At 39.1% G+C, this 1,109,812-nt stretch overlaps 4 protein-coding genes and 2 pseudogenes across 19 annotated transcripts; 3 read left to right on the top strand and 3 right to left on the bottom strand.

The window, feature by feature from the left end:
- Positions 1–6,414: 6,414 nt before the first annotated feature.
- Positions 6,415–28,901, bottom strand: Wnt5a (Wnt family member 5A). Of its 2 annotated transcripts, none has more exons than XM_071618826.1 (5): positions 28,059–28,901; positions 21,345–21,472; positions 19,869–20,119; positions 14,783–15,075; positions 6,415–11,261 (listed from the first exon to the last, which is right to left on the bottom strand). In XM_071618826.1, the coding sequence occupies exons 2-5, from the start codon at positions 21,422–21,424 to the stop codon at positions 10,803–10,805; spliced, it is 1,083 nt and encodes a 360-aa protein (XP_071474927.1). In that variant the 5' UTR covers positions 21,425–21,472; positions 28,059–28,901; the 3' UTR covers positions 6,415–10,802. The 2 variants fall into 2 exon arrangements, with proteins under 2 accessions (XP_071474927.1, XP_071474926.1); XM_071618825.1 differs by having other exon boundaries at positions 27,568–28,901.
- A 203,228-nt stretch (positions 28,902–232,129) lies between these two features.
- On the bottom strand, positions 232,130–910,390 carry Erc2 (ELKS/RAB6-interacting/CAST family member 2). Its single transcript, XM_071614554.1, has 18 exons — positions 909,734–910,390; positions 780,451–780,474; positions 779,378–779,794; positions 674,051–674,125; positions 643,627–643,782; positions 632,111–632,278; positions 574,404–574,571; positions 517,668–517,805; positions 502,919–503,059; positions 500,002–500,142; positions 495,941–495,976; positions 485,950–486,143; positions 480,485–480,496; positions 445,344–445,479; positions 387,971–388,131; positions 264,511–264,658; positions 232,387–232,521; positions 232,130–232,135 (listed from the first exon to the last, which is right to left on the bottom strand). The coding sequence occupies exons 1-18, from the start codon at positions 910,388–910,390 to the stop codon at positions 232,130–232,132; spliced, it is 2,913 nt and encodes a 970-aa protein (XP_071470655.1).
- LOC114106763 (rRNA-processing protein FCF1 homolog pseudogene) lies at positions 345,096–345,686 on the top strand (annotated as a pseudogene).
- LOC139705042 (tRNA (cytidine(32)/guanosine(34)-2'-O)-methyltransferase-like) lies at positions 752,930–754,307 on the top strand (annotated as a pseudogene).
- A 109,547-nt stretch (positions 910,391–1,019,937) lies between the features above and the next one.
- Positions 1,019,938–1,047,224, top strand: Ccdc66 (coiled-coil domain containing 66). Of its 7 annotated transcripts, none has more exons than XM_027921568.2 (19): positions 1,019,938–1,020,014; positions 1,021,711–1,021,775; positions 1,022,452–1,022,477; positions 1,030,482–1,030,926; positions 1,032,477–1,032,642; positions 1,032,824–1,032,927; positions 1,034,687–1,034,808; positions 1,038,782–1,038,910; positions 1,039,287–1,039,537; positions 1,039,713–1,039,797; positions 1,040,906–1,041,067; positions 1,042,292–1,042,436; positions 1,043,044–1,043,181; positions 1,044,834–1,045,101; positions 1,045,231–1,045,303; positions 1,045,630–1,045,670; positions 1,045,919–1,046,181; positions 1,046,280–1,046,392; positions 1,046,983–1,047,224. In XM_027921568.2, exons 1-19 carry the CDS (start codon positions 1,020,004–1,020,006, stop codon positions 1,047,067–1,047,069), a joined length of 2,694 nt encoding a protein of 897 aa, XP_027777369.1. In that variant the 5' UTR covers positions 1,019,938–1,020,003; the 3' UTR covers positions 1,047,070–1,047,224. The 7 variants fall into 7 exon arrangements, with proteins under 7 accessions (XP_027777369.1, XP_071474933.1, XP_027777368.1 ...); XM_071618832.1 differs by having other exon boundaries at positions 1,030,482–1,030,623; positions 1,030,708–1,030,926; positions 1,044,834–1,045,303; XM_027921567.2 differs by having other exon boundaries at positions 1,044,834–1,045,303.
- Positions 1,047,225–1,047,326: 102 nt separating this feature from the next.
- Positions 1,047,327–1,092,287, bottom strand: Tasor (transcription activation suppressor). 9 transcript variants are annotated; one of them, XM_071618828.1, is made up of 24 exons: positions 1,091,708–1,092,283; positions 1,083,803–1,083,948; positions 1,082,716–1,082,808; positions 1,082,042–1,082,114; positions 1,081,381–1,081,472; positions 1,080,703–1,080,864; positions 1,078,120–1,078,244; positions 1,075,095–1,075,126; positions 1,074,079–1,074,184; positions 1,073,102–1,073,205; positions 1,072,771–1,072,874; positions 1,066,576–1,066,648; positions 1,066,416–1,066,487; positions 1,064,802–1,065,503; positions 1,061,153–1,061,403; positions 1,059,841–1,059,985; positions 1,058,583–1,058,642; positions 1,054,682–1,055,613; positions 1,052,101–1,052,223; positions 1,051,317–1,051,476; positions 1,050,697–1,050,805; positions 1,049,552–1,049,730; positions 1,049,211–1,049,375; positions 1,047,327–1,048,337 (listed from the first exon to the last, which is right to left on the bottom strand). In XM_071618828.1, exons 1-24 carry the CDS (start codon positions 1,092,039–1,092,041, stop codon positions 1,047,832–1,047,834), a joined length of 4,848 nt encoding a protein of 1,615 aa, XP_071474929.1. In that variant the 5' UTR covers positions 1,092,042–1,092,283; the 3' UTR covers positions 1,047,327–1,047,831. The 9 variants fall into 9 exon arrangements, with proteins under 9 accessions (XP_071474929.1, XP_027777365.1, XP_027777364.1 ...); XM_027921564.3 differs by having other exon boundaries at positions 1,054,682–1,055,490; positions 1,061,153–1,061,559; XM_027921563.3 differs by having other exon boundaries at positions 1,061,153–1,061,559.
- Between the last annotated feature and the right edge of the window lie 17,525 nt (positions 1,092,288–1,109,812).

Below are 1,109,812 nucleotides of genomic sequence, written 5' to 3' on the forward strand. Positions count from 1 at the left end.
GACAGGTGTTATTTTCCTTTTATGGAGGAAACTGAGGCCCAGAGGAAGCTTGGTGGCTTGCTCAAAGCACAGATTTCTACTCCAGGAAACACTCTGGGGTCTAGGGCTGTGCTGAGGCTGCTGGTGCAGGACCACGGAGCTGGTCTCACCTCCTGAGCTTCATCCTTTCTCTCTGCCCAGCCTCACAGGCTTGCTCTGTAGACAGGAGGGAAGTCCCCACGCTGCCAGTGTTCTAGATCTCTCCTGAGACATAGAAAAACATTCTGCAGCCTTTCCCATGGATGGGGAGGAATTGGCAAGTCAGAGCTGGGGCCAAATCTCTCCTTAGCTTCCCTACCTCGTGCTTCTCAGCCTGAGCCTCATCAAGACCCCTCCCCATGCCTTGAAGGGAGTACCCTGCAATTTACTCAGTCAGAGAACTTCATGAGGCATTGGAAGCCTGTGATGAGAAGGTGGCTTGTTCCTCCCTGGATACCAATGATGGCCACCTCCATCCTTCTCCCTATTCCACGCCAGGCCCTTTATTTGTGGGATTAGCAACCTCACCATCACCCTGTCACATTGTTACGGCTTCATATTATAGATGAGAACACTAAAGTACAGAGAGGTGAAGGAAGTGGCCAAAAGACACACAGCTAATTAGAGCCAAGCATAGAGACAGATTGTTTTTGACTGCAAATCTTCATCATGCTTTTGGAGATTTTGGCGGGGGGAGAGGGGTGAAGAAGAGTATCCTGTGGGTGCTATCCAAGGTAGGTAGAGCACCACTTGTAAACTGTAGAATCTTTTAGCCCAGAGGTAGATTACACAAGGATGGTTGGGTATCCCATCCTGTCCTCCTGCAGTGTGACTTTATCATTCCTCCCACTGAAAGGTGGCATTATTTTTCGACCTCTTTGAATCAGAGCTGTCCTTAGACTTGCTTTGGACAACAGAATGCAGTGGAGGTGACATAGTGTAACTTGCAAGTCTCAGCCTCAAGTGGCCTTGAAACTTAGTCTCACCTTCCTGGAATCTGCTACCACAGTGTGAAAGGGTCCAAGCTAGGCTCCCTGGCAATCACAGTCCACATTGCAAGAAAGGCCCAGCCAATAGCCAGAACTAACCATTGACCTGTGAGTGAGGCCTCCTGGGTTGAGAGCCCCCAACCCATGTGGGGCCCCAAATTGAGAGCAGCAGACTTTTCCCACTATAGCATCCCAAATCATTGACTCACAGAATTGTAAGCAAATACAATGGTAATAGTTTCCAGCCACTAAAGTTAGACATGGGTCCGATGGTGTGGTTTTGTCCATAGGTACCTGATAAAGTGATTGACATTATTTCCCCCAGCCTCCGTTTTCTCATCTGAAAACTGGGGACAATGTTGGATCCATACTGACAAACTCATTATGCTGAGTATATAAGATGAAGCATGCGGCATCTGGCATAGTGTTGGTGCCAGAAGCTCCAAGTAGGTCCTGTAAAGCAGTTATAGCAGTTGACACTGGTATAGAAGTGGAAGCAAGCATCGGGCTAGGATCGTCTAGGTCACAGGAACATGAGGACCCCAAGTTTGGCTGGAAGCCTTGAACTTGGGGTGGGGTTAAGTCAATGCAAAAAACAAAATGTCCCCAAGATCATAGAGGGTTTGAAGTTATATGGCCAAACTGAGGGTGCAGGAAGGAAGGCACTGAGGAGGCAAGCCCTTCACTGGGTTTTTAAAGATTATCCTGGACATGCCCAGCCCTGCTGAGAACCATTGTCAGCGTCTGATCTCCAGTAGGAAGGCCAGCCTCCTCATCTCAGGTGAGGCCTGCCTGCCTCAGAGCTACCATGTGCTTGGCCTCGTCTCTACCCACCCCCTGCACCTGTACTCCCCAGCTACCCTCAGATTCACCTCCTGGGATGACCATGTCCTCTCCCACCCTCTGCCTATGCTCAAATGCTCTGGCCCAACTTTTCCCTGATAACCTATGTGTGTCTTTCAAAGCTCAGCCAAACACCTCTTTCTCTGTGGAGCATCCTTGATTCCCCAGGTCTGGGCTGGTCTTTCCTCCTTGGGCCCTCCATGCTACCCGGTCCTTCTCTGAGCCCTTGAAGTCGTGGTAACTGCTGTTTATTGAAATGTGTGCTCTGGGAGGGCAGGTGTGGGTTTTTTTTTTTTTTTTTTTTGCTCACCTCTGTAACTCCATCCCCTAAATCAGTGCGCAGCACACAGTAGGTATTAATTAAATATGCCCTCCTACTATGTAAAGGATGAATTGAGAATAATTGGAGAAGTCTTTAGAAGGAAAAAAAAAATGACAACGAAAAGGAAATCAGAAGCTCAAAGAGGGGAAGAGATGTGCCCAAATCACACGTGAATTGTGTCATAGTCTAGGCGGAGGAGGATCCATCCACCTTGACAGAATGAGCCCCATTTTCCCAGGTTGATGGAGGAGGAGAATTCTGGCTGATTATTTTGCACCAGTTGGAACATGTCCAGCTTCCCCAGGGGATGAGACTGGATGCAATGGCATGCTTCTCAGGGGCTGGCATCCCACAGGAGTGAATCCATGGGTAGGAGACCCCCATGGAGTTTGGGGACTCCTTGACAGCCTCAGGAAGTACCAGGAGAAGCAATGTGTTGGAATTACTAATGATTATCTCAGATTCCAAAATCTTACTGACTCACAGTAGAAGTTATAATACAGCCACACCCTGGGATAAGGAGAGAGTTCCTGGTGGGTCCTTGGCTCTTCTCCCTGTAATGAGTTAAGAATTCGGGTCTCTCCAGGATTGTGGCTCCATCAACCCCTAGAACTTCAAACTGGTGGGAGCAAAAGACATAGTAGAGAATTTATAGTGGCTTCTCAAAAAACCTGGGCTCCAAAGCTGACATGCATCTTCCACTGGTGACCCATGTCCAGCCACATTGGATTGCCAGGAGCCAGGAAATGCTGTCTCTGGTCAGGCTACCATTTTCCTGTGACAAACCCACATCTATAGAGGGAGAACATGAATATATGGTGGACAAGGGTCAGACCAAAGCTCTCCAAACTCCCATTCCTTCAGCTATCAATTAAGGGTCAGAGATTCTTGGGAATTTAACTTCAGGGAGATGAAAGATAAAACCCTTAACACTTGCCAGACAGGAGGAAATGCTTGTCAGATATGACGTTCTTCCAGTGCTTTTATTTTTTAAGTTATTAGAAATGAGATTTGTTTGAAGACAATGGTCAAAGGACAGCTGGATCGCTCTTCCCTTCATCTGCCTCCTCCATATTTGACATCTTTCCCCTTTCCCCTCTTTCTATCCTCATTCTGTTTTTGTGGTCTGTCTTTCCCTCCCCAACCTCTTGGTGCAAGTTTTAGGACTCTCCTTTCTGCCTCCCAGAGAACTAGCTTCTCCATCTCTTTATGGTTTGGATATGAGGCATCCCCCCAAAACTCATATGTGATACAATGAAAGAAATTTTAGGGGTGAAATGATTGGGTTATGAGAGCCTTAATCTAATCAGTGCATTAATCCACCTGAATGGATGAACTGGGCAGTACCCAGACAGGTAGGGTGTGGCTGGAGGAGGCAGGTCACTGGGGGGTGTGACTTTGGGGTTTATATTTTGTCCCTGGTGAGCAGAGCTCTCTCTGCTTCCTGGGGCCATGTCCTGAGCTGCTTTCCTCCACCACACCCTTCCACCACGATGTCCTGCCTCACCTCAGGCTCTGAGCAATAGAGCCAGCTGTCTATGGACTGAGACCTCTAAAATCGAAAGTCCCCAGTAAGATTTTTCCTCCTCTAAAATGGTTCTCGTCGAATCTTTTGCTCACCATCGTGAAAAAGCTGACTAAAACACTATCTCCTCACCCAGGCTGTGAAGTGGATTAGCCACCCCCAAGGTAGCCATGTGTCCATAAGGAGGACAGACAGATCCCAGCTCTCCAGACAGCGTTCCCAGGTAGCACCCCCTCCCTCTGTGGTCACAAGCATCAAGCAAGTCAGACAGCTCTCGACATCAAGGAAACACATGCCCACAGAACCTGCCAAGGAAAGGGGTGCTCTGCACCAGCACCTCCCAGCCGCCAGCCTGGGGGACGGTAGCAAGTGCTCAGAGAGGGGAAGTGAGGAGCGTCCTACCAAGTGGGAGTTCAATGGCACATTTCCTTCCTGCCGTTCTTTGATTATAGTGCTGCCAATATGCTAATGAACATCATACATCTCTCAGCAGGGCAATGATCCATCATTCACCATTTCCCCAACTTGTCTGGCCATGAAACACTTCCTGCTGAGCATCTCCCAGGGTCTGAGAGCAATGGAATGCTCTCTAGAAACTGCAGCTCGGTGTCAAGTACTGGAGAACAGAGCTCACGTTCAGCTGCGCAGGGGCAGGCTGGCTAGGAAATTTAGCTGATGATGGATCGTTTTAAAAAACTAATTCCACCTTTTATGAAGTCGATACTACTGTGAGCCTTCTGTAGATTATGTCATGTTATTTAAATGTCAACCCAGGTGGGGTGGTTGCTTTGGTCCCCATGCTTCAGTGGAGGATGCTCAGATCAGAAAGATTCAAGAACCTGGTGGAGGGGACACTGCAGGTGAGCGGTGGAGGGAAACCAGGGGAGGGATGTGGCTTTCATACACTTGTTGAGTACTCACTGAGCCGTGATGGGTATTTCTCTGCACTGAAAGATGAATCTGTTTTTGTTCATTTCTGTTTTAAACTCCTTGGCTAGCATATAAATGCACACCTTTTTGGTTGAGACCAGTGGTCTTCACCCCCAGGGTGATTTTGCGCTCCAGAGGACATTCAGCCATGGCTGGAGACATTCTAGGTTGTCGCAAATAAGAGGATGCTATTGTCATCTAGTGTGTAGAGGCCAGGGATGTAGCAAAACAGCTTACAATGCACAAGAAAGCCCCCTGTCCAGAGACTTGTCCAGCCCCGAATGTCAACGGTGCTGTGGTTAAGAAACCCCGACTGAAAGGAAAGACACTGTCAGAGACCATCACAACCACAAAAGCCTGCCGAGGCCAGTTAGTGACATGATGACTGGCTAGTTGGGCCTGCCTGGCCCTGTCTAAAAAGGACCAGTTGCTGTTTGGATGCAGCTGGCTGTCGCTCCTTGGGACCCACAACAGATGTATCCAGGTAGCCAGCTCTTTTCATTTTCCAAGCCGGAAACCCACATTTGAATGTGAAAATACCTATTGTGGAAATGTTGGCAAGTAATTTAAGTCTTTTTTTTTTTAATACTATGCCTGTCAAACAAAACCCTTCTGGAAGCATTGGACATGTGATGTAGACAGCAGGACACAAGTTTGCAGCCTCCCCAAACATGAAGGGTGCCTCCCCAGCACGGAGCCTGGGTTAGGGGTGTTAAAACCAGCAGCCCCAGGAACCACAGGGTTTTTCTTGTGTCTTTCCTTCCTTCTCCTCTTCACTAAAATTTTATTGAGCTCTTACCTCATAGTAGAACCTACTGGAAACACCCGTTTTATCTTCACGACAATCTGAACAGGTAAATAGTCATACCCTCTCCCATTTTAAAGACAAAGGATTCAGAGGCATAGAGAGATTGTGCAACTTTCCAAGCAAGTAGCAGCACTAGAATCTGAGCCTAAGCTATCTAGCTCCAAAACCTGTGTCCCTAACTACTAAACCGGTCCTGGACACCATGCTGGATCTGCAAACTCTTCACAGTGAAATTCAAAAGGGCCTTCTCCCACTCATAAGTCAACCTAGACAAGCATAAGTCACCACTATAGTCAGCCTGGATACCTCAAGTGGTCTGAACCTAAGTTTCTCCATCTAAAATTGTGTTTTGTTTTGTTTTGTTTTTTCAAGTGGGGTGATTTTGCTACCCAGGGCACATTTGGCAATGTCTGGAGACATTTTTGGTTTTCTCAGATGGAACGATGTCATTAGCATCTAGTGGGTAGAGAGGTCAAGCACACTGCTAAACACTGCATGGGACAAGTGCCCGCAACAAAGAATGATCTGGCCTAATATGTTAATAGTGCCAAGCCTAAGGAACTCTGCTCTAAGACCCTCACTGGCAACCATTGCAACATGAAAGAGACAACAAGCAAAATATCTCACACAGTTTTCTTTCTTTCCTCAAATCCTTCTATCTTTCTTTTCTTGCCTTAGCATTGCATGGCAAAACCCATCTCTCTGTGCTAAAAGACTACATTGAAGAATAACCTCCCACTACAACGTGTACATATTAGCAGCAGCCACAGAGCAAACAAGAAATAGAAAAATTAGCAACAGGAAAAGAAAATAAGAGTATTAAAGTACAAAATGAAACCTTGAGATTCAAACATAATATTGTGTACATGCCTGAAATGGTAGTGTTTTGTTCTAGACGCCCTAAGCCATAACCCGGGGCCCCCATCAAACTTCAATGGGCACCTCTGTCAGCTAAACACACACACGTGACTACGCTGGATTTCATAAAATGATTTTAATAGAAAAGTACAAGATATGAACAAAAATAAATAATCTTTATCTCATTTCTAACCCAGCAAATGGTACACTGTATATAAAAATGGTCTCAGATGCAATTTTTCTTCATTCCTTTTGCTTTGGAAATCCTAAGACAGCATTTTAATTCAATCTTCTAGATTCAAATTGATACATTAAAAAAAAAACTCAACCCAACCTTTAATTTCTCAACATCAATTTTTTGCTGATGTTTTTCTAAAATAAAACATTATCCAGTCATCTGATTGAAGTGTAAAAATTTGTGTCAACAGGTAAGTTTGAAGACGTCTAAGTTTTCATTCCTATGTCTCTGTTTCCTAAATAAACAATTTATTTCATTATCGTTCAAAACACAGCATCTTGTGTTTACCATTCCATAGAGAGGAGACTAGAAAACACTTATTTTAAAAAAATAAATATTTTAAAGTATACTTTTTACAGCAATAATGCACTATTTAGTTCGGTGCCTTGGTGCTTATTTCTATTAAATATATGTTTCAAGTTATAAGCAACTTTTCTATCTATCTCTCTGTATATTTATATTATGGGCCACTCCATCTTTGGGGACTGGTTTTGCTAATGATCTACAGGAGTCAGCTACTACCAGTCTTTTCTGGAGAACTCAGTGTCCTTCTATCACGTCATATCTGGGGACACCAGTGGTTTGAATAATGTTTTGTAAACACAAATTGAAAACTGGTATTGGCAAAATCATCTGAGAAAGATTTTGGAGAGGCTACTGACCTCAGGAGGCCAGCACCTCAAAAAAACTGAACAGAGACGCTGGACTAAGACACAAAAATCTTGCTTTTACTTAAGGCCATAATGATCATTTTGAACACGGCCCTGTTTGCTGTTGCCTGTATATAAATTTTTTGTTAATTTTCCTGTATTGGGAAGATCTTGAATGCTCTCCAGGATGAGAAGGAAAAAAAATATGCTGACGCTGCTACATCCAGTATATGTTTTTGCAATAAAGAACACTGGTCAATATACAACTGAGGAAAAACTGAAACAGATGTGAGTCCTAGAACCACAAGCGTTTGAATTTGCCCAGAAATGCTATTTTAAACACTCTATATGTTGGCCTACTGTTTTTTTGTGGAGTAATGTATTCTTGGCGTCCATAAAAGGTTTCAATATGTTACAAGGTTATCCAGAAAGAAAGAAAAAAAGAACAAAAAGATGCAAAGGGCTAAGTATCAATCTGTGCGGGACTGGCCAGAATTAGGTGTAATTTCCATAAAGCACAAAAACGTGTTCTAATTGCAGACTGAGGCTTTCTTTTCATAAAAACTGTTTTCAAAGGGGCATAGAGATATCACACCTGCTCCACCTCACGCTCTAACATAAAGGTGCAATAGTTGCAGTGGTAAACATAAAGCTATCTTTTTTTTTTTTTTTTACTAAAAAACTGGTCATGGATAAAAGCATGTGCCTTTTTGGTTCTTCTCTGGGATGTTACAACAGCAACACGCTCTAAAACAATTAAGTTATATGCATCATGCTAAAAGAATGTGAGCAATCCTATAACCAGCTTTAAGCCATCTGCTTGCTTTTTTTTTTTTTTTTTTTTTTTTTGAGGAACACATATAGGAAAAGAGAATTCCCCTTTTGTTCTGTTACATATAGAAATCTTTTGAAGCTTCCAAATAGTTTGGTTTTGGTAAAAAAAAAAAAAAAAAAAAAAAAAAAAAAAAAAACCCTCTCTCCTCTTCCGTTATTTTAACATGTAGTCATCCTAAGCTATCCCTCATGCCCTTCTCCAAAAACCTCCTCATGAATTATCTGAAGGACAACTGAAACCACTTACCAATATACAAGTAATATTTTATTTATTCTATCTTCCATTGGCATAAGCCTTTCAATGTTTGTTTTTTTTTTAAACCAGTGAAATATACAAATCACACAAGACGGAAATATGTACATTAAAAGTACAAAATAAAGGCCATAGAAGATATACATAATATCTGAGTGACACCGTAGAATATCTTACATTAAATAGTTTCTTTTAAAAGCTAGGATCGTTAAACTCAACTCTGTTCATAAACGTGAATCACTAAAAAGGAACACAATCTGATTTAGCAAATAAAAAAAAAAGTACTTCGTGGTTTTTGAAGAATAAAAACCAAAAAAGTGACATTTTAAACTCATTAGTGCTTTTTTTAATTTCAAGATCTTTTCTTTCAATTCACTGCAACTAAGGGGAAGTGAACATCCTTGTGCAATAAATTAAGAGCCATAGCTGGCTGAGGTGATGTGCAGGCCACCAAGCCTACAAAGGGTATGGGCGATGTGCATCGTCCCAAACCTTGAAAACCATGTGAGTCTGAGATAGGGACACACTTGATGGCACTTTGGGAAAAGAGGTGTCCTGGTTTAAAAAAAAAAAAAAACTAGCTATCTATATAGTGGACTGGGTTTTCCTTAGGGATTCAAATAAGTGCCATCAAGTCTGACAGGTACCAGTTTCCACTCTGCAGAATGAGCTAAACACAGTGAGAAAGGATGACAATGTTTCTGGGCTGTACCTCTTACCATCCATACCTGCACTGAACAAATAATGCCCTCTCCACACAGTCTACAAAGAAAAGGAGGCAGGAGAAAAGAAGTTGGACAGGAAAGAGGAAAACAATCTCCAAATCAACATGCACTTCAGCCAGTCAGACTGTCAAGCTTCCTCAGAAACCAGCTTGCTTCCTGGTGCTCGGCAAGGGCCACAGGCCAAGCTCAAGACTCAAAAAAAAAAAAAAACTTTTGGAAAAATCCCAACTGGATAAATTGCAGTGAAGGACGACAATGCTCCAGACAGAAAAATAAGCCCCGAGTAAACAGTAAATCTAGATCACTGGCTGCACCAAGATATAATTATATTTATATTTATATATGTATATATATATATATATATGTTATGTACAAAAGACTTGAGATATCAGGCACCATTAAACCACATCCCCCCCCTTATAAATGCAACTGTTCAAGTATATTAGGAACAGTTTTGGGGTACACCTGCAGTAAAATAGGAAAAGCACGGGTGGATAGTCTCAACACAGGATTATAACAGCAAATCACTGGGACATCTCTGTGGACTCTGTTAGCCGAGTAATGTCATTGAAACATACGAAGTTACTGCACTTCAAAATAAAAGTTTTAGAAAAAAAAAAATCCCTAAGTAGCGCACTGTTTTCCAAGTGGAACTCCTCATATTTCATTTCCTGTCCTATAATCAAAGGGGACCCAGCGGAGCTGCCGTTTGGAAGCGTGGCCAGCATCACATCACGGCACAGAGAGAGACCAGAAAGGGCTTGGGGTCAAGTGGAAGGTGGATTTCACTTTTTTTTTCCCCCCCTCAAATAGGTTTTCTGTTCTGGTGCAGTGTGGAACTCTATGCAATCAGCTTGCTGTTTGGCCTGAGGATCTGTGGATGGAATTCATGCATTATTTTCATTACTAGCCTTTATGAACCAAGTATCCCTAAGAAAATCACAAGATTTTTTTTTCCTTATAGTCAAGCTAATGCTCCTTCCCCAAACAAAATATTATGCAAAATCATTTGGATCAAATAATAGACAGAATCATTTGGGGAGAACACCTTCCAATCATGGCCTCCATTGCAATTTTTTTTTAATTTCTGGGGACTTTCCTCTCTGCTACCCAAGTTGCACCAGCTATTAGAATAAGACCATCTGTACATGGAATATGTGAGAAGAATGAGATATATGATATACCTTTTTTTCTTTGAAGATCAAGATTCTTGCTCTTATATTTAACATGATCATTTTGGAAATATAAAAGCAGGCTGGCAGCCCCTGGGAAGTGGCAGGAGGGGGCAGTATCTCATTTTCTCTCTTTTTTTGTTACAAGACCTTTTATTTTGCACCAGAGCATTTACAACTCATTTTGGTCACAGAGGCAGAATCTCAAGCAGACCTGCACCATCCTCTTCCAACTGATCCTAACCCATCCCATATGACTCCAGAGTTGAGAAGAAAAAAATGTATTTACTTTCTGGATGCACACTACCTAAGCAGCTAAGTTGGGTGTGTGTTGTAATCCCCTCATTCTATATTAGCAAAGTCTTGTATTACCTTTTCAAAGATCCACAAAATAAATATTTTTTTCTTGGTTCCCACCCCCCACTATTGCCAAATAATAATTATAATATTAATAATAAACCACAGAGTTCTTAGATGGTAACAGAAAAAAAATATGGTTCTGCTTGCAATTCTTGGGGAAAAAATAAAAAATATTTTTTAAAAAAGAAAAGAAAAAAAAAAAAAAAAAACAGAATCACTGTACTTTCTATAAATAAGTGGGTCCTGGGAGTGGGGCTGGGTAACGGGCAGGCGCCCACTATTTGCACACAAACTGGTCCACGATCTCCGTGCACTTCTTGCACTTGACGTAGCAGCACCAGTGGAACTTGCAGTGGCAGCGCTCAGTCTGCACGGTCTTGAACTGGTCGTAGCCACGGCCACAGCACATGAGCTCGCAGCCGTCCATTCCCTCCGATGTCTTGTTGCAGAGACGGCCCTGCGTGCCCAGGGAGCCAGTGCTCTCGTTGCGCACGCAGTAGTCGGGGCTGGGGTCGATGTAGACCAGGTCCTGCGTGGTGGGTGAATTGAAGCGGCTGTTGACCTGAACCAACTTGCCTCTGCTGTTGAGCCGCATGGCCGCGGCGCTGTCATACTTCTCCTTCAGGGCGTCACCCACCTTGCGGAAGTCCGCCAATTGCAGCCAGCACGTCTTGAGGCTACATGAGCCAGACACTCCGTGGCACTTACAGGCCACATCGGCCAAGTTGTACACCGTCTAGGAGCAACAGGGATGGGAGTTAGTGTGCGAATTCATGGAGGACCCCAAGACGTGGGTGTGGGTTGTATTAACAAAGCTCTTCACCTTCTAGTGGAGCTGGTTTCAATTAGGGGCTGTGTTACTTCTTCTTTCTCCACTACCAGAAGGCTTGTGTTGCCTTCTTTAAAAACAAAGTTTTTAATGAAGTTTTTAATGATGGCAAAGTTTTTGAATGGGAACGGGGGTGGATAATTCCATTTGCTTCTTTTTTAGGGAAACCCAGTACATGTGAACATGCATCTCAGTGATTTCACAATCCCTTGTCTGCATTCCCTGAATGAATCCCGACTGCCATCCCACAGGGCACATGCTCTTATCACCCCATTTCAGAGAAGGAAAGTGAGAACCAGAGAGATGAGTTCCTCCAGCCACTTGGAAGTGGAGGAGTAGGATTTGAACCCAGGAATTTGGACTCTGAGCTCATGTTAAGGGACTTGCCCATGGTCACCCAGTTGGGGGGTCTTAAATTTAGAAGGAGTCCATCCCCACTGGGATTGGGGTTTGAACCTTTATACAATCCTACTATCACTACTGTGTGCCAGGCACTGCCACAGGAGCCCTTGTACTCTTGATCTCATTCGATCTGGGTTAGATGACAACAGAGTGATACGGAGACAGTACGTGACCTGCACAGGCCATATAGACAGAATGTGGGGAGACTGGGCCTAGATTTCAGGTGTCTCCATTCTTGCTTTCAGCATAGTCTCTAACCTGCCCACTACCCCACAGGCCAAAAGCACCCACCCTGGAGCCAGGTAGACACGGATTCTGTTCCTGACTCTGCCCTTGAACTTAGGCAACTGGCTGCACCTTGCTAAGCATCATTTTCCCTCCATCTAGGAGACTGTGAGGTACCAATCTCTCAACACTGTTAAAAGGATAAAATGAGGGAAGGCACAGAAAGTGTTCGGCACGCCAGACAGAGTACATCTGGTCTTGCTCCAGGGTGATGGGGGCATGGCGTCTGGGCCCTTGCCCAGTCATCTCTGGCCTCCCAGTAGCAGTGCCCATGGGTCTGGCCCCACAGCACTGTGCCCAGCAGTCTGGGAGGTGGTGGTTGCCTATTTATAGTCCCTACTGCCCACAGTTCCTTGTGCCAGCGACCTTGCAAAATCTACATGGCGTGGGTTTGCTGGTGAGGGCCAGTCAGGAACCTGGAGGCCGCTTCTACCCGACAGCTACCTTCCTCCCCCAGGGATTCATAAGGGGCTTTCTTTTAAAAGGGGCCAAAGTGTACTCTCGGCATAAAGACTTTCAGGCACTCAGCTAGTCAGAGGAAGGTTTTGCAAACATATTTAACCTTTGCTCCCCTTTGAGGAAAATAAAAAGCTAATGCCCTGAGGAAATTCTAATATGACTTCCTGGCATAGTGCCCAACTTCCCACCCTTACCCCCACCATCCTGGAGAAAAGCTGTCTTCTATGTAACCTCACCCACCAGGATCTAAACTCAGCTTACTGCCCCAATGATAGAATATGCCCCCAATAAAACCCACTATTAAAAATGTGGATATTGAGTGAAATTAAAATATGAAAGGTACCTTTCAAAATCTCCTAAAGTCCCCTCTTGTCATCTATAAATCCCCCAACCCTCTCTCCTTGGTTGTCAAGCCCCTGATGATTTCTCCAGGGCAGGGGGTGGGGTGGGGGGAATTTTAAGAATGTTCTAAAGATGGCTGAGAGCATGGAATATGGGTGCACAGTCAGCCACACCTCTCTCCTGGAGGTGCTTCTGGTCAGAGACACAGAGTAGAGTGAGGTGTCCCTGATAAGGATAGGTGCCAGGTCATGGGCTTTCAGAAAGAACAGGGCTGAACCCAACCATGTCAATGAATAGTTCAGGCTCTATGGCAAAGGAGGCCAGGGAGGAGACTACATTTCAACTGGAGTGATTATTTGAGTCCTGAAGGCAACCACAGGCAAAAATTGGCAGAATTTTATCTTTTCCTGACACCCCCAAATGTTTAATATTTGAGAAGAAGATAAGTTAGCTGGATTTATCTACGCAATCTTTGACTTCTCCACATCCTTTACTCCATAACATTTAATAATTAAGTGATCATTTATCAAGCACTTACTACTGGCTGACACTAAAACTAAAACCTTAGATTGAATCAAAAGAAATTATCATTTTGTCAGTCAAAAATGGCCACGGATTGCCAATGTCACATGGTTCAACCTACCACATGATCTTGTTTAGTCCTTACAACAACCCCAAGTGAGAGTCACTGTCATGGCCATTGACAGATGTGGAGGTAAGGGAATGGAGGCTCAGAAACCAAAAGGAACAGACTGAACTGGAATGAAACCTACAGTTCTCTAATTCCAAAAGCTCTGGCCCTTCACCCCTAACCTGTGATGCAAGAGTTTAATACAAATGAACCTAGACTTAGATTTCGATCCGTTAATTTTCTTCCACGGTCCTGAAGTGGTTCTCTTGGACTCAGTTTCCCGATCTTTGAAATGAGGGTGTGGGCCAGAGGGTTCTAAGGCTCCTTCCAGTCCTGTATGATCTACTCTGTGATTATCTCTCTTTTTCCTCACCCCAAAATACAGAAGAGTGAAATCTCTGACCAGAAAGTTCCTGGCACCTACCTTGGGTTCTGTGAAAAAAAAAAAAAAAATAATGGCCCTGGTTTTCACTGCTGCCAAAGTTAAGAAAAGTTTTCACCCCTTCATTTTAAAGCAGCCATAAAGTGCCATGTGTTTAACCGCAGGAAAAAAAGGGTCTTTTTAACTATTGTGGAGTAGCTTTTCATATCCCCACCAGGAGAAGGAGAGAGTGGGGTCCAGGGGATTCAAGAGGGCTGCAAGACCAGTCTCACTGGGCACTGCTGCTGCTCCCCTCCTCTCCACAGCCACCCTGTGATTGGCCCGATGGTCAGCCCTATAAAATTCCATGCTGCTAAAAATGCTGTCGTTTCTCCTAGAAAAGCCCTTTTTAAAAACCCTCAACCCATCGGGCTTGCTATCTAATGACATAAGGAGGGCAGGGAGAAGGAAAGGAAAAGAAAGAGAAGGCCTCAGAGCTGGGGTGAGGGCTTTCTCAGTGGGGCATCTACTGAGGATAAACACAAATTCTCTCTCCAAATTGCAACCCAACCACAAACATGATCCAAGGAGGAGGGAGAAAATTATTAACATTTTTATTTTTAAAATTGCTCCGGGGACTGGCTAACAAGGAAGGGGAGATGTAGCTCGTCCAGCAGCTGGCTGGGATGGGCAGGTGGGATGATTCACCCCTAAGATCCCTCTCAGGGGTGTGCACCCCTCTCCAGAGACGGATGACGTGAAGGGAAGAGATGGGTGGTGACAGGAGGACAGGAGAGAGGCGGAGAGACACAAGGAAAGATGAATGAGACCGGGAAAGAGAAAGAGATGCGGAGCCAGAAACAGCCAGGAGGCGGTAGAGGCACCGGAAGACACTGTGGCTGGGGACAGCAGGCCTGGTGGCGGGGCAGGACGCGCGGGCAGACTCACCCTTCGGCCCGCCTCGTTGTTGTGCAGGTTCATGAGGATGCGCGCGCTCTCGTAGGAGCCCTTGGCGTGGATGCGCTCCCGCTCGCGCGCGTCCACGAACTCCTTGGCGAAGCGGTAGCCATAGTCGATGTTGTCACCGCAGCCGCCCCACAGCCAGTCTCGCGGCAGGTCCTTGGGGCGCGCTGCGCGACTGCAGCCGCAGGTGGACAGCTCGCCCTCGCGACACGCCCGGCTCATGGCGTTCACCACCCCCGCGGCGCTCACCGCGTACGTGAAGGCCGTCTCGCGGCTGCCTGCAGGCGAGGACGTGGAGTCACCAGGTTGCCTGCCCACCCAGTAGGCCTGTGACCCGCTGGGGGTGCGGAGAAAACCCCCGCTGGGTCTCCTGGAGAGGGCAGAGGGAGGCCCAACACATGCTAGCTGGGGTGGGGAGCAGGGTGAGCCCCAGCACATCAGCTGGGAGGCTGGGGTCAGGGGAACAAGGAGAATCCACCCCCCCACACCCCACACCCAGGTGTGTAGTCCCTGCTGAGGGGCAGGGTGAGCCCCTAACAGACCAGCCCTGGTCCACTGAGCAGGGCAGAAGAAACCCCAGCACATGCCCACCCTGGACTACCCTAGGGGACAGGGCCAGGCAAAGCCCCCAACACACTGCAAGTCCTGCGGAGATAAACCTCAGCCTGGCTGCTTACACAGGCCCTATCCCTAACTGACACTCAGGCTCTGGGCCCACCTCAAGGGGGAGCTAAGAAAGAGCCTCAACACAGAGAGAAGCAACAAGTAACAAAGGAGAGGAGATCTTTGGTATCTTCTCTCTGACATTTCAGAACCTAAGGCAGCAGTGCTGGATTGATTTTCTCTACGGCTGTTTTGAAGATATTCAAACTTCTTATTTCCCAAAGTGTCCATGAAAGAAGTCATTGAAGGAAAGCTTGGAATTGGGGTAGACTTGTTACCCTTATTCTAATGTTTGGTATTATTTTCATTTCGCACAGGAGCACAGAATTTGCTAGACTTGGAGCCTCTACATGTCTTAGACGCCCCCAACCCCATCCAAGACAGATTATTCCTGTGGCCACACAAGTTGTGGCCATACTGGTTTTTGCCTGGCACGTCCTCCTTTGCCACTTGTAACCTCTCCTTCCGTCCCATCATGCAGCACAAAGTCTGACTCTGGACAAGGCTCTTTAATTGCCCAGGGGACAGTTCTAAACCTGTTCATAAAGAGTGATAAATGAAAACTTGCATTTTAAATCCCAAACTGATTGGCCTGGTACTTCTCACTCAAGAGTACAAGTGTCTACTCATATTCTTTTAAAACACTGCTGTTCCCTACTGCCACTACGACAGCCATCTTCCTGCCTCTGCCTCAGAGTGTCACATGCACACACAGCCTAGAGGGAAGGGGGGGGAGTTATTCTCCTTCCAGTTTAAAAAATATATATATATTTCCTCATAAAAGTTATAGGAACTCTATTTGTAATAAAAAATGGAGGCTATCGTAAGCCACCTCAAATTCCATTTGCATATGGAGACACTTCTATGTGTAACAAGAAGCCACTTGATAAAAAAGGTGTCCGATTAGAGAGAAAGCCTTCAACTCAGTCAGCTGAAGCTGGGACCGGGGCTTAGGATGAAGGGCCTCACTTTCCTCAACTGTAAAATAAGGGTATTGAACGAGATGCTCAGGGGGAAAAGGCCCCTTCTGGCATGGAAATCCCTGTATCAGAATCAGTTTCTCCTGCACTTACTTTGAGAGCTTGCTAACCACCTTTTTTGAAGGAATGAGAAATCAGCAGCAGGACAGGTGACAACAGGACCTAGCCCCATGCAGGAGGATGGCTATGCCAACTATGTATCCAGCAGACCATTCTGTAGGAGGATGGCCATGCCAACTCAAGCATCCGGCAGACGGCCCTCTCCTGGGACATCCCTGCTCCACACTTGAGTTGTGGCCATTTGTGATATCCCCTTCCAGGAATGGTGGTGGCTCTGATTCACCACAGACCTTCCCCCTCCCACGTTTTAAAAATGAATAACTCGAGGAGTGCTAGTGGTTGGCAGGAGGATCCAGAAAGTTCCTGCATGTAATCTATCTAGCTCAGATTAGAGAGGCAGAGAACATGGAGGGAGTGGAAACAAATGAGGAGAGCAGACAGATACCAGGGAGTTATTTGAGGATTAACGCTGATAATACAGAAAATGTCATGGCCATGGACAGGAGACTTGTAGAATAAAGAAACTGTGGCTAAAGGAAGAGAAGATAAAGTGATCCTCTGAGGACGGAGAGAAATAAGACACTGCCCTTTGAGTACACAGAGTATAAAGGGGCTTTTACACAAAACACAAATGTTGCTTTTTTCATTAAGTCTATCTTGAAAATACAAATAGTGCTTTTTTTTTTCTTTTTTTGTCCGTCTTCCTTTTTTTGCCCTAGAATGCAAACCTGGTAGACATCTCTAAGCTGATTGGTCACTGCAGCAAAAAATGTCAGTTTGAAAAGTGCTCTTTGGCTAATGGCCTGTGGATACAGTCGTCCCCCGGTTGGAATACTGCTAATTCAGTGAGGTTTCCCTCTGTGTGAAATCTACATCTGCTTGGATCCTCACACCCCTTAAAAATGGCGCCCTCCTGACATATCTTTTCACAGTGTGGAAACAAAGACAAGACGGGGACAAAAGCTGGATGGGAAGGGTTAGCATGATGAAAAATGAGAGTTTCCAAAACGAAGAGCGGGCCCTTCATGAGGCAATTGTGCACGGTGCCTCCAAGCCAACTGGCACCTTAGAAAAATGAGTTGAGTAGCGGGTCAGAGGTGGCAGCTGAGCCTCTCAGACACTGGCCCTTCACACAGTCAGATTGGCTGAGACAAGAATTAACTCTCACTGTCCCTGGGTTACTAAGTGCTTTGGGGACGGGTGCACCCACACCCGTTGGGCATCAAAGGTCTTTTAAATTTTCTCTGAGCTGATTCCCTTCAAACTTCTCCTGAAGTGGAGAAGTAAAAGCAAAGAAACTTCCCCCTCCTGGATTTGGGTCCATGTTCCTATTTCATAAAAACTGACTCTATTTTTTTACTTTTCTCTATCTCTTCATTCTAATAAGCATGAAAGAGAAGGCCCCATCCATGTCCCACCACAAGCCACCCAGCAGCAGCCTTCTGTTCTGAGATACCAGGCACTGTGGGACTTTGGCCAGGAAGGATGCGGCATGTGCTCTCATCTTCCAGGGACATCAGCTGACTTGCCCACAACATCTAGGAGGGCCCCTTCAAGGCTGTCTGGAGGTTCCCCACCCACTCACATCCCAGCGACACAGCTGAGGGAGGACCAGAGAGTGTTCTTGCGAGGGACAATTAAATGTAGGCCTTTGTCCCAAGTGTTCTGCTTATTCCCTGAGGAAATAGCCTCTTTGAATCTTGGATCACATTTAAAATAAATCTCCAGCAGAACTTAAATTCACTTAGCAAATGATAGCTTATTCTGAGCATTTTGGCCCCAAACAGGCCATGTACGAAGATGAGAAGAGGACATTAAATCAAAGCTGTGTTCAAGTGACTACACAGAAAAACAGTTCCAACTGCGATTTTTCTTCTAGTTCCCATCAGAGGTGTATGATTTTTTTGCTAACTCATATCCATGTGGACAAAAAATGGTCCCATCATTTAAGAGGCCAGCAGCTGAGGAGAAACATAAAAGGAGGTGGGGGGGGGGGACTGAAAACTTATTTGAAAAGAGTTTTAAGAGTCTGTTGCTCTCACACAGTATCAGAATATGGAATTAAGTCTCCAGCACATCCTAAGTTAACTCCACCAGATGAATCTATATGCAAGGACCACTCCTATGTTCCTGAAGCTCAGTCCCTCCATCCAACCCCGGTGTATACATTAGCACATTTCAATCATTAACTGAAAGAACAAAGGCCTATGAAGCTTGCAAGCTGGGGCTCCAAGCCATTTTCCCATTCAGTAAGAGGAATGGCTTCCAATTTCGTATTATTTTAGTTTATGAAGCCCCTTGGCTCAAACATCTACTGACAACTCTTTTTTGTTCTCAATGAATGCACTTTTCAGCGTTTGGTTTTTTTGTTTTTTGGGTTTTTTTTAAGCATTTTATCCATCCGTGATGGATATTAAGCTAACTTTTATCTTCAGTCTGTATAAACAGTTAATTGCTTTGATAAATAGCTTCTTATTTTCAGTCACTGCAGTCATATTAATTATAAGGTCTTGTTTGCATAAAAGTAAAGAGACCTAAAATATTCACGCTAGGAAACACACATAGGACCACATCTGTCAAGTAGGATCCTAGACTATTAAACCAAACCACAGGCAAACTGATTTTTCAATTTTTTTTGCCTTGAGTTCATTTTAAATGCTATCTCCTCCCTGAATGGAATAACAAGTTCAACAACGTATTTAAAATAAAAACCCAAACTGTAAGCAATATACTTAAAACTTATTTTTTTAAGTTCCTAGGTTGAGAGCCCAAAGATGTGCTTTTCTGTCAATTGTCAAAATCTTCCATGCAAATTGCATCATTTCTAATTAAAATTCTTTCTAGAACCAAAAAAAAAAAAAAAAGTTTTTAACATATATATCATCGTGGTCTCAGGACATATCTATTTTAAGAAAATTAAAACCTTGTTCACTTGCAACTTATCCAGCATTCTGAAAGATGACAGTTTTTAGTTTGATGTCTAGTCCTTTGAATTGTGGCTTAAGAAACTTCTAACAAAAGAGTTTTTACATTTAGAAGGTTCTAAATGACTTGACTCCCCCCTCCCCACCACCATTTACTTCTGAGAAACTAGAAGAAGTTTTCTGCTTCTACTTTCAACAAAATGCATTTTATAAAAAGTAGGTGTTCAGGAAAATGGAGGTGTCCCTTATGCTCCCCTTGTGATCTGGTTAAAGAAGTTAGAAACTTAGGATCAGATGTGGGACCACTGTAATGACAAAAATCCCCAGGCCATCATCCAAGCTGGAAGATGCCCTCCTCATCCAGCCCAGGAGCAAACATGGAAGACTTTTTCTAGGAAAAAAAAAAAAAAAAACAGTTCACATATATTTTAAGTGGTTTCCTACCTATCTGCATAACCCTGCCAAAGACAGAGGTGTTATCCACAGTGCTGCAGTTCCATCTTCGATGTCTGAACTGATACTGGCATTCTTTGATGCCTGTCTTCGCGCCTTCTCCAATGTATTGCATGTGGTCCTGATACAAGTGGCAGAGTTTCTTCTGTCCTTGAGAAAGTCCTGCCAGCTGGCTGCAGAGAGGCTGTGCTCCTATGATATATACTTCTGACATCTGAACAGGGTTATTCATACCTAGCGACCTGCAAAGGGGGGGAGATGTGCATTCAAGATTTACGTGAACTCTGGAGGTGGGCCCCCTGAAAGCATGTCAGCAATACATAGTTTTAAGCACACAGATGCTTTTTCTCTCCTGCTTGTCCTCATGACAAAGTATGAGGAGGGCTTCATAAAACTCTTCTGTTTAAACTCCGCTCAGAAAACGGAGGTATTGTGCAGTCCCCATCCTGCCAGCTGGCTCTGTAGTTAGCGCTTTCACTCCCTTTCTTGCCCTCATTTGCCATATACCTGAACCCATATTTCCAAAATCTACCCAGAAAAGGGAGAAATGACAGTTTCGGGGGGACTGCCTTTGACATTAGAGAAAAGTGACTCACTTTGCCCCACAAATTGGATTTGCCTGCCTTGAAAACATATGAATGCTGAAAGTAGACACAATTAGACATGGCTAGGAGATAGCAGTTCTTTTCGACTGATGGAAGAACAGAGGGACAAGTATACGCACTGAAGAAAATTCACCACGTTTCTGGATACTTTAAAAGAGTTCCTTATGTGATTGTGAAGGACTCAGCACAGGGTATCCAGTGAACAGAAGTTATGTTTGACAGACAGAAAAATGCTATTCATTTACAGGGGAAAAAATATCCAGAGTCCCGTCAAAAATAATCCTCTGGATATATTGCAGTCTACAAGGCCCTTCCAGAAAGAAGAAAGAAACCCCCACTACGGACATTTGACTACTTCAAGTTCACCTCCTTTTGATCAAATTTCAAGCCCAAACACTTCTCCACTTGGTGTAGAACTGTCTCCCTACCACTCTGCTACTCTGTAGGTTAATAACCTCAAGTGACAAAAAAATAAAAGTTGAGACTCATTTGTACTACCAAGAGATGGCAAAAAAATAAATTTTATAGATAGGCTTACAATTATTAGAGAAGTGAATTTCTGTTCCCTTTTATTACATGATGTTCTACAAGCGCAGATCTGAACAAGGGCCTTACAGAAAAAAAGGCCTAGATTTACAGGTTCTGATTTCCTAAAGAACTGAAGATAAAGCTTTACAATATATTAACAAGTTAAAAGAAAATACTAATTTAAAAATATGTATAAGTAAAATAGATTATACATACATGGATTGGATAAATGAACCTACATTCACTACCTAGCTTTAAATGTTGCAGCATCTTACAAAAGAATTTCCAATTTAAAAAAAAAAAAAGAGGAATATACACATAGAAATGAACTTACCACCAAGAATTGGCTTCTATTACAACCTGGGCGAAGGAGAAAAATATGGCCAGAGCCATTAGGAAGAACTTGGAAGACATTGCACTTCCAGCCGTCCTCAAAGCCACTCCTGGGCTTATTATTCCACTCTGGAGAGGAAAGAAAGGAGCAGATGTTTATTGCCTCTCAGATAATTTTCAAGCATACAAGTTTAAACAACGGAAGCATCCGGGGTCTCTTAAGTTTACTGTTGATTGACTGCGCTTCTTCTCCTCCGTGAGTTTTTTTTTTTTTTTTTTTTTTTTTGATGGCAAGATATAGGCAGTTTCTTTTTCCAAATTAATCCACCCACGCAACCTCACCAGGAAATCTGATTTCGCTAGGATCCTGCACGCGGGGCACGCCAGCGATTACAAACATGTCTCAATGCTGTTGAGTCAAAGCCCCGGTGCCAGGCGCTGCCTCCTTCCTGCTTGCTCGAGTCCCGCACCCCCTCGCTCCCCTCTAGTTCGCGCTGAGTTTGGTCCCTCCTCGGGAATTCACTCGGGAACCCGCCGCCACCCTCGTCCTCTCCCCGACCTGGGCCGAGCAACAAGTGGAGCCAGAATTAATTCCATGGGCGGGCGAGAGGAGCGCGAAGGCGAGTGGAGCGCGCCGCAGGCGGCTGCGGAGGAGGCGGGGTGGCCAGCGTGGGGGTGGGGGGTGGGGGCAGGACGCGGGAGGGAAGGGCAGGGGGTGGGGGGCGAGGCCCCGGGGACCAACGCGCTCGAGAGTGCCCAGCTGGGAAATGCAGCTCAGAATTAACTTCGTATGTTTCATAATCAGTTTACGGGCCGATTTGGGGAAAGCCACTTCCAGATGGGGAAGAGCAGCCCCGGGTTTCCTTTAGGACGCTCTTCAGCCTGATTGGGGCGGGGAGAAGGAGATGAGGGGGCCTAGGGAGAACAGGGAGAGAGGTCTGCTCTCCCAACCAAAGAAACCGGAAAATGGTGCCCCCCCACCACCACCCCTGCCTGCGGCCTCCTCCTCAGATTCAGAGAAGGAATGGAACTCCTGAGGAAAGAAGAGGTTCTGGGTCCAATCCTTCTGGGAGAGAACACTTTCCCTGCCCTTCTCACAACCTCCCCCCAAATTGATTTTTTTTTCATTGTCTCCTCCTGCCCCCATGCCCGGCAGCTGCTGTGGAGAGAGGGGACAGGAAGCCCAGAGGGACTCCAGTTTCTCTTGGTCCTTCCCGGTCTGGGGTTGTCGGCCACTTCGCGATCGCGACACCAAGAGCCTGGCCTTGGAACGCTGCCACCCCGCCTCCAGTCTAGCCTCTCCAGCCCCACTTAGATACAGTTAAGTCAATTCCGAAAGGCAGGGAAGTGGGGAGAGGACAGGACGAGTTGAGTTCCTGGCAGGGCCAGAGATGCCCCGGCTCCCAAGCCGCAGCTGTGCCCCAGAGTCCAGGTCTCAGGGCCTCGGGCGGCGAAGGTTCCTTTCGTGAAGAATTTCAATGGCAGGAGTTGGCCTTGCAAGCTTCCCCTGACATTCCTGCCCACTGGTGACTTCCCCACCTGTAGGCGGCGGCGGAGCTAGGCGAGTGCGGGTGGGAGGAGCGGGTTCCCAAAATCCCATTTTACATTTCTGATAAGCGTAATTCTGTCGCGCTGTGCCGCCCGCAGCCTCAGAGGGAGCCCCTTCTTCGGGAAAGGAAAGAAAGGTGAGCCTCCTCCAAGCGGCGGAAGGGCCCTGCCTGGAAACCATGGTAAAAGGGATGGAGGGGACCCAGGCAGCGCTGAAAATGCTAAGGGGCTCTGGAGCGTGCCGCGACTTTTCCCGGAGAGCCAGTCCTTTGGGTCCAGACACCTCCGGGCTTCTCGGAGAGGAAATGCTTATGCATTCTCCAGCGCCAGCTAACCAGGGCTCCGCGCCGGTGGCCCAGTCCTCCCCCAAAGCACCGCAAAGCTGGGGGCGCATCCTGGAGAATGGAAATCTGGGGTTTCCCCAGCCTGGGAGATAGAATGCTCAGGCTCCCTCCCCACCCCCGACTGAAGTGTCAAGTTTCCTCCAGGGGAGGGGGTGAGCTACAAGGTCTGCTTTCCCGCGCGGCCCACGCTGCAAAGTCTACTTTGCTCCACCGCGGCCAAAGCCGCGCGCGCGCGCGCACACACGCGTAACACGTTCACCCTCACGCACATTTACACACTCACACTCGTGCACAGACACACAGATTCCGACGTGCTTTTGAGTCGGTGACCCAGATCTCTGCTGGCTCCGCGCACTTTTGGAGCTTCGCTACGGGCGGGGCGCGTGGGGCGGGGCACCGGCAGAGGAGAAATTGATAACAGATTCGGCGGATTACAGCGGATCTCTTTGTTAGAGCCGAAACCCCACAAACCGAACCTACTTGTGGCCCGACGCCCCGGGACGAGTCCACCAGTTCCCAGAACCGGGGCCAGCTAGGAGTGGAGCCATCCGGTCTCCAGACTCGGGTCTCTCTAGCTCCAGGGTAGGGTAGGCTGGGGTGTCCCAACCGGGATCCAACAGGAGAGCCCCAGCGAGTAGCGCCTCCACTTAACCCCGCGCTCTTGCCCGGAAACACCTTGGCCTTCTTCCCGCTCCAATTGCATCGCAACCCAGAAAAGGCCCCACAAGTTTGAAAGACTCGAGGAACCCACAGCGAACTCACTAATAAATACATCCACTCTGTAGGGTAAAACATCCCCATCTGTTTACCAAAAGATCTGATCCGAAAAGACAGTACGAAATGAGACTTCTCAGGAGACTGTCACACCAGGGATAAACAAAAGTTCTGGTCAGAAGAATGAGCTAAATGTTTTCCAACAGAGGCCCAGGGAAGCCGACACTGTAAGGACCCTGGGAAGCTGTTCCTCCTGTGCACCGAGAGGAGGGTTGGGGGCATTTGCCAGGTTCAGCGCAAGGGTGGGGTAAGGTGAAGGGAGGGCGTTCCTTTCCAATCCAGAGTAGCTCTATCTATGTCGTGGCTCCCGCGTTGAGTCTCTCCCCCAAAGTCTCCGCGTTAGATCAAAGGTGTCAACTGTGGGGGATGTTGAGGGGTAAGGGAAAGGAAGATTTGATGAGGAAAACTGATCAGAGGATGTTCCAGGACTCCAGCCAGGGAGCTTCAGAACGCGCGCGCAAAGGCGCCCAGCACCCTAGAGCAGCCACAGGCGGTGGCTGCTCAAAAGAAATGACGAAAAGACTGGGCACGGTGTCCGAACCTCCTCCACTGGGCCCATCTCAGTCGGTCTGGGCATCCCTTTCTATTAGATTGTACATCTAGGGCCCAAGTCTGGGAGTGGAAGTGATGAGGGACGCCAACTAGGCGGAAGAAGTGAGTTTGACTCGGGCTCCCGGTGAGGAAAAGGAAGATGGGAAACTCCAAGAAGAAACTCGGCTCTTGGTGGGGGAGGGAAAAAAAAAAGCAACTGTTTTCCTCACTCTGTTTTCTTCCAAAAGCAAGAAGAGAAATGAAAAAACTTGCAGAGAAAAAACTTTGTTGCAACCTCAAACCTGGGACATCCTGCCTAGGGAGAATGCGAAGAAAAGAGAGAAGAGATGTGATGCGAAAGAATGGGCCGACCAAGGCCAGTAGGGGTCCTCTTTGGGGGCATCAGACGAAGGAGCCCTTGCTCCCCATACCCTGTGACTAGGAGCAGGGGAACTACAGCCATCCCACGCAGCCTGGGGTAAGTATTCTCACAGGGCTGTGTTGTGTGCAGGAGCGCAGTGGGGGGGGGGGGGGGGTAGGGAATAGCCAGGGAAAGAAGGCAGAGGTAGCTCCTGGAGCAGGAATCAGTGCAAAGAAGGTGAACATCCTTTGACCACCCTGGTTTTAGAACCGATGGCAGGTTAGGGGACTGGAGGCTCCAAGAGAAGAAATGTCTGTCACAGCTCTCCTATTTTCTGCCATACATGCATCCCCTCCACAGGCCTCTTCAGACCCCAACATACATACATTCCTCCACCACCACCACCACCATTTACCCTTTCTCATGCAGTTTGTCTTAATCTCTCTGCAAACAGGCTCAACTCTGCCCAGAGGTGAGCAGAGTCCGTGAAGAGAGAAAGAAAATTAAAAATCAGTCCAACCTCCAATTTTTAGAGACAGTTTTACCCCCACTTTTGAATAGACGAAGAAACTGAGGCCGAGGGAGGGAAAACAATACTTGTGAATGATCATAGAGAAACCTGGTGAGACAGCTGAGACCTCACTGGAGTCCTCCTAGGGCCACATTCTCTCCTACACCCAGAAAAGGTACCAACACTTCAACCTGAAGCCCCTTTTGCTTGGGTTAGACCACAGCCCCTTCTTATTGCAGCGGCTGCGCAATGCATTAATCTTCTGGGGACTTTAGAGGTGCCATGCTGGGAGAGTGGGGCCCAGTGGTCGGAAAGGATGGAGGGGTGCAGAGGTGGGGGGGAGAGAGGAGTTGCAGCAGGCGGGCTCCAGGAACGGAGTTCGGTGGCGTCCTACCTCAAGATAACCAACAGGGGGCAGTCGGTACCGTCCAGCGGGGGAAGAAAAAGCTCAGGGTACCGCTCCGAGTTCTGCGCGCACAGGGCTAACCCCTTGTGCACCGCAGCGTTCCCGGGGAAGGGAGGGGAGGGGAAGGGTGGGTTGGAAAGAGAAGACAAGGGAATCAGGCTGGGCCTCCCTGGGAGGGTCATCCCTTGGGTGGGAGGGAGACTAAGGTTGGTATGTCAAGTCTTGAGAACAACTGATCCTTTACCACCACCACCCCCCCACACACACATGCAGGGCAAGAATCCACACACTCCGACACACGCCCCACTTTCTCGACTGCCTTTCGGTCGCTTCGCGCTCTCAGCTTTGCCCCCTCGGGAACTCCCCTGGTAGAGGCTGTCTAGAAAACAAATCTCTTGGTGATTCCGCAGTGAATGCGAATGTTGGTGAGCCAGCAAAGGGCTGTGGAGGTGTGATCGCACAGCAGGGCCCAAGTTACTTCCAAACAACGAACTGTCCATTTAAAGAAAGACGAAAGAGAAGTGGCCCCGATGTTAGACTGGGATTGGAAAGTAAAACAGGGCCGTGTGGATTCGAGTTTTATTTTATTTTACCTTTTTTGTGGTGTTGGGGCGGGGTGGGGGGGGAGAGGGATGTTGTTTGCTTTTAGGAAACATCTTAATTTCAATTCTAACTTTATGCTCCAGAAAACTTAAAATGGGAAAGACGAAGAAGAATAGAAATAAGGATCTAAACTTGGAAGGCAGAAAGAGGAAAAGTTGTTTGGGGGAAAAGCAAAGTTATATTGTAAGAAGAAACGTTTAACTTTTCTTAAAAGTGAACTCTCGTTGACCCTCGGAGTGTGTGACTCGGCTTTAACAGACAACTGACAATTAAAACAAACACGAGTTCACAAACTGGCCCCCGCCCGCTCTCCCAACGCGGAGGCCCAAGGGTTTCTAAAGAACCAGGCAGATTGCGCTCGGGGATCGGGGCGCGCTCTCTCAACCCACGGGATTAGAGCCACCAAGACCACTACTCCCCGCCCCCACCACCACTGCAAAGTGCCTGAGCTCACCCAGTGGCGGCTAATAATGCTAATAACGCGACCCTACTCCCCGCGCCGGGGTGCGCGCTGGCCCCCAGCCAGGCACTCTTAAAGGCACAGGGGCCTGTAACCTCCCTGTTAGTCGGCGGAGACTAGCCTGCAACCTGGCCTAGGTCGGGAGGGTGGGGGTAGAGAATGCGCTTCTCTGAGTAGTTGGGCTCTAGTCCCATTGCCAGATCTCCCAACCAAAGAGTTCCCTTCCCCTTTCGAGCCCCTGCCACACATCCCCCTGGTGCCCACGCAGTGGACGCTTAATAAATATCTGTTGAATTGAATCATTATCCTGTTCCTGAAATATATACACAGTAAACTACACTCGAGAGTCTCAGGGTAAAAAGAAAGTCGTCCGTGAACTACACTCAGTCTTTCTACCATCGATCGTCCCCACTTTTTCTCCAAAGTTAAAAAGATTTGCAGAATACTTGATGCGACGAGGTCTCTGGAGTACGCAGAGGCAGTAGCGGGAGCGTTGGGGTAGGGGGTGAAGAGGTAGGAGACCCTGCCAGCGACACAGGAGTTCAGAGGGTTGATGAAAGGGAGAAATAGGAAGAGGTGGAAGGGACTCAGTTAACTTCCAAAACAAAAAGAAAAAAAAAGGAAAGAAAGAAGAGAAGAAAAGAAAAGAATGAGTGGCGAACGTCCGCGGCGCATAGAACACCTACCTTCATGGCGAGGGGGAGGGGGTGCGGGGAGGAAGTCGCCACCCGAGCGAGGGCAGCCAAGGAATCCAAGCGGAGCGGCCGGGTTAAGCCTAGGGGGACGATCTGGAGCAGGGCTGAGAAGTCCTACCGGGCGCGTCGGGTGGGCGCAATGAACCGGAGCCGAAGCGGGCACTGGCGCCCGGGCCTGGGCTTCCAAGCTGGGGTAGCGCTGAGATGCGCCCAGGAATCGAGGAGGCGCGGAGGAGCTCGAGCCAGCAGCCGAAGCAGGGCCGCGCCGGGGCGCAAAGAGGGAGCCGCGGGTCCGGCGAGGGCGCGCAGACTACTGCTCCGCGGCGAGGCGCTCCCTCTCCAACGTCCATCAGCGACGGCGGTAATTAGGGCTTTCCAACCCCAAATGTGGGCGTGATTGTGCAAAAGACTTTACAACAAATAATAATAAAAAAAATTCTTCACAAGAGAGTGAAAAAAAAAAAAAAAACCCACTACTCAACTCTGGCCCGAGGCGGGGGAAGGGGGGCCGATCCCTGCGCCCAGGTGCCCCCAGTTCATTCACACCACGGATTCTGCAAACTTCTGGCGGCTCACGCCTCCTGATCTCCAGCTCCTCCTCTCTCGGTTTGTGGCCGAAACGTCTGCTTCCAGGGGCTGATCCTGCAGCCGAGTTAGTGTGCGGACGTCTGTGTACACACAGAGACACACACCCAAACACACACACCCACTGCAGCCTTGGGGCCACAGAACAATCAGGCGCGCATGGCTTTTTCTCCAGGAGATGCCGCTGAAAACGCACAAGTCGCCATCAGAGCTGCAAGAGTCGGAGCCAAATTTTGTCCTTTCATTTTAGGGTCTGGCAAAAACTGGGCGCAAAATGAGTGAAAGTCGGCCCCTAAACTTTCTGCCGCGCCGTTTGTTGAGAGGGCAATGGGAAATTGCCTCTGGAGAGACGCTGGCTTTTCCCTTTTCACCCCCTTCTTTCTCTCTTCGGGTTAATGTCCCTCTTTTCCCCGCCTTTCCAGGGCGAAGGCGAAAAGGAGCTAGGGCACCGCGGGCTCGGGGCTTGGGAGGAGAAAGAGCTCAGGGCTCCACAGGCGACTCAGCTCCGGCGGTCCATGGCCGGCAAGGCTGCCCACCTCCTGGTTTGGTGCCGGTTGTCCGAGGGGCAGAGGGGGGGGGGGGGGCAGGCGACCGGTCCAGGGCACGGTGGCGGCGGCGGAAGGAGCTCGCTGGGCAGCAGCGGCAGGGAACCGGACTCTGGGCGGCGGAGGCGGCGCAGGCGGCGCCTCGGAGCCTGCAGCAGCTTTCCACGCGATCGTGTGCCCCAAAGACAGACTGACCGACCGCGGGGACCGTTCCCCCCACCCACCCACCCCCCGGCCCTGCTGGCCAACTGCCTTTCTCTTTCCCTCCCTTTCTTCGGACTCCTCTTTTCCCTGGTGTTCTCAGGGGAAAAAAAAATTATATATATATATATAATTTTTTTTTTTTTTTAAGTTGCAGAACCAAAGGCGGCTGGAAAGAGAGAGGGAAGGCGGGGGTGGATGGGGGGGGGGAGAAAAACTCTAGTTTGCCTATGCGCATGCGTGGTGATACCGGCCTATGACAAACTCGGCAGGATTTTAAAGCCGTATTACGGGCTGGGGTGCTGGGAGGCGGGGTACACCACCCTTTGGGCCCCCTTCTCTAGGCTCCCCATCCCCCAGGCATCTGCTGAAAGAGAGGTCCACTCCGCAGCCGCTGCCTGCCCACCGCCTGCCTGTCTATGCTTCTTCCAAAGCCTCTGGCCCACGGGAGACTGAACCCCAACTTTCCAAACTGGACCCCTTGGCTTGTCCCAGACCGCTCCCACTGGGGCTCCGCAGAAACTGCTGCCCTGACGCAGAACATCGTGGAGGACTTCCTCCTCATTCTTACCCCTGGGGGAGGGTACCTAAGCTCTTTGGCTAGAGGCTAGGGTGGAAGCAAACATCCTACAAAGCTCCCAGTGTAGGAGGGGGTTCGGGGAGGGGGCACGATTGCTCGTCTGGATGAGACCCAGTTCAGCTAGGCGCGACGAGTGGTCCTGCCGCGCGGATCTAGGTGATGGTTATCAGGTGAGAAGACTGTGAAGTTTGGCCAAACAGGGCCCCCGGAACTTCTAGACACTTTCAGATGCCCGCAGTTGTTGGGACTCTGGAGGGGCGGGTTTGTAGGATGTGTCCCCCTCCCTTCAGCACTCTTAAGAGCGCCACCCCCAAAACAGTGCCTCACACTGCAGCGCGATTCTTGTTCTTTGTGGTTCCCATCCTCTAGCGGTCAAGGGTGAAAGACATACACACACACACACACACACACACACACACACAGGAATCGATTTTCATCATCTGTGGGCATGCACTTGATCTTAAGGGGCAATGTCTGTGGCAGTTTTGGTTTGTTCCTCCAGTCCCCCATTTCCACCCTCAGCTAATTATCCTTGGGCGTGCAAGCTGGGGCTCCAGACCTTATCCTACCTCCTACAGCCTCTTCCTGGCCCTAAATTCCCCACCCTAAAGGCCCTAAATGCCCACCTGGCCCTAAGGGCCTACCCACCCCCATTCTCCTTTTCCTGGAACCAAAAATGGTGGTGGAAGCTCTCACAAAACGCAAAGAAATAGATGCCCCTGCTCAGTTTGCCTTGCTTTCTTTCATCTAGTGCACGTTAAGGGAAAAGAGCCTTAAGGAAAAAGAGCCCAAGGTTCTTAAAGCTCCTCTTCACATCCTGTGTTTCCTTTCCTCTAACCCTCTCTAGGTTTTGATCACTTGGTGACCTGAAAGCTTTTTATGCTTTCCCCATCTAGTTTGAAATCTGCCCATGGAACACAGGGGTACTAAAAAGAGGAGTCTCTGAGTCTCTAGAACTGCCTCTAAACAGTGTCCTTCTGCCCTTCCCTATCTTTCTAGATATTCTGTCCAGTGGCTGCAGCCTGAAATTGCCCCTGGCCAGTGGAGTCCACATACCCCCTCAGTAGGCACCCCAGCTCTGCCCTGGGACAGTGGATGTGGAGCACCCAGCTTTCTGTAGCATAACCGAGAGGTTGAACAAAGTTAGTGGCTATGAAAGGAGAGGTAAGAAGGCATAGAGTCACCTGGCACCTAAGTGCCATAGAGTCCAAAGGCAGTTCTCCTGAACGAACCCATTCTGTAAAGATACAAACAGTAAAGAGACACTGGTTACCCAGCCACAAACTTTTTTAAAAAGTTGCTGTTTTCTGAATTATCTGGATAATTCCATGCTTCTCTTCAATTGCCTTTGCATGACAGACACAGCCTCAACAATTCTGTGTTCTTTGTTTTGCAGTTTTCCCTCTAGAGGAAGATGGTGCTGGCTAGTGGTTAAGAGTGCCAACACTTGAGTTGGGAGTTCCAGTTCCCTGACCTGCTGTTCTCTAGTAAATCCCTAGATGAGTCATAAAGCCCCCTTCTGAATCTCCTTAAACACAAGCACACAATAACAAACAGAAACAGCATGATACACCTTGTAGGATGCACTGAGAATGAAATGGAATGACCTTGCAAAATCAGGGATTGGAGCCGGGCTTGGTGGCGCATGCCTGTAATCCCAGTGGCTCAGGAGGCTGAGGCAAGAGGATCTTGAGTTCAAAACCAGTCTCTGCAACTTAGTGAGAACCTAAGCAACTCAGCAATACTCTGTCTGTAAATAAAATATTAAAAATGGCTGGGGATATGGCTCAGTGGTTAAGTACCCTTGGGTTCAATCCCTGGTAGAAAGGAAGGAAAGAAGGAAGGAAGGAAGGAAGAAGGGAGGGAGGGAGGGAGGAGACCTGGTTCAAGGGAGGGAGGGAAAAAGAAAATCAGGGATTGGTGAGAAGAACACACCATGATAATCTCAGTGGCACTGAGTTTGGGTTGGGCACTCACTTGGCATTGGATACCTGCTCTTCTAAAAAGCAGCTCTGAAAACAGAGCTTTTCAAACTTCTTTGGCGGCAAAACTGGACCTCACCTGACAAGACCTTTGTAGTCTTGAGTTATTCCACTTGTGGTAGAATATGAAGAAATACACACGCAATTGCCGGGTACTTTCCAGACTTCACTGGTTTTGAAAACCAAGAATCATATTTCAAAATCTTCAACAAATCTATCTGTTCCAAGGTCTTCAGATAAAAAGGTGTGGATTTTATATACTGATATTAATAATGGTGTTCTGAGGTTATAGCTCACGAGTAATCAGCTCCTTATCATTAGGACTTCCTCTGTGTTTTCCATGGTTGTGGCCCCAGTAGTCTGAGCTATTCCTGGCACTTATGAAATACTCACTAACAACCAAGTGAATGAATGGGTGCAGGGATGTAAGAAGCATTTCAGTGAGTGATATCAAAGAGGACCAACTGAAAATTTCCTTGAGCCTTCAGTGGGCATGGGTGGTAGGGGCTGCCCTGAAGAGCCAGGCTCATTTATAAGAACACATCAGTCCCATCGGAGATGTTGCCTGGTTTGGCTGGGAAATGAGCAGACAGTTGGAAGGAGAGAAATTGATGCCTCTCTGTTGAGGGTTTGTGACCAACAGCCCTCCAATATGTGGCATGTCTCCCCTTGCGAACCCTGTGTGCAGTTGGGTGTGTGCTCTTGGATTGAGTCATCTGAAAACACACTGGCAAGGCATCGCCGTTCTTCTCTCATTAAAAATGATTTTGAGCCTGTGGAACTAATAAATCAATATTTTTTGGCTGCTGTCCCAACGGGGTTATTTTACAAAGAGAGGCGCAAGATAAGGAATTTATGAACGATTGCATCCCTGTGTCGCCTTTCCCAGCGGGAGAAAGCCCGGCCTGGGTTGTCATTCTGGGAAAATCTACCCCCTTTTTATGCCCAGCAAATAATGTTTTATGACCCTGGTTTATGGTGGTGTTTTAATGATCTGCTGTAGAAAGCGGTTTTCTCTCCAGTCACTAGAATTTGTCAAGAAAGGCTCGAGGCCATAAAAGAGGGACGGGCCCCAGGGACAAACAGGCTCCATCTTCTGAAATAAACTAATAAAGAGCCCCAAGATGTTTACTCCTTCACCTCAGAGTCAAGACCAGCAGGGCTGTGTGAGAGGGGCCCCACAGATGGAGCATTAAACAGGACAAAGGGGCCGGAAAGGGTCGGGGGGCTTCCTCACCACCACATGGCCACAGTCAAAGTAATCCCATCACATTACACTGCCACTGGCCACTGGCCTATGGGGGACAAAGGCTCCCTTGAAGTTGCAGGACAGTTTTGGACTCTGGACAGACTCAAGGAGGCTCCTTCAGAATCTTGAGCTCTCCTTGGGCTGGGCTTGATCTAACTCTGAAGCCCTCTTTGTTTTGAGATTTCAGTGATGCTTTTTTGGTGGGGCCTGAGTGGATGCTTTGATTTCGTTTTGGTTTGTTTGGATTTTGCTTGTTTTGTAAAGGACATGGGGGTTAGGTGGACGTGAGTTTGAATCACGGCTCTGCTTCTTGTGGATCGAGCTGACTTAGCCTGTCGAGCTTCCGTTTCCTTCCCTGGAAAATGGAGAGAAGAAGCAAACATTAGCTGGTTCTAGCAATTGGGAATGTACAGAAGACCTTGGTGCAGCCTCTGCCTTGGGTGATAGCTCTGAGAATGGGTGGTCACTGTGATTATTTCAGCACTGGACATGTCTGTGTACGAGTCTCTGGGTGAAATCCAGAGATAATTGAGGAGTCTGAGGAAGATAGGGGGGTACCTGAAGAGGAAAGAGATGTGACAAGCAGTTATGTGATTACCCATCCTGGCTGCAGGATGGCATACAATAAGAGCAAGGCTGGTATGTGTTGCAATAAGAGGGCTGAATAATAATAATTGCAGGCGATGTTTATAGAGCTCTTTGTATGTGCCAGACACTAGCCCTGCCTAATGCTTTATATTCGTTGCCTGGTTTCTCACTCATTCATGAGGTAGATTTTTTTTTTTTTTTTTGTATTTTATTTAGAGACAGAGTCTGAGTTGCTTAGAGCCTGGCTAAGTTACTGAGGCTGGCTTTGAACTAGCAATCCTCCTGCCTCAGCCTCCTGAGCTGCTTGGATTTCAGGTATTCATCGCCACCCCCAAGGTAAATCTTATTATTGTCTGCATTATATGGAGAAAAGTGAAGTTTCAAAGGTCATAATCCCGATAACTCCAAGCTGTTTTAGTGGGGCAGGAGCTAGAATCTTGGCAGCTTCTGATTCACTCAGCACTAACCATACAAACCCTGGGAACACCTGGCTCAAGTCCAATTTGACAGAGTTGTCAAAAGATTTGGTCTTTTTTCATTAATTGGCTTACTTTGAAACCAGGACTCCCCTGCCCTAGCCCTACCTCTACCATCAAGATGGCGACGTCCTTCTGGGGTGGGTGGCTCACTGGTAGAGCACTTGCCTAGCATGTGTGAGGCACTGGTTTTGATTCTCAGCACCACATAAAAATAAATAAATAAACAAATAAAATAAAGATATTGTGTCCATCTGCAGGGGTGGGGGCAGCATCCATATTTGGTAGTTCACCCTGAATTCTTACCTTATAATGGGCAGTGTCCTTGGAATTCCCTGTCCCCTGAAAGGAACTTGGACTGGGGCTTCTCCAAATGAAGATATGAGGGCTCTCTCTCCTGGGTGCAGCTCAGGCCAAGCCATTTCCCTGCTTAATGTCCTTCAGGGACACCCCCAGAGCTTATCCAAACACGTCTAAACATGTTTACCCAGCCTGCGGGTTTCATCAGGTTACATCCATTATATCTGCTCTTCCCTGTGCCTGAAACACTGTTCCCACCCCGGGTACCCTCAGTCCCTTTGGGTCACCTCCTGCCTGTACACATCAATCTAAAGCCACCCCTGCTCCTCTCCCCATGATCCGCTACCTGCTGACTATTAAAATGTCCAACTTTCATCATGACCTAAAGTGATCTTATTTCATTTACGTGCATGTAATTTTGTTCCCCCTCATTAGAAGGGTGGGCATCTCTTCTGTCTTGTTCAAAGTTGTGACTACCAGTGACTGGCACCGAGAATGTTCTCAAAAAAAAAAAAAAAAAAAAAAAAAGAATGAAGCAGTGATCTTATCCATGGCTACATTACTGCTAAGCCAAAGTTTGAAATCTGACTCTAAATACCAGGGACTTAACCACTAGACTTTACCTATAAAGAAAGACAAAGCAGATTTCTTAGAAGGTGTCTCCGTGGTTCCCCCAAAGTGCCCTTGCTTTTCCCCTTGGCCCCTCCCACACAGGGTTGGCCTTAAGTGGAGAGAGTCTGATAAGAGAAATCATTTTCCTCTGAAGAAAGGCAGTATTCCATGTGTTCTGCCTTTTCATGAAGTGGAATTCTTCAAACTGGCATTTTCTTATGAAAGGCAGCTGGAATGGTCGGTCCCATGAGGCAGCTCAAGACTGTGAGCTCCACATCTTCTGTGTGTAGTTGGCAGTCCACAGGCTGGATTCAGGAGAACAGAGACTGGCCCTTCCTAGGGAACACAAGTCCTTTTACCCAGGGAGAAGCTGATTTTCTTAGAGAAGCAGGAAAAATGACCGGGAGTTTGATTTTATTTTATGTTTTTGTTGTTATTATTGCAATCATCCATATTCTGTGTCTAAATCTATGTACTCGGGCTTTGGATGTCCAGCTGAGTTCTTCTAAATAATTGTTTTTATTCTCAAACAACCCAGTACACAGTCATTTTCCTGGGTATGTAATATCAAGTTGTTAGACCGTTTAACTGAGTTCCACGCTCTGGAAGGGAAATCTAGAGAGGTGTTTTTTTCATGATTTGGACTGAAGTCAGCTGGGAAATTAACTGGCAGAAGCCTAAGAGCTCACCGGAGAGCCGAGCTAATGCTCAGATTTGGTTCTCGCTAGATTCTAATAGGGATCAAATCTATGCCTTCCAGAGAAGAAGCAGTCCTTTCATGACCACTTAGGAAGCTACCTGGGGACACATTTAGACAAGGGTCAAACCAGGATTTGCCTGGGAAAGGAAAGCTTATGGCATGTCATGACTGCTTAGGAACATGAGCATCTCTCCTTGTAAATTTCAGACATGTAACATAGCTTTTAAAAAAAAAAAAATTACAAATGAATTATTTATTTTTAATTGACAGAAATTGCACATATCTACGGTGTATGATATAATGTTTTCATATACATATACATTATGGAAAGGCTAAATCAAACTAGTTAACATATCCATTACCTCACTTTGTGTGTGTGTGAGTGTGTGTGTGTGTGTGTGTGTGTGTGTGTGATGAGAACTTTGTTTCTTTTTCTGTGCTTTGCTGGGTATTAGACCCAGGGCCCTGAACATGGTAGACAAGCACTCTACCACTGAGCTACACCTCCAACCCCCACCAGAACTTTTAAAATCTGTTTTCTTGGAAATTCTCAAGTATATGATACCTTGTTATTAAGTACAATCGCCATATTGAATGGTGGATCTTTGGAACTTTTTTGGAACATTGAACTCAGGGGCATTGACCACTGAGCTATATTCCCAGACCTTTTTAAAATTTCAAGTCAGGCACAATGGTGCACACCTCTAATCCCATGGCTCATGAGTTCAAAGCCAGCCTCAGCAAAAGCAAGGTGCTAAGCAACTCAGTGAGACCCTGTCTCTAAATAAATACAAAGAATAGGGCAGAGAATGTGGCTCAGTTGTTTAGTGCCCCCAAGTTCTATCTGATACCCTCCCCCAAAAAATTCAAGACAGGACCTCACTAGGTTGCTGAAGCTAGCCTTGAACTTGTGATCCTTGTACCTCAGCCTCCAGATTTGCTGGGATTCCAAGAATGCACACTGTGCTAGATACTTGAACTCATTTCTTTTGTATAACTGAAATCTTCTATCCTTTGATCAATATCTCCCCAGAACCATCTCCCTTCAAACCTGATAAGTATCATGTGTACTCTGCCTCTATAAATCCAACTTCTATAAAATTCCACATATAAATGTGATCATCTTTCTGCTCCTGGCTTATTTCATAATGCCGTCTAGTTTCATCCATGTTTTCACAAATGACAAGATTTTCTTCTTTTTAAAAGTCAACTGGTACTCCATTGTGTACACACTCTACACTTTCTTTATTAATTCATCCATTGATGAGAACCGACATCTTGTCTATTTTTGCTCCAATAAAGATGGGGGTTCAGATATCTCTTCAATATACTGATTTCATTGCCTCGGGTTACTAATTTCCATTCTATCTAGAAGAGGAATTATTGGATTGTAATTATCTTTAGCTTTTTGATGAACCTTCCAACTGTTTTCCATATTGTCCATGCTAATTTACAATCCCACCAACAAATATTTAAATCCCCACCAATAAAATGACATTTACTTTCTTATTTTTAGCAATGATGGAGAAACATTTTAAGTAAGAGTGTCACATGGCAGCAATGTTTCTAAATGAAAAGGACAAAGTTTAGCCCTTTGGTCAGTCACTTGGTTTTCCTGAAACTAAGCTGTACACAAATTAACCAGGAAGCCGACTGCATTTGTTTTTAAAACTTTTCTAGGATGTTCTGACATCAGAGTAGTTTCCCCTTATTGAATTTTAACTTAAGTTAGCCTAGTATAATTTTTTCTCCTATGCAAATATCCCCAACCTTCTTAAAAGGAAACTCAATTCTAAATAACAGAATTTAATCCCAACTCCTTTTTATTTTGTATACTTTGCAATTATAAATATCAATGCCAAATGATGTGACTCTGTTATGACTTCCCAAATACATCTCCATAAACCGGTGATTTTTGGATAAAAGCTTCGTTTCTCTGCTCAGTTTAATCCCCCATGCATTGATCTCTAAATGTTCCTTAAGGTCAAGTGACAATTCATTGAGTTTTAAAAACATGAGAAGCACTCCGAGGGCAAAAAGATCCCCGATGTCACTAAATGTATTTAAAGTAAGTGGTTTTGACTTAAGCAAAGATTTCTACTTAACCCAGAAGAAAAGCAGTCACTCTTTGGAAATACCACAGAATTCAGGAAAGTGAAATGAATAATGGCCAAGGATTAGATTTACCTATTCCGGCGGGTACATATATCTACCAAGTATATACAGGAACACGATGGCCACACTCATGCTTCATCTGTGGACAACCCTCTTCTGCTCCTCCAAGGGGCATGGTCCTCCCCCTCCGTAGCCCTTGCTCCTCAGTCATGCGGATCTGTCATAACAGAGATTAGCTGGTACGCAAGCGCCATCCCTCCCTTGTCCTGCACACGCTCAATTCAGGAAAGTTTGAAAATATCTCTTGGCTGTTTGAAAATGAAATTCAATCCATAGGACATCATATCTATTTCAAAATGCACCAACAGAATGTAAGAGCAAAGCATAAATTTAGTTTGTTGGGACCAAATTATAGGTACAAAAGAAAGAAAAAGAAAAAGAAATCAACTGGCAGTTTAAAACATATAGAAAGTAATGGTAACAGGGATGACCCATATGCCATTCAATCATTCACTGAGTGTTTGCTCAGTTGACATGTACTTATGGACCACCATGCAGTGTGCATTCAACTATTCATTTAACAAGCATCATGGCAAACCTACCTGTTCATTTTTTCGTATTGTATATGGCAGACCATGTTGGTTTGCCCATTTTAGTCAACAGATAATTATTGAGCACTTACTAAATGCCAGACCTCAACAGACTCAAGAAAGTCTCAAATGCGTGGATGAGAAAGAGAGTCCCCAAGATGTATGTGAAGGTATTCTGGGTGTTAGTGTTGCTTGGGTAAGGTCGCTAGGCTGCAGGTCTTCGCTCCCTAGTTCTGGAACAGGTTTTAAAGGGTTTACAGCCCAAGTTCAACATTAGGAACACCCCCCACCCACCCACCTTGGACTGGCTGGTTAACCCCAGAAATTTGTCCAAAGAGTTCCCAGCAAGAGAGTGGGTCTGTCACCCATTGAAGATAAACACTCTATGGGGCTGTTTTACTGCTATGCATCCAACAGAAGGGGCAGAGAACAGAGGTGCTTTGGACTCTGTTAGAGAAGCCTGGGTTCAAAGAGAGAGAACTCGTAATCCAAATAGTCTCTTTTTTACAATCTTGACTACTTCACAGAAAATGGAATTGTCCCTCACCTCCTTTGAAAAGTACTTACTCTGGTCTGTGCTGAGCATTTGACATACAAAGTATCACTGAACCTGACCTGAATGTTAGTAAGGAGGTTGTCATTGCAGTGTTACAGATGAAGAAAGCAAGCTGGGAGAACGAGGAAGCAACTTGCCCCAAGGTCACAGAGGCAGAATTTAAATGAGACCTTCCATTCAGGAATCAGAATGCCTGGGGGCAAAAGCAGAAGAAGAGGAGGAGAAAGATATGGAGAAAGCAGAGGGAAGGAGGGCAAGAAGCAAGTGGAGTGAGCAGGATGGAGGAAAAGGATTGAGAAAGGAATTAGAGACAGACAGCAGAAAACACCAAGACAATTCTCCCTCAAGATGAGTGGAAGCTGGTGCGGCGGTGCTCATCTGTAATCCCAGCAGCTTGGGAGGCTGAGGCAGGAGGATCCCAAGTTCAAAGCCAGCCTCAGCAATTTAGCAGGGCCCAAAACAACTCAGAGAGACCCTGTCTCTAAATAAAATATAAAAAAGGGGCTGGGGATGTGGTTCAGTGGTTAAGCACCTTGGTTCAGATGATGAGCCGACAGGCCATTAAATGTTTGTGAATTGTAATCATTCACAGGTTGCACACACCTGGTAAACCATTCCTGAGGCCCAAATCAGATCGTTTCTTTGTTCTGTTCTGTTTTGAACCCAGTCATGGAGTCACAAACATTCTTCAGTTTGGTTCTGGTTGTCATCCTTTCATGGCATCTGTCTCTGTTCATGATGAAGGGTTTTCATCTGGGCCATAAAACCATATCCAACTGGGTGACATGGAGCATTCCTGTAATCTCAGTGGCTGGGGAGGCTGAGGCAGGAGGATCTCAAGTTCCAGGCCAGCCTTGGCAACTTAGCAAGGCCCTAAGCAGTTTAACAAGGCCCTGTCTCAAAATAAAAAATAAAAGAGCTGAGGATGTGGCTCAGAGATTAAGCACCCCTGGATTTAATCCTCAGTATACCACATCCCCCTGCCCCCCCCCAAAAAAAGGAGAAAAAAAATATCCATACCTTTGAACAGTGTCACCCAAGATAAGGACTTGATTCTCAAGTTGCTCCTCTTTCCTTCCCTCCTTCCTTCCCTCCCTTACTTCCTCCCTTTCTTTTTTACTTTGTTTTTTCATGATCTCAGTTTGTGCTGGATGTTGTCACCTGAAATTGAAAGAGTTCTGAGAATACCACAAAGGTTGTTTGTTTTATAGAAATTAATATTTAGTTCAAAAAGGCAGAGTAAGATTTAGGGTTAAATGGCAAATACCTGTTCCCTGTTGGGGTTTGGACCAGCACCACAGAGACTAAAGGAGATTTGACCTCAGACCATCTGTAGATTCCTTGGGGCAGAACATCTTGCCAGGCCAGAAAGAGACTGGAGGCAGTGCACGCCAAGGTAGGAACTCTGCCGAGTGGGGGGTGACTCCGTATGTGAGGCATGCAGGGTCCTGGGAGCCTGTGAGGATGTGCTGCTTAGATCTGAGTCAGGAAGACAATGGGAGGGGCTTGTCCTGGGAGCCCCTGAAGCTGAGTGACAGATGATGCAGCTGTGTGACCTGCAACCACATCTACAGGACATCTGGCTTTGACATATTGAGACTATTGGTGGTGGTAATGTCAGCAACCATCTTTTCCATGGAGATGCTTGGTCTCTGTAGTTTTTCTGATGCTATTTCATTTGGAATCATAAATTAAATGGCTTAAGTAAACGAAATCCATTAAGGGTTGTCTTTGGGCCTTATGATCCAAATTCTCAGACAGGAGAAAGAAGTTGCCCTATGCCAATGAGAAATAAAATTTAAAATATTCATGTTTAGTTTATCCACATGGCTCTAAAAATCTATTACACACACACACACACACACACAAATGCTTTTTGTAAGAGCTGAGGATTTGACTCAGTGGTAGAGCACTTGCGTGGCATTTGTGAAGCTCTGGGTTCAATCCTCAGTCTCACAAATATACACACACACACACACAAAAAAAAAAAAAAAAACCACAATTTACCACAAGCCCCCTACGTGCCAAGTGGGGCTACAGAAGCAGGCAAGAATTAGATTAAATATATGTATCTTCCCTGCCTCAGAGATCTTCCTCCCTCACAGTAGTGAATCTATTTGTTTATTAATTTGTTATTTGCACAAACTTATAGAATATATGACAAAGTAAAAACTCAGGCAGCAGAATGTTCCAGAAAAAGAGCTCTTCTTTGAGGGCGAATTGTTTCGCAAATCAAAAAATGTAAAAGTTAACATGTTAAACTCTTAGACACCTCCAACATCTCCTCTCATCACTTTTGCTGACCATGGAAAATCTGTGAGTTTCTTTCTCAGTAAATATACCCTGGTAAACCTAGTTGGTGCGGATTTCAAAGACAGCCTAGCAGTTATGGCCACATGCCACATGAGGAGCTGAGGCCTTGAACTCCATGACAAGCTCCAGGTAAGATGAGCCTGAAGTGTAAAATATTAAAACTGGGTTCCAAAGATAGCACAAAAAATTGTAAAATACCTCATTCACAATATCCATATTGACTACAATAACATTTTGGATGCATTAAAGGAGATATAGTGTTGAAATTAATTTCTCCTGCTTCTTTTCACTTTTCAAAGAATATGTCTCCTAACAAATTTAAAACTACATGCAGGGCTGGAGTTGGGGTGAGTCTGTACTGAATGGTGGAGTGACACTGGTCAGCTTACTACCTCAGGAAAGCTTTCCCTGTTGTAAAAGGGGTTTAACAGCACCCACCTCCTGGGCTGTGGAGAGAGGACATGAGAAGGTCTATTAGCAGTGGTTAGCATCATGTTTGGTGTTCTCAGTAAATGTCACCTACTCCAAAGCTTCCCAGCAATGTTGCGCCTGAGCTCAGGAGACTGGACTAAATCAGTTATGACAGAAAAATGTACTATGGGAATTTGCATATATCACTGACACAAAGTTGTTTCCTTTTGATCTGTCATTTTCCTAAATCTAGAGTGCTCACAAAAACGAGGCTATGCTATCGTCAATGTCTGGCTGTGGATGGCCATGTTCTGGTTAAACACAAGCTCTGATGAGTTGGCCTTTGGTTGACTAAGAACCCAGTATGCATTATAATTCTTCATGAACTGAGCTGAGTAGATGCCAGAGCTATTATGTTACCATGGGCAATACTTCCTGGCAGCCTGCCATGTCTAGACATGGTGTAGGAAAGTCAAGTGATGTGCTCAGGGTCGCCCAGAAAGGAAGTGACAGAGACAGGGTTCCAACCAAACCTGTTTGACTCAGAAAAGCAGCTGATGTGTTGCTAAAGCTGAAATGCTCTGAGTAATCCCCTGTGGCCATGAAACTGTAGTTCTTTCCTCAGAGCTCCAGGTATTGCTTAGAAGAGAATATTTGGTTCACCTTGGGAGTTCCAGATTGTTCTACCAACAACCAGATGGGAGATTTCATAGAAATGAAAATAAAGTGTCCTTAGCTGTAAGGAAGGGGAGAACATCCCTCTGAGATAATGACTCCATTTAATGCAGACCTACCCATCTATGGCCCTAAAATATTACTGGAATTGCCAAAGTGGTAGAATGCTTTCTCTCTTGAGAATTTTCCAGGGCTTTACAAACATGACCCCATTAATCCACTCAATACCCAGACGAGATAGGTAGTTGGAAGTTATTATTATTTTCACTTTCAAAATAGAAAATCTGAAGCCAAGAGAGATTAAGCAATTAGTCCAAGGTCAAATAGTGAGCCAGAGACAGACCTGGGAATGAAACAATTATCTTCTGAAATTCTAATCAAATGCACAAACCAATTGGCTGCCTCCACCAGGTGCTCAAATCTAGTTATATTCTTCAGCATAAAATAACCAGCTTTTAAAGGAGATGTCTATGGCTGCAGCTGGCTGGATTTGTGTGGACTGATTTAATACCTATGTCCAAATTGACATCAGATTTTTCCAAAGTATTAGCTAGAACAAGAAAAAAAAAAAGTTCTTGCTCCTTGCTGCAAACATGGTATCCATTTTACCTAGATCTGCTACATTTTATCATACCTACCAGGGCAGTTTGGGAGGATGAGGGGAGACTGGTTTACAAAGAAGCCCTGCTTGTGTGTTCTTTTCTTTAGAGATAATCTGTAGCACATAAAAAGGTTTAGGGGTCATTTTGCAATTTCTTTGATGTTGAGACAGAGGAAAGATGAACATAAACTATTCTTTGGATTGTACGAAATCTGGAATCCAATTACTCACCTTTGAGCTCAAGGTCACTCTTCAATACCCTTTACTCTTTCAGCTCTACCCTTTTGACAGGAGGTGAAGTTGTATGATCTAAAGTCATAGACTGGGAAGAGAGAAAACTTCTAGGTGAGCCAGGAAGAATCTGCACTTCAAGCTAACAATTCCAAGGGCATGCACATAGAAAATAGGCAGAGGGGAGAAAATGCTCTGCTAATGATCTCTCTTGTCTCATTTTGCAGAGGCTCACTCCTTCAAATACCTGGAGCACATTTTTATTCCTTTCTGCCTGCATGAGTCTTTGATGATTCCAAATCGACTACTCTTATCAGTTTTGACTGGTATGGAATAAAGTGAGATTTCAGTGAAACTTTTGTTATTGGAAGGAAAATATGGCTCAATTCATTAACTTGATGGGGATAACCCACTTTACAAATGATGATACACATGCTCTGGGCTTATTCTGTAAGTATTTCCAGTGGCCACCTTTGGATTTATTGAATTTTAGTTTCATTGACTGGCCCAATCAGACCCTAGAAGAAATTCTTTTCCTGTGACTTTGTGATTTCAGGAAGTATAAGAGATTTGGGCTTGATCACCCTAAGTAATAATAATTCTGTCCCTGTACTGTTCAACCTCTTCTCAACCCTTGAGTCCTGTGCTGCATGGTTGGCTCCTTTCAGAAATAAAATGTGATCAACAGCTACAACAGAAATGCTATCTTGCTAATATACAGACACTACAAGGGGAAAAATTTTAAAGCATATTCATTGTCTTCTTTCCAAAAAATTAAATGCTTTGGAGGAATCCTAAATCAAGACAATTCCTTCTCTGTAACCCACCTCCACCTAATTTTCTATAAACTAAAAAAAAAAAAAAAAAAAAATGCTCAGAAGCCAGAAAGATTGGGGCCCAAGTCCAACAATATGCAAAGGACTATCTTGAACATCTCCACATGGAATTATGCTGTTAAGATGCCAAAAGTTTGAGCTGCTGTCTTGGGGTGTTTCTGTAGAACCCATGAAGCTAGCTTGTTTGACAGTTGTTGAAGAGCATGGCCCTGTTTGAAAATAACCATGCCGTAAAAATCAACCAGGAAAGTCACACCTTGGTCTCTGGCCACAAGCAAAGATACTGGTTCCCAATTAACCCCTGGCTCATCCTAATGCCTGAATTCTTCTCATAGTCATAGGAATATGCAGCATTCAGAAAAGGTCCAATCCAAACCAAAGACTGGTGCTTGTGCCACACCAGTGTCAGTTCTATTTCTGTTTTTTTTTTTTTTTCTTTTTTAACTGTGCACAAATCTCTTATCAGATATGTTGGGCATATTTTTCCTGCTTCTTAAAAAGCTTATGTTTTATTGTCCAAAATCCTTGCTCTTGACTCAAGTTCCTGTGTCTGGTGGAAGTACAAGGCAGTAATTACACAAGTCTTTCCTTAACTTGTCATTGGCCACAGTCACCAGGGAAATTTATAGCCCTCAATATCCAGAACTGGAAACTGGCTATTAAGTATGGTCATGGAAGACCCTGATGCAGCAAATGGGACCCGAACAAGGACCAGCTCAGCAGCAGCTCCTCTGAGAGAATGGCCAGGAGTCATCCAGGGACCATCCATTTTATTTCATTAAACACTATTCTGACTTGTGATATTAGTACTGCAAATGCTAGCTTTGTCATTTCCACCTTATTTTCAGAATTTGTTATGTGAGTGGCATTGTGTTAAGTGCCCATTTGGTCCATGTTAAAACAAAAACGTCAGCTGGTTATAGTGTGCACACCTGTAATCCCAGTGGCTTGGGAGGCTGAGGCAGGAGGATCATGAGTTCAAAGCCAGCCTCAGCAATGACGAGGCGCTAAGCAACTCAGTGAGACCCTGTCTTTAAATAAAATACAAAATAGGGCTGGGGCGGTGGCTCAATGATCGAGTGCCTCTAAATTCAATCCCCAGTATCTGCCTCCGCAAAAAAAAAAAAAAAAAAAAAAAAAAAAGCCTTCTAGGATTGAGTGATAATTTGAGGATGAGAAAAAAACAGAGAGCCTGAGTAACCAGCCTAGAATGACTGCTTGGCGTGTGATGGAATCAGGATTCAAACAGAGGCTGTGAACTCAAATACATTCAAGGTCAGGCAGGTAACACATCATGTGGTATTAAAGAGAGAAATTGCAACTCTACCCCACACTTCCCCAAGCTCCTAGACTCTAAGCTGACTACTAATGCCTTGTCAAATTATTTTATTTTCATTTTTTTAACTTTGAAATCCTTTCAAACTTGCAGAAAAGTTGGGAGATCAACGAAAACAACCTCCCTGCCTCCCTTACTCTAGCCCCTCTCTGTCATTTCACATGGATTTCTCATCTTATATATGTCCCTGTGTGCGAGTGCATGGGTGTGTCATCCCATTATCAGTTTTCCTTCATCAGTTTTTCTGAACCATCTGAGAATAAGCTGCAGATGTTGCCTCAAAATTCTCCAGTGTACATTTCTCCTAAATAAGAACACCCTCCTATACAGAACCGCCACCCCACCCTTTAATTAAGGAGACCAAACCTGATGCAATGCTGCCATCAAATCTAAAGACCCTGATTGAATTTCACTATCCTTTTTCAACAGGTGGTCCATGACCTCATCCAGGAGGACATACTGCCTTTTTTTTTTTTTTGTACCAAGGATTGAACTCAGGGGCACTTAACCACTGAGCCACATCCCCCACCCCTTTTTATATTTTATTTAAAGACAGGGTCTCACTAAGTTGCTGAGGCTGGATTTGAACTCTTGATCCTTCTGCCTCAGCCTCCCGAGCTGCTGGGATTATAGGCGTGTGCCACCATGGCTGGCAGGACACAGGGTATTTTGTAGTCATATTTCTCGAGTTTCCTTCAATCTGGAACAGTTCCTCAGTTTCCAAGTCATGCTGATGACCAAAGGAGAAAGATGTGAAGCCTTGGTTCATTCCACCAGCCCTAGCTTGCCAACCTCTGTGATTTGGAACCAGGTTAATGCCTCATGGCATCAACATTTTAAACCCTTTAAATGAGATATAACAGACTGGCAAAACAGTGTATAAAGTCATGAGTACTTCACTAATGGATTTTGACAAGCTAAATGTAACTATGCAACTCACTTCCAGGTCAAGAATCTCAACTCCTAAACCCTTACATGAATTTTGTCTTCTCCTGAGCTTTATATGAATGAGGTCACACAGTAGGTTCTTTTCTTGTCCGTCTGCTCTTGCCTGGCATTATGTAGGATTCATGATGGCTTGGCACATGCTCCTCATCATCCCACAGCACTTCTGTTCTCAAATCTACCACTGGATACCTTCACTTGATGCCTTATACCTGAGCATCTAAGGAAGGAGATGCATGGAAACAGGCACACCAGGACTTAGACTTATACAGAGAGTTACTTGTTAAAAAGCTTTTCCTGAATGTGCCCTCATTCTTACCTCTTTTTATCGGCTGGCATCCCGTGTCTGATGGTGAAGAGCCATACACCACACCCAAGGGTGATCCGAAACAGAGGCCATGTGCGCATCCCCAAGAGCCAGGGTGGAAACATAAAGCTGAAATTTTAGTTGAGATGTCTCGATTGCCAGTCTGATGCTGTGTCTACCTGAACACACATCCTGCTGCCCCTTTCTGGCCCAAAACCTTATTCAAAAGAAAAACAAACTATGCCCAAATGCTGCTTTGCTTCGAGCATTTTGTATAGTTGTGTGCGGTCAGCGTCTGCCTCCCCAGTACCCATTTTCCTTTCTTTCTTTGGGAGCTGACTCTTTTCCCCCAGGCCCAGTGGGGAGGAGTCATGTCCCCTTGGAGAGGGATACAGAATCTCAGGTCTCACCTGAGACATTGAGAGTACCCAAGAATGTGTATGTGTGTGTATACATTTTTGTGCTTGTGTTTGTTTTTCTATTCTTTTCTTGTGTGGGTGGACTCAGTCCTTGCAAAGGAAAAGACATCCTAGCAGATTCACTATTCAAATAAAAAGGCCTAATGCTGCTTCCAAACGCAGAGCTGTAACATCCTCAGCCAATGAGTGGCACCTGTGCAGATGTGGAAACTTTATGTGGGTTTCATGCAGGGACTCTCTCCTGAGTCTTCCCTAAGTCATATCACAGTGTCCTCATAGACAACAGCCATTTTTAAACTAGTATAGAAATACTAGCTTTCCTCTGCACTCAGGAAGGGACCTTCTTCGCTCCCATCCATCATTCCTGATACAAATGCTCATGTCATCCATCAGGGAAGGGCGAGGCTAGAGGGAAAAATCTATTCAAACCATGAAGCTGTTGATGAGGTTATTTTTTAAATACTATTTTTTAGTTGTAGTTGGACACAATACCTTCATTTTACTTATTTGTTTTTATATGGTGGTGAGGATCGAACCCAGGGCCTTACACATGCTAGGCAAGCGCTCTACCGCTGAGCTACAACCCCAGCCCAATTGGGACATTTTTGACCTGAAAGATTTTTGAAACTTTTTCTTCTTTAGCTAGTGCATAATTTGTACTTCCACCAGAACATTCTAAGACAGATGCAATGACTTATCTCATCACAAGTGAGGGGAAATTATGACCATGGTGGAGAAAATTGGCAAACACCGCCTCAGCCAGGCCACGGAGGTCAGTGTCAACAGCAATGGACGAGTCGTGTAGATGGTACACCCCGCCTTGCCATGAGGTCAGGACGAAGCATTCCACCCATGGGGTTTTCTCCCAGTAACCTGTAACACCAGCCTAATCATGAGAACAACTTCTGCCCAATGTCAGGAAAATGCATCCCAAAATCTATCTGGTAAGTGCTCTCCAAACTCTCAAGGTCATTAAAAATAAGAATAGTCCAAGCAACTCGTAGTCAAAAGAAGCCCAAGGAGATGTGACGACTAAATGTTATGTAGTACCTTTGCTGGGATCCTGGGACAGAAAAAGGACATTAGGTTAAAACCAAAGAAATCTGAATAAGATGTTGTCTTTGGTTAGCAATGTATTGACATCAATTCAATTAGTGACAAATGTATCATGCTAATTCAAGATCTTAACGGGAAACACTATATACCTGTGGGAAGGGAGGGTATATATAAACTCTGTGTCAGATGCTCACTTTTTTCTCTAAATCTAAAACTATTCTGAAAAAATGCCTGTGAAAATGTGTATTTTAGAATTAATAGATTCCTGTAGCTGCAAAAGGGTTTTCTATATATCAAAGACCAGAGCAGATCCTAGAAATGATTTTAGGTGGTGCATAGACATAGCCTTCAGTGACTCTGAGCCTCAGAATTAGACATTCCTTGGTTGGTAACTTTTCAGCCCTTCTGACTCAGTACCAGAGAGGAACTCTGATTTTTAGTTCTAGGAATCCTTCTCTAACCTTTGCCAGTCTCCTTAACAAGGAAAGAAGAATCTTAGCCTCAGAACTTTGCTTTCATTATTTTACTATCTCTGTTGTTCTTATTTTTATTTTTAAAATTTGTAATACTTGGGCTGGGGATGTGGCTCAAGCGGTAACGCACTCACCTGCCATGCACGGGGCACTGGGTTCGATCCTAGGCACCACATAAAAATAAAATAAAGATGGAGAGAATTAAATTACAGCAGATGGGATAGAGAGAGAAGATGGGAGGGGAGGGGAGTGGGGATAGTAGAGGATAGGAAAGGTAGCAGAATACAACAGTTACTAATATGGCATTATGTAAAAATGTGGATGTGTAACCAATGTGATTCTGCAATGTGTATACGGGGTAAAAATGGGAGTTCATAACCCACTTGAATCTAAAGTATGAAATATGATATGTCAAGAGCTTTGTAATGTTTTGAACAACCAATAAAAAAATAAAAGTAATGCTAGTCTGAATTAAATATGCTCCTTTAAATAAAATAAACAATAAAAAATAAACAGTAAAAAAACAATAAAAAAAGATGTTGTGTCCACCGAAAACTGAAAAATTAATATTACAAAATTCTCTCTCTCTCTCTCTCTCTCTCCCTCTCTCTCTCCTCTCTATCTTTAAAAAAAATTTTTGTAATACTTGAGGAATGTCTGTTTATGTGCTGCATTTGATCCTAGTTTCTTATTAATTATAGTGGCATTTTTGTTTGATATAAATTTATCTTAAGTTAAAATAAATAAATAAAACTTAATTTAAAATCCTTAAAAATTAAGACTACTTATGGTTTTCAGATATAGCAAACATCAGGACAGTGGTATTCAAATGACAGATGCTAAGAACCAATGACCAATACCATTATGTCTATAGCCCTTCACATGGCACCCAAGATCTTCCCCACATGAGGGTCCCTCTTCAGTCCCCTGCCATCAGATGCTCCACCTGAATGCTCCCACCCCCAGGATGACCAAGATGCCAGGAAGTCAGTAGTGTTATGCCCAGGCACTGTGGGCTAGGAGAAATGCAAGAGAATGCAAGAGACCCATGAATAGCCACTATAAATCCAATGTATAGGTACTGCATTCTTACTTCGAGAATCCCAAATCAGTTTTGCTCCCAAATCTGAAACATTAAAGAGCAGGAAATAAAAATGAAAGTGGAAAATTTCATATGTGGCCTCATGTGTATAAGGCGTAAATGAAATATATTGAGTTTTGTATTTAGATTTGGGTTCCCATCTCCAAGATATCTTATTATGTGTATACAAATATTCTGAAATCTGAATATCCAAAATCCAAAACACTTCTGGTCCCAAACTTTTCAGATAAAGGATATTCCACCTCTCGTGACCTTTATCCAGTTTTCCTTTCCTCGTGTGGCTTGATTTCCCCTAGGATCCACAGCCTTACTGTGCTGCAGACGGTTCTCATATGGGTCAAGTATGGCAGTGCGTGTCGAAACAACCAGTTCCCTTGGGCTCCATGGGCCTGGCCAGGTCAGGAGTCAAATGCAACATGAAAGTACTGCCAGGTAGGTACAAGTGTGATCCGAATCCCAGGCCCTGACATGTCACCCATCTGACCTGGAGCTCCATGTAACCCCTAAGCACAGGATCTTGCTAGCACTGGGTTCAAAGCCTGGGGGATCCTGGGGGAGGCATGTCAGCTCTTATTTTACTTGTCTGCCAAGTGAGGGTAACAACAGCCCCTGCTTTATGGGATTACTGTGCACATAAATGGGTTTGTATCAGTACAGCATTTAACACAATGCTAGTTCCAAATAAGTGCTCAATAATCGCAAACTGTTTTCTGGTCATCTTCTGTGTACTTCTACTTCCTTCATTGCAAAATGTAAATGTGAAAGTACTCACCTCCTGAGACTGTGTCAGGCATCAGGAGTCAATGCACATAAATCCTTTGTATTCTGACCTGGCTGCTAGCAAACACTCAGCAACATACAAATATTTATTACCTATGTTTACTTATTATCAGTATGATGATTTTGATGGACCAGCAGTTCCAAGACTTAGGAGGTCTCTCCAGTTCTAGTATCTGTTTCACAGATACTAGAAGTGGTCAGGATAGGCTTGAAGGCCAGAAGCTCAAGTGTACCTAAATCATGTCTGTGTGCTCAATGGGACTGAAGGTACACGTCGGCCTGCGGGTGTCCAGCAGCATGTGAGCTGCTCCTTCTCCTAACAAGGTGTCTGCTTGTGAGTAAAGAAGCACAGGTTCTACCTGGCCACTGGATTTGCACAACCAGGCCTGCGTGCAAGTCAGCTATTTCAGGAAGCCTAGGAGGAAAGGAATTCTTTCTCTTTCTACAAATAAGCAACAATGAAAAGGGCAAAGGACTTTGCAGGTCCCCCAAAGTGCACCTGACTGCAAGGGAATGTAAACCCATAAACTTAAAAAGTACAGAAACCAAATGATATTTTCTCTGTGTTTCAAGAGCTAACTGGACAAATTTTTTTTTTTGTCCCTTTCTCTCCTTCTTAGAGAGCCTTCAGGGATGCATAGTCCTGTTTATGGAGCTCTGGAAGCAGTCCTGAATTGTCATTGAACTTACCTGGCTGTCTGGATCAGTCACTTCTGACTGGACCTCAGTTTGTCCATTTGATAAATGAGGATGTTGGATTATATGACATCCAACATAGTGTCTAGCAATCACTTATTGATTTTAATCCTGGTAAGAACTGGAAATTCATTCTCTGGAGTCTAATTCAACTTTTTTTTTAATATTTATTTTTTAGTTGTAGTTGGACGCAATATTTATTTATTTATTTTTATGTGGTGCTGAGGATCAAACCCAGGGCCTCACACGTGCTAGAAGAGCACTCTACCACTGAGACACAACCCCAGCCCTTTAATTCAACTTTTGGAAGGAACCAAGAGTTGGTTCTGTAGGCTCCAAAAGGACTTTCAGACCAAAGGCCATTCTCTGTGATCCACGGTAGGTTGTCAAGGCCAGCAAATCCTTGCGTGGACAACTGTGTGCATCCAAGTGCTGGCAGAGCTAGCAATTGGTTTCCCTGCCTAGTTTTCTTGTCCCTCTCTTCTAGAAGAGAATCTATTGTTGTCCCTATTGGGAACTACCTCTCCTGCAAGCTGTGAGTCTGTCAATCCCACAGCCTCCTGCTCCAGCTCCCTGAAATAAGGTCATTGGGTATATGATCTAAAAAGGATCAACTACCCCTTGAGGAGACAGATGTGGATTCTGGAAGGTCAAGAGGGTCTCTCTAAAAATCCCCCAATACTCAAAACTATTGGGAGACAAGCCGTCAATGCCATTCATTGAGGGAGCTTAGAAGAGACCAGAGCCAACCGAATGGAAAGTTCAGGGGAAGAAGACAGGGAGAGAAGGAGGAGAGAGAGGGAGGGTTAGAGGAAGAGGAAGAAAAGACGGAAAGGAGAAAGAGAGGGAGGGATAAGGAGAGATGGGGAAAGAGGGAGAGGGAAGGACCAAAGGAAGAGAAAGAGAGGGAGGGAAGAAGATTCTGCCAATGACTTAATATTTTGATTTGAACCTCTATAGAGCTAGCCAGACATGATGGAATATTTATAGTTTGTTTTTCCAGTTTATATGAATCCATGACTTTTTTTGTTTGTTTTCCTTCCAAGTCCATAGGATTCTTCCAGTGGGTATTCATTCCCCCCAAATATTAAAGCCGCTACAATTGGAATATTAGAGATGAAGTGAACTCATTTCAGAAAGAAAACAAGGTTTATTTGATGAATATAAATAAGGCGATCAGCACAAAGTACTTCTCATACACATGATAACAAATTTATGGAACTGTACATACCTTGTACATTGTACTTCTACTAGACACAAGGTTACAATGACTGGCTAATACATGCCCACTGGTAGTTTCCAGGGTTCCTTATTTTTATTTTTATTTTTTTTCATATCGATGTCCATAATCACATGGTCAATATCACAACCCACATGCCACTCACTTGAAGAAATATTACAAGAAGCACTATCAAACGAGGGTCTCAGGGAAGTAGATACACTGACCCCTGGCAGCATTCAAACGCCACTCTACACACACAAAAAAAAACGTCGCAGAGAGAGCTGATGTCAACACGTTTGAGGTCTCATCAGAAACACTGTTTAAAAAGTAAAACCCACTTTCAAATGGAAGTTGACACGCTGTTAAACGTGCACACTGGATACACAAAAATCATTAAATACAAAATTGAGACTGTACATAGAAATCAAATGGGGTAGAAATTACAAGCCTGCGTCTGCCCACAGAAAGACTTAGACCAACTTTTCCTAAATGTTAGCCCAAACTTTTTTTTTTTCCAACTGCATTATGATTAGAAGGGAACTTGCTAAAGTTTGTGCAAAGGAAATAGCTTCCCAACTTCACAGTGTTTGTTGTAAACCCAGAGGCTATTTTCAATGTGTGAAAGGGATTTTTGTGTGTGTGTGCAACCCCCAAACATTAGAGAATATGACATGAAATGAGAAAAAGATACCGTAGATAGAATTTAATTTTAAGAGACTAAATTAGATGCTTGCATATAGGTAAGGTCAATCATACTTTCAACCAACAAAAGTAGGGTCAAAATGATCCCCCAAACAATATCTGTGACAAAATTGGCACGGACATAGAAATAGCTAACTATTATGGTCAGGTGTATTTATTTGTATTTAAAATTTTTTTTTTTTTTTCCTATTTTAAGGACCCTACTTTCCCTACTGGATTTCGTACTTCCTACTTCAAGTATTCAGTTGCAGAGTTCAGGCCAGGACCTGGTTACAGGAGGCAGTGAGGACAAACTGTTCATGGAGATGTGTCTGTGGCCTGTGGTTTCAGTGTGACATTGTGTCAAAATGTACTAAAGAAGCTTGCAAAGAACTCTGCTCACTCCTCCAACTGAGACCTAGATCCCTTGAATAGTTAAAGGACAAACTTTTTAAACATGAATGTATTTGGATTGTTTATGCAACACGAAAGCTTTTACATAGTTTGCTATCCTGACGACAAGAACAAAGCCAGAAGCAAGAAACCAGCTTGAATATATGACTCCTAATGCACCGAGAGGGAAGGGTGCAGCTTAGAGACGGTTTTATCTTCCCCAACAAATAAGAAGTTTGTCTTTTAATATCTCTATGGCTCACGAGAGAGGTCCAGAGTTAATTGCACCAACATTTTAAAAAGTAATAATGACTAAATTCAATGCAGGACTTCAGGAACATCTGTTTAGAATCCTTTCCACAGCAGCAAAAAAAGACAACTATATTTATTAAGGCCACTCATGCTTAAATTCACTGTTTGTCCTTTAAAAATGCAGGTTTTCATCTCCCACTTGCATCCACGTGGAAGGGTTTCTTCCATCGACAAGAAAATGGATCAATACAAGAGTTGCACGTGTTTTGCCAGACTCAGTCGTGAGTTTTACGAAGTTACTACAACTTTAATTTTTTTTTTTCATCTTCAGAGGAAGCAGTAGGAGTTGAATTCTCCTTAGTACCATGTCACTATATGTAAAAGACCTTGAAATTGGGTCTCTTTCCCTGGCATGTGCTTTAAATAATGACTCTGTATCCACATACGTGTTGTGTCAGGCTATATACAGATACACAGCTTTGGGGATTATTCCTCATTCATCAATGTTTTCGTGTTTGATGCTGAAAATGCTTTGGAATCCATGTTGCAGACATTTAAAAAAAATGAGAAATGACCCTTCCTGTCTAGAAGATCTAAGCTTAGACTGTTTGCACAGCTTTGGGATCTTGAAGTGTGAAGGCGTCCCAGCTTCTTCATGGAGACCTGGGAGTATGGGAATGGTAACAGCCTGAGGCTGGATCAATCCCAGCCCTGGGGTGCAGGGAACACAAGGAGTTGATATGCAGGCGCCTCAGGCTGTTGCCACTTCCAATACCTAAGCAGGGAAAGAAAATTATGAATGAACAATTTAGATGTGCCATGCATTGTCAGAGACACACACCATATTCTCATAAGGCGATTTCTTGGCAAGTATTAGTGGTTTAAAAAATTGATATCATTTCCAACCTGGCCCAGAGGTAACTACTAGTTTGTACCATCAAAAACACGGTTCTTCGAACAGCGGATTAAAGAAACAGAGGAGGGTAAAGGCTCGCCCTTTTTGGTGTTTTGGTTTCTTTGTCAAATGCTCCATGCACCGTGGTTGACAAACACTGCCAACACCACTCACTCGCGCGCGACAAATGTACACTGTTTGGTAATCTAATGCATTAGGAATGACCACTGAGACGGAACCAGCAGGATAACTGGAGATGAAGCTAGCGGTCCAACAGAGGCCGAATCCATACTTAAAATCCCATGGAGTTCCAACATATCCAATGAAGGTAAGTAACAGAAATAAAACGCTATCAAATAAAGCATTCAGAAGAGATGGTCCCATGTTCAATGCCCAAATCCCAACATAAAATAGAGGATGTGTCATTTTTCTCCACCTGTGTTTTCTTCCTTTCCAATCCAAATCCATGAGAAACGACATGAGAGGATGAAGGAAATACCAAGTCGAACAAAACTGCACTGGAGAATGAAAGTGAAAACTCCCCTTTGGTTCTGCTGAGCCGCTCCCGGTGGTGGTGGAGGACAGTGACATGAGCCCACTGCAAAGGAGTGTCAGAATATTGCTGCAGAGCTGCACTTCCCCTGGGTTCAGCCCTTCTGATAGCTGCAACAAGAAAGGGCATGATTTAGTGGGGAGAGAAACAGGCTGCAATATCTGAACTAAGCCTGGCAGAATTTCTCCCATCCCCCACCCCAGCATTGCCTCTTTGCCACTCTCTTGGGGAAGGGACAATGGGGAGGGAACACAGAGAAGGGACAAAGTGAACAGAAAGTTAAACCATGTCCTGCAAACGCAGCTGAGAAGACACCTCATTCAAGCTGTGTCACATTATAGGTTCACAGAGAAGAGAGATAGGCCAAAAGGTTTCAGTGATTATTTCTTTTTTCTTTTTTTGGTACCAGGAATTGAACCCAGGAGCACTTAACCACTGAGCCACATCCCCAGCCCTTTTTATATTTTATTTAGAGACAGCGTCCTGCTGAGTTGCATAAGGGCCTTGCTAAGTTGCTGAGGCTGCCTTTGAACTTGCATTTCTCCTGCCTCAGCCTCCCAAACTACTGGTGTGCGCCACCAGGCCCAGCTCCATGATTATTTCTATATGACAAAAATTTGTGTCTCCCCACCCCCCACGGCCTTAAATTTTTTTTTTACAATGACTCTGGTTTTAATTTTTTTTAAAACTTGTCTCTTAGAGATTAGAGAGTTAAATACAGTTAAGATACCAAAAATACTCTTTCACATACACCATCAACAGCAACCGTTTGAAAGAACGTTGGAGCAGTGATTCCACTCATAGGTAGATAGCCAACAGGTCTGAAAATAGGAACTCAGATACTTGAATATAATTATTCAAAGTATAATTATTCACAATAGCCATTCATCCCCAGATGAATGGAGAAATGAAATGTGGCATGGGGGTATAAAAAGAAATGAAGTTCTGGGGCAATCCACAAATGGACAGATCTTGAAGACATCATGCTAAGCGAAATAAAATACACCCTCTGCCCCCAAAAGACAAGTACTGTATGATTCCTTTACATGAAATATACAAAATCGACCAAATCATAGATGCAGAAAATAGATTATAAAATTACCAGAGGCTGGAGAGAGTGGTAGGGGAAATGGGGAGTTATTTGTCAATGGGTACAGAATGATTTGGGGTGATGAAAAAGTTCTGGAAGTAAATAGAGTAGTATAATCTGATAAAGTTATTCAGTGCCACTGAAACATACTCTTAAAATGGTTAAACTGGTAAACTTTATGTTATACAAGAGAAATTTTAAAAGAATACTGACATCTCCTTAAATAGAGATTGCAACAGAGTTGGCTTCCATTGCCACATCCCGTGGCGCGTGCATATCCTTCTCGCCAAACATAGATGCAACAGTCATCTACGTGCCTTCTTCATTCCCTGGGGATAGGCGTCCAGAGTGCTCCAAACTGTTATCACCATCCAGGGTGAAGAAGAGGGCACCGCACAATTGTCCTGAGCTGAGTGAGCAGAGGGGACCATCCACACTGCTTTCTTCCCTGGCTGATGCTCAGTGTGTGTGTTTCTGCCATTGTTATTCACATGGGGTCTCTGAGTGCTTGGGGAGTTTCCAGACACAGGGCAATGGCACAGTGATCCATCTGGGGACCACTGCAGGGAGGAGAAAGATAGAACACACACACACACACACACATCACACTCATGCCATGCGCACACACACAGACGCACGCAGACACCACATTTTTCAGATAGCCTGAGCCATCTGATTTGGTGGTTGCTACACCACATTTCTCAGGTCATACCGACTAATGAGAATGCCAAAGACCCTGGTGTCTGCACAGGTAGGCAGCTATTTCAAGCCATCATTAAGCAATGCAAATGAAATATGTGGCTTGGATGAACTCTGCTAATTCATACTCTGAGGAATTTGGTGTAACTCTTCTGGTTAAGAAACTTGAATCGGGGCAAAAAAAAAAAAAAAATGACTTTTGCAGAGCCAGAAAGTTAGGGAGTTCCTAGAGCAGATCATATTACTCATTCTGGCACATAAAATCTCTGCAAACTTTGTATGAAAATTGTAAGTCAGAGCACGCCTTCTGTTTCATGAGCTGTGCATAGCTCTAATTCTTTTGTGCATTAAGCATTTCTTAATCATCCTCTTAAAGGGCTGACCAATATAATAAGAGGCCACATGATTAAAAGGTAAAGAGAAACCCAAAGCAGTATTAAAATGCACAGGTCATTTTTTTTTTTTTTTACATATGGGGAATCGAGTGAAAAATAATTACAATGAATGTCCAATGTCCTTGATGTTATTCCAAGATAAAGTAGCAAAGAACAATCATTTATTCAGTCGTGAGAAAGGTTTCCAGCTGAGCAACAGGTCATGGGGCAGAATACGGGGGCCTCCTGAGTGCAGCTTCGCTGTTTGGGGTAAGGTTTACTCTGTGGAGATTTCTTGAAAAGTATTGCCACTCCTCCATCAAAAACTCCATTCACTGAGCGGCTGAAATGGGCTGGTGGGGGGGGGGTCCTCAGATGATCCCTTGTTGAGGGCCACAGGAGATTATGTTTTTAAAAAAGGAATCTTGGCTTCGGTCAATGAAGCAATGGGGCTGCTTCACCCATTTGGTGGTTGCTAGACAGCATTTCTCAGGTCATACCTACTAATGAGAATGCCAAAGACCCTGGTGTCTGCACAGGTAGGCAGCTATTTTAAGCCATCATTAAGCAATGCAAATGAAATATGTGGCTTGGATGAACTCTGGCCAGTCCTCCCTCACCTGGGTGGTGAGGCCAGCAGCCCTAACTACCCCCAGCATCCTCTTTGACAGCACCCAACTCTGCAGTCTCTTGGAGCAGCCAAAAATGCTATTTCCAGGGGACAATCACTCCATCCTACAGTTCCCATTTATACTTTATAACCCTGTTTACAGCCCGTTTACAGTCCTGTGGCCCCAGAATGGCAGACCCATGCCTCAGGCCATGCTGGAGAGGCCTCCTTTGGCCTCTCTTTCGAGCTCAACTCTCAGCCCTAACATTCGTCTCTTCAGTTCCACCTATGCTGAACTTGCTGTTCCTTTATTCTCACTGCTTGTCTCTCTAACATGCACCCACAGCAGCTGTCAATCTGATTAATACCCATTTCTTCTTCAGTCTCCGCCTAGAAGTTGTGCCTTCTAGGAATCCTTCATTGCAGGATCTCAAAACTGCTGTACATGGGTGGCCACTGAGAACTTGAAATGTGGCTGGTCCACACTGAGATGTGTTGTGAGACTGAAACACACATCAGATTTTGAAAAAAAAATTTAAATCAGCCTTTATTGTTATTTATTTATATGTGGTGCTGAGAGTTGAACCCAGTGCCTCACACATGATAGGCAAGGGCTCTATTACTGAGCCATGACCCCAGCCCCGATTTTGAAAATTTAATATTAAAAAAAGGTAAATAATCTGTGTGACATTTAAAATTTTTTTTTGTTGTTGTAGTTTGACACAATACCTTTATTTTGTTTATTTTTATGTGTTGCTGAGGATCAAACCCAGTGCCTTGAAATGAGCTAGGCGAGCACTCTATCACTGAACCACAATCCCAGCCCCGTGTGACTTTTTTTTATACTGACTTCATGTCAAAATTATATTTGAGATATACTGAATCCAATAAAATATATTACCATCCAGTAATACTTCTGCTAAACCGTCATAGTCTAGACTGTAAGCTCCATGAGGGCAGGGCACAAAGGCCAGTCTTGCTCACTTAGGATCTCTCGTTCCTTATACAGTTTCTAGAACAGGTCAGTTTACTCATTCCTTCCACAGATATTAGTCATTAGAGGCAGAATCCTAATGACTACCTTCCTCCGTAAGATTTCCCACCATAAATCCCTAATGCTGGAACTAAAATGATATCAGATGACCATTGTACAACTCTACAAAGGTATTTAATGGTACTAACAGTTGACTTTTAAGTTCACCAAAAGGGAGACTACTGTCTGAATGGACCAAATGTAATGACAGGAGCCCTCATTAGCAGAGACTTTCCTCCCACTGTTGCAAAAAAGAAAGTCACTGAAGTCTGGAACACTGTAGAGGTTCAAGTGCTGACTCAGAGGGAGCCATAGGGTAAGAACCTGAGAGCTTTGTTCAGGTTGTGAGGTAGCTCCCAGCTTTCCCAAGCAAGAAAACAGGAACCCCGGTCCTATAACGATGAGACTCTTCAATCTTCCAATAACCTGAATGAGTGTGCAGGAGGATGCTTCCAGAGCCTTCACTCAGCCAATGAGCCCCATCCCCAGCCCTATTTCATATTTTATTTAGCGAGAGGGTGTCACTGAGTTGCTTAGCACCTTGCTGTTGCTGAGCTGGCTTTAAACTCCTGATCCTCCTGCCTCAGCCTCCAGAGCAGCTGGGATTATAGGCATGCACACCTCACCTAGCCATCTCTGTTTTTTGATAGGAAAAGATGTCCCCAACTTTTCAGTGGAAAAAAAAGGCAGATTACCATTGTATAGGAATAATTCAACCTTATTTTTACATCTACATACGCATAAATGTAAACATTTGCAAGTGTACATACCAGAATATTAATATTTTCCTCTGGGGGGTGTTTAGAAGTTTTCTACTTAGGATTTTTTTTTGGCATCATTTTGGATATTTTAAACTGAAGAATGTGTGAATAGTATCTTACTAAAATAAAAAGCTATTTCCTTTGTGGGAAAAAAGAATCAGTACTGGGTGGATGGTGTTGCTTGGCTCAGGGGCGGGAGCAGGAGGGTCGGTGGGCCAGGCCAGAACAGCAGTGAGATTCCACCCCAGGACAAGCGCCCCCAGGAGAGCAGGCTATAAACCTGTGGTGTCTCACAAATATTCCTTCAGACTGTTTTTCTTTGGAATAAAGACACCTGCCCGATTATGGCTTTCTTCTCCTGCCCTTTCAGTAGTGATTTGCAGGAACAGGCTGGGAGAAAGGGGTCTTTGGTAAACACGGAGGGGTTAAAGGGGAAACTGTTTAATAACAGTAGTAAAACGCAGGCTATTTTTGACATCTGGGCTAATGTCCATTATACTCCATGTGCTTTCCAAATGTGTGCAGTACGCCCCCAGGTACAAAAACAGACACCCATTCACAGCAGCTTTGGATGCCCCTAACGTATTACACATGGTGCCCACATAAAAGGCGAGCTCCTGATAGACTAATTAACAACGGTCGTGGAAGGAAAGCTGCTCCTGCTGGAGGCTGTGGGCATCCTGCAGAACAGCTCCACCAAGCAACTCTGCTCACAGCAAAACCCAATAGAGTCGTTTCTGCTTAAGAAAAAAAAAAAAAAAAAAACTATAACTACATCTGTGTTATTACTTAACATCTTTTTTAAAACGGGGCAGAATGGGTTTCCCGTTTTCCCCATGAAGATTTATTTATTATTGTTGTGATCAAAGTGGCAACAAATTATGTTAAATCATTTAATTTTCTTGATAGGAGCAACCACCTTGAAGCCATAATTCAAAAATATGAGTGGAAAGCAACATTTTTACCTTGAGAGTGGCCTCCTACAGCGGCTCCATGGGGCAATAAAATGTAACACTTCAGAGCCCAAAGGGCTGGGGGCGGGGCAGGGGTGGGGTGAGCCCAGCCAGCCCTGGGCTCAGGACTGCAACCCCTGTTAGGATGACAGGGCTTGCCAGAGGAGGCGACCTCAGGACTCAATTTTGCCCTGGGTTTCTGTGCACTGGGCGGAACTCCTCTATAATATTTTCGATGAAGGGATTCTGATTGATAGGCGATGTATACATGGAAATGGCAGCACATACTGCTATGTCTCCTTAGGATTTATTTTTGTCATTATTTTTGTGGTCAGAATTATTAATAGCTCACATTTGGGACGAGCTATCTGCTACCGCACTCTGCTTTTACATGAATTATCTCAAACAAGTTTGACGGCACCATGGCACTGACCTGGTTGGTTAATAGCCCTTGAGGCAGATGAGGGAACTGAACTTGGGGGGAATTGACTGGGTCTCCTTTGAACCACATCTTTTTGGCTCCAGAGCCCCACTCCCTTTACAGTGGGACCAGGATTTCCTAACCCTTGGTCTCTGTGTCTTACTTTTCCAATAACTTTTCCATAACACTTGAAGCATCTAATATTTTTCTTTTTCTCTGAAAACATAAATTTCTTTTTAAGGAAAGATTTATTTTAAAACTATAATGGAACCAATACCTGTCTACTACACATTATAATAATTGTGTAGCTATTGAAATATAAGGGCTTATCCACAAAATGACTGCAACGATCTCGTGGTCATGCAGCACCCCATCTACCACTAGCCTTGCCTAAGAGACCATTCCCCGTGCCCTGTAACAACCTTCACCCCGAGGACAGGGCTTGGCACTCTATGGCAGGTCTTGTGCCTTCTCCCTCCACCAGTCAGCCCCAGCAGCACCTTCATCTACATTTTGGGCCAAACTATTATGAACTGAACTCTTTTCTATGCAAGGCATCAGAAGCAAAAATTGACATCTGTCACTCAAACAATGTTAGCTACTCTATGTAATCTTTAAAACACTGGTTGATGAGAAATGTGTTTGGTTGCCATTTTTTCTTCAGAGAATATATTCTTTATCCCTGTAGTCAAATGTCTTTGCCACCCTACTCCAGTGTTTCTCAATCTCAGTGCTGTGGACATTTGAGGCTGAACAATTCTTGGTTGGGGGAGGGGCTGTCCTGTGCATTGAAGGATGTTTGGCAATTTCCCTGGCTACTCCCCATGAGATGCCAGTAGCACTGCCCCTCTCCCAGTCTTGACAATCAAAATGTCTCCAGCTATTACCAAATATCCTTGGGGCGGTGTGTGTGTGTGGGGGGGCACACACACACAAAACCTTACCCAGCTGAGAACCATTGGTCTAATTGATTGTTTTTGTACATAATTGGCTATTTTGTTTTAAACAGTGCTATTTTGGTAAGCATGTCTATGCATCTACCTGCCTGTGTAAAATATGAACAATTCTGCAGATAAAGGTCTATTTCTAAATTGCTTCATATTATATCAGACATGGTTTCATAGGTTTAAGAGTCCTGTGGAAATAGGTACAACCTAAGTAATAAAAATAATGAAAATGTAAAACCCATCTGACATAAAATAGAAATGCTGAAATCCTGAGATAGCAAGACACCTAAGACACTTGCTGAGCTAAGTGAAAAGGTAAAATCTAGTTTAAATTTATAGCATTCCTTCAGTGTCCCTCTAGGAGTTTGGCATTTTGCCAGGGTTCCTTGTTAAAAATTTGTTAAACGTGTTTGGCATTAATGCAAACACAAAGTGGTCATTTGTTACAAATTCTATTGGAATGCATTCATTTAAGGCAATGAAGTAGTTACTAGAAAAGAAAAAAAATGTTCATTAAGTACATTTTAAAAATACAATGATGTATGCAGTGTGTAACTGTGGCGCCCTGGTGGCTATATAAATCGCTGACAGAATAACCACACATTGTGTTTAGTTTGAAATTGGAATCTTTTAAACATAACTGATAGAACAAAAACTGGTTTTGTTTGTTGTCAAAACCGATGTTAGTCTTTCTTTCCTCGACTAGTTAAAATAACTGAAAGTTTGTCATACAATTTCTAACATCTTGAATCAGTGAAATGTATAGGTGAAAATAATGCTTTGGGAATCTTCGGGGGTGCTGCTAATGACATTGGGGATGGAGGCTGATTCAACAAACAAAACACCCTTGCTCTGGAGACAGGGAAAATTGTCCAAGTCATCATGGAGAACTCCACTTAGGTAAAGCTGGTGCTTCTGTGTGCTCCTAGTCAAAGGAGGTCACTAGATTACCTGCACAGAGAAACCATCCCTTTCATCACAGAGATAATGGAATTCTACAAGCAAATATCCTACACTTGCACTAAAAACTCCCACCTTCCTGTCCCACCCCAAACTGTTCACAGGAAGGAATTATTGCTGAGTAATAGCAACTCCTTGACTGAGTCAAGAAACAGTTGGGAAGTTGAGCTTCAGTAGAAAGCAGCTCTTTGCCATTATGTGACATTTGGCCCTGCAACAGAGTCTGCTGCAGATATTAACATGGAATCCGTCACCTCAGAGATTGTTGATGCTTGCAAAGAAGTCAATCTATTTTTTTTTTTCTTTTTTATTTGCAGGTGGACACAATACCTTTATTTTATTTTTATGTGGTACTGAGGATCAAACCTAGCCTCACACATGCTAGGCCAACGCTCTACCACTGAGCCACAACCCCAGCCAAAAAAAATCGATCTTAAAGTTGAATAGAGCCACGTGCAATGGCACACACCTGTCACCTCAGTGAGTCAGAAGGCTGAGGCAGGAGGATCGCAACTTAGAGACCAGTTTCAACAACTCAGCATAAAAAAATTAAAAGGGCTGGTGATACAGCTCAGTGGTACTGTTGTACCCTGGGTTCAATCCCCAGTACCAAGAAGAAAAAAAATGAATAGAAAACTTGTTTTTCCAAGGACTATTAAGATATTATTAACTACCTTCTTCCTTTTCCTTCTCTATCTCCTTTAACATACTGGCTGCCATGAAAGGGTCTGGATAATAGTATCTCTGCTCCTGTAGCTCTGGGACAATCCCCAATTTTTTATTTTAAAAAATATATATGGACCTCTCTTAAGGTTGGCCTCTTTGACTCTCTAAGTTTGGTATTATCTAGGCTGCCTTGGAAGGGGATGGACCCAGAGTCTCTTGTTCTCAAACCCTTGAAACATTTTCCAAGTTCAAGAGTAAATTCAGATGAAACCTAGTACCATGCACATGGCCTGAAGATGTTTTCGCTTCCCTTCCCAAATGCTAAACAGGACCAAGAAGCAAGAAGTTCAAGAATAAGGAGGAAATATTATCTCCACAAATGGTAAGCATACATGATCAAAAGATAAGAAACACAGCTCAGGAGAGTGGAGAACTCATCTTGGTTTTGTGTGGCCCCATGTTTCTACCCTTGGGGAGGCCATCTTTAGGAAAAAGAATATACAAACTTTTTTGTATCTTGAGTGCTTCAAACTTAACAAAAATATATGGCCTTGGGCTGGGGTTGTGGCTCAGTGGTAGAACGCTTGTCTGGCATGTGAGAGGCACTGGGTTCAATCCTCAGCACATAAAAATAAATAAGTGATATAAATAAAATAAATTAAAATAAATATATAAAATAAAAATAAATAAATGATATAAAGGTATTGTGTCCATCTACAACTATATATATATATATATATATATATATATATATATATATATATATATATATATATATCCTTGTGAACAGAACATTAGGGATCCTCTCAGGGTCTTGCCCAAGATCTGTGTACTTGTGGGGCTCCAAAACGGAAGCCCGATTATCTTCAGGATAAGCCCCTTCTATCTGCAGTGAAAGTTTATTTTGGAGATGCATATTCCTATTCAAAAGAGAATAAAGCAAAATATATTTTTAAATCCCTTACTGACAAGAAGTCCCTTTCAGGGTGAGTTTGGCAAAGCACACACGAACCACACGAGAGACACCTTCCTATACTGGGTGCTAAGAAGGTGGTCATGTTCAGGAAATAGACGTCCCTTCTGAGAAAAGGGGCCAGAGGGGCATTTGGGAGAATTTGAAACATGAAGGAACAATTTGATATCTCAAGTTTACCGACCAGAAGTGGCTCGGATGACAAGTGTTTACAACAGGATCTTCATCGAGCCAATAATGGCAATTAGTCTCCAGGATTTGAAGGCGCCCTTCCCGCCTCACAGAGGTGGAATGCCATTTACTCTTGGGCTGGCGACTAATTAGGGGTCTCGTTTGAAGATCAAGGTTTTGTGATCCCTGCTTCTTAATAACATGGTTTGCCTGTCGGCCACCTGGGTCCAGGCGAGACCTCCTTTCCCCCTCCCCAAACAGCAAACCCTGCCTTAGGCCAGAGCAAGTGTGGGCAGGAAACCACAGATCCAGCCTTTTGAGCAATTTAACCTCTTCACCGCCAAGGTCCTGCAACCCCAGTGATGCATGTTCCCATTCAATGCGTGATGCGGCTGCCCAGAGATGGAGGTGTTAGCCCTTGTTTCCCAGGCAGGGATGAAGGCTTGGCTGTGATGCTGAGAAACACCCTTCAAGGTGCAAATGCTATGCTTCATGCTTTCTTAAAGTGGGAGGGACAGAGAGAGAGGCAGGAAGGCTCCACTTTTCCCCTTGAGTGGCAAACCAAGAGGCTCTTCACATTTGCTTCAGGTTAGACCATCTCCGGAATGCATGTGAGAAGTTACTGGCTCAAGAAGGCAGGAGGCAGAACCCCAATCTCACCAGGTCATGAGACCTCAGAGGCTAAGGTGCTGCATCTACATCCAGACCTCTCTCCAGGGCCTGGTGGCCTTGCTCTATGAGCCTGGGCTGGCTGCAACCCTCTTTAAACAGGGGAGGGGAGAGGCCAAAACAGCAGGAAAAATAAACTGCAAAAAATTAAGCTTGTAACAATTTGGGCAAAGCACAAACAGTGACTGAGGTTGGTCCTTTGGCTGTTGACACACTCTGGCCTGGGTAGGTTGTGGTCACTAAACCCATTAGCGTGCCGATGTGGCAACAGCCAGTGCAGCAAGTTCAATCTGTTTTTGTTTAATTTCTAAATGCTGGGTGCACGCCGCCAACCATGGCCGGCTGCAGGCAGGCGAACCCGCTGCCATAAGTGCAGTCATCGTTGTCAGCGATCTGAAATTCATTTTTAAAATAATTTCTTTTTGGCAGATAGAAACCGATGGAGTCTTGCATTTGATTAGCTGTAGTTTAATTTCCACTGGCTGCACACGTGGTGTTTTCTAAGCAACCACCAAATCATTTTCCTGCAACCAAAGGAAATGGCCCTCCCCAGGAGGGGAGCATCTCTGAAAAGGAAGTGGACAAACACAAGCCAGCCTGAGGAAGTCCAGCCTTCAAAGATATGCAGGGTCTCTGAGGCCTGATCCTCACCAAAGAAGACAGGGGAAATGCTGCCTATTCTTGATCTTTAGAACTGAAAGTGAAATGAGTTCTTAATCAAGCTATAGAGAAAAGGTCAGTGTGCATTTTATGTTGCCTTCAAGTTATATTTGTGGAAAGCGCAAGAATCTTCCTTCCTTCCCTCCCTCCCTCCCTCCCTCTCTCCCTCCCTCCCTCTCTCCCTCCCTTTCCTGCTTCCATCTACCTCCCACATTTTTCAAAGCATCTACCAGGAGCTAGACTAAGTGCTAGGGATACTGGAATTGAATAAGACAGCCAACAGCTCTGACTTATACGATGCGCATCAAATGAGTATGTCAGACATTACATTAAAAAAATCATTAAAGGATTCAACTGAGCATGTGATTTATTAACATCATGCTGTATATCAAGGATGAGGATGACCTGCTGACATCTATTGAGCATGGACACTTTTGCTTTGCTACACCAGTCCTTACACCTTGAAGACATTGCTGTTATTAACCCATCATCCTGCCTGGGGAAATGCAGCTCGTGGGTGGTGGGATAGCAGTGCGACCCTTGCACACAGAGACAGCAAATCCCCAACTTATAGGGTATCACTGGGACTCTGGCCTGACCTAACAGGAGGGTAGGCAAGACTTTTCCAAGGAAGTAACATCTTTAGGAGTGTACATATACATACTGGAAGAGAACAACCTCTTTATTTACACTGCACTGACCGGAAAAAAAAAAAAAAAAGACTCAATTTCTGCACATTTTTGTCTTGACTTTCTGCACTTTCTAAGGCATTCTTAGTAGCTTGGGTCTCCCATCGTAAGGTCATCTACAGCCTCCTTCCAAAGCCTCCACTTTAGAGGGTCAAAGTACATGCCTCCTCTCTCCCCTCCAAGAGTTTATACACTATGGCCTCTGGCTTTGTGGCATTTAGGATGATTAATCACTTTTAAATATGAAAAAAGTGAACATGTCTGAAGCATTCTGCACCACTGTCAAATGTTTTTTTTTTGCCTTAATATAGATTCAGAGTGTTTCCCATTCCCAGGGATTCCAAAGCAATACATTTTCCATTGGAAATTCAAATGCAGAAATCCCATCCAGAAGCCCCTAGCTATATATCTGAACATCTTAATTTCATTTAGAAGGAATGCAATGATTGATCATTTATCATTCTGAGATTGAGTGAACTATCTGGAGGATTCCAATCTATAGCTTCCACACAACTGATGGGATATTCACATGTCTCCTGGCTGTAAGAGGGCTTTGGGGTCCAAGTTGCTTTTGAAGAAGTGGGATGCTAAAAAGATTACTGAGAGAAGGTCTGCCTCTGCAGGCAAAGTATAACTCTAAAGCTAGACTTGCTCCAGATTAGAGTCTCCCCCCGTGATGACCGGGATGTCTGCTGCTGGGATACTCCCACTCTTCCTTTCCTTTCCACCTACTCTTGCCTGCCTGCTCTTGACCTTCCAAAGGTAAGCTTGGAATGCCTGGGGAAAACTTGACATGAAGCTCACCGGCATTGGCAGAGGAGCTTCTCATTCCTGAGTTGTCAATTAAACCCAAAGCCTCTTTGTCCAAATGGAATTTTAACGCAGTACATCAAAAGGGCACTTTCCCAGGACATTGGGTCCAGACCGTTGGCATGGTAGCTGCCACTCTGTTTCCCACCCAGGATATCATGATAGTATCTTCATGTTGGATACAGATGCTTGGTCAGCAGGAGGATTGGCCATGTTGCTATAGAATGAAGCTTTAGACATATCCATAGTATCACTGACCTAGATGTGCGGATGGCAGCAAGGTTGACAAAGCAACAGATAAGTTCATGATGGAAGATCTGAACTGAGGACCTATTCTGTGTAGGATGTTCTGGTGTATGTATTAAACACACAAAGAACAGGGTGGCAGCTGGGTGTGGTGGCTCATGCTTGTATTTCCAGTGACTCGGGAGGCTGAGGCAGGAGGATCACAAGTTCAAGGCCAGCCTGGGCAATTTACAGAAAACTTCTTTCAAAAGAAAATATTAAGAGGGCTGGGTGTGTGGCTCAGTGGTGGAGCACCCCTGGTGCTCCAATCCCCAGTACTGAGAAGGAGAGAGAGAGAGAGAGAGAGAGAGAGAGAGAGAGAGAGAGAGAGAGAGAGAGAGAAGGGAGCAGCTTGCTTTCAGCCATCCCTGTGCACACATGCATGCACTGTGTGCTCAGGAAGCCCATTGCCCAATGGACCATCTTAAAGGGAAACAATGACATCTCCCTCCAAAGAATGAGGACTTTGATAAAAGCAGAGGTTATTTCAGGGGGAACCTAAGGCCAGCCACATTTGCATAGTGCCAGAAAGCAGACCTGCTCTCTGGTTTGAATTTACATTTGAGTCCCATGACGAAGTCTGCCCTTGTAGGTCTGCACAGGAAGCACAGAGATCCAAGGCTGCAGCGCCTGGTCTCCCTTCTCCACTCCAGGTCAGGATCTAAAGGAGCTCTGGGACCATCACCCAGGCCTAGCCTCGAGGCTGCCCCAAGTGTAATCAAGCATGTTAAAAATGGGCTCTGTCCTGGGCCCGGGGCTTCCACAAACGTTCATGACTTGGACACGGAGGTGCCCTGAGAGGGAATTCTTACATTGCTTTTGTCGCTAGTCACTTTGAAGATTGAAGAGGGGAAATGCATTCTCATAATACATGAGCTGGCTGGCAGCTTCCCTATGAACTCCCCAGATCCTGGCAGGCAGGGGCTGGGCTTCACTCCTCTAAGACGGAAGTAGCATCCAGGACTTTGGGCTGGAAAACACCGGGGACTAAAACTGGACCAGAGGCCAAGGGGCTGGGGCATGACATTGCAGGCACCCGAGGCATGGCACCAGTGCTTCTGGGAGCACCCTCGAAGCCACTGCCAAGGCCCAATGCAGCAGGACCTCTGACAGCCTCTGCATGCTCTTGGCCAGCACCCTTGGCTTTGCTGCAGAGAACTTCCTTGGAATCTAGTCCCATGAGCAGAAGTGGAAGTGCCCACACAGGTGTCCTGAACCCCTGCGTGGTGATGCCAGCCCCTGGACAGGGATTCCTGCTGCAGGAGGCAGCACAACGCTGGGTCCCCTTCACGGCGTTGGCACCTTCAGTTCCCTTACCTTGAGCACTGCCCCTTCACCCTTGCCTTGCTGTCTGCTGCTAATCTTTAGATGTCAGCTTCAATGTCCCTTCTTCAAGGAGCTCCTCGTCAAATCCCCTTGCTAAACACTTCCTTGGCTCTTCCTTTCACCTGTCCCCCATGCGCTCCTGGTCTGCACAATCCAGCGTTATCCATTTGTGTTAGTATTTGGTACCTGTGTGATGATGTCCTAGGCCACCTTCATGATGACAGACTGTACAACTGTCTTGCTCACTGCCCCACATCTTAATTGCCTGCCACATAGTGGGGCTCAAAATATATTAGAAAAGACTAAGGAGAGAACTGAGTCCATTGATGATACAAACATTTGCCGAATGCATCCCGTATTTTGGGAATAGTTCTAAATATTGCACAGCAGTGACTTTAGACTTCAGCACTGTTGACATTTTGAATTGGATAATTAGTTGTTGCCATGGCAGTAAATATGCAAGCATCAGAGAGGACCCAGATGGAGCTCCACACCTGTGGACCAACTATTATTTCTTCCCCTTTCTAATTGGGTGAACTTGGATAAATCATTTGACCTCTCTGAGCCTCAGTTCAGTATTTTATTTTCAAAAGTGAAGATAATAACCCTAACCTCTGTGTCTGACATATAATAGGAGTCCAATAAGCAGTACTTTTTATTGTCTCCCCTTCTACATAAGTCCATATAGAGCAGAGAGCTGGACATCAGGACCAGCTTGATCCAGGGTGCAGAAAGTCAGGTTATTTATGAATGGGACCAGGGACCAGTCATCTTCATGAGAAGAAGTGTGCAGAGTAGAGAGGAAGCACATCACAGGGGCCAGGAAGGAACAGTGGCAGAAGGAACCCCAAGCTTCCTTCAAACAGCAAATTCCATTCCTCTAACCTGAGGCACCTCCAGCAGCCAGTCTGCAGCCTCCCACTCGCCCTTGACTCTTCCTGTTGGCACAGCGGAACCCGCTGCATGAAGCTTCAGTGGGTTTTTTATTTCACGGCTCCAGCTGGTAGATAAACTTTCAAGGATATTTCTGTGGCAGGTACAAACCTGGACAGGAAGCCTCAGGAAGAAATCCTAAATTAATTATATGTCAACATTTAAGCCACAAGAAGGAGCAGTTGTCATAAATTTTGGGGAGGCTGGAATCTACTTTTCGTTGTAAATGCGAGCGGGCTCACTGACTCACTCGTGAATGGGTGCCAACAAAATGATATATTTTACATTCGTTCACAGCTTGTTTTGGCTAAACACAATGAAAAGAGAGAGAGAGAGAGAGGAATTACAGTTCTTATTCTTTAGTGGGCTGAGGCGTTTAATCATGCAAAAGAGCTACCCCACACAGGTGCCAAGGGAGAAAATAACAATCTGAGTTTATCTAATTTTTCACTTGCCTTCCACCTTTACTGAGCAAGGAAAAGGGACTGAAAACTCAAAAGGAGGCCACACATGCCACAGTGTGGTCCTTAGCATGGCCCAAGGCAGGACATTCCTGATGACAAATGAAGTCTCTTCCAGAAACTTCCTTCCTGGTTTATATTCAGTCCTGACCAATCCCTGGTGAATGAACTGGTCTCTACAAAATAATTCTGCTGAGCATGTGCCTCTGATTGAATTGGGTGGAACAGATTCATTAATAGAAAGGCAGAAAAGTCCCTAAATTTCACAACATTAAGGAGGCACTGCTGTTGCTATGTTTTTTTTTTTCTGTTTACTGTCTCATTCATTCATTCAATTGGTTATTCAATCCAACCAGCGTTTCTTTTTTCTAGCCAGGAGATCGGGTTTGGGATTTGGTAGGACATAGACCCTGATCAAGGCAGGATCATAGAGAAGACGGATAACTGCATAGGCTGCCATGTGTGGGTAACAGGGGTGGGTGGGGAGGGAGAGCAGGGTGCTGAAGAAGCAGCCCTGGAGGCACCAGATAGTGTCAGGAGGGTCGGCAGAGGTTCCCCACAGGAGAAGACTTCCAGGCTGAGATAAAGAGGGGGTCAAGGGGCTCTCTGAGTAGAGGAGTGGGGCCTCGAAGGCCTGTGGTAGAATCATGCCCGGGACTTAGGCCAAGCAATGCAAGTACTGAGGACAGATGAACAGGGAATATGAAGGAATAAGTGGTGGAAAAGGCACACAGGCCAGCAATGTCGGGTCACACAGGACTTGGTGGCTACGTTAAGGAGTCTAGTCACTTCTCACCAGGCAGAGGGACACTGTAGAAGCAGAATCTGGCACAGGGGCTGGAGGAATGAACCTGGAGGCTACACAACCCTTTTCTAAGGAACAAACAGGCATGGGCAGCATGGATTGTATGTTTCCCCTAAAAAGATACACTCCAATCCTTCAAGCACACTGGAGTCTATGAGCATGGGAACCTGGTGGAATTGGATGGTATGGCAGTGAATTCGTGGAAAGGCAGAAATGACTACAATTTTCAGAATATTAGGAAGCAGCTGGGCTACTGTTCCTGTTTCTGCTTCTTGTCATTCATTCATTCAGTTCTACAAGCAGTCCTTTTTTGCCCATCCCGAGTCTGTGAAGGTGACTTCATTGGGAAATAGGATCTTCATAGATGTAATCAAATGAAATACAAGACAATTAGGGCAGACTTCAATTCAGTGACTGATGTCCTCAAAAGAAGGGGAAAATGTGACCACAGAGAGGCAGATAACTCATACAGAAAGCCTTGCTATGGTTTGGATGGGAGGTGACCCCAAAAGCTCACATGTGAGACAATGCAAGAAGGTTTGGAGGAGAAATAATTGGATTACAAGAGCATTAATTCAATGGGCGACTTAATCCCTGATGGGATTAATTGGGTGGTGACTGGAGGCAGGTGGGGTGTGGCTGGAGGAGGAGTGTCCCTGGAGGTGTGGCCATGGGGTATAAATTTTATATCTGGTGAGTGGAGTCTCTCTCTCTGCTCCTGATCACCATGTGAGCTGCTTTCCTCCATCACACTCTTCCACCATGATGTCCTGCCTCACCTCAAGCCCCAAGGAATGGAGCCAGCTGCCTAAGGACTAAGGCCTCTGAAATTGTGAGCCCTCAAATAAACTTTTCCTTTTCCACAATTGTTCTGGTCAGTCTTTAAGTCACAGCAGCAAAAAAGCTGACTAAAATAACCACATATGCAGAAATTGGAATGATCCACTTACAAGCTAAAAAACACCAAAGATAGTCAGAAACCACCCCAAATTAGAAAGAGGCAAGGGAGGATTCTTCCCCAGAGCCTTCAAAGGGATCATGGCCATGCCAGCACCTTGATTTTGGACTTACATCCTCTAGAACCACGAGCCTATAAATTTCTGTTGTTTTAAGTCACTGGTTTGTAGTTCTTTATTGTAGCAGCTTTTGAAAATGAATACAGGAGTCATGGTGGAGTCTTGCTGTTTTGCTACTAACAGTACCAAAACTCCAATTTGCCTGGGTGCTGAGACCACCAGGCCCAATGGGGGAAGAGCCATCTGAGACCCAAGAGGACTCCTTGCTTCTGCCTTCCTTTACCTGGCTGAGCATCCTGTGCTCAGAAGCCGGAGTCAGGGCTCTCCCAAAGTGGCCACACACAAGAGAGCTAGTACCAGACGTCAGTATCTGTCCAGCAATAGTGTGTTTGCATTATGAAAGCCCCAACAGGTTTTTTCAGAGATTTCAATTTGTGTGGTCTTTAGGCCATGGAGTAACCTTGTCCCAAGAAAATCCCTGAAGATGAGCCGGGAAGGATAAAAGACCCACATGGTAGGCTCTGGCAGGCAGCACTCAGGAAGCTCCAGGGGATGGGTCCTGGGCCAGGGTCTTCAGGGCGCGGCACACAATTGCTGTGCTGTGCTGCTGCGGAACTCAGCTGTAGCTTCCCCGCCTCCCTTGGTGCCGATCAGCTGTTCCCAGCTGGAAGCCGTAATGTCATCTTCTTCCCCAGGACACTAGCTGACACAGCTGATAGGACTGTGGGCCAACAGGAGCACACAGGTCCTCACATCTCCTTCAGGAAGAAGGGACATCCCAGTCATCCAATTCTGGGACTGGGGGTCAGGAAGTATGGGCCTGGATCTTTGGTGTCTAGCACAGTGCCTGGTACCAGGAGGTTCTTTTTTAAAAATTTATTTTTATTTTTTATTTTTAGGTGGACACAATATCTTTATTTTTATTTTTATGTGGTGCTGAGGATTGAACCCAGTACCTCCCGCCTGCTAGGTGAGCACTCTACCTCTGAGCCACAACCCCAGCCTATCAGGGGGTCCTTGATAAATGAATATATGAATGGACAGGATCTTGGGATCTTTAATCCAACTGAACTTGAGTTCAATCCTGGCCTAGCCCTGGTTAGCTGTGCAACCTTTGACAAGGACCTGCACTTTTGGGGACTTCAACTGCCTCATCCATGAGCTGGAGAGGGTAAAAATGCAGATACTTCACAAAGGTGTTAGAGGATTAAAAGAGACTATGTACTCCGTGGCCTTAGTGGAGTGTCACATAGTAAAAAGGGCTCAGTGAATACCGGTCAGTATGAGTTCCATTTTTTTATCACGGAGTCACAGGCCAACATACCAGAAGTGTTCATATTTGCTGGCTCCAGATTTGGTGGTGGGGGACAAAAAGAGAAGAAAAGATGGAGAAAACCTCCTAAGAATCCAGATCACAAATCCCTTCTATTGCCTTGGTCTCAGCTGGCTGTCCTGACAACTCTGTGACATTGGGCAAGGCTTGTTATCTCCACTTCTGATAAGAGAATCTTCAGTTCAGAGTGATTAAGGAAACTCTGGCAAATGCTTTCCAGTGATAAGCAGTAGAACAAGACCCTGGCCCAGAATCTTCCCCTGACACCAGGCCATGTGCTTGTGGACTCCTTTCTGAACCAAAGAATGAGAGATCAATCACGAAAGGAATCTCAGATACAGGTGGGGGTAAGAGGGCTGAAAAAGGATGAGAGTGTAAGATGACAAGTGACCTCCCTTTCTCTGATTTCTGTCCCTAAATATCTTCCAGTTCTTGCTGGGCCTGGTGGTGCATGCCTGTAATCTCAGCTACTCAGGAGGTTGAGGCAGGAGGATCAAGAGTTCAAAGGCAGCCTCAGCAACTTAGCGAGACCCTGTCTCTAAATAAAACACAAAAAAAGGCTGGGGATGTGGCTCAGTGGTTTAGCACCCCTGGGTTCAATCCCTGGAGGGGGAATAAACTGAACCCAGAAGCTACTGACTCACAGTCATTTTATTTCCTGAGCCTTAGTTTCCTTATCTGTCTAATGTAGATGGTAACACACCCACAGACTCACTCTGGGGCTCAGGGGTAATATGTACATGAAAGGGCCGCATAAGCAGCAGTGGTATTAGAAAGGATAAAGCAAAATATGATGGCAGATTGGAAAAGAGAGCCGGAAGGAAATGGTCCAAGATAAAAATGCATTAATATTAACCAACAGGTTCCTCCAGAACAACAAAGCAATGAAACAATAATTTTAGAGAAACAAAACTCTGCCAGAAGGAGTGGAAATGAAGGCACAACCAAGTGGCCCTTGGCTTACCTATCTGAAAAACACAAGATGAAACAGATTCTCCATAAACCAATATTTGTAAAAGCCCCACTGGGCTTTCTGCCTGCACAGGCTGCCTATTATCTTGGCAAAGGATGAAAACCAGTGAATTCCTATTTAAAATGAGCATGAAGCAAATTCAGGTAAATGTTATCAGCATCACCGGGAGCTGCCATTTACTGAGTACCTACTATGCGCTGGACACTGTGCTAGGAACTGTGCACAGATGCTTTATTTCATGCAAAAAAAAAAGTACTTTTATAAGACAGGTCTAAGAGTCAATCATTCACATATTCAGATATATTTCTAGAGTGTCCATTATGTGAAGGCTTGATGGTGTGTGGTATGGACACAACAACAAACAAGGCCTAGTTCCTTTCTGTAAGACAAGGTTTCCCAATCTCAATAAATCTGACTTTGGGAGCTGAGAACTTTGTTTGATGATTTCTGTTGTGGGGACCATTCTGTGAGTTATAGGATCCGTACCCACACAGATGCCAGGAACACCCTACAGTTGACAATGAACAATGTCACCAGACCTTGCCAATGTCCCCTGAGGGTAGAATAGGGATGGGACTGCTCCTGATTGAGAACAGCTACCTTAAAATAAGAGATGAGCAAGGTGAGTGACTGAGAGGCTAAGGCCAAGGCTGCAGTCTAACAAGGTCACATCTGAAGCAGAAGCCAGAGCTGATCCCTGAAGTCTAAATGCCTTTGTGTCTGCAGTGAGACCCACGGGGAGGTAGGGGTCCCTGAGCCAGAACCAGTGGGGTCCTACCTTATTTAGCATCAATGCACATCCACCCTTCAATTATACCTTTGGAGTCTTTGGTTTTCTCCTCTCTCTCTGTGTCATATCACATCAGTCACAAACATTTAATTCTCGAGAGTTGGAGGAAACTTGATTAACCCACATTCTGAACCCCAGATGTCCTTGCTTATTGCCACGAATGTGAGTCGATTCTCCAGTGAGCTGCTGGATTGCCTTTGGAGCAGTTTCATGTTTTGACTCTTTAAATGTTAAGTCAGTGGGGGTGCACAGAAAGACTCAGAGGAAAGAGGCTTGGGATTATTCTATTCCCCAGATATCTTGGAATTCTTCAACTTCAAAGTTGTGTTTCAATTCCAAGAGTAGCCTAACCTTTGCAAAGGTTACTTGGCAAATATATGCAAGATAAAGAATTCCCTGGGAGAATGACTGCCAGGCTCCTAAGCCTACATTCATATCTAATGTATAATCACCCTGGAAAAAAAAAAGGTTCCTTTTTCAAGGAGCTCACATTACCCTTGGTCTGGTATTGTGCAGAGGAGTGACAGGTGCAATTTATGTGAATAATCACCATAATCTGCTGCACTTAAGAAGGAACCAGGGACGTGCACTTCAGGGGAAGGAACTGCTGAGTCACACAGTCACCCTGAATGATGCCAAGGCCACCGATTGCTACTGATAGAATACAGAAGAAGGAATATGGTCATCTACTGGTTCTGGAGTATGCCGGACTAGGGGACGTAAGTTCTGGTCCTAACATTGCCATTAACTCCTGTGAGACCTGGAACAAGACCTTGCCCTCCACTGGGCCTCAGTTTCTTTATCTGTAAAGTTGGATTATTGCACTAGGTGAAAACAAAGGATTCTGCTTGCTTTAAAAGCCAATGATTTTCTAAGCAGTGTCACCTTCTTTGAGTCAGTTGTGCCCTTGAAGTCTGTGAGTTCCTTTGGTGAAGAGACTATGAAATTAACATTGTGTCACACCAGGAACCCCATGAAAGAATAAATCAACAAATGAGTGTGGTTTTCCTGAAACTAAATCACTGAGCTGCCTCTGCCATCTTTTTTTAAAATTATTTTTTAGTTGTAGTTGGATACAAATACCTTTATTTTATTTATTTTTACGTGGTACTGAGGATCGAACCCAGGGTCTTGCACATGCTAAATGAGTGCACTACTACTGAGCCATAACCCCAGCCCCTGCCTCTGCCATCTTATTTGACCCAAAGCTAGGTATAACTACCAAGTGAGGTGGTGCACGCCTGTAATCCCAGCAGCTTGGGAGGCTGAGGCAGGAGGATCACAAGTTCAAAGGCAGCCTCAGCAACTTAGCAAGGCATTAAGCAACTCAGCAAGACCTTGTCTCTCAATAAAATATACAAAAGGGCTGGGGATGTGGATCTATGGTAAAGCACTCTGGGTTCAATCCCTGGTACCAAAAAAAAAAAAAAAAAAGCTAGGTATACTTTGCTCTGGGACATACACCATTTATAGGGTTATGAAAACTACATTGTGGACCAGGGCTCAGCAAGACACTAGAGGGGCTAGAATGTAAATTCTCTGGACTTTTGAGTCTTGTCTCTGGCACAGTCACTCCATTCTGCAATTATGGCATGAAAGCAGCCACAGAAAATAAGTCAATGAATAGGTATGGCTGTGGACCAGTAAAACAAAACTGAATGACAGGTCAGATCTGGTTGTGGCCCCCAGTGTGGCTTGAAGCATCTGACCTGTGCCTGCTCCATTGTGACCAGCGCCTGGTACTCTGGACCTGGAGAGTGGTAGGGATGATGCCTAAAAGATCTGCAGTAAGAACAGCCCTTCACACACTTGGGTCATCTTCCTGTAGTCGTAGTCTACAAAAATCTCCCTGCAAGAACCTAGTTTGCAGCTGAGAAACAAAGGGTTCCAAGATCATTGGCATCAAAAGCCACACTGTCTCTCTGCATTAGGCTGGGGCCTCAAGAACAGGGAAATCAGAAGGAAGGGATGGCTGGAAATACAGCACCCATCACAGGAACTTGGCTCGTCTTCCCTGGAAAATCAAATCCAAGTGTTAAAAGAGTTACGAAGCCCAATTATTGCAGGCAGCCGTTGGAGGTGGGGGGTGGGCTTTTCTCCCACCAGAACACCTTTCCGGCTCACACATGAGCACAATTTGGATTCGAACAGAACTATGAAGGAATAACTTGATCGTGAGGTCATCACACGGGGCTCCAGAGCCCAACTGACCTTTTGAAGTCTGCTCAGGGAACCTCATTATGTTGCATTTCTGAGTCGATCCCTTCTCTGATTTTTTTCCAAGTCTCCTTGCCCCTGCATTCCTTTGATGGTTAGATTTTTGCCTCGATAGAGAGGCACAGGCTGAGGGGAGGGAGCACCATGGAGAGAACCAGGAGGAAAGACCTGATTATTAAGTGAATAATCCACTCTGGGGGCCTTGGCCTGCTGCTCCTTGGGCTGGACTTGCTGGCTCGGATGTCTTTAAGGAGTAGTAATTCTCTAAAAGGCAAGACTCCCATCGGTTACCAACACGATTTGGAATGAATTGATGCAACCCTCAAGTCACAAGTGGGAACCCTTGCCAAAGCAAGCACAAAGTTTCCCATCTTGTAAAGCAGTCACTGGGATCCCTTCTAGAGAAGGAAAGCTGATCCCTCCCCATGACAAGCCACCCCTCCCCTGCCCCCTGAACACTAATGTGTTTGCTCAGCCCACTGTCCGCCCCTGATGTACATTTGTGTCCTTGCTGCCATTTTTCATACTAATGAATCTCCACTTCCTGCTAGCAGAATGTCAGAGCACAGAGAGGTCCCCAGAGATTCTCAGTTCCCTTTAAAAAGATGATAAAGGGTGGCCTGGCGGATAACCGCATGCACAAATCACAGATGCTCATGATCCCATCAGGACAGGAGGTAATTCTCCCGATTTCAACCTGCTGACGGGAACACTCAGCCAGGCCCAGGAGCCCAGCTCAGTGCTTGCTGCGCGGATTCTCCCGCCCACTCCTTTTCCTGGAAAGATCAGTTTCCCGAGGGCCACCCCTGGCAATAACAGGACACAATTTTCCTCTTCTCTCTTTCCAGCTTCAACATATTTGAGGAGTTTTAAGGCACAGAACAAACTTGGGGAGGGGAGATCTCACTTGTTTGTAAGAAACACTTGGAAACGTCACAGTCATTAATCATGATAGTAAAGAGACTTGGGCAAGTACAATGCAAAGAAGTGTCCTCGGATTGAGCCTTAACACACCGAGTCCAGATCCAAGGCAGCTTCACACCAAGACTCCGGGAATACAGGAGGTCTTTTTGCTCCAGCCACATCATCCCCTCCATAGGACTTTCTGATCTCTTTTGAGGCTTAAAGATAACAAGGGCCATTTCAAAGTAACTGATAAAGAGAATCCCTCAGGTGACTGGAAAGAACCCAGGGCTGCCTTCTAGACAAGTCTGGACATTGTGTCCTTGTCCCAGCGTTCACCTTAGCACACAGAGGGGCCTGGGTTAACTTGCTCAGCTTTGCGACACCTTGATCCGGGGCCCCTCCAGCTCAACAGTCCCTCCCTCTGACCCCAGTGACCAACACAATGTAATTGCGATCCTTTTACCACAACTGACAGCATCAGCAACAGAGGCCACTGCCCTCTGCTAGGCAGGGGTAGTCCTGGGGTATGAAACCCAGTACCACCCTTCATGGCCCTCAAACCAACAAGCCAACAAACCTCTCTAATGGTGTCTTAAGTATGTAATCACTGTGACCATGTTAACTGAGCACAAGCCAGGTGTCAAGAGTAGTTGCTAAGGCTTTTTCCATATATCACCTCCTTCTGTTTTCCCCAAGTCCCTTTAAAGAACATACTGTACTCTTTTCATTCTCATTCAAGAGATGAGAACACTGAGAACCTAGCGGGTTGTGACAATTGTTCAAGGACACACAGGTATAAAGTGACAGAGCCAGGATCAGACCCAGCCTGTTTACAGGGCCCTTGTGAGCTGCCTCCCATATGAAGGATTTAGGGCTGGTATGGGGCCCAGCCTCCATTGTGTTGGATTCTCGGTTGAACAGCTCATTTCCTCCTATATTCTTGTGAACACTGGTAGGAGATGGACCCAAGGCTGCAGGCGAAATACAACAGTGACTGAGAAAGACAAGAGAACCTGCTCTGTCTTCGAACCCCAGTACATTTCTCACCTAATGGGATTTTTCTAGACCTGCCAACTGTGTGTTCCAGAGGGGACACAGTGAAGTCTGGCAGAGGCGTTACAGACAGGAGTGGTCAGGCTGTGGTGGAGGACTCCTGGCAACTGACACAGGATCCAAGAAGGGCAGATGGGTTTGGGCAGTTTGGGAGCTTGGGGTAGAGGGAGAAGAACGTGACCAAGGATTCTACCCAGGGCTCAGGATTCTTCAAGGCTCTGTGTCCTAAGTGATGACAATATTCACATTAATCTTGGGAGCCACCATTTGTGGCTCAGGAGCTCGGTCTCTTGATGTGTACTTAGCATTTAATGCTACTATTGCCGTGTGCCACAGGTGACCATGCTCCCATCCCAATCCCAAACCTACTCCCGACTCAGGCAAGAGGAGCAAAGGAGCCAAAGATTAGAAGTTTACAAAGAAAAGGAGAGAGAGGGCTGGGGATGTGGCTCAAGCGGTAGCGCGCTCGCCTGGCATGCATGCGGCCGGGGTCCAATCCTCAGCACCACATACAAACAAAGATGTTGTGTCTGCCGAAAACTAAAAATAAATATTTTTTAAAAATTAAAAAAAAAAAAGAAAAGGAGAGAGAGAGTGGGAGGAGGTGAGAAGAGAAGATGTGGAGTGAGAGGAGTAGACAGGAGAGGCAGATGCAGTTTCCACCCCTGTGGTGGGTCGGGGGCAGGCAGGACTCAGATAACAACGCAAGACAGTGCATGTGGGCTTCTCTCCTGGAGGAGGAGGCTTGGTTGAGAATCTTGGGACCCTCTCCCTTCTTGCCCCCCAACTCTCTTGTCCCCTCACATTATCTAGGACAGTTCTGCATTTTCTCTCCTCTGTATTTGAGATTCCTTATAAGATTTCTTTTGAATTGGGGGCTCCACGTCATTTTGACGATAGTTGAGAAAGTGAAGCCGACTGGGTGTGGTGACATGTGTCTATAATCCCAGCGGCTCAACAGGGGAGGTTGAGGCAGGAGGATCTCAAGTTTGCAAGGCCCTACACAACTCAGCAAAGGCCTGTATCTAAATAAAATATATAAAAGGGCTGGAGATGTGCCTTAGTGGTTAAGTGCCCCTGAGTTCAGTCCTGGTACCAAAAAAAAAAAAAAAAAAAAGTGAAGCTCAAAAGCAGGTCACTCTAATAGCCATAATGGCACTATACACTGGCTAAGAATATGGCTGCTACAATCATATGGGTCCAGTTTGAATTCTAGCTTTGCCACTTACTGACCAACTGCCTTGGGCAAGTTCATCATCTCATGGTGCCCAGGTTCCTCCTCAGTGAAAGAATGACAGGAACTCCATGCTGCAGATGCAGATTTGATGAGATCATGTACTAAGGAACCCAGTGCAGAGACTGTCACAGAGTAATAGCTCAATGAACAATAGAGAGTAGGATTTCTCAGTCTTACTCAAATTCTTAGTCTTTTTTTTTTTTTAAAGTAAGACTGTGATCTGTGAAACCACCAGGTAATGACATGACATGCTCCAGTTATTTTAAAACCAGCACCCAAACAGAAGAGTGCTGGTCTCCAGGACTTGGGAGAGGAAAGACTTGAGTGAATGGTCAATGGAAGATGTAATGGTAGAGAGGCAGGTCTCCCCAAAGACCCCAGTGCATGGAGTCTAGCCTCTGAAACAGCTGGGGCTTGTGTCACTGACTCTCTGCTGGTCATCCCCACCAGGGTTCCTCTGTGCCCATAACTCATTCTCCTGTATCCAGGGAATGGCACTTCCTCGTGTGAATGAGCTCAGCATGTTATTTCAGTGGCTGGAGCTTCATTTCCTAACCTGGTTTCCTAGTCGGGCTGACACCTTCCTCCTTGTCTTGCTGATTTGTTATTTGACCAGGCTCCTGTTCTAAGTGACAGGAGAAATATCCCCAGCAACATTAGAAAGCAGGAAACTTGCAAGAATAAGTGGGTACTGTCAGCCAACTTTGTGAAATTCTACTGCATGACCCTCTTCCAAATTCAGCTATGGCCAAGAGTGTGTGGCAGCGTGTGCGGGCTTGGGAGTATTATTTTTGGAGAGAAAGGCTGGGAGCAGGGTGGGGGAGATAAAGTGAAAGTCTATCCTAAGCCACAATTGAGGGGTCCTGCCAGAACAAAAAACATACACCCAGGAGACAAGCGTTTGGGGAAACTGAGGTTCTGGTGTCCTGTGTGAGTCACAGCAGGTAAGGGTGGACATAAGGCTGACACACTGACTGAAGTTGTCCTATCCTCCTCCCCCTGATGACATGGTGGGGGGGAACTATCTCCCCAACCCTACCCTACATGAGCCCTTTTTAGCAAAACAAATAAAAAAATAATACTTTAAAGTCCTGAATTCCAATTCCTTGCCCCCAGTATATCCAGAGTGAGCCTCCTAAAACATAAACACTATTAATCCCCTTCTGCAAGGCCTGCTATTGTCTGGAGAAAGCCACAGACCAGTCACCTCTTCAGCCGTGCCCATCCTCCCATCTGCCCGTGCTCTGTATAGCTTTCTTCAAGCTAAAACTCACCTACAGACGGCAGGTTAGATAAGACTCCTCTGGGAAGCCCTCCTATTTTTCCTGGTCCAGTTTAAAGACCTGTGCCCTCAACTCCACAGTGCCCATTAACTCCCCCATCCTGGTACTTTCCTGATGTAGCTGCCCAGTATTCCCACTGGACCATGAGCTGTATGAAGATAGGGATCCTGTCCACTCAGTCTATGACTGTGTCCCCATGCATGGTAACAGCCCAGTAAATTCATGTTGATCCTTTGAGCTGACTTGATCAGGGCCTAAAATAAGGTTATGGAATCTAAGTTTGTCAGCCTCTGTCAAAGGAGTTGAAGTCATAAAGTGAGAAATGGTGAAATATAAAAACTGAAAGTTATTGAAAGAGTTTGGGAGCGATGAATCTGAACTTCTTGCCACTGACAGGCCACGCTGAACACAGGGCTGTGGAAGTAGCTGAGGGTGGGAGTCCCCTTCCAGATATCCAGAGACCCTGCCGGAAGTTGGAGGCCAGCCCTGGATGGCTCTCAGTGTGCTGACAGCCTCCCAGCCCCCTCTGCCTGCCCAGTGCCTCCACCCTGCCCCACAGGAAGGGACTCTGAAACCTCCAGCTTTCTCCTTGAAATTAGAGGCATCTAAACCTGTAGCTTAAGAACATTTTGCCACATATAATTACTGACCTGAGACATCAGTCACCTTCAAAAATTCTACACTGACAGAGGGCAAAAGAAAAGCGTCTAGAATATCAAAAGGGAGAGGGTCCAGATTAAAAAGGGAGATGTAAGGAGGGCTTTTCCCAAGTTGCAGCCTTTAATTGACTCCAGTCTCTGCACAGCACCTCGGCCGCCTTTGTCAGCACACTGGGGGACGGGCTGGGCCCCACCGACACCGTAACTCACCGCAGACCTGCGGCCAGCCAGCCACGTTTCCCTGAGAAGTCACCCTTCACTGCCACTCGGGGTGCCATAAGCAGTCAGTGTCTGGAAATGATAAAGCTGCTGAAATAACAGTCTTAGAGGCTGGACAGGTTCAAAGCAGAGAGGTGGAGAATGACAGATCCCCTGCCAAAGTGACAGATAATAGGAAGCATCTAGACTGTCCCAGGGGGAGATGCCAGGCCTGAGAGTGGACAAAGTATGGGCTGGCTGGCCTTTTTCATTCAAACTTTGTCAGCTGAGTAAATTTCATATTCAGTTCATTTCTTGGGGTCCCAGTTTACCCATCTGTTCTAGAAACCCATCGACGTCTCTGCCCCCCACTCCCATGTTAGAGCAGAGGCATACGTTGAAATCAAGAAAGCCTCTCCTCTTCTTGTAAAGGCTGCAGAGTTTGCCCCCCCCCCCCCCCCAGTTTGGTACCAATGCAGCTTGGCTCTATTTTAGATAGAAAGAAATTACCAGCTGCCTTGGAAGGAAATGAGAAAGACAAACCAGAGTAATTTCTGCAGAAAGCTTTAGAAACCAAAGTCCTGCTTATTTTGCGTGGAGAACACAGGCCAGGGGATACGTGTTTCAACACCTTTTTCTTTTTTTCTAAACTTCCTTCGAATTTTACTTTTCTGCAAAGAAGTCCAAACATGGACCAAAGAGTTTTTGAACCACAAATGAAGGCCGTGTCTATGGCTCCGCCAGCACAGTCAGCCCTCCCCACCAGAGAGGAGCCCACCACCCTTGAGTTGTCTCTGGTAGGCATGTGGGAGGCAGTGGGGAGGACATGCTCTGTATGATCCGCATGTCAAATCCTTTAAGGTCATTTAGGATAAAAAAACTTGAGTATCAAAAGGAATGTCAAGCAGAGAAATCTAAATAATTAAAATCTGTTTAGCGGCTACAGACCATCATCTCTTCCTCTTTGGGTTTTTGTCCTTAGCTTTTTCTTTTTCTCTGAATTCCCCACCAACCCGTGAGATTTTGCTGGGCAAAACCCCCCACTTCTCCTCCGGTTGCTGGGCTGTGCTTATTAAATGTGGATGAATGTCAATGTCACCCAGCTCATTAATAATTGATTTGCAGCCCTGTCTCTATTTGCAGAGCAGAAGCCACTTACAGAGTCTATTATTCCAACTCTGTGTGTGGGTCACGGGGCCAAAGAGGTTCCACCAGGGGTAACCTTTGTTGACAGCAATCACCATGACAACTCCACACATCTCCAGCCTGGACTCCGAGATGCCCGGGAAGGTGCGGAGCAGAGTCGCCCCACACTGGGTTGGAGTTTGCCGAGCTCAGTAGCTACATGAACAAGGCTGCTGGCAATACGGGATTTTTCCGTTTTAAATTTTGGTCTTTGTCGAAAGCATTGGGTTCTTTAGCGAACTCTTTTGGAAACCATCTTGGAAAAGGGCATTTTTGAATTCAAAAAGCAAAACCCTGTTTTTCTTTCTGTCTCCTCGGGCAATAAAATAAAGAGGAGGTAAATCCGCCTCTGGCTGCTGTTAGGTCATTTTAAGTCAATGAGACCTATATAATCCCGGAAAACTGATTGTTTCTTTTCCACCCGACCAAAGGCTGCAAGCTTAGACGAGAAGAATTATTGTTTTACTTTTCACCTTCTATTAATATTCTGTCCTACCAGCCACGCTTCCTCTATCCTTCTACCTATTCTTTGAAGATTTCCCCCCAACTAAATTAATGTTTAACAATTAAATGAAGCCAACAGAGGGTTTTGAAAGATCCACACAATTACGGATTGGGTGGGCGTGCAGAGCCTTTAATTTAAGTGGGAAATGTTTCCCAAATTATGGCCCCAGACCTCACAGCTAATTACATAATTTTCTGCATCTGAAAAAAACATAAGCTAAGAAAATGCAAACAGAATCACACTGATAATGAGAGTGAAAAACCTGTGAGTCTATCCATTATTTTAGAAAATAGAGCTACTACACATAAAAAAAAAAAAAACCACAATGCTATCGCAAAAGGTAAAAAAAGTTCCAAACCACGTGGTTTGAGAGATTATCTGTCTTGTGTTTGTCAAGTTGAGACTGGGCGCTTGATTAAACAAGACCATCGTAGCAGATACGAGTGAGAAATGGTGTCTATTTCATCCATGCTAAGAGATTTTCTAAGGCAGCTTCATCCTGAAGCCTCTGCTGAGTCCCACAGTCGAGCAACACATTTAATTTGGTTTGGTCCAGAATTGGTCAAATGAATGAAGTTACAGTTTTTAAAAAGAATTTTTTTTTTTTTCGAGGAAAGTTTACAAGAAGAATAAAGATCACTTACTGTGAATCATACAGATTTAATATATATCCCTGAGGGGCATCTTTCTTTCTTTTTTTTTTTTCTTTTACTTTTTTTTGGTAAACTTTTTATGGTCCCTTGGAACCCATGTTCCTCAGAATGTACTTCGGGAAGTGTCAATCAAATCCAAATTCCATGCCTTATGGGAAAAGATACTAAGACGAAAAAGTATTGCTCAGGGTTCCAAGGGCATTTTCAGATATTGGATCACTGCAGTTCCAGGGCAGTGCCCTGTGGGTTGGACCTCATTTATGCCCTACCTGAGGTTATATCCTCCCTGAGCGGTGAGAAAAACAAGTGAGGCAGATTCAGCACTCTTTTCCAAGCCCTGATCAGGATATGTCAATGCACATTTCTTTCTGGCCTTCATAAGAGCTGCTTCATCAGAATGCACTTGGGGAATTGAGGTGCTAGTTCATCAGAGCAGGTGCCACTATGCACACATGCCAATCATTTCATACCTCAACCTTTTGTTCCAGCTTATAGCTTGGTGTGGTAGGAATGTTCTAGACTTGCAGCCACAGGACTAGGTTGGTGAGACTTAATAAACTATGGAGCCCAAGGTGGCTAGAGGTGAGCAGCTAGAGGTGGAGATAAGAGCCTGTATTCCTTTGTGGAGAAGAAAATCCAAGAGTTAGCAAAGGCTCAGCCACTGACTTCTTGTGGGAGCTCAGGACTTGCCTTTTTCCAGGGGCCTCGGCTTCCCCAATCTGTAAAATTAGGGAACTGACCTGGAGTTATCTTGAAAGCCCCTCCCAGCCTTAACATTCTTTATCTTCCTCTCTCCTGGGAGTGACACTCAAAGCTGCTTTCACACAATGACTATGAATAGCTGCTTTTAAAGTCAAAATCCTCTTCTCTGGGAAAGAAAGTTCTTTGTTCCTTAAAAGAGCAAGGTCAGATGGGACTGGCACCCCACAGACCAAATGCTTATGCAAAGCTGATGCCATTTCTGGTAGACACCTAGGGCAGGCTGGAAGGGCTGGCTGTTCTTTACTCCCCAGGGAATGCAGACCTCAGATAACAGCTTCCCTTGTTACGTTTCTCCTTATGCAGAAAGCAAAGGGTCAGATGTGCAGGAGCCAATAAATCCACACAAAAATACACGTGGACACACTCATTCACATGCACACACAGACACACGCACACACAGGCACATGCAAATAAAAGTTTTCTTTGGAAGGGAACTTCAGAAACTCAGATAAGTTAGGTCCAAAGTTTGGGTTCAGTTCAGGTCTTCCTCCTTAACAAAAGTCCCCATTCCTGAAACGCTATCTGAAAGAAAACAATTTTATTTGGGACATCAAGCCATGAAGTCATCAAGTTTTCTAAAACATCAACCTCCCAGACCACCATCTGTTATGCAAGCTACATGCAGTAGACAAGGTTGCTGATTTTTTTGGCCAGGACTTCAAATTCCATGCTTGAAAAAATTAATATGGCAACAAGTTACTTTTACAAAGACCTTGAGCCGGCTAGAAACAGTCCGGCTTCCTCTTAGGTCCCCGCAAAAACTACAGCTTTGAGAAGAGGCCTTATAATATCAAGTCACATCACCGGTGCCTGCTGAGGTTTGGATCCTGCATTCTGCAGGACAAGGGCCCTAGTGGTGGGGATCCTAGAGGAAAACTCACTGATTTTTTCCATTGTAAATAAAAGCCAGGAATGGTCATTCCCTTTCTTAGCTCTTATCTGGCTTGTGTATCTGATTATCTCTGGCAAAGAAAGTTCATGAGACAGTTTAACGATTTCATCAAGAGCAGTTTTCACGATCTTTATGTTGCCTTCTCTAACATAAAAACTTGTCATTCCTCTGTAGATTCCGTCCACAGAATCCCAACATTGTGAGGCCAAGTGTCTTCACATTTGTCTAAAAAGTCAGACAAGGCCTGTCATTAGATTCCAGATAATAATCTAAGCAGGAATACTTTTGCCTCGTTTTGGTTTCACAAATGATGAAAATAGATAAGTCAATGTGTTATTGTGACAACTCAATGTTGTTTGAACCAATTCAACCCCAAACATACTAGTTAAGTGATTAAAATTGAGTCTGAAGGATTTTTTAAAAGTTTGCCAACCTACCCTTTATTGAGCAGCTACTATGTTCTAGGCACTGTGAAAATCTAAGGCACTTTACTCTCTTTAATCCTTATAGTAATCCTGTCTCGTTGATATTTTAAAATCCATTTTAGAGTTGAGATTTGGAAAAGCTAAGAAATTAATTCAAGGTCACAGGTCTTGTTTATGGTGAAGCCAACTTTTGAGATTTGGAAAACCTAAGAAATTAATTCAAGGTCACAGGACTTGTTTATGGTGAAGCCAACTTTGAATCCAAGTCTGCAAAGCTTGGCTCCTTCCCCTGTATCCTGCAGAAGATGTCAGTTCTCACTGTTTTTAATGTAGCTATAGCAGAAGCCACTACTCCTTGTGCCACTTGAACCCCAAATTCTGAGACCATAGAAGATTGTATCAAAAAAAAAGAACATGGCCCCAGATGACACACGCATCCTATGGAGATGGCTAATTGAGCCCTGGCTATCTGGAAAGCAGCGCTTCCCAAGGATCCCTGCAGAGAGCTGGAAAGCACTGTGAGGCCAGCCCCAGGGCTGGAGAGTGGTAGCATCTGGATCATATAGTTCTTATCTCTAACTATAGCATCTGAATACTACCAAGACCCAAACTCCCTTCATTTCACATCTTGAAATAACACTGAGCCAGGTGTGGTGGTGCCCGCCTGTAATCCCATCTGGAGGCTGAGACAGGAGGATCACCAATTCAAAGCCAGCCTTAGCAACTTATTTGAGGTCTTGAGCAACTCACTAAGTCTCTGTCTCTAAATAAAATAAACAAAAGGACTGGGGATGTGGTTCAGTGGTTAAGCGCCCCTGGATTCAATCCCTGCTACTACAAAAAAAAAAAGAACAGAAGAAAGAAAACACAACACTGTGATTCGATAACACATGGTGCTGAACTTCCCCAAGGACTTTCTCTAGGGGTGAAATATCTGAGAACAGAAAATAGAACATGGTACAAGATCTCCTTTGGCAGAAAATGGAAGAGACCCCAATACCTCCAAATTTAATTCTCCCACCTTGCTCCTTTCTCATTCACAGCTGCTCTAGGTCCCCCCTTTTTCACCCAAATTCTTCTCTTACTTCAAAGTGATGCACAAAGCAGCCCAAGGGTTGACCAGATGTCTCTGCATGACACTGAAAGAGATGCCCAAGGCCTCCTTCTCTAAGCCTCCTAATAAATTCCACTTAGCCAACGTCACCTCCCCTGTGCTTCTTACTTTCAACCAGAATGGGTTCTAGCTCCCTGTAGTTGTGTGCTCATGCTCCAAAGTCCCCCCCACACTCTGGGAAGGGAATCCTCCACAGGGAGAACTCCAACTTTTGCACACTAGGTTGGATCTCTAGGCTCCATGTCTGCTCAAAGCATCTAGACTTCTCGTTCCTCTGAAAATCAGGGAGTCCCCTTCCCCTGGCCTGCCCTCGTGCCCTCCTGCACCCGCTGTGTTTAATCTGCCCTTCTATCTGTCCCTGAACTCCACCAGACCTTGTCTCTGGGGGGAGTGGAGGCGCAAGGCTGAGACAACAACAGGGGCTGTGGAGGAGTCTTTCGGGAGGGGAGCGGCGGCGAAAGGCTGTCCACGCGTAAGCAGTCAAGTATCTGAACTTGGAGGGAGAGCTGGAGGGAGACAGGGTTTATATCAGCCAGTGATATCGAGGGCCAGAGCTTAGACTAATAGGAAGAAATAAAAAATGGGAATGTTTCGGCCGGACATCAAGAAAAACATCCTGATGAAAAGAAAAGGCTCCCACGTGGGGGATGTTCTCATCAAGATGAGCGAGTGGCCAGGTCACTGCTGCAGGCTCCCCCAGCTCGGCTCCAGCGCAGTCACAAACAAAACCTGGCTGCCTTGGGCGGATGGGCTGGAGCTGGCCTCCCTCCAGGTTCCCTTCCCGTGGAGAAGACCTCAGAGGTGGCTCACGTAGGTGACACAGAGAACAGTTGATGTTACCCATGAGTCTTCCTTAGTTGGGAACCACATTAAGAACACAGAGTTTGGGGCCAGATTCAGCCAGTCTACAGGAACTGGAGAAGTGTCAGGAACTGGAACAGCACAAACCTCTTCACCCCTGCTTCTGCAGGCTCTGTGAGCCCCTGGCTTCTCTTCCTCACACACTCTGCTTGGTCCTGCCCTCTTCTGGCATCTCCTGGCTCCCTGGCCAATGTCTCCTTTTCTCTGCAGTCCTGTCTCTCACAGCTCAGAAATTCTACCTCTCTGTGTTCCTCAGTTCAGGTTCCCAAGAACAAGAACCTGACTGGCCCACTTCATCCCTTCCCACGGGCCGCGATGCAGGCGACGAGGCTGTCTGCCATTGGTCCAGGTGCTCAGCCTCTACCCAGTAGTGATGGCTGGGGCAGGGTGGCCTGGGGCGAGCAGGGCTCCCAAGGTGGCAGCAGTTATGGATGGGAGGCATTTCTTTAGAAAGTGACACGAACCCTCAGCTATCACCAGGCCTCTCTGGGCTCTCCCTCTTCCCTCTCTGATGCACATAAATCTCAGTCCTCCAAGCTCCAGGTCATAGCCTCCCCATTACAGCTGGATCCCCTCCTGAGCTCCCAGGCCTTCCTGTTTGGGTTGGGTGAGTGCTCAGCAGACAGAAATAAGGCCACCTTCTCACTGGAGCATGTGGCCCGGTGACCGGCTACTGTGTTTATTAGCTCTTAACAACAGCCTTGTATTAGTGACTGATGTGCCATTTGTCCCCCACGTCCCAACTCCATCCCCAATTCTATCATTCCACTCTTTGCTTCTGGCTGTGAAGAGGACAATCCTTCCCAACTTATCATGTACCTTCACATCCATGGTGGGGGGTGGGGAAGGGACAGTCCTTCTACAAACTATCCCCTGGTTCATTATTATTTTTCACTCACTTACCAGAGTCATTTGAAACATTTGTTTTATTTATTTGGTAGCAGGGACAGAACCCAGGGGTGCTTAACCACTGAGCCACATCCCCAGCCCCTTTTTATATTTTATTTAGAGACAGGGTCTCACTGAGTTGCTTAGGGCCTTGCTGAGTTCCTAAGACTGGCTTTGAACTTGCAATCCTCTTGCCTCAGCCTCCCAAGCCGCTGGGATTACAGGTGTGTACCATTGCGCCTGGCTGAAATAATAGTTGTTTGCCAAATCCTGGCTCTATACTTGGTTCTCCTTAGATTTCTTAAAGAGTTCAGCTTGATATGGGAAAGCTTAAGGCAAGGAACCACTTCTGAGAGATTCACCAAGGAAAGGGACGATGCTGCAGTCACCATCACTCAACACAACTATATACAAATCATCACGCTGCCTCTGGAGGGTCAGACACGGGGCTAAGGCTCATCACCTCCTCAAGCAATCCCACGGGCTGAACTTCATTAAACAGATGAAGAAATATTTCTCGAAAGTTGAAATTCCCTGCCCAAGGACTCGTGACTAGTGTCACACATGAGATTGGACATCCCTTTGAATCTTTATTAAAGGTATAGAGTCCAAGACTCTATACCATCCTCTTACTGTCACAGCTCCTGCTTTTCTCATCTACTGAACAGCACCTTCACCTGTGATGGCGGTTACCAATTTTCTGGTCCTGTGAGTGCTTCTCCAGGGGACCTCAAGTCCTCTCCACGGACTCAGTCACCAGGTCTACTGATTTCACCTTTAGAACAACTCTGCAAACTGGCGCCTGCTCTCCATCCTCACCGCCACAATGGCTGCATCTCTCTCCTGGACTCCTGCCCTGGTTTCCCAACTGGATTCCCTGCCTGGCTGCTCACTCTGGCCACACTCCATGTTCCCAAGGGCAACCAGAGGGCTCCTTCTAACAGGCAGATCCATTTAAGTGACTCCTCTAGGGAGGGATGAGGACAGAGTGGTGAGAAGCAGGAGCAAAGCTGATGTCCTGCTGTGTTTCTGGAGAACTGCAGAGGGCATGGGCTGCCATGGGTGGGATCGGGTGGGATCGGGTGGGATTGTGTGGGATCTCATGCCAAGATCACGGGAACTAAGTGTTGGGCCTCCTAAGTGGGAAGACGGATCATTGGAGCTTGTGAGAAGCAGTCATCCTCTGGTTGGGATTTCAAGGTAACTGTTTCCACTGAACCACTCCAAGAAGCTCATCTCTGCCCTCTGGGAAAGAATCTCATGTACGTGTCCCATGGAGCAAAAGCAAGACACAAATACAGCCAAGGACAGGATGGGGCGAGGGAGTCCAAAGAAGGATGGCAAGTTGTGCTCACATCTGCCGCACCAGGTGAGACCCACTGGGCTGGGTCGGGTTGTAAAAGGAGCCCAGAGTTCCACTCTGGTTCAGAGTATGGCTGGGTGGACAACTGGGAGCCCCATTGCTGTTACAGGAACCCAAGGGACAGGGAAGTGAGAGAGTCCCACTTAGAGGCTCCAATTTATATCAACTTATTAGGGACCTGCCTTGGGGTCCAGAGTGTATGCAGTGGTACTCAGACGGATGGGAAGCAGAGCAGGAAGGAGCCATCGGCTAGGAGCCAGAGAGCCCCTAGGCAGGCAAGGATAGGTTGGGAAGGGCTTCGGTTTGGAGGGGGGGTTTCTGGGCGCCTGCTCCACTGTTAATATAATGGAAAGAAGAATCGGAGCCTCAGCAGCTACCCAGGAGCCAGCTACTGCCATGCACTTTACGGGCTCCTCCAGGCATCCTGGCCTCTCTGTTGTTCTTTTCCAGCCAGGCCTGCTCCTGTCTCAGGGCCTTTGCTTCTCCTGTGTCCTCCTCCAGGTGTGATCTTCCCTTGCCCCTGTCCACTCTTTGCTCTAAACTATTTCCCAAGAAGACCCTCCTTGATCACCCTACAACCCTATCCCTCGCCCCACCCCACCCCTTCTCAGTTTCATGTTTCTCCAAGGCACACAGATCATTTTCTGACACACGGCACCATTTCCTCGTTTATCATGTTGATTATCTGTCTCCTCCACTGGGATCCACGTCCTGTGAGGGCAGAGATGTGGGTCTGTTTTGTTCACTGCTATGAATCCAAGGCCAAGCACAGAACCTGGCACATAGAAGCTGTTCAATAAACACTTGTTCCATGACTCTTTCTTATCCATCACAATGACACTCATTAAAACTGTGTGTTGTGGTTCTTTCCATTCCACAGATAAGGAAGCTGAGGCTCCGTGAGGGCTGGAAATGGCCTGAGCACAAACAGCCGGTAAGGAGAGAGAGAGGAGGACATGCACACTCTCCCTACTTCCCACTTGGCCATTTCCAACTTCTGCGAAAACGGGGGAGTTTCGGCTCAATGGTTTACTTGATTTATTTCCAAGGCGCTCTCTCCTGAGATCTGGAACTCAGTTCAAGCCCATAACCCTTTCCCCATAGGAGGGGAGTCGCAGGTGGTTTGGGACACTTTCTTTGGAACAGAGTTTGAGTCCTGGTTTTCCCACTCAGCTCTGGGACCTTGGGATACTTCTCAACGTCTCTGAGCCTCCATTTCCTTGTTGGCTGCAAACTAAGAATGGTCACGATGCGTCTCTACGGGGTGTCAGCGAGGCCACGGGGGCTGCCTGTAAAGGGCTCCTTCCGTGCCTGGCACATGTGGACGTGGGCTCCCGGGCGGGGACCGCCCTGTCTCCTTCATCCTCAACATCAGCCAGGTCTGATGGTTCAGCCTCCAAGAGGCGGGGTAGGGCGCAGCGGCCCATGTTTGCAGCCCGGCAAATGTTCCCGGAGCCTTGTTTTTTGTTCTGTTGCTGGGCCATTTGTTTTTATAGCTTATCGTTCCTGCAGGGGGGCTTTGAAAGGCTGCCATTGCTCCAATGGATGTTTCCGGTTCGCCTCCATCAAGCCACATTTAATGAAAACCAGTTTAAGGTCTTCTTTCTCATAAAATGTCTCACTGTTGCTCCGGCTGCTCCTCTATGGGAGTAATGAAGATGAACGCTCCCTCTGTGGGGTAGCACACAAAACCCCAGCCACAGGAGAGCTCCCCTCAGTCCCTGGGAAGCAGGAGAGAGGAAAAAAGCAAGTGCAGCCTCTACCAGGAAGGAGGGGGAGTGGAGGCTCCCTGAATGCTCTCCTCTGGGGAATGGAGCGGGAGTCCCTCAAGCCCTCTCAAGAAGGAAGGAAACAAACAAAAAAACCTGTTGAAGGAGGTCCTTCTAAGTCCCTTAACAAACATTTGAAGTCCAGAGAAGTGAAGCACCAGACCTAAAATCACACAGCAGAGCTGGATTTGGTGGGGCAAACTAGGAAGAGAAGCAGTTTACTTGGGTTCTCACCCAGAGCTCCCTCCGCTCTAGAGGACTACATGAGACAGGGTCAGAGACCTTCTTCCGACTGCCAGGCCTGGAAGGGAGATGCCTGATAAGCATCTGACTGGTTTGCAGTGGGCACTGGGGAAGCAGTTGGTGGTCACTTCCACAGAGAGCAAGAGGCCTCCTTTAAATACAAAACACCTTTGCAGCATGTGCCTGAATGCCAGCATACCCTGTGACTACCAAGCCAGGCCAGCCAGGCCAGGGGCCCTACACTTGCACTGAGAGGGAGAGAGGTCCTCCCCAAACAGGCCACATGGAAACCATCCACACAGTGTAGCTGTCTGGAAGGGACATAGTGATTTTCTCCTTTCAGATTCTATTTGTGATAATAAATCGTTTCAGCATTACTCTACTAATTGATTGCCACTTCCTGCAGAAGATTAAAAGGGTTAAATGCAATGGATCAATCTGGGTTCTTTGCAGTTAGACATGGATTTTTCTAAAAGCACCTACACCATTACCTCAATTCATCTGTCGCTCCAGGCACCATATTTGCTCTCACTAAAGCCCTTCTCTTTGGGGCTGAAAAACGAGAGCAGAGGAGAAATGGCTGTGCAGATTTCCTTCATTGTGAGCCTGACATTTATGCATCAGCAAGGAAGAGATGAGGGCCCTGCTGGGGAGGGGCAAGGGCTGAGAGGGGCATTAGGGGATGCAAAGTCTCTTCCCACTCCAATTCTGACATTTAAAAGATGAGTGTTCTTTGATAGGTCACTTGACTTCTCTGAATCTCCGTTTTCCTTTCCAAGCAAGGTGCTCTGTTTACTTGGGCACCAGGTAGGCAACAGTATCATCATAGGAGAGGCAAATTGGGAGAATTCTTGCACTAACTAAAGGAATAGTCATCTCTCTTTCTAGTCAATGTTGTTCTTAAGAAATGGAGCTCTTCAGTAGTAAGAGTCCCCCACTTCCCAAGAGAAATGGAAAGACTGGATTTTTATGTGAACTACCAAACTCTTCAATCTTGGCCACAAAATCAGATGTATGGGATACTGTGCATGCAGCTTGACCAAGATGATTTGTGGATCTCTGGTCATATCAGTTTTAAAACTCCATGATCCTTCCTTAATTTTAAAGGCAGAGCATTATTAAACAGAGAACTGAATTTGACAGTGAAGGGAAGATCTTGAGTTCTGATGGACCACTCACTCAAAGAACCTGTCACCTCCAGTGTTCGATGTCCTCATTATGGGATGGGGACTCTATGCCTGCCCTAAGGGTCTACCAATGTGTGTAGGGGGTTAAAATGAGGTTCCCTTTGCAATAGGACTCCATAAAGGGCAGAGTATCCATACCCTGCTTATTCTCATTATCTAAAAATTCTTGTCTTCACCACCAGGGACCCTGAAGCCTAAACCTGGAGCTAAGCAGCCCTCCCAAAGCAAAATGCCGGAGACAATATGGAAACCAGATGCGGAGCACACACCGCCTTACCTTTTTTTTTTTCTCCCCCTCCCCTGTGCTTTTGTAACATTTCAAAGTCTTTCCACATTCATGAGCTCTGATATCACTAAACTCACAGCTGCCCTGAAAGACGGACTGTCAAATCAGGTATTATTAAGTTCCAGAGAACGAAACTGAGGCTCAGAGATAAGAATGATGAGGCCGAGGTGGCAGAGAGAGTGAGTGGCGTGAGAAGGACAGCCGGAGCCTCCACGGCTGCCCTCTGATGATCCTTTCTGGGTAGCTGGCTGCTTGCAGAAACACAGGTTTAATGCATGGGGCCCTTTCTCAGCACGCTTTGAGACCACTGCAGCATCTTTAGTAAATGTTATTTTGGGTAGCAGTAATGATAATGGCAAAAGCAGCATCCGTTTCTAGGCACCGTGATCTCTCTGACATATACACAAACATATACACATACACACACACTCAGACACGTTGGTACACAGAGCCCTGTTCTTGGTCAGATTCATGTGGCATAGGACTTGCTTTCCTCTGAAGCCCTTATCTCCATGGGTAGATCTGTGATGATCTCATTTAGCTCCATCTCTTTCACTGAAATCTAAGTTGATCTAGGTCAGAGGCGTCATCTCTCTGGACTCAAGGTCACAACTCCAGCATCAGAGATGATGTATGGTAAATATTTGTTGAGCCAATGCATAAATAAATAGGCTAACTAGGTTACACCCACTCATGTGATTTCTCCAAATCTGATGAGGTAGACATTACAAACTGTCTCTTGCTCCTAGTGCAGACACTGAGTCTGAGAGGGTCAGTTGACTTGCCCAAGGTCACACAGCTCATGGGAGATGGAGACAGATTCCTCCAAGGTCTGCCTGATTTCCAAATTTTCAAAGGTACAATTTACAAAATGACAGAATGGGTCACTGTATTAGTCTGTGTTCTTCAGGGAAACAGAATTAAAGGGACATATTTACAAAGAGAGAGGTTTATTGTAAACCTCTCAGGAGAGTTGGAGGCAAGTCCCATATCTGATGGGGGTAAGCCACAGGGATGGAGACCCAGGAAAGCATTTGATGCCAAAGTGATTGGCGGGCGGAATTCATTTCTTGCTCAGAGAAGTCAGTCTTGGTTCTGTGAAGGCCTCAATTTGGAGGCCCACGGATATTTCAGGGCAAATTTGCTTTATTTAAAGTCCACTGATTATAATGTCAATCTCATTCAAAATACACCTTCACAGAAACATCCAGAATAATGTTTAACCAAATATCTGAGCACCGTGGCCCAGCAAAGTTGACACATAAAATTAACCGCCACAACCTCTATCTACCCATCTCTCAGATTCAACCACTATCAAAATGCTCTATCTACTAGCCTGCTCCTGTTTTTTCTTTTCTCCTTTTCTTTCATGTTGGCGAAATGTTTTGAAACATAAACCAGGCCCCCTATCTTCAAGCCCCAATCTACCTTCTAAATCAAGCTGCTGACTTCAATGCATACAAGAGTCCTGCACCTGCCAGAGCTCTGCTCCCCAAAACCCTGTTCCTCCAAACCCCACTTCTCCATGCAAAGAGCAGGCCTCTTGGCACTCACGCCCCTTCTGCACCATCTACAAGGGAGCTCTGGTTTGCAGGACAGTCTCCATGATCTCAGTGAGAACCTCCCTCTCTGCTCAGGCAAGACTGTACATTAACTTGACCTTGGCCGGGGTGGGGGTGGGGCAGGTAGCAAATCAGTCTCCATTTGTCAGAGGCCACGTGTTGTTTTCATTTTCATGTTGCGCCTGCCTGTTTTCCATCCGTTTATTGCTTTCTCCTCTCTCTTTCTTCCCTTCTCCCTCCCCCTCATTCTTTTCTGTCTTTGAGGGGTCTGGACTTTTGCACACCAGAAAAAGGGACCTATTTAATCTACTGTATTTACAAGCTTCATAAACAAGCTACAGTGAGTGAATCATGGAAAAAATCCACTTTATGTGAAAAAGTTCATTAGAGGACTTTGTTCTATTAAAATGCCTGGTGTAACTAAGCGACCTAGCAAATTAGGAAAGAGAGAGAGAGAGAAAGAGAGAGAGAGAAGAAAGGGACTCCTGAGCAGCATGCCCCTCTTGGCATATATATCCCATAATCCCACAGTATTCCTATTGTTTCTCGTAGTTTAAATTCACTACAATGGAGTTTTCCTTTAGGGAAGAGATGCAGGAGTTATTTCATGTTTGTTTTTTTTTTTATAATATTCTCTTTCTTAAAAAAATAAGCTTACATTTTAAAAAAATTGTGTAAATGCATTTAGAAACTGAGATTAAAAAATGGAACGAATGGATTCTTCTCTTAAGGGGTTGAATAATTGGTAATTATTCTTCTAGTTGGGCATAATTTTGTCTGGCTTTTGTAACTTCCTGATTTTGTGTTGTTATTATGGTGGGTTTCCCCCACCTTTTTTATCTTCTTGATAACAATGACAAATCACTCTGAATGCACCAGCACTGTCCTGAATGCCCTCATAATTATTAATTACAATGATAATTATGTTTGATCCTCACAAAAGCCCCAGAGGACACAGAGGCTTTGCAGGGTTAAATCTCTGGCCCCCAGGTCACGGCTAGGAAATGGCAGCAATGAGACTCTGACCTCACAGTCAAAGCTCTGCTCTGAAGCCTAATATTTTTCGCTTAAAAAAAAAAAAGAGGATTGGAGACCATGATCATAATAATAATCTTGTCTTTAGGAGGTAGAAATATGAGAGCCTTGGAGGTTTTCTTTAACCTTTATTAAAATGTACAAATCTTCTATAGTGCATTATGGAACTTTGCTTTTAAAACTGTTTTGTGGGGAAATCATGTAATCCTGCCTGGGTTCATCTAAGGAAGACTAAGGGTTGTGTAGTGAGAGGGCCTCATATAGATCTTTGCATGATTCCCTGCATGCACCGAGGTAAAATGCAGTGTTCCAGGGTGCGGGGGACTGGGCCAGTCTCCTTATCATCCAGAAGATGAGGAGCCCTCCCTGGACCTCAATTGACCTCTCTGTAGAACAAGACTGACAGACTGAAGCAGCTTCCAAGAGCCCTTCTGGCTGTAAACTTTTATGACCCCTAGAAGTGTTTATGAAAAAACTTTTTTGAAGTCAAAGATGGCCTATTCATCACCAAATACTCAAAGATTCTGCTCTGTTATGGGGACTCAAGATGTCCTTAAAGGTAGGAAGGACTCCCAGCCATCTCCTGAACTTTTATGATATCTCCTGCCTTCAAGACAGGTGGGGGAGGACGGGAAGAGCCAGCAGCCAGGCAGAGGCTGGCCTCTTTGGAATCCTGGGGAGAGACATGGGCCCATGTTCAGGAGACACCAAATGGATGACACCCTTTCCTGGGGTATGGTAGGTCTCAGGCTGCTGAGACTGGCCCTCTCCTCTCATGTCCTGTATGGCAAAACAAAGCCATTTGCAAACACTATGGCTGTGACTCCTCCCTGCTGCTTCCCAGGGACTGGGACTCCATGAGCATGCCCCCTGCTATAGGCTGTCCTTGTTTTAAACTGAGAGTTAGGGCTGGGCTGGGGGCACGGCTGGCCTCAGCTTGGAGAGCCTGGGTTTACAGGGCTGGCAAGCATCCCTCTGCGAGGCCCCAAGAGAGGGTACAGCTGCTGGGCCTCCTCAGCCTTCAGCTCTGCAAAGGAAGGAAAGGGGTCTTGGGCTACAGCCCAAAGCTCTGGCTCCTATACAGACACTCTGCCAGTGACCCCAAGGATCCCACTTCCCATCACCACGCCCGGCCACCTCGGGGAAGTCAGCACCAGGCGCTGCAGACAAAAAAATCAAAATGCTTGCACAAATAACAGGAATAATCCTAATAATCTTAGACCCGCCGCCCTTGCTAACAGGACCATAAAGGGCATTTGTTTCTAATTAAACACCAAAACCCTAAACCTTTCAACTCTGCATCCACAACTACTGTAAATGTTTATGAAAAACGGGAAATTCTCGTTTAATTCAAACCATGCCAAAAATGCGTTTTCGTTGTCTCAACCCAAGGCGCAGCCCGGGGAGCCCCGCTTGCGCACATCCGAGCTTTAAACTGGGAAAGGCCACAGGCCTGGAGCCAGGCCTTCCGGGAAGAGACCTGGTGAGACAAGGTCTCCTCACCTCAAGCTCCAGGCAGCTTCCAGAAAGAGAAAGATCACCAGGGCATTCATGTTTTAGAGAGGGCTGCAGAAATCTTAGAAATAGATGAGGCTGCCCAGCAAAAATGGGTCAGAGGGGAAAGTTCTAGAATCAGACAACAGGGTCAATGTCTTTCTTTGTAAAATCGTTGCACTTTCCTAGTTTGGGGTTATTCTGGGGTCATGGTGACAATTAAGTGAAATGAACCCTTAGCAGGGTGATGAGTGAATCTGGCAGTGTCCCTGTTCTCAAGAGAAGTAGATTAATCAGACCCTCAGACCCAGCTCTGGGGGGTCTTCTGGGAGCCCTTCTGTACCCTTGTCAGTAAGTACCCTTAGGACTGCACTGCTCTCTCAGAAGCTTTCGCAGAAGAGAACAGTCCCTTCAATAATTCCAATGTGACTGTACCCAAGGACCGAGGCACCTGGAATGCCTGTCCTTCAAATCCCAGCCTCCAGTCTGTAGCACCCAGAGCCCGTCACACTGATAACCATGAGCGGCTGTGGAAATGCCCAGAGAAAGAGGCAGCTCTACCTTTTCATTAAGTCCCAGGTTTTCAACTCTACAAACATAATAAATATCAATTATTATTTCCAGTTACGCTAGTGGTATATTTGTTGCTTGATTAGTTTTTATCAATGTTTCCTACCTATCAGAGGATGTCAGCTGCCTGACTAGAGACATTTCATTTTGGGTGAGAAAGAGAATAGGAAGGAAGCCCCAAGGGTTTGTTTGATTGCCTTGCCTCACTCTTCACCCAGCCTTAAACATGTGAGGATTTACTTTGCAGGTCTTTGGGGAGGATGGTTAGCACCAAAAATCTGGCCCTGAATAATTCTTTCTCCCATTTCCTGGACACTCCCACTAACAGTGTTATCAGTGCCCTTTTTTTCAAAAACAGGGAGGTCCAGCCTCCCAGTGCCCAAAATGGAGCCACACTGCTTCCTGCTAAAGGGGCACAGGGGGTTTACTACATATCATCCATTTGTCCTCCAGGAAGGAGGGCCAAACTCCTCCACTTTCTGTCCATCCCCAGCTCCAAACACAGAGCACATGAGTTAGCTTGTCCAGTCACAGGAGCACACTCCTTGGCCCGCAGTGACCTAGTCAGACCCACTGATCTGAGTTGAATTTGGCTACACAATTGGAAGAAAGGTATCTTGTCTTTGAAAATAAACCTGAACCTGGAAGAAAGATGGCTGCAGCCATCTTGCTACCAGGTAAAGTCCAAGGAGGTGATCAACACACAGTTGAAAGTACAGGTGCAGGGTGAAGGGAAATCTGGTCCTGACTGCATCATCTGAACACCTGGACTCCACCAGACCTGAAGGTGGAACTCAATCTTCTAATTCTACATGAAAAAAAAATCCTCTCATTTGTTGAAATGATTTTGATATTTTTCTTTCACTTGTAACCAAAGGATTGCAAAATATATCAGCAACATCCAACACATATCTAGCCAAAACTGCTCTGTGTCAGGCACTGTGATAGTTATACTGGGAGATACCAGGACTTTCATGAATACACACATAGACCTAGAGATGAGATGTGCATCCTGATAAGTGCTGAGAGGGAGATACCAAGATCTCACAACGTGAAGATGAACAGCCTGCTTCTGGCTAGAGACCAGGAGCCAGGGTCATAGAGATGGCAGAGAAGCACCACTTGGAAGAGAGTTGGAATTTGACCAGTAGAATTTGGGGTGGCAAGTGGCAGATGGCATGCTGGTGGAGAGGCAGCATGAGCAAAGGTGCAGGGGACGTGCTCTGGAACACCAGACATCGCGTTGACATATGAGAACCAGGGAAGCAAGGGCGGACAGTGAGAAGGGCCCACCATTTCGCCCCTCAGAACACCTTGAATGTCTTCATCTCTACCCTGCAGCCATTCTGCCTGAAATTCTGCCATGTCTGGCTGCTGAGGGCAAAGGTCTATATAATAGATCTGTCTGCAAAGGATTCGCTTCTCCTCATTACCCTTGGGGGAATCCTTTATGGGAGAAGCAGTTGCCTCATAAGCTCTGCCATCACTAAAAGCTCAACAGCTCAGCTGGCATAGACCTCTATTTCTTGTCCCTTGGCTTTTGCATTCCCTATGGCCTCCAGCCACAGGGCCTTTGCCCCTGCTGTTTCCTCTGTCAGTAATGTTATCTCTTTATCTAATTAACTTCAATTTGTCCTTAAGATCATGACTGAAGGGACTCTTCATAAAGGGAGCCCTCTGGGGTCTCTAGGGCTCAACTCCTCTTTGTGTAGAGGTGAAGGCTAAGGGTTCCAGGGACAGAATGGCTAGGTTTGAATTTTGGCTCCAGAGCTTACCTTCCTGTGCCTGTTTTCTCATGTGTAATGTTGACACAATGGAAAGACCTGACAGTGACAATAGTGTTGGCATATAACAAACACTAAATGAACAGATGCCATCACCATTCGCCTTCAGAGCAACCCATCTCATCTGCCTCTTTACAGTTGCAATTTAATGCCTTCATGTGAACCTTGATTCTCACCTGTCTTTGCCAATTGACTGAAAGTCCCACGAGGCTTTGTCCCCCACAGTATCTCTAGCACTTATTACACTGCCTAGCACATAATAGGCACTTGATAAATATCTTGAGAATACAGGTATGAATAAAAGAAACCAGAGTGGGGGAAACGAGGCCCTGAATATTCTTATTAACTTGTGAAAACCCTGACCTAAGAAGGTTTCTCCAAGCAATCCAGGAGCAAGATCTTGAAAGTTTCAAATGTCTATGGTTTCAAAGAAAACAGGATCCAGAAGATGCTCTGGTCACCCATTTACCCTTCAGTAATCCATTTCCTCCTTAAAAATGGATAGAAGGCTCAGAGCAAATGTGGCTGGCCAACCAGATGTAACACTCCAGTTAGCAGAAGTCAATCTGATGTGTATCAAATGACTCTCATTCCTCTTCCAGCAGAAATTTCTTTGAAAAGAAATTTCTTGAGTTTGTGACCTTTGGTCTAGATTTTAAATAATATTATGTTTTGCTCTGAAATGCTATTGTCTAAGAGTTTACATGTTTGGGGTCTGTTTAAATGTGTTCCTTATACCATATAATGGGCCAGATTTTCTTCTGAGATCTAGACTGGATCTCCAAAGTATGGAATACATTACAGATTTAGGGATAATCTAGGGATAAACAGGATTCCAGGCCAAACATATTTATTTATTTATTTATTTTTGGTACCAGGGATTGAACTCAGGGGCACTTAACTACTGAGCCACATCGTCAACCTGCTTTTTATATTTTATTTAGAGTCAGGGTCTTGCTGAGTTGCTTAGGGCTTCACTAAGTTGATGAGTCTGGCTTTGAATTTGCAATTCTCCTGCCTCAACCTCCAGACCCACTGGAATTACAGGCATGAACCACTGTGCCCAGCTCTAAGCCAAACTTTTGATCCATTTTTTTTCCTTTGGTCTTCTAGAAAGCAGGGCTGGGGCACAAATGAGCAAAAGTGGGCATGCTTTGCCAGGAGACATCATTAGCATGGCCCCTGCAAAACCCATCAAATTAGTCCCACAGCGAGGTCTGCTGGGAAGCCTCCATGGAGTCTGTTTGCCTTTGGATCTACTGAGGCATACAGCTCCTACTGGGTGTCAATTTTCCCTGGAGCAGGGTGCAGCTCCTTAGCCAGCTTCTCTCGTCCCACTCACCTGAGGCATCCTGGGATCTCAACCACAGAGATGCCCTCCTCCCTGATGCACAGGCTTCTGAAGGTTGCTTTTGCATCTTTCCTCTTTACCATAAAGAAATGGTTCTCCAACTCTGGGGTTCTGATTCCATGAAGCATCCATTTGGAGTGTAATTCTGAACCCTTATGATGGCTTCTAAAGAGGATGAAAGTGTGGAAGGCATCCAGTGCCCACAGGCCTCAAGTGCTCCTGCCTCCAGGTGCCAACGAATCTGGCCCCACCCCTAATTACTAACCTGAACTCCCACCTCCCTGGGTCCTACCTCACTGCCTCTTCTAGGTTTCCATCGGTATCTGTTTGCCAGCTAGGTTGTTGGTTTCTAGCATGCTAGAACTCCAATTATCTACATCAGACAAGGCGTGTGTCCCTATGGGGCCTAGCCTGTGAAATGAAGATGGAAGTCCAGGGTGGCTGGGGCCTCAGTACTGAGGTGTGCCTGGTTCTCAGGGGTGTAGCCTTGATCTCTGCAAAACTCCACCCAGAGAGGCCTCAGAGGACAACACTGTTGGTCTATCCATCAATGTCCTCCTTGCCTCTGGCCTCTCTTCACTGGTGATGGCAAACAAAGAGAACAAGAGAGATTAATTTCTTTTTAATCCTTCCTTTCTAGCAGGGGGCTGACCCGCTGCTTTGGCCTGTTTCAGCTTCTCCCTGGGCAAGGCCATATTTCATGTTGAATCATCAGTTTCTAGGGGAACAGAGCACCACCCCATGTATGGACAGCCATCCTATCTCAAAGGAGTCCACGGGGGCCGCTCAGACATGATCTCACCCATCCCCACCCTGAGAGCATGGTGGGGGCAAGGGACGCTATCTTGATTGTGTTGCCAAAGGAACTTGGGCCCAGGAGCAATGCAGTACCAGGAGCAGTAAGCCATCGGCCGTCCAGCTCTTCACCTGGGGCGGGAGGAGAGTATGGTGGCAAGAGACTCTGGATGTTGACACCCCAGCTCTACCACTGACACTCAAGCACAGCCATGGGTAAATGAATGGGTGTGGCTGTGTTCCAATAAAACTTTATTAAAAGCAGGTCAGGGGCTGGATTTGGATCATAAGCCACAGTTTGCTGACCTCTGTCTTGGTATAAGGCCTGGCAGACAGAGTTCCTGGAGTAGAGACCATCTCAGAAGGTCAGTTTGGAGCAGGGTTTCTCACCCTCAGCATGGCTGACATTTGGGCCGGGTAACTGTTGTGTGGGGCTGTCCTGTGTACAATTCAGCACTTTCTTGGTGTCTGCCCATTAGATACCTGCAGCACTGTCATCCCCAAGTCAAAAATGTCCCCAAACATAGCCAAATATCCCCTAGGGAACAAAATCACATGCAATTAAGACCTACTGAGCTGGAGAAAACTTAAAGAGACCCTGACATTTGACAGCTCTTGATGGTGTCCCCACCTGAGGACGCTTGACATTCTCATTTGGAACAATCACTCTACCTGGGACCACCACCTGCTTAAAAGGGGGCTATGGCTGCCACTTCCTGAATATGTGCTTCATGCAAGCCACCACAACAACCCTATGAAGTGGGCACTGCCGCCCATCCCACCCATCAGAGCAAATCTGGGGGTGGGCAAGAACACGCAGCCAGGTGGAGAGGCTAAGAACCTGAATCCAGGGACTGGAGGCCGACTCCCTAAAGTGACCCAGCCATTCAGCTGCCACATCAGCCTTCCTCACCCAGTATTAACACTGGCAGAGGCTAGGGCATTTCGAAGCCACCTGTCCTTCTAGAATATTCTACTTTCTGCCCTGCAGCAAGGGCAGTGTAGACATAGAGATAGACCCCTCCAGGTTCATGCTCGGCTCTCTCACTCTGAGCAAGCAGCTTCTTCTGCTTCAGCCTCAGAACCCTTGTCAGCAAAGCACGAACAGCAGGAGCACTACCCTTGAAAAGCTATTCTAAGACCAAAAAGGTGATGGGAGTTCAAGGTTTCACCAGCCTTAAAGTCCTCTAGGAACATTGGTGCCATTATCGATACTAGCTAGAACTGATGTTCTCTTTCTTACCTTCTTTATGCCTGGATTTATTATTTAGGGTTCTGAGACCCCTCAACCCTTCCCTGAGGTTCTTTTGGGACTTTTTTCGGGGGCAGCAATGAGCCAAATCCTATGTCCCCTTCCTTTGCCCACCGCAGCACCTACGGGGTTCGTTTTTGTACCTAGAGAGCCTTAACTTGGGATTCCTTCCATAGAATTGGCTCAGCTACTAAAACAGAGCTAAAAGCCATCGCTGTAGGGTCTTGGTCCCTAAGTGTGATCCTTAGGGACCTGTGAGATTCATCAGGCTTATAGAATACATGGCCTCATCTCAGAATCTGCCTTTTCACAAGAGCCCCCAGAGAAGCAAATGCCAGGGAAGCTTGAGTAGCCCTGCTTTAGGGTCCTCTCATGTAGAAAGCACATACCTGTACCTGCCTGGGAGGCCATGGCCAGATAGCTTCTGCACTGGAAATGGAACACTGCTGCCTCTAAGTCCATCCTAAGCTGCAGCTGGCTACGTGGATATAACCGTAAACTGCAACAGCACTTGTGGTGACAGAATGGATTGGATCTACAGTACATTACTGCATGAATTCAAGATGACCATGAGGAGGGGGCCCGTTTTTCAGCCCCTTGAAGCTTCTCTGACCTATGACTCCTTGGATCAAAGCAATCTGGTGGAAGTTGTGCTGTGGTCTAGCTCTGTGAAGCTCGTAGCTTCTGCCTTGGACTTCTGGAGTCCTAAGCCATCCCCTAAGGAATCAGGCTGCCCAGGGAGACCATGGAGGCAGCACGCAGCCTGTGGTCATCCTCAGCAGAGCACCAGGCTGGACTGACACCATCTTAGGCTCTCCAGGCCAGCACTGAGAATCACCGAGTGACCCCACCACATGCACCATGCATTCAAGCTTCCAGCTCAGCACTGATGGAAGAATTTCTGACCCACAAAATTGTGTATCTATGCCACCAAGTTTCAGGTAGTTTGTTATAAAACAAAAGATAACTGGAAAAAGTACAGAGATGAGGAATATCTGTCCTTGGGCCCAGAAATGTACCAAGCCAATTTAGAAACATGATCAAAGAGGTACCAAATATCTTTAATAAAAGCACCCCCAATTTCCTCTGGAAACCCCCCCCACACTGTACTCTCAGTTCCTGTCCTACGGAGCATGTGACCAGACTCGGTCAACTGAAATGTTGTAACCCCTTGGGCCATGACAAGAGTGCTTAGGAATAGAAGGGAACAGACCCAAGCCATCCCTGGACTTTCACTGGAACTGTCACCAAGGTGCCCATCTGTTCATAGAGTTGTAGAATGCCAGGCTGACCTTGACAGCAGTCTCTGTCACCTCAGTGTGAAAACCAGGTCAACAAAGGAGCCACCCAGAGAAGAGGTGAGCCAGGAGATGGAGAAAGATGGCAGCCTGATGGCAGCTTTTGAGCTGCTGGGCCTTTGGACCTTATGGTTTTTTTTAAAGCTAAGACATTCTCTTTCCTCCCCTTCTTTTTAAATTAAGCCAATTTAAGTTGGGTATTTGTCACTTGAAACCAAGAGTCTCCACTAACAGAATAAGTTAGTACAGCTTAATTGAGTTTGGGGATGTCATATGAGAAAAGTCCAAGAGCTCGACATTCCCTGCCTGCAGAGAAACAACCTCCCAGGTCGGTGGCCTGCGGGTTCGTGTGACACCACAGAACACATCAGGCACACCAGCCTCCCCCCACACTTTTTTTCATTTTTCTCCAGCTGCACCTATTTTTACGGGGCTCATCTTTCTCCAGCTCAGACATCCCAAATGACAGGCTATTGGAAGACATTTCTGTCCATCCTTAATACCTGTGTTTAAATTTTTTTGTTGTTGTTTTAAAAAAAAATGATCATGATGTGATAGCAAATGAATGTTGGCAAATTACCAATTGACAGGCGTAAAATTTTATGAACATGCACATTCCAAAGGAATGTGGAAATAAGCCATCCACTGTAGTCCAGTTTGGCAGAAATATTACAAAAATATAAGTTTGGCATATATTGTAATTCATTTAAAGATGCTTAAAAACCCATCCATCAACCTTGCACAGGATGTCAAAGAAACATGAATCCCCAGTAAACAGTAACTGATGTACAAGGGAAGGCTGAATATGGGCTCCAGATATTGGAGAGGACACACAGGTGAGTGTGTGGCACAGTATGTTTGAAGGCTTGGTCTCCAAAACCTTAACAATTGTCCCTTAACAAGAAGCAAAGTGAGTGGTTCCCCTGGGAATGGCCACATCAATTTTTCTCAGAGGGGCTTTGCACTAATGAGTCTGTGTCCTGAGAATCTTTGTATGTCTTTACTTAAGGACCACATCTATAAAAGGAACAAAAGAAAATTACAACCATTTGTCCTTTTGGATCAGGCATTGAGATGAGCTCTCTGTCATGATGAGCTTGGGAGTTGTGACACTCCTTCCCTGCCACAAGTTGGATTCCTGACTGGGACCTGGCCAACCAGATTACTGAACTCCTGGTTATAGCAATTGGTTCAAGGATGGGCAAATTTCCCATCTGGGTCTTCTGTAAGATCTGATAAGTGAATGCTGAGAGACAGCGAAGTGGTGACAGAGACCATGACAGAGAAATGGACCCTTTCCCTCCAGGACCCTGAGCAGAAAAAGCAATGGAATGTGGAGAAATCGCTGCCTTCCCCCCTGGCCACGCAAAGGAAGCTCTATGTAGAAGGAGAGAGGAGAGAGAGAGAGAGAGAGAGAGAGAGAGGAGGGAGAGAGAGAGAGAGAGAGAGAGAGAGAGAGAGAGAGAGAGATAAATGCAATAGGGGTGAGAAAGATACAGAGTCAGAGAGATCTGAGACCCAGCTGTACCTACAAACAGAACCACCCCTGGACTTCTCAGTAACCTTAGCCAATAAATTTTCTTTTCAGCTTCAGCCAGTTTGAGCTGGGCTTCTGCCACTTGGAACTGAACTAATTTTCACTGACACAGTTACCCACAATATTTGCAGCATGATCAAGACCATAAAAGAAGTTGGACAGTGGGGAAGAGGGACACGGTTCTTACTTCAAAGGAACTCACAATCTAATTGTGTTCCATTTAGTAATGGTTTACAAAGCATCTATTCTGTTTCTGGCCCTGGTAAGGTGCTGAGCAAGTGACTCATGATGGATATGACACGCACCTCACCCTACAGGGTCTTCCTTCTTGATATTTTGAAGATGGGGAGGTCTGTGGTATTGGGGACCAGGAAAGCATCATTTTGCTCTTGAAGAAACTATGCAAAGCTTCAGAGAAAAGGAAAAGGCTCCGGTGATATGCACTTGGAAGCCCAGTTATGGTGTTTTAGTACAGCAGGGAATCATCAACCAGAGATTGCAAAATGTCCCTTCTTCCTTGATGTCTTCTAGTGCCCCAATTTTAAGTGCCCCCCCCCCCCCATCTTTTAATTGCTTGTGAAACTGGGGTGTGATTTTAAATAACTTACCCAAGTGCTTGAGATTCACATTCCCTAAATGCAACACAGGGATGATAATACTAGCGTTCAGGACACTTGTGACAGAAACAGGGATAGCCAGCTGGTCATCCCACTTTTCATTCACTGTCCTTCTCAGTTAGGGGCTCTTGGCTTTTCAGCGGGACTCACAGCTCTAGAGTAACTAGGACTTTTCCCAGTCTCCCTTGCAGCTGTGTGTGCCCATTTGTCTCCATCCTGATGAATGACATGTAAGCCAAGGAGTTGTATACACTAAGAAGGGTCTATAAAAGCCCCTCCACCTTTTATCTTCCTTCATTACAATGGCCTAGAATATAGCCAGAAGGCAGGCACCTGGGCAGCCATTTGTAATCAGAGGCAGAGATGCGGTCTTAGGGCAGGGATCAACCAGTGTTTTCCATAAGGGGTTAGATAGCAAGTATTTTGGGCTTTCTGTAGCAGCTACTCAACTCTGTTTCTGTAGATGGAAAGCAGTCATATACAACACATAAATCATTGAGCAGGTCATGTTCCACTGACTATGCTTTACTCACAAAAACATGTGCTGGGCTGAAGGCCATAGTTTGCTGACCCCTTTCCTAGGACAGAAGAGCAGCAAGTTAAAGAACCTGGATGTGATGACATCATGCCACACATCACCCTGACATGGGTAGACTCTCACCGGGCTTAATTTTTTTTTATAAGAAAAAAAGATTTCACAATTATTTTCGAATTTCTATGATTCTTAAAAGAGTTAAGAAATGAATGAATAATGTGTGTAAAATAGCCAGCCTAAAATTTCAGAGATAGGTAGATATGAAATAAAATAGGTATTTCCTCATAATAACCAGAGAGCTAAAAAAAAGCTTTAACCCAGGTCCAAGTGGAGAACTTAGTGGCTGACAGGTGTGTGAAGCCTGCGGGGCACACAGGGAAGATTCCGAGCCACAGGCAGGGCACAGAGTTAACCCTTCCCCACTGTGCAGTGCCCCTGGGGTGTAGACGGGTCAATGAATCCACTCTCTACCTCCATGTTGCCCTCTCTTAGATGGGGCTGGTATCCCTTCACAGCTTGCTGAGATGTCGCTGTCAGGACTATAATAAACCTCTCAGAAAAGAAAGAGTGCTAAGCTTTATTAAACATCATAAAGAAAATGTGACTGCCGAGATCCTCACAGGCTCACTTGGGCTACAGCTCCCAGGCTTGGCCGTAAGTCACCCTCTGGCAACTGAAGCCGCATGAAGCACTGTGTTGAAAACTTGCTAAATCATTTGTCACTCAAAGGCTTTTAAAATAAAATACTTTCAGAAATAATCATTGGAGTTCAGACTCTGCAGTGCGGCCTGTGCTGAGCTGGATGTAAATGCTCTATGTACACAGGCATGTCCAGCAGCCAGAGCCATCAGGGCCAGTCAAAAGCTTCCCATAGTCAAGTTCCAAATCCAAAAGTACACTTCCCTTGAATTCCAAGTTTATTCTTCTTATGTCTCGAGTGAAATTATTACATCTTGCAGGGAGGCAGAGGTCTCTCAGCCTTAGGGAAAATGTCCTGGCTACTGAGTTTTCTGGCTCTGAATTAGGTAAACTTGACTTTCAATCCATGATATCCACTCATTGAACTTCTGTCATATGCCAACGGCATCTGCTCTATTTTGACTGTATGGGTTCAAATCTCAGCCTCATCACTTACCAATTGTGAAACTGTGGGAAAACACATGATCTCTTATCTTAAAATGGGTTACGTGAAGGATTAAATCCATCTATTCATCATAAAAAATGTCTTTGAGCACCTACTACATGCAGGCTCTGTTGATGTGCATGTGTAAAGAACAAAGGAGACAAATATCCCAAATATCTGGCATGCACTAGACTTGGTGCAGAGCAATTATTCAATTAATGCTTTGCTGTTATTATGCTGATAATTCATTTACACATACACACAAGGTTGGAACATATTCCAAATATTAGAAATCCAAAGGGAAATATGAAAAAATTCCTATTTCCTTTAATAAAGGAAATTATTTCCCTTTAAATCCAAAGGGAAATAAGATAAATTCCTATCCCCATGTGTATAGCACTTAACACGTGGTGGGAAAGGCAGGTGATATATAAGACAAAAACAAGACCCTTTCCTAGGATTTCAACGACCACAGCTGGAATGGCAGTTCCAACTATGGAATGGTCGGGGTGTTATGAATCAGGAGAACGTTGCTTGAACCCCCATGTGCAGGTCTAGGGGAGAGTGACCCAAGCAATGAGCTATAGGCCTATGCAAAGGCCCTAGGGCCAGAATAGGCCTGGTGTTTTGAGGGACAGACAGAGGCCATCAAAGCAAGGGAAGATTGACACATGGTGGGAGGGGTAGGTATGTCCCTCATTATCCAGAAGTTGGAAACCCTAATGAGACATTTAGACTGAAATGAAATGAGACTCCACTGGAAAGTTTTAAGGGAGAGCTTGACCTGATGTTCATTTTAAAACCTGATCTTTCTGGATGTATGAAGACCAGAGTGGTAGCAGGACACTGCTGGGGGACTGTGGTTCCTCACACTGCTGGGGGGTAAGAAATGGTGAAAGAGCAAGAAATGGACAGGGTTGGGATTGGCAGGAGGTGAAAGAGAAGGAGAAGGTGTGGTGATTCCAAGGTCTCGACATCTGGAAGGAGGAGACATTGAGGAGGTGTCTCAGCAACGGAAGGCAGCAGGGTCTGCAGCCCTGATCTGGGCTTTAGAGTCCTCAGAGAAGGTGAAGCCACAGGGAGAGATGAGGTCACTCCGGTGATTAGTGGAGCAACAGACAACAGCCTGGAAAGTTTCCTTCTGGCCTTCCCCTCCCGGCTGTTTTATCGCTACCTGGTGAGTTCCACCCCTGGTGATGGCCTCCCTCCTCGGGCCCTTCTGATCTGTTTCTTTTTAGAAGGTGGCTGTTTTCAGAGGTTTTTCATTTCTTTCTCTGGACTAATTTTATTGCTCATAGCCTTCTCTTCGGCTGCCTTGGCAGAGAGATGCTGTATATTAAAATAGTTATTATTTTATTTTATAGCTCAGTCGAATCTATGTTCAGCTCATTACAAGTGCAGAGGCCTCACTGGCCAAGCACATTTCATAATGTTGAGCTCTTACTAGAGGGAACTCTCCTCTCCTCTTTGTATCTCCCGGAAGTCTGCACCCCCCACGCCAATGATGATGAATCCCACATGGGTGCAAGAGCCCATGGCACACGTGGGTCAGTGCCAATGAAACCATCCCCTACTCCGACCTGGTGACAAAACTGGGACCCATGTAGTGGTGAGGCCCAGAGTAGGGAGGAGGTAGAAGAATCGCTCAGCAAACAAGGATCGCCTGCATCTCAAAATGAAAATGTCCACCCAAGCTGAGCTCCTCCCACCCTCTTCCCCATTCCACAAAGCGGCAACTCTGCTCTTTTGACTGGTCAAGCCAAAACTTTGGAATCAGCTTTGACTTCTCTTTCTCTCACACTCTGCATCCAATATTTCAACAACTATGACCCCCTTGCCATTTAAACAGAACCCCCCCCCAAAAAAAAAAATCCATCAATCAACCTCCCTCCACCTCTCCTCTCCTACTGTCATCTTGTCCACACCTTCTAATGTCTACCTTCTGGATTTATTTTTAAGCCTTCATGCCTTTGTCCCCTCACCCTCCTGTCTATTCTCAAATCAGCCAGGGAAATCCCACTAAAATGAAGTCAGGGCATCAAGTCACAACAAACATCTGCCCGTCTTTACCAATGACTTCCCTTTTCTCTCTTACAGCAAAATCAAAGTGTTTGCTGTGGCCTCAGAGGCCCTCCTCTGTCTGAGCCTACTCCCTCTCTTACTCATCCCTTACTTGTCTACCTATGCTCACTATATTCACATCCATTGCATGAATGCACACCAGACACAGCTCTATCTCAGGGCCTTTGCATGTGCTGTTTCCACAGCCAGGAATGCTTTTCTTCAGAGCTTAGGTTTTCACACAAATGGCATTTTCACTAGCATTTCTAATCTAAAACTGTAAAAGCTTCCACACCCTTTATAGCTTCCTCTTTTCTGGCTCTGTTTTTAACCCTAAGCAAAAGCACTTATCAGTAATATATACTACATAGGTTTATCTTTTACAAATTTATCTGTCTCCCAAAACTAGAACATAAGCTTGCTGAAATCAACACTTACTGAATGAATGGATGAATTAAAAGACTCTTTAAAAACTCAAGTTTTCTATTTAATTGTCTTTAACACTATAAAGGGCACTGGTCATATATTTGTCAGGATATGCCAAGGTATGCTGCAGTAACAAACTGAACTCTCAGTCTTTTTTAAAAAAATTATTATTATTATTATTTTAGTTGTAAATAGACACAATATCTTTATTTTGTTTATTTATTTTTGTGTGGTGCTGAGGATTGAACCAAATGCCTCACACATGTGTGAGAGACAAGCACTCTACTACTGAGCCACAACCCCAACCCCAAATCTCAGTGCTTTTACACAGCACAGTTCAGTCCTTGTTCATGTGTTTGTAAGGGTTTCTGCTTGTCTTGGTTACTTGAGCTCCAGCTCATCACGCGTTCCCAGTCAGAAAGGCAGGGAGGAGAGAGCAATAGGAGCCATCTGTGACTCTTATCTGTCTGGAAATGACACACCTTATCTCTATTCAAAATTCATTAGTCAGAGCAAGACCCAAGCTCATGTCTGACTTTAGGAGCAGAGGTGAAATCCTGCCCTGTGCCCCAGAGCAACAATAGTAAAGGGCCCAAATGACATCCAGTTCCTCCCACCTCCTTGTCCTCTAAAGCTCCTCCGACTCTTTCCTTCAAGAGAATGTCACTCTCCCAGCTCGGCTCTTTCCCACAATGTACATGCATACAGAAGCCAAAGACCTGGTTCAGCAGGACCAGCCCCACAGTGGTTGAGGAAGAAGATGGCAGATGGGGGTGGAACTCAGCTGGCAAAGGCAGGATGCCCCACACAGGCCAAGGGACAGGGCTGGAGGAGTTCACAAGTCCTGCTGTGCCAGTAGCACCAGCACATGGCATCCCGCCCGCTGGCCAGAGTATAGCGCTGGCTGATTTCCACATTAGTAACACCAGGATCTTGAAATGACCAGATGAAGACCTGGCCCTTTGACATTCTGTGCCTTAAGGAAAATTCCATTTAGATTATTATTATTTTTTAATGCATGGAATTTAGGAGGGCTGATCAGATGATCTGACTAACAGAAACACCCAATTCCTTGATGATTCCTTTTGATAGAGATGCTATTTGATCAGTGATTTTATGAATACTAGAATCTCCATTCACTGTTTCAACAAATTTTTACTAAGTATCTACTGGGTGCCAGGTACCTAGAAAATGAAACAAAGATGCCCTGGAGGAGACCAAGTCCTATCAGGGTGACAGATATAATAAGAAGTCTCTATGATGGTGGCAAGTGCTAAATGACATGGGAGAAGTAGAGGTGGAGCCGAGGAAGGGGCTTTCGAATGTGTCCAGAGATGGGTCTTTATGTAGAATGTGGCTAATACAGTCGCTCTGTAGGATGCTGAGGTGATGGATCTAGTTGGGGCACCTGTAGCCCAGGAAGCAGATGGAGAACTATTGGTGTTTACCAATGTCTAGATTCTTCCTCTTCTTCTTCCTGGGGATTGAACCCAGGGACACTTTATCACTGAATGACATCAATCTTTAAAATTTTTTTTTTAATTAAAAAAATTTTATCATGTCATTTGTGATGTCCTGTCTCACCAGGTTGCCCAGTCTAGCCCCAAACTTGCAATCCTCCTGCCTCAGCCTCCGGAGTTGCTGGGATCACAGGTGTGCACCACTGTAGCTGGTTCCACTGATCCTCTTCTTTTTAGAGTTGCAAACACAGGCCTGTTTTCCTCACTTTTCATTTGTCTCTGGGACTCTTCCAAGGAATGTGATAGAAGGGAGGGGCTCATACTTGCCTCCAGGACCCACTTCCAGGAAATACCAACCAAACTTAAAACTCACTACACTTCGGGGAACGGGCATGCTGGTCTTTTACCCTTTGGGGAGCAGGCACGCTGGTCTCTAATAGTCCTGTGAGCAACAACCTCGACCATCAGATTAAACAGATACACACAAAGACCACATTTGGCAGCGACAGTGGATTAGAAATCGTTCCATGGATACCTTGGGCTAACTAGGAAAAGGCATCTGCACTCGTTTTGATAACATGTTGACGTTCAGTGGCTGAAGAATATGCAGAACAAGCTGGGTCCCTGCGCAGAGGGGTGGGGAAGGAGCAGGCACCACTCTGCCAACAGGAGGGGGAAAAAAACTTTTAACGAGGGCAAGATAAGAGCCAGACGTGTGGAAATATTTCTCTTTGAGGATATTCTTTGTACCAATTACTCTTCAAAGATATCACGTTAGCGTTTTTGGCACAACTTGACAATTAAATTAGATGAATGGTTTTCAATGTTTTTGCATCTGCTTGTGCCCGAACCGCTTCTTAAGCTAACATTTTCAGCCCGTCACACACATTTTTAAACTTTGGCAAGTCGTATAAACACTGATTTCAATTAGGTCAAGAATTTTAAAACATTTCACTATTCATCTTTTGAAAAAATGACATGACAAGCCATTAATTGGGCTTGATTATCATTTTTGTTGGTGCCCAAAGTTTGGGGATGGAAAGAAACAGTCCATAAACTTCCACTTTGAGATGATGACTTTCAAGATGGCTTCATTTCTTGGATTTATTGATTTTTCCTTTCCTCCCAAGGATGAGTGGGACACTGAATCACCCTCCATTTCAATTTCCTTGCTCCAAAATAGTTCTTGTCCTGGTACTTCCAGTGCCAGCTGGATCGCGGGCAGGGTAGGGCAGGAGAGGAAGTCTGGGATGGACATCTGAAAGGAACCCAGTCCCTCCAGTGTGGCTGGGGTAAGAAAGGAGACCAGAGGAGAAGCCAAGGCCCTGGTTTATCTCTATGGTTAGAATTTCTCATGTGGCATGTGGTGAAGTGACAATGGTACTTAAGGAGACAAGCACTTCCAGGTTGGTTCCAAATGGCCTGGGATTGGAAGGTAAGTGTGGATGAAAGGCCCTGAGGAGCTATGGCCACCAGAGGAAGCCTGGATGGGAAGAGGTGGCTACATTGGAGGGCATCTCTCCTGGGGGTCCAAAGCCTTCTGCTAATGTTCTCTAACCCACCCACCATGGACAGGCCCAAAACAATGGCCTATGTTGAGATAAGCCTCCGGGCCTGGGATGGGATTAGGAAGCCCAAGGAAAATACCAAATCCCTTTCTCTTCTGTCCTTCCCCTACTTCCGGCCTCTCCCCTTGGATACATCTCACTTTCGACAGGCTCCAATCCTTAACCAGTTTAGCTGACCTCAATAATGATAAGTGACGCTCTCTTCTCCATCCCCAATCTCGGAGCAGAGAGGAGGGCTCTTTTCAGGCCATCAAAAATAATTACTTATGAAAAATGCCACAAGTTCCTTCTCTTTCCCCAACTGATCTCTCATATGTTTAAAAATAATTCATGATTTGATGTCTTCTTCCTTGCTAGAGGGAAAACTCTATGAGGACAGGGATCGGGTCTCGTTTGTGTGCCAGCATATTCTCTGGAGTTCTGCTGGTGTGACCCAAGTCTTTATTAGGATGCTTGGACATCTAGAGGGACCACCATAAAGGTTCTTGCCCATGTTTTTCCTTGCTCCCTCTGCCTTCTGACCAGCACTCCCCACATGGTCCTGCATGTCACATGGTGCCTCCTGCTCTGAGAGACTCTGAGTCACAAACTACCTTTATAATGGCAGTTGTCTTCTGATATGTTGGCCTCACCCCCACCCAAATAATAACAAAACCTATATTCTAAAACACTAACAGAGTGCTGGCACATAGGAGGTGTTCAATTAAAACCCACAGTGCCATTGTTTCCTCCCACCTCTTCCTTCCTCACAAGATCATGTCAACATCGGGCCACCCGCTAGGAGGGAATTCAGGTAGGCTTTCCCTCCAGTCTCAGGGAGTGCTGTTCTTCTGGCCACCCACAGGGTGTGTATGGCTCAGGAAGGCGAGACTGATGGGGCTGTTGAAGGGAGATGGCATTGGACATCGAGGGGGCTTTTCCTGGTTGCCTGTCACTATGAAACATTCCAGCTCACAAAGAGAACAAAGACCACAAGCCAGGGAGCCTTGCCTTTTATGGTTCCATCCGGGCAGCGCTTCAGGAACAGCCTAGAAAGTGAACTGGGGGCCAGGCAGGCCTGTCACCCATTTATTTGTACCTCGGCCATGGGGCCAGCAGCTGGAGAAATGCCCTGGTGAATTGCTGGGCCAGCAAGTAGTGCAGGGGTTTGAAGTGAGAATTCCATTGTTGAGGGGACATCATTTCTGGCAATGAGCTTTCTTGGTGACCATCCCCAATCACCTCCTATGTATATTCATGAGGTATCAAAAAGAAAATAAATAACACCAGCAGCCATTATTTTTGACCCTAATGGGATATTTGGAATTTTCTAGAAAATAGCAGGTATTGTTAATTGAGCAGTCACTTCTTGCCAGGTGCTACACTGAGCACTTTGTATGCAAAGTGTGATAGCCACAGTCACAACAACCTTGTCCCCATTTTCAAATAGGTAGGCAGCCACTGGGGTGAAGGGACTGGCCCAAGGTCACACAGTGAAGGGTGGAGCCATATTTAAAGTCCTGCTCTCTAGTTTCCCTTACCCCATATAGCCTTCGTCAAATAGTCACATTCTATTAAGTGTTCAATAGTTTTACTCTGTTTCCCTCTCTGTACTGTGAGGAATTTGCCTCACATGATTTCACTAAGAGGTGTTTTTCTGCCCTCTTATTTTTGATTCAACAAGCAACATTATATACTGCAGATTTTCCTCCAGGAGCTAAGAAAACCACAGGGCCTTTGAAATTCCTTGAACTTACAGACTATGCAATCTTTTTTATTTTTATTTTTATTTATTTTATTCATTTTAGTTGTTGATGGACCTTTATTTTTTATTTATATGTGGTGCTGAGAAACAAACCCAGCGCCTCACACATTCAAGACAAGCGCTCCACCACTATGCCACAACCCCAGCCCCCAGGCTGTGCTATCTTAAACATGGCGCTTTACTTCTCTAAGCCTCAGTAGTCCCTAAGCAGTTTTGACTCCCAAATTCCAGACTCTTTCCAAGTATTCTACACCTGAACCATATCTTTCCCTACCAGTATTCTTGTCCCAAAATAAATATTTCAGTTATGTTATGGAATTACAGGACATAACACACATGGACTTGGCAAAGGAATGGGCTTTGATATCAGACAGACCGACCCTTATTTCCATTACTTACTAGCAAAATATTTAGTTTTCTCTGTGCCTCGGTTCTCTCATCTGTAATATGGGCACAGATAAAAGCAATCTCTCATAGGGTTCTCGGAGAATTGTCTGTGAGATGCATTTTGCAGGGAGCCAGGCAAGAGCAGGCATTCAATCAATGTCAGCAGTTACGATGATCGTTGAACTTTATGATTCATTCTGTTCCTCGCATGCCTCTGCATCTGGAATGACGCTGTGAGGAGCAGCAGATGCTAGAGGAGTCAAAACCGGGGGTCCACAGCGCAGTGCCAAGCTGGCTGGAGGCAGGCCATAAACGGGAAGGCTGGGGTAGCTGCCTGACCCACTGGGCCAGCCTTCTTGGGGGATTCACACTTTTCATTACTTTTTCCTCCATTTGCACTGTCAAGGCCTGTCCTCCCCACTGGTCCTCTGTTTGCTGTAGTCAGCTTCCAGGATCTTCCTGAGCCCATGTGCCTTTGTCTCAGCTTCAATTTAAGTGTCGCTGTTCGTGGAACAGTGAGACCTGCCACGCACTATCATCCTGAATAACAAGTGTGCCCAGAAACTTCTTTGGAGTGAGGAAGAGCCAGGAATTTCCAGAGTCCAAGATTGTATGATTTTCCTACCTTTGACCTTTTCTAAAATTAGAAGATAGCTTATTTTTGGTGATTACAATTGATATAAAGCATTTCTCCTCCTCACCGAAGGGCTGTTCATTAATGGAAGGGCATTTTTGACTTGAGGGAATATGCTCGTCTATATGTGCATTTGTGCAGGGGTTAAATACTGTCTCATTGGGGTTGGTGGTTGCAATTATAGCAATGACTGCTTTGATTGGCAGCTACTTTGTGTCGAGTTCTTCCAATGGCCAAAGACTTTCCATGTGCTCTTTTTAATCCTTACAAGATCCCTCAAAAGTAGGCTCAGTTATTTCCATTTGGCTGATGAGGAAACTGGTCCACAAAAACAAACATGACCCACTTATCCGGCTTAAATAAGGGACTGCACAGAATGGACTTTCCCAGGAGAAATATGCTCCCTGCCACTAGATACATCTGAGAGGAGGAGGATGCCTCAGGAAGATTCCTATGCACTTGAGAAGAACGGCTGGCTGTGATTCAGATCTGTCACCTATGAAGTATATGCCCTTGAATGTGTCACTGGCCCTCTCTAAGCCTCTGTTCCCTCAGTATTCTGCATTTATGCCATGAGGAAGGGTCTCGTAGAACATCTGGGGATTCGAGATGTTCTCAGGGTGACATAGGAATGCTAAAGGGATGGTGACTCTGTGAGTGTGGCTGCTTAGCCCTGAGTTGATCAACAAGCCTGTCTCTTCAAGTTCCAAAGTCCATCCAGGTCTCATCAATGAGCCAGAGCCTAGATTAACTTAAGTCTCCCGCAGACCCAGGCCTGAAGGGACCCTCTGTCTCCAAGAGCTGGCTCTACGGCTCGCTCCATCACCATATGAGTGCACACCCAGCCAAGGTGGAGAAACCACACACCAGAGTGTCAGCTTCCAGGTCTTTCCTCTGAGCTACTGGCTCACAGGAGGCATACTGCCCCATGCCTGTGGTGTAGCCAACCCAGGGTTCTTCTGATCAAGAGTACAATGGTTAAATCAGGATCCTATTACCAGGCTGCTAGAGTTCAAGACTCTGCTGCCTCTCCAGAGAGATAGAGACATGTAACCTCTTGAAAATCAGGTAACCTCTCAGTTACTTATCTGCAAAATGGGGGTGACAAAAAGCAAGCTCCCAGAAGGGTAGTTACAGAATCCCTTGGAGAAGATGGACATGTGCTAAGTAGGACATGGAAGTCAATTGCTGTTGTTCTGATGCTCATCAACCAGGATGCCTAGCCTGGTTCCTGGCTTTGGAGGTCCTCCACACCAGCCCCCCACTATGACCTTCTAGGTTGCTTGGACTCAAGGGCTTCCCTATCCCCACTCGGGGCTCAGCACAAGGGGTGGGAAGGACATAAGCATGGGTGTCAACTTGACTCCCTGAATGATAAAAATCAGAATAGCAAGAGCAACCTGACCCTGGCAGGAACCGTGCTAAGCCCTGGGCTAAGCATTAGACATACCTGATTGCATCAGTCCTCACTGTGAACAAACACTTTGACCATCCTTATTTGTCAGACGAGTAAACTTAGACTCAGAGAGGCTGCTGGGTGATTTGCTTAATGACCACACAGTTAGTTATAAGTAACCTAGAATTCAAACACAGGTATTGGGAATCCAGATGCTCATGCCATTGACCTCTACAAAATCTTCTCCAAAAGAGAAGCTTTCCTGGAGGCCCTACTATGCACCAGGAACTACTGCAAGTTTATACAGATCAGCACACTTGGTGCCCCAAATTAACACTTTGGGGGAGGTATTAGAATGTCATTTTATAGACTAGGAGACTGATGCGCAGAGAGGTGAAGGGTCAGCCCCTCTCTGAATGAAGAAGAAGGACTCGAACCCATGTCTTTGGAGTACGTGGGGCCCTTGGCATCTGGGCACTGCTACTTCATGGCTTCACCTCTTGTCTCTAGAGCAGAAGCAAAGAGCCTGGATTTTCCTCTTCTCTGTGCCCGGACAAGAGATAGAGAACCAGCCGCAGAGTTGAGTCTCCTGGCTTGCAGGAGGCCTTCCTGCTGGCTGCCTTATGTCCCCCTCCTCCCTTCTCTTTATGGCCTCTGGCTGATGGCTTCTTCCTGGTTTCAGCCTTTAGCTTCCCACTGTACCACACCACTTCAGAAAACTGCAGCTATGAAGTGATGACAAGAGTTCGACCCACAGAGTCACGTGAGGCTCAAGGGAGACTCTTCTGAGGGCGAGGACAGGTTCTAGGGCCCTGTGTCCTTTCCTGAACCCTGTTTAGAGCCCTGAGACCTTGGCTCTGGCCTCTGTGTCCAAAGGAGGGACTTGCCATGCTTTGTTCTAGAAAAGTTGGGGTGATAAAAGATCAAAAGACAAGTGAGGGTTTCTGGCTTGCCAATGGGCTATTGTCTACCCTGTCCCCAGAGCTGCCTTCCGGGCCCCAGAGGCCTCCAAGCAGCCCCTCTCCAGCCGACCACCTTCTCTTTCACAACTGATTTAAAAAAAAAAAAAAATCCCCTCCTGCTCTTAATTGCTTGCTGTGTGTTCAGATTTCCTGAAGTTCATGAACTGCTGTGAAATTTAAGACAGGTCTGCATTCCCACTGCATTGCTACTTTTTAATTCTAAATTCCACCCACCCTCCCTAGGAAAAAAAAGAAAAAGAAAAAAAAAAATCCAAGCTGAGTCAAAGAAAATTTATGCCAGTTGAAAGGAGAAGGCCAGTCCTGAATAATTCTACTAATAAAAGGGCAGTGAGAGATGAGGTAAAAATAATAAGGTTATATCCTCATAAAGCCCCTTCACTGTGATTCCCCAGGCACTTGGCGAATGTTAGCTCACCAGGGCAGGTTCCCAAATAGAGCCTCTGCTCCCCATGGAGGCCTCCATTGCTCTGGATGCTCCATAAACACTGAACTGCAGTAGGCACCAGCCTTCAAGGAGGGCTGGTGGGAAGTGCAAATCAGAGGAATTTGATAGTAGGAAAAAGAAGAGCCAAGAAACCTTGAGACTTCCCCAGAGCCACCAGATGAACCAGGCTGAGCCCCAAACAGAGCCCAGGCACGCACAGCACTCTGGGCCTTGGAGAGGAACCCACTGGGCGGTGGCCACAGGCCATTAAGAGATGCTCAGTAATAACAAAGACCATTTCCTGGAGTGCTTCCTGCAGGCTCTACAGTTCTGGGAAAGAGGAAGAGCACCTCTCGCATCCACTGGAGTGAAAGGAGAGGGGAAAGACTGGATAGGCCATCATGGCGTGAGCTGGAGTCAGAAATTCAGAGAGGAGCTTTACTGAGGTAAGTGTGGCCTAAGCCCCTGGAGATAAAGTCCTAAAGGAGATGCAGCCCCTGAGGCAGAAAGCTCACCTTCAGGCAGGTGAACAGCCAGAGCTAATGAGGAAGGACAAGGGCTCTGGCAGCAAGGCAGGAAAGGGGTCTCCCAACTCAGGAGCAGCCCCGTCTGAGTCCCAGCCTCTCTCTTCTGACCTCTGAGGTGACCTACCTGCTGGGTTTCCTGTGTCCATTCTTGCCACCTCACAACAGCCAGAGAATGTTAACAATACAATGTCACTCTCCCATATCAGTGTCCTCCATGGTTCACCCTGCTCCTGGACCCAAATCCCAACTCCTCACTGTAGCTTACAGAGCTCTCCAGGGTTTGGCCCCTGCTCCTCTCCCAGACCTCTCTTCCTACTGTTGCCTTCCTGCTTCTTCATTTCCAAGCCCTGTTCTGGGGCCTTCAACATGTTCTTCTCTGCTCCAGGAAAGTTCTTGCCTGGCTCTTCCTACCGTCAGCATCCTTTGCTGGTTCAGGTCTTGGCTTACCTGTATCCTCCTCAGAGAGGCTTCTTATTTAAAATAGCCTATCCAAGTGATGCTATCTGAATTCTGTCAGTCCCTATCAGAACTTCTCCTCCTTATGAATTTATTTGCTTTCATATTTCCAGTTGTCTTGTATGAGGTAGCTATTGCTGTGTAACAAATCACTCTAAACCTTGGTGGCTTAAAAGCAACCACTTATTATTGCTCAGGAGTCTACAGGTCAGTCAGTAGGGTGATTTGTCTGGTCTTGGCTGGGCTCACTCAACATTCTATAAATGTTGACCAGGTGGCTCTGCTCATCTTCACTGGGCTCCCTTACAGGTTTGGCGGTTGGTTGGCTATGACCTGATCTAGGATGGTCTTAGTGGGGACAACTGGGCTCTCTTAGACATGGCTAGTACATGGGCTTGTATGCACATGGCTAGGCAGAATTCTGGGCAATGGGAGAGTGATGGAGTCATGAGCACATGCTCACACAGGAGTTCATAAGGTCCCTTGAGGCTGAGGCTCATAACTAGCACACTGTCATTTCCACTGCATTCTATTGGCCCAAGCATCAAAACCAGTCTCCATTCAAACAGAGGGGAAACCAAATTTCACCTCTATGGAAATAGCTTTAAAATCACATTGCAAAGAGCATAGATACAGGCATCCTGAAGAAGTGGGGACAATTTTTATAATCAATCTACATTCTCCTCTTGTAATGTATGCTCCACAAGAGGGAGGATCCCAGTGAATATTTCCTACACACTATTCTCTTACGTAGTCTGTATAATTCATCATATTTTTTTGGTATGGTTCTCAATTTGAAGGAAAAAAATGGCACAACCCCTTTTATAACACTGGATTCTGGAACAGGATTGTGTTCTGAGTTAGACAAGTTACAACAGGCATCTGCTGCATGGAGCTGTTCTATGCTGGGAGACATATTTGCCCCACGGGATATCAAAATCCACGTAATAACAGGTCACATTATAATGAGGTTTCGCTGCACATGCTCGCTCTCAATTTAGACAGCAGGCCCTGCCAGGTCTTCCTCCAGCTGCTGGCTTCAGACCTCTCTTTCCAGAAGGATAAGAACTACCTGTCAAAATGCAAAGCTCTAACAATGAAATATACAGCGCATGCTGTGGGAAAGCCCTCGGTTTACTTCCACAGGCTGCAGCTGGTGTGCATGGCTGAAATGATTCATCCCTCTACCCAGCAAAACAAGTTGGTTTACAGGGTCTCCCAAACAGAGCACATCCTCAACCTTTCACATGCTTGGCCTTCGGCTCATGGTTCAACCTCCTTGGGTTGAAAAGCAACAGGCTCGGTGCTGGAAGAAGATGCTCCTTCTGCTCCAAGGCAATATACTGTTACATTTCTAGGAAATCAGAACGTCGTCTAAATCCTGTTTCAAGTATCTACACATTCCAGGCTAAGCTGCAATGCTTACTTTATATCTCCATGGCAGTCGTAAGGGTTTCCAACAAGACAGTCCACAGCCAGCCACAGAGGCATAAGAAGAGAACTTAAAAGGTGATAAAATAGTTTAGGGATGACTGTACATTTGAGACGAGGCAAAAACACCAAAAAGCAAGAAGAGTGAATGTAGAGTGAATGTAAATGTGACTTGACAGTAATAGGAAGGATTTTTTCCCCCTCTTTGGGAAGCCTGCTTCCATTTGGGGAGGGGGCAGTGCTACACCAAAGAATAAATGCTGAAAATATGAGAGGAAGAAACCTATCAGTCAGTCTCTCTCTCTCTCTCTCTCTCTCTCACTCACACACACACACACACTCACATACACACACACTAGCAATGACTCTTCAATACCAGGGAACTCTGGAAGAATAGACAGAGGCTGGAGATTAGGAGAGATCAAATTAATTACCTTTGAAACCACTGATCTGGACCATGGGTCCTCAGGGTGTTACCACCTCCCACAAGAGCCTTGAAATCATTTCTTCAAATCAAGGGTGCTATTTGCTTTCCTAAGGGTACAGGTTAGAGCAGGACCCAAGAGCTTAGCTAGTGCTATGCTCTTTCTCAGGGCTTATGCAAGCCTTGTGGTTTTGGAAGGTGAGCCTCTTGACTGACCACATACCACATACATATGATCCCAGAGGTGCCTGTCTTCTTTAAACCCACTCAGGAACATTATCAGTCCACTAAATTGTTAAATACGGGATGAATACCTTGGATAGAGACCAAATACTATTCTAGGCTCAGTAAATGAAACAGCCTATGTGCTTGCTTGTGTGGGGTTTATAAACAAAATCAATAATGAGGCACAGTATGCCTGAAGATAGGTGCCAATTAAGCCAGGACAGGGGTCAGGGCTACTAAAAAGATAGTCATTGAAAGAAGACTCATCAAGGAGGTGACATTAGAAAAGGGGCTTGGATGAGGTGAGAGATCAAGCTATATGGTTATCTAGAAGAAGAGTTGTCTAGGCAGAGAGAAAGAACACCACTGCAAAGGCCCTGGGCAGCAGGTATCTGGCCTGCTTGGGGAGCCTCTAGGAGGCCAGTAGTAGTGGAGAGGAGGGTGGGAGGGAATGAGAACACACTGCATAGGGATCTTGGGTGGCACCAGTTTTCAGGATGTGCTCCTTTGACCAGGAGGCAGCACTGGGTAACTCCCCCCGGAGGGATTACATTTTAGGATGAGCAGCTCAGAGGGGGAAACAAAGGTCTTTCAGAACTATCCATCTTTCCCTTGACTGACAATTAAGCTCTAGCTGTCCCATTGCCACTTCCTTTAAAGAAGAAAGTAAGTGGGAAAGAAAGCCAGGTGTATAATAATAAGCAATAATATCAGTTAATCCTCCCAGGGGGAGAAAAGGTAAGACATCTTGGGTCATCCATCAGGGTGAGTTATAGACCTCACTACTTTAAAATATTAATTTTGCCCACAGCAAATTAACTCAGGGGCGTCATCCAGGGATAAGAGCTTTGGCTGTGTAAGGAAAGGTCTGTCCATGTGGGAAAGAGTGAAAGGGTTTATACAGCAGTTGATTACTATTTGTGGCTAATACCATTAGCAGTTGTCAAGCAGGTGCCCACTCCTCCTTGTATCCCATGTTCATGGATAGGCTTCAGGAGATGCCTGTGAACTTCCTGAAAGGACATGCAGAATTTCATGTGTGCTTTTGCTTGGAAAAGCATCCAGAACTTCTCAGAAATTTTCATGGCCTCCTCCAATATGAAGAACTACTGTCTTCACTCTCACTTCTTTTCCAAGGAGGTAAATCAGTAGATCCCTGTTCTACCCCCAGAGAATTCTGCCATTAGGGAGAGTGCACCCAAATTATGTTATGTGAGTCACAAGGCAGATCATTTTTTAACCCAATACCAACAGCTTTGAAATACACATGCATGCTGTCCCCTCCCCATCCTCCAAAGGGCCTCAAGCATTGTTCAGTCCTGCAATTGCACACAGGTTCTCATTGACCTCATGGCCTCCATACAGGCTGTCCCCTCTGGAATAGTGTTCCCTGGTTTTCACATAGCTAACTCACACATTGCTCAGATCTCTGCAAAACTACATGTCCTGTAGGAGGCAATTCCTGGGAACTAGATTAGATTGATGGGACCCTGTAGTACCCCCATGTTCTCTGTCAGACCCCATAAGAGTTTACTGTGAGCTTTGAGTTCACAAAAACTTTTCCTATTAGAAGTTTTGGAAGAGAAGGAAGTGAGACTTCCTCCATTAACACAGAACCCTTCACTTAGGAGGCACTCAATAGATATCTCTAGATGGTTGAATGGATGGATGTGCTGATCAATTCTCTTCACATACAGGCAAGTTTGTCTGGACACCAACCAGTGGCCAGACCAGAAAATGGCTTACCATGACCAATCCTGCAGTGTTACTCTTACTGTCGATTCTCATGGACCTCTTAATTATACTCAGAAGTTGATTATCAATCTCTTGAAGTAAAATCTTAAAATTAAGGGCTGGGGATATAGCTCAGTTGGTAGAGTGCTTGTCTTGCATGCACAAAGCCCTGGGTTTGATCCCCAGCACCACAAAAAAAAAAAAAAAAAAAAAAAAGAAATTGTGGATCCATCTCAATGAACAGATTTTGCATGACCAATTGAGTTCCATTTCAATTAGTTTTTAAACCAGCCCAAAATACTGATTGCCTCTGTATCCATCCATCTCTACAACATCACCCAGCCCTTCTTCTATAGGGTTCCATGCAGTGCCTGCCCTGGCTGGAAGGAGAAAGCACTGTCAATCTTCTGACTTTGAGAGGGATTCTCAAAATAGGATGACATAGACAGCCTGAGTCCTAATTCTGACTTAATTACAAACAGCTGAAGGACTTGATAAAGCCATCCAGTATCTCTGAGACTCAGTTTTATGGCACATGATTAACTCCATGTTGGTTAAGAGTGGGGATCTGGAGGGGAAGTTTGTTTGTTTTGCAGTGCTGGGTGAGGGCGGAGGCGCGGGGGTTGAACCAGGGCCTCACATATGCTAGACAAGTGCTCTATCCCTAAGCTATGTGCTCGGCCCCAGAAGTCCTAGTTTGAATGATAACTTCACACTTGCCAGCCAAGTGGCCTTCTACAGGCAGCTTAATCTTTGTTAGTTTTAGTTTTCTCATGTGACTAATAAAGGTTTGCTTTAAAAATATTGACTGCTTTGCACAGAGACTAAACATAGTAAGTACTAACTAGCTATTGTACTAGTATTGTTATTGTATTAGCTTATAGTTGTTATCTTATGTGAACCAGAACATGATACAGATATTCCTACAACTAAGCTAAAGAGATGTCTTACTTTAAGAGTTTACTCAGAGGTACCCAGATTTTTCATCAAATTCTTACCCACCAAAGGTGGCCTTCACTCTGTTTGCACTAGTGAAAATGAATCTAGAAAAATCACAAAGTGAAGTCAGGCATCTTGGCTCCTGGCTAGTTTCCAAACCATTCACTCAATCATTTGCTCTGGAAAAAAAGGGCAAGGATGTACTGGGTGACATTAGCTTCCTCAACAACTTTTTCAGTACAATTCCTCGCCAGCAATTCTGCTTGGTGGTAAGCTGGTATCAGACAATATGAGCTGGTGGAACCCAGGGGATCTACTCAGCTCAGCTGTGCAGTGGTGGATGATAGGAAAATCCCCACTCTCCCTTGTATTCAAGGGCTCACTGAGCTGCCTCTCCTGCTATGGACTTCAAAGGACCTAGAAGGAGCCCTTGCTGGCCAGTCCAACCATAGCTATCTAAACCTCCTCCCAACATGGGCACAGGGGTTAGGGGTCTAGGCTCCCAAGACCTCCTGGGCTAGAACCTTGACTCCTCCACTTACTAGCTATGTGGCTCTAGGTAAGCCAGCCAAGCCTGTTTTCTCACATGTAAAACAGTAATAGGTACTGCCCCAGCCTTGGAAAGTTAACTTCAGGCATTAAAGTGACTCCAGGTAACACTTCCCTAATAGCATCTGGTACAGGGAAGGTACTCAGTAGATGGCTGTTGGTATTATTATGAGTAGTAATGGTGGCCTCAGAGATATCACAGAAGCACAGTGGGTAAGATCAGAGGCTCTGCAGCCAGATGACCTGGGCTTAAAGCCTATGCCTGCCACATCCTAGTTCTGTGACCCCTTGGGCATGGTATTCATCCTGTCTCAGATACATCTTCCCCATCTGTAAAATGGAATCAGTAAGAGCACCTGCCTCCTGGAACTTTGATAAGGACTCCATGAGCCAATAACAATGAAGTCCTAAGAGCCACACCTACTTTATATTTAATCAGTGTTAATTAATGTTCAGTCAATGTTCACTAAATGACAGCTGCTGCTACTCCCAGCTATTTGTGCTAAGTAGCCAGGATGTTCTGGGGTCACTAGCCTGTGTCCTTGCCTCGCTGAAATTGAGCAGAAAGGCAGTTCCCCTTGCAGAGTCATCATTGGAATGAGATTCTATAACCACACCTCTCCTACCTTCCCACTCACTCCGCTGAATGAGAGACCCAGAGGTACTGGGACAGATTTGCTTTGTTGCCTAAGTCTGGTAGGCAGAAGCAGACATTGCTCCTCACATCTTCCTGCTAAGACTGTTTTTCTTTCTTTTTTTTTTTTAACCAGGAGACCCCCAAAATAGGGTGGGGATAGAAAAAGAGGACATGTGCAGGAAGTATAAATTAACACAGAGAGCAGCAAGTCCTTACCCACTAGGAAGATTGACAGGGGCGCCCACCAACAAATTGGAATCACCCACATAGCACTCTGGCATTCCTGTCCTAAGAGGGAGGGTACCCAAATGAATGGCTTGTCTCATGCCAAGCAGAGGCCCTGATTTTATCACAGAGTCAGTGGACAACGAGAAACAGACCTGCCTGCAAAATACCCGGGGAGTTACAAATCCAAATATGGTCTGGTCTTGGCTGTTTCAGGAAGCTGATGTATGTCAGTCCATTTGGTGGGGAGGAGCTTGCATGGAAATAGGGCCCTTTCAGGCTGGCAGCTCCTTCCTGTGGTCCCTGAGATTCAGTTCCTTGGTTTACCATAGGAACCCTGATAGTACCATCATTCAGTCTGAATTTTCTTGCCTGTTTTCCCCAGTATGATCTCCAGAGCTGTTTGTCCTGTCAACTGGGCAGCACTTTGCAAGATGGGTTAACAGCTTTAGAACTAAATGTCTAAAAGGGGCCTCCATCAGAGGGCTTGAGGTTTAAGTAATAGTAATTGCCCTTGGACATCAAGTGACCTGTTGAATGGCCAGACATGTCACCACTGAACAGGGGCTTCATTCAGGTCAACGCCCCCAACAAGAAACCTGATAATTGTGACCACAAGTTGTTACTGGGTCCTAATAATTCAACTAAGAGTCCAGTTATTAAGCTATGAAAAAAAAAATCCCAATACCCCTTTCCAACCCATCTCTATAACTGCTGGGGTTCTAGACTCATAAACACAAGATCTTTGGTATAAAGTGTTACTAAAAAAATGACAAGATTTTCATTTGACTTTTGCTGTGAGAGAGAGGTCTTTGGGGGAACTTCACCTTGGAAGATAACAAACCCATGTAATGGTTGTTCCCTGTCACCCAGGCTAAGGGTAAGGTTACTGAGGGCACTCTGCGGGTTTGAGGTCTTTATGACCCCAGTCCTTCCTTTGTGGCTATGTGAGTGACCACCTTCTTGATTATTAAGAACACAGAATGACCCAGAAAAATCTGCAGGTTTCATGGAAATGAAAGATCCACAAACAAACACAGCTGGTTTCATCTTTGATGCTGATAAACAAAGCGAAGCAGAGCAGAACCACAGAATGAAAATCAGAAAACCAGATTGAGAAAAAGAAAAGGAAATTCTTTTTTTCCTCAGCCTGTAGCCACAGGGGGAGAAGGCTCCAGGAAGCTTTGGAAAGGACAGTGTTTGGGAGCAGGGCTTCCTGGAGAGGAGTCTGGGAGCCTGTGGGCTCTGTCCTGGTTCATGCAGAGGTCCCCTTGGGAGGCCTCACTTGGAGACATACTGGTGCACCCGAGCTGACCTGGGCCAGAAAAGGAGCAATGATTATAGAGGAAAGAACCAAGAAGAAATCAAATGGCAGTTGATATTTCTGCAAAGAGAAAGGATTGGGTGGGCGGGACCAAAAGAGGAGAATAACTTGTTCCTATAAGGGGAAAAAGAGAGGCCCAAAAGCCATTCTGAAATGCAAGAGGAGGACCCTGGCAATTAAATGTCCCACAGAAGACCAAGGGAGACATGTGTGGAGTGGCCCTCGGAAAAAGAACCTGTCTCTTCATTTTCCTCAGAATTCTAGCCATGGTGCTTAGAGAGATTCTCTTCATAACTCCCATGATACCCTGGGGTAAAAATTTTATAATGAAGGTGTAATTTTATATTGCTGTATTTGACTATAACAGCAAAAATACAATTATTACTAGAAAGCTTTTTACAGAGAAACATTTCCATTCTGAATTTACAATCACAGAAACACAATCTGAGCTTGTGATCAAATTGGTGATCTCTTTGGCCATTATTAATTTATTTAGATAAGTATTCTCAAAACAAATATAATTCTATAATTCTAACCTTTTTATTTTTTAAAAGACTGTATACTTTTGAACGAAATACCTTTATTTATTTATTTATTTATAGTACCGGGGATTGAACCCAAAGGGGCCCTTCAACTAAGCTACAGTCCCAGTGCTTTATAACTAGACAAGGTCTTTCTAAGTCACCCAGGCTGGGCTCAAACTTGCAATCTTCCTGCCTCAGCCTCCTGAGTCACTGGGATTACAGGTGCAAGCCACCATGCCTGGCCCTAAATATCCTTTTAATTCTCTTTTTTAAATCTTCTAATAAAATATTTTTTCCACATTTGTGAGACACCACAAAGCTCCTTAGCTCCATCTCTTTCTGTAAGATAAGATACAACTTCTTGAAAGAATTATTTTTATTATTTCATCATTCCTTCTCTGCACAAGACAATTTTATTTACTAATTTTTTCTTATGTTTCAAGTATTCAAAGTATAATTGAAAATAATAGCAAAAATACTTAAGTATACCACTATCCAGTGAAATAAATCTAAACATTTGCCATAGTCTCTTCAATTTCTTTTTTCTAAGAACAAAAATTAGAGATCTAATTGAAGTCTTCTTCCCACTCTTACCTATGTTTATTTTACTCCTATCTTTAATCCCTAAGAAAATGCTAAACTAAAGTGAGGGTTATCATTTCCATTCATATTATTACTGTCATATTTTATAAATCATTTAAAAACATACTATAAATCTGCAAGTTTTAAAATTATAAACAAATGCTATCATCCTTTATGTCTCACCATATAACTTTTCACTCATTGAAGATTATGTGTTTGCAATTTATCTATGCTAATGCAGTTGCCTTCATAAAGAGTGTGTTTTAATGCTGAGAAGTATATTATTGCTTGAATACAGCAAAACTTTTGTTGGCAAACATTTGTATGGTATCCCAGTTTTTGCTATTATGAAGTTTCAATGATCCTAACTGCACATACTTTCCTGTATATAGGTACGAGTATGTCTCTGGAGTACACACTTTGAGGTTGCATTGCTAATGTCATAATGAATGTCTAACTTAAACTGGACTAGTTACTGATGAATTACTCCCCAAAGTGGTCATAAAACCTGCACCAGCAGAGTCAGGGCACTGGGCTCTCTGTGGGGTAGGGTATTTTTTACTTTGACTGCTGAGCTGGTGGTCACATTATTCAAAGGTTTCCGCGTGCCAGGCCTGGGGCTAAACTATTCATATGTCCTATCCCATTTAATCCTAGCATTGACTTTATAAAGCAGGTTTTATCAATCCTATTTCACAGATAGAAAGAGGCCGGGTCATGGGCAGCCACTCACGTGGGGTCACCCTGACAGCCAGTGGAGGGTTGGGCACAGTTCTTAAAAAGGAAATATCAAACTACAAAAACATCCTTTTTCGATGACCGGACAAGAGTTCTAATTATAGGTAAAATTAAGTTGTCTGAGAAACAGAAAAGTAGGTACATGTTCCTTATCCTGGAGCTCCTGCCTCCTCACCCCCAACTCAAGCCTGATGCAAATGTCAAAGTTGTTTCCTTGTTGGTTTTCCCCAAGGGACAGGCAGAAGGCTCCAGGCTGGGCGGCATCCACAGCAGGCACCCTGGTATCCAGAAGCTGTTGGGAGTGGTGTTCACAGACCCTCCTTCCCCTCCTAGCTAGGGCCTCCTCACCCTCAATCAGGATATGGCAGAAGCAGCCTTTGTGTGAGCCACTTGGAGCATTTTTTCAAAGGGGGGGGCAACATCCTAAAGCCTTGGCCACTGAATCAGAACAAATGGATCTTAAAATTGACTTTCAACTTAGGCCCCCATAAGCCAGTGGAATGTTAAAAAGACAGAAAGACAGAGGAACCTCAGATGTGAAAACAGAGAGAGAGAAGGAAATCCACCCCCTGCCCTGGCTTGATGAATTGGTTCCAGAAAAAACCTCTCACCCATTCCCATCCATCAGCACCAGACTCAGAGGATGGGAACTATCGGCTCTGACTCTTACACCTCTGTGTTATAGTTATCTACAGTCCGAGTGAGGTCGGGGAAAACTGATCCTGGACAGAGACCAGAAAACCCTGATCAAAATGAGAGAACATCAAAAGTGTGGGGCTTCCCCTTCCCACCAGATGATCCAGAGATGCAGACCTCCTGATGAAAGGCTGTTGGGCAGGAGCTCTGCTTCAGTGCTGCTTTAGTTTTAGTTCAAATTCATCCTGCCTCTACCAGCCCTTCTAGAATGTGGTGGGAGGAAGGTGGTGGACAGGCCAATTGGACTCAGAGCTTGAACCATAACCATGGTTTGTGCTGTTTTAGAGGACCCCTGGTAGGGGGGGCGTGGAAATCAGATCCCAATGCAGACAAAAAGAAGGCTTTGAGTCTTCTGGATGTGAATTTGAATTCACTTATTAATCTGTGTCTTTTGGGTGAGTGACTTAACTTGTCTCTGACTCAGTTTCCTTGGATACAGAGAGGGAAGTCATATTACCAACCTCAGCTGGCTACTGTTAGGGATTAAAAAAAATAACGTGTTTAGAGCACTTAGCACAGTGCCTGGCACACAGTTAATCCCGCCCCTTGCTCCTATGGTGATTCTGTGAGAATTAGAAACAAGTCACCCTTCTCTAAGACACTTAACTCTGATTTGGCAGAAGTAATTGCCTGTCATTTGTCAGAAGTAATCCACAACATGTAGGTAACAGTTAATATTGCCCCTGGAGTTGTGCGATGGGCAACCTGCAAAACCCTACCCACCGGGCTTGCAAGTGAGTTTTGCATAATAAGCCATAACTAGTTTTCATTAGTAAGAATAAAAACCAGTACCAGATGAGGCTTCCATGAGCAGTCTTCAGGATGGCACTGAATTCCTGAGGGGTTTGTCAATGAGTTGTCAGGCCTCCAAAACATGTGCAGAGCTCACAGATGGGGGCCTTGGGAGGGACAGTGTGGGGAGGTAGGCAAAGCTGTCAGGCAATAGTCTCAGCAGGAGACAGGCCAGTGGAGGGGTCAGGAGTCTCAGGTCAAGCCCAAGAGGCAAGCCTCATCAGTCAGGGCAAGTTGAAGGTCTGACAGCCAGGAGGTCATTGGGAGCTCAGCTGGCCTCCTAGGACTGCACCAGAGAGCACACGGGGCCATAACACACAAGGAAGAAAATGCCCACCAATTATAAGGTATGCTGAAGGGTCACTGCAACCTTTGGTTGTTTCATTTTGACTCCCTGAAACCCTGGTGCTCCCCACATCTTTGAGAAGGCTTGCATTCTAAAAGATCCCTATAATCTCATTTTTTAAAAAAAGTTATTACAAAAACAAGAGATTAAAAAAAAGGTCAAAGACATAAATGGGTAATTCTCAGGAAAGAAATGATGAATGGATAAAGAAAATAAGCTAAATCTAAGGAAGGAAAACAAACGTTCCAACAGAACAAGACAATTTCCCACTCATCAGACTGGGGCAAAGTTAAGATGGATGATATCCAAAGCTGGTTAATTATGGGAGGCATGAGCTCTCTTACCCTCATCGTGGGTGCAGAGGGTAGCTTTAGAACATTGTAGAAACCAATCTGGAAGTTCTTATCCAAATATAAAGAGAACACACTCTCTGACTCAGAAATCCTACCTCTGGAACTTGATTGCACAGAGAAAAAAGCATCAGAATGTACAGGAAACTCAAATGAGGTTCTCTGCTGCCTGCTTTGTAAAGACAGAAAAAGTGGAAATGACCTAAAACTTAGTGTGTTTTTTCCATAGCATAAAGAAATAAGTGGCATTAAATACTGGGGGTGGCTCCTATGTACTGACCGGAAAGGATGAACTTGATGCAGTACCAGGTGAACCGCAATGACCTCAGAATGCAAATTCCACCACAATTCTATAAAAATTATACTTAATGTGTATGTTTATGTGAAAATGCGGAGCCATGCCCAACTGTCAACAGTCATAGCATAGTCATAACAAACTCCCCAAAAGAGCAGGGTGCAGGACATTAATTTTCTACTTTGTAACTGTACACAACTTTAAGGAGAAGAAATGTGATTGATTTTCATTTGCGTTGTTTAGCATTTTTTTCCACACAGTTTTTTTTTTTTTTAAAGCAAATGCTCATTATGCAGAAGCTTGGAAATACTGAGAAATGTTTTTTTTTCTTCTCATTTTTTTTCACTTGTCTTTTGTTTCTTCTCTTACTTGGGATTGCTCTGTCTCGTGTATCACTTTATGTCTCTACCTCTATGGGACCCTGGGTTGTGATCAGGAAGAAAGGTCTGGGGTACAGAAAGCATAAGGGAATCATTAGCTATTAGGACTCGAATGGAACCCTGAAGCTGGCTCAAATGAATGAAAGTAGAGTCACACATTTTATCTCCTAGCTGTGAATACCAAGACCCAGGGAGTAGGCAGAGCCTAGAAGATGTTTCTCACGCAAACCAGGAGCAAATTACAAGGAGCATGACTACTTAAAATGTAAGTGTGTATGCATGTGGTTCTGACTGAAGAAGCAGCTGACTGAGGCCCAAACCAAACATCTGCAGTGAGGATAAACAAACACAAATCTTGAGTGGGTCCCAGGGATCTCTCCAGCCAGGTTCACTGCCAATCACTGATCCTCATTCTCTTCATTCTTGTTATTCTCATCCTCAGTACATCCTAGGAGACAGTTTATCTTTATCCTATTTTGCCAATGAGAAAACTGAGGCATAGAGTTCGCAACCCAGCTGGGGAAGGTCACATAGCAGGCTGAGGCAGATTCTGAATCCAGTCATATCTGGCTAATGCTCTGACATACAGCTTCCAAAGAAAAACTACTTCTCTGTCTCAAAGACATTTTTCATAAAGATGCCTATAGGAAAGAATAGTACCCCCCAAAGATGCCAGCTCCAAGCACTCTTTGTGACAGAAGGTTCTCCAACAGTCCCAGGCTGTGTACCCAGGAGTGACAGTTGAGGCTCTTCCCTTGGGAGCTGATGCTAGGTTACCCATCAAAATGGGAAGAGTGATTGGGCCCACCTTCCTCAAGCTTCAGGGAGCTCACCAGTGCATCCTGCTAATGCAGAGCATGCCACCAGAGCACAGGGAACAAAGGCTGTGTTTGCTGACTCGATAGCTCAGGCCACAGTGGGCATGTCCTCATGTCTGCTCATTCCATTCTTCTCATCTGTGAAAAAGTACCTGATCAGTAAGCTGTTTTGAGAATAAACACCCTGCTGGATTCCACATTTTCCAGGCAGGTCTCTTTAGTCTTTATGGATGCTTCTGGCTTTCCCCGCTGCCCTCTCCTTCTCAGATGTTTTTCTTTTACTCTTTTGGGATTTGGCTGGCAATTGATTTCTCTGTGCTAGTAGAGTCATGGAGAAAAGCCAGAGAAAGAAGGGGAGGGAGGAGGGGGCTGCAGCAAGTGACTGAGAAGCGGGCTCTGCTTCTTTATCTGGAACCTGTTCTCATCTCTCTTGGCCTGACCAGGACTTCAGCTTCTTGTCTACAATGACGAAGTATGTTTTTTTTTCAACAGTTTCAATGAAAAACGACTAAATCACCTTGGATCAGATTACTGTAGGGATAGGAGCTCATTCATCTAAAAACCAAACCAATAGGTGTAGACACCTGGATGGTTCAATCAGAACAGCTTGGGCATCCCTGCTGCCCCCCCATTCCAGCTCTGCCGAAAGTATGTTCCTTCTCCCACCGTTGGCAGCTGACATTCTAGCATTAGAGTATCATTCAGTGCACTGACATTGTGCCTGTTAAAATGCATATTTTAACATTTGCATAGAATGACAGGGTATTTGAAAATTTTTCCTATTTCGCACCAGTCACTCATTCAAATAAATTCTATGATCACCTAGCTTGTGCCAGCTTGTGGACAACATGCTGGTGATATAATGACAAGTGAGAAAGACATGATATCCTATGGCACAGAGGGACAATGACAGGTTAGTCAACTAAAACTGGAATTACACTCATGCCCTTGATTCTTGCTGTGCTCCTTCCACATGGCTCCCTGAAACACTCATGTCTAGGTGGGATGAGCCGTGACACCTTAGCAATTGTCAGTTTATCATTTCAGTCTTACAGATGACAAAATCAAAACTCAGAAAGGTGAATTAGTTCATGAGTGACTGAAAAAGGCAGTAGGTTCTAGAACCAAAATGCAAATGCTGACCTGCTAGACTCTGAGACTTTGCTCCCTTATGCCAGGCTGCCTTTCTTGAAAGGTGAAAGTAGACAAACCTGCCAATGACATTCAACAAGGGGAGGGTCCTTTTTAAAAGAAGCTAGAAATCTTGCCATAAATTGCGAACATGTGGATGCCAGGAAAGTTCACATCCCCAACCCCAGCTGTATTGAGACAGGATTGTCCTTCAGCACACATGTTTTCCAGATCATTAAATTGAGATGACTCCATGTTGGTTCATGAAAAATTTGTCATCTTTTAAAAACTTGTTGAAAATATATCTGAAGATAAAAGTCCTCTCTCTTCTTATTTGCTTAAAGACCTGGTAGTTTAAAATGTTTTCTCTTATAACATACACAAGAAAACTTTTTAATCCAAAAATCAAAGTATCTGTTTAAACGTCAACCAAAAGATTGAGGTCATCAATACTAGATATGACTTGCTTATCTTTGAAAGGACATACTAAAACCAAATAGTGATTTAATAGCATTTCTCCAGCATTTTGTCTCCTAATGGACTTTACAGGATGATTTTAGCTTGAAATTCTTCGTCCAATACCAAAGATCTTCAGACTCCATTCCCATCCCTTACCCCTTTGGGAGACAGTGGGGGAGAAGAAGGGAGGTAGAAAAGCCCTCTTGTAAATCCTTTTCCAAAAATCTTTGGCTGAACAAAGACTTTCCCATTTAAGAGCAGGTGACAGAAAGATTTCTCCCATAGGCAGCACATTAAGGCTCTCTGCAGAAGTAAACAAATCTGTTATGATGAAAGCCGGGCATTCCTCAGGGCTGGGACCTAATGAAAACGTCAGTGTTTTATGCAGTTTAAAAACTGACAATTCAACAGTTTTACAGGAGCTATTTAACATTTATCATCACTTACAAGAGCTCAAATGCACTCAAAGGAAAGGGCAACAGAAGAAATCAAGTGACTCTTTGCTCAGAAGCCACCAGGTTAACCACCACCAGTGAGAGCTGTGCAGTTGTCAATCACCGGGCAGCCTCTGGCAACAGGTCCTGGCAAAGGTGAGTTGGAAATCAACACTCTCAGGTACAATGATGGTGGTGACCACCCTTTGCATTGTCATTTACATCTCACCCCATTGAAGACCCAGGCACTGGGGAACCAGAATGCTACAGAAAGCCCCTAAGCCAACCTAAGGTGACACATTAAGAGCTTCTGAGTGTTTGCCAAACTCTGCTTTAGATACTATCTAGACCACTAAAAGGACAGAATCTGTAACTCCCAAACCAATACAAGGGAAAATAGAAATAGGAAAGTATAGTGAATTCAAACAGGCCAATGAAAAAGAGAAAAGGAAGAAATAACCCCAAGATATGCACAAATATGCACAAATATGCAAATATGCACAATAACACAGAGTTAGGTCCATATAGATAAGTTACCATAAATACAAATAACATCAATTCACCCACTAAAAGAAGAACATAAAAAAAAGTCCAGTTTTATGTTGCTCATAAAAAATAGACTGGAGGCACACGAAGGATAAAATAAAAGGAAAGAGAAAATATGCACTAATACATATAAACAGAAGGGATGTTGCTCTGGCAAAATTATCAGATAAAATAAAATAAAGGTAAACTCGTTAATAGGGCAAAAGGGAATATTAATTAAAGATAAGAACAAGTTGTGAGGAGCTGTAAAATTAGATGAAGAGACTTCATACAGTTATTGAAAGCATATCCCAGGACTAGAGAAAACAAAAATGGATAGAATTTCTAAGAAATGACCAAATCCACAAACGGCATGAGGATTTTAAATTGCAGCTGTCAGAAACGGAACAGTTAACTGTTAAAACTTATAGAGATCTGGAAGATTTTAGTTGCATAATTTATAAGCTAAGGAACACCCAAAGAACATGAAGACAGAATACACATCAACTTCAAGTACATATTAAATGTTCACAAAAAGTTAAACATGTGTTTAGCCCTTAGGAAACATCAATGAACTAAAAGATGTAGCAAGATGTACTGGACATCTGAATTTCTCTGTTAAAAGAATAGTGCAATTTTAGAACCCCAGGCATCAAGGCCAATTCATCCAGCTGTCTGCTTAGAAAAAAAAACGGTTCTCATTTCCCAAGACTTGTCTTGGCATTTCACCTGCTCAGAAAAAAAAAACCTTCTCTGACCACCTCAGATCTGGGAGTTCCTCTTATTCCCAGTCATTCCTTAATTCCTCTACTGTATTTTCTTCATGCAATTTACTAGTCCCTGAAATCAGACTATCTGTTTGTTCACTGGTTTACTGTCTCTCACCCCCATTTAAATGTGATAGATTTGCAATATTCTAGTTCCTGGACTGAAGCCTGGCACATAGTAGGCACTCAGTGTTTACTGCTAATGTCAGCCTGACTTGGCAGCCTGAAGTGGCCATTGTTCCTCATAGAGATACAGACCTCTCTTCTAGAACAGATCCTGTTACATTAGGATTATCTGTGCTGTGGTCTCAACAAGAGATAGCGAGTTCATCACCATATCTTGCAATGTACACTAGATGTCAAACAAATGGCTGTTGAATAGTGATTAAACTATGACCTCCTCTGTGTGCCAGAGGAAGCTTGAGAAACCACAGTCACCTGTTTAAAACTACATCTTGTTGATATAAGTGCCTGACTCCTGACAGCCAGTGTCATTCTGCTTCCTTCCATGTGGCCTCCACGTCTCCCACATCATAGTGTGGAGGCTGCAAATGAGGATGGGGAAGACTACTTGTAAATGTCTTTTTCAACAAACTCTGTTTCTGTTACTCTTATAATAGATATTGGCCTTTGCCAAATCTATTAAAATTGACTAGAATAATCTTTTCTTATAATAGCTGCATTGTCTAATTAAAGAGACTAAAGATAGAGCTTAAAATAATAGCTTATTAACTCAAAATCAGCAGTGTGGGCTTATCATCAGCTCAATGGTTAAAGGAGGAGGAATTACTGTGTGATTCTGGACAAGTTGCTTCTTGGCCTCAGCCTAGTTTCCATATCTATGAAATGGTCAAAATTTCACAGATGCTCGCTTCATAGTAAGTTATGAAGAGTAATTAGATGACTGTTTAAATATTGAAAACAGTAATGTGCCCCAATTGTCTCGATAAATGTCACTAACATTTCAGGCTTTTGCTTTGACAGTTCAGTTATTCTGCATTGATTTGCCAGTTTTTCTCAAGAAAACTGGGTAATCCATTTCCAGAGCCCTTCCAGAGATGTACCTCTATTGTGGAGAGAGTCTTAATGGCCCTTTGAATCTGATTAAATCCATTCCTTGTTGTGAAAGCACAACTAGAAAAATCTTGGCCAATGCCAGATGTACTTGTGAAATGGTCTTTTTGCTGAAGATTTCAGGAAGATGGGGCTGCTAGAAGGGCAGCCAACATGACACCATTGATTAACAAAGGGACAGATTGTCTGGGGACATTCTTCTCTGACCTAACCCTCCTCCTTCCTCGGAAGGAACTATTCCAGAATGAAAAGTTCCTCTCACAGGCATCTGCTTGCCAAATCTGCCCCAACACTGTAGCCATCAGGCAATGAATTTTTTCCTTGGATTGGAAACTACCTGAAGAAGAGTACAATTAAACTTCAAATTCATCAGGGAAGACAGGGAAGTGCAATTTTCGTAGCAACTTACTTTAAACATCAGAAAATTCTGGAGATGCCTCCACCAAAGTTTAATTTTATTTCTCTTTTCCTTTGATTCAGAAAAGTACCTGATAATCAAATATATTAGAACTAAGCAGTATTCTTAAATGCCTAAATGTTTTAAATCAAGTAATATTTTTAATTTCTAGAAGTCACAGTAATGTCTACACATATCAGAGAAATGGCCACATGTGTTATTTATGGGGCATTCTGTCCTGGTCCAGGCTTGGTTGTACATGTGTGAGATCACCCAAGAGTCTTTGAAGCTACTGATGTAGAATGTAGATTTGGTTCCCTCTAAGCCAGGTCTCTAAACATCAGCATTACTGACATGTTGGAATGGATAATTCTTGGGCATTGTTCTAGGCTTTGCAGAATGCTTAGCAATGTTCCTGACCATTGCCCACTGGACACCAATGGCATACCTCCAAACACATTTGAGTTATGATACCAAAAAAAAAAAAAAAAAAAAAAAAAAGTCTCCAGAGATTGCTAAATGTGTCCTGGGGGAAAAACTGTCCTGGACTGAAAACCATTGTTTTAAACTTTCTCCTTATTAAGATAATTGAGCTGCTTATTGAGATAAGCAAGGTATTCTACAGAAAAAGAAGAGCAAATATGGGTAGAAATTCTCAGTTGGAATACTCATACTCTCTGGATCTCAGTTTCCCCATGAGTGAAGACGTTTCTACAGGGCACTGAGGCTGAATAGCTTAGCCATGATGAAAACTGGAAGGGAATTTCTACCATCCAACACGCGTTAAAAATGCACTCATGGAATCAGAGCCAGCGTTAAAAGCAGCCAAGGGCATTATTAACAAAAACATCATCAGTGAAATAAGTTGCTAGTTTATCCCAGAATATAGAGATATAATCTGTGAGGGATGAGATGAGAGATATAGGAACCTGAAGATAACAGATAACTCCGGAAGAAAAGGCCCAAACTAAGGAAAGCAGCAATAAATTTATGTAGATGAAAAACATATGCAGCAGGTTAAAAGGGCTTAGTGAATACCAGGAAAATGTAAAAGAGGCAAACACTAGGAAGAATCTGGCAAAATGACTGACTTACCTACGTAAAGAAAAAACAGCCCACAAAGTTCCTATAAGGAAACAACAAGCGCCTACAAGGAGCACAGATCAGGCGAGCTGCAGGCACCAGCAAGCATGGATGCGCCTCTCCATCATCATGCAGAAGATGACGCAGGGGTCTGTTCCCTCCCCCATCCCCAGTTTCCCAGTTTCAGTTGACATATCTGTGATTTCAAACCAAGATGCTATTTTTATTTCTTGTATTACACCTCTTTTGAGAGTCTCTTTTGACACCTGCGTTTTGGTCCAGATTTATGACAGTGGTTTGCAATGCTCAAGACTGATTAGGAAGAGGAACAGAAGCCTAGGAGGATGAGCTCGGTACACTGGCCCCAGATAGCAGGTGGGCCGTGCACATATCACAATGAGGTCCTTCCAAAGCTGGGCCCAACCTGGGATCTGCGTCCAGAGTAAGTCAGAACCACCAAGTCAGGGCCTGGGCGACTGGCCACTTCATTCTCATGAAAAGCCTTGGTGGTGAGCCACTGCCATCACCCCTTAGCTGGGCCACATGGCATCTGGACAGCAAGCTGGAGTGGCAAACCTGAGCATCATTTGGCCTTCCTGCAGATCACGGCAAGCCAACTACAAGGCCCTCTCCTGCAGGTCTGGTCAGGGTCACACACTCTGCTGATGGGGACCAGGGAGGGAACCCCAAAGAGGGAGTGAGCCAGGTTTGTAGAGAGGGGGTTTGCTTGCTCAGTGTATCTAGATCATCCGATTTCCCCTCAAAATACAGAAAGCCAGAATTGTATATTTTAGGTTTTAGGAACCCTGTGTAGGGTTACTAATGCCATCGAGGCAGAATTGACCTGTAGGCTCTGCCTGGGACCCCAGCCTCAAACTCTTCCTGTCTGTGGAAATTATCCTTTTGTTTCAATCACAAAAGTCTCCCTTCTCAGAAACAGCTTAGGTCTTCTTCAGCAAGTAGAAACCTAGGTGCCTAAATGCCCATCTTCATTAATTTGTGACTTTTTAAAAAGCCACTCAGACTGCCCTGAAGTTTACCACTCCCTGTCATTTTGTGTTCATCTTGGCCATGTGTAGACAACCAGAGACCTTGGGCACTCTAAAATATCAGGGCTCATGTCACCAGTTAAGGAAGCACTTGCTTCCTGTGGGATAGCTCTGCTTCCCTGAAGAGAAGCAGACACCCAGCCCAGCATCCTGAACTATCAGTCCTGGGTCAAGAAGGCAGAGGGGAAAGGCAGTCCCCCCGCTGCTAGAGCTGTTGGCCACACCTGGGAAGCTTCCCTGAAGATGCTCACAACATTTCCTTGAAAACCATGGGGATGTGAACAGCCCCAGCAGGCAGCTTTGTGTTCAAAGACCAGGCCAGCAGAAGTTGCTCCCAAAGGGAGGTAACTCAGAGAGAAGTGAGAGAAGAGTTGGAAGTACCAAAAAAATGGATCAGAAATAGGCACCAAGACACTGATGTCATGTCAGGACAGTTCATCTGCTATCAGCAGACTGAGAAGTAGTCTCTGCAGGCAAAGGGACCCAACCCTAGAGTTCACTCCCCAGTAGAGTTTCTGACCATTTGGTTGGTGCCAAGAAGCTTCCCTGCTGTGGTAGCCTGTGTGAGCAGAATCCTAGCTAGTGTGGGAAGTGGTGCCAGATCCCTGGAAACACTGTCCCTTGCCCCCTCCACACCACCAACCTAGACACACACCTAAACCAACACCTTATCATCTTAAGGTTCAGTCTCAATCTCATATCCCCTGCTGTCAGCCCCAGAGGGAGCCTGTTTCCCCTGTTCTCTGCTCTCCTAATTATCTGTATTTATGCTTTAGAGGGTGTTTCAAAGTATAAAAATGCGGCTCCTCACTAAAGCCTCTGTGCTTGGGTTCTCAGAGGGTGGGGACATGGCACGTCTGTCTTAGACAGGGCCCCTCCAGAATAGAGAGGCTTCAGGTAGCAAGGAATCTTTTCTTTTCCATTCCCTGGGAGAGCTTTACAATGTGAAGGGAAGCTAGGGGCTGGAAGGGAAACATCCCCCAAGGCCATGACCAACTCTCCATGGCATCTCCAAGCCGACCTTTTGCTCTTCTGCAGAAGATCTCAAATGAGAGGCTTCCTAATGAGAAGATGATGTCCCAAACCAGAGTCGCTACATTTATAAAAACAATAGACTGGTACTATGAAAATGAGAGCTTGGGATAGTCAAAACAAAAACAAACCAAAAAAAAAAAAAAAAAAAAAAGGGCCTATTCTCTGCCTCAGAAGTCCTAAATTTTCAAGAACCCCTTTGCTTCAAATAAAAAAAAAAAAATCACATTTTTAAAGTATCCCCTTTTCTCATTATGAAGAGAATTCTGAGATATGATATTTTCACATTCCATAAAAATCCAAACAGCTGCTTTATTTCCAAATCACATGGTGCCTTTTATATCCTAAGGATCTATATTGGCATTCACAGTTTTAAAAAGGCAAATCCCAACAGATGTGGTCACCATCTTTCCTAAAACTAAATAAAGACAGTAAGAATCATTTGTCAGCTCCATCACATTCTGGTGTAATGCAATTTCACACTCAAATCTCTAGCCACGTTTAGTCAGTTCCCACTGTGTGACTGAGCACCTGTGCCTGACTGGCCACCTCTCAAAGGCAGAAGTCAATAAAAATACCTGACATGAGAGAAATCAAATCCGTGCTTAAGCCCGGAGTGGTGGGGCACAGCTGAAACCCAGCAATTTGGGAGGTTGAAGCAGGAGGATAGCTAGTTTGAGGCCATCCCAGGCAACCTAGTGAGCCCCTGTCTCAAAATAAAGTCTAAAAACGGGCTGGGGATGAAGCTCAGAGATAGAGTGTTCCTGGATTCAGTCCCCAGTACCAAAAACCCACCACCAACAACCACCAAAAAACTCTGCTTAATATTTCCTCAACAATTTGGCAAGTCCTTGTAGGAGTTGGCTGTGTTACAATGTGAGGCCAATAATACTGACTATGATATCAATATATTGTCACATCTATCTGTATATTAACCAATGTGGGCAGGAGTTTAGAGATATGGTATTGCATGAAAAAACACTTTAGTGACCAGGCCGACTAGTGTCCCTTCACCATTCTCTTGTCCCTCCTTCCCTTTCTTCTTCCACTAACACCATACTCATGGTTCGGGATCAGAAAGAACCCTGTTGCAGTGTGACAGAGCACTGGGGGGAGGGAGGGAAGGGCACCAGATGCAGCTGGAGAGGTAGGAAGGGGAAGAGCATGCCAGGCCTTGCAGGCCTTAGCCAAGCATTTATATTCATTACAAGAACAAAGGGAACTGCCTGCAGGGGTTTAGGAAGTGAGTGTATGATGTAATTTACATTTTATAAAGATCACTCTGCTTAACTGTCTGATGAATTTATGCCTTTTGCCCTTGATCAGATCACAAGCTCCTGGATGGCAGGACTATAGTCACACCCATTTAATACCCCACTTCATACACAGGCAGAATTTTAAACCAATGGCTCTCAGACTTTCGAGTGCATCAGAATCACCAGAGGCTCATTCAGACACAGCTTGCTGGACCCCACCCACAGTTTCTAATTCATAGGCCTGGGTGAGGCCTGAGAGTTTATATTTCTAAGAAGTTCCCAGGTGATTCTGAGATATAGGTTGCTGGACCAGGAACTGCACTTAGAGAACCTGTGTTTAAATCTCTCTGTTGAATAAAGCAATCAAAGAAGAAACATGGGAATATTTTTTAAAACAAAACAATAGAAGCCATCTGTGGTTTGGGTGTGACCTAAAATAGCAATCATTTATTCTAATTTTTCTTTTTAACAATTATTCTCTTTGCTATATTAGATGATAACAAAAGGATTATCCCATCCCATGCAGAGATATTCAGAAAGGAAATAGATCATTGTGATTAGACAAGATGAGACACTTTAGAGACTGCAGTGCCAAGTTCAATTATAAATTAAATGTCATTTGAAGATTTTTTTTTCCCAAACGGATGTGATTTGTGTAGGCAGTTATTACCTTCCTCAATCCAGGAAGGCTATGAGGTGGTAAGGTATCCCTTGGTGCTATTCCAAAACTGCAAAAAATTTTCTTAGAACTCAGAAATAAAGCTCACCATGACCCACAGCTGTTTGATTGAAAGTACACAATGTTTGTGAACACACCAACTATAATACAAAGTAAATCCAAACTCTTCCTAGAAGTAAGCCCTAAACATCCCAATTTAGGTGCTTATTATGCCAAAATAGAAATGCAACTCAACAATGCCAAGTGCATTGAGACTCATAATCAACACAAGGAGAACACACTGCAGACCTAGGACAGTGGGGTGCAGATGACAGACAAGAATTATGTTGCAATTGTCCTCTGTCTCTGTGGGTTTACTCTGTCCCACCGCAGGTGAGACTATAGTTTCCAAGTGCAAATGTCCATTCACCCAGAAATTTTTATTTCAGGCTAATCAAAAACAGGCAGTTCAAACTCAGGGACAGCTTGAGTATTGGGGGGTTCAGTAGGAAGCCCTCTTGCCTGAGGCCAATAAAGTCATAGGTTCATGATCTGATGAGGGAGGAAGTTAGTTAGAAATACCACAGGATTGTGCAGGACTCTTCTTAAATACCCAGAGGTGAACCTAAGTGAAACTCATCTATTCTGTAGTTATTCAGGATCTCAGGATTTAAGATGTGAACTGGAGATGGAAGAAACTCAGAATATCAAAAAAGCCTCCTAATCAAAACAAGAAAGGCTATTGAAAATAAGAGACATTCACAAGCAAATAATAGTCATTAAACAGCAACCAATGAGTCCTTCTCTGTTTCCCTGTAGCAAGGCACAAACAATACTACGTGAAGCCGTTGTGAGGCAGATGCAGCTCAGGTCATGTGGAAGATGAACCTGGATCCTTGTCTATGCTGGTGGGAATCATGGGACAGTCTGTCTCTGAACTGAATACAGAAATAGCAACCCCTACACTTTAACAAAAAGATGAAATACACATGAGCCCCCAAATCCAAGGTCATTATGCAGAGTCTCTCTGAAACCCAGCACCCCAAGGCATTTGCAATTACCCACCTCCAAAAGGGTAAAAGTAAACATTGGACCTGCTCTGCTGTTAAACTGCCACCGGATCCTCCCCGCTGTCTCCCTCCTCCTCTTCTTCTTTACAGACAGGTAAAGTTGGATCTCTTGAAGGAACTGGGGGCTCCCACTCTAGGCAAAGGTTGGACAGGTGATCAATGTACAGCATGAGATTTGGCTGTGCCTACGTGCCTCCGACAGAGCTGGATCATCTAGGGCAATGAAAATTGTAAGCAACAAGAAAGCAGTATTAACAGCAAGAGTAGGGCAACCCAGGCAGCACACACAGTTCCCCAGGACAGCCAGCAGCCATTCCTTCCCTTTTTCATTCACTCCACATGCTCCAGGCTTGGCTTAGAGTGAGAGTCGTGACAAACAGAAACACAGGCCCTGCTCTTGTGGAGCTTACGGGCTATTCAGGAGACAATGAGACAATTACAGGACAGCAGGTATGGGAACCTACAGGGTGCTATGGGGTACAAAGCCAAGGCAGCCAGCCCAGACTGAGGGTGGGGGGGTGGGGTGAGTGGATCAGGGAAGTTACCAGAAGAAGTGACATTTAACACTGAGCCTGAGGACCCCCGGAGTTAGCCAGACAGGCGAGGAGTGAGTCAGTATGTGCAAGACTCCTGAAGCCAGAAAGCAGGGCTGGTCCAAAGTTCTTTGTTCTTAGCCATTTTCCAGCCCAGGATCCTATGCCCATCCGGAGCACCCAGACTTGGAGTCAGCATCCCTCATCACAATTCCCAGAAAGCTGCTGTGCTTCTACTGCTCTGTTGGGATCTCAGGAAAGAAAAGGACTTAAAAATTGCTGGTTTCATAAGAAGTGAGACGAAAACAACATGAGGTTGAACAGCCCTAAAATAGACCCGATTGTAGTGATTGGTTTTATGGACACCAGCATCGGGGGTGAGATGCCATCTCACTCTGGGTTGTCAAAACAGACAACCCTGAGATGTGGGATTGCAGCGGGTCATCACTTGCTCAGGATCCCCAAGGCCTCTTTGCTTTGACTCTCCCACCTTACCCCTTTTTTTCCCCTCCAAGTCCCTGGGAAATTGCTGAGGGAGCATTTTGGGCCTCTTCCCCTGGCTGTTTTCATGTCTATAAGGCTATCGCAGACATAATACCTCCCACTTGCCTTATGCAATTAAGGGAAATCAGATAGCTGATGAAGCCAGTATTGTCAGGGCCTCCACGTGGGGAACAAAGCAAAACCAAACAAACAGCCTGCGAAAGTCCCAGAAGTCTAAATGTTGCCCAGGGTTCTAGCTGCCTGTGCATCATGAAAGAAACCATTGTAAGGGATGGTTAAAGAAAGAGAAATACGCACATGGTCATTTTACCAAAAATGCACAATCCAAAGAAGCTTTCCTTCATGTTTCAATATTATCATATAACTCAAGTCCTGCAAACAATCTCTGATTGAATACAGAAAGAAACAAAACCCCGACTTCTAAGAAGCAGAGCAGGCAGTTATTTTAGAGACAAAGAAAGGATGTCTTTTTAACCTATGACAACACAAATTTGTTTAGGTTTTCCCTCCACTAAGTAAGTAAGCAATTAGGTTTTTTCCAATAAAAATATCCCCATGCATGTGCAAACACCAGGGGCAATCATATAATTACCCTGCCCAATCAGATTCAATTGCTGACAGTTGAGTTCCCACTGCTCATTAACTTCAGATCGCAGTGAGGTCTTTACAGAAGCCCTTTCCGTCTGTCTCCTTACAAAGGTTCCTATGACATCGGGAGCAGCCCCGGCACTACCTCATACAGGCTAATCATCCCCAAATCACCAGGGCCAAGGCCGGCCTACTCTGGCTTCCCTCTGAAAAAATAAAGAGAGAAATGCGAAGACACGTTGGCTTAAAGGCCCTCGGTTCATTTGGGGATCTCACTTCTAAATATAATAGTAACCTTTCACCCCCACACTTTAAGTGCCATAATTACGTAATTAAAACCAATTATGTCATTTAACAGAGACTTTTTCAAGCCAATTACCTCAATCATTGACCTCAGAAGATTTCCCACACTGACCTGCAACAATGAGGATTGGGATAAATTTAGACACTGGCTTCCGAAGGCTGGCACGGACTAGTTGGTCTAGATTCTTCTAGACCCCAGAAGCTGAAGTGAATTCATTTGGTTCTAATAACAATACAATCCTTCCAATATGCTAAGGCCATTGATTTTTTCATACCCACCCGGATAGTAATCTCCATGCTGTAGATGAAAAAGAGGAGGCAGGGAGAATTATAAACTTCTCTCAAGATATGCAGCTAGTTAGCTGCAATGCTAGAGCTTGAGAACCAAAGTATTCTACTGTAAAATCCAAAGTTTCTCAGAGGCAAGTTGTGTGTGCATACGTGAGTTTGCCTGTGTACACGTGTATATTGGGTTTATTCTCCTCCCATTTTAATTATCTTACTCCAGTTCCCCTGTGTCTCATTTGTATCACATGAAGTTCCATTCCAGCTCAAGGGTGTGCTGTAACAAAAGCCACAGCCAATCATTTCCTGGAATTGGTACTGGGATGAGCACATAATCCCATCCAATCCAATGATACACACTGAGCCTTTGCTGAGAATTATGGGAAAGGGTCTCACTCTTCTGTGTTTGCCGGTGACAAGGGGTAAGCTCTGGCAGTTAAGCTGCCATCTTGCCACCAGCAAAGGAATGAGAGAGAACGAACCGAGAGATGTGGAGAGAGAGATTGGTTCCAGGAAACAATCCCTTCCTAACTCCTGGTTGCTTCATATTGAAAGTATGGGTTAGTTCAAAAGTATGCTAGAGAAAATATAAAGATTTGTTACCACCTAAGTTTTGGCAGACTTGATCACAGGGAACAGAACTGATTGAGCATGGCTGTGAGCAGCAATCTTGCCTCCTGCTCACAACATAGTTAAATGCCTCCAATTTTTGAGTTATTTAAAGAACATAGCATTTTATGGGCAGGAGGAAGCACTTTAATCTGCAAAATGATTTTTATCACAAACTAAACATCCTTGTAACTTTTTGGTCCTCCACTTTAGTCAAAGTTGTCTTTCCTTGGAGCTGAGACAGCTGTTGGAGCTGAGAAGATCTCCCTCGACCTTGCACTTTGCCCTGCTCAATGGTACTCTTGTACTCTCCAATTCCTGGATCCATGTGGGATGTAAAAGCTCAGGATACTTGCATTCATCGAAATAGAGCATTTCTTTCTCTCTCTCTCTCTCTTTTCCTCACTGGCTTTTAGGGAAAGAAAAACAAACAAAAATAAACAAATAAATAAAAGCAAGAATCCCTTTAAGGGCAGGTTTCAACCTTGGCATTATTGACGTTTGGGACCAGATCATTCTTTGCTGTGGGGACAGCCTTGTGCACTGTAGGATGTATGACATCATTTCTGGCCTCTACCTACTAGATGCCAGAAGCACTCATTTCCTCAGTTTGGGACAAAGAAAAAATGTTTGTAGACATTGCCAGATGTCGCCAGGTGGGGGTCAGGATCACTTCTAGTTGAGAACCACTGCTTTAATAGAATATTTGAGCTATTCATTAGGTCTTCCTTACGGCACCTGTGAAAATGTGATCCCTGTAGTATATCCATGTCTTGTATTTGAAGTGTGAAAGTGAGGGAACCATCACTTTCTTTAGAACAAAAACTATGTAAAGTATCCCCTAACAAGAGCTGACAAGAAAACAAACAAAAACCAAAAAACTCAAGATGGCAACACTGTTGACTATCACAGCTATGAAGCCACTAAAACTGGCTCACCCATTAAGGACCGGGGTGGAGGAAAAATGTATCAGACACAAATAATTTTACCTAAAAAACCAGCAAGAGAAAAAGGATGTAGAGAAGAAAAATTAGAAACAAAGAGTAGGGGAACAAAGAAAAATTAAATACAAAGAACTCACTGCAGTGAGTTTCAAAGTGGGTATTTGGTTCCTTGCTTCTACAGGAAAAGAAAATGAAACCTTAAGGCTATTGTTATCTTTTCTAGATTCAAGTGTAGCCCAAAACATGAAAGAGGCCCAGCTCAACAGAAACCACCCCTCCAGCAAAAACCAAAACTCAGCCACTTGGTAGAAAAAAGTAAAAAATGGTAATGCTTCACTGATTTGGACAAATGTGGGTGCAGACATTTAAGATAAGCAAAATTGATGGGTCTGTAGCATATTTTTTAAGGAAAGGCATTTACTTTCCCTGCAATGCCAGCGCATAACCAAGAGTAGAGTAGCAAAAGTCCTTCCTTCAAAGAATCTGAATGAGAATATGCGATAATTCACTGAATTAGCATCTGCCTTATTTGGCTGGGGAGAAGGGCTTTGAATTAGTTCTTCCTAAGGAGGGCGATTAGTTGTACCTTCACACTGCAGCCAGCCCAGGGATTCCACAATAGTGGGTTTCCAGAAGACTTTGCTTTAAGGCACTTCTGCCTCAAAGGTCCTGAGTTCTGACCTGATCTTCTGACTAGAAGATCCATGTTGGTGTGTGTGAAAACTGGGCTTCGTTGGGGCTTCCTGGTATGAAAATATTTGGGTTCTATGGTTGTCTAGCTACAAGTTCTAATGCCTTGGGGGTGAAGAGGTGTAAGGGAAGGTCAGGTTCCCAGAGATGAGACATCCTGCTTCCTCCATTCCCAGGTGCCTCCCCTCTGGCTATCAGCTTACTCCTGCTGTCCCATTCTTCTGGCCCCACATTCTCCACCTGCCTGTGCATCTCTCTAGTGAAATCAGACTGCTTAGGGAGTGGCATGTCTCAACTGGAGAAAGAATGGGAATAAAGGGATCTCTGAGGGGCCTTGGCTTTCCTTTCATTGTTCTTGTAGGCATGTTGGCTTTTCTTTTGGTAAAGAGCTAACATGTAGAACAAATAGAAAAAGAGAAGTGCTTGTCCTGAGGTTCTAGCCACAGTGACTCTTGTGAGTTGCATAAACAACTCTTCTTTATTAAACCTGGAGCTAGACCTCAAACTTTGATAAATGAAGAGTTTCTCAGGGCATGCTCTTCCTATGAGTTGGCATCCCCAATCCACACTCTCTCTACCAAAATCCTTCATCCTGGCCAGTGGGTGTTTCTCAGAATATCTGGGTATGTCAACAGAGAAGAACAGCCCATGTCCCTGTTCCAACTGGCACTGGAACCACAGAAGGAGTTCTGTATGTTTTGATGGAGGTGCCTCCTGACTGAGTCTACCATGCTGGCATGCCAACACCTTGTTTGACCAAAAAGTTAGTCGAGGTAGGAAAATGGCTCTGCTTGAGCAGGCCTGTGCCTGTATTTCTATAAACAAACCAAACCAAACCAAACCAAGGTTCTACATACATGACAAAACAAGTACTGCCTTCCCCATGTCCTTTTAGCAAGAAGTGGAGGAGATCTCACTGGGGTGGCAGGAGTCCCAAGAGGTTGCCCTCACAGTCAAAAACTAAAGATTTTCAAAAACAGCAACTCTGTGCTTTGGCCTGGGATAAGCCTTATTTCCAACACAAGGAAAAATATTTTAACAGTGTTTAGAATCTCAGTTAAGGTAGGACTTGGCATCCAGAGACGAGCTTTGCTAGGCTCAGAAATTTTATGCAAAATTTGATGCAGGTGCTTACATGCTTTCTTCTGAGGAGAAGATGAATGGTTTCCATCATATTTTGAAATTGGTCTGACTCAGAATCAAAAATTAAGCCAGCTATCCCTTAATTTTTTTAAACAGTTTTTTCCCCAAGGAATCATTTATTAAGTTCACCTATTTTAAATATAAAGTTCAACAATTTTGAGTAAATTTATAGAAATGCAAAACTATCGCCACAAGCCAGTTTTCGAACATCTCCATCATCCTCCAAAAGGTCCTGTGACTATTTACAAAAGGCTTCTGTTAATTTTTACAATGAAAGTTCTAGGGTTGAGAGAAGATTCCATCTGCTTTTTTTCCCTTCCCAGGCATTCTCCCAAGAATTATTTGTTGAGTATCTGAAATTCAAATATAACGAGGTGTCCTATGTTTGTTTTTTGGTTGTTAGTGGTGGCACTAGAAATTGGAGGGCCTTGCGTGTGCTAGACAAGCACTCTGCCACTGTGCTATACCCCAGCCGTTCCTATATTTGTTAAATCTAGCAACCCTAATCTAACACCAAGGCAGAATTAAGAAGTAAATAAACACTCCACACCTAGAAAGAAATGTACTGGTTTGGAGCATTATAAATAAACGTGTATTATTTTACTAAATCTGAACCATCTCAGTTCTAAGATGGATAGAACCTGGTTTGAGTTAGAATTCAGGCTGAAAATTAAAGCTGCAGAAACTACCTAAACAATTCACAACCCAATTGCTGTTTTACAAGCAAGCCTGGAACCTCAGGCATTCATAGGATTATATGCTACATTTGCCTTGAAAGGTTAAAGTGGATGTAATTGTTAACCTTGCAACTCACAATCATAACTGGAAATGTGACTTTTAGGGGCACAGATTATAGGGCAAAATCATTCTTAACCCTTTTGTAGGGGGTGTTACAAACTCCTTTGAGAGGATTTGATAAAATTATGGATCTTCTCTGTAGAAAAATGTGCACATACACATTATACCCTTTTGCAGAGAATTGTTTTTTGAGGAGGGGAAAGATTTCATTGATTCTGTGACAGTGTTCATGAACCACTCAAGGAACTGAGAGACTAGGCAAATTGACTAAAGCCATTGTGAAGTCTTTTTATTTTTATTTTTTTTATTTTTTTTAAGAGAGAGAGAGAGAGAGAGAGAGAGAGAGAATTTTTTTAATCTTTTATTTTTTAGTTTTTGGCGGACACAACATCTTTGTTTGTATGTGATTCTGAGGATTGAACCCGGGCCGCACGCATGCTAGGCGAGCGCGCTACCGCTTGAGTCACATCCCCAGCCCCATTGTGAAGTCTTATACTTAGTTTTTCTTTCCTCTTGGAGGAGTGGTGAAGAAACTTGGTAAAGCAAGATGGCAGGGGAGGGGTGCTCTCAATCCTCCATGGTGGGGTGGGGGTAACCTCCCTTGATTCCTTGGATTCATGTTTCAATGTCTATGAAATGAACACATCAGTCTGTTTTCACAAGTTAAGTCTCATGGATCTAGCAGAAAAGTATCTGGGAAGGGCTCTTTTAACTTCTAGAGAATTGCACATGATTTTGTATTTATCAACAACAACAACAAAAAAGTGTTAAAAACACTGGATTCACGGTGACTGAAGTCAACAAAGCACTCTAAGTTCCAAGTCATTTGATGATCTGATCTCAGATTCTTCAGATCAGAGGTTGGGAGACAGCTGAGAAGGACTTGGACACTTCTCTTTGAGTCCAAGAAAAAAAAAAAACACTTAGCAGGGACATGAGAGAAAGTGACCCCAGCCTTAACCACTCTCCCATTCTTCAGCATTTTTTTTTCCTTTGAGCTGTTTTCTCTCCCTTCCTATAGAAAACTGTCTACAAATATGGCCACAACCTTGCCCAAAATGCCACCCACTTTTCCTCTTTCTCTGGACCCATTAAAAAAAAATCCCTCAATTTTGTGACTTTAATTTTCCTTTGGGTAACAAAATTTCCCAATAATCTATTATATCATTATATCCAATTACACCAACCATAATTTTCCAAGTGGAAAAAGGACAGGTATATACAGCACTGAGCTTTATAGGTGAGGTGTCTTTTGTGCCTTAAAGCCACCTATAAATTAGGTCCTGGTATTATCATCTCCATTTTTTTTTTCAGAAGAAAAAAACTAAGGGAAGAAAAGTTAAGTGATTTAAACAAATTTACCCACCTAGCCAATGACAAAGAGGGATTTCAGATCACGAATCCTACATTCATACTATGTAGAGAGATTAATCAAACAATCCACAACTAAGAGAGCAAATAATATATGACTTAGCCATTCATTTTCTCTCAAAAACCATCTACCACTTTAAGAAAGTTTATTATCATGCCCAATGACATGAACCATGAAACTATTTTGAATGTTTATTTGATACTTACTGATGTCTAAGCAAATCTATGTTCACAGTTATCATGTCAAAGGAAAATAAATAATTTAGTTTTAGGTTTTATCTTATCCATCCTTGGTCCTTGAAACAGCATGAGAAAAGCCAACACTCTGTTCTTACTGGATGTCCTAGGACATTAGGAACCTGCTGAGAAGAGCATGCTGGGAAGTAATGTTCTGCACTTTTGTGTTAAGACTTAAAAAAAAATACAGAGCTGTGTAAATCACAGACAAAGTTGACAAATTTCACGGCTTAGTCATGGTTAACATATCAGATTTCATGGTTTGACAGAGATTAACAAGAAAATCATATTAGAGTTACAACTATTAGTAGATTCTTAGATATTTGGTAAAGAAACTCCAAGCTCTCCAAACTCCTCTACTCGTGGCTCACCACTCTCACCCTCTGTGAGAGGTTGCAGAGCCTCCACAAATCCCTGCAGAGCAAATGGGCTCTCCCAGGGTCCTCAGAATCACCTCCTAGTTACAGCAGGCCTAGGGGCCCCAGGGAAAGGTCTTAGCCTCCTTGGACTAAAGCTAAACTCTTTAGCTTTTATAATCCAATTCATAAAACAGTAGAGAGAAAAAAAACACACCCCAATTCTACATAACCTAGAATTTTGCCCTAACACAGAATACACTAAAGAGAAGAATGAGTTATCATTTTGAGAACTATGATATTTTAGGTAATAATAAGTTTTCCTGTCTTTATGAGGAGGTAATTCAGCAGAGGCCTTGTTGTTAGAAGTGGCATGCAAGCAGGGACTTCAAAAAGCCTGCTGCCTGCCTGCCCAGCCATTTGGCCCCAGGGCTATGCATATCCTCTTTCTGGTAAGAGGCCGGCTTGCCTGTCAACTTTGCATAAAAGACAGCCAATTTGTCAGCCATTTGCTTTAATTCCTTTTCCCAGTCTTCCCAATGATAAACTCTGTATACCTTCTGGTCTTCAATATCATATATCTGACTGGAGGATGGAAATTCACTCTGGTCCCAGGAGGGTTTCCTTCCCTGCCGTCCTCCTGGGTCTTATAGGATGTCCTTAATCAGAACCACATTACTCAGCTAGAGGAAGTCCCTGTGCAGATGCTGGCAAGACACTAGGGCAAATTAGTTTCAGAACGTGGAAGGTCAGATTGGGAATAAAAGCAGCAGTTATCTATTGTGTTTTCTTTAGTTGAAAGAATTAAGGCAGGGTGCCGAGCTCTTAAGAAACCAAGATTTGGATAAGTAGCAGCCACTTAGGAAAGGAGTTCAATGGTCGGTTGTGGAAACACAAAGTTCTTACATTCCAGGTATTTAGTCAGGACGTGAGCAAGGATTTTTTGCATTTTATACACATTGGTTTTTATATTTCAGTAGCACCCTCGATGGACAAAATAAAAATAGCTATGCTTTGTAAAAAAAAAAAAATAGAATTTTCCCTTAACTGTGTATGTTTATACATAAATTTATATACATATGTTAGACAAAGAAGGCATATTTTAATAATAACAACAGGTACCATTTTCTCTCCCGTTCTTACATGCCATGGTAAATATTTTCCAAAACGGTTTCATTTATCTTTAAACAAGCTAGCATGGTAGAAACTATCTTTGTCCCTATTTTATAGCTAGAAAAAAAAAAAGCCAAGGTTGACCTGAGCTACCAAGTTGGACATAGAGACTACAAGTTGAACTTAGGAGAGCCTGACTCCTCAGCCTGTGTTTAAACCACTGAAGTATATCAGGGATGGAAATGTGCACTGTTTCTCTCAACAGGAGAGCCCATGCTGACCCCGAAAAAAAGGGCAAAATTCCCTGGAAGGAATGGGGATGAGGAGCCCTGTCACTTCCCTAAGGTGTGAATGGGAAGGAGTGGGCATGGATCTAACCCTGTGCCTCCCTCCCAGGAGAGCATCCTTCAAGGTACTGGGCAGAGGGAGAAAAGGGTTAAAAAAGAAAGAGTTGTTGTAGAAAGCTAAGACCTGTTTCCTTCATAAATTTTTCCCAGGACCAGCCTGGCTTGGGAGACTGAGAATCAGAGCAACCCGGGTACTTAGTGGAAATCTAGCCCTACCTGTTTCAAACTGACAGACTTCCCTGCTCACCCGTGGGCTCGCCCTAGAGACGGGGGCAACGAACATTCGCAGGGCGCCCCTACATTCACTAACACCGTGGGGCAGCTAACAATTACAGAAGGAATGAACTTTTTCATCAAACGCCCTTCCATAAAACCATTTCCCAGGAAATGGAACACAGCATGGAGCTGGCCAACTGCAATTTTCCACCAACAATGAGCATCGTGGGGCACAGGTACTATATTTAAACGATTTTCCTCCAGCTTTTTGGCAAGGCTGTTTCTCAAGGAGACTTACTCAGAGTTGGGCTGAGGTCTCATTCCCCTCCTCCGGCCAGCAGGATCGGAATGTTTAATATGGCCCTGTCTCTTCAACAACCATGTGTAAAACGCCAATAAACAAGCGAGCAAAGACCTACAGGCCTAATTGCCTTTTAACTCCGCCAAGATGATAAACTCCCAGAGCAAGGAAGGAAAGACTCCCAGGGATTTAACAAGTTTATCTGCCTGCCACTTGAACATTTTCTGTCTGCCTACACTTCAGTGAATTCACCAATAAAAGGATAAAAGGGTCCCGAACCTCAGACCCTTCAAATGGCCAAGAAGGACCAGATTCAAAATACATGACCTGCAAAAATTAACCCATTAACCAAGCTTCGTTTTAGGTGTTTGTAAGGACTGGAGCTAGGAAAGCAGGGCCTTCCGCTGGTTTCTAGAACTGATCATTTCCCTTTCATTGATTAAAGTCATAGAGCTTCACCTACATGGAAGAAAACTATTCTCACCCTGACACTGACAGGAGGGAAGCCATGCCCACCCTGGTGATAGGGAATGGTGGGTGTGACCGTGGATGCAAGTTGTGAACATCATGTTCACTTCTTGTTTTACATGTTGATTGCTTTTGTGGGTTTGCACCCCGCCACTCAGAAGAAATTAGACTCTGTGCCTATTTAATTGGCAAAGCAAAGCAAAGCGAAGCAAAGCAAAGCAAAGCAAAACACAACCAAAGGACGTGGGGCCAGTGCAGAGAGGAGGTGCCATTCAAGACGGAAGTGGGGAGGGATGAGCAAAACCTCTCTGGGAAGGGGTTTCACAACACTTATCAATATCAATGTCCAACTTCTTTTTAGGAATATATTCTAAAGAAAGTTTTGGATACATGAATAAAGGTTAATAAACATAGGAACTTCAACATTCTAATAGGGCACACTTAAAAATAATGAAATGTTCACTGCTAAGGAAAGGCTAAAAAGTAAAGATGATGTGGTAGGTATATAGTAATATGGAAAGGTGTCCAACATATAATGTTAAAAAGGTGTTCTAATGTTGAAAGGTGTCCAACATATAACATTGGGTTCAAAAAGCAGGTTATAAAAGCATTTATTGTATGATGCCATTCTTTTTAAAAAAATACTTTGTTCACTGAAATGTCAACATTTCTGGATAGTGGATTAGAGGGGATATTTATTTTTATTTTTTATTTTTTGCCTGTAGTCTTTTTTCTGGTGCTGAACTTTGAACCCAGGGCCTCAGGTACATTGGGCAAATGTTTTACCATGGAGTTAGTTACAACCCCAGCCCCAAGACTTTTGAATTATTTGAAAAATTTAATAGTAATTTTTAATAATAATCAGACCTTTAGAAAGCAACTGAAACACTAAAGCAAAATAAACAAACAAACAAACATCCCACTATCATCACCACTCCTCTGATTGACAGGAAGAAAGTCACATCTGAAATAACATTAGAGAAAGACCCAGCTTCCCTCTCTCAGACATGAGTAAGGGACACTAAAGGACTGATGTTGGATAACAGGCAACTTTGGTTCAATGTACTCTACAGTGAGATAAGAACTGAAGGACAAGGCCAAGAGTGGGCTCAAACCCCAGTAAGTATACTTCCCAGATTTTTCCTGTTTCTCTCTTCCCTTAAATCAGGGTGCAGATGCCACAGGCTTCTCCACCAAGCTGACCTGTTCCACTTAATCAAGCAAGAGCAGCTCTAGAGCCAGGCGTCTGCCAACTGAAAAGCCTGGAGCACTATTTTTCTATTAAAAGCGTGTCCATGTTTTTCCTATTGGAACCTGGAAACTGGACAAATTCTGAAGGAATCGAAAGGAATTTCTTTAGAAAAGAATTCTGTTAACACCAAAAGCTTCCCCAAGTACTACTCAGAACAAATGCTAGGTTGCATTAGGCTGAAATGTAAAAGCAGGGTTCCAACCCCCAAAACAATGTGTCCTTCACACCGGGTTTTGTGTACATCAGAGATCATGCATTTGTACACTGATCCCTGCACATTTCTGCTTTTCCCTGCTTTGTAATTTCATAATAAGTTCCAGATTTCCCATTTCTTCCACATTGTAAGGCACACAGTTCCAGATTAGCTAAGGGGCTACATTTTAAGTGTGGAGTACGGTGGAAAGGACGATAAAAATAAAAACCAAAGTGAAGTTTTGTTTCATTTCTACTGTTCTACTGATAAGCAACAAATGGACAACCCATCTTGAAAACCATCTGGACCTTGAAACTGGTAGAACATGGACACATGTAAAAGTTTCATGTGTAAAATAGACATTTGGTTGGAAGACCCCTTTACCAACAAATGGAGCTAGGGGAAGTGAGAAGTAATCCTAAGTGCAATAATACATCTGTGTTTTAGGTATGCCTGCCAAAGCAGTATAATGCTTCTCTCAAAATGCAGAACTCTGTCCCTAAATTACAAAACAGAGCAAACTGAAAGATGGGGTTAATCTAGGATAAACTTCATCTCTCGAGTTCAAAGACAAGTGGCCTTTCTCTATGGGTTTCAATCGGAGCTTTCTTTGAAGAATTGCTCTCAAATTCATTAAAGAAATTTCAGACTTCACAGTCGTTGGCATTAAATAGATAACCTGAGCTCTTCATTGCTCTGCAAAATGACCGTTCACCTTTGAAGCTCTGCAAATTGGGATTAGGCTGGCTGCCTGCCTTTTACCTTGAAGATGACTTGAGTCCATTGATCGGCGAATCGATGTACAATCAGCTGGTTGATCAATGATATTAAATTCATCTGTGTAATGTGTGTCTTTTAAAACACGCCTCCCTTTGTGGATTGGATTGTTTACTCTCAGTGCAGTCATACTGCTCAATATTAACACTTCTCCTCCCATAAAAGAATTCAGGAAATGAACCAAGTTATAAAGTCCAAGTTTAATTGTTGGATTTTTAATTAAAAGATAAGTGGAGTTCTTAGTACATAAGCTCATTTTAAAACTCTGCCTTGAATTTTACCTAATTCCAGCACAGGCTAGTACCAGAGTCCCATCAGAGCCTGCAGCGCTCTCTGGAGCCCTATCTACTCTCTTTCACAATGACTCTGCACATTCCAAAGAAGACTGGGCATAAACACACGCTTTTACCCTCTCCCCCCACTGTCTGCTTCCTCTGTACCCCATAATCTAAACCATCTCTTTTTCGCAGGTATATGGTCTTGGATTTGTCACGGTGGACGTGAGACTTTACAAGGCCAATAAAATGACAGCTGCAGAGAGGGGACTGGGTGGCTCTTACCGACTCTGCAATACCACTGCCTTTAACTCCCAGGGATCAGGAACTTGAAAGCACTCTGATTCACTTAGCTCTGTGTCTGTCATAAAGTTAAGACTAATCAGATTTTCCCCAACTTATAGCCTTATCTCAAATCCTCCAGCTTCGCCTATGCAGACTTAACTGATGGACGATGTGATTATGCTTTCTCAGGTCATAAATTCAGATATTTATAACATAACTGTTGTCATTTAGGTCAATTAAGATGCTGTTACTGGCTCGGTTCAACCACCTATGGGGCTCGTCAAATACCCTGATGGTGGTTTATGACCCTTGATGGTGATTTTATCTTATAGGGATATGAAAGATAGCTGCAATGTGAGAATGGCCAGGAGGCCTTGGAAGCATTGCCCCCTTCATGATCATCCATACCCTGTTTCCACTCTGTCCCCTTCCTTAGCCACAAAAATCACGATTTGACTCTAAAAAGAGACACCTAGAGTTGGTGTCTTTGATCACCTTTTCTGCTCCAAGGACCTAAGATATCTCTTGTGATGCTCTATGATTTGAATATAGATATATACTTAATATGTATACCATGTCCCTGAAGATGAGTGGGTTTACTTTTTTATTTTTCACGTAGGGAAAACATTCCCTCATGAATACAAAACAGAGGGACAAAAAAGAATGGAATCTATTGGGGGATTCCATCCACTAAGTTTATAGCTTTTCCTTTTCCTTTGAAAAACATCACTTTCTGTGGTACATTCTTCCAATAGGACCCCCACTATATACCAGGCACTGTGCTAGGCCAAGGAAATAGCTGAAGGAAGCCTCAGCTGGCCAGACACACAGACATGTTAATAATCAAATGCAAAGTGTTAACAGGTTCCAGGAAAGTCATGGACACAAATTCTGAAAGCACTAAAAAGTAGCTTTCCCACTTTTTTTTCAGGGAGGAGAGGTGATCAGGAAAGATTCCTTAGGGGGAAAAAATACCTAGTTTGATCCTTAGAAAGTACAAGGAGACAGCTAGGCTAATTGGGGGAGAACAGTATTTCTAGCAGAAAAAGCAAGCGTAAAGACATGAACTTGAGGAGGTCGAAGGATGTGCAGAAATTGCCAAGCAGGTCACTGCTCCATGTCCCTGATGAGCGGAGAGTTGAGACCACCATAGAAAGCCAGGGCAAGATCCTGTAGGGCTTTGTGTTCATGTGACATAAACTATTACCTTTCTTGTTTAAAGCAGACCTGGTACAATGGCACACTCTTCACAAAACCAACTGGACATAATTGGGTAAATCTATTTTTCCCACACCCAAATCTGTTTTTGTCATGCTTCATCCACAACTGGCCCTGCCAAATTGGCCACCCTCCACTCTTCTGTCATCTAACTTGACAAACATAACTCTTTGAAACTCTGGTCACACTTCCCTTAGTACAGAACGCTTTGCTTTTGGTTATCAAAACAATACTATTTGTAGAAGCAGGTAAGGCATCCACAACTCTACCTGGTAAACAGGTGCCAAGTGCTGACTCCACAGGAGACACTGTCCAGGGGAGGAGTCAGGGTGTGGTGGAGAGGCGTGGCTCCAGCAGGCACTGTGATTTTGAGGTACACAGCGACACACTCCGGGTCTTCAAATTTAATGGTCTTTAATCAGTTCGTGTTCCTGTCCCTGCCCCACCACCCCATTTCCGATAATGAAAATACAGTTTCCTGTGATACCACCCCCTCAAAAAAAAAAAAAAAAAAAGAAAAATCTTCCAGGCAAAAGAAAGAAGGTAGCATAGGAACTGTACCATATCACTTGAAAATCTGCAGTATGGGAAAATACATGCCACAAGCTACCAGTAATTTCTCCAGATTTGCTGCTTAAATGTGATACAGAGACCCAGGGTCAGAAAATGATAGTGTTTGGCCAGGTGTGGTGATACACACCTGTAATCCCAGCCACCTGGGAGGCTGAAGCAGGAAGATCGCAAGTTCAAGGCCAGCCTGGGCAACTTAGTGAGACCCTGTCTCAAAATAAGGGATGGGGATGAAGCTCATGGTAGAGTACCCCTAGGTTCAATCCCTGGTCTCTCTCTCTCTCTCTCTCACACACACACACACACACACACATACACACACACATGCACATCCAAAAAAGGTGACAGTGTTAACCCAGGCACTCAGAAGTTCCCCCAGTGGATCAAACTGTACCTTATGAAAGTGTTTGAGGCTGTTAAAAATTTTAAATATTCAGCTTTGTTTGTTTATACTCTACCTTGTTCCAAACAGGATTAAGCCTTTAATACCAAACAGAAGAGTCTTGGGATACTGAGGAGGGGGCGTGGGCTGGAGTTACATCTACCAGGCAGTTGTCAGGCTGGTTCTGAATGGGACATGGACTGTGACTGCTCGTGCATATGCTAAAAGGGAATATTCTGATTTAACACACAGCTCCCCTGCTGCTGGGCACCAACAAAGGAGCTGAGAACCCATCACTGGGAGGAAGTCTGGGATCCGTGAGCTTTTTACCAGCTGAACAAAATTCAAATAAAGTGTTTGTGTTCTCTCATTTGTCCTCCACGCCAAGGCACATATTTCATTCTCTGTGACCCTGGGATGGTGGGAACTGGCCGAGCGCGACATGGAGGCACAGGTCCCGCTGACTCTCCACTTGGGCCGGTCAGCAAAGTTTTCCGTTCTCTTCATCTGAAAAAGTACCTAATAGGGGTCTTTATGTTAGAGGCGTGTTGTGAAAATGACAAGAATTAATGCATGTAAGTAGTACCTGGCGTATCCCAACTACTCAATAAATACTAACTGTAATATTATTTTCTAGTTCTCTGCACAGAACAGACTGTACGACAGGCACAAAGAGCATTGCTTTCCAGACTAGCTGGAAAGAGGATCACCCTAGGGGACATTGTGGAGACCAAGAGAAGGAGAGTCTGAGGAAAACTGGGCTAGGGCTGCAACAGCTTCGAGAGATCAGGAGAGAGGGAGATAGTGACATTTCTGAAAAATATAGAGGAGGCTTCCTAAGGAAGCGTTTCTGGGAGGAATCCAATAGGTAGGATTTCAGCAGATAATAGGGCATTTCAGATAATGGCAAGCCGTAATTACAAAGACATGGAAAAAGCAATGAACAGCTATTTTTAGAAGAGGAAAAAAATACCCTATTATCAGGGAGTGGTGGAAAACTCATAAAAAATGTGCAGGGGGACCCATTTGGGCAGAATGTGAGGACGAGGCAGAAGTAGTTGAACCCGACGTGGTTTGGAAATATGGAGGAACTGGCAAGCTGTCGCTGGGGAAGGGACGTGGAGGAAGCAGTGTTTCAGGAAGGTGGACCTGGCTGAGGCATGGGATCTGATGGCCAGGAGAGTTCTGAGTCACAAAAACCACCCAGGGGACCCTGGTGGGGAGGTGCTGTGGCTCACCTCAGACCAGTGGTGAGAGAACAGGGAGGAAGTGGTGGAGGGGGAGGCGCTCTGTGGGGAGGACCCCTGGCCTCAGCCAGTGACTAACCATTAGTCTAGCTGCGCCAGGCCTGCAGTCTGACAGAACGGGTGTTATGCTCAGTCCTGTCTCTTGATAGCCTTGGCCCAGGGCATGGGCTCAGCACAGTCTAGGCTGCTTCCTATGCAAGATGGGAATAAGAGTGCCTACTGCACATGGGCATCCAGCACCATGCGTGCCTCACCTCAGATTGGTCAAAAGATGGTACCCATTTCTGTGGTGTTGGTAGAATAAAGAAAGCGGGAGGGGGAAAAAAATGAGAGGCAAGAATCAGAGGTTGTGCACATGGTCCCAAAGTCACTGACTGAGATGCAGTGCCTGGCCTGGCCTGGCTCCTGGTCTTGGAGACCTCATTAACATTTACTCTCAGCCCTTTAAGGCCTCCTCAATGAATTCAAGTGTCAGAGTAAGTGGAGACTTGTTAATTGTATCCCTTGCATTACCTGTCTAACTCACTTCCATCTCTCCATGGAAACCAAGTCTTTCCAAAAATATAGGACCAAAGGAAAATGGTAATAACTTTGTCTCATTTAAAAGAAATATCTTAAGGTGTTTTTATTTTTATTTTTTTTTAATTTTAAGGCGAGTACTTTGCACTTTATTTCATAAGAGGGAAGAAAAAAAGATGACACATCGTGCCAGTGATTACCTGCCCATTTTAAGCCCTGTCAGCCACACAAAGACTTAAACTGAAGCTAAATCCAGGACGCCTTATCCCTCTAAGCCCCTGTGTTAACTTAAGGGAACTGAAAGGCATGTCTGCATTTCTGCAGGTTTTGTGGTAGGTTCGGAAAACTTTTAAAGAAGTACCTGATTATTTCAGGTAGGTGTGTTCCAAAGCTTTAGTTGCTGAAAAATGTCTCTCAGCCACCTAAGTTTCCCAAAGTCCACCTTGCACAATACAAATTGCAGAGATAGTTGCATTTGACCTAGAAAGTCTGGAATGGATGGCTAAGGAAGTGAGTAACACAGAGGAATATTCTTTCTGAGCATGCTTTTGTGATCTTTGTAGAACTGTCCTTGATGGCCCCAAGCATGCAAACCTTTGCCTCTCCACTAAGCCCCAGGCACTTGGAAATGGTTTGCAGAAAAGTCACAAAATCAAAGCCTATCAGGCAAATGACTACTGCGATGAACACCAACGATCGGCCCTGGTGGTTACAAATGTAAGAATTTCAGATTCTTCAAGAAACCAGCAGCTGAGAAATGCTGAAGTAACTTCCCTAAGTTGGCTGAAGCGTATTCCTGGAGGACATGCCAGTGCACTTAGACCCAGCAATGCTGAGCAATTACCACTTTTTTTCCCCCATTCTTTACTTATTACAACACATTAGCTTTTACTAGCCAGCTCTGCTTCCTTACTGAAAAAATCCAACACCAGCACTTGCTTTGATTGTGGAAGGAGATAAATGTCTTCCCAGGTCCTTGGATAAGATGGTATTGAAAAAGTAACCTCCTACAGATGTGTGGCACAAAAGAATTGCTACAGCTCATCAGAGAAATAAAACCCAAAAGATAAATGCCTTCAGCCACTGCAGAAGCTCCACAAGCCCTCATAATTCATCATCCATGCATAAGAAGACAGGTTTAGGGAGTTCTTGGACATGGTGTTCTGTGCAACATGTAAGAGCCATGTGACCTTGGCCAAGTAAAGACATCTCTGATCTGTTTCTAGCTTTTAAAATGGAGCCAATATCTACCCAGTTCACAGGACATCATTCAGGTCCAAAGAATGAGTGAAAATAAGGAAAACATTCTGTAAATTTTTGTTATTGTTATTAATGTAAATTTTCTTTGACAAAGCATAATCTCCATTCCTCTGGATAGTGCTGTTTCTCAGGGTTATGAGTAAATTCTTTTCCGTGGAGAAATCCTCCCCAAATGAGACAGGAACAAATTAAAACTCAGCTTTAGTTCTGTGGTACTCTTGGGCCAACTGTTTTAATAGAAAATTTGCTTCCCTCTGGGTCTACTTCACAATCATCTTCAGCACAGTAGATCGAATTGTCCATATGGGTGACAATGTTGTCACTTTAATACTTACAACCTGCAAATTGTCTGGATAAGATTAGTGAGAAGACCAGAGTCTTATAGTCAAAGAAACACTGGACAAAAGAGCTTCCTAGGCTCTGAAAGCCTTTTGGTTTAACTGCTTCATGGTGGAGGGAAAGTATCCTGGCATGGGCCATAGGTCATGGAGGGACACAGGGACTTTCTGGCCACTTCCTCTTTTAACTAAAGAGATTAGATGTTCTGTGGACTTTTAAGAAGAACTTGACTATAAAATCATCTGTTCTTGGTACCATTTTTTGGTGGGAGAAACGAGGTAGCTATCAATTCAGTTCTTCTAGTGATTACTGATATAGTCAGGCTTACATTTTATATTTGGAATTTATTTTTAACCAATTGTTCATTTTATCTAATTTTTAAAATACATTGATTAGAACAACACTATTCAAAATACTTTAATGATAAAAGATCCCTATGATATCTTCTTCTAAGGAAGAAGTTTGTATTTCCTCTACTTTCTTTCTCTATAACCTAAAAAGAGAAGGGCCATGTTGCACAAACACAACTTTCTATAACAACAGAAATCTATTTTCTGCATTGTACAATAGATAACTGTCCCATATGGTATCATTAGCAACTAGCTCACCATGGCTAGTGAGCGTCTCAAAATTCAACTAGTGTGCCTGAAGAACTAAATTTAAAATTTTATTGAATTTTACTTAATTTAGATTTACATGGTCCTCTGTGGCCTGTGATCACCGTGTTGGATGGTGCAGATCTAGTACAGTCTTTCAAAAATTCAGCTTTTATTTTTATAGATCATTTCTTGTTATTATTACTGTTGATAACTTTCTATTTCATTCACCTTTTGCCTTTAAAAAAAATCCTTCTACTTCTTTATGTTTAGTCTGACTATTTTTATGAAGTCCAGTCATAAGCCAAGAGACAGACTAGGGCGGGATTCTATTGAGCCTGACTCCCCTCTTCCTTGGATTCGAGTCCCACAGGTTCGGTAGGAAAAGGCCTGTGAAAAGATGATTGAAAAAGAGAAGATGAAAAGCCAAAGGTTCCCAGATGAAAGTCAAGCCAGGAGCCTGGCTGTTAAGAAAATTTTCTCCCCTCCCCAGAATGAATAAGTTGAATCCAATGTGACACTGAAAGGAAAATCAAAATGCCTGAAGAGCAGGTTGTGGACTTGAACTCCCATGTAACTGGATTCCTCCTTGGGACTTACTGCTCGGACACATAATACTTCGTAGAGAGTGTCCTGCTAGCCCTGCTGAAATCTGGACACCATGGGCCTTTTTTATATGGGGAATTTTTAATATGAATGGAGTAGAGAGCCAGAAGCTTAGTTATCTGGGGATTTTTGCCATTTGGGACTATGAAGTAGGAATGAAGGCAGCAGGAAAAAGCAGCAGGCAGACTACTATAACAGAACCAAAAGGAAAACTCCCTCCACCTGGAGGGAGTCTGTCTTCAGGCTTGAAGATGAGAACCACCCTCCATAAAACAAGAATTCATGACACTCCCAGGCCTTGCTGCGCACTCTGAGCCAATGAGCAATATATATTGGGAAGCTCCATATCAGAAGGGGTGTCAGACCAGTGGGGCGACCGGGAGGCCATGGCTCCCACAGACAATCAGAAGCTCTAAGTGACAAACTCTGGAAGTCTCAGGATGTTTCTGCTTTGATGTCTGGACTTGGGATGAAGGTGATAGTCTTACCCCAAAAAGGACTCTAAAAAACATCAGAAGTGCAGGGATTGAAACTAAAACACACTGAAACTTATAGTGACATGGAGAACATGTTAAATTGGACTTAAGATTGTGAGCTTTCCTGGTAACTTGACTAGAGAAATTTAAAGTTCCTCATCTCTTGCTACTTTTCATTTGTATTCTAAATGACCAGAGAATCCTAAACACCTGTATTGTGTAATGATACCCAGAAAGCCACTAGCTATTCCCTTATCATTTATTTCTTGAAACAATTATTTGCAGCTCTGCACTCCACCAGGGGCTGGGCTCAAAGTGGTAAACCACAGAGGTAAGGCAAAAGGCTTTTCATGGATGGATATGCTACTGAAGACAGGCAGACATGTTAATAAATAAGTGGCATGATTCCTATGGTGAAAAATGGTATCAAGAGTACAAAACAGGGATCAGGGACAGGTGACAGAGGGCCTTGGAGGGTAGGAGACAGCCTTGGGATGGCATGGTCCCAGAGGGCCTATAGGGGGTAGCAACTAAGCTAAAACTGAATGATGGTAAGTAGCCAGGTCTCCAAGATGGTAGAGGTTTGTTCCAAGCACAGGTGCAGCAGGCTTAGAGATCCTCATGTGGCAATACACTAGGCATGCAGTGGGGAGAGGAAAGAGGAAGATGGGATTCTAGGAATTGTGTGACCCAGTGCATGGTGGCCTAACAAGACAGGGAGAGGGACACAGGGGCCAGACAGGAAGGGCACCTGCAAGCAACAATAAGGACTCTCAATTAATTAAGTTTTCATAAAATACACAAGGCCACTTTCCTAACGTATATTATCAGAGATGATTTCTATACTTCCTGACTGACTCTCCAAGAACAGGAGACCCTGATCAGGGTGAGTTTTCCTCAAAGAAAAGGGAGATTACATTGGTACTTTCTCTTCAATGAGTCGGGCAAGAAACCAAGTTCTTCCAAGAACTCCCCATGTGTCCCTAACCATCAAAGACACTACTGTAGGGGCTTCACAGAGTACAGGGCCTTCCTGGTGGGCACACAGTCAACTTGGGTAGGCCCAAACCCCTTGGCAACTATCCCTGCTTCCGCTCTGGGTTTTACACAGATGGTGGGTTTTTTTTTTTTTTTTCCCCCTGCCCCTGGGAAAAGTACATAAAAGTAGGTGTGCCACTTGAAAATTAAACAGAGAGTAAATATCCACGGCAGCTGGACTGTGATCTAGATAGCACCGGAGAATCTAAGAGTGGGAAGTCACGTAATACAGAAATAAGAAAAAAAGAATCATGGCAGTAATGATTGGTTTGGAAAAAAAATAGATGGAAAGAATCTGGAAGGTAACAACTTCCAGATGGTCCTGGTGGTGAAGATAGCTATATATAGAGAAAGAGGGGCTAATTAGTTCCTGGGCCGAGGCCCCAGTTTCTGTTAAGTGAGTGATTGTCTTGTGGTGGTTTAGTTCAATACTAGGGGACACACCACATCATGAGTAAATTAAGTATCTGGGTTTTTTTTTTTTTTTTCCTCCTCAAGCAATGGGAATTGCCCAACTTTAATACAATTAATTAAGATTCAATGAATGTTTAATCTAGTTCTGGTGCCTATACCAGGGACACAATGGGCTCTTTGTCTTGGCCAAGGCTCCTCAATATTGGGAAAAGAGAAAGGCTGAAAAAGAGCAAGGGTTAGTCAATACTTTCCCCTAAAATGTTCAGATGTACAAGTTGGTTTCCAAATGTAACAGCCAATTCAGGGAAACCCAAGAGATTGCCATTGAAGGAGGCCGTGGACCTTCCAAAAGGAAAGGAAAAATATTGCCTCATGCCTCCAGGTTGGCACTGAAAGTTACAAGGTCGTTTTCCAAACTCCCCCTTCAAAATTCTAGCTCTGCTAATTAAATGGACCATCTTTACAGTGCACGTTCAACTAAACTCTCCCTTGGTTTCTTTCTATATTCAAGTCAGAAGCTCTCCACAGAGAGAAGGTTGAGAAAATTTAGGAGATAGGAAGAATCACTGGAATGCTCTTTCCAGAATGGTGTGGCCCAATGGACAGCTCTTGGACAGCCACCAACCATCACCTGACAGGTGAATGGACAAAGATGTAGAGATTTTATCTACACAGAATCTGCACTACTGGCTCCTGAGAGAATTCCACAAAAACAGCAATAAAAACTGCTTCTGCTTACTGTGTATCTATTTTGCATGAGCCCTGTGTGTGGTGTTCCATTTACATCATCTCCGTTCAACTTTCACGACAACGCTGAGCCGTCAGTGCTCCCATTATCCCCCATGGAACACAGGCGGAAGCTGAAGCTTTTGAGATATTAAGTCCTTTGCCCAAGGTCTCACAGCTAGTAAATGGAGGAGCTGGGATTGCAACTAAAGATGCTTGATCCTGGAGTCTGCACTAACTCTAGCTCACACCTGATACTGTGCTGAGTTACTCTCTAAATGAACTCCCATTGGGTGGATGAAGGATTGCCAAACAGCTGGCTCTCTCCATGAACACCAATAGATGAAGTCTTGCTCCTTTAGTCAAAAAAAAAAAAAAAAAAGTGTGCTGTGTGCCCATTTATATACCAAGCTGCCAGGCTGGTAAGGATGAGAAGACCAGTGGATCCATAGAACGTCTGCTTCATATCCCAGTCAAGCTAGACCTGAGAACTCACTGGTTGGAGAAGAAAAGCAAGGAGGCGCAGGGTATGGATAACCACAAGTTCAAGCCAAAAAAAATTTTTTAAATCTGTTCTTAATCCACTCCTGGAAAGCTGTCAGGCTCTGGGAGACCAGGTGAGATGGAGATAAGGAGGCAAGGCCCATTGGCCCAATCCCCCATCTCTCTATTCTCTTAAATTTGGTTTAAGTGGAAGCCCAAGGGGTAGCCTCAGGACATCTGGCTTGGTCATGGTTTAATTATCCTTTATCCAGATCCCATCCTATAGGATTTTTAGCAGCCTGAGGTGATTACAGTGTCCACCTAGGCCTTTAAAACCACACAGTAGATGTAACTCATCTAAACAACCATTACATCATAGAATTTAGAGCTGGCAGGACTCTTGGGGATCATTCAGACCAATACCATCTCCCTCCCAATTACCACCCACTTGCAGCCAAGATCCTCAATAAAATTCTGTGGAAAAAAGAAGAGAAGGAAGAAGGAAAAAAGGATGTTGGTTAGTTAGCTAGCTAAATTTCCAAGAAGCTAAATGGCTTATGAAGGGTCCCAGGTTAGTCATAAAATCAGGACTAGAACACTAGTATTCAAATTCCTAGACTATGTTCTTCCTTCCCATTTATTGTCCTGCCACTATTTTTTTCTGCTTATGCACTAATTGTCTATCTCTCCACATCTTTGTCCAATCAAGAGAGACTTCTTATTGCCCACCATCTTCTAAACATTGGGAAAAAAAAAAAAAAAAGCAAAAATAGTAACTTCCTTCCTTTGTGAGCTCTAGGACAAACAACCAATGTCTAGGTCTGTGCCTAACCTACAGAAGCACTCAATAAATGTTTATTAAAGAAATGCATGAAAGCATCCAGGTATCATAGTCTAGGGAAGACTGTGGGGAGCTAGGAACACTCAAAAACTAGAGGAGTGCTCGGTGCACAGAAGCACTACATTGTATTTTTTAAATGAATGAATGAACAAATAGAAATCAGTCCATCAAAATCTGCACTGCTGGGCTTTAGGAACAGTAGGCAATAGGATCTCTAGAGGAATAACTCCTTCATGCAATCTTTTCTAGGTGGTCTTGTTTTAGTTCAGGAGCTAAGATCTTAGGACTCTGGAATCAGAAGGACTTACATTGGAGTCTTGCTGTGCCACCTAATCAGCATATGTCCTGAGGCAAGCCCGGTCTTGATCCTCTCAAAGAGGACAAAATAGAACATCCCTGATTGGGTTGCTTGGAAGGTTAGAGAATTTGGAATGGTCAAGAAATCCTGCAGGAATTTCTATCAGTCTTAACTAAGAGCTTTTATTTTTCATCCATCCATCTCTCCTTCCTTCCCTTTCCCTCCTTTTTCCCTCCCTCCCTCTCTTCTTTCCCCTCCCTCCCTCCCTCCCTTCCTTCCTTCCTTCCTCTCTTGCTCCCTCCCTTCCTCCCATCCTTCCTAACTATTTACTGACTTTACCTTAGCACTACAGAAATAATATTAACATTCAATTCTCATAACAACACAAGCAATCAGGTATTATTATCTCCCGTTTTGCGGATAAGGCAAGTAAAGAGTAAATAGGTTGAACAGCTTGCCAAAGTCACACAGCCAGGAAGTGCCTCGGCTGGGCTCTGTGCAGACAGCCTGGCCCCAGAGTCCTTGCTCACTCTCTTTCCCCTGAAAACATGAACAGTGGTTTTAACACTATTCCAACATGGTTCAAAATTCAGGGACAGTAATTATATATTTTACAAAACGTTATAATTAAAAAACCAAAAATGTGATGATCAAAATGGTCATGTCAATATGATCACGTCATGTTGGCATGTCATAACTGAACCAGAGTAGCAGAGGAGGAAACTCAGGACTAGAGAAGGCGCACAGCTCACTCAAGCAAATGGGATACCAGTGAATGCACAGTTCCTGCCCATGCCACCAGGCTGTGACAATGTGGTTTCTCCACGTCCCCAGCCCTTTTTTATATCTTATTTAGAGACAGGGTCTCTCTGAGTTGCTTAGGGCCTTGCTAAGTTGCTGAAGCTGGCTTTGAACTCTGGCTCCTCCTGCCTCAGCCTCTGGAACCACTGGGATTACTACAGGTGTGTACCACCATGTCCAACTAAATTATTTTATATTTTACAAATACACCAAATCTCTACATATTTGAAAAGTAATCAACTGATATATATATATACACACACTTTTTTTTTTAACTCATCAATCCAAGGGACAGACAAGGGACAGACAAGACTATTTGGGAACTTCATAAAATAACTCCATGTCCTAAAAGATGGGAGCAATTGGTTGGTATATCTATCTCCCTCTACTGGCCTGTGAACTCCTTGGGGGCTGCTCCTTTCAGTGTCTGGCACAGAACAGGTATTTAATACATCCTGTAATGATAGAGCAGAAACATACATGAACCCTCAGTGGCCTTTCATGCATTCCATGAATATTTATTGGGTGCCGACTCAGTGCCAGGCACTGGTCTAGACCCTGGTTCTGTAACAGTGAAGGAAATGGGTGAAGTGTCTGTCCTTATGGAGCTTATGATCTACTGGGTTGAGGAAGAATTAATGCACTTCTCCTCTTATATTTCACTCAAAAGCAAAATAAAAACCTTAAGGAATTCTTTCCTTGATTCTTTTTAGTCAATATGAAGATGACTCCCATGTACCTCTTCCCAGTGGCCTTGACTTTCTTATTTGGAAATATACCATGCCTGGAAGTCAAGAGTCCTGGATGAGAGAGCCTTGTGGTCTGCCCACCTCCCATATGGCCTCCAGGAGGTCCATTTGGGCTCTGAGACCTGGGGACTTGCTACTCTAAAGGGGCCCCCTTCAGATGCAGTTTATCAGCATTTATCAAATGCAGCCAAGACCTCTGCATGAGGCCAGCTTAGCATGAAAAGGTCTGGTTACCTTCTCTTCTCAAGTTTGTGGCTCTACAGTGGATCTGAAGAAGCAGCTAGGAATTTAGGTCATGGATCGTCCAGACATGAGTTTATAAGAATCTATTCATGCCATAAAGTAACACACAAAAATCAAAGTCATTTATTTTCTCTGAATATTACATTTTATGTATCCATGCCTTCTCCCAGGATATCCAACACACAGACTGCCCTGAAACTCTTTGGGATATATGTGTGCCATACATCCATGTTCCTACTATTTATTGGGACCAGCATGCTTCATTTCTATGATCCTGCCTGCATTCTACCTATTAAATATTGTCAGTCCTTACTGTAACATAATCCTGGCTGAGATTCACATGCGAGATGTAATCTTGACAAGCCATTTGGAATCTCTTCTGAAAAAATGTCAAAGCCAGCATTCTTCCAGAGGAATGAATCAGTCTGATAAAAATGTCTACAGGGGAAGCCTAATCAGTTCATATGAGAACTTGTCAGTAAACCTCTAGTGAGACGGTAAGATTAAACCATCTTCATAAATTGTCATTAGAAGGAAGTGCGCTCCATTCAGCTAAGATGATCCTCTTCTATTTCTAGTTAGACACTCTGATTCGCATTTATCATGTGGAAATCCTGGTGAAAACCATGTCCAGAATGAGCATTAAAAGGATAATGACATCTCACTTCTCACTAATAGTGGTTCATTTTTAAATGCTAAAGCAGGAGGGCAGATCCTTTCTCCCTCACTGCAGTTGAGGACATTCTCAAAGGGAAAACCTGATTTGCTTTACTATTTCTTTTTTTTTCTAAACATCCTTCTTTTGACCTCTTATCCAGATAATCAACCGCTGACTATTTTAAAGGTATGCTAATATTTAGACAAATCCTCTAAGATCTCTGTCAAGTTGAAACAGGAAATGCTGTATGTCATTTTAATGTTTATCAACATTAGTGGTGAAATCATATCATTATGAGGGAAAACATTTTCAGATGATTTTTTGATATGGTTTAAAACAATTAGAGAGTGAGGTCAGGACTGTGCACAAGGAAGAACCATCTCTCAGACTCAGCACAGCTCTGCCACAGAAGTAGCAACTTCTCTCACCCATTATTTTAAAGAGCATGGTTATCAACAGAGATTTTTTAAAAATTATTTTCAGTATTTTTATCTTTCTTTCCTTCTCACAGTAACCCCTACTGATGGGGGAGAATAAGATAAAGGCGGCCACATTGTCAGAGAGCAGTGTTGACACCATAGGATTTGGAGACTTGACAGGCCTGGTCCCAGTCCCAGTTTGGGCCCTTGCTGGCTGATGACATGTGCAAATTATTCAGCCTTTGTTTCACCATCTGCAAAATGGGATAACAATATCATCACCTCACGTGGCTCTTGAAAGGATTGAGCACAGCACTTGGAACACCAAGAGCCTAGACATCTGCTGATCTTAAATGATCAATAGTTATTTGTTCCATAAATGAATGAATCAATGTATCTATGAATAGTCTATTCCTACCCAAACTGAAACGTTCTAAATCAGGGGCTGGGGCAAGTTCTTCCTGGAAGGGGCAGCTAGTAAATACTTTAAGCTTTGCTGTCCATATGGTTTTCATCACAACTACTTAACCTTGTGTTGTAGCAGGAATCCAGCCACAGAAAATAAACAAGTGGGTGTGGCTGTGCGCCAATAAAACTTTATTTACAAAAACAGGCTGAGGACTAGATTTGCCCTGCAGGCTAGAATTTGCAGACCCCTGTTATGAAGGCCTCACTTGCAAATGACAAATCAGAACTGTGTTGGTCAGCTTTTCATCAAGGTGGCCAAAATACCCAACCAGTACAACTTAAGAGGAAGAAAAGTTTATTCTGGCTCATAGTTTCTAAAGGTTTAGTCCATGGTTGATTGAGTCTATTGCTCTGGGTCCATGGTGAGGCAGAACATCAGAGTGGAAGGGCTGCTCCCCTCGTGGTGGCCAGGAAGCAGAGAGAAGGGAAATGAACACTTCAAGGGCATGCTCCCAGTGACCCACCTCCTTCAGTCGCACCCCCACCTACTTACAGTTACCACCTAGTCAGTCCATTCTAGCTGCTTGGACTGATTAGGTAACAGTTCTCCAAGTTTAATCATTTACATCTGAATGTCCCTGAATTAACACAGGAGCTCTTGAGGACACCTCATGGCCAAACAAGATCTGATTCTCAATGTAAGTGTTCAGTCAGGATGTACAAGCCCAGTGTAAGACCAGATCAATCAAAGGGAAACTAGGAGGCAAGAAGAAGTCACATTCTCCCATCTTCATGCCAACCATTTACTGTGCCCTGGCACACCTGTGTCCTCACAGGTGTGCCAGGTCACTCCTGCCTCCAAGTTCCTTTCGTGGAGAGTCTCTCATCCTGTAAGCCAGCCTATTAGACGTGGTAGGCCCTCCTGGAATGCTCCTCTTCTTTTCCTTCTCAAATCAATGATAGCTCTCCTTTGCCCAAATCCTCAGAGATGGGGAGAGGAACTTTCTTGCTTATGTCTAGGCAGAGTAATGGAAAGGCAATTCCTTCCCCAATACTCTTCATCTGAGGAATTCATCATCACACTGTGGGAGATGGAAGGACATGAACGACAGCTGCTAAAAGGCTGGGTTGGGACTTTGTGGAGGTGACACTCCGAAATGCTGAGAGCCTCCCATGTTCCAGACACTGCCAAAGTCACCTCAGAGGGTGAAGCAGAGCTCAGGAAGTTTGGGGGACTTGTCTGTGAACAAATAATGGGAACAAGGACCGGAGCCCAAACTGGTCTGACCCATGTCTGACCAACTTTATTAAAGGCAAAATTACTAAAATTGACACTTTGCTTCTAGGTGCAAATGGTACTCTCTCTGGGGCTAGACCTTCAAATTTAGTATAGTTTGCCAGCATTTTATTTATTCATGCATTTATTGTTTGTTTGTTTGTTTTTTTCCATCTCTCCTAGTAGATTATAAACTCAAAGGAAACTGATCTCTATATGAAACATGGTCTCTGGCACATCACAAGTGTTTATTATGTATCCACAGAATGAATTAGTGAAGAAAAATGACAAGGATGTTAGATAGTAGGAAGTATCTAGGAGCCCGACTAAGAACTTGTCATACATTATCTCACCAACCCCTCCAACCCTACAACTTAGTTGCTGTCATTTCCTACATTTTATTGATGATAAAACCAAAGTTCTGAAAAGTTAACCCTTCTAGCCCAAGGTCAGATAGCTAACAAATGGCAAAAGCAGTAACTGAACCCAATTCCGTTAGGCTCTTAACCTAGATTCCCCTTATTCCATTCAGTTTCCCCCATACAATGATCCCCCTTGTCCCAAACCAGACAGTGAACCCACTCGCCCAGGGCCCCATTCTTTCCACAACAAAAAGTCGTGTTTTCTCTTTCTCTCTATGTTTGTTCCTAGTGTCTGGAAATTGCCCTCACCTATAAAACCAGGATAATTTTCCATTGTCAACTTACATCCCAACGTCCTCCATGGGGGTTTTGTGAGAATTAACTCTACTTGCAGCCATTAATTAAGTTGTTAAAAGTACAAGTAGCTTTTTCTCCATTTTTACATGGCTTCCCAAATGCTTAACGCCGAGTTCTTTCTTGGTGCTCGCATGAGGAGCTCATAACTTTTCCATGGATTATGAAAGTTATTCCCCCAGGGGCTCAGCAAAGCAGTCATCGCTGGGCATAGCTGTAGCATTACGTCAGTAAATTCAGTTCTTCCCAAGCTAATGGTGGTTCTTAATAATATTATTGGAATTATTATTACCTTCAATTAAAAGGTTGGCCATGAACGACTTACTACTTCAGAGAGTTTCCCCAAAGAGTCACGTTAGAGTTTGCGGTCTTTTTGCCAAAGGGCACCATATGAACAGGAACCAGAGTCCTCTCCCATCCCCCAAGTAAATACATTAATTAATAAGTACACAGCATTCAAATACTTTTATGTTGTTGGCTGGTTACCAGGTTTTAAATTGACTTCCTTAAGGGTGGATAGGGCTGGCTAATCACTACCACTTTGTTCTGAAAACTAAAAGGAAATCGGGAAAACGTTAAACATTTTTCTTCACTTCTACTCATCAAAGTAGATTAGAATAATGTTAACAGTATAGTTGAAACCTTCACATGATGACCCCTCTTATCTTGCTGGAGATGGTGGGCAGCATGGGATTTGGTTTCAAAGACAATATGATGAATGGTTCCTGGTAAAAGAACTACCTATCACATCTCCCTTGACTACACCAGGGTGTTGAGAGCAGGCCGGGGGGAATACCTTGGAAGTCAGGTGAACTGCTCATTAGATTTAGGGTCAGTGAGCTCTCTGGAGGAGAAACAAAAACAGGCACATGTAGTGTTATGGTTTAGATATGAGGTGTCCCCCAAAAGCTCATGTGTGAGACAATGCAAAAAAGTTTAGAGGTGAAATGATTGGGTTTAAGAGCCTTAACCTAATCAGTGCATTAATTTGCTGATGGAGATGAACTGGGTGGTAATTGTAGGCAGGTAAGGTATGGCTGGAGGAAGTGGGTCCCTGGGGGCATGCCTCTGGGGTATATACTTTGTACCTGGTGAGCAGGGCTTTCTCTGCTTCCTGATTGACATGTCCTGAGCTGCTTTCCTCTGCCACATCCTTCTGCCACCATGTCTTCCCTATCAGGCCCAGAGCAATGGAGTTGGCTGTCCAGGGACTGAGACCTCTGAAACCATGAATGCCAAATAAAATTTTCCTTCTCTAAAATTGTTCTTCTCAGGTCTTTGGGTAGCAGTAATGAAAAAGCTGACTAAAACATGTAGGTAGGTTGAAAACTTTTTCTGTGCCCAGAATCTGATGCTCAGAAGCCACGGAAATAGGTCGCCCACCTCTAGGAAGACCAGGTTAAGGAGCTAGGAGAGTAGTTGTACCTTCATCCGCTGGGAGAAGTAGTTTTAGCAAGTCCCCAGACAGAATGGACTAAGAAAAACATGATCTCAAGGGTGAGACAATGAATCTTAGAGATTCAGGTACAGAACTGTAGGGGAAGAATCTCTGAGGTGGGAAAAGAGAGTGTATTTATTCATAGCCAGGAGGCCAGGAACCAGGATATCAACCACAGAGAAGCCTGGGTAGCTTACAGATAGGAGAGAAAGCACAGACTAAAGCTAAACATGCAAGAAGAGGCCGGTACACAACATATGATTCATAATAGACATGTAAATATTCACTGAACCAACCAACAAATGAATAGTGATTGAGAGAGACCTAACATCCTGCCTGGGCTGAAAAGTTCTGTCAATTTAAATCTACATCAGCCAGGAAAAATTAATGGTATGCAGCACCTAGGTTAATTTTGACACTTATATTTAGTAGAACTCCCTCTTGTTTTTAACCCAGCCAACCCCCATTCAATCAACTTGCGTGGCTTTATGGTACTTTTATTCCTGCAGGGTGTATACATGCTAATAAAATTATCTACCTAGGCCCCTAGGCTGCTTATGAGTTATCAAGGGCAGGAAGTGGTATTTTCACACCTGGACTAAGGTGGAGGGAGCAAAGATGGTGTATCATGCTCATCACTGCTACCCTTCCTAAGGAGGAAGCAGATCCACAGAGGGCTGGAGCCACAAGCAGCAGCTTTACCAGGGCTGCCTGGGAAACCTGTCACTGCCTGATATTCCAAGATGCCCCAGTTGACAGGTCCTGTGGCTGCATTTTCCCTCTCTGAGAGGAGGAATCTGTGGCTGTGCTGAAGCAGCTAAGCCTCTGCCTCACTTGTCTGTCTCCTGCTAATGAACCCCACTTTCCTGCTTCCTTTACAGCCTACTCCTGTCTTTCTCAGGAATGAAGAGTCTGCATTTTCCAACCAGGCTCACATACCAGGAATGGCCTTGCAGCCTGATTCTGCCCGAGTCTCTGCCTGTTCTTGACATATATTATTGCTTTCTTTCTAAATGTTCTACCTTAGCCACAGTCTAGGAAGGAGAAACCCACAAACAGCTCAATCTGCCCTAACTTGTAGAGTTGATTGCACCAAGCCCTGCTCGGGGCAAATACACTGGTGAGGTTAACCAGTGACCCATAGCTTGTGACCTGGTTCTGAGATAAATCAATGTGCTTCTCTCTCGCTAGGGATTGAGAAAGAGAGCTTTCAAGAGATTGGACCAGTCTATGATAAGGTTGTGGGGACATAGAGGCTGTAGCCAGAGCATGATCAAGGTGGAGGAGGTTGGATAAGAAGGGACAGAAGAACAGATGAAAAAGACAAGCATCCTGACTCCCACTCCCCAGATCCAGCCCTGTGTGGCTCAGCTACACATCTGGCCCTCCAGCTCTGGGACAGTCCCTTGCATGTTTTCACCAAATCTTCTGCAGGAGGTGCTTTCTCCCTGCTCATCATGGACTATGGTATCTTGTTTTTTCCCTTTGGGGAAACAGACTTCCCCATTCTGGGATTCTGGAGAAGAAGCACGACACAGGCCTAGTCAATTAAAATATTCTACTTCTTATTCACACAGTGATTGGTTCCTGGATGGGAACATTAGAACAGTGAACATCTACCCTGGGGGGATTTTATCAGAACTCCTTGGGGAGAGAGGCTTCCATATCTGTGTGGTATCCACACTGTTACATAAACATCTAGGAAGGCGAACAGTTGCTTTTCTTGCTGTGAATCTCACAGGAAAAGTCTACTAGAAAATGGGATCCCCTTAAGGAAGAACAAGGCCAAAAGAGGCTGGGAAACAGAGTCCTAATAACATTTTTTAAAAGCGCCTGGATCCTGCCATTACTGAAGCCATTCCACCTTGACTTTCAGATATAGGGACAAATATATTTCCTTTCCTCCCTTTAAAAATTAGTTTGAATCGATACAGAAGTCCTGATAGTCATGAATATCATGTCAGAAGTCGTGACATGTCACTTTTGGATTTAGATAGTCTACAGAGGTTCCTATTCCTTGTTGTTCAGGAACCTTGCCCCTTGATCCCTGCCCCTTTTTCCTTCCACTGCTTTCCTTGTCAGGAAAAAAGCAGAAATGTCCAATTTCAGTGACCGTGGTGCCTCTGTAAGCCATGCACTCACCACCTAGCCATCTTTCCATCCACCTTGCTAGCCTAGCCCGCCATGCTCTTCAGGTTGATTCAAGTGGTCTCAAGTGTCTTCTAAGGGCATAAGCAGGACCATGAGGGGTATTTCATGGTGAAGAACAGAAGTGGTGCTCATGGCTTTCACTCAGAATGTGGCTGTATGGTGGGGAAACGTCCTTTTTCTTAACCAGGAGGAAGAGCCAGCCATGGTGAGTAGACACTTTCCACTGGCCTCACACACCCTGATGCACCCTGTGCATCACCCCCAGCACAGTAGTGCCCACAGCAGGCCCTTGGTGCCTGCTAGATATTGAGTAAACAATGGGAATGTGGACAGTTGGGTTTTGTGGGCATTTCATTGAGATTCTGCCTTAAACTTTCAGGTAAAGGAGAGAATGCAGGGATTCAGAAAAGCCTTATTGCACTCACTGTTAACACTTGGCTGAGGCTTTTCCTTGTTCAGTCTCTCTCCACAGTTACACATTTTTGCATGCCAGCCACAGAGCACAGGTTTAATCTCAGTATACTCTCTCCACAAAATTAGACTGTGCCATTCCTATGCCACCTCGAAGTGTGCCAAATGTCCCATCGGGTGGGATGAAGAAGGGAGAACATGGGCGTTGACTTCTTCAATTTGTGTTTATAATGTGTTTTATTCTCAAGTTCAAGCAGCTCAGAAACAGATAAGGGGCAATGCTTGCTTTGACTGGAAAGAAGTGATATTTTTACACTGAAAAGTCACACAATATTAGGTATATGGGTGCCTCTACCCACAAAAAGAGAAAGTTATTATGAAATCTTATTACCATTTTATTGAAATGGTAAACTGGGTTTATATTTTCATGAGCAAATATTATGACAGGTCCTGAGAAAAGTGATATATGTCTCAAATATTTTTGCAAAAGTCACACTTTTATTAACTGCACTGATAGGAGTGAAATTTACTCTTGAAAATTTGACAGGGAGTGGCTACTTAGTTTCCAGAAACTTCTTCCACTGGTCTATCTGTGCTCACAGGTGGACTCGGTGACAGGTCTTTGTTACACCATGACTGATAACCAAGTGGATGTTAAGCAAGAAGTCACTTTTGTCACAGAGTATAAGGCAGGTCTGACAATGCTTGGTTTTATTCTTCACATCTACAAGTGTCTTTTAGTCATGAATTCAGTCTTTATATTTAATGTATAAATATTAAATATTTTTTTTTGTATAAGTGAACTTTATCTTTAAAAAGATTGTCTTGTGAAAGACAATGTCAGTTTCTCCTTATATTCTTATTAGGTAAACACGGAGATTAAAATTAGATATAAATTTATACAATAAACTCTTTTTCAGTAGGGGCAACCTGTTTTGTTTAAAGAAGTATCTTGAGAAAGTTAGAAAACAAGTTGAAAAAACTGGAATAGCAATCACCAGAGACTTAGAATGCAACTTGTAAAAGATAAATAAATAAAAGGCTTGGCGAACTTTCCCCTGAATACTTCTTTGATATTGATATTTCATCGATTGTCGAGATTTTTCAAAATCTTAGTCTGCCTTGAGGTAATCGCTGTGAGCATCAATCATCATGTGGACACAGAATTCTGGCAAATACAATGTTGGATAAAAGACTCTCTAATCCTCCTCTAGGGTGTGGTTCTGTTTTCAAAGGACTTGCTGTTGTATCACTGTGTTGGGTTTTACTAGACTTGAAAGAATTACACGCAAATTCCTTATTAGTGCTCCAATGTTGGGCGAGTGACCCCGTACCCTGTGCTTTGGTTTTTGCATCTGTGAAACCGAGACAATATCACATTCTCCATCAGGTCACCACCAGGAACAAAAAGGGATTTAAATATAAAATGTGCCCTTGCAGTTTATAATAATGTTTAAATGGTTGTGTGTGTGCGCGTGTATGTTCTATATGCATACACATCTATACATACAAATACATATATGTGAGATATATGTGATAAAGAATATATGTTGGGAGCCAGGGTTATAGATCAGGGTTATTTATATTAATGACCTGGTACCTATGATCCATGGACCAATACCAAGAGGATGTGTGAACCCCTTAATATTTATTTTGTGCTTGTACAATTTCTAGGGTAAGAACCTTCAGTTATCATCATGTTTTTCATTTTAGGAGAAAGTCCATAACCTTGAAAAGATTAAGCATCATCAGCACACACAAAGAGATGGTTAGACCCCTGCCATATTGCACACTGCCCTAATCTAGAACATCCAAACCGTGGCTGTCCAGAGAACCTTTCAATTCACATACATAAGGTTCTCCTTCTTGGAGGCAAACTGAGACCAGGGCACCTGCCACTTTGATGGGGATTAAAATTTCATAGTAAATAATGCAAAAGATATTTGAGTTTTTAATCTTTAAAAATCAAACTAAAATTTTGGGAAATGAGCAGACAGACATTATTTTAAGTAAGGTATAGGTTATAATTGCAATAACTCCCTAGTTATAAAAAAAGAACAAAGAATAAAATGTGTTGATTTATTTGGGGCTGTGTTTTTCCTCAGTCAGGTTGTATGAGGTCATGATGTGACATTTTTCACTCCTATCAGTGAGGTTGATAAAAGTGTGACTTTTGCAAAAATATTAGAGACCTATATCATTTTTCTAAGGACTTGTCATAAGCCTCTACCATCCAATTAGTCACTCTGAAGCCCTCAGTTCCCATCCTACCTATTAACTTTCTCTTTTTAATTGATAACAAATTATCTCCATTTGTTAATTTGCACATGACATAAACGTAGTTTCCAATTTCCTTTCCATCAACTTAAAGAAAACCTTGAATCTTTTGAAATTTTTGCTACTACATTCTGCAAGGGTTACACACTCTATTTTCCTGTGCTTTTGGTTGCTGGAAGCATCTAGATAATCCAGAAAAAGATGCATTAAGTGTTGACTCTCAACATGGTGGGAGACCCAGTGTTAAATGGGGAAGGAAATCCGGGAGGGGTTAATTTGATAAGTGGTCAACTTGTGACTGCTTTAACAGTATAATGACTCTGGTTTTCCTGCCACTTTTTAACATCAGCCCTGGACCATGAATTAGGGGATAAGGAGAAACCCTCTATAGTTAGTACATACTGGTTCCACTTGGGTGCCGGAAGGAGGACCCCCTTAAATGTCTTCTCCCACAAAAGCCCTGTTGCGCGTATTGGCTGGTGAGGGGGAAATAATACATTTCAAGCAAATGTAGGTTAAATAAGCCCTTGAGGATCAGCCCATGAACTCCACTCTAGTGGAAAATGAGGCCCACATTCCAAACCAATTTCACAATGTCCTCTCCCCTCCGCCCCCGCCCCCGGCAGCATTTTAATAACAACCCATTTTTATGTAGGGGATTGCCTATTCCACAATTCTGTAATAGTGAATTTTTGCTTATTGTGTTTCTGGATAACAAGGTGTGCCTGTTTCTTTCTTGCATATCAGTTTGCACAAAGTAATCACCCTGCAATTCTTAATCCGACGGTTCACGCATTCCTTTCTGCATTGTTCCAGTTTGTCATGTCTGCGCTGTCACCTGAGAGCTGATCTTTCCCTGTTAACTTCCATTCAAGAAGCATCTTTGCCTTTCGAGATGTCTGGAGCAAAGATACACTGTTTTGACTGAACTAGCAAAACATTTATGGAGCATTTCTTCCCAACATATTCTTGTGTTACTTCCCAAGAAAAAAATCTGTTTGTGAAAAAAAGTGGCAGGATAAGAGTCATTACTATTTGGGGCAGGGGAGGGGTTGTCACTTTGTAAATATAATCTAAAGAATAATAATGTTCATATTTGTTCCTTTTTATGCATCACATACCGTGTGAGGCATTTTATTTGCACAATCTATCTTAATCCTTATGAAATCCTTCTCTGTAAGGTCCCCGAGCTGACCCCACCCTACCTCCGCCTTCCGGTGGAAAGTGAGTTCCATGAGGACCCGGAATTTTGTCTTTTTGCTTATTGCTGCATCCCTAGTATCTAGAACAGTGCTGGGAATAGAGTAGATATCTGACAAATGTTTTCTTAATAGTGAATTAACCCCATTTTACAGATGGAGAAACAGAGGCACAGAGAGGTACGTTATAAACAATTTGCCTAAGGTCACAGAGGTAAAAAGTGAAAAATGAGATTTCAAACAAAGCACAATACTATAACCTATAGCCTTAGAACAGACTCCCTCTTCTACACAATACCCACACACAAAACCACACTGATATGCACTGACACCCCCCCCCCACACACACACACACAGAGGACTGCCCCAGTCCATCCGTGCTTGTGCTTAGCTCACAAGGGGCCAATGGCTAAAGGACACATTTTTGTTCCCCATCTGCCTCCTGGACCTGTCCTCCTCCAACAAAAACCCCCTGTGGGCCCTGGTATTGGCAGTCCTCACTGGTATTTGATGACTTCCCTGCTGGGGTCCCCTTCTGTGCACTACACCCCCACCCCCAGTGAACTGTTAATTATAACCACCCCAGGTCTACACCAGGCTGCGAGGGAGGCTGTTTGGCAGCAGCTGCGAAAGCTGAACGAAGTTATTTGGGAATTAATCCGCTGTTGAATGTAGTCTTACGAGTAAGGCTTTGGGGGGGAAAAGATAAAAGGAGCTAATGCTGCTGGTATAAATGTGAACTCACATGTAACACACAGAGGCGCACCCACAAGCCCGCTGACTAACAGTTAAAATACGATCATCAAAGGATAAGAAGGACTTACGACTGTAATGTAAAACATTAAGAAATATGTCCCGGCTTTCTGTGTTCTCCAGGGCTACAAGTGTGCTCTGAGCCAAAGAGAGTTGAAAAAGAGAGCGAGAGAGCAAATTGAAATATCTTTAGGTAGACTTAAATATAGCTTCAGAGATTATAATTCACATCAAGGCTAGAGCTCCATTTCAACATTCCTTAACTGCTGGTAATGTAACAAAGACCTGCAAATTGGGAGGTACATCTGCCTGGGAAGGGATGCTTATCTCATCTCAGCCCATCTTTCTTCATGTTTCAATCCCAGAACAGCTGCTCTCCTCTTGCTGAGAAAGGCAGTGGCGGCAACACAAGACCCAGCGGGCTGAAGTGTGGCCGCCTGCGATCAATGGCAGAGGTGTGTACACTGGAAAGGTGTAGGAGATGGTCGGATGCACTGGACTGCTGGTCGGCAGCAACCCTCTCCCACAGTGGGGCACTAAGTGTCCACTCAGACTCTGATGGGAGGTGATGGTGGGACAGAGAGAGCCCATGGGACCACAAGATGGGGAAGGCTCAAAGGAGGCATCTTTCCCTAGGACCAGGCAAGCTTCATTCATTCATTAGTTTATACATTTGTTCATTTCCTCCCCTTCCTTTCCTTTAAATAGTAGCAGAGCAAAACAGTGCAATAGTCTAATGTACTGGCTTGGGAGACAGATTGGGTGGGACATCTGGGGAGTGACCAAGCCTGATCAAGGAATAGTATATATAGGAATAGTATATATACTAGGAATAATAACAAGGCCTGCATCTTACAGGGCTGCTGCCAGGATCACAGGAGTTAGTGCCTGTAAAGTTCTGTATACGCTGCTGGTGCAGTGTGTAGTAAGCACCTCCTAAAATCAGCCACCAGGATGAGCAGGACGGCTCTGCGAGGGCCATGGGGATGCCTCTTGAGATTCCCAGCCTGCATGGGGGTCTTGAAGCAGAAGAGTCTTAGTCATGAACAACAAGGTTGAATGTAAAAAGTGAAAATGTTTCTAAAGAAAGGTCCAGAGAAAGCCTCGTGGACAGAGAGAGACCAAGTGGCCTAGAATCTCTACTAGAGGAGTCTCCCTTCCTCTTGGCCACGGTGGCTAGAGTGTGGGGCGGGAGAAGCAATTTTCCAAGGAGAGGGAGCATAGGAAGCGCTCTGAGGGGGTTCTGGGGGACAGAGGCTATTTCTGTTGATCATGCTCCTTCCAAAGACAGCCTCTGTGGGTCACTGGGGTGGGGGGGCAGGAGAGCGGGGGTGAAAGTGGGATGGGGAGGAGACATTGGGCAACCTGTTGCTCTGTGCCATTATTGAACAAGGCCGGGTAAGGATATGAATGAGGGTTCTCTTTTAGAACATCAGGTGTATCTCATAGACTAGCTTCCTACGAGTGTCCTGAGGAGCACAAGCCATAAGCATTCCAAGGCCACATGCATAAACACATCTGTGATGTGCATCAGACTGCTCAATTGGTCCTTCCTAGAGTCTGATGGTGCTCATTAGCATATGAAAGGCTCGGAGAAGTCCTGCAACAAACTGTTTAACTTGTTTGGTTCAAAACTCTCTCCCACCCTGGAATAATGCTTAGGTTCCCATCCTCTCGTTTTAAACACAAAGAAGTGCAACGGTCCAGGGTGAAGAAGACAGGAGTTTCTCAAGGCCACACAGACAGTCAGGAACAAAGCTGAACCTACACTGGAGCTCTGGTAAACAGCTCTTGGCCTTTCTCCTCTTTTCCCCATGGAGCCAGGGCACTCCTGTCATGTGCCACTGCTCCTTGGAATAGGTGGTGACAATGCTGACACTTCTGTCAAGCAGAAGTCATTCAAGGTGACTGCCTTTTAACACACTACTAAAAACAAACCGTAAAAGCCCTCTCTGAAATGTCTGATGGGGAACAGATTTTAAATGCGAGCCACTGGCAGACGCGCAGGTGGGTAAAGAGGCAGAGAGGCAGGCGTGAGTGGGGAGCTGGGGACACCGAATCCCAGACCCGAGTGTCGGACCCACCCTCCCACTGCACTAGCTGGTCTCTGTGCTGACTCTCCAAGCCTCAGTTTCCACATTGAGAAACAAAAAGATTGTGTTGTCTTTTACTTCGGCCTATTTATGATCCTAAAGAAGGAAGGCTTGGCGGAATTCAGTTTAACTGTCTGGCATTCTAGGAAACCCCCAATCCGCCAGGCCTGCTCCCATGTTGATGATTTTGATGCTTTTCTGACTCCTCAAACATTCCTCTGCTCAAACACCTCTCATGGCTCCCTAGTTCTCCTACAACATCCATTCTGCTTGTTCTAGGCCTGCTGGCCCTGTGCCATTTGGCCATGGCTCACCTCTCCAGTTTCCTCTGCCCCAATCTTTCCCTTTATTTCCTGGGATTACCACCACTTTGGTCCACTTGTGCTGGCTCCTTCTCAGACCAGGGATCACCTTCTCACATCAGCCTTTCAGACCACTTTATCTGAGGCAGTATCCTCACCCTTGATTTTTTTCCACTTCATTTTCTTCTCCACTTAGCATTATCTAAAATCATCTTATTTGTCAATTTACCTGCTTAGTTTCTCTTTTCAAAACAACACATTTGGGCAGAATGTTGCTTATTTCTACATATTGACTGCTTATTTGTCTGACCCAAAGACTGGCGAGAAGAGGTGCTCAGTAAATTTCAGGTAATGAATGAATAAATGATTCTGCGCAGGGAAAAAGCTGGCTGGCCCCTTTGAGACCCAGGTGAAAGAAAGCCTTCCTGAGTCATCTTAGCAGAACTGAAAAGCCACCCCCCTTGCCACAGACCTTTGTGCCTGCCTCTCAGGGGACACTATGCAACCCTTTCCTCAATGTTTTAAGGGAAGGGTCCATTCTGTAAGTTCTAGGTCTTTGCTGGAGGCAAAGGTCCTCCCTGGTGCTTAGAGAATGAATTGCTTTTCTAAAACTAAATCACCTCTGTACTCACACAATTGGGGATTTGCTTCTTTTCCAGGAAAGATCAGCCATAAGAGTCTTAAAGCTTCTATTTAAGTTGTTTACATGTTCCTGTCCATGCGCATCCCTCAAGAGGAAGATCATCTGGAAGGGACCTGATCTTGTGGAAATTTAGTGAGAGCCTTGCATCCTGGGTTCTGTTCAAAGGTCTTGGGCTGGGGAGTTTGGAGCTAATCTTTTCTCCTTTCTGAATCGTTATCTCTTTAGTACATGGAAGGGGTTGAAAATCTGGCATCAGAATATCTTCCCAGCCCTTACTTGTTTTGATTTTGTGATTCAGTCCTTCATAGTCTCCCTCCAAGAGCCCATACATGTGGATTCATAAAGAGTCTGATAATTATAGGCAAACAAGTAGTTTGCCAAGGAAACCTTATGCTCAGAAAATGAGGAGAGCATCCATTACTCTCTAATTGGTGTTTCATTCAGACTCAATCTGCCATGCACAAGCTTGTACTAAATGAGGGGACTTTCATATCTGTTAAGGACGCAGATTTAAGTTTTCACAGATTGCAAACAAGTCGAAATCACAGCAGTCGAAATCTAAACTGTATTGCATTCCATTTTACCTAGGCTTGCAAATTAGCTTCAGAGCCTGTCTGGTCAGCAGGCATTTCTGCTGGCCTGGAAAAGCTTCTCAGCTCTTCCCAGTCCTTCCCAGGACCACAATGCCCCAGTGATGAGGAGGAGAGAAGCCATTTTTCTTCCTGTGAACATTTCGGGACTAGAGGCCTGCCTTCTTTCAGATTCTGTAGGCTTTTGCTAATTTGTATGACAGCTTCAATGTAAATAGGACACATCTGCATGGGTTAAAAAAATAGCCACTCATTGTAAAGGGCAATGCACTGTGTTTATTTATCATCTACAACTGGAAATCAGGTTCTGTTTCTGGTTTAGGGCAGCTGATGATTTGTGACAAGCTTGGAGGCATTTTGCAATAGTTTACTTGGTTGACTATTGGGCTTTAAAAATTATTCTACATTCATTTCATTTTGTATTACTTTTTTTCCAAGTACCTGGCTGGGAGAAGACAGTGAGCACCTGAAAAGGTAGATATTCCCAGAGTAGGACCCTGCGGTACACGAACCTGGTGAGACATCTGCCATCCGCTGATGCTGGCAACCCCTTATCCCACTTCTATTAATCACCCCTTGCCAGGCAGAGACGTACTGCTTACTAAAATGCTGGGTAATGCAAGGCTTTCCTAGGCTTTCTCTCTGATCTGCTTAACCCCTCAAGGAAGCATGTGTCATTGTTCTGCTTTGAGATGTAAGGACACTGAGGCAGAGAGACAATTAAGCACCGTGACTAAGGCTCTGTCCTGAGAAGTATCAGTAGTAGTATCTGATGCCACGCCCGGCATTCTTAACCATCTAGGAGCTTGAAGAAGCCTCATGCTTAGCTCCCCAGCTGGCCTTCCAGACACAGAAAACATGCAAGCCCACAGTTAAGATTGGCAGTGGGTGAAGGGATTCATTTAAGAAAAATTAACTCAGGTATAGAAACGATGTCTTTAGTTTTACTCAGCCCATTACCTCTCTTGAATTTCATCTCACTAGACGTGTGTGTATGTGTATACATATCTCTATTTATATTTCATGTGCATGTACATGCATTTAAAAATCACTATTTCTGAAATAATTTTTCTTCATGAATTTCTCTGTAGTTAATTTTAATACCACCAAATTCAACTGGTAAGAGAGTAAAAGATTACTCTTACTAGCAGTCATTATAGTAGTATCAACTGCTAACATTTTGGAAAGCTATTTGAGAAGCCACTTTGATTTTTTTTTTTTTTTTGGCAGGGGGGGCGCAGTACCAGGGATTGAACCCAGGGGCACTTAACCACTGAGCCATATACCAAGCCCTTTTTATTTTTTATTTTGAGACAGGCTCTTGATAAGTTGCTTAGGGCCTGGCTAATTTGCTGAGGCTAGCTTTGAACTTACAATCTTCCTGTGCCACTGGAATTATGGGCATGCATGACCACACCCACCTTGAAAATTTTAACAAATCACTGTAACCTATCAAAACAGCATGGCAAATAATAACAAAGATTGTATTGATGTGGAAAGATATCTAGATTACATGAAGTACAAAAGAGGGAGTTAGAGAATAATTTGTATAATATATGCATAAACCTTGTAAAAGTGTGTGTGTGTGTGTGTTCTCTGTAAAGACACAGATGGGGTGATTTGGGATGTTGTAGGGGAACTTTCACTTTTCCATTCATGTATTCTAGTCTGCTTAACTTTTATAAGCATATATTTTTAATTTAAAAAGTAATAAAGATGATATCTGAGAGTGTTCCCAGCCAACCAACATATGCAGCCTAAGTCACCATTAACAAACATTATGTGGTAATTAATGCCACCAAAGCCATGTCTGCTCTCCTGGATCTCCTGTGTGGCTGGGGCAACACTGTCTCACAATGCCCATGCCATCTCAGGGCTGACTCAACTAGCTAAAACACGCCCAGCATCTTTCTTCCTGGTTTTGAGTCTTCCAGATCTCCCTCCTGTTCCTCTCTTTCCTGGTTACATAGCCCCCTGGCCTTGACCTCTGCATCCAGCAAGGCCAAAATAGCTGGGAATGGTTTGTACCACAGAAAAAACTGCCAAACTCAGCCCTGTTGATGAGGAAGGTTCACCATAGCTCATCCCATCAGAAAGTGGTCAAGAGAACACAGGTCTTAGCTTCTGGGCCAGGCAATGCCCCAAGCTTGCTTTTCCCTCCACCTTGCCTCTGTGGCTGGGCCATGCATGCTAAACAGGCATACTGAATGCCTGGGCACCACCTCGCATACTCAGCATTTCACAAAATACACCACCTGGCATATCAGCAGGACACAGATCAGGTGTTGGGTGGCGACACCTGCCAATCAAGACTTTTCCCTGTGAGTCCACTTCCCCCAGGCTTTGAGAGTGTGGTTTCCAATCTGACTTTCATGTTTCAGGGCTGAGGTTTCAAGGACACATCTGGACAAAATATGCTTTCCATATAGGCCAACAATTTATTTATTTATTGCTTATGACATTGTACTTGGCAGCTTAGGAGATAGAAAACAATTTGAACCTCTCCACAGAAAACAGTTGCAGGTTGCCACTGGAGACCCCGGTGGAAGATAATGGAGGCCAAGGAATCACACAGATCTTTCTATAATTGACAAGCAGAACTTGGAGAGGCAAGTGCGGTGAGTGGGCATTCCTGCCAGGAGTTCACATCTCTCTCTGCCTCAGCTCCCACTTTGGCACAAGAAGAAAGTCAGAGGCATGGGTTAGAGGCCTCATCTGACAGGACAGAAGAGGCCAGTGCCAGGCCTTTGTATCACCCCACCCCATCACCAGAGTGAATGGATGTTTAAATACTCATCAGCGCAATGCTAATTCTACTTCCTTCTGTCCCTTTCCCATTGACACAGGGATGCCTCCCACAGCTGGTCCAGCCTGACCATTTTAGGGTACACAGCCCAATCTTCCACTGCCCAGCCTCACCTGTCTTTGCCTAAGGACACCTCTGACCTCCAAAGCTGGCACTGCACAGGCTTGTTTCAGGTGAGGAGTGTGAGGGTACTGATACCTGAGAGTAGCCCTCAGCCAGTAACTGACAGGAGTATGTACGTATCTACATATCCTAGCTCCCTCAGCTTCAGGTGAATGACCCGAGGCTCTCAGAGTATCCTAACAGGACTAAGCTGCACCTCATCTAGTCACCTGCAGTTGTGACTTGACAGTACCCCTGTATTCGTTGCCTTCTCATTTCTTTCTTACTCCTTGGCCACCCCCAAGCCCCAGGATCACATCCCTGCCAATGCTGCGTGTGCTGAATCTTTGTCATAGGATCTGCTTCTGCGGGAACCCAAACTTAAGATAGAGATCATAAACTAAAGCCCCAAGATTGCTTCTTGCACATAGGCACGTGGGCCTGCACAGTGTTTAAAAGAATCCAAATCACTTAATATCATGTCAAAAAAAAAAAGTGGGGAGGGCCGAGGGGGGCAGAGTTCATGAAGAAATCCAGATTTTTGGCTGTTATTGAAAAAACAGAGATATGGGTAAACTAGGCCTGCATCCCATATGGTCTTAGGAGTGGGGCCACAGAACAGCAGTCACTTCTCCAGGCCTGACTATAGCATCCAATCCATCTCACCTGGGCCATCTCTTTTAGTGACATTTCAGTTTAGACCCTGAGGCCACCTGGGTTGACTTGCCTCCCTGTAAGACTGTACGGTGTCTTTCTCCAAGACACTCAGCTTTTCTGAGGGCCAATGTCACTTATGGAACAGTCAGGCCTGGACCATACATTGAAAAGTACTGGGCAGTAGGCCATGTTCGGCCAGGGAGTCATGATGTCAGCAATAGGAAACTCTCACAGCCACTGAGTGCGACTATGTGAAACACCCTGCATTCTCCTTTCCCTTTTTTCCTTTTAGACCTCATAGATCCTGTTACAGGGGGAAACTGGGCCTTAGAGAACTTGTCCTTAGAGAACTTGTAGCTAGTAGTGGTGGTGAAGCTGGGACTCAAGTTCAAGCTCATTTTACTCCAAAGCACCTGCTATTCTTTCTGTCTCTAAAGCTACTCAGTCCCTCTCATTCAGGGCAAAAGTATACGTACATGGGAGAAAGCATTTTAAACTCTTACTAAGCTGTCATCCTCCAGGCCTGGCCTTGAGTCTGGGAGGTTCTGAAACTGACCTTGTCAGTGCAAAGAGGAAACCTATCTCCAGATAGAAGCCTCCAAAACAGCCAGACCCTGTCACCAGAAGGCCCTGGGACTATTTTATCCGGAAAACTCTGACAGACGTGTGGACCCAAAGACTTTCCAGCTTCTCACCAATGCAGTCTCTCCATGTAGGAACTCACAAGGGAGTGCTGGTAAGACTCTAAATGCCATTTTAATTTGCAATGACTAAATCATCACTAGAGAACCTGGAATGTCTAGGTGTGGCAAGTACAGTCCTCTCCCTTCAGATGCATCCTCTGAAGAAGTAGAGGCTTAAAGTGGCTTAAAATGAGTGTAGGGTAGAAGGGGTCATGATGAAGAGGAGACTATCACCACCAAACTAGCAGTGCTGTGTGAAACAAGTATTTGAGAACACGAGGTTAAGAACCCAGTGTACTAATCCACAGAGGGATGGTGATTTTCATGGGAAGAGTCACTTCTGGGTTCTGTGGCCCCTGCCTTTTCACTCACCTCCCAATAGTAACAGTCTGGCCATTGGGAGGTCCCATGGCTATGGTTCCCATCTCCTCAATAGTGCTGGGATGCACATCCCCTAAATTATCTTCTCTGATCTTTCTGCTCTTTGCTTCCATGGTAGATTGACACTTCTTCTGACACAACTGTTTCTTTTTTATTCCCAACATTTTATACAACTTAGCCTGGATGGCTGGAAACCACTTTTCTTTAGGAAAACTTGGAAGGTTTCTATTCTAATCCATTCTTGTTTGCTTTCACAGGTGTCTTATTTCCCTTATTTCTAAATCCTTGAGGTGGGAGGGAGTAACTTCACCTGCCCACTGTACCTAGTGTTTCCTTTATGTCTTCTCTGACCAGAGTATAAGCCACCCAAGGGAAGGAGGCAAGACAGTAAGATGGTGAGAATCCAGATGATGGGGCCACAGTAGACCATAACAACTGTCCTACCTCACTCAATAGCTACTATTTATTATTAACATTACACTGATCATATTTCTTAATCTGAGATTCAGAAAATGTAGATAGTTACTACTGATTCAGAGATTTGCTCAAAGGAGCAAATGAAATAATGCATATTGAGAGCTAAGGAGCATCTAAAGATAGAGGAGATGTCCAACAAATAGAATGGCTCTGATGATACCATATCTCACATCAGCAAATACTTGTTCAATTGACTTGAACTAGGACTCAATAGTGGATGCAATATCTATTTATCTAGGATCAAACTGGCTTATGAAAAAAAGTATTTAACTGGCTCTTGTAACTAAATCTTTCAGAACTAGGCTGGCTTTGGGCATAAGTGAATTCAGGATTTTAAATGATGCCCCTAGGAATCAATTTCTGCCTGCCTTCTGCCCCCCTACCCCCCCATCACTCATGTCTACTATGCTCTTTTTTTACATCATTCTCTGACAGACTTCCCTGTATGCTGTGGACCTGTGGCCCCAAGTACTCCAAATTTCATCCTCCCTCCTTCCTAGTCCACAAAATGTCACTCCCCCCATCCTCCCAAGAAAGTCTTATCACAAAGTCTCAGAACTGAGACTCATTGGTCAAGCTCAGTCATGTGCTCACCATGAACCAATCATTATGGCCCAAGGGTAACTTCCTCTGAATGATGGGGTATGGGGAAAGAAGATCTGATTGGCTGGTTTGAGTCACATGCCCATACCTCACACAATGTTAGCCAAAAAGTAACTTCTCCAGAACTGCAGAAGTTGAACAGAATTCCTTCAAGAAAACCTGGCTGCTGGTATCACAGAGGGAGAGACAGATAAGAGGTAGGACAAAGTAGTAATAACTGTATACCACTGTTAGCTATTTTTTTTAAAGAGAGAGGAGAGAGAAGAGAGAGAGAATTTTAATATTTATTTTTTAGTTTTCAGCGGACACAACACCTTTGTTTGTATGTGGTGCTGAGGATCGAACCCGGGCCGCATGCATGCCAGGCGAGCGTGCTACTGCTTGAGCCACATCCCCAGCCCCACTGTTAGCTATTAAATGCAGTTTCCACACTTGTTCATGAAAATCTCCCTCTCCTTTCTGATTGAAGGACCATCACCTTGTAAGTGGATCTGAGTAGTTCTGAGCTGTCAGCCTGTGACAGGGCTCAGCCATGGGGTCAAAGAAGCCACAGGTGTTTAACCAAGCAAGTACTGTGAAGTCCCTGACCCTCTGGCTCCAGCTGACTGGCAGCTGTGATATGTCAAAGCCAAGATTCAGGACACCTGTCAAGACATCACTGAGCCTCAGGGCACACAGGGTAGACAGGTTGCAGCTACAACGACCCTTCTGCAGACTCACGGAGCAAACTGCACCTGCCACCTTCAATAGCAAGGCATCCCTCTGCACAGAAAACAGGGGCACGGGAAAGAGGACAAGCATTTCCTGTTTTGGAAAGGGGTTGTTTCCTTGAAAGCTTTTGTTCTGTCAGAGTATTCAAAACAACCAAGAGGAGTTACCTGCTCTAACATCCCCATGACACCTGTCCACAGAGCTGCTCTCTGCTACCTCGTGCCACAGAAGGAAAACTTGCTTCCTGGTTGATGCCCTCCTCCTCAGACTTTTCACAATCGCAAATGATAATCCTCAAGCTTCAGCTGACCATAGCTGTTGACCCAGAAGGCTGTGTGGATGATCATTTGGTCAAGTTAGGCCTGGCAGGCACCTTGGACTCTTTTTTCTTCCTCTGCTTCATGACAAAACCCCATTCAACCACCTTCCCAGATCTCTCTGGAGTCCAGCTGTCCTTCTCCACCCATTCTTCATACATTGCCAATTCCAGTGTCCCAGTAGTCTCCTTGCCTCTATTCTCTCTCCTCTTCCAATCCTTGACCTCCACCAGAGGATGTCTTCTAAAGCCCTCGTGTCTACTCATGTCACTCCTCAGCTTTTCTTCCAGTGGTTTCCAAGTTCCCTTATAAGAAAGTTCAACCTCCTAAAAATAGCAGAAAGCCTCGCTGACCTAGTCCTACTGTTGTCTCCAGACTCAGCCTTGGACATTCTGTCTCTTTGACTTCTCTAATGCAGATGTGGACATATGTGTGTTTCCAGATCAGATCTGCACCATGACATTCCCTTGATCTGGGACATTATCCTCTACTTCATAGGTGCCTAGCCAACTCCTACTTTTCCTTACACTCCAACTTAGGGGCTAGTATTTTTAGCATCTGAAATCTCTCCTGTATGCTCTTCTGGCATCAATAAGATACGGCTCCTCCATTACAGCACTACTCTGCCATCACTGGCTTCTCCATGTTTCCTCCATTAGTTTGAAACATCCATGAACAGGAAGCTCATCTGATTCATCACTGTATCCTCAGCATCCAATGCAAACTCTGGCACATGATAGATGCTCAGTTCATATTTGTTAAATGGTTGATTATGTGAATGAATAAATAAAAGGCGGCAGTACGTGTTGAAAGCTCAGACTTTCCATTGGCTAAATGTGAGGTCACACTTTCTCTACAGACAACTGAGACTAAATAAGCACATCCAACTCCACCCCCCCGGATGAAATGTCAATTATGCAATGTGTTTGTTCCACTTAATATTCCTTTTGGCTCCTGATGTTTGTGTCCAAGGTATAAAAATGTCTCCATTACAACTTTCACCTCTGGAATTGAGTGACTGTGTGGGGAAAAGGGCACAATCTTTGACACAATCTAGAGCCAGCAAGACCTCCAAGGATTTAAAGAGAAATATAAGAGTGTGCACTGTGCTTTGGCTTGGAGAACCTGGAGAAAGGGGGTGGGAAATCTCCTGTTTCCTGAACCACTCAACTTTGATTTTTTTTTCTTCCTTGCTCAGTGTCTGATGGTATAGTATTCCAAGGGCATTAAAACAAGGTCAAGGGGCTTTATGTGGTGAAAGGCATTTTTAGCATGACTGTTTAGCTAGAGTTTAAATACCAGCAATTTTGTGTACAGAAGGATATTAGCTTCATATTTAATTGGGGTAGTAGTGTTGGTGCACTATGAAGTACAGTTTCCATGTGCCTGGACTTGGACATGGGTGTGATGTCCCATGGGTGAGTTCAAATTTTGGTTCTGCCATTAATAAGCCATGTGACTCCTGCTTAGGTACCTGATTTCTCTGAACAGGTCCTTCATTTATAAATGGGGATAATAAAGTGTCAATGCTTGTGAGGCTGTTGTGAGGAACAAGATAGGAAATGCACTTTAACACCTTGTACAGTACCTGATATACTATATGTGCTTAGAAATGCTAGCAGCTCCTTCTTCATTGTATAACATTGGCCCTCCCTGCTTCAGATGCTAGGGAGAGAGAAATACAACTCCCCTATGGTCCATCTCTGTTGTGTCCACACACTGATGTTGGTTCGTCCCCTGTGCATTAATTAGTTTGCTGTTGCTGTGATAGCAAATTACCACCTATTTAATGACTTAAAAAAAAAAAAAAACATTCATCATTTCACAGTCTAGTTAGCATTGCCCAGTTAGTCCTCTACTCTGGATCCTAAAAGGCCAAAATCAAGGTCTTAGCCAAAGTACAATCTTTTCTGGAACTCTGAGGATGGATCTGCTTCCCAGCTCATTCAGGTCATTGGCAGAATTCTGTTCCATGTGTTTGCAGGACTGTCACTGCTGGTGGTTGGCAGGGAGTCCTTCTCAGCTTCTAGAGGCCACCCACATTCCCTGGCATGTGGCCCCTTCCCCTATTTCCTCCTCCTTCCCTTGGAAATTCTCTGACCTTTTTTTCTGCCTCATCTCTCTTCTTCCTTCCTCCTGGGGTGCACCTCTCTGACTCTTCTGCTTTCCTCCTTCACATCTTTATTTCTTGCATGCTGGGAACTCAGGGCTTCACACATGCTGAACACATGCTCTACCACTAAGCTATACTCCCGACCCCCAACTGCTTCCTTGACTTTTAAGGGCCAATGTTATTATATGGGGTCCATGAGGACACTCTCCTTGTTATAATAAGCTGATTAGTAACCATAATTTCATTTGCAAAGTCATTATACCCAGTTTCTGAACGGGTGACTTGGGGTGACATCTTCAAAACTTTTGCATTTAAAAATCTGAAACAAACTCTATCTTGACACAGCATACACATTAGGTGTTTAATTTTAGTTATTTATGGAGTTGGCTTAGCTGGAAACCATTTTTTTTTTTTTAAGTTTTCTAAACCTTTTTTTCTAAACCTCATTCTAAAAAAATGAGCCCGTATCCTTTCCTGGAAGACTAATGCACTGTTGAATATGAAGTTTTTAATCTACTTCTCAGGGAAATTCGCCTTCTTTTTTCTATTTTCTGCTCAATAACATTTATAACATTTTAAGGTATTTCAGTATTGTAAATACAAAGCTTTTATCTATGAAGCTTGACTCCCAATCTCAAAATGTCAGCCAGCAAAGGGCCGAATATGGAGGACTCTTGGGGAAATCCCAAATTAATTCAAATGGGACAGCGTAGGCTGAAAAACTCAAGACTCAAGTCTGAACATATTTGCCAATTGGCAACTGATCCTGTTCTCATCAGCTTATCGGATCCATTTCGTGTAGAAAATTAAAATTCTGGGCCTCTCTTGTATAGAAATACTTACACACACTTTCAAAGGCAAATACACAAATTGCTCACTGCAGTCTTGTTTGTCATAGAAAAAAAAAATGACAAACAATCTGAATATCCATCAACTGTGAGTTGTTAAGTAAACCTTGGCAGGGGAATTCGATGGAATACTTCTGCAGTTATTAGATAATAATGAGTTAGATTCAAAGGTACTTGGAAAGTTTAACAAGACATAAAGTGAAAAATGCAAAACTACAGAAGAATCTGTATGATAGGATCCAATTCTTATCTAATGTGTAAATAAATGTACGTATATTTGTATATGCATACAAATGGCACACTTACAGATTAATTGAGGTATATTGTTTCTGGGAAGAAGTGTAGAATTGGGGAAAAGGAAAGAGACATTCAGATTTAAGCCACTGACTTCAATATAGCTTAAATCTTTTACAATGAGAATTAAATCATAAATTGACGGCAAACTGAAAAAATACTGGGTGAAAAATATCACATTGGACACGCCACCAAGGGTGGCGGGAGACATTTAGGACTCCTACAAATGGGATTTGTAAATGATGCTATTTGAAAGTGTTTCAGAAACAAAAGCCTGCCAAAAAAACTGAGATTAATTAAGGGAAAAAAATCTCTGAGCATTTCAGTTGAAAATTCCATACTTATTCATTGCTCCAGCAGAGCCAAGTCCTGAGGAGACACACTGGGCAAGAGAGTTATTTGTCCTTAAAACCTGTCTCATAATAGATGTTCAATACATTAACTAGATCCTAAAACAAATGGCACTACTAATTTGGAAAAGCATTTTTCCCCACTGGTTCTGCCACTGGTTAATGAAATAAAGCCTCCTAAAATCATGGTAGGCACATATACAAGACTCCACCCAATCTGGAGAATGGATGGTCAGAAAGGCAGTGTTCACCTCTAGCAAATACAAGCAATCTTGGTGTATTTTAAAACAGAACAAAACCAAGAAGCCCCTGAAAAACCAGATCTAACCACTTGTGATTCCCTGGGTTAAACCTCTTATACTGCACATGCCACAGTGGCCAGTAAAGAAGAAAGGGGCTCAGAGTAGGAGGAACCTGCTCTCTGCAACTAACCCTTCATCAGTGGAATTCAGGGGCTAGAATAACCCATGGCTAAGCTCCCTTCCAGCCACCAACCTTCAGGCAATCTGTAAGTGGCTGCTCTGGTGGCCCCTATCCTCAAAGGAACTGAAATAGGTTCTTTCAGCTTCAAAGGAAAAGAGTCTTGGGTTTGCATTTCAAATGTCAGTGTAAACCTGAGCCCCAGCCCCCACCTCTCTGCAGGTCACCTGTCAGGGGATTGAGCTGCAGGAAGCCTCATGGTAGCCTCTTCATGTTGGAGGGGGGGATTGGAAAAGGAGGCAGAATATGCCAAAATACCATTCCAAGGCCCTCAACATTTAACTTAGTATTGTTTTTAACTTTTTTAAAAAATATTTTTAAGTTGTTGATAGACCTTTATTTTTTTTTAATTTATTCATATGTGGTGCTGAGAATCGAACCCAGTGCCTCACACATGCCAGGCAAGTACACTACTGCTGAGCCACAGCCCAGCCCCTTGTTTTTAACTTTTTAAAGATTAAACTCTTTTGCTTTTATAGTCATAACTTCACTTTGGATTTACTAATATCAAATAGTGGCCAAGTAAATAAATAAAGCAAACCTGAGTGCCACATTGATCCCCAGGACCCTAAGCCTAGGAACGCACGAACCAGGTTCCTGAGAACATGGTTGCTGCTATTGGTTTGTGTCTGCAGAGTTACATTTTGCAGTGTGACTATCCTGTAAACCACAAGCTTGTTTCTAAATTGTACCAGATGCTCATCCACTAACTCAGCCTAGTGTTTTCATCAGATTTTTATGTTTTTCTGACGTGTACCCTTGCCACTCAAAGTGTGGTCCACACGCCAGCAACATTAACATTGCCTGGGAATAGAGCTGCCAGAAAAAATATAGAACATTCAAATTAACTGGGTGTACATTCTCTCTCTCTCCCTGTCCCTCCCTCTCTTTCCCTCCTTTTCAGTCTGGCAATACTACCTGGGAGCCTGTTAGAAATGCAGAATATCAGGCTTCAGGGAGACCTGGAGGAATCAGAATCTGCATTAAACAAAAGATTATGGTTGATTGTAAAGATCTACTTGGGCCTACTTGATTCCTATGATTTTAACATTTTAAGTTCTGCTAGCAAATTCTGATCTCACCCCACATCAAATGCAGAAGAAAACAGTAATCTGTCAGCAAGGGTGATGTGTGTGTTTCCCCCAACAAGAGTTTCCTAATGTTTTCTATTTGTGAGTATGAGCATTTCTCCACCTGGGCACACAGGGTGCCCCACCTTCAACCAATGGTGAAGCAGAACTGGTCTTGAGCAGGAGTTCCCCATCAGTGCAGAGGAGACGCCAGGCTGTGTTAATTGCTTGCTGGGTGGTGGGGTGGAGGGGCGGGGCTTCCATCTTGCCTTTGATCAGGAGAGAGAAGTAATGGTTTTACTTACATCCTGCTTTGTCTCTGCACCGGCCTAGAGCTGAGGATCCATTTCAGGCTCTCTCTTTCTTCCCAGTATTCTGTTACTTGCCTACATACCACGGCCCAGGGATTGGGGGGAGGCAGGGGGGCAACCGAATGCTCTTTGTGGTACACCCACATGACAGGCTTCAAAATGGAAACAATATTTAAGTTAAACCTGGAAGATCAAGTTTGCTCAAATCTCGCAACACAGGGAGCTTTTGAAAACTTCAGCAGCAGGTCTGCATTTGATGGAGAGAGACAAACAGTGATAGAGCAATGAGGCCCTGTTAACAGACGCCAGCTCCCCACGTGGCAATCACCATTTCACTTTATTCCTTATAAATAATGTGGATAGTAACAACGCACCCACACAGAGCCTGGAGAATTTCAAGGTGACTTCACAGCCAGATTCTTCTTCCATACACAGGATAATTCCTTTGTGGAGAGATGAAGGTGTCGAAGGCAGTCATTGTTGACCCCATAGGACACAGAAGGCATGTGAACAAGAAAGCAGATTTTTTTAAAGTCAAAAAATAAAGACACTTCTCTCAAGGAGCACATTTCCCAGCTCCTAAAACAATGGAACAACACTGCTCGCACGGGTGCGTTTATGTGATTGACCTAAACTATTCAGACCTCAATGATCTCTTGTGGAATTTCAGAGCTTGGAGAAACCTTTAAAAGATTCATAAACTTTTGTTGAGTTCCCTCCAAAATTTGTACACTGAAATCCTAATCCCTAGTATTTCCGAATGTGACCATATTTGAAAACAGGGTTGCTGCAGATGTCATTAGTTAAGAATGAGGACATATCAGAATCCTAGACTGATAGAGCTGGCATCCTTATAAAAGGGAGAATTTTTTACACAGACACGCACACAGGGCGGACTCTTTATAAAGATGAAGGCAGAGACCAGGGTGTTGTGTCTATAAACTGAAGGATAATAAAGATTGCTGACACATCCCCAGAAGCCAGGGAGACAGTCCCAGGAAGAAGCCCTTTTGCCCACACTTGGAGCAATGGTTGTGGTACTTTGCTACAGCAACCCTAGGAAAAGAATTTGGATCATAAGGAGGGAAGCACTGCCTTGGTGCTAATGCTGACAGGGTTTCTTGGGTGCCAGGCACTGGGTAGAGGGCTCTGCAACCTCTCAGAGGACCCACACATCAATTCTCCGAGGCACAATCCAGAGATAAAGATGCTGAGGCTCACAGAGACTGAACTACTTAGTCAAGTCTAGTATGTGGCCGAGCTGGGGCTGTTCAGATCCTGTTCCTACAGCCACTGTACATCACAGCCATGGGTAGAGTGGCCAGGACAACTGAAAAGTGTCCACGCAGCCCATTCTCTAAGTATGCCCGCAGTGCTTTTAGGAACTCACGATATCACCATGGCACAGACTAACATAGCCTGCATTTTATGAGAGAGAAAACAGAGGCACTTACATTAACAACTGGCCCAAGGTCACAGAGCTCCTTCCTAAGTGGTGGAGCTGGGATTTCAAACAGGCCTGTGGACTGTGCCAAGAGCTCTCTGTCACTGTGTGGGAGACCAGGGGGCTCATATGTGTTGGACTCTCAGGTGTGTGTCCCTCTCCAGCTCAGCGTCCTCAAACCTCTGGACCTCCACCTACCATGCACATCCTCACTATGGTTCTCCCTTTTATGTCCTCATATGCACACAGGCATTTAAAAAATGCTCACGAGCCTTCCTTCCCTTGACAAGGAAGCTCTGCTTCTTCTAAGCAGTGTGGAAGGTGGCTTCATGGCTGCAGTCTGTGAGGTTGCTTCAGTCTGTGGGGCAGAGTTTGATGATGTTCTAAGTCGATTCCAGGCATTCTTCCAGGCCACACATGTAGATCACATCTGCATGTGGAGCAGTGCTGCTCAACCAGGGGTGATTTTGCCCCCCCTAGGGGACATTCATTCAGCAATCTCTGGAATCATTTTTGGTTGTCACACTGGGTGGCAGGAATGTTAATGGCATCCAGTAGGTAGAGGCCAGGGATGCAGCTAAATACACTACAATACACAGGATGCAAGACCAAGAAGTATCTGGTCTTGTTGACAGTGCTTGTTGAGTTTGAGAAATCCTGGCACAGAGTGGGCAAGCTGCCCACTTAATCCAGCTCCGTCACTCACTAGTGCCATGATTTCTTTGGTTCATAAACTCTTCAGGGTTCAGTTCTCCTAGCTTCAAAATGGGACTGAAAAACAGTACCCACCTCATGAGTCTGAGGATGAAATGAGTTTCTCCACAGCAAGGCGCTAAGTAAAGTGAGTGGCACAGTGTGGTTATAATGTGTAGCTCGTGAGAGTCGCTTTCATTATTTCCAAAGCTGGGAAGTTAAGCCTAAGACCATGGGGCTTCAGTAAGTGCTGCCCGGTTGTACTATTTGGCAATTTTAGCTGTGACAGGGAGTCTCAGAACTATGAATGGCAAGGTACTTACTGTGTATACACATAGCAAGGTGTGATGTAGAAGGAAATTCTGGTTTTAGACTAAAATCAAACAGAATAAACATTTTATGGAAACCTCTTTGAAATCCTTAAATGTTCAGAAATTTCCTTTGGAATCTTTTTAAAGTTCTCCAACTTAGCTATGCAACTAACATTTACATTGCTTTTATAACACACTAGACAATTCACATGTTTTAACGGATTTAATTCTCAAAATAATCTGGTTAGATGGGTACCACCTTCTCTTGTTATTTCTAAACAAGACTACTTCTCATAAAGTATCTGGGGCCAAGATCAACCAAAGCTTAAGTTTCATTCAATGTTATTTATTTATTTTTACTGGCACTGTAACTATTATCTTTCATTATCCCCACCCCCACAATAGATCATATATATATATATATATAGATAGATATATAGATATATATAGATATAGATAGATATATAGATATATATAGATATAGATATATATAGATATAGATAGATAGATAGAGAGAGAGAGAGAGAGAGAGAGAATGTGTGTGTATGTGTGTGTGTGTGTCCTAACCATGAGTCAGCTGAGCCACAAACCTGTGGAAATTAACCTGTTCCGGGACAGACTTTGGCATGTGGCTTGCTATCTAATGGCTGCTGGTTGCCACATAATAATGAAGATGAGACACAGGATGTGGTTGGTAGTGAATGACAGAACTGGGTTTCAGGTTGGGTTCCCCCACTTCCTACTTGTGTGACCTTGGCAGCAGGATTCAACCTCTCTTCTGTAAAATAGGTAACTTAAGACCTACGGGCTGGGACAGAAGAAGAGGGGTGTGTGGACAAAGGATGCCCTCAATGACTGCTGTTCTCTGCCCCTGGACAAATAATATTCATCATTAAAACTTGGATTCCTTGGCTATGAGGCTCACAAGACTCCACTGGGGTCTGTTAGCTGACTGCAATTCCATATTCCAATATAGAATATGGTTGTGTCACTTTTCCAACTTCCCTTTAGTTCCTTTGTGTCTTACTCCTCTCTCCACTGCTGGCCCTTGTGTTCAGGCCACATGGAACAGCTCTCAATGCCGGCCACTCAAATTGCCCATGCTAATCTACACCTACACAGAATTAATGAAAGTTGCCCTTTGCTAACTGCTGAGTCCTTGAATTCTTCTTAGGACCAGTACCTTATTCTGACAGATAATGAAAACTATACTTGGGCAAAATGCTCAAAAAGAACAGAAAATTATCTGTCAAGTTGCTGTTGAATTGCATATAGTAGGCACTCAATAAATATTTGTTGAACTAATTACTATAATGAGGAACGTTAGTTAAGCGCCACATAGTGTGATAGGTGACACTTTCCCTCCCAAGGTCTTCTTTCACTTCTTTTCAAATAATCTGAATAATTTGTAGGCAGGAGCACAAGAGCTTAGTTTTTAATCTCATCAACAAAGAGACTTCCAAAGAGGAGACATTCCTTTGGCCTTGGTTGTCAGCATTTCAGATATAATTACATTTTTTTTTACCTTAAAATTTCCCAATGAGATTAAGAGTCACATACAAAGTCTTGTTAACCCTCTGCTAAGAAGTTTGCACAAGGAGTTCTGCCCACTTTTCATGTGATTTCTGAAAGATGCCAGCTGCTGGCAGCCATGAAATGCGGAACACAAAGGATTTGTAATCTCCTGGAGCATACCCCGCTTGCACAATGCCCTGCAGTCTCTCTAAGAATATGCACAGGCTGCAAGCATGCACATGCTTTTCTTCAGGCAAAGGAGGTGTGATGTGGCCTTTCTCAATAAGTTGTTCCCAATATTTCCTTTATCTACTCTGGACTAGCCAAGATAAGAAGTCAAACATCTAGGAAAAGTGTAGCTTTCAGATTTTCTTTGTGATTTCACTTGTTATACGGTTTCTGTCTTTGTCTTTCCCAGTTTCAAAACATGGTGATGTTTTCTTGCAATGACTGAAAAGCTTTAAGCTTCTTTCTGTACCTAATACCAACGGGGGCTATTTGTTGTGCTTTTTTATTGGAACTGTGTATTACAGGCTTTTGAATTTGTAGGTATGCATTTTTTGTTGTCTAGACTGTTTACTTGCTGCTAGGAGAGTTATATCTGACTATTGCAGATAGGGTGGGGGTGTGGGGGGTTGAAAAACATGAAGATCCCCAGGGGGAGAATGTTCCACTTGCCCCTTTGGCGATGTGTGATCATGCAAGATGGTCTCAGAGCTCAAGCTGATTCAGGAGACTTGGAGTGAGTAAATATTTAGATCTTTAAAACACTTGATTCTTGATAAATAATTGCTGAGATTCTGACACTGTAAGACTCCGAGAGGTGACAGCTGGACTGGGTATCAGAGGAGGTGACAGTGGAAGCAAATATAAAAACAGCAAGGGGAGTGTTTATTGAGGTCTAAGAACCAGCTCTGCATTAGCATTGGACATGATTAATTCATTTTATCTTTACAAGAACTCCACAAGGGAGGAAAATAAAACACAATTTCCCCCATATTGCAAATTAGGACATTGAGGATGGATATGTAATTCATAAAAGAAGAACAAGAAGAGGAAGAGGTGATGAAAAGAATGAGGAGAAGGAAATGAAGACAGGATCAATGGGGTAAAAAAATCCCAAGATGGAGAAAGATGGACAGAGCCCTTGTGGGCTTTCTTCATGATCTCAGAAGAATAAGCCTATCTTCCCTTTCCCATCAGGGGGACCAGGTGGGGAACTTGAAGACTAAAGCAGAGACCTGGGAGGCTGGCCTTGGGGAATGCAATGTGAGCCCATGCACACAAACAAGAGCCAGACCCACCTGGGTTGGAATCCCAGCTCTGAGGTTCAAGAGCTACATGACTTTGGACGAGGAATTTTTCCTCTCTGTGAGACAGTTTTCCCATCTGAAAAACAGTACCTGCCACATAGGGAGATGGCAGAAAAGAACAGGATGGCCCTGTGAAAGCACTTAGGATGGGGTGGTGGCTGACCGCTTAATAGGTCAAATCCAGCCCACCATTGGCTTTTGCATGGTCTGTAAGCAAAATGTGGGTTTACCTTTTTCGACAGTTGCAGGGGGTTGGGGGGGGGGGTGTCCAAAAAAGAATACGTGTGACACATGAAAATTATATGACATTTAAACTTCATTCTTTAAATGGCATTTATGTTGGAATGCTGCTACACCCATTCATTCCCTTACATCTCTGGCCCTTTTGCACTACAGGGGCAGAGCTGAACAGTGGCACCCAAGACCACAAGTGACATTCTCATGGTTTTGTGTGTACAAATGGCAACAAGGCTGTGACTGACATACAACTTTTGGGGTGCCAAGTGTATTACCTGTCTGTGTGGACAGATATTTTTAAAGATAAGTCACAAAGTTTTCCCCAAATATATGCTGTGCCTTCAAATTCTACACGAGGGTGTGGGGAGAAAAAGGCCCATGAGAAACAGGCACAGCACCACCTCTCTTTTTCTTGGAATGTGACAACTGATCTGATGGCACTGGCCTATCAAAGGCTCTGAGAAGGACTGCGATTCTGAAATTCAGAATCCTACTGAATTCTGTTTAATCTAGCTTTGCTCAAATTTATTGAACACAGAATGCCTTTAATATTATTTTTTAAAACCCCCAAACAATGTCCTTTAATATCCAACACCATCAGTGCTCTAAGAAACACCCATAGGGAAAAACGGTGACAGCAGAAGGAGCAGTGGACCAAGAGTCCTGGATTGGAAGTTCATGTCCTCATTCTCCCAGGTCCCACCTCTACAGCCTTGGCTAAATCTCAACGGTTTCAAACTCACTTTTTTGACTCTGCAAAAGAGGCATGGTGTCACCTGCTTGCCACCTTCATACAGCTGATGGGAGATCAAAGGAAAATTGGGATGTGAGGCACTTTTTGTACCCCAGCAAGGGAGCTATGTGAGGGAGACAGACGTAGGAGAGGCAGCCAGGTCAACCCTCAGCTTTATGGCTTTCTTTGAAAAGGAGAGGACCAGGCAGAGAGTCACTGGACCGCAGGCCTCCTGCTTCCTACTGATGGGACAGCAGTGACCCGCAGATGGGGTAATAAGACAGCCCAGGCTCCACCTCAGGTAAGAGGCTCAGGCTTGTCACAAAAAGCCATGCCAGTCACCTCAAACTCTGCCAGGTGCTTGAGTCCCAAGTCCTGAGGTTCCGCCAGGCGCTCACACCCAGGAAGCAAGAGGGGAGATGGTTTCACAGTCTGGCCTCCAAGAACAAGTTAGTGTGTTCATAATTTTCAAAATATAATAACAAGGAGAAAATTTATCTAGCACATCTCTGTGCACCCTGGCACAGGGTCCCCTCCTGATCATACATATAAGATTTCACCGAGTCCCAGGCCTGTTGTATAAGGAGAGACAAAGATTACTCTATGGCTACGGAGCACTTCCTTGTTCTCCTTTTCTTCTTTCCACATTCCATGAGAGGGAAAGATAATTCTTTTCTGTGACCAATTATACTGAACAGCCTGTGAGCCTGAATCCTGTTTCCGATTGGCTGGTGGAAATGCTGTTAGTTTCACAAGCCATTCCCTCCTCAGAAGACAACAAGCTTGTTTCTAGATCCCTAGGGTATCACCTGCCTTCAGACAAAGAGGAGTGAAAACGCTTTCCTATAATGTGATCTTTTTTTTTCATCATACTCCCAAGCCAATGTCCTGGTATCAGGGAATGAAATTACAATAAATTATTAAAATCAGAAAACCAACTCAGAGCAACAGCAACCAAAGGCAAACCAAATGCAGAATCTATTCACAACCCAATGTCGTGGGGAGACAGACCCCTTTCTTAATCACAAAGGACTTTTTGGTTTTGTTTTTTATGGGAAAGGGATTAGTACAGCACTACTTTCAAATAATGCAGTGGCACTGGAGGTCAAGGTGTGGGAAAGGAAGGATGAATGTTAGAGAACCAGCAGGGCTGTAAATTCTACCACATGCTGACTCGAGGTAGCCACAGGCATCCTGACATCACTACCAGGAAAAAAAAAAAAAAAAAAAAAACCTAGGTGGCATTGCCCTTCTTACTCACATACCCCAGGGGATCCAGTGTGCCCACCCTGGTGGCTTCCCAATGCAGGGCAGATATCAAAATCATAAACAGATGCTAGTCTACCAACATGGAAACAGTCATGTGACACTGAGTTAATAACGAAAATAATGGTCTTCACTACTTTTAAAGGCTTGAGGAAACAAGTAAGGATGGTGAATCCAGAATTTGAACTTGGTCTGTGAGACTCCAGAAGCTGGGCGCTTCCCAATCATTCTGGACTCAAAACTACGTGAAGCCCAACTCCTGGCCCCATCAAGTATGTGCTTATAAGACCACATCTGTATAGGAAAAATATGGCAAGCTGTGTACTGAAAAGTTAAAAATGGTACTTTTTTCTAAATGAGGATTTTAAGAAAATTTTTTTCTTGATTCCTCATTAAATCTTTTAAGTTTTCTACACTGAACATAAAATTAATAAGTGGAAAAATGAGGTGGTGGCTCTAGGGAGCTCAGGTTTCCCAGTGAAAGCAATCTTGGCAATTTGTATTTCAGAGCCTCATCCTATGTTTTCTTCTAGGATGAAGATAAAATGTAGAGGGAGGGGTCTTTGGCCACATATGGAAATTTCCCCTTTTTATTTTGGGTATAACAGGTTTAATGGGTTCATTGAAAGAAATGATCTTCTCTCAAAGAGATTTTACCGACCTTTCTTCTACAAGAGCTTTGTTTCTACCACTTTGACAGAGGCGCAAAGGAAATGATTGGGTTCAGGCAGGATCCAAAACTGCCTATGTCAATGACCACCAATACAAATACAATACGAGAGGCCTGGCTTACTAGGGCACATAGTAACAGGGCACATAGTAACAGGGCACATAGTGCAGCTGAAAACAAGCCAGGTTGACCCTCTGGTTGCAGGCAAACTCACATAAGGCTGGAAGGAATGACAGGGAACCTCCTTATATAAACTCAGCACTTCAGTGACTTTTGTCATCATGGGCACAGGCCTGTGAGCTCCAAGGCAAGTATGGCCCAGTGTTTACAAGTGGAATACAGGTGCTTGACACCCGTATCTTTCTTTCTTTTTTTTGGGGGGGTGCAGCAGGAACCAGCTGCTGGGATTACAGGCTTGTGCCACTGTGCCTGCTGATACCCAGGATCTTTCTGCACTCCATTCTGAACACATGAGCCAGTCAGATTAGGCCCTGGAGCAGGAGAAGTTCTCAGTTACTGAATGCTCTTGTTTTTAGCATTTGCACCGTATATTCTCGAGAACAAAACTAGAGGGAACATACGTTCCCATTCCAAAGTCTCTGACAGATGTTCATAGGGAAGACTAAATGGGGTCTGCAGTACCTGCTTCATGAGAACATCTGGTAGCTGCCTGGTGGAACAACAATTTTCCTTCATATGTCTTGGTAAGGCACATATGGAGGGACCTGAGGATAGAGTGAGGTACACCTGGGTATGGCTAATGGCCTTCAGCCAATTGATGCCACGGTGGCAGAAAGGAATATAGCCATTCTAGCTGATACACCTAGGGGTGGCCATAAATTTGGATTGCTTAGATGTTCTCTGGTTTTTCCGTTTTCTGTAGAGATGTTTGAAAAGAGATGGGACTGGGGTTTCTCTCCCTGAAGCGTCAAGACAATTCTGGCTCAACGTGTTACATTGCCTACCAACTGTCTAACTCCTAAAAAGGACCTCTGAGAAGGATCTACTTGCAGTGTAGATGTCTAAGAATGAGAAAATGAGACTTCTCAAGTCCACATTTACCCTTATTGCAAATTCCAAGAGGAATCTCTTATGCTCTCCCTTAAAAATGCCATTCTGACTCCATGTTCCAATGCTGATGCTTTTGAGGAGTTTTGAATCTACGTCCAGCATTAAATGGTGCCCTGCCCTCAGCTAGTGGTTGCCTTCTTTAAAAGCCCTTCCCAGCCAGGCATGGTGGCATACATTGGAATCCCAGCAGCTCGGGAGGCTGGGGCAGGAGGCCATCCTCAGCAACTTAGCCAGGCCCTAAGCAACTCAGTGAGACCCTGTCCCAAACAAACAAACAAACAAACAAAACCAAAAAAATTACAAAATAGGGCTGAGGGTGTGGTTCAGTGGTTAAAAACTCTTGGGTTCACTCTCCAATACCAAAAAAAAAAAAAAAAAAATTGAAAAAAAAAAGGCCCTTTGTATCTTTCTGATAACTTGGGATCCTCTGACCAAGAGTACACATCACATGATTGATGGGCAATACTGTTACAAATGCTCATGCCTATCTTTCTCTGGTACCTACTAACATCCAGACAGTGCTACCTGCCATTGGCAACTAGCAGGGATGCTCTGAGCCATGGCTGGCCTTTGGGATGGATTTCTTAATGTCCACTCAGCTTTTTTCTTTTCTTTTTCTTTTAGCGTTCAGTTTTTCATATCCTTCCCATCCATTGATATCTGTTTCCCAGATTAATTTTCACCAGATGTTAGCGTCTGGACTTCTCTAAGATTTGTTACCCCTCCCTCCCCATGTTCTTAACCTTCTCAGGGCCACTTGTGTGATTTCTCTGAACTCACTAGTGTTTCCAACACCTCCCAAATTAGTGTCATCTGTGATTTTCCTTCACATGTTCTTTCTTCCCCTTTTACAGATCATTAGTAAAGAGGTTAAACAAGACCAGATCAGCATCACACTCTGGAGCAAATGACAAGGGATTGGGAGGGCTGGAGTGCTCCCTGTGCACCAGCTCTGGCAAGGGGAGCCTGTAATGTAATGCAACAACACTCCGCAGACGCCTCCTGCCTCTGGCCCATGGTCATTTATCACCACTGTTTGTTTGTGATTTCTTAGCCAGATTCCAGGTCCTGAGAGTGTGGTCATATCTAAGCCAACATGCACTGCTTTGCCAGGCAACCCTTAGAGGCTCCAGAAAAGCCCACAATAACAAATTCAGTGCTCTCTATTCTGTTTCAAAGCTTCTAATCAGCTCCCAAGCCCACCACTCTTGAGAGCAGAAAGAGGTGGACTAAGATATTATTGCCCCTTTCTCTTTTCCAATTCATCACCTCACAGTTGTTCATTAAATATTCATTGCTTTTGGGGTGGGGTTGTAGCTTAGCGGTAGAGCGCTCACCTAGCACGTGTGAGGCACTGGGTTCGATCCTCAGCACCACATAAAATAAATAAAAAAGTAAAGGTATTGTGTCCATCTACAACTAAAAAAAAAAAATCAAAAAAATATTAATTGGTTTTTCACATTACTCATTAGATGTCTATTTTGGCTAAAAGAAACCCTCCTCTGCACACATGGGCTAATCCATGGTCTCCTGCAGTCAAATCTTCCTTTGCCACACTCAAGGGTCAAAAATAAATCAAACTGGAGAGGGTGTGTTTTAAGGGAAAACATGCTTTAAGACCTGCTAGAGAATAGGAATAGATTTCCTCTTTTGATTTTCTTTCCTTCAGCCCTTTTTCTCTTACTTCCCAAATGCACCAACCCCACAGCATCAACCATTTTCCTCAGCTGGCAGTTAGAGTTGGCTTTATCCAGCTTACAGGTCATAGTGATGATGATATTGTACCCTGCGCCACCATCCAGCCATGCCAGCCGTGTATGCTCAACTCATCTCACCTGGCCCCCTCTATAGCCCTGAAAGGCATACATAACCTTCTCCAAAAGAGAAATAGAGGGGCAGAGAGGAAAGGATGTTTATTCAAGGTCACTCAGCCAAGTAGTGCTGAAATTAGGATCCAAATTCAGCCTGTCTGAGTCCAGAGACCACACTATCAGCTACCCACCCAGTCTCCCCCAGATGAGTGGTTCTTTACCTTTTATACATCACTGATACCTCTGAGTGTGTGCTGAGAATCACAGATGCTCTCTATGGGGAGATGAGCACATAGAGTACTTGCAGACCCTCTGGGGTTCATGGACACCAGCTTAAGCATCTACTTGAAAATCCTTTGATAGAATTATACTTTGACCACTGCCTTGACTCCAGTAATAAAGAAATGCTTTTTGAATGAACTAACCAGTTGAAAGGACTATTGGTAGGATGTTTAATTTGTAGCTCTGAACAACAGTTTAAGAAACTTGGGATAGAAGATGTAAATATTTAGGTACTTTCCAGAAGGAGGGGGAGGAGAAGGCAGTGGCGGTGGCAAAGGCTATAGAGATAAAACTATTGCTGAGATATTTTCATTTTTATATGATATTTATTTTATTTTTACATTTTATATATTTTTATATCTCACTTTGCCCCAAAACTGATTCTGCAACTAGAAGTCGACTGTCATGGTGGTTCTGAAATATCTCATAGCTACTTCTGATGACTTCTCATCTTAACTCTTTGCCTCAACAGAAAATAAAACCAGAAGTTCAAGATGGAAAGCCAATCATCATGAGTAGCCAAAACCTTGAGGCGTCTTAACTGACAGAATCTTTCATGTTTGGTGATCTCAGGGGAGCTAATGGAGTCTTCCTCCTCTCTCTAGGACCTTTTCAACCTCCTACAGCTTCAGAGCCTTGTTTCTCCCTGCACACATCTCCCTAGTCTATGATTACTGTTTTTTCTTTACAGACTTTGATATTCAAGTCCTGTACGTTTCTTTGAGAGTTGGAGGAGCCACATGATCTTGGAATTGGACTTTGGCCATGCTTTAAACTTGTTAGTCTGCCCATCATCTCAAGAAGAGGCCAAAGATTTCCCTGCTGACATATGGGCAACTGGGAAAGGGCATAAGTCAAAAGTCTGTCACCTGGCCAGCCCAATTGGACCACTGGGGAAAACAGAACCTTGGATTCCTATTCAGCTCTCCACCCTCAAACAATGCCTGCCTTGGCTTGGACACCACAGTGGAAATCTGGAGGCATCCTCAGCTTCATCCTTCATCTCACCTTCCCATCCAAGTCCTACTAGCTTAGCCTTCTAGTCTTATCTCCGATTTATCTGCTTGTCTGTAGCTCTACTGTTGCCACCCTGGGTCAGCACCCTCAATTAATTCCCTCATAAACGATGGAACGGCTTCTACATTTGCTTTTTCTGCCATAGAACTTCACCTTCTACAGGCAACAAGGGTTGTTCTACAGCAAACACTGAATCATGTCACATCCTTGTGTATGATCATCCAAAGTTTGCTCATTTTCTTAGGCTAACATCTAAACTCCCTATTAGGGTCTTCAAGGCCCAATGTGATCTGCCTCCCCACTCACCCTCCTCATCTGTTTTGTGCTCTACCTAAAGTTATGATTTTCAAGCTTTTTTATCCCATAAAGCTCTTCCCACCTCTAGTCCTTAATGATCGTGCTCATAACCACTTTCCAAGCACATAATTTGACGTGGTACCTCCTGACTCTCCCCCTTCAAGACTTTGCTTTCAGAACTCACATACTTGAAAATCTGCCCAAAGAACATGTTTTCTTAAGTAGGTTCCTCTCATTGATATCAATATCTCCTGTTTTCCATCAAAGCAATGATCAAAATATATAAGGTTACTATTCATAGGTTTAATTATTTATATCCTATTTCCCTCAACCACACAGGAAGATTCATACCCATGAGGGCAACAACTTGCTGGAAATGTAATCCCTGGGAATCTCTAGAAGAAAATCAGAACAATAAGGCAAGACACAGGTAAATCCTAGGGTAGCAGCCACTTGTCTTAGTTATTGTTCTCCCAGCATCTAATCAAGGACTTAATCACCTAATGAAAGAATGGGTAAACGAGTTAAGGATGAATGAATAAATGAAAGTCTTAGTGGCCAATGGCATAAGGCGGAGACATATTAGATTCTTAGACACATGAAATCTAGGTTGAATCTAAACACCAGCAGGCATCTTTATACAGAAGGTGTAAAAGAAGACCTCCACACAGCATTAGAGCCCAGGGCTCTTTCTTTGAATTCTTTCTTGGTCAGTGGATATTTCCTTCCCCAGGACAAACACAGGCATAGTGTCTAACACCCTGTCTTTTGAGGGAAGGCAAGGACCATAACAATCCCCCAGTTTCCAGGTGTGGTGGCGCACCTCTGTAATCCCACTGGATTGGGAGGCTGAGGTAGGAGGACTGCAAGTTCAAGGCCAGGCTCAATAACTTAGTGAGGCTCTAAAGCAACTTAAGTGAGACCCTATCTCAAAATAAAAAATAAAAGGGGCTCTAGATGTCACTCAGTGGTTAAGCACCTTTGGGTTCAATCCCTAGTACCAAAATAATAATAATAATAATAAACTAACTCCCCAGTCACAATGAAACATCCCTTCCCCATTCTTCCTGAGGGTTCTACTGGCAATTCCAGAACTGCTCCTATGTGTGAAAAAGCTCTTCCTGTGTCTACATGTCTTGATGTTCTGGGATTTAGACTTGCACTCACCAAAGCACTGTCCGTGTGCTGCTGGCATCCAGCTATAATTCCTCATTCTGAACAGGATGCATCTACTAGCATCCTGGCTCCATGCCAAAACTTGTTAATGCCACATCTCTGTTTTTAAGAATCAGGTCCTAAAAATTTGCATATGTTTCATTAGAAAAAGATGTATATCTTGCTAGCAATTTAAGAAATAAAAATGCTCTTAGTTCTATGTCTGCTCAAATACAAGACTGCACAGTAGGCACGCAAACATTCCAAATGTCAGGGCAGATGTGGCACTAGGTCTCACATGATGCCTTGGTTTGGTTCCTTGCTGCCCCATCTCACTGAAGTTCAAGGACCAAAGCACCGCTTGGGTAGTAGGGGTCCAAGGAAAGCACCTTTGTTGGATGGAAATGAAGTTATTTATTGACACAAATGACTGCCACATCAAATGGATTTTCCAGGAAGAAAGTTATGGAGAATTGAACAGCTGCTTTTCTTGTATATTTTCAAGTGAGAAAATACAGTTAGGGCTCCAGGAACACATTTTCACAGTCAAAAGTTGTAGGTTGGGCTGGGGATGTGGCTCAAGCGGTAGCGCGCTCGCCTGGCGTGCGTGCGGCCCGGGTTCGATCCTCAGCACCACATACAAACAAAGATGTTGTGTCTGCTGAAAACTAAAAAATAAATATTAAAAATTCTCTCTCTTCTAAAAAATAAAATAAACTAAAATAGTGCTTTAGAATGGCCTTTGGCTCTGACAGCCTAAGTTCTTCTTTAAAAAAAAAAAAAAAAGTTGTAGGTTGAGGGGCCACGGTGAGAAGGCAGTGATTGGATACACATTGTTAGTATTCGCATGAAGGCAACTACCTGATGGAAATGTGACTCCATGCATGGAGTCTTCAGAAGTAAACTAGAGCAATAAGGAAGCCACATGTATATCATTGGCCTAGAAAACAGAGATGTGCATGAGCTGAGGAGGAGGGCAGTAGAAAGCAATAAAAAGCAAAATCTAGGAATATGTGCTGGGTTTAAGTAACACAGACTACATAATTTGTGGGGCTCAGAGCACAATGAAAATGGGGGGCCTCTTATCTGAAAAGTATTGAGAATTTCAAGATGGTGGCCAGAGACTTAAACTAAGAGCAGAGCCCTTCAAACCATAGTGTCCTATGAATTACAGAGGCCACATACTGGGATGAGAGTCACGGTAGGGAAAAGCTAGTTCTAAATTCTGTACAAAAGCAAAATTCTGTAAAAAAAAAAAAAAAAAAAAGCAAACGTCCCCCAGTTCACTTTGCTCTCAGAAAATACTATCCTTGAATGATCATAGTGAGACGGATAAATCATGCCAGCTTGGCATCCAGAAGTGGCAAAAAAGGGAGGAGTCGTCAGGGTTGTTATGCTAATTCCAAATTGTTGTAAATTTTAGAGGAACTTTTTCTAAATTATGATTCATTTTAGCACCAAAATTCCAGATTCAAGTCAAGCCTTCTGATGCTATTATGAGCACATTACTAATGCCTAGTAAAATAACATCTTGTAATGTTTCTTTTATAAGGGCCATAAATCAAAACATTCAAAACAGTTAATTTTTAATGTACCACTATTATCCATCTTTAGTTATAAATTTAATGTCTCCTTAGGCCTCACAGATTGTAACGCAACTTAAAACATGCAGTGGCTGTTTAAAAATAGAAGGTTTCCCCAGTTATCTCGTTATTCAAATCCTTAAAGATACAGTTTTAAAAGCCTGAGGATATCTGAGCAAACTTGTTTAAAGGAGTCATAAAGAAAGATAAGTAGTTTTCCTCAGAAGCCAATAAAATTTATTACAACATATTAAAGTAGGATTATCTATTGACTAATTTTCTGTAGACACTTGTTTTCTGGGGTGCACAGTGTCTGGGGAAGTTCATGTAGAAATAAAGAGGACAGGGATCAACGCCATCATCTACCTTTGCCTTGAGCTAGGCAAGATTTTCTATGTCTCTTAGAGCCAATTCCTTCCTAAGGATGATGACAACAATGGGGATCATATCTCAGGGAATGGCACAGTGAATGTCATGAATCTTGAGAAAGAGCAATAAAAATCTTTATTTTTCAGCAGGAGACACAAATGCAGCTTTGCACCCTGATGCTTGCTTACAGCAAAGAAGTGACTTCCTAGAAGGGCTCTACTTCTTAAGGCAATTCTCAAACTTAGAACCTTTCTTTGTCTACCTAGTCCCTACATGTTAGGGGCAGGTTTTATATGTTTGCTTTTTAACGTTTTAAAATTTTCTCATTTAACATTGATTGTCTTAGGTCAATTTACACTTTCATTAGCAATGCAATGCTTCTCTGAAAGTTATCCCTAGACAGTGAGAACCTCAAGGATTTCTCTGGTTTCCCCACTTCCACACATTGACAAGCTTCCCTTTGGAACCACTCTGTATCTGAAATTGTTGATTCCTGTGCTATTCCCTCTTTATCAGGAAAGGGAAAAGTGGTGAGTACCCAAAGGGAACACGAAGCAGCAAACTGATCCAAGAGGCATTACATCTTTGCTATGCTCTATCCAAAAACCAACCCTTGAGTGTTCCCTGTGGTCCCAAACACAGCAATCTGACACACTCAGGGGACCTACAGCATGTTCAACTAAGAAGTGAAACACAATAATGGTGCTGTCACCCATAGGCCAAACATTAGTTCTTGGTGAAAATTCTCCTGATCTCTCTAGCAGGTTTGAGAAAAGCAAGACTTGGGGAAGGGCATACATTTTTCAGTTATCCCAAAGAATTGTCCCAAACCTGTTGATTCTCCAGCAATGTGACATTTTATGTTTGTCTCAGAAAAAAAGAGAGAGAGAGAGAGAGAGAGAGAGAGAGAGAGAGAGAAGAAGAAGAAGAAGAAGAAGAAGAAGAAGAAGAAGAAGAAGAAGAAGAACTGCATGTGGAATACTTTCTGAACAACAACAACAACAAAAAAGATCCTCATACACAATCTCCACAATTCCTTGTTCTGAACCAAATGTCATGGGCAATGTCAAGTTTAAAAGTATTTTGTGTAACGATATGAACATTGAACTCCAGGGCATTTGTAACTTTGTGTTAAACACCCAGCAATATATACAGGATAGGAACAATTCCCAGCAGCAAAAGCTGCTGGAGCCCAATGTCCCATTTATGACCATGTGGTAATTTAGACGTGTCACTATTCAACTACGCAGAAAGGATGGGAATAAAGGGTGGCTTCTTACTAGCTCAAAATCAGCTTTTAAAAGAATGCAACTCTGTTCAAAATGCAACATGTGTAATTTAAAATGCAAAGTTCCATAGAATTGTGAATTTTAAAGAAAGCAACAGATAAAATGTCAACAACGAGGCCTGCTAAAGTTAACATATCTGATCTAATCCATTTAAGAGTTACAGTTACCCATTCACCATTACTATGCCTTGATCCTTGTGTTTTCTTCAGCACTGCATAGAAGAGATAGCATAATCCATTAAATGGGCTTCTTAGAGGTGACAGTTTCAGCTCCATGAAGAGATAAAGTTTTATTTTCCTTATTCCTTGCCAAACATTTGACACAACCAGAAGGACGTGAGAGTCACACCACACTGGCATATCTGGTAAAAGCAAGCAGTTGGCTGAAAACCACAACTGGAGAATTCCGACAATTTCTGAGTCCACAATCATGCCTTAAAAAGTGGTATGCATCCTACTAAGGGCATAGTTTGCATCTCAAATAACACAGAAACACTGGAATCGTGCTAAACCCAGCCCAAACAAGGCAGAGCAATAATGTGGTTGGGGAGGTGGGGAGGTGAGGAAGGATGGATGGGGCTCTTGGGAATGGTGAGGGTGCGCGAACATTCTGCGCTCACAGAACACAGTAGCAAACACAGGGCACAATCACAAACATCAGCAAGCACAACTGAGCACGCGCACAACACAACACTAGAAATGCAATTTTTCTTTTGCTTTTTTTTTTCTTAGAAAAATGATATAAAAGATGGTTTCTCACCCCTCAAAACAAAACTGGAACTTTGGTTTACAGGCCCGGCTATGCCCATATGCCCTCCTCGTCATCCTGCCGCCGGCCCGAGGTAGGGAGGTGCACAGAGAGGAGGGGAGCACCAGAATGAAAGAAGAGAAGGTTAGTTACACAGAGATGCACTGGAAAGGCACATGAATCTTCACTTTTTTTTTTTTTTAATCTTAAAGAGCGAGGACCAAAATAAATAAATAAATAAATAAATAAATAAATAAATAAAATCCGTAGTAACTTAAGTTCCACATGACTGACTTGTCAAATGCATAAGCAAGCTTTGTATCTACGGCAACCCCCACACAAAAACATTCACCCACCCAGTTCTGACTCTGTGTCAAGATTGGATTAGAAGATTAAAATTAGTCTACATTAGCAGATGATTATTTTTTGGAAAGCATACAATCTGAATTGCATATGCCTAAGGAGTAGATTAAACCTTTAAAGTAAGCAGAGAAGTAATTATAGTAATCAAATACCCTTAATTTCTCTTAAGCTTAAAGTATCAATAAAGACGGAATATGAACTTAAAAAAAAAGAAAGAAAATCTCCATCTACCCGGGTGGAACAAGCTTTTTTTGCATGCAATAATTCATATTGGTTATTTCACAAAGACTAAAGAATACTTCAATCTTATTTTTCAAGTTCTATTTTGCTGTCAGCATTAAGGAGGATGTGCATGCCATGGAATGATTATACATTTGCATGAAATGATTATACATTTGCAATCAAATAAGTTTAAAAGAGAGTAAACGTTCAATTCAGTAGAATGCTTATAGAAAGGAAGTTTTGTTTAACTTAACATTTTGTTCAACTGTGGATAAACTGAAACTAATTTGGTCTGAATCCTTGCTTAAAATGTTTCCAAAATGGCCTGGCCACTTTCTTCTCTTAGTCCAGAGACCAATATGCAGGAAAATGGAATCTTTGAAGACAGAAGTATATTCACCATCATAACATCCCCATTTTGAACAATTTTTCCTGTTTACCGGGAGAACTGACACAAAGTATATAAGACTGTGTGGTCCATATCCCAGTCTCACACACACAGTTTGGAAGCAGTGTTTGTTATTTAATAAATCCCAATGAAACCAGAATTTACTATGATTTTCTTCTTTGTTTTGAAAACCAGGGACAGGAAAAAAAAGAATATTTTTTCACGTAAATCCTTATTACTCAAGCTGTTATAATATTAGATTGAATCATATGAAAATGCCAATATTTAACCATTTTTAACCTGGAAAAACAGTAATTTCATATAGTTCAACCCAATCTTGCTAGTAAGCCAAGGTAATTTTTATCTACCTAAGGATTTAGATGTGTGGTATTTGAACTGACTCAATATAATTTCTTTCCTTTGTCACTCTATGTATTTTACTTTATGCTTTTAAAAATGTTATTCTAAGAAGAGATTCAGAAAGTTCACCAGACTGCCAAAGGGCTCAATGGCCCACAAAGGGACTTGAGTTAATCAAAGAATTTATACAGAATCTGAATTGGGCAATTTGGGAAGATTTTTCTCTTAAGAGTTTGGGTAGAGATATTCTGGGGGGGAAAAAAAAGACACATTCATGATTTTGGCTAGGTCATCTTACATAAAAATTACTGTTTGTTTGTTACTTGTCTAGTAATTGCTCTTAGCAATAAACTTTCCTTCTCCTATATGACTTGAGAAAAATGTAATTTTACATGCATTGAACTTCCTCCCTATCTCTGGAGAAAAGTAAAGTTGATGTTCTTTTTATAGTCATAAAGAAGGAAAGCATAGGACTGGGGATGTGGCTCAAGTGGTAACACGCTCGCCTGGCATGCGCGAGGCGCTGGGTTCGATACTCAGCACCACATAAAAATAAAATAAAGATGTCGAGTCCACCGAAAACTAAAAAAATAAATATTAAAAAAATTTATCTCTCTCTCTAAAAATAAATAAATAAATAAATAAAAAGAAGGAAAGCATACATAGCATGAGACCCAAGAGCATCCACAAGTTGGTTTCAGGGGGTCTAGAAACCCCCTGAAATTCAATGTAAAAAGCTATTGAGTGTGAATGTAAAGATACTTCTCTGATTAAAGGCCTGAGCTTTCATCAAAGGTTACTGACCCCCAAAGGGCTGCTGTAGGAAAACTCCAAGCACAGAAAGATGCTATGATTTGCCAAAATCACAAAACAGGAGGCTTTCTCTAAAATGCAGCCTATGGCCCCTGCTGACCCCATTCTAAATGGCTGTAAAACAACTTTCCTTTCAGATCTGTTTATTTCATTGTGTATTTATAACTCAATAGCATATATACATGCAGTTTCTTCCAAATTCACTCATATACGTTTTTAATTGAATAATTAAAAAGTAGGAAAAAGAAAAGCTACTGCCACCAAAATCTACTGCTACTTTCTTAACAGTGAAATGTAGTCTAATGCAAGTCACTTTTAGCAAATTAAATATATTAAAAAGTGGTAATTAATTATGATTGAATCAGACAGGAGTTGTAGCTTGAAAATATACACTGCCAATATCACTACTGTTCCTAGTCCAACATAGGAATAAAAAGGAGCTCCCACATGTCGAGGGTTATTAAAAACCAGATGTTGAGATCGACGTCTTGTACGCTGGTGAATAAAGTAAAGAAATATGACAGTCCAACATAAACTGTGCTAACATTTAACATGGCAGAAATGTGGGTGAATTCCTTTTGTGAACTCAGAATATTGTGCATTTTTAAGAGTTTTTCATTTTTAAAGTTGAAAGAGTTCTTAAAAGAACTAGAAAGGGAGGTAGAGATCATTTCTGGTCTCTCTAGTCTTCAAAGTGTAAACATGAATTGACCCTCATCACCAAGTGATTTGGGTCAGAGTGAGTGTCCATTTGGGGAATAAAAACCAAAAGTGCAGGAGCTGATCAGAGAGGCAGCTCCAAGTCTTCCAAACATTTGCAGCTGTCTCACTGCCCTGCTGCCTGCATCTCTGTGTGCAAATATTAATTTCTTTAGCAACCTTACCACACAGAAATGTAAATCTGGGAACCCCCAAATAAGAAACAGATAAGTATCACTTGCTCTCTCACTATATGCCAAGTTATTTAGAAATACTTGGATTTTTAAAAGGCATCTATCAAACATGGGAGAGTCTGTTTCCTTTCCTTGTTTTTCTGTTTCCAAATCGACTCTGTAGCAGTTCTTCTGGATGCTGCCTAGTGCTTGATCCCTTGTGTGTCCTTTGAGAGTCACTGCTCTGCCAGAAGTTGCCAAAATATGTGGATGGGAAGAAAGGCTCTGGCTCAACAGTCATCTGTGTGCTTTTGTCCACAGCATCTGAGGCTGAAAACATCCAAGGTGGACTAAAGCCCAGAGCACAGCGTCCACAAAACAACCAGATTAAAGAGGAAGGCAGGCTTCACCATCAAGTAACCTCAGGACATATCGATAGCTCAAGGGATGATGGGATGGACAAGAGGCTGCATGGAAAGCCCAGATGCTGGGCTCTAATGAGATCCTCTAAACGCCAAGATAAAACAAAACTCCTCACTGATCAACTGCTCTCAGTGGCTGTGTTGATGACAAGATTGAAAAGCAAAGAAACTGAGTCATTGCTAAAGAGAGTACTGCTGTTGTGGGCGGCATTTATTAGCCCCAGCAAGAAAGTTCTGAGCAGGAACTCTATAATAGGACATTATAAACAGTATAAATTGATATACACCTTTCATTGATCTGTATTTTGATATATTAGATACAGCCAGCAGGCAGACCCAAGTTTATCACTGGATTTGCTTTTCAAAACACCTGCATTTCCCTTTGAGTTAATAGCCTGACTTTTTCCTTGACATTAGAAGGGCCATATGTCTAATGAGAAACTTAGAGTCACACCTCTCCTAGGTAGAAAGGAGGGTAGAATCAGCGAAGCGTCATTTTCAAATAGCCCACTGCCTTTGTGGCAACTCAGTGGCTGTCTCTGCCAGGAGGTTCAACCTGACTTCCTTGCAGGACAATTAGGAAAATCATAACTAGGTCTGAGTGGACAGAATCCAGAGCAACTCTCAGTTCTCGTGGCTTCTCTGAAATTTCAAGCTCTGAAAAGCCTTCCTCTGCAAATCACGAAGCAGGACCACAGTATGGGATTCATGATGTGCCCTGAGGCTGGATTCAAGCAAAGCAGATCCTCTTGGCATTTCTAACTATAGGCTTGGCCAGCACAGAGAATGGACAGACATGTGTGAAGGAAAATGACAGGCTTAGGTGTGAGCCTGGAAAAGAAAGGCAGTGACCTCATCAGGACACTATATTTTCTTCCAAGTTCAAGTCCATACTTTCCCTCTAGAGATTACTTATTGGTGTCTTCCATCTCTCCTACCCACTGCATAGCTTAGCCCATGGATAAATGTTTTTGTTCAGGTGATGGGTCAGGTATTACCTGACTTATATTTGCTATATCCTGCAGGACCCAAAAAACAGGAAAGTCCTATCCAGGTTCAGATACCTGCTCATTGATCTTTTTAAATACCCAGGCCAGAAAGAGCTAACTTGTATTAGTGCCTCCTCTCAGTTAGAGAGAGTTCTGGCAGCTGTACCTGTTTCTTCACAAGTCTCACCTTGGCTCAGAGACACAGGTGAGGGTTCTTGTGCAGCTGTGGGAAGAAAGGTTCAGGGACAGACACCTGGCCAGGAGCTGTGGAGTGAGGGTCAGATTCCAACCTAATGGCAAAAGTACACACACCCTTTTGACTCTGCCATATGAGCTGCAAAGTCAAAGAAAAAAAGAGCTCTGTTTGCCCCCAAATGGTGTTTGTTGGTCTGCTGAGCTCAGCTCTGAAGGACTCTGAACTGTGAACTGCCCTTTTTTCAGATCTCTTTTGAACCTTGGTAGGAGGGAAACACTACAACTTCAGCTGGGTCCCTCTGTGCTTTCTTGAAAGAAAGGGGTCCTCATGTGCTACTGCAAGCGTACATGTATGGATTATCAGTGGCACCTCACCAAATTTTAAGGACCTTGGGGGAAAAGGCAGCACCTTTACTTGCTTCATTCCACCCCATAAGATCTCAGTCATGGAAGCCTAACAAACATTTCTTGATGAATAACTAAATAAGGCTTGGTTCTTGCTCTTTTGAGTGACTGGGCTCCTCTGAAAGAGGGTGCTGCTTGGATTTCAGAGTTCCTCAGAGTTGTCAAGATTGTGCTGACCCTGTGTCCTCAGAATGACTACTTACCCTTTCTAATGTACCAGCCACATGCCTGGTTTGTTCTTCTATTACCATTTGGGGAACACGGAAACTTCACTAAGCTGAGCAGGGAGATGATGGATGTTGTCTGTATTTTAAGACACTCAGGGGTGTCTCTCAGATAAAAGGCAAAGACTGGATAAGTTGGTTCTATTCTGCAAGTTCGCTTCACAAGGACACCCTGAGGCCAGGCAGTCACCAAAGACCTCTTTGGGGAGCAGGTGAGAACATTATAGAAGTTTTAGGGGTAGTCATCTTTTCATTTATATTGAAACATGTGTATGTGCTCTTCTCAATTTTTAAGCACTATCATTGTGGGGCATCTTTAAAAAATTAACTTTCCATTTTCTTAAAGCAAAAGAAATTCTGACAAACTAGTCTCTGGTGCGTGGCGCCAATTCTCTCAGCTAAAGAACACAAGATACCCAGCTGAAGATGAAACTGCTGGAAAGCTCTATGTTGGACAACAATATTGTTTGGGAGCTCAAAGTCAACATCTGCTAAAATCTGAGCCATCGCCAGATAACCATAAAAAAGGGGTGGGAGTGAAGACAGGCTTTATTTTAGCTCCCTCATCCATCAGTCATTAACACTTGGCTTTGTTAAACACAGTGAAAATTGGGTTTTTAAACATGACTCTGGTTCTACTCCTGGCTGGTAAGCAACCAAATCTCCTAGCCTTTTGACTCTTTATTTCATCAGTTGCTTAAAAAAGAAAATGGGACCACATATTGATCCTGACACTTCATAGGATTGTTATGAGAATTAAATTGGAGAATGTAAATTAAACTACATTGTAGTTGCTGAGGACTTATGTAAATATAAATGGGCACATCATTCATAATGGCAGCATTCAAGAGTTTGTTACTATGTATTATTGCAACAAATTATTTGATAGCACACTAATGCAAAGGCAAAATGATATGAGTCAAATAACCTGATATTGTGTAAAACCATTCTTAAATATTTTAGCTTCTCTGGGATGTTCTAAGTTAGAGTTTATCCAGATCAATAATAGATGCCAAAAAAATGTTAGAGTTCCAGTGATTCATAAGTATGGTTTTTTTTTTTTTTTTTTTTTAGCAAAACTAACAGAATTTGTAAACAGTATATGGAGTGCATATTGAAAAGATATTTCCGAGTCCTTTTCCTCTGAGTGTTTCCTTATCTTTAGAGTGTTGCAAGTGCTTGGAGGGTGTAACTCAGACACTACCCTTATTAAATCAGTTCAAGAAAGTAGGTGGGGGGAGTGGCGATAGTATTTAGCAATATAAAATGGATTTCCCTGTTTACCAGCATTTCAAGGTTGGCCACCCCCTTTCAATGGGGGAGCTGAAATGCTGCCTCTTAGACAAATGTGACTGGATTAAGGCAGCAAGTTGAAAAGAAATCAAGCCTCCTATGTTGCCAAGAGGAGTTCCATCTATAAGCTGGGGAGTGCAGGCTGTCTGGAAACCCCTGTGGACTCCAAAGACACTGCAACAAATCTCTTAATGAAACCTTAATACTGCAAACAATGTGTAAAACTTAGACAAATCAGTTGAAGGGGGGAAAATCTACTTTACCCAAAATAGAGTAAGGCTGAAATCTTTAATAGGCTCAAGCCTTCTTGATGGAAAAATCCTTTTCTAACCAAAGAATCTTGATTCATTAAGAAGCTCTGCCTTTCTCTCATACATGAAGACCCTACCCGGCAGGGTTTATCAAGTCATGCCCTCATGTGCTTACATGTAAAGAATAAACATCACACCCAGATTAAAGAGCTTTGGCAATAACGTGCTCATCTGCAAGGCAGCTTCCCTCGCTGCTGTGCGGCCTGGCCCCTCCTCTCCTGCAGCTGGTGATGGTTGGGTGAGCCTGTAACTGCTAGTAAGGAAGGAGGCAGTTAAATACCTCCCACAACAGCAGTTTAGACATTTGTCCCCATTTCCTTCTTACCTGTGGCCTCACAGAGGGTTATTCCAGAGCTTCTGCTCTTAAAAGCAAGCAAACAAATAAATTGCCACCTTATTTTCCCAGTGGTGAGAAATCACATAGGCCCTCTGGTTTACATTTCAGTGGCTTTGGCAATGTTTAGTAGTCTTTGGGGAATAATTAAAAAAAAACGGGGGGGGGGCATCTGTCCTATATTTTTTTTTTTGTTTCTTATACTTTGTAAAAATAATGAAACTACTGAGTTTAAACACAGTATCTTCCAATCTACTTGTGACAAAAGTACTGGAAAAGAAGCATGTGGCTCACAAGATTTATTTCCAAATGCATGCCAAAATATTATTGGCTTCTGTTCTGAGAGGACTGGCCCAGGAGGGGCAATGGTAGAAATCTCTGAACCCTTCTCCCATTCAATAAATATCAGTACCAACAAGAAGTTTCTTCATGGGTTATTGAATTCAAAAGTTTCATCCCTACATGAAGCTAAAATGCAAGGCTTCTTCCAACAAGTGGGCCATGAAATTAAATTTGCAATACAAAAGAAGAAAGAAAAAAATCTATTCTCTCTTATTGAGGCAAGCTTTGGACATACTAGAGTTGATAGAAACTGATATTAAAAGCCTAAGATACATAACTTTTCTTATCAGGTTACTGTCATGGGGAACTAGAAATTTCTGGGTTTTGCTGTTCTTTATCTACACTTTGATAAGCTCTGACACACATGGCTAATTTTTTGCCTGTGTAAGAAATGTGAAAATATATTTACATGCATATATACACAAACACATGTATATAGGTATACATAATGTATATTCAGACACACTCTTGGGAAGCTAGGGAGAGAAATTTCCAGTTAAACATGATCTTGAGAAATTCTTCCATATGTGGAAAAGTCCTCAGTTCATCTGACATATAGCAATACATACATATATACACACAGGACACTATGTATACATTTATCCCACATTCATTTAACCTCAAAACATAAAATAAATTCTTTTTTTTCCCCTCCCTCAGCAAAAGCTAGAAATAACAACTCTACATATAGAATCCATCTTCTGGGGGCAATGGAGCAAGTTAAACCCCTCGTCTGTTTGTTACAATTCAAAGGGCTTCATTTTGGCTAATCTGCTGGTGAAAGTGCAAGGAAAGCAGGACATCAATCACAAACCCCTCCAGCACTGCAGAAAGAGGGCTGAGGGTGAGAGGGGAACTAAGGGTCTTGCACTGGCTTTCTGAGAAGCCCCAGGACCCAGGGAAGTGCAAGCTGGGGACTGCTTCATTCTTGGGACTCTACCAACTTCTTATTGACTAATCACAAAATGCAGGACCCAAGGAGGAAGAAGAGCAAGAGGAGGGAAAATGTTGACAGGGTTTAGCAGACAGATCTGGAACCAGGAAACATGGGGCCTAGGGGCTTTTACCTGCCTCTAGCCATGATGTCAATGAGGACCTACTTGTAGGGATAGCTGGAAATTTCCCTACCACATGAATGCTCTTTAAGACAATGTCTAATTCTACCTGAGAACAGGTACCCAAGACTCAGGTATGTGCAGAATGGATGGACAGAGATGAGAGGGTAAGAGGACAGGAAACCTGTTTTTACTTTCTGAGCTTACTGGACCTTACAGATCCAGTAGGAACAGTGGGGAGAGGATGTGTTTGGGGACCATTAATTTCATAACCAAGACAGTGAGCACTACATCCTCTGAAGCAGTTCATAGGATCTCTCCTCAGCCCTGGCCTGCATGTTAGAACCCAGGGTCCCTACACAGAAATAAAAAACAGATTTCTGTAATAATTGAGACTTGGGTCACTGAGATCATTTTATTGTATCTTGAAATACAATCTGTATATGTGTCCCATGACCCCAGTTTGAAAACAAGGCTGAATCGGTTCTGAGTTCTTTAGTGACCAAGTCATTTGATGGCTTTCGACAAGAGTTCCAGACAGAATTCTATGGGAATTTTTAGCAGAAAGTGGAAGTGGATGTTCAGTGCTCCCAGACATATCCAGTGATACAAACTCACACCTCAATTGAAAGCCAGTGCATGCTGGGACCAAGAAGTAACCAGGAAGAACAGAGAAAAGAATCAATGATCACTATTTATCTTCAGACAGATTCTGGAAGCTGCCAAGTAGAGTAGGTAATATTTAGATGTGTACAATCAATTTTCTAGTACTAGATCAATAGAGCAGACCCCCTAAAATTAAGAATGCAAAATGGAAAACTCAGCTTCTGCCAGAGGACAGTGACTATCCAAAAATATTCCTGACACCCTGGGTGCCCTGACCAAATGAAATACCTTCTGTTTCGCTCTGGGATCTGGTTTGTTCCAGGCCCTTGTGTGTGCAGAGGCCCACGGGTAAGTAAGCATAGATGTGGGTACTAGCAATTCACTGCCACTAGCCTCCTGTGACCCAGAGAGAGCAATTTCCTTCCCTTTCTGGGCCAGAATCCCTATTCACTGAAGACCTTGCTCTGCTGATTCCATGGTGGTTGGGAGAGTTTTCAAGTAAGCCTCATTTTTATTGGCCAAGGGAGAGAAAGAATTGAGAGGAATAAATGGGGACATGTGAAATGGAGGGGGTAGGAAGAAAGGAATAAAGGCACAAAACAGAAGAATGGAAATAAAGACAACAACGGTTGGACCAACTGGAAAGAGAACTGATGAGATGACATTTTACTTCAACACTGGAAAGTCACAATAAGATAAAATTTAATATAATTCAGAGTGGAAAGGAAGAGCACATTTGCATTTTAGGAAAGGTGAATGGGATTTGGTCATGCAACCTAAATATACATAGTTGCCCAGATATATCCATACCAATATTCAGAGAGGTTTGCCACCAACATCCCCACTCAAAGGCTTATTAAGCCCATGGAACCACTGATTTTTAGTTTTGTGTCTTAAGATCATTAATAATATTAAAGGTGGCAAAATCCTGTGAGCTCCCCAACTCCAGTGAGTGAGCATTTTCATTCAATGAAGGAGGGGGAGAAAAGACAGAGGAGATTTCTCCTGATCACCATTAGTGGCCAGATATACTCTAGTGGCATAGAATGCCACTTAGCACCAGCCTGTGGCAGATATTTTAACAAATACAAATGCATTTTGCATAAGAAAGCATGCAGACCCTTAAAGACCCAACTCCCAATCCAATACCCATCACAGAAATGCAAATCTTAGATGTGAAAAGGACAGCTCGGCATTTTACTTTGGCTGCAGTGTGGCACTCACTTTCATGCTACGCCTTCTTATTAATGAGGCTGGTTCATATATGGGAGCCACTAGGAGAAGCTTACTAAAATATGACTTTTCCTGGGACAATAAAAATCATAAGATGCCTACAAAAAGGAATGTAGAAAGACTTGATATTATAGATATGACTAAAGGCAAGGAAGGATAATATTTAAAAGAAATAATATATGATACTGATGATGAGAGGCATAGAGGGCATTTAGGAGAAGCTGAGTTTCCACTTGGTTTTGTACAATCAATCTTGGTTACCTCAACAAAAATCAGATCACTACTGTGTCTCCAGCAGGTTTCGTTCACGTTTTGACCTTTATTGTGTCATGGGAAATACTTGTTGTCTGCCCATGTGACTACTACTTTGTTTGAAGGAGTTCTTAAGTCTCTACAGGGATTTTGTCTACAGGTATAACCTGGACATATTTAATGGCTGTGGCTCTCCTGGGGGTCATAGGCCTTTGGCTATAAACTGTTCCTTTCTCAGGTAGGGAGTTAGACTGTGTGACTGCCACATTGTAGCACTAACTACTTTTATACTTTCTCCAAAATCCTCCTCTTGAAATTCCTTTGCAATCCCTATGTGTTGCAGATTTATGACTATTGTTGATTTCCTGGGTCCTCATTCTTGAGGCCTCTTTTAGTTCAGGGTTCTTAGAGGGATATCTCATTGTTAGGTATTATAGGCTTTGAGAAAAGATCTCAGGAAATGAATGGAAGAGGGACTTTCATCTTCTCCTATACAAAGTGTAGGGCAAACTACCTAAAAACTCTACCTTCTGGTGAAGAATGCTGCTGGATACTAGATGTAGGTCGGTCTTATTTTAAACTAGGTAGTCTCTTTTCTTCTGATACTCTGAGAACACTATTTCTCCAAGCACAGATGTTATTAGAAAAGGGGGGGGGGGGAATCAATGATCAAATAAGTCTGGGAAATGCTGGATTAAATAAAATTGGAGAGTTTTCCTTCTTATATGACTTTTTAGATCCTTTGATCTGCTAAATGCTTGAGGATGCTGAAAGACAGAGTTAAAATATGCAGCACTTTCCCAAAATTCTTTGCCCACCTAATCTTTGTCTCAAGACTTTCCTCCGGGGACTAATGTTCTGAAAGTTACTTTGGGAAATGCTAGTCTAGACTTATAATACTTGGATTCAGTTCCTCTCAAGGAGAAATCAAAATCATAGTAAAGGAGAAAGGGACGGGGAAGAAATGGAAAAAGAATATAATTTTGCAAGGGCCTGGCAATACTTGAATTTCCTAAGGAAAAATGAGTTTCTCTGGGCACATAGCAAAGTTTCGGACTGTTCATATTTCCTCATTTTCATGTATTCTGATCTCTTAATAAAACTCAAGAGGCAACGTCAATATTTCATAACCCCTCTAGCAGAAGACACTGTGGCTCAAACTCTGGAGTTGCAGGAAGGTCAGGGCTGGAAGATTCATGGGAAGTGGGCCAGGAATCCCTGAAAAGATCTTTCCCTTTTAAGTGATCTCAGCTAACTTGGGTACATTAATTGAAACCCACCCAAATCAACCCATGATTAAGATTCTCACACTGTCACAGGCTGACATAAGGTTGTTATTTTCTTTTAACAAGAAGTTACTACTCATACATATTAGTATATGTGACTTAACAATTACCTATAGGGCTTATAATCAATTGAGAAGAATTTCCTAGTCTTTAATAACTGTTACCCTCTGGGACAGAACTTTATAATAATTGTTATTAAAGTTATTATAACAACTGTTACTAGGTCCCAAGTCTCAAGTATAGAGGAGGACATCATTTTCTAACTCTGGAACAATGTAATCTAAAAGGGCATCTAGCCCAAAAGATCTAGCCATTTCCATCACTGGAGTCAACCAAATAACCTACCAGTGTTCCTTGTTTAACTCTCCTTCACTAATTGAAAGGGTATGGCAATACAGCCTATAGCCTTCATGACTACAACTGAAAACAACAAAATTATCTTCCTGGTCAAGGGAGTTTCACCTTTACCATGAAAGCCACTGCAGAGTCAGTTCCTAAACCATAGGAGCTCTAAGTAAGTTATAGTTACCTTCAATCCATCTTGCTCTTATTGACATGACCCAGAAAAGATCTGAACTAGATATGAGAAGACCTAGATTCTTGTCGCAAGACTGGATAGCAAACTCCCTGAAGGCAGTATCCTGTCCTGCTCATCATGCTTCTCCCCAGTCTCTGCATATTGGCTGGCACAGAATTTGTGCCCCAAATATACTTGAAAAAGCAAATAGCTAGCAGCAGGATTCTAGTATCTCACCCCCTCCCCAGGGCAAGGATTTCTCACCTGGAAAAGGGATGAGCCTGCCTCTCTATCCATGGGTTGCTGAGTGCATTCACTGAGGTGGTGAATGGGAAAGTGGAAGACCATCACCGTGTCCTCACAGCAGTAGTGAGAAAGGTGTGTCCTTCCAAGGACACACCATATCCAGACACTCTTCCAGGAATGCTAACACTTCAGAAGGGCTCCACCCTGAACAATCATTTCTGCCCTATGGCAACCTCTACTATCTATGGACAAACATAAGACCCCCATCCCAGTAGATAAGATATTCTAGCCTGTGATTACAGGTTTCTGGAATAGCAGCAGAAGGCCATTTTCATAGGAAGTATCATTCGTGATGCAGGTAAATTTGACCTGGCATCCAATTTCCAACATGACATATTAGGACATGTATCTCTATGATGAGACAAACCATCTGTTATCCTGTGTGACCACTCCTCTAATTTAGCTCCTAATGCTTTCTGCCTTTATTGTGCTCTCTGCTCCTGTCTCTCTGGTGGAGAGGGGAAGCCTAGAGTGGTCTCCTGGCATGTGTGCTTAAAGGAATGGCTACCATAAGGTCTACAGGCTTCCTGCCGATAAAACCTCACACTGACATTTGATGGGAAAAGGTAAAGAGCAAAGAGCATGAGCCAAAGAGCTGGGACCAAGAACAAGAGTGAAGAGATCAAGTTATCAGATGCCAGGTACACCCAGTAGGTGAATGTGGGAGGAGGTAATGGTGGTGAGAACCGAATAAATAAACCCAAAACCAAATAACAGTTCAGATACAAGATAATGACATACAGTTAATATGTCTCTACTTTCCAGATGTCCAAATCAAGATTCATTTTTGAGAGCAAAAAAAGATAAACTGGTGCCTAAATGTAGATGTCTTCTGCAAACACTTTCTGCAGCGTTGGGGGCTCTGAGGACAAATGCTTCAGCATACAAGGGTCTGGCCAAGCCCAGGGGATAGGGAGCCTCTTGGTCTGGCTGCCTCCCTGTGCAGCACTGAGGAGGGCTTCTAATGTTCTGCTCTATATAAATAGTGCCCCCTGGAGTTGTACTCCTGGCAAAACGACCTGGAAACTGAATCTTAACTTCTCTGGGATACCAGTGACAACAAGATGAAAACAGAATCATCTGAAAAAAGTTTTAGGAGCATAACAAGCCCCTCCTTCCCCCAACAATGAAGCCCCCTCTTCACACAGGTAACTGTACCAAGCCCTGTCCAAAGACATCCACACTTACTCAGAGGCTTCCATTCCTTTGCCCATCGCCCCGCCCCTACTGAAAGGTAGTGTAGAAAGTATACTGGGATCACCAAGCACAGTAAAGGAAGAAAAACTGCCTATACTGACTACATTATCCTGATAGTTTCATTAATTTTCTAATGTGCCTAAGATTCACCTTCAAGAGTTTTAATACCATACATTATAAATAGTTTTTATATTTGGTGAATGAGTGTGAATATAGTGGAAAATTAGATGATTTTTATTTTTGTCAATTGAGCTTTTCAGTGGCTTCCCTGAGTGAAGGGAGAAGATAGGGTTCAAATTAAATAAACCAGACTCTTTGACTTCTCCAGCAAAATGGATTTCTCTTCTTGTTGTTTTACTCCATCCTTAATTTGCATCACTAAAGAATTTACTAGGAAAGTGCTCAGCAAACTGGAGGCTTCTCTGGTGGCCAAGCTCCAGGAAAGAAAGTGCTTTCTTTTAAAACTCCGAAAAAGAGAGACATTCCAAAGTAACCTGCCATGAGATACCAGCAATAGACTCTTAACTCTATAAAAGAAGAAAGGAGGAGAGGAAAGAAAACGCCTAGCACAAATGAGAAAAGACAAAACCTTAAAGAGGAAGGAGAAAGGAAAACATTTAGATTCCTTGAGTGATGGAAATAAATACCAAAGCTATTAGTTTCAGTTCAAAGAACGTATCACTTTATGCTGTTTATTATTTCTTGGGGATTATTTATTTTATCTTAAAATATCCAAAGGGTAAAAGGGGTCCTGGAGGTAAGCAGCAATGAAACTGACCTGGTCCGGAGAGGGCCTGTGATTGGAATGTTGCGACCTCCCAGGAGATCGATGGTGGTGGTGGTGGTGGTGGTGGTGGTAATGGTGATGGTCTTCATCGTAGTTGTCTGCCATCAGCTTCATTCTGTTCTGGGTCTGTGCAGAACAAAAACCAGGAAAGATTCCATCAGGAGCTAGAGGACCAGTCAAAGAGACTCAGGGCATAAGGACAGCACCTCTAGGACTCCCTTTGCTCTTAACCCAGAAGTTATCATTTCTAGTTATATTAAAACTCAACAAAGAGAACCATGCCATTAAATTGGTGAAGGAGGCTTTTGTCACACCCTTGAAGTTACTATGGTACATCTGTAGATATCAAGGTACTTCCCCCTTGTGACTTAAAAGAGAAAAAAATGGACATATGCTAAGGCACTTGTTTCACATTATCAAGCAATGACAGAGAACCAGAGTAAGCTTGCAATTACAAAGTGCCAACACTCACATCCTACACTCCAGAGCAAGCCAGAGAAGGAAGCCTTGATGGAAGAATGGAAAAGGATGGATGGAGACACAGAGCTACAAACAATGGAGTCACAAGACAAGGCAGGGAAATCCACTCGAAAGCTGCCAAATGTGAAAATACAGATGGAGATGGTTTATTGCTATGATGACTTCTTGGGAAGGGCTCTTTTTGGACATTTTAACTGATATTATCCCTTGAGGGAATTGAGCAAAAGGTTCGAAGTCCATGCAAAAAGGGCTGAGCACTTCAATTTACACCTCATGAAGTTCGTCACATGAGGCAAGTAGGTATCATAGTTAAACAACCCCCTGTCCCCCGACACTCATAGAATTATATTGCTCTGTTATGCAGGGCAAGAGATGGACCAGAGGGAAGTAACTTCACAGGGCCACAAAAATCTAGAAAAATTCTCAAGGACTATGGGGAAAAAAAAAAGTGTTAAAATTACCCAGCCCAGAAAGTCAAGAAATCTGGGGACAGGTCTGCCTGACTCTTTGCTGATTGTGTTGCATCAAGAAAGTTATCTCAATGCATAAATCTCAATTTCCTTAAGTCTAAAATGGGAGTAATCAGTCGTCTCTCCTTCAGGTTGCTGTGAGGAGCAAGTGAGATGAAGGGCTTCGAGTGTCAGTCCAGTACCTGATACCGTAATGAGCTGACAGTAAAAGCCAAATACCATTACTACCATTATTGCTGGTATTCTTGATTGCTGTATGAAATTTCTCCTTTCTGCATGCTCCTTTGCTTTGCCTCTCCTCCCAATACCTCCCCTGGACCCTTTCTTTCACCTTGTGTGTTACTAACTCCTATCATTTTCTCTAGGAATCTTTTTCTTTTTTGGTGCTGGTGATGGAACTAACGTAGGGCTTCACACATGCTAAGCACATGCTCTACCACTGAGTCACACCCCAGCTCCTGGAGGAAGCTTTTCTTTCCCCCACCCTTTACGCTGGGTGGCACGTGCTTCCTGCTTACCATAGCTCTCTGACCATGGATTTATCTGTCCATCTGCTGTTAGACCTCAAGGCTGTTTCTTTCATCTGCATCTCCCCACAATCTAGCACAGGGCCGCGCAGAAGCAGATATTCAATGCATGCTGCTATAATGAGTGACTGAGGAATGGCTTTGAAGGATGCTGCCATCCTAGAGAAAAACTGCACGTGTTGTGCAGGGGAGGTCATTGAGAGTTGAGGACACGGCATGAGTTTCCATAACCGTCCTGCTGGAGGCCCCAGATGAAAAGAAGCCATCAGCACCTTGAAAGAGCCAGAAGTCAGAGGTTGGCAGGCTCACCAACTGGTTGGAGTTTTATTATGTAATATGAATAATTCTCTGATAAATAAAGAGAACTCTGGCCCTAACATGGAGCATTTTTACAGTATTTCCCCCTACAAGCTAACTTACTCTCAAAACTTTTCTGGGAGGAATTATTAATTATTATCCTCCTTTAGCAGCTAGAAAAGTAAGGCATAGGTTTTAGAGTAATTTTCTCACCATGGGACATGGAGATTTTCTGGGTCTTCCAATCTTCAGACTATAGGTTTTTTCCCATGCCTTGCTGCTAGCAGAACAGGCAAACAGCTCGACAGGTAGAAATAGCTTTCCCATAAATGATTTGGTTCTGTTAAGTTTTGGAAACACCTCACAACCCAATTCTACCTGCCAAAGGATGTCTCATGATTTATTTGTTCCATCTTTTAAAATGTGTACAATACTTGGAAGGTCCCAGAGTGAATATAAAAAAAATGCATGTATATGATAAAAACAATAAAAACATAGGGAAAGATCCACTTAAAAATTAAATAAAAAAAAATCCCAGGCAACCTTTGGCAGCTGATAGCATTTCCATCTTTTCCTTGTCCACTTAATGTGTCAGAAGACCCAATGGACAAGTTAGGCCTTGTGAGAAAGAGCAGGGCCATGGAGCTCTTGGGGACCAAGTGCCGAAGATTCCCCTCAGTCCTGCCGCCCTTGAACATGGGATTCTGAAGTTCAATGTTCACACCTAAAATTCCAGTTTTGTCACGGGAGAATGTACTTTTGAACTCACAAACTAATAAATCTGGAATTGTTTCTTCTAAATAAAATTGTGAGAGCCTGAAGGGAGCTGTGAGATCTTCGATGGTCAAGGAGGAAGGGACTAGCCCAGGCATGAATGATGGAGCCCAAATGAACAAATAATAACTCTGCTATTGTAAACATTGTAATGTCCTTATCCTTTGGGGAAGCTCCTGTGATTTCATGAGATTATTTTCTTACCAGCAACAAGCCTAAAGTTCCCTACCTTTGAACTGTATCCCATAAAAGAATGCACAAGCTAAACAAGATGCTACATGCAGTCCTAAATGTGTCCGCTGAAACGAGGTGTTGGAGAGCAGGCATGTCATGGGATAAAGACTGTAAATGAATGATGTCATCTTTCCAATTTGGTGCTGAAATATAAATAAACCATGTTGTTCATGTGAATACCAGATCTGGGGGAAATGTACACAGAGCAATTGTGAACGGAAGAGGCTCCTTTTGATTAGTCTGGGCTGGGAGAGAAGAGTGTGAAACAGAGATGAAAAATGAGGGTTTGGTCTGATACTCTGGACCATTTTTTATTTATCTTGCTTGTAACACATCCCCTAAACTGTGACTGATTTCTTACAGGCTGGTTGCTAGTGTTCTCTCTCTCAAAACAATCTGACCAATCTGGCTCCATTAATTCAAATTGCAATTGGACCTCCTTTTGATTTTTTAAAATTTTTTTCCAATCTGTACTACCTATCCTCACCTCCACCCAATGATATTGGTTTCCTAGCATATAGAGAATGATCCGGAAGGATAGGAAGTCACAAATAACACTCCCTAGTAGTCAATGGAAGAAAAACTGCAGAAAGTTTTAACAGGGATTAGAATAAAGATATTATCTGTAGTTTGACCAGGTGACCCCAGATATAATGGGTCACATCTCTGAAGCCATCAGACTTACATGAGACCGGACAAAGCCTTAAGCAGCAGATCTTCAGGACTGTCCTCACTGAAAAACCTAAGAAAACTAGTTGCAAGCTATAGAGAGACAGTTTCCCACAGCATAGCCCCTGGACGGTAGGGACTCATTTAGCGATTCAAGAAAGTCCACTTTTGCCGGGTGTGGTGGTTACATGCCTGTAATCTCAGTAGCTCAAGAGGCTGAGACAGGAGGATCATGAGATCAAAGCCAGCCTCAGCAATGGTGAGGCACTAAGCAACTCAGTAAGACCCTGTATCTAAATAAAATATAAAATAGCGCTGCAGATGTGGCTCAGTGGTCAAGTGCCCCTGAGTTCAATCCCCTGCACAAAAAAAAAAAAAAAAAAAAAGAAAAGAAAAGAAAAAAAGAAAGCCTACTTTTTCCTTCTTCAGTATCCACCAACCTGCTAACTTGATGCTTTTGCCTTTGGTTATCTCATTTAATCCGGTTTCATTCTCTGTTTCCTCATTCTTCCAGGCAAAGGTTTGTGTCTCCAGGGCCTTGACCTCCTAAGGATGCTCCTGCTGCACTGTTGCCTCCCTTCAGATGTGAATGTTCTGCAGCCAGAGTAACATCACATGCTGTGCATTTGGCTCTGCAGAGGCTCCCTGCTGTCCTCAGGAAAAGAGCCCTGTTCTCCAAGTGCTTACAAGTCTCTGGCAGGTGACTGCTATTTCCCTCTCCAGCCCCACCTCTCTCTCTCCTTCCTCCTTCCAGCCTTGGGACAAGTCTGTTCTCTGTTTCCACTGTGCCCTTCATCCTCTAGCCCTTAAACCTAAGTTAGACTCATTAGTTCTTCAGGTCTTAGTGTCAACATCATGACCTCTACACACACCTTCCCTGAGCCCACCTCGTGAGGGCTTATGTGATCTTCCATTGCTTCCTAGGGAATCCTTTACCACACACCTCCCCGCCCCACCACCACCCTTTGCCTTACAGTGCTTACCTCTGAGAATGGTAAACAATTGCATGTTTGCTTGGATTTCTCTACCACCAGGCTGAAAGTCTCTCAAGGGGAGCACTATGCCTGGATTTCCCTTGTACTTGCCACCTGGGGCAGAGCCTGGTGTAAAAGCAGTAAGGAAATGTGTGTCTCAGCAGTGCATGCAGGTAGGAAAGAAGGAATGCAGAGGGCACCGGTGACTTTGGAACAGAGAGGGAAAACCATACAATGAGAGTCTGTGATGAACCAGTTCAGTATTTAACTCTTGATGTGATAGTTTAACTTTTCCTGTTGTGTATGGTTTTGGTGGCTGTTCTTGGGAGTGGGGAGAGCAGGGTGAAATGTGCAGGGCAAGCCAAACTGGGCTTCTTCAAGAAATATTCTATTCCTCAGTAAACTGGATCCGGCGACTTAGTCTTATACTTGCCCACTTGCTCATCTCATTAGGAATAAGGGGAACTGGTGTGCTCTTGGTGCATTTTCTTACTATCCCCAGCCTTTGGAAGAGCAGGGGACTTTGGAAGGCTTTTGTTAAGTGCCAAAAGTCAACCATGGAAAACAGAAACTTTATCCATTAACTAAAATTCCTGATAGACAACATCTGTGAAAAGATGCCAGAGACTGCATCTCTTTTGACATTTCTGAAGAGTTTATCCAAGGAGCTCTTGAAACTAAATGAAAATCCTTGACTGACTAGTAATTGGCTCAATAGATTAAGGGCAATATGTAGCTATAAAAGTGTGATATTAAAATGGCCTTTAAAATATTTTAGCAAGGTGGCAATAAGAATCTATGCTTTGATAAGTCATCTGGATCAAGTTAACAATAAAATCTTCATGAATATGGTTTAAATAAGAAAAAAAGATGTATAATAAGATTTGCTGCCATGGGATATGAAGATATACTATACAATAGCAATTACACTACTATCAAAGTTTTATTCTCCTTCTTTTCCACCAGGGACATACAAACATTCCAGGACTCCTCTACTTGTCTTGCTTCTGCCTAATCAGAGCAAGGAAAGCAGTTCTCATCTGCAAGTAAAAGATGGAACGCCTGACAGGAAAGAGGAGAGGTATTTTCTGAGCATCCAGTAAGTTCCCATGGCAATGAATCATAATCAGGTAGACTGTGGGTTCCAACGCTTAAGTCATGATTGGAAGACAAAATGAAGCAAGAGGATGAAACACATTAGCATGATAGTCTCCAGTTTCATCCTTTTACTGGCAAATGCCATAAGTTCATGCTTCTTTATGGATGAGTAATATTCCACAGTGTATATATACCACATTTTCTTTATCCACTCATCTATTGAAGGGCACCTAGGTTGGTTCCATAGCTTGTCTATTGTGAACTGAGCTGCTATAAACATTGATGTGGCTGCATCACTGTAAGATGCTGATTTTAAGTCCTTTTGGTATATACTGAAGAATGGGATAACTAGGTCAAATGGTGTTTCATTCCAGATTTTCTGAGAAATTTCCATACTGTTTTCCAGAGTGGTTGTACCAATATTCCACCTAAAGCCCCTGCTTCTCTCTCTCTGCCTGAGGTCTTCTTTGGCCACAGGTACAGACTTGGAACAGGGTCCATCACAAGTGCTGGGGAGCTCAGGCCCCTGGATTAACTCTTAATCTGTGAGGGAGGGAGGGATGGAGAAATAGCATCCTGGCTCCTGAGTGAAACAAGACTGTGCTGTGCTGCAAACTCTCTGATGATCACGGCAGGAAATCGCCCCTAAGGCTCCCTTCCCTGGCCTTTTCTCCTTCCCTGTCTCATTTCGCCATTTTCTCACTGTGCTTTGTGTAGTCACCTCCCAAATACACTTCCTGCATCGAATCCTTGTCTTGGGAACTTATTTGCAGGAATCCCATCTAAATCCCTTGTTGGGTGATTTTCAAACCTGTACCTAACTTTTGCATAGGACAAACATGCCTGTAACTTTCAGGCTCCTTTCCATAGAAACTCATTGAGATGCCTCATCGTCCAGGATGATAGAACTACCACATTCTCAGGAGAAGTAACATCTTCCTGGCACGAGTTCTGTCTTGACAAACATTTCCTCTGAGACTCAAGACTGAACTACTTTTCCATGAGCCTCAGTTTCTGTGTCTATCAAATGGGCAACTGAGGGAAGAAAGTCTTCAGCTTGGATCAAATACCATATGGGGAGATGCTATTCCATTCTTCTTATTCCTGACTGAACATTTTGGGCAGTTTAATTGTTTTTTTCTTTTCTTCCTTTCTTTTTCTGCTAAGATTAGATTATTCTGTTAAATTGCTTCCTGCTGCCACCTTGGGAACCCAAGGAGTTCCTTCGAGGTTCATGGACAATGATTACAGCTGGAAGCCTCACCTTCCCTATTCCGCCACCAGCCAGTGCAGCTCGAGGGGGCGGGGAATTATTTATATAGAGAGAGTTCTATAAACTCTGTTCTAATATGGAGGTTAGGTTCCTTGACAGTGGGCAGAAAGAAGACTGGCACTATGAGATAGAGCCACCTGTTAACATGGACTGTATCAACCAATGCTTACCCAGCCCCTGATGGGTGCCCACAGAGCTCTGCTGTGCATTTAGTCAGTCACACCAATTCTACAACATAGACTGGGGTGGGGGACTGTACCCAAAATCTTTAATAGCTGCTGTGACAGGTGCAGAAACCTGTGAGAACAAAAAGCTACATGAAACATAGGTCCTGAATATCAGCCTGGTGGAGGCTGTTATCCCCGCTATAGAGGCGAAGAAACTGGGGCTTTGAGGGACTAAGAAACCTGTCTGAACTCAATAACTGGTAGATTTGGGATTCTAACTCTAGCCTCCTATACAGTACTGCACCCTGCTGCTCAGATCCCTGAGGACTGGCCCCTCCACAAGAAAAGCAAGATTGATTTGGAAATGGGCACTCTGAGCACTAATTCAACCAGAGCTTAAAAAAGAAGCAGCTCACCTTTGATTTCAAAGTTCTCTGTGAAAAAGTTGAAATTCAAATTACAAAATCTCAATGGAGCCCCAGAGGAGTCCATGTTGCTGACCAACCCTAATATAAATTCAAAAGTCATCATCTGCAATGCACACTAACTCTTCATGCTTCAACCAACACTACGGTTTGGGCTCTGGGCTAACACACTAGCAGCTGCAGACAACCCAGGAATTTCTAACATCCTGAGCACCTCTGCAGGTGGTGGAGTCCGGGGGAGGGGGAAGGCCCTAGAAGTTTCCCCCAGAAAGTTACTTAGTTAAGCACAGGTCTGTTTAATTAAGTAGTGGGCAGCACATGCTATACTTAGCTTTTAAACACTTGTAAAGTCCTCTTCATTCATTTATCTTACTTGTCACTGACAAGCTCCTCAAGGACTGTAACAGTATGCAGAGCATGAAGAGCCTGGGTAAACAACACATATTTTATGTGGAGTCTAAACTGTTTCAGCTCAGAGAGTCAATAGAGGGTCTCAGAAAACCCCAGAATCTTCACTAACCCTTGCATGGTTTGTTAGGAGTTCTTTTTAATAAAGCAGACTTGAAATTATAATTCTATTTTTTTAAACCAAAGTGTGTGTGTGGGGGGGGACACAGAAAAAGTAAAACAGGGAAGAAAGGGGAACAGAAAGGAAGTAGAGAATGAAGGAGAACAGAAAGATGGAAGGAAGGAAAGAGGGAGGGAGGAAAAAAGAAGAGAGGGAAAGAAGTGAGAGAGCAAGAAAGGACACATCAAGAGGAAAGGGGAATGGAGAAAATAGAGAAAGGCATAAAAGGAGGGAGGAAAGAAAAAGAGAATGGTACCACAGATGCTGGATTCAGACTCTAAACCTGTGCTGGAAAAGGAGGTCAATATCTTCATTCAACACATAATTCAGCAAATATTAACTCATTATTCCTGGCTTGGGAAGAACTGGCATCACCAAATCACCTTCCTAACTAACGAATGGAAAAAGAAAACACCGCAGGGCCTGGCCTAACAGAACTAGCGAGCAGAGGGTACACTGACAGTGTACATCACTCTTCTAGGAGCACTTGAAGTTGAACAACCCAGGAAGGCACCAAGAGAGCCTTAGACAAGTCAGGGATTCATGCAAAAGTATCTATGGATCCTTGGAGGTCAGATGATTCACAGGAAAGAGATGGACTTTCCAACAGTTTTGTATTTATTTTAAAATGTATTACAATACATCAAAGAGAAGGTTCATGGCTATTATGTCTTGGGACATGGACAAGGAGAAGGTGGTGTCCTCAAAATGACTGACACTTGAGAAGCAACAGAGAATGGATGGCAGACAGTAGAGACCAGACACGCAAAGCAGCCCAAACACATCCTAGGGACCATTATAGGACAGAGGAACATTCTCCTACAGGGGCTTTGGTCTCTGCAGAAGTGGAAGCCAATGCTATCTGGGTTTGCTTCCAGTTCTGAAGCTCAGGTGAAGGGCATGAACCTAAGACCTCTCCTGCACCTCACAAGCTACAAAACAAAACCAATGACAGCAAGAGAAGGAAAGAAGAGATGGTGTGAGCATTGCAAAACACGTGGTGGGGCTGCTGGTCATGCTGAGCACCACTCAAGCCCCAATCCCTGGGAGAGGGCTAAGGAGACAAGGAGGAGAGGTCTGGCAGGGCTGAGGGGGCCTGGCAGCCAAGAGAGGGGCAGGCATTCCGGAGAAACCGCTAGCGCCTGGGACAGGGAACAAATCCTTCTCCTCAGCTGTTCTTCTGCGTGGGTAAGACAACTGGAGAAAATGTAAACACACTCATTAGTCGTTTTCCAATCAGTTGAAAAACAAATGGGGAGAGAGAAATGGCAGTGAGCGTCCCAAATTCCAAATCTCTGAAGCATTCCCTGGGGCATTTATCTTCTCTTTGGTTGCTGGCGCTGGCTTGCTGTGCTGTCCTCCCTCTCTGTTTGGATCGCAGCACCCTGACTGGCTTTATATGGCATACGCTGAACCTACCCTAAGTGGACTGATTTAGCTCTACATGGAAGGAGAGTCTGAGTCACATATTCCACTCAAGACAGGTCTCCACCCCCCACCCCGCAAGACACCCAGACAGCTCATCATCTGCAGGTCTCCTCACAGGCTCCTCCCAGCTGACATCCCTCCAGCACGCGAAAATGGAAGCTCATCTGTAACCACCACCTCTTCTCCTGCCAGAACTTGTCCCTGAAGAAAGGCAAAGAGGAGCTTCTAAGTTTGGGAATCTCACAGAAATTCAATTGTCAGAAAGGATGGATTTCTAACTTCAGCTAGAAACATCTAATGTGTTGAGTCGTGTTGTTGTCCATGTTGCTCCCACCAACACATCAGACTGAATTCACAGAATGGGTACATTTTTAAAGGAATTTCAGTGATCTTTTTAAGACAGGATCAAAAAAGTCTGACTTTTTATGACATTGCCATTGACATAGGACAAGTAAAAAAAAAAAAAAAAAAAAAGCCCAAATCTATTTAAACTTGAATCTAAATAAAAACAGGTATTAAAGTACATATTGGTGTTTCTTCATAGCACTAGGAAAAGGTTACTGGAAAGCTGGACGGATCTCCTTGAAGATTCTTGAGAATTTTAGCAACTTTGTCAACCCCTACAAATGAGGAATTGGCAGAAGAATACAGATTCATAAAATGTTAGTGTTAGGCAACATCTTCAATCAATGACCCCAATTCACTGTTTTACAGAGGGGAGACTGAGGCCACTAGAGGGTGAAGGTTAGTCTTGACAGACCCAGCACTAAGCTCCAGAATCCTCCACTGCGGAAACTAGTCTCTATTCCTGTCTCTGGCCACCTTCCCACTGATTTCAATGTGTGGATGAGTCTACTGTACCCATGACCTGGGTACCACAGATCCCCTCAGGCCACTGGTTTTGTGTGCCAAAGAACAGTGGTATTCACTTCCATTCTTGCAGTCTGAATAGCATCCAACACTTTACCATTTTGGTCTTCAGGGCTATAGATAGTTAAGGAATTTTCCATTTTCTTTGAGATAGAAGCCTTAGTTCTGGAACAGAGCTACTGATTTAGCTTTATAATTTTCTTCTTTATTTATAACATCTGTAAGTTTTTTTATTATAGAAATCATATATGCTAGTTGTAAAAAATTAAACAGTACAGAAGACATTATTAAAAAGAAAACCATGCTGGGGGTGGTGGCACACCTGTAATCCCAGCAGCTCAGGAGGCTGTGGCAGTAGAATCACAAATTCAAAGACAGTCTCAGCAACTTAGCCAGAGCAACTTAGCCTGAGCAACTTAGTGAGAACCTGTCTCAAAAATAAAAAATAAAAAGGGCTGGGGATATGGCTCAATGGTGAAGCACCACTAGGTACCAAAGAAAAACAAAAACAAAAACATATTCTGTTTTCCCCTACCCTAATAGCCACTCCTGATATTAAGGTTTTTTGGTCAATATTTCTAGAAAAATTTTATGCATAATGCAAGCACATACACACATGCACATTCTTCAAAAATAAAAAGTCCAATGTGTCTTCTCAGTCCTCCGTTGATGTGTTAGAAGAGGGGCTCCATGAGGACAGGTATCTTTGTTTATTTTTTCCAAAAATGTATTCCAAGTACCTTAAGCTTTGCCTACCACAGAGTGGGCACAAATGACTATTTGTTGAATAAGTGAGTCAATTATGGATATTTGGGTCATTTCCAGTTTTTTCCTTTTTCAACAATGCTTCAAAGACTGCTTTTGCAAGGGGACAGCTTTGCTTGTCCTCATATGTTTGTTCTCAGCAAGAACAAATGCTTAAACATGTAATAGCTGTTTCTATAATGTGCTAAGAAAAAAGAGATTCAAGAGATATTCCTGGCATAGAACATAAACATTTTAAACTTTGAAAGATATCGCCAAATCCCTTCAAAGCTGTTGACCAATATCCACTCTGCACTTCTCTCCTTATGCTGTACTTACATGAAATTTCTTCAAACCTTTGAATCTTCAAAAAGCCCAGAGATGAAAAATCGTATCCCATGCATATTTCCCAAATTATAATTTGAAACTGAGCATATTTTCATTCATTTAATGGCCATTACTACTTCATTATTTGTAAGCCTCATTTTAATGTCCTTTGCTCCACATTTCTTTTGGGTCATTTGGGAACTTGTTATTTATTTATTGTGATAATAATTATTTATATTAAGGAAAATAGCTGGACAGGGAGGCAAATGCCTGTAATCCCAGCAATTCAGGAGGCTAAGGCAGGAGGATCACAAGTTCAAGGCCAGCCTCAGCAACTTAGCAAGACCCTCAACAACTTAGTAAGACCCTGGCTAAAAATAAAAATTAGGAAAAAAAAAAAAAGGGAAATTAATGGGGACTCATTTCAGGAAGAGATGAGCAGAAATAAATGTGGGAAGAAGCAATATCAGAGGATATTATTGGGGTGGGTGTGTGCACAGACAGGTGTGATTTGAGAATGCTGGGGAAGCCCGATCATTGGAACACATTGGTATCTGCTATGTTCACTTAAGCGGGAAAGGGGGAGGTCTTTGCTAATTGACATGAAGAGAGGCACACAGAGTCAGCCCCCTTTCTTCTATGCCACAGGATTGGCAGGTAGTGGTTGGTTACTGGTAGACTATTAGCAGGGGTCGGAGTGCTAGCCCTTAATGTGGTGCTTCACTTCTCTGCAAAATACCTTTTGGTTTTATCAAAGTCTAGGTCATCCATAGTAGAGAGTTGGGCATGTAAATGCCAAGCATTATGCATACACTGGAAAAACAGTCGAATTCAACTTACTTTCCTTGATAATAGTCCTGGTGGATGGATCCAGTCCTTGCCTCATACACTTCATCATAGTGATGGAGACTCAACACTTCATGAGACAATGGATTAAATAGCTTAAAGGGGATGCCTCCTGCCACACACTCATACTCTGAGCTTTGTAGCTATAGTCACCTATAGCTACAAAGGTGTTCTTTTGCAGGGGCGAGGGGGGGTGGTGGTGCATACATCTTCAGATATTTGAATACAGCTATGTCTCATCTCCAGCTGTGCTTAACCTCATCATTCTTAGTCCTCTTGACTAGTCATACCCACTTCTCTTGTCCCTTCTCTGTGCTCCATCATGCATGAGGTCCCTACAAGATGTGATAGCTCCTCTTAGAGAATAATTCCTGAACAGAGTCTGAACCCAAATCTTCATAGGTGCCCTTACATGTGCTCAACACTATTTTAAAACTTCGATTCCACTGATTTTTAAGCATCTGCTGTGTGATGCTAAATATTCATATTTGCAATCGATTCCACTTCTATCCTGGTTGCTGGGTTCCCTGACAAACATTCATTCATATATACATAAGCACATCAGAATTTTAATTCTAAGTATAGACTCCATTCATTTCTTTACTGGATATTTTCTTTAGATTTATCCTAATTAAATTTGGGTCTCTAGTTCCGTTCTGCTGAGATGTTTCCCAATTTTTCTTATGTCTGCCACTGTTCCAGCTCCTTTCCCACTGTGAGACATCCCACTTTCAAAAAGTCTGTTCTCAAAGGCTGTATGTAATTAGTTCCATGCATGTACTGGGAAGACACAGCCCAGCCCTTCTAGCAATCTCTCTCTAAAGATGACAGGATTTCCTTAATTAATTTGCATAGGGTAGAGTGTTCAGTCAACTATAAGTACATTCATTCAGTCCTTATGAGTTGGTCATGTCAAATATTAAATACCTATATGATATCTTGGTACCCCGTGACTATGCCTTCCTTTGACCTACCTTTCCATTCACCTTATCAAAAAACAAAGTGAGTTTAACATCACTTAGACAAATAAAATCTTCATAATAAAATCACTTGAAATAAAATCTTAAATTTTATTTAAGATTTAAATTTTAAATGAAATTTTTACTTAAAATTGTTTTAAATAAAATCTTAAAGATATCTTCACGATTACCAATTTTATTCAAAGTTTTATAAATACTGATTTAATAACTTGCTTTGGAATATGGGTGAAAATATTCATATCCTAAAGGCCAATGATCTTTTCATGAGAAAAAAAGTTGGGCAGGTATACAAAATGAATATGAAAAGATGTCAATATAAAAAGATATCACTGGGACATTAATCACAGCATCAATTAATGAGAAGAGAAATGTCCACAGATCAGGATTTGATTTTAACAAATTATTGAATATCCATTATTCCTTACTGAAATACTCATAAGCCTTCTAAAGAATAATGTATATTTATATTTATCAGAAGGAAAGGACATCACACCATACAGGTGAATGGAAAGAAAAGCGGACTATAACATATTCATAAAAAACAATATATAAATGTCTACATATAAACATATTTTTGGGTTTATCAGGCATTTATGAGAAAGGTCCAGAAAGAAAAAACTCATAAAATGTTCATGCTTATTGTTGGGTGCTTAGATTTCAGGAAGTTTATGTTCTTTCCTTTATTTTCTTCTATAGTATTTGAATATTCAATCAATGTAAGGAAATAGAAATGAAACAATAAAAGAGATTTCTCTGTGCCATATATAAAAATGCCGATGTAGAAATTATTAGTAAACTTAGGAAGAAATGCAGTTTAAATCATTTAGTTCTGGAAAAGAGACTCCTAGGACTGAGGAGTTTGACTTCAGGTGACTGAAACTACTGTTGTCTTCTATTTCAGTGAAGTAGACAGTCCAGGATTAAATGGAGCCCCATGACTTACAGCTTTTCCCCTTTCAGCCAGATCTTTTCGAATTCTGATTTCTCTTAGCAACCAGCATTATCCATCTCCCTCTAGTTTAGCAAAAAGTAACAGGGCTCAGTTAACAAACCTGGCCCCTTTCAAACACTGAAGAATGCTTTACTTCACAGCTACAATCAGAGGCTGTGGCTGTGCACAAACAGCTGGATAGAGAGGAAGAGCTCCCAAGTCCCTGTCCGGCTCTGAACCAAGGCACTAGTGCCAAATTCAAATCCTCCCCCAAGCACCCAGGGGATCTCAGCTGGAACAAGTCACTTTCCATCTGAATTTAGCATCATAGGCCAAAGACTGGGAGTATCTCACTGCTGGGTCTTTTCAAGCTGAGAGAGTTAATAGTTTGCTCCAAGTTCAGGAAATATCTTGCGATAATACAGCAATGCAGTAATGTATAGGCTAAAGTCATGCAAAAAACATTCCTCTCATTCCCATTCACTGAACTGGGCAATTATTTAGGAGTTTGGATATTAAGGACCCAGACATAAAAGAGTTGGTTAAAAAAACTAATTATAGCTCAGAAGCAGCATGTGTTTGGGGACACTTCCCCTACAAAACAAACAAAAGAGGAGCATCCTAAAATCAAAATCAAATGATACACTGTTCCCCCTACTGCCACCATTTTGGGAAATAACCCACTAAAAGAATAATGCACCATCATGATCATTCAGAAAGAGGCATGAATTGGAATCTGGTATCAAATTAGATCTTTAGTTCTGGAATTTTAAGGTTAATAACCCAAGGATCTCGAATCTTAAGCTTTATAAGACACTTTACTTGAAATTAGTTACATAGAAAAGACTTCAAATTTCCGGGTCTCATAAGTTGGATAATTAAAGGAGGCTGTTATTTTATTCTTGGATTTGATGGTGGGGGGTGGGGTGCATTAATGAAAGACCCAAACCATAACCAACTTAACTTCTGTTAAGTATGCAGAAAACAAGAACATGCTCCAGGAGGTACCCAAGATTTATCAAACACAAGGCAAGCACTCATGAACAGAAATGACCCAGCCATCTAGCCTCGGGAGACATTTTAACATTAATTGAAAATTCTGGTTCCAAGCTTGCTTCGTGTTGACAGTTTTCAAATCACACTTGCTTAGGAAAACATAGTGACTCCCTATTGTCTTGAGTATCAGATAGAAACGGTTTAGTCACTGGGCAAGGCCAACCTCTCTCCCCCTTTCCCCCTGAACAATCCACCTCCTCCCAACTTCCTTCAAGAAACCCTCCCAAAGATGGTCTGTTTCTAATCTGAACACACAGATTCATCTCTACCCTGGGGCTTCCCCGGGCCAGGAATGACACCTCCCTAGAAAACCAGACTCTCTACCCTCTACCACAATTGAGCTAAAAATGACTCTTGTTAAGAAAATGTCCATAACTAGAAGTGTCCTGGGGAGTAAAGAAAACCAAAAGTGGGGTCAGGAGGCTTGGACCAAATGGTCAAAGTTAAGTCATTTAACAGCTGTGTAACTACCAGCAAGTTATCCCACCTCTCTGATTCTGTGCAAATGATTCTTTGCAAAGGGCATCAGCAGGCTGCCAGACAGGAGGGTACTCTAGGTACTTGTGCTCAGTTTGTCGCTTCTGTTCCCCTTTTGTAGCCTTAGAACATCTGGAACAAGGCTCAGACTCTCTGTTCACTAAATTCTGTTGACCAATTGTCTCCTTTTATGCATCATAACCGTACCCTAAACTGACAGGCTTACTCCACCCACACCACCACACCCTAGTATACCTCTTCTGGTCACAATTACAGCAAACAGCCACCCCATTTATTTTGGCAGTACCTAAATCTGCAAGACTATATGTATAGAGACCAAGTATTTGGAGGACAGGAGTCTCCCTTTTGGGGGTTGCTGACCTGTTTCATTAGATCAATGCCTCCCAAATGCTGCTCTGTCAACCAAATCCATTGGCTTTTTTGGTGTCCCTCCTCTGAGATTCTGAATGAGTAGATCTGCAGAGTGGTCCTGGAGCTGGTACTTAGTGAAGAAGGGGAAAACAACCTACAGAGCGACTTTAGATTTTTAGGAACTGCTGCTGCAGGCAATGGAACTATTTTAAATACTAAGACTCATATACCTTGTTTTTGAGGATTTTGCCTTGAAATAGTCAGATATTGAAAGTTAATTGTGCCATTTTTATAATTCTTTCTTTTATTTCCTACTCTTATGTGGCTGTCCTTTATCTAATGGTGTGGGAATGATATGAAGCATTTTAGAATTTCCAGCCTGGGAGTCACTGTGTGCTTAAAAAAGGCCCAACATTTCCATCTCTTCTCAGTATGCCTCTGCAGAGGAATAATGAGGAAAAGGTTCTTCCTTCCTCCCCTACCAGTTTTTTACCCTTCTTCCTCAGGTCTGCCTCTGTGAGGTCCAGGGAAGTTTTCATGCCTATACAAACACTGTGGTGAGCCAGGCACAGTGGCCTGTAATCCCAGTGACTGGGGAGGCTGAGGCAGGAGGATTACAAGTTTGAGGGCAGCCTCAGCAACTTAGGGAGTCCCTGATTCAAAATTAAAAAAAATAAAAAGGACTGGAGATATAGCTCAGTGGCAAAGTGTCCCTGGGTTCAATCCTCAGGACCCCAAACAAACAACCCCCCCCACACCCCCCCAAAATCCCTGTACTTTTTGTCAGTTCTTTTCTCTTATCCCCTCTTTCCCTCCCCTCCCCTCCCCTTTCTTTTTTTTTCCTTTTTTTAATTTGAATTTCGCCAGTGTAAAGATCTGAAAAATATCCTAACATTCTGGCAAATAGTCAGGAAAATCTTGTGTGCAACTGAGAATGAGGCTTCTGATCTCCCAGAACTTTGCTTCCTCTGAGTTTGAGAATAAAATATAATAGCTAACAAACCATAGAAGTTAGATCCAAGATTTTACTTCAGATGGCTCAAGGTAAGGGGCATAATCTACAAATCAATCAACGGATTGCACAGAGAATGGGGGAAAGATGCTGTGCTGTTTCCTTGATCTCTATCTGGATTCCAGAGTTCCAAGGAACATTCCAAAAGTAATTTGGCTTTGTGCACAGTGCATGGGGACCAACATTTTTCAACAGGATTTCATATGGAAACGTGGGGATAATTTTGGGTCCTGCTCTCAGCAGAAGCTGAAGATTAGGTGTGGCTAAGAGGACAAAAATCAGACTTTCCAATGTGACCCCTCTTCTGACAAAAGCACACAGGAGATGAAAAGTCACCTGCCCTCTCCCCATGAAAAATTTATGATGGATTTGCCCAAGAGGATTCCTGCTCATAAAAGACTGCAAAACAGATCTGTTAAAAGAAACGTGTAATTATGAACAGAAAGAGAATCCCACTTAGATAATTTTGTACCCATAATGCCAATTGATTCAATACCCTTCAAGTCCAGTCAGAAACTTCAAATTTAACAGATCTGAGTCCACTAAAGGTGGTTATTGAGCATGCATCACTACCGCTAAGCTATGTGAGATGCTGATAAAAGAAAATGAACAGGATGAGTTTCCAATGCAAGTAACTTAAAATACTCAACAATGGTTTTTGACCTAAAACTGCATGGTGGCAAAACAGGAAGACCTACCTCTAAGTGTGTTTTCTGGATCCAACACCAGAAATGGAAATACGATGACAGGATGTGCCTGAGGTCATGCATATGTGGGTGACCTGCTGCAGGAACCGAGAATACCTGACTTGTAGCCAACATCTAGCTCCTTCCACTTTGGAGGAAGTATGGACTAAGGTCAGAAGGATGCTCTGTCTGTACTTCATAGGATTTCTCCATGCTCAGTGGGGTTATTATTAAACTGAAACATCACACATCACTCTAAAATTTTCCTCTGAGAGACATCTCAGTTTTCTACTTCCTCCATTCTCTTGGTCTTGGTCAGAACATTACTATTTGTTGAACAGCATGTTTATAAGTGGAGAGATTTTTCAAAAATCGAATATTCTGTTTTGTCTCAAAAAAATATGTTCTCAGCTAAAGGCTTGATACTTTCTTCCTGTGGGGGTGAACCACAGTTGGCCAGGATTCACCAAAGTTTCCACCGGCTAACAATAAAAAATTATGTCCCATTCTGAAGAAACAGAAGAAAAATTATAGTGAAGTTGTGTATTTCCTTTCCTGTCCCCAAAGACAATCTGAAGAACTGATTCAATATGCCAAATTAAGCCATGAGAATTTATCCATATCTAATAAGGATTAGTAAATGATATAACACTGAACATGACTTCGACATAATTTATATTCCAATTTCTCAGGCACTGGGTTTAGTGTGGTCTCATTCTAGCCCTGACATGGGAGATATGTAGAGCACTCAGGCTGTGTCCTCTGAGAATCCTTATCACGTGTAGGACAAGCAGGAACACATGACAGAGGGAAGTTTCTTTACACAACAACAGGACCCGTAGAACCAGAACCTGGTAACTGATTTTAAAGAACTAACCACCAGAGAAAGATGCAGGAATTTGTCCCCTCAAGCCCAAGTAAATTGTTCTGGAAACAGAAACCCTAGTGATGGAACCAACATTGCCTCTGGCGAAAGCTAGGTGTCCACCTGCACCTTGGAAAACATTGGAAACAATCCTGAATTACATATTTGCAGTGAGTAAGATTAAGACTCCTAAACTTTTGGGCTAGCCAGCTCTGGTTGAGTCTGCTCATTCCATTTCTCATCCATACTTGCCAAAAGCACAAAGAGGCAACTGGGACGTTTGCTCATAGTATCTGCTATTAAGATAAATCAGCAACACTTAAGTGTCTTTGGTTCATAAAAATTAATCCCCTGGAGATGGTTCTTCCCTCTCCAAAATATCAGCTTTTTGTTCCCTTGCCTCACTAAGGATTTCATCACTAAAAAGCTCAGGAGCACACAGGCTTGGAAGCCAAATCTCATCTCAAGAAGCCTCAGAAAACACTGGCCCCAGCAGACCCCCATCCCCAGGAGCCTGGAGATGCAAGACCAGGGCTGGGAGGTGTGAACGCCCCTTTCCTGGAAGGAATATGTCTGAGCTCGCACTGAACTGGGTTCTTTCAAATCAGTGTTATCTCAATTCGCATTATTTCTTTTTTCCTCAAGAATAAATTAGGATCTGGTTCCCAGAAAATGGGGATCTCCCTATGAGCACCCCACTCAGGCTCATTATTCCTTGGTCAGGAAACAAAATGAGTGGATGAGGGTTCATGTTGAGGGATTATCACCAGAGATGGTTGAGGGCCATCATTCTTCAAAGTACAGTGCAACCCTATGGGGAAGAATAAGACAGCCCCACTTTTGTACCTGAGAGACCAACATCCTGTACATGTGTATAACCCTTGGGGGTTTCAAGACCTTGTTCCAGAGAAGATGCTTTCTCCATTTGCAAAGTGAGCATCATGATGGTAGTACCTCTTCAGGGTTTTGTGAGGACTGAAATAAATGAACAAAAGCATACAACTGTGCCTGTCATATCATTCCTTCAATATTATAGTGAATCATGTTTATGTTCTAATGAATGATGCATCTTCCCTATTCCACTGGCTATTGCCTGTGCAGCTTCAAAGTCTTTGTCATGAATTGGGTACTCAGCGAGCTGTGTGTGCCTATGTGTGCCTGGATTAGGCTCAGACTACCAAAACACCTCTGGGCTTAGCAGGCTGTTAGTTTTCTCTCTTTATTTTACAGATGGGGCTGCTGAGCCTGTGAGAGAGAAGCAGAATGAGCTGTCCAAGGTTTCTCAGGGTGTTATGGCCAGAGCTGGGCTAGAAGTCTGATTCTTAGGCCCACTCTCAGATCCTGAACCTTCTCTTGACTACCAGGACTTCTGGGGCAAGGTGGGCTGCCTTGTTTTGTTTGAACATTTTGACAGAGGGTTTTCAAAATGGCTTTTGCAACAGATATCTTAGAGGGCACTGTGCCTCCAGACCCAACAAGAGGGACAACAGAAGCGCTGCTTGGCTTTGGGAACCACATCCCTTCCTCCTTCTCTAGTATCCAATGGCTTTGGAACACCCCAGGTAGCCCAGAGCAGCAGAGATCCTGGTGGGTTTCTGAGCTGTGCCTGTAATTCTAGGGGTACAGGCTCATGAAAAAGAGGAAATAAAACCAGCTACAAGATGATCAGTTAATAGGAGGTTTCTAGGGCATAAGAACAACCCTATATTTTTGGCTGAGTTGCCATTCTTGTGGATTTTCTTTGTTTCTGGGATGATAGTTTCTCTGTCTGGTCTGAACTTATAACCTCTTTGCACAGTTCTCTTCCCAGAATTTGTCAAAGATCATCTGGATAAAGATTTTCTGGCTGTGTCCAATGGGCATTTCCCAATGGCAGCCATATCAGGGCAAAGATAAGACCATGGGGGTGGTGGTGGTAGTGTGCATATATTTTTTTAAAAATAATCTCATCTAAATACTGGTGTTGTAGGGTTCTGGCTCCCCCACCTTGTCAACTTAGCAACTGCACTTGGGGAGTCACCCTGAGAAGAAAAAGTTCCAACCCTTCAGGCTGAGATGTGTCCCCACTAGCACTCCTTCCCTGTAGGATAATGCTCCCACATGACTCACCCCCTCACCTCCTGAAAGTCTTTGCTCTTCTTAGGAAGGCATTCATGAACCACCTTGTTCAAATGGACCCCCAAATCCCTCCCAGAACATCATCTTTTTTTTTCCATGGCCTTTATTGTCATTTAACATATCATATATTTGATATCTTAATTTTATTTCTTTGTCCCCTCTACTAGAATGTAAGTTTCTTCAAGGCAGGGATTTTTGTGTTTTGTTCACTGTAGTACCCCCCATCCCATGTCTAGAACAGCATCTGGAACATAGTATATGCTCAATAAATACTTATTGACTAGATGGTCTACTTGTCTACATGCCTATCCACTCAAGGACTTTAAAAATCTCCCTTTGCCTCTTTCTTTTTTCAGCTTACTGACCACTTGCATTACCTATAGCAGTATTCTGTCCCAATCTGTAAGTAGAATGTTTTTAGAGGGTAGCCTGACAAAGGTAACACAAGCAGTTGACATTCATTTAAAATTGGCAGATATAAAATACCTTTGTAGGAGAGCGCTATTTCCTGATTCTCTAAAATCCTTAAAAACAGCCATAACTCCAATGATTCAATTTTTAGACATTAAGAAAAATAACAGAAAAAAGATATTTTAAAATGTTCATCACAGTGTAATTATAAAAGTGAAAAACTAGAAAATCCCAAGAACGGGGGCATGATAAAATTAATTACAGCATAATAACAATCATAAACCAAGAAATGTGTTTGTTTTTGAAGACTTTGAAGGACATGAGAAAATGCATGCAAATATTAACTGTTAAGAAGGCTAAAAAATCTTCATTGTGTACTATGTCATGTATTTGTTCAAATAATGCCTGCAGACAATGGAATGTAGGACACTATAAATCATAATGACAGTTAATTCTGAGTGGTGGGATTATGCGTGATTTTAGTTTTTATTGACATTTTCCTAAGTTTCTATAATGAGCATGTATTTCTTTTATGATAAAATATTTATTAATGTGCTTTCTATTATGGAAAAGTTCATTTGCATAACAAGGATGGTTACAAAATCACATCACCATTTGTTTTTAGTACAGTACGTTATGGTGCAGTAAATTTAAAAAAAATAACAAACATGAGAGATTCTGGAAATTTTAATACTGACTTTAGCGTGTTGTAGAGAATGTATAAAAAGAAAGTGGCATGTACTCAAAACGAATGTTGAGTCCAGTAGGAGCAAAGACAGATTGCTGGACATTTTCCGTCTGTGTCTAACTGACTGTGATCAGGAGAGAGGAGGTGTAAAGTCCTTTCCCTCTGAAATTATTATTTGCAAAAGCCAGGAAAGGAAAACTTGGTTTACACAACATTGCTGATCAATGAAAAAATCTGCACAACTTGAATACAGTTATTCAAGGGGTGGATGAAGTCGAGTGAAAAGGGGCTTTTCTTTCCTTCTGAAGTTCAGCATCAGGAGGACACAAGGGCAGGAAGTCGGGTCTTTTTTCAACTCATTTGAAATGATAAGGTGAAGACAGCCTGAAAAGACTTTTAATTATACGATGAGAGGAAGGGAGGGAGGGAGGGAGAGCGGGATAGAGAGAGAGAGAGAAAGGGACCAGGAGAAACCTGTTTTTATATATTAGATGATAGAAAAGAAAATGGAAAATGAGAGGAAAAAAACACTTTCAAGCAAATATCTTGAGAATGAAACTCTCAAGCCACAGACAACAAATGGCCACTTTTCTTAGAAGAGGTTGACACTTTGATAGAGTCTCAGTCCCTTCTCTCCAGTGGCAGTGATACCGCAAGAAATAAGGGGCCTCCCCAGCCTGCATGCTGTGGCCTCAGGACAGGGCAGGAGTCCACTAGGGCCTAGACCAGGTGGGTGCTCAGGGTCACAGAATAAAGCCTTCTTTTTTTTTGTCATCATTTGCTGGGGACAGCTCTGAAGAGCTTTGATGTGAGATCTCCTTGGGCTCTGGTTCCACTCCTCACTGGCTGTGGCCTTGATGGGACCTAAGATTCCTCATCTCTGAAACAGGATTATTAACACCTAGTTTTCAGGATTGTTGTCAGAGTTAAATGAGATAATGTATTTTAAAGCCCTTGCCCAATACTAGGTATACAATAAGAGCTAAAATAATTGTTAGTTCATCTGTCTAAAATGTGAGTAGAAAAACTGCTCAGAAGAGCAAGAGCTCTCTACACAGTGCACCCACACGGAAGCCTTCTTGAAGTAATGTCACTCCAAGATCCCCCCAAGTCCACATAGTGCAAAAGGTAGATTTCTCCTTCCCAAAGCACAGGGGCTTCCTGGTGGCCAACATCTCAAGAACTTTCCCCAAAGTATGAAAATACACTCTCTTCTTTGGTGATGGATGCGAGTGTTCTTGGCTGTGGTAAGGAACAGGTTAAAGTCAAGGGGATTTCAAACATGTCTAATCCAATAAGAGGCTTGGTAAAACATGCGTTATCACTTAAAGAATAAATGTTTAAAAATAGAGCACAGATGTGAAATTTGAATAAAAAAAAAGAGAGAGTCAGCACGTGAGAGATCTTCTTGGCATTGGCATGCTATTCTCTGTTTTGGTCACCTTGGGCTAAGCCTATTATTCTGATGTGCTCTGCCAACTGCTGGATGCTGTTGGGGTACTTAAAATTACTGAAGCAAAGTTGGTGATTTGCTTTGAAAAATCCAGACCCATCTCCTCTATTATTTATTTCCAAAAGCAGGGGAACACAATGGTAAAGTTTGTCTTTTTAAGTTTTTTTCTACCTAAAAAAGTTATACTTTAAAAAGCTACACTTTAAAATCAAAGAGTGAGGGTTTTGTGGGGTGTTCCCCCCTATAACTAGACATGCTTATTCTAAGATCCTTGACAACTTACAGTTGGAGAGGCATTTGTCACAAAAGACAGGTGATCAATTTGCCAATCATAAATTCATAGGAATTTCTATTTCTTCAAGACATATTCTTTGACTCCTGGGGCAAAGAAAATAATTTTTTGAACTTGGGAAATACTACATCAAAAAAAAATGGCAATTTGTCCTGTTGTCCTTTTCATGAACTAATATCTATCTCACTGTTGGTATAGACCATAAGACCCTGAGGCTCGAGGACAAAGTCAACATCTCCTACAGCTAAAGAGTATCCATCATACCAGGTGTTCCATGCATGTTGAGGGAAAGGAGCTAAAGTAGTATTTAAAACATGGCTTCCAACAAAGCAAGACCTTTAAATGAAACCCAGAAAGTGGTCCATCAGAGTCAGCTTGATGCTCTGGGAAGAGAGGAATTTGAGAAACATATGGAATCACAGAGAAAATACTTTGCCCTCCAAGATCTTTGTGCAACTGGCAAACAAATGGACTCCCTGAGTATTGGGGTTGAGGCAACAGAGGACCCGGGGCAGGAATGTTTCCAGGCTAAAAGAGCAGGCCAGCATCCCGTCCAATTACTTGCACATTAAGAGGAAACTGTTTTCAGTAACATCACGGAGCTCAGATTTTACCTCCATCAGAACAACCTGCCCTCAGACTGCTGAGAAAGGATCTAAGCATTTCTTTTTAAAAAGGGGGTTCTCCAGAGCACACTGCAAAGACACTTTGCAGTGCAGTCAAAGATAAATAGAGATGTGGTTAGACTCTACCAGGGGCACAGGAACAGCTTAACCCATAGTGAGTCTGCTGTAAAGACCAATGCATTTGCATCTCAGCAATTTGATCTGAAGCAAGTCTGCGATGCATTACAATGCTGGGATCAAATCAAGCTTTTCTGGAATGCATCCAAACACAACACAGGGCTATGGGAACCCTACTGCATGGGGCTCCTCCACTGCTGGTTAATTGTGCTCACCTCCTGAACCACAAAGGGTAATTAAGAGTTATCAGCATACAATGCAAGGGAAGTGTGAGTGGGAAGTGCAGCCATCTGGCCTCACAGAGAGGGACAAGAACTGCATGGCTAACTACCACACTCAGTGCTTCTTGTGTTCCCAAAAGGATGGGATATCTGATTTTGACTAGGATCCCATCCTTACAAGTGTCTCTTCTGAGCACATTCCAGGGCAGCCTCTGCTTTCTCCCATCCTTAGCCACATCTGTTTGGCTAGTCCTTTAAGACAGTTAGGACTTCGACAACAGAGGCCAAGGAGGCTCTACCCAAGCAGATTATGCCATGTTAAGCTGGCACAGTCATCACGATGTTTGCCTAGAGATAGGACTCCCCCCCCCCCCTTGCAAACTCTTGGGAGAAACACAGGGAACCAGTGAACTTATCTCTTGGTCTTAAAATCTAACTGACTTTCATGTTTCCTGGTGGCCCAAAGCAATGCCCGTAACTGGTAGAAAAGAGGAAAGGAAATCAAGTACCATGTATCTCCGATCTCAGAAGTATTCTAACCGGTTCTAAGAAATAAGCTGCTTCTAATTTTAACTAAACAATAGTGTCTGGCCCTCATTTTAAAAAGGCATTTTTATCAAGGATGTGTATATCACTACTTCAGCAACAGGGAAGCATTTGGGAATAAGGCTTAAGGGGTAAGATTTAGTTTTAAGCTTTCTTCAAAAACCCTTTAGCAGCAGGCAAATCCAATGACTTCAGAATTAATTATTTTGATGTCAGTCCTTTCTTTAAGCATAGAGGGACCGTTGGGGGGTGGTATCCAAAACACCAAAAAAAGAAGGAAAATAATTTTTAACAATAATTTCTAGAACTAGTCCCCCTAGAGAAAAACAAAATAAAACTGAACTCATTTCCAACTGAGACACTCTCCCAAAACTGCACAAATCTGGAAGCCAGATTTTTTTTTAAGAGGTGGAGTACAATGTCAAAGGTGTGTGCTTATAAAGAAATGAAAATGGGAAGAAAACAAAAGTTAGATTGACTTAGATGCCTACTATACCAAACTATGTTCAATCTTTCATCTCTCAGTGAAACAAGAAGGTTAATCTGTTTTACTCCCTTACCTTTATATCATGCTCAGCCTAGAAACCACCCAAATGTCAACATGTGAAAAGCGTCACAAAGATTCTTGCATCGTTAGGCATAGTTGGAATTTCTGAACTCATCTCATATCACCTCTGGCTTCCTCAACAGATGTTTAACAGGAGTTAAGGTATTTCCAGGCAAACTGATTTATGAGATGCTCAGAAGTTTCCAGGGATGGATTGGAGGGGTTCCCTTCATAATGAGAATTCTCTGCCATACCTGAGAATTGAGTGACATTTTATTCAAGAAGAATCCAAGAAATTGGAGAGTATTTGAAGTAGAATAAGATAAAAAGACTTAGAGAAAAGGTTCAAGTTAGCTACCATCTTAACAAGTCCAGACTGAGAAAATACCCCAGTCAAGTGACCTCCAATGTGATGAGAGAGAGAGGGCAGGGTGTCAGTGTAGGGTCATTAATTGGCAAACAGACTTCACTCTTCTACCAGCTCCTATGGATTGGGGTTGGGTGCCTAGAATATTAGGGTGAGAATTATGAGGCTAAGTCTTGTCTTAAAGGGAACAAGGTCATGACTGAACTGCTATCTCTTACAAAGATGCCCTGATGATTCCCTCTCATTCATATATTCAACTAATATTTGCTAAGTGCTAGGCCTGGAAATTAGGTGAACAAAAAGAAGCCATGTTCTCAGTTCTCATGCAGTTCATATACAAGCATGGCCGATAGTTATTATTCAAATCATCACAAAAACAAAAACAGCATTTCATTGATTATAAGTGCTATAAAATAGATATACATATGCTATGAAGGGCCAAGTTGGAGGATTTGATCCAATTTTTCTGGGTCTTTTTCTAGTCCCAGAAATCCTCCCTGAAGAAATGATGTTGGAGCAAAGTTGAATTGAAGAGTAGGCATTAACTAGGTGAAGAAAAGAGGGGAAAGTGTTCCAGGCAGAAGGAATGGTATGTGTAAGGTGGAGAGTGCACTGGCTTGAGTTTCCTTCTCCTAACACCCAGAAGAGCCAAGGAAGTCTTTTAAACAGAGAGAGCTGGAGTGCGATGAGTGTAACCTGAGACTCCTCTTTGGAGAAGATCATGTTTCTGTTCACTGAAGTCTGGAAGGTGGGCCTGGCCTGGAGGACAGTTATGCTTCGCCTAGGCAGAGCCAGCAGGGTACATGGGCCAATGGGATGAGATAGCCACAGCAATCAGCCTCCATACCGCCTTACACCAAGGAGGGTGCACATAAGGACTCCTGTGGCATGTGGCTGAGACTGTCAGGAAGTTAGGGAGAATGTCTTATCAAAGAGCTTTGCTTTTACACTGCCTGAAAATCTCATTAGGTATGACAGCAGATTCTGGCAGAAGCGGTCTGTGGCACCAAAGAAGTGGCAATGCTTCTTCAAACTGCAAATCAAGTATCAAGCTTGGGGATACAGGGAGTGGGCTGAGCAGGGTGGCCTTACGCAGGCAGTCCAGAACTGCCCAGAGGGAGTCCTCTCTGTACGGAGGCTGTGAGGCTCATGTATTATGCTTTCTAACTGCAGAAAATTTGTGCCTTAGAACATACCACTCTTGGCAGATCCAATATTAGAGAGGCCTACACAGCCCAGTCCACCTATTACTGCTCTGACAACTCATCCTCTTGTCACCCACCCAGCCATATTGACCTCTGTGCCGTTCCACAAATACACTAAGATGCTGCTGCCTTAGATCCTTTACAAAGCCTGTTCTCTTTGTTAGAACATCCTTCCCCCAGATGTCTACATGACTCATTCCCTCACCTCCTTCAAGGTTTTGCCCCAATGATTCCTTCCACATGAAGCTCTTCCTGTCCACCATATTTTAAATGATCAGCAGTCCCTCAATCATATCATTATTCCTGTTCTCTCTTATATTGATCTACATTTTTCTTTTTCCCTATCCCATAATTTAGTTATTTATCACACTCATTGTTCATTGTCTTTCTTCACCCACTAAAAAGCAAGCTCATGGAAAGGGTTTTTCCTTTTTTTGGTCACTGATGTATTCCAAAAATGCCTGGCACTATAACACAGAGTAGTCACTCCATAAATAATTGTAGAGTTGAATTCAAATGCTGCATTTGGTCTTACCAAGCTACCAATCCCTCTCTCCCCACACCCCTGAGCAGGCTGGCAGTCATGAGCTGCAGCATCAGAACTAGGCTTTTCTGATGACATTTGTGAAGTATAGGGATGAATACATGACTCACAGACTGCATTAGGGATGCAGTCTTCAGTTTAGTCAAGGGCAAGACCTTAGTATTCCCACATCCCTGGGACCCAACTCTGTACTGCAGGAATGAGTGAGATGATGGTAGTTAATCATATGGTCTCTTAGAGCCTTGGTTTGATTAATTAAAAAATGAGGATGATTTTTTTTTCTCATTGTGGCAAATAAAACTGTCAAAGATGAATCCCTAGCAGCTGGCAGACAGCCTGGCACATGGAAGGTTGGTGGATTATCAGCAAAAAGTGAGATAATGTTTATAAACTTACATATACATAAAGTACTTGGCATAGTACCTGTCATGTTGTAATCATATATTCACATAATGAATGTTTTTTGAGTACCCACTATGTGCCTATAAAAGTGCAACAACTGGTGGTTGTTGAATGAACTACTCATGTTCAGTCATCAGGGATGGTATGGACAGTGATGAGACTTTCTACATAAGATAAGCTGAGCTCAAAATGTATATATGTGACTGTATGACCAATATGATTCTGCAAACATGTACACTCAGAAAAAAAAAGGCAGCCTAACAAGTGTGGACATCCCTCAGGAACCAGTCAACCTCACCATTTGTGCAAAATCAGGCAGGGCAGATCCATTGTCTGCCTTTTCCATTGATCTGGCCCCCAACAGGGTTCTGCTAGTCCAAGTTGGCCATGCAGGTGAAGATGACTGATGTCTCACCATGGGGCTACATATGCAAACCAAGCAGGTTTAAGCCCTATGCACCTCCTCAGTGCAAGCTGGGAGCTGGGATCTAGGATTCCTGATGTATCTGCTCACCATTTCCCAACTACTTTAGCTTTAGGGGAGGAGGACTAGGAAGGCTTAGGTGCTGACATCTGTCTGCTCTGTCATAGTCCATAGTATGTTTTCAATGAGTTGTAACTCCCAGCTGTGTATAATGAAATAAAAATTAAACTACCTCCGAAGACTGGTGTGATATTAATTAATAGTAATTGATAGAAATAGAAATAGCAGTTCACAGGCTGGGATTGTGGCTCAGTGGTAGAGCACTTGCCTAGCACGTGTGAAGCCCTGGGTTAGATTCTCAGCACCACATATAAATAAATAAAATAAAGGTCCATTGACAGCTAAAAAAATATTTTTGGAAAAAAAAAAAAAGAAATAGCATTTCACACATACAAAGCACCTACTACTATGTGCCCATTAATGTGCAAAGTACTCTTGTCAGCATTGCACTTCAAAACAATGCTTTAAATCAGGTTATTAGCCCATGTATAGATGAATAAATTGAGGTTCGAGGAGGTCCCCAAGATTACCCAGCTAACAAGTGTTAGAAACAAAATTTCACCCAAGCAGTTTGATTTTAGATGGCATTTGTGAAACCCATTTAAGATTGTTTGGCAAAGGGTTCCCTTAAGCATCATGGTATGTCCAACCATGAGGCCTAAACAGGGAGCTCAACCTCTTTGATCTCTGGCTTCTTCTCTATGACAGCACCAATCCCTCAGTTCTGTTGGCAGCTGATGAGTTGATATATTCAAAGCCCTTAGACCCATGGCTGGTGTATGGTGAGAGCTGACAGATAGGAGGAATTACTCTTGATGTGGTCAAATAACCTGGGCTTAAGCACTCCAGGTAGAATCCACTCGTGAATGTTTGGAGTCTTTGGCACCTTAACTAGGATTTGGGGCATCTATGTCAAACTTAAGGGGATAAAAGAACCTCATAATTTTGGGGAATATCTTTGGGCCTGTCGCTCTGAATTCCTTCCTAAGCCTTCTGGGTGTGTGTGGAGTCAGACTATGGGAAGCTGGAGCCCTATCACAAACTGTGTCTTTGGGCTGGTAAATTCCACACTCTGAGCCTCAGGGATGCCCCCCTCAGAAGAGGCTGCAGTGATGGCTAGGGGACAACATCCTGAGGGGCCCTGGGCCCAGGGTCAAGCACACAGTAAAAACGCTCAAAGGGAGCTGCTTTTATAAGAAAATCAGCTGTTATTCTTAGAATCATTATCATTTGTAACAAAGATACTTAAATTTATGGGATTTATCTTGCTCTTTGCTGGACAGGACGTCGGGAAGGATTTCAAACCTAAACCACAACACCAAGGGGCCCACCCTCCTCCTCTGCTGCCCTTTCTCCACAACAACCTTTCAGACCCTGCCTCTGACCAGGCAGGAGCCTCACTCTGCACGGCTGGGATTTCCCAAATGTGCCCCTTGATACCCAAAACCCAGGCTGACACAAAGAATGAAGGCTTTGTGCAGTTTCCCAGGAGCAAACCGAAGGGCTACACTCAAAACTTACTGGAATCTAGGAGTGAATTTTCAGGATGCTGAGAAAGAAAAAGAAGCAGCTTCAGGAAAAAAAAAATCTTTATTGAGAAAAGTAGATGGGGATATGGGGAGAAAAGTATCTAAAAGGTAAAAGCAAAAAATAATTCACTTTGACTGGTAGCAATGTCACTAGCTGTTTTGGCTTTGTAGTACTCTCAGGTTATTTCAGAATTCACCCTATAGGGTGGTCACCAAGTTTGGAACCTTTGGTAAGTACAAATAAAATGAAATAAATAATAACTACATTGCAAATCCTGATCTGATGCAATCACCTATGGTCTCAGACTTTAGGACCAAGAAGTACTAGAAATCATCAGAAGAGGCGAAGGTCAAGATAGGGTGTAGCTTTTATGCACCCCAACCCCCATGGTGGGGCAATTATCTCCTAAGCAGCTGACTGACCTGAGACCTTTGGCTCACGTATGCATCGTAGCTGGACCCGTGGTACTTGGCCGTAATATCTGGGCTGTAGCCAGCATCACAAGGGCATGGTATATTCGAGCTCAGGGGATGTTTCTTAGGTCTATAAACCTGTGGGAGAAAGCTACAATGGTTAGGTGCAGGAGGGGAGGACACAGGGTGCACAGGGAAGGACTTAACGGAAAGCAAAGAAAGAGGCTCATCTTGACTTTCTATGGCCAAGTGGGTGGAAAATCCAGTATAAAAGATGCACAGCTCCAAACAAAGAGGTCAGATGGAAGCAGTCCCCTTCCCCGGGGGCCAGCGATAGCGAGGCATGCCGCTCTGTGGAATGACCCCAATGTCTGGCAGCAACTGAGACCCTCCCTCTACAAGGAAAGGGTGCTCAGGCATGGCGGCAGTCTCTGTCTTTTCGCAAGGCAGTCCCATGAGAAATGGACTCTGGTTCAGGGCCAAAGGATGCCTTTTCCTTCCCGAGGAGGAAAAGGTTTGCCCCGTTATAAGGAAAGGGGGCTTATTCCTTCAGGCTTCCCTTCCACTTACCCTACACACTATGCTTAGCATATCAGCAAAGATTACCCTAGCAGGCAGGGAGCCAGTCCCAGGGGTGGAAATTGATGTGGACATACTACATGGTAACCACTTGCCATTGAGAAAGCACCAGAGTCACATGTGGCCCTAGCTAAGATGTGGCAGCCACATTATGAGGCCATAGACAATTGAGCTGAGTGGATTTCATGATGAAGTTGTAATCTGAGTGAACATCTTTAAGTATTGCTTTACAAAAGTTCCCAAGTTCTATATGGTGGAGGAATAACATCTGTAAATTGTTTTAGGGATGATTTTCCAACATGCTTCAGGTATAACTGTTCCCATTTAAGTCACTTCCAGAAAACCCTCAGAAAAGCAAAGAACTTTCTGCACAAATTAGGTCTATGCCTCTCCTTCCCCACCTCTCAAAACAAGTACAGTGGTCTAGAGATGAGGAAACAGGATTACTGGGCAAAAAATAGGTGAGTAAAAAACATTAGACCAATAATGTCTCAGAGGTCTCTAAGCCTAGTCTAGCAGTATTAAGGGTTGAAAGATGTTCTTTGACTGAAAAGTCCTGGGGAACTAGTTGAAGAACCAAAGTTGGAAATATAGAGAGAAAGGAACCCAAAGAACTGGATGAGGGGAGTTATTTATAAGGACCAGGAAGTGAGTAAGACAGAAGGTAACAGGTCTACCAGGAAAAAGGTACCCAGAATTTAATTAGGAGTTTTTAGAATTTTACTAGAAGTTGAAGTCCACTGGAAGGAAGAGAGCAGAGAACTATTCCTGGGGAGATGATGCTAATATAAAAGAAAGAAAAACAGCACTGGTTGCAAACCACACAAGCCCAGCCACATGCACATAAAACAGAAAAGCCATAAAATGATGTTCCAGCAACAATTCGGGCCATTTTGTTCCTACCTGGTTTTAGCTGCTTGAGGCTGCAGGATGGACATGAGAAATGAAGAGTGGCTAAACCCAGAAGAAGCACCCAAGACCCCAAACCCAGAAAAACACACCTTTGGTGCAGGACGCCCCACCTGCTGCTTTAACTGATGCACTAATCGGTCTTTCTCCCTCTTGAGAGCCATGACTTCCTCTTGCGTCTTTTTCTTTTTGGAGGCAGACAATTCCAGCAAGGCAATATTTGCATCTTTTTCACTGATTGCTGCAAGTAGTGCTTCCTGTCTGGTAAAATAAAGATTATTGTGATCATTTTTTATATAGTAGATAAAAAAACCCTAAACAATTGTCATTTCTACTTGAAATGAGTAACCAACTATGATCTCCATGGGAAGGAATTACAAATACTGCTTAAAATAAGCTGTGCCTTTAACGCTCACGATGGACCAAGTAGTTTGGGTCAGAATCCCTGAGACCTGTGCACTGTGTCTTTTTAAAAATTTTTCTTTTTTAGGCATGGATGGACCTTTATGTTATTCATTTATTTATATGCGGTGCTTAGAAACCAACACAGTGCCTTACACATGCGAGGCAAGCGCTCTACCACTGAGCCCACAACCCCAGGCCCTGCACTGTGTCTTTTGATAGAGACATTTTTCCATGGCTTCATAGGAACAGAAACAAATTAGAAATAAAAAAGGGGATCAATCTGAGCATTCATTTCTAAGATACCTCCATCCATCTATCCATCCATCTATTTGCCAAGTAAGACTCTGTGTATTACTATTACTTTTTTCATGCAAGAGTTTCTTTTGAAGGTAGATGGAGATATTTACTCCAGTCCCCTTTGGGTTTTCAATTCATTTAGTGAATGTACCCCTGTTCTCATCTCATAGGCTTTTCCTTTGTCACCCAACTCCTCATCTTCCAGGTGTCAGCCCAGATTTATATCCCCAGAAAAATCTCTCTTTGGCTGCTCATTCCAACACTGCCTCCCCCACTTCCACCTTGTGTTCAAGTTAGGGGTTTGTCACATAACTCCGTTTATTTTTTTTATGTCTTTATTTATTTATTTATTTTTATGTGGTGCTGAGGATCGAACCCAGTACCTCACGCATGCTAGGCAAGGGCTCTACCACTGAGCCACAACCCTAGACCCCAGGATCTTCGATATGTGTTATTTATTTGCTTTCTAGACTTGTTGTTCTATGAAATTGGGACCTCATCTATCTTGTGTGTCACCAATTTTCCAGCATCTAGAAGATGCCTGAGAATATAGGAGGTGCTTAAAGATGTTGCTTTGAGGAATAAAGTTCACGTTTTACTTCCGCCCCCCACAAAACTTTTTAACGCATCACTGTCCTCCCTCTTAATTTTAAAGAATTTGAATGCTTTTCCTCCTGTTTTATCTATGATCATTGCCTACTCAGAAGTCTAAAGTTACCTAAGTTTTGTGCTCAAATTTGTCACAAATTTCAACCTTGGGTCATCACGGATAATTTTTGACTAGGAAATGACTCTCTAGGGTGTGTTTCATTTAGTCCTCCTTTGGTCTCACCACTTGTCTCGGATGAAGTATTCTAGATTCTACAGAGGATCCCACAGCTCCAGGGAAGCTCCACATTGGGTACTTCCTATGCATACAAGTCTCAGGACTAAAACCTGGTCATTATCCTGTTTTGCCTTTCTTTAATCCCCATCACCAGACCAGGCTCCCTCCAGATGTTTGGACAAGATGGTCATTAATTGGATCTTAGATTTTTCCCTTTCACACTGAAGGGATTTACATGGACTTTTCTGGGCCCCACTAATGCCAGGCAGTATGAGCTTCTGTCTCAGGCTCAGGCAGACGGGTGAGCAGCAGAACATGTCAGGAAATATCTCTACTTTCCAGAAGAAAACCAGGGCAGCCTGGACTACCAGCAGCAGCATTAATATCCAGCTTTACAGGGCCTGTCTCCTTCTGGATAACATCTTGAGACAATAGACATGCTTTCCGCTCATAGCCATGCATATTTATATAGAAGGCCAAGCTCAAGAGGCTGTACGGACTTTAAATCAGGGGCAGCCCATTTGCTATCTGCTCCACACTTAGCTACAACACACAAGGTAACTGTAATATTTTACCTCCTTTGCCCCAGTGACATGTGTAAGTGAAGCTTTTTAAATGGAAACCACCTAAAAGTCCAATATTAGGAAAATTGGGAAATAGTGGTAAATTGTGTCACATGCCAATGATTGATTCTTTACAGCTATATGCAGCCATCTTAAGTGGTGATTTTAAAAATCTTAATGGCATTTGAAAACATTTAAGTTTGCTGAGAAGCTGTTATCCATGAATCTTTCATTTCTGCACATTCTACAAGCAAAGACATTATCTTCTTTTCTGACAGTCTTCCTAGGATATTTGTATAGGGACAGGCCTTGAAAGGCAGAGATATCTTCCTTTGGATCTAGGAGTAGACATGTTTACTGCCCTGCATAATAGTGTCTTCTTCTGGAACAAAGGGCAAGCATGTTACTGCCAATTATAATGTATTCAAATTCCTGAAGCTCAGGGTTGCTCTCCTGTAGTGCAACCAACTGGGTGTGTATGTTCATTTGAGGCATCCCTTTTGCTTCTGTGAGTCTCTGGAGCAAGAGGAACCGATACAAATATGCTAAACTATTCCTTGTGCTATAAACAATAAACTCTTCTATCTATGCCCCAGAAGTCTCTTGCCATTTGCTGGCATCTGTGAAACGAAGGCAGACTCAACTGTTAGGATGCTAATAGGAAGGTTTCGGGCCCTTCACAGTTCTTAACATGCAAGAATATATTCAGCAAGATCACTTTAACATAAAGCTATATTCATAGGGAGAAGTAAAACTGGAAGAAAATACACTGAGAAGATAATAGTCATCATTTCAGGAAGGTAGAATGGATGAAGTTATCTTTACTTCTCTTCTGTTTATACTTTTCTGCATTATTGCTGCCACAAAATATCCTAAGAGTAAACATTTAAAAATTAGAAGTGAAGGTTTTTCAGTTGCCAAATAAACTGCAGGTATATGCTTTAAAAGCTTAGCAAATGTAAAATTTGCTCAATTTTTCACCAGGTTATTTATGTTCTGTCTCTCCTTCCCATTTGTTAAGCTAAAATAGGTACCAACACACTTATATGCACAAGCACACAATTTCTGGTATAATGTACTTAAACTTCCACTTGGAAAACTGCAGTAATCTCCTAACTAGGTTCCTCATGTCTTCTTTTAGCCCCTTTAACTTACTTTCCTCTTCTAAGTCAAAATTATGCAGCTTTAATAACTACTAAATGTTATCATAAACCCAAAGAATGATCATTCCAAACTACCTGCTCCCTATGATCCTGTAATCTAGGCTCTTAAACTTATTTTTCCTCTTAAAATACCATCAAAAATCCTAATAAATTAATTTTTAATTCCCACTTTACTATTAGTAAAAACACAAATCAATTTCTAATTCTTTATAAATATATCACCAAATATAGCTCTGAATCAAATTATTCTTAATTACTAAACCTCAAAATACACTTAAAATAATTTTTATGGAGTACATTTATCTAGGCACAGTGGCACATGCCTATAATCCCAGAGACTTGGGAGGCAGAGGCAGAAGGATGGCAAGTTCAAGGCCAACCTAGACAACCAAGAAGACTCTGTCTCAAAAAAATAAAAAGGACTGGGATGTAACTCAGTGGAAAAGCAACCTTGGGTTCAATCTCAAGTACCAAAAATAATAATAATGATAATACATATACAGCCTCTTATTAACATTAACATTCATATAAAATAATCTATTTTATTTTTTATAAACTTTTTCTATACAACATTTTTTGTTTTGTTTTTTTAACTTTTAGTTAACAAATCTATTTTATAAATATTGGAATTATACAACAATATAACTCTAAATAAAATTATTGTAATGGGGAATCATATGTATTTTGAATCCCTCATTTTCCTTTTAGCCATGACTAATGATTTCTCCTTAATAAGGCCTTGACTAAGATCAACATTCAATAACTTGATCCTATTTGAAACAAACAATAATTTGCAGAAGATAACGGATAGAACTAGAGAAAAGTGAATATTTCACACTTTTGGATAAAACAGAAAGGTGGCTGACTATATTAAGTTAACCTGGCTGTCATCTATTTGTACAGGGGTGACAGGTTAAGTTACCCCTTAGCCGTAGGCTGACAGAGCCATTGGATTTGTTTTTATGCAACAAACCTTTAAAAATGAGTCAAAAACTCTCTACAAAGCTGAAGCACTATAGTTAATAATTTAAATCACTGTGAGCTAATTCTGTGAAATGAAAAATTTTTATCATCCCTGATTTAAAGGCCAATATTTTTTGAGAGTGGGCAATACTGAACATAATTTTATAATGATTAACTCCATTTTATGGACCATACATCAGATTCTACACTTTGACAATTCCCATGAGCCAATTTACTGATACATTGACACAGAGCATCTAGTGATATATACTTTAATAAGAACACATAAAGGCCTGTTTTTCAGAAAATGACAAACACTAGAATAGATTAGAAAACTTAGGTGAAATATCCCTCTTTTTTTCTTCCATTGTGGGGAATTTGGGTCAGCCATTTAAAATTGGGAAAAGTGAAATATTTGCAGTTCATATACCATTTTTAAAAAGGTTAAAGTATATAGATTATACCAGTAACAAGACACTTGGATATGAATTGGAAAAACAAAGAAAAATTCTTATTATTTTCTCCAATAAATTACCTTTTAGATTCAAGGTCAAATTTACCTTGTTTCAAAAATTGTTACTGTTCCATCAAGCTGAAAAAATTTCTACTAAGTCTGAAATCACATTCAACACTTAATTTATCTATTTGCTTATTCTTAGACAACATGAGAAATACATGTAAATGCATCCTTTGACAGTTAGTGAGGCTAAGTATATATTGAAGGCTTGAAAAATTATCCTTAGAACATTGCTGTACTTCAGTGTACAATTACTAAGGTGATCTGTCTATGCCCAAAAATATAGCTTAAAATATGAAAAGGAAGCCCAAATATGCTAGGAAGGAAGATAAGAAAATGCAAAGAGAAATAAATCTATAGTAGTCTGCTGAATGCCAAGCTAAGAAAGTGGATCATAGACAGCATTTTATCAAAGTGCAGCCTAAACAAACGTCAAGGGGAATAATTTCTTTAACAAATATGGGCAACAATGGAGGAAAAGAGGGGGGAATTCTGTGCCCTCTCATACATTTAGTCAGGGTTAACAATGGATAAAAATATGTGTAAGAACACATTTAATAACCCTAAGCTGTCATTCAGTTTGTAGGAGGTAGTCAAGACACAGCTAATAAGATACCAAAAAAATGGTTTAAGTCACCCTGAAAAAAAATTCCTCTAGGGACTACAACAAAAGAGGACTGAAGGGCATCTTCTGCCAAGATGAATGCCTCCTTTTGTGTGTCGTCTGTGGCTAACCCCCACAAAGAAAGCTCCAGGATCCACTGATGGTTATACATTGCCGTGGCACTTATCACCGTCAATTTAAAAGGGAGCTTTGTAAACATTTCTGTTTCACTCCCTGTTGCAGTCTTACTATTAATGGTGATTCGAGCTCAGAGAGGGGATCTAAAATTAATTTTAGGAGTTGGGAATGAAATGAGCCAATTAAGGTCTGTTAGATATTGGATTAGGGCAGAAGCATGAAAAAAATATATATATATATACATACACACACACACACTTTTCTTGTTTGGTTCTTGTTTTAGTTAGTTGACCCATCTTTAGAAACACATTCAATTACAAAAGCAGATGCTTGAAAAAAAAATGCCTTCCGTTAAGAAATGTTTGGATAATGACATATGAGGGTGAACCTACATTATGTATGGTGCTCAGCCCCAGGCAGTCATGTTCCAATCAGACTGTGGGGAAAAAAAATTCCGCTCAATCAACTTTTTCCAGTTAATTACTGTTTTCTTTCCCTCATGACCCTGAATCTTCAACCTTAAGTTCAGTAGGAGGTGACTTAAGACAGACGGTGACGAAAGATCTTGTTCAAAACAGCCTCTCTCTCCCCTGAGATCAGGGCTGGGGGGGGAGCTTAGCTGTGATTACCCTGGAGATAGATGTTTATTTGCCTTGATTTTAAAGGTGTATTTTCAAATAGCATCTTGAGAAAGTAAAAGTCTTTGATATCCATTAATATCAACCCTATCGGCACAAGGATATATGGTATAAGTAGAAGGGCCCACGCAGAAAGCAAAGCAGCTAGTGTGAGGTGTGGCTCACAGGGTGAGAGATGTTTGAACAATCACAAGTTTCAGCAAGGACGAAGAACAGACTAGATTCATAAAGGCCAGGCTTTGGCAGTCCAGACTCCTGAATGCGGTTTGCTCTCTGTCGCCCATCTAAAACTGACCTCAAAAAATAGTTTACTTCAATTACCAAGAATTCTGCCTTTGAAACCTAATGGCATATGCTTGGAATTTCCTAAAATGGGGGCCACAGAGACTTGGGGAAGTTCTTTGCTCTACACATCAGCTTCTATCCAAATCTTAGCTTTGTGTATGACCCAGAGAGGTAGCTAATCCATTTGTGGGCTTCCCTAAGTGCTACTAGACCAGAAATATGGCTCTCGAGGGCCAGCTCCATGTGCTCTGGGACACTGAGAGATGGCAACTGCCAGTACCACCTAGTAGCCAGCTACAAAGGGTAAGTGTGCAGCCAACTAATTTCCCCACATATGGAAAAGGTCCACAGCCAGAGGAGGAGGTACGCCAGGAAGAGCTACTGGCCCCATCCTAGGCCACCCTCTCAACTCATATCCCTTTGAAGAATTGATGAAAAGGTAATGGAGGATGGACATGTGTGAGCGATGACTGATTGTTGTGCACTGCATCTAAAAGAAAGGAGGAAAGAAAGCAGGGAGGGAAGGAGACTTCTTTTCAGTAATAGCTTATGATTTTTTTTTAACTTTCCCATACAAGTAAAATACCACTCATGTCTTTCAGAGAAGGTACTGATGCTTAGCTCTTGGGTTTGAATCTCAGTAATACTTTTTGCTTCTGTGATTCTGAGGCAAGTTACCATCTCTGAAACTTAGGTTTTCTAATAAATGAACTAATAATAATAATAATAACTCTCTCTCAGACCCTGTCAGAATTAAATGTGACAAGGCATGTAAAGAATTTGTTCAGTGTCTGACATGATCACACAATATATGTTAGCAATTACCTATTATTACATAACATGGACGCCACCAAATGTAAAGACTTGAAAGTTTTGCATTATTTCATACTGGGCTCCTCTTTCTGTTAAATATATCTAAACATGCTAATGAGTCTCTTACTTTCAAGAAAAACTTTCAAAGAAACCTCTAAAATTGGTTTCTGTTAAGCTGCACATTTGACTTTCATGAGCTGACATCTGTTTCACAAACAAACTGAAAGGAGAAAACCAATTTTAAGTGTGGAAAAGGGTCTGTTGACCATAGAAGAGTTGCATCCCAGACAGCCAGGCCTGGTTTAGTCAATAACTATTCAATACCAGTTCACCCAAAAGGCCACACAGAATGTGACAGGATGTGATTTTGCACTGTGTGTGCAATTGAGAAATGGAAACATTCTGAAAGGTAACCCTTTAGAAGTCAAGGTCAAGTGCACAATCCAACCAATGTCAAACAACTTCAAAAAAAATTCTTTCATTAAAAAATCCTTTACAAAATAAAATTGGAAGCAGAGAGGGTAAGTAAAACTGGCTTTCAGGACCCACTATGAGACCCTGTGTTAGGGTGCACTGTTAGATGATGATGCTTGGTCTTGCTGATCCCATTCAGTGATGAGGTTGTTTCTCTGTTGACCATTTGACTTTGTCAAGGTGGCTGTCTATGTGAAATGCACCCAACCAGAGTCCCTGGGGGGCTATCAGTGACTGATAATGAGAAAACCAAATACATCTAGCCTTCACTGCGGGGTAGAACTTTGCCCAGTGTCCATCTAAACTAAACTTATTGTCCATGGGTGATCAGTTACTGTCAGGAGGCTTGTTCTATGGCATGAACTTTTTGGTTGGAAATGAGCAGTTGTCAGAGAATAGGTTACTAATTTCAAGTTATAGTACCCAGGGCATCAGATCAATTTTTTTTTTCTTATTGGTAAGTATAGCATATTTGTGTGTATACATATGTGTATGTATGTTTCCCTAATGATAATATATTTTAATTTTTTTCTACTACATATTTAAAGTTACTAGGGTTGATTAGTCAATTTTTACACCAAGCAGCAAATTGCTCTCCTGTATCCTGAACTAGATATTTCCCTTCTTAATCAAAATATTTTGTATTAAATAAGTCATCCCCTTGTTTATATTTACATGGAACAGACTATTTCCATATGCTAAATTGTAATGAAGAACAAAGCAGATTGTCATGATGTGAGAGGGATATGTGCAAAAATGGACATATTTTAGAATGTTGTTAGTGCAATACTTAAAGAAAATCAAATTAAGGTTCTATGGAATAGACTTTTGCAGATTGAAATAGACAAAATTGAGTTTTCCAGAGGCAGTTCCGTTGAGGGAGTTTCTATTTATAAGGAGGAAAAAGGGCAGTTGAGCTTCTGCATAGAGGAAGGAAACAGCAGTGGTTGTGTCTGTTGTGTGTGTGATGTGGGCGATGGTAGTGGCCAGGCAAAGAGCAGGTTTTTGGGAGGAGCAGGAAGGCGAGATGGCCGCAAGGGAGGAGGATGGAACAGATGCCCATCCACTCAAGGGTGTTTTCTCTTGCGGAGCCTGCCAAAGAATTTCGACATTAATTTAGGATAACCTGAAAAAGTTTTCCTCTGGGAAGCTAACGCCTTTAAAGCATTCTCAAAGATGTAATTCCTCATGCTAAGTGTCTCAGCTACTTTGAGAAGTCTGGATTTTAGGTCTGCCACCTCGTGGCCACTGCAATAAATACTGCCATTTTTCTTCCCCCATCCCCCAAGTAGATAATCTGTATTTTTAAAAGGTACCCAAAGTGAGTTTTTATATATGGAAAAAAAAATTAAACACAGTTGAGATTCACCATGCAAAGGGACCTAGGCCATTTTACATTCTACTCCTTCTGGTGATAGTTTTTACTCTTTGATGAAAAGTATAGATTCAAATGATCATGCATCAAAATCATCAATTTATTAATTTAGGATTGGGCCTGCTGACCAGTCAGGAAAGAGGTGACAGGCATGCTTTAGGTACTGATTACTGTATCCTTTTATTTTTTTAAAAAAGGAGGTCATTTAATGGATATGCAGTTTGTTTCAAATGAATAAAAGTCTCAGCCTTTCTGTCCTTGCCATGAATTGGCTAAGAGAACACCCAGAAGAAAGCAGGCTATAAATCCAACAAGGATTGTATACCTGAAAACTGCAGGGAAATACTTTTTTGGAAATGACTTAAAAGACCAAATGACCAAGATTAGAAATACACACTTCAACATTGTAAGAAGAAGTAGTGAGACCAAATTCATCACAGTTCTGATAGAACTAAAGAAACTGCAAAACCACTCCCACAAAAACACCAAACCCAAGTAATGCACACTCACTACCCATCTTTGCTTTATGGAAGAAAAGGCAAATGCACATGGCCATTTTCCTGGTGAGTTTCTACCAGTGTATCATAGCCTTTACCTAAAAGGAGGTGTAAGAACATATTTAATGACCATAAATTAACTTCAGAACCCAACTTAAAGTACAAAACCATGTATCCACACACTGTAGCTGAGCAATGATTCCAAAAGATCTCCATGACAAAGAGCTGCAGAACCCAGCTAGTGAACCCAGAAGCAATGAGAAATCCTATCTATTAGTTATCTGAAATTTCTGGATTCATGAATACAATATGTAGGACACAACCATCCTTCCTTCTCAGAGGGTGAGGGAATGTGAAACCAGACAGCGGATGCAGAATGAGAGAGTCTGGTAAACTACCTGAAAGCACTCCACATCTGGAAAGAATCGTGAGGGAACCAGCCCAAGACACAATGGTATAGAAAGCAGTCTCAGATTTACAGTATGGGTGGCCTTGTGGCTCATGGAAGTGAAATTTCCACTCTGGGAGGAGCAATCACTGGAAGCAGGAACAATTTTGACATGAAATTATGAAGTCCAACCTGAAACAACTGAACTGAACATGCTCCTCTGGAGTGGGTGTTTACTGGCCATATAAGCAAGACTAAAACAGGCAGATAATCAGAGCCCAGTTCTTCTATTCTTTCAACTCATTCCCCATGTTTACTGATTTCCCACTGTGTACCAGGTACTGGGGATGAATGTATAAACAAGATGGACACTGTCCATGCTTCTGTAGAACTTATTACACAGCAGATCCCAGACAATCCATATAGTAATGAGACAAACTGATGGTGTGGTAATACGACAGAACGTGAAGAAATACCTTTCTATCACTATCAGAAGCAAATGCCAGATCATATGGAAAATCACGTAGAGCAGGTGTCCATGAATCTTGTTTACAATATAAAAGCTGGGCATAAGCAACCACAGGGTTCCATCTATGTGTGCCAAGTGCTGGGATAATCAACCACAAAGCATCCTATTACCTATCTTTTCATCATGAATGTGCAGCACAATTCAGTCTCAAAAACAAATAGGTGATGTGGCACATGTATGTAATCCCAGCAACTTGGGAGGCTGAGGCAGGAGGATTACAAATTCAAGGCCAGCCTTGGCAATATAGGAAGACCTTCAGCAATTTAGGGAGACCCTGTCTCAAAATAAAAAGTATAAATAAAGGACTGGGGAAGGAGTTCAGTCATAAAACACCCCTGGGTTCAATCCCCAGTACTGCAAATAAATAAATAAACAAACAAGAAAATAGAAAACTGAAGCCTCATATTCATAGATGGTGGGGTGAGTCATATGATACTCACTTGTTTTGTGGGTCAGAAGTAATTGAACAGTGACAATTTTATAAGCTTCAATCTAAGAGGGGTTTTTCCCCAAATCAAAGCAGCTTTATGGCTTTCTTTGTTGGTTTACCTATTTATAACATATGCCTACAGATAATTTTAATTCTTTATCCCTTTATGCCCTTAAAGACTTAAAAAGACTGAGGCAATTCCCTTCCCACAATGTCCAACTATTATTCCACTTGCACCCAAGATTGACCACTAGTGGCAATTAACTCAGTGTGCAGGGTGACTAATATAGGAATTGGAGGGAGAAGGAGGGAACTAGAAGCCAAGAAAGGTGATAGAACCCATCATAGAGGCCCCTAGACCTAGAAAACCACTTAATGAGAAAACATCCTGGTGACCAGACTCCAATCTGACACTGATTACCACTCTCTGAGATACTGATCTGTTGACTGATTGCTTTAAAACCAGACCATCTATCTTCCTAGCAGCCTTGAGGCTGCCTAGCTCCACTGAACAGAAACCAAGGACCCCCATTTAGATTTGAACTTCAAGTGTCACAGGACAAAAGGCAGAAGGCAAAGAAGAAAGAGGATGCAGAACATTAAGGGGTCTCTTCAAAGTCCAGTGGAAGAGAGGTTCAATTAAAAAAGCACCCTGAAGGATAACTGCAAACATATAGGTATTATCTTAAAAAAGTAGGGGCTCAATATTGTCAACGAGGGACTTAATGTCTCCTCTTATCCAGACACAACTGACTATGAACAGAGTACTGTGCTAGACACTATGATGAATCAGCAATGGACAAGACTTGCAAACTATTCTGGTAAAGAAGCAAAAGCACATGAAAATAAATCATAAAAAAAAATAAATAATGACTGATTAGTGACTCCATTATTAAGGTAGAGGATAAACAACTGCTAATAATTATTATTGTGAGCTTTATAAATATGCCAGGGAAAAATAAAACACATTGTTTTATTCAGTCCTCTGAAAATGGCCTTTGAAGAGAAAATTAAGGTCATCACTGTAAAACTGAGTAAGCTGCAAAATTGTAGTAGCTTGCCCAGGGTCCCATGCTTTTAAGGATAGCAATGCAATTTGAATCCAAAGCCTAAATTCTTGGCCATTTCTTAAAATTCTTGGTTGCAATAAGGAAGAAGAGTCTCTTTGGTCTGGGAGGATAAGGGCAGGGTTCATGGAGGGCAAGGGTGACAGCTGGGTGTGAAGAAAGGCAGGATTGAAGGGACTCAGGAAGGAAAAGAGGGGCTTCCACATGGGTAAGTGTATGAGCAAAAGCTGAGAGGACTGGATTATTTAAAATTGTTTCTCTCTTGATTATTTACACCGACTTCCAGTGCAATACTTTAAGGGATGTTGGAGTACAGCTGAAGAAAAAGTGTGATCAAAATAGGTGATTTCTAAGTGTCGGCTCAAAGACTGAGATTAGCTTACACAGATGTTTTTCACACACACAGGCATACATACATAGGATACAGTCACATACGGTGGGAGTGAGATTGCCAATTATCTTTTTTGGGAAAGGACAATCTTCTATTTTGAAATTTAGTAATGTCCTTTCTATTTTTTCATATTAAAATGCTCTTTTCTTAAGTTATGTTAAAAGTAGTTAACATTTTAACAGTCGGATTTAATTTAATATCACACGCTGTTTTCAAAAATATTTTTTCATATTATTGGTCCATGATATCCAATATCTAGAAAGCACTCATTTGATTGCTGAATACTGTTATAATTCAGGTGTGTTTGAAAAACATATTTGGTCCTCCTCTATGCTGACTAGATAGGGGCTTGTCTTTCCTTCTGAAACGTGCTTGGCATTTTCCTAATTGCTAAGGCTTCTATTGTTCCTTTCAGTTGGATTTTTAATGCAATGGGTACAATGATGAACTTAGGAACGTGCAAATAATCAGGGTCAGAGAAAAAAATTGGAGCTATGGGTGGTTATTCCTTTGCCTACCTGCTAGAATGAATCCCAGGGAGGCTTGCTCCCTTAGATGTGAACTAGGACTCAAGGATGGCAGTCATAGGTAGGTAAGGCTGACAACACTCAATTAAAGGAGGAAGTGCAGCTGAGTCAGAGCCATCCAACAATGGGTTGGGCTTCCTCATGACCATCTCTGAAGGAAGGCACTGGTGTGAGGAACAGAAGGCCATGTTGAAGAATTCCCAGACAGCTCTAGCAGTGTGGTGCCACTCAACACATATTTTGGTTAGGGTTCTTTGGACTAAAGAAAAAAAAAAAACCAACCTGATTCTGGCTAATTAAAAAAAATTAGAAAGTATTATAGGGATACTTGGATAGATCAAGGAAAAGAAAAAAGCTAAGAAGTGAGCTTTAGGAAAGCCAGTGAGAAAGTCACTCCAGAATCTCCAATAACAGGAAATCCCAAATCTTTCCTGGCAAGACTTCCCTATCAAACTCTGCTACACTCTCCAAGCTTCATGGAAAAAGAACAATGTTTGACCTTTCTGGAATAAAAGTCAACTGACCCAATGTAGGTGAGTTGGCTATGGTCTGGGGTCCTCATCACCAGATATCTACTTGAAATAACAGGGTTACACTAAAACCAAAGGTGACAGCTCTGAGTTATGGGCCATCCAAATTAGCAACTACTCTAGGGTTCTTACAGCCCACAGGGTTGATCTTTTTCTGCAGTATGCTGGAGCTGGTTGCTCTGAGGTAGTAAGAGTCAATTATGGGCATCTCCTTTGATTCCTTCTAATAGCATATACTTTGGCCATGGTAAGAGTATTTACACCATGGAAATTGGTGATCACTACCAATAAGAACTCCCCACACTCCATTGACCTGGTTTACCTGGTTTACCAGCTCTTTATTAAAAACATTTCTAAATAATTGATCAGTCTTGCCAAGACTGCAAAACACTCAGAGGACATGTCATAGATCCCACGTTAGAAAATACATTGTGAACACACACCATCATGTTTTCGGTGTAAACAGAAAACAGTATCTTGAGTTCTTTCCATGTAACTCATTCAATTTGCAAAATAGTCTAGTGAAGTGGGCATTATAATGTCTCCATGTGACAGACAAAGAAGCAAAGGCAGTGAATTAATTTGCCCAAGTTAACATGTCTACTAAGGCACAAAGTGCAAATCTGAACCCAGGTAGTCCATAAATTTATAGGTGCCCCCAGTCAAGATAGATAATGTCTACTGTTTTGAGTTGTTATATCCTTTGCTTGACACAGAAAAAAAAACACAACACATTTACTTTGAACCCAGCAAGGACTTGGCTGAGGTCCAATAAGAGGATCACACCTCAGTTACAATACTACCATCAGTGAGAATAGCCCAAAGCAACTCTACAATTGCAGCTTGGATGTTTATTGCTCCAATACTTGGGATGCCGAAGGACTGAAACCAAATCTAAATGTTGCTAACTAAATCCACAGAAAAGAGAGACTCACAACATACAGTACCAGAACTCCCCAAGTGACCAACAGCAGCATTTCAGGACTTGGTGGACACAGCATATCGCATGGTGTTCCTGAATGGGCTGTCTCAGTACCAATGAGAAAGGGAGAAAAATCTGAACCTTCACCCTCCTTTTCCTACTAGTACTAATAAGCTATCAGCATGGAAAACAGAAAGCAGGAACATAAGAGATGCTCGTCTTGGAAAAGTCATTTAACTTTATGTATCTTAGCTGAGGGGTCTGTGAAATAAAACTGATATTATATACCACTACAGTCACATGAGATAACTCACAGGAAGGCATGTAAGTAAACTACAAAATCCCATGATTGGCTGATGTTACTGTTGGTATTCCTACCCAAACAGCTGTGGCCTTGAAAATCCAAACAGGGATTCATCTCAAACAAAGGTGGTCTGGACATACTACACGGTAGGCCTGCTTCCCTTGATTAAGCCAAAGTAAAAACATCAGTGCAAATGACTTAAAAGACATTTCGATTGGGAAAACACAAATCTATGAAGGGAAAAATGACCATCTGAAGGAAACACAAGACAACTTTCCTTTTCCAGTGGTTCTGGGTCATCAGAATATGACTACAATCTATTGGTGGAAAGACAATAACTATTTCTAAATGAATAGTCTTGAAAAATGATCGATTTTAAAAATTTACCAAACATGCAATCATTGAATGGGATTCTATAGATCTGGGTTCAAATCCTGGATGTGTGCTACTACCATCTATATGATTTGGGGAAAGTTAATTAACTCTATGTATCTCAGTTGCTTCATCTGTAAAAGCTGAGCAAATTTAATCAGAAAACCTAAAATCCAAAATGCTCTAAAATATGAAACCATTTTGAGCACTAGCATGACACCAGGAGGTGGAAAATTCCATGCCACAAAACTTTGCTTCATGCACAAAATTTTAAAAAATATTACATAAAATTACTCTTTGGCTATGTGGATAATGTACAGTTTATGAAACAAATGAACCTCATTTTTTGACAGGTCCCATCATCAAGATATCTCATTATGTATATGTAAGTATTTCAAAATCTGAAATCTAAATTCTAAAACACTTCTGGTCCCAAGAATTTTGGATAAGGGTCAATCAACCTATGTGCACTCTTATGGAGTACTATATGGGATAAAATATGTAAACCATCTAGCACATTTAATTGGGTTTGTTACAAGCAGATATGCCTATTATAAAAACAAACTTTAGTTATCATTACCATTATTATTCATGTGCTTTATAAATTTACTGTTATTAGCTAAAAGATAAATGCATTAAAATCATCAGTCTCTAGAGACCCCAAAGCAATGCCATTATTAAAATGAGGATTTTGAGTAACAATATTTTCAGTATTTTTATCTACAAGTTTAGTACATTCCTAGTGCTTACAAACAGTATCACAGTTATACTCAAACAAATAAAAGGTAGAGTAATTAATTTTTCTGATAAAATTATAAAGAATTTGCATTATAAAATGTATAGTGTATCCAAGATATTATCTCCACTATGGACTCTGGCTTTGTTTTTTAGCAGGACTTTTTTTTTGAATGACTAAACTCAATATTTCAATGATCTTCACAGCCAAAAAACTTTCTGCAAAGGATTATAGTAGTAAAATGTCATTAAGACTATGAATTTAATTGGCTGGGGAAACAAAGAAAAGTACATGGCTGTGATATTTACCCATGTTTACATAAAGAATTTTAAAATCTCCTAAAAATTAAAACAGAAAAAAAATATCAACAGTGTTGTAGTTAAATAAGCAAAGGTCCCATCAATTTGTTTATAGTTTCTTTTAGAACTGCAAAGAGACATAGGCACTAAATGTCTTTCTTTGTTCTATTAGAAAAGTCTGAAATTCTAACGATTTTATATCCTGAACAACTCAACAAAAGCCATGACAATTCTGTGCTCATTCTGAATTTAGATTCTATCTTAAAAAAATAATAAAATATCTCTAACTCTTGAGCTTAATTATATAACAAAATAACTATTACATTTTTAAGTGAGAGCTTCATTCCTTACTTAACCAAAAGTGGGAAGCAAGAGGAGACAAAGTAATTGTCCCAACAGGAAGACAAAAATTAATCTCCATTTTGATGCATTTTAGAAAATAACTACAAGCAAAATACATATAGTTTTAGTGATTGGTCGGTTATCATTTTTTTTCATTTGTCATTTCTTCAAAGATCCATCTGCACTTCATTCATTTATTTCCCCATAAAGATGCCTTATAATTCGCTTCTCCCAAATTTGAAATGCCACTCTGTCTGTTAAGACAGAAGCCTAGAAGCAGCCCTGGTAAATGGGCTTTTAGCTGCCCACTTAATCTTGCTTAAATTACCAGCGTTCATGATGTGGAATGATGGAGAGGCACAGGTTGAGAAACCACCAGAATGGCAATTGCTGTGGATGAGGTTAATAAAGATTATCGTCAGGAATCCTGATGATATTCCAAATCGTGAAAACCAATAAGTCACAAATTAAGAGCACTTGCTAACTAGAAGCAAGGTGACAGCCAACTACGGTAGTTAAGACGTTATTGCTTCTGTAAACACTAAACTTGAGTATAAAATAGACATGTAATCTTCAACTCCCCAAACACCCCAATTTGGCCACTAAAGATGCTGTTTTACATTTCCAAACATTTTCCCCTGTCACTACTTTTTATACTTCAGTTCTCAGGTTGTAAGTATTTGTTGCTTGCAAAGCAGCCCCCTTTGAACACTGAATCATGGGAGGCATTTGTAACTAACTGCCAACGCCGCCTGCCAAACAAAAACTCCCTGCTGGTGACATGACCACCTAGTGACCTCTAAAAATGTTGTAACAATGTGAAAAATAGCTCCCTCTTGTAGGAAACAGCAATTTTTTAAATTAAACGTACATCGAACGTTCGCTTATATACAGATAAATGGTGTTCAGAGTCACCTTCTCTGTTTCCAATTTCAATCTTTTGAAACCTAGCCCAAACCTAAATAAATAAACGTTGATACTAAGAAGAAACTAAGAGCTCAAGAGCCTTGTGATTTCGCAAACAGCTTTTTTCCATTTTCGAAAATCTAAACTCTGGGCCAGGTAATGAGAAGGAACAGGCTTGGCAGTCCCTCTGTGGTTCTAAGCTGAAAAATACGTCAGGCAGCAATAAGTGGCTATAATTTGGCAGACTTAATGTCTTTAAAAGTTTGCAGCTTGCTAGAGAAAAAAAAAAATTTAAACAGTTATAACATTTACAAATTGAAATACAATCACTAAGCTAAAAAGCCACCCTGGCATAATTTCATTATCCTCAGACTTTTAAACATACTTTTATCATCTTTAAGTGTTTCTGTACTTAGAAGGCACTGATAATTACTAACACTGAGGGCACCAGGAGGCTCTTTGATGCTAAACATGATCTTAGTGACTGAAATATTGGTACGGTTCCGTTTATACGGCTGACATCAACATATTCAAGGCTAGATTCACATTAAAAGGTGCAATGGCTTCCCACATGTGCCCTATGAGACACAAGAAAAAGGAAATTGGACATGACAGTAAGTATTTTTGAGGCTATGGATTGCTGTTTTTCCGGTTAGTTTATCTTTCTAAAATTTCAAAATTAAAAATCTCTGAGCAACAGAGGGAGGACATGTCAAAGGCTGTTGGACTCTAATGTATCTCTTGTTCATCCTGACATCTTCTGATGAATTATTTCCAAACACTGGCCCAAGTTACAAAAAATCAAATCCACTCAGAAACAAAGTGGCAACAGCAATTGTTTGTTTCCAAGTCATGAAAGCACCTGGAATATCACTCCTGATGGAAAGGGTGTCAGTCCTTTATACCTCTGCATCTTTCTCACTTTCCACCCTATTCCATTCATGCCCCTATTGAGCAAATAAAACACCTAGAGTTTCCTCCCTCAAAAAGAGAGAAAGGGAATATATATTCTCTGAACTGATTTTTAAAAATAATGAGATTCAAAGAAAAAAGAGTACCCTCAAATCCAAATTAAAATGTGCTCCTACCTTTTCAAATTTAGCTTAAACTTATTTTATTAATATACTGACACACCAAATTTAGTACACTGTTTCTGAGACTGCTCCACAGGGAACAAATGGCATCTCTTGTACCCTAATTGCATTTTTATAATCAGAAAAGAAACATCATGCTCATCTGTAGGCATACTGAATTATTGCCATTCCAGCCGAGGAGTTTCTTCTTATTTTGTGATACATCCCTAAGCTTAAATTAAAAATTCTATAATATGTAAATTGGTCTGGAGACCTAACAACTACATCTACAGATGAGCACTGAGTATAATGCAAACTTGGATTTTTAAGGAAACCCAAGAGGTAGTAGAGAATCTGCTTCCTAGACTAATATCTCTATCTCAGAATTTGAGGTGAGGAGGTTCATAAAAATGATAAAATTTGATCAGTGTTAAATCCAAATTCATGTAGTAAAGATATCATTATAATAAAATCAAACAAGGGAGACTCATGTAATTGTCCATTCCAGATATGCTCATCCAACAAAGATGGCAGCATTGAAAGATTCAACTTAATAACAAAGTATCTTGCTTTCTTAGGAATTTAGTTCAATAATTTATCTTATAGAATTGCTATGGAAAATCAATGAGATAGGGCACACAACAGACTTCACATAGTCCCTAGTACATGGAAAGCACTCATTAATTGAATGGAGAAGGAAGTGGAGGAGCTATAAACCTATAAATACTGCTCATTTTTAACATTCTGATATTCTAGGCTCTTTCCCATTACATAAGCAGAAGTAATTTATCAGATAGTTTGCAGTTTAAGTAATCACAACTCTTAGCATTAACAGTAATATCTTTAATATCTCACTATAATACCTTTAAAAATCAATTTTATTTGAGGCTCAAGTAGCATTTTTCTTTTAAAAAAGATTATTCTATCAAATCAATTATATATGTATATATATATATATATATATATATATATATATATATATATATATATATATATAAATATACACATATGTTTATATAAACACACACACACACACACACATACATATTCATGCCTTGAGTTCTAATTTTTGTATTCAAATAACTATAGATCCCATTTTCTCATCTGGAGAAAATTACATTTGATGACTACTATTAGAATGACTATAATATTAATAACTTTTTCAATTTCATTGCTACCCACTATTTCTTAGCAAGTCTCTGAACTGTGCCAAGTGATTCTTAATAATCTGCTATTCTCCCCAAAAGTAATATGAATTGTTCTAAAATCATGAAAAAGAGTCAGAGCTCAAGTTTTATCTAAAACTCTTCTGTGCAAAAGCTGTATCATACTAAATTATCCACTTTTGAGAGATAATTAAGGGCCTGGTATCTGTGGCTGAGATAGTTGAGGAGTTGAGGACTCTGACATGAGCTGAGCTGAATCATGTGACTTTGGTTCCCTGACTCCAAACAATGAGCACCAAAGCTATTCCATTCACACCCAGGAAGAAAAGAGAAACCTCTGCCTCTTTTCATTTTGGGCTCTTCCTGGAAATTTGTCATCCTCAGAACCACTTTTCCTCCACTATGCCCTTCCACCATGATATTTTTGCCTCAGAATATGCCAACTATGGATTTAAACATATGAAATCTGAGACAAAATATAATTTACTTTCTCTAAGTTGTTCTTGTTAGGTATTTTTGTCAGTGACAAAAAGCTGACTAACACAGAAATGGGTACTGTGAAGTAGGGTCATTGCTGAAATGATACATGACCATGTGGGTTGGAAGCCTTTGAAACTGGTTTGTGGGAGGAGTTTGGAAAAAAATTTGGAGATGCAGGAGGAAGAAGCCTTAGAATGTTGTATCTATTACTTAATGGAAACTTCTGATAGGAATGTGGAAAGTATAGACCATCCTTATAAGGTTACACATGGGAACAAGGATTCTATTGGAATTGGATTAGAAGTCATACATATTACATTCTGACCAAGACCTTCTCTACATTTTGTTCATGTCCTGAAACTTTCTGTGAGACTGAATTAAAAGATGACAGACTAATTAATCTACTAGAGGAAACTTCAAGGCAGAATAGAATTCAGGTAGTGGCATGAGGACTACTAGTTGCTTTTAGCCAGTTACTGTGAGAATCAGGAGAAAAAAAAAAAAAAACAGAAAAGATAAATTTGAAAATCTCACGATTTGTCCAGAAAAGAAGTGCTTATGAAATTGGGGTCTTTGAAGATGTAGAGGCTGAAGAGATTAGTACCATTAAAGAGAAACCAAGTACTTTGTATAGAGACCATAGGAAAGATGCCTTGGAGGCATCTCAGGGGTGGTATGCTGTACCTATCACAGGCTCAGTGGTACAAAAGTGAAAACTTATTTGAATAACTGCTTTAAGAAGAGACTAAGAAAGTGACCTGCCTGCACAGGGTGCCTAAGAGGTCCTTCCCACCCTCCAGGAGTAGTTTTACTATGCTCACCTGCCCAGACACTCAGAGGCTACTGCAGACATGGTCCAAGGTCCACTACTGCCAGAGTTGGTGGCAGACCCTGGCATTATCCACATGGTGCTATTCTGCAAGAATGTAGCATGCTGAAGTTAGTGGGTTATGGAGGCTTCTGCCAAGGTTTCAAAGGAAGACCCAGGAGGCCAGGCAATGAGTGGCAGGGTTGGGATCTCTGTGGAAAGTCCCTGAGAGAACAATTTGTCAATATCTGAAAATGAAGCTGGAACTGTAATGGAGACCTCAGGAATGAAGAGAGGTCAGGAATGTGCACCATCTGCAGAGGAAAGCTGCAGGCAAGGAGTGAAGCCAGCCTGAGAGACAGACCAAGTGTGTTGCAATTGGTAAAGTGATAGGGGAAGGGCTTTCCAAGCTCTTTGGGGCCCACATCTCACTACTACATACCCCAGGTGCTGGATATGCCCAGCTGAGTTTTGGTTTTGCTTTGGTCCTGTTCCTTCTTTCTTTTTATTTTTTAATATTTTTAATTGTTGGTAGACCTTTATTTTATTCATTTATTTGTATGTAGTGCTGAGAACTGAGCCACAACCCCAGCCCTGTTCCTTCTTTCTATGCCTCTGTTCTTCTCTTTGGAAATGAGAATGCTTACTCTGTGCCATTGTAGATTGAAAGCAAGCATGTAAATTGCTTTTTTTTTTTTTTTTTAATTTTTATAGGGGCTCATAGCCAAGAATTTGCCTTGAGCCTCAGGAGATTTTGGATTTGCACATTTGAGCAATGCTAGTACTGTTAAGGCAATGGGGACTCCTGAAGATGGGCAAGCACTTTTGGGGGTCAGGGGTGGAGTATCATGGTTTGGATCTGCAGTGTCTCACAGAAGCTCATGTGTTGAAATAATAGTCTCCACTGTAACAAGGTTCAGAGGCAGGATTTTTTAGGCAATGATTGGATCATAAGGGCTCTGGCCTCATTAATCCATTTAATGGATTAATCCATTAATAGCTGAATGAACTATTGGGAGATCAGACCTAATTGGAGGAAGTAGGTCACTGGGGGCATGTCCTAGAAAGGTTTATAGTGTCTTTGGACCTTCTTCTCCAACCCCAGCTCTCTGCTTCCAGCTACCATGAGCTGAGTAGCTTTCTTCCACCAGGCCATTCTGCCAAAATGTTTCTGCCTTAGAGCTAATTGACCATGGACTAGACTTCTGAAACTGTGAACCAAAATAATCTTTCCTAAGTTGTTCTTGTTAGGTATTTTGGTCACAGCAACGAAAAACTGACTAACACAAAGAGTCTGACTAATTCTTGATATTTTTAGTTCTTTGCAGTGGAATTTCAATTTGGAATAAAATTTTACTCCCTAACAATTAAGCCCAACCTCAAAAGCAAGTCTGTTTTACAACATGTAAGCCTCCCCCAGTTTATGTATCTGGACAATGCCTCCTTTTGTACCACTGCAACAGAGTGTAAGTTAGGCACATTGTATATAGTGCTCTAAAGGACACAAGACAACCCTGAGTTGGTGCACTGCTGTGCATAGCTGCTTGTCACTGTGAAAACTACAATGATGTTATAGTTTTAAGAAATAGTTTTCTAAATTGTTCACAAACACAAAAAGATGAGAGTTTCCACAGTTCACTTCAACCATGCAGGTCTCACCCTTGCATTTGCACAGGAAGGAGATTTGCCATTGTCTTCTCCCTCTCATGAGGAGTCAGACCAGCTGGGACATTTTAAGTCCCTTTCATTAAAAATAAAAAAAAGGTTAAGGTCAAAATAAGTATCATAAACACAGTAGTTTCTATTCTCTATACTCAAGGATGAAAGACTAAACCACAACAACAAAAAATGTGACATTAAAATTCACTAAAGTATGATGAAGATTTTTCTTCTCTTGCAACATAATTAAGGAGGAAAAGAGGGGGTTTTGGAAAACAATAGATTTTACCTTTAGTAAATTTGGTGTTTTAAATGAATCCAGTAGTTAATTTTACAGCTGCACATTCCTTAGATTTATATGTTTCTAATTATCTGAATGACTGACACTTTCAAGTTTTACGGTTGATTCTGAAGAGCAGTGCACTTAAACTCATAAGAAGTATATTTTTACTCACAAGAAAAATAGTAATTAAGTTGCATTTTACTTTAATGAGCTCATCTTTGTACTTTTGAAGTTTTAGCCTTTTGGTTGAAGCTTCTTTAAAAGTTTCTAAATTCCAACACTGTGACTTTCCATAAGACAAACTTTGTGATTGGACTTAACCTTTTTACCTACAGAGTGTCAGTACCCCTCTCTGATATAAACTCCTTACCAAACAGTAGTTCAGGGTCAAGGTTATCACATGAAAACAGACTGCAGGTTTCAGTCTCTTCCTTTTCCTATGGGTGAACACGGCAAAGTCATAGCACAGACAGAGCAGCACACTGACATCTGAGAGCTGCAATGCCACAGGTAAATTAATGTGCTTCCCACTGCTCCCAGTCAAGGAGCAGACTGGATTCTTCAGCAACACATTGTGAAGCCATCTTATCTTCCAATCGCCTTCTCCCTTAAAGGTAGTAGTCTACTGTCTGTAGTGTAAGCAAATAACTCAGTGAAGTTGTGAAAAATTGATTAGGAGCACTTGGAGACCCCAATCCTCTGTTTTTAATAACAGAGTTATATATTTTTTAAAAAACTTTTTTAGTTGTTGATAGACCTTTATTTTATTTATTTATATGTGGTGTTGAGAATAGAACCCAGTGCCTCACACATGCTAGGCAACTGAGCTACCGCTGAGCCACAGCCCCTCATAACAGAGTTTATTGATCAGTTTTTTGATATCTGCTACATTTAGGGACACAAATATTATTTTACTTCTGTTTAGAAGTAGACTTGAAATAGACTAAAGAGCAAAACTTCATTACACAATCCAGTTGCTACTCAGTACATTATGAAAGTATTTTCACATATACTTTGGGGGAAGAAAGGTAAGTGAACTCTGCGGCATAATTAATACATTGCTTCACCATAGGTGACAGGATCACAACAATAGATAGTTGGAAGACTGCCCTGAGGGAGCATGTCCCTATGAAACACTCATTCATTACAAAATATAGCTTCCCAAAGGGTGTCTCTTGTCTACACACAGGTGGTTTGGCACACTCAGATATGCTATGTAAAAATAACTCTCAGATAAAATAATCCAGAAATAATGCTACAATTATTTGACATGTATAATCAGCATATGGAGTAAGTTAACCAAATGATGGAATGAGCACACACTAGTGGTTCAGGCATGACCTGCTTTGATTCTGGAAAAAGGAGAGCCTTAAGGGAGTGGGATATAAACCTGTGGGAAAAGAGCCATGATAACACACAAACCTCTCTCCAAAAAGGTAGGCAGGCTGGGCTAGTAGAGGAGGACTGCCCATTGAGGAAGCAGGGATACAGTCTGAATCATCCCCCTTGCTCAGTGTGTGATGCAGAGCTGTACCAAATTTAGGATAGATGCTTTGGGATCAACTGAGTGGTTGTTATTGTTATTATTCTTAACTTTTGCTCTTCCTATCTATATCAATGTTGTTACTACTGTAGCTCAAGTGACAGCTAGTGTTTTCTATAAGGGGCTTGACAACATATATTTTAAGTTTTGAAAGAAGAGTTGTCTGACTCAGCAAATTGGAGTCTAGCTATATTTGAATTTTTTTTGTTTACAAACAATGAATTTTTTAAAAAATATTTTTAGTTCTACATAACTTTATTTGTTTTTATGTGGTGTTAAGGATTGAACCTAGTGCCTCACATGTACTAGGCAAGCATTCTGCCACTGAGCCACAACCCCAGCCCTGAACAGTGAATTTTTAAAGTAGTTATAAGTGTGCCCTACATGTATCCACACTCATAAAAAAAAAAAATAAGTGTGGTTGTGCTCTAATAAAACTTTATTTGGAAACAAAGATGACAGCTGATGGTATCAGCTGGCCCATGGGTCACAGCTTGCCAACCCAGGTCAAAGCTCAAAGCTGAGTCTACGCTGAGAGAAATACTCAGATTTAATGAAAGCATGGACTATTTTAAACATGGTGAATGTCACATTTTCTTTCATTTGTATAAACAGAATAAGCCTTCACCACCGCCTGGACAAAATTTGTGGGCCTTCTCGTGTACTACCTTGCTTAGGAAAACATCCCTTACATTGTAATGTACCTGATCCCACAGGCACTGAAAATCAGTGTTTGACCATATGTAAGTTTCAGGGTCATACAAAATATAATAGGTACAAAATGAATGAGACCCTGTCCCTGCCTTCAAAGGTCTCCCATCCAGATCATGTGGTTCTATTTTTAAAAAGTATTATCAGTGTTAGATAATATTGTAAGCTAGCTGGGTCAAGCAAACCCTTGACTGAGGTTGGTAGAAAAATGACCATCTCAAAAGATCATGGACAGAATTCCTGCTCTGGAGAGATTAAATTTGTGAGTTAAGGTGCATGGAGTGTGTTGTCTGGCATTAAACAAACCCAGTTTTGGAGAGGGATTCTCTCTCCTACCAACTGGGTGACCTTGGACTTCAATTCTGCCATCTATTCCATCAGCAGGGATAGTTTTACTGTATTTGCAGTTTTTGTGAGATGGAAGATTGATGGATACTGAATACCAAGGGTAATTGTTTATCACATAGAAAGTACTTAATATATAGATATAGTCTGACTTTAAATTATGAACATTTTCAAGCAATTTCAATTTTTACCTTTGCATTTAAAGCATGGGGATGTGCCATCTGTCATTGAGAGCCCTGCAATGTTCTCCAAATTTAGAAAAACTGTTTACTTCTCTGAAGACAGACAGTTTTAACTTAAATTATGTCTCTTCAATAGCCATAACAGACAAGAAGCACATTTGTAATTACTGGTCCTACTTGAAAGCTATTTCTTTTCCTTCTTAAGCAATTTTTATTTCCAGGTGAGCACAGACACTCCCTCTTTCTTTTAAGAACTGCTTTCTGTCACAGCTTCTGTGACTCTTGCAATGTGTTTGCCTTTTATTTTTAATAATTTTTTTAAGAGAGAGAGAGAGAGAGAATTTTTCAATATTTATTTTTTAGTTTTTGTCGGACACAACATCTTTGTATGTGGTGCTGAGGATCGAACCCAGGCCGCACACAGGCCAGGCAAGCGTGCTACAGCTTGAGCCACATCCCCAGCCCCATGCTTGCCTTTTATCAGATTCTTTTCTCCTGGATGGGGCACACACCGTCTGTGTTCATCGCATCTCCGGTATCCACCCTGGCATGTGGGACGTGAGAGGTAGCTCAGTAACTACATGGATGTAGTGGGTGCCTTACAGCTCTGCTCATGCTGTCATTTTGCTCATCAAACATTCCTATGCTAGAGCAAAAGCTAAGTTCTGTTTACATTATATCAATTTTAAGTCTAAATTAACAGATTCCAAACTAATAAGGTTTTCTGATAGTTACTGATATAATTGCATATGCAATTTTTGATAACTGTTGGAAAGAATCCTCACTTGTATTTTCTCACATGTCTCCCTTGAATTTGTCTGATCACCTGACACCCAACAAAATCGAGAGGCTACAAATAGAGATATGAGGGGCTGGGTGGTAGAGCACTTGCCTAGGTGAGGCACTAGATTCAATCCTCAGCACCACATAAAAACAAATAAATTTTAAAAAGGTTATGCTCTTTAAACAAAACAAACTAAACTAAACAAAAAATAGAGACGTCAGCTTTCTCTTCACTTTCTCTTAAATGAGAGGAATACATCTCTACTGTATGTTGCTCAATGTGACTACAGACCACATAGCACATGCCAACAAGGGCCATTTTTCTTGGAGTTTTTCTTCTTTGTGGCAATACCCAAGGTTAGAATATGGCTGCCAAACTACAGCCCTTCAACTCTGTGCCAAGACTTTGTCAATTTTAAGAATGACCTCTTAGAACAACTTTGGGGGGATCAATTTAAATCCAGCTCGAGAGAGTGTCTTAGCAGTTGTCAGTGTATTCCTGGTTCTTCCAATGGTCAGGAAAGTAAATCATAATCAAATCTCCCTGTAAGTTCACATTCATATTCATATTCATATTCTCTCACAGCTTTTCTTTTACTGAATGAAACTGAATCTCCTGAGTTAGAGAACGCAGAATTCAGACGAAGGCACATATGTGACTGCTGTAACCTCCATAAATCAAATTATGCAAAACACATACAATTACCCCCATTCCCTGCTTGAATAAAAGGAGACTTTTCCCCCTCCCAAGACACAAGAATGATCTGAAATCTACTTTTCTTGGCATATTAAGTTGCCCATCCATCTCTAGCTATTGGTGCTTGTTCAAACTGGTGTAATGGTTCTGCATGGGCTGATCCTAAAGGGTCCCTGAATTTATATTTAATCTAGAGAAAAGTGCAGTAATCAATCTTTCCCAGGGTCTGAGAGAGCTATTGTATTCCACCTGATGACGTAGCTTTTGCAACTATTGTTATGGCTTTCTGCCCTCACGACTCAAAAATGAACACTGTTAGACAATCTGAACTGGCAGAGGCATCCTCTGACAGAGGGAGCTCGTGTCAGGGAGTGGGTCATTACTGGAGAGTTTTTCCCCAAGGTTGAGGCAGCAGTTATCACTGGAGCCATTGCATTCTGCAGAGAAAGTATCAATATAAAGCCCTGCAAAGTGCTACCGACTGAACCAGGAGCCCAAGGAAATCTTGCCCTCTGCTGTAACACCTCTATTCCCTGTCTGCTCCCAGGAGTTTGACTCCAGTCATTTGGCTGGGGAAAAAAAAAAAAAAAGATTAAGCAACCTCCCTGCCTGTTTTATTCTTCATAAATCTCAAGAAAAAGAATAATGACCAAAGCCTTCCAATAGAGTAAAGGTGACGGGGTGGAAGAGCAGGATGCAGTCTTTTAGAAGAGCTGGTTCAAGGCCACGTTCCTGGTGGGAAGGAATCTGCTAAGGGGCTCTGAACCCTCATAAAGTAGGTCAAAGTTCCATGTCCTAGAACACAAAAGGAACCATGTGAATCTACCACCTAGGAGCCAGAAGAGCAGCTGGCTTCCTAGGCCAGACCATGAGCAGATCCACTCAGTCCTAGCATATCACAAGACTTCTGCTGGGGCAGGACTAGCAATAGAAGGAAAACTGCCAGTTTGCAGAAGGACACCTGCCCCATTCAAAGTCTCTAATGCCTGTCTCCATTACAAGGAAAGGGAACAAGGACTCAAAGAGAACAAAAGGAGAACTGACATACAAATTTCAGGTGGATGATTTTAACTGAATCCAACCACAATATGAGAGCTGTTTAGACTTGGAAATAACCCAATGAGGCTGGGCAGGTTGGCATTTCAGATGAATATGGAAGAACCAACCTGCAGCTCATCCCAGGGACAATGATAGGAGAGAGGGATAAGAAAAGCTTAGGGGACAGACTGAAAACTGTTGCAGGTGGGTATCTTGGAAGGGAGCATGCACCTTCTATGTCATGCACAGGTGGGGAAGGGTTGGCCATCCTCTTGGATACCCCAAGCATACTGGGATGTGGTCATGGACAAAATTCTGGGGAAACCCCCCAGAGCTCACCTTATCTGAGAACCCAGCATTGGGGGAGAAAGAGCTGCCCAAAAGCATGTTGTAGCCCTTCTATGTCTTGGCATCTTCACTTCCTAGATCAGTAATCCTCAGAGTGGGTCCACCACACATAGCCTGGTTTATCATGTTCTTCTTGCCACCTGTGTTTCCCAAGTCATATTAACTTGGGCTTTAGAAATCCTTCCATACAAAACTGCCCATAAAAAAATCCCTCATTCACTCAATCAGCAAATATTTATGGGACTCCTGCTGTGTTCCAGGCCCTGTGCTGAGCTATTGGGATAAAATGGTGAACAAACACAAGCAAGTGTCCTGCTGCATTGATGGATCTATAACTTCACGTGGATGTGGGTGGCTAGAGAGTAGAGGTGCTCATTAAATAGTTACGCAAAAAAAAAATGTAAAATGTGCCACAGAGGGAAAACAGAACACCTTGCATGTGACAGATGTCCCACACTACTCAAAGTAGCTCTTCCCTCTCAAATTTTCTTTCCTTAAGACACTTTAATTTCAGGAAACAAAGTTGTTCTGCATTTCTACAGACCTCTAAGAAGCTTGTCTAGCTAGAGGATGCCAGTTACACCAAGACTCAGCTTAAGCCAGGGATGGCAGAGGTTCTCCTGTCAGCTCTGATCCATGGGTGATGGCCTCCAAGATTACTAGGTTGAAAAGAGTTTGAAGATGAGCAACAAATGCTGTGAGTGATAAATGTGTGGAAAATGAATTATCTTTCCTGTATCCAACTAAAGTTATGAATACTCTCAATGCTCACTCACTCAGCAGAGTATCTTCTATGTACTAAACGCAGAAGTGGGAGAAAGAGGTTGGTTTGCAAAGAATACCAGCTCTAAAACAAAGCATCATCTAGGTGTCTGTAAGTCAGCACTTCATCTTATTCATTCATTCATCCATTCATCCAACAAATACTTAATGATCATCAACTCTAACAGTCACTGGGCTTGGTGCTGAGGACACAGTGGTAAGCATGATGGACTGGGTTCTGCCTTCCTGAAATACAAAGTCTCATGGGCGAGAAAAACAATATACTGGTAAACATATGTGATTTAAGATAAAGATAATCTAAAGGGATGAAGTGATAAAGAATTACAAAGGAGAGTGTATAGTTTATAGCAACAGAAGGAAAGCATCACCCCTCTGTGATGAAGACATTTGAACTTAGCTCCAAGGAATGGAGGAAATCAGAATACCTATGGGCAGACCATGGGGAATGGCATACTAGATAGGGGGAGAAATAAGTATAAAAGCTGTGAGCTTGGAAGAAGAAGAAAACTGGTCCCACCTCAGGGGCTTTGCATTTGCTGTTCATTCTGCCTAGAATGTTCTTTTTTTCCCAGATGTGCCCATATCTGGTCCCTTCAATCTTTCTTCAAATCTCACTTTCTTTGTGAGTTGTTTCCTTAAACTCTAACCTCATTATTTCCTGTTTCCCTTTCTTTCTCCTCAGTACTTGTCATTATAAAAATATTATATGCTAAGGTGAACCACATAAAATTGCCCATTCAAAAAAAAAAATCAACCTATATGAAGGACAATTTCATAAGGGTCAACCTAACATTTCCCTTTGTAGATTATTCCCCCAAACCCATCTAGAACATCAGTTCTCTGAGAACAGGGATGTTGATTTTGTTCACTATATTTCCAGCACCCAGAACAGTACTTGACACAAAGCAACCTCAAGGTCAATAGCTCTTCAATGAATAAAAAAATGGGACTCAGAGTTTCAGTTTCAATTAAAATTAGAAAAAAAAAAAAAAAAAAAACCTAACTGCTAACAGGTGCTCCTGGGAAAGGCAATTTTGTTTAAAAATATCCTGGGCCTCTTTGAGAATGCACAGGAAAAAACTTTCAGTATATGTTTTGGTTCACTGAGCACCAGGGATATACTGTAAGGAACAAAGATCACAGAGGGAAAGGAGGAGGCCTTTGTGTATATACTTATCCAATTTGAGATTCTTGTCATTTTATTCTCCTCCCCCCAATTTGGGCTGCTACCCCTGCCTGATGCCCAAACTATTCTAACCAGAAGCCCCATAATCATAATCTTTTCAAAAAACATCCTCTGGTTGCCCTGCTTAAGTTCAGAGCAGTAATTAACCCCCACAACCCTCTGCCTTTTGAGACCCTCATTTAACATACACTTCTAATCTGATACATTCAGCCTCCTACAGGGCTGGATGAAACACGGAAAGAGGAGACAATGGGACACAACCCCAGAGTGGAAGACCCACCTCTGCTGGGCTGGGAAGAAAGCCCATGGGAACTCATGCAGAGAGGCATTGTGTCAACATGGGTTCTAAGAGCATGTTAACTGAATTCCACAGCTGAGCTCAGGGCCAGCATGCACTCAGACACCAGGGAAATGAACTTCCCAGAGTTGTGGCCTGGAGCAGAATACAAAGCACTCTGGGACTCGCTGGCTCTGTGGTCTTTCGTCAACTTCATGATGCTGTGGTATTCCCCTTTCTCGTGGTTGGCTCTCAGGGTACTGAGGTCTGGGTCCTGCTCCCTGGGCGCATTAGCAGTTGCCCACAGCCTTGGCTTACAGGTGATGACATTTATGCTCACTCAGCAGGTTTGGCTGTGCAAGGCCAGGCCTTCCTGTAGAGGTTCTCATCTCCCCTGGACCCTTGGCCTTCAGCCTGGGTGGCTGCCACCAGGTAAACAGCACAGTCTGGCTCAGTGAGGTGACCCATATGGGCTTTCCTTAGCCTTGGCCAGTCATGGGGAACATAATATGCCTTTCCAGTCAATTAGCTTTATTTTTTTATTTATAAAAGAAAGCCCTTTGTCAAAATAATAAGCCATTAATATTAACTAATTACTAATATTAATTTTAACATAGTTAAGAGAATGGCACATTTTACAAGTTTAAGAGACATAAAATACAAGCCTAGTTTAGTTCTAGTTCTTGCCTCATTAAATTTTAAACTGTTACAGGTTACTGCTTATATCAACACTCATTCTCATTTCAAGGTGAGAACAAACTAGAGAACAAATCTTAATCCATTGGACATTTTAGAAGAGTCAATAGCCCTACTTTCTTTGGAAGGGCTCCAGTATGTCCTCCCACATTTAATCTCCTTACTCAGTGTTCAAAAGACCCAACTGCAGGGGAAAACCCTCCTCTGTCTTTAATGTACTGTTTCCTCCTACTTTCCTTGCTTATTGATATAGGAGAGAGAGGGCGGGAGAGAAAGAGAGAAAGGACAAGGGAGGGGATGAGAGAGAGAGAGAGAGGGAGGGAGGGGAAGGGAGGCAGGCAGAAAGAAAAAAGAAAAGACAGATAATATGAACAAATGAGAGAAAATGAGATAGAAAAAAGATCCAGAGAATGCTCCCCTCCAGGCCTGGCTAATAAAATCCAATGGGGGAAAATCCTTTCTCTTCCTGATCCTCTGATAATTATGGTAGCAGTTAGTCATGACCCCCAAATCAATGTTTCCCTGACAGTTTGGGGGTGAAGAGCTTTGTTGTGCATGAGGCCAGCCAGCCCTATTGGCTTCCTCAGGGAAAGTCTGTGTGCTTGTGTAATATGTACAACTGCTTTCCTCTAAGTAGAGGATAGCACATGTGAACCTGTGCACCAGGTGAGGAGAGGGACTGAGAAGGTAGCTAGGAGGTGGCCTCAGCCTAGCCTCCCTGGGCTGGGACAGACCACCCAGAGATATGGCTAGAAAGGGCCCTGCTCTAAAGGCCTGCACATCAAAACATCATGTAATATTCTTTTTCCCAGTTATTCAGAAAGTTTGTTGTTGTTCTAAGTCTGGTAACTGACCAGATAAATAGGAATTACAAAAGACAGGCAAGCTATTGTTCTAGGCCCTAGACATGTAGAAGTAGGTCTGTCTACCGGGAGAGGAGACAATGGCTAAAAGTGAGGGAGAGTATTATGGTTTGGATATGAGGTATCCCACAAAATCTCACAGTAGACAGCACAAGAATGTTTAGAGGTGAAATGATTAGACTGTGAGAACAGTAACCTCAACAGTGAATTAATTCATTTGATGAATTCACAATTTGAAAGGACTTCTATACTGGGTAACTATAGGCAAGTAGGGTGTGGCTGGACAAAGTAGGTCAGTGGACGTATACGCTTGGGGATTATATTTTGTCCCTTTTAACTCATTCATACTCCCACCCCCACTTCCTCACTACAAAGAGCTGAGCAGCTTTCCTCCACCACGTCCTCCTGCCTCTCACCTCAGCCCAGAGTGATAGATTCGGCCGACCATGGACTGAACTTCTGAAACCATGATCCCGGAATAAACTTTCCTCCTCTAAGTTGTTCTTGTCAGGCATTTTGGTTGTAGTGAGTACAGCTGACTAACCCAGGGAGAATATCATGAAGAGGAGTGTGGGACAGACTGTGATTAACCTCCTTGGGTACAACATGTGATGGAAAAGGTAGACACTCTCTCAGGGTTGGAGTCAGTAAGTTGCTGAGTCAATATTACAGGACGAATGTGGAGCAGGGCCAGGGATTCACTGGGAAAATCCACTGGGGATTCTTGAAACCAGGGGAGGCAAGGAACACAGAGAAAAATCCTTAAAAGAAGTGGGCTTGAGTCACTTAAAAGAGTCTTGGAGGGACAGAAGGGGTCTGTTAAGGGACAAACTGTGAGTCAGCAAGACCTGTATTTTAATACTGGCTCTAGAATACTCTGAAGGTTATTATCTGTAACCCTGACCCTTTAACCTAGGTCTCTCTCACTGTCGGGTTCCTTTTTGTAAATGATACTCATCCCATAAGGTTACTAGAAGAGGAAAATGAAAAACCACATACAGAGTAATAGCACTATACCTGACACGACAAATATTAAGCATTAGTACTATAGTTAAAATTAGCATTAGCTTTAGTATTGGTGTAAATGATAGTCTTTCTGTGAATTTGAGTCCATTGGGCTGAAAGAATCTAGACTAAACAGTGGGAATATCTACAACTTCCTGACTTTTCTGACCCTCTTTTTACAAAGATCTACCTTTTGATTATAGGACCAAGTGCCCTCCTCCTCTCTTTCCCTTTCTCATCACATGAATAGTTAAAATCACATTAAAAAAACAATAATAATATAAGCATCTCATGAAAGAACGTGTGATTCTTCCTCAGGGACACATGGCTTCTCCAGGCAGAAGCACTAGGTGCTATGTGGTTCATACCTGGAGTCAATGTTCCTTGAAATCCAAGCCCTTGGGGCTTCAGTGCAGCATCTGAAGGTCCATGCAGCACTAGGTTTGGGGGCATCCAGCTACAACAGGAAATAACCTCAAACTGTGCTATAGTGAAAATGAAATTCAAGAGATGCTCTCTAGACACATATCTATATCTAGCTATAGATAGATGCCCTTAACTCACACCCATTGACATACCTTTTAGGCCATCTCCACATGGGAAGCCCAGTAACAAAAGTGGGCACACAGTCCCCCACCCAGCCTGGAGGAAGGAAGGGAAAACAATACTTTGTGTCTAATCTGAGCTTATTTATGGTAGGCTTAAGCTTTAATAGAAATCTTGCTCATTAGCCAGCAAGCCAAATTTGTGCGAGTTAATTTACAACTTGAAGACGTAATGTTATGGAGTAATCTAGACTTTGATTTATAGTAAATTTCCTACTGGCATGAATTTTTATACACCAGGCTTTAGCTGATCCCCCTAACCGACAAATAATGCTCTGCAATTAAATACTATTAGACAAACATGTTGTAACATACACTTTTACCCTTAATCCTGTATATAAATTTTATTCTTTACACTTGTGTGGTTCTCTTCCACATGTGAATTTCAGAATACTGTGCCCATTTGGTGTACTGTTTATCAGGTCAAAATCTGACATAATTGACTATTTCCCCGATGAGGCAATTTTTGAAACATCCATTTTGCAAAGTTTCATTATTTTTTAAAAGAAATACTAAACTTTCAGGGTACAGGAAATTTCCCGATGATATTTGTATCAAACTGCATAAGATTACTAAGGTTTATTGATGGTTGATAATGATTCCGTTTTAATAAAATAAATCCAAATAGCTATGAAAAATTATATTTTAAAATTTTCACAACAGGCATTTCAAAACTAGTGCTTATGCATATGCCTAAGCACAACTAAATGGACATACGTGTATGTATATGTGTATGCATGTAGATTAGAAGCAGGTGTTCTTCAAATCCTCAAGGGCTACTGATAGTGGCAACTATGGAGAAACCAGGACATACATTTGGGTAAGTCTGGCTGGTCCCAAAGACTCTATTTTTGGCACTTTTATTCCCAACTAATGGTGGTGTGATGCACAGGAAGAAGACCAAAAAGAGGGTGAGAGGAGGTTGAGCAGGAGCATTGGTAAGTGTGCATTATGTGTCATGGACCTTGCTAGACATATTGTCCAGTTATTTATCATTTTTATTTTCAAAATCTTGATGTTGAAAAGGTTTTTCAAAAGATATGAAAGCCAGAACTGGTAAAGAAGAAGACTGAGACTCATACAATTACAAATGTTAAGTAAGCAAAAAACAACCACCCAAAATAAAGAGCTTGCTAGACCCCCTACAAAAGAAGAGGTGTAAAATAAATGACAATTAAGTAAATACATTTTAGATAAATATTTTGATACATAAAAGAAGAAACCACAGGCCAATTCCATTCAAGACTGTGACATACAAGCTGTAAGCCATTACTCTTATAAAGAAAACTCTAGCAGCACAGTAGAGGAATGATATAAACATGGACAAAGTAGGGTTTATTCAAGCAAAGTAAGAATTGTTTAATAATAGGAATTCCACAATATAACTCATCATTTAAAAAAGTCAAAAAGGGGAAAGATATATGTGATCATTTAAATCAATACCTCTTAATTATTAGTACATATCAAAATCATAGGTCTGAGTACTATCATGGCTAATCATGCTTTGCTTTAACTGGAGCAAGTATTGGTCTTTGGGAATTTTCACATACATATTTGTTTAAGTGCTACTAATTTTAAATCCAACAATTCCTGACATAAAATCATGAGAAACCAAGAATAAGAACATTTATATTTAATATAACTTATCGCCTCTGAACAGTAAATATGGTAGTAGTGAAGCAAGGGCAGCATCCCTATGAAAACTAGGTATAAGACAAAAATACATACTGTCAACATTAGAATTTAGTATTGTTCCAGATATTCTAACTAAAGTAATAAGACAAGAAAAATATTAAAATATAGCTATAGCAAAACAGAAGCCCAGTTTATAGATCATATGATTATTTATTCACAAAGTATAAAATTTCAACTAAAAAACTACTTAAACTAAAAAATAATAATAATTCAGGAAGTTGACAGGTTAAAAAAATGCCACAGCTCTCCATTAACCTGCAAGGGCAACTCAAAAAGACAAGGGAAAAGCTTCAATTTATCATGGACAACAGGAATGTTAAAAAATCAACAGAAGACATAAAAAATCAATTATGAGTTCTGATTTTATAAATATCAAAATGGGGAAAAATGCATCTTAGATTTAAAACTTCAACAAATGACTACAATTACCATAACAAAATGTAAAAGGATAGCTGCAACATCTTCCAGTCTGTGTGTGATGATCATTTTACGTGCGTATTTAATTTCCTACTCTGAAAAATCTTGTGCGGTATGTGTCAAAATTATACCCATTTTACAGATGCACATTTTGCCCAAAGTTGGTAGGAGGCAAATCTTGGATTCCAATCTAGCCAGATGTGCCATGCTCCTAACCATGGCTCATGGCAAGTATCTGCCTCCACTGGGGCATCATATTCTGCAGTACTGTGTTGTGCATTATTAAGTGACATGTCTGAAGAACTCAGCTGCATGAGGGTCAAGACCTTTCCACGTCAACATTGACTAAAACCTCCTTGCTGGGGAATAGTAACAAAGGCCTTTGGAGGAGCTGTGGCTGATGTCTGGGGCCTCAGCTTGTGGTATGTCACCCAAATACATTTGGACATTCTGTTATGGCTGTTGATTTGGGCTCTTGCCCAAGACTTTGCATGAGACCTTGGACAAAGAAATCTGTCTCTGCCATACTGAATACTCTGTCAACATTCAAAATAGTGCTGAGGCAGTCACAGAGGTTCAGAAAGGAATATTCACAGGGCTGTGACATTTTGCAGAGGACATCCCATATTGCTCACTGTGTTTCAAGTTCAGACCTGCCCTTGAGACCTCTTCCATTGCCCTGCATGTGAAACTGAAAGCAACACTAGAATTGTTGGCGGAGAAGCACTGGGAAGGGAATGAGACCCCATAGCCCTGAAACCACAGCCCCCTCCCCCCCACTAGCCCTGCTCTCTAGGGTAGGTGCTCAGAAAACATTCCTAGACTTCTCCATATGATCCTAATGGAGGCCTGCAGGGAGGAGCCATTTGTCATCTGTGAATTTTCAAGTTTATGTAACGCCTTCATTTTTTTAAACACTTTTTTTTTTGTCATGCCTTGATTCTTTGCTTCCTTTACTTCTCCCAGAAAGTATAAAGAAATAAAATTTCCCTACATAAAAAAAAGACAAAGGCACACAGGGTGGAAGAACAGAATGAAAGAGAGGCCTGTAAGATCCTTATCTTGAAGTTACTAACCTTTCTAACAAGAAGGATAAAGTTGTAAAGAGAGAAGGGCAGAGGGGACCCCTCTCTGCTCTGTTCCTCTCAGGGGCATCCCATATAAATTCCCACTGTGAAGTCTGAGACAGTCTTTTGTAATCTTAAAGTTTCCTCACAGCTTGGCTGGAATTCCTCTCCTTTCCACTTTTCCAGGAGACAGCCCACTGAGGAGGTTCTGCTGGAGCCAGGCCTACATTCTTGGTGATGGGTGACCTGGAGTCTCATCTACAGGAGGTGCCAGCATTTCCCTGGCTGCTGTAGTCAGTGTCATTGATGTTTCTGCCTATTCCCAACTCCCTAAACCCTCACCACTTCCTCCTGCATCCTTTGATTTCAGGCACCATCATCCGGCTGTTTAATCTGACCAGAAAGGCTAGATTTCTCTTATGAGGTTCACTCCATTTATTCATCCCAAATCACTATCCCACATGGCAATAACCCCAATAAGCTCCTTACTGACTGTTCTACTTTCATCCATTTATTCAACAAACACTGAGTCCCTACTATGTTCCAGGAACTATTCTAGGTGTTGGAATCAAAGCAGGAAGAAAAGAAACACACAATTAAAATATGAAGGGGAAGTGAGGTGGGGGACAAAAAGCACTGTGATCCTAAGAATAGGGTTCTAGGGGGTGGCTGGCAAGAAGGAGACTCTCCTGTTCCCATCCTCTGCTAGCTCCTCCCTTTCTCCCATGTTGTAGTCAGAACCATCTTTTCAAGGTACAAATCAGATCAAGTCACCTACTTGGAAACATCCACTCCTCAAATGATCCTCAACAAATAGTACCCAGAGGGTTGCAGCAATTACTCATGAAAGCTTGAAGTGAAGGATTTTTATTTTTACAAATACCTGGACTTTGCATGGAGAAAGAGTGCTCAGAACAAAGAGTCACAGGCTCTGCAGATGCCTGCATGGGATCCAGTGCTAGCTTGGCCATTCCTTGGCCCAGGGACCAGGCTGGGTCTCAATTTCCACATGGATAAAAAAGAACAAATATTTATAGTACCAAGATGATAGCACTAAGGTAAGGACTAAACGAGACAAGCCAAGGTAAACATTCATCATGGTGCCTAAAGTACTTATTTTTTTAATATGATCAAATAAATAAATACCCTTTTTTTTTTTTTTGGCACTTGGGAGTAAACCCAGGGACACTACATCCCCAGCCCTTTCTATTTTTTATTTTGAGACAGAGTCTTACTAAGTTATTTAGGTTCTCATTAAGTTGCTGAGGCTGGCTTTGAACTTGTGATCCTCCTGCCTAGCTTTCTGAGTTGCTGGGATTACAGAGTGCCATGTGCCTGGCAAATACCTTTCTTGATCCCACAGCCCACCTGTGATTGTTAAATTTACCTGTGCTATATTAATCCAAAGTGAAATCTACTTTTTAAAACTATTTTTCTTTCTCTTTCTCTTAAAACTGATGATCCTAAAGAAAAACTTTTCTGATGGAACCATTTTATAGTATCGTTATTATTTACAAACTAAATTCAGAGACAGGTTGATGGTATCTTCTGGATACTCCTATCACCTGGGCTGACTGAGGAGGAGAATGCCCAAACTTGACCAAATAGGAAAGGTTTCTTAGGTGACAAAATGTTATGATTATGATGGCTTGCTCCTCCAGGTGATCATGTGAAGATCACCAAATACACATTTGTAAGGCAAGGTTCGAACACTGAAGGCCACATGGATATTAAAAAGATAAAACAATGACTAAGAAAATTTGGTTAACTGTCAGATACCCAAAATGGTATTGTGTTCCACATGTTCATGTCATTCATCCCAACCACTTAGGTTACCACATTCATTTCCTTCAAAGATTTTTTTTTTGAATTTTTTAATATTTATTTTTTAGTTCTCGGCAGACACAATATCTTTGTATGTGGTGCTGAGGATCGAACCCGGGCTGCACGCATGCCAGGCGAGCGCGCTACCGCTTGAGCCACATCCCCAGCCCTCCTTCAAAGATTTTAAAAATTAATTTCACATGATTAAGACAACTATTTTAAACTAGAACATTTTCTTTCCAGAAGAGAAAGAAGTACTTTTTATAATAGATAAAATGCATTGAAAAACAGACTATGACCTTTTAGGAAAACAATTCTCATGAGACGTATAAAAGGAGGCAAAATTATTTGTCTTTGTGTGCATATGTGGTTTTCATTAAAAAAACAACAACAAAAAACTCTGATGTCATTGTGATTTTCCCCTACATTTCTACAGAGGGATAGAATGAAGCCCGAGAAGGAACTCAACTTGTTTTATAGGAGATTTAAAATATACAGATATGGCACAGAAGTTCATCATTTTCCATCTTTTCTGGAAAGTAAAGAGTTTCAAAGAGTTTCTACAGAGCTTGTCAGGTTTCTTCATTTTGGTTACCAATTTATGGGACTGTGTGAAAAAGGCTGCCTGGTGAGGTCACAGGACTCAAACTGGTCATATCAACAAAAGGACTCTGTGAGACTTTGAAATACTTCATATAAACTCATAAATTACTCCTGTAGTTAAAAAGCCTCAAGATGGTCTGTTCAGTGTTTTTGAGTCCCCTCCTAACATGGATGGCATGGAAAGCTTTCTTCACCCTTCACATTTTGCTACCGACCATTCCCTTCCTTTTCCTCTTACATTTTTCTTTCTTTCTTTTTTTTTTTTTTGATACGGGGACTGAACCACTGAGCCACATCCCCAGCCCTTTTTATATATTTTATTTTGAGACAGGATCTCCCTAAGTTGCTAAGGCTGGCTTGTGATCCTCTTGACTCAGCCTCTTGAGCCGCTGGGATTATACGTGTGCACCACCAAGCACATCTCTTGCATTTTTCTAGTTTTTTCTAGGTTCTACTAAAAAATAATAGAAATCCACAGAGTTACAATAACTTAGTTGAAATCTTCCTTGATGTTCAAGTTATGCTTTAATCACCATCCACATGAAGCCTGCAGGGGAAATGTCCCTGAGCCTCTTAGTATTTGTTGGGAATTAGTTCTTTGCTCATGGCTGGGAATTGCTGCTAAAGCCAGAGTTTCCTGAGGTGCCAACAAAGGAAAGGCATTTAGGCTTTCATTGTGTATTACTCAGCCATTAACATATGTGGAGACTCTGGCTCTGAGAAGAATAGGGCAGATGGACATTTAAGCAAAGATTCAGAAGAAAAGCTTGATAAGGGCAGGAATCAAGGGCTCAAAGGGATAAAAGTTCCTTTCACCTTCCTGCACATCTTCTTGGAAAAGGTGTCTGCAGGGTTAGTCCTTGAAGGGACAGCACAAAGGGCATTTGCCTCACAGGGAATGCAAAAAGAACTACCTGGAGGGGAGATCATTCAGGGCACAGCTGGCAAACCTCAAAATAAGTCCTGAGCTGAAGGTTCCAGCTCACCCTTTGATGGTTTAGATGAGGGTGGGCTTCATAAATTAACCAGCATTATTATCCTTTGATTTCTCAGTAAATTTCACTTTATTTATTTTAGAAAACAGATGCTATGAAACTTGTAAAGTTTAAAAATTTCTGTCCCCACTTTCTCACTTCCTTCTTTTAGGTATCCTCCATCCTTTTGATATAAATGGAAGTTCTACCTTCTTGCTAACTCCATAGGCAATAGCTGCTTACTGTGGTTCTTACAATGAGTGTCCTTCCACCTTGCCCAACCCCTCAATGCCCTGCATTCCCCAACCTCAACCCTCCCCCACACTGTGGGCTTCACAAGGTAGTGAAAGGTGCTCCACCTGGTGTCGATGAAAAGTCAGTGCAGGCCGCATCTTAGGATTGCTGTCTAGATGAGCCCTAGACTATTACTTGGGGTTGGTTCTCTACTGACCTATACAAAGCCAGCTCTACACCACCTTCTGCTCACAGAGTTTGTTTTTGCTCTGCCCTTCTGAGTTCATGCTGATTGTTTCTGATCACTTCTTTAACATTTCAAGGTCACAAGGAATTCTAATCCTTTCCTGCAAGGTGCCAGCTACTTCTGAGTGGGTTGAGTTCCAACTCAGTGGTTACAGAGACTTTGAAATTAGCCATATGTTTAAAATATTGAACAAAGACTTAGATCTTGAAATGTGCATTTATCCTTTCGTCTATTTTCTTAATTCGTGAATTGACTCCCACTTATGGATCCAGTCTGTACATCTGTTTTAGATGTGAATTTTTTTTAAATTCATTCGTCATTTAAGTTAAACTCTCCATAGTATGTCATACATAACTTGCAATATGCCAACTTACTACAGAACAATTATCTTTTCCTTTGCAAATCTAATAAAAAATGAGTGAATTCCTATCCTGTGGAATGTGTGTGCATGAAGATGGGGCAGAGGGGTAGGGGGTTTCCAGAGAAAAGCAAAAGCCTGGCTTATTCCCATATTTTGGAAGGGATTTTAAGGCCCTCTACACATTGAATCTAATGCTATGAAAGTTATTCAATTGCCCACTTGGTGACAAGGTCCATACCTATTGAACTTATTCCAAAAGGATGAAGATTTTGGTCTCAGTTTTCCATGCTAAAGTCAGATCTCACAATCAATTCCACGTGTAACACTGAATGTGTGTGGATGTGGATGTGTGTGTGCACGTGCATATGAATGTAAGAGGCTTTCTTGTTGTCATTGATAATACAGACACATGATTGTAACTATAACTTTGCAATGCTTACTATGAACCAGGCACAAGTCCAAGTGTGTTACATAAATGTCTCGTTAATTTTCTCGGTAAACTAATAATGAGTAAATACTGTTGAGTAAGGTACTGAATAAGTACTATTATTATTCCATTTTACAGATAAATAAAATGAGATTTGAAAAGATACAAGTCATGGAAACCAAAATCTGTCAACTTCAATTTGGTGTTCTTGACCAATACCTACATACATTCAGAATGTCAATGTAGGTAAGTCAGAGTCCTCTGTCAAGTTGGTCCTGGTTTGGGCTGTGTCTGGAATGGAAAATGAGTTAAATGAGCACCATCCAAAGTTATCACCATCATCTTCCTTAAGGTGATGAATAATGAAAAACACCCCTGGCCTGTGTCCAAGAGGAAACATCTCCTTAGCTAGTGTATCAGCCCTTACGAAGGTCATTTCTAGAACTTCACAGGAAAATACAATACTGTGAGTCCCTCCCCTGGGATACAGAGGGATTCAACATTAACTATGGACAGACAGCTTGGTTTTAATACCAATTACTATCTGTATGACCTTAGGCAAGCTATGTTGTTCTTGAGCCTCAATTTCCTCATTATAAAGAGAATAAGAATAGCATGTATCTATTAATACCTAGTAGAATTATTATGAGTAATATGGTAGATAATGCCCAATATATGCTTGCTAAAAATAACTACTATTTTCATTGTTGTTAGCTGCATTCAGTCATCTCCATTCAGATATAGGACTTGACTTGGAATCTCAATTATTTCTTACATGGCAAAATATTTCACTATTAACTTTTCATGCATTTTACCTCTTATGGGACCTTTTAATTATTAATATTTTCTTATAAATGCAAAATGGGAACAAAGGAAAAAAGAAGCATTCTTGCATACCATACCATAAATCTACCAAGACTCAAAACAGATCTCTATTGATACCAGAATTCACTGGAGAAATATTAGTACTCCACATCTTAGACCACTATTCCTATAGGCTCAAAAGGGTTTCAAGGTCAAATACTGTAGAAAAGATCACAGCCCAGCCCCAAAGAATTCTCATGGCAACTTCAGAAACACAGGGACTTTCCACTTCCCAGGACCTTTTAGTCCTTACAAGAAGTCCATGTCCTGGTAACCACCTCTGCAACCCTGGGAGATTTCTGCTGTGGATCCAGCCCCATGTCACCAGTATTACAGACTAAGTAGTCAACATATCCGTACTCACTGGCCTTTCATTATGAGAAAATGACACAAAATAACCCAGTGCTCCCACATTAGATTTACTAGAATAAGCATTCTTAATTACTAGATAGGGTTCTTCACTAATCCCTAAGATATTCAGTTATTCGCCTCTGTTATTGTTTAGACCAAGTCTTTGGCCCTCCCTTCTAGCATCTGAAAACCAATGAGAATTCGGCAGGAGTTGGTCCAATTCCAATTAGGATGAAGAGTTTTGTTATGTATCTGCCTTAAAAGATAGGCCTGAATCTCTGCTGATGATCCCAGTGTTCCTTTAACACTGGACAGCTGGGCCATGACTTGTCCATAGCAGGAGTCAGTCCCAAAGAGAATCTTGAGTTCAGACTAATTAGGAAGATAATAGAGTCAGGATCAATAGCCTAGAAAAGGATCCCTTTGGGCACATATTGATTCTGTGGTTGGTTGTTTGACTGGGGTCTTGAACACACTACCTCTTTCTTCTCCAGGGCCTTGGTTTTCCGATGCAAACATAAACACGCAGGACCAGATGGTCATCAGAGTCAGCTATTTTAGTACTGATGGCCTAAAGTTTCCATTTTCATTTTGTTTTTAAATAAACTTATTTATTGACAAACAACATGTATACAGAAACTTTCACCCATCATAAATTTGCACAAAGTGATCATACATGTATAATCATTAGTGCCAATCTCAAGAAACAGAAAATAACCAGTACCTGAAGGAGATCTTGTGCCTCTTCCCAGTTATCTATCCAATATGGGTAATCACTGTCCCAAGTTCTATCACCTTAGTTTTGTCCATTTGGACTTTACGGGATTCTATACACTTTGTCCTTTGTCCTCTCTTCTTTTACTCAATATATTAGAGAGATTCACCTTTGTTGCACCATGTTACAATAGTCCATTCTAGAGTGTTCCACTGCATGAATACACCATTAGTCTAAGTTTTAATATTTGAAGTTATTACCAGGTGTCCCCAACTTTATTCTGTAATTTATGACTCTCTACCATTGTTCTTCAAAAAGGCAGAAAAATGAAAGAATCTGCCTGGACTAGCCCAAGAAAGACTTCATCTACTACTTCTGGAGCCATGGATGTCATGTTCTTTTCAAGTCCTCAGGGAAGCCAAGTGCCTTCTAAAACACCCAGAGATGTTGAAAGAAAAGTATAATACCATCAGACTTCCTTAAACAGCACCTTTCTGTACTTGCTACTACACCACAAGATTTCTATAGCTAAGATCCTAAGTCTAAGAGGCTGTTCTCATGGCCAGATGGAAGGCAATGACTTATCTTCCCTGGCCTTGGTTAATGCACAGTCTTAACTGGGCTTCCTGTCTCCAAATGTGAGTCCTCCCTCCTTTCTCTGAAGTCCCAAGGATCTTCTCCAAACACAAACCTGGTCACTCTATGCCTCCATTTTAAATCTTTCCATGAATCTCTATTGCTTGTAGGATAAAGCCCAGATTCTCCACTGGAGCTTTCAGGGCTCTGGAGATCTGACATCTGCTTACCTAGCCTTGCTTATCTCTCATCCCGCTCCAGCCACATAGAAATTCTTAAGAGTTCTCTCTGCCCAGAATGCTTTCCCCTCCATCTACATCAGGCTACTTCTGCTTGTCTTGCAGACCTCAGAGTTGGGCCAGGTTCATTGAAAAAGCTTCTCTGGTGATCCCTTTGTGTTCTGGTAGCTGGCTGCAATGTATTAATCACTAATCCTGCTGTGGCAGCCTGGTCAGGGCCTCATTCTCAATCCCTTAGCACTCAGGAGCCTAGAACTTATCAACAGAGTAGACACCTGCAGGTCCATCTGAGAACTTCTTTTTGACTGGCTTCACACATACAGGCTAGGAGCACTGGAGGTGAATCTTCTTGGGAGCACCTCTCAGGTAATGGTGAAAGGAAGACACAGGGTGAATACCTCTGCTTTCTCACCTTCCAGATAAGGTATTTACACTCAAATCCTTGTCTGAAGTCCTGCTGCTGGGAAAAAATCTAACCCAGACACTGGTCCAACTCCCAGCAAGACTGTGAACTCAGTGAAGCTAGGACTTGAGGTCTCTTGTTTATCATCAGACATCACCAGGGCCTGGAACACAGTAGATAAATATTTATTGAATGAATGGGGTGGGGCACTCAATGAACACTTGTTTCATTGGTGGGTTTCTATTTAAAGGCAATAAAGTAGCACAGGCTCTAGAGTCAAAAGACCTGCCTTAATTTAAAAAGTGGGATTCCTCACTTGTGATGGGTGTGGCCATAGGCAGGGGGCTGGGTGAGACGCCTGAGACTCAGCATCCTCTTACTCATGCAGTCTCATAAGACTCAGCTGATAAAAACTGTGGCAAGTTACACAAGTATAAATAGTGCCTGTTTTAGGCACTCATGTAATTCTATGTGACTGAATTGGGCAAGTGATTTCATTCTGGACACGATGGTACTTACAGTGGGAATAAGAAGGGGGTGAAAATCCGAGTGGGTAAACTGGTAATTCTATTTGGGGAGCCTTTAGAGTTGACATCTTTGTTTGATAAAGATCATTTAAATTCCCAAAACTCAGAATGGAAATTAGGGAGTAAGTCAATTTCTTAAAAGTCCATAAGTAAGACATTTGCGGGAAAATAAGAATGTTATGTTAAGCAAAATAAGTCAAACTCAGAAGGTCAAGGGTTATGTGTTTTATCTCCCATGTGGAAGCTAGAGAGGAAAAAGGAAAAGAAAGTTGGGGGCGGCTCTCACGAAAATCAAAGGGAGATCTGCAGAGTAAAGTGAAAGAGAAGGCAAGGAAAAGAGGAAATACTGGGGAGTGATATTGTCCAAATTATACTGTTAGATTGTGTGCATGTATGAATCTGTAACAACGAATCCCATCATTATGTACAACTATAATGCACCAATAAAAAGCATGGGGAAAAAGTCCATAAATAATTGCTAAACACAAATAGGCATAGAAGATGTAAATGTCATCCATCTCTCCCACATATGACAGCAGACATTAATGAATCCTATTAAATATGAATAATCTCAGCATGTTTTTCTCCTTTAACTGCTTCAGAATTCCAAAGCACAAAACACAGACATGCTGAGAAACATCTGGGATGTTCGCAGATCAAGTAACAGTCGTATCTCTACAATATCTTCTATTTTCAAGACACGCAAAAACCTACATGAACCCACCAGATAAAAATTTTGAATATAGGACTTGTGTAATAAAAGAAATAATAAAAATTAGAATACGGTATAACACAGTTGAATTTTCACTTGTGGTTGATACTGAATTAACTAAACATCGTTTGACACCTTTTTAATTTAAGGATCAGCATCAGTAGTCAAAATTCAGAAATGGAGCTGGGGTTGTGGCTCAAGTGGTGGAGTGCTTGCCTAGCACACATGAGGCACTGGGTTTGATCCTCAGCACCACATGAAAATAAATAAAATAAAGGTATATGTCCAAGTACAACTAAAATAAATAAATAAATATGAAAATGAATAAATAAAATAAAGATATTGTGTTTACCTACAACTAAAAAACTTTTTAAAAATTTACAAATAACAGGAGCACAGGTAAATTTTCCTTCTCCTCATTTAACTGTCTTGTGATTCGGGGTGGAAAAACGGAGAAAACAGATCCATTCTCATATTGCTTAGTGCTCTGTAAGAGTGAAAAGTATGTGAAAATTTTTACCCCAGAGTTCTCAAAGTTAGTGCTTCCAGGGCTGGGCTTTCTCTCCAGACCCTCACCCACGACTGTGTATCTTATGTATCCATGCACATGGAGGACATAAAATACATGTCAAACAAAATAAAGCAAGTTATTAAGTACAACAAAACCCTAAATCTTGGTGGAAGTCAACAGATAAACAGACTATAACAGTAGAATAGTCTAAATACACAATGCATAATTCATGGCTAAACCAAGGCTGGGCTTGTGCAATATTTCACCAGCTCTTCTTTGCAGTCTTTGAGGTTAAGACTGGGCAAATGGAACTGCCTTTGCTAACTCAGCAGAACTCTGGACAATGGAAAAAAAAAAAAAAAAAAAAAAAAAAACAACTCCATTCTTTCCAATAATGGGAGCAGGCAAGAAGACAGAGGACTGAGAGATTGTCATTTAGCTCTTGAAGCTAGACATTAAAAAAAAATCTCTGCATATTTACTAGGCTACCCATTAGCTTATTAATAAATCACTTAGTGTTGACAAATGTTCATGCCATCTTTAGACTTTTGTGCTGCTAAAATTAAGAGAGCTGACCAACTTCCTTTCTCATACCCCAGCACAACCCCTGTGCTCAGTTAATAGTAGGCCTCCAATAAACATTTGTTGAAGGAAACTACCTTATTTATTTATTTTGGTTGTCCATGGACCTTTATTTTTATTTACATGCAATACTGAAAATCGAACCCAGGGCCTCACACTTGCTAGGCAAGTGCTCTACAAGTGAGTCACAACACCAGCCTCAGGAACCCCCTTTTGATTTCCATTTGTTGTCTACTAGACACAGCAAAGAGATGTGCAGGTGAATACACAATGTCCAGTAACAACAGTAATGGGTAGGTAAATCAAATTCAACACCTTCATGCAGACTGGACCTAGACAACTTCTCCCATTTACTATTTCACAAAATGAAGGGTGGGCTAACAGATGAATTTCCCAAAGCTAAGAAGGCAATGCGTAGTCCTTGGTAGTTCTCTAATGTCTACAAATGAGGTTCCGGGCTGTCAAGGACCACATGTCTTCCAGAGACTAGAAAGCTGAATGAGTTTGGGGATACAGTACAGAATACAGTGGGTTTTTGTTTGTTTGTTTTGTTTTGTTTAGCAAATAAGAAATGAGAGGAAATCTAAATGTCAAGTTCTCACTCCAGAAGTTTACGGGATTTCTCACAGTGTGGGTACTATGCCTGGTGATGCTTCAAGCCTGAGAATTGGGGAATAGATGAACCTGTCCAAATAGCAATCCTGGGGTTAAGATAACTGGGGATATAATACAATTCCTTGCAGGCACTCTACAAATACTTGTAATACCTGAATTTAAAAGACAGCTATAAACACAAAAAAAGTGAGAACTCCCAGTTTAACCTTTCTAAGCTGATGGATTCAGCCATCGTTAACATCATATTCAAATGTGGTAAGGTTATGTTTGCTGATCAAAAAAGCCAAGTGTACATTCTAATTGCAGAATGTTTGTGGCCTATGGTCACTGCCAACTGCTTTTGCTTGAGAGCGAGCAGAAAAGATACTGGGCCTGCTAAGTTCTCCCCCAGTTCTCTGTGACGGTGTCTTCCAGGATTTAAAGTTTAAAAAGGGAGTAGGGGCATAGTAGGCAGAGCTTTACCTAGCATGTCCGAGGCCAGCACATGCAAATGCACACAAACAATAGTTTAAAGGGACGGTGGAAGCCCCCAAATAGTTGTATTTTGACTATTACGTAAGTCTTATTAGTTTGACATACTAATAATGATATAAATACAATAACAATGATATTATTAATAAGAAAATTGAATTTGATAAGAAAATCAAAATTAAAAAAACCTTTCTGCCTAGTTAAGGAGAAATAGCTTACACTAAATCTGTTAAAAGGGATATAACACTGCTATTTCCTATAAATAACCATGTTATTTAGGTCTTCTGTCTACAATTAACCTAGTTATTGAAGACTTTGGTATATTATTAATCTATTAGGTCAAACTTTCATGAAATTTAGAAGATGACAGTAAATTAAAAGTAAAATTCCCAGGGAATTGCATGTGTGTGTTCATGTATATGTATATATATACACTTACACTTACACACACACACACACACACACACACACACACAGGCTGCCAGGTTTCTGTAAATTAGAATTTCTTTTTGAACCTGTAACTATGTATTGAGAGCAAAGAGAAAAACTATACACCTTTCACAATATGGATATAGAAAACAGTACTCTTACAATATCTATCTGCTTTGAGTTGCATTTCAAAGTTATGGTACCAGCTTTTATTAGGAATTGTTGTAGAAGATAGCTTTATGAAAAACCACATCTGCATTTGCTGGAAAGTGCTGTTGAGGACATTATCCATTATGTGGTTAAATATTCTCACAGAGAAATCACACATAAGAAACTCCTTTCACTATCTGGTACCAGTAAAATCTCTATCTCAAAAGAAACTATTTTGTTTCCTCCTTTCTAATACTAAGACTGGTACAAATTTATCCTATTTCCCTTTTTGCCCTGGCTGCCAGGAAGTTCAGGGCCAAACTTGGTGGTCAATCAGTAATTAAGATGGACTCTGTGGTTACAAGAGTTATTTCCTCCAAGTTTTGGTGGCTTTTATTTTTAATTTTTTGCTCTATTAATCATATTTTCATGTTTGTGCACACACAAAGATGAAGATGAGCATTTATAATTTAAAGTACTTTTTAAAATGATGAATTGCATTTACTTCACAAAGGTTAAAAATCCAGGAAGATGACAAAATATGCTTTTCTGGGAACAAATAACTTTCAAACACATCATTGAGCATACGTATCTTGCCTTTTTCTTTGGGGATAACTACTCCCACACAAGTTAAGTGTTAGTTAGCTAGACATATTTTATTTTTCTTGCAGATTATTTCTTTGATAAAATAATACCTCCTTATACATAGTTGATGCCTTCCAGAAAATTAACACGATAATTCTGCAAAACTTTGTTAAGCTCACAGTTATCATGACATTCTTAAAGTAGGCTCTGATGGTTTGGCTGAAGTCTCAGAATTACTAAAGAGAATTCATTCACATTACATTCACCAAATGTTTGAAATGGACCATCATGTCATTTTCACTTTGCTTCAATGTTTTCTTTTTTCTTAAGTAATACATATGAAATTAATGGTTGATTTGCTTCAAATGGTCTATTTTTCTGCCCTGAGCCTGTTCTATTAGCCAGCTTACATTTAAACATATTTTAGTCATATAGACTTTCCACTGACTAATAAGCAAAACACAGCTTTCCAAAATCCTAAGAAAAGTACATTAACTTTCTTTCAAATTGTTGTTTAAAAAATGTTCCACATTATATTCCCAAGCTTGGGACAAACCGGAAAGATCCCATGAGTTTTTAAACCATATTCATTTCCCTGAGCATGGGGGCTCTACATCCTGGATGGTACAATGCATTCAGTCCCCCTGTCAGTTAGAATTTAGGAAGTCATTTCTCTTTAATGGTTGCCAGACCTCCTGGATAAGCTGGGGCACTGTGATTGCCCCAGATCTCCACTGAGAATGGAACCTTCCCACTTACTTTCCCTTCACCACCCTAAGAACACTGGGATCCCGCTGGCATAAAACTGTTTTGACCCTGAATCATAATGCTGTACCTTAACAGTGGGATTGTTTGCAATTAGGTAACTGATCCTTTTCCCCTTTAACTTGAGTCAGCTCATTTGATACTAACACCATGCTTCTGTAACTCCACCTCTCCACCCCCTACCTCTTGCTCACTTGACAGGTATCCAAGAATAGCTGGGTGGCTTTGTTCTTCAATTCTACACACAGCCAAGAAATCAAAGGGCCCACAGAGGGCATGGGCATTAGCTCAAGACCTAGAATCAGACAGACCCTCCTCAGATTCAATCTTACCAGTTGTAATTCAACTTACCAGTTGTAAGACCTCAGGTTAGTTACTTAATTCTGTGGAAACTAACAGCATGTGCAAAGGCCCTAAGAAGGAAAATCCAGGATATTTTGAGAAAAAAAGTTGATACTCTGTCTTCAGGGGACTATGTGAGAAGCAGAAAGCCCCAAAATGAAGATCAGTAGAGAATCAGCTCACAAAAAGAATTGATCCAAGGTTTAGAATAGATCACTGGTCAACAAACTATAGCTTGTGGGCCTACTGCCAATTCCTATAATAAAAGTTTAATTGGAACCCAGCCATATCCATTTGTTTATGTGCTGTCTCTGGTTGCTTTCATACCACTAGAGCAGAGTTGAGTAGCTACAATAGACCCACAAGTCTAAAATATTTACTATTAGGCCCTTTAATAAAATGTTTGCCAACTGTGAAACAGATAAATCCTCATTAAATGTTTAAATAAAAGAACAACAAAACAAGATTAAACAAAAAATTATCTACCCATAGGAGTCAGCAAGTAATCGAACTTTAAAAATCTTTGAGAAATGACAAAGAAACATGGAAGACCCTGGAAAGACTGAGAATGCATGTATTATAAACTTAAGATGGACAGACTGAAAATATTTTAAGACTTTTCAGAAGTTGTTTCTATTAATAGCATGTGGACATTCTGTGTATAAAATGCTACTTCTACTGCCAGCGTGATGATTGACTAGATGCTCTGAAGGGCCCTCTTAAGAGAGAATTGCTATTCCATTCCTGAGCTCACAGGAAGCAAGAAAACCCTCTAACAGAGTAAAATAAACCAGCAAACACACAAATGAAACTTTAAAATTCAGCTGAAGTCAGAAAAGTATGCTGAACGCCCACATAAATAGTAGGGGTTACTCTGAGAGCAAACTAAGCCAGTGGTAAGTCGGAGGAGCTTACTCTGGAAATCCTGATAAATAAGTATTTTCAAGGAGCTAGGTGATCCCAGGTTGATAGCAGCTTCCTATTCTCAAAGGAAGCCAAACTACATCCTCTCTGGAGAAAAGCATCTCTATTTCAGTCATTCAGGGGACCCACTAAGATTTGTCAAATATAAATCCTTAAAGATCACCAATAAGGGAAAGACAGTGGAACAAACAAGAATAAGTGCAAATTTAGATAAACATACTGCAATGGTTGCAGGCCCTGAAATTATTAATTATAGAATATAAAATGGCTATTTTAAGAAATGATTAAAGAAATAATGTGTATTGCATACCAAAACCTTGCTAAGAGGGTAGATTTTAGGTGCTATTTCACGCATGCAAAAAAAAAAAGAAAGAAAGAAAGAAAGAAAAGAAAAGAAAAAAGAAAGAAAGAAAGAGAATTAAATAAAAATGAGCATACAACAAAGATTACCGAAAAGACTATAAAGAGCTGAAAAATCCAAATTGAAATTTGAAAAAAATATGAGAAACATAACATTAACTTTAAAAACTCCATGAAGGTGTTTAGACACAGCTGCAAAGAAAACAAGTGAACTGGAAAATAAAACTAGAGAAATTACCAAGAGTGCAGCCCAGGGAGTCAGGAGAAGAAAAACAGAAATGGAATGTGAAGTGACAGGGAGGAGACAAAGGGAAAGTCTACCACACAGGCAATTAGAGTCCCCTTAGGAGAGACTAGAGGCACTCAGAAGACATAATAGCTGAGAATTAAACAGAACTGGTGCGAAATATGAATTCATATGTACAGGAAACAGAATAAATAAACTTAACACTGTAAATAATAAATAAACTTAACACAGCACTGTAGTTAAGACTACATAGCATTACAAAGAAATGAAATCTTAAAAATAATCACAGTGGAAGGCTAGTCACTTACAATGAGCCTGACAGTAGACCTTTCCACAGCAACAGTAGAAATCAGAAGTTAGTGCAATAAATATGTTCTAAAGGAAATAATCATCAACCTAAAATTGGGTGGCTCAAGACTGATCATGCAATAAAGATATTTCGAGAGAAACAAAAGTTGAAAGAATTGATTACCAATAGTATACATTAAAAGAACTTATAAAAGCATAAAGAACTGTAAGTTCAGAAAGAAAACTAGAAATAAAAAAAGGTTAAAATATAGCATTATTTTTAAAAAATATTTATTTTTTAGTTTTAGGTGGACACAATATCTTTATTTTATTTTTATGTGGTACTGAGAATCAAACCCAGTGCCTCACGCATGCTAGGCGAGCACGCTACCATTTGAGCCACATCCCCATCCCCTAGCATTATTTTTTAAAAAAGAATTTTTATATATGGCATAGAGGTGTCCATATGATTTTTTAAAAAAATATTGTCTAATTTACTGATAAAAAAAGAATCAAGACTGACCAAAAAAAAAAAAAAAGGATAAAGTCAATAAGAACAACAACATATCAGTAGGAGGGTGGTGAATAGAGTTAAAATGTTCTATTATCTTTATGTTGACTGAAAGAGAAAATTCATTGGCCTTAGCAGTAAGGATAGTAGGGGCCATACACAGTTCAGTCACAGTGTTTTACTCACCAAAGTCCCTGCCTAGCTACCTAGTGACAGGCTGATGACACCAGACTTCTCTAACTTTGGAGAGAGCCAGGCATTGGCTTCAATAGAACAGAAACATTCTGTTTGTGGAATTCCCTTCTCTTCTCTCAGCACTTTTGTCAGGATCACAATTCTTAGGCATATAAAGTGACTTATCTAACACCTGGTGTCCTGCACATCATCACCACCAATTATGGGATAAGTTTTGTACAAAGGCAGTGCATACTGGATCTGTTTCCTAGAAGTGCTGATTTAGTACCAGCTGGGTGAAGACACAAAGAGGTTAGGATATTATCCTAAAGTAATTTGGAATATGTCTTAAGTCAGAGGACAATATTCAGTGCCACAGTAAAAGATGCATGGGTCAATAAACTAAGAGGAGGTAGTGGGAGTGGCCCTTCTCACTAAAACATCTAATAACTCCATGGAATAATGTTTGCTTCCACCAGAGAATATAATCATGATGTGATGAATTAGAAACAGAGACTCTCCAGCCATTCTGGGATCCTCATTCCACTGACTAAGTGGGAGTAAGAAAGGGAAGTCACTGTTATTGCTATACAACAGGGATAAGGAAGTTGAGATGTATAATCAAGGGATTCATTGGGATGCCCTTATGCAAACTCCTTGCTCAGTGGTAACCTAATAAAGTCAAAGCCATCAAGGACTAAGGGGAATTTCATCACTGAAAGGTGATGGAAGAAGGAAATGATGATTACCAGTGGGACCTTGTAGCCAGCTATGGAGAGAGAGAGAGAGATGGAAGTTGTGCTTCAAGTCACCAAATTGCTTCTTTCTTCCCCTCATCCCCTTCTACCTTACACCAAAAATAAAAATAAAAAAAGATAACACTTGTAGTAGCTCATGTTTTAGATGTGGGAAATGGCATTATCTCACAATGACACAGGACCTGAGGTGACTTTGTACCTTCCCTGAGAGGGGGACAATACTTTTCACCTGGACAATGGACAAGAAGAAAATGGATCAAAATGCACCAGATACTGTCCATTTGTTCTTATAGATCCATCGCGACACTACTTTATTTGGTTTCCTCCTCGCGAGTGGACATGCACAAGTACCATCAGGGTGCTGTGCACACTTGGGCTTCCAGTTGAGTCTAGCTAAGGGCAGTGGTTGTAGGGAGAAAGCTGAGGTCAGCACAGATATTCCCCTGGTTCTCTCCTGGTAAATTCACTACAGACTAGCTGTATCTCTCCAGAGAAAGTTACTGTCCCTCCCAGGCAGCTGTATGTGACTCTCTTCTCCCACATTCTGGAAACTGCTCCTTTTCTTTTTCTGTTGGAGCTTGAAGTAGTGACTTCTCTGCTATTGCAGTCCTGGGTTCTTGCACAAACCTTAATGGTTCCCCTACACTATATCCACATTTTTGGAATGAATCCCTTTATAAGTGAATGCTTCTTGAATTATCTTAATTTGAAAATAATCTTCTTCTATAGAGGTCCTGATTGATCCACAAACTGTGATTACATATTACTTGGCATAATGTCTGTGAACCAATGCCTACAGACAGAGATTTTGTTAAGATGCCTATAAACCTGGAGACCTGGTAATACAAAAGTGGTTAACTATTTGGCAGCATGTAGAGGGCTCAAAAAAAGTTGTTATGATAATATTTTATGATAACCAGAAAGAAAAAAGTCCAAGACTGATATTAAAAGTCAGGTGGACTCTACCTCTGGCTATAACTCTTGGGCAATTTCTATGGAAAGACAAAAGAGGGCCAAAAGTTCATCTAAAAACCAAGTTACTGAGTAAAGGGAAATATTAGCACAACTTAGTATTGCTTTCTCTTTGAAAATTTCCTGAGAAAAATTAAAATAGATATCAATTTATAATCAGATGACCAATTTAAGGTTAGATACCCAAAGAAGAAAGATTGACTATAATCTGGCAGAGTCCTGGGAAAAATTAAAACATGAGTTTGTTGTTAAAAATTATTTAAAAATTCTATAGCAAACATGGGGCTTCCTAACTCCATGGTCCTGTGTGACTGCACAGGTTGCCCACTCATGAAACTCACCATGCCTGGAAGGCTCATTACAACACGGACTGCTATGCCCTATTCGCAGAGTTTCTGATTCAGTAGGTCTGACTGAAGCTAGGCCCAAGAATCTGCATTCCTAACAAGTTCCTGGGTGATGCTGATGTTGCAGGTCCAGGAGCCATAGTCAGCAGATCATTACCTTAGAGAATATAAATGATAAGGGGGAATCTCAGAAGAAAATGAATACTAACCTAGCTATTTAGAGCTTAAACTAACCATTGGAATGGATGATGTATGGAGTCTCATAGTATATATCCACAATTTATAAAAAATTAAACTTACACTTCTAAAATTATAGATACAAATTTAATACCCTGAATAACATTAATTATATAAGATTGGAGTATTCCATTTCTTAATAAATACTGTCTACTGTGTGCCAGGGTACTATGCTTACTCATGCATTATGAAGGTCACAAATAAATGAAGGTATTATTTAGAGTAGTGATCTCAAATGTGGAGAAGGGGTAGATATAGCACTGGGTGAGAACCCATTGGTAGGAAAATTAAAAATGTGGGAAAGCTATGTCATTTTTTAAAAAATGAGAACAAGCTTATAGACCCAATGAAATAACATGCCTTAACAAAACCATTTGCCAATGGCATAATTGCTACATAAAATATAAGAGACAACATAACTGGGTGATTTTTAAGTGGTACTGAAGTTCTCCTTTCAAGTAAGGATGAGATACTAGTTCTCATGGTGACCTACAAAAGTTTATTGAGAGTTATAAGCTTCTGTCCTATGTTGAAACATCCAGTCCATGAGCACACAAACAAAACCTTCAGAAGCTTTCAAATTCTCCACTTGAAATATGCAAGTTATTGGTTAGGAATATCAGCAAATTTAAGGTAAATTTTTTCTTTAGGATTAATAAAAAGTTAGACATCCTTCTAGGAAGAAGATTTAAACCACCCTATCATCACTTACAAAGTCTCACAAAACCATTGACAATTGATTTTCACGAACAGCTCCCGCATCACAGCCTGCAAGAGTTCGGGGAGCTTCAGTGCTCTGTTTTCTCTTCCTGAATATACAGTGTGGCTGGTGCTGACCATTCATCATTATGATTTCAAAGGATGGAAATTTCACTCTTGTGGAATGTAGGTATTCTTGATCCCTGAACTCCATTGTTCTGAAGCCAGGGGAAAATAGGAGAACTGTGGTGATACTAAACAAATCTGATAAGGTCATGTCTGGCTTCAAAGAAAGACTGGTAACCAACTGCAATGACTGCAATTTCTAGCATATTCTTCTCTCTACACCTTGAGTGTTGATAATTAACTTCCTACTATTCTGAGCTGAATTTATTGCTTTTCCAATAGCAATTTTAGTAAATTCCAATAACTGAAGTTGTAAAAATTTTTAAATGACATTGAAAAAATAAGTGGCATTTGCCTTCATGAACTCCTACATCTCATTTAAACATGAGGAAGATGAAAATATATATGCACCCCAGCACAGAAATTTACTGGAAAGAATATTGGTGAAGAATGCTAAAGAAATTTAATACTAGACTTTGAAGACATAGAAGTATGTTATTTAAGGGGACAGTAGATTTCAGTGAAAATCCTCAAATCAAAGGCATTTTAACAGATAAATATTTTCTATGAAATTCTGGTAATTTTTTTTCTTTGCAAAGGTGTCTTTCTTTTTTCAAGCAAAGATCAAAGAATGTTTTGTATCTGGTCTCCTGTTGATTTATATCAGTTAAACTGCCAATATTTCTTAATTCACAATGAAATTACACAGAGCTCAATTTATAAATATTTATGTATAAAGTTAACAACTGTGAACTGTAGTAGTGTGTCAAACTGTAAACATAGTCATGGAATATTGGTTCATTTTGAGAACAGATGTTAGTCCATCTCCATGAGGGATTGACTGCAGGGGACATTAATGACTTAGTCTCCCCGCTTTCAGCAACTTTTCAGCCACACAGGTAAATCTAGGGAGAGAAAAACCCTATATTTAAATCTCTAGTCTCTATTCCTGCCATAGTGACAGACACCGCTAATCAATCCTAGAACTTTTCAGACCTCAGACTAGCCTTGGTATAGTTCTCAAAATGCACTCTGGAAGGCACTACCTACTGACTAGGAGTAGTACAAGACTGAAACTAGTTTCTCTGTGTTTAAATCTTGCATCCTGTAGTGGTTCTTAAAACATTTTATGTATAGTACATTTTCAAATATCATATAGTTTGTAGGATGCTCAAATGGATTAAAAGAATAAAAATGAGTATAATTAAGTTTTAACTCCAATAATAACCTAATCCCAATCTGGGGGTGAAGCTCAGTGGTAGAGCACATGCTTAGCATGAGTGAAGCACTGAGTTTAATCACCAGTAGTTAAAAAAAAAAAAAGAAAAAAAAATGAAAGATAATAACACCATCATCTAATCCTTCTCATACCCTCTTCTTTATGTCTAGTACATCAGTTATAATCAGTCCAGGTCATTTTGTGTCCAGGTTACCCTTTGAGGGCAACTCTTGACAGTTTTGGTTCCACTCCTGCATATACTTGCAGAATAAAGCTTTCTTGGTCACATTCCTTTGGGTACTCCTGGTGGTCTCCTAAGCAGAGTGGGCTCTGTTGTCAAGACAACATAGGGAGATGGTGTCAGTTGGCCTTTAGAAAGAACACCTTAGCTGAAAAATGTTTGTCTAATCCCAGGGCAGAGAGAATAATTAGGAGTCAACTGCCAGGTGAATATAATTAGTTATGCTTGTTTTATCCTTTGATGCACCAGCATTCCTATGAGAATTGAGGCTTAGAGACATTAGTGCCCTGCCCCATGACCCACTATGAAGAAGTTACAGAAACAGGGACTCTAGGGAGGAGATATGGCTGACAGCATGTTAGCCTCTCTGTAACTCTGCCCTTGGTGACTAACAGAATCCAGTCACCTTCCACAGCAGAAATGGATCTTAAAAACCATAGAAACAGCTGGACATGGTGACACATGCCTGTAATCTCAGTGACTTAGGAGGCTGAGGTAGGAAGATCAGAAGTTCAAGGTCAGTCTTGGCTACTTAGCAAGACCCTGTTTCAAAAATGAAAACTAAAAGACAGGGCTAGGAATGAAGCTCAATGGTAGAGTGCCCCAAGATCAATCTCCAGTACTACAAATGCACAAAACAAAACAAACAAACAAAAAGTAAATAAAAATCCACTTTGTTTATAAAAATAAGCAGAAGGCTAGATTTGGCCTATAGGCTACAGGTTGCCAACATTTGTAAGAGATGGAGGAATAATAAAATGAAAGGAAACTGAGTTCATATCAGATAGCAAGGAACAAAACTTCCCTATCAATCTAGACTCCCTGTCGCCCCCACTCCCAGGACTGTTAGGAAAGAGAAATAAATATCTATTCCTTAAGCCTTATAGCTTAGCCAACATATCAGTTTCCCTGGTGTCATGAGGTTTTATTTAGACTGTCTGGGAGCCTCATAACTATGAACACATCATAGGGTCTCCTGGTGAACTGACCTCTGCTCACTAGACCTTTGGGAGCAAGGCTGCCTGCAGGCTGGATGGAACTATTATTTTAGCACAAGGGTGTGAGTTAAACTCTCAGCCCTCACTCCCCATCTAGCTGAGGGATACAAATTAAAGACATTATTTAGAAATTGAAGGTTTATAGAAAACCTAAGAAATCATCTAACACTATTGATATCATCCAAAAGACTCCAAAGTTAACAACTGGTGTCTTCAATCAAAGAACACACACCAATGAGAGGATGAGACAATGAACAAACTCAGGTGCTTGCAGGCTGGCCATACTGCATAAGTGACTTTACATAGGGGGTAAGTGTAATTTCTTATGGGCCTCAAGACCCATCTTCTTGGTATTCATTATTTCTATAGCTGCGTTTTCTGGGGGAAGTGGGAAAATGTTATGATTTGGATGTAAGGTGTCCCCCAAAAGTTCTGTGTGAGACAATGCAAGAAGGTTTAGAGGTGAAATGATTGGGTTATGAGAGCCTTAATCCAGTCAGTGAATTGATCCCTTAGTGGGATTAACTGAGTGGGAACTGAAGGCAAGGTAGTGTGTGGCTGGAGGAGGTGGGTCATTGGGGGTGTGCCTTTGGGGTATATATTTTGTATCTGGCAAGTAGAGCCTCTTTCTCTGTGCTTCCTGATCATCATGTGAGCTGCTTCCCTATACCACACACTTCCAACATGTTGTTCTGCCTCACCTGGAGACCCCAGGAATGGAGCTGGCTCTCAATGGACTGAGACCTCTGAAAACAAAAGTCTCCAAATAAGCTTTTCCTCCTCTAAAATTGTTCTTCTCAGGTCTTTTAGTCACAGCAGAAAAAGAAGAAGAAGAAGAAGAAGAAGAAGAAGCAGCAGCAGCAGCAGAAGCAGCAGCAGCAGCAGCTGACTAAAACAGAAGGCAAAAGGGTTCCAGGCAGAACATTTTCCAAAAGACTTTGAAGCAAAATAATCATAATCCTTTTTACATTCATAATTGATTTTCATCAACTATATTTTCGGCAACCCAACTTCCATCATAAATTAATCAAGGCCAATTCTAAATGATCTCTATACTATGATAAACAGTTACATGGGCCTGAGCACTGGGAGGGAACAATAGGATGGTACTGCCAAGATGACTGAGCCAGAAGAAATTTAAAAAGTATCCATTAAAGTCTGATTCTCCCATTCACAGGTGAGAAAACTGAGGACCAGGGAGGTTAACTATTTGAGATCACTAAATTTAAATTAGAAATAATGCACATGTATGGTCCGGAGATAAAAACTATGAATTGTGATATTTATAGGGTTTTTTCCCTTTAATTGGGGAAAAACACAACTCTACCAGTCCATTTGTTTTTATCTTTATATTGAAAAGATTCAGAGGAATATGTTTGTGGACCTCAATTCTTCAATCAATTTTATGACCACATCACAAACTCTTATGAAGAGTTAATTTTGACTGCAGAATTTTGACTGATTTTTAAAAAAATATTTATTTTTTAGTTATAATTGGATACAATACCTTTATTTTATTTATTTATTTATTTTTATATGGTGCTGAGGATTGAACCCAGGGCCTCATACATGCCAGGCGAGCTCTACTGCTGAGCCACAACCCCAGCCTTGATTTTTAAAAAATTTCCACCCAGTTTTCTAAGGGAAATGACATGAGGAAGTAGGATATTTAAATTTGCTCTTGTCAAGTAATGGCATCTATCCCTTTCAACGTAGCACCCCCTTTTTTTTCTAAAGAATTCTGTGGGTTTCAGAAATAAGAAAGAAGAGGAAGGAGCCAGTCACATGTTGAGTCAGGTGCTAAAGAGCATCACAAGCAAAATTCACTTTTCTGTTTTTAATTTCCCTGTTTTTTGCATAGATTCTCTCCTGACTTCTGAAGTCTCTTATGGCATACTGCATCTAAGCCTAGAGGAAACATAAAAGATTACAATGCAGCTAGCTACACCCGGCAGGGCCTTGGACCAGGCTGCCACTCATCATTGGATTGTGTCTTGAAGCAGTTACTTTCTGTCTCCCTCAGAATGGTAGAAACATATAACACACAAGAAATCAGAAAGACCCCAGCTACCACCTTTAATAGGCTATTGTGTCTAAAAAGTCAGAGCTGGGCATGAAACCATTTGGAACATGAGTTTGGTGCTGCTGATTTTCTCTTAAGCCATGCATTTTATAGTAGTTAAGTGGTGAAAATACAGATGCTCCTCAAGTTATGGGGTTACAACCCAATAAACCTGTCTTAAGTCAAAAATATCATTAAATGGAAAATGCATTTAATACACCTATGAAACAAATAGCTCAGTCTAGCCCACCTTAAACATGCTCAGAACATATACATTAGCCTATGGCTCAGCAAAATCATCTGGCATGGAGCTTGTTTACACTGAAGTGTTGAAGGGATCATGCCATTTATTTAATATTGTACTGAAAGTGAAGAACAGAGTGGTTTGCACGATTGTGAGGTAGAAAAACTGTAAGTCAAAAACCATCATAAATTGGAGACCATTTGTATATAAATTCTCCCATCTGGTGGTCAAAAAAGTCAGATTGGCTAGGAGGTTCTGGGGTCACAGTGAAATCTCTGGGAGATCTCTCCCAGACCATCTATATATCGACAAAGCCAAAGCATGAAAGTCCTTGTGAACTTTCCTGCAAGCTAGTTGGCATTCATGCCTCAAATCATAGAGACTCTGTGGTAAAGGAGTAGCTAGAACAACTGCGGGCTACATTTTGATCCGCCAAACTACAGGGAAAATGCACGTATCAAAACTTTTCAACACATTTTCAAATACACCTAATATGTTACTACAAGAAGATCAGTGTAGGTAGAGGAAAGTGGTTCTGCCAGTTCTTAAGCCTGGTGTCAGGAGGCTGTGAAGGTTGCCACATAAAGAGCTAAGATGTACTTCACACAGAATAATCCACGATGACAAGATTTTAAGGAGATAAATCTTTTTCTTCATAAAATAAGGGTAACTTGCATGTCTGCAAGTCGTCATCAGGCGACTACTGTACATTTTTAAAACTCTCAACTTGCTGTTTATGTAAGTATTTTCATATTCTGACATGTGCAAACATTTTTGCTCTTTTTTTCTTTTTGGGTTATGTGAATAATTCATATCATTGAAGAAGATTCAGAAGATAAGGAAAATTTAAAAAATTCTGATTACATCATCCAAAAAGCAATATTGAGATGCTGGAAAATATTCCTGCAAATATCTCTGTGCTTCTCTCTCATGCAACCTTGCTGCTACCCCCTATTGTCTATATACACAATATACAGACATACACGTCCTAAAGCAAGGTCACACTATACACACTAACCTGAGGTTTTCACTCATTGATCTATTTACAATATCTTTTTAAGGAAAATAAATGCATATTGGTATTATCTCTCTTAATAGCCATACTGTATTCCACTATTAAACATACATATGTATGTTTATTTATTCCATCAACCCCCCAACTGTTGAACAAATAAAAATGTTCCTTTTCCCCACCCTACTGCCACATGTGATTCTATAACAGATTCCATTCATCTGTGATTTTAAGTATCTATCTACTTGTTTCCAATTATCATGATTTAAACATTTTATAACCTAAGGTAAGTACCTTATACTTAATTGTCACAAAAGTCCAATGAGGTAAGTACAGTCATTATTCTCATTTTATATACTAAGAATCTGAGCATAAAGTAAGTAAGTACCTTGTCAAGGTACTATGGAGAACAGGTATCAGGAATTGTACAAAAGTAATTTAAATTCAGATTCACCGCCTTCTCTACCACTGTTCCATAAAAGCTTCTCCGGCTACAGGGCTTACCTGAGCTGTCCAATATGGCTCCAACTAATCATGTTGGGCTATTTAAACTGACTTTAATTAAACTTTATATGTGAAGTTGGACCAACCACATTTCAAGCCATCAGTAGCCACATGGAAAGAGTGGCTACCATCCTGGAGAGTGCAGATGGAGAACTCATCACCACAGAAAGTTCTGCTGCACAGCCAAGGACCAGGAACAGAGCTCAAGTGGACTCAGTCCTGGTTGTGTGCTGTTTCCACTACTCCACACTGCTTCCCAAATACAGGTTTCTGTTGTTGATAGTCCTTGCAGAACCTCTGCTGGAAAAGGCTCTTGGGATATCTGCCTGGCACTGAGCTGAGAGGACGGAGGGCAACCTAGGACTACCTCTGTCCAGGTGGCCAGCTTTCCATGCTAGTCTTTCTCTGTGTGCTGCTCATTTTTCCTAACTAATGAGAAACCAAAAATTATGAGACACAGAAATGTTCAGCATGTGTAAATAGTTACATAAAAGAAAATAAAAGGCTTGCCACAGCACCTTCAAAGAGCTAGCCTTAATAGAACAACCAAATTTTTATCATTCCTTCAAAATTATTTCTCCTATTAAACGCAAGTCCCTCCATCAAAGCCACATTGGCTCATTTAGTCAACCACTCTCCTAGCCTTGGGCAGCACACGCTTTTCCACTTCTTCTCATGTGACCCTCTTGGCTACTGTGAAGGCAACAGAACCCACTTCAAAGCATGTGGGAGGCGGGAACAGGATCTATGAGACCAGGAAGAAAAGATTCCAGGGATGGGAAAAGATATAAAATTTGGAGAGGAAGATGAAAGCATTTATGAACATCTTTGCAAATGCATCAGCACGAGCAAATTGCAGATGAAACAAAATGGAAAACAACAACAACAAAAAAATAGTACGCCTCTAATATCCTAATCAAATGCCCTTTCATGGAACCAGAAGAGTCAACTGTCCTAAAATTCAGAAAAATGCTCTTTGGTTGTTAGACATGTATAATCCAACCTTCAGGATCATCTCGTGTATGTTTTTCTCCTTCTGATTCTCAGGACAATACTGGAATGTACACTAAGATAATATAAGTATACTCATTTTGGAAGTATAAAAACAAGATAACTGAATCTTGATACTGCTGGAGAATTCATAGATGATCTAGGATCAAACCAAGGTTTTCTACTGCCCACACTGAAGATTTTTTTGCTATTATGTTGTACTTCATTTTATTTTTGCATTTTAAAGCATGAATCACATTTTATCCTCTTCCCTTTCAATTCAGACCTGCACTGGTAGGACTTATGTAAAGAAAACCTTTGACATTCATAGCTAGTGCCTGAAATAACTAAGAGAATAGAAAATTGGGCTGACGTGGTCAATCTTTCTATAAAATTAGTTACGTGGCAGATGACAAGTCAGAAGATATGTGTGGGCTGGCAAATGAGGGCTATTCTTGGTAGGGTGTGGTGGGCAGAACCTTGGCTGCTGTGATTTTGTTCCCTAGTGTTACATCCGTGAACACATTGCTTTACCTGGCGAAAGAGACTCTGTTGATGTAATTCAGGTCACTGATGAGCAGACCTTAAAATAGGCAAAAGCTGGACAAATATATGGTTCTGATCATTCTTTTTCATGTCCCATATGAGAACATTTTCCTGGTCTTCTCCTCCCACAACAGACTCACACACACATAACAGCAGATGCTAGAACTCGGTGAACCCAGTGCCACAACAGCAAAGTTATCTAAAGTAGGAGCCATGTTTGCCAAGAAGACTCTTCTGCCTCACCCCCAAGGTGATCAAATCTTTCTCATCTTTTAGCTCTTTGTTCTGCTGCGATACGATACCCCAGCCAGAGGCCTTGACTCTTTTGCATTCCTGATCCATATTGTAGTAGCAGACCAGCCCATCTCATGGGACAGTCTGCCTACTGTAACCCTGTCTAGTCTGTCTCTACAAGGAGGCTCTGAGCTTCCAGAAGGCAGATTCTAGAAATACAGGAACTGGGTGGAACGTAGAGATGTTACCAGTTATGTTTGTTAAAAATTATTTGTTTAGCAAATGGATGCATAAACAAACAAGAACATAACAAATAGTACCAAGCACCAAGTAGGGTTCAAATACAGCAAGATGGCCACTTAGAAATCTGCATAGACATCTGCTCTTAGTCCAGTGTGGTGGGCAGAATCTTGGCCATGATTTTGGTGTCACATTCATGAATATATTATATTACCTGGCAAAAGGGACTTTGCAGATGTAATCAAGGCCACTAATGAGCTGGTCTTAAAATAGGAAAATTATCCTGTATTATTCTGGTGGACCCTTAAAAGTAGAAGAGGAAGTCAGACAGATGCAGAAGGGAGGGAAGTCAGAGAAATTTTAAGTATAAGAACTTGACCTGTGGTGTCATTGTTGAAGATGGAGGGGGCTATGTGACAAGCATGGGAATTAACTCTGCCAACAACCAATGAGCTGGGAGAAGTAATGTCCTAGATGTGAAACACAGCCCCAGCTGGTAATTTTAGCCTGGTAAGACCCCAATCAGAAAACTCAGCTAGAATCTAACTTAGAGAAATGGCGACGGCAAATGTGTGATGCATTAAGCTGGTGGTAGTATGTCACAGCAGCACCAGATCATAATACAGTGAGTTTCCTCAACATGGCAGATCCTAGCACATTTTGACTATAAGTCTCAATGGGAGAAGTGATTCCCCCCCAAAATTGGTAAGGGAGTAAAGAAGTGAAGTGAGAAAGAGAAAGAAGTCTGTACAAAATGCACCAAGGAGCCGCTACCCACTGGGGGAACAAAGCTAAAACCCATGAGGGGCCTCCAGGGAATGTATAGAGCCTGTCTCAGTTTCCTCTTTTGAGGACAGAAAACTATGACTATGGTCCATCACTTCTCCTCTGCACAGGGACAGTAACCCTTCAGTACTTCTGGCGTTGCTCCATTTCATCTTCAGTGAAGTCTTTCCTCTAGGAGAATAATGCAAATATAAAATAATTCCTTGGAAAACATCAGAAACTAAAATATGACCCCTTGGGCTTGGCTGTACATTCAGATGGTTACTTATGGGCACTGTTCAACTTTCTCAACAGAATATGCCCAATGGAGAAATTGGGTTTTTTTAGAACATGTTTTTATGGTCCTTCCCATTCCCATAGCCCCACCTCTCTCCTCACTCCACTTTACACCAATGGAGGAATTTTTAACATGTATTAGATGGGAGAGGTTTTCTTAGTCTCCTTACACATCTTCCACCCACCAAATCCCCATCTGTACTCACTGCAACATCCATAAAGCTTATTATGTACACAGGTATGAGACCTACCAAAAATATGCTCTGTGGGCTGGGATTGTGGCTCAGTGGCAGGGCGCTTGCCCTGCACATGTAAGGCACTGGGTTCGATCTTCAGCACCACATAAAGATAAACAAACAAAATAAAGCTATTGTGTCCACGTATGACTCAAAAAAATATTTTTAAAAATGTGTTTTGTGTGGTTTCTCTCCATTGTACCATCTTGAACCACTCTAGGCTTCTCAAGTGAAAGTCATATTATAGATACAAAGAACTATTCTTATATACTAGCAATGATGGTAATAAATCTAAAGAACAAGAATGAAACCCAGTGCATGGGGACAGTCTGAGGATGTAGGTGACTCCACCAGAGGAACTGTGTTCTCAGCAGGGGTCCAATTATACCTATGTCAGATGCAATCTCATTCCCCACACAATTCCCATTGTTTCAAGACAATTCAAGTCCTACTTTAGCTCAGATGAAAAGCTGTGATTACAAATCAAGGCGTTTTATACAATAAGAATTAATTGAATTGTTCTATGAAACTATTATATCTGAAAACAGTACCTCAAACAAACAGAACAAACTGAAAGGAGATGCCTGTAGGTTGCCATGGGTAGGCAGAGCTGGCCAGGTGGAACTTTCTTATACATACCATGAAAAGGATTTAACATTTGCTAGTGTCTGGTATGAGTGGCAGTGCTAAGTCATGGATGAGATACTTCTTTCTTGAATCTGGCAGATTTATTAGAACACTCATGTCAGGCTAGTATCATGTGCCACTGAGCATGGAATGCTTCAAGTCACGTTTGGGTTTCCACTCGGGCTCAATAATATGTTGAATATATTCTAGGCTCTGGGCTACGCATCATTCTTGAAGTATTCACAATCACCTTCTGCTATTATCATTCTTATTTTACTCCCAAGTGAGGCTATGAGAAGTCATGTGCCTTGTAGTCAGGTTACTTGCCCAAGGTCAAAAAGAGCAAAGATTTGAACACAGGTGTGACCTGCCGCTCTTATCCCTTGTATAAACATTTACTAGCTTTTCATGTTTCATATTCTAAATGCACAGTGTCAAGAACCAAATGACAGCCTTTCCAGCAGCGAGGTGAGCTGTCCTCTGCCTTCTCTGAACTCTGACTTGTGCCATGGTGGTCCATGAATGGACACTTCTGGGCATTTACCCAAGGGATGGGCAGCTTTCTGCTTATCAGGTCCAATTTCACCTAGTTCATTCTAGAAAGTACTTAAGAGTCTGTAATAAGTGAGACTTGTTATAAAAATAGCTTTGCATTCACTCTCAAATATTAAGAAAAAAGCCAAGCATTCCCCATACCTCCATGGAGGCATTATTGTACAGCCAAAAGAACTTCTGAGTTCATCTACTTTCTTCACAAGAGGTGGGAATGTGTCCCCAAAAGGTATGTGTTGGAAACTTCATCCCCAATGCAGCAATATTAGGAGGTGGGGGTCTAATGTGTCTAGTAGGTCATGAGGGTTGCATCTAATGAATGAATGGATGGATGCCATTATTCAGGGAGTAGGTTCCTGATAAAGGATGTGTGGAAGCCCCTCCTCTGCTCTCATATGATCTCCCTTCCCCTATGGGATAATGCCACATGAAGCCCCTTACCAGATATTGGCACCTCAATCTTAGACTTCCCAGCCTCTAGAACTGTAAGAAATAAGTCTCTGCTCTTTAGATATTGCCCAGTCTATGGAATTTTGTTATAGCAGCATAAATAGACTAAGACAAGAGGCTTATGAAGCTTCAGTTTTCCTCATCTATCCAATGGACTGTTTTAGAGTGTCTGCCCATGAGGTGGCTGCGAGGATCATGTGAAATAATGTGCCTCAAAAGCTTTGAACTACACCTGGATTGTAGCAGGCCCCTCAGTCAATGTTAGACCCATCATGGTCATGACATCTATTATTCTCCAGTTCTTTGTTGTTAGTGGCAGATCTCCAGCTGCTAAGGACACAGGAGCTCCAGCTAAGTTGAAGGAGCAGGCTTGCAGTTCTCCAACTGCATAAAGTTTTACTCAGCCTCCCCTATTGACCTTTTGAGACAGCCATCTGATTGCTTGTCACTGCCTCTTTCACAGGGCACCACACTTCTGGGTGATCCTGAGTAAGATTTAAGGTCTGCATGATGGGACTGTCGAGTGGAATTCCTCTTTTCTTTGGCAAAACTGCCAAGACCTTCCAGAGCTGCCCTGGAAGGAGACCGTACTCTGAATGTTTCAATTCATTAAAGTGATATTCATGAAACACACATTCTGTGCGCCAAGCTCCACACTCAGAGCTGAGGCCTCACGGCTGAATCAGCCTAGTCCCTGCCCTGGGGAAAAGCATGGTGATGTGACTTTCACCTTCCCAGAGTAGAAGAGAACTTGGAAAGAATCAATAAGTTCTAAAATTCATAATTTAAAAACATTAGTATCAACTTTTATGCCTAGATGGATGGTGCCAACCTAAGCCTTGCTCTAGATGAAATATTGACCAAGTGTCAAGAGTTATTACACGAAGATTTCTATAAAACACTTTCTTCTTCCTTTCAAAGGAAAAACAGGACCATAGAAGTTGATCTCTGGCTCCAACGGATCTAGGTTTAAACTCTGGCTGGCTACTTGCTAGCAGGGCTATTTAGCAAGTGACTTAACCATCCCCTGCTTTATTCTCCTTATCTGTGAAACAGATATTAAGACCACCCACCTCAGGGGCTAAGTGTAACGATGCAGCTAAGACACTTAGCACAGCACCTGGTGTTCAAAAGTGGTTAGAAATTCTTTTTATTATTAAATTACCTCAAAATTCATTGTGTAGATTCTCTGGCAACAATTCAGCACAAAAAGCCTCTAATGGATTCAGAGAAGGAATATTACAAGCATTTCAACATTAACAAACATAATTTGTGTCCGCATATCCATAAGTGTCTCTGTGTCCACTCAGGCCTATAGGAAGGAACCAACTTTTACTGAGACCAGAAAACACTTCAAGGTTGGTGCTGGTGGGTCACCTGATGGAAATTTTTTTCCTTTTTTTTTTTTGCATTAGCTTTTAATGGTCCTCCTCTGCTGGGCATTCGGGGCTTTGGTTTGAAGTAAATGCATTCAAATAAACATCTTTTGGTGCCAGAACTGCCATGGGCACATACTTTTCTTTCAATAGTCCTGGGAAGTGGTTTGTTAAACTATTGTTCTCGATTAAAAACTCATGTGTTTGTTCAGTCCAATATGGGTCGCTGCTTTGAGTGAAAGATCCCCTTGACATGGCAAAACCTCGACTTGTGACAAACCTGTGCCAAGTATGTCTTAACCAGATGCAGGCCAGGGTTTGATTAGCAGCCACTGAATTCCATGTAAAATCAGATAATGATGGTTTTTCTCCTCTCTGCTGAGCAAATATCCTCCGCTTTTAATCAAGTCTATATATGAAAAACCTCTATATAAATAACTCCATGCAGTACAATGGTTTTAAAACTCCAGTTCATCTCAACTTTTCTGACCTCTGACTGTTTAATCTGAGAAGGACCTGTGCAATACCAACTGAAAATAAAGGGACTACAAAATTTATTTTGGCAGATTCCATATAGATATAATAGAGGGACATGTGGTGAGTGGAAATTCTCTACCACACACAGAGAGAAGAGAAAGGAAAGGCTCTAGAGCCCATTTTTGTTTTCCCACTGTGGGACAGCATCTATTGGATAATTATGATATTAGGACTGTAAAGGCACGTGCCACTTTGGAACATTGCACTAGACTCCATGGCTGTGCACAGAGACTTCCTTCTCAGTCCCTTTGGATGTTCAAAGGATCCAACTGCAAACCTGAGAAACATGAACCCTTTCAGAGGGGCTGGAGTCTCAGCTTGGCCTTCCTCTTCTTTCTTGTGGGCACAATTTGGGCGTCTGAAGTTAATTATTTGCAGGTGTATTTTGGCTGCATGCAATGGAGTGAGTTCCCAATTAGCCTCTTACAGGTGTAATTAGCAATTTCCACCTCACTTTGAGGGGGCAAGTGGATAATTGTGCCCACAAGGTGCTAATGATTCCTGACCCAGTCTAACAGAATGTCCACTGCAGACAGCTGTGTTGGCTATCAAACTTCCCAAAAGAGAATTCTGGGCATTCAGATGAAATGTCAGGTGTACATCTGGGCTCTAGAAGTTGAGTCCCACATGAAGCAGAGGAGTTGGGGAGTTTCTCTGGTTCTTTGCATCCATATGACAGTGTAACTGTAAAACAGCACCAAGGAACAAGGACTACAGGGTTCTCTGAGACATAGGGGAATAAAAATTCTGGGATAATTACATAGAATAATTCAAGAAAAAAATAGCTTTGAGGTGGGAGGGGCTCAAACTATAGAATTAAACTTTTCTAAAACAAGAAAAGCAACTAAATGCAAAAAAAAATTATTCTCAAGTAACTTTGCAACATGTTTTACATTTACAGCATTTTCACATAAATTATTCATACGAACTCCCATACAAAAATTTAATAACAACACTGAGTGCTTACTGTGTCTGACATTATTTTAAAAATGTGTGGGTGTGTTCAATTAATGTTCTTAACTACCATTTTAAAGAATTATTATACCTGTTTTACAAAAGATAAATTGAGGCTCGGGAGATGAAGGAAGCTGGCCAAGGTCACATGGCTCGTAAGTAGTGAAAATGAATCTCAAAGTCAGAAGGGCTGGCTCCAGTCACTGGCTATCTTGCTGCTCAAGATGAGAAACTTTTTAATGAAGAGAATGGAATCAGGTACTTAAAAATGCACTCTGAGGTGCATCTGGAGAGGAGACTCATTTGTTGCTCCGTTTGTGGAAGTGCTGTGGTCCAGCCACTGTGCTGGCCACCAACATAAGGGAGAGGGAGACAGATTGGCACCAGTGTCAGGTAAATGTTTTACAATCTAGAAGTTTCCTTGGCAGCCTGCTTAATGTGGGGAAGAGAAGGGGAAAGAGCTGGAGAAGGAGGGGAGTGAGACAAAAGCTACAGAGTGAAGGGAAGGGGAAAAGGCAACCCGGGGAATCAGGTTGTCTTCTGAGGATAATCCCATTAGGAGGGAGAGGAGAGAGGTCTCGGCAACCAACCAGCGGGGTTTGAAGGAGAACTCTGCAGCACCTTCAGATGCTCACCATATTGCTTTAACAGCAGGGACAGATGTTCCCTATGATAGTCAAAACTTAGTCTCCAAATTCAAATCTGAAAACCCAAATGGACCCTGGCTCCCTTGGCACCATACAAAACTTGAGAGAGTTTCAGGACCAAAAGAAACAGAACCAATGTTCCCTGAAAGGGTTGAGGCTTATCGTGACAAGAGCTGACCCGGCACACATGCTAAATTTGTCACAGGGACCATCATTTAGGCCTCATGTTGAACTTATATGAGTATCTGAAAAGCTAATGCATATTGAGAGATTCTGTGCATCCCGCACTGTTCAAAGCCCTTTATGGTGACTCTCTGATGATGGAGAATATCTCAGAATAACCAGTAGATACCATATACTGGAGTTTAGAGAAGTCCCACATCTTTCCCAAGGTGTCACGGCTGGCAAATGGCAGCGCAGAGAGAACATGTGCACTCAGATGTGTTCACACCATGCCGCCGGCATGCACGTGGAGTTCGTTTGAAAATGATCTTTCCTTTGATGTTTCTCAGGACCTCACTTAAAACTTCAAATATATTTTCTTTTTCTGAGAGAGTGTTGAGGATATTTCCACTGTAAAAGTCCCCTTTGCTTTAAGGATTTCATTAAATAGCTGGACATTTATTCTATTGGTTTACAAAAGCCTTGCAAGAGTACATTTTAAAGTGCCCTGAGATTTGAACTTGGCATGGTACAGTCATCCAAGAGATTTTGAATTTGGCACAGTGTTAGTCATCTAAGAAGTTTTGACCTTGGCATGTTGATAGTCATCCAAAATAATTTCCTTTTAAGATCCTCACATATTTCACAAAGAATTTAAGATCAATCAACACTTGAGGCCTGTTCCTGAAATTTATGCTGTTACAATATAATCTTTGAGTCAGTTCTTTACAGCCAAGACCTGTTAGACCACTTATTTAAATTATCCTGTCTTGCTGTGGATGGCAATGAAAACAGGGGTTCAGTGCCCCTCTTAGAGAGCAAGCTTAATTTTTTTCCACCTCTATTACTTGTTTATCAGCAGCTATACTGTTTTTTATTTGCAGGAATTTTTAATATGCATTATGCTGCCCAGGATCACCATGGCAAATCCCTTCTTCCTTTCTTTCATTGACCAATCAGACATGGCTTTACCAGTATCATCTTGGCTAAACCGATGAGGTTAGACACTGTGCTGGGTCTTTCATTTCCATTTTAAAAGATGTGAAGGAGTCATTTGGTCTCTTTGTGCTGAGTTACTGGACCCAAACTAGGTCCATTTTAATGAGACATTTTATGTCCATTGTAATTGAGCTGGTTTCATGAGAAAGCCGGTCATGGGCAGTCACCCATCTGAGTGATTTGAAGTGACCTCGGAGGGTTCACCTGCCCCTGGGCCTTAAATTCCCATCTTTCAAGCTGGACCACATGCAATGTTTTTTGAAAATCCCAACTTTCTCCCATAGGGAGTATATTGTCTGCCTTCGTAGTAGACACCTCCTGTCTTTATTGGACTAGTAGCCTTCACACTTTGACAACTGCTGTCCCAGTAAACATCTCGAGTCCCACTCCTCCCTGCCTCAGGGTGGGCATTTGCCAAGCCTGAGTCATTCACAGTGCATGACCTCCCTTCTCCTCAGCCCCACAACAAATGATTGGTTCAGAGGTTATCTGTAACCCAAGTGGGGTCAGTTAGAAGCAAAGGGAATTTGGAGCTGTTCCACAAATGCAGAGAGAAAACATAGCAGAAACTGCTATGAAGAAGGAAGTAAGCTGGGGGATAATAGGAGGGACAGGATCCTGGTGATTGAGCACTGTATCTTCCAAGTTCCTCTGAGTTATGAGGACTAATTCCTTAAATTACTTTATGTTTTATTTTCTATCAACTGCAATGTACTGACTGGTAGAATCCTTCAAAATTACTTTGGAATTGATTTTATCTAAAGTTAAAAGAGATCTAAGTAAATGAGACAAATAACAGGCAAATTTTGGTGGGGTGGTGGGGGTCATATGGCAAGTCTAAAGAAAGTCCCCTATAGAGGAGTTGGGGCACCTTCATCTATCAAAGATCTGCACTATAGCTGGAGGAATGTAGCAGGAAGAATATTTTGGAAGTGGGGCACAAAGGGAAGAAGCAATGGAATAAAAACAAACTCTTGGTGCAACTACTTTTGAAAACTGTGTTGCAATATCTACTAAAGCCAAAAATACACATTTCTTTTGGCATATCAAGTACCATTATTGTTTGTGTTAGCCTCAAACTACTAACAACCTAAATGACCATCGAGAGGAGAAAGGATACATGAATTATGATATAATTATACAATGAAATACAATAAGACTAAATATGGATAAGCACAACATGGATAAATTTCATAACATACTATTGAGTCAAAGAAACCAGACACCAATTAGTACACACTGTAGGATCCCATTTGCACAAATTTCAACAAGCAAATGTAATCTACAGGGTTAAAAGTCTGGACAGAGATTACCCAAGGGGGTGTAGAGACTGAAGATGTAAGACCGAGCTGCTGCAGGGCTCATCTTCTATTTCATGATCCAGACTTTGGTTTTATGGGTCAATTGATTGTGAAGAAATTCCTCCAGATATACGTTTCTTTTGTCTACTTTTTTTTAATGGATGTTAGCCTTAAATTAAAAATTAAAAATAAACCCTCTATACCTCACAGGGTTGTAGCTAACAGACCTGCTTTTGAAATAATCTTTTCCCATTGGTTATGGACAACAATGATGGTTCTTCCTCTTGGCCTTCCCATTCCTACCTGTCAGTCTTTCTTCTTTCCATATTTTTTTTCCTTCCAACTTCCAACTTATTGGTTTAGGGCATATGGGACCAGGAACTGACTCTCATTCTGCAGATCCATCTTTCTTCTGCCTTTGATGGGGCCTCTCTCCCACCCCCACTTTAGAAGAGCACCAAAAAGCTGGAGAAGATATAGTGACTGGCCTACTGAAATCAACTGGCTTCCTCTAGACCCGTAAATGGGTAGTCAAATACAAAACAAGGGTAAAAGGGTATGGCAGACACTATATTGTACCATTCACTAAACTCATTTTATCTTCTTAATGGTGTGTAGCTAGGTTGCACTTTATAGTCTACATTGCGGTTAGTGAAACGTGACTGATTTCTATTTAATGAAGTACGAATGAAAATAATGTGTACTACTTCCATGACAGTCCTTAAATCCCCATTTGTATCAATCTGCTCAGGCTGCCATAACCCAATATCACAGCCTGGATGGTTCAAATAACAGAAATGTATTTTCTCACAGTCTGGAAGACTGTGAGATCAAGGTGGCAGTAGATTCAATTTCTCCTGGAGCCTCTCTTTGGCTTGTGAATGGCCACCTTCTGACTATGATCTTTGTTCACATGTACCCCTGATGTCTCCATATGCCCCAATTTCTTCTTCTTACTAAGACCCCGTCACATTGGCCCATCCTAGAGGACTCATGTTAACTTACTTGCCTCCTTAAGGCCTTGTCTCCAAACACACTCACATTCTAAAGTACTGGGAGTTAGAGTGTCAATAATATGAATGGGAGAGCCCAAATTCAGCCTATTCATAGTTTTCCAGGCACAAGTTGAAGATGGACAACTCTCCATCATCCTGGACCCAGAATAATCATGTAGGAGCAGGGACTACTGTTAGCTTGGACTTTCTTTGGGCTTTTATGTGAGTGACAAATAAACTTGGTATGATCAAGAAACAAAGTCCAGTATGTTTCTGTATTTATACTTTTAGGGTCTATGTGTTAAAGCAGTTAGTTGACTCCAACTAATATAAAAGGCAATGGATTTTTTGACATTTTGCCAAAAATCAGCCCAGGTAGAATGGTTATTTATGTTGAGGGTTCTGAGGGCTCCTACACACTTTATCACTTCTAGTATGATCACATAGTTTAAATCAGTGTTTCTCAAAATTGTAAAAGCACAGATTCCTGAGCTTCAACCCACACCTGCAAATTAAGATCTCAGTGCATTTGGGGGCCCTGAATTTTTTAGAAAACCTATGTGTCACTCAGATGTACACTAAAATTTAAGAAGTATTGGCTTACCCTCTTGGCTTCTAATTGTACACTAACATGAAATGGGTACAGCAAAGCTGTTCTTTCCTAATTGTGGTTAGCTACTGAGATAAATGTTTACATTTTCCTCATGAAATGGAGAATTATATGGAATTACAGCACACGTGTTCTTTCATTTTTATTCTCTGTTCTAGATAAGCCCAATAGTTCTTTTTTTCCCTTTTAATCATCACTATTTTATGATTACTCATCATTAGCCTGGGGTTTGGGCTGAGTAATCTTTTTTTTATCATGACCTATTTTAGTAACTTTCACTTTTTAAAAACTAGATTTATGGTTCACAAAGAATTTCTACCAGGGAGTACCAAGGGGCGAGAGCTTGGAGTTCTTTCCCATTTCAAGCTGTGTGCAGGGCTGCGTCATCTTCAGCATCACAATTTCAGGACTATGCTGAGGCAGAGAAGATGTACGCTATCCCTAAAACACTCTTACACTGTTTTATACAGATGGGTCTTGGAGTGACATTCCCCAAAGTGTGGCCCTGGTATCCTAGGATTTTTAATCATTTAACAAAGAAAAGTTCCATGGTCAGAGTGACTGGGAAATACAATATGAAATTTAACAAATTTATTTATCTAAATAATTATGTTCTGAACCCCCCAGAGCAGGATATAATACACATATTTTCTGGAATTGTCACAAGGTGTTTTTATGTGTGCTGGTATTTATATATCTTTTTGTCTGTGTAGCTCTATTTAACATCACTTTTCTCTATTTTTTAAATATATATTTATTTTTTAGTTATAGACAGACACAATATTTTATTTTTATGTGGTGCTGAGGATCAAACCCAGGGCCTCTCGCATGCTGGGCGAATGCTCTTCCTCTGGGCTACAACCCTACAACTTTTCTCTAGAATGTGAAAATCCACCTAAAATCAGTAATAATTCTTTCTCTTTTTTTTGTGGCAGTGCTGGAGTTTAAACTGAGAGTCCTACACGTTCTAGGCAAATGCCCTGCCATTGAGCTATATCCTTGGTTTCTGCTAATAATTCTTATTTGAGGTCATATTGTGTTGGTTTTTCTGACTGGCACAGTTAACCTGAAAATTTTTATATCTAGACCATTATCCATGTATCATCATTCTTTGAGTCCTGTGATAATTTCAGTTGTATCTTAAAAGATATTTTACTCTTCTCTGGAAAACTAATGTTTCACCTGTGGCAATATCACAAAGTTCTGTACAAGAGAAACTATTTGCTAGTGTTAGTATCTTTATTGTGTTTGGCAGTTTTGTTTTGATTATTTCTAAGTATAACATTCCTATTCTTATCTCCACTCCTGTTTTACAGAGTTGAGATATGAGCAGTTTCCTTTCTGGAGTAATTGAAGTAAAAAATAATAAAAACAAAACAAATAGAAAGGAAGGAAGGAAAGAAGGAAGGGAGAGAGGAAGGAAGGGAGAAACTGCTATAAGAATCAAAGCTTCACATAGTCCTCAGCATCTAATGAGCATTCAGGTGATTGTCAACAGCACCACAAATTGCTTTAACCAAAGCAATACTGGCCAATAAGAAGTCAGAGGTGCCCCCAGGAACTCTCACATGTGCCTTCATTTTGCTCTTCCATGACATGATAGGCAACAAGAATCAATCTAGGATTGCCTGAATGCAAGGCACTAACCAACACAGGCCTTGAAATGAATGTGGACACAGTGATCCAGGAAGCACCACCAATGAGAATGAGGGCTCCAATTGACCTTTGTGACTGGATAGCCATAATGTTCAAGAGTCTACCAGAATCTAGAGTCAGAATACACTAGTTTTAAGCATAACTACTTGTCTTTGGCAAAACAGGTATCTTGTATAAGCTCCAATGCCTCACACAGCTAAAAGGAATACTAATTGTGTATAGTCTAGGATGCTGGGAGATTAAATGAGATAGTCCATGTAGCACACACAAAAGAAAGTCTGACAGTCATCACTGCTTAATAATTTTATTTCATGGTTTACTTTATCAGATATGTTGCCCTGCCCATTTTATAAAAGGCTGAAACTGGGATCCAAACAGTATCTTAAACCATGGCAAGGAAATGAGGCTACAATTTCTATACTTCACTTTTTGTTCTCCTTTGCTCACTCTATAGAAAGTCTTTATTAAACATATTTATTTAGCAAGGTATTTATTTCCCACATTATCTATGACTACATGAATAGCTCCAAAAAGATTTAAAATAGTTTTCAAACACAAGGGCTAGTGAGACTTATTCTGGTCTGGGAAGGGTTCCAACTCTCTGCCCAACTCTCATTGGGGCCAATGGCTATCACTGGAGAGCTGGCAGGAGTGAGAGGTCACAGAGCAAAGCACAGTCTGTTTCATTTTAACAACAGCATCACTTTACTTGTAACTGACAATGCCCTTCTTTACATTAGTTATGACCCCAGATTTCTACCTTAACAAAAGGAAGTAACACCATCTAATTGTTCTGGATTCCTCTGCAACAATTCCTTCTTGAGTAAGGAACATTTTTTCTATGTTATTTTTTGTATATGATTCCTGGCCTTATTCCAGTATATTTATTCATTCCCTCAGAGAGAGAGAGAGAGAGAGAGAGAGAGAGAGAGAGAGAGAGAGAGAGAAAATATGAGACAGAGTAAGTGGTTATATAGTCATAATCAACCCTTACCTTACTTCAACAAATGATACATCTAATTACTCAGAAATGCCACTGTACATGTGGATAAAGGCAGTGATAGGGTTTTACAAACCTGTTCCACTCAGAAACAACACTGAAAAGCCATATAGCATTGCCCAATTTCAGGACAACCATCTCTGTGGCCAAACCAACTGAAGCTAGCTAGAAAGTTATCAGCCACCTTAAACGCTTAGCTAGAGTCACAGTTGTCCTACCAATATGACTGCTGGAAAAACTGCTTAAGCCAAAAGAAGTATGAGAAAACAAACTTCAAAGGGAAATTCTAAAGAATATAGGGAAAGCTGAATAATGGCAAGTGACATCAATTCTTTATATGAGACTCTGGGACTTCACTGCTGGCCAACAGAGAATAGCCCACTATAGCCTCAGTAATCCCTCTTACTGTTTACAGAGCATCCCAGAAAAAATTACAAAGCAACTTCCTGAGGACTCCCGAGGTTCCAGCAGCAACCTACACAATTAAAAGTCCTAGAGAAATTTTGTCTTTCTGGCCTGCTAAGATAAAAATATTCAATATTCTCTAAAGGATTTTATCAAAACCAAGAGTCTAAACTACAAAGGATTCAAATTACAATTAACAAAATGAAAAGTTTATTACTTGATAAGATCACTCAAATTGATAAACCTTCAGTTATACTGACCAAAAATAGAAGAAAGAACACAGAAATTATATCAGGGGGAAAAAAGAATACTATCATTATTATAAAGTCTAAAATATGAATAAGGAAATACTACCTATAATTATCTGTCCATATAGCTGAAAACACTAACAAGAGACCAATTTCTTAAAAGAAACAAACTACAAAAAGAAATGAATAATTTAAATAATCTATTAAATGACACCTGCGATTAATTAGGATAGCTTAAAGTTACAGTAACAAAAACTATAAACCCAGACATCCAAGACATATAATAAATATCAAGAACAAGAGACATGAAAACACTAAAGCAAGGCCCATCATAATCAAATTATGTAAAATCAATGACAGAAAAATCTTAACAACAGTCAGGTGAAAACTGATCCATTATTACAAAGAAAGAAAGTAAGGATGACAGCAGATTTCTCATCAGAAACAATGTAAGTTAGAAGACAGTGGAGCAACATTTTAAAGTACCAAGGGCAGGGGGAGGAAGGAAAGAAAGAAATAGAAAAAAAATAGTAGACCTAGAATTCTTTATCTAGAAAAAGTATCTTCAAAATGAGAATAAAGAATCCTCACACCAATAAATTTTATGAAATTCATTACCAATAGACCTAAACTATAAAACATGCTAATGTCTTTAGCATTAGAAGTATGATAGCAGATGGTATTTTTTATGTACAAAAAGGAATAATGAACAGCAAAAATGTTAACTGCATAGGTAAATAGGTTTTTTCTTATTGTTTATTTTTCTTTAAAAGATAACTAACTACTTACAGTAAACATAAAAACATTTTGTGGCTCTTATTTAATACAAATAGGAATAAAATGTATATAGCAAAAGCACAAAAGTCAGGAGAGAAAAACAGAAATACAATATTGTAAGGTTCTTGAATTATACATGGAACAGTATAATATCATTTGAAGGAAGGTTAAGGATTAAGAATATATGCCATCTACCTTAAAGCAACCACTAAAATAATAAAACAGAGCTATAGTGAAAGAGATGAAAAAGAAAACAAAAGTAATTCCATTCAAGTTTTTCAATTAAGACACAAGAAGTCAACAGAAAAAAAAGGATTATTGAAAATATGGGGTAGTTAAAAAAATAAAGCAAGCTGATACATTCAAGCCTGACCATAACAAAGAATAAAAATAACTGTACTTGGCCTAATTACCTCAATTAAAGGGCAGAAATTTTCATATTGGCTAAAAAAAGGAAGACTCAAATATATGCTGCCTACAAATAAGACACTGTAAGTATGAAGACTTATTTTTATCTTTTTATAAAGATAAAAATTAAAAAGTTAGAAGATAGGCTTATACTAATCAGAAGAAAATTAAAGTTGTTTTCAGAAAATGGTATTAGCAGGGATGAAGAGGGTCATTCCATAATGAAAAATGAGTCATTTAACCATAAGAATCCTAAATATTTATACTCCCATTAAAAAAGCTTTAAAATAAAAGATGCAATCCCCACACCAGAAGAAAATACTTACAAATCATATATGTAATAAAGAAGTTAAATACAGAATAAAGTATTCTTTAAACTCAAAAATAAAACAAAACAACCTAATATAAAATAGACAAAATACCTAAAACATTTACTAAAGAATATATACAGGTGGCAAATAAGCACATGAGGAGATGTGCTTATTGTCATTAGGGAAAGACAACTGAAATCACAATAATATACTACTGCACATTTATCCAAATGGTTGAATTTAAAAGATTGACCATACAAAGTATTGGCTAGGATTTGGAGAAACTAGAATTCTTATATACTGAGGTTGAGAAGGCAAAATAATGCAAACACTTTGGAAAACAAAAAACAATTTATCAAAAGACATACCATATCACACAGTCATTCCGCTATTAGGTATTTACCCAAGAGAAAAGGAAAAATGTGTGCATAGAAAACCTTGTACATGAACGAACGTAATATTTTAGTTATAGAAGCTCCAAACTAGAAACAATTTTAATGTCTAAAAATTCAATGGATAGTATACCAATATTGATGACATACATACTTGTAAGCAATAAAAATCAAAACCTGGTGATTCATGTAATATATTGAGTGGTAACAAGCAAGTCATAAAAGAGTACATGAGTTCATTTATATAAAATTCTAGAAATTGTGAACTCATATATAGCACAGGGACATAAAGCGTACAGATCAGTACTTGCTAGGAATAAGAATGGAGAAGTCATGGAAAGGTAGGATAGATTTCAAAGGAACTGGGAAATTTGAGGGAATAATGGGTATGTTCATTATCTTGATTGTCTAACATATATGTCCATATGTCAGAACATTTCAAAATGTATATATTAAATTAGTGCAGCTTATTGTAGGCCAATCATTCTTAAAATTGTTAAAACTTCAAGTAGGTATCCAAAAAAACAGGTGTGTGGTGAAACATGGGAATGCAAAAGAAAGCAAGGAAGTATGTGACCATGAAACGAATGCTTAGGTCTTAGAGAAGAGAGGCTGAAAGAAAAGGATAAGTCAAAACCTTAAAGAAACAAAAGAACCATCCTAGTGCATCGAAGGAAAGAGAAGTTCCCTCTTCCTGCTTATTCTTCCATTACAATACACAACTGGGCCTACCTTATCATATCCTGGTTGATATCAACATGATCAATTTTTCCATTAAAGCCAAACTGGACCTAGTGCAATCAATGATGGACTGTCTGTATGCTAAGTTTATCCCTTGTATAACTGATTGTGTAATGGCTGAAACTGAAAAATTGGGGTAGAAGTATTGAGTGACTTTAAGGATTGCAAAGGATCCATGGTTTGAACCATTACCATGCAAGCACAGATGAATCTATGAAGATGACTGCTTAGTACAAAAAGTAACTCAGATCAAGTGTTACATCATGGCCACAATTGACTGTGACCTTAAATGAAGACTCCAGAATATACCTGGAGTTCCTATCATGTACATTTCTAACCATAGATACAATATCGAGAGTATGCTAGATAATTATGGAGCCCCTTGGTTCTGATTCTTACCAGATAAAGTTCCTCTACCTTCCTTCAACCAAATCTTTCTCAGTTGCCAGTTCAGTAAACATGCTATAGAATATAGAATAATTGATATAGCATGAATTATTTGCTCTATTATGAGCTGACTATGGTTAAATATAATCATTTCTTAATGTTTTTTGCAAATGATTTTTGTCCCATTTAAAAATTTGTTGATTTTTTTTTACATGTCTAGCAATTAGAGAAATGCAAATCAAAACTACTCTAAGATTTCATTTCACTCCAGTCAGAATGGCACTTATTAAGACTACAAGCACCTTTGTCTAGTATGACAAACATCAACTCAAAGTGGATCAAAGATTTAAGCATTAGAACAGAGACCCTGTGCCTAATAGAAGAAAAAATAGGCCCAAATCTGCACCATGTCAGCCTAGGATCTGACTTCCTTAACAAGACTCCTAAAGCACAAGAATTAAAATCAAGAATCAATAAATGGGATGGATTCAAATTTAAAAGCTTCTTCTCAACAAAGGAAACAATTGATAATGTGAGGAGAGAGCCTACAGATTGGGAGAAAATCTTCATCACATGCACCTCCAATAAAGCATTAATCTCTAGGATATATAAAGAACTCAAAAAACTTAATACCAAAAAAAAAAAAAAAAAACCCAATCAATAAGTGAGCTAAGGAACTGAACAGACACTTCACAGAAGAAGAAATACAATTGATCAATATATATATATATATTAGTGTTCAATATCTCTGGCAATTAGAGAAATGCAAATCAAAACTATTCTTAAGATTTCATCTCATTCCCATCAGAATGGCAGTCATCAAGAATACAGGCAACAATAAATGTTGGTGAGGATGTGGTGAAAAAGATACACTCATACATTGCTGGTGGGACTGCAAATTGGTGCAACCACTATGGAAAGCAGTATGGAGATTCCTCAGAAAGTTGGGAATGGAACCACCATTTGGCCCAGCTATCCAACTCCTTGGTTTATAACCAAAGGACTTGAAATCAGCATACTACAGTGATGCATCCACATCAATGTTTATAGCAGCTCAACTCACAATAGCTAGACTATGCAACCAACCTAGGTGTCCCTCAATAGATGAATGGATGAAGAAAATGTTGTATATATACTCATATTACTCATCTTTAAAGAGGAGGAAAATTATGGCATTTGCCAGTAAATGGTTGGAGTTAGAGAATATCATGCTAAGCGAAATAAGTCAATCCCACAAAACCAAAGGCTGAATGTTTTCTCTAATATGCAGATGCTAATTCACAATAAGGTGGGGGGCACTAGGGAAGAATAGTGTTACTTTAGATTAGGTAGAGGGAAGTGATAGGAGGGAAGGGGAGGGGTTGTGGAGACAGGAAAGATAGTAGAATGAAACAGACATTATTACTGTATGTATATATGTGACTACATGACCAATATGATTCTGAAACATGTAAATTCAGAAAAATGAGAAAATGAGAAATTATATCCCATCTATGTATGATATATCCAAGTGCATAAATGCATAAATGCATTCTACTGTCATGTATAACTAACTAATTAAAACAAATAAAAAAATAAAATAAAAAGAATACAAGCAACAATGAGTGTTGGCAAGGACGTGGGGAAAAAGGCACACTCTTATATTGCTAGTGGGACTGCAAATTGGTGCAACCAATCTGTAAAGCAGTATGGAGATTCCTTAGAAAACTTTAAATGGAACCATCATTTGACCTAGCTATCCTACTCCTCAGATTATACCTGAAGGATTTAAAATCAGCATACTACAGTGGTGTAGCCATGTCAATGTTTACAGCAGCAGCTCAATTCACGATAGCTCAACTATGGAATCAACCTAGGTGTCCTTCAATCCATTCATCAATGGATAAAGAAACTGTGGTATATATACACAATGGAATATTGGAATATTACTCAGCATTAAAAGATAATAAAACCATGGCATTGCAGATAAATGGATGTAGTTGGAGAATATCATGCCAAGTGAAGTAAAGTCAATCCCCAAAACCAAAGGCTGAATGTTTTCTCTGATAAATGGATGCTGATCCACAATGGGGGAGGTGGGGCATGGGAGGAATGGAGGAACTTTAGATAGGGCAAAGGGGAAGGAGGGGAATGGAGGGAGCAGAGGATAGGAAAGATGGTGGAATGAAATGGACATCATTACCCTAGGTACATGTATGAAGACATGAATGGTGTCACTCTACTTTGTGTACAACCAGAGAAATAAAAAATTGTGCTACATTTGTGTACTATGAATCAAAATGCATTCTTCTGTCATGTATAACAAATTAGAACAAATAAATAAATGTGTTGCATTTTTAAAATAAATCAGATGCTCCAATCAGGGGGAAAAAACCTTCAACTAATAAACAATTAAAACAAAACCTGGCAATGACCAAAATATGACAGCAGCTACCTTTTGCTGGGCATTTGCTATGATCCAGGTGCTATATACTAAATGCTTTCCATGTGTTACATCATTTAAATTTTTTAAAAATATATGGCAGGTTCTGTTATGGTTCCATTTAAAGAAAGAGACTTAAATAGAGATAGATTAAATAATTTGCTTAAAGCCACATAATTAGAAAGGGATGGAGCTGGGATTTGATTCTACAAAGAATTTGGCAATACACCACAAGGGAGCTAAAACTCGGAGGCAGCCACATGGAGTTGGGGGTCCGTCCTAGATCTAACTTCAGAATCCAAACTCCTAATTGCTTTATTGTATTGCATTCTTGTTGGAAACATCCTCCCAGGCATATAGTCAACCCAGACTGACCACATCTGTGCAAATGAAATGTGTATTTTCTGGCCTCCATATTCATCCTAGATGAGACCCACACTTATCCCTCCTCTGTTTACCTGCAACCACCACATGTTGCATGAATGAGTAAAGTAAAGTAATTCAAGGTCACTACAAAATCTCTTCATGCTAAAAAAATGCAGGGAGAGGTTGGGGATGTAGCTCAGTGGTAGAATGCATGCCTAGCATGCACAAAGCCCCTGGTTGGATCTGTGGCACAAAAGGAAGGAAAGGAGGAAGGGAGGGAGGGAAAAGGAAAGGAGTGGGGGAGATTCAAGCTCAGAAGAACATTAAGAAACTTGCCGAAAGCCCCAACAGTGAGTAATGGTGAGATTGAAGTCAAACTCAGGTTGTCTAATTCCAGAGCTAAATAAGTTCAATTTCTCTCCTAAAATGATGTTCGAAATCTGACTGCCAAAAAATTGCACCCTTTAAGACAACCACAAGAGGCTCAGAAGTGTTGAAGGGTTGCAGATGAGCTGAGAAAAGCTTACAAAGGAATGTGGGTGTCCTGTTCCAGGGACACACAATGAATGCTGGGTTGGCCTTGTCTCTGAAGACAATGCATTCCAAGCTCCCAGTCCTATTGAAGAGTAGAGGGGCTCTGCTATTCAGCTGTCCAGCACCCCTGCTATCTCAAGGTTAACGAATTATTTTCCTTTATAATTCACCAGAGACTGATAACTATTATTTCTCTAACACATACTGACAAGTACTCTGGTTAAATATAGGTTGCTAGGAATTAGGGTGGAATTTTTTTTTTTTTAGCTTGACTTTATCAAGGGAAAATAGACTCTTTTTGGGATTCTAGAAATGGTTTCCATTACCTTAGGCAAATTATATCTAGACTGAGGGGAAAAAAAAGAGGGAGGGAGAAGGGAAGGAAAGAAAGAAAGGAAGAAAGGAAGGAAAGGTTTCTGTTTTCCCAGATAAAGACCTCAATGCTGGTTGTCCTTGTCTCCTGGTTAGGAAGAGTGAGTGAGTGGAGGGTTCAGAGATGAGTTCTATGCAAGGAAGAAAACAAATAAAGATAAGGAGTGAGAGAGAGATGAAGGAGAGATCAGCATACACAAATAAAAATGTGATAAAAACAGTCATAAAGTTTTAGAAACCACATAGGTACAAATGTTCTCCCATCTCCATTATTCCCTTCTATAGCTACAGAAGCTTAGCTGGCCTGTGGCACTCAGCTAAGGACCACACTTATCTGTCTACCTGTAGCTAGATGTGGTCATGTAGACTAAGTTCTGGGCACGCCATGAACACACTAGCAATATACACAGCATTCACTACTCCCTTCTAGGAAGGGAATATGGCCTCCCTATCCCTTTCTTCTCTTCTGGTAGCTAAAGCACAGACTGGACAGAGGAAGAACTGCCTTGTGCTAAGGGTAGGAGAGCAGTAAGAGAGAGCCTGCATCCCATCACTGTCAAACCAGCAAGTCAGTCCTACATGGCCTATTCAGACTTTGATGTTAGGAAGAAATAAACTATCTTGTGGGAGCCACTGCATTTCAATGTCTGTTGGTTACAGCAGCATAATTAAATTCCCAACTGATAGATCAGATTCTATAAGATTGATAATTAGGTTAACAATATTGAATTAGATGGATGGAACATGGAATTTTATTTCATTGCATCAAATTCTTTTGACACACCTTTCCCCATCCAACTTATGGTATAAGTTTAAGAAGAAATCATGATTTATTGTCATAGATTTCATATTTAGAAAAAGGTCTTCACATTGTGGAGCCAGTTTCATTTTCCCTTGCAGTTTCTTTTTGAAAGTTTGAAATATTTCACTTTAAATATAGATTGTTTGTGGGGATGACTTTCTGATGAAAAGCACAAAGTTCTTCCATTCCCTTAATCCCACTGCAAAACCATGTGGCCCCAGTGCTTCATGTCAGACCTGTTGGCTCCTTCCTTTGCAAAGGCTCCAGTTGTTATACTAAAATCACACTGGATCATATTAGTTCTCCCCTCCCAATTTCCTTTTCTTAAAGCGTGGAGCCTCCTCATATCACAATGAAGTATTGTAAAAATATAGGGTAACAAATGTTTTCTGCTGGGCTTTGTAAACTGGAATGAGAGAAGGATTGTGCATTTACACCCAATTTACTTCAGACCCTATTACCTATAGAGTAACTTGTGAGTTCTCAGATAAAAGCAAATAATGGAAACCATGCCAAAGTAAATGAACAGTTTTTGATTCTTTTCAAATATTAAATACTGATATTTTTCTCAACAAAATATAAAAAATGTATAGCAGTCAGGTTCACTTTCATGCAAAATGTGGGTATGCACTCCCTGCTACCACTTTGGAAAGGCTGAATATATGTGTTTGATATATGCCTTTCTACTCCTGGGTATACACACAAGAGAAGTGTGTAAATGTTCATTAAAACACAACTAATAGAACATCAGAGCCACACTACTAAAAATATTCTCCAAAGAGAAATAGTCCAAATTATCTATTGACCAAAAGAATAAAAATCAACATGGCATACTTGGAGCAACCAGATACTCCAGAATAATGAGAATAAATTGACTACAAGTACACACAAACATATGGATAAATTTAATGAACATGTTGTGCAAAATAATCAGAAAAAAAGACTGTATAACATATGATTCCACTAACAAAGTTCAAACAAGGCAAAATTAATTTACAGTGTTAGAAATCTTAATAGTGATACCTTTGAGGGAAATGAAGATTGGAAGGGGCAGACTTCTGAAGTGCTCAAGACATTCTAGTTATTGATCTGGGTGCTGGATTTTTTAGTTATATGTGTTCTCTTTTTGAAATTTGGCCATCTGAAATAATAATAACTTCTATACATGCTACAGGTCAATTTAAAAAAACTTTAAAGGAATACATATAATTGTTAAAATACTAAAATCAAAGAAAAATATAAAAAAGATTATTGCTACTATCATCTAAAACATAGACACTGAAAAATACTATAGACACTACTTTAAAATGGATGTCAGAATTAAAAAAAAACACTATGAAGAATAGGCAAAAATGGAAAAGCAAAAGTGTTTATGAAAATTTGCTAACAACATTTGGGTTGCATGCTAACAATAAAAAACTTCACCATTTGTTGAAGAGGCTATCTTTTCTCTGATGTATGTTTTTGGTACCTTTGTCTAGTATGAGATAACTATATTTATGTGGGTTTGATTCTGTGTCTTCTATTCTGTACCATTGGTCTACTTATCTGTTTTGGTGCCAACACCATGCTGTTTCTGTTACTATAGCTTCATAGTATAGTTTAAGGTCTGATATTGTGTATTCCTCTTCACTTTTCTTGCTAGCAGAATTGCTTTGGCTATTCTGGATCTTTAATTTTTCTAAATGAATATCATGATTGCTTTTTTTTTTATTTCTATAAGGAATGATGTTGGGATTTTAATTGAAATCACATTGAATCTGTATAGCGCTTTGGGTAGTATGGCCATTTTGACAATATTTATGTTGAGTACCCAAGAGCATGGGAGATCTTTCCATTTTCTAAGGTCTTCTTCAATTTCTTTCTTTATTGGTCTGTAGTTTTCCCAAAGGACTTAAAATCTGCATACTATAGTAATGCAGCCATATCAATGTTCATAGCAACTCAATTTATAATAGCTAAACTGTGGAAGCAACCTAGATGCCCTTTAATAAAAGAATGGATAAAGAAACTGTGGTCTATATACACAGTGGAATATTACTCAGCATTAAAAGAAAATAAAATCATGGCATTTGCAGATAAATGGATGGAGTTGGAGAATATCATGCTAAGTGAAGTAAGCCAATCCCCCAAAACCAAAGGCTGAATGTTTACTCTGATAAGTAGATGCTGATACAAAACGGGGAAGGGGGAGGCATGAGAAAAATGGAGGAACTTTGATTGGGCAAAGGGGCGGGAGGGTGGGGAGAGTGCAGTTGTCAGCAAAGATGGTGGAATGAGATGGACATCATTGTCCTATGTACATATAAGACTGCACATAGGGTGCAATGCTACATCATGTACAACCAGAGAAATGAAAAGTTGTGCTGAAATTGTGTATAATAAATCAAAATGCATTTTACTGTCATATATACCAAATTAAGATAGATAGATAGATAGATAGATAAATAAATAAATAAATAAAAACTTAAAATACTTTAAAACCACCAACTGGTTTGCTTACAGGTAGCATTTTCTCTAAAACCTCACCATTTAAATTATTTAGAATCCCTTTTTTCTTTTTTTTTTATTTTAAACTTTGTAATGGCACTCATAGAAAGAGTATGTCAATACTTTTTTCCCCTCTAGATCACATATCACAGACTAGAACACTGGTTTATAAAGGCCTAGAACACTAAATTCAAGAAGCTCCTTTTGTAAAGGGATGGAGGTAGCTAAGTTCACAGAAGCCCAGGTTAATTTTTCAATTTGATAGCTACCTGCACCAGAGGTTGTACAAATAGGACAAAAAAGCTGATATTGTTGTTGCCTCTTCAGTCAGAAACAAATATCAGCTGACACCACAACTGTGGACAGAAAGGAGTGAGGAAAGTCTCAGGGAAAAGGCCATGCTCTGAATTAGAAATGACTTCTCCCCAGGATTGCAGTGAATACCATTCACAGTCATTCTCATCCCCCATGCCACCCCAACATTGGTTCTGATTTCAGGTTAGTTTGAGGAATTTGTCAGGAGGTGAGATTTCAGAGAGATGGCAAACTCCTATTTCAAGACAGTCAAAACTCTTAATAATATCCTCTTTTATTCTGCCACTAGGAAGCTCAGCAGGATTGTGCAGTCCATTCAGTAAATGACAGAGGGCAACGGGGCAGCTTCCAGACCCACTGCTTCAAACATTTATCTGCCATTTGTGGAAATAGTAGTAGGTCCTTTGTTAGGCATAACTTAAAAACAAAAAACTAGGAAGAAAGGATTGGTAGATGTGAAAACATGAATAAACAAATGGCCGATACACATAGAAACTTACATGTTTTCATGTTTACAATGAAAGATATATTCTTTAATATATAAACTGATTGATCAAATATCTCACGAGACAAAAGGGGCAAAAGGAAGGAATAGGCATTTCATACACAAACAAGTATAAACGGACTATACACCTGTAAATCTTTCTTCATTTACAAAATATACACACACACACACACACAAGAATGAGGGGATCGTCCCTCCTTTGCACGTCATGTGTAGGAGCTTCCAAATCAAAGACTTAAAAAAATTATCTAAAGTCAATGTTGGCAAAAGTGTTTAGAAATATATACAAAGGCTATAAAATGTGTGATCTCTAGCAGAAAGACTGGAGACAAACTCAGCATATAACAGAGAATAGTTAAATAAATCATCATACCACAGATAAAGTGAAATGCTCCATGGCTATTAAAAATGATGAGGTAAATCTGTGCTCACTAACAAAGCACTGTTTCACCACTTTCGCGCAAAATTATATATACCTAGAAATAAAGGGAGGAAGGATGAAGAAAAGAAGGGAGAAAGGGAAGGGGGAAGAAGAAAATAAATTTCAGCTATTAAAATGTTAACAACAACTGTCTCCATGAGGTGGTGGGGGTGTCTTCATTGCCTATATACTTCTGAATGATTGATGTTATGATAATAGAAATACTTTATTTTTACAACTACTAAAAAGGATATATTCACTTTGAAAAAACAAAAGCATAACCAAAAATAACAAAGCTAAGTAATTGAAAAAATTTGAGACGTACTTGGAGTTCATCTTTATGATATCATATTTAACTCTGGTTAAAAACCTCAAACCATCTTCTTTTCCTTCCTCTGCCTTTTCCCCCAAGACAATCTGTGTCCATCTTCTATTAATTTGACTTTCACTCAATACGTATTTTGTATGTTTCCTTTTTTGTTTTTTTTTTTTTTTTTGGTATTTCTCTGTCCTTCCCCTCTTTCTCAATCATTTTTCTCCACTAGATTCTGGGCCAAAATTCCTTACTGTGGCTTTCCAATTTGCTAGTGCAAATTTGCAGTTGCAGCCTTACCTCCCTATTCTGAACTCCTGATAATTGCTTGCTCCACTCTGTACGTTCATGGCATGTGTTTATATTTCTACACCATCCATCGAATTGTCTTCTAAGAAGCTCATGCCTGATCTACCCAATTATGGAAATGCTACTTATTTTTGAAGATTCACATTCAATTGAGTATCCCCTGTGAAGCCCTTGCATAATCTCTAATCTGGAAAACCAAAACAGAACCAAAATGATTGGCTTTCTTGGTTAATATTGCATTCTTCTACGCATGCCTTTGTCTTCTATACAATATAGAGCTTTTCTACATGTAGACAACTTTTTTAAACATCTTTTTAATCCCCCAAGATGCCTAGTTCATGGATTTTCTCAATTTAGGTGCTTATAAAAGCTAAACACACACACACAAACACACATACATAGACACCCCTCCCCTGCTACCTGCCAGGCTCTGTGCAAGGTAAGTCTATTTTTGTCTGTTCTCAGAATATGATGCTAGACACACTCACTTCCCTTTTCTATGTGTTTAAAACTGAGACTGGGAGATCATGCACTAATGGCAGATCTGAGATTACAGTGAGATTACAGGCCTGGAGTGCTGTCTTGAGTCCAGGGCCATCCTTCCCTTGGCTGACCTGTGCTTCTACAAAAACATATATGGAGCTAGACTGATCTGAACATGCAGAAAGTGCTGGCTCAAAAAAAAAAAAAAAATCCAGTTTCTTGACCGAGAAGGTGGTTATTGTATTCTCAGGTTATAAATGTTTCAGCTTGCTTTAAGTCAGCTAAATTATCATCTATCCTTTGGGTCTCTTTTCTGTCCCTCTCAGTCCCCACTGCCCCTTGCCAAGAATGTTTGGGGATCAGTCTGGAGATAACATTCTCTTCACAGATTTAAAAATCTTTGTCTGAGAGCTCACTTTTCCTAAAATAAAACTCCCTTTATCCTCTAAAGTTCTGATGAAATTGTTGGTATTCATACCAGAAAGATGCCTTGTCCATTCTACTGCCAATCATTCCACTTCCATCTCATCAACTTTCTATGCCTTTCTTCTTCATTCTGTATCTTCATAATTTCACATTTAGATCTTCTGCAGCATGATGAGAGGGAAAAGGACTCCACTAAACAAGTCATTCACCATCAGCGGTGCTTTTAGCTATCTAAGATTCTAGCTAACTTCATCAAAGTCAAAAACTTTTGGAACTGCCCAAATCACGAAATAGCCAAGTCCCCGATCCTTATCTTAAAGACAACATCAACAATACTACCAATACTCAAGGGTATTAGTTTCCTACAGCTGCCAAAACAACTTACCATTTGGTGGTTTAAAATAACAGAAATCTATCCTCTCACAGTTCTGGAGGCCAGAAGTCCAAAAGCAAGGTCTCAGCAGATTTGGTTCCTTCTAGAGACTCTGAAGGAGAAACCATGGCCATCTCCTAGTTTCCAATGATGGTCAGCAATACTTGACATTCTTTGATTGTAGGTACATCACTCCAATCTCTGTCTCCATCTTCACATGAAATTCTCCCTTATGTCTCTATTTGTCTTCTCTTTTTCTGCCTCATAAGTACACCCATTAATGTGTTTAGGGTTCACCTTAATCCAGGATGATCTCACCTTAATATATCTTAATTATATCTGTAAAGACCCTTATTTCAAATAAGGTCACATGCTGAGATTTCAAGTGGACATATCTTTTTGGGCCACTGTTCAACTCATCTGCCAACACTGATTAAAGGTTTATTATGTGCTAGGCATTATTACAAATAATGTCTACTAAGTCATTTTATGCTTACAACAACTGAAAAGAGTCATCACTCTTTAGAGAGAGAAAGGTCTAGCAATTTTTCTAAGAGTTCATGGGTAGGAAAAGACAGCTTATATTCCAATCCAGATAATCTGATTTAGGAGCTCACTTTTTCCATCAGGGTCAACTATCTCACATACATTTATAGGAATCTAAGCGTCCCAATTAAAAGCTAGTGCCATTCCTAAAGTCACATTGTTAATCTATACTGGACAATGGTGGAAAATATAAAACCCATCTGCCATCACAGCTTCCAACCACCTATGTCAGGCATCACTAATTGATCACAGAGTTCTTTCCTGTGGAGCCTAAGAAAATAATTATAATTGTTCCAAATATGCATTCGCAGTCAGTTCGAAGGTGACACTCAGGATAAAACCTTCTTGTCATCCTGGCTTTAGAATTTTCTTTATAAAACAAAATGGAGGGAGCAGAAGGATGAGGCTTGGCTTTTTTCATCTCCTGTGGGAAGGTCAGCCCCTGCCCCATCTTTTGGCCTGCCTTTCTCTAGGACATGTATCTGCCTTCCAAGTCAGACAGACAGAGCAAGACTGGATCACATCAAACAGCATGGGGAGGCAGACAGAAGTCCAGGCTCAAAATCCAGACCCCAACAGACTTTGTTTGAAATTCAGAGACCGCCAAGGCTGCTGGCACATTCTTGGAAAAGCATGGGCTTTAGGAAGAAACCTTGCTTTGATGGTTGACAAAAAAGACTAGGTAAATTTTTTTTTTAAGCCAGTGACAAGGACTGGTGGTGGGACTGGAACACACCTAATAACAGGGCAGTGGGAGGTACTGGCCTCTAGCAGCCACCTCTGTGGCTTCCCAGAGTCCAGGCTTCATTCTCAGCATTCTCCGTGATCCACTGCTCCTCCATAAACTTGCCTATAGATAATAGTATTTTCTACCTCTTTTGTTGTTGTTATTGTTGTAGATGTGGTGCTAACGATCGAACCCAGTGCCTCATATGTGCTAGGCAAGCACTCTACCACTGAGCCACAACTCCAGCCCTTACCTCTCTTTATAAGCAACTTTTAAATTTAAATACACACACACACACACACACACACACACACACACAAATTAGATAGAACAAACTGGAAAAAGACACACAATGCATTCCAAGCAGATAACAAAATCTTTCTGGGTTGTGTTCACAGCGTCCAAACGTGAGGATCACCAGGGCTGTATTTAGATTGGGTCATGCTTTTACTATTTGAGGCATGTCAATAACTGGACTCCAGAGCTTTGGTTTTAGATACTTGTTCCTCATCTTTCCCATCTAGAGGTATAAAAATAAGTTTCCCTGTGTATATATATTTTTCATTTTCCTACCCACCTAATTCTAAAATAATCCAGATAAACCATCTGCTTTCACTAAAGTAGACCACAACAAAACTGAATAATAAAATAATAAGAGCCCACTAGATCACACCACTGCATTGTCACATCAATGTTGACTGTGGGAATCTGTCCTTAAGAGAAGACATGACAGAAGAAAGAGCCCAGGGTCTCGGGCTCTTTGCAGAGAACATTCCCTTTAATGGCAGCCCACTTCAGGATTAACATTGTTATTACTAGAGGAATGTTTAGTCTTCACATAAGAATAAGTGATGGTAATTACACCGTGTGAGAAGATCACTTACTGAGAATTGCTTTTTCTATTTTACTCATACCAAAGACATAGATTCTCATATGTAATACAACTCCCTTAATTTATGGGTGAGAAAAGTATGATGCAGAAAGATCATCTGAGCTTCTAAATGTCACACTAGCACTCAGTAACAGAACACAGTCTCCCAGGTCCTTCACACTTCACAACTTCGGTGGAGCCCCCAACCTGATCACCAGGTTGTTCACAGAGAAACAAAAAATCCTAACAACGACAAAAACATTGATTCCTTCCTGTTTTTGACTGAAGTCACCCAAGAAGACAAGGAATCACTCTGCATGGACACATGACTGAAATCTCAATATTTAATACATTTCATTCAATTAGTAATAAATTGGTGATAGTAAGAAATATATATCAAAACCACTCAGTAAGAATATGTCCTGAATTTTTCTCCAAAGTCCAGCCCCCCTCCCCAAATGACTGGCATATTCATTAACCCTTGATAGGATTTCAAACCTAGCACAGTGATATTTGGACCAGATTATTCTTTGTTGTGGGGGACTGTTCAGTGTACTGTACGATATTTAGGAGCATCCACAGCTTCTTCCCACTAAATACTAGTAGCATCTCTCCTACTCCTCCTCATCCTTCTGTCTAAGTATAATAGTCAATAATGTTTCTAGTTTGTTCTCCAGGGACACAACTAACCCTGCTTGTGAACCACTAATCTATGGTGACATATCCCCCTCCAGGTCATTCCTGGGACACAAAAGCTTGATGAATCAACCAGTTGCTGCTTCTAAGATGCAAAGAGAAAATAATCAGAAAATATAAATGTGAATTGAATTAGATATGCTCTAATCTTATATCTGCTTATATCAACATCATGACCCTTAAAAACATTATGCTAAGTGAAATAAGCCAGTCACTAAAGGTCAAATATTACATAATCCCACATCTATGAGGTACTTAGAGTAGTCAGATTCATGGAAAGAAAATAGAACAGTGGTTGCCAGAAGCCCAGGAGGAGGAATAGGGAGATATTGTGTAATGGATACAGAGTTTCAGTTTGGGAAGATGAAAAGAGTTTAAGATATGGGTGGTTGGTGATGGTAACACAGCAATGTGGATACGCTTATGTGTTAGTCACTTTCTGTCACTACTATGAAAAAACTGAGAAAATCAACTTAAAAAAAGATTTTTTTTTTTTGGCTCATGGCTTTTGAGGTCCCAGTCCAAGGCCCATTGCTTGGGACTTATGGTGAGGCAGCATAGCATGGTAGGAGCATGTGGTAGGGCAAAATTGCTCACTTCATGGCAGAAGGCAAAAGAAAGAGGGGGGAGGGGGCCAATGTTCCCCAATTGTCTTCAAAGGCATGGATTCGTCCAATGACTTAGCAGATCCTACCTCTTAAAGGTCCCATGATTTCCCAATAATGCCACCATGGGGACAAAGCCTTCAAACACACAAGTCTTTGGGAAACATTCCACCACAGCAACTTCATATCACTGAAGTAAATACTTAAAAATTCTTAAATTGGTGAATTTTATGCTCTGTGAATTTAACCACATTTTTAAACAAATCATTATGAGGCTTAGTCCACAAAAAGCACCAAGCACCTTTAAGAGTTATGCTTTAAAACTCCCCTATTCTTGCACCTTGGGTACTGTTGTCGTTTCGGCTGTTGCTTTTGGTTTCTTCGATTGTTTCATTTTGATAATAAAGTCCTCAGCTAAGGACTGCAAAGATTAAGCAACTCCTCTTCTCCTCTTTTGGCTGAGAATGCCAGAAGCAGCGGCAGCAGCCCCAGGGCTCTAGAGCCTGCTGCAGAGCCATGCATGCCTACTCCTGGGACACCAGCCCTCCAGAGGCCCCTGATTTAAGAGCCTTCTTGTGTGAAACACGTCGAGACCAGATCCCCTAAGGACCTGGCCTGTGGGCCACGTCAGCCCAGAGACCTTCCGATTGCCAGGATGCTCTTGACAAAAGACGGTCTGGCACTGAGCAGTGAGGCCATTATTTTCATTTAAACCATACATGTCATGTCCTGTTTGTGAGAAACACGTTAAACAACTCAGAAACACATTCACAATGGGCTCTGAAGTGGGATTCGCATTCCTATGGGCTGGCGTACTGTAAACTGTCAGGGGAGGCTGATGGGGAGGGTGGGATGGCTCATCCTCCCCACATCTCCTCTGACAATGGGGGCCTTCTTGTCCCTGCTTAAGTCTTACAGTTTTCATATATCTAAAAGCATGATTCCCAAAAAATGATTAGCCCACATGAACCATGGAAGCCCAGTGGTTTGAATTCCTTTAAGATTCTCTCTTTTCAATTTTTATCTTTATTAAAACAAGAAGCTAAGGACAACCTCAAGAGGAAGACAAATGCCACCCTATTTCCACCTACACTGCAACATATAGTCCACCCATAGTCACTAAAGGCATCTTTGAGACATAAACCTTCCTAATAAAATCTGTAATCATGAGCCATCTCATCATAAGAGCATTTCGAATAGAAAATGTACTTGTCTATAACATACTAGGTGAGAGACTCCTCATTCCTTGATGAAAGAAATGACAAATAAACATGGAGAAAATCATCCAACTGTAATTTGAACTTACCATTCTGCTCACTTGCCATAAATACAGTATTTATATGCAAACTTCCAAAAATGTACATTCTAATATATTAAAATTAGAACCCAAATCTAGGCTGTTGGCCAAGTGAAATAATAAACAGCATGATAACTATGTCTGCCTCTGCGCCATGACATTTCTTCTGGATGGAAATATTTATCATTTAAACTATACATATCACTTCCCATGGATATTTTTTTAAAAACTATTTCCTCCAAACACTTTAAGGCAGATTAACTATAAGGAAAACCAGAATTGAATAGAATAACAATATTATAGAACTCATGAAAATATTTATAAACATATGGTTTATGAAGACAAAGGTGGACCTAGGATATTTCCTAAAAGTCAAAATAATACTTGCTAGGATTTGTTGGAAATGCAAAAGCAAATGCTAGAATGCCTTATTTCCCTTTCTCTGGAACTAATGGTTTTCTTCTCAAAGTATATGAAAGTTCTGTAGTAATTTAAATTTACTTTGGCTATATAAAAAGGTATTCCTGGCCTTTTAATACAACTGGTGAATGATAACACACTGGGGTATCACCCCTCAGTCTATAACATCCTCTTATTTCCTCTCTGGCCTCTCTTCCAAAGGAGAGATGGACATCACACCTCTGAGGAAGGTGAAGGCCAGGCTCTTCTTGGCACTACTAAAAAGAATATTATCTCTGTTCTTATTAAAAACACAAGGCAATGTCTGCCACAGGCATATCTAAAATTGAGCTTGGGCCTATGGTTGGTTTAGATAGCCTCATTTTATGTCTTTGGACATGGGCTTGGCAGCAGGCTCTGTGGCAACTTTGTTTTGTTTTCCATATTAATAGCCTAACTGTAGCACTAGAAGAGGAAGAGCAGTTTTCTGTTTGGGGGGATAAAGTCATTTTAGAAAGAATGATGGTGGTTTATGATACTGCAAATGTAATAAATGCCAATGAACTGCATACTTAAAAATGGTTAATATGACTATTTTTGTGTTATAGATATTTTGCCACAATTACAAAAATGATACAGGATGAGGTGGGGGAGAGCAGAGAACAAAGAGGCCTGTAACTTCATTAAGTTCAGGACTTCTGCTTCAGTGTCATTTATCCAAGAGGTCTTTTCTGGCCTCATTAACTAACATAGCACCTTCTCTGATGCTCTACCAACAAAGAAGAAAAATAAAACTAACAAATAACTTATAAGAGAACAGGTGAGCTAGGGGCGTACCTACTTTGCTATTTCACTTCCGTCACATTTGAGAAAGGGTTGAAGAGGATGGCTAGGATTGTGTTGTCCCTCTCACTGGGAGAGAAAGCAGGCAGGATGGAGAAAGTGTATGTGGCAAGATGAGCCTTTTGGAGAAAGGTGCTTCCCTGACCAGGAAACATTGTGCTATGAAAGATCACCAAGGGTGGACTCTCCTCTCTGAAGTGGTCAGGCAATCTCCCCCTATCCATGTGTTCCACAGAATGAAGAGACAACCGACCAATGCAGCTCCAAAAATTCTCAACCTCTCCTTCCCCTGCTCCCCAAATAGTTCATAACTTCAAAAAACAGAACTATGTTCCCATATTTTGGCATCTACCTTAATAATTTACAGAAGAAGCAGCCCCCCCCCCTTTTTTTTTTGCTGAAACTAACTTATATGCAGTGCATACAGACCCACATAAGATAACTAAACTTCTGCTTTAAAAAGGAAACATACATTACTTAGAGCCAAAGAAATGTAAAGATGGTAAAGTTTTATTCATATGAACTAATAAGAGTTGGTTTCTATTAAACACAGAGTTCTCAGCTTTATTTTCTCATAATGTCATTCTTACTCTGGGCTATAACCCAGTTTATATATTACACGACTTTGGTACATGTAAAAAAGAATTTAAACTTACAATGCTGGCAGGAGAAATGGATTTGTAAACGCTAAAATATAAGCTCTTATTCAACATACTTAAATGTAACATACTTAAAACACTACTGATAATAAGCTGCCATAAGGCAAATGTGTGATCTGATCAACTCTTTGAGCAAAAATATTAAAAGGAGGCTCCAATACCGTAACAAAAGCACACTGCTGCTCCTAGTGACCCAGGAGATGGGTGCTGCAACCCTGCAGACAGCATTCAAGCACAAGCGGTGAGTCCCATCTTAATGTACTGATTTTCAAAGAACGAACGAACTCTTTGATTTAAAACATAAGTCTCCCGATTGTGGCACAAACAAAAATACTCTGGTACAACTAGGCTGATTGGACTGAAACTTCAATTCCTGGATAAACCTCTCTCACTACTCCCCTGCTGAGGTCTCAAAACTGCCAGACTTTCCAGAAGGACTCTTTCTTCTGTCCCTGCCCAGCCCAAGCTCCTCTCCTCACTGCAACCCTGGAGCTGCAAAGAACTGGCCTGCTGTCTGGCAGCCCCGTGGCATCCTCAGTGTCTCCCCAGTTGGACGGGCCATTCTATCAGCTGGGCATGGCCAGGCACTTCCAGCAAGCCCTCAAGTGCTAGCTACTCTTCCACAGCCGAGGCTTTCATGCTCCCTTCTTGTAGCTGCCCCTAGCCCAGATGGTGAGGCTTACAACTCTTTGGAGACATGCTTCCTGGGTGGCTGAAGGGAGGCCGTGGGGCTTTTCAGCTGTGGTGCATGGTGCTTCGCTCCATGGAGAAAGTCTGCCTACAAAATCATCTCTTGTGTTTTTATTTTTTCCTCCTTTTCTTCCCTTTCATCCCACCTGCTCTGTTGCCCCCTCGAAATAAACTCTTTTAGAACACCTCCATTCCTTCCGGGCTTCAAACAGCAGCGTGGCAAAGTCTAGAAGGGCAGGGGCTGCTAAAGCTCTCTTTATGGTTGTCCATGCCACTTGGGGCAATGGTGTAGAATGACCGTAAGTCTCCAGATTCTCTACCACACCAGCGGGGCAGGCTGCTCCTAATAAATAACAAATGGGCCTTCATGATCCATCTCTCTGGAAGGGCTACCATTACACACTGTTTTGTTTTTCTTAGCATTGTGATAATGTATCATCTTGCTTGGGTACATGTCATCTTTGAGAAGAAGGTCACCAAAGGTATGTGTGTCCTTCCCCAGACTCCCCTCTCTCCACCTAATACCACCCCTCCTTTAAAGGAAGATATGGCAACTGAGGGCAAAGTGCTCACCACCCTCATTTGGACCTAAGGCAACAGAAAATCCAGGCCTCTGGCATGGTCCTTCTTATCGGTTATGCACATTCTCCACTTTGAAGATGGAAGATCTTCAGCACAGCTGGACAACAAGTCATAGGAGATATAGGGGATGGTACTAGGATTGTGAAATTCATTTGCTAGGAGTGGGTGAGGTGGGCCAGGGAATGCCTTTTGTCCCAAAGTGAAAAATCACTTCTCAATTCACAGGGTAGAACGGTCTTTTTTTTTTTCCCCAAGCCTCCCACTATTCATCTTCATTTCACAGATATTTAAAACATGTATTATGTTGCTATGGACAATTAGCCTTTTATCCAATTTTACTTGAGAGTTTAACTCTCCTACCCGAAGGTTTTAATTATACCCTCAGCCCCATACGTAGGCCTGGGTTCCTGCAGCTGGAAATCTGCCTCAGTGATGTTATAACCTTGTTAATGTAACAAAAGAGGAGTTTACTTAAAACTGGACTGACTATGGACTTAAGCCAAATTTACTTGAAAGAGGAAAGAGTCTGTCAAAAATCCTATAGTAAACACGGCAAAGCAGTTCTTTCATAGCCTTCCCTTAATTCATAGCGACAAGCAATTTACATGTAAGTGGATTCATATGCTTCACCAAGAGGCCGCCTCTCCAAGCTGGGGCTGCGCTCCCCCACACCCGCCTCCCCTTTTTCTTTTCTTTCCTCCCTTTTTGTGTTTTTTTTTTTTTTTTTCTTTTTGGGTATGTGGCGTAGGCCATTCTCCTTAGTGGAACAGCATAAATCCACAATGTTTTAATCACCCCAAAGAGTAATTAGGGCCCTCTAAACATTTACCAAGCCAGTCGTTCTGAATAAAGGCAGCCAGAATTTCGACAAGCAACTCTCAGACCTGACTGTTGTCCTGTCAGAGATGTGCTTTACGCTCTGGGGAAGGCTGCTTATAAAGTTCCAGAAACTCCCAGCTCTCTGGAGGTAACAGCCCTGAGCTGTAAGGGGGAGGTGCTAATCAAATACCAGAGCCTAGAGTTTTTTTCTCTGTTGCCAAAATCCTGCAGGGCTTCTTACCTTCACTCTTAATTAGATTACCTTTTTTAGTCCACACACTAACAAAAAACACACATTAGACTAAACAGCATTGACAACAAGGAAAGGGCTGAGGGACAGACTTCTGAGAAAACATTAAAGAAAAATATCACTCTTAATATCACTGGATAAGGGGGAAGGTGGGGGTAGCTTCAGCTTGCAAAGGGGGGAGGTGGAAATCCCTAGCATTTTACACACACACACACACACACACACACACACAATTAACTTCCCCCAAGTAGAAGGCCAGGCACGGATTTGCCTTAGTTTCATTATTTTCAACTGTGCTCGTTGACAAAATCCATCCATAGCAAACAACTGGCTAGCACTCAAGTTTCTTTCATGCACATTGAAAGTTTAATTGGTTCTAACTAGATCAAAAGTTGTTTTTCCCCCTTTTGGCATGTATCTGTATCATTTCTGTGCTATTTGGAAGCTGCTTGACATCAAAGGCAGATCCATGGTTCTCGGGGAATCTCCATTCCTGAGAGGCGATTCCCCTCTACCTCTCTTCCTACACTGCTGGGTCTCATGGCCACCAGAGGAGCTGGTTGCACCCCCGGAAATGCACATGGCTCATTCTCACCCCTGGCAGGCACCCTGCACCTACAGGCCTAACTGCTCCCGAGGATGCCCCTGGGTGACCCGAAACCAACTGTTACATGTGGCGACACAGCAAATCCTTCAAAACAGAGAATCCGTGAAAAATATTCTAGGATGGAGAGAGTCCAGAACCGCATCATTCAGGTCCTCAATAGCCCATGACAATGGGACCTGTTTTAATTACCTCAAAGTTATACCAAGAGCTTTTTCAGTTCTTCTTTGATCCCACATTTGGTTCTTTTTGCTAATCACTCTAAGGTCTTAGGTCCAAGCTTTGACCTGGGTTCAGGAATTACTAGCTGCGTTCCTTAGACAAGTTTACTCTCTGAGCCTCAGTTTCCTTCGATGAAACCCGGGGAGATTTGGTTGTTTCCAAAGGGAGAGGGTAAAACACCAAACCCTGTCCTGGGCTCTAGGGGCTGAACATGGCCATGAGACATGCTTAGTCAGTGTTAGATACTATTTTCGTCAAATTACTTTCTACTTTAGAGAATAGTCATAGTGTTTCCTGATTTTGTCTGACTGCAAAGCTGAGGTTGTTTTAAGCTTCATTGTTTTATTGCATACTATGTGCCAAGAACTGAGCAAGGAGTTGGTTATGTAGACTATAATTTCCTTTGTGAGACTGGTGAGTGTGATGGGCTCCACATTCTAGCTGGTTTTTCATGTACTCAGTCTCTGGCCTCTATGAAAAGTCATATGACCCATTTCATATCAACGATATAAGCAACAGTTCTTGGAAAGGCTGTTCTCTCCCCACTGGTGAAATCATTTGGCATTTACCCTTCCTTCTGCTGAAATACAGATGCGATGGCTGAGCTATGGCAGCAGTTTTGCAAGTTGAAGAAAAAAGCTAGCTATGGTCAGATAAAAAAATGAAATAGTAATAGGACCTCCAGACATTTTTTTTTTTCCTTACAGGGCCTCCAGCATGCTAGTTAGTGCTCTACCACTGCTCTGTAGCCCCTACAGTGATTTCTCTTACACCCACAGAAGATGTGGCTACAGGGAAAAGAGGGTTGCAGGATATCCTGCAGATTTACATGGACCTGGTTAAGAAAAGATTAGATCACAACCTGAGGGGTCGAGTATCTGCTGCCCACGCTCATTACTCTTCCCCTCCCAGCAGCCCCACCATACGCTACATAATCACGCAACACAATTACTAAATTGTGGTTTTATCACTGTCTGCAATATTCTACCTTCCCTTGGGTTCCAAAATATTATGTTTAGAAATCTCCATGCTTGCCTTTGGTTGTGTTCCAATAAGAAAAGACATGGCTGGGGAGTGCGGGCCTTTCTAAGGAGCACTGACCGGAGCACATCTTGAAGTGAGCATGCTAATGGGTGTCCTTGAGCCCCCCCAGCCTCCGTTTCTCATTTTCCCATTAGAGCCTCCTTAATTTGGCACCCCAGGATTCTGCTTAAATTACCTCCTTAGTCAGGATTAGGGGAGCAAAAGGAGACCACAACGCCCTGACCCTGACAGTTCAAATTGTCGGCTCCAGGAGAGTGACATACTTTTCTCCCCACTGCTCTGGCACCGCATGGCATGGTCTCAATTTCAGAGACATCCGAATGCTTACGCACTGCACCAACCCCCGGGTGACTTGGCCAGACGTGGGTCTGAGCAAGCGAGGCATTTCGTATCTTGAATCTCTCTACTTGCTCGATGCCAGCGCCTCAATACTTTGATAAAGTGATGACAGGATGAACACAGGGAACAAAAAGGAAAAGCAAAGAAAATACTGTAAGTACACGGAGAAACTATGAGCCGCTGGAATGGATCTCACATAGTAGAGGGGGCGGCATTTCCATAATGCAGTTTTCAAAATAGAGACTTTAGAGGCTAGATTGCTTTCCTTCCCTTTTCAAAGAAACTGAAGTAAAGTTGAGCTCAGAACATCCAAGGGCCAGTTTCTAAAAGTCATTCTGAACTGTTTTCCTTCTGAATCTGCCAAAAGAGTTGCACCAAGGAGGACTTTTTGTCTGTAGCAGCACCGCCAGATAGAAATGTAAAGCAACATAAATTTTCTAGTAACTGCATTTAAAAATGTAAAAGAGGTGAAATGAACATTTGTATTTAAGCTAATATTTCCAAAATATTATTTGAGCATGTGATTAATATAAAAATCATTGATGAGATAATTTATGGATTTTTTCATAACAAAGGGAATCATGTGTTTTACACTCACCACAGAACTCAGACTAGTGTGTATTTTTTGACCCTTTGCAATCCATTCACTTAGCAAAGGGGGCGTAGTGTGGAAGAGTTTACTAAGTTAAAATATGCCTGCCTTAGCATCGGGTTTATTATAACTTAATCTAGATAAAGTCATGAATATTCACCCACTTGTGACCTATAAAAACGGCAATTTCATATGGTTCAATTTAATGTTTTAATTCAAAGAGAGGGGTCCCTGTGAGATTCCGAACCATGCACACAGGGGACTTCCAAAGAAATCACTGATGTGAGTGGTTGCTGACTGCAAAGGTAAGGGCCACTGCACATCAGGTCCGAGTACAATGAGTTATTAGCTGCTAATGTGCTTGGCTCCTCCACAAGCAAACATAAAATTTGTACAAGTCTGACATTTTTAAGTGGTCAAAAAGCAAGGCACTGACCAGTGACAAAAGGTGTTTCTGGCAACCATGGGCAGCTCAAGGCCTATGGCTATAGATGCCTGGAAGTTTATCACTTAGATGCCTCAGAAGCCCTTACAACTGGTGTCTTTGCAAAAGTATCACCAGCAACAGCAGCAGCAGCAGCCCAACCACCAGGGATCATCGTCCCCATCATCATCATCATCACGGCCACTATCACCATCAGCACTGTTGTCATCACTATCAGCACCACCCTCATCATCACTGTTAATCACCAGCATGACCAGGCCTGCTGTTTAATAAGCTCTTATGGAGTCATTCTGCCCACTTCCCTAAGACACTTTTACTTCTTTTCCTGTTGAACTCTTATTCAATCTTTTAGACCCAGTTTAAATAGCACCCATCAAAGCCTTCTCCACCTTACAGACCAAATAAATGTCTGTCATTTCTGTGGGGCCGCTGAAAAAAGCCCTTTGTGCATATTTATTTAGGTTAAAACTTAATGACCCAGGGCTGGGGTTGTGATTCAGTGGTAGAGCCCTTGCCTGGAAGGTGTGAGGCACTGAGTTCAATCCTCAGCATCACATAAACATAAATAAAATAAAGGTATTGTGTCCATCTATAAGTAAAAAGAAAATTTTTTTAATCATGAACCAATTATCCAATATCACCTGCCTAACTCCTAGCAATGTGACTGGTATCTACTATGGGACTCAAAATAAATGGAAGTTTGCATTCAAATGAGTAGATTGGCATCTCTATTTGCTCAATGTCAATGCCTTCAAATGCCAGTGCCTATTATTTGCTAATGCATTCCTTGGATGCTAAGCTTAAAAGTGATTGGAGGCTGTGATCTGGCATTTACAATCATTTTATATGTTCTACTTCAGACAGGCTGTAAATAAACATGAACATGGACCCTGACTCACAAGTCTCTGTTGATTTCACAGCACTATGCAGACACTTGTCCTCAATCGTTTACTGATCTACTTACATACCTTACAGTTCACCATTTAAAATGAATTCATTTATGTTTCCCCAAACAATGATGGTAAGACATCTTTTAATGATCCATTTATCTTCTTTAGAGAACTGTCAATTCAAATGCCTTGCCAACTAGGTTTTTGTATTTTTATTATTGACTTGTAAGAGTATATATTCTAGATACAAGTCCCTTGTAAGATATATGATTTGAAATGGATTCCCTATTTTGAGGGTGCTCTCTTCTAGATGATAACCTTTGAAGGACATAACCGATTTATCTTTTTTTTCTTTAGTTACTTTTGGTTTTGATGACATGTGTAAAAAGGTTTTGTCTAGCCCCAGATATCAAAGAACATACACTGGTGTTTTCTGTAAAGAATGTTATAGTTTTACCTCTCCTATTTGGGTCCATGATCCATTTTGCATTAATTTTTGTAAATGATGTGAAAGATCTCTGGATGTAGTTTGGAGTTTTAAGAAACAAATAAACAAACCTCTCTGTGTGTGTGTGTGTATGTGTGTGTGTGTGTATCTCAAGGTCAGATTACCAACAGTTTCTGGCAATAATATCCAAGTATGCTTTCTCTTGAACATTTTAGAAAGAGATGTGGTATTCAAGATATCCAGAGAATTTTATACAGGAAGGATCTAGGAAAGTCAAAAAGCTTGATCATCAAGTCACGGTTAATAATGGTAAAATTCCTCAGAAACTGATTTTTATAGTATCTTGTAAAATCTTTCCTTTGGTTGTCTTCAACCATTTCTATATTCTGGAAATTGAAAATTCAGTAGGTGCTAATGCTTTCTTGTTTCTTGGTGTTTTTTCTTCTTGCTTACTTATTTCCTTCCTCCCCCTCTTCTTTCCTTCCTCCCCTCTGCTCCTTCCCTCTTTTCCTCCTACTGCAATCTCTCCTCCTTTCCTTCTTATATCGCCTCCATTCCTTTCTCCATAAACTGCCACTTCCCCTTATTTACAGCCCAATTTCCTTCCCTTATTTTCCTCCCCATTTAAAATGACGCTCCCTGGAAGCATCCTCTAGGTCTTGGCCATCTCCACAGCACCTCACCATCTAGCATCAGGCACAGGGCCAGGTATTAGGTCCATGCTCAGCAAGTGTTTTAGGATTTGATTTTAATAGTCCATGAGTTCCAAATATAACTACAAGGGTTCCCTTCTCCTCTGGTAATGGAACATGCACTATTCCATTTATATTCCAATTTGGAGAAAAAGCAATTATTTTATAATAACAAAAGAAGCATCACTCTATGTAGATTCAAAAATAGAAAAAAAAAATTGTCACAAAGCACAACTACTTACATGCAAAATGTAGGCATGGGAATAAGAAAAAAAAAAACTCAAAAAGTCAAGACTTTTTCTTAGTTAAATGCTTTCTATATTTTGCTGGTCAATGTTTCTCATAATGTGCATATATAATTTCTATTTTTTTAAAAAAGAGTTAAATGTATTTCAAAATAAATATCACTTATTCTTAATTCTTTAGATATGCAAAGTGATGTAATATTACTGCTTCTGGTTACTTAAAATGCATTGCAAGAGAAAGCCATTTTATAATTATATGTTCTTATAATCTCATCTTGGATAATAAGAGCAGCGTGAATTAATTTTATCCAACCCACTCTACTGTTAAAATGTCTGGCACTCAGAATGTCTGATGATCTTCCATAGTCTGCTCCTTGAGGCCTGCTATGATGATCACAGTTCCTTCACCCTTCCTGCATTATAGACCCCGTGTACATATCCATGGATTAAAATGCCCTTGGGTTCAATTCCCAGTACAAAAAAAAAAAAAAATGAACCTACTATCCGGTGGGATGGTACATACTTGTAATCCCAGCAACTCGGGAGGCTGAGGATGGCAAGTTTAAAGTCAGCTTCAGCAACTCAGCAAGGCCTTGAACAACTTATCAAGACCTTATCTCCTAATAAAATATAAAAGAAGGCTGGGGATGTGGCTCAGTGGTTAAGGGACCCTGGGTTCAATCCCTGGTATCCCTCCACCGCTTCCCCCCCAAAAAATGAACCTACTGGTCTCTTCACCTGTAAATAATGCAACCTCTACACCTGTAGGGCTCATGAGCAAGCACCTGAGTGGCAGTGTGGGGGCTGAGCATGCACACGCAGGTGCACACACACACTCAAGTCTACATCTCCAACAGGCAGGCTGTACTGCAGTCAAAATACTACCTATGTCTATCTGACCAGTTCTACTCAGGGTGTCCCTGAGGCTAAAGAGAAAGTTCCTAAGAGGGTTCTGGGAAACAAGGGTGTAATTCACTCAACTTACAAAAATGGGAAAAAGAAATCTCTGGCAATTGATGCTGGCTCTCCTTCCCTCCCTTCCAATGATGGAGAGTCCTTACTCTGTGGACCTGGACATCAGAGACAGAAGCCCTCCTGGTCCTTCACTGGATTCTGCTCAATAAAAATGCACCCCATTCCACAATTTTGATCATTATTATTTCCTGGGTTAACAAAACTTCAAGAAAGCATGTTTTCAGAGATGAGGGGCTAAGATGCTATTCGGTTGAGGTCAGCTGTGGAAGGAGTCAACTCTTTGTCTCCTCAGGCTTTAAAGTGTTTACAATTGTATTATTTCAGATATTAAGATAACAAAACTTTACATTATAGAAAGTCATCCATGTCTACTCGCAACAGATTTTTGTATGTAGACTTCTAGTTGTGTTAAAACAGCTTGACTCCAAGCTGGAGTTTTAAATAATATTGTCTAAGTTTAGTTTCATCCTGAAAAATTCCAGACCAGTTCGGGGAGCCTCTTTTATTGTGTATCACTTTTTTTTAATAAAAAGTTTTCTTGTTATAAACATATAAATTATTTCTAATATCGTCATGAGGGAAAGGTAATGCCAACAATTTCATATCCAGTCCAAGCTGACCAGTGCAAATGTAAACAATGTTGCTGTGCATTAGGAAGACGCCAGCTGTTATGGCAGCTTGAAAAAAAAAGGACATAGGGTCGAAGCCAACTTCCAATGGCCACATGTAAATAAGAATGTGTGAATAGAAGAAAAGGGGAGCTCCAACCTTGCTTGGAAGGAAATCTCGTTGTTTTAAGGCAAAGATTAGGAGTCAGGGATATTGTAGTAGATCATCTACTACTGCATAGTTATGGGAATGACATTTTGGACCCCCTGCCCCCACCTTCATATAAATAGCCATTTTCAGGAGAATCTTCCAGAACTGTTTGGGCAAGTAGCAAGATCACTTCAGCTTTATCACTGAATTCTTTGTATCTGCCATTTGAATATTGTATTTGACTGTGGGTCCTATAAGAAATACTTCTATTCCCCTCCTTGATCTCAGCTAGTTATTTTGCCCCTCAGGTCTCAGTTGACATGTCTGTCCTTCCCAGAAGCTACCAACAAACTCCATGCTTCCTTTCAACCTGATCATAGATACCCCACTCAGAACTTTCCTTATCTGCACATTTACCACCTTGCATAGACATTACCAGCTTATACTGCCAACTTCCTCATCGTAGCATGAACTCCACAAGGCAAGCACCACATTACAAAGGCTGGACCTAGTGCCCCTCCTATAGGAAATACTCAGAATTTATTTGTGGAATGTGTACAGAAATAATGCACAGATGGTTAAAGAAGGTGGGTCCTTAAAACTCACCACAAGATGAGGAGGAGAAGCCAGGGACTTTTCACACAGAGGTAAGATTCTGCATCATGGAGGGTACTGGGGAAAAGAGCACAGGAGAACTAACTGTCTTAGATCTTCAAGGGCTGGGAAGGAATAAACACTCCAGTGGCAAAATGCAAAAGTATCAAAGAACAAGGAGGTGGAATGATAAAGGAAGTAGTTATAGTATAAGAAAAGGCAGAGTCGGTTCTCTGAAGAGAGAATGAGTTCCCTCCGAATGCTGATGAGTAGATTTATTAAGGCTTACTAAGTAGCAGATTTGGGCTGTGTTATACATATTAACTCACTTAATTCTCAGAAGAACTCCACAGGGGACATAATATCATTTACACACTTGGCCAAGGTCACAGAGCAAGTAGAATAAATGGAGGGCCAAGATTCAAGCTCAAATCATCTATCTCCCTGCCCCATATCCCAGGCATTTCACTCCTGTGTTAATGAATCCTTTACCACTTCAGGGCAAAGGCAGACCAAAAGCTTCAGAGATGCTGCTGAGAATTAAGCAGCACCATTAGATGAAATTATGGGCTAGATACCATAAAACAGTAAATTTTGGTGAAACCTAATTTTCAATGCTTAGTCTTGTTTGGTGTAGAGCAAACTAAAAACTAAAATGTGAAGGACACAAAGTCTGTCTTGATGGAAGGCTCCAGCCTTCACATATCCCACCCTTCTTGGGACGCTGTCTCTTCCCAGCTTCTATTAAAGCCAGGACTAGAATGATCCCCAAGTCCCTGACCCAGCTGACACATGTTCTGAAATCATTCCTCTCTAGAGTAAGTAGATTTGAGAGTCAAGCCCAAGACAAAAACCTGGCTCAGCCCAAAGATACCCCATGGTTACCTAAGTGAGAGATAACTGGATGCAGAAGCCATCTCAATGCCATCAAAGTGTTCCAAGGGCATATGGAAAATGGACATTCAAACAATCAATTCTGCAGTAAACTGCCAGAAAGCATAGCATGAGCCATGAGTGGATAAGCATGTAGCACAGTGAGAAGTCCTTAGATATTGACAGTTGAATGAATAAATGATCAAGAGCAACCCCGATAGTTATTTTTTCCCAATAAAATGGACGGTCCTGAGGTCAAGATGATGTGATGCCTATGTGATCATTAATAAAAGAAGGTAAATGGGTACTTTCAGAGATTTCTAGAGATTTAGGAACTTAATCTCCTAACAAAGTGAGCTTAATCTCAGTTTTCTTCTCTGCAGAAAAGTTATCATTAACCAAATCCTAAGAACCCTTGAGTGTAGGACATGTGACCAATTAGCAGTTCAGGTTCACACACTTTGAAACTTATTTGTTTATTCCCTCAAAATCCTGAAGTTACCATTCAGTCAAAAAGTTAAAAAGAGACAGGATCAAGAAAAGACCTTCTCAAATGGGTACAGTGGCACATGCCTGTAATCCCAACAGCTCAGGAGGCTGAGGCAGGAGGTTCATAATTTCAAAGCCAGACTCAGCAATTTTGCAAAGCCCTAAACAACTTAGCGAGACAGTGTCTAAAAACAAAAAGGGCTGGGATGTGGCTAGGTGGCAAAGTGCCCCTAGGTTTAATCCCTGGTACCAAAAAACAAAAACAAAAGCAAAAAAAAAAAAAAAAAACCACAAAAAATGAATTTCTATAATTTAAAAAAGGGCCTTCTCTTCTAGTAGAAATATCATTATTTAGGTAGAAATATCAATAATGACTAGGAGATGAGTAAGAGATAGAATTAGTCAATCCTGGGAACACTGAGGTTTAGGCATAAGGCAGGGAGAATAGACGAAAATCAATAAAGGAAAGTGTCCAGCATTGTAAATCTTTCTGACTTTCCCATATAATATCACCAAATGGTCTGTTTTGCTTTTATAACATTTTGAAAATATTAAAATCTGAGCCTTTCACATTAAAATTCTCTTCCACCTTAGAGTGTTTGTAATTTGGTGTCAAAATGTTTATCTGAAAAAATAATGTTTATGCTGAAGTATTTATGGATGAAATGATATAATGTCTGGGATCGGCTTCAAAATAATCCTGGGATAGGGGTGGGGATTGGCAATGGGTTGAATAATTGCTGAAGTTGGATGAAGGGACATGGGGTTCATTTTACTTTTATATACAATTGACTTTTTAAAAAAAGATATAACAGTAATTTATCCAAGCTTAATGAGGCTCCAGTTAGGAAAGAGGGTTCTCATAGGAATACAGCACTCAGTTCCACAGAGGAATCCTCACCACTCATCAACACCAGACTTATAGTTACACCCCATTCAGGTGTTTGGGAACTTCTCCCCAGAAATATTCAGGGATGCCCGGTTGAAGGGCAGGCTTCTCGTGGCACTTGAGAAATACATGAATTAGCAGGGAATTGTCTCTTCCCCTCTAAATATAAGCATTTGATAAATCCATCTTTCCTAATGAGCAGTTCACTTAACTTCAATAAAATGGCCTTCTAAACAAATGTAAGTCTACAGAGGAGAATTTTGGAGTTGTTTAGGAAATATTTGCCCAGAAACATAGGACTCAGGCGGTGCCCAATCATGAGAATAGAGTGCTCCTGTTACAATGGGTTGCATGTAACATTCCTATTCTAAGGATAAATATCAATAATCTGACCATGGCGCCAAAGTCCTGTATATATGGACTTTGCCAACCTCTCTGCCTAACTACCGTATTTTCCCATTTTGTCTCTATGGTCCAGCCTCTTAGACCTCCTACAAGCTAATGGAAGACAAGTGAATCCTATCTTCCATAGGGCCTTTGTACAGGCAAGTATCCTCCTCTGACAATGTACCCCCAACCACCTTTTACCTGATGTTCTTCCACTCATGCAACCTATCAGGGCTCACAGCCACATCCTGCAGGATGCTCTGATAGCTTCATGCACTTCCCCTTTTCTGGATATTTATTCAGGCTGTAACTTTGATTTCTAATCCTTTGGACATTAGTTTATTGACTAGGTACTCAGTAAATATTTGCTCATTCTCTCAAGAAACAACTGACTGCCTCGCATGATTTCTCTAATGAATGAGTCAATGATTAAACAAAAGATGGAATCAGTGAGAAGAGCCTTAGTCCAACGTGCTACAAAACAGTAGCTGCTACAGAAAACCACAGATGCCTTCAGTTGCCCAAAACCAAAAATGCTCTGAGCTTGACTGAAAGAATGATATGCTCCTGGAAAACTTTCCTCCAGTGCATCTCAAGAACCTCTTCCTTTCAGCCAAAGCAACTCCCCGACATCTGTAGAACAAAGGAGCAGTTCTTCCCATTGGATGTGGCAAGAGGAGGGAACTGTTTTTGCTAGTCCAAGACTCAGCCTGACTCTGGGAACCTCAGCCACACATCTTTCTAAGGTGGGGGCAGCAGCAGTCACTCATGTCGAAGGGTCATTTGAAAGCCATTCATTTTTAGAAAACCACAGAATGAAGGGTTTGTTTTAGTGTTTTGACTTTAGCATCAAACAACCTACTTCTTTTCCCAAAATTATTTAATATGGGAAATGTAAACATTTTCTAACAACACTTTCTTAAATCATTCTCACAATCTTATGCATCTGACCAAGGCACCATAGCCCTCCCCACTGTGCTAGTCTGGATCCTGAAGGAAATGGAATCTACCACAGATGGTTCCAATGAGGAGACTTCAATGAAGGGGCTTCAGAAGAAGGGGTGAGCAGGGTTAATGAAACAAACAAGAGATGCTGAGCCATCCAGAAACTGGCAACAGCAGGCAACCATTGCCACATTAGGCTGAAGGGACGAATGCAAAAATGAGCTAACTGTGGTGACAGGGAGCCATGGATGGGCTCTGTTCAGAGGGGGCTGTAGTCATGGAGAGAAGCCCCTGCTATGAGATGTGGCAAGAAACTGGGGCTGGGGGAACATTCTCTAGCCTTTTTCTCCCCCCACCCTCCCATCTCCTGCAGTGCCTCATATTGACTTCAGACCCAACCAGAACACAGCCAGCAAGGGAATCCTGGTGATGCAGCCCATAGGGTCAGTTTCCCCAGAGAATGATGGGGGTAGGGAGCAGAGAATAGCCTTGGGCTTACCCAATCCCACAGGACCTTATAAAGCACTAGCTAACAAGAACCTCAGAAATGCATTGAAGGAAGCATTTTCCAAGAAAATTTTCAGAGGCAGAGTCAGGAGGATTTAGAAGCTCTAAGCTCAGGGCTTGGGGAGGTGAACACACAAACATCAACTTTAAAATACAATAGAAAGTCAGAAATTTACCTGTTATCACAAGTGCATGCTGGCACCGGGGCTGCAATGCACTCAGAGTGAAGCATGGAGCGTGAGATGATAGCAGATTTCCAAAGTTGGCCTCAAGCTCCTGCAGATTCGATTTAAGACCCCCAGAGAGAGCAGCTTAATCCAAAGCTCAAGCATTTTAATTTTCAAAATCTGTTGGTTCCTAAATTCTATGACTAGGAAGTGGCAGAAAAGGAGGAGCTGATCAGGGAGTGGAAATTTAGGAAAGGCAGCCAGCTGGATGAAAAAGGTAGGCAGTAGCATCAGGAAACAATGAAGAGTCATTTCATTCATTTCTCCCACAATGGTCATTTAAAACTTACCAGGGACCAAGACAACCCAAATTCTTCCCCACCTCCATGCTGTGCTCCTCGACCCACTCATACATCTTCACTGACTCGACACCTTTTGTGATGTCTCGAATGAGGATACAGATCTTGATGTCTATCCTCTACATTAGAGTCGTAGCTTCCCCAATAACATCTGAATTAGACTTTTCCTATTCAAGGAGGATATTATAGGGAGCCAGAGAAACTCTACAAATTAAGATTTGCCCCAAATCCTGTTCTTCACAATCAAAACATGAACCTGGCATCTATCTGAGGAACAATCTTTCCTTCTGAAAGGCTCTGCTCTTGCATAAAGTCTTCACATGTTTAGTGTTCTACTTCTAAATTTTCTCCCATAAACAACCATCGGCAGAAATGTTTCCCTAGATGAAGGCCTGGCTACCCAGAGGGATGTCATGAAGGAAGGAACAAATGCAAGTGAGAGGCAAAGGTGGAGTGGGGGTCGGGGACCACTACAATCACGTACCAATTTCTAGGACTGGTCTAACCCTTGCGAACTGTCCAGTTTCACACTCTTAATCTGTATTTGGGGAAACTGAGGAACAGAAAGTTACACATTAAAGAATGATGGATTCCAGAGACAGGCAGGCTTGGATGCTCTTTTAAACAGTGGGCATTAACAAAACAAGGCTTTCAGATCCCAGTCAGGGTTTATATCTCATAGGGAGATTAGGCACTTGAGGATTTGGATCTGAAACCCTTGATAATTCCATTAGGGAGCTACTTGGTAAGTCGGTTTGAAATTCTAACAAAGCAAGCCAGAGCCAAGAGGTCAAACTCAATCAGTCCTACACAAAATACCCAAGCTACTACATCCTTGGGGCCTGATCATCACCCTGAGAAAACACATCCTCTTTGAGTCACCTTTGAAAATAAGGTGGCTGCAGTTGTAGTTCAGTGGTACAGCACTTGCTTTGCATGTGTGAGGCATTGGGTTGGATCCTCAGCACCACATATAAATTAATTAAATAAAGATATTATGACCATCTACAACTAAATATTAAAAAAATAAAATAAAATAGGACAGGCTAAATCAAAGATGAGACCCTACAAAGCTTTTCTTCTCTTCCACAGTTAAAGTACACCAATCTAAAAAGGGAGGTTAATTATGAGTTTCTCAACAAAAACATCATTGGCATTTGGGGCCAGGTAATTCTTTGTTGTTGGGGGGCTGCTTTGTGCACTGCTGGATGTTTGACAGCATCTATGGTCTCTATCCACTAGGTTTCAGGAGTACCTTCTACTCCAGTCATGACAACCAAAACTACATCCTGACTTTGCCAAGTGTTCTGAAGAACAAAATCAGGTTGAGAGCCATGGCTTTGGAGAATTTAACGCGTTCATCTGAGTCCAGAGACCTCATCACACATGGAGAAATGGTCTCAGGTTTCCGGGGCTCACACTGCTACTGTGAGTAGATTTAAGCTGTGAATGCTAATCCTGAGAGCCCTGATCACTGCTCCAGAAAATCCTTCTTTTAGGACTGGATATGTGGCTCTACTGTCCCTTGGTCTCTCTTTGTGTGATGTGGCTGTCCTATCCTTGCCTCATAGGGTTAAAACTGGTAGTGCCTCCTACAGTGTTAGATCAGGTCCTTCTTGGATTTCTTCCAATGTGATGTTGCTCTTGGATGGGAAGAGAGGGCCACAACACCCCCTTTGACTTGCCATGTTTCAGGAGGTTGGGAGGTCCATACATTTCTCTTTCTCCTTTTAATGGGTGACCTTTCCTGGTCCCCCTGGGGCTGCTGTGAAGATGGAGATAACATAAAGTATGGTGCTTGGAATTACTTAAGCTGTACAATTCACAAGCCTTTAGATTATTTAACTGCTGATTATGATTATTTAAGGTGAAAGCCTATACTTCTCTAGCTCAGAAAATGTTTGTATTTCCATTAAAAACCACCAAGCCCAGGGCCCATTTGACTGACATTTTTCACTACTAAAACTATACACAGTGAATGTTTGGGGCCAAAAGACAGGGTTTCCCTTATTTTGTTTTAAGATAAGGAAGCAAACTTCAAACGCCTTCCTCATCTAGTCCTCTTCCTGCCTCCTCCCTCTCCCAATGCACCAGCCTGCTGTCCTGCTCCCCTGGGGCAAAGTGGAAGAAGCATCTCTCTGCTTGATGCTTCTACTAGTTAATCAAAACTGGTCCCAGACTTGAGAATCTTAAAATGATATCCCAAGTTCTTCACTAAAAAACTGTGTTCTGTGTGTAGGCTATATCAAGCAGATTTGGTTCCAGGTATCGGATCTTCAGTGTCTGCATCTGCAGAATGGGAGCAATCACTCTGCCCAGCTTGCAGAAAATGGCAGCAATATGCAAATGAAGTACTTAGCTCATGCCTGATATGTAGGAAGTACTTAATCTATGTTCACTGTTCAGATTAATCCCATGGTCCAAAGTGTGCATGCACTGAATAGTACATATAGGTGGGCTAGTGTAATGCTCTGAAGGCATTTTAAGCAGAATACAATCCTTATCACAGGACTAGTGAAGGGTCTTCATTCTATATGATGTGCAACTTAATCCATTCAATTCTTTTCCTATAATCATTTGTGAAACTCATATCTTCTTGCTTATATATTTCATATTCAAACAGTATTATGAAAAGTCAAAGCTGTGCACAAAATACAGGGGAATTCTATTGCAACCTTATAAGAGAGAGCAGGGTCTAGAATCAAGATGTAATTTTTGATCTTTGATAGAAATTTCTGCATTCCAATAGAATTCCTCAAGGGACAAAACAAAGAAGATCCCAGCAGGACCTAAGTATCATCTACTTCCCAAGTCATTTATTTAGTGGAACATAAATAGAATTATGGAGATCTCCATGGCCCCTCTAGTTGGGATGGAAATTCACCTGGAACAGGTAAGAGAGTTCCTGCTGCTACAGAGTTCTTTAGCATTGAAGCTCTAGCACAGTCTTCCAAGGCAGCATAAAATCTTTTCTTATATGTCACCCCTTTAACAATTTAAAGAACCCTCGGTCTTCTTGGCTTCTGTAGACCTAACAACCTTCACCCATCAGCAATCCCAAGTATAATGAGATATCCAAATATCCCTCAGCTTGTTCACCCACTGTATGATTCTTCATGTTTTTATCAACCATGATCTCCAGAAGTGACTCAGATATTCACTAGACACACACACTTAGGAGCAAATGTCTATTAGGAATATTCTCTCTAAAGGTGTAGTTGCAAAGTTATTATTATTTTTTTATGCTCAGTGAGATAAGGAATCAGTTGGTATTCTTCTTCTCCTTTTCCTTTTTTTCATTATGGTAGAGAGACTATTAATTGCTCCCTATCCATTCTTTCATTTACTTCCATAGTAATAGATTCTCAGGATGTTAGCTGGGCATATAGCTAACAAGCTAAAGACTAAATTTTCCTACTTGAACTAAAGACTAAATTTTCCTACTGGAAGCTAGTGTGACCATGTGACCTAAAATTCTGGTCAGTGTATCCCCCCATACACACACACACACACACACACACACACACTAGATCTGGCATTTTATAGAATGTAATCTCCACGAACAGAAGGATTTTTGTTCAGTCCTTTCTGTTCGCTTAGACCAACACTTAGATAAGTGCCTAGGGCTTAGAACAGTCTTTGCACATAGCAGATGCTCAACAACTATTTACTGAATGAACTGTTAGATGACTCAGATGTCAATGAGTGGTATGTGCAACTTAAAGGTCAGAAAGGGTGCTTTCTTTTTTTCCTTCTTTCTGCTGGTTGGAATATGGATTGGATAGATGAAGCTGAGGTAAGTTTTGCGTCATGAGGTGGAAGCCAAATGCTAACAATGCCAAAGTACTGAGCCTGAAGAAGCATAGGTCCCTGGTGACAAGAAACATACAAGTTTGAGCCTCCAGAATGTGGGGCTCTTTGTTCCCTGCATACAAAGTTAACTGGAACATTCTACCATTCTAAAGTTATTTTCTTTATAGTTAACTTTGACTTACCCACTCTATGTTTTGTGTACAGCAAGCTCTAAGCCACCCACTTTAGGGTTTAGAAAGGGAAACAGAAATCATGAGTGGTAAGCAAATGTGCACTTAGGCCACTGCCTGAAGCTCAAACCAAATTCAACTTCGAATGAGCCATTTTTCGTGACCTTTATTCCCTCCCTGCCACTGCAGTCTAATCACTGCAGGTCATTCAAGAGGCCTCAAGAGGCTTCACTGGTGTTCCAGCTAACTCAAAGATCTTTTAGAACTGAGCATGTGGCAAACTGAAATAGACAAGGGTATCTAGGACACACTATCATAGTACTTAATATTTTTAATTGGACTTAACTAAGTTTTTACAAATAAACCACTGATTAGAGAAAGAAGTGTGCTGTAGCAAAAAATAAAACTGTTGAATTCACAAAGTGAAGTTGTAATTTGAAACAGGATCAGGTATGTTAACTGTAAGAACATACCTAGCATATTAATAGTAACATAAGACATGATTATAGCCTTGTATGGCTTAAAAATCACTTTCTCATAAATGGATAATCTCATTCAATCCCCATAAGGTCTCTGTAAAATAGTACAGCCCCCTTGCTACTGAGTTTATCAATTTTAAGTAACAGTTGCCTTCAAAACTCCTCTTCCAGGCTCCATTTATCCTGTGCAAATTGCCAGGCACTTAGGATTCCTCCCTAAAGAAATGTCATTTGTCTTTTCTCATGTTGGCATGAAGTAGAGAATAAATTGATTTTATCATTTTCTGCATGCTGCCTCTCCTTTGAAGGGTACTTACCTAATGAGTGGCTCTCCAGAAAGGATCCCAGATCAAAGGGGCCAACAGGATAATGCCCTAGAATGAGCTGCTGCCTTACCTCACTGTAAATGTCCTAAAATAACCCAGTGTATACAAAGGCTTGTGAGGCTATCTGAAGAAGATGTCTAAAATCCAACAATACCCAGTAAATTAAGATGGATTGAACACCATTGGAAGAGTTAAAAATGTAGGGGTCTGCTTACATTTTTTACATAACATAAGCACAGGAAATCACTATGAAAAGTTTAAAAGGCACACTTCAAATTATCAACTAGTCATTAAAACCCTTATTCAACAGAACATTTTATACTAAATGAAAAATATCAGTTAGCTGCTTGTCTACCTATTAAATTTCTGTGGTAGTTAAAATCATCTGAGAAAACGCACACAGATTTTAAGCACTTTATCTGAAGGCCCTCCATTCCTTTTAGCCACAGATATCAAATTCACCTGACACAAATTAAATAATTGAGCTTTGGTTACTAGAATGTAAGCTTATTAACTAGTATTAATGAAACCAAACATATAGAATAATGTTCTTAATATTCTTTTAATAAAATTTCCTTTAAATAGGGACATATGTAACAGATGAACTATTATGAAATGTTTTAGCAAGGGGTTTGGGATATTTTTAAGTAAAAATCTTATACATAGGGAAAGAAGAATGTTATGTTCTTCTATGAAAATATATAGTGGAGAACTGTTAGTTCCTTCCAGGGTGGAAATAATGACCAATAGTTAGAACACCAACCAATAAAAATCAAACTGAAGAAGGGGTGTTGGGTTGAAGAATCCAGTATCTAACATATTTATAGCCTAAAATTGGAATAAATTTGGTTTCAGTTCCTAAGAACGTTCTCACATTGTTATGGTTTGGATGTGAAGTATACCCTGAAAGCTCATGTGTGATACAATTCAAAAAGATTCAGAGGAGAAATGATTGGGTTATGAGGGCCTTGACCCAATCAGTGAATTAATCCCCCTCACGGGGGATTGAGTATAATTGAAGGCTGGTAGGATGTGGCTGGAGGAGGTTGGCATTGGGGTGTGCCTCTGGGGTGTGTGTATATATATTATATTTATGTGGCAAGTGGAGTCCCTCTCTCTCTCTGCTTTCTGATCGCCTTGTGAGCTTCTTTCCTCTGTCACACTCTGCCACCCTGATGTTCTGCCTCACCTCAAGCCCAGAGGAATGGAGCCAGATACCTATGAAACCATGAGCCCCCAAATGAACTTTCTCTCCTCTAAAATTGTTCTTGCCAGATCTTTTAGTCACAGCAGCATAAAAGCCGACTGAAACATATATGATGGGGAGGTTCGCAACATTATCCATGTCTCCCCACATCCCAAATAACTTACCTTTAGAAATGACATCTAAGTGGGATTCCAAACCTCTTTGGTCATGCAAGAAACCACTTTATTCATCTATCTAGTCACTTATTGGCTTATTTATTTCTTCACTCATCTCCTTCACTCATTTGATTAAAATTAAGATCTCAACAAGGCCAAGGGTTTTTTGTGGGTTGTTCACTAGAACAGTGCCTGTGAAAAGCTATGAATCTTTGAACTCATTCACTCTTTCATTCCACTTATGTTTACTGGATCCCTAACATGTTACAGGTTCTCAAGGTCCAATCAGAAAATTTCACTGTAAATAAAGTCACATCATGAGAAATCTTTAAGTTAGAAAAACCAGATCATATTTTTCTCACTCTAATTCAATCAAAATTTAAAAATAAGAGGACAGTTCTCTGCCCACCCAAAAAGAATGGCAGAAGAAAATGTAGGCCAGAATGGTATATATTTCCAACTTTTTGGCACATGTCCCAAAATGATGTAACACACACACATGCATCAGTGGGGAGTGGATGAACTACCAAAAGATAGGACCAATGATCCCTACAAGAATGAATGGAAGAGATCTATAATTTTGACTGTGGTAGATTTGACATAAATCTATACCTGTGATAAAACTGCAACCCCCCCCACACCCCAATGCATGTAAAACTGGAGCAATCTGCATAAAGTTGGCAGGTTGTACCATTATCAATTTCCATAATTACTATTGTAAGATGTTACCAATGTTGTAAGGGATGAAGATCATAAAAAAAATCTCTTATTTTGCAATTTTATGTCAAACTATAATTACTTCAAAGTAAATCAATAAAATTAAATAGCAGTTTGCTATGAAAGCGATGCAAAATATTAGACCAAAACAGATACTCAATAATGGGGTAAACCTATATGACAGTATATTGCATGATTTAAAAAAAAACACATTTCTATGATTGTGACATGAAAGGTGTTTGCATTCAGAAAGCAAAAGAAGTAGGACTTATAAAACATGCAAATACAATCTAATCTTCTTTTTTTAAAAGTATGTGGGGAACAACATTTATACAAGTATATGCCAAATGCCATTGGTGTCTACTTCTATGTTAGCATCATCGGTGATTTTTTATTATTTCAGGGTGATTTTTTATTATTTCAGTTTTGCTTCTCCATTTTTTCTACCCTTATTTCTCAAACGAACAATATTATCTAACAAGTATGTAAAAGGCCATCTATCCTATGTGTGTGATTCTGATAAATTCTGCATAATTCTGAAAAAGAATCAGGACAAATGGAAAGATTACATGGAAAGACATTTCAGTTCTGTGTAACAATGCATTGAGCTCTCTCCATGAGCCACTGAACATGAACCACCACCTGTGAGTCCACTGCTTCTAATGGGAATGGTATCTACCAGGGCCTGGCAAATTCCTTATCAGTAATTATGTGGAAGGGAGTATGGCTTATGCAGGCTGAGAAGTTGGGTCTGATTCTAAAACTGCCTTCCAATTCTAAAACTCTATGCCTTTTGATTTTGCAATGAATTTAACAGACAACACCTCTCATTTTAAAAGCCCTTTTTATGTTTCAAAGCACTTTCACATATGCTGTTTTATATTAGCCTTAGTCCAGTACTTTTTAAAAATCCTGTCCCTATCACACATATGTAGAATAGGAAGAACAGATATTATCACCTCCATTTTACTGAAGGAAAAACTGAGGCAAGAGCAGAGTAATCTCTTTTCATACTTTGAGGCAAGTGAGATGAAAAATGAGTTATGAGAGCATACATTTCTCTTGCCTTATGGCTCCACCCCTTTCCTTTAAACACTGTGTAGCTTCTCCTTTTCTACTGGGGTTTGCAAACTGGATAGAACTGGTAACAATATTGCATGATGAATGTCAGTTAAATGAAAAACTAAGTTTTGATAGTAAGTATCAATGATGATAATACACATCTGGTTGATTCCACTAACTTACATCAACTCAGTCAAGGTCGAATAACCAATATGTCAATTTGACTCAAAAATCATGATCAATAAAACCAATTAGTTGACACGAACACCCAAGAGGCTGCTGAGCCTAGGGATCTCAGTCAATATATTTGCCTTATACCTGTGTCTTTCATAGTTGCAGGTAAGGAGTTCGAAAGTTGGGCTGCGGGGCCAATTGAATAATGAATGGGATCCATACAGGACTTAATGAAGCAGGGCTTTGTTCCTTTTACCAAAGGAAAATTAAAAGAGGAATTTTGTATTTATTTTACAGTGGCAGCAGATTAAGCACTTCAGTAATAATGTGGCAATTCATCAAAAGAGGTCTTAGTTAGGTGCTATCTGAAATCATGAAATTAAGTGGGAAAACATACACATGGAAAGGTTTATATGTTCTAAAAAAATAATCCAAACTTTAGATAAATGATAGTCTTCATAGAGTATAGTAAACAAATGACATATTTTCATTGGCTGATTGAGCCCTTTATACACATATATCATTTCCTGTGTGCCAAACCCTCTACCTAATACCTCTCCTCATAATCACCCCCATGCAAATCATTACAGAGGAAACCCGAGGGTCACTGAGGTTGAGGGCACTTCCTCCAAGTCATGTAGACACAAGGGGAAGTGATAGGATCACAACCCAGGTCTGATGACTCCCAAACAAGCACATTACCCTTATTACTTATTCTCCTAAAACCTTGAGATTATGTATATGCTCTTTTTAAAGCAGGAAGTCACTAAGGTGGCATGATACACTACTTCAGGAAATACAGAGTTAACCTGGGAACAACTGGAGAATGATGGGAAACAGAACACAATAACTGCTGATAGAATCTATTATCCATATTGTCAGTACATTAGTATGGGAACTGACTATTGATAATAAATTATTGAAAAAGGTATGATAATGTCACAGAAGCTTTAAATACTTTTCTGTTCAATGACATAAAATTCAGTCTACAGAATTTTAACTATTCACTCATTTGACAAACAGTTGAGTGCCTACCATATTCCCAGCTCTGCTAAAAGCAGAGAAATTTCTCCAGTGATTGAGACAGACAAAAGTCCCAGACTTGATGAAGTTCACAAAAGCTCCACAAGAAAATGAGGTAGTAGAAAGAAAGGGCGAGGCAGAAGACTTTGTTGTATGTATATATGTGTGTGTGTGTGTGTGTGTGTGTGTGTGTGTTTACTTATTTATTTATTTATTAGTTTTAGGTGGACACAATATGTGGTGTGAAGGATAAAACCCAGTTCCTCACGTGTGCTAAGCAAGCATTCCACCACTTGAGCCACAACTCCAGCCCAAGACTTTGGTTTTAATCCTGGCCAGATGGCCTTAAGCAAATTATTTGAATCTCTCTGAGTCTCAGCTCCCTTACTTCTAAACTGAGTATAATAGTATCTGTTTTTATTATATCATTTTTATTAGGAAAAATACTAGTTTATATGTGAAAAAAAATCCTACTTAGTCTTTGGTCTTGGAGAAACTGAGGTAGTTGATGAGGCATAAAAGTTTTGTCCTCATTATTAAATCCTTCAAAATATTTTATTCCATATTTTCCATGATCTAAGCTTTCTGGGTTTAATGTTAACCATGTGTAAGACTTGCTGGGTCACCATAAGGTCACTCTTCTATACCTAGCCACCAATTTCAAAGTCTGTGTTATAGGCTTACGATGCCATAATTATGTATGTTTCCCCTTGTTGTGGAAGGAAGCAGGATTTAAATTATATCTTAGTGATTATTTCATTTACACACTTCTAGAGATGCTGTTTCCTAACTAGTTTTTGAGAAACAAATCCATTACAATTGATTATTATAAAAATCTTCCAGTAAGATTTTCTTTCTTTCATATATTCTTGCATGCTACTGTTTCACTGAGAGTGTAGAATAAGAGCTAGGTGTATGTGGGTGTGTCATAAGAAGGACCATTTCTCAGCATTCAGGCTCCACTTTGTTGATTAAATCAGAAAAATCAATCAGTTCTAACCCTAAATCTCTTCTTTCCTTACTTTCTCCCTTCACCTTGGTGCGTGGGTGGGGGATTCCTAAACTATTTTTATCAGCTCAGCAAATCAGAGTTCTGCTTTCTAAACAAAGAGGTGCCAACCTTGAGACTCTGAAAGCAAACACAAGCCAGGCATTGTGCACAAGTGAAAAGAATATAATTAGCAAAGTTATAGTCACAATTAGGAAATACCTCCTCAGAAAAGTTTCCACTTAACTCTGAGCAGCGCTCAAATTACCATTGTGCTTGAGGCCTCTGTCTCTTGGCTGACTCAGACCTCTGTGACAGATCTATGAATACCAGCACCTTCCACAAAACACAGGCACAAATTCTAATGCTGGATGTGTGTGTGTGTTTTTTTTTTTTTAATAACAGATGTGGATAATGTGCAAATTGAGACACCAAAATTAAAATTTAAAAAATAAGAAACATAGTCTCACAAATGTCAGGTATTAGCCAAATTATTCTTTCACCATGCTCTTTCTTCACCTTCTCCAGCCCTTTCCCCTTTGCCACCCTCAGAGAGAGGTTAGGAAAGATGAAGAAAGCAAAAATGTATACTCACTTCATCTCCAGGATCTCCTCCAGCTGTTTCCTCCTCTCTATCCGCAGGTTGGCCAAGTGTGCTTCTTTCTCAGCCAGGGACTGCTGTGTAGAGGCAAGGCGAGCTTTGGTGGCATCCAGTTCTTGCCTGGTTTTCTCCAAGGCATTCATCAGTTCCTCTATCTGAAAGGCACATGGAGCTGTGAATGTGATTGCTCCTTCATTCAAGTATAAGGCATTCCTGACTACCCTGTGTTCCAATGGTAAATACAAAGAAATTGTGGGTGCTCTTGAAGTAGAGACACTGTTTCCAGGAGCTCTCTCTTTATCACTGATTAAAAATAAATGTTTCTAACACTGTAAATGTCCATTTTGGGATGGGATAGAGTTCAGTAGCAGAGGACTTGCCCAGTACACACAAGGCCCTGCATTCCAAGCCCAGGACAGCAAAAACAAAAATAAAAGTCCATATTTCTCCAAGGCTCACCTTTGAGTCCACTGTTTAATATCTATTCTAGAAGTAGGGGTGAGTGATTTGACCCAATTTCAACCCACGTTTGGCAAAATTCTCAGCTACTTCCTTGCAGTTAGAGGGAGGCAACACTCAACACAGTTCTCCTGGCACAATCTACTCCTGTGTGTAGACTCCAGGGTACTTTGACAGGAAGTTAATCGATGTGTTTCAGATTCACTTATGTTTTAACCTATCAAAGCCTTGTTTGGTCACAGCTATTTGATGTCCATGGGCCTCAGGAGCCCCTCTCACCTCACCTCCCAGACTTATATTCAGGAAGCAAGATTTGGCCAAAGGTAAACAGAATTCCAGCCACAAAGGGTTCAAGTTTGGTTTGCCCCTGAAGTTTGAGAGGGTTCTAAACTTGAAATAAATGACATGTAACTTTTATAGGGTGCTAATACACCATAGAAATAAGCCAGACTATCAAATATCCAGGGTTTTTCAGCCAGGTCCCAAAAATTGGACTAGGGAGCCCCGTGGCAAGGCCTTACTCTCCCCAAACCATTAGGGACTTTTAAAAGCCAACATACAACAAAAAGGGTTGGTGTTTATGGTTCTGTTCCAGAGACTTCCGTGGAGAAAGCTGGTGAAATGCCATGCCTTGCACAGGCTGCTTCTACTCTGCAGATTCAAAATCATGGTTCCAGGAAGTTTCTAGATTCCAGAGCTGATGTTTGAGTTTCTAAGTCACCCCTCCCCGCTGCTGCACTTGGCAGAATGGGCTCATCCATCACTAAAGTCAACAGAACACCCTTCAAAATGTGTCAATGACATGTTAAGTTTCAATTCATAAAGACTTTTTACACAATTTCTGCAGTTTTACATGGAATTTATTCAGAATAAGCATTATAGTTCACGTCCAAGGTAAATCACAAGCTTTTAAGATTCAGAAAACTCTCCATTTTGCCCTGATAGAAAGAGGAAACTTAATGACCATGCAATTTAAATCAAAGCCAAAACTAAAAACAGCTTAAAATAAAGCAAGACATATAAAGAATAATCTATGAAAGTCACAGGACCACATCTATTTAACTGTAGAATAAATAGCATTATTCTTTAACTTTATAAATACATACAATTTTAAAAAAACAATTGTGTTTTTCTTAGGTTCTCATATAAGTCATATAATATTTTAATATGACCAGGCACGGTGGGGCACGTGTGTAATCGAAGTGACTAGAGAGGCTGAATCAGAAGAATCCAAAGTTTTTACTAAGCATTTAATGAGATCTCATCTCAAATTGAAAAGATTAAAAAAGACTAGAGAAGCAGTTCAGTGATAAAGCATGCCTGGGTTCAGTCCTCAGTACCAAAAACAACAACAACAACAAAACCCATATATTACAAATATATCTAGAAACTCTTCTGCAAAACAATACTTAAGGCTAAAATAAGAGTTTTATTACTTTTTGTCCCTATTTTTTATGTACTCAATAGTGTAAAAATATACCTATCAGAATAATGGCCATTCCACAGACTAATTCATATAGTCTGCCTGACCCTCCACAGGAGATGGTCTTTGCCTCTTGACCCTGTCACAAATTATTATTTATTTCAAACATGATACTGATTCCAGAATAGACAGGAAAGGTCTCAAGAATTCACATCTGCTGAATTCTCTCTCATTCCTTGAAACTGAACTATCTGCAATCTATAGACTCTAATCTACTCACCTGGACTTCCAAGTTACTAATTCACTTGCCATCAGACTTCTTGGGCAAACACCAGGAGTTCTATGGTAATCCATCTTTAAATAATTACATTTTAGAGTAACACCTTATAGTTGTTTCAGCTATAACCACACAAAGAAACCTGGACACTTAGGATATGTAATCCAGTGTTTTAACTGATGGAAATGCCATTGGCTCCCAACATCAATAATGCTTAGTCCCATGTAAGAATGTTGTTCCCAACACCTTGGAAGTAGAGTCATTAAAAGAGTTGCAGGCCAAGGCTTCCAACTCATTCCAATTGATATGGAAGTATTGCACATTAAGGACCATAAGGTACACTGTAACTTTTTGTAAGCAACCATTCAAATCTCAGAATCTCAGTTTCCTAGACAATGCCCATGGTTCTTTCTATGTTTAATGTTTTATTAGAGTTCTGCAAAATGTTTCCTTTATTGCCAAAGCAGAAGCATTTAAAGTAAGAAATGTTTTCTTGCTGTGGTGATCATTAGGATAGCCTACAGTATTTCAGTTGTCCTCCTTATGGACACATGGTAAAACTACACCTTCCCTTTCCCTGTGAGTATGGCTTCAGCCAATAAAATACCATCATTTTCAGGAAGAAGCATGTAGTGCTAGCATTCAATTCTAACCTTCCTTCCTCTGCGCCAAGGCAAACATAGAAGCATGTCTCAGATGACACTTCCTTTAGCCTGAATCCATAGTGGCCATAATGAAGCCCTAGGCCAACCCACATCACATAAGCAAGATATACACCTTTGTCGTGCTACACCATTACTGTAAACCGTCAAGGCTGGTGTGGGAAGTTGGAATTGGGTGCTCTGTACTCTCCACAACAGCCTTCTCTCTTCAAGAGGAAATCACTTGTTACTCTTGCTATCCCATGGAAAAGAGACTTTTGCAGGCCACTGGTAATTTCCTTTTTGCCAAATGTCTTTTCTTAATGTGCAGCTTGCACATAGCTACATTCCTCCAAATGTATCTGTCCCTTCATTAAAATAACATCTTAACCAACAATATACATGTAGTTTGTGTCTCAAAACCACCAGATTAGAATTATGGTGTCACTTACTAAACTATGTGACTAAGACAAGTTTCTTCATCTCTCTCAGTTTCAGTTTCCTCATCAGTAATATGGGCACCATGTGGCATGCCTATTAGTTGTCTGTGGGCACTGAAGTGCCCACATGGCCCATAATCATTTCCTCTTCTCACTGATATCAAGAAAATAAATTTTTCTGATAATACAAATAAGGTACACTTATTACACAGAATAAGAAAGCTGCTGATATGAAAACTTCAAAATTTTTTAAGTCAAATAACATTCTTTTCAGTTAAGATCTACCTACATCTCACCACCTAGAAATAAACACTATAAACAATTTTTTCCAGCTTCTCCATCCCTCTCTATGTATGTACATATTTAATTGAGATGCTATATATGAATATATCCATATAAAATAAAATATTATGAACAACTAATGTATTGTGAGCATTCTCCATTTGTCACTAAAGATTCTTTTGGAAATCCCATTTTAATCTGTCAGTGTTCTACCCAATCCCCATTTTCCTAAACCTGATGCTGTGGTCTGAATGCTGTATCCCCCCAAATTCATATGTGCAAATTCTAGCCCCCAAGGTGATGGCATAAGGAGGTGAAGCTCTTGTGAGGAGTTAAGTCATGAGGACAGAGCCCTCAGGAATGGGATTAGTGCCCTTACAAAGGACATCCAAGGAAGTTTGTTTCTTCTCCCACTATGTGAGAGCACAGAAGTCAGTATCCACAACCTGGAAGAGGACTTGACCATGCAGGAACCTTGATGTAGGACTTCCCAGCCTCCATAACAGTGAGGAAGAAATTTCTGTTATTTATAAATCATTTTGTTTATAGTATTTTGCTACAGGAATCAAAATGGACTAAGATGCATAGGAACCTATTTTTCCTATTTGCTTTGCAAACACTTCAACTCCTTGCAGTCCATCACTGGGTCCTTCCCCAGGTGACACTGTCCTAGAGACACTTTATCATCTATACAGATACTCAGGAGATGAAGTCTATCTTCACAGTTCTCACCTTCATGCAAATGCCTGTTCAAACTTTCACTTTCTCCTTTCACTCATTCAAACTCTTTCACATGTACCTGTCAATCCCTGGCTCATCTTGACTGGTAAACCATCCAACCTCTTATCAAGTGCTCTGTAGCTGCTTCCATCTTCCTACTGCCTCTGGATCACTTCAATCTGCTTATCTTAATATAACATTAAATTGGAGATGACCAAAGGCTAACTTCTGATCCATGCACATCTGCCTAAAAAAAAAAAAAAAAAAATCCCTATAGCCTTGCCCTCTCAATGTCACTCCCTAACATATGCACCATTTTGGTCTCATGCCCTGAGTTTTTCCCCAATCACTCATGTTTGAGTTAAATTTATCTCTTCCTTTTCCTTCCTATTTTCCATGTTACCACATCCAATACCTCTGTTTTGGAAATGCTTATTGGATCCATCACTCCCTTTGATCATTAGTATAATATTCCCCATATATGATAGGATTTAAAGTACACACACACACACACACACACACAGTCTTAGCCTCTGTCCCTACCTCTACCCTAAGTGGTCTGCTCAGCTTCTCCCATGTAAGAGTAGCCACATCTGCTTCTGGATTTTATGAAATAGAATTAGCAAATGGGTAGCAGAGTGTACATATAGGAAGAGGCTCTAAAGAGCAGACAAAAAAGATTTCTATAACAGAAAATAGAATGAAGTAAGGGAAGAAAGAGAAAGAAAATCATTGAGGCTGGGGAATATGGTGAAGTTATTTTTTTGCCTTAGTACAAAATAAGAGAATTGGGGAAGAGAGAAGGAGGAAAAAGCAAAGTTGGTAAGGGTACTCGTGGGGCTCTTACAAGGCTTTCTAAATTTGTAAATTGAAGGTTAGGCTTCTTTTTTTTCCCCCCAGCATTTTTGGCTGTGTCTTTGAACTTGGACCCACAGGTCTGTGACTCACAGAAGCACCATGAGAATCACTATCACAGTTTGTCTTCCCACTGCCAAGAAAACATGCCTGAACCATCAGTATCTGTCAGATTTCACTGGCCTGGTTCTAACATCTTGAAGATTTGGATTATCCACAACAGTATTTTTCAGACTGTGTTCCCTAGTTGCCATGGATTCCACAAGTGTGTCTGGGGGCTGAAAAACAGGTTAGTGGAACAGAAGGAGCATGAAGAAACAGAGGCCTGAGTTGAGCATCCCAAACTCAAAGGAAGCTGTTCCAGTCCTTTTTGTCTGTCTGTCTGTTTTATATGTGGCATTACTCTAAGGATTTAACTTGAACATTTAAATAACTTCAATGTTTTAAAACACCAGAAATGGCTAAAATCATGAATTATGAGGCAAGGCTATACTAATACCACCAGTATCACCATTTGCCAGTTATGGGACCGTGAGAAAATGTCTGTATTTCTCACCTATAGTAGTAGTAGTTTTTGAGAGAGTTATTGCAAGTACAACATGAAGCAATGAATATAAAGTCCTTAGCACAAGGACTGGCAAATATGAGAACATTTAGTACATTCTTCACACAAGAGGTAGCATAGCATAGTAGTTAGAAACTTAAATTCAGGAGGTGGTGTGCTACTTATGAGATTTATAAGTCAGTGAGTTAAGAAAGTTTTGAGCCTCAAGATCCTCACGTGTGAAACAGGACTAGTAACTGAACAGGGCTTTTGTGAGGATTAAGTGGGTCAGCGTGTGTGATACTCGGAGAACAATGCTGAATATTTGGTGTCATAGAAGTGTGAGCTCCTACTAATACAGTGCCTGGTCAATATTCAACATATTTTATGATTGCTTATTACTGAATTCAAAATCTGTACTTGGTGTCACCTACTCCAAATCCCGCGCCCCCGCCCCATACACTCCTAGACCTATTCTCTTTTATAGCTTACCAAAACTGCCCATCTTCCAAAGCCCTGTCTACCAATGGCATCCATCTCATTCAGTGATCAAAGTCCCGAGCTCTGGAAGCAGTCAGACATGGGTCAAGTTTTGACTGCACCTGAAGGATCTCTGTGACCTCAGTTCAATCTTAACTCAATGCTTCAACTTTGTTGCACATTAAAATCAATTAGGAAGCCTTTAAAAATTCCAATTCTGTAGTCACATTCTTCCCAATTAAATAAAAATAGCTGAGGGCAGAAATCTGACATCCTTATTTTATTAAAGAGCCAGATGATTCCAAAGTGCAGACAAGCCTCAGAACCCTGGACATAACTGACCTCTAAGCCTGAAGATCATCCCCTAACAATTGGGGTGGAAAGAAAACTGCCACAAGACTGTTATGAGCACAAAATGAGATAACACATGTAAATTACCCCGCCAAATGCCAAAAGCTCTCTGTCAAATGCCTTGCAAATATCCTTGAAAGCAGTTCTTAGCCATGCCACCTCCACCCAACTTGAGGACCTTTTGTTTTAACATCTGCATCTGTTCTGCAAACTCTTATTTGCTACAACTGGACTGTAAAACCCTAGAGGGCAGGGATCACATCTTCATCTTCTTCGGAAGCCCTTTCAGTATCTGACCTGGCACCAGTGTCCACACCAGAGCCCCACACAACTAAGGAAGGCAACACATAGATGCAATTCCTAAACACCATCTTTGGCCCACTTACTGCAATGATGGATGAAGTGTAAGTCCAAATGGGACACTTTCCTACCCTGTTAACTATTAGTCCCCTCCCTGTCCTCACCTAATACCCTTTGAGGTCCTGCTCTCTGTTTGCCTCAAGCACCTTTTCCTTGCAATGGAGACCAGAGGGCTCCATTACAGCTCTTGAAAGGATGGAGGCCCAAAGCTCTTTGCTGCCCAGCAGTTGCCAGTAGCACTCAAGAATCCCTGAATATCACAGTAGCATAATAAAAAATCCCAGGTTCTGCCCAGGGAAGTTCAGAATCAAATGCAATTACTGAGTCATAATTATGATTTTTAAAAGCTTTTAAAGAAAAGTACTGAATGATATCAAAGCTTAACAACAGCCAATTCTGCCATAGGCCTATGACTGGCCTCACAGGCAAAGAAGAATGACCTATAAAGAGGAGATAATGGCCCAGGCTCAGGGAGGCCCTGTGGCCCTGCTTTTTAGTGAAATGCTACTTATAGAATCACAATGATGACAAGCAAACATACACTTTGGGGAAGTCAAACAGGACATCAAACTGTTTGCCAACATTTAACTCCCCCATGTGTCTCTTTTAGAAATACATCTATTAGCAATTCAATGGACAATAATATTTCCTGGGAAAAAAAAAGCTTCAGAAAAGGTGCTTAATTCCTAGAATGTCATTATAGTGAAAATTGAGGTTCACAGCCACCTCAAAAGTGTTCTGAAGTACTCTAAATGTTTCACTTAAAAGAATTTCCTACAAGGCTCCCAAATATGGCAAGACTAGAATTCTCACCTATAACCTAGAAAGGTGAGACTATATTTTAAAATATATTGGCTTGGGTGTGGTGGAACATTCCTGAAATCCCAGTGGCTTGGGAGGCTGAGGCAGGAGGATTGCAAGTTCAAAGCTAGTCTCACAATTTAACAAGGCCCTAAGCAACCTAGTGAGACCCTGTTTCAAAATGAAAAAATTCGAAGGGCTAAGAATGAAGCTCAGTGGTTAAACGCCCTTGGGTTCAATCCCTGGCTAAATAAACATATAAACAAACAATAAATAAAATATATTCACTTGATGTTGCATATCTAGAACATTAAGTTTTCTTTAAATAGATGTCAATTTGACCTGCCCAATTTAAAAAAATAAAAACAAAATACCCTAATTACGTGCCATTTCTGATTTCGAGGCTACTATGTTGCAGATCATAAAAACTCTTATAAATTGGTTGAGGTATCAAGACTACTCAATTGTATTTGAATAATTCACAAATCTGCACACGTTAAGAATAACGAAGACATCAAATGGATTACTAAAGAGTCTATTGCTTACAAACGGCTCCAAAGAAACTGTCAGATCTTTTAGAATGAACAACGGAGCCTTAAAACAATAAAATAAAAAACCTGTTTAAGACCTTAAATCATTAACATGTGTCAGCTTAAACTTGCACCTGCACATGTGTTGTTTAACAAAATATTTAAAAACCAGCTTCCCTCTCAGTTATCTGCCAAGACCACCGCTCCAGGTTCCTCGGGTCTCTTCTAAGCGCATGGCAGCTCCCCATGCTTTTCAGGAGGTTGCTTAGCATGGGTTGATCTTCAAATATTTTGATAAAATATCTTCCTCTTTAATTTGTGTCAGTTTTGAGTTGGTATGTATTTTGTGTTAATGATTTGGAATTCTTAAAGCCATATTTTAAAAACAGACTGGCTCTTCCCCATTGGGCTCCATTACCCATCCTTGTTTCCTGTCTTCATTTCATCCTTAGTGGAAGAGGATGGGAGCTTTCAGTTAGCACGAGAACACTGAGCCAATAAAATCCCCATGCCCCATGTTACAGTGCATCCGGAATGTGAATTGGTCCCATGGGACCAGCTGGATTTGGCCCAACACTACTCTAGGCTCAGAAGGTCACCCTGAGATCAGAAGGTGAAGATAAATGCTTAAACCCTCCTTCCTCAGCTCAGTAACTATGCAGACAGTGATGGCATAAGCTGAAGGATCTGTTAAAAATGAGGACTGCTAATCTTATTTTTCCAATTAGTCTTATCTGACATTTCTATCTCTTCTCCAACCCACTGCCCACTGCTGCCTTAGAGTGACACCTTTTGGAAATGGTTGAAACTGAAAATCCCCAGACTGCTCTTTGCCTGTACCCGACCATCTCAAGACTGTGATTTGTTTTCTCTTAGTTGAAGTCGAAGTATCAAGAAGTTCTGCTTGAATATGTAACCTCCGGTCATTCCACTGCAAACAGACATCCACTTCAAGCAAATGTAGGCTCAAGCTCTTTTATTTTTAGTACATTTAAAAATTTCCCTATCCCCCTTCTCTTCCCTGGCTAATTAACAAACTCTCACATGATAATGAAAGAAAGATAGAGAAGAAATGTGCAAAAAATACAACTGACTTGACAGAGTCCAATGAATCACACAGTCTTAGAGTACGAACAATATGCCTGTGAGCCCTCTCCATTCCACTCCAGATGGCATTCAGCTCAGCAGAGCCTGGAGGAAGCAAGGCAGTGTGGATGTGCATCCGGGTATGTATGCTGTAGGCACATCTTGGGCAGCTGGGAGGCTTTCTATGTTCTATGTGTGTTACAGTTTCAGAGCACACAAAACAGCTGGCCTGGACCCTCCCTATCCAGCTTTCAGAGGAGCAGTGAAGAACTTGGGCTCTAAAGCCAGTTGGCTCAGCCCTCCCCAGATCGCAGCCACACACATGCAGTGTAATTTAGGGAAAGGTACTTGACAACAATGTGCATCTGTTTCTCCCTTTGTGACATGTGGGTAATAACTGCACCTGCTGGGGTCTCTGTGAGGGCTACCTGAGCTACAGAGCTACCTGCTTGGCACACAGTGAGCACACAGTGATGGTATAAGGGATGGTATAAATTTCCAATTGTTATCAACAGTGATCTCAGTTTAAATATTGGCATTAAGTTTTCAGTCCAGGAGAGGATGAATAAGAAAGACAAAGAATCAGATTTCCATTTAAAAAAAATATTTTCAGAAAGACACCTCATATTTTTCATCTTCATTAGAAAAACTTTAAGTCATGAAACCAAACTAATCATACACAAAATATGCATTGTTCATTTTTTTATCTTAGGATAAATTCTAAACATAAAAATGAAGGAACAGAACAAGATGATAGAGTAGGACTGTCAACAGAACTTCCTGCAGTGGTGGCCATGTTCTAACGTGTGCTATCTAGTGTGTGTGCCCCACCTAATGTGACTACAAAGTACTGGAAATGTGGCTGGCTCACCCTTGGAAGGGAATTTTTAAATTAAATTTAATTTATTTAAGTAGCCACATGTCTAGTGGCTACTGAACTGGAAAGAGCAGTATCAGAGCAGCCAAGCTTCACAGCCCTGTTATCCAACAGTGGTGTTCAGAAAATATATCAATCTCTGTGGAAAGTTTGCCTTTTGGGATCATTTGAGAAAACCTTTTTAAATTTCCTTAAATGAAATATGACTCATGAATTACCATTTGATCCAGCCATTCTACTTTAGGGATTCATCTAAGGATATAATAATGGATCTTTCTAGAAGAATTTATTCTAAGGATATAATTAATATATTTATCACAATGTTGTTTATAAACACTAGAATGAAATTGCATATATGTATGTATACATATATACATGATACATACATATATGAGCATACATGTATGTTTATACTTTCCAAAGAAATGAGTTAAATAAAATATGACATGTGTACATGTGTGAAAGTGTTACAAAGAAACTGGATAATATATTACAAGTACAAATTGTTAAGATGTTTGTCAGATATTAAATAATAAGTGGAAAGACTAAATATAAAGAAAAGATGCTCATGAAATCTTAAGTGAGTAAAGCAGATTAGCAAATAAAATAAATCCCAACTATATGTGTAGGGTCTTAATGTATTTTCATAGGAAAAAAAATAGAAGGAAAGGCATGAACTTGTTCCTCTGGGTTTGTTTCTAGGCTTAGAGATTTCAGGTAACCTACTACATTCTTCTTGTACTTATTGCTATGTTTATGCATAATTAATGTTTAAAAGGGGCAATTTTTAAAATTTCAATCAAGGAAGCTCTGTATAGAACGTACTTCCATTCCCATGGTAAGTAGACCATAGCTCCAAAGGAGGAATCACAGGACTGCAGAACAGGACAGGGCCCTCTGGTGGCTATTGGGGTGGCAGCTACTCCCAGCCAAAACCACTTTAAGGCAGCTACATTTCTAGGCATAGGCACTTGGCCCTGACAATCCCTTAAATTTACACTGATTATAATCCATCTTCACCAGGGAATGCCCACATGGTAGTGACCCCAGAGCTGTCAATGGAGATTCCTGCCATTTCCACCCTGTACTTCAATGCACCCGAGTATTGCTCATTCCACCTTCTTCCCTAATAAAGTTCTGAAGGGATTGAAAAGTGAGTATGATTGTTCTCTTATTTGTTTTGTTTTGTGCCTACTTAGCATTGGTGGATTTTGTTATCGGTTTCTAAAGCACTTAAAATAAGTGGTCAGGCTGTAGAAAACCAGATGTCACTTGGCCACCTTTACTGACAACTTCTCTTCATTCCTGTTCAACACATCAGGGTGGTGTTCTCTAATAGACCTACTTTCTTGTGATGCAAGGATCAGTGCAGGGGACATTCCAAAAAGGATTTGAAACGAGTCTCTTTTACTCTGATTCTTCTGGTTTGGCCCTTGAAGATACCTGTTGATACAAATAAAGCCTGACTCCAAGCCTGCTCCCTCAGGATCCTTCTAACACCATCCTATGTACCTTCAACTATAGATAATGGTCTCCCAGTATATCACTTTGCTTCTTTCTGAAGCACATGGGATGTAATGCATGTTTGCGTCCTCCCTCTTGGCACAGGATCTCCTCAAACACACAGAGATGGTCAATAGATAATTATGGGACAGATACTGGGAGGGTGAAGAAGAGAAGCAGCTATACCATAAAAAGGTAACCATTGCCTCTGATTTAAATAACAGTCTCACACATCTTACTGGATCCTCACATATTCCCAAAGAAGCAGGCCCTTTAACTGATGGATAGCTCAAGTTTGGAAAAGGTAAGAAATTTATCCACAAATCACAAATGGTTATTCCTAATTAGGATGTGAATGTGATTTCTGGGCACAAATATAATGAGAGAATCATTAGATGGGACTAGACTATACTGAGAGGGTCTGGTCTAGGAGCCCCTTAAGAGCAAGGAAAGACCTTGGTTCACTTTCCTCCATGTCTCTAGACCTAAATAGAATATCTTGTATATAGTCAGCACCAAAAAATGTATTTATGAATATAAATTAGGAAATGGAGCTTGGGGTCCTTTTGCTTCATTGAAGTACAATATTCACTTTGATCCCAGCATTGTTCTACATGGCCTAGTTGACTAGTGTTAGTTTTCTGTTACTGCACAATGTATTTTCACAAGTTTGACAGCTCATAGTTGTGTAGGTCAGAAGTTTAGGCTTAGTGTGATTGGGCTGTCCACTCAGGTTCTTAGAAGGCTGAAATCAGATATTAGCAGGCTGCAGTGTCATCTGAAGCTCAGGGTCCTCTTCCAAACTCGTAGATGAGACAGAATATGATTCCTTACAGAAGCAAGTCTGAGGTCACTATTTTCTTGCCACTCCCTGCTCATAGAGGTCACCTGCATTTCTTGCTACATGTCCTCTTCAGATCTTTAAGTCTAGCAATGGAGAAACTCCCTTGCATCAAATGCATCTTATGCTTTGACTTTCTTACTTTAGGAAGAGTCCAGTTCCTTTACAAGACTTAAATGATTAGGTCAGGCCAACCAAGAACAATGTCCCTTTCTTAAAGACAAGTGTGACATATAACACACAGAACAATTCAAGTGATATTTAATTATAGCCATAGTCCCAGGGATTATCAGATACATACCAGGGAAAGAGAATCTTGAAGGTCCTTTTAGAATTCTGCCAACCACTGTTTTCTTTACAATATTGATGATATCAAATAAAATTAACCTACTGAAATACTTCCACTGTTTACCTCCCTTTTCCTTAAATGATATAAAATCATGTTTAGGAATGTATAACAAATAGAGGAAAAAATTCTTTAACTTGATAAAGATCATTTATGAAACAAACAAACCAAAAAAGGTACTGTTATCAACATACATTAAGTATGTTTTTCCTCTATAGTCAGGAGCAAGGTAAGGATATACTTTCACCTCTCTTATTTAGTGTAATATTGGAAGTTTTAACCACTGCAATAAGGCAAGAAAAATAAGTAAAAAACATAAAAACTGGAAAGGAAAAAAAAAACTGTTCCTACTTGCAAGTGACATATTTATGTAGAAAATCCCAAGTAATCTCCAAATATGTCCAACAACTAATAAACAAGTTCATCAAGGTTGCATAATTCAAGATTAATGTACAAAAATAAATTGCATTTCTAAGTGTTAACAATAAGCATACAGAAACCAAAATATAAAACTAAATATCATTTATAATCACTCCAAAAAATAAAACATTTAAGTATAAACTTAATAAAACATGTTCAGGATTATCTGCCAAAAATCATAAAAATCCTATGAAAGAAATCAAGACAATTTAAATAAATGGAATGATATAGAGTGTTTATGAATTAGAAGACTAAACATGCTAAGGAGGTCAGTTTTTCCTAGACTGATCTATAGGTTTAAGGCAATTCCTATCAAAATTTTGGCAAGTTATATTATAGACATAGACAAGCTTATTCTAAACTTTGTATAAAAAGGCTCAGGCCTCAGAGTAGCTAAAATAATCCAGACAAGGAAGAAGAAATCATTCTGTCTAATACTAAGACCTACTGTGTATCTTCAGAGACTAAGACAGTGTGATATTATTAGTGTGATGGAGACATAGATTAATATGTGCCCATATTTTAGGGGGTCCATTTTGTTTTATATTATCTATGTTGTAAAGAAAGTAGTGGCTGGTAGATTTCTAAGAGGACCATACAAACATGCCTAAACAATATTGACACAAGAGCAAACGCAATTCACTGGAGGAACAATAGTCTTTTCAACAAAGTTGTAGAAAAAACCAGGCAACTATATAGGCAAAGAACAACAAACAAAACCATCAACCTAAACCTCATATATTGCACAAAAGTTATCTCAAAATAGACTGTGAAATTAAGTGAATATCACAAAACCAAACCTTCTATTTAAAAAAAAAAAAAAGAAATTTTTCAGGATCGAGGGCTAGGCAATTAGGTGGTAGAATTGATACCAAAATCACAATCCATACAAGTAAAGACTGGTAAACTGGACATTAAAAATTGTTTTCTCAATTATATTCCATGATTTTATAATCATGTCAAAATTGATCCTAATGTTATGTATGACTATTATGCACTGATAAAAAATGAGAAAATTTTTAAAATAAAAACATGAAAAAAATATTTTCTCTATGAAAGACCTTGTTACAAGGATAAAAAAGACAAGCTAGAGTCTAGGAGAAAATATTTTCAAACCACACATTTGACAAAGAACTAGTATGAGAATACATTTTTTAAAAACTCTCAAAATTCAACAATAAAATGTCTAATAAAATTTAAAAAGAAGCAAAAGACATGAACAAACATTTCCCTGAAACATAAACACAGAGGTTAATAAGCATTCAAAAAGATGTTTCACATCACCACAAGTTACAAAAATATGAATGTAAATCACAATAAAGTATCTGTGCATTAGAATGACTAAAACTTACACTTATAAGGATGAGGACAAGCTATATCACTCATACATACAGTGCTGATGGGAATATACAATAGTACCACTACTGTGAAAAACAATTTGGAAGTTTCTCATAAAAATTATCAGGCAAGTACCATATGACCCAACAATTGCACTTTTATTATGTATCTTCAAGAATTAGAAATGCACATTCATATAAAAACTAGTAAATGAGCATTTATAGGAGAATTACTGATAATAGGCCCAAACTGGAAAGAATCCTGATGTTCTTCAATTGTGATACCTCCATACCTTGGAACACTACTCAATAAGAAAATAAATGCAGTATTAATACACAACAACCTGGAAAAAATCTCCAGCAAATCATGTGAATTGAAAAAGAGTGAATTCCCAAAGTCACTTACTACATAATTCCATTTCTATAATGTTCTTGAAATGACAAAATTATAGAAATAGAGAACAGATTAGTGCTTGCCATGGGTAAGGAATAGTGGTGGATGAAGCTGCAAAGCTATTCTTGAGAGGGTGGCACTGTTCTGTATCTTGACCATACCAATGTCAATACTATGGTTGTGATTTTGCAAGATGATACTAAAACTGCCTTTAAACCCATAATTATCTAAAAATAAAAGGGTTTAATTTAAAACGTACATGCCACATATTAGGGACCTACTTTACAGGGAAGCAAACAGCCAGAGAAAAGCTGAGGCATAAGAAGAAAGATGTTCATGTAAAGTAAATGAGGCCATGCTCTTAAGAGAGAAACCGTCCCCCAAACAGCAGAGCTGTGAGAATTTCAGCAGAGAATTTTCATGTTGTAAATGCCTTCCATTCCAGAGGATGACTACATACCCAGGTTAAGCAGTCAGCTTTCAAATCAAGGACTTGACACCTACTCAATCAGTAAGTGAAATCAACTTCCTTGATAGGCCTGTGATTAAAATGTCATAATTGTATCCTCTTTTTATAAAACAAACCGTCTCTCACACACACACACACACACACACACATTTATAAGTGCCATGTTCAACAACAACTTCTACTGTATCATATGTGAACCCATACATGCCACCAGTAGTTACTAGATTCCTTATAATTATAATCCAGGTAAGAAAAACATCATGGTAAAGCTTCATTATCCGCAAACTAAATATATCCTATAGAGTGCAGGCTCAGCTAGTTCCTCAGTGGGAGGAAAGCAAAAACTAGACGCGAAGGGCCAGAATGAAATCTTCCACTTCAATTTCTCCTTTATTTAAAACATTTTATAGGGGCTTTATGCTGACCCTGTTGATTCAGGAGAAGGAAATCCTTCCAAATGTGTCCCTAGGGCATCACATCCCCCATAGTGACTTGGCTCCCTCTTCCCAGAGCTATTACTACTACATGGAAAAAAAAAACAATTCTTAATTGGTTAACTTTGGGAAAATCACTCCATAAAGACAAGACTCAGAACAAAGACGCCCACCCAGTTATTCCCACATATGAAGCAACCTGAAAGAGCATGAGAGATGCCACATAAAAAGGTAGACAGGCCGAACCTCACTACATTCTAATGCTGAAGACAGAGTTTGCAGCTTCCCTCCTGCCTTTGAATGGAGCATCCACAGGATTGCAACAGCAGATCTGCTGCGCCCTGCCTTCCTTCCAGTCTTGACAGTTGTCAGTGTGCTGATCACTCCAGCGTGTGAGACTTTTCTTTCTAGCTGTCCAGCTGAACTAAAGAGAGTGGGGTTTTGACAGTGGGCTCCCAAGACCAGTTACTCCACTTTTTACCTGGCTCCTCACCAAAGCCTGGTCCCCAGCCCCTGCTGGGGACTATGGTTGGTCCCAGGGGAGCCCAGTGGAGAGTGGGTAGATGGCAAGGGTCAAATTCAGCCCATTCCTATATAAACAACCAAAGTACACATCCTGCCACATATAATTTTCATGCTTAAAAGCAGAACCTTTTGTTTTCTTTGATAACCCTGATGCACAGGAAGAATCAATGTTTCACTGGTCAGAAATAAAAGCTACTTAAATCTTAACACGAGACACTTCGTTCTTCAAAAATCCACAACTGTGTTGAAAAGTTGTCTGTCAGAATGTACACGTTGTATTCACGTATGATACACCAGGCTTTACCAACAATACATGCATCATGCTTTGGAAGCATGTATCTGTGTTTTTTCCAAGGGACATGTTCTAGAATTTATGCCTTTGAATTATATTTTCAAAACAAGTGATTTTTACCCTCGTAGCTCTTTTCAGATTAAAAAATAATTCACTATTTTTGTTACCAATATGAGATTATATAGCCTAGTTCCATTTAAACAGATTCAGTACAACCCTGAATCAAATATAACCCTAGTATTAAAAAATCTCAAGACAGATACAAGTGAAAATGCCGGATTCCTTGCTTGATTGCCAAATATTCACTCACAGATCTGATTACTTCAGCTGGGACTTCTTCCCACTTTTACAGCTTCTCCAATAAATTGCTTTCTTAAAAAATATTTCTCATTATGTTTTCTCTTTCTTCTTCAAAAATGTACACAGTTATAACTAGCTTTCACAAAATTGGGATGCTCAGAATTTAAGAGGAGAAACAGCCTCAATATCTAAAATAAATAACAACTATACATATATTGAAATAAATACCCCATTTTAATGGGTCATACTCAGTAATCTTAAAGCCGCCTCTATCTGGGCAATAGTTCCTTTCGGACTAACAACAATTAGGCTGTGTAATTCATGCTCAATCCCTTCAGATAAACCATGCATGCGCCGCCAGGCCACTCTCTCGCTGGCGTTGGGGCCAGGCTGTCAGGCCCACTTCTCTGGTTAATGTCAGTAGCACTATGTATAAAAGGTGACTCCAGTGTGTACAAATGTTGATCTTTAGAGAAGTCATGCCTAGCCTCACACACACATCCACTCTTTCGTCCACTAGGTCAATGGCAGGAACAGAGGGGCAGACCAGGAAGGGACTTGCCAGGAGCGCAGTCTGACTTGTTAGGTCACACCACCCTCAGGGACTTCCCTGCCTGAGATTAATCCATAATCCCGTTTTGTGTTTTTTTTTAAAAAAATGCAGGTTTTAAAAGCCTTGCCTATGAGGTAGTTTCAGAGGCGATGGGGACATGTTCTAATGTACAGTAACAAATTAAGTGGCAATGCAAGAACGCCTGGAAAGAAAGGAACTGGTGTGGAGTAGGCGGCACAAAATTTTTGCCTTTATCCATAGTCGTTGCTTCAAGGTCCCCCAAATAGATACTGAAATCATAAGTTAATGGCTGGAGTAACCGTGCAGGTAAAATATAAAATAAATACACACCCCCACACACATACACATACACAGTTGAAACCATTTTCTGATGGCTACCCAAGCTAAGTGAAATCAAGATGCCCCCTGATGGAAAACACAGCCGAGGTTCTGAAGAAACATAATATTCACTGATGTGACTTCCAAACTAAATTTCATCTGAATACCAAATAGTAAGAAAGCTCTCATCTCAGCTCTGAACAACCCTATTTTTATTACATCAAAATTGTTTCTTCCCTTGCCAACCTCATTCTAACCCTTTTCGCTACAAAGTTAATGTCCAGAAAGCTTCCTTTTACAACTGGAGCAGACCTAAAGAAGGAGGTATTCCTAATGCTGTAGAAACCATCAAGAACATATTCTCATCTGGATGATTCTAATAAAAGTAAAACTTACTCACTGTACAGTGAGGGAAGGGAAAAAAAAAAAAACATCTGGGGAAGCACACTGCTAAACAGGGTGGTCATGTGAACCCCTCACACCCCATGACCGCCAAGGTGAGGATGGAGCCAGTTGGCCCAGTGGCATCTTTTGCTACAATTTACAGAAAAAGAAAAAAATATGAGACTAATAATCCATATTTATTTTAATTTGTGATTTAGCCTGTATTTACAGTCATATCTGCTAAGATTTAACTTACAATGTTTGGCAACACAGCTGACCTTCTAAAAGGCAAAGGTGAGTACAGAAACAGAATTTCCTATCCGGATGCAACTCCTCCAAGCTAGCAAAAGCAGCTCCAGTCTCCAAATATGCAGAGAGAGAAAGAGGGGGTGGGGAGGGGGAGAGAGAGAGAGAATGAATATGAAACAAGCTTGTTGCCTACTTGTTGACGTGTTGTACATTCTACTTTTCACTTTTCCAGTCTGGAGAGGTATGTAAGTGTGTGTTTGTACACACACATATAGCTTCCCTACTTCCCCCTTCCACCACTGGTCCTTGCACACACTCTCACCCTCAGCAATGGTGAAGTGGTGAAGGTATGTTTTTGTGTTTGTTTGTTTGTTTAAGTTGTAGATGGACACAGCATATTTATTTGTTTGTTTTTATGTGGTGCTGAGGATCAAACCCAGTGCCTCACATATGCAAGGCAAGTGCTCTACCACTGAGCTATAGCTACAGCCTTGTTATTGGGTTTTTTTTTTTTTGTTGTTGTTGTTGTTTGTTTGTTTGTTTTTTGGCACCTATAAGCATTGATTTCCAAAGCCAAAACATAAAAGATTCAGTATAGTTTCTACTGCCTTGCAAATAGTCCAACAATCACTTCCTGTGGCTGACAAGGGTCCTGCATTGTGAAACCCTGGCCTACCTACTAAACTGCATTCCATGCCACTCTGGCCTTGGCTTCAGGATCCTCCCTGGGGCTTCTAGGATCTGCTATTTCTTATTGTGCCTTATTTCCAACCCACTCTTTCCAAACTCTGTAAGCAGGCATCTTCTCAGCTGTCAGGTCTTGGAATAAATGTCACCAACTCCAAAAGGCCCTTCTGAGTCCCTTTAATAAAGTAGTGGCCTGCCTCCTACCTGTCCCTGGTATTCTTCATCTCACCCCAAGACTGTATTCTTCATAGTATGTGTCACAATTTAAAATTGCTTTACTTAAGAACTTCTTTATAAATATCTTCCTATTTCTCTTATTAGGCTCTTAGATCCATATCTATCTAACTACGGCATTTAAATGCCCATGCTAAGGCTTGGCATATAACTGACAAGAAATATTCACCTAAACTCAGAATAAGCCAAAACACCACTACCTAATGTTTATACCAATAGTTCTCAAAGGGGAGGTTTCCCCATCCAGTGGCAGCATCCCTTGGGATTTTGTCAGAACATACTTTCTCAAAAATCCCCTTTATTCCCCATGCCTGTAGCTCCTGAGTTGGAAACTCAGATATGGACCAATAATTCACATTTTAACAACCCTTCAGAGTGATACTGATGCATGTTTAAGTTTGAACATTACTGGTTCACATCCTAATGCCCACTTCCCAAAGGGTATCCAACACTGGGCATGGATCTGCCTCTATTTGGAGAAGGAAGAATGAGCTTGCTTTCATAAGGGATTTATCTTTACAAACAAAGGACTATGACCATTCAGCCCAGAAAAGACTCCAAGTTCACAAGTACTTCTGTGTTTAGGGGAAGGTTGTGAAAGGAAAGTGATTTATGTGAAGGACCCCCAGGTTCACTTCTGTTCCAGCAGGTGGGTGATGAGAACAACTGTGATGTTACAGGCAAATCACTAACATGGGGGCTATATCCACAGACATGAATCAAATTTTAGGGGCTCTGACCTTCTTGTATCCCTCTTGATGGCAAGGTTTCTTGAGGACACAGACATTGCTTGTCATTGCTGCATCTTGACTTGACATATCTAGTACAGATTTCAGAAAGCATCTATGGAAGAACCAATGGCAGAAGAAGCTGTTGTATCATCTATGTAGCTAGGGAAAAACATACCAGGGGTTTTTGCTTCCTGGATTTATTAATGAACTAATAGCTATTATTAAAACTGATTTAAAAGCATGAGGGAGAGGGGCTGGGGTTATGGCTCAGCAAGAGTGCACTTGCCTGGCATGTATGGGGTACTGGGTTTGATTTTCAGCACCATATATAAATAAATAAAAGAAAGGTCCATCAAGAACTTAAAAAGAAAAGCACAAAAGAGAGAAAGAGCACAGGACTGAGTTAAGAAAGACCTCAGTTCCCAGCAGCTCTGGAAGTTGAGGCAGGAGAATCAAGAGTTCAAAGCCAGCCTCAGCAATGGCAAGGCACTAAGCTGTTCTGTGAGACCCTGTCTCTAAATAAAATACAAAATAGGGCTGGGGATGGGGCTCAGTGGTCAAATGCCCCTAGTTCAATCTCCAGTACATCACTGCCCCCCCCACACACACAAAAAAATGAAAGACCTCAGTTTAAATCCTGATCACTTGCCCCTGGTGTCTCTGGTCAAGGTGCTTGGCCTTGCTAACTGGAAATAGTTCATCCTGCCAGAGGGGGCTCTTGTGGAAATGACATGAGATTATAGGGTGTGTGCAGCACATAAGGCATGCAATGAGGACTCGAGTCACTGTAATGGCCCATAATAACATTCTTGCTTAATTGTTTGACTTGGGAAAATAGATTAGAGGTATGTGCGTCTATGTAGTATGTGTTCTATAAGTGTGCCCAACCTCGAGCTATCAATCTGATGGGGAGATCCATCAGGATAAAACACAAGGAAACCCAGGTGCTGAAGTTGGAGTGTTGAGCTTCAAATCCCTTTTCAGCCCCTTACCAGCTGTGTGACCTTGAGAAATCCACTTGTACTCTCTGGGCTTCTGCATTTGTGGACTGGAGATAATAAACTTCACTCAGGGTCATAGTAAGGACTGGAGATTAAAATATCTATGAAACACTCAGCCCTGTGCCCTATCCTTAGTAAGCACTTGATAAATGGTAAGTGTTATTTACTAAAACAAACAACAAGCAGCACAGAATTCCATCTCTACTACAGAAGTAGCATAAGGAGAATGTCAAAAGTATAAATGGGAGGGATGACATATTGGAACAGAAAGACAAGCAGCAGAGGCATCCTGGAAGTGAGAGCATTTAAACAATGTCTTAAAGCAGGGGTTGCAAACTCAAATGCTGGTTGGCAATTCAGTTATCATCAGGAGAAATGTTGGCCAAGCAGGGAAATGCTCCTTAACTGCTAATTTCTGCATGCAAGAATGTAGGCTCCATGTGACAGCATACTTTGATTTATCAAGAGAAGAAAAAAATCTCCAGATTTTTAAAATGTCTTATGTTTTAAATAGCACTTCGATTAAAGGGAAAAAAATCCTAAATTTTTAGGAGAACACAGCTGTGGGCAACATCTGGATCAGTTCTGACCCCCTATTTTATTTTATTGTATTATACTTTCTGGTACTGGGGAATGAGCCCAGGGGTACTTTACCACTAAGCTGTATCCCCTATCAAGCTGTATCCCCTATCTTTTAATTTTTTTTTTATTTTGAGACAGGATTTCTCTAAGTCGCTCAGGTTGGCCTAGAACTTGCCATCTCCTGCCACAGTCTCCTGAGTAGCTGGGATTATGACCTATGCCACCACACCTATTCAAATGCCCTATTTTAAAGACTGGGTAGAGGATGGGTTGTGGCTCAGCAGTAGAGTGCTTGCCTAGAGTGTGCAAGGCCCTGGGTTCGATCCTCAGCACCACATAAAAATAAATAAATGGGGAAAAAAAGGTATTGTGTCCAACTACAACTAAAAAATAAATATTAAAAAAAAAGACTGGGTAGACTTTAGTCAAATAGGAATGGTGGGAAGAACATTCTAATAGAACACAGTGTAGGATCGGAAGGAGGGGAAAGGGGAGGGAGAGATGGAGGCAGGAAAGGCCAGGAAGTGTTCAAGAAGCAGATACACTCCAGGACGCCACAATGGAGCAGATAAGGAAAGGAAGGTCTAGGAAGAACAAGCAGTTGGAGAAGCTTCCAGGAAGAGGCATGGGCTGGTTGGTAGGGTAGGTCTGGGAATGCTGATGTGGAGAAGGAAGAAGTTCCAAGTGCTGGGAGACAGTGAGCTGGCCAGGTCACACTCTTCTTCTCTTCCCCCCTTGGGACCTCAGTTTTCCCTTCTTTAAAATTAGTTCATCAGTTAGATAATCTCTAAGCTCTTCTTTGGACCATCCACACCATTCAGGATGCTTCTGTCACTTTCCCACCTAGGGTTTGCTATACATGGCTTCTGTGCTCTGGAATTTACGGGTGGTGACTTTTACCAACAGGAGAAAAAGGCTCCTTTGCCTGTTGCCAGGAGCATCTCCACAGTCACAGAGCACAAGCGACTTGAGCAATGCAGAGGAAACCGACAGCCTTGAACATAGTTAATTCCCAGATGGAGCAGTAGCTCAAATAGTAACACATTCACCTTCACTGAATAACCATGTTAGACTCAATTCTGTTCCATTTATGGGACAGAGTTCATTCATGCAATGAAGCAGGTCCTACTATTATTTCCATGTTACAGCTCAAGCACAGGATTATTAAACAGCCAGAAAACAGGAGGACCTACAGTGAGTAGAGCAGGTGTCCATTTGATTCAACCACCTGTCCAACTGTCTCCCTTTTTCAGGTAGGAAGAACTGGGGATTCAACCCATGGGCACACCACCCCTAACCTCCATCTCCAGTCCTTTTATATTTTGTGACAGGGCCTTTAAGTTGCTGAGGATTACAGGCACATGCCACCATGCTGAACATGAATGCCTCCTTTGTCAAATCTGTGTTTTTCCTTCTATGTTCCTTTCAAAATGGTGACTAAAAGTATATGGCTGGGAATGTTACTTGGCCATGGGTACAAGAATGACGAAGAACTAGGCTCCCTTCTCCCAATCCAGAGGGTGATCAAGAGTTTGTGACATGGGGAATTGTGTACTTCTCTTGATGTAGAAGAAAGGCAAAAGGACTTTATTTCCAAAAACCTGGTTTCTTGGTCCAAGGAGTCAAATTGTCTGAATGAGTTGGTCTAACAGGGGAGTAGGTAAACCCACAGAAATCCAGATTCCACCTGTGGTGACAGGTGCTGTGGATCTTACAAATGGCAGGGGTTCTGTGTTCCACTCTAAGTGGAACCCAGACTTGAGGACAAGGAGCCTGGGATTGAATGATATGGGCAAAGACTTAGGTAGTCACAGGAGGGAGGTGTCAGCAAGTACCGTTAGCATGAACACTCAGCATCTTGAACCACCTTGGCAGCAACTTGAATGTGCCCCCTGAAGGCACTCTGTGTAAGTGAGCCTTGGGTCCTACATGGACCCTGGAGGACAGAGCAGGACCTTTATAATGTCGATTTGGTTTTCTGCCAAGGCTGCTATGAGCTAACATTTAACTTGAGTTGGAAAAAAACAAAATACGTCTTTGCATCTAAACATTATAAGATAAATTTGGCCAGCTATAGTTGTTCCCATGGAAAAATATTTGTATGAGAAGGTTTCATAGTTGGAGGAATTTTATCCATTTGGATAGGAAAAACCTTCCCTCCCTTACATATATTTACACCATGTTTTCTATTCACATAGTCTATGTTGATTCAAAAGCTAGTCTATAAGATAAAGGAAAAATCCATAAATATTTGTTTCTAACCCATTTGGAATGAGGGGCAAACTAGATATTCTAGCATTTTTCCTGAACTCTAACAGTAATACCCAAAACATATTAACTGTTAATACTAACTCATAATTGTATGACATTTACTCTGTGCCAGGCATTGATCTAAACCTCATGAGTGTAATAATTGTTGATAATACCATTTATTCTTCACACATACTCTTATTCCTCACAATTCCCACTTTACAGATGTGAAACCAAGACAGAAATGTTAAGCAATGTGCCCGCAGTAACACTGCTAATAAATGGTAGAGCAGGGATGTGAACTCAGGCTATCAGGCTCCAGTGTCTGACAACCACCAGAGAACTTTATTTTCCAACATATGTTGTGAGAATTAAAGGTAGGGCATTAAAGGTACCACTTTTCAAATTCTCTAAACCTTAAAAAGAAAATTCTTTCATTACTTTAACAAAACTTCTTGTGACACTATGCCTGACATGAAGGATTTGGTCTCTGCACTATGAAGCTCAGAGTCTAGCAAGGAACTCAGTCTTTATTCCCTTCCTCCTGTGCCCCCTCCTTTCCTATCCCCCTGCCTCCCTCTGTTCCTTTCTCTAACCCAAGGAAATTATCCACCACATGAACAGATTTCATTTCACAACTTCACCCCAAAACTCATGAACATACCATGATGATGTAATTTAATGTGTCTAAAAGAAAACTAAATTTACAAATTTTTAAAAAAGGAAATCACCAAAGATAGCAGAGTATGGCCCAACTGGAAATAAACCCATATTACTGACAATATATATAGCCTGGAAATCTAGAAGGCTTGAAAGATAATGTTTGTCACTATTGAGAAATCTCTTTTACTTTAAAGTCCATGAACAGTGTGGTTCATAAACATCCTGGGGTTGGAGGCCTGTCTAAATGTAATATTCTCGTCAGGGAAAGAGCACTGACTTCATCGCAAGCCAGGCCCTGCTGAGGGCAGACCAAGATTGGAATGTGCAGATAATTATCTTTAAGGCCAGTCAACAGCTATATGTCTCCTATAATATCACCTTTAAGATCAAGCCAAGACATTCCAGTCTAAATCAAGGTTTATTTATGAAAGGATTTAACACTTTTAGATCCCATATTGCTTGGAGGACCACCAATTTCCATTCCCAAATATCCAATTTCTTCAATTTCACAGAGCATGAATGAGATTTCAGGTTCCCGTATGCAAGGGAAAAATTTAAGACACTAAAATTCTTTTTCTTCAATGGGGTGAATTTCTTTGCTAATGCCCCCACAAAATAAAATCACCACTAGGTACTGTGTGTAGAAAATACCATAAGTCATAATGCCATATTCATGTAGATACAACCAAATTTTTAGGTAATTCCAGCTGAATGGTCTCCCTTGTTCCCCTCAAACTTGAAAGGTCAAAGGAGCAATTTGACTGTGGGTGCTCTATATAGGCCACAGACAGGAGAAATAATGGTCCTTCTACCGGCAAGGACACAGGGCTCAAAGGGACACATAGATCTCCAAAGCCAGAGTCCAAATGGATCCCACACACACTGGAGTGATCTACTGGAGGGAAGCAGTTAATATGGATGGTTATACAAAGTTCTTCATTGGTAATATTAGGTAAGGATTGGATATCTTTCTTAAAGAACTGGCATAAATAGGCTTGCTTAAACTAGACCACAGCTCGCATAATATATGGTGTGTAGTGAAAAGTGACAGTACCCATTGGTGAGGAAAGAAATAAGAAATCTTTAAGAAGGTATCCCAGAGCATATTTCAGCTCTGCAATGTTATTTGTTGTGTGCTGGCACTAATAAGAGAAATGATGATGACCATGATGATTACAGGAGATATTAAACAAAATATTATTTTACATGGAATATGCTATCAAAATATTCAATTATATCTTGCTAATCAGACCCACTCTTATAAAACATAGACAGTTATTCCATATTCTATATATGCTTTCAATTTAACCCACCTCATAGTTGAAATTCTCATGTCCATACTGCTTCTGATAGTCTCAAGATGGACATCTGTCAGGACATTGGTAATGTCCACAGTTACCTCAACTGCCATAATATAAAAACCCCCATGGTTTTTACCATTATTTTTAGCACATTTTAAAATAAAAATAAAATGAGGTTAAAAAGCTCATGATACTACGCAATCACGGCTGTACCAACAAAAAATTAAGGTGTCGCTGTTGACTTACAGTATACATTCCCAAAGAATAGACAGTAAGTCTGATTCAAAAAGAAAGTCTAGATGATATACCCAAAAGGCTGCTGTGCCAGCATGGAAGACATAAAACCAAACTCACAAAAACCAAGAAACTTGTATTAATTTATAACATTGTTTGGCTTTGGGAAATAGTTGGCTGTATTTTTAACATTTTAAGACTTTTGACTGTGTCACCTGACCATTGTAATTTTTGATTGTGAGAGGAATAAGTCGAATTGTTCTGGATTAACGTGAGAGGTAAAATAGCTAGTATGCCATAAGTGCTAATGTAACCTTATTGCTGTCAATACAACTACTGATGGCATCTTTCCTGTCTTCTGATGGTCTGAGGGATTGGAAACTAGATGTCCATGCTCGCTAGCAATATATGTATACAGAAAGACATCAGGTTCCAGTGAATGTATCCAGGGAACCTGATTTTTTTTTTAATATTTTATTAATTTTTTAGTTTTCAGCGGACACAACATCTTTGTTTGTATGTGGTGCTAAGGATCGAACCCGGGCCGCACGCATGCCAGGCGAGCGCGCTACCGCTTGAGCCACATCCCCAGCCTGGGAACCTGATTTTTAATTTAGGGGGCCTCTCCAGAGGCTTGGTATTTACTTTCTAATTCATCGCTGTATTGTAGATGGTGAGAATACTGGATAAGTAAATTTCTAAAAAGTTAGGCATTAAAGATGGGTCTAAAAATTAAGTGCATACTTAAAATATCAAGACATTTTGACTGTAGGACAAAAATAAAACCTCACTAAAATCTTTCCTAATAATAAACATCTTCTAAATAGGACACCAACATCCACAGTATTTGTATAAGGCCATCCCAACCCATACACAGCTGCTGACCCAAAGCCCCAGAGCATGAACTCTGAGGTGGGGTAAAGCCAGGTGACTGAGATGAGTGCAAAATCCTTCAACCACTGCAGACCCTCTCAGATCACTGTGGCAACAGCGTGGTAAGAGGTATTTCAGTCCCAGTGGCCTGGAAGAATGAGTGTACTTCACAAAGCACCCAATTTATTCCCATAAAATACTTGGCATGCCAATTGACTCTAGGCTCATTTTACTCAAAAATCCAGGTTTTTGGAAAGATTTACTCCAGGGTTTCTAAATGTTTATTACCTCGCTGACAGATTTTTAGACTGTGCTTATAGCAGGTGATTTTTCAACACTACCAGGAATCCAGAATGTGATTCCAGAACATTGGGCAAAAAATGTTTATAAAACTCTTACCTAATGTCAAATCAAACAACACAGAGCCAAGAATCTATGCAAGAAGTAAAAATACTTCTTCATTAATATTCCTATGTAAGTTAGTACTACATCATCAAAAGTTGTACCCCTCAACCTCCCTCCCTACTCTGTGAGGTCCATGCCTGCTAATATCTCCTCTTAGCAGAAGTAGCCTTCTGTAACTAGGTATCAGACAGAGACAACAGGGCAAGTCACACCAAATACTGAACTTGGTCCTGCCTCAGGGAGCTTGCACTTGCTGTTCCTGCCACGTGGAACTCTCTTATCCCATGCTGTGCTGGCTGGTTCCTGCTCATCATTCAGCATCAAAAGCAGCCCTCTGCCTCTCTAAACCACACTCTAGGTAATGATCAGGTTGATTTCCTTGACAGCACACATTACAATCTCCAATGGTTTTTTGTTCATAAAAAAAAAAAGTATTTCTCGTTGATCAGGGCAGTACCTTATCTTTCGGGTTTGCAATCACATTCGTAGTATTGGAGCAATATCTAGAATAGGTGAGGCCCTCAATAAATGTATGCCAAATGAATGAATGAAATGTTTAATTTCCAAACCACCAGGATTTTTTTTGCACTAGCCTATCATGTAAAGACATATGATTGTATTGTACGTATTCTGTTATTATGAAAACAAGGTATATTAAAGATGAAACATTAAGATCAAGTCATAATCTGCAGATTGAAGGGGATTCAATTAACTCACTAGTTCCCAAATTTTCTTTTCTTTTTTTAACCTATAAACATGCTAGTTTTCATTTTATTCTATCCTGGAGACGTTAGCCAAATGATGGAACAACAAAGACTCTAATATAGAGGCAACACAGAATTCTGAATACTAACTGAATTGCGGTGCTCAGAGGAATATCCCAATCATATCACCTTCCTTTCTTTCTTAGCTTTCAGCACTTCAAGTAACAATTTATCCCATCACTTGGCAACTCCATGCAACTTGCTCCTTGGAATTTCAGGGCAGTGTAGTACCCAAGAATTTAATCATAAATATACCCTGCTACACTTTGCCTTGCAGGAGGCCAGTGTTTTGAAATAGTTCAATCTGCAAATCAACCTGTTTCTATTAAACTGGTTCACAATAAACTTATATATTTTCTATCATGATATTTGAAAGATTAAAAAAAATGGTGTGCAGAAAAAAAATCAGGTACCTGAATACTTGTAGCAACATTATTTATAATAGCCAAAATGTAGCAAAAATCCAAATGCCATCAACCTAATGAATAGAAAAAAATGTGATATATCCATATATCTATATGATAGAATGTTATTAATTCATGAAAACAAATGAAGTTTGACACATACTATGACATGGATGAGCCTTGAAAATATTATCCTAAGTAGAAGATGACAGAAACAAAAGGCCCTACACTGCATAATTCCATTTATGTGAAATGTCCAGAATAAGTAAATCCACAGAGACAGAAAGCAGATTCGTAGTTAAGGGAAGCTGGAGATGGGGGAGGGCAGGGAGAATGTAGAGTCACTGCCTATTCAATACGGGGTTTCCTTCTGAGGTAATGAAAATACTTTAAAATTGTATGATTGTTACATAACTCTGTGACTAAATTAAAAATCAGTGAATGAAAATCCAGGTGTGGTAGTACAGGACTATAATTCCAGTGACTCAGGAGGCTAAGGCAGGAGGGTCCCAAGTTTTAGGCTAGCCTCAGCAACTTATTGAGGCCCTATGCAACTTAGCAAGACCTGTCTCAAAATAAAAAAATAAAAAGGCCTGGGGATGTGGCTCAATCATAAAGAGCCCCTAGGTTAAATTCCCAGGAACAAAACAAAAACAAAAAATCATTGAATGATATATTTTAAGTGAGTGCACTGGATAGTATGTGAATTATATCTCAATAAAGCTGCTATAAATTTTTAAATGGTCTATGGATACCAGCATATCTTTGGACATTAAGCTGGATAACTAATTCTCACCTAGACCTAAAGTCTACAAATAAAGGCAATATCTGATCATTGAGGGTTGCATTAAGAAAATGCTAACTGCTTTAACAGATAAATTCTGAAACCTCAGTGATTATTTCAAGCACAAATTTTAATCAACAGCAGGAGTTGGGGGAGGTGATGTTCACTCTGAGCAATTATTTAGGTTAGTTCTGTCTAATGGCTATGTCCCCCTTTACTTTGGGCCTCAGAGTCCCAGTAGATCTTCTGTATATAGACATCAGACAGACATACGAGGGGAAGTCACACCAAGGCTATTTATATACAATGTCTGAAAATGAAAAAACTCACTTTCACTGACCAAAATTTGGTCATAATGCTATCCCTTGCTAGGATGGAATCTGGTAAATGTAATCCACCTATATGCCCCAGAGGACAAGGAATTGGGTTTTGCTGAATTCATAGTAGCGACTTCCTTAGTGTTTACTACCTAAAGAAAAGATAAATTGGGAAGGTGACAGGGGAGGTACGAGCATCTATTTCAAATCACTGTTGCTCCAGACTCTCCTTTGCAACAAGCAGTTGGGGCAAGTTAAAAAATAAATTTGTAAAACTATTTTAGGAAGAAATTTGGTAACATCTAGTAAAGTTGCAGACACACAAGACCTATGACCCAGTGTTGTAAACTGGAAAAACATGGCCACCATATTTTTTAGCTTCCCTCATTCCTTGAATCTGGGCTGGCCTAGGGTTTTGCTTTGGACCAATAGATTGTAGTAGAAGCGATGCTGGGTGCATTCCAGCAGTTTCTTTGAGACACTGTCTCAAGAATGCTATGCTGTGAGGAAGCTGGTCTCTCCAGCTGAAGGAAGAGAAGCCATGTGGAGAAGATCCAAGGCACCCCAGCCTACAGACAGCCCCAGCAGCCAGATACATAACTGAGGCCATGTTGGACAATTCACTCATTCTAGCACCATCTAATGGCAACCAGATGAGAAGGAATAGCAGAAGAACCACTGTGCCAAGAAATGGAATTATGTAAATCATTATTTTAAGTCCATAAGTTTGGGGTATTTAATTATACAGCTATGGATAAGTGATAAAAACAGGAATTTCACCTCTAAGCATATATTAGAGATAAATTCTCAAATTTGTACTCAAAGAGAAATACTCAAGATTGTGTACTATAGTACTGTTTGTGAAAGGAAGAATATAGAAATGACAGATATGTCAACCACTACAAAAAATAATGGATATATACAGAGCTAGGAGTATCAACTTGGATAAACTTCAAAAATGTACCTACAAAAACTATGAATGCAACAACCATTTGAAAATTATCCCACTCCTTGGTTTACATCCAAAGAACTTAAAATCTACATACTACAGTGACACAGTCACATCAATGTTTACAGCAGTACAATTCACTATAGCTAAGATATGAACCAACTTAGATTCCCATCAACAGATGAATGGATAATGAAAATATGATTTTATACACAATTGAGTATTACTCAGCCATAAAGAAGAAAGACTCTATGACATTTGCCAGTAAATGGATGGGTCTAGAGAGTATCATGCTAAGTAAAATAAGCCAATCCCCCCAAAACAGAGGTCAAATGTACTCTCTGATATGTGGATGCCAACCCACAATAAGGGAGAGAAGAATAGAAGTTCAGTGGATAAGACAAAGGGAAATGAAGGGAAGGGAGGTGGAATGGGAATAGGAAAGACAGTGGCAAGAATGACAAAATTTTCCTAAGTACATATATGAATATGCCACAGTGAATCTCACAATCATGTACCTCCACAAGATTGGGATCTTAATTAGAATAAGATACATTCCATTTTTGTATATAAATATATCGAAATAGATTCTACTGTCATGTATAACTAAAAAGAACAAATAAAATTTAAATACACACACACTCTTAAGTAAGCAAGGTAAATTATTCACTGGTAAGCATTCATTCATTCAGCAAAGATTTACTAAATACCATGTAGGTGTTCAGAATAAAGCAGTTATTAAAACAGACCCCCCCAAAAACCCAAAAGTTTGCCTGCAACAATCTTGCAGTCTGGTGGTAAGAGACAGCCAAAAAATAAAGAAATAAAATGTTTAGTAACTTGGTGGGTGAAATGTGCTAAAGAGAAAAATGAAGCAGGACAAGAAAATGAAAGATTAGAGGGATCTGCAATTTTAGATGGGTAACCAAGGAAGACCTAAAGACAAAGTCATCTAAATAAACATAGGGCAAGGGATAGGGAGCCAGCAATGAAGCTATCAGCAAAGGGTGTCTCAGGCAAAGAGCACTGGGAATGCAGGCCTGGAGACAGGGGCTCCTCAGGTGTTTTTTAGGAATGGAGAGGAGGCTGATGAGTAATAGGACGTATGAATAAAGTATAAAACCATTTATGCTGTATGTAAGAATGCACAAAGTAGGAGTATAGATTCTTTATGCATTCATAAGTACTTAGTAAAATTATAAAAATATTCAATATTGGTTAGGAATGCATACAGCTGTCAAATACATGTAAACGTAAGCACGGAAGGACATATATGATTCCCTTGGGGGATAATGAAAGTAAATGTCATGCAAATATGGAAAATTTTATATACTTTTATGCATTTAATAAGTAGAATCCATTTGTTTTCAATGACTAAATAAAGAAAATGTAATCTACATATACATAGATATAATTTCTTTAGTATGAGGGTTGAGTAAATGGATTTTCATTACATTATTCTCTGGATTTTCCAGTATGTTTGAAATATTTCATAATCAATTTTAAAAAGAAATGAATAAGTATTCCAGCAATAATTAGCAGCTGTTGTTTAAATAAGGAGGTAAAGTACAACACAAACAAAGTGAGAAGGACATTTGTTAATTTTCTGAAACTCAAAAGATATCTGGAGATGGGTTTCACTGGGAAGAATACTATTTGTCCCTAGAGGTAGCAGCCACTACATTTCACACATAATACTATTATGTAGGATTTAATCCACATCAGTTAGCATAATTCTATATTGATAATGGCAAATACCAACTTACTTTAACTTTTTACTGCCTGTTTATCTGCTTCAAATATCATTTCAAAGTAACTCTTTGAATGTGGAATTATATTCAAAATAAAAGAACATGTATTGATGCAAAACTGTACACTAAGAGTTGAGGTAGATGGTAACAACACCACCAGCATTTGCTCCTTTTCCAAAGTCCCATTTCATATTAGGACACTTAATCTTCCATTCTATGAGGTTATCTCCATTTGCCCACTAAAAAAGAGAGGGGCAGAGAGGTGAGTAATGTGACCAAGGTCACACAAGAGGAATCTGAGCTTCAAACCTAGCAGGCTACCTGAAGGCAGAGGCTGAACGTCAACCACTAAGCTCTGTTGGAAGTGCAAAAACCTCTGAGCACACCCTAAAATTATTCACACAACTTGCTGCTTGTATGCTAAAGTTGTATCCAACCGTGAATGTGTCTGTGTGACTGGGCAATAAATTATTAACTGTATAATTTAAATTTGCTTTGATGGAATTAGAGGCTTCAGTTGAATCTATGTAAACCTTAATTGCCCACCAACATGAATTTGAAATCTTGTTGACTCTTTTAAATAAAAATAAATTAATGAATCACCAGGCTGAGATCAGCCCTCACAGACCCAGTCACTATCCCACCATTGACCCAGGTATCTCATTCCTCAGTTTATACCCAAAGGACTGAAAATCATCATACTATAATGACACGGCCACATCAATGTTTATAGCAGCTCAATTCACAATAGCTAAACTATGGAACCAACCTAGGTATCCTTCAATAGATGAATGGATCAATAAAATGTGGTATATATACACAATGGAATACTACTCAGCCTTAAGGAATAATGAAATTATGGCACTTTCCAGTAAATGGATGGTGTTGGAGACTATCATGCTTAACAAAATAAGCCAATCCCAAAAAACCAAAGGCCAAATGTCTTCTCTAATATATGGATGATAATTCACAATGAGGGGGGCTCTAGGGAAGAATAGAGTTACCTTGGATTAGATAAAGGGGAGTGAAGGGAGGGGAGGGGAAGAGAGGAGATATGGGGATAGGAAGGATAGTAGAATGAAACAGATATTATTACTTTATGTTTATATATGACTGCATGACCAATGTGATTCTGTAATATGTACAATCAGAAAAATGAGAAATTATGTCCCATCTATGTATGATATACCAAAGTGTATAAATGCATTTTACTGTAATTAAAACAAAATTTAAAAATTTTAAGAATAATTAATAAAACTGCAACAGAAATAGTTATGATCCTTTAAATTCTCATAAACACCATCATTCCTATGACGGGATTTGGGAAGGAGGTGGGGGCAGGGTCCTATTGAGCTTTGGGAAATGCCTCCTGATTCTCACTGAAATTCAAATTCATTTCCTTGAAGGCTATATTCCCAGATGTATCAGAGTCCCACAAGGCAAGGTTTAGAGACCACTTAGCTTAGAATTCTCAGCATGTCTGTCCAAAATTCTGTCACTACAAATAATTAAAGTCAAATGTGGTTGAAAGAGAGGGAGAGATGCTGAATCCAAATGAATACAATGCAAAGGTACATAACATCACCTAAAACAAAGCTGATAAATGTAAATCATTTTATTTTACATCTACCCACAAAAATGAAAAAATAGCATACCACTGTTGTACTAGTTTTTTTAGTCATAGATTAAATATGTGTACAGTCCATATTTGAAAAGGAATAACCCATATTACTAGAAAATCTTGTTTGTCAGAAATTATAGCAACAGGGAATTTCCAAAAGATATTCTATGGGACATCTAAAAAACAAATTCACTGGTGGTTAATTACTTTTACCATATAATTTTTATCATTAATATTTTTTCCCATTTGAGCAAAACTTTGAGATCAAACACACATCTCTATCTCCTTGCTCTTGCTAAATTCTAACAATTGCATAGATCAGTTTGGATGAACTACCCCACAAAGAAATTATTCAGGAGTCTTCCTAAACATAGCTTATCTAGTCAATTAGTCTTCAAATTAAATATGTGAATGAGAAATTTCTGTCAACTATTCCAGAATGTTTCGAACCCTGATAGTTTGAAATCAGTTGCTTTAAGTACATTAAAACTTAAATTATTTTTATTACTGTAAGCAAAATACATTCAATGCTCCCAGAAGGATGTTTCTAACAGAATCAACTCAAACTCTGCTTCACTTAAATATAGCCAACAGGGGAAAACACCATAAACATAGTAATTATGGTGAGATAATCAAAGACCTCCACACAGAAAAAAAAATTGCCCTAAAAATGTCACTTGTGGGATTTGAGGCTTTGGAGCCTTGAGAGAGACCTATTCTAAATACAAATCGAACGGAAGCAGCACACTGAGGAGCTCTGTCTGCCCTCCCCTTTCTCTCACTCATGGAAAGGAGAGAAGACACAAATCGAAAAAAAATCTGGCAGCGCTTCACCTTTCTCTGTCTTCATTTCTACAGTTGCTGTAAAATGTTCCCATTCTACTCAGCATTTCTGTCCTTCCAGATGACCCTGGATTGTAATTACAATCCTAAGGAGCTCCCACATGGCAGTCTACAAGTCCTTTCAAGGTCCTGCACAGGGAAATTCCTGGCAAAACTCCTTCTCCTGCTCTTTAAAGAGACTAGCAGAGTTAACTAAATATAAAAGCTGACTCAATTTAAATAGACATTTCTCCAAAGACGATATATGATAGGCACATGGAAAGGTGTTCAACATCATAAGACATCAGAGAGATACAAACGAAACTGCAATGAGATCACACACAGAGACATGCACGTACACACTGGAACAGCTATTGTCAAAAAGTGTCAGCAAGGACCTGGAGAAATTAGAGTCCTTATGCATTGCTGGTGGGAATGTGGAATGGTGCATACACTATGGAAGACATTACAGCAATTTCTCAAAAAGTGGAACACAGAATTTCCCTGTGTTCCAGAAATTTCACTTCTGGACATATTTGCCAAAATAATGGAAAGCAGGGTCTTGTGTAGATGTTTGTACACTAGTGTTCATCACAGCATTGTTCACAATAGCCAGGCAGTAGGAACAACCCAAGCATCCATTGAAGAATGGATGAATAAACACAAGGAGGTGTATGTATGCACTGGAATACTGTTCATCCTTCAAAAGGAAGCAAATTCTGACAAACGAATAAACCCTGAAGATACTGTGCTAAGTGAAATAAATCATAAGAGACAAATACTGGCTCAGTTGAGGTATTTAGAGTAGCCAAATTCATAGAGTGGGTCTGTAGAGAAGAGGGGCCACTACCCAGTTTCTGTCCACCCACAAAAGTAGGTGCTTTGGAATAGGAAATTCAAATCCCTCCAAAGTGAAACTTCAGGAGATAGACCCCTGGATTCCATGTGTGAGCTTGACGTGTCTAAAGGCCCATTTGGTTATGGGACATACTTCCTTGCTAGTGGTAGTACCAGAGAGTCATATCCTTAGATTGCTCTGGAAATGGCTGTAAAAGAGATTAAAAACTAAGACAATTTTATTTTTTCTATTGCCACTTCCAGAAAATTCAGTTTCAATCACAATTCATTATAGTCAGGTGAGTACAGAACATGTTAGAGCCAGGTGAAGGAGAAGGAGGGACATGGGGGGTGCGCACATGAGCAAGAGTGAGTGAGCTCAGGATGTGTGTATGAGGGCAACAGATCTGTTCAGTGTTACCAGATTTTAAGCTGGAGACAGGCTGAATTAAGCCCAGATGAGGCAATGGAGGGCCTTGACTGTCCCAATAGAGAGCACAGAGTTTCTCCAAGCAATGGTAGAGCTGTTGACAATCTCAGGAAGGGCAGTGATGAGGAAAGAGAATACAGCAGAACAGAATCAAAGCAAGTGACCATGAGGATCAGACCAAAGGCAAGGGTAGAAGCAAGGGGTGTCCATTCAAAAAGTATTTAGTAAGTTAAAATAAATAGGACCTTGTGAGCAACTAGATAGAAAAGGAAGGAGATGCCAGAGTCAATGAGGAACTAAGGATGACTCTTGGATTTCCAGCTTGGACAAGTGAACAGATACCCAGGCCATGTCTCTGTGAGACCAGGTCAGACCATACCCCAATACGAACTTTCTAACTACATTGAGAGAGCTGCTCTCCCAACAAACAGGCAATCTGGAAGAAGTTCCAGAAGGGAAAGATAAAACCAAGTTTGGAAATACCTGGTAACAAGTACTGGAAATCATAATTATACACATATAAATAAAAAGACACCAGACAGGAACGGCTGTATGATGTTACTATTAAAGCCGGTTTCACTGTACACGGTAGTATTTCTACCATGTTTCAATGTTTTGCTTGTAAAATATACAAAGCTATAAAATGTATATCACATGTGTGTCTGTGTGTTTTACAACCATGCCATGTCTCAGATGAACACTTTCTGTCCGGTAGTATTTCATCAGACACAGCATTTTTAAACAATGGAAGAAATTTCAGTAAGTATGTATTTCAAATTACCTACCCAGAAAAGAGTTTGGAGTGTGTGGGCACTCATTTCTATTTAGTTTTCTAAGTTACTATTATTCCTATAATTTTAAAAATATTTTCAGCTTATAAATAATATATGCATAATTAAATAGACAAAAAAATTATTAGGGAACATAAATAGAGTTGCTGGACATATAAAGTACTACAAGTCCTGAGTAACTAAATTAAAAAATGGAGGATAAGAGATAGGAAAAATAGATCCTAAGAGGCAGATACATATGAAACCACAATTTTTGCCCAAGGACTTGGCAAACTCTGTTCCCTGAAGGTAATTCAAGAATTACAAACTGGGCTTAAGTGCAAAGCAAGAACCGGGATACTCATGTCTACATTCCAACTGCTGCCCTAACAGAACACTGTCAAAAACTAGAGGAGCAAAAGCATTACAACCTGGAAGACACATAGGACTTTTATATCCTCTATCTGGAACTGCAATAGATCATATTCACAAAACACTCTCGAGCTTCCAGGTTCACACTGTGGAGCACATTCATGGTCCATGGACTACAAGATGGTTAACCTGTGTAAGATTCAGGCTGTCTTGGCTCTATTACTGGATAACTCATCCTCTGGAATGTGTGTTCCTCCTTTAGTCCATCACATTCTGTCTCAACATCTGAAACATGGGGAGGCTGGACTAGAACATGAAGGTCCCTTCCAGCTAGGCGGCCTGTGGGGAGTCCTTCAGTATACTTCTCTGAAGCACTTAAAAAAGTTATCATTATTTACCTGCCTCATGTCAAGCTCCATGGCTTGGCTGGAAGGATGGGGTCATGTAATCTTGTAGACGTCTGTATGTCCAATGCCACGTACAGGGTTTCTACTCAGTAGAATCTCAATAAACATTTTTCAAGTATCTGCCTCTAAGGAATTCCCAATACTTTTATATTTAAAACTTTATGTAGTTAGTTACTAGCAATGTCAAAATTAAGATTCATATCCTCTAAGACCTCCTTGGAAATGGAGGATACTTAGTTCTAAGTTGGATCCCTGTCCATCATTTCTTTGCTATCAGATCATTTGGGAACTTGTCTTGTTTTAAGTTTTCCCACTTACTAGTAATTCTCCCACCAGGCCCTGAAGGGCCATATTCCTAAACTATTCCCCAGAGCATGCTGGTTCCTGGAGAATCAAAAACCCCATTTAGATTTGTCTCTAATTTTATGTTAATAGCAATAAAGAGGCAGATCATGGTTTTTATAAATAGCACATAGTAGAGAGGTTTTAAAATTAAATAGATTCTCAAAGTAACTTCTTAGAACTAGGCTTTGTCCCATCCACTTCCTTTTCTTTCTTCATGAACCCTAGGGAATAATCCTCCCCACCCCACCATCCATTGCTTTCTGTCATGGAAAGTTAACTTCTCCCCTCCCCAGTGGGGATCCCTCTTCCTTAGCTAGCCAAGGGAGGCACCATTCAATTCTCTCTCATTATTTCTATCTGCTAATTGCTGAGCTCCCTTGCCTGAGCCAAAGGCCCTGGGGGACTGGCTGTGGTTCCTCCAAAGGAGAAGCTCCAGACTAGCTTATACAGGCAATTTACCATACCCCAAAACTCCCTGCTCTGAGATGTTCTAGAGGAAGAGACTCTGAGCTACCATGCCCTTCTCAGGTACCTCCCTCCCCTCAATTTCTTTGAGAAGCTCCCTCTTGCCACTAACATTGGTTGAGTTCAAGTTCTACACAATTTTTTTCCCACTGACTTTTGATCTTCTCTACACTTTCATTTCATTTGTGTCCCTCTAATATGAAAATTTCAAACAGAAAAACAAAAGAGTGTACAAAGCTAAGCTATAATATTTAGGGGTCCACAACTGAATAATAACAACTACAAATAAAGTAAGGTAATGATTATCATAAATACCAGGATAGTGGTCATTCTTGGGGTAAGAAGTGGGTTGGTGTGTATAAGACCTTGTGGAAGTTTTGTGGGCCAACTAGGAAGTTCCAGGCCCTTCCTGAGTGGTGGCCCAAAAGTGTTCTCCTCATAAAATCATTATCTGTACCTTTGGGGGTCATTTTCTAAATTTGTCATAATTATAAAAATGTTGCTCTTATTAAAATTTCTCATTCACTTGGACTCTACCATAAGACTAGGGAATAATAATCAACTGGATTTCTATAAAATTAGTTCTGAAAATAAACTAACAAGTCTCTGATGTTTCTGCAAGTTCTAATCACTTCATTAAATATTTCCTATCCAACTTCCATTTGCTTGCCCCTAGGCATGAATCACAGCAGATCTGCTTGAGGACAGAGAGTATATCTTAGGATAGCTAAGCCAGAGAAAACTGTGAGTAATGGGCAACTTAAGGACAAAAAGGCCTGAGTCATCTCCTAAAACATAATGCCCTTCTTTTCAGTCTGTTAAAGTATTTTTAAGAGTTACAATGTTCAGAGAACTGTAAAGCAGATAAAGACAATAATGATGCTGTTATTGTGACATCTGATATTCTGTATGCCAGTGGCTAAATATTTAATGCAATTCATCAGACTTAATCTGTACACCAACCCCAAGAAACAGACATTATTTATCTTAGTAATTCTCCACGGTGGATACTGCTATCACTTCCTTATGCCAAACTTATCCTCACCTCTGAACCTTTGTATGTACTATTTCCTCAACCTGGAATGCTTTCCCCGCTACCTGTAGGGCTGACTCCTGCTGCTTCTTCAGCTCTTGTTTCACAATTAGCCTTCTTTTCCCTTCTGTTACTCCCCAAATTACATTCCCCAGCACACTCAGCATTCAGAAAAGCAACTGTTTGATAGATTTCTTCATTCCTGCTTTAAATGTGGTAAAATCTTTCAAAAGTAACAAATAACCCTGATGATTGAGCTATCCTGGATTTTTTTTTTCAATAAATACCCAACAGGATCAAGGCAATCTATTATATACATATGTGCACATAAAAATACACACACACCTTGCTTATTTATTTATTTTTCTACCTCCACGTCCATGGTGGGGATCAGACCCAGGACCTACACAGGCTATCACTGAGCTATACTCCCAGCCCTATCTTCAAATATCTTTCAACAAGGAACCATGAAAAAAGCAAGCAATTAATACTTGGGTTTGGCCAGGAAAAAATTTCATGTTAATTACTAAGAGAATAAAGAAAGTAATGGTGCCTGATCTCAAACGCTAACCTGCAAGCTGGGAAGGAGAAAAGCCTGCCCTCCATGCAGAAATGAGGCCAAGGAAAACTATTTCCATATCTCAGCAACACAGCTTTATGTGGATTTTGGTTAGGTCAAGTTTTCATTGTAAACCATAAACAACAATGGAGATAACAAACAAAATCCTTCTGCCTTGAGAAGAAAGAAAGACAATAGTTGTATGCACTTAGGCCAACAGGGAAATATACACAGCATTTTTAAAATTTATTTCATAGTTGACATTTGTGTTTAGCTTGGTTTTGTGGTTGTCTCTGCAGCTTGTGTGAACAGGGCGTTATAAATACTCTTCAGGGATTACTACCCGCCCCCCTATGACCCATAACATCAATCAAATTAGTCAAGTAGCAAAGTCATTTGGAGGGTCCTCTGTGGCCCAAGTGAACTGCAAGCAAACCGCGTGGCCACAGGAGCCATGCCATTTCCTCCTCAGTCTCTCCACTCCCACAGCCTCCAGCCTGGAGACTGTGTCCAGTCTCTCAATTTACGGGAATCCCTTGCCTGCCCTAGCACATGGGCATGCAAAGCCATATTTAGCTCAACCTACCCACAGTTCACTTCACCCAACCAGGTGAAGCCAGACACCAAGTGAGCACAAAGAAGAAAGGGTTTTCTGTCTCAAGTATCTGTCTATGTGAAGTCAATGGCTGTTTAAAGGCTACCACTTTAGTGCCTAAGTGTCAAATTCTTTGGGTGTTTAATTTAGAGGTGGAAAACATAGCCATCTCATGTCGGCAAGTGAAATTAAAGAGGCTATGATGTTTCAAGGCAAGAAAACAAAACCACTTGAGAAAAGATACTCATATATGTGTATATATCTATGTGCATACATATATACCATATGTGCATGTGTGCGCAAACAATGTAGGTATGGCTTCCTGCCAAACCTTAAGAAAAGTTTTAAAAATTTATGATGCTGGGAAAAAGTATATGAAGACACAAATCTTAGATTTTTCTCTCAATCAATGCTAAACCACCAGAATAGGAAGGCAGATCTTTTAACACTGTATAACCCTAAGAATTAAGAGTTTAACTGAGGGTCTAAAATTAGCAATGGCTCCAACAAAATGTATCAAAACATAACTGATTATTTGGATACCTCTAATGATATTTATAATGAGTCTGAGCACATCCCCATTTCCAAACTGTGGTAATGACTTTACATTGAGATGCTATTGATTCATGTGAACCAAACAGGCAGCTAGTCTTCTTATCCCTGTTTTAAAGATGAGAAAACTGAGGCAAAGAAAGAAGAAGCAATCTCAGAATCACACAGCTGTGAAGTGGTAGAAGCCGCAATGGACTCCTGGTCTGTTTAACTCTAGATTACAGAATGAAAAGGGATGACCTCCCCCTCTGAAATGGGAAATGGGAAAGGAACAAAAACCAGATCTAGACAAAGAAAGAAAATTGGAAAGAACTCAGGGAATTTCTGGATAAGTTAAGCCTCCATGGAGTCAACATCACCTATGATGTTGACATAATTTTGGCAACATAAGACTCTTGTGTGGTTATAAATGACTGGATTTTTCACAGTATAGAAGCAGGCATCTGAAAACTTGGAAACCCAATCAGTATATTATTTATATGATGCTTAAAAACTAGTTCTCTTCATTTCAAAATAAAATCATGTGGTCTGGAGCAGGGGAGGGAGGGAAGGTTACAAAATATGCCAGAATATCCTCATCTCCACAGTCATCATTTAGTCACCTTGAAGGCTGCTACCTACTCCAAAGATGCAATACTAACTCCCTGATATTTTGGAAACCCTGTCTTTGGAACCATCTCCAAAGCCTTGCACATTTTTGTGACAAAGTACCATTCCAGCAGTATAACCTTGTTGCTACGTGTTTTATAGAACTAAGTCTGGGGAATATGGCTGCTGATCAAAATAGGAAGTGCTTCTTTTAGGGAAGAAAAATTTGTGATTACCAAATAGAAAGCCTTTTCTGTGGCTTTCAAGGTGGCCAGAGGAGGTACAGAAAACCTGTGAGTAACAGCTGCCATAGTAGGAAATGAATACTTGTTCCACCAATTGGCAGCTGAAGAAAAACATTCATTTGGAAATGTGAGTGTCCAAAAAGATAGGGGCACCAGGCGAGGTAGCGCATCCCTATAATCCGGGCAGCTTGGGAGAGTAAGGCAAGAGGACTATGAGTTCAAAGTCAGACTCAACAACTTAGAGAGACCCTAAGCAACTCAGTGAGACCCTGTCTCTAGATAAAACATGAAAAAGGGCTGGGGATGTGGCTCAGTGGTTAAGCACCCCTGGGTTCACAAAAAGGAAAAAGCTGGGGGCATGATGCTATCACAGTGCTTGGACAGGCTCAGCATTCCCTTCACCATGAGGGAACATTTTCTAAATGACTCTGTGCTGAGTCCATCAATCAATTATACAATGGACAAACTCTTAGCTACTAAGAAATTCTTTCCTCACCTTATAGCTACCTGTCAAAGACCTAAATGCTCAAAAGAAGTTCAGCTTCACTGGAGAACTAAAATCGAAAAGGCTGTTCTAAGAACCTGTCTTCTCATTTTGCCACCTTTCTTTAGGTGTTTCTATCTGCAGACTGACTGTGTCTTAAATGTTGACATAGGTGTCTGACATAAAAGGAAGCTGCTCAGAGGGCAGGGTGAGAATTTGGTTTCTTCTGATCTCCTGTTACGTTGCCTTTCCCTTTCTCTCCACAGCCACTCTGAGCAACTTCCAATGAGGATGGTGCCCTCTGCAGCTTAAATGTGAAAAGAGATAAAACCAGGCCTGAGCTCCACAGACAGACTTCTTCAAGTGCCAATAAGAATGTCTCTTAAAGCAAATTCCTGTTCAAACAAGGTTTGTGTTTAAAGTCTAGACGGTACATCCTTCACTTCTGGCTAGCCTGTCTGATCATTTGCCATTAATGTGTTCAACTTGTAATAATTAATTTATTATGTTAGTCAAAAATATACCTTCTGAATGCTAATCCTGGTCTGAATACATAAGTCAGAGTCCTGACTTCTAGGAGGAAGGATGATTGGCAGTGGTGCCCCCATGCATGTGCTCATGGGAAAGATGGCTAATAAACAAGTGCAAAAATAACTATATCTTATTATAATTTTAGGACGTGATATTCATCATGAAAAAAGATAAAGGCAAGAACATAAGAATTATAAGAATAACTGATTAGAAAGAGCATTCAAAGAAAGCTTCTCTGAACAGATGGCATGTGAGCAGAGACCTGCATTAGGGAAGGAGGAAGTCACAAGCATATGTAAACAAAGAACCTTCTACTCAAAGGCACAACATGTTCCAAGACCCAGGGACAGGGAAGGATGGAGACTGGTGTGCTGGAGGAGTTATAATGAGAGAACAGAAGGAAAGTGGTCCCAAAGATACCTGGAACCAACTGGTCAGGGCGTAACAAGGTTTCTGTATGGAGCCCTCACAAGTGTGAATGTGAAGACACAGAACATCATTGACACCCACACCAGCATCCTTACAGCAACAGCCACCACTTACACTATGCTGGGCACTGCTTCCTAAAAGATCACATAAGTATCTACCTATACTAGGAGGTAGATACTATCGTGATCTAGAACCTTAACAACCTCATGGCATAACACACAGCTTGTAACAGGCAACAAGAAAAGTCCATGTGGGAGCTTATGATCTAAACCAGTGGAATGAAAGCAAACCTTACACCTTTCCCTGGCAAAGAGATAAAAATACTCACACCTACTAGGAAACTATAAAATGAGCCCTGCTAATATGTGAATGGCTGACTGTGGCTTTGTAGCACTCCAGCAAGTGGGTTCATGAGCACCTCCACAGGGGTCATGGACCCTTAGGTAGAAGAGGCTTGTGGAGACCCTGATCAAATGACACTGTTCCATGACATACAGGGGTTCTGAAAGGCACATTTTGTGTAACAAGTGATTTCAAAGTTTACACAAATATCTGAAGTATAGAGTTGACTATTTTATCTATATCTTTTTAAGTTTAATATTCACATTTTTTTAAAATTAATTTTCTATTTGAGAAAAGGTAGATGGCTTTATCTTCAGGAGGTATATGTTGGGGTATCAATATTTATTGACTCATAAATGATGGAAAGGAGCAGCCATCAGAACCAGGGGAAGAGGCCCACCCCTTGGCAAAAAAACATTTGAAGGGAGCCCCAAAAAAGCTACAGGAGCTGACCTGGTGGACAAATTCAAGGCCACTTTTGTTTACAATGTTCACTTGCACTGCTACTTAGTCTGATAGATAAAATAGAATCCCTTTGGCCTTTACTCCCCCATCTCCTGGCATGTCTTTATCATGAGTGTGACTTAATGGTCTGTCTCTCCATTACACAGGGTGAGAGAGACACAAGAACCTGGTCTCAGGGTTAGTGCAGAGACTGAAACAAAAGCTGTGGAATGAAACTTTCATTTCATTAAATTAAAATATAAAGATACAGACTTAAGATTGTACAGGGAAAAAATAAGCTTTGAAAATGAAAAACAACATGGATTCTGTTAAAACTAAAGAGATGATCCTCCTCCTACTGAGTACATATCTCCCCTAAAGACACAATTCTGACTCCTACTCTGGTCTCCAACATTGGACTGTAATGCACATGAGATTCTGGTGAAGTGAAACTTCATTCAGGCAAATCAAACCCACAGTTGAGTGTGACCTTAATCCCCCATTCAGAGTATGGAGAAAAATAACCTTGAAAGATGAGTAAAAGGGTAAAATCATCATTAAGCCAGGATAAGAGAGGTGCAGTTCATTCAGAAATGACAGGCCCATTTATGAGCAAGTTCAGGCATCTAGGAGACATGCATTCAAGGTTATATTGTTTAACTATCACCATTTTCAAATTTGTGGCTTTCTAATTTATCATAAGGATCTTTTCACAGCCAAGAAAGTACAACCAAAATAAAAACAACTTTGCTGGTAATGACATAGCAACATTCTGTGCTTCATTTTCGACCCGTATAATTGACTTTGACAGCCCAACTGGAACCTAAGCACTATATTCCACACTGCCAATGAACTGCCTTAGCAGAAAGCAAGTAAAACTGCATCCAAATGAGAATTAACAATGGAAACCTTAAAAAATGTAATTTTATATTTTAAAGCTGGGATAATTTCCACATCTTCTTCCAAAACAATCTTCATCAAATTTGGATTTGGGGCATAGCCTAATGTAAGATTATATCTAAAAATCAATGTGGATTTTGAAGAAATCACAGAAGAAAATATTCCTAAGCCTGTTATAGACATTTTTCAGTAGCTTTATTAATGAGGTGCAAATTTTAAAAATTATATCAAAAGTAAAATTTTCTTGGTCAATCATTCTACCAGAACTATTTTTGAATCACCTAGCAAGAATAATCTGGGTGAATTCTGATTCAGCAAAGACAATATTCTGCTTAATATAGTTTCCCTGCAGGGTCTGTCCAGCCTAAAACTATAATCAAAGAACTAGTTATATATCACAGTCTCAGCACTGTGGTTGCTTAGATCAGCATTTATCAACATTCCATACAATACTAAATTCTTTGCAATGTTAATAGATGTTCGGGAGAAGAAACAAAAGACTTCTTTTGTCAAGTGATTTAAGGAAAGTTTGGATTAAAGAACATTAAACACTTCTCATAGCTGCGGGACTTCTCAGAGCCTTCAATATGTTAATATACAACTGCTTTCCAAGTGAAGGCAAGAGTGTGTATTGTTTTCCAAAAGCATTTGATAAATGAAATGTTTCTTTCTTAAAGTATTATATCTCATAAACTATCACTTTGACAAACATGTTTTGGGAAATGCAAACCTAGATAATATCAAACTTGTATTTGTCTAAGTAGTCTATTTTCTATTTTCCCACAGCTCACTATGACCCACACCATTTGGGGAAAAATAGTCATATTGATATGGTGGGTTATCAAAATAATAGTGCCCTTCACAAATAATTACATTTAAAAGCCACACAGCTCCTGTCCTTGAAAAATAAGTCAGTAACCTTGGTGGCTCAATTCTGAGAAGTCCCTGCATTGTGTATCTTGTGTCCAGACTGTCATAGTTCTAATCTATCTTATCCCAAAACAGTAACAATTAGTGGATGTATTATGTTAACAGATTGCTCTAAAGAAAGAAAACAGTACATTAATGGCCTCTACCAAAGCCTCCTCAAAGTTACAGACTCTGTACTTCAATTCACTAGGAAAACAAAAGCATTCTTAAGAGTAATTTATACTTAAGGCCAGATATTATATTACCAGGATGATTCAACAACACCAATTTCCTCACTTCCCCAGATTCCCAACTGGAGGACATTCCTGATCCTTGCGTAAAGACACTATTTTGACTGGAGCATCTCCATTTGGTTCATGAGCCACACTCTTTGAAGATGTTTTTAAATCACCATATATATACATGTTTCATTAATCCCCAAACCCCAGGATTTCAGAGTTGGAAGGGGCCTTCCCCCACTATAAGCCTTTCCTTTTATGGACAAGAAACTGTGGTTCAAAAAAAAAAAAATCACTTGCTTAAAATCACACAGCTTATTAGTGGTTGAGCCTAGACTAGAACCCAGACCCTGACTACCTACTTGCTGCTCTCATCCCTCGGCACTCAAAGGTTTGCAGCTCTCTGCAGAACTACAGGTCAAGTTCAAGCTCCTGCTGCAAACATGACCCTTGCTATCTCTTTGAAATGATCTCCTGTCCTAAGGCAGGTCACAGCCCAGTGAACTATTTGCAGTTCACATTCAGAAGCCACTACAAATAAACATCTCAGAGGCTCAGGGAAAGAACCCTTAAGTTAGAAGAAAAGACTTTGAGACTTTTCAGTGTAAAGAATCTTGTTTTACCTGTTGTTAAATCTCAGCAAGTAACACAGTGTCTGGGCACAAAAGGTCCTGAAAAAACCTCAGTGGGACAGTTTGCTGAACTGCAGGCAGAACCTTACATACATCTAGGAAACATTAAAGTCTATATCATTAGTTAAAGGAAAGCTTATCCCTTCCCCAGGAAGTACAGGCAAAGCCTTCTTACCCAAGTTTATGAGTTTACGCCACCTAACATATCTGTTTTTGGTGCAGCCTAATGGTCATTTTTACTTTTGCTACGGTTACTATGGCCAGTGTAAAGAAACAGTTCCATGTAGGAGAGGGAGAAGGAGAGGGAGAGAAGGGGCTAGTTTGCAAACAAACTTGAGAAAGAACACCAGCTCTTTCAGCTAGTATTACCAAGTCTTGATTTTCTCATCTGTAAAATGAGATAGAGGCACCTTCATTAGTTTGGAAATAAGATTTTAAAAGTTAATATGTGTACACAGTCACTTGGCCAACCAGAATTGACATTTAATGGCTGCTGATATTGAAAAGAATTCTGAAGCTGCGTAGGCAAGATTAGCTGTATGTACTCATCATGGATGTCAAACAGGAGAGAGCACATGCATGTTAGTGACTGCTGTAGACTCAGTGGTATGCTGCCCAGATTCTCATTTGAGAACTAAGGAACTCATTTCCCAGTGGCCATGGATGTGCCTTTCCTGAGGGCTGCCTTGTCCAAAGACTACACCCCTCCCCAGGGGCTGCTCACATCCACTGGCTTATTGATGAAGGAAAACCAAGGCCACCCTCTGGCCTCAATTAGAGTCAATTCCCTCCTAATGGCTATTCCCAGCTATAGAGCAACTGAGGAACTGCTGAGGCCTTTGCTACAACATCACAGTTTGACTTCTCACTATTCCCGGTCAGGTTTTCCTCCCTTCCTTAGAGTACCCCAATAAACTTCCTTACATGTTAATCTCAGTCTCAATTTCCCAGAGAACTCAACCAAAGACATTATCCTTGGCCTAATTCATTGCTCAATAAAAAGCAGGAGGTATCATTCTTTTTATTGAATTTTCCAAGTAATCCACACTTGTTTTCCATAATAAGAAACTTCCTGAATTTCTTTATGGCTAACATCCCTTTATGGATGAGGAAAAGTGTCAAAGATAAAAATAACCAAAACCAATTTTATTTGTCATTTAAAGAGCTCTAAATTCTGTAAATCTGGTCTCACGGTAATTTTCTCCTCCACCAAGTTACTACTTCTTTAGGTACTCTAGTTTTAAAGATATAAGGAAATGACAGATATCTATTTATAAAATACAAAGTTTAATTTATTGTGAGGGGTAATTCCATGTGATCTCAGATAGTCACAGTGATATCCAATGCTGGGGGGTCATAGGCCTGACCTATGGGCTCAAGCATTTAAACTGTTCAAATTCTACTGAGAGAAGACAAAACCTATGGAAAAAGTGAACCACAGAAATGGCACTGGACAAGGATGCAGAAGGCTTAGGATCTGATCTCCCCCTCTGCCAGTAGCTTCCTCTAGGATCTTAGTAAGGTCATTTGCTTTTGCTGGGTCCTATTTCCCTCATCAGCAAAACAAGGAGCTTGTATTTTATAAAGTCTAAGGTCCTTTCTATAGTAAGAAAAACTTATGATTGCTTAACCTTGCAGAGATTTTTCCAGGCAACATAAATAATAAAGATGTGGAGGGAAAGTGTAACAGCAGAGAAGAAATTAAAAGTGTCATAAATTCAAGTTACCAACTTCCCAAACGTGTATTACAGGAGAGACTATTAAGTGAATAGAAACAGATTTTATAGTTGTATTTTCCTTTTGCAAGGTTTCCATTTAAATCATTGCCCATGGCATTGATTGTCATTTCCTTAATCTGGAGTGTTTGAATATACAACTTAGCAATGCCTTGGACAAGCCATAAGTCAAAGTTAACATTTTTAAAAATTAACCATGCCCAGGTCTCTTCCTTAGGTAGTGATGTGCTGAAATATCAGCAATTATTAGAAAGAGGCTAGTGATATCAGAGTGACATGCACTGTGATTTGCAAGTCCCCCTCTGACTAACCTCTGGTAGGGATATCCCAGGGTAGGTCTATAGTTATGACCCTGGTAGCGGAGAGTAGGTTTAACTGGACTGACTCTTGCGATGCAGTAGAACAAGATCGCCCCCTGGGGATTACATGAGTCCTCCATGTGTGAGTTATTACAAGTTCTACCTTGAAAAAAATAATGTGTGCTGTCAGATTTTTTTTTTCCCCTTTCAGTTAGTTACCCTGAGTTTAAATTGTGGATTCTTCAGTAATGCCATCATCATACTTACTCGGCAAATCATTCTGCACATTCTGTGGATGCAAATAGAATAGAGAAACATTGAGACACTCTAAAGTACACACTAGAAAGTTCTCATTTCTCAGTGGCTTTTGGTTCAGAATCCTTTGACTGAGGAAGAATTTCTCCAGCCTCTGATCAGAGACTTGCTTTGACCTTCAGAGGGGGAACTTATAGGCTCTGCTGTCTTCTCAAAGCTTTGCTTCTAATGAGATCCATGATTTCAGATGAGTCACTGAGCAACTGAGTCTCAGTTTCTTCTTCTAGAAAGTGAAGAAAGATAATTCTGCAATCCTTATGGCTAATGGTAGGACCCAATATAAAGATCAACCTGTGAAAGCACTTTGAAAAGTACACTTGGCTGACTGAAATGGGCTATTGCTTTATTAACTAAAATCAGCTGCAGCAGTGATTTTCATAAACATAAAAATGGTTATAGCCCAAACCTCAGAGACCAGATTTTGGGATAAACCCCAGATGTCAGAATTTGGAGTAAACAGAAGCCAGCAAGACTCAGTGGGCCCTCCTCTTACCCCAGAGCTGATCACTCACCCTCTCTAGGAAAGGATCTCTATCTGCTTCTAGTCTTTATTGGTGATTACAGGAGAATGAACAATGTCTTTCCTGATTTATCTTTCAGGGACTTTTAAAAAGCACCAAATTGGATAATATCTAAAAGATGATCTGATCTTCCTCAGTGCCCACCCTCAAATGAGGAAAAGATCACCATATCATTCTAGCAGGATTCCTTTTTCTAAACATCTCCTCAGATCTCATCTTTCCAGACTCTACACCCATAATCAAAATGATTTCATTTGACAGATATGTTGCATTTCATTCTGCAGGATCTTCAGACTTTGACAAACAAACATTCATTTTGCCAGGGAATGCTAAACAGCCACTAATGGAGTGAAACCTAAAAACCCTTCGGAAAAGAATAATGAACCTTCCTCCATCTCCAGGGGGTAATTTAGTAGGTAGATTAGGCAACACTCGATTAAGGGTAAACCTCTTTTTTCTATAGAAATATATTGTGTTTGTACAGAGGGGCTATATGAAGTGGAGGATTAGGTCACAAATCCACAGGAAAAAGCAGAAGACATTTCTCAGAAGAAATATGCAATTTACTGCACATTTGGAAAAACAAGTCATACTTTATTGGGAGCAAAGAAGAAAAACTAAAAAACTCCATGTACAACAGTTTTATTTACACAATTTCACTTGACTTCTTGGAACGTTTCTAAAAATCGGTTAGTTCCCAAATACACCACATAGGATATCTTGTCACTCCTGACAGTCCATGAGTTACTACAGAGAATAATGATTTCAACTCAAGGCTACCAGAAACTGATTGTCAAATAAGATTTTCCAAGACTGCCCAGAGGGACCTGCCATAACAAAAGTCATTTTTGGCTCGTGGGGGATTATAGTGTGAAAGAAAAACAAATGTCAAAATAAATCCCTAAGGAAAGAAAACACTTCTGTACTAAACCTCAGTCCTACTCGTCAACATTCCATGTCCTCTGCAGATTCACAAATAGTTGGGTATTTCTTTATATCTGAAAACAGGAACATAGGCAGGAAATGTGGGATGAGGCTTAGTTCACATTTCAACTATGTGATGAGTTTATCCACAACGTAAATGGAACTTCCCAATTTCTATATGGCAGGGTAGAAAATTGCAAAATAAACAAATAAAAATCTTGCAGTATTAAATATCATGATGTTAAGTTCTTGGGAAAATTGGAACAAACGTGGATTTTCTTTTCAACCTGTGTTAAGATGACCTTTCTCATCTTTACATACATTGAAAACGATGACTGAAATGGAACTCCCCTAAATCACCTCACACCATGCCTACCTACAGCCATGGAAAACTAGGAACTCAATAAACACATTTTGACAATGATAAATCCCCGAACTCTGCTGGTCAGGTTTCTCCTAATAGCAGTACTTAGGTAAGTGTACCATAACACATGAACATAGATCATGGTTATAGTAACAATTTTAAGTTTGGGGAATTGAAAGAGAAATGAACTTAACTCAGTGTCTTGGAGAAATGAACATATAGATATGAGGCTTTAAATGTGCTGTTTAAGATGTACAAGTTACTCTGCAAAGAAACAACTTAGCGAACCTTGGGAACCTTGTAATAAGCTATATGTTTTGCTGAAAGCTATGCATTTTTGAGGTTTATGATGTTTGTTACACTTCCTCTGTTTGCAATTTCAACTCTAATTGGAGAAATAAAGTAAGTCCCAGCAAAAAGATAGGGACATTCAGGGTTACACACTTTGAAAAAATAAAATTGTTTCTAGCTTTTTAAATATAGTTATTTATTTATTTAGGATTATACTAAAAGAACAAGAATAAATGAGAACATTCATTTGCTTTTTAAACTGATCACACTCGGGTTTAACCACTGGCAGAGAAGAAACTTTACAGTTCCCTGGGAACCTATAATTTGGAAACGGAAGCACACAAGAACAGACTTTAGTTTTCAGGCAATAAATTGAAGAGAATTCTGCAGACATACAACAGAAAAGGAGCATAAAACATTGGCTTGTGCATTTCTTAGAATGTTAGTTCATTAACTCGATAAGCTGCATTGGGAAAAATGCAGCCAAAATCTACAAGGATGTCCACTGGGATTTCAAATTGGCATCTTTGCTCAGCAAGAAATAGCTAGAGGTGGAAAAAAAATGCATCCCATCCTGGTAATGACAATTTAGTGTGAATCTCCAGAAAGATAGCTTGTTGAAAAATCTCCATATGGGCTCTGACGGGATACACAGAAGCCCAAAGCCCCAAGGCCAGACGTAAATATCACGCGCTATAATATGTGTCCTGGGGAAAAGTTCTACAGAATTATACAAGAAAATCACGATCTTTCACATTCACCTTTCAGACACAACTCAACAGTAACTTGAAGAATGTTTTAATTTTTCCTCCTTATTGCCCCAAATGTTTTTAATGCTTCATTGGAAACTTTCATTGACTGAAGTGTACTCTATATCTGTATTGCTCATCAGTATAAAATAGTTGCAAAGGGTTTGCTGGGCGATACTCCCAGTGGTCACTGTCTTCTGTAGTTAAAAGCTCATTACCAGTCTCTCTGGGAAAAAGCTCTAGTAACTGAACTCCACACAGGTCAGGGACTGTACTCAGCTTTTTCCTCAAACCTCATTTTATTAAACTCATCCAGGGAGGTAGAAATTATAATCCCATGTACAGATGAAGAAAGTAAGGGTCAGAGAGGTTCTCTGCCTTACTCAGGGCCCTCAAATAATAGTAACAAGGGCCAGTACTTGAACTCTGAACATTTCAACTCCATAGCTCTTTATCCTTCCCTTTCTATTTTCTTTGCAATGCTCAGGGGGTCAAAAAAACAAACAAACAAAAACACACACACACACACACACACAAAATCAAGAACACTCTCTATCCCTACAGATTGTGGGTAATTGCCTCTGATAAGCAATAACACAAAGTATTTTTTGACAAAAACAGGACTCAGGACAAATACTAACCTGTCACTATTCTTTAATTAGTCAAGTTGAACTAGCTAAAGAGCATTCTTAATTTCCTTATTTATACCTTCTGAATTCAGAGGGATCAGACTGCTGTGCAACAGGCCACAAAACAAAGCAATTCATATGCATATGTGGCTGACTGTAATCATGCAATGTTTAAAAAATTTTTGAACCAACTTTCTCAAATATCAGATTCCACATAAATGTACACATTATATGACTTATCTTGGACAATCAGAAGGTCCCACAACCCTAGGTCCACTTTTACAGCAAAGTGCAGCCAGAGCTTAGTGGTTCCTACTACCCTGGATGAAGCATGGACTCTTTGAGTTCCCTAATTCCCCATTTGCCCTCAATTATGCCTACCTGCTAGGGCCAACCACAACTGAAATTTTTCATTATGATTATTCTGTTGCTTTTCCTGGAATAGAGAAACATTTCCCCAAACTTTGTCTTTTTTGATAGATTGAATGATTGGTCTCAATTTTTTTACCCATCCTTGTATCTATCCCTTTACAGTGTTCTCTGCCTGTAGAGCGAACTTTCCAAACTTGGCTCAGCCAATGAAATGGGGTAGAAATCACAGTGTCAATTCAAGACTAGGCCTTCTGATACTCTGCATGTTTTACTCTGCTACTATCATTAGAACTTTCCTGGGTCACTGATGCTTCCTCAGCTTGAGTTATAGAATGAACGAACATATGTGAAACAGAGCTGCCCTAACTTCCCATGGATGTGCATTGAGTAGCAGAAGTGCCCAACAAGGCCACCCTCCAGAAATTGAGCTGCTTGGTCAACCTGCAAATCTGGTGGAATAAGTTACTACCACTGAGTTGGTTGTAAAGTAGTTTTGGAGTGATGGTTACATAGCACTGTGATGGAATTACTAACTGATATGTTTCTACCAAAAGTAAAAAAAAAAAAAAAAAAATGGCTGAAGGAATCAGATATTATTTTTTTCACGTTTCTTATGTTAACAATGTAGACGTTTAAGGTATTTGAGTTTGCAACTCCTGCCATAAAACTGTAAACTTAAGAAAGAAATAAAGTAGGATTTGCAAAATGTTTCATATCATGACTATCTATCTAGGGCTGACAGAGCTGGCCCAGTTTCTTCCTACTGCCATCATGTTCTACTTGAAACAATAAATAGCATGGTCACTCTATCATTCAACTTGTTCCCAATTTCCATGCCAACTAGTTGAATCTCTTTTAGCTCTCCTTTGAAGCCTAATCCAATAGCTATTATTTTTGTAGGCAATACTTTTCCTGATATTTTTATAGTTATAATACCATTTGGTTGGTTGAAATCATAAATTTAGGGTATCTGATCATTACAAATCACCAGTGATGAATAAATCAAATTTAGCAGGTGCCAAACGTGTAACCACCAGCCAAACAACTAACCAGACTAAATCCTAGTAGACTGAAACTTAAAGGGATTAACAGGCAAACTTATAAACAGGAAGTACTTAAAACAACAGTAATATTAAAAGCCAAGGGCCTCCAGAAAGTTCAGTTCTCAGAAGGTAATAATTACTGCATCTGAGCACATCTGCTTAAGAATCCATTCAAGTGGGAGGTTCAGTCTCTATTAACCTTAACCAGAGACATTTTCATCAAAATTAATCGTGATTACTTTTTATTGCATTTCAAATGTTATCCTTTGTTTGGGGTGGTCAGGAATGCAACTAAGCAATTCCAGACCATGCTATCTTTTATGAATAGGTCTACGAGGTAGTTATCAAGGCTCCTTATGAAAATATTGCTATGTGAAAGTTCACGGGCCAAAACAAGACATTAATTTCCATAACTAGATGGTCCTTAGAAGAGAAAAAATTACTATATATAGAAAAGACAAAGAGTTTGATGCTTAATGCCTACCCAAGTATAACTATGTAAATATCCTGCATGTACTAGACAACTCTGTTTAAATGTTTCTTTCACCTTTCCCTGTGATTATAAGAATGATCATCAATACTTATTCTGAGCATAGCCTATGCCAAGTATAATTCTAAATTCCTCATATACATTTAATTTGTAGCCCTCAGAACAACTCTGCAATAGATGTAATTATTATTCCTGTTCTACAAATGGGGAAACTGAGACGTTGGGAGGTTTAGTGACATTCCTAAGGACACTCAGTGAATTCTAAAGCTTGGAGTGAAACTCAGGCATTTTAGTTCCAGAGTTAGTTAAACAAAGATAAGGACAATGCTTACCTAACTGAAAACTGCACCCCAATCACTTGATTCATGATATTTTGTGCCCGGATTATACCATGCTCTATCAACTTCTGTACCTTTTCCGATGGTTCTCTTTCCTGGAGGGCCTTCCCTACCACTTGTCTCTCCCATCTCAAACTCATATGGCTCAAATTCCACCTGATCCATGAAGACTCAGTTTTCCTGCCTTCCTAATTCTTCAGAAAACTCATCATCTAATGATAGTCACATACAGGTTTAAGTCCTGGGCCTGCCACTTATTAGATAAATAATTTTGAAAGTTATTTTATCTCTCATGGTCTCCTTCTTCTAATATACCAAATGGGATAATAATTGTTCATCTACCATATAATGGCTGCAGTGGACCTCTGTAGTTTTATCTGCACAGAACCCTTTCAGATACCAGGACTTATTTTTCTCTGTGGGAGGTCATCTGTCTCCACTCTTAGCACATAGGATTTAGATGAAGCTGACCCCTTCCCCTTAGGCTCCTCATGATCACATGGCCTGAACCTGAGCTGTCAATTTATATGTCCTAATCTCAAAAGCTTGTTAGAACTACTAGAGCTACTTTCCTTTGTCCTGGAATGATTACATTCTTCGGTGGTAGGCTGGCTGGTGTTGGGCATTATTTGTGGAAAGATTTCCTGAGGATCCCAGGCAATAAAGATCAAATCATCCTCCAAGTAGGAAGGAAACATATTATTGATGTCACTGTTTGGAAATCTGAATTCAGTCAAGATGAAAATCTTTCCCTGGATTTTGCAGTGAATTAATGGATTTTTTTTTCTCTTTCTTAATACAGATTGTGTTTTGTTCCTGTCGTTTGCACTCAGGAGTCCTGACTGACATAAAACTGAAATGGGATAACAGCTACTATACAGTACCTAGCATAGTGTCCAGCATATTTCAAAAATGGTACCTACCACTGTCACTTTTTTCTCTGCATTTGTTTTTGGAAAGCAGGAAAGCCTGGAGTCAGGTCTACCTTCACCCTTTACTAGGATGTCACTTCAAAACTTTTCTGGGACACTAGTTTTACCACATGCAAAATCTCCAACATTGTTATAAATGAAAACATGCTTGAAAAAAGCAGGAAAATATTCTACAAATTTTAGTTATTATTATCTCAATTTTTAAGCTCCAATTTAATATCTCTTATCAGAGATTGGGAAACTAAGACCCAAAACCCAACTCTTGATTTGTCAAGAGCATTGAAGAAGCTGTGACCTCAAGTGAACATGATCCATGCTAGGGTGACCCGGGCACTCAATAGAGGATCTGATCCTAGTATTGTGCTATTGTGTAAAAACTCCAATTCAAACACACATGCAAAGGGAGCTTATATGACACCATTATGCCATGACCAGGACACAGAGAAAAAATAAATTAATGTTGACTAAATAACCTCCATCTGCCACTTGTTTCCTTGTATTTCCTACTCTGGAATAATTATTTATTTCTCTTTTGGTCAATTAAAAAGATGAACTATGAGTACATATTGAAATTATATAACTTCTTCTATCTCCAAGGAGGAAACCTAATATATAACTGAAGAAAGACACTAATTAATAAGCAAAATTTAACATGAACAGCAGCCAAGTCGAACTCGAACTGCTCTGTTTAAAGGCACACTGGAATAAATAAAGGAACTTCAAAGCAAATGCCCTGTGTTAGCTTGAATGTCTTATTGAGCATATGGGAAGAACTCCTTTGCCAAAAGTAAGGATGGTTAATGAGGAAAAATTGTTGTTTTCAGTCAGTCGGTTGGTTTCTGAGACAGGGATGTCACTGAGAGATAACTATATTCATGGAGAAAACAGACTAATGATCTATCTCAGAGCCTCAGAGTTTTGAGCAAAATAAAACCAGTTTTGTAAACTGTCTGAGATCAGAGGAATGCATCCTTTCTCAAACACCTCCATGATAATGCACATACGTTTCCCTTCTACTAACCCCAAACAACTTAAACATAAATTTAAAAAAAGGAAGCCATTTCTATGTTTTAAGATTCTTGCCAAATATAAAAAAGTAGCTCTTACCTTTTAAGGAGAGGTACAGGAACCATCAGACTCTGCATAGCATTTCTAAACTCCATCATAAGCTGCTTTCTTGGGCACCATTTTGAAAATCATGCTTCATACATGGAAAGACCTCTCAGGTCCCTGGGAGTATACTGATAACTCTGATCTCAGAGCAAAGGCAAGTTTACCATTTCTCTGCATATTTTCCTGTAGCAATGGCTACATTCCAGAGTCAGTTAGTCTCCAATTATTTAGGGATTAAGAACATAAACCCAAGCTTACCTGCAAATGCTGTGAGTTGTCAGCCATGCTATCTTCTCGCCTGCGAACTTCTTCCAATAACTGGGCATTCTTCTTCTTTTCCAGCTGTTGATTGTGTTTGAGATTGGCTACCTTCTTATTCTGATCCTTCATATGCCTGAGAAAAATCAGCACAACTTGGTTATATTCAACTACTGAAAAGCAAATGTTGTCAGAACAGATTTATTACTAAGAACAAATTATCTTGTGTGGACTCAGAAAAAAGCCAGGACCTCAGAATATTCTGTTCATTCAACTACAAATATGAATTGAGTTTTAGGTGTCAGGATGATAGTGGGGCTTCAATGCTGAATGGGACAGGTCTGCAGCTTCACGGAGTTTAGAGTCCAGAGGGCAAGAAAGACAAGTGCCAAGGGGACACAAATTATGGTTTCTAATGTTGAAGGAAACAAATAGCATGCTGTGAGAGATGATGATGTGAACAGGTGTTGGGGGTGGGAGGAGATGAATTTAGACATTGTTGAGTCCATGGACGGTTACCCTAAGGAAAAGAGACTGTGATTGAGACTCAAAGGAGCTAACCAAGAGATACATGAGTAAAGGAGCTCCCCAGGTAAAGAGAACAAATGCATATGCAATTCCCAAGATAGGAAAGAAGTGGATGCTTCAAGTAATGGGAGGTCCGCAGGGAGGGCAAGACTGCAAAGGTAGGTGGGCCTGGCACATGGGGCCCTGTGGTTATGTGATGGGACATTTATTTTCTTCTAAGTGGTTTCTGTTCTAATTATTATTATTCTTTTGGATCATGTTCTTATTCTGAGATCATAATCCATTACTCTGATTTTAAAATAACAATTACAGGGCTCCAATCAAATACACTGTCAACACTTAGCTCAAACAGAATAACAGCTTGGCTAATCATAATGTTAAACAGAGCCCTGGTGCTTGGACTAAAAGATCTTAATGAATCTATAGGATGTCAAGTGTAAAATCATAAAGTGATCAAGTGAGTTAAAGACTAATAAAGGACTGGTTAAAAATAAGAAAACAGGAGTTACAGGCTTAATGTGGACTATTTCACCAGCAGCATTTAGCAAAACATTCCACAGATTTAGGCAACCATGTCCACAGCAGCTGTTATAAATCTAATCCAACACATGAGGAGGCAGGAGGGCAGCAGAGAGAGCTTGGGAGCAGTGATTCCAAAGAGCCCAGTCATTTGAGGTCCTTCTTAATCCCTTCACCCCCATCTCCCCAGCACTGCTACATCAGTCACTGTGACTGAGCCCTGACTCTGGAGACAAGTGTATGGAGACCACTGCTCTTTTGGAAATATAAACAAGATGAGAACTAGATGATAAACAGGAAACGTGTCAAACTGAAACAATTAAAAAGAAAATAAAAAGCATTCTCCATAAGAAACTCTTTATTTCCAGTCCTCATAAAATTATGCAGTCCCTACTCCCTCCCACCCCAAGAAAATGAAGTTCAAGATAACTGTTTACCAAGTGGAACAATCCTTTATCAGGACTCCTGCTAATAAGTAAAGTCTGAACACTTGGGCTCATTAAGAAATATTTCCAGTATTAACTGAAGCAGTGATATAAGTGTTTTCAGTGGACTTAGGAGAATATGGGCAAAATCAAATAATCCTCTCCTTGGTTCCTATTTGTACTGCATAATTTTTTTTTATCTTCTCTACTGTTGCTCAACACAGTGGTGCACATGGATGAAATCACCAACTCAATACACAGGTCTGCTTTCAGAAAATTATTTTTTGATTACTCTAAAGATGTTAGGAATGACCTCTTGCTTCCTAATTGAATGAGGATAGTATTTTTAAAGCTTGCCTTGAACAGGGAAAGCACATTTTCCACTTACTTAGGAAAATATGGCCACATCCCAGAAATAGGATATGATAAAGAGATCATATGGTTAGTGAGATTGCTTAGAGGAAATTTTATAAAGAAATATATTTTATTTGTTTAGATCATACCATCAAATAGAACCAACTGCTAAATATCTCTCCTTTCACCAAGTGCCAGTGACAAAATAAAATGGATCATCATTAGAAACATCATTTGCATAAAGAATCCCAGGAAGTTCTCAAAGCAGTGTGAACACTCAACCTTATTCTCAAGGATACTCCAGTGTTTTTCCAATCCAAAATGAAAACAAACAAACAAACAAACTTCAAGTCCATGTGTTCCTTAAAGCTTTCCTGAATTAAGAATGAGAGGCTAAAAAAAACTGTCAGTTCTGACACTTTTTCAGCATTTCCCAACCATTTCTTTCTTTATTTATTTCTTTGTTTTTGTTGTTGTTATTGTTGTTTTGTTTTGTTTTTTTAGTTGTAGATGGACACAATACCTTTATTTTATTTATTTTTATGTGGTGCTGAGGATTGAACCTAGTACCTCACACATGCAAGGCAAGTGCTCTACCGCTGAGCTACAACCCCAGTCCTCCCAACTGTTTCTTGAGACACCAGGAATTGATAAAGAAAAGTTGTGTTTTGAGTAGTACTGCTTAGGATGTGGCCAATTAGGATAAATACAGAACAAGGTGATCAGAATCATCATTTTGTACATGTGACTACCAATAGCTACCTATCAAGTACACACACTCCTTTGTGCTTCCAACATATTTCTGAGACTTTTAAATATCCCTAGCAGTCAAACCCTTTTTATTATTGCTGTATGTACATAGGTGACTGTATGACCAATGTGATTCTGCAACTTGTACAATCAGAAAAATGAGAAATTATACCCCATTTGATTCAAATGTATGAACTGTCAAGATCATTATACTGTCATGTGTAGCTAATAAAAAAAAAAGCATCCTTGAAAACCAAAAAGGGAATGAATTGATTTGCAGAGGTAGACACGAGGCAAGGGATGGCATGGCTAGGGTAGGGAATAGTGAGCAAATACTGAGCAGAGCCTTAGCTACTAAATAGCCCTTCTCTTGGTTATCCCTCAGGGAAACCCTAATGTTGTCTGAAGCAGAGGTTGAAATGGCAATTTAGCGGGGAGGCAGATGAGGACTCAGGAAATTTTAAAATATTAGATCTCTTTGCCTTTCCCCAAAAGCCCAGTGATACTCAGTGGAAAAAAATGACCACAGGGACTTCCTAGTAACAACCTCAGCATTTCCAATAATGAAATTTGCAAGTGACCTATTAGGCTCTATATCTTTCCCCACCTGCAGAAGTAAACCCACACTGAATAAAATCAACATGCCAAACTTAATACAGTCCCTAGCTATCTCCAAAATCCAGTAGGGCTCTAGCAGTGTAGACGACAGCACTCTCTTGCTGTATTGCCCTAGAGGAAACTATCATTTGTACCTCTTTCCAAACTCCCACTCAGTTAGCAAGTCCGGCAGTTCCAAGCTTCCACCCAAAACTGATCTGCTTCCTGTTTGGGGGGGGGGGCAGGCATTCTTTGGAAGGAATTTTTCTCCAAGGAAACATCATTAAAAGCATATCCAAAATGCAAATTAAAATAATAATAAAAGCAATGATTGGGGAGGGGATAGTTGAAAAATATGATGGTAAAATCAGTGTTCAATGTTTGACTTAAACTGACTAAGCTTTATGAAGCAGTTTCATAAAACAGGTTATGTCACTTTTCAAAATTTAGCCACCATTAAGGAATTTGAACAAAATTTAAAAAAATTCCAACATAAAGTCAACAATGGATCAGAAAGAATGCCAGAGAGAACAGACTTTAGCTATTTTCACTAGAGTGATCTGTCAAATTAAAGTTAGAAAATGGTCTCTAACTTGCTGGTGACACTTCCAGAATTACACTGCTGGGAGTACTGGACAGTCCTCCAAGGATTTGTGTATATTTTTACATAAAGTAGAAAATAAAAATTTCTTTTTAAATCTCAGCAGAAATAAGATGCTATTACCCATCTGTACTCAAAAACTTTAAAAGATTGATAATATTCATTGTTGGAGAGGATTCAGGAATTCACTTCTCATACATGGGAAGGAGGAGTAGAATTCACAAAAGCATTTTTGGAAACCAATTTGGCAGTATCCACTAAAGTACGCATACCTTTTTCCCAACAAATCCTTCTTCTAGGAAAGAAGCCTGAAAAAATGCTTGCACACATGCACAAATATTTATATAAATACATTTTCATTAGAACTGTTAAAAGTGAAAATTTGAAAAATACCTAACTTTCCATCAGAAGGAAATTGACTGAAAAAAAAATGTGTTCATAATATGGTGTCAGGCTAGCTTTGAAAATTAAGAACAAATGAAAACCCTTCAAGACATGTTATTAACTGAAAAAAAAAAAGCAGGTAGCAGAACAATATACATCATCGGATCTTATTCACATTAAAATATAAAAGTTTATTTTTATGTGTATATACTCATATGCATGGAAATCGAAATTTCTGGAAATGCCATACCAGTCTATAAACAATGGTTGACACCGGGAAAGGGAATGGGATTAGAGAAGAAGGGAGCTTTAAGTTTTACTGTATGTGTTTGTGTGTATAAGTGAGGTACAAATACACACAAGAAAATGCATCAATGTTTAATACACAAGGCAATGATTTTTGACCAATCAAAATATAGAGCATTACCATCACCCAGACTCAAGTCCCTTCCCCCTGCTCAGAAGTGATCATTGTTCTAACATTTATCCATATGCCTCTTCTTCAGCTTCATATACATGGAATCATTGTGTCTGGCTTCTTTCACTCAGCATAACATTTTTTCATATATTTTATTGTATATCATTCCATTCCTTTTTTTTCTGTGTAACAGTCCATTGTATGAATATGCTAGATTTGATTACTTATTTCTTACTTGATATTGGGCTTTTTTCTATTTTTATGTTTATAAATAAAGTAGCAACACACATTTTTATACCAGACATTTTGTGGACATATGCTTTCATTTCTTCTGGACAAATAACTTGATGTATGGTTAACCAGAGGTGTAAATGGTACAACCTTTACAGAAGACCACTTCTGGGCTATATGATCCTGCCAGGTGTGGCTGCAGTGCAATGGCTAATAACATAAATTTTTGAACCAAACTGTATGGAGAAGTTTGTCACTTTCTAGCTGTGTGACCACAGACAAGTTCCTTAACTTCTCTATACCTCTGTTTCTTTGCATATAAAATGAGACTAATAATCAACTGTAACTCATAGGGTTATTGTGAAGGCTTGATGAATTAGTATAAGTAGAATGCTTAAAACAGATCCCAGCATGTTCACTTTCTGTTTCACTCTTAGCTTACAACAGGAATGCAATCATGTCTTGTGCAATACTGCGCACATATATTTAGTGTCTCATTTCCCACACCCAAACAGCAAGTATTGCAAATACTTGAAACAATGAACTTTGGAATGCATTATTAAATGCTTTTTGTGACACATTTAGCTTCCAATTGTGCTTTCCTTAATGATGAGTTACATTCCCGGCAGGTTATGCTGATGGCAGTATGGCGGGAAGGTCAGGACCAGCAAGGGGAAGTGAGACTCTAAAGGGACTGCACAAGTCGACGGGCCACACACACACAATGGAAGCTGACAATGAATATTATATGCAGAATTTCCGTTAATAAAAGCTCTTACTTTTAACCACTGAGAGGATCCCATTTTTTTAAAGCTTGTAAATACCAGTGAGTACTTCAGCATAGCTATAAATTTTAGAAAGCTATCATAAATATTCTAAAGATATTTTACGGCAATTACAAATGTGCTAAATGTCATGAGCATGATTGCTCTTACCAGAAGGATCATCTGCTGTGACAGCTTGAGGAGACACAAGTCGGGCCACAGTCTGAGGACTCAGTTTGAGAATAAGCCAGATCTCTTAGACTTTGCATCTTGAGGCAGTCTCTCAAGAGCAAATGTTTGGCCACTAATTTCATGACAGTTCACTGCTGAGTCCTTGTCAAAACCCCTCAGCAGGCCATCTAAGCCCACCTCTCCATGCCTTCTAACTTAGTTTCCCTCCCTGTTGTATTCCTCCTCCCTCCCTCCCCATAGTACTTGCTCCCTAGAAATGAGTGTTACCTCATTTTCCATTCTACCCGCTGGGTGCCTGGGTTTACACAAGAACCCAGAAACAGGTCACCCTCAGATAAAACACAAGATGCCAACACATCTTAAAAAGATATCATTCTTCACTTAGCAGGACAGCAGAAGGTACCTAGAACCTAATGTCATTATCTATAGAATGAAGGTGTTAAGGAAAGGGAGGGTTCAGATTTGAAAACCTGAGAAGTGGAGTTTTCTGGAGGCAAAAGTATTTTCATGTTCCCTCTTCTAGTGCCAAGTCCTATTTAGTAGACCTTCTTTGGAGGAGATACCCTATCAGGCTGGTCTTTGTTCAGTTTGATGAAATGATTGAATCACTTGAAACCAAGGGAATCTAGTGGCGATGCAGTAAGAAACCCAAGTCTAAGGCCTTTGTTGCCAGGTTGGATGCATTGTCATGGCAGTAGTTGTCCTTAGGAAGTCTGTGACTTTGGCAGTTATCTCACTTGGGGTAAGTGATGCTATAAACATAAGGCTCTTAAACCAGCACCTGTTCCCCTGCCTCAAACCTTCTTCTGTGTTGCATATATCCATCCCCTGACCCTTGACCTTCTCACCCAAGTCAAGAAGACCTTGGGAGCAATCTTAGGAGGTTACATAAGAAGATGGTCATCACTAGCAAGAGGAGAATTTGTTTACTCTGAAGACATTTCATTTTGGAGAGGTTCTAGAAGGAAGAATCCTTTCAAATAGTCTTCCTCACTTTGATCCTGGAGGACCTTCTCCCCCAAATAATGAAGGAATGTCACCCTAGACATGTATGGAACCCAGAGACTAAAATAAAAAATAGAAAAAGATGGTGGGAATCTGTTTGGGGAAACAGAAAGCAGAAAGAAGCAGGATGATTACTGATGCCCCTAGCACCCTTCTTTAAGAACAAATGTCTTCAAGACACAAAAGTCCTAACCTCATAGGATGCCCTGGGCAGCAACTGGTACAACTATTAGAGAACTAGAAAGAAACCAGGTAACACTGGAGAGGTGAGTTTTTCAACACAGGAGCTCCAGAATGCCAGGTGAGAACTTCCAGCTTGGAAGTCATGTCACTATGGAAATAGCAGTATTGATATGAGGACAGAGCTCTAAAGCAGAACATAAAACCAACAACTTCTGTTCCCTGAACCCATTAACCTCAATGTGAGGATTTTAAACAAATTTCTAGTTTTTATGAATGAATCTACTCTCACAAGCAAAAATGTTTATTGTTTTTCACATCCTGGAGTGTCACTGTATCATAATGAGTTTGGTTCTTCTTTCTGCACAACAGACTAAATTAGAGATGAACAGTTTGCAGGTGACAAAATAAGTGAAGATAAAAGTAGGAGCTTAACATAAATGGAAATTTAGAGAAGGACAAAGGGGCAAGAACAACACAGTTCTTGCTTAAGAGATCTGAGGACAGAACTTTCAGAACCACAGGGCAAGCTCAAGACACAGCAAGACCTCGGTTTTAAAATCCTGCCCTGTTTCCACTTCATATCTTCTTTTTGCACATCATTTACTTCTTTTCAAATCAAAAAATAGAATCTGAGCACTTTTTAAAATATAACATTTGTATAAGTGCCACAATTCCATGGAGTACTGTATCCTTCTAAAAGCCTACGACTCCACTGTTAGATGCAGGCACATTAGGGCCAATTTGGTAGAGTGTCAGCTGTATTTACAGTTTGGGGTAATATAAAAACATATGGAAACTGTGAACATTGACCCCCGGGAGGCTAATGTTGGAGGAAACCAACATTCCACAGTCTGGCCAGAGGTTGGGGGCGATTTGCCCAGACAATATACAGCCAGAGCAACCTATGAGCACAAGGGGCACTTCGTGTATGCAAGACCTATTTTTATTGCATCCAATCTGGAGCTGGGCTCCAGCAGCTCAGACATAAAATAAAGTGGAGGTGTAAGAAGATAAAAATCTTATGTGATGATTTTCCAAATTAGAGTACAGAAATAATGTGTTGGAGTTTCTCTCATTTGCTATCAAAAGTCAATTTAAAATATTTTTAAGTAATAAAAACTCCCTGTTTTCAGATGTCAGATTACGTATCAGGTGCTGTGCTAAGCACTGTAAAGGTATAATCTAAATGAAAGAACATCCTTACATGGAGACAATCTTTCCCCCCATAGAAATAGAAGCTTAGAAAAGATAAGTTACCTGCCCCACATCATACAGACTTCATGCATCAACATCAAGCAGAACTTGAACCATTGTTTTTGTGATGCCAAAAATCATGGCCTCATATTTTATGTTATATAAAACAGTAAACCATTATTATACATTAGTAGATTTGTTTTGCCACAAAAGTAAATGACATATACCAACCAGGCCTAGACATTCACTTTTGAAAGTTAATCCTTTTTTCTTTATGAAGTAGGCCAAGGGCTAGCCTCAATAAAGCAAATTATACTCTTTGGGATTGGGTTCATCTGAGACATGTCTTATCAGATCATCCCCAAAATAATTTGGACCAGCACTGAGTTCAATTTCTATTGCTGCATAACAAATTACCATAAACTTCATAGCCTAAAATAATACTTATATTTATTATCTCACAGCTTCTAGGGGGCAGAAATACAGGCACAGCTTAGCTGGTCTCTCTTCTTAGTCTTAAGGGGCTGAATTCAAGGTGTCAGCCCAACTGCATTTCTCATCTGTAGGCTTAACAAGGGAAGAATGTACTTCCAACCTCATTTGGGGTTTTGGCAGAATTCCTTTCCTTGCAGCTGTCTGACTGAGGTCCCTAGCTTTTTGTTGGCTGTTGGGAGAATGGAAGCTGCTTTCAGGTCCTGGAGGCCACCTCAAGCTTCTTGTCATAGTCCTCTACCCAGACAGTTCACAGAATGGCTACTTGGTCTTTTGGAAGCTAGCAGGAGAATCCAGTCTGCTAACAGGGAATTTGATATAACATAATCATAGGAGTGACATCCTAGAACCTTGCCACATAACATACCTATGCAAGACAGTGGAATCCCATCACCTTTGCCATATTCGATCAGTTGGATTTGTGTTACAGGTCCTGTTCTCATTCAAGTGGAGAAAATTATATGAGGGTGTGAAAACCAAGGGGTAAGGATCCTGGGGACCCATGTCAGAATTCTATCTCATACTCTGCATGATAGAATTTTCTGTATTCATGGGACTGTTCTATTTCTATGCTGCCCAGTTCTGTAGCGACAAACCCTGAAATGCAGCTAGAGTAACTATGGAAATGATTTTATATATTATTTAATTTTAATTAATTTAATAGTTACATGGGGCTCATGATTACCTTTATGGACAGCATAGATATGGGCATTAAGCAATGTGCAAATTACATGCTAATTATTTTAAAATATTTTAAACCTTTATATGTACTATTCTAAAGATTTCACAATCTTTTTACTGTCAAATTCAAACAGTTCTTAGGAATTGTCTGCCATAGAAACTACCTAACAGACTTAATTTTTCCATTGTCCCAAACTTCTTTCCAAGCCATTTTCACCAATGCAACTCAAGGAATCTGGAAGGCTTAACTTATGGCCAACAAGGGGTTGTGGTAATTTATGCATCCTTATGCTTTCCCAAGTACTTATCCCCATGACAACACAGTGCAAAAACAAATGTCTGTTCTTTCCACTCTTCTCTGCAGAACTCCAACCACTTCTCTTCGTCTGATGTGAATGAGTAAAACAGTATCAGTGGTGGGTGGTGGATAAAACGAAAATCAATGAAGGATAATAAAGTGGCAGAATTATAGGCAAGGAGGGCAAAAACCACTTCCCCCCAATTATAAGAGAAGTCAGAATAAACCACTTCCCCACACAATTGCCTAAACACAATTAACTATTTCCAAATCCACTGCTGCAATGTCACCTGTTTCAGTTTCACTCAATGACATGTTTTTCCTAAATCAGTGGTTTCCAAACAGTGTCCTAGCAGCACTGGCTTAAGGTCTGTTAATTACTATCACTAAAAAGGAATAAAAGGGGAGGGACTAGGATCAAGTAAGTCTTGAGAGCAGAGACAAAAAAAAAAAAATGTAAACAGGTTTCTTATACTGCAGGACTTTTCAGAATTTGTAACCGATTAAGTCCCATGATCCCAGATGTGGGATACCTATAAAAACTTAAATATAACATCTATAATAAGTTTTAGAAATAAACATGTCTTTAGGGTTCTATTATTCTAAAAAAAATTAGAAGATTAGGAGATTATAGCATGTGAAAATATATACACATTTCATAGATAAACAAAAAGTATATAAAGGATACATAAGCTCTAGATTATGATTCCACCCAATTTTAATGTACCTATGTGGATTTCTTTGAAATATTCACAGAATTAAAATTTGGGACTTGAAGAGTTAATATAAAGTATACCATGAATCTCCAAAAAGGGGCATAGTAGGTATGTTTATTAGACTTATTTGACTAAGCCCCTTTTTTTATCATCAGGATAATTCCAGTGAACTATTGCTATGAAGTATTAAATCTGAGGAATAACATTCTTTTTTTTTGAGAGAGAGAGAGAGAGAATTTTTTTAATATTTATTTTTTAGTTTTCGGCGGACACAACATTTTTATTTATATGTGGTGCTGAGGATCAAACCCAGGCCGCACGCATGCCAGGCGAGCGCGCTACTGCTTGAGTCACATCCCCAGCCCAGAAATAATATTCTTAATCAGTGTCTCAAAATTGTTGCTGTTGTATCCACTCAATTAATTTTGCTCTACCATCAACCCCCTGTGCTATTTAATATTTTTCTTTAAGTATTTTACCCTGTATACTTTTTAATCTTAGATTCTTCCTGAGCAAGAATCAGTAAAATTATATGTATATTATATAGTAAAAAAGAAAGGAAAAGCTAATAAAATACATAAATGTTCACCTAAATGTCTCATTTATAAGCATGAATTTTTAATGACAAAACCTTATTAAAAGCATAGCTAAAAATGATAGAAATAGTACTTAGGAACAAAAGCCAAGTCCATATCCTCCAGAGGCATTCACTGGCTAGCACACACTCACATAGCTCCTGGGACCTGCCAGGCTACCAATGAGATACAAGAAATTATCAATAATCTCCACTGAGCTAATTCCCAGGTTTTATCAACTGGAGCTACTTATATGTTCTGCTTTTGCTCATAACCCAGTAAGCCACCCTTTCTGCTGTAGTTCAGCAACTTTATTATTCCCAGGAAGATAGAGACCATGAAATCTCACTTCCTCCTTAAGAAATGACAGCCCTGGGATGTGGGTATATTTTATATTTTAGTGCTTGAACTAAATGCCCAACACCACAGAATTTAATTAATTAATTAATTAAGTAAGTAAAAAATAAAAAGAAAGAAATCTAGCCCTGACCAACCTGGATTCTGCTTAGAAACAGGGCACAGTCTTTCCTTTGCCCACAAGGGCAGGTAACCCAATTCTTAGGAATGTCGTCCCATCTAAAACCCAAGAGCAGTCATGGGAACCTCCAACCCAGATTCATAAGCATGAATGCTATAGAATGTTACGGCACTTAATCCACATCTCTTTGGACTAAGCAACGTTAATTTCACTTACTTGATTTAATCATCAACAATCTTATGACACAGATATGGTACAGTTATACATCACTTAAGGGTAGGGATACATTCTAAATTGTCATCGGTTTTGTTATTATGTGAACATGACAGTGTACTTACACAAACCTAGATGAAATTGCCTACTACCCACTTAGGTTACATCCTATAGACCATATGTGGGGTCCATCATGAACCAAAATGCCATTATGTGGGACAGGACTGTAAACACTGAAAAATGACACTGAACAGGTAAGCTTGCTTAGCTGCCTCTTCCAAACAAAAGGAGACAATTTGGGTTCCATCCCAAATTGTTATACTCCACAACTAATGTCATTTTCCTTACCTTAAATTGCTATTCTTAGATTTATCTAAAAGGTTAATTTCCTTTCATCATAGCAGTCTAGGATAATTCCTCCACTAAAAAAGAAACTCATTACCTACCTATAAAATTGTTTCTCCAAAACTATGTCACTGTTACCCCCCCCCCCCCCCCGCAGAAAGGTGCTCTTGTCCCCCAGAGAACTCACACACATTCACACACACACATTCCTCACATCTGAGGACACACCCCCCCTAAGCATTGCTTGTGAAGGCCTTTGGGCAAAGGCCCTATGTATTATAGCAAACAGATACCATATGGACCAAAAGCCACCAGAGACTCTCTGAAGACAATGAAGTAAGCTTCTTCTAAAATTCCTCACACAACCAGCAAGGAAACTACCCTGCCAGCAACTGGCAGGAGAAATAGATATAAAGTTTTAGAAAGTCCCTATAGGATAACACATGAATGACTCTTTTTTTTTTTTTTTTTTATCTTTCCTGAATTGGTTTTAAAGAATCTTTAAAATACAAAAAAAATAGGTAAGACATAATAGGAAGGTCAAATAGCTCTAAAAACATTCAAGAATATTTAATTTGAGGTAAGCTGGTCTTTGGGAGAATCGGTCCTTAGGCAAGCAGGTTTTTGGCAATGTGCATGTAGGTAGTTTTGTGGGGAGTAGGAGATAAGGAGGTACAAGCAGGGAGAGAGCAGACTAGAGGGAAGACCAGGTGTGAACAGGTGGAGGTGGACAGGAGTGGAAAGGTGGCAGGTACGAGAGATGAGGAGGTGGATTCTGGGGTTGGGGGGCAGTGAGGCTCAGGGGAGGATCCAGCTGACTCACAGCTTTTGGAACTGGTGGCTGCAGATGGCATCATCCACTGAGACAGGGAACACAGGCTCCTTGGTCAAAAGGAAATGCTGGGACATCCTGGTCCCACAGAAAAGTGGAGATATGGTCCCATCAAATCTCCCTGCCAGGTGGGGCTGCCCAGTGGCACTACTAGCTCCTTCTCCTCGCAGACCTCAGACTCAGCTGCCCCCTGATTCTGCAAGCAACAGACTCCCCCTTTACCCAAGGTCAGTTCCTTTGGGAGCTAGCTGGTCATTATAGGTCATTAGAGATGGGCATTGGGTCTGGCTGATCTTGTCTTTCCACTCTCCATCCCAAGAAATGGGCACACACACACACAAAAAAACGCATGCTCCAACCATGGACTGAGATACAACCAACTGGCTGCAGCCTCCACAGTCATGGTATTCAAGGCAGGTGGGAGACCAAGGAGGATGATTCTTCTTCGCCCTCTAAGGACTGCATGGGAGTCAGGAGAACCGGTCAGGGAGGCAGGTCAGCCAGGGCAGGGGGGTCTTGGCAGGTTCCCTATGTAAGATGGAAGCTGAGGCCCGTCACCAAGGTAGAGAGCAGAGGGCTTGGACATACAGAAAGGCAGAGAGCAAGGCCTCTGAGCAGCTGTCTGTGACCACCAAGACTGGCCTGTTTAGGAGTCTCTAACAGTGACACACCCAGACAAGGTCATTAGAGGTCTCATTTTGCCCAATTGACGTGTGAAAATAGTTAGGAAGAACAGAGGGGAGAGCAAGGCTTCCACATAGCTCTGGGTCCCAAATTCATCCCTGGGTCCTGTGAACTGGCCAGTGATGCCCACAGGCAGGTGGGAACACCCAAGGGAGACTATCTCTCTCCTAAGCATTCCCGGGATGTCTGTATCAAACTAATACTCTGATCAAGGAAACAGCACCTGCTCTCTTGGGGGTGACCCATGTGGACTGCAACTACCAGAATCAATAGGAGAAATTAAGCCTGTTTCAGCCAGATAGCCAGTTCTAAGAAGCCCGTGAGTCATTAGAAAACCAGCCTCACGACTGTCCAAAGCACAGCCACGTAGTTGGCACTCAGCCAGAATGACATGAGTCTCTGTATTTTATGGTGTAAAAGGAATTGGTCAGGGATGGGAACGTGACTCAGTGGAAGAGTGCTCGCCTGACGTGCCCAAGGCCCTGTGTTGGATGCAGCATTGCAAAAATAAGTCAATAAAAAAATAAAATTAAGACACCAATCAGTAGCCCTTACTCTCGTGATTTCAACAACAGCAATAAGAAGAATTCATTGCAATGGAATCACTTGCTCTGTCTCAGCTCTTGGAGAACAGTCAGAGAGTAGATAGATGGCTTTCTTTTCTATCCATACCCAAGGGTTCTCCTCTGGCCCTCTCCAGTTCACCACGCCTCAACATGGATTCAGGACCCTTAAAGATAACTAAAATGACTAGGAATTTTTAAGGTAAAAAATAAGATAACCAGTTTAAAATAATGTACACACACATAAGAAAAATAGGTGACAGATTGCAGATTTTTTTGGTTCACATGCTTGAAAAAAATTAAGGGTGGGTCTGGCCTGCAGGAATAGCTAAATCCAGGGGCTCAAAGGATGAGACAGGCAAGACAGCCACTGGAGCAAGAAACCAGTGGGGAGGTGTTCACTCCCAAGTCTCCAGTTGAAAGGTCTGTTGGAACCAGGAGCCCATACTGGAACCAATCTCTGTGGACATAGTGTGGCCTTCTGTCTGTCCCCAAGGCTGCAGGGACTCAGCACACTTGCAGAGATGAGTATGTAACCCTGCAGGAAAGGGAGTCCTGTTAGAGCTGCAAGGGACACTGGGTAGGCAACTGCCCATTTCCAGGCCATGCGTGTTAGTTCTTCAGTGTTGCTTGTCCCTGTCCCTGTCACTGGTACTGTCTATTCACATTGATCACAGCCTGCAGAGCAGGGCAACCTGAGGGCCCCCACCCATGCAGCTGAGGCTCCAGGACCCAGTGACAGTATGAACTGCAGTTCTCGTCCCCAGCTGCCTGCCCCAGGGAGTGACACTGGCTCCTGCCAGAAAATCCAATCCTGGTCACAGGTGGAAGGGAACAGAGCCTGCTCGGGCCACCCACCACCAGACTGTCCTGGACGTTAATCACCACCATCGGGACTCACTTTCAATCAACTCACTGAAACCTCTGAACATTCATTTTCTTTCCTGAATTCCCTCAGTCTTTCTGCTTCTCCCTGAATACTTGGGAGGGAAAGAAAAAGTTAAAAAGGCAGCTCACCATGGGGCAACACTGCATTTCTACCCATGGTAACTGCCCTACAAGGACTTCTCCAGAAAGAGGTGAATCCAGCACCCAGAGTGGCCCCAGGACCTTGGTGTCCAAGGTCCAGATGGCTGGGTGAGGTCTGGCAGAGACCTCTCCTTGCAGAGAAATGACTGCTCAGGGCTGCCCTTTCTCCACGGCTTCCTGACTTGTCCACAGTTGCCTTCTCTCTGTGTCATCTCATGGTTGTCCCTCTGCGCAGGTGGAGAGTCCTGATGACTCTTACTCTTCTTATAAGGAAACCACCAGCCCTATAAGGTTAGAACTCCATTCTTGGGACTCCATTTAGCTCTAACTATTCCCTTAAGAGCAGCCCTTCATTTAAACAATTATATTGGGAGTAGGGATTTGACTTAAGAATTGAAGGCAACATCATTCAGTTCACATCACTTCTTAAATAACATATCACATTGTGCTTTTTGCCTCAGGTCACAAAATAGTTGCCATAGTGCCAGACAATCTAAACCATACACGAGCCTCACCTCCCTGCAGGAAGTAAGAGGCAATACAGACAAACTATACCTTTATCAATTTCTGAAGAAAAACTTTCCCAGAAGCTCTCCAGAAGATTATCATTCAACTGTCATTCACCTCTCATGCCAAGTGTCAACCTTCCTGCAAGGCAGGCTGGGAGATCAAGACCTCACTTTTTCAGAGAAAATGGGCAAGAGCTAAGGAGGTTGAGAATTGTCTGCCACAGGGGTTTATAATAAATATTTATTAAGCACTGGATGGTTCATTTTCTCCAAGCACACTATAGCTATCACCTATCCTGATCTTCTCAGTAACCCTGTTTGGTACTTATGTCCACTTATCAAACTGAGGAACTGAGGCCCAGATAGGTCGAGTTACTTGTCCATGATCACACAGCCAGAATATAGGAACACAGGCTCACTTGAGAGCCCACACCCCTTAATGGCTACACTATACTCTCTGTCTCAATGATGGGGACGGTCATGTCAATGGACATTTGCAGACTTAATGTGCTCATGCTTACCTTGGGCAGAGAAAGGAAAAGCACCTCGGGGGCAGCTACACAGCCCTGGCAGCGCCAACCGAGCAGGGAGCAGCCCATGTGCCTGACCTCTGTTCCTGCTCACCAGTCTGGGGAGATGGGAGGAGCTTCATGCCCCACCCAGTGTTAGCCTTGGCTAGAAGTCAGTTCTGCTGACAGTCAGTCCCTCTGAACTTCCCCCTCCATTACCACTCACCTGGAGAAGGGCCACCAACCACTTCCACCATTCATGACCAGGGGTCATGGGCTTGGCCAGCAGCCACCACCCTGGGTGTGATTATCTGGCCCTGGTCCAGCACTGAGAGGGGGCCACCAGCGGATTCATGCAGAGGGTGCCAGGCCTACCCTGGGGGTGACTGCCAGTGGCCCACTACCAGCCTGGTGACTTCCGCTTATAGAACTGCAAACCCACCTAGGAAAGAAAACCGCTCTCGCTAGGTCTAACCTCAGGGGCTCAGTGTTCAGGTTTCGATGTCATGTTCCTGGGTCATACTGCTTGTGCTACGCTGTGTGCTCTGAAAGGTTTAATGTGCAGTTGATGTGAACACCATGGAATGACTGTTTTTTTAAATGTAGCTATAGCATAATTTAGAAATGAGAAATAATTTCAAGTCATATTGTATAGACAGATTTTTCTAAACCAGTAGGTAATAAGTTATATTTAAATTTTTACTCTTATAAGAAAAACACTATTGGGCTGGGGATGTGGCTCAAGCGGCAGCGCACTCGCCTGGCATGCGTGCGGCCTGGGGTTCGATCCTCAGCACCTCATACAAACAAAGATGTTGTGTCCGCCGAAAAATAAGAAATAAATATTAAAAAATTCTGTCTCTCTCTCTCTCTTTTTAAAAAAAATCTTAAAAAAAGAAAAAAGAAAAAACACTATTAATACTAATTACAAAATGAATATAAAATATTTAAGATTCAAGATAAAAGAAAAGAAATTCATCAAAATACCCCAAAAGTGGGTATTTTGCTCTACTGAGGTAGAGCTCAACCTTGTATTTCTTAGCCTATGCAGTAATTTTGATTACCATGAGGCCCATTTGTGAATATCAATCTTAAATTCTTTCTTTGTTTTGTTTTTCTTTTGTACCAGGGTTTGAACTCAGGGCCACTTGACCACTGAGCCACATTCCCAGCCCTATTTTGTATCTTATTAGAGACAGGGTCTCACTGAGTTGCTTAGCACCATACTGTTGCTGAGGCTGGCTTTGAACTCGCAATCCTCCTGCCTTGGCTTTCCAAAAATTCTTTCTTACTGTACCTTATAAAAGCAGAATTCTTCCCTCAAGCAAATCAGAAGATTTTCCCCTTTATCAACTGAAAAAAAAAAAAAAAAGGGAAAACCCCTAAAATCAATATAACCAAAGTCCAAACCATGAGAAAAGCAACATTCTATATACTATGGATTGAATGTGTCCCCTAAAGTTCATATGCTGAAAACTTGATCCCCAAAGTGGCAGTGTTGGGAGCTTGGGACTAATCGAAGGAACTGGGTCCTGGGGACAGCACAGTCATAAGTGGATTAATTCCATTATCTCAGGAGTCGGTTCATTAAAAAAAGGCCGAGTTTGGCCTCTTCTTACTCCCTCTTGCCCTTCTATCCTCTGCCTTCTGCCATGGAAGTCCCTTACCAGTTGGCCCCATGATCTTGGACCTTGGTATTCTATTATAGCAGCAAAGTCATTATTTGAAAATAATGTGTCCAATTCTTCTTCATACTTTTTTTTTAATATTGTGAACTCAAATCCCATGCTGCTTACATTTTTAATTAACTGAATTTCTTTCTATCTGAAATTTTACTTTTTATATATTTGATTTTAATATGCAATCTTCTAGAAAACCAATATTTCTTTTACGGTCTCAATTTAGAAGTGCAATGATACGAAATCGTAACTTCCCTGGCCAGGGTGCTTATTTTGTTTGGAGAAAACTGATTAAAGGAAAAGTCATTTAGGCAACACCTAAAACAATGATCCTCAGGGGGAAAGAAAAAACTAGGTTTCTCCCTAACTGAACTGTTGGGAGTGGAATATTTTATGCTACAGAGTTACAAATCTCTATGAACTAGAAGCATTTCCTGGTCAATTAATCAAGGGGAGGTTTTATGTAAAAACACATCTCAATTGAGCTATTCGAATATGAGCCACGAGCTGCAATGACTAATTGTAAGTTTCAGACCTGTGTAGTTTGCTGAAATGCTTTTCTGCAGTCCATTAAAAATACCTTGACAGCATTCAAATTCAGCAAGAAGAATAAACTAACTACGGAAAGTTACAATTACAGAAAGGAATTATTCAAAGTATGTGACCTTTGCACAAAAAACGATGCACGTTTATTTGATACTACAGAACCTCCTCTATTTTCCCCCTTTGATAGGTCCATATAATTCCCACTAACTATAATGAGAGATATGTCCTAAAAATGAATAGCTGCTAACTCCAGCCATCTGTGCATTCCTGGTACAAATAAAATTGAATGTCATCACTACCCTATTGGATTTCTCGGTAATGCTCTTTGCTGATAAGAACTTTGAAAAAATACCAATGGCATTTTTTTTTCTTTTACTTACTCATACAAAGCATGCCCATTGCCCTTGCTACATAAAGAAGTCTATTCTACTCTGAATCCAGGCAGCCACTGAGAAGTGGGGGTGAGATAAATCCCTGCTTATCAAGATAACTGTTTCCCCACTCAGTATAAATGGAGACAAAGTATACTCAGACTCAAATGATTAAAATGGCCAAATTCTTAGCAGGTTAACTCATTACTTTTCATCCTTCTTTTGCCAGCCCTGAAAGCTAAGTAGCTGTCTTTAATAGGCTGCAGCAATCACTTTCAAACAACTCTCTTACTCTATGACTATGCTAAAATGGAGTTAATTCATTTCTCCTTTATGAATTACTGGCTGTCAAAAATTTGAAAAGGGTCCCAAGCTTTAATGGAGACCCTTAAAAAGAGAGATCATGTGCTAGAGAACCCAAGATGGTATGCTGGAGAGGCAGAAAAGCTGGAAGACTAGAAGGCCCTCGGTCAGAAATTGGAGGTAGAGACAGGTAGATAAAGATATAGATATAAATATCTATCTTTATTACCAGTATTTATATATGAAGAGAGAGGTTGATGTGAGTCTCTCTAAGCACAGTCTGGAATCTCTTGAGAACTGGGAACACACAGCACCATGGAACCATGTGGTCACATCTTCACTTTCCTAGCCAGCTGATCTGCAGTAAGCCAACTTTTCCAAGAGCCCCTTCATACATCCCTCTCAGGGGTGTGTGTTAAATCCTCCTTCGGAAAACCCAAGGGTCTATTTATCAGGTGGATCACTTCTTACTCTGGAGCCAAACAGAAGGCTACAGTGCTTAGGATCTTCTTTTAGGTTTGATCATTAGGTCTAGTTTTATTTGACATTTGACGACAGAACTGCTAAAAATATTTATTAGCTTGGCTAAAAACTAAAGAAAAAAAATGGTAATCACAGCTCTCTGGAGAGGCTTTTTAAATTTCATTTTATGGCACTATAAAATGAGGCCATACCCTAAGCATTTAAATGGGCAAATTATTTGGTTGGACATGGCTCAGACTGTGAAGTTCAATCACATCAGTAGACATAAAATCTAAGTGACTATTCAAGGTGAGGGTGCATTTCAAAGATAGCTAAGACATTAACAAAAGAAAGCAAGCATCTATTTCATAGAAGTGACCAGATGCATGTTTGTAAAAGAATGTTTATTTAGGCTCAAGATTACATTGAGAAAGTTCTTAATATTTGGTAAACTATTCCTAATGCTACCTCATGACACCCTTAGAAAGCAGTGTCAACATAAAAGTTTTCATGATATTTTAAGCACCATATTTGATCATAATAGTACAAATTCACTTACTTTCTCCAACATCATACTTTTTTCCAGTTTTCAACTTATTAAACATATTGCATGTTAGACAGGATTTTTAAATACAATTCACCAAACAAGTGTAAAATTATACAAGCATACAAGAAAAACAATCATATACTTAAAAATGATCTAGTATCTAGAATACATAAGGAGCACAGCTCAATAATGAAAAGACAAATAATCCAATTAAATATGAGCCAAGAATCTGAATACACATTTTTCCAAATAAGATATACAAATGGTCAATAAGACCATGACAAGCTGTTCAATATCACCAGTCATTAGAGAAATACAAATCAAAACCACTTCATACCCAATAGGATGGCTATGATAAAAAAAAAAAAAAAAGATAATGATAAATTTTGGTGAGAATGTGGAGAACTTGAAAAAATTACATGTTGACAGTGGGAATGCAAAATGGTATAACCACTTGAGAAAACAATTTGGCAGTTCCTCCTAAAGTTTAACACAGAGTTACCGTAAGACACAGCAGTAGTAGCAGCATTTTTCATAATAGCAAAAAATTAGAAACCCCAAAGTTGATCAGACGATGAATAGATTTTTTTTAAAAAATGTGGTATAATCAGACAATGGAATATTATTCATCAATAAAAAGGAAAATATAACATAAATTTTAAAAATTAAAAATGTATTATTGGAAGGCAATGAGAACAGTACTGTGTTATAGAAAGATGTCTACCTTATACATCCAGTACAATCAGATTGGGACTCAGCAGCCTTCTTCATCCATCCTCCATCACTCCATATATTTGTAACTGATATATGTTACAACAAGGATGAAATTCAAATACATTATGTTAAATGAAAAAAGCCAGTAAAAAAAAAAAAGACCACACATATGATCCCAATCACATGAAATGTCCCATATACTCAAATCCTCAGAGACAAAAAGTAGATTACTAGTTGCCAGGGTCTGGGGAAAGGACAGAATGAGAGGGGAAGATGGGAGTGACTGCTAATGGGCATGGGAGATCTTTCTGTGGTGATGAAACTTTAATGCTAAAACTAAAATAGTGGTGATTGTTATATGGATATACCAATAACTACTGAGTTATATGCTTGAAAAGGGTACATTTTATGCCATTTTAAGGGTGGACTTTTATATAAATAAAAAAAATCACATATGCTAGAAACAAAAAAATATTAAATAGTACAAAGAGTTTATAAAAAGAAAAGCTATATTCCTTCTTTGAGTCCTCCATTGACCACTCATACTTTTAAGGGTTTTTGTCAAATTTTCCACAAATTCTTTTAGGCATGATTCAAGCATAGACATAGACACACACACACACACACACACACACACACACACCCTTTAAAAGTACAAGGACAATGCTACACTGTTTTCAATATGTCAATATGTCTTGGCCATCTTTCCACATCAGGATCATAGAGCCAAGATATGGAGGAGGGGGCTGGAGAGGGAGTGTGGAGCTGGAAAAAGGGATGCCATGCAAGACACTGAAAACACCTTTTGAAGGAGCAAGGATCTGTAAGGTTTTCAATTTTTCAAATGTCTGTTGAAAAACTCTCCCTGGATATCACACATATATCTCAATATATTCAAAATTTAAATCTCAACTGTTCATCACCAGGGCCTGACTCATCCTCCCTCTTTTGTACTCTATCTATCAAAACAGTTACCTCCTGCCTCTTTTAATGCTGTCATCTTAATTCATGCCTTTGTTTTCATTGAGGTTATTGTTAACTTGCTCAAGGTCACTTTGAACTTGAACCAAAGTTCAAGATCAAGAGGCATGTGGTTTGTTTCTAGCATATGTGGTATTACGTGGATACCTTCTTATATGCCATATAAAAATAACATTTTTTATTTTGAAGGTAATGTGAATAGTATTGTTACAGAAATATGTCTACCTTATATTCCCAATACAATCAGAATTGGACTCAGCAGCCTTCCTTTCCCCATCCTCCATATATTTGATACTTTGCTTTAGAACTGGCACAACCTCCATCTTTTTTTCTAAGATAGAAACTGACAAGGAGTCCGTGGCTCATGCCTCACAGTATCTAATCCAGCAGATTTCATTTCCCTTCTCTGTTCTCAGTGCTGCTGTTCCTGCTGGTCATTCAGACTACTGCAATAGCCTCCAGAGAGCCACAGTCCCAATCCAAATAAAGTCAGTGAGGCAAAACCTTGTGCCTAGAAGCCCCTGTTGGTTCTTCTCCTTATGTTGGGCAGAATATAAAACTCCACAGCATGGCTTACAAAGCCCTGAATACTCTGCACATCTTAACCCCATTATAAACACAGTCTTCTACTTCTTCATTTTCCATACGGTATTGGCTTACATTAAATTTCCCTCATTTCTGAAAGTTGTTAGGTTTTTCCCATTTCTACATTGCAGCATAATTTTCCCACTTTCTAAATGCCCCTTTCCTTCTCTCCACCTACCAAAATCCTGCTCAGTTTAATGATGTGTCCATTGCAAATTAATAGCTCTTACAGGGTTATTGTGGGGATGAGAAAAAATTACACGTCACTGTTTTGTACAGAGCCTGGCCCATGGAAAGGGCTCAGGGAAGAGAAGAAAATCTTTCTAAAAAGGCACTTAGAATTATCTTTCCCCAAAATTACAGGAAAAAAAAATATAGGGTCTCTGGAAAGATCGCATGTGCTTTTAAACTTTACAAAACTGAGTTGATCGTCTGATAAAAACAGCCTGCAAATAACATTTAAATTGTAGAGAAGTTGAAGAAAGAAATATTACTCATTCTGCCCAACACATCTTAGTTCTGGAGAACTGGATGGAAGGAAAATGTCTTTGAGAGATGAGAAGGTAAGCCAAACAAACTGACAAACGGCAGACAAAAAAGACATCCTACTCTCCCCAGCAGCTCCAGGAACTGAGAAACCAACACAGATCTTTTCCATCAGGCATACAGACAAAGTCATTAAAGCTTCAAAGTTTAAAGTTTAAAAGTTTAAAAACAAAACAAAAAAACCCAAGCTCTGTAGGAGAAAGCCCATACATTTTGATGGCATGATACCTACCCTCTGACCTAATGTTACGATGAGAAAGGAATGGTTCCACAGCATGATTACTGCCTGAACAAGGGCACTAGCGTGGGGTTTGAATTCTCAGCCTCTGATACATGCTGCCAACCCTCCCACTTGTCTCGGTCAAAATCAAGGCAGATGCTGATATTGTGCTGCAGAGAAGTTCAGCTCTCCTTCAGAGAGTTGTTTTGTTTTGGTTTTCCAAAGGAAAATCATCATATATCACAACAAACGCCTTCATTTCTTTTCAGCTCTCATGCTGCTGGGATGCTCTGATCACACTGTGTGGGGCCGTGAAGAACTGTCCCAAAAATGATTCCTGGAAGAAGCAAAAAACCCCTCCTAGAAATACATCTTTTCTCTTGGCTGCTTCCCCAGAACCCCCGCCAGCAACCATCGTAAGCTGGCAGGAGGATGGATGACCCCAGGTCTTCCCCCATCTCTGCTGTTCATGATTCTTGAAGTGCGTCCAGAGCTGATGACTGTCTGCAGTCTACAAAGCTGCTGCCTCCATGGAGGCCACTCTCTGGGCTCATTCAAACTTACTTCAGAAAGAGGAATTTCACATTCCTGCTCAAGAGAGGGTGAGGACTCAGACCAGCAGCTCAAAAAAGGCTGCTGCAACTGCCAAGACAAATAGCTTCTCAACTTCCATTATAAGAGGCTTTCATCAATGTTTGGAATCCTTTCTATTATAGAAATAGATTTCCACCCCAAAAGAAGCACATTAAAGAGTAGTCCCTATGGTCTCAGGAGTAGTTGGGCCAAACCAATTTATATGAGCACAAAAAGTTGCTGTGGACTAGGACACAGTGGTTTAAGATTCTGGCTGAGGAGTTGAAATAACTGAGTTTGAACCCTGTCTCCTTACATGGTAGCTGCATGGGAGTGAAAAGGTTACTTATAACCTGTGAACCTTGGTTTCCTTATCTCAAACATGGGACTAATAACAGGACCTACTGTCTTGGAGTTGCTAGAAAAAAACAAGAGATAAACTTTGCAGAATGCACAGTACTGAGGCCGACACCAAGTAAGTACTCCACAAAGTCTGTTTTCATTTCTGCTACCACAGAGCATCAGCAATGGCTACAGGCTACCTAAGCACAATCTGCCACCACACCTTCATTTACCCAGAGTAGCTCTGTTTCTGTTTATTTTTTCTTTCTTGCTAAAACATGGTCTTGTTCTTCGGGAAACAAAAGAGGGATAAAGCTAAAAATCTGCTGATTTGTTACTTTCATCTTGTGATGAAAATTTTTCATATTTTTTTCATTATCCCCACATATCTTGAACTTGTTTTCTCTCATGCCACACCACCTTATTTCAGTATCAATGAAGTATCACTCCTGGCTTGGGCTGTGTTCCTCCAGCAGAGATACTACAGGGTAAATCTCCCCAGGAGATACTCTTGATTATGCTCTTCAAAAAGTGTAAAACCTCTTAGGTAAACATTAGAAGCTTCACTCATCCTGGGAAATCCTTCTTGTCCATTCTTCCTCCTATTCTAGGGACCAAGCTACAGAATCCTACTCCTTTTTCTGAGTATAACGTGTACCTTCCCACCTCTATAGTCTTTCCTCAGGTTCCTCACCTACTTTTCCATCTGGTAAAATCATTTCCATGTTTCTAATCCAGTGCAAATACCATCACATTCATAGAAACTTCTCCAACCTTTCCCCCCTCTGAATGTCCATGACATTCATATAGAATATGTCACCTTCTGTCAAGGTGGATGCCTCTTTGCCAAGTTCCAGATTTTTATTCCAACCTTCTTACTGAGCAGAGCTACTTAGCTATTCCTAAGCATCTAAAACACAGGCTGGCCAAAGCCTGTTTTTAGCCTCTGCCCATCATATTTTCCACACCTATTCCTACATCTTGCAATAGGCAGGGATCTCAACCATGCAAGTATATCTCACCAAACACAGGAATAGCTGAGAAACTTAAGTTTCCTGAGAAAAAAGAAGAAATCCATAATATTTCTGCTGGGTCTCACAGAGAAAAGCAGGAAAAAGCTATCCAGGGTCCAAGGATACAGAGTTGTTATACAGCAAGAGTTGGCTAATCTTCACCACTCTGTTGACTTGGGTCTCTCTATCACTGCCTCAGGGACTCACATTCTGCTCTACAGACCTTTTTCCATAGCCTCTAATTAGTCAGAATGTCTTCCTCCTTATTACTGTATTTCTTTGCAGCTCACATTAGTTATTCATTCTACAAGTATTTATTAAGTGTCCATTATTTTGCAGACACTGGTTAGGTAAGACACGTCTTTTCCAGATAGAAGTTGTATTCTAGACTGAAAGGCAGATTTTGAACCAGCAATTAAGAGTATGCTCCATGTTCAAGGGGGAAGCTCCATGAACTTCTAACACACAAACCTACCCTGTACTGGCTTGCCTCCAGTGAATGGCAAAAGAAGGAAGTGACATTTAAACTTCGTTTGACCTAGGAAAAAAATAAAGCTACATCCATACTTCATACCTTAGACTAAGATAAATTCCAGATGGTTCAAAGACTTAAATGCAGAAAAGCAGACCATAAACATACTAAAGGAATGTTTGGTGTCCTCCCAAATATGCATATCCTGAAATCCTAACCCCTAAGGTGATGGCTTGAGGTGTGGGGTTTTTAGGGAAGTGATTAGGAATGGGATTAGTGCCCCTACAAAAGAAGCCTACAGGAGAAAGTTTGCTTGTTTCTTGTCCCTTGTAAGGACAGAGTAATAAGTCTCTGTCTACCCAGAAAGCAGGTCCTCACCATAGACAGACTCTGCCAGCACTTTAAGCTTGGATTTTTCACTTTCCAGAACTATGAAAAATAAACTTCTATTATTTTTAAGCTACCCAGCAAAATACTTATGGAATTTTGTTATAGCAGCCAGAACAGACAAAAACCATAAAAATACTAAAAGAAACCACAGGACCATTATTCTCACAATATTACAGTGTAGGAAGAGTTTGTGACTATGATGAAAAGTTCAGAAAATATATTTTTAAAGACCGAATATGTTTGACTACATAAAAATAATTTTCAAAAAGAACTATATAATGAAACCACCATTAGCAAAATAAAATAAAAATAACAAAGTGGTAAAGAGCATTTAAAACCTCATATCATAAACAAATGGATAATTTTCGGAATGCATAAAGAGCTCCTACAAATACAGAAGACCAACAAAAAGAATATGACAAAGTATAAACACATTTAAATATGTCCATCTTAACTTGTAAAGAGATTTTTAAAAAATCAGAACTATGTTAAAAAAAAAGAACTCCACTTAAATACCATTTTTCACATTTCATGTTAATAATGACAAAAAAAGTTTGAAAAATACACTGTCTTTGCAGAGTTAATGCAAGAGGCATCTTACAAAACCACTGATGGAACTAGAAATGGTCAGATTCTGTAGAGGGCAAGTGGCAAAATCTAGCAAAATTAGAAGCATACTATCCTACTCATTCCACATCTAGGAATTTATCCTAAACATACATTCATACACATATGAAATTAAGTCTATTCATAAGTATTAATTATAGCACTCTATATGACTCAAACAACTTAAAATATCATCAGGAGGAGACTGATACAATGGAGTATTGTGCAGAGGTAAAAAGGAATGGAAAATTTTTGTGTACAAATATGGAAAGATCTCAAAGATAGTTTGTTAAAGGTGGAAAAAAAATCCAAGGTGCACAGCACTGTCTATTACATGATATCATTTGTATGAACATAATATTAAAAACTATCAATCTTTTCTGATCTCATGATACTGCTTCTGGGGATGATCTTAGTCACACCACAGGCCTGGCACAGAGAAAGCATTCAATTACTACTTGGTGAAATTGAATAAGGCAAAGAAGAAAAGAAATAAATGGATGAAGGAACACAGTTGGATATGTAGCCTCTAATTATGTAGCCTCTAATTCAATGTAGCCTCTAAATAGGCTCCAAATATGTAGCCTCTAATTCAAATCAATCGTTTTTTAAAAAATATTTATTTTTTAGGTGTAGATGGACACAACACAATGCCTTTATTTTTATGTGGTGCTGAGGATCGAACCCGGATCCCGCTCGTTCGAGGCGAGTACTCTACCGCTGAGCCACAATCCCAGCCCCTCAAATCAATCTTTTTATATATGAATATAGACAGCTGAATCCTGGCTACATATTTCCAGAAAAATCTAAAATGTGTCCTTATATAAGACAAACAAGTATGAGTTTACATATTTATATATAAAAATTATTTTTCAATATGCAGGAGTTTTCTATGTTTACTTATTCACATTCCTGAGAGAAAAAAACAGCATTCAGCAAAATGATACTGTTTCCAATCTTTCTGTTAGAAAAAAGAAATCTTTCTATGGCTTGGGGGTGGGTGGGTCTAAAGGTTTTATTCTAGCCCCTCAGATTTTTGCAACTAAGTAAACAATGAAGGCTGCCTTAACAGGTTCATCTCCCGCTTCTCTTGTGTATCATTCTCCACTCTCCCCTGTTACTCTTTCATGAAAAGCTTTAGCACAGCCATAATCATGACAACTACAACCAGTTCCACTTAGTGAACATCTACTAAGCACTAGGGCTGTGCTCCAATCTGAGTGTGTATCCTGGCCACAAGCCCATATGGAATGAGCTATAAAATAGCTGTCTCCATCTTACAGACACAGAAAATGGCTTAAAGACATGTCTCAAGTGCTATAGCAATGATGACGTTGTTTTTCAGAATGCAGTTTATTTACTTTTCTACATTTAACAGTCTTAACAACAGGTAACAGCTCAAATAGCCTGAATTAGGAGTGAAATATTATCATAAAGTAATAACAGGTCTGGGAGAAACAACATGCATGAAATTCAAGAGCAGAGCTTCTTTATCTGCTCAGGAATCCCTAAAGAGCCCCTACTTTGTGTACTTGGGTGGTGCAAGAGCGCCCACACTCAACAGAGTGATAGGACACCTATCTGCCAATTACTCAGTGAGTGTTTCTCACCAAGGTCCATTCACCACAGGTTATCAGAAGATCCTCTGGTTATTCATTATTATAACCAACTCATTCCCTCCACAGTAATTATCTTTGAGCAACATATCATGCTGTCCTTGGAACCATCAAACTGACATATGATTAAACAGCAGAGAGGTCTGAAGTTAAATTTAAAACCACTCTCTTACACTTCAACTCACACATCACATCAAGATCTATTCAGCCACAGGAAGATTCCAGTTGCCCAACACCAAAGGCCAATGGACAACTCTGCTGTTACTAAATGTTCCCATTTGAAAAAGGTGGTGGCTGTTTTCATAAAAGAGGAATTTTCCCAGGGCCTGAAGTAAAAGTTTGCAAATCAGTTCTCTGTATAAAATTCTACTTGCACCCAACATTAAAATATTCATGATTGTGTCTTCATAATTATAGATGGGGTATTACAAGAAACAGCGCATTTCTTGAAAATACTGTGAGAATCAGACTTTGTACTATTTATTGGAGAAAATGTTATAAAGTGCAAATTTTGTACATACAGTTCTGTAGATACTCTAAAGAGCAATGCTTATATTAACAATATTAACAATCTAAAAAATGCTGGAAGCTAAAATAAAAATATAACTCTCACCACTCTTGTACTGAAAAAAAGAAAGTCACACAGACTTTTCAAGGGGAAATTTATTTCTATTTCCAAGCTTCGTTTATAGTTCCCACAATTCAAATTTTGATACAAGAATAATTCTATAGAATTTACTTTATGTTTGCAGGAGCTATAAAGTTTTTTTTAAAAAAAAGATAACTTTTTCCTTATTCTTTAATAAAAACAAGTGAACCCTTGCAAAAATTTGCCAATTTCAGCCAATTTTTATTTTTGACATTTACTCAGTTTAATATTGTGGCTCAGAGGTCAGGGTTGAAGCTCAGTGGTAGAGTGCTTGCCTAGCATGCATGAGGCACTGGATTCAATCCCCAGCACCACATAAAAATAAAAACAAATAAAATAAAGATATTGTGTCCATCTGTAACTAAAAAATTGTATATAGATAGATATAAATAAATTGTGGTTCATTTTCACACATATAGTACTCATTTGAGTTGAAGTAAAACGAAAGAGTGGCAGATATTAAAATCATCAGAATCCCCATAATGAAAATTTCCAAAATCTTTGTTAGATATAAGAATAGTATATTTACTTCAGAGACAGTTGCACTTTATCCACTCACTTTTCAATTGGTTCACCCTAAAACATTGTTTTCACAAAAATATGACATTACGCAGTGTGGAAATTCCAAGCACCTTCACCCAATATGGAAGAAAGTCTCGGTCACCGATTTCCCTACAATTTGAGCTAGTCTTATGGGTAATGAAGTGATAGAATTCACATTTCATAAGAAAAGCCATATAAAGGAAATAAGATATTATTTTTCTAAAAAGTGATTTATAATAATACTGAGAAACTATTTTTTTAAAATTCCTTTTCCCTTCTAAACATTTACAGAAAAGGTTAACATATCTTGAGAGATTTACTATTTGCTGATATTCATCCATATGGTAGTACCAACTGAAAGCCAAGAGGAGTGGAAGAACACAGAAAGGTTTTTTGGGGGTGGGGGGTGGAAACCAGATGGATGAATAACTCTACCAATTTTGGTATCTCTTATTGGTGGTCCAGGACTTATCAGGCCTACCTGGGATGACCTCTTGATTTTGCTGATGTTGTTGCAATGGATTTGCAAGTTGAGAATGGCTTTACTCATCTCCAGGAAACCTCAGAAACACTGTGCAGAAAAACATTTCAAGTGCAATGCCTTTGTGTTCCTTCGGTCTTCCCCATTTCTGAGGGTACAGAAAGATCAGCAGAGCAGCAGCTCAAGCAAAATCAAAAGGAAAAACAATACGAAGTATAAAGCCCTCGTTCTATAAATCAGAGCTGTCTCAGCAAAACATTAGCCATGGCAAGTTCCACCCAGGCCAGGATTGGAAAGGTGCAAGCACCCACCCCTGGCTCCGCCTCAAAGGTTCAAAACCAATTCTAAATATAGACCCGACTTCATGTTTGCAGGGGCTGTAAATCAGGGAAAACAACTTTTTTTCCATCCCCAATAAAATATCTGCACCCAAAGCAAAATCAGCCAATTTCTGGCTTTCTACCAGTTTTGCTTGGGCATAAAATTTTCTGACACTTCACCAGAAATGTCAGCATTAGTATAAGGCAGCTTTAAAGAGGGAAATGGTTTTTTGACCTGTGGATAACCCCTTTCACCCTAACAGGAAAGCGGGGGGAAAACCACACCTGAAACCCAGTTTTTCCAGTTATTAGTATAAACAGGACAAATTATTTTTTTTTTTAGTGGTCAAATCCTTCCTTATAGGAAATGTTGGTCTTTGAATTGGCAAGGGGAAGGGTCATATCTGTTTTCCTGCCATATCCCCAACACTGAGTACAGACCCTTCCACAAAGAAGGATTTCAATGAATAATATAGGAAGAAGGGGAAGAGGAAGAAGGAAACAGGAGGGTAGGGGGGTGATGAGAATAGTTCAGACAGAGATCTGTTCCCCTCTTTTGTGGTGGTGGTGGTGGGTTATTTCGCCTGAACTTTCAAGCTGCAGCCTGACAGAAAAGCAATCATCTTTTCTTTGGGCTTCCTGTCTGAAGCTAGGTTTTCTAGCCATTGCTGTCAATTCAAGCCTCCAGAAAGAGCCCACCAGCAACTCTCTCTGGGAACTGAGAATAAGGAAGAAATAAAAGGTAGAAAGTGAGAGAAAAAGCTAGAAAAAGTTGTTTCGTTTATCAGTCATCTATTCATCAACATTCAAGAGCAAAACTGGCATCTTTAGAATAGGGCATGACATGCTGCACAGACACAGAGATCAGGCCAGCAGACTGAGGGATGGCTGAGAAGGAGAGATAACACCTGACCCTTGAGAGGCAGGATCTGTACAAGAAAAACCAGGGTAATAGAAAATCTAAGAATGAAGAGAAAGGTTGGTTGCACAGCAGGCAGGATGGTTTTTCCCCAAATGCTTCATGGAATATAGTCTATGAACCATATTTGCAAAACTGCAGGTTGAACAAAACAGCACAGATTCTTTATTGCAGGTCTTCTCAGAGCTTTTATTGTGTAATCACACCAGGAGTGGCATAAGAACTAATATGTAAAGCAGAAAGATTGACTTTGGGGGAGCCCCCCCCCGGGGAGCCCCCCCACACACACACACATTTGTTTACTTACTAGCTGTATTAACCTGAGCAAAATATCCAACTTTCATGAACTCCAGTTTCCTCTTGTCTAATAAAAACTCAGTTGTTATGAGAAGTGAATACTATGTAAAATGTGATCAGTCTAGTGCTGGCACTTAAGTTAATATACTATTTCCTCTTACGCTAAAAACATAACCAGAGATTATTCACAATGATTGCACATTATCATGTTCATTTGAGGCAACAGGTTAAATTATGTTGGAATGATCTGAACCTTGACTTAATCGCTATAGATCATCCAACTGGATCTGGTAAGTACATTTTACCACACTATATAAAATATATTATTGCTATTGCTGCTGCTCCTGTTATTATTATTATTATTATCATCATCATGCATCATGAATATAAAATGGAAAATGTCATATGTAGCATTTCTTACATGATTATGGTTTGGTCAGTTTTTCATCAGCTATTCTTGGAAATGCCAAGTCAGTGTGTAGTACCCAGCCTCTCACACAGTAGGTACTCACTATGTATGTGTGGAGGAAATGGGGCAAACAATTGACCCTACCAAATTGCAGGACAGTAAGAGGATGCTCTGGACAAGGTGTTTTTCATTATTTCCTTGGGAAACGGGCCTCTGAGGTCTGGGAGGAGTGACTTCATCTTTTGCTCAAAGAATGAGGGATTGAGAGCACAGTGTTCAACTTTGGGGAAACATCACAAAGAGTTTATTTTCGTAGAAGTGTTTGAAGTGACTCTGTAACAATGAGCTCACACCTGCTGCCAGGCGCCAACCATCAGTGTGAGCCTGCTTGCAGGGAAATGCATGAGGCCCATCACCAACCACCCCCTGGGCCCCCACCCGTCAGACATGTGATGCACATGTGCAGGGTGGATCCCAGAGGATTTGCCCCAAACAGGGCTCCTTCCTCTCCAAGAAGGGACACTGAGGCCCAAACAAGGAAATGGCTGACCCAAGATCCAGAGTAAACTGGAAGATGGGAGAGCCTGGGAGAGGCCCAAGCCTTCTGGTTTTGTTTGGTTGATTCTCTGGCAGGATTTTGAACTGAATCCCAGAGGATATTTGTTCTTAAAAAAAAAAAAAAAAAAAAAAAACCTCAATTCCTGCATTCATTTATAGAGATAACCACATCTGTCATAAGTCACATGCTAATCTCACAAAGAGTTCCTAGAAGTGAGCAAGCTTCACATCAACCCTCTCCCTGATTGCAATGCAGGGATCCTGTTAAACCTCTCCAGCTTCTATATAAAGCTTGAATAAAAGAGATTCTTGACAGAAATGGAATTTACTGAAGTGCAGACTTGAGCAGGTTTAGAATATGACATTTGCATTTTACCAAACCCAATACTTAATACCTGTCCACCTGAATTTAAGAAAGAGAGTACACACAGAGTTTGAAAAGGAAATGAGATTACCTAAGAAAGCTCATGGAGTGAAGAACTTCCCATGAAGCCCACAGCACATTAAAAAAAGCCCCAGAGTTTTCAAAGTTTAAAACCTCAGATTAGGAGGTGGGAACATGCAGGGCAGGTCACAAACTTCTATTGATGAGAAAGATCACACAAGATTTTTCTATAATCCCTGATATTTGTATATACATACACACACATATATATGTATGCATGCACATACACATATGTGTCTCAACTGTAAGGCATACAAAGAAAGCATATGGGCCAGAGATCCTGGATGTACTCAATTCAATTGTTACGTTTCATTTTATTTTAACTGATAAAACTGGAAGTGCTTGGGGGGAAAAATGTATAGTTAACTGTGGAAACTTGTCAAAGTTCAAGAAAGCTTCCAAGATTCTACAGACTTTTTGTTTCCAGCAGGACAGGGGTGCCCAATTCCTCTTACAATAAAAATATAACTAGAGATTATTCACAAGGATTGCATATTTTCTCTATTATGTTCATTTGAGGCAACAGGTTAAATTATGTTGGAATGATCTGAACCTTGACTTAACCCCTATAGATTATCCAGCTGGATCTGGCAAGTATATTTTACCAAACCCATTCTGCACACCCAGCCCTTTTACCCAGAGAACCATTGGTTACACAGAACCCCTACCAGCCTACCCCTGAACTGTACCTTCTGAAAGTCAGAACTTATGTTCATTCACCATAAAATAGGAGAAAACTAAGTACCACCAGCCAAGTTCCTGGTGCATAAGAAACACAGCAGAACATCAATAAAAAACTGAAGGACCAGGTAGGGGGCCTGAGGTATGAGATCAAAAGAGGACCCAGTCTAAAGGATTTCAATATTGTGAGGTACAGGTTAGCAGCAGCAAAAGGAAGGCAAAGGAGAAAGAAAAATAAATAAATAAAAAGCAAGGAGAAAGCTTAAAGCTTCACTAAATGAGTGGATCCAGAACTTGAAGCAAAGGTTTGGATATCATGTGCCCAAGCCTCCTAACTACCTTCCATTATGATGGCTGGATTTCTGCACCAGATTCGGTCTGTTCCAGAAGACATTAGGTTTTTGGTGAGAGTAATTCTGTAGAGCTATGCTTCTAATATCTAATTAAACCTCTGCTGGTGAAACATTTGAAAGTAGAGCTTCCTTCTGCAAGGTGGAGTTCAGGCAGTTCCTGTGGAGTGTGCAACACAGTATGTAGGAACAGTGGAGAAAAAGTCAAGAACTGTGAGCCACCATGATCGGGAGCTTGTGATGGGACAAAACTGGTCTTTGAGCAGGAGTCCTTGTTTTGAGATTATTTGCTGCCGAAGTAAATGCACTGATTGGTAGCTTAGGGGATAAGACAGAATAAAACATACAGACCCTGCATCAAGACGAGGAAAAAATTATACTGTACCTCTCAAAAAGAGCAACTTTTTTAGAGTAGTCAATAGACTACAAATTTAAGCTTTCTTTTTCCTTTTTTTTTTTTTTTCTGTATGTTTTGTTTCCGTTTCTCTGGATTGCAGGAGACTGATTTCAAGGCCTATGATTCCTACACTCTTCCACTGAGCTACACTCCAAACCTAAGACTTTCTTTTTTTGAAGCCTATAAATAGCTCTAAATCATACAATGAACATCTATTAGTAAACTCATTAATTGAATGATGAAGAAATCATTGACTATTATTGTGTGCTATCCGAAAGCGAAGTCTTCCTGGAATTCAGGAAAAGGAAATTATTGCGTTGAGCCTTTTATATTAGAGAAATCAAATCTGGGATGCATTTTCAAGCAAAACATCCATTTCGCTTCTTAATATCGGGGTACACACATAGTCAACAATGAATCTAGTTTGACATTTGGTTCCATATGCTATGTCCTAGGTAATTAAAGTATATCTTCTGGCTAATAAAAATGAAGTTAAAAAGTTAAAACCAAAACAATGACAGGAAATAACATGTGTGTACAATATGTTACTAACACACTGATAATTTTTTAAAGTGACTTTTAAAAAGTATTATAAATCTTTCAAATCACAGTGATTTATTTATCGAAAAGTCTGAATGGTTTGCACTATTAAATTTAGCTTTTAAGTTGCTGCGTCATGGAGGGATCTTTTGTTCTCCCAGGTTAAATTTAGCATCTTGCATTTTGTTTTTCCACAGATTCACACTGTGTCGTCATGCAGATTTTCAAACTGTTCAGGAGGCATGCATTAGGGAATTATCACGATGGTTTTATTTTATAATCCAGGAATCAAATTTATCAAATAATCCAACAGTGATTTATTTTCTCCTTCTTCTTTGCTTTTCCCACCTATTCCGCCTTCTCATAAAATAAACCTTCCCGAGGCATGGGATGGAAATGGGAAAAAAATGTGGTGGCCAGAGGAAAACCATTTCAGAAATGTGTTGTTAAACAAGTGCAAGCAATAAATTGAGCTTAGGAGGGAAAGGCGGTTAGGAGAAAAACTGAAAGTACTGACCTGAAAGTCAAGCTGATTGGAGCAAGGGTGAAAGCAGCAATTTGGAGGATAAGCAGAAAGGAAAAGGGATAGCAAAAGAGAATAAAAGGAAGGAAACACATTAGTTTTAAACATACAGCCAACAGATGTCATATTAGCAGGTTTTATAACCAAACAAAGGACAATAAAGCAACTTTTATCGGATATCACCCCCCAGAAGCCCTGGGCACAAACTGTAAGCTCTTCTATTAACTATCATACTTAAGAAACTGGTACCTGCTCTTCTAAGTACAATAATAGCAAGCACTGATACCAACTAGAGGTGGTATCAGCATACTTTCTGAAGGGCTAGAGAAAGTTCCTATCTGTGTGAATATAAACTTTTATTATTTAATAAACAGAAATGGTTAATTACTAAGGTGTTAGAACTGGTGGTAAGTAAGCACTAAACTGAGAGGAATTTTTATATGAACCAGTACATTGAATGGTTATATACTATGAGATATTTTTCCTTTATTTCTGAAAAACAAAAGGAGCTGAGCAGTTTGGCTTTTAGTTCAAAGATTTCCTTCCTAGATGTTCACAGAGTACTCTACCTAAGCAATGATCAAAGGCTTTGTGAGGAGGGCTGCTGGTGGGGTACCACCTGCCCGTCAGCCTTCCAAGAGACAGCAGAGTAAGTTCCAAACTAAGAGTAATATTTCTCAGTTGTGAAATGGGATTCCGACTTCATCACTGAGAATATCCAGATGCTTAATTTATAAGCACAAAAAATGTCTAATATGTCCTTCTAATCAATCAAAACAGTAGTCTCTAATGATAAACAAAAATTAAAAGAAAAATGTCATGTTCATCTTCCAGGCTCCCACAGGAACATAGTGAATATTTCTCGTTAATCTATAATATACCCTTTGCCAAAACACAGTGGATAAACACTTTACCAGCTAACTGCTCAGTGGAACCTCACCATTCCACACTGTTTATAAGTAATTTTAAGTATTTCACATAGGAAGGAAAAACAATAAATCTTTAGGATAAAGCCTATGCTAGAACATTTCAAGTGAAAACAGTATTTGACTAGAATGATTAAAAATCAAAGCTAAAATTCAATATTAAACACATGTGAAAGTGATGATTTGATAATCCCTCATATCTGAGATCTCTCTACAAAGTGTTTTGTGATCATAAATGTACAGTTGATCAAAAATGAGTTAGGTCATGGTGGAGACTTCAGCAATACTGGGCCCAGCTGTCATTTCAAATCCTTCAGATCAGAGGTAATTAGGCTAAGGTCCATGGCCAATTTAGGGAATCCTAAACTAAAATAGCAAGCACACATTTAAGAGTTAGCTGCCTTTTCCAAAAATTCCTAGTTTTCATCAAATTCTCAAAAGCATCCATGACATTCATGGTCCTCCCCAAAAGGTCGTCAGAGATAGTATACAGCCATCTGCCACTTGATTTAAAGAAATTCCTTCAAATACATTAATGAGCATAAGTGGAAATTACTCAGCAAGAAGAGTGTATATCAAAACAAAAAGAACTCTATCAAGTTTCTTCCATGTGCTATGGAACTTTCAGAACACATTATCATACTTTAGAAATAACAAAGTTTAAGTTTATGTTTTGAAAAGAGTTCTGAAAGGCATCAAGGAAATTATGTCAGCACATTATTGAGCAAATCAGAAGGAAAAATAATAGTTTCTCTTTCAACCTTAGATAAGGTTCTGTTAGGCACCTAAAATCATTTCTCAATGTCCAAATGTCTGGCGGCATTAGTACTCCATCCAGATAATTAAGTGGTACCCTGTTTTCCAGTCTGATGGTATGTCTTACGAGAAGAAGCCCTTGGGACCCCGCCACTGCAGGGAGGAATTGTGATAGAGGACTCAATTTGGGCATTCCCCATCTTCTAGTCAAATACAGACAAAATCCCCCAACAGATTTAAGATAATTACATGAAAAGTAACCTGACTGATCCTTTCCCATGGGTGGGATGCAAGAAATCCAGTGGAAGTAGGTCTTGTTTGACAGACTCTATTAACTTCTCTCTTTCCCCTAAGGCACCACAGGATTAATTCTGAAACTTTAAATAGAACTCAGAGACCTTGAAGGGCACTGATACAGAAGCGCCACATATTTCAGTGTCTCTAAGGTTTAATTAGCTACATGGTTATGATTCTGGCATTGGTGATGAAACAAAACATCAGACCGCTTTTGACCAACTCTCAGGGATATACTCAAGGTCCTCCACCTTTGCAGCCTCTAGTCAAAGGCAGAAGCTTCCAACTGGGCTGTCAGAATCAAGTACAAGAGTTTACAGGCAGAAGTGCATATGGGACCACACTAGAGCAGTGTGCACCTTAAAAAGAAGATCTTTAATGGTTGATGAAAAATACCATTTGAACAGAATTTAAGAGGTAAATGCCAGCCATCTGCTTTTAGGAACATGTCCATTGTGAGATGATTAGCAAAATAAAAACAAACAAACTGCCCTCAGAGAGAAGCAGGCCAGTATCATTTGAGTTACTCCTAATCCTGTACCTCTTGTTGTATGTGACTGAAGTTTTGTCATATTTTAGAATACAAGTTGCTTTTTAAAAGGCCCTTTCACTCTGGTAGGTCACATTATAAGCCAGAGACGAAAAATTTATTTCAAGATAAATATTTTGGTTTTCAAAATAACAAACTTAATTGTAAGCCCTTCTCTCAATGACTCCAAAATGGAGATCTATATCATATTGCTAAGAAATCTTTAGTTCCTAACATTATGAGGTATGAATTTTGTACTTTAAGCCAGCAAATGTAGAAGCAACTGCCTGACAACTCAAGGAAGATGTTTTAGTCGGAATACACATGTAGCCCAGCAGATCATGCTTCAGAAAGGCAGGCCAAAGCTTAGTCCTCCTTTTACCAAGATGCTTCCCCTCTAGATCTCCACCCCCGCCTCCCTAGGGGGTATGCTGGAGCTGGGGCTCAGACATTTCCCAGACTATGTTCTGCTGCTGGACCCAAGACACAGGCAGGCAGAGACCTGGGACAGAGTCAAGTCCCACCACACGTTTTATGAATTACAGAGCCTGGGAGGCATCAGCTTTAAGGAGAGGCAAAGGCAAAGATAAAGAAAATGTGCAGAAAGTACATAAAGATAAATGCCTGTAAAAATCACTGCTGCTTTAATGCATTCCATATTGAAGAAATAAAACTGTGAATATTCTTGATGATTTAATGGCAATAGTGTCTAGCTAAGACCTGTTTGCCCAACTAGACAATTAAGGTATTTATATGTAAATGTTTATAGTAGTTAAATCCTTATTTTCAATCACAGTTCTGGGGAGCTGGTTTAATAAAGAAAAATGCCTTCTGAACATGGGGCACATCACTTTCCTTCATGAAAACTAATAAAGAAGAGGCAGATCTCTTGTGGTTGCCCTGCAATGCCTGCTCAGGAAGGGCTCTCAGTAGGTTGCTTGGCACTGCTGGACTCGTTTCTCCATTTTGGCCCATTGGTGGAAGGGATTGTTCTCAGTATCTCCTCTGTTGTTCCTGAGTTCAAATCCCGACTTTGAACCTTACAAGTTCTGCAATCTTTAAGAAAGTTACTTAATCTGTATATGTCATAATTTCTCATCTATAAAATGGAGATCGTGATAGTTTCTGTGTTATGGGTAAGATTAAATGTATACCCTATTGCAGCTTAAGTGTTTAGCAGACTATCTGGCTCACTAAGCATAAAATATACTGACTCTATCATTATGATTATAATTGCTATTTTTAATACTATTGGTATTATTATCTAGGATATCTGCCATAGGGCTCACTGCTTCTCAGAGCAGTGGATGAGAAGTCAGTCCAGAAACATAATGTTATAACTATAACGTTATAGTTTTTCATCTTTCTGACCATGGGACCAATCTCCAGAAGGTCACTCAACTTTTTGAGGTCTTTGTTTTCTCACCAATAAAAAAGACACAGACATAACTTCCCTGTGATCTCATGGTAGCTGTTTTAGAAAAACTGTGGCACTGAAATATAATTTCAAAATAGTCATGTAGATAGATATATCTAAAATCAACAGTGTCCCCAGCTTTTTAAGAATCAGTAGACTGGCAGAACATTCCCACATTTTTAAATGAAAGCAGAATCCTTAAGAACTTTATTTGTTTGGTGGCCTCAAGATGAAAGAGGTTCTTGCCTTCCTTACTAAGATTGGTCACACTGAACCAAAATTACCTGATCATCATTAAACTTAGGCTAAGGGTATTGAAAGAAATTACTAATTAATTTAATATTTGAAAAAGTTGTTGAAATTTTATTGCAAATAACCTATACATTAAGTACAGAGCCACTTAATACTAAATATTTTTTTAGCATTCAACTGTTAATAATAATGATATAAACATCATTTCATCTTCTTGCATGGGGACTAGGTGCTTGCAAAGCATAACACATCTTAAAAGGCTATTAGAGATTCATTTCCAAAAAGATTCAAGGCCACACAGCTAGCATAAAGCCAACACAAAATATGAACCCTGGTCTTTCTTTTGCTAAAGTCCATCATCTTTCTGCAAGGCCACAAAGAGCTACTTTGCATATATCTTGAAGTCCTTTAGGGCCTCACAAGTGTCTTGATCAGACCTGGCAAACATTCACTGATTTATTCAAACTTTGTTGATCTCTTCCATATGGACTGAATCTAAGAAAGACAAATTCTGCCTTATTGCTGAACCAATGAGAAATCCTTAGAGGTTATGGAATTACGTAAGATTATTCAGAAAGTTCTTCCCATATATGAAATATAGGAAAAAGCATTGATAGGAAGCTTATTTTTAGAGATCCCACTACACATGAATATAATATGGATATGATTTATCTGAAAATCTAAATACTTTGGAACCCTGATACAACCCTCCTTGTGTTCAGACAGAATTTGCTATCGTGTAGGCCCTATTCAAGCATATTTATTTTCCAAGTGCTATAAGATCCTCTCAAAAGATAAATCTCAAGGATGAAATTGTTGTAATGTGCCAAAAGACATCCAAAAGATATCAGCTCCCTTCCCTTCCTCCTATCTTGAGTGAAGAATTCCCAATTGTATTCTTCCATATTCTTTTGCTCAAGACAAACCATACACCACAACTGTTCATCTTTAATGGGAAAGAACAGAGGTTTCAGGTAGTCAAATTTTTATGTACACTGCTGGCACAAATGCTAGAACAGACAAACATCACTCAAGAAAGGCAACCACTATTTCTTTAAACACTGAAGAAGTACATAATCCTTCAAAAGATAAGCCAATTACTTTCTTGGTATCCCATAGAAACAACATCATCTCTTATCATGCCATATTCCTCATATATAACATGTTTCCAACTTGTAATCCGAGCGTGCAAATGTGCATTCTAAATCTAACCACAACCTGAAATGGACAACCAAGTCATCAGTGCTCACTCAGCACTGACAGTTCACATGTCTGTAAAACTTACCTCTCAAGTTCTGCGATCTTCTTGTCCTTGTCATTCTTTTCATTTTCCACCTCTTTGAGGATCTCCAGCAACCGGTCCACTTCGGCTTGGGCCTTGCCACACTCATCACGGTAGTAAGATGCCTCTTTATCAAGCTGTTTTAGTCGGTCTGCAAACTCAGGGTTCATCCTGGAGTCATCTTCAATATTATGTGCCTTCAACATTACATTTTTAAAGAATGTAGTTAAGACAACAATTTATAACAGTAGATATTGTAGCCACCAATGGCCCAGAAATTAACTTTAGAGACAAAATAACCAACAAGAGTTATGGGTATTCTGTTAGTGAGAAGGCAAAATGAGAATATCACACAATTCCAGTTACCTTAGAAAATGTTGATTTAAAATTATGTTAGTTTCATATAGGGAATTCCTTTCTTTATTGATATTTTGGTCCATTAAAAGGTGCTACTTTGGGCTTTTCTTTCCACTAAAAAGTGGGGCATAGATGGGTTTAGAGACTCTGGTGTCTTCATTACTACTCATTTGGCAAGCAGAACCAAGACAATTCAATTTCTCACATTTCCAATGCAGAGAACTTAAGCAGCACATATTAAACATATTAAGTTGTTTTCCAAGATCCATCAAGGGCCTATGTAGTGCCAGGTAACATAGAAGAGACTGGTTGACTGATCTTTGAGCATGTCGCCCTACTGAGAAATCTCAGCAGAAGATGTAGTTTGGAAGGAAGACTCAGATGTGAGGGAAGGGCTTTCCAGCCAACAGTCATACCCATAAATTCTTGTTCCTTGAATAAACTTAACCTAAACATGAGGAAGATGAGAGCTAATTCATGAACAAGCACACAGACAAGAATCTGCAAACACATGCATGGGTGGGTGGTAGCTTTACATATAAGAACACACACGGGCAACAACAGAGCAACAACACTGCAGAATAATTTGCAGCCAAAGTATTTGTGGTCTTCTGTGTGTGAATGCATTGCGGCTTTTTTTTTTTCCCAAAATAAACTTTTGGCTGAAATATTCCCAGACAGATGGAAATAACACTGCACTGCAATGTTTTGCCTACCCCTTGTTTCCCATTATTCCTAATTGACTTCTTCAAAGAGCAGGCAGGGAAAAAACAAGTAGTTTAACAACAGTGCACATTCAACATAGAAAGTTCAGAGGAGTCATATCTGTATGGATCTCCAAAATCCACATATGAAGCAATAAAATATTAATTTATTAAGATTTCAGTTGTTCTGCTGTTTTGCTACGTAGAGCAGATGTTCATTGGACTTTACTGCACGTTTTCTTTTGTTTAATTTCAGGGAAAAAACAAGGCAAGCAAGCTATAGCTATTGTGGGGTCCAATGAATCATGCATGTTAGAAAAATTAATACTAATACTACTGTTAGAGGGTTGACAGTCTTTGCAATGATTTAGTAGAAAAAATTCAAAAATTAGTATAAATAAAATAAATTTCATACTTATGACAAAATAATCATTTTTAAAATAATAATTTTGCATGTAACATATTATTTAAGCATGAGGATAAAAGGGGAATAATTTGCTTTCATGTTCTTTCATCTAAGATTTCCTTATTTAAGAAATAAACTCAACTTCAAAGAACTTGGGAAAAAATATCAATTCAACATACTATCAGGTACCAATTAACTCCTTTTTACCAACATATCTCCGAAGACATTTATTTTTATTTAGTACTCACTCAGGATTTCATTATAGTAGATTATTAAACTTTTTCATTATAATTAAAATAGTCTGAAAGAGAAATCTGAGCTAATATACCTTCAGGATTTTATTCATCAAATAATTTTATTTTAAATTGAAGTAATAGATATTCAAATTCCCTAATCTCCATTTTTAAAATGTAGATATTCTGTTTTTAAAATAAAGTAACTACTCCACACACCTATTTCTATTTGTGAAAAATAAAAATCAACTCATTAATTCTGTGACAGAAAAACATTAAAAATATGCAGTTTTTAAAAAACTAAGAAGTAAAATCTTCACATTAGCCTCTTTCATTTTTATCCTGTTACCATTATTCTACAGCAGCTAAAAACCTTCTCCTGAGATTTCTTAAACTATCCAAACCAAGGACATTGAGATCTTTAAAAAGCATTAATTAATTAATGAGCAAGTAGAAGCATTCAAAACAAATGAATAACCATATTTTGATTGCCTGTTTCTGTCTAGAGTCAAAATTTCTTTCCCAATTCTGATTTTTAAAGATTCACAATGAGCTAGCAGTTAACAACTGTGGTTTATCTAGGTTGTCTTTATTCTTTGATTATCATCATTAATTGGAATAAGTGGGCACAGGATTACTAGTTGAGACCTAGATTCTAAATCTAACACTGTGTCTAATATCTATAGCAAATAAATTAACCTTTCTAAAGACACTAAAAACTACAAAATAAGGAACATGGGGAAGGTATTATTCATTTGCATTTTTATCATATTATAATATGCATCCCAGAAAAAGCTAAGTGAATAGGTTTATTGAATTTTCATCACCAAAATACTATGGGCTTCTTTTAAAAGCTTCCCTGGTAGGTTTTCAAAGAAAGCACAGCCTGCCAGCTGCTAGTGTAGGTATGTAAGCACAAGTCTTTTTCTTAAATCCTTGAGGAGGATACCCCCATGCCAGTTTTCAACCCTGAGTGGAATTAGATGGGTTCACAGTCTTTTCAACTCAGTAACTAGGTATGGTTAAAGGACTCATGGGATGTTGAGAGACATAGAAAGCTGGGGTGGGGTGGGGGTATACTAGACTATAGCTCTCCTGACCTCATGTGATGTTGAATTAAGTCATATTATTAAAATAAAGCCCATAGCCAAGTTTATAGCTGGCTTGGTATCTGTTAGATAATACTTGCATGTGCTAATGATTCTTCCTTTTAAAAAGAATAGACAAGCCTCAATAATATCTGTGAGTTAAATATCTCTTTTTGTTTCTACTGTCAGGTTAATTTCTACTGACTCAAGGAAAAAAAATTAAGTCAAATTACCTTCAATCTTGATGCTAGAATTCTTAGAAGGTCTTTTAAATAAATGTGTAAATAGATAACTTTAAAACATGATTATGTTAAAAGAAAGGTTTTAAAAGAGCTATATAAAGATGTGAGAATAAGAGCTGCTTCTTGAGTCACATGAAAACAATGACAGAGCTTCCCTTGATTGGGAAGGCTGGTGGGGTCCCTGTTCATCCTAAATATTGGACACAGATGTCTCCAAAGAATTTATAACTGTTAGTAAAGATTATCAGCTCTATTCAATGTAAATCACAAATTTTCAAAGGATAGGCTGAAAGCTTTAACATGGGTGTGTTATACTCAGATCCACAGACACAGGGGTGACACTATACTGAAAAATAAATAAAGGAAGAAACTGAGGTTATAAAACCAATGCTACCTTCAAAATTCTAAGGCCAGAACAAGCTCTAAAAATGGAAGGAAGCACTTTATTTATATTTAGGAAATATTCTTTTCCAATGATGAGCTCTTTAATCTGGACTTGCTCATTTACCCTAACATACCCTAGATACTGTGTCAAATGTTGGGGAGGAGACTTATGACTTATTTCAATAAATCATTTCCACAAGAAATTCCTACCATGGCATGATTCTGACCTATGCAAGATTTAAATTGAAAATGTTCAGTAATTATTTCCTCTTAGGGATCTGTTGGTTTGAATTTAGCTCCCCCACAGGGGAAGTGCTTGCCTGTTCCATTATTCTAAGGCACATCAACTTTGTTCCCTCTTGATAATCCATATTGATGTGTATTTTCTTGTTTCAAAATTTATTTATCATTAACATGTCCAAGAACACGGTCACTTACAAGAAAATTCCCTTGGTCATGAAAACCAAAGAATAAGCATTCTTTTCTTAATGTAGTGATTTAACTTTGCTGACTAAACAAATCAGTTTAAAGGCAAATTAAGGTGTCTGGTTCTGCCTCAAAATATTTCTTAAAACTTATATAGAATAACACTTAAACTTTTTTTTTTTTTTAGAAACACACAAAAAATTGGGAACTGGCATTACAGAAATTTCTGTATTGTATATTAGATCAGTAAGATTTTGGGGACTCCAGATTATGTCTCTTGTATTTCCATATGTAGGAAAATTTCCCCACAAATGGGAATAATCAAAACAAAGTTTTTGCCTCACTGATACGGGCAAGTCTCAGCATTTTGATGTGAATGACTTTGAAAGCCTGGATCAAGAATAAAGAGGAATCTACTCATGACTTGGGATGAACAGCATTACAATACCTAACAGTTATTTTAATTAAAGAAATTAGAACTGTTTCAGGAAAAAAAAAGAAGAAAAAAAATTCAGATTAATACTCAATCTAAATCAAACTAAAGCAAAAAGCCGCTAAAGCCAAAGCTGGAGGCTGACAGGTATCCAAATCACACATCCCAACTTTATTTGAACTTAATTTTATAAAGGTTGATCACTGATTATTTTTAGTAAAATACTAGTTCATCATTCCAGATGCCTAGGAAGGAAAGCATTAACTTTGGTCCAAAAAACCTGCTGTGAAACAAGGCAGGGAATATTCAATTATAATATTATATAACACTCTCCCTTTGAAATGAGTCTTAACAATTTTAATAAAAAATCATTTCCCTCAAAATAAGCAAATGATTAGTCATGAACATAAAATACAAGCAGAATGTTAACTAATTAATCTGTTGATTTTTCATCCCTGCTGCTTCTGGGTTTTAGCAATAACTTGATAAATTCATGTACTATAAAAATATGATTCTCTACTCCGGCGCTTTGCTGGTTTAGAGTCCGTTGACAGCGCTTTAACATTCCTTTCATATCTTAACAGCAGAACAGGGCATATAAACTATTTCAAACATTATACTCAATTTCAATCTTCTAAAAGAGTACCAATCTTCACTTAATTCTAAGTTATGACCAAAATATTAACTTATTAAAATAAAGTTTCTAAGGGGGAGAAAGAACTAAAACATGTTATAAAATTTAAATTTCATTTAAATACAATAAATCAATACTAGGCATAATAAATGAGCCTAAGTAATACATTTTGAAACTAATGATGAAATACATCGAAATCTTGTACTTCCTAGTTTTATGGGAAATTACTCTTTCACAATTCAAGCTAACTACATCCAGTATATTTACAATTTTTATGTTAAAACAACCATACCAAATAGAGATTTTTTTTCATAGATGAAACAAATTATATATATATATATATATATATATATAAATATATATATATATATATATATATATATATATATATATATATAAAACAAATACTCCAAATACTTTTTCTCATGTCAAACCCCCAAAATAAAAAGAACCAACTATATGCTTTACATACAATAAGACTCCCCAACCAAAATATAATTATTAATGTGGTTCCTGTTAACTTTGGAATTTCCTAAAATTAGCAATGTAAAAGAACCAAAGTTCTTTTTTGAAATCCTATGTTTTAGAACATCCAGTGAGTGTTCCTGTGTGTGCCTGTGTTCGCACATGCAATATGTATTCACTGAGCTATCTCTTAAACAGCTATAATCTTCCATTATGTCAGGGGATATTAGTCTAAGAATAAATCAAATAGTTTTCAGAAATAAGCTAAAAATATCATAAAAAGAAAGCGCTAAGCCTAAACAATCACTGTGACAGCATTTGTAATTCAGCCCACTATGCTCCTGGGATCACATAGTCCTATGATGACACATAATTCAGGAAGACCTCACTGAACATTGACAAGACTTTTTTTCTTTCTCTGGAATGGAAAAAATGCTTGATTTTTTGTCTTGTAAAACATGATCCCTGCAAAAGATATGTTCAGTAGAGATGGGATTTCAAATAGCTAGTAATTAGGTGAGGGTCAAAGGGGAGGCTCCTGTATTGGGATCATCAGACCAGTCTCAAGGGTATCCCCGGCAGTACCAAGCCCAGTATCATACAGTAACAAGGATATTATACAAGCACTAAGTTGAGGGGTCTAGAAACTGTAAAGATTTACTTAAAATTTTAGGAACAAATCCTGGATACCATCATTGAGCACAATACTAGGAGGGCTACAGCAAAGAAGGTATTTGAGCCTGATGAAAAAACCATATTATTTGTATAGAATTAAGAACCAAGGGAAGAAAAAGGACTCAACTGAAGATACCCTGCACAGTGTTTCACAATGACAAGACAAAACTCCTCCAGGAGCAAAGATTAGTAGTTAAGCTATAGAAAGATTATCATTATAAGAAAGAGTCAGGATACAAAGGCAAAATTTTAGAAATGGCATCAGAGTATCACTCAGTACAATGGACTGACTGGAATAAAGAAGAAAAAAAGTAAATGGTTTATTTCTATTCTATGGGGAAAAATACATGTGGGAGGACTTCAAAGCTTAATCCTTGTTTACTCTGATTGAGTATATTCTGATAGACCTAGAGATGACTGTTTACCTTATGTAGCAAAAATAATGAGTATAATTCACCAAAAATGTGAAGGATGGCCATGGTCAAAATAAACATACAAAAGAAATAAAAGACATTTCCTTGATACCAATAATTGGTTAGAAAATATAAGAAAGACAGCATTCAAATAGCAACTTAAAAATTATAAATGTAGAACTGCTTCAGACTATCTATAAAAAAACCCCACAGTCCTATAATAGAAATATGTCAAAACTTTACTATGAAAAAACCACTGAAATGAATAAAAAATTGTATCAAGTTTATAAATGGAAAAAAATAAAACTGGAAATATATTGATCATTCTAAAATCACTGTTTAGAATGAATGTAATTTAGATTAAAGTAATCACCAATTGTGCTATTAAATTGATAAAGTGACCCTGAAATTCACCTGGAAAGATAGAAAATTATAAGATAAGGACCTTAAAACAAACAAATGAAACTTAAAAAAAAGACAAAATGAAAAGCAAAAAGAATTAAGGTGGAATCTCAAAGCCACAATAGTTAAAATTTTGAAGAACAGCCCAGAAACTAAGCCATTTATCCATGAGAGCTCAGTATATAATAAAGTATATCAAGATTAGTGGATAAAGAATGAATTATTTGATAAACAGTGGTAGGATATTGGTCGATAATTTAGAAAAATACAGTTAGAACCTCACTTCTCATAATGAATCAAAATAAATTAATAAGGGGTAAAGGAGTTAAATTTATGTAAAACATAACAATGCAAAAAATTTAAATTCAGCCCACAAATAAAACTGGAAAATGACTTCAAAGAATAAAGGCAATGAGAATATCCTAAAGAGAAACACAGATTGAGAACCTAAAAATAGTTCTATATGTTTTTAAAAAAGAAATTCTTTAATTAAATAAAATTTCCACAAATCTGACAAAATTTCTATATAAGCCACAGCATACTCCATATAAACTGATGCATAAACCAGGATACTCAAAGGGAAATGCTTAAATGACTTAAACAATTTGCAGAAAGGAGAATATTAAGAAAATATACTTAAAATCCTAACTTTCATTAATAATTAAAGACAGGAGAGTTAAAAAGAAAAAATTTCTACCTGAGCATTTTTCAAAGTTATGGAAAATGACAATTCTCAGTAGGGGCCAGGGTGTGACCAAAAGGCCACATTTAACCAGTGCTTAAAGAAGTGTGCCTTGGCAGAATTTCTCTTGAGTTCCTGCAATACAGCAGGAACTATGGCGAGTTTTTAAAAATATTGGCCCAGAAATTTATTCTATGAGGAAAAAAAAGTGTGGAGAAATTAATAAAGTTTTCTTCAGAGCATTATTTATACTACTAGCAAAGAAATGACCAACATTAATATAAATAACATAGAACAGTAAACACCATTGAAAGGACATTTTGGAAGAATAGTTAATGATATGAAAAATTTCTAATGATATGCAGTTTTTTAAAAATAGGATATAAAATGGAATAATCACTTTAACACAACTTCATAAAAAGAAATAGAATATTAGGTAAGAAAAAGAAAGATAAAGGAGAAAGGAGAAGAAAGGCAAAAAGAGAAGTAAGAAGAAAGAAGAAAGCAAGAAAAGAGGAAGATAAAGAACAGAAGAGAACAGTAACAGCAAAAAAAATGCCTGGGCAGGGAGCAACCCAAATGTTCCTAGTGATTATCTCTATGCACTGAGACATCCTGTTATTTTTTTTTTCTATATCCTTCTATACTTTACAAATTCTGTACTGTGGACATATATTATTTTTATTACTAGGGAAAACATAGTCATTTTTTAAAGACTATTAAGGAGAGAAAATCCATCATGGTCTGTTCCTATCAGTCCAAAAAAGAATTGGACCCTGAGAATATCTGTAGGCAAGGGGAGTTAAAATAATGAGGGTTGGCTATATTCCCAGGATGCCAAACCAATGGACTAGCTTAATTAACTTGGGGAGGAAAGTCAGTCAATGATTTTTGAATTAGTCACTGAAAAGACTAAAAAGTTTGCTTATGTATACTGAAGAAGATCACTGTGGCTGAAGTGAAGGAGAAGCTGATGATGTTTGTGATCAATATTTCTAAAAATAGCCTAAAAGTTAACTGAGTTGTGTCTTTGATCCTACCTATCCAGACAGGGATATGAACTCCTGCTATGGTTGTGATAAATTTTCACTGCTGTAGAAACAAAGCCATCCCCAACTGTCCTTTATACCTCCCACAATTATGAAATGCTTAGGTTTTTTTTTCCTGTCCCTAACAAGTAGGTATGAAATAATTTCAGCAGGATTACTTCATACCCTTTTAAAATAATCTTTAAAAAAAAGAAAAAAGAACATGCATTTTTCCCAGGGTGTGTTTTCAAGCTTAAAGATATTCCAATCTTATTTGTCTTTCTTCACCTCTCTACTGTTTTCAGCCTGCTTATTAACACTTCCATTCAAGTGCTAAGGGAAAGGAAACCTGGATTGTTTTTGCTTACTCTGCTAAAATCCATGCTTGGGAAATAGTTAATAAAGATGCTCCTACAGGGCTTTAGGAATTCTGTTTGCAAAAATAAAATTGGTTGTAAAGAATGAAGGGTGGAGGATGAATCTAATTAAGTACACCTGAATATCTTGCACATCAAACTAAATGTATCCTGGAGCATGCTTAACAAAAAGTCGTTAGCTAACTTTGTTTCCTTTATCCATCCTATTACTTTTTTCCCATGATGGAAATTTATAAATAGAAGATAATTAGAAATGCATGATAGTTCAGATCATATTTGCCAAATGATAAATTCTAGCCACCTTTAGAAACATTTCTCCCAGTAAGCCAACTTGAGATAAAAAAGAAAAAAAAAACAAAACTTCTTTTTAAAAAATAAAGAAACAAACTGCTTCACATAAATATACCCATCATTAGGATAAAAGAAAATAGTGGTGGCATCTGGACCATGTTATAATTTTTTTTTACTAGTTACCTGATTTTTGTACTCTGAGAAGCTATAAGGAGAACTGCTATTATCTGTTATTAGGATACTATATTATGGTTTGCCCCAATCAAATGACATGTTTTTAAAACATGTCTTAAAAAACCCACAATAATGTTATGTATTTACTAATCTCAAAGGGATTTTTATTGTTAAATCTAAATTTAATGTCTATCTCATCAACACAACATACATTGAATTTTTGCTATTTTACAAATGCTATTCCTTTTGACATAGATTAGTCTGTGTCCAAAGGATCTGAGGATGAATTTCATGAGTGTAAATCTTTAGCTGACTTCTTTTTTTCTACAGAAAAATAGATTTGAAATTAAAAAGAAGCTATATCAGAGCTAAGAATATTTCCTTGAGTTCTTAATTTTTTTTTTAATTTAAAAAGAAATGACAATGGCCTCCGCAAAAGTCATTTCTTTGGAATAGAAAGGAAATGAGAAGGGACTAATAAATATATTTGAAGCCTCCCCAGTATGGCACTTTGTGACATGTGATCAGTGGATCCTCATGCTTTGATATGTTACAGCGGGAACTTTCAGAAATGACTTACTGGGTTGTACATCTGATTGAACAACTGCTCAGCTTGCTACATTGCAAAGTTGGGGAGGCATTGAAGCACAGACAGGGAAAGAAGGAAAGATCCAGAAAAACAACATTAGCTCAACAAATCCAGTGCATTCGCACAGACGAACTGGTCATTAAAAAAGAAGAAATTTCAGTTTCTAAACATTCCACAGTGAAAGTGAGAGGCTCTAGGGAAATACAAATGTTGATTTTGGCTCCGATAAAAGAATAGCTGGAATAAGAAATTTAAGGTTTGTATTACTTTCCCTTTCTCAAGTTAAATAACCCATGAAATAAAGAAAGCTGTCCACTTTTGATGATACATGAAGTGCGGGCCTCCAGCAATGAATCAGAAGAAGTACTTTTGGCCAAGCCCACAATTTATTACCTGAACTTCAAAGATAGTAATAATAAAAGATTAATTAAATCTTATCATTGAATTTATAGCTCTTCTTTTATACCAACACAAGCTTGAATATTCTATTCAGTCTAACTCCAGAAAAATAACAGATTAGCAAATGGCAGGTTAGCAATAGCACAATATCAGTAAACAAAACATTATCAGATTAACTTAAATGGAGAAAGAAAAAAAAATTAAGTCAGTAAGATAACAAAAGAGACCTACAATACAGTATTATCCATTGCCCATTACCAGTTTCTACTGTTAGTTTAGAATTAAGAAATAAATACTTTTCAAAGATATCCTGTTATGTTCCAAGTACTTTAGAATCTGTAATGGTCTCCTGTCAATTTTGTGCAGATTTAGGTTTCTGGATTTAAATGTACTGAATATTATTTTAAATAGCACCCTCCAGCGATATTTCTTAAATACCTGCACCAATAATTTGGGGCTAGACATCAAGGTGTAGAGGGTGAAATATTATGGAAACTGTTACTTTGCTTTAAACTGAGATATGCCTTTTTATGAGCCAGATTCCTGTTCCTTCAACTTGAATAAATAAATAATGATTTTATCATGGTTTTAAAAATACCTCTCCTCAAGCATGACATTAATTAGAAAGTTACTGAGGAGCATAAATCATAACACTTTGAATTACTGTTGCTTCTGAACTGATCTAGTCATACAAATCAATTACCTTCTACAACTTGAACCTCAAATACTCTTAAAAAAAAAAAACCAATATGATCCATGCATTAATAATCAGGTTCTTTTCTATATGTCGATGTCTATAATTGATGAATGCACTGAATTATAAAGCACACTCATAACTACTGGTTACTCATAATTTGGTTAGCATTGTTTAAACAGTCTTACCAATATCAGTAAAGATTTCCTCACACATGAACATCTGACTGTGCCATGTTTAAGAGGAGGGATGGAATGTCTAAAGGGTAATTCCTTTTCTGCTATAACCATTTTTCATCACTAAGGATTTGAAGATGTCTTAAATCTACACAGTATAATGAAGGGTTAAAAGTAATAATGTGTATGAATGTTCTGCCCAAACTGTTATGTAAAAATTCAGCTTATCAAAGTTAAGCATTATTCGTAAGATAAAAATCAATTAAAATCTCTCTTTGGATTTCACTGTGTTTGGCCAACTAGGTGCCTGTTCAAATAAACACATCTATGATCTTGTATAGATTTTAAGGCAAAAAATACTGGATTCTCACAAATCTTGAGCAAAGTTCCACTGAGAATACATGGTGTATTTATGACATAATAAAACTACTATATTTTCAGCTTTCATTTAGTCAACCTTTATATTTTATTCACAAGTCACAAACCCTTTTACTTAAAAGGAGGCCCAGACACTCCTTAAGCTTTTATAGCTGCTTATTTTTCCATGAGTAAATGATGTGTTTATATGCATATTCACATACTGTTGGCTTATAATTTCAAATATTTCATGTAGATCTCAATTCTTTTTAAGGTGATGGGTACTTGAGGTTTTTATGGAACTATTTATTAGCAGAATTAAAGACTACTGAAAAAAACTATTTTAAACTTTTGAATGTAGTTAATGCTAAAGAGCCAAAAGCAACAAAACAACATCTACAGGTTAGGAATAAAAATATTTAAATTATCATTACCTTATTTAAACTCATTGTACTATGCACTTAGGAGACAGTATAAGCAAAGATTATGTAAATACTTAGAAATAAGTTATCCTTTCATAAATTAAATAGTTTCTTTATAGAAAGACACCATATTTGTCATTTCACTTCTGGTGATATTACAAAATGTTAAAATCTGTTAGGAATAATGATATAATATTTACAGGATTTGGTCTGTGAATTCCAGTAAATTTGTCTACCTGAGAGTACAAGGAAAACACTATGAGTGATCTCTCGGGCAAACCACAGCTATGCTGAAGAAACTATACTGAATTGCATAGATGTTGATTTATTAAACTAAGTCATGTACATGGAAACTATAAGCATCAATATGTGAACCTTCTTTTTAATTGCCAGGGAATTTCAAATTCCAGAGATGACTTACACTAAAAAGGAGGGTGCAGTGCATGAGGTCTACAGAAATCATAAACAGGGTGGCCCGACCTCCATAACAGCTCATCAGAGTTGATGGAGGGTGTCTTTCAGGATCATATATATTTGAGGTCCTATTTCATTCCACACTCACACACACTACAAGTGAGGTAAGATCATGAAGACCATACCAAGAATCTGGTGAATTTCTGTCTCATAAAGTTATCTTGGCGCCTACCTTATGGTCACAAAATTGTTTTATTAAGTAAAAATGATGTTTCATAGATATATATCCTAATATGCATATGCATGTATGCCATATTGAAGGGCACTTTTATAATGTGTCAATAATGTATATGATACTCCCAATGCATAAATAGCCAAACCAAACTGCACTTAAATGCCCTTGAATGGGTAATTTAATTCTCTTATTTACTGCTCAGGATTCCTGCTTAATATTGCTTGAAATCAGGTAAATGGTGAGTGCACTATGAAACATATTTTGTAATACAGAGATTTTTCTTGCCATTTTGTTATAAAGAGATTCAATTTGTATATTTATCTCTTTCTGTACTAGTAAGTAGACTCAGTGTAAAATTTCTAATGACAATTTCCTAAAATGTTCTGTAAAGTGAGCATAACTTTAGTCACATTTCAGTTACACAGCACCATAAGAAATAGGATATTAAATTTTAAAATATTTGGAATGATTCTTCCATCAGTATGTGATTCCATCACATCCCTGTCCATCCATGTCATTTGCCTTCATAACTGTAGATTCTAGTGTGATATGAATTACACCGTCAAACTTTTATTATATGCTTTATATGTTAATGTTTAAATTCTTATCTGTTTTGAATAGTTTATAAGTTGTCAAAGGGAAACGAAATGCTTAAACTCATAACATTATGAGTTTGTATGTGAACGATGAGTGCAGACGTACCAAACAACACAGGGAAAAAGTCAAAGGAACCATGCATGACTGGAAATGCACTCCACAAGAATGTCCAGGTCAGAGAAAGCATGTGAATGCGACAATGGAAAGCCCCTGCTTTCCTTTCCACAGCCTTCTATACACAACAAGCTTTCTTAGTACGGTCATCTGGGGTCAAGGATAAACAGTCATTCTACAGATATGCTGGGACTTGACTATAGTGGTGAATTTCTAGAATTTAATGTTGTTAGGAAAAATTTGCAAAGTTCTCATACAAAAATTAACCTACTTCTAAAAGTAGTACTAGTTCATCGAAGTATAATGGGGCCCCTGGATTCCTTGGTTTGCTGAAAACATTTCCATTTATTTTTTATGATAGTTGAGATTTGCCCAGAGAATAATGGCTGGTTTTTATATTTTTCATTTCTTCTACTAATTTCATCTATTTTTCAAATTTTCTTTAGGCAGGAAACTTAAGATAATTTTTTAGGTTCACAGACAGATTTAATGTAGACTTCTTAGGAATAAAGAGTAATACTTTTATCAGTAGACAGCAAAGATAAGGAGTTTCTTTCTTTTGAAAAATGCCTTTTCCTTTCCCATTCTATGAATTCTTTTGAAAATGAGCGTGTTTTTTGTTTTTTTTCTTAGACCTCACTTACCTTTTTTAACTGGGCTTCCAGTTTGCTACATTCTTCTTTCTTTTGTTCGATGGCTATTTCTAGAGATTTTAATTTGGAGTCCCTTTTCAGTCCTGCAGAAGCTAATGAAGATGCATGTTCTTTGAGGTCAATTAAACTAGACTGAAAGAAAAAGAATGCTGGTAAGTGAAACACCACAATTTCTCCTAGCTATGTCTTCAATTTGAATATACTGATTCTATACTTAACAATAAAGTATGCATTAGACAGAAAGGGTAAATATAGTCTTACCAAGGTAACAATAGTCAGCTCTGGCCAGGAAATTAAAGTTGGCCAGCTTACAGAACCAAGCAGGATCTAATTGCAGTAGAATCAAATGTGACCAAACGGTGTGGTAAATGCACTTTTCACATCTCAAAGTCATGCTAATGATAGAAGTAAGGTCTTAACCTATCATGGCAAAACAGACACCCTGAACCTCATTTACATTTACTGCTATCAGACCATAAAGACTCTAAGACCAAAACGAAAGAAGATTCTGACTTTAATGCTTCCCCTTAAGGGTAAATCTAAAACTTTTTAAAATCCCATTTTTTAAAAATTAGGGGGGTACCAGGAATTGAACCCAGGGGTACTTAACCACTGAGCCACATCTCCAGCCCTTTTAATTAATTAATTTATTTTTATTTTGAGACAGGGTCTTGTTAAGTTGCTTAGGGCCTTGCTAGGTTGCTGATGCTGGCTTTCAACTAGCAATCTCCCAGTCTCAGCCTCCTAAATCGCTGGGATTAGAGGTATGTGCCACCATACTGGTCCCTATTAAATTTTTATCAAATTCCATTACTTAAACAGATCACTGTTTTTCAAACATCTTCTGGAGAATCAAAAATAAAAATATTTTGAATTTTAGAGTAAAGTAGACTGCATGTTCCAGTCCTTTGTAATTCAGATTTAACAGATAGAATGAATCTCCCCAAACTCAGACATGGGGTTACCTATATACTTCCAGCCATCAACCATGTCCAGAAACCAAGAACTTCACTGTTCAATCTAAATTTCAAAAACTAAAGATATAAATATTTGCATGTATCTATGAACATAACTTTACTACATACAAGGGCAATGTTCACTATTCAAATATGAAATGGGTAGCAACATTTAACTATGGGACTAAAAAATCCAATTTCATCCCAAATCAGGCAGTGTGAATTACTTTCTTATCTTTCTGCAGCACCTTGGAGTTACTAAGCACACAGAATCTTTCTGAAAATAATAACAATTTATGCTAGGCTGCTTCATGTGCACTGGAATGACCTTGAGGATGAAGGGCATCATCACCCAGCAACACACTCCTAACCACTCTGTGAGGGACAGCTTAGCCATTCTCATGTTTCAAGTCAGGAAACTAGGGCTCACATTAGCTATGCATCTTGTTGAAGGTCACCCAGCTATTAAAGGAAGATAACAGTCTCAACACAGGTCTACAACTCTGATTTCATATACTTATCATATCACTTCCACCGAAACAACAAAGGACCTTATAATCTAGTTATTTTGTCATAGTAAAGACATACAATCACCCCATCTAAATTATAAGATCCTTGCTAACTGCAAATCTATGCTATTCTCCTTTATAAGTTTTAAAACATGAATTTTGATGGCCATTTTAGTCAACTTAGTGAGGCTGTGCTCCTCAGATGTTAATCTGGAATTTGTTGTACAAGGTATTTTGTAGATGTATAAAAAAACAACACTTCTAATCAGTGAGGAATGTGACACATGAGGACAAAGCTTCTGTGCCTTCCTCCTTCCACACAAACTATAGTAAGTATAGGACCCCAAGCCGGATTAGCAGTAAAACAGTAGGCAGAAGACTTAAATTCTTAATTTTCATTTCAAGGAAATAATCTCTTCTCCAAAACACTGCAGGCATAAATTTTAGGGATTTTGCTTCTGGGTTTCCTCAAAACTCCTCTAACTCATCAAATCTTTTTCTTCTTTACTTGCATTCCCAATTCATACAGGACTTTAGTTTGTATAACATTACCAACACCCAAGGGTGAGGTACTCCTGTGAAGGAGGAAAATATACAACTGTTCAATGGGGACAGTCCAGCAGGGTGAAAGAGCCCAAGCAGTTGGACAGCAGATGCACACTTCTTACAGGCAAAAATAGGTATGTATGGGTCAATTGTAGACACATATCTCAGAGTTGTGGAGGTTAGACAAAATAATATTTATGACTACTTCTCATTCATCTCCGCTAAATCATCCTCAAGAAAACTGAAGGGGTTATAGGTATCTGCTGGAGTATGGGGTGAGAACCCAAAGCATCCTCTCCAGAATCCCCAAAAAAGAAATTTCTTTAAAGTAAAACACAGGTGGCATTGACCTTCTATACTCATATTTGCTACAGCATGAAAATACTGTTTGAAATTGTTTACTAAAATATAAAAATAAGATTCCAGAAGAGCAACCATCTTTGTGTCCATCATGGTGCTACAACTCCTAAACTACGATACTGGGTTGTCCATTTGAGAAGCACAAATGAATACAAAGCATCTAACACAAGCATTAGCATATAGCAGACCCTCAATAGAGTGGAGTTATCCTCGTCATCCTCATCCATGCTCAATCAAAAGGATCAAGGAACTTTGAAAAACTTGCAGAATATACTAAACCACACAAAGCTGGTACAACACAAGGAAAAGTCTCAAGGAGCTACACTGCAAACAGCAGAACAGAGAAGCTATCCAGAGGGCATTGCTGATGAAGGAAGTTACAAGAAATAGTTTCCTTCCGATTCATACAGCTTTAACAAGAGAAAGGTTACGATGTTCCCTAAGCCTTTCCACAGCCCTTCCACCAAGTTTCTTACAGCTTCAATGAATACAGGTTTATGAGGACATCAATGTGGTTCATGGTTCCTCCAGGCTCACCTCTTTTTCTGTGAGTTCAGCTTGTAAAGCATTGACCTTTTCTTTCAGGTCCTTGTTCTCTTTGCGGAAAGATTCTATCTCTTCTAGTCTTTCCCGATCATCTCTCTCCCGCTGTTCTTTCAAACGCTCAATTATTCTCTCCTGTGAAAGCGTCATGAAAAAAGAAGAGGTGAAAATCCATTTAGTGTGTGCCAAAGCAAATCACTAAGGAAAGTAAAGGGTTGTTATCTTAAAAATACAGGAATCAACACACACAAGAAACACAAAATTGGGTTTGTGGAAAGAGGCTGTGCATGCTGGCATCTGCAAAACACCATCAATATTGCTTTTGACTTGTGATTACAACTTAGCATTATAGGGTTGTGTGGGGTCTTAACATTCAAACTCTGATGCTATACTTGGTTCATGGTGGTATCTGGATAAAGCCTAAAGCAGTTGTAAAAGAGACATATTCTAGCATCAAGATTTGAAACTTACCAAAACCTCCTACAGGCAAAGGGAAGAGGCAGAACCAACCTCTTGGTTTGGGCCTCTTTGATTGGCCTCCCAGTTTGGCATCAATGAACAATGAATGTTCCTTGACTGGGAGATACTGCATATTGTGATGTGCTCTTCTCTTCAGTTCTCATCACAACTTTGGAGGCAGAGTCAGTACTACTGGAGATGGTATGGAGGTAAGGGAACCCAGAGTCCAGAGGAACTAGACTCACCCCAGGGTGACCTGCTAACAGAAGATCTCTGATACTTAACCAGGTTCATGAGACCACACCACCACAAATACATGCCCAGAAACATTCAAGGAGCATGAAGGTCTGATTTTCCATTTCATACTGAAATGAAAATACTACTCTGGTAGATATTTTCTAAAAATGTGGAATCTGATACCAAAGAAAGACTCTTTGGGAAGGGGGATCAGAAACATTCCACCTGGATAAAGATTGAGTGAAATTTCTAAAATAAGTTTCAAAGTACTCAACACTTCTCTAAATTTCCTTTTAGATGGCCATGTTAAAAAAATATTGGTGTAAAAAACACCCTAAAGATCATGATATTACCTTTTATATTCTTATAAGTATATAGCACAAGGTGAGGCGAGATACACAAGGTAACTGTAAAACAAGGTTTAGTGCAGAAGGAGGTTAGTTTGAACACAGCTTGTGATTTATGATCCCCTGAGGAAGCAGTTGTGCTATCCTAATGATAATTTATACATTTAATGCTTTTGAAGGGGAAAAAAAGTACCATTACTGTTTCACAATTATTTAAAAAATGTAACTGAAATATATTATTATAAAAATAGGGGTGGAAATAGAAATAAAAATGAGACTGGTTTGCCTGTATTTATTGTTTCATGATTCCAATTACAGTCCCATATTACTCTGCCTGTGACAATGCAGAGAGGATGATTATGGGATCTACAACAGAAGGAAATGACCACAGTGCACAGTATATTTCCCAAGAAATTTTTAACAGAGCCCTTTCTACCTTTTGCTTCTACTACAACCAGTTACCTGGACACCAGGCCCTCTCTCATAACTTCCACCACACAGCTGCTGGAGTGATATTTCTAAAGGTCCAAACTGACCGTGTCACTTCATTGTTTGGAAATCTTCCAGGAATCCTTCCAGCCAGATCACATGGCATTTATTCCCACTTGGCACCCTTTGCATAGTTTCACTGCATGCCCACCCCCCCCACCCAGCCTTCCAGAGGGCAGTCTATGATCTTTACAGGGCCAAACTGTCTGGTATAAAAAACACACCTAAAGAGGCAGGTGGAAAGAAAGAGACACAAAGTAGGATCATCTTGGCTTCAAAGAAAGGTTCATAAAATCATGTATTTGTGTTAATACCAAGAAAGTGTCAAAGTAAAAAAAAAAAAAGAAAATTGGCCAGCACTGTAATTGATGATTCAATAGTACAAAATATTTCTCTGTCAATCACAAAATAATTTAACTGTCAGCCGCGTGGGGCCAGATGTCAAAAACATGTGTTAAAAGGCCCTAATATGCCAGGATCTAGTTGATTAACAAATGACTTGCAGAAATTCCAATGTGTTCTTGCTTTAGCCTTATTTGCACTGGCAAGTGTTCCTTGAGCACTCATCTGGCACAGCACAGGTCTAATCTATTTGTGCTTTATCACTGAGTGGGAACTGCATTGCAGGGGCCTCTAGCTCTGCTTTCTGGCTTTCTCAACTGCTTATCTTCTAGGTGGTTACAGCAAAGCTTGGCGAGACCAGCCTTATAAATATGGTGAGTTCTGTCTCCGGAGCTTCTGTGTGTCAATCACAGAATTCAGTTATATTCAGTCTTCTTTTTGTGAGGCTGGGGGTTGAAGTAGGCCTTTGCATGCTAGACAAGAGCTCTGCCACCGTGGTACATTCCCAGCCTGAGTCACACTCAGCCTTAACTCAACAGTTGAACAAGTTCCTGGAGAGTAAAACAAGGAACACAATCCCAGGATGCCATAATCCAACGGAAATGGTGAAGAGTTTCTGATGGATTCTGTCTACCAGCCAAAAGACAGCAAATAATTACATGTACTTATGAATCCATAAGGTTTTATTCGCCATTTTATTTTTTAACCCCATGCCTTGTTCCAGAGGATCTATTCAATTAAGTGGGGATAAAAGTGGAATTCGTAAGGAGAAAATAATTTAAATGTACATTGTGAAGTTCTTATAAGCACACCACCACTTGTGAGCTGGGAAGCCTTAGATGGGTGTGCCAAGAGAGGAAACAGTCTCAAACAAGAGCTAATTTAGTATGAAAGTTGCTTGGGGAGTACTGGGTTGAGAAATCAGCATGTGTCACAATTGATTAACGATAATTTCCCACACCCAGGAATAGGGCATGATGCTCACATGTCTAGAATATTTCTTTCTGGGCAAATCATTTCATTTCACTGAACCTATTTCCCAACTTTAATATGGAAAAGCTTCACTGAACCTATTTCCCAACTTTAATATGGAAAAGCTTGAATTTAGTATTTTGCTAGAAGTTGTGGTATTTCAACCACTTGTATCAGAATTTCTGGGTATGCTTAAAAATCACAGGTTCCTAGGCTTCAAGGCAGAGTAACTGAATCAAAACCTCTAGGAAATGGGAATAAGGAAACTATAATTAAGAAACTCCTAACATTAAATGTTAGGGTCTGTAAACAAGTCAAGATGGCACCTGGCATTTTGCCAGAGGGAGTGTTTTGTGAAGTAACACCAGCGAGCCATTAAGTGTGGAGATTCCTTATTGGTTGACTGCTGTATCTAGTTTATGTTAATTAAGATAAGCTGTGTGTAATGTATATATACCCCTCCTGTCCTACAATAAATGGCTCCCACTCCTGCTGTATCACTGTACACAAGTTGTTCGTCACCCCGCCCCCCCCCCCCCCCCCCCGGTTATTTTGCTGCAGCTGGACTGCGGCACACTATTATCATTGATTTTTGTATGAAAAACTAAACATCAGATGCAAATAATATTTGGAACTAAACAGCTCATAGACCAAAGCTGGCCCACAAAATAATTTGGTTAACTTGATCATCATAATATTCTTTAAATTTAAATTCAAATGTTTTGAAACAGGTCAGGGATGCTCTAGCTTGCCATAGTCACCAATAGTCTCTTCTGCATCCCATTTCTCCCATTTTTGCTCCCTGCCTGATACTTTTAGTCATCCACATTTTCAACTTTTAATCCAATTTGGATGTCATGTGCCTGAGATTGCAGATTAGCAAACTGTCAAGCAAGTTCCAGAAGAGTATGACATTTAGGAGTTTAAGTAATTCAAGGGTGCAGTTTGAAGATGAAATTCCAAGAGGCTCCAAGAGAAAAAGACTTGCCCCAGGTAATATACTAGCAAGCAGTAAGGACAGTCTGGTGCAGGCAGCCTCCCACAGACCTCACTCAGATTTCCTTCCAGAACACCCCCCAGCCTCAAAGGAAATATTTAAATAAAAAGACGAGTTTCAGATTTGGGAATTGCTTTAGGACTTAAACTAGAATAAATCAAACCTTAATAGGTTCTGTGCGGGAGGCGGGGGGAGATAAAATCACGCCAAGAATCCACAACATGAAAAATTATATGGTATATGTTTACTTCTATGAATTTCAAGAAAGAAACCAAGATTTAAGAATGAGCTGACATCATATCACCCCAACATGCATACATAATCTTAATAGTTTTTGAAGCAACATCTCCCCTCACCTGCCACATTCCAATTTTACAAGCAAAATTAGTTCAAAGATCTCTGGAAATAAATTCTTGAATATTGAAAGAATATTTTTTCCTGAAAAGTTATCATATTCAATATTTTTATGTCTTCAAATAAAATATTGTAATTATTATGTTTTAATCCTAAAGTTATAATTTTTATTTTTATTTTTTTTTTATTTTTTTTACTATTTCTGAAATTTATTTATTTTTTTTTTTAATTTTTTATTGTTGGTTGTTCAAAACATTACAAATTTCTTGACATATCATATTCCACACTTTGATTCAAGTGGGTTATGAACTCCCACCTTCACCCCATACACAGATTGCAGAATCACATCAGTTAAACATCCATTGATTTACATATTGCCATACTAGTGTCTGTTGTGCTCCGCTGCCTTTCCCATCCTCCACCCTCCCCCCTCCCCACCTCTCCCCTCCCCTCCCCTCCTCTCTCTCTACCCCCTCCACTGTATAACCCTGAGGGTCTCCTTCCATTTCCATGCAATTTCCCTTCTCTCTCCCTTTCCCTCTCACCTCTCATCCTTATTAAATGTTAATCTTCTTCTCCTGCTCTTCGTCCCTACTCTGGTCTTAGTTACTCTCCTTATATCAAAGAAGACATTTGGCATTTGTTTTTTAGGGATTGGCTAGCTTCACTTAGCATAATCTGCTCTAATGCCATCCATTTCCCTGCAAATTCTATGATTTTGTCATTTTTTAATGCAGAGTAATACTCCATTGTGTATAAATGCCACATTTTTTTTTATCCATTCGTCTATTGAAGGGCATCTAGGTTGGTTCCACAGTCTTGCTATTGTGAATTGTGCTGCAATGAACATCGATGTAGCAGTGTCCCTGTAGCATGCTCTTTTTAGGTCTTTAGGGAATAGACCAAGAAGGGGAATAGCTGGGACAAATGGTGGCTCCATTCCCAGCTTTCCAAGAAATCTCCATACTGCTTTCCAAATTGGCTGCACCAATCTGCAGTCCCACCAGCAATGTACAAGTGTACCCTTTTCCCCACATCCTCGCCAGCACTTGTTGTTGTTTGACTTCATAATGGCTGCCAATCTTACTGGAGTGAGATGGTATCTTAGGGTGATTTTGAATTGCATTTCTCTGACAGCTAGAGATGGTGAGCATTTTTTCATGTACTTGTTGATTGACTGTATGTCCTCCTTTGAGAAGTGTCTGTTCAGGTCCTTGGCCCATTTGTTGATTGGGTTGTTTGTTATCTTATTGTCTAATTTTTGGAGTTCTTTGTATACTCTGGATATTAGGGCTCTATCTGAAGTGTGAGGAGTAAAGATTTGTTCCCAGGGTGTAGGCTCCCTATTTACCTCTCTTATTGTTTCTTTTGCTGAGAAAAAAACTTTTTAGTTTGAGTAAGTCCCATTTGTTGATTCTAGTTATTAACTCTTGTGCTATGGTGTCCTATTGAGGAATTTGGAGACCGACCCCACCGAATGTAGATCATAGCCAACTTTTTCTTCTATCAGACGGCGTGTCTCTGACTTGATATCAAGCTCCTTGATACATTTTGAATTCACTTTTGTGCATGGCGAGAGAAAGGGATTCAGTTTCATTTTGTTGCATATGGATTTCCAGTTTTCCCAGCACCATTTGTTGAAGATGCTATCCTTCCTCCATTGCATGCTTTTAGCCCCTTTATCAAATATAAGATAGTTGTAGTTTTGTGGATTGGTTTCTGTGTCCTCTATTCTGTACCATTGGTCCACCCGCCTGTTTTGGTACCAGTACCATGATGTTTTTGTTACTATTGCTCTGTAGTATAGTTTGAAGTCTGGTATCGCTATACCGCCTGATTCACACTTCCTGCTTAGCATTGTTTTTGCTATTCTGGGTCTTTAATTTTTCCATATGAATTTCATGATTGCTTTCTATATTTCTACAAGAAATGCCGTTGGGATTTTGATTGGCATTGCATTAAACCTATAGAGAACTTTTGGTAATATCGCCATTTTGATTAGTTCTGCCTATCCATGAACAGGGTATATTTTTCCATCTTCTAAGATCTTCTTCTATTTCTCTCTTTAGGGTTCTGTAGTTTTCATTGTATAAGTCTTTCACCTCTTTTGTTAGGTTGATTCCCAAGTATTTTATTTTTTTTGAAGATATTGTGAATGGAGTGGTTGTCCTCATTTCCATTTCAGAGGATTTGTCGCTGATATACAGGAATGCCTTTGATTTATGCGTGTTGATTTTATATCCTGCCACTTTGCTGAATTCATTTATTAGCTATAATAGTTTCTTTGTAGACCCTTTTGGGTCTGCTAGGTATAGAATCATATCATCTGCAAATAGTGATAATTTAAGTTCTTCTTTTCCTATTTTGATGCCTTTAATTTCTTTCGTCTGTCTAATTGCTCTGGCCAGTGTTTCGAGAACGATGTTGAACAGAAGTGGAGAGAGAGGGCATCCCTGTCTTGTTCCAGATTTTAGAGGGAATGCCTTCAGTTTTTCTCCATTCAGAATGATGCTAGCCTGAGGCTTAGCATAGATTGCTTTTACAATATTGAGGTATGTTCCTTTTATCCCTAGTTTTTCTAGAGTTTTGAACATAAAGGGATGCTGTACTTTGTCGAATGCTTTTTCCGCATCTATCGAGATGATCATATGGTTCTTATTTTTAAGTCTATTGATGTGGTGAATAACATTTATTGATTTCCGTATATTGAACCAGCCTTGCATCCCAGGGATGAATCCTACTTGATCATGGTGTACAATTTTTTTGATATGTTTTTGTATCCGATTCGCCAGAATTTTGTTGAGGATTTTTGCATCTAGGTTCATTAGAGATATTGGTCTGTAGTTTTCTTTCTTTGAAGTGTCTTTGTCTGGTTTAGGTATCAGGGTGATGTTGGCCTCATAGAATGAATTTGGAAGTTCTCCCTCTTTTTCTATTTCCTGAAGTAGCTTGAAAAGTATTGGTATTAGTTCTTCTTTAAAGATTTTGTAAAATTCTGCTGTATACCCATCCGGTCCTGGGCTTTTCTTAGTTGGTAGTCTTTTTAAGGTTTCTTCTATTTCCTCAATTGATATTGGTCTGTTTAGGTTTTCTATATCCTCCTGACTCAATCTGGGCAGATCATATGACTTAAGAAATTTATCTATGCCTTCACTATCTTCTAATTTATTGGAGTATAAGGATTCAAAATAGTTTTTGATTATCTTCTGTATTTCTGAAGTGTCTGTTGTGATATTGCCTTTTTCATCCCGTATGCTAGTAATTTGAGTTCTCTCTCTTCTTCTCTTCGCTAGCATCGCTAAGGGTCTGTCGATTTTGTTTATTTTTTCAAAGAACCAACTTTTAGTTTTGTCAATTTTTTCAGTTGTTTCTTTTGTTTCGATTTCATTAAGTTCAGCTCTGATTTTAATTATTTCTTGCCTTCTACTTCTTTTGCTGTCGTTTTGCTCTTCTTTTTCTAGGATTTTGAGATGAAGTATCAGATCATTTATTTGTTGGTTTTTTCTTTTTTTAAGGAATGAACTCCAAGCAATGAATTTTCCTCTTAGAACTGCTTTCAATGTGTCCCATAGATTCCGATATGTTGTGTCTGTGTTTTCATTTATCTCTAAGAATTTTTTAATTTCCTCCTTGATGTCTTCTATAACCCATTGATCATTCAGTAACCTATTGTTCATTCTCCAAGTGATGTATGCTTTTTCCTTCCTTCTTTTATCGTTGATTTTCAGTTTCATTCCATTATGATCAGATAAGATGCATGGTATTATCTCTACTCCTTTATATTGTCTAAGAGTTGCCCTGTGACATAATATATGATCTATTTTTGAGAAGGATCCATGTGCTGCTGAGAAAAAAGTATAATTGCTTGATGTTGGGTGGTATATTCTATATATGTCAATTAAGTCTAGGTTATTAATTGTGTTATTGAGTTCTATAGTTTCCTTATTCAACTTTTGTTTGGAAGATCTGTCCAGTGGCGAGAGAGGTGTGTTGAAGTCTCCCATGATTATGGTATGGTGGTCTATTAGGCTCTTGAACTTGAGTTTGTTTGACGAACATAGCTGCACCATTGTTTGGGGCATAAATATTTATGATTGTTATGTCTTGTTGGTGTATGGTTCCCATAAGCAGTATGTAGTGTCCCTCTTTATCCCTTTTGATTAACTTTGGCTTGAAATCTATTTTATTTGATATGAGTATGGACACTCCTGCTTGTTTCCGATGTCCATATGAGTGATATGATTTTTCCCAACCTTTCACCTTCAGCCTATGTATGTCTTTTCCTATCAAATGCGTCTCCTGTAGGCAGCATATTGTTGGGTCTTGTTTTGTGATCCATTCTACTAGCCTGTGTCTCTTAATTGGTGAGTTTAAGCCATTAACATTTAGGGTTATTATTGAGATATGGGTTGTTCTTCCAGCCATTATTTGTTTATTTATGTTACTAAACATGGTTTGTTTTCCTCTTTGATTATTTCCCCCCCCCCTTTACTGTCCTACCTCCCACTGTTGGTTTTCATTGTTATTTTCCATTTCCTCTTCCTGTAATGTTTTGCCGAGGATGTTTTGAAGAGATGGTTTTCTAGCTGCAAATTCTTTAAACTTTTGTTTATCGTGGAAGGTTTTAATTTCATCTTCCATCCTGAAGCTTAATTTCGCTGGATACACAATTCTTGGTTGGAACCCATTTTCTTTCAGTGTTTGAAATATGTTATTCCAGGATCTTCTAGCTTTCAGAGTCTGTGTTGAAAGATCAGCTGTTATCCTGATTGGCTTACCCCTAAATGTAATCTGTTTCCTTTCTCTTGTAGCTTTTAAAATTCTCTCCTTATTCTGTATGTTGGGCATCTTCATTATAATGTGTCTAGGTGTGGATCTCTTATGATTTTGCACATTCGGCGTCCTGTAGGCTTCTAGGATTTGGGATTCTGTCTCATTCTTCAAGTCTGGGAAGTTTTCTCATATTATTTCATTGAATAGACTGCTCATTCCTTTGGTTTGGAGCTCTGTACCTTCCTGTATCCCAATGACTCTTAAGTTTGGTCTCTTTATGTTATCCCATATTTCTTGGATGTTCTGCTCATGGTTTCTTAACAGTCTTGCTGAGCTGTCTATGTTCTTTTCCAGTTGAAATACTTTGTCTTCATTGTCTGATGTTCTATCTTCTAAGTGTTCTAGTCTGCTGGTAGTATTCTCCATTGAGTTTTTAAGTTGGTTTATTGCTTCCTGCATTTCTAGGATTTCTGTTTGTTTGTTCTTTATAATCTCTATCTCCCTGTATAGTTGATCCTTTGCTTCCTGGATTTGTTTGCGTAATTCATTGTTGAAGTGATCTTTCATTGTCTGATTTTGCTGTCTAATGTCTTCCTTGATACTCCAGATCATCTGAAGCATGTATATCCTGAATTCTTTATCTGACATTCCATCTGCTGCAGCTGTTACCTCTTGTAAAGTTGCGTTGACCTGCATTGCTTGTGGTCCTTTCTTTCCTTGTCTTTTCATACTGCTTGCGTATCTTTCCTGCAGGCGCGGGCGGCGGCTCTGCTCTCTCCTTATTCCAATTGGGGTGTCGTGGCTACCACGCCGGCAGGTCACTGGGCCTGTTCTGGGCGCTGGCAGCGGCTCTGTTCTGCCCCTACTCCAATTGGGGTGACGAGTGTACCACGCCGGCAGGCCACCGGGCCTTATCCGCCGGTCGGTTGCAGGTTTGCCTACCCTGCAGGCGCGGGCGGCGGCTCTACTCTGCCCCTACTCCAAATGGGGTGACGTGTCTGTCGTACCGGCAGGCCACTGGGCCTGTCCCGATGGTCGGTCGCAGATCTGCCCACCTTTCGGGCACGGGTGGCGGCTCTGCTCTGCCCCTACTCCAGTTGGGGTGTCGTGACTACCCCGCCTGCAGGTCGCTGGGCCTGTTCCTGGCACGGGTGGCGACTCTGCTCTGCCCCTACTCCAATTAAGGTGGTGTGTGTACCACGCCGGCAGGCTCCTGGGCCTGATCCGCGGGTCTGTCGCAGGTCTGCCTACCTTGGAGGCGCAGGCGGCGGATCTGCCCTGCCCCTCCTACCACGCCTGCGGACCCCTGGGCCTGATCTGCAGGTTGGTCACAGGTCTGCTCACCCTGCGGGCACAGGTGGCGGTTCCGCTCCGCCCCCACTCCAATTGCTGTCACGTGGCCACCACACCGGCAGGGCCTGATCCGGGCGTTGGAGAAGGATCTGCTCTGCCCCTACTCCAGTTGGGGTGATGTGTGTACCACACTGGCAGGCCACTGGGCCTGACCCGCCAGTCTGTGACAGGTCTGTTTACCTTGCAAGCGCGGGCGGCGGCTCTGCCCTGCCCCTCCCACCACGCCCATGTACCACTGGGTCGCGGGTCTGCCCACCTTGCGGGTACGGCTGGTGGCTCCGCTCTGCCCCCTCTCCAATTGGGGTCACGCGGTCACCACGCTGGCGAGCCGGTGGGCCTGCTCCGGGCGCTGGCGGCGGCCCGGCTCCTCCCCTCTGGCTCGACGACAAATTGAGGAGACTCGGGTATCTGTGCCTCACCCCCCCTACCAGGAGACCAACTGTTTCTGTCGCCGCTGGTATTGATGAAGTTCTCTCCTCTGCCGCTTTCTGATGACATCAGATCTCTGCCATGTTGGTATCCTATGCGAATGGCAGCATTTCGTTCCCCTTGCCGGGCAACCAAAGCAACAGGTGAGTCCTGACCGGCCCTCAGCAGGACCCGGACCGAGAAGCAGTTTCCGTGGGCTCCTAGCCCTGGCCCAGGGAGGTTCCGGGAGCCGGAACTCGGCTGCCCCGCGCTCGGTGTTCGCTCCGATAAGATCAGGTTCTAAGAAGCCCCCAGGCACTGAACCCTAGCAATCTGTCTGTAAGCCGCAGGCGAATGGCAGCCTGAAATTACCTGTTCTATGGCTGAATGAGCTGCGGTCAGTCGAAAGCAGGGATGAAGCAGGGATGGTGACGTCAGCTTTCCAACATGGTGGCTGCTGGCCTCCTCTGTGGTCTGACCGGTGTGGAGAACCGAGATGGACCGCTTCCTTCCCCTGTCTCGAACCCAGAATTCAGCCCTGAGTACGGTGCTTGCGCGGCTGGCAGAAACTGCAGCGCTGTATCCCTGTGGCGCTATCTCCTCGTTTCCCAGCGCGCGCTGCAGACTCTAGCCGCGGGGCGATTTGCTGAATAAGCAGTGTTACCCTCCGTGCGACAAACCTCTCGCGTTTGAGTCCCCGTAGCCGATCCTCGTGCGATGGAAATCCTTCCTCCAGGTTCCGGAGCACCCCACTATTGCTGGAAATTCCTAACAAGATAGCCTTTAGCCGTCCTGACTTGTCATACTCCCACACAGTGACGCAGCACACGGGGGCAATGCACTCCCCTCGCCGCCATCTTCCAAAAAGTCAAGTTATAATTTTTAATAGAACCATGAAGAATATCTGGCCACAGTGTTATGGCTCTTTCTTGGCTTAGCAGTGATTCTCACACTACAGTGCACATCACAAAGACCAGGAGAGTTTGCTAAAATACAGATTTCCAGGCACCACTCAAGGTTAGATTTGGTAGATATTGATCGGGCCCAACAATTTAGGTTTTCCCAACAACTACCTTCTGTTAATTCAGCTGCAGAAAAATCCTCTTTAAGATACATTGGCTCAGGAAAGCAGGGGGCCACTTAATCCAATTTTCCCATTCAACAAATGGGAAGTTTGAGGTTCTGTAAAGAAGAATTACTTGCCAGGGTCTACTAGTTACTTAGTGGCAAATGTGACACTGGCTCCTAGGTTTCCTTCTATCTGACCTCATTACCCCAGAGTTTATATCCTCTCATAACAGGGAACATAGTAGGCAATGCTATAACCGTGGTAAGACACCCAAAAGAAAGCCTGTGGGCAAGTACTGCAAAGTACTGCAGAATCAAAAATGATGAGAGCATCAAGGCGAAAAAAACCACAAATGGATCTACTTGCACATTTTAAAAGTTAAGATTTCTACAACTACACAGCCATATCAATGTTTATAGCAGCTTAATTCATAATAGCAAAGCTATGGAAACAACCCAGATGCCCATCAACAGATGAACGGATAAAGAAAATATGGTTTATATACATAAAGGAATATTACTTAGCCATAAAGAAGAATGGCTTTATGACATTTGCCAATAAATGGATGGATCTAGAAACTATCGTTCTAAATGAAATAAGCCTATCCCAAAAAACCAAAGGTTGAATGTTCTCTCTGACATGTAGATGCCAACCCACAACAAAGGGAAGAGAGAAGAACAGAAGTTCAGTGGATTAGACAAAGGGAAATGAAGGGAAGGGATGGGAAGACAGGATTAGGAAAGATAGTAGTATGAATCAGACATAATTTTCCTATGTTCACATATGAACACATGACCACTGAAACTCCACATCATGTACAACCACAAGAATGGGATCTGAATTTACAATGTTATACTCCATGTATATGTAATATGCTGAAATACACTCTACTGTCATTTATACCTAAAAAGAACAAAAGAAAAGAATATTAACAAAGAAAAAAAAGAGATCTCTTTTGTTTCAAGCTGAATTTGAAAATAATGTGAATAAACATTGGCCTAAAGACTTCCTCAACACATTGCATGTCTGAGTGCCCCAATATAAAGCTGAGGCTCAGAATTCCTAAAGAACTTTACCTGAACTATTTTTGGCCACTGGCTCTTGGACACATTGGGAGTGTTGGGGGTGAAGATATAAAACAGAAATTCAACTATAATTGGTGCTCAGAGAATAAATGAACTAATTCAGCCAAACTAAAATGGGCTAAAAATCATTTTAAAAGTCAGTAAACATCAGAATAACCTATTTACTTAATGGATTTCATTTATTTGTTGTTTGTTTCATTCTTCATTAATTCATTCATTTTATTCTTTCATTTCTTTATTTTTACTTATTCAAAATAATCCTTATAAATGTATTCAGAGGAACGCCTCGGAGTGGCCTCCCAGCTCCAAAGAGTAAAAGGCAATTTTCAAAATCTTTTCTCATGAGATCCTGGGAGATGAGCTTCTCCCCACCCTTTGTATTGCTCCTCCCTTCACCTAGTACACCTACCTCAGAAGGGCTTGTGACTCACCAGTCACTTCCTTCAGCCCTTTCCTTTTTAAATGTCACATTCCTGGCCCCAGCTGGCCACTCCACCACAACAGTCCCTGTACCCATTCCCACTTTATTTTTGTTGATAGACATTATGACCTTCTGAAATCCTACATATATCTCTTACTTGTTTATCGTTTATTTTCCCCTCAACCCCAGTAGAATCTAAAGTCTGTAAGAGTCAAGATTTTGCCCATTCTCATCTCTGTGACATCCCAGTGACCACAATAGCCAATATCCACAGAGCAGCTCCATAAAAATACTGTGCAAGGCCATGGGGATGGCACTTTCTCTTTCTCTCTCTCTCTCTCTCTCTCTCTCTCTCTCTCTCTCACACACACACACACACACACACACACACACAATGTTGCCTAGGTTTGGACTCCAGCAGAGAAGATGGATTAATCAAATAAAAACAGATGCATGAGGGCCAGAGCTGTAGCTCAGTGGCACAGCGTTTGCTTAGCACATGTGAGGCACTGGGTTCAATCCTCAACACCACATAAAAATAAACAAATAAAATAAAGGCATGCTGTCCATCTATAACTACAAAAATTTTTAAAAAACCACAAAAAAAAAAACACAGATGCATGAACAACTGAGATTGTGACAAGAGCTCTGAGAAGCTCATGGTATTCAGGAGAACATAATAGAGGTCCTCAGGAGGTATCCCTAAGAAACTAATTAATAAAATAATATTTCCCATGAGGAAATGAGAAGTTAATTAATTTTTCCAAAGGACTAAGTGTGAGAATGAGGATTTGAACTCAGACAGTCTGATTCCAAACTCTTGACTACTATACAACACAACTTCTCAAGAAGCTGACCTCTCCAGTGAAGAACTACATCTGCAGACACTAAACCACATTCTAGGCTGGGTGAGAATAAGTCCCAAGAGCCTAAGGGAGAAGGGAACATGATATACTTCAAAATCTAGAAACCCAGCAGAGCTAGAGCACAGAAAACCAGGGAAGAGAGATAGGGGATGGGGATGAGGCTGGAAATGAAGGAAGAAAGGTCAGAGGGAGGAAGGGAGGGATAAAGGAAGAAGGAAGGGAACAGCCAGGAGAGGTGTTGGTCAGAAAAGAGCTCAGATGGAGGGGTGCACTGTGCCAGCATAAGGAGTCTAGTCTTTATCATTCTAATAGCAATGACAAGCTAGTGAAGGATTTTCAGGGGACAAGGGTGATGTGATCAGATTTGCATTTCAAAAAGATTTCCCTGGCTGCAGGTGAGTCTTGAGCACAAAGCCTACTGAAGAGGTCTGGTAAGGCAGTGTGAGGCCCAGATGAGACCAAAGATATTATTAGCAAATGAGGAAAAGCAGGCAAATTTTAATACACTTGGCTCATCTCCGAACCCTGCTTCTCTCAATCCCGATGTCCCCATTTTTGAGTCCAAACTCACCTTCTCTGACAGAGCTTCCTCTAGTGTCGCCAGCGCAGTATCTGTGTTACTGGAATCTGTCTGCAAGGACTTCACTCTGTCTTTCAGATTGGTCAGTTGCTTGTCTTTATCCCTAAGTTGTTCTTGCAAGTTTTCAATCTAAAAATAAAGATCATCATATTTAATGTATATTTTATTACATATCAAGGGCCAACATTCCTGAAGTGAATCTACTTTTTAAAAATAGACCTGAGATTATGGACATTTTTAATATCACAAAGGTACATTTTGACTCAGACTCAAGGACATTCCGAGGAGAACTTCAATTATTTCATTTAATTCAACTTTGTATTCAATGACAATACAGATGAGCAGAAAGTCTTCTTCCCATACAAATGCAAGCCTACAGGACATGTAAGCACTATATTTCTTTCCCTTTTCTGGACATTTATATTTTCAGTCCATAGACCTAACTTTGGTTCAGTAAACTAGAAAAATGTTTACACAGGATTATTTCATTCATTGAACAGACATTGACTGGGTGCCAATTCTGCACCAAGTACCATATCAGTATATGGCTGAGCCCATGTAGTCATTGACTAACTCCTTTATTCAGTATTAAACTTTGTGATATACCAAATGTTGTCAAGTGGCTGTTTCAAAGTAACCACATGAAAAGCCAAGTAGGTTATCACCAGCAGACTGTTAATGGGAAGAACTTGTGATATAAGTCATATGTAACAAGTGCTAAACACTCCATTTGGCAACTAAGTCCTATGCTGGCAACCAACCAGCCACTTTTATCTAGTATCTGCAGCCTGAAATAAACACACCGAATAGCCGATTATAACGCCTGCCCGGCAGCAGCAGCAAAGACCTTCTCCTGGGCATTGCGTCCATTATCATTCATGTTTTTATTCTCTGCTTTCAAACCATGTATTTCTTATCTAAGGATTTTTAAAAAAGCCTCACTATACAAACAATTTATTCGTATTAAGGGTTTTAAAATGACAAGGAAAAAAAGCAGTACAACTCTAAGATAAGTCCATTCAAAATATTTGTATTCTGCACCCAGCTTTCTCAGGGAATCATTCCAAATGCATGTTTCACAATGTATGACTCAAGCAAAGTTTTTTTTTTTTTTTTTTATTACTTGATTCTTTAAGCATGAATCCAGAATGGCAACACAAATAATGCAGTTAGTAGCATTAATAATGAGTATCCACAGGTCTGAGCATCAAAATAACTCTAAAAGCAAGATAATTACTTTGCTGACCATTGATCTACAGATAACGGGCTTGATTAAATTTTTCAATAGTTACAATGGACATAGGCTAACAAAGAAGGGATGCTATTCTTTACTTCCCCTCTTCCAACATCCTTCACTTTCTCCCTTCCACTTTTCCTTCCTTCCTTTTCCTTCTTATTTTTAAATTTATTTTTCATTTTAGATGGACAGAATACCTTTATTTTATTTATTTTTTAATGCAGTGCTGAGGTTTGAATCCATTGCCTCACACATGCTAGGCAAGTGCTCTACCATTGAGCTACAACCCCAGCGCTCCTTCTGTCTTGAGACAGACCTCTTGGAAACCCAGCTTATAGGTTCATATAAATAACTCTGTCCTTCATGGAAACACAAAGTGTTCCCTCCCATCCAGTCACCACTCTGAGAATTCACTGCCTTTCCACCAAAGACACAAGAACTCAAAAAGCAGTAGCATCTTCAGGCAAAGGCTTCTTCCTCCTTTCCAGACAAGTGTTCATGTGCTTTTTACACAACACAGTAAGCAAATATATGTGTGAGAATGCGAATATTCATGTGTTTGAATGATAGTAGTTACATGGAAAAAGTCACGAGCTGAGAGGGACTGACTTGTAGAAAGAGTATACATTATTACCTTGAGGATACCCACACCTGTGGGTACATTTTTGTATGCATATGTGTGCAAAGACATGGGGCTTGTGAGCAAACCGACCAGGCCTGCCATTCCCATTCTGAGACACAGTGCCCTGAGCAGGGGAAGGGAGATTTACCCTCTGTTCATTAACCCTGGAGCAGTGGCAGGCACTGATTTAAAGGGGACTGTGGGTACTGAAAATAAAGGCCAAAGGAGACTATAAGCTTATGGTACTGCTATGGGCCTTCCATATAACCAGAAAGACTACAGATGCTGGGATCCCACTGGAATTGCAGTGGGGTCTGAGAGACATGTGGGACGGGGGGGGGGGGGCATTTATCTATTTATCTCAAATCTAAAATGCCAGTAAAATAGCCAATAATACTTCAGGCAAGACTAAGAGTCTTCAAGAAATGCTACACAAAGATCAAGAATGATTCTTAAGAGAAAATCTAAACAAGGTGTAGAATAGTACAGAGTTAATTGCATAAATATATATAAATCTGTAAATAGATACCTATGTAGGAGGGATCTCAAGAAATTTTAACCTTTGAGGGAAGGCTCTAAGAGGTAAGAGGTAGGAGGTAGGGGGGAGATTCTGGGTTTCATTTTTTCACATTTCTGTAGTTTTCTGCTTGATTTTTATAACCTTATGGGGTTTTAAGTGCCAACCAGGGTTATTTGGCAGGTATGACTATGAATTATTTTTAGTTTATATTCATACATAAAAATAAATATTAAACAGATGAGTAAATAATAAATAATAAAACAACATACTGGGTGCCTGTAATCCCAGTAACCTGGGAGGCTGAGGCAGGAGGATCACAAGGTGAAAGCCAGCCCCAGCAACTTAACTAGGCCCTAAGCAACTTAGTGAGATCCTGTTTTAAAATAAAAAATTAAAAGGGCTGAGGATGTGCCTCAGTGATAAAGCACCCCGGGTTCAATCTCTAGTACCTCACCCCACCCCCTGAAATAAACACAAATTAACACAAATCCCTACTTCCCTAATCAAAACCAAACTGTCCAAGTGCTGTGGTTTGGGAATGGTTCATTCCTCAGAGGTTATTATTGTGTCAGAAACTTGGTCCTCTGCATGGTGGTGTCCAGAGCTGGTGAAGGCTTTAAGAGTTAGCCTAGAAGAAGGTGATTAAGTGTTTGGGGCACTACCCTCTCCTCCCCACTTTTTAGGAAATAGTGATCCTCCAGTTTTGTGTAACTAAATTCTTAAAATTTAAATTTTAGGAGATGGCAGAACGAAAAATTTTGTATCTTTTACAGAATTATTGTACAAGTTCTCAAATTTTCTTTCTCGCCCTCTTTCTCTTTCTCTCAAGTTTGGATAAGCCATAAGGCTAAGGTTTGAGTCAGTCACTTCCCCAGTTTGGTCCATTCAACTCTTTGTTACCAATCTGTGAAAACTTCAGAAATCAGGAGTGTTTATTCATCACCCAAAGATTCAAGAAATACTTGTCAGCTTGTCACCATGAGCAGCACACAGCAAGTTTTGGTGTGTCAAACTCATGTATTGTATGTGGACAGAGGCACAGACTGAACATATATACACAGTAGGATCACATGTTGCTCCAAGACAGCTTAGAAATTTAAAAAAGGAAACATTGCTGAGGAAACATGAATTCATAGGTCTCCTAATCTTACAGGCCTTCAGAAATACTGTTTGCAGAAGGCCAAGGATATTCACTGAGTGAAAAAAACCCACCCTTGTGTGGGTGAAGGGGACATAGACCCCAGCAACAGACCCACCCCTGGCACCAGGTTGGACCCTGGGGAGTTAAGCTCCAGGCTCCAGGTCTACTCCTGTAGACACAGGATCTACAAATTCCCTGGCAAAGAATTCCAAGTCAGTTGTTGCTAGTAGAGGGTCCACTAAACCACAGATTTAAAGACAAAGATTAAAATCAATCCACTGCATTTATTTTCTATTGTTGCCTAGCAAACCAACACAATCACAGAAGCTTAAAATAGTATAGACTTATTATCTCACAGTCTGTACATCAGAAGTCTGAATATGGCATACTTGGTTTTTCTGCTTAGGGTTTCACAAAGGTATTATCAAAGAATCAGAGGGGCTGAGTTCTAATCTAGAATTTGGAGTCCTCTTTCAAACTCAGGTTTGTCTCTACTCAGGAGCTGTCTCTAGCCAGAGGTTGCTCTCAGCTTCTAGAGGCTGCTCTCAGGTCCTTATCAAATAGCCCTCTCTATCTTTAAAATCAGCAACAAAGCACTTCTTGGATGTCAAATCTCCCTCCTTTTATGACTTCCCTGTCTCTGACCTCTAGACCTAGATTTACAGTGATCACGGGCTTAGGCTAGGCCTACCCAGATAAAGTCCCTTTTGATTAGCTCAAGGTCATGTGAGTAATCACCTTAGTTATATCTGCAAATTCTGTTTTGCATAAAATGTAACCTAAACAAAGGCACCAGAGGCACCCCAGAGGTCATCCCAGATTTTTGCTTTCTATACCCATGCTGGAAGTTCTTTTAGATACCTTAAGAAGATTCTGTAAGAGAAATGTTTCCAAAACTGAGGAAATAATTCTAATGTGATATGTGACATTTTAACATGGCATTTCTGATGCAGCCATTTTAACAATAAAAATTAAAAAAAAAAAAAAAAACTTGCAGTCTTTCCAGAAACTCAGGTAGTGAAGTATGGGGAGAAAGATACCCCTTGTGTGGTGAAGGGGACATAGACCCCAGCAACAGACCCACCCCTGGCACCAGGCTGGACCCTGGGGAGTTTCCAGGCCCATTCCTGTAGACACAGAATCTACAAATTCCCTGGCAAAGAATTCAAAATAATAATCTTGAAAAACCTCAGCAAGATGCAAGAAAACACAGAGAGAAAACTAGAAGAAACCAGGAAAATCATATATGTGAAAAAAAATGGAAGTTCAACAATTAGATAGAAATTATGAAAAATAAAATAAACACATTCAGGAGCTGTAGAACACAATGACTAAATTGTAAAATCCCAGAGAGATTTAACAGCAAACTTAATACAGTCTAAGATAAATCAGTGACTCAAAGAAATTATTCTCACAGAAGTACCAAGAGAAAAATGAAGGAAAAAGTTGGGAGAAAAATGCCTCTTAGACTTTCAGGACACAATCAAGGAAAGTTCCAGAAGAAGCAGAAAGAGAAAAAGAGGCAGAAGATTATTCAAAGAAATGACAGGAAACTTTCCAAATCTGGAGAGGAAAGTAAACCTCTAGGATCCATGAATCCCAAAGAATTCCCAATAGAGTAAATATAAAGAAATCTACACTGAAGCATAATAAAATCAAATCCTCAGAATTAAAAGACAAAGGGAAAATGTTGGGAGTAGCAAGAGAAAAGCAACTCATCATATATAAGAATATTTCATTAATACTATCAGTGGACTTGTTAGCAGAAACCTTGCAGGCCAAGAGAAAAATGAAACAATTATATTAAAAGTGCTGAAAGAAAACAAAAAGTCTAACCAAGAATACTGTATCTGGAAAAGCTATCCTTCAAATATGAGAAAGAAATAAAGTGATATTAGAGATCATCACCACTAGATTTGCCTTAATGAGAGATGCTAAAGGGAGGTCTGCAAGTTGAAATGATTTTTTTGTTAACTAAAATTATGAAAATATATAAAATGTAAAACTCACTGTAAAGAAAAAAAATATTGTCAAATTCAGAATACTACATTCTTTAATGGTGGTACATAAATTGTTTTTCACTTTAATATAAAAATTAAAAGAAAAAAATTTAAAAAACTATGTCTACAAAAAAATTATTAATAACACACAATATATAAAAGACATAAATTGTGACATTAATGTAAAATATAGGAGGAAGAGAAGTAAAAGTATAGAGTTTCTGTGTGTAGTCAAAGTTAGGTTGTTATTGGCTATTATACCTATAACGCTTTTTAGTCAAGTCCCATGGTGATCACAAGAAGAAACATCTAGAGTTGATACTACAAAAAATGGAAGAATTAAAACATATCATTTGGGCTGCAGGCATAGTTCAGTAGTAGAGGGCTTGCCTAACATCTGAAAGGATCTGTGTTTGATCACTTGCACTTTTAAAAGGGTATACACACACACACACACACACACACACACACACACACACATACACCACAAAGGAACAAAGGAAGATACCTGGACAAAAAGAAATATAGGTTCTAGAAAACAATTAATTAAATGTCAGTATTAAGTCCTTAACTATAAGTAATTACTTTAAATGTAAATGGATAAAATACTCCAATCAAACCCAAGATTGGCTGAATGGACCAAAAACCAAAATTCAACTATGTAATGACCACAAAAGATTTATTTTATATGACATACATAGGATGAAAATGAAGGTATGGAAAAAATATTCCATGAAAATGATAACCACACAAAAGAGGGGTGGCTAAACTGACATCAGGTAAAAGTAGACAGTAAGTCAAAAGCTGACATTAGAGACAAAGAAAATCACTAAATAATGATAAAGGGCTCAACAAATCAAGAGAGATCCTCTCTCTCAGCATTGGAACACCTAAATATATTAGGCAAATAATACAAACAAAACTGAAGGGAGAAATTGACTGAAATAAAATAACACTAAGGGAATTCATCATTCTATTTTCAACAACAGATAAGTCATTCAGGCAGAAAAACAATGAAATAACGGAATTGTATAACAATACAAACCAAATGGACTTCACAGACGTTTAAAAAATGTTCCATTCCAAAGGAGCAGAATATACATGCTTTATAAGTGTACACAAAATATTTTTCAGTATAGATCATATGTAGATCCACAAAACAAGTCTCAAAATTTTTAAGGTGGAAACTGTATCAAGTGTCTTTTACAAGCAGTGATATAAAATTAGAAAATAACAATAGTAGGAAATTGGGGAAATTTACAAATATGTGGAAATAAATAACACACTCCTAAATAATCAATAGATCAAGGAAGATATGAAAAAATTTTTAAAAATTGAGACAAAATGGAAGTATAACATGAAAACTTATGGGCTGAAGAAAAGGTAGTTCTTAGAGGGAATTTTAAAGTGATAAACACCAATATATTTTTTTTAAAAAAATAATAAACAATGTGACTTTAAACTACAAGTAGACAGAAAAAGAAAAAAACTAAGCCATACATTAGCAGAAAGAAGGTAATAATAACAAGCAGAGCAGAAACAAACAAAATTTTAAAAATAAAAACTATATCAATGAAATTGACAGTTGACTTTTTGAAAAGATAAACAAAATTGACAGACCTTTAGCTGGACTAATAAAAATATGTGAAAAGACTCAAATAAACAAAATTATGAAAGATGAGATGTGACAACTGACATAACAAAATCTATAGGTTAATAAGAGATTACTAGGAATATTTATGTCAAAAAATGTGAGAATCAAAAAAATGGATAAATTCCTAGAAACATACAATTTACCAATAATGAAACATAAAGAACTAAGAATTCACAGTGAACAAATAAAAAGTAAACAGCTGAAACAAGTACTGAAAAATATCCCAATGATTGAAAAATCTAGAAACTGTTTGCTTCACAATGAAACCTATCAAACATTTAAAGAACTAATGTCAATCCTCTCATACTCTTCCAGAAAATGGAAGACATGGGAACATGGTATAGTCTGAACAAGCCTTTCAAAATTCATATGTTGGAAGCTTAGTCCCCAGTGCATTAATGTCAGGAGATGTTAGGTCATAAGGGTTTTGCCCTCATGAATGAATTAATACCTTATAAAAGAGTTTGATGGAGGAAGTGTGGTTCTATACCCTTCCATCTTTTGCCATGTGAAGATACAGTGCTCTCTTCTCTCCAAAGGATGAGCATTTAAAGCACCATCTTGAAAGCAGAGAGCAGTCTTCATCAAATACCAGTAACTTGATCTCAGATTTCCAACCTTCAAAAATTTGAGAAATAAATTCTATTCAAACTATGATGTCTCAGATATTTTGTTATAGCAACACAAACATATTAAGATAGAACACTTCCACTCTCATTTTACAAAGCCAGCATTACTAAAACCAGACAAGGATAGAAAATTACAGGTCAATATCCCTGATGAACATAGATGCAAAAACCTCCAATGAAATACAAGCAAGCAGAATTCAACAACATATATATGAAAAACCCAAAGCCAACCTTATAGTAAATGGGGAAAATCTGAAAGCATTTCTTTTAAAATCTGTGAAAAGACAAAGATGTTCACTCTCACCACTACTTTTTAATAGAGTCCTAGAAATTCTAGCCAAAGCAATTAGGCAAGAGAAGGAAACAAAAGGGATAAAAATAGGAAAAGAAGTAGTCAAATTATCACTGTTTTCAGATGATATGATCCTATATGTAGACAAAAATAGTAAAATGCTAAGGAATAAATTAAAACAAGAAGGTGAAAGATTTATACACAAAAAACTATAAAACAGTGGTGAAATAAATTGAAGAAGATGAAAATAAATGGAAAGATATCCTATGTTCATAGACTGGAAAAATATTTCTATTAAAATGTATATGCTTCCCAAAGCTTCTCCAGATCCAATGGAACCCTATGAAAATTCCAGTAGCATTTTTCACAGAGATAGAAAAAGAAAGGATTCTAAAAACAAATGGGACCACAAAAAATTCTGAGTAGCCAAAATAATCTTGAGCAAAAAAAAAGTTGGAGGCATCCACATTACCTGGTTTCAAAATATACTACAAAGCTATAATAATCAACATAGTATGATACTAGTATAAAACAGACATACAGGTCAATGGAACAGAAAGAGAAAAAAAATCATGTATTTATAGTCAACTAATTTTTGAAAAATTGCCAAGAGCACACAATGGAGGAAGAACAGTCTCTTCAATAAGTAATATTGAGTGGGGCATGGTGGTGCATATCTGTAACCCCTGCGACCCAGAAGCCAAGGCAGCAGGATTGCAAGTTTGAGACCAGCCTCAGCAATTCAGTGAGGCCCTAAGCAACTTAGTGAGACCCTGTCTCAAAATCAAAAATACAAAGGGATGGAGCTGTGCCTCAGTAATAAAACACTCCTGGGGGTTCAATCCCAACTACCAAAAAAAGTGAGAAAACTGAATATCCACATGAAGAATGAAATTGGACCCTTACCTCACACCACATAAAAAAATCAACTCAAAGGAGGATCCAAGATGGAGGGCCAAAGGAAGGCAGCTTTCTGTGTCACCTTGTGACCTGGGACTCAAATAGTGAGAATACTGCTTCTCTAGGAGTGCTATTCTCACTCTCACACAGGAATCACAGCCACCGTGCTGTCCAGGGCTCCAGGCCTCAGCATCAGAGTAGGTCTCCCAACTATTCACCCACACAGGACTACTGGGTACCCAAGCAGAACAATCGGCATTGGCACCTGAGCAGAATTTTCGGTCACACACCCAAGCAGAAATCATAGATGCTGCTCCCTGCAGAACACCCAGCAGCTTCCTACAAATAAGAACCCCAGCCACCAATCCCGTGTGGACCCCCATCTACCAATGTGGGGCTCCCCTGGAGGCTGCTATCTTGGGACTCTGCAGCAGCAGAGATAGTCCCCTATGTGCAGTTAGCCTGCCTGCATCTGAGAACTTAACAAAGGCTCTGAAGTCAGTCAACAGCCACACACTGAAAGACACAAAGCTCGTCTCTGAACTCATCATCCAACGCCATCACTTGGCTCCCCCCCACTCGACCTAACACCCCATCACTGAAAGCAGGCGCCACCATCTTGGGTCACCTTCATCACCATCTTCAGTGGGGGGGAACTCTCAATTTGGAACTCCGGCTGGCCAGGTATCCAGTTTCTAACTACCCACTCTCCCCAGTAGCTGCTAGCCCAGCACAGTGACACCCTGATTACCTTCACCATCCTGAGGGCGGAGATACCAGCTACCAACAGACTATGAGATGAGATGATGAGAAGGGAAACAGGAAAGATACTGATCTCCAACCAAAACAATCCCTGTTTCTTCCTTCAAGATTTTTTTTTCCCTCTCCCTCTCTATTCTTCCACCCTCACATCCCCAACATATGTGAAACCAAGTACTTTGCATGAATTAGGATTTTGAGGACTGGGACTTCTGAATAGTAATATTACAGTTGTGTCGTATATTCCTTTTTTTTCTCTTTTTCCCCACCAATTTCTTAATATTTATGTGTGTTTGTTTTATGTACTCTACTGTCTTCCCACTTACTTGACTACTCCAAAATTACTCCCTCTCTTTTCTCCTACTACTAATCTTCCGCTTTAGATTTCTCTTTCACACTTCCTAAGATAATAATAACTCTATATCTTCACCTCCCAACTCCTTAGTCTATATCATCCTACTCCTCACCCCCAGTTCTTTATCTACCATTAGAAACTGTAAACCCTTTTACAAACCTACTGAGTATATTGTAGCTAATAATTAATTCACCATTTCTCTACATGGTGACCAAACTGTAAACATCTTACTAGCAAACATTTGTTTTGGGGATGTATATTGGTTATATCAGGATTCATTAACATTGTCCTTCACCTCAAGGGAGAGGTATATTGGAACCCTACAGGGGCATTATAAGCCTATAGGGTAAAAACGATCAGAAGTAATACCTCTGATCCACAGTGCTAGAAGGGAAGACACACAAACAATATGAAAAGACAAGGGAAGAAAGTACCTCCAAACAATTCAAGATACCACATTAATAGAATCCATGGCCAGCACAGCAGAAGAAATGACAGAGAAGGAGTTTAGGATATACATAATTAAAATGTTCTGTGAGTTAAAGGATGATATAAGAGAACAAATACAGGCAGCAAAATATCATTTTGACAAAGAGCTACGTAAACAAATATAGAAAGCAAAAGATTACCTTCAATAGGGAGATAGAGGTTCTTTAAAAATAAAAAAAGACATCCTTAAAATGGAGGAAACCATAAACCAAATTAAAAGTTCAATTGAAAGTATCACCAAAAGATTAGACCATTTGGAAGAGAAGACCTCAGAAAATGAAGACAAAATATATAATCTTGAAAAGAATGTAGACCACATAGTGAAAATGGTAAGAAACCATGAGTAGAACATTCAAGAAATATGAGATAGCATAAAAAGACCAAATTTAAGACTTATTGGGATAGAGGAAGGCATAGAAAACCAAACAAAAGAAATGAGCAACCTATTTAATGAAATAATATTAGAAAATTTTCCAAATATGAAGAATGAATTGGAAATCCAAATTCAAGAAGCCTCCAGGATGCCAAATGTACAAAATCACAACAGATCCACACCAAGGCACATAATAATGGAAATGCCTAACATAAAGAATAAGGAGAGAATATGAAAAGTCACAAGAGAAAGAAACCAGATTACATATAGGGGAAAATCAATTAGATTATGTGTAGATTTTTCAACCCAGACGCTGAAAGTTAGAAGATCCTGGGATAACATATATCAAGCTCTGAAAGAAAATGGATACAACACCAAGAATCTTATATCCAGCAAAATTAAGCTTTAGATTTGATGAACTAAAAAACGTCCACAATAAGCAAAAGTTAAAAGAATTTATAACTCAAAAGCCTGCAAAATATTCCATGAAGAGGAATTAAAAAACAATAAAAACCAGCAAAAGGAGGTATTACACTAAAGGAAAAACTAATCAAAGAAGAAACCAAGTCAAGTTAAATACCAAAAATAGACTAAAATGGCTGGGAATACAAAACATGAATCAATAATAACCCTGAATGTTAATAGCCTAAACTCACCAATGAAAAGACACAGACTGGCAGATTGGATTTAAAAATAGACCCAACAATATGCTGCCTCATCTCATAGGAAAAGACATCCACATACTGAAGGTGAAAGGTTGGTAAAAATCATACCACTTTCAATGGTCTGCGGAAGCAAGTAGATTTCAAGCCAAAGTTAATCAAAAGGGATAAAGAAGGATATTTCATACCACTTAAGGGAACCATTAACAACAATAATAAGTTGATATGCCCCAAACAATGGAGCATCCATGTTCATCAAATAAACTCTTTTCAAGTTCAAGAGTCAAAGAGACCACAACACAATAATTCTGGGTGACTTTAACACATGTCTTTCACTACTGGATAGTTCATCCAAACAAAAGCTGAACAAATAATTCAACAATACAATCAATAACTTAGACTTAACTGATGTATATAGACTATTTCATTCATCAATGAATGAATACACTTTCTTCTCAGCAGCACATGGATCCTAGTTTAAATCACAGTATATATTATACCACAAAGCAACTCTTAGCAAATGTAAAAAAGTAGTGATACTACCCTGAATTCTTTCAGATCATAATGGAGTGACATTATAAATCAATGATAAAATAAAAAATAAAAGCTACTCAAAAACCTGGAGACTAAATAGTATGCTATTGAATGACATCAAGAATGAAATTTAAAAAAATTCATAGAGGTGAATGAGAACACAGAAACAACATATTGAAATCTCTGGGACAGTATGAAGGCAGTACTAAAAGGAAAGTTCATTGCATGGAGTTCATTCCTTAAAAGAAGTAGTTAACAAATAAATAACTTAACATTGCATTAAAAAGCCCTAGAAAGAGAAGAACAAATCAAAACCAAAAGGAGTAGAAGACAGGAAATAATTAAAATCAGAGCTAAAATCAATGAAATTGAAACAAAAGAAACAATTGAAAAAATTGACAAAAAGTTGTTTCTTTGAAAAAAATAAATAACATTTACAAACTCACAGCCATGCTAATAAATAGAAGGAGAGAGAAAACTCAAATTACGAATATATGTGATGAAAAAGGAAATATCACAACAGACACTACAGAAATACAGAAGATAGTTAGAAATTATTTTGAAAACTTGTATTCCAATAAAATAGAAAATATCGAAGGCATTGACAAATTTCTAGAGTCAAATGATTTGCCCAAATTGAATCAGGATGATATACACAATTTAAACAGATCAATCTCAAGTGATGAAATAGAAGAGGCCATCAGAAGGCTGCCAACCAAAAAAAGCCCAGGACCAGACGGATACACAGCCAAGTTCTACAAGACCTTTAAAGAAGAAATAATACCAATACTCTGCAATTTACTTCAGGAAATAGGAAAAAAAGCATCACTTCCAAACTCATTCTGTGAGGCCAATATCACCCAGATTCCAAAACCAGGCTAAGAGAGATCAAAGAAAGAAAACTTCAGATGACTATTTCTAATGAACACAGATGCAAAAATTCCCAATAACATTCAGGAAAATCAAATCAAAAACATATCAAAAAGATAGTGCACCACGATCAAGTGGGGTTCATCCCAGGGATGCAAGGCTAGTTCAACATACAGAAATCAATAAATGTAATTCATCACATCAATATAATTAAAGAACTATATGATCATCTCAATAGATGCCAAAAAGGCATTCAACAAAATACAGCATCCCTTCATGTTTAAAATACTAGAAAAACTAGGGATAAAAGGAACATATCTCAACATTGTAAAAGCTATCTATTCTAAGCCCCAGGCCAACATCATTGTGAATGGAGAAAAATTGAAAGCATTCCCTCTAAAAACTGGAACATGACAGGGATGCCCTCTTTCACCACTTCTACTTAACATAGTTTTTGAAACTCTAACCAGAGCAATTAGACAGATGAAAGAAATTAAAGGGATACAGATAGGAAAAGAAGAACTCAAATGAGCATTATTTGCTGATGATATGATTCTATACCTAGAAGACCAAAAAATTCCACAAGAAAACTTCTAGAACTATTAAATGAATTCAGCAAAGTAGCAGGATACAAGATCAACACTCATAAATCAAAGCCATTTCTGTATACCAGTGACAAATCTTCTGAAAAGGAAACAAGGTAAACTACCCCATTTACAATAGCCTCAAAAAGAATAAAATAATTGGGAATCAACCTAACAAAAGAGGTGAAAGACCTCTGATGGAAACTATAGAACAGTAAAGAAAGAAGTTAAAGAAGACCTTAGAAGATGGAATGATCTACCTTGCTCTTGGATAGGCAGAATTAATATTGTCAAAATGACCAAACTACCAAAAGCATTATACAGATTTAATGTAATTCCAATCAAAATCTCAATGATATTCCTCATAGAAATATAAAAAGCAGTCATGAAATTCATCTGGAAAAATAAGAGATCCAGAATTGCTAAAGCAATCCTTAGCAGGAAGAGTGAACTAGGTGGCATCACTATATCACACCTTAAACTATACTACAGAGCAATAGTAACAAAAATAGCATGGTATTGGCACCAAAACAGACTGACTGATGGTACAGAATAGAAGACACAGAGACTAACCCACATAATTATAGTTATCTTATATTAGACAAAGGCACCAAAAACATACACTGGAGAAAAGATTGCCTCTTCAACAAGTGGTGCTGGGAAAACTGGAAATCCATATGCAACAAAATGAAATTAAACCCCTATCTCTCACCATGCACAAAACTCAACTCAAAGTGGATCAAGAACCTAGGAATTAAATCAGAAACCCTTCACCTAATAGAAGAAAAAGTAGGCCCAAATCTCCATCATGTTGGATTAGACCCTGACTTCCTTAATAAGATTCTTATAGCGTAAGAATTAAAATCAAGACTTAATAAATGGAATGGATTCAGACTAAAAAGCTTATTTTCAGCAAAATAAACAATCAGTATGGTGAATAGAGAACCTACAGCTTAGGAGCAAATTTTTACCACTTGCACATCAGATATAGCACTAATCTCTAAGGTATATAAAGAACTCAAAAAGCTAAAACCAAAAAAAATTAATAACCCAATCAATAAATGAGCCACGGAACTGAATAGACACTTCTTGCAAGGTGAAAAACAATCAATCAACAAATATGTGAAAAATGTTCAATATCTCCAGCCACTAGAGAAATGCAAATCAAAACCATTCTAAGATCTCATCTCACTCCAGTCAGAATGGCAGCTACTAAGAACACAAACAACAATATTTGTTGGAGAGGATGTGGGGGAAAAGGCACACTCCTACATTGCTGCTGGGACTGCAAAATGGTGCAGACAATGTGGAAACCAGTATGAAGATTCCTTGGTAAACTTGGAATAGAACTACCATTTGACTCAGTTAGCCTACTCTTCAATCTATACCCAAAGGACTTAAAAACATCATACTACAGGGACACAGCCACATCAATGTTTATTGCAGCATAATTTACAATAGCTAAACTCTGGAACCAACCTAGATGCCCTTCAGTAGATGAATGCATAAAGAAAATGTGGAATATATACAAATATATACAAATAGAACATTACTCAGCAATAAAAGAGAATAAAATCATAGCATTTTCAGATAAATGGATGGAGTTGGAGCATATAATGCTAAGTGACGTTAGCCAATACCAAAAAACTAAATGCCAAATGTTTTCTCTGATACAAGGATGCTGATTCATGGTGGGGTTGGGAGGGGAGATTAGACAAACTCCAGATAGGGGAAGGGAGGGGGCATGTGGGTAGAAAAGAGGGTGGAGTGAGATGGACATCATTACCCTAAGTACATGTATGAAGACATGAATTGGTGTGAATATACTTTGTATACGACCAGATATGAAAAATTGTGCTCTATATGTGTAATATTAACTGGAATGCATTCTGTTGTCATATATAACAAATTAGAATAAAAAATTTATATATTTTTTTAAATCAACTCAAAATCGATCACAGACTTAAAGGTAAAACTGGCAACTGTGAAAATACTAGAAGAAATTACAGGAAAAAACTTTGTGTACTTGCTCTGGGTGATGATTCTTTTTTTTTTGGGGGGGGGTGTACAAACCCAAAATGCATTGACGGCAAAAACAAACAAAAATACACAAATGGGATTGCACTAACTAAAAAGCTCTTTCACAGAAAAGGACACAGATGTGGTTATAGCTTTTACTTCAACCACCAAATACAATCTAAGAAACTCATAAAAAGGATAGTTCCTTTTCTATGTAGTTTACATACAATTGCTATAATTTGGATCTTAAACATCCCCCAAAGAGCCCCATATTAAAGGCTTGTTCCCCAGCCCATAGTGCTACTGGGAGGTGACGAAGCCTTTAGGAGCTGGGACCTAGTAGGAAGCTTTAAGTCACTGGGTGTATGTCCTCAAAAGGGATTGTGGGACCCTGTTCTCTTCTCTTCCAATTTCCCACGGTAAAGTGAATGGCTTGTCTAGGCCACATGTTTCTGCCCTGATATGCTACCACAGGCCCAAAGCAACAGGACCAATAGGTCATGGGCTAAAACTTCCAAAATTGTGAACCAAAGTAAAACTTTACTTTCTGTGAATGGATTTATGTCACATATTTGTTGCAGCAGTGAGAAGCTGATTAATACAACAGTATATTACATTTACTCTCATTTGTTTCCATCCCACTGTTTTTTTCCTTTGTGAATTCCAATCCTTCTATTATCATTATCATTTCCATTCTGCTTAGAAAGCTTCCGTGTGTGTGTGTGTGTGTGTGTGTATGTATGTATGTATATATATATATATATATATATAATAGTGACAAATACCTGTAGTTTTCCCTTATCTGAGATTTCTTTCTTTATTTCCCCTTTATTCCTGAAGTACAGTTTCACCAGATACAGAATTTGTGGCTGACATTTTTGTTGTTATGCTCTTGAAAATTATTGGGTTAAATCCTTCTGATCTTTTTAGTTTCAGATGAGAAATCTGCTGTTGTTTGAAATGGTGTTCCCCTGTAAGCAGTGAGTCATTTCTCTCTAGCTGCTTGAAGACTAATCTTAGTTTTCAGAGGTTTAATTATAATATGACTTGGTATGGATTCCTTTGGGTTTAGCCTATATAAGTTTCACTTATTTCTTTGAATCTGTAGGCTTATATCTTTTGCCAAACTCGACAAGTTCTCATCCATTACTTCCTCAATACTTTTTCTGCTCTACATTCTTCTTCTCTCCTTGGATTCTAATGACATGAATATTAAATCTCTTGCTATTGTTCCACAAGTCCATGAGCTGTATTCATCTAATTTTCCATATATTTTCTCTGTTGTTTGGATTAAGCAAGTTTGACTACTAATTCTACCTTCTGTCATTTCTACTCTATTAGAAAGTCCTTCCAGTGAGGTTTTCTATTTTTTCAATTTTATGACAATTACTTTAAGTTTTTTTGTCAGTCAGTTCCAGTAACTGATTTAATCTCAGTGCTGGCATTGATTGTCTTCTCAAATCATGATTTTTCTTCTATGATGGATTTCCTAGTATGCTTTTCTTGGGATGACAGGAGATTTTTTATTGCATCTTGGGCCATTGGGATATACATGAAAAGCTTATGGGGTCTTTTTCCTTCTTATATCTTCTATTTTATAAGGTAGTCCTCTGTTTTGGTGAAGCATATGGGATCTGTCTGATCTTCCTGAGTCACTAACATCATTGTTAGACAAAGAAGCTCTCTGCTACCAGGTGTTTGGGTAGTAGGGGTGATTCATCTGCCACGGCTTTGCTGGTAAAGCTACCATGGGCAGCTTGATCATACCATTTACAGTAGATATGAGATGGGTATGGGTTAGCTTGCTGGGGTTTTTGCAGGCAATACGTTTGTGGACAGACTGGCATAACTAAGTCCCAAATGGGCTTCCCCTTTCCCACTTGTTGGGCCATCCATCCTCTTGGAAATTCAGGGTTTCAGAGAACTTATACAGTCAGAGGATATATGCAGGATTGGAAAAAAAATCTAGGGACCTTATCATGGAGCTTCAAGTTCTGAGGCACCTAGACAATCCACCTTCTTTCCTACCTTTCCAAGTCATTTTATGATTCTTGAGATATTTCCAAGTATTTAATTCTATTTAGAGGGAAGAAGTAAGCATAAATAAATTTGTGCCATCTTATCCCACAACTGGAAATCATTAAATACATTTTTTAGAGGAAAAAAAAGATTATTCCATTTTCTCTTAGAAAGCCCACCATAGATTTAAAAATGAGAAACAAAAAATGAAGTAACTTAGGTTGCAAAGCAAGGATTCATACTCAGACTGACTCAAAAGGCCCAAGCTTCTACTTTAGTCTCCCCATGGCTACCCCAGTTACCTATAGAAGACACAATCTCAGCTCCTTCCTGCACCAGCACATATAGGGATATGCCTAACAGATGATGGAGGAAAGGGAGTCAGAGTCTAGCTGGGGAACTGAATAGTTCAGAAAACTTGATCCTCCATTTGAGATTCACTCCCAAATGGCATGAAGCTATGTAGCAAATAAATTCAAAGAACCTCAAGCAAACTCACTGTGTTGGTAAATGTTCTAAGAGCAAAAATGTCAAATACAAAGTAATAAAGATGCCCTGCATGATACAACTAAAATCTATATTTCCTATCATGGGGCTAGCACAGAGTAGGCCCTCAATAAATATTCTGACTGAAGGCAAAAATGAGCCAGTCTTTTTAAAAACACTAGATGAACCTTGGCTCAAATTACCTCCTACCAGACAGCTTTCTTGAGAAGAACCAACCACATCATGACACCCTGTGGAATATCTGAGATACTGCACTATATGAGCTCTACCAAAGCCCAAATTTCAATTCCGAGGGAAAGCAAGAAAGAAAACAGTTCCCCAAAGTACATAATCAATATTTAAAGGTCTGTGATGCTCTTTTATCATCAGCAGCCTGACCTCAATAAGGTACTCTAAAGTAAAAGCAACTGCTTCCCATGTTTGGTGCTTATCTGAATTCCAGAGCATTTATATGATTTCCTTTCTCTTAAAACTAATTTTAAAACGTGATCCAAATCCTTAACCAAGACAGCATGTTCCCAAATAGTATGGAATTTTGTGTAATTTTTCCTTTAGACATAAAATGAATAGGCAGCAAATGTAAAACATCCCCAAATTTTCTAAAGCAAAACATCCTTAAAATGTCCAATGATAAAATGGCAAAGCCCAAGGCAGCTTTAGAAACATTCATAATGTAAAAATATTAATAAATGATTGGTATAAACAAGATCTGCATGGTTGCCCAACCATGGCTAACATTACTGAGAGGAAGGCAGGATGGCAGGATGGCTAAGAGGTCTAGAGCTTCCTAAAAAGGAAAAACTTCTAATATATCAGGTAAATGTATTTTGCAAGAAATTGTGATAGAAAAAAAGACTCACTTTTGTTGTTTTTCACATAAAAACCTGAATTTAATTTACCATGCAAATTAAATTTAATATGTAAAATCTTGATTGTTATATTCTGTGTCCCCCACCCCAATAAAAGAAAAAGAAAAGTACACACAAAGGAATCAGTGTATACAGCAAAAATGCATTTTCACACACATTGAACAGGAAATGATTAAGAATTTTTATGACTAATTTTACCTGAAAGTCATAGGTATATATACATAGATTTGGGCTCAAGTTTCAACCTTGTATATACTTCATATGTTCATAGCCTTCTTTATTTAAATAGTATCTAAAATCAGGAAAAAAAATTATTTTGCTCATTAGAATACAAAAGACACCCAAAACATGGGTTAAAAAGAATAAAATAAATTTAAAATTTTTTCACAAAATTGTTAAACTCTGATGAAAACCATACATAGGTGATTCTGATTCTGAAAAGATACAACTGGTCTTCTGAAGATTTTCACTGATGTACTTTCTTTTAATATTTAGGCATTCATTTCTATTCCATAATTCTATTCTAAACTCGAAATTTATTTGACAAGATACTACCTGCCTTCCATGCTTGCTTTTTGCTATTTAATTCCCACACTAAAATTTAATTTCAGCTCACTTTAAAACTAAGTATAGCATCAAATCTTTGACTCTTTAAATAATATATTGTTTAGTAATTTAAAAATGCCATTAAAGTCACTTGGACAATAAAATCATTAAACACCTCAGAATAACAGTCTTTTCTTGTCTACACTTTGTCAATAAACAAAGTGCTAATCTTGTCACTTTTTTGGCCACTGTCTCAAGAATGCTTCTTAAGTACTCAAAGGATTAAATTAAATCTCACCTGCAGACAGGCTTTACAATTGGGCAGAAAACCTATTTCCCAAAGGAAAATTACTTTCATTATCTTAAGTTAAAACCAAGTATCTGTCCTCTGGAATTTGTAGAAAAAAATGGCAGCATCAAAGAAAACAATTCACTTCAACAGAGTTTGCTCTTCAAGACCCTGTCTAAAAGAGTTATTTAATGGAGAATTCCTTTTGGGAAATATTTTCTTAAGGTCATGCTAAGACAGCTATAAAACTGTGTCATTTAAATTACTTCAATTTGATGTCTTTTCACAATTTTGATTGTATTCTTGGGGGCTTAAGAGTTTTGGGGGTTTTGTTGTTGTTGTTTTAAGAATTATTTTATTTACAGTCCTTGTTGTGAATTCTAAATTTGGCTATGGTCTTTTGCTTTTTTAAGAGATTATATAATTTTATGATCTAAACATTTAAAACCCATAAGACGGAATAAAAATAGGAGATTTACTTCCTTTGAGTTCAAAAACAAAATAACAGAAGAAATTAGATGTGATATTTAAAATATGTATGCATTTGGGGGAAAAAATGACAAAAGTTTAGTACTCAGGAAACTATTTTCCAACTTAAAATACTCTATCTATGCACTTTAATTTAATTTAAGAAATACTTAATAGGATAAAATACCCACATGGCAGAAAATTTCCTCCTAAGAACAGATAGCATTTCAAAATGTTCCCCCACCATGTTGTTATAAGAGTCACTGGGGGCAGGATTAGGACGTGGTTCATTTTTAGACTCTTGCATCTGCTTCCTAAATAAACAAACCCTGACTCTCTCTCCCCAAATCAAATACAAACTGGAGAAAGGACAGGGAGATGAACTACTATACTGAAAAATAGAAACATTATGTCAAAGCACCCTACATCGTTATTTGCAGACAATTTATTTTGTTATTAGTTACTATCCTTCATGCTAAATGTTCTGTCCCCTGCAGCAAATGTTCCATTTCAAAAACATAGTAACATATGCTGGAAATAGAAACCACCAAAACAACAGTTCTGGTGGCTATAGAATGTATTTTGTGGTAGATTAGAAAAATGTACATTGTTACTGAAGTTCAGTATATATGACTTTCACTATCAATACACTATGCAATATATATGACTTTCACTATCAATCTGTAAAGTAACCAAATAACATATTAAAATTCTTTTCTAGTTGGAACACAAGCTTTATGAAATATATATTAAAGTACATGTCACCATCATCAGACTGTCTCCAAAAGAGGGCTCTGTTAACATGCAAGCATTAAAGGCAATATTTACAAACTCACTTTTTATTCTTTTCTTGGGGGAAGGGGACTTCTAAAGAATAATAATATTTCTTCATTTAGTTAGATGAGCACAAGATGTGAGAAAACAATTCTCTAATGTAGTGTTGTTTTTTTTTCTTTGATTTGTACAATCGATTCTTTAAACATTGAATCTTACCTTATACTTGGCAAGACTGGCCCAAGCCTTAACCTTCCAGAACCTGGTTGTGAGTAGCTTTGATAGCATCTCAAAGATGAATCCTACCTGGGCCCCAGTTTCCCTTTACTTCAGATGGATTTCTTTAGGAATGTATAAGCTTACCTGTCATTCTAATTTAAGCCACAGTGTTGTGTCTGTGTTTCACAAATGTTTGTTATACAGTAACTTTGAGCATCTTTAACATTTATCTCAAATATTTTGGAAACTAAGCATAAAAGGATTCCTTGAAAGGAAGATTTTTGCATGAGCTTAAGGTCAAATCCCTTCTTAAGATTTTTTTTTCCCCCTGACACAATGGGTTATGTTACTCATTGAAACAAAGGAGGTGGTGGGGGGGAAAAAGCCCTACAGGAAAGCAATTCAGCAATCTCAGGCATTCAAAAGATTTACACATCTGAAAACAGCTGGAGACCCCATAGGGGTCATCTGTTCCTATCATTCACTGCTTGTGATAAATCACACATCTGCAAAAAAATATACTCACTTATTAAAACATAAAAATTACCTAAAATAGTGTGGCTTCCAACTCAATGGTACACCAGAATCATATGGTAATGCAGATTCCTAGGCCTCAGGGCCAGAGATGCTGATTCAGCACATTCCCAAAAAGATCTGATAATCTGCATGTTTAACTAGTGCTACATATGATTTTGATCTAGAAGTACATAAGATAGGGATTTAGGATAAAGAGAGAGAGAGACTGAATCCTAAAGGAAATACACACAGCCATTGGGACCTAGAAAACATAGCTGTAAATCTTAAACAACACACCACTGGCCTATGCCCTTGACACACACCCTTGTAAAATTAGGGAAATACACAAGCAGGGAAAACTGGTGCAAAATCACTCAGATCAACCCTGGATCCACCCCTAGTCTGGCCCCTGATATAGCCCTTCTATAAATATTGGACCCCAACACAAGACAGGGCTTACTCACACTTGAGCCGGCCCACATTCTCCCTTGAATGTGTATCCACTTCCTAAATAAACCTGTCTATGCTTTTGTCTGGCTGGTGCTGAAATTATTTTCTGTCATAATCCAAGATCCCCACTGGTCCGGTGTTATGTTCCCCCTCTCCTCTGGGAAATCCCTGGACCCATCTCTGGAGACACCTCTTCATCTGTGACACATGAACTAGAGTGTTAAAAACACTGAAACTAAAACATTTTTATAACAAACTGAGTGGAAAATAATGTGAATCCCCATTTCTCCCCCAACCATCATCTTCAAAATATTGGAAAAGCAATATTCTCAGTCTCTAGTAACTAAACTTATTTTTCAAAGGTCTAATTCAAAAAACATTAGTCACTGGCAATTAAGAGACACCCCCCAAGACAGGGATCCAGGTAGAGGCTAGAGAAGGAGGTCCTGGTAAGGGAATGGATTTCTTGTCCTTTGTACCTTCCTTCAAAAGAATAGAATATACACCAGTGGCATTTGCATTTGATAGGGTATCTTCTATAAGAAGCAAAGGACCTGAAAATATCTAATTTTTATCAAAGGCTTTTTCAATGGTAAATAGGTAGTAACTTATGACAATCCTATTCATAACCCATCTTTGCTTAGAACCCATTGGAGTCCAGAAGATAAACAGTGGAGATACAGCAAACACCTAAAAAAAAAAATAACACACCTTGTAGACAGAGCTTGAGCATAAATAAAACAGCTTCTTAATATTTTCACCTCTTAAGTTCCAGGTAAAAGAATTTCATGGATCTTAAATGTAGCAATGTATCAGATAGAAGAAACAAAAAGATCATGAAAAGTAATCCTACAGGCTTGTGATTTAAACCCTGGGGCTGGGCAGAAGAAATGAAATGGTTAAGAAAGCCTTTCATTTTCTTCCTTTCAAAGTTTAATGTTGTTCTTTCCTTCCAGCAGTAACCATCTGCATTTGAGAGGTCTGATTACAGCCCAAGTAGTATTTACAAAGTGAAATAATGACGCAGGCCCTAGCTTCATTTGGCTAATGGAAAGGAGTCTGTCTTCTGCAAAGTGTCAAAAATTCAATCTCATCTGCTAGCCTGACGTTGAAAAAAACATAAACCGGCTTCTTTTCCCAATTAAATTCTGGGTTCCTTAAACTTTCCTGGGAGACTAGTCTTGTTCTGAAATTGGATATTTAAAGCAGCAGTCTGCTTTTGTTTATGCACTTTTGTTTCCTATTAAGATCCAGAGTGTGTTTTGTTCTTTCGTTGTCCAAGGCAGCTTCCCCACGTGTAATTTCTGAATCTCATGGAGAGATTTTGAGGATGGCCATCGACGACTTATGGTTTGTTACCAAACTCCTCTGCCCCCCTAATACAATTGGATGTCCTTAATCAAAGGACACACTGGGGTTAGTGACCCAAATCCAGATGTATGCAAAGGTGCCACACTGTAGGTTACTGCAAAATTCTCTGCGAAAGTATATTAAAATGCAAGGGGGTGCTATAAGGCAGAAAGGTACCCTTCCAGAGGAAACTGAATCAGGGTTCATATGCCAGATGCTTTACCAATAGTTAATGTGTACAATGAGCCAACTATGAAACAAAATGCAGCATTTAAAACACATAGCATATCTAAGTCCTTAGAATATAATTAAGGGGCAAATGGGGAGTATTTGAAGTGTTACATCCTGGAAAAGGTATATAGAGCTGCTGGTAGGTCAGTTCTAGGGCAGTTTACAGACTTTCAGTACAGTACTTTTTAAAAAAGACAAAGATCGTCACAACTTCTTAAAAAAAAATGAATAACTTTCTCTTGTGCTTAAATTTCCATGGACTCTCCATAGGTTTCTTCTTTTCCATGATTCAGTAATTGCTGGCAAGAGGGGCCACTTGTACCCTCAAAATAAGGGGCAAGTGGTTAATTATTTCTGTACAAGCCCCATCTGCAGGCTCAATCAGTTGCAGATGTAGAATTGTACCCACAAAAGAAGTAACAGCTTCTATACCATAGGGCCCGAGATGCAGTGAAATTCTAAGAGGGCAACACAATAACCTTGCAATTCATAGGGTACATCCCTATTTAGTCCCCCTAAATGGGATGCCTTGGTAATTTTCTTTGAAAAAGATTAATAAGAATGGCAAGAAACAAAGAGGGGAGGGAGAAAAGAAGGGGGAGAGAAAAAGAAAACGAAAGAAGAAGAGAGGTAGAAAGGGAAGAAAAAGGAAGGAGAGAGAGAGAAAGAGAGGGGGGGCTAATTTAAGGATATTCAGATGAGCAAGTCAAATCTGTTCTTCATGCTTATTTTGGTCTAAATATTAAAGCTTAAGTTTCTTCAATGTTTAGCCTAACTCTACCTCAGTCGTCTTTTAATATAGGAAAACAGGGGATAGAAGGAAACTGTATTGCTCCCAGAGGAAAGATTCCCAATGCTAGGCATGGTGTTTTTCAAACTGAATCCATATGGAGATCCTCTGATTCGGTGACAGTGGTCCCTGTGTTACTGATCAGAGTCCCATCCTACCAGATGAAAAAGTAGGACTTCAACCGACATCTGTCGGAGGCTAAAAACATAGTACTTGCTTTTTTTTTTTAAGATATAGTCAATTAGCCACTACTTTAATATTTATTTTCTAATATGTAATGTGAATTGGCCACAGTATGCTCATGAATGGAGATCACAGCTATAATCATTTATTCTAAACTGTTCTGACTATACCCCATTAACAGTTTCTCCTGGTCATCTTCTGCAGATATAGTCTCAGTAAAGATCAGTTACACAACACCACAGGGAAAATTCGTCATTAATAAGAAAACTGAAGCATTTTTGTTTTCAATGACTGGTTACATATTTTTAAAATTTACTCAGTATTCAGCTAATATATAAGTTCTGCTGTATGCCAGATACCTTTGGAGACCTGGTAAAGAAGTCAGACATGGTCCCCACCCCTATAGAATCTATGCACAACCTGGGAGAATAGTCAATAATTAAGTCAACAAATGCCATAAAACATAGGAGCTTTAGACAGTGGTAAGTATAAAGCAGTTTTGAAAAATAAATAAACTAGATCAGTGAACAGTAATGGAGTTTGGAGCTGAGTTACATAAGATGGCTGTTTAGGAAGACTTCTTGGAGGAGATGACATCTGAGCAGAGATGTGGATGATAAGAAAAACCAGCTGGAAAACTTCAAAGCAGCATTCTTGCTTCACAAGCATGGCTAGCCAGGTAGACACAGAGGCACATTCTGTAATCCAAGTGACTTAGAGGACAGAGACAGGAAGACTAAAAGTTTGAAGCCAGCCTCATCAACTTCGCAAGACCCTAATAAACTCAGGGAGATTCTGTCTCAAAATGAAAAAAAAAAAAAAAGGGTGGGAGGCGAAGCATGGTGGTTAAGAGCCCCTGGGTTTAATCCATGGTACCAACCAATCAACCAACCAACAAACACAAACAATAACAACAACAAAGGCATGGGCCAATGAAGAAACAAAACTTTAATCTCCAAAAGTATAACTAAAATATCTGCAAAACCTGAGATATCCAACCATCCATTCATTTTTTATTTGTTTACTTGTTCATTTAACAGATAATTATTGAGTGTCTACTGGAGGAGGGTCATCTAGTTTAATGATTTACAGAAATACATTCCCTACCACAGGACTTCTAACCTAGGGGCCAATTCAGAAGAGTCACCACAAAGACAGAAGAGGAGTAGAACATAATGCCTAGAGACCTAGACAGAACCTTTCCCCCAAATCTAGTGAGTGCCCAAATGAATTTGATACTGAACAGTTGGGGCTCTACTTCTAGAACCCCAGCTGTTCAATATCTATAAGATTTCAAACAAGTCTGAAGTGGGGAAAGGGGAAATACCTGTAGCAAGAAGACATTCTATGATGCAGAAAACTGGAAGGCTCCCTGCATCCTGCAGCCATGTCTTATATTGCAGTGGAAGTTGGCACAGGAGAAGCTGGAATTCCTCCAAATAACCAAGCAACATAAAGCAACTCATTTAAACTTTCTGAGCCTCAGTGTCCTAACCTGTACCAGTGGAATGGTAAAAAAGCTTCCCTGGCCATCTTCCTTTAAATGACAGGGATTAGCTGAACAGTGGACATCTACTGTGAAATGGCAGTGAATAGCACAGCCTCCGATTTTGAGAAAACTTCATGTCTAATGGGAGAAGATTCCAAATAACAAGAGAATTATGATATGGTGTGATGTTATAAACCTAGAGCTATTGTGGCAGGCACCTGGGAAGGAATGACCACTTGATTCTTCAGAAAAGATGTCCTTTAGAAAGTGACAACTACGCTGAGACCTGAAGAACAGGTAGAAGTTAGCCAGGTGGTGGGTGAGATGGTAGAAGGGGAGGATGTTCCATTTTGAGGAAAAAAAAAATATGTGACAAGCAAGAGAGCAGAGACTGGTTCTGAGACCTGGAAGTAGTTCCAAATGGCTAGAGGAGATAGTGAGAGTAGGTGGTAGCACAAATGAGACCAGGAAGATGGCTCAGGCATGGCTCAGATTCTACAGGGCATTATGAGAATGCAAAGCATCTTTATCCCAAGGGCAGTGGGAGGCTTCAATGCTGTGAGCCTCAGGCCTTGACTGGGCTTTAATAATGAACAATCTGGCTGCTGTGGGTGAAGGTATGGGAGGGTCATGGTGAAAGCACTGCAGTGAGTAGGATGTGCACATAGCCGTGCTCAATGTGACAGTGACAGGACAACTTTAACAGGAGAATAGACAAACAACTTCCATTCATTCACACAATGGAATACTGTTTATACTGTTCAGAAATTAAAAAAAAAAAAAAGACTACTGAGACCCACCATGACACAGATGAACAATCTCAAATGCATTATGCCAAGCAAAAGAAGCCACACCCCTAAGGCTAAATGTATATAGTTACATTTATATAACATTCTATAAAAGGCAAAACAATGGAGACAAAATAACAGGTCAGTGGTTTCTGAGAAGGCGCTGGTGACTGCAAAGGGGTGTGAAGGAATTTTGAAGGAGGACAAAATTGTGCATTTTGTTGCAATGGTGGTCACAGGACTACATGCATTATTAAAGTGCATAGATTACACACCAAAAAAAACTGAATTTTACTGTATGTAAACCATATCTTTAAAAAAGTACCTTGACTAATAAAAAGGCCCAAAGGTCATATCACTAAGGCAGAGGCAGAACTGTGGCCTCCTGGAGTCATTACTGCATGACTTTCTCAATCTGAAACACTCTCCAGTTGGATCTGGGATCTGCAGGGGACTAGGGGAGAAGCCAGCTGATGGATGGCTGTGGCTACCTTGTCTCAGCTTCACAATGCAAAAAAAAAAAAAAAAAAAAAAAAAAGTGGGCAACTGTCAGTGTCAAGTGTGAAGTCTGTGCTTCTCCTACAATCACTTCTCCCAGGACCCTGCCCAGCTCCCCAGTCTCCTTCCAACACTGCTTCTTTACTTCAGTCACACTGAAGTGCTGAAACTTAGCGCTAAGTTCCGTCAATTCTACCCTCTTTGGCTTGGTAAAAAGACCTTTCCTTCTTTTCCCCTTCTCTTGAAATATCACATCCTTAGGGAGACTTTCCTGTCCCTGAAAAGAAAAGTGTGTTCTCTGCACCTGCACCCCTTCATGACACTCTGTTTAACTGCAGTCAGGTCATTAACTCGTAATCTTAGCTCTACTTTTGTTTACTGTCATTTCCACTGAGCCAAAGCTTGATGGGGGTAGGAATTCCAACTTTCTCATTCCCAGTTGTATTTCTAGCACATAGAACATAGTTGGCCAAATAAATTTGGTATAAGGATGTATCAAATAAATTTCAATAAATGCTCAACAGGAATATTACATCTGCAGAAGATGTCTGGAACATCTTTATTCTTCTCATGTAGTAGTTATTCAGGAAAGCAGGTGAGCAACTCTTAGAAGGCTTCTGCAAACAGATGACCCTTCTCCAATCATTCCTTGACACACCCAGCTAAAGTACTTCAGATCGCTTCCTAGCCCAAGACAAGACCAGGGCCAGTGGGACCTATTTACGGCTCAGAATAAGGCACATTCCTGGGCTGTAAGTTTAATGGAACTTTGCTTGTTCCACAAAAAGTGCAACTCATGATTCATAGAATCAATAAGAGTCTCAACAATGATTTTCCAAAGTCCTCTTGGAGCTCACATAAGTGCTAGAATAAAACATTTACCAACAGATTAAGATGGCACCAATATTTTCATTATAAACCTCTATCTTCAGGGGCCAACATGAAAAGCCAGTAAGAAAACTTGGCAAATAATGATGGACAGTCTTCACAGTTATTTTTGAGAGAAAATGATAGGGAGATATGACCTTTGACTGCTTGTCAGTTACTAACTTGCCAAAAAAGAACCACTGAAAAGCAGTTTTTAGTGTTTCTTTAAATCATACCTGCAGAGAGAAAATATCTTTGTTTTCAACATTAATCTAGAGAACTACAGATCAGAGATGAGAGCACTGCAAAAACAAGAGTATATCATGGGAAAGTGACTCAGGCAAAATAGGACATTGACATCCATCAACATGGTACACTGGGAAGCCATTAAAAAATACACAAATTTAACCTGGTCACATTTAATTGTTAGAGTTAGTGTCCCAAGATGTAGGAAATAGCAACTCCTGCTGTTCTTTAGGCATAATAAATCGAGCATAAATTATGCTCTCTAAGGTCTCCTATGGCCCCAGAGAGAAATCAGACTTTGAGGAATGTGGGCAGTGCATGCATCGTCCCTTTTGCTTAAAACAAAGTACAAATAACAGTCACATGATTTCACCAATGTGACCTTGGCACGGACTGTATATTCTCAGCATGTCTTCCACCAAGTTCAGAGGGAGCACCCTCGTGGATGCCCTATGGATAGCTTAACAATCATCACAGACTTGTTTTCTCTGTGAAAAGCTACAGGTTGCTTTCAACCAGAAAAAGAAGCTTGAAATGATGTGGCCACATGGTTTCTGTTCTCAATCCACTTCAGGTTTTAAATTAGGGACATTAAATAAAGAACCAGTTATGGAAAAAAGGCAGCAGGATGGTCAAGTCAGCAAACTCTGGAGCACCAGCCTGTTTCCAGCCCACCACTTGTTTTTGTAAACAAAATGTGTTGAAACTCAGTCATGTCCATTCATGAATGTAATGTCTAGACCTGTTTCAGCTCTACAAATGACCGACTCTTTAAGAAAACATTCAATGACCCTAGTGTGGTGGATATGCAGAGATAAGATATCTGGATGATCTTAGAAGGATCAGCTAATTTCTTTGAGCCTCAGGATCATCAACTGTAAAATGGGATAATAAGAATACCTCTCCCATAGGGTAGTTATGGCAGCTTAAATGTCTAACAAATCTACACATAAATAGAAAGTTGGGGGGATGGCAATGAAATTTTAAGAGCTGGTACCTGAGTTTTATTTGGTGAGAAATGTTTCCCTTGTTTAGGGACATATGAACTATTAATTACACAGTCCTTTTTACATGGGAAAGATAAGAGGCTAGAGGTGTGGTCTATAGGATGCAGAGAAGTACAAAGAGACCTGAACGTCACTATGCTCAGGTAGGATCGGGCTAAAGGTGAGAAGGGAGGTAGTAAGATGCACGGGAGAAAGGTGGGGAAGAGAGGAGCCTGAGCAACTTAGCAAGCTCCTGAAAGAAGCAGGCAAAAGTGACCAATGGGAAATCATGCACCATGGGGCAATTCAAAGAATCATGGAAGCCCGATGTTCCATTTTCTCATCTCTGCCCTACTAGGATATAACCTGATATAATCCCTGCCTTCCCACCCCAAAGTCTCAGGGAAGGCTCAGTCCTAATACTTTGTGTGAATGTAATAATGAAAATGTAAAAAAGAAAAGAAAAGGTTTGTTTCATGACCAGGTAAACAGAAAAACCAGACCTGCTGGGGGAAGGAGGTGTGAGGACAGTAGAGTAACAGGGATTAAAATCCATAGCTAAAGGTCATTCTGAGGAGACTGTGAGGGGTGGAGAGAGCTGGGAAGATGGGCTTCTTACTGGATGTGGGGTGGGACATGAAAGCTGTGTTTACATCTCAAAATACAGGCTAACCTCAGCTGGCAACCAAGTTACACACATTAAGAACTTCACACAGAGCTGACATATAAAACGGTTGCCTGATTATTCGTGTCTCCTTGCCATTATGATCACTGTTGTTATTGTTTACTGGAAGCCAGAAAACTTGATTCCCTTTGCTTTTCTACCTCATGATCTTAAGCCATTTAACTACTTCTAGACCTTATTTTCTCATCTACAAAAATGGCCATGATAATAGCTGCCTTGACGACCCCACAGGGGTAGGGAGGGGATCAAATGTCACAACATGTGTTCTATGAAAATCATAAAGCGCCATACCTATATAAAGTGGCTCATTAAGATAAATCTGACATATTTTTACTAAACTCTAACCAGCTTTAAACCCTTTAAAACCAACACTTCAAAGCCAACAGGCCACTGCAACTTGTGTTCCCCTGATAGGCTGAGATCAATTGAAACATCTGTGAATCTTTCCTCCAAGTTCCAGCCAAGTTAGATATTACTAACAGCTATCAATTACATGGCCATCATTACATTCACTTGGCTTTTAGGGTTAATTTTAAATTGTTTGGGAAAACAGATGAAAATTATATAATGTCATTCTTTTAATAAAATTGTGTAGATTATCTGCATCCTGGGCTATTTCTTTAGGGGATATCTCTTAAAGAGAAATAGCAGGTTTGTGCCCATGTATGGCCCAGAAGGACAGATCTGCCCTGAGTTGGAATAAGGAAAACAAATTTTGTTGAATGGGGAAACTCAAGTTCAAGGAAGTACAAATAAAAATTACAGGGATTCTACAGTTCAAACCACTGCACCCAATTTGGGGATAACTGAGTGAGGTCCATGTGTAAAACATGGTGGAGATGCAATTATATTACTGAGTAAATGAGTGAACAAATGTCCTTCATAGATATGACAGTATATCTTAGTATGAATGTCTCTTATGTATTTAATGGTTATTATGGTCCATGTTTTCTGGTAGGTATTTTCTATACCCTGTTGGACACTTTCAATATCCATGATATCATTTCAATCTCACAATAACTCTGTGGAAGAGATACTATGTTCTTATTTTATTGATGAGGAAACTAAGGCTTGAAGGAGTAAAATAATTTGATTCAGTCCACATAGCTAGCAAGTTCCTGGTGCAACACATTGCCTGTTGATCAACCATGGGCCATCTCTTTTAGAAAAACAGTTAAAATTAAGTGGTTCTGCCAACATCCAAGCAAGCAAGTTGGAAAAACTGTTGCAGCAACAATCCAAAGTCTGTTTTCAAGACACTTTATTTTTATTAAGTCATTCAGAATTGCCCTCGTGTTCTGCATATGTACTTTTATATCAAAAAGTAATTAAGATCTGACGTAGTCCAAATGTTGGTCTTCAGAGGCTCACAGCCCTCATGGCAGTCTGATGTAATTCAATATTGCAACACAGAGGCTCTGAAAGACAATGCTAGTGTTGGGTTGCAGCATTCGTTACCTTTGGGGAGACACAAGCCTTGTGTGTAGAAACTATTAGAGCCCCACTAAACTTAAACTGACATGCCAAACACAGCGACCGGGGCCCCATTAATCAACATCTGCTCAACAGTTTGCCTCTTTCCACCAGCCAGCAAAGGGAATGCGATACAGCCTTCAAGCTATAAAACCTGGGTAGGCAAAAGGAACAACCTGAGCTGGTGCCTCCTACAAGGGATGGCAGGGTCCCTACAGGGAGGGCAGACAGAGAGGAGAGACAGTCATTGGTTGCCTAGAGTTTCAGAGATTTTTCTCTCCCAACAGAATAGCAAGTAAAGCAAGTCATTTTCCTCCTTTCGAAGGAGTGATATCACTTTATTCAGACCATAAAATGCACGGAAAATGAAATGGTTTGATTATCTTTAGCACCAGTAAATTTCATTGTAATCCATAGCCAAATATATTGATGTCTGGTTCTGATATACAACCTTAGCTTCCATTGTTCAGAGGAAATTTGACTTAAAAGATATTAGTCATCGAGTGTACTCCAAAGAGCTCAAGCAGTACTTTTCCTCCTAGAATGTCCTGTATAACAGGCGAGACAGAAAAACTGCAGAGGTAATGGAGACTGGCTTCCAAACCTGCTCCTCTCCAGAGACCCATCAGCCCCATCATTAGCACACCCCAGCTGCAGAGAAAGACTCTTCTTACTTTCAGTGATATACTCCATCTCCACTTCTTGACCCACTCCACTTGAGCCTCTCCTCTATCTGTACTTGCTTCCCCTCATGTTGTGAGTTGCTCTGTTGTGGTTGGTTCTGTATGACCACATTTCAAAATCAGTAATAGCAGGGGAAGATCCAGACTTTAGTGAGCCAAACTGGGTGGGAGTTGAAGGAGGTAGTCTTTAACAAAATACAGAAATATCTTACTTTTACAAAATCTACAAAAACAGATGAACATGAGATCACACTGCCAGGATTCTGGAAGACACTTGGAGGGAAGGAGGACTTGAGCATCATTAGCTTCCCAGAAAATTCATCCCTGATATAAATAAGACCCTTGGATCATCTTGCCTTGCCAAACCAAGATCTTGACCTTTGCCCTGTGACAATTCTTTCCTCATCTACAGATAAATGCATTTGGATACCTGTCCCTAGAGGACTCAAGGTTTAATCTATTGAATTCCTAAGAGATAATTTATGTAGGTTCCCATAAAGGGAGGGAAGGAAGACATGAAATGCCATTTGGTCTTTATAGTTTCCTCAGTGTCATACGGATGCCTGAATGTTTCCTATGACTTTGTGATGCTTCTCTTGGGAAACAGCAGAAATCTACTTCTCAATACCCCAAATAAGAAAGAAAGAGTTACAACTCCATGACCCCACTGTCAACTATCTCAGATAGAAAAAGGACACAAATCAACAACACTGACCAGGTCACATGACTGAAGCTTGCCTGGAATAAATCTGTTTCTCGTCTGAGCCATTATGAGAGCTGGAGAGTCTCCTAGCACTACCCAGACATAGGAAGAAACTCACACAAAAGGGTGCCAGACTTCAAGAGCTGAGAACAAAGTGCTAGTAATTTCTGGACATTGCTTTACATCCTATGAGTAGAGGACAGCAGGTACTAGGTGGTACTGGTGCTCTCTGCTGTTGGTCCCCTAGAGCTCTCAATACTATACTCGCTGTTTTATACAATGAGACAAACAATTTATTAAGAGTCTGGAAACAATAAAGGCGTCTTTCCTGATTGCTTGATTAGGAATGTCCCTAAAAGAAAAGGATTCAGGGGCTGAGGTTATGGGTCAGTGGTAGAGTGCTTGCCTAGATTGGGTGAGGTACTGGATTCAATGCTCAGGATCACATAAAGATAAATAAATAAAGGTATTCTGTCCATCAACAACTAAAAATAATTTTTTTAAAAAAAGGATTCATTTAGGAGCCATCACCTTTACATTGATTCTCCATGCACCCTCACAACTTCTCTAGGAATGGGGTACAGGGGCCATGTTTACTGGGGGAACAGAGGCTGACGGGGCTAAGGAACACAGAGGTAGACAGAGAAAAGCCAAAATTTTACCCCAGTAGTTTTCTTCCTTCCATTTCCCTAATAAAATTATTTTATTTCTTGCCCTATCCTCCCTCCTCCCACACACTTCTTAAACAATAATTATTAAATCTTAACACATTTTAATCTTTTATTATTATTCTATATTTTAGTTTTTATTGTGGCAAAATACACATGATATAAAATTTATCACCCTGACCATTTAAAGTGTTCAGTCCAGGGGCATTAAGCACGTTCATATTGTATGCAATCATCACCCCACAAAACTCTTTTCATCTTGTGCAACCAAAACTCTGTGCCTACTAAATAATAACTCATCTTAACACATTTTCATGCTCTTTAAAAATTTTTTCAGCATCATGGACCACATTGATTAAGTACTGCTTGATCTTGCTTTGGGTATTAGAAATCTTGGAAATTTCTGGATTCTTCTCAACTGCAAAGCTCCTGTCTTAGCTGAGTGGTCAGCTAAGGATATACAAAAAAATATAACACAAAGCATCTTCCTGGAACCTTTCTTCTTCTGCTACATTGGAATAAAAACAGTACCTACCTCACAGACTGTAAGGTACTGTGGAGGTTAAATGAAATATTCATACAATATATTCTTCATAGATGGATAGAGATGGATATTACATGGCAGATGCTGATCTGAACATCTGGGATACATTAGTACCCCAAAGAGACAAAGATCCCTACCCTTGTGTAACCAAATGACAGAGTATAGTGGAAGGTAAAATATTATGGGGGAAAAAAGAACAGTTAGAGCAAGGTAAGAAGGAAAAGGACTGCTGGGGATAAGGACTACAAGCAGTGTGCCATATTTCTAAGGTCAGGGTGGGCTTCCTTGAGAGGGTGACAATGGAGGAGAGACCTGCAGGAGGTAAGGGACCTATCCATGTGGCCAGTAAAGTGCCTAACACAGTATCTTGCACGAATACTTGTATTGAATAATTGCTTTCAATAAACACTAGGTGCTGTTAGGAAGTAAAATAATAATTATACTGATGATCACAATCATAACTATCTTTCTGATCTTGCTCCAGGAAATCTTCTACATGTGTTGACTCATTCAACAAATATTTATTAACCTTCCCACCTTGGGCAAGTATTCCCTTGCGCCCGGCCAGACAGGGATGGAAAGCACCAGCATGGTCTGTGTTGCCAACAGATTCTGCAAGCTAGGACTGAAGTGGAAACCCAAGAGCCAGCTTTGTTGGATTTTGAGAGGCTTTGGCACATGCATTGAAACACTGACACATGCCACTGAGCGACCATTCTCAAGAAGACATACTGGGGAAACCAAGAATCAGGTCTAGGGCAGATGCAGGGAACATGAAAGTATGTATGTATATATATGGGGTGGGCATAGTAGTGTGTTGCATAAAATAGAAATTGAAAGAATCACAAATCTGCTCCCCCAAGATAATGACCTACCTCTTTAGTTCAGTAAATATATCAAATTAGGAAGTTTTTTTTTAAAGTATTATTTTGCATTATGAACACACCAAATTCTTCTCCAAATAATTGATTTCTAGTTATCAAGAATCCTCACAGTGATGCCATCAGTATGATTTTCCATAAAGCATTTGTGAAAAAAATCATAAATTCAGATTACAAATTACTGTTTCAAGATATCCTGGACCTGATATTCAATTGTCCTCTAATTCTCCTCCTGAAACCATGCCTACCCTTTATGTTTAGGAAGAATCATACCCTGACGAGGCAGATGTACAGACCATTTTGGTCTCTGAAATTTTTGTTACTATGAACTTTGTCTGGTGATAGCTGGCCCTTGGCAAAGTTGTGAAGTTGGAAAAGTTTTACTTTCAGTTTCATGACCTTCCACATGTTCAACACACCCCTTCTCTGGGTGTTATCTAGTGTTTGCCCCACCAACTGTGCCACCACCCCTAATCACTCTCCAGGACAAAGTCCCTCAGTCTTCTGATAAGCTATAATGGTTAATTCTATGTGTCAACTTTGCTGGACCATGATACCCACATATTTAATCAAATATTATTCAGAATGCTTTTATGGGGGTGTTTTGGGATGAGAGATGTATGAAGTTAGTAGACTTTGAGTAAAGTAGATGACGTGCGACAATGCTGGTGGGCCTCGGCCAATCAGTTGAAGGTCTAACTAGAACAAATGGCTGACCTCCCCCAGACAAGAAGTAATTCTATGGCAGACTGCCTCTGACTTCATTTGTAACATCAGCTCTCCCTGGCTCTCTAGCAAACGGCCTTGGACTCAAACTGCAACTTTTTTCCTAAGTCTCTAAACTACCAGCTCCTGCATTAGATTTTGGACTTACCATGTATCAAAAATCACATGAACCAATTCCTTAAAAAACACCTCTGACTGTACATATGCACATCTTATTGGTTCTGTTTTTATGGAGAATGCTGAATAGTATACTTGGCCTTTCCTTCTCCACCACAGATACTTTGGTTCAGAGCCTTCCTACTCTCCTCATAGCCAAGGGTTATTTAAGGGACCATGAAAGCTAAGAAGTTACAAGGCTTCTTGGAGCTACTATTTTTAGATATCTGGGCCTTAATTTCCCTAACTGAAGAGCAAGGTAACTTCAGGCTCAAATATTCTTAGATTTGTACATGACCTTCCCTCTTTGCCCAGTAATCCTCTTTGAACAACTTAGGAGAATAAGACATCATCTCTATTTTTAAGTCTTTTATCCTAAATCATACCCTATTTTGCTGGACCACAATTCTTCTTCTTCTTCTTTTTTTTTAAATTGTAGCTAGACACAAATAATTTATTTATTTATTTATTTATTTATTTATTTTATGTGTGCTGAGGATCGAACCTAGTGCCTCACATATGCGAGGCAAGTGTTTTACCACTAAGCTACAGCCCCAGCCCTGCATCCCAATTCTTTATTTAGAATTGTGAAGGAAAATAAAACTTTTGCTCAACAGAAAAACTATTGCTCAGGTCATCTCCTTTCTGATTCTAGGCTTTGATTATCTGGTACAACTTAGTAAATTATAAATAAGAATTATTTCCATTGCTATAAATTATCTACAAACATGAAGATTCTGACGTGTCCAGTAGAGGTTATATTGATCTCCCCTCTACACTAGGGGAAAACAAGTTATGTCTCTATTTGTTCATTCATTTCTGTATTCCTGATCTATAAATCATCTCCAGAGTCTCTGTCCAATTCTAACATCGGTGGTTTCCTAATTAATAAGTAAAATCTTTTAACATGTTCATTTGTAACTGTATCACAGTCACAGTTTTGCCATTTTTTAAAAATTATCTTTAAATTAGTTGTCTAATATATGGGGATCACTTTATTTAATATGTTTACTGAATGAAAAAAATGAATCATCTTTTTCCATGAACACAAAGGAGATATCTATATACTGATAGAGGCTAAGAGTAAAATCCAGACCACCTTGGCTCATAATCTATCACTGATATGCATCTACGGTCATTCTCTACATACCAAATGGGAAGAAAAGGCACTACTGCACATAAATAACAACAGGATTGAGCAGCTTCTACAAGCAAGTTTGCAATTAGTATTAAAAGATATTATCCATAAAAACAGCTTAGCACTGTGCATGGCAACTTTGTACATATTCAATAAGTTGTACTTTTTATCATCATTTTAAGCAGGTTGGTCATTTGTGCAACTGTACACATTCTCTCTGTGATCTAGAGACCCTCAGCATGCCCCATACCCAACAGGTGCCTCATGAAGGCTAATGACAGTTGTGGTGACCACAATAGTGCCAAAATCTCCTGGCCTGCCAAGCTTAATAAAGTGTATTATCCAGTCTTCCAGACCACTGCTGGAGATGTTACAGCCTGACCTTCTATTGATCCCAACGTTGTCCCAATGGATCTTGTTCCATTGTAATTTATTACAACAGCCAAATTGAATCCACATGACAGTGCTCAGAGCCAATTCTCATTGAGTTTCTTTACCCCCATCCCCGCCCCTGCATCCACTGCCCCCAAAGATTTGTGGAGACACTGAATTAGATGATTTACTCAATTCCAGATATTACCACTATTGAATTCCTTTCTTTAATCTTGCACGTCCACCTAGAAAACGATAAAGATGGCCTGGCATGATTTGTTCTGCACTCTTGGAAATTTATTATTAATGCAGAGTCAGTAACCTTCCCTTGCCTGCTCAATTCTTCCCAGCCATGGTCTTTACCTTGAAAAATTTGAGTTGCTTGTTGCTACTGACATCTCCTATATTCCTCAAGCCTTTATTCTCAGTTAGAAAGAAGCAAGTCCAGAAAGATAGCTCTCTGGCTACAGGCACTACTACACATAAATAACAACAGGATTGAGCAGCTTCTACAAGCAAGTTTGCCAAAAGATGTCTGAGCAAATTAGCACCTCCCATGTACTATAAGGCCATTTCAATAGCTACAATTGACATTTTTTATTTTCCTTCATTTCAACACAAGGATGGTGTCTCAGGTTCTTTCGCTATCACAATCACTGATTTTGTAAGCACTGTGGATATTATTTTCTACCTCCTCCTTCTCTCTGTGGGCTGGATTAATCTGTACTGACACTCCAACCAGGTATTTTATCTAACCAGACTAGCTGGTCAACTACCATAAAATGTGGCCCAGTTTCTGCCTAGTACCAACCAATAACTCTGAATGTAGAGACTCTATAAAGAGGGAAAGGATGAACAATTCAAAGAAAAAATGTTTAACTTAAAATTCTAAATAAAGGTCTTGTGGCATGAAGTTTTAAAAAATATATAAACCACACAGAAATATACAACAAATGTCTGAACTATGAATGGAAATGAAATACCAAAGCAAAGACACAATTACAGTTCTTTAAGAACAGTTTCTGAAAGTTTAGATTTGAACATGGCAAATAACATATATTTTCTTATGACAACTGCCATGTTTACCAGAAACTTAAGTTAAAGTTACAGTAAACAGAACAAATATATAAATTACCATGGGTGCTTAACTAAGTTCTATATCTGTGACATTCAGTCAACTTCTATAAAAATATTTTAAAAGGGAGGTTTAAAATAAAGCAGAAGAAAATTAGTTGATATATACATGGGTATAAGTATGCATCACTGCAGCCAACTTAAATCAGGAAATAAATATTTCAGGCTAAACAATTTTTCTGCATTTCATATTATAAACCATAAATCTGAATTTTCCTTGTTAAAATTAAATGTTTATTTTCTTCATTGCCTTATGCAAGAAAAATAAATATTTCATTTAAATTTAAGAGATTCCATTTTAAAAATCTATTTTGATTTTTAAGAATAAAAGAACTATACTGCTACTTCTCTTTTTAAAAGAGATATAATATGTACTTCTAGGTAAACTATTTTAAAATAAGGGGGTACTATTCCTTTAGAATAAAAAGGTAAACAGGATAAATAATAAGTGGTAAACAGACACTTAAGTTCAGGCTTCAGGGCAAAACTGGGCACCTTTATACACTTCTCCTGGATCTGGTTGGTGGAAATGGTGTGTTTTCTATGGGGATCTGGTGCTCATCAGACCAAACTTACACATTTAAAGACTTGGCCATTTACCATATATCTGCACCAGGGATGAAAGCAACATCTATGATACCCCTGGCCTCTCTCCAAACTATTTACTACTTACTATGAAAGCTAGAAAATGGAGAATGGATTGACATAAACTCACCCCTATTATAAAAATTATAATAATGATAGAGGATCCTTTCTTCTCATTCTAGACACAAAAAAGGGCTGGTTCTTTTTCTTTTCTAAAAACAGTTTCACACCGTTATTTCAACACAACACATCACATACAGACACACACAGAGACACACACGTTCACGCATGCCCCTCTTTTCCTTCAGGGACTTTCTCATTAATCAGCATCATTGTTTATCCTCTTAAACCTCCAATATAACTTTTCAAGTTTATCAACAAGAGCTCTGGGTTGTGGTGTCAGCTCTGACTTGAGCTCATTTGAGCCAATGCATTTGATCTCTGGCTCTAAGACTCCTTACCTTATCCTTGAGCTGAGTGACACAAGGCTGTTTCTCAAGTCCTCTTTAGAGGACAACAGTAGCTTCAGGACAATTTCAGGGATAAAAGACCTATGTGATTATGACATGAACAGTCACATTAAAAAACAGGGCTATTTTTACATGTATTATTTTTAAATGAACTACTGATAAAGGCTACCACGTGGATCAAGTGTAAATACACTATGCTAATTGAAAGATGCCAGGCATCCCAGGCTGTATACTATATACATTTCTATGACATTTTGGAAATTGCAAAACTATAGGAATGTGGAATGAACCTAGGTCACCAGAGATTGGAGGTTGGGTAGAGAGGCTGACCAAGATAGCAGCACAAGGGAGGTTTCTGAGGTAAACAAGCTGTCTTATATCACATTGGTGAAGGGAATCGCCCAACTCTATGCTTTTGTTAAAATTCATAGAACTATACACAAAGAGTGGTTTTACTACATATAAATTTAGAAATCAATTTAAAATGATCTCCATAAAGTAATTCCATTTTCCCCAAGATCTATGAAAGTGTTGACAAGTTTTAGCATTTAAATTCTGATATTTAGAATAAAATAATAATTTGTTGTACATGAATGCTAATGAACTCTTTGTTCATTCAACAAATCTCTCTTGAACATCTACTACACTGAGAAAAAATGAGACTGAAATGAGATATAAACTTATCCCCATTTTAAAGATAGGTAAACTGAAGCAGGGGAGACAAAATTAAGAGCCTAAGGTTAAAAGCCTGTAAGTGATAGCCCTGAGATTCAAACCAGGCCTGTCACAGCCAGTACATTTTCTTTTTCTAATACGGGGGATCAAAGCTAGAGTGTGTGCTTCTAGATAAAAGTTGTACCACGGTGCTACATCACCAGGCCCAGTCCATGCTCTTAATAATAATACTGATGCATGTATGTGTGTATAAACTTTTTAAGCAAAAATAAAGTTCTACAATTAAATGGTGGTAAAGGTATGCAAAAACAACATATTTATAAATATTACAAATATATATTAAAAACAATATGGTATTTTTCTATTTTAATTAACAAACTAATATGAATATTTTCCTGTTATTCAGTATTCTTCTGTAACATAATTTCTATTGACTGAATTTCCATGTATAAATTATATTATTACTATTTAGCTATTCCTCCATTTTGGAATACTTTCACCAATCAGCCAAATAACATTTTTTTAAAAACCATGCTAAGGTTAAATCAATGTCTACAACCTTAATTCATTCTATACTATTAATTCCTAGTTGAGGCACCAGATTAAGCAGCTTTGGTCCATTACCCCACATTTGCTTTTCCCCAACTACCTGATATTTTATATAACTGTCATCCATATTTCACACCGATGGTTCCCCTGTAGGCTCTAAGAAAATGCGAGTTACATGGAAAGGTGGGAAAGTATCCTTACATTTATTCCTATCTTTCCACCTGGCTGACCTTGTTTATCTGTGCCTACAGAAGTTCACAAGTTCATAAACATTCATAATTTGGAGAGAGCCACAGTATGTGTATGCCACCTTTCATGGGCTTTTTTGAAATCACAGTATCATATGTGACTTAAAGAATTTAACTTCATATTTTAACACTGAAGAGAGAACTATCTCCACCCCATGTCAATGGGTGTTATTCATTTGAGCACATCCTGTCTGCTTAGCTTTGCTTCATTCAGTCTTTACTCACAAAAAAGCTATAGAATGCAACAGAAACTAGGGAAGACCTCACCCTTGGGAATGAATGACTTATTTCCTATTGCACCAGAAGGAATGTCTGAGGCAAATAGTAAATACAGTCTGGAAAACAAGGACACCTTGTTCCCTTCTATTAAATATTTAGAATACATAAAAAAGCTTCAAACATTCCATGAAGGTTGCTATTTGATAGAATTGCCTACAGGCTATAATAACTTGTGATCTATACCAGAATTCAGCAAACTACAGCCCATGGTCCAATCTGTCTCCCTGCCTGTTTTTGTAAATAAAGTTTTATTGGAAAAAAGCCATCCCTATTTGTTTACTCACTCTGAATATAACTAGAACTTTGGACAGATTTACTGATTCATTCCATTAAATTCCAATTTTCTAGTACCTATGACGTGTATAACATCCTAAGCACTATGCTGGTTATCAGGAATAAGAAGATGAATAAGACCTTGTTATTTCTTTTAATGAACTCAGGATTTCATGGAAAGCAGAAAAACACATAAAATTGCATTTTAGGTAATTTAATTATTTGATCTGAAATAGTATAACCTGAAAGATGCGATAATAGCTCACTTCTGTGCATACATTTTTAAATAATACCAATCCCTCTAAAATTATAAAACTTCATCAAAATTTCCAGGATTTCTCAATGAGGTGAAGACAGAGCCTACAGAATGGAAACAAATTTTTACCACATACACATCAGATAGAGCACTAATCTCCAGGAAATATAATAACTCAAAAAACCTAACACCCAAAAACCAAACAACCCAACCAATAAATGGGCTAAAAGGAGCTGAAAAGACACTTCTCAGAAGAAGATATATAATTGATCAACAAATATATGAAAAAAAAATGTTCAACATCACTAATAATTATAGAAATGCAAATCAAAACTACTCAAAGATTTCATCTCACTCCAGTCAAAATGGCAGTGATCAAGAATACAAGCAACAATAAGTGTTGGCAAGGATGTGAGGAAAAAGACACACTCAAACGTTGCTGGTGGGCCTGCAAATAGGTGCAAACCACCTGGAAAGTAGTATGTGGACTCCTTAAAAAACTTGAAAAGGAACCACCATTTGACCCAGCTATCCCACTCCTCGGTCTATACCCAAAGGGCTTAAAAACAGCATACTACACTGATGCAGCCATATCAATGTTTATGGAAGCACAATTCACAGGGGGACATGGTACAAGAAGAGGAACTTTGGATTGGGCAAAAGAAGGGGGGAGCATGGGGGTAAGAAAGATGGTGGAATGAGACAGACATTATTACCCTAGGTACATTTATGATTGCTCAAATAGTGTGACCCTACTTCATGTACAACCAGAGAAGTAAAAAACTGTGCTCCATTTGTGTACAATGAATCAAAGAATATTCTGTTATCATGTTAAAAGAATCTCAGAAAGTAAATAAATAAATAAAATTAAGTATTTCTTCTTCATGAAAGACACCAAAAACCAGAATGAAAAGATAAGCCACAGACTGAAAATATTTGAAAGACACATCTAAGAAATGGATATTATCCCAAATATATAAAAAGCACTTAAAACTCAACACTAAGAAAACAAAATCTGAAAAAAAAAAATGCCAAAGGCCTTGACAGACTTCTAAGCAAAAAGAGATAGAGAGCAAATAAGCATGTGGCAAGATGCTACACATCATATGTAAACTGGGAAATGTAGGTTAAGACAATGACTACATACTGATTAAAATAGCCAAAATTGAGAATACTGACAACACCAAATGCTGGTGAGGATGTGTAAGAGCAAGAGTTTCCATTTGCTGCTGGCAGGAATGCGAAATTATACAAGCACTTTGGAAGAAGGTTTGACAATTTTTACAAAACTACTCATCCTCATACCATATGATCCAGCATTACAGTCATATTCACACAAGGGAGTTGAAAAGCAAAGTCCATATAAAACTCTACATATGCATGTTTCTAATGGCTTAACTTGAAATTATCTAACTTGGAAGTAATCAAAATAAACTGTGACACATCCAGATAATGGAATATTATTCAGTGTAAAAAGAAGGAATGAGCCATCCAAAAAGGAGACTTAGACAAAATTTAAAAGTACATTGATATATGAAAGGAGCTAATCTGAAAATAATATACTTGTAATAATTTGACCTACTTGATATTATGGAAAAGGCCAAACCATGGAAAGAGCAAAGATATTAATGGGGGTTAGGAAGAGGATAGGACGAACAGGCAGAGTTTAGAGGATTTTCAGGACAGAACAACTTTGCATGATAGTGTTGCAATGGCTATGTGTCAACTGAAATTTGCCCAAATCCATAGAATATACAATACCCAAAGTGAACTTAATGTAAACTAGGGACATGGTAATAATGATGTGTGTATGTAGGTTCATCAATTGTAACAAATGTACTGCTCTAATGAGGGATGTTGACAGTGGAGAAGGTTGTACGTGTGTGGTGGCTGAGGTATATGGAAAATTTCTGTACCTTCCCTTCAATTTTTCTGTGAACCTACAAATTTTATACAGGTTTGTCTTAAATAATAAAAAAAATCCAGGATCTCTAAATGGAATAGTCAAGGCATTGGAAACTGTGTTTATCAATAACTTGTTAGTATCCTGTGTACTCCACACCTGTTTACTTGCCTCAGAATTTCTGAGACAGGTTTGGTTGCCGCAATCTGGCTGGGCACAATTCAGGAGCCACTTGTCAAAAGAAAGGAACTTTATTTTTAGAACCACACATGCCAAACAAAACAGCTCCTCAGGAAAAACCCTCAGAGCCCAACTGCCACCACCGGCTTCCCACAAGCCTCTCCACCTCCCCCACTCCTCCTGCTCTTGAGGACGATTGGCTGGGTCACGTGGGCGGAGCCAAAAAAGTCCCCCAATGAGCAGCTCCGTGGTCTGAAAGGGCAGGGAAACAGCCCAATGAGCATCAAGGCAGAGGAGCCAATCAGCTAGAAGTTGCTGGGGCCCGCTGTGAGCCAATCATCAGCTGGCAGTCTGAAAGTTTGCTGGGGCCCCTTCGGCTGTGGCTCTCAACATTTGGTAACTATTAAACAGTTAATAAACCCTTATATCAGTTTTCTACTGATGTTAACAAAATGCCACCAATTTAGTGGCTTAACACTTTTTTTTTTTTTATCAAATCACAGTTGTGTAGATCAGAGGTCCAAGATGCTATAGCTGGGGTTTTGGTTCAAGACAGTAGAAGGGGAGATCAATGTTCAGGCATTATGAGTATTTGTCTGGAGGCTCTAGGGAAAAAAAAATCACTTTCAAGCTTGTTCTTACTGTTGGCAAAGTGTGGTTTCTTGTGGTTTTAGGATTATGGGGCTTGCTTCTATGCTAGTGATCATCTAGAAAGCATCTTCAGCCCTAGGGTTGCCTGCACTCCTTGCCATGAGCCTCTCAATCTTCATTTTGACAGCAGAGAACTTTTCATGCATTGACTTTCTTCATATTTCAAATCTCTGCCTTCCCCATCTCTGACCATTGGAACTAGACTTAAAGGGCTCATGTGATTAGTTCAAATCCACACAGATAATCCCCCTTTCTTAAAGTCAATTCTGCCACATGTTATAATATAATATAACATAATCACTGGTACAAAATTCATTATATCCACAGTCCTGGATATTATTCAAGGCATGCATACCAGGCAGGTAAGAAATCTTAAGGTTCAACTTAGACTTCTAACTACCACAGCACCTTTGTTAGAAGTTTAATAAACTGTAATAATATTATAAACTATAATAATATTAGCCAAAGACTGATTATACATGGCTATTGCTGCCATATATTCTGTAACATTGATTTAGAATTCAGCTTCTGTGAAGATAGTCTTTTTAAAGTAATTACATCTTTCTGTTTGCAAAAGTTGTAAAATCACTAAGTCTGAAGTAAGAAAACACTGGCAATAAGAGTGTACTATCAGAACAATAGGAAGATGCCAGTTATCTACAATAATTGTGGAATTATAGTTATCAAGAACATATTACCCTTGCATTACTTTTGTTTTCAAGGGAAACATAGATATGCATTTTATTTATTTATTTGTTTATTTACATATAGTGCTGAGGATCGAACCCATTTCCTCATACATGCTAGACAAGCTCTCCTCAACTTACAACTCCAGCCCTAAGGCATGTATCTTAAAAGCTTTGAATTAAGGACTTCCCTTATGCCATAAGATGATAAATACTAATATCTATATGTATACACTTTTCAGAGTGGATCCACTGCCAAATACAGGGTAAGTAAAAAAGAGACAGAAAATTATCCTCCACACATAAATAAGGTTGATTAAATCTTTTATTCTTCAAATGACCTGAGAAGTATGTGAGAGGAGTAACAGAATCATCTCCAGACAGAAACATATAAAGGCTCAGCTGCCTCTTATTTCATATCACAAAACTGTAGGCAATAGCTGGCAGCTAAAATGGAAAAATGTGTCAATAAGCCTGTGCCCAATAGAATAGCAACCATAGTCAGGGTATTTTAGGCATTTTATTTTAAATCTTCAAGGGATTTTGCAGGTGATTATAAACAAACCTTTAAAAAATCCATTACGGTGAAACTGAGTACAGAAAATAAAGTCTTAACCTAGAAGCAAATATTTATTTAAAAGAAAATTTGCTTCCCTACCTTGGGATCAGCTCTCTCATTGAATGAGAATCAGTTCTCAGCATGATTTGGCCCTAAATTGCATTTTGAAATAAAACAGATAATCACTATTGCCACTTGTAAGTCACAAGGGACTAGAAGATAACATTTTACAGTATGGAAGTCAAAATGTCTCTCAAACTTTAATTAATATAATATATTTGATGGCTGGAAGACATAAAGAATAGAAAATGCTTCATTGTGAAATTTGCTTACTAAATGTGGCAAGAAGTGTGGTCCAGCTATATTAAATTACTTCTAATTCCACCAAATGCACTGTGCTGCCTCTTTCTGCCAAAGATTTGGAAATACTGATTTTGCTGCTTTGACTGGACAATGACTCCTACTCCCTCAGCTCTCAATTTAGTCATCAACTTTTCCAGGAAGTCCTTGTTCATCCCATTTCCCTTGTGAGGCGAGGAGTCCCTCCTATTTGTACTCTGTACCTGGCCAGCACAGCATATATCATATCCTGTACTATAATGTCCTATTTGGTTGCTTTCTCCATCCACGTGAATTTCCAGTAGGCAGAAATTATACCTTCCTCAATAGTGTATGGATCCCCAGCGCCTGCATAGTATCCAGCTCATTATAGACACTGGATATGTATAATGTGTATTGTTGAATGGTTGGGTGATGCATGGAAGGACGGCAAGATGGCCAGCATAGGTCGATAGTGACCAAAGTCTCAAATGTCATAGGGATGTGGATAGAAAAAAGAAAAGTAAAGCCCAGGATCTATCACTACTCAGCTCTGTGACCCTATACAAGTTACTTTAACTCTAAAACCCCTGCATCATTAAATGGGAAAATGAAGAGGCTGAACTATGATAGTCCATCAAATCTGTTCCAGGTTTACCGTCTTCAGGGTTGTCCAATCATTATTAGCATACTCAAAGTTGCATGTCTTTTAAAGTCAAAAAATATTGGGTTGTGTTCAATAGAGCCCAAGAGGAGAAAGACACACCTAATTGAAGACAGTGCCTGGAGATGATCAATCACTCTATCAGAAGGTAAATTTTTCTGGCTTTGATTCCTTAGACAACAAAATGGCATTTTATCATGTCATCTCTAGGAGAAAGGTAACTTTAAAGTTCTTAGAAGAAAAGCAAAATATAACACCCAAAGGAGGAGGCTTGTGTATACATTATTTCACAAAGAAGTGTGGGTCACCAAGGAAGCCACAGACTCTACTCAAGAGACACAAAATACACCCAAACATCCTCCTGAAATATCTTCACATTATTTGGGCATGGATTTCTGACCAGCAGGACCAATCAGTTAAAGTCACCCAGTTGTTTTTGCCCTAAACCATCACCAGCAGTGGGGAAAACCATTCAGCCATGAGTAATAGCCATGCATCTTAGTGATCATTCTTTCTGTGGTGTTTACTTAACACTAGACCGCTTGACAACACTTGCATGCTATGTTGAAGACATGACATATTAAATGATGTAAAAGTATGGACGTTTATTCTTAGGTCTAGTGACATACTCTATCCTACAAATACAGAATTCATGAGAGAACTTATTATGTAATATGTTGTTCATTTTTTTATCCCTTATATTTGGAAAATCAGATATTAACTAAGATTCTTTTAAGTTGCAAGAATTTAAGCAGCATATTAATTAAATCTACATACAGTCTACATTGAAAAAAATTATACTTTATTCCAAAAATATATGAAAAATACTTCATTCAAACATAAATGAGATTTTCAGCCCAGAGGCTGATAAAATAAAGTTCATTTTTTTTATCAGAAAGAACAAATTGGTCTTAAAGGTCACTATTTTCCAAATGACTGGAATACCAACTGAGCTACTCTACTTAGCTTTGCATTGCTATAACCAAAGTACTCAACAAAAACAACTTAGAAGAGGAAAAGTTTATCTGTGGTTCAGAGCTTCAGAGGTCTCAGTCCATGTATGGTGAACTACATCACCAGAGATGAGGCAGAATATTATAGTGAATGGGCAGAGGAAAACTACTCAGCTCATGGTAGCTGGGAAGTAGAGAGAGAATGGGAGGAGACAAGAACAAAATATATAATCTCTAAGAGCACACACCAAGTAACCTACCTCCTTCAGCCACACCCTGTCTGCCTATAGTTAAACCACCCAGTTAATCTATTCAAACTATTAAGCTGCTCATTAGGTTACATGTTTCATGATCTAATCATTTTGCCCTTGAATATTCTCCTGCATTAACACAAGAACATTTGGAGGGTACCTCATATCCAAACCATAACACCAGTATTTAGCCACAGAAATTTAAAGTAGGTGATCCATCTCTCTTCTGTCTAAATCAGAAGCTTTCTTCATATTATATATTTCCTATACAATACCCTCCAAATTAGCTGATATCATGAGCAATATGACCCTATTGGTTTTAATAATTATAATAATTTTAATAGTTCATGTATGTATGTATGTACCATTATATGTGAAAATTATAAAGCAGAAAATAACAATAATGATCCACTCATCATCTATACTCACATGGATGTGCACACACATACACATTAGCCATCTCTGAAGCTGTATAAGATGATGCCACAGAAAAAGTGTAGAAAAAAATCTCAAGTTTATCAACAGAGGTAATACTCAGAAGAGAGATAAATGTCTGTTATTCTAAGTAAAAACCATTTAAGAAACACTATCACCAGATAGGGGGCCTAGAGCATCAAGATAAGTAATCCAAACCCAAAAAGGAAAAGTTTCCTATGGACCAGGGCTTTTATTCATAATTGTTGCAAGGAGGGGAACTATCATTGGCACAGTAGGATGTTTAGCAGCATTTCTGAATTGGACTCTATCCACCAGAAGCTTGTAGCAATCCCAAGCTATGGCAAGTAAACATGTAAATCTTCCCATAGGGTAGGGAAGAGGGTTGTAAAACAGCCAGGTTGAGACTCACTGCCTTAGACCCACAAGCACTCTGGTTGCAGATCCATCCCCAGAGAGGCCACCCTAGTTCCTGGCTTCAAGTGCAGAGTGAGTTTGCCTGCACCAAGGTGGTAAGACCTTATGTGAACAACTCACTGCAAACTGGAGTGCCTTCTCTGGCTGCCTCCTCTCAGGACTCAGCCAAGAGTCTCTAAACTTATGAGTTCATCTGCAACTGGTCCAGGAAAGCTGCTTAGATGTCTCTCTCAAATCATTTTTTGGAGTTTTAGTCTTCTAAAAACCAACAATTAAAGGAAAGTGAAACTACCATCAGAGGCAAAAGAAAGGCATGATGCTTTTAAAATGAAACAACAAAGCAACCCACTGGCTTAGAATGGTATGTGAAAAATCATGGGAGAAGAAAAGAACAAATAGAATTGAAGGCCACCACAATTTTTCTTCTTTCTACATATAGCTATTGTATACATTTTTATGTCCAGATATGGTGTTATATTTTATTAATTTAGTTGGTTTCCTATTTTAAACCTATTATTAACTGGTTTTCCTATTATTTGATGGTTGCATCTCTGCTGGTTTGGTATTAAAACTAGGTATCTTCATATATCAATCTCTGATAAATTGCTTAAATTGTATCTTGGTTAATCCCTAAAAGTAAATGATTCCACTTCTCCCATTCTGGAAGGCAGGATCATATACTATGACATTGGTTTAGTGCTTCAGAGTAGCTCCATTGCTTTCCTGCCATGCAACTCTAGAAAATATTACCTTTTTGTACTGTAATCTCTCATTTTTTAAAATGGGGGTTATGATAGTATCTAATGATCATTACTTTAAGAATTCATAATCTGAACTCATAACATAAGGATGCAAAACCTCTAGTGCAGTGTCTAGAAGGGCAGTATAAAGTAAAGTTTCAATCAATAATAGATAATCTTTTTATTATAAAAATTATCATTTCCACTGTAATAATTGACCACGCATAATCAATAATTTTATTCCCATTTCTAACAATACAGTAAGTTAGAAGTGAGAACTAGAAAAAAAAAGGAGTTCTCTTTGTAGAATAAGAATATTCTCTGTAAATGTAAAATAAAGGAAGAGTGGTTGAGCTCTCTGCCCCAAGTCTTTATCTCTTTTTACCTTCCACACTAATAGAACCAAGGCTGGAGGTGTTAGGTGTGGGCAGAACAACAGTCATTTCCTCCTCTGAGTTTTATTATTCATGGGATGGTTCCATCTTGCAGCCTACACAGAACATACCGTACTGGGAACAGTGAGTGGGTCTGACATTTCCCTGGGGCAAATGACTCTCCTCAGAGTTAACAATATTCGTGGGCCAGAAGTAGATCTCAAAGCATTTTCTCCCAAGTTCTCATTGTGATTTGGCTAGTTTTTTTTGTTGTTGTTGTTGTTTTGTTTTGTTTTCTTTATTGAGGACCAGCTTATTCCAAGAATTTAGCAAGGAGCTGGAGGTATCTTGATTATCAAGGTTCAGGAACTCATGGGAACCTAAGCCCTGTTAGGGAAGCCAACATTCACCAAAGGAAGCATACTTCCAAACATAACCAGTAAGTACTTCTTTAAGAGTGTAAGACCTCTCCCAGACTGCAAAACAACAAAGACTACACAAAGTAAGTGATTCACAGCTCTGAGCAGAACAAGAATAAAGCTTAGAGTCACATTTCCCAGATTCCTTTGGATGAAGGGTCTGGTTAAATTCTGCCAATGAGAGGCACTTGTGTAAAACGTGAAGCTCTGTCCCAGGACTTTGAGTACTGACTGAATGATGTCAGGGCAGCCATCAGCAAAGGCAGCACCTCACCAGACACTCTGGGATATGAGATCACGGTGGTATTTGTTCCCTAGAGCTGTCCTTGTTCTTGATCATCCTAAGTCTGGTTCTATAGACCAGATATTGGGGCTCTGGATATTCTTAAAAATTCCCATTTACTTAAAAGTAGCCAGAAGTGGCTTCTGCTGTATGCATCTGTCAAGTGATTTGCTTCTGGTAACCTGCCATATGTTGCTCTCCATTGCACTTATATTTAGGATTATGCATGTCTGTCTCCCCAACCAGATTGTCAGCTTCTTGAGGACTGGAAAATGTCTTATTTCTCTTTGAACCTACAAAACCTGGAGTAGTAATTGACTGACACTTAGGAAGCACTCAGTAAATGCAGAAGGAATATGATTTTGCATATGTTCAAAAACTTAGGAGATTTGCCAATAACAAGTATAAAGTTCAACTAGATATTTAAACACTGAGAAAGAGCTCAAAGGAGTTAAAAAGTCTTCTATGCCTTACTTCAGTTTTACATTTAATGTGAAAAATCTCTTATGTTCTTGGCCACCTTCTCAAGTATTACTTTTTTGAAAAATAAGCCCAGAAGAAAATCAGTATCCTAATAACCCATAGCATCCTTACCTCTGAGCTTACTGTCATTCAGAAATTTCACCACCACAGTTCCAAATAGGTATAAAAACGCTGCTGAAGCGAGGAAGTCCATATACACCACTTGGAGGAGCCAACTTCACTCAACCTCCCTCCCTTTTTCAACTTAGAGGGCAATCCACAAGTTCAGTAGGCAGCCAGTGAATTTGGCTTCCAGAGAGATCAACATCTGTTTTCCTACCCCCAATAAATAAAGTAACTCTACTCTATAAATTCACACTGTCCGTGGGTCTGAGACCTAGAATGGAAATGGAGATAGAATTTTTGTCCAATTTTAATGGCTTTTTTAAATTCCTGGGTAGCAAGTTTATGCTGTAAGAATCTACGAGCTGCATAACAGTCTGAATTTGATCTGGTTCAAAAAATACTACCATGTCCTAAAATGCTAGGCATTATACACTTTCCAAATGTACAATGTCATCAAGGTTTTATGACATTTCCTACAAAAACTCAATAGTCAAGTAGCACTTCATCAGTTACAGTTTGAATTCAGGTGTGGGAACAGAATTCTGTGGCTCTAGCATGAAAATTACGCTCTTCAGACTGGTATCACAGCCGCAGGGGACAGTTCACTAAACATTTTTCATACATGTATATTTTTATCCCTACTAAAATAACTCCATATTTTGCATTATGGAGTTAAGAATATGAAATTAGGGCCAAAAGCCCATTTTGGATAATTTTTGTCTCCTTACTAAAGATTGATCAGAGTTGTCCTGCCACGTGGGGTTCTCTCTTCAGTTTCAGTCCATTCCTTAAGTGACAAAAATGTTTAAATCTTCATACCCATATGTGTCTACAGAACTTACAGAACACACAAGACATTGGAGACCCAAGGCTCTGAAAGCAAAACTTACATATATGAGGTGCAAGCCTAGCTCTGCCACTTTAAATATGGATAGGAAAGGAGCTTACCCAGTTCTACTGGCATCAAAACAGTGCAGGATGCCCACGAAGTAATGTTGCACCTCTGACATTGACATGGGTTTATTATTCTTCCATGCCAAAATAGTAATCCAAAGATTGTACTGTTCAGATCCAGGCCTTCTCTAAAACAGACAATTGTGCTAAATGTGGTCCAAAGGGTCTCCAACCCCAATGTTTCAGTGGCCCACTGGCTTCTCTATTATTTCCACAGTTTAAACCAGCTTCTGAATTATGGACATCATTTATTGGGAGATAATTTCCCTTTCACACTGCGGGTCTAACAGCAATCTTGTCCATTTACCATGTTGTCAGTGGTTTAATACCCTCCTGTCAGTAAACACTTAGTTCAAAAACTGGAAGCAAACCCTCCAAGTATACATGAAACATTTTTTACATGATTCAAACAAACAAGATCATAATTATGTTGCCAAAAGGAGCTATAAGAGACACCAATTTTATTACAGAGCATCCAAATTGGTTCCCAAACCTTTGAGTCTAGGAATGGAAAAAAGTTTAATTTTTCTTTTCAAAATATTCATATTAGCAAAAGTGATCATTTGTCACTTATGCACTGAAGGTGCCACCTCACAATTTTACTGAAAAATCTTTTGTCAGTTATTCCTCAAGGGAAAGAACATTTAGTTTCAACTCTTTGCAAATGAGCAATTGGGACATTCTTCTTCAACTCAGTCTCATACCTGGTGTCATCAACATAATAATTGAGATCAAAAGAAAATGAGGTTCATTCACTTAATTTGCATTAACCAATTTATTCTATTTACTCAAAGATAAAACAAATTCTTATATCTAGACTATGTGACCTTGAGCAAGCTTATCATAAGCCTAAATATTTCTCAGTTCCTTGGATTTATAATTGCACCTGTCTCATCAGGTTGTAGTTAAGAGTAAGTAAATAGTGCTTGGCATGCAACATAAGAACTCCAGCAGGTCTTCAGCTCTTGTCGTCACTCATTGCTAGAGATTTTAAATGAAAAGTCTTCTCTTCAATCATTAGAACATGCTCTAATGTATGCCAATGTAACATTTCTCTATTAACCCCACCCAACAAAAACCCTTTGATTCAAGGGTCTTTACTTATCTCTGCCCAGGTCTCTTTCAGTTATCTATTATCAACCAAATGGGTACTGTGAGATGGGAATCCAATAATGAGGTCCTTGTCCATGAAGATTTCAACAGAAATGAACTCATAATACAACCCACCAAATCACCAACATCTTGAGAGTTCCAAACAAATGCAGGATCTCAACTTTTAACTCCTTGGTGAAATCTCAATGATTTGATTTTTATCTAACTTTAATTATTCTATAAAATAAAAGCCATATTATTCTGCACATAATTACACCATTTAAAGGTTCTGGTTCACCATAATAGAACAGGAATGCACTGAGAGGAGATCTGATGTCTCTCTTTATTTGAAAAGCCCAGAGAACTCACTTATGGAAAAGCAGAAGTGTGGACAAGTAGGGGTCTGGATATTAAGAATTCATTGATAATCTCATCCCAACCTCTCCACAGAAACAGATAAGTACCAACTGTCATGGTCATCATTGCATGGCTCAGTCCTTGAGTCAAATTGGCAGGAAAAATAAAATTTCACAAGGGAACAACATGTAGAATGTGATAATGCTACTATATGTCTTTAACAAAGGGCAAAGGTCTATAACAAAGTACCATTTGAGCAGAGGCCCAAAAGGAGAAAAGGCATGAGTCATGTGAATACTTAGAGCAGTTCTGTCCAATAGAAACATAATGGGAACCACATAGGTAATATAAAATTTTCTTGTAGACCATTAAAAAACAAAAAAAAGAAAAGTGATATAAATTTTAAAATTATATTTTAGCTCACCTACTATGTCCAAAATATTTGTATTTAAACATATAATATAAAGATTATTAATGAGAGGTCTCACAATATACTTTTCACAATAAGTCTTCAAAATCTGGTAGGTTTTTCACAATTACAGCACATCCCAATTCAGGAGCTTTAGGCTTATAGCTACCATACAAGGCAGGGCAAGTCCAGGGTTAGTGTCCCCATGGGGAAATACAGTAAAGCATAAGAGAGCATGCCTGATGTCTCCCTCAGAAGAGTGCAAAGGCAGTGGAGGCCAACATGACATGAGTAAAGGGGAGACCAGCAAAACAGGAAGTCAGAAGCTCAATCATATAAGACATCATGGGCCCTTATAAAGACTTCCACTATTACCTCTGAGTGAAAATGGAAGCCCCTGGGAGTGGTACAGCTTCATGGACCTGTGACTTGTACAGCAGTCCTGGGTCCCACACATGGTTTTATGTTCTGCTATTGCTATCTTGAAATTCTAAATTTTTGAACAAAACCCTCCACATTTGTACTGAGCTGAGAGGATAGAACAGTGACAGAGTGCTTGCCTAGCATGTGTGAGGCCCTGGGTTTGATCCCAGCATCACAAAACAACAACAAAATGTTCATTTGTACTGGACCCCACAAATTTTGTAGCTGGTTGTGAATGGAGAGTTTTGACCAGAGAGTAAGTTTCTATGTTGAGAATAGACTATAAGAAATACAAGGATAAATGAAGGAAAAACAGCTAGGATACTTTTAATATGATCTGAGTGAGAGATGATGATGGCAAGTGACACCAAGAGGATGGTGGCAAGTGTAGCTACAGCATGGTGTCCAGCAACATGCCTGACTAGGGTGGTATCCTTGGCCCACCATTGATTTCCACTCAGTTTGCATAATGATTGCATGCTAATCTGAGTGCTTTATATCTTTCTAACCCCTTTTGTCTTTCATAAAAGAGCAGAAATTGGTTTCTTTTCTTGTTGACCCCTTTTCTAGAGGAAGGCAAGGCACTCTATGGTTCTCCCTAAACTGTACACATCATTAAATGGGAATTATCTAAAAGAAATTCACAATGCTGGTCTCGGGTTGTAGCTCAGTGGCAGAGTGCTTGCCTAGCACACAGGAGGCTCCGGGTCCAATCCTCAGCACCACATAAAAATTAATTAATTAATTAAAGGTACTGTGTCCATCTACAACTAAAAATGTTTTAAAACAAAGAAAATCACAGTGCTGTCACAAAATCAAGGGCTCCTATAATGGAGAAAAGGAACCACTGAAAGAAGAAAGAAAACAAGGGCCCTAATGAGGCTGAGCATCTTCTTGTTGGGTTACTGTGGTTGGGACTTCTTATACATTCTCTCTGTTGATTCAAATAAGTATAGCGTATAAACATTACTCTTCTCTCCAAATAATCTACATGGATTTGGCAATTGCCATGGTCTGAATGTTACTTAATCACCAATGTGAAAATATTAAGAGGTGGAATCTACAGAAAGTACTTAAGTTATGAGACCAGAGACCACATAAATGGGATTAGCAACCTTCTAAATGGGCTAGAGGGAACCATCCCATCACATGAGGGAATGGCATATATGTCCTCTAGAGGATGCAGCAACAAGGCAATATGATGGAAGCAAAGAGAACACTCTCATTGGACACTGAACCTACTTCTACCTTGATCTTGGAATTTTCTTCAGAACTGTGAGAAAATATATTTCTGTTTTTTATAAATTGCCTAGTCTCAGCTATTTTGTTATAGCAGCAGGAATGCACTAAGACATCAGGATATAACCAACCAAAGATTATGTAACTATAAAATGAATCTAAAATGCATTAAAGACCCATAAACAACACTGATCAACTCTCAAGAAGGAAAAATGAAAAATAAGCTCACTTTTTGACTTAATATTTTTTATTCACTGGTGAGTGTGGAATACATGGCCTCACACATGCTAAGCAGAAGTTTTATCACTTACCTAGCAGCACCCTGGTTCTACTATTTTATATTTATACCAAAATTTATAAAATTACCTCCATGTTTAAGCTGACAAATGAAAAAAAAAAAAACTCTATTCAGTTTTTAAGTGATAAAGTAAAAATTTAATTAGGCCAAGCTAAAAATGATATGATACAACCACAAGTAAAATGTCAATAACTAAAAAGTTTATACTTCCTAATCTAAAATTTTAAAGAAAATTTATTTTCCATCTGCTCAAAATCTCTCTACATGACAAAACATGCATGATACCAACTCTCAACATGAAAGCTACTCACCTTTTTCTGAAGAACATTAATTTTTCTTTCCTTCACTTCTAACATATCTTTCATGTCACGAATCTCTCCAGCCAGTGTTCCCTTCTCTTCTGTGAGGTCCTGCAATTGTTTTGTTTTTTTATTGAGAAAAGATTCTTTTTCTTCCAGTCGTAATCTCAGTGCATCTACCTAAAATCAGGAAAAAGAAGGTTTTGTTTTTACCAAGAGGGTATCGATCACCATCAGGAATGCCCTTGCAGGGGTGGGTTGTAGCATGAGCTTCTTGAATACAGGGTGATCAACCCATTGCTCACAGCCACCTTGATGCCATATATTTTAACAGCCAGTAATCTACCTTAAAGTCCTATTATGTGCATATCTAAATGGAATTTTTTTTAAATATAAGGTTTCTATGAAATAAGACTTTATAAAATAGTAGTATGCTTCCAAGTTTGCTTCCCTGTTTTCAGGAAACAATGTATTCACTTAGGCTGGGAAATAAAGCACAATAATACTCCATGTCTGAGAGCCCACTGAGGGCAATGCACTCCTCACAATTTGCAGCATCCCCCAGATACATGGAGAGAACATCATGAGCATCTGGAAGAACAAGATTGACACATAGAGAAACATTCCTAAATTAGAGAAATACATATTGCCAAGAGGAAATTAGTGTTGCCAGAGGAAGAAATGGTCTAGAAATTAAACACCCATCCTTTAGTTATATGAAAAACTGTTTTCCAAATACTTAAAAAAAATCCTATTTCTACCTGAGCTCAAAAATTAGAAAATTACAATTCCTGTTTTTCACTAATATAAAGATAAAACATAAATTTTATTTTTATATTTAAGATCTTCTGAACCCTATGTGCAAAGAAAGTTTTGTTTATATACTCAAATTCTAGATTATAGAAAAAAAAATCACTGGGGTGATAGAAAAAAATGAGACAATAAAAAGAATATGAAGGCCATTAAAAGACCATTTGAAAGTTAATCCCCTATAGTCTTTCTAAATTCTACTATATTAGTCTACAAGATTGTATTTATCTCTATGTTTACAAATACCCATTGTTCTAGTTTTAAAAACCAACTATGACACTTTATGTGAAGATTATTCTCATTAATTATTGTCAATAACAGATTGAGACTTCAGAGGACACTATTGTCAACTGAATAATCATATCTAATTTGCTACTCCCAAGACATGTGCTTTTTAATTGTATTTTTTAGGGGGGTACCAAGGATTGAACCCAGAGAAACCAAAATAATAACAACAAAACAAGCCTGCAACCAAATTATCATATAACCCTTATGAGAGAAAGAAGGGAATAACAGGGTTTATATGGGCAATGGGGTATTGGGGTGATGAAAGGTTTGATTCTCACCTTCCATACAAAAAAAAATCAATAATGGTAGCAACATAAATAACCATGAAGTTGAGGTGTCAAAATAACCAGGCAAAAATAATTAATGGGGATTGTTTGGAGGAAGAAGAAATAGGAAGATGGGAAGTCGAGGGTTGCTGCATCTCATAACAATTTTTGTTGAATATTTTGCTTCTTTATGTTATAGTCAAGTAAAATTTAGATGGAAAGGAAAAATCTTTAAAGATTGCAAGAATACTATAATAAGCCAAAATAAATAGATATGTAAAAACACTAAGAGGACACAGAGTCAAACAACAACTTGAACAATGGGAAAAGAACACCCAAGGCTTTGGGTCCCCAGTTTGCTTCTATGTAGCTGTGAGAATCAGGATGAACAACTCTCCTCAACTTAGCCTCCAGCCACAGCTTTTAGCCTTCAGCCACAGCTTGTTCGTCTGTAACACAAAAAGGTTAGAAGAGACGGGTCTTGATGCCTAAAATTTTGTGATGTTGAAGGCAGGAATCAGTCTTTGGTAGACTATACCAGCAAAGAAGGATGATATTAAAGATAAAAATTACTGGAATAGAAACTCCTTTGTTTACCCTTTCCAAGCAAGGGGTTCCAATGCTTTATTTCTAAAGGTCAAAATTGACATGGAGGTAAATGAGTAGTTTTTCCAGTTCTGGCCCAGAAAAGAGGATGAATCTAGAAGGCCTCATGAGGAAGGAGTGACAAAAGGTGTTTGAAGCCCATAAGGCATAATACTACTGACCACACAATGAGAGAGGGTGGACACTCTGTGATCAGAGAGCCTGAGAACTATAGTTTCTTCAAATATCAGATAGCTATATCTCTTCTCACATAACGATCATACAGATACAGGGGCTGGCAAAGTGGAAGAGATAATCTTGTCCTGAGATTCTTCCCTTTTTTGAAAGCAAACCTATGCCAGGTACACCAAAGCTTAAGCATCTTAGTTCTAAAGTGGCTTATCTTTGTTAAAAGTTATCTTCATCTTCAGGCTTAGTGGTACAAGCCTGTACGGGATGTGGGGGGTGAGAAGTTATTTTCATCTACCAACCTGGAATAACACCACTATTTCTCTTTGGGTTTTCATCCTATCTGATGACAATATGTGTATTTAGCTTATGCATAAAGCATGGGCATTTGGTGAGGTCCTTGGAAATTGCCAGAACATGCTGAACACTTTAGATTATAGCAGTAGTTAGAAGTGGTTACAATCAATTATAGATATTTGCAATAGGCCTACTCAATGAGATTCAGAGAAAAAAAATATGACTGTGGAACTCTCAGCTCAACATTCTGGTTATCAAAGTTGGATGGCCCATATGTGGACCTAAAATACATGCCCACCATTTTAACTGTGGTGCAAATAAATTACAATATGGAAGGTGGTGAGTGGTGCTGGAGAGAGTTTAGAAAAAAAAAAAAAAAACACTCTTTAATGATGAATAATACACTTAATATTTGTAGCACCTTCTTTCCATGTGTGATCTATCAGGGTCCTGCTGCATCTTCCTGGGCAAGGAGATGAAAAGCAACCCTAGCTGTGAGAACATATCTCCTGGAATAAAACAGAGAGCAAGGATGGTTGTGATCAACAGACTATGCGCAACACCCAAATTCAACATGGCAGGAGGGAGTCTGTGCCAGCTGAGGTCTTCTGTGTGGGAGATGATTTTTCCATGTGCTGGAAAGCATGTACTTAACTTCAAAGGAATTTGGACCATGCCCTTCAATCACCTTCACTCTATCTTTAGAGCTTTACACAGTCTCCTAGAATCAAGATACAAAACTTGAGGGTCCTTTTTTATTTTATTTTATTTTTTTAACCTGAACTGCATCCAATTCTCAAACAACATCAGCCCAGTTTGCAGTAAGCAACTATGACATCATTTCTAAAGTCAAATTTGAACTTCCAGATGGTGCAAAACCACAAACAGGCACACAGGCCTTCTGATGCGCAGAAGTCTAAAGATGAAAATATTAGGCAAGAAAGAATACATTCTATTAAAAATTAGAAAGAGATGTTCCAAACTGGGTATCAATGAGTGAGATTTAAGTCAGATTGAAGTTCTGAATCCATTCAACAATGTACATCATTTTAAAAAGAATCAGAAAAGCTTTCAAGTCTAGATTATATTCCAACATTGGGTAGAGACATAAAAGTTAAAATGTTTGGGAATAGGGAATACCTTTCTCTACCTCTTCACTCAACACTAAATAATTTTAAAGGCCCTTGACACTCTCTCAAACCTTGGCAGTTGACTCAATAATAATACTGGCAAAGAGTACTATCATTTCCCTGAAAAAAGAAAGAAAATTAGAACTGTATGATACAGTCAGTGCACAAAGATCCATAAGGTTGAATTCCCAATTTTTATATGTGATGTAACCACAAGGGAATGAATCACCGATGTTAAAACTAGGACCATCTTTCCATTATAGAAGAGTTATTTCCTTTTGATCCAATTGTATATTTGTGGGTGCATGCACATGTGTGTGTGCACACATGCATGTGTGCTTAAGAGCATGTAACATACAAACTTCTAACCTTTTATCTGGCAGAATAAAACAAAACATTTGTTATCACTTCAGTTCCAGGTAATAACTTGAAAGAAAAGGACCACAGCAATGAAATTGGCAAATATCACTAAAATCAGAGTTAAGTATTATCAATCTTCATGTCAGCACCCAGGAATTATAACCAGTTCCAATGGTGAGTTATGTTTCTAAACGTTCGCTACAAAAGGCTCCCGACCTTGCTGCCATATTTTACGTGGGCCTTCAGAAACAGTTTCAACGTTGTGACAAAACACTGAGTGCTACTTGATGTGTCATAAATAATTTTTAAAAATCAAATGGTTCATTTCAGTCTTAAAATGACAACAACACTTGAGGGAGAAAAAGGAGCCACTTGAAAATTTTCACAGATTAAATGCTACCTACTTGACAACACTTCAGGAATTGAATAAACACGCTATCACAAAGAACAACTCTAAAAGAAAATGAAACTGGAACACTTAAAAAAGCTCCCAATGTAGTTTCATTTCACATTCAAAGTTTCATTTGTTTGTTTTTCCTAATAGCAGATTTGGGTGAAGGATATATTTGAATTTGATTCAACTTGCAATCATTCAAGTAGGGAAACAGTTTCAAAGTTGAAAGTATGAATAACACACAGACTCCAAAGACACAAATGCTAAAAATAACCTATATCCCCAAACTTGATGTGGTAGTAGTCACTAGATCTCACATTCAGCTCTTCTCTTTCCTGAAGAGAGAAAATATGGATTCCCAGTCCCTTGTAGTGTTTTATATTCATAAAATGTATGCAGAAGTGAGGCACATCACTTTCTGTCAGTGCCATCTTGACACTCTTCCCTTCCTCTAGAGATCTTGGAACTACAATTTCCAGAGGATGTTATAAGATGCCAGAATCTATATATTTGGATTCTTGAGTGACTTCTAGAGGCAGAACCTCCACCTCACCAATCTCCAGTATGGGTTGGATTTACAGTATGATATATGAAACTATTTCTCCCTGACTTTGCTAAGAGGTGGGCACCTTAAAATTAGAAAGGTTTAGTTGTCCTAGAAATCACCATGAACTTAGAAGAAATAGGACTGTTGTACTCCCTCCTCTCTGTCTACATGTAGTTCCTCAAAATCTACTTCCCCTCTCCTTTCATCCCAAAGTTAAAGAAGAGGCAAAAATGAAAGAGCCAAGGATGGAGCTAAAAGGGAGAAGGAGAGGAGTTCTAGGGAGTTGGCACAGGGGTTGAAGATTAAGACCTTGAGGAGGAGAGAGAAACTAAAGAGGAAGGACCTATTAAGACTATTGGATTAGAGTTCTTTGGATAGACAATGGCTCAAGACGACAGCTCTTATCTAAACAACATCTATACTGCAACTACATGTTCAACCAACTCATGGTAAGGGAAATGGGGTCATCTAGAGATCTTACAAATGTTGGGAACATAACTATGATACTTATACACAAAATGAGGAATAATACAGTACTTCCTTCATCTAGTTATTTTGGTTATTAAATAACATGAAATTCTCTTAGCACAGTGTCTGGCACTTAGAAACACTCAATAATTCTTTGCAATTGTTTCTGATAATTCTGCTATCCACAGCCTCTAATCCAGTGATTTATATACTGTAGGAAATGCAATAAAGGTTGCTGATCAACAGCCCTCAGGAAGAGTAGAGAACCAGAAAAGAAAGTTTTGTGCTCGAACATGTACCAGAGAGTTATACTGTCCGACATTTATTTTAAAATATTTCAGCACCTGCTGTATGATATATGGGTTAATGTGGAGGGGTATCTGAATAGGTGGGGTGTGGGGCAGGGGAATGGATATATTTCCCAACTGGGAATAAATTCTCTAGAGTAGTCAATTAGTTTATGAAAGAATTTAATAGAAAGTTAACATTCCAGAGTCAGCTACCAAAAACACCTCCATATTCTTTGTATTTAATGAAAACTGGTCAGTTAATATAACTGATATGAGGAGTGAATTTTCCTTGGTGAAGTGAGTGGTGTTTGAGGTGTGTGGATTGGCTAGAACTACTGCACAGTCATGCCTACTCTCTCAGGAACAAGATTTAAGACCATGTGTCTAAAGTAAATATGATGCAAGTCACATAGGTAGCTTTAAATTTCCTAATAGCCCCATTAGTAAAGTAAAAAGAAAGAGGGGAGGTTAATTTTAATAATATATTTAATTAACCTACTGAATCTAGAATATTATCATAATATAATCGATATGGAAAACATTAATGTGATATCTTAATTCTTTTTTTCCAGACTATCTTGAAATTTTAATTTTTATACTTTTAGTATACCTCTGTTGAGATCTCAGGACCAGGCACATTTCAGGAGCTCAAAACCACATGTGACTTCTGGCTACCATATCATCAATGTAGGCCTATGACTCTAGGAAAAAATTCAGCCCCTGGAACAAAGGTCTAGGCTTAAGCTTTCTATCTTCCTTGCATCTAGATGTTTCAGGCAGGATTTCTGCCCACCAGCAAACACAAGGTTGTCTGATCCTTGCCACAGGAAATGTCATCACATTGAATTAAGATAAAGCTTTCATGGCCTCAAGACAAAGGGCTGGAACTTTAAGGGGTTCTCAGAGAGGGAATGTGCCTGAGATGGACTCCCTGGAGTACATCACATATGCTTCTCTTTTATAACTACCAGGGGCTACTACTTTACTGATCTCTACCAAAGAGAATGTATAACTATTAATGACCTGTGGTTTGATAATTCAGTTAGCACAAATATTTCTGCAGTTTTGAAAGAACAACTCATTGCTTTAATAAAAATAATAATCATTGCTTTAATAAAAAACTTTTAAACCAATCCCTAATTACATAAAAAGTTGTCCTTCAGCAGCTACAGCATCAAAAACTGTTTCTACCAGACCAGACCACGTCCATCTCTTACCCTGTGCTCTTTTATGCCCATCTATTCTTTAGCTTCTTCAGGTACTTTGATTTCAGATGTCTTTTCTCTGTAGGTGCTATTTTTATATACACTAACAAAAATTACTTATTCATTCATTAAACAAATATGAAGAAATCATTTTGTGCCAGGCGTTATTAGGTGACAGGGATATAGCCTTTTAACAAGACATTGAGGTCTATAACTTATTGAAACATATATTTGTGAGTTGGTGGTAGAGAGTAAGCAAATAAGGATTAGATCCATATCATTAATTAAAATGAGTTTTAAGTTGAGAGGAGAGTAATACAGATATAGAATCTAAGAACGTAAGTAAAAGCCCTATAGTGTTAAATTCAATTTGGATATATCAGCACGAATACATGATGGATATTCTCTTTCAAAAATTATTTTTTAGCTTTGTCCACTAAAAGGCTTAGGAAAAACTGGCTACCTCAATAGCAGAGAGCACCCACCCAAATATCCGATTATAGTCTCTAAAACATAAAAGAAATTCATTTTCATTACAGAAATGATTGATTTTAGGTCTGAGGCAGAGAATGTTCAACATAAGTACAGAATACCTTGTTGAATCAGAAAGCAAGCAAGTTACTAAAGACCAATAGAGTCTTGTTGGCCAAGAATGGGAAATTTGATGCACTCTTAAAAATTTCCTCAGCTGCTCTATGCGAAACTAGAGGCAATGGAATGGAGGCTGAGGAAATGTAAAGGGATTACTGCAGTGACCAGAAGTGAGGTATTGGCTGCCACAACTTGAACAGAAGTGGTAGGAAGGAAAAAGCAACTGTGTAAGATACAATAAGAGATGTAAGCAGGAGACAGCAGGCAGGACTGAAAGTTTGTGCTTGTGAGGTAAAAGTAAAGAAGAAATTAAAGATGAGTCCCAAATTACTAGCTGCAACAACTCAGGAGATAGTGAAATTATTTCCTATGCTAGGCAAGACTGGGGAGAACCAGAATTTGAGGATAGGAAATCAAATGTTCAGGATTAGACAACTGTAGTTTGAGATGGCTGGGAAACACCCAAAAGGTAAAGTACCTTATGATTCCCGAGCTCCTGATACTACAGAACCTAGACTAGAGTCTAACTATGTGGGGATGCAATCCTGGATTAACATCAATGTTTCTCAGAGACAGAATAGGACACCTTCTGCATATTTACAGATTCACTCCTACCTAGATGCAGTTTTCTAAGATGAAATTCATAAAAATGCGTAAGGATAAGACATCTCTACAGATAAAAACTTAAGAGAGGTCCCTTTCCTCACAGGGTTCCTGGATTTCAGTTACAAGGTGTCACTCCTTCTCACAGTCATGAGTAATAAGGGACTTGGTCACTTTAGTTAAGTTCTTCAGCCTTTCAAGACAGCCAGCTAAGCTCAGTGAGGTATTTATCCTCCTGTTGATTACCACTGTTAGTAGAATGATGCTGCATGGAAGGAAAAAGACTATCTGATCCCACCTGTGGGTGCCAACTTCCAGCTAGCCATCAAAGGCTTACATACTAGAGGAGGGGAAGATAACCTGTATTATATTTTTAAATATTTAGCTAGCACAAAGAGAAACAGTGACGGCTATATTCTAGATAGAGTGCTCCATAATTTACAATGACCCTTCCTCTTCACGGTACGTCTGGTCTCTTATATGATTTCAACTCAAAAAATCAATTTGGGGGATATTTGGTGTTGTATAACCACACACCATGCTTATAAAAGTTAAGTTACATCACCAACTTGTTAATAATGCAGTTGAGATTTTCAGATTGTAAAGATGCATTTGTCTTACTAACTTGTCAAAAAAATTATACTCAAGTCCCCCATACCACCTACCTGAAAACAACAATGCTGGGTGAAGAGTGTGTCATCTATGTGAAAGAATTCATATCATCTGTGGGTTAATAATCGAGCCAACTTTATAAAGCCTGTTTTCATACTTAAGTTTTTGGCTACTTCTTACACTAAAATTAGGTGGTTTTAAGTGATTAGTCCAAAGTTCAAAATTTAATGTTCAGTTTGGTTCCAGCAAATTTCTGAAAACACATGGGAATTGTAACTCATGTGTTAATACTTAAAGTTTTTGTTAATAAAATTTCCAACACTAACCTTACCTCATTGAACTTACCTCACCGGTTTTTATGCTCACTATAAAACTATAGCTGTCATAATATTTTTGAATTACTACTAAAGGAAGCAAGCCATTCCAAAGTCAATGTTATTTTGCAACATGATGATAGTTATAAATTCAAAATACTTAAAACCAATTTGCAAAACTATCAATCTTTGGTACCTTCTACCATTTGCAAAGCCTATCTTCAAAATATTTATTATTACCAAAAGTAAAAAGCAAGAAAACAGCATATATCGTTCACATCACACTTTCCCTTCAAAAAGCACATTAAATGCAAATTGTGCTTTTAAAATAAAATTTTAAAATATTGATTCTACTTAGATATGCCATGAAATTCCTAAACAATCATTGAATCCCAAAGAAGTTAAATCACTAATACTTTAGTACTATAATCAATAACTGATCTCCAGGTCAATGATTTTCAATAAATCCACATAAGTAGCTTTTATCTAGATATGCTTAAAATATTTGTAAATGACTAACAAATTAGTGACTAATGTTATTTGATTTAAACCCATATTTTAGAGTTGGGTGTTTCAAATACTCCTGGAAGATGGGAACCTGTGGTTCAAGGGTCTATGAGTTTGATATAAGAATTTTCTTATAATTTCTCTACTTTTTATATTGTCTTATCATATGATTATCTCAAAAGTTAGAATGAAATTATTCCAGATCATATGAATAACTCCTTCTAAACAAGGATTGCTGAGAGATTTTAATACAGACTGGCCTCCACTTTTATGATTCAACTTCTTTTTTTACTTTATTACAGGGTGAAAGTGATACATGTACAGTACAATACATGGAAAAAAATCCCATGGATTTTGAATTTTGATCTTTTCCCAAGTTATCAATATGTGTACACTACTCTCTTGTGCTACACTGTTGCATCAAGCCACAGCTGCCAGTTAGTCATGCAACCACCAAGGAAAGCAACTGACACTCTGCCTTGCACTGTTTGCTATGCTCTGATGCTAGGCAGGTAAGGTATATTAAATACTTTTCCACTTGTGATATTTTCAACTTTCAATAGGGTAAAGAATGTTAATCCATCATAAATCAAAGAAGATCTATACATACCTTTGTGTTTGAAGTTTGCTTTGGGGTGAAATAGGAAAATTATAGAAGGATTTCTTATTTATTTGATATACTCTCTCCAAGTCTTATCCACCGGACAATCATGGTGACCTTGCAAACTAGAGGTTCATCACCAATACACTATTTGAGGAAACTGAGTCAACATAGCACACTACTCTGCAGACCTTTAGAACCATCATGTGAATTATAGCTGTTGGTATCATGTTCATATCAAGTATAAATTCATGCCTAGCAAACACTACCGTTCTCCACACTCAATTAATATCATTCATTTAAATTTTATTAATTTTAATACTGTATTTTCATTTAATATGCAATTTTATTCGGCTTCATATATCTATAAGAGCTTTAAGTATACTTAGTCTTATCTGTGTCTAAGTGGATGTAAGTAATTATTATTCACAATACAATACTGCATGTCTACAGGTTCTTTTTTATTTCCCTTTTAAAAGAAACTTCTTCCAAACTGTGAGAAATCCTGCTCTAAAGTATATAGTATTTGTTCTCTGAAATTTTTCTGGGTACTGTGAAAAAGTTAGGTAGGGGTGTTGGAGTGGGTTTGTGTTCCAAGATCAAGCATACTTGGCAAATGTGATTTATGATAGGTATTAGCATATTAAAGGTTCTGAATAGTCCAACAGCAAAGATCCTTAACTTGATTTAACTCACCTTTTCCCACAGAACCTGTTGTTTGTTTTTCTAAAAACATATGATAACATCTTTTCAGATATTTTTAGGAAAGACTAACCTAAAATGTCCTCTAGCCTTCAATATAAATATATATAATTTGTTTTTTTTTTTTTTTTTTTTTTGGTACCTGGGATTGAACCCAGGGGCACTCAGCCAGTGAGCTCCAATCCCAGCCCTATTTTGTCTTTCATTTAGAGACAGGGTCTCACTGAGCTGCTTAGCACCTCCCCATTGCTGAGGCTAGCTTTGAACTCCCAATCTTCCTCAGACTCCTGAGCGCATGGGATTACAGACGTGCGCTACCGCGCCTGGCTAGCCTTCAAATTTTTAAGGTACAGCACAGATAGAAAACCTTTAAGTTTTCAGTGTGGTGAAATGGGAACACATTCCTGGATTGGCTTCAGAGGGCTTCAAGATGTCCTCTGTGGTCAACACTGTGTGAGGTTATGTGTCAGGATGTCTCATGTATTTTCAGGGCCACCTGTGAGGTTAAGCTTTGTTTACAGGTGAAAACAGGCTCTGAGGGCTAATGTGGAAGAGCTGTATCTTTTAAAGCCCCATCTTCTGATTCAGTCTAGTAGCACACACCCAGGTTCATTTCTTGCTCAGCTGGCATCTGAGGATGGAACCTTGAGCAAGTTGCTTGTTACACAATGACTCAACCATCTTTATAAACCAACAAAAGTTTGCTCAATGGCCTCAAAGGTCATTACCTAACCCAACCCTTTATGATGTCAGAAGGTGAATGATCCAGATACTAAAACATGTATTAAAGTTTTGGCAATTAAAAGGGTTTGGTAGTAATACACAAAGAAAAAGATCAGTCCAGGAATAAAAATGAGGAAGTCCAAAATAGGTTCATATACATATGAAAATATAGTGTATGATAATGGTAGCATTTAGGTTTAATAGGGAAAGTGTGGATTATTCTATTAATAGTGGATGAAAACTATTCATTCAGAAAAATAACAAAGGTAGTAAATGTCTTACATGACTTTATGATGAAAATAAATTCCTAGTAAAAAGTTAGATGTAAAACTTGAATTATAAAAGTGCTAAAAGGAAATATGAGAGCTGGGGTTGTGACTCAGTGGCAGAGTACTTGCCTAGCATGTGTGAGGCACTGGATTCAATGATCAGCATTAAATAAATAAATAGATAAATAAATAAATAAATGTTGTTTGCAAAATAGAAAATATGAGAGCCCATTTTTTAATTCTTGGGGCACAAGAGAACTTTCTAAGCAATTTTTAAAAGGCTACATATTATAAAGAAAATGACAAATAAGATTAAATATGAATTTTCAATATCATAATGGAGAATGACAAATTGCAAATTTTTTGTGAAAAAAATGTAAAATGAAATGTCCACTCTGTTACATATAACATGTTTCCAATTGGGAACAACAGAAGAAATATTTGTATGTATATAGACTATTTCTGGAAAGGCATAAGCAAATAAATAAGAATTTATTAAAGGCCTACTTTGTGCCCAGTTATACAGTGACAAAAACAAAGATTAAATTAACACATTAGTCGATTGTAAACTAAGGAATTTCATCCATGAACTGATATGGGGATCTCAGAGTCAGATAGGTAGGCTTGGAGCTCCCAGAAAATCAACTGGGCATCTGCATTTCCTATTTAACACTTCTTTGGGCAAAAATGGCATGATGGAAGAAAAGGTAAGGACACAGTCTGACCAACAATAATTATTTATGGTGCGACATATATCTGCTACGACTATCTAGTATATTAATACATTGTCAGAGGCAAGAAAGAATAATAGCTACAAGTAAATGCTGTTGACCTAGAGTTCTCAAGTTCAAATCTTAACCGTCCACTTACCATAACTTAGAGAAAGACACAATCTTTCAAAACTCTAGTTTCCTCACCCATAAAATGAGGATAATAATAGCAATAATAACTCAAAGAGTAATTGAAACATGACTTTCAGGGTGTTTTATTATAGTGCACTAAAAAAAGTAGAAACAGTCAATGAACAGCAACTGCTGTTTAATAGTGAATAGCAACACCATTTATGATCACCATGATATATTACATGCTCCATCATCCACATATAGTTAGTAAAATTAACCATAGAGTATTATATGCTAATACTCTTTCAGCTATCATTAAAAGTTAATTACTCTGATAATGATAACATTAGCAGACACCTATGAAGAGGTTTCATGAGGCCCGTTTTTATTCTGAGACAGGTAGTGTTATTGTTCCCCATTTATTTGCAGAGCTTATAAATGACAAAACTGAGTCCTGAAAAATATCTCTCTCCATCTCCAAAGGGCCCACTCTGAACATCATACTGAGAAGGAAGAAAATAGAAAAGACTTGAACAACATAAATGATAACCACAGGAGTGGAGAGGAAATGTAGCAGAAAAACAGTAAAGGAGCTATAATTATGATGTGCATCTTAATCTTTCTGATAGATAGATATAGCTATTCATATACCAGCTAGGATAATGTACAGGTGAAAACATCAAAGCTCAGAGGAATCTCCAGGCTATAATGGAGCTGTGATTCTATGTAATTATGTTTAGTATTTATACTTACATATGTGTATGCTAGCATTTGCTCTAGATAAATATAGATAGACAGACAGATAGATGCATAGATATATAGACAGACAAGGCGAAAAAAAGCAGCTTTACTTTTCACCCAATCTAAAATGCTCCAAACTAATGTCTTCAACTAGAAAATCCTGCAAAAGACCCCTTGTATGTATACACTTTCCCTCTACATATGCTTATATGCTGCAATGTTTCAACTTTAGCCAAATATTTAGCACTGAAATCGTTTTCACAAATTTACTTTTCAAGTAATAAAAACACTTCTCCTATCCTCAGATATTCAGAAATATTTTTTTTGTACATGGAAATAGCTGAAGGAAAGGAAAGCTCATGACTGACTTCCATTGTAATATTCCCCACTAAAGTATATGTTGAATTTAGGAACACACTTTCACATCCAAGGCAAGTTGGGGCTTCAGATCATTGACTTTCAGGAAGAACATAAATGATTCTGAAATGGGCAGTAACACCAAACCTTGTGCAAATTTACCTTGGCCAAATCAAGCAATTGTTTCTGTTGGGACTTCTAACAGCCTCTTCCAAATTGGAAGCGTTTTCTTACTAAGGAACAGGGAGCTTGGAAAAAACTGAGCTCCATGAGTTAAAAAAAAAAAGACAATAACTATAAAAATTAATTACATCAAAAGCAAGAACTGCCATGATTTGAAAAATAATTAAAATCAAGCTACTTGATTTTAATCAAATTTTTGGTCAGTTTGATTTTCTTTCTTCCCCCTCCCTTCAAGGGAAAACAACAGTTACCCCTTTCTGTGTTTATCATCATTGCTCCTGAAATTATTAAGCATGATCATAGCTCTATTATGGTAGTGAACATTTTGGTATGGATAATCTGCTTCATCCTGCAATTTTTATCTCTCTCTGTGTGTATAAATCAATTTATTATGTGAACACTGACTTGATAATATTCTATTGTATTACTCTTTTTTTTAAAGAGACAGAGAGAGAGAGAGAGAGAGAGAGAGAATTTTAATATTTATTTTTTAATTTTCAGCGGACACAACATCTTTGTTTGTATGTGGTGCTGAGGATCAAACCCGGGCCGCACACATGCCAGGCGAGCGCGCTACCGCTTGAGCCACATCCCCAGCCCTATTGTATTACTCTTGTAGCACTAATTTCTTTGTTTATAATCCTACAATTTTATGAAAAATCATAACTGAGCTGTTCAGAGAGTAGCAGTTGTGATGGGGTGTTCCCACTACTTTTACATCTATAAAATGAGGAGATGAAACTCACCCATCCAGTTCCTACTCTGACACTGTTATTTATTTGTGCTTTTTTAAATTGGTACAGTGCAATTCACAATAGCCAAGTCATGGACCCAGCCTAGTTCAACATTCTGTGGTTTTATGATTACATTTTGTTAGCTCATATTCCACAATACCAGAACCCATAAAACCACCCACAAACTAAAGAACTGTTGTTTCTGAGCAGCCTGATATCCTATCAGAAAACTGGCCATTAGGCATTTACCCATTTAAACAGTAACCATTTTCAGTGCAATCTAAGGATGGACACAGGCAGCACTTTGCATCATGCTTAGATACTAAACAGAGTGTCCTGGATAGAAAAACCACTAAAATCCATGGCCCTACCTTTAACAATTACCAGTGTTACCGGGGTGGGGGCAGGGGGAAAATGTACTGACAGCTTCCTATCTAGCTGAAACACAAGAAATACCCAGAAATGAGAGCAGTAATCTAAAGGAAGTACTGTCTGAGCCAGAGGGGAAAATATGTCTAGAAACTACAATCTTCTGATGATGGATAAACCAAATGCACCAACTGAGCTTGCCATTCTAGTGCATATCAATAGCAGCAAGTTTACACAAAGACAAGATGAGTTAGGATGTTGTCAGGGAAAACACTGCCAGACTCCTTTATCTCCAACTTGGAAACAGAAATTGAATCATTTAAGAAGTGGTTACGTTAACCAGAGAGGTTCCAAAGTCTACTGTAGATTTTGAAGTAGATTGTGAAGGAGGGAAGACTTTGCTTTCCTCTGAGAATCTTATGTTTTTTGGACCCTGTTGGGAAGTACATAAAGCACCAGAAATATGGGCAACCACTTTCACTTCATCCTCAAAACACTGCCAAAGAGGAACACATTTTGCTGGATAAAATATGTTTGTGTACTGTTTTCTATAAACTTAAATTATTCAGCCTCTTATGGAAATCTTTCAAGGAGACTATTCATGCCTCTCAGAAAGTCTGCCTTGTTTAACATCTCAGGGATTCTGTTTGCCTCACGAGTCCATTCCAGTCAATTAGAAACAGCTTCATAGATCCTGAGGTAACTTCCCCATTTGATGAAAATTTCAGCAAGATAAATCAGTGATACTTTCTAGACATCCAAGTTTGGGAAGCATCTATTGGACCACTAGATTATCTAGAACATCCAACTCTGAAAAACAGCTGGCTCTCTATTCTTTTCTAAAAGATTATTCAGCCTTGAAAAATCCACTTGGTATCTGTAGTGAGTTTTATGGTGCCCCAAAAAAAGACATCCAAGTTCAAGAATCTCTGAACATGACCTTATTTGGAAAAAGTTTTTTGATATAATTAAGTTAAAGATCCTAATTACAGATTATCTGGGTGTACCCTAAATCCAAAGATCAATACCTTTTTAAAGGACACACAGAGCAGAGAATCAGAGAAGGCTGTGTGAAGATCAACAAAAAGACTGGATTTTTGCAGCCCAAGTCAAGGAGTGCCAAAAGCCACTGGAAGGTAAAAGAGATGGGGAAGATTCTCCCTTAGAATCTCTGGAGGGAGTGCAGCCTTGCCAACACCTTGATTTCTGATTTCTGGCCTCAGAACTGGCAGACACAATTCTGTTGTTTTAAGCTACCAAGTTTGTGGTAATCTGTTATGACAGCCCTAGAACACTAAAACATTAACATTAACCCCTTTATGCAACCATGCACCAACAACAACTAATGTTTATTACTGGGGGCTGGAGTCCAAAGATAAATTAAATACCATTCTTGCCCTCCAGAGGCCTTTGTTTTAGAGGGAGTAATATACAAATCAACAACTATGAGAATGAAGTACAGAATGCTCCTGAAAAAATACTGAAAGCATTCTCTGAATATGTAAAATTTGAGAGGCTAAATGCATAGGGTAGGAGGAAGAGGTGCACAGAATATCCACGAGCAAGCAGGGGAAAGAGGAAGACACCAAGAATGGGACTGCAACGTGAGATCTTAAAACTATGTATACCACATAAGTGAACTTGGTCAACACTTTTGCTTTTCCTATAAGGAAAAACAGGGAATTTGTGCAAAATGGCAATCCTAATGAAGCCAAAGATATGTGAAGGTTTCTTTTCCTACTCAGTGGCAAGAAGACCTGACAAGAAAAACATAAATGAGGAAAAGCTTATCTTGGCTCACATTTTCAGAGGTTCAGTCCACTATTCAGCTGACACTATACATAGCTCTGAGCCTAAGGTGAAGCAGAACATCATGGCGTAAGAGTGTGGCAGAGAGAAGCAGCTCAGGACGTGACAGCCAAGAAGCAACAAGAGATCTCTGTTCACCAAGGACAAAATATAAACTCCAAAGGCACACCCCCAAGTGACCTACTTCCTCCAGCCACATCCTACTTGCCTATAGTTACTGCCTAGTTAATCCATAGCAGTGGATTAACCCACTAATTAGGTCACACCTCTCATAATCTAGTTATTTCACCACTGAAAAGTCTTCCATGGTCTCACACATGAGCTTTGGGGACACCTCATACCCAAACCAAAACATCTCAGTCATACTCAAGAACTCAAAGGTCTAAACTTTCTCCCATGTAACACAAACTTTGTTCCTGATCCTGGATCTTGCTATTTCCCCTACTACCAATATTTTCAGAAGTGATCTCCCTCCAAAAACTCTTTGCTATGTGTAATACCAACATTCCCAAAAGTTTTCCAGAGAAAACAAGTTCCATAAGCACTCTTGTTGGGGAAGATGTACTAGGCATAGGGAAGGAAAATAGCCCACAGTGAAATAAATCTGGGAAATTCTTTTTCAGGAATTTTCAAAATGCTCTGAGAGTACAGTTTAGGTTTAATTCACATTTTCTGAAATTAATTTATTTGCTTTTTTTTTTTTTTTGGTAGCATCCTATTAATATCCTGGCAAACATACTGTAGAAGATGCTATGCTAGAATAATGCTGTTTTTCAAATGTAAGATTAATATATCAGATTCTGTTTTTTTTTAATTTTTATTGTTGGTTGTTCAAAACATTACATAGTTCTTGATATATCATATTTCACACTTTGATTCTGCATTCAGTAGGACCTCAATGTATGTTGCTGGCTAAGCTCATAGTCTGAACACTGCCTCCTTTTCCTGCCCAGATCCCAACATCTTTATCAGAAAGCATGACTTTCACAATGCCCTCTGATGACAAATGAGCAATGGACTGGACCTCAGGCCACATGACAGTGGTAGACCTTAGGAACATAACAATTGGAAGAGGTCATCCTCATCTCCAAAAGCTGACACACGTGCTATTATAGTAAAAGCTGTAAAACTAATCTCTTGGTTATTCATAACTACACATGCTATAAAAATTATTCAGAAGATGGAATTACCAGGAAAGGGACCTAAAAACCCCTCCTCATACCTCTGATAACTGTCCTCAACACAGAATTTTGAGGGACAAACACATTAAGGAGAAAAAGAAAAGGATTCCTCCTCTGTTTTTCTCTTCTTGGTATAGCTCTGAATGCAAAGTTATTTTCCAGGTAAAGATGAATGAAATTCTGCTCTTTCAAATCTCTGCAAGGATTGTGAAAATAAAAGTCTATTTTATGGAACAGGATGATACCTCCTCTGAAAAGCAGTCATATTCTGATGTGACCAGAGCTGAGTGGGCCAGACCCACACTCTGAGTCTCTGCTGTGACCCTCCAGTCTGCACCTCAGGTTTCTCATCTCAGGAAAACAGTCACCACAAGAAATCTGCCATGCTGAAGGTAAGGGCATTTACAAGATGTACAGTCATGTACAAGTGTACCCTTTTCCCCACATCCTCGCCAGCACTTGTTGTTGTTTGACTTCATAATGGCTGCCAATCTAACTGGAGTGAGATGGTATCTTAGGGTGGTTTTGATTTGCATTTCTCTGACTGCTAGAGATGGTGAGCATTTTTTCATGTACTTGTTGATTGATTGTATGTCCTCCTCTGAGAAGTGTCTATTCAGGTCCTTGGCCCATTTGTTGATTGGGTTGTTTGTTCTCTTATTGTCTAATTTTTGGAGTTCTTTGTATACTCTGGATATTAGGGCTCTATCTGAAGTGTGAGGAGTAAAGATTTGTTCCCAGGATGTAGGCTCTCTATTTACCTCTCTTATTGTTTCTTTTGCTGAGAAAAAACTTTTTAGTTTGAGTAAGTCCCATTTGTTGATTCTAGTTATTAACTTTTGTGCTATGGGTGTCCTATTGAGGAATTTGGAGCCCGACCCCACAGTATGTAGATCATAGCCAACTTTTTCTTCTATCAGACGGCGTGTCTCTGATTTGATATCAAGCTCCTTGATCCATTTTGAATTAACTTTTGTGCATGGTGAGAGAAAGGGATTCAGTTTCATTTTGTTGCATATGGATTTCCAGTTTTCCCAGCACCATTTGTTGAAGATGCTATCCTTCCTCCATTGCATGCTTTTAGCCCCTTTATCAAATATAAGGTAGTTGTAGTTTTGTGGATTGGTTTCTGTGTCCTCTATTCTGTACCATTGGTCCACCCGCCTGTTTTGGTACCAGTACCATGCTGTTTTTGTTACTATTGCTCTGTAGTATAGTTTGAAGTCTGGTATCGCTATACCGCCTGATTCACACTTCCTGCTTAGAGTTGTTTTTGCTATTCTGGATCGTTTATTTTTCCATATGAATTTCATGATTGCTTTCTCTATTTCTACAAGAAATGCCGTTGGGATTTTGATTGGCATTGCATTAAACCTATAGAGAACTTTTGGTAATATCGCCATTTTGATGATGTTAGTTCTGCCTATCCATGAACAGGGTATATTTTTCCATCTTCTAAGATCTTCTTCTATTTCTCTCTTTAGGGTTCTGTAGTTTTCATTGTATAAGTCTTTCACCTCTTTTGTTAGGTTGATTCCCAAGTATTTTATTTTTTTTTGAAGATATTGTGAATGGAAAGGGTACACTTGTACATTGCTGGTGGGACTGCAAATTGGTGCAGCCAATTTGGAAAGCAGTATGGAGATTTCTTGGAAAGCTGGGAATGGAGCCACCATTTGACCCAGCTATTCCCCTTCTCGGTCTATTCCCTAAAGACCTAAAAAGAGCATGCTACAGGGACACTGCTACATCGATGTTCATAGCAGCACAATTCACAATAGCAAGACTGTGGAACCAACCTAGATGCCCTTCAATAGATGAATGGATAAAAAAAATGTGGCATTTATACACAATGGAGTATTACTCTGCATTAAAAAATGACAAAATCATAGAATTTACAGGGAAATGGATGGCATTAGAGCAGATTATGCTAAGTGAAGCTAGCCAATCCCTAAAAAACAAATGCCAAATGTCTTCTTTGATATAAGGAGAGTAACTAAGAACAGAGTAGGGTCGAAGAGCATGAGAAGAAGATTAATATTAAACAGGGATGAGAGGTGGGAGGGAAAGGGAGAGAGAAGGGAAATTGCATGGAAATGGAAGGAGACCCTCAGAGTTATACAAAAGTACATACAAGAGGAAGTGAGGGGAAAGGGAAAAATAATACAAGGGGGACAAATGAATGTCAGTAGAGGGGGTAGAGAGAGAAGAGGGGAGGGGAGGGGAGGGGAGGGGAGGGGGGGGTAGTAGAGGATAGGAAAGGCAGCAGAACACAACAGACACTAGTATGGCAATATGTAAATCAATGGATGTGTAACTGATGTAATTCTGCAATCTGTATATAGGGTAAAAATGGGAGCTCATAACCCACTTGAATCAAAGTGTGAAATATGATATATCAAGAACTATGTAATGTTTTGAACAGCCAACAATAAAAAATTTAAAAAAAAAAAAGATGTACAGTCATAACATGTTTTTCTCAAAGGATTCATATTAGTCACATATTATTCCTTTGCTTCTCCTATAACAGTTTTTGAGGGGCTTCATTCTAGTCCTTCTTTAAAACCACCTCAATATGATAATAATAAAATCGTTCTGCTATTTATTGATTGCCTTAAGTGCTACATGCAGGCTGAGGGCATCACTGATGGTAAGATAGCATCATCCCTCCTGTTTTCATAGAAGGAAAGTGAGCCTTGGGGAAGTGAAAGGACTTACCCCAGAATTTCACCCCCACTAAAAGTCAGAGGTGAGCCTCAAATGCCCAACAGAACCTAGAAACTGGAGACCTGGAGAACATTAGTGAGAGACAAATATGTACCCTTTACCAACTCAGCTTCTCTGCCTCTTTAATCAAGGTCCGGTGAAGCCATTAGAGTTTTAGTATCCCAGGAATATGGGAAGGAAGTCATTCATTAGAGAAGAAAATGTACTAGGTTGGAAATCCTCCACCCAGCAAGAGGAAATTGGATTGCTCTGAGACTCAGCAGAGAGCATCAAGGGGTTTGTGCTCAGACTGTGGAGCAGACAAAAGCAAGCTACATATGCCTTGGCCAAGAAGCAACAAAGTATTCCCTCATCCTTTGCAACAGGTATTGGCTTTGGAAGCACAAAATGGATTTTGATTGGGCTTCCTTTCAGAATTCAACTCTGCACCCAGGAAAATGGGTCACTTTCAATAGCAGTTGTTACCAAATCCTTGTCACCTGGATGTTCTTACTCTCATATTTTATTCATGCATTAACTGGCTAAACTTTCCCTACCTTTACCTCATGACATAGACTAAACACTGCAGTTGCAAATTAAATGACAACGGAGGCGAAGCTGGTGATGCTGATGAGTAATCCAGGCTAGGTGGGGCCTGGGTGGGCTGCATCTACCTTCCAACCCACAGGCAGCCAGTTGCCCTCAGCTCCCACCCACGGGAGAAAACTGAGATACTCTGCAGAGCTTCTTGTTGCTCAAGAGAAACTAGAAATCTGTATTATTATGTGAAATGTCATGACAAAATCCAAAACAAAGAACACAAGGTGAATATAGAAAAATAGAAAACTAACTCTGTGGATTAGATTCACACTGTGGGTTTTCAATTGAGATCATTCCATTTAAAAGAGTACCAGAGAGAGTTTAACAGTCTTAACATACTTTTAAGAAAAGGTTTACTTTAAATTTATAAGACAAAAAGAAATAAGATACTCAGTGTCCTTATTGATATTTTGATATTCAAAAATTCTTCAGGATGGACAAAAAGGGTTAAGTTGAATTTCTCCTTGAAGAAAGTGACTTAGCCCATAATTTCTCTTCTTAAACCCTATGACACTAAAGTAATTGTTGTTGGTGAGGGTTTTTTGTTGTTGTTTTTATTTTTTTGAACTTCAACTAAAACTTCATCAAAAAGAATATGCATTATTCACCAAAATGACACATTAACACTACTTACAAAATTTATTTGACAAGTTTTTAATTAACACTGAGCAAGTGCCAGGCTATATGCTAAGCTCTAAGGAAATAAACAATGGTAATTAAGATAGTCCTATCTTTGTCACTGGGCTGATAACCTAGCAGGAAATACAGACAAATAAGCAAGCCCAATAAAGCTTGATTACCTCTTACAACAGAGGAGGTGGAAGGTGCTATGAGGTCATCTAAATTCATCAAGGATGAATTAGAGAGAGATGCCTGGGGGAGATATTAAAGCTGAGACCTAAGGGACAGAAACCAAGGCAGGGGAGAGGATAAGCTGAGATAGAGAAGATCTCAAATCTGGATGCAGAGGAGATAGTATGACTAGTTGGAGAAACTGAAGAGTTTTTTACACCTGCAGAGTTCCATTGACAAGGTGGGGAGGCGGGGAATTGACAAAAGAGATAGATCAACTGAGCCATGATATAGATTCTGAGTTTGATTCTAATGAGAATAGGAAATGGTGTGATCAGATGTGTCCTTGAGAACAGCTCTCAGCAAAGATGTACTGGGCTTAAAAGTATTATTGTTTGCAGGGACACAATTCCCCTCCCCTTTCCAAAAGGGATGAACTCGAATTTTCTGAGTCAGCTCCCAAACTTCCCTTGGTTGTAAGACTCAAGAAATGGACTAAGCTAGTACTTCTCAACCAAGGTAATCTTGCCTCCGAAGGACATTTAACAGTGTATGGAGATAAATATATTTTATTTATTTATATATTTCCATCAACTTTATCTATATTTTGCTTAAGAACGTATGGAAGAACAGTTTAAGACTACTCTATGGTTCTTCCTACCCATTTGATGGCCTAAGCAGTGGGTGCTGCAAATCAGTCTTTAGTAGGGTACTGCTAAAGAAGTATAAAATGCATCTGCCCATCTGCAGACCAGTCTGCAACCTCAGGTAGAATAGCAGCCGCGGGGGCAGTCCATTCACCTGTGGATCCAGGTGGGACACAGATTTTTCAGCAGTGGCTTGCTATATCATTTTAGTTTCTTTGGGATCTCTAAAGAAGTAGAGATTAGGCATGACCTCTCATGGTTGTTCACAGGAGATATCATGTATGCACAAAACTTCCTGGGCCAGTATCTACATCAAATCCCAAATGAACCTCCTATTGTTGCATGGGTTGGCAATGCCCACTAGCCCAGAGGAGAATCTGTGTTACGCGTAGCAGTGGCAGGCAGGTTCACATCAGACACCTCCCTGAGAGGTTGGTCATCAGCCCTGGGACCAAATACCACCATAAGACTGCCTATATCCGAACAGTGAAGGCTCCAGGAGCAACAGTTGTGGCTCCAGTACAACAGCAAACTTCAGTTAAGCCTAAGGCCAGGATTCTTGGTGGAGAGGACACAGATATCAGCAGGGTTTCCAATGGCTTTGAAGCAGGAGATGCCAGCAGAAGCTTCTTCCAGGTCATCTTCAGACTTATTATGTGTTACCATCACTTTTCCCTGGGTCTAAGAAGGTTCCTAGTGCAAGGAATTTGAGGCCATATTCCTTCTTCATTGCAGGACATCAAGAGCTTCAGATATTATGAACTTTTCTATGTGAAGTTATGATGAGAAACCAGAAGCATGCCTTAGGGATCCCACTATGGGAAGCATGGAAAGATGGAAATTTTGATGGTTATAATTTCAGGGTGGAAGAATGAGAATGACATCCAGTGGATAAAATCCAGAAAAGCCCCACAACAAATTATCCAGATATTCCAAATAACCTGGAAAACCTTGGCAAAAAGAGGAGTCTGCAATGATTTAGAAGATGTAACAAGAGACATAACAGCCAAGTGTTAAAGAAGGAACTTGTGATGAAATGAAGAAATGGTTGATGAGAAGCTCAACTATATTATTAGATCAGTATCAACTCATTATTGTAAATCAGTAAGTAATTGTCAGATGAATTAATTAGTGAATGGAAAAACAGACGAATCCATGAATTGGATCCCTTTTAGTGAGTCAAAGAAAAGACTTGAGAATTGGAAACCATCTTTGTCACTATAACTTTGATATGACTGTTCATGTTATATCAACATCTTAATTGTTTATTTCAACAAATCTTTGCCTAAAAAAGAAAAGGCTGTATACCAGTAGGTAAAAAATCACTCTTTGCTTCAGGCATTTCCCACTGGGCAATTTTCTGGAGACAATGTGCTTACCTGGGCAAGCCATTCTCTCATCAACCATGGTTTATATATCACGTTTTTATTCCAAGGCTTTCACTTGTCTACATTCATCAATCCTAAATTACTATAGCATTAAGTTTGGCCAATCCCAATTGGTTCTGCCTGAAAGGCCCATCTTAAGCCACTGAAGGTGAAACCCAAAGTCCTACAAATATTCCATCTGATTTTCCTTTCTGAGATATTGCTAAGGTTTTGTGAAGGTGACATGCTCCCTTACTGGGATAAGCTGTAATAAAATTAGCTGGTGATATTTTGTGGAGTTTAACGGATTGAAATTACTTTTTAATTACTTTAGTTATTGGACTGTGTGTCTTTGAATGTGACAGGACTGGATTACATGGGATCCTAGAAATTTTTTAGCAATACATTTTAAGAACTGCCTAGGATTTTAAACCAAAGCTGAAGTACCCAGCTGGGTCATGTCTTAAAACATTCCCACAGAACTTCATCAGTTTATTTAAAAATATTCATAAGGTTCTCACTGTGTCTCGGGAACTGCTTTAAATGTTTCAATAACAATGAACAAAAGAGCTTTCCAGTCTAGTGGGGGAAGCAGGAAGAGGAGGAGAAACACAACAAATGGTAAATGCAGGAAATAATTATATAAAACACTAAAAACTGTCATAGAATAGAGAAAGGAAAATTCTGCAGTTGAAGGGGACTACAATTTTAAACAGGGTGACCAGAGTAGGCTGCAATGAGAAACTGACATTTGAGCAAGTGCTCAAAGGAAGCAAGAGAGTTAATAATGTGGCATGCTGGACGAAGAATGTTCTAGACAGAGAGAAGAGCCAGGACAAGGAACCATGCTGGAACAACAGCCAGGAGGCTAGTGGATTGATATGGAGTGAGCAAGTGGACAAGGTCATAAGGTAATGAGGTGAAGGACAGGATGAAGAGAGATCACACAGTCCTGAATGTCACTGTGAAGACTGACTGAAATGGTGGGCCACCAGAGGGTTTCTGAGCAAAGGAAAGATAGGACTAGACTTATGCAAACAAGCACTGACAACCCTTTGAAGGAATGAGAAGCACATCAACTTCAGGAAGAGCCAAGAAGATGTCCTCACAGGTGGGCTGGGAGGTGTGCTAGCAAAAGAGACCTCAGCTAAGCAGGTAATTGGAATTACTGCTAGACTCATGAAGGGATCAAGGTCAATGAGATATGAGCTGCCTTGTTCCTAAAATACAAACTCAAAGTAAAAAAAAAAAAAAAACTGAGAAATGATCTCAGGTTGGCAGGTAATTTTAGAAAGAATGCTACAATTCTAGGACTTGTGTTACTTACACAGAGAGAAACTTACAAGGCATGTTGTGAGTTCACTGAAGACTTTTCAAAATTCCTTTTTGAAGGCAGGTTGTACATTAAGTTTTAATCTACGGGCTGCCAATGCCTTCTGCATTGAGGGTGAGAGGGGACCCTTGAGAAAGGCCTGTTCTCTAGGTATAAGGTTCATGAGGAAGAACCACAGAGAACACACCCAAGCTCAGCCAGGTGACACCTTCCAAGATACAGTATCCTATTGGCTCCAGAGAAAGAGAAGATAGGTGTTCACCTGTACCCAGAATGATCTTCCTCTCTTGGTGGAGGTCTACAACTCAGTAGAAGGGACCAAAAACATTCATGTTTAACATGGACAAAATAAAAAATGTATTTTTATTTCCTTTCTCTCTCCTGTCCATGCAATGAAGGGAGAGGAAACTTACTTGGGATGTTTCTGGGTCCCTCCTGGACTCCACAGGCAAGGCACAATGGAAAAACAGTTTTAAAACTCCAGAGATTAGGTCCATGTTTAAAAAAATATTGAAAAGGCAGAGAAAAATGGAAATAAAAAAAAAGCCAAGGAGGTCAACATAACAATAGCCATGGGGAATTGCATAGAAATGAGAGAAGTGTCTGTTAATTACAAACTAGTTCATAATAGTGTGAGCATTCATCTACCAGCAAGTACCTGGGATCATAACAAATTAGTTTTAACCAAGCACAGATTCTAGTGATTTGTTCAATTCTTTAGGATACATATGATTACTTGTTGATAAGTTTGGTTGCTGGAGGTGTTTCTCTGACTGTGACCCAATCACCACAGCAACTCAATCAGAGATGAACAGGTGATAAAGCCCAGCCAACCACAATGCTTCTTAGGACATTCCAATGCACCCACCAGGGAAACACACACACACACACACACACACACACACATATACATATATATATATATAAGATATATATATCTTTTTTACATAAATATATGCATTTCAAAAGAACATCATAAAGTTTAAAGCACATAGGAATAAACTTAAAAAGGGCCAGAAAAAAAATAGGGAAATACCTGACAGTATGGAAATTATGTAAATTATCAATCCTCCCTAAAATCATTTGTAGATTAAATGTGCACCAAAGATGATTTATTTTAGAAATAAAAAAAAATCTAGAAACCAACTAGGGAAAAAACAAGCATACCAAAATTCTGAAAAACCAATGCTGTATTGAGAAGAGCAGTCTTGCTATTCAGAACATAAAGTAGAATCACACTGCAAAATAAAGCACTAATAATCAGGCTGACCAGAAAGAAAGCCCCCAGAGACAATTAAGGAAGGAAATAAGCTGAAGTTGAACTCAAAAGCAACAAAACAAAAAAAAGAAAATATAGTAGTAAATGAAGGAGTAAAATGGAAAGAAATTAACTTAGATTTATACTTTGCAATACAGCTAAAATAGGATAGATCTTAAAGAATATTTTTTTCCAAATAAAGTTAAGATGGTAATGTAAATTATAGTCCATGCATATAATGGTATATAGTGCAGTAGTAAAAAGCATTAAAGTCCCCTATGTCCATGCGATGGAATGAGCTCTTAGGCAAATTACTAAGTGAAGAGTGGTCAGCTGTGGGCATGGGATACTTCTAACTGCAAAGTTAAAGTTGTTTTGACCCGGGGCATGTATTGTACTTTCAAAAAGAACTTAAAAATAACAAACAAATATTTGAAACTAACAACAGCAAATCAAAGCATAGAGAAATAGCTGAACAGAGTACTTTTCTATCTTTGGAAGACCTAAGAAATTAATGAGAGATTCAACCATACATCTAGACAAAAACTTATGAGAACATAAAAGCAAATAATACAAGGGGGTAAATATCTGCATCATCTAAGACACATAGAATCCACCATATATGCAAATCATTAAGAAAATATACACAGTAAACAAAATATGGAAATATATCCATTCCTGCATAATAACTATATTTGTAGTAAAGCACAATAATGTTATGTTGAACATTTTAACTTTAAAAAAACTTAGAGCTACGGGTGGGGTTGTGGATCAGTGGTAGAGTACTCACCTAGCATGTGCAAGGTCCTGGGTTTGATCCTCAGCACCACATAAAAATAAAAAAATAAAACAAAGGTATTCTGCCCAAAAAAAATTTTTTTTAAAAAGTGCAGAGTTAGCCAGGCATGGTGGCACATGCCTGCAATCCCAGCAGCTTGGGAGGCTGAGGCAGGAGGATTGCAAGTTCAAAGCCATCCTGAGCAAAAGTGAGGTGCTAAGCGAGTCAGTGAGACCTTGTTTCTAATAAAATACAAAAGAGGGCTGGGGATGTGCTCAGTTGAGTGGCCCTGAGTTCAATCCCCAGTACCAAACAAAAACACAAACAATCAAACAAAAAACCCACAGAGCTAGAAAGATTGTAGGAAATTTGGTATGAGTCTTTTGCTAAGGCATTAATCATGTACATGAGAGTACCTCCAAAGTTCACATGCATAGAAGATCACATTGTACCTCACTGTAACAACGTACAAATATTGTGTCAATCGAAAAATAATATTAGCCAGGTGCTGTGGCCCATGCCTGTAATCCCAGTGGCTCTGGAGGCTGAGGCAGAAGGATCCAGTTCAAAACCAGCCTCAGCAACTCAGTGAGACCCTGTCTCTAAATAAAATGCAAAACAGGGCTGAGGATGTGGCTTAGTGGTCAGGTGTACCCGAGTTCAATCCCTGATTCAAATAATAATAATAATAATGATATTAAAGAAAGCAATTTAGGGGTGTACATAAGATGCCAGAAAAGTTGGTTATACCCTTTGATCAAGCAGTTCAAATGTTCAAAGACATTCACACTACAATATCATCTTATCAGTGAAAATTTTAGAAACAACAGCTATGACCAAAAACAGAAGTATGGCCAGGAAAATTGTGACACATAATGTGATCAAGACTAAGACTCAGGAGACTTATAACTACAGGAACACATTAATTACAGAACTAAGTCAAATGTAATGTATGTACAAAAGAACACAGATGGAAGGGAACATGGAAACAATTTTCCAAATTCTGTCACAATGTAAAAAATGTGATTGATTTAAGCATTAATAACATTAGAACATATTAATAATACATTAAAAGTGGGAGGAAGAATTATTTTTAGAAAGTGGCCTGTAGGCAGTATTGAAACAGGTATTTTTCAAAAATTTCCCCCAGAATGAGATGATACATCAATTAATGGCTTGATTGACTTATTTTACAAATCTAAAAGGATAAGCACAGACTTTTCTAGAATGAAAAACTAGTAGTTAAAAAAAAAAAAAGCCTTTGAACTTGTCAATCTCATACCTCTGGAGTGCAGGATACACACCTGAACTTATTAGGGTGCCCATCTGTTCCTGTATAATACCCTTGTCTCTTTTGTTTACTGACCTCACCACTACCCCCCCCCCCACCAAGATGTGCTCACAGGGGTGGGGGGCTCAAGGACTCCAACTCTCTGAGGGCACATGGCCTCTGCATTCTCATTACAGACTCAAGGGGATAACCCTTCACACCTTTTAAAGTAAGAGAAATCAGCTGAGTAAAGGTAGACATGAACTATTCTCACATGCAACTCAAAAAAATGCCCAATGATGCCCTATCAGTTCTCCATTTGGAGAATATGTTTACATGTTCAATTTGTTTTTCAGGCAGGCACTGCATCCTGGGGCCGGTGTTGAAGGGACACACCCTCAATAAGAGACTCCATTCTTTGAACTCGAATCCTGAGCCTGCAGGAGATTGACTTTCTATCACACAAGTCCAAGGAGTAGTTCAGCAAAAAATAAAAAAGTTTAAAAGGACAAGCAGTCAGTAATCTCTCTCTCCCTCTTTTTTTCCACTCCTCTGCCATCAACCCTGAGAGGGCAACTTTTTCTCACATCGGTGTTGATAATGTCCAAAGGTGTCAAAGGGCAAAATCTGCCAAGTAAGGGGAAGTGGAAAAAAGCAACTGGTTCAGAAAGAGAACCCAGCTTGCAGAATAGACCACTCTCTGCAGCACACCCACAAGAAGACATTATTTGGCCATACTCATCATTAAACTATCAAAGATAGAAAACGAAGCTGACAGTCTGAACTTCATTCATAGGATTTCAAGACAAAGCTGGTTTTACCTAACTTTACAACAGCCAGTTTCCACTGAACCATGTCACAGCTCCACAAGAAAGGCCAAATGGCTCATTATGTGAAAAGTTCCAATGACTGTTTTTTAATGTTTAGCAGCAGTTGCTTGGCTCAGCTGCTGCAACAAATATTGCTGAACTGTTTAACTTACGAGAGACATTTAAAAGCTAAAAAGCCCAAATTCTAAATATGTAATTCATAAAACAGCATATTTTCTTTAATTCATTTTCTCAAAGTTTACAATATCTGTACTAATTCTGTGTAACTGGATATGTTCTGGATACATTCTCAGAGAATCTGTGCAGAATAAAAATTTGAAACATCTTAAAACTAACTAAAAACATCTTTCTAGTATGCTGCAAGGCAAATGCTTTTTAGATGTTTTGCATTTTTATGCTAAACAGTGCAGCTGCAATTGATAAAAAGCAATCAAGCTAATTTAAGTCAATCAACTCCAGGAGGTTCTCATCACTTGGATAAAAATGCTCTCTCACTCCTTAGAAAATAAATAAAGATTTAACAGAGTAACTGTATTTTCTTGACTCTGCTTTCTTGCCATTCCAAAGGCAGCACATAACTAAGAAATCATGTTAAGCAATTTCTGTCACTAGTTTTAAGCATAATGCAAACTTTTAAGTCATGTTTAATTAAGTAATCCCAGGCAATAGTGCATTAAGCAGAGAGTAACAAACCTTGAGAGAGAGTATAGCACACTACACACACACACACACACACACACACACACACACACACACACAGTACAGAACTGCTGCTAGAGAGGCTATTGATTCCTTTTCAGTCTCTAAGGAGAGTATCACGTTAAACAATTTAGTTTTGGCTGGTTGTCATTATTAAAAGATGATCCTGGACTTTTAAAATCACTATTTAAAATATGTAAGTACAGGAATAAACTGGAAAACAGAATTTGTGCATTTAGCTAGCTTCATACATTATGAGAAAACCAGGAGGGATGGTTATAAAGTACTTTACCATGATAAAGATAATATGTGTTTAAGATTTGGAAAGGAGGAGAGGAGAATCTAAATTTCCCATTTCTAACAACAGGTCAACACTGCACTCCTCTGATACCTGCAAACATGACCTAAGAAACAAATAAACCTTAGCAGTATCTGAAAAGACTTTTCATCAGAGAGATTAGCTACTTGGCCAGAAACAATAGATCAAAACCATTTGGTTTTTCAGGTAAACAGTCTCCAAAAGGCAATACAAAAAACTCAGGAAAAACTTCTCTGCCTCTCAGAGTATAAAACCCTGGACAAGTTACTAAGAAACTCAAAATATATATGTCTCTATCTAATGGATAAGGATATTAATACCAATTGTGGGAATTAAACAACTTAACAGGGCTCAACACACCAGCACTAGGTTACAGGAGACATCAGATGCTATGCTAGAGCTTTGTAGGAATATGAGTTTTCTTTTTCAATTTCTTAAACATAGGAAGAAGGGGTGCATTAGGAATAGGCAATAATAAACAAAGAGGCTGGAAACCTCACTCTGGAATGTCTCTTTGAAATTAGTCATGTGAGTACTACTGAGAAAATGAATCAGGCGTTTTTATGCTGTTTCAGAACAAAAACAAAAAATCAGTCCCTTCTGATAGAAAAGATGCTTCATGCCAACCAGCTCTTGAACAAAATTGTAAGAAAACGCCCTTGTGCTACAACTTGCTACAATATAATTATCACATAACTGAAACTCTACACACTTTGCAGTGATACATGTGTGTGTTCTCCAGAAATGTCAAATGTCACATTAAAAGACGAACTTTATACTCACAAAACTTTTGGTAGCAAATTTGAAGGTTTTTCCATGCCAAGCAATTCTCCAATTCTCTGTGAACACTGACTGAATGTCAATTTATTTTTTTAATTGATTTTATTTTTTAAATACATGACAGCAGAATGCATTACAATACTTATTACACATAGAGCACAATTTTTCATATCTCTGTTTGTATATAAAGTATGTTCACACCAATCCGTGTCTTCATACATGTACTTTGGATAGTGATGTCCATCACATTCCACCATCATTGCTAACTCCCTGCCCTCTCCCTTCCCCTCTCACCCCTCTGCCCTATCTAGAGTTCCTCTATTCCTCCCATGCTCCCCTCAATGTTTATACCAGCACAATTCACAATAGCTAAACTGGGTATAGATCTGAAACTATCTATAGATAAAGACTCAGTCTCTCAAGATTGCCCCTTACTTCAACAATTCAAGCAGTGAATTCCCAGGTTATTCACACTCCCATTCATCCACTGTGACTGCAGATCACAACCCTTCCTCAGGTTCAATAATTGGCTACACTGCTCACAGATCTCTGGGAAACAATGTTATGACATAAAAGATACAACTCATGAATAGAAGAAAGAGATGCATATAGCAAGGTATGAGGGAAGTGGCAGGGAGCACCCATCATCTGTATTTGTTCACCAATCTGGAAGTTCTGAACCTTATCATTTAGGTTTATAGAGAAGTTCAATTAGGTAGACATGATTGATTCAATCATTGGCTATTGGACATTAAGCTTAATCTCCAGCTCCTTTCTCCTTCCTTCAAGTGAGAAGACAGGGTCAAAATTCCAACATTCTGTTCCCCCCAGCACCAGCCCCCATGTACCAAGAGTTAACGCATTAATAAACTCAGGTGTAGCTGAAATGGGTTTATTTTTAGTAACAAAAAAAGCTCCTGTTTCCTCTATACCTCAGGAATTCCAAGGGTTTTAGAAGCTCTGTAGTAAGGGTCACGAGGACAACCAATTTTTTTACTTTCTTTTTTAAAATTTTTTGTTTTAATTAGTTATACATGCAGTAGGATACATTTATGCACTTTGATATACATAAATAAGATATAATTTCTCATTTTTCTGAGTGTATGGGTAGAATCACATTGGTCATGCAGTCACATATATAAAGTAATAACATCATTTCATTCTACTATCCTTCCTATCCCCACATCCTCTCCCTGCCCCTCCCTTTACTTCTCTCTACCTAATATAAGGTAACACTAGTCTTCTCTAGCGTCCCCTGCCTTATTGTGAATCAGCATCTGCATATTAGAGAAAACATTCAGTCTTTGGTTTTGGGGGATTGGCTTATTTCACTTAGCATGATATTCTCCAGCTCCATTATTTTTTTAAATGCTAGGAATTCAATCCAGGAATTTTCTATCCTAGTACACTCCCCCCAATGTTTTTTTTGTGTTATTGTTGCTGTTGTTTAGAGAGAAGGTCTCTCTAAATTGCTGAGACTGACCTCAAACTTGTGATCTTCCTGCCTCAGCCTCCCAAATAGCTGGGATTACAGGTGTGCACCTCCATGCATGGCCTATATTTTTATTATATCACAATATCAAACATACATCAAAATTTCTTTAAATTCCTGAAAGATACAAGTTCCTTGCATTATCAAGCTCATAAGTGTATATCAATCACACCTTTTTATTTTCATTGCCATCTGGGGTCTTGTTGAACTTGGAGAAACTCCCTCACAGGACTAGCAAATTCCAAGAGATAGTAAAGGACTTACCTTTCCATGCACATTTCCTATGCAACCCAGCCAGTCCAGACCCTAATCCCAAGATCTCCTCTAACAGGTACCCACACTAGGGAACAATATTCCCTTTCCCCAGAGCCAGGTACCAACTGGGGACAGCCCCTCTTCCTCACTAAGACAAATCCCCTTGGAATTATTCAAATTAGCCAATCCTAAACCTTCTTACCCTGCTTCATTTGTCCCTTTCCTGGGAAACCACAATAAAGGTTCTCCCCATGTTTTCCTCTTGCCTCCTGACTGACCCCAGTGCTTCCTTGTGTGGTTCCCATATGGCATGCCATTCATTCTCCTTTCAGGAATGATAACAAAGCATCTTTTCAATGGCAGTGGTCTTCAGATCTGTTGGCCTCACCAAACCTGAACAAAAATGAAATATATATCTGAAAGCATTAAAGAAAGCCAGGCTGAATCTCTTTTACCCTAGCCTAAGCAAACACAGCCCAGAAGTCTGGCTTCAGGAATGTCTACATTCAGGGACTGATTTTGTGCTATGGTATACTCTAAGTTGTAAGTGCAGATGAATCTCTGGTGTTGAACTTAAGAGGGTCAACTGTCCCTAAGGTGATGGGGACTCAAGGCACCAAAGCCTTGAAAGCAGAATAGCAGGCCTTTATACCTTCCTGCAGGATAAGGAGATCACTTTGCAGCCTCCAGGAGAGCAGGCATCCACAGAAGAACAGTTGCACATTCATTGAGATGACACCACATCCTTCAAGTTATGTGTTCCAGAAATGTTATTCAATATTTATAAAGTCAGATTCTCACATCTTGCCCTCCCCTTTCCAACCACAAACACCATGAGGGATTGCCTACACATACCCTTCACTCCATTCCAGCTCTTTGCTCACACTGTTCCCAGACTGGAACACAATTCCCTTTCCTAGCCAGTTTTGCCCCTCAAGACTCCTTTAAACCCCAGTTTGCCTCTTTAGTGGAACCTCCTTATATGCCACTCAGCCTGAAGGAATCACTCTTCCCTGTCTCTCTGACACCTTTCATGTTTTCTTCTTTAGTCCTTCTTGCGGGATTATGTTTATCTGTACTCTAACATTCACAAGTGCTGAAGACTGCACTGAGCGTTCAGTATGAGACAAGCACTGTGCTAAATGTTTTATCTGCATCCTATCACCAAATGCTTATGCTAACTCCGTGAGTTCCTGTTTTACAGGTGACAAAACAGATGTCTTGAACAGTTCGGTAGATTAACCAAGATCACCCAAGTCACTTGATAGCAACTAGATTTGAACTTGGGTTCCTCTGACACAAAGCCTGTGCCCTTAATAGATGGTGCTCCTAACCCTACACTGCACATTTCTTAGAGGCTAAGAATGCCCCAACCATTTGCAACTTTCCTTGCCATGCTTGACTCAATGCTCATGAAAGGTTGATAGTGGGTGCTTAATGTCCATAATACTGAACAATTTGAGTTATGATAAAAATTATAAATTGCAATTTTAATCCATTGTGCTTTGTCACATATCTGGTAATGAGCCATTGCCTGAATTTCCCAGTCAATATAAATTTGACATAATCCTCAAAGAAATTATGTGGTCTTCTTTTCACATAAGTAGCTGCTAAGACAACAAAAACAGATCTGATGGGCATTTCAGTGGATGTCTTCCACATCCATGAGATGCATGAGCTGGGCTCTAGAGTCTTCACCTATTCCAGCTCTCCCCTGTACCTATGAATCAGGCATAACATGATTCCTTCTTAGGGGTGTTGTGAAAATGGTCGGTAATATAGGGCAGAATGTGTAGCATGAAGCCAGAGTGTTCAGTAAGCTATTCAAAAGGAGTAAGCTGGAAAAGAAATGGTAGTTATATTTCACTAAATACCCAGGAAAACCTCATGCAGTGGATGCCTCTCTGTGCAAGGGGCCATCCTCATCTACACTGTACTGTCAATTTGGTATCCAGGGAAACTCCAATGTCTATACAGGTAGGAGGAAGGAAAGGGCACCATAGCAATAAAAACTAGCTTCTCTAAGACATAGAAGTTGAAAGATGAGGTGAACATATTTTAGAGAGTGGAAAGCCTACTGTGAGTAGAGGAAATACAATCAAGAAGTCATCCCAGGGACAACAGGCAAGCCTGTCCACAGGGTTGGCCAAAGTAACCTTTTTAACCTTTCTATCCCAATTACCCATAGGACATGGGCCAAATAATCAAGGTTGTTTCAGTTCCAGTTAGTAAAAATGTTGGTAAATCCAAAATGGAAAACAAACATAAAAGGAACCCGGAATCATGCAGAGGAAAAAGCAGTTAACTCAAACCCGCCCTTGCTTGAAATCCTATACTACTGCTGTTTGCTTCTCTAAGCCTGAGCTCCTTCACCTGTAGAATGGGGATAGAACCATCTACTCTGCAGGCCTGATATGAAATTTTACTAAGACAAGGTTTATAAAATAAAATACATAGCATCCACAGTTTCTCTTTCCAAGCCTCCCATCTGCCTGAAACAAGCATAGCAAGGTTAACAACTTGCATTAAGTCGTATTGGGGGAAATATGGTAATGACATCACTTCTAAAAACACAATTAGAAAACCCCCTAATTTTCAGCAAGGACATTGTCTTTCTCTAAACCAAGGTATATTACTTGAGAGATATACATGACTTGCCTGAACCTATACACAGAAAATGTACAAAGTATAAGTACTCTTATTAAATTTTTATATAAATTTTTAAAAATACAAATGCTCCAACATTTAAAGATCCAAAAGTCTAGGTGTTCAATGCAGTTAAATATTTTTTTTCCTCAAGCAAGCCATTATACCTTAAGGCTAATCTTCTGTATCCTTTATGTGTTTATGCTTATGTTTAATTAAACTGTTACAAATTTAGTTCATATGCTATATATACACATATGCTATATATACACATATGACCATACACACACACACACACAACTACACTAGGTCTCCTTGTGCCCCCATGAGCCCTCTTTACTTGGTGAACTTACATTTCTCTACTCACTACAACCTAAATCAATCAGAATAAGACAACCAAACTTTTTCTTTATATTAAAGAACACATCTTTCAGGGCACTAATAGATTTTGCTTCTAATTTATAAAGTAATGGAAAAATAAATTTGCATTGTAAAAAATATTTTAGATAGGAAAAAACATTTTATTTTATTTTATTTTATTTTTTTATTGGTTGTTCAAAACATTACAAAGCTCATGACATATCATCTTTCATACATTTGATTCAAGTGAGTTATGAACTCCCATTTTTACCCCAAATCCAAATTGCAGAATCACATCAGTTACACATTCACAATTTTTACATAATGCCATATTAGTGACTGTTGTATTCTGCTGCCTTTCCTATCCCCTACTATCCCCCTCACCTCCCCTCCCACCTTCCCTCTCTACCTCATCTGTTGTTGTTCAGTTCTCTCCCTTGTTTCCCCCCCCCTTTCCCCTCACAACCTCTTATACGTGATTTCGTATAACGTTGAGGGTTTCCTTCCGTTTCCATGCAATTTCCCTTCTCTCTCCCTTTCCCTCCCACCACTCATCTCTGTTTAATGTTAATCTTTTCCTCATGCTCTTCCTCCCTGCTCAGTTCTTAGTTGCTCTCCTTAAATCAAAGAAGACATTTGGCATTTGTTTTTTAAGGATTGGCTAGCTTCACTTAGCATAATCTGCTCTAATGCCATCCATTTCCCTGCAAATTCCATGATTTTGTCATTTTTTAGTGCTGCATAATACTCCATTGTGTATAAATGCCACATTTTTTTTAATCCATTCATCTATTGAAGGGCATCTAGGTTGGTTCCACAGTCTAGCTATTGTGAATTGTGCTGCTATGATCATTGATGTGGCAGTATCCCTACAGAACGCTCTTTTAAGGTCCTCAGGGAATAGTCCGAGAAGGGCGATAGCTGGGTCAAATGGTGGTTCCATTCCCAGCTTTCCCAGGAATCTCCATACTGCTTTCCATATTGTCCGCACCAATTTGCAGTCCCACCAGCAATGTACAAGTGTACCCTTTTCCCCACATCCTCGCCAGCACTTGTTGTTGTTTGACTTCATAATGGCTGCCAATCTTACTGGAGTGAGATGGTATCTTAGGGTGGTTTTGATTTGCATTTCTCTGACTGCTAGAGATGGTGAGCATTTTTTCATGTACTTATTGATTGATTGTATGTCCTCCTCTGAGAAGTGTCTGTTCAGATCCTTGGCCCATTTGTTGATTGGGTTATTTGTTATCCTATTGTTTAATTTTTTGAGTTCTTTGTATATTCTGGAAATTAGGGCTCTATCTGAAATGTGAGGAGTGAGATCTGTTCCCAGGATGTAGGCTCCCTATTTACCTCTCTTATTGTTTCTCTTGCTGAGAAAAAAACTTTTTAGTTTAAGTAAGTCCCATTTGTTTATTCTTGTTATTAACTCTTGGGCTATGGGCGTCCTATTAAGGAATTTGGAGCCTGACCCCACAATATGTAGAACGGAGCCAACTTTTTCTTCTATCAGGCGCAGGGTCTCTGATTTGATATCAAGCTCTTTGATCCATGTTGAGTTAACTTTTGTGCATGGCAAGAAAAAGGGGTTCAGCTTCATTTTGTTGCATATGGATTTCCAGTTTTCCTAGCACCATTTGTTGAAGATGCTATCCTTCCTCCATTGCATGCTTTTAACCCCTTTATCAAATATAAGAAAGTTGTAGTTTTGTGGATTGGTCTCTGTGTCCTCTATTCTGTACCACTGGTCCACCTGCCTGTTTTGGTACCAGTACCATGCTGTTTTTGTTACTATTGCTCTGTAGTACAGTTTGAAATCTGGTATCGCTATACCTCCAGATTCACACTTCCTGCTTAGAATTGCTTTTGTTATTCTGGGTCTTTTGTTTTTCCATATGAATTTCATGATTGCTTTCTCTATTTCTACAAGAAATGCCGTTGGGATTTTGATTCGCATCGCATTAAACCTGTAGGGAACTTTTGGTAATATCGCCATTTTGATGATGTTAGTTCTGCCTATCCATGAACAGGGTACATTTTTCCATCTTCTAAGATCTTCTTCTATCTCTCTCTTTAGGGTTCTGTAGTTTTCATTGTATAAATCTTTCACCTCTTTTGTTAGGTTGATTCCCAAATATTTTATTTTTTTTTGAGGATATTGTGAATGGAGTGGTTTTCCTCATTTCCATTTCAGAAGTTTTGTTGCTGATATACAGGAATGCCTTTGATTTATGCGTGTTGATTTTATATCCTGCCACTTTGCTGAATTCATTTATTAACTCTAGCAGTTTCCTTGTAGATCCTTTTGGGGTCTGTTAGATATATTATCATGTCATCTGCAAATAGTGATAATTTAAGTTCTTCTTTTCCTATTTTTATGCCTTTAATTTCTTTTGTCTGTCTAATTGCTCTGGCTAGTATTTCAAGAACTAAATTGAATAGAAGTGGTGAGAGAGGGCATCCCTGTCTAGTTCCAGATTTTAGAGGGAATGCCTTCAGTTTTTCTCCATTTAGAATGATGCTAGCCTGAGGTTTAGCATATATAGCTTTTACAATGTTGAGGTAAGTTCCTGTTATCCCTAGTTTATTTATTAAACTAGGTATTGTTTAATTAGTTTTATTAATTTGTTATTTTGTTTGTTATTCCTAGTGTTTTGAACATAAAGGGATGCTGTACTTTGTCGAATGCTTTTTCTGCCTGCCTCTATCGAGATGATCATATGGTTCTTATCTTTAAGTCTATTGATGTGGTGAATAACATTTATTGATTTCCATATATTGAACCAGCCTTGCATCCCAGGGATGAATCCTACTTGATCATGGTGCACAATTTTTTTGATATGCTTTTGTATTCGATTCACCAGGATTTTATTGAGAATTTTTGCATCTAAATTCATTAGAGATACTGGTCTGTAATTTTCTTTCTTTGAAGTGTCTTTGTCTGGTTTCGGGATCAAGGTGATGTTGGCTTCATAGAATGAATTTGGAAGAGCTCCTTCTTTTTCTATTTCTTGAAATAGCTTGAAAAGTATTGGTATTAATTCTTCTTTGAAGGTTTTGTAAAACTCTGCTGTATACCCATCCCGTCCAGGGCTTTCCTTGGTTGGTAGTCTTTTGATGGCCTCTTCAATTTCTTCCTTTGTTATTGGTCTGTTTAAGTTGTGTGTGTCTTCCTGACTCAATCTGGGCAGATCATATGACTTAAGAAATTTATCGATATCTTCACTATGTAGATAAATGTAGAGTAAATTCCTCTGTTAAACAAACCAAACCAAACTCAGAAAGTCAAGGGTCATGTGTTCTCTCTTATATGTGGAAACTAGAGAGGAAAAAGAAAAAGAAAGGTGGTGGTGGGAATCTCATGAAAATTGAAGATACATATTTTTATTTAACTGCATTAAATGCCTGGATCTCTGGCATTCTGAAAGTTGGAGTATTTTTAAAATTAATATATAAATTTAATAATAATACTTATAATTTGTATGCTTTCTGTATATAGGTTCAGGTAAGCCATGTACATGTGCGTAAATATATATACATATATATGCTCTATATATATACACATGACCATACACACACACACACACACACACACACACACACACACACAACTAGGTGTTAATATAAATGGGTTTGAGGGTTTTTTTCCCCAAGAAAACTTCAATGTTCAAGACTCCCAACCCTTCCTGGGAGTTCTAATTCCTTCCTGCATTAACAGAAAACATGAAAAATTGCTGCCACATGTGCCTGACTGCAATCCACACCAGCTCCATAGAGTCCACCTGCATCTTAGCCTCATCCACAGATGCCACCAAGTGACAAAGAACTTCAGAAGATTATGTTGGTTTTGCTAGAGTGGGTGAAAGGTCACACAGTAACAGAGCTCAGTTTTTAGAAATGAATCTATAATAGAAACAATGGGAAACAAGCTGTTCATCTACTGGGGAATGACCCACTAATGGATGTGGAGTAATGAACAGCGATTGATAGCAAGGCAGGTCAGTGTGCACTGACATGAAAGGACCTCCAAGACCTAGTACAGGAGAAAGGCAAGTTATTTTATTTCTCATCACATATGATCTCATTAGGTTAGGAGATTCTCCACAATATAAATATAGATCCCCACCCATACATACAGTTTGTCACTAATTTGAAAGGATATGCTTCCAAATAGTGAGTGTGGGGAAGTGAAACAACTTCAGTGTGTTTAGAAGAGTCAAGGGGAATTTACATTTACTTTTTCCAGAACATCATTTGGATCTTTATTTTTTTCTTTTAAATTTTATTGGTACATTATAATCATACATTGCTGGGAGCCATTAGCCAAGTAGGTATGACAATTTCCTTGCCAGCGTACCCCATGTTGCTGACATTTTGCAGTGACATTGAATGTAGGTGACCTTGCTCAAGGACCAGGGCGGATTAGGGTGTTCCCGGTTTAAGATAATCGGGTTTAGGGCATTCCCAGTTTAGGTTCCAGGTTTAAGGTTTAAGATTATTCCTGCTGGGAATAGGGCGTATCCTGCTGCCTGAGTTCCCCTTGAGTTCTCAAGGGATTCAAACAGTATATTTTGGGAGACAGAAGCCCAGTGGAGGTGGATTTGGGCAGAGAACGTGGATTTCCCCAGAACGTGTTTGTAGACGGCTGGTGTGAGTTCGGGAATAAAGAGTTGCTGTTTGAATCTACAAGCTGTGTGGTGGCTCGTGATTTTGTGCCCAGCCAGACTGCAGCATTTGTGCCCAGCCAGACTGCGGCAATACATAATGGTGGAATTCACTGTTACATGTTCATACATGCACATAATTTGACAATATAATCTGGCCACTATCATTCCCCATTATTTCCCCCTTTCTTCCTCCTCTTTCCTCCCCTGGTCCCTTTCTTCACTGTATGGATCTCCCTTCAATTTTCGTGAGATCTCCACCACCACCTTTCTTTTTCTTTTTTCTCTCTAGCTTCCACGTACAAAAGAGAACATATGAACGTTGACTTTCTGAGTTTGTTTTGTCTAACAGAGGAATTTACTCTACATTTAAAGTATTTTGGTATATCTAAAATATTTTTGACAATGTAATTTTGTTTTTCCATTACTTTATCATTTAAAAACACACACAATCTATTAGTATCCTGAAAGATGTGTTCTGGGGCTGGGGTTGTGGCTCAGTGGTAGAGTGCTCACCTAGCATATGTGAGGCCCTGAGTTCAATCCTCAGCACCACATAAAAATAAATAAAATAAATGTATTTTTTAAAAAAAGATATGTTCTGTAACATACACAAAGAAGTCTGGTGTCTTATTCTGGTTCATTCAGGCTGTAGTAAGTAGAGACAAACACAGGTTTGCCAGGAAAAGAGGGCTTATGGAAGAGGCAAAAGAAGACCCAGAAAACTGTAGGCAACTGTATGCCCAGGTCCTGAAGAAAATAGAAACTCCATTTATGATTTGCCAGAGGATCAAGAGGCTCATGGGTAGCACAAAAAGGCCCCTTAGTCATACCTCACTCTCTCTATTGCCACTGCTTCTGTGGCTACTACCAATACCTTCTTTTCTCTCCACTTCACAGCTTTGGCTTGGTTCTTGGATTCTGCTGTTTCATGGCTTCTGCTAGGTGCTTCCTCTTTGATTTTTCTCTCAATTTCTCTGCCACTCTATGGGCTTTGTGTCTTCATTATCAAAGCATATTTGATAAATTCATCTCCTCTTATCTCATTTAATCCTTGGAAAAACTCTCCAGAATTTAAGGAGACAAGTGACTTGTCCTTCTAGTTATTCCAACCCAAAACCTAAAAATCTGTTCTTGAATAATCTCTCTTCTCAAACCTGCCCATCTCCATTTCCTTCACACATTCCAGCAACTAACTGCTATGGTCTGTGTGTCTTGTCCTACCAAAATTCATGTGATAAAATACAGAGTGAGGATAGAAGGAAGTGGAGCCTTTGGGAGGTGACTGTGCCTCTTTCATGACTGGGATTAGTTCCCTCATTTAAGAGACATAAAGAACCTAAAGCTTCTAAGGGTTTCTTTTTCTCTTCTTTTGCCACATAAGAATACAGGGAGAAGGTCCTTTCTTTGGACCAGAAAGCTGAACTCACCAGACATGGAATCTACTAGCACCTTCATCCTGAATTTCCCAGCCTCCAGAATTGTGAAAAATGTTTTTGTTATTTGTAAATCATCTAGTTTATGTGATTTTTGTTCTAACAATGTGGATGAACTAATAAGACACTATCCCTCCACAATTCATGACAAAACTATCCTCCTCTCTTCACTTCCACATTATCACTGGGTCCAGACCACTGTCACTCCTCACCAGGATGTCTGCAGCAGCTCACAGCCTCCACTCAAGCCCCATATGGGCCACTGTCCACACAGCAGTCAGAATTCTCTTAAGAATGCAAATCAGACCATCCATTGCCTTTCTTAAACTCCTCCAATGGCTTCCCACTGAACTAACAACACAATTCTATTTTCTTGCTGTGACAGACAAGACCCTCTTTGTCTTCATCTTTCCAACTTCTCCACCTTCACCTTGCTCCTCCACGTTCCCAAGCTTCACCCACTCTACTTGGGCCTCACTGATTTTCTTTGTCCTGTGGCACACTAAGCTCCCTCCTGACACTCTGGGTACTTGCACCTCCTTCCATATATATGTTCTCTTTCATATTTAAAAGCTATAGAGGAAAAGGAAAAAGAAAGGAGTAGAGGGATATCATAAAAATCGAAGGGATATCAGTAGAGGAGAGGAAAGGGACTACAAGAAGGGAGGAAGGAAGGGAAAGGGGAAATAAGGGGGAATGATATTGACCAAATCATACTGTTATTTTGTGTGATATATCAGATCTCTCACATTTGCCAATAAATGGACCTTTCACATGTGTTTGTTTTCTTCTCCCTCTCATGACCCCTCCATATACACCTGTGAAACACTAGAATATAAGCTCCATGAAAACAGGAATTTTTTTGCCTGTTTTCTTCATTTCTTTATCTCCTACCCATTTTTACGGAACACATCAAATAATACCTGTTGAATGAACAAATGAATAAAAAAATTTTCAGCCAATACACAGCCAGGAAGACATAGACTTAGAGCTCTAAACCAGGCATGTTTCTGACCTAAAACTCATGAACCCAGCCACTATGCTATGCAGTCCTATATCCTCATTCCCTCATCTCTCTTACAGGGACATACTTCAAACAGGACACTTCAGACACAGGAATTACTCAGTGTTTCCTGAACCAGCCACATTTTTTCACCCTATGTGTTATTTCTTCTGTTGCAAACCTTTTCCCTTCATCTTTTCCCCACTTGTACACAATTTTCATTCTTCACCTTTCAGGGTTCAGCTAAAGTGTCTCCACTTCTATGATGCTTATCTTGATGTCCTTCCCCACAGGCACAGGAATCCCCAGTGTTTGTATAGTTCTTTTGTTTTTGCCTGTATTATTCTAGAGTGCTATTTTGGTTCTGTATCTACAAATGGGAAGGACCTAGGAACAACCATATGTTGCCTAACTTACCCTGGGAATTCTCCATCAATATGTATTATAGACAATTATTAAATCCATTCTAACTACAGCCACTTTGCACATTAACACTTTATAAAATAAGAAAGTCCATCAGAATTGAGTACTACCAACTTTAAAGGATTAAAGACTATTTGACATTACAAACAGGCTTGGTATCTGTCAAGTGTTTAATAAATGTGATATGCTATAATTATTTTAGTCTTGATGATATATACGACTCCCTATAGGCAAAATGCATTAAGCATTAATGCCATTAGTAACTTCATTCTGAGTTTTCCAAGAATGAAGCACTTTAATTAGGTTAGTCACCAGTATAGAGCATTAGCTCACTAGTAAAAACAAGAAGTATTATTTTAGAAATGTTTCTAATTGAAATTATAAATTTCAGCTTATAGGTAGCACAGTGTCCAGAATAAAAAAAAATCTGTAATAATTTATTACTAAAGGACTGGTATTATAGCAAAGTGTTATAAAGATGAAAATAAATGCAAAGATTTATTTACTTTTCCATAGTCAGTCAATGCAGCATCTTCCCTGGCTTTGAAAGATTCCAAACCTTGTAAAGAGTCCTTGATATAAACCAACAGCCACAATAGCTACAGAGGAAATTAAGCACAACTACACATTGCAGAATTGGGGAAGATATATAATACAAGATGGTTCCATCATTAAGAAAATTAGAGTAAAGTTAAAGAACAATTTTAGAAACTCAGTGTTAACTATCATGAAAAGGAGAGCAGAGAAAGTGACACAGTCCATGACATTCCAGAATTGCAGGCACCAACAGCTGCTATCAGCAAAGATCCAAAAGTATGTGCAGTGTGTTAGTCTGCATTCTGTTTCTGTGACAAAGTAGCTGAGAAAAATCAACTTAAAAGAAGAAATATTTATTTTGGATCATGATTTCAGAAGTTTCAATCCACAGTTAGTGGAGTCTGTTGCATTTAGGTAAATGGTAAGGCAGAAAGTCGCGGCAGAGAGGGTATAGTGAAGCAAAGCTGCTTGCCTCATGGCAGCCAGGAAGCAGGGGGTTGGGGGAGGCTGGGGTCATGTTGCTCCAACTAGGTACCACCTCCTAAAGCCTCCACCACCTCCCACTAATATCATCAGCTATGAAGACATCAATGGATTAGTCCATTGATGAAGTCAGAGCCTTCATGATCCAATCACTTTCCAAAAGCCTTACTTCTGAACATTGCTGCATTGGGGACCAAGTCTTCAACACATGACCATTTGGGGGACACTTCAGATCTAAACCATAACATGCAGAAATGAATATAAGAAATACATCCAAAAAACAAAGGAATGAATGAGAAATTAGCTTGCCAGAAACCTATCTACACAAGTTCTATAACTGACCAAAAGAAATATTTTCAAGTTGCTTAGGTCTTAATTCTCTCTCAAATCTTATATAAATTAATAAGCACCCTTTTCTTTTTTATGTTTCCAAAACTACTCTATGAAACAGTAAGATATCATGGTCATGAACTTAGCTATACTATATTTCATTCAACATATGGTATTACTTTGAAATTCACTTTCTAGAAAAAGAAAAAACTGGCTTACTTCTTCTAGACTGGGATTTAGATAAACTCAATTTACAAAACATGCATTGGCACACTTTGACAAGTCCATATTGAATGGCTTCAGCACGGAAAAAGATTAAAAAAATAAAATTAACAAGGTCTTACTACTGTTTCATTTTTAATATACTTTCTCTCTAAAATATGTCAGAAAAATATTTAGGATTCCTTGAGTCAGAGTTATGTTTTACTAATCAGAAAACACCTAGTTGTAAGACTGATGGAAGAATCCAAGCAAAAATAAAGTTTTCTAAACTTCTGAAGTGAGAGCAAGGTAGAAATTAGATCTCCTGATGAATGATACCCACAAATGTGGGTAAAAGAAATGATATCAAGCCAAATAGGTGCAGCCATCATCAATGCCTAGCTGCCCAAGCCATTTCCAGGGAAGTTATGGAGAACTGACCCTGACTAAATGGAGTGAGTCATCAGCAGGCCGCTGACATCAGCCAGCTGCAAAGTCTTACAGGGACTGGGCTAGATTGAAAAAAGATTTCCAAAAGCTCCAACATAAAAAGCTTCCCTATCAGATTTCCCAATGCTTTCTTCTAGGTCTTTTACATCCAAATTACCCCCTCATAAAACAAAGTCAGGAAAACTACAAAAAAATTAAAAATAAGACTTTTTCCTTCTGCATGTATATTTTGGTTGATTTGATAAAAGGTCTGAAATCATCTTTATAGTCAACGTCATCTTAAAAATAATTTAGCAGCAGCAACATCTGTATAAATGAAGACATGAAGTCCCAAGGTAAGTGGGAGACTTCTTGTGGTTTATCCCTGGTAATTGGAAATGAATCAAAGAACCTATGCAGGCAACTCACTCATTTATTTTTATTTCATTTTTGATGTTTTATTACATAAATATCAAAATCTGCGAAAGTAGAGAAAATAATATAATGCATTCCACATACTCATTTCCCAACTTAAACAAGAATCTACTTATGACTACTTTTGTTTCATCTACCACCCCACTCCCCTTTTCTATTCCCCTAATGATTTTAAATTAAATGCCAGATCTTATGTCATTTCATCCATAACTAATTGAGCTTATATGTTTAAGAGACAAGGATTTCTTACCTTAAAATTTTTTCATTATCACACCTTAGAAAAGTTTACCAAGGATTGTTCAATATCATCAGTTTAACCTTTAAATTTCCCGAGTGGGCTCACAATTTTACCATTTTTTATTTGAATCAGAATCATAATAAGGTCTGTACACTATGGTTGAGTTTTATGTGTCCTATATATTTTTAACCTATAGTTTTGCTCTCTACCTCTCTAGTTCCTTTAATATTTTTGGTTTTTTTGTTAACAACAACTCATTCTCATTTCCTATGATGGAAATAAACACACTGCACTCTATGGGGTTGTTTGTCAAGTTACTTTCTCTCCTTTGTATTTCCATGCAAGACAACTTCATTGGCAATGGAGCACATGGAGGCACAGGAAGCACAGGGCATTTGACAGAGATCCATTAAAGTTCAATCTCCAGACCAATTAAGTTATTGGCAGTTACAAAATACTCATGGTCTATCATTGATTCTTCATTTGTCAGCTGGAATTCTTTTATAATCTACCCTTTGATTACCCTGAGGTAAAATTTATATTAAAAAATTATGATGAGTGTTCAATTCTCTCCCTTTACTTACCAGTTTCAAAAATAACAAGTTGGTTCCACAGATTCTACAAAAGAATATTTTTAAATAGTTATTACCCATAAGTCATGCTTTACACATACTTTATCTGCCACTGTTGCTCAAATTCTTTGATTAGGGGTACATGGTTAGCCAGTGAGAGTCTCTCAGTCCTTTTGATGTGCTTCTCTCAGCCTGTGTAAGCTTTCCTGTTTTACAGCATGACAAGATGTTACAGGCATTGTTTCCTGTCCCAGACATAGATTTAACCAGCTCTATAAAGGCTATTAGTAGGAAAAGAGTACAATTTGACAGTAGGAATGCTCATTGCTACTAGATTGATCCTTGTTTCTAGGACTTTTCAGGGGCATAGCTAGGATATATATTAGTATATGGATTACAATTAGCATATGTATCCTATATATTACATATAAAACATACATACGCTTTAAAGTATGAAATACAACATGTGTTCATACTGATATTCCAAATGAAACACAGTACATTCACTTAACTTCATTAATATTGCATATGTATTTCCTTTTTCTCACAGGCTGGAAATTTAAACTCTTTTTAAAGACACCTGCAGAAACTTTCATTTGCTTTATTTCATTCTTCACATACATCTGCTTAGAATAGCAATACCCACACTGCAACCAATAATACAATTACTGAAAAAGGTTTAAGATGTTTTACATGTCTATATCCTGGATTAGATCCCACTGGAGATGTGCACTTATAAAACTCTGCTTTAAAGTCACTTGGAATAGATCTTCTCTGTGTGGTTATGCCAGTCATCTGAATGATGATTCAGACAACACAGACAGGTTTGGTTCATTTTCCTTTTAACTTTTTAAGGATTGCCTTTCAGAATTTAATTTTGCTTTGTAATTATGTAAAATATTTTCATGGTCCCAAAGTCAAATCTATAAGACAAGGTATATGCTCAAAAAGTCTAGGCTCTCTCCCTATTCATTATATCCTATGATCTCCAGTATTTGTTAATTTTGTGATTTTTCCATCATTTTTATAAAAATAAGCAATTTCACACATTCATAAATTTTTACAGTCCCCCAACTCCTCTGATAAACAGAAGCATATCATATACTCTTTTCATCACCTTCTTTTTTTTTTCTTGGTTTGACAAAATATACTATGGATCCCTCCATGTCAGTATACTGATGTAGTAGAGTTCATCTTTTGCACAACTGCATAACACTCCATCTTCTGGATCATAATGATTTATTCAATCAGTCCCATCCTACAGACATCTTGATTGTTTCCAGTCTTTTGCTAGTACAAACATGTTGCAATGAAGTCTTGGATGTTTTATATTTTTACCAGTATACCTTTGAGATCTATTTCTACAACTGAGATTGCCAGTCAAAAGCAAACACATGTGGAATTTGCTAAATTTTGTCAAATTCTCCTCTGAGATGGAATTTACCACTCTGCATTATTACTACCAGCATTATTGAAAGGCTAATTTACCCCCCACCAGTCTTGCCAATAGATAATGTTTCAAACTTTTGGACTTTTACCAATGTAGTAAGTGAAAAATGATTTTTCAATGTAGTTTTAATATGCAATTTTCTTATCATATTGAATATCATAATTTAGGGAGTATTTACATTTATTTTTCTATGTAGTGTCACTGTGTGTATGTGTGTGTGTGTGTGTGTGTGTGTGTGTGTATAGATTGATAGCATAATTATTCTATAGGGTTGTTGGCCTTTTGGGTTTCTATTTTTAAAATCATTACTTACTAGAAATCTGAAGCCATTATCTGCAGCAAAACTTGAGCATCTACTTCCCAAGTTGTTACTTGTCTTTTAATATAATAATTATTGCCATATAAATTACTTTATTTTACACATTATCGCTACCAAAGATTTGCTTGGTAGTTAGAAGTTTTCCCCACACCTTATTTATAGAAGAGTTAATCAATCTTTTCTCCTAGTACCAACATTAAAGCATTGCCAAAGTCTAAATATCTCCATTGATAACAATGATAAAAGAGAATAATAGTTCATTAATAGATCCAACAAATATTTTTGAAGTTCCTATGTGTGCCATGTATTGCTTTCAAAGCTCATATATCCCAGTGAATAAACCAAAGGTCATTTTCTTCATGAGACTTATGTTGTATGAAGTTTTATATAAATACAGGCCAATAAAAAGTCAAAATACATATTCAAGTGTAGCTTAGTAATGAAATCTCCAGCTAGATACAATGTCCCTGAGGAATAAGATTATATTTTTGTCTTCTACACAATCTTCATTGGAGATTTTTCCAAGAAAATACACTTGAGAATTCAAAGATTTGTAAGTGACGAGGTCTGAAAATATCATAACAGTTCTTTTAGTCATCAATGATTTTCATGAACTTACTGGGATGCTTTGTCAGATGCCTAAGGTCTTCCTGGGGTTGCTCTGGAAGGCAACCAAGAGAGGCAATCTTGTGTGAATCAACTCCCAATCATTATATTTTGAGTGGTAGTGTTGGTATTGTTTATTTCTTGCTTACTTCTCTGTATTCCCAGCACCTAGCACCATGCCTAACACATAGTAGATACCTTATAAATAACTTACTGGAGATCTAACAAGAAGGTTACCAAAATCATGCTATATACCTAATTTCCATATTAAATGCTCTGTCTCTGTGTAATTTAAGCTTTTCCTAATTAAATCTTTACAATTAATGTACTTAATTGATGTACCAAATGTACTTTGTAACTTGGGATGGGAGCAAGTTTAAAGAGTTAGCAAATCCTCAAGCTGCTCTCCCAGACACAGACAGGTCTCCGGCTACATTTTCAAGTAGCTCCACATGCCCAGCTTGCCATTGCTTTCTTCCTGTCCTACTCTCAGAAGAGCTGTCAAAGGTAGTCATCAGTGTGGAGACAAGTTACCCTTCTCAAAGTTGATACTGCCAGCACTGGACTAAGGATACACTGAGAAAATGAGGAGGTGGAGCCTCTTTTTTTCCTTTACACTGGCCAGATCTCAAGGCCACAAGTCACAGTCTCTTCAGTTTCAAATTAACCACAGCCAAATAACATTGTAGGGATCAAACATTGTTCTTTTGTATTCATAAGAATTTAAGAAATTGCCTTTCATTTGAAAATTTTAAGAAATGAATGCAATAAAATAAACTTCATAGACTTGAAGATAGAAATTCTTGCAACAAAATCAAACTCCTATGGTTTAAAATGGTCCTCATCTACACAACTTATTATCTCAAGTTGTATTCCTTTTATTTAGTAAGAAGAGTTTTATTAAACCTACACTATTGTGTAGAATAAATATCTGTATTTAATTTAAAGAAGAAAAAAAGTGAAGTTCATATTTAAAAAGGTGAAATATTCTTGCAGAAGTCCTGCTATCTTACTTCACTCTTCACATTTTGGTTTGCTGTGTAAATATACATAAAGAAACTTCACTGCAGCAAATGTTAGCCCTTCTCCAGAGGGATGCAGGCAACTGTTACAAATGTGGATCCAGAGAACATAATCACAATGTACACTGGTTATTTCTAAAGAGTGCCCCCCAAAAGAAAAAAAAAAAACTGGATGGAAGTACTTAATAAACTCTGTTTTCCATAAACTTCATTTTTAAAAAGGAAAGAATGTAAGCTTGGGGGTCAGTGAGAGTTTTGTTGGATTTCCCTCCTCCTAAATTCTGTCATCTCCTTTTTTAAAGTGGCAAGTCAGTTTCCCACAGACATGACAGAAATACATACTTTTATTTTCCCCCTGCAAACCATTTACCAGTAAGTAACACTTACCAGTGGCTGTGTATTTTCTCATAGATGATTGGTTAATTGGATATTGTCACTTCAAGTCACTGCTTATTATAGACAAGTCATTTTTTCAAACAGAAGTATAAGCAAACAAAAGTACTAATGATCCATTTCTTTTCTTTCAAAGAAATAAAGAGTTCTGATTCCATATCTTTACACCACAAAATAATGTACATAGATTATGTAGGGATATAATATAGAAATTAAAAATGATTCAGTTATCTTAATTACATGTTTGGCTGTATGGGTCAAATAACATCCTGATGAGCTCAAAAAGAAGGCCCAAATTCTTTTGTTCCAGTAGGAAAATAAGTTACTCAAAATACGTTGACAATAGCTAAGGCTTGGAAAGTTTTTGATTAAAAAAGGATTTTTGTTGGAATACTTATAATAAGATTTGAGTTGCAGTAACAATATAAAATTGAAAGCAGAATTCCATACAAAAAGAGCACTGTAAAATATCATTATTTTGGTACAATGGAAAATAAGGTGTTTGTGGTTTTACTCTATAAATTCTGTGTTGTCTGCTCATATGTATTCCTTCTTGGCCTTCCTCTAAATAGCCATTCTGATTTCCAAGCCCTTCTGCACCAGATTCATTTGTGGTGGGGGAAACCCCATCATCAACATCTTCTAGATTCTACTTTCTTCCTCCATTTTATTGGCTTTTCAGGACTAATTCATGAACACGCATCACATTGGTGTTCAGTTACAGGGCAGAGAATGAATTTTCCTAATCCATTTAGCGTGCTGACAGAGCCATGTTCACAATTTATAGAATTTCCTTTTAGACATCTACCTATTTCACAGTTCATTAAGATTCAAACTGAACACCTGTGTTTACGAAGTCAAAAGCAATTTTATCCTAACAAGGTGTTAAATAAGGCATTCTCTGAAAGCCTGAACAATGAAAATAACAACAAAGTACAATACTCTTGACCTATGAAACAAGATGATGTCAGTAGCTACATGTGCCATTCTCTAATAGTCCAGAAATGACCACAGAACCACCATAAAAGCTTTTATAACAAACTTGGGATGCTCCCTTGCATATATTTTAATTCATTTTGTGCTTTTGTCTTAAGAAAATAAAAGCACCAATATAGTCACCAGGATAACTGAAAATCTGAAAAACAGCTAAAAATCTTTGAAAATCAAATGTGCCCCTTTATACAATCCCTTCACTGGCTAGATACAGGGGCATTTTCTGCATTCTGAGGCTCACAAAGCTTGACCCTGGCTCATTTTTATGTGAACCCAAATTTTCACATCATTAATAAAAAGAGAATCAAAACAAAGCCCACAGACATTAGGGGAGGGGAAAGTGTGTAGTTCCACACTGCGATCATCCATACTCTCAAAATGGAAAGAGAAAAAAATAAAATTCACGTAGCAGAGGTGGTGACCCTTGTAACGACTGTGGTTCCCAATCTTTTTTTTCTTCTACTGGTAATAAACCATTCTGCAGACCTCCCAATTGTGGCCACCATGATAGTTACTGCTTTGCAGGTTTATGTCTTTTTCTTGCAGTTAAGAGTGTTATCAATAAAAATTTCAAATGATGACTTTCCCCGTCAAATAAAAACATCTTAAAATGTGAAGCCAACAAGAGGCTTAGAGTAAAAAAATGCAAATGACACAGGGCTTTCTTTTGTATATTTTTCCACCAAATCTCTTAAGTTATTAATTTTAAAGACATTCCTTGCAAGCAAGACAATATACCCTAAATGACACTGGGGTAGTGTGACAGTCTTAAAAGTTGGTTTTGACATATGCTACTAACTTTTTTAAAAAGCACCTCAATTTTAAATGCAGTGATCATGAAGGGCTCCAAACAAAAGTTTACCTAAAAAAGGACACTTAAATATTATACTTTGAAGGCTGACATGAAGTGATTAAAAAGACAGCTTGCCAGTTAACTACAGCAGAAAATGAAAAGAAAAACTAAAATAATTGTGTAACAGTAAAGGATGACTCCTTGTAAATCACACCTTATATACTGTGGCAAATATTATTTCCATGCATTAAAAAAAAACTCCTTCCAAACCTGTGAGTCCTGAAAAATGAGTAGTTTCTTAAATATGTGGAATTGTTTGCAAGGTCCCACAGGGAATGTGTCTACTCCCACAGTCTTTGGAAGCCACATGGCATTCCCAACTCCCTGTTATGGTGTCCTCTTTGCCCACAAGTTGCAGCTTTGCCATAAAGTGAGGCAGAGACGCCATCCCAATGTTAATAAACTGAGAAGCAAGGACACAGAAAACTTGTTCTTTTCTCTGTGTAACAACATTTTCATTGTTAAAAGCTTGGATTTTATGATTCATCTTGCAAATTGGCAGGCAAAGTTTGCACCCTGGTCTTGCTATCACACTGAGTCATCTGTGACTCAGTGACTGAGAAATACTGCCACAGGCTCAAAAATGCTGCCTCTACCACCAGCACCTTACACAAGCTCCTTGCAGAAATGATCATGCAACTTCTGTTAAAAATCCATTTAATTTTAATATTACGAATGTCTAACACACATATCATGAAAAATCTAAAGAACACCTTGGTCTCCACCACTCAAAACAAAGGAATATACTGTTGCCCATTCTTTCCCTTTTTTATACATAGTATGCAAGCATACATGTGTGTATGTATATATGTATGTATGTGTGTGTGTATATATATGGGTGTGTGTGCATGTGTGTGTGTGTATATATATATATATATGTGTGTGTAAAAGTTTTTTATTTCCTTAAAGATGTTCATGGAACATTTTTAAGGAAATAAAAACTATACAATAAACTCTACTTGATATACTAGGATTCTAAACTTTCTGAAAAATTGAAATTTCCCCTAAAGGTTGAGCAACAGCCTTCATCACTATGGCCACAACATTCTATTATAGGCATAATGTTACCATGAGGATGTAAGTCCCAGTTATTCATTCTTAGCTCCTTTCTTAGACAATACAAGATTATAAACATGCTTGAAAGTACAGTGAATTCATTGGTTAGGACAGAAATACAAAACTTGCCACAAACTTTGCCATTAAGTTTAAATAAGAACTAGGGTTGTGGCTTGGTGGTAGAGTAGCTTTCCTAGCACATGTGAGGCACTAGGTTCGACTCCCAGCACCACATAAAAATAAACAAAATAAAGGCATTGGGTCCATCTACAACTTTAAAAAAAAAAATAAAAAGATTAAATGAAGCCAGGCACAGTAGTGTGCACCTGTAATCCTAGCAGCTCGGGAGGCTGAGGTAGAAGAATTGCGAGTTCAAAGCCAGCCTCCTCAAAGGCAAGGTGCTAGCAACTCAGGGAGACCCAGGCTCTAAATAAAACACAAACTAAGCCTGTGGATGTGGCTCAGTTGTTGAGTGACCCTGAGTTCAATTCCCAGTACTCACCCTCATCAAAAAAAAGATTCAATGAAGTAATGCATATCAGTTTCCTAACACAAAGGAAGCCCTCAATCCAGTGGAACTCTTTTTTTAAGCAATAAAAGGAAGATGAAGTCCAATTAAGACTCTGGAATTATTAGTAGCCAATGATAATGAAAGCACTGGGAGTTTATGGTATTATAAATCAATTCTGTATCATATATCCATATGCCCAAGACAGTGTCTACTTGATGAGGGCAGGAACTATATCTATCATTTAAAAGGCATTCAAAGAGTATGTATTAAGTGAAGAAAATGCACAAAATCCATAGGACAAAGATCATTAAAGTGAAGGTCTAAGATCATTACTGTGAAGGTCTTGGAACTGCTTCAGAGCATATGTAAACCCCCTGAAATTATATACATTATTATATGTGATTTTGAGTGTGTATCTGCCAAGGTGAATTTTCTGGAGAAATGACCTAGAGATAGTATAAGATTCTCATATGTACTGATTTTTTTAAATTAGGGACCCTTGCTTCAGAGCTGCACTACCTTCCCCTGAATATTTTGCTCCTTGCCTGCATAAATATGAAATCCCTACATATTTTCATTGATTAACAAGTTCTCAGATATTTACTCTTAGAAGAGTAGTGACCTATCTTGAACAAAAATTAGTACAAACTAGCATTATGATGTGTTATATTGTCATATAACACATCTTCCAAAAGCTACATGTAGAAGTCATGAAGCCTGACGGTCTAGAAATCATGCTGGGTTGGGGAAAAGTGTACTTGCCAGGAAACAAATTTCTTAATCAGGGGACAGAATTAAGTATATGGTCACATTCATAGTACCTTTATTTATCTTCAATGCTTTAAGATATTAAGAAAAGTGACTCAATTGAAATATGAATGTATGGAGTTCATAAATACACTTGTCAAAAATTCAAAGGAGAGTCACAAAGGTAAAACAAAATGGATAAGATGAGAAGTGACTATTTAGAATTGACTTGCCAAAACATCCCCTATCAACAGTGGTACTGCTAATAATAACAGCAGTGACGGAGGCACTATTTGTAGCTATAGCCCTTTACTATAAGCAAAGCACTTTTCACACAGATGTGTCATGCTGACAAAATGACTGCCATTTTATAGACTGACATATAAAGGCTCATAGAAGCTCAAGTCTGACCCACATCATACCATTTCTGAATATGGAGGCTGGGGAATGTCCATACATCTTCCACTTCTAAATGCTATCTTTTTAATCTAACATTTTGCTTCACATGGCAGAATCATTGTTAGGCCTTCCGAATTTCTGGATATGTTGCCAATTATTCATTAAGGTTCAGAAAAAGCAAGGCACTTAAGAAAGCCAATTCATTATTATCCATATTGCTGTGGAATTTATGTTAGTGAATGAGGAAGTTAGTACATAGAAAACATCAAGGGAAATAGCAAAATAAGAAACTTGGCTTTGGGGCCCTTTGAAGCTATTTTAAAAATAAAATGTTATGTTAAGAGCAATGTGGTGTATCTCTCTGTGTGTGTGTAATTATTATTCCATTGATTTATTGCACGCATGTCAAAGAGTGTCTGGGCATTTGTACAAGTTAAAACAAACCAACCAAGGAGCCAAGCCACACAGCCACAAACCCAGACAACTTGCCTCCTACCCCTCACTCCACCCTTCATCCTACCACCTCCCAAACACAAATTCCCTACTAGCAAAACCCTTCTGTACAAAAATGAACTATTAAGCCAGAGACATCTATCATTTAGGAATGAGTTAGGAACCAAACTGCAAAGAGTTATCATATGTAACTTCTTCTGAGTATGAGCACCATATTCTTCTAATGAATGTTTTTTCACAGAACTGGCGATTGACCCTAAGAGTACTCTACCACTGAATTACATTGCCAGCCCTTTTTATTTTTTACTTGAGACAGGTTCTCACTAAGTTGCCCAGGCTGGCCTAGAACTTATGATCCTCCTGCCTCAGCCTCATGAATAGCTGGCATCAGAGGCATGATCCACCATGCCTGGCTTTGCATGTTCATTTAAATCCAGATTTTTTGTTGCAGGACAAAAGGAAACAATCTCTCCTCTACTCGCCCACTAAACCACCACATGTTAAATAGGAAGACTCTTTTCCCTTTGCTATTCCAAGGAGTAGAGAAACCAATTTAAAGTATTTTACTCCACCACCAAAAATCCTCTGCTTATGATCCAACAATTAGAGCTAATTTCAACCTAAATTGCTTTCTTTAAGAGATGGATAGCATTAGGTAACTTTCTCCTCTGCATCTATATACAAAGATATCTTACTAGGAGAAAAAAAGGCAAAACAAATTCCTTGGATGTTTCCTGCTAATAAAATCATCAATTTCACACTCAACTTCAAAGCAGTGGACCTAGAAAATCATCTCACTATCTCTGCCTCAGATGGAGAACAATTTTTTTTCTACTTCAAAGCACCATCTCCTCATTGGGTCATTTTAGTTATTGAATGTGGCGCAGAAGCTAGCCACATCGCCACTTTTTAAATGATATGTGTAGGTCTAATTTGGACTACGTTAATTTGAAAGAGATAAAATACAAGTAAAAGAATAAGAACAGGGTGAGAGGCCAGGGACTACAGCATACATACATCAGTGTAAGGTAGTGGGAGGAAAAGCCTTTATGAGCTGACTTTTCTCATTTTTGCCTTCTGGAAAGGAATTATCAAGAAACCTGACTGCCTGTTTGGGCAAGCAGACTGCCTTGCTCATCAAATATCTTCCTACCCAACACACAGCAACACAATCACATTAACTTTATCAGAAATCCTAGTATTATTGATAATTTAAGACAAAATATGGATCTAATCAGTTGTTTCATGAAGAAAAATTCAAACAGGGGTCAGCAGACTATCTGGTCCAATTTAGGGTAAGAGACTAGCTGGGTATCCCAATGCCCACTCAACCCTCTTCTGACAAAAACACATTCTTTGCTAAATTGCTCACTTCTGACAATTGTTTGATTTAATTAGTTTGTACTTTTGTATTTCTTAGCAGATCCAAAGATGTAATACAATTAGGGGAAACAGGGTGATAGAAGAATGAACAAAAAATATATCTTACTAGCCTAAGTATGAATAAGAAATAACCAACACCACCTTTAAGAAACTTAAATGATACTTTCTTCAATGAGTAAAAGAATTTTGGAAATTGAGGATACTCCTTATTAAGAAACCCCTGGAACTACAGGTGCCAAGAGGCAGACCTATACAAATGATGTACAGCAAAGTAAGGAACTTTTATGATTTTTGATAAAATGAAAGACCTCCAGATCAATCCCTTATCTATCATTTCCAAATCCAAAAAAAGCCCTGACAAATGAAAAAAAAAAAAATCCAAGTGTGAATCAAACTCCTTTGGTGGCACCACACAATGCAACCTGACAGGAGAAAATTTATATAGTCATTATTCTTCTTCAGAGTAAGAAAATTTTTCTGCAGAAATATTCATGGTTTTGCTTATAAGGTATTGATGCAGCCTCACTGGGAATGTTATACAAAGTATGATACATGCAACAGATCTCACCTTTCCAAAATTCCAAAAACCTGAATTCCAAACACACCTGGTCGCAAGGGTTCTTCCAAAGAAAGTTGCTCAGATATGACATCTCTGACATCCAGAATCCCAAGACCATAACTTACCTCAGTCTGAAGAATGGCAGCCCTTTGTTCTTTGGCAGTAAGCGACTCTTTAAGCACTTCAATGTGTTGCTTGCAATCTGAATTTTGATTGCTAAGGGTTTCAAGCTTTGTTTGTAAGGCAAGAAGTTCTGACTCCTTCTTTGAAAGTTCCTGCTTCAGTTGATCAATCTGTGAAATAACAAAATTGCAAAAAATTAGAAATTATACTTTACATTTGACAGCTATGGGTTTCTCTCAATTTTCAATAGCCAATCCAATAGGACAGGCCATGAATTTGCTTAAAGAAATGGTCTTGATTGCAGGGGGCTCTGGTCATTGGATTAGTTGGTTTGACAAGGTAGAGAATACAGGAGGAACAGCAAGGTTGGGATACAATTAAATTTTGGACACGTTTGATGAAAGTGAGAGTTTAGGCATAATATTGTATATATGGAGGTCAGGTGCTCATGGAAATATCTGAGTTCTGTATAGTTGATTTAGCAAATATTAGTTTATATGTGAATATTTAAATCACAAGAGAAGAAAAGATAATCTGAGAAGAGTATGAAAGACAAGAAGTCCAAGAACAGCTATGTTTAAAGGGAATACAGAAGATCAAATCTTTACTGGGAAGAAATAATTAAAAAAAAAAAAAAACTAAAGGAGGTAGTGTCCTAAAAACCAAGGAAGTATTGCCAAGATGAGCAGGAATTCCTGACTTGTGAAATATGATAAATGGCCTGCTTTATACATTGTTCTAATGATAAAATGAAATCACATCTGCAAAAACCCTATGTATATTGTAAATGTTATATAAATGAGATATATCCATAGCTCCAAGGGGAGGGTGGGAGAAGGAGGAAGAGAGACATATAGCTTGAGAAGCAGTCTTGGGGGCCTAGGATACATACTATAGAAACAACATCAGTAGAGTACCTTCTATCCCACTGGGGCCCTAGGTTCACAATGAAATGAAGGCTTCTTGAACAACTCTACTCATCCATGAAACCCCCAAGCCTATTGCCATTGTCTTCAGGAGGGTCAACAGGGAACTAACAAATACAATTAACCCAAGATAAAACTCCACTGTGGAGAACTAGAACTCAGCGACAGAGCACTTGCCTAGCACATGTGAGGCACTGGGTTCAATTCTTAGCACCACATAAAAATAAATAGAAAAATAAAGACATTGTGTCCATCTACAACTAAAAATTATTTTTTTTAAATTCATCATGGAGATGATCATTCAACAGAGTCATTTAACCAAAGATAACACAATAACAATGTGTGTGTGTGTGTGTGTATGTGTAAGTAACAGAACACACACATACACACACACATATATGGGTTTTGTTTTTATTTATATTAAATGTTGAGTAGACATAGAACATAAAGTGTACAAGGAAAAGCATGTACATGAAATACAAGTAAAAGCAGTATCCATCATTCAATTCACCAAAGCAGGAAAAAAAAAATCATTAGAATTACCTATGCCCCACCCTATATCCATCCTAAATTTGGAGTTTGTCATTTCCTCTCTTATCTTTTAGGCTTACCACATATTTCTGCATCCATAAGTAACATGCTATTTGGTTCTGCATATTTTTCAATGTTGTGTCATGCATACTTTTTAAAGCACTTCTGTCCTGAAAGTTAAATCATGTCCATGTAAACCTATGTACATAGAATTAATTCATTTTCAACAAAGTACAGTATTCCATTGTAAGACTTTGCCACAATTTTTTGTTCATTCTGCTGACAGGTATCTGGGTTTATTCCTAGGTGCTTCACTATTACAAATAGTGCCATTCCAAATATTCACTTTCATATATATATATATATATATATATATATATATATATATATATATATATATGAATGAATTCATAAATATATATGAATGAATTCATATATATTTATGAATGAATTCATATATATATATATGAAGAGAGAGAGAGAGATAGATCAATCTCACTTGGTACAAACAGCAATCATTTTCTTGCACATCCATCAGGAGTTAAACTGCTGGACCACATAGCAAGCACATCTTCATTCAATTTCACTAGATAAAACCAAAATGTTTTCCAAAGTAGTTATATTAATTTGCATAACCATGAGCATGCCAGTCACTTACAAGTATGCCAGTTACTCCACATCTTTACCAACATCTTATGACACCAGTCTTTTAGATTTTTGCCAATCTGATATGAGTTGTGGTAGATGGTCTTCAGAAACAGCTTCCACCAATCCCTTCCTAGCTGTGTACAAATGACACTCCTCACAATAAGAAATAGAGTCTGTTTATCCTCCCTTGCATCTGAGTTAGACTGTGACTTCCTTTAAACAACCAGAAGAAACAAAAGTATCAGTATGATTGTCCCAGCCCCAACCTAGAGAAGACTAGCAGCTTCAGCTTCCTCATACTTGAAACCATTTTACAAGTCCAATTACATTGCTGCCACCACCATGATGAGGAAGCCAATACTAGGCACATAGAGACGCCATACAGAAACAGAGAGACCTAGTGATAATGGTGGCCCTGTCCTGTTTCTGGTGTCCAAGGGAGGTATTTCAATGTTTCATCATTTATCTTTACCACATTTTCCCCCTTTAACATATTTTGGAATGAATGACATTAATGGAATTTTTAACATTAATCTCCCTTTGAATTATCACTTTTAAAAACCTTGCTTAGTCACGATGTATTATATTTTGATGTTACTGAATTCAGCTTGCTAATATTTTGTTAGGAATTTTCATCTGTTTGTGAGTAAGACTAGTTTGTAATTTTCCTATCCTGTGCTGTCTTTGTCAAGTTTAAGCATTAGTCCTACAAATGAAGTAGGGGCTATTTTTTTTAATGAAATGGTTTGTGAAAACTTAGGATTTTTTTCCCATTAATGTGCATTAAAAGTCACCAGCAAAACCATCTAGAGCTGGTATTTTCTAAATACTACTACTTACTACATTTCATCTAAACTTTTACATTGTTTGCAGTAAAATTTCATAAAACTCATTTATTTTTTATATATCTTCTTTTTCATTCCTAATATTCTTTACTTTAACTTTTCTTTCTTGATGACTCTCAACAGAGGTAACAGCAAGTTAAATAATCTAATCAAGGAGCCAATTGTGGCCATGTTGATCATACAGTTACATTTTCACTTTCTATTTCATTAATTTCTGCTCCTATCTTTTATTATTTCCTTTCTTCTACTTTCTTTGAGTTTATTCTATTTTTGTTCCCTAACTTTTTAAGTTAGAAGCTTATCTCACCAATTTTGATTCTTTTTTTTTTTTTTTTTAACCTGAGATTCAACACCCAGGGGAGCTTAAACACCAAGCCACATTCCCAGCCACCGCCCCCCCCCCCGCCCCCGCAGTCTTTTTTATATTTTATTTTAGAGACAGGGTCTTGCTGAGTTGCTTAGGACCTCTCTAAGTTGTTGAGGCTGGCTTTGAACTTGTTATCTTCCTGTCTCAGCCTCCCAAAATGCTGGGATTACAGGCTTGCATCATTGCACCTGGCTCCCTTTCTCATTTTACATGAGACTTAAGACTATAAAGTACTCTGTCAGTATCATTTGAGCTTGATCCCAGTAATTCAATTTGTAGTATTGACATTATTATTCAATCCTAAATATTTTCTAATCTCACTATTTCCTCTTTAATCCATGAATAATTTACAAGTACTTTTCTTAATTTCTAAATGCAAGGGTGTTTGCAGGGCGGGGGGGGTCACTTCTTGCTTCTTGTTTTTTTGTGGGGTTTTTTGGCATTTTGTTCATTTTATTTTTTTAAATATACTACAGCAAAATGCATTACAATTCTTATTACACATACAGAGTACAATTTTTCATATCTTTGTATATAGAGTATGTTTCATTTCTTGCTTTTCGGACAAAGAATGTGATGTATTTACTACTAAGCATTTGAAATGTGTTATGTTTTGCTTTATCAAATAATATATACTTAGACTTTTCTTAAATGAACTTTTTTATATTGTGTGCTTGAAAAGAATTTGTATCCAACAAATGTTGGGTGTAATATTCTATAATGTACATCGCATTACATAATACTTTAAATTGGGTAGGTTAAATCCCCCACCTCTTGATGTTTAAAATCTGCTTTCATCTGTTGATTAAGTTATAGGATTCCTTAGAAGACTGAGATCTACTATGTGGATGAACTTGTAGTACTGTTGATTCTTATATCTCTAAGAATGGTTTCTTTGCCTGAGAACCTACTACAGTTTTTCTATGGCTAGTTTTCAAGTAGCGTGTCTTTTTTCATTTTCAATGTTATCTTTGATCCTCTGTTGAAGGTGTCTCCTGTAAACAGCAATACCCACATTCTTGTATTCAGCCTGGCAAAATTAGGTGGAGGATTATCAATATATGTGATGTTAATTCAATCCAGCTTACCTTGTGCTTTCTATACGTACTATCATTTCTTTTTTTTCTCATTTGTTTCTTGGTGTCAATGACTTTTTTCCTCATTCCATTTTTTTTTTTTTTTTGCAGATAATTTAAAATTTCTGGCTTTATTTATATTTTTTACATTTATTTTACTTTATTTACTTCTTTAAGTATTTTTTTAGTTCTTGATGGGCCTTTATTTATTTATATGCAGTGCTGAAAATCAGACTCAGTACCTCACACATGCTAGGCAAGCACTCTTCCATTGAGCCACAACCCCAGCCCTTACTTTATTTACTTCTAATCTTTAGCTCATTACTCTGGAAATTATAACATTTGCATTTAAAACACTCTATCTTCTGAAGTCGATCTATTATGTTTATTTCTCAATAATATTAGGCCCGAGGCATAAGTCCACCTACCACCCTCTTCCCACACAAATCATTATTGTCATGTATTTTTAGTTCTTTCCTATTTTTTTATTCATTATTACTTTTTGACATCCACGCTAGTTTAGATTTACCCACATGTTATTACTGTCTTTGCTTGTTATTCACTCTTATACCTCACATATTCCATTAACAATCTCATTCTGCCTGAAATGCATCAACTATACAACTTATAAGGGATTAATATCCAGAAAATATAAGAAATTTTACAAACTTGATAGTAAAAAAAATCCCTTAAAAAATAGGCAATAGATCTAAAGACATTTCTCAAAAGATGACAAACAAATGTCCAAAAAGGTATATGAGAAAAATGCTCAAAATCACTAATCACCAGAGAAATGGAAATAAAAACCAAAATGAGATATTACCTCACTTCAGTTAGAATAATTATCATCAAAATGCCAAATGATAACAATTGCTGGCAAGTATGTGAAGAAAACAGAACCCTGTATATTGCAGACAGAAATTTAAATTAGTACCAAGAGCCATTATGGAAAATAGCATGAAAGTTCCTCAAAAAATTAAAAATAGAACTACTATATGATCCAGCAGTCCTACTCCTGGGTATACATCCTAAGGAAATGAACTCAATATGCTGAAGAGACATCTGCACTCCCATGTTTATTACAGCACTATTCACATTATCCAAGAAATGGAAACAACCTGAGCATACATCAACTGATAATTAAGAAAATGTGGCAAATATACACAAAGGAATATTACTCAGCCACAAAGTGGACAAAACCCTGCAGTTTCCTACAACGTAGATTGAACTGGAGGTGATTATGTTAAGTAAACCATGCACAGAAAGACAACTTTCACATGATCTCACTCATATGTGGAATCTCAAACAGTCAATCCCACAGAAATTGAGAGTAAAATAGTGGTTACCAGAGGATGGGAAGAATGAGAGAGGGAGGGATGGGGAAAGGTTAGCCAATGAGTAATAAGTTCCAGTTGTATAGAAAAATTAAGCTATGATGTTCCATCTTTTAAAATTTGCTTTTGTAGGGTTTTGTCAAACTCCATTTTTATCTGAAAATATATCAATTTTATTCTTCGTTCTTTAATATTATTACTGAGTATTAAAAATAACTTTAGAGGTTAAAAATATTCTCTTTCAACATATTGAGGATATTATTACACTAACTTCCAACTCCCAGAAGCTACTGACGTCTGAAGCTATCACTCCAAATTCATCCCTGTAAAGGCAATTGGACTTACCAATAATTGCTTTTTAATAGACTTTACATACTTTATAACTCACCTGTTCAAAGCATACAGTTGATAGTTTTTATTATGTTCAAAGAATTTGCAGCCATCCTTGCAATCTAGTTTTGGAACTCTTTCATCATCTCAAAAAGAAGTCTTGGATCCATTAGAAATCATTCCCCATTCTCCACATCCCATACCTAGCCCGAGGTAAGTAAGAATTTACTTTCTACCTGTATGAATTGCCCTATTCTGCATATTTAACATAACTGCAATGATACAGTATGTACACTTTGTGAGTGACTTCTTTCATATGAGGCTGTTTTTAACATTCATCCATGTTGCATGGTGTATTGGTACTCATACATTTTTACTGCTGAATAATATTCTACTACATGAATATGCTACATTTTGTTTATCCATGTGCTAGGTGATGAACATCTGTGTTGTTTTCAGGTTTGGGCTGAAACCCAACTAATGCTGCTAAGAACATTTGTGCAGAAGTCTGTGGGGACACATGTTTTCAATTCTCTTGAGTATACACCTCAGAGAGAAATTGCTGGGCCACAAGGTAAACTGTTTAGCATTCTGAGGAACTTCTAAACTTTTTCAAAAGTTTTAAATTCCCACCAGCAATATATAAGAGTTCCAATTTCTTCATTCACCCACTAACACTTGTTATTATCTTTTCAATTATAGCCATTTTGGTGGGTATGAAGTAGCATCTCATTGTAGTTCTGATTTACATTTTATAATGACTAAATATATTAAGCACCTTCTCATGTATTCCTTTGCCACTCATACATCGTTTTTGGATAAGTGTTCTGTCGGCTTTTTAAGACTGTTCCTTTGCCACTGAGATTTTGTTTTATTTTGATGCAAATGGATAGCTTTCTTTTTATTAATTCTATTCAAGGATACTTTGGGCTTCCTAAATATTCAGATTTGTACCTGTCAAATTTGGGGAAATTCTCAGCCTTCATTTCTTCAAATAATGGCTTAATATGGACTCTGTCTTCTTCTCTCTTTCACTATGGAACTCCAATTATAATTACACTAGATCTTATTCTTTTATGTTTTTTTTCCTACCTTCACTTAATCTCCTCTGCTCTGTTTCCTAGCTTATTACATCTCTCTTCTGCTATAACCACTCTACTATTAAAACTACTCATTGGGCTTTTGCAATTTTTTTTATATTTTCCCATTTCTAGACTTCTTATTTAGTTATTTCTAAATTTGCTTGGAATTTTTATAGTCTCTTGATATATTCATATTTTCCCTTCTTTTATTTAAACATAACAAACCTATTTATAGTATTTGTCCTATAATTCTAACTTCTGAAGTTTTTTGCCTTCTATTTCTGCTGTGATTTCTTTCTGCTAGCTTCACTTATGGTGGCTGATTTTCTTGCAGATTATGTGAGTTTTATTTTTCACTGTATTCATGTTTTGAAGAACTTTAAGTGGAGAAATATTTGAGGCCTGTGTTGCACATGTGATTCTTCAAAGCATTTGTCTATGCCAGTATCTGAGGGCACTACCAACCAAGGATTCCTTTAAACTATATTCCCATCTTAAAGTTTTTATTTGGATTATCTCACATAGCACATCTGTGCAAGAGCCAGCTGGATTCTCAAAACGAGTTTTTTCACCTTTCACTTTGCTCAGGGTTTTAAAAGAGATAATTTTGTTCTGGAGGCCCCAAGTCTAAATGGAAAATGGGTAAAGTAGAGAGGTTATATATAGTTCTTCAGTCTGTGCACTAAGAATATAATTGTTTGGGATCCTAGTTTTATGTGGTGGTAATAATGGAGTTCCTATTAGATGCTTCCTCTAAACCAGATCAGTCTTCTGTCTCTTTTCTCCACTGACCTTGTAACTATGAAAACAGACACTTAAGTCTGTCTGACAAATGCCAATGTGAAGAAATAACCTGAGCGTGACTTGTAACACAAACTCCCTACTCTGGCTTAGTTTTGACCCTTGAGATTCTTTCTGATTTGACAGTTCCTAACTACATTTTAAAATATGTGTTTTCAAAAAAATCAGCATTTTTGTTGTTTTTTGCAACAAAAACTGACATAAAAATATCTAGCTACTGAAGTTACAGCTGAACATGAACTGAATGATTAGCCTAACAAAGAGTAAAACCAACATCTTCAGGCTGCACAACTTATTAGGTGACTATGGAAGGAAATCCTATTTCCCAGGAGAAGTCAAACTACATTGGGGTACAAACAGGTTTCATCCAGCTTACCAAATCTAAAGGACCAGTAGTGGCTGAATAGAAAATGGTCCTATAAAAGATTCTGGTTCTGCTTAAAGGTTCACTGGGAAAGCGGCATGCTTGCTTACTGATGTTCATGTGAGCAGGTGAGAGCACTATTCAGATACAGACAATTCATGAAAGATATTACTCCCCTATTTGAACAGATCATAAGCCCATGGTCATTTCTCTTTGGGACAAAAGTAATAGGTTCTCTCTTGCTCATCTATAACAAGAATAAAGTATAAATGAATAGAGGGGAAATGAGAATTAAGACTACTTCAAATGAAAAAGGAAGTTAAACTCTGTTGTGATCAGCATGATCAGCACTCTCCTTAGGGGAAATTGCCCCTAAATCATATCCAGTTGTAGTTGACAGCACAGTGTATAGTTGATTTCACATATGAAACTGATTCATCTGAAATTAAAGCCCAAAAAACTTTCAACTCTGCATGCCTAAGCAAAGATGATGTTTATAGTGAAGAAAAAAAAAAACTGATGTGTGCTAACTTTCACAAATACTGAAGTAGAAAGGTGGTATGGGGATTGAGGTATGGAAATAAATTTGAATGAAATCAACTTGGTCCACAGAATGGTGTTCACAGGAAGGAAGGGCAGGGCAGGATAGGTTGATAATAATAAAGTTCTTTCAGTCTATAAATATTAAGCAGGCAGTGGCTCTAAATAGCTTTCAGACTATCATTGCCATGAGGTAGATTTTAAATAAATATTTATGCTGACAATAACAGAAAAAGGCTTTCCTAGGGGAATACAGTTACAGGGTAAAAACTCATACTATTCCATAAAAATATGCCTTTTGCTTCTTTTACAGCCATAGACTCAATAAAAATGAGAAGTGATGCAATTGAACCTACATAAGAACTAAGGCTGGGGAAGGTCTGTCTCTGTGATGGCCAACAGAAAAGCCCGTTGGAATTACATCACATGCTTCATATGAAGTCCATGTGGACATCAGGCACACTTCATCCCGTCTGAAAATTCTTCCCCCACTTATGTCTGTGACACAACCAACACCCTGAAAAAACTACTCTGCCAAGGAACACAGCTTCTTTTTCACTGCAGATATGGCCTTCATGTCTAGAAAGTGATATGCTTATTATCATGCAGTTTGGGTTATGAGGTTTGTAATCTGTCAGAGGTTTATAAGAAAATGTGTTACAAATTCAGAATAAAGGGGGAGATCTAAGACAGCAGATCTAAGACAATGTCAGCTTCTCTGGAAAACACTGAAAACAGAGGGAGCAGTTAATATAGAAATGCTGGAATCAGTAGATAAAAAATGTGCTAGAATAGGAACAAAGTATTATACAGAAAGGGGGTGCCATTACTTTTTGGAGAAACAATTATTTATATGGTACATTCCATTCTCAAAGACTTAATAATGTTCCTGCTTTCTCTGGCCTCTTTAGATTCAGCTTTCACAATCAGATTCCTGTAAGCATTTAGAGTTGGGTAGGAATCAGAGTTTCCCTCAGGAAACACTTGCAGAATTCAGAAGGTCTCCCAGAATCTCAATACTTAAGGACAATGTCCATGTGCCAAAGGACTTGCTAGTTGTTGGGATTTCTGCCCTGGTCAACTATGTCTGGTATCCCTACCTTCATACCAGTTGAAATTCTAAAACTCTGCTTTTTTAAAATTTTTGTAACTAATCTTCCACCCTTCCAAAAAAATGTGATATCCCGATTTTGCTATGATATCATAATTATAAAAGCAATTTAGGTCTTCATTGCTACATAATTTAATCATAGACCTTTCAAAAGGCTCTACTAATTCCAGCCATCCACTCAGATAAAAATAGGGGTATATGTTTATTTAAAATATTCCCTTTCCCTTCAATCTACATTCTTTATTCATTGTAATAATTAGTGCAAACAACATTACTATGCTTAAATAAGAAATCCTGCTTACCTCTCAAAGTAGAATTAAGAGAAACCAGTAATGAGCAATAAATATTCTAGTTCAATCCAGTAAGAATATTCTTTCAATGAAGAAAATGTAAAAACTGACTCTTACTAGCACCATTTGGCTAATGTTTACCAGTCTCTAAGGTATATCTGCACGAATGAAGAATTCATTCTTATTTGTATTTCTCAGAAATAATTTTTTCTACATAATTCAGCTTAAATATAAAATTGCTATTATATTACTATTATTATTATCATTATTATTATTATTTAGTTATACACCTTCAAGAGTAATGTTTATAATTATTACCTTTTTTTTTTTTTTTGAGCCAGGTGCTTTCACTGCATTATCTCTTTCAATCTCCTTGAGTCGTATTTTAGATTTGGCAGTGTTGACCCCATTTTATAGAGGAAGAGAGTATGACTGAGTGACTTAAGTCACTTCCCCCAAGTCCATAAGCTAGCAAGGGCAAGCTAGAGACTTTCCAGAGTCTGTTTTTGTCTTTAGCCTGTACTCTTTACTTCTCACCCCACTACAAGATCTCTTCAAACATTCCTCAGACTTGACCATTTTGGAACTCAAATGCAACTAGCCACTAAAAGTTAATCTAACTAAAAAACTGATGGTCTCTTAGACAAAGGTGGGCTAATAAAGGTCATGACTTGCTTGCTAAAGACCACAGAAATGTTTTATTCACCTAAACAGATTCCATGATGAAGGACAGTTTGCCAATTTCAGGGCATTTTCAGCTGTAGAAATGACTTGAACAACTAATCTATTGTTGAATGATGGAATGGGAATGAAAAGCTAAAGTCAAAACAATAATTTCCCCCAAACTTCTTTTTTTTTTTTTTCTCTCAGTACTGGGATTGAACCCTGGGCCTCTCGTGTGATCGTAGACAAGTGCTCTACCACTGAGTTAGAGCCTCAGCCCAAACTTTGAGTTCATTCATATATATTCCTGTGGTCTTCATTCCTACAGTAATTTAGGGACTGTGTGTGCTGCACCTTGGCTGTCGTGGTTTATGATATTTTGTTAAGACCTAAACCTCACAATGAATAGAAATCCCACCCAAAGTTTTCTCTGATCCCTTTATGGAATCTACATTTCTGAACTAACAATCCTCTGCATTATTCTTCATTGTTCATTTAGTTCATGATATTACATAAAGCAGATTATGTAAGTATTTGGAAAAAGTATGCATGCAAACCATAACTTTCTAGTCACACCAAGAATATAAAAGTCTGTAACTCTGGTTTGTACCTTGGTCTTCATAAACTTGGAGTGACTTTTGTAAACCTCTATTTGTTTGATCTCTTCTTCACGGTCCTCAGTGTTCAGCACACCATTGGCTTTTAACATCTGGATCTCATCCTCAAGATCCCTTATGTTTCGCTCCAATGAAGCGATTTTTGTGTCCTGTTGGTGGAAAAAAGAAAGAAAGAACATTGTTGTTGTTGTTTTTTCAGCATTGTCAGAAACAGAGTTTTAAAAAGCAATTTGGTAGTAATACATTAATTATGTAGATATAATCCTAAATTCTGAAAAATGTATTTTTTTCACTTCCAAGGATCATTTATAAGATAACTAGGTTTATAATCCAGTCACATGTCACATGTCAACACAATACAGAGAGTTATTTCAATTTGTTTCACTAATATCTAGGAACCAAATTACCAAAACAATGGTGACAACAGGGATTTAAAGTGTTAAAGAAAAACATGATTTAAGTGGAAAATTGATAATTTGGAATATAGTCTAGCAAGGACTATATTTTTAAGTCCACTTGAAAACATAAAAAAAGCATTGGTTCAAGCATATATTCCGTGGCTGGTTTTATAAGGCATGCTTGGAATTTGACTCAGAAGGAAATTCAAACCTACTAATGGAGAAAAGGATTCTCATCCAAAATGCAGATATAAGCGAAATTAAATAACTGAATCTTGACTTAGTATGACTGATACACTAAATATTGAAAATTTATAGCAACTGGAAATAATATATCACAACATCATGATTTATTTGGCCAGCAGTCAGGTCCCTACGTGACAAAAAACATGACTACCTTGCAGGGCATTTCTAACCTATTGATTTACAGACCCCAAAAAACTAGAAATATTACATTCAGATGTGGGATTAATTGAGAAAAAAAACAACCAAAGACAGACTCTATACACAAGAGAGTACATAATAAGAGACAATGCATTCGACATAGAAAAGAAAGAGCTTTTGCAGCAGAACCAAGCAAGCAAGCAAACAACAACAAAAAAATTTCCCCAACCTCAGGAATTAGACTCAAATTAGTCTTCAGAATGAAGCACATCAAAAGTTTGACCTTAAATTTTCTTACTGTCACCCATTTACCTGTTGTTTTACTGCAAAGATTTAAGGAGCTTATATTAAATTTGTCATTGAACATTATTGAAAACAAGTCACCAATTCTTTTTTTTTTAAGAATCTAAAAGACTAAGAATTTCAAAAGTAAACACTATAAAGGGCTATTTTATTTATAACTAATTCATTTTTTTTTAAAGTCTTCTAACAAACATGTCTGTCCTGTCTTTGTGGCTATTATTTATTTTATTTTCCTATATTTGCTCAATAGCATACCTCCTGTAGCAATATAATAATAATTACAATCATCAAGTCATCATATTAAAAGGAGGAAAAGTAAGAAAAATGACAACTATTTACTGAGCTTCATTAAGTACCCATAACCAAGGGCTCAGAGTACAGTAGACACTTTCATTAACCCTCAGAAAAATCCCAAGGTGAAATAAAAGGATTCTAAAATTTTCAAGATTATTATGACAAGTTACATACTGCAGCTTCATTTTCCTTTAAAAAGAACACCTATTATAGTTTTCCAGTTATAAAAGCAACATACTTTAAATGCAGGAGAAAATCTCTTTCTTCTATCTAGAGAAAACTACCATTCATGTTGTTTATGGATAGTCTATCAGTATTTTTCAATTTTAGATGCCACCACTGGAAATCTTGAATACTACCAGTTTGATAAAGGGAAGTATTATGGATTGAATGTTTGTGTTCCACCTCAAATTTATATATGGATTAATCTCAAGGTGATAATATTTGGAGACGGGCCTTTGGAAGATAATTAGGGTTAGATGAGGTCGTGATGATGGGAACTTCATGACGACATTAATGCCTTTATAGGAAGAGACACCAGACATTAATGCCTTTATAGGATGAGACACCAGAGAGTACGTGTGTGTGTTCTCCCTCTCTTTTCCTCCTCCCCTCATATAATGTCATAGCAAGAAAGTGGCCAACTACAAGTCAGGAAAAGTGCCCCCCTCAGAACCCAACCATGCTTGACCTCCTGATCTGAGACTCCCAGCCTCCAGTACTTTGAAAAACAAATTCCCATTGTTTACCCCACCCAGTCTATGGTATTTTATTAAGGCAGCCCAAGCTGATGGATACGGGAATCATACTTAGTGACTCACTTGAGTTCTAAGCTATGAGAACTTAACAGATTAAAAAAGGAACAATTTAAAGGCTATGGGAGGGGACTGGTGTTGTGGCTCAGTGGCAGAGCGTTTGCCTCACACATGTGAGGCTCTGTGTTGGATCCTCAGCACCACATAAAAATAAACAAACAACAACCAAAAAAAAGATGTTAAAAATATATATATTTTTTAAAAAAAAGAGAGTTTACAAGAGGGCTGAGGTTGTAGCTCAGTGGTAGAGCACTTGCCTCACACACAAGGCCCTGGGTTCAATCCTCAACACCACATACAATAAATGAATAAAAATAAAGATACTGTGTCCATCTACAACTAAAACAATTTTTTAAAGAGAATATAATTTTTATAAAAGTTTAACTGGAAGTGTGAACCTACTTTCTACATATAAAACCTTCTGGAATTTTAGACCCAAGTCTGAAGAGACCACATTTATATTTGTGTGTATACACATATATACATATTTAAGAGTGTGTGTGTGTGTGTGTGTGTCTGTCTGTCTGTCTGTCTGTCTGTCGGGACAGCAATACACTGGATAGTCCTCACATCATGGATTTTTTTTTTCCAGTACCATGGTTTGAACACACAGCTTCATACATGGTAGGCAAGCAATCTACCACAGAGCTACATGCCTCGCCCTTTTCTTTGTGTCTTGCTAAGTTGCCCAGGCTAGCCTGGAACTTAGACCCTTCCTGCCTCAGCCTCCTAAGTAACTACAATTATAGACAAATGCCACTGTGCCCAGTTTAGACCTTAATTTTGTTTTAATTTTTAATTTTTTATAACACTGGGTAGAATTCCAGGCTTCAATCATGTAGGCAAGTGGAGAAGAAATTGCATTCTCATAAATCCTCAGTTTCATGCTCAGTCAACTCCTGAGGCTTTAAAAATGACCACAGCTACCCACCTTCTATGGTTGGAAGGCACTTTCCATTGGATGGTAAAAAATTACATACTACTAAGGAAAGATCAGAACTGGATAAGATACAAAGTTTCTTAATAGACCAAATCTTCTTGATTTAAAAGTGACAAAAGATTTTGAAAATATTTTTCACTTTTACTAAGTTTTTAAATTAATTAATATCTTTCTTTTATCTCAAACTATTCCCACCCTTTACCTGCAGCTATCCTGATATATAAAAAGAAATAATGTTGTAGGAGGCACTTTCATAAGGATATATTTATTCTGTCCTTATCTATTTCTGATCTAATGTAACAAGTCAAGTTTATGAGCAATAGAAATCATTCTTGAAATCATGAGCGTAGAGAGAAATAAATAAGAAAACACAATTATGATCCGCAAGGAGAACAGATATAAAATACAGATGGTTTTTGGTTGTGACCAAGAAGATAAGCAAAACATTGAGACAGAGAAAGACCAAGGAAACATAGACCTGAAAATCAAAGGCAAATAAAATGGCTGCCACACTCATGGTTTCACAAATGCCTCAGCTCCAAGAACTCAGGCAGAAGGAGTTTTATCAGTAAAACAAAACAAAAACTCTAGAACTAGACAAATGGCCAAAAGCTTGCATATTCAAGAGGAATATGGAAGTCCATATATAGCTGCAAGTGGTATATGGATGTTTTCTTTCAGAAAAGACGTGCTCAATAGCTCTAAGCATTGATCTAGAGTACAGAGGTGAAAAAAATGAAGATATATGCTATACTATCCTGAAAAGTTTCAGAAGGTCGAGCAACATGTCACTCCTAATCACCAGATTTTACTTCATCTGAACATCTTTATGTGTTATTAACAACTGATATTTTAAATCAATTTATGTTGTGATTTTCCAAACATATCTTGATTGTTTCACAAATAAACAAGCTCTAGAAGCAGATAACTGTGGGCCTTCCTTAAAGATACAAGGAAGGGAAGATACAAAATACAGTGACTTTCCCAAAGTCTATAATAGCCAAATGTTCCATGTTAATCTCAAAGTTATATTAGTAAGTTGAAGAATCAAAATAACAATTGGAGTTATTCAAGGAAAAACTTGCCACAATTATCCCAGTTTAATATTAGTGGGGCTTAACTATCCAGATCACTTTGTTAGTTTCTGTCACTCAAAAGTGGTTTAAACTTGATCTGACTTTAACAGCAAAACAAGAGGCATGGACTCCCATACTGAATTCATCACCTAATGTCTCAGGAGACATTTTCCCAATAGTCTTGAGATAAGAAGACAATTTGTCTTTTTTAATTTTATATTTTGCTTATAGACTGGTAAGAATATGGAAAAAAATTTTCAGGGGGGAAACAAAATTGTTGTTTCTTTCCCGTTAATTAGAAAAATTAACCTGGACTGAGTAACTCTTTCAAGCCCTTTCTTTCTACACATTTGTAAAATACTTGTAAAAATTTTATACATATATTGGGATCACAACTCCTACTTAAAATGCGTATGTAAGACCATTTTACTATATTATTCAAAAGATGCAAAATAGGTGTCCCTCAGCTAATAAATAAGCCACCAGAACTAAACCCTATCAGCCATTTAGGTCCACCCTACTAGTTTTAAACTAACCATGAATATTAGAACTAGTTCTTTTTTTTAATATTTATTTTGTAGTTGTAGTTGGACACAATACCTTTATTTATTTATTTTTATGTGGTGCTGAGGATGGAACCCAGGGCCTCACACATGCAAAGCGAGCACTCTACCGCTGAGCCACAATCCCAGCCCTACAACTAGCTCTTGAGCACAGGAATTGTAGCAATGAAAATACAAATTGAGTGGAAAAACCAAAATACATTTATTTCTGTCTTTTCTCTCTTTACAAAATAATCGTTGCATTTTTTTTCCCTAGGACATGTATGCCTGGGATTGGTAGTGAACTTGAAAACAGGGATTTACTCTCATTCATTCCTTTAACTACTTGGTACCAGTTACTTTGCCAGGTGTGAGATACCAATTCGATCTCAACAAGATACATGAATATCATTCTTTAACAAGAGAGTATCTAGATCTTTACTAATCAAAATGTATTCTACAGATTAGCAGAATGGATATCGTCTGGGGGCTTTATAGACATGCAAAATCTCAGGCTAACAATGCAGAACTGCTAAATCTGAATCTGAATTTCCTCAAGGTCTTTAGATGATTCAGATATTTTAAATACTGCAGGTATTCAGAAGGCACAAGATTGAACAATGCATAAGAGACCAAGGGAACTTTACTAACTACATTTAGAGAAATATAAACCTACTTTCAAGAGCTATCCATCTTGGCACAAGTGTACGGCAACCCTAGGAGCAAACTTTCTAGAACATCTTTTCCAGTCGAGATGCTATTATTACTCATTTTGTGTTTGTCAAATATTATATGCCCCTTAAACAGCAAGAAATAGATTTCAGTTCATCTCTAGGAATTGTGAACACTTAAATGGTGAGTGGGTAGCACATTTAAAAAAAAAAGCAACATTTAGTCACAAAAAGAAACGATTATGTTATTTCTGAGTGTCACAGTGTGCTTTCTTTTAAATACTAAGAATTACTGGTTTCATTTTAATATCAGGCCAAGAAGAAAAAATTACAAGCAGTTTTTACAGAGCAAGGAACTCACCGTGATCACGTATCAAGTCTATAGACGTTGATCAACAAACTTAGTGCCAACTTGGTTTAAAGAAGATGTGATCTAATGTTCAGGAAATGTCCCTACATAATTATATTACACTTTATTTAGAATAAAATTCTAAACTATTATTACTGGATACCACAGAGGCTGTTGAAGGCGTAACTTTTAAAAAATCATAGTTATAGCTGCAAACTACTAACTGAATAGCTCTTGGTCTTGGGCTGTCTTTTCTCTTTACAAAATAATGCCCTGACTTTGGAAGGATTTATTGAGTGTCCTAACCATGGTCATAGGAACTCCAGTTAAGCACTCCAGAAAGAAGGTGACATAGTCCTAAGACATATTTGGGAGAAAAATGCATAATAAGAAATTAAAAAAAAAAAACTCCTCTTAGGACTTATCAAACTATAAAAAGATGAAAACGACGAGGACATGCTGCTGTTTTGTTTTATCTGGTTTTACAGATGACTGTCTAATTCTTCACAGCAAAACATACAAGCACAGAACCAGGCTGGACTAGGTCAAATTAAAAGCAATTAGATCTTCAGGGAATAGTCCGAGAAGGGCAATATCTGGGTCAAATGGTGGTTCCATTCCCAGCTTTCCTAGGAATCTCCATACTACTTTCCAAATTGGCCGCACCAATTTGCAGTCCCACCAGCAATGTACAAGAGTACCCTTTTCCCCACAACCTCTCCAGCACTTGTTGTTGTTTGCCTTCATAATGGCTGCTAATCTTACTGGAGTGAGATGGTAACGATGTTCATAGCAGCACAATTCACAATAGCTAGACTGTGGAACCAACCCAGATGCCCTTCAATAGATGAATGGATAAAAAAAAAAAGTGGCATTTATACACAATGGAGTATGACGCAGCACTAAAAAATGACAAAATCATGGAATTTGCAGGGAAATGGATGGCATTAGAGCAGATCATGCTAAGTGAAGCTAGCCAATCCCTAAAAAACAAATGCCAAATGTCTTCTTTGATATAATGAGAACAACTAAGAACAGAGCAGGGAGGAAGAGCAGGAGAAAAAGATCAACTTTAAACAGAGACATGAGGTGGGAGGGAAAGGGAGAGAAAAGGGAAATTGCATGGAAATGGAAGGAGACCCTCATTGATATACAAAATTACATATAAGAGAATTTGAGGGAGAAGGGGAAAAACAAAAAACAAGAGAAAGAATTAAATTACAGTAGATGGGGTAGAGAGTGAAGATGGGAGGGGAGAGGAGGGGGATAGTAGAGGATAGGAAACGTAGCAGAATACAACAGTTACTAATATGGCATTATGTAAAAATGTGGATGTGTAATTGATGTGATTCTGCAATCTGTATTTGGGGTAAAAATGGGAGTTCATAACCCACTTGAATCGAATGTATGAAAAATGATATGTCAAGAGTTTTGTAATGTTTTGAATAACCAATAAAAAAGAAAAAAAAGCAATTAGAATTCTTATCATGGTTTCATTTGCCTACTTCTGACTTGTTCTTCATGAAGCTCAGGCCTCTGGAAGGCATCCTTCCTATTGTGTACACACTACTGATAACCTGCCAAAAGATAAAATCTCTCTAGTGGTTCTTGTTCTATGTGATTTTTTGAAGTTCTGATTTCCATTTTTGAGTCTGTTTTATTGTTCACAGAGTTAAGTCTATCAGAAAGTCTAACAAAATTTCAGACAGACTACACAAAAAAGGTGAAAAATCTAACCCTTAGAGTGTCATAAACCTGGATGCCAATCTAAGTTCATGCTTTACATTTTGGGGCAGGATGCTCAGTCTCTCTGAAATAAGATTGCTCACAAGCATGTTAAAAAAAATTACAAATGATGTATGATGCATGCAAAGTACCTATCATGGAACCTCTGCCTGTAGAGTAAGGTTTGCCATTATTATCAGAAATCAACTATAACGCAGTCCACATCAACTCCCCAGTTCTATTAGATACACAAGACTGTTACTTCCATTTTTTATTCAACCCTGTTTAACTTTGTGAGCATATGTCCAACCTTGCTAATCCTGTAACCTAAGATTGTTATGAGAATTAAATGAGTCACAGCATGTAAATATTCCAGTATAATAGGTAATACACATCCACAATAGGTACTGAATGAACTTACTGTTTTCTTCTCTCCCATTTCTTATATAGCATATCTATGACTTTTTCTTTCTTTCTTTTGTTCTTTTTTGTTTTTGTTTTTTTCTGTTTATTTGGTTTTTTTTCCCATCTGCTCAACCTCTTTTCCTATTGGGAAGTGTATCTCCCCTACTCCCAGTACTTTGTTTATTTTTGTTTTCTTTCAAACTGAGGATGATACTGAGGGCTTCATACATGCTAGGCAAACACTCCACAAATACTACCACTCAGTTACATCTCCAGCCTCCCAACTCCCTTTAGTTTAGTGGTTTTTCAACTGTGTATCCCTGCCAAGAGACAAGTACCATGGATCTTCTAAGTATAGTGATTGGTTTAGCTAGAGTTATGAATTCACCCCTAGCCAATCAGAGTTCTTCTAGGAAGATTACTAAATACAGGGCTAGAACAGATCTGACTATATATCTGCGGTCTGTCTCTTCTGAGAGTAAGGAAAATGTGGGCTTATAGTTGGCTGTGGCCTGCATATCATTTGAATACCTAGATATAGCTGTATCTGAACCATCCACTATCCAGAATGCCAAATTACAAGAGTAAAGGTCTGTCACTTGTAACAGAGGAGTATAATGCACAAGTAATAGTATGAAAGGAAACACCAAAACAGAGTAAGATGCAATATTCGCAGAAAATGAGAAATCAGTAAAACTACTATATTACTGTCAAAAGCTCTCCAGAAAGCACAGGAAGATTTGCACAATTTGGGATTTGCACAACAATAAAGTTATCATAAAGAAGATAAAATTATTTCTGGTCAGGACTAATAATGCACACAAAAACATACGCATTAAGTATGGTATGCAGCATATAATATTTAAAAGAACAAGAGAATGAATACAGACTATGTATCAAGGAGTTAAAAGACAGATTAAAGAGCATAGATCATGTTTAGTTGCAGAGGAGTTGGAAATGAAAGTTAACCAGTCTTTAGAACCAAGCCAGGAATATGTTCTTGGGTATGACCAAGAGTCATTTAAAATCTTGTAAACAAGATGGCAATAAGATGGTCTTTGTGAAGTTAATGATAAAAGCTAAAACTGAAGTTGAGACGACAGAGGTGGTGAAAGAATTCTCAGACATGGCTGAGAATCAGGATTCGGGAAGATGGCGGCGAGGGGAGTGCATTGCCCCCGTGTGCTGCGTCACTGTGTGGGAGTATGACAAGTCAGGACGGCTAAAGGCTATCTTGTTAGGAATTTCCAGCAATAGTGGGGTGCTCCGGAACCTGGAGGAAGGATTTCCATCGCACGAGGATCGGCTACGGGGACTCAAAAGCGAGAGATTTGTCGCACGGAGGGTAACACTGCTTATTCAGCAAATCGCCCCGCGGCTAGAGTCTGCAGCGCGCGCTGGGAAACGAGGAGGAGATAGTGGCGCAGGGATACAGCGCTGCAGTTTCTGCCAGCCATGCAAGCTCCGTACTCAGGGCAGAATTCTGGGTTCGAGACGGGGGAAGGAAGCGGTCCATTTCAGTTCTCCACACCGGTCAGACCACAGAGGAGGCCAGCGGCCACCATCTTGAAGAGCTGACATCACCATCCCTGTTTTCAACTGACTGCAGCTCATTCAGCCATAGAACAGGTAATTTCAGGCTGCCATTCGCCTGCGGCTTGCGGACAGATTGCTCGGGCTCAGTGCCTGGGTGCTTCTTGGAGCCTGCTCTTATCTGAGCGTGCACCGAGCGCGGGGCGGCCGAGTTACGGCTCCCGGAACTGCCCTGGCCCAGGGCTGGGGAGCCCGCGGAATCTGCTTCTTGGAGCCTGCTCTTATCAGAGCATTCACCGAGCACGGAGCAGCCGAGTTCCGGCTCCCGGAATTGCTCTGGCCCAGGGCTAAGGAGCCCGAGGAAAATGCTTCTCGGTCCGTGTCCTGCTGAGGGCCGGTCAGGACTCACCTGTTGCTTTGGTTGCCCGGCAAGGGGAACGAAATGCTGCCATTCGCATAGGATACCAACATGGCAGAGATCTGATGTCATCAGAAAGCGGCGGAGGAGAGAACTTCATCAATACCAGCAGCGACAGAAACAGTTGGTCTCCTGGTAGGGGGGGTGAGGCACAGACACCCGAGTCTCTCTCGATTTGTCGTCGAGCCAGAGGGGAGGAGCCGGGCCGCAGCCAGCGCCCGGAGCAGGCCCAGCGGCTCGCCGGCGTGGTGATCGCGTGACCCCAACTGGAGAGGGGGCGGAGCGGAGCCGCCACCTGCGCCCGCAAGGTGGGCAGACCCGCTACCCAGTGGTACACAGGCGTGGTGGGAGGGGCAGGGCAGAGCTGCCGCCCGTGCCTGCAAGGTAAGCAGACCTGCGACAGACTGACGGGTCAGGCCCAGCAGCCTGCCAGCGTGGTACACACGTCACCCCAACTGGAGTAGGGGCAGAGCAGAGCCTTCGCCGCGCCCGGATCAGGCCCCGCAGGTGTGGTGGTCACGTGACCCCAATTGGAGTGGGGGCGGAGCGGAACCGCCACCCGTGCCCGCAGGGTGAGCAGACCTGTGACCAATCTGCAGATCAGGCTCAGCGGCCCACAGGCATGGTAGGAGGGGCAGGGCAGAGCCGCTGCCCGCGCCTGCAAGGTAGGCAGACCTGCGGCAGACCAGCGGATCAGGCCCAGGAGCCTGCCGGTGTGGTACACACGTCACCCCAATTGGAGTAGGGGCAGAGCAGAGTCGTCGCCCGTGCCTGGAACAGGCCCAGCGACCTACCAGCGTGGTAGTCACGAAACCCCAATTGGAGTAGGGGCAGAGCAGAGTCATCGCCCGTGCCAGGAACAGGCCCAGCGACCTGCCAGCGTGGTAGTCACGACACCCCAATTGGAGTAGGGGCAGAGCAGAGCCGCCACCCGTGCCCGAAAGGTGAAAGACCTGCGAACGACCAGCGGGACAGGCCCAGTGGCCTGCTGGTGCGACAGACACGTCACCCCATTTGGAGTAGGGGCAGAGCAGAGCCGCCGCCCATGCCTGCAGGGTAGGCAGACCGGCAACAGACCGGCAGATCAGGCCCGGTGGCCTGCCGGCGTGGTACACTCGTCACCCCAATTGGAGTAGGGGCAGTACAGAGCCGCCGCCCGCGCCCAGAACAGGCCCAGTGACCTGCCGGTGTGGTAGTCACGAAACCCCAATTGGAGTAAGGAGAGAGCAGAGCCACCGCCCACACCTGCAAGGGAGGCAGACCGCAGCCCGACCCTGCAAGGGAGACTTTTCAACTATACAAGAGCAATATAAATATATAGGAGAAAAAAACATTTCAAAAACACAACAGTTTCACCAAGCAGAAAGAAACGCAAGCAGTATGAAAAGACAAGGAAAGAAAGGACCACAAGCAATGCAGGTCAACTCAACTTTAGAAGAGGTAACAGCTGCAGCAGATGGAATTTCAGATAAACAATTCAGGATATACATGCTTCAGATGATCTGGAGTATCAAGGAAGACATTAAGACAGCAAAATCAGACAATGAAAGATCACTTCGACAATGAATTACACAAACAAATCCAGGAAGCAAAGGATCAACTATACAGGGAGATAGAGGTTATAAAAAACAAACAAACAGAAATCCTAGAAATGCAGGAAGCAATAAACCAACTTAAAAACTCAATGGAGAATACTACCAGCAGAGTAGAACACTTAGAAGATAGAACATCAGACAATGAAGACAAAGTATTTCAACTGGAAAAGAACATAGACAGCTCAACAAGACTGTTAAGAAACCATGAGCAGAACATCCAAGAAATATGGGATAACATTAAGAGACCAAACTTAAGAGTCATTGGGATACAGGAAGGTACAGAACTCCAAACCAAAGGAATGAGCAATCTATTCAATGAAATAATACGAGAAAACTTCCCAGACTTGAAGAATGAGACAGAATCCCAAATCCTAGAAGCCTACAGGACGCCGAATGTGCAAAATCATAAGAGGTCCACACCTAGACACATTATAATGAAGATGCCCAACATGCAGACTAAGGAGAGAATTTTAAAAGCTACAAGGGAAAGGAAGCAGATTACATTTAGGGGTAAGCCAATCAGGATAACAGCTGATCTTTCAACACAGACTCTGAAAGCTAGAAGATCCTGGAATAACATATTTCAAACACTGAAAGAAAATGGGTTCCAACCAAGAATTGTGTATCCAGCGAAATTAAGCTTCAGGATGGAAGATGAAATTAAAACCTTCCACGATGAACAAAAGTTTAAAGAATTTGCAGCTAGAAAACCATCTCTTCAAAACATCCTCGGCAAAACATTAAAGGAAGAGGAAATGGAAAATAACAATGAAAACCAACAGTGGGAGGTAGGACAGTAAAGGGGGGGGAATAATCAAAGAGGAAAACAAACCATGTTTAGTAACATAAATAAACAAATATGGCTGGAAGAACAACCCATATCTCAATAATAACCCTAAATGTTAATGGCTTAAACTCACCAATTAAGAGACACAGGCTAGTAGAATGGATCACAAAACAAGACCCAACAATATGCTGCCTACAAGAGACGCATTTGATAGGAAAAGACATACATAGACTGAAGGTGAAAGGCTGGGAAAAATCATATCACTCATATGGACTTCGGAAACAAGCAGGAGTGTCCATACTCATATCAAATAAAATAGATTTCAAGCCAAAGTTAATCAAAAGGGATAAAGAGGGACACTACATACTGCTTAAGGGAACCATACACCAACAAGACATAACAATCATAAATATATATGCCCCAAACAATGGTGCAGCTATGTTCATCAAACAAACTCTTCTCAAGTTCAAGAGTCTAATAGACCACCATACAATAATCATGGGAGACTTCAACACACCTCTCTCGCCACTGGACAGATCTTCCAAACAAAAGTTGAATAAGGAAAGTACAGAACTCAATAACACAATTAATAACCTAGACTTAATTGACATATATGGAATATACCACCCAACATCAAGCAGTTACACTTTTTTCTCAGCAGCACATGGATCCTTCTCAAAAATAGATCATATATTATGTCACAGGGCAACTCTTAGACAATATAAAGGAGTAGAGATAATACCATGCATCTTATCTGATCATAATGGAATGAAACTGAAAATCAACGATAAAAGAAGGAAGGAAAAAGCATACACCACTTGGAGAATGAACAATAGGTTACTGAATGATCAATGGGTTATAGAAGACATCAAGGAGGAAATTAAAAAATTCTTAGAGATAAATGAAAACACAGACACAACATATCAGAATCTATGGGACACATTGAAAGCAGTTCTAAGAGGAAAATTCATTGCTTGGAGTTCATTCCTTAAAAAAAGAAAAAACCAACATATAAATGATCTCACACTTCATCTCAAAATCCTAGAAAAAGAAGAGCAAAACAACAGCAAAAGAAGTAGAAGGCAAGAAATAATTAAAATCAGAGCTGAAATTAATGAAATCAAAACAAAAGAAATAATTGAAAAAATTGACAAAACTAAAAGTTGGTTCTTTGAAAAAATAAACAAAATCGACAGACCCTTAGCCATGCTAGCGAAGAGAAGAAGAGAGAGAACTCAAATTACTAGCATATGGGATGAAAAAGGCAATATCACAACAGACACTTCAGAAATACAGAAGATAATCAAAAATTATTTTGAATCCTTATACTCCAATAAATTAGAAGATAGTGAAGGCATAGATAAATTTCTTAAGTCATATGATCTGCCCTGATTGAGTCAGGAGGATATAGACAACCTAAACGGATCAATATCAATTGAGGAAATAGAAGAAACCATCAAAAGACTACCAACTAAGAAAAGCCCAGGACCGGATGGGTATACAGCAGAGTTTTACAAAACCTTTAAAGAGGAACTAATACCAATACTTTTCAAGCTACTTCAGGAAATAGAAAAAAAGGGAGAACTTCCAAATTCATTCTACGAGGCCAACATCACCCTGATACCTAAACCAGACAAAGACACCTCAAAGAAAGAAAACTACAGACCAATATCTCTAATGAACCTAGATGCAAATATCCTCAATAAAATTCTGGCGAATCGGATACAAAAACATATCAAAAAAATTGTGCACCATGATCAAGTAGGATTCATCCCTGGGATGCAAGGCTGGTTGAATATACGGAAATCAATAAATGTTATTCACCACATCAATAGACTTAAAATAAGAACCATATGATCATCTCGATAGATGCAGAAAAACAATTCGACAAAGTACAGCATCCCTTTATGTTCAAAACTCTAGAAAAACTAGGGATAACAGGAACATACCTCAATATTATAAAAGCAATCTATGCTAAGCCTCAGGCTAGCATCATTCTGAATGGAGAAAAATTGAAGGCATTCCCTCTAAAATCTGGAACAAGACAGGGATGCCCTCTCTCTCCACTTCTGTTCAACATAGTTCTCGAAACACTGGCCAGAGCAATTAGACAGACGAAAGAAATTAAAGGCATAAAAATAGGAAAAGAAGAACTTAAATTATCACTATTTGCAGATGACATGATTCTATACCTAGAAGGCCCAAAAGGGTCTACAAAGAAACTATTAGAGCTAATAAATGAATTCAGCAAAGTGGCAGGATATAAAATCAACACGCATAAATCAAAGGCATTCCTGTATATCAGCGACAAATCCTCTGAAATGGAAATGAGGACAACCACTCCATTCACAATATCTTCAAAAAAAATAAAATACTTGGGAATCAACCTAACAAAAGAGGTGAAAGACTTATACAGTGAAAACTACAGAACCCTACAGAGAGAAATAGAAGAAGATCTTAGAAGATGGAAAAATATACCCTGTTCATGGATAGGCAGAACTAACATCATCAAAATGGCGATATTACCAACAGTTCTCTATAGGATTAATGCAATGCCAATCAAAATCCCAACGGCATTTCTTGTAGAAATAGAGAAAGCAATCATGAAATTCATATGGAAAAATTAAAGACCCAGAATAGCAAAAACAATGCTAAGCAGGAAGTGTGAATCAGGCGGTATAGCGATACCAGACTTCAAACTATACTACAGAGCAATAGTAACAAAAACAGCATGGTACTGGTACCAAAACAGGCAGGTGGACCAATGGTACAGAATAGAGGACACAGAAACCAATCCACAAAACTACAACTATCTTATATTTGATAAAGGGGCTAAAAGCATGCAATGGAGGAAGGATAGCATCTTCAACAAATGGTGCTGGGAAAACTGGAAATCCATATGCAACAAAATGAAACTGAATCCCTTTCTCTCACCATGCACAAAAGTTAATTCAAAATGGATCAAGGAGCTTGATATCAAATCAGAGACACGCCGTCTGATAGAAGAAAAAGTTGGCTACGATCTACATTCGGTGGGGTCGGGCTCCAAATTCCTCAATAGGACACCATAGCACAAAAGTTAATAACTAGAATCAACAAATGGGACTTACTCAAACTAAAAAGTTTTTTCTCAGCAAAAGAAACAATAAGAGAGGTAAATAGGGAGCCTACATCCTGGGAACAAATCTTTACTCCTCACACTTCAGATAGAGCCCTAATATCCAGTGTATACAAAGAACTCAAAAAATTAGACAATAAGAAAACAAACAACCCAATCAACAAATGGGCCAAGGACCTGAACAGACACTTCTCAGAGGAGGACATACAGTCAATCAACAAGTACATGAAAAAATGCTCACCATCTCTAGCTGTCAGAGAAATGCAAATCAAAACCACCCTAAGATACCATCTCACTCCAGTAAGATTGGCAGCCATTATGAAGTCAAACAACAACAAATGCTGGCGAGGATGTGGGGAAAAGGGTACACTTGTACACTGCTGGTGGGACTGCAAATTGGTGCAGCCAATTTGGAAAGCAGTATGGAGATTTCTTGGAAAGCTGGGAATGGAGCCACCATTTGACCCAGCTATTCCCCTTCTCGGTCTATTCCCTAAAGACCTAAAAAGAGCATGCTACAGGGACACCGCTACATCGATGTTCATAGCAGCACAATTCACAATAGCAAGACTGTGGAACCAACCTAGATGCCCTTCAATAGACGAATGGATAAGAAAAATGTGGCATTTATACACAATGGAGTATTACTCTGCATTAAAAAATGACAAAAATCATAGAATTTGCAGGGAAATGGATGGCATTAGAGCAGATTATGCTAAGTGAAGCTAGCCAATCCCTAAAAAACAAATGCCAAATGTCTTCTTTGATATAAGGAGAGTAACTAAGAACAGAGTAGGGACAGGAGAAGAAGATTAACATTAAACAGGGATGAGAGGTGGGAGGGAAAGGGAGAGAGAAGGGAAATTGCATGAAAATGGAAGGAGACCCTCAGGGTTATACAAAAGTACATACAAGAGGAAGTGAGGGGAAAGGGAAAAATAATACAAGGGGGAGAAATGAATGACAGTAGAGGGGGTAGAGAGAGAAGAGGGGATGCGAGGGGTGGGGAGGGGAGGGTGGATAGTAGAGGATAGGAAAGACAGCAGAACACAACAGACACTAGTATGGCAATATGTAAATCAATGGATGTGTAACTGATGTAATTCTGCAATCTGTAAATGGGGTAAAAATGGGAGTTCATAACCCACTTGAATCAAAGTGTGAAATATGATATATCAAGAAATTTGTAATGTTTTAAACAACCAACAATAAAAAATTAAAAAAAAAAGAAAAGAAAAACCAGTGGAATCATTACCAGGATAAAACAGGGGCAAAAATTAATGGAAATTATGGAAAGTCTCAAAAAAATAAGAGGCTGAATAGTTTTGAGATGGAAGGGAAATCAAAGAAAAGTTGAGAATGTCATTGGTGATATGAGGGCAGTTTCAATGAAGCTGTGTTACCAAAACTGGACATGAAACCATGTTATCAAAACTAGAAAAGAAACCCCAGTATATTAAATCCCATGGGGTCAAGGGTGACTGCTAAGTCATTCAACAACCACTATGGAACAGAAAAAGAACAATCAAACGATACCATTTGGTTACACTGGAACTAGATTTAGGGGGTCCCTGCAGTAAGCTCTTTAATTGCTGAATTTCAGGATCCCAGGGTAAGGGCTGGATTGGGGGCACTCTGAGAGTTTGAGGTATCTGTGAAAGTATTTCAATATTTTAATAACCAATATAGCACTCTGTACATGTGCCTCTAAGCTGGGTATCTATCTGTCTGGCATAAAAAGTTGCTTGAAAATGAAGAACTTTCTACATTGCCAACACACAGAAAGGAGCACTGGCTAATTGAAAATCATTTCAATTGGCCTGAGACACACACTAAAGCGAAGTCTCCACAGTACCATTCTGTGGACTAAATGCATCAGAATCATCTATGGAGTAAAAACTTTGTCATCAGTAATTTTTACTCATTCCCTAGATAATCACTTCTTTCAGGAGAGGGAGACACAAAAAAATCTGTATTATTTGCAAATTCCTCAGACTGGGGGAAATATAACATCAAAAGATTTATCTTTTATGTCTTTTTTTCTTCCTGTTTTATTTCTCATTTAGAAAAATGTTTAAAATATCAAAAAATTTGCATTATCTGAATATGCAGAAAGGAATAGCACTGGACAGAAACAAACAGTATTTTCCATTCTGGTATTAAAAATATGTTAAAAACAACAACAACCAGGCTGGGGTTGTGGGCTCAGTGGTAGAGCCCTTGCTTAGCACATGTGAAGCACTGGGTTCCATCCTCAGCACCGCATAAAAAATAAATAATAAATGTATTGTGTCCATCTACAAGCAAAAAAATAAAACACAAAACAAAACCAACAGCAGCTGATGTGTATTGATTACTTAAAGAAAAATCTCACTTCCCCCAAACCCATGAGTTAAGGACATATTTTACCCACGTAACAGATCAAGAGACATATTGATGGTAAATAACCTGTCCAAGGATTCCTCTTTAGTAAACTGAAATAGTTTCCTCAACAGCCTTCCTTGGAACAGTTCAGAGTAGGACACATACGGGACCTTGCTGTACCCAGGCCAACCTCAGGAAAGACTGGTTTCAGAGAAGGTGTGCCACCTAAAAGCTGAGCTATTCTGGTTCTTTCTCCCACATAGTACTTTTCCTCTAAAGATCACAGAGCAAGGTCAAGAGAAATAGTGAAGAGGTTGGGGAGAAAGGAAAAGGAGGAAAAAAAGTTTCAGAAACTGCTTCCAGATGAGTAGGTAGTCCCTCCATGTGTGTAGCACCACCCTCCCTAAGGATGGATTGGATGTTATCTTACACATATGTCTGAATACAAACAGAATTTGAATTACAGCTGCCCATTCTCTGACAATAGCAGTAATTCCGTGAAATACTCATTTACAACACAGCTAATACATTTTGGGGAGCCTAAAAAGATGGATACCTGACCCCTCTATTTCTCTTCCAATGCTCTTGATGAAAAGATTTAGTAAAGAATCTCACTGGACTTCCAGCAACCTGAACTTGCTCTTCTTATTCCTTTGAACCAATCTCCTCATTGGGCTTGGGGCCTCTTTCTTAGGATCTCCAAAACATACCACAAATCCTTCTATGTTCAACCATTCTGTCTCATGGAAAAAGCAACAGGCGTCTATGGAATTCAGGCCACCCCAAGTCACCAGTGTGGCCTGATGGATGTGGAAACTGGACCATGCCTTAGGGATGAGGCTTGTGTTGGTTGGTACACTGTCATTACTGCAACTTGAAAGGGGAAGTTCACATGAGGCCTGTGGTTGACTTTTCAACCCTGCTGGCGGGGGCGCACGCCAGTAAGGAAATTGCAATCCCTAAATAAACACCATGCTGGGAACTGAGCACCAGCAAGAGAGTGAGCAGGGGGGCTGCTGGCCTGGCCACAGTAGGCCAAGACAGAACAAACAAAGCTCAGATTTAAACATTGCCAGAATGTCACATCAACTTAGACTCCCCAGGAGGGCCCGTTGAGAATCAAAATCCCAGTCACAGAGCCTCCAAACTGTAGAATTTTTAAAGGAAGACACTTAATCCAATTCCTTAATTTGCCAAATGAGAATAATAGGAGCCAGAGGGGACAGTGACTTGCCAAATGCCCAAAAGGAAGAAAGATAAGTCTCTAGGTCATTTATTATGCCACAGATCTTCTGGGTCTGGGTTTTCTTCCCCACTCTGCTATTTTCTCCTTTCAAAGATACTTTTAAAGTCTTTTCAACATGGAGGGACTGGGGTTGTGGCTCAGTGGTACAGCGCTTGCCTGGCATGTGTGAGGCACTGGGTTCGATCCTCAGCACCACATAAAAATAAATAAATAAAATAAAGGTCTATAAACAATTTTAAAAAAAATTTAAAGTCTTTTCAGCATGGAACTATGTGTATTCAGAGCTGTCCCTGAAATAAGCTTATTTAGTTCCTTCTCCAATGGTCCTTGCTCAAATATAACCTCTTTTTTTTTTTTTTTAAACAGATACAATTAAATTTCAAGACTAAAAGAGAAGGGATGGGGCTGGGGTTGTGGCTCAGCAGTAGAGCGCTCACCTCACATGTGAGGCCCTGGGTTCGATCCTCAGCACCCCATAAAAATAAATAAATTTTAAAAAGGCATTGTGTCCAACTACACCTAAAAAAATAAATATTAAAACAAAATAAAATTTAAAAAAAGAGAAGGGATGAAGAGGAAAGGGATTCCTTGAATATCTGTTATGTGCCAGGATTCTCCCATACCTTAGTCCTTTTTAATCCCCATCATAAACCTCTACAGACTGGTAGCATGGACCCCATTTTACAAATGAAAAATCTGGAGTATAGGGTCTCTATTTTCATAAATAATCTAACCTTCTTCCTATGGAGCCTTCTCAGTTCAGAAAAACAACAACAACAACAACAAAAAAAAAACAAGAATTAAAGAAGAAAAGTGTGCACTTTTAAGATTTTTATGATGGTTTTTCCTTTAACAGTTTTGTTTTTTTCTAAATAATAACTCCTGATCATTCCTATATAGTTAATACACATTACTAAAAACATGAAGATCAAAGGGAAAAGAAAAAAAAAACCTTAACTTCCCAACCAGATTGAATGCCAACATTGATATATTTTGCCCCAAGTTTTAATTGCACATTGATAAATATTGCCTTTTTATACCAAGAATTATATCTCAACTGTAAGTCTGAGGAATATATCTCCTAGTTGCTTATTGTATCCTTCTGTTTTTTACTTAAAGTAATCAAAATTATTGGTCATTTCCTGTGTAATATTTTAATTTTAAATAACAGTTTATTGGGATATAACACATCGTAAAATTCACCTCTTCAAAGTGGGCGATTCAGTGGTTGGTGTAACCATCCACACTATCTAAATCCAGAATATTTTCACCACAAAAAAGTCTTGTGTCCCTTAGCAATAGCTCCTCTTCTCCACTTCCCCATCTCCTAGAAATCACTCATCAACTTTCTGTCTCCAATATGGCTATTTTGGACATTTAATATAATCAGATGATATGTGGTCATCTATGACTGGCTTCTTTCAAGGTTTTCAGGGTTCATCCATGTTATAACATACAGCAGTATTTCATTACTTTTTATTGCAAAACAATATTCCACTGTATGGATTTACATATTTTAGTTCTTCATATAATGGATGTTATACATTAGGTTGTTTTAGATTTTTAGTTATTATAAATAATAGGGATGTGAGCATTTGTGCACAGGTTTTTGTGTGGACATATGAATTTTATTCTTTTGAGTATGTACCTAGGAATGGCATTTCTGGGTCCTGTGCTATCTTTATGGTTTTATTTATTTGTTTTGGTACTAGAGATTGAACTCAGGGGCACTCAACCACTGAACCAAATCCCAGCCCTATTTTTTTTTATGTTATTTAGAGAAAGGGTTTCACTGAATTGCTTAGCACCCTGCTTTTGCTGAGGCTGGCTTTGAACTAGCTACTCCTCCTGCCTTGGTCTCCCAACCTCCTGGATTACAGGCATGCTTCACTGTGCCCGGCTCTATGTTTAACATCTTGAAGAATTGACAGTTTTCCAAGTGGTACTGTGCCATTTTACATTTCCACATTAATATTTGGGGGTTCCAAATTTTCCCGCATCTTTCCCTAACACTCATTCTTGTCTGTTGTTGTTTAATTTTAGTTGTAATAGTGGGGGATAAGTTATATCTAATTATGATTTTGATTTGCATTATTTTAATGATAATAATTTCACACATCCTTTTTTTTTTTCTTATTTGTATATTTTCCTTGAAGAAAAGTCAACTAAAATTCTAGATAAGGCAGAGGGGTGGGAGGGAAAGGGAGGGACAGGGGATTAGCAAGGATGGTGGAATGTGATAGACATCATTATCCAAAGTACCTGTATGAAGACATGAATTGGGTGTCAACATATTTTATATACAAGCAGATATGAAAAATTGTGGCATATATGTGTAAAAAGAATTGTAATGCATTCTGCTGTCATTTTTTAAATCAATAAAAAAAGAAGAAAAAGAAAAGTCAACTCAAATCCTTTGCCCAATTTTTAATTATGTTACTAGTTTTTTCTTGAGTTGTACCTTTATTTTTAAGTAAATATTTCAATTAAAGTTATTGTACATAAAAAAGTACCCAAATCATAGGTTTGGGGCATGATGAATTAGGACAAAGTGAACACAGCTGGTTTCATGCCAACCAGATCATGAAACAGAATATAATCTGTACTCTTTCCTGGCCCTCCTGAGTTCCACAATCTCCCTCTTCCTCCAAATTAACTACTATCTAGACATCAAACATCACTAATTAGTTTTGATTGTTTCAGGAACACATACAAACTGAATCATATTATATATGTTCTTTTGTATTTAGCTTCTTTCAAGATTATTTTGGAACTGGTATTTAATCATGGTGTCACAGAAACAGGTTGATCCTTCTCATTGCCCTAGATGATGGCTGATGGCTACTTCATTTGTTTCAAGATTTTCGTTATTGTACATTTAGTTATGTTCGTACCTTTCCACTTAAATTAGGTCTTATAATAACTGCTGTGTGATTTGCTCCTAGATGTATTGGGTTTGTTAATACTGTGATATTGTTTTCTAAATTTCATTTTATAATTATAACTAATATTCATTTTTAAACACTGACTAATCATTTGGCTAAATTCATTGGTTAATCTAATAGTTATATGTAAATTGAAATTTTCTTCATATATAATTATGAGGCCTTTTTATGTGATAAAGGCTTTTTTATGTGATAAAAAAGGTTTTATTTATTCCTTTATAATTTTCATACCTAGGGTGTCCAAAACATTGTTGAACAGAAGTAATGGCAACAGATATTCTTGTCTTGTTTCTTATAGCGTGGGGAAAACTCTCAGCATTTTACTATTAAATATGTTATTTTCGATAGCTTTCTTGTAGCTACCCCTTATTAGATTAAAAAAATCCACCACTTCTAATCTGATTTTCTTAAAAGTTTTTTGGGGTGGATGGGGCAGGGGATAGATCTTATATTAAATGCTTTGTCTGCATCTTCTTAAATTATACTGATTCATTTTCTTTATCCCACTAATTGTGGTGAATAACATTGATTGATATCCAAACACTAGTCTGTTTTTACAGTCCTACAATAAACACAATTTGGTTATGTTATTTTTCACTAATGTCTTAGTTCATTAAGATATTGTGTATCCATGTTTATTCAGGTTATTACTTGTAATTTCCTTTCTTATGATGTCTTTATTGGGCATTAAGATCAAGTTTATGCTGGTCTCAAAAGCAGATGGTAAGAGTTCTCTTTCTATTCCAGAAGTCTCTTTATGAGTTATTTAATTACTTCCTCAAGCATTTGGTACAATTCACTGAAGAAGCAATCAGGACATGTAGTCTTTTTGTTTGGATTTTAAGGTTTTTAATTTCTTTTGATGGCAAAATTTCTAATTATAAAATCATTTTGTAGTATATAGGACTACATGGATATTCTATTTCTTTTGCAGTTTTGACAAGTTGTATTCTCTAAAGAACTTAGCATTCACCTAACATTTCATTTCTATTAACATAAGATTGCTAATAAAATCTTCTTTTCTTAGTGTTACTATGTATATAGTTATGCCTCCCTTTCATTTCTGAGGTTGGTTATGTGTGCTGTTTCTAGTTTTCTCAATAATTGTAGTTAGGAGTTGTCATTGTCCTTAATCTCTTTAGAGACCACATTTGGCCATGGTGTTCCTATCTACTATATGTTTGCTTTCAAGCTCACAATTTCAACTTTTATCTTTATTGTCGCTTTCCTTCTAAATTCTCATGGTTTCTTCCTTCTCTCAGCCAAACTGAATAATGTGCTCTTCCCCAGACTCTCTTTAAACTTTCTAGCCTTCTTGTCTTTGCTACAATGGTTCCCACCATTTATAAACCATACTTCTTTACCAAAATCAAGACAACTTTTCAGTGGGCTGGGGTTGTGGCTCAGTGGTAGAGCACTTGCCTAGCATGCGTGAGGCACTGAGTTCGATTCCCAGCACCACATAAAAATAAACAAATAAAGTAAAGGTATTGTGTCCATCTATAACTAAAAAAAAATATTTTAAAAAAGACAACTTTTCAAGATCCTCCTCAAATGTTACCTCCTCCAAGAAGCATTCCCAGCTCTCTTCTACTTGATATTCTTTGAATCCCCATAGCTCATCTTGCCCTTCTTAGGTTACTTTTATAACCTGGTGTACACACTTCTTTCCATTAGTACATTAAAGACTGAAGGTTCAGTTTTTCTGAAAGGCCCACCATGGATCTAGACACAAAATAGTTGCTCAGTAAACACTAGTGTTTGTGATTTAATTTCAGGAGTTATATTCACACAAACTAACCGAATTAATAGCAGGCATTATAAACTGGCAACTCAGCCAAACATTTAGATTCATTCATATCATAAGAAGACTTTGAGCAAAAATGGAAAGAAATGTCATTTTTTATTCTTACTTGTTTCTAAAGGACAACCATATATCATCCAGAGCTAACATTTAACTTGACATTTTACTTTTTTTGGCCATCACTAAAAACCCACATTTTTCCCCTTATTTAAGTAAAATAGTTTAAAAAATTGTCCCATTTAACTTTTAAGTTGAAAGATGAGAAGATGAGGACATCTCCCAAAGGAAAAAAAAATAAGCTAAGGGATAATTCTGGTATTATAAATAGATAGTGCCCATCAAAAACACAAGGTTTTATAAATTGGAACAATTTATCACTCCACACTGTTTTAAAAATGGGTTGGGGGCCTTCAGACCAAGAATTAAAATCCAGAGGGGGAAACAGGGCATATGCTGGCTATAGGATACATATTTGGAAACTTATTTGGAGGCTTGATAACAGATTCATGTAAAATGCATCAGTATTGCCCTATAGCACGAAGTATAGTTCTGTGCCTATCAAAATACATCAAATAGGCATCTCTGGCCCTCTACCTTTTCTATGATGCAAAACTCAGTGTATAATTTCCAAAATAAATGTTGAAAGAACAACCAGTTGAACCGACAGGCTATCTTCAGTAAAATCAGACAGGAGATGAAGAGAAAACAAGAGCTTTGGGAAGAAACTTGTGCTCCAATTTTGCCAACTCCCTAGCAGTAGGATTTTGAGCAGGTTGGTTATTCTAAGTCACAGCTTTTTCATCTGTGGAATGAGTACAGTTATGAATATTCACAGATTTACTGCAAGCGCCTCACCCCCATGTGTGATAGTGCCATTGAGGTGTCAAGGGTGGCTCAGGTGGCATTGTTGCCATTACAGATACTGTCTTATTGCTATTATTTAATATCCACAAAAGGACAGGACCATATTCTTTTATATGTGTTCAGTGCTAGAGATTGAACCCAGGACCTCTCATACTAGGCGGCTCCTCTATATCTGAACCACGAGAAGAGGGGCCATATTTTTGTGTGTGTGTGTACCAGGAATTTGAACCTAGGGGCATTTAGCCACTGAGTCACAGCCCCAGGCTGTTTTCAGGGTTTTTGTTTTTGTTTTTTTTAATTTTTATTTAGACACAGGGTCTTGCTGTGTTGCTTAGGGCCTCAATAAATTGCTGAGGCCCACTTTGAACTCAGGATCCTCCTGCCTCAGCTTCCTAAGCTGCTGGGATTATAGGCTTGTGCCACCACACATGGTAAGGGCCATATTCTTAAGGCCTAAAAGCTATCTTGATTGGTTTCACTAGAAAAACTGGATTTGGATACACTTCCTAGAAATACAGCATCCTGAAAGAAGAAATAATTTTAATTATGACCCCAAACAGACTCTTAGATGAGCGAAATAAACCAAAGTAGAGCCCAGAGCAAAAAGAAATATGGCAGCCACTTCATAGCATCTCTGACTAAAACCCAGGATCCAGTAAGTTCATGAAGGTTATTGGGTTGTGATACACAGTCTAGGTTTGGGTTCAAACTCTTTCTCTTCCTAGCTGTGTGACCTCAGGCACGTTGTCAAGCTCTGGGCTTCATGTTGTTCTGGTGCATCCCTTCTATCCCTCATAGAACTGAATGGTTGAATTTAACCAAAAGATCAATAAACCTCCTATGGAAAACTTAACCCAATGCAGATCAGCCCCACAGAAAAGAGCTGTCATCTGTGTGAGCACAAAAACAAGGTGCAGTCCTTAGTTTTTATCACAAAAGTCAACTTCCCCACCTGAATGCAAAGTCACATTCTTTCACAAACAGCACAGTTATACTTCAGCAGCTTAGTCAAGGTCAATCTTGTGCTGCTTATTTGCTTATTACCCAGTTCCAGGAAAAGAAAAGAAAAGGTTGATGGGGACAAATGTCATTCAGGGAATACTAATGCCTAAACTAGTCACATGACTAAAAAGCTAAATACCCTCAATCCTTACTTTAGTTACCAACAGAAATATTGTTTCTTAGTGGCTTTAGGCTTGGCTTCTTTTGTTGTTGTTGTTGTTACATTTATTGGTCTTCTATTTAATGTTGTATGTTTTTATTAAATATTTGCTTGATACCCATTGCTTTTAAACCTTTACTGTAAAAGAAAATACATTACAGGAAAACACCCTAAAGAGAGGTAGATATTAATGAATTACAAGGCAGTCCCTCCAGTGACCCCCACCAGGATAACTCCCTCTCTCCAATCCCCTCATTTTTTTTCTTTTCTTTTTTATTGGGGGGGGGGGGCGGGGGAGTGCTGGGGATCAATCCCAGGGCCTTGTGCATGCAAGGCAAGCACTCTACCAACCGAGCTATGTCCCTAGCCCTCATTTTTTCTTAATGGGACACAGTAACTTCTAACTTTGCACTTCCCAACTGTCTTGTATCAGTGTCCCTCTAGGGATTTTGATCACTAATTCCATTTGTTCCTCTGGGAGGGAACATGGGAACAATATCACCCCAGGTCTTCCATGACACCTAGGATGTCAGAGGCCCTGGCTTCTTAATCCACTTTAGTTAACAAGTTCACCAGATCAAATATATTTTCTGCAACTTTCACCAAAATCTTTATGCCACTCATATATGTTCCATTTGATAAATTCTGCTGAAACTTTGATAATTTCTATTATGCTACTGGAAAGTTGTTTTCCTTGATGAATAAGCATCATTTTAATGGATTAAACAAATGAGAACGAAGGACCACCATGCATTCTCTTTTCAATCTGGACTGTTAAGTTAAAGCATAAATCTTCACTCCCAACTTAACAAGAACCCTTGTTCTAGAATGGGTTGAATTTTTGCTTTTTTAAAAAAACGTAACATTCTCCCTTCTCTTCCTTCTGTGGTTTTTGGAGCTGCTACAGCCATCTTTCTCAGATAGGCAGGGAGAAGCTGAAAGCTAAGATCAGAAATGGGATGAAAGAAAACAGGAGCTACTACTACCTTTTGAGCCTGAATCAGGCTATGCCTGAAGCAATAACTGACTTTTTCCAGGTAAGTGAGAGCCAATAAATTTCCTTTTGGATTTGGCCACTTTGAATTAGTTAGAACTTCTAAGAGACTGAAAATCTAACAAAGAAAAAAAGCTTTGAGGTTATCTGACAAATACTGCCATTACTGTAATTCATGTTCTTTTTTAAATAAATGGGTAAAATTTTACAAATGAATCCAAGAAAGTGAAACTTTTGGACATCATGTTCATGTCATGTCAAATTTATAGCAAAAACAGGTTAGAAACACATTCTTTCAGAGTAATTAGCATTTAAGAAACATGACAAAAGCCTTTTAACTGCCTTTCTTACTGACAGTTGTCCCTAAGAGGAGAAAAGGGGAACTTGGTACAGAATCTTTAGACAGAATATCAAGAAAAGATGGAGCATCACAACATCTACAAGAAATTAAATTTTTTCAAGAAACACACAGTGTTCTAAGCGCAAATTTGGAACATACCTGCCAGATCAAATCAGGATCAAAATTAAAACTTGGAGATTCCTGCAGGAAGACAGATTACAAATAACTTTACTCACTTTGCTTCCTTTCATTTTCATTCAGGTGATTTTAGCCCCCTGGCTCAACTGGCTGGCAGCAGATGTCACTGACATCTGCAAGAGAACTACCTCTGCTTTGATGCAGGAAGGTGGCCTCTCAAGCATTCACTCCATGGAGACATACTCTCTCTCAACAATCCAAGTCCAGAGGGGTACACAGAGATCTACTAGAGCTACAAGGCTGTGGTTTTAAATCGTGCATGGATTTAGGCAAGATTTTGTAGACTTTCATAACAAACACCTTGCTTGAGTTGGTGCAAAGTGTGTAGGTGGGGATGATGGAGGTTCAGAAATTCACTCTTAGTTTCTCTCTAAGTAGTAAGAGACAAGTAGAAATATCTTATCTCTTATCTCCCTGAAACCAAGGAGCTTTATTTACTCTAAGAAAACTCTTTTTAATTTTAGATTTTGCCACCACACTAGATGACACTAATGTCAAGGCACAAGATGACACTCAAGTTTACCTAAAGTTAAGATACAAGAGGGTCCCAAGTTTTATCTTCCAGGTTTAAAGGCCAGTTTGGTACTCAACTCTGAGGCCCACAATATTGGTTTCGAACATTTCCTCCAATTTCTAATGCATGAAATCGGATGAGATCACAGCCTGTCACAAGCTACACACATGGCCAAGAAGATGACCCTCCACCAGCTGCCTCCATAATTCAATTTAGGTGTGTTGAATATAGATGCTAATGGGACCCAGACTTCTCCACTGATAAAACATAAGGTATTCAATTTGTAAATTAATAAGCACCAAAAAAGACAACAGAAAAACTCAAGCTCAGTTTCCTGACATATGCATAAATATATATATTTGTGCAAAAATTGAGTTGTGTGTGTATTTATGTATATGTGTGTGTGTGTAAATATATATGTATGTATACACATACATATATACAAAAACAATTTTTTGCATTTTATATATGTTTATATACATATATATATATATGTAGACACAGAAACATGATCTTAAGTCAAATGAAGATCTATATATATATATACATGTATAAATCTGCATATATATATGTATACATATATATAGTGATATATATGTATATATATCGATCTTTGTCTTAAAAACATGTTCCTATGTCTATAAATCAGCATCATTAGAATACAGTAAAAAGAAAAATTCTAGACTCAATTTACTGATAACATGTATATATGAATTTACCCTAATAATCATGTTTTCATTTTTCATTCCTTCCCATGTAGATGGTTTAAATGAGTGTTCATATTTATTATTTTTTTGTTTATTTTCCAATAAGACATGATGCTAGAAATAGTAAACTATAATCCAACAAATATAGTTGTTTTCGGATAGAGATATTGAATAAGAAAATACCCACCACATTAGGGGAGATGCCTCTTCCTGATTTCTCCAAAGATTTTTTTAACTTACTTTTACTTTTTTAAAAAAATAATAATTTGGAAATATATTGTATATACCTCCAATTCTCTAATGCTGTTTGTGTTGGGGACTGGGGAGGTGAATGTGGAGGTAGATGACAAGTAGGACTGAGCTACCCTTTGCAAAATAAGTCAAGTTTTTTGTCCTTCTGTCTTTTTTTGCTTTTTCTTCTTTTTCTTTCTTTTCTTTTATCTTTCTTTATGTCTTTCCTCCTTTTTCAATTTTTTTAAGCCTTAACCAAATTTCAAGCTTGGTTGCAATGTGAAATAAGGATGAAATCTCAATTATAAACAAACCACCGTCCCCCAAATGTAGAATAAGTATCTTTTCAAAATAAGTTACAAAATCATATAAATTTAAAACAATTTGTAAGCTACATCAATAGTTATTTTTAATCTTATTAGTATTTGTTATCTTTAATGATTCTTTTCAAGCCAATTTGCTGAAAATACATTATGAGTGCTTTGACTCATGTAACCTTACTTGAGAGACACACAGTTTAAAGCCAATGTTCTATACTATTTACACACACACACACACACACACACACACACACACACTTCACCTGGATAAAGACAAAACACTATAAAGACTATGAAAAAAAATCCCAAGTCAGAACTGTACATACTAAGAATTTAATAGTTCATGTTTGTTTCTTTTTCCCTAGGACTTGGGAAATTTTGGGCAGACAACTCAAAATCATGTGTTGCAAGAAAGACAGAAAACTCATTATCCTATCAGCAAGCTTCAGAATGTTCTTGTAGGCCAATAGTGTCCAGGAAACTCTGAGTATTAAACACAAGTATGGAATTTGCAGGCTGCAAACAGCTCCATTACAAAAGCATTTTTCTTAGTAGAACAATTTAAATCAAGAATTAGTTATACTTAAGACAAATATTTTAAATGTTTGCTTCCTTCTGGCAAAAAATGGAAGTAAAAAAACTTCCAATAGATACTGGACAAGCAACTGTGTTCCATTTAGATTTGCTTCTTAATCACAGATTATAGCTTGGCCTTCATTTACTTCATTGTTTTATACATGCCCTAAATTCACTCAGAAAAAAAATTTTTAATTCCTTTAGTTTATGTCTTTGCCTCCATTGCCAAATAGAATACTTTGTATTTAATAAATTATTGTTACCTCCAGACTTTTTTAAGGAGAAAATACTGGAGTCATAAGAAAGTATTTTTCTTTGAAAAGTAAATTTTGCTGATAGTATAATTCTGATTATTTTCTATTATGATACATTTAAAATAGCTTCTCTTTTGTCAAATTCTAGTTTCTCAAAGGTATCTTTTCATTGTAATATCAACAGGGGTGGGGGATTATTCTAGCTTTAGAAATTTACTTTTAAAGCACATTAAAAAAAAAAAAAAAACCCAAAACCAAAAACCTCCCTTAAGGCTAAAGGCATTTGCCATACTTTGGAAATGAACCCAGCTCCTTTCAGCCAAGGGATACTTGATACCTTTATTCTTTTGCCTAGGAAACGCATCCTAATTAAAAGACTAATAAATTAAATGCACTCAGAAAGGCAAAAAGATGCAGAAGCAAAACACACACCAGGGTGCCTAGTGAAAAACACAAGGCTCATTTCACATGTTTGTTAGGTACCATCAAGTTAGAAAAAATTCACAAGGCACAGCTGTTTTTGAACAAATGTGCTCAGCTCCTACCTTCATTTCAATGACAGTCTGGAGAGCCTTCGTCTTGGCTGGTTCCGGCTGAAGTTGGCTTCTTCGGTGTAATTCCTGGGGAGGAACACGATAGAAATAAGCCTGACGGTTCATCCTTCCGTTACACCATGTCCTTTACACAGTTACCACACAGTCCACTGGGTCCAGGTTCCCTGTTCACAGACATAAACAAGCCACAGGTGCCTCTTCCCCCACACTCTTCAGCATCCCTCCTGCCGGCAGCCTGCGTTCCGGTGAAACGCTCCTGGCACATGCGCTATTTCTAAAACTTCCATCAATAATTAATGTCAACTGTGACAAAGCCAGCAAGTAATCATAGTCCAAATACTGTTCAACACTGGGGCTGATGCCCAGCCATCAAATCATAATTTACTAAATTACATTACTCTGCGCTCCCAACACAAACACGGCAAGGAAACAGAGGAAAGAAAATGACTAACGTGGCTGCAAATCCACTGCAAGCATGGCATTTTGCTAATGAGCTAGGTTTGAAATGAGCAATTGAAAACCATTTCAGTGCAACTGTGACACTTTTCAGAGTGATCTGATGAAACCCTGTGAATCTCTTGCTTCCAAATTTACAGTTTCCATCCTTGCTCAAAAAAAAAAAAAAAAACGCAACTGTGGGTGATGCTTATGTGTCATGATGCCAAGAAATTAAAACTGGCATTAATATCAACAGTGTTAGAAGAGAGACACAAATGGTTAAAGCCACATGTGAACCCAAGAACTCCTGGAATAATGAATGTTTTGGGGGGGAAAGAGCAAACAACATATTTGCGATTTTAAGCTTGAAGGCTCAGTTTTGCACGCTCTCCTCAAAAGAACAGTTTTGTCAAGATTTTGAAAAGTTGTCTTGGCAGAAGGGAGAGATAAAGATAAGGCTTCTTCAGGCCATGCTTTGGTTGTCTTATTCACTTATGAGAGTGGGGAATGACAGGAATAAAAAAAGGGCTCTTGCCTGCCCAGGCTGCTGGGAATGACAGGAATAAAAAAATGACATGGAGGAATTCCATTAAGACTTGTTTCTGCTTCCAAAAAAATCAATTTAGAGTCGATATGGAGTAGTTCTATGCTTTTAGAACTACTGGTTTATAACTATTGAAATGTTAAAAAAAAATGGGGAGGTGAGAAAGAGGACTAATATAATTTCTAGCTTTTTCAAAGTAAGGGTATTTAAAGTTAACTGCCTCTACTACTACCATTTACTGTCACCACCATTTCATAAAGATAGGGCATATGAATGTAAAAATTACTGTAACAACCAAATCCCACGTGAAAAGAGAGTCCAAATAACCTTTTGACCACATCTTATTGTGTTGTCTTTTACGCCAGTGGCCTTAGAAATCTTGACCATGGACCAAGATGCACTTGTCCAGGGATCAGCACTAGGGAAATCATTCAGTCTGAAAAGATATTTTCTCCTCAAAGCCATTAGTAGTACAAACCAGCAATCTTACGGAAAACCTCCAATTTGAAAACTGTGCTTCCTAATTACATAAAAATGCTCTCACATCAGTTAGGATGTTTTTCCCCCTAACATATTCCTGGAAGGGATGGGGTCAGTACTGTTGAACCTATTTTTTTTTTTTTTTAATAGAGAAAGAGATCCTGTGTGTTTGGGAGGCCCTGGGCTGCAATGAGGTGGGGATATAAGCATGTTTAGGTTTCCTGAAGATGGCAGAGGTTTTCCTGAAGGAGTGGTCTTCTAGGCAGTTGTCCTTTTTTAAGCATCTACAGTGTCCCTTGCACTACTTCTCTCTTGCAAGTCTTAGCACTACCAAATGAAGAAGATGTTCTATATGGTGAGTCCAGTGGGTTTCTGGTACCCATTTAAAAAACAGTACCCACCATGGCCAACTTCAAGTCACCTGAGTAGCATAACTGAATACAGAGTTGGGAAGTGCAATGATTTGGATATGGTTTACTTGTGTCCCCCAAAGTTTAATTTTTTAAGTATGGTTATGTGGGAAGGGGCAGGGCCCTTAAGAAATGCAGCCTAGTGGGAACTTATTAGGAGATACTGTCCTCAGAAGGGATTAAGGTGTTTTTCATGGGACTCTGGTTAGTTTTTATAAGAGGGTTTTTATAAAAGAGCAAAACTGGCCCCTCCCTACTCACTCTGTCTTCCTGTCTCACCATGTGATCATTCCTGCTCCTATGCACACCTACCATGATGTCCTATAGCCATAGGGGCTCTCCTCAGAGCCAACACCAGGCTGTTTGTACTTTTAACCTCCAGAACTATGAGCTAAATAAACAAGTACCTAGTGTCAGGCATATTGTTATAGCAATGGAAAACTGATTGATAATGGGCATAATAACACACCATTGGGTAGTGTTTTCTGCAGACACAACATATGTAATAACCTCAATATCCTAGATAACAGTAATGTAATTAAAAATTAATGAGTTTTGAGTTTTCATGCAATTTAATTATGAGTTTCTAAATTTAATTTGTAACATTAGTTGGTAGAACAAGTTTCAATCAGCTTTCATGAATCAGAACAACCCAGTTTTAGTACACTAGGGTGTAAATCCTAGGAGGACTTCAATGAACTTCATAAAAAGCTGCTCAGCCCTCAACATTACCTGCAACATTGTTGGAGTTCTCTGAACCAATACCATCTCATAGAAGAGAACATAGAAAATAAATCACTCAGAGTTTTTCTATAGTAAGTGGTAGAAGAGAAATAACTTTCACAGGTCATGAGGTCTAATATCAAGTGGCATCAAAATTATACTCAAAAAGAAAGACTGAGAAATAAAATCCATGATAAATTTATACCATGAATACTGTTCCAGAATAAAAATTATGAGATAATTTGAGGAGAGAGGTTAAGCTTGCACAAAACAAGTAAAAATAATCAAGAACCAACTAGGCAACAGAGTGAAAATAAAAAACATAGGGTAAAGGCATGTGCTATTATAATTTCTGCCAAAAACAAAAATATTGTTAAGGAAGATTGTGCAATAAAAAAGCCAAACTTATGGCAATGGTTTAGCAAAAATGGAAACAGAGTTCTCTTTTCTAAAATTATACAAATTCTATTGTAATATAAACCAGCTCAAAATCCAAACAGGGCCCTTGTCCTCTGTGTCACTTCTTTAAAAAAAAAAAAAAAGAGAGAGAGAAAAGAATAATTCTAATTTTCTTAACTACCCTATTTTTCAATCCTGACTTCAAATTCCTAAATTGTCAGGTAAAGAGGATTATAACCTAGTATCCACACTACATGGAATGAGTAAAAGTCCAATCTAAGACTTTTGTCCACCTCTAAGCACTAAACATAATTAAATAACAATGAAGAGGGGAAAATGCTCTGCCTATGACAGAGGATCAACTGCCCAAAAAAGATTGATGCTTCTCTTTCAAAGAGTAGAGTTCTTGCCAGGAAGCCCATCACTACCATCAGCACACCTTTGTATCTAGATGGGTTTTATTCCTGGCCAGAGGAATGTGGAGAGAAATGAAAAACTTGCCTTCCATAGAAACTTCCCAATTAGTCCTCCACCCTCCCTCTTTTCCTGTCTGCTGTCTCGAGGTAAAGGACTCCAAGATCCAAGAAGACAGCAAAGCCCTAAGATAAATAGAGCCTGGGTTCCTGAAACACTATTTGAAAAGGCTGTTTGACACTTACACCAGATGGGGGTATGAGTGAAAATTAAACTTCTAATAAGTCTCTGAGCTTCCAGCCTCTTTCTGTGAAAATCCCATATCATTGCTTTAAAACCCTATCAGTTCTGTATTGTTCATTGCTTTTGAATCATAGAAGAGATTTAGAGAAAGAGAAAGAGATTGTAGCATATGATCGCTTGCCAAATTTTTCTAAATATAGAGAGCATATAGCAGCCAACTTATCTTACTAACTATCCCTAACTACCTCAGAGAATCACCCATTGTGCACCAATCTTAACTCATGGATTTCCCTAGGAGCACCTGGTGTTCTCTCACACAGGAAGAACAAGATTTAACTTATTCTGATAATACTATCATTTGAAATCTAAGTCATCAAATACAGTGGCACTTAAAAGAGATCTGTGACCCAGAAAACCCTTAAGAATCAATTGGAATGTGCAGATTTTCTCCAGAAATGGGTACATAAGCATGCACATAAACAAAATGGTATGTACCATTTTTGTACAGGGATTGGCTCAACATGCCAGAAATACTTTGATCTAAGAATCATTTATTGATAGGAAAGAGCACTGTATTAGGAGTCAGGAGCCTGTAGTTCCAGCCTGAGACCTCAGGCATTCCTTTTCCAATCTGTAGAAAAATAAGTTTTACGGCTGGCGGGCAGGGGGCTGCGGGGGGTAGTCTAATGCCCTTCAGATTTTAAATAGGTAGCTGACCCTGAAATACTAATCTCTGGTTGATATTTCTAATTATATCCAATTCTCAGTTTTAAAAGCAGAGGGAAACATTAAAGAAGAAAACTGGCAGCATCACAAAATAATATGCCACTCTGACACTGATCTCCAGATCATATATATTTTCCAATAATTTCATGTCTAGGTTGGCCATATAGCTGGTATAAAACTGCCAGTCAATTTTGGGTGATCAACAAGGAACTGTATCAATAACCTAGAATTTTGAGTATGATATATGGGGTAGCTTATCAGAATGACATTTCTTGGCACTTAATGAGAGTCTAGAGTTTAGTGAGTTAATTCAGATGGATACCAGCTTTCAAGACAAGCCTGGCAAAATGTTCATCCATAATATACAGTTTCTTCAGTAGACCAAAACAAACAAAACAAACACAAACAAACAACAACAACAACAAAAAAAAACGCTTAACTTTCTTTCTAAAGATAACTACTATTTTTACCTGTCTTTCTCCATTATTGTTCTGGAAATCTGCTGTGTAACAAACCACCACATACTTAGTATCAGGGTATCATACCACCACCATTTTATTTATGCATTCTAAGTTAGGAATTTATAAAGCATAGAGTAGGGATTGCTCATCTCTGTGGCATAATGTCTGGAGCTTATGATAGGGAGCACTGATGAATCCATTATTAGGGATTAAATAGTTCTTTGACTGGAAAATCATTTGGAGGCTGGACTTAACTGGAATTCCCAATATGAATACCAACATACAACCTTTCTGTGTAGCTTGGGCTTCCTCACAGTATGTCAGGCTCAGGTCAATACAACTTCTTACATTTAGGTGTTGAAACTCCAAGAGAAAGAGTTCCAGAAAACAAGCAAGAGAAAGCATGGTCTTTTATTACCTAACTTTGTAAGTCCCATTGGATCATTTCTGCCCTATGCTCCATATGTTGAAGCAGTCAAAAGCATGTTCAGATTTCAGGGAAAATTGTCAAGGAATTTGAAATCATGTTTTTAAATTGACAATCTTGGGGACAGGGGAGTAGCTCAGTGGTACAGCACTTTCCTAGCATGTACAAGGCTCTAGGTCAATCCTTCATATGTGCACACATAGGTGCAAACACACACACAACTGGTGAAGTCAACAGGAAAGTTAACACTATAATCTCAAACTCACTTCAGTCTTAGGATATGGCAGATTCATATATTCAAATTATAAATTGATATAGAGGATAAGGGAACACAGTTGTAAACCAAACACACCAATGCCTCAGCCCTCATGGGATTTTTATTCATGATTAGAATGTGGAAAAAGGTACAATTTTAAAAGGAGACTAAGCTACTTTGTTACAATTCTTATGAGGGATAATAAGTCAGGAATGTGGGATGGGATAGACTAGGGAGGGGCAGATCAATTGCAAGTTTAAATAGTCAAGGAACGCTTCACAGAAAGGTGACATGTGAGCAAAGATCTAGAGAGAATGAGAACTACACTGTATGCTTATTTCACACAGAGGGAACAGAAAATGCTGGATGTGTGGCTAGACCTGCATGAGGGATAGGGAAAATTTTTTATCAAATAAGTGCAAGTTGGGAAATGATGAGAAGTTGGGCCACAATTTAGAATGCACTGGGGACAGTGGTTTTCCCTGAGAAAAACAGGAAGCCATTGGATGGTCTGAGCAAAGGCAAAACATAATACTAGACACATTCTCAAAGAACTGCTCCAGCCATTGAATTGCAGTAAGGTTTTAGAAGGGTGATGATAAGAACAGAACCAAAGGAACTAGCTGGAATAATCCCAGCAAGGAATGCAAGAGCTTTGGAACAGGGCAAGAGAGTGGAGGCAATGAGGAGTTGAATTTGCATATGTTTTGAAAGTGAGGCTGACTTGACTTCCTCCTGATGGTTTGCCTGGGGACCACAGACAGACTGAAGTAAAGGATGGCTCCAGGGTTGTTAGCCTTAACAGCAGGAAGAACAGAGGTGGAAGGCCAAGATAGGAAAAACTCATGGAGAAGAGGCAGGAGTTATAGGAACCTATAATCTGGCTTAGCATGCTATTAGCCATCCAGGTGAACATGTTGAGCAAGCAACTGCATAAATAAGGGGAGAAGTAAGAGAGATAATTACAAATTGTGGAATCAGTGAATAAATGTCATTAAAAGCTGTGAGCCTAGATGAGATCAACTAGGTACTGAGCACAGAGAGGAGAGGACTGATCTCCAGGGCACTCCAACTCTAAAGGGTCTGAGAAGTGAGGAGGAGATTGCAAAGGAATAGCCAGTGACGTACAAAGAGAATGAGGAATGGGGCAAGTGAAGACACTGTGTCCATTATGAGGGAGTGACTGCCATATTAAATGGTGCTGAAAGGACAATCAGATGAGGTCAAGGAACTGATCACACTGGACTTAGCTGAAGTCATGAGTAATCTCAACTAGAACAGTTTTGGTGGACAGTCTGAGTGAAGTCTGCTTGCAATGTGTTGTGGGAGGAAAGGGAAGAGAAAAGAACCTCTGGCTACTGTATTTGAACAGTCTACTGTTTAACTACTCATTTATCAATAGTTTAGATATGTATACTCAAGTTCATAACAATATTATAACAGTAGTCAAAAAACAGAAGCAATTCAAGGGTCAAGTCATTTGAATTAATGAACAAAATGTCATATATACATACAACGAAATGTTATTCAATCTTAAAAAGTAAGAAGTCTTTAACATTTGCTACAACATGAATGAACCTTAAAGGCAATATTAAGTGAAAAAAGCCAGTCAATAAAAGACAAATACTATTTAATTCCACTCATATGCAGTACTTAAAACTTATAAAAAGGATGATTCCAAAGAGTAGTTGGGAGGAAATGGGAGATTTGTTTAATGAATACGGAGTTTCAGTTTTGGAAAATGAAAAAGTTCTTAAGATTGATTGTACAACAATATGACTACTTAACTATATATGTTAAAATGGTAAATCTTATATCATATGTATTTTACAATTAAAATAGAACAGAAACTGTTGAAGTCCCCCAGCCTTCTTCATCTCTACTCTTCCAAACATCTTAAGGGTAGTGTCTTTCTCATGAACGGTTCTATGCCTTCATTACACATGTGTTTCTTTATACATAGTATAATGTTAATAACACAGTGCACGGTTTTGTAATTTTCCGAAATACCAGCTGTCCGTATTGCATTTTGGTTTTTGCCTTAACAATTTTCTGTTATTACAATTTATCTGTATAAATAATCATTTCCTACAATTTCCCCCCATTTTACAGTGTTCTACTAAGCCTCCCAGTACATGGGGGAACCCAACTCTATTTTAGGCCTCTTAAATATACAATAATTTTTTTTTCCTTCTGAAACATGTTTATTCCTTCAGTTTGGGATAATCCTCCATGCTTTTATGCTGTTTTGTATACAGGAGTCATCAAATTGTAGCTGACAAGCCAAGTCCAGCCCACCGCTTTTTTGTTGTTGTTGTTTTTAAATAGTTTTATTGGAACATTGCTATGCCTACTCATTTACATACGGCATATCAATACTTTCATGCTATAGTGGTAGAGTTGAGTAGTTGTGATAAAGACCAGATGGCCTGATAAAGCTGAAAATATTTACTTATATGGCCCTTTACATAAGTTTGTCAACCCCTAGTGTAGGATGTCTTTAATACTCTTTCTAGCAATGTAAGGAAAGACAACTATTCCTCATGTGGTAGTTCAAAATTCACATTTTTTATATTCCCTTTATAAGGTAAAGCCTAAATATCTTCCCCTTCACTGTAGAATGGACTCAATAATTCACTTGTAACAAACAGAGTGACATGGGTGACTTCTGTGGCTTGGGCATTAAAGATATTATAACTTCCTTCTTGTTCACATCCTTGGATCACCTGTTCTGGCCAAAGCCAGCTGTCACACTATGAAGCTATCAAGCTGTCCTATGGAGGGGCTCATGTGACATGTAACTGAGGTTTCTTGCCAACAGCTATGCAAAAGAGCCATCATGAAAGTAGATCATACAGTCTAAGTCAAGCATTCACAGAACTAGAATCCCTGTTCAAGAGTAACCATAATGATTATTACCATAAGCCACTGACTGCAGTAATTTGTTATACAGTCATAGATTACAAATATGTTCCAAGAAGGTCATTAGCTGACCCTTTGGACTAGTCTATATCCCATGCCTTCATATATATTCTCATAGCATTGTTTACATGTTCTTCATATCATCGAATACAACTACAGCTTTATACTAATTTATAAAATTGCATATAAGTGATTCACGTCTGTTTCCACTATTGGGGGTAAATTCCATGAGCACCAGGACTCTCTCTGTGCATTATATTCCCAGCAAGTAATATAGTGCCTGCTGAGGATAGATACTCAATAAACACTGAATGACTATTTAAATAGCATAGTATAAATGAGATTGTACTTATAAGCCTCTAAGTCCTACAGTACTCTTGAGCAAAAAAAGTCTGCTGTGAAAGATAATAGCTAATAGTTACTTGTACATTGCTATGCACTAAGCACTCTAAGCACTTTATGAATATTAATGTGTTTAATTCTCAAAATAACCTCCTTAGGAAGGTACTATTATTACCATGATTTTTCACATGAAACAAAAACAGAAAAGTTAGTGACTTTCCGAAGAAAACTTACCAAATTGCACTGCAGTGATTTATCCCAGGCAGTCTGACTCCAGAGCCTATGTCACTGATCACCATGCTATTCAAATCATGTCTTTACATGTTTAGGCACACAGAACTGGGGAAAAAAATTTTTCCCAAGTATATTCATCTTTCTATATCTGTGGGTTCTGCATCCCTGAATCTAACCAATCACAGATCAAAAATATTTAGGGGAAAAAAAGTGTACTAAACATAAAGACTTTTCTTCCCTGTTATTATTCCCTAAATAATACATTATCGCAATTACTTACATAGAACTCACACTGTATTAGGTATTGTAAGTAATCTGAAGGTTAAACTATATAGGAGGATAAGCCAGTACCATTCTTATATAAAAAAGTACTTGAGCATTTGTGGATTTTGGTATTAATGGGATCCTGGAATCAAAATTGTGCAAATACTGAGAGATAACTATATTAGCATCCTTTTCAGTCTTTGACATACAAAGCATTTTAAAATAATCTAAGATATTTCAATAGGGCCAAATCAATAGCTATACTGAACTTTGGATCCTATAGGCCTCCATTTCAAGACCCCATGAAGTATTTAAAGATTGATCACATACCAGGCCACCAAGAAAAACCTCAAATGGATTCTAAAAGGCAGACGTGTTACAGGTCACATTCTTTTCTATATAAGAAAGCAAGAAATTAATAATGCTATCCCCTCCATCTATTAGGAATGGGAACTTGGCCAAGTTGCTGAATTTTCTCTTCAACTTGCTTTCCAGTATCATAGATACCTAATGGGGTGGTAAAGTTGAGATAAGCATGTGAAATATCCAACTGGGCTGGCATACCATACATACTCAATAAATGAAACGCCTTTATTACTGTTGTTTCTCTTGAGTGGTATTATGGTTCAGTTATGACATACCCCAAAAGCTCATGTGAGACACAATGCGAGAATTTCAGAGGTGAAATGATTCATTGTGAGAGCTGTGACCTATTCAGTGGATTAATTCACTTGAATGGATTAACTGTAGGCAGGCAGAGGGTGGCTAGAGGAAGTAGGTCACTGGGGCATGTCTTTGGGGTTTATATTTTGTCTTGGATGAATGGAATTCTCTCTCTTTTTCTTTGTTTCCTGGCTGTCATGTCTTGAGCTGCTTTCTTCTGCCAACCTCTTCCACCATGATGTTCTGCCTCATCTTGGGCCCACAGCTATGGAGTTGACTGACCATGGACTGAACCTCTGAAATCATAAGCTCAAATAAAATGTTTCCTCCTCTAAGTTGTTCTTGTCAGGTCTTTTGGTCACAGCAACAAAAGCCAACTAAAACAAATGGTTGTTAGTAGTCCTAAAAGCGTAGTAGAAATGTTTCCTGGCAAAATGCCTTCTCTGCCCACTTCTTCTGGGCTGTGATACTGGTGATCACTAATGCACTGCCACTAGATATAACTGAGTAATATAATTCAAGATGTATCTAACGAAGACCCACTCTGTGCCAAGTAAAACACAATCCTTGCCTTCTGTAGCTTTTGTTGTAAAGTGAGCATTCTCAATAGAGTTGGTATCATACCCAGAAGATTTAGGAAACAGCACGTTGTCCACTGTTGTTGGAAAAGAAAGAGTGATGCAGAGAATGCTTTATAATGCTTTGCCCACCTTTATATTTCTCTATTAGACTCCTCTCTTGTATCCCTGTGAGCTCAAATAACCTCTCTAAATCTTATTTAGAAATGAAGCTAATAAATGCAGAAGGGGTAGATAAAAGATCTTGGTCTTACACAGGAACCTTCAAATTCTAAAGACAGGGAAATAGTTTCCATAGAAATACAGAAATGTGATATAAACTTACCAGTAAATTATTTTTTTAGTTGCATACACACATAAAAATGGAAATTTGGGAGCTTAAGACTATATGATTTGAATCTACACACATACATTTCCACCTCAATTTGTTTTAATGCATAACTTGGTCTTTATACTACAGTTGCATTAAAAATTTTTCTCACAAATGTGTCTTGGTCCTTTACATGCTATGATACAGACAAATTAATAGAATGAGATACCAGCTTCATATAATTGGTGAATTGTGTTGGTAGTTTCCTAAGAGAGACAATGTAATTATTCAATTCAATAATTACTGGGCACCTCATATGTGCTAGACAATACAAAGATAAGAAGAAGAAAAAACACCACCCCAGGTCCTAAGGAGCTTGATTATCTAATAGAAAAGTGAACATATAACTAGAATACAAGATCGCAAATGTTAATCTCAACATGAACAGCAGCAGCCACCACTTACTACATACAGTCCTGTGCTTCCCTTCCCTTTTGGTTTGATAGCACAGCATCCCTAGAGGGAGGAGTTACCACCCCCATGGGAAAGGCACAGACAATCAGACTCAGAGAGTTAAATAACACACCCAAGATCACAGAGCTAGTAACACTTGAAGGTGTGACCAAGGCCTGTCTGACGCCTAAGCTCACACCTTTAATTACTAACATAACACTTGGTTTATATTGCTATTTGTAGTCCCTTCATGCTCTGCAAACATCTAAGATTTTTAACAGGTAACTAAATCTGACTTCTGGTTTGTTTCTTGGTTCGCTTATAGGACTCTGTCATGGGAACAACATACCATGGAATAGAATGAGAAGTTAAAACCCAGACCTGATGATAGAAGGAAAGTTATGGAATAGTACAGGAGGTGCTTAATCTTAGCCCACCTTTACATTCCTCTTGTACTCCTGTGTGAGCTGAAATAACGTCTCCAAATCTTATATATTACTAGTGTTTTTCTATTCATTTGAGAACATAAGCAACATAACACTCTTCCTATGCTGATAGCTCTCCAATTACTAAGCAGTCACTACCCACTCTTTCTCTCATGACAGTGTCAGGTACTCTTACCAGCATCCTGAGCATAAACCCCAGCCTGTGTACCTGATCTCATCAGATCTCAGAAGCTAAGCAACTGGGCCTAGTTGGTACTTGGGTGGGAAAACACCTGGGGATGCTGGGTGCCATAGGCTTTGAGCATGACACTAAGAATCACAGAGGATTTTTTTCCCAGGTTGTGAAAACTAATAGATTTCCCAGCTGGCTTTTACCACTGCGTTGGAGTTGTGACTCTATTTTACCTGTTTGAACTAGAATGTCTGTTACTGTAATTCTATTCTTGCCTCAGCGCTATCCTGTTGGGAACAGATATCTATTTCTTCAGTTTCATAGGCCCACTGATAGAGACTTGTACCCCAGGAGGTGTACTTAATGGATTATATCCAGGGTGTCTTTCATACAAGAGATCATTTAGAAGATAGGACTTCTGAACTGATCAGAGTTAGATGAGATTTTTAGAATTTATGTTAATGCTGTAATAGGATACCCATTGGGAACTGGGGAATGGGATGAACATATTTATCATGGGGGGGATGTAAATCTTTGAGAGTCAAAAAATATATTGTAATAGACACAAATAATTCCCTTATCAAATATGTTCACCTATTTCCAAAACCTGTGAATGTTACATTATATGACAAAAGTTTTAAGTTTAAAGACATTAAAATAAGGAGATTATCCTCAATAATCTAGGTGGGCCCAATCTCATCATATGTGCCTTTTAAAAGCCAAGAACTTTCTCTGATTAGAAGTGAGGGTGATGCAGCAGATGGATGAGAGAGATTTTTTAGCATGAAAAGGATTTGATGTTGCCATTTCTGAATCTCAGGTGTAAATACATGGCAAGAACCATAGGAGTCCCCTAAGAGGGTAGCCAATAAGAAAATGGGGCCCCTAAACCTATGAATACAAGCAACTGGCTTCACCTAATAATCTAAATGAGTTTGGAAGCATAACTGATCTCAAAAGCTTTGATTTGGGACCTATGAGACTCAAGAGTGGAGGATTCAGTCGGGCTGTGCTATACCAGGACTTCTGAGCTAACAAGCTTGTGTGAATTTAAACTGCTAAACTTGTAATAATTTGTTAAGGCGGCAACACAAAATTAATATAATGTGGCTAATTTTTCAATAGCCTTGGGGCATCCTTGTGAGGTAGTTTTTTCTACATTGAGATGAAATATATTCCCATAAAATGTCCACACACTGGACTCATTCAAGGACATAAAGAACAAACCAGGTTCACCTTCCATAATGACAGCTTCCTGATCCAAAAAAGTCTTTCTTACTAAAGAGTATTATTCTGTCTGTCTTCTATCCATCGTTTCTTACACAGTGTGGTATCAGACACTCTCCGCAATCCCCTTAGTCCACTTCTATGTCTCAGGTCAGATTTCTAAGAGGCAGTGTCCAAGATTGGGTCTTTTATGCAAGTGATTTATTAGGGGAAAACCCAAAGGGGAATCTATAAGAGAGGGAGAGAAGCCATATAGAGAAGCAAGTTAAGCAAGGGTGTTGTTGTATTTCAAATCCAGTCAGAGCCTGAGTCTGTGAGGAGCTACATAGAATGAACCATGCTGCAGTCTGTCCCATCTTGAGTCAAGGGGGATAGGATTCCACGCCCCTACTCTAGGTAGCCACTGCCTATGCACTGTCAGGCACTTCAAGGCAGGAAGAAATTTTTCAATCCCTTTACTGGCACACCTCCAGTAAAGGTGCTAGGTGTGAGTCACTGACAATAGCACCACAGCCACCAGAAAATGAATACATCTGCCCAGTAAAGGGGGTGCTATCATCTGTTATAGTCTAAGATTCAGAGAATATGCACAGAACTCTAGGTACAGTCTAAACCCACATGAAGTAAGTACAATAGGAGTCCATTTCTCTTATTTTAGATCAGTGGCATTAAAACTTTAATTTTAGCCATACAATTTTTCAGATGTGTTTTCTTCCCAAATCCAACGTAAGATATGCATATATATTCATTCTCTCTGTCTTGTCTATCTGTATGCCTGTATGTATCTGTGTCTGTCTCTAATTAATTAAGCATCTACTATTTAGCAGACACTGTGATGGGTCCTAGAGATAGGGAGGAATTAAGACAAGCATGTTTGCTGCCATCAAGAGGCTTCCTGCCTGGTATAATGGCAGTCAGAAAAAGGTAGAGAAAGAAGCTTAAAAGTACAAATGCACACAAGTAGTAAGTGTTATAATGACAACAATAATGAGAACATGCCAAGATAGAAAAGGAGAGGGAAACACAGGTCCACATAAGGTCTGCTCCCCAAACATGTGATAAAATGCCATCTTGCTAGTTTTGCACTGAACTATCAGTTAAGGGACTTTATTTTCCTGTGCCATTACCTCCCTCTAAAATTTAATGTGGTAGTTAGGGACGGTCCACCAGAGAGGGTAACATTCAAATAAAAACCTGAGGATGAGCAGGAGCCAGAATGTGAACACCCATAAGAAGCATGATCCAGGTAAAGGGAACAAAGAAGTTTAAAAAAAAATGTGGATCTTCTATAATTACTAGGGTGGCAAGGGGAGGAAAGGGCTGGAGCCCACCCACTCAGTCCATTGCAGGGACCCCTGAGCTATCTTCTTAGAACTCCATGGTTCCTCAAATATCACATGAAAACTTCCTTCTGGGTATCATACTTTGAGTCACAGATTCTGAAACAAGATTAAGAAAGTGTAACTTTCTGTCTGTGGGCCATTAGGGACCACCCAACCATCATTCTGTTTTCCTGGATCTTTCTCTTCCCACAGGGCCTCTTCCTTCTCCAGTACTTGAAGGCAGCATGAGAGGGAAGGCCTAGCTGCTTCACAGCTCCAGCCAGAGGGCCCATTTTAGAGACGCCAGCATATGAATCAACAGCATGTTCCCTGTACACCCCCACGGTCCAGATGGCTACAGATCACAGGAGCAGAGGGTGGTTCCTACGCAGATGACTTCCCTGGCTGGAGACATGTGCCACAATTCAGACCATGAGGAAGCACAGTGGTAGTGGTGATGGTGGCGACATTTATACCGAAAAGGGCAGTCTTTCGTTTGCTGCAGACTGTCATTTCAAATACTCGTCTGTAACAGAATCGTACAGTATGAAACACTGAGGGTTTACAGAATTGGAAAGTACCATTAAAACTTGCTGGTCTAACTTCTCACTTTCATTCAGCTCCTGCACATTCCTGAGTAGGTCACTAAGATGAAGCTCGAAAGAGTTCACATGTGGGCAGTCACATTTCTATGAAGCAGCTCTGATAGTTAAAAGTTCTCTCCTTAAATACATTAAATCAAAATCTGCTCCCTCCAACTCTTTTCCCTTTGGACTAGATCTTCATTATATAGGATTTAATAATACTTACACTGGCCATTCATGGCTTTCCATGTCCTGAACATTGTGCTAAGTACTTAACATAAATTTTCTCTAACCTATACCCCAAACTTGGGAGGTAAGGATTCATCCTATCCCTGGTTTTCAGAAAGAAACCTGAGCCTCAGGAGTAATGGAGCAGCCCAAGACCAGAGCATTAAAAATCAAAGCTAATATTTGGACCCATAATCTGTCATTCTCCAAAACACAACCAAGTTCTTGACATGTACACTGTACAGCCCCCAGAGAACAAATCTTTTTCATAAGATAATTCTCCTAGTATAGAAATCTAGCCCGCCTTCCTAAGTATTTTTCTTGTGAAACACCTCTAGGTTCTTTAGTCATTCTAAAATTTTTTTTTAGTTGTTGATGGACCTTTCTTTCTTTCTTTATGTGATGATGTGAATCTAATTGAACCCAGTGCCTCACACATGCTAGGCAAGTACTCTATCACTGAGCCACCACCCCAGTCCTTCAGTCACTCTTAGTGGAATGTAAGAGCTCAAATAAGAACCACACTGGTGACCCATCTCTGGAAAATCTCCAGTATCTAATCTTCCTAAAACACAGTGCCAAAAACTGGTCATTCCATGCACAGTCTGACAATGGCAGAATCCATGGAATCTGTCCTTCCATGTTTACTCAAGCAGTGGAAAATTGAGTCAGTTCTTTAGAAAGCTTTGAACTGATGTTCTGCACCAATCAAGAATGCTCCTTTATCAGAAATGGTACATCCCTAAATGTATGGAACAAGGTAAGCAGTGCAGTATCAGGCAGTGCATGAAGAAGCAGGGAACAATTGCCCCAGAGAACTGCCTGACACATGAGCGGTCCTTGGTATCCCCCGTGGAACTTCCAAATATTTGGTTTGCAGACCCAACAGATGAAGGCTTTTGGGCCTTCATTCATGTACTGAACTGGAGCTTTAGGGTTGCGGATGGTGAATAAAGCCAGTTGATGGTGCCTACAAGCCAACCCTACACCTGCTCTAAACCTTACTGGCTAGCCTTCAAAGCAGATTCTATGCAAGTCTGGATTATTGTCTTTGTTTACCTTTATTATTTGATAAAAAGTAGTGGAAAACTAGTACAAAATGACTGATATAAGTGAGAACAAGCACAAGCCAGAGGATTAAGGCAGGTAGCATTAGTGAATTCTGCAGTTAAAAATGATTCTTCTTTAGCATGAATCTGACACTTCAGCCAGGTAACTAACTCCTTTTCAGGTATGAGGCTCAGTAACAAAATTATCAATGCTATCAGAAAGTGATCTCTAAAGATCATGTCAATAATATAAAATATAATGTTGCATTTTAGAACTCTTCCACATCTCTAGGAACAGTGGTCTCTTTCTCCTAAAAATCATGTAGATGTAATTACTGTTTTTTTGAATTCCAAACCCCTTCTGGCTCTGCAACCTGCCTAATATGAAATCTAGGACAGGGTGCTAGACTTCTCTATAGCTCATGGCCTCATCTGTAAATGGGGATAATAACTGCACCCGTCCCATTGGGTTGTGGAGATGAAATGGTTACCAGGTGTAAAGCCAGCTGGTAGCAAACAGTGCTTAGAAGTCAGGCACCTAGATATCAGGCATTTAATGTTTAATATTCAGTTGTATGATTCAAGTAAAAAGCTAACACCTCCTCACAGTCTGGAATCCAGATAAGCATTGAGAAATATCAACACAGGAATGACAGGGAACTGGAAACAGAGCACACAGAGTCTGCAATGAGGCAGAAAGAGTCACAGGGAGAGGATGTCCAATAAGGCAGATGGTCCCTTTTTGCAAAGTGCTAAGAGGTGAGAGGCAGCCTAGGTAGAAGGGCAGTGGGTTGACAGGTAGACTTCTGGCACAAGCAGAGACCTTGCTGGGCAAGCTGGCAGCCAAAGGCAAGTAGGAAGGCAGCAGAGGGGAAGCCCAGGGAGAGCTCTGGGATCCTAGGTCCTAATCTAGAAACAAGAGAAATAAGGTCCTAAGCCAGGACCTGTACCTAAAGGAGCTACCCTGCAAACTGTAAGTGGGCAGTCTCACTAACCTAACCTCTACCATGTGGCATACCCTTTGGCAAATGCCCGAAATAATAGTACCTAACATCCATTGGCAAGTGCCCTGTCTAAGCCTGAGCCAGTTCAGGTCTTCTTCATACTCTCTCTCATACAACCCTTACCCCATAACTCCATGAGGTCCTATGATTATCCTCATTTATAAATTAGGGGAATGAGGCCCAGCAAGGCGAAGTAACTTGGCTGAGAGCTCAGATAGCCCAGAGCTGGTTGGATGGATAGATGGAATAAGGTAGCAATGATGTCCCAGACCTGAGGTGGAAACCATTTCCTAGGAAGGAATTGAACATCACTCCCATGATAACTGGTCCAGTGTTCTACCAGTGTAGTCACTCTTCACATATCCCCAACACAGTAACCAGGTCCCACTCCCCCAGGATGTCCTTTCAACAAAAAGCACATTCCCTTCATTCATTGTCATTTTTCAAAGGCCCAGTTCAAACCCCATCTTCTGCACAACACTATATGTGCACACACAGGCACATAGTGTTCTCTCTTCCCACCTTGGACTTTACTTTTATTTCCATGAGAACACTGACAATGATAGTCAATATTTCAGGATGATTCTCATGTACCAAGTACTGTGGTAAGAGTGTTCTATGTCCTTTCATCTTCATAATTCCCCCCATTTAAAGGCAAGAAAACTAGATGACTAACCTAAGACAACACAATTCAGATTCTTCAGCCTGTCTTCTTTATCATTATAACCCAGATCTTTCCAACATTCTTTATTTATGTCTTCCACAAGCTCTGGGACAGCTAGGCAGAATGTGGCACCCAGATCCCTATAACTCCCCCATGCCCTGCATATGGTTGACATCCTCCACTATTTGCAAAATTTAGTTGACTTCCTTAAATTCCATCCACATTTAAAGTGAAGCTAATGGTCCTAACACAGCTTGTTGTGCAGTAAATGCTAATTATGAAATATAGAAGATAAAACAACTACCTGAGAAATATTGTATATAATCCCATTTGTATTCCATCCATTTATTTCTAGTCTGTTGTTCCAGAAGTTTAAAGCAATGTTTAAACCATATGCCAGTACCCCATGGGGAATGTTATTATTCCCACTTAACATCTGAGAAAATTGAGGATCAGAGAATTCATGAGCCTTAAGTCAGGGAGGCTCTTTGTACCCTGGTCTCCCTGAACACTGAGACCATACTTTTCAGTTACATGGGAGGTAGAGGCAGGAGTGGAATTCTCCACAATTTGAACTCAATGCTGCGTTACATGAGCCAGGTGAATTGTCTTCAATGAGAGATGTGATGGGACCTTAGCTTGAGATACAGATGAATCTGAAGAAGGTGATCTATTGGCCTCAGTAATCGCCCAAGGGATGTTGGAGAGCTTTGGAGACTGGATACTGGCAGGCCTTCACTCAGTTCTTTAAGTAACTCACCTATTTGATACCGAGTACCAAATAGTTTTCCATAAGGTCTCCTAGTAAGTAGTACTGCCAAGGCTAGCCATCCTTCCAAAGGAAGAGAAATCCTTTGAGCAGCCTCTGCTTATAAAACTACTGTACCATGTTTGATTTTCCTTAATATAAAATGATACATGATGGATTGGCAGCCTATATTTGTTTAAAAAGAAAATTCACTAATGCAGGAAATATCCATGATAGTTTAAATGAAAAGAATAATTTACAAAGAGCATAGTTTATGTATTAATTAAAAATTATAAACTATATTAAAAAAGTAACTGAAAAATATAAATCAAAATGCTATAAGAAATCACTTGTAGGCAGGATCATAAGTAATTTTTGTGTTTTTCCTATTAATCTGCACTTGCTGAACTAGCCAAACTGAACAAACATTAATTTTATAAGAAGAGAGTTGTTCGTCTTTTTTAACTTTCAAACTCATTTTCATTGTGACGAGAACTCAAGGAGGCAGATACAATTATTTTCTCCATTTTTCAGTAGGGAAAATGGAAACTCAGAAATGTTAAGTCACTTGGCCAAGGTCTCAGAATCTTGATTTGAATCCAGGGGCCAAAACCCCGTTCAAACTCTGGTGATCACAAAGACATCAGGAGCAGAAGCATGACTATAGAGAGAGGTTCAGAACATTCAAACACCTATGATCCTACCAGGTATTCATTACATTTTTGTATGTGAATTAGGAAGGGCTACTACCTCTACCCATGCCCACCACCATCACCCTTCTGCAGGGCAGTCACTCTGCAGACCAATAAACTGAGACTCAGGGAGGTAAATTCGTTTGGGATGATGATCCAATAAAGGCAACTATCAGTTCTGCTCAAATTTTCACTGCTTTAATGTCTACATTTTCCACTAACCCACAAGGTCCCTAAAGACAAGTAAAGCATCTGTCTTGGTCATTATGGTATCTGGAGCACTTAACAGGTGCCCAACATACATTAGGCACTCATATAAAGTTTTCCTGAGGAGTAAAAGGATAAAATTCAGGGGAAAAAAGTGTGTATTGGACAGAACAGTATTCTCCACCTTCCCCAATAGATACCTCTACTCAAAACCTGTGAATGTGATGGTTTTTAGAGAGAGAAAAAAAAAGGTCTTTGTAGATATAATTAAGGATTTCAAAATGAGGTAATATTGGACTATTAAACTAGGTACAAATCCACTGACAGCCAGAATCCTTGTAAGAGAAAGGCTGAGGGAGAGTTGACATGAAGAGAACAAAAACCCAAGCAGACACACACAGAAGATGAAGCAATTTGAAGATGGAGGCAGAGACTGGAGTGATATAGCCACAAGCCAGAAAAATATAGATGGCTCTGTGTGGACAGAGGCAAAGAGAGGAGTGAGTGTGGCCTCTAGCCAAGGAACACCAAGGAATGCCAATAGCTACCAGAAGCTGGAAGTGACAAGGAATTGATTCTTCCTACAGCCTCTGGAGGGAATGTGGCACTGCTGACATCTTTATTTCAGACTTCCACCCTCCAGAACTTTGGATTCGTTTTTTTGGTTTTGTTGTTGTTGTTTTATTGTTTCTTTTTAGTTATACAGTAGTATCCATTTTGATACAATTACACAAGCATGGAATATATCTTATTCTCATTAGGGCCCCAATCTTGAGGATATACACAGTGGTGACATTCATTGTGGCATATTCATACATGTACATAGGTAAGTTATGTTTGATTCATTACACCATCTTTTCATTTCCCATCCCCCTTCACTTCCCTTCATTCCCCTTTGTCTAATTCACTGAACTTCTAATTTTACCTTCCCCAGCTTATTGTGGGTTAATTTCCACATATCAGAGAAAAAGTCTACCCTTGGTTTTTTGGGGATTGGCTTATTTCAATTAGCATGATAGTCTCCAGATCCACCCATTTACCAGCAAATGTCTTAAAGTCATTCTTTTTTATGGCCAAGTTGAAAGGTACCCAGGTTGGCTCCATAGCTTATCTATTGTAAACTGTGCTGTTATAAATGTTGAAGTGGCTGCAACACTGTAGTATGCCAATTTTAAATCCTTTGGATATATACAGAGGAGTGGGATAACTGGGTCAAAATGGTGGTTCCATTCCTAGTTTTTTGAGGCATCTCCATACTGCTTTCCAGAGTGGTTGCACCAATTTGCAGTCCTACTAAGAATGTATGAGCATACTCTTTTCCCCACATCCTCATAAACATTTATTGTTACTTTTATTTGATAATTGCCATTCTGGTTGGAGTGAGGTAAAATCTGTGTAGTTTTAATTTGCATTTGTCTAATTATTAGAGATGTTGAACTATTTTTCATATATTTATTGACTATTCATAGTTTTTTCTTTTGAGAAGTGTCTGCTTAGTTCCTTTACCCATTCATCAAATGGATTGTTTTTTGGTTTTTGTTTGTTTGTTTGGGAGGTATTTTTTTTTTTAACATCTTTGTATATCCTGGAAATTAACACCCTATCTGAGGAGCAGATAACAAAGATTTTCTCCCATTCTGTAGACTCTTCCTTCACTTCAACATATCAGCTCAGGAACTGACTTCCTTAACAAGATTCCTAAAGCATAATAAGTAAAATCAAAAATCAATAAATGGGATGGCATTAAACCAGTTACAAGTGGCAAAGATTTTCTTCTATTCTGTATGCTCTCTCTTCATGCTCTTGATTATTTTCTTTGCTGTGAAGAAGCTTTTTAGTTTGATGCCATCCCATTTATTGATTTTTTTTTTCTTCTTGAGCTTTAGGAGTCTTGTTGAGGATATCAGTTCCTGAGCTGACATGCTGGCCTACATTTTCTTCTAGTAGGGGCAACCCCCTCTAGAATTCTGGCTGAATAATTTCTGTGGTTTTAAGCCACCAGGTTTGTGGTCATTTGTTATCACACTCCTAAGAAGTATAAACATAGCACTACCAGAACCATCACATACATCACAGTTCACAACACATACAAACTTTATACCTCACTCAACCTTCACACAGGCCTGGAAAAATATAAGGGTTTTAGGTCCAATTTTCAGATCAGCACAATGAATAAATAGTTGAACTTGACTGGCACAGGGGAAAATGTAGGAGTAAAGAGACAGCCTCTTCATATCAGCCTTAAATGCCTAAGGAGGTCACTCAGGCTTAATGTATGAGTTTCAGAATCACAAGATCAGAAATATGCTCCTGGGGCTGAGAAATTGGAGGAAGGAGGATCAGGGGGCTATTTAGTAAGTGGGGAAATGGAAGGCTATGAGCACGGAGAGCAGAGAGACATCAGAGGGGGAGCAGCTAACTCTATGGTGCCTAGAAGAGTAACAACAGCAGCTGTTTACAGAACCCCTACTACAGGCCAGGTCCCACCAAATACTGACAGACATCACAGCACTTCCAGTTCTCACAAGAACTGAGGAAGGGACTTGCCAGTGTTCTCATGTTCTAATTGTTCTCATGTTCTAATGCGAATCTGGAGAGGCCTGAGCAGAGGAGGCCAGCTTTTACTTGGCACTGACCTGGGTGCTTGCTTACCCCACAAGGTGTGACTACAGAGAAATAGTTTGCAAGCAGCTGCTGGTGGAGAGGCACATGGCTAACGACATGCGGATGAAAAGAGTCACAATTTTGCTACCACAAAAATGTTGAGATTCTCTTTTTTTCTTTTTTCCAAACAACACTTGGAGAAAAGGTGAAATGTAGCTGTACTCCCACTATCAGAGATAGCTCTGTCAACACTCTGGCATAGACATGTTTTCCTGATCTTTTTATCATGAATGTGTATATGTAATGGAGTGTGTGTGTGTGTGTGTGTGTGTGTAACACGTGTGTGTTCTCTTTAATGAAAATGAGACAATAGTCTCCATACCATGGACAAACCTAGTGTATGCACTTGTCATTAAGTCCTAATAGGCCGGTAACACCTTGATATAAACCTGACCAATGGGACAGTGGTGGGGACTAAGGGCACTAGGTAAGCAAGAGGAGTGATTCTCTCTGGGGAGGAGGAGTATTTTATCACTGGCATGGTGTAGAAACATAAAAACACTATGGTTATACCATTATACCAACTTTTAGTCAGCTAATTATTGTTCCTAAATCCTCCCTGGACAACCCACACTGTTACTGCCTATGCCTGGGGAAGGCTACACCCACACCACCACCACCCCCAGCAAACTGCTGCAGGAGAAAAGATGGTGATGTGGGTGGGCGCCAACATGGGGGGTTGTTCTCAGAGAAGGTGTCTCACCAGCTAGGCAACAAGGCAGAAGGGACACCCCACACTCTCCTCAGACAAAGGAAGAAAACCATCCCCCATTCTTGCCTCACAGAAATCTTGAGGAAACACACAATACTATGTTCTTAGCGATCATGAGAGAAAAGTACCAGAGCATGCATATTTAAAGTAGATGAAAAAGAGCCCTTCTTCCATGGAGTCCAGACAACGGCATCCACCATCAGACTGCTCCCCTCTTAACTTACTCCTGAGTAACAGAACTTTCTTCTTCTTTCTTTTTATTTTGTTGTTGTTGTGTTTGTTTTTAACATATCAAAGACCAAAACTTGATGGGTAGAGTAGGCACACACCTATATCCCCAGTAACTTGGGAGGCTGAGGCAGGAGGATGTTAAGTTCAAGGACAGCCCTGGCAATTTAGCGAAATCCTATCTCACAATAAAAAGGACCAGGGATATAGCTCAGTGTTAGAGAGCCCCTGGGTTCAATTCTTAGTACCTTCACACACACACACACACACACACACACACACACACACACACCCTTCTTGAGATGAGTTATTAGGAAGATATAAGGGAAATTGAATAAACTGCTTTAAAACAATCAATCTGTCCACAAAGACACTACTGGAATTTAGCTTCTAACAACTATAATGGCATAATTTTCCTGTTGGCCATTCCCTTGAAATAATAATTGAACTGGCAAGTCCCTTCCTCATAAACACTTTCATCATCTCTGGCTTGATGAAGTCTAGCTACTGAGCCACAGATAAATGTTTCTTCAAGATAGTAAATCACGAGCCATCTGTTAGAAATTACCCTTATGCCCCTATAAATGGGACTATACCCCCCTTTGTCCTTTCCTAAACAGGGAAAGGGATTTTTGGCAGCCAGACTCATTTTGAAACCCTGGGAATAACACTACTAATCCCCAACATGACACTTTGAAGCCTGTAGAGTCATATTTCATAATAGTATTTTCATTGTCTATAAAGACCTTGTTTATAAAAACAGATTCACAATAATGTAAAAACACAGTTGTGACTGAGTTCTAGTCACCTCAGGTGTGAAAAAAGCTAGTGGTGTTGACTGTGAAAATGCCTAAGACCCAGCAATCATCATGAGAGAGCAAAATATCTTCACGGAAAAACCCAAGCTTTGGGTTGGGGATGTGGCTCAAGTGGTAGCATGCTCGCCTAGCATGCGTGAAGCACTGGGTTCAATTCTCAGCACCACATACAAATAGAATAAAGATATTGTGTCCACCTAAAGGTAAAAAAATAAATATTAAAAAAAAGAAAAGAAAAAAGAAAAACAAGCTTTGAGCCAGGTGTGGTAGTGCACACCTGTAATCCCAGCGGCTTGGGAAGCTGAGACAGGAGGGTTAGAGTTCAAAGCCAGTCTCAAAAAAAAGTGAGGTGAGACCCTGTCTCTAATAAAATATAAAATAGGGCTGGGGATGTGGCTCAGTGGTTGAGTGCCCCAGAGTTCAATCCCTGGTACCAACAATCAATCAATCAGTCGACCAATAAGTAAAACCCAAACTTTATAGACCCCATGGTCTGGATTCAAATTCTATGTCCCTAAGTTCTAGGTGTGTGGCCATGAGCAAGTAACTTAACATTTCTGTATCTCAGCTTCAGAATCTATAAAACATGAATAAGTAATAGTAGTTGCTTCACAGGTCATGAAAATTAAATGTGATAATACAAAGGCTTTTGAATTTTTGGATCACAGTTTTCTAACATATAGAATAGGCCTACTACCATAGCAAATAACTTGAGTCACAAGTTATTTGAGTCAAAGTTTTTATAGGACAGACCTAGAAGTAGACTATTCACTTTTGCACACATTTCATTAGCAGCATGGCCACCCATCTTCTATGTGGAAGATGCAGCACATTTGTGTTCCCATAAAAAGGGGCACAAAATACTGGTTGTGCAACAGCAATTTATACATGTATTTAACAAAAACAAAATTCACAGGAAATTATTCCTCCACAGAGTACACATGAGAAATACTGACATTTTTGATCTACTCTACTCCATTCTAATCCGTCTAATTTAAAACAGGCTGGTAATGACCCGGATAGTTGATTATCACAGTCCACTAGTATTTTTCAATTCTCCATTTCTCAGCAAGTATTTGTTATTATTGGCAATGGTGGAGACAGTGGCAGTGAGCAAAAGGACAAACTAGAGACTATCAAAATGCAAAAACTTCTTTGCATTTAGTTACAAGACTTAACAATGACGACACAAATCAGTCTTTACTGCAGGTGTTAGGAGTCAGAAGCACACATCTAGAAACAATGATCAACTTCTGTCATCCAGGCTGCATTTGGAACCCAAACAACTAGAATCACACATGGTAGGACCTTATAGGAATAAATATGCACACGTACACATAGACAAGGACTGTTTAAGGGGTCTATAGAAGATGTAAAGAAGGGGCCAAGATAAGGGGGAAAAAAAAAAGAAGAGGAAGATATTTGTCCATTCTGGATATTCCAGAACAAGCACAGAGCCCAGAAGTAAAGAAGCATCAGGCACTGCTTTCTCATTGAGTGAACAAGTGACATACCAGGTTTTGTTCTTCATATTCTTGTCCCAGAAATCCCTCACAGTCCATGCATAAGTAAGTGCAGTGTTCTTCCCTGGCTGTCTCAATCTCTCAAAGGATTTGAACTTCCTCAGAATAGTCATGGGGAGGCTTGAGTTAGACAGGATCTTATGTACATTTTAATGGACACCTGGGGTTGTCCTGGAGCTGGCCTGACCAGAAGCAGGAAGACCAATGAGGAGGCTGCTGCAGTAACAAGTAGAAGACTGTGGCCTAAGCTAAGGCAGAGATGGTAGGAAAAGAAAGCAGGGCTCTGAGTCACAGAATACACAGAGGATCAAACTGGTAGGTTTTAGTGACTGATTTGGAGATAAGAAAAAGTCTTAGTGGAAGATACTCAGGTTTCTTAGATCAATGATTACATGAAAGTGCTATTGGTTGAAATGAGAAACATAGAAAGAAAGAATCTGATTAATTCAATTTTGTACAAGTTGTGTTTGAGGCACCTGAAGCTCAGTCAAAAGATGTCGAACTGCTGTTAAAAATAAGGACTGGAAATAAGATTCAGAATGTGGTGGAGACCCAGATTTGGGAATTATTAGCAAATTAATGATAGATCCAGACTATAAAGACATCAATGACTACCACCACACTTTCACTTTCTTTGCTACCAGCCTCATGTACAACAGATGGAGCAAGTAGGAGAGTTAGTAGAAATAAGCTTACATGTTCACTAGACACAAGAGGAAACAGCATAATGTCCAGGTGATCTTGGACTATGGTTCAGTCCAAGCTTATTCATTCATCTTCTGTTTATTGAGTATCTACTATATGATAAGCATATGCCAGGAACTGAACAAATCAAGATAAACAAGAAAGAAATGAGACTATTGGGCAAGGCATCTGAAAATGAGGAAATCAAATTTTCAAAACCAAATAGTCAAGAAATGCTATGAATGAAATAAATGAAATGTTGAGTCAAAGAATACCAAGAAAAGGGAAGAAGCTACCTGGGTTACAAGATGAGAAATGTCTTCTCTTAACAGGTGGTATTTAAATGGAAACCTTGATGATGAGAAACAACCCAGTAGAGCAGAAGTCACAGAGGGAACTAGATTTTAGATAAAGGCAAAGGGGAAAAAAATGGATGATTATAAGGCTGACAAGTAAATGTTCTGGATCTTAGAAAGCAAGTGGGTGTGATAAGGTCAGATATTGAGAAGGAGTTTGGATTCCACTCTAAAGGCAATAGAGAGATATTAGAGGTGTTTAAGAAGATGAACACGATATGACATAATTTTTTGTTCTTTTTGGATATACATGACATTAGAATGTCTTTTTACATATTCTATATACATGGAGTGTAACTTATTCTAATTAGGATCCCATTCCTATGGTTGAACATTACTCAAAACATGTTATACGCCCTTATCAGTAGTAGCTACCACATTAAATTAAAATTCCAAAATATGATTAGGATTTTTTTTGCATTTATAAAGTCTGCAGAAGTGTCCTAATTGAGAAACTCACAGGCAAGCGCCCTGAAATCTAGAACAAAGAACAGAGAATAACCATTAGAGAAAATCCTGAGCATTTCTAAATTCAAGCTTTTTTTTCTTATTTACTCTCAGCTTTTTATAAGGTATAACTGACAAATAAAAGTCACACATATCACATTATACAATGTGATGTTTTGATATACACATCCATAGTGAAATTGTTATCATAATCAAGGAAATCATATCATTACAGCAACATACATGAACCTAAAGGACAATAGATTAAGTGAAAAAAGCCAGATCAAAAAAAAAAAAAAAAGACAAATATTGTGTGGTTTCACTTCTATGAAGAATCTAAAAGAACTGAAACTCACAGGAACAGACGGTATAGCAGTGATTGTCATAGGCTGGGGCAGGGGAAACTGGTGATTTCAGTCAAAGGGCACAAACTTTCAATTATAAGTTCTAGAAATTTTATGTAAAGCATATTAAGTACAGTTAATAATAATATTTTGTACAGTTGAAATTTGCTAAGAGTATATTTTAAGTATCCTGACCACACACAAAAAAATGGTAACTATGTAAGGTGATGGATGTTAGGCTCAATTTGTTAAGATAAAAACAAGCATATGCTATTAATTGTTTCAGAAAAACTAAAATGTATTCCACAACTATTGACATTGAAATCATATGCCATATGTCCAAAAAAATCTAGGGCCTTCAAACTAAGAAAGCTTTGGGCAAAGACAAGTTAGTATTGCATCTGAGCTCAAATTTTCTGAAAGAGAGTTGTAAAAATTTCTTTGTGCAGCTGAAACCTAAACCTTTTAAGAAAACATTTCTGCCTATTAGTAGTTTATCAAAGACCATCAAGATCATCTAGTAGCTCCTTCTTGATTAAACTATCATTAAGTGCCTGAGAGGTAGACCTACTTTCAGGTCAGACCTCTGTCTAAGAACCATTTGTGGAAGCTGAAGGAAGCTGGATTTTTCTTAGTTTTGTTGCTCTAGCTTAAAAGGGATAAGATTAAATCTTATTCATCCTAATTAAGATAAAAGAAAGAAGTATTTCTTACTCAAGAAGAACCCAATTATCAAGTTATGTTGCACTATCAAATTTATACATAATTTTACAGCAATTTTGTTAAGTCATTAAAATGTTTGATATAGACTTTAGCTGATAAAATATCAACTGAAGAAATGTTCCAAATATGTTGAAAAAGTACATTGCCTTATTCACCTTATGTATATGATAAATCAGGAATTGTATGCCTCCAGAATCATCCCAATTATTTTTTTTAATCTTCTCCAGAAAAGCATGTTAAAAGCTGAAAAGACAATGGAAAAATTAAAACCTTGAAAATAGGAGTTAGGCTACTTATGGACTCAGGAGAACCAGTGAAGAAACCAAGGATTTGGTTAGTTCTAACTGAATTTTATCTTAAAATATGCTCATAGACTCTTATGGTTTGGATATAAGGTGTCCTCCAAGAGCTCCTGTGTTAATGCAGGAATGCTTGGAGATGAAATGACTGGATTATGAGAACTATAACCTAATCAGTCCATCCTGATTTGAATTAACTGAATGATAACTGTAGGCAGGTAAAGCTCAGCAGGACGACTTGGATGACTTGGGGGTGTGCCCTGGAAGTGTTCCTCTTGGCTGTGGGCCCCCACCCAATTTTCTGACCAGCCATGAAGGGAGCAGTGCTCCTCAGCCATCACTTTCTGCCAAAATATCCTGCCTTCCTTGGGCCCAGAGCCATGGATTCAGCTGCCCATGGACTAAACCTCTGGAACCATAAACCAAAATAAGCTTACCCTCTTCTAAATTGTTCATGTTGGGTATTTTGGTCACAGCAACAAAAATCTCACTAACACAAAGACCAGCCCCCAAACAACCTTATATGGAGGACCTGAGAGGAGTAAAATTTTATTGCCTTGAGGAAACAATACAACTTTGAGTATATTAATCAGGTTGCTCTAAGTTCCAAAAGAGCAGGGGTTACATGTCTTGTTCACTTCAGAATTCCCCCATTGCCATGATGCCCAGCAGAGAGCAGGCATTCAAAAATTATTTGCAGATGAAATGTATGATTTAATTTTACTTTTTCTTTGTTAACTCTATGTAAAGTCTCATTTTTATTAAGACATGCAAACATTTGTAATTAATTCCTCTGAAGTTTTTAATATGGCATATACATTTAATTAGATGCATTTTTAGAAAACATTGAAAATCTTCACAATTACATCAATAAGAAAATATTGCCCCCTAACAGAGCCAATTTATACTCAGCAGGAAGCGACTTTTTGAAGAATGGTTGGGGTAGGGGGGGATTGATTATGAGGCCACAAAGCTGGATTCAAGTTGTCTGAATTCTATTTCTTCCAAAGTATTTGCACATAAACTCTTTACAGTCCATAAAATTCTGCCCTCATCTAACATAATTGTTTGCCTCATATAGAATTCTCACTTCTTTGAACAAACAGCAGAACTAATCCTTACTATCCACCACCTATGCATCAACATCTCCTTCATCAAAGATATTAGCAAAAAAACATGATAACAGTCTCATCTCTCTTTGGATTTCATTTTCAGGCATTTTTACAGACAGCTAAATGCCTGATTAGAATAAACAGGAGCCCGTGTTCTACAACTGTGTATGACAATACTTAACAATTTCTATGGAAATTTTGCTCATTAAGTCTGTCTGCAAATTTTTGTCCTCAAGTCCAGGGTGCTCTCTTAGAAAGGGGAGTATCCTTTTACAATTTGGGTCACTGGAGTACATCGCATTCTGAGCAGGATCCCAATTATTCCAGCATGTGATTAATGTCTGTCCAAACTCTTGCCTGGTAATAAGACCCTCTGTAATTCAGCTAACCACCTAACAACCCACATCATTAGGACCCATTATCTTGTATAATGTTGATTTTTCGTATCCAAGGGTTGCGGTTCAAACAGACTATTTAAAGGCATTAAAATAACAACAGCCTTGCCAGCTGTGGCATGGCCACCAAAACTACCATCAGGTCACAAGGCCAAATGCAACAGAAGCCAGGAATAAGACCAAAAGACAGACAAGGGCTGGGGTTGTGGCTCAGTGGAAGCACACATGCCTAGCATGTGTGAGGCACAGGGTTTGATTCTCAACACCACACATAAATAAATGAATAAAATAAAGGTCCATCAACAACTAAAAATACATATTTTTTTAAAAGGCAGACAGAACACTCACTTAAGAAAACAAATCTATTTGTGTTACTAAGGAAAGGACTAGGCAGCAAACCCCCTTAGGATGGGGAATCCATGACTGGTAGATGGGGGATTTATAACATCTTGGCACCACAAGAAATGGTGGTACTCCAAGTTGTGGATCTAACTCTATTTAGTTGATCTCCTATATTTTATATCCTTTCTTATCAAATTTCATCTGGGACAAGGTTTAAGATTTTTAAATCTCATTTGAAAAAACAATACTGTATATATATAAAATATACAATTTGCCTAGTACAAAAAAAATTAAAAATTCTTGTAGCTGTATATATATGTGTATACACACACACACACACACACACACACATATGTATGTATATATATATATATATATATATACACATGCAGAGCTTGTAAAACATACATGCCCCAGACTGGGCACTCACTCTTGAGGCCCAACTTTTTCAAAGAGTGGAATTCCAGGAGATTCCCCAGCAGTAATCTTCCTCTCATTTGTGAATAGAATATCTGGCACCTCTGAAGATACCCCAGCGAGGTTTTTTACATTATGCATATCTCTTCTTAATTTTATTAAAATATCTAATTGTTTAAGTCCTTGCCTTGCTAGAATTTAAGTAGATAACAATACAACTATGTAAATCCTTGAAATATAATAATTTCTCCCATTTGTCAATAATTCAACCAAAGCATTAGAAGAGCTGGGTGGGGATAAGCAAAATGAAGGGCAACTTCAAGAAGGTTAGTAAAGTATATTCTTTGGAATATAAGAAATAGGGAATAGGAACAATATAATTAGTTGCTGTTCTCCCTGTTATAAAACTCCAATATGTTGGGCGCATATCTTTATGCTAATATATCTATTTCAATTCAAATTTTAACATTTTCCCAAACCAAAAAAAATCCATTTTTTAAATAGGAAAAATATAGGAATAGTTTAGGAAAAAAGTAATCATCCAGATGTGTGTCTCTACCCACACATCTTAACTATTAATATTTCATGTACTTCCACTAAATCTTTTACCTATGTATTTATTCATTTTCCTAAATAATCAGAGATTTATATTTCTATGGTTATTAATAAACTAAAATTGGGATTATATGATACATAGTTTATATTATGCCTTTTTCATTTAGAATCACATACTGAGGGATTCCCACTCACTATTCTTTAAAACTATATATACAATAGCATGAGAGTATTCCATCTTGTGTGCTTAAAAACCTTTTATTGTCATTTGTTATCAATTATTGCCAGAAACATACACATAGAATTGGGAAAAAGTAACTTTTCTCAAGGAGGAAAAAAAAGCTTTATAAAAATAATTTTTCTGATGGTAAATTACTTCTTAAACAGCAAACATAAGGATACATTCTGACCTCTGCACCATGTGTTAGGGACCATATTTGCCTCATCCACAGTGATATCATCAGGGCCTAGGAGAATCCAAGGCACAATGAGGATTCATTTAAAGTCCGAGGGGTGGGGTGGGGGGGGAGTAGCTTGGCATTAGAGTTTGGAGGTTTGGAGAATTGTATTAAAGAGTTATATACGTCGGGAATCTAGAAAACTCAATTCCCCCATTATTGTAAGCTGCTGCAGGATTAAACGGAGATCAAGAAGGAATCGATTCACACACATTATTATGTTTTACTGTTTCATAGATGGCATTTTTACTAAGTGTAAACTGCTTCCATTTTGCAGCAAGCAAACTAGCTGGCAACACAGCAAAGTCAATTATGGTAATTTGATCCCCAAAATGCATGAAGGGTTTATCAGATCCAGACAAAGTGGGAATAAACTGACGCATCTTCAAGCAGATTTTCCACTCAATCTCTTCTGGGACGTAAGCATGGAGCAGGGTAGGATTTCCATGATTCATTCTATTGAATCATAAAGATATCATAGGGACTGCCACTAATGGACCATTAATTGTTGCCAGGATATTAAGTTCATTTTTTTCTGACTAAAAAGATGGCAATTCCAAAATCCACAGAGATATGCTAAACAAATATTTTTAAATGAGCTTAATTTAGACAAATTCTAGCTTTGTTTCAACTTTGTTTTCAGTTCAGTTCTGCTTTAGTCAACAGGTTGGGAATTTGGGACACCTGCTTTGCTTTACTTATATTTGTCTCAAATTATTGTTTTTCAAGGCCTATTTTACTATTTTATCATTTTGTAGATATAACAGCAAACACAGTGCCAAGATGTCATAAATCCCCAATGATCAGAGTAGTTAACAATAAAGAACAACTCCAAGCAAGGGGGACATTGTGCTGTTCTTCACATGTAAGAGCTTTCTTATTCTTGGGCCATGTTCAGGAGGCAATGACCAGAAGTTAACTCTGTGGCAAAGGACACCCTAATGCCTACTTCGAAACAGGTAATGGTATATTCTAAGCTATAGAGCAGGAAGGAAGGTTCTTGGCTAGAGGCAGGGGGGCTGGGAACTGCTTGGCGTCAAGGGTCCATCTATTACGTGAAACAAAGAGCTGAGATCCTGAAAAGAGCATTGGGGCACCTCTGTGAAAACTGTCATTACCAGGCCAGAGGTCATAGGGTAGAGTAGGCAGGTTAGGGAAATGTGGAATGACTGACTACTCATCCACAGTGACATCATCTGGGCCTTGGAAACTCAGTCTCAGAAAATGAGGTGCCTAGAGTTGAGACTGAGTCCCAGAGTCAACTTTTATTCTCTATCCAGTTTTCACAGGGTGGCCACAGAATCAAATACCAAATCACTCTGCTAAAATCCTTCAAGGGTGGTTCTCTGTTGCCCAATGGACCAAGTCTAAGTATCTCCAGGCAGCATTAGGTCCTTGGTCAAACTGCCCAGCTTCCTTTTCATACCACTCCCTTTCTTCTCTCACTAGCTTCAAAACCCACTAATTTCAGCTCCTGAAGAGTCTTATTCACACTCTTCTGGGTTTCAGATCTTTACCCCTGCCCTGTCTCCCACCTATTTACTTCACCTGACCCACTTCCAGTCTCTATTCAGGTCTTCAAGATGCTTTGCTGGATCTCTCAGCCTCCCAGATTAGGTTGCAGTCTTCTAGCATACACTGCACTTATCCTTGAACACACTTCCTATTCTGGAAATTTCCTTTGAAATGTCCTCTTTGTTTTTATATCATTTCTGCTGATTCACTGCTCTGTTTCTAATGCCTAGCACTGAGTATGCAGTGCTCAGTATATGCTCACTAAATAGACAAACTGCCCCACTCCTCTTTCGAAGAGAATACCATTGACTATAATCCCAAAGTCCTCTTGCTGGAAAGAAAGGCAAGGGTCTTCCTAGAGACCCAGATCGCCTTGGCTGCTAACTCTTAGTGAATGGTGTCAATAAGCCCAGGTCCTGCTCAAGTTCCAATTCCATGCATTAGAGAATTCTCAGGAACTTGAATATGAAAAACACAATTGAAATTTTCATAGAACTATGGCATTCAATCCCTAGGCAGAGGAGTGCTGATCTGTGGAGTTGGAGGGTGGCATAATTTTCCTCTTACTTCACCCTTGACAACATATTATAGTATAAAAATATATACTTTAAACACAAACAAACCCCAAGCACAAACCTTAAGAGCACTTTTATGATCAACAGGCTTTTCCCAATAGCATCAGTAGGACATATGTAAACACATATTGTAGTAAATTAAACTGCAAGTAAAGTTCCTGGTCTTTTTCCTCTCTCCCAATTTACTGACAATAGTTCTCTTTTGTGCAAGAGTAAACTACCTGGGGGCTGATAAATCAGACATATAAGAAGAGAACTTGGCAAGGGAGTTTAGTCATTGCTATGGAGATGTGCATTTGTGGTGTTTCCTTTAATAAAATTTTTATCCCAGGAAAAACAATTTGTTGAGCCTAATTGAAAAGAAAAGAACATGCCAAAAATGGCACATTTTAATAATTATGACTTAATGTCTGATTTTAAACCTGGATAAAGCAAATAAAATAGGGATAACTGACTTTACATAATTTTAATTATCATATATTCTTGAGGGAATCCATAAAGGTGTGCTTTGTACTACATATTATGTTTTATGCTCTAAAATAAATGATGTATCTACACTGTAGGTGTGGGCTTTTACCTTGTGCTTAAGTTACACTATCAAGCATTCTTTAGAAAGTTCCACAAATGAAGACTCCAAATTGAATTAAGTAAGCTGTCAAAGCCAAAACTCTCCATTAAATTTAGAAATTATGGATAAACCTCTGACTTTTCAGTAAATGTTATTTTATTTATGACTCATCTTTCAGATTTGAATTATAAAAACTATAACATCAACATGAAAATTATTTGACCAACTGTAGTCATATCTATATTTAACATTTAATAGAGGATGTACTAAACTCATTTTTCAGCATCAATAATATGACAAGAACTTGCATATACTGACACTTCAATCTTTATAGAAATCCTTTAAATTAGATGTCCCTAACTTTATTTTATAAAACTTGAAAATGAAAATCTAAAACTTTAATCAATGCATTCTCAACAGGGGCAATATTACTGCCAAGGGGATAAAAACTGGTTAGACAAGGGGTAAGAAACTCATAAATTACAATAGTAACTGGCCCTCCAAAGTGAAACCATACCCCATAAAATCTACTCTTATTAGGGAGTATTTGAATATAACTCTTCTTCTCATTTAGGGCAATAATAAAAATAATTCATTCATTTATTTATTAAATGGACACTTAGGGAATATCTATGGGCAAGGCACTGTACAGGGACAATTGTAAGATAAGAACAACACTGTTCACACATGGCTGCTATGAGGATTAAAATGAAAATTATGGAAAGTGCCTGGTCTATAGAAAGAGCATAAAAAAATTGTTTTCTATAATGATTGTTTATTGTTGCTATAGATAGATTAATATGACAAACAAAATAGACTCCTCTGGATGGTACTAGAAACAAAACCGGTCTGCTTCCATCTGCAGAGTAAGTGATTGCCTGTTTATTCCCTACAATATCTTATACTGTGATTATGGAACTTTATGCAAATAAGAAGTTAAGACAAGAATCATACACAGGAACTTAATTCTTCTTTCTTTCTTTTTCTTTTTTTATTTTTTTAATAACCAAGGATTGAACCCAGGGGTGCTTAACCACTGAGCACCATCCCTAGTCCTTTTTATGTTTTATTTTGAGACAGGGTCACATTTAGTTGCTTAGGGACTTGATAAATTGCTGAGGCTGGCTTTGAACTTGTGATTCTCCTGCCTCAGCCTCCTGAGCCACTGGGATTACAGATGTGTACCACCATGCCCAGTTACAGGAACTTTCTAATCATGATTATTGCCACACATTATAATTCAACACTCTTTCCCGGTTTTGCCATGCTATTCTGCTATTCCCAACTTGGTTTCCAACATAATAATTCCATGAAATGCTCTATGAAAAATAAGTTACATGGAAAAATGACTTTGGAAACACTTTCTATAAATGGGTCACTACATCACTTGGGATGTTGTTTACAAATCCAAAATTGGCTTAAATGGAAATGTATTGTAAGATTATGGGGAAGCACACAGGATCACTAGGAGGAATTCTGAACCAGGCTGAGATGCCTTGCAGCAAGGATCACCACTTAGAACACACTATAAAACAATTTCATCACTCTGCACCAGTGTAATTGGAAGGTCTGTCTCAACCATCACCAGTCAATGACCACTCTGCAGTGGCCATGGGCTCTACTGAAATTGCCTCTAGGTCCTGTGGGCTTCAGATTTCACCTCTGACACAGAGAGTATCACTAGCTTCTGATCAAATTCCAGTACTAATGCATCTGGTTGGCCAAGTCAAGGTCATCCGCTCAGGGGATGAATGCATGAGAACTCAGAAAGTAAGCATCTGGCATTTTCCACTTATTTGGTGGGGATTATATTCTGCTTGCTGCCAAGACTCCTAAAGTAGAGAATTCTCTCCACCAACTATAGAAAGAAGGTTCTGATACTAAAAGAAAAATACATGATGAATGTCTATTATATCAATGGTTCCAAAAATTTTAATTAAGTATCCTTATCAATAAAAACAGTTGAAAATATACCCACTTAATGTAGGTATATTTATTTATACATTAATATACATAATTCTCTAATACTGTGTTAGACAAAGCAACCAGTTAGAAGTCACACACATAAACAAATATCTGTTAAAGATGCACAGGGAGAAAAAGAAGGTTAAAATTCCTAATACGACAATTTGGCAGCTGTTACTAAGATTCTCTCTTTTCCCTCTGCTTTTTGTCAAACTAACATTAGGCACTGACTAGGCATTAGCAAGTGTCAATAATGCAGAAGCCACCCACTTCTGCAAACTGGAAATTGAATTCAAACAATGTTACTCTGCTGGATTTGGTTATAGAAGTCAAGGGACATGCTTCAGCTTTAAGAAATTGGAGACCCAATGCAAACAGAAGGAAGGAAATAAAGAAAAATATCATTGAAATAGAAAACAGAGAGATAATAAAGCAAATTCATATACCCCAGAGCTGAATTTTATTTTCTATGAAAAATAAAATTTCATAAACTTCTTTTAAAAACCTCCCAGGATGTTATTTCAGAGCCTACAAATATTAGTAGCTCACTGAAAAACACAATGGTGATTTTTGCTTATTGAACTTACATGGCATGCTCTGTAGAATAACACTAAGTGATTTACAGAGTCCTGCACAGTTGCTTGGCCATCTCCTATAGAAGAGGAAACCAAGGGCCATTCTGCTCACAGGTATGCTCAAAGCCACACTCAATTCCAAGGCATGCCATCTACCTACATGGAAATACCCTGTCATTTCTGCACAAAATCTGAAATAATCTGCATAATAGTACAATGAGAAGCTTTGTCATCTTCTGATAAAAAAGAAAGAAAGAAAAATTGAGGACACCAAGAGCTGACAAATCCAATGATTCATTTACTGATATAAGGAAAGATACCATTTTACTATCATTTACTGTCAAGTGTATATTAAAATATTTTTAATAATCAAGGCAATACTGCTAAAAATCTATCAGATTCAAAAATGCTAAAAATTACTGAGTGCTGAACTGGAACAAAAATTCTCAGTGCTGAGAATGACCAATAATATATCTTTATTAGGAGTAAAGAGGAGGTTGTATTCAGAGATTATATCCTTTGCATATATTTGGAAGAAATGTCCACAATGCATGGTTTGAACCCTGATACCTTACCTTCGGCCATAATATATTTCTCTTAGTTTCCCACACAAATAATTTCTTTCCCTACCTTGTGGGGATGCCTTTCTGCATGAAAATCATGGACACACATATGCACACACATATACACATACACCAGTACAATTTCATGCCTCTCATCATTCTTTGGCCAGCTGCTACCCCTCCCTCAGTTCTCAACTGAAACATCACTGGCCTGGGGAGGCCTTGCTTGATTATTTAAAATAAGCTTAGGTGACTGTACAGCTCAGCTTTGTGTCACTCTAACAAAATACCTGACACAAAGTGCTTCTGAAGAAAAGAGAGGTTTATTTTGGCTCACAATTCTGGAAGTTCAAGTTCAAGATTACACAGCCCTTTTAGAGTAGGGACTCTTAACATAGGTGGCCCAACATGTTAGGAGCCCTTGTCAGAGTGAGTGATCACATCTCAAGTCAGAAAGCAGAAAAAGAGAAACCAGAAGAGATTAGAGTCCCAGTCCCACAATCCCTTTGGAGGACACACACCCAATGACCTAAGGACCTCCCATTAGGCACCTCCCAGTTTTGCCCCCGGAGGCCAATCCTTTACATGTGGACCTTTGAGGGACACTCATCCAAACTATAGCAGGATCTTACACATCACTCCTCATCATGTTCTGTCCTTCCCCTTTCTGAACCATCACCACACCTTTAACTACTCTGTGTTTTGGCTCCCCCTAAACTGGAAGTTCAGGAAAGTCATACTGGTCTTCATCACCAAGAATTCAACACATCATCCTTAGTAAAGCCCTACAAATATCAAATAGATGAATGAATTAAAGATAAATAAATGAACACAGCTGCTACAGCTAGAATGTAAAAATATGCCAGTCATATTGTTTTTATGGTTCACATAACCATACACAGACCCTTAGCCATAACATGTCAAATGAGAGAAAGGAGATGTCTAGACAAACTTCCTCAAGTCTGTCGTAACTGCAGGAAATGCCCAAATCTTTCTTGCATCCTGAGAACAACAAGTTCCCAGAACAAGTTGGTTTCTGATTAAGACCATCATACTTCTTCTCTCCCACATAACTTCCCAATGAGCAGCCATCTCCCAGCTGTATGCCTTGTGCCATCCCACAAATGAACACAGACACTGTGCCACCACAGACCAAGCTCAGAGAGAGGAATTTAACTAGTTCCCTCCCAAACACAAGGCAGCAGACCCTGACTGTTGACAAAAGGGGCTTTGTGGGATCTGGATCATCCTTACCTCTTCACATTCCTTTTTTCAAAGAAAGCTTTATACCTAAAATGAACATTTTGAAACCCAGAAATAGAGCATTCAAGTAGGTCAGTATGAATGATCCTACTTGAGAGGAGATTCCTTTGCAGGGAACGCAAGGCTGGTTGGCCCTGTGGCAGGACCCCTATTAACCACTGTCTCCATTTCACACCATACCAATTGAATTATACCTCTTAGATGGAAAAAACATGTTCCCTCAAACCAAGATGGCGTGTAAATTGAAAGCAACACATGCTAAGAGTGAAAGCCATGTTTGGCAAATGGAAAGGGGACAAATTAATAAATTAACAAAAAAACCTGCCAAAACCAAAGGAAAGTAGCCCCCAAAATGACAATCAGTAGGACAACTATACTATTTCTGCTGACACTTCTGCCCCGTAATTTATGTAAGACTCCACTTTTGTTCATTCTGATCCTTCTTAACACTAACACCTTAGCTACTAAAGCTTTTTGCACCTTTCTTTAGTAACAAATGATGTCCCAACTCTGGTGGTCAACCAGAGGACCAACACCTTCCCTAAGGGGTCCTTATTCCTTGAGTGGCTATTGCTGTGCTGAAAATCACTCGCGGTTTTTTTCTTCTCCAAATGCCTTTTTCAATATTCTATAAAACATCATCTCTGCAGATTAAAAGCTGCCAAGTGCATATGGTAATTTATCCAAATCTTTCTGCAATACATTATTAGATAACTTTAAGTCAATAATATGTAAAAAGATACCATCGGCAACTTAGAAAGAATGGAAAGTGATATATAGATTTGAAGTTTTTATGATCACCATGTCAATTAGATTTACTAAATAATGTATACATACACACAAAAAATACAATTATCATATATTTAGATTCAGATCAGTAGAAGTACTCAAATTTAACATAGCTAAGGTTGCTAGAGTGTGGAAAAACAAGTCCTCTCCAACTCTGTGGTGGATGTCTATTTAAACTGGCACGACTCATTTATAAGTGAATGTGGTAAAATTTTAATTGACTAGCCTACCAATCCCACTCTTACGATTTTACCCTTATGAATTTATTTACACAAAGACCTTAGTGTTTATGTAAAAGGATACCTATAGCAGCATTTTCATAACAAAAAAAGATCATATATTCAAATCCCATTTGACATTTTTGAATAAAGATAAGATAGCAAAAATAGAAAGTTCTTAGAACTATAGTTTGGGTGGGGATGAGTATTTTTTTCATGGTGATAGGAATAGGGGTGGCAGGGTAAGAGAACAGAGCAGGTGAGGAGTATATGTTCATTATTATAAGGCAGTGCCACCATAACCTATTTGTCCTTGTTCATAATTCTAAAATTTAACTACAGAACTTTCAGCTACTTTGAATATATTGCTATGGTTAGACAGAGATACCACACAAAGTTAAGACTATTTGGGTCATGGCTTTATACCATACACACACACACACACTTTAATATCAAGTATACTGAGGTTATAGATCTTTTCTTACTCCACAAACACACAGGTATTCTACACATTAACAATCATGGAAAGCCCTGTTGGACATCACGCTCTTCTACCTTCTTCCCCCAGGAGATCCAGAAATACTAATAAAAATTACAGCCTTTGGCTGAACACCTGCTAAGGCTCGGTTACTGCTAAGGGATTTACATGGCCAACAACTCAGTGTCTGGCAGGCCACCCAAAGAACTCTTTCAGCATGCCCCTTCTATCATCACTTCTTTCCTTTCAAGGAAAAGAAATGGGAAGGGATCTGCTCCCTCTCTTTTCACTTTCCCCTGTCTGTCCTTGTTCATCCCAGCTGTGTCCCCTCAGCAAGTCCTCTCTCTTGAACATCCAGCTTTCTTCACATTCTCCTGCCTTCTCTTCAGTCTTCCACCCTCCATCGAGGATCTTCAGTAAACTCTCTATTTTAATATTTGGTTCCCTCTTTCCCCATGCCCCTGTGCATTTTCCATTTGTGAACCTCTCCACAGGAACTCTGAAGTTGTCAGCATACTACTGAGGACAAAAGGAGAAAAGAAAAATGAGCATGGTATGACATCTAGAAGCTGCTCTGGCACTCACGCTAGGCCATGCTAATCTCCTGTCGGACATAAATGATCTCACAGAACACTAACCAGACAAGGTTACTCTGAGACCATGATAAAATGAGACGAGTCAAGGCCATGTCATAATTTTCTGTAAGCATAATCATAAGGTTACTCTGTCACTTACAAAATACAAATCACCCCTTCACTTAGCTAAATGAGCAACTGCTGCTTGTTTATCAATGATAATTTTATCTTTGTTCTAGTCTGTTCTCTCTACACATAAAAATCTATTGAGACACTCAGCTGGATAACTGTATCCACTTTCTGACAAAAAAAAAAAAAAAAAAAAATGCTTCCCTAGACCATTGCCTCAACCCAAGCCCAAATACAAAATAGGCTTTTTCTTAATACCTCTTTCTGAGGCACCTCGAGATTCCCCACAGGGCATGTTCTCCCCCTACACACACACAATAACAAGTAACTAGTTCAAAGTGCTCAACAAGCATATCCCTGGTGATCATTGGTGCTGGCAATGACATCAAGGGAAAGTAAGCCTTATGCTCTGAGCAGGATGTCATCCCTACTGGCACATCAAGTCCATCAATGAACAGGCAGACCAGTGCTCATCCCCAGCTCACAGGGCTCTAGCTGAACCTTTACTTCTTCAGATGCAGTAGTCTGCTTTCCCAACACTACCATTTATGGAAACTAGAACTGTGCTTTGCATCATCTTTTTTGTATCATCTTTCCATTTATTGAACTAAGTACTAAGATGCTTTCTCTTGTTCCAATGAAAATATGAAATATTTCAACTATATTAATAGCAGTTAAAGGGCATAGAGTTCTAATCAAAAGAGAATATTTGTAATTTGCCCTAAAAATACAAAATTACCTACCCATAAAAAATTTTGTGATCTGCATCTCACTTATGATTGTTCCTATGAGCAATTAGGTTTCACCTGCTATGTTAGAGAAAATACTTCCAGCCCATATGCAAGAAGATTATTTGTTTTAAATTAATCCTCTGCAAGCTTCCTGGGTCAAGATTCATGTTCTGTTTACCATTATCTCCCCAGCACTTAGCACCATGCCTACTGGTGTGAGAATATAATAAAAGTTAAAATATTTTCTAAAATTTCTAGTTGTATAAAATTAAAAGTCTGTGGAAAGTAGTTATCAAAAGACAGGAGAAGCTGGGCGCTGTGGTAGATGCCTATAATCCCAGCAGCTTGGGAGGCGGAGATAGGAGGAGTTCAAAGCCAGCCTCAGCAAAAAACAAGGTGTTAATCAACTCAGTGAGACCCTGTCTCTAAATAAAATACAAAACAGGGCTGGGGATGTGGCTTAGTGGTTGAGCGCCCCTGAGTTCAATCCCCAGTACCCACATACACACACACAAAAAAAAAAAAAAAAAAAAACAGGAGAGATAATGTGAAAAGGTGAAAGTTACAGGGATGGTGAGATAGCCTGTGGCACTAAGTGAATAAGTAATGGGTCTCCACCCTACTCCCAATCTACTTCCCCAGCAGGTGGTCAAAGAGAAAGAGCATATCAACAGTCTAGCCTGAAAGTCCTGGGCTCACCACCTCGCTTCTGCACCACAACTTCTAACAAACATTCTTTTTGGCAACCTCCACCTTCTTATAGCAGACTAATCCAAATGTCCTGATCTCTTATTTTGCACCTCCTCAGCTTCACTAATTCTTTCATTTGCTCTACAAGATGCCCACCCATCATTACTGCCAAGGCCTTGACTGAGCCAAAATAAAAATCTTTATGCAAAATCCTGCTCTTCAACCTCACCTTGTACTCTACCTTCCTTGCCCCTTGTTGTAATCTCCAACCCAAGAAGACCTCCACTTCCTCATCAGCCCTCCCAGGTTATCCCCGCACTGGTCCTGGCTGGATTCAAGGTCACTCATCATAACCATTCTTTTGCAAACATCTTCACAAATCAATTTGAATGTGATTGGTGAACATTATAATATGGAAGCTGTATTGGCTCATAAGCAAGTTTTCTAAGGCAGTGGGGAGTAAGAATATAGCAGATCTAAAACCTTCTACTGAAAAAACAGGAAACCATTTTCAGGATGACTGAAGCCAGATCACCTTTTTAAAACTCTCCCTTACTGAGTTACACCCCAGTCTTACCCGACTCTCAGGTCATAGCAAGTTGTACTCCTTCCCACACCTGCCTTAGAAGTCCCACTAAATAAGCTCCACTTCTATCTACACTGCTTTAGCACCTAAACATTAGCATTTCCATCTTTACCTTTTGTGTTTGTGCATTTTTATTATCTCATGAAATACTGACAATACTGTGAACTGGTAAGGATGTGGCCAAACTGGAGAGTTTATACATCAATGTTAATTAGTACAACCACTATGAAGAACCATTTTGTATCTATTAAACTACCTTGTGATTCACCAATTCCACCCAAGTGAAAGGTACAAAGATGTCCACCAAAAGGCATGTGCAAGAATGATCACAAAGGCATTATATATAATGAACAAAAGCCAAGAACTGAAAAACCAGCCTCTACCTCAGAGCAAAGCCTGTCCAAGGAAGGGACATGACCTTTGTCCTTGGAAAAACCCACAGAGCACTCCTAGGCACATTCCCACCCTGCTAAGTTGTTTATCTACAGGAGAGATCTGCTGGGCCAGGTGTCCCTGACTCAGTCAGGCTAGGTGGGGATCCATAGCAGCCCCCTAGCAGCCACCAATCAGCATGAGACAGGGAAATACCTGGGATGCCAGATAACCCTCCCAGCAGTTTAGGTGGTTGATAACAAGTTGGGAAACCATGTAGTTCAGCACGTACACCCCTCTTGGCTTAAACCAATCAGTTCAAACGAATACCCCTTTTGTACTGACCAATCACCCCTACCTAACTTGTTCCCGCCAGTGAATGTGCTAATCATGTTTTAGAGTTGTTGTTTGATTTTCCCGCGGTGTGAGGTGATTTATTATGCTGTATGTGAAGTCCCTGCCCTTTTCAAAGAATGTATATAAGCTCTGCTCAAGCTGTTCTCAGGGCTCTTTGCTCTTTACCTCTTCGAGGTAGGCTTGGAGCCCCAGCATGCTAGACCCCCAATAAACCCTTTGCTGTTGCATGAGACAGTCTCTTGGTGGTCTTTTCCTCCAATGTTCGCCTGACCTTTACAGAACAACCTAAACATCACCAATAGAAGGCAAAATAAACAAGCTGTGGCATATTCATAAAATGGACAACTACACAATAATGAATTATAACAAAATACCAATATGTGCAACATGGAAAAATCTCATAGGCATGACAGTGACAGAAGCAGCCAAATGCAAGATCATGTATCATATTAATCCATTTATGTTAACATCAAGAACTGAAAAATACAGTGGTTACCTCAAGGGGACAAACTGACAAAGAATGGCAAACAGGATCTTCTGGGGTCAAGATATGACCTATGTCTTGATCTAAGTGGTGATTTTATGACTTTAAACATTTTTCATTATTTTTTAAAATTGTAGTAAAAGATACATAATATTTACTATCTTAACCATTTTTAAGTGTACAGTTCAATGGCAGTAAGTACATTTCCATTATGGTACAACCATTACCACCGTCCATCTCCAGAACTCTTTGCATCTTCTCTAAGTTGCATACCCATAAACAATGCCTCCCTATATTACACTCCCACCAGCCCCTGGAAATCACCATTCTACTTTCTTATAAATTTGACTACCTTAGGTACTTCATATAAACAAAGTTACATATGCCTTTCTGACTCGATTATTTCACTTGACATAATGTCTTCACAATTTATCCATGCTTTGGCTCATGTCACAATTTCCTTTTTAAGGCTGAATAATACCCCATTGTATGTATGTACATTTTGTTTATCCATTCATTCAGAGGTAGAAACTGGGGCTTTGATGTTTTTAAGTTAGTTGGAATTCAAATCAGGACACTCTGATTACAGGACTCAAGCCTTTTAACTACTGTACAATATACATACCAGCTTCTGTTCTGGCACCAAACTAAGCTCTCTCCTATATTAAGAAAAAAAATTACTTTATCAAACACTCTAAGCCCTCACTGCCCTGATTCCAAACCTATCTTACAAAACCAATCTCTCACATTTGAATCCGTGAATTCAGCATTTTTCTTCTCAATAAATAAGACTTTCCATGCCTGTGTTCACTCTCATCTCTTATGAATACTCCACCAATTCATCTCTTCCAGTCAAATCTCAGCTCATTATTCAAGACCTAGCTCAAAAGCCACCACCTTGGTGGTATTTTCTCAACCAACTATGCACATAGTATAGCACTGTGGGCCACTTGCAATTTGAACATTCCAATCAGAGTTCCATGAAAGTCCATACCTTAAGGATACAAAATGCTTTATAAATTACAGAGTTTGAATTGAGACAATAATACAAAACTCATAATTACGACACATTCATCTGCATCCTCTCGCTTTTTTGAGCCACAGAGAACCAGGTTATGCTTGGCCAGGCTGCATTTTAGCAGCCAACCCACACCATTAGCTGTTCTCTTCAAGAACGATATTGTTCAAGTAGTTAATGGTGACTTCAGTAACAGATACACAGCCTAGTTATTGAGCATCGGACCATTTTTCTCATAGCCTTTTAGATAAGAAAATAATTCTAAATAAAAGACCTATACAGTTGTTTCTAAAAACACTGGCCACACAAAACATGATAAGGATTACATAATTCCTATTAGAAAAAATATATTCTTTATACAATATAAGACCTGGGTATATTTCTTAATTATAAGCCAAAACAACCCATAATAAGAAATAAAAATCCTCTCGGACCTTGATACATGAGATTAATTTAAGGAGACTCCCAAATCAAGCAGGGTGTCTCTCACAGAACTTTCTGTTAACAGTCTAGAATCTCTTTCCTTTTGTCTTTCATAAAACATCCTCCTGTGCTCCAGTGGCCACCATTCTAGAGGAGGCATGGGCAATTATCTGGCTCTATCAAAGCCTGGAACTTCACCCTTGTGCACAATCTTAATAGAATACATTCAGAGATAATATGCTCAACCAGCAACCCAATGAAAAATCTGAAAATGAGATAACCAAGGTCATGATGTGTTTCTGCTATCTTTTATCACATGTCACAAGAAGGACCCTTACCTATCAACAGTAAGCAGAGACTACAACCAGCATTTACATTTGCACTGGGGGATTCAAAAGCACTGGGGACAGAATAAAAAGGTGAGATAATATTTAGGAATAAAGTTTATCCTGCAGGATAACTCTGGAGTTCACTGATAAGATTGCAAAGAAGGGGAAAACACAAACATATCCTAGGAATGTAGCTGTCTGACATGAAGAGATACTTACCTAAAGATACACTGAAATAGGGTAATCACGCCTGGCTGTGAATCTTGTTTGCCTCTCTGAAATGTACTGTTTAAAGATCTGACATTAACTGCAGTTTCAAACTTATAACCTGGCTTACCAGCTGTGTGGCCTTGGGAAACTTTTCTCCTTGACCTTCAATTTCCTCATCTGAAAAAATAAAAATAGTTTCTCTCCTCGGGATCTGGGAATCCAGAACTGTACCTGTTACAAAGTGTAATAGATTATAGCTGTTGCTATTGTCATTTGATTTTATGATGTGGAAAAGACAAAGTTATCTTTCTAAAACTGTGCCATCATTTTGCAAAATTGGGTATATTTCTATATCTGTGCAGTCCAAGTTAGCAGTCACTTAGCCATATGTAGTTATTGAGCACTTGAAGGGTAACTGACAAAATAGAGAAACTGGATTTTTTATTTTGTTTAACTTTAATTTAAAAGTTTAGATGGCTATATGTGGCTAGTGGTTACCATATTGGCAGCATAAGTTTAGAATAAACAAAATAGCACTTTCCTTTGACCTAGCCCAAGGCTCTAAAATCCCAGCTGGTAGGCCAGTGCCAATCTGTTATCAAGTGTTCACTAGTCTACAAAAGAACCAAAAAATTCAATTTTATGAGTTTTTCATAAAGCTGAATGCATTTCAGTGCCAGCCACCATCTGACTTCATCTCTATGAGAGACCCCAAGTAAAGATAGACAAAATGCACTCAGTCAACCTATGGAAATGAAATATGAAAACATAAATCATTACTTTTTAAAAAAATGAATTCAATTTAAAGGACCATTGATCTTTCTGAAATTTGATGTTTATTATAGAATTTTATGAAATCTAATTTCATTCAACAAACATCTACTGTAAGTGCACACTATCTATAAGGCATTGCTCTGGAGATACAGAATAAATAAAACAAATCCCTGCTTCATAGAGTTTAGATTCTATTGGAAGGAGAAATAAGCAGACACACACACACACACAGATACATATACACAATATCACACAACACCCTACAAAGAAAAATAAGGCAGGATAATGTAATCATGGAGTGGAGAAAAATGGAAGGTCAAGGAAGGCCCTTCCTATAATGTGTCATGTGAGCAACTACCTGAAAGAGGATAAGGAACCAACCACACATTGAAGGAAGAACATTCCAAGTTTCAGACACCACAAGCACAAAGGCTTAAAATCAAAAGCAAACCTGGCATATGCGAGAGAACATGTAGTGTGGGTGACACGGGTTGGTTGTAAAACACCAACTTAGAACACCCAGATCATGTAAGACCTTAAAGACCAATATAAGAACCCTGGTATTTTTTTTAAATATTTTTTATTAGCTATTGATAGTCCTTTGTTTGTTTATTTATTTATACATGGTGCTTAGAATCAAACCCTGTGCCTCACACATACTATGCAAGTGTTCTACCACTAAGCCATAACCCAGCCCAAAGAACCCTGGTATTTTTAAAAAATAAATTTTAATTTGGAATAGTTTTAGATGTGTAGAATAACTACAAAGATAATGCAGAAACTATCTCTCTCAGCCAGTTTTCCCTAATGTTAAATATACTACACTACCAAGGTACAATCATCAAAACCAAGAAAATAACATCAGTAAAATACTGTTGAATTCTGGACTTTATTCAGATTTTGCCAGTTTTTACACCAATGTCTTTCTGTTCCAGGACCCAATGTTCCAGAATACCTCACTGCATTCAGTCAAATCCTTTGTGTCTACTCTATGACAGTTTCTCAGTCCCTCTTTGTTTGTCATGCTTTGCAGTTTAGAAGAACATGGAGCAAGTATTTTGTAGACTGTCCCTAGTTTGGGACAGTAATGTTTTAGAATCTCATCCTATCAGAGGGTACATGATATCCACATGACATTACTGGTGAAAGAATCTGGTTTTTATTCTGGGTGAGATAGAAACCATGGGCAAGTTTTAAACAGATGGATGTGTCCTGACTTTTTAAAGGATTGTTCTGGATGCCGTGTAGAAAATAGACTGTAGGAGGCAAGAAACAGGGAGGACAGTGAAAAGGTTACCAAATGATTCAGGTAAGAGATGTAGTGGTGATTAAGGCTGGGACATGATAAGTGGCAGCAAGAAGGTTTTAAAAAAGGCAGCGGTGGGCGGGGGTGGGGGTGAATTCCAGATATGTATTACCAGTAGAACCAGTGGGATTTGCTCATGAATTGAATGAGAAAAAGAGAAGCAAATGGTAATGGTAGGGCTTTAGTCCTGAGCATCAGATGGAGAACACTGAAAGGAGACCAGTAGTATGGGGGAAATGGAGAATGCGGGTTGGACTCATTGCATTTGCAGTACCTACTACACATACAAGCAGACAGCCTGTACAGGAGTAGCAGTTGAACAGATGATTCTAAAATTCAAAGGTAAGGTTGAGGTCAAAGATATAAATTTGTGAGTCATCAGTAAACAGATGGTATTTAGATCCATATGCTAGATGAGATCATCCAGGGACTCAGTATTGAGAAAAGAGAAAAAGTCTCAGATTGAAAATGATGAAGGTATTTGATGCTAATTAATTTTTAGCTGGAAAAATTAAAAGTTGACAAAACTACATCCATCCTCAAAAGTTTGGTGACAAACATCTCTCTTTTTTTTAATCCCAAATGCCTGAAAACTCTAAGCCTAAATGATATTTCCAATTTCCTTTGATATCTTAAGTAATTTTTCGAAGATTTTCCTGGACTGGAAGTTTATTCTTTGGTGGGAAGAAAGGGAGATGAAGTTCCAAGGACTTGGAGACTGTGGCTCCTCTGATGTTAAAGTGGTCCACTGAACAGCCATTGCTTGTGATTGTCTCACAGCCAATGACACTGGTGAGATAGTAGGTGTGATGATCAAGAACAAAGACTTTGGAATAGAACATGAGTGTGCCCACAGCTCAACTGCTCATTAGCTACAGGACTTAAAATGAGTGACTTTCACTCCCTGCATCTCTGCTTCCCAGCAAAAGGAGCTCCTCTTCTAATATGCTAAAGCCCTAAGTACAGTGCCATGTCCAACATTTTTGGTCAGCTGGCAATTTTGATGAAATATAGTCCAAGCTGGAATAATAAATCTGATGAGCAAACTTCTTTTAATTAGGGGAAAAGGTACAAGATAACTAATTAGTGTCATAAGCAAGCAACAATTTATTCAAATGACTATCTCTCTACCAGCTGCCTTTCTTAAAAAGAATAAAAATCTTTCCTGAAAAATATAGAATTGAGGTTGCAATTCTCAGATTCAAAAAAAAAAAAAAATCCCAGGATGGTGACCTTTTTAGAAAAAGATCAGAAAAAAGAACTAAAGAGAAAAGCAAGACTTATTCCAAGTCTCAGAGTGAACGCCTGCAGGAGGCAGGTCAGTTGCCATCCAGATTTTTCCCTTTATCTTCTTAAACTGTAATTATCAAACTTCTGGGTAAGAGAAGAACATGAGAACTTGTTAAAACATAAGAGTGTTGGGCCCAGTCCCAGAATTTCTGATCCTGTAAGTCCTGGGTAGACTCTGAGACTTTGGGATTCTAAAATTCACAAGTGATGCTTTGATAACCATTGCTCTAAAGAACGCCTATTATGTCAAAGCCAAGATGAGAATATTGCATGAAACTAATCTCTTTTTTTTCTTTTTAACTTCCAACAGAGCAATGATTGATGGTCAATGATGTCTGAAAGATTGTACCATAAGATTTGTAAAACCAGCCCTAGATGTTTACCATGTGAATCATTTTGCAACTACACAGAACTTCCAGGAATTCATAGACACCAAACCACACACTTCTGCCAGAGGATATGAAGTAAAGACAATCAAAAATAAATCCAACAATTTTTTATAACAACATCAAACTTTGACATAACCAAAGATTATGTGAAATATACTTGAAATAGACTACACAGCAAGATCTAAGTAACTCAGAGAAAAGTAAGATGGCCCAACCAAACTGTAGAACTTTAGTTATTTAGTATTTCTTTTAAAAACTACATCATGATTGAGAATAGAAAAAAATGAGGAAAGTTCATTAAAACCAGTCTGTTAAAACTTACAAATAAGAATCCAATATTATGCCAACTACTCAACAAGATTTGCATTCATAATTCAATAAAGTAAATATTTATTGAAAACATAACCTAGGGCTGGGGTTGTGGCTCAGCAGTAGACCGCTTGCCTAGCACGTGCAAGGCCCTGGGTTTGATCCTCAGCACCACATTAAAATAAATTAAAAAAGGTATTGTGTCCAACTACAACTAAAAAATAAATATTTTTTTTTAAAAGAAAACATAACCTACAAGGCTTTGCTGGGATGAAATATACTTTCTCCCTTCTCCCCCACCTCCTGGATGTCCATGTATATTCAACTATGGGGCCAATAACTCCTTGTAGGCATGAGTTGATGAGAGTCACAGCAAAAACACTGTACTAGACAGAGAGGGAAAACAGACCACTAGCCTCTGGAAATCAGTACTGAGATGTGCTATAAGAATGAAAGGACACCTCAGGTACAAGCACAGCAAACAGCAGGTTGTAGAATAAGAAACATCTCAGGACATGCTGGGGACAGTTGTTTGTGCCAAAAGTAGAAGATGCTCTTGGGAATATAGTGACGGATGGAGCTGTAAGTGGGAAAAAGCATGATCACTGGAGACACACCTCCTACCCCACACATGAAAGAGTTTGGCCTCTTGCATCACAATTTAACAGGCATGAAATGAAGCTTCAAATGTATAGACATCAATAATGGTTACCAAGGATACAGGGGCAGGAAGATATAGGTCAAAAGATACAGAATAGATATGTGGGATGAAAAAGTTTAGAGATCTAATATGCAACATGAAGATTAAAGTTAAGAAGGTTGTACTGTATTAGGGATGTCTGTTAAATAAGATGTTAGCTGCTCTCAACACAAACAATGTAACCATGATATGTTTATCTCCTTCACCACAGAATCCATTTTATTATCTATGAGTCACCTATAACATGTTGTCAACCTTAAGTAAACCTCAAAAAAAATAAAAATAAAAATAAATGCCTAAAGCTCTACCCTTTACAGAATCCACAGCTTCCCAGGCATAATGCAAAGTTTGGGCATAAATTCAGTAATAATAATACCAGATGTCAAATATGAAAACTCTCTTGAGGTTCATACAAAATGGTAGAAAAAGTACAGATGACCACACATTTGATTGCAAATATTCTTATTCTTCCCCATAATCAGGCACTAGGCAGGAGTGGGGAGGCTCTGTGGCTACCTTCCAGGTGATTCAGATACAATGGCCTCAGTTGGAAATCACCACCAGAAAACAAAACAAACAAAAAAAAAACAACTGTGCTTTTGATTTCCAATGAGAACCATTGTTTTCTATCAATAGGAATAGCAATGAAAACTTAAGCAAGTCTGAAGAAATTACAGCTCGAGCCCCAGAAAACTGCAGTGTTGAGTCCCATGGCAGATACCTTGCTGCCATGTGGGTAGCCTGCTTGTACATGTACCTCCATAGAGGGAAGCTTCATAAACTCACAAGGACAAAGGAGACGAATGTGATGAATGCCTGCTCCGAAGAGAACAACGTACAAAGCAATTAGACTCTTTTTGAAATTCTTTGTCTACAAATTTTATTCTTAAATAAACCTTAAAAATACAGAGGGCCAAGGGGGAAGAAAGAATATTGTAATGAGGTTCCCAGAGGCCCATCTGCACAGCCACCACACAGTCCAGGCTACTAATGCCCTTGCTCACCCAAGGACTACAATAGCTTGCTATTATCAGTTTGCTTGGGACAGTCCTACTTAGCACTGTCCCCACTGTAAGTATTAATAGCCCCTCCCCTCACTCTCGGAAATGTCCCAATGTGCATAATGTCAACCTACATCTCATTTATTCTCACTTCACTTCAATCTTTTCTACACATCATAGTTGAAATGATGCTTTAATCCCACAGTGTTTGACTCCTTCCAAGTTTAAAACTTTTTGTGGCTTCTATTGTGCTGGTTCCCAAGCCTATCCTGCCAGACCCAGACAGCTTCCTGAATCTTTCCTCCCACCGCCCCCCATTAGTACTGGTGGTGAACACAGGTGTGTTCTACCATTAGCTTTATCCCCAGTCCTTTTTTTTTATTCTAAGATAAGTTTAACTGCAGCAACTTAGTAAGACCCTATGTAATCTTCCTGCTTCAGCTAGAATTACCAGTGTGCACCACCATGTACAGCTACCCCTTTTCTGTTATCCACACTAGAATTCTTTAGTTATGCAAGAGTTCTGGGGCCTTCTGCCTCACCCCTTCACATATGCTGTTCCTGCTACCAGAAATGCTCTTCCTAATTATCTCCATTTTCCTGCTCAACACTCAGTTCAATCCCAAAAATCACTTCCTCTAGAAAGCCCTCCCTGACTACCCCTTCTAATGGACCATATGCACTTTGATTTTTAACAACACGTGTGTGACTAAACACTAGTTTAGCTCTTTGATGTCTCCAAGGAACACAGCTTTCTGAGAGCATGAACATAAACACAAGGTTTGCTTACCACTGAACTCCCACTGCCTAGAAAACTACCCTGCAATGGAAAATGTTCAAATAATATTATTGAATGACTGAATTTTATTATTAAGCCACATTTCACAGTTTTTTGGTGTGGAAAATGAGCCATCATTTGTAAACGGATTTCATTTTGTTCATCAGTATATTAATTTTCTAGGGCTGCTATTACAAATTAGCGAAAAATAATGGTTTAGAAAACAGATTAGATGCCTAACCTGGAAGCATGAAGTCCAAAATGAGTCTCAAGCAAGCTGTTAGCAGGGACTCATTCCTCGTGGAGTCTCTAGGGATGAACCTGTTCCCCTCTTCTGCATCTTCTAGAAGTAGACAGCATTCCTTGGCTCATGGGCATCTTTAAAGTCATCAGCAACCACATCACTCTGACCTCTGCTTCCATGGTCACCTTTTTCTCTGACTTTTTTGCCTCCCTCTTTCACTTCTGAGAATCCTTGTAATTGCACTGAGCTCAACTGGGCAGTTCAGAATAGTCTCCCATCTGGAGACCCTAACTAATCTCAGCTGGCAAGATCCTTTTGCAACATAATGACAGGTTTTAGAGATCAGGATGTCCACATTTTCAGGGGCCATTACTATGCCTACAATTGCTTTCTACTGTGCCTTTCATTATAGGAACACTAATAATAATAGGAGTTGGAATCTATTACATAAGAAAACTCAACCATAGGTAAGTCAGAGTAGCAACATGAAAAAACACATAATTCACTCTTTCCTTGAAATGATTCCTCATGTACTGTGCATAGCAAATGGTTTGCTCAATTCAAAGCAACTGCCTTAATAGCCCAAAATAAAATGGTGTATATGACTGAAGAGGATGATTTTTCCTTTCCTTTCGAGTGGGGTTTTATAGAAGCTCAAATGAATAAATGGAGAGCAAAAAATTTAATTCCATCAAATTTCATAAGTTTACACCAATATCCCCAAAATGCAATTCTATGGGATACACTAATACTGAAATCAAAGGTATTCATTCACAGTCCTTAACCTTTTTTTTTTTTTTTCTGTGCTGTGAACCCTGGAATTTCTAGGACATATAGGTCCTACCCACATACTAGGAGAGATATACTCCTTAAACCCACCACCATGTGCCTGGTTATATTCAGAAGGGTTTTCCCGTCTAGGCAACTGCTTATTCACACAGAAAAGCCAGATGGGTTTCATTCAAGAATCAACTTCCTGGCCAGGCTCAGTGGCACACAGCTGTAATCCCAGTGACTCAGGAGGCCGAGGCAGGTGGATTGATCGTTAAAAGCCAGCCTCAGCAATTTAGCAAGACCCTGTCTCAAAATGAAAAATAAAAAAGGGTTGGTTATGTGACTCAGTGGTTGAGTGTCCCTGGATTCAATCCCTGGTACCAAAAAAGAAAGAAAAAAATAATCAAATTTCTTATCTTTTATTTCTTAGGTTTGCTTCCCCTCCTTTTAATTTACTTTTACCTTATGCATATAACAACCATTCAACAAATATCATTTAGTGCTTCATGTCTCAATCCCAAGACAAGTACTGAGATAAAATAGTGAATGAGACAGACATGATCCCTTAGGTTTTACTGGGGATACAAAAAATAATAATTACATAAACAATTATAATATGGTACTTGCCACATTTTCTAAGAACTACTTAGAAAATGGCTACACATGAGCAAACTACAGCTTGGGATTTTAGACGGTTGTCATTTTTTTAAAATAAGGAAACTTCACAATAAAATGAGGATTTCATACTACTCTTTTCAAAAATTGGCTAGAGCTGAATAGTAGTCCACCCTTGTATATAGAGCACTTAAGTTTTCAGATTTTAATAATCTTCTGTCTTCTGCACTGAATCCAAATTCTACTCACCATTGCCATTACATTTATGCTGCTGTCCTATATGCCTGCAAGTCCAGAATATAGTCATTTCCTACATGTAACTATTTGATTTTAATCAATTCAAAGTTAAATTAAAAGGTCAAGTCCTTAGATGCACTGACCACATTAACTGCCCAATAGCCATATGTGGCTAGTGGCTACCATAAGCCACCAGGCAAAGATAAAACACTTCCATTATCACAGAAGGTTCTGCTGTCAACAGTGCATCTCTGTCACTCTTTTGGCTCATACAGGCAGGCATAAAAGTCTGCAAGCCCTGGTATAGGATAATATGAATTTGTTTAATCAGGAGGACCAAACTGCAGCTGGGAATTCAAGCTCCCCTATGAATATGACTACAAAGCTCAGTTCTACAAGATGTGCCAACATTAGTTGACTGAAGGAAGTTGGAGAAAAAGTGATCCAGGCAAAGAGAACAATGTGTAAGGGAAGCTAGGATAATAATTTTGCTCATAGAAATCTTTCCTGATAAGATTTGAATGAAGTCAATCTTTCATTTCAATCTCTCTCTCTCTCTCTCACTCACACACACACACACACACACACACACACACACACACACACACACACACCTTTGTTAGCATCTATGCACATGTAGCAGGAGAGGGCTACATATAAATTTGTTCATCAAATAATATTGTCATATTTTTCTTTTTTCAAGTATAGCTTGAGAAACTATCTTCATTTAAAGAGCATACATCCAGAAAAATCAACATTTCTTCCCTGCATTTAAGGATGTTAGTTTCTAAGAGAATCAAGACCCTAAATGTGATGGTCACATGCTGAGTAGACCACTTCCCTGCAGACAGAAATGCTCTTCTTGAGTAGATTTCACAGTAATCTTTTTCATTTTTAAGGGATAATGACTTCTCTCTGGAGGAGAGCATCTTTGGGTTTTTCAAGAATTTGCACCTTTAGTGAAAATGGCATGCCTTGGCAGTTGCTTCAGATCCTAGCCAAGATTTGCCAACAGTTTCTCAAATATGGGGATCCATATTTGAGGTATTTGTGGCCCCTTGATAAGGATATGCTCGCCTGATAAGGATATGATAAAGATATGATCTTGCTTTTCTGGTTCCATGTAACCAACCTCTACTAAATGACAACTCTTTACAGAGCTTCAGTGGGAGAAAAACAGATGATTAAATATTGTCAAAAAAAAAAAAAATTCACAGCCCAAAGGTAAAGCCAACATAAGTAAGCATAGTCCCTCCAACTAATGCAAACAATACTCATAGAAATCTTTAATAAGCCTTAAATGAACAACCAATAAATACTGGTAAGACATCATATCCAGTCAACATATGAAACCTACACAAGACCATCTCTTAATCATTTCTTCGAGAGACAGGACATCCAGATATAGTATGAGATAAAAACAAATCCAATTTGTCACTTCCCAGCTTGATCTCGTCTACTTTTCCCTCTCAGATCCTTGAACCCCATAAGATTTAAGATTGTATTCCCATCAAGAAGACGTCCCAATCCACAAAATATCTGCTTGTACCTAAGGCCACATTTTATACTTCATTAACCTGGTATTTTCCCAGCATCAGTGGGGATCTCCATCACACCACCACATGATGGCATCAACCATCCCTAAACTCCACATATGCTTATTGCAAGAAAAAACATCAAAATCTTTCACACTCAAGCCCTTCCAGTTGGCCTAATACTTGCTTGCACTTTCATCTTTACTGTGAAGCAACTCTGTTAAAAAATTTATTTTTCAGGTGCCACGATGGATAAATCCACCTTTTGATCAAGTAGAAAGCATACGTGAAATTGAGAAAGGACACGTTTTCCTTCTTCTGGGAAGGTTTTGGGGATGTCAGTCACTGTAAAAATCTTTTCTTGGGAATGCATCCACATCTGCAAACTGTTCCTGTAAGGTCTATGCAGAAGTCCATTTAAGAACATAGTTTTTCTCCATGATAAGCAATCTTCCCTTGAGAATGCCAACCAGGCCTCAGCTGAACGGTAAAAGTCATGTTGCTTTCTTTTTTTTTCTATGACAGGACAGAAGGAAGTGATTCACACACCTGAATTCCCTAAGAAATGGAAAATTTCACACAGGAGGGTGTTTTGATAGCTGTTCTTTCTTTGGAAGTCACGACGTACTTGTGAGTTTTAAGGGTTCCTTATTCAGCAGGAAAAGAAAACCTAAGATGGGTTGATGACAGTGTGAATAATACATTGTTTAAATGGTTTCTGTCTTTCTGTTTTTCCTTTTTTTTTTTTTTTTTGCACTTTATTAGAAGCAGGAATATTTGTAAATTATAATGTAGGTGGAATAAATTTGTATTTTCTGAAGAAGATACATTGCCTGTCCTACTATTGGGTGGGATAATGTTGTCCAAGCCACTCAACCTATATTAGACCTTGGCCAGGACAAGGAAGGGTCCGTGGCCATGTACTTCAATTGTCTGGTGCACATGACAAACCCCCAGATGTCATTCTTTTTCTTCTCCATTTGATAAGGAAGCTTTGTTTGTGTTTTTAAATTAGAAACAAACTAAACCAATGGGAGGGACTCATTAACTACACTTGGACGCAATACTGAGCTGAGAATCTATGAGAATATGAACCACAACCTCTGTCCTTGGAAACAAAAGACAAAATAGGTGTCTTTGGTTAGACAGGATTCCCCAGGTAACTCTGCTGCCTCCCTTTCCCTTGGTCAGAGTACAGAGTTGAAGGTACTTAGAACTCCCTCAAAGGCCTAAGTCAGACAAGGAAAACCTAGATGTGAAGAATCTAACCATCCTCCCTTGGGAGCTTGAGTAGGTCATCCCTGTTTTGGGCACAGTAAACCCAGGAGTCTTGGACCTAGGTCCAGTACCCACCCTGCCCTGCTCTAATAGCTCCATGCTACCACACAGGCTCACAGGCCATAGAGCGGGTCCTAAAGAGACTGAGCATCTAGACAGAGTGTTACAGGGCCCAGAAGAAAAGGCAGGCTCAGCTTGATTGGACCAGGAGCATGTTCAGATATTAGGTCTGTGGGTCTCCTTAGAACTTGCCTGGGCTCCACACTAAGGTTAGGGGCAGCCTGTCTCTGGGTTCTTGTCTAAAAATAAGATGACTCAATTACATTGCTCTACAATTTTGACTTGTTCTATAAAGTCATTATATTTTTACTTAAGTACCTTAAGATAAAGCAATATAGAAATTGCAATTCAGGGCTGGGGATGTGGCTCAAGCGGTAGCACGCTCGCCTGGCATGCGTGCGGCCCGGGTTCGATCCTCAGCACCACATACAAACAAAGATGTTGTGTCTGCCGAAAACTAAAAAATAAATATTAAAAAATTCTCTCTCTCTCTCTCTCTCTCTCTCTCTCTCTTAAAAAAAAAAAAAGAAAGAAATTGCAATTCAAGATGTTATGTTAAAAAAGAATTCCCAGAAAATAAAAGAAACCTTTGAATGAATTGTAGCTCTGGCTTGCCCTTTTCCTACCTCTCAGGTTGCATGCCCTATAAAAAGAATGTCATTAACTAAAACTAAAGTTTGAAATGCTTAAGGATTCATATACAAAAAAATACCACAAATACTATACTGTAAAATTCTCCATGTGGTATAAGAATCACCATTTATTTCTCTCTAATGATCAATTGGCAATTAACACTTAACCACCTTCTTGTACTGAAGACCTTTTCTAAAAATATACAAAGAGAAAAAAATATAAAAAGATTATTTCAAAACTCAGCATCCAAACAATAACTTTAAAGAGAACAAATGAATGAAAGCATGTCAAAAGCAGCCAAAGACAACAAACACTAGTGAGTATTACTGCTAATATTTAGGAGCACTAACTTAATATTAAGAGATGTCAGTTGTGAAATACTAATCTGAGTTTTAATTTTTGCGATGTGTTTTTTATACTAATTGCAAGGACAGATGTGCTCACTCTGCACACTGCTTGAACCATAAGTACAGTATAAGAAACAGCTTTCCCCTTCTGATTGGAGGCATAAATAATGTTTCTATATTATGTCCCATTCCTGTATATCACAGAACTGGTTGAAATGTATCTCTAGCTACTGTAAATCATAAATACAGTTAAGCAGAACCTTCTCCTCAAATGTAGAAAACAAACATATGGCAATGAGATCTAGGGTTACATACTATTTGAGTGTGAATTCCTTCATAGTCCATTTTAATTGATTTACACAGACAGGAAAGAGGGTGAACATTAAACCTTTTACAAACCTTCCCAAGCTCGCCTAATTAGGCCAGACCTGCATAAAGAACTTCATAGTTTTAGAAAATCTGAGAGCAATGAAATGAAAATGAGATAAATTGGGGGAAAGCATACTAATTCCAACACCTGCTCTCAAATCCTGTGCTTTAACAAAGGAAAGTTATAGGAAATGGACATAGGGACCTAGGTTCTTCCCTGGGCCACATATCTGTATCTCTGAAATTTCATTTTATCTTTAGAAAGACATTTTATCTTTCCAAAGGAAATCTGTGAAACAAGTCAAAAACATCCAAAAAGTACATGAAAATCCATGCTTGACATGAGAATTTTATTTAACAGGACATTAACTGAAACATATAAAGTAACTAATCTCTCTCAGAAGATATTACTTTTTTAAAAAAGTTTTGCCAGTATTTATTTAAATTTTTCTTAGAATCTTTTAGTCTAGTAAGTTCCTGAATACATGTAAATGTAATGTCTAAAGTAAATGATCCTATTATAGAAAGTACTCAAGGCAGTGGTAAGATGTCTGCCACATTTCTGATGAATTTAAGCCATCAAATATTAGACGTACCTTATTAATAGCCATAGAAAGGGGGAAATCTTGTAACAGAATCATCAACTATGAGATGAATTCCAATTTCAGAGATGCTAAATGTGTAAAATGAGTCACTAAAATATAGAAAACACTTCAAGCTACTCAACTTGAAGAAGACAGAATGCACATTTGTATATAATAACCACTTAGAAATACTTGTAGAACAAATTTAAAATTGAGTGACTTTACAAACAGCTTTCCTGATAAGAAATTGGAATAAGGAAGGTTTTCAGACTTACGATCATAGAGACAATACAGCCCCCCTTGATTAAGCTTCTCCCTTGCTACTCTGGCCCAGCTTTCTCTCTTAACTGAGCATTCCTGCAAATATTGACAAAAAAAAGAGTACACACTCCAACATTAGATACAACATTAGATTTATATGCATACACATATCCACATGCGTACATGCTCACCCAAACTCTAGACCAGTAGTCAGCAAACCATGCCATGCTGGCTAAATCCTGACTACCAGTTTTCTAAATAAAGCTTTATTTGAACATAATCACATTCATTCATCCATGGACTGTATATAGCTGCTGCCTCCACACTTCAAGGGCAGAGTTCAATAATTAAAAGAGACTAAATGGTCCACAAAGGCAGAAATATTTATCACTGGCCCTTTAAGAAAAAGTTTGCCAAGATATGCATGATAACACAAGACCCTAGAGGGCAGAGGCCATGCTGTACTAGTTTTACTCTCCAAGTAGCACCTGGCACCAAATAAAAAGCAGCTAATGTTTTCTTATTGATAGATTTTAATAGTCTAAGTGTAGCAAATCTCTTAATCCAGCTGAAATGTTTTCAGACACACATACCTGTTCACACTTGTCCTTCCTTCAGGCTAATTTCCATTTCTAGAAGGGATTTTTTACTCTCTATTTTGCCCTTCTTTTTACAAGTTAAGATTTGGGACATAAATCAATTCCACACTAGTTGTATTACTAACACATAGAGTAAATCCACCCACCTCCTTGATTCTGTTCATTGGACAGATATTTTAAGGACCATCAATTGCCTTTCACAACACAAACAACACATAACACAGAAGCATTAACCAACTAACAGCAATTTCAAGGCATCAATCATTTCCCAGATAGCTACTGGGCATGCTTTCTATGCCACTCTAGATAAGGGTTACCAAATATATTGAGACATAACCCCTATCCTCAAAGAGTTAAGAGTCCACTTAGACTTAATCTCCTTAGACTTCATTTCAAAGTGAACAAACAGCATGTAGCATAATATCAAACAGAACCTCTAGCTGATCAAAATGGGAAAACCCACTGAATTATTCAATCAGGGCTTGAAGATCTTCTGTCTGTAAATATCCTGGGGCAGTAGAAGGATGTACAGTTGATGGCCTTGAGCTATATGCAATATAGGAACAAAAGTACTGCTGTGACAAACTAACAAAAGGCAAACAGAGGAACAACACAGTTCTCTGAATCTTTGAAGAGTAGGGGATTCATTTTTATAGGATAGGGAATTAAAGAGGAAATGAGAAGGCCTTATGAAGGAAGATTTCAGGTAGTTTTTTAAAACAGATGAGTTTCCATAAGAAAATCTTCTGCGTGAGGGAAGAATAAAGATATAAATTTAGGTAGGCCCAATACCTGGTGCATCTGCACATGCTTTGGTAATGGTGTTATTATGCATTCACTGAATGCTTATTGTCTATTTTATGCCAAGTGATATATCTGAGAACAAGAAGTTTCCTTTAGAGGCAGAAAAACTACCTCTCCAGTTGACTTCATGTTGCCATCACTCTGCTGTAAGAAGAGCACAGTGTAGATGAGGAATACGATAGAAGACAAGGCTCAACAGTTAGATAGGAAATCCAACTGTAAAATGCCTGGGATAAATACAGGGCCAAAGAGGTTGGAGTCTAGTCTACAAATATGTACACTATTTTAAATATTATATTTACCTTGAAACATTTATTTAATATATATCTTTAATATATTCCAATACAAGTTCTGGTTTTATTTCCAAGGTATTAGTGTTTTTTCTAATACTGATCTTCAAAACCAGAGACATATATGGCAAAGTATAAATTCAACTTATTATGAAAAGTGCCACTACTCTTTCTCAAGTGTTTAAAATTGATAATTTTGAGAAACACAGAAGGAACTCAGCGTATGCCAGCACAGCAGCCAATATACTGCTTGTACTGGTGACTTATGGACTAAAGGTTACTTCCAAATGACACAAACTTAATAATCTATACAACTTGCTAAACTTGTGCATGTTTCCATGAACATTGTATTTTTAAAAAGCAACAAAAGTTCCTTCATTACCTGAATGCTTTCATATTGGGTATCTCTAAGAGCAGTAGAAAGAATATGCCCTTTAGATGCTTAACGCCAAACAACAGCCCCCAAGACTTTTTCAAGTCTACTCCATCAACTCTTATGTCCTAAGGTGGGCTGTTTCCTAAAACCAAACTTCTTCTATCTTTCCTATGTCCTACTTTTTCCCTATTCATCACAATCTTTTTCCCTTAGATGCTTAACTATAATATCTGCACTTCGTGATTTAAAATTTCAATTTTTCTTGGTTAATTTATCTTCACTTATCATGCTTATTAAAATCTAAATAAGGGTTTCTCAAAAAAGGTTTCCAAAAAAGGCATGTTCTATCTGCCACTACATTGGGTCCCTTCTGTGCTCCTCAAAATGATCAAATGACACTGGATATCTTCTAATTCTTTGTCTTAAGAGGCTATCCTGGGCATTGTTGGAATGTTTAATAATGTCTGTGGCTTATACCCACTAGAAACTAGTACTACACTCCTCCTTTACACTGGCATGGGTACTAAAAATGTAAGAGATAAGACCCCTGATTTTAAGAAATTGAAATCCTATGCCTGAGACAAAGCACACAGCTAAAAAATTACATGAAGACTTACAGTGCACCACACAGCAAACACCAATGTCAACTAGCAGTAGGGAGAACCCAAGTTTATTGCACCAAAAGCTAGAATTTTAGAATATTTTTTAGAAGCAATAAGTAATCAACTAGGTTAATAATATACTATAGACTAACAGTACTTAAGTTTATTTAATGAATGTAAACATAGCATGAATATTCACCTATCTATTTGTTTATAATGAACAGTTTTCTATTATGCTTGAAAGCTGTTTGTGCTCTTTAATAGGAAAAACATTTCACTTATACTCCAGTGTAATCTATTAATTTGTTTAATAAACCCTTTGCAAAGATAATTTTTTTCCAGTCCATACAAACTGGTGTGAATTTTAAATAGATAGGTTATGAATTAATTGTCCCTTTCACTAAAGAGATAATCACCCTCACAACTATTGAAGCTGATCGGGAATAAAGTTAGAAGGGGAATGGGAAATAAGCTTCTTGGATGATCTTATGAGCTTCAGAGCTGAGAACAGCTGGGTTAAAGGAATGTCTGTGCAAAAGTGAAATGAAGAATGGCTAGACACACCACAGTACAGAGTGCAGGCTCGGGTATCATGCACGACAGCTCTTTTATCAGCTTCTACTCTGTGAGATTCAGCAGGTTATTTCCTGCCTATGATCTTTGGATTCTTCATCTGTAAAATGGAAGTGTTTAGTGGAACAAATGAGAAAAATCTTGTAAAGAGCTTAGCACCCTACCTCAAACATAGCACATGAGCAATTATTGAAAGCTTTCCAGATGAGGTGACTTTTGGGTTGAATCTTTGTTTTGATTGTAAAAATATTCCTCTGTATAATAATTCTAATAATTTTTCCATTTCTGCCAGTTAACTTCTTAAAAAAATAAAAAACAATGGAATTCACCCAGAGTTCAGTGATGTATTGTATGTTCTTCCTATTTACAAGTGACATTAAAGATCAAATTCTTCATCTGCCTCGGGCATCCTAAATCCAACTAATGTGTTACTCTTTGCCATCTGAATTTTTGAGGTCCCTAATCTATTTCCTTCAATTCACCAATCCTTGCCAACAATTATGCAAACATTTGCACCACTTTCAATGGCTAACGCAATGATAGGTTTAAATCTATATACTTTCTTGCAATGCTGCTGCAACTAATTCTGTAAATACAGTAAAGTAAGATTCAGGCATTGCTGAATGTTTTACAGTATTAGTTATAAACCCCTAAAATAATTTATAATGGAAATTATGAGATGTCTTTCACTACAGAGGATATTGGTAGTAGGCCCAGTGACAGAACATGTGTTCATAGGAGCCCACAACTGTATGTATGCAATACACGTACACAGAAAAGGGTTCTATTCATTTAACTCAAATTTATTCAGAAAAGTTTTATGTTATTTATTTTCATGAGTTTTAGACAAGATCTTTTTTAGCACATTACAGAGGCCTGGAGGGGCTTTCTGCATAAAAGACAAAGCCAAGCACTGTTATTGCAAAGTATAGTAACTCAGTGTTTTGAGAAACATGGCCAAACATATTTGAATATGAAGCCATCAGGCCAAGAAATCTTGGTGTCTACAGCTGAGGGCAAAATTGGCAGTTGGATTCTTATTATCATGAGATTTTGTGCTACATTGTGGCTACAAGGTCTAGCCTGCCTTAACCTAACCAGGATTCATATGCACGCAGCAAAAACATTTAAGATGCAAATATGTCATATCACTTATGTACTGGTAGAACATAAGGCATTAGAAACCTGGTATGAAGTTCTTTGGTGGGCCCATTACAAACTGTGTGACATTAGTTAAAGTACTTAAACTTTCTAATGCCGTTTCTTCATCTGAAAATGCCATAGAAATAGCATCTACCTCCTACAAGTTGTCATCAAGTTGTCATGAGGCCTAAATGAGCCAAGACAGGTAAAATCTTGGCACAGTACCTGAAACAATAAATACTAAATACATATTAACCAAGATCATTACCCATTTTGTCTGACATTTCCATTATAAATCATACTCACAAAATCTACATCAAATTCCTCAAATAGATACTCTTACAAAATAAAAGTGTGATGCACAAATGGTTTTGCCCCACACCACCTAAATATCTAAAGCTCAAAGGTAAACTAAAACCCAGAGACCATACCATAATGAACAATATGGAGGAAAAAGCTAAAATGTACAACATATAGCAAGAGATAGCTATAGCACTGATATTCACGCTAAGAAAATGACAGTTTGGACAACTTACCTTTAGGAAATATGAGGAACTTGTCATCCTTTGGGGTGCTATTTGGTGTTTGGAAAGAATTTTTTTACTGGAATAAGATCTAAGATCTAAGAAGATTTCACCTTCAAAAGGAAGCTTTGAAAGAGCATGAGGAGGCTTCTGTCACAGTTTGACTTCTCACCCCACCCCCACCTACAACACACACATATTTCAGGTAATTCAGGGAGCAGCTCAGGAAGCCTTCTCATTATATTTTTTAAAGCTCCCTTTCCATCATTAAAAAGGCACACATTGCTAATAGGTAAACATCCTTCAGTTGAATAAACTTGAAGCATGACTATTCCTAAGTAAAGTTGCCTTCATTTCCCAAAACTCCTGGGCACACTTAAACTGACGTGTGAAATTCCATGAACTCCAGGCAGTGGGTAGAGGATTGCTAAAGTGCTTAAGCCTACAACAGGAGACTCAGTAAGAGACAGACTAACTGACTAACCCACAGACGAGCAAAATCTTCATGCCTAATGGCAAATTATTTTTAATAAAGAGCCAATCAAAAATTTACTAGAACATGAAGGAGACTTTAAGAGACCACTTAACACAGGCTGCCTGAGTGGGATTGGCTGAAAGTGCACTACCATCGAAACACAATACTTTGGTGATCTAAAACAGGGTTGTACCCATGGATTGTCTGAGAACCCTTCTTATCCACCACAGTGACTAAAGCATGTTCCCAACTGCCACCAGATTCCCTGACAGTATCATGATTCTAAGTCTCAAGTTGATCAGTAGAATGACTCAAATGTCCAATTAAATTTTGTTTGGCTAAACTATGATTTTAAATCATACTGGTATTGTTTAAACAGTGTTTAAGAAAAAGTTAACTCAAGTGAGAAAAATTCATGTACTACTTCAATCTTGGCTAGTATCTATCCCTACAGTTGACACAACTGTTTTATTTTAAATGGATTGTAAAATGTTACCAGAATGACCTTAAGATCAATTTTATAACTGCACTCTCCTGGTACACAGGAAAAGTAATGTCCAAAGAGAAGCCAGTCAAAAAGAAAAATAAATCTCATTCAAGGGTGCCATCTAGCGGGCAAATGAAGTGGCTCTAATGTTGCTAAGCAACATTTGGATGGCTTGTTTAAAACCCCAAAGTCTTGGAAGAAACTTAGTTCAGTGTTTCCCAAAATACGTTCCTTGATAACAAGATCTGTCATCAAATACATTAGAGACGTGCTGGGTGAAACACTGTGGAAAAGACATCTTTATTATAGGCTATCTTGCAGACTTATATATGTCAACACACCCTGGGAATCTCCAAAAGGAGAAATGGCATTTCTCACTTATATTCATTCAGAGACACTCTTTACTTGAGTATGCCTCTAAGCTCCCCATAGAACAGTGGAGTTTTTTAAAATAATGGGAGAAATGCTGATCTAATCCAACTCCTGCCTCTAAGTTTTACACATGAGGGCTCCAGCAATTTAAGCAATGTATTCTGGTTCCCAAGACAGTCTTATAAACTGTCAAGGCCCACAGAAAGTCTTTCTCTGTAACCTGAGGGGTAGATGTAAGTGGGAGACAGACTATGAAGTACTCCCCCTTGTTCCTCTTCTCTAGCATTAAAATTCTACTGTGAAAGGTCAGGACACTTCAAGTTATGTGCCTGTTAGAAGGACATCCTTTTGCAGTCAGATGAAATATTGATTTTAAAACTTAGAATCACAATTTTATTCCAAGTTTTAACAATTTTAATCTGGCTATAGAGTTATATGAATATTATACGGTCAAAAGTGGTAGCTCATCTCTGTATGTTTTTGTTATTTTTCACTGAAACACAATTTTAAGAGTGTATAAAACATTTCTGATGCCTCTCAGACAGGTCCCATTTGAATGTAAACCTGAAGAACAACCACAGTGCCTAATAGTGATTGTAAAAAAAAAAAAAAATCAAAGAATTATAACCTAAAGCTTTAAGAAGAACATGCCTTACACTTGTCCAACTTAGGTAGATATTATGTGGGATGATAATATTAAAATTACAAAGGCAGCTTCCCAGGCAATTGTTACAAAATGTTCTGAAAAGTATGTTTTCCTTTGGAAGTAAATGCAACATCTAAAACATACATACACACACAATTGTGGATGTTGTATTTATGGGCATGCCAAGGAACCTATGAAGCTGTTGGCCATACAGTAACTTTCAGAGTATTTTGTTCAGGTTAAGACTGAGTGGCCTCGGGTTACACATCTTCTAGGGTCAGCATGAACCACAGCCAAGTCTCCAAGTCTGACACGTCTCAGTGTTTTTCACCACTGCACCTTACATGCTGGCTATTCTGAAACAGAATTATGTGTTCACAAACTCTGGTTCCATAGCCTACTCCCTACTCTCAAAATTTAAAAATGGGTTGATAATAACTTGAAGATTTAAAAATAAACACAAGGCATGTTTGATATTTTTTAAATCATTTTGATGACTAGTACTTTTGATGACTATACTTTTAGTGCTAGATTAATAATTGAAAAATGTTTATCTCCTCTTAAGAAAATTCTTATTTAAAAAATTATTTAAGAAAACTTAAGGTTTTTTATTTAAAAACAAGAGCAGGAGAAAAGAAATCACTCTCAATATCTTTGGGCATAAATTTTTTTCTGTACCAAGAATTGATTTTCAAAGGATATAGTCCAAAAGCAGAATTATAGGATCCAAGGGTAAGATTCACTTATATTGACAAGCTTTTTTGCCCAAACTTATACCAATTTATACCAAATTTGGAACTTCTTAGCCCTAAGTTATGAATAGGAGACTTGAAAGATAACTGTAGGTGTGATCACTCCTCATTCAGTCTATGTCAAACAATCTTAAGGCTTTGGAAATACTCAATTTGTTTGCACACAAACATGGTCTTTAAGGTAAGAGTTTATATGTGCAATACAAATTCTAAAGATGTCCTGAGCTCTAAAATCCTAAGTTTTCAACAGGATTTGTACATCTGGTATGTGAAGAAAAGCTCTTAATTAGGAATTCAACCGCAAAGTCTTAACATAAACCAATTGCTATATACGGACTGGTGTTTTAATTGGATTAACAGATGCCCAAGTGCAAAGTGGAAACCAGACAAAAGCATTGTCAGTTAGGCTGGACAGGTTGGGAAAGGGCCAGTGCCCAAGTATGAAACTGTCACAGCTCGGCACCGGAGTTCTGGCTATAAGTTCTGGCTATAATTTCTTTAGGTCTGCCCTGGAAGGCTATCCCCTTTTATCCTGCACATGGATTAGGCAATATGATGGGGTAGCTCTCAAGAGGCATGAACTAACCTGAAATACTTTCTATATCCCTATTTCAAAGCCCCAGACTATACTCAGTCCAAGAGTAAATGACATTCCTCATGAGTCCCAAACCACAAAACTTTCTCATTTTTTCACTTCCAACATATCACTTTATAGCCAGTGCTCCTTCATTTTATGAACTTTCTTAAGGACCCATGAGTATTTCCAAAGTTTTAACTCTATGCATAGCAAATTCATTGAAAGGAGGATCCACTTTTCCTTCCAGTATTTCCAAAGACTACTGATCAACTGATATGCCATACATTTGCATAATCATTCATTCATTTATTTAAATATTTTTATACTCTTATTATGTGTCAAATCCAATGTCAGTGTCCAAGAAGCTGAGTCAGTAACTCTAACCTCATTTACTTATCAATTGTATGATCTGGGGAAAGATAGCTAATTTCTCTGAGCCTTTGTTCTATGAGATAATGGTTCCTGTCTCACAATATTAAATAATAGTATATACATCCTAAACAATGTGAAATAATATAAAGGATATTGTGTCCAATACCTATCAAATATTTTAAAAGTAATTTAAAGTTTAAAAAAAAAGGAATTTAGTTGATTCTGGTTGTAAAATATTGTAGCGATTATTAAAATACAATGTGTAAAATATAGCTTTATATTTAATATACAAAATAGATCTATTCAACTGAATTTCAGTATAAGCAACAAATTCTAATCCCACCCCCTACTGAAAGATAAAGGTACAATTAATCTTAGCAACTGGAAATAACCATCACTGTTTTTTGAACCTTAATCTTAAGAGTCTCTCCTTTCTCCATCTTCTCATCTATCTTTACCTTTCTGACACGGCGAAGGTGGCTTCTGAGACATACCTGCTCAACACAGTTAGAACCAGAGTTGCTGATGCCACAGGAGTTGGCCACTATCCTCTGGCATCATTTATTAATGACTAGAGTACCCAGCATGGACTCCAACAATGTCACTGCACTCAGTCCTTCTTGTTCCCATCCCAAGCCTTCCTAGTCTTCCAATGTTCTCAGCATTGTTACAGCTTCCCTTGAAGGCTCAGGACCTCTTGGCTGCTTTCCTATCACTGAAGCTTCACTCCTATCAGGCTGCCTGCAACCACTACCAAATTCTCCACTCAGAGAACTAGTGAATGTGCATGAGCTAGTCTCCTCAAGCTGTCCTGGAATATACATATTCCTCCTGAGAAACTTCTCCACACTTTCATATGAGATTTCTGGATCTGAGGAGACATATCTATTTTCTGCCTCCATCACAAGAAATGGGACAGAATACAGGGAATCTTTTCTTAGAAACCTGCCTGCTTTCCAACTCCAACCTCTTTTGGACCTCATTTTTCTTCCCTGTAGGTTGAATTCTTTCTCTTCTTTGGGTGGGAAAACCTTTTTCTGCCATTAGGCATTCTCTACTGTGGCTTAAATACTTGTTACTCAAAGTGTGGTTTGTGGACCAGCAGCATGGACCACCTTGGAGCTTATTAGAAATGCAGAATCTCGGGCTCTACTCCAAACAGACCTGATGAACGAGAAGTCGTATTCGAACAAGATCCCCGAGTAAGTAGAAACCTCATTACAGTTTGAGACACAGTGGCCGAAAGATAAACTCCAAGACAATTCTTCCAATTGGACCTTCATGAAGAAAGACAAGAAAAAACCTCTTTTCCGACAAAGCTGGTCATGGAAAATCAAACCCAGCCTGTTGTCTAGATTGCTACAATTTTAAAACTCCATCTGGAATCCCAAAAGTAAGCCTTACCCCTTCCATAGAGAGAATGAACGGACACTTTTGAATTGTCAAAAGGAGACTTGTAGAGCATCTAGACACAACAATTCACTTACCACAAAGGAAAATCACACTGGTTGATATTACAAAAACAACCTACTATATATTTGTCCCCAACAGGTGATTAAAAATCAACTTGAAATGAAGTTAGTACTCAATAAGAGTTGGACACAAAATTGAGTTGACTATGGCTTTGAGATTAATAACTCACAATGAAAATTATATTAATACGAACATAATGGAGGCATAACTTTTCTTTCATTAATATATAGAGTATTTGCTCTTGATAGCCAGAAAATTTCACAATTTATCTTTTATTGTTATAGTCAGTGACTTAGTATCTAAGAAGTTATTTTTCTTTTTTTCTTTTTTTAAATTTGTTTAGTTATACGTGGAAACAATATCTTTATTTTGTTTATTTATTTTTTATGTGGTGCTGAGGATCAAACCCAGTGCCTCACACACGCTAGGCAAGCGCTCTACCACTGAGCCACAACCCCGGCCCCAAGGAGTTATTTTTCAATGGAGGGAGTCTTATGCAGAAGAAAGTTTGGCCATATGCTTAAATGCTTACATGTGACCTTAAGAAATAATCATTTAACATGTTGGTGCCACGCTTTTGTGCTTCTCAGTTTCCAGGAACCATGAGCCAAATAAACTCCTATTTTTTATAAGTTACCTGGTCACAGGCATTTTGTTACAACAACAGTTAATAGATTAACATACCTTATATAAACCTCACCACATACATCAATGGTAGTCATTTTCGTTTTTAATCTGATTGTAGTACAGGGGGTAATTTATCATCTTCCTCTACAAAAAGGGAAAATGGACTGCCAGAGATTTTTCTTTTTTCCATTCTTCTTTGTTATACATGACAGTAGAATGCATTTTGACATACCAAACATACATGAAGTATAACTTCCCATGCTTGTGGTTGTACATGATATGGAGTTACACTGGTCGGGTATTCATATGTGAACATAGGAAAGTTATGTCTGATTTATTCTATTGTCCTTCCCATTCTCCTCCCTCCCATCCCCCCATCCAATCCGGTGAACCTCCACTACCCTCCCTGCATCACCCCCCATTCCCCCACCTATTTTAAGTCAGCATCCGCATATCAGAGAGAACATTCAGCCTTTGGTTTTTTGGGTTGATTTATTTCACTTAGCATGATAGCCTTCAATTCCACCCATTTAACCACAAATGCCATAATTTCATTCTTCTTTATGGCTGAGTAATACTCCATTGCATATTTATAGCACATTTTCTTTATCCATTTTTCTGTTGAAGGGCACCTAGGTTGATTCCGTAGTCCAGCTACTGTGAATTGAGGTGCTATAAACATTGATGTGGCTGTGTCACTATAATATGCTGATTTTAAGTCCTTTGCGTATATGCTGAAGAGTGGGATAACTGTGTCAACTGGTGGTTCCATTCCTAATTTTCTGAGGAATCTTCATACTACTTTCCAGAGTGGTTGCACCAATTTGTAGTCCCACCAGCAATAAATGAGTGCACCTTTTTCCCCATATCCTCACCAACATTTATTGTCATTTGTGTTCTTGATAATTGCCATTCTGACTAGAGTGAGATGAAATCTCAGTGTAGTTTTTTTTTTTTAATTTTTATTGTTGGTTGTTCAAAACATTACATAGTTCTTGATATATCATATTTCACACTTTGATTCAAGTGGGTTATGAACTCCCATTTTTACCCCATATACAGATTGCAGAATCACATCAGTTACACATCCACTGATTTACATATTGCCATACTAGTGTCTGTTGTATTCTGCTGCCTTTCCTATCCTCTACTATCCCCCCTCCCCTCCCCTCCCCTCCCCTCTTCTCTCTCTACCCGCTCTACTGTCATTCATTTCTCCCCCTTGTATTATTTTTCCCTTTCCCCTCACTTCCTCTTGTATGTAATTTTGTATAACCCTGAGGGTCTCCTTCCATTTCCATGCAATTTCCCTTCTCTCTCCCTTTCCCTCCCACCTCTCATCCCTGTTTAATGTTAATCTTCTTCTCATGCTCTTCGTCCCTACTCTGTTCTTAGTTACTCTCCTTATATCAAAGAAGACATTTGGCATTTGTTTTTTAGGGATTGGCTAGCTTCACTTAGCATAATCTGCTCTAATGCCATCCATTTCCCTGCAAATTCTATGATTTTGTCATTTTTTAATGCAGAGTAATACTCCATTGTGTATAAATGCCACATTTTTTTTTTATCCATTCGTCTATTGAAGGGCATCTAGGTTGGTTCCACAGTCTTGCTATTGTGAATTGTGCTGCTATGAACATCGATGTAGCGGTGTCCCTGTAGCATGCTCTTTTTAAGTCTTTAGGGAATAGACCGAGAAGGGGAATAGCTGGGTCAAATGGTGGTTCCATTCCCAGCTTTCCAAGAAATCTCCATACTGCTTTCCAAATTGGCTGCACCAATTTGCAGTCCCACCAGCAATGTACAAGTGTACCCTTTTCCCCACATCCTCTCGAAATCTCAGTGTAGTTTAATTTGTATTTCTCTAATTGCTAGAGATGTTGGACATTTTTTCATATATTTGTTGATCAACTGTAATTCTTCTTCTGTGAAGTGCCCGTTTGGCTCCTTTGCCCATTTGTTGATTGGGCTATTTGGTTGGTGTTAATTTTTTTTGAGTTCTTTATATATCCTGGAGATTAATGCTCCATCTGAGGTGCTGGTGACAAAGATTTGTCTCCCATTCTGTAGGCTCTTTCTTTTGTTTCCTTTGCTGTGAAGAAGCATTTTAATTTGATACCATTCCATTTATTGATTCTTGATTTTACTTCTTACACTTTAGGAGTCTTGTTAAAGAATTCGATTCCTAAGCCAACATGATGGAGATTTGGGCTTACTTTTTCTTTTAATAAGCACAGGGTCTCTGGTCTAATGCCTTGGTCCTTGATCCACTTAGAGTTGAGTTTTGTGGCTGCCAAGGATTTTAAAGCAATTTCTTTCATGTCAGTAATTACAAGAGTCAATTTCACCTTCTAAATTCTCATCAAGGACTTTGTTCCTTAGTTGGAGATTTCAATGCAAGGTACCAACCACCTCAGTTTACAACGAAGATAATAAGTTATACTCAGAGACGTCCCTTTTTTCCAAATGTCCTCTTGTACTTTCAGATAAGTACACTCTAGCACTATATTTTATGCAAGAAAATCCTTTCTTTCTTCGTATCAAGTCATATGTAGAAGCCTAATAGAGCAAACAGGGCATCCACATTACTCTGGATCAAACAGAATAAGGTGACCAAATGCCCTAGCCTGTCAGGTCTTATTCAGTGGCAGATCCTAACTCACCCCAAGAACTCTAAAATTCCCTCAGGACACCTTTAAAATATACTGTCTCTGATGCAAACCAAGGGTTGGCAAACTTTTTCTGTAAAGGGCCAGATAACAAACATTTTCAGTTTTGTAGGTCAAATCATGTACTGCAAATACTACATTTGGCTGTTATAGCTCAAAAGCAGTCAGATAGTTTGTAAACAAATGGGGATGCTAGTCCTTCAATGAAATTTATCTACTAAAACAAGTACCAGATGGATTTGACCCAAGGGCTAGAGTTTGCCAACCCAAATCTAGAGACGTAGTTTTTATCATTTCTTGGTTTATGTAATGTTTAAGATGTAGAAACAGAACATATTGCAGAAAATACCTAAAACTGCATTTGTTTCAACTTAAATTTTTATTTATTTTCACTTTACCCACAATATTTACCAAAGTGGTTCAAATATGAAAATCATATCTTACTCATTCACCAGGGGGCTGTTTAAGAACTTAAAACTATGTTTTTCTCCATAAATCATGATCATCTCAAATGTAATCTTTCACACATGGTGAATTTTAATTCTGAGAAGATGTATTGCAATCCTACATATCAATCCCACCCCCCCCTCAAAAAGTTGTGTCTCATACATATCTCATGAAAGTAGGTTTTGCCCCTATTTACTCAAGTGTAAGTAGCTGATACTGAAAAATGGGGCAGAATCAAGAGTGTTTCCTTAGAATAAACATTATACCAGCATGACTGGTGATACAGTAGGTATGGGAGAAAAAAATTCGGGTTTTGTAGTAATTTTTTATACAACATCCTAGATGCTTCCTAGGATATTAATATATATTTATAGTTTATAATTATGTTTCACATCAAATCATATTATATCATATTATACACCATACTGATAACAATCAGGGTCTCTACCCTAAGGGTTCATGGAAAGGGGTGCCCAGAAACCATGCTGTATTCATATGGCCATTCCCCAAAATCTAGGCCTGACTGGAGCGAAGATGAAAACTGACCCACACTGGACTCCTCCCACATTCTAGCAGGGTCCATAAGAAATAAATTCAAGATTATGGCTTGGCAAATTTTATCACATAGGCAGATGCAGAAAGAGCGGTACTCAGAGCAGCAGTGGAACATCTTGATGGTTCTCAGGTTCCCACCTCCAGTACTTCCTCAGGACCAGGAACATCCAGCACTTGGATTCTACAAGTTGCCTTGTCAGGAAAAACTCTTTTCTGATTAAGCTAGCTGGGGTTTCTAAAAAACAAACAGAGTCCAAACCTCCACATATATTTATTTCCCTGTCTCTATTCTCATTCCACATTCCTAACCACACTGCTCAGTCTTCTCCAGAGAGAAAGCAAACGTGCTTCATTAGTTTGATCTGCAAGTGAGGAAAGCAAGTTCTTCTAAAACTTGTGTGGAACCCTCAAGAAACTACCCCTGTATTCATATACCCTTAGACTCTTGCAACTGGCAAGCACCTTTTTATAGATAGCTGATGAGAATAACAGATTTTACATAAAAATGGAAAAAGTTACCAAAACAGGTAAAAGACTGAATGAAATGTAACCAACAAGATGTCACCTTAATTTCTGTGCCAAAAGAAACAATTAAAAAACAGAAGAACATCACAAGTGTGCCCCACTCCTGGACTGTCAAAACACAACAGCTCCTGAAGACTTGCTATAAACTCAGGTGGTCTCTTTGTCATCTACCCTGCAGCTGTTGAGCCAGGCCAGCGCTGGAGTCAAGCACTGCTTACAAAGTTGAAACATCCTTTCCCCAGGCAAACTGAAGAGGGCAAAGCCAGAATGTGTCTCCAGTAACCAAGCTCCTGAACTTGTTATTGACCACTGTGCTCTAACACATGCCCATCTGATCTCTCTCCATCTCCCCTATTCCCTGTCCACTGCACCCCACACCCTACTCAGAATCAATCTTCTTTTCTCTAATCCAGCATCCTGTTCCCAGACCAGAATGCCAATTTGGTTATGTCCCACCATTATACAAAACCTTTAGTGGTTTCCTAAAGCTCTGGGATAAAGTCTTGACTAATCACCATGGTCCACAATATCTTACAAAATCTTTCCCTTCTGCTCCTCTTCATCCTCACAAAAGCTTCTCTCCATCTTGTCTATTCTGTTCTAGGTATTGTAGACCTAATTAATTCAGTTCCTTGTTTGCATTATCACATTTCAAGTGCTTAAGAGTCGCCTGTGACTATGGCTTCCATACTATGTCCCCTCCTACTCCTTGTTATGTGACTGGAAGGGCAGGAGCCACATCGACCCAACATCCAGCACCATGTCTGATACAGAGCAGACACTCAATAAAGGTGAGATCTTGGGAACCCTTAAATCTCAGGCAGAGCCATCACAAGTGAAGTTCTAGTGAGCTTCAACAGTTAACAGGACGATGGCAGGAACTTCCAAAGAGAGTTATTTGACTAACAATAGGTTAAAGAGGCTGCTGAGGAAACTGTATATTTCATCAGTATATTTTTGGCAAAATGACTCTTTTTAAAAGCAGGTAGTATAAAGGTCAAACACAGTGTAACAGATATTACATCATGCTAGCCTCCAGTTTTATTGGGGGAAAAGATGCCCAAATGGGGCTGGGGTTGTGACTCAGCAGTAGAGCGTTTGTCTCGTGCGTGTGAGGCACTGGGTTCGATCCTCAGTACCACATAAAAATAAGTAAACAGAATAAAGGTATTGTGTCCATCTACAACTAAAAAACAAAAGTTAAAAAAAAAGATGCCCCAATGCAAAACTGATACTTTAATTTCATTCTTTGTTTCTTCTAGAAATTAGTGTATAGTCACCCTTGTCACCTACATTTTGTTAAACATAAGATTTAAACTCATATCATACCATTTAATCTCATTTCCAAAATGAAAATCCAATCTGATCATCCTTTTGACTTATACAAATTTTAGTGGCCAATTTTAGTCCCATCTTAGTCCTAATATGAATATCCTCAGGTAAGCAGGAATGTTTAGTAAGAAAATATTCCAAAGACTATCACTTCTTCCTTGATCTCACATATAGGAGTTGCAACATAGAAATTACAACTTTAGATGTTTTCACAGTCACAAGCTGATTACCCTAAAGCAAAATTATCTTTTTAATACCTACATAGAGACTGGCCACAGAGGAAGCACTTTCAGAACAAAAAGTAGCAACAAGAGGCCAGTTTGGCATAGGACTCCAGGAAACAAATTTCCATTCATTTTATGGCCTTTCAGGTAGAGAAACCCTTCTCACTCTCAGGCTTATGAAAACTTACAAGATAGTAAATTAAGTTCAAAACTACTTTTATTTTTAGTCTACTTATTCAGCTTTTGATTTTCTCATTTACAAGCAAGTAAATGAAATCAGCAAGATGGTGAAAGAGGTCCCAGTCTTCTCTTTCCCCACCAAGAGCAACAATTAAGCAGTTATCCATGAACAAAGGTGACTCTGTAAGTGTTTAAGGATTCAATTTAAGTAGCCACAGCAAAATAGTGAAAGAAAAAAACATGAGGATAACCACACAAAAAGAGTAGGAAGAACAATTTCACTTTGCCTGCATTGCCCAATCCCCCACCCCAGCACAGCTGGACAGGTGGAGGGAACTCCTTGTTTGAGCACACCCCTGCAGAGAAAAGAAGGGCAAAGTACACAGCCAGCCTCCCCTAGGCTTTCAGGAACCTGCCCAAACAACCAGCTTCAGTTCCACCCCACCCAGCTCTCTAGGAGGACGGCACAGCTGAGGTGTCTGGAGACAGTGGGAAACAAAGAAGATGGATAGGCTCTGTCAATATCAGTCATGCAGAGAAAGTCACCATGACCCCAAGTGCCCTGATTGGCATAGGACTCCAGCAGACTTCTTCACTGAAGACTTCAACAGCCCCCACACACTCCCTGCAGCTTTCACCACAAATTGGTGAAGGCAGTGTCTATAATTTAGGACCTTCGCAACTTGTTCTGCAAGGCCCCAGAGCAGCTTTCACTTCTGAGGAAACCAACTTCCAGCAGAGCAGCAGCAGACTCCCTGTATCCTTCACCTCTCAGGGCCACAAAGTTGTTGTTGTTTTTTCCCCCCACCTTCACAGTTTCTAGATATCTGCACTGTGCTCCCAGGAGCCACCCAGAGCTGCTGGAAAACCACTGCTGCAGTTTTCCCAGGCTAGGAATGCAACACTATAGTCTCCCCCAGGTGCCTGACCAACCACCACTCTCCCCGCTTCAGAGAACTAAGTGAACTGCTTTTATCAAAAGTACCCAAGCCCAAGGTTCCAGCTAAACAGCTCCAAGTACCTGACCCACCATCATTCCTCCTGGGCCACCCCTCCATGAGTGTTCTGATCCAGGGGCGGAAGGCACTTTCAAACTATGTGCCTGCAAACAATCCCAGGAGGAAAAAAAAAAATGCTTATAATCAATGTCTAGAACCCTCAAGCTGTCTATGTATATCTATATGACTTGATCCCTACCACCAGCTCACAGTTGGCTTCTGCAGTCATGTGTATCCAGGCTTTCAGTCCCCACTGCCATCTGTTCATTCACAGTCAGCCCAGACCCCCTGCCTCAGATCTTAGCCCTTGTCACTGTGCAAGAAACTGTAGCTGGTCTCTCCTGCTACACATGTATCTGCAACAAGTTCCAAAGTGAAACATATACATATGCCTTAGGCCTCTACTACTGGTGGACCCCGCCTCTGGCTCCTAGACCCACAGGTAAAGATGAGAATCCCAACAGCTTCTACCTGAGCCAGTGAGACACAGTGCCTCCCTGAATTTGGAGCCACCATATGTCCTCATACTTGTTGCTCTGAGACAATGAACCCAAAACCATAGTGCACCCTAAGGTGCCTCTCCACCGCCTCTCTCCCTATAAGGGACAGTCTTTCCTTATTAACCCATTCCATAAAGTCTGGAACAGACGACTGACTGTTTCTTCAAATGACACTTCACAAATACAGAGGTCATAAAGAATCAGGGAAACCTGAAACCACCAAAGCAATACAATAAGCTTCCAGTAACTAATCCCAAATAACTGAGGACCCATGACAAAGAATTCAAAATAATGGTTCTAAAGTAATTCAACAAATTACAAGGGAACATAGATGCACAATTTATCAAAATCAGGAAAATAGTAAAAGAACAAAATGAGAAGTTAAACAAAAAGATATAAAATATGAGTAAGAACATAAGAGAAGTTTTAGAGCTGAAAAATGCAATGATTGAACTAAAAAATGCAAAGAGTTTCAACAGCACATAAATTAAGCAAAAAAAATGAAAAGCAAACTCAAAACCTACGCTACAATGATGCTTAGGTATGTCCACTTGGAATCATATCTTCAGAGGAGAAAAAAAAATGAAAACAAATGAAGAAAGCCCTGGGATATATGGGACAACACAGAAAGCAAGCATTTATGTAATTTAGGTTCCAGAAAATAAAGCTTAATGAAATAATGGCTGAAAACAAAGTTTCATATATGTACACACAGGTACAGGAAGCTCAGAAATCTCCAGTAAAACTCAACCCAAAGAAAAGTTCCCCTAGACATATTATAATCCAACTATCAAAAAATCAATGATAGGCGTGACCTAGATATGTTGACACAAGATGACAGGACTCTTACTGTACATTCAGATCAGGTCTGGACTTGGCCTTCTAGGATATCACATTTGCTACACTACAGTGATGCTAAGGTATGTGTGACAGGTATTTGGTTCACTTAAAAACACAAACTGAAGTCTTACCATTTCTCACTGGGTTTACACTTTTTCTAAGGCCTGGATGTTGGTGCACCAACTTCCTTATTCCTGATCTTCCCTGCACCAAGAGCTAAAGTAGATTGTGGCCCACTCACTTGGTTACTGATACAGGGTGGCATCAGACAACTGGTGACAGGTCCCTGGGCAAATAGTATGAGATGGGATGAACATCAAAGGACAAGTGTGATGTCTGCTACTGTATGGAGAATGGCTGGCAGGCCTGCATTGCCTTAAAGGTGCTACAACTCAATGAAGAATTCCAGCTTTCCTATTCCAATTTGCTTGATATGGGTGTTTGACCTATGCACAGCCCCAGGCAGCTGGCAGCTGGAGCCAGTACTAAGCCAGAAGATCAGGAGCCAGGGGTCTGGCCAAGTGGTAGCTGTGGACTTTCAGGCTATGATTCTGCTACCAGGTGTGATACAGATCCAGGGGATATCACCCAATTTTCTACTGCCAAGGAAATCATCCAGTACTTTGAGAACTGTCCTGCAGACATAGTGGTATGTGATAGGGCCCTGATGTCGCTGGCCTCTATAATGTGCATGAGTACATGCAGGTCACCTGGCATTTGGTTCCTCCTAGCCACTCTGAACATTGCTAAACATGTCTTGAAGCCATTTCTTTGTAGCCAAGATATTGTGAGGCCAAGATGTGAGACTGCTCTACAGCCAGCTAAAAGTCTTCTTCTCCAGCATGCTCTGAGCCAAGCCCAGGGGCACCTATAACTCCAGCATCAAGACCTTTGCTGTCTGTCAGGGTTATGACCTTCCTAAGGGCTTATGCCAAACCTGACCAAAGACCTGATAGACCATTAGAATGATTTTAACCAACTGAATGGTCCCACTCACATCACTGTGCCTTTCATGATCTGTCAGGATGTAGGCACCTGTGATCTGGATCGCAGTTACCCACTGGATGTGGAAGATGGCTCTGCATACAAAGTGCACTCCACCCACACACTACCCATGTCACTCCCATACCAGAAGGCCTGCACTTAGAAAAGGAGTAGCTGGGGCTGGGTTGTGGCTCAGAGATAGAGCCCGCGCCCAGCATGAGTGGGTTTGATCCTCAGCACCACATAAAGTAAAATGAAGACATTGTGTCCACCTACAACTAAAAAATAAATTTTAAAAAAAAATTTTAAAAAGGAGTAGCTGGCCAAGGAGATCTGCCCCCAGGACTGCTCCATCACTAGAATGAACATACTACCCAGTCCCTGGTCAGCCCTTACTGCCACACCCTTCTGGTCCCCAAGATGGAAGACAATGAAATGAACTGTTCAACTTAACACGATAAACTAGCAAGCTGATAAAAAATTAGAAGCTGCCGCCTGTCAGGAGAGGCAGAACTTCAGTCGATGAACTTTTTTTCAAATCTCAACAAGGTCTGAACAAATAAGCCCAGTGTGGAAATCTACAACAAACCCCACAAGGACAACAAGGAAAGAAACAGTGCAGAAGTCTTCTGCAATGGAATGACACTTTCTTGAACTTGTGTGAGGACTTGCCTCTTACCTAAACCTCTCTTGGGGTATGTGGGAAAAAAAAATTATAATTACCTTTAATGAGGTAAATTTTTACATTCAACTAATTCTGAAGGTCACATTTTCTAGGCAAAGGATTCTCTTAGTTGGTAATTTTTTCTTTCAGACCTTAAAAGAGTTCATTATACAATAATAAAAAGGTCAATTTATCAATAGGATATAACAATTGTCAATATATGCATCCACAAAAAAGCACCTAAATAAAGTAAATATGAACAGATCAAATGGGAGAAATAGCAATACAATAAAAGTAAGAAACTTCAATATTCTACCTTCAAAAATGTTCATTTTTTTTCTTTCTGTTCATTCATTTTCTTTCTGTTCATTCAGGCAGAAAGGTCAATAAAGCAACATTGGACTTGAATTGTACTTACCAACAAATGAATATTGCATCCAACAGGAGCAGAAAATTCATTCTTCTCAAGCACATGTGGAGTGTTTTCCAAGATGGATCATATGAAAAACCACAAAATAAGTCTTACAAGGCATCCAAATTGAAAAAAGAAGAAGAAAAACTCTTCCTTTTTGTATATGACATAGTTCTATATGTAGAAATCTCTAAAGACTACATTTGAAACTGTTAAAACTAATAAATGAATTTGTTTAAGCCTCAGAATACAAAAAATATGAAAAAATCAGTTGTATTTCTTTAATCAAGAATGAAGGATGGGAATAGAAAAGACATTAGAATGAATCTGATATAATTTTCCTATGTGCCTATATGAACAAAACCTAAGTGAATCCCTCCACTGTGCACATCCACAAGAATGGGATGCTAATTAGAGTAAGATATAAATATGCATGCAGAATTTTATCAAAGTGGATTCTACCATCATGTATAACTAAAAAGAATCAATAAAGAATACCAAAAAATGTTCTACCCAAAAATGAAATGAAAAAAATAATCCCATTTATGATAGTATCAAAAAGAATAAAATACATAGGAATAAATTTACACAAGGAAGTGAAAGATCTGCATACTGAAAACTATAAAATTGATGATGGGAAAAATAAAGAAAACACACACAAAAAAGAAAGATATTCCATTCCTTATTTATGGATTGGAAGAATTAACATTGTAAAAATGTAAAAACGCAAAGCAATCTACATATTTAATAAAATCCCTACGAAAATTCTGAAGTCATTTTCACAAAAATAGATAAAAATTCTAAAATTCATATAGAGCCACAAAAGATTCCAAACAGCCAAAGCAATCCTGAGGGGGGGGGGGGGGGACCCAAAGTTAGAAATGTTACACTTTCTGATTTCAAATTATACCACAAAATTATAGTAATCAAAACAGTATGATATTGACATAAAAACATACACAAAGACCAATGGAACAGAATAAAAAGCTCGGAAATAAACCAAATGATACATGATAAACTCATTTTTAATATGGGCATCATATAAACGGGGAAAGGAAATTCCCCTCAATAAATAGTACTGGTAAAACTGGATATCCACATGCAGAAGAATGAAATTGCACCTCATCTTACACCATATACAAAAATCAACTCAAAATGGATTAAAGACTTAAAAGACAGACCAAAAACTGTAAAATACCTAGAAGAAAACAGGCGGAAATCTCTTTGACATCAATCTTGGCAATGATTTCTTCTATGGGACACCAAAAACAATGGCAACAAAAACAAAATAAGTGGGACTACATCAAACTAAAAACTTCTGCACAAAAGGGCTGTGGATGTAGCTCAATAGTAGAGTGTTTGCCTTGCATGCATGAGGCCTTGGGTTCGATCCTCAGAACTACATAAAAATAAATAAATAAAAACGAAAATATTGCGTTCATCTACCAAAAAAAAACCAAAAAACTTCTAAACAATTAACAAAATGAAAGGGGAGCCTATGTAATATTTGTGAACCATATATCTGATCAGAGGTAATTATCCAAAATAAATGAGGAATTCATACAACTCAATAATAAAACAATTAATTCAATTTAAAATGGCATTTCTCCAACAAAGATATAACAATTGCCTATAAGTATATAAAAAGGTACTCACCACCACTAATCATCAGGGAAATACAAATCAACACCAGAATGAAATTTCTTCTGTTGTGATTTAAATGTGAGGTAACTCCCAAAATGTGTGAGACAACACAAGAAGGCTTAGAAGTGAAATGATGGGGTTGTGAGAGCCTTAACCCAATCAGTGAATTAACCCCCTGATGGGATTTACTGAGTGGTAATTGAAGGCAGGTAGGGTATTACCAGAGGAGGTTGGTCACTGGGGGGCATGTCTTTGCGATACATATTTTGTATCTGGCAAACGAAGTCTCCATCTCTGCTTCCTGACTGCAATGCCCTGATCCACTTTCCTCCACCACATTCTTCTACCATGATATTCTGCCTCACCTCAAGCTCCCAGGAATGGAGCCTGCTGTCTATGGACTGAGATCTCTGAAACTGTGAGCCCCCAAATAAACCGCTCCCTCTCTAAAATTATTCTTGTCAGTCTTTTAGTCAGAGAAAAAAAACTGACTAAAACATCTTCCTTTTCCTGTTAGGATGGTTATTATCAAAAAAGACAATAGATAACAAATATTGGTGAGGATACAGAGAAAAATCATGCATTGTACACTGCTGGTGGGAATGTAGATTCCAATCTACATTCCGTAATTAGAGGCTACTAAAGAAATTAAAAATAGAACTAACATTTGAACCAGTGATCCTTCTTCTGAATATATGCCCACAGGAAATAAAATTCCCAACTGATAAAGGTATGTGCACTCTCTTGTTCCTGCAGTTTTATTCATAATAGCCAACACATGGAAATAGCCAGTGTCTGACAACAAATGAATGGCCGGGCACAGTGACATACACCTAATCCCAGGGGCTCCAGAGGCTGAGGCAGGAGGATTACAAGTTCAAAACCAACCTCAGCAACTTAGTGAGGTGCTAAGCAACTCAGTGAGACTCTGAATCAAAAACTAAAAAGGGCGGGGGATGTGGTTTACTGGTTAAGCACCCCTGGGTTCAATCCCCAGTGCCAAAAACAAAAAATGAATGAAAATAGACATTGTGAGATACACACAAGTGTATGCACACATAAATACACAATGAACTATCAGCCTTGAAAAAGGAGATTCTGCTAATTAGGACAACATGGATGAACCTAGAAGCCATTAGACAAAGTGAGATAAAGCAAATATGGGGGAAAAAACATTCTTGTGTGGAATTTAAATAAAAAAATCAAATAGTAACAGAATGGAATGATAGTTACAGTGGGAAAGGGAGATGGCATGTGAAGTGGGGAGACAAAGATCAAAAGATACAAAGCTGAAATTATGTAAGATGAATACATTGAGAGATCTACATGAAGTATATGGTTCCTAACATTATATGCTGGTAATTTTCTGAGAGTAGGCTTAAGGAACTCTTACCACAGGAAGGAAAGAAGTTATGTGAGATGATATGTTAATTGTTTAATTGTAGTCATCACTTTAGATGTATATGCATATTAAAACACTATAACTGAAATTTATACAATAAAAATAAATAGTACATGTATAAAAAACAAAACATGAAATTTGTATTTTATTTATTCTAACCCCCATATGCCCTCAGAATTTATAAACTTAAGTAATTTTCTGTATACCATACTAATATAAAATTTCTAGTTAATAATTCACAAAACTAAAATAGCTTTTAATTTGTTACAACTGTTTTATTTATTATATTCTATTAATCCTGATTGGTATAAGTGACTTAACTTCCCTAGTTAATCTTACTCACTAATAACTTTTAAATTTCAATAAAATGTTGAAAAACAAAAATTAGAAGTTCTGACAATTAGATAAAGTTTACCCTCCCTCAGTCTAATAAAATAGGCTGAAGGAAATATCTTGCTGTAAAAGTTTTAATTTTCACCTGCCTTCCTATAGGCTATGTAGTAAATGTTAAAGTAATATTTTCAGATTCAACACTAAAATGAAAACAAAGGAAATATAAGTACCAGTATCTTGACTAACATTTTAAATACACAAGATCCCAACAGCTTGAATAAAATTCTGTTACACAACTAGATATAATAAAAGGTATCTGAAAAGATTTCAGAATTCCAAGCACCATCTCCATTAAAAAGAAGTGAAGTCTGGTTAGCATTCTGAAGAATTAGATCCTTCCTGTTTCTCATCTCAAACTCAATTTGTGACAAACTGTATTTCGCCAGGGTCAAAACCCACAAGGAGCTATCTAAACACACTGGCATCACAATTATCTACAAATCCTATTTTCGATAATCTAATCTAACATGCCAAGACACACTCAGTTTACCCATGGGCACATCTATTTAGATCCTAGTTACTCTATACAATTCTAATAAGCTTGGCAATAACTCCCAACCCACAGCAAATTAACAGTCAAAAGTTGAAATGTGAGAGAAGTGCTTAAGACACAAATATTGTTAAGCCTGAGAGGTTAGCAGCATAGGAGGAATCAGGAAAAAATAAAGACATTGAAAGTAGACAGTAAAAGGTGATCATGTGGGACCACTTAGGAGGGAAGCAAATAGTCTATTCCCAAGACTATTTAAAAGCACCCACTCTTTCATGGGAAAGAATAATAACAAACACTGCTAATCTTGACCCTGAGCTATGAAGTAAAGGTTCCTATCTGCTCAGGCCATTCTCTGTTGCAAGAAAGCCTGAAAAAATTCAAATAGTTGTAATTTTTAAAGGTTTTCCTCAGAGTGGTTAATCATTTTTGAAAGTGTTAACACTTAAAGGGCGAGGCGCTGGTCACTTGGGGAGTTGTCCTAGGAGGAAAGCTACTTTCTCTCACTCCATCAGTTAATGAAGCACTGCATATGGACACTCCACATTGGAAGCCGTCCCAAGAAGAGCATTCCAAAGTCAGCTATAACAACAAACAGCAGATGTCCTAAGGAGACACAGATATCTCCTCCCCACCCCAAACCATTTTAGGGTTTTAGGGGGATAAAAAAAAAAAGACAAAAAAAAATGAGTTACCAAATAAGCAGCACAGTCAATTAGTTAAAATCTATATTTCTCAATTTCCAATGAGAGCACAAAGACACCTTAAAAAAAAAGATAAATCATTCTATTTTTTACAAGGGGAAAAAAAGGAATCAAATAAGTTTCTCCTTGAATAACTGCCAGGCCCACAGGCAGATCTTCCATAATAAGATGATCAAACCTGAAGAATTTCCCCAAAGGAACAGATACTTCCAAATTTCCATTTTAAAACAAGCATATTATTACTGTTTTTTTCCAGTTTTAGAATGTGGATATTTGTTAAACATTAAATTCTATAATGTAGGAAGAACAGCTCATGTTCAGGGTGGGGTCATATGACAGATGGATACCCCCAAATTACTAAAATCCATCAAGTTAGCAAAAACCAAGTCTGAGACATCTGGCTGAAATGCAACCACCATGGCCAAGTCATTGTGTTTCCACCGACACGGCAGGCTATTTGTCTGTGTTTAAAAGTTCCTCTTCCCCCCTTCTAGAAAGACCCAAAGCTAAAGACAGGATCTAAAAGGGCCTGGCACCTTCTTCTCACATTTTCTTTACCTCCTGAAAAAGATTAATAGGAAAGCCACATTCTCATCCAAACTGGGCAGAAAACAAATAACAATACCAAAGAGAATGAAGCAATCCAGTGAGTGGTTCACACCTTATCCTTTTCTAGTCTCTACCAGCACATGCAAAAATAAAGTGACTAACTCTTCCCAGTTTGTCTAGGATTTGCCTAGTTTTAATTTAAGTCCTGCATCCTGGGAAACTCCTCATTCACAGACAACTGGGGTGACTGGTGATCTTTGGAGGAGCAATGACATTCACATATCCCATGAGCAACACCCAGAGATGTGGTTATTATACATAACCCCTTGGGAAACACAAATTGGTCGGAGCTAGGATCAAATCCCATCCCTTCTGCTTCCCACTAATGTGAATGTATTCCCTCTAAACCTCAGTTTTTCCATTCACCCATAAGACAGCAATAACAAAAAAAACTTCCTCAGGGAATTATGAGAATTAAATATGATCATAGGCTCAAACTAAACTTTCAATTATATAATATATCTAACAGAGTTCCTATTATTTCCATTATCATTATTACATTGTAATCATATAATTTGGTTTTAACACGTTTTTTTTCAAATCTTATGACCTTAACTATTATTAAAAACAAACTGTCCCCCGACCACTCACAACTTTATCCATATCAGTTAGAAACCCTGCTATAGTCACAGCTATAAAATTATACCACCACCAAAATCATCATCATCATCATCATCATCATCCAGGAAAGACCCACTATTTTTTTAAATATATCTTTTTTTGTATACCTCTATTTCATTGATTTATTTTTATGTGGTGCTGAGGATCGAACCCAGTGCCTCACACATGCAAGACAAGCACTCTATCGCTGAGCCACAATCCCAGCCCCAAGACCCACTTTTTTGCAATCTAGTCAAAATAACCAATTTTGGCACATCTATTCCAAAGTAAGCAATTCTAAGTGTTTAGTGCTTAAACAAAAAAGTATATTTCCTCCATCTCATTTCCTATTGGTAACCATGTTCTCTCTACTGTCCTACCTATTAAGAACCCCAGTACCTAATCTACCAATACTATTGCATCTCATAGGCCAAGTTGAAACTACCATTTTCCCCTACTTGGTTACTATTCAGAAGCAATTTCATGTGGAACTGTAGATTCTCTAGAAAGACAGGGAATAAAAATGAAAAACTGCAAAACATAGGTAAAACGTCAACCTAAGACCTAATACTAGGCAAACAAAAATGCTCTAGTGTCTGTTGTGTTCTGCAACAGACACTAGTATGGCAATATGTAAATCAATGGATGTGTAACTGATGTGATTCTGCAATCTGTATATGGGGTAAAAATGGGAGCTCATAAAAAAAAAAAATGCTCACTTGATCAGTACTAAGTTATATAAACTGTCCTTGTGTCCAACAAGCAAAGTCCTGAAGAACATCATATGCATTTCACGTACAAGACTGGTAATGCTCTCCCTATCTCTCTGGCACAATGCCATGTCACTCACCTTCCTTCACAGTACCAATCTTCAACCAGTCTGAGCCAATGAAATTCTTCATTATATCTTGACTGCTGTATGCTGCTCCTATGATAGTTAAACTCTCCCATCTCTTAAATGCTTTCTCCTTTACTTGGGAGGCACTGTCAGTAGGTTCAAGATGAAAATGATATTCAAGGATACCCCTTTCATGGAAGATTTCTTTTTTCATATTTGTGAAATGTGAAGGTTAAACAAATTTTATTTTTTTCATTGCTCTTGGCTATATTCATTCTTCTGGGACATTTATTTGCATGTAGGCACCATAGTAAAGCTCCAAAAGAAAGGTTAGTTGGCGGGGCTGCCACTAATGCATATGGCCCCTTTGTGCAAATTACAGAAGAAAGCCCCTTCCCTCAAGACATTTTATTTCCATCTGCCAGAACACTGCTACAATATACTGATTTTGCTAGAATAAAGGTTGGTGTTGCCATATTCTAGCACTGTCATAATATATGTACACAAATTTATGATGTTCATGATATAAATGGCACCCTCTAGAGTTTGCAGTATTCAATCTACACAAGTATGTATTCTGACTCTACATGACATCCCTTTATATTAGTAGAATCGGAGAACTTCAGATAAACTAACTAGACTCATATGTTACTTAATGAAAGGATATGTCCTCAGAAACACATTGCGAGTCAATTTCATTGTTAGGTAAACATCATGGAGTGAACTCACGCACAAAATAGGTGGTATAGCCTACTACATACCAAGGTAATATGGTATAGTCTTTTGCCTGAAGGCTACAAAACTGTACAACATGTTACTATACTGAATGTTGTAGGCAACTGAAACACAATAGTAAGTGTTTGTGTATCTAAACATCTGATAACTATGATATCACTAAGCAATAGGAATTGCTCAGTGTCATTATGATCTTATGGGACCACTGTCATATATGTGGTCTGTGATAAATCAAAACATTATTATAATGCCCATGACTATAGTCAAGATTTACACAAAAATTGCCCTGATAATATTCTGCATGTATGTACCCATTTTCTATGTTATTCTTCTAATTAATTTTGCCAAAAAAGGAAGATTGTCTTTGTCAGATCAGATTATTAGCCCAAAGTCATAAAAGTTATTCTTGATAAATCGGAAAGAGAAATACATGCTACACTAAAGCAATGACATGGTGGGAAAAAGAGGAAAGGGGGAAAATATGGAGTTCTGGAGCAATCAATTTATTCCCAAGACAAAAATATTTATCCTTATCTTAACCAGAAAATTTTACTAATGGTCATAAAAATAATCACCCCATTTCAAAATCCAGTTGCATAGGAATAAAGTTTATCCTACAAGCTGCTTCTTCCCTAAATGGCTTTTGCTTTTAGCTGCCATCAGCTTTACTTTTCCCACCTTTAGATTCTGGCCTTTAAACGAGATCATTGAGAGTTCACAAAGCTCAGGATAATGAGTTTTCCAGAAAGGGGATCCCAGTGTTCCAAGCAAGGGGGGGTGGGGGGACCAGACCATGAGAGCCACAGCTTGAAGAAGTAGATGATTCAAAAATATATCTGTAAACAAGCAGATTTTTTATTGCCTTCTCTACTTGCAGAGCACTAACTCAGACATATTGCTTTTCCTCAGCCTCTTATATCATCATTACAAATAAGAGTAAGTCCAATATGGCCAAGAAAAACAGCTTTATAAAAAAGACAGAAACAAGCCCAACTGAGATTCTAATGAGGGAAGATTTCCCCTCTCTTTGCTTCAACTCCATTCCCTCCTTTCACTCTCATAACACAGGTTTCCTTAGTCCCATTTTACAGAGGAGGAAACTGAGTCCCCAAGAGGTGAAATGACTTGCCCAAGGTCATATCCCTATTAATGGTAAGCCATGCCTGGCTTCAAAGCTCTTGCCACACTGCTCTAGGCAGAGCTTTAGGTCAAAGTTTCTCAAACTTTCACAAGTCCACAGGACTGCTGCAGAACTTTTTATAATGCAGACTGAGATTCCAGTGACCTGGGGGCTAAGCTGCTGCAGTTCTGGCTCTGGGAAGATTCCAATGATCTGCTGGGTTCCAGACCACAATTTAGATCAGTGTTTCTCAAGAGGGAATGATTTTGTCATCCAGGGAACATCTGGCAATAACTGGAGACATTTTTAATTGGCAAACTTGGGGCATGGAGTTAACAGTACTAGCATCTCTGGACAGAGGTCAAGGATTTTTTTTTTTTTTTTTTGCTAAACATCCTCTAATGCACAGAACAGCCCTCAACACCAATAAAGAACCATCAAGCCCAGAATGGCAACAGTGCTACAATTAAGAAATCCTGTTCTAGAGGATCCAAGTTCATTTAAACTTTTTCCAAAGCTGCTGAAGTTTTGTAAAACTGCACTGGGGTCAAAGGTAACTCCCATGTTCAAAAATTCTCCTTGAACTCTGATAGAAATGCTGATATCATGCAACCAATGGCTAGCCTATAATGAAGTTAATTTCCTCACAAATAGTCTCCCACTGTACTAAAGAAAATCAAATCAGCTGGTTACAAACTGGGGTTTCAGAAACTTCCCACAATTTCTGCAAGGTCTTTGTTTCTTAGCACTGGAGGTCACAATGAAAAGAAAAAAGATAAGATTATTTTTAGATACAAATTTTCTAATTTCCTGTTTAGACAGCTCAAACTCTACTGTGTTGACCAGGATCACATGAAACCATCTTTTATTATGCAGCTTTAGCTATTGCTACCCACCATCAATATCATGCTGGGATATTGCCATACTCTGCTCCCAGCATCCACTCAATCCCCAGACTCAATAAAGAAACCCGTCATTCATCTGGATCTTTACTATTCATAGAACCAAAACGTTAGTTCATGTTTAATATTTTTTATTAACCCCACATTTTATTGTGGGATTCACAGAATCTTTAAATGACATATTGTATGATAAAGTATATGCTTTAGGAAAACTATAAGTCTTAATATAATTTGAATAACTCAAGGTTTGATTAAAATCATATAGCTTCTTATTTGGGGAGGTCAAAGAATAGATATCACATCTGCTAGTGTATCAACCTTCCAGGCCATATACCCCTGATCCCATATTTCCTACTTATTTGTCAACAAACTTCCCAATTCTACAGACTCAGCCCAAAAATCCCACCTTAACACAATCCCCATAACAGGGTCTCCGTCATTTCATTGCCCCTCTGCAGACATAGTTTAGATTTAAAAGCTCTTCATAAAACAACTGAATAAATGAACGTGTCCTTGAAAACTCAGCTTTTGGGGTTCTCTTTTCTCTCTATAAAAGTTTCCTTCTTGGTTTTTCTCACTGTGTGCCTTCTTCCTTCTTTGTCCCAAGTACAACTTATCACAGACACTTCTGCTCCCTGCATTCTTTACATTCTTAGCTATGGTTCCTACTTCAAGGCATCCTCTTGAATTCCTTTTCCTGTCTGTACCCACTGTCATCACCTTAATTCAACCTCATGAACAGTCTCCTAGACTTTCAAAACTAACTCCTAATTGATAATTACAGAATTATAAAGACCAACATGGGGGCCAGTTATGGAGAGAATATGAGTTATAACTGTTCCCTGAGAAACTCTGGACTTGGAATGGTGTTATCAGCCCCACCCCCAGCTGTCCCTTCTTGGTGTGCACAAAGAAGGTAGTGTCACCTGATGGTTAGGAACACAGGCCTTTGACCACCTTGATTGTGACTCCCTTTGAGGTACTAGTCAGAGTAGTCCACTTCCCTCTCAGTTTCTTCATGTGTTACCAGGGAAGATTAATTGGTTCAACAGCTGCTGTGAGGATTAAATAAATGAGTTACCACATATCAAGAGTTTAAAACAGTGCCTGGCACACCATAAAAGATCAATAAGTTAGCCATGTTGACAACAATAACAACCCACTTAAGCCAATATCCCAAAGAATAATTCAAACTGGTATGATCACCAGTCATTAATGAAAAGATAAAATACCACCGTGAACTCCATGTATCAATGTTCTAAGAAGGACATGGCATTGTCTCTATCACATTCAGAAAAAGGCAGGACCTGAGTACCATTATGAGAAGATATCAGAAGGTCTAAAGTATGAGAAATCCAGCAAAATAATTCACTGATAATCTTCAAGGTACCAAGAATGATAAGAAATAACTAAGGAACCCATGGAGAAAATATGGAGACCATGGGGAAATGACAACCAAATGTAACACAGGATCCTAGAATGACAATCAAAGGACACTGATAGAAAAATCAGTAAAGTTTAAATGGGGCCCTTAATTTGGTTATGGTATTCTACCAGAGCAAGGAAAACTGGTATCTTCTTGGTTCTAATAATTATACTTAGGTCGTGCACAATATTAAGATGGAAACAACAGGAGAGAGACATATGGAAGCTCTGCATTATTTTTGCATATTTTCTATAAGTATAAAAATAGTTAAAAATAAAAAATTGATCCTTCACAAAAGGTAACCTGTCCCAGAGATTATCCCTCCCTAGAGGGAGTTGTAAAAGCTGTTAATTAATGCACCCAGGGCCCCCTTCCTGCCTGGATCACTCTACCTTGGCCCCTCCAGCCCATCTGCTTCTCCCCTTTTGGCCATCCACCAGAGTATCTCTTGGGCCTAGTCACTTACACAGGAATGAGAGAGATAAGGGTGAAGAGAGCAGGAGAACAAAGGCAGCTTAAGACATATAAAAAGGCAAAATGGGCTGGGGCTGGGGCTGGGGCTGGGGCTCAGCAGTAGCACACTTGCCTTGCATGTGTGAGGCACTGGGTTTGATTCTCAGCACCACATATAAGTAAATGAAATAAATGTCTATCAAGAACTGAAAAAAACAAATTTAAAAAAAAAGGCAAAACACCCTCACTCCTTGGGATACCAGCTATGGCCCCCTTCTTCCTCCCAAAAGAAGTCTATATTACCCCTTTTTAAATAAACCTTGCTTTCTATGCTTGCCTAGGTGCGCTTCTCCAATGTTATATTTCAACATGTGAGGCAGCAGGACTCACCAGTAACCAGCAGTATCCCTACTGAAGATATGACACTGAAGACTGAAAACAATCTCTGCTGTGGGCTGAGGTTGTAGCTCAGTGGTAGAGTATTTGTCTTGTACATGTGAGGCACTGGGTTCGATCCTCAGCACCACATAAAAATAAAATAAATAAAGGCATTGTGTCCATCTACAACTTAAAAAAAAAAAAATCTCTGCTCAAAAGCTATGCAGTCTAGGTAGGAGGCATATCAATAGTAATAAAAACAATGTGCAAGGTGCTGGCAATATTAAAGATGAGAAAGGTGTGATTTCTGCTCTCATAGAATATATAGTTTTGAAAGGATTATATATATAAATTGGAAGACTAAAACATTGAGCATTTACAACATGCCAGGCTCTATATGTATATAACACGCATTACACATAGGTTTAATTTTCAAGCCCTGTGAATCAGATATCTATCACACAATATAATCATAACATACTGAAGAAGGTTCACTTTTATGAAATGTAACTGGGATGGTAGAGAGGTCACCCTTGATTTCTCTCAGCTCAGAACAAACACTGCACCCCCAACAAGTGACCTATAAAATACCAACAGGCCAAGTTTGATCCTGAAGACAGAAATCTGTAGTTTGAAAAGGGACCGTAGACTTGCTTTATGAGATCAACTGACAGTGAAGCCAAATCTTGCTTATCCCCTCCTCATCTTTCTTCAAGGAAACATAAATGACATTTGTTGAGCCAAGCCCTGTGCAAAGTGCTTTACATAGGTCATCTCATTTGAGACCAAAGAGTAAACTTGCACAGGTGGATGCAAAGGTTGTTCTGGAGGCAAAGAAAACTGCTGATTGAAATTCTCCTAGGCCAGAAGTCTCCTGTAAATTTCCTTAGCATTCTTAGGTCTCTTGCAAAAGTACAGCACAGCTATTATGAATAAAACAAAGATAATTAACCCCATAAATCAATGCAGATTAAAAACACAAAGGAGGGGCTGTGGATCAGCAGTAGTGCACTTGCCTGGCATGTGTGAGGCACTAGGATCAGTTTTCAGCACTGCATATAAATAAATAAAAATAAATATCTATCAACAATTTTTTAAAAAATTTAAATTTAAAAGGATCTAGCATCTTGAGAGGCTGAGGCAGGAGGATCATGAGTTCAAAGCCAGCCTTAGCAAAAATGAGGCGTTAAGCAACTCAGTGAAACCCTGTCTCTAAATAAAATTCAAAATCGGGCTGGGGATGTGGCTCAGTGGTTGAGTTACCCTGAGTTCAATCCCTGGTACCACCACCCCCCAAAAAAAATGCACAAAGGAAAGAAAATAAATGAGGTTAAAATAAGGAGGAGAAATCAACATGTTAGGAGAAACAGTAAGATTTTAAATGAAGTCATAATAGGAACCAGATGAGAAACTTAAATTTTAAAAAAAATTTCAAAGAAAACAAACCAAAAAGAAGAGGAACCAGTAGGAAAAAAATGATTAGAATTATTTTATATTTCTATGGAATAATAAAGAGTATACTGGGCTAGGGTTGTGGCTCAGAGGTAGAGCGCTCGCCTAGCATGCGTGGGGCACTGGGTTCGATCCTCAGCATCACATAAAAATAAAGATACGGTGTCCACCTATAACTAAAAAATAAATATGTATATATATATTTAAAAAAGAGTATACTGGTTCTCACTTCGAAGTTAATTTCCCTGTGAGGTCTCAGGCAAGTTACTTCACTTCCCTGATTACGTAATACGACAATGTCAACACCAACACCTCAAAGAGCTGTTCTGAGTAACAAAGCCCAGCACTGAGCTCCACCCCAGGAAGCCTTCTATTTAATGATGGTGGTGATGATGATGATTTATGATGTTAACAGCATCCACCAGGACCTCCCAAGATGTGATTCCATGAAACTTCCTCCATCAGTATGATAAGCCCAGCAATTCTCAGACGCAGAGTGCCACACATATTCCCAGCGAGGCAGCTGTGGTTTCAGAAAATGCAGTTGTTTTGGCCATTCTCCTTCGATCTTCTACACAAGCATATTTGTGTCTAAAGGGCAGCAAAATAAAGAGCCAACAAACAAAGATAATCACAGCCAAGAAAAAAGGGGAAAGAGAGTGAGTTTTTCAAAAAATATTTCATGTCCTCTGGAGAGGCTGTGTCATTACATGCCCAACATCACCACGCTCAACACAAGCATCCTCAATTCTCCACTACCCTCCAATTATCCCTTTACTTCTAAGGGTTGTTTAGGAGGCGTCCAAATACTACACATTGAAAACTTAACAGGCACAAACCTCAATGTGTCTCAAGTTTCCAGTGTGCAATTGGCAAGGACTCGATCATTGTGTAGTATTCTGTCTTTTAAAGCAACCAAAACTTGAGTCCTTAAAAAAATCAACTAAACCTTGACAGGCATCAGAAAAGTATTGCAACAGACACCACCGGCAGTAAAACTGGAAGGGACCATGAAGGCAGAGTGGAATATCTACATTAAGAGTCATTTCTGCTGTCTAAGGCACACTCAGACCTTGCAATTTCCTTGCTGTGTTGATTCTACCAGAATGGCACAGGCCTATGCCACATTCTATAAGAACGTCACCTGGCAATGCATTCCTATTTGGATGTGAATGGGAAAAGCAACATTTTATGGAAGATCATTTGTCTAAACAAGGATTAATTTCTAGTATACTAGGTGATGAGGGTGTTCTTGACACCAGGAATTAAATTAAATCAAGGAATTAAATTAAATCGGGATGGGGAGGATTGCAACTTTTTAGAGAATTTTTTTTTCTTTTTAACCTGGGGTGCTTTAACCACTGAATCACATCCCCAATCCTCTTTAATTTTTTTTTTCCTGGAGACAGGGTCCCCTAAGTTGCCCAGGCTGGCCTCAAACTTGCGATCCTCTAGTCTAAGCCTCCACAGTCTTTGGGATTACAGGCATGTGCCACTGCATCTGGCTTACAATTGATTAATTTTTATTTTTATTTTTGTGGTAGTAGGTATTTAACCTAGGGCTTTGCACATGCTAGGCAAGTACTCTACCTCTGAGATACGCCCTAGCTCTGCAACCAATTTTTTTTTTTTTTGTCTTTGATACCAGGGATTGAACCCAGGGGTGCTTAACCACTGAGATACATCCCCAACACTTTTTACCTTTTATTTTGAGACAGGGCCTAGTGAGAGGTCTAAGTTGCTTAGGGCCTGGCTAAATTGCTGAGGCTTGCCTGGATTTTCTATCCTCATACCTCAATCTCCCAAGTAACTGGGATTACAGGTGTGCACCACCAGACCCAGCTTTTAGATATACTAAGGCTGAGGAGATATTAAAAACAAGAAAAGAAAAGCAATACTTAATAGACTTAAAAGAAGCTAATCTTAAGAGTGGCAGCTAATCTCCCTAAACAGACTTCTGAGAAGGAGATGTGTCAAGTGTTGATAAACTATTTCCTTGGTAAATGACCACTGGCCCTGGTGTGCAGCACTCAAAGAACAGAGAACCCCTGCCATGAATCTGAGATTCTCTGCAAGGAAAGAACTCTGCTCCATTAATAACTTTTAAAATCATGCACTAACTAATTCATGGTGGCAGTCCAAATCCTCCCATCAAACTTCATTATGCGATCAGGCAGAGTTCAAAGATATATGCAGAGGAAAGAGAAAAACTCAAGTCTACAGAAAATTGGTTGGGAGGGGTAGGGAACAAAATCCTGCAAGTTTTAAAGTGAGGACAGGAAGCTGAAACTAGAGGACATGGTCAAGTGGGTCAAAAAAAATAAAGATTTTGATTGCATAAAAAGCCACACATGAGTTCAGATTTTAATGTGATACACATTAATACTTGCTATTTTAATATTTGCCTTTACTTGAGATGTAGTAGGATTCTGCCTGAGGCAAGATTTTTTAATAGCAATATTAAAAATACTTAATGGTACTTAGAGCAAAGCACGTGTGGTCATGTTTTAAAGAAGGAAAGGAAAAGGTAATTCTGAACATCTGTACTACATTTCCACATGATAAAACCACTATACTCCAAAATTATCTTGAAGTTTGATGGTCTGGGGGGGAGGGTGGCAGTTCACATAGAGAAATGTTTATTCAAAAAACAAAGTGAGACTCAAAAGCCATTTTGAGGAGAACGGGGACAGCAACCTTTATTGTAAAATAAAATTGTCAATTAATAGCATGTCTGGTAGTCAGAAAGTAAGGTTTATGTATCTTCTCAGGTCCATAATTATTGCCTCCATAAATACTCCTGAGAATCAATATCTTTTATTTTCATAAAGTCCCAACCTTCCCACACAGTAGCTCAAATCAAAAATACTACCCTATCACCTCCCTTAGATTTCTTTTCCTGAATTTACCTACATTTTCTGAGAGGCTAGGAGTGAAGCAGGGGGCAGTTCCCGCCCCCTCTGTGTGTGTCTGTATAAGTCTCTGTGTACTCTTTGTGTGTGTTCGTGTCTCTGTGTGTATCTATGCCTCTCTCTGTGCCTGTGTGTGTCTGTCTCTCCATATTTCTATTTCTGTGTGTCTCTGTCTCTTCTATATGTGTCTCTGTGTGTGTCCCTTTCTCTCTCCTCTGTCTCCCCTCTCTCTCTCGCTCTCGCTCTCTCTCACACACACACACACACACACACTCACACACCATTTCTGGTTTTCAAGCCCAAACCTCCACCCCACCTCACCTCAGGACATCCGCTTCCTAAATTCAATCCCCTGCAATTAGTCTTTGGGTCAAGAAGTACAGCAATCTTCTTGACTTTCTTCAGTAAAACAGTTTCAAGCAGGTGTGGCTAGGAATTTCTGTACTTGCCCATGGCCATAGACCAGTCACCAAAGGATGTGTCACGCACTCTTCACCAGCAGTTCACAATTGATTTCACCCCCCCAGGAGATATCTTGCAATGGCTGAAGATATTTTTATTGTTGTTGAAACGGTTTAGGGAAGGGTGGGGTTGCTACCTGAATCTTATAGGTAGAAGCCCTAGATGCTTTTAAACAGGATACAAAGCAATAAAATAAGGGGGGGGGGGAGCCCTTACAACAATGAATTATCTTTTCCAAAATATCAATAGTACAGAGACTAAAAAATGCTAGGCTACATCAAGGAAGCAAAATTCAAAGCATTTAGGAACCCCTACAACCTCTGTGCCAAACTAGAAACAAAAAGTAATCCCCTTCACATTCAAGCCGGGGTGTTTAGGAAAGTAGATTTTGCTTTACCAAATTTCAGAAGAGTAATGAAATAGGTGCCTATTGGGAGTTATAAATACAATTTTAATGTCACACTACTGACATAGAAATCTGAAATATGTAATGAAAACTAGATAAAAAGTAAGGCTGGCTTGGGGAGGCAAAGCATTTCTTTCTGGAAGTGTGCTAATTATAAAGTAAAGAAAATTGAAAAGAAGACCAACTTTGAACAAATGAAGTGGGAAAGGTCTAACTCTATATGCCTCCCACTTTCTTGTCCTTATTCTCTGCTCACAAAAACTGGTCTATTCCCTAAGAATTCATGGAGGGCCAAGTATTTTCACTTTCCTAAGCCTACAATGGGCCCGGGAGACCTCACCCTGCTGCTGCCTTCTACACAGCACTGTTTAACCGTTCCATGGCTCGGTGACCTCACAGATTTACAGTCAAAATTCCCTGATAAGATGTGGCAAGAAAGAAAAAAAAAAAAAACCCTTTGCATTTTTCCTTGTTTGCATGTAAAAAGAAAATAACCCTGTGTGAGAAGTCAGAAGACCAAAATCCTAGTCTACTCTCTATCAGTCTGAATCCCTGACAGTCTCAAGGAGTGTTTAGCAGCAAGGAACCTAGCACCAACAGGCCCACATTTGAATCCCAGATCATTTACTACTTGCTCTGAGAACCTGGACCAAGCACATCACCCTCAGGACCTCAGCCTCCTCATCTGAGAAGCAGGAAAACCATCATCCATTTCAGCACATCATTAGGAACATAAAAAAGGCACTCCTTGGGAAGTGATTAGCACAGGCGGATCTCACAGCATTCTCAGTAAATGTTACATGTCATCAAAACTTCTCTGAGCCCCGGTGTCCTCCCAGGGTTGCTGGGAGCATCAGAAGAAATCATTATAATGGAGCATGTTCTATAAACTACTAAGCCTCCTCCACATGTAAGGCATTAATTAATGTTCCCACATAAGATAGGATGAGCCTAGATATAGCCAACCCTGTCTCAACTTCCCATTACCATGGCTTATGAAACACACTAACATAACCACAGTACAAGGGCTTGTAGTCCTTTCTCACTACTGAGGTTTTATTTGTGGTGTATTGTTTTACCAGACAATGATGACAACTTATGTCAACTAACAAAAAAATATTTTTCAGGGAGCCATCACTCCACTCTTAAGGCAAAAAGGACAGTAATCTGTCTCTCCCAGTATGACTTCCTGACATTCTCTGGATCCCCCTGGAGCCTTTATCCACCTCCCCAACCACTTCCTTTTCCCAGCAGGTTCTGAAATGCCTTGTGTCTAATGGCCCCCTGGGACTCCAACCATCTCTGTTACTGTAAAAAGCAGCCAATTACACTCATTAAAATCAATATGGGGTAAAACCTGAACCATTTCAAATTAGCATGTAGCATTCAAATTTTAAAGAATGCATTAGAATTAAAAGATAAAGCAAAATATGCTAAAAAGAAATGAATATATTTCCTGTCATCTAAAATGGAAGAGTAGAAGTTATGAAATTGTACTTTGAGATGCATTGTCAAATTAGGGAGCGGAAATAGCATTTTTCTACAAAGATGCTTTGTTGGCATCTATCCTGAATGAAGTGCTAGGAGAAAATGGAACTTATAGAAAACAAGGAGAATGAGAATTACATTGACATCAGTCAATGAAAATTCTATGTAATCTCATGAGAGAGAGAATTGATTCAGTTGGTCATTTTCTCTGGTCATGAGACTCATTTGAGAATGAATGCCTTTAAAGGCTCCAGGGAGTAAAAGCCAATCCTCTGCGCCTGATACTCAGAGCCCCCAGTGAAGTGATCCCCCACCATCTATTCAGCTTTATTTCCTCCCTCTCCTGAAAGGTGGAGTTTCATGAGTCCCAAATTTGATGCACTCCAAACCCACCACAGTTCCCACATCCATGGCTCCACTCAGCCATCCCTTCTTCAGTCAGACCTCTTCACAAGCCGAGTGTTGAAATTCTTCCTGCCTTTAAGGACCAGTTCTGCCATGGTTTAAGCTGGTCATCCATTTTCCTGCTTTTAGCTGTTCAGCATTTAGGTACCCTTTGAGATCCTCTTGGTGAAACCAATCCAAGGATTAATAGCAAGCAGTGGTGACAAGTACAAATTCTACAGCCAGAACGCCTGGGGTCCGATCTTGGCCCCAGCACTTGTGAATGAGGAAAATACCACTTTGTGCCTCAGTTTCCTTATCTGTGTAAAGATGGTGATGACAGCATTACTTAGTACAGCATCGGGCTATACCTGGAATAAGCATCATTGAGTACGAGTTGTTTTATTGCCCACCTGAATCTATAAACAAGATCACAAAACTGCCACCATGCTTCCACAGCATGCTACATATGGACATTCCAGATAGGCCCAACAACATCCAACACATTTTGCAAAAACTGAAAGGAGATTTCCAGGTACTCCAAAACTCCCGCTTCACTCCAAACATACAGCAATGATAAAGAAAACATAAAAGAACATGGAACTTATGAAGTCAGTATGCACCTTCCCAATACTCACAAACCACAGAACAATTCTCTAGTTATTTTTCAATCATTAAAATATATTATCGAACACAAGCAATATCTGAGGCCTGGGAATATTGATGGAATGAACTGATCAGGTTAAAACAAAAGCTTTCTATATTAAAATAGGAAATAATCATTCAGTTTTATAATATACATGTGAAATAGCATTTATAAAAGATCTTCTATATAAAATGGTATGTTTGTTTGGGAATATTTTCTATCATAAGCTTTGTTGGTAGAAATAGAATGTATTGAATCTATTAGATTTAGAAATGCCTGCATGAGCAAAATCATGGCTCAGCAGAACCACAGACAAATGTGTGTTAAAGAGAAAGAGATTATATGGTTTGGAGAAAGGGGCACCAAAGTGGCATCTATAAGTTTGGGACAGGGATTACACAGGGGAGGTTTGAGCCATCAATAAAAGACCTAAAAACTCAAGAACTTCTAGATCACAACCTTTTCCCTGGTGAATCTCCCACTGGCCTCAGAAATCAGACCAAGAATTCATGTTACCTGCTTCTCCTTTCTGCCCACCCACAGTGCAGAGGGAAGCTCAGGTCCCACCTCCTGCAGATTTTGCCTGTCTTGGATTATTAGCAAATGTGGCCCCCATGACTTGAGTCTTCATCTGCCCCTGCAACTAAAGAAAGGCAAACTGCCAGAAGGTATTAGAATAGGAGATCAATGGGCTTGGCAGTTAAAGAGTGAGACATGTCCCAAGTCCACTGACTTTCTTCTGAGGACCAGTCAAGAAAAATAGTATGCAGGGTAAGCATAAGAGGATCCTGATATAAAAACCATTTTTTTCTTTAATCAGATCAGCAATATTTAGGGTACTTTACAGGGAACAGTATGTTCTTTGCAGGAAAACCTAAAGAACAAGGTAAACCATTACCACATTAAACACTGTCTTATCAAATCAACCTGTATCAAAATGCATCACAATACACTAGTGAGTAATGCTGGGGCTCAGCCAAGCCTGGGGCTTACATCAGGCATAGTTCCTGGGCAATGATTTCCAACTTCCAAATAAGTTGAGATCACAACCTTTTCACCATTGTTTCCTACCAGACAAAGGAGTGGGTGTCACCCTCAGCCTTTTCCAGACCATTGAAAGACAACAAGATAGTAAAGCAACCCACCCACCCCATGTGCAATTCCTGCCAACTCCAAACATCCTGAAACAATAGGCTGAACAAGACCAGAAGACAGGGTTTATGTGAGGTCCAACACCCCTGCCTGAGAATGAATCATAAAACCACTAGCACTCCATTCCCCAGCATTACACCATCTAGCCTCAACCTGGTCCAACCATGCATAATGAAAAAGAAATCAGGAACATGCTGAACTTTTTTAAAATCTCAAGTACATTTTAAACCCCGTTTTAGATTCATTTAAATTAACCTAGGTCAGGCAACCTCTTTATTCAAGCCGAGTTATTCTTACTGGTTTAATAGCAAAAGTGGTCAGACACATTTTTCTATTAAAAATTTTTAAAATAACCTGATAGAAGTACATTGTAAAACTCAGTGGAGACTATGGAAACAGTTTACGATAAACTTGGCCTTACAAAATAACTAATAAAGGAAATTTCTCAGTTACTTGGCACAGGGAAACAACTATTTGTATATTATTAAGTATTTCGTTGGTCACAAACTAATAGCACAATTTTCAATTTCTAAAATAGCATTTTTCAAAAATGTCTTAAAAGGACACCAATGCAGCAAGAGAACAGTGAGCCAAATACTCTTGAGAAGCTCTGCCTTCCCCAGTCTGCTGCCTGGAAATGAGCCCTACACACTGGCATATTGGAGAATAGCAAGTTGTGGTAAACTCCGTGGAACCCAGCATGTCCCCAAGTTCACTTGGCCCTCAAGCCCCTTTTCTCTCATAACACATCAACTTACCACAAAATGGCTATTCTGCCCAGCACACTTTGGGCAAGATTCTTTGAGAAAAGGAATATAAATAAGTAGTTTAAGAGCTGAGACTCTAGAGTCAGCCTGATTCAAATAACAGCTATACATTTGTTAGCTGTGTGACACTGAGCAAACTTCTTGATGTCACTTGTCCCAGGTAAAATGGCCAAATAATGGCAGCTACCTCCTAGGACATGGGCCTTTTCTCCTGACTGGAACAGTCTTCTGAGATCCTCACATAGCTGACTCCTTTTTGTCATTAGGTCTTAGTTTATATTGTCACCCCCTCCAAGTCACTCCCAGCTCACTAGTGCTTTATCTTCTTCAGGACATTTTCCTAACTATAAAATTGTCATCTATTTCTTCCCAATAGAATGCAAGCACCCATGAAGCCAAATTATTGGTTTTCTTTGCTATATCCCCAAACAGATCTTCAATAAGAATTCACCCAATTAATGAATAAATGAATTAGTGAATAAACAAATGAGGTAGTTTTGTGAGTTCAGCATGAATCAGTGTAGAGCACTTCATAGTGCCTGACACACAAACAACTATACAGACCCTTTTGAAAACTTTTGATAAACTATGAATGGTTAATGCACTCATAATCTCAATTCTTCCAATTTCTAACTTTCAGATGATGCAGTGTGTCTTCTTAATACATTGAGGACATTTCATTTATTCAGAGGCATGCCAATAAATAAGCATTCAGGAATGAAATAGGGGTGAGCCATGAGAGTAGTATTTACCAATTTCCATGGTGATAATATTCCAACTAGGACCAATTTCAGGATATCGATGATTTAATGGACAACTCACACACAACTCCTGAAATTTTAATAAATGACTCTCAGAAGCTACTACAACCCTTCTCTTGGAAAGGATTCTTTCATGTCTCCAAGTCTTGTTCATTGAGTTCAAATTGAAAATGACTTTTATATAAAGACACATATTCCACATTCTTTCTTCTTGATGACCCAAGACATGGCCTATCCACGGACATTAGTTTGATGCTCAAGGAGATGAGTTGGATGTACTGGGCTTTATTTTCTGTACCACCCTTTGTATGCATTCAAACTGATGGTCAATGCTCTAAACATGATCTGTATCCACACTAGACCATTGTGAGAGGACCAACCAGTTTCAGAAACCACAAGTGGAATTGTTTTTAGCCACACAACAGGATGAATGCAGCATCTATTAAGTATTACCAAATAACAGAATCTAATAATAGAAGAAGAGTGAGTCCATCCTGACCACTAGGTGCCGTAGAGTAATGAATAATGCTGCAGATGAAGGTTTCTCTGGCATCATAACCTTGCTGTACATACAACATTGTCCCTTTGTACTCAAAATAAAAGCTGTTTGTTCAACTGTAGTGATTCTCTATCAACCATAACTTTGAGAAAACACAAGCAAAATTTTAAAATCCAAAGTCAATCTACATGCAAGTAATAAATACCAGTTATTATTTCTCTTCTGTAAACTACATGGGAAGTTTATGGAGTGAAACAGGGAAAGGACTAATATCTGATCTACTGTATTAGCTATCTATTACTATAACAAATCACTCCAAAATTCATCAGCATAAAACAACACACGTTTATTATCTCACAGATTCCATTAGTCAGTAATCCAGGCATAGCTTACCTGGTTTCTCTGCTTCATGTTCTCTCACAAGCTGTAAAGTGTCAGCCCAGAGGCTGTCAATCCATCTGAGGGCTTGACTGTGCAAGGTTCCACCTCTAAGCACACTAAGCGACTATAGGCAGTTTTCAGTGATTCAAAGCTGTCAGACTGAGTACCTCCATTCTCCACTGTATATTGGCTGGAGACTACCCTCACCTCTTACCACATGAGCCTTTCCATATAGCAGCTTGCTTCATCAAAGCATGAAACCGAAGGAGGCAACACAGTCTGCTAGCAAGATTGAAATAATAGTCCTAAGAAATCTAATCATGGATGTGACATTGACATCTCATTACCTTTGCCATATTCTATTGTTTATATGCAAGTCACACATTAGCCAACACTCAAGGAAGGAAAATTACAGAAGGATGTGAATCCAAGAGGCAGGGATCACTGGGGATCATCTTACAAGTCTTCCCACCATATTCATTCTCTTGGAATATGGATGGGAAGATTCTGCTTAACAAAACATCGCTTCAAGTATCTCAGTATGAAACAAAGCCATGTGGCTTCCCAAGCATGCGGCTAAGATCTCATGAAAAAATAAAATAAAAAAGAAAACCATAAGGGAGAATCAGAGTAGAGATCATTAGGGTTGAAGACAAAGTTTGTTCAAATGTTCTAACCAAATACAATCTCCATCAGAGAAAACTCCTGGAAGCATTTGCGTTTTAGCAAATCCCAACATGGAAGTCAGGTTTTCTGAACAAATGACTCACAAGAAGGAATGCCCATCGGAACAGGTAGTCAATGCCAAGAAATCTAGTCTGCTCTGGAATTATTTATTGCTGTAGAATATTTTGAAATATATTTAATGCCACTTTATTGCTTATGATTTGCTGTGTGATGCATGTCCCCTTCAGCATATTTGCCTACATGACACTTTCAAGGTCTGTATCCACCACAGTGGCAAGTAACTGCTGGAACAATTTCAAACCCTGGCTGTCACCCACATTTTTTTCTAACCTTTACCCAACTACATATTCTCAGATATCTGAGCATCACAACATTTCAATGGTGTTAGAAAACCAGACAGACTGTCTGTAAAGGACTTCAATGATTTAATCCACTAAGGGCAAAACACATACTCAGAAAACCCGAAACACTGTGTCCTAGACAAATGTAAATGCAGACAAAGATTATCTTAAATGTAAACGTTCAAAATTGGTCTGCACAGTTTACCATTCTTTCCAGAAACACCCATTTGTTTTACTTCCTGTACATTCTACCCTCAATTCAGTTATAAAAATATTTAAGTTCACTCTGTTGCTAATAACCTATTTGTTTTGTTCCTTTAAAGAGATGATGTTTGATAAACAACTAAGCTTATGTAGTGCTATACTTAAAAGACCCCAAAACTATTGCCACCTGTGGGAAACAACTGTAAACCACTTTAGGATTATCATGTGTTGCACATGCTTGGATCCCGAGTACCTGAATATGAATGGAATGCATGTGTGGTGAAAAGGGGAAGAAACTAAGGTAAAATTCCAGTTTAATGGTCATAAGCAGACAGAATGATTATAAAGCAGATGATGAAGGAAATTTTATTAAAGCTGAAGATATCTTCCCACCTATGAAAATAACTTGATAACAACTTAATTTATAAAATAAGAGAAAGTGAGTGAATGTCTTACCTCTCTCAGATGAATGTTTTCCTTCTCTTTCTGGTCTAAAATTACTTCCAAGTGGCTGACCTGAGATTCAGCCTCTGCCATCCGGCGCGTCCGCTCATTGTCATCCTCAAGGCTTTTGGATGGTAAACCTTTACTTTGCAACATCTCCAGGAGCTTTTTGATCGATTCATCTCGGGCATTGAGGGTCTGTTTCTGTGTCTCGATTCTTAGCTCCATTTCCTCCAGGGTCTTCCTCAACAGGAAGAGCTCCTTGGCCTGTCTGTCATGCTCAGCCTGGAGCCTCCTGAAGTTCTCCTCCGTCAGCTCAATGGTGAAGTGCTCCGCTCCACGGTTGCCACTCTCCTGCTGCAGGAGGTGGTTGAGGTCTCTCTGGGTTCGCAGCTCATCCTGAAGGGCCTGGATTGTCAACTGCAGGTGCTACGATGAGAAAGACAGAGCAGGATAGGAAAAGGAAAAAAGTTAATGAAAGTATCAGGCACTGTTTGCTGCTTCCACACCATGAAAATGGAATGTTAATCATGAGTTCCAGGGGGCCAGCCATGAAGTCCTCCATGGTGACTTCAGAAGCATGGGACAGCACATGGAAAGGGGATATTAATTCAGTGATGCTTTCTGAATGTCTTAGGAGAAAAGAAATGTACACATACACAGAAACAGTATATTAGTGTCAATCACAAGGGAAAGTATACATCTATAGAGCTTTAATTTAGGAAGTGAAAGGGTTAGAGGGAAACTTTCACAAACACATCCTATTTATGCCCACAACACTCCAGACTCAGTATTCCTTGTTTCCTAAGATGTTCTTTATTCTACTATCCATTATTTTTCCTGATAAATGTATGTCCGTTTAAAAATGAAAATAATAGCATCCACTACAAGTAGACACAAACAGGGACTTTTTTAAAATTTTATTTATTTATTTTACAAATAAAGCTGCGAACAGGTTTAGTAAACAGGATTACTGCCTCTGCAAGCAAAAGGGAACAAATGCAGACACAGACAAACACACCCAAACACACAAGGAAGTGAGGCTGTACAGAGCAAAACAAACAAGCTGCAAAGAGTGGACAAACCTTGGTTCTTCTGGCATCCAGTAACTGAACAGCATGAGAAATGGAAAAAAAAAATGAAGCAAAAAATCAACACAAAGAGAAGTCCAGAGCAAGCAAAGGATATTTAACAAAAAGCACTTAATCAACATAGAGTACCTTTACAGAAGGAAAAAAGAAAAAAAAAAATCTTATTAGAGCAAAGACCCATAACCTACACAGCATCTATAGCACTGAAGTTTGATACATGTTGGGGGGAAAAAAAAAGAAGTAAAAACGAAAAAGAAAAAAAAAATAATTGTGAGGTTTATTCCATCTTTCATTTTCCTAAATCTCACAAGACCCAAAGTCTTGGATGTCTTACCAGGGAGGAAATCACAACACTCCAAAAATACCCATATGTTGTTTCAGGTCGCCACTACAACCAAAATCAGAGTGGAAGCACCACAGAAACAAAATTGTTACCAGTTGTGAAAAAAGAAACCCTTGCATGAAGTCATTTGGTCAATTCAGCAACACCTTCCCCGTAGAGCCAATTGGAGGAGGCAGCCATAAGCCTGAAGGTATTTTTGTCCTAGGGACAAAACCAGGAGACTTCAAAAACAGCAATTACTCATTCATTCACAGACACATAATCCTATTTGTGGACAAAATACAATGCTAAACACAGGACTCAAGATGGACATAAAGCAAGACTCCTGCCCACAGGGCATTCACAATGTTATACATGATGGAAAACACTATGTCTACGTTATATAAACATTGGGATAGTCACCATTTTGAAATCCTATGGCTGATACTTAGAAATGTTGAGATCTTTCTGAGAGAAGCCTATTACCAGAAACTAACACTGTGTGATACACCATTGGATCATATGAGTATCTACTTCTCTTTACTATTTAGGAATGTCCACTGAGAACTTCTTAGATCATAGGAGACAAGTACCATTTTCATCCACATGCCACAGCACCTCTCAGAGTACTGCAGGGAGAGTAGCAACTGGTATGCATTAAACAATAGAGGTTATGAATTATTTTTGTAATAAAATGCACCTATGTAAAATGTAAAATTCAGTAGGTTGTAGAATATTCACAAAGTGCAATCATCAACACAACTTTTTTTTTTTCCTTTGGTGTTGCTGGGGATTGAATTTTGTGCCTGCAAGGCAAATACTCTACCAGCTGAGCTAGATCCACAGCCCAACACAACACATTTTTGAACATTTTTATCACCTCAGAAAGAAACGCTTTACAAGTTACTCCCCATCCCCTTCGCCCTTCCACAGCCCTGGTAACCACTAATTTACTTTTGGTCTCTATGGATTTGTCCATGTTAGACATTTCGTAACAACAGAATCATATAGTAAGTGGTTTCTTTCACTTAGCATGTTTTCAAGGTTTATCCATGATATACTAAAGTCTCAGTATTTCATTCCTTTCTATAAGGATTATTCCAAAATTGGGATAAACCACATTTATCTATTTTTCAATTGATTCATACATGGATATTCATAGCAACGTTATTCATATTAGACAGAAAGTGGAAATATTCCATGTCAACAACTGACAAATAGGTAAATAAAGTATGATATTTTCATTCAATGGGATATTATTCAGCCATAAAAAGTATTAAAGTAGGAGTATATACTACAAGGATAAATGTTGAAAACATTTTGTTTGTCATTGTGAAAGAATTTAATCACAAAAGATTACAAATTTTATGATTCCACTAATGAATGTCCAGAATAAGCAAATTTGTAGAAAATAAATTAATAATTGCCAGGAGGGTGAGAAAGAAGAAATGAATAGTAACTACTAAATAGTATGGGATTTCTTTGGGGGATGATAAAAATGTTCTAAGATGTTAGTTATACAGCTTTGTAAATATACTGAAACTGATGAATTTTATACTTTACATGGGATAAATATATATCTCAATAAAGATGTCATTAAAAAATGAGGTGGAAACAAATGCTAATACCATCTTTTTCCATATTGCACTAAACCAATCAAAACAAAGCCCACAAGAGAATATATAGCATTTAGTGGTGTAGCTGCTGCCAAGTCTCTTGGGAGCATGCTTTAACAACTGTCTTCTGATTAAATATTCATCCTTTCTTCCTTCCTTTGACTGGAGACTAAACCCAGGTGTACTCTACCACTGAGCTACATCCCTGGCCCCTTTTTATTTTTTATTTTGAGTTAGGAGCTAAGTTGTTCAGGTGGGCCTCAAATTGGTGATCCTCCTGCCTTAGCCTCCTAAGCCACTGGGATTATAGGTGTGTGTCACCACACCCAGCTCAATTAAATATTATTGATGGCAAATCTTCATCCTTTGAAGATGGCTTGGATTTCTGAGATGATCCAAATTTATTTGGAGACAAACATGATGAATCAGGATGATCAGAATAGAAAGTATCTTTTCTGAGAGTAACCAAAATAAGATTTATTTTCTCGTATGGTTTATAAACTGGTCAGAGGGAATTCCAAAGAAAAATTGCTGAAATGATTTGAGCAGAGACAGAAACACTGGAAGGACAATTTTGTAAAGGAAATGGCATTTTGGTTGAATGAGTTACCTATTGTTTCCACCTCTACAAAGTGGAAATCATTGTAATACCTACCTGCTCCTATGAGGAACAACTAAGAATATGCATTCAGTGCCAAGTCTGAGGGTAAAAGAAATGAGGTAATTAAGAAGTTAGGGAAGGGGGTAAGTAGGAAGGGAGGTAAATAGGAAGGTTGATAGGAAGAAAGATGGAAAGAAAATAGGAAAGAAGAAAGGGCAAGAGAGAATAGAAGAAATGGTCCATTTATCCATTCAATATACAATGTATGATTTGTTTATTTGTTATAGTGTAGGGGGAGGGACCAGTATCTCCTTCATGCTCCAAAAACATAAAAAAAATAAATAATCTACTCTCACACTTCCCATGGACAGGTAATTCAACAGAATCAATACTGTGTCATGAGGGTTATGTTGTCATAGCCAGGTAGCTGGAAATGTACAGAAGATGTAGCCCAGGCTAGGGCCACATAGATAAATATTCCCAAGCCAAGGGACCACCACTGGACTACATCTTGAGGAATAAATGAGAATCTGTCCCCTGAAAAAAGATGGAAAGAGAAGAGACCATGTAAAGGTCCAGAGGCAAAAAGAGACCACCTATTAAGGAAGAATAACAACAAAAATCTGTCTAGCATTTACCACTTGTCACACGTGGTCCTAAGTTCTTCTAACTCTCACAACTGCCCTAAGAGGCACCACTGTTATGATCTCCACTTAATGGATGAGAAAATGAGAGCACAAAGAAATTAATTAACTTGCTCCATGTCACCAGATAGGCAAGATAGGTAAGTTGTCTAGTCAGGTGCTCATCTAGGTAGTCTGACCCCAATGTCCCTGCTCAAACCACTCTGGCACCTGTCCTCGGAAGTGGCACAAATATTTCAGGATGGCTGCAAAAGAATGAGGGTCAGGTGTTAAAAGCAGATAGACAGGCATCTATAATAGTTATAGCAATTCTACAAGTTAAGAATTAGCCATCCTAACCAGGCTGTTTCTCATGAGAGGTGATTTTGATGGCTATTTCTAGGTCGTACATTTACTAAGGAATAACATTTATTTCCCAGATAGCCTACTTGATTAGTCACTAGATGACTTCAGCATGAGCAAATACAGCCTGATAATCACCCTAAAATTTAGTGTTCAAAAGCTTCTCAAATCTATGTTTACATTCATTTGTCATTCTCTTTTTAAAGATATTCATCGTTTCTCAACCTTCTGGCTAAGATCAAACATAATTTCAAAATATTCAAAATTAAACAGGTCTCTCCTATGTTCCTACAAAAAAAGATGCTTGTGCAAAATGTGAGTACCTTGTAGAGCTTTGATCTTCTTTCTGCTTAACTTCCCTGAGGATGGGGAAGGGATCTGAAGCAATCTCATTCTCATTTTCTCTCTCTCTCTCTCTCTCTCTCTCTCTCTCTCCCCCCCCCCACCACTATTCTACTCTTAAGAGATTCAACTCAAGTTTCAAGAATAACTCACTAGATTTTCCTTCTCTGGTTAAATATTTAACATAGATGATGTCAATTCCAAAATATAATAGCACCTTTGGTGATAAATAACCCAGGAAAATCATAGCCTTTCTGCCTCAGTTTCCATGTTTGTAAGACAGAGTAATAATTCCTACTACCTAGGAATTGCTAAACTTAATGAAGATAAATCATTTAATGAAGAATAAATGGGTACCAGGAACAGAGTAAACACCTACATCAGTCAAGATGGGCTGGGACTGCTGCCAGAGGACAACAACAATGACCCACATTCTGAAAGGCATAAGCCACCTGCAGACACAGAATCAGAACTTTAAGAGCTGGAAGAGAACTTAAAAAATAGCTTGCCGATCCTTTTTTTAAAAAAACAAATGAGAAAATGAGATTCACACAGGTTATATGAGAGATCTAAGAGCAAATGTACACACTCTCAAAACCAAAATGTTGGTTTCTGGAATCCTGGACTTCTCCTGGTGAAACTAAACCAAAATTGGACTCTTCACTTTGACAACCTAGCCATGGTGTCTCCTACAGGGGGGCTAAGAGATTCCCTAAATCATTGCACTTCTGCATCACGGGGTCCGTTCTGGTAATTAATGACATCGAACACCTCAAGAACAACTTAAGATTTCCTTTCTGAGTTCCTGGAATTGGACTGTATAACAGTAGAAGACTCAAGAAAAACTAGTTCTAAAAGACTAGTATACAATTCAAGTTAAATCTCTAGCAAAGCCACACTACCTTCCCCAACAGTCAAAATAAGAAAAACAATGCACAGTTTTCAATTCCCTGCTCCTGAGACTACTCAGTTCCTTCAGATCAAACCACCCACCCCTCTTCAACCAGGTAAACATACTTCAAGGTAGTCACTCAAGCCCCACTGATAAATAATTAATGAGCATTCATTTCCGTTTGACCTATCACATACCTTCAAATCTGCATTCTGCAAGGGCAGTAATCTACAGCCATCTCTGTGGAATCTCCAGGCACCACTGTGGTCTCACTTTCTCAAAACCGCAACCACTTTTGCTGAGGTGTCCATTGTACTGCACACCAGGAGAGAAAAGTCCTTCTAATGCCCACCTATATAAGGATATCACCAGGTAGTCCAGCCTCATCCCTGGGTCCCATTCAAACTTCTGTCATCTCCTCATTCATGGGACAGGTAATACAGATGATCCAACAACTAACAAATACAATAGTGAATATGTGGTTGAACAAAACTTTTTACTCCCCATCCAAATTCTGGGATCATTTCCTAGCTGACCATAATGAATCCAACTCATAATCAAACTCCCTTCTCCAAAACCCACCCCTCCACTGGAAAGACATCAGGGGGAGGAAACAAAGCAGCTGTGAAAATGGAAATCCAGGCTACGGTTTGCTCTCTGCAAGTCACTGCTAAGAACACAAACAGAATGCATCATATTGATCCTGATACTTATCCTTTAACTAGTCGTTTTTACACTTTCTCTCTACTTAGTTGTATAATTTAAACTCTGCCCTGCATAGTAAAGATTAGTCCCCTCTTCAGTCCACAAAAAGGAAACTGTTTTAAATAACTCATCTGTACATTAAACATGGATAAATGGAATGGGAGCTACATAGCTTGTGTCCAGTTTATTCCCAGTTTCAAATACAGTTCAGTGACACTAAGGAAGACATAATATAATGACTTCCATGTCTGACATTATGACAGACTACATCTTCTGATAGGCCCTTCTACCATGCTTCAGTAAATAAAAACAAATCTACTTTTCAAAGCATAACAACTGGGCTTTCAAGGAAGTAAGAGAAATCTCCAAGGAAAAGAAAGGTGGGAGTAGGATGGGAGGAATGAGAAAGAGATGCAGAAAAGAGCCCATTAGCAAGCTCACATGTACTATCTCTTCCTCTAATAAGTAGCAAAAGCCAGTATAAGTACTGAAACGGAGAGGGTGAACTGGGACTCTATGAAACAAAGCAAGCAGATTAGATTCTCCCATGGAACCCAGATTTGCAAAGGGAACTTATATAGATTAGTGTCCCTAGTTCCTCCCTTTGTGAGAGTGCAGGAAGGCAGAGGACATTATCATGGACACCAGGAAAGTTCCATGAAAGACACATACAAAAAATAAAATGTTTTTAAAATGTTTAAGGAAACAAATACTTAATGAGATATAAGATAGATATAAGATAGAGATATAAGTGATTCTCCAAAAGGAACAAGCGTATTTGAAAAAGGAAATCTACACTAATGAAAAATATATTGTTAGGGCCTGGGGTTGTGGCTCAGTGGTAGAGCACTTGCCTAGCATGCATGGAACACTGGGTTTGATTCCCAGCACCCATAAAAGACTAAATAAATAAAGGTAGAGTGTCCATCTACAACTAAAAATATTTAGAAAAAAAGAAAAATATACTATTAGAAATGAAAACCTATAGGGCTGGGGATGTGGCTCAAGTGGTAGCACGCTAGCCTGGCATGCGCGGGGCGCTGGGTTTGATCCTCAGCACCACATAAAAATAAAATAAAGATGTTGTGTCCACCGAAAACTAAAAAATAAATGTTAAAAAATTCTCTCTCTCTCTTTAAAAAAAAGAAAGAAATGAAAACCTATAGATGGGCTAAGAGAAAAGAAAGAAGTAATGAACAAAATACAATAAAGATGACCATAGAACAGAACTCTGGTTCATTGAAATGTCTAATAAGATAAACCTCTCAGAAATCACAATACACAGGAGATATTTAAAAGTGAAATGCAAATAATTTTAACTTTATGCAAATAAATTTGAAATTATCAATGAAATAGATGAACTACTAAAAAGGTATCATATACAAACTAACCGTAGAAAAAGAAAGAAGCCTGAAGTGTTCTGAGTCAGCAGTTTAAAATTCTTCCCACAAAGAAAACCAAGGTGATTCCAATTTGTATAAACTCCTTAGGAAAAAGAAGAAACTCTCCCACAATTTATCTGTTGAGACTTGACAATTTGACACAATACCTAGACATGAACTACATAAGAAAGGTAGTGCAGAGGCCAAACTTCACACCTAGACAATGAGTATTATTAGCAAAAGGCCTTCAAAGTATATAAGAAAGACAATACATCATGGCCAAGTTGGGTTTCTTCTAGGATTTACAGGGTTGTTCAACAAACTCTTCATGTAAATTGCCACATTAATAAAAAGGGAAAATTAGGGGCTGGAGTTGTAGCTCAGCAGTACAGTGCTTGCCTCTTACGTGTGAGGCACTGCATTTGATTCCCAGCACCACATATAAATAAGCAAATAAAAATAAAAGGTCCATTAACAACTAAAAAAGTATTTTTTTAAAAAAAGGAAAATTATATGAATTAATAGTTCAAGATATGAAGTCATGCATATTTTTTTAAAAAAAATCTTTGCAAACTAGAAATAAAGAGGAAGTTCTTTAACTTACAGAGTATATCTATAGCAGAGTTGATATATATCTGTCTCAATGGTAAATGTTAAAAAAAATTCCTTCTAAAATGAGGCATAAAAGCATACACACTATCACCATCACTGCTAATCAATATTTTCCTGGAGGCCTGAGTTTAGAATACCAAGACCAGAAAATAAGTAGAAAAGAAGTGTAATATTATTGATTATATTATGTGGTATTCTACTTAGAATTTATAAATTATTAAAAATAAGAAAGCTTTTCTTATTAATAGGGCAAAATAAAATGGAGCCATAAAAAAAGATAGATAAATCTGACTATGTTAATATTAGGAATTTCTATTCAACAAAAGACACCATGGAATGAAAAAATTAGCCATAAATGAAAGGTAATATTTGCAATACATTAAAATAACAAGAAACTTTTATCCAGAATATACACAGAATCCCCCCAAAAATAAGAAGAAATCAACAATAGAAAAATGCACCAAAAAAATGGACATTTCATAGAAGATGAATATGAACAGCCAGTAATCATATGGAAAGAAGTTTAACCTTGTTAGTAATCAGAAAAATGCACATGAAAACCATAATGAGAAAGCATATTACACCACACTCTCTTGGCCAAAACACACACATACACACACACATACACACACACACGAATACACACTTTATATTAATTATTATGATAACAGCAACAGTAACAATAAGTCTTACAACAGCAAATGATGACAAGAATGTGGACCAAGAAGAACTAGAACAGCTGCTGTAAGGATAAACTAAGGCAACCACTTAGGAAAAATAAATTGGCAAGAACTAACCATACAGGGGTGCTGAGGTTGTGGCTCACCAGTAGAGCATGTGCCTAGCATGTGCAAGGCCCTGGGTTCAATCCTCAGCACCACATAAAATAAATAAAATAAAGGTATTGTGTCAAAGTACAACTAAAAAATAAATAAATAAAAAGAACTAACCATACATATACTCACCCAAAAAACTTTATCTTGGGCTTGGGCTGTAGCTCAGTGGCAGAGCACTTGCCTACCATGTGTGAGGCACTGGGTTCAATCTTTAGCACCACATAAAAATAAGCAAATAAAATAAAGGTATTCTGTCCATCTACAACTACAAAATTTGTTTTTTAAAAAAACTATCTTCAGGTGTACACCTAAAGTAAGCATTGGCAAACTATGGTCTATGGGCCAAATCTGGCTTAAAGTCTATTTTTATAAATGAAGTTTTACTGGAACGCAGCCATATCCATTAATTTATGTAAGCAACTACTGAATGAAGCAGAGTAGCAGAAATCACGTAATCCACAAAGTCTAAAATATTTACTATTGAGCATCTCACAGAAAAAATTTGATGAACCCCCTAAAGAAATTATTAGTATAAGACTCATACAAGAACATTAAAAATGGCATTATTTCTATAGGTAAAATAAAAACTAGAAATAATCCATCAAAAATAAAAGGCACATGCATATAATGGAATATTATGCCATTTTGCAAAAGAACAAATGACAACTACATGCAATAAATTATTAAGACAGTATTGAATGGAAGAAGTAAAAATAAATAATATATGCAACATCATTCTACTTAGGTAAGACTCAAGGGAATAATGACCATAGGTTGGGGGAAGAAATAAGAACATCAACAGGATTGGCCTTAAATTCAAATACTGGTGATGTTAGTGCCAAAATGAAAAGACCAGTAACCTAGTGTGTTTCTTTAACCAAACAGGACGCTACAACATTAAACATCCTTATGACTTTTATCAGATTGCTTTTCAATCATGCTTCCCAAAGTAGGTTCCCTGGAATGGCATTCTACAAGGTATTAATATGTGTTGTGTTGGGGGAACAGTGGGAAGGAAGTTCTCATGTAATCGTCTATTCATTTTATACACAGACACACAGAATGACCTTCTTAAAGATGTTCCTAATTTTCATTATGCTGAAAACAGCACATAGTAGATACTCAGCAAATAGTGAATGAAATACAGAAAGAGGAGAGGACTAGAAGGGAAATTGTCTCACCCTATGACAGACACAAGGGAACAATATGAGAGAGAAGAAGTTTCCAGTCCTCTTTGCTAAAGTTGTAGGTAGGATGGGGGTGTACTTGACATTGGATTACTCTGTCCTATTTTCTCCACCAAAACTCAAATGTCTCACATTCACCAGCTAATTCATCTGACAATACTGATTTGAAGCTGCCAACATTATGTCCACTTCACAAGAGGATAAACTGTGGTGGCTTAAGGGATTTGACTGCAATCTCATCATTAGCAGATACAGGCCAGTGTCTAAAATTGAAGTTCCCTCCAGCCAATTCTAAACTCTTTGAGCTCTAAAAATATTAGAGAACTTCATTTTGTACAACTCCTATAAGCTCCAAAATCCACTTCATTTTTTAAAAAAGAAGAATGAAAATACAAGAAACTAAGCCATACTTGAGTTTATATGGAAAAAGAGGGAAAACACACTTTGCTTTAGCCAACATTTAGAAGACCAACTTCCAATAGCTACTGGAGTCAGAATCTAATCCAGATTTCAAAATGTCTAAAACACAAAAAGGTAAATAGAATGAAAATATAATTATATATGTATGATGTTCATGGAACACACAATTATTTAAATAGGGACTAGCCAGATGTTTAGAATCTACTGTGTCTTATCCCCAAACATGGAAAATATGAGTTCCTGGCAGATTTTTAAAAATTTGTGACCTTAAGCTCTTTTCCACACTATGGGGAAAAAACAAAAATGATAAAGTTTTGCACTGTAAAGCAGTTTAGGGTTTCATTGCTATGAAAACTGTCTCCAAGCTATATAAAAATATGAATTGGCTTATACCCAAAAGTCTTGAAGATTTTTTTAAATAAATCTGTGCTCCTTCTCAAGCAAGGGCTTAACATAACTCTTTCAAAGAAAACAGAATCTCTTTGCAGACAACTTGGCCTGCTCTACTTCTCCTGTGACTTTATTTTCTTATTAATCACTTTCCAGTTTGTCTAATCAAATTTTAAGGGCAGGTTCTCTGATCCCTTTCTCTATAACCCCATGTACAGGATGTACAACACTCTGCATGGCTCCAAATCTTCTTTAGGCTAACTCATGTGTGTGAAAAGACAAACAGCAGACCAGCTAGAAACATGTGGCCCCTGTGTGTGGGTAGAGCAGTTGGTTTGCTGAGAAAAGTACAAATAAAAGAAATATTCAGACGTACAGTCATGGGCTTTCTTCCTTAAGATAGAGTATCCCAAGTTGAAATGCATATAGCTGAATAGAGAATTTCCATGGGTGATTTTTAAAAGCACTGGAACCCTGGATTCCTCACACAGACAAAGCATCATTGATAACAGCAGAGCCCACTTCAGTTGATAATATGTGACATTTTGCCAAGATTCATAACACTAAGAACAGTACATATGGGAAAGCCCTCTTGGCAGTTGCTTTAGTAAGTAAGGAGTCTGGTTTTCATTACAGACCAATACTCTAAGGTGGCACATACTAGAATGTTACACTGAGCTTAGATTTAAGGACTTACATTCTAATTCTAGCTTTGCAACTAATCAGTTATATGATCTGGGGGGAAAAATATCACTAAACTTATCTGGGATTCTAAGAACAATGGTGAAGAGTTGGGTTTTGAATTCTGGATCTACCCATGACAACCTATGTTGTCTTGAACAAACTACATAAGCACTCTGAACATCAAATTATTCATCCATAAAGTAAGAATTGTACCCAACTTGCAGCACTCATACAAAGACTATATAAGGTGCTCTAAAGTAAATGAGCATAGTAATCTCTGTAAATCATGAAACATAGGGCCTGGAACATAATACATGTTATTATTGTAATAATGGTAGTGGTAGTAAACATCTGGAATTTAAAATTCTTTTTCCATTTCTCCCATTTGAGTAAGAAATAGAGATGGGCAAAATAAACATCACGTTTTATCAAATAAATGCAACAAGATGGGAAACAAAATGCTAAGCACTGCCATTTTTTTAAATGAGGGAAAACAGGAAACAGTTGTTTTAATACCAACTCAAAGATGGATGTAATTGATTTCCCATTAACTGAACTGAATATAAGAGCCCCTACAAGGGGCTCTCAGGAATACCAACCATTTCCGTTTTGAAGTTCAGTGTTACCACCCCCTAATTATTAGCCAGTAATACATAAGCAACTAAAGGACAATGGCATCCCCTACTGTCAACATTTAGCCTGACACATTTATCCTGACTCTCAGCACCCACGTCAAAAAAATTGTTAAAGAAATATTGGTATTTTTTAAATGCATTTGAAGAAGTAACACAAAACATGCAATGTAGAAACTATAGTTAAAATGGAAACCTACCCAGTATTAACAATCATAGTCACACAGTTACTAGAAGATAGTCCTTTAATTTAATTGCTCAGCAAATCTTTAGTGTAGATGACATTTTAATTTTTTTTACTGTAATTTCCTCTGTCATCTCCTCTTCACCTCCATCATGTTCATTCAATAAATTCAATAATTACCTAAGTATTCTTAGGACAATAAGAGGTTATACCTCAATTGATATAATTTCAAATAGCCAGGCAGCAGGCACTGTACTACTCTTTATCCCCTACCTGAGTTTCCTTAGCAAAACTCTAGCCCTCACTACCTAAAGTTTTACAGAGGAGAGATTTTCCCCAAGTAGCTCCTGCTTCTCTCTTCTTCTTGAGTCACACCAACCCTGGGAAGAGAAGACACTAATCCTCTATGCTACGATATCCTTGGACCAACAATATCAACATCACCTGGGATTTGGTTAGAAAGGAAGTTCAGTCTAATACAAAGGAGTATGAAGGAAAGGGAAAGGGGATGGGAATAGGAAAGACAGTAGAATGAATCAAACATAACTTTCCTCTGTTCATATATGAATACGCTACCAGTGAAACTCCACATCATGTACAACCACAAGAATGGGATCCTAATTAGAAAAAGTTATACTCCATGTATGTATAATATATCAATATATACTATACTGTTGTGTACATCTAAAAAGAATTTTTTTTTAAAGTGGGCTCTCAGCACCCACGTCAAACCTGCTGAATCAGAATACACATTTTAACATGATCTCCAGGGTCATCTGTAGATACATGAAGGTTTGAGAAATGTTTCTGTAAACTTCAAAAACAAAATTTTTGGCTTTACTAATGCTTTAATAAAAGATCATTTGGTAATAAAAAGATGGGTAAAGAAAGCACTATGAACATAGTACTGTAGTAAAGTCCTAAAAATCAAACTGAAAGCTTGTATGATTAATCAAGTCTGAGTGAACTTTGACTAGTGTTCCCAATACAGGGCTACTAGATAAAGTGGACCATTTGTTCATTCATTCAACCATTATTGAGCTATCTGTTATTTGATAGATATATGTACCAAGATTCCTTTCCGTGTCAAAAAAAAGAAATTCTGATAGACGAACTCTAGATAGGGCAGAGGGGTTGGAGGGAAAGGGAGGGAGCATGGGGTTAGCAATGATGGTGGAATGTGATGGCATTATTCAAAGTACATGTATGAAGACACAAATTGGTGTAAATATACTTTGTATACATACAACCAGAGATATGAAAAATTGTGCTCTATATGTGTAATAAAAATTATAGTGTATTCCACTGTCATATATAAATTTAAAAATTAATTTAAAAAAGAAATTCTGCCAAGTTAAATTAAATATAAAAAGAATAAAAATTATAATGGTATAATTATTATATAAGACATAAGATATATATGTTGTTCATTTACTTTTAAGGGATATATAAATATCTGAATTGTCATTCTGTACTGTTTTTTATTGTTATTTAAAATACAATCTGAGGGGACCTTTAAAAACTCATCTGAAATGTCAGTACAAGGCTTAATATTCAACTGTTTTATTCATTTCTGCTTTTAAATAGCATTTCCGTATGCATGTCTGTGCTCTCAGTGGAATTTTAAGTGACTGGGAAAACCATGAAGTTTCTATGATGAAACTTCTTTTTCAAATTATAACTTGAACAATGTACAGAAAAAATACACTAGTTCCTAAGCAACGTAATCACTGAAATTCTCTTAAGTTTTTTCATTTTATTAATAAACTAGAATTGAAGGCCTAAGCCTTTTTATTTCATTCTCTAGTGTGAAGGGAAAACACCTACCACTGTATCCATGAAAGTTCTGTGGTCTTAAACAGAGAGAACACAAATGAATGTGCCACACCCCATAAACAAAAATGTGGCCAGCATATCATAGGAAAGTAATATGAACACACAAGAAAAAAAACTAGAGGAACATACATCAAAATTATCAAGGGGAATAGGGAATGACTGCTAATGAGCATGCAGGTTTTTCAGAAAGAGATAAAATGTTTTAAAATTAGATGATTACTGATGGTTTCACAACTCTGTTAATATACTTTAAAAAAATCCCTGAATTGTACGATTTAGAAGGGTGAACTGTATGCTACATGAACTACATATATCACCAAAAAAAAGCTATTTAAAAACTCATGGGAGGTGAGCCAGGAGCAGTGGCACATGCCTGTAATCCCAGCAGCTCTGGAGAATGAGACAAGAGGATTGCAAGATCAAGGACAGCCTCAGCAACTTAATGAGGCTCTAACCAACTTAGAGAGATTCAGTATCAAAAAGTGCTGGGGATGTAGCCCAGTTGCCCTGGGGTTCAAAAAAACATTTTAACTCAAATACTTTTTCCAAAAATAATTTACATACTTATTGATGCTACATCATTTAATATTTCTTTGAGTGCAAGCAACAGAAACTGACTTGGCCTGTCTTAAGCCAGAGAAGTGACTGCAGGGGAATGATATCAGGGTATCCCCTGAATCAAAGCAGCAATTATGAAAACAAGACATAAGAAAAGAAGGAAACTGGACACAGCAGGAATTTCTGGAAGAAGCATGTGACTTGGTTTCAACAACTCTCTGCTCCAAATTGAAAACACTCAGGGCAAAGAATAGAATTGGGCTGGCTTGGGCCAGGTGTCCACCATGGCTCAATCAGTTGTGGTAGCTGACCCCAACAACCAGAAGCTGCTCCAAGAGAAAGGAGCTGTGTTTTAAAGGCAAGTAGAGACCCCAAGAAGAATCTACTATGATGGCTGTTTTAAAGATTTTTTAAAAAGCAAAATGAAAAATATAGTGTTATGATTATGTTAGTGGGAGTATTCCTTAAAGAGAACCAAATACAAGACTCAGGTGAATTGCATGGTAAAGATGTAACCTTGACAGTTCAATATGTCATGAACATGAAAGTTTTATGTTAGGAAGCCAAACTAGGAATCTTGATTTTGAGTCAACCTTGGGTCAAGCTGCAGCCAGGGTCACTCACTAGCTGTGAAGTCAGACACTTTGAGGTGAGCTGTGGGATGCTGGCAGTTTTCTTCTTTTCTGTAGACAGTTCACACACACACACACACACACACACACACACACACACACACACCTCTCTTTTGTTGTTGTTGTTGTTGTTTTGGCAATACTGGGGAATCAAGCCCAAAGGCACTGTACCACTAAGTTATACCCCTAGCAACCTTTCTTATTTTTTATTTTGACACAGGGTCTCACTAAGTTGCTAAGGCTCACCTTGAACTTGGAACCTTCTGCCTCAGTCTGAGTCACTGAGATTGTTTCCAGCTCTCTTAAAAACTGCTACTAACACAAACATCTTGCAGAACCATACTAAGGTTAAAAGATAACCCACATGTCCAATACTTAGTAAGTACCCCAGCCAAGAGAAAACCATCATTTTTAAAGCCACTATTATTATTAATATACAAACCGGATTGCAAACTTTCCTACAATGTGGTAGAAAAAGATGAAATAGGAGTAGGAAACAATGTGAGGTTCTGTCTGTGTCATATAGAAATAAAATCTTTCGACCACAGAAACTTTTTAGTTTGGCCATTTTGCATGCTAACCTGAAACAAATAAAGCAATAAAATAACCCTAGATTTTGCTTCAAGCAGGCGTATGCATTTTAAAGAGACAGCAAATACCTAACAATCAATCACTGAATGTTAGTAATGGCAGGGATCAGAAGGATAATCTTCTTTACTTACTTTTACAGAAGGATAAACTGAGGCCCAAAGAGGCCAACCACTGCTTGTCCAATATAATAGCAGAAAAGGTTGCATTGCTGGTTCTAAATCCCTAACACCAAACTCGCAAGCTACAGTTCTTTCCCACCTTTCCCTTCTAGTCCCTAGCACCAGTCTTATTTGGTCATTGTAGGGCAGGAGGAACCTATTACCACATAATTAGCATCAGGGCACATGCAACAGCTGCCACAGCCTGATTTTCACATGAAATTAGATCATCTTTGACCCAGAAGCATCCCTTCCACACCTGCCACCAATGGTATAGCTGCCTTAACCATACTCCATACTCTGGTGGCTTCAAAGCTTCAAGAATTGGAATAGATGATTCATTCCAACCAGAATGAAGTAACTCTTCTCTCTGAAATGACTTCTCAAAGAACACCTTTAGGGAAGTGTTTCAGATTTAACATTCTTCCACCTGGGAGCTTAAAGACTTTAAAAAGGGTTTAGAGAAATCTTCCCCCACCAAAACATGTGGGATAAATGTCAAGAATGAAGGGGCCACTTTGGAACCTGGAAAAGATAATAATAAGCCACAGGAGATCCACATTATCACTGGATAGGGCAAAGCAAAAAAATAAAAGGGAATGGTTCTTTGCAGATACCATCACAAAAGAAATAAGTTATATCACGGAGAAATAAGATCCCTTGGTACCAATCTTGAATAATATCGGTTTGAGGTTATTTTATTTTATCTGGAAATTCTGTATCTATTAATAACAACAAAAATTTTCCTTAGCAAAGACTCAGAAACCCATGTATACATTCATAGGCATATAGATAGATTTCATATGCTTTCAGATTCTTTTTCAAATCTTTAAACCAGTGAAACAGAATTTTCTCCAAAGTACAGTAAAAAGTATTTTTAAACAAGGACTTGCAAAGTGCTTCTTTCATCTCTGGATATTTATTTTGTTTTACAATTCATTTGAGACTCTTAAAGTAAAGAAGAGGAAAAAAATGGCCTTCAAATTTGAATCTGGAACACAGTTCACCTATCAAGTCCAAGAGGAATATAAAGAAAGTATCTAACAGTGCAGACACTGCTGGTGCCGGAACAAAAGTATTATTGAATGGAAGACAGATTTAAATGGAGGCAAACCCTTACTAACTCCAGGTCTTACTGGCATTTTTCCTAATAAGATGAACTATTAGTTCTGGGTTCCATAAATTTCAACATACTAGAGCCCTCCCCAAGTTACAGGGAGGCCAAAGGCACTCTTGAATCCACACATCTGTACTCTATTTAAAATGTATGATGGTCCCTCTCATCATTGTTTGGGTCCTCAGCTGTGGACTAAGAAAAGATTGAGATACAAAATCAATGAAGACAAGGTCCCGTGGTATTCTTTGCTGTATCTTAGAACATTTTATTTATTCGGTTCAAAAATCTGAAGGGAAATCAGAGTGAAAAAAAATTGCAGGCTTCATGGATTTAGAAAGGAGGAAGAAATAAACAGAGGGTGAGTTTACAGTTTGCAGTGTCAGTGAATATACTCCTCATTCCTTTAAATAAGCTTTTAAATCATTTTTATTGGAACTTTATAGTCACACACAGTAGTTAGGTTCATTCTGACAAAATAATACATGCATGGAATTCAATTTCAGTTCCACCCACCCTCCCTCCCAGCCTCTGTTCTTCCTCTACTCTATTAGATTTCCTTTCACTCATCCATTTATTTATTTATATTTGATAGGTTCTTTTTACTTTATACAAAGGTGAAATTCCCTGTGGTATATTTATATATGCACATAAGCATGATTTGTTTTTAAGAATTCATTCTGCCTTGCCTCCCCTTTCTGATCACTCCACTCTGCCTCTCAATCTCCTTCTTATACACAACTGATCTTCCTTGTCTTTATTATATCCTACCCTTCTCTCCTCCTTTCCTTTATTTTACTCTAGCTTCCACATCTGAGAGAAAATATTCACCTTTTGAGTTTATGACTCTGGATTATTTCATTTGGTATGATGTTCTCTATTTCCATCCATTAACCAGCAAATGCCATAATATCATTCTTCTTTATGGCTGAGTAGAACTCCATTGTGTACATATACTATGATTTCTGAATCCATTCATCTACTGACAGGCACCCAGGTTGACTTCACAGTCTAGCTCTTGTGAATTATGCTGCTATGGCTATATATCACCGTAATATGCTGATTTTAGATCTTTGGGGAAAATACCAAGAAGTGAAATAGCCAGGTCACATGGTGGTTCCCGTCCCTAGTTTTTTGAGGAATCTCCATGCTGCCTTCCAAAGTGGTTGTACTAGTCTGACTTACCACCAAAACTAGTGTGCCTTCTTACCTACATCCTTGCCAGTATTTAGTGTTTATATTCTTGATCAATTACATTCTGACTGGAGTAAGATGAAATCTTAGTGTAGTTTTGTTTTGCATTAAATCACTCTTTAAAGGGGCAGAAAAAAGAGTTACTACAGGAGTTTCTGAAGTCCAGTACGGGAGATTAAAAACATGAGTCCCAGACTCAATACATAATTATATTTGTATTATTTAAATCAGATTATTTGCCCTCACTGTCTCCCAATATAAAATGGGAATGGTGCAGTTGTAGTAAATAGATTCATACACAGCTTAGTACAGGGTATGAACTCAATAAATTACCTCTTTGGGTACTATAATTAGTATAAATAGTAAAAGCAATAGTTATTCTGGGAAATATCTTTAAAGATTATTTGGCAACTTAATGAATTTCAGGCAATACAACATTTCACTTACTTCTTCAGACTTTTAAAAGAAAAGAAACATTTTTAAGGATGTAATACCCCCTATTTGACAATAATTTGCTACAAAGACTTCTTCCTTGGTGTGTTTTTAGTACATTAAGAGTTACAGTATACAAGCTGGTCACTCATGTCTGCTACACCACGCACAGGTGTGACAGCAACTTAACTTACTTTTACTATTTATTCAGTGTGTAGGCCCTCCACTAGTGTACTGGGGGCACAACCAAGAAACCATGAGACATTTTCTATGGCCTTGAGACACTCTTAGTCAAGAGGAAATAACAGATCAGGAGAGTAATGATCACAACAGAAAAGCCTATGAGCCAAAGGAAGCATGTGCAAATTTCTGGGGCAGCACAGAAGAGGGAGGCTCCAATCTGGTCTGAGCACAGCAGAATACTCCACAGAGGATGTGAACTTTGGGGGCCTAGAACAAAGAAGAATTCTTTCCAGAAGCAAAGAGATATTTCAGGCCAAAGTGAAAGACCTGAGCAAAGCTTAGATATTAAAGAAAAAAAAAGAAAAAGAGGAAGAAAAGGAGAAGGTTGAGGAGGAAGAAGGGGAAAAAAAATAGTATTCTGGGTAGAAAAAGAACTTATTGACCAAACAGAAACCCCAGGAGTGGTAGGAAGTACCTACATATTAGCAATGCTAGTGGATAAAGGACCTAACATGCCAGAGAAGGAACCCAAGGTTCATAAAGCAGGGCAAATGTAAATCAGGTGTTTAGCACCATATGTTATAAACTAGGCTCATGAGTTCATTTTTAGAGATCTATGAGTTTTATAAAAGTTTGAAATTTCTTTATTTAATTTTAATAATAACCTCAAAAATTATCTAGAAATATGACATTGTACTGGTCATTTATATTTCAATAATTGATTCCAAAATTATTTCTTGAACATCATGTGCCAGTCACTATACTACGCATTGGGGGCAGGGGACAAAACAATGAATAAAAGAGACATTGTATCTGAACTCGTAGAACTTAGTATCTATTAAGGGAAAGTAATCAATAAACAAATAAAAGTACAGCATATCAAGAAACAGTAAACGCAGATAAATAAAACATGAAATGGTAAGGAAATACAAAGTCAAGTGGGTTAGGGGAGTATTAATTTTAAAAGGGTCATCAGGGAGTCAATCATACTTCCCTGTTAATATGACATTTGAGTAAATAGCTGAAGGAAGGAACATATATTTGAAAGATATTCTCTGAAAATAGGACTTTATTTTTCTACATTTTCCACTAAGATTCTTAAGGGTTTTTAAGAACTCTTTTTATTTTTATTTTAAATAGTATTTTAGGTATTTCTACACTATTCATTTGAAAAAATCTGGGAGGGGATGTTTTAATACTTCATATAATATTCAAATTTAAAAGTCAGGGGGATTGGGAGACTATTCCAGAATAGTAACACAACCTGAAAGGATCAGAGAATAGAGAGAGAAACAATCCAAGGGGAAAGGGATATTCAGGGCCTAGAGTGCAGCCCACACTTCAGTTTCTGGCAATATGGCAGAACAGATAACCACCAAGAACTGGAAAGGTAAAGAAAAATCCAAAAATAACACTATAGTATGCATGGATAAGCTTATATGAAAGTAAGAGAAATCCTCAGGGACAAAAACCTAAGAGGAAAACTAAAAACCAAAATGGCTAGTAGAGCTGAGGGCTTGGCTGCCAAGGAAACAGGCAGGGACTGGGGGGAGGTGGCCTAGGTTAATAGTTGAGGAAGTGAGCAGGAGAAAAAGCCAGGAAGAAATTAGAGCTGAGACCCTGCATTAAACTGGATCAGGAAATGGTGAACACCAGGCACAGAGAGGTCAAAGCCTGAACTCTTAGTTTGGGGAAGGAAAAAATAGTTTCCCCAAAGAAATGGTCACCATGGGCCTGCCTTCCTGTGAGTTTAGAGTTCATTTTGCAGTATCTAAAGGTCTGGGAATACCTAAATGGAGAAATAAAAATGATTCCAAGGCACTCTTGAACAACAAATAAGTAAAGGAAGAACTCCAAAGGGGAATATCTTGAGGTGGAAAAAAAAAGAAAACACAACATATGAAACCCAATGGGATTCAGCAAGAACAATATTATGAGGAAAATACTTCAAGAAGTAAATAAAATAAAGAATAGAAAAACTTTTTAAAAACACTGAGTTGTTTTTTTTCTTTTTAATTTTTATTTATTTTTTTTGTTTTAATTAGTTACACATGATAGTACAATGATCTTGACATATCATACATTTGAATCAGATGGGTATAATTTCTCATTTTTCTGAATGTACAGGTTGCAAAATCACATTGGTCACACAGTCATGTATATACATACAGCAATAATAATGAGTTGGTATTTTTTAAACAATAAAAAAATTGAAAACCTTTAGTTAGACTAAGTAAGTAAAATCAGAAATAAAAAAGGAGATATTACACCTAATGCTACAGAAATAGAAAGGATATTATGAACAATTATCCATCCACAAATTGGATAACCTGAAAAAACTAATAAATTCCTAGAAACAGAACTTACCAAGACTGAACCATGCAGAAATAGAAAATCTGAACAGATCTGTGCCTACTAAGAAGACTGAATAAGTAATTTTAAAAACTCCCAACAAAGAAAGCTCACAATCTGATCTCCACTGACAAATTCTACAGCACATTTAAAGAATTAATGCCAATGTTTCTCAATCTCTTCCAAAAATTTAGAAGGATATACTTTCAAACTCATTCTATGAGAACAGCACTGCCCTGATATCAAAGCCAGAGAAAAACACTACAAGAAATACATAGGCCAATATCCATAATTAATATAGATAGAAAACTCCTAGAAAAGAAAATGTTGACAAACTAAACTCAACAATACATGAAAACAATTATATACCATGGCCAAACAAGATTTATCCCTGGGAAGGAAGGATAGTACAACATTCAAGAATCAATGTGATGTATGTTGTGTCCATGAGTTTATATTGTGTTCATGTATGAATATGTAACAACAAATTTCACACTATGTACAACTATAATGTACCAATACAATTTTTATGTGGAAAAAAAACCCTGACTACTTTGACCATATATTTTCCTACCTCATTAGCATAATTTTTGTTGCTTGTCACCAAAACTTCACCTGAATTTAAAGACTGAAAAATAAAAAACATGGCTACTTGAATAGATGCAAAATTTATGAAGAACTCCTACAACTTACTAGCAAAAGGAAAAGAAACAAATAACAATGTTTTTACAAATGGGCAAAGGACTTGAATAGATATTTCTTCAAAGAAGTCTTAAAATAGCTAGCAGGTATATGAAAGTATGATAAACATCTCCAGTCATCAGGAAAATACAAATTAAGACCACAATGTCAAATCACATTATCAAAAGAACAAAACCTAACAAAGATGTGGGAAAAAACAAGTTGGTGGGAATGTGAAGTCATGTAGCCACTATAGAAAACTATATGGAGATTCCTCCAAAAAGTTAAAAATAGAACTACCATATGATCCAGCCATCCTACTTTGAGTATTTATCCAAAAGACTTGAAACAAGGATCTTTTTATAAGATTCATATAATATATTTTATATATATATATATATATATATATATATACACACATACATAAATACACACACACACACACACACTCACACACACATTTGTCCATCCAAGCCTCCTTTGCACTTCTTTGGGAATATTCAGTGGACTCCCCCTCTTTTGGATAACTCTTAATCCCTTCAGTTTCCATCAAGTGGTTTCAACGGGTATAAGCAATTTTAAGACCTGGATCCACGTAGACATTGGGTGTGCTAAGAGATTAGCTAAATTATGCTGACTAAATGATGAAGACAAAGATAAGTGAGACTTGGTAGAATGACAAGGATGAGATTTGGTAGGGTGACAAATTATTCTGCTTTGCCAATGGCTGAGTGGTTTCTAAGGGAATGGGATTTTCAGTGATAGAATCAAGTCAATGGGGGGGGGGCACAGAAATAGGACTATTAGTCAGTCTCTAAATTCAGGTGAAGTTTTGGTGACTAGCACAAAACTTATGCTGACTAATGAGGTAGAAAACTATATGGTCAAAGTGGTCAGGGTTTTTTCCCACATTATTTTATTGGTACATTATAGTTGTACGTAGTGTGAAATTTGTTGTTACGTATTCATACATGAACACAATATAATTTGATCAATATCCTTCCCCAGCGCTTTTCCCTCCCTCCACACCTCCCACCCTTTGGTTTCTTTCCTCTACTGATCTCCCTTTCATTTTCATGAGATCCACCCCTATCTTTCTTTTTTTTTTCTCTCTAGCTTCCATATATGAGAGAAAATGTACGACCCTTGACCTTCTTATATCACATTTTCTTTATCCATTCATCCATTGATGGATACCTAGGCTCGTTCCACACTTAAGCTATTGTGAATTGTGCTACTATAAACATGGATATACATGTATCACTATAGTAAGATGACTTAAATTCTTCATAATAAAATACCAAGGAGTGGTATTGCTGAGTCATATGGTGGATCAATGCCTAGTTTTTTGAGGAAACTCCATACTGATTCTCACACTAGTTGTACAATCCCACTAACAGTGTAAAGCATGAAACCAGGATTTTTATAACATATTTTCACTCCCATGTTCACTGCAGCATTATTCACCCTAATAACCTAACATATAACAAACTAAACATCTATTAGTGGGTAAATGGATAAAGAAAAGGTGGCATATTCTTATAATGTGATATTATTCATCCCTAAAAGAAAATCCTGCCATATGCCACAACATAGATAAAACTTGAGGAAATTATTAGAAATGAAATAAGCCAGTTACAGAAAGACAAATACTGCTACATGACTCCACTTATATGAGGTATATAAAATTGTCAAACTCATCATATAGTGGTAACCAGAGTGTCAACAGAAGGAAAATGGGAATTACTATGCAAAGAGTATAAATTTTGATTATGGTGTAAAACATTTTTCTAATATTTAACAATATTTTATTGTATACTCAATTGGTTAAGAGTATAGATTTCATATTGAATGTTCTTTTCACAATTTAAAAAAATGATCCCAAAGTGGTAGTTGGCAAAAAAAAAAAAAATCCTCTGGAGGGACAGTCCTTCAAACTACCTAGAACCCAAGATATCAAACCTTAATCAAAGAGATAATGACTGAAATTTTTCTAAAAGTCCTCTCCCCAGTGAACAAACTGTGTTCCCACAGCATAAGCAAAAGTAAACTCCCACTCAAGCATATATAAGTAAAACTACAGAACACCAAACACAAAGAGATTTTAAAAACAGAAAAGGAAAAGATTAATGAGAAAAGAACAAGGACTAAGAAGACAGCAGATCTCCCAAGAGAGCAACAATATTATTTCAACAACAGCTTGAAAGGGCTAAGAGAAAACAACTTTCAACTTCAAGTTTTACTCCCAATCTGCCATTTAAGAATGAGGATGAAGTAAACATATCTTCCTGCAAAACATATTTCTCCTAGAATACCAGTGTGCTTCTACTAGCTTATAAGAACCAAGAGTTAAGTTTTCAGGAATTTCACAAGTCAGTTGACAACATGTTGGCTACCTGAAATCAGCCATGGTAGAGTATTTACACCATATAAATTGACAAACCCTCAAAATCAGGTTTTGTAGCTCCCAGGGAACCAGGTACTAAACATTTACCTTTACACTATTGACTTGAAGGAACTCGTCCAGAATACATACTTTGAGAAAAAGAAAAATGAATCTAAAAGAAAGAATTGATATGAAGGAATAGGCAAGTAAATAATTTTGGTAAATGTAATTATAATTATAAATAATCAGACTATATAAAACAATACTAGTGATGATAATTCATTTCGGGGTTGACAAAACAAACTCAACAATATATCACCAGGCAACAACTTATGGTACAATAACAAAAAAATCCCAAAATTTCTCTCTTTAATCATCATTTATGCTAAATATTCTTCAGGGGTTAGCTAGAAGATTTCTCCCATTGATAGTAATACTCAAGAAGCCAGGCTAATCAGAGCATCATTTCACAGCCTTCTTCAACAATTGCCACAGGTCACACTTTACTGGCCAAAGCAAGTCAGATCACTATGTGTAAATTAAACAAGGATGGGAAAGTGTAATCCTACCGTGTCTCTAGGAAAAGTAAAACTGTGTCTCCAAAGTTTGAAAGTAAAAGCACATAGAACAAAAGTAAAATGGATTAAAATGTACCAAGTTCTCATTGTTCCTGAGAAAAGAGAATATAAGTAGGTTAAATTTAGACTTTAAGTGTGATTATTAAAATTTTAAGAGTAACAGCTCAGGGGCCGGGGTTGTGGCTCAATGGTAGAGCACTCATCTAGCATGTGTGAGGCCCCGGGTTAGATCCTTGGCACCCCCAATAAATAAAATAAAGGTATCATGTCCAACTACAACTAAAAAATAAATATTTTTTTAAAAAAGAATAACAGCTAAAAATTAGGGAATAATATTATTCTTTAAAATAGGTAAAGAAGAACAAAAAGATAAACAATCAAAAAAGTAAATACAGACATAAAGAAGAATGAAATTATGGCATTTGCTGCTTAATGGATGGAAATGGAGAACATCATTCCAAGTGAAATAAGTCAAACCCAAAACTCAAAGGTCAAATGTTTTCTCTCAAATGTGTAAGCTAGAATAAAATAAAGGAAAGGAGGAGGGGAAGATAAAATATCTTAAAGATAAATGGCAGTACCTCTTTTAAAGCCCCCTATTCCTTCAGATGGGCAGAAACAGCATTTGGGACAGGAGTCCCCTGTGTTTCTCCTTCGCTAGCAAAGCAATAAACCTTCTTTTTCCTTTTTCTCAAAACCATGTCCTAGTTATTTCATTGGCATCAGTGACAAGGACCGAGCTTTCAGCAACAAATTTGGTACCCAAGTGGGACCTGAGAGCAGCCCCCACTCCAGCTTTCTTGGACAAGCCTGGCTCCCCAAGGAACACCACTTCCATGCTAAGGACTCAAGGGGCTGGAAAACTTCTCAAGAGCCACCTGCAGGACAGTTGGAAGACAAGTGAGTTTGCCATAGGTCAAAACAGAGAAGCTATTCCTGTGAGTAAAGGGAGGGGACTGAGGGAACATCCCAGCAGCTGCTGAAGCAAAGGGGCTTCAAGGGAACTCCCTCCTTTTGTCCCTGAATGGTACAGGTTGCTCCATCATAGTCCACTTTGAGAAAAAGAAACCTGAATTCAGTAAAGTCGCAACAAACTTGGCCTTTTGGTAAGTCCCCCAGTTTGCATGTCCGAGACCCTGGTTTCTCTTTGTGGGAACATCTGGTCCCTCTTTCTGGAGACATCTGTGTAGGAGTCACAGTTAAGCTGGACTCGAGAACCTAGGGATGGGAAAGTATAATCCTTGGCCTTTTGGCAAGTCCCCCAGTTTGCATGTCCGAGACCCTGGTTTCTCTTTGTGGGAACATCTGGTCCCTCTTTCTGTAGGAGTCACAGTTAAGTTAGACTCGAGAACCTAGGGATATTTACTCCCTTCTGATCTGTTCTGGGTATACTCATCTGTTTGTTAGCCTTGGACTTGAGAATTCCCTCTAGTTGTCTATTTTGTTTGTATCCGTTACTGCCCCCTAAGACATGGCCAGTACCGCATTGATCCTATAAGTAGTCTCTTGGGAAAGACCTTGACTGCTCAATTTAAAGGTCCCATCTGTTGGCCATGGTTTTGGGGCTCCTCTGTGGTTGTCTCTCTGTTTCTTTCTTGTTCAATCTTGCAGTTGGAGTTGCTCTTTCAAAGGTAAAGTAAGTGGAAGAAATTTGTATGTGCAGGTCTATCTGTTTTAAAGGTTCCTGGCTGTTGATCTTGTCTTGTCTATTTTTTTTTAATCTGTTACTGTCCCTTTAAGACATGGGCCATGCTGCATTGATCTTAGTAGTCTGCATAATAGTCTCTTGAGCAGAGAGGTCTTGGCTAAATGGGCCACCTACAGCCTATCTAAGAGAGAAATAGTTTACTATAACACTATCTGGTCTTTGAATGGTTTTTCTGGATTATTTCACTATCTTGACGTTGAAGTTGGTCTGTTATGGGTAAAGTACATGAAAAAGGTTCTGTACATACAAGAATCCATGCAGTTGCATAAGGGGTCTGAACCATGGGAAACTAAGTTGAAGGTGCCAAAAGGCACTGCCTCTGCTGTGCAAGGATAGCAGGACACCAGAAGAAAGGGTTAAAAAGATTTAAATCTTTTAAACCCAGTGTGGGCACTCCCAGCACTGTTTCTCAGTTTCTCAGGCAGCCACAGATCATCTCAAGGACACCAGCCCTCAACTGGGGGGGTGAGGGTGGGAGCGATCCCAGAAAAGCATGTAGAAAAATGGCCAAAGAGAACTTGGCTTCTGCCTTGCCTTCCAGCCCCTTTTGCCCATGAGGGAGTAGAGACTGCAAAGGATGTGGCAATAGTTTCAGCATTGTTAGTTTATAATCTGGGGACAGGAACAGTCTCTCCTTTAAAGATCTTACCATACACCCCATTTGACCAGGGAATATTCAGCACTGGGACAGAGCAATTCTTACTATAAGAGTATCCTACCAAACTAAATGTCTAGGGAGAGTGGCAGAATAAATAACTGTATCCAGAAAGAAAGAAGGCATACTGCATATCAATATGCCTAGTACAAGAAAACAGCCTCTGGGTACAATTACCAGTGGGGAACCCACTTAAAGTTGATGGCATCATAATAATAAGAAGGCAGACAGATCAGGCTCAAAATGTCCTATGCTCCAACCTCTTGGAAGCCACATGGAAGAGAAAAGATAAAGTCACAGTTTTTATATGCACCAGATTATCTGATCTCTCTCCTGGGATGAAATTTGTTGTGTAAATTATATACACAGATAACATTCATAAGGATTGTTTCAGAATATAAATTTAAGAAAGGGTCTAAAGCTAAAAATAAAAGAGTTATAGTATGGAAACAGTTTAGTATGGAAAATTATAAAGTAAATGAAATGTTTCTGAATGAGAAAGTATTTTGTCTGGTAAAGTAATATTCTTGTGCTAAAGTCTAAGATGAAAAAGAGGACAAAACTAAGGATGTAAAGAAGTTGTGAATATTTAAGTAAGTTGCAGAAGGTAAATCTCAAAAAGTTTGTGTTTGTGATTAAATTGGCTGTAATTTACACAGTAATTAAATTTATTTGAACTTGAATATACTGATATGAAGCAAAGTCTGAAATATGGATCTGCTCTTATCTATCAAGATAATTTTCTTGTGTTAGGTTTTAGTTCTTGGGGAAACTAATTCTTAAATGAATTAGGGTTTGTACCTGTTTCAAAGTCTTATATGATTACTTTGTAACTGGTTAAACAAACAACTGTTGTTTAGGTTTTAACAATATAGCTAACACCCTAAATATAAGTGAATATGTATAAGCATGCATCTAAGAACTGTATCTGCCTAGGCCTTCTCTGTTATGTAAAAGTTTATAAAATGAAAGTTTATGTGAAGTTCACTGGCAAGATAACCAATAAGGGTTCTCTTTTGTACATTGTATCTGACATTGAAGGGCCACACTCTCATTTGAAGACCTTATATCTGTCTGCTCTGAATCTATTTCTGATCATTAACACTGTTTCCTAAATATGTAAAAGATTTAAGGCTGTCCTTTCATTTTGTTAAACCATGAGTTCATGCCCCAAAACCAGATGAGGGGAGCATTATCACTGCCTTAGCCTACTGCCTGGTGACAATGTCCAGGCTGCATCTTCTGATTCCAGAAGATGAAGCTGGGAGTCTGGAAAGATGAAGTGGGCTAGGGTTCACAGGGAAAAGAGGTCCCCTTGAGTATTCAGCAATTAATCATCACTGTGTATAAAGAAACTGCCTGAGGTCAGGAAAAGAACCATCCAAAAGAACATAGGAAATCATACTGGGAGCTCAATGCAATACTATAGTATGAGACACCCACGCTGCCCTCTTTGAGTATGAGAGACCATGAGGACAGAGGCCTTGCCAAAAGCCAGCACCAATAACCAAACATGTGGCTGTAACCATCTTAAAACTAACAGTCCCTGTCAAATCACCAGATGACTGCAGCCCCATGAAGGACCTAGAAAGAAGCAGAAGAATTGCCAGCCAAGCCCAGCCAAGCTCAGTCAAAACTAATGACCCTCAGAAGCATAACAAATAATATAGTTGTTGTTTTAAACCGCCAGGTTTTGGACTAACTTACATATAAGTAGATAACTTACATATAAGATGGCTAAAAGAATATTTTCAACATAGAAACAAGCAATAAACATCCTATAATCCCAGCAACTCAAGAGGTTAAGGCAGGAGGATCACAAGTTCAAGGCCAGGCTTAGCAATTTAGCAAGGTGCTAAGCAACTTAGCGAGACCCTGTCTGAAAATAATAAATAAATAAATAGGGCTGAGGAAGTTGCTCAGTGGTTAAGCACCCCTGGGTTCAATCCACAGTCCAAAAAATCAAATAAACTGTTCATCTCTGCCATTCACCAACCTAAACCAATAGCTACAGGCAGCCAGCCACAACTGCAACAAGAGTCATAGCCTGCTTCACTGAAGAAAGTTAAATATTGTGGAAAAACATGTTTTGAGTCATAGACTCCTACAATATCAGGGTTTAGATGTCATCTCCAACTGTGAAGCACTCCCAAGATTCTGCTGATGGAAATAACCATTTCTTCCTCTTGTTTCCATGAAACACTAAGGATAGCCCTTCTCTGTCTCCTATGACTGTAATCTGTGGCCTTACTATCCTCAGGAGCAACCCATCCCAGGCACAGCCAGGCAGTTTGCTCCTTATGTGTGGTGAGTCACCCAGCACAGTTTTTGTCCCTAAACAATAACTACATGGAAGCAGAATGCTGGGCTATTTTAATATTGGAGGAAAAGGTCAGAAAACAGAGACTGGATGAAAGGATGACTAAGGAAACATCTCTGTGGTAGTGGTGGCAGAGGAAACTGGCTTTAAATTTATCAGGACCCCCCTCGTCCCCATGACTCACTTTACTCCAGTGGGGAGAAATACCAAGTGCTGTCTCACTCTAATGAGCTTTCATTCTTTTCCTGAAATTAGGCTGTTTGAAAATGGGCATCTGTCTGCTGCCCTTGATCACAGTGGAAACTGACAAACCATGAGTTCATGACAAATTGAAAAGCCTAGGTGAGCTACTGAACCTGTAGGAAGGTTAAAATCAAAATCCTCCTGCCCCCCCACCCCCCAGCCCTGGCCACCTCTGAGACCTCATGTCCCACAGCTTTCACCTTCACTTGCCTCAGCAGCCTTGCTGTTCCTCCAGCTGCCAAGCATGCTCCTATCTAGGGGCTGTTGCCTTCGTCCTTCCCTCTGCCGGGAATGCTCTTCCCCTAGGTGTTAACTGGGCCCCTCTTTACTGAGTTCTTTGCTCACATGTTATCTCTCCGAGGAGGTCTTCCTAAACCATTCCATCCAAATTGGGCCCCTCAAATACACCCTGTCATTCTCTAGTCCCTTTCCCTGCTTCTGTTCCTCATAGAACACAGTGTCACCAGACATTATGATCTACTTATTTATCTTTATTCTAACATGCCTTCCCATGAGGGCAGAGATTTGACTGTTAAAAACTGTACATACAGGGCTGATAATGGTGCAACACAACTAGATAGATGGTCAACAAATATTTGTCCAATTAATAAATTCATTAACTCTAAGATGTTTTCTATACTTTGCACATGTCACTAGTACTGTTCTGTATGAGTGGTTCTTAAAAAGAATTTCTCCTGGGTGTGCTGGTACATGTAAAGGAAGAGGACTGTAAGTTCAAGGCCAACCTCAGCAACTTGGTGAGACTCTATCTTGTTGGAGTCTGTAAACAAGTCAAAATAACACCTGGCATTTTGCCAGGGGAATGTTAGAGTTGGTAAACAAGTCTGGATGGTGCCTGGCAAAATGCCAGAGGGAGTGGTTTGAGAAGTAACAAAAGCGAGCCATTAAGTGTGGAGATTCCTGATTGGTTGACTGCTGTATCTAGTTTATGTTAATTAGATAAGCTGTGTGGAATGTAGAAATACCTCGGTTGTCCTACAATAAACGGCTTCCACTCCTGCTGTATCAATGTACACAAGTTGTTCGTCACCCCCCGGTTATTTTGCTGCAGCCGGACTGTGGCACTATCTCAAAATAAAAAACCAAAAGGGTTGGGGGTGTGACTTGGTAGTAAAGCACCCCTGGGTTCAATTTCTACTGAACCATTATTCCAAAAAAATAAAATAAAATATTTCCTTGTTAGACTATAAATTCTACAAAGACAGGTGATATATCCATCTTTTATGAATGAACTATATGTAAAAAAAAAAAAAAAAAAAAAAAACCTAACATTTGTAAAGGGCTTGCCCTGCACTAAGCCTTTCACTCTTTTATGCATTCTTTTCATATCTTCTTCCCAAAAACTTTATGAAATAGGTACACTGACCAACCCCTTTCTGTAGATGAGAATTATGAGGCTCAGAGAGGGAAGTTATTTGCTCAAAGTCACAGCCAAAATTTGAGTCTGACTCACTCAGGCTCTTTAACTCAATGCTACTCTGCCAGGTAAAAAATGAAAGATGTCCATGACAACTTTCTCTGCTCATAGGTTGTTCTTAAGGACCCTGTGCATCCACAGCCATGCTCCAAGTCAAATGGCCCTGTTATGCACCATTGTGGTGGCTAAATAAATGAAAGGATGAGACCCTCACCATGGCCTGATGGGTTATGGCATGCCTCACTCAGAAAATTAGAACTGAAAGCTGAGAACCTGACAGGCAATGGGAGAGGCAAAGCAGCAAAGAACCTAACTACACCATTAACTAACAATTACCAAACCCCATACAGGCAAGAAAAATTTCCAAGAAAGCCCAAGTTCTGAGGAAGCACTGTGAACATGAAAGACTGTGGAAAGTAGATGTGAAGAAAGGAAAACAGAGCAGGAAAGCCACAGAAATGGGCTGCATGAGCCACAGATTCAAACTGCGCTCCAGTTTCAGCTCCAGTGAACCATCTCAATACACCCAACCAACCATTTTGCAATGAATTGGTCAGACTAGAACAAATAAAACATAAGAAGAAAAATTACATTCTTGTCCAAAAGGATTCTTTCTGGAGTTGTTCTCCAGAATGACCTGGACATGCATGAGTAAAAAATAGCTGGGATAGGTCCTGATTCCAGATTTTTCTCTACCACTGCTAATGATCTTCTCAAGGTCACCACCTTCTGCTGTTCTTGGCCATTTCTGGCTCCACACAGCCAGATCTTTCAGAATGAGTTTCCCTCAGTGGAGCTGGTGGGCTGCTACCCATCTCTTTTTACATCACAGCTCTCTTGTTCTCAACAAGCAGCAGATTAGAGGCCATGTCAGGCCATCCTTAGGCACCTGCTCCATCACTCTTCTATTCATTTGCTCTCTGTGAAATCTCCTTGTGATTATTTCTCTTAAGGATCCTGTGATCTCTTTCTCTTAAATCTAGCTTTCATTTGGGATCCCTGGTTCATAAAGGTAAGGCTACATATGTCTGGATGCCATTCACATTATAAGCTTAAGTTCTTTTCCACAGATGTTCCATGATACCTGTCTATGTGACCAAGGAGCATACAAAGAGTCTGCTGTTGCCTAACTCTACCAGTTTCATCTGAGTCCCAGCCAAAATTTTACCTTAGAATATCACTGAAAGATGCTGAACCAATATTTCCATATTGCTACTATAAGCAACCACTCATGCTCCTATCCATGCAATACATACTCCCCTCCAGATTGAAGTGAATCACAGAAAATCTAACCAGAAGGATCCTGATTCAAACATTCATGTTTGCATATGATGAAACCAAGTTATCACAAGGCAAAAGGAACCTAATGAGTCAAGCATGAGTAAGGAGGATTCCTTTGTGATTTACTTTCCTAAAAGCATATGAAGTTTAGTTCAGAAGGTACTAACTCAAGGCCTACTTGAATAGTACCATGAAGGAAGCTATCATTACATAAAGCTATCATTATATAAAGACTTCCAGTCTTTATCTTCAAGGCTGCTATACCTAAGGTAGAAGTAAAGTGCTATAGTGACCCAAGTGTGGGGTGGAAAAACATAAATGTAATCAGAGAGGGTTCCATGGGTAAGATGGGATTTGGTTAATTTTTTAAGGTCTTACTCATGCTTCTAATCTCAGCTTAAAAGTGCCCTCCTTGAGTGGGGCTTCTATAATCTCACAGGCTAGAGTTATACCCTGGCTGTACAACTCCACCGCATCCTGATCTTTCTTGCACTTTGATAACATCAGAAATCTCATTTTCAGTATCTGTATAACTACAGATAGTGAAGAACCATGTGAGTGTGTATTAAGTGAAATCAAGATGAAAATGAGTGGATATCTCATACCCATACTAGAGAATGATAGGATGCAAATAGGAATTTTTAGAATAGTCTTTGTAGAGAAAATGAGAAAGGGGCAGGAGACAGAAGCCATAAACCTAACTACACCATCAACTAACAATTACCAAAACCCATACATTGGTTCTTCCATTTAATCCTCCCAGGCACCCTAAGAGGAAGGTATTTTTACTGTATTACTATTATTCCTATTTAACACACAAGGAAACTGGGGTAGAGAGAGGTCAGGTAAACATTCGTAGTCACACACTGAGGAGTGAAAGCCAGACCAGATCCCAGCAAGTCCACTGACACTAAACTGGAAAAGAGCAAGTAGGCTATGTGAGAAAGGGAAAGAAACCTAAATTTGTGTCTGGAAAAGTACAGGAGGATCTCCTCTGAGGGCTGACTTCTTGAAGGATGCAGCCCAGCTCCAGACATCTGGAAGATAATTCAAGTACAAGAGATAGACCAGCAGAACAAGGAACAAATCCAGAAATACTGACACTTAAATATTTCTGTGTTTTCCCACTATGGCATACCTTCACCCTTCATCACCTCCTTTATTTTTCCAATAAAAAGTAATTTAGAGATCCTGAAATTAAAAACAAAATATTTTTGCAAAGTATTATATGGGATATAGATTCTAATGTTTAAAGATTTTGTTATAAACAGTCTAAAGTATAAATTCTATTTTGGGGGTGGGTTGAAAAACTACCTTTATTATTACTCTTTTGATCTAACTTCAGAGAATATAAATCAGAAACAAATCCAGTTATAAAAAATGTCCAGCAATTAAAATCATTAGTACAAGGTTTTTTTTAACAAAATAGTTTAAAGCATTTTTCTAAAACAATGCCTACATAAATAATTATCTAATGTTTAAAGTAACTCAATAACTTCTGTGTCTTTATAGCTTTAAGTAGATTTTGAAAATCCACCATCTTCTTAAGTGGATATAATTCCCAGTTTTCTGTTTTGTCAAATATTATTTATCTTACTACTTTGTTTCCTCCAGAGGAGCCAAGGAAAAGTAGTATGTTCTTTTCATCCAGTCCTTTTCCTTTGGAACCATATGCTTTTGTTAGGAGTATCTGGTTGTAGCCAAAAAACAGTTATACTATTGCTGCAAGTTACAATCATTATTGTAAACAAATTTCTTAAATTGTTGCTAACCCTCTTCCTGTGTTCAATCTATAGGATAAGAATAGAGCAAAAAAGACAGCATTATTTTCTTTCTTAATTTTTTAAGAAATAACATTATAAAAACTCCAGAAGGGCCCAGTCTTTGCGGGCCCCCACACACGTAAATAGCAGGTTCCATCCATGAAGATCAGAGGAAAATCCCCTGGTTCTTCCTTCAGGGTGGTGGAAGAAAGTAGCCATTTTAAAATCTGTCCAATGTGTTATTCTTCTTATCAAGACCTTACCTCAAAGGGAACTTTTTCAACAGAGTTTAACTGCCTAGGGGAAGAGAAATACCCAACTCCAGCCCCCTCTATCATCAGGTCTCTCCTAAGGGAAAAAACAAAACTGAGAATCACTTGTGAAGGTCACAGACCAGAAACACAAGCTCCCTTAACAGATTGAGGCCCAATCATAGGGCTATTAACATACATTTTGATTAGATGCTAATTATGGTCCTCTGTAGTTTTCCAAGTACTTTCACATATATTTTCTCACTTCATGCCACCAGTGGGCATGATTTGTCTGATTTTGCAGACAGAAAACTAAGGTTCTGGAAGTATGCTAAACATTGGTAGAGCCAGATTTTTAATCCAGCTATTCAGACTCAGTCCAGAGCAGTTTTCACTAAACCACCTCTTCTCCTACATTATTCATAGATTAGAAAGGATTCACTGAATTACTGGATCACCACTTAATTATATAGTCCCATCTTAAAATGCAAGTACCATTCAGTGAGTTTTTATCTCAGGACAGGCCCTATGACAAACCCTTCCAGTACGTTACCTCATTTGATGCTTGCTGTATTACTTACAGGAAAGTACTATATGATCCATTTTCCAATAAGATTCTCCAAATCATAGCAGCCAAGTAACTTACCCAAGTGCTGACATCAAACAAGTATGATTCCAAATATCAGCCATTAACACCTGCCATTTGTGCTCCTTTCTGTTTGGGCAGGCAACAGACTTCCTTGACCAGACTTTAGTTAGGCTCCTCTTAACTCTCTTCTCAACTTTGGCCTTCTGTACTCATTCTGACCTCGTCAGCCTATATAGTCCTGGCTTAGCAAGAATCCTGCAAAATGAGTTTAGAGAGAATCCCAACCTTTTATGTCTGATCAAGATCTTTCTTCATCCCTGACCTGGATGTCTAAGACTTGGCCTGCCTTTAACAGGAATTCTGTTAGGACAATTTAACAATAATTCCCCCTACCTTTGATGTTCCCTCTTCTATCCACTGACACCCTCACTTTCCTCATTGGTTATAAATCCTCAGTTGTCTTACCTGTGTTCAGAGTCAAATCCAATCTCTATCCCCATGTGAAATATTCCTACTGCAACCATCTTGAATAACATCTTAGCATTTTAACAAGTGTCAGATGATTTTTTTCCTTCAACACAGTAACAATTCAACAATTTAACAATTCCTGGACTCAGGAGCTTCTGAACCAAGTTTCTATCAACCGGAAGACTCTGAGGTTGATATATAGTAGGATGTTCAAATGTATTTTAACTTATATTTGATCTTACGGGAGAAGTAGAAGAGAGTGAATAGCATTGAGCACCTAAAAATGAAAGGTGGCAACTGGTGGATGCATGTGGACTCAGTCACTCCCCAGTAACCACCTTACTGCCTTCCCCAGCCCAGGTTTTGTGCACATGTGGCTTTGTAGTTTGAAGTTCAGCCCATCATCTCCTCACTCTCTCACATCACCAAAGCTTCCCTTCTGGATCCCCAAAACCATGAAGTTGTATAGGAAGAAGTCTCATTTCCACATTTTGGGGCAAAATGACCCACTTACACCTGACCTCAGTCAGGTATGCAAGACCTGATGCATGATAAAGATTACTGGGAAGCTCGCTCCCATGTGCTTCCACCATGAGCTTCCAGGGTTCAGAAGGCAGAAAAGCGGAGGGTTGGGGTGGCCCGAGCAGGGAATCTAACAACCACCTGTAAGAATCCTAGTGATAGCTAGTGATAGAGGGTCTGGGACCAATTCAAGGGGAAGGCCTTATTATGTCACACACACACACACACATAGACATGCATGCATGTGCCTATCAGATTTCAAACACATATGCATGCATGCACATAAATGCACAGAGTTGATTCTGCTTTATAAGGTAAGATGTGTAGGAGAGGCATTAGGAACTACTATCAAGGCATCACAAAATCCCTGAATCACTACCATAATAATAATAATCATAACAAAAATAATAAGAGCTACAATTATTGAGCACCTACTGGTGCCATCACTATAGTAGCCAATTAGATCATTGTGTTTACTCCTAACAGTCCTATGAGTTGGCTAGATTTACTAACGAAGAAACTGAGACTCAGGAGGGTAAAATAATATATTCAAGAGCACCCAGCAGTGACAGGGTTTCTACCCAAATCTGCCCAGTTCCAAGGGCACTGTTCTTCTTACCCCAACCCTGATTTCACATCAGAAATCATTTCCTTCAAATGTGTGCGTGGGACATAATACTATGTCTCAGAGCCAAATCCTTTCCCAAGGCAATTATTCTTACATGACATACTACAGCTACACAGTAAGTGTTCAATAAATATTTGCTGAATACTTGAATCTATTTGTTCTAAAAATCATATTTCCAGTTTACTGAAGGCTATAACTTTCACTTCAGGGTAATTCTACTCAGATTTTCCTGCTTTTGTTGGTGACAGCAATGGAAATTTGTGTGTTCTTTTGATCCTTTATTTACACTCCTAGGAATCAGATCCCAGGAGATAACTAGGGGGTGATTTTATTTTAGGGAAGGGAACAGAAGGAGGGGGAGGGAGAAAGCAGGAGAGAGAGGGAGAAAGAGAAATAGAGACTGAAAAAAAGGAGGAAAAGAAAACAAAAATAACATGGATGCTGCGTTTTGCATTTACTTGGGTTTAAAAAAGAGAATAGGACATTTTTGAATCAAGAAAGCCATCACTTGGAGAAATTCATGTGTTCAATTCACTTTTAAAAGTTCAATTTTTGAGTTCACACTGCTAGAGCCTTTTATAGGCTCTAATATAGGGTTAAACTTGGTCCCATAGAGCTGCCCCACAACATTAGATAAAGTCAGTTAACTGGACACTTGGGCTAATTGTCAGAGATGGTCCAATACATTTTTATTTTATGCTCTCTCTCCTCTACAGCTGGTGAGAATACCAATAAAACAACCTCTCAAACAGCTATAAGCTTTGCACTTCTAGGAATGGAAATCAAGGAAGTCACCTGAAAGGCAGAGGAGAATGGAAGCACCAGAACATTCTTTGCATTTTGTGTTTGGGCAAAATTTTTCAAACAATCTCAATGTGCTATACCAGAAGAGTGGCTAATTGAGTTGTAGTTAGGCAATTTCATGGACTCTGAAGTAGGGAATAATAACAATCCTATCTCTAACTTACATTGCACAGCAAGGAAAAAGGCTTAGGATAAAACATTAAATTAAAAGACAGGATTCAAAATACTTTGTAAACAGTATTAAACCCAACTTGTCTAAAAAAGTACAAATTAAGTGTGTTATTTCATTTTTACATGTATGCATATAAAAGACTATAAAGATATGATACCAAACGCTAAATAACAAACCAAAGCACTATCTCTGGCTACTAGAATTATTTTTCATTTTCTCTTATATGTTCTTATGTTTTCCAATTAAATATATATTCTTTTCATTTTCAGAACAATGATAATTTTTCAATGAATGAACTTTAAAATCTATGTTCACCTTTCAAGAAACTGATTTACAATATCTGTAATAGTCAACTTATCCCAGAGAAGTGACAATTCATTAAAACACATGAAATAGAAAATTCTAAAGACGAAGATTAAATGTATCCAAGAATAAAACTCCAGTCCCTCTCAAAAGGCTCTTCCTCACATTTAACCCATTCTCTCCCACTTAATTTATGCCCATTTAATTTGGATTGTATTCTCATTATTGGTCTTTGAATCCCTAGGATTTAGCATAGTATTTGACACAGAAGAATCTCTCCCTCCATTTCTGTTTAATTTCAAAAGTAACTATCTAGTGGGCTGTGAGAACCATGGTGTCATCATCCCCTCAAATGTTCTTGTGCCACTTCTTTTAGCAATACTCCCCTTCATTTTGGGGTCAGGGAAACAATTCCCTGAGCCCCTCAGATGCCAAGGTACAAGAAGGTGATGGGAGTATCTGGGGGTCATCTTGTCCACGCACATGGAGGAGGCCAAGTCCAAAGGAGGACAAAAAGAGGCCAACTGGCAAAGAGTAGGAGAGTGGCAAGATAGAGAAAGACAAAGCAAGATCTAGACACAATCCCTCAGGACAAAAGGAGAGAGCACTGAGAAGGAGAGTAAGGGTTCTAGAGTCTTGAGCCTGCAGTTCCACTCCTGATGACCTGATTCCTGCAACTTAATCTCAGTTCTCTCCTTCCCATCTGTGGCAAGAAAATAAATACCAACTTTGCTTAGGTTGATTTGATTTAGGTATCTATTTTGCAACTTAAAACTGTCCTGACAAACACTCCCTTTATGTCTTTACTAATTACAAATATATAATATTGTTAGAATCATTAAGAAATACTGCATAGGGAGAAAAAAATGCCACTGTTTCCAAGAGACTAGGGCAAGGCTTTGTTTAATAAACTTATTTATTAAAAGAGCAGAAAACATTTGAAAAGTTGTAAAGGTGATTGATACTGACAATGAAGTGGATGATAAAATATCTCATCAAAATATAAATGTGATGCAAAGCATATGGCACTGGGTAGCATTATACTTATCAACGGGTAGCATTTATACTAGCAGGTTAAGATGGTTAAGAAGTGAGTTCTGAAAGTCTGATAGAATATTCAATTATGTAAGAATTATTTAATAGCCTCATAACTAAAGAATCAACTGGCCCACACAGACATATACATGAGCAGCAATTTTTCTATAATTTCTTAAAAAGATGTCATGATTTTTCAGAGATACATGACTAACGGAATTATTTTGAATCAGCATAGAAAGTCTAAGATTGGAAAAAAAACACAAATAAGGGTGGGAGATATTCTGACAAGCAGCAATTCTAATGTGTACTACTACTTTTTAGATTGGCACATTGTGCGTATGCACTATTAATAACCTATAACCCATGAGATAAAATTCAATACCATGAGCAGGACACCTCAAGTTAATAGAGGTTTGTAAATTATAAGGAAAGTAAACTGAGAACTAAAAATACATATTAAATATCCAAATCAATGGGGCACCAGACCAAAAAAGCAATTTAAGCAATAATTAGAAAGTATGAGTTCCTTCAAACTAGGGCTTACTTGAAACCTTTATCTGCAGACAGAAAAACAACACTTTTTATTTACTATGCTGTAAGCATTCCTTCCACTCACTCATTCACTGAATGAACAAAGTATTCAGTCTGCCAAGCATGAAAGACTTGAGGATAAGCAGGGTGGGTAAGCTCTAGCCCTCAGTGAGCTTACAGTTTACAAGGAAAGATAAAACAGTCTCCAAGTAATAACAATATCGGACTATTAAAAAAGGAATAAGTTCAGCTAGAGGGGTAGCTCAGAGGTATAGCATGTACCTAGCAAGGTTATGCAAGGCCCTGGATCAAATCCCCAGCAATGAAAAAAGGAGGGAAGGAAGGAAGGAAGGAAGGAAGGGAGGGAGGAAGGAAGGAAGGGAGGGAGGGAAGGACGGACGGAGGGAGGAAGGAAGGAAGAAGGGCCTGGGGAAGTGCATTCTAGACAAAAGGAATACTATGTGCAAAACCACTGACACAAGGAATCAAGTGTATGAAAGGAACTTAGAGAGTTCTAGAGGGACAAACAGCTCAGTACAGAAGGTGACAGCACAGCTTCAGAGCCAGGTGACCTGAGTTTGGATCCCAGTTCTGCCTGAAGTTTACTAGCTATGTGACCCTGAGCATGTTATTAAACCTCATGGTGCTTCCTAAATAAAATAGAAATAATAATTTCTATGCAACAGGGTTAAGAATAATGCCTAGCCCATGGAAAAGTGCCAAGTATTGCTGCGGGAGCATAAGGGTGGCAGAAGCAAGGTTACATAGGACCTTGATGAGAAGACATAAGAGACAGGTCTTTTTAAAAGACTCCATTGGCTATTACAAGGACAACTGGTGGGGGTGTGGTGATAAATGTAATTATATCAGCTGGCCACTAAGAAAGTTTCTGCTATATATGGCTGTAAAGGGGGTCAGAGGGAAAGGTCCATGCAGATGATGTTGAGGACTTAGAAAAGGCTTATTACTCTATGTGTTTAAGATTTCCATTTTATTAATAATTAAATGATTTGTGATAGAAAAAACAAATACAAACTCATCAATTAATTATTACCCTAACTCCTATTACAAAAATACATGGATATCTTATAACCTCAGAATTTCAATAGGGGCATGAGCAGTATGGGCAAGTGTTTCATATTTTGTGGGGGGGTGGCTTCTTCAATTTTGGGTGAACAAATATTTGAGGCAAAATCTTAGCACAGGAGCAGCTGAGCCTGAGCCCAATGGTGTGTATACCAAAGGAGATGTAAGAAACAATTCAAGCCCCCAGATACTTCACCTTCTTCCATGTTGTTTCCTTTCCTGAAAATAGGATCTTGCTCCAAAGGAACCACTGCCAACTTCCAAAGGCAGAAAGGCACATACTAGTCAAACTAGTTTGAGCCAAACTAGTTTCCCACACTTGAGATACCTAGTAAAGCTATAACATTTCAGCATAGAGGGTCTGAAGTCGTAGATCAGATGTAGGTTTAGGTCCTGGTCTGGCACATACTGGCTATGTGGCCCTGAATAAGTTAACTTAATTTTTCTCTAATCTTCAGGGTTCTCATCTGCAAAATAAGGAGAGCAATTTACATGTCTCCAACCATTGCTGACAGGATGATCTGATATACTATTTATAATGCACTTAGCACAGTATCTCATACAAAGCAAGCACTTAATAAATAGAAGTTATGCTTATTATTCCTCTGTGCTTCCTGTGATGCCACCAAAACTGGGGATGAGAAGAAGCAGAGAGAAACACATTCACACACACACACACACACACCTGGTAAATTAGTCACATGTTTTGGAAAATGTTTGACACATTGACTAATGAAGTGAAGATATACCCACCCCATGTCCAAGTACTTCCACTCTGCAGCGTACACCTGACTGAAGTGCATCCCACATGCTCCAAGAGACAAGACCTAGAAAGCTCGAGGAGCATCATGCATGCAATAATATCCCAAAACTGGAAACAACCCAAATGTCTATCAACAACAGAATGGAAAAGTAAATTATGTAATGATGGTATATGGACATAATAGAATACCAACTACATAGTGCCAAAAATGAACAAATCATGGTTCTGCTCAAGAAAAGAAACGAATCTCTTGGGCTCAATGCAGAATGAAATATGCCAGACACAAAAGGATAAGACTAGATGATTCCACTTGATTCCACTTGTTCAAAAACAAGTAAATTAACTGTAGTGCTTATGCAACTTATATTTAGGAAGCAAAAGCATAAAGAAAAGCAAGGAAGATAATCATGAAGTCAGGGTAATGGTTTGCTTTGTTGGAGGAAGGGAATTGTGATTGGGACGGAGAACACGGGGGACTTCTAGGGTTATTCTTGGACCTGTACAATGGTTGAGTGTGTTTATTGATTAGCTAAACTGTATGTTTCTCTTTTCTGCACTTCCTGTATTGTGTGATGCTCCACAATGAAAGAGTTTTAAGAACAAATCCTTCTTTCCTGTCCCATCTAATTCCAGCTCTTTTTTCAGGAGTGTCAGTCAGAGTACTGTAGTATATGCAGCTGCCTCTGCCTTTCTGCACCCCGCCATCTGCTTTAGTCAAGATCCTGGTTGAGGGTGAGAGGTGGGAAGGATGGAGAAGGTGGAGAAACGAACCTGCCACCTACAAGTGTCACAACAGAACTGTCTAACCTTTCCTTCCCAGACTCTGGATACACTCAGGGTCAGTCTCTGTCTCATGTCATGTCATTTTTGAGACACAAAAACAAAAAGAGTAAGAAAAGGCCTATAATTAGCACACTCAAAAAGTGAGAGACAAAGGAGAAATGCTTTACATTGACCATTCATTTAACATTTATGAAGGGCCAAAACATACTGATTGTACTGAGAATAGGCATATTACCCAAACAGGGCCACATTTTTTCCCTAAAATCTATCCTGAAATGAGAGAAGTCCTTTTCCCCTGTGACTGTGAAGCTATGAAAATGAGGCAGGAATTTCAGGAAGCCACTTTCACCAGCCATGTGGAAGGAACATGTCTGCACATGGACAGAATAAGGCTGACACAAGAGGGCCAGCAGGCTGAGAACTGGCAAGAGATAAGGCAAAGGGCTGAGAATGCTGTCTTATATCAAGAGGAGGAGAGGCCGTGAAGGCAAAGAGAAGATGTGAGTCCCCAGTTCCACCCTGAATGCCCCATTTTCTACAATTTAGCCTCAACTGTGTCCTTCCCCAGATATGATAAGGCATTATGGATCAGATCTTGTGTTGAATTCTAGTAACAGAAAGGTAAATAACATGCAGGACTTCCCCTTAAGGATGTCACAGACTGGTCAGAAAACCAGATCCATCAAAAGATCATTTGCACAGCATCATGGAAGTATATGAAAGTGACACTCTTCAGAATGGCCATCATCAAGAATACAAGTGACAACAAATGTTGGCGAGGATGTGGGGGGAAAGGCACATGCATACATTACTAGTGGGACTGCAAATTAGTGCAACCACTATGGAAAGCAGTATGAAGAATCTTAAGAAAACTTGGAATGGAACCACCATTTGACCCAGTTATCCCACTCCTACGTTCATATCCAAAGGACTTAAAATCAGTAAACTACAGTGATGCAGCCATATCAATGTTCAATTCAATTCACAATAGTTAAACTATGGAACTTCAACAGACAAATGGATAAAGAAACTGCAGTATATATACACAATGGAATATTACTCAGCCTTAAAGAAGAATGAAATTATGGCATTTTCCAGTAAATGGACAGAACTAGAGAATATTATGCTAAGTGAAATAAGCCAATCCCAAAGAACCAAAGGCCAAATGCCTTCTCTAATATGCTAATTCACAATAAGGGTGTGGGGGGCAGAGGTATTTTGGACAAGACAGAGGGGAGTAAAGGGAGGGAAGAGGGTATGGGGGTAGGAATGGTAGTAGAATGAATCAGACATTATTATCCTATTCATATATGATTACATGACCTGTGTAATTCTACATCATGTACAATCAGAAAAATGAGAAGTTATACTCCATTTATGTAGGATATGTCAAAATGCATTCTACTGTCATGTATAACTAGAACAAATTTTTAAAAAGTGACACTCTTAACCAGACTAGAGAATGAGAGGGAAGTGTAAGGGAAAGGCTTGTGGAGAGGTGATCTGAGCTGAGCCCTACAAAATGCTTTGGATTCATTAGGGAAAAGAGGAGAAAGGGTAGTCCAGGCAACAGGGACAGCATGAACTAAGGTGAGGGTTTAAGAAAGAAAGTGGGAGGGGAAACTCAGCACAGCGGTATTACTAGAGTGATGTGTGGGAAAACATGCAGATGTGTCATAAAGGAGCTGAGAGTCACTTAAATGTGTTGCACTGTTTTGTAGGTAAAGGGGGCCTTTAATGGAGGGTGGGGATTATTTAATCAGGAGACTAATTTCCCTTCTAGAAAAATCAAGGAGATATTTCCTAAGTCCACTCTCTGACATTAGAACAAGATCTCTCTTTTCCTCTGCTCCTTCCCCTCCCTGAATTCTACACTCTCTCCAGCACCCTGAATTTCTAAAGCTCTCTTCAACTAAGCAATGTTCATTTCTTGCACTTGTCATCCTATGACATAAAAAAGAGATACCAGGGACAGCACCAAGCAATGACAGAAGCAGCAGAATTACTGTCCTGAATGCTGGGCTCCAATACTGCTCTGCCCCCACTAGCCATGGACCCAGGGTAAGCCTCCAATCCCATCGTCTCTACAGGCAAACTGAGGATAATGAAATCAGTCTACTATTTACCCCAGAGGGCTATTATGAGAAGTATGATAAAGTGAGCAAAAAAAAAAAGCACACCTCTAGAACCTTTGAATCTGCCAAAGGACTTTGATGAAAGTAGCATCCAGATGCAAAAACAGCATCATAAAGCAGACTTCATTCTTATCAGTTAAAAGTGCATAAATCCTATGAGTTGGTAACTACATACAAACATGGTGTCTAAAGCTTAAATTAAAATAAATTAACAAGGATTCCTTATACCTGAATATGCCTGAAATTATTTTGGTGGCAATTTGTTTTCTCTTTTTTTATTTTTTTTTATTTATTGGTTGTTCAAAACATTACAAAGCTCTTGACATATCATATTTCATACATTTGATTCAAGTGGGTTATGAACTCCCATTTTTACCCCGTATACAGATTGCAGAATCACATCAGTTACACATCCACGTTTTTACATATTGCCATACTAGTGACTGTTGTATTCTGCTATCTTTCCTATCCTCTACTATCCCCCCTCCCCTCCCCTCCCCTCCCATCTTCTCTCTCTACCCCTTCTACTGTAATTCATTTCTCTCCCTTGATATTTTTTCCCCTTTCCCCTCACATCCTCTTATATGTAATTTTGTATAACAATGAGGGTCACCTTCCATTTCCATGCAATTTCCCTTCTCTCTCCCTTTCCCTCCCACCTCTCGTCCCTGTTTAATGTTAGTCTTTTTCTCATGCTCTTCCTCCCTGCTCTGTTTTTAGTTGCTCTCCTTATATCAAAGAAGACATTTGGCATTTGTTTTTTAGGGATTGGCTAGCTTCACTTAGCATAATCTGCTCTAATGCCATCCATTTCCTTGCAAATTCCATGATTTTGTCATTTTTTAGTGCTGAGTAATACTCCATTGTGTATAAATGCCACATTTTTTAATCCATTCATCTATTGAAGGGCATCTAAGTTGGTTCCACAGTCTAGCTATTGTGAATTGTGCTGCTATGAACATCGATGTAGCAGTATCCCTATAGTACGCTCTTTTAAGGACTTCAGGGAATAGTCCGAGAAGGGCAATAGCTGGGTCAAATGGTGGTTCCATTCCCAGCTTTCCAAGGAATCTCCATACTGCTTTCCAAATTGGCCGCACGGACACCCATAGCACAAGAGTTAAAAACAAGAATCAACAAATGGGACTTACTCAAACTAAAAAGTTTTTTCTCAGCAAGAGAAACAATAAGAGAGGTAAATAGGGAGCCGACATCCTGGGAACAAATCTTTACTCCTCACACTTCAGATAGAGCCCTAATATCCAGAGTATACAAAGAACTCAAAAAATTAAGCAATAAGAAAACAAATAACCCAATCAACAAATAGGCCAAGGACCTGAACAGACACTTCTCAGAGGAGGATATACAATCAATCAACAAGTACATGAAAAAATGCTCACCATCTCTAGCAGTCAGAGAAATGCAAATCAAAACCACCCTAAGATACCATCTCACTCCAGTAAGATTGGCAGCCATTATGAAGTCAAACAACAACAAATGCTGGCGAGGATGTGGGGAAAAGGGTACACTTGTACATTGCTGGTGGGACTGTTTTCTCTTTATAACATTATTTCATAAGACAGGATTTAAAACCAACATTAAAAGAACATATCTGGATAGATTCCTAATATTTAGCTCCAACTGAAATAAAGAAAACAATGTTAAATTGTGTTAGATAGATTCCTAATACTTAGCTCCAACTGAAATAAATAAAACAATGTTAAATTATGTTGAAGACACAGTCTTTAAAAAAGAACACAGACACCCAGACAAAGTTTCCCACAGGTAATAAAGCACAAGTACCTCAGCAAGTACAAAAATCCCTTAAGACAAAGTCAATTGCTTCCTGAAATTATTGTAGCAATATTGCTTCTAAGATGAAACTGGGCAAATCTAGTGGGGTCATTTTTTTTTTTTAATCTAACTAATTTACAGAGCATATTTTTAGCATTATTCATTACCTTGGGGCAAGTTTTCTTTTAATTGCACACATAATAATCTGACAATTGCCCACAAGGTGGCACCAAACTCATACCTAGAAAGCAACCAGGGAGCTTTCAAATTCAAAGCAGACATGCTGAATAATATTCAACAGAAGGCTTCCTTTATAACTCATTACCAACGAGCCAGATGTATAGATATGAGCATCTCCTTGTGTCTACATGGTATAAAAATTAAAACTTTTTGCCAATCACAAGACAATTTTAAAAGTAGACTTTCTCTCAAGATAGATCTAAGCCACTTCTAAACAGTCTTCAACAGGGGGAAAAAAAGTATATAAGTCCTAAAAATAAATGTCCTACTTCTTCAGGGGGAAAAAGTCCTAAAATTAATATAGCACACTGAATGGTACCCAGAAGTTGATCATTTGTCCTTTGTTTTAAATTGTATGCGATTGAGCTTTGATGAGCTGGTTTAAATCTTTAAAGACTGAATGTTACTTAAAAAATTGAAACAGATTTGCAATTAATACTTAATGTAGTAGCTCATGGTTATTTTAAAAGAGTGAGATCTATTATTGGAGATCTTCTCCTTCCTATCCCCTCCATCCTCTTCATCTTACAAAGGCTGTTCTAAGATCAACCAGGCCAGGCTGGCTAAGAGCTCTGGGAATCCATAATGAAAGTCATTCTGGGAAGAGACACAATATATCACTGTCGGCTAAGGGAACATATACCTGCCAATTAAAAAGAGAGCCACTGTGCCCTGCCTCTGGGAGCCAAGACTTCCATTTTGAAAAAAGCAGAGGTTGTACAGAGGAATAAAGTATCTTCAAAAGGTCCAGCTTCCTGTTAGCATGAGAATAGAGAACTACCTGTTAGGATAAGATGTTTTTTTGTGTTCCCATTTGTCCATCTATGAAAGATTTGTATCAAGGGCTCACCAGACTCGGCGGGGGGGGGGGGGGGGGGGGGGGAGTCAAAAGAACAAGATAGATCAGTTCTATTTTAAGATATCCAAGCATCATCCCCACTAGAGCCCAAGAAGCTTCCTCAATCCTGTCAGCAATCTTGAGTCATTCCTTCAGCCTCTAGAACATTGTTCCACAAAGAACACACCCTTAATTGTGGCCTCTTGGCTTCTAATTATTTGTGATCCTGTAAAGCACAGGGTAAACTTCCTGTTATTTATTTGTTTCCAAAGCATCCAGTACCCCTACCCAAGACCTCATGAGATAATTTGAGATTGCAGGGCAAGGCACTCTGGGAGGCTTGTGAAGGTGCTTTCCCAGCCTACCCACTGAGGCCAACATTCCCATAGCTGGCTGGAGAGGTAAGGAGGCAAAGAGAAGTAAGGATGGGGTCTCATAAACAACAGTCTTAGAACCTGTTCATTTGTTATTCTGTATCCTGTAAGACTACAGTGCCAACCCTGCCTGTCTTTACGTGGGGAACACAGAACCAAGCTTCCCAAAGTCACAACTCTCTTCCAAGCAATCTCAGAACTCAGAGTCATATGGCTGATATTTTAGCTCAAATGTCCTAGTTATAAAATCAACAATACTACTTAGTGCCATCACAAAACTTAGAATGAATGCACATAATGACATATGGCGATGACAAAAACATTCAATACTTCATTCAGTAAGCAATGCAAGCACTGCAAGACTTTAACATGATTAAGTTTTAGTGTTAGAATCCATAATCAATATCCCCAGTGATGTCATTTTTGATTAAAACAGGTGTGAAACTACCATTTACTAGATACTTGCCCTATGCCAGCTACTATGCTAAACCCTTATTGATTCCCATTTAAAATTTGATTTTACGGGCTGGGGTTGTGGCTCAACAGTAGAGCACTCGCCTAGTATGTACGAAGTACTAGGTTCGATCCTCAGCACCACATAAAAACAAATAAATAAAATAAAGGTATTGTGTTCAATTACAACTAAAAATATATATACTAAAAAAAATTTTAAGTTGATTTCATTAGCTGTGGATGTAGAGAGCTTGCCTCGCATATGTAAGGCCCTAGGTTCAATCCCCAGTGTCACATACAGATAAAAGAACAAAAACAAAGCAAAAAAAAAAAATGCTTTACTAAATATTGATTTCCTAATGGCAGACTTCCAAAGAACCTTGGTAAATCCTTGAGAGTACCCCTATGAAGTACTCACACACATTTATCTACATCTAGCACCAGGATGGACAGAGAGATGGAGCAGCCTGGTCCCTGCTTCAGGAGGACTTACACTTCCGTAAGGGAAAAGACCTCTGTGAGGTAATGTGGCATGTACTGCTGAGGAGGGAGTAGTGATTCATTCCTCATCTACATACTCTAGACCTCACTCTTTTTAGAACTAAATTGCAGAAAGGGGAATACAATGGAATATAAAATTAAATACAGTGGAGTAGAGAAACGTCATTAAAAATCAGAAATAATGATCTGTGGGATGAGGAAATGATGTCTCATGCAGAGGAAATTTAAGTTCCCCAGGAAAGAGGCATTTACTCTGAAGAAGATCAAGCCCCTCAGTCAATCTCTGCCCACATCTTCCCTCCTTCAAGCCAGGACTGAACTTTTGAACTTGACCACATGTAAGCCTTGCCAGACAATACCAAGTTTCTCTCCTTTGTGCTAAGCAAATTTGCATTCAGATTCCTTAGGATTTTTCCTTAAGTAACTACCTCCTTTGAGCAATGCTACAGTTTAGGTATGGTTTGAGTATATTCCCAAAAGTTAATGAACTAGAAGCTCAGTTCCCAGTGTGTGTGAGAGGTGGGAGAACCTTTAAAAAGTGGTGCCTAGCCTGGCATGGTGGCACATAGCTATAATCCCAATGGCTGGAGAGGCTGAAGCAAGATGATTGCAAGTTCAAAGCCAGACTCAGCAACTTAGCAAGGACTTAAGCAATTCAGGGAGACCCTATCTCAAAATCAAAAATTAAAAGGCCTGGAGATGTTGCTCAATGGTTAAGTGCCCCTGGGTTTAACCCCATTCCAAAAATAAATAAATAGGTAGTGCCTAGTGGGAAGTGATTAGGTCATTGGGAACCCTCAGAAAGAATTACTTATGGGACCTGTTAGATCCTACAAAAGTGAGTTGTTATAAAAAGAGCAGGCCTCGCCTCTGAATCCCTATTGCTTTCTGTCTCACCATGTAACTAACTGCTCTCTCCCACAGCTGTGTGATCTACCATGATGCCATCCACTATCTTGTAGTGCATCCAGGGTGCCCTCACCAAGCCATCAGCATGATGCTGTTTGAACTTTCCAGCCATCAGAATCATGAACTAAACAAATCTCTTTAATAAGCCCCCCACCCCCATCTCAGGGATTTTGCTATAGCAACAGAAAACAGACTAATACTAGGAACCTTCTGACCTCTCTCTCTCTCTCTCTCTCTCTCTCTCTCTCTCTCTCTATATATATATATATATATATATATATACATATATATATATATATATATATATATCACACTCACACACACACACACCAGTCTGTTAGAAGCTCCACAGTAAAACTTTCTCCATTAGAATGCAAGTTCACAAGGACAGGGTCTATGGCATGCTAATAACTGTGTCCTCAACACCTGCAACATAACAAGCACTTAACCAATAATTACCAAATTATAGAAATTTAATGGTTAGATAACTTGACTTCCTCCCCACAAAGACTACAAGTTCATGAAGGATTGAGTGTCTAGTTTCTAGTAAGTACACTAGAAATGTAGACTGAATGAATAAATAGCAAACATAAGGCCACAAAACAGAGTTGTTTAAGTTAAATTTTTGTTCCTTATTGTAAAGTTTGGGTTCTTTAATCCTAAATTTCCTTCCTTCACAAAATCTTGTCCTCCTTAGCTTTGTAAATTCTGCTATTTGCATTCAGAAGCCATGATATAATGCCAGACCAAAGAATTCAATAACAACAAAAAAAGGATTACTTATTTCAATAATCCTTTCTGTTGAAATTTAACATTCTTTTTTCCCCAGAGAAAACACAGCATGATCTCTGGTTCCTTACCCAGCTCTTCCTGTGTTACTAGGTCTTATCAGAGTAAACAAGTAGAAAGAGGCAGAAGGATATTTCAAATACCACATTAAACAAAATAACCTTTTATATTTGTAAAATAAACAGGATTACTCATACCTCCTGAATAAAGTGGCAAGAAAGAAGAGCAAAGAAAACAAACGTGAAAAAAGGGCCTAAAGTTTCTCGGAATGTCTAATGACCTAGGTTAAACTGGCTACTTATGATTTTAAGCTCTGGACCACATTCAAGCCTCCACTGCCCTGGCACACCCCCTTCCCTCCTCCTCCAGCTCCTCCTTCTCCGCCCTCCCAGATTAGTACACTGAGGAAGCCTGACAGCAACATGACTTCATGTGGTCTGCTGAGCACAAAGCTCACAATTACTGTAGCTAAGTTCTTAATGTCTGTCTCCAATAAATGGCTGCACCATCACTCAAGAAGAAGAGTCAGGAGCAGCTTTCCACCCCCACCCAATACCCAAACCTCAGAGTGACAAAGAAAACACGCCATACCTTAATAAAAGGTGGACCCTGACACCAAATACCAAGAATTTGCTATGAAAATAAATTTTTAAGTTATTCCCTCTACTGAGCTACTTTTTTTTCCCTCTCTGTTAGCAAGCCACTCCATCAAATCATTAACCCCAAGCAAAGACACTGGAATTGGTGCATTTCCACTAATGGAACATCAGTTGATTCCCCTGGTGATGACAGGTCAATCATTCAACAATGACAAGGTACCTACTATGTGCCAAAGGTCATTACATTTTATCTCCTACTTATTCCTTAGGTGCCTCAAGAACAAGGGCAGGTTTTCCTGAATGTAAGCACAACAATTCTTATATAAGAAGTGAAGAAATATTCAACAAATCCTTGGTAGATGGATATGGTGATGAAAAGCAAATGTACCAGTTGCCAATTTGTATATTCATTCTCTTCAAGACCATTACAACACTAACTCACACTGTAAAAACCAGTTTGCATTCTCCCAGAAACAAAGAGGTCTGAAAAGAAGTTTGACTTTATAACATGACTTGTTCAATCATTATTCGACAGCTTTTACTGAACATCTACTCTATCTTAAGTCCTGGAGACACAATGCTAAAAAAGAGAGTACCAGACTTATAGTCTAGTTGAAAGGACAAGCATTTGTTTATTAAAAATTAATATATTCCAAATATACATTGTTTTTAATTAACCAATAATAGATGTAATACAATTAAGGAGAATGATGGAATATTTCTATATATACATATAAAGTGATTAAATCAAACTAACATCTATCACCTCACTTACTTGACATTTTTGAGGTGACATATTTGAAAATTTGTAAATTTGAAGTATACATTTTTCGGGGGGGAGGTACTGGGGATTGAACTCAAGGGCACTCAACCACTGAGCCACATGCCCAGCCCTATTTTGTATTTTATTTAGAGACAGGGTCTCACTGAGTTGGCTTAACGTAGAACAGCTGGGATTATATGCATGTACCACCATGCTGGGCTTGAAGTATACATTTTTATTGCAAATAGTCACCCTGCTGTATAACAGATCTCGAAATTTGTTCTTCCTGTCTAACTGAAACCCTTTGACCAGTAACTTCCCATTCTATCCTTCACCTTTCCTCTAATCCGCAGCTTCTGGTAACCTTCCTTCTACTCTCTACTCCCTTGAGATCAATGTTTTCTGGATTCTAAATATAAGTGAGATCATACAATACTTATCTTTCTGTGCCTAGCTTATTTCACTTAGCATAATGTTCCCTATATTTATCTATGTTATCCCAAATGATAGACATTTACTTTTTAAGGCTGAATAGTATTCCATTGTGTGTGCAAGTATTTCTGTTTTACAGTTTCTTTATCCATTCATCTGCTGATACACACATAAATTGATTCCATACCTTGGCTATTGTAAATAATGCTGTGATGAACATAGGAGTGTAGATATTCCTATAAAAGCAAGCATTTGGCCAAGTATTACCCATAGAAGTTACAGGAGCTATGGAAGTAAAACACAGGAATGATCATTTTGTTTGTTCCCTGGAACAACAGGGAGGAAAATAGTTGGCTTTTGAAGACAAGAATTGTATGGTGAAAGAGAAAACACCAGAGGTGGGCAAGGATGTCAAGCTCAAAACAATGAGATAATTATACATAGTCTTATACTATAGGTTAGGAAGTGAATGATAACAATGATCATCTTTTTAAAAATTGTCCAGAACTAGAAGCAATCCTTACCTGGAAGGTTCTGTAGTGAGCTTATGAGTGAGTGTTAATGAAAGGACATCAGAATAGTACTGTCTTGGATAATCTGCTCTACTCACGCAAGACCATTATTGGGAATATCATGAGATAGTTGAGCAAATGCAGACATACAATCCATAGCATATATTATGCAATGTGGTGGGTAAGTACAAGACCCTGAGTCGCCTATGTCACTGCACACAGACCTCCTCTCCCTCACTGGCTGTGGCAGGCCAAGAGAGAAGAAAGTAACCTTGCATAGCTTTCAAAGTCTCATTGTCTTTATTTTGGAGATTCACCCCTTACCAGACCCAGGGAGGCCAAAACCACCCAAAGGAATGTTATCCTAGAAGATAAACTACTGGGTCATAGGATATGAATATTTTTGTGGCTTTTGATATGCTTTGTTCATTTCATTTCAGCTTCTTATATGACTGAAAATCTCCAAGGAACAGAATTTAATGCAACACTTTTAATAAAAAAGATACACAATGTATGTTAAAAGAGTTGTCTTTTCTGAAATTGCTAACATATTTTTGGAGACTAAAATGTGGTCTCCATGACTATACAATTCTTTTTTTTTTTTTTTAACTTCTATTCGCCAACTAGAACATTTTTTAGAAGAATGCTGGCCAATTTAGTGTGATCATTAAAAGCACAGCCCTCACATTTTTATAAGACCAAATTAATTTAAAAAAAATGATTTAACCATTGATTAAAAAGTATTCTAGAGATGGGGCTGTAGCTCAGTGGTAGAGCGCCAGCCTCGCATGTGTGAGGCATTAGGTTGGATCCTCAGCACCACATAAAAATAGGTAAATAAAGATATTGTGTCCACCTACAACTAAAAAAAAATATAAAAATTAAAAAAAAATTCTAGTCACCTAAACCTTTGTTGAAACAAGTTCTTTCAATTCTTTGAATTCTTGTCATCTCCTCTCTAAATGAATAACAACTCTAGTCTTAACAATTTTGTTATTAAATTTAAATTCTTTGTCACATAACTTATTCCTTATTTTAAAGGGACAGTAAATCATTCATCTAACAATTACAATCACCTACGTGCTATACATCCTGTTAATTACTTGGGAAAAAGAAAACCAAAATTCTGAACCTGCCCTTAGTAAGATGACAATCTAGTAAGAGAAACAAGCATGCAAGCAATTATATTTAATATGAGTATATATGAAAAGACTTGTGCAAAGAATAAAGAGAATGTTGAGAAAGGAACAGGAATGTATAAATGTACCCAGGAAAATTAGAAAGAGCCTCAAAAAATGAACTGCATAATTTAAAAAAGCTGAAGGAAACTATTTTCAATGTCTCACCACAAAGAAATAACCAATACTTGAGGAAATAGGCAGGTTTACTTTGACTTGAATATTACACAATGTATACATTTTTAAATTAACACAGCACACACACACACACACACATACAGAGAGAGAGAGAGAGAGAGAGAGAGAGGAAAATACTTACGTCAATTTTCTAAAAATGTTAATTAAAAGAGGGTTTCATAGGGGAGTAGGCTCTTTAGATAAAATTCAAAGACATAAAAGAGAGATTGGCAAACAGAAAGAAAGGTCCTTCCTGGTAAAGAATACTAAAGGTGATTTGGTATGAGCAGCATACAGAGGGTATGTAGGGCAACTAGGCAGACCAGCAAGAGGCTTGTCCATTACTCTGAGGACTTTTGACTTTCTCTTGCAAAGAACATAGAACCCAAGATGATCCATGAGAAATAAAGGAACATGATCCAATTTAGGTATCCTACAGGAAGGAGATGGGGTTTGCTAAGATTAAGATTATGGCTCCAATTTGACTGATTCTGATGAACCCAGCCTAATTCCATTTTAAGATTGGGAACCATCTCGTCACAAAGTTATGAAAAGTTCATTTCTGTTTTATTGTAAAGTACTAAGATTTCTATTGGACCTGACCATACTTTGGGACTATCCTTGATGTTTTAAAACTTGTTTGTAATTTCTGCCCAAACTCACCCATGCCTGGTTCTCCTTGACCAGATAACAACCCTCCCTAAAACCTCCGGGGCGCCTTATAAATTCTGATGTTGGGATCTGAATTTACTCTCTACCTTGAAATATCAAGCCATGTAGATCATTAATCTGCTATCTGCCCTTGTATTACCTTTGCCAGAACTCTGTTAGCTGTAAGTTTCCCAAGACACTTGCCTTTGTAAATTTTTGTTATAAAAAACCCTCTGCCCTTAGATCAGGGATGTCCTCTGGCCCAGCTTTTGGGTGAAGCAGTCTCTGGCCAGCTCTCTTGTGACACAATATAAGCTTGCTTTAATTTGGTTTAAAATTGAAGTCAGTGGTCTATTCTTTGAGTCGCGGGTTCAACAATTCCTGAACCCACCATCAGCTGAGTAACTTTTTTACACTGGGTCCTTCCCCCATGATGTGCTGTCTCTCCTTGGACCCAGGGCAATGCTGTCAGTCATCTATAGACTAAGACCTCTAAAACCATGAGCCAAATAAACTGCCTCCTCTAAGCTGTTCTTGTTGGGTAGGGAAAGCAAGAAGGGCTATTAAGAAACTAATTGTGAGCATTTTACCTATGAAAATACAGGGATGTGGTGTATACTTGGAATAGGTATGTGAAGTCTAGCTCTTGAAGATCCTACCTCTGTGAGCCTGTCTGAAGTTGTTCACACCCTTCTGACAATCCAACAGGCTGAGTCATGCTGCTATATTCTTTGTTCATGTGTCTCTCTTACAAAACTCTTGTCCCCTCAGTCCACCTCCTGTCCACACTCCCAAACAACTTTCTATAGATTCAACTTGCCTGAGAAAGTAAATACAAGTAAAAAGTGTGGCTCTTGTTTGGTGTTCATGTGTATTAATTAACCTTTGCTTAATCACATAGTAAGAGTCTACTCTGACATATTCATGAACATGCATGGTTTCTACCTGCATGGATAATAATCTGGTTTCTACTGCTAAGCAAAGCAAAATTCATTATGTCAATGCATGCTATCGATAAGTGTTAAAGTTAAGGTTATAAAAAGAGCAAAAAGTTAGAAAATAATATTCCTGGTAGGAGGTGAGACACCCTGAAACAAGACAATAGTGGTGGGACTCAATATTAAAAATGGAGAAATGAAGGAATCTGACAACTGACTAGATATTGGGAGCAGGAAAAAAGAAAGATTTTTAAAAGTTTATCCCCAAGTTTCTGGGAAGTAAATTTATAGCATCACCATTCTATAGCTGAAGGAACCAAGTGGGTAGCAAACACAGAGATGAAGTCAGAATTAGACAGGCAGTCAGTAAAGATAGGTAAATCAGGTCAGATCTTGGAGGCCAATTTTGAGTGAGTCAGAGAAGTTGGAGACTGTCCCCTGAGGGATTGAAATGTTAATTCCTTCAGAGCCCTTCTCCCACCCTTGTCTAGAACCTGCCCCAGCATCAACCTGTTGCTAAGGTAACCTGTTGCAGGAATTGCCCCTTCCTACAGGAAGCTATAAGGTTGTCAATGTGTCCTTGGCTGCTCCATACAGCCCTTCCCCCTTCAGTCCACCAGTTACTCACCTTCTGGCCATCCCATGGAGCATTCCTGGACCTAGTCACTCAGAAAGGAGAGAGATAAGGGGAAGAGTGCAGGAGAGCAAAGGAATCCTAGGACATATAAAAATCCTAGAGCATATAAAAAATCCTAAGACACCTCGCTTCTTGGGATACCAAGATACCAGCTATGGCTCCTTTCTCCTTCCCAGGAGAAGTCTATGTTACCCCTTTTTAAATAAACCCTGCTGTATATGCTTGCCTCAGCATGCTTCTCTAATGTTCAAACTCCTACATTTAAGGGAGCAGAACTTGAAACCAGAGGTATCAAAGCCAGATTTAAAGATAGGTAGTTAGTGTGGCTAGGTAAATCGGGTCTGATATGGAGTCTAATAATGGAGTCCAATCTGAGCCTGGGAAATCAAAACTACACCTGGGAGGTTAAAATGTTAATATCCCCAAGGCCCAGGCCCATTCTAAAGAACTGTTAATGAAGCAGCTCCCAGCAAATAGGAAGGTGCTAACCAAATCACCCCAGGCCCTACCTGCCTGGATCATTCCTCTCCTGTCCCATAGCCCAGCTGTTTTCCACCTTTGGGCCTTCCCACCTGTATCCCCCAGCACATGCAGGTCAGAGGGAAATAAGCAAGATAAAGGACAGGAATGTAGGAGGACAAAAGAAGACCTTAGATATAAAAGGAATAAGACCTCCCTATCCTACAGATTCTGCTTTTGGACCCCCTTTTTCCTCAGGGGGGGAGTCTTCTCTGGTATCCTTTAATACAGCCTTCCACTTTCTACTCTACACCTGCCTTGTGTGCTTCTCTGGAGTTATACTTCAGCATTCAGGGAAGCAAGGACTCCTCAAGGTAACCAGCACTACCAGAAGTAGAATAGAAACTAGTGATGAGCAGTAACGTCCATCAAAGACCTTTTCTGTCTAAAGTACCTACCTGTAGGAACACCAAAGCATAGCCTCTGGAAGACCAGTGTATATATCAGGGAGAGCTCAGGGAATATATCCAAATGGGAGATACAGACTGCAAAGCTATAGGACAAATGTGGAAAGACTGGTCCTTAGTGCATTTGTAAAAAGTACATCTCAGAGGGTGGCTGATTTGCCCACCAGTCACAGACCAAAATGTGTGGGGTGGTACAAGGCCTCCAAGGCTTGACTCTTTTGCTCCATGGCAGATGCCCCTGATATAATGCCTCTGTTCCAAGAGCTAACTCTGCTCAAGAAAAATGGCATTATCTTAGTTTTATCAGCAAGTCTAGAAAATGCCTCATATTTTCCCATTCTCTCAGAAAATCAAGGTCAATTTTGGTGGTGCACTTGGAAGAAAGTCAAGGACAATGCCTTTCCTTTTTCAAATAAAGACCTACTCTATGTATTCGATTTTTATAGTTAAAAGAGTTACTTTTGAAAAATTGTGTCACAATCCTAAATAAGAACTAAAAAAAACTAAAATTTACACTAGAGAAAGGATCTACAAACCTTTCCTGGTAATTTAATAGGTTTCACTGTACTCCAATAAGACTATTTACAAAAACAGGCAGCCAGTCATTGCTGGCCTATGGTCTGTAGTTTGCCAACTTGTGCAGTTAAGACAAAGTCAATTCCTAGAGCTCAGTAATTAAATCCCAAGTTGGAAACTGGTGGTGAATAATACGGGAACCTGGCAACTACAAGAACAACCAAGCTCTCCTGAATTACATCTATAAAATTGGAACCACAGATTTTTGTGACATGCTTGTAAAACCTGCTAGAGTTCAGTCTCAAAGTGGTTAAAAGGACACTGAACCTGTAAGTAAGCTACTATCTCTCAACCCCAAACCCACTGTTCCACATGATCTTTGCTTTGCTAGACTGGGCTCTGAACCTTCCTGTTTTGTCAGCAGTACCCAGTTAGTCACCAGGGCAAGGGGTGGGGGTGCTGGAGGGAAGGTGTGAAACTGGAAAAGGGAGGCATGGCCCAGTCAGGCCAGCTTCCTTCCGGTGGTAGCTGCTGAATCCAAATAGTTCTCTGTTAAATAATTATGCAGTCTCCTAACTCAACCCTGACTGTACAATCCAGCAATCTCAAAATAAGTCAGAATCTCATCTGTTTTCTTAAGCAGTAAGGAATGGACACATAATCCTCAACTTTACTTAGAATTCCATCTGCTGACCTCAAACACTGCAGCTATTCCCAAGCCTAACTCCTCCAGGCCCATATCCCAATTACTTCTCCCCTTAGCTTCTTTTCCAATCACTTTGCCTTCCTCAGCTCTTCCATTCTTCCTAGTTCTCCATTATGAGAGACTAAGAACCAGTCTTTCAAAAAAGATAAACCTCATTAGAGCTTGAGCTGCTTTCCACAAGTTATAGGGTACTAACTGAAATGCCCACCAAGCATAAGAGCACTGGAATTGCAATACTATGATATTTAGGTCAGAGTATTGCAACTACATTCAGTCTTAGAGTCAGAGGAAAATAGTGAATGGTGGGGCCAAAGTATTGCAGAGCATGTGTCCTATCTAATGCCCAGGTCCAGTTTTTTTTTTTAATTTTTTTTAATTGTAGACAGACACAATATCTTTATTTTTATTTATTTATTTTTGCTGAGGATTACAGTGCCTCAAACAATGCTAGGCATGCACTCTACCACTGAGCTACAACCCCAGCCCAGAGTTCCACTTTTTTAAGGGAGGGAAAAAATGATTTTTATGTGAAATCTCCATAATTTCAAACATTGGCTCAATTTTCTTAAATATGCTTGCAGTTTACATCAAACTTACCCCTTCCTTCCTGTGTGTTCTTTTCACTACCAGCGCCCCATACCAGCCCCAAATGCATTCAACATAATGCCATTTCTTTGCAAAGATATTACCTATAGGGACTGGGGTAGTGGCTCAGTGGTAGAGTGCTTGCCTAGCATGTGTGAGGCACTGGGTTCAATTCTCAGCACGACATATAAATAACTAAATAAAGGTCCATTGACTACTAAAAAAAAAAAAACTTTTTTTAAAGTTACCTATAGAACTCTCAGCAACAACAGAAAACCAAAAATAAATATAATTCTTTGCCACTTTTCCAAGTCACCACCAAAATGAAAGAAAGAAGGAAGGAAAGAAATAGTTGAGAAACAGAAGACATTACCTGATTTAAACCCTTAGAAAATCTGGAATTCAACTTGAACAGAAGAAAATAGCTCTCTAAAGCAGAGCTTTTAAAGTTTATTTTAGAAGAAGGTGGTATGCTACATTATTTTTTAAGTAATATTTACAGAACAGTTTGTTCTGGAGTTACAAATGACACAAATAGAGTAGGCCTGGTGTACACACACCAAAATGGTGACAATGAAATTAGGGTTTGATCCAGTGGTAAATTACCCTCTGCTCATCTCACCAACACCTAAGGCTCCCAAATGAAGAAGGCATCATGTGAATAAGCAGACCATTTGGGTATGTATAAGGGCACACGCCCACTTACCCCACCCCATCCCCCTGTACAATCACCCAATCTGCAAGAGAAAGACACACTGACTCTATAATTAGCAGATGTGAACTAAAAAAAAAATGTGCCCTTTTAAAAGCTTAGCTGCATTTCCCAACTACACTTCATCAGCTTCAGAACAAACTTCAGAGGAGTATGATGCCTGCTGCCTAGAATGTCTAACAGCCCCGAATAACGTGAAATGCACCTGCTGTGGAGAAAAGCCATGTCAGCAATGCTAGAATTGGGGAGAGGGATGATTTCTTATGTCTTATTCTCTATTCCAACATGTTCCTGTGCAATATTTCTACAAAGGAAAAAAAGTAAAAATTTTTATTTATGGTCAATTTTTTTGCTTTATTTCAGCAGCAGCTTATTATCAACTACAATAAGAACAACCCTATCTGAAATCCATAACCTCACTCTCAAAGAGCCAGAAAAGAATTCATAAGGCCTCAGCAGAGTTCATATGGTTAGCACAAAAGCCAAATCCTAAAAGCTCATTGGCGACCTACTGCATCTTCAATGTGTGGACTCTTGCTTGACAAAAAAATTCTAACCAGCCTAGTTGCTTATAAAATTCACAGACCAGACTCAGAAAATTCCAGTCTGAAGGCAAATCAAGGGCACTCAGAAAAGTATATAGATGTAGATATAGGTGTAGATAACAGATACAGGTATAGATATAGATGTATAGATAATGCAAGAGTACATGGTAGAGACACCAAATGCTAAAGAGAAGAGCAGATTTATGTAAAAGAAATAAAGAGGCAATGAGCCCACTCAAGATAGGCCTTAAAGGTACAAAGCTATTTGTTGAAAGGCCAGAAAAGACTAGAGACAAGTAAAAAGGGGAGGTCAGAAATAGTCTATTCACTCTAATCAATAGGAAAAAAAAATTGGAATAGCCCAGTGTGGCAAAAATATCACGGTTTTCATAACTGTTAGAGGAGTAGCTGATGTCTACCATGGACTCATGCATGCTGAGCGCAAAATGCTTTATCTGCCACCTCTTATTCAACCCTCTCAGCAAACCTGTGAGATGGGTATTATGTCAGTTTTACAGGTAAGACTACAAAAGCTTACAGAGTTGAAGCCCACGGTCACCTAACATGGACTGGATATTGCCAGCATTAAATTCCAGGACTACCTTGCTCCAAAGCCCATGGGTGGGGGCGGGGAGGGCAGACAGGAAAGGGAGAAGGAAAAAAGGATAACACTATATAAAGATTCAGACTATTTAACAGTTCCTGCCTTTCTGCACTCTGAATCCATCACTGCCTTATGAGAGTAGTGACCGTGTCCCTCTAGCACAGCATCTAGAACATGGTCTAGGTTCTCTGTGTATCTGAGTACATAATTTTTTTTCCTTCAAACCAACATTTAATGTCAGTAATATTATTCCTATGTTATGAACTAAATATTTGCGTCCCCTCAAAATTCATGTGTTGAAGTTTATTTAATTGGTAATGTGACGATATTTGAAGGTAGTGCCTTTGGGGATTAATTAGGATTAGATGAGACCATTAGGGCGGAGCTGCCATCATAGGCTTATAATCCTTATAGGAAGAAGAATGAACACAACTCTATAATTACCAACTGTGAATTAAAAGCCAAATATCTATCGTTCTTCCTTCCTCCCTCTGTATGTGTGTGTGTGTGTGTGTGTGTGTGTGTGTGTTGTATCTGTCTGTCTATCTCTATCTCTGTCTCTCTGTACCATGTGAGAACACAAGCAAGAAGGTGGCCCTGTATAAGCCAAGAACGGGGCTCTCATGAAAAAATGAATCTGCTAGCACCTTGATCTTGAACTTTCTAGTCTCCAGAACTGTGAGAAACCAGTGTCTATTGTTTAAGTCACCAAATTCATGGTATTTTGTTACAACAGCTTGAGCAAACAGACAGATCCCATTTAATAGACAAACAGATCAATTCTTTAAACTATTCATTCTGAATTTTTAAAAGGGGGTGGGGGAGGGGTGGATATAAGATGTAAAATAATGACTGCACTATGCCTTCTTTTTTCCTTTAATATTTGAGATAACATAGCTTGCAGTAAAGTCAACAAAAGGAAAAGCTCTTTCTATAACAAAATTTCATTTATAAGCCATACCCTTGAAAAGTTCACCCTTGTCAATGATACAGAGCAGGGCATCACCATTTGAAAGAAGATGGGTGGGATGGGTGGATGGACAAGACAGAGAAAAAGAGAGACTGGGGGGAGGGGGGGGAGAATAACACAGAAAACTAGGCAGTTCTTTATGTGATTTCTTCTAAATTCTGTAGAATCATACTTGAAGTGACAGCTGTAAAGAGGAAGGAAGTTCATTCATACCCAGAAAAACAGTAGAACTATTCTGGGGAGATTTGTTAGAGGAGGAAGCAGTGTACCTGGAGAACTGTGCTCAAACGTAGTTCTAGCAGGTGCATTTAGTCATTCATGCATGCATGCATGCAACACACAGTTACCAAGCACCTACTGTGGCTTGTCAACAAAAGCTGGACAAACTGTGGGGAACCAGACATAGTCTCTGTCCTTAAGAAACTCACAATCTGCTGGGAAATTTCAGAGAAGAAATAAGTCTATTAATACTATTCATTCTAGGATACATCTCAGAGACTCTAGGAACTCAGGCAGGGAGAGCAGGAATTGAGAAAGGCTTCTTGGAGGTGACATGTGAGTCTTGAAATGGGGGATTACCAAGAAAAGAAAAGGATGCAGGGTCAGAGAGGTTATCAGGGAAAGAGATTTGTATACCATGAAGAAATCTTTGTATTTTATCCTGACAGGAATGGAAAGCCATTCAAGGTTCTAGGTGGATTATATGCTCAGGTTGACATTAAAAAAATAAAATCTGTGGTTTGGGATGTAGCTTAGTAGTAGAGTGATTGCCCAGCATACATGAAGCCCTGCATTTGACCCCTAGCACTGCAAAAAATAAGAATAAATTAAAATTTAAAAATATCTTCAGACAATATGGATAATAGATTAGAAAGAGGTTTGCACTGGAAGCAAGGGGGTAGGTCGGGAGTTTATTATTCTTGCCCAGACTACAAATAGTGAAACCTACATTAATGTAGGAATGAAAAAGAGGGAAACAAGCCAAGAGATACCTGGGGGAGAGAATCAATGGGAATTTGGGACTAATTTGAAAAAAGGGTCATGAAGAGAAAGAGAGAAATCAAGGATGGCCTCAAAATGTGTGCTTGGTTGTGATAGGGCTGAGATGCTGAAAATATTCCCTGAGAAATGGACATGGGAAAAGACGGGGGGAAGATGGCAATTTCAGACATGGACATGATGAGTTTAAAGTTATCTTTGTCTGGAGACATCTCCTAGACATCAGTGTCTTTATATCGCATTCACTATATTAGTTATCTATTGTTACATAAGGACATTAACACAAATTTAGAAGTTTAAACCAGTACACGTTTACTATCTCATGGTTTCTGTGCCTTGGGAGTGCAGGTATGTCTCAGTTGGCTCCCCGGCAAGGCTGCAATCAAGATGTCAGCAGGACCAGGTGCTCGTCTGAAGCTCAAATGGGGAATGTTTTGTTTCCTAGCTCACATGATTGTTAGCAGCGTTCAGCTCCTTGCAGATTGCCAAACTGAAGGCCTACTTCTTGCTTGATTTTGATTGGATGCCACCCTCAGCTCCTGGCCATTACACCCTCTTCCAAAGACAGTTAACAACATGGAGCTTTCTTCTTTGAAATAAGCAAGAAAGTAAGTCTCCCAGGAACCTCTCTCAGGAAACTTCTAAAGGTGGCTGTCCCTTCTCATCTTACAGCACAAAATTTAAAGTAATTATTTCCAGAATTTGAGGGTCAAAAAATTACATACCCCCAAAAGAAAGAATAAAGGCTACCATTTATTAAATAAATACTTACTAGGTATACTATGAAAACTATGTAATTTCTCAATTCTTACAATGATATTAAGTTAAATGTAAATACTATTTCTATTTTGCAGATGAGAACACTATAGCACAGAGAAGCTAAAACTTATCCAAAGTCAGATAGGTAATAATTGTTGAGTATCAGCCAATCTGAGCCCACACTTAGACACCACCAGTTGCATTTTATAGATGTTCTATGTAAGAAAATACAAAATAGCCAAAACTATTTTGAATCCAGAAAAAGTTTCAAACATATTTCTAGCTTCTTCATCATGTTAGTATCTACAAACATTTGCAAAAAGCACTGCATACATGTGCAAATCTTTATTCTCTCCAGAGACTATGAGGATTGGCAACCATTTGCAGAGTCTCATGGTTCTCTTCATATGGTTCCTTGGCTGTGCACCAGAAGTGTCTGCTGCATTCTTTTGGTTTGTGGGTTATAATCTATATAAACAGTTCTCATCCAGGGATGATTCTGTCCCTTTAGGGACATATGACAATATCGGAAGACATTTTTCTTTGTGACATGCTAGGGGTAGTATGCTACTGGCATCTAGTAGGCAGAGGCCAGTAAGGAGCTTCTAAACCTCTAACACAGAAAAGCCCATCACAACAAAGGAGTATCTGCCCCAAATTGTCAATAGTGTTGAACTTAAAAAACCCTGGCATATATCATTGTGCATTCTCTTTTTGTTTCATGCATACTAGTTCTAACTCTTCAATATAAACCTACAGTCCACCAAAGTAGGGACTGCATAGGATCCTTGTCACCTCACTTTTACCAACCTATACCTAAACACTGGGAGCAGCTGAGAGATACTTCTTGAATTGAAATTTATTTCAAAGATAGATTAGGCTTTACTTCTACAAAAGCTATTTATTCAATGATTAACATTTTCCCTACAAATTAAGAGTTTCTACTTTGAAATTATCAAAGGCTATTTTACTTCTAGAATTAATACATCAGCCTCTGACAAGCATATATTTTTAATTAGGAAATAAATCTCTGGTTTAGAAAAATGAGAGAAATGAAACAATAAGCAAAATTAAGACAGAGAAATGTAAAAGCATCATCAGAATGCCAAGGCCAAGAAGATGTTTATTTCCTTGTGTTAACTACTCACCCTTAAACATAGGAAAGACAAGGACATGCAAACAATGGTCCAAAAATGATCCTTCTTTTTTAAATCATGAATCATTGTGAGGGAAGAGAACCTTGTTCTAGAGCACCTCAGATGTATTTGCTGAATAATGAAGGAGCCCCTGTTGTTTGTTAGCACAAGTAGAAATTGTATGTATAGTAAAATGAGAATATGTTACAATTCTAAAAAGGAGAAGGAGCTATTATTTCATTTTTCAATATACAGAAATCTAAACCCATACTCCAGATAAATCAAATGAGTCCACCATCCCAATGAACTATACACCAAATAGGAAAATGTTGGGTTATGTTTTTCCATCCCTCTGTCGCATAATCTAAGGGTACAGTCTGGTTCCTCCTTCCTTCTCAGCAAATAAAAAAACAAGCCCATTGAATCCCAAAATAACTTAAGACCTTTGGTCCCCCGCCCATACCACTGAGAAGATTCTGAAATTATTCTGTCTGCTCCAGCCCTGTACTTTCCACAGGGAGTTGATGAATCAGACTGGACAGGACCACATGGTCCCTGAAATTCCTCAGGAGTATCTTGATTACACTCAATTAGTGAGGTCCACAGTAGCCCAGTGAATCACACAGCCTCACAATCCAGCCAAGGCCATTAGCTCCTGCTGTTTCCAACCTCTCAAAAAATCAAATCCAAGCTGGTTGTGAAAGACAATGGCTGCTTTTGAACAATCAGCTACAGCTTATTTTTAACGGGGGTAGGAGAGATTCACAGCAGTGGGGAACCCCAAAATCACTAATAGTCACATTTAGAATTCACTGAAAATTGCTTTTTCGAAACAATGGATTTAACCTCTCAAATATAATTTTCTGGGCTAATGTGTACATTTTCCCTGAGCTTCTGAGCCTATTCAAAACAGTAACATAGGTTCATACCAGGGTCTAGGATAAAGTGACCTGGCTTAAATTTCACCTAAGCACTAAACTGGCTCTATAAGGGTTGTTGAGCTCATGTGGGTGGATTGAGCCACTGGCCAAGATTTGGTTCAGAGTTTGAATTGGCATGAAGTTGGCATCTGTCTATGCTTTCATTCTTTCACTCATAACTGACTACTGAGCCTAGACCTCAATACCTATCAGTGGTCCAAATCGAGCTCCACCTCCTCTAAGAAGCCAACCTCTGACCAACTTCAGCCAACATGATCTCACATTATTCTCAGAAACTGGGCCTTAGAGCAGCTATTTATTGAGCTCTTATGATATTACAGGCACTATGACCAACATTTTATATAACTGACCTGATTTAATTTTCCTGTGATGAGTAAATATCATTACCCCCATTTTATTGATGAGAAAACTGATACTCCCAAAGGAAAAGCAATTGGCCCAGCTCACAGAGCTAGTAAACAGTAGAGCTGGAATTCAAACCCATCCTGATAGTAATTTGGGCACTAAATCAAAGATCAGCAATCTCTTCTGTAAATGAACAGATAGAGAATATATTTTTTGCATGCCTCACATTCTCTGTTGCAACCTATCAACATCGCCTGCCATCATAGTGAAAAAGCAGCCATGACTCTGCATTTTAAAATGAAAGATCCATATTTCTATACAAAACATTCCCCTATATAAAGTCGATGGGCTCTAAGGCCATTAGCAATGCTCTCCCCACCCCAGTGCACACAGTTCTAGACTCATCCACAGTAACAGCCACCTTTCATGGAGTCTTCTTAGAAGATAGACTCCGTTTTCCAAATACTTCATCACAAACCTCTACTTCACATCCTACTTATGCACCAGGTGACAGAGCTAAAACCGATACTTCTTCAGTATGAACACCCAGAAAGGAGTCATGGGCTCCTGGCTACTCTTCTAATGATATTTGTTCACAGGAGATATTCACAGGGCCACTGTAGCCTCTGACCTGCCAATGCAGGTCTCACATGCTGACCAGCAAACCCACAGAGTGCTGCCCCCCACCACTTTAAACAGGCAAAAAACATATTTCAGCTAAGTAAAGATCAAGGATCATTTCAGAAGACCTGATTTCATATTCCATTGTTAAACTGTGATAAACCATTGCATTCACTGGAATGAACAATCTGAGGGATCAATCATATCACACCCCATAATGTAATTTTTATAAAATCTAAATAAATATTGCAAGCATCAAGGAAATCACTTCCCAGAGCCCCTTCCACTTATGATCTCCACTCTAGGTATGCCTAATTCTGTTATACTCTACACATAACGTTTCCTCCACCATAAGACTTCTACCCTAATTTTGCACAGAAATGACTACAGATAAGCTCCATGATGATTGAGGAAAGGGGAAAATGGGTTCTAACAACAAAGGCATAAATTCCTCTTCTCCTTGTGAGTTGTTATGTTGTCAGAGTTATGTACATGAGCTTTTTGGAGCCAGAAATTAGTTTACTGTTGGAGTTAAAACTGAACTTCATTAAACAAGTTCCTCATCTAAAACATGAGAAAAAAATGACTATGGCACAGGTTCCTAATTAAATCAAACAATATCTCTAAGATGACTGATTCAAACAGTAGTCCTCCTTTTCCTCTTTTTCCTCTGACACATTTTACTTTTAAACCACATGAAATGGAATAACTGTGATAGTGTCTGTTGTTTCACTTTTCATACACATCTTTTATACTTTCAAGTAGTTATTAGCATAAGGTAACAGAGGCACTATCACACTAGTATACTGGAATTTTCTGAAGTAGATATGTATTTTTAAATCTACAGCCAAGCGAATCAAATTGTTAATAAAAGCATATTTTAATGTAGCTTATGTCCTCATTGTGATTAACATATTACAACTATTACCTAATTGACCACACCTAGCTTGGTTTCCAAAGGGCAACTAAATTCCAAACTGTGTAGTAGATGCCCTCTCAGGCTGGTGGTTTAGGCTGTGGGGCCCTAAGTCAGACTCCTTGATTCATATCTCAACTCTGCCACTTAGTCAATGTGTATGCAGGCAAGTTCCTAGTCCCTCCCATCCCTGGTATCCTCATCTATAATATGAGATGATGAGTACTTGCCTATTAGCAACATGAGAACAAAAGGAGACAATCATGTAAAACATTTAATATGCTACATGACTCCTTAGAAAGATTAAATACCTGTTAAGTTATTGTACATGTTGTTGTCAATAATATCAGCTTGTTATCATTGAGGAGATCCTAAAGAATACGCAGTTCTGAAAAAAAAATAATTATATACATTCCTAGAAGGGACGCTAAGCAATAAAATTACTGGGAACAGTGAAAGGTCTAAGATGACACTTTGACAAAGGGCTAACTCAGTTGGTAGAAATTTAGTTCAACATGTGGGCATGAATTTGCAAAGGTGTGCTCATGTGCAAAATCTGGCACATTTTCTAAAAGCTCCACCACATCATCATTCTGCCTCATGCATCTAAGCCAGACAGGGGAGTCTATCACTGAACAACTGTCAAGTTAAAATTGGATCATCGCTGTCCAAATGAAGGCAGTCTCAATTTCCTTTCTCCTTTCTCCACTTCTTGTCACCCTCCCACAATGAACCTGATTACCCATGCCAAAAACATACAGCTCAGAAATGAGAGCAGCAAAAAATAAAATAAAATAAAAACACAAAAGAAAGACCTAGAATAAGATTTCAGGGAAAGTAATCAAAGAGTAGCACATGTGATCATTGACACAATAAGCACTGTGAGCTGCTTGCTACTCCCATAGATACTCTTAACTGCTTAATGTTGTTTTCTTTAATCTTAATAACCAACATGAAAAGTATATGTTCTTATTACCATTTCACAAATCAGAAAGCCAAGACTTTTTGTTTGTTTTTGGAGACAGGGTTTTGCTAAGTTGTCCAGGTTGGCTTCCAACTCAATACCCCTACCTCAGCCCAAGTAACTGGGATTATAGGCAAAAGCCATCAAGTCCAGTGGAAACCACAACTTCTTGAAAAAGTGACTTGTCCAAGTTCACACAGCTGGTATATGATGAGAGAGGACAGGAATCCTACTATCCTACCCTCATAGGTAAGAAGTCTTCCTAATACCCCCTGCTATTTCCTTAGTCTGTGGCAAGTATGAGGCTCTGTATATAGAAACTAAGGTTTGTTCTTTCTTTCAAGGATTTTAATGGTAAGGAAAGACAGAAGCATAAAACAATGATTCAATGTAAGAACAAGTTCTCCACGCTAAAAGCAAAGTGTTATGGGAGCACCAATGATAAAGGATAATCATGTAAATGGAAGCACAAACATTGGAAAGATCCTCCCATACTGGAGGTAGTACTAAGTTGTGAGAGAAATGGCATAGGACTAGAAAGAAACAGCAGGACTTGATTGTGAAAAATCTTGTCAATCATACTGTGGAGTATGGGATGGATTCATTCTATAGACAACTTTCAGACAGAAAGAGACGGCTGAGGCAGCTGCTACACCAGGACGCACTAGAGAGGATGAAGAAAAAGGACAATGTAGTGAACCAAAGGTATATTCATTGGGTGGGGACATCTGGGGAGACAAGGATGTCAAAGGCTGACATGAAATGTGAAAGAAAAGATGATGCTTGCTCCAAAGACATCCAATGAGGCAAAAATAGCTCACAACAAAACTTAGGATGGTGAACACTTAGGACATTGAATTGAAAACAGATATGTTATCTAGACCAGTTAAAAAAAGAGAGAGAAATTTTCAAAACCGAAAGTCATGGAGATTAGTACAAGATCTCCAACAGAAATCCACAGAATTCAAAATGTCAAAAGTCAAGGCTCAAGTTTATTTCAGGGGAAACTTAAAATGAATAAGATAGTGAATGCAACAAAATAAAATAAAATAAAAACAGTTAAGTCTGATTTAAAGGTGAGGTCACTGAATCATGGGACACAGGCAAGGACACTGAGAGGAAAACAGCAGTATCAGTAAGAGCAGACAAGAGCAACCAGAAGGCCAGAGCAGTAGAGATGCTGCCTGTTACTGCAGAGTCTAGGATCATGTCCATGGGGTAGGTTTTTTGCATTTCCTCCTAAGAAATGTATCATAAATCATATGGGAAGAGATGGGAGAAGAAGGAAGAAAGGAAAGGAGAGAAAGAGGATAGGAGAGAGCAAAGGAGGATCAGTCCACAGACCAAGCTACTAGGAAATCAGGAGAATTTTAAGTGTTAGAGTTTCAAGGTTTCTCAGAGACTATCTTGTCTATTTTATAGATTAGAAAAACAATCCAAAATAGTGAAGATTTCCCCATCTACACACAGCACATTTTGGCAGGGTGGAACCAGGTTTCTCAAACCTTCCACTCTAACTCCCCAGGTAAACCAGCTCCTCCCCTCACCAGTGCATTCAACCCCCCTCTTGGAGAACAAATGAAAGGAGGGAGATAAACCAGTCATGCCCTGGTTCTGGAATCATCTGAATTACTTATTTTTATGGTAGCTGGATGGCTTCTTTCTACTTCACTCTCAGAGCCTTCTCCTGTTTTGTGGGTAACTGTGGTGTACCTCAAATTATTTTTTATTTTATGAAAATACAAGAAACACAATATATAAGCCCATTCAGAAATCTGAAAGGAGGAGACAGTGGGCCCTTCCTAACAGAAGCTATCCTTCTCCCATAATGATTCTGGTCTCCTTGGGGCAGAGAGGGACCTTGCTATGGGAGTTCTGTCTGTCCAACAGCTGGGAGGAGACTCCTTTCCTGAAGTGCCAGCTTTCTTGAACTTTCTAGACATCTCAAAAATCTGTCCAGCAATTGGGAGATCTACCTAATGAAGGATCCCTGGTCTCCTTTGGAAGAGATGAATAGCCACATACAGAAACAAGCAGTAGACAAACAATTTGGCAATATAATGAGCATCATTATTTCATGATGACTTTTATGAAAGGTAAAAGAGAAATAAAGGCCTGGATCTATGAATGCTGATATATGAAAGAACAGAGGGAAAAAAATGGAACAAAATAGGAAGGAATATGAGAACTAGATTAAATGTACAATCGAGCCCTAGGAATGAGCTCCTGATAAATTAAGATGACCAGAATTTAAAAACAAAAATAGATTTGCTGAATTCCAATTTGAACAAGCCATCTAACACATAAAAAAATTAAACATACACGATTTCTTAGAATTTAAGTTCTTGTTTTCAAATTAATTAATCAAGTACTCATAACCACCGACTGGCAACAAACTGTAAGATGTAAGAGGTAAATTTTAAAACAAAGGAGCCTTCTTACCGGCAAAGCCTGAACTCCAACTTGGTACAAGCAAGGTGCCCGTGACTGAACTAGTAAAAAGGAGAATTTACACAGTGAGAGCAGAAGTCATTAGGCAGTGACACAGCAACACCATGTGTTTTTCCTGTGACCAAAATAAGTCCCCAAGTGTCAGTTTTCTTTGTGTGGAACAAAGGTGTGACTACAGAATGACTTTTGTTTCACTTTAATAAGAAAGTATTTTACCTATCAATGCTATTTAAGAAATCAAACTGGGCAAAATTTACAAGTTAAGTTTTCCAATCTTTAGTCCAGTATTCCTCAAAATGAAGTCTGGAAACCATCTGCACAAAAGTCAGCCAGGATATAAGTTTGAACTAAAGATTTCCTAGCCCAGTCTAAGATCCACTGGTAGGAGGGACTACCAAGTCTCTGCCTAACGAGGAACATTGTCACAATATGCTGTTAAATGAAAAAGGCTCCAAAACAGTATGTGCATCATATTATATTAAGTGAATATGCCAAAGAAGTCAAATATTATATGATTCTATTTATCTGAAATACCTGGAACATGCAAATCAAGAGACAGAAAGCAAATTGGTGGTTTCTAGGGGCTGAGGGAGAGAGGAATGGAGGTTACTGTTAAATGGTTATGGAGTTTCTATTTGGGGTAATGAAGAAGTTTGGAAAATAGTTTCAAGGGTTGTACAACATGGTAAATATAATTAACATCATCAAATAGTATACTTTAAAATTATTAAAATGTAAATTTTTGATGTGTTATATATCCACAACACTTAAAAATTAATAATGTAATACACCAAAAACTATTAAATTGTATATGTTAAATGGCTAAATTATATTGTATATAAATTATCTCAGTAAAGCTGTTAAAAATATGTACAATATGTACATAAAACACTAGTGTGGGAGAAAGACAAGAAGCATATGCTCTTAACTGCTAACAGAGATTAATTCTGCATGGCAAGACACAGGGGTTCCCATTTTCTTTTCTGAGCTTTTCTACATTTTCCCAATTTTTCATAATGAGCTTGTGTCATATTGCCTTTGTATCCAGAAGAAGTATAACTATCATTTTAAAGATGCTAAAACTTTAAACAAGATAAAAATAAGATGCAAGTCTTGATCTTCTACTATTGGGAATCAGAATATATGCAGAGAAGCAAAAGATGCATCCAGGGTCTTCCCAGGAGGAAGACTGCTAGGATTCCACTTCTCAGAGCCTACTTCTTCATCTAAGCAATGGGAACAATAATGGCCCTTTCAGAAGGTTATCAAGAAAATAAAGGAGATAATTTACATGAAGTGCTTAAAAACAATATCTGATATCTAATACTTTGACCTGAGTGTTTAGTCACCTTTCTGCTGCAATTATTTTGATTATTGCCTTTGCTATATTAAAATCCTGTGAGAATGTTTTAACTATCCCCTACTAAATCAGGAATTGGCAAACTATGGCCCAAGGGCAAATGTGAAGTACTGACCAATTTTGTATGGCCCACAAGCTAAGAATGGTTTTTACATTTTTAAATGGTTGAAAAAAACAAAAGAATTACATTTTGTGACACATGGAAATAATAACAAACTCATATTCCAATATTAATAATAAAGTTTTATTAGAACACAGCCACTCTTGTTTGATTATGTGTTGCTTGTGATTGCTTTCATGCAATTGCAACAAAGACTGCCTGGTTTGCAAAGCCAAATATATTTACTATCAGGCCCTTTATAAACAATGTTGCTGACCACTTGCTAGGAGATACACTCTGAAAGCAAAGACTAGCATTTGTTCATTTAGGGTTAATCTATGGTAAGCAGAAACTCCCAAGGAATTAGACTGTAGTTCATATCTCTTGAGGGACTGAACGGGTCATCTCTGACCCACAACATCTGTGGCAATCAGCCTGGGAAACTAAACCATGGCCACGGCAGCAATCTGCCCAGAGCAATCAGCACTTGGTAAATTTTTTGTCCCTACTTAACTAAATATTCTCCCTAAACCAATCATAAGATGCCTCACTTCCTAGTTAGCCCACCTTCGGCTTCCTCATATAAGTGACCTCCAATCAAAGCATTTGCACCTGAAGGCTTATCTTTTTTTTTTTTTTTTTTCTTCTATAAAGCTTTCAAACTCTACTTCCTGACCCTGAGTCTCTATCCAACACTAGGGATGGTGGCGCCTCCCTTGCTACAGGAACCTCTGAATAAATAGCATCTATTTTTTCTCTTTTGGGTGGTTTGTCTTTATTTTCAGTTAAACTGGAGGTCCCCAAAGATATGGTCTGCATGGCTTGTTGCCAGAGACTCTAGTCTTAAACCATTCATAAAGGATTACATATAAGAGGTTGTGAGGGGAATGGGAAAATAAACAAGGAGAGAAATGAATTACAGTGGATGGGGTAGAGAGAGAAGATGGGAGGGGAGGGAGGGGGGATAGTAGAGGATAGGAAAGGTAGCAGAATACAACAGTTACTAATAGGGCATTATGTAAAAATGTGGATGTGTAACCGATGTGATTCTGCAATCTGTATTTGGGGTAAAATTGGGAGTTCATAACCAACTCGAATCTAATGTATGAAATATGATATGTCAAGAGCTTTATAATGTTTTGAACAACCAATAAAAAAAATAAATTTAAAAAAAAAAAAGGATGCTCTTGCCACTCAAAGGTTGCCAAGTCTGCAGTGATGTGGTAAGTCAGCACTGAACCTGAATTCCACTCTTTGCACTGAATTCCTTGGCTGTTCATTCTCTATTTGGTAGTCCCCAGGCTTTGTTGTTGGTTGCCATTTATTCAGAGGAACTGAGCCATTCTTTTTCATCCTTTTCCCCTCTGTTTTGTCCTTCTATTTTGTGTTATGTGATCTCAAAGTGTTATTTCTCATAAAGAGAATCACTGGGTTAATAGGCATCAGAAACCTGTTATTTGAACCAGCCTCATAGACTGGTGATTCCTTGGTTCTCAACCAGAATAGTGAACAAACTTTTCTGTGGGTCATTAAAAAAAAATGGATAAGGTTCTCCTTACATCTCTATTTTATTTTATTTTATTGTCCTGAGATATTGGCTTCAACTCAGAGAACAATTCTCTCCAATTTTCCTCCTGGGAGCCCAAGATTGTCCTATCTGAATTTGAAGGCAGTCAACCAGAGGTTTGGAGGTCTGAGACACTACATGAATAAGCATCACTTTCTGTTGCCAACACTTGTGGGTTCATCTAAGTCTAATTCTCCTTCTCCAGGAAAAAAAACAAAAACAAAAACAAAAAACTCCTCCTTCTTATGTATGCACTCATTATAATCCTAATTCTTCTGCTTGTCTTGGCTGATTTCACTAAAGTCATCTTCAGTGGCTACTCTAGAGAACAACTGACTTAAACAAAATTATCTATTTCAGGGGTGCCTAAGAGGGGGAAAAAGGAATAAAATTTCTCAGGTCTATCCAATGGTCAGCAATTTTATTGCATGCAGAGACCTCCAAACAAAATTATGATTTAAAGAAAAATTGTTTCACTTAAAGACTATTTGGCCAAAGCTAATGAACAACTTGACAATCTTAAGCAACACACACTAGACTCTTTTCCCTAATAAATCCTCCTCCCCCTTGTCCCTCAGTTGCTTCCCCATATCTGGCTATTCTTACTCCTTACCCTTCTGATCTCTGCCAATCCCTTTTCTCCCGAGCTCCCTACCATTTCCCAACAACTCTCCTAAGACCCCAAGATGCCATTTGGCACATGAAGATTCATTCTGTCCATAAACCAGGTATTCAAACAACTAGAATTTAAATCTTGGATCTAAGCTGAATGTAAAACTATAATTAAGGATTCCCTGAATCCAGACATGGGTAGCAACTATTTATAGAAGAAATTAGAATTCTTTTGAGTATATCTGACCTATGGTTACCAGACTTTATCAGCTTACACACATGATAGACAGAATGTGTTATGGTTGGATCTGGAATGTGCGCCTAAAAGTTCATGTGTTAGGCAATGCAGCAATATTCAGAGGTAAAAAGATTAAATTATTACGGCACTGACCTCCTCATTAATCCATTTGATGGTTAATAATTTGAATGGACTTACTGGGTGAAAACTATAGGCAGATGGGGCATGGCTGGAGGAAGTAGGACATTGGAGGCATGGCTTTACAGACTATATCTATCCCTGGCCCCTCCCTCCCCTCCTTACCCCACCTCCCTCTGCTTCCCAGGTGCCACAAAATAAGCAGCTTCCCTCTGCCACACTCTTTGGTAATGATGTTCTGCCTCACCTCAGGCCCAAAGGAATAGAACAAGCTGACCATGGACTCAAATCTCTGAAACTATAATCCAAAATAAATCTTTTCTCCTCTAAGTTGTTCTTGTCAGATATTTTGGTGACAATGACAAAAAGCTGACTAACACAAAATGTAAACCTCTAATAGCAAAAGTGAATTGACAATTCCAGAAAAGAACCTACAAGCCTATGAGATCTTTCATGCCACAATAAATAAGAGGTTAAAAGAAAGGATTAAGGGCTGGGGATGTGGCTCAAGAGGGAACACGCTTGCCTGGCATGCGCCGGGCGCTGGGTTTGATCCTCAGCACCACATAAAAATAAAATACAGATATTGTGTCCACCGAAAACTGAAAAATAAATATTAAAAATTTTCTCTCTCTCTCTCTTCTCTCTCTCTCTTTATAAAAAAAAAGAAAGGATTAAAAGCTAGATGAAGGCTTCTAAAATTCACACCCAATACATTCCCCAAGACATTCCCCAATAATAATGCAACAAGGAAAAATTGTAAGATTTTCAGGATAGACAAAAAAAAAAAAAAAAAATTTCACCAACATTTAGTAATTAAAGATGCTGATTTAACAGAGGCTCTTTCATCTTGGACAAAGGTACTCCTACTAGCCCTTTCAGTCATGTGGTCTACTCCCTTAGGGATACACTGGCAAGCCTCCTATGAAGGATAATTGGAAGGCCCATATGTTCAGGGGTTTTATCTCAAATGCTAGATTCTGACTGCTATATGCAGATGTGGTAAAATATTTCAAGGGACCATACCTAGCACTGTCACTAATAGATTAAGATCCCCCTTTTCACAGTATCTTCCTAAACAGCCCCTTCATGATTTCGACCAAGATATTTATAAACTGCGAATGGGGGAGAATCAGAAAAAATATTGTTCTTGAACTTGTTGGAAGAGACTTTATCAGGTACTGTTAACAACAAATACAGCAGTGAACCTCCAAGGAGTCAATTACTGGGTTCACAGCTAAAAAAGCAATGCAGAAATAAAAGAATTACACAATTTTAACCTATGCACCACTGTGATGCAGGTTTTCAGTGATAGGGGCTCCACATATGTGGGGGTAGAGGGCATATGAGATGTCTCTGCACTTGCCACTCAATTTTGCTATGAATCTATTATTTTTTTTAATTTTGCTTTAAAAATAAAATGCATTCAAAACTAGAAGAACAACAACAACAACAACAAAAACAACAACACACAACAACAACAACAACTAGAAGGCAACTCTAAAATGAGACCTCAAGTTGAAGATTCTTAGACACCCTCTGTAAGTAGCCAGTTCTCAGAAGTAGACAGCTGATGACCTGAAATAGGGGACAGTTTCCACCTAAGGCATTAGACCCTAATTCCTGTTTTGTTTGTCATCTTTCTCCTTATAATCATCCTTCTTCTCATTTCCTATGGACTCCCAACTGCTATCTATCCATAATTGCCTTTTTTCTCTCTTTTTTTCCCCTCTTTATTATCATTGTTAGATCAGAAAATACACATTTTTACATATCCAAGATAGTAACCACTTCCCCAATCTTACTGATTACCAGACATGCCATCTATCACCAGATCAACATGATAAAATCCTCTAGGCAATTATAGTCTCATGAAATGAGATCACATAGAATTTCAGACAATGGCATTTCCACTTAGACCTACGTGAACAATTGACCTGAAACAAATCAACCAATAATTTTGCTAGCATCCCTCTCTCCCTCTCTGCTAGGAAAAAAAAAAAAAAAAGACATATATATATTTTTTTTTCTATTATTCAGACCCTAGTTCCACATCTGAATTCAGCAAATTTCCTACAATGATGGTCCAAATACTTGCCACCTGGAGACTTTCAATATGTAGCCCACTTAATGTGATGCTTTGCTTCTTATCTTGTGTCATGAACAACTCTTTAAACCTTTATCTCCATGAGTACCTATTAGATACTACTTTTGTGACCAAGAAGCCTGATCCTATTTGCCTCAGACTAAATAATTCATTCACTTTAGGAAAACTATTCAGAGACCTGTCCATGAACAGAGACTCTAGTTCTATAAATTGTCAAGGCTGGATGTGAGCTTCAAAATGAGGGCACCCTTGATTATTTAGGTGCTCTCCCTGGGGAAATTACTGACTCCTGCTTTATGCAAACAATCAGAGCAATTCCCAATGATAAAAATTTTACAAAGAGAAACATGGTTTTTTTTTTAATATTTATTTTTTTTAGTTCTTGGCGGACACAACATCTTTGTTTGTATGTGGTGCTGAGAATCGAACCTGGGACTCAGGCATGCCAGGCGAGCACGCTACCGCTTGAGCCACATCCCCAGCCCATAGAAACAAGTTTAAAGGAGACTATCAGTACCTCTGGCAGAAGTGTGGAAATAAATGAATATTTGCTAAATGAGAACAATCATTTAACTGGCCAATCATGGCGACATCTATGCCATTGCTAAGACTGCCTACTGTATTTGGATGAAGGAAGTAAGAAGGTAACACAGAATAAATTGCCTTATGGAAACATTAGCTTTCTAAGATTTATCTTCATGGCCTGTGAAATTTGTTCCATTGGCCTCAGTTAAACAACTGGTGTTGGGGCTAGGGTTATAGCTCAGGGTTGCTGGGGTTTTAGCTCAGTACTAGAGCATTTGCTTAGCACATGTGAGGCACTGGGTTTGATCCTTAGCACTGCATATAAATAAATAAAATAAATGTCCATCGACAACTAAAAATAATTTTTTAAATATTAAAATATTACTGGTTACTTATGAGGACTATTAATTGTTTTGATTTTTGTCACTGAATTCATGATGCCAGTTGTATTCTACTCAGAGTCTTACAGGCTTCTGCAGAGCCAGTCTCTTATCAAATGACTGCTATAGTAATAAAGTAATAGGAAGGTCAAGAAGATCTTGCAATACAGTTGACTATGGAGACAACTGGATAATGTCTGAGAGGTGAAGGCCTTTCCTGAATTGGTCAACCACTCACAAGTCACAGAATGACACAAAGAGAGGGCTGAGAGACCTATATACAAAAGAAAATGGCTAGTCCGTATATGACGATAGAACTCTGATCCAAAATCTGTGCAGCAACCAGCTGCAATAGTCAGGATTTGATCAATGACTTCCAGCTTCCCTATTTTGGGCCCACACTCCAACTCGTGACCAACTAAAGGAAGCCAGATATTCTCCCCAAACCAATTACATGAGATAAATTCATTTTTACTTATCCCTACAGCTTTCCCATGGAATCAAAGCATATAGACCTAAAGGTTCCCCTTTTCCACTGTAAAGCTTTCTCACCCTACCATCTGCTTCTGAGAATCTCTGTAACACACAAGTGATGGTGGCTATCTCTCTGGTTATATATAGCAAGCTCTGAATAAATAACCTCTGTTCTCATTTAGAAACTATTCATTTATTTCCATGCTATGCACAACCACACACAGGTTCACATGGACAAACACATGCAGAAATAGCCGGTCTATATGCAAGACATCCCAGTAGCCATATAAAGAGAGACACTTTTCAGTGAGGTAGCACATTCTCACTTCTCTGCCCCACCTCCCAAGGACTCAGGTTCAGTTGCTTGCACCTATAAATATCCCCTTCCCAAGTAGGCAAATCTGTTGTCCTTGGATAACCTATCATCCCACTGTTGCTCCAAGACTCCATTCAGACTTCAAACTTCCTAACCACATGGCAGGGCAGAACCACAAACAGGTCACCAGTGCACAGAGAAGTCACTGAGTTCCATACCACCACCAGCCAGGGGAGCCTTATCAGCTCACCCCAAACTGACAAACAAACATCATTTTCCATGTTTGCCATGACTTGAGAAAGCTTGGAAGGCACTAAGGAACTCTGTGCTCCCAGACCCTTGAACTCTCATGCTATATGCCAGCCTCTGTCCTGGGAAGGAATTTGTACAGGACTGTGGGGCTTCAACAAGTCCCAAGCAAGAGGTATATGAATATGATGTTTCAATGGATACAAGTTGTCTCCTAGGGAAATGAGCAGAAAAGTTCTATAGTAGGATGTTTTCCATATTTTCACATTCTGAGAACTGTGCAAGCTATAGAATATACCCAGTTTCCAATCAGGAGAGACCCACAATACTCTCACATTCCCACTGAAGAAAGAACATCTACATTTACTGATAAACAGTAGCAACATTAAATAATAATGCTAAAGCTAACTATCATCATAACAATACATCATTTAACACTCAATGGGCTTCACCACATTCCAGTCATTGGGGTCAAGTATCTTGCATGTTTCTTCTCACTTAATCCTGACAATGCAGGTTCTCCTAAAGAATCCATTGTACAGATAAGAAAACTGAACCCCCCAAAATTAGAGCAAAAGTCACACAACAGAACAGAAACTAGAACCCTGTACTAATTTGTTAGACTTCATATTCTAAGCTGTTAATCTCTAATTCACAATGCTACACATAACCAATATTTGACTGATCACACATGTTAGCAACTCAAGCATGATAGCTTAATATGAAGAATAACAATTACATACAAGAGAGAAAAGTCATCATTATTTAGCAACCAAAAAAATTAAATTCTAATTTATATCATTAGTTATTAAATTATTATCAATTCTGCTTAGATACTTGTTCTGATAAATACACAATTTAAATCCCTTTTAGCAGTTCAATTTACTGTGGTCTTAAACTTAACTTTTCACCAGCAATTGTCTTCCAAATTATTTGAAATAACCAGTAATTTCACATATTATAATAGTCTATTTTCACATCAAGCTAACATTGCATCTGGATTTTGTATGCTAATATTAATGAGAACTTAACTATTACATTTTAATAATGATGATCCCATTAAATCGCGTGAAAGCCAAGCTGAAAATTGCAAAATATCTAAAAATCATACTAATATTTGTGTAATTTCAGAGAAAGCAGTTTCAATAACTTGCTCCTTTTATACATAGTCAATTTCAATAGACTAAAAAGAGGAAGAAATTTGAAAGTCATTTAGTCTATTCAACTTTATGATGTGTAACTTATTAAATTTGAATATAGGATTTAAATAATCTGAGACATAATCATATCATGAAAGCACACTTAAGGCTCAACAGGGGATTAGCTGGAGAGCTTCTTGGCTTCCCCATCTCTTCATCTCCACCGCTCCCAACCTTATACTTAAAACAGCAGCACAGTGGTCTAAAGCAAGAATTGTCTTTCTTTCAAATAGTAAATATTTAAGTCTTTTCCAGCCAGATAGTCTTCAACTACTCAACTCTGCCAATTAGCACAAAAGCACCCAAAGACAATGAAATGAATGAGTGAGGCTACAATATAAACTATCCTTTTTTAATTTTTAAATTTATTTATTCACTTTTTCATTTATTTTATAAACTTTAGGAACATGAACATGTATTTTTCATAATTTTAATTTGCTCTGAAATACTATTCTTTGGATATTTTCAACCATTTAAAATGTAAAATCAATTCTCACTTTTGACTTATACAAAAGAACAGTAGGTGGAACTAAGTTGGTCCTTGGGTTCTAATATGCTGATCCACAGTACCCCCAGTTTTCTTTTGTGATCATATACTCAAATTCACATCTTATACACCTACTCCTCCATGCAGAGAGGCCACCCAGTATTTTTTTTCAAATAACAAATATAGCTAACAATCATTAAAAGTTTACTTTATGCCAGGCCATATGTGAAGTATTTTAAATATATCATTGCATTTATTCTTTCCTCAGCCTTAAAAGTGGTTCCATTGTTAATTCCATTTTACACATGAGGAAACTGAAGCTTAGAGAAGTTAAGTAATTTGCATGAGATCATGAGACCAGTAAGTAAGCAGACTGACTCTATGGACCCTACTGTTTAAGTACTCCCTAATATATGTATTCCTTAAAAGGTATCTGTGGGGCAGGAGGCAGGATAGAAGATTAAAAATCAATAGGAAGCTTTATCAGAAAAGTAACAAATAAGAGACATTAGCAGAGCAAAGGTGACAACCATCAACACAATAAGGAAAGATCTACTTTCACATTTCTTTTGAAAGTGACTAGCTCTAGCTTTTATTTAATGGTGAGCACTATTAGTTTCACTGCAACAATGTTTACTATAGAGTGCAAGGGACTGAAGCCTTTCAAGATCTAACTGAACATTTATGCAGTGTCCAGGAAAGTCACCTTCCTCGTTTACATTTTTTTAGAATGGATGAGAGCAGCCATCCCTGTGTATTTTTTCTTGGTACATATATGCAATGGGAAATGGGGAGACCCAGGATGCTCCCAAGGTTATCAAGTCACATCTGTCAATACATAGTAATCTCTCCCCAAAATTATTCCCTCTGGAAAAGAGACTGTACCCTTCTCTTCCTGGAATGAGGGGGCCAGAACCCTGGAGCCAGGATGGGTGTCAAGAAAGGGAGGATGGAGCCAAGGGAAATTATAGGTATAGGGAAGGAGCTGTGGGGACAAAGAGGCTCCCAAAGTATCAGGTCAAAGGAGTGGGTGGGAGGAGAGCCAAGAATCAGGTCATCAAATCCCTTCACATGCTGAACTGTAAATGAACTATTTACAGTATAGTTTCTCCCACTAGAGTACTGGGGCAATGTCAACTTCAGTTACCACTATATGACTGTCTAGTATAATGCCTGACACACAGTAAAAATTCAGTATAAATTTGGAAAATTATTAACATATCTCAGTGTTGTGATAAGAAATATGCATAGGAGGAGGCTGGGGTTGTAGCTCAGTGGTAGAGCATTTGTCTGGCACGTATGAGGTCTTCAGTTTGATCCTCAGCACCACATAAAAAGATAAATAAATAAAATAAAGGTATTGCAACCATCTACAACTAAAAACTATATTATAAAAAAAGAAAATGCATAGAAAAGAAAAGAATGTATCAAAACATAAAAAATGTGACCACTAGATGAAATAGTATGATTCTTTTGTATATTCTTTGATATAAAACAAATATTCTTTGATATAGCTGTCTGCATTTTGTCTACAAATACTCCTGTCTGCACATGTCTATGATGTAGAGAAATACCAGAGACCATCACAACACAAGTATTTGGGCCCTATGCAGTTTACTTTTGTAATTTCATAATCTTGAGATTACTGGCATAATTTACAAGTTAAAGTCTTATTTATAATAGATTACCATCTCACTATCAATTGGCAAACCTGATAATTGTATTCTTAAGTGCCATGTAGAAACTTTGAAATATAAATTAGGAGAGCAACACCTGCAGAGCAATATTATGCTGACAGTTACAATTAATTTTTACCTTTAAATAGAATTAATCACTTCTCACATTAGTCCCCCAAAAGGCATCAAATGAGAGAACATATTGTATTAAAAATAACCATATGAAGTTATTTAGATTGTGTAGTAACATTAGCTTCAACCAGTCCTTAAAATACATTGGAGCATCCAATCAACAAAATAGTATTGCCCCAAAATGCAATCAGTTAAGTGGAAGGAGATTTTGCATGAGTGTTAGTTTTCTGTTGCTGTGACACAATACCTGAGAAAATCAATTTACAGGAGGACATATTTATATTGGCTCATAATTTCTGAGGATTCATTCCACGGTCACTTTACTCTGTTGATTCTGGGCCTGTGGTGAGGGAGACTATCATGGTGGGAAGCACATGGTAGATCAAAACTGCCTACCTCATAGTGACCAGGAAGCAGGAACAGAGATAGAAATAGAGAGAGAAGAAGGGGATGAGGACAAGATATACCCTTCAAGGCACATTCCCCAGTTCCTCCAACAGAGGCCCCATCACCTAATAGCCAATTGATGAAGTTAATACTTTATGATCCATTAAATCCAAATGCCCAACCTCTAAATATTATTGCATTGTGAAGCAAGCCTTTAACTCATGACTTGAGGGACACTTCATAACCAAACCATACAGTACATGTGTGTGAGAACTTCACATTTTTATTGTGTCACTAGAGTATATCACAGAAATGGCAAAGAAAAATAAACATGCCAGAAGTTCAGTACCATAGCATTTAGTACACAAAAGCAGCCACCTGAAAACCATCAAGTTTTCCAGATACACTCGAGATATATACAGACAGACAGGATTTCTTCCATAATTCCAAGTTCCAAAGAGAGCTCAAAACCATCCACATATCCCCAGTTTAGAATGTCATCAAATAAGCCAGATAAATTGGGCTCAAAGAGGCTCCCATTCCTGCATTGTCATGATTATAACCACAGTGTGCCAAAAACAGTTAAGGGACACTCTGATGCTTGCAGATGTGCCTCTACTCAAGAAGCCTTGCCTTTTAGCTTAGCCCTGCACAGTCTAATAGAAATGTAAAGTAAGCCACATGCATAACTTTACATATTCTAGCAGCTGCATTTAAAAAAATAGGTGAAATTAATTTCAATAATATATTTTAATCCAATGTATCAAAAATAATATCATCTCAATATTAAAAATTACTGAGACAATCATTTTTTGTTATAGCAAGTCTTTTAAACCTAATATGCATGTCATACCTAAAGTACATCTCAGTTCAGACAACCCACAATTCAAATGCTCAAAAGTCACATGGGGTTTGTGGCTACAGCATTGGATGGTGCAGGGTCAGAATACTTCTGCTCAAGAAAGAACCTTTAAGTTGTTTATTATTTACCAAGATAACTTATCTCTCATGGATTTAAAGCAAAACACAACTATATAGAGATAAAAAGGGAAAATAATCCCATGCAACTTCTATTTGCTCTTGAAATAATATGTACTCCACGCCATCTTTATGGCAGGCACTAAGCCAAGAACTTTAAGGGGCGCATTTCATTTAATGTGCAAAACAACTTTATGGATAGGTACCAGTGTAATTCCCATCTCACACATGAGAAAACTGAGGCATGAGAAATTAATTAAGTTGCTTAAGATCACACTTTAAGAACACTGTAGTGCTGGGCATGGTGATACATGCCTGTAATCCCAGTGGGCTCAGAAGGCTGAGATAGGAGGATCATGAGTTCAAAGCCAGCCCCAGCCAAAGCGAGGAACTAAGCAACTCAGTGAGAGCCTGTCTCTAAATAAAATACAAAATAGGACTGTGGATGTGGCTCAGTAGTTGAGTGCCCCTGAGTTCAATCCCTAGTACCAAAAAATAATAATAATAATAATAATAGTGCTTGGATTTCAGCACAAGCATTCTTACTCTAGAATATATACACTTATTTAACAATAGAAGGAGAACTGGAAATAGATGGTTAAGAAGTCTTGGTCTGACATGAGTGTGCATATCAGAAAGAAATGCAGAAAAAATATTTCAAATCCTGGGGCAGAAATCTAGTCTTAAGATACAGAGATAAACTCACATACAAGAAAGAAAAAAGTGAGGAACATTTCACTGACAGCAATTAAAAGTCACAAATGCGATTTATAAGGAGAGTAAGATATCAGTATATCTGCCATTGATATAAAATGAGATGTGACTAAAAATGTAAACCTCACAAATGAAGCTTAAGTTCAAACTGCTACAAGTTGTAAATTTGTTCTTCAAATATCAAACACATGGGAAACAGAAGCTAATTATTATGTCCTATTTTAGTAGGTGAAAATTACTTATAATCTGCCTGTTAAACAATTCAAAATTATCTTAAATGATAATTGACTATCAAACTAGGCCAATTTACACCTACAATCCCTCTGAAACCAACTAGGAACTGGGACAACCACAGAAGAAAAACACTTTCTTGTGTGTCAGTTTCTTTGTTTCTTAACTATCAGTCCCCAAGGCCAAAACCAGGGGAAATAAGTTTAACTAACACAATGATTAATAAAGAAACACTTTTCAATCAGGGGAAGTTTTGCATTGTTTGATTTGACTACCTCAAAGAAAATCCCACACAACTTTTACACTTGAGCCATTATTCTAATATTGTTCATGAGGAATTTTAAATTTTTTACCTGGGTTTCTTAGTACATTATACATAACAGTGGATTCATTTTAATGTATTCACATAAGCATGGAATATAATTTGCTCCATTTCAATCACCAGTATTTTCAGTTTCCCTCCCTTCCTCCCTCACTCTACTTCCCTTCCTCTACTCTACTGGTCTTCCTTCTATTGATTTTTTTTAATTGGCACTTTATAGATATGTATAAGCATGGAATTCAATGTGGTATATCCATATATGTACATAGCAGAATTTATTCAATTTTATTCCATAGTTCCTCCCTTTTCCCATCCCTCCTACCCGTAGGCCTTAGTCCCCTTTCTCTATTACTCTCCCTTCTATTTTCATGGAATCCCCCCTTTGTTTGTTCCTTTATTTCTCTTTAGCTTCTACATATGAGAGAAAACATTTGATCCCTGACTTTCTGAGTCTGGCTTATTTCACATGTTCTCCAGTTCCATTCATTTGTCAGGAAATGTCATTTTATTCTTTATGTCTGAGTAAAACTCCGTTTTGTGTGAATATATGTATGTGTGTATGTGTATGTGCATCACATATCCTTTACCCATTCATCCGTTAATGGGCCCAAGCTATACTGGGATATCTATATGCAGAAGAATGAAACTAGATCCCTATCTCTTACTCCATGCAAATGTCAACTCACAGTGGATTTAGACCTAGGCATTAGACCAGAAACTCTGCAACTGCTTAAAGAAAACATAGAGTCAACACCCCAACATATTGGTACAGGCACTAACTTCCTAAAGCACAAGAAATAAAGACAAGAATCAATAAGTAGAACAGCATCAAATTAAAAGGTTTCTGCACAGCAAAGGAAACATAAGCATGAAAAAAGAGTCTATCAAATCTTTACCACCTACTTCTTCAACAGAGAATTAATACACAGAATATATAAAGAACTCAAAAAAATTAATACAAAAAAAATCAATAAATGGGCAAAAGAACTAAACAGATATTTCTCAAAAGAAGAAATACAAATGGCCAAGAAATACATGAAAAAAAATATTTAACATCACTAACAATCAGGGAAATGCAAATCAAAACTATATTGAGATTTTACCTTATTCCAGTTAGTATGGCAATCCTCAAGAATACAAATAATAATAAATGCTGCTGGTGAGAATGTAGGGTAAAAGTACACTCATACTTTGTTGGTGGATAACAAATTAGTAAAATTTCTTTGGAAAGCAGTATGAGTATTCCTTAAAAGATTAAGAATTGAACCACCATATGAACTAGCTACCCTATTCACTGGTATTTACACAAAAGAACTAAAATTAGCATACTGTAATGATACAAGCATATCAATATTTATAACACATAATTCACAATAACTATTATAAAATTTTATATTTTAAAAGGAAAAAATGAGGAACAACTTCTACCCATCTCATTGTCAATATTTTTAAAGTACTGCATGATTTGCTTAATGTCTTACCCCCATCCCAATGAATGAAAGAACATTTGTTTTCATACTAATTCATTTAAAAAATATGTTGGTCAATTGCAGAGAATGGATTGAATAACAGGTTGGTCAATTTCAGAGAATAGGTTGAATAACAGGTTCTTCTTTGTGGCTCAAAATAAACTTAAGGGGAAAAAAAGAAGGAAGGAAGGAAGGAGAGAAAAAGGGAGGAAAGAGAGAAAGGAAAAGAAGAAATGGACAAAGGGAAAGAGAGAGATAAAAGGAGATAGAAAAAGCTATACAGGTAACAAGGATCTTAGGTGTTCTCTAGTCAAGAAGCAAGATGTCAACTTGAGTATATCTCAGATAAAATTAAGTATTAACCATAACAAGCCAAACTGAAACACCCCAAACATCCAAGATTTCTCTGACTCTTGTTTCTAATATGATGGTTATAGAGATAAGTTCTGATTACATTTTTCTCTTAGTTTATTTTGACAGAACTGGATTATGGAATTATCCCCAGAGCTTCCCAACACTATGATCCTACAAAATCTCTGGAGAAATTCTGAAAATATGAGTTCCACCTTAGATCCTTTAAATCAGTGTCTCTATAGTTGGATTTTGTTGTCTATTGGGGTTTTTGGTGTTCTGTTTTATGTTCCTCCAGACAATTCTGATGATAAGCAGAGTTTGGGACTAGCTGGTCCAGATCCCACACCTCCATTGGTTGTCCATGCTAAAAAGATAGTGTTAATGTTTGGCTCTGCAAATGAATAGGGCTCCACAGACCCTGAGAGACAGCTACTGATCCTTAAAAAGATGAACTGCCAGACCACACAAACATGGAGAAATGTGTAAAGTCAATTATAAAGCAAATGCCAAATACAATACCATATGTAAGAATTTGGCCAGGTAAAAATATAGGTAAAATAGAAGTTCTTTCATTCAACATGAACAGTGTATAAAAGTAGTTACAACAGAGCTGGATGTTTTTTGTTGGTAGCAAGTGGTTGCCTAGAACTACCTGTGAGAGAGACTACCTGTGAGGGTTTTCAGATGTTCTCCTATCACAGATGTTCCTTAGATGATGATCTGCTGTAGACATTCTCCCCTTACTGCACCATCTCTACTTTGATTCAACAGCAGCAGAAATCCAACTGCAGTGGTCATAACCAATGGGTTTTGTTTTTCTTCACAAAATAAGAAGTCTGGAGGTAGGTAGTTGCTGGCATTAGTGGTGCCCCCTAATGATGCCATCCACTACCAAATCCATCTTCTTTCATTCTTATCTTCATACTTGTATCATCATAGCAAAATAATCACTGCAGCTCCAGGTATCATGCTCATGTCAAAAGCAAAAGGAAGGAAGAAAGGAAGAGATGCCAGCTTTCCCAGATGCCCCACTCCATCCAATTTCCTCTTATGTCTCAGTAATCAATGGGCTATATAACCACCACTAACAAGGGATGCTGGGAAATAAAAAGTCTATCAAAGGAAAAAGGATTATCTTCATTAGTTAATATTGATTGTGATTAATATTGTTGGGCCTGGATATACTGTTGATTGAAATAAAATCAGGTTCTGTTTGTTATCAAGAAAGAAGTTGGGTTAACAATTGTTGGGTAGAAAATAGTGTTTTCCACAACTTCTTGCCTTGACTAATAAATAACCGTAATAGCAACAAAAGAAGTGACATTCTTTGCTTTAACTTATTTTCATAGTTTTTAAAGAAATATAATTGGACAAGCATACACTAGTCACTCATGGAAGAGTAGAATCAAACAGTAGTTCTAACCAATTAGAACTTAACTATCAAGACAAGGACCTAAGACTTGACCACAGACAATAAGATTGAGAAATATTAACATATATGAACACATACTACTAAAAAGTTACCAAAATATTCTATACTGAAATAACAATCATAGAAAAATTAAACTATAAAAATAATATATTAAAATTAAAGTTATGTTCAAATTTTAGCTGTATTATCAATATAGACATTAGAAATATTGTATCATCTTTGAAGATACAAAAATGATACAAACATGTTCATAGTAATTATCAATGATTTCAGTGCATTGCATTTTTCTATGATTATTATTATAGAGCCCCATATATGCACATAAAACCTCTGTTACAAAATTCAGCAATTTGGCCTCTAATTCTGCCAAATCCCTAAGAAGTCTCATCACATCATGGGTTCTTGATTCCTCTTTAACTTGTGTAGTGCAAAGTGATTTTTTAAATGAACATGCCAATGAAATAGCCAGTGGACTATACTAACGATTACCTCCCTGCTATTTATTCCTTGTTTATTTGACTATTCAGAGTCTCTGATGGTTTGTGTCTGTGAAACCCAGGATTAGGAGACGCAGGTGCAGGATAAAATTCTTTCACCATGACAACGCCATTGCCTTTGCTAATCCATCCAAGCCATTGGACTATCTTCGAAAATGACAAGGAGATTTTATAACCTCTCCAAGTTGAGCTCTCCTCACCCCTTGAACAGAGGTTAGGGTAATCAAATTCCATTTCAAAAAAAGAATATCATCACCGTTCTGACCTCTCTTTCTTTTCCAAGACTGTCCTAGCCATCAAATGCTTAAGAGACATTGATTGGATAAGGGGACAGAGCAAATCCAATGTTACCACCTTTAACTCTCATTTTTAACAAAGACTTGTTGCCAGTGACTATAATAAATTGATGTGTAGGAAAAGCTGGAATTAACAGATGAATATTTTCTCATCATACATTTGTAGAGAGAGAAAATTCTCAAGGATGATTAGTTTTCATCTTCTATTACCTCCACCAGATCATTCCATTCCCTTGAAGTAAGATCTTTCTTTTTTTTAATATTTACTTTTTGGTTGTAAATATTTTACTTATTTATTTATTTTTATGTGCTGATGAGGATCGAACCCAGAGTCTCGCACATGCTAGGCGAGCGCTCTACCACTAAGCCACAATCCCAGCCCAAGATCTTTCTAATGTCATTTTTACATACCCAAATCTTAGCCCATAATTCTCACAACAAGTATTCATGGAGCACCAGTGTGGGCTAGGAACTATGCTTGGCTCTGGGCATACAATGGTACACAATGGAGTCCATAGACTGTTCTCATAAAGCTTAAATTCTAGGCTTCCATAGCTATTACAAATGCCACTCTTCCAGAAAGCTTTCTGTAATACTTCAAAGTATTAGGAGACAAAGAGTACAAAATGATATAATGCATATATTATAGAACTCTTCTAGTAAGAAATCATTCTTGTTAGAATGAGCAAAGACTAGTTCACTTTCTATTCTGACCACACTATAATCAAATGAGACAACACAAAAAATATAAGCTAGTTAAGTGATAGTTACTAGGTGGAAAGTATTGAAAAGTAATATATTACATGGGGGGAGGTAAATTTATCAAGGAGTTCAGTTAGCAAATGTAGGAGAAATTCTTCCCATCAGCCAGACCTTGAGGCTGATAGTCAATAGTCAGACTTCACAGGGAGAGAAAATGCAGAGAAAACCAAAGTCTTAGTATGGAATGATCTACAGTTTTTTAAACATGAGTGTCAGGGCACAGAAGGAACATGACTGAACAGAACCCATGATATCCAAAGCTATATGCATAATACTCAGTTACTCTGCTGGGTCATAGCAATGACACAGAATGAGAAAAAACACCTACAAATGAAATTGTAACAGTAGGTAAGGTCCACACATGGTCCCATTAGTCCCAACTCAGGGGTTATACCACAAAAAGAACAAGGTCCCAGGAAGGAGAATAGACATTAGGTCAACCCTGAGTTTGCAAGGGAGCTGACCTGTTCCTTCTCCAGCTGACTTCAGCTGGAGTTGAAGGAGGTAATAAATCATGTTATTGTCTGACCCCATTATCTCACCCACATCTACCCTTTGATTCTGGTGCTTGGAAGAAAATCCCAAGAAATCCAGCCAGAAAACCTGTAGATATCATTCTCTGGGCAAAGAAAGTCTCAGAAACCTTGAGTCTTCATTTAAGAAACTTATAGAAATCTGCCCTGCCTTGACATAGGAAAACAAGGTCCATCTTAACTGGGGTCAAGAACAGGAAGTTAATAAGTAGCAACAACTGTATAAATCCAACTTCACAAAGGTTGCTTAATTTGGTGCTTAAATCTACAGCTGACTCTGAAAGGCAGCCTTAAAATAGGGCTGAAATTTTAACTATGAACAATCATTTCGATTAATCATTCTTTTTCCATTCCAAACCAGTGGCAGCCAAAATAAATGACCATGTTGACCTCAGGAATGGAATAATGTCTTCTTACAGTGAAAAAATAATCCTTTTCTCACAACCTCTCTCAATAGGATAAAATGCCTTGATGAGTAATCATTTGTTAATTAGCTTTTCCATCAAGTATATTTTACCCTGCACAAAAGACCTATCAGTCAACTTCTTGGAAACCCACCCACTGAGTTTTTTGGGGAAAAATTATAACCAACTCAACGCTGGGTTTCTAATAATGTTCTTACTTCAATAGCATTCAATGCCAAAAATAGAATTTCATGACTTTCTTCTCATTATTTGCTTTTTAAACTAAACTCCTTTATCACCCCCCACCAACTAAGAGAGTGAGTGATGAGAATGTTAAAAGCTACATTAACAGTGAAAAGTAACACATGATAGTAAGTGGTAGGGGCTGGCTGCCTGATGCACAGGGTTTGGAAGGACTGTAAAGTGAAAACTAGATTTAGTGGGAAAAACTCATAATTAGTGATATCATCTGGCAGAAGGAAAACAGAGAGTGATGGTACACTATTGATCATTGAGGCAATCTAGAAACACACCAGTTGAAAGAAAGAGAAAAGAATAAGATACATTTTTCAGTAGCATGAATATTTTTAAATCCTTTATATTTTCATTAAGCATCAGTCAGTTCACGTGCAACATAACCAAGAGTTTGCCGACCTGACCTAAAGAAAGGATTGGGCTCTTATTCCATGAAATATTATCTGATGCTTAGGGCCCAGGTCACATCCAGGATTAGTAAGAGGTACTACTCATAAGCCACATATTTAAGGTCAGAAGAGACCACCTATTTAAAGTTGGATTCTGACAGCCTAATAGAGCTGCAGGCAATGTGCCATGGAGAAAATATACTGAACTTAGAGTACCTGCTGCAGTTTCCAAATGTGACTCATCCTGTCAGACTGACCCCTGAGCTTTAGTTTCTTCATCAGTTAAACTGGGACAATGGCTCTTGCTCTCATCTCAAAGGATATTTTAGGTATTAAAATGAGAACCCAGGTGAGATATTCAGACGACAACATATATTGAACAACTTCAATCTCACACATGAAAGATGTTCCAAAATTAAATGCTGAATTAGATTCCTTACACCAACATAGCAAATTATTCTTCATTGAAAGAATGCCATAAGGAGCAGGAGGCTGTTTCCTGCTGTGCCCTGGATTGAGGCCACAGTGTCACTCCAAGTTTGCCTGATCACAGTTTTTAGTACGCACCATTGACTACAACCCCTGCATCAGTGAAAAGATAACAAAAACAATGGTAGTGATTAATTTCTGTCCAGAATTTTATAGTTTATCAACCATTCACTTAGAGAAGACCCTCACATCAACTATGCGGTATTACCACCATTCCCATTTGGGGAACCAAGGAGAATGAGAAAATGAATAGTCAAGGGAATAGGAAGCAGGGAACAAAGAGAAGGCTGCAACTTGACTCTAAATACCATATCACGTGTACTACTTAGTGAGCATTATTGACTCAAATAAGCAAGTAAACTGGGACAACTGAATGATGACCCTGTGTTCTCTTTCTTCACCTAGGAAGGAATCAAAGAAAACGAGTGTCAATTATAGAGGTAGAATTAAGGTTTCATATAAGATAGAGTGAACTCATAAGGCAACTATACACAGGAATGAGTTACTAATGAGATTATGGAGGACATCTCTCAAGAGGGGAGAAATATGTGCCTATCATCAGATAATTTTTTATTTGCCAAATTAATTAAAATCTACCTGGGGGCCTTAGGGAAATTATTAAAAATAACCTTGTTTGTCCCCTGGGTATCATAATATTCCAGATCATATCTGATGGGAGATTTATTTTCCATTGTATGGATGCTATTCAATTTTAAGTCAAATAAAAAACCTTGTGCCTACTAGGTGCAAAGCATGGTATAGCAGATAACATACTGTGCAATGAATTCAAGTAAATATGTTGAAATCCTGTAGTGCAAATAATAGCAAATTGCTACCCTCTGCTAGATAAAAGTAAAGAGGCACTTCAAAGAGGCAAGCTATTTTAAGGAAATTATTTTAATGAAATGTTTCAAATACCAACATTACTAAGAAGCAAGTGGATTTATCCAGGGAATTGTGTATATGTGTTCATACATGAATGCTCATTCATTCATGTGAATGTTCATACATTTAATGCCACAAGTTTTATTTCCTTTACAATGTTTTCTAGCCCTTAGCCATGGATATATCTCACTTATGTCTTTAGTTCTCCTTCCTGAACCAGAGTCAACTTCGTGGATATAATATTTACTCTCCACAAAAGCATCCTCTATCTACCTTCTTGGAGCTCTTCACAGGATATTTTAGAAAGGAAGTGGTGGGCATCTACACAGTAATTTGAACATTCCTGCTTATACAGGGAGATGAAAAGAATTCACATCAATTCCCAGAAATGCATTTTGCCCAAAATTACTGGGATTTATCAACTTTACTCCCTCCTTTGACCATTATACTAGAATTCACCACAATATCAGGTCCTCTTTACGGCAAATTCTCAGAACAGGGAAGAGTTTACCATGGGGGTAAATAAATAAATCCTTTATTTAAAATATCACTTGGAGATAGGACTTTTATACAAAGCTCACCAGAAAATGGCTTCCAGTAAAAACAATGTTGGTTGTATAAAAGAATCTCATGAACAAAGGCCTCATAATCCTAATTCTTTTCTTCAAGTCTCCTCACTGGCCACTGAAAAGGATATGACAGGCAAGTAAAATCTAAACTCATTGCCAAACCCCAGGAAGAACTACTTGATTTGGCCACCACCAGCCTTCGTATTCTCACCTAACCCTAACTCCTGCTAGCACTTTCTTGTCCTTAATTTTCTTTCAGTGCCTCCCACTCATTACTTCCTCCCTGAGGGTCTTCACGCTTGCTATTTCCTGAGCCTGGAATGTCCAATACTTCCACCCCTTCACAATCTAGCTGACCTTAGTCACCCTCCATATCACAACCAAGTCATCTTCTCAGGGAAGCCTTCCCTGAGTCTTACACAGGCAAAGCTCTCAGTTACATACTCTAATGGATTCCCAGACATCTCTTTCTACACCATGAACATATTTTGTAATTCTTTATAAAATAAGCAATTTAACTATAAATTGTCCAGAATAAAACTTTTAAAAAGGTTCTTAAATTACAGAGATTAATTTTCTTACTGAAAATTCAACATGACTTCCAAACATGATACATATTTCAAATAAAATTTTTGGTTAAACTATTTCATAAGTAATTCCAGACATATAAAAACTACTTTACAACTATAGTACAGTGAAATCACTACACAATATACTCTAATTCTGACCTGACTTTTTAACTATTTCTAAGATATAAAAACCAATATAATCTAGAATATGTAAACTCTTACAGCTGAATAATTAAAAGACAATCTAGTTTAAAAACGAACAAATGATCTAAACAGATATTTATACATACACCTGTACATATACAATGGAGATTAGAGTGAGGTGTCTCCAAGTCAAGCAATGCCAAGAATTGCCACAGCACAGGAAGCATTCTCCCTCAGAGCCCTGAGAAGGAGACAACTTGGCCAACATTTTGATTTCAAATTTCCGTCCTTTACAATTGAGTTACATTCCCATCCTCAGCACCACATACAAACAAAGATGTTGTGTCCGCCGAAAAACTAAAAAATAAATATTAAAAAATTTTCTCTCTCTCTCTTTAAAAAAAAAAAAGAAAGAAATGGAGAGTGTTTACTAATGGGTATGAGTTTCTTTTTCTAATGATGAAATGTTCTAAATTTGATGGTGATGAGGATTGAGCCTCTCTTTGAATATATTAAAAAGTATTAAATCATACTCTGTAAATGAGTGAATTATTTGGTATGTGAATTATATTTCATAAAGCTATTGTTTAAAAAAATCAGACTCTAAGTTATAAACCAAAGTATTTAAGCACTTATTTAAAACCATAAATGCTTGAACACTGTCTTCAGATAAGGTCTTCAATTGTTAAGAAGGAAACTGGGGTTTCTTATGGCTCAAGAAATTATCCAGTTGGAAACTGCTGTACCTTGAATGAGATGCTCAGGAAAACACCTCTCTCCAGTGGTTTAGGATCTCTCCTTTCACATGAATATACAGTTCACCAAGGAAGAAATCCAAGGAGTTGATAAACTAAGAGGCTTACAAAGAATTAAAGAAATGCAAATTAAAATGATTGTTTGGCTTATAATACTGATTAAAAGTCCAGGATTGAAAATTTTGTGATTTTGGAAGAATTTACCCCCACTGTTTATGGCTTTTAAAATTTTATAACCATTTCAAGGTAATTTGCCAATAGCTATTAAAATTTTAAATATTCATACCTAATCACCTAGAAATTTTCTCCTAGGAGCTTATTCTTCAGAAATACATGCTCAATGGGTAATTATTTATAATACTGAAAAACTGGAAACAAACCATGTTTATGACAAGGGACTGGTTAAATAAAGTCTGTCCACTCAATGGAATATTTGTTAAAATATATGAGGTGGTTTGATATGTGCTCACAAACAAAGATGCCCAAAACACAGTGTTAAACAAAAGAGGCAAGTTAGGATACTACAGAGCAATAGTAACAAAAACAGCATGGTACTGGTACCAAAACAGGCGGGTGGACCAATGGTACAGAATAGAGGACACAGAGACTAATCCACAAAGTTAGAACTATCTTATATTTGATAAAGGGGCTAAAAGCATGCAATGGAGGAAGGATAGCATCTTCAACAAATGGTACTGGGAAAACTGGAAATCCATATGCAACAAAATGAAACTGAATCCCCTTCTCTCGCCATGCACAAAAGTTAACTCAAAATGTATCAAGGAGCTTGATATCAAATCAGAGACTCTGCGTCTGATAGAAGAAAAAGTTGGCTCCGATCTACATATTGTGGAGTTGGGCTCCAAATTCCTTAATAGGACACCCATAGCACAAGAGTTAATAACAAGAATCAACAAATGGGACTTACTTAAACTAAAAAGTTTTTTTCTCAGCAAGAGAAACAATAAGAGAGGTAAATAGGGAGCCTACATCCTGGGAACAAATTTTTACTCCTCACACTTCAGATAGAGCGCTAATATCCAGAGTATACAAAGAACTCAAAAAATTAAACAATAAGATAACAAATAACTCAATCAACAAATGGGCCAAGGACCTGAATAGACACTTCTCAGAGGAGGACATACAATCAATCAACAAGTACATGAAAAAATACTCACCATCTCTAGCAGTCAGAGAAATGCAAATCAAAACCACCCTAAGATACCATCTCACTCCAGTAAGACTGGCAGCCATTATGAAGTCAAACAACAACAAGTGCTGGCGAGGATGTGGGGAAAAGGGTACACTTGTACATTGCTGGTGGGGCTGCAAATTGGTGCGGCCAATTTGGAAAGCAGTATGGAGATTCCTGGGAAAGCTGGGAATGGAACCACATTTGACCCAGCTATTCCCCTTCTTGGACTATTCCCTAAAGACCTTAAAAGAGCGTACTATAGGGATACTGCTACAACGATGTTCATAGCAGCACAATTCACAATAGCTACACTGTGGAACCAACCTAGATGCCCTTCAATAGATGAATGGATAAAAAAAAAAAAAAAAAAATGTGGCATTTGTACACAATGGAGTATTACTCTGCACTAAAAAATGACAAAATCATAGAATTTGCAGGGAAATGGATGGCATTAGAGCAGATTATGCTAAGTGAAGCTAGCCAATCCCTAAAAAACAAATGCCAAATGTCATCTTTGATATAAGGAGAGCAACTAAGAACAGAATAGGGGGGGAAGAGCATGAGAAGAAGATCACCATTAAACAGGGACGAGAGAGGGCAGGGAAAGAGAGATAGAAGGGAAATTGCATGGTAAAGGAAGGAGACCTTCATTGTTATACAAAATTACATATTAGAGGAAGTGAGGGGAAAGGGGAAAAAAACAAGAGAGAGAAATGAAGTACAGTAGATGGGGTAGAGAGAGAAGATGGGAGGGGAGGGGAGGGGAGGGGGGATAGTAGAGGATAGGAAAGGCAGCAGAATACAACAGACACTAGTATGGCAGTATGTAAAAAAGTGGATGTGTAACCGATGTGAATCTGCAATATGTATACAGGGTAAAAATGGGAGTTCATAATCTGCTTGAATCAAATGTATGAAATATGATATGTCAAGAGCTTTGTAATGTTTTGAACAACTAATAATAAAATTTAAAAAAAAGAAAAAAAAAGAGGCAAGTTAGGACACAATATGCATTAATGGTATTAATACTTTTATAAGAAACAAGGAATACAGTCCAAATTTAATGGTACTTACCTTAGACTGATGGGATTTCCATTTTCTATATTAAATATTTTTTTCAATATTGAATTTTATTTTACAGACACTATGCATTACTCTTTCTAGCAGAAAAAAAAAAAAGAGATTTTAAGAAAGAATTGTCCCTTTCCTTTTTTGTCTCACTGGAAAATGGAGGTGGGGGAGGGAAGAGAAGAGGAGGACAAAGAGGAATGCAGAAAATTGCACCTTCCAACCCTTCTACACTCTACTCTCTAACTTAACCCTAACTTAACCACCTTTACTTGAAACTACTGAGTGGCAACCAGTTCTCCTGTCTTTATTCTCTCAGGACATGAGCTCCTAGAAGACAAAGGACTCAGTCTCTCTTACTTCTACAGCACAAAGACAATGCCTATATACAGTATTCTAGAGTGTTTCAGCAACGTGTCAAGGATTTTTTTTTAAAAGCAATTTTTTTATTTTAAAAGTTACAAAGATAGTTTGGGTTTCAAAATTCAAACAGTACTGGACATGGTGGCTCATAACTATAGTCTCGGCTACTTAGGAGGCTAAGGTAGGAGATCATTTGAGCCTAGGAGTTTGAGACAGCCCAGGCAACAGAGAGACCCTATTTCAAAAAATAAAAATAGAAAAAAAAATTTAAATGGAATTTTGACTCCCCTAGTGCCCAGAAATGAATATTTCCAATGTCAGCAATTCTTTCAGAGAGAAGTCTACACACATACAAGCATTCCTATAGTTCTTTTCATTCCTCAAAGGATAGCACTCATCCTGTTCTATAGTTTTCTTTCCCCATCTATATAATTATGCAGGTGTTTGCTAGCACATATAGACATATCCAACAGCATCGTAACAATCTTGTTAAAAGCTCCCCAACACTGAATTTTATAGGTGTACCATGCTTATGTTGCCAGTATCTCCAACACAGATAACTAGTTTCTGTATTATTTAGGATAGGGTCCAGCTGTATTTCAGATAACAGTGGCATAAGCAAGATAAAATCGCATTTCTCAATCTTTAAAAAGTGTGGAAGTAGATAGTATGCTGCTGCTCTGTTACTCTATGATGTCAGATGCCAGTGTCCTTGACTTCTTGTTACTCCACTACACCTGGTCTCCTTTCCAAATTCACCTTATGGTCCAAGGATAGCTATTCCAATTCCAGCCACAATGTCTACATTCCAGCAGGAAGGAGAAAGGGAGAGAAACATACCCCTTCTTTTAAGTGTACTTCCCAGAAGTTGTACCTATTACTTGCACTCATGTCCTATTGGTCATATCTTCATAAGATGGTCATACTCTATCACAAGGAAAGCTGGGATTTGTGTCCATGTGCCCACCATAAATTAAGATTATGCATGTATTACTATAATATGGGAAAAAGAGAGAATTGTAAATAATACAGAATACAGACTCTATCCCTGGTTGCTTACAACCTTTTGCAAGTCAAGCAAAATAAAAAGGAACAGCCTTATGTATCTACCTTTGAACACTTGTGTGAGAGAATCTTTGGATAAGTAACTACAAGAGGAACATGAGAAACTTTGGGAATTCTATCCCAATTCCCTCATTTTACAAATGAGGATTGAGATCCAATGTGGTGAAGTAGCCTCCTGAAGAGTAGGAATGCCAGACAAAATCCAAGAAAACCCAATAAAATTTGAATTTCAGAGTAAAAAACTAATTTTCATTTTAAAGTGTCATATGTGGTATTTGAGACATATAGCTCTCACCAAGACCCACGGAGACAAGATGAACTGGGTTTTAAAAAGCTGGCTGCAACACTAAGCTAAGAAAGCGGTGAAAAATTACGGGACACAGACAAGTTTTTCAGACCAAGGGAGGGATGGCTCTGTGACCTTAAGGGTCAGCTTCCATGCTTAAAAGGAGAAAGCATGGGCATCTAGAATCCCTTTATTTATAGCTGGGGCATCAAAGGGGGATAAGGTTTCAAGGGTGGAGCAAATTCTTTCATTATATTCTCTATATACAGCTCACTGTCTCCTGGTGAGCAGATTGATTGACATTTTGGCGAGTCACACCCATCTCAGGTGCTATGTGGGATCTTAGGCAGAGATAGAAGGGGAGGCGCACCTGCATCATGTGTTCAGTCGCTGATAGGGAGTTCACAGAGCCAGGTTTATCCCCTCAAGAGGCAACTATGCAAAACACAATCCACACACAGCCCATAGACGGCTTATGACATATAGTAGTCTTCCCATTATGCCCAGTGGATACCCGAAACTGTGAATAGTACTGAAGTTTTATACTATAACCAAGACTCCTACTAAGTGACTAATAGGTATGTAGTATATACAGGATGGTTACACTGAACAAAGGGATGATTCACATCCTAGACAGCACAGGACAGAGATTTTATGCTATTCAGAAGTACGTGCAATGTAAAATTGTGAATTATTCATTTCTGGAACTTTCCATTTAATATTTGTGGACTATGATGGAGCAAGGGTAACTGAAATATCAGAATATGAAGCCACAGATAAGGAATTTACTTATACTAAAAATGTATCCCTTATTTATCTGAAATTCAAATGTAACTGGGTGCCCTATATTTTTATTTGCTAATCGGGCAATTTTATAACAAACCAGGTTTAGAATTTAAATCTGTTAAATTTCATTCCCAGTTTTTCCTATCTACACCATGGTCACTCGATAAACAAGGTAGAATCAACAATGCATACCAATAATCCACAGGCAAACAAAATGCCTTCCCAGCATAGATTAGTTTCTACTTGGGCTCAAACATCATACTATTTATTGTCATAGGCTTAAATTAACTGTGTTTTTCTATGTCATAGATAAATGGGTGACAAACCAATGGTTCCACAGAGGTTCCAGTAAACATTTCAATCCAAAATCATTAGAGCCTGTGTACTCCTATTCAGAATGACATTACCTTTAAATCAATGCAGACTCTCAAGAGATTGAAAGGAAGGCAACTCCTGCCGGAGTTCTGGTTTATTGCACATGCAGAAAAGAACACAAGCATGGAATATAATACATATGCTAAAGCTTTCAGAATACCTTTGAAATTCATAGTCTCTTCACAGGAATAACAATGTCTGGGGATAGGGAACCAAGCTGAAAATCTCAATTATGCTAGCAAATTCTTTCATTATATTCTCTATATACAGCTTTAAAAAATCTAAAGCTCACTAACAAATTAGAACCTTCTCATAACCCCTTTTCCTGATTATAAATACACCCACAATTGGATAAGGAGCTCTACATAACTTTTTTTTAATATTTATATTTTAGTTTTTGGCGGACACAACATCTTTATTTGTATGTGGTGCTGAGGATCAAACCCAGGCCATACGCATGCCAGGTGAGCACGTTACCGCTTGAGCCACATCCCCAGCCCTCTACATAACTTTTTACATAAAAAGATTTTATAGGTCCACACACATTTTATAACAAGGAAACTTAGCTTTAGGCATATTTTTCAACCTAGCTAATACACATTATTCCCCTAAAAGAGAATTACCTAAAGAATGAACTTTCTAAAATTTAATACACTAGCCACTCTCTATTCCTTCACACAAAGAACCTGATTCCTATATACCTCTAGATTCACCTACCACTTTCCAGAAACACAAAGAACAGAAAAACATTTGAACTCTCCACAGGGAAGCAATCATCAAAATCCAGACTGCAGGAAACTCTAGGATAAACAACCTGGTTTTTTTAATAAATTAATAACAAATGGAAAAAAGAATGGAAATGAAACTTAAAATATCAACCAACCACGTGGTCCTTATTTGAATTCTGATATTCACAAGCAGTTTTTTTAAAACTATAGCACTTAGGAGACAATGGAAATTTGAAAGAATCATCTGACTGTTGTGTGAAAGAAGAACTACTAATTTTTCAGTGCATGTGATAATAGTATATTTAGAACTTTTTAAAAGGGTCCTCATCTCTGAAAGATAAGAGAATAAAATATTTAATGATGAACTGATAGAATATCTGGTATTTGCTTCAAAATAACAGAGTAGGAGGAAGAAGTGTATGGGATATGAATGGGGTAGAAGTGACCACAGAGTTGATGGACTAGGCATGCAGGGAGTGCTCATCACATTATTCTGGTTACATTTCTGCATGCTCAAAATTCTCCATGAAATTTTTTCTAGTATGTGCCAAAATTTTAAACTAAAATTTGAGTAATATGGTTATAAATACTTGAAATATATTCTATTAGAAAAAAGACATTTAAATAGTTTTACTATTTTAGATCCTATTATGAGTAATTATTAATTCAGATAAAACCCTTTATCTTGAATATTGTTTCAGAAAGAAGGAGCTGCCTTGCCTGTAATGAATTAAAGTAAGAAGAAGAAATACTATATGATAAATTTATTTCAAACACAATTTTCCTACAAACCAGCAACATCAAGACCCTTTGTAAAAACTAATCATTATTTTCCACCAATAAATTATAAACAGAATCCTAATGAATGACTTTGTTAATGTTTGTTTTCACTGTGTTCATTTCTGTGTGGCCCAACTCAGTCTGATACATAATTGGAACATCAATCAACTATCAAAAGAAAAGAATAATTTAGTCACACTTTAATTGAAGCTAGGAAACATATGCTCCAAACCTTTTTTTAAAGGTTGCTAGTAAGAAACCTCAACAACCATACTGTGAAGCAGTTTTTATCGAGATTATCAGCCATAATCTTGTTTAAAAAAAAAAAAAACTGCTCCATATCTTCCTATCCTCCTTTGGTTTTTTTCTCTGTAGGAACTACATGAAAAGGGAGAAGCAAATAAGCTCCAAATTTGTAGAAGTTAAACAAGCCTGGGGGAACAGCCTAAGAACTAGAACTAAGTTCTAGCTCTGCTAGAACCTGTATATTACAGAAGCCTAAATAATTTTCAATGAGGCCAGTGCCAATCTGGAGATATAAAACACGTAGTGCCTTCTTGCCAACATTTGGTCTAAGTATCTTGTAAGGTGAGTTACTGTCAGGATTTACCCTTACTTTACAAATGAAGAAACTCAAACAGATATGCCAGATGAGATAATCAAGGAGGAGGTGACGTGAATCCAAATGCTCTAAATAGTAGTCCTAATATCCTCCTATTCCCCCCATCAAATGTAAATACATGGTCATGTACAAATTTTTTCCAACATAAATTACTGTTCTTTAAGCTCATCAATACTTATTTCTATCATCAACATCCTTCCACAAAGAATATTCCCATCATCATAGCGTGTTTCAATGGACAGAGCTGCTCTCAAGCCTTGCCACTTAGTGTGATACATGGGCCAGGAACATCAGCATCACCTAAAAGCTGGTTTGAAATACAGAATCACAGGCCCTGCCCCAGACCTGAATCAAGCTAATCAGACTTAATCAGGTTCTTCTTATTAACAAGATGCAGAGTGATTCCTGTGCACTATAAAACTAGAGAAGCAGTGTACGGGAAGACTCAAATATCTGAGGTCAGTTATTTGAGGTCACTGATTCCACAAATTATACTTCTCCAGACTAATGTCCTCAGCTCTTCATCATATGATCTAGTTTCCAAATCTCCACTGACCCAGTTCTTCACTGTCCTCCATCATCTTCCAGTCTGTTAAGGACAGAAACATGACGCTTCAAGAAACACTTGAAGAGAGACCATCACCTTCTTTGAGCTGAATACCATAACTCTTTCAGTTTAGCCTCAGCCTGCATTAGTTTTGTCATTGTTTAATAATTTCTCATCAGCTACATTACACTGGAGGCATGTAACAAACTTTTGTGATCAGCAGGTTACTTACAACTTCCTCATGGAGGGTTGGGATTGTGGCTCAGTGGTAGAGCACTTGCCTAGCATGTGTGATATACTGGGTTCAATTCTCAACACCACAAATAAATAAATAAAATAAAGTCCATTGGCAACTAAAAATATTTTTAAAAATTTCCTCATGGAATTGCAGTTAAGTCGCATGTACCATAAAATTTTGTAGATCATTATTTATTTGAATCTGTCCAGAAATAGATAATTACAAGTTAAGCATTCTTGTTTCCTCCAATTCAAAATGCTCCCAAATCTAAAACATTTTCAAAAGTTTCAGATTTGGGAGCATTTTGGATTTGGAGTTGTTTATATTAAGGATGTTTTAAGGGGCTGGGGTTGTGGCTCCATGGTAACTCATCTAACATGTATGAGGCATGGGGTTCGATCCTCAGCACAACATAAAAAAAATACATAAATAAAATAAAGGTATTGTATCCATCTACAACTAAAAAAAAAATCTTTAAAAAAGGATGTTTTAACTGGTAAAGTGTACACAAATAAATTCAAAAAATTCTGAAATCCGAAACACTTCTTTCTGGTCCCAAGCATTTCATATAAATGATACTTAACCTGTATCTATATTAAATTTAACTTTGCTCATTTCTGTCCTTTGATTTCATCTACCAACTTCTCAAAGCATCCTAATTCTTTCCTCCAACTTTAACAATTTGATGACCATGGCTATGTGCTCCTTCAAACAACTGAAAATGATAAGCACAAGCAAGCCCAGGATAGAGACCTAGAGTCCCAAAGAGTCCTCTTCCTCTTGTCTGACATGAACCCACTCAGATTCTTGGATGTGATTCTAATTTGGCTATTAATTCACCCAATAGTACTCATATGTAAAAACCACCTCTTAACACCAAAATGTTTTATTGCAGAAATAAAAAAAATGTTTTAAACAAAAATCTATGACATTAGGTCTATACCATCTCAAAGACCCTAGTTTTCCCCACATCCTCTCTCAAAACCAATACTTAGTGACAAAGGTGAGACACTCTCTCATTTATCTCGTCTCTTGGATCAATCAAAATGGTTGCCTTTGTATTAAGATATATGCATTTATCTATATTGAAGCAAATAAAAGGATATTAAATGGTCTGTATTAACACTTAACTTCTGTCTGTAATGAGATCAAATGTCCCACGAACAAAAGCAGCCCACTCATACAAACTTTTGTTGCTTACATCTAATGCCCTGGTGCCTTATAATGGACTCATCTTTTTCAAATGTATTCCACATAAATGAATGAATGATATGCCCTAATGATAATACCTGTGAAATGGCCTTGCATTTTTTAAAACAGTTAAAATTATTTTATTCTTCCGCTAATTAGTTGTAGAAATTTAAATATTTTTAAAAAATTTTTTAGTGGTAGTTAGACACAATGTCTTTATTTTATTTATTTATTTTTATGTGGTGCTGAGGATCAAACCCAGCACCTCGCATGTGCTAGGTAAGCGCTCTACTGCTAAGCCACAACCCCAGTCCTAGAAATACAAACTTTTTTACATTCTCTCTTATCCCTTTCTCAATTTGCTTTATCTTTCTGTCTCATCTCTAGAAATTCCCTGTTTTTATCGCCATCATCATGCATATTAATTGAACATATGAACTAGGAAAACACATTTTCAAAAGATTATTAAAGCAACTTGGATAATTTGAAGATCTGCAAGGTAAGATCCCCTATTCAAGGGGCTAATAATTCAAGAAAAAGAGAACACATGGATACAAATAAAAGATTTGGATTCATATTGTTTGGATAGAAGAAATACCCAAAGCACATTATATAACTAATACCATCTAGGTGTTACAAAAAATTCAGAGAAGACACTCAACTTCTGGCTGGGATAATTAGAATGGGAGAAAAAAAAATCTCAGAGGAAGTAGCATTTGAACTGGTTTAATGGATGGATGATTTCAACATGTGGGTGGGAAATTTGGAAAATAGTCCCAGCAAACCTAGTACAGGTGCAGAACAAGGGAGGTGCAAATACACATAAGTCTACTTTAGCCAAAATAAAGAACGTGTGGTGGGAAGCTAGGCAGAAAATAAGGAGTGGACATGTCTGATGATGAAAAAAAAAAAAAAAATGGACAGACCCAGACTGTGCAGTGGCCCTGAACAAAGTCAATGTCCAATGTAGATATTATGAGTGTTAACTAAAGAAAAAGAATTGCTGATGTGGTGGCTCATAATACATAATGATACATAGATATTATGAGAGTTAACTAAAGAAAAAGAATTGTTGATATGGTGGGTCATAATATGTAATGATACATAATAAGATAATCCAATGGATAATCTCAAAAGCAATTTCCATGTCATTAAATATTCTTCCAATCTTTTATTTTATTTTATTTATTTATTTTTTAATGTGGTGCTGAGGATTGAACCCAGTGCCTCACACATGCTTGGCAAATGATGTACCACTGAGCCACACCCACAGTCCACCATCTTGAAATTATTAATAATTTTTAAACATGGGCCTTGCATTGTCATTTTTCACTGAGTCCTGCAAATTATATAGCCAATTCTGCTCATACCCCAAAGTGCCTAAAGAGACACTCAAAACTTGCACTTGCTTTAGGTGCATTATTGTTTTCAAGGGAAGGGAAAGGAAAAAAGGAAAGGGAAGGAAAAAAAATCAAACTAAATGCTCAATAAGTGCATGCTTAAAGAGCATGCACTTTTTCAAAAAATTCATTATCAAATTACCTCTAAATTTGGTTACACAGATCAAGGAGACAATTAAATTAAATGGAAGTCACAAAGATGCAGAAGAGTCATGAAAAGAAAAAAGTAAACAAAGTTTTAAAAACCTAGAGAGACAAATGATTCAGAAAGGCACTAAGTTCAAAGTTAATGAGAATTTGGCTTTTCCTATGACTATATCATCTTCCCAGTGGGTTCTTGAACTGAATAATGTGATTTCTGCTTGGAAATTTTCCTGGAGGCCATCTGGAAAATTAAGACAGATGGGATAAGTGTCTTTTTATTATTCTGAGCCACATAAAACAATTGGTCTCAGGAGCCGATAAAGACTATTCCAGAGAAACCCATGCCGCTAATCTTGCTAGTCCCAACAACTTCCATCCTCCCTAAAACTTAATAGACTATTAGTATTCCTAGTGTGAACACTGCCTTTTTCCCAAGTTTTATTTAAAGCTTAAAAGATCAAAAAGTATTAGAATGGCCACAGATGGATTCACAGGATGGAGGCCCCAAACTTCATCTGGCCAGAAGCATTTCAGAGGTTTAAGTCCAAGTCCACATCCTTCTCACACCCTCTAATTACCATCCCTACGTTCTTGAGAGCATCCTCTCAAATCTAGTCTCGGACCAGCAGCTTCAGAACCAGGTAGGGTATTTCTTAAGAATACCAATTTCAGGGCTGGGGTGGTGGCTCAATGGTAGAGCACTTGCCTAGCATATGTGAGGTACTGGGTTCAATTCTCAGCACTGCATATAAATAAATAAAGGCCCACTGACAACTAAAAAAACATTTTTAAAAAATACTGACTTCTAGGCCCAATGCTGAACCTTCTGAAACAGTATTTTTGGGGAGAGAACTCAAAAATCTATTCTTTTGACTCACTTTAGGTGAGTCCATAAACAAAAAAGAGCTTCTCACATCACCTGGGATCTTGTTAAAATGCAAGTTCTTATTCACTAAGTCTGGGTGGGGTCTGTCTGCATTTCCAACAGGCCAATGCAGTAGTAGTTTCTACCCTGGCTGTATGTTACAGTCACATGGGGAGCTTTTAAAAATCCCCATGCCCGGGACTATCACAACAACTGAATCAGATAGCTGGTGATAGGGACAGATATCACCCTGGAAAGTGACTGTGAGTAGATGTACCCTTTGTTCCCCTGTGCTTCACCTCAAATGCACACATTGTTCCTCCAACACCAGCTAACCCCTCACGCTTGGCCTTGTTAAATCCTACTTTCTGTCTTCCCACTGCAACTCAACAATCACTTCTGCAGGGAAACCTTCTTGACCAGGGCCCCCAAAGCAAATCCAAATGAGGTCCCTGCATTTATACTGCTCATAGCACCCTGAATGCTCCTCAGATCATCACATATTTTATAATTTGATGAATTTTTGTGTGAGTAAAAAAGAATGCCCACCTGACCCTACTAGCCTATTGAGCCACAAAAAACTTCAGAGGTCCATCTTCAGCTTACCACCACAACTTCTGTAGCTCGCATGTGTTGGATTGCCTTAATAAAAAATAAAAATAGGGCTGGGGTTGTGGCTCAGCGGTAGAGTGCTTGCTTAGCATGCATGAGGCACTGGGTTTGATCCTCAGCACCACATAAAAAAATAAATAAGAGAGTTATTTTAAAAACACATATTTTTAAAATTTTAAAAAATAAAAATAAATACTTCCTTCTCTAGGTATTTTATCAGATTTATTAATTTAATTCTCATAAAATCCTATGAGGTAGGCACAAGTATTATTCCTATTTTAGAGTTAAGAAACTGAAGCTCAAAAAGGTTAAGCTGCTTGCTAAAGGGCACATGTCTGAAGATGACTAGTAAAGGAAACAGGATTTGAACCCAAGCAACCTGGATGAAGAAAGAAAAATTAGCATAATGCAGGACTGCAGAGGTTCTCTAGGGACTTAAATATTCTCCCAAACACCTAGGAACCACACCACATTTCCCTTCATAATGCGTATATGCTTGGTAGTGGTAACAACAGGGAGCCTCAGCTTGTTCATTTAAATTAAAATTTTCTGAACCATCCCTGGTACTGTCTGATAATAAGTAAGTATATTTTTCGTCTTTAACTTTATAAGTAAATAGATACATTAACTTCCACTCGGTGGACAGATATAATGTATACATTACTATTACATACTAAGTTAAAAAATTAAAGATAATATCTACCGAAACTTGAAAGGCCAGAAAGCCCACTATGCCCCGGGAGAGTAGCAACCGGGCAGGAGACAAATCCAGCTGCATACCCAGGAACTTTTCTGTCCTTTATCACTTATTCGGACACCAAAATACCTACCACAAACTCTCCACAACGCGTGACTCGAGGTCTGCCACGGTGGGGGGGGCGGGGCTCTGGTATGTCTGGGATCTTGGTCTCAGGAGAAGCCCCACCCCCTTTGCTCATTGGACCAGAGGTGGCACGTGATCCCTGGAGCCCGCCATTCTCCCTCTGCCCTACGGCCTATGAGCTTTGCTTTCCGTGAAAACTGTACGCAAATGTATCCGTGAGTCTAAACCCTTCAAATTGTATCCATTAACTGTATGCAGGTTTTTGCATACTAAAGCTGGAAGAGAGAAAAAAGTTTTTAACTCTGCTCACAAGAGTCTGGTATCGTGTAGTTGAGTTAATCAAATTCTCCCAAGAATTCAACCCAGAATATAAAAATAAGAAGCCAGGAGAGAGGAAGAAAAGCAGGAGAGAGAGGGGGCGGGGAGAGAGAATTGTACCTAAGAGATGTTAATACCAGAACCCTCAACCAAAAATGTAAAATTCCCACCACCTCAGTCCCTAGTGATCCCATGTATCCCTAATTCCCTAAGCCCCTGCTATAACTGGGTTCCTGTTATGGGATTATTGGGAGATCCCAAAACTCTTAGTACTGTTTGAGTAATAATGACATCTTTTGAAAGCCAACTGTGTTCTCTGTGCTAAGGGCTTTCATGTTATCCCATGTAGTCTTCACCAGGAATTTTTGAGGCAGGAATCAGTATTCTCCCCACTCTTTTTTTTTTTTTTAACAACTGAAGAAACATCTCCAAGAAATTGGCTTACCCAAAATCATAAAGCTGTAATGGGCACACGTGGAACCCCCAAAGATGGCTGTTAATCATCACAGATATCTGCTTCTTATTTTCTTAAATGGAATCTCATTACTGGAATTGGCTTGAATAGTTTTGTTCCTTAAAGCCTATCATTTTCAGTGTCTAAGTATTAGCACCTGCAATTATATAGAATGATGGCTTTTTTTTTTAAAGATTATATGCAAAGCTGTATCTAAAATATCAAATTCTGAGATATATATGTATATATAGATAAACTGATCTTAATTTATGTCCCTGTGATATGGAATATAAATTTAGTAAATGAATTTCAGTTAAAGATTTAAAGACAAGGAATAAAGCATTCACTCATTAAACATACCATGCAATGTGATACATAAATATAAAATCATATGAATAACTTAACAGTATTACAGTGTAGAGAACTCATCCCACAGCACTTTATTCCTGTAATAATGACTAATACTTACTGAGCACTTACTATACGCCAGGCATCATGCTTAGCACTCTAGAATATTATATTATTTAAACCTCACTGTGGGGGAAATAGTAAAATCATTCCAGTGTAAAAATGTGGAACCAAAAACTTGGAAAGACCAAAGAGCTGGTTACTGATGTAGAAACTTGTTTGTATGGAGTTTTTTTGTTTGTTTGTTTTTGTTTTTAGAGGCAAGTTTTAAATGCATGTATGTCTGCCTCCAGGCTTACTCTTATACTCCAAGCATCTTGATTAGGGCAGTTCTCATACTTCGTTGTGATCATTTATTGGGGTCTGTGAACTCTATTCTCATTTTTTTAATTCTTTTTTTTTTAGTTGTAGATGGACACAATATCTTTATTTATTTTTATGTGGTGCTGAGGGTCAAACCCAGTGCCTCACACATGCAAGGCAAGCGCTCTACCACTGAGCTACAACTCCAGCCCCTATTATCATTTTTTTTTATTAGCACTTAATAGTTATACACAGTAGCTGGGTTCATCCCGACAAACTCATATGGGCATGGAAATAAATTTCAGTTCATGATCACCCCTTTTCCCTCCTATTCTCCCCACTTTTCCTTCCTCTATACTAGACTTCCTTTCACTCATCAATTAATTTGCATGTAGTTGGTTCTTTATGCAATCTTATCCTTCCCCTTCCCCTTTCCTTTATTTTACTCTAGCTTCCACAATATGAGAGAAAACATTCAATCTTTTAGTTTCTGAGTCTGGCTTATTTCACTTAGCATGATATTCTCCATTTCCATCCATCGACCAGCAAAGGCCATAATTTCATTCTTTTTAAATGGCTAAGTAGAATCCATGTGTATATACATGCCACAATTTCTTAATTCATTTTTCTACTGAGGGCCATCTGGGTTGATTCCATAATTTAGCTATTGTGAATTATGCTGCTGTAAACACTGATGTGGCTGTTCTATTCTCATTTTTGAAGAATTATGGCCCCTCCTGTTCACCTGTCCCTTCCCTGTCCCAGAATAGAATAGAAATATAGTATCAATGGATCAATTTGTTGATCTATCTCTAACAACACAAGACCTAGGCCAGTAAGCATTCCTGCTGAGTCTAGGCAACTTGGTAAATTTTGCAAGGTAATGAATTATCTCAGAGAAAAAAAAAATCAGAATCCACAAAGCTAAGCCTTACTTTTGTTATAAAACTTGAACTCAATTTCCTATTTTTGATAATTGTGTGCTACTCTGAGAAAAGGGGAAAAAAACTGAGCATCTCTGAAAAATCTCTCATAAAAATTATCTGTAAATAACAAGAAAGATGTTGAAATATTAACGCCTCCTCCACGAGCACATCAAAATGCTCCCTCTGCCACCTTCCATCTGTTTCCCAGCCTCTTCCAACGTGAGCACAGACACACTCTGCTTTCAGCTTATCTTCACGTCTAAAAAGATCCAGCCAAAAATTGTTTCAGCATGCCGGAAGGTATAATCCTCACATTTCAGACACATTTGGACATCCTAGTTTAAAATATAGTACAAAAAATAGTATGCTTGTGGGCTGTTTCTTGTCATATTTTAAATGCATCCCTCTCAACGTTCATTTCTCCATTAAAATCATAGGCATGAACTTCACTTCTAAATGGATGCAAAAGCAATAATAGGAGCTAACATTTAATATTGTTCTAAACACCTTACATACAGTGATTCATTTAATAACCCTGTGATGTTATTATTATTAATCCCATTTTACAGAGTAGGAAACTGAGGCCCAGAATCGTTTGTTGGCTTTTTGAAAGTTGCAGGGCTGGTAAGTAGCAAAGCCAGGACTTGCAATTCCAAATTCTAACTTCTTAACTATTGTGTCAAACTATCCAGAAGATTTCAACCACTACCTGGCTACAATTCTTTCTCCTCCAAGATCCATGGTCATATATCACCTCAGAGAGAAAAAAAAAAAAAACTGGAGAGTGATTACAGTTTGGTTAAATACCATCCCCCAAAAATGATATGTCCAAGTCCTAATTCCCTAACTTTGAATGTGATCTTATTTGGAAAAAGAATTTTTGTCATGTAACTGAAGCTAAAGATCTGAAGCTCCAACTAGATTTAGGGATTCAGGGCAAGTCCTAAGCCCAGTGACAAGGGTCCTTATACGTGAAAGGAAGAGGGAGGTTTGACACAGTGTGACACATAAAGGAAAAGATGATGTGAAGACAGAAATGGAGATTAGAGTGAGGTGTCTCCAAGTCAAGCAATGCCAAGAATTGCCACAGCACAGGAAGCATTCTCCCTCAGAGCCCTGAGAAGGAGACAACCTGGCCAATATTTTGATTTCAAACTTCCGTCCTTTACAATTGAGTCACATTCCCATCCCTTTTAATATCTTAGTTAGAAACAGGGTCTCACTAAGATGCTGAGTCTGGCTTTGAACTTGTGATCCTCCTGCCTCAGCCTCCCAAATTGCTGGGATTTACGGGCGTGCCCCACAGCACCTGGCATGAGGCAATTCCTAAGACTTTCAATTTGCACCTCTTAGACAGTCCTTGACTGGTTCTGTCCAAAAAGGAAAGCCCAATACAATTGGCTAGTGATAAGGATATTGACTGGAATGTGTTGTGCTAATGGACAAGGTCACTGTAGTGCAAAAGGTCACAAGCTGAGCTCCCTGGTGTGGAGCCCCAGCAGGGCAAGCCAGCCCCACAAGTCCCCATCTTCTTCCTGCTCTCATATGGTGACACTGCTTCAACCACCCAGCACTGCCAACCACTCAGATTTCCAGTCTCGCAGGACATGGCCCTGCCAACCTTCCTTTATCCTTTCACTGCTGGGGATCCACATGGCAAGACACAGAGTCTTCCCCTCTTGCTAACCCTGATTTCTCCCTGAGACTGGTAGCTATATGGGTCAAGCATGCAACAGATTGACTATTTTGGGGTGTGGAGACAGGAATAGCAAACTCTCTCGCCTAACTGAAAAATCCCTGCATGGAATGGGTACCATCCTCAGAGATTAATAAAGCCATACCTGTCTCCCTTTTGACTCCTGGTTTTTAAAAATAGAACTTTGTGTTAGACTCTGGGGAGGCAGGGAAAGAGCAGTCACCCTCCAACTAAAACCCTATATAAACTCCTAACAAACTCATATTACTCTCTGATGGAAAATGTGTCCAATAAGCTATTTTTCTTCAAAGGGTAATGTTTATTATAAAGGGTCCTCTGATGTATTAACTTTCCTAACAGACTTCTGAATGAAATTGCAGACTTGAAGAATACCAAGAAAATGAAATGCCCAGGGAAATTTCTCCTCCAAATCAAATGACCATCAATCTGTTATAGTGGTTATCCTGCTATAATCATAGCACTGGGTTTACACAAACACACACACACACACACACACACACACACACACGTGCGCGCGTGAATACAAAGTATACCCACTATTTGATCACATCTACCCCAATATAATATCCAAAGCAACCGCAGGAATGAAGTGAAATCCTTTTGAAACTAACAGAGTCCTTAGGAAAGGCAGGGCTGGGATGCTGATGTCATCACAATCTTATCTGCCTGTACTTTTCCCAGGAAGTTCAAGAACCTTGAACAGCTGTAGAAATCCAAGTCATCAGAAAAGCAAACACAGGCCGCTCCTTCCCTGCAAAGCAAATTCCCCAGCAGGGCTTCTGAATCTGCCTTCTTAGCATAAGGGGGTGGCACCTAAATCTAAGGTGAACTTTTAACAGTTGCCCCTTTTCATGGGTTCCTTTCATTTGGGAAACTTGATCCCTTTCATTCTAGGCCAGGCACCAGACAGCCATCATCCTCCACAGTGCTTCACACACCTTACTCATTTCTCCTCCCCCAAATATCCAAAAGATCATTTTCCATTTTATAGTCCAGTAAGGGGTGGCTCTAAAATTCTTTCAGGCCCCAAGAATTAAGATGCTGCTTCCACCTTCCCCATGAGAGATGGAGTCAGGGTTTTCACTCAGGACTCTGTGAGACCAAACAATGCTCAAGTTTTACTAACATCTTGAATTTGAAAATGTTCTTCATTTGTCCTTTAAACTAAGAAGATGCAAATGTCAATCACGGGGTGGACTAGAGAAACCTGCAGAGACCTAAGGCAAGTAGCAACGCCTTAACTCCAGCTCCACTTCCAGATCCTCACCATGTTCAAGAATATCCAGAAATGAGGGTTTTTACATGAAGTTTCTCATGTAAGATTTTCCAGTCTTAGTAACTGATTCCCAAGGTTTCACAGCCAGCTTGTATCAAAGCTACAAGTAGATCCAGGCCTTCTAGTCTCATGAAGTTCAAGGAGCCTTGGTTCTGCATATACTTATGCATTTAATTCAACAACTCTTTATTTCCTAAACAACTGCTGTATTCAGGGATATTATTAAATAAGTGGATGGATGGAACTGAGGAGGAAATCAAAACATAATTCCCAAATTCAGAAAATATTTTTTAAACTGAGACATAACATTCAATCCATAAATATCACTTTCCTTCCTAAAATAATTTTATTTGCCATTGACACTGCATAGAGAAGGGATCACATACTCTGAGAGTTGAAAATAAGACAAACACAGAAATTCCACTTAAACCAATGTATCTGCCACTGAAGACTGCCATGACCAAGGATGTGCTGCAGCACTGGAATCCACAGGTGAAACATTTTCTTGGATTATTTAAAAACAACCTCTTTTCCCCTCTGTACTCTTGGGAACATTGAGTATATTTCTGTAGCATTTCCATCAGAATGGTAATTAGTATGGCTGAGAAATGCCATCAACAGCAAAAGTAAAATTAGACTTTACTTGTAAAAATTTCTCCTGGGGAAATGCGGGTGGATCCTATCTCCGGCAAGCGTGGTAATGGGCTTGCTATGTCATCCCCTAGCAAGCAGATTGCCCCAACAGCAGCACCTGCATGCAACCACCAGAACATCAGACAGGCCTCCTTTGACCACACCTGCCTCACTATGGCCCCATGGCCCCTGCCCTAATCATCTCCATGATAATGTTTCAATCATTTGGTCATCATCTTGTCTGACCTTTTGGAGGGACACTAGGGAGCTCTCCTGTGGAAAGTTGGAAGACATATCTAAAGACCAGTGGAGAGATTTAGGTTTGAGAATTTGATTTGGGGAATCATTCCTTTGGTACAAACTACTAAAGGATCCTTACAAAAGCTTTTCCTGGCCAGATAGGCATCAGATGGATTCAGGAGGCAAGATGAGCGAAATCAGGACTAAGTTCTCAAAATTTCATCAAACATCTCCTCTGATTCCTCATGATTTAACTGGTTGGATTAGTGTGTGAGGGTAGCTAGATCCATAAGCCATGTCATCTTTCTTCAGGCAACTTGAGAGAATGCCTTTCCCAGGGATTCAAACAACAGTATTTTCTAGGAAGTCACCCTCATCTTTTTTCTCTATTTCTCTTGTAATGATATAGAAATGTATAACTTCCAGCTTATGCCATGGGAGATAATCACCTGAGAGGTGTAATGTGAGTCTTGTTTTTTAGCATGACAAAAGTCTGGGCTTGCTATGTCATCCCCTAGCAAACAAATTGCCCCAACAGTAGGCCTGTTGTGGCCCAGAATTTTCCAAGGTGCACATCTGTAGATCAACATGGATCTGTTTATTTAGAGATTTACACAATCTGTAAATCAACTGGCTTTAGTTCAGGGATGAGAGTTAATAGCTTAGTCAAGAAAACTCTCCTATCCATTCTTTAAAAGTTCAACTGAACTCGATTGCAGAGCACAGGATATTCTAATTCCATTGACTCTGTAAAGGAGAAATAACAGAACAAAGAAAAACTGACCCCAAGATTGTGGCATGGCATCTCCTCAGCATGTAGCAGTACTTGTGCATCCAATGATGACATTTAGAGATATTCCCTCTCCGTCTCCCCCTCCCTTTCTCTTTTTCTCCCTCTCTCCCTCTCTCTCCCTCCTCCCACACCCCTCATACACAAACACACACAATAACAGAAAAGGTACCTCAGACTCAAAGCTTCTGTTGGGTCTGCAAATACCTTTCCCTTTCAACTATCAACATAGTGACAGTGAACTCTTCAATCCATCCTTCTGTTGTCCCATGGCAGTCCCAGAGAATTCACAGAGAAATGGCATGGAAGCAAAATACAGTTTTATAATGTTAAGTACCACACTAAGTTCTGATTCAGGAAACAAAATCCTCTAAGAAAATGTGACCTTTATGAGCCAATTTGTTTCTCTCCTCTTTAAATATTAAGGTGCAATATCTGAAGCACTAATTCTGCCTTGTGTTCATCCCTATGCTTTGTGAAATAATTCTCCAGTTATCTAGTTTCTCTGGGCCATTATTTCCATTGAGAACTTGGAACACCCCACCACTCAGCTCTGGGTCCATCCTCAGGATAATCGTCAATGCCCCCTTCCCATATGAAGAAGCCTTCCCTCTCTCTTGGGTCTCTGGGCCTCTTTTAAAGCATTTTAATTGTATCTTTTAATTGGAAGTAATCCCCCGGTACTGGGGATTGAACAACTCAGGGGCACTTTCCCAGAGTTACATCCCTGACACTTTTATTTTTTGTTTTGAGATAAGGACTCAATAAGTTGCCGAGGCTAGCCTCAAACATTCCTGCCTCCACCTCCCAAGTTGCTGGGATTACAGGCACATAACACCACCCCTGGCTACTCTGCTTTTTTTTTTAATAGATCTATGTACATAGCATTTTCCCTGGTTCTTATGGCAAGGACTGGGATCTACTCATTTTTGTAACCACAAAGATTCTAACAAGTCAGCTGAGTATTTAAGGCTCTATTGATCAAGATTCATTATACTATTGGTAACAAAATCTCTACCTGAACTGGTTTCTACAAGTTTTAGGAAATACAGAGGTAGTCAGGCTTCAGGTCTGGTGTAATCAAGACTGGTTCCATGGACTTGCCATTCACATTGGCTTCCTTTACAGTTATTATTGTATTATTTGGATATTTAGTCATGCCAGTATGGTGCTAAACATTTTTACGTGAACTCTCTCACTTAATCCAATTAAATGTAAATCCTATTAAATTTATACCTAAAACATGTACTTTTATCACAACAAGTAAAGTAACAAGTTCAGAGAGTAAGGTGACCAAAGTCCAATGCTGGAAATGGAACCCAGGCAATCTATCTAAAACCTGGTTCTCTCAAGGACCATTAATGATAGATAACTGAGGACACCCATAATCCCAGAGACCTGGGAGGCTGAGGGAAGAGGATCACATGTTTAAGGCCAGCCTCAGCAACTTAGCCAAGACCCTGTTCCAAATTTAAAAATAAAAAGGGCAGGGGATACAGTTCAGTGGTAGAGCAACCCTCAACTGGTTCAATCCCCAGTACCAGATGGGGGCTGGGCAGACAATCAAGCAGGAACTAAGTAAACAAGCTCTGCCTACACCACATTGCCAGTTCTCATAGAAACCCTTTGAACAGGTGGCACATCAGATGGAAAGGGAAAAACTGGGACTGACAGAATTACAAAGTAAGTGTCATGTAGGAATGTCACAAATATCCTACAGTGAGGGTGAGAAATGCCTAATAAGTATTGAGAAGGTATTCAAGGTTGTCATCAAGTTGAGACTTTCTCATTGAAGTTCATCAGAAGCACTGAATGAGACTTGAAAAGGGAATGACTTTCTCATATATACAGGTTTCAAAGTTGTTCAATAAAGAATCCATAACTGTCCTCAGATCCCCATTTGTTCACAGAGTTAGGCACTAGACACTAGAGTTGACTTTATTTTTTTTTTTTTTTTTTGAGAGAGAGAGAGAGAGAGAGAGAGAGAGAGGATTTTATTATTTATTTTTTAGTTTTCGGCGGACACAACATCTTTATTTGTATGTGGTGCTGAGGATCGAACCCAGGCCGCACGCATGCCAGGCGAGCACGCTACCGCTTGAGCCACATCCCCAGCCCCCTACAGTTGACTTTAAAAAGAGAGAGAGAGAGAGAGAGAGAGAAAATTTTTTTTTTAATATTTATTTTTTAGTTTTCAGTGGACACAACATCTTTATTTTTATGTGATGCTGAGGATCGAACCCAGCACCCCACACATTGAACCACATCCCCAGCCCCAACAGTTGACTTTTATTATGACTTTGGAGTTAGTCTGCCTTAGTTCAACCACAATTATGCCACTTTCTAACTGTAATTTTGGATAAATGCCCTCCTCTCTGAGCCTTAAAAAAATAAATAATAATGGGGCTGTGGGGCATGGTGGTATATGCCTATAATCCCAGTAGCTCAGGGAGCTGAGGCAGGAGGACCACAAGTTCAAGGCCAGTCTTAGCAACATAGCAAAGCCATTAGCAACTTAGCAATGCCCTTTCTCAAAACAAAAAGGACTGAGAATGTGGTTCAGTGGTTAAGCACCCTGGGTTCAATCCTACAGTACCAAAAAAAAAAAAAAAATGGGGCAAATACTAACAGTATCTACTTGACAGGATTATCATGTGAATTAAATGAAGTATCATATGAAAGACCTTCGGTACAGTGTTTGGCACCCAATAAACACTCTTACTTACAATTATTCCATTTAGGGTATATATGGGAAGTGCTTTGAAAGAATCATTTTTATTTTTATCAAGAGAACATAATGGGGTCTGGGGTTGTGGCTCAGCGGTACAGCGCTCATCTAGCATGTGCGAAGTGCTGGGTTCGATCCTCAGCACCACATAAAAATAAATAAAATAAAGGCATTGTGCCCAATTACTGTCCAAATACAACTAAAAAAAGTATTTAAAAAATATAGAACATAATGTAGTTGGGCAGATATGCTAAATGGAAAAATGATTCACAGAACTTACATGCTTCCCTGAGAGAGGAAAGAGCCCAGAAAGTATCCCAACCCCACTCCTCACCCCAACCCCTTCAGGAAGCCCTCCACTGGCTGGATATTAATTGTATGCTGCACCTACTCTCCTGGACTTTGGCTAGGCTTCTACAGAATAGAGAGAAAGGTCATATTAGCATCTGTGGCTCTTCCAGAAAGGTAAATAAATTGGGCAGGAAGTTTCCCTCCTAGACCAAAGTTCATGCTCAGGAATTCTAAGATACTTGTCAATTGCTCATGGAAAAGGAGGTCTGTCCTGGTGTTTTCCTTATTTACTGTCTACATAGAAAAAGGAAGTGGGCCCAGTAATTTTCATGAGATGGCAAGGGATAGAAGGACTTCTTATACTCCTTTAGAGCCTTCTCCAATCCTTCACACATAACTGGGAGCACAGTAGATGGTCGATTAATCCTTACTTGAAAACTCACCAAAATCCTCTGTTCCTTCTTCTATCACAAATGGCTAGAGCACAAATGAACTTGGGGTATTAGATTTCACTCACAATTACAAAGTGAAATAGACTTTTCTGAGGTGAACTGGGAATGTTGGCACCCATGGATGAACATAGTGAAATAAAAGTCCTGTGTGAAGATATTTAAATATGAACTTTATTATGACACTCAAACTATGAAAACTCTTTCAAGGTATCTTATTCCTGAAGGTGGGCTAAAATCTACCTATAGTAGCTTGTACCTGAATGCATTTAGTAAATCCAGTATACACACCATCAAAAGTTTCCACCTTACCAACTATCATCAAAATCCTGGCACATGTTCCCTGCCCCTCAGCATAAACTGAATAGCAGTGAGCTGAAAACATGTCTCACCTTACCAAATGCTCATTCATTTCAGTAACTACAAGGAACTACCTCCTCCTGATTCATGTGCTATATTAATATTAAATGGCAGATTCTTGATCCAAATACCCTTAGATGCCCTTGGAGTTAAGCATATGGATGAGGTAGTGAAGTGTTGTGCACAATTTAGGTTATGCACAGTTTTCTGGGGAAAATTATGACATTTTCAAATGGTTTCTCAAAACACCCATGGCTTCCCAAAGTTAAAAATCACAGGCACAAGTTTAAACTTTGTGAGAAGGCAAATTTTATTTATTATTTGCTACATTTCTAAATCTGGCCATCAAGTGCATCACTCCAACTTATTTCCACTGGTCTCTGGATTCATAGGGAACTTTTATGTTATTTCACATAAATATTTCGTAAAGCTTTTTCCTAAGGAACATCAGTGAATTTTAATTTCTCTCTATTCCTTTTCAGATAATATATACTAAAGAGCCAATAGTTTTTAGAACTCAAGCTGTTATACTTTAAAATAGAAGACATCAAATTTTAACATACCTACTTCTAAAAGTTTGCTGATCCTACCTCACACCAAAATCCCATGCACTTGGAGACCCAAATTCTTATTGAAACTAAGGGAGCTTATAGGAAGTGGAGAAATTTTTAAAATTCCACAAAGGATGCAATCCACCATTATAAAAATGTTATGGGGGGTGCTGAGGTTGTGGCTCAGTAGTAGAGCATTTGCCTAGCATGTGGTTCGATCCTCAGCACCATATAAAAATAAATAAGTAAAGGTATTTTTTAAAAGATACTGTTTAAAAAAAGTTATGTGGGTCTATTGGAATATGATAGCAGGAACTGATTATAGTTTCAACTGATACAACTTTGGGAATTTCTCTAGTGAGCAAAATAGAGATTGGCAAGATGGATATAAAGGTCAAGAGATTCCAGGAGTCAACTGAAGTTGACTATAGACAGAAATGGCTATAGACAGAGTAACAAATTAAATTTCCAAGCTCTGAAAGTCTTACTTGTTTGGTCTTGGTTTTCTAATAACTGAAATAGGCTAGCTTCCAATTATGTGTTTCACAAACACTTTCCCAAGAACGGCTGTCATTTCCTCCTAGCACCTTACCCACAGACTCCCTGGTAGAGAATCTACTCACCATGCGCCTTTCCCAGACAGACCCATGTATAGTTCTGCGGAGGGTGTGCAGGACTTATGACTCACTCCCTTGCCCACAACTGACTGGACCTAGAATAGACTCTGGATTCAAGCTGGGCCAGCCAGATTTTCTGTTCTTTACATTTGAAATCGCAACAGAGCAACTTTAAAAGGCAGTCCCTGAAGGACACTTGTATGGAGAACACAAATATGCTTCCCTTGAGTGGTTACTTTCTCATAAGAGTTATATAAAAACGGATATAAGGAGAAAGAGAGATAACAGAGAGGAGAGAAAGAGAGTGGGAAAGAGAAAGAAAAAAAAACTGACTTTGACTGTTTTCCTGATTATCTTTCAACTAACCCCTGATTCTAGCCCCTCATGATACCTCTAAGGGTCTGGGAAGATTCCTTCTGTGTCCCCAGTAAATCCCCGCTTGAATGGGTTTCTGCTACTTGCAACTGCATTCTCCCTTAAACAAATGATGCCTGAATGAATTAAATGAATGGTCTGGATTTTCAAAGAGAAGAAAGAATTTCATAGGGGATAACTGCTGTGAGAGGCAGAAATCAGGAAGGCTGAGACCCAAGAAAAGAATATCTGATTTTCAGACACAAGATGTGAAATTATTCAAAAGGCAAAGCCTAAAATAGATGTGTGATCACTGTAGTAAGGTCAGAAACCAACTAAAGAGGAAGCTGAGAGGTGTCAGCTGAGGGAGTCCTGCACCAGATGCAGGCAAGGCACCCACAAGTTCCTGAAGATGGAAGCAAGATCAGGGAGAGTTCTATTTGGATCAGTGAGCCCATCCTCATTAAAGTCCATTACCCCCAAATAGACAGCTGCCCCACCCCTCAAGCTTTGCTCTTGTTAATCCAGGGAATCTGTCAGACATAACCAACTTGAAAGAATCTTCCAGGCCCTGAATTATATATAGGTCCTGAGAGATAATTGCTTTCATTCCTCTGTCATCTATGGTTTAAAATTTTAAAAGGCTTGAAGTTTATCAAGATGGGTTTCCAAGGTAGGAGTGTTCCTTAGGTGTTCTTCCCTGCTCATTCACTTGACAAGGATTAATTTGCTACCTCTTGCTGCCCTGCCTCTCTGCTGCTCCCTACCACTAGTTCCCTTCCTCGTTCTTGATTTCCATCCTTTCTGTATGCCTCTTCAACAGTGTCCTAACAGTTAGGCAGCACACTGCTACTACCGTTGTATATGAGAACTTCCATTTCAGCACCAAGCTCTTTGGTTTTCAAGTAAATCTGCTCTCTTCCTCTTCATGACAGAGGGCACAGTATTAGAGCTATACCCACCTGAAATCAAATCCCAATTCTATCTCACAGTGAGGCCTCAGGCAGCCCACTTCATCTCTCTGCCTTGTTTCTTGTCTATAAAATGAGACACCACATGTCTTGCAAGACTGGTGAGCTCACACATGACGAGAAACTAGCAAATTCCTGGAAGAAAAAGAGTGCTCAAAATGCTTATTCCTCCTTCCTTTCAAGATCAATGCCAAAGGTGGACAAAAAAACACCATTTAAAAGAAGAGTGGAAGCACACAGGAATTATAATTTAAAAAGTCATTTCATTTCCTTAATGAGTTGTTCATTTCCTTATAAGAAAGACAACTATTTTATCAAGTGTCTATTTTAAAAGAAGTCAAGAATCATAATTACTAGTCCAGCCCAAGATTGGAAAAAGAGAAAAAGAAGACATCATTGACGATTCTTTCCCATACAATAATGAATTGGGTATTAGTTTTTATATTATCACTTAAAAAAAAAACAACTTGATCATCTCTGCACAAAGTGAAAGAAAGGCATTGAGCAAAGGCAATATATATAATGTATAATTTATATATATATATATATATATATATATATATATATATATATATATAAAATGAATTAGAGTGATCATCTGGTTAACTCAGTATTTCAACCTTGTAGGCATGGACATTCTGGGCCAGATAATGCCCGGGGCTACCCTGTGCATTGTACCATTTCTACCAGCACCCCTGCCTCTACCCACTAGATGCCACTAGCAGACTTTCCTCCCTCCCCCAAGTTGTGACAGTCAAAAAAAAAAAATCCCCAGAGATTTCCAGATGTTCCCTGAGGGAGAAGGACAGGACTAAATTACCCCAGGTAAGAACCACCAAGTTAACTTGATCAATGTATGTAGCCAAATCAGACAGTTCGAGCTCATCCATGGGTTATAAGATGGGAAGTAGCTGGCTCGGTTTTTACATCTCTCTCTAGACCTTTCCTATTGGAAAACAAAATGGCTGCACGGCGCTTCCAAGATACAATCAAATGTTGGCTTCACAGAGAAACAGAGAAGAAATTGCACATGCCAGAATTGCTTGTCAGGCTGCCCCAGCTCCTGGCTGCATGCCCACACTCTGCTGAAAAACCCACTTCCCAAACTTTTGAAAATGCTTTCCACAGCTTTCAGAACCTGACCTTTAAAGCAGCTTTATCTGTGGGGTGTGTGTGTGTGAAATAGATTTATAATTTTCTATACTCCTGCAAAGCCAAATGACTTATTGAGTCCAAATGCCAACTGGGGGTGGTAGGAATTTGCACACAGATGTCAATGGGCTCCAACACAACAACACGAGGACTCCACCTGCAACTAATTATAGAAACTCAACTTGCACTCTGGCCAGAAGAGAACCCTCCCCATCTGTGTTGGCTGATAAAAATCACCCTGTTAACTTTTCTCCTGTCAACATAGACTTGCTTCTTAAAATTCTGAGAATGTTGTCTATAGGGAATTTTATTAGGCAGTGAATGTTTTGAGCGTGACCACTCCCCCTGCCTTCCCCTCCCTAAGCTTGGTTTCAATAAGTACTTTTGGCACAGTGAGACTAAAATTATCTATTCATTCAAATAGTCCGAAATGTTTTCTTTGGTTGCTTGTGTGCTATTGTGATCCCATTACCCAAATCAAGTGATCCAGAAAGAAAATGAGAGGTGGAAATCATTTAGATCTCCAACGCCCAGCATACAAGAACATTTCCTTTCCTCTCATTAGCCAAGTCTTCCAGAAGAAAACTTGGGAATGAAAATCTGTAAAGCTAGCTACTAATGTGGTGCATATGGCTGATTCTAGGGCTAGCTGCAAGAGATTATTGAGGCAAAAGCCAGCTGACATCTGTGACAAAGATATATAGCTTACTTCAAATCATTCTCCTCATTCTAGCAAAAAGAAACCAACTGTTGGCTCTGGGCCACCTCATTCATCTTCAGAACCAAAGAAGTTCTCACCTATCTACAAAAGACATTTATAATTTTAGTCCTGTCTAAGCAGGCCTTTGCCTTAGTCTGGACCAAAGTTCTTCCCAATTTCTAGAAAGGGAGACAAAAGTTATACCTGAAGAGCTAGGAAAGACTGTCTTGAGATGGAAGATGAATTTTTGTTGTTCTTTTACAAAATGGCATGCTGAGTTATATTGTGCTGCTAAACTGCTTTATAGTATGCACTTCTAAACCATGTGCCTATATAACATTAGGGAAACATACACATGCACACATACTTCAACTCAGAGTTAAAATGAAAACAACTTGCATTTAGCTGCGACATATGATTGAAGAGAACGCCCAACCGACAGTGACTTAAACAGCTAGAAATTTATTTCCTCACATGACTAGAAGTCTGGAGGCAGGCCATTTCTGGTGCTGGTGCAACTGCTCAGAGATGGCAGGGCATATGTCTCTGTGCTTATCTTGGCCTTTATTTCATGCTTACAATATGGCTGACACAGCTCCAGGCATCACAACAACACTTGAGATGGCAAAGAATGGGGAGGAGCATTGCTGGTGATATGTATTCCTTTTATCAGGAAAAAAAAAACTTTTCCAGATTCTCTCAGATTTTTACTTGGATTTCCTTGGCCAGATACTTAAGAAAGAGAAGAAAAGAACCTGAAACTGAGCTATTAATCAGGCCACTGTGGAAGGCCCAGCCGCTGAAGGACATTAAAAGTGCTCATCCCCCTCACAGGTCTCCTTGAATGTCTCACTTCCAGGGATGCTCCCGAAGCCAAGCAACCTTTCCAAAGTAGGACCTTAAGCCCTTAGATCTAAGAATACTTATAGTGTTCTAACAGATGGGATTGTTAATGCATAAATCCCTCTCTGCCTTGGCAAGAAGTAGATTTCCTCTATACCACTGACTTTAGATTTGGCCACGTGACATGTTTTAGTCAACAGCAGGTTAGTGTACATAGTGTAAGCAGAGGCTTTAAACATGTTTGTGGGGTTGGCTGGACACTTGGCATCCATGATCTACCATGAGAGGATGAATCCCTGAATAGCTACTGTTCTAAGGAGAACATGGAGACACATGGGACATACCTAAACCCAATTTGCAGTTCTGAGCCTGGTGTCCAGAGTCCAGAGATCAACCAAGTCACAGCCATCTGAAAAAATATGTAAGGGAGAGATAAACACTTGTCTTTTTAAGACAATAGGTTTGGGGATGGCTTGATATGCAGCATTATTGCACAATAGCCCTCTGATACATAGACACTTAGTTTAAGATAAACTTCCATGGTTAAGTAAGATTGGGAAATTGCTGGATGAAGCAAATTTAATAAACATTATTTAACTTCAGAGTATGAGCATTTCACATACGGACACATTGCATTAATTTGTGAGGACTACCAGAACAAAGTACCACAAGTAGGGAGGTTTAAACAACAGAGTTTTATTATCTCACAGTTCAGGAGACTAGAAGTCCAAGAACAAGGTGTCAGCAGGGTTGGTTGCTTCTGAGAGCTGTGAGGAAAGGATCTGTTCATCCTGCTCTCCTTGGTTTACACTACAAAGTCATCTTCTTCCAGTGTGTCTCCATATCACCTTCTATCTGTGCATGTCTTTCTTTGTGTCCAAATTTCTCCTCATCACAAGGACACCAATAAAATTGGATTAAAGCCCATGCTTAAAACTTCATTTTTAACTTGACTATCTCTGTAAAGACCCTATCCCCAAATAAGGCCACATCCTAAAATACTAGACATTAGGAATCCAACATATCTTTTTTTTTTGAGGAGGAGGAGATACAATTCAACCCAGAATATATGCATTATGAATATGCAGAAGAAACATTTCCGATATGTGTGTCTTAAGTTTATTTGACAAGAAAATCTGCTTCGGAAAAAGTCTCTTCCTGGACACACTTTGAAAATATTGGCTTTGAGGGATTCATGGTTTCTCAGACTAATAGTACAAAGATAGGATCCTGGAAGAAGGTTTAGGGATAAATCAGGTGTATCTAAGGAGTGAGTATATTTGTCTTAGCCCATTTTCTGTTGCTATAAGAAAATCCTGGAGACTATTCATGTTATAAAGAAAATAGGTTTTAATTACCTTATAACTCTGAAGATCCAAGAGTTTAATGCCAGTAACTTCTCAGCTTCTGGTAAGGGCCCCATTACAGACGGTATCACATGAAAGAAACATGTGCATGAATGATGATTGGATGCATGTGGAAGAGACCAAAACCCCAGGGGTAAACTTGGTTTGTAACAACCTGATCTCATGGTAATTAATCCGGTCCCTCAGGATCCAATTCTCTTCTATGAGAATCCATTTCCAAAAGCCCTAGCCCAGTTATTGAGAAAGACATTAATCCATTTATGAGGGTAGAAGCCACATGACCTAATTATCCCTTAAGAAGCCCTCCACTTCTCAACAGTTATGTTAGGGACCAAGCTTCCAGCCCATGGACCTTTGGGGAACAAACCACATCCAAACCATAGCGACATCTACATCTCACCCACAAACCTGATGGGACCCAACACATCTAGGCTCCGTCCTCAATTCCACATAGTGACTGTGGCTACGTTTATCTGCCAATAGACAACTTACTGTAATGCAATTAAAATCTCACCACCTTCTCAAAGAGATAAGATAAATTCTATCACTTGCTTCCAATTGATACAACTCCTCATATCTGGGCACTCACAATAGAATGAGTATTTTAGAAGAAAGTTGGAAGACTCCTATCGAAATGACCCTGCTATTGTAAAAATTAAAGAAACAATAATAATGAAGGAAACACCAAAATGTGATCCCTCTTGACCTTTTCAAGTTTCAAAATACAAATGAATACATCATATGTTGAAACTAAGTTAAAGTTCATATTAATATTGATTTAGAGTACATTCTTTCCTATTGTGTGAAGCCAGAAATAGAAATTATCACATAACTAGTGCTTAAAGGCTGTAACATTCCCCAGACAGGTTTACTTACATTTCTTGGGTTACATTTCCCAATGACCTTGTCCCACTTCTGCACAAGATGAGTAAATATTAGAACTAGCACAATCTCCTAGTGTGTGATGCTATTTATAATCATGCAGAGCCTTGGCTAGCCACGTACAACCTAGGAAAATGTCTAAAAATTGCTTTATTGTATACCTAATTTAGGGAAACAATCCATTAAAAAATACAAAGTTAATAGTTGCACAAAATATCCAAGAATATGAAAAGTCAATAATCTACATGCAATACAAATCCTATGAACTTTCTGTTTGTTTAGTTTTTGAGATGGCATATCACTACATGGGTAGGTTCCACATAGGCCTATAACACAGGGACAGATTCAACATCCTCCCTGAGATCTGGAGTTGGGTTCCACTCCCTTGGACAGAACCATAAGGACTTCAAAAATCTACTACATAGAAACAGTTGAGTGAAAGTCCTCTAAATACTGCACCTAGGGGAAAGTGTCTGTGCTAGTCAGTATTAAATTGACAGAACTAAAAATTTCATATATAAGAGCACCTGAGTTTCCTCACTTCCACCCTGTAATGGGCCTGCCTCCCATTTCTCTTCACATGGTACAGTTCAAAACATTTTTGGTCATCTGAATTTGGGTCAGTGAAATTCTGATTATCTAAATACCCCCAGAAGACTGCATGTAGATGCAGTCTCCAGTTGTTGTGCATAAGAAACCATAATCAGATGTTCCTCAACTCTTTTGTGTTGTTTCTTCCATTCTTCCCTATAGAAAAAGTTTCTGTGTGGGGTTACCCCCCCAAAAGGAAAGTATCGTAAGTTATGGTAAATGAAAGTCCTATGGTCTGAATAAGTGTCCCCCAAATGGTCAAGTGTTAAAGGCTTGGTCCCCAAGGTGGTGCTGCTGAGAGGGGGTGAAACCTTAAGAAGTGGGGCCTTATGGGGGTCTTTAGGTCACTGGGGACAGCAGCTTCTTCCTTTTTCTCTTTTGCATTCCATCCAAGGAGCAAGTAATTTGCTCCTTCCTATACTCCCCATCATTGCCATTGACAGTATCCACCAGAAACCCAAAGCAATAAGTGCACCTAATCTTTGAACTAGAATCTCCAAAGCTGTGAGCCAAAATAAAACTTTTCTCTTCATAAATTAATTATCTCAGGTATTTCATTATAGTGACAGAATGTTAACACGGGTAGAAATCCTAAACAGCGTAAAAACCATTTCTAGGAAAAATAAGTAAGTTCCTAATCTAGAATAAAAATTCTAATTAAAATCCCTTCCTTTGTTGGGGACAGGGGACAAGTTCTCACTATGTAACCAAGGCTGGACTCCAATTTATAATCCTCCAGCCTTGGCTTTCCAAGTAACTGGGATTAAAGGCATGCACTGCCATACCCAACTCTAAATCATATTCTTAATCATCCTATCAAATCTAACCATGCTTTTCACCTAACATCTATGAAGTATGATCTCCCTCACTTCTGTCTTAAGAAACATGAGACAGTTCAAGGGGAATTGTGGATATGACCTTATTTTAAACTGTACTAACCCTCATGAAATGAATCAGTGGTTTAAAAAAATGTTTATTAAAAAAGGCAAAAATAAAATATTTTTGTGTCACTAAAATTTACTTTTATTTTCTTTATGTCATCCATATTTATTATTTGTGAATGCCATAGAAGACATACATTGGCGCTATGGCACATCATGAAATTTATAAATAAATATATATATATATATATATATATATATATATATATATATATATATATAATTGGTAGTCTGTGCTCAAGAATAAATTTAAAGGTGAAAGCATGAGAAAAAAATGTTATTAGGGAGCAGATGGTTTAAGAGATTAGCTTTCAAACTTTTTGTCACTATGTGCATCAATCCTAAACCACTTTCAAAAAAAACAACTAAAGAATAATAACCAATTCAGAACAGAGAGGAAACGTACATGACAGTAACAGGTCCAAAAGGAGTGCGGCAAAGTCAGAAACAGCAGAAGTGGTAGTGAAGAGCATTCATTTAATTTAGAAGTGAAGAACAAAGATTTAGGTTTCAACTAAAAAAATAAAATCACATCTGAGATGTGATGTTCTGTCAGATAATCAAAGGGATAAGGTCACTGCTTTCTACACACAGAAGGAGAACACAGGGTAGATTTTCAAATAGGTTACAAGGACTTCCATGGGTGCGTGGCTCAAAGGAATGGTAGCCAGGGAAACAGAAAGGAGAGTCCACAGATGACCCCAAAAAAGGCAAAGTGCCTCATTAGGCGAACATAGAAACCAACCTGTCAGAGAATCACTAGGTCAGCCAAATCAGAGTTCTCCCAAATTTCTACAGGAAGTTAAATGATATCTGGGCATGGTTGAACCAAGTGGCATAGCACTCACTACTCCCCACATCTTAGTCCTTCTCTCACTATCTGTAAGAGGTGATGCTGGGGCTTAAATACAATTACATCTGACCCCAAAGCTCTTATGAAAGAGTAGCATATAAAATTGACCTCAAATAATAGGTAGAATTTGAAAACGGAGATTCTCTGGGACTGAAAGAGAAAAGGCAATAAGCAGTGCCAAGGAGGCCGCCAGAGGAAGGAAATGGCAAGAGCCAAAGCACAGAGGTGGGAAACCCTGGGCACATGCAGGAATTAAAGGAGGTGATACAAGATAAGGCTTCCAGAAGGTCCTGCAGACTGAGTCAAGGAAGGAGGCATCATTCTAGAGACCATGAGGAATCACTAAAGGCTTTAAAGAGGGGAATGGCATAACTACAGGTAGACTCTGGGAAACTAATCCAACGAATCTTTCTAAGACATGGAGGATGGATCAAAGAGTAGGGAGATATCTTGCACATAGTAGATAATTAATATTGAATGGATAAAGGCAGAAAGACAGGTTAAAATGTATTGCATTTCTCCAATATAGTATCAAACCCATTCAACCCAATCCCATTTCATATTGTTTATTTTGCTAATCAGAGATCAAATTCCACTCCTTCTAGAAGGAAATGATGCTGCTGGTGCTTTAACAACGACAACAAAAAATCATCAGTCAAATACAGCCCTGGAAATGTTGCTGTTAAAGTATTTATTCTGGCAGAGATTAATATTTTCCTCTTCTATTCACAAGGAGGTACATCTGAACTGCGGTTGTAACTGCTGAAAAAGAAAACAAAATTAACCAAGTATAAAAGTTAGGCAATGAGGAGGGATCCTCCCCCAGAAAAGGTTACTGGAAAATAAGGAAATCATGAGCTTGACCTCATTTTTCCTTTGCTTTCCTGTAGCATCCAAGTCAAACACAAATCAAGCTATAGCCTTCTTGATGATGCCAGACTTTCTTCTGCACAGGTCCTGGAACCATCTGCAAAGCACCAACTGCTCAGTGAGAAACTGAGGCTGAAAAACACTGAGGTAGTCAAAACCTACCTGATTTTCTTCATGGGAAACCCTCATCTGCTCCTTAAGGACAGACATCCGGGCTGCCTCTTCTTTCCTCAGGACTCTTTCCTTCTTAAGCTCAGGACTCCAGAAGGTCTTGATGCTGTTCATGGAAGACCCCAGCTTGCTGTCCTTGATGTCCAGCTCTTTCCGAAGGAGATCGTTCTCTCTCTGGAGCTCCTTGAGCTGGGCTTGAAGGTCTAACATTGTGCTATCTCTTACCTGCCTCAACATGGAGGGGACCTGGTGGTGGTGGTGATGGGATGAGCCACTCAGGCCACCATGTTGATCGGTGTATGAAAGAACATCTGTGTGGGAAAGTCCTGCGGAAGCAATATTGGGACTACTCCCCATGGCTGTGACTCGGCCTCCATATACAGCTCGATTAGTGGCCCTGCCTAGAGTCATGGTGCCCTTTGGGTATGTTGTGGAAGCCACCCCCTCATGATCACTCAGGTACATGGGTCCAGACGTAGCATAGGCTGCATTAAGGGACTGGATATTCTCCATAGACAGGGTCTTGCCTGTTCCTCCCCCTCCCCCACTACTGGTTCTTCTGTGGCCCAAACGAGGAGACCTTGGCAGACGAGGTGATCTGGAAGGGCTGCCTTCCAGATTGGTGATTGTTCTTGCACTTCCATACATTTTTCTTCTATTATGAGGCGCTACTGAAGAGAAGAAATGCTATACCAAGTTGGGGTTTAAGTCAGTATTTCCACTGTTGACCAGGACTTTCACTGCGTTCTTTTCACGGTCTATACCAGAAAATGACTCCAATCAGAGATCTGCAAAGTGAGAAAAGGAATAGTTAAAAACAAACCTCTTTAGAACTCAGACTATAATGGCATTATATTTTTAAATATACTGGTAGAAAAGTGATGATGAGGAAAGGTGGTAGCTCAACAGTCTCATCTGTAACATTTATTGAAAAAAGAAAAATGACCCCAAAACTTTCTTGCTACATGGAAACATTTTTGTAAATTGCCCTCACTCTGCCACCAAACAAGAAAAAGTTCTCAAAACAAAAATGAAATTCTTTTTTTCCTTAGGAAAATGAAGCTCTCCATTTTGATTTCTGCTGTTAGAATTGGGACCTCCCAAAAATTTCACCAAGGGATTCCGCCATCATGGATACCTTGGCAACAAAATAATCCATCCTTAGGGGCATGACCCCAATGACTAAGAAGCTGCTGCTTCCTAAGATGTCAAAATTTGACAAGTATGTTGATCCTTTCTCCTTCTATACCCATTATAGACAGCACTACTCATCACATTCCTCTTTTCCACTAGGTTGAGAAATCTCTACACAACCTTCTAGATGGTTTACCACTAATCAACTGGCATCAACACATGAATTGGAACCTACTGACCACCTTAGAACTAGGTATCTCTAAAAAGTGGCTCAACCAATGAGACATCTAATGTAAGTTCAGATTCTCAATGCTATCACCAGGGAAAACAGTCTTTTCTTTTCCCTTTCATATATACCTTCCAGGTATATATGAGAATTCTTTTCCATGTGAGCTAACCTAGTTGATCTTCACAGTAACCACTTGCCACCTGTACAAAAATAGAATAGGGTAATAGAGTATATACCATGTTTGAGTTTCTGGTCACATAACCCCTACAGAAAAGCAATAGAAGCTCCCTGACATGATGAGTCAATTATGTTAGCACAGACTTTATTTAGCTGGGACTTTAGGGTTCTGATTATTCCTTCAATAGGACTCAAGTGACCTTAATGGGGTACATTGTAGCCTCCTGCTCTTCCTCTTAAGGAATTTTTTTAGTATGATTTCTTTTTCCTCAGGTTTATTTTTTTTCCAATACCCTTTTACCACATTTTTTATTGGTGCATTATAGTTGTACATAATGGTGGGATTTATTGTTACATATTTATACATGCATACAATATAATATAATTTGACCAATGTCACTCCCTAGCACTTGCCCCTCCCTCCCGGCCTCTCACCCTTTGCCCCTTTCCTCTACTGAACTCCCTTTGATTTTCATAAGATCCCCAATCCCCCATCTTTCTTTTCCTTTTTCCTCTCTAGCTTCCACATATAAGAGAAAACATACAACCCTTGACCTTCTATTCCTCAGCTTTATGACAATTAAAAGAACCTATTCCAGACAGGAACAAACTGAGGTTGAAATCACTCTAAAAAGGACTAGTTGAGTTACTTAGGCAAATTATTTATCTGTTATAAGCTTCTACTCTCCAATCAATAAAATGCAGGTAATACTACCTAACTAATGGTATTGTAGGAAATGAGTCATTTTAATTGATAGTGTTTCAATGAGATAAATACATTAAAAGCAATAAAAGGGGTATCTTTTATTTTGACTTGCCTATCATTCATCTTTTCTCCCTTCTCTACATATACTTTCTAGTAATTCTGTCTCTATTTTCCTTAGAGAAGTTGTTTCCATCTCTTTACTAATAGTTCATAGGATTAGGTATGGCTGACTCGCCCTATTCCATCCTAGACAGTGCCAGGGGTGAGAACATGACTTGGGCAATCAACATATTCCATACTCCAGACAAGGGAGCTAGTTTAGGGGTGGAAATGTGATGCCCCTTGGTCCAAAAAGACCCCATACTATGACTTCAGCTAGAAAACTGGGGAAGGTAAGTTCTTTTGCAGCTGGAATGACTTGCTTTCAAGATGGAGCTCTAAGTGCTTCCATATGGACATGGTCTCCCTGAGAGTGAAACTAGTGCAAAATAAAACAGCACTAGACTCTGAAGATGTAAAACCAAACCAGGTGACATCATTTGATCCTCCAGATCCAGCAGTCATTAAAGCTTCATCTCTCTTCAAGCCATTTTAGTTATACATGTCAGGTAGACTGACAGATTAATGACTCCACTTTACCTTTCCTCCATGTTCTTAGCAGTACCCTCCTAATTTGACTCTAATTCGAATCATGTGACCTGTTTGGGCCAATACGTATGATAACATACGTGAACCAAGCAGGGGCCTGAAGTAGCACTTATGTGTTTTTTCTTGTTCATTTCCTCTACCATAACAATAAGAACATGCCCTAATAAAAGATGGGAAACATAAAATACAGCTGTTATGGTTTAGATGAGGTGTTCCCCAAAAGCTCATATGTGAGACAATGCAAGAAGGTTCAGAGGTGAAGTGACTGGGTTAGAAGAGCTTAACCTAATCAGTGGCTGCATCTACTGATCAGATTAACTGGGTGGTAACCGTAGGCAGGTAGGGTGTGGTTGGAGGAGGTGGGTCACTGGAGGTGTGCCTTTGGGGCTTTATATTTTGTCCCTGCTTCCTGACTGCCATGTCCTGAGCTGCTTTCCCCCACCACATCCTTCGGCCATGATGTTCTGTCTTCCTTGAGCCCAGAGCTGTGGAATACAGCTTTCCATGGACTGAGACCTCTGAAACCATGAGCCCCAAATAAACTTTTTCTCTTCTCTGTTGTTCTTGTCAAGTCTCTTGGTCACAGTGATGAGAAAGCTGACTAAAACAGCAGCCAAGCTGTCCTAACCAACAGCCAACCAAACCCAAGATGTGCGAGCAAGCCCTGCCAAGATCAGCAAAGCTGCCTAGACAACCAGCAGCTGCTCACGGATGCACAAGCAAGCCCCAATGAGATCAGCTGAGTAGCGCACATTCACAGACTAAATCAACGCTCCTTACTATGACACTGAAGTTTTGTAGTCAGTTTTTTCACAGCATTATGGAGTTAATGGGAAACTGATACATTTGCCCATAAATTTCTTTTTTACTACATTCAATTCTAGTTGGAGTTTCTATCACTTACACCCTATAGTCCTCACAGAGAGGATGAAGAAATATTTTCCACAAAGCTTTCCCCTTTCCCTAAAAGGACCTTTAAAAGAATGATATACCTGTTTGTAAGGAAATTCATTTCAAATGTTTGCATTGCTCTGACTTTAATTTTGTTTTCCTTGAAAATACACAAAAATCATTTTGTATCTCATATTTTTGCATGAATAATCTGTTCTATATTTGAAAAAGGGAGAATCAACAGTTTCAACAATAAAAATTTAGTTACATTAAGTAATGAGACAGAGAGACAAGGGGAATAGTATGATCGCTATCACGAATATTCAATGAGATGGGAAGAGCAGGCTACAAAACACTATCTATGATTCACTCACACTTTCGTAAAGCACACGCATATATATATATATATATATATATATATATATATATATATATAATCAATAGCAAAGGAGACTAGAGTATCACATATCAAAATGTCACAAGTGGTAGGATTCCAAGGTTTCCATCTTCTTCTTCTTGACATCCGAATGCTCTAAATTTTCTATAATAAGGATATACACTTTTATAATAAATCTTTTTTTCTCTATAATTCCCACAGTTACATGTATGTGTTACCTTTCCAACACTTAGAATCTAGTGATTTAGGTCCCGGCTGGGCCACCACTTACAGAATTGTATCTTCCCAGAAAGTGACTAAATGTCACTTGTCCTCACCTGTCTTCTCCCCTTGTATCTAAAGACAGACATTTCTGATTTCTCTGTTTGAGGTCCCTCTCACAAAAGCCATGAAATTTATATCCACACAGATTTAATCCTCAGTGATTTCACTAGGTCAGCTGGCCAAGATTTTGGAGAACTACAAGAACCAACAAGCAAAAAGTGAATGTGTTCCTTTTGGAAACAAGCGTGCGCGCACACACACACACACAACATACAACATGCATAGAAACATTATCTTGTTTGAAATAATATTTCCTTATTTAAAAAGCAATGTATGTTGAGACTAGCTCACAATTTCCTCTGGCTTTCCTTATCTAGGTTTAGTATCAGATTTATTCTAGTATGACAATGGATGAAGAAGCTTCCATTTCTCATATGGCCTGGAACAGCTAACATAGTACAGACCTTTCTATTTCAGAAATGTTTGGTAGAACAGATTCATAAAACTGAATGGGCTTGGTTGTTGGTTAACTTCATTTTTTTGCTATGTTTACTGATCTATTTTGGTTTGCTGCCTATTTTGTATCAATCATTGTAAAAATTCTTTTTTCTTCAGAAACTCCATTCCACCTAGATTTTTCCATCTAATTGGTACTGCTTTGTATAACTTTTCCTTAAAATTTTAAAAATCATCTGCTCTTCTGTCCCCATCTCACTCCAAATGTCCTTAGTAATTTTCTTTTTCTCTTGATAACAATATGATAAATGTTTGTCTCCTAGAGTGTCAAAGGTGTAACATTTTATTTTATTGATGTATTTTACTACATTCTCTTTTCTATTTCATCTGTATCTCTTTCCCCTTAATAATTTCTGCTTCCTTTGTGTTTGATTTTAGTTTTAGTTTTGTCTTTATTTTACTTTCCCCTTTCTGCATTAAATACTCATTTGCCTTCAATCACATTTTCAATTAAATGTGTGATATGACACAAGAATATTCATATGGCTGAAATCAGAAATGTCTGTCTTTAGATACAAGGGGAGAAGACAGGTGAGGACAAGGGCTGTATGCATAAAACCTTTACTGTCATTTGTAACTAGCTTGCTATTTTTCATTTGAAATATTTTCTATCCCAGTAATTAACCATAAGGATATATTTAAATGTCAAAGTGGATAGAAATGTCGGGGTAAAAATTTGCAGTTCAAATTTTTATGGCATTGGGGTCTGAGAATATAGTACATTTTTTTTTTAATTTGTTAAGAAGTTGTAATTGGTCTAATGGTGTTCTTAATTGTTGAGCAACTAATGAATTATTTTAGAAAATGCAGATAAGATTAAGGGAGAAAATAAAAACAATCCTGTCACTCATAGACAACCTCTGTTAACAAACTAATGTTGTTGCTTCCAAATCCTTTACAGAGTTCACACTTTTTTATAATTTTAGACAATATCGGTATTATATTCTATATAAAGTCTTGTACTCTCCTTTTTCCTCAATGTTTCATTCTTAACATCATCTCCTTTGTCTACCTAACATGAATGCAATACAACATTTTTATAAGACATGACTTTTAAAAAAATTTTTTTAGTTGTTGATGGACCTTTTTATTTGCTTATTTATATGTGGTGCTGGGAATCGAATGTAGTGCCTCACACATATGAGGCAAGCACTCTACCGCTGAGCTACAACTCCAGCCCCTTTAAGACATGATTTTTAATGACTACAATGAGACTCCAAAAGATGGTAACCAAAAATCCTTCCCTTCCTATAAAATTTGTGACCCCTTCCTTCAAAAAAGGATTCTATTCCCTTCTACTTGAATCTGGACTGGTTGCGACCTGCTTACATAAACCAGTGTGGCAGATGTGACACTACTCTACTCTACTCTTTAAGGCTAAGCCCTTAAAGAAACCTGGCAGTTTCTCATTTCATCTCTTAAAATCCAACTGCCATGAAGAAAGGAAGTCCAACCTACCCTGCTGAAAAAAGCCACACAGAAGGGACTTGGGAGATGAGACACCACATGGAGAGACAGGCCACATGAAGGAGAACCAAAAAGCCTCATCCAACACTAAGACACTAGACTAGTGAGACAAGCCATCTTGAACTTTCCAGCCCACTCCAATTGCCACCTGAAATCAGATCCATGAGTGACACTCTTGCACTGTAAGTAACATCAGAACCATCAATTGGCCTGCAGAGTGCTGGGAAATAAGTTTAAACCTCCTGAAGTTCAGGGCATTTTTGTTAGAGAGCAAAAGGCATGAAACATTCAATTAATGTTTCATTGAAAGATTATCTAATGGGGCTGGGATTATGGCTTAGCGGTAGAGTGCTCACTTAGCATGTGCGGGGCCCTGGGTTCGATCCTCAGCACCACATAAAAATAAAATAAAGATATTGTGTCCAACTATAACTAAAAAATAAATATTCAAAAAAAAGGTTGTCTATAATCATTTATTTAACCAATCACCTATTATGAGACACTTAGGTCACTTTTAAGTGGAACTACAATTAATATTGTGATAGAAAAAGATTTGATTAATATTCTGATTGATAAAGCTATTATTACTTCCCTAGGATAAATTTATATGAATAGAATTATAAGATCAAAGAGGTGGTACAAGAGGCCCTAAGCAACTTAGGAAGACCCTGTCTCTAAATAAAAAAGGCGGGGATATGGCTTAGTGGTTAAGTGCCCTAGAGAAAGAAGGTGGGGGGCAGTTCGAGAGGAAAGAAGGAAAGAAGGAAGGAAGGAAGGAAGGAAGGAAGGGAGGAAGGAAGGAAGGAAGGAAGGAAGGGAGGGAGGGAGGGAGGAAGGACAGAGAGGGAAAATAAGTTAGGATGGAAGGAACAATATATACTCACATACTTACCCTAAACTATTTTTCCTCCATAAACTCCACTCTTTACAGTCAATGTTCCTAAAAGAAACCATTTCTTGAGGCTACTCAAAATCCCTGAATTACCAAACCCCAATTTCAGCATAGTACATTTAGTGATTACATCTTAAGAATTATTTATTAAATACCAGTCCATCTGTTTTCAGCCAGTACTTTCTGAATAGTTTGGTAAATGCTTAAACAAGGCTGATGAGATCTTGATTTTACACCCAGATATTTCAGAAACATTTAGGATACTAATGTGTACTATAAATGTCCCCAAACTGATCCATTCATGATGTAACTTTTCTCAATTTTATTTGACAAATGAACATTTTTGTTTTGTTTTGTATCCAAGTGTTGAGACAAGACAGCTTCTGGTCTATGGGAAATTACTGCTGAGAATGAACTTTCTCATACAGAGCTTTCTTCATCTCAGATACAAAGGGTTTGAGGGGAAGATGGTCAAAGAAACCAGACACTCTTTCAAGGACAGGGACATGAAATTGACTCCCCAATAATCAGAATTTGTCTTTAACAATGAAGTAATAGAAAAGCAATAACTGATTGGAGTTCTGAACCCACTAAGTCAAGAAACAAATATAATTATTTATTTTTCAAACCTCAGTAAAGAAGTCAGAATGTCAGGAATTAGCAGTCTGTGTTAAGCAGTTGAGGGGACAAGTTGATACTTCTACCATCACCTGTCACTCTGGACAAGATAGATTATATCCAATTCTACAGAACTTATCAAATAAAATATGAAATTTAGAGACTACCAAAATTATAAAGGGAAATTTTCTTGATCACTGTACATCTGCTTCTTGACAATGAAGTTTAATTAGCAACCTAGGCCAAAGACATTTAGAAATGAGTTTCTTACTCCAATTTATAAGGAGCAGGGAGATTTCCTGAGACCATTTCACCCTTAAGCTGCTGCACGTAGCATGATTGATTTCATAGAAGTAAAGGCTTAGCTGACAATGTCAGCCAAAGGTAGGTCCCTATGGCCACCTGATTCCTACCTGTTCCACTGAGCTGCTCACACCCTCCACCCTCTGCCCAGCTGTGTTTAAGTTCCTTGGTATATTTTAAGGTACTTGTTTTGACACTTAGGCTTTTTTTAGTTGTTGTCTCCTAATTTCTCGTCTACCCTGTTTTTGGTTTTTTTTTTTATTCTCTAAAATGAATCTCTGAGAAAGAGCAAAAAAGATTAACTTTATTTATCAATAATATATCTTCTACTTCCCATTACTGACTTCAGAGAAAAATATTTAACCTTGTCCACTATAAATGCATTTCAGGAAATAAGGTAGCAGTTAAGATCTTTCTGTTTGAAACACTATTATGGAGCCAAGAAAGGCTCCATCATTGGACTTCCTTATAAACTCTTTAAAGTACCTGTTGTGCTGGGCACGGTGGCACACACCCATAATCCCAGCTGCTCAGGAGGCTGAGGCAGGAGGATCAGGAGTTCAAAGCCAGCCTCAGCAACTTAGCAAGGCCCTAAGCAACTCAGCAAGATCCTGTCTCTAAATAAAATATTTTTAAAAGGCTGGGGATGTGGCTCAGTGGTTATGCACGCCAGGGTTCAATCCCCAGCACCACCTCCCTCAAAAAAAAAAAAAAACCCTGTCATGTATATATTTATGATATGCAACACTGAAAGCATAAATTATTAATTAGATCAAACTGTGCACAGAAATGAACGTTGCCAACATCAAAGAAATAACAGCAAAGAAATTAGTTGCACACACCTTTTCATGTTAGAAGTGCCTCACGAATAAAATTTGACATCCAACGGTAAGTTCCACTTAAGACTCAAACAAAGTAAAAGATGGTTTTATGAATCTATGTGAATGCTTTCTCTAATTGCATATGGATTCATAAATAAAATATATGTCATCCACTCACTCTCTTAAAAGGTTTAAAGACTCTTCAACTGGTAGCTCAGGGGAAAGAAAAGCTGGAGAGAGCCTGATTCCCATCTACCTCAAGTAGCTCAGACTATCATGGTCTGGAATGGTCTATTTTAAGACAAAAGCACTTCCTGCTATCTGCTGTAAATTAGGTTAAGTTTGTTTCCACAGATTTCAGCTTCAGCCCATCACCTGAGCCCTGCTGACAGACCGTGTGAGCTGAGATCACCATTATCTCCCAAGATTTAGCCAACTTAAAATATCTCTTATTGTTTCTGATAGGCCTCCCCAACTTTTTATAAGTTCTAAATTCTAAATACTTTTAGAATTTAATTCTAAAAACCTTTCCGCGGAAGACATGGTACGGATCAGATCTCAAGCAAGAAGCAGCTGCCCAAGAGCCAGACACTGTCTGCAGATGTGCAATATATGGCTAGCATGGTGTTATTTAGAATTTTGATCCAGTTGCCAACATAGAAAGATACAGACATTTTACATTAACATCTCAGATTCTGGCTTCTTCTGAAAAACCTGTAAGCCTGAAAATGTCAGGCCCACTTTCTTCCAAAGTAACTACAGATTAGAGCCAACCAGAACTGTCCCTTTAAGAAAAAGCAAGAACCCTCCTATTTGCCACAGTCCCCTCCACTTCCTATTACCTTATATTCAGTCCAATGCCTTCTGTCCATGCTTGCCCCTATAGGCACTTAAATTTATTACCACTTCTACCCACATAAAAGATCTTAAATAAGAATTCATTCTCCTTCACCACCCATTTCAAGTTGATTAACAAATTATACCAATCGTATCTCCAAAATCACCCTTGAATCTGTTCTCTTTGTGTTTTAGTCATTTTTTTTTTCTGTCACTGTGACCAAAAGACCTAACAAGAACAATGTAGAGGAGGAAAAGTTAATCTGAGGCTCATGGTTTCAAAGGTCTCAGTCCATAAAAGGCTAACTCCATTGCTCTGGGTCCAAGGTGAGGCAGAACATCACAGCAGAGGAAAGAAGCTCAGGACAGCCACCAAGAAGCAGAGAGAGAGTGCCACTCATTAGGGACAAAATATAAACCTCCAGTCACCCCTAGTGACCTATCTCCTCCAGCTACACCCTACCTGCCTACAGTCACCACCCAGTTGATACATATTGTTGGATTAATCCACTGGTTGGGTTAAAATCTCACACATAAGCTTTTGTGGAATAACACACATCGAAACCATAACACCTTGTTCCCACATTGACTATCACCTCTCTATTACACCAACATGACTTTTGCTTAAGATGTCCTATACTTCAGCATTCAGGGAAGGATCTCCCTACTCTGAATATCCTCTATTCTGTCACGACTTCTGAAACATCAACCAAACTATTTTAAGATGCAAATGTGATCAAAACGTATTTCTCCTCCTCACTAAAAACCCTTCAAAGCTTCCAGTGCTCTGTAGACAAAACCAAAATCCTTCTCACGGTCAGAGGCCTGTAGGATACTACCAACAGTTTCAGCCTCCTCTTGCCGCTTTCTCTTTCACCAGCTGTGACTGGTCATCTTTCTGTTGCGCAAACACATCAATTCCCTTCCTGTTTCTGTGCCATCACACATGCTGTTCTCTTTGTAGGGCTAATTCCTATGCATCATTTATCAGAGCATCTGATAACTGACCTTCTACAAGGTCTAGCCCACAATTTAAGCCCCTCAATTACATTCTGTCAAAGCATAATGCTGTTTAAACAAAAATCATGGTATGAAAAACACTGTATTTTTTTTAATAAATGAAGCTGACTTTATTTGCCCTGTTGAGGGTCATCTGATTGGCCCTTTAGTTTAGGTTAGAGTAGGGTGACCAGGTAACATGGATACTCTGGTGAAGGTGTAAGAAAACCTTTTATAACCCACTCAAGGTTGCCCCTCTTCATATTCCTAGTTTGCAAAATGTAAACCTTGGAGGAATCTATATCACACGTGTCCTAGAGTGTTCCAGGAGAGAAGCCACTGATGCCCCAGTCTCTCATGCCAAGATTCAAAGTGAGATCTAGGTGAAGGTATGAATGTGATTACAAAAAAGGTCTAGAGCTCCTGGAAATAAATAATTACTCAAGACAAGAAGGAGTCCAGGCTGGCAATCTGAACTCAAAACAAGTGACCAGGTAGCCTTGGAGAAACCCATAGGAACAAAGCATGTGAGTAAGGCTGGAAGCTTCCAGAGACACAGCATGCTATGTGGAACCTATACGCTGAAACAACATTGGGCACAGGGCTGCAACTCATGAGGACATCCATGCACCCTAGGTAGGGTTTCCCACAAGCAGACACTGGAGCAAGGATTAAGTGCAGGTAGCTCATTTAGAGGGCAGTCAGTCTCAGGAAGTACTAAAGAGGATCATTTGGCACTAAGAGAAGAGAAGGAAATCAATATGGGGTGCATTTTTCAGAGAGGTAATACTATGTGTAACTTGGTTCAGTCCTGTTGAAGGAGCTCTGAAAAACACTGTAAGACCTGCCTCATGGATACTTGGCCAAAAAGCAAAGAAAACACTCATCATTGGCTGAGGGCTGCTCCCCTGCACTACAAGGAAGCCAAGAGAAAGCCCTCCTGTTTCCACATAGGCCATGAGTGCCAAGAAGATATGGGGGCATTGAGAGCATGTGCTATACTACACATGGCACACTGTGTCTGAGCTTGGCTGCGCGGAGACTGGGTTGGGCCTTGCAGGACTATACCATAGGGACCAGAGGGGACCTGCAGCATCTTTCCACGTGAGGAAGATCAGCCTCAACAACGACACCTTGTGGCATCAAGAAGCAAACAGGCTGTGTGGGATTTTCTTCCCTTTGGGCAGGGTGGCCCAGGGGAATGAGGAGACAAGGAGAAGTAGGGAAGGCAGGGGGTCCCTAGTAGAGAGACCTGGGACTTCTCGCTAAGCTGACGGGTGGGTTTCAGCATTTGGGGTTTAATTTGGATAAATGAAACTGGGAGCAAGAGTTTTAGTTGAATTTTTTCTTACTATAGTTATTCTCCATTTATTTTATAAACTTGTAGTTAAAGCACAACATATCTACAACAAAGGTAAATCTTGATTATACAGATCAATTAATTTTTATAAAGTGAACACACCTGATCAGTCTGCTGTTAGGGGATGTTGACAGTGTTCTAAATCCTGATCAGGTGTGTTCACTTATGATTTCATATGAATCTGTGTGATTACTTGTTGGAATCTCTCCTCCCTCCTACTGTAAGCCCCTATACTGTGCCCCATGGTTTAACATTTGGTCTAACATTGTGTGGTGGCCCAGGGCAAGAGGACAAACACAGGCCCATGTACCATCCGGCTTTATCTTCTAAAGTTATATAGTGAGCTAACAAACTGTTAAATAAAATGCATTCAATACTCCTACCTTGACAAAAGTAAGGATGAGAAAGGTAAGGTATGAGTTTTGAATTAAAATTCTTAAGCTCTTCAGAGTTCTAGCCAAAACCTGGGGGCTAGAGAAAGGCCTCTCCTTAGTTAACACCTTTTTCTCCCAACCCCTAAACCCCTGTGGCATCACACACATGAACTCTGCAGCTTTCATGCTAGGCTACCTCCATCCAGTCCAGAGAATGGGAAATACTTTCTGTAAAAGAACAAATGATAATATATGTCGGGTTTTGTGAGCCACTCATTCTCTGTCATGTGTACCCAACTCTGTAATTTCAGCACAAAAGCAGCCATGGATGATTTAATGGGCATAGATGTGTTCCAACAAAACTTTATAAACACAGGCGGTAGCTGACCTTGACCCACAGACAGTAGTTCTCTTTCACCTGGCCTATAACTTCACAAATAGGTATCCCTTAGCCTGGGAATGTGCACACAGGTAGCGGGGTTTGCCCTCAGGAAGAGAGACCCAGCCACGATTTCCAAGCAGACCTTGGAAGACAACTTGGGATCATTTAGGCAGTGAAGTCACAGGCTGTGGGTACCCAGAGAAGACTCTAGAATTCCAGGCACAGGCTCCAAGTGAGTATCTGCACTTAACCCAGAGGACTTCTCCCATGGGGAAGATACAGTCATAAGGGGGCCAGAGTGGACCCTCTAGGGAATAAGGCCCAGTGCAGGGGAAAGTTTCTCTGGCCCAGGTCGAACATAGGAGCTACACAAAACAATCCCTGAATACTGAAAAGAATAAAGCGGGTGCTTTAGTATTGTGATCTTTTCATGTCATTGAAATGACTTGCATGGAAGGTATGTGACAATTTTGTAATTACAGCCAGAGAAGAGAAAAGGAAAGGGGAGCCTCAGAATCAGATCTGGTTAGTTATCTCTCTCTAACTTCTTGATGTGCAACCTCAAGCAAATTACTTCACTTCCCTCACCCTCACTTTTTTCATCTGTATAATAGAGATAACAGCAGTACCTTTCATAGGAATTTGGGAAATATTAAATGAGATGATACAAGAAAATTGCTTAGCACAATGCCCATCTCACAGTTGGTTCTCTATAAGAGCTGACTTTGATCAGCCCAAGGCTACCAGAACATGACACAGTGGTTTTAAACCTCCAAGTTATCTCAGGAATTCTCTTGGTTCACTAAGCTTAGCCTTGTCAGACTATCTTGGATCAAACTCAATTTACTATTTTAAAATGCTTAAGTCATCGGTCATTTTTTAAAAACTGGAAAGATCTTCAGGCGACTCTATTGTACATCAACAGATACTGAAAGTCCCAATAGTAAACAATTTAATCCTTAAATGCCACAAAGACATGGATTAAGAAAAAAATCCAATTCAACAGAGATTTTCAAAAACACTTTCCCATCACTCTCTAAAAAGCTCTATGTAAGTTAAACACACCTATGCACATATCACCACTCTCTCCTTTAGTTCCTCCAAACTCATTTTATAATTACTGTTTTCCATGTGCAGATTTAGCATGATTACATGCTCAGCTACCTTGGCTCATATTTTGTAGCAAAGTGTTTGAGTGAGGAGGAAGACTATACTCCATGCTATAAGGGAAGGGCTCAGTATACCCAAATATTGGTTAACTGCTCTGTTCATTAGCCAACTGTTAAATTTCAAATCTTATCAATTAATTTCAAAATATTAAATTGAAAACACCTAAAAACTTTTGCTAAAGAAACACACTATTATCTAGCACACAGCTAAACCTCCAAGTTAAAAATACATCAAAACCCAAACAATAGGCAGTAAAAATAAAAACTAACTTGAGATGCTAAACTGAATTAAAATAACAGTTACGGTTAATATAATATGCTGATTATAACAACATTTATTCGTTGCCTCATAAAGTCTCATAAATGGAACAAATTAAACTGGTTGCACTGAAGAGAAAAATAACTAAGGTTTTCAGATTCATTTTTAAAACATCTGTGCATTTCTTTTAATCTGCAAACATGAAATGTCAACTGGCAGAGCTTTAGCTGTAGCATACTTACAAAATAAAGAATATTCAGGATTTATTGGGTTTTACACTAAAAAATCTTCAATCTGTCAACTAACAGATGTTCCAGAGAAAATGACAGAAAGGAGGAAGAATAACCATTGTATCCTCTTGCCCCTAAAAATCCAATCACACAGAATTTTCCTACATTTACAATAATATATGGGGATTATGTCTAAATAGCTTTTTTACTAAAAGAGAATATACACATAATCACATACACAAGGAAAAATTTTAGCCATGATTTCTAAGCAAAAAAAAAAAAAAATCCACAATCAAAGGAGATAGAGAATGGCTTAAACGTACAAATTTCAGAAACAAGCACTCATCTACGTATTCTGGAAAGAAGAAAAAAATAAATGTTATTACTTAACTGAGGTCTCTCAAGAATACGATTGATAACCATGGAAGAGTCACATTTGAGCCTTTAGCAAGAATTAAGTGGACAGAGCTGAATGATACTCAGAAAATCCTTTGAAAACTGAAAATACAGCTAAGCACAGTGGTGCACACCTATAATCCCAGTGACTCAGAAGCCTCTGGCAGGGGAATTGCAAGTTCAAGGCCAGCCTCAGCGACTTAGCAAAAACTTGTCTCAAAATAAAAAATAAAAAAGGCTGGGGATGTTGCTCAGTGGTACAGCACCCTGGGTTCAATCCCTAGTAAGGCAGGGAGGGGAAGACATAGAGTACAGTGAAGGAGAATCAATTAGTACATGAAGTCATCAACTGAGGCAAATGTCTTGTCTAAGAATGCAGAATGTAACTGTATCTAAGAGAAAAATAAATAAAAAGAAAATGAGGTTACGTGGTTTGAATCTATTCAATAAATATTTCTCAAGAACAAATCTGTATTATGGTTTCTAACATTCAAAACACTCAAATTCTTCCATTTGGAAAGGGGTCAGAGCCTCTTTATTCTATTGTGCAAGGCTGTACAAGGCTGCCAGCCACTCTGGACATTGGAAACAGCAAGGTCCTCTCTGAGAATAAAAGATGAGGACACGTGTTGTATCATATAAGGAGGAGAATATCCAGCTTCAAACTGGGTGAGAAATGGGGCTGGGTGGCAGATCCACAGTCATGTTTTTTAAAAAGCTGCAAATCTCATGAGAACTTAACGATTGTTTTTAGTTCAGTAACATGGAAACAAACAATGTAAGTATATTCTTGATGATCACAGCAGACAGGCCGCACAAGTATGAGCTCCAAGCCATACCCTTGAGGAATCACTCTGATCAATGAGATAAGAAAAAAAGATGAACTTGGGACTCTAAATGAGGTGTTCCCACTGGGTGAAAGGTAAGGGAGGGCAAGTTCCTCAGCAGGAATGGAAGTTACACAGAAGCTGAAAACTGGGGAGATGGTGGGAGAATTGAGTCATTACACAGCAGGGTAGACCAGCTGACTGCCAAAGAACCCGCCCAGAATGATCAGCCTCATATTCTGGTTACAAGCAGCAATTTAGTTAATGCAGTTAAATTAATGCTGTTAATTCGAATTATTAATATGAAGTGTACTCAATTTCAAAATTGATTTAAGCTTTATGAAGGCATAAGAGCTTTTTTTTAAAAAAAAAAAATGCCTTACCAGCTTTATGTTTATATAATTAAAGCATCATTAAAATAACAATAATTTATATTCAACCCTGGGGTTCTATGAGAAATTTTCTTTAAAAGGGATCTCATCCAAGTTTGATAAACCAAGGTGAAATGATTGAGCATACCATACACTTGAGTCCTGACTCTCACACTTACTGTTTAACCTTGAGCAAGTTAATGAATTTCTCTGAGTCTCAGTAAGTGTCTCAGTAAATAACAATGTCCTCAGGTGTAGCAATGGCTACTTTACAAAAATGAAGTGAGTGATGATTAAATCAGAGACTGGAAAAAGTGCTTAGTGCCATGCCTAAGGCTGTAAGTACTCAGTACAACCATCGTCATCAATATTGAATACAGATTCATTGGGTTGCTTTCTTAAATTAAAACCTTAGTGCAGTTTGTTTCTTTCTTATGAGTAAAATAGAAATAATATTCATAATCATCATAATCATCATCATCTTGCAATGGGTCTGAAAAGACTGGCTAGTTAAAAAGTTTGCCAAAAAATTTGCACACAAAAGTAAAATGTTGGACAATGCAGTAAATTGCATCATTTGTTCAAAATATTCGCCATCCCTCTCTATCTGGCCCATCCCTCCTACAGGAGGAGAACCCTTGCTCTGCTGATATTTGACTTGGCCCTGTGACTTGTTTAGACCAAGAAAATGCGAGCTGATGTAACTGATGCCATATTCGCACAACAGTTATGAGAGCCAACTTGTGGGTAAACCATAATGTTCTTCCCCAATATGAGGATGATCTGTCCAAGAAAGATTCCTTCAGCCTGGGTCCCAGAACAGAACCACAGACAATCTGAGAGAGGGAAACCACTGAGATGAGATGTAGAGATCATTTGTCATTTTATTATACCTAGCAATATCTGACTAATACATTCAGCTACCATGAATATAGTGCTAATATTTAACATTAAGGTTAAGATATAGGATAGCATTTCTCACTGATTTATCTCTCATTTCTTTCTTCCTCCTTTTACTGCATTATTAATCTAGGTAATAGAGACAGAATATTTTGTGTTGGGTCTCTAGATAGGTACAAATCACTTATAAATGTCTTTTCAAACATGGATGCATACAACCAACCATTTTAACTCCTTTCATATGTATTCTGTTTATCATTCCTAGGCTCTCTTTCCTGATAAATAGCTACTCTTGATGCTTGGCCATAAAGATCAAGGCTCAAAGGACAATAAATCCTGTCTGAGATGATACAGTAGTACAAAACTGTGCAAATAGTAAATGCCAGCTAGCATCAGTGGGTGTGGCCTGGAGCCCATGACTCTAATGGTTTTCACATGAATGAATACACATCCTGGAAGACAGCCCCTGGACCAAGTATGCTTCACCACAGGAAGCCAAGAGAAAGGGAACCATGCATCTGCTCTCTGTGATCCCAACTCATAGGGCTCTGTGAGTTTCTGATTGCACCAATAATGCCAGTGTCTTTTCTTGAGCCTTGTGCAAGACAGATAATTTGACATAATAGCTCCTTGAAGGCAAGAAATATGTCTTGTTCATCTTCATATCTCAGCACTATTACATTTGTAACTAAAGGCAGCTCAGTGTGGAAAAGTTAAAAGCATGGGTTATGAGGCCACAGGTACAAGATTCAAATTCTAGTTTCTCCACTTACTTGTGTCAGGACCTTGTGAGCAGGTACTATACATACCCAGCCAATGGCCTTCTGACTTAAACAGTTAAGAGTTCCCCAAGGAACTTCCCACAGTCAATACAGCCTGAGGCATTTTTTTGAAACTTGGGAAGCTAATCTTCCCTTGTAAAGGGTTGAACACTGGTACTAGAAAATTAACCACCTTTGAAAACAGCTGACAGATTATTATACACCAATGTTTACAGCAATGTCATTCAAAATAGCCAAAAGATGGCGGGGAAGAAAGCAAGTAGTATCCATCGACATCGACCTTAAAAAGAATTAAACTCTGATGCACGCGACAACACGAATGACTTTTGGAAACATTATTCTAAGTGAAATAAACCAGACACAATAGAATAAATACTATATAATACCATTTATGTGAAGTACCCAGGCTAGTCAAGTTCATAGAGACATAAAAGCAGAATAGATATCTCCAGGGTTTGGAGGAAGGCGATTGAGGAGTTGTGGTTTAATGGGTACAGAGTTTCAGTCTGGGACAAAGAAAAAGTTCTAGAGGTAGATGATGGTGAAATTTAAAACAGTTGAAATGGCAATTTGTGTCATGCATATTTTACCACAATAAAACAAAAGATAATAATAAAAATAAGCTTTAAAAAACAAAAGAAAAAAACGACGACGTAAATTAGTGTTTACATACTCCTCCTCCCTTCCCCCTCATGTGGCAGATGTTTTCCACTCTCTCCATCATTTCCTAGTGGGATTAAACTCCAGTTGCCACTGCAGCAAATTACTTAATAATGCCTCATCTAATGGCTGACCTCTCTTTCTTATCTTGTATCCTCATGCATTTATTAGTGTTCCCTATATGTCCCAAATAATTACTTGCACTAGAATACTTCTTAGGGATAGCTTCTGTGGGAAACACAACTAAGACACCTAGGCAAGTTTCCTAATTTCTCTGAACATTAATTTCCTCACCAAGAAAAATAAAACTTAGATCAAGGAGTTATGGTAGAGATTAAATGAGATAATTCTTAAAACTGCTTAGCAAAGTACCTGACTCAGAATGAGCACATAATATGAACTTCTGGTCCAACAGTGATCTGTCATTCTGAGAGATGATAGATTATGTCTCTCAGTTTCGGGAAGAGATTAGAAATCCAAGAGCCAACTCATTCCCATCTTCTACCTGATTAACATCTCCCAGGACTTAGCATTCACCATTTAACCACAAGAGGCATTAAAAGGAATTGGAATTTTCACATCCAACTCAATCCTTTGCCTAGAAGTTGGCTGAGCCCCACAAAGGAAGTTAGATAAGCTCCCCAGATATCAACCAAACCCTTCAGAGCAGATATAATAATATCATCATACCCTCTTGACCTAGGAGGTAATTAGAGAACTGTGAGGTTAACTGTTCACCAACTGTAATTCGCATCCCTTCCTCTCTTTGGTTCCAAATGTACCATGTTAGCATCACTAAGGGTGTTAGTCAGCTTTTCATCACTGTGATCAAAATAACTGACAAGAACAACTTATAGGAGGAAAGATTTATTTTGGCTCCCAGTTTCAGAGGGTTCATGGCAGAGAGGCACCGTAGAGGAAAACTGTTCAGCTGATAGCAGCTGGGAAGCAGAGAGAGGGTCAGGGGGAAGGGCCTGGAGACAAGATAAATCCTTCCAGAACATGCCCTCACTGACCTACTTTCTCCAACTAGGTCCCACCTCCCAGTAGTTCATTCTGTTGTCAGTGGATTAATCCACTTGATGAGATCCAAGTATTCATGATCCAATGATTGCCTAAAAGCCTCACCTGTAAAACTTGCTGCGGCTGGGACCATGCTTTCAACACATGAGTTTTGAGGGGACATTACAGATCTAAACCATAGCACTAAGGTTTATGGCAAAGACCGGGAAACATTTAGTCTTTTCTAGTTCCACAGTACATCATTCTAACAAATGAAAGCATGGAATCATGAAATTCCATTGAGGTGTATCCTTTGCCAAGTACCATTTTATTTGCTTTGGTTTCTGTTGTTTGCCAGAATACATAGAGAATGTTGTTACCACAATGATCACCTATGCTGACTGGAAAACCAGAGTAACAGGTTATTGGTTCTGGTGGACTCTCAAAAAAGACTGATGAGGTCTTTTTTGAGATAGGGATGTAGCTCTGTGGCAAAGCACACACTTAGCATGCACAAGGCCCTGGGTTTTATTATTATTTTTTTAATAAAAAATAAGACTTGGGCTGGGGTTGTGGCTCAGTGGTAGAGTGTTCGCCTAGCACGTGTGAGGCCCTGGGTTCTATCCTCAGCACCACATAAAAATAAATAAGTAAAATAAAGGTATTGGGTCTAACTACAAGTACAAGATAAGTATTTTTTAAAAGAAGACTGAAGATAAATTCAATGTCTATCTCCTACTGCTATAGAAAATGCCTTTCTGAATATGTTTTTTTTTCAAAAACTAGACAAAGAAATGTTGACTAGACTTCCACATTAAAAAAAAAAAAGCTCTGTTCCAAAAAACAAATAAATGCTAAAATCCCAAATTACATCTTGCTGTTTAACATAATCCGCAAAGCTTTTTGTCCAATATTTCATACATACATACTCTTTCTACTTTGTTCATATTTCACAATCTATATAGAACTGGCCAAATTAAGCTCAAAGCTTCTGACTAAACCCCACCCAAACTGGGCATGTCTAATAGTTTCCATCTTTGCCTCAGTTACATTACGAGGTTCATACTTCTCCATGTATTATGGCCCACATTTTCCATTTCCCACTTACAAAATAATGACAAAATTCAAGAAGTATGCCAGTGATTGCACAAAACTCCTATACAAATATGGTGATGCTGCTGAAATAAAACTACTTTGGCTGTGATACAATTGATCAAAATATTGTTTCATAAACTGAGGCACAGAAATTAAAAGCAGTGTATGAAAGGCAGCTCAGCTGTGTTGCCATGTAATGTACAAAAATGTAGTCAGAGGCAGCCAGTATGGATGGGGCAGTTGAATGCTGCTACATCCCCTGACTTTCAATCTTGTACGCAGGCATCAGGGAATAATTAAACCATTCCCATTCATGAACTATCTCATGCCACTTTCAAAGTCTGTACACTATAAATTACTCTAAGTACTTCCCTCTATTAGTCTAACAAAGTCAGTTTGATTCTGTCCATTAACTGTAAACATTTGCAAAGATTTTTGAGCAAGATCCATACTCTCTGTGCCCTACTTAAAACTCACTGAAGAGAGCATGGTACTGGATGGTCTTTGGAGAGACTCTCCAAACCTACAAGTATTACAGAGTTCCACAGCAGATCTTTGATCACCTAGAAAATGGTCTTTGAAAGTTAGTAAGGTTGTATAAATTGTGTTTGGGCAATGAAATTACAAAGGGCACTGTAGGATATCCAGAGCCATATTCAATCTATGGTTCTCCAGGCTATCCAGTTACCCACTCTCCCCAATTTCAAGCTCATCACCCCCAACTTAAGCCTCATACTCCACAAGAAAATTATTATTGCAAGAAAAGTAGACTGAAAGGAGAACAGAGAATTCAGTGTTTCTGATTATGCCAATCCCCTACTTGAAATCTCTTGAAGTTTCAGCTCAAGCTCCATGTTCTAAATAGCTCTTGGGATCCTTATGCCCTGTCATTCTCTCCAACTTTTCTCACCATTCACTTGCAGCCAAGCTAAACTCTGGCTCTACAGGTTTACCTATGTTCCCCTCGACAAACCCCAGATCTTCCATTCTCTCACTTAACTTTGGACTTGGGCACACCCTGTTCCCTCAGCTATTTCCAGCTAACTCCACTTCCCTTTCAGTGACAGCTTAAGTGTTCCCCTCCTCAGGAATCCTTCCTTCATCTTTCATCCATAAATGTCCTAGGTCCTCCATGACGGCCTTGATGCGCCCCTCTGAGAGCACCTATTGCTACAGCCTGCTTACTTCTCTGGTACTCCAATAGCTGCTACTATCCCACAGCACCCTCAAATCACCTGCTTTGCTTATAATCCCCACTTAAACCTAGAAGAGGACTGGAATAAAACAAGTACACACACATATATGATAAATACATATACAAATATATATATGCACATATATGTATATGTACCAACACCCACACACACATATATATATGCACACACATATATATGGGCTAAGTTATTTGTTAATAAAGTCCATCATGAAAACACCTAGGCCATTTTTGTTTTCTAGGTTAAAATAGCCAATAAGTGATAGTTGAAACTCTGCATGAAGAAACTGTTGTTAAAAAAAAAAAAAAAAAACTGTAGGTAAAGGGCCTTTGAAGAAACTTGGCCTAGATGTTAGAAAAACAGAGATACCAAATAAGGAGAAAGCTAGTGACAAACTCAGAAAGAGAACTTAGGTCTCTTGACCCCAGGTCAATGCTAACTCCCTGTATTCAAAAAATCTGCTCTGAAGTTATTCTAAGCAACGATTCATGTTGTGAAGTCAAGGTGGCCATCAGTGTATTTGAAGCCTGCATATAAAAATATATGCCTTAACCAAAAAAGGTAAAGAATTCCCCTTGAGTGTCCAAACCTCCTAACTGCTCCATGTTCACAAACCTGATATACAGCAGCCATTGGAACTTGGCTGCCTTTGTATCCACTCTGCATCAAACAGGACCCCTTTTCATGGTGTCCATAAGAAAGCCAACCTCTGGAACTATCATGGAAGGGGAAGCGGGAAGTGGGGGAGAAGGAAGAAAGGAGAAGAGAGAGTGGACATGATCAGAGCACAATATATGCATGTATAGAAATGTCAGAGTGAAACCCATTAAAATGTACAATTAAGGGCCGGGGTTGTAACTCAGTGGCAGAGCACTTGCCTAGCATGTGTGAGGTACTGGGTTCAATACTCAGCACCACATATAAATAAGCGAAATAAAGGTCCATTGATAACTAAAAAATATATATTTTTAAAAAGATGTACAATTAATATGCATTCAGAGGTACATTCATTTTTTTAAAGAATGCCAAGCTCTCACCCCACTTATTACCCAAACTACTGCTTCCCCAAAGACAGAGGCTTTGAGAAAAAGCCTATAAAGAGCCAAAATGGGAAACAAAGAAGGTCTAGGAAGGAACTTTACAGTCTAGAAGGGAAGAAAACATACACATAACCAGACGATGGAAAGAAACCAAAAACCCTCTCCTGAGAGGCAAATGTGAAAAAGAGTCAACAACTCTGCTGTACTTGGATGCTGTTCCTTGAACCACGCTCTTGCTCCTCAAGGTGATGACAGAGAGCGGGAGCCAGCTGGCAGGAAGGCGACACAGCCAATCTGTCTTAAGCCAGACTCAGGAAAGGCCATCCTGAGTCTGATACCCACCAGTCAGACTGAGAAAATCACCAGGGATCACAGGTCCAGCCCAACCTTATATCTTGCAGAGCTGCCCACTTCTCCACGTTCTGAGAGAAGGTCACCACCCCCAGAGCAGCTCCCAGACCCCAAAGACCTTCAATCACTTCAGGCCCACAGAGGCTGAACTCCCACCCTGACCACATCCATCTTGTTAGAGAGAAATTCACTACAAGAGAACTAATAGCTGCAGTGCACAACAAGACTTGGTTTCTTATAAAACCCTGCTCTTTCTTGCTATAATTAGTCATACCATTTTAGCAGAAATATCTCTCACGGTTTGCATGAGGATCTGAGAGCATTCTTAAAGAACAGTCACATTGCTCAATTCTCATTCAAGCCCTTGTCTTCTGAGCCACTAAGAAGTTGCCTTGAATTAATAGTTTGCTCCTCATGCATTTAGGAGGAATGCAGTTTGCTGCCTACAATTCATTCATACCCTGAATTCAGAATGATGACTATACCTTTAGGGGTGGAAAGCAGAAGTCATGAAAAAAAGAGGCAATGCTACCAGAATGTGCATGTGTGTGCACGGGCACATGCACACACACACACCACAAACAGTACAAGAGTTAAGTGAGCAAAATGTAGAATCAAAGTAAAGCTGCAGGTATGAGGTGTCTATGAACATTGCCATTGGCCTTTAATCTACACAGGTATCCCAAAGATGTCCTTTCAACACATTCTGTGGGACTGTAATCTCATTATTGATTTCCAGGAAAAAAGTAATCACTTATTCCTTCCTAAAAGTGCTGGCAGCTAGCTAGCTAGCTAGCGTGCATGTGCTCGCACCCCCCCCCCCCACTCTCTAATTTTGCTGAGTGCCCACTAGGTGCCAGCAACTACAGATTTCCTGGGCTCTGAACAACATGAACTTGAACTCATATTGGCAAACTCAACATGAGTTCAAGAACACAGGGAGTAGAATTTGAAAGCAACAACTTGGAAAGATGTAAGTGGAGAAGGACTTCCCAAGAGGTTAAGAGCACAGCCCTGGGATTCAGTCAGCCAAGTGAGGAGGAAATTCACCAGGGGTAGAAACTGAACTAGCCTAGGAAAGGGGTGACCAGTTATATCCAATTAAGTCCATGAGGAAGTGGCTTAGGGCTTCGCCAGCTAAGGCCAGGTGAATAGAACATCACACAGAAGACAAGCCCTGGTTGTGAGATAACCTAGCTTGCCCTGGTGATTTTGGCTTCGACACTGTGGGGCTTGGTGGTCGCTTTTGTTGCAGTTGTTAGGCCATACACTGCTCCTGTCTAGGTATATCAGCCTTGAAAATCAGGCAGATATGGGTTCAAATCTGGTTTTTTGTTTTGTTGTTTTGTCTTGTTTATGGTACTGGGAATTGAATCCAGGGGTCCTATATCACTGATCTACACCTCCAGCTCTTTTTATTTTTTTTATTTTGACATACAGTCTTGCTAAATTGCCCAGGCTGCCCTTGAACTTGTGATCCTCAGCCTCGGAGTTGTTAGGATTACAGGCACACACAACCACACCTGGCCAAATCTGACTCTTTAAGCAAGTTTTTCTATTCCTTCATTTATTTAGTGAACACTTATTGAACATGTGCTATGTGTCAAACATTCTTGTAGGCACTGGGGATATGACAAAAGGCAAAAGTTCCTGCTTTCATGGAACTTATCAAATTCTTTGAGCCTTGGTTTTCTTATCTATAAAATAGGAATAACACATTATAGTTAGTACAAAATGAGCCACATAAAGTACCTACCACAGTCACATTGCCTAACACAAAGAAAATACTAAAAACTGGTGCCCTTCATAGTCCAGAGCAAACATACCCATGACATAACTAGAGTGTAAGCTCCAAGTAAGGAACTGTCGCTCATCTCTGTACCCCCCATAACGATCACAAAGTAGATGTTAAATAAATACTTCATAAATCAAGAAATATGTACTTATTTAAAAATTAGTAGTCATTGTTATGGTAACTGATAATCATTATTCCTCTCCAAGCAACAGAGATTGTGAAAAAACAACAGGACAGCTAAACAGGCATGGCGGCACACATCTATAATCTCAGCAACTCAGGAGGCTGAGGCAGGAGGATCACAAGTCCAAGCCCACCTGGGCAACTTAGCAAGACTTTGTCTCTAAATTTTAAAAAATTTTAAAAGCTGGAGATGTAGCTCAGTAGAAGAGTATCACTGGGTTCAATCCCTCTAGTACTGGGCGGGGGGAGGAAGAAATGAAAAGCAACAGAGCATTAAAGACTTCTTTTTTCTTTTTAAGAAAAACAGTAAAGTACACTATAACTATATATCTTTAGTGTTTTTTTTTAACATGAAAGCAAATATTATTGAGCCTAACAATTCAATTCAAAAAAATCTGTAAGTACAAGAACTGCGCAGACAGCTGATATAGATGCTTGCCTGCTGCTTTCCCAAGCACAAAGCAAGGTCAAGTTGCCCAGATGTCAGGTTAATCTAGAATACAACCAAAGAGTAAGATAAATAAAGTTTAGCAGGTGTTTTTAACAGATGATGTATCAGTAAGGATAAGCTTAAAAGTGCTGCAAAAACAAATACTCACAAAACCTTTATGGGTAAAACAATAAAGATTTTTTTTCTTGGTCACATTGTATATACAATTCCAGCTGACTGAAAACTTTGCTTATTTAGTGATGTGGGGACCCAGGCAGATGGGGACTCTGTGTTTCTATGATCATCCCAGCAGTAGAAGAGAGCACTGGATGACCTCATACTGGAAATTAAATGTTCTAGCATAGAAACAAAGCAAGTCACTTCCAACATATGCCTGGAAGGAAAGAAAAAGTAGTTATGGGGAACATTAACAGATATTAAGACACAACAAGCTGTGGAATAATAAAGGTGCTCATTGAAGAGGATGCTCAAGTAAAACATCTGGACTGCTATAAAGTTCACAGAATGCTTGACCTAAGAGAGTATGTAAGAGTCATTTGAGAGAGATGGCCTCAATATAAAGACATCTCAGACAACACAAACTTGAACTCTGAATTTTTATTTAAGAAACAAAGTTTCTACAGATGAAAAACATCTGAAAAACACTAATATAAACCAAATCCTCTCTTGTACAGATTTTCAAAAGTAGATGAGAGGGTAAGAGAGAGTACCCTTCCCTCCATGAAAACTCTGGAACATTTAAGGGATGACAGCGGAAATAAGTCCATTGATAGAATCTACTGCAGCATCCTCTGACTTGACCCTTCATCTCTGCTACCTTTAACTGGCACATTGGAGCCAGACCCAGACCAAAATCATGTCAGACGAGGTCATCAAGGGCTCAATAAAAGGTACTAACAATGAGCAGAAATCCCCACCCTAAAAGGCACTAAATAATGATTCACGTTCCATTAGCAATTCTCTGCATTACTCATTCTCTACTTCCTGGCGAATGTGAAGCCATTAGTAGAAGTTAATACTAACCTTCAATAAACTTTCATTTTATTCTCAGATTATAAATTAACAGGCAACTTTGATTTGAGTTCACCCAATTCCACTCTCTCTTCATGTTCCCAGGTTTGCTCTGTGCCCAGTTTTCCTCTACTGTCATTCACATGAGAGCATATCATGTACATAAGCCTTGTTGGTCTCCCAGCCTCCAGTCTGACTTATACTCTCCAGCCCCTGAAATCAAGCTCCAACATTTCAACCCAGACACCAGTTGCCTCCTTAATCTTACTTTAACCTACTTTGCCAACTTTATTTCCACTATGGTACTTATCCTGCCCAGCCAAAGGCAGGATGAGAAACTTAAAAGTCAAAATGACATTGCCTTGAATCCCAGTGTGATTCACACAACATGCCTGATCTTGGGCAATGTCCTTAACCTCTTTCGGTTTTAATCTTCTCACCTATAAAATAGCATGAGAGCATCCACTTTGAGAGGCCCTTGAGAAAGTTTGTTATCAGTAAGGAGTGTGATTAGCTGCATGTAAAAACTAGTGGCTTGGAGCTAAGTAAGTCTTTTTGTTTCATGAACTAATAAATACAAGCAAGGCAGTGTAGGCTGGAACTATGAATGAAAAATGTCATCAAGACCAAAATCTGTCTAGGCTCCACTTTGTCCCTCCCCTCCACTACACCCAGATCATGCTGGGGACTGAACTGAGGACCTTGCACATGTGCACTCTACAAATGAGCTACATCTCTAGCACTTTTTCTTTAGGGACAGGGTCTTACTACAGAGCTTGGTCTCAAACTTGGGATTCTCCTGCTTCAGCTTCCCAAATAGCTGGGATGACAGGCACAACTGGCTTTGCCATTTTTAACACATGGTTTTATTATCTTCATGGAGGTAGTTAGCTGTGCCAATCCAGGCATTGTGCTGATGTCCCCAAAAGCGAACAGGGGACAAAAGCAGAGTTACCATCCAGTGTCTCTTCCTCATAAAGTTTTCAGGAAAGCCCTCACCCAATAGTTTCCACTTATATCATCATGAGAACTCAGTCTCACATCCATTCTAAACTGCTAAGGAGTCTGGGAAGGGGAAGTAGTCATATTCCCATTTCAAATAAAACTGAGGTACTTTTAGTAAAAAGGAGGAGAATTAATATTAGGTAGGCAATCAACAATGTCTACCCCCCAAATTAAATTAGATATTTTACGGAAAGTGCTAAGCACAGTGCCTTTACCACTCAATAAAAGTTAAACTATAAATACTACTACTATTATTATAATGGTTATTATTATTGTTTTTCACCTTTCTTGCCTCTGGTCAAATGGAATAACTCATTATATATGCATGGGCTCCTCACATTACTACTGTATCTACTGCTGTATCTGCATCTCCAAACCAGAATCCAAGAAAATGCCATTTTACCCAAGTAAACTCTCTATGAGTTCCTTAAAAGGACCCACATCTGTTTAAAACTGTGTTCACCCTGCATTGAACATTATTTCTTGCAACACAGTAAATTTTAACAAATAGTGCCTTAATAATTTAAGTAATTCGTGTGTATACACATACCTGCTTTTATAGTCAGTCCTCTAAAATCAAATATGGTATGTTCCTGAAATGAAAAGTTAAACACTATGTTTATATATCATAAAGCTAGATGTGGGAGTAAGAAGATGAGGACTGCATTCTCCAAGAAGGAGAGAAATTACAAAATTCCCCAATGACACCACATTTTGTACCCACTATGGGAGTCTGGATTGTAGTTTATCAAATATTCTCTCCCCTACAATGGGCAGTCTACTTTTATCTATAGATATTAAGCTTCCCCAGGTGACTTGCTTTATGGGGGGAAAGGGGGAGAAGATTTCAGTGAAAGGGACATTTGTTGGTTTGCCTTTGCTCTTGACTCCATGCTCTGCCAAAGAAGGGCATGCCCCATAGAGCTGATATTCCTTTAGCCTGGGTCCCAAAGCACATATGGAATAGACTGGAACCTAAACTACAGCCACCCTAAGAAGTCCACTCTAGATCAACCTGAAGACTCCTTGTTGCTAAAAATTGGAGATTTTTGTTATGCTGCCAAAGTTTATTAATATATTGTTACCATTTGATATATTTTAACATGTGTCATTCATTTCTTTTTATTTTCTTCACCTAAGAAAGAACAAGCTGAAGAATCTCCACTTTTGGTTTTTTTTTTTTAACTTTTTTTTAAAGAGAGAGGAGGGGTAGAATTTTAATATTTATTTGTTAGTTTTCGGCGGACACAACATCTTTGTTTGTATGTGGTGCTGAGGACTGAACCCAGGCCACATGCATGCCAGGTGAGCGCACTACAGCTTGAGCCACATCCCCAGCCCAGAATCCCCACTTTTGATACATCCAACAATTCCTATCTTTGGATCAACTGTTTTAAATTTACAAGACCTACGCTATCATTAATGGAAGTGCCTTTCTGCTTAACACTTGTTCCACTAGCTGCTAAAATAAGGAACACTGCAATAAAATATGAAGGAAGAGCTGGGTGTAGTGGCACACACTTCTTAAGAAGCTAAGGCAGGAGATCCACAAGTTGGAGGGTATCCTTGGCAACTTAGCGAGACCCTATCTCAAAATAAAATAATAAAAAGGTTGGGGATATAGCTCAATAGTAGGGCATCCCTGGGTTTAATCCCCAATACCAAAAAAAATTCAAGAAATAATATAAACATTGATGAAACTCTATTGGCTCTGGGCTGGCAAGTAGGTCTCCCATGGAACAACCAAATTTGTTAGCTGTTTGTTTTTTTTTTTAAAGGCTAAATGCAAAAATGAAAATTGTACACAAATCAACCTAACCAAAGTCAAAGACTATTTGAGGACTCCAGCACTATTCACCTATTCATTTTTAGGAGACTTCTTCTGGCAAACCTTCACCTTTCAGTTTCACCAATGAGATGGAACTGATGAGACTTAAGTCTATGGTTTTCCAACACAATACAAAAGAGAGCCATACTATTTTAACAGAATAATTTTAAATATAAGAATATCTAATCACTAATGAAAAAGGATCTCTTTGTAAGTGAAAGAAAAAAAATGAAACTCTAATGCTTTGGAGAAAGAAGCCAAGTGACTAATGTTAAGCGCACTTATTCAACCAAGATCTATTCAGACTCCCAGCTGGAAATTTAAGGTATTAAGAAAAATAAAAGAGTGTGGATTTTATTTTGTTTTACCTTTTTTTAAGTCATCATCAACTTTGGAACTAAATTTCTATTGGACCAAAACTGCTCTAATAGAGATATATAATACACAAAGTTCCTAAATTTGCCTACTGGCAAAAGCAACACTTAGGAATGGAAAGGTGAACAGGCAGGTACAAGGACCATCAACATTGCAGTGGCTCCACACAGGTTGACTTCATGCATGTTGGGAGAGCCCACACTTCAGACTGGACACATTCAGACCACACAATCAAAATTTGAATTCAAGGCCATAGCAAGGTCATGGTCTCTGGGTCAGACAAATCTGAGCCAAGTTCTATTCTCACACTGAATTGTGGCAAGGTATTTACTTTTAATTTCCACATCTATAGTTTAGAGATAATAATAGTAACTATCTCCTAGGGACTCCTCAAAGTTAGAAAAAGGTAATACACATAAAGTTCTCAGTGAAGCAATAGCATAAATAATAATAATAATAATAGTAGTAGTAATAGTAATAATATTACCTTGACAAACCTGACTTCTACATGAAGACCATCCTAACCAGAGCATTCTGGTTCACAATCTGTTCATGAAATGCTGAATTCACAGCTTTACGTTCACACCCAGGTATAGCTTCTATAAGGTGACGGTTCTCTGGATCAACTAGTAATTTTTCTAACACATCCAGGGAGAAGGGGGTTGAAAAGCCAATCTTTCACTATTAGAGAGTTGAGAAGGATCTGGTCCGTCACCCATGGTTCAACTAACCCTGAAAGTCTTGCTGATGAAAGCCATGATTCCATCACTATCCATACCCACCTCCCCCTCCAAAATGTGAAAGGCTTTTATTAGAGCACAGAAGCAAAGGGACAAAATGGCTCACATTAGAAAAAGGCAAACTCTTCTACTCTCCAGAAAGAATATATCCTGACCCCACAGTCACCTCCAAACTGACACACCAGAAAAGAGAACAAGGCAGCCCTCACTCCCCTAAGTTGTGTTATATTGTCAAAACTAGAAAGAAAAAAAATCCCTTCTGTTCATGTTGGTACTGATACAGTACATTTTCCTGCTTCAAAAACACTTTAAAATCCATCCAATAGAGCTAAGGGCTAGGTACTGTACACTCAGAAACAATGTGACTTTACAAGGACAAGAGTGACCATAGGAGACGAAGTGCCACACCCTTTTCCCAGATAGCTCAACAGTAAATGGTGTCTCTTATAAAGAAGACTGCAGTTCTGGGGGAAAGGGTGGGCAATTCTAACCCCCATTACCCCTCCTCATTTCATTCTTTACATAGATTCATTTCCTTTTCAAGGCAGTGGCCTCAGCATCCCCAACTACTACAACTAATAAACGGGAGAGGGTTGAACAAGAGAACAGAGATCAAACGTACTTGCTGCTATACCATTTTCGAAGAGTTTCTTCCCGCTTGTCTGCCTCTCACAGCTGGAGCCCCATACCTGGTGGAAACCAATGGTTAAGTAAAACCACTGATTTTAAAGAGCCAACCAGGAAACTAACCAAGACAAGTGGGAGCAGCCCTCCTCTCCCAAGCATTGATTGGCTCTTGGGGTGCCACCGGTCCCCATTCCACCCACATAAGTGGCAGGTGTGGCTGTCAATCACAGAGGGAACTGACAATTCACCGCTCGGGGAGTAAATTGCCTTTCATCCAGCAAAGGCAGGTAGCCGCCTAAAATCGATCCTCTCCTAACAGAGAAGACCCTCCCTCTCTGACATGGAGAACAGAGACCCTTAAGTACAAAATAAATAAGGCAGGGATGAACAGAGAGTTCACGAGCGCTATTTTATTATCCCGCCCCAAAGCAGCCCTTAATCTTCACTGTCCTAAAATGATCTTTCAAAGGATCGGACAGTAATTAAAAAATAAATAAATAAATAGGTACACCCTCGTAAGTACCCATTTTCTTGTATAATTAGGAGATGGGGAGAGGGAGAGAAGGAGTGCTGTCCAGTTTAATTTCACATCGTATTCCTTTTCATACACCACCACCTCCTAACCCTCCCCAATAAACCCGGCTTCATTTTTTCTGACACGGATTTTTTTTTTAACCTGTTCCCCTAAGAGCCCACCCAGACAGCCAGGGACCCCACCCCCTGGGCTGAGGATCCTCCTTCCACCACTTTGTTCTGCTTGGGGTTCCGCGAGCCCCCTGCCCCTGCAAACACCCCACCCCTCGTGGCAAGAGGGCAAGCCAGGAAGAGAGAGGGATCTGGAGAAAAGAAAGGCGATGGCAGTGAGGGTGGCTGCCGGAGAGGGACTGCAGGAGGTGGCCCGGGCCGCCCGCGCGCCAGAGGAAACCGTGCACTTGTTCCAATCCGGGGGTTTATACATCAAGACAAATCCGCCCTTAGGCCGCCCAACCCTTCCCCCGCCCAAGAAAGCCCTGGTGGAGGCGGATGGTTCACCCCTCGGCTCCCCCTGATAACGCATTGCAGCTCCCCACGAGCGAGGGGAACCCGGCACGAGGGATGCCCGGCAGGGCGCCTCGAGGGAGCCAGGCACCGGGCAGCCCCGGCGCCGGCGTCTCACCTTTGCGATGCTCGCCCCGGGGCCGTCCCACATGGATTTTTACAACCTCACGTCGCCTCGGCCCCGGGCGGCCGGGAGGTGCCGAAGCCGGCGCCGGAGCCAGAGCGATCAAGAGCGGGAGGAGGAGGAGCTGGCCGGGGAGCTGGAGGGCGGGAGGGAAGGAGGAGGACACGGCTCCGAGGGCTGGGGCAGGGGCGGGCGGGGCCGGCTGCCGAGGGGGCGGCACCCGCCGCAGTCCCGAGACGCGCGCTCGCGCGGCGCTGCCAGGCGCTGCGCTCCACCGGGCCCCCGCCCGGCCAGCCGGCGCGCTCTCTTGATCGCGGAGGCCCTGACTCACATTCCCAGCATTCCCGAGGAGCCGCTGGGGGGGCCGGGCTGGGGCCTGGGCGCCTCCGTGGGGGGCAGCAGAGAGCGCCCAGCCGGGGCGGAGGAGGAGCGGCGGGGTCTTTGCAGCGCCTCCTCCTTGCATGCCACCGTCGCGAAACACCTGACCCTCATCTTCTGTCCTAGACGCCCCACCCCCGGTATCCCCATTCCAAAAACAACCAAGCACTTCTGGAACTTGTCAGGTGGCTTTGGCAACGGGGAGCAGGGGTTTAGCACTTATCTTTTAAGGTAAGCTTAGAGCGAGGGTCGGGGTTCCAGTCCCCTGGGACCTTACGTCCCCTCCATTTAATGGTCCTCAGGGCAATGAAAGGATCCTCTAAGATTTTTACTTTCTTATTCGCCCAAGGAAAGGAGAGAGAATGGAAGATGGAGAAGATAATAGCAAAGACCATATTCATCATATACTTTGGGTGCAGTGTGCGCGGGTTGTCCCATTAAAGGTAGAAAGACGCGCAACTCTCACACGCCCTTCAAGGTAAACGTGCAGGAGGATTTGAACAGGTTTTTCATTGGAAAAAGCTTCCACTCTACAAGTCTGGAGCCCCAGTTGCTGCCGTTTTATATTAGGGGAAAACTGGGAAACCTCATAGGCATCTCCAAACTTGGCCTCCCAACTGAGTAGTCAATTTGCAGGACATGGCAGTGATGAGTCTGTCCTGATGAGTCTGCTTGGAGCAATTTCAGTGGCCAGATCTAAATGCCTCCTGCTGGGAAGCTCAGACAAATAAAACAAAACCAGCCATGGGATGTTTGGGTGAGTGGAGAAATTAGTATGAAATTAGTTCAGTCACGAAGGGATGACTCCTTCTCTTCCCTGGTGTGAATTCAAACATTAAATGATTCCTGCACCGGAGATGGATTCTGAAAGACAGGGATGCCTTCCTGTTCCAGCCCAAATCCCTGTTCCTTATGCCTTCTTTTTATATTCAGTGGCCCCAACTCTCTTTGCCTTCATCCTCTTCTTTCTTCCCATCACCCACAAATCAGCACTCATTCTTCAGACCTGTGATGCTTCAGAAGCAAAACCTAACTACTCTATTGTGGTTAATTCCCATGTACATCCTTTGCAGCCTAGGCTCAAAAGGCTTTTTACATGTAAGAACTTTGTTGAGAGTCTTTTGGAAATTCCTAAAGTGCCTTTTTTTGTTTGTTTGTTTTGTTTTATTTTTTATTTTTTTTTAATTTTTATTGTTGGTTGTTCAAAACATTACATAGTTCTTAATATATCATATTTCACACTTTGATTCAAGTGGGTTATGAACTCCCATTTTTACCCCGTATACAGATTGCAGAATCACATCAGTTACACATCCATTGATTTACATATTGCCATACTAGTGTCTGTTGTATTCTGCTGCCTTTCCTATCCTCTACTATCCCCCCTCCCCTCCCCTCCCCTCTTCTCTCTCTACCCCCTCCACTCCCCTCTTCTCTCTCTACCCCATCTACTGTACTTCATTTCTCCCCCTTGTATTATTTTCCCCTTTCCCCTCACTTCCTCTTGTATGTAATTTTGTATAACCCTGAGGGTCTCCTTCCATTTCCATGCAATTTCCCTTCTCTCTCCCTTTCCCTCCCACCTCTCATCCCTGTTTAATGTTAATCTTCTTCTCATGCTCTTCGTCCCTACTCTGTTCTTAGTTACTCTCCTTATATCAAAGAAGACATTTGGCATTTGTTTTTTTAGGGATTGGCTAGCTTCACTTAGCATAATCTGCTCTAATGCCATCCATTTCCCTGCAAATTCTATGATTTTGTCATTTTTTAATGCAGAGTAATACTCCATTGTGTATAAATGCCACATTTTTTTATCCATTCGTCTATTGAAGGGCATCTAGGTTGGTTCCACAGTCTTGCTATTGTGAATTGTGCTGCTATGAACATCGATGTAGCAGTGTCCCTGTAGCATGCTCTTTTTAGGTCTTTAGGGAATAGACCGAGAAGGGGAATAGCTGGGTCAAATGGTGGTTCCATTCCCAGCTTTCCAAGAAATCTCCATACTGCTTTCCAAATTGGCTGCACCAATTTGCAGTCCCACCAGCAATGTACAAGTGTACACTTTTCCCCACATCCTCGCCAGCACTTGTTGTTTGACTTCATAATGGCTGCCAATCTTACTGGAGTGAGATGGTATCTTAGGGTGGTTTTGATTTGCATTTCTCTGACTGCTAGAGATGGTGAGCATTTTTTCATGTACTTGTTGATTGATTGTATGTCCTCCTCTGAGAAGTGTCTATTCAGGTCCTTGGCCCATTTGTTGATTGGGTTATTTGTTATCTTATTGTCTAATTTTTTGAGTTCTTTGTATACTCTGGATATTAGGGCTCTATCTGAAGTGTGAGGAGTAAAGATTTGTTCCCAGGATGTAGGCTCTCTATTTACCTCTCTTATTGTTTCTTTTGCTGAGAAAAAACTTTTTAGTTTGAGTAAGTCCCATTTGTTGATTCTAGTTATTAACTCTTGTGCTATGGGTGTCCTATTGAGGAATTTGGAGCCCGACCCCACAGTATGTAGATCGTAGCCAACTTTTTCTTCTATCAGACGCAGAGTCTCTGATTTGATATCAAGCTCCTTGATCCATTTTGAATTCACTTTTGTGCATGGCGAGAGAAAGGGATTCAGTTTCATTTTGTTGCATATGGATTTCCAGTTTTCCCAGCACCATTTGTTGAAGATGCTATCCTTCCTCCATTGCATGCTTTTAGCCCCTTTATCAAACATAAGATAGTTGTAGTTTTGTGGATTGGTTTCTGTGTCCTCTATTCTGTACCATTGGTCCACCCGCCTGTTTTGGTACCAGTACCATGCTGTTTTTGTTACTATTGCTCTGTAGTATAGTTTGAAGTCTGGTATTGCTATACCACCTGATTCACACTTCCTGCTTAGCATTGTTTTTGCTATTCTGGGTCTTTTATTTTTCCATATGAATTTCATGATTGCTTTCTCTATTTCTACAAGAAATGCCGTTGGGATTTTGATTGGCATTGCATTAAACCTATAGAGAACTTTTGGTAATATCACCATTTTGATGATGTTAGTTCTGCCTATCCATGAACAGGGTATATTTTTCCATCTTCTAAGATCTTCTTCTATTTCTCTCTTTAGGGTTCTGTAGTTTTCATTGTATAAATCTTTCACCTCTTTTGTTAGGTTGATTCCCAAGTTTTTTATTTTTTTGAGGATATTGTGAATGGAGTGGTTGTCCTCATTTCCATTTCAGAGGATTTGTCGCTGATATACAGGAATGCCTTTGATTTATGCGTGTTGATTTTATAGCCTGCCACTTTGCTGAATTCATTTATTAGCTCTAATAGTTTCTTTGTAGACCCTTTTGGGTCTGCTAGGTATAGAATCATGTCATCTGAAAATAGTGATAATTTAATTTCTTCTTTTCCTATTTTTATGCCTTTAATTTCTTTCGTCTAATTGCTCTGGCCAGTGTTTCGAGAACTATGTTGAACAGAAGTGGTGAGAGAGGGCATCCCTGTCTTGTTCCAGATTTTAGAGGGAAGGCCTTCAATTTTTCTCCATTCAGAATGATGCTAGCCTGAGGCTTAGCATAGATTGCTTTTACAGTATTGAGGTATGTTCCTGTTATCCCTAGTTTTTCTAGAGTTTTGAACATAAAGGGATGCTGTACTTTGTCGAATGCTTTTTCCGCATCTATCGAGATGATCATATGGTTCTTGTTTTTAAGTCTATTGATGTGGTGAATAACATTTATTGATTTCCGTATATTGAACCAGCCTTGCATCCCAGGGATGAATCCTACTTGATCATGGTGCACAATTTTTTTGATATGTTTTTGTATCCGATTCGCCAGAATTTTATTGAGGATTTTTGCATCTAGGTTCATTAGAGATATTGGTCTGTAGTTTTCTTTCTTTGAAGTGTCTTTGTCTGGTTTAGGAATCAGGGTGATGTTGGCCTCGTAGAATGAATTTGGAAGTTCTCCCTCTTTTTCTATTTCCTGAAATAGCTTGAAAAGTATTGGTATTAGTTCCTCTTTAAAGGTTTTGTAAAACTCTGCTGTGTACCCATCTGGTCCTGGGCTTTTCTTAGTTGGTAGTCTTTTGATGGTTTCTTCTATTTCCTCAATTGATATTGGTCTGTTTAGGTTGTCTATATCCTCCTGACTCAATCTGGGCAGATCATATGACTTAAGAAATTTATCGATGCCTTCACTATCTTCTATTTTATTGGAGTATAAGGATTCAAAATAATTTATGATTATCTTCTGTATTTCTGAAGTGTCTGTTGTGATATTGCCTTTTTCATCCCGTATGCTAGTAATTTGAGTTCTCTCTCTTCTTCTCTTCGTTAGCATGGCTAAGGGTCTGTCGATTTTGTTTATTTTTTCAAAGAACCAACTTTTAGTTTTGTCAATTTTTTCAATTGTTTCTTTTGTTTTGATTTCATTAATTTCAGCTCTGATTTTAATTATTTCTTGCCTTCTACTTCTTTTGCTGTTGTTTTGCTCTTCTTTTTCTAGGATTTTGAGATGAAGTATGAGATCATTTATTTGTTGTTTTTTTCTTTTTTTAAGGAATGAACTCCAAGCAATGAATTTTCCTCTTAGAACTGCTTTCAATGTGTCCCATAGATTCTGATATGTTGTGTCTGTGTTTTCATTTATTTCTAAGAATTTTTTAATTTCCTCCTTGATGTCTTCTATAACCCATTGATCATTCAGTAACCTATTGTTCATTCTCCAAGTGATGCATGATTTTTCCTTCCTTCTTTTATTGTTGATTTTCAGTTTCATTCCATTATGATCAGATAAGATGCATGGTATTATCTCTACTCCTTTATATTGTCTAAGAGTTGCCCTGTGACATAATATATGATCTATTTTTGAGAAGGATCCATGTGCTGCTGAGAAAAAAGTGTAACTGCTTGATGTTGGGTGGTATATTCTATATATGTCAATTAAGTCTAGGTTATTAATTGGTTATTGAGTTCTATAGTTTCCTTATTCAACTTTTGTTTGGAAGATCTGTCCAGTGGTGAGAGAGGTGTGTTGAAGTCTCCCATGATTATTGTATGGTGGCTAAAGTGCCTTTTGATCAACATTTTTTTGAATACTTCCTATGCATGGGCACTTGCATCCTCTGAACTTCTCTCACAAAAACTCTTAAGATGTTTACTGTCTTTCAGAAAATTTCAGATAACATATTCAAGGTGACCCTGTTACAAATTTATTTACATGCAGTGCCTAAGGTTCACTCTTGTTGGCCATTGTTTCTCTTTTCCTTTGATCCATGTGTTCTGAATTTTTAGATTTCAGAAGGACAATGTTTTATACACACACACACACACACACACACACACACACACGTAGGCGTATAGCTCGGTGGTAGAGTGCTTGCCTAGCATGTGTGAGGCAGAATTTAATCCCCAGTACTGAAAAAAAAGGAGTATCTATTTTATAAATATATATGGAAAATGACTGATGGTTCCCAAGAGATTTATTTCAAATTAGACCCTTGAAGCAGAAAATATTAAGAATACTCACTTTGAATACAAAGCAACTTTATGTAGTAGGATGAGGACTAGGAGTTTTCGAGATCTTAAGGAAGTCATCTTTATCCCCTCTGGGACTTAGCTTTCCATCTGAAAAACTGAAGAGTTGAAGGATCTTAAGATCTCTTCCAGGTAACATTACCTAACTATATGTTAAAATACACATACACACACACACACACACACACACACACACCCCTCTCAAAAAGCTAACAAGTAGCCATGTAAGATTTCATGCCCAGACTATGTCAACCAAGACCATGATGGCAAAGTTACTTGGAGATAACATCCAAAACCCTTGCCCAAGAAGCTGGTGGGCAGAGAGTAGATAGCCATGTAGACAAAAACAAGATTCCTAAAGAACTGAAAGATTTGACTATAACAGCTTACTTGAAATCCCAATGTGGGTCTCTAACCAGCCTCTCAAATTGATTTGTCAGAAACACAACTCTGTTTTTATGCACCAAGCCTCTTCTCTCCCAAGGTCACACATCAAGTTATTGACATCACCCTTCATCCATTTGCACAAGCCCACGATGATTCCTCGTTTTGCTTATCCCATACATCCATACCATCAGCCAGTTCTGTCAGCTCTGCCTTATCCTGAGCCAAGCCACTTCAGGGCCTGAAGCAAAAAGAAAACTATGTACCCCTACATGTTTTTTCTTAAACCAAACAGAAAAGCTAATAAGTTCTACAATGAAAAAACACGATTATATATAAAGTGACTTGTTCAATAAGTTATCCCATCATTGTCAACCTTTATAAACTTGGGAGGGGATATGATGGCTAGGTGGCCCTGGAACCTAGCACTGATTGAAAACAAGTGATCTTATTACACAGTGATACAGGGTCATAAAACAAACAACCATCTGTCTTTTTCTTTCTTTCTTTCTTTTTCTTTTTCTTCTTCTTCTTTTTTTTTTTTTTTTTTTTTTGTCTCTGTCTGTTGTGGGTTTTCTGCATTCATTTTGAATCCAGTAAAAGCAAAAAAAAAAAAGGACAAATACTTGCATGACATGTATTATGTGCCAGGCCCTACTCTAAATAAGCTATGTGTATTAATTTACTTATTTCTCACAATCACTCTGTAAGTTACCATTATTGTGTGCACGTGACAGATGAAGCACAAGGTGGAAAGGTAACTTACCAAGGCCACTCAACTATGAAGGTAAAACACTGAAATTTGAAGCCAGGAAGTTTGGCTCTATAACCAAGAAGGTAAAATCAACTGAACTTCATTCTGGCCATAGGACAAGAGATGGAAGTACAGCATGCTCCCAGAAGTCTGATCAGGACGGCTGGATGGATTTCGTACCCTTCACTAAGACGGGATATAAAGGTAGGGGGGGTATGAAGTATAGTTTTATAGAAAATGTACAGATATTATGGTAAATCTATGAACAGTTTGGGGGTTCAGTTTGGGACTTTTAGGAGTGGAGATTTCAGAGACCATGTAGTAGAGATATCCAAAAGAAGGCTGTCTCAGTGTGCTTTGAGGTCAGACAACATACATGATGAAGACAGTCTATGGCAATCATCACATTTGATAAATAGTCCTGAGCATTCCAGAGCAGTCATTAGTGTCCACAGGAAGAATCTAGTGAATGTGAAACAAATTTCCTAAACAACTTACATTTACCTGTCCTGAGCCCTGGGGTCGTTAACCACTGAGCCACATCCCCAGACCCCTTTCATATTTTATTTTATCCTTAGTGCCTCACTAAATTGCTTAGTGCCTCCATAAGTTGCTGAGGCTGGCTTTGAACTCGTGATCCTCCTGCTTCAGGGTCCTGAGCTTCTGAGATTACAGGCATGCACCACCACACCCAGCAGTGAAAGTTTTGAAAATGTTTTTAACTTTGCATTTAAAATTGTTTTACCAAGAATAATTCATTTAATTCACTTGTGGCAATGATTTTCCCATAATCCTCAAGCATACTCAGGAATTATTATGAGGTAAGAAGAAACTTTCACCTACAGTTGTTTCAAATGGAAGGAAATGTTTATAAATATGAAAAATCATAAAGCTATATTTGTAGACATTTATGATTAAACATTATTCATTGCCAATTTATAGTCTTGTATAAATCAGAATCTTTCAGGGGCCTATAAAAATGTTGATTAATGTCACTATTGAGCTGGGGCTGGGGCTCAGTGTTGTAAAGCACTTGTCTAGCATATTGAGGCACTGAGTTCAATTCTCAGCACCACATATAAATTAAATAAATAAATAAATAAAGGTTCACCAACAACTAAAAAAAAAAAAGAATTTAAGAAAAAGTCACTGGTGCGGCCAATATGGAAAGCAGTATGAAGATTTCTTGGAAAATTGGGAATGGAACCACCATTTTACCCAGTTATCTCATTTCTTGGTATGTAACCAAATGACTTAAAAACAGCATACTACAGGGACACCGCCACATCAATGTTTATAGCAGCACAATTCACAATAGCTAAACCATGGAACCAACCTAGATGCCCTTCAATAGATGAATGGATAAAAAAAAATGTGGTGTATATACATAACGGAATATTACTCAGGAATAAAAGAGAATAAAATCATGGCATTTGCAGGTAAATGGTTGGAGTTAGAGAAGATAATGCTAAGTGAAGTTAGCCAATCCCAAATAACCAAATTCTGAATGTTTTCTTTGATATAAGGAGGCTCATTCATAGTGGGATAGGGAGAAGGAGCATGGGAGGAATAGACAAACTCTAGGTAGGGCAGAGGGGTTAGAGGGGAAGGGAGGGGGCATGGGGTTATAAATGATGGTGGAATGTGATGATCATTATTATCCAAAGTACATGTATGAAGACACAAATTGGTGTGAATATACTTTGTATACAACCAGAGATATGAAAAACTGTGCTCTATATGTGTAATAAGAATTGTAATGCATTCCGTTGTCATATATAAATAAAAACAATTTTTAAAGTCAATATTATTTAAAGTTATGGCACTTTATTTAGTTTCTTAATTTCAAATAACCTTCTTTTTTTTTTTTTTAATTCCAGCTACTCATGAAGTCTGCTCACCCTTATCCCTGGTTTCTATGAGAGGTTACTGGGTCTTTTCAGTAGACACATGTTGTTGTTGTTGTTTTCTTTTTGGGGAGAGGGGTATTTCTTTTTTTGTTTTTGTTTTGCCTTTGCAGATAGCTTGAGTGTATTTCTCTTTCTTGCAACCACAAACCTGTCTGAACGAATAAGCCAGATTCCTGACACATGGACAAGCCTTGCACTTCAGTCTGCTAGAATTTCATGGCCAAATATGGCCCACAAACCTAGGAGAAACCTCATAAGTAGATGTTGTTACAGCCCTTGGGATTCTTCATTCTGCTTCTAGAAAGATGCCACAGATGTCCGTGTGACCCCTGAGCCCGGCTGTGTCTGTCTCTGTAGGGTATTTTTCATGGACTGCTGCACTTAGGCCCCTCTTCCTTCCTCCTTCCGGCATAGCTACTTTGAGGTAGTTCATTAGCACATTTTAAATTATGATAAGAATTAAGAAGGGTTTATAAGATGGCTGTTTTTTTCCAGAACATCTGGACTTTTGGAAGCCCCCAAGAAGAGAATCTACAGACACAGGCTTTAAAAACTCCAAAATGCTGCAGGCTCACATATTTTTATTGGCCTCATTCAAACCCTGACTCCTTTAATATTGTTCCTTTATTCTACAAAAACAGTTATATTCAAATACCACAATTGTTTTCTTTCTAAAAAAAAAAACAAAACAAAAAAAACTAAGGGCATTATGGAAGAAACTAAGTGATTCTAGAAACCCATGAAGAGTTCTGACCTTGAATCATATCTGAATTTCCATCCATGCAGATGTTAAAAGAACCTGACAAAATTTTTAAATGAGCTAATAAAAGGATTCATTACAAAAGAAGAAAAATAACAAAATTGGGAGGAGGGTGTTAAAATATGACAAGTGTTTGGAATATCAATTACACAGCAAAGCCAATCCTTTTTCTGTTCTATTCCATAGCGGCCAAAGTTCAGCATTTAATATTATGTGTCTTCAGAAAAGTTACTTATTTTAGATTCAGTTTTCTCATCCATGAAATGGGAATAGTTCACAATTTCTTTTTAACCTGGTTTTGATAGAGACAAATATAACTTTTCAGGTAAAGTCCTTAGATCACTCAAAATATGGTGGTTTCTGTGCCCATAATAATGATCGCATTAAGGAAAAGTATAAAATTTACATGTAACATTCTCAGAAGTTTGTGCAACTCCATGCTAAATGACCAGGACTAGGTTGAAGCAAGTAAGCCTTGGGTACAAAATTTAAGCGGTCACCAAAATCTCAGTAATTGAGATATATTTTAATATTTATTTTTGCAAAACAAATCACCAAACTATAGCCATGGATGGGTGCTTGTTTTGTAAATATAGTTTTATTGGGATTTTGAAAAACAAAGGAAATGAGAAAAAGAAGGTTGGTGCCTGAATTATAGGAATTTTATACCCTGGAGTTCCAAAGAATAATTTCTACTAGAACTTTTAATTAACAGCTGAACCGGTGCTGGGTTCCTGTGCTGCCAGGAATGTCTGTATTCATCTATTACCTTCACAGCCTGGAGTGTCTCTGTGTAGGAAAAAATATATATATATATATTTGCCCAAAGGCTGGATTTTTCTTGTAAGAGAAAAGGGAGAAGCCACCTAGAAATGTTTCTTGGAACCAAAATGAACTGATTTACCCCATTTAACCAAGGACCCAAGGTCTACAAAATACTGACTTTATGTATTTGAAAAGTCAACGAGATTAATGTCTGAATAAACACTGAGTACTCAATAAATATGAGCCATTTTTTAGTAATAGGAGAGTTGTTAATGTAATTTGAAGAATAGAATCCGCAGTTGTACTGCAAAGATACAAGTGATGGGCCCATTAATCAGCCTGCCTCAGGACAAGGGCCAAAGCTAGATAAAGGCAGAACAGGGCACAAACCCAGAGAATAGGATAGGGTGCTGGTTTTTCCTCCCAAGGAGTAGGTAGATATCTACCACCTACAAGAATGGCTCAGATTACTGAATGTTCTAGCACTAAGCAATTGTTAGAGACAGTACAAAGCTTCAATAACTTATATTGCCAAAAATTCATCCATTTCTTGAAACAGGTTTTGGATCAGCTCTGAGAAATCGTTCTTTTCTAAACAAAAGCCATAACTACACAATTAAATGAAAGGGAACTCATTTGCTTGGAGGAGAATAATGAAAGAAAACAAGTTTATTTTAAGTGATAAAAAAAAATGTGTACCCAATTGGCAACAGCTTTAGAATGACTGCTCCAGGGTTTGATTAATGAGATACATGATCAGGTGAACAAACAAAGAGTTTATCAGTTTAAGACATTTCTTACTTAACCTTTTCATGAAAATCTTAAAATATGTTTCAGCTTACAAAAGCAGTTAGAATGGATTGTAAAATAAAGGCAGATGTTCCAGAAAAAAAGTAAAAATCTATCCTCTGAGAACTGACCATTTTGTTTTTTAAATATCTTTTTAGTTGTAGATGGACACAATATCTTTACTTATTTATTTTTATGTGGTGCTGAGGATCGAACCCAGTGCCTCACTCCACTGAGCCACAACCCCAGCCCCATGAACTGACCACTTTTAACAACCTGGTGTATATCCCCTTGTAGTGATTTTTTTTTTTTTTGGCAAGGTAGAGATGGAACCCAGGCCTTGTGCATGTAGGCAAGTGCTCTGCCACTGGGCTGCATCCCCAGGCCTCTGGAGGTTTTTGTATATATCATGGACAATTTCCTTGTCAATGGACAATTTTTCCGTTTTCAATGACTGCACAACAGTCTAGTGTTTGAATGTTCATGATCTTTTCCTAGAGCCAGGAACAGTGTGTGTGTGTGTGTGTGTGTGTGTGTGGTCAGTTTAATTGGATCCAATTATGTTTTTTGTCTTTAAGTATCCCTCTGCCCTCCTTCTAGCTTTAAATCTTACCACCCTTCTGGCTTCAAAAGTTGTCACATCTGGGCTGGGGGTGTAGCTCAGTGGTAGAGTGCTTGCCTAGGACAGGTGAGGTCCTCAGCACCACATAAAAACAAATAAACAACAACAAGCAAATTAATTAAAAGTTAAATTCTTTAAAAAATAAAATTAAAAAAAAAAGTTGTCATATCACCTTTCTTCTTTGGTTGCAGTGACTGAGCCAAGGGCTAGGCCCATGATGATAGTCAGGCAGATCAAAATTGTTTCCTGGGATTTTTTCAACTACTGGAACTCTTATCCAATAAAGGAGCTATAAGAATGTAATAACAGAGACTGGAGTTGTGGCTCAGTGGTAGAGCACTTGCCTAGCATGTGGGTTCCATCCTCAGCACCACATAAAAATAAAATAAAGATATTGTGTCCAACTACAACTAAAAAATAAATATTAAAAAAAAAGAATGTAATAACAGAGTTAGGACATACATGCTCCACTTTCAAGGAAAAGCTGCAAATAGTGAGAAGCAGAGAAGAGACAGAGTTTGAGTTTTGATCTTGAGAACATTCAGGTTCTTGCTTGCATTGTTGAGGACTCTGAAGTTCCTAAACCAGGAACACAGAAGATTTCAAAACTGGTAAACAACAAAAAAAAAAAAATCAGCTTGGAGAGTTTTCCTCAGCACACTAAACATAGTAACCTTGAACTCATTCAAAGGGTCTTTGCTTGTTAATGGAATGTTTTGAAAGAAATTGAGAGAGGCTGTGTTTAAATTAATTGTTGAAGTCTAGAACCATAGGTACAACTAATACCAAGTTTGAATCTATGGAAAGATCTGATACCCAATATTTCCATCATATAGTTTCCAAGACATGGAGCAACTATAATAAAAGGTTAGACTTGGGCTTTCTGGTCACACAATAAAAGGTCAACTATCCTTTCTTTATAAGATGGGTAGCCTTGGGTAACTTACTTAGCCCCTAAAAGCCTCTTTCCTAGGGATGATTAAGGCAACTAAATAAGAAGTTGCATAGAAAGATCCTATGGCTGTGCTGGTCCCATAGTAAATGCTCAGTAAATGGAGGGCAACAGCTTCTTGGTACACAGTAAATTCAGTTGTCAGGACTATTCACTGGTTCTACTTTCCAAGTTTCTCAACTGCCAATGTGACTTTCAGAAACTGTTCTTTCTAAAGTTTCAGGAACACACATAAAAAGCTGGGTGCTATCCAGGAAACATTTGGAAGCAAAACAGTCCTAAAAATAAGAAAAGGATGCATGACTTTTTAAATGTTGAATTTCTCTTTAAGAGCAAAATTATACTGTGAATAAAGATCAGAATTCATTCTTTCTGTGACCTTGTTCCAAAGTGAAGTTTATTGGAGCATGATACATGTCAGATGTTGTTTAGAGTGGCATATGCCCTTCACAGAACGCAGAACATACGCCACACGTCTAGGGGTTCATCTAGCAGGTAGGTGTTTCAGGAAGAAAGAGGAAGGAAGGGCCCTATCTTTGACTACAACATCCGCAGCCCGTGGGCTTGCCCTGGACTGTGTTCTCCAAAGTACATACAGGCAGGAATAGAACAACTTTCTAGATTCTTCCTTTCCCCTAATGGTTTTGACTACATTATTCATAGAAAATCCACAAGAGGAAATGTTGCAGCCTGGGTGAGGATCCAGTTTAATATCCAAGAATTGAGCTCCTTCTTGCCATTTCCACAGCGAAACACCCTGTTTTCCTACTGCTATTAACCTAATTGTCCTCCAGAAGTTCTCTGAGCCCTTTGGTTAGGTGCCCACGCTATACATCATTGCCCACTGCACTTCTCTTTCCTAGCTATGATGGAAGAGCTGACTCATGGACCCTGTGCTGTCTCACCAGGAGTAGGACCACTTCCATTACACTCACACCAAAACCACAGAGTAAGTCATAGAGTCAGTGGTCATACAGTATTTGGTAAATTAAAGAAAAAAAATCTGTTTTATTCAATAAATTTTGACTGTAAGCTTTGCAAACTCCACAAATAGCTAATTTGATAAGGAGTTTTCTTTATGAAGGTCAAAAGAATAATTTTATTTATTTCATGTAACCAAAGGGGAAAAACATCTCTAGCTATTTGATGACATATCATCTACTTTCTACAAAATTGCTAGGGTATCAGTTTCAGGGGAAAAAGTGATAATTATAAAAAAAATAGTGCTAATGGGATGTGTAACTGGCTAAATCCAAACAGAAATTGAAAGAGACCAACATAAGCTATCCCTTATCTTGAAACCAAGAAAACTAAACTTTACCTACTTGCATGGTTATACCTGAAAGCAAGACTCCCAACAAAAGCCAGAGTGTGCCAGAAGATCACTGGTGGTGTTGCTCACCTTCTCGAAGATCCTGCAACATTGGGTTTCAGGACTATATGGACAGGAAGGAGACTCCCCTTCCCAAAGACAGCTAGCCTCTGCTTGGATCTTTTCTGTGACAGAGGGCTCCCTTACACCACTAATGAATGACTCAAAGGATTAGGTAGTTTCTTCCTTCATTAAAACCAAAACATATCTGGCTCTATTCCACCTATCAAAACTATTTTGTTCCCTGACAGATGCCCTAAGACTAGCAGTGCCAATTAAGGGGTAAGACAAATTCATGGTTGAGTCTCACTAGCCACAGGCAAATTGCTTCACCCCTCTGAGCCACAATTTTCTAACCTGGACACTTGATCATAACCTGTGATCAGGATTAAAAGAAATATGTGTGTGAAGCACTTAGCCCAGCCTGATTCATGAAAAGATAGACGTGAGCTCTTCTACAGAATTCTTCTTTCACGTGGCAATCATTCAAATATAAAAAGACAATGACTCTTTTAGCCTTTTCCAGGCTATCCCCAGCCTTTTCAGCCACTTCCTCTATGAGGAAGAAGTAACATTTCTGTGACATCATGGTCAACTCCCAGAATTGAATCGAGTTTGCAGAAGAGAATTCTAACTCACAGAGCTACTGTAGGGGTGAAACAAGATAACACAGGAAAAAGCACCTCATTCTGTACAGGCACCCAGGAAGCATGCCTTTGCCCTATCTGCACCCGAAAGTTCTATGCATGCAAGTGAAGAATTTCAACCATGTGCTGGGCCCTGTGGTGCATGCCTGTAATCCCAGCAACTTGGAAGGTTGAGGCAGGAGGATTGCAAGTTGGAGGCCAGCCTCCACAATTTAGTTAGGCCCTAAGTAACTTAGTGAGGCCTTGCCTCAAAAATAAAAATAAAAAGAGCTGGAGATGTGGTTCCATGTTAAAATGCCCCTAGGTTCAATCCCCAGTACCAAAAAAGAATTTCAATCATTTAGCAGTCCCATTGTACTAGTGATTTAATTTCAACTGAAACTCCTTTGAAGGTAAATTTTATTGTTGTGTAACAGGCATAAGAGCAGCATATGTTCAAAACAGGAAATTTGCAAAAGCTGGCTAAAAAAGAAAAGAAAAGAAAAAGAAAAAAATCTCCCATGGCCTTTTATTCATAGATAAATCCCCATAGCAGTTAACATGTCTCCTTCCATTTTTAATACATAGCTAATTTGACTTCCAAGAACTTATATTTACATCTTATTGATTTAATAATGTCACTTCTAGCTGCAAGGAAAGCTGGGAAATATAGTTTCTTTTATCTAGGTTCTTTACTGTTTTGAACAAAATTCAGGTTTTATTAAAAAGGATTGTAGGAGCCAGGCGCAGTGGCGCATGCCTGTAATCCCAGCAGCTCGGGAGGCTGAGACAGGAGGATCGAAAGTTCAAAGACAGCCTCAGCAATGGCAAGGTGCTAAGCAACTCAGTGAGACCCTGTCTCTAAATAAAATATAAAATAGGGCTGGGAATGTGGCTCAGTGGTTGAATGTCCCTGAGTTCAATCCCCAGTACCAAAAAAAAAAAAAAAAAAAAAAAAAGATTATGGGAGAATGGATATTGGGTGGGCTGTACCCCTCTTGGACATTTGGTTTGTTCCCAGTTTTTCTCTACTATAAGCAATGTTTGCACCTCTCCATGGTTATTTCTTTAGGGTATGCTTCTGAACATGAAATTGCATGGCTTAAGTATTTATATTTTCCAAAGCTATTGTTATATATTATACAACAGATTTTTAAAGTAAATCCAGGAGCTATATTCATTGTTCTTAAATATTTTCCATTAGATTTCAGTAGCCTAATGATCTGGCATCTCAAGGTGAATTCTGATCTCCCTCCTAGAACTACTTCCAGTCTAATACTAAGCCATCAACCATTCTGGCACAGTTGTTTAAAGAGCCATGACTTCATTCTGTATTCACTTGACAAGTATTTTTGAAGTACTTGCCACTAAACCCTGATGTAGACACATCTACAGAATGGACAGGATCCCATTCCTGCTCTCAAATGGCCCAAAACTACTTCCATCGAGATTTTGTTTGCTACTTTATCCCTTGTGGATGCCAATGAGACTATAAAATGCTTTCTCCACATCAAGATATATCTCGTTTACTGAAATTCTGGTCTAATAATCCAAATCAAAAAAGGAAATAAGGTCAAGTTGCTTTCATTTGACCACACCATCATACAAAAAAATTCAATGCTTTGTCCCTCAGATCTTAAAGAATCATATATTACATTTATTGTGTACTCTGCTTGGAGCTAAATATCTACTGAATGAAATAATGAATGGATAGATATGTGAATAAATTGATATTTACTCATTCTGAAACCAAATTCAGCCTATTGTTCCATTTGAAAATACAATAAACCTCACAGTGCCTTCATTCTGTGAATTGTGAACAAATCTGTGTGAATGTATTGGTGTTTGCATGTATATGTGCAGGTTTATGGGCAGAAATATAATTGTGTTGTGCCAGTGGGTTAATAAGATTCTAGAGGGTTACTCCACTACAGTTATTTATATAATCATCTGTGTTAAATCTTACTCGTTAAAAAGCAAAACGTTTAAATGAAGTAAATTTAATTATAAACTAAACCCATAGGTCCACCTCATTTTTAATCTGAGACCAAAATGGGAAATGAGTCAAATGTTTTGTCTGTATTGCCAAAACCTCAAACCTTTCTTCTTTGAGCAAGGAAATACACCATAAAGAGCAATTCTCTAATTGCTTCAAATTAGAATAAATGCGCAATGTGTCCTGGGTCTCCGGGAACATGACTAACACTTGCCTCACCTTGCAATGACTGCAGATAAAGCATGGGCGAGGGCGTGAGAATGGTGGATAACACCTCCACACCACCTCCTCTTCTAACCTTTCAGCTGAAACCAGGCACCCACCATTATCAGTGGGCCAGAGGCTCTTTGCAGAGCCTGTGAAGCTCATACATTGAGTCATTCTTGAAACAGATTTTTGGGAGGCAGGAGTTTAGAAATCAGGACACCATAATTTTGGAGACTGAGATCCCCCATCTTCACACAGGCCCCATCTCTAACTCAGCTAGGTGATCCTGAGCAGCATTTTTGGCTACTAGGTGGAATGGGAATAAAAACATCACATATGATTGTTGTTAAGATCCCATGAGCTAATTCATAGAAAGTTCTTGAAACAATGCCTAACAAAGTTAATATTCAAAAGTGTTACCTGCACAAGTTATCTAGGACCACTCTCACAGACAGATTTTATTTTTCAACCATTGGGAACCATATGTTCTAGAAGCCCCCTGCCAGACAAAGCTAATGTATGGCTAGGAATGAGAACCCCTAGTTCAGTTTCAATATAAATACAAACTAAGTCTGAGAGAGGGAAGCCTGCTATTCTTGATTTAGTCCCAGTGGCAAATCAGTAAATATTTTAGAAGGAGGAAAAATGGGGAAGGTGGTTAAGAAGGAGAGAAAGGGGGTTGGGCAAAGACTGAGATGGGGGGAGACAACTGGGAGTCTTTTCAGATACTGATCAGTCTTCCCCTACTGCCCCAAGAGTCACATCTGAGTCTTGTGCTGAGGGGGCCTCTCAGCAGGAAGTGATGTGTATGACCAGGGAGCCGACGTAAAACTGACTCAAGGTCCACATAACAAGGGACAATACCAACAATATTAATAGCAGCAACAGCCTTTAATATACATGTTTGCACCTGTACTTTACATACATCAATAATAACAATCACACCAGGTGTGGTGGCTCATGCCTGTAATCCCAGTGGCTCAGGGGGCTGAGGCAGGAGGATTGTGAGTTCAAAGCCAGCCTCAGCAAAAATGAGGCACTAAGCAACTCAGTGAGACCCTGTTTCTAAATGAAATACAAAGCAGAACTGTAGTCGAGTGCCCCTGAGTTCAATCCCTGGTACCCTTATAAAAATAATAACAGTAACAATCACTGATATTGAGTTCTTACTACCTATCAGTGAGCACTATGTAAGTGATTTATAGGCTTAACTTGAACTTCACAGGAACCTTCTAAAGCAACTATTATTTGAGCCATACTGTAGGAAAAAATGGGACACTTAGAGAGGTGAAGTGACTTGCCCAAGCACACATAGTTAGTAAGGTCGACTCTCCTTGGGTCATCTGCCTCCCAATTCCACGCTCTTGACCAACCCCTAGATGACTGAGCCTCCCACTATCAGACACATTCACGACAGCTCCAGAATGCCCATCCCAGCCTTCACACCAGCAGCTGTCTCTTCAGAACGTGCTACCCACACAGCCACAGGATATAAATGTGTACCAACCTACTCAGAGTGGGCTGTGGTTGGGTGTTCCAATTTTAATCAGCAGCAGCAGTGCCCAAGTAGTTCTAGCCATTCAATCCACTTTGTCAGAGAAAAGGCAACTGGCAGTCTGTCAAAGCAAACTCTGCAAAACACATAAAGGCAGGGGGTTGGGAGCAGATGTGGTCTCTGCTGGTAACAAAAGTTAAAGAACACTCTTCTTGGGATGAGACCGGTTTCTAAAACACCAAATGACAAATGAACTTCAGCTTGAGTAGTAGAAACTTTTCCCAGGTTATACACAATAATTGCAATATATTAATATGTTGTTTTAATATCTACATGTTTCTTCCTTACCCCGATTCATTAATTTGAGAAAGTGCATAGTTACAAGTAGCCCTGTTCACAGGACTCTATTCCATGGAGCTAAAGCACTTCAATGTCATAAGTAAACCAGAGGAGACGATGAGATTTCTGGTTGCTCTCTGCCTTTAACACTTGCCTTTTGACCTTAGGTAAGTAATTGTATCACAGGGAGTCCATTAGAAGAAGTACAAAATAGGATGTCTGACCTGATCACGTTGGTCATCCTGCATGGGAAGAAGCAAAGATAAACAGAGAAGGCTTTATTCTGTCTCTGGGTTTCATTATAGTCTGAAGCTGTTCCCTTTTGCTGAATGTGTCCTTTGCAGGATTCACAAGCCTACAAGAAGCTGAAATTAACAACTGCTGATAGCATGCTTTTGCTTTCCATTTGTTTGATTTATTTCATCCTCCTAACGAACCCTTTGAGGAGGTGGGTGCTGATATTATCCCCCCTTGACAAATAAGGAAACTGAGGGATAAAACTTGCCTCATTTACACAGTGGGGACTAGGAATGTGGTCTAGGAATGTGGTCTCTGCACTCTCCAACAAATTCATAGCCAACCCTGCTTGTGCAGACATGGGCTTCAGGCTCTGTGCTGAACTCCTTTGGGGAAGTAGGTGTGAGATGAGTCTTAAATAACTGAAAGTGCATATGTAAGCTCTGGAAAACAGGGATGGGGAAGATTGAATACTGGAGGACTCTTAAGCTGAACTTGAAGGAGTCCCATAGTAATATTAGAACCAGCCACCCCACATTGAACACTTGCTGTGTGCCAGGCACTGGGACAAAAGCTTTACATATATGCATTTTTGCATTTAGCACTCTCTGTATTTCTGGAAGGTGGAATGAGGTAGTCCCCATTTTTAAGACAAGGGACCAATTCCCACAGAGTAGCTCTCCCCAAATCTGGGCTTACCTGACATCAAAGCCATTCCTGCTCACCCAAACACCATGCTGCCACCTGTAATGAGAGGACTGGGTGATTTGGTAGGAGTCATTTCTTAAAAATAATTTAGTGGTCTGAACTTTTAAAAGTTCATGATCTCAAGATTTTATATGCCAAAAAGAAAAAAAAACAGGTAAGCATTTTTAAGGTATATTCAACTTATTTCTATATTTCCCATTGTTAGGCATAGTATGGTGGAGTGGTTAAGCAGCCTGGCTGGCTCTGAAGCATGAGAGCCTTTCTAAGCCTTAGTTTTCTCATCAGTCAAATGGGAATAATATTATAGGTAAAGCACTTAGCCTAGCTCTTGCATAACTGGCACTCAGTGAAAGATGGCATTATACTAATATAATGATGTTGCTAATGATAAGTAGGAGAGATGCAATGGTAAATAGAGATGCTGGAATATGCAAAATGTTTCTGAATTCAGAGATTACAGCTTTCCAGTCTCTTCTGTGCTAACAACCATTTCCCCTTGATGGGCATTTTGCTGATTTTTTTTCCCCCTAGAAGCTTATATTTGTGACTTTGGTGGAGGCCGTTCTGGAGTCCTTATTTAGTGATGGTTGCTTCTGCTTGATAACAGAAAGCCAGAACAGTACCAGCAGCAGGGTGGAAAAATGTGATTTATCAGCTTTTTTTTTTCCAATTGCTAAACCAGCCCAGAGAATTCAGATGCAACAGACGAGGACCGTGCAGGAGATGCCAGTTTTGCTTTACTTCAGAAAATTATATTGGAGCATCCGTCAAATAGCATCCAAATGTTTATGGGGGATGGCCTTTCTTGTCTAAGGTGAAGACTGGCAGTAATGGGCAGTCCCAAGAGCATCCTAATTTCTTTATTTTTTAATATTTATTTTTTAGTTATAGGTGGACACAATATCTTTATTTTATTTTTATGTGGTTCTGAGGATCGAACCCAGTGCCTCACGCATGCTAGGCGAGCGCTCTACCTCTGAGTCACAACTGCAACCCTGCATCTCAATTTCTTAATACCCACCGTGTAGGAAGAAAAAGCAGCCTCTGTAGCCGTTTGGCTCCCTATCAGGGTTTGAGACCATTGAAAATGCCTAATGCCCAGGACCTACTGATAGCCATCAAGAATCCAAACAGAAAAGCCCCACATGCCTACATCAATGTTATGTCAGTGGTCACTAGTTTTTAACCATATATCTTGTTCAGGTTTCAGATCCCATCTGTATACCCATTATCTCCATGACCTTGGGGAAATTCTTGCCCCCTCTGAGACTTGTTTTCCTCATCTGTAAATTGGAGATAACAACAGAAACCCAAGATTTTTCTTAGAAATAGCACAGCTTCTAAAATATCATTGAGAGGAGGTTCTATCAACAAACTAATTACACAAAGTCACACAATACGGTAACATCAGACTAAAAGCTCTTTGAAGCCTGGATTAGCTATATAACTCTTTTTTTCAATCAATAATTCTTGCATGGGTATGTGTTTGTGTGTGTGTGTATGTGTGTGTGTTGCCAGTGTATATACTCTTCTTCCCAGTTCAGAAATATGTTTCCCCATGAGTTAAAGTGCATTCCATGAAATGTTATTCCCATAAGATGCTCCTAGAAGAGAAACTGGACACCATAAACTTCTCTCAGAGATTCCCTAGGCACTTTAGCAAATTAAAGCTTCTGAGAAAATGAAGCCCCACAGTAGAGAAACCTATCTGTGTTTAACTCAAAGTTTTCCAGTTATCGGTCCCTTGAGCCCTTTTGTCCTTTAACATTCATTTAAATCCATGAAGCTAGTGTTTCAAGGAACACACTTGTGTTCCAAGAGCAATGGTCCTCCAACTTCCATATTCACCAGAATCACCTAGAGATCTTGATGAAACAGATTTCCTGGTCCTGCTCCCTGGGTCCTGATCCAGCAGGTCTGAGATGGCACGCCACTGATCTGGGAACCATACTTTGAGAATCTATACTTTGAGACATGTAAAACGAGACCATCTCATTTTGTTACTAATTTCTAGACTATTTTGGTAATAACTCTGGACTATCAATATCCATAGCAGTCCTAGAATGTCAGATGAGAAGAAACTTGTGTTCATTTATCTATTCATTTATTCAGCCAACTATTTGTGAGGCCCTGGGATGGGCTGTCGGGTAAGTAGAAAAGAAAATTGGCCAGACATCCAACTTCTCAGAGCTCCCAAAAGACTGGAGAACAAATTAAACTCGAGTAAACGTAATTGCAAAGAACCAGGAAGGAAAAGTTGAGGTTGGTTAGAGAGACTTTAGCCTAAGTACTGGTCTGAGAGATTAAATATAGCCACAAGGTCATTGTAGCTTCTCCCACAGAGAAGCTTGAATCTGGGCTCCCCTTGTGCCCTTCTTGACTAATAGAATTTGTCAGAAGTAAGGCTATGCAGGTTGCAAAGTCTAGGCATCAAGAGGCCTTCAACTCCCAATTCCACCTAATTGAAGCCCTGAAACCACCATTCCACCAATGAGTTGAAAGGAAAGATCTTACGGAGAGGGAGAGACCTGCATCCCAGCTCAACCCAGCCCCAAGTCAACCCAGCAGCAGCCACAGTGGTGCACCCAGACATGAATGGCAGAACAATCCAGGCAACCCAAAGAATCATGAGAAGTGATAAATACTTTGTTTTAAGTCACTGCATTTCGGAATGTGTTGAAATGAAGCAGGCAAAACAGTTGGGGATCATGAACTAGCACTGTGAGAAAGGATAGTTAAGCTGAAAGATATGCAGCCGTGAGGAAAGCAGGGTAGGAAAGGCCCAAAACAATAATGTCCAGGTTCAGAGATGGGCAGCCCTCAGCTTTCCAACAACTGATGAAAAATTCCTCTCCCCAGGAGGGGAGAGATGGGAAGGCCATGATGTGACATCAATGACAGGCCATGATATGACATCCAGATACCTACTGTCATCACTCCTTTCTACATTAAGGTACTCACAGGGTATGGTGAGGACACCTGTAATCCCAGCAACTTGGGAGGTTGAAGCAGGATGATCACAAGTTTGAGGCCAGCCTCAGCAATTTAATGAGACTCTCAGCAACTTAGCGAGACCCTGTCTCAAAATAAAAAGGACTGGATAGAATAGCAAATATCAAGAGTAAAAGTAACAATAAATGTTGATGAGGATGTGGGGAAAAAGGTACACTCACACATTGCTGGTGGGACTGCAAATTGGTGCGACCACTATGGAAAGCAGTATGGAGATTCCTCAGAAAACTTGGAATGGAACCACCATTTGACCCAATTATCCAATTTCTTGGTGTATACCCAAATAACTTAAAATCAGCATTCTACAGTGATACAGACACATTAATGTTTGTAGCAGCTCAATTTATAATAGCGAAACTATGGAACCAACCTGGATACTCCTCAACAGATTGATGGCTAAAGAAAATGTGGTATACATACATAATGGAATAATACTCAGCCTTAAAGAAGAATGAAATTATGGCATTTGTGGGTAAATGGACAGAACAGGAGATTATCATGCTAAGTGAAATAAACCAATCCCATAAAACTAAAGGTCAAATGTTCTCTCTGATACATGGATGCATATCAATAAGGTGGGGGGAGGGAAGAAAAGAAGTTCAGTGAATTAGTCAAAGGGAAAATGAAGAGAAGGGAGAGGGGAGGGGTCTAGGAAAGACAGAGGAATGAATTGGACATAACTTTCCTATGTTCATAAATGAATACACGACCAGTGAATCTCCATATGATGTACAACCACAAGAATGGGATCCTAATTAGAATAAGTCATACTCCATCTATGTATTATGTGTCAAAGACACTCTACTGTCATGTATATCTAAAAATAACAAAGGGGCTGGGGTTGTGGCTCATCGGTAGAGGGCTCACCTAGCACGTGCAGGGCGCTGGGTTCAATACTCAGCACCACATAAAAATAAAATAAAGCGGGACTGAGGTTGTGGCTTAGTGTTAGAGTGCTTGCCTAACATGCACGAGGCACTGGGTTAGATCCTCAGCACCACATCAGTGTAAAATAAAGATATTGTATCCACCTAAAACTAAAAAATATATATTTTTTAAAAATAAAATAAAGATTGTGTCCAACTACAAGTATATATATATATATATATATATATATATATATATATATATATATATAACAAATTTAAAAATAAAAAGGACTGGAGATTTAGCTTGGTGATAGAGTACTCCCAGTTTCAATCCTGGTAACAGACACACACAGAAAAAAAATTAAGGCACTCAATTCCATGGCTCCTGGTAGCAGAGAGGACTGGGAGCCCTCAGTTGACTTCTTTGGGAGTTCATTTGGCTTAAAAGAGCTATTAGTCCAGGGAATGGCCCTTCCTGGGGAGAGCTTGCCTCCCGTGACAAGTCTATGGATGTACATGAAGGAGTGGGGAAGACGTTGGTATAAAGGCCTGACTCTTTGCCACAGCAATTTGAGACAATTCCAGAGCTTCCTGTGGGATCAGCTGAGGTTTTTATTGAGGCTGCATCATAATTCAACTTCTGCAGCTGCCCAATCCTGCCTCCTCACTCCCCTGTGTTAATCCCCAACACTTCCTGCTAATCTTCCCGCAGGCAGCCTGGTGTGATGGTGCAAGCCTGCAGCCCCAGTTACTTGGGACACTGAGGCAGGAGGATCAGGAGTTGGAGGCCAACCTGGTCAACTTAGTGACATCCTATCTCAAAAAAAAAAAAAGAAAAGAAAAGAAAAAGTTTACATTTTCTACATATGAATCTCCATCCCTAAGTAGAGGTGGGAAGGATATATGGGGGGATCATTCCAATAGCCCAAGTGAAGGGAGATGATAACTTGGGCTAGAATAGTCCCTTTAGGGATGGAGATAGGCAGATAAATTTCAGATGAGGAGATATAGCTTGGGAGAATATGTGGTTATTTGAAACATGGGGAGATTGAAAGCCAGCCAAGATCATTAATAATGCTGTGCTCAGCCATACTGGAGCCTGAGGCAAAAAGAAAAATCAGTAAGACTGATCCTATCCTTATTTAAAATTTTGGTGTTTTGTTCACCCTGGGTTTTTGGTTTGTGGCAGTTGAATTAATTTTGATCTCTTAAAGATTTATCCTTGTTGCTGGTCTTTTTTTTTTTTATCCCCTGAAGTTTTATGTTCAAGGGTTATACCTTACTCCCCTTACCTTAGTCCTGGCCTGGAAACTTTTTATTTTATTTTTTTCAATACATTAAGTTTTGGAACAGTTTGTTACACAGCAATCAATAACAAATGTGCCAGCAACTGGTCTTTTGGAAATTTTAATCTTTCAAAGTTTCAGTTTCTTAATCTGTGAATAGGACTAATATCATATTTCACCTGATTATTTTAAAGATTAAATGATATATTTCAGGGCAAGCTCTTAGCATGATGACTGTTGTCACAGAGAATTTCAATTCACTGTGTCCACAGTTATCATTAATAGGCTCAAAAGAGTTAAATTGTGATTTTAAGATCCTAGAGTTTCTTCCTATAGAATAAACCAGAGAACAAAATAATATTGTAAGAATAAATCTAGAAAAAGAGTTAAAATAATAAACATTTACCATGTATCATGTTGAAAAAAATTATCTATTTCATCTTTTGTCCCATATTCAATAATAAACTTGATCAAGTCAAAGAAGAAAAAAAAAAAGATCCTAGAGTAATACTGATCAATTTTTCAGAATGCAGGGGCAGAACTTCCTGTTGTTTCTTTAAGTTTGCCAAATTTTCTCTTTCTAGCCCTTTGTATGTTTCTACTTTTTAACAATCATCTTTATGGACATCAGTTACATAGGCGGGGTAATGCCTACTTGTTTAAGAGAGGCTGGTAATGCTCATTGTTCTGAATGGATTCAAGGCACTTTGGTTCATTATTTTAATTATTATTAAGAGTTATTGAGTGGCTCAAGCCTGTAATCCCAGTGGCTCAGGGGGCTGAGACAGGAGGATGGCAAGTTCAAAGCCAGCCTCAGCAATTTAGGGAGCCCCAGTCTCAAAAAAAGGGGAGGGGCTGAGCTGCCAGCTGCTAGGGACATGGGGATGTAGTTCAGTGATAAAACACCCCTGGGTTAAAATTTACAGTACCAAAACCAAACCAAACCAAACAAAAACAAAAACAAAGGAATTATGAGTACTCATGAAGGGTTAGGCACTGGGACAAGCACATCACAGACTTAGTAGGCTTAATCCTCCAGACCACCTACAAAGCACACAATTCTCATTCCCCTAAATTATTCCCCATTTTACAAAAAACTGAGGGAGGAATAGGGCTAGTAAGAGCTTTGCCCAAGGGCATGGCTGGAACTCTCAAGGGCTACACAGTTTGAGTATAGTCTGCAAGTGAAACTATTTCTCTCAATTCCAGCTGTGCCCTTGATTGGGCAAATCCCCTCCTATTGCCCAAGGTAAAACAAAAAATCACATCTGGTGTGCTTACCCATATATAATATTGGTGTCTCATCCCTTAGCAGTTAGCCTCTTCAAGAATTTCTCTATTAATAATATGAATGGCAGACCGACACTGAGTCAGCATGTTGAGTCTTCCTGGTATCCAGCTTCTGCATGAATAACAGCATGTGCTGAGTAAGAGATTTGGAGTTGCTTTAATTCCCTCCCTGTGGCTTTCACCTCAAGAATTGGCGTACTCCACTGCTGTGGCCTGATATGCCAGCACAACACGGCAGCCTTCTTGGGTTGCAGAACTCTCATTTTTTTTTTTCAGTACCTTATGGTCTCTTTTGCCCTTGAACTACAGATATTGACTTTTCACTTTAATGCACATTAGGTTGAGAAATTCAAGGCCAAAGGATAACATTCCACAAGGCCTATCTCTGTGGGAGTTGGACTAGAGTAGGAAATGGAAGAGGTTTGTGTGAGAGCTATATTTGTCTGCACAAGTCCAGACTCCCTTGAACAGCTGGAGGGCTTATCTTGGGGAGATTCAACATGATCTAAAACATTTGGATGTTTTACTTTTAAAAAAAATATATGATATTTGCCACTCAGAAGGCAAAATATCCATGTTTGTTCTCTATATCTAATGGAATACGAAACCTATGGGAGAAGGGGTAATTGGCTTAATACTGGTTGTTAAATATTTGTTAAGTACATATTAGCTTGTTAAACACCGATCATTTGTCTTGTGTCCCAAAGTTTCAAGAAATTGAAAATCAGATCCAATTGAAAATAGATGTCCTTCTAAAGAAGGCATAGATATTCCAATCCATGAAAACAAACCCCTTGACCTTCCATGTTATAGAAATCCTAGAAAGTGATAGAAGCTTGTATACTAGACAATAAAAGAGGGGGAAAGGATTATTTATGCATATCAAGGATCAATTTAGCATCATCAGTTTAATCCACATTGTCAAGATTGTTCATCGGTCACTCTTTCTAAAAGGTCTCGGCCAGCTAGAGAATTCTCTGACCTGTAATTCACAGAATCATAAACTTGGACTGGCTTTTCCAGGTCATCTTGTCAAATACTTTTCCTGAGCAAGCCTTTCTCCCTGACACTCTGACAGATGGTTTGCAGATTCACCCATTATTCTAGCCTCATCTCCCCAACCAAACTGCCCCATCCCTGCTACCCCACTGAATTAGACTGAACTATGGCATCCCCTGTTCATATGTTGAAGACCTAGCCCCCAATGTGACTGAGACCAAGCCTTTGAAAGAGGTACTCAAGGTTAAATGAGGTCATAAGGGCAAGGCCCTAATCCAGTCTGATTGGCATAAGAAGAGGAAGAGACACCAGGGATGTGCACAGAGGAAAGGCCATGTGAGGGCACAGCCAGAAGGCAGCTGTCTGCAAGCCAAGAAGACTCAGGCCACCACCTTGGTCTTAGAATTCCAGCCTCCAAAACTATGAGAAAATGAATTTCTGTTGTTTAAGCCACCTGATCTTTGGCATTTTATTATGACAGCCTGAGCCGACTAAGATACCTTCCCTCTAGAATTTTCAGGACTTCTACCCAGTCTGTCTCATTGTCCTATTTTTAACCTTTGTATCGGATTTAATTCAAGTTTCTTATTTAATGCTCCCATGTTCACACATTGTTTCATTGATGTATCTGGTTTCTCACATCACTAACTCATATGCTACTGTTTGGATCTTGAATGACTCCCAAAGGCTCATTCCCCATGGTGGCTCTCTTGGGATGAGGTAGAATCTTTAAGAGATGGAGCCCTAGTGAAATGTCTTTATGTCATTGGGGGTGTGCCCTTGCAGGAATCCTAGTCCTTTCCTTTCTCTCTCTCTCTCTCTCTCTCTCTCTGGTGCTGGGGATTGAACCCAGGGCCTTGTGCATGCGAGGCAAGCACTCTACCAACTGAGCTATATCCCCAGCCCTTTCCTCTTTTTTTTTTTTGCTTCCTATTCATAAAAGCAGTTTTGCTCAATCAGTCACTCCCACCTTGCCATAGGCCCAAAGCAATAGGACCAACTATTAATAGACTAGAACCTCCAAAATTATGATCCAAAATAAACATTTTTCTCTTTAAAAGTTTATTATCTCAGGTATTTTGTTATAGTGATGGAAAGTTCACTAACACAGTCATAGGGAAAGATAATCATGTTATATAAGCCTGTTAGATTCTAAAATGTCTAGAAGGAAGTTGTATAGACTGCAGGTATTCAATAAATCTGAGTCACTTAAATAAGTGGAAATTAAACTAGTCCTGCTAGTAACCAGTTTTATAATGTTGGCTAAATTCATCCTCATTTTTCACATCTGTAAATGGGAATTAAATTCTATCTCCTAAATAGAATTTATCTGATGAGATTGGAATCAGGATTAAATGAGATAAAACTGTCTGGCACATACCAAGAGTTCCCTTGAAAGAGAACTCTTACTCAGAAGGCACAAAATCACTGTAGATTCAGTTCTGCAGTATATAAAGAAGTATATGTTTTTTTGTCTTTCCCTCTTTCTTATTTTGAGATGGATCAGACAGAACCACACTGGTTTCAAGAGATGAATAATGGAGCCCATGTTCTCTCCTCTGCTAGCACTCCAGAATGACATGATTCTTTTTGCCTCAAGAATATTTTCTAATGTCCCCTTAGTTCTTATGTTTCCATTTAAATGGCAATCTGATACATATAAAGCATCAGCTACAATACGCTGTCTTCACTGAATGGATTATATGTAAGGATGAAGAAATATTAAAAGATGAACTAGCCAGTTCCTGGATGTAACTGTTTTGTTCTAACTTTTTAAAAATTTCAACATCCCAAACATGATTCTGAACAAATTGTACAGAAAGACAAGCTAACCATGTCAACATCTTATTAGAAAACTTCTAACTACCCACATGCAGATGGGGTTGTAATCTGTTACAGGATTTCAGACTCCTTGGTCATTTATTCCCTTACCCTTTTGACACAAATCAGGGGGGTTATCCTGTGATTGTACAGTTTGTGAACAATGATAAATCTGGTGACTTAGATCTGATTATGAAGAAACTATTACAATACTCACCATTTAATATAGAATCTTTACTAAGGATTCCTTCTGTGGCTGGACCAGGAACCTTTCCAACACTAAACAGACTTCTTGCTTCCCCCAAACCTCACTACCTCTTCCAAAATCAAGAATTTAATCAATATTAATTGAATTTTGCATCAAGTAATTTAAAGTTGACTCACACAGACCCAAGCTATGTTTTCTCAAGTCCTTAGATGCAGTAGACCAGTATCCCAAACCTCACAGCCCAGAAGGCTTGATGAGTGGCTTATACAACCTTAGCTGTCTGTTACCATAACTCTTGGAGAATGGACATATGAAGTGATCTACTAAGCTGCAAAAGAATTTTAGTAATTTAATTCTGTGAGAGGAATTTCTGGGGTAATATACCTCTCAAAAAAAAAAAAGTCTGATAAAGTCCTTTTCCAAAGACCAAAAAAAGAGGAAAAAAAAAACTGAAAAGAATCAAATTACCTAGTGTCATTAAAAATAGCAATAAAACAATAACAATTTTAAAGGTTATAGAAATTGGGAATAGTAATATATCTATCTTAATATTTTGGTTTATACATTTTTTTTTCATCTTTTTAAAAGGATAAAATGGCACAACTCATAGTAGGTGTGAATAATAATAAATGTGTATCATAGAGTAAAGCACTACTCTCTTTTCCCTTGGCATCTCAGTTTCTAAATAAAATGTACTGTTATTACTTTATTGCATGGCCTTCTAGATCCTTCTATGTATACATATGCAAGTGTGTTTACCTAAATAGATTATTATGCATACTGTCTATTTTTTAATCCAGAAATTATTATCAATATCTTTCCTTGTCTCTTTATATAAACCAACACTTTTAGTCTGTTCAACTTACTCCTACTAATAATATTTAGATTGTTTCCAATATTTAACCATAATATCAATGGTATAATGTCTACCCAATTGCAATACAAAGTTACTGCATACTCCTTGATATTTCTCCAGGTGAAATTCCTCATGTGGAATTGCTGGACCCAAAAAGGATATCCATTAATATTTTGATAGATTCTGCTAAATTTTCATCTAAAAGTTTGCAGCCATTTTGTGTGTGTGCAGTACTGGGAATCAAACTCAGGGCCTCATTCATGCTAGGCAAGCACTCTACCACTGGGCCACATCCCCAGCCTCTAAGAACACAACAATTTAAACTCTCAAAGACAATACAGAACAATGCTAATTTGCTCAATCCTTCACCCACTTTGAGCACATAAACAGATTTCATTTTTACAAATTTTTATTTTCACACTGGCATTTACAATTTCTTATAAGCCACTAAAGTGAAGGACTTGTCCATTGTTTGTTTGTTTAATATTTATTTTTTAGTTTTTGGCCGACACAACATCTTTGTATGTGGTGCTGAGGATTGAACCCGGGCCGCACGCATGCCAGGCGAGCGCGCTACCGCTTGAGCCACATCCCCAGCCCCGACTTGTCTATTGTTTACAAACTATGTGACAGTGAATTTTAAAACTGGATGATGATGATGATGATGATTATAATACCAGGAATTGAACTCAGGGGCCCTCAACCACTGTGCCACATCCTCAGACCTATTTTGTATTTTATTTATAGACAGGGTCTCACTGAGTTGCGTAGCACCTCTCCATTGCTGAGATTGGCTTCGAACATAGGATCCTCCAGCCTCAGTCTTCTAAACTGCTGGAATTACCGTTGTGCGCACCCCCGCGGGCTAAAATTCGGATTCTTATGCTAATTCAGGCAGTAGAATCTTTAGAACAAACAAAACCCTTATCTTATTTTCGTAGACCATATCCTCTCCCAATAGTTGAGGACTAGGTCAGAATTCCTCGTTTCTAAAGCTTTCACCTTGAGTTTCTGGACTTCCAATATCACCAGGATTTTTGATGGCAATATATACTTGGGGTTCTCAGTGTATCAAAATAGTATGTATCACTTCCTCTTTCCTGACATTCTAGCGCTGATTCAGGATGGAATGACAGAGAGAACTAGAGAATACAGTTCAGTCCTATACTCCAAATAACACCGACTGATTCCCAGGCACAGAGCTCGCAGTGGAAGGTTCAGGTTCTCAGTCTGTTTCCAAGTCACCGTCGGGAACTACCCATTTCAGCACCTGGACAGCTCCCCGCGCCCCCCCCACCCCCACCCCGCCTCTAGAGGGAGAGCGTAGCGAGCGCTCATTGAGCCCTCTAGTGGTGGGTTTGGTTGTTGCACAACCGTTTTAAACTAACATGAAAACATTGTTAGAAAACACAAACATCTCAAGAACGCAGAAAATAAATATGCCAGTTTCCATTACCTTCTCCACTCCTACTTCCCCTTTCAGAGGGAATCACTTTGGTAACATCTTTTACCAACATTTTTCGTTTTGTGAATGGATTCATTCTAGACCCATTCACTTTTCTTTTAAATATTTTTTAGTTGTTGATTAACCTTTATTTTTTATTTATTTATATGTGGTGCTGAGAATGTTTGTTCTAAAGATTCTCAGTGCCTCACACATGCCAGGCAAGTACTCTACCACTGATCCACAACCACAGCCCCACTTTTATTTTCAGTCAATAAAATTCCTAGATTTTTTTTAAAAAAAACTCAGTACACATATCTCCTACAAAACCCTGTAAGACTGTATGGAGGAGTGGGTGACAGTGTGTGTGCTAGGGTCGGACTGGTCATGGCCACTTCCTTTACACGTTAGATGGCACATAAAATTCTGTAAAGTTATGGACTCAATTGGATATTTGTGCTCCCCTACAACCACATGTTGAAATCCTAATCCCCAATATGGTAGGATTTGGAGGAGAGGTCTTTTGGAGGTGATTATATATAAGGGTGGACCCCTCAAGAATGATTTCAATGCTCTTAAAAAAGAAAACTTTCTTGCCCCTTTTCTCCACTGCAAGAAGATGGTGCCCTATGATACAGGAAAGAGACCTCCACCTATAATCAATTCTTCTGGCACCTTGATCTTGGACTTTTCAGCCTCTATAGCTGAGAGAAATAAATGTTTGCAGTTTAAGTTACCCAGTCTATAGTATTTTTTCTATAGTAGCCCAAAGAGACTAAGACCAATAATACGAATGTATTATAAATTTGAATCTGTTTCAATTCTATTTTTAACAGATGCTGAATATTATGCCATATTTATTTACTATTTTTTTTAATAAACATGCTAAGTGCTTAGGAAATTTTCACTTTTTATTATAAACAACACTGCAATAAATATCTTCATAACCAAATTATGTCACATCTCTATAATATTTCTTCTTTTTCTTTTTCTTTTTTTTTTTTTTTTTTTTTTGTGGTGCTGAGGATTGAACCCAGGGTCTCACACATGCTAGGCAAGCACTCTAGCATGAGCTACATCCCCAATCCCTCTTATTTATTTTGAGACAGAGTCTCACTGAGCTGCCCAGGCATGCCTCAAACTTGATATCCTCCTGCCTCAGCCTTCCCCATAGCTGGGATTACAGGTGTGTACCCCTGTGCCTAGGTCTATAGTATTCTTTAAGGTAAATTCCTAGAACTGGATTTCTCAATTAAACTTTCCTTAACTTGAATTGGGAAGCCCTAGACCTTACAGTTGTCACCTTGAAATAGAGAGACTGTTGGTAAAGATGGCGCCCGGAGTGCTTCTCTTCCGGGAGCTCAGGAAAGATGGCGCCCGGAGCTCAGGTACATGACGCACTGAATGGCACGCAAACTGTCACCTCCAATCCCTGTGAATGGCGCGAACTTTGAATGGCACACCTCCAATCCCTGAAGTGGCACGAACTCTCAGCCAATGAAGAAGTAACAGCCCACTTGCCTTGCTCCTCCTCATCCTGTGTTAAGCCCATAAATATCAATACCCTGTTCGTGTTCGCTCTCTTACTCTTGCTCTCTCTTACTCTTACTCTCTCTCCTCTCTCTCCCCCCTCCTGTCTCTCTCCCACCCCTCCTCTCTCTCTCTTCCCCCTCTCCTCTCTCTCTCCCCCTCTCTCTTCTCTCTCTCTCTCCCCCCTTCTCTTCTTCAACTGGCCGCTATGGTCTTGCTAATAAAATCTCGGACAGGTAAACAGTTGTTTTGGCTTGTTGAGTTTACCGAGCTTTTCCATCGTCATTTACATAGACAGTCTAGAGAAGGCAGAGAAGACCCCATAGAGCCAACTCTCTGCTCTGTGGCATTCTTTTAGTCCCCAGAGAATGAGTGGCCTGTCACCCATCTCTTTCTCCCAGAATTCTAATTTCTTTTCCCTCCATGGAAAACATGTTTTCAGTATCTTGTGCCATAACTTCCATCTGTATTTCCAAAAGCACTATGAAATGAATAATCCTCACTGATTATTGGGCCAATTCATCATTTCAGCCATTTCAACAGAGCAGTGACCAGCTGACATTGTACACCATTTTGAATATAATCAACATGCAAGGCCTAATCCTGCTGAAATTTATTTGGAAGGGCTGGAAGAATGAGGACCACAAGGCTATAAATACAGTAGCAATAGAGTAGTTAGCAAGTGTGTACAGAAGCATTTTTTCCCCTTATAGTCAATGATACCTATTAGGTATCTACAAAGGATCTGTCATTGGAAAAGAGAGGAGATGTTTAACACACAATCCCCTTCTTTAGTAACTTCATTCTGTTTGAACAATTCAATGTACATGAAACAACTTGAAAGGCCTAAAATAGCAATATATACTCAGGTGCTAAGTGAAGTCTACCAAATGTAATTTAATTCTCCCTACCACTCTGCAAAACAGGGATTATCCCCATTATCTTATCAAATAAAAGCACACAGAAGCCAAACTACTTGCTTGTGTCTCACAGATGGTGTAGAGGATTGTCAGGGCTATGCCACAAGTGTTTGACTCATTTATTGAACCACCAAATTTCACTTCTCCCAGTAAGGAATACACAGCTAAGGGGAAATAAATCAGGACACATTATATGAAGAAATATGATGTGAGCCTGACCCTGAATGGCTAAAGGAAGTTGGATAAGCAGAAAGTAAAAGATAACACACCCTAAGACAGAGAATAAATGCACAAGAACTGAAAGGTAAGAAGCCTAATGCAAAAGGATTGAGGGAGGGAAGTCTGATTGACTGATAGGAAGAAGTAAAAAATGAGTAGGAAGAGGGAGCAGATGAGATGACCTCAAAATCAGATAAAGGAGGGTAGGGAACATCTGAACATGGTGTGATGAGCAACAGGAACTACGGAAGGCCTGTGAGCATAGCAGTGGTATCAACAGTCTCAGTTTAGACCTGGGGGTGTAGCTCAGTGGTAGAGTGCATGCTTAGCATACCCTGGGCTGAATCCCCAACAACAACTGTACCCACCAAAAGTCTGTTAGGACAATGATTCTCAACCAGGGGCAACTCTGCCCCCCAGAGAACATGTGGCCACATCTAGAAACAGATTATCACAACTTGGGAGGATGACATTGGTATTTGGCAACTAGAGGCCAGGAATGCTGCAAAACACCATAAAATGAACGGGACTGCTCCTCGAGACAAAGAATCCTCTCCCACCCCCAAATGAGAGTCGTGATGAAGTTCAGAAACCCTGGTCTGGGAAGATAGTCTGGTTGTCAAATGGACAGAAGATGGAAGCAAGGAGCCCAGGGAAGATGCTTCTTCATGGAGACAGGAATGAGGTGAAGGTATAAAGGGGAGGAAATAAATGGGAAATGGCAAATCCTTCAAGTAGTTCAGAAAATAGGAAGAGGCAATTCTAATCCCTATTCTAAAGAGTTTTCTTCAAAATGTTGGAAAACTGAGCCTGAGATTTTTTTCTTTCAAATCATCTAAGGACACCTTATTTTTTATGATCTAAAAAAAAATTGTAAATGATACACAACTTCAATAAAATTGTCACCTTGCAGGTGTAGGGTATAAAGTTTTAACTTTATCAGCAACATTTTCTTCCTTTTTTAAGAGAAGACTCTGAAGCAAATTTGGCAAAATGTTAACATCTGTTAAATTTGGATGGTGGGTACACGGGTGTCTGTTACATTATTTCCCACACTTTATATATACTTGGAAATTCTTATGATTAACAAAAAACAGGATGGGGGAAGAAAGGAAAAAGCCTTGGCAAGAATCAACTATCATAGCTTTCTTTAGAAATTTTATTGCTACTTACAAATGTCACTTTTTAAATTAAAGAATTTAAATGTGAATATATGCTCATTGTCAAAAGTAACCATGAATAAAAAGTATAATAAGAAATAGAAATCCCACTTTTATTTTTCTTCAGCCCTTTTTCTTCTCTCCTTAGGTAACTACCACTGCTAAATGTTAGCAGGTATGCACCCAGACCTTTTTCTAAAGGAAGGAAATAAAGAAGAGAGAAGCAAAGCTGTGTGATATTTAGGAGCTGGGGTTCTGGCTCAGTGGTAGAGTGCTCGCAGAGGCTCTGGCTTTGATCCTTAGCACCACATATAGATAAATAAATAGATAGATAGATAAATAAATAAAAGGTATTGTGTCCAACTACAACTATATTTTAAAAAAACTATATTTTTAAAAAACTATGCAATATTTAAATATCTCTCTATCTAACCATCTTATACCACATTTGTAACATGTTTTTCTTAATAACACATTTCAGGAGCTGGGGTTGTGGCTCAGCGTTAGAACGCTTGCCTTTCACGTGTTTGATCCTTAACACCACATAAAAATAAATAAATAAACAAAATAAAGTCATTGTGTCCATCTACAACTATATATATATATTTATTACATACCATTACATATATATATGTGTGTGTGTGTGTGTGTGTGTGTGTGTGTATACACACACACACTTCAAAGGGTTGCCGTCCTATATCAATTCACAAAGATCCACCACCTTCTTTTTACTTCTTTGAAATACTTGATAGTATGGGTATACCATAGTTTGTTTACTAAGATTGCTGTTTATTTAGGTTGCCTTCGGTGTTTTACTATTTCAAACAATGCTAGAATATAGAACTTTGTGTTCATATATAACTATTTCTTGTGGGAAAGAGTCCTAGAAGTAAAATTTCTATATCAGAGGGCATATACATTTCTAATTTGATACACAGCAAAGATTGTACCTCCTGAAACAGCACATGTGACATCCGTTTCTCTAGACATTTACTGATGCACTGAACAAACTTTTTAAACATTTTGCCACAATTGTCAAAATTACATTCAGAAACCTACTCCACAGATATACACGTATGAAATCATGAGTGTACTCTATAGTGCTAATAGAACAATACTTAAAAATAGTTCTACCAATAGGGAAACATTTTAAAAGATTATGGTACATCTGTGCAGTTAAATGCTATACTGCCTTTAAAAAATAATGAGCCAGCTCTCCATTGAACCCACAGGGGAAGCTCTTGAAGGTAGAGGAATAAAGATGTAGGCAAGGTAGTTTATACAGTGCCAGACCATTTGTGCATAAAATGGAGATGGAAAATATACACATTTTCCTCTATGTTCATTAAGTGTCTCTGGAAAATTACATAAGATATGGATAACATTGGTTGTATTGTGGGGGAAAATAAAGAGAGATCTGGGACAAAGGTAAAAAGGAAACTTTTCATGTTTCAATTTTACACATGTCTTCCTCTTTATCTTTGAACACTTTAATGTACTACCGATTCAAATGATTTATACAACTTGAATAAAAACGTTACCAAACGATAGATAAAAAGTGCATTCCATTGCTGTTTTAAGAATGCAGCTTCCTGCCAGGCACAGTGGCAAATGCCTGTAATCCCAGTGGGTAGGAGGCTGAGGCAGGATTGCAAGTTCAAGGCCAGCTTCAGCAACTTATGGAGGGCCTAAGCAACTTAATGAGGCTCTGTTTCAAAAAAAAAAAAAGGGGTCTGAGGATGTTGCTCAGTGACTAAGCGTCCCTGGATTCAATCCCTAGTACCAAAAAAAAAAAAAAAAAAAAAAAATCAGTTTCCTAACTACTGGTGAAGCTGAACTTTTTGTACGTGTACTAGATACCCATGCTTATTTTCCCATGAACTTTCTACTCAACATCTCTTTCCCATTTTGCTATTAAGTTGCTTTTCCCCCCTAGTCATTTAGTAGGAGTTCTTTATATATTAAAGATTTCTTGCACAGTTTTATTAAAATAAGCATTACATACCATAAATTCAACACTACAAGTATACAATTCAGTAATTTTTTAGCAAATTTTTAGAGTTGAGCAATCATCAGCATATGTCAAGAATATGAATCCAGCATTCCAGTTTCTTTTTTTAAATATATTTTTTTAGGTGTAGATGAACACAATACCTTTATTTTATTTGTTTATCTTCGTGAGGTGCTGAGGATCAAATCCAGGGCCTCAGACATGCTATACAAGCACCTGACCACTGAACTACAACTTCAGCTCTCATTCTAGTTTCCTAATGTCTCTTGATTACATAATCCTTTGCAACACATGTAGAAGAAATGCTCCCCCCCGCAACTCTCACATTTATCTTTTCTTTTGAATTGTGATATGGACATTTTTAAATTAATCTATCTAACTAAATTGAAAAAATTGTTTTCAATTCTGGGGATAAACTCCCAGCCTTGCATATGTGAAACAAGCACTCTACCATTGAGCTACAAACAAAAAGATAGAAATCATCAAAAAACATTCTTGTACCATTTCAACGAGGTACCAGAGAGGGGGAAAAGGGGTTTTATTGTGTAAACAGAACAGATGAAATATTATTAACTTAAACATTAATTTCATTTGTAAAAGAATCAACATGAATCATGAATGCTAAAGAATATGTACCACTACCAAAGCACTTTGTGTATTAAAGTGTGGTTCATGAAGGGAAGAACTACTTGTAAAAAGTTATGCAATGTACTACACATATAAGAGGAGTAAAGGTGAATTTACATAGTTTAAAAATAATAGAGTTGGGGTTGTGGCTCAGTGGTAGAGCACTTGCCTTGCATGCTTGGGGCACTGGGTTTGATCCTCAGAACCACATAAATAAATAAAATAAAGATATTAAAATTAAAAATAATGGGGCTGGGGATGTGGCTCAAGCAGTAGCGCGCTCGCCTGGCATGCGTGCGGCCCCGGTTCGATCCTCAGCACCACATACAAACAAAGATGTTGTGTCCGCCAAAAACTAAAAAAAATAAATAAATAAATATTAAAATTCTCTCTCTTTCTCTCCCTCTCTCTCTATCTTTAAAAATAATAATAATAATAATAATAATAATAATAATAATAATAATAAAATAAAATCCATATTCTTAGGTTTCTAGAAATATTCCTAGATTGCTTTGGCTTGCACACAACTCTGTTTTACCTTCAATTTTCTTTTTAAAGAGAGAGAGAGAGAGAATTTTTTAATATTTATTTTTCAATTTTCAGTGGACACAACATCTTTATTTTATTTTTTGTGGTGCTAAGGATCGAACCCAGCGCCCCACTCATTGCCAGGAGAGCGCGTTACCTCTTGAGCCACATCCCCAGCCCAACCTTCAATTTTATAACCACAGAACTCCACGGTCTCCTAAGCCTGAAAATGCTAGAAACAATTCTTAAATTTTTTAAGTGCCACTTTTCAACTTTCTTTTTCTCGGGTGTATGAACACCACAGCTGCTTTTAGCAATCAGCAGTCTGTGTGTGTGTGTGTGTGTGTGTGTGTGTGTGTGTATGTTTCTTTTCACTGTCTCCAAAACAAATCCTTTTAGGTTTTCTGAATAATTCAAAAACATGACTGTCCCATTCTTTTAGCTCTCCCTGTATCCAAATGTTTTTTTTTTGTTGTTGTTGTTTTGTTTTTTTTTAAATAAAGCAGTTCTTATCCCTTTTGTCCCAGCTGGAAATTTTTTATATTTAAAAAACATGGGCACATGGCACAAATTTCACCTGCCACCCATGTGGAGTCAGAGACAGATATTTAGACTCCTACCTCCAAGTAAATGAAGATAAACTCTCTTTAGAGACATGCCATTTTGATAATGATCTTTGCCTACATGAATTTTCATCTTTGAAATTTCTAAAGGGATCTTAAGAACAGTTCCATTCAATAAACAATGTTTGCCTGGTTCTCCTTGCTAGGACTCCTCTGGAGGTAAGTCTAAGCATAAATTGGATTTAGAAAGCAATTCCCACTTAGAGAGATCTGTCTTTAAGAGCAGCCAAAATTACAAGAGTCAGGGGCTGGGGATGTGGCTCAAGCTGTAGCACCCTCATCTGGCATGCGTGAGGCCCGGGTTAGATCCTCAGCACCACATACAGACAAAGATGTTGAGTCCGCCGAAAACTAAAAAAATAAATATTAAAAAAAAAAAAAAAAATTACAAGAGTCATGTGTAAGAGTGCTAAAAACACCATCTTTCCCTGAACCCAGAGATTGCCTATTTTCCATATTTTACATCTGTTCTAAAATTTCTTCCAATCTGTATGCTGTACTACAATGGCAGCTAAAGAGGTGGTGAAGTTGATTTGAACTGGGCAGTGCAAGTATCAATAGCATGTACCTACTGAGTCTGAAAGATAAAAATACTACAAATTAGTAGAGTCAGAACTCACTTGTAATTGATCTTAATTCCAGATTACCTCTTACATGGAATTGCCAGATAAAAAAGCATGCCAAATATTGCATAGGAATTCTGTCATTTCATTTAACTATATGTCAAGTCAGCAATAGCTGACATTCGTTGATCTTCAAACATGTTCACAATATAAACTGTTTGAAAGGATAATGTTCAAAGAAATCTCGCAATTTATACTTCTGTGGGGAAAATGGCTATCATTTTAGTTACTCTCTGCATCAGATCCTGTTTATGTATACTTGTTATCAACCAGAGAGCAGGTTTTGGTATCCATTATTTTAGACATGAGGAAACAGTCCCAGAGAGAAGAGCTGAATTATCCAAAGGCCCTCGGCTGATGACTAACTGCTGAACTGTGCTCATTTGACACCAATTTCCAGGCTACTTTACTTCCCAGTTTTATTAACCTTATTTCCAGGTTCAGCAAACTCATCAGTGACTTGAACTTCAAACCTTTGTGTTGATTTAGGTCTTCTTCTTTCTAACAAGGAACCAGACTCCCTCAACAATTTCATTTCAGGCCATTCTCTGTCAAGTTAACAAATGACTCTTATTTAAGATGGAACTATGTTGATGTGTCTGCTAATTCCTTCCTTGATTTTCAGGTCTTGGCTGCATTTAGTCTCTGCTCACAGAAGAAGTACTTCCAATCTTACATTATAGTTTGTGGGAAAAAGATGAAAAATTTGAAGGATATGTATCAATCACTCATGAGCTGTCATGAATGGTAACCTTCCCTATGGAGTCCAGCTTTGACCTCAGGCTACTTCTTAATCTGGTACTCCAAGAAAACCAATCAAATAAAATTGACAAGTGAGATAAAATCCATTTGCCATCACGGACATAGGAAAACCACCCGTAGCTAACTTGATGTAGAAAACTTTCTTAATTAGTAAAATGCCTGAAATACTAAAAATTTTGTCCAAAAATAATAACTTCCAAGCATGCACAGCTGGAATTCAAAGAGTCTTTTGTAAGTCAAAATTTAGCTCATAATCAAGAAGAATTTGTAATTAAATCAGAACATTGGCTAAATAGGCACTGATGTTTATTTCAAATGTAACCATGGAAGCAATTTAGGATTACTTCCCAGAATCGAAATTCTCTGAGAACTCTAATTCTTTGTCTGCTTTTGTTGAACCTTGAGATTTATGTATATCAAATGCTATTCAGGATCAACCAATTCAACAAAGGAGTTGTAAAAAAAAAAAAAAATCATCTGACTATAAATCCAGAGAGATTACATTTTCTCTTCTCTTATTCAAAGGATGATTTAAATATTTATTCATTTATGGCATGCCAACTTACTGAGCACTCTCTAACTCTATTTCTGCCACATTGCTTGGTGCTGGGGACAGTTACAGTGATCATGGCAGAGAGAATCTCTGTTCTTGGTGCTTAATAAAGAAGTCTTTACTCATTTGTGCTCCTCTAGCCACCAGTCACCTGCTGGGCAAGTCAGCCAGGGGCCAAGAGAGGAGGTCCACAAATTTCCCATTTTACTTGCTACGAAAGCTGCTTCACATAGCTCCAAAAGCTTCCTGACACCTCTTTTTGAACCACGTGGAGCACTTAAGAGATAACTTGATATAATTAAAGAAGAAAAACTCCTAAGCACAAATATGACTTTCAAGAATTGGCAAAAAGCCATTTGATGGAGAATCTCACTGTAATTTCCTTGAAATCATTATTTATTATAAATTGAGGGTAGGAGACCTATATCCAGTGTTTGGAAGGTTTTCTCCCACTTAGCTTAAAAGAGAAAGAAACAAAATTAAAGGAAATGTGAATATGAGTTAAAAAGTGGGAGAAAGAGAAGCCAAAACTGTATCTCTCTCCAGGTATCTATCCCCAGCAGCTAGCATAGTGTATGGTGCAAAGTAGGCACTTGATAAATATTTAAGGAATGAATAAATGAATAAGCAAGCAACTGATTGGGAGACTATGGAATTATAATTACTAGATTCTACTTTCTATATTTATAATTTCCATTTTGCTTTTGCATCTGATTTAAAATTGCATTGCTTCAGTGCTTTCTCTAACAATTTCAATGCACATAACAATTTCTTGGGCATTACTAAGTTTAGGTGATTTTCTCCTTGACATTTTAGTACTTTGCTCTGGGGAAAAAAAAAAAAAAACTTGCCTGCAACTTTGAAGGATGTTATAACCCGGAAATACATTTTGACATTTTGGTTATACATTTCAGGCCTGTAATAAATAAAAGACCAAGTTTATAAAGTCCAAATCCAGAAGAATATAATGGAACAGGTATTGTGAACAAGCCTTGGTCATCAGCTTTGGAGGCAGATGGATTCTGACCAACCCTCTCCTGACATATTGGCCTCCAGAACAAAGAAGAAATTATCCCAAACTCCTCAGCCTGATCATCTATTTGTACTTGCATCTTCCTGGGTAGAAAGGAACTGTTGTAGACTGAATGTTTATGTCTTCTCAAAATTTATACATTGAAATCCTAACCTCCAAGGTGATAGTATTTGGGGGGAACGCCTTGGGAAATTAATTAAGTCATAAGGATGAAGCCCTCATGAATATGATTAGTGCCATTTTAAGAAAAGTTCAGAGAATTAGCTAGCTCTTTAGCAACCATGTGAGAGCCTTCAACCCAGAAGAGGACCCTCTACAGAACTCAACCATCTTGGCACCCTGATCTTAGACTTCCAGCTTTCAGATGTGTGCAAAATAAATTCCTATTGCTTATCAGCTATCCAGTCTACAATACTTTGTTATAGCAGTCCAAACTGACTAAGGGAACAAACAGACATCTGCTGTTGTTGCCTGGTGAGCATTCTTGCTGTTAGGTGAAGGCACCCTGATTGTCCTTTGAATACACAGAACCCAATGAAAGCATCTGAGTAGACTGTGAATCACAGCTATGTCTAGCCCAGAAATGCTTATGTGCAGTAAGCAAGACCAGTCAGATGTTCTCTCCTTAGAATCTGAACCACCTACTATAAAACACAAGTACAACAGCCACAACAAATGTTCAAATGTAATCATTCCAATAGTGCTCCCGGATGTTCTTAGTTCCTGATGCCTAGATTCCAGGGCCTATCTAGATTCTTAGCCTTTGAACTACCTCATATCTTTCCATTAAATTCTAGTTTTGTTTTGGTGTGTGTGTGTGTGTGTGTATGTGTGTGTTTTACTTAGATTGGACACAATAAGTTGATTTTATTGCTTACAACCAGAAAACCCTCCTCAGACTGAAACTAAGGTCCCCGCTACTTTCAAGTTTAAAATCATTGAAATTTTTGTGGCAGCCTGAGGTTAAGTTAGAAGGTGGTTAGACTTACTTGGGCCCAATGGCACAATAAGAAACAGAATGGGGGGATACCTACTTTCATCACTTTTTTTCAACATAGTACTGGAAGTCATAGCATTTTTTCCCCAAGTGTAACTCAGTGGGAAGCAAAGTCCCTACTTGAGGAGTCACTGAGACCTGGGTTGGGGTTTTCAGTAGCAATGAAAGCCTCCTGATCAGGCAGCTCAGCCCAGGCCACCTCTCTGCTAACTACAGATAGGCATACCAGGCACTGTCTTTGGCGTGTGTTGTATGAGGAAGAATATAATAAAGAGCAGGTATGTGGGGCCATTCAGTGTATCTTTTCAACTCTCACAGGAGCAAAAAAAACCTATGGAGTAACTAGCATGCTAGAGGCATACCCAAATTCCACACATGAAGTCAGAGCCCTCAGAACCAGCCCTGGAGATCTTGGAGCTACTAGGGAAAGAAATCCAAGATAAAGAAAAAGGGATAACAGAAAATGTTTATTTGGCGTCATGCTGATCTTGCTTTAATGCAGGATTATAGAGGCAGAAATATCTACTTGGTACTTATTTAATAGGTTGGAGTTCAAGAGATTGGGGGTGTAGTTTAATGGTAAAGCACTTACTAACATGTGAGGCCCTGGATTCAATACCTAGTTATACACACACACACACACACACACACCCCTGAAGACATGGATATAGGATAACAGTTGAAGCCATGGAAATGGATGGTGTGCTCCAGAAAAATGCATCAGAAGAGGAAAGCAAAAGGTTAAGGTGGGAAACCTAGGCAACTGCAAAATGAAGTTTTGCTCTATCTTTGCTTGCCCTAGTCATGTCACATGAAATAAAAATCCAGGGAACTACAAATGGCTATGCATGTCGGATCCGATGCATGATGAAAATTAAAATATGGTTTGCTTTATGTTATCATATAACCAACATTTAAACAATAAAATTTATTACAATTTAAAGGCAGTTTTGGCTTAGAGAGAGTTTGAGTTTGAAGGTGTCAGGTTTAAGAACGATTTGAGAAGAAAGGGATCGGGTTGAAGTCACCCAGGGCCTGCTTGAAGTCTGTGTGCACCTTCCAAGGACTCTAGATTTTATTCCTAGGGTGTGCCCTGGATGAGAGTCATGTCCACAGATCAACAAGCAAAGAGTGCCACAGGAAGCTTGTATGGAAATTAGCCGACACAAGCACTGGTGATCTCCTCTGGTTTTTGAATAATCTAACTAACTTCTGTGTGAGTAAAAAAGGAATTGAAAGCAAGGATCGGTTTTCCCAACTATGTCAGAAAGAAAGCACAGCAGAGACTTTTTTTAATGTTGCTTTGAAAAAATGAGAAACAAGAGTTGTAGCCCTTGGTTTAGTTACTGATGAAGAGTGAGTCATCTCCCTTCTTTGCACCTGGTTTCCACACCTGAAAAGTAGGGGGGTTGATCTAGATGTAACCAAGATGCCTTCTTCTTCCACATTACAGTAGGAGGTTCATCATATGTGTTTCCACTACAGAGGATCATGCTACACTACTTAGAATGGCTTGTTCAGTTGGCTGCCCTATTAGACAGTCACCTCTGCCCAACAGGCACCAAAGTTTTCTTGTCTGCCCCTGAATCCCTAGTACCTTGCAGCATTCATTCCTGGTGAAGGAATGAATGCTTCCATTTCTAAGAGACAGCTCTAGAGAAAATGTAACTTGGTATAAATTTAAATACAGTGATTCTCCCAACTCAGTTTCTTTAAGTATTTATAAAAGCCCAGCTGTGGGATATACAGTAAGCTGCAATGTTCTAAAATACTTCTCACACCTCTGACATGAATACCACCGCCATCCTGTCTTATGACTTCCAGCTAAACCCAAATTGGAAACTGCATCCCAAGTCAGCTATTTTGAAAGACAAGAAAATACAACACTAGCAATCCTGTTATGTTTCTCACCTGCCCTGGGGAGGTTAAACTTGCCCGGGACAACAGAAAATGAGGCACTGAGGTGAGAGGATAAACGAGGTGGCTGTGTGTGGTGAGAACTAGAATAAAAAAGATATTGAGTTAAAATGTTTTATTTATAATTTTCCAAAGTAGAAGTTGCTAGACTGGAATTCCTAGACACTGAGAACCTCATGTTTCCAGAGTTATACCTGAAGATTGCTACTCGGTCCCCCTTTAAAAAAAAAAAAAAGTTGTCCTAATTTGAACAGTTGGAAGAATAATCTTCCAGAATGTGGAGAAAAGAAAAGAGAAGAAGGAAGCAGAGAAAAATATCAATCAAACATTACGTTTTATTGACAAGTCAAAGGGATGAAGGTACTTCGTTCTGTCTTAAGTCTACTCCTACCCATGACCCAGAAACCAGAGGGGTGGAAATGGAGCTGGCAAATACTTCAATAAAAGAAATATTACATAAGGAGAATTAACAAGATGTAAAGATGGATGAGTGACAGTTGCCCAAGGAACAAGTCTAACCTTAAGTAAAGGTACAGGTTTATTATCAGACAGGTTTCAATTTAAATCTTGTATTTGCCCCTGGCTGGCTCTAGGCAACCTCTCAAGCTCCCTGAGCCTCAGTTGATATCCTGACAGAACAGGATCTACAACAGCACCCTTGTGGTGGGATTGTTAAAAAGACTGAATGAGGTAAGGTATGAAAAGCACTCAGTCCCATAAAGGCTATCAATTATTGCAATATCATTGTTATTAATTGCAATATAAAATCAGGTGACTGAAAGATTCCACAACAGACTCAGAAAAGAAGGAAGGAACAATGATAGTGAATAAGACAATGGCCCAAACATTGGGGAAATTTAGTCTTAGATGCCAATTACTTGACTTTGCTTTCAGGTTAAAAATATTTTTTGTGGAGCAATGCCAGCAAAGAGGCAGAGTAGGCAGCTCCAAATGCCAGCCCACAGAAACATCATAAATAAATAAATACATAAATAAGTAAACATGCAAACAGAAACTTTCAGAATCAACTTTGTCAGAACTCTGGGAAACAAAGGTTTACATCAATGAGGCAAATACTGGATTGCGAAAAACGCAACTAAACAATGGTAGTTTAGTAGACTAACTACATATTATACACTAACTACATATATAGTCTATGCAGCCTTGCTGTGTTTTTATTTGCCCGTGGCCCACTCTCTCCCTGGGTCATTGTGCATCTTGAAGATGAAGTCCAAATTCCCACGATGGTACCCTGGTACTTGGTTCTGGAGGGATCAGAGAGGATCTTTGCAGGGTTTCATTCACAACTAAAGCACTCAGGGGTCACTCCAGGTAAACTGGGCTGACTGGGTTGAACAAAATAACCACACAAGAGACACTTTCTTTGGAGTCAGTATGACGGCTCCTCTGACCCAGGAAGAGAGAGAGAGAGCATGCGCTGACCCCTTTTATTGAGGAGAAGCTATTCAAATGAGGCAAGGGGTCAGGTTTCAAGGGGCTGAGTCTATCTTCATGATGTCCATGTCAGCAGGTTGACTGACATCTAGGTAGGCCACACTCAAGGGCACAGTAAGAGAAGGAGACACACACACAAGGCACTTCCATGGAACATTCTATCCTAAACAGGGCAAGGGGTTATATTACAAAGGCACAGGTGAGCGTCTGACGCCACTTTGCCCAGCAGGGGCAATGTTGATCTCCTACAGATCTTATTTGCAAAGTACTGCGTTTGTCTGTTCTAATGTGTCTGGATATGTGAAAGACAGATGCAAGGTGCTCATCTTTGTTTTGTCTAACTCAATCAAGCGGAAAAGTGGTGGGCATTGAGCCAGGTAAAACATCACAAGAAAAATGAAAAAATTCATGGGAGCCAGGGCAAAAGATGACAGTTGAGACATGTAATAAACTAAAGCCTAGAGTAAAAAGTGGCAAGAGAGTTTGTTTGGGAAATCAGAGCATTCAAAAGTACCTGTGTGGGCTGGGGTTGTAGCTCAGTGGCAGAGCACTTGCCTAGCATGCATGAGGCACTGGGTTTGACCCACAGCACCACATAAAAATAAACAAATAAAATAAAGGCACTTTGTCTATCTACAACTACACACACACAAAAAAAAAGTACCTGTGTGCCCTGGGAATTCAGAAAGCCAGGGCAAGATACTTGTTCAGAAAACATCCAAGGAGACACCAAGTTTAAAACTTTAATTGTTCTTATAAAGCTAAATGAGAGTGGGAAATAGAGACTAAGACAGAGATCTAAACAGCCTAAGTTTAAAGAAGTTCCTTATGGGATCGATCTTCAAAGACTGGGTGAGAATTTTTGACGTTGTTGTTTTGATTTTTTCTTTCTTTCTTTATTTGTTTACATTTCTATTGTTTTAGGAAATTTTTTTCAAAACACTAGATGAATACAAGCCAAAGGAACAAAGATTCCAGTGGGTGTACAACAAGGATACAGTCTTTGTAAAAGAAGTTCAGAAAAATCACTAAACAAACAAGTAACTATACTTCTTGAAATCAAGAGCAACAAATCACAAGGACGGCAGAGAGTCAGTCTGCAACAACAACAACAACAAATCACAAAGCATACATAAAAACAGAAAGAAATGGCCCATTAAAAGGAAAAAAAATAACTGACAGAAACTATTCTTGGAGACGCCTAGACAATGGGCCTACTAAACAACAACTTTTAATCAGTTCAACCAGGTAAACCTACACAGAATACTTCACCCAACAACACCAGAATACATATACTTCTCAAGTGCATATGGCACATTCTCCAGACTGGATCATATGTCAGACCACAAAATAAGTCTCAATAAATCTAAAAACATTAAAATAACAAAAAGTATCTTCTCTGACCACAATGGGATAAACCTAGAAATCAATAACAGAAAGAAAAACCAAAAATTCACAAATATATAGAAATAAACCAATATACCCTTAAACAAGTAATAGGAAAGAAGAATAAAAGTGAAAATTAGAAAATACTTTGGACAAGTGAAAATGAAAACACAAAATATCAAAAATTATGGGATGCAGCCAAGACAGCACCCAGAGGGAAATTTATAGCAGTACATCTACATTAAGAAAACAAAAAAGACTTCAAATCAATTACATAACTTTACACCTTTAAAAGCTTAAAAAAGAAGATAAAACTAAATTTAAAGTAAGTAGAAGGAAGGAAATAATAAAGATCAAAGCAGATGTAAATAAAACAGAGTTTTTGAATGGAGAGAACAAACTAAAGGTTAATTCTTTGAAAAGATTAACAAAATTGATAAGTCTTTAGCCAAACTGAGGAAATAGAGAATATGCAAAAATACCTAAAGCTGAAATGCAAGTGGGAGCTTTGCTACTGGCCTTTCAGAAATAATGACTTTAAAATAATAATACAAATAATTATTAACCAACAAATTAGATAATCTAGATGAAATGAATAAATTTCTAAAAACACACATGTTACCAAAACCGACTTAGGAAGAAATGGAAAATATCAACAGTAAAGAGTTTGAATCAGACAGGTGCAGTGCCACATGCCTATGATCCCAGCAGCTCGGAAGGCTGAGGCAGGAGGATGGTTGAGTTAAAACCAGCTTTGGAACTTAGCAAGGCTCTAAGCAACTTAGTGAGACTGTCTCAAAACAACAACAAAAAATTTTTAAATGGACTGGGGATGTGGCTCAGTGGTTAAGCATCACTGGGTTCAATTCCTGGTACCAAAAATAAATAAATAAATAAATAGTTTGAATCAGTAATCAAAACCTCTTAAAAAAAAAAAATCCAGAACAAAAGAGCTTTCACTGGTGAATTCTATCAAACATTTAAAGAAAAACTAATACCAATCATTTTCAAACTCTTTCAAAAAACAGAAGAGTAAGGGATACTCCCAAACTCATTCCATAAAGCCAGAATTATTCTGATATCCAAGCCAGATAAAACAACACAAGGATAGAAAAGTATAGATCAACATTCCTTGTTAATATAGATGCAAGATGAATTCAACACACATTAAAAGGATTGTACACTATATCTAAATGGATTTATCCCAGGAATGCAAGGGTAGTCGAACATAAAAAAAAAAAAAAAAAAAAATCAATCATTATACCATGTAAAAGGAACAAAGAGAGGAAAATAAACATTATCATTTCAATTAACACAAAAGAGAAAAAGTATTCGACAAAATCCAACATTTTTTCAAAACGAAAAGAAAATTAAGAACACACTCAGAAAACTAAGTATGGAAAGAAAATCTACAGCTTCATAAAAGGAATATATGAAAAACCCACAGCCAGCATTATACTTCACGGTGAAAGACACAAAACTTTTCTCCTTAAATAAAATACAAGTCAAGGAAGCCACTGCTATTTAACTTCAAACATGAAGTTCTACCTAGAAAAAGTAGATAAGAAAAGGAAATAAGACACATCCAAATTGGAAAGGAAGAAGTAAAAGCTATCTCTATTCATAGATGACATTATCTCATTTACAGGAAATCCCAAAGCATATGCTAGAGCTAATAAACCAATTGAGCAAAGTTGTATGGTACAAGGTTAACATGGAAAAGTTGGTCGTGTTTTTTATACTTTATCAGTGAACAATTTGGAAAAAAAATTAGAAAATGATTATATTACAATCATGTATTCTGAAAGAATAAAATACCAAGGAAAAATTTTCACCAGGTGGTAAAGACTTGTTCACTGAAACTACAAAACATTATTAAAAGAAATTAAAGAATACCTAAATAAACGGGAATATATCTTATGTATATGGATCCAAAGATGTAGGCACTATAGTAAGCAATCTATAGATTCAAGATTCAATACAATCTCTCTCTCTCTCTGGGTTTTTTTTTTTTTTTTTGGGATCAGGGATTGAACCCTGGGGTGCTTAATCCTGAGCCACATTCCCAGCCTGTTTGGGAGGGGGTTGTTTGTTTATTTAGTGGTGGTTGTTATTGTTGATGTTTTAAGACTGGGACTCCCTAAATTGCTCAGGATGGCTTTGAACTCCTGATCCTCCTGCCTCAGCCTCCCAAGACACTTGGATTACAGGTGGGGCTCAATGCAATCTCTATGAAAATCTTGATAATGTTTTGTGAAGAAATAGAAAAATCCATCCAAAATTTCAAAGGGAATTTCAAGGGATCCCGAATATCCAAAACGATTTTAAAATCAAGAACAAAAGTTGTAGTGCTCACACTTGCCAATTTCAAAACTTACTACAAAACACAGTAATCAACACAATGTGATACCAACATGAAGGTAGACAAAACAAAGGAACAAAAACAAGAGTCCAGAAATAAACCCATATACGTATGGCCAAATGATTTTGCATTGATGATGATGATGAGGAGGAGGAGGAGGAGGAGAAAGTAACAAGTGTTGGTGGCAGAGGATGTAGAGAAATGGGAATCACCATGCAATGTTGATAGTAATGTAAAGTGATGAAACCACTTGAAACCCGTTTGGTGGAAAAGTTAAACATAGGATTTCCATATGACTCAGCAATTCCACTCCTAAATTTATGCCCACCCCAAAGAACTGAAAACAAGGATTGCAACAGGTACATGAATGCACAGGTTCAAAGAAAGCAACACTATTCATAATAGCCAAGAGGTGAAAACAGCCCAAATATCCATTAACAAATAAAGGAATAAGCAAAATACATTATACACGTACAATGGAATAGTAGCTGTCTATAAAAATAAATGAAGCACTGATATATGTTATAATCTGAATGAATATCGAAAACCTTGTTAAAGAAAGAATACAGTGTATGATTCCACTTACATGAAATATTCAGAATAGATATGAAAGGCAAGTGACTCACCCAAGATGGAAATTCAACCAAGAGGTTTTATAGGGGGGCTGCCTGAAGGAGGGGAAGAGAGCAGCGGCCTGAGCCTATAAGCTTCAGCTTATGAAGGGTTGCTTAGGAGACTTGGCGAGTGCTGATTGGTAGGATGACTCTGGAATGAGCCAGCCATTGGTTGAGAAAACTTTTGACTTTGGCGTCCTTCAGAGGGGAGGGGGAGGGGTAAGGGATTACTTGATGTTCTTCTCCAGAGAGATGGAAATGTAACTTCAGCGGGGAGAAACCTGATGGGGGAAATAAAGCCAAAGGCAAGGTCTCCCACACACCCAACAAGGTAAATCCTTAGAGACAAAAAACAATTGTTCCAGAGGCTGGGGGAAGGCAGTAATGGTGGTATGGTTTGGATATGAGGTGTCCCTCGGAAGCTCACGTGTGAGACAATGCAAGGTTTGGAGGAGAAATGATTCGGTTATAGCCTAATCAGTGAAGCTATAACTAATAGCTAATCACTGAAACCTTAGGGTGTGGCTGGAGGTGGGAATTGGGGCGTGGCTTGGGGTATATATTTGTATCTGGAGATTGGGGTTTCTCTCTCTGTGCTTCTTGGTCACCATGAGGTGAGCTGCTTCCCTCCACCACACTCTCCCGCTGTGGTGTTCAGTCTCACCAGAGCCCTGAGGAATGGAGCCACCCTTCTATGGACTAAGACCTAAGTTTCGCTTTCCTGTACTTCCTCTTACCCGAATTCCCCCCTCCCCCATTAGTGACCTAAGCTAATAACCCTAAACCAATCCCAGAAGGACACAACCCCTTGACTCTGGAAAGTCCCTCGGTGCCATCGACCTAAGCCAATCCCATGCTATTCCCACCCGCCTGGCTCTGTCGCAAGCACCCCAAGCCCATCCCACAGCGCCACGGCTACACCTCCAAACCCCCACCCACAAAAGCTGAACACCCGAACATCTTGGTGCCTCTCTCCTCTATAGAGAGATGGCCTTTATTTGTCAGCTTTGACAAATAAACTTTTGTGTGGATCTCTGCCTGGTGTCCGTCCTTCATTTCTCACTCGCCCTTCTCTTGCTCTCTCACTTTCCTTTCAGGGAGAAACTACTTAATGGTCAGGGGATTTTACTTGGGAGTGATAGGAATGTTTTGCAACCAGACAGAGATAGTGGTTATACAGCAATGTGAGTGTAATTACAGCCGTTGAATTGTTCACTTTAAACTGGTTAATTTTATGTTATGTGAATTTCACCTCAAAAAAATATTAAAAATGAAAAAGCACCTAAAATATCTTTTTTCCGTAAATTTGCTGTTTCAAAAAAAAAAAGACATTTTATTAAACATTTATTTGAACACAAAGATATACTCCAAATTAAATAATTCCTTCTGGAAAAAGACCCAGAAAGAGAATACAGGCTGTTTATGACTCATTGTTAACTTACAAATGGTGCTGAATCCTTGCCATGCTTCTGCATAATGTGGATCCATCAAGTGTTTGATAATGAGCAGTTCCTCGGAAGTAATTTTTCCAAAACAGGGAGTGCCTTCCATGAAGTGATTCTTTGAGCATTTATAATTAGATGCCAATCTTTTTTTTTTTTTTTTTTCTAATTTATGGGAAGACTCCTTTGTGAAAGCCCCAATTGTGACTTAGGAAACTGAAGGAGCTTAAGGATACTTCTCATTGATGACTGTTCATTCCTCTTCCTCAAATCTAATGTTTGCAGGGCAGGGTAATCATTTGCAAGGGCAGTCAGAACAAAATACCAAAGACTGGATGGCTTAAACAACAAAAATGTATTTTCTCATGCCGCGTCCGGCCAAGGGAGCCGAGTCCGGCGAGGGACGGCGAGGTTAAAAGACACACAGGACACCAAGGTTCTTCATCTAGGAGTCAATAATAATCTTTATTGTTAACACACCTTTTTTTATACCCCAAGCAGCAGAAGTGGAAAACTACCCAAAAGCAGGAGGGAGGGGGGAGAAATTTAGTTTCAACATCTGTTATTGTCAGGTACCGAAACCTCCCTTAACAAGAAGTCCATCAGACCGGAAAAGGTCAAGGCATTCCCGTGGGATACATATGTCTCAGACGGACAAGCAGGAACAGAAAAACCGCAAGTTCGCCATGGCCTTGTGAGCTGGCCACACTGGCATGCAGAACAAACTAGTGGAGGTAGGGCTCCAGGGGCCAGGGTGGACCTGCTGCCAACATTCTCACAGTTCTGGAAGCTGGAAATCCAAGATCAAGGTGCTGACAGATTTGGTTCCCCCAAGGCCTCTCTCCTTGTCTTGCACATGGTCATCTTCTTGCTATGTTCTCACACTTGCCCTTCCTGCTCTATGTTCATCCCTGGTGTCTTTTCTTGAGTTTAAATGTCCTCTTTTTATAAAGACAGCAGTCAAATTGGATTAGGGTGCACTTCGTGACCTCATTTTAACTTCGTGACCTCATCACCTTGAGTGAGATGTAGAAAGGTCTGGTGCAGCCAGGGCATGATGGCTCTTGAGGAGGTCGGGGTCAGGACCAGAACAAAGGAGCATGGAGAGGGTCTTCCACTGAGGTCAACTTCTTGCTTGATGAAAGGACACAAGTGGGGACCCAGTGAGACAGACACATCTGTACTTATTCTCCTAAGCAGGGGACCCAATAGAAAAACTAAAACAGACTTGTGGACGAGGGGAACTGCCGGTCCGGCTAACGGAGCCGAGTCCGGCGAGGGACGGCGGGGTTAAAAATACACAGGACACCAAGGTTCTTCATCCAGGAAGGAGCGTGTGCGCGCTTTATTGCCAAATTTGTTCCCCTTATATATCTTTTTAACAGCTGCGGGAAATCACTCAAAAGTGAGGAGGGAAGAGTAATAACTGCGTCCTTGGGTTACCATCACGTCACCGTCCCCTATCAGGAGGCTGGAACAGGTCAAGATGTTCCCGAGAGACACATATGCTCCAGGCAGATAAACAGGGAACCGCAAGCCCGCGTCATGGCCTTGTGAGCTGGCCACATTGACATGCATAACAAAGAACTGGGGGTTGAGTCCCCAGGGGCCAGGGCGGGCCTGCTACCAGCAGGGAACCAATCAATAATAGTGAGGAGAGCATGGACCAGGAGGAGATAAGGAAAGAAGGAAATTTCAGGTACCATAAAAAAAACTCCCCCACTGAATTCCCAGCTCCATGTCCCCTTCTCTTTAGAGAAATCCATCTCTGTGCCTTTTGCAATAAACCTGCTGCTTAATTGTGTCCATTGTGTCCTATTCTTCAATTCTTTGCTGAATGGAGACAATGAACCCAGCACCCCTAGGCAGTGACAATCTCTGAAGAGGTCTGTCTCTAAATAAGGTCACTTTCCAGTGTACTCAATGTTAGGACTTAAACATATGAATTTTGAAGGAACAAAATTGCCTATAACAAGTAGTTTCTAAACTGACCAACTTACTGCAAAAGTTTCAAGTAATAGTGCAATATTAAAGTAGATTCAAGGGTTGGGGCTGTGGCTCAGAGGTAGAGTGCTCGCCTACCAGGCATGAGGCACTGGGTTCCATCCCCAGCACCACATACAAATATGTGTCCACCTATAACTAAAAAATAAATATTTTTTAAATAAATAAAGTAGATTCAAGAGCTGAGGTGGTGATGCATCCCTATAATCCCAGTGACCTGAGAAGCTGAAGCAGGAGGATGGCAAATTCAAATCCAATCTCAATCTCAGCAATTTAGTAAAACCCTTTCTCAAAATTAAAAAAAAAAAAAATATATATATATATATAGATAGATAGATAGATAGATAGATATAGAAAGCTGGTAGCACCCCTGGGTTCAATCCTCATTTACCAAAAGGAAAAAAAAAAAAAAAAGATTCAACCTCATCAATGACAAAGATGGGCAATTTCACTCTGGTTTTCTCATTTAGCTTTTGTGGCCAAGAGGGAAAAATAATATTAAGTAGCATAAATATGCTTTTAATTTCCAAGTTTCTAACTGGTTTTTCTCCTAGGCAAGGCCTAGGAATCAACAAAATAGTCCTAATCAAGTTCTACAATTATTTTGTTGTATTTATTGGAGTTGTATTTATTGAACCAAGGGCTTCACGCATGCTAGGCGAGCAATTCACCACGGAACTAAACCCCAAACCTGCTAGAATAATTTTCATATCCTTTTACATACACAATATATTGCAAATTTAACTAGATTACTATTAGAAAACTTAGATCTTGGTCTCATTGGGGAAATACATGACTGTTTGATATTATTCACATTTAGAAAATAGGAATGATACTTATCTTGTCTATATCACTAGAAAGATATAAAAATAATGTATAAGGACACTAGTTCTAATCAATGAAAGACAACACTAAGGCAAGGTGAAATAATTAATAATTCAACCCCCCAAATTGGTGCAATTATATAAGAAATAAATTCATGACAGAAAATGTCACAATTTTTATATAGTCTTCACCAGTTGAGTTTTATTTCAAGAATTATTGAATGAGTTTAGAAACAGTAGTGAGATGTATATGTACACCATTAAGCAAATGGCCCTTTCCATTAACTAAGAAAAGAAGAGGTAGGGGTTTAGGAAGGGAAGAAACTCAGGCATATTCTAATTTTGTTTTTCCTTTATGTATACATTTTTTTTGCATGAATTTCTTTGAATCCCAATCAACATTCCTTTTGTGACAAAAATGTATGAAACCAAGGGAATTTGAGAACTGGGCAAGTGTCTATGGCAACACAACATCCTATGGAATGACAGGGTGCATTAATCTGTGTTATCTGATGGCAAAGGAGGAGCTGGTGATGCCTAGAGAAAGGAGGCAATCAGCTCCAATTTGTCTTCTCTAAATAAGGATTCTCTTTCTCTCAATGGAAGTTCAGAGCTTTTCATTTTTGTCTTTCCTATCTGCATAAATGCTCACTGAGGAAGCATTTGACTTCGAGAAGATTCTCACAATTCATAATTGCTTTCTCTTTCTCTCTTGTTAGTTGCATGTTGTGAATCCTGTAGGAAGGCTGAGTTAACACTAATTATTTTAATCCTGATTTATTATTCAGCTTTGGAAATGTCAGTCTCCATATGCCTCTTTCTCTATACCTAAGTTTGAAGGTTAGAGGTAAGATAAAGATAATATATTAAAATTTTCAATGAACAACGAATTCCGATCTTATACAAACTCTTCCAGAGAATTAAAAAAAAAAAAAAAGGAAGACTAAGTCCCAAGTCCTTTTTATAAGTTAATAGAACCACAATATCAAAACAAGATTAAAGAACATACAGGAAGCTGGGCACTGTGGTGCAGGCCTCTGATGCCAGCTACTCAGGAGGCTAAAGCAGGAGAACAAGTTTGAAGCCAGCCTGGGTGGCTTTGTGAGACCCTGTTTCAAAATAAAGATAACAAAGGGGGTTAGCAGTGAGTTCAATGGCAGAGTGCTTGCCTAGCATGCATGAGGCCCTGGGTTTGATCCCAAGTACAGCAAAAAAAGAAAAAAATTGCAAGCCAATTACCTTTATGCCCATCAAAACAAGAATCAGAAACAATGTGTGTATTAGTTTCAAAATTTTGTTTATAAACAAAATATTAATGAACTAAATTATACACCATGACCAAAGTAAGATTTAAAAATTATCTTTAAAAATATGATTGGTTTAACATCAGAAAAATATGGTTTGAGCACAAAATTTGCCTCATTTCCCTGAAGAAATTTCATTGTTAAATTATCATTCCCTTTTTAAATTATTAGGATTGCTTTAAGTAGAGTGTTGGATAAATACATCCTACCAACACTTTTAAATCTATGGAGAATATTTCAGGTTCAATTTATAGTCTTCCTATTTATATGGTTAATTCATGTCAGATAACATTCACTGAAAAGAAAGTGGGGAATGATAGTAGAACTCTCAATTTCATAGTCTTACAGTTTTGAAATTTCCATATGTAGCCAAATCCATAAAATATGCAGAAAGCAAAATTCCTGAATGTGTGTTGTGAAAGTTCCTTATTAGCTCATCTTCTAGAAATTAGTGCTTTACCATAATCACACAATAATTTTAAAATTTACATTTGTTTCTCTTTTGAAAAACGTATAACATGATAAATGACTTATGAGTGACTAGATGATAAAAATGTTTACTCTTGAGTTGGCAGTCTAATCAATCTCAAGAATCCAATTTCCGGATTAAAAAAATGTAGCTTATATACACAATGGAATTTTACTCAGCAATTAAAGAGAATAAAATCATGGCATTTGCAGGTAAATGGACAGTGTTGTAGGAGATATTGCTAAGTGAAGTTAGCCCATCCCCAAAAAACAAATGCCGAATGTTTTCTCTGATATAAGGAGGCTGACTCATAGTGGGGTAGGGAGGGGGAGCATGGGAAGAATAGATGAATTCTAGATAGGGAAGGGGGTGAGAGGGAAAGGGAGGGGGCAGGGGTTTAACAAGGATGGTGGAATGTGATGGACATCATTATCCAAAGTACATGTATGAAGATGTGAATTGGGCGTCAATGTACTTTATATACAAACAGATATGAAAAATTATGATATATATATGTGTAATAAGAATTGTAATGCAAAAAACAAAGTACATGTATAAAGACATGAATTGGCATGAACATACTTTATATATACATACAAAGATATGAAAAATTGCGCTCTATGTGTGTAATAAGAATCGTAATGCATTCTGCTGTTGTGTATTTAAAAAAATAAAATAAATTATTTAAAAAAATCAATTTCCTCCGGGTTCAATACCCAGAACCCACCCCCAAAAGAAAATAGCATCACCTGGCATGGTGGTACACACACCTGTAATTTAAGCTATTTGCGAGGCAAGGGTAAGAGGATCACAAATTCAGTGCAAGCCTCATAGTGAGATCATAAGGAACTTAGCAAGACCCTGTCTCAAAATAAAAATGAATAAATAAATCAAAAATTTAAAAGGGCTGGGAATGTAGCTAGTGGTAAGCACCCCCTGAGAACAATCTCTTAATTAATTAACTAATTAATTAATTAATTTTTAAAAATGAGAGGCTGGGCTGGGGTTGTGGCTCAGTGGTAGAGCGCTCACCTCGCACATGCAAGGTCCTGGGTTTGATCCTCAGCACCACATTAAATAAATAAATAAATAAAAGTTATTGTGTACAACTACAAAAACATAAATATTTTAAGTAAATAAATGAAGGTATTGTATTCATCTATAACTAAAAAAAAAAGTACTTAGAAAAAGAACTATTTAACGTTGTGAGGAGGTAAACAATTAAAAAAAAAGAATGGCACCAAATTCTCACATTCAGATTTAGAAAATTTATCAAGAAATAAAAAATGAGGACCTGCAAGGAGGAAATGAAATTACGTTGATCATTGTTAAAACACTATTAAACCTAAATGGGCTTATACAAATGTGATATCAGCTTTCCTATTTTAAAAGCTGATTGTATTCCAACCTATAGAAAGAGAGAGTAGACTAGGTGATAATTATAAAAGATTTTTATTTATAATGGAAACACTAAGAATTGAACAAAGCATCCAGAAGGATAGAATTGGATTTTTTTCTCCCCTTGGCAACTCTTCAGGGTGCAGTATTTTGCATACTGGCACAAGAAGGAAGGAAATATTAAAAAGCAATTACAATACATTCAACGGACATTTATATATAGAATATACTAGGGAATCCATTTACTGATCACCTACTATGTACGGGACTAATGTAAAGTCACAGCCATATGAAATTTCTCCCATACTTTGTTCCTGTCTAATTGAATTTAACAAAGTCAAACTCTTCTCTATGAAGACCAAAAGCAAATCATTTGTTTTCTGGGCCTGAGACTGGGAGTAGATGTCATTTATTTTTGAGATTGGATTTTTGAGATTGATTGACCGGATTATTCAGCAATAAACTTGCTATATTATAGTCATTTATACATAAATACATTTCTTCAGGTTATTTGTTGCTCCAAAAGCAAATCACATAAATTCTGGAAGGAACTTTTCAGAATAATGGTAGTGTTCTAAAACTGAAAGACAGTGATGAATGGCTTTTCAAAGGAATTTTCCCCAAATTCTATGATTAACTAATAAGTCCAACATAGTATGTAACCTTTGTACAAATATTACAAATGCATACATCTTACTTTTATGTAAAATAGATGTTTGTGTAAGAGAAATTCTTCTAAAAAACAACTATAAATTTTGAACTTTATTTTTATGACTGTTTTATCTTTGTTAATAATATGTTGTTAAAATTTTTAAAGCTGAAATGAAATTATTATGTGTATGATAAACATCTAATTATATTTAGTAGACAAGTTTTTAGGTGTCATATTTAATTAATGAGTACACACATAGATATGAAAACATCTATCTTGGATCTTACAGTGTATGCAAATTCTATGTAATTATTCTCCACAGAGAATTGCCCATTTAAAATAAAATTTTTAAACTCTCTTTGAATTATTTTTTTCTGTGAGTCATAACATGATTCTTATTACTATCCCATAGAAAGCTACAGTTTAGCGACATTTTACTTAATTTTGACTACAGAATTTATATTCAACCTCTAGGTGTGTATGTGCTGAACTACAAAAAAAAAAAAAAAACACAAAAAACAATAAATTTGTGTTCTTAGAAAAGTAGGTGATCTCACTAACCCACATTAAATTTTCTCCCATTCATTGAAGTTATATTGATATCACAGAGACAAGGGAAGTCATCCACAAACCTATGCTTTTGTTAATTTGGATACTGATAGTGAGAAGCCCTATTTTCAGGATGAGTTGCTTTTCAGGGTATAACCAAGACTCTTTCCAGTCACAGGCCCTTTGCACATGATATTTACCTGGTTTGCCATGACCTCAGTTGACCCATCTCTTTTGCAGGAAGTATTTCCCCAAAACCCTAAGTCAGACCAGAGTCCTTTGTTATACACTTGTTTGGAAGCATTCATTTCCATCAGAGCATTTCTGTAATTTTCAACTGTATGGTTATTAAGCGCAGAATCAGTGTCAATCTAAGTCTCTGTTGATCCTACCCTCCAGGGGAGCAGAGTTTGTATCTGGTTTTGCTTATTATTGATTGTATCCCTTTCTTCTAACAGAGTACCTGTCACATAGCATGTGCATAAAGTAACTCACTGCAGAAAGAAAGGTAAAGGAAAAATAGCACACTGGATTATTTTCCTGGAACAATTCCTCTCGTGGTCCAGCCAGCTTTACTGAAGAATGAGTGGGGGTGACTGAAGTCACATAACCAGAAAGCAATCTGATTGTGACCATGTATCTCACATGCTGTGGTTTGAACGCATCAGTGACCAACTAATTCTTAGGAGAGAAAGCAGGCAGAAGCAAAGAGAAATGTCTTGAGAATTGAGTCTCAATCCTGAGGGTTTAGGTGCACTTTCAGGCACCTAACACCTTTAACAGATGATTAAGACATGAGGAATCGGGTTAAGGCTCTTATAAAAGAAGCTTCACACAGCACTTGGCTATTTTCCCTTCTTCTGCCACGTGAAGACACAGTATGCCTCCCCTTCAGAAGGAGGGACAATAGGGCTCCATCTTGGAAGCATAGAGCAGCCTTCACCAGACAACTGAAACCCGCTTGCACCTTGATCTTGGACTTTCCAGTCTCTGGAACAGTGAGGCATTAATTTCTTTTCTTTAAAAAATTATTCAGTCTGAGGTATTTTATTATAGTGGCACAAATGGACTAAGACACAGATCAGTCAGCCCTATTCTTTCCCAGGAACTTGAATCTTGAGGAGATTGTACAGGCTTAGAGATGGAGGTGAGTGGATATTTTTGTATTCCTATAAATCTTCTTGAGCTGTATTCTGGGATAAAGTCAAGTAACTTGGAAATAGCTTGATCCTTTTAGATCTACTTTTTATGATTTTTAAAGACAAATCTGGAACAGCATTTAGGGGTAATTATTATTCAACACTGAGGGGGAAAGTTCCTGATTAATCTACACAATGCCATGAATTCTGGGTTTTTCCAATCTGGATGGGAAGAAGTACTGTTCCTGGCCCTGTATGAGTACTGGCTACTATTCTCTGTTCTATGCACTTGACTGTCTTGATCTCCCAGGACTCTCAGCTCTGTCTTCTCATTCAGGGAGATTACTGGATTCCACCTGTTTCCTCTGCTGTGATAGTTTGAATCTTAAATGATCCCCCAAAGGCCCCCTAGCCCATGGTACTAGTGGGAAATGGCAGAACATTATGGTTTGGGTATGTAACATTCCTCAAATGGCTCATGTATTAGGCCATGCAGCAATGTTCACGGGTAAGATGATTAGATTATGAGAGCTGTAACCTCATCAGTAGATTAATAATTTTAATAGACTACTGGGTGGTAACTGTAGGCAGGTGGGGTGCGGCTGAAGGAAGTCAGTTACTGGGGGTGTGCCCTTAGGGACTATATCTTGCCTTTGAATCCTCTCTGTCTCTCCTCCTCCTCTTTCTCTCACTCTCACTCTCTCTTCCTGCCCCCCACTTCTGGTTGCCATGAGCTGGGAAGTTTTCCTCCATAGTTCCCTTCCGCCATGACGTTCTGCCTTACCTCAGGCCCAGAGCAATGGAGTCAGCCAACTATGGATTGGACTTCTGAAGCCGTATGCCAAAATAAACTTTTCCTCTTCTAAGTTGTTTTTGTCAGGTATTTTGATTATGGCAAGGAAAAGCTGAACAACTTTTTAAAAAATTTTTTTAAATTTTATTTTTGAATTGTAGTTGGACACAATACCCTTATTTTATTTTTATGTGGTGCTGAGGATCGAACCCAGGGCCTCGCACATGCTATAGGCGAGTGCTCTCCCACTGAGCCACAACCCCAGCCCCTGACCAACTTTTTAAAAGGTGGGACCTAGTGGGAGGTCTTCCATGTGATGCACACCTGCCATCATGTGCTGCCTCCATTCAGAAGCCTAAAAACCGATCGATCGTGGACTGGAACCTGCAAAACTGTGAGTCAAAATAAACCTTTTCTATTACGTTGGTTGTCTCAGGTATTTGTTAGAGTGATGGAAAGCTGACCAACACCCCCCCCACACACACCTGCACTTCAGTCTTGAAATTCTCTCCATCGGCCGTCAGGCTCAGCTGTTCCTGTGTTTTCCGTTTCACAGCATCTCTTTGTCCTTTGTTGCCTGATGTCCAGTGTTTTAAAAATCTGTGTTTTATGTATCTCTTTATTGTTTCAGGGGGAGGGTAAATCCATTCCTGTTACTCCATCTTAAGCAGAAAAGGAAGTCCTATGATGGAATCTTAACCAATCACCTTGCTCAGACTTTGACAACCCATCCTTCCCATTTCACCAGTCTTATTTTTTTTCCCCTAAAATACGAATCTTGTGCTAGTATATTTAAAGTAACTTTAAAAACTTAACTCAAAAACTACTGCGAGTGTTTTTATGGCAATTCCATTATTGGTAGAATAATTTGTGCTGCTTCACAAGGCATGCTTCATGACCTCCTGAAAAGGCTCCTTCCATCTCTGTGTCTCCATCCACTACCATCCACTTGGTGCACCATCGCTCTTACCATCTCAAGATACTTACACTTCCCCTCTCCAGTCTGCTATCCAGCACCTCTTTTACCTGGAACACTCTTTCTCCCTGTCCACCGGGTGAATTCTTCTTTAACCTAAAAGATGTTTTTGGATCATATACTCATCTTTATATTCTCTGACTTTCCCATCGCAACAAAGTAGAATTGTTCCTCCTGCCTTCTGCACTACCACGTATGTGCCTCTCGTATAGTATCTCTCTCTCTCTCTCTCTCTCTTTCTCTCTCTCTCTCCTCTCTCTCTCTCTCTCACACACACACACACACAAACACACACACACACACGTATGTATATATTTTCACTAATACATAATATATTCCATGAAGGTAAAGATGTGCTCCCTTCATCTTTATATATCCTGTGCTAAATTCATTTGACCAGTAAATATTTGCTTCACCATATGCCGGGTGCTGTTCTGTCCTGAATATATGTCTTTGCCCTCATGGAATTACTAAGGGGATGAAAAGGACAGATAATAACCTTAGAAAACTGGGGCTAGGGTTGTGACTCAGTGGTAGAGCACTTGCCTAGCACATGTGAGGCACTGGGTTCGATCCTCAGCACCACATAAAAATAAATAAAGTCATTGTATCTATCTACAAAAAAAAAATTTAAAAATAACCTTAGAAAAGTATAGCATATTTAGAGAACAGTTTTAGTCATGCAGGGAGCAAAGATGATAACTTAGAATAGGGTGGTAGGGAGAGAGAAAACGGAAAGAATAGGATCCACTTGAAACCCATTCAAGAGGTAAAGGCCAATAGGATTTGCACATGGATTTCTTGGTGATAGAAAAGGTAAAGGAGAAATTAAGGATGGTTTTCATATGTTAGGTTCCTAATAAATTCTTGTGTGAATAAGCCCTTTGACAACTAAAAACTAGCTTTCAAAAGATGAGCCTGGGGCTGGGGCTGGGGCTCAGTGGTAGAGCACTTGCCTAGCATGTGTGAGGCATTGGGTTCAATTCTCAGCACCACATATAAATAAATAAACAAATAAAGGTCCATCAATAACTAATAAAAATATTTTTTAAAAAAGATGAGCCTGTGGATTTGATTGAGCATCTAACTGGCTAGTTTTGCCAGAAACATTTTCCTGGTACTGACTAGATACTATAGAGTAGTAACACTGGCAATTGACTTGAAAGGTTGACTAATTTGACTCTACCCTGACTTTCTGTCTTACCTAAACCAGGTTACTTAACTTCTCTAAGCCTTAGTTTTATTATCCGTAAGGTAGAGATGATATTAACATCTATAGTTAGAGGCTTTTTTTTTTTAGTTGTAGATGGACACAATACTTTTACTTTATTTATTTATTTTTATGTGGTGCTGAGGATAAAACCCAGTGCCTCACATGTGTTAGGCAAGCCCCCTACCACTGAGCTACATGCCCAGCCCTACAGTTAGGTTTTTATATTTTTAATATTAAATTGAGGGTTTGGAGTGTAGCTCAATGGTAGAGCATTTGCCTAGCATGTGTCAAGTCCTGGGTTTGATCTCTAGCACTGCAATTAAAAAAAAAAAGAATAAATTGAGATAATGATTTTAAAGTGGTTAGCACTATGTCTAATAAATACAAAATAATAAATGGGAGCTTATTTTAATATATTACTAGTAATATAGTCAACCAATTGGTTGTTTTGTTCTGTGTTCAAGAATATCGTGATTGACATTTTTTTCATATTCATCCAATGATTGTCTGCAGAAATAAAATTATGTAATTCTTGCTGTGATATATTTTGTGGCTGAGAAAAATTAGTGAAGTTTTAAAATCTATATAGTTTCCTTCAAAGAATACAAAATTAAATTGCCATAAGTCTCCCCAACAGATTGGAAATCCTATGATTTAATACCTTCAAGTATTTTTCTAAAAGTGGCCCATTTTCAGATATCTCCTACTTCGAAATAAAAAGCCATCTGTGAACTTTCTCACTGAAACAAGTAGTTCTCCGCTCCCCCCAGCCTTTCCCAGAGGGAAGGTCAGAAAGGGATCGAGGTGGACCCAAAGAGAAAATGGCTGTGTCCCTGGAAGGCAGGGAGGAAGGCAGGGAAGAATAATTAGATCTATCATTAATTTTTTTTTTGGTGGGGGGGAATTAGGAGTTGGTGAAGATGAACACTAGAGAGAAAAATGAGAGAGAAGTGGAATTTTTCAATGCAAGAGAGGAATGAGAAAAGGGAAAGGAAAAAAAATCAGAGCCTAATGAGGGGCAGCATATTGCAGAAACATTGTTCTAAAAGTTGGGAAAGAAAGCTGCCAGGTGATGAGTATTTTAACACACTGTGCAGAAGGGCACAGGAAGAGAATACATTTGAGAGAATAGCAATTAGATTGGAGCCTGGCAATCCTCAAAAATAAGCGTCAGTAGGAATACTGTGAATACCTTTTCAAATTTAGCCCTTCAGAAATCCTAATTGCCATGTTCTGTTATTGCCTCCCATTTTTAGGGGAAGAAACTGAGACTCATAGAGGCCAATGAGCTTCCTCCAGATTACACAGCAAATAATGTTAGCAGCCAATCAGGAATTCGAATCCAGTTCTCTTTAGTCAGAGCCTACACTGTTATCCACCTTGCTGTACCTCTCTTCTAGCTCTTGGTGGTGCAAGGAAAGCAGCAGGTTGAAACTAATTTGGGAAGCGTGGACAGGGGGATGCAAAAAGGTGTACTAGCAGCATGTCATACTGCAATTCTTAAATAGAAATCTATTTAAATTTAACTGATTTTTTAAAAAGTCTTGTCAAAATATGATCTTACCCCATGGTAACAAAACCTGAGGATACTTAAAGAATTCCATATAAGGGGATTTATTTGCAAAAGTAAAACTTCAAGTATCAGTTTTTACAACTCACTCAAATCTTGTTACTCATTCTTTCTTTGGAGGTGGTGAGTTCTATTTCCGCTTAAGAATTAGTTTTTGCTTTCTTAGCGAAGCATTTTCTAAATGGGCTTAACACAATTAGGAAATGTGTCTCTAAATTCCCAGGAAAAGGGTCATGATTTCCTATAATTTTATATTTTCTGTGTTAATCATTTAAAACCCAAAATTTTCAACTAAAATAAATTTCATCTGTGAGCATGCCCATATGGTATTACCGTATAGGAAACTAGGCCTACACTGCCATCTGCTGTGTCAAGATTAGGTTCAAAATCACCCACATCAACTGGCCTTGGGGAATGCCAAATATACACAGGAAAAGCCTTTATCACTTTGCTTTGAGGAAAATGAGTGCAGGAGAAAAATACATGCTTGCAGCTGTATATTTCAAATTGTATTAGCAGTGGAGGGAAGGGTTATGTGTGTGTTTTAAAATAAGGCCTATTTCAGGAACACAAAAAATAGAGAATAATATAACAAAACTTCTGTCCCCACCCCCTTTATGAAAAAACAGCTCTCCCTAATACCACTCACAACTCCTTGAGTTTCTGTCTCCCTAGTCTCATTGTCACCATTCCCACTCCCACCCCCAAGGAAATTAACCTCCTGAAGGTCATGTTTATCACTAGGAAAGGTTTTAATAGACGAATATGGACATCTAGTAGGCAAATATGTTTGCTTTTATTTTATTTTTTTTTGTTCCTTATTAAGATTGAGCAGTTAGGGGCTGGGGTTGTAGCTCAGTGATACGGCGCTTTCCTCAGACATGTGACGCGCTGGGTTCGATCCTCATCACCACATAAAAGTAAATAAAGGTGTTGTGTCCATTTACAACTAAAAAAAATATTTAAAAAAGAAAGAAAGAATGGTTGAGCAGTTAGCTGGGCATGGCCATACACACCTGTAATCCCAATAACTCTAGAGGCTGAGGCAGAGGATCACAAGTTCAAAAGTCAAAAGTCAGGGCTGGTGTTATGGCTCATTGGTAGAGCACTTGCCTAAAATATGTGAGGCACTGGGTTCGATCCTCAGCACCACATAAAAAAATAAATAAACAAAATAAAGATATTGTGTCCATCTACAACTAAAAAAGAATTCTTAAAAAAAAAAGTCAAAAGTCAGTCTCAGCAATTTAGCAAGGCCCTAAGCAACTTAATGAGACCTTGTCTCAAAAATAAAAAAGAGCTGGAGATGTGGCTCAATGCTTAAGTGCCTCCTGGGTTCATTCCCCTGCTCCAGTTCCAACAACAACAACAAAAAAATACTGACCAGTGAAAAAATCTCCATCTGAGAAACTTCATCCTGGGAAGTTAGTGGAAAGAATTCTATTTTTGTACTTTTATTCCCAAAAGGCTTTTCTCCAAATTTAAGAGTCAGACCTCAGTTAATCTCCCCTTGACTGCTGCTAAGTCTTGTTTCAATTATGGTGCTCTCTTTCTGTGGCATGTCTAAGATAGCATACAAATTATGAGCCTCTTTTGCCCCATATAGGTTCATGTGGAGAGAAGGCATTCTAGGTAGAGAGAGAGGGAGAGATACAGAAATCAGACAGTAGAAGAGTATATTTGGGGAAGAGTAAGTAGACTGTCATAGCTGGAGCATAAGAGGAAATACAGGTGGGCACGTCCTACCACAGGGACACTGACTACCAGTGGCTGTGGAAACCACTGTGCCATTAACAAAAGGAAGGGAAACCCAGATAACAGGAGTTATGTTGGGGAAAAGATGGTATTTTTGACATTATGTCCGCTACTTTTGAGGTGATTTCACATAGCAATAAGAGAACTGGCCACCTACAACTGGAGATCTAGTGTGCTATAGTTTGGATGTTGAATGTTGCTCAGTGACCCATGTGCTAAAATCTTGGCCCCTAGCCTATGGTGCTATTGGTAGGTGGTTATATCTTTAGAAAGTGGCTTCATTGAAGGACGTTAGGTCATTGGGGGTGAGCCCCTGAAGATGATATTGGGACCCCTTTGCCTTCTTCCTAGCTGCTATCATGGGAGCAACTTCCTTCACTATGACTTTCTGCTGTGATGTACTGTGCCACCACAAAACCAAACAACCATGAACTAAAACCTCTGAATGAGCTAAAGTAAACCTTTCCTCCTTATAAGTTTTTTTACCTCAGCTACTTTGTCATAATGACAGAAAGTTGTACTAATACAACATAGTAGTTAAGGAGAAAAGTAGAGGTTAGAGATTTCAGAGCTACCTGTACAACCCTTACAGAGATGAGAGTTCAGAGGAACTAGGAAAGAGCTTGAGCTATTGGAAATAGGATCTATGGATACATCTGTGGCTACAGGTGCTAGAAAACCACATTGGAAGGTCAACAATGAGGTGTGCAACACACTGTTCTAGCAACAAGAAAGATATCCTCACTATAATCCTCCTCAGTACCTGATGACTCTTGCTGACCACAAGTTAAGCCTCTTTCTTTAGGTTTTACCTTTTAAGTGTCCTTCTAGTAATGAACCTGAATAGAAACAATCCCAGGAAGAAAGATGTTAAACCTGACACATCATACTGTCTGCAATTCCATTCCCTATCTCCCCTAACATTCTTATGTGATGATAAACCAATTCGAATGCAAATCAGGTGGGCTAGAAGGAAAAACAGCGCAACACCAGGGAGGAGAACACCATCTCTGGAACCAAAAAAAGAAAAGAAAGAACATTTGTGTTGTTTTGTAAGAGAGAAAAAGTGAAAGAGACAGAGACGCGGGGTGGTGGGGGATACACCCCAAAGGGAGATGTCTATCCCTGCAGAAACAGAGAAGCTACCATAAGAGGAGTCTCCCAAAGAATGTGACATCTCCCAGGGCACCAGTTACTCAGGTGAAGGGGTACCATGAGGAAGAATGTTGTAGGGACAGATGAGGCAAGGCACTGAAACAGGAAACAGTTTTATTTGGCTGCAGCCAGGCTCAGAGGGCACAGCTTTTGCTGTAATCAATCAATCCCTTGAACCCAGAGTTTAGGTAGTTTCAGAATTTTATACCCAGCATGGAAGGCGAGGGGCTCAGAAGTTCACAGTCTGCAGAAGTTCACGTAAAGCAGTTTTTTCTTTCACTGTTCTGGGCAAGTTAACCCTTCAAGAACAACACCTGAGAAGGGGAGAGCTGCTTCTCCTCTTTCTATTCTCCCCCTGCCAGCTGTTACCATGGAGCCCAATTGGTAACTGTTCTTATCTTAGGAATGTAGATATCTCTGTGAAGCCCCAGCTCAAGGACAGAGGCCTTGTTTGCACATTTCTACAAAGTACTATACTGGATACATGTTTGTGAGAAACTAGTAAGGGAGTGTCCAGCACCTGGAGTGCTGATTTCTTCCAGGCCAGTGGCCAAATAAAACAGGGCAACACGAAAATTGGAAGCTTATCTACATTGAATTCTTTTGTAGAGACTCTTTTGCTGACAGTCCTAAAATCAGCCATCAGTTAAGACTTTTCTGTGGAGAAAGGGGATGCCACTACAAGAGCATTACCCCCAGGACCAAAAAAAAAAAAAAAATCAGTGTGTTTGGGGGAGCAATGGTGAGAGGTGAATTTAAAAGGTCAGGATAGGGCTCATCAGCATGTTAAGTTCTTCAAACTTTATCTCAAGGACAACAGGATCATTCAATTATTGAGTTTCTTCTTTAAATAGGCTGTTTTTAGGTCAGTTTGAGGTTCATAGCAAAGCTGAGTGGAAAATTCAGAGATTTCCCATATATCCCCTGCACCCCCCAAGCCTCACATCTTACCAACATCTCCTACCAAAGTGGCACAGTTGTTGTTCTTGATGAAACTACATGGATACATCAGTATCCCCCAGAGTCTATAGTTTACATTCGTGTGCACTCTTAGTGTTATATAATGCATGGATCTGGGCAAATGTATGATGACATGTATTCACCATTATAGTGAAGTACAAAATAGTTGCACTGCTCTAGAAGTCCTCTGTGCTGTATCTATGCAAGTATCCCTCTTTTCTAACCCTATTGATCTTTTTTAAAATATATTTTATTTTTTAGTTTTAGTTGGATACAATACCTTTATTTTATTTTTTTTATGTGGTGCAGAGGATCTAACCCAGGGTCTCGCACATGCTAGACAAGCGCTCTACCACTGAGCTACAACCCCAGCCCCTCTATTGATCTTTTTATTGTCTCCACACTTGCCTTTTCAGGAGTGTCCTGTTGTTGGAATCATGTAACATGTAGTCTTTACACATTGGCTTCTTTCACTTAGTAATATGCATGTGAGTTTTCTCCATGTCTTTTCATTGCTTGACAGCGCTCGCGTGCTCTCCCCCCCCACCCCCCCCACCCCCCACCCCCCACATTATGAAATGTGTCTGTACTTTGGTTTATATCATCTGGTCCTGGAGAAAGAGAGGACTACTAATTAACTTGCTCTGGGAAGCCACACTAACAAATGAATCATAAACACTGCTTGACAGTGACGGTGTGTCAGGAGGAAGAGTGACCTCCTCAAATGAAGGATGTGGGAAGGCCTTCCCAGTCATGTAGTTCTGAAAATTTTTCTTTTTCAAGAAAAGCTGCAGAAATCACCAAACTGCAAATCTAGAATGCAGCCTTCCAAGACAGGGTTTTACTTAATTTTAATAATTTTATTATATTTTGTGTAATTATTATATTTTATATAAATACTTAATTATTATAATTATTGAATATTAAACATTACATAAAATAATTATATTTTTATTTGTTCTAATTAGTTATACATGACAGCAGAATGCATTTTTATTCATTATGCACAAAGGGAGCACAACTTTTCATTTCTCTGGTTGCTCAAGATGTAGAGTCACACCGTTTGTGCAATTCTACATGTATTGCTATAATAATATGATTCTTGTCTTTAAGTCTATTGATATGATGAATTATGTTTATTAATTTCCATATGTTGAACCAACCTTGCATCCTTGGGATGAACCCCACTTGATCATGGTGCACAATCTTTTTAATATATTTTTGCATGCGATTTGCTAGAATTTTATTGAGAATTTTAGCATCTATGTTTTTCTCCCCTTATGTTCATCAGGGGTATCGGTCTGAAGTTTTCTTTCCTTGGTATGTCTTTGTTTGGTTTTTGTATCAGGGTGATACTAGCCTCATAGAATGAGTTTGGAAGGATTCCCTCCTTTTCTATTTCATGGAATAATTTGAGGAAGATTAGTATTAATTCTTCTTTGAAGGTCTTGAAGAACTCGGTTAAGAATCCAGGCTTTTCTTGGTTTGTAGGCTTTTGATGGTATCTTCTATTTCATTGCTTGAAATTGATCTGTTTAAATTGTGTATGTCCTCCTGATTCAGTTTGGGCAGATCATATGCCTCTAGAAATTTGTGAGTGTATTTGAGATTTTCTATTTTATTGGAGTATAAATTTTCAAAATAGTTTCTAATTATCTTCTGTATTTCTGTAGTGCCTGTTGTGATATTTCTTTTTTCATTGCATATTTTAGCAATTTGAGTTTTCTCTCTCCTTTTCCTTAGGGTGGCTAAGCGTTTATCAATTTTATTTATTTTTTTAAAGAACAAGCTTTTTGTTTTGTCAATTTTTAAATTGTTTCTTTTGTTTCAATTTCATTAATTTCAGCCCTGGTTTTAATTATACCCTGTTTTCTACTACTTTTGGTGTTGATGTGTTCTTTTTTTTAGAGCTTTGAAATGTAATGTCAGGTTGTTTATTTGTTGACTTTTTATTCTTTTAATGAATGAGCTCAATACAATGAAGTTTTCTGTAAGCACTGCCTTCATAGTGTCCTAAAGATTTTGCTATGTTGTATCAGAGTTCTCACTTACCTTTAATAAGAGTTTTTTTAATCTCCTCCCTGATGAATTCTATCACCCATGCATCATTCAGTAGCATATTATTTAATCTCCAGGTGTTTGAGTAGCTTCTATTTTTTATTTTATCATTAGTTTCTAATTTTATTCCATTATGGTCTGATACAATGCAGGGTAGAATCTCTATTTTTTTTTGTATTTGTGAAAACTTGCTTCGTGGCATAACATGGTCTATTTTAGAGAAGGATCCATGTGTTGCCAATGAAAAAGTGTACTCCCTCATTGATGGATGGAATATGCTATAGATGTCTGTTAAGTCTAAATTATTGATCATATTATTGAGTTTATAGTTTCTTTGTTTAGTTTTTGATTGGCAGATCTATCCAGTAGTGAGAGAGGTATGTTAAAGTCACCAGTATTGTTGTGTTGTGGTCTGTTTGATTCTTGAAATTGAGAAGGTTTTGTTTGATATATATAGATGCTCCATTGTTTGGGGCCTAAATAATTACAATTGTTATGTTTTATTTATGTGTGTGTAATTCCCTTAAGCAGTATGAAATGTCCTTCATTATTCATTCTAACTTTGGTTTGAAGTCCAGTTTATCTGAAATGAGGATGGAAATCCCTGCTTGTTTACACAGTCCATGTGAGTGATATGTTTTTTCTCGTCCTTTTACCTTCAGTCTGTGGACATCTTTTCCTATGAGATGAGTCTCTGGAAGGCAGCTTATTGTTGGGTATTTTTTAAAATTCCAATCTGCCAACCTGTATCTTTTTATTGATGAGTTTAGGCCGTTAACATTCAGGGCTACTATTGGAAATATGGTTTGTATTCCTGATCATTTTGGTTTATTTTTTGATTTTTACTTTGACTTGGTTTCTCCTTTGATTGGTTTTACCTTTAGGGTAGTTCCTCCCTTTGCTGATGTTCATTTCCTCCTCATGGAATATTTTGCCAAGAATGTTCTATAGTGCAAGCTTTCTCATTGTAAATTCTTTTAACTTTTGTTTATCATGGAAGGTTTTTTTTAAATATTTGTTTTGGACACAATACCTTTATTTTATTTATTTATTTTTATGTGGTTCTGAGGATCGAACCCAGGGCTCTGCATGTGCGAAGTGAGCGCTCTACTACTAAGCCACAACCCCAGCCCCCCCACCTCAGAAGGTTTTTATTTTATCATCAAATCTGAAGCTTAAATTAGCTGGATATAAGATTCTTAATTGGCATCCACTTTCTTTTTTAAAATATTTTTTTAGTTGTAGATGGACACAATATCTTTATTTTTATTTATTTATTTTAATGTTTTTATTAGTTATTGATGGACCTTATTTACTTATTTAATTGCTTACATGTGGTGCTGAGGATCGAACCCAGTGCCTCACACATGCCAGGCAAGCGCTCAACCACTGAGCTATAACCCCAGCCCAGCATCCATTTTCTTTTCAGAGTTTGGTATATGTTGTTCCAGGGTCTCCTAGTTTGAGGTCTGGGTTAAAAAATCTGCTGAGATCTGAATTGGTTTCCCCCTATATGTAATCTAGTTTACATACGTGTAAATATATGTACATATTTGTAATATAGTTTACATATATGTAAACTATTATATTTTCTGTAAATATATTATACAATTTTTAAGATTGTATTATAACATAAAAATGAGCCTGCTAAAATCCTTCTAGAAAGAAAACTGTAAACATCAACCAGAGGATCTTTAATGATTGTGAAGAGGAATTCTAGGTTATCGTGATAATAGCAGACTTCATAGCTAAGGGTTCTGAAAGCCACTGTTTTTACCATCTGTAGATGCTTGGGCAACTACAGATGCTTGTTATATCCAATATATACAATATACTGTTCTAATATAAATTCAGCCTGAATGGTGCACTGCCACCCACTGGCAAATTTGTTGGGTCTGCTAGATGTAAACTTTCCAGAGCCTCCTGCAAGGACCTGAAGGAAGAAAGAGCAGAATAATGGGCTCTTCACTTGCACACTCCATGAAAACTGAGCAGAGGTGCTCAAAATCCTTTGTCATTAGGGAAATGTAGATTAAAACTACAGAGAAATTCCATTTCACACCCAGAAGAATGGCTAAAATAAAAAACTTGACAATACCAAATGTTGATGAAGTTGGGAAGCCATTGTAACCCTCATCTTCATAGATTAGAAATGATACTGTCTCTTTTGAAAACAGTCTGGTAGTTCTTAATTGAAACAACAACAACAACAAACTTTAAACATCTGCCCTGGGACTCAGCAACTCTCCTAGGTACTTACCCATGAGAAATGAAAATTCTTGTCCACAAAGTCTATGAAGAGTGTGCAGAGGATCTCTCTTTGTTCATAGAAAGCGTTCTCCTTCCCTCTGTGGTGATGGCTTACCACTACCACTGTGGCAACTGGCTTGGCTCTAACATACTCTTTCTTCTTTGTTCAATGCACCCAAATTTCTGAGTCTCTAAGACATTCTGACTGTCTGATATTGAATTTTAGTTAAATCTCTCTTTGACTCACCTAGCCATGGAACAATGAGGAATGCAGCCTTCCTCTACTCAGCCACCTTGATTCCCTGCATTGTGACCTCAAATTAGAAATGATTGAAACATCAAACAAATTTTTGCATATTCATGTGATGGAACAATACTCAGAATTAAAAAAAAAGAAGAATGAATGTGAGTTTGCACAAATATTATGCTAAATGAAAGTGACTACACTCAAATGCCTACATTCTGCATGATCCTTTATGTGAAGTTATATAACAAGCCATATTAGTATATGATAATAGAAATAAGAACTGTTCTTGCCTATAGAAAGAGGTGGGACTGATAAAGGACAGAGTTCAAGAGAACTTTCTAGAGTCACAGAAATGTTTTTAATCTTGATGTAAGTGGTTGTTAAATGGGTATATACATTTAACCAAATTTCTCAAATTGTGCAGTTAAGATCTGTACCTTTTGTTGTTGATAATTTTTACATTAATTTTTTAAATAGGAAAAAATTAAGCAATCTATAAGCCTATAACTCATTGAGCTCAAACATCACTTCTTTGGTAACAATATCTAATATACACATGATACTATGTGTTCAGCATTATTCTAAGCATATTTCATATATTAAACTCATTTAACTCTCACAATAACCCTATGAAGAAAAGTACTATTATTCATACCCAATGTATCAAAGAAGAAACTAAAACAGAAAGTTAACAATCTATCCAAGAATATATAGCTAGTAAGCAACAGAGCTGAGATCTGTCAAGCAGATCCAGGCATCCTGGCTCCAAAGCTCTGATAAATTATACTTTGCACTGAAGCAGAATAGAACACAAAGGCATGCATTTCTCTTTTCCCACAACTTGCAACGTGTGCACTCATGGGTTCTAGTGTACTACTGGAAGTGCTTTGGAGGTGCTTAGCACAGGCCAAGATCCCCCAAGAGCAGTATGGGGCAAGATTATGTTCAATATGACGCTTCTTATAGATAGACCCGAGGAAACTACATTGCATATAAAGGAAGGGTGTGCTTTTAGTGAAAAATAAATATTTACAATAGAGAAGTGGAGTATTCAACATTCTTAAATCTTCAAACTTGGACTCACAAACAGTAGGATAACCTAACATGATGATGAGCTGTGAACCACAAAATATCCCCTTAAAGTATTACCAAAATGTTTAACTTGAATATTCTTAGAAAGTTAGAGGAAAGAGGAACAGGATAAATAACATTATGAGAAAGCAAACAGACAAATTTGGATTGTGGGATTTTCTATAAGCTTAGTATTTTTAACTTTTCAGAGTCAGTAGCATGGAAAAAACAAGTGGGATGATTGTTTTACATTAAATTAGAGGAAAGACTCAAAATCAAAAAGAGAGAGGAAAGTGAGGTAGTGTCAGCAAAATTATGGAGTATGCAACTCTAAGCTTTAGTCCCCCACCTAAGAAACAGTAAACAACAACAACAACAAACACCAAACAACTAAACCCACCCAGCCTAAACTGTCAGAACCAGGGAACCATTAGGATGGCTATAATTTTTTTTTAAAAAGGAAAAAAACAACAACAAGCATTGGTTAGGATGTGGAGAAACATCATACTAAGGGAGACCTAATGTATTGCTGGTAGGAATGTAAAATGATGCAAGTGCTGTGGAAACAGGCAGTATCTCAAAAAATAATCACGATTCACAATAACCAAAAGATAGAAACAATCCAAAGTGTATCAACAGATGATGGATTCATTTTAGCATATACAATGAAATAATATTCATTCATAATAATAAAATGGGTGTTGTTCAGTGGTAAGGCACATGCTTTGCATGTACCAGGCCCTGTGTTCAATCTCCTGCACCACCACTGCTATCTCAAGGATGAGGGGGAAGCAGAGAAGTTTTCATATATGCTATAACATGAGCGAAGGCTGTAAACGTCCTACCAAGTGAAAAAAGCCAGTCATAAAAGGACAAATATTATGATTCCACTTAAATGAAATGTGTAGAGGGCTGGAGTTGTAGCTCAGAAGTAGAGTGCTCGCTTAGCATGCATGTGGTGCTGAGTTCTATCCTCAGCACCACATAAAATAAAATACTGTTTTCACCTATTACTGAAAAATAAATAAAAAAGAAATATCTAGAATAGGCAAAAATCATAAGATACATAAATGAGACTAAAAATTTCTAGGTATTAGGAAAATGAGAATGAAGTGTTATTGCTGAATGCATGGAGTTCTTGTTTGGTGTGGTGAAAAATTTTTCAAAATACATAGTGATGATGGTTGCACACACTGTGCCACTGAACTGATGAATTTTAAAATTTAAAGGCTAGTCAGACATTAGTAATAAATATGTTGTTTTTCCAAAGAGAGAGTGCACACAAAAAGATATATAATAGCCACATGCTTTCAAAATAAAAAGTCATAGAAGTTATTCTTAGGACAAGTGGCAGAAAGAAATAGGGATAGGGCATTATATATCATGAAGTTGTTCATTTCCTTAGGTGTAATAATGGTGGTGTGGTTATTTGTAGAACATCTCATTCTTAGTATATGCATGCTGTAATGTTTAGGAGTGAAGCATTAGAATGTCTATCAGCAAATGATGTCATGCAAAAAAGGTGTGTGTTTGTGGAGAGAGGGAGGAGAGAGGGAAAACAAATGCAGCAAAATATTAGCATGTGTCAAATCTAGGTGGAGGCTATATAATTGTTTATTGTAGTACAGTCTTTTTTGTATCTTTAAACATTTTCATAATAATAAAGCTAGAAAGAAAAGTAACTCTTTAAAATGCACACTATGATACCTCCCAGAAATACATTTGTTAACACATTGGTCCTTTTAGCCATTTTTTTTTCTTCCTATGGTTAAGAAAAAAGTATCCTTTTAAATAATAAAAACAACATATATAAAACATGTTTTGGTATTTGTTTATTCAGTCTATTAAGTTAACACTGTTTATTTAAATATATATTACACAGGCCAGGTACAAAGATGAATATTAAAAGATCTCTTTTGGAGTTTCCCTGAATATACCATAAGAATTTAATGTGCTCCATTTTAAGTCAACTATGGGGTTTAAAAAAACATAAAAGCAGGTACATAACCAAAATTGTGAACTTTTAGCAACTGTGTTAGAATCTAGGAACACCCTTATGAAATATCATGCAGTTGGTCAAATTTAATAAAGTTCTTGTTGACATTTTTAATTTTTGCTGTTCATTCAAGTATTTATTGTCTACACTGTGCAGTATCAGGCACTGTGGCTACAAAAGTGTTCAAGACACCATCTGTCTACTCTTCTGACCCTCATTTTAATATAGGATCTTAAATGCATTACGTGTCCTGATAAAAAGGTTACTAATTTACCCACTTGTGGATTACAGGAGGGCTTCTAGAAGGAAGTGACATTTAAATTGAGACTTAAAGGATGGATAGGAGTTAGTTACACTCATAATACTGGATAGAGACATGGTCTGGTGTTAAATTGCTTCGTGATCAATGATGTTGGGCAAGTCGCTTAACCTCTCTGTGCTTCAGAGATCATGTTGTAATAACAGATGCAATGGCTTAGATCCATGATGGCACATATCACCTAAATTTGTTGAGCACGTAGGACTGCTGCTGTAGTATTTAAAAAGAGCTACAACGTGCCAGGCTTGACGATGGAGTTAGAGCAAGAGACAAGACATACACACTCTCTGTCCTAGACATGCCCTCTCCAACTTTTTGTACTAAAATTAACCTCTTTTCCAAATATAAACTACAGCACAGAAAATGTAAATTGAAACACTTATACTTTTTGTTCTTCCCTGTTTTCTCCTGACTCCCCTTGAAAAGGCGTTTCTCCGAGGGTTCCCTGTGAAACTTTGGGGACTACAACAGCGAGAACCGCAGACCTCTGCCACAGACACCCTAACAGAGAGAAGGAGCCGCACCACTCCTGAAGCCCCGCCCCTTCTGAGCGCATCCGCTAGCATGCATCATCGTGATTGGCTTATCTTCCCAGATCGCCCCCCACCTCTGCATCCAATCAGCTTTGTGCTTGTTGAGCGGCAGCAGCAACCGTCATACACAAGGGGCTCCTGCTGCCCGCAGCGAGAGTTGGTCGTCAGGCCATGAACTTGGGGTAAGCGTGAGAAGTGGCCGTCCCCGAAGCAGGGGGAGTCTGGGTTGGCCCTAGGAGTCTTTCGCCGTTCCTCCAGGAATGTCGCCGCCTGTAGCGGCAGAGCCCAGCTCCTTTAGATAGAGAGGTGCAAAGGGGACCCGTCGGCCTTTACGACCCCGCGGGCCTCACTTCTTCCTTCATAACTTGATTTTGAAATGTGACCTTGTTTCCAGCCCTTTTATTATTGAGTTCAGGACGTGGAGGGAAGAAGGGGTCTGAGAGAGACAGCTTAGAGACATTCCAGGTAGAATTTCTGGCGTACGCCTCTGGTTCTTCGCGAACCTGTCTTGGAGTCTTGCAGAATATTGGCGTTTCCGGGTTAATGGAAGGCCCGCTGGGCGAGGAATCGAGAGGCTTTTCAAGGAATTGTCTTGCCATTTCCTGGCACGTAACCGGTGCTCATTGAGGAGTGAGTCGTTAGATAAATTAAAAAGTCTGTATTGTTTTTCATTGCTTGGAAGTTTAATGTTTCAGGAAGATAAAAAGCAAACAATTTCAGAGTTAACTGCATATCGTTAGCAAATGTTATGTTCTAGAATCTTGGGATTTAGAAATAAGACTGCCTGTGAAGGAATTTAAGTACAGTGCAGAACAAATACTTTGCAATTTCATCCACGGTTTTTTTGTTTGTTGTGGTTTAGTTTCATCAACAAACATGAACTGTTCATAACTCTGTAACAGGGAAACGTTTACAACCTATTTCTTCCAGTATTTTGTCTTTAATAAGTAATTTAATTTGATTTTCCCCACATGAACCACACCGCAGATTTTTCATATTCCTAATCATATATCCCAACTTCTGTCTCCTTTGATTGCTGGATTTAATTTTCTCTCTTTAAGAATTCACTTTTGTCCTTGTTAATGTGTATTGGCGTTTTTGTTTTGTTCTCATAAGACAATAATGAATTGCTGTATGGACTGCATTTTAGATTTCAGTACATTTTTAAATTTAGGAACTTAATAGATGTATGTGTTTTGTTTGAATTGTCTACTGTTAATGCTCATGATTTTAACATGCTACATATAAAGTATCATAGCAGCCAGAGTTCTTTGCAGATTTATTTTGATAGTACAAAAGAGTCACTGTGCATATGTATTGTTTGAAATATTCAAAATAAAGTGGAATTCCATGCTCAAGCAGTTACTAACCTATGTGGCGTTGTTATAGTCATTTTCAGGTGCTCCAGCACTCCATAGAATGTGTTAAGCATGAGCTTGCTATGAAACTAATAGATGGTAGATCCTTTATCTAGCTAAGGATTTCTGGTAACAGTATTATTTTTTCAGTGTAGTTACTGAATTAATTGTTTACCAATAACAAATTCTTGTATTATTGAGAAATCTCAAAAAATTTCTCTATTTAGTTTTCTTTTGGATTGAAAAATATTTTAAAAAACTACTGGGGGGGCTGGTGTTGTGGCTCAGTGGTAGAGCGTGTGCCTTACACGTGTGAGGCACTGGATTCCATCCTTACTACCACATAAAAATAAATGTGTTTTGTCCATCTACAATTTAAAAAGAAAAAGACTAATGGAATTGTACAAGATTTCTATGTAAATTTGTGTACATAGGTTTACTTTCAAGGTTCAAAGGAACATTTCTGGCTATTTAAAATATTTCCATTTCTGAAAAATGACAACGTTCTTTTATGTTGCAGAGATGGGTTAAAGCTCGAGGCTGAATTACTGGATGGAAAAACCAAGCTAATATTATCTCCATATGGTATGCTGTGTTACTAGAAATCTAAAGTATTAACTTTTAAATTCCTAACTTAAATTTATAGTAGTTTATCAGATTTTTTACTTGTAATAGAATGGTGTTTAAATGATACTTTGAAAGAAGCTGATTGCTTAACTGCTTCAAATTTACTTTTACCCAAGTATAGTCAGATTACATCAGTGCTTACTACTGTCATTATTCAGATTCATAAAAATTAATGATTAATGTATTTCACGTGTAATATTTATGTATTCTTTGCATGTAGTAAATATTTTTATTGTCTAATGAATAATATAAGTGAAATTTAAGTAATTATATGTGTATTCTTTGCATATAGAAAAGTGTTGCTTGAGAAAATTAAATTTATAGTAAGACTATAGTTACTAAAACCATTTTTAGTACTAGTTTTTAAACTCTGTAATTTGGTCATGTCCTTCACCCCCAATCTGTTTATAGTTTTACCATGAAAAGGTAACTAATATAAACAAAAATGAGATAGAAATAATTATTTGAACCACATTGTAAGGGTTGGAACACTCAGATGGGCTTTAAAGTTAATGCTTTGGGGGGTAATATTTCTATCTTAACATCTTAAACACTACTAGTTAAAATTTTCTTTTATAAACTGCCTTTGAGTATTTTTGGTTGATAGTTTAGTAATTTTTTTTTTCTTTTGTAGAACATAAATCAAAATTTTCTGTGAAGGTAAGCTAAATGACTTTGACCTACTTTCAAGTGCAAAATAAAGTTTTCTTTTCAATAGTTTGAAAATAATTCCTGGGAAATGTAAAGTGTTCTTAGTGATTTGGAACGATGACGTGAAGTTATGAAGTTATTGTCCTCCCCCCCAAGTTTAAAAAGTCCAGTAGAACTCTCTTCTATAGATCACTGCTATCCAGTAAAGCTTTCTGCAAAGATGGAAATGTTATAAAATCAGTTCTATCCAATATGGTGGCCACTAACCATGTATAGATTGAGCATTTAAAATGTAACTTGTGTAACAGAGGGACTACATTTCTAATTTTATTCAATTTTTAATTAAATTTAGTAGCTACTGCACTAAACAGCATCATTCCAGAGATATTTAAAAACAGATATTCAGATTTTAAAACAAAATATTTTTCTTTTCATACTCAAATTCCATTTGCCCAGACCAGAAAGAAAACTTGATTCACAAATTCCTACATCTCTTTTATAAGATTACACATGAACTTAATAGTGATCTTTCAAATTACTTTCCTTTGCCATGAACCCACTGTTCCTTTTTCTGCAAAATACATACCATTAGAAATTTTCTTTTTTTTCTATTGCAACTTCTTCCTTGATTTTCATTTTTAGATAAACATTGGCAGAAATTTCTCCTCTTCCATAACTTACTGTAGCCTGTTTTTCCTTTATCTTTGCAGTATCTTTTTAAAAAATATTTTTTAGTTATAGATGGACACACTACTATTTATTTTATTTATGTGATACTGAGGATCGAACCCAGTGCCTTACATGTGCGAGACAAGTGCTCTCCCACTGAACTACAACCTCAGCCTTCTTTGCAGTATCTTAAAGCTTTAGCTTGTTTGTGGATAGAACCCAGTTTGGACAATATAGGGCTTTTCCTTACAATTCTGAACCCTTTATGGCTTTGTTATTTCTTCTAAGTTTAATCAAGGTGGAGAAGTTTCTTGAGTACTCAGGAGATTAATTATTTGATAAATAGGTGATTCCACAAACTACATATAAAAAGTTTTTATATATAGGCATACATTAATCTGCCCCTTATCTATGGTTTCATTTTCTGATGTTTCAGTTATTTGTGGTCAACTGTGACTGAAAATATTAAATGGAAAATAAACAATCCATAAGTTTCAGAATGTGCACCATTTTGAATAGTGTGATGAAAATCTCACTCTGTCCTTCCTGGGGTATGAATCATCTCTTTGCCAGCATATCCATGCCCATTTAGTAATTATCATGTTAACTGTTGAGGTATCATGATGCTTATTTAGGGTATTTGGTCTTATCTGCAGTTTCAGGCAATCTTTGAATGTTTCACCTACGGATAAAGGGGACTACTGTGTAGTATATAGTTATATACTTTGTGTACTCCTTTAACCACTGAATACACGTTGTCTGTCTCCTGTCTGTTCTCTTATTAAATATTGCAAGTAACTGCTTTTATTTGAGTCACATTAACAAATTGCCTTTTTCAAGCTTCTAGATATGAAAAATTACTTGTAATGATTGATTTCTATCTTCCCCAAGCCTATATTCCCTTTTACACATTCTTTCTTCTATTGATATCCTTAACAGGTTTGCTATAGTTGCCACAATTTTAAAGACATTTAGTTGTATTTTTAACCAACTCAGAATATCTGGAGCTCCCCTTTCAAGCCTATAATAAAGTTATTAGTCTTGGACTTTTAGTGGAATCATTACAAAATTCTGTCAGCTGTCTAGGGGTATTTTAGGATTTTTAAAAAATTTTTTTTAATGAGTAACGTTCTCAGCTCATGTTAATTTATATACTGTCTTAAATTGGTTTCCTCCCTGTTGAATTTCGGACTTGAAAATAGACACAACCTTATTCTCCCTTGATTTGCTTTCAAGGAGATTCTCTTTCCCATGGTTAAAGAGGTTGTAGCTATCCTCTTCCTTCCTGTTTTTGCTCTTCATGGAGACAAACACCAGAATCAGTAGTACTTGTCTTTTGTTTTATTTTTTAAATTTCCCAAGTGTTACAGTTCTACAGATATATGTTGCATTTTCCTTTCTGTAAGTTATTCATGAGTGCTTTCTACATAGCGTTTTTCTTCTACTGAGGTAAACTGAGTGACTATGACACCTACAGTTTTCTGTTTTCCCTATTCCTCATAGGTTGAATTACTGTCATCTCCAGTGTGTTCTTTAAACACAGCTGAACTATATCATCATCATCAAGTTTAACACGTGTGGTCAGAGTGCTTTCCTAATTCTAGCAAATTCTCTCCTGCATTTTTCTTTAATCTTCAGTAATGAATATGAAGTAAAGATGGTTACCAGCCTAATTTCTTATGCTTATTGGAAGAGAAATAAAAGAACTAGAAATGATTCAGTGTTGTAAGTAATTTATAAAAATCATGGCCCCTAAAACTCTTACACTTAAAGTACTCTTAAAAATTAGTTGAAATAAGCATGAAAAAGTTTTTTGACCATGTGTGATCATGCACATCTATAGTTTCAGCTACTTGGGAGGCTGAGTTAGGACGATTGCTAGAGCCAAGGAGTTCGAGACCAGTCTAGGCAACATAGACCTCTTCTAAAGAAAAAATTTTTGTTGATATTTCTATATGTGGGAAATATATATTGAAGGGTGTATAGTACAAGGTAGGACTTTCTAGGTTTTAAAATGCTACTTTTCTTTGTTTCCTTGTGCCAGATCCTGACCCCATTATAAATTGTGAAGTCAACCAGTAATAAATGAATGCATTTAATATTGTCTTTATAATATGAAAAATATTGGTGGAATTAAATTAGGCAAAAGCAATATGCTATATAAAAATGTTTTATGACATAGAACTTGTTTGATCAGTTAGAGTGTATCTCATCCAGTAAACACTTCTTAAATGACTTTGGCTAGGTTGCTTTTTCTTATTTAGTAACCCACATGTAATTGAATCTTTATTTGGCAGTTCATAATTTTTTGCTACCTCCCTTCATTGTTCCTGTCTGGCTGTAGGCTACAAATAGTGTTCATAATTGAGTTTAATGTATTACATGCCAGATCATTACTTTTTTTTATGCATAAGTATTTTTAGAGGACTTTTTCTGTATATTATTTCTGATGTGACCAGAATGTGGTAAAATAATTCTAGTTAAATTAGTAGATTTCTGTTTAACAAATATTTACTGTAAATTCAAGTATGGATGTAAGACTCCATTCTTAGCTTTATTTGTTCTCAGAAAAAAACAAGTCCTTGTGGGTTGGATTTGTAGCTTAATGGCAGAATGCATGTGTGAATAGTATTTACCTCTGGGAAATGTAGAACATAAAAGCTTAAGGGAGTTATAGTCATTGAAGGGCCTCATTGGATGCTTGAAGACTTCGATGATTTGCATGAAGGAAGCTATTAAAGGATTTTTGATGAGAGGAATAGATGTGATCTTATTTGTGGTTTTAGAACAGGACTTCAGGCATTTCCATGAAAAACAGATAGATTATCATTATCAATTAACAAGAAGACCAGTTAATTGTCAATTACAGCAGTCCAGGGAGAATTGGATATGGCTCTGAACTTGTACGGTAGTTAAAATATGGAAATATAAGACAGAAATGAGAGGATTTTAAAGTATGTTAAGAAAATATGCTTTGTTTAGTGGTTTGAGATAAACTGAAATGCCCAGCTATTACCCAGAAAATGCGCACGTGTGTCAAAAGAAGGGCAAGATCAGTAGAAGCTGTGGTAGAGACTGAGGTGGTATGATTCAGCTGCCCAAGCAGACTGCATGTAGACTGCTGATAATTTGATGCATGCAGTGATTTTTTTCCTCCAAAACTAGAATGACTTGCTGGTGCCTAAAAATTGGATAATTTAATGTAAGATCTAGCATTCTTGATTCTTTAGAAATATTGGGTGATCTCGCAACTAGACTCAGATTCATGTTTGCCTGTAATAGACAGGTTCTGAGTGTTGACTCTCTATTCTAGTGTTCTTCAGTTCTTCTCAGTTCCCATCTAGTCTAATTCATGATAGACATTTGAGTTAGTTATACTAAAATAGCTGCAGAGATAAAAGGGTGAAAATGCATTTTAGATTGATATATTGTTATCAAAAACCTGAAGCCAAGAATAAACATGGTGAGGTGAGGTGAGGTGAGGTGAAGTAGATAATTAAGAGATCTTGTGGCTGATTCAGAAGGTACATTTTGAAAAGTAGGGTGAAATGAGATTAGCTAATTGGTCAGCAAGGTGAGTTTCATGAAATATAAGGAAAAGTTGGATATGAAAACTCTTATGGCATCTCACTCTTTGACATCAAGGATCTGATCTTATTTTTTATATCACCAACACTTTCCACAATGGTGAGCACATAAAACACATTTAATTGTGACTGTCAAATTATTTCAGATTAGTTGGATTTACAGAAATGTACAGTGGATTAAGTGGAGGATAAACTTGAGATAGGTAGAATGTAATCTAGTAGAGATGATAGATGTAATCTAGTAGAGATGATAAGAATCTGAACACAGGTTTGTCATCATGTAAATGATAAGAAAAAGATACTTGGAAGGGAGACAGTGTTTACTGATAAGCTAAATAAGACCCTGAAGAAAGAGAGTCAAAGGAGACTCCATGGTTGCTGGCCTGAGATTAGAAAAACAATGCCAAAGAAATGGAATATTTTGGGAAAGATAACTAATTTATGGGCAAGAGATAAATAATTCAGTGGGGTGAATGGTATAGTTGAAGGTATTCAAGCAAAATTTATTGAATACTTACTCTCTTTCACCTGTTCTAGTTACTGGGGTTATAGGAATGAATTAAACAGACAAGTCTCTGCCCTATGGAGTTTACATTAGAAGGGTGTGAGATGGACAGACAAGAAGCCAAATATTTCCAGACAAAACAGGTTATGGAGAAAAATAAGCATGATAACCTTACTGGTTTAGCTGCCTTGGGAATAAGTAATATTAGCTGAAAGGTGGACAGAATAGGCTAGTTTGGTGAGGTGTTGCTGAGTGGGTGATATTTGAGCAAAGATCGGATAAAGGTGAGGAAATGAGCTGTGTAGAATCTGTAGGAAGAAGGAAAGGCCTTACTGAGTTCAAGGAACTCAAGATAGAAAATGAGATCAAATAGCATGGGGGCAAAGAGGCAGGGGAGTAGGGGGTACTCACTTATCATTAGGGCTTGTTTTAGGTCATTGTGAGAAGTTCAACTTTGTTTTTGAGTAAAATGAGGAATCATTGGGGTTTACCTGGGTATTGAACCCAGGGGTGCTTACCAGTGAGACACATTTCCAGCCCTTTTTTATTTTATTTTTTAAAATTTTGCTACATTAATGAAGGCTTCTCTAAAAGTTGCTGAGGCTGGCTTTGAACTTGTGATCCTCGTGCCTTAGCTTTCTACTGGTGTTACAGGCATGTATGTATCACCATATGTGGCTTTTGGAGGCTCTTGAAGATAGTAACATGATATGACTTACATATTAAGGTAGTCAGTGTGGCTCCTGTATTGAAAGTAGATGAAGCAGGGGTAAAAACAGGAATACCAGTTTGAAGGCTTTATAGTAATTCAGGTGAGATGTAATATGTTGGAGCAGAATAACAAGAAGTATGTTGAGATAGTCAGATTCAGGATATATTTTTGAAGATGCAGCAATATAGTGTTGATGACAATTTAAATGTGGTTTATGGTAGAGGAGTTGAGTATGCAAATATAAGTAACAGATGGGGAGAAAGTTAATTAGAGGCAAAAAGCAGATGAGTTCAGTTTTGGACATGCTGATTTTTAATGTCTATTAGAAACCCAGTGGAAGTGTTAGATAGGTTATCTAGAACCTGGAATTAAAGACACAAACTTGGAGTCATCAACATAGATAATATTTAGAATCAGAAAAGTAAATGAAATGACCAGTTAAATGAAGGAACAGGACTGACCAGTGGGCACTTCAACTTTAAGAGGTCTGTGAGAAAAGAAACCAGTAAAGACTAACAAGGAGCAGTGACGAAAGTCTGAAGAATCAAGATTATGAAGTCCTGGAAATGAAGAAAAAGTTTCAAAACGGAAAGAGTAATCCTCTGCATCAGATAGAGCTCATAGGTCAAGTAAGATGAGGATTTGAGAATAGGTTACTAGACTTAGCAATGTAAAGTTATTAGTGATCTTGAGGAGTTTTGGTGGTATGGTGTGATGTGGGTGAAAGACAGATTGAAATGGGGTTATAGGAGATGAAAGAGAAAATGGGATCAAGAATTTTTTAATTGCTTACTGTAGCTACAGCATGTTTTTATTTTAGTTTTGGAGACGGTCTTGCTAAGTTGCCCAGGCTGGCCTTGAACTTGGAATCCTCCAGTCTCAGCCTCCTGAGTAGCTAGAATTACAGATGGGTGCCACTACGCCTGGCAAGAGTTTTTAAAGATGGTAAAATAATAGCATGTTTGTATGCTATTGTTTGTTGTGATCCAGCAGAAAAGAAAAAGTCATGATTCCAAATTAAGAATTGCTAGAGAGAAATACATAAGAAAGAGAGAGGTTATGGAATTATGTACAAGTAACAAGAGAATAAGTATGGGTACAGATGCTGGGAAAGATTTGGTGATTGAAACTTGCAGTTTTCTTCTGAATACTTCTGTATATTTTCAGTGAAATATTAAACAGAGTCTTCACTTGAGAATGAGGATGGGAAAGAAAGTATTAAGGTTGAATAATTATGAAAAGAGTGAGGAAACTGGGCACAGTGGCGCATACCTGTAATCCCAGCAGCTCGGGAGGCTGAGGTAGGAGCATTGTGAGTTCAAAGCCAGCCTCAGCAAAGGTGAGGCACTAAGCAACTCAGTAAGACCATGTCTCTAAATTAAATATAAAATAGGGCTGGGGATGTGGCTCAGTGATCAAGTGCCCTTGAGTTCAATCCCTGATACCCCCCCACACACACCTCCCAAAAAAGAGTAGGGAAATATATGACTGCCAGGTACTATTAAGAACTCATTTGATATTCTTGGTTATGAGTTTAAGATGAAACCAGTAAGCATGGCTGTGTTGTTTTTCTCTGCTTATGCAGTCATAGAATAGGTAAAGGATTGGATTTTGTTGGAATTAGGATTTGCTAGATGTGCATGAGAGCAAAGAGTAAAGAGTGGAAGACGGATGATTTGACTTGTGGAATTTAAGATCATTAAAGGGGCTGAGGCTGTAGCTCAATGGTAGAACACTTGCCTAGCACATGTGAGGCATTGGGTTTGATCGTCAGCATCATATGTAAATAAATAAAGGTATTGTGTCCATCTACACCTAAAAATACTTTAAAATAAAAAGATTGTTAAAGAAGGAAAATAAGCAAGAGGGAGGTGGTAGATTATCGATCTTTGCACAGTTAAAGAATTTTTGGAATTGGGATATGGGAAGAAGAGAATTGGAAAAAAATAGGAGGTGGGAATCCTTATCCAGTACTTAAAATTGAGATATTAGAGGAGTTGCAGTTGTGGATAGTTCCCAGGTCAGTGTCAGAAGGTACTGTGGAAGTGAGTAATGATGATAGCTTGGGGAATAGCAGAATAGGAAGAGTTTGAGGAAATGAAAGGATATAAGAATAATATGAATATGAAAGTACCACTAGTTGAGAAAGGATTTGTATTAGAAGGTTGACAGCAAGCTATATAAGGTCAAACAATAAGGGGCTAGTGACCTGTGAGTCTATAGATGGCATGTAAAGAAAAGTAGTATGGGTGGTATGATTTAATGACATGAAATCCAAAGCTGAAGTAGATTGGTGATGTCCTGTAACAAATAAAATAAAAGTTTATCTCTATTCTTCATTATCCAGAATTAATAATTTTTAGTTATCGATGAAGCTTTCAACTGAAGATTTGCAGTGTTAAAAATTAATTTCTATGGCTTTATTATTTAAATAGTGAAATGAAAAGTTTAGAGGATAGGTTTATCACAGATCATATAAATAAAGGTAATTATTGATTTTCCAAAAACCATTAAAAAATAAGCTTCTGGTGTTTTAACAGATGGGAAATAAGACCAAGATTGCAAAATGTCCTTTAAGAACAAAACAAACTGGACACATTATAAAATCACAAAATACTTGTATTGGGAGTGGAAAACTTTTCCAAAAGAAGACAATTGATTCGGGAACCTCACAGGCAAGAGGTGAAAAAAATAGAATGATACTTTCACCCACTAAGGATTTATGTAAGAAGTATACAGACAAAGACTGTCTTTGTTCCCCCAAAGAGATTTCATCTACAACCCCCAATATACAGAAGAATAGAAACACCATAGATATATCTCTAGTAGACAAACAGAAGTCTCACAAGAAGCACATCACAGTTGAAAACATGAACAGTGGTTTGGTGTGTCTAACACAAGACCAACTACAACAGATTTTGATGACTGTAAACCAAGGAAATGGATCTGTTTCCCTGACTGAGAATGGAAAGGAGGAAGAAACAAGTAAGATTTTTTTTCTGATTTTGTGCTATTTTCTCAATATTTGCTTTAGAATTCCACATTCATTGGTTATTATGTAAGTACCTCTTAAATTCAAATGTAACATATACCATCTTAAAATAATTATTCTTTTAGAGGACTTTAATATGCAAAATTACTTTGATAATTATGATATGCCATGTTTTAAGGTTAATGCTCAAAATATTATTCATGTGCACTATAGCCTTAAGAAATCTAGTTTTTGTGAACTTCAGAAAAGCTGTTAAATTAAAAAAAAAAGACTTGTACTTAATTTAGAATTTCTGAAGCTTTACTTACATTTAAAATAACTATATAAAATAGTTTTAAACAAAACCATCTATGGTATTTCTAGTGAAAACCAAAGGAACTTTGTGAAGATATGACTTGAGTTGTTGCTGAAAAACATTGCTTTCCTTGGCCCCTTTATTTGTTCTTCATGTCCCTCATGCTATATAAGGTCAAACAATAAGGGGCTAGTGACCTGTGAGTCTATAGATGGCATATGTGTTATGTTAGGGATTCCTGTACTGTTTTTTTTTTCCTGTACTGTTTTTTAACCAGTATAAAACACAGACTTAAAAGGAGTACTAGAATGTTACATGCCCCGTTTCACAAGTCATGGTATTGTGTTATGTTTTTAAAGCCTTCTAATTTCAGCTTTGGGCTAGGAATTATGACTCTGAAACTAATAGAAATACCACTAAAATTTTATTAGGCAATAATGAGATAAATAAAAGTAAAATTGGCTGTCTCCATGGCTAAGACCCCACAACTAGTTTGGAGGCCAGGCAACTCCTGTAGACTACTACGACATTCATGTTGGAGTCATTTACCTTCTCTTGATCTAGGTTATTTGTAAAATAGGGAACCTGATTGTGTCTTTAAGGCTAAAATTCTAGCTCAGAGAACAAAAAGTAGCAACTTAATGGGTATCATAAGACATAATATCAACAAAGTTAAAAGCACATTTTACTCAATTATGTATTGACTTGCCTGTTAGGTATGCTTTCTTTTCACTGGGAGAACTAGCTGGTTCAGGAGGTATTTTTAAGTCAACATATAAGCCCTCCGTAAAAATCTTTCGTTATTTGCTGTTGTAGCTGGGGTGTAGAGACACTTGTTCTTGAAAAAGTTTTCTGTTGATTTTATAGCTAAATGAGAAGAGTAAGTTCAGAGTAATGAATTTTAATTAATTGCATTTATTCCCTTTTAGGTTATGATGTTATGTTATTTATATTTGTGAAAGTATATTGGCAGGAGTAAGCAGAGATTTATTTTTCTTTTGTTGTTCACTTGGTTTCCTGTTTGATACAAAAAGTTGTATGTCATTGGCCACAAACAAGCCATTTAATCTCCGGGCTTCAGTTTCCCTTTTTTTGACAGATACCCACCTCAAAGATTGTTTTGAGAGTTAAATTAGATAACGTATAAGATTGTTTTGTTTTTTAACCATGTAGTACATTGCCAAGATAAGTTATTGCACTAGCTGTAATTTAGTGTTAATTTTAAAAACATGCATTTTGACTTCCTAGGTCAGGATAGTCTCCATTTGAACAATATTCCCAGTCAGCCAAAGGACAAGAACATTATGGGATTACTCCAAAAATATGAGGCTGTTTCATCTATTCCAGATGAAAATAAATCTGTCTTAAATAAAAATCAGGAGGCACCTAAACAATATGAACAGAAAATTGCCCTGTATGTAACTCATATCTACTACTATGGGATCATCTTGGGAATATGGTTTTGCTTTACTTCCATGTGAAATATTTACTCTGAAGCTATTTAAAAGCTTATTGCTTTATTTTTATGGAGTCAGTCACGTAAAAACCTATAATGATAATGTCTCTGGGTTTTTTTTTGTTTTTTATTACATTAGAGAGAATGAATGGAAACCAGGAGATATATTCAGTACTCTGGGGGAAAGAGAACGTGATAGAAGTTTGTTAGAAGCAAAAAAAGCCCAGTGGAAGAAAGAATTAGGTAATTTTTGTACCTTTTATTGTAGTTTTATTGGTCTATGAAATATAGAGTGAGGACCAATTATATCTTTTAGCATATTATCAAAAATCTTGTTTTATAACATTTCACATCTAGAGTATTCTTCTACAAATCCAAACGAAACTGATTTCACATGGAAAATCACAGTTGTCTCTTTTCGTTTAGTATACTGTGGTGTGCACCCCAAAAGCATTAATGTCACTGGTATCCTTTCACAGTCCTGGTAGCTCAAGAAAGGATTTCTAAATTTTTCGTATTTTTTGAGTACAGAAGTCCTATGGATTTAAAATGGTTTTATTTAAAAAATTACTTAACACATGTGAGGCACTGGATTCAAACCTCAATACCATATAAAAATAAATAAACCAAATAAAGGTATTGTGTCCATATAGAACTAAAAATATTTAAAAAAGGAATAATCAGGGTTGGGGCTATAGCTCAGTGGTAGAGCGCTTGCCTGGCACGTGTGAGGCACTGGGTTTGATCCTTAGCACTACATTAAAAAATAAATAAAGGCATTTAAAAAAAAAAAGGAATAATCAGTGATATCAAGCAGTATTCTAGTTAGAAACAAACTTACTGCTGTCAGCCCAAGAATCTAATAACAAAAATTTATAATTTCAGTTATGAAATTTTATTAATTACTAAGAAATACCCATTACTTCTTAGACTTAACTTAGGGTCCAGGTACTACAATTTAGAAAATATGGCTTAACATTTGTACTTCTTGGAAATAACTACAAGAAAGATATGAGATGAACTACAACATCTACTTAACTGGGAAGTCTTGTGAAGCAATTACTGATGGTTAAGTAATTTAGCAAAAAAGAAGAAATAGGGAATGAATTGAAGGTTTGGAGGTCTGTGTATTTTATGTCAGGATTTCACCTTTAAATGTTTTCAAGCTGGGCATGGGGACACACACCTGTAATCCCAGCAGCCCAGGAGTTGTGAGGCAAGAGAATTGCAAGTTCCAGGCCAGCCTGGGTAACTTAGCCCTCTAAGATGTAGTTCAGTGGTAGAGCACCCCTGGATTTAACTCCAGACACCACAGAAATAAATATATAAATAATTTTCTTTCAGCACATTTAACTTATCAAATTACAATACCAAATTTGTGAAATAAGATGGAACTACTTTGAAATAACTTAAGTATTTCATGCTTAATTATTTTCTTAAATAATTTACTTTTTTTAACCTGATACTGTTAGTAAGGAGAATTTCTCTTTTTTTAAAGTCATGAGAAATAATGACTAACATACTTACTTTGTGCCAGATCCTAAACCAAAATAAGAACTAAGGATTTAGAGATGTTAACAGCAGTTTGCCAACAGTCACGTGACTAGGAAGTGGTTGAGCTTGAAGTTGACTGTCAGGTTCCCTGCTTTCGGAGTTCTAGCTTTTTTAATTTTCAAAGTGATAACTGAATGAATGATATAGGAAAGTAGAACATCATAATAATTAAAATCAAATAAGTTATTCTGAAAAAAAAGTTCCATATTGATAAATGTGATAATAAAAGCAATATTCTTATATCCATTCCTACCATAGTGATTAAAAGTTTTATTTCATATCCTTAAAAATTCCTCTCTGCCTTGTGAGTTAATTTCCTACCTAAAAAACAATTTCAATTAAATCTGTGTTAGAATCTGCTCTGCAGTATTTAAGGTCATGATTTGTTTACATGATTTTTTTTTTACAGTTTTTATACATTTTTTTTAAAAAAGGACATTATTTACAGATGAACAGGTTGCTTTAAAGAAGAAAGAAAAAGAAGCTTCTGAAAAGTGGAGTAATTCTTGGAAAAAATCTGAAAGTGATAAAATAATGTGGGAAAAACTTCAAATTTTAGACCACTCTAAGGTAAGAATATCAAAATCAAGTATTTAAAATGCTAAGCAGTGTTCATATTTTAAAATTTGTTTTAAAACTCATTAAGGGGGTCTGGGGATATAGCTCAGTTGGTGGAATGCTTGCTTCAAATGCACAAGGCCCTTGGGTTCAATCCTCAGCACCAAAAAACATAAAACCAAAACCACACCACAAAACTCATTTAAGGGAAAAAAAAACCTTACTTGTTATGTGGTGTTTTATGACAATAGTTTACAAGTTATGACATGAACTAGTTTCTGTTTGCATTCTGTAAATTATCTTGCTATGTGTGTGTTGGTGAGCATAGAGGCCTTAGGCACCTCCTTTAGGCTCCTATAAAGGAGCACTGCAGTTTTTTAAACGGCTCAAAAAAGGTATTTTCATATGAAAGATGAGTGTATGCCAGATATCCTTCCCATATTGCTTTTATGATCTTTAAATTTTATTTATATTTAATTTTAGATAAATAGTACCCGTGTTTTTCTTTTCTTATTTCTTTCCATCTGCTGGCTCTTCAAACATTCAGTTAGTTTCCTTGTCAGGTTATGGTGATCCAGGCTGATTGGGTCCTCACTACTTAGAGCTAGTCATATTTTAGAGGTGAAGTCCTAAGTGTCAGTACTTTGAATATCTAGATCCTTTAGTGCTTGATTTCAATATAACCAGTTTTCCTTAGAGGAGTAATTCTGAATTCTCCTTACTTTTAATTACAGATTAACTTTTATGAGTGTTTTATAAAGCTCCTTAATTTACCATTTCTTTTTTACATGTATAATCCCTTCTACCTTATGAACATTTATATTTCAACAAATGTATTCTGAAAACAATGTAGGTAACCTAAAAAGGTTGTTTAGATGGTAGAAATTTTTAGCACTGTGGCCTAATTGGGTAAATGCCTTGTAGATCAGTGCTGACTGGCCTATTTTGATATATGTTGATAATTTAACATTAGCAAAAAGAAATCTGAATTGCATTTTTCTATTGTCCCAGAAGTTACTTTTGACTCACTGATAGAAATAATTTTGGAAAATCCTATAGTTCTGGGTGATAATTTTAAGTGTGTGAAGTTTTGAAGTTGATTTATCCAGATAAAGTACAGGTTGAGCATCCTTAATTTGAAAATTCAAAATTTGATGTTTCAACCTCTAAAACCTTTTGAGTACCATTAAGAAGTCACAAGGGACAATTCTACTCTGACTTCATGTGACAGTCACAAAATAAAGGTGCACTAAAAAATATCCTATAAAACTACCTTCAGACTATGTATATAAAGTATATATGAGACTTAATTTTGTGATTTGGCTTGGGTCCCAAAATCTGAAACATTTACGGTAGCATTTCAGATACTCAGTATGTGCCATTAAAAGCAGCAACTAAAACTTAACTGAAATTTTCCATAAAGTTGACTTATTCACTAATGAAAATATAACATATTTTCAGTTACCAAACTTCAGGTTGGAATGTTGGCATGTCATTTATTCCTTAATACATTGCTTTTCTTTCTTTCTCTTTCTCTCTTTCTTACTGGGTAATAAACCCAGGGGTGCTTAACCACTAAGCCACATCACCAGCCCTTTTTATTTTTTATTTTGGGACGGGATCTCACTAAGTTGCTTAGACTGGCCTCAAACTTGCCATCCCTCTGCCTCAGCCTCCCTAGGATTACGGGTGAGCACCACCACACCTGGCAGTTTGCCCTACACCTGGTCATTTGTTGCCTGTGATTATGAGTCAAAAGTAAATAGGAATAGAAACACTTTTTTTTTCTAACAGTTATCAAGGAATTTAGACAATATAAAATGTTAGGAATTTTATTTTCTACAAATGGCACAGTTAAAATTTTCAGGCATCAGTGGGTATTTATAGAATTTGTTATAGAATATATAATATAGAATGTACAATTGTAGAATTTATTATAGTTTATAGGATTTGTTATAAAATAAACAAATCAGAAAATGTTGACAGTAAATAAGCTTTATCTAAATGCACATGTGCTGAAATCTCATGATCTCAGCATATGGAGTTCTGATGCAAACTGCTGGTAGCATTCTCTAACATCAATCACTAAGATATTGAAGAAACTGAAGGGAGCAGTATTTTCGGTGTGTCGGGTTGGTTGGTGGCATGGAGTGGAAGCAAACCAGGACTATCTATGGGAGAATAAAGTAAAATTGTTGGAGTTCTATCCCTGCTAACCTGCTTCCTCCCACCCCAGTGCCATTGTCTTAAACAACGCCTCACCTTACATTTATTATAATTCAAATCATTGTTTTTAGCTGTCCTCTAGGAAAAAAATCTTGGACCGTGCTCACTTGAATCTCATTCCAGGAATTGGGAAAATCATTTGGGGACCACTATCACCACTAAATTTACAGGCCTGGTCATTTAAAGAGTACTACCAAAGAAGGAAGCCCTGACTTTAGGAGTTGTTCTGAAGGTTAGAATGTTAGAAAATAGTTGTGATTTAACTAATAATGCCTGGAACTTTCTACCTTCAGATCAGCCTGCTCTCCATCATAGTTAACTACAGAATTTACTGAATAATCATTTCCAGACAGTTGTGATACTAAGTTATTGACTTAACTGATTTAACTCAGTTAAGGTTCATCTATATCAACATTAGACTCAAATTACATTTGATATTATCCAGAAGGCTGAGAAGTGATAGACTCAGTTTAATGTTAAATAGTTCTTACATAGACAACTTTAACTTCTGCATAGGGAATTAACAGTCATACTACTAAATACTAAAATCATAATGGAAAACACAACTACAGTACTTGAAACAGGATGATAACAGACACGCATATCAAAATATGAGGTGTTAAAGGGTAGAATTCAGGAAGCTTCCTTTCAGAAAAGAAACCTTTAAATCAATAAGCGAGGTGCCCATCTAGAAAAAGAACAATAAATCTAAATTAGAAGATATAAATAATAAAAATAAGAGTACCTATGAATGAAATAAGTGGACAGAGTTCTGGAAAAATATAACAAAAGCAGCCTTAGAAGCAGAAAGCGAGTCCTTTAACAGCATAGGTAAATGTAGCTCTGGTTAAAAGCTTTTTCTCACAAGGGAAACAACATACTCATGTGGTTTTGCTGGCAGTTTCTACCAAATTTTAAAAGAATAAATTTCAAATTTATACAGACTCTCAGGCAATAATAGAAAAAAGGAATATCTGATTCATTGTACAAAACCAGTGTAACCTTGACAAGTCCAGGAAAACAAAACAAAACAAAAAACAATGGAAAATTAGTTTTATTTCATTCATAAATATACAAACAATTCTTAAAATATTAGTAGGTAAAATTCAGTAATGCATGAAAAAGTCATGGCTAAGATCAGTGCATGTTCTGTAGCTAGGGAAATTTTTTAAATCCAGAGTTGTTCTGCTCTAAAACTTACCCTTTTATAATTTGTGATGCTGTCATAGTGGGGTGATTTTTAAAGCATTTCTCTGATTTTTTTTCCATCTGACTTCTCCACATGGAAATTGGGTCCTCCAGTTGTGGAATAAAAGTCACCCATGCTCTAGTAAGCTTAACTCTCAAAATCCAATAATTAATAAACAACCCAATATTTAAAATTTGGTAAAAAATACTTGAGGAGGATATGGCAGATAAGAATGGGAAGGACTTGGCAATCATGAAATAACAATAAGGGCTTTCTGGACAAGGGCAGAGTCGTCACAGAGTGTTCTTTTCCCAAAGGTACATTCTTATATAGAAAGTTTAAGTAGAGAATTAAAGGTTTCCTTGATTTATTTAGATGTCATATCCTTCTAGTATGATGTTTAAAATTTAGTTTTGAGAATTGGAAGATAACTACTTAATAATATAGTCAAAATCTTAGCGAGAAATGCCTGACTGGGTTCAACTATATAAATAATTTTGGCAAAATTTGAGTTATAAAGTAGCCAGAAAAGATAATTGAACTTTATTAGTTGGTTTGATGATTGTTTAGGAAGCAATGCTGCTGGAGCATCCTTTTGGTGTTGTGAAACAAGAACAGAGAAAATGGATTGAAGAGTTGAATAAACAAGTAGAAGATGACCAGCAAAGGAAAACAGAGGAAAAAATTATATTTTCAAAGGTACCTTAAGTTTTTATAGCTATAAGGAAAAAATTAATTTTGAAGTCTTTAATCATATTAACTTACAAGTATCCTGAAATTACTTGATAAGACCAGAGTATTTAAATTGTACGTTTGCTCATGTGAACCTGGATTGATTGAATGTGTCTAATGTGATTTTGCATAGCTTCTTATAAATTTCCTGATTTTTTGAATTTCTCATTTGCTTTCCAAGCTATTTATGTAAATGTATAAGGCATCAAAACAATACAATTTTGTTAATTTTTATGTTTATTTTGGTTAGTGATTTTTGGAAATCTCATGTTTGGATGTCATTTAGGAATTTATGTTGAAACAATTGGGAAAATTCTCAGCAGTTCTTATTTGTCACAATTAGGGTGAGGAACATGACAGATGGGCAATGCATTTTGATTCACTAAAGAGTCATCCTGGTTCTCGGTCTCAGCTCTCCTCTCGGTCAACACAGAAACAACCAGAGTACTTCTGTGTCTCTCCTGATACTCAGGAGCTGGCTGATGTCAGTAGTGTTTATACACCTACAACTGGAAGCCAGTTCGAAACTTCAGAAGAGGAGCACATAGCAAAACCTCTTAGGGATGTGGCTGAGGCAAATAATCAGAAAACGAAGTAAGTTTGTTCTTCAGAATTTATTGATTTTTATGAAAATGTGTTTTATTTGGAGTATTAATATGTCTTAATTCGTTTCAGGTTTGATATATATATTCTTTTCAAGCAAAAATGATGTAGGCTATGGAAACTACTTTTTTGGGGTTCTGAATAGCTAATGTATATATCTTGTCAGCTTCCTTCGTTCTATGACTGCTCTCTTGGACCCAGCACAGATTGAGGAACGGGACAGACGGCGACAAAAACAGTTAGAACATCAGGTATTGCATTGCAAAATATTTTTTGCCTTAATAAGTACTAATATAACCAACATACACCTAAGTAGCTGGAAGCTAAAATTCTGGTATAAGCATAGCGTACAGATCCTATTCCAACCTGTGATGAATCCCTACCTCAACTGACATGAAGTTGTAGAATTAAGCTTATGCTGAGAACCAGTCACACTACAGTCAGGTACATGTCTTGCAGTAGACAAGGCTCTTAGGATGTAAGTTAAGACTTTGTACTGTCTTGGGTTAGTCTTGGATATTTTTTCAACTTATTTCCCCAGAGTCCTGTTCAGGCTGAGAATTAGTTATTGGTTTCTTTGAAAGGGAACCATATGGGCAACTGAAGTAGAATTAGAAACCTGGCAGATAAAAGGTTAAAACTCTTCCAGTTTTCTCTCATGTGCAAAAGGTAGACAGGAAAAAGGAAAAGAAAGGTGTGTGGGTTGGAGGCCATCTCATGAAAATCAAAGGGAGATCAGTAGAGGAAAAGGAACTAAGGGGAGGGAGGGAAAAAAGTGCTGAGGAGTGATTTTGGCCAAATTATATTGTTAGAATATGTGCATGTACAAAACTTTCAGTTTTAGTCTATAAAGTGTTTAAGTGTCTGAATAATTTTCCTTAAATCAGAACTTTTTTTCAATTCTTTGTTTGTTGAGATGTGTCTTGCTGTGTTGCCCAGGTTGACATTTAACTCCTGGGCTTAAGTGATTCTCTTGCCTCAGGCTCCTGAATAGTTGAGACTATAGGTGCCATACCTTTGATATTTGAATGATTTGGTGTAGCTGTTCTTATTTTTACTTGGTTCACTGAACAATTTATATAGCTTCTGACATTTACCAGGCAGTATCTGCAGTACTGAGTTTATGTCTTCAGTTTTTTCTATCTTCAAATAGCCCTCCTGGGAATGAAGAAAAAGTAGGTACATAGAGCTTGACTGGACAAGTGGAAGATGGGAGAAACACATTACAAATTTTAACATTTTAATTTGACTCATATATAATATTTTCTGCATCAGTATGGATAAAGTTTATTGAGTTACCAAAATATATGAAATATGGATTTTTATTCATGGCAGTAATTAATGTGATTTTATGACTAGAAAGCAATCACTGCTCAGGTAGAAGAGAAGCGCAGGAAGAAGCAGCTGGAAGAAGAGCAAAGAAAGAAGGAAGAACAAGAAGAAGAGCGTCGCTTAGCACGGGAACGAGAAGAGATGCAGAAACAGTATGAAGAAGACATACTTAAGCAAAAAAAAAAAGAAGTACATATATTTAAACTCTTTGACATTTTAGAATAAAAATGTTTTTTAGAGGAAAAATAACAATTCGAACATTAGTGTGTGGAAGTGTAAAGCTATGTGTGGAGACATCTTTAAAGAAAAAAGGGAGAAACTTAAGGTTTTATTTCATACAATATAGTTCTCAAACACTGTACTGCTTTGGCTTTTTTCTTTCTGCTGAGGTGGTCAAGATGAGTTAATACAGCACAAAGTTAATTCATATGCTTGATGTTGAAAGAAATGGTTGGCTTTTCTATCCATATCACTTATAAACAGATGCATATTTTGCAGAGTGATTGGGTAGGATTGATGATATTTTTGTGGCTATTAGAGGATTCTTCTGTGTTAGCTTGGGGAGAACCCCTTTGTTAAGTGACTGAGACAAAGTAGGTAGGGTAGTATGGAGTGCCACATGTTAGCTGACCTGACAATGAGGAGATCATACAGAGACATTTGGTTGCCAGAGATTTTTAAAGAACAGAGTCTGCATTTTCTTGTTTTTTTCCACTTGGCATCTTTTGTGTCCAGCTTCCTGCACGTAGCTTAATATATTTGAGATTCAGCCATAATACTGCGTGCTCCCACAGTATTTTCTTTTTTATTGCCTATGTAGTGTTCTGTTTGTGAGCATATAGCAGTGCATTATCCATTCCTTTGTAGATTTTTCTTTTTCAGTGTTGGGAATTGAACTTGGGACCTTAAGCATGCTAGGTAAGGCAAGCACTGTCACTAAACTGTCTCCTCCCTTGCTTTTTTTTGGTGGGGGTGGTTTTATTTAGATGTTGATGAACCTTTGTTTTTTTCATTTATTTATATATATGTTTTCATCCTTCACTCCAAAGTTGGCTAGTAGGGTTCTGATTTCATTAGCTTGAATAGCCAGAGGCAGCTAACCCTATAAGATATCTTGAGAAAAAGTATCATTTGCTTCACTGCAAGTGCCTTCAAATACTGTTTTACCTTTTAGTATTCATTTTCAATTTTAACAGAACTGTAAAATTGACAGTTTTTAAAACTTTAAATGGCTAAAAAGTTTTTATATTTTTATATAAGCTCAAAAAAGGCAGAACTTTGCCTTTCACTCTTCTACTTCCAGTGTCCAGACCAGTATCTGACATGTAAAAAGCTTAGGAAATATATTAACTGAGAGAATAATTTTTACAAGATTGATAATTTTATTTAAGAACTTTACGTCAATATCAATAGGAAATCATGACTCTCAAGACGAATGAGCTATTCCAAACAATGCAGAGAGCACAGGAATTGGCACACAGACTAAAACAAGAACAGAGAATCCGAGAATTGGCTCAAAAGGGACATGACACTTCTAGATTGATGAAAAATCTTGGTGGTAAGTGATTAATCAGAATTTTACCTTTTTTTTTAAGATGATTTTTCAATACTTGCTAATCGTAACTTTATAAATAGGAATGCATATTTGAAAATTACAAGTAGAACTAAAGCTTTCACATACTTTTGTTGTTGTTGTTCCCTCTTTTGCAATATTGGGATCAAACCCACAGCTAGTGCATGTTAGGTACACATTCTACCACTGAGCTGGATCACTGGCCCTTCACAATTTCTTCTGTGTTGTTTACAGTGATGCTGTGACAGAGGTCAAATGTGTACTTTTGAACCCATGATTACAAAGAAAACAACTGTGATTTCCCTAAATTAATTTAAGGATTAGAATACAAGTAAAACTTTATAAAATTATATAAAATTTAGGCTAGCCTTTCTAAATCTTTATTGCAGCATTCATTCTGATTTAAGCTAAAAGTTGTGTGTGTACTGCTGTGCTATACATAATTACTTTTTTGTTGTTGGTGCTGGAGATTTAAACCGGGGCCTCTAGTCTGCTATTCAAGCACTCTCTTACCACTGAGTTTTCTCCAGTACATAAATTTTTTTAATATCCCTTAAGTATCATTTTAAGATAATTTCTTTCTTTTTGCCAGTTGATACAATACAAATGGACTATAATGCATCCATTAACATTTCAAATTCAAGACATGACTCTGAGGAAGCCAGTGGTAAAATGAACTCATGTATCAATTCTACGACTTCTCCTAGGAAGGATACTGGTGTGCAGACAGGTATATAAAATTTTCATTTGTTAAATATTACCAGTAAGTTCTATTTAAAGTTTAAAAATTAGAGATTTTTATAATAGCTTTATTGAGAGATGTCCATGAGTGTTTTCTAGTGTATTTATAGTTGTGTAGCCAGTACCCAATCAATTTTAGAACCTTTTCATGACTGAAACCTAGTAACCCATTAACTCTCAACCCATTTCCTCTCTCCTCCAGTTTGCATTCTGTCTTGGAATATTTGCCTCTTCTGGACATTTCATGTAATTGGAATCGTACCATATATGGTCTTTTGTTGACTGGCTTCCAACTTAGCCTAACTTTTAAGGTTCATCAATATTGTAGTACTTACAATATTCCTTTTTGTTGATGAATATTGTTCCATTGTGTGAAAATAAATACATTTTGCTTGTTCCTTCATGATTTGATGGACTCTGGGTTTATAAGTATGCTATTATGAACATTCATGTACAAGATTATTTTGTACTGGGGATTGACCCTGGGGGCACTTTACTATTGAGTTACATCCCTCGTTTTTTTTTTTTTTGAGACAGGGTCTTTTAAGTTACTGAGTATGGTCTTGAACTTGTGATCTTCCTGCCTAAGCCTCCCAAGTTGCAGGGCTTACAGGTGTGTGCTACTGTCACCAGCCCAAGTTTTTGTGTGAATATGTTTCAGTTCTCTTGGGAAAGAGGAGAAATTAATGAGCATTTTGAAAAACTACCAAACTGTTCACTAAAATAACCACTGGTGAGAACCTAACATGGTACTGTTAGTTGCTTTGGAGAACAGTGTGGTAGTTTATTTTAGTGGTTGTAAAGTGGTTGATATTGAGCATATTTTCATATGCTGGTATTTGTTTCACTGTGTTACCCAGTCTGGTCTTGGGAATCTTGGACTCAAGTAATCCTCAGCCTTCTCAGTAAGTGGGATGAACAGGCACATGCTACTTTATTAAAAACTTGTAGGAAGCCATTACTATTTCACTTTTTGAACTCTAGGTACCAGAGGATCTTCCTATCATTACTTGTGATTCTTACAGATCCCAAGATCCAACCAACTTGGCTGGCCATTTAGCTATGTTATTATTATCTGTTGGACCCTACTTCAATATACCAGACTAATTAACTACATCATGGGTATGATTGGCGCCACTGTAATTTATTAATGGTTAAAAAATAGGCTACGGTTGTGGCTCAGTGGTAGAGCACTAGCATGCTTGAGGCTCTGGGTTTGATCCTCAGCACCACGTAAATAAAGATGTGTCCGCCTACAACTAAAAAGAATTGCCCTCCAGCAATTGCATTTCTGGTTATACACCCCGCTCCCAAAAAAGACCACTGTTATTTATAATAGCCAAAAAGGAAACATGTGCATGTATGCACAGATGAACAAAATGCAGTCACACCGTAGAATATTTATTAATACAGCATCAGGAAAGAACATGCCGTACAACATGATGAACTTTGAGGACTTTAAGTGGCCAGTCACAAAATGACAAGTGAGTGTATTACATAAGTAAATTTATATAAACACAAGTAGAATCGTGGTTGCCAGTGGTTGTCTACTTTTTCCAAAAGTTTTAGGGGGTAGTAAATAAGAAAATTGTTTATAAAGTGATGAATTTTGGTATGTCATAATTTCAATTTTTTTTATAGATGACTTAACTACAGGCATATTTGCCAATGCAGAGTCATACTGTGAATATGTAAAGGAAAGAGAAATCACAAATTGTTCATCTCCTGAGATTTCTGTAGAACTTAATGGACAATTTAAGACAGACAAGCAAGAATTAAGTAAGAAAAATGCCAACTTAGAAAAAGAAAACAGTTTATGCAATGAATTTATAAAACCAGAGAAACAAACAAAACACATGAAGAGGTGTCCTAGAAGGCCTGAATGGAATTTAAATAAGCCTCTCAAAAGGTATGTTCCAGCATCAGAAAAGTATCCCATACAGCTTCAAAGGCAGAGAGAAGAAAAAAAGGTAAGGAGGCAGATGGAACTGCTTCATTTGGTAGAGAGAAATAATCCTGAACACCTCTCTCAAAATAGAGGCACTTCATCAGAAGTTCATTCATCTCAACAAGAAACTGAATCACAGAGCAGGTGGCATCTAGTCAAAAAGGTAAAAACCTTTTATATTTTTAAGCATGTATCAATGTTTCTAAAATTTAAAACAGTTCCCCAGCAGTATGTTTTGACAAAGAATAATATGTAAATTTGTAAATAAGTTTTATAGGAACAACAGCCATGCTTATTCTTTTTGTGAATTATCGTTGGCTTTATGCTGCACCAAAGACCACATGGCTCAAAAGCTGAAAATTGCTACCTACCTCTTTATAGAAGTTATTTACACTCAACTTCTGTAGATGGATGGTTCTTTATTCGTTTATATAAAAGTCCATGGACATTACCATTATGTGTTGTTCACAAAATGTGTCCATCTTTCAGGAAGAAGAATCTCTGAAAATTCATTCATTGAACAAGGAAAGGTATGTGGGTTATTTTCCATGCATTCATTGAACAAGGAAAGGTATGTGGGTTATTTTCCATGCCTACTTCTGTGTCAATCTATATATATAGGGAAAGGCAGAGGTTTAAGGAATAAGGATGGCATTTTAGCTGGAAAGGGATGGTTTTATAACTGCATGAACTAGCTAATTGTCTTTTTGAAAACAGGAGGCTTAAAGGAGCGATGATCCTTAATCTGTTGTGGTTTACCTCCCCCCCCTTTAAACAGGTTTCAGTCATCACCAATTCCAGCAGTGAAAAACAGAACTCAACAAACTCAGACTAATAATACATCACACTTACCACTAAAATATAGTAGCTGTGAAACAGAGAATCTGATCTCAAGAGGTGGTCAAACAGGATTGTCAGCTGGGATGTCTGAATCATCCCATTTTATTCCTTATGTTCGAACAAATGAGATCTATTACCTTGATCCTGATGCACCATTGTCTAGGCCTTCAACCCAGGAACCTCAATACCAAAATTCTCAGGGTATGTAATACTACCTAATTTATAAGTGAAGATCAGTGTTAGTTTACTTTACAAATCTATAGCATGAATTTGACTTTGTAAATTTTATCTTGCTTCAGATTGTGACCAAGTCTCTGACCACCACATTAGGGATCCACTCCTTAATCCTAACTTGTTGAAAAATAGGGATCGACAGCAAGCAATCCTTAAAGGACTTTCAGAACTGAGACAGGTATGAGCGTTTCACCAAGTCCAGATGTTACCTTTCAAGGGTGGGGAAGACTGTGTGGCTGAATCCCAATTTAAAGTTATATATGCAGGACCTAAAATTCTTAAAACAGTGTCACATTAATATAATTCGAAATGATTTTCCAGTGTGAAATCATTAGTTCAATTTTATTGAACAAAAAAAAAAAACCCCATACATTTAACAGCAAGACAAAAAACAAATTATGCTTTGATTAATAATGCAAACTGAGTGTAATGAATGTATTGGCAGTTTTAAACATTGATGGCTGAGTAGAAATTACATGTATGATCTTATCAACTTTCTCCATCTGGGGCTTTGGTTTAGAAATTAGAGGTATAATTTTCCCTCTAGAAAATGTGAATGGGTCACTAAGAAAAGGGTCTAATTTGGGTCGGTCTCTATATATATAGCTTAAGATAACATGTGAAGGGTGATTGAGTGAAGAGGATTTATTTATAACTACTACATGATATCCAGTTGTGAAGGACACAAGAATTACTCGGGGTGGGGATCAAGCTTAAGCTATGGCCATATTTATTACACACCTTACTAATGTATCAATGTGATTTCAGGGCCTTCTCCAGAAGCAAAAGGAGTTGGAAACTAATCTCATGCCTTTAGCTGCAAATCAAGAAGAGAATTTTAGTTCTTCATTTTAAACAAATGATAAAATGTGCTCACTGTATTTTTCAAGTACCCTATGCTTGTACATTATGTAGTAAATGCTGTATTTTTTTTTTTTTTTTTTTTTTTAAATAAAAGCAGACACTTTTGTAAAACCTCACTGCTATAAAACTTACCTTAGTAGTCTGGAGTTCCTGACCTGTTCTTCCATGGCTTTTATGTACCTGAGAGTACCAGAAGACTTAACACATTTTTAGACTTTTACTAAATAACCCAAATCCAGTTTAGGCTCCTGTGGAAGTTTCTCTAAATTTTGACATTTATTGTAGAAACTGCTGCAGTTTTCAAAAATGTAGAAGTTAGCATTAGACCACAGAAAAGTTAATACGACTTTTCAGTACCTCAAAAAATATACTTCTGGTTAAAGTTGCTTGTTGTCCTGTGTAAACTAAACTGCACAAAATCCTATATACACAAAAGCTTAAGTCATCTAATTTTACATATAAAACTGACTTCAATATGAAGCCTAAGTACAGAAAACAAATGTAAAACTTAAAAAGTCCCAACATGAGAATTCAAATACAATATGTTAGAAATATATATTTATTTCAATTTTCAGATGCTTCAACTGATACAGGCCATCATGATTTAAATAAGAGGAAAAACATTTCAGAAAGGATAAGAAACCTTTTGCTTAGAGAAAGAAATATAAATTGTTAATAAATTGTTAATTCACTTAAACAGAAAAAGTTCACAACAACCTTTTTTTTTTTTTTTAAAGTTACCACATTTCTCTTTCATTTTTTTCCCCAATTTATTGGAGATGGAGGTTTCTCTCTATCCAAGCTTTGAGTATAAGCAGATAAAAAGTCATTTTCATTTTCTTGACACTGACTTGATGAAAGGGCATATGGTGTCCCCAAAAATGTCTGATGAGTGAGAACATTAAAATGACTAAACTGATGGGACATATTTAATTGACTCTGGTGAACCTCAAAGTTGCTATATGAATCTTGTTCTGCTGAACTGCTGTTCTCTCCTTCAGAGCATACTATATCATCAACAGAAGCGCTCTCTTCAGAATCAATTTGGTAAGTCTTATCTTCTAATAAACTTTTTTGCACGTCAAGAGATGACTGCAACTCAATTTGAATATTCTTTTTTTGATCTGTTCCACTGGATCCTTTGGTCTCTTTCGCCAATATTTCTGAATGAAAATTGCTGCATACTTCTATATGTGAGATTTCATCCCCTGAATCCAGAGACATATCCTCTTCATCCTTTTCATCGTTTTCTAAAAGAGCTACATTTAAAAAACAAAAAGTCCTCCTCTATTGAATTACACAATTTGTTTAAGTTTTAAAATTATACACTACTCACACAATATAATGCGTCAGGGTCTGCAAGTCCACAATCCCTTAAAGCTTGGTCTTCTGCCACAAGTTCACTTAGTCACAACACTCACACTAGGTGTGAATGTCCAGATAATCCGATGCTAAAAGCTTCTGCGAAATGTGTTCACGTTTAATGTTGGGAAATCCCAACTCCCAGCTCCAAAGGGGTTAATGTCAAAACAGCATCTAAAGTTATACGGTAATTCAGTATTTGACAAAACAAATATAAAATAAAATTTCTGACATCTAGCTTCACTGAATTACTAAACTAAGCTCTATTGAATGATCATCTCTGCTTTTCACCAAAAACAAAGTTAAATACATTGTTCATTTTACGTAAACTCTGGAACCAAAGCAGAGGCCATCTCACAAGACTGAAGCTATAATATTCCTACTATCTCCAATTACATTGCTTCATACACCTGAGGAGATTTAGTAACCCAATGCTAAATCCCCAGATCTGGTTTCCTACTTTTTTTCCTTAATAAAACCCCTTATTGGACAGCAGCAGTCAATAAAGTGTACATACCCTCAAAGAGAAAATGCATACTCACAGTATGCACAGGCCACAGCATAGTCAGAAATGCAGTATATGGTAACAACTTGTACTGACTACTTGTGCATGCTGAGTACTAAAATGATAAATGCCTTTAAACACTAACCATAAGCCTATTTACACTGAAGTCAGTGGTTTCAAAATAGGCATTTCAGTATTTCATACCAGACAAAACCATTCCTTTTTCTGTCTGCCTTTAAAGAAAATAAAACTGCTGAAAAGTTACCTGACTGTGACTCAAGGTTCTCATTAGCACCAAACAACGGAAGGTTTTCTTCTGTGACAGAGTTGTGATAGCCCACAAGAGTTTTAAAGTTTTGCATAAAGTCTTCTGTAGTTGCAACTACTATTCCATTGTCTGTGTAACTGGAAAGCACCTTGATGCTCTTCTCTTAAAAACAACAAAAAAAGCACCTGAAGATTCATAGACAAACAATGATACCTAACCACAACAAAATCCTTTATTTCACACATTCAGAATTCTAGCTTAACCACCCATCTCAGCCCCAGGAAATCCTTTTTTCATCCACATCCTTATATTAGAAAGCTTAAGAGTGTTTTCTTTACCTGTTAAAAAGACTATGTGTCGCTGTTGTATGTTCTGAGCCTGAAGTCTGATAAGGCAATCCAATTCTGGAGCATTTCGAGTTTGTGAATCACAATTGTGGTATGACAAGATTTCAACCAGATGTTTCTTCTGATAGACATTCAGAAGTGTCAACAAACTTAGAGCTTTAGCATTCAATCTGAAATTAAACAAAGTTCAAAATCTGGGTCTGTACTTCTAAAGTTTTTACTTCAGATTAAAACCTTAATTCCTTAGTTAGGTAACTAATGACAATTATACTCTTAGCAATAGGGATGCTCAGGAGAGAGAGTGGGAATTAGGCAGTCTACAAGCAAGCTGGCAGGGGTGGTCGCTATACTACCTTAGGCTAAAATTTCAATCATTCTACTCTAAGCTGTTGCTACAATGTAAGGCACAAGGCAACAAGCCATTAAAAAAACTATTAGCTGCAGTTAGGAAAGTGAGGGAACTGTTGATAAGTATACCGTTAGATCTCAGTATTGTTTATAAACTATAATAGAAGAGATTTGCCCTAAACCCACTTCACAGGCTTTGAGGGTAAATTTTAAAAGGTGAATAGCTGTAAGAATCAAATAACTGGAAATTAGTTAACCCTGAATTCCCTTGAAGAGTGTACCTCAGTCTGATTAGGAAATGCAGAGAAATACAAATATAAAAAATTCTTAATTACCTTTTAAACTCTACAGTAGGATAAGTATCTCAAACTCATCTGATACTGTACTTGTTTGTGGACTAGTCCTCCAAGGAACTGACCTTAGGCATATTAGAAGTAATATGTACAAATATAAATGAATATCCTAATCACCAGTCTCCTTATCAGGTTGAGATTAATCCTTGTCCAAATACTTGTTAGGAAGAGGGCCTGATCTAGTTGGCTTATACAATTCAAAGAAAAAAAAATTGTAGATCCATTTTGATTATTTTAGATTAATAAGCACATTAAGCCAGTTATACTTTACACAAAACCAGAACTTAAACATCTATCTAAACAATAATACCACTTCTAACTTAGATTGGCTATGGATAGCTGTCAAAATTGCAGTGTCTACAAACATGGGGAAAAAAATTTGTGAGCACAGTATTAAAATCAACCATTATGCATTTATTTTTTCCCAAATCTTACCTGCCTAGTTCTTTTAGCTTTTTCTGAAATTTACAGTGAACTTTCCACTGCCATTTTCCTTCTGGGGTACTAAGGTCTTCAAGGAATGCCAAAAAATTTTTAAGGCTCTCTGTTGAAATAATGAAGTTTCTTTTCAGTTAACAATCCACATCTGAATTATGGAAGAAGTGCTTGTTCATATCATGTAAGAGATCTACTTTCCTATGTACTCTTTTCCTAAGAGACTTACATTATCCCTAAAGCACTAAGACTATAATATCTGCACATGAAAAAAGAATACACTGATGACAGTACCAATATCAGAAGTAATCTAGGGGTTGGAGATATAGCTCAGTTGGTAGAGTGCCTGCCTAGCATGTACAAGGCCCTGGGTTAAATCCCTAGCACCACCCCCAAAAAGTAATCTATACCAGATTCACAGAAAAGAATTTAAAATACTAAAAATAGGAAAGAAATTTGAGGTGATAAGAGCCCAGGAAAAAGATTAAAATATACTGGTTACTGTGAGTGACAGAATAACAGACAATACCATTAAGAAGTCAAATCCCCCATTTTCTCTAGAAACCTAGGGGTGGGGATGGTGAACAAGTTACATGCTCATAAGACTGCATTAACCTTACCAATTGTAACCACTTCTGGATTTAAAATTGATTCATCAGACACAATAAAACCTCCTGATACAAATAAATCATTGTATGTATGATTTTTAACATCATCCAGGCTATCAACACCAGCAAAATTAACACAGGGGAGTTTCTTTAAAGTCACCAAGCCAGGTACCTGTTAAATATAAAAAACAGAAAAGGATGGATAAGGAAATGAAATGATAAGTAACCTACACAGAAAATCTTTATGGTTCATCTGTATTAATGCATTGCAGCTGAAAAAAAAATCACAAAAATAATTACTTCAACATTATTTCCCAATATATAAACCACTATTTAAATATTTGACAATAGACCTGAAAACAAAATGGACAAATGGTAACCAGTCTGTAACACACGAATATAGTCAAAATTCAGAAGACAAGAGTCTCTTGACAGGATACCTCCAAATCAAAGGGAAAGGAGGACTAGTTTGGCAAAGAAGAGGTAGCACAAATAGGTGCCTGAGACATAAAAATAAAGGTGAGAATACATATTTAGCAGGCCCCCAGCATTCAAGGATTCAGTACTTTTATTAGTACTGACTACTTTGACTGTCAGAAGAAAATATGATGTACAGCAATTTAGGAATTTTGCAGTGGTACAAAACAACTGCCCCCAAGCTAATTCATGAAAGGATACATATGTTTTATCATCTTTAAAGCTTACAGACAAAACCTTTAGTTTCAGACAGTTAAGATTTAAAAATAAGGGAGTTATAAAAAACCAAAATAAATATGAATGTGACTTAACAGACTACCTTGTGAATGAAACCTGCAATGTCTTCATTTTGAATAATAATCAATAGTTTATCTAATTTTGATCTTCTTTCCAAAAACTGTTCTGGGTGGCATTCTGTATTGCCTAATTTGATAAGATATTCCTGTTAAAGAAAAACAACTATATCAACATTAAAAAGCTTTTTGGTAAATGATGCAACAAACAGATAAATTTTACTACTAGGACCTTTAAGAAACTTTACTCTAGGAAAGTTCACAGACCTCAAGTCCACTCCTCTTATGCAAGAGGAATTAAAGGGTCAAGCTTCACCAATCACACTTTTACAATGTTAGAATGCTATGCATTTAAAGTAAATGCCTGTGTGAAATGACAGAACTGTAATAATGGATTAGCCCAGATTCCCACATTCTAAACCCAGCTCTGTTCATTATTATGGGAAACAGAGTACATCATTAACCACTCCTTGCTTTCTTTTTCATCTGCTAAGCAGGCCCTTGGTTGTTCATGGCAATATTACTGTGGTATTCCTCTTCAGAGTTATAAGGCTCATTTAATTCACAACAGGTCAGAAAGTATTCATACACCAGTATTCACATACTAATTAGCTATTTAACATCTTCAAGCAAAGCAGACTCTCCCATTTAAAACCTCCCTCCATGCTGGTGGCAAAGTATTACTACCTTTCACAGGACACAAGCTGTTAAGTCCATGCAGAGTTCTCTTTGCTTGCTGGTAGATTCCTGAACCCTGACACCAACTGCAGGATCCTGGAGGTAACACTCCTCACTTAATGTTCTCAACGTCAGCACAGCTGGTCAAATAGCCAGATCAAAACCCAGTGTGCTTGACAACTAGTTTACTGCTCTTCTGAAAGCTGCTTAAAATGTCACCTAAAGAGGATATTTTTTATACACCTAGACTAAAGCAGCAGCTTCTACAGATTTTACTCTAATCTAAGCACCTGAGCAAATCTCAGATTAGCTTAGTGAAAAGGTAAATTACTGCCAGGACTCAGTGATTTTAGGTCTTTTTTTAATATTAGAGAGTTTTAAATTCAAGTTTATAAGACTATCTTATATAGTAATAAAACAACCTGAATATAGAAATTAGTAAACTTATATTTTTATTCCTTATCTTTATTTTTGCTGGAAATTATCTGATGGATAGTGTAACAGTAAAAGTTCCATTTTCTATTAGATCTGTAAGAGCAGTTACTTATTCTACATAAAGTAAATAATGCCAGAAATACAATTTGTTCTACCCTAAAATGAATTTAATGTACCATTCATAAGGAAATGCATCTCCTATCCCCTCAATTTAAATGCCATGTTAAGAATGTTACATTAAAAAAAATTAAAAGAGCGAAGAGGGTAGAATGTGCAGTTTATTCTAAGCACACATTTCTAACACTGAGCTACATCCCCAGCCCTTAAACCCAGCCTATTCTCTCAATTAGCCCTACCCAATGTGCACCTATGCTCCAAAGAGTGCTCTGCTTGGAAACATGTTGCCGGGGGTAGGAAGCTAAGAACTTCTACATTGCAATATACAGGGCATAAATGCAACCAAGCTTGGTTTCATTTTCCCAAGGTATCACAAGGATTCAGTAAGAAAAGCACAACAAGTATTCTGATCCTCTTTCATTTCCATGTCTTCACATCTTCACTGGGTACACCACAAGAAACTTGGTGACGTCAGAGAACCCTAGACAAAGGGTTAGGCCCTTGTCACTACTACTGAGTTTCTGGGCCATGCTGTGCTGTAAGTCACTAATTTGTTCCTCTGCTTCCTCTAATAAAACAGGTGGCAATTTCAGTCATAAGTAAATTGCATAAATGGAAACAAGCATTCATTTGAAAACCCATGACAATCCCTCAAGTTACAATTAAAATCTTATAGTTCAATGAGTACTAATCAAATACACTAAACCACTGATACAAATAACAAATTTTACCGAGGTCTATGCTTATATACATGAAGGTAAGTATTTAAAACAAATACCTAAAAAGTTATTCTATGGCAGAAAAGATACATCTTACAGTGAATAGTCCTTCATGACTGGGAAGTCTTTCAGGATCATTAAGGTTTCTAATCAATAAGGGGTACAGCGAATCATGACGTGGCCAGAGTATCAAGAAACACCACAAGAACATATCATTAGGTCAACCCTGGACAGTTCGTTTCTGACTCCTAAAACTCCGTTACGAATGGTGGCATGTATTTTTCTTCCCTTTCATTAAAAGCCCAAGTAGGCAGTATTTAAAACCTCTGAATCGACAGTTTAAAATATCTGTAGTATGTACAAACAGACTCTTCTTTGGTACCGTTGGGGACCAAAATGTTCTCTACCACTAAGCTATATATATCTTGCAGTTATTTACATAAATGCCCTTTAAAAATTACACAGAAAAAGATTCTAAATTCTAAGATACTTAGGTCACAGGTACTACATTTAGTTCAATTTATTAATCTTTTATTCTATTCTGAATTATTAGATTATGAAAATATAAGACGAACCTTTTTTTAAACTCCATTTTATAGAGGTCAAGTCAATAAGACAAGTTTATTCAGCATTATTATTTACCTTCCCATTTAATTACCTTTATTTCTTTACAGAGCACACTCTCTTCTTCTTCATGAATATAAAATTTCACAGTGTTTTTCTGGACATCTTTCATGATTTTAACCAAACTATTAAATACTTCAGGTTCCAACTGGCTTATAAAATCTGAAAGAGCTGGTTGGGCAGAGATGTTTATATCACTGGGTGATTTTGTTTCTTTTTCTACTGGTTCCCGGGCAGCATCACCAGGTACAGTATGATCAGAAGTCACCATTACCTCTGTAGCATGATGCGACTGGTTCATTGCTCCTTCAGTTAAACTCAATGATGAAGAGGAATGCTGTTCATTAGAGTTGTTGTCTTTCAAAGCATCACTACAAAGTGACTCAGGGAGGTGTTTATTGTTGATGTCACTTGAGGAAACTGATACAATATGCCTTCCCAGAGGATTCAATGCTATCTTAGTATCAGAATCATTAGGACTGACTGATGGCAAATTCCCACTTTTAGCAGATGCTTTAATAATAATAGTATTTAGTTTCTCATGCAAACCATCTACAAACTCCTGTACACCAGCTTTTGAAGTCTTAGAATATATGAACTCAGAAAGCCGTTTCATCTTCTCTTGTGTGGAAAAGATTGGTGTGGAAATTCTACTGACATATGAAACATTCTTTTGCTTCAGAATCTCTTCTATCTTCCTAGAAAAGAGATTGTATTCTCCTAACACTGTTCTCTCTGTAGTTTCACTCACTGCAGGCGTCTCTGCTGCTGGCACACACTGCTCCTCCACTGTCACCACCTGACCTGTCAACACGTCATCCTCAGTGGTGCCCTTTAGTGTGTCTGTAAATGGAGAGGATGGAAACTGGTAATCAGAACTTCTCTGTCTACTTATTACCCGGGGGTCGTTAGGAAAGGCTTCCTGTGGTGGCAGACACACCAGTTGTTCTTCTGGTGATTTCATACCTATATAGGAAGAGTTTATTATTATAAGAACAATCCACAAAGATAATATTTAAAAACACTTTTAAATCAGAAGAAAAATAGGTCAAGTAAATATTTAACTAATTACGCATCTGAAAGTAAAATAAAAACCTCAAATACCATTGTGAACCCTATTTCCTATGTGCCCTACTTACAGGCATGTTTTTGGGTTTTAGGAGGCAGAGTAATAACTTTCTAATTTTCTTTTGAAGTATTCAAACAAGTATTTCTAGCAGCACAGGTCATCTGCTTCTTTTCTGCTTCCCTATCATTCCATAGACCTGACGTGTTTTAATCAGGATGGTCAACTACATTAGCTTGCTCAACTCTTACATTCCTTGCTAGGTAATATCTACTATAATACTCACTTAATATGAGAATCAGGTGTAAGGCAACTCAAAAGAATGTTAAATTAAGATGTTGTGATTCCACCAATCATTTAGGATCTACAATAACTCATCCACTTTCAGACTTGCTCTCATATGGAGATTTCCTGCAATGTTAGGGACTTTATTTTGTCACTGAAAAAAGCCTCAACAAGATAGGAAGAGAATAAAATTTCATAGTGATTTCCATTTTGTTTGCAAGTAATTTTAAGAGAAATCAGGATAGCTATCCCATTTGAGATAAAAAGGTGTTTCAGTTAGCTGATGCTAAAGGAACTACAATCTTTGATTCTTGACAATGAGCTTTATCTATAAGATCATACTCCCCTACACACAAAAATTCTAAATTCAAACATGTTTTTGAAACTACATTTCAAAACAAATACCCTCATACACTTTTAAGACACAAGGGGCAAATATATTTAACTTCAACAGTCATATTACATTTTAGGAAAAAAAATTATGATCTTTGTCTATAAGGCCATATCACACTATTTCACCCTTTAAAAATGACCAATATTCCTTAAAGTCAACATTCCCTAACTAATTGCTACTATAGCATAAGAAATGGTATCTCTAAATAAGAAAGTCTATCTATCATTTTCAAATCTACAATACTTTTTGAAAAAGGAATTCACAGTATCTTTTTAAAGTTTCAGGTGTGGGAGCATGTGCTTTTTTCTACATGTAAGTCCACCCGACTTAAACTTCTCTAAAAGGCTTAAACAATCTCAGCAGCAGCTTGTGACATTCTCTACTGACCTAGTGATTACTATGAATCACTGCACTTAGTAACTACTGCAAAGGCACTTGTCATCAGAGTAAAAAGACCACAGCAGGTCCACGGGTGAAAACAAGAAGGGGACCAAAATATTCAACTTGTCAAGGAAAGAACTGCAACTGTACATAGTTGACAGGACAGAAAATTCAAGTTCTATAAGTTTAGGAATATTCAATGTCATACATATCCTTATATCTACAACGTTAAAATGGAGTTCAGTATGTATACAAAATATCTACAAGGTTATATCAAGAAATCATTAACAATAATTAATCCACTGAGAGGAAACTAAGTGTACTTACTTTAGTGTTTTTTTTTCCTTTCTTGAATTATGTACCATGTGAAATATCAGATTTATTCAAATAAAGACTGAATTGTCTTATAAAACACATGGGTTGAAGACGACTAATTTTAAACTTAGAGCCACATATCAGACCAGTAAGCTTATTCCTAAAGGGCTATAGATAAAGGGATTTTTTTTTTTTCAAATTTAAATATAATGTAAATCTACATGGAGAATTTCCCATATTTAAAAAAACCTAACTAAATAAATCCCATTTAAAAATGTAAACTTTATTTGAAACAAATTTCCCTGTAAGATTTTAAGGTGACTTCAGATTGTCTACACTTTGTTATAAAATATGAATACAGTATCCCAAATGAGAGTACTACAGATGCCTATGAAGCATTTCAAATACAAATAAGATTCCTGCTATTCCCAATGAGAAAGAATTACTGATAGATGCACAACATGGATGAAACCCTTATGCAAGATTGAGTTAAAGAGCCAAACACAAAAAACTGTGGGGGTTCCATTTACCTTAAGTTGAAGAGGAGGCAAAACTAATGTTAAAGAAGTCAGTTTAGTAGTTACTTTTTGAGAACAGGCAGAGTATAGACTGAGTAAGTAGATGCAGACGAATACCTGGAGTGATGGAAATGTACTACATCTCGCCTTAAGTGGTAGTTGCCTATGTGTATACACATGTAAAATGAGCTGAATACTTTCCTGTATGTTGTATATCAGCTGCTTAAAAAAAAAAAAAAAAAAAAATCACCTTTTCCTAGGAAGAAACATTTTCTTGAAGGAAACTTAATATCAAAAGAATCACTATAAAGACCTACAAAGAAAATCATTTAGCTTTCCCTCTATAAATTAAAAAAAAAAAAATTCTGAAAGAGACTCTAACGAAATGGAAATAATGAAAAAAAAAAAAAAAAAAAAGACTACCAAACTCTAAGCAAGAAATCAAGCTCATGATCATATGTAAAAGCTGAATTGACTTTGAGCTCAGACATTAGAGAAAGGAGAGACTCTCCACTGTAACTAGCTAATCAGTAATAATCTGGATGATGTTCTGGAGTCAGTTTCTTCATCTCTTAAACTAAGAACCAGGTTAAAAAATTCAAGATTAGGATTACTGTACCTAAAAGATAAATGGCTTTCCCTCCTGGTATTTTTCAAATTTAAAAGAAACTTCAAAGAAACTGCTTCCTAAGATATTCTGCAAAATGGATTAGGAAAACAAATTCTAAGTCTTCCCAAGTAATCCTATCAGAGAGAATCTACTATAGGTAAAGAAATCTATAAATATCCAGTGACTTTTCTGAACATATTATAGTAAGAATATTTGATACAATTCAATTAATGACTTAAATATAAATATGGTATTGGCCAAACTTTCAGTAAACAATGGAACTTAAATCAATGCCCTAGTGATAAAGAATCAGAAATGAAAGCCATTCTGAAGAACTGGGAGGAAAAGCAAAGCGAGCCTTCTCACCTGGTGTTTGTTTCTCACCATGTTTCCCCAGCTGGTCTTCTGGGCTTCTTGCGTTCCCTCCTGAGGGAAAGCATCCATTAGATTTGTAGACTGTCTTCAGATACCAGTGACACCTATTAAGTACCTTTCAAAAAAAACCCCAAAAGCTAACAAATCCACGTATTCCTTCTTTTGGTTAAAATATTCCTGAAGGGTCATTCAGAAATGGCAAACTCCTTCCTTTTCCTTTCAGGTGATGAAATAACACCCAGATGCTATGCCTTCAAATGGCTCAACATTAAGTATGAAGGTGTTTAAATGAGGAATGATTAGGACAATCAGGTCAATAAACTACTTCAAGCCAATGTCTCCAGCTCATAAGAGAGTAGCAGCTCCCTATGACTTTTGGGCTTCTAGCCCTCTAATAAGGTAGAAAATGGTGCTGAATGAAGTCCATGTAAACTCCTGAAATTTCAGAAATTCTTCTCAGAATCGTTGAAGGGCTCATAGGTCCAAGGTCACAAGTCAGCCTACTTTTTAGCAAAGAGTAGTTTACTTTTTCTTTTAAAGTTAAATGAAGGTCTAGCTAGAAATAGAAAAGATGTGCCCTAGCAACATTTCTGAATATATTTAGCTAGTAACAAAGATGAATAAGAACTTGGAATATTAAGAGTATATCTGCATGGAGAAACAAGAATACTGCAACATGATAATCTTTCAACATTTACCACATTATTCTTGAGGCCCATGGATCAATAAGCTTTCTTAGGTTTTTGCATTTGATCATTTCAATTTATTCTCCAAGATGATTCAATTTCTTTAAGATACTCCAATATTAAGAAATAGAAAAATTTTTTCAAATAGATGAACCTTAACGTAACCACTTATTAGATGACAGTTTATTAAAGTTTAATCAGTTGAGAAGTATTGGTTGAACAAAGAGCATGATTTCATCTCTGTACCTACCTCTCCTTGTAAGAAACTCAGTTTCTGCCAACAATTTTTATTTGATAGTCTGCATGCTAAATCTAATAGGGAGAGTACATATGTCCTAAATCCCTCTATTATTAATAGGCCCTTCTGCAGATACTTGCTGATGATGACCAAGAACAGCATCACCAGTTGACGAATATGATACTGCTCAAAATAAGATGGTGAAGATGTCACTAAGATAAAGCACCTAGTAACCCAAGAGTGGAATTTTGAAAAGATGAAACCCTTCAAGAAACTGGTTCTGAATAAAGGCAATAAAACTATGACCTAGTTTATTTTTTCTTACCTGTAATTGGTATCAGTTTCCAATGTATTTCAGTCTCTTCAACATTATTTGACTTAGACTGTTGTCTATGTAATCCATGTTCAATGGGAACAGTGGGACACAAACTGCAATCTTCAAAATTATTCATGTTAATTAAATTTGGATCCTAAAAATTAAAGTACATATTCAATAGCATTCTTTTAAATTTTAATGTCAAGAATAACTATTTTCTTCACAGCAAATCCACACACTTCAATCTAAACATTACAAATAACTGATAAACATGGCAAAGTTATGATACATTAGTCTCAAAATTAAAACATAATTATTCTTCTCAAAACAATGTTAATTTAGAGCAGTGACTGGTAAACTTTTATAGTAAGGCACCAACATTTTAGGTTTTGCAGGCCATATACTGAACTCTGCCATTAACAATTCAAAAGTGGACATAAGGCAACACCTAACTGAATGGCACAAAGTTTTTAATTACAAAAAAAAAAACAGGAAGTGAGCTGTGTTAGGCAATCAAATCCCTGTCAATTGGAGTATTAAATACAGTGGAAAATACAAACCATGCAGGTTAGTATCTCAATGCCTACCTTATATAAGTCCTTTACTAGAATTTTCTTCCTAATATAAATATCCCAAAACTACATGGACAAAGGCTGGGAACATCCACATTATGACTTTTCCTCCAGATAGAGAATAAATTAGAAGTCCATGGGAATATGGTACCATCCTGGGTCATTCTCAATGATACAGCCACTTCTTGAGGTTACTTCCCAGCTAGAAACCAGTACACTAAGCACATACCATAATCTGGAAGCCCTCACAGAAGGGTGGAGAATCACTTCAGAGGTAATCCCAATAGACTCATCTCGTTCCCATCTGCACAACAAATACTAAGTACCTAACCTTATTTATTACACTGAGACACTAATAAATTCAACCATTTCATTTGCCTCACCTTTGAGTTCTCTGCCTCTGCCAGCAGAAAGCAGCACATGCTTTGAGGATTCAACATTATGAAACAACATGGAACCAACTCCCAATATGCCATTTCTGACAAACACAGTCCAGCCTTAGTTTTATCACAACAAGTAAACCTTAGACTATTTATAAAGCCTATAAGAGCAGGAAGGAAAACAACTACTTTGGTATTTATTTCATAACAAGGAAAACTAAGAAGCACTGTCCTAGATAAATATCTTTACTCAAGTGTATCTTATTTTTTCTTTAAAGAAGAAACCACTCCATGAAGCACAAACCCACATCCTCCTTGACACCCACACTCACAAAAGCAAAGAAAGACAACCAAAAGACATATGCTTACTTCTTTCAAATGCAACTTATGGTCAATGCCTACTTCACTGGTAGAAACAGCAACCGGATACTTTAAAGATGTTACATTAACTTCTAGCAATGGGCTTTGAGCACCCTTAAAATGTGTATTTTCAATTTTTGCACAAGTAGGCTGTTCATATTCTTTCTTATCTGAGGTAGAGTTCAAGTCATATTCATGCTTCTGCCTCAGCTCTTCATAGGCATCATCAGTGCTCAATCCTAAGGCTTTGTTGACTGTCTCTGTCAGGGATGCATCAGAATGGCGTGCATTAGCTAATGTTTCTGATAGCCAATTAAACAGCCTATGGATGTCAGCAACACCGGAGTTACAGGTATCCTGCTGCTGCTGTCTCAAGTCAGCATCATGCCCAAGTAAGCCAATGGGCTGTGGAGACTCTGGGCGGGGTGGGGGGAGAAAAAAAGTCATCTCTTGAAGTTAAGTTTGAAAGCCAGCTTACATATTTTAAAAATCAAATATACCTTAAAAATTACTTACAAAAAATAGGCAAGAACTCAAACAAGTGAGGTCTAGATTTTAAAAATGTAATCAGTTCTAAAATTTGGAATAAAGGCCAAAATTCCTTTTAAATGAAGGCTAGTATGTCATAATTTAAGTACTTTATTAAGAAAATGAGCTCATGCATTAAGTTGTAAATAATAAATTATGGATAATAAATATCAGTAACCATATTATAATTACCTTAAACTCTGCCACCAAAATCCCACTCAATTAGTTGCTTGATTGAAGATAAGCTTTCCACTATTTTGCCAATTTTTAGGAGATGCAAATTATACTTACATATACTTAAAAAAAAAACAACCAACCTATCACTTAATTTTATTTCCTCTGTACCTATTATTGCCTTTGTCCTTAATGCTCAGGTTAACATTCTTAAAATTGCTAACATTTATCCAAAATGACTACTTATATTCATAATGAAGCTAGGATATTTGAGATACTGGAAAAACCTCCAAACATGCAACATGAAAGAAAACATAAATCTAGATAATCTGTACAACCAATATTTAAAAAGTTGCAAAGAGCACATATTCAGAAAGTCATGTACTTTAATACTCAGGTGGAGGTGAGCTTATGCCTGAGTGGATATTAGGATTTCCAATTTAGGAAGGGTACAACATACCACGGTAAAAAATAAAAGGGAGTATTTACTAACTCTAATTATAATCATGATTCTAATAAGAAATTATTGCATATGTAAAGTTTATATAGACAAAAAAACCAGATTACTGGCAGTTAGGTGGATCTCAAGGCAACTTTTGGGGGATAATGAAAATGTCTATATTGTAGAGTTAGTTACACAGCTGTCAAAACTTAAAATGCATGCTTAACAAAGGTGTGCCATATATAAAATTATACCTTGAGAAAGTTGGTGCTAGTTAAAAGTGACAAATGATTTTTGAGGTTCATTCTTATAAAATGAGCTCACCACCAAATCAAGAGCAGGGTGCTTTTGTTTGTGTATTTAGGACTGAACCCCAGGGTAACCTACCATGGAGCTACATCCCCAAACACAGCTTTTTCACAGATAACTTATTTTTTGGCAATTGACTTATCTTATTAAATGCCTATTATGTGCTCAATGCTAATACAAGAAAATTTAGAACAAAGCTTTTGAGTCAATCAGTTCTGAGTTCAAACATGGAGTCTGCCACATGCAGATGTAGTTAACATTATTTTACTTACCTGAGATGGTTTTCTCAACTGCAAAACTGATGAAAATAATGCCTAATACTCAAGAACCAAATGACATAAATACATGACATACCTAGCATATAGTAAACACTTGAACTCTCCTGACACAGGTGTAACACAGTACATATTAGTGTCAACAGGGTTCAGTACAGATCAAAAGTCCAGCATAAGTTAAACAAGGAGATGGAGATCATCAAGAAGTAGAATAGTGCCAGGTGTGGTGGCACACACCTGTAATCCCAGGGAATTAGGAGACTGAGGCAGGAGAATCCCAAGTTCAAAGTCAGCCTCAGCAAAAGCAAGGTGCTAAGCAACTCAATGAGATCCTGTCTCTAAATAAAATACAAAATAGGGCTTGGGATGTGGCTCAGTGGTTGAGTGCCCCTGAATTCAATCCCAGGTACCTCCCTCCCCCCAAAAAAGAAGAGCCAGAAAGCTGAGGTGAGATCTGACCTGTGACAATATAAAATTTGATAGACGTGGAAGATGTTTCAGGGAGGAAAAATAAAATTCATATTCTAGGGAGACTGAACCCTAGTCAAAGACCACATGAAATAGTGGAAAGCATGGCAGGATATGGCCAATCTAACACATCTTTATATGCCAAGTATAGAAGATGAGATTGGTCACAAGTTAACAAAGCAATATTAAGAACATGATGCTAAAGTCATTCAAATAAGCCAGGAAGGTCACCAAGGTGATATGAACACAGACAAAGAACAAACACTGAGAAGAAAAAGAAACACAAGAAAAAACCCTCAAAGTCACTGCAGAAATATCACTTGTCAAACAGAACTTTCTGCAATGATTAAAATGCTATCTGTCCTGGACAATACAGTATTATTAATTTTAACATATGAATAGTGAACCATGCTGGATAATGCAAGAAGAAGAAAAGGTCAGTAGCTAAGTGAAAAATCAGGACTCAAGTATAGAGTGCCGAGTAAGTATAATAAGGACACCCATCTGTCCAACCTAGTCAGACATGCAATGAATGTGAAAAGAAGTAAAACCATTCAGTAGGAAATAAAGGAATACTCAGAACTGCCATAATCAGTAAGAACATCAACAGCAGAACAAACTGTGTATGGTTTCAAAGGTCCCTGACTGCAAAAGAACACATATTATGCTTATGGACTAGTACTGTGAAGACTTAAAAACCTAGATGATAAAAAATATTTTAGCTTACTTCTAAATTAAACGTATTTAGTAAGGGTCTCATTCCTATCTTTTTTTTTTTTTTTGTCAACTGAAAGAATAGAGGGCTAAGGATATAACTCATTGGCAGAGCCCTAACATATGCAAGGCCCTGGGTTCAATCCCCAGTATTGTGAAGATTTTTTTTTTTTTAATGTAAAAAAAAAAAAGCAAAACAAAAAATAGAAAAGCCCAAAGACATTCCTGGATCCCTAGGATAGAAAATTAATATGCAAGCATCTAAGAAATTTTAAAGCTTAGAAGATTCCTTTCATTAAGCAGCATCCTAAAAGAACCCAATATTATAATGTTGTCTTTCTCCAATTATGAAAATAGAAAAGAAAGAGCTTTGAAAATAGAAAATAATAAAATAAAAGAAAATAGAAAAGGAAAATAGCTGTATTCTCTCATACAGGCATAAACCAAACTCTTCAGAAATCTGATGTACCAGAATAGGAGTTGACAAATGTTTTCTATACAGAACCAGATAGTAGATACCATCAGGTTTCATGGGCCCTGTAGTTTGTCCCAACCCTGCCACTGAAATGTGAAAGCAGCTATAGACACATAAATCAAAAGGCATGGCTGTATTACAATACAATTTTCTTATTAAAAGAAGACAGGTTAGATGTGGCCTTCAAGCTTTAATTTGAAGACCCTCTACTAGGAAAAAACAGCTTTTTCCTATACTTTTGGTGGATGTCGTAAGAGCAATCTGATATTTTACCTTCGTATAGATGACAATTTTCGGATATATTACTGGTTTTGGCGAGCTTTCTCATATTTTCAGGTAGGTCTTCGAGCTTCCTCTTCAAGACAGTTTTGCTTCTCATGTTTTGTGTGTCTGGGTCCCCACCCACATTTTTTTTCCTACACTGAATTAAATCAATCAATTCTTTGACTCTATCTTTATCATAATCCAAAGAATGAGATGATTTTTGCTTTCCAGATGTAATAGTTTCACCCCTTAAGTTATTTCGTTTTCCAAATTTCATTTTTGTACCATTCATTTCTTCTTCTTGACCTTCATAATCTGAAAGTGGACTAAACTGTTGAAGCTTTCTATTTTCTTCAAATAGCTCTTTTAATTTACAAATAGGTAACTGATACATTTCAGGCCGAAAAATATAGGTATGCAAACAATTATCGATATGAGATTTATTTCTTGGTGCCGAATATAAGAATTTTCTATCATCTAATCGTGAATCATATGAAAACATGAAAAATTCTCGTTTACCTGAACCAAAACCTCGCTTAAAAAATTCACTTACATACTTTTCAACAACAGAATGAAAATTTATAGTGTTTATATTTTTGAATTCCTTTCGACACTGAATCAAAGCAAATTGTAAAAATTGAGCTATTTTTAATATATCTGGCATGCTCTCATGCCTCTCTTGTGGTGCTGCATTGGTTGAACTTTTTTGTGCTGTAAACAAAAAAAAAAAAAAAAAAAAAAAAAAGCAAAACATGTTAGCATCAAGAAGCTAATCAAATACAGAACTATACACTGCCAAAGAAGTGCAACAATATTTATAGATTAACACTGAACCAAAGGAATATGTACCCTAATACATATATGTAGTATATTTATGAAAGTACATTTCTAAGTCCAAAAACATGAAACAGGTCAATAAAAAAAAAAAAAAAAAGAAAAGAAAGAGTAGAGTATATTTTTAAAAGGAAAAAACGCCCACTCATTGAAGATCTTCATTTCCTACTTCTGGTAGGCAATTCAAATGGTGGTAAGGTAAATGTTAAGGAGAAATAAAGAGGGCAAGATCCAACTCCAAGCATGATAGTAATGACACTCCTTTCTCTTGTAAGCTGATATGGATGCATTGAGTAGCTATGACTTAGAAATTTATCCTAATTCAACAGTTTCTTCTTAGAAAAAGACAACAAAGTATACAACATCAGTGCCAGAAATTCTAATTCTGAATGGCTTAATATTTAACTCAAATGCAAAAGTGAATTAAAAAAACAAAATCCCTCAAGAAGGCTGGAGATGTAGCTCAGTGATAGAGTACTTGGCTAGCATGTGCAAGGCCCTGGGTTCAATCTCCAGCACAGCAATTAAGCTACATAGGAATGTAATAATAACAATCATTTATCAGTTAAAGTACTGTGTAAAATTATTTTAAGAAAAAAAAAGTTAAACATTAATTGCTTTAAATTTCTAATACCTCTAAGTATTAGAGGTATTAGAATATTTCAGAATATTGGTGTAGGAAAAACATGATCTAGGAAAAAAACAAAATGCTGATTAAGTTACCTGAAATTTTTTCAATGAAATTTAGGTATCTATATGTTATTAGATTTAGGTATTCAAAGAACTTACAAGTAATTACGCCTCTAGGTTCTTGAAATAGAAACAAAGCATGCAGGATTCGAGACCTGACAGTCTGATGTTCTAAATAAACAGAAGCAAAAGTCACTAACATAAAAACATAAAATAAACAATTTTTAAAAAGTGGTCAGTAATAAGAGAAGTCACCTACCATATGGAGAAACCATCTGATAAGGAGAGAGAAGAAAAAGGTATCCTCGGTCTCCTAAAGGTTTAACAAGAACCTGCATTTTTGGGAGAGGGAAAAAGTTATATGTGCTTTATTTATTATTATAGGACAGACACATAGCACTTTCTACTAATCATACAGGAGAAAAAAGTTTTTAATCTTTTTAGGAAAAATACTGCTACTGAATTAGTTAAAAACTCCTCAGCACCACAAATAAAGTCCCCATCAACTCTATGCTAATTAACACAATTCCAATAAACAAAAATTTATATTATGCTGAGAGAACATCACTGAAATAATTCCCCTAATTAACTGTGAAACCAACTTGTTTATTTTTTCCCCTAAGGCTAAAACAAATACTTTTAATATTTTCCTCATCAATACAAAAGATACAATATTAAATGTCAAGGTACTGTGCTGCATTTGGAAAAAACATTCTTTGAAATACTTCTTTGGAAGAATTCAGATTAATCTTGAAAGAAATATATTGCCATAATCTAATTCCACATATATTTAATGAACATCTTTTACTTGTTATGAAATTTGCCCTCCCAGAAGAAACTTTAAGAAGCAACACAGCTCCTTGATCACAACAAGTTTATAATTGAGAGAAGAACACACAAAATAGCAATAAGTAAGTAAGACAAAAAAGTTCCGAAGAGATATACAAAGCAACAGGAAATGGAAAAATGCTTTAAATTTTTTTAAAGATGTTGATGGATCTTTATTTTATTCATTTATTTATCTGGAGTGATAAGAATTGAACCCAGTGTGTCTCACACATGCTAGGCAAGTGCTCTACCACTGAGCTAAAACCCAGTCCCAAAAAATACATAAAAAAAGAAAAATGGCAGTAAAAGATGGTTACAAAAAGTTTACTGAAGAGTGTATCAAAGGTAGACTCTGAAGGATGAGAACCACTGACAAGAGCCTGAGACTATGCAAAATACATTTTAGGAGACACAACATCATAAGCAAAGGCAAGTTATAAAATACTTGACAATTTATAGGCATACAGAACTTATGACTGGCAATAGGGTCTAAAAAAAGTCTAAAAAAAGGAATATCAGGGGTCAGATTGTAAAAAGACAAAAATGCCACTTTAGCTAGGAATGTCTTTGACAATATACCCTTTTATGCTAGTGTTTCCTTAATATGACAACAATAATAAAAGATCTGACAGCACTATGCAGGACTGGGAAAGAAACAACATAATCTTATTTTGGAGGCTATGGAAATAGTTCATCTTTTGAATCAAAGGATGAGTGTATAAATGAACTGAATGAGCATGGTAGTAGGGTATTTGAGTTCTGAAAGAAAACCGTACTACCTAAATTCCACTAATAATGCTAGTAAAAAAAAAATCTATGTAAGAACTAATAATTTAAAGGACAAAAATTGACTATGAAACTTAATAAAAACACTGTCTGAACACTCAAAAGCAAAGTGAGTATGTTTAGAGGTTTCAGGTAGTCCTAGCTGTCCAGCTACCCCAGGTGCATTTTCTGCCCTTCAGTTCAATCAATGCCAATGCTGATTCTTAGATACCATCTGATGCTCAAACAGTTCACATTCTGGCAGCACTTTTAAAGATTGAAATCATCAGCAGGCTGGTGGTATGAGCCATATACAGTTAAGGGGTCAGAAGACTGACTCACACAGGATCTCCATCTGGAGACCATTCTTAAAGCTTGGGAAAATCCTTCCCCTCTTTTAATACCTGTATTTGGTCTAGGTCAGTTACCAGGTGACTTCTATCATAAAGGGAGTTTAAACAAGAAAAAGCTTTGTTTTAAGGTATAGCGAAGTTCCATCTGTGCTGAGGTGGCTTTGCCTCCTATAAATCCTCAGGCCAGGCTGTATGACATTGCTAAGTGACATGTAGTATCAGCCCTGTGATATACTAAAACGGGCCTTATAACTACTATTAATCTTATGGCCAGGATATCTTTCCTGGAAATACTACAAGTAGACTCAGTATCTGTAAAAATTTTTGTTTGACATAAATACTTTGACCTTAAGTGTTTTAAATTTTATATTCCTTTTAAGATTTTTGCCCAACTCATAAGTGTGAGAACAAGACAATGGAAAGCATACGATTTTTGCTTTCTAAGGAAAACCAGTTACATGCTTCTAACTTTTTACCCACTCCAAATACAGTTTTCATAAAATTCAAAGGCTTGGTGGCCTAGAGATACTTATTAAGGAATGCCAATATACCCAGAAATTCATAGAATAGTGTAAATACACACCCAGACATAAAACTCTGGGGCCTCTCTGCCTTTGTGTTATCTATGCCTTCAAACATGCAAGGAAGGAAAAATGCTGGAGTCCCCCATGTTCTTGTTGTCTCTATTTATTATACCTTTCTGTTTTCTTTCCCTTTGAGTAACAACATTAATCTAACCTAGCCTTTGAGTTTTTCCTACTTTATTCTTTTTTGTCTTATCACTACTACTGTGACTTGTCAGATAACATTACAGGCAATATGAAACCAATAAGTATAATACCAAAGAGCTCACAATCTTTTTGTTTGTATATTTATTTTTCAGTGTAGTTGGACACAATATTTTATTTATTTGTATGTGGTGGTGAGGATTGAACCCAGGGCCTCACATATGCTAGGCAAGCACTCTACCACTGAGCAGCAATCATCTGAGCCCCTCACCATCATTTTTTTTTTTTTTTTTTGGATACTTGGGATTGAGCCCAGGAGTGCTTTATTAATGAGCTACAACTCTAGGCCTTTTTACTTTTTGAGACAAGGTCTTGCTAAATTGCAGAGGCTGACCTCCAACTTGTGATCCTCCTGACTCAGTCTCCCAAGTCACTGAGATTATAGGTGAGTGCCACTGTGCCCAGCAAGCTCGCAACCTTAAATCACTTAACTTAGAAGGAAGTAAAGTATACTAAGTGGCACTCAATAGAAAAACAAAACAACAACAACAACAAAAAATTTGAACCCAAAAGGCATAACTTAGAATCATTAGGTGCAAAATATAAAAAAAGTTCATTTTGAAATATTTATAAAGAGTTGGCAGAACTGAAAATATACAAACAGCTGTACACAAATGCTCATAGCAACCATTTTGTTACCAGTCAAAAAATGGAAACAATAGACAAAGAAAATGTGACATTCACATAATGATGTATTATTTAGTCATAAAAAAGAAATGAAGTGCTGATATATACTAGAACATGATTAAACCTTGAAAGTATTAAGGTCTGTAAAAAGAAGTCAGGCTCATGATTTCATTTATATAAAATGTCCCGAACACATACATCCGTAGAGAAAATAGATCAAGGGTTGAAGAAAGGGAGTGAATACTTAATGATCAAGAGCTCTTTTTGGGGTGATGGATTTCCAGTTCAAGGCAATCCTGGGCAACTTCAACCCTGTCTCAAAATTAAAAAAGAAGTGCTGGATATGTTGCTCAGTGATATAGTACTTTCTGCCTAGAATGTGCCAGGTGGACTAAAATGATGAATCTTACATTGTGTGAATTCCTGGCACATACGAGGCACTCAATAAATAATGTCTGAAAGAATAAGAACCTATTAAAAAATGACCTGGCAGATCTGAAAAGAATCAAATATGACTTTTAGAAATGAAAAATATTCCATGTGGCATTAGAAATTCAATGAATGGACAAAACCACCAATTAGACATAGCTAGAGGTAGAATTTTAAACTAGAAGACAGCAATGAAATTTACTTATAATGCAGCTCAGAAAAACAAGTAAATATCAGACATGGAGAACAGTATAAAAAGGTCTGATGTACACCTCGTAAGAGTCCCCAAAAACGTTAAGACTATACAGAATAAAAGAAAGGTACAAAGATAATAGCTAACAATTTTTCCAGAAATGAAGATATATAACTACAGATACAGAAGAAAATGTGCCAAGGTGGATTAATAACAAATCCACACCTAGATAATGTAACTGCAAAACACCAAAGGGGAAAAAAAGAGGATCAAAAAAGCAGCCAGGAGGGGAAAAAAATAAAAACCTGACTTACAAAGAACAGTATATGAACAAAGAGCTGACCTCAAGAATACAATATAGTATACATTTAAGAAGGAAACAGCCATCAACCCAGAATAGTGTATTCAACAATTAAAGTTCCTGCCTAATGTGGTACATGCCTGTAATCCCTGTGGCTCAAGAGGCTAAAGCAGGAGGATCGTGAGTTTAATGCCAGCCTCAGCAATTTAGGGAGGCCCTAAGCAACTTAGCAAGATCCTGTCTTGAGTTCAATCCTCAGTCCTCCTCCCTGCACCCCCCCCCCCCAAAATATATAAAGGGCTGGGGGTGTGGCTCAATGTTTAAGCACCCCTGAGTTCAATCCCTGGTACCCTTAAAAACAAAACCTACAGTTCCCTCAAGAAAAGGGGACATGTATAAAAACTGACCACATAGTATTTAAATCAGGTCCATAAATTCTAAATAATCCCTGTATGTTCTTACAGAAATGCAATTAAATTTAAAACAAAACATAAAAATAGTATCTCCATTTACTTGGAAGTTAAAACACCTCTAAATCATGCAAAGTAGAAAACACAATACTAAACATATTTAGCACTAAATGAAAATACTACACATTAAAACATGTGACATGCCAATAAAGCATTACTTAAAACTGAGTATTCACTGACTTTTTCCAACTTAATAAGTTAGAAATGAACACCAAATGTCAAAAAAAAAAAAAAACCAACTAGAAGTTAATAGCAGAAATAAAATAGTAAAAGATACAAAAAAGGTCAAAACCAAAATGTGACTAAGACAAAGCAGACAATCCTCTGGGTAAATAACTAATAAAAAGTAGTAATGAAAATACTACATAAAATGTGCTCAGTAGCACATTTTAAAAAGACTATGAGTGGCTGGGGTGGTGGCTCAATGGGAGAGCACTTGTCTACCATGTGTGAGGCACTGGGTTCAATTCTCATATAAATAAAATAAAGGTCTTTCAACAACTAAAAGAAAATTTTATTTTTTTTTTTATAATATTTATTTTTTTAGTTTTTGGAGGACACAACATCTTTGTTTGTATGTGGTGCTGAGGATCGAACCCGGGCCGCACGCAGGCCAGGCGAGCGCGCTACCACTTGAGCCACATCCCCAGCCCCTAAAAGAAAATTTTATTTTTTATTTTAAAAATATATATTTATTTATTTATTTATTTTTAGTTTTCGGCTGACACAACATCTTTGTTTGTATGTGGTGCTGAGGATCCAACCTGGGCCGCACGCATGCCAGGCAAGCACGCTACCGCTTGAGCCACATCCCCAGCCCAGAAAATTTTAAAAGAAGACTATAGGAATGCTTTTATTCCAATAGATTGGAAAACTTAGAAGACATGAAAAAATTCGTAAAAAACAACCATAATATACGGAAACTGACCCAAGGAAAAAAATAGAAAACCTGAAAACAATTAAAAATGGAATCAAGTTGGGTGCATGGTACATGCCTATAATCCCAGTGGCTCAGGAGGCTAAGGCAGGATGGCAAATTTAAAGCCAGCCTCAGCAAAGTGTGAGTCACTAAGCAACTCAGTGAGACCATGTCTGTAAATAAAAAATACAAAATAGGGCTAGGGATGTGGCTCAGTGGTTGAATGCCCTGAGTTCAATCCCCACAATGCCCCCACAAAAAAAATTACTCTCAGTTTCAAATACAAACTCCCAAACATTTGAAAACTTCCTGAATGATGTCGAATACAACACATCTCCCCAATCCCCCTAAAACGTTCGTTTTTTTTTTTTTTTTTTTAAATCTCTTCAACCTCACAGGGTTTCTCATTCTTTTATATCTTCAAATATACTCTACTGGAACAAACTGCATCTAAATAATAACTTTATTCATCACTGTATAATCCAGGAGAACAGTCTTTGTGTCACTCTTTACTAAACTATATACCCTGCTTAAGAAAATAAGAATAAATATTTGCTAATGATCATATTCATAATCATTAAATAAAAATACTTCATGGGAAGACTGGTCTGTAAAATGTCTAGTGTCACGCCCTAAAAGAGTACCAGTCAGTAAACACTGCTAAGTGGTAACAACACAGAGACTTTATGGACTTTCAAAGGCAAAAATAAATCAAAATATTAGTATAATCACTTATTTATTTTCAAGGAAGAACAAGGAATGTTGTAGAACTTTCACTCACAAGTTTTTCTTTCTCTAGTTTCTGCAGTAAATTCTCCATGTTACTTCCAATTCTTGTCTTTTCTACAACTTCATAAAGGCTGCAATACATTCCATTCTTCAAAACTGACATTAAAAAAATACAATAAATATTCAAATTAAGTCTGCTTTTTTATATCTTTCATTTATCTATTTATTTATTTATTAGTTGTAGTTGAACACAATATCTTTATTTCATTTTTTATGGGGTGCTGAGGTGAGGTTCGAACCCAGTGCCTCACATGTGCTAGGTGAGCACTGCACCACTGTGCCACACCCCAGCCCTATCTCTTTTATAAAATTAAATACTCTACCTTCATTTGGACCTAAGTATGTTTCTTTGTAAAAGAGTGCTGGTGGAATTTTCTGCTTCAGATGATCAATACTCATAACTGTTTCAACATCTAACTTCTCAGGACTGAAAGAAAAATCAAAAAAGCATGTTCACATTACCTGTATTTTTAACTTTAACAAGGCTCTCTGTCACAGACACAACCACACATACAATGGAAAAAAAGAAAAGCATATTCATTATCTCAACTTATTCTAAAGGGGACTTTACAGGGGAAGTCCAATACCTAGACACAGGTAAACAGCCTGGCAATCTTACCAACCTTTCATCCTAAAGACAGAAGCTAATCCTATTAATTAATGCAAATTTTACTAACCACAAAGGATAAGAGATTGTCATTTTATTAAAGACAATTCAAGTACAAACTGTTACTCTTAACCTTCAAAAAGGCCCAAATGTTTACTCTGGTGGTACCAAAATATCACTTTAGATCACTCAATATTCTAACATGTTGCACAGGACTGAACTGAAAAGAGCCTCTTTAACTCACAACAACAAAGTTCTTTCCAACAAATATTATATAAACTAGTCTATTGTACTCAGCTGAATGAAAAAAATATATATAAAATTAGGATAAAACTTAAAAATTTATCTTCTCAGATTTTAATATCACTTAAGAAAAAATGTTATACTATATATATATATATATATATATATATATATATATATATATATATATGAATGAAGGACTATTTCATCCTCAAATCAAGACAAAGAAGCAGAGGACCTTTTGGGCCAAGTAACTTTCTAAAATTATTAAATCAACTTTCTTAAAAAACAAACTAATATTTGTATTTAAGTTCTTATGGAACAAAGCACAATTTAAATGTAATAAAAAGGAAAAAAGCTAAAAGAAGAAACAATCAACACTTAGCCTGCTATTTTTGTTTATTTTGCATATTTTTCTTTTTCTTGCAACTGCTATTTTCTTATACTTACAGTTTGATAGGCAAAAAAGCACGAGTGGCTGACCTCAGAGAAATATAACACAGAAGCTTTCCTTTATTTAAAAGTTGTCCTTTCCACAAGGTATAGTTAAATTTATCTTAAAAAAAAAAAAAAAAAAAAGGATATAGCTCAATCTCTTGATAACCCAGAGAAGTAAATGCAAATTTAGTAGAAGAGGGAAAATAGTTGGGCACAAGGGTTTAAGTAGAAAACAAACATAAAAGTGACATTTCCATTCATAAAAAAGCTCCAGTTCTAGGATTTAAGTTTGATACTCCCCCCATACACACACACAAAAATCATCCCAGATTTAGCAAATAACAAATTTATCTAAATGTCCTCAGAGACAACCAATGCTCTTGTGTCTCCCAAATATCTAATACATATATAAATTCTATATAAACAATAGATATTAAATCTTGTTAATTATATGAATGACCACAATGTCTTCTATCTTTTATTCATTCACTTTTATTATGGAGAAATTAGATCTTAAACCTATGATGAAAACTTGTTTTTTTACTTTTAATTTTTGCAGGGGGAGAAGGGTTGTTTAACTGGGGATTATATCTGTGGACATGTAAACCCAGGGATACTCTATTACTGAGTTACATCCCCAGCCCTTTTTATTTTTCATTTTGAGATAAGATCTTGCTAAGTTGCCCAGGATGAACTTGAGCTTGCAAACCTCCTGCCTCAGCCTCCCAAACCGCTGAGATTACAGACATGTGCCACCACACTCGGCTCTGATGAATATAATATTTAAAAAGGCTGAGTTGTAAAGTCTGTTTTATCAGTTACCTTTTTCAATAAGTGTTATAACTCTTTAGTCTATCATTTAAGCAGAAGCTTCTTACAAAAGACTTTATGCTTGGATGACCAAGTATTGATGCTACATCAAAACATTGCCTCATTTGCTTTTTCATACTTTGCATATTTTCATTCATTATGGAAATAAAACAAAAAATTATTAATCTTTTACTATATGTATTATTCTTTTGACTTACCTATGTTTCTATCTGTGTTAAAACTGTTAGACCTACAAATAATTAAAAAAAAATTACTGATTGATAACATAAAACTTAACATTTAGGACCTTGATAAGTCTTTTTTTTTTTTTAATGGTGCTGGGGATTGAACCCATGGCCTCACACAAGCTATAAGCAAGACACTACCACTGAGCTACATGCACAGCCCATAAATTTAATGGCATTCTGAAATATATAAATTTGAATGGTGTACTACATAAGAGAATGAAATCTTTTCCCCAAGAACAACAAATATCTCATAATATTTAATAAATCCAAATTTAGAGAACAAGAAGAACTTAGAAGCACTTAGTTTGATCACATACCCATATTTCCCAAATTTAAGGGAGCTATCCTCCCCCACAAAAAAAAATATCTATTAAAAGAGACAAGTCCAGTAAGTCAAATACTTCTTCATGATAAGATTAGAAAAATAGTTGCAACATATAAATATGTTCATTCATCATTCAATAAATATTACTACCAGGCACGATTCCAGGTAACAAGATTATAAGAATAAACCTAACAAAGTCTCTGCTTTCTAATGAGAAACACAGACAATAATCAAACAGAATAGAGTTTAACCAAAAATAGTGTCTACCAGGTGGTAGGGGTTTTAAGTGTTATGGAAGAAGGGAAAAAAAAAGACACACTGGGGTTTATTTATTTTTGTGGTACTAGGAATTGAACCTAGGGCCTTATGCATTAGGTGAGTGCTCTATCACTGAGGTACACCCCTAACACGTTTTTCAAATTTAAGACACTGTCTCACCAAGTTGCCCAGGCTGGCTTCAAATATGAGAGCCTCTTGCCTCCACTTCCTAGTAGCTGGGATTACAGATGTGCACCACTACACCACAGTATAGGGGTTTAAATTTTTTAAAAAATTTAAAAAGGGAAGGACTCACTGAGAAGCTCACGTTTTAAAGAAACATAAGAACAAATTACGGAAATAATGGGGAAAAGGAATCACAAATGCACTATCCCAAGGCATTGATGGCACATTCAAGGTACAAGATAGATGTTCAAAAAAATGTATGTTTGAAATGATATGGAAGATTACAGATGGAAGCAAAGATGAAATAAAATTAAGTTACTATTTCTAGGGGAGGTAACCTTATAATTATAAATGTGGGAAAGGGAGGGCAGCACTGGGGATTAAACTCTGGGCCTTTGTTATGCTAGGCAAATATTGTAGCACTGGGTATATTAACGTGGTTTTTTTTTTGTTTTTTTTTTTTTTTTTGAGATGAGGTCTCACTAAGTTGCACAGCCTGGCTTATAACTTGCAATCCTCCTGCCTGAGTAACTGGGATGTTAGATGTGTGCCACAGCATCTGGCTGTGCTAGGTATCTTAAAGATCACTCATGAAAAAAAATGCTATAGCAAATGTGTGTTATCATGGGGATCATAAATATAGGATAATAGAATTAAAACTCAACTGTCTTTATATTATGTGAACAGGTACTTATGGCTGTGGACAGCCTCCAGGGCTTATTTATTAACATGAAAAAAGTGCTTCAGATCTGGGGTTGTGGCTCAGTGGTAGAGCACTTGCTTAGCACTGGGTTCAATTCTCAGCAACACATAAAAATAAATAAAATAAAGGCATTATGTCCATCTACAACTAGAAAGTAATTAAAGATTTTTTTTAAAGTGCTATATCTGAAGACAACTTGAAATGAAAGATAATTTTGATCTGGAAAACCGATTCAGGAGGCCAACTTTAAAATACATGTTTCATGATATGTGGCTTTTTAAAAAAAAGTCATTTGGGCTGGGGATGTGGCTCAAGCGGTAGAGCTCTCGCCTGGCATGCGTGCGGGCCAGGTTCGATCCTCAGCACCACATACAAACAAAGATGTTGTGTCCGAAGAAAAGTAAAAAAAATAAATAAAAATTCTCTAAAAAAAAAGTCATTTATTTCTAAATTGAAAGCACACATGATTTCAAGTACATATAGGAACTCAATATAAAAATGAGTAGACCTCTCTCTCTACAAACGTACTATTCCACTTGGTTAAAACCAAATGATTAAAATGAATGCCCAAAGTGGGCAGCAATGTATAAACATACCCAGGGCAACTCCCCATTGTGTGTCTGGGTGCTATAGAACACACTTGTAATCCCAGCATTTGGGAAGCTCAGGCAAGAGTATTACAAGTTTGAGGCCAGCCTCGGTTAACTTAAGCGAGACTATCTCAAAAATAAATAAATAAATAAAAGGGATAGCGATGCAGCACCAGTAGTACAGTACCCAAGTTCAATGACCAGTATTGCAGGGGATAAAAAACCCACAAATCTTGGGGAAAAGGGCCAACAATTTATATATGGTCACCTTCAATTATAGCATGCAAGATAATCATCAATAGTACTCAACAGTAACTGAACATCAGAATCAACAGGAAGCATTCAATCACCAATGACTAGGCTTCCCATGACTGAGATGTTTTGCAGAAGCTCCTCATTTCAGGAGAGCTAATGAACAAAATGTTACTTTTTAAAACTGCATTTACAACTACACAAACTTTGAACAACAAAAAAAGAGCTTAACCAAATAAAGTTTAAGTAAACTTTAGCTTAAACTTTTTTTCCACAGAGTCAATCTTATCCTTCACATTGACTTTTTTGAGTACTAGGGATTAAATTTAAAGATGCTTTACTACTGAGCTAGAACCCCAGCTTTTTTTATTTTCTTTTTTTTTTTTCATTTTTAATTTTGAGACAGGGTCTTGCCAAGTTGCTTTAGGCCCTTACTAGTTTTCTGAAGTTGGCCTCAAATTTGCAATCCCCTGCCTTAGCTTCATGAGTTATTGGGATTACAGGTATGCACCACCACACACAACTTTCACACTGACCTATTAAAAGTTATCCTGAACACTTGAGAATCCAATTAAGTTTTTTAAAAATGGAGGGGAGGGGAGGAAAGAAAGTAGTCCATCTAAATCAGTAGCATAAGCTCTATATCACATCACTCTGGATAATGTCTAAAACTCATCTTACCTGGATGAAGATACAAATTTTAGAGTTTGTATATCATCTTTGTAAGTAAAAGACACAACTGCATACGGACAAACGTGCCTTGGTCTTCGCCTTAGTTCATCAAAGCCATACTCATAAAAATAATACTAAATATAAAAAAAATGGAAAATTAACTTCTTTAAGTAGGCAAGTAATATGGAGTGGAAACGTTTATCTGATTTTTGAGAATCAAAAACCATTTACCACTTTTGATTTTAAAGTTATAGCTCCAGCATTAATTAATTTAACAAAATTTGCACTTTATATTCATCTTATGATATAAAATATTGTGCTACAATGTATCAAATCCCATGTTATTAGTACTGGTTGTTCCAAAAGTTTACTTTTGAAGAGCTGACTACTGGGAAGATGCAATAAGTTTTCCAGTAAAATTATTACAGAGCAGAAACTCCCAGGTCAGTACAGAAAAGCCAACTTGGTACAAAAAATAAAATATTAAGGCCATAATCTCAACCAAACCCAAGTATCATCCTATGACCCATCAGCTTCTCCCCTTCACCTATTCACCATATTCATTAGGCTAGGATTTTATGACTTGTAGACTAGTCATTTTCATTTTTAAAAAGAATGCTTCAGCTTTTACTTTGTTGGTTTTTTTTTTTTGGTACCAGGGATTGAACCCAGAAGCACTTAACCAGTGGCCCACATCCCCAGCCCTTTTTATTTTTTTGAGACAGGGTCTCACTAAGTTGCTGAGGCTGGCTTTGAACTTGGAATCCTTCTGTCTCCACTTCCCAAATTGTGGGACTATAGGCATACATCATTGTGCCCAGCTGCTTCAGGTTTTATAAACAAAGCAGCACTCTTTTAAAAAGTTCTTCCCTCTGGGAAATTACCAATATCAATAATGTTTCTGCTCTTAAAAAAAAAAAAAAAAAAAAGCCTCAAATGTATCTTGAAACATACAGCTAGATTACAAATCCTCCTAGAGAAACCATAATTACACTGAAGTTATATCAGTCAATATACTGTCCAGAAGGTAATCAAATGAGTCAGCTCCAGATGCCTGTGGAAAATATAATTTTCACTACTCCCAATCAAAGGTCTTCCCTAGAGATTCTTCACAAATGATTTTTTAAAAAAATTTTACTATATTCATGTAAAATAAAATTTTTAAAAAAATTTTACTGTATTCATGTAAAATAAAATTTATTTTATTTTATTCATGTAAAATAAATTTTATTTTACATGAATACAGTAAAATTAAAAAAAAATATTTCTAGGTAGGTTAGCATCACTACTTTTCACAACCCATTTGGACATAAACTTTTATTTTTCGAGTTTTGGATACTGAACCCTGGGCCTCATGTATGTGAGGCAAGCCCTCTTGCACTGAGCTACATCCCCAGTCCTGTCACTTTTTTGTTTGTTTAAAAGATAATATTACTTTATAGTCAAACCTCACATAAAAACGTAACATACACCAAGTATTACACTTTTAAATATGTGTAATTCAGCAACTGACACAAAAAATATATACACAATTATTCAGTCATAAAAATGAATAAAATTTTGTCATTTACTATAACACAGATGAAACAAGAGGACCCTGTTAAATGAAGGAAATTGGGTTCAGAAATAAATACTACACAGTCTCACTTTTATGTAGAAGATAAAAAGTTGCTCTAACAATTGAGATCATAAAAGTATATAGAGTAGAAAAGGGGATATGAGAGCTGGGATGGGTGTGTAAGAGGGGGAAATGTAGAGAGGTAGGTTAAGGGGCATGGTATGGGGTATGGTTGAATAGTTCTTTTGTTTTTTTTTAGTAGATGGGACAGAACCTAGGACCTCATATATGACTCAGCACATGCTCTACCCTGAGCTACATTCTCCAGCCAGGAGGAATAACTTTGAATGATCTACAGTATAATAGGGTAGCTATGGTTGACAACAACTAACTATATAGTTCAAAACAGCAGAGATTATAAATGCTTCCAACACAAAATGATAAATTACCTAGATCTGACAACATTGCATATATGTACTGAAATGTCACTCTGTACAACATTAATATGTACAATTATGTGTCAAATTAAAATGTTTTAAAGGAGAAAAAATGAATAGTTACTATACCAACTATACCTGAATAAAACTTTAAAAAATTGTTTGTATTTTAAGTTAATAAAAATAGAAAATATCAAGTCAACAGTATAAAATGCTATGAATTAAGGTATTTTAAGAGGCTTTAACTTTACCATGAACACAGGTAGTGTTTTATTAGTCAGATCCTTTTATCCCCAGAAAAAACAAGGTTTCAAATGAAATACAGTATGCTAAAACAGTGATCACACCAGGTTGAGGTCATAGCCTACAAGGGAAAACTAAATAATTTGAATATTACCCTGTAGGTCTGAGAAGCCACAGTACATGTCTGAGCCATCTTGGAAACACTAAACACACTGCAGTGAGGGACACTGAAATCTAGCAGTGATTTGTAGAAACCAGATACTGATGTGGTAGCAGAGGGAACTAAAAGAGATATTTTGAAGGATTTGGTAACAGATATGATGTCATAACATTAAAATGGTTCCAGGCACATACCTGAGTAAGCTCATAGGCTCTATAAGCCAAAAGTGATGTAATTCTACTGGCATTCTTCGACACGTGACATTCATGTTTTGGTGTGGGGTCCAAAGCACTTTTATTTAACATAGACTCCAAACTTTTTACACCCATGGGATCATATATACTCTTTATTTTACCCTAAAACAGAGAAAACTTTTAAGTGCCTACCTAAACATGATTTTTAACTATATGACATTAATATTTTAATAAGAAAAGAGAAATTCTATTCATAACACTCTTCATTAACCCAAATCACATTAGCAACACATTACCCTTTTCATTTTCTTTGGAAGAGAAAACAACCATTAAGTATGGCTAGCTTAGATCAAAGTTCACTCTCAAAAGTATCTTCATATATTAGCAAGAGTGGGCCTCAACATAAACGTTAATTCTTAATTTAATCAAACTCTGAAAGTCAACTAAAATTAAAATCTAGATCACTGTAATCCCAGCAACTCAAGAGGCTAAGGCAAGAAGATTCAAGTTAGAGGCCAATCTGGGCATTTTATCCAGATTCTGCCTCAAAATAAAAAAGGGGAAGGGAATATAGCTCAGTGGTAGTGCACCCTGGATTCAATTCCCAGTACCCCTCACGAGCAAATCACATATTTTGATGCCATATTTTGATAGGTGAAATGTAAAAGTTCCAATTACCTTCATTATTTTAAAAATAACAACATCACCCACTGCCCCAGCTTCCAAAGGGTTAGCTTGCAATAAATCAGCATACCTAGAAAGATAGACACCTAATAGAGAAAAATTACAGAATTTGAATAAGTAGGGTATGAATAAAAATTAAAAATCCAAATACTTAACAAATAATGAAAGAGATAAATGGTATAACAACTTTTAAAGAGATGTAACAGAGGACTAAGGTTGTGACTTAGTGGTAGAACAGTCGCCTAGCATGTATGAGGCACTGGGTTCAATCCTCAGCACCACATAAAAATAAATAAAGGTATTGTGTCCACCTACAACTTAAAAAATATATTTAAAAAAAATTTTTTTAAGAAGAGATGTAACAGAAATCTAATATTTAACCAAAGTAAAATTTTTTAAAAAAATGAAGTTAATTACAGTTAAAAGAAGACAAAAGTCACCTGGACTAGAATAATACATTTGAAAAAGTAAGCTTTAATCATTTAGAAGTATGCAAAACAAAATAAAAAATTTTATACATTTCAGACCCTGAAACTACTGTCTTGTTACAGACACATGATAAAGCATGCAGTAATAGAATTACAAAGACTGCAGCAAAATTGAGACTTTTCAAAGGCAGCTTAAAAGTAGGTAAATAAAAAAGAAAACAAATTACCCATGGAAGGTCTGCCAAGAATTGTTATTTTGGACTGGCCCACCTGTAATCCTTTTTCACATATACTTTGAACCTATATGAACAAAACATTTCATTTTGCAATCATAACATTAAAAACATGAAGTAATTGATAAACATGTTTTAAATAAAATCTAAACTTCGACACCATGTACATTCTACATTTTAGAAATATCACATTTATGAGATAGTCTATGACTAAATATCAACATGAAACTGACTTACACTTCCAAAGTAATCATATTTGGAATCCATCTTTATTGGTGCTAGGGATGATGGATAACTCTGAATTCTGGTCTCTCACAAACATTACCTTTTAGAATATTAGAACTAGCAAAATATTTAAAGAGAAAATAACTCCACTAACCATCTTTAATTAAAAAGGTATTCCTTTATAATTAACAATATAGAAAATAATTTTTAAAAAAGAAAATGCATTATCAACACGTCTAGGGAAAGAAGACAAGAGTTGATCAGAGAAAATGTAGCATATTTGATAATTATGAAGCAACTATTTTGCCCTCTTAAATCATTTCTTCAACTCATGTATCCAGAAAAATGTTATTTATACTTATCAAATGTATCATTGAATAATTATGAAATTAACCTACAATAGAAACACCTTTCTATTGTTTTTCTGCAATTAGTTAACTCACCTGATATCTATCAACCATGAGAAATGCATAGGATTCTGAAAGTTCCTTATCTAAACGACCATCAGACTTCAGTTCTCTTCGCTTTTCTGCAAACTAAATGAAATTGAATCTGTAAAAATTCCTTAGCATGTGACTGTTTGGTTAAACAAAGAGTTAAGAATTATTTTCCATGGAATCCCAAACTCAACAAAGTAGAACTTTCTTCCCAATTTCTTTTCTTTTATATTAAATAATTTATTTTTTTTCTTCCCAATTTCTTTTCTCCCTATTTTAATTGGCTCTTACCTATAGAAAATAGTCAAATAACCCATCAATTTTAACTAAATTTCTACTAAAAATCTAGCATATTCCAGTTTTTTACATGTCAAATATTTCTAAACATCTCATTTTCCTAAATCAAAACTCAAATATCAAATCTGTACATGAAACTTAGGTTCACTGTCTAATATGCTCAAGTATTCCCCCTTTGTTCATACTTTTTCACTAAGAATTTCCACTAATGATGTTAACATAACCCAACCAAGCAAATGTGGAACAAAATGAGCATATCCTTAAAATACACACACATAAAATTCAATTATCTTTCAATTTAGACAGTTAAATTAGTATGTACTCAAAATAAACAGCAAAAAATCATATTATAAGCAGGGCTTGGTGGCACATGCCTGTAATCCCTGTAATTAACTTGGGGGCTAATGCAGGCGAATCACAAGCTCAAGCCCAGCAATGGGCAACTTAGTGAGACTGTCTAAAAATAAATAATAAGGGTTAGGGATGTAGGCTCAGTATTAGAGCATGCCTGGGTTCAATCTTCAGTATAGCCAAAAAAAAAAAAAAAGTAATATAAACAATACCTAAAGACTTATAAGTTATTTCATATAATGCCACATTAATCAGAATTTAACATAGTAGATAAACATCATACTACAGCAACAATGTTTAGGAGGGAAAAATCATACCATTTAAAGCCTGTTTACCCTTCTGTAATTTAGCCTTCTTAAAAGCTAGTATTTCTACAGAAAAGGTTTTCCTAGGCTGGTAATTGGTACTGAAAAGACTATTTCAAAAAGTACAAATTAAAACATACCTCCTTTTCCAAAAGCTCATTATGTATCAAGCAAGCACGTTTGTAGTTAAAATTTGCTACTGAAGTTGGTTCGAGGTAAGATGAATGGAGAATATTTAAAACATCTTCAAATTCTCGAGAGCCTGGTGTTAGTGGCTGGAAAAGTGCTACAATAAAAAACATTTATTAATTTTAAAATTATTTCATCTCAAATGTAATTTCTACTTTTGAGGTTTTGTTACTCTAACTTAAAAGTGGAAAAAAAGCATCAAGTTTATTTTATTGACATACAAGAGATATTAACTCACTGAAGAAATATTGACTAGACTGACCAGTTATTCAACAATAAGGATCTGCTCTTAAACACAAACAAGGAGGTTGCAATTTTCAAACACTAGGAATGCTACATTAGGCAATCTTAATTATTTAGATAGACTGTTATAAGAACCTATGCATGAACTTGACTTTTTCTAAACTATTTCACGTCATACTGAACTAGTATGTTTAGAACTGTTATTCAGTAAACTCAATGCTTATGCCATAAACAAACACATTAAAAATGATTAAAAGTGATGATATTGGTGCCAAAGTTGTAAGTAGCACAGCATATTGCATCTACATAGCTTTATTATCAACACCAAGTAGTATATTTATTTTGACAGCTTAGTAAAATTTTAAAATGTGGATCTTTGGATTCAAACCTCAACACAAATACCAGACCAACCATATGCTAGTTTTGTGTTGGATAGTGTATAAATGATTTAATTAAATAGCTCAGCTCCTTCATCATAAAATGGAGAACTCTTACCTGTTTTAATAGCGACTACATGGACCACATGGGATATGACAATGCACGAGTAAACAAAGGACAACATCTGTTACAAAGTACTAATTTTTTACTCCCCATATTTTCAACCATTCTACATCCTATTTAATTTTTAAAACACTCAAGTAAAATATCTAATTTGTTCTTCAGGATTACCAACCTAATAACCTCAAATTTTCAATTTACACGACTTTACTAATAAATTTCAAACATCCACTCTATGTATATCCAATTTTCCTCAAACCAAAAAGGAACCACTTTTTACTGTAGAACAATTCATAGAAACTATGTTATACTATCTTCTATCCAAAACACTTATTTAATAAGAGTCAATAATGTCTATCAAAAGAGACTACAAATCAAAGTGTTCTGGGCTGGGGATGTGGCTCAAGCGGTAGCGCGTTCGCCTGGCATGCGTGCGGCCCGGGTTCAATCCTCAGCACCACATACAAACAAAGACGTTGTGTCTGTCGAAAACTGAAAAATAAATATTAAAAAAAAAATTCTCTCTTTAAAAAAAAAAAAATGAAAGTATTCTACTTGTACACAAGCTCTAAAGTATGTCATCTGGCAGCTAACTTAACTGTTTTTACTGTATTTTCTACATATGGTTATTGAATTACAAAGGGCATAGTGTTAAGTGATATATTAACAAACCATGTATATATTATAGAAGTGTCTGTAAAAACTGTAGTTTTCAAACCAGGCATTGTGGTGCATGCCTGTAATCACAACCACTCAGGAGGCTCAGGCAGGAGGATCACAAGGTCATGGCCAGCCTGGGGAACTTGGAGAGTTCCAAGGGCTAGGGATACAGCTTGGTGGTAGAGATTCCCTGGGTTCAATCCTCAGTCACGCCGAAAAAAAAAAAAGGTAGTTTCTAATGACAAAATGTCATTATAAAGCGAACAGTAACCTACTTTGAGATTGCAAGCATGCAAAGAATAAAGTCAACATGGTTATAGTAATGCAATTAATAAAAATACTAAAAGCAAGCTTGAAAGTAATACTAAATTGAATAAGACCACATGATTACTAAACACAAAGTATCCTATAATCAAATTTGCAGATGTACTGAATAACTTATTAACTGTAAACTCAATCCAGAGCAGAAATTATGGCTGCCTTGTTCATTACTCATCATATGCCAGTAGGTAGAACTGTGAGTGCTGCCCCAAGTAGGTTGAAGAGCTGAAATAAGTACATAAAGAAATGAGAATAAACTTTGTGGAGAGATTATTTTATACTGAATACAAATATAATCTACAACTACCAATATATGATTATCATTTAAAATTAAAACAATTCACTCAAATTCAATAATATAAAACAAAATGAAAGCTCAGAAAAGAGAGTAAGAGAACTACATTATCAAAATTCAAAATATTTTAGAAAATATAGTAGGATAAACCAACATCTTATTTCTGTAACAACTATCTCCTACTAAGTTGTGAAAAATTTGGCAAGGAAAACAGCATGTGGAAGTCTTTACAGGTTTTCACATCCAAAATGGGCCAAGTTTCATTTTCAAAGTCAAGTTTATGCATAATTTTTCTGTTTCTCAACAATGACTTCACATACCTGTATCAAAAAATCACATGGCTTCAAATTTCTATGACATAGTCTACATGAAACACATTTATACCCCAACACTATTTATACCAATCTAATTATTAGTAAAAATTAGTCCAATTTGCATAAGATTGACATTCTAATTTTCCTCAAAAAAAAAAAAAAAAAATCACATAACTTCCAATTCATTCCAAAGCAATGTCCAATAAAGTTATGTCAAATGTACTCAAGTAAACTCAGTAAGGAAAAAATTCTTGCAAATAGAAATACAGCAATAGTTGTATGTTTTTAGATCTAACAATAAATACTTGTGTAGGCATTTCATATTTCAAATGCCTCATTGACTTCAGTTAGGTGAGAGTTATATCCCCGATTTTGGTCCAATGATCATTTCAATAAAAAAAAAAAAAAATGTTCTAACTATTCTAAGGAATCCAAGTTTACAACTTGGTATTGGCAATATAGAAATTTAGTTCACCTTCAGAACGTACATTTCCTGGTAGTCTATGTTATGTCCTTAATAAGAGATCGCTTAACACTGCAAATAACCTAATAAATGTATCTTGTCACGTTTAGTGTGTATGTATATTATAACCTCAATAATGGATCATTATTAAGACAATAACAACTATGTGATACTGATTTTGAAGAGAATATCTCCATCATCCATTTTCACTTAGAGAAGTAGGTATCCAATATACTATTCTCTGTATTATGAAAGTAACTGAGTCTAATCATTACTAGGTCACTACCACTTTTCAGATACTAAGAGATTTACAAGCATTATCCCATTTATTCACCAAACACATGAAGTTCAATGTCTGTTCCTCAAACTCAAATAAAATTGACACAGGTAACAGCTGACAGCCCAAGGTTAGAGTTAATGAACAGGACAGGCAGAATTCAAATTCAATGACTCCAAACCACTGTAAGCAAAACAAAAGATGCATGCGTAGGTAATCAAACTGTAATCTTCCATTGGGTCAAGAGCTGGAAAAATATGATTATTTCCTAATGTTATAGATCAGGAAATCATATAGGACATTTAGGCACAGGCAATCAGCTATAAAGAATAAAGAATCTGATTTCTACCTATTATGCTTTCTATCCTCTTATGTCTTCTTTCAAACCTCTTAACATTCTTTTCTAATATTAACTTTCCTAGTGATGACAGGGCCAAAAGTCATAATACTCTATGTGTCAATAGCAGTAACAAGAGAAGTTCTTTAACACACAAAACCTTGTTTAATTTCATTATGAGCATGTCAGAAAGATGAGTTGGCTTTGATAATACAAGGTTTCCCTACTGACAAACTAATTATCAGATGTATTTTAAGAGACTGAAGAACACAGTTTTGGAATGGTACTTGAAGATTTATAATTCAAAACAGGAAACTAATAGAATCAGAACTAGAATTCATATCTCCTGACTCCCATACTACAAAAAAGATATTTTTAATTGTTGATAACATACATTCAAAAATTGAAGGCTATATTCAGTTTAAACAGTTGGCACAGACACAGAGCTTATTTTTAAAAAAACAAAACATTAGTCTAAAAAATTACTACAGACATAATGTTTTAGAAATGGGCCTTACATCTGTAAATCAAAATGGTTAGAAAGAGTACAGAATTAGGAATGAATACACTGAGGAAGTCAAGAGAAACCAGTAAGAATATGAAACTTTTTGGGCTGAGGACTAGTTAAAGTAAATTTTACCTCTATTGTTTAGAATTTATAGGCAACTATCAAAAAAAAGTTTTATGTGGGGCTGGAGCTTGGCTCAGTAGTTGAGTGATGACCTGGCACATGTAAGGCACTGAGTTTGATCCTCAGCACCACATAAAATAATATAAAGCTATCATGTCCACCTGCAACTAAAAAAAAAACACACATATTAAAAAAATAAGAGACTTTGCCTGTTTAAAAAAAAAAAAAAAAAAAAAAAAAAGTTCTATGTGAATGACTAGGTTCTGCCTAGACTTTCCAGTTCAGGCTTATTTCTATATAGGGAGAGCTGCAGTTCCCAGAATGCAGTCACCCTTAAACTTCCTTAAGACTTGGCTGACCCAGCTACTTGGGAGGCTAAGGCAGGAAGATAATGATCACAAGTTCAAGGGTAGTCTGGGCAACTTAGCAAGACCCAGTTTCAATATTTTAACAAAGGGCTGGGAACCCCCTGGTAGAGCACTTATTTGCCTGACACATGGGAGGCCCTGGGTTCAACCCCTGATACCACACCAAAATAAATTTTTTTTAAAAAAAATCACACACACAAAATACCATTACTCCCACCTGTCTACAGTGTTTTCAAAAAGATAATTGCAAGTTTCTTGAGGGAAAAGTTGGAGATTGGAAGGAAAATGAGCCATCACCTCTACTGGACTAAACTAGTATAAAAACTGGCACATGAGCTTCAGTTAATTTGAGATTCCCTTATCCCCTACAAAAAAAAAAAAAGTAACCAACATTTTCCAGAAAGTACTTCATCACTACTCCCCAAGAACTTTGTAGAAAAAACTGTATCAAATAAAAATACCAATTAAGGTGACTTTTAATAATTTACTAAATTTAGAAAGATGGTGATTGTAAACATCTAACAAAATGCAACTGTACACTTTGGTTAAACGTAAGGACAGTGTGTCTTTATACTACAGAAAGTAGCTCAACCAATAAATAACACACATCAAAAACAGTAAAGTAAGGCTGGAGTTGTAACTCAGTGATAAAGCACTTGCCCGCATGCATGAGGTCATGACTTCAATCACCAGCACCACACACACTAAAAGAATGTGTTTACACACACACACACACACACACACACACACACGCCCTTCTAGTCAACAGTTAGGTCATTCAAATCAGTACTGATTAAATATGTTCATGGCAAACACAATTTTTCCAACTCAAAATTCTCCAAGGTTGAATACATGTTAGTATTCTACATTTTAATGGGGGAAAAATGTTTTCCCCAAACATGTTAGACCAAAAACCAGCTCAAATCTTTGTTACACCATTGAGTAGTGGTAAGTACTCTAAACCTAGGTTCAAATTCCAACTCCACCATTTATTGGCTGTATGACAAGTTACTTCTCAATACTTTTTTCCTCATCTGTACAAATAGAATCGTTGAGATTTAGTTAATATAAAGTGCTTAAAACAAGGCCCATAATTTATTAAACACCATGAATTGCCATATATATTATTAATTCAATTAGAATGGTGTTATTTTAGATTTTAGGCTATTGCCAAGATCAAGAAAAGACAAGTTATACTCACATAGTATTTCCTTTAAGGTTTTTTTTTTAATTAAAGTCCTAATCTTAATTTGACTGGAAAAGCATAGTTGCAAGCAAAGGTTTGTGATATTAAAATACAAATGCTTTTGATACAAAAAGCTCAAACAGGCATACCTACTGAAAATAATCTAATATTCAAAATAAACACTCAGATGTCAACTAATAATACCTAGGCAAATCCCATAGTGATACCTTTACAAGTCTTCCAGATAATACTAGAAATGTGAAACTAGCAGTACCTGCACTCTTTTCTTTATCAATATAAAGTTGAAACTAAAGGACTGACTTCTCTCAGCTTAAAATCCATGGTAGTAATAGCTGCTTATTTAATTTTTTAAAAGTTCTATTTAAACTGGTGTTACACTTTTTGAACAAATTCTGCTCTGTATAAATATTAAAACAAAAAAATTACCGTTTTCACTAAACGTGAAAAAAAGTACACTGTGAAGTATTTTCCTTACACACAATCCCCCCTACAGGTGAAAGGTTAACAATCTTTTATTTCTAAGTGAAGACTGAAAACAAACTTCCCTTAAAATGACTCCGGGGAGAAAGCATCCAGGGTCTGTATTTCTGAATTCCTTAATTATTTTCAAGGGATGTATATTTTTCTCTGGATTTGGTTTATCCAGTTTAAAGACAACCACAGCGCCTCCCCACCTTTCAAACCAAAATGTAAAGGTTTCTAAGCCAGTATTTCAGTTCTAACAAAAGGTAAAAGGGTATGGTAGTTTGTTCATATTCTTAGACACTTAAAACCTAAAATGATCAAAAAATCAAAATGATTTTATCAAGTTGGGAAAAAATGTTAACCTTCTACCCTCATAACTTGAGCCCATTTGAATGTACTTCTAATCTATTTTCAATCAACTGGCAATTTCATAAGCATCTAACTTTTCTCATATTGAGTATAACCATACCTCTTATCTAAATACACCAAAAGAATAGACTATCTTAATCCACATTCTAAAATACTATTTTAACTCACTTTGAAAGATTTTTCTAGAAACATTCCTCATGTTAATGGAAAGATTAAATTTGTCCACATGGTTTCTCACAGCAAGGATTTTCTTGGCTTTGTCATCCAAATAGAAATGAACTTTATCTGTACTGATAAAGGGCTCTAACAATTCAAGTTGTGCAAATGGAGCTGGTTATAGGCATGCACAGTCAAGATTCTAAATTTTCACTGATTTAAGTAACAAAAAAGCTTTCTTCAAATTTTTTTTAAAAATTCCAGTTAATTTCTAAAGCAAATCTACTCGATCGAGCAAAAATGAGCGACTTTAAAGCAAATCTAGAATATCCAAAATTATTGGAAAGTCAAAAATAATCCTCTAATAACAGGAAACTTCAACACTAATTTTATCTCCATTGTAAGTTTTATAATATGGCATTATGATTTTAAAAGGTAAACATAGTTAATGTAATTGTTCCCATACTGGTTTCAAAAACTAAGCCTGGACTTATTTAATCTGAAATTCAAAACCATGTTGGAGACTACTGGGCATAAGTGAACTTCTCATTTTTTTTTTTTTTCTCCATAGGGAAGTTACTGCACCAAGAACCTACCTTCCCCTTCTTTTCAAATAAATACTGTTTGTATTAAAAATTTTTAAAAAACTATTAATCTGATGCTTCAAAGACAAGGAAAAAACCTATATGAAAATGAAGTGTGATGGAAAACAGCAGTGTGCATGGATCACATCTACTAATGCAAATTTCTAAACAAGGGAAGACGCTGACATCAAGCAAATTTCAAGTAGACACATAGCTGAAGAATTTTCTTAAGGAGAAACACTTGTGGTCCTCAGAACGCAATGGCCTTGGAGAAAGCCCCAGAATCCATGGCCATGGGCTATTTCCACAGTGAGACTTGTCAGAAGCATCTTTAGGAGGACACATCAGCTTCTCTGCCTTCAGGGGTTGGGAAGGAGGGGCGCCGAGCACCATCTTTCCTCTCTGGGAGCTGCAGCTTTACCGAGAAGCTTCAAACCTGAGCTACTTCCAACTTCCAGGGAGAGGGGGAGCAGCGGAGCGTGGTTCCACCGCTTTCCTCTCGCACCAAGCGCAGCAGCTGGGCGGCCGTGACAGTGAGGGGAGAGGCGGCTGGCGCTGCGTGCATGTTTACGTGTCTCAGATGGGTGTGGGAAGAGGCGACAGAGAGATTCTAATGAAAAGATGGAGGGGAGAGAGAAAGAGGGGTTGGGGAGAAAGGGAGGCACCACCTTTCTTTTCTCTGCTCTTCCTGGGGATCTGAAAACTCCTCCTAACAGGCCTTTCGGGCTCTTCGGGGCCTTTGGGCAGTGCGGCCGCGCCCGTCTCAGATGACTCCTGAGGCTGCTCGTGGCTGAGGCTCTGGGCGGCCTCGGACGCCGTGGTCTCCTCAGGCCCCGGGCCGCTGCTGGGCTCCGCGATGGTGAGGCCGCCGCCGCCGCCATTTTGTGGGGAAGACTCAAGGTCCGGAAGCGCCTGCTTCATCTCTTCGTCTCCGCCGCCGCCGCCACTTTCCCAACTCGCGTCCGTCGGCGGAGAGGCCTCCGTCTCCGCCGCAGTCGCCATCCCGCCGGCGTGAGGAGCTCCGGGAAGCCTCTGCCCACAAGGTCGACGGACGTGGGGGGAAGGGGCGGCAGGCCGGCCTCGCCGCCGAGCTGCTCTCAGCCCACCCACCCCCTTCCCCCCGTGGCTGCGGACCGCGTTCCCGACCTAGCAGCTTCTTGGGAGCCTCAAAGCAGGCGCCCAAACGTGCCGCCCTGGCCCTGAAGCCGCTCCTCTTACGGGCAGTTCTTAAGCCGGCCCCCGCCACTCAACGTGCTCGCGTCGGGGCCGGGAGGGGGCGGGGCACCGCGAGCTGCTCCGCCAATGGGAGCGCGGCGTCCGCCTCCGCGGGTGCGGATGTACCGCGCCGGGGGGCGGAGCTTTGCGGTGCCGGAGCCCGCCAAAAGGGGCGACCCAACGCCCTGCGAGTACCTCGACGCCTCAGTGGACCTCCGCGTGCCTAGGCCCCACGGCGCCTCACGATTTTCCGGGTCCCGCTTTACAGGCGCTGCAGGAGAAGGAGGCGGGCTTGGCCTGGACCCCGGAACTCAGGGCGTCGCCCATCGGGGTAAGACCGCCTTCTCCACCCCCAATTTATTTGGGCTGAAACAGGCTTCGAATAAGTGAATCGTGGTTGATCCTGATTTTGTGAAATAGTGTGTCCGGAGAAAAGTCCTCCAGAGGCGATAAGAGACTAAGCTACACCAATAAAGCAGCCGAGTTTCTGCACCCGCCACATCTTGCATTTTAACAGACTACCCCCACTCACTCCTCTCCCCTCTTTAGTCCCTTAAAGACTTGACTCAGTGGCACGAACAAGCAAGCGCTGAATACCTGTGATCCTTTAATAAAATTTACACAAGTGTTAAGGGTGAGGGAGGCTGTAGGCTTTTTAACCCCCCTACCTCCACTTGGCTTTTTCAGTTATTTATAGTAAATATAGTTTTTTTTTTTAAACCGCACTTTTAAAAATACAGCAGGTTGTAGCTATCCCTTAATACAACTTGGTAATTTAAGTAGAAAGACTTTTAGTTTCAACTCAGCATTAACTTATAGGTTAATATGAGTACAACCATTATTTAATGGGTGCTTTCTAGATGCTAGACACTAATTTACCCACATTACCTCCATTTAATTTTTCCAACAACAAACAAAGAAGATAGTATTTTGCCCCATTTAAAATGTGTTGCAAAACTTGGACATAATTAAAGAAAAATCAAGTCTTGAAGCCACGTCTATTTAACTCTAGCAGAAAGTACTTAAATATTGCACTGACTGCTTTTATAAGACCTAATCATTACAGCAGCTCTCCACTTTTATGCAATTTATGAATGACACAAGAGAACAGACACTGTGCTTAGGATCTTCCAACAGCTGAATCAGGATTGGAGCCCAGATCTCTGAAAGGCTTTCTATCTCTTAAGGAGTTGATATACCAAAAGCAGTAATTATTATAAAACCCCTCTTACTCCTATTGGGTAATAGATATTCATTCCCATTTTTCTGATGAAGCAGCTCATGAGGTGCTAAGTTAAAAAAGAACAAGATGAATAGTATGTTAATGTTTGTACCCAAAAAGGGGAAATATATTTAAGGATATACATATCTTTGCATAAAATTTTGTGGAAGCCTACATGAAATGGGAAGTTTTCATTGTGGAAATGGGTTGGAAGACAGATGGAGATATTTTTCACGCTATATCGTTTTATACATGAAAGAACGAATGTATCAATCACTTTAAAAATCCCATTTTAGGCGGGCGCAGTGGCGCAGGCCTGTAATCCCAGCGGCTCAGAAGGCTGAGACAGGAGGATCCTGAGTTCATAGCCAGCCTCAGCAAAGGCGAGGCACTAAGCAACTTAGTGAGACCTGTCTCTGAATAAAATACAAAATAGGCCTGGGGATGTGGCTCAGTTGTTGACTGCCCCTAAATTCAATCCCCAGTACCTCCCATCAAAAAAAAAAAAATCCCATTTTACAGAGGGAAAGAAAAGCATGCTGAGAAACTGTTGTCATTACTCATTACCTCATGCAAGAGTGAAACAGCAATCTTTAAAAATTTTTTTTAGTTGTAGATAGACACAATATTTTATTTATTTATTTGTATGTGGTACTGAGGCTCCAACCCAGTGCCTCACACATGCTAGGCAAACAGTCTACCACTGAGCCACAACCATAGCCCCAGTAATATCTTTTTTTTTTTTTTTTTTTTTTTTTGGTAATGGTGGGCATTGAACTCAGAGATGTTGTACCACTGAGCTACATCTCCAGCCTTTTTATTCTATATTTTGAGAGCAGGTCCCTAAATTGCCCAGGCTGTCCTCAAACTTGCCATCCTTCTGCCTCAGTCTCTCAAGAAGCTAGGATTATAAATGTGCACTGCCACTCCTGGCCTAGTAACATCTTAATAATCATCCAAAAAGCCAATGTAGAGGTTTTAGAAGGGTCCCTGTGTTTAAATATAAAGGAATTATAAGCTTTGACATGCCGATTAAAACAATCAGAGTTATGGAGTTCACACATAGTAAAACCAAAAAGCATTAATGATAGTAACGTTTCAGTGAATGAAATCACTACTAAGATTTTATAGTAATAATAATCCTTGTCATTTGCAAAAGTAATTTCAGATGTCTTTTTCAGCTAAGGTTGTTGGTTTTGATCATTACATATTCCTTAAGCCTTGAAGGTCACACAGCTAAGAGACTTTTTAAGTTTTTTTAACATTGCCATTTAAAGGCAGTAATAAAGAAAGAAAATAAAGGCCAAGGAACTAAACAACCACTAAGAGGTCTAACTCATAGACTTTTAAGGATCTTAGAATTATGGATGAAGATAGTATTATAAGGTTACAACTCTATTGCCCACTTAGATACATTAAAAAATATAGAACTATCATTCCTTCCATTATGCTTGAGCTAAAACAATAATTTTTTTTTAATTTTTGTACTTGTAGATGGATACAATGCCTTTATTTTGTATGTTTGTTTATTTTTTTTAATGTGGTGCTGAGGATTGAACTCAGTGCCTCACGCATGCTAGGCAAGTGCTTTGCCACTGAGCTATAGTCCCAGCCCTAAAACAATAATTTTACTTCCATGAAGTCATCTTTTTTCCCCACAATAACTTCTTTCTGGTTACTCACTGAGCAAGTATTTCTTGAGCGTGTCCTAGGGAAGCATAAGGAAGACCCTCTAATTCGGCAAGAAACTGGCTGAAGTTGATTTGTGTTTGATTTCTGGAAGAAATACTTCCATGCAATGGGGAAAAGCAAAAAAAAAAAAAGGGATCCTCATTTGAGCATAAAATAGAGTTAGGGGTGAGCATATTGGCAGGTATCCCTTCAAGTATGCACCTAACTTGAATAACCACAATCCTCAACTCAACCCAGGACTCAAGAGCTGCTAAGATTTTAAGTTTTGTTTTGTTTCTGAGTCAAATCCTTCTAAGATTTTTTATAACTTTATTTTATTTTTTTATATTTATTTTTATGGGGCACCGAAGATCAAACCCAACACCTCACCCGTGCTAGGTGAGTGCTGTACCACTAAGCCACAACCCCAGCCCCCTTTCTTTTTTTTTAACATACAGCCCCACAGATGAATCTCATAGATACTAAATGAAAAAAGTAAGATATAAAAAAAGTGTAAACTGTGATTCCACTAACAAAGTTTAGACAAAAACAATCTGGTGATAAAAGTCAGAAATAGTGGTTTCCTCAAGCAGTATGGAGATTCCTTGGAAAACTTGGAATGGAACCACCATTTGACCCAGCTATCCCACTCCTTGGCCTATATCCAAAGGACTTAAAAACAGCATACTACAATAACACAGCCACATCAATGTTCATAGCAGCACAATTGACAATAGCCAAACTGTGGAACCAACCTAGATGCCCTTCAATAGATGAATAGATAAAGAAACTGTGGTATATATACACAATGGAGTATTACTCAACAACAAAAGAAAATAAAATTATGACATTTGCAGGTAGAATGGAGTTAGAGAATATCATGCTAAGCGAAGTAAGCCAATCCCCCAAAACCAAAGGCTGAATGTTTTCTCTGATAAGTGGATGCTAATCCATAATGTGGGGGGACATGGGACAAGTGGAGGAACTTTGGATGGGGCAAAGGGGTGGGAGGAGGGAAATGGGAGTAGGAAACATGGTGAAATGAGATGAACATCATTACCCTAGATACATGTATGATTGCACAAATGGTGTGACCCTACTTTGGGTACAACCAGAAAAGTAAAAAATTGTGCTCCATTTGTGTATAATGAATTGAAGAGCATTCTACTGTCATGTATAACTGATTAGAACAAATAAATTAAAAAAAAAAAGAAGTAGTGGTTTCGTCATGTGGGAAAGAGCGATATGATTCAAAGGGGACATGAAGGAACTTTCTGTAATAATGGAAATATTCTGTATCTTGATCTGAGTGAAAGTCACACAGTGTGACACATATATATATATATATATATATATATATATATATAAATGTGTTGAATTGTATGCTGAAGAGTTGTACATTTTTTTAAAATATTTATTTTTTAGTTTTCGGCGGACACAACATCTTTGTTTGTATGTGGTGCTGAGGATTGAACCCGGGCCGCACGCATGCCAGGTGAGCGCGCTACCGCTTGAGCCACATCCCCAGCCCCAAGAGTTGTACATTTTATTTCATGATGTTATTCTTCAGTTAAGTTCGAAAACTCTTCCATGGATTCCCACTATTCAAGAGATAAAGAATTTTCCATGTGGTCCACAGAACCCTACTTATTTTGACCTTGTCTACCTTTGTCTTCCATTTCCCTTATGCTCTTCACTGAGATTGCTCTGTCTGGCATACTTGCCAGGCTTTCCTGGCCACACAGCCTCAGGACGTGCTATTTCCCTAGTGTGGCGTGTGGACAGCCAACATCTTTCCATTGCATGTTCTTCACCAGTTCATTGAGCTCCTGCGTTTCTTTTAAGCTTCACATCCTTGTGTAAACTTCCTGATCATCCCCATTCCCAGTCTATATTGGGTTCCCCTGTTTTGCTTTCATAGAATTTGATTCTTTCCATTTACCTAACTTTCCCTAGTCTGTAATTATTTCCTCACCTGTGGGATTATTTAATTAACTCTGTCTCTCACTAGACTGTGTTCTACTTTCTGAACTGAAATGCAGTGTCTGGGTTTGCTTACCTAGATTCTCCTCAGGGTCCACCTTCAACAATGTATTTACTGAATATGCTTTTTGGTTTTTTTGTGGGGGAGGAGTGCTAGGGACCAACCCAGTGCCGTGTGCATGCTAAGGAAGCAGCATGCAAACGCTCTACCACTGAGTGACATCCTTAGCCCTACTAAATAAATTTTGACTCCTGAAAACAAGCAGTGGCTATCTGGTATTCTTTGGCAGAAAATCTTCTGATATTTCACCTAACATGATTTGGGTTTATTCCCTTTAACTGTTTACTGTGCTATATGTTACTTTAGAGCCAACTGGTTCCATTATGTGAGAATCCGGATCTCCCCCAATATAAATTAGGATGTGTCTATTCAGATACCCTTTGCATGATTTATACAAATTCAAAGTTCCCTTTACTGCATTTGAGCAGACAGATGAACTTCATTTGCCAAATCCAAAGCTTGTTGAAATCAAAAGGATTTAACAATTGGGAGCAATTGTGTTCTATCAGCTGACTAACCAGGACAGACCTAGTTATAAGATCATTTACACCACTGCCCTTTCCCTGAAGGAAGACCTCAGTGGTTTTTTGTTTGTTGTTTTGTGTGTGTGTGTGTGTGTGTGTGTGTGTGTGTGTGTTGCTGGAGTTTGAACCCAGGGCTTCATGCATGTCAGGCAAGAATTCTAGTACTGAACCACATCCCCAGCCCCATTTATAATAACTTCATGTTGTGTAGTTGGTAGAGTCCTCTAAACAAGGAAGCTGGTGCCAAGGGCAAGAGTTATACAAAGAAAACAAAATGCTCAAAAGGAAGTGGTATACTTAAAAGTGCAAACGCTGGTGAAATGTGTGAAAAAAAAAAATCAAACTAAAAGCCTTTGATTTTTTTTATGAATTTATAACAAAGGAGAACAAAAGAAAGTTTTCTGAGACTTCATATTTTCAGGAGGATAACCCATTTTGATTTGGAAGACAGTTGGAGGAAGACGAGCAAACATACAGAAAGAATACTGAATAATGCCTTATAATTCAGCAAATGCTTCACTCATTCTCTCAACAAACATTTCCTGGGACCTATCTGCTGCCAGGCCCCAAGCTGGGTTTCTGAGGGTTCAGTTGTAAATAAAGCAGATCTATCCTGACCCTGGGTTTACTGTCTTGTAGTTCCATACCTATTGCCTCATTTAATCTTTTTTTTTAAATTAGTTAATTTATTTTAATTAGGTATATATGACAGGAGAATGCATTTTGATTTATTGTACACAATTGCAGCACAACTTTTCATTTTTCTGATTATACACTATGTAGCACTGCATCATATGCTCAGTCATACATGTATGTAGGGTAATAATGTCCATCTCATTCTACCATCTTTCCTGCTTCCATACTCACTCCCCTCCTCTTCCTTCCCTTTGCCCAAATTTCCCCCATTTTCCCATGCCCCCCCCCATTATGGATCAGCATCCACTTATCAGAGAGAAACACCCTGCCTTTTGGCAGAGAAGGAAATAGTGACTTTAACTGCCTTGCTCAAGGAACTACCACCAATAAGAGATGGAACAAGACTCAAATTTTCGTCTCCTAATTCTAATTGGAGGCTCTTAATCCAAATTCTACTTGCTTGAAGGCTTTTGGGATACCCAAATTTCTTCTTCTTCCCTCCCCCCTTTGGTGCTGCAGAATAAACTCAGACCTCTCATATACTAAGCACACCCTCAACCCCTGGAATACCTGGTTTAAGACTCTCAAGAGTAAAAAAAAAATCATGAAGTTACACCTGTAAGCATTTCAATCACTCCCTTATATATCATTTCGCTTCCTTATTTTGGCCTTTAATTTTCCTCAGTTAATAGGAAAATTCCCACAAAATTTCTTAAAAACACAAGCGTCTTCATTTTTACTTTTTACTAATTCCTATGGATTTGTGGATGATTTCTGGAAAGAGAAGTAATCAGTCAATCAATTTTCAATACCTGAATTGAGAGCTAGCTTCCCTATAAGATGATTCAGGTTATTACCTTATTATTTTGTGTTTCGTAGTAGCAGAAGGGTATTCAGGCTTACTTTAATTTTGGATAGTTTCTCAAAAACCTAGTAATAAAAGATATTTGACATGACCCTTAAATGCTAGTTTTAAGAGAACATTGGCAATTGTCAAATAATAAATGGATGAATAACATGTGGTGTAACCAGACAAGGGAATATTATTTGGCCATAAAAAGAATAAGCTAATATATGCTACGATGTAAATGAAGCAGTACCAAATAAATAAACAAACAAACAAACAATCCACAAAATATAAGTTTCAGTTACTTAATAATATAAAATATTCCAGATTATTTTCCAAAAAAATTTAAATTTTAACTAAGTCATAAAAAATTATTGGGTGTCTTTGAGTACCTTATTTCAAGTATACTTCTCCATAATATTCCCAAGTGAAAAACATTTTCCCAATTATTTTTCCATGTAGTGAAAAAAAATCCCATTTAAGAGATATTTGCAAAAATAGAGCTTTACAAAAGATATGAACTCAAGTTTCAATACTCCCAAATGGCTCTGAAAATATAGGCAACTAATTATTATAAGTTTCCTTCTAAGAAGTCTTTGGGGAGCCAGCCAAGTTTAAATAGGGTAATTGATAAGTGTATGGTTGCAATTTACATAAATTATAGAAACATAATACCAGACACTTATCTAATTGAAGAAAATGTGGTTTACAGTTACTTATCTAGGGGAATTCTACTTGTGGTTTGTGCCATTTGGTGATTAGCCTATTCTCTTGATAATCTGAGTTTCTCAGGAGACAAAATATATGATGATAATGCTCAAATATTCAGTTTTGCTTTATATATTAAATATAAAATACTATGCACATATATTTATTTGGTAAAATAGCATTAAAATAACAAAAGCCCCAAATTCCTTTGGAAAATATTTACCCACGTTCCTGCTAATGATGTTGATGAGTTACATTCACCCCAATGCTCAGATACAAACTTGAAGTGCTAAACAACTCTTCACTCTTCTAATCCATCAGTTATTGTAGATCCTATGGCCCTTAGCTGAATTTCTGTTTTCTATAAATACAATGAGCAATATAAGACGTTTGTTCCAAAATTTTTTACACTACATAAGGTACTACTTTTACAAGTCTATCAGACAACCTTTAGGTTCTTGCAGAATTCTACACAAGATCATTTATTTCAAATATTATTTAAGCTTCAGAAATCATTCAAGCAAAATTCTACTTTCCTATTGGTATAAGCTAAATGTTTCCATCTCCCTAAATTCATGTGTTGAAACATAATCCCCAAGGTGATCATATTAGGAGGTAGAATATTTGGGAGGTGATATGGCCATGAAGGTGGAGCCCTCATGAATGAGATTAATGCCCTTATAATAGGGACCCAGATAATTGCTTTCCTTTCTATTATGTGAAGACACAGTGAGAAGGTACCATCTATGGACCAGGAGGAAACGGGTCCTCACTAGATATCAAATATGCCAGCACTCTGATCTTGGACTTCCCAGCCTCCAGAACTATGAGAAATAAACTTCCAATGTTTATAAGCCAAACAGTTTATGATATTCTGTTAAAGCAGCCTGAGAAAACTAAGACATCTATTTGCTTTCAACCTAAAGGAGTCTATAGCAGAGTCAATTGCAAGTTTTATGTTTTTTAAAAATATACAGTTATGTTTCAAGTACCTTTGATCACAGGAAACTGATAAGACAAGAGAGTACCTCATGCCCTCACATCAGAACACTGATTATTTGGAACTTACTACATTGATCTAACTGGTATGCACTTACCAAATTCATTCAATGATTTAGCAATCAGTTTTTTTAAACACTTTGTAAGTTTTTCAAGAACTTTATCTGATAAGATAAAACACAAGATGCAGATTCTGACCATCTTGTAGGGACTAGCTGAGTTATTAAATGCTAGAGATAAGGAAGAAGAAAAGTCAGGGGGTCCCAGTTAGGATAATAAAACTCATTGTAAGAAACAAAAAAGTTTTGCAGAGGGGAGCACCATTGACTATTGTGCTACTATACAAGGTGAGGCAGGAAGTGAAGAGACAGGTGCCTCTGAAGGCTTCAGCCTTCAGGGGACCTCAAGAGCCATGCTAAGGGGCTTGAACTTAATCCTGAGAGCAAATGATAAGAATTTAAGAATTTTAGGTAAAGGCTGACAAAATCAGATGTGCATTTTATCATATCTTTTTTTTTTTTTTTTTTTTGGCAGTGTAGGGAATCCAATGCAGGACCTAGCAAATGCTAGACATGTGCTATCCCACTGAACTAATCTCCAACTCCAGATGTGCATATTACACAGATCATTCTGATTCTTTTCCTAGAAAGTGGATTCTGGGTGTATTAGTAGTAATAAAACTAGTTAGGACATTAGATAACTGGTATCTAGTGTAAGGACAGTCTAGGACTTCATGTCTTAGATAACTGTCAGCTGAGAAATAAATCAAAGCTGCATTGTAGTAAAAGAGAATTTCAAAGGATGTATAGAGATGGATAAAATTAATAGTATACTTGGGGTAGAGGTCCATGATAGAATGCTTGTCTACGCTGTGAAAAATCCTGGGTTTGCTTCCCAGCAAAACACACACACACACACACACACACACACACACACACACACACCATTAATAGCTACTAAAGGAAGCTACTGTTGTTCTACTCTTCCCCACCAACCAACCAACAAACAAACAAAAACATTTCTTTTGTTAACTAGTCAGCAATTTAGTATTGTCTGTGAGGACCAAGTAGTAAACCATAAAATGAGACTCACAGTTGTTTAAAAAAAAACAACCAACCAAGGGATGAAAAAGTTTTCCAGGGCTAAGGGGTGTAGCTCACTGGTAGTGCACTTGCCTAGCATGCATTGAAGCCCCGAGTTCAGTTCTCAGCACCACAAAAAAAAAGGCCCAATATTTCAATTCATAGTACAAATAACAATTATATTTACAAAGATAAAAATTGAGACCTGTATAAAATCATGACAAATATTTTGTTTATTGGAATGTTTTAACAGAAGATCATAGTCTCAAAGTTGAGTGATGAAACAGACACATAAGAGCAGATAAGAAGACTAAGTAGAGGGCTTGGGATGAATAAGGCTTGGGTTCAATCCCCAGCACCATAAAAAATCCAGACCAAATGGCTTAAGAAGGTTTCCTCCCTCCCATTCCAAGTCTAGACTGGAGTACTAACTGGTGAATCAAAGTTATATATGTAATATTTATTTATTTGTTTATTTATTTTGTGGTGATGTGGCCTCATACATGCCAGGCAAACTTCTACCACTGAGCCACATCCATAGCTTCCATGTAACTTTTCCTTTTTTGGGGGTGGGGGGGAGTACTGGAGATTGAACCCAGGAACACTTTACCACTGAGCTACCCCTCAAACACATCTTCTTCTTTTTATTTTTTAATATTTTTGTGCAGTGTCTTCCTAAGTTGCCCAGGCTTGCCTAGAACTTGCAATCCTCCTCAGCCTCTTCAGTGGCTGGGACCATTGCACCTGGCCCCCGTGCAATATTTTTTCTTTCTTTCTTTTTTCTTTTTTTTTTTGAAAATACAAAGGTTTTACTCTATTTATTCCTAATATTTATTTTTTAGTTGTAGTTGGACACAACACCTTTATTTTATTTATTTATTTTATGTGGTGTTGAGGATCGAACCCAGGGCCTCACACGTACTAGGTGAGTAATCTACCGCTGAGCCACAACCCTAACCCCTTAATGTAATTTTTAAACACACAATAATGGTTATATTGTAAAAATATTTTTTAAAATGTTTAGAAAATAAAATTTGAATCAGAATGCCTGAGACACCTCTTTGAAATTCTAGATTATGAAAACAGAACCTAACACTGGGGTTGTTCATACTAAACTTTACACCTTATAAACCTATGATGATGAAAACCAACCATACCCAGGAGCATGTACACAAAATTTCCAGCAGAGGGCAGCAAAACTTCACTAAGCAATTATGTATGTTATATATAATGTTAGGCAAGCTAGAAAACTTCTAGGCTTTAAAACAAACACACACACACACACACACACACACACACACTCATATATAACATTTATTTTGGTACTGGGGATTGAGCCCAGGGACACTTTATCCCTGAGCTTAATCCCCAGCCTTTTTAGTATTTGAGACAGATTCTTACTAAGTTGTTTAGGGCCTCATTAAATTGCCCAGGCTGGCCTCAAACTTGTGATTCTCCTGTCCCAGCCCCATGAATTGTCCAGCTCCACCTTAATGATTTGTAAGTGTGCAGCTTAGTTAAGGATATAGACATTGTTATACAATCAATCACCAATCCTCTTCACCTTACAAAACTCAAATTCTACATCCATTGAAGAACAATTCTCATTTCTCTCTCCTCCAGCACCTGGAAACCACCATCCTATTTTCTATCACGTGGATTTGACTATCATAAAAACAAAATAATATTCTATGTATCTTTTTATGACTGGTTTATTTTACTTATTATAATGTCCTTAAGGTTATCCATGTTGTAGCATGTGTCAGAGTTTCTTTCCTTTTAAGGCTGAATACTATTCCTTTTCACACACACACACATTATGTTATGAAATAAGAATTTTAAAAACGACTTCAAAACTTCTATTTCTAATCATATTGGATCAACAAAGATCAGACTTATCCTTCCCCTATGTTTTAGTCAGCTTGGCATTGACTTACCAAAAGACCTGACAAGAACAACTAAGGAAGTGGTTTTTTTTGACTCATGGCTTCAGAAGTTCAGTCCATGTTTGCCTGGATCCTTAGCTCTGGGCCTGCGGTGAGGCAGAACATCCTGGCAAAAGGGCATGATGAAAAAAAGATGATCAGTTTATGACTCTAGAAATTGGAGAGAGAGAAAAATGCCAGCGATAAAATATAAACCCCAAAGACATATCCCAGTGATCTACTTCCTCCAATCACACCCGACCTACCTACAGTTACCACCAGTTAATTCATTCAAGTGGATTAATCCACTGATTACAGCTGTCATAATCTAATAATTTCACTGCAACATTATTACATCATCTTACACATGAGCTTCTGGGGAACACCACATCTCCAAACCATAACATCCTATCAACAATTAGAAAACTGACCAAAATACATAAAAAAGCTGTATTCAGACATCAGATAATAGGCAATGTGGATTTCGATCCCTGAAAAAGGGAGGCAATTCCTAGGTTGTGGATGTAGCAAAGGGAGTGCAAGTGAAGCCTGATAATCTCTCTGAGTTGAGATTCAAGGAGGTCAAAGTTGTTGAAATTTGTTGGGCTGAATTCTAGAAAATTGGGACCTATGAAGAAAAAGAGATTGAAAAGTCAGTATAAGAGGGCACATTGATCATGCATATGTAGAGTGAAACTTTATGTGGCTGGGTAAATAGGGACCGAGAATTATAAACTAAATAATATTAAAGAGTTCACACTGGATGGATGGGAGTGAGAACTTCAATTAGCTGAAGTCCTCAGTAATCAATTGAGACAGGCAACAGATATTCAGAGGGGTCACAAATCTACAGTAAGACTGAATAATCCATGAAGTAAAACCTAATCTATATCTGTTCTAGCAAAAATTAAAATAGGCCTTGAAAGAGTCAAACTATAATTAATTTACCTGCCTACCAGAACAAAGCCTAATATTCTTTAAAGCAAAGGAAAACAACAAAATTCAGACACTCAGAATGCCCAGCATCCAATAAATCATTACCAGGCATACCAAGAAGTTGAAAATGTGGGCTTATAACAAGAGTAAGATCAATCAATGAAAACAAGTACAGAAATAACAGGAATGCTAGAACTAGCAAATATGAATATTAAAACAGTTACCATAACAATGTAAACATACTTAAGTGAAAATGTCAACATAATGAGGAAAGAAATGAACGTACAAAAGAGGAGCAAATGGAATACCCAGAGATGTAATACAGTATCAGAATGAAAATGGAAATGAGTTGGACCACAGCATGGTGGTATCCCCAACCCCATCCCAGCAACTCAGGAGGCTGAGGCAGGAGGATTGCAAGTTCAAGGCCAGTCTCAGTGACTTAGTGATATTCTGGTTTTTTGTTTGTGTTTGAGATGCAATCCACATAAGTATCATAACAATTCACCATAGATACAAACAATTATTACAATGTATGTACAAAGACATTGTCTCAGTAGTCTTTATAATAAGAGAAATAAAATAAGAAACACTTCAAATATACAAAAATAAAGGAATAGTCAAAGTACATTGATAGCATGGAATGTTATTCAATATCATGTCAAAATTTAAAACCATGTTATAAGAAATTGTAATGCCTTGGGAAATCCCTAATGGAACATCTTAATTAACAAAAGTAGCATACAGAAAATGAGATCCTGTTTTAAAATTAAAAATATAAAGGGCTTGGATGTAGCTCAGTGATAGAATATCTAGTACCCCCACCCCACTACACCCGACCCCTGAAAAAAAAGAAAGAAGAAGGTTCTTAGGAGGCTGAGGATCACACGTTAGAGGGCCAGCTGGGCAACTTACTAAGACCTTGTCTCAAAATAAAAAGGCTGGGGGATGTAGCTCAGTGGTGGAGTACTCCTGGGTTTAAACTCCAGTATGGCAAAAAAGAAAATGAAAATGGAAGTTTTTCTCAAGGCATTAATATAATTATACTGCTAAAAATAAATCAGTGAACTTTAAGACATAGCAATAAAATCTAATTTTAAAAAAGCAGAAATGTTAAAAAAAGATTTGGATGGAAGAAAAAAGAAGAGCCTTAGCGAACTGTGTGAAAATATGGAGTGATCTAATAGAAGTGAGTTTCAAAAAGGGTAGTGTGCAAGGCTATTTGCAGAAATAAATAATGGCCTGTAATCTTCCAAGTTTTAAGAAAATTACAAGTTTGGAAATTCAGGAAACTCAGTTAGATAAATACACTCACACATACACAAACTACAATAAAGCACATCATAATCATATCAGTGGAAACCAATGATTAAGTTACAATCTTTAAGGCGGCCCCTCCCTACTCAAAAGACACATTATGCACAAAAGAGCAAAGATAAGCATTTACATTTATCTTAGACAATAAGATAACAAACAACCCAATCAACAAATGGGCCAAGGACCTGAACAGACACTTCTCAGAGGAGGACATACAGTCAATCAACAAGTACATGAAAAAATGCTCACCATCTCTAGCAGTCAGAGAAATGCAAATCAAAACCACCCTAAGATACCATCTCACTCCAGTAAGATTGGCAGCCATTAGGAAGTCAAACAACAATAAGTGCTGGCGAGGATGTGGGGAAAAGGGTACACTTGTACATTGCTGGTGGGACTGCAAATTGGTGCAGCCAATTTGGAAAGCAGTATGGAGATTTCTTGGAAAGCTGGGAATGGAACCACCATTTGACCCAGCTATTCCCCTTCTCAGTCTATTCCCTAAAGACCTAAAAAGAGCATGCTACAGGGACACTGCTACATCGATGTTCATAGCAGCACAATTCACAATAGCAAGACTGTGGAACCAACCTAGATGCCCTTCAATAGACGAATGGATAAAAAAAAATGTGGCATTTATACACAATGGAGTATTACTCTGCATTAAAAAATGACAAAATCATAGAATTTGCAGGGAAATGGATGGCATTAGAGCAGATTATGCTAAGTGAAGCTAGCCAATCCCTAAAAAACAAATGCCAAATGTCTTCTTTGATATAAGGAGAGTAACTAAGATCAGAGTAGGGACGAAGAGCAGGAGAAGAAGATTAACATTAAACAGGGATGAGAGGTGGGAGGGAAAGGGAGAGAGAAGGGAAATTGCATGGAAATGGAAGGAGACCCTCAGGGTTATACAAAATTACATACAAGAGGAAGTGAGGGGAAAGGGAAAAATAATACAAGGGGGAGAAATGAATGACAGTAGAGGGGGTAGAGAGAGAAGAGGGGAGGGGAGGGGAGGGGGGATAGTAGAGGATAGGAAAGGCAGCAGAACACAACAGACACTAGTATGGCAATATGTAAATCAATGGATGTGTAACTGATGTGATTCTGCAATCTGTATATGGGGTAAAAATGGGAGTTCATAACCCACTTGAATCAAAGTGTGAAATATGATATATCAAGAAATTTGTAATGTTTTGAACAACCAACAATAAAAAAATTAAAAAAAAAGAGCAAAGATAAGCATTTACAGGTGTTTCTTGTTAGAGACTGCTAATCAAAAGACAATGCAATGACAGAGATAAGGTGCTGAAAGAGCAAAAAACAAGAAGAGTTTATATTCTATGAAAATATCCTTCAAAAATTAAGGCACAATTCCTGGCATTAAAAAATTTTTTTTAAGTAGGGGAGAAAAAATTAAAATTAAAAAAAATGCTAAAGGTAGGAAAAGAAAGGATCCTAGAAGTGGGGCACATATAGTATAAGAAAGATGATAGCCTTAAAATGCATTATATTTTTAATTATATTGATTATAAAGGGGATGAAGCCTCTAATTGAAACAGATTGTTGATGGGCATAGTGGCACATGCCTGTAATCCCAGCAGCTCAGGAGGCTGAGGCAGGATTTTGAGTTTCAAGTCAGGGTCTAGTAACACCCCACCTCCTATTATTTTTTGTTTGAGGTAGGATCTCACTGTATTGCCCAGGCTGGCCTCAAACTTCTTGGCTCAAGTGATCCTCCTGCCTTACTTAGCCTCCCAACGTTGGAACTCAGGTGTATGCCACCACATCTGGATTTTCTTTTTTAATTTGGTGAATTATGACAATTGCTTTTGGAATGTGAAATCAACCATTTGGTATCATTTTCCTTCCAATTCAATGATTTTTTATAGCGCTAGTCTCCTGGTAATTCTTTCATATTTTTATATTTGAAAATAATTAATTTACTTTTTGTTGAAATGTACTTTCACTGAATATAGAATTTTGGGTTGAGTTATTGTTCTTTCAGTATATTAAAAATATTGCTCACAGTCTTCTTGCCTTATTTCCAATGAAAAAATTTCTGTCATCCTTACCTTTATTCCTCTGTATGCAACATGTCTTTTTTCCTATGGCTGCTTTTTAAGATTTTTATCATTTGTTTTAAATAATTTAATTATGATATGCCTTGGTGGTTTCTTTTCTTCCCCCAGGACTGGGGATTGAACCCAGGGGTGCTCTACCACTGAGCCACATCCCCAGTCCTATTTTTATTTTATTTAGAGACAGGGTCTCACTGAGTTGCTCAGCACCTCACTTTTGCTGAGGCTGGCTTTGAACTCTTGATCCTCCTATCTCAGCCTCCCAAGCTGCTGGTGGTATTACAGGCGTGCACCCAACATCCACATCCCTTTTTATTTTTTGTTTTGAGACAGGGTATGGCTAAGTTGCCAAGAATGGCTTTGAACTTATGATTCTCCTGCCTCAGCCTCTCGAGTGACTGGGATTATGGCCATGTACCACTGTGCACAGTGGTGTATTTTTATTGTTTCTTGTGTTTGGGATTTATTGAACTTCTTGGATCTTCAGGTTTATAATACCTGAAGTTTGGAAATTTTTTGGGGGTAGGGGTGGTACCAGGGATTGAACTCAGGGGGACCCGACCCCTGAGCCCCATCCCCACCCTATTTTGTATTTTATTTAGAGACAGGGTCTCACTGAGTTGCTTAGCCCCTCACAATTGCTGAGGCTGGCTTTGAACTTGAGATCCTCCTGTCTCAGCCTCCTGAGCCACTGGGATTACAGGCATGTGCCACAGCGCATGGTTGGAAATTTTATTATGTGCGTTATTAGGGTGATTAAAGCTGTCTTCTAACTCACTAATGCTCTTTCCCTTTTTAAAAAATTGTCTTCTTGGACTGGGGATGTGGCTCAAGTGGTAGCACGCTTGCCTAGCATGCATGAGGCACTGGGTTTGATTCTCAGCACCACATAAAAATAAAATAAAGATATTGTGTCCACCTAAAACTAAAAAATATTTTTTAAAAATTGTCTTCTCTGTTTCAATAGTTTATAAGGCTGTGTCTTTTTCACTAATGCTTTTTTCTACAATGTCCAATCTGTTCTTAATCCCATCTATTGTATTTTTCTCATTTATAGTTTTTATCTGTAGAAATCTTTCTTATTATTCATGTTTCTATTTAACATTAAAAATATTGAATCCAGGGGCTAGGGCTGTGGCTCAGTGGTGGTGTGCTTACCTAGCATGTGTGAGGCACTGGGTTTGATTCTTAGCACCACATATCAATTAATAAAAGTCCATCAATAACTAATAAAAAATTTTAAAATATTGAATACAGTTAAAACTGTTTTAATGCCTTTGTCTGATAATTCTAACATTTTTATCAGTTATAAGTCTTTTCTCTCCATGGATTGCACTTTCCCACTTTACATGCATGCAGTCTTTGATGAGCTTGCAGTTACTGTTAATTTTTATCATTTAGTGCTAAATATTTTTGTATTATTATAAATATCCTTGAGCTTTGCTTTGGGGTGCCGTTACTTGGAAAGAGTTTGATCTTTCTTTGTATTCCCTTAAGATTTGTTAGGTAGGATCAGAGTAGCATTTATTCTAGGGATAATTATTCTCCACTAATGAAACTGGA

The sequence above is a fragment of the Marmota flaviventris genome, chromosome 1 (genome assembly GCF_047511675.1).
Source record: "Marmota flaviventris isolate mMarFla1 chromosome 1, mMarFla1.hap1, whole genome shotgun sequence".
Classification (NCBI taxonomy): domain Eukaryota; kingdom Metazoa; phylum Chordata; class Mammalia; order Rodentia; family Sciuridae; genus Marmota; species Marmota flaviventris.

Coding starts and splice junctions, on each gene's coding strand:
- Wnt5a (XM_071618825.1), bottom strand. Junction 20,120..21,344: donor ATAGAAGCCAATTCTTGGTG/GTAAGTTCATTT, acceptor CCCCCTTTGCAG/GTCGCTAGGTATGAATAACC. Junction 15,076..19,868: donor TGGCAGGGTTATGCAGATAG/GTAGGAAACCAC, acceptor CCTCGCCTGCAG/GCAGCCGCGAGACGGCCTTC.
- Erc2 (XM_071614554.1), bottom strand. CDS start 910,390: ATGTATGGAAGTGCAAGAACAATCACCAATCTGGAAGGCAGCCCTTCC. Junction 500,143..502,918: donor CTGAACTCACAGAAAAAGAG/GTGAGCCTGGAG, acceptor TTTTTCTTTCAG/TCTAGTTTAATTGACCTCAA. Junction 388,132..445,343: donor ACAACTCACAGCATTTGCAG/GTAAGCTTGGGT, acceptor TGTGCCTTTCAG/ATAGAGGAACTGATGAATGC.
- Tasor (XM_027921563.3), bottom strand. CDS start 1,092,041: ATGGCGACTGCGGCGGAGACGGAGGCCTCTCCGCCGACGGACGCGAGT. Junction 1,075,127..1,078,119: donor AAATTTGTATCTTCATCCAG/GTAAGATGAGTT, acceptor AATTATTTGTAG/GTCTAACAGTTTTAACACAG. Junction 1,074,185..1,075,094: donor TAACACAGATAGAAACATAG/GTAAGTCAAAAG, acceptor TTTTTTTTTAAG/ATAAATTTAACTATACCTTG.
- Ccdc66 (XM_027921567.2), top strand. Junction 1,039,538..1,039,712: donor GCAAATAATCAGAAAACGAA/GTAAGTTTGTTC, acceptor ATATCTTGTCAG/CTTCCTTCGTTCTATGACTG. Junction 1,046,182..1,046,279: donor TCAATACCAAAATTCTCAGG/GTATGTAATACT, acceptor ATCTTGCTTCAG/ATTGTGACCAAGTCTCTGAC.